General features: G+C 42.9%; 13 protein-coding genes, 4 long non-coding RNA genes and 3 other non-coding genes across 69 annotated transcripts; 12 read left to right on the forward strand and 8 right to left on the reverse strand.

The window, feature by feature from the left end:
• Window positions 1-9,808: 9,808 nt before the first annotated feature.
• On the forward strand, window positions 9,809-111,628 carry CPA6 (carboxypeptidase A6). 2 transcript variants are annotated; one of them, XM_006131487.4, is made up of 11 exons: window positions 10,340-10,589; window positions 57,727-57,802; window positions 66,435-66,559; window positions 70,606-70,720; window positions 74,769-74,870; window positions 75,750-75,854; window positions 88,790-88,900; window positions 89,146-89,236; window positions 99,578-99,780; window positions 107,407-107,491; window positions 109,870-111,628. In XM_006131487.4, the coding sequence occupies exons 1-11, from the start codon at window positions 10,474-10,476 to the stop codon at window positions 110,055-110,057; spliced, it is 1,317 nt and encodes a 438-aa protein (XP_006131549.2). In that variant the 5' UTR covers window positions 10,340-10,473; the 3' UTR covers window positions 110,058-111,628. The 2 variants fall into 2 exon arrangements, with proteins under 2 accessions (XP_075776690.1, XP_006131549.2); XM_075920575.1 differs by lacking the exons at window positions 57,727-57,802; window positions 70,606-70,720 and having other exon boundaries at window positions 9,809-10,589; window positions 66,416-66,559.
• On the reverse strand, window positions 77,465-124,785 carry LOC142827040 (uncharacterized). Its single transcript, XR_012901406.1, has 3 exons — window positions 124,466-124,785; window positions 118,157-118,262; window positions 77,465-79,581 (listed from the first exon to the last, which is right to left on the reverse strand). It is a non-coding gene; the product is annotated as an uncharacterized LOC142827040 (long non-coding RNA).
• Window positions 124,786-151,014: 26,229 nt separating this feature from the next.
• On the forward strand, window positions 151,015-315,112 carry ARFGEF1 (ARF guanine nucleotide exchange factor 1). Of its 2 annotated transcripts, XM_006131486.4 has the most exons (39): window positions 151,015-151,462; window positions 200,980-201,010; window positions 209,643-209,799; window positions 210,747-210,893; window positions 225,339-225,518; window positions 229,489-229,762; window positions 230,323-230,433; window positions 231,102-231,274; window positions 233,113-233,243; window positions 247,822-248,056; window positions 254,737-254,836; window positions 254,993-255,132; window positions 255,251-255,359; window positions 256,482-256,683; window positions 257,971-258,082; window positions 259,264-259,469; window positions 259,556-259,640; window positions 261,095-261,266; window positions 264,447-264,598; window positions 271,502-271,630; window positions 273,190-273,348; window positions 275,146-275,296; window positions 280,411-280,501; window positions 281,772-281,812; window positions 281,905-282,074; window positions 283,104-283,255; window positions 283,429-283,601; window positions 285,147-285,307; window positions 286,019-286,149; window positions 289,519-289,648; window positions 291,981-292,116; window positions 292,203-292,341; window positions 299,736-299,808; window positions 301,622-301,751; window positions 305,256-305,395; window positions 306,096-306,264; window positions 309,952-310,090; window positions 312,659-312,776; window positions 313,700-315,112. In XM_006131486.4, the coding sequence occupies exons 1-39, from the start codon at window positions 151,339-151,341 to the stop codon at window positions 313,868-313,870; spliced, it is 5,544 nt and encodes a 1,847-aa protein (XP_006131548.2). In that variant the 5' UTR covers window positions 151,015-151,338; the 3' UTR covers window positions 313,871-315,112. The 2 variants fall into 2 exon arrangements, with proteins under 2 accessions (XP_006131548.2, XP_075776691.1); XM_075920576.1 differs by lacking the exons at window positions 151,015-151,462; window positions 200,980-201,010; window positions 209,643-209,799; window positions 210,747-210,893; window positions 225,339-225,518 and adding an exon at window positions 225,892-226,049.
• A 1,065-nt stretch (window positions 315,113-316,177) lies between these two features.
• CSPP1 (centrosome and spindle pole associated protein 1) lies at window positions 316,178-490,847 on the reverse strand. Of its 6 annotated transcripts, none has more exons than XM_075920579.1 (30): window positions 490,759-490,847; window positions 487,737-488,007; window positions 479,166-479,277; window positions 469,390-469,486; window positions 455,406-455,506; window positions 449,530-449,610; window positions 447,126-447,227; window positions 439,818-440,263; window positions 429,123-429,214; window positions 420,594-420,687; window positions 418,574-418,631; window positions 410,057-410,223; window positions 401,613-401,731; window positions 398,035-398,113; window positions 397,717-397,834; window positions 396,412-396,559; window positions 392,659-392,811; window positions 387,027-387,139; window positions 383,852-384,001; window positions 381,116-381,268; window positions 371,434-371,538; window positions 367,151-367,217; window positions 363,840-363,960; window positions 361,386-361,531; window positions 359,921-360,061; window positions 346,513-346,538; window positions 343,037-343,100; window positions 333,294-333,403; window positions 332,421-332,562; window positions 316,178-317,080 (listed from the first exon to the last, which is right to left on the reverse strand). In XM_075920579.1, exons 3-30 carry the CDS (start codon window positions 479,265-479,267, stop codon window positions 316,854-316,856), a joined length of 3,522 nt encoding a protein of 1,173 aa, XP_075776694.1. In that variant the 5' UTR covers window positions 479,268-479,277; window positions 487,737-488,007; window positions 490,759-490,847; the 3' UTR covers window positions 316,178-316,853. The 6 variants fall into 6 exon arrangements, with proteins under 6 accessions (XP_075776694.1, XP_075776696.1, XP_075776693.1 ...); XM_075920581.1 differs by having other exon boundaries at window positions 361,386-361,528; window positions 490,759-490,846; XM_075920578.1 differs by lacking the exon at window positions 487,737-488,007 and adding an exon at window positions 454,378-454,401 and having other exon boundaries at window positions 490,759-490,783.
• A 232-nt stretch (window positions 490,848-491,079) lies between these two features.
• On the forward strand, window positions 491,080-516,707 carry COPS5 (COP9 signalosome subunit 5). The gene is made up of 8 exons (XM_006131483.3): window positions 491,080-491,299; window positions 491,601-491,835; window positions 494,523-494,651; window positions 498,726-498,791; window positions 501,309-501,394; window positions 506,595-506,706; window positions 508,519-508,667; window positions 515,640-516,707. The coding sequence occupies exons 1-8, from the start codon at window positions 491,148-491,150 to the stop codon at window positions 515,722-515,724; spliced, it is 1,014 nt and encodes a 337-aa protein (XP_006131545.1). The 5' UTR covers window positions 491,080-491,147; the 3' UTR covers window positions 515,725-516,707.
• Window positions 508,529-584,866, forward strand: PPP1R42 (protein phosphatase 1 regulatory subunit 42). Of its 8 annotated transcripts, XR_003090917.2 has the most exons (10): window positions 529,728-530,348; window positions 532,027-532,242; window positions 535,859-536,025; window positions 539,197-539,335; window positions 546,783-546,899; window positions 557,306-557,423; window positions 560,093-560,224; window positions 565,468-565,636; window positions 583,960-584,061; window positions 584,155-584,866. XR_003090917.2 is itself a non-coding variant. In XM_075920584.1 (9 exons), exons 2-9 carry the CDS (start codon window positions 532,114-532,116, stop codon window positions 584,240-584,242), a joined length of 1,059 nt encoding a protein of 352 aa, XP_075776699.1. In that variant the 5' UTR covers window positions 508,529-508,667; window positions 532,027-532,113; the 3' UTR covers window positions 584,243-584,866. The 8 variants fall into 8 exon arrangements, 6 of the variants coding, with proteins under 6 accessions (XP_075776699.1, XP_025044657.1, XP_025044655.1 ...); XM_075920584.1 differs by lacking the exons at window positions 529,728-530,348; window positions 583,960-584,061 and adding an exon at window positions 508,529-508,667; XM_025188872.2 differs by lacking the exon at window positions 583,960-584,061 and having other exon boundaries at window positions 529,726-530,348; window positions 584,158-584,866.
• LOC142827042 (uncharacterized) lies at window positions 584,730-619,291 on the reverse strand. The gene is made up of 4 exons (XR_012901412.1): window positions 618,616-619,291; window positions 591,033-591,117; window positions 587,777-587,826; window positions 584,730-584,827 (listed from the first exon to the last, which is right to left on the reverse strand). It is a non-coding gene; the product is annotated as an uncharacterized LOC142827042 (long non-coding RNA).
• On the forward strand, window positions 589,483-605,166 carry TCF24 (transcription factor 24). Of its 2 annotated transcripts, XM_006131563.4 has the most exons (3): window positions 589,483-590,888; window positions 595,583-595,989; window positions 603,984-605,166. In XM_006131563.4, exons 2-3 carry the CDS (start codon window positions 595,609-595,611, stop codon window positions 604,095-604,097), a joined length of 495 nt encoding a protein of 164 aa, XP_006131625.2. In that variant the 5' UTR covers window positions 589,483-590,888; window positions 595,583-595,608; the 3' UTR covers window positions 604,098-605,166. The 2 variants fall into 2 exon arrangements, with proteins under 2 accessions (XP_006131625.2, XP_075776701.1); XM_075920586.1 differs by lacking the exon at window positions 589,483-590,888 and having other exon boundaries at window positions 595,516-595,989.
• Window positions 619,292-619,405: 114 nt separating the features above from the next.
• LOC102452332 (uncharacterized) lies at window positions 619,406-631,260 on the forward strand. Of its 9 annotated transcripts, XR_012901411.1 has the most exons (6): window positions 619,507-619,521; window positions 620,495-620,538; window positions 625,002-625,128; window positions 625,663-625,776; window positions 626,872-626,971; window positions 629,676-631,223. It is a non-coding gene; the product is annotated as an uncharacterized LOC102452332 (long non-coding RNA). The 9 variants fall into 9 exon arrangements; XR_003090918.2 differs by lacking the exons at window positions 619,507-619,521; window positions 620,495-620,538 and adding an exon at window positions 619,406-619,424 and having other exon boundaries at window positions 629,676-631,221; XR_001368828.3 differs by lacking the exons at window positions 619,507-619,521; window positions 620,495-620,538 and adding an exon at window positions 619,410-619,428 and having other exon boundaries at window positions 629,676-631,221.
• On the forward strand, window positions 625,496-625,577 carry LOC112547184 (small nucleolar RNA SNORD87). The gene has a single exon (XR_003090933.1). It is a non-coding gene; the product is annotated as a small nucleolar RNA SNORD87 (small nucleolar RNA).
• On the forward strand, window positions 626,710-626,792 carry LOC112547185 (small nucleolar RNA SNORD87). The gene has a single exon (XR_003090934.1). It is a non-coding gene; the product is annotated as a small nucleolar RNA SNORD87 (small nucleolar RNA).
• A 2,400-nt stretch (window positions 631,261-633,660) lies between the features above and the next one.
• On the reverse strand, window positions 633,661-659,678 carry MCMDC2 (minichromosome maintenance domain containing 2). The gene is made up of 16 exons (XM_075920583.1): window positions 659,359-659,678; window positions 655,075-655,136; window positions 649,551-649,744; window positions 649,291-649,421; window positions 649,137-649,196; window positions 648,617-648,812; window positions 646,861-646,983; window positions 646,609-646,716; window positions 645,035-645,163; window positions 642,615-642,852; window positions 639,433-639,638; window positions 638,019-638,185; window positions 637,404-637,580; window positions 635,959-636,101; window positions 635,242-635,351; window positions 633,661-633,827 (listed from the first exon to the last, which is right to left on the reverse strand). The coding sequence occupies exons 3-16, from the start codon at window positions 649,648-649,650 to the stop codon at window positions 633,661-633,663; spliced, it is 2,055 nt and encodes a 684-aa protein (XP_075776698.1). The 5' UTR covers window positions 649,651-649,744; window positions 655,075-655,136; window positions 659,359-659,678.
• Window positions 659,679-664,203: 4,525 nt separating this feature from the next.
• Window positions 664,204-749,924, reverse strand: SGK3 (serum/glucocorticoid regulated kinase family member 3). Of its 21 annotated transcripts, none has more exons than XM_075920590.1 (21): window positions 749,540-749,922; window positions 727,635-727,718; window positions 724,509-724,577; window positions 721,491-721,542; window positions 718,448-718,539; window positions 711,156-711,363; window positions 706,561-706,644; window positions 701,959-702,031; window positions 700,699-700,774; window positions 689,397-689,484; window positions 683,748-683,797; window positions 681,573-681,630; window positions 680,614-680,697; window positions 680,401-680,532; window positions 674,117-674,229; window positions 673,121-673,157; window positions 672,906-672,992; window positions 670,079-670,174; window positions 669,045-669,200; window positions 666,860-666,949; window positions 664,204-664,860 (listed from the first exon to the last, which is right to left on the reverse strand). In XM_075920590.1, the coding sequence occupies exons 6-21, from the start codon at window positions 711,231-711,233 to the stop codon at window positions 664,690-664,692; spliced, it is 1,473 nt and encodes a 490-aa protein (XP_075776705.1). In that variant the 5' UTR covers window positions 711,234-711,363; window positions 718,448-718,539; window positions 721,491-721,542; window positions 724,509-724,577; window positions 727,635-727,718; window positions 749,540-749,922; the 3' UTR covers window positions 664,204-664,689. The 21 variants fall into 21 exon arrangements, with proteins under 21 accessions (XP_075776705.1, XP_075776703.1, XP_075776707.1 ...); XM_075920588.1 differs by having other exon boundaries at window positions 718,438-718,539; XM_075920592.1 differs by lacking the exon at window positions 749,540-749,922 and adding an exon at window positions 749,209-749,353 and having other exon boundaries at window positions 718,438-718,539.
• LOC142827044 (uncharacterized) lies at window positions 690,411-747,443 on the forward strand. 3 transcript variants are annotated; one of them, XR_012901415.1, is made up of 4 exons: window positions 690,411-690,548; window positions 717,818-717,959; window positions 723,216-723,449; window positions 734,415-734,537. It is a non-coding gene; the product is annotated as an uncharacterized LOC142827044 (long non-coding RNA). The 3 variants fall into 3 exon arrangements; XR_012901414.1 differs by lacking the exons at window positions 723,216-723,449; window positions 734,415-734,537 and adding an exon at window positions 747,307-747,443; XR_012901416.1 differs by lacking the exon at window positions 723,216-723,449 and having other exon boundaries at window positions 734,415-734,548.
• Window positions 749,925-783,934: 34,010 nt separating the features above from the next.
• VCPIP1 (valosin containing protein interacting protein 1) lies at window positions 783,935-806,260 on the forward strand. The gene is made up of 3 exons (XM_006131473.4): window positions 783,935-786,793; window positions 793,741-793,827; window positions 800,619-806,260. Exons 1-3 carry the CDS (start codon window positions 784,126-784,128, stop codon window positions 801,491-801,493), a joined length of 3,630 nt encoding a protein of 1,209 aa, XP_006131535.2. The 5' UTR covers window positions 783,935-784,125; the 3' UTR covers window positions 801,494-806,260.
• A 25,374-nt stretch (window positions 806,261-831,634) lies between these two features.
• TRNAY-GUA (transfer RNA tyrosine (anticodon GUA)) lies at window positions 831,635-831,720 on the forward strand. Its single transcript is given in 2 exon segments — window positions 831,635-831,671; window positions 831,685-831,720. It is a non-coding gene; the product is annotated as a tRNA-Tyr (tRNA).
• A 499-nt stretch (window positions 831,721-832,219) lies between these two features.
• MYBL1 (MYB proto-oncogene like 1) lies at window positions 832,220-867,464 on the forward strand. 3 transcript variants are annotated; one of them, XM_006131469.4, is made up of 16 exons: window positions 832,220-832,648; window positions 840,172-840,277; window positions 840,359-840,430; window positions 846,643-846,735; window positions 848,825-849,045; window positions 849,820-850,003; window positions 850,653-850,727; window positions 851,501-851,602; window positions 854,011-854,244; window positions 854,937-855,302; window positions 855,804-855,946; window positions 856,321-856,435; window positions 861,268-861,384; window positions 861,483-861,587; window positions 862,340-862,519; window positions 864,802-867,464. In XM_006131469.4, exons 1-16 carry the CDS (start codon window positions 832,629-832,631, stop codon window positions 864,928-864,930), a joined length of 2,262 nt encoding a protein of 753 aa, XP_006131531.2. In that variant the 5' UTR covers window positions 832,220-832,628; the 3' UTR covers window positions 864,931-867,464. The 3 variants fall into 3 exon arrangements, with proteins under 3 accessions (XP_006131531.2, XP_006131532.2, XP_075776720.1); XM_006131470.4 differs by having other exon boundaries at window positions 851,504-851,602; XM_075920605.1 differs by lacking the exon at window positions 846,643-846,735.
• A 31,244-nt stretch (window positions 867,465-898,708) lies between these two features.
• VXN (vexin) lies at window positions 898,709-918,056 on the reverse strand. The gene is made up of 6 exons (XM_006131468.4): window positions 917,785-918,056; window positions 912,301-912,356; window positions 905,781-905,928; window positions 904,595-904,656; window positions 903,217-903,305; window positions 898,709-901,264 (listed from the first exon to the last, which is right to left on the reverse strand). Exons 1-6 carry the CDS (start codon window positions 917,849-917,851, stop codon window positions 901,078-901,080), a joined length of 609 nt encoding a protein of 202 aa, XP_006131530.2. The 5' UTR covers window positions 917,852-918,056; the 3' UTR covers window positions 898,709-901,077.
• Window positions 918,057-935,831: 17,775 nt separating this feature from the next.
• Window positions 935,832-972,204, reverse strand: ADHFE1 (alcohol dehydrogenase iron containing 1). 3 transcript variants are annotated; one of them, XM_075920606.1, is made up of 14 exons: window positions 971,946-972,204; window positions 970,079-970,116; window positions 967,246-967,289; window positions 967,032-967,085; window positions 962,786-962,940; window positions 962,056-962,252; window positions 959,859-959,936; window positions 955,136-955,241; window positions 952,389-952,541; window positions 949,257-949,355; window positions 947,855-947,933; window positions 947,631-947,727; window positions 943,700-943,857; window positions 935,832-937,403 (listed from the first exon to the last, which is right to left on the reverse strand). In XM_075920606.1, exons 1-14 carry the CDS (start codon window positions 971,999-972,001, stop codon window positions 937,320-937,322), a joined length of 1,398 nt encoding a protein of 465 aa, XP_075776721.1. In that variant the 5' UTR covers window positions 972,002-972,204; the 3' UTR covers window positions 935,832-937,319. The 3 variants fall into 3 exon arrangements, with proteins under 3 accessions (XP_075776721.1, XP_075776722.1, XP_075776723.1); XM_075920607.1 differs by lacking the exon at window positions 967,246-967,289 and having other exon boundaries at window positions 971,946-972,203; XM_075920608.1 differs by lacking the exons at window positions 967,246-967,289; window positions 970,079-970,116 and having other exon boundaries at window positions 971,946-972,203.
• Window positions 972,205-978,263: 6,059 nt separating this feature from the next.
• RRS1 (regulator of ribosome synthesis 1) lies at window positions 978,264-979,626 on the reverse strand. The gene has a single exon (XM_075920609.1). The coding sequence runs from the start codon at window positions 979,534-979,536 to the stop codon at window positions 978,484-978,486; it is 1,053 nt and encodes a 350-aa protein (XP_075776724.1). The 5' UTR covers window positions 979,537-979,626; the 3' UTR covers window positions 978,264-978,483.
• Window positions 979,627-1,107,070: the final 127,444 nt, after the last annotated feature.

A 1,107,070-nucleotide genomic window follows, 5' to 3' on the forward strand; every position in this document is an offset into this window, starting at 1 on the left:
GGCCCAACGCCCTGTGAAGGTAGCCAAAGGAAGGCACCTAGGAGCACTTTAAGACAGTTCTTTCTGGGATACATTCTATTCCTCTAATCAATAGTTCAACTTTTCCAGACTGTAACTGAATTTCAATGAGTCATTTCCTCTCCTCAGACAAGCAGCTTCCATGTCCTTCCTCCTAATTTCCTAGGGCTAGGTCCTTCTTCCTTCCTGATCATCTCCCTGCTGAGCTGTCTGGGTGCCTTTTATGCCCTGCCTAGAGTGTTCTGCAGAAGCAGCTAGGTGGGGTTGTCTGGGCCCAGCGTTGTTCCTTAAACTTACCCCTTTTAGTGATGAATTTATAGTCTCCTTTCACAGCACTATAAAGAGAAAATCATATATAGGTGTGGGGAAGCACGTTACATGCTGAATGTACTTAAAATTATTGTTTACAGTGAGTAGCATGTAGAGATGTCACCCATCATCAATGACCTATTATAGTAGAAACAATACGACAAAAGGGTTTTTGTTTGGTAGCTTTGGTATTTTGTTTCTTATTTTTGCAAATGCTTTTTACCTGCAAAAATAAATGTTAAGTACTGAATAGTTTTCCATTATAAAAAAAGTATCTTATCTTGAAAACCTCCAACATTAATATGTATAGTAATTCCTTCCTTCTTACATATTTTCATAGATTTCTGCTATACTCTCCTACAACTGAGAGTAATAGAAACACAAAGTAAGCAGGAGGACACATTTCAGTTGGCAGCAACCAAACAGACACGGTACATGTGGCACCTGCACCTGCACGTGAAACCTTGAGCTGAAGGGCCTAAGTGCTATCTCAGTTGGAATAACAGAGTTTTGCCTGGTATATTTTTAGTAGTGTTTAGGGTGTATGCATTTATGTGCAAGAGTCAGTTTGTCACCCTGTATAGTCATGCTTGGAAAGGCAATTTGGTGATTGTATAAAATGATATTGTCTTCAGCTATGATTGTGGTTTCACAGGTTCAGCTGAAGCAGTGGGGCTTCTTGTAAGGCAAGCTCCCTTTTAAAATCCATTAACATCTAACTCAGGATGGCCATCTGGGCTTTAAATTCCTCTAAGTTAGACCCCCACCCCCAAAAAAAGAGTCAAAAAGTGTTAGGCCCCCAAGAAACTTAGGTTTTTTGTGCTGACAGGGAAATCCTTCCTCCAGCCTCACCTTCATTCAGATCTGACCTCTGGAGCCTGCTCTACCTTGCTTGCTAGGCCCGTTGGGCTTCTATCCACTCCCAGTCCTTCTTGCCACTAGACCAAGGCTCATTAGTTCCACCAGTAGCTTCCCATGCCTTGCCTTTCTAGACAGCTCTTTGAAGTCTAACATGCTACTCTTTTCTCCCAACAAGGCACTGTTCTGGAGCAGGATGTACCAAGGTGTTGGAGCCTCCAGCAGAGGGCAGCAAACATCTGGTAACTCTCCATCGCAATATGGAATCTGTTTATTTCTATCTTAGCTACTTGTGGAATATTCCCTTCTACAACTGAAACAGTAGCTGTCATATTTCTTCATTCTCTATGCAATTTGTCCTCAGAAAATGAGATCTAGATCTCATTCTAGTATAATCTAGGAGAGGGGTTTTCAAACTCTGGGTCGTGGCATGTAAGGGCAAGCCGCTAGCTGGCTGCGAGACACTTTGTTTACCTGCATCTCTGCACGTTCAGGCAATTGCTGTTCCCGTTGTCCATGAATCATCATTCCTGGCCAATGAGCGCTGTGATCGTCCGTATCTGAAGAGGCGTAAGTAAACAAAGTGTCTTGCAGCCAGTGGCTTGCCCTTAGAAGCCACAACCCAGAGTTTGAAAATCCCTGATATGGACTATACTGCTGTTATCCCATTGAAGTAGCATGAAGTCAATGAGAATACGCATTCGAAGCAGGTGAGCACCAGACAAAAAGGGATTTTCTCTAGGCATGGGGGAGGAAGCATGAGAGGAAGAAAGAGAAACAGAGGATCAAGACAGAATTTGATAACAAAAGTGTGTATGTGTGTGTGTGTGAGAGAGAGAGAGAGAGAGAGAGAAAGGCTTCATCTACACCCACAAAGCTTTTAGCATAGCAGCTGTGTCGACATAGCCATGTTGCTATTAGTTAGGCAGTGCAAAAACTTTCACCCCCAATAGTGGCATTTTGGCATTTGCTTTGTCAGCAGGAGGACAAAGCACTCTTTACACTACTATTTGCCCTGGCAAAGCTTTTTTCAAGGGGGATGGGGGGAGGGTCATGCACTTGTGCACAAAAAAAGTTTTGTTGCTTACCTGTCAGTGTAGACAAAGCCAGCAAAGAACAGTTGTGGAAGAATGAGCAAGAAATGGGAGGGTGAGGTTTTGGGAGGAGAGAAAGGAGAAGTAGATTGAAGACTGAACAGAGGAAAGAAATGCAGGTAAAAGAGAAAAGAGGAGGAAAAGGGAGGACACAAGCCTGCATAGAAGATAGAAGAATAGAAGACTGAAGAAAACGGAGGAGAGCGTAGACATAAAGGGAGAGGAAATAATTGTAAGACTTGCCTGAGCGTTAAGGAGTATATGAAGCCAGTTCTGCTCACAGTACTAGCCACACCAGAGGGGGCAGAAAAGAATCCAGCCACTGGCCTAACTTTCATCCATATTGGACAAAAGAGTTGGCCTACTACAAGGAGTGGGGCAGCAGCCACAGTTCTCTGGATGCACAAAGCCTCATAGAGCTCCCTCCCACTGGGGGCGATGCAACTCCACGCAGCACCCGAAATGAAGCAGTGCTTATAAGATGCAATCCAATCGATATGGATTCACAAGCAGTATTCTATGGAACACTGATTTGCACACCTCCTTTTACCCCCAAAATTCAATAGCTGCATAAACATACATTGCCAGGGTTATTCATACAGGGTTTCTTAACCTATACTGAAGGTCTACTCCAATACCAAGTGTCAGAGGGGTAGCCGTGTTAGTCTAAATCTGCATAAACAATGAGAAGTCCTGTGGCACCTTACAGACTAACAGGTTTATTGGAGCATTAGCTTTTGTGGGCAAAGACCCACTTCATCAGATGCATTTCCACTTCATGCATCTGACAAAGTGGGTCTTTGCCCACGAACGTTTATGATCCAATAAATCTGTTAGTCTATAAGGTGCCACAGGACTTCCAGTACCAAGTCACAGCTGCAAACAGTAGTCTAAAGTATTTTGAATGCATATATGACACTTGAGGAGTTTCAAAAAGATCTTTTATCAAATACAGTAATATTATTTCTTGCACAGGGGCGTTAAGCACTAACGAAAATCAGACTCTGCAGTATTTTGTTTCTCTAAGATGAGCAGCATACAATTTTATATTTGCTGATGCAAATGGATGCAGCATCTAACTGTAAAAGGTGTAAGTGCATTGTTTGTCACTAGATGGCAGGAAATTAAAGTACATTATTTCAAATAAGAGTTGCCTTTATAGTGATCACTTAAACCAGTTCAGTAAACTGGATACAACATTGTAAATTCAGATATAAGGTCAGACTGAAAGATGCAGAAGGGATTTTGGAACAGAATCTACTTTAGCAGATATTTTAGCAATAGTTTTAAAGGTGAGAGAGTGTTTGTCCAAAGGCTACAATCTGCTCTGTAACACCAATGTTATCCCCCAGTAACTGTATTAATTTCACAACAGTTATTCTGAACAGACAAAGGATTTTGACCTTCTGACTTCATATCCCACAAATATTTTTAAAGTATTATTAAAGGCCATATGTATGGGCAGAAGTTAACTTACATGTAAGAAAGATGTTAAACCTCAAGCTTCAGGGTTAAGCTAATATGAGATCAGAATGAGACCTACTACAAGGGGACTGAATATCCCATATCTGCCTACCACAGGGTTTTTCCCCTTCCTACAGAGCACTGATTATTGGCCAATGTCAAATAAAAGATAAAAGGTTAAATGCACCTGCATATGGTCCAAAATGGTAGTTTCTAGGTTTCTAAAACAGACCTTTGACCCCAAAGCATTTACAGTCCAATTCTGAGGGGAGCTAAAAAATTTACAGTTTGGGTATGTCTACACTATGGAGACTATGCCACCATACCTATGCCATCACAGTCCCTCAGTGTAGACACAGCCTATACTAACAGAAGAGTTTTGTCTGTTGGAACAGGAATACCACCTCTCTGAAATAAGTTAGCTTGTCTACATAAGCCCACTTACATCAGCAGAGCGTAGAGATGGCTAGGGGTTATGTTAGAATAGCTAAGGGTGTAGCTTTTTCACACCTGTGACTAACATAGCTATACTGATATAATATTTCAATGTAGACCAGCCCTTAGTTAAGGCAAAGGGGAAACACATCCACTTCCTGCGGTGATAACCATAGAAGGGGGATTCTTCCTAGGGAATCTCTTGAAGAATTCCCTTATGAAGATTTCTCAGCATCATTCCAGTGTGGGTACTGGTAACTGAGCTGCTCACAAACCTAGTAGATCCTTTGGTTTCATAGAAGGCCCTGAACCCCCATCTCAGTGCCCCTCCCATAGCAGGCAGCTACCTCAGCCCTTCAAGCCTATGATGTGAACATTCAACAGGAAACATAACACTGGACAAACTTTAGAAGCAGCCTATTGGTGTGCAGCAGGGCTGACACCCACCATGGGCTCCCATGTAAGGTGCAGGAGGGCCCAGCTCCATGCCCCCAGGAAGGCTCTGATGAGCACTCCACATGGCTCTGAGGACTGGGAGAAGGGAGACATGTTGTGCTCTGGCCCTATTCCTTCTATCTAAGGCCCTGCCATTTCTGGGGGCGTGGAGCAAGGCCCTCCCAGAAATGTGCATGTGGGATAATTTGTACACATTGCAGATTAAGAATACAATTCATTCTAAAGCAGCGGTTCCCAACCGCTGGTCTGCAGATTGGCAGAGGGCCTCAAACACCTGCCTGCTGGGCCACGCCTGCAGCCGCTAAGGAGCCCCGCCTGCTGGGGATCCCCATGCAGCAGCAGGGTGAGTGGCCCCACTCCGCAGCAGCGAGGCGGTGGAGCCAGGGCCACAGTGAGGCAGCTCCTAGTGGGGCAGTCTCACCGTGGATGGGGTTCCAGTTGCTAGCAGGGCAGCTGCAGCGCTTGGAAGCGACCAAGCACTATGTGGAGGCTGCCGCAGCACTCAGAAGGGGCCCGGCTGCCGTGGTGCTCAGTTGTGGCCAAACAACACATGGAGCCCGGCTGCCGTGGTGATTAGTAAGGGATCAGCATGCTGTGGGCTCCAAGCAGCTCTCTTGCTACGCACGGAAGCGCTCTGCGCTCAGCTGGTAGCTGGGAGGCAGCAGCAGGGCTAGGTGAGAGGAGCGGGGCAGGCACAGAGGTGAGGGGAGCGGGGCAGGCACAGAGGGACTCTGTGACATCCAGGAAGGTGAGTGGCACTGGGGGGCTCTGGAGGCGGAGTTAGTAGTGAGGGGGTTAGGGGAGCAGGGCTGGCACTGGGGACAGGGCTAATATTGGGGAATGGAGGCTGGCACAGGGGGACCTGAGGGGTTTGGGTGCAATGGGGCTCTGGAAACAGGAGGCTGACACTGAGGTATTTGGGTCAGTGGGGCTGGCACTAGGGACTCTGAGGGCAAGAGGCTGGCACTGAAGGGGCTGGGTGCAGGGGACTCTCAGGTCAGTGGCTGGGGCAGTAGTGGGGGGGGTAAGGTGCTCTAGGGATTAGGGCTGGCACTGGGTGCTTTGAGGGTTGGGGTTTTTTATACTGCTGACCGGCAGACCCATTCACAAACTTTTGGCAGACTGGTAACATTTTATTTGCATAATTGAATATTCATTTGCATAAGGAATATGCAAATATGCAAACAAAATGTTACCAATCCTCCAAAAGTTTGTGAATGGGTTTGCCGATCCCTGGTATAAAAAAGGTTTGGAACTACTGCTCTATAAGTATCGGAGGGTGTATGGTCTAGTGGTTAAACAACAGAACAATGTCAAGAGAGATGGATTCTATTTTTGTATCTGCCAGATACTTGGTCTAACCTTGGGCAAGTCTGCTGCCTCAGTTTCTCCATCTGTGGAACAGATGCAAAAACATATACTAACTTCACAAAGATGAAAAGGCCTGGTTTCCTAGTGGTTTTAAAGTAATTATGGATCCCAGAAGAAAAGATGCTATTAATTTGCAAGCATTGTTGTTAAATAATAAACACATATGATCTGAGTGGAAAGTGGAAGAAACACTTACACTTCTTTTGATATTTCCAGGCTTGATTTTTTTCCCCCAGTAGGATTAAAAGGTTAGAAAAAAATTTCCTTTCCACTGCGCTGGAAACATTAACACTGCATCTGGAAAATATTGTTAGCATGGACTCTCTGTGAATGATAGCAGATGTCAGGGCCTTGTGGATCTGTTTGCTACTGAAGGAGAATTCTGTGATGCAGAGTTTAGGTAGAATCTTACTACAACTTATTAATTTACATATGTCCTCCCTTTATGGAAAAGAAGTGGTCAAAGTGGCACATGAGCAATACCTTCTTTCCAAACTCTCAGGTGAACACCAGACATATCCAGGCCTCAAGAACTGACCCTAGGCATGCAGAAAGCTGTCACACTTCTCTCACAGAAACAGCATCACTAAAACAAAAATCCACAAAACCACATTCCTGCCAAGACTCAAAACTTGTCTACACACTAATGAAGAGAATTTGTAGGGCTAAAAGTACGTTCACACTGCAAACCCATAGGTTTAACTGCAGCACGTGTAGACATGCCTGAGCAAGCTTCGATCTAAGCTAGTTCAGGTAACTGTTACAATGAAGCTGAGAAGCTCAGGATGCAGCTCCTCAAATATGAACCCAAGGTCTGGGGGGTGGGGAAGGAACAAAGCTAGTCTGAGCAGCTGTGGCTTCACTTCTAGAGATAGTTTTGATCCAGCTAGACAGCAGTGCAGACATATCCTCTGTGTAACAAGGCTCTGCTTGATATCTAAAGACTGGTCCTCCAAAATGTTCTTCAATGAGAATTGTGTCGCTCTGCTCTTCCTGACTGTATTCTCCATTACCTATTTAATCTCTGAACTATTTCTAAAACATCACCTGGGTGTGTAAACTCCATGCACAGTTGTGTAAAAATAAAGGAAACAAATCAAGCAGAGGACATTGGCACTCCAGTGTTCCAAGGACTTTTGTTTGTATAAGGGTCTAAATCAGGGGTGGGAAATCTTTTTGGGTCTGGGGGGCTGCTGATCCATCGAAAAAATCAGTCAGGAGCTGCACACAAGTGAGAAGCAAAGTAGAAGTCCCTGACTGAAAAGGAGGAAGACACTCCCCACATTCCCTTTGCATACCAGAGCCTTGGGGAGGGCCCAAGCTAGTTGATTTTGTGCACTCAAGCCCTGACGGTAGGTGGCTGGGGGGCTGAAGCACCAGCGTGGGCTCCCCAGTGCTAAGCTTTGGGGGGCCAAATTCAAGCAAGTCGGGGGGCTGCATCTGGCCCCTGGGCCTTAGGTTCCCTACTCGTGGTCTAAATGAACTGAATGAATTCTCCCCTGGCGATTAGCTGGGAGGAGGAGAGACTTCTGGAGCAGACTGTATTTACACGAACACACCTAGAAATCAAGCCAATAAAATGGTGCTGCTCAAATGTATAGACTTTGGCTGATGTTGGGTTACAATCCACTTTAGTACTGAATGAAGGGCTAGTGAAATGCAGTTTCAATGTTATTTCATTATTGTATGAAGACTGGGAACAAGGCTGTGCTTAACTTGTCCCAAAGTGAGGGAGTCATCCCCTCAGCTGAAAAGACCTTGCTAAACCAGGGCTCAAATGCCAGAGATGAAAATTATTAACAGACTCGTGTGCAGCGGTCACAGCAGAGAGGCAGGTGACAGCAGATGTGACTGACAGTCTGCTGGCAAACAAGTGGCTGGTAAGGCAGAGAGGTGTGGCCAGCAAGGTGGCTGGTGGAGAAGGTTCAGATCAGTGAGCAGGCAAGCCGTTGTCAGAATGGGCATGGGACAGAAAATTCTGGTCAGCAAGTATACTGCCCAATATATTATGCAAATGAGACAGAAGACAGGTAAGCAAGATGAAAAAAGGGATTTGTTCAAAAAAGCAGCTTCCAGGGTATGTCATAAGGTCATTACAGATTTAGCCCAATCTCCTACACATTCTATAGCTACAATGATAAGTGATGTTGGTAATGATGACCTTGAGGCACTGCAAGATCCTGAAGAACAATTAAATCATGTTCAGTGTGGTTTTACTGTAAAGTATATTTTTAGTGATCTGGGTGTATGCCATTTGCTATCCATAGTGATATGTATACCTAAGTGCTTCAAGAAACCAACCACTCTGCAGTGCAGTACTACTGCTGGATTGGTGAATACCTGTATACTACTTTATACTTAATTCATTTTATTTTATTCTTTAAAAAAATGGTATTCCAGAGGTAAAGTATAACTTTCAGTTAACCTGAATATTCCATTAACTGGGCCCTCTATTCTCCCAACATGCTATATATTGCTGACACTTTGGTAAACTGGTATATTACGTCAACTCTGAGGGGAGGCATAAGGAAGGGAAGGAGATTGTTATGGATAAATTACTTTGTGAAGGAGCTCTGATACTACTTTGTGTAATGTCAAATCAATGAGTGAACACTAGTAAATGCACAAAAGGGAATAATCCTGCATTAGCAGAGAAATGGACAGGGATGACCTAGTAGGTCTTTTTCATCTCTAACTTCTATTGTAGATTAGTGTTGGATTCCAGTGCCACCATGGAAGAAAACAAAGGAAAATGTTAACTTGCCTTTCAATCACTGAGCACAAAGTATGCATAATTTAATACAATTATTTTCAAAAAGTTCCCACTTCCCCAGTGAAGCATCAACAGGGATTGAACAACATTTTTTTCATGCTCAAATCTTGACTGTTTTTATTATTTAGTTTGCTGAGCTCTCAAACCTGTGTTTCAGAAGAACTTTGTGATCTCTTTAATATTTGTAGAGTGACTTGCATAAAGGGACATATATTTCAGAATTAACTTCTTACCTAATATTTTGCAAGGAACCTCTGCGGTTTCTATAATTGAAAAAGATTTGAAGAGAAAATATTGTTTTTTTCATTACTTATATTGTCCATTTGATAGTTCTCTAGTTTCCACTGTCTTCTCTGAATTTCCTGTTTGAGTGGGTCCTTCCCACAAGGGAGATTAAAACAGTTCAAAATATAGGAACTGTAATGATAAAGTTTTGGCAGGGAGACTCAAGGACGACTTTTAAACTATTTTAAAATCCTCTTTTTAAAAAACTGTGGGTGACATTAATTTTACTACTGTAAGTTCTCTTCCAGACCCCAACACCTTTCTAGTCCAAGTCATCTTTATAAATGTATAATTATCCAATGCATCTCTCTGGGCCCTTCACCACCTCTAATCACCTTTCTCCGCCATTGATGCTTTATGGAAGTTTCTCTTTGAACAAACTCCCCATCAGGGAGCACAAACTCCAGTAATGACACTTCCGCTGTGTTAATCGTCTCTCTCGTTTGCAGTCCAAGCATTGCTGGATTGATTTGTGCCAGCACCCTGAGAGTAAGTTGGGGGGGGGGCGAGGCCGCATGGCAGCCAGACAGGCCTACTTCCAACACACGCGGTATTGCTGCCAGCACTGGGTTCGGATGCGTCCCGCAGGAACATATCGCCCCAAATCACTCCTGACTGGGGGGCGGGCGATGTAATTTAGGCTGGTACTTGGACAGCGCAGAGAGTGAATGAACGCGCGGCCGGGCCTTGCCCAGTTGCCCTCCCCAGCAGCTCGCGGTGTTGGCGGGCCGAAATGCCACGTGCTGCGCTCCCCGGGAAAGCGCGCTCCTCCCAGCGACGTGGTGCTCGCCTTTGCCTGAGCAATGCCCTCGGCTGCGCGCCTACCGGAGCTCTCCAAAGCCGGTGCCCAGGGGTTAACCCCGCACGGCCCAGGCCTGCACCGCACGGGCCCTGCCCTGAAACGGGCAGCTCGTGCCAGGGGGACGCTCCTTCCCCGGTACCTGGCGGTGGCGCGGAGAGCCATCGCCGGCCTGATGCCGAGGCGCGCTCCGAATGGAGGCCGCTGAGATTTGGGAGGGTGAGGCAGCCCCTGCACCCCCGCACAGCCCGGGACCCTTCTGATGCAGCTGCTCGCCCCGCGCTCCAGCCTCTTGGCCCCAGCCCCGCAGCCCTCCCCCTGCACCGCTCCCTGCCTCCCCAGCTGTGGCTGCGCATCCCCTCCCCTTGCAGATCAGCGCCCACATTGGGGCTGGGCCCGCGGGCTCACACTGGCGGGCGCCTGCCTGGTGCCCCGCTCCTCTCCCGGCCAACCTCTGCCCGCAACTTTCTTCCCCGCCCGAGCGCCTGGTGCGGAGCAGCGACCCCTCCCCCCGGGGGATCGACGCGGGCCGCTTTGTGCGCAGGGGAGCTGCCAGCCACTTGGCCACGGGGCGCTTGCTGCAGTCGGGCGCTTCGCGGCATCCTCGCACCATGAAACTCCCGGTGACTCCCACGGGCCAGAGAGCGGCTCTTCTGCCGCTGTGTCTGCTCCTCCTCAAGACCGGGCTGCCAGTGCAGAGCTACAGCTACAACAACCGCTACTCCGGGTAAGTCCGCTACTCGCGCCCCTCGTCTGTGCACTTGATGGATAAACTCCGGCCGGGGCTCGTCCTTACTGGTTAGGGTGTTCGGCTCGGACCTCTCTCCCCCTAGCCCGTACTAAGACAAGACCCCTAAAATACTCCGATCACCTTTTTCTTTCTTCCTCTAAGATCGAGCCAGGCTGGTGGTGGGAATCTGGCAGGTTTCCTCGCTGCAGTAATTTTTTGCCTTACACTGGATTTTAACTGCATGACGCCCCTGTTCTCTTTTTGGTAATAGTCCATCTTTTGGAGTGAGTGACTCTGCGTGTGTCACACTAATACTTGCATATGAAAGATGCTACCTCCAAAGCAGTAGCAGTATCAGACTCTGACCAGTCTATTTAGAAACAAGAACTTTACTTTTCCAAGAGGATTTTGAAAAACAAGAACTGGAGGCCACATTTAATTCTGAAGCAATAGTGAAGTTGGTCTTGTGAAAGTTAATGTAAATGTTTTCTGAAACTGAAATGGATAAGAGAAAGCTAAATCATTTTATTGAATGCAAAAAAATCAAATCCAAAATATCAAGAGACTGATTAATTTTGCCATAATAGGTTTTGATGATATTTTTACTCAAAGATTAGATCTTTGCTCATTTAAGGACAATCCTTGTGTTAGAAAAGGAACGGTATGGTCTAAATATAAATGAAAGACTTTGTAATATCATTGAGCCATGGGTGCTTTTACTGTGAATGACTTTTTAGTAAGGACATATACACAGCTAAATAAACTTTTTGAACAGGGTAAAGCTGAATAAGTATTTAACAAATAATGTTAAGAGATATGGTAATTAATTTATAATCAAAGAAATTAGGTAGGATGGTTGCTAAACATTCTTAGGGACCACTGGAAGCAAACATTCCTAGGGACCACTAGAAACAAAATGGTGTATTTTTCACAACTAGTATAAAATTCATTAAAACTGACCTACAAATTCTTTGGTCAGTACAAGTAACCCTGTAAGTAAATTTTATTAAGGCAATCGGACTAGGCATATTAATTCCACTACTGAAAACATAATCACTGACATTTTAAGAGCCAGATCCTTGGCTCCAGGGAATGGATGGCCATGGGAACTGGTAACGTGATATGAAGCCTTTCACCCCTAGGTCACCAGTTGTGACAGAAAGTACTTAATGTGACAGCTGTTTTTCAGTCTTATTCCAATTGCACCTGGGGTACAAGCATCAACATCTCAAAAAACAAGCATTTTTGTTGTCAATATAAGAGAGGAATGGCCAGGAAGACGGAATCCTCTGATGCCAGGATCATACAATAAGCTGCATGGGCATGGGGGTTCCACCCACATGGTGCTCACTGAAGGATTTATGACTCTGTATGGCGGGGGGGGAACCTTTTTTGGGTCGGGGACCACTGACCCAGAGAAAAATCAGCAGGGGGCTGCATACAAGCGAGAACCTTCCCCTCCTCCCCCCACCAAAAAACACCCCTCACTGATGTGGCTCCTGACTGAGGAAGAGAAAGACACTCCTCACACTCCCCTCACATGCTCTATGGCTTCAGCCACAGGTGATGGTTTGTAGGTTATGGCTGTGTTTGTATTTGTTTGAAGTTGCATATGTTATAATATACTAGAAGATTTACCATCATTGCTTGGGTAGTCACTGATTTTTAGAAAAGAAAATGTACGTGCTTTGTCCAAGTCATTGCTCAGGGCTGGGGCTGAGGATGAGGGATTCAGTACGCAGGTTGTTCCAGGGAGAGAGGATTACCCCTGCACTTTTTCTCCACAGCAGCTTGGGGCCAAGTGAGAAGCACCTTTACATGTCTGCTGCAACTCCAGCAGGCACAGCCAGGGCAGGGGTGTTTGTCCCCCAGCATGGTCAGGTCTATGTTTGTCTGCTCCCCTGTGTTCCTCCATCCAGAGTGAGGAACCCAGCAAACTGCACTTTCCCCTCACTCCCTGATGAAGGGGAACAGCCAGCAATGTCCCCAGACAAACTGGGGGGAGCCTCAGCCCCCCCATCCTTCCTGCAAGGCCCCTAGGAGGGTGGGAGGCCCAGGGCTGGAACAATCCCAAAGGAAGGGGGCATGGAACCCCTTTCACCTACCTGGTGAGTCTGTCTCTTTTCTGTATGGTTTTCTGAGAAGCAGTCCCATTTTCCTAGCACAACCAAACCCTTATCTTGCTTTTAAGTTATGATAAGAGGAAGCAGTATACTGAATTTGGTGGTCCTAGCGCTTACAGTTTGGGAGGAGTTCTTGGACAGACAGACAAACTTAAATATATAGTAGATTGAAAATGTCTAGCTGTATTTTCTTTGCGTAAATGAGAGTCTAGTTGAAATTTACTCAGAAAAGAGGAAGTTAAAAGTACTGTGTTTTAGCATATATAACCTGCACTCGTGTATAACCCGCAGTTGTGTATAACCTGCTGTTGTTCTTTGCTGTTTAAAAAAAAGCCAACCTTAGATTACCTGTGGATGTGTATTACCCGCAGATTCTATAGGCTAATTCACGGTAATTGCACATACCAGACTAAACTGCCAGTGTTCTGCATTCCACCCATCTTTTGTTAGGTAGCCATCCTGCTGCTAGCAGGGGGAACGGAGAGTGTAGTGCAGCCTGTGGGTGGGGAGCCTCATTCATGCCCAGGCCTGCGCAGCCGCAGCCAGGCGCAACCCACCCTCCTCTGGGCAGGGGAATGGAGAGCACAGCGCAGGTGCGCTGGAAACTCGTCAGACCCTCCCTACAGCGGAGCGGAGCTGACCAAGTTTTAATGGGGCAGAGCTGCTTATGAGTAAAAATAAACTTGTATACCACAGACATGTATACCCCGTGGAGGGAGCGGGGGCGGGGTTTGTAAAAACACGTATAACCCATGGGTTATATATGCTAATTTACTGTACTTTCAGGTACTACTTGGCTTGGCAAGCCAGTCAATTGATCAGTCACATAATATCAATTGACTGGCTTATTTTTTTAATCAGTCAAATATTGTCAGATATTCCAGAGAACGCCCTGACATAAGCAGTGCTCCTTTCTGAGTGCAGCATGTCACCATTCTTTCATTTTTTAGAACTTCATTTCATTGTGTTTCACATTTTTAGGAGATACAATAATTCAGTAACTTGTGTTTTGCAGTTATGCATAAGTATCTAAGGCTAAGCCTATTGAAGACCACTACATCTTACTGTCATTCAAATAAAGTAGTGTGTTAAACTATTTGACAGTATTTTACGTTACTTGACCAATATATGACTGGTCATTTATCCAGATTGATCATTCCAAAACTAATGGCCAACACTAGGTACAGGACCCTCCCTAAGGAGTTGTAGGCCTGGGACAAATCAGCCTGTGTTTCTAATCTGACAGGGGATGCTCTCTTCAGCTTGGCCTAGACCCTGCCCCCACTCCATCCTTTCCCCCCCCCCAATGCCCCATCCTTCCCCAGGTTCTCCCCACCCCTGCCCTCTGTTGGGATGTTAAAGTTAGATTAATTGGCTATTTGATTAGTCAGTAAGGGCGCCTCCGCCTTTGAAGTGTAGCAACAGCCCTAGGAGAGCTACAGGGAGCACAGTGCCAGTGGAGGACTCAAGCAGTCCCCTGCTGGCTCCATGCTCTCCACGGCGTTTCAAAGTGGCAGCACCGCATAAAGCCCAGGGTCAGCGGGGGAGTCCCCAGCAGGCCCCAGGCTCTCCACGGATAGAGGCAGCAAAGGGGGAAGAGCGATTAGTCAACTAGTGTCGACTGTCCAATAAGCATTTGCTTATTGGATAGTCAACTAGTTCACATCCCTAGTCTTCTGCTTTGCCTCTTCCCACCGCTGCCTGACTTCTTCCTGCCCAGTTCCGCTTCCAGGGAGGAGAATTTGAAAAGAGAGAGAACTCTTTTAAACCAAAAATATAAAATTCATAGACATCAGGTTGCATGAAATTTGCTTATTTCAGATTGGTGTTTTTAATTGTTCCGGATATGAGTAACTTCGTCTTACAGATGAGCAGCAGCTAGCAAGTTGGAACATTCAGTCCAAGATCAATCAGCTTAATGAGTATTACATTTCAGTACCATGCTTTGCACACAACGGTTAAGGGAATTCTCTTTCTTATGGAAGAAGGTATGAGAGGACATCCTGTTGTCAAAGATGATGAGAGAAGTGTATAATTCTCTTTGGGGCATGTTTTTTCCAAATTTTGATTAAGAATAATAAAACAAACCACCTCAAACACAAGGAGTCATTACAGGGGCAGAGGTATATCCCAAATAACTATGTTTGGGTATGTCTACACTACCACCCTAGTTCGAACTAGGGTGGTAATGTAGGCAACCGGAGTTGCAAATGAAGCCCGGGATTTGACTTTCCCGGGCTTCATTTGCATATTGCCGGGTGCCGCCATTTTTAAATGTCCGCTAGTGCGGACTCCATGCCGCATGTAGCCGCGCGGCGCGGATATTTAAAAATGGCGGCGCCCGGCGAGATGCAAATGAAGCCCGGGAAAGTCAAATCCCGGGCTTCATTTGCAACTCTGGTTGCCTACATTATCACCCTAGTTCGAACTAGGGTGGTAGTGTAGACATACCCTTTAACAGCTGTACACAAACATGCAAGCTACTAATATACTATGGCTTTGGCAACTTTTCAATTATAGGACTCCGGGAGCACAACCAGAGGGCTTGCGTGGTATTTGAAGCATCCCCTTCTAGAAATCTGGCCTCAAAACCTACTATTTTCTGAGATCATTCTGGATCGCTGGGATTCACAATAGATCTGGGAGCAGTAGACACACTCTGGCTCCTAGCAACATGACTGATTTTTTATGGCTTATCATCTAGAATCCCCATGCATTGTAAGTTGCCTGACATTCAGTTAATCTTCTTCTGAAGGATGAAAGGTGGAATCAGTACAGCCAAGATTTGAAACTTTTGCCTTTAAGTCTAGGCATTTCAGATTTAATGCTTTATCCACAAATATTTTCTACCTAAAAGAGATATTTGATTAGATCAACCTTTTGAAAATTTGTTAGTGAGCTTTCGCTCCTTTGTACTGTAATTTTATATAACTGTTCAGAATACAATGCAGGTAAGTGGGGGAAGACCAAAAGTTTTATGGTCTTCCACAAAGAGTGGTTCTTTAAGAAGTATACAGTCGGACCCTGCTGATCTTCAAATGTGTCTCATTTATATAAAAAGGAATATTAAAATATAACTTTCTATGTGTGGTACTGAGCACAATATATATTTCTGCAAGAACAAGTATAAGAAACTTTCATGATGAGTTTTAGATACAATTCTAAAAAAGGAGAAACTTTTTGTTTCTTGAGCCCCAGTCCTGCAAGATCTGTGCTTAGTACCAAACCCAGCAGTTTCTGCTCTCCTTTTGTGGAAAACTGTAGCACCAGCCAGGAGGAGTTCATAGAGGGCATGTTGTGGCCTTCCCTAGAACTAGCACCAGTTACAAACAAGCCAGTGCCTTTGCAACCATACCCCAACACACGCACACACAACCCTTGGATTTAGTTCCTAAGTTCCATTTTTCTAAGTTCCATTTTGTCCCACATCTTCAGCACCTGTTGCAAGCCACTAGCAAGGGAATAATTCTGAGCCCTACTGTAATATCAATGAATGTTTATGGAAATGTATGTTAGAAAAAAATAGTGTCCAAGTATTCCCCTGAAAGATATGAATCATTTCCCACGGAAGACGATGGTTGTTACTTGTAACCTGCAAGGGAAGAGGAGAATACAAGGAAGAGCAAATTTCTTTGCGGAAATCAAGGGCTTAGGACAGAGGCTTATGGAGTGAGGAAAAGAAAATTCTATGCTTTATCCATATGTTTATTAGTAAGTAAGTTGGCTACCTGTGGTGAAATAAAATCCTACTGCACAATCAACATGAACCTGAGTTTGCGTGGAATCCTGACAGGCATAAATATGACAATCCCACTGTTGCCATAAGCCAGCCTTTGGCTATGTCGAGACTACAGGCTTCTTTTGGAAGGAGCTTTTCTAGAAGAGATCTTCCGAAAAAACTTCTTCCAAAGGAGCATGTCCACACTGCCAAAGCGCATCGAAAAAGCAATCGGCTTTTTTGAAAGCTAGTATACACACCGTATGGACGCCACCTCGCATTAAAACTGATTACTATGGACGGAGTGGCCACCAGGGCACCTGTGCTTTTTCCTCTTCTTCTTTAAGAACTCCCCATCCGCATATGCCTTTTTCTGAAAGAGCTCTTTTGGAAAAAGGCTTCTTTCTCACAGAAAGAGGAATACTGATACCAGAAAACCCCCTCTGTTCTTTCGAAAGAACACTATTGCAGTGTAGATGTAAGTGAAGTTCAGAAAAACAGCCCTTTCCCCCCAAATAACCTCTGTAGTGTAGACATACTCCCTGTGTGCAGTCCAGAGAAGACCTTACACCCAGAGTACCAAGAGCACCCTTTCTCATTTGAATTTCACCTGGTACAGGACAACCAACTGAGTGGTCCAGTATAGATAAGGCCTTAGAACAGTGTTTCTTAAACTATGTTCCGAGGAACACTGGTGTTCCGTGAACAACTCGCAGGAGTGCCGTGACCTCTTCTTTGTCTTTTTTTGTCATCTGAATTATTTTTTGTTGAAGAAAATTCATAGGTGTTCCGCATAAAAAAATTATGGTTTGGTGTTCCGTTGTCTCAAAAAGTTTAAGAAACACTGCCTTAGAACTACATAGTGCAGGAAGTTGAAGTTTATAAATGATATCATCAATGACATGTACTCTATAAATGCAGCAAATGCAACTGTTAATCAGTTCTTAATATCTGAGAGTTAAAGCTCATCATCAACATTCTGCAGAAGTTGTGCCTTAACGTACTTCCCACCCCCTTTCACACCTTATACAATTTTACATCTATGAATATAAAATCTGTTCTTTTTGTAGTAAAAATTTTAAAAATTAACATGTTTAATTGTATCTGCACAATGACAAGACAAAGGATGAAGGAAGAAATCAACATTGTCACAGTTTGGTGATCTGTCAAAAGGTTTACATAGCACTGGAAGCACACAGTTAGCTTTGATCTAACACTGCATCTTTTTTGCTGCCAGAGAGGAGATAGACAGACATTCCCTGCAGTGTAAGTCATGTGCACCCATGTCACCAGAAACACCCCTGATCATTCTTCTTTTCCCCCCCGCCTTCTTCTCCCAATTAGCCTATAATTTTTCCCTATCAATATTGATTTTCAGTGAATCCTACATCCTTTTTTTTAGGTCAAGAAGCACTGCAGTTGCCACAATGAGTGCTGACACCAGCAGACACGCACATCAGAACCTGTCCTAAAATCCTTGTTTCAGGCAAAACTCAGTGAAGATTTTTCTGGTCTCAGATCTGCAGAAGCAGGCCTGTAATGAACAAAGACAGTTAAGCCTGATCCTGCAATCATCATTCTGGCAGAGTTTTATTGACTTCAGTACTTTTGCCAAAGTAAAGGGCTTCACTGAGAATACCTGAGTGGAAGGGTCTGAGTCTGATCTCACTTTGGTGTTACACTAGTGTAACTCCATTGAAATCAACGGAGTTCCTCCTAGTTTACACTGGTGCAAACGAGAGCAGAAGCAGGGTTTACATACACAGTGTTTGCAAAGGAAGCATCACCAGATGAGACTAATTATTTTGTCTCTCATTCCAAAGATCCCAAAGCACCTGAGGATGTGTGAGCCTTTGGACTGGATATGAAAAGCACCCTCAGATCAGGCAGCAAAGCTCACCAATAGAAGGGGAGATGATATGTTCCATTCATTCTAATGTGTACCTTTTGAGTTTGCCAAACAAAAAGCAAGACAGGCAGCCTTGCTGCATTTTGTTGAACTGAAGTCCAGACTTTGGGCTATCCAACAGCAGCAAAAGTGCCTGAATGGTTGGGATGGGGTATGGCCCAGCTGACATAGTACCAGGCATGGTGGAAACATTCAGTGCTCACTTCTGAAGCGCAAGTAAGGACCATGGCCCACAGCTGAATACATTCCTTTTAGCAGTGTCTTTCCTCAACAGATTGAATGATTTGAGGAACCAGAATCCTCTGCAGGGAGAAATGAGAAATTGACCCCAATAGGACATTTATTTAAATGAAAGTTGTATTGTGAAGTTATTCAACCCTTCTGCATACCTTGGCACAGCATGGCACTTCCCAAGAAGAATAGCACATGTCTTCCAGTATTGTTTTTCTAATGCTTCTCGAACTCTTGAAGGACTAACATCACTTTGAATGGGGGCCTCACAAAAATAGAATAATTTATCACATCAAAATATTTCCTTCTGTGTACTGCATCCTAAAAAAGGCTTTACAAAGTGCAACTATGGAGATAAAAGCTAATACAGGTACACTGTACATATGGTATGTAGTACTTAAAGTTATTCTGCAGCAGAAGCTTTTACAGTCTGCTATACCAAAACTTCAAGAGGTATTACAAACAGCTCACAGCACTTTAATAGTCAGCAGTGGTGCCACGCAAATGACTGAGAAAGAAGAGCCAAATAGGGTGTCTTTGGCTTTGATTTAGAGTTGGAATAGGACACCACTAATGACCACCGTGACCATTGGGTGTTAAATGTCTGAAGAAACAGATAGGTAGCAAAGCACATTTAACATACAAGACAATGCAAAGGTGTTGCATGGTGAGCACGTTGCATGGAGTAGGTTGCGTGCATACTAAAATTGTGTACCAGAGACAGGATTTCAAATGTAAACACTATGCCTACTTTGTTTTTCTTCCCCAATGCAGTAAAGACAAAAAGCTACCTGAAAAATTAACGAACTAACAAAAACTATCCTTGTCCTGCTTGAGTCAATTGAAAAAAAACAAAACAAAAAACCAACACCAGACAAAAAACATTGTGAGCCTAACAACAAGTCCCATTTTTCAAGGATAAATTGTCACATTGTATGTGACAAAGGCAAGCAAGAGTCAGCATTTTTAAAAGGTTCATTCCATTAATTCTAAAATATTTACCAGCTTTCAGATTTATCTAAAAATATTGTCAGATAATTGCTCAATGATCAGTGTCTCTTTTAAAAAAGAGCCAAGAGTTGTATGAATTCGGGGAGGGGGAAAGACCAGCATTACCCACTTTGGCAGAAGAAATCATGGTAAAGATATACTCAGCAATTAGTAGTTTATCCATCCTGTTTGGAAACATGACTTGTTCAGAGACAAAAAACAGCTCAAGCTTTGGAGAAACAAAGAAAGAATTTTTAAAATTCACTGTTGTAAAAAGGACTTTACTGCTTGCAAAGATAGCTAACTAAACGGACAAACTGAAAGAAGGGGGTTTTAAACTTATCAAATTGCAAGTATGGTATTTATCTTTAGACTAGGTGCAGTAAAGTACCAGATGTTACACAAAAAAAGGAATGTAAGAGCAAGACAGGGCCATAATGCCCAAGAGGAACAGTCAAAGGCTTGTTTGTAGTAGTTTTCTTGCTTGTAAAAACAAGAAACTTTGCATTCAATACAATAAACACCATCAGATACATTCAAGACTTGCTGGTCTGTAGCCTGTGGGGTTTTTAGTTCTTTGAAGCTCTCTTTTCTTTATTGCTAATATTGCATAAAGGAAAAAACCCCAGAATGTGTGTGATGGAACCTTTAAAAATTATTGTCAACATTCTTAGCTTGTAATAGTACTAGCTGAGAAAAGTGTGTGGCTCATTGGATGGAGTAGTGGATCGGGAGCTAAGAAAGTGATGTTCTCTTAGGCTGTGTCTACACTGCACCCCTTTTCCGGAAAAGGGATGCAGATTAGACACTTTGGAATAGCAAAATCCGCGGGGGATTTAAATATCTCCCGCGGTATTTGCATTAACATGGCTGCCGCTTTTTTCCGGCTTGGGGATAAGCCGGAGAATAGCGCCAGTCTAGACGTGATTCTCCGGAAAATAAGCCCTTTTCCGGAGGATCTTTTATTCCTACTTTGAAGTTCAGATTAGGCTTCCTATTCCCAACTACCGGTACACCTCGTTCCACGAGGAGTAATGGTAGTTCGGAATAGGAAGCCTAATCTGAACTACCTAGTTCGTGCCGCGTGTAGCCACGGGCATGGAGTCCGAACTAGCGGACATTTAAAAATGGCGGCGCCCGGCAATATGCAAATGAAGCCCGGGAAATTCAAATCCCGGGCTTCATTTGCAACTCCGGTTGCCTACATTAACCACCCTACTTCGAACTAGGGTGGTAGTGTAGACATACCCAAAGTGTACTTTAACATAGAAAGGTGAGAAAGTCACTGTATAAAAAGCTAATGTTATCACCACAGAATTGGGTTGTTTTTATACATAATATAGGTTTCTGACGGGTTATATATCTGAAGTAGCTAGGGGGTATAGTCTGTTTTTTTTCTCAATTTTGAATAAGGGTAATTTTTTCAGGGACATAATAGAGATGCAAGGAGCTAGTTTCTGGACTTCAAAGCAGTTCTGGATGACACAGCCATTAACGGTTTGTATCAATCCTACAAAATGTACACTAGCTTTGTGCATGTTATCTGGGCCTCTATACCTTTATATACTGAAATGATTGCACATGGAAATAAATTAATTGTGTACATGCACTGCAGTGTGTGATGTAGTAATCAATTATGTTTTCATGTGTCTATGTTAACTGAACACTCAGATAAATGCATGGAGTTTATTATTCATTAAATTTTGCTCTAGTACCTAATCAAACAACAAAAATAAACACAGGTGCTGTATGCCTGGTTTTGAGACTGTGTAATGTATTCTACATGCTACTCTTTAGAGTGCGAAGTAGATTACTTTCCATTTTCTCCCAAATATTCATTTTATAGTTTTCTAAATCATATTCCTTTAGCCATGTGGGAGGCAGCTGTCCTCTGATAGGACAAATTCCACAGCAATCTTAAAGTTTAATATTAATATCAGCTTTGAGTAATATAAACTGACTTTGTGTGAAATTTCCTCCCTCTCTTCAGATTTAGACAAGTCAAATATGGCCAAATAAGATTCAACCCAGTTTACCAAAAAAAACTATAAAAACATAAGAACGGCCGTACTGGGTCAGACCAAAGGTCCATCTAGCCCAGTAGCGTGTCTGCCAACAGTGGCCAGCACCAGGTGCCCCGAGAGGGTGGACCGAAGACAATGATCAAGCGATTTGTCTCCTGCCATCCTTCTCCAGCCTCTGACAAACAGAGGCCAGGGACACTATTTCTATTCCCTGGCTAATAGCCTTTATGGACCTAACCTCCATGAAATTATCTAGCTTCTCTTTAAACTCTGTTATAGTCCTAGCCTTCACAGCCTCCTCTGGCAAGGAGTTCCACATGTTGACTACACGCTGTGTGAAGAAGAACTTTCTTTTATTAGTTTTAAACCTGCTACCCATTAACTTCATTTGGTGTCCTGTAGTTCTTCTATTATGGGAACTAAAATAACTTTTCTTTATTTACCCTCTCCACACTACTCATGATTTTATATACCTCTATCATATCCCCCCTCAGTCTCCTCTTTCCTAAACTGAAAAGTCCCAGTCGTTTTAATCTCCCTTCATATGGGACCCGTTCCAAACCCCTAATCATTGTAGTAGCCCTTTTCTGAACCCTTTCCAAGGCCAAAATATCTTTGAGGTGAGAAGACCACATCTTGAATATTGTGTGCAGATGTGGGCATACCATAGTTTTATACAGGGGCAGTAAGATATACTGTCTTATTTTCTATCCCTCTCTTAATAATTCCTAGCATCCTATTTGCCTTTTTGACCGCCGCTGCACACTGTGTGGACGTTTTCAGAGAACTATCCACGATAACTCCAAGGTCTCTTTCCTGATTTGTCGTAGCCAAATTAGCCCCCATCATACTGTATGTATAGTTGGGGTTATTTTTCCCGATGTGCATTACTTTACACTTATCCACATTAAATTTCATTTGCCATTTTGTTGCCCAATTACTCAGTTTGGTGAGATCTTTTTGGAGTCCCTCACAGTCTGCTTATGTCTTGACTATCCTAAACAGTTTGGTATCATCTGCAGATGATACCACCTCACTGCTTACCCCTTTCTCCAGATCATTTATGAATAAGTTGAACAGGATTGGTCCCAGGACTGACCCTTGGGGGACACCACTAGTTACCCCTCTCCATTCTTAAAATGTACCATTTATTCCTACCCTTGGTTTCCTGTCTTTTAACCAGTTCTCAATCCAAGAAAGGATCTTCCCTCTTATCCCATGGCAATGTAATTTACACAAGAGCCTTTGGTGAGGGACCTTGTCAAAGGCTTTCTGAAAATCTAAGTATACTATATCTACTGGATCCCCCTTGTCCGCATGTTTGTTAACCCCTTCAAAGAACTCTAATAGATTAGTAAGACAGCATTTCCCTTTACAGAAACCATGTTGACTTTTGTCCAACAAATTATGCTCTTCTACATGCCTCACAATTTTATTCTTTACTATTGTTTCGACTAATTTGCTCGGTATTGAAGTTAGATTTACCGGTCTGTAATTGCCAGGATCGCCTCTAGAGCCCTTTTTAAATATTGGTGTCATGTTAGCTACCTTCCAGTTATTAGGTACGGAAGCCATTTTAAAGGCTAGGTTACAAACCACAGATAATAGTTCAGCAATTTCCCATTTGAGTTTTTAGAACCCTTGGATGAATGCCATGAACACCAAGCTGAGGATTGAGGCAGGGTAAAATACCAATGCCAAAGGCACAGGTGGAGCTGCAGTTGGAGTTAGGGGTCAGAGCTAGGAGTGATAGTCTGATCAGGAGCAAGGAGGAAGTGCAGGAACTGGAAAGAGGTAAGGATGAGGAGCAAATGGGGAGCTAGGAGTGAGGAGTGAATCAGACGTGAATCAGGAATCAGGAACAGGATTTAATAGGAATTGCGGAAGGCAGGCAAGAGCACGGTCCGATGTGGCAGTAACAGGAAGTTTCCATAGTTATTTGAACTGCCCCAACTCCACCTCCTTCCACCACCAGGTCACTCTGATTTAGTTGGCAAGTGTAAGCAAATCAGCTGCCATATGCTTAAAGTGCTCCAATAGCACATTTTACAGGTTCAAGAATGTGTCCCTGCAGCCCCAGTTCTGTACCTGTAACCTCAGAGCCTTACAATAGCATCATGTCATTTCAGCAAGGAGACTACACAGTCCATCTTTTTTAAAACAAAAAACTATAAATACTTAGAGAAAATATTTTCCCTGCTGTTCGGTAGAAAACCAGACACCTGGCTACCCTGACAGTCCGGTATTTGCACCCTCTGTCCAGTAGAAAAATTCAGAAAATACTGGACATGTGTAATGTCCGGTATTTTCTGAATTTCCGGCTGGGCAGAAGCCTGACGGGGGAGCGACTGGGAGGTGGGCCGCAATTGGCGCTGGGAGCCCTGTGGTCGCGTGCAAAGCCGGGCAGGGCGGGGGCAGTGGCTTCCGGCTCCCCTTCCTCCCAGCCAGCCCCACAGCCCCTGACACCCACCAGCCCCGCTTCCCGGCCGGCCCCACAACCCCCCCACCCCTCCAGCCCTGCTTCCCGCCCCCTTCCTCCCAGCCAGCCCCGCCCCCCTCCTGGCCAGTCCCTCTTCCTCCTCCCCCCCCGCCTACGATCAAGTGTGTCCTGTATTTTGGGGGGGTCTACCTGGTAACCCTATCTGCTGTATCAAGTGTCTTGAACATTACAGTAATTAGTCTGAGATGATTTGGAAACAAGACATGAATATTCTTATGGTTATTACAGAAGGTCCTAGGCATTTACTCTTTACCTGCTACTATGCAAAACATGTTTGCACTACGTTTCATAAAGTTTAACTTCTGCAGAATGGAGGGTTTTCTTTTAAAGAGCACAGCAGGGAATTGTATATAAAATAAATGACTTATCCAGAGCAATCATAAAATCTGATAGGAATTATTTGATATTTCAGTAGCAACTTAAGACTAGATATTTAAAGAAGGTTCCTGCGCTGTGGGGGGATATTCTTTATCAACCATGATTTACATGAAATTTGAATTAAAAAAAAACCCAGTAACCTTGTTAATCCTTTCATTTTGAAACTTCAAAAAGTATGAAATATAAAATATTAAAAATTAAAGATATGGCTCAAAGAATCAGTTAAAGATATTGTAGCAATGCATGCAAGTTAATATCTAGTTGCTATTTGGGATGTTAAAATACATTTATTTTTGTAAACGTGTAACTGCTGAAATTTGCAGTGGTTACACATTAATACATAGGGGGGCAGGCAGGAGCCAGTGCGCGTGGGGAGCAGAGGGAGCAGCACAGGGCTCAGACAGCTCGGCAGAAGCCAATATGCTCAGAGAGCTGGTGTTCATAATCTGAGAATGAATAGGATTCAACAAATCAAGTACAGGGAGCCTGCTATGTTCTTCCATTTCTATGTACTCTTCTCATTCTCTGCTGTATCTGCTGACTGGCTCCAGTAGAACCACCAACCTTTGGACCACTAACATCCATTACTCAATCCTTCTGAGTTCTTAGCCACCCCTTCAACCCTAATCCATACTTTAATTTTCAAAATATAATATTTATTTTCCATCTGGAATTCTAATGGGACTATGTCAAGGGGCAACCTACCTCAGAGGCCCCTGAATCTAACTCCTTTTTTGGAGTGACTTGACCATCCACCAAGACTGTTTACAGGTCCCCTCAATGGCCTAAGTCTATACCTATTACCCCTTACTTAGAGTAGTGCATCCCAGTGGCCTGTCAATACACAAGGCTCTTTGATTCAGGGTAATGTGGCCCAAAGGCTGGAGTTCATACAAAAGTCCCTTCTATTTGGGGTAATACAGCCCAATGGCCTGAGTCCATACACAAGTTTCTTCTATTCAGAGTAATATGGCCCAGTGGCCCGAGTCCATACACAGATCCCTTCTATACAGGGTAATGTGGCATAGAGGCCTAGTCCATATTCTAGTAGGAAAGCTCCCCTATATGGGGTAGATACGGAGAGGGTAGGGAGACCCGGGCCCTCGCAGTCCACTGGGTCCCAGCCCGGGGCCCTGCTGGCATGGTATAATCCACTGCCTGCTCAGCAAGGAATCCTGCTGCAACACAGTGAGAGCCCTGGAAACAATTGACCTCCCTGGGATACTTCCTACCGTTCCTTTACAGATGTTTTCCCCACTGTCTCACTCCAAGGCTGTGGCTCCTCAGGTAGCCTCTCAGCGGCTGCTGGATGGTCTGGCTGCATTTCCACTTTTATCTCCAGAGCTCTGTCTGTGTCTCCTTCCCTTTCAGCAATCAGCCCTGACTGAGTTGCTCCAGAGGCTTTTATAGTCAGTCTCCTGTTGGAGCATGCCCAGCAGGACTGTGGGGGTAGAACCCTCTCACCAGCTGGGCCAAGGCCGCTCCTTCAGCTTCAGTGTGGGGAGCTTCACCACCAGTGAAATCATAATCAGGTTCTACATAGAACACTTCTAAAAGAAAGTCATGAAATATCATATCTGCTTAAACTCCAAGTATTATTCTTGGACACTGCAAGTACTTTGGTCTTCTGAAGTTTTAAAACACAGCAGAATGCTACCAGTCATTGAGATCTGTCTGTGTGTTTGTTTGTTTAGTTTCTTAAAGTGAAAGATTAAGAACATGTATTATTTAACGTGGCCCGTCAATACAGGTGAACTAGGCGATCGCCTAGGGTGCCGAGATAAACAGCCTTTGGAGGTGGGGGCGCCAGTTGCCGGCAGCTCGTCTAGGGCCACTCCTGCCAACACCTATTGTCTATCCTACAGTCTTCAGACCAACAAAACACTGTTGTATACATGGACATTTTTCCTGTGTAAGGCCCATCGAGCTAATCAGTGCAAGTACTTTGCATGTCATGTATCCATTGACATAAATGGGAATTTTCTGTGCAAAACCCCTACAGAGTCAGGGTAAAAGACAACAAAGCTTCTTAAAAATGGATAATAGCTAAAAAAGAGTAAATGGCATATAGAACCTAGTGTTTTATTCCTATCCTCAAAGGTTTTTTAAAAGTTATTTTTGCTTCAGATTTCTAACTTTGCTGGTTATTGACTTATCCTTTGCTTCTTGCTACTTCTGTAAAATACAGAATTATTATTTTTGGTTGGAATGCCTGCTGGACAATCTAGGGGAAATGCAGATATTGATTTGAAAGTCTGAATTATTCAGAGGCACACTGGCTCAGAAAATTTAAGATTTGGTCAGTTGGCCGTAATAATGATTGTTCTTCCTAAAACTATAAAATTCTCCAAAGGGAATGGAATTGGAATGCTTTTTAATTCAGCCTGTGACCATGGCTACTCAACTTCACCTCATAATTGTACAAAAATATAGGTATCATCTAGCCATAGAGGCAAACTTTATTAGACCAAATCTGAAAACTTCATAGATACCATGCTGCAAATTACTCCCCATAAATTAAGGACTATTAGAAATAGATACCAATCCACTGAAGTCCAGCACACCATTTAAAGCACATTTATCAGTTTAACAAAAATAAAGGATTTTTGCAACCTTAAGCATATAGATTAAAAAATTAGATCAGAAATTTTTCGATGAACATGGTAGCACACAGACTATGGCAGGTTGTTAATACCTCAGTGTATTATGTTCCTTTTCCTCCTTAGGTGAAGAATTAAAGCACTCAGAAGCAAAGATTCAGTGTGTGGTAGGAGCGTCTTCCATCCAAGAGACATCTGGTTCCTTGGCAGCCTTCACAGGCTTTTGTCTCCTCGGCTCTAAATTAGTCCTTTGAATCTGCCATGTGCTTTAACTACTGATGGGCCCTCTGGACTGCCATGTGCTCCTGGTTGCCATTGCTTTACACATTTACCTATTACTTTAGCCTTATCCCGAATGAGAGAGGATCTCTGCAAAGGCAGAAAGTCATCGTCATATCCTGTGGCCAGAGCATTTCCTCCTCTGCCCTCCTGTCCCCCCACAAAACAGAATTACCAGGCATGGGCAAGTCAAATGCTAGATTTGCCTTTTATAGATTTCATAGATGAACAAGAGCATTCTAATCAGTCAGTGACTGGATTTAACTTCTCAGTCACATGGCTCCCTTCAGCCAAAATAGTCATCAGTGATCTTTAATTTTACATGCCCATCTTGATTTAGAGGAGCACATAGTCATCTAAAGTCCTTTGAAGGAGAAGCAGTGGTGCAACTCTGAAAATGAACTCTTACGTGTCAAGCTGGGCCACCAAAAACCAGAGACATTTTTGACCCAAAACATCTGCAGATGTTCTTGACTTGTTTTGTTGAGTAGATGGAATCAAGTTGGTGAGTTTAGAGGGATATCTTTTATATCCTATATTACACACAAACAAAAATGTTATCCTGTAGCCGTTTATCTGACTATTTCCAACCATATTACAATACCAAGCCCTTGGAATAAAAATATCCAAATATAGTTATTAACCCATTCACAAGAGCCACTCACATGATATTGTTTTTTGTTGCACTTTGTCTTCACTTGAAGATGAATCTTCAGAATTAAAGTGCATAGGCTGTGGCAAAAATGAGTCTTCAGATTCTACAAAATAATTTAGTGTAATCTAAGTCATTAAGGCAGTGTTCCCCAACCTTTTGGGGCTGCTGGGCACCTGGGGGCGGGGCAGCGCATGCACCGCACACCCAGGAGCGGCACTGCGCATGCGCTGCGCACCTGAGGTGGGGGCCGCGCATGCACCGGGGGCCCGGGGTGCAAGAATGGCTCGGGTCGGCCCTGGTCACTAGGCGGGCGCACATAAATGCCCCAGTGGTCGCAATGGTGCCCACAGGCACCGCGTTGGGGACCACTGATTTAAGGTCAATCACAGCTGCATCCTAATTTTATGGTGAGATTTAAATTGAATTTGTGTGACTCTAACATAACCAACACAAGTACCAACAAGTGAAAAGGGTCATACGAGAAGGGTCAGAATTATATAAAAAAAAATCTTCAGTTTTTAATTGTGACGTACTTAACTAAAAATCTGCAATCCCTAACAATAGGAAATATACTGTTCTCTGAGAGTTCCTTAAAAAGTTATGTTCTGTACTAGTCATCTAATTAAAATATTTTATTGAGAAGTTTAAGATCCATCTGAGTCACTAGCAGTCACTCAGAACTATAACAGTTCGCATATGATTTTAATGTAAAGCTGACAACGCATATTTCACTCATTTGAGTATGTTCAGACTTTCATAGCATTCAGATTTCACCACTGCTAGTCATTAACTCAGTTTTCTCTATGAACAAAACAGCTGCCAATGTCTTTTCAACAAAACAAATTTCTGCAAGGAGCTTTTTAGTTTTCCATCAAGAAAATTAGTTTTCAAAAGATTACAGATATTTAGAACCAACAAAAAGCCATGAAATCAAAACAAATATTGCAATTTTGTCAATTGTCACTTAAAATATATTTCCTGATCAGTTGTTAGACAAACCAGACTAATGATAAGAGGTAAAATTCTGCTTGCCTAAAAACAAGAAGACTGTTTGTAGGCTTTGCTTATCAGGAATCAGTGGAAAAAATTGCTTTTCACAAACAATTCAAAATGGATACAGACTGGCTAACCTGATGAGGTGAGCTTTAAACTAGATCAGGCATGTCCAAAGTCCGGCCCGCGGGCCAATTGCGGCCCGTGTTCCGGTTTAATACGGCCCCACCGGTAATTTGGCGATATCTATCTTTTATGGCCCCCAACGAATCCATATGTATTGAGATGAATACATTGTAAAATCTCAGTTAATGTCAGTTGGTCTAAATCAGTTATAAATATATTTGGACTCAACATGTATACTTGGTGTTATGTTCCTGTTCATATTTTTTTAACTTAAAAGTTGACAGACAACCTTTATTACCAATAATATGTAATGTACTTTACAATGTTCCTGACATATTTCAGCTTCCTGGATTTTTTTTTCATCTGGCCTTCAGATATGAAAGGCAGAGTGATTTAACACCTGTTTAGATTTGTCATCCATGTGACGAAATGAAAAGTATGCCGTTTGCAATAAACTTTGCATAAAATAGTTAATTTGCATTTAATTTTAATGGTTCAAAGAATGTCAGGCAAAATGGTCGGCCCTCACGCATGTTCACTTCATCAAATCTGGCCCTCTTTGAAAAAAGTTTGGACACCCCTGAACTAGATCATATAGGAGCAGAAGACAAAAGCCACATAGATAACTCAAAAACATGGAGACCTTCATGAAGGCTCAGGATCTGGATGTACATGGGTAATCATAGCAGGGACAAATTAGAGATTATAGAGGGGGAAATCAAATCAGTATCTTAGATGACAAATATGGAAGAACTGGTTGAGAATTTGGAAGTGGAAGGCAGGTTGGGTGAAAATCATCATAAAATGGTAGATTATAAGGAATGGTAGGAGGAATGGTAGGGAAAACAACAGAAAAAAAAATGGAGGTCAGACTTCAGCTAACGCAGGGAACTGATAGGTAAGATCTGTGGGGAAGCAAGTCTGAGAGGGAAAACAGTTTGAGAAAGCTGGCAGTTTTTCAGAGAGACATTATTAAGAGCACAAGAACAAATATCTAACTGTGTATGAAAGGTAGGAAGTATGGCAAGAGATATTTATATATTAACTAGGAGATCTTTAAAAACCTGCAACTCAACGAAGTGTCATACAAAAAGTGGAAAGTAGGTAAATGTATGAAGAATGAATAATTAATTTTAAAAATCTATAAACATGAAAGGACAAAATTAGAAAGGCCATGGCACAAAAATGAGATTAAACTAGCCAATGACAAAACGTAACAAAAAAAATTTATAAGTACGTTAGAAGCAAGTGGAAGACGATGGACAGGACAGGCCCATTACCCAGTCAGAGGGGAAAGTCAATACAGGTTGAACCTCTCTAGTCCAGAATCCTTGGGACCCGACCAGTTCTCAACAAGATAATTTTCTGGATCACAAGAGGTCGATATTTTCTAGCAGCATTACCAACACTTCCACTGCCTATTGGACCTTAAGAGGACATTTGGAGTAAATTAGACCTAAATAATAGCACTGAACACTGAATGTTAGAACTGGTGGCTGTAAAAGAACAGTTACTTACTTTGTAACTGTGATTCTTTGAGATGTGTTGCTCATGTCCACTCCAGTTAGGTATGTGCACATAGCGTGCATGCGTCGTCAGAAGTTTTTCCCTCAGCAGTACCTGTAGGTCCAGGGGGGAGCCCCCTAGAGTGGCGCCGGTATATCGCCACATATATACCCCTGCTGGCCCTCTCAGCCACTCAGTTTCTTCTTACCGGAATACTCCAGAGAGAGGGTGACGGGTGGTGATTTGGAATGGACATGAGCAACACATCTCAAAGAATCACAGTTACGAGGTAAGTAACCGTTCTTCTCTGAGTGATTGCTCATGTGCATTCCAATTAGGTGACTCCAAAGCAGAACCTATGGAGGAGGGCCGAATGTTGAAACTACAGAGGAGTGGAGGACCGCCCTGCCCAGGGCAGTGTCTTCCCTGGCTTGATGCATTAGCGTATAGTGATTGGCGAAGGTATGGACAGAGGACCATGTAGTGGCTCTGCAGATGTCCAGGATGGGAACCTGCATTATGAAAGCGGTGGAGACTACCACAGCTCTTGTGGAGTGAGCTCTAAGGGGTAGAGGCGGTACCCCGGCTAGGGCAGAGCACTCCTTGATACAAGTGGTTATCCAGGAGGAGATCTGCTGGGAGGACACGGGTTGACCCCTTGCCCGTTTGGCAATGGCCACAAAGAGTTGCAGTGATTTCCTGAATAGTTTTGTCCTGTCTAAGTAAAAAGCTAATGCCCTGTGCACATCTAAAGTATGTAAAGCCTGTTCTTTCCCAGACGTGTGCGGCTTGGGATAAAAGACCAGCAGGAAAATATCCTGGGAGGTGGAAAGAAGACACCACCTTGGGCAGAACAGCTGGGTGGGGGTGGAGCCTAACCTTGTCTTTGAAAAACACCATGTAGGGGGGATCTGAGGTGAGCGCCTTGAGTTCAGATACCTGCTTGGCAGATGTGAGTGCCACCAGGAGAGACACCTTATACTACAGGTGTAGAAGGGAGCACGTCGCTAAGGGTTTGAACGGGGGTCCCATAAGTTTGGAAAGGACCAGGTTTAGGTCCCACTAGGGGACGGGCTGGCGGATGTGTGGGTAGAGCCTGTCCAACCCTTTCAGAAACCTGTTGTCCATTGGGTTAGCAAACAGGGTTCCCCCCCCTTCCCCCGGGTGCAAGGCCGAAATGAAGTGAACCTTGATGGAGGAGGAAGAGAGGTCCTGGAGCCTGAGGTGTAACAGGTAATCCAGGATCAAGGGGATCGCAGCCCTCCTTGGGTGTACCCCCTTCTAGGCAGCCCAGATACAGAACAGTTTCCACTTAGCCAGGTATGTGTTCCTAATGGAGGGCTTCCTGCTACTCAGCAGGACTTCCTGGACCCGTTCTGAGCACTGAAGTTCCTCGTCCGTTAGCTACGGAGCTTCCACGCTGTCAAATGCAGCGAGTGCAGGTCCGGGTGGCGGAGCCTGCCCAGGTTCTGAATAATCAGGTCTGGGAGCAGCAGGAGGGTCATGGGTCTCTCACACGACAGGTAAAGGAGGGTTGAGAACCAGTGCTGCCTGGGCCAAGCTGGGGCGATTAAAATCAGGGATGCCCTGAACTCCCGCACCCTGAGCAAGACCTTGTGGATTAGCAGGAGTGGTGGGAAGGCATATAGTAGGCCCTGCGGCCAGGGAAGACAGAGAGCATCTCCCAGTGAGCCCTGTCCCTGTCCCATGAGGGAGCAGAATCGGTGGCACTTCGTGTTCTGCCCTGTGGCAAAGTGGTCCAGCTGGGGAGACCCCGACGCACGGAAGATAGATTGGGCTGAATCCCACCTCAGAGATCATTCATGTCCTGCAAAGGACCTGCTCAGTTTGTCCGCCAGGACGTTTTGGGAGCCCGGGAGGTACAAGGCAGTTGGGTGGATATCCGCCCCAATGCAAAGCTCCCACGGGTGAATGCCTCCAAGCACAGGCGAGGGGAACGGGTCCCACCTTGCTTGTTTATGTACGCCACTGCTGTCATATCCGATAGGACGAGGACAGACTTGCCCCTGAGGTGAGGAAGGAAAACTGCACAAGCCAGTCGGACTGCCCGGAGCTCCCTGATGTTGATATGCAGGGAGAGCTCATCTGCAGTCCACATACCTTGTGTGTGAAGGTCTCCCAGGTGGGATCCCCAGCCGGTGTCCGACGCGTCCATGACGTGTCAGGTGGACGGTACCAGCCTGGAAAATGGTACCCCTGTGGAGACCTCTGCCTGGTTGGTCCACCAGTTCAGCACAAGGAGGACGGAAGCGGGGACCGACTCAACTCTGTCACATGAATGGACGACCGGGTTGTGGGCTCACGATAGCCACATCTATAGTGGGTGCATGTGCAGCCTGACGTAAGTGCAGACAGCCATGAGACCCAGGAATCGTATGTAAGTCCGTGCGGTGGTCACCGGAAAGTTCTGGAGCTTCCTGACCTCCGCCTGTATCGCTATAAACCGGGACTTGGGTAGGGAGGCTTTCGCCAATGTAGAGTCCAGAGTGGCTCCCACGAACTCTATTATCGGAGTGGGTGTTAGGTTTAACAAAAGACTTAGATCATCAAAGAATGCGCGCACTATGGTGATGTGTGTTCGCACCTGCGATTCCGAGCTCCTGCTCAGGAGCCAGTCATCTAGATAGGGGAACACCTGGGTACTCCTTTTTCTGAGTGCAGCGGCTACCATCACCATACACTTGGTGAAGACCCAAGGGTCCGTGAAAATACCAAATAGGAGGGCCGTGAATTGGTAATGGTCCAGGCGCACTGTAAATCTGAGGATTTTGCGGTGGTGGGGGGTAATGGAAATGTGAAAGTATGCGTCTTTTAAGTCGAGGGCAGCGTACCAGTCTCCGGGGGCTAGTGAGGGAATTATGGACGCCAATGTTACCATTTTGAACTTTGCTTTGGCAATGAAGGAGTTGAGGACTCTTAGGTCCAGGATAGGACACAGGCCCCCTTTGGCTTTTAGGACCAGAAAGTAGCGGGAATAGAACCTCCTCCCCCGAAACTCGGGGGGAACACGTTGTACCACCCCTCTCGTAAGGAGGTGTTGGACCTCCTCCTGAAGCAGAGGCTCGTGAGATGGGTCCCTGAAAAGGGACGGGGCATGGGGCTGGGAAGGGGGTGGGGAGTGGAAAGGGATTACATAACCCCTTTCCACTATCCCGAGCACCCAGCAAGGTGCATCTTTCCCAAGTACTTCAAACATGAGAAATGAGGGTCACCTCGGGGCATAGGCTTGTGGCACTTTTTGCAGGACTTAAAGCCTTGTGGCCCGGTTATGTCTTGCCGTGGGTGCACGGCGCACCGCGGTGGGGAACAGCAACGAAAACAACAAAGAACAACAAAAGAATCTTTAACTTAACTGCAGGTTCTAAAGCTAACTGAAGAAACAGAAAACAATACTGAAGACAACTATCTCTAAAAGCCCTGAGGGTTGTTCCAACGACCGTCACGGCGGTAAGAAGGAACTGTGTGAGTGAGGAGGCCAGCAGGGGTATATATTGGCCAATATAGCGGCACCACTCCAGGGGGCTTCCCGCTGGTCCCCTGCTGAGGGAAGAACTTCCAACAACGCGTGCACGCTATGCGCGCACACCTAATTTGAATGCACATGAGCAATCACTCGAAGAAGATCAAACTTTATGGGACTACGATAAACTTGGCCACACCCATAAAAGGTCGACTTCTGGCTAACTATAATCATTCCCAACGATGGCTGTTTCTGGACGAGAGAGTTCTGGGTTAGAGAGTTCAACTTGTAGCAGGAAAATGGAAATGGGAGAAGTGTTACATGGCACTTTTTTCCCTTCAGTTTTCACCAAAACGGTTCAGAGAAGGAAAGAGAAATTGTTTTAGGAGCACATAAGATTAGAACTGCAGTGCTGGATCAAATCAGTAACCCAGCTATTCAAGTATCCTATCTCCCACATTAGCCAATACCAACTACTTCAGAGTATGGTTCATGAAAGCCTGCAGTGAGGGAATAACTTGCCCATAGTCCAACAATTACTGGTTGTTTTTTGCCTTGAATCATGAGAGTTTATATACCTGCCAGGCTTCTTTGGAGTGGTGTAAAACTTTTACTATTGTGATAAAATGTTTTTGTTACCGGTATAATTATTAAATCACTCAGGGATGCCTGCTAATATCTTGGCCTACCTGAAGCCAGTCTAACATTTGGAAAGGACCAAGCCAGCCTCTCTGGAAGGTTTGGGTGTGTTAAATGACTACAAAGTCTTACTAAAGCCTTCGAAAGTGGGGGTTAGGTGATGCTTAAACCTTATATTGTTCCTCTGCACATGGATAAGTTTCACCCATCAAGCTCTTACTTATTAAAACATGCAACCATTGAAATTAATGGAGATCTATGTATTTATTCATGCACCTCTGCAGACATACCTATAGTTGGATGTACATTCAGGGCCACATCTTGCAAAGATTTACACAACTGCTTAATTCTGAGTTCTATTAAACTCAGTAGGACTACTCGTGCTTAATTTCAAGCATATATAAATATTTGCATAATCAAGGCTATAATTTGGAAGACTGTGCCAGTAAATTGATTTTAAGTATGCTGATCTCATTATGAATAATACGCAGATTACAATAGTTTCTAATTGAAATATTTTCAGTTTTAGCAAAGCACACATTTTTCATACAGGATTATAGACATGCCATAATTTAGAGCTTAGCAGTGTTCAAGTTATCCACTTGTGGGAGGAAGTGAAGGGGGAGAGACGAGAGAGAGAGAGACTACTTTTTTTTAAGTGAAAAAAAGTATATTTTCTTCAATCTGTATAAAAAGACCTGGACCATTGACAGGAGTCATTAATTCTAAATGTATATTTTAAAGAAAGCTATAGACTAAACCTCAGTCTTGCAAACATTTATGCATCATACTAAGTTTATGCATAAACTCCATAGGATTATTCATGTGAGTAAAGTCATTCATGTGCACAAGTGTTTATTGGATGGGAAACTTAGAATGGAATGACTGTATGAAATAATAATATGGAATCTCAGTTTTGTTTTTTAATGTGTATGTGTGTGAACTTATTGATAGCTATAGAGTGTTGACTATGCTACAGATAAGGAAAGTAATCCCCAGACTGCCAGAGCCATCTGCAACTTAGCTGACTCCTCCCACCAGCCAGGAATGAAGTCTCCCGTGAAACCCATTGCCAAGACTATAATGTAGGATAGGTCCATTAATGGCTATTAGCCAAGATGGGCATTGATGGTATCCCTAGCCTCCGTTTGCCAGAAATTGGGAATGAGCAACAGGGATGGAACACTTGATGATTTCTGTTTCTGTTCGTTCCTTCTGGGGCACCTCACGTTGACCATTGTTGGAAGACAGAATACTGGGGTAGATGAAAGTTTGGTGACTGGTCTTATGTTCTCTTGCCTCATGGGGAGCCAAGCCATTGGGGGACATTTATCTTGCAGCAAAGAGGAACCATCATGCTTCCCCCCTCCATCTCTAAGGACAGCTGATTGGGCTAATGGACTCCAATACTTCACTCACCTCTGCTCTGGTTAAGCAAGGATATAGTTATCACTCTAAGGGTATGTCTACACAGCAACATTATTTCAAAATAACTAGTGTTATTTTGAAATAACTTAGTCCGCATCTACACAGCAGGCAGTTATTTCAAAATAATGTTGAAATACTGTCAAGCTGGAGGATGTCTTACTCCAACTCCTGGTACTTTCATTGTATGAGGAGTAAGGGAAGTCAGAGGAAGAGTGCTCTATTTCAAAGAACTGTGTAGAGACTCCCAATTTTAAAATAAGCTATTTTGAAATAAGCTATGCAATTGACGTTAAGCCCTGCTGTATAGACCCACCCTAAGCGTGGCCCAGTGCCCGAGAGCAAAGGCTCCTGGTATATGTTATTGAGTCTCAGCTACACTGACCAGCTCAGTGTACCCCAATTCACTTTTGTCATAATCTGTCTAAAAGGTGTCATGTAAGGCATCATATGTAAACTGGTAACAGCCTGGCTATTAATATTATAAACTTAAAAAACAACAAATGGTCTGGTAGCACTTTATAGACTAATAAAACATGTATATGGTATCATGAGCTTTCGTGGGCACAACCCATTTCTTCAGATGACCGGAGTTATGAGTTTAGGATGTGCAGACCCAAAATACATAGGGGAGAGGAAGTGGGGAGGGGAGAGGAAAAAGAGAAGGGGACGGGAAACAAGGAGCAGAGGGAATGAAAATATCAAAGGGAAAAACAAGTAGGCAGAGTTGGTGCCTATAAGCACCTGAAGATTGGATACTTAAAAGGAAGCAGATAAGGATCAAAGGGAACTAACACAAGAATCCACACAGACAGCTGTTGACACCTTCATTGAATGTTAGGTTGGTAAAGTCTCAGCCAGCCATTGTCCCGATTGAGGAGATGATGATCAGAGTGAGAATTGAATTTGTGGATGAATTGTAATTCCAATGCCTCCCTGTGTATTTGACTAGTAGAACTGGTTTGTGACATTATTATTGCCAGTAATATGTACAGGGGATATGGGAAAAATTATCAGTGTGCTGGAAATACGTTCTTAACATGTGTTTGGGACAAAGACCTTAAGGCATGCGTCCTAGACCAAAACTTTGGTTCTAGCTGCTGGAATGTGTCTCTAATGTAAACTGAGTGTAGTCCCTTACTAAAGGTGCCTCTGACTTTTTTCTGGGAGTGCTGCAGTCTAGCTCTAGGGACTACAATTACCATAAGCCCTTGAGGAAACCAGGAAGTGAAGTTTTTTTGTCTGAGGCTCTCTATGTGGAGAGAGGGTCTCAGCAGTCTGGGGGCTCTCCATTTTGGAACAAAAGGAGCCAGGCTTCTGTGGAGGAGCCTTATCCAGTCCAGGAGCTGTTATACAGACTGGGACTGAGAGCCTTTGGGACTTGGATCTAGTAGGCTGCTTCTGGGGCAGCTGATTGCCCTAGAGGGGAGAGACTGGCGGTGCCTGTGGCTCAGAAGGACTACACTACAACCAGCACACAGAAGGAAGCTGTAAGTAAATGAGCTTTTTGGGAAAGTACTGCCTGGGACAGACCTCAGAGATATAGACTAACTCTGGGTCCAAAGAGAGGCAGAATGGCCAGCCCGGTGAACCAGAGCTGCTGGCATTTGGTGGAACCTGCTCCAGCGACAGAGGGAGTTTGCAGCTGGCTGCATAGTATAGAGTCTCTCTCTCTCTCACACACACACACACAAAACACCTACAGAGAACCTCTACTACAGCTGCAGATCTTCAAGCGCACTCACACAAGCAAGTGTCTGGGACTCTGAGGCCAGAGGAATGCACATTCTGGGGTGGGATAAATGGTGGCAGTGCAAATGCCAGCTAGATAAGTTCCTATTACTTCTGTGTACTTTGTTAATTGATGTTGTTCACTGTTAATCTGTTAAACCCTATTTCTTTAAGTTGTTAAGTAAAGGTGTGTTCATTATAATGTACCGGTAATCAATTAGATGTATATTATTTATAATTGTTGTCCTAGAGTTAGATCCAGATTATTGCTGGAATAAGTTTATTTCTGGAGGCTCCTAAGGCACACCATTTCTGGAGACTCCTAAGGGCAAGCTAGGTGGAGGCACCACCATTGTATATTCTTTATGAGCAAGGGACTGCAGTAAGGGGGAGGTGGATAGGGTTTCTCCAACTAAACAACATCACCACTGGGGTACTCAGGATCTCCTTTTATGTTAAAACCATCAGGCGCCCTGGCACACCTGTGAGTGTGACCTGCTCCCAAGTAACCCGGGGAGGAAAAAGGGGGTTACGTGAGCAAGGAGAGAAAGAGAAAGAGAAAGTACATTTATAGAAAGAAAAATAAACTAGGGAGAATTTCATACTGAAGGACACAGGAGCCGATTCCGTGGTTGCTTCAGTCTGGAATACCCATAGAAGATTAGTGGGTGCTTTGTACCCACCGGTAGCCAAGCTCCCTTCCCGCTTAGCCAGTGACCCCACCAGTCAACCTCTCCTCCCTCCCAGTGCCTCCTGCCCACCATAATCACTTATTCTGCATCATGAAGGAGGCGCTGAGAGAGGAGGGTGGAGCGCTTCCTTCATGCAGCAGAATAAGTGATTGTGGTTAGGTCAGAATAGGACTACAAGGAGGTGCAGGAGAGGCAAGGAGGGGTGGAACCGGGGAGGGAAGAGGCTAGTCAGGGTTGAGAGCTTTGGGGTAGAAGGCTGAGTGGGGTTGGAGTGTGGGGCTGAGTGGGGATTGAACACCCCTAGGGAAAGTTGGAAGCCAGGGCTTGTGCTCAGCCAAACAAGCAGGTTGGTGCAGTGTACTGTCTCTTTAAAGGAACAACAAACTTGATTCTATCTATGAGTGCAACAGTGGGAGGGGCTGAACACCAGGGGAGATGGTTTGACAAAGACTTGGGTCTGGAAGGGCTGTTAGTGTCAACCTGCAAGGGATTACCAGGCTAATGGAAAACAAGGAGAAGGTATTGTGCTGTGAGCAGGTGGCTGGTGTACTGTACCTGGATTCACATAGTCACTATTACAGTCCCATCTTATTATTTATATTGTAACACCAAGGAGCCCTAGGCTCAGTCCAAGTCTCCACAGTGTGAGGCACTGTACAATCTAGAACTGTCCAGAGGATAGTTTCATTTTATGGCAACTTTTGAGGTTTCAACATTTTGTCTGTGAAAACAGAATTGTGTCCAAAAGTCCATCTTCAGAACAACACTTCAGTTTTTCCATTACCAAAGGCTTTTGCATCCAGAACTTTCTGATCACTTCTGACCAAAAAGAGAGGGATTGGCCTGCAACATGAAAGATCCAGCTTCAAGTTTCTGCTTTGCTTCATTTGTTTTCCTCTCAGATCCCTTCAAGTCAGGCAGAGCAGGGACTTGAACCTGGTCTCTTATATCTCAGATCAGTGGCCTAACCACAAGACGTCAGCCAGACACACACTCTCTCCTGATTCTTCCTCACCATTCCCCCAGAGAGCCTCCCATCCCAAAAAACCTTTGATGAAAACGTTCTTGAAACTGACCCTATGACCACAAAACATATCAGCTCCAATGAAACTTATTTCAACAACATGAAATTTAAGTGAAATTGTTCCAATCTGCACTAACAAATACATCATCAAAGAATGCACGGCTTCTGCCTGAAAGAGTGTTTGAAAACTACAGCTCCATTCCTGGAAGTACCTCCAAACGTATTTAACTTTAGTTAACTAAGCTCAGTTAAATCTGCATGTGTTTTTGCAGGATTGGGCCTAATGTAAGCAAAGGCACAAGTGCAACAAACAAATGGAGGAACACGGGAGAAAAATCCCTATTGGGCACTCACCTTATTATTTTTTGTGAAGGGGAACTGATCTTGTTAAAGGATGGGTGGGTTGTTTATTTTTGATTGAGGAGTAGCTGAGTATTAGCATCGCTAAGGACAGAGACAAGTGAAGAAGTCCTATAGTGCCGAAGGTCAGCACTATTTTCATAATGCTGTTCAGTACATACACCATCATTCCTGTCACCCTCCATTCAGTGAGCCTGTCGTTCACATATGCTGTACTATCACAGTAAGAACCAAGCTTTCAGTCACTTCCTAATCTGATATGTCCAATATTTTCCCCCCAAATTAGGATTTTCAGACAGAAAAAGCCAACAGTTATTCATCATGACTAGAAATGCTATCATTACTGCTGTACTACAGAGAGATTTATTTGCCTGTGGAAGGTTAAGTGTTAAATACATACCAATAATAGACTCCTTGATTGCAGGGCAATATACATTGAGCACTAATGTCTGCAGAGCACAGTTGCCAGCAAACATAAAAACCTAAAAATCAGATTCTCACTTAAAGTAAATAGAAATAACTTTTGTTGATTTGAAGGAAGCATTGGAAATTTTCACCAGCTAAAAATCTAGTTCTAAACTCATGTAGAACATAAAATGTAAAAACAAATAGTGATGTCAATATTGAACCTTTCACTAACATTGGATTATGATTACCAAAGGGTGACACATCCTTATAGTTGTGCTGTTTCTGGACCCTATGTTAATTTATTATCTGGTAAACTTAATCTATCCCTATTTATCATCATTATATATTTTTAAAATACTGTATATACAATATAAAATCTAATGTTGGATAGGAATAAAAACCATTCTCAACTGATTCAGATAAACTTATTAAAATGCATAATGTTAGTGCAAAAATAGTCATAAAATGCCCAACAGCAGCTGGCTTTGGACTCATAAAACAGGAAGTTTGGTTTTCTTAAAGGCAGAAAAAGCCAGAATAAAAATATCCCAGAAGAAAAACTGCCAACAAAAGGGATAATAGTCTATGCACAGTTTGCAATGCAATGGATTTGGCTTCCTGAGAAGAAGCTTACATTGAAACTTCTGTTGAGCTTACTGTGATCACAGTAGCTCAAAATCCAGAGGAGTATTCTTGGGAGGAGATGAAATGCATCATCTCCTCAGTTAAACAAGGACTGCCACCTCACAGAAAGAAAAGGGAGCAATTTTCCCATACGTTCAGCAGGATTTTAGCACAAGCTAGTTATGGCATCCTCTCTCTGCCCCCCAGCGAGGCTGGTCCCTGTGCTGCCATTGCCCCTGGCCCACCCTGGGGGGCTGCCCATTCTAAATCCCTGCTGCAACAATAGTCAGTACTGTGGAGGGGTAGACTTTTACTGCTTCTACTACTGTTAAAGTCCATGGTCATTTGTCAGACTTTTTTGGCTGGCTTTCCAGCAGAGCGGGTTGTGTACCCTGAGCTTCACCCCCTACAACTAGCCAACTTTATACAGTTACAAGCATCTTACACCTGTAAGCCTCCCCCCAGGACGCATTCCTAGAGAAGCTCTGCCAAGGGCCAAGGCAGGCATCAGTTCCAATCACATGTAAGTTCTGCTGCCATTCATGAAGACTGTGCGTCTTTAAGCATTAAAATGTAAAAGGTGGATGCAAAATTAATTTCCAGATTTTCCTGTTTTAAAACACCATCACCCTGAAATGAAGGTAATGTGCATTAGGCCACATCGTTCAGAGACTCATGCATATGGTTAACTTTTACATATGCCACTAGTTCTACTAACTCGTGTGCATAAGGACTTTGGGATGTCAGAACTTATGCCTGCCTCAGCATGAGGAGAATTACACATTGGAGTCATACATCCAATTTTAAAATGATTATAATATTTCTTGCATACAGTGGTTTTTGTCTGTAGATCTCACAGACTTTTCAGAGAGGTCGGTATCATTTTTCCTATTTATAGATAAAGTAACTGAGATACAGACAGGAGAAATGAGTTGCCCATTGAAGTCTCCTGTGTACACTCCAGGTGAGTGCTTCTGAAAGTGAAGTTATGCACATGCTTAAGAATTTGCGTGATGAGGATGCACTTTCATAATGAAAACTTCCGGCATGCAAAATAATACACAGCACGTTCCATTGACAGTTGTTTTCCAGCACACTAAGTCATTCATAAATCCAATATTGAAAAGGAATCAAATATTATTTAAGTGAAAGAAAGTCTGTATAACCAATTACAAATCCACAGAGCATAAAACTAATATCAGAGAGGAATGATGAATTACTTTTACATAGCAAATGAAGTCTCACTTGAGAACTAAGAGGATTCCAACAAATGGAGCACCCAAGCATTCAGAAACAGTGCTCAGGGAAAGGGAGAAGATGCTTGGTGACCAAAAATCTCCAGTGAGATTTATTTTTAATAAAAAGCCTTGTAGAAACAAAATGGTCAAACTAACTGATTCATACACGTCCTGAGAAAGGAGTGTCAAATCTGACAATATATTTTCAAATATGAACATTGTTGAATTGATTCTGCCTAAGATTGTGTAAGGTAAATATTCAGATTTAGGTACATTTGAGATGCATCATAAAACTAAGGTGACCATGCATTTGATCTCTCAGGAATTAAAGGTTTAGTCAAGCAGTTGGTCTGCACATAGATGACTGTATATGAAAGCTGTAGGATTTGGTTATAGTTTAGGCACGCAAGCTATATTTTAGATGTACATAATAAATTTAGAAGAACTGACCAAAAAACCTTTCATCTGGAGGAACTTTTGTTTATAACAAAAACAAATGGCATTTGTTGTCAGGCCATCTGGCAAACCAAGACGCTTATAAGGATCACCACTCATATCACCCAAATTATGGCTTATGCAACAAAAGAGAAAAACTCAAGTCCCATCCTTGCTGAATATATTCCCCATACATACAGCTATTACCAAACATCAGATAATTATTTTTAACAAAACTGTTAGAGGGTCAATAATCTGAAACAGAAAAAATACATTCCAAAAAGCTAATGAAAATGTCAAATGCCATTTCCTGATTATCTGATATAACTAGCTATTAGAAACCATCTTCAGAAAATAAATAGCTTCATTGTCATTGAAATTCTTAAATACTATTTCTTTCCCAGAACTTCAGATGATGTGCCATGTATGTTTGTTCTTCTGGTCTTCTGTAACTGATCTGCAAGCTTTCTTTTTAGCACTGATGTTTCCATTATGCACTTGCAGAGATGAGCCTAAATGACCCAATAGGTCATCTCCATCTCTAAACTGTGCAGTTTCCCCTCTGCTTATGACCTGCTTTCGCCATGATATCTTGATTTCAGATAAACCAATAAGGTTTGGACAATAGTTCAGATTTTCACATACACACACTCTCTTTCTCTCTCTCTGTCTCTGTGGCTATGTCTACACTGCTGGTTTTTTTTTGGAAAAATGTATGTAAATTGCAGACCGTAATTTGCATACCTCTTTTCGATTCTTTTTTCAGAAGAGGCATTTCCGATATTTGGCCCATCTACATGGGGTCATATGTTAAAAAAGTCTCTTTCAGAAAAGCCCTTTTTCCTCATAAATTGAGGAATACAGGACTTTAGGAAAAGCAGACGTGTTCCCTGGAGACAGCGGAGTTTTTCTGGAATACTGGTATCCCGGAAAAACTCCGTAGTGCAGACATAGCTTGTCTCTCTAAATTAATAGAATCTGGATACATGAAGTTATGTTCAGCACTCTTGGGCAACTTCGTGATCTTATTACTGTTGTTGTCTTCTCCCCGCCTCCCTTCCTCATAGTTGTTTTATACACTCACTTATGGCTCTGTTACCTGGGGTTTTTTCAACCCAAATCTCTCGGTAACTTTTACTCTCTGCAAGGTGGTGTCAGGAAATAATTCAGGGGAGACACGGTCGTCCGACCGATAGATGGATGGTACAAATAGGACAACACAAGAGTGCTTTCACTTAAAGCTAAACTTTACTTAGTCTCAAGCACGTACACACGTCTGCAACAGGTTAGTAAAACACCCTCGCCCTCAATAATTACCAAAGTTGAGTGTGGCTCTCGAATGATACCGAGCAGGCTTCCGATGGCCAATCGTTCGTCTGCCGGTGGGGACGAAGATGCGTCCAGATGTGAAAAGTCCTCAAGGAGCCCTCAAGGCGTTCCCCCCAACTCAAACTTCCATTCCCTATTTATCCATTAGTATTACAATAACATGTCACTCAAAAACTTGTTAGGCAAGCACTTTTTAAAGGTTAGACAAGAGGTTTTCTTCTGACCATCATTTTTCATCCTTGCTAAGTAACTTCAGGACAGCAACAGCACAAGTTTATCTTATTGATAAACTAGGCAAATATAACTTAGATAGGGCCACGATAAGGTGGGTGCATAATTGGCTGGATAACCGTAGTCAGAGAGTTGTTGTTAACGGTTCTAAATCCTGCTGGAAAGGGATAGCAAGTGGAGTTCCTCAAGGGTCTGTTTTGGGACCCGTACTGTTCAATATCTTCATCAATGATGTAGATATTGGGATAGAGAGTACGCTTATTAAGTTTGCAGATGATACCAAACTGGGTGGGGTTGCAACTTCTTTGGAGGATAGGGACATAATTCAAAATGACCTTAGAAAGTTAGAGAAATGGTCAGAGGTAAACAGGATGAGGTTTAATAAAGAGAAATGCAAAGTGCTCCACTTAGGAAGGAACAATCAGTTCCATACATACAAGATGGGAAGCGACTGTCTAGGAAGGAGCATGGCGGAAAGGGATCTAGGGGTCATAGTGGACCACAAGTTGAATATGAGTCAACAGTGTGATGCTGTTGCAAAAAAAGCAAATATGATTCTAGGTTGTATCAACAGGTGTGTTGTAAGCAAAACTCGTGAAGTCATTCTGCCACTCTACTCTGCACTAGTTAGGCCTCAGCTGGAGTACTGTGTCCAGTTCTGGGCGCCACATTTCAAGAAAGATGTGGAGAAATTGGAAAGGGTACAGAGAAGAGCGACAAGAATGATTAAAGGTTTAGAGAACATGACCTATGAAGCCAGGCTTCATGAACTGGGCTTGTTTAGTTTGGAAAAAAGAAGATTAAGGGGGGACATGATAGCGGTTTTCAAATATCTAAAAGGGTGTCACAAGGAGGAAGGCGAAAATTTGTTCCTCTTGGTTTCTGAGGACAGGACAAGGAGTAATGGGCTTAAAGTGCAGCAGGGGAGGTTTAGATTGGACATTAGGAAAAAATTCCTAACTGTCAGGGTGGTCAAATATTGGAATAAATTGCCAACGGTGGAATCTGTGGTGGAATCTCCCTCTCTGGAGATATTTAAGAACAGGTTAGATAGACATCTGTCAGGGATGGTGTAGACGGAGCTTGATCCTGCCTTGAGGGCGAGGGGCTGGACTCGACGACCTCTTGAGGTCCCTTCCAGTCCTATTATTCTATGATTCTATGATTCTAAGACCAGAATTTCCTTGGCTCACCTTTTTGTTTAACATGGAACCTCCACTGACAGCACTGGAAGATTTTGAAGTCTTCCTTTTCACTTCCCTGTCCAGCTGTCTAATTCCTTACTTTCAGCACAAAGAGAAATAAAACAAGTGCAGAGCCAGTTGACTGAAGAGCAGATTATGGCCCTAAAACTGCAAAGGACTTAGCCTGCGCAGACTTCCAAAGTCACCAAAATCTTCCAGTCACCAAGATTCTGCAAGAACAGAAGGTTCTACATATGGGGATTCTCTTGCAGGATCAAAACCTAAATCTGCTGCTCTAAATGTACAAGTGCTTGACAAAATGAAGTATCCTGCTGGGACAGACAAGCATAAAAGCTAGTCAGACCCTGTGGGAGCCAACATTAATGAGCTCCATCTGCAGCAAAATAAGCAATGTTTCTTTCACATACCTACTGTTAAATACCCCTGATCTCACACAAGTTCCATCTGGTGTGCAATCCTTAACTTCATGTTTGGACAACACTAAAACGTTTAAAGGAACAGCACATTCAAAACAGAGCACCATCAAATCAAATACCTTGTTGGGGTAACTGTTATACTGACTTTCAGACCTTATTAAAAAGGTAATAATGTATTTAAAGGGGCACAACTTAAAATCACACTTCTCTGTGAATTGTTTTTAAGCCTAATATTATTGCAATTAACATCTAATGTCCAGATCCTTGCAAGCACTTATGCCTAACTTCAATTATATGGATAAAGTTACATGTGTGTTTGTTTACAGCACTGGGACCTAAGCTTGCTTTGTCTGAGAGTTTAAAACATATATTCTGTATTTATTCAGTACTTTGTGCATCTGACAGCACACTGTCCCTACATACAGAATATCCCTGCTATAAGTCCTCCCATTCCCCACTCTTATGTTGAGCAAAAAAAGAACCAGTTTGCGCAAACGTAAGTCAGCTGTGAGGAAAAAAAATTCCCCTCTTTACGTTGTTTCACTATACATTCCAAAACACATGGACGAATCTTGGACGCATAGTGGGGTTGCTCTTTACACAAGTAACTGTGTACATGTGAGCAGTCCCAATTAACTCAAATTACTTACATGCATACATGTCAGTAGGCTCAGATCCTTTGTGAGTAGTCAGTTCCTCTCTTAGGGTATGTCTACACTACAAAGTTAATTCGAACTAACAGACGTTAGTTCGAATTAACTTTGATAGGCGCTACACAGGCAAACCGCTAGTTCGAACTTAATTCGAACTAGCGGAGCGCTTAATTCGAACTAGGTTAACCTCATTCTACGAGGACTAACGCCTAGTTCGAATTAACTAGTTCGAATTAAGGGCTGTGTAGCCACTTAATTCAAACTAATGGGAGGCTAGCCCTCCCCAGCTTTCCCTGGTGGCTATTCTGGGCACCACCAGGGAAACTCGTCTGCCCCCCTCCCGGCCCCAGAGCTCTTAAAGGGGCACGGTCTGGCTACGGTGCCTGTGCCAGGTGCAAACCTGCCAGCACCCAGCCAGCAGACCCTGCACCTGGCACGGCACGAACCAGCCACCCGCTGCCACCCAGCCCTCCGCCTCTTCCCGGGACCAGGCTGGCGGCTCCCGGGAGCCTGCCCAGGTCTGCAAGAGATGGGCGCCCACCAGGTCTAGTGCGGAGATCGTGGACCTCATCCACGACCTCCGCACTAGGCACAGGAAAGTGGCCATTTAGGGCAGGATAGCTGCCAGCCTGGCCACCCAGGAGCAGGTTTGCATGAAAATCAGGGTGGTCCAGTGAGACCCCCGACCCTGAGCCCTGAGCCTAGAATTCAGTGGCTGAATCTGGACGCCAGTTCCGACTTACATACAGATTCAACTTAAGAACAAACCTACAGTCCCTATCTTGTATGTAACCCGGGGACTGCCTGTAAACATTTACTAACTGTAAATTAGTAAAACAGAAACAGAAGGGGACAATTTCAAGTGACTATCCTGTGACTACCCTTCCTGGGAAACATACAGTACTAAATGGTATTGATGGGCTTTAGGAGATGCCATCTCCAATCTCCAATAGACGGTTGGAGATTAGGACTTTTTAATACACTATTGAAGCATGTATTGACTCTAAAAATAGAACCCAACTGGGCGATCCCTGCCAAAGAAGAAGCTGTCTGAGCCTAAATGGGATTTAAAGGGATATAGCCATGCTAAAAATTATATATTGCAGAGGCATGCTGCAGTCCTGCAAAGACTTACCTGTTTAACTGTATTCATGTGAATAGCTCCATTAATTTCCATGGTAGCAAAGTTAAGCACATGCTATTGCAAAAGTGGGCCAAATTAATTTACACTACTTATCACATTAGGTTCTTAAAATAAGTAGAATTTTATGTCAATATTTTTGCACTGTTTATTGTAGCTGGGAGAACAAAATAATTCAATTTTGCAGAAGATTTGGATATTTCAAAGTTTGGTTTCATTCTGATTCAGAACACAACTCCCAATTTGGAAATGTACCTCTAAATGGAATGGGCGCCCATGGTGGGCTGCTCCAGACCCTTCAATGACCGTCAGTCTCCAACTGCTGAGCCCAAGTTCCAGGCTAGCAGGAAATCAGACAGGTTTGTCCTGCAATTTCATCAAAATTGGACAGTCTCCACAATAAACAAATAGATAAAAGAACTGGGAAAGTAGAAAAAAGGTTTCATCTGAATTTTTCCAACACTCTGTGTGTGTGTGTGTGTGTGTGTGTGTGTTTCTCTTTCTCTCAACTTGGAAAATGGAAAAAAAATGAAGGCATTTGCATGCTCTCATTTTCAGAGCTGCAGTTTGGGTAGCAAGCCTTGCTATGCAATACATGTAATTGTTTTCAATGTAATAAAAAAATGAAAAGAAAACAAAAACTCGTAAACGCAGGAGGTAAAATGTACAATTGTTCCTACCTTGTTTTCTGGTTCTGACCCTGACAACCTTCCCCTCCCCCTCTGATAATAGTGATTAAAGTTTACAAAGCCATTCACGGGATTTAGACACCCAATTCATATTCACTTTAATAGCAGGAAAGCATCTAAATCCTTTCAATAGCTTTGAAAACCTCTTCCCATGGGACAGTTTTACAGACCAGTAGTGCAGCTGTAAAAAGCAAAATAGGTTTTAAAAAATCTAGCAGACAAATAATGAGTTAGAGAAGATGGGTATTAGTACAATAATTGTAAGGTGGATAAGAAACTAGCTAAAAGGGACATGGCACAGATTAGATTTTAAAAAAGATGAACTGTTGGCTTGTGGGAGTTTATGATGGAGTTCTTCAAGGATGAGTCTTGAGATAATCTTATTGTATATATTTTAGTGATCTTGACTCAAAAAGTAGGAATGTGCTGTGGCGTAGTGGGGGTGCTGTCTGCTCTGTAACCCAGGGTCCCCCTGCGCAGTGATGTGTAATTCCCACTGACTCACCCAAATGTGTATTAACCCAGACACCTAGGCTCAGCCTGAGGACATAACGGGATTCCCAGGGGGAGAGACAGAGGGAGAGAGGCGGAGACCAACACCAGATTTCGGGGGAAGGGGCAGTTGCTGGCTGCAAAACATGAAGGAAGCAGCCTTAGCTGAGGACTGAGGGTCTAGTGATGACAATGAACCCCTTAGTCCAAGGGGTCTGAGGCTTCCTGGCCCTAACTCCTGAAACGGCATCACGTCTATGCTGTTCTCTATCCTGGAGGCGCAATAGTCTTTTTATACTACTGGTTGGTGGAGTCTCATCTTGCTGCAGACAGGGAGCAGGATTGGGGGGTACCTGACGTGCTGCCACATGTGCTAAGGAAGTTTGCTGGTGATTCAAAGTTGGGAAACTTTGAAAACACAGAGGAGGATCAGAGTATGTTGCTGGAAGATCTGAATGTACTTCAATACTGGAGTTACAGAAATGGAATAAAATTCAATAGTACAAAGTTCTAGTCATGCACTAAGGCAGGGGTTCTCAAACTTTGTGATACCACGATCCCCCTCTAAGTTGCTCGCAACCTCCCTCTAAGTTGCTTGCGATCCCCCGGGGGGTTGGGACCACAGTTTGAGAAACGCGGCACTAAAAGTATGTCTACATTGCATTCCTCTTTCGAGAGAGGAATGCAAATGCAGATGAACAAAATTGCAAATGAAGCGCAGATTTGAATTTCCAGTGCTTCATTTGCATAATCGCGTCCAGATGCTATTTCGAAATACCCTATTTCGAAAAAAGAAACACTGTGTAGACACGGTTATTTCAAAAGAAAACCCTTCTTTCAAAATAACCTTTAAACCTCATTTTATAAGGAGTAAGGGTTATTTCTAGGGAAGCAGCAGTTGGCAGGAACAGAAGCTGAGGGTGACATGGGTATGTTGATTGATCCTAGGATGTCTATGAGCTATTAGTGTGATGCTGCTGAAAAAAATGAAAATGTGAACCTAGGCAGTCAAGACATTTCCAGTAGATATTGAGAAGTATTAATGCCATTGTACAAGGCACCCATTTAATATCTATTTTGGAATACTGTTTACAATTCTAGTCACCCACATTCAAAAAAGATTAATCCAAACTGTATCGGGTACAGAGAAGCACTAGTAGGGTAATCAGGGGAATGGAGGGCCTGCCTTGTAAGAGGAGACTAAAAAAGCTTGGCTCTTTAGCCCAGTAAAAAGAAGGCAGAGAGGGGATATAACTGCTTTCTATAAAAACACCAGGAGATAAAAAACAGGGAATATGAAGAACTATTTAAGCTAAAGGACAGATGATGTCGCAAAAAAATGGGTGTAACTGACCACAACCAAAATCATCAGAGGAGTGAAGTTCTAGACAAGCATCACAATAGGATTGGAGGGGGGGGAGGGGAGGGGAGAGGACACAATTATTTTGAGAGTGAGCTGAACAAATGTACTAATATGATTGTATCATGGGGTTTCTTGTGATGGTAGAAGGCAAGGGCTGGGCAACCATAAGTTCACTTCTGTTTTATATCTTATGTTTCTAAAAGCTCATTCCTAAAGGCTTCAGCCAGCCACATGCAGGGTCCATGAAAGGATTTCTTCTCTCTTTCATGTATCTGGTTTGTGGTTGTGTGTGTTTCTTTCCTCTGAAGTATCAGAGAAAGCCAGGGCTGGAGATGGTACAGTGGATAGGATGAGCCAATACTCTGAGGTGACATCAAGCACACTCTCTGGTGCTTGGCTGGCTCGCATTTGTTCCCATACTGAGGGTCTAACTCGGGTGGGAAATAAAACAGTGGCGGTTCCCCAGGACTAGCCCCTGGTGGGCCGCTGCTATATTTATCTGTGACTCCCAGGGATTATTTCTGATCAACAGACCCCCCTCACCATTAGATTAAGAGATTAGCAATTGCATATTATGTAAGGAATTTTGTTATCTGGCAGAGTAACTCATCAAGGAAAAAGTTCTTTATAGGGAAAATCACGGTAGTGGTTTACTTGGGCTGCTCTATATCACAGACACCAAAGGGGAAGGGAGTTTATTTTTAGGAAAACAACTTTCTGAATGAAAAATAGTCTATCTCAAGGTCCTCCCAACCCCTCCAAAATCTATATTTAGCTCCAAGATCTCTTATGAAGTAAACTATTGCAAGCAAATGAAAGACAATCCCAGATAGTACTAGTTTTGTGGGAGCAGGTGTTGGAAACAGCTGGTATGGAACAAATGATCCATGAAAGGACTCGTCACTCAGGTCTAATTTGGGGCCAATGTTGTGGCTATTGTTGCTAGCCTGACCTTCTATCAGGGACAAGGCAAAGGGATTAGAGGCACTTGGCTCAGCTATAGTTATTGCTAGATCAGATATTTCATTCAGATTTGAAGTCAGTGTAATTTGCTCCACATTTATTAGACATTTAAAATGAGTTCTGGCCGTTTGTTCTAATTTTTTCTCATTTTGCCATGTATTTAAAATTTTATCTTGTCATAATACCATCTTGTAATAAAAATTTTGGCATTACAATGTCCAAAAATTTGACATGTCAATTCTAGGGATCTAAGGGTATGTCTACACTGCAAAGTTAATTCGAAATAACAGCCGTTATTTTGAATTAACTTTAATAGTGTCTATACATGCAAACTGCTATTTCGAAATTAATTCAAAATAGCGGAACACTTAATTCAAATTTGGTAAACCTCATTCTATGAGGGGTAACGCCAAATTCAAAATAGCTATTTCGAAATAAGTGCTGTGTAGACACTTAATTTGAAATAGGGGGCCTCCAGCCCTTCCCAGGGAGCCCTGGTGGCGACTCTGGGCATAACCAGGAAACTTATTCTCCTCTCCCCCAGCCCTGGAGCCATTAAAGGGGTAGACCCTGGTCACAGTGCCAGCTCCAAGCCTGCCAGCCCAGAGCCAGCAGTGTCCACCAGGGCCCCTGACCCAGTGGCCCCAAAACATGAGCCAGCAAGCCACTTGCAGCCAGCCCTCCACCGCTTCCCAGGAGCAGTCTGCTAGCTCCCAGGAGCCTGACAGGGGCTGAAGAAGGTGGGCGCCTTCCTGGTCCAGGGTGGAGATCATGGACCTTATTCAGGGTTGGGAGGGATGCCCCCAATATCCATGATCTCCACACTAAATGGAGGAACGCGGCCATCTATGGCAGGATAGCTGCCAGCCTGGCCACCAAAGGCCACCTGTGAATCCAGGAGCAGGTTTGCATGAAAATCAAGTTGGTCCAACGAGACCCTGATGGGCTACATGTGGCTCTCGGGCCGCAGGTTGCCCACCACTGTTTTAGGTGATCAGTTTGAAACACTGATCCAGCTGAGCCTCATTTTCCCACATACAGTCCTGATATTTGCCATCTTCCTAAAGACATTGTGAAACCTAACTGAGCAATGGCAGGGAATCACCACTGTCCAAGTGCAGTTTTACACAAGTGTAATGTTACGGAAAAATGGACGAAGAGATTACATTATATCCTTTTTTTCTTTTGTTACCAGCAAAAGCAAGTTTACATTTCTGTAATGTTTTACCAACAAGCAGCAGCAAGTCTTGCCTAGTCTTATAATACCACTGTAGACATGACCTAAGTCTTGCCAGAAAGTCTGAAGTCCTTATAGGCTTAAAGTATGATCTGAAGTGCTCCACAGCATCCCAATGTGTGCAGCACCTTAAGGGACACAGCATTGCATGGTTTAGTCAAGAAAATAAACATAAAAATCCAACCTTGCATGCCTTTTAAAATATATATTTATGGTTATCTGGCTGTCCGTGGTATTTATATAGCCCCCATGACATCACCAGAGTTCCTCATAATCTTAGAAGTATTATGCTGACAACACCCCTATGAGGTAGGAAAGTACTGTTGCCTTTTTACAGGTGGCAAGTTAAGTCACAAAGAGACTAAGGATGTGTCTACACTGCACTGTTATTTCGAGATAACTTGCATTTCGGAATAACAATATGAGCATCTACACAGCTATTCTGTTATTTTGAAATAATCAACAGCTTATTTTGAAATCTGTAAACCTCATTCTACGAGGAATAACACCTATTCCAAAATAGCTGTTTCGAAATAAGGCATGTGTAGACACTCCACTACTGCTATTTCGAAATAGCCCCTCACCAGGGTTATTCTAAGTTATTCCTCCCCATGTCTCCTGGGGCTCTAAATCTAGATAGCACGTCTACATTAGGGAAGCCTGCCTCAGACTAATTTTGAGGCTTCCCTGCAGTGTAGACATGTTATTTCGAAATAAGCATGCAGTGTAGACATATACCCTAAGTGATTTGTCCAAGGTCACCAGGTAATTTCCTTCCTTCTCTCCTCTTATCTAAGGCTATGTACTGTGTATGAAGGCAGAGTAGCATCCATTGGGGATTACACAACCCATCACCAAATATAGGTGAGCAGTTCCTTTGAGTAGCTTTACTAGGGCAACCTAATACAGAAGAAGAGAGAGTTTGCCTTCAGGGGACTGCTTGCCACTTTACCTGCAGCAGCAGACACATGTTCAAAGTAGAAGACAGGAAATATCTAGGCCCTGCTGGTTCCTACACACAGTGATCCCCTCCTTTGTCCTGTTTCCAGCTGTACTAAGCTACACACACACACACTACAGTGTGGTCGTATATCCAAACAACAGGCACTCCTCTTGCTGCCTCTGACGCAGAGGCAGCAAGCAAGGGAAAAGGCAGGAGCTAGTGCCCATGGAGAGCCGGCTCCTATGTAGCCACTTGCCCCCTTCCACTCCCTGTACTGCTGCCTCTGTTAGAGAAGAAGCAGCCTGAAAAGTGAGGGGGACAGGCGGGAGCTGGTACATGCAGGAAGCTGGCTTTCAGTGCATACTGGCTCCCACCAAACTGTCCTCCCCCAACTCCCACTGCTGCCTCTGATAGAGAGGGAGCAGTGTGGGATGTGAGGGAGCAGGCGGGAGCCAATATGTGCAGGGAACTAGTTTTTAAGCCAGCTCCCCACGCATGCCAGCTTTCGCAGAGCCACTGCTCTCACCCCTTGCTGCTGCCTCTGAATCAGAGGCTGCAGCTTGTGGGGGGGGCAGGTGGGAGCTGGTACACGCTGCTTTGAAGCCGGCTCTTTGCATATACCAGCTCCCACCAAGACAACTGGCTCCTCCCTCTCCCCCTCCCCCCTGTGTGTAAATGTTTATCTGCTGAAAATTTCTCCAGGAAAGTCAATGATCTGGCTTCTGCTTCTCATCCACCAGCTTCATCTAGTCAGTCCATTTAATATATTGCTGTTTGCTTATGAGGGTGTGCAAATGGCTTCATTTTTGTTTACACCATTTCAATTCAGCCCATTATATCATAGCTTGAAAATTCCACTTGCCAGTTCCCACTGGTAAATGGACAACTTGTTCTGGTAAGTGTGAGGTCCTACGTCATCAATTTCTGCAAAACATAAGTCTTGTTTGTTTATTTTGTTTAAAAAATAAAGGTGTCTCTATCCCTTATGCGTACAGAGATACCCTTGCAATATAAACTGATGGATTGCTAACTTCCTGCATCACCCAACAGTTCTAGCATCTCATTTGTTCATAGACTTTTCAAATATGTAATGAACACCCTGTGACGGGGTGCAGTCACAGAAGACCCATTGGGGGTTCCCTCCCTGGAGGGCCGACAAGGCCACTGACACTCGCCTTCCTGCTCTCTGGGGCTTCTCACAGCTCGGTCCTGCTGGGCCGGCTCTGCTTGTCTCCCCCAGCCAAGGCACCAAGCTAAGCTCAATGTCCCCCTCCCCTCCCAAGCAGTACAGATGCTGAATCTCTTCAGGTACAAGGAAAGTGCAGTTTAGGGCCCAGCTTCCCGGGATACCACTCCCCAAATGGGATCAGAACCCCAAAGGAATTATTTAGGTATGCCCCCTTTAGCAATGAAAGGGGGAATGTACACACTGATTGCCCCTCCCAGGTAACATTATTTGCCCTGGGCTTGATAGAAAATAAAAGTGATTTTATTAAGTACAAGCAGTAGGAGTGAGAACAGGCAGAGCAAAGTAGATTACAAACTCAAAATCATAGAAAACGCTTAGCTAACTTTAACACTGAAACCTCAGTACACAAACTTATTACAAACTCACCCTAAAACTGTTTTTATTGTACAGTTAAGCTTTCCAAACCAGGGATATTCCTCACCCTGGGGTTTTTGGTTCCTTCCCTCAGAAGTCATCTGGCCAGTTGGGGTGGACATGTGACTTCTGCAGACCAACCACTGCTAAGACTTAAGGATAAAAGAGGTTGTTTAACAGTTGGTCATCAAGACATTGAAGGTAACACTCATGCTGGCTTTCATTCACACATCTAAAAACATAAAGCACTCCACATGTCTAATTTCACACACAAGAATGATACATACATGAAAATAAGATAAACAGATCCAGATGACTATGACATGAAGATTGATAGGTTACATGAAGCAATTTGTTCAAAGCACTTCTGAGCTAAATGCATTCATGTCCGTAAGTTCTTTTAAAGCATAGGGGGAGTCTGTCACACACTCTTCTGTCCAGTTTCATTAATCTGAACCTCTCATGCTGCTGTGAAACTGACCAGAGTCATATCAATTGCTGTCTATTGTAGTTTGGGAAATCTAAGGTCAATACAGGAATTATTCATACGGGAGAGCAGTGCTCTGTCCCCAGAAAAAGACAGTAGAGACTGAGAGCCAGGAGGGCAAAGAAGGAAAAAAGCAAATGTCTTTTACTTTGTTTTTATCCCATGGCAGCATTTTTTTTATCCTCTTATTTAAAAAAAAAAAGGGATACCCTTATAATTTGAGCCTGTATTATGGTGTTTTTAAATGGCTTCCATGCAGCTTGCAGGCATTACACCCTTGTGCGTGTTCCTTTTAATTTCCATTTAACTAGCTTCCTCGTTTTTGTTTTGTTCGCCTTTCTGATGTTAAATACTATAGTGATGGACTTCTTTGATATTTCTGCCCCCCTAAGGATTCTTACTGCTATATTCAACCATGCAATTTCTGTCCAGAGAGATTATGTGGTACACTTTGATTGCTTTAAGATTTTTACTTTATTTGACTATATGTTTTCTTTCGCCTATTGTGCCATTCTCCCCAGTGATCTATTCTGCCATTCCTATATACTTTGTACCCTGTTATTACCGTGTCTCACTGATTATCATAATTCCACCAAGTTTCTGTGGTGCCTATTGTATTAATATTCTCATTTAATACTAGGCACTCAGATTCACTCCTCATAGTATATAGACTTCTAGAATTTGTATATAAGCACTTATAGGGTTGCCAGGTATCCGGTATTGACTCAGACAGTCCAGTATTTTCACCTCCTGTCCGGTAAAAAAATTCAGAAAATATTGGACACCTAAAATGTCTGGTATTTTCTTTTTTTTTCCCCTGCCAGGAGGCGAAAATACAGAACATCTGGCAACCCTACAACACACTCAGCAACTAGGCCCAGCCCCCGGACCTCTCGCCAGGTCCCCGGACGCCTCCCCACTCCTCTGTTTACCTGGTTCTGTAGGGGTTTGTCTTGTGGCTGGAACAGAAAAACAAACTGGCCACCGGCAAAAAAGCCTCTTCTTAAAGGGGCCTTGCTGAATTTTTTTTTTTCTTAACTGCTGTCAGGGTCCCCCCTTTTTTTTCTCCTCAACAACTTCTGTCTCTCCCCTTTTTTTTCCTCAACAGAATGTTTTTCCTGGTTTTTTGGGGGGAGGGTGTTCGGTATTTTTGTTTAAACCATCTGGCAATCCTAAGCACTTATAAAATTTGTCATTTTTTAATTGCCTGCCTTCATATGATGCAATCGATTCAGATTCTTTTTCCTTTAACTGTTTCTCTTCAGTTCTCACCTGTATTTTATCGATGTCTATCCTCTCTTCTATACTGAGATATAGATAATCCCATGGGGCATCTCTGTCCAAACCATGTACTCCTCTGGGCCTATCAGCTTTCCCCAAGATATTCATCTACAATCTTTTTAATTTTACGTGCCAGCAATCTGATTTCATTTTAGTTTAAGTGGTGCTGTGCCAGAGATGGAGGGAGTATGTAGGGCAGAGCTTGTGCAAGCAGTGATGCCAGCCTGAGGGAGGGAGCTCTCGTGTGGGCGACTAGGGCCATTGCTGCACGGTGTCCTGTTTTTCCTTTGGTAAGTATGGTCACGCTAAGTACACAGATCCAGACCCAGCCTGGTCTGCAGCAGCCCAGGACTATAAGGAATATCATGGTCTATCCCAGCCCGGAGCATGCTCAGTGCAGGTGGAATCTTCAGAAAATTAAGCTGCTAAAATCTAAGTCTGAACTGAACATGTGTGAACTGCAATTTTTCAGCTGGGTCACATTTGAGTAGATTTTTATGAGGCTGGCATAAGACACATTTCTAACACAAAGGTCAAATGTCAAGTCCCTGCTGCACAGAATGCGGGTTCTAGAGCTCTGCAAAGAAAAGGCTGCCAGAATTTTCTTAACACTGGCAAAATAGTACGTTATTCTCTATCCTTTTTTGCAGGAATGTCTACTATTTTGGCTAGCATTTTCCAGAAAAAAACCAGCCTGAAGCAGACACATGGCATGGGAAATTTCAGACCAAATAGTTTATAGTTGGCAAAGATATAAGCAACTGAAAAAAGGGTCTTGTGATGGGAACAAGATGCTACCATCCCCACCTATAATCAGCTTACTTTTGGGGCATGGGAAGTGCATAGTCATGGGAGGTCAGGTTTGAAAGCGGATTTCAAATTCACCTGTCATTTTAATAGTATTTAGAAAGCCAAAAAAAATGAATATGGACAATGTATGATAGATTTACTTCTGAGATCGGTTGTTGAAAAAAGTCCTTAAAGCTTCAATTCAATGTTCTCTTACCAACAGTGATAAAGTAATACGACTTGTTCCAGAGAGCGAGAGAGAAGCACAAGCATTGAATGCCATATTTCACCAGCTCAAGGTGCGTTGACCCTTTGTCACTTCAATACAAGTACTCTTCTCGAGGGCTGAAATGGGTTAATCCACGTGCCTTTCACCCAGGTGACTATTTCAAGCCCTGGGTTACATTCAACTGAAAATACAAGTGGGGAGAACAAAGGGGGAGCACAAGGATGATTGGAGACCTCAGTTTAAAAGCAATAGAGTTGCAAGAATTCCCACTTCATCCAAGTTCATACTCTTCACAGTGATTAAAAATAAAATATTTCCCCCCCTTCTAAAAAAGAAGAAAATAGAAGCAGGGAGAACAAAGTTTCCACCTGTTTGTCCATATAGCTATTGCCTCAGCTTAGCATAAGAGCACTCTCCAGAATGCAGCCTCTCCAGCAGAGCTTAACAAGGGGCAGCCAGTGAAGGATGAAGGCATGCACAGCACCTTTCTCTAATCCATACTCATAGCCCTCTGTGACACAAGGTAATTTGGGAAGAGGGCCACCACACACATGCACTGAGCTCTGGCACTATGGGTACCTGGAAGAGGATTCTTGTGAATAATCTTGGTCTGTGCCCTGAAAAGCTTACAGTCTGAGTCTGTTTATGTTTCTACAATAGTTACCAGTAGCACAATGGGGCTTTGGTACTAAATAACAATTTTGGGTATTATTGTAATATAGGTTGAACCTTTCAAGTCTGGCACCCATGGGACCTGACCAATGCCTAACCAGAGAATTTGGCGTACCACAGGAGGTCAATATTGTCTAGAAGCATTACTGACACTGACACTGCTTACAAGGTTATAAGACATTTAGTGGTAAATTAGAGTTAAATAACAGCACAGAACACTGAGAACCAGGACTGCTGGCTGTAAGCAAACATTGTAGGGCTGAAGTAAACTTGGCCACTCCAATAATAAGTGGCCATTCAGCTAACTAAAATCATGCTGGACTATGGATGTTGCCAGACCAGAGAGGTTCATCCTGAACAAATAAATGATAAATAAAGCAAATACCAACCTCCACAACTTCTTTGGACTTCTGGGGTTCCTGAATGCATTTTTTTATTCCCTTCTGTGTAAGGGAACAAATGTGTTTTTCTTTCTTCTACTATTGCAGTCCCCAGAAAGCACCTCTCCCAGCTCTCTCTCAGTACACTGCTCCCTTAGACTCTCAGAAAGTGATTCCTTCTCCCATTTCCATCAAAGAGGGATCAATAGAAATTTGAATAACAACATGCTGTAACTCTTAAAACAGGGTAATACAATTCTGGCAAGGTGCACTGGAATCTAACGGGTTAATTAGAAAGTGGTTGATTAGGACAATATAATAAGCTAAAAAGGTTGAAAGGAAGATTCTTTTTAATAAATGGAAATGTACCTGCACATAGTAATATTCACCACAGGGTTCAATCCTGGTCCCTGAACCCAGTTTGAAACAAGCTAAGCTTGGTTGCTTCTGAAGCCTCACAAATGCAGCTCCCTATGCAGCTGCTTCACTTCCCACCTATCTGAGTGGTAAACTGGGGATGTCAGTGAGTTTACATGGTCATGGATATATCCTTGCCACTGATTCAGTTTTGTCTTTTGCCAAACCCCTTTTCACAGTTGAGGGCCAATTTTAATAAATGCTGAGCACTCACAAATCCAGCAAAAGTCAGTGGCAGCTGCAGCTAGTCAGCCCCTCTGAAAATCAGGCCATAGGAATTCTGCAAACCTTCATGGTCTCTGTGTGAATTTATCATTCACATGGACAGAGATAGACAGAGAGGGAAAGCATGCAAGAGAGCATGCACTGTTTCTCAGAGCAGGGACCAATCTTTTCCTAGAAAGAAACAACTTTCATTCTTGAGCCCTGCATCTATCCATGACCATATTGTTAATACACTCAGAAATTAAAAATAGAAACCAATGTATGAGTAAACATTCATGTACAATAAAAGTAAGAACAAGACACAGACATATTTCTGTCTCTACAAATTCATCAACCCAGTGACAGATGCAAATGAAAACCCGTAAGCTAGAGCATTAATGTACAATTACTTTAATTATGTACTCTTTTATATTGGCCTTCAGGGAATCTCGTATTACAACACTTTAGACACAAGAACTCAGAAGTGTATTCAGAAGCATCTACTTTGAATACTTTTTTGGTCTGGATTGTAAATTTATATCACCCTAGCATCATGTTACTTACATCCTCTTTGCCTCAAGGGGAAAAACAAATGAAGTTGGAACCAACGTACAACATAATAAAACTCAGAATAATTTCAAGACTTAACACGCTTGGCAAATCACAATTTCCTCAGATATATTATTTATTTGAGTTTGGCCTGTGGCTTCTTTGCCAGCAGTTCATTGTGAGTATAGGGTTGCCAATCTTCCTGGATTGGCTGAGAGTCTCCCAGAATTGGCCTTGATCTCCCAGAAGCTACTGAAACCAATCAGAGATTTTAATAGGCTGCTACAAGGCTAGTAGTGCTCCCCCTCTACCCTGGCTCTGTCCAGAATATCCCTCTGGCTCCTAGGCACAGGAGCAGCCAGGGCATCTCTTTGTATTATCCCCGTCCCGAGCACAGGTTTGTCAGCTCCCATTGGCTGGGAAACACAACCAATGGGCACTGCAAGGGAGGTTCTTGAAAGTAGGGGCAGCGCACAGAGCCACCTGGCCATCCCTGAGCTCCAGACATGCTGGTCATTTCCAGGAGCCACCTGGGGAAGCACCGCCCAGCAGGAGTCCGCACCCTACATCCCAAACCTCTGCCCCAGCTCTGAGCCTCTCTTGTACCCCAACTTTCTCCCAGAGCCCTCACAGTGCACCCCTTCTTACATCTCAATTCCCTGCCCTAGCACAGAGCCTCCTCCCACATTCCAAACTCCTCGGCCCCACCCCTACACCTCCTCCTGCACCCCAAGCCCCAGCCTGATAAAAGTGGGGGGTGAGGAAGAGTGAGCTACGGAGGGAGAGGGGACTGGACTCAGAGTGAATGGGGGTAAGGGCTTGGAGAAGGGGCAGGGCAAGGGTGTTGGGTTTTATGTGATTATATGAGTATTCAGTATTGAAAACAGAGTTGGATAGCTTTGACTGGACACACAGTGTTGAGGGGATGAGCAGAACTGTTAATCAAGATTCTAGTAAGAATGCTCTTACAATTCAAAATGTGCTCGCTACAGATTCTCTAATACTTGCTTAAAATTCCCTGTTTATGCCAATAATTCCCACTAGTAAACTTATTCAGAAAGTGAGCACAAGGGAGGCCTCAATACACTACCGCTAATTCACCATTACCTCACACCTGCAATAGGATGTAGTTGAAAGTGGTTGCACTGGGGAAGTAACTTCGGCTCCCTGATCCTTGGTCAACCGGCTCCACTAGAGCAGCAGGGGACCCACATTAACTTCTGCCACTGATATAAGTTCCTTGGACCTTATGCCACTGAAGAGATAAGTAGTGTATGTGTGTTGGGGGGGTCTGTTTCGCTATATACCTGTCCTGTGCACACCTGCTGCCTAGATCTGACCTGTTTGTTCCCATCTTCCCTATGCCAGAAGTGCAGAGAGAGGTGGCTAGTGGTGACGAAGTTGCTTGCTTTAGCTTTCCATCCCTGTGTACTTTCCCTATGCCACATGTACTTTCCACTGGATGTTTCCAGCATTTTTAAATCCATTCTAAACTACTAAGGGAGCATCTGCATTGCACCCATAGCTCGAAATAAGCTACGCAATTTGAGCTACGCAAATTGCATAGCTTATTTCAAGTCAATTTTGAAATTGCTTATTTCATAACTTGGCACTGTCTACACAGTGCCAAATTTCAAAATAACCTGCTATTCCAAAACGTCCCTTATTCCTTGTGCAACGAGGTTTACAGGGACATCGGATAGTGAACCCGTTATATTTTGAAATAAGGGGGCGCTGTTAAGACATGGGATAGCTATTTCAGAAAACCTCCAGTATCCCAAAATAGCACCACAGTGTAGACGTAGCCTAAGTGACCTTAGAAGACTAGGGAATCCAGCATGGTGAAAGCAAATTATTTAACAATTCAAATGAAAACTCACAATTTTTGCAGTATATACCTAGCTTACTGGCTACCACTTCTGTCATCCTTCCAGCATTCTTCTGCATTACATATCTCAGTTGTTTGTCCTTTGCCATCTGCTCTCCATTGTTCAGGATAAATTGAGAGTCCTGTTGTTGATGTATAAAATCCTTCATCACTTTAATCCAGTTGACTGATTGGAACAAACGCCACATTCCAAAGTGTTTTCCAGACAATTGAAGTTTACTTTGATTCGCAGAACTATTTTCATCAGCTATTTATCTGCTTTGGGACCCTTTTGGTCAATACCATTCATGAAGAACTACTTCATTTGAAACTTTAAGGCCAACTGCTACTGTCCCCTAAGCCAATGACTGTCTAGCCATTTCTTTATCAGATATTCTGGGTTACATCTGTAAACTAAGTCCTGTAGCTGCTGTTCCATGGTAATTGTGGTATAACAGATGGAGTTGAATCTCCAACAGCTTTTACAAAAATAAACAAAGTGCACACAGATCCTCCCTCGGGTAATGGAAGGGCCCAAAATAACAGACCTAGTGGCCACACCCCCATTCTCTTCTATTTGTCTTGCCTCTACAGCAGCTGCTCACATTGTAATCCCTAAACTGATCCTGGCTCTGCTGTTCAGGGAACTTATGGGAAAAGGATCAGTTGGTACCTTACAGTTCCTAAGGCAAATGCGAAATAACTTTTCAGAGGATAAAAGCCTGCCTGAAAATGCACTCACTAGCAAAGCCCCTCAGCATAAATGCGGCTATGCCTACTTTGCCCAAGGAGAGATTTGCAGAAAAGACATAGCGTGGATCCAGCTCCCTAACAGAGCTTTGTACACATGTAGCTAGATGCTGTAGACATCGAATTTGATTCTGATCTAAATTACACAAGTGTAACTCTGGAATCCACACCATGTTTTGCCTTCTCTTTGCTGTGTCATGGAGCCAAGGGTGGCCCTGTGCCTGCTCTGGCCCCACACGGCCATTTTGGAGTGTGTGCAGCTGCTGCTCCATGCTGCCTCACTACTCCTGCACGAACTCAACACCGAGCTCACTCTGGACTCCCTCTCCCTGGATGTGGTGCTTTGCTGTGGCATCCCTACCCAACCGTGGAGAGGCGATACTGGAGACTCAACACCAGTTCCAACTGGTGGGACCGGCTGGGCTTGACCATGCAGTGGGACGACCGGCAGTGGCTCCAGAACTTCAGTGGAAGCAGATGTTCCTGAACCTGTGTGCCTGCGCTCCTGTTATGCGACACCCAGCTGTGGCCTGCCATCCCTGTGAACAAGAGGGTCGCCATCGCCCTGTGAAAGCCGGCCACCCCGGACAACTACCACTCAGTAGCACACCAGTTTGGGGTGGGCAGGTCCACATTGGGTGCTGTCTTGGTGCAGGTAAGGCCCTTGAGAGGGCTGCACTCCCTGCCCGGGGGAAGGGAAGACTCCAGGCTGGCGGGGGGCAGGGGAAGTGGGGGAAGCCCTGTCACCCAGGGGCTTGTGCGTTCCCTCCCTCACTCAGGCCTGCTGTTGTGGGGAGGAACTCTGGAGTGAGGGCATCACGGGGGGGGGGCAGGCACTCCCCAAGGGCTCATGCACCTGCCCTGCCTCATTCGGTGCATTCCCCTGTGTTTCTGTGAGCCCTTCTGCAAGTTGTCTGCACCATCAATGACATCCTGCTCAAGAGGGTCATCCACCTGCGGACGTGGATGCAACTGTGGCTGGCTTCACTGCCCTAGGGTTCTCCAACTGCGGGGGAGCCATGGATGGGACCCACATCCCCATCCAGGAACCAGAGCATCGAGAGGCCCATTTCATCAATTGGAAGGGGTACTTTTCAATGGTGCTCCAGGCCCTCAAGGACCACAGTGGTTGCTTCACAGACATCTATGTGGGGTGGTCCAGCCGGGCACATGACACCCGCATCATGAGAAACTCCAGCCTGTTCGCAGGATGGAGGTGGGCACTTCCTTTCCTCAGTGGGAATTAGCGGTTGGGAACGTCCGCATGCCACTCTGCATTGTGGGGGACGCAGCCTGGCCCCTCATCCCCTGGCTGATGTGGCCATACACCAGAAGCATGGACCCCAGGCGGGAACGTTTCAACCGCCACCTGAACTGGGCCCACAACCAGGTGGAGTGTGCCTTTGGATAGCTGAAGGCACGATTCTGTTGTCTGCTCACCCAACTTGAAATGGGTGAGCAGAACATCGCTGAGATTGTGGCAGCATGTTGTGTGCTGCACAACATAGTGCAGCGGAAGGGGGAGCCTTCCTCCCAGGGTGGATGGCAGGCAAGGGCCGGGCGTTTGAGCAGCCCCGCGCAGCCGCCCTACGGCAGGCGCACCACGATGGGGTACGCATCCAGGAAGCCATGAAGGAGATGTTCTCCCAGGCCCCACAGTTGGGTCACTTCTGTCTCCCGTCCACATCTTCCTCCCATTCCCAGCCTTCCCACTCTCTCCCCCCCCCCACTTCCCTCACCTCACAATAAACAAAACAGTTTTTTATTTAAACACGAGTAAACTAATTTTATTTACAATAGGGAAGAAGGGTGGGCAGTGGGAGGGGGCTCTGAACTGGGAGGGGGAGCTATTGCTGGGAGGGGTGGCTCCTGCCAGTGCCTCTGTGGGTGCGGAGGCCTCGGCATCCTTCAGGCCGGGTTGGGGCAGGCAGCATGGGGAGGTGGGAAGGATACGGTGCAGCAGGAGGGGGCATGGCAATGGCAGCAGGAGGGGCGGCTGGTGGGGTAGCAGGAATGGTGGCTGAAGGGGGCATGGGCACGGCAGGGAGGCCAGGAGGATGCAGCAAGGCCATGCTGTAGTGTGCTGCATGGCCGATGTGCGATGTGAGGGTGCAGATTGTGTCGTACATCCTGTCACACCTCTGGGAGAACTCCTCCCATTTTTGGTTAAACCATCTGGCAACCCTGTCCAGGGCTCTGTACCCACTCTGCCTCTTCCCCCAAGCATCCTCTCATCCCTCCTCTTCCCTCTTCTTCCCTGAGCTTGAGCACTGCAAATTAGTTATTTGCAGTGCTCCAGAAGCTCTGGGAGGGTGTGGGAAGAGTTGCTGAGTGTAGTTTCCCCCTTTTCCTTGTGAGTGCTCCAGCCCGGGAGCATCCACGTGGATGCCGGACCACAGATGTTGTCAGACTATGGAAGTCCAGACTAGAGAGGTCAAACCTGTACTTGAAATTTCATTTAAGAAATGATGGAATATAAAAATTCTGTCTCGTAATTTTGCCCATTTTCATTTCGTGAACACGTTTTGTTAAAAAATGTCTTAAGGATCTTGCAGTTATTTTGAGCATTTACTTACAAGTCCTTCAATGGAATTCATCACCATAGTGTCTTAAGATGGCTTGTTTTGTTTAGATCCTCATTTGTTAATTATTCTCACCAATGATTTTAACACAGCTCCAGGCACAGGGTTTTTTAAACTTGTGCTCTTTCTACTAGATCTTCAGTAGCTAAGTATAAAATATTTTAGTTTTAAATTGAAGGTGTATGTTTATTATTGTGCTTTGCTGACAGTTGACCATTATACATCAGGTTACAGAACAATTTTAATTATAATCCCTTGTTTTCAAACTTCTATACACTTCTAAAAAGTTTGCAACCTGGGATGAAACTTTCTAAGCATTTTTCAAATTTACCACATTTGCTTGCCAAAAATAGGCTAGCCAAATATATTTAAATTACAAATACTGCATTACGTTCTATTTAGTCATTGGTAGTTCCTGTGTTTAGAAAAAGATTTTTAACTATATCTGCATTACGGTAGCCATCTCATTTTGCTATTTCCTCTAATGTTATTGGATGGGCCTCATCTTGCCTTCAAATATGGGTCAAATTCAGATATTCTGATGCCTCACTATCTCTTTTGATGCAACTTCTGTATCATTTTTGTCCTTGTGTACTTGAAAAAATTCAGATTGATTCTTAACCTTGTATGAAACCCTCCTTTCATCCTAATCTCCACCTTTGCATTTCTGAATCATTTTACTCTGTTTCATACTGTAATCTTTTCAAGTCCTCTCCTCAATCTGATGTTTTATATCTTCCACATGCCCATTTCTTAAACCTTGATTGCATTTTGTAATCCTGGTTAATCTTCATTGGAAAGCATATTGTACCTCAAACACCGTCTTGATGAACACTTTCCATTTCTCCTCAGTTTTCTTTCCTTGTATTACCCCATTGAAAAATAAAAATGAAAATAAAAGTTTCTGTCTATAGGGAAGCTGATACAGAGGGAATGTGAAATATTTAGAGGAATTTTGACAAAAAATTATACAGTGCATAGGAATTATGATACAGAAAAGTGATAGATATTTAAAGCTCTCTTGAATTATGATTGCCAGGTAGTTCAGACCAGCCAAAAAATTGTTAAACTGGTAGTGAAACATTTTTGTATCAAAAATAAAATTTGAGTGATCTATCTACTGAGATTAAGTAGTGTTTGTCCAGAGCACTAAACACTCATGATGCTAATAAACGACCTGCCATATTAGATACATAGAAGATAATTACAACCGTGCTATCTCCTGGATTTCCCCACCTACACTGAATAAATATGAATTACAGGTTGGTTCCTGCACTATAGGTGGATCTGTGGCAGCCCAGCAGCATCTTCCACATCTCAGTGGATACAGTCACAGATGTACATGTTCCAAGGAACAGGTCACAAATCCTGCTATCCTACCTGCAACAAGCAAACATCAAATACAAGTAAGCTTCCATTTCACTTTTTGCGAGTTAACCTGGTGGAATGTGGGATCTGATCTTTAATGAATATTTATGTCTTGTACCATGTTTGTTTCAAAAATACTGTTTCAGTACACCATATTTTCAGTTTGCCTGGCAGGTAGCTAGTCAGTCACAAGACAATCATTTTATGGCATAACAGAGACTCCCACAGGCAAACGGTTTAATTAAATGGCCTCCTTTATAGTGCAGAGTAGTGTATGTGAAATGCATGTAAAATTGCATCTGTTGTGAAAAAAATTTCAGTTACTGCTCCTAATTCTATATTCTGCTTTGCTTGTATTTACAATTAACAGGTGTTGAATTTGCTTATATGTATACAGTAATTCCTCATTTAACACTATAGATGCGTTTCTGAAAATGTTCATGCTAAGCAAAAACGTGCTATGCGGGGTCAATTTTCCCATTAAAAATAATGGAAAAGGTGGGGATTGCGTTTCAGGTGGTGGTGGCGGCAAAGTCAGTTTTTTGTTGGTGCTGGGTTGTCAACGTCAACATCAGATATCTAGCGACACAAGATATCTACCAACACAAGTCGCCACGGTTTGTTAAAACACAAAGATAAACACGTGAGTGAGCAGAGGAGTGCTGTGGCCACATGTCATCCGCTCATACGTATTACCATTGTTTTAACCAACTTATACCACCGCGCAAAGTAGTCTGCCACTTGATTATTTTCGTGTTATTTCGGGGACGGTTGTGTTATTTGAAAAATGTTCCCTAAAAAAAATCGTGCTGTTGCGAAAATGTGTTAAGTGGGCACGTGTTAAACAAGTAATTACTGTACTATAAATGAGAAAGCTTACATACTTCACTAATTATATAAAGGAATACACTGAATTGTCTTATAATTTCTCTGTCCTGCTCACAAACTATAGGTCATGTAGATGAAAGACTGACCTTGTAGTTACAGCCTTGATTCAGCAAGGCGCCTAAATTACATATATATAAATTTAATTGATGCTCATAGACTATTATTCTTAAGCATATGCTTAAGTAATTTGTTAAATCAGGTTCTATATGAGGGTAATTGTACTTATCTCAAATGTGGATAAAATATTATTGTTTATAAAGTGTGGTGAACAGAGCATTTCTTCTTTTGCATTAATCATTGTTGTTTTAAGAATTGAAAAGATTGAACATCACCTTCATTTTATAAAAAATGATGCCTGGGCACATTAGTTGCAATGCTAGAGCAACTCAGTTCAAGAAAGTAGCACCACAGTTCTCAAAGCCTGAATCTGTTCCTAATTTTACACTATTGTAACTCCTCTGAATTCAGTGAAGGTACGCCTGAGTTAACGCAATTGTGTGGTCAGAATCTGGCCATGAGTGTCTACTACCATGTTGGATAGACTTGTTTCCATGAGTTAGTGACCTTTCTCTGCTATTCTTTGATCTGGGCAGAAAAATAGAAAAGCTTTCTTTCTCACACCTTAGTGCTCCAGCATTTCTCTTTCAATATTAGTCTCTTTTTGCTGTCCGTGTCTAAGTGTGTGGCAGTATATTTAGTTTTATTTCACCTTTTTGCTAGACACTTTTAAAATGGCTGACTGCAAAATTAATATTTCATAGATGAACTGTAGCATAACTATACATGATAAACCAAGGAAAAAATGTACACATTCATTTTCCTTTAGATAGAATATTTCCAATGCCCAAGTCTGGTGTTTTTTTTATGTTTTGTATCTGACCCTGTATCTATATATATAGTTTAGGTGTTATGCTTAAAAGAAGCGCATGGGATCTTTTTGCGGGGGATAAGGCAACATGCCGCATTTATTGATAATATAACAAAGTAGCATATGCATTTACACATGCACACACATACAAATCCTGCTGATGGAACAGTTACCAGTCTGTTGCTCAGCCCAACCTATTGGCCAGATAGATCAGGTGCGAGGGAGGGAGCTGGGTTCTTGTCAGTCCGGACTGATGCTCCGCTTGGTCTTAGCAGGACAGAACCTGAAGAACCATACAAGACACCCCATCCTTTATAGGATTTTCTTTCCATGCAAGTCTATGTTGTTTCCTCTATTTCTCTATTTTTATTTTATTTTATTTTATTTTTCATTTGGGAAGCTGGTATAGTGGAATGCTGTTTAAGCCATCTTATATTAATTGCAAAATTCTAGCTCTTTTACTTTTATTTCTATTCTTTTCCAAATCTCCTCTGGATCTCCTTCACACTCAAGAATAGTAGCCCATTCTCTGGAAGTAAGTGCAGCCACTTGCCTAGTAGTGAATTTTTGCCGTAAGTTCATAATAATTGAATCAGAACAGCTATGATCCAGAGGGACTCTACCTTGTTCCGGGGTTAATCTTTTTATCAGACCCTGTAAAACTTGATTCTCTTTTTCTAATTTACCCCTTTTATCAGCCAGTTCTTGTAGGTTTCCATTTAGCTGTTTTAATCTTTGACATTTATTTCTTAAAATTTTTAATTGGCTCTGTGTACCATTGCAAAGTGCCTTCTATTGTCTATTTCCTGGCAAGAAGTTGTATTCTCATCCTTACAGCCTACTAAGCAATAAAAGGTTTCATTAAAAGCCTCCCACAATAACCAAATAGTGGCTGATTCTTTTTTACTGGCTGTAGAAGGTTTATATACCAGGAAATATTTGGCCAATTTATCTTCTAAGTCAGCAAAGGTATGGACATCGGCAAGAGCCTGTCCTGTCCAAGGATTATGTCCAAACTTATGCAGAAGTTGTTTAAAAGGGGTACTTTCTTTTACAAATTCCAAATTTTCCTCTTTTTTTTTTTCTTTGCTTGTGCATTTTTCCTTCTGAGCATCTTTTACTCAATATCCTAGTCTCAATAACCAGTGGTGTGCGAAAAAATCCGATAACCAGAAATTCCTTCCTGCCCCGCCTTGCAGGGGGAATAGAAGATGCTAAGCCTCTACTCCTAAGCCCGGGACTCTACGGCTGGGGGTGTATACACCTTGATTGATCAATGTTTCATATTCAATCTTTAAATTATTTTCTGCCCCGACTTGCAGGGGGAATAGAAGACAGTAAGCTTCTACTCCTAAGCCTGGGACTCTACAGCCGGCGGTGTACATACCTTGATTGATATCAATAAGAAATATTGATATTTCTTAGTTTATACTGCAGGTTTTTTTCCTTTGGATGTTATCCAACAAGTTGGGGGTGATGTCTCCCCTGGCCCACATTCTCCACCAAAATGTTATGCTTAAAAGAAGCGCACGGGATCTTTTTCGGGGGAATAAGGCAGTACGCCACATTTATTGATAATACAGCAAAGTAGCATATGCACACACACATACACATCCTGCTGATGGAATAGTTACCAGTCTGTTGCTCGGCCCAACCTATTGGCCAGATAGGTCGGGTGCGAGGGAGGGAGCTGGGTTCTGTTCTACTAAAACCAAGCGGAGCATCAGTCCGGACTGACAAGAACCCAGCTCCCTCCCTCACACCTGATCTATCTGGCCAATAGGTTGGGCTGAGCAACAGACTGGTAACTGTTCCATCAGCAGGATGTGTATGTGTGTGCATGTGTAAATGCATATGCTACTTTGTTATATTATCAGTAAATGCAGTGTGTTGCCTTATCCCCCTGAAAAAGATCCTGTGTGCTTCTTTTAAGCATAACACATGACTCCTACCCAAAGAGAAAACATGAGCAAGATTTTTTCAAATATAAAAGTAGACAAGCGCTGCCATACAAGCATAGCTTGAATACACGTAAAGTACTGACTTTTCCACATGGGCTTAGTTGTTTACATCATTCTGTATCATTCACTTAAGAACAAGCTGCCTCCATTTTTAAAAGCACTGTTATGTTTCAAAGCAATTGGACTACTTATTTGGCAGTATGCATTGTAATAAGATTGAAAACTTTTATTGTTAAAATAAAAAAGAATAGTATAACATCAGCACAGTTTTATTGTCACTGTATTTCTCTTTATATCTGATATTTATTTTGCACTGCACTGTTTATTACTCATGCATTTAATAATGCTGCTTTCTTGTTTAATCTAGAATCATCATCTCTGATCTACAGAAAGTGGTAGAAAAACAAAGTGGTTTGCGATCATATAGGCATCGTAGATCAGTACCAGGATATAACTATGAAGTATATCACTCACTGGGAGAAGTATGTTGAAAATGAAGATGAAGTCTGTTATTTAAACTCTCATTCAATTCAGTGAGGCTAAAATTTCACCCTATCTATTTAAAAGTGTGTTCTGATTCTGATGAATAGAGAGGCTAGTAAAAGTTTAAATGCATTTTTATTTTCAGCAAGTTTTCTAAATGTTTTATATAAAATAAAAATATTGAACCTTGAAAGTTTGCTTTTTAATCCATTATTATTTGTAATATTTTCTTTCAAGGCTTGGCATCTCAGAAAGATATACTGGATTGGAAAAGGTACAGAGAAAGGGAACAGAAATGAATAGGGACATGGAACAGTTTCCATACAAGAAAAGAGTGAAAAGAATAAGACTGTTGGCCTTAGAAAAGAGACAACTAAAAGGGGATATGATGAAGTCTATAAAATTATGCAAAAACAATGAGGAGTACTGTGGCACCTTGGAGATGAAGGCTACGTCTACACTGTACAGTTATTTCAGAATAGGCTATTCTAGAATATTTATTCTGGAATAGTTTATTTTGAAATAGCACGTCTACACTGTAGGGAAGCCTCACAGTTAGTCCAAAGCAGGCTTCCCTAATGTAGACGGGCTATCTTGATCTAGAGCCCCAGGAGGAATAACTTAGAATGGCTCTGATGAGGGGCTATTTCGAAATAGCAGAAGTGGAGCGTCTACACACATTTTATTTCAAAATAGCTATTTCCAAATAGGCATTATTCTTCGTTGAATGAGGTTTACAGAAGTCGGAATAAGCCGTCCGTTATTTCGAAATTATTTCAAAATAACAGAATTGCTGGGTATACACATGCATTGTTATTTCGGAATAATGGCCATTATTCCAAAATAACTTCGCTGTGTTGACACACCCAAAGGGTACATCTACACCACAGGGCTTAAGTAGAAATAAGCTATGCGAATTGAGCTATGTCAGTTGCTTAGCTGATTTTGAAATAGCTTATTTCGAAATAGGGAGCATCTACACAGCACTTATTTTGAAACAGAGCACTCTTCCTGTGACTTCACTTACTCCTCGTACAATGAGGGTTACAGGAGTCGGAGTAAGAAGTCCTCCAGCTTGACAGTATTTCGACATTATTTTGAAATAATGCTAATTATTTCAAAATAATGTTGCTGTGTAGATATACCCTAAGGCTGCGTCTAGATTGGCATGATTTTCTAGAAATGCTTTTAATGGAAAAGTTTTCCGTTAAAAGCATATTCAGCACAGAGCGTCTAGATTGGCACAGATGCTTTTCCGCAAAAGCACTTTTTGCAGAAAAGCGTCCGTGCCAATCTAGACGCGCTTTTCCGCAAAAAAGCCCCGATCACCATTTTCGCGATCGGGGCTTTTTTGCGGAAAACAAATCTGAGCTGTCTACACTGGCCCTTTTGCGCAAAAGCTTTGCACAAAAGGGACTTTTGCCTGAACGGGAGAAGAATAGTATTTCCGAAAGAAGCGCTGATTTCTTACAGTAGGAAGTCAGTGCTTTTGCGGAAATTCAAGCGGCCATTGTAGACAGCTGGCAAGTTTTTCCGGAAAAGCAGCTGATTTTCCGGAAAAACTGGCCAGCCTAGACACAGCCTAAGAGATTTATTTGGACATAAGCTTTCATGGACAAAAACCAACCATGAAAGCTTATGCTGAAATAAATGTTAGTCTTTAAGGTGCCACAGGACTCTTCGTTGTTTCTGCAGATACAGATTAACATTGCTACCCCTCGGATATAAAATGATGACTGGTGTGGAGAAAATGAACAAGGAAGTGTTATTTACCCCTTCAGAAAACACAAGAGCTGGGATAACCTGATGATATTAATAGGCAGCATGTTTAAAATAAGCAAGAATGAGTATTATTTCACACAGTGCCCACCCAACCTGTAGATCTTGTCGCCAGGGGATGCAGTGAAAGCTAAAAGTATAACTGGGCTCAAAAAAGAATTAGGTAAATTCATGAAGACTAAGTCCATCAGTGGCTGATAGCCAAGATGGTGAGGGATGCAAATCCATGTTCTGGGTATCCCTAAATCTCTGACTGCCAGAAACTGGAACTGGACAACAGTAGATGGACCACTCAATAATTGCCTTGTTCCATTCATTCCCTTTGAAGCATCTGGTGCTGACCACTGTTGGAAGACAGGATACTGAGCTAAATGTACCAGTAGTCTGACCCAGTGTGACAATTTTTTTATGTTCTGATGTTCCTTTTCCTTTCTAAAATATAACTAATGACCTTAGAAATGTGTTTCTTTATAAATCAGGCACTGTTAACATGATTTTTTTTAATTCTTTTGACCTAAGAATCTTGGGTCATGGTTACTTTAGAAGTCTCATTGAAGTGCACATGTCTACTTGTGATTACAATTTGCTCACATACTTAAGTGCCTGTAGGACTGATCCCAAAGAGTTAAAAGTATTCAGATAATGATTCCTCTATAAAGGGTCCAACCCTCAAACTTTCCATATGAAGTATTTCCATGGATTTCAGTGGACCAGCAGAGAAAGAGAAACAGGCACTGTTTGTATTAATTAAGTTATTATTAAGGGTCAAATTCACTTCTCATTCAGGTGAATTATATATTGATATTAGTAAGGTTCGTGACACAATCCCACATGCCATTCTCATAAGCAAACTAGGGAAACGTGATCTAAGTGAAATTAATATAAAGTGGGTGTACAGCTGGCTCAAAGACTGTACTCAAATTAGTTATAATACTGTGATGGCATATCTAATGAGCCCTCCAGTCCTGGATCAGGTACAATCAGTCTTTTTATTAATTACTTCAATAATGGTGTTGAGAGTATTCTTTAAAAAATTGTGGCAGACACCAAGGACTGGGAGGGATAGCAAGCACTTTGGAACACAAGTTTGGAATTCAAATGATTTTGATAAATTAGAAATTTGGCCTGAAATCAACAAGATAAAATTCAGTAAAGATAAGAGGAAAGTGCTTCACTTAGGAAGGAAAAATTAAACTGGAAAATGGATAATAACCGACTAAGCTGTAGTATTGTTGAATGGGCTCTCGGGGTTAAAGTGAACAATAAATTTAATATGAGTCACCATGTGATGCAGTTACTAAAAAAGCTAATGTCATCTTGGAGTGTATTAAGAAATGTTATATGTAAGTCACAGAAAGTAATTGTCTCACTCTCTGGCATTGGCTCAGTCTCAATTTAGAAAAAATATGGACAAACTTGAAAGGGTATAGAGGACAACAAAAATGATGCAAAGTTCAAATATAAGAGGACAGTAATCAATTGTTCTCCACATTCACTGAAGGTAGGAGTTGTAACAGGCTTAATTTGCAGCAAGGGAGATTTAGATTAGATATTAGGAAAAACTTTGTAACTATACATGGCAGTTAAGGTCTGGAATCATTGTCCTAGGGAGATTGTAGAATCTCCATCACTGAAGGTTTTTAAGGACAATTTAGACAAACACCTTTCAGGAATTGTCTAGGTTTACATGGTCCTCCTTCCATGCAGGGGTCTGGACTAGATGACCTCTCTAGGTCCTTTCTAATGCTACTTTTCTAGGATCCTGTGATTCTATGAATCTCTCACTGAAGTCAAAAGGAACGTTCTCTGTCTAGGAGGTTTTGAAATTTCTGCTTTTTTTTTGTGAAATGTGAGGTGTAGGTGGAAGCCAACCACGGGCTAACCCTGTCGCACCACATCTGGCTGGCAGGCCAGTTATTGCCTGCCCCTGGTCTAGAGCATTTATCAGAGAACAGAGATAGTACAAAATGAAAGACCAAATTAAAAACCATACTTGTGGGCTTAGTCATTGTAGTAAAAGTAGTATTAAATAGCACCTAGGAACCCTTTTAAAGGCTCCAGTCCCCACTGTGTTAGGCATTGTACCAACATGGAACAAAACAAAAAAACAGTTCCACATGCTCACAAGCTAAGTGACAGATAGGACACAAGTGGAAAACAACATATTCTTGACAGGTCTCACTATCCTTTCCCTCCCCTCCTTCACTTTAATGACTTTTTCCCAGAAATGTTAATGACTGAGCAGTGATTTCATGCCTGTATTTTCAGATTCAAAGTTGGATGTATCATCTGAACAAAACCCATTCAAATCTTATTCATATGTTCTCTATTGGAAAATCATATGAAGGGAGACCTCTGTTTGTACTAAAGGTAAAGAAAATATAGTTAAAGTTATTATATTTAACACCTGAAACCAAAATCAAACGCTTTATTTCACAGAGCACGTTTATATGAGAGGATCTGAGCACCAGATCCATTACATGAAGTCAGAGGGATTTGTGGGAATTCAGCTCCTCTCTGGATCAGGTCCTTAATGAACAATGTAATACACTTTGAGAAAATAGTTCACTTTTAAGAAAGTGAAAAGTCAAATCCTGCTGGCTTTATATCTGCAGATACTCCCATTGCAATTTACTGCATTATTTGCACGAGGAAAGCAAGCAAGATTGGGCTTTAAGGGAGTTGGAAAATGTTGTGTTTATAGCTGACTTCTAGAGTGATTACACTGAAGGAGAAATGGACCACAAGAAACCCTGGACCTCCTCTGAACATTGTGCCACACATAATTCTTGTTGAGCTATTGATGATGAAATGTAGGGATTCTATGCTCAACATTATCCAAGGCCTATAAAGGAAAAGCCACTGCTTTTAAATATGTTTTCCTTGAATCCTTTCTCATTAATTTCTTAAAACTTTGGTTTCATATCACATGCTGATATCAGGGAAATCTTAAGATTATTCTCCAAATGTAAGTTGCCCTAGCCCTGCTCCAAGTGACATAAAAGGAAATTTTTCCTCAATATAAGGCTTTCCCTGTGACTTTTGCAGTTTGTAATCTTCAAATGATCGGCATGGTTGATACCTAGAATTCCAAAATAATGATCTGTATCTCTTTTGTAACTGTTTACAAGAAAAGTTCAAAATGTCTATTGTATCTCGTGAACTGTGTTCACTTCTGCTATCGTTGCTCAGTTTATGTCAGTAAGCACTAAAACCTGCTGTGATAACAGTGAACATTTACTTTTTTAGTTAGGTAAAAGATCACGGCCTTACAAGAGAGCTGTCTGGATAGACTGTGGCATTCATGCAAGAGAATGGATTGGTCCTGCCTTCTGCCAATGGTTTGTAAAAGAAGTAAGTGTTCAATACCTTACAGTATTTTTTGCGTTAGAGCAGTGCTTCCCAAACTGTGGTTCATGACCCACCAGTACATCATGGGTAGGTTATAGATGGGAGGCAGGCTCATGCAGGAGAAATAGTAAAGAGATTGCACAGTCTGTATTCACCCCATAGCACAAAGCTTGGTCCAGCTCTGCACTCTCGGCATTGCAACCTGGTCATAGCATCATTCTGATTTAATCTTGTCACCATTCTGTCATAATAGAGGGACAGCCGAGCTAAACCTGAGTGGGACTGTGACCCCTGCACTGCTACACTAGACAAAGCTAGGCACTCACAAAACCATGCCCTGCATGTATTGGCAGAGATTTGGAATGGGAGTCTGTTCAGAAAGCCCACACTGTGGAAACTGATATGTTAATAATGGTCCAGATGAGTCCATGCCAAATGCAGCACTTACTTTGGTGGAACAATCTGGCAGTATCCATTTCCTTAAAACCTAGAGAGTGAAGAAGACAAATTCATTCTAATTTGAACTGGAGTGAATGGAATAATTAAACTGTAATTAAACTGGAATGAATGGAATAACACCAGGGATCAATTTGGCCCAAAATGATGAATTCTGAGTCCTCTGAACACTCAATGTCTCATGAATTTTTCTTTGGCCCCACTCCACATGATTTTTTCCCTTAACTCTGATTTATCTGGAGTGTAAACATCACGTACATGCTCACAAATAAACTCCACTTCCCTCTGTCATTCTTCAAACAATAAGGCAAGGAAATGAAACCAGCTAAAATTCAGCATTTCATTTCTGTGCTCCAGTACATCAGTATTTTTTTTCATGAAACTACTTACTTTTATTTTCACTCTGAGCTCAGTTCAGGCATGTGGCAAATTTGTAAGACTTTTATTTAAGGCCTTTATTTAAGGTTTTTCCTGCCAAATGTTCGTCACTTTGAATCAGCACAAGTCAAAAAGAGTCAAATAATGCTCAAAATCCTTCATATACATACATATGGGTGAGGGGAGTGCAAATGTCTTCCTATAGGACTTATTTTCCTCCTTCCTTGAGCCTCTCGAGCCCACACTGTAGCAACACTTTGACTTGCTCTGGAAAGTTGCCACTGGTTTTCTGGCCCATTAGATGGTTGTAACTCCTGATCCTGCAAGAACTAACATGAAGTCAGACCCCCACGCCCACGGATTAGCCGTGGTGACTTTAAGGGTATATTCACTACACTCACTGCCCCTATTTTGTGCAAAATATATGCAAATGAGGCTAAGCGTGGACTATTGCTGCACCTCATTTGCATAATTAATGAGGCTCCAGTTTTGTGCAAAAAGCCCCTCTTGTGCAAGAGCCATTCTTCCGCATTTTTTCAGGAAGAACAGCTCTTGTGCAAGAGGGGGTTTTGCGCAAAAAGGAACCATGTAGACAGCTCCTTTTTGCGCAAAAGCCTCTTGCGCAAAAACGGAGCCTCATTAATTAATATTCCATGCTTCGCCTCATTTGCATATTTTTTGTGCAAAACGGGCAATGTAGACATAGCTACAATATACTCTAAACCACAATATACTTTCAGCCCACATCAGGTAACTCAGTGGGGCTGTAGGCTAAAGCCAGAGAGTCAGGCAGGTAATCTGCCCACTTTGCAGTGAGGAAGCAGGCTAAACCATTCAAATGGTGCTAGTCCTCGAGTGCCTTCCCATAATTCTCCCACATGCCTAGAAGGACAGAAAAGCTCTCCCAAAATTCCCTGGGAAAGAATGATAGAACAACTCTGCTTACTGCTGTGGAAAAAACCACGGGCTATGGCTCAAGAAATTCTAGCAGTGCACAGGAGGGAGCACAGCAACCTGTGCGGACCTGATAACACAGATATAACCTTGTAATGTTGCTGCTTATACCCAGTCACCTGAGCTTACTGTGCAGGGAAGGCATACCTTATTAGAACTCCATGCTGGTATAAGAGTTTGCAAGTGCCGAGCAGCCTGCAGGATTGGGAGCCAAGTCCCAGTCTTGAAATGAGGCAAAGCAGGGTATAGCAAATAAGCAATCTGAGGTACAGTACTCCCACCAGTACCTATCTTTTTTAATCTAGTGCTTTAAATTCATTTTACAGTCAGGAAATTAAAATAAGGTTTCTTTTAAAGTTCACAGCAGGAAGTATACTACTGGCATCACTGTTTCTCTAAATATGTAACATATGATTTCTGTGTTTAATTAAAATGTGTATAGCTCGGAATTTATTTAGAGTAAATTAACGTATGAATGTGACTGTCACTCTCTCATGCATCATATTTGTTCACATACTTCATTTCCTCTATCCCTCTTCTTCAGAGCAATGTATAATACCAATTTTTAGAAAAGCACAAGAGGAAAGGAATCCATTATAATCTTTGTTTCTGGCCAGAATAAACAAAAACAAAAAAAATCAGAACTTTTAAAATATTTGGATTGGGATGTTATTTTCCTCAATAAATAATTAGCCATTTTAACAAGAGCTCCAGAAGCACTGCAAGCTTTAGTAAGCAGAGCTCTGCAAATTTGTGGATATCCGCTTTATACCAGCAAATATTCACATCTGCGGGTGTGGATGCGGATATCCACGGCTCATTTTTGCAGATGTGGATACAAATTTTGTATCTACAACCCTGCAGATTAGCAAACACACATTTTATATCCATGCAGATGCAAATGTTGATAGCAATTTTATATCTTCACAGGGCTCTCTCAGTATGTTTTCAGCTCTTTGCGATTTTTTGTAAGTACCCTTTTTAAGGGTGTATGCAGCCAGCAAGCCATCCCTTCTGAAGTTCAATCTGTTTTTAAGAAAACACAGTCCATTAGGAAGGAAGTTTTATGGACATCTATACGCTCTGGCTCAATACTGATTGCAGGCAGAAAGGGCCAGGAAAGCTCCTCCAACTAATGTAGCATTGGTAGAGCTGTGCCCATATCCACTTAAAGGGCCAAAAACCCTGTAACAATTTGCTTTTCCAAAAACAGAGAAGTTATTCTCTATTCTTGCAAGAGCTGAGAACACTGGAGGCAGCAAGAGCAGGCCATATTAAAGGGAGAGCTTCATAGCAACCCATGTGACCAAACTGAGAAAGACATTAATTGGTGCTGAAGGCATCTCATTCAGGCTCTCTTAGCTATAAAAAGTCAGCTTGTGGAATAGACCATCTCTACTGAGGACCGTTTAAGAATTTGTCTTCACTAGAAAATTACATTGAGCTAGAGCACAACCTTGAGTCCTGTTTACTAATGTGATGCTGCTGTCACAGTATATCGTGATAAGTTGTGTTTTAACATCATGCAGCTGGTTGTGAGTAAATCCCACTGGAACCAAGGTTTACCCACAACCCGTTAGCATAATACCATCTGTGGCTGTCTCGTGTGACAGCAAAGTTGTAGTCAATGTTGTGTTAGTTTAAGGTCATATTCTAGCTCTCTAAATTTTTAGTGAACACAAGCCTTTACTGAAGATTAAAAAAAAGGTGCAAGTCATGAATAAAAGGGTCTAACCAGTGTAGATATACCAGAGTTATAATTTATGTTCCTTTTTCTAAAGCAGAAAAAAAAGCAGAATGTGAGGAAAAGAAGGAGAGGTGTCATGTTCTGATAGCGTGGTGTAACCTGCATTACCAAGTTGCTTGCTATTTCTGTAGATAGCAGAAAGACAGATTCTTGTCATCTGCCATTTTTTGCCTCTTCTCCCCCATTTGATTTTATCTGGAAAGAAAATAAAAATTAAACTTGTATTCATGAAAGATGAAGTATTTACTTCTTAAAATGTATTTTAGTGTTAAAAAACTGTCATAAAACTTTATTGTGGTGTACCCTTTCAGTACATTTCTGATTGTACCCTTAAATTCTGGGTAAAGTGGCTGTCACAGTCAATGCTTACTAGGGCTCATCCCTGTGCTACTTAGGCACCTACTTGCATTGAGCAGATGTTGGAGGAATTCTGCCTAAAGCAGACAGACTTTCTCCTGCAGCCCTACAGGAGACTCTTCAGAGGAACTTCTTCTGCATAGTCCACTCTGCCCGCTTTGCCTCTTCCCCAGCTCTCCCCCTTTGGGGTGTCTTGTGCCCTATAAGAATGGCCATACTGGGTCCATCTAGCCCAGTATCCTGTCTGCCGACAGTGGCCAATACCAGATGTCCCAGAGGGAGGGAACACACAGGTAATCCTCAGGTGATCCTCCCCTGTCACCCATTTCCAGACAAAAGTGGAGCACATAGAGAGAGAGCTTGTGGACTACAATAGAACCTGGCTACATAAGTTGATGGATTTTTGCACCCTTCCTGCCTACCCTGCTTACGCTAGGCAGCCAGACACAATCTGGTTCTCAACAATACTAGAGTCAAAGAATACGGTCCTGTGTATTTAAGATGGTTGTTACCAGATTTGCCCAATACTCTGGGTTATGCTCATTTATTAAGGTTACTCTTATGGGGCGCGGGGGATGTTAACAATTCTATCAGTGTGCTGCTTGTGCTTACTTGTGCTCTCATATGGAGCTGAATTCTCCCTGCTGCCAATTCCCCCTCCCACTGGAGCTCTCCTGCAGGAACTAGGTTCCTCAGGATGGGGTTCTTCCCACCTTAGCAACACTCACAGACACTCACACCCACTAACAGAGCACGCTGAGAGGACTGGGTACTCAGCACTCACAAGCTGACCCCTCATATGTCCCTGGATTCAGCAGGCTGGGTTAACAGCAATGCCACACTGCACCCTCATGAGCCTTTGCGCTCAGTGGTCTGGATTAAACAGCACTTTAAGCTGCCATCCTCATAAGCCCCCAGGTTCAGCACCCCCTATCCTCACTTTCACACCACAATCATTCACTGGTAAACCACACGATGAGCAAACCCCACAGGATTTTGTGCACTTCAGGGATCTTTAGCTTGGGTACAAGAAGCATTGTTACAGAGCGAATGGGGAAGCCAAAACAACACCCCTTGAGGAAGAGTGAGCGAAAGAGAAAGAGAGAGAAAAGCAACCAGCTTAACAACGAAAGTTATTTATTTCTGGGTAGCGATAGGAAGCTAAACACACATAACAGTTACAATATTAAATCTAAATTGAAACTGATTACAAATGTTGGGCTAGCTAACCATATAACAGTTTACATAGGGCAGAGTCAGTAGGCTAGGCTTAGAGAGAGGTAGTGGGGGAGGGAGGAAAAGAGAGAGACCTCACCACTCCGTAGAGCTTGCACTGATTGGGGTTCCTAGATGGTGATGAGAGCTGAGGGTCCAGAGGGCAGGAGACAAGCAGAGCAGAGCCCCCAGCACAATCAGACAGGAGATGAAGAAGTCTCAATGGAACTGATGCAGTTTAAATCCAGGTATCAGAACCATTTTTCTTGCTCAAGCGTAGGAGTTTTTATAGAGATAGGACTATAGTTCAAAGAGAAACAGAGACGAGACAATAGAGACTGATCACACCTGGTTATGGGTGATGTTCCTTAAACGAGATCACAATGCAACTAGGCAGTTTCAGTATTTTGGATGTCAATAGGCTCATTACTAGAATTGGTCTGATAATCACTAATTTGAGCGAGAGCAGGCCTGGGTTCATTAGCATCTGGAGCAGAGATTTCCCATCAGGCAGTGCTTCTCTGCTTTCGGTATCCCATAGTTCACTGCAGTTCCTGCCTTGGAAGAGCTGGTCTCCATTCTGTATGCTAATGAGATGTCCCTCTGTTCTATCTTCAATACAGGTGTGTCTTCTCTGGCCTTTTCATTGCTTTGTCTGATTCTAGCAGAGGCCATGGGGAAGTGGAGGGTTTCAATGAGTGTCACTCCCTGGCTCCCCAAGAGCACAGGGCTGGTAGGTAACATGGTCAATATTCAGATATCCCTCTATATATAAAAAAGTTTTTCCCACCGGCCAACAGAATGGCATCATCGTGCTTTCACACTCTCTGGCAGCAAAAGCCCCACCTCCCAGGAGTCAGCAATTTATGGCTGCTGAGCCAAATACGATTTTTTTGCAGCTCCAGGTCAGCCCCCCCTTACTCTCCTACAGCACGGAGCCTGTGCTGGCACTCCAGCCATCCTCTGCCCCGTGAGGTTGAAGCACCAGCACTGGTTTCCTTTGGGGGAGGGGAGAAAGCCCCAAGACTCCCCACTGGATCTAGCTTGCAGGGAAGAAGCCCAGCTAGAAGCAGCTGTGCGCGCTGCCACTTTCCTTCCCTCTCCCCCAGCTGGGGGAACAGGAGCACAGGCAAAATGCAGGACAATGTAGCACTTTAAAGACTAACAAGATGGTTTATTAGATGATGAGCTTTCGTGGGCCAGACCCACTTCCTCAGATCAAATAGTGGAAGAAAGTAGTCACAACCATATATACCAAAGGATACAATTAAAAAAATGAACAAATATGAAAAGGACAAATCACATTGCAGAACAGAAGGGGGATGCGGTGGGGGGGGGGGAAGGGGGAGGAAGGAAGGTAAGTGTCTGTGAATTGATGATATTAAAGGTAGGGAGAGTGGGATGTTTGTGAGTTAATGGTATTACAGGTGATAATTGGGGAAACTGTCTTGGTAATGGGTGAGATAGTTCAAATTCTTGTTAAGTCCTTGTTGGCAAGTGTCGAATTTTAACATGAATGACAGTTCAGAGGATTCCCTTTCAAGTGCAGATAAAAGCACAGGGACATGCTTCCTGGAGGTTTTTCCCACTGCTCTGGAATCTGGCCGATAGGAGCAGTGGGAGGCAGTGCCTGGGGCAAGGTGTTGGGAGCCGCGCAAAAGCAAATAAGTGGCCACCTCCCCTCATGCCTAGACCCTGCACTCCCAGTACACTCACACTACCCTGCCAAGACCCACACCCCAGCCCACTCATTCACTATGCTGCTGAGAATTCACACCCCAGCCCGCTCACTCACTACACTGCTGAGACCCTGCACTCCCAGCCCGCTCACTCATCCCCCCCAAGCTGAGACACCACGCCTCCTCCCCCATCACGCACCCCCTCCACCGAAACCCTCATTTCCAGCCCACTCCTGCACCGTCTCCCCTGGCCAGATACCTACCCCCATCCCGCTCCTGTACCCTCCCTCCTGGCCAGACACCTTACTCCCAGCCTGCTCCTGCACTCTCCCTCCTGGTTAGACTCTTCACCCTCACCCCTCCTGTACCCCTCCTCCTGCCTAGATCCTGCATCCCCATCCCTATGCCACTCACTGTCAGCCCTGTCCCGCACTCTTAACATGTCATTTTGGCCCCACCCCAGAACCTAAGAGGGCCCACAAAATCTACTAACCCTGGAACCCCAGGAGATGTTAATTGGCCTGAGGCCTTGAAACCCACCCGCCCCCGGCCCTCCGCTCACTATAAGGCTGGAGCACCAGGGGAGTGAGGTGTTTTAGTTGGGGGCCAAATCAGTGAGGGTTGGGGTTTTTTGGATGGTTAGAGGGGGGTTGGCGAGCATAGCAGCCAGAGAGAAGAGGGGGTTGACGACAGTGCTCCCTGTAAGATGGGTGCTTCTGCGGGTGCCCAGGAGAGATTCAAATGCCGCCCATCTGATTAGCGGAGCACCCACAGTGCCCAGAACCAGTAACAAGTGTTTCTACTGGTGGTGCACATCTGCAAATGCTTTGGTTCACATAAAATTTATTCCACACATAGATGGAGACGCTTAGCAGGAACATTGGTTGGTGAGCATAGTGGCCAGAGAGAGTTGGGGGTTGGCAAGAGTTGCGGTCAGACGGAGGTGGGGGGGAGTGGCGAGCATAGCAGCCAGATGGGGGAGATTGGCAAGCATAGTAGCCAGAAGGGGGGTGACAAGCGTAGCAGCAAGGTGGATGCAGAGCATAGTGAGCACCGGGAAAAGCCCTAGTTTATTTATATTAATTTGTGCTCTTGGGGTGTGTCTAGACTACATGGCTCCGTCGATGGAACCATGTAGATGAGGCAGGACAACAAAGGGAAATTAAGCGGCAATCCCCGTCTAGACTGCCGCGCTGTGCCGACAAACAGCTGATCAGCGTAGTGAGGTGGCCATTTTGATTTAAATGAAGCAGCGATTATTTAAATCACTGCTTCATTTCCCTTTGTCATCCTGCCTCATCTACATGGCTCCGTCGACGGAGCCATGTAGTTTAGACATACCCCTAGAGACCACAGGCCGACTGCAGTTTGCTGGCAATCAGAGAATGCCTCTCTTTGTCTGAGTCTGTCTCTTGGGTGTAAAGATTGTCCCACGCCTCACAATTCAGAATACTGTCCTCTAAATTGTGTTCTTTTTTTCCCTTTGGGAAAGGCTCTTCTAAATTGTGTGTGTGTTTGTGTGTGCGCGTGCACATACCCATGTGCACATGTTTGTGGCTTTTGTTATGCCGGGTCAGAGTAGATATAAATGATTTGTCTCTGACCTTGCTCTGAATATTTTTTCTATTTGAAAATGTGTACGTATAACATACCACGTCAGCCAAAAAGCCCCATACTATATATTTCTGCCTGATCTTGCAAACACTTCCTACAGTGCTTACCAGTGCAAGTGGATTTCCATTGAGCTAAGCTCTGTACATGGTAGCATGGATTTGCAGGATCATGCCACATTATGAGTGTAATTTTTAATGGATAAACTCTTAAGCAAATGATAAAAAAAAGTAGAGTCTAGTATCTTCTTGTCACCACAATGAGGCATTTGATGATTAAGGCATTTTTAAATAAAGAGCTATGGAAAACATTACTGTGCTTTTAATGTTTTTTTCTCTTTGGTCCATGGTAAGTCAGTTCTGTTCAACAACAACAAAAAATGTGTAAAGTATTTTTCCTTTAATATGACATTTGTTCTGCAGGAAAAAAAACGGAAGAAAGAAAGAACATTTCTTTCTTAGTGCTAGCTTCTTAGTGTTGGGAGATATGCTGTTTTTGTTGTATGTTTTAAACTTGTCAGCTGCATCTTCCTGACAAGCTGCAATAATCTTCTGAAGGTAAAAATTACTCTAATTCAGATTGCCGCTATTCATTTTTTATCACATGAATACATTTTGATAAAATAAAAGTATCACTGCAGCTGTGTTGTGTCTGTAGGAGGAGTTTTCCAGTGATACTCACTATTGTAGATGTCTGTGTTGTCAATCACGAGGACATTGAAACACCAGTACACTCAGAGACTTTTCAGCTGCTGAGCATGTTTCTCTTCAATACATGTATCAACTTGCATGGAGGGATGGAGTACCACAGATAATAGGAATAAAGAGTTTAGAGCAGGGACTTGGCTGCTGGTCTGTGTCCACATGTCTGGAATAGTAGCTACAGGCACATCATCTCTGCAAATACCTCTCTTAATAAAGAGCTAGGTTAGTTTTAGAAACATAGGAAAACTCCCATTGTTGCTCATAAATGTCTCTTTACTGAGGAAGAATAGACTCTTATATTCCATGGGAATTAAAGTAACCATATGTCCTGTTTTGGCCAGAATGGTCCCTTTTTTAAGTTCTGTCCCAGCTGTCCTGACTTTTTTCTCAGAGGAGGCAATTTTTCCTATTTGCTTTTGCCAACTTGATCAAAGAGCAAATGGGACAAATGTCCACATTTGTCAAAAAAGTGAGTTGTAGCATAAAGGAAAGTGTGTGGGGGTGGGGAGAGAAGCTATGCCAGCACCTTGCAGGGGCAGAAGGCAGGACCTCAGAGAGGCTAGGCAGGGTTCCAGTGATCCCAGCCTCACATCGGGATTACAGGGGCCTTGGACCATCCCCACACAATGTCCCATTTTCCCTTTGGGACATATGAGAGCCCATTTCTTCAACTCTTACACAGAAAAGTATTTTGATAGTAGACCCTTGATTTCATTGGAACTGCTTATGTGAGGCAGTACTGCTTAGCTTCAAAGGGGGTTTCAAAATGAACTTTCAAATGCTGGACAATTTAGACAGTGAGGAAAATGCATACATTATAGGTGACTGTTTATCCCCTTTCCTATTAGCAGCTGACACTGTGTCTCAACAGCAATTTGAACAGACTCTGAAATCAAATTTTGGGGATGAAAGCACATGGGCAAACATTTCCTGGGGTTAACATAGCCAAAAAAATACAATTTAAGTGTCAAATTTTCAAAAGCTAGGCACCCATTCTGCAGAATTTTAGGTATAAATGCTTGAGTAGCCCTTCACGTGGCCACTTGGAGTACTCCTAGTGGTACAGACTAGGGATGTGAAGGAGTAGTCAACTACCTGATAAGCAGGAGCTTATTGAGTAGCAGTATCGACTATTCAATCACTCTGACACACACACTCTCTCTCTCTCTCTCTCTCTCTCTCTCTCTCTCTCTCTCTCTCTTAAAGGGACAGAGAGGAGCCGGTGTTATTTGGCAGCATGAGGGCAGCGTGAGGGCAGTGGTGTGGGGGGCAGCCAGCTGCCACTGCTTTTAAAAATGCAGAGTGGCAGCGTGAGGGTGGTCCTGAGACCCGGTGGGGGACCAGAGAATGCATGTTGGCTCCTCTCTGTCCCTTTAAGAGTGCAGAGTGGCAGCCAGCAGTTGTGCTGAGATGCAGCCTGAGTCGGAATTGAGCGCTTAAAATGCCCTTTCTTAATGACTAGTCGAGTAGTCAATGGAAATTCCATCGACTACTTGACTAGTAAATTAATCAATACTTAACATCCTTAGTACAGACTACTTATTCCTCCCTTCTAAGTGCTTCCGAGGCTTAGCTTGGGACCAACGGACCCTGAATCCATTATGGATCGTCTTGCCTTTCCTCTCAGTAAACATGTTGGCTGTGTCTAGACTGGCAAGTTTTTCTGCAAAATCATCTGCTTTTGCGGAAAAACTTGCTAGCTGTCTACACTGGCCACTTGAATTTCCGCAAAAGCACTGACGATCTCATGTAAGATTGTCAGTGCTTTTGCGGAAATACTGTGCTGCTCCCATTCGGGCAAAAGTCTTTTGCACAAAAGGGCCAGTGTAGACAGCAGAGATTTGTTTTCCGCAAAAAAGCCCCGATTGCGAAAATGGCGATCGGGGCTTTTTTGCGGAAAAGCGCATCTAGATTGGCCATGGACACTTTGCCGCAAAAAGTGCTTTTGCAGAAAAACGTCCTGCCAATCTAGATGCACTTTTCTGAAAATGCTTTTAACGGAAAACTTTTCCGTTAAAAGCATTTCCGGAAAATCATGCCAGTGTACATGTAGCCGTTGTGTATCTTCCAATGCTGCTAGAAGCTGAATTGCTGCAGAGAAATCCTGTCCCCAGGACGCTGTGCTTGCCTGCACTCAGTGGATGGCTGGGCATGCAGGCTTTCTGGATTTCTTGCATATGGTTGTTCTGGCATATCAATCTGGTTGCTGACTCTGCAACCCCTTCTCTTTTCCTCTAACCTAACTTCCATACAATCCACATGTAACTTCCCCTTCTGTTCACCATTCCAGTAAGAAATTGTTCCAAGATAGGGCAAGTCTCTCTTGTGGTTTTTTACACAACTTTGCAGTAACAGACCAGAGGTTCCTCAGTGTGCTGCTATTTTGGATCTAGTGCCTGTAGATGCTTCTAGTACATCCCCAAAATGGCAGGGAAAGTTTGTTTGCAAACATTTTTCAGGCATACTTGAAACTCCAATGCCTATATTTAAGACAGCAATGGTCAACTTAGGCTAATGAGTGGGCGGCATGAGAGGCCCTCGTTCCTCTCAATCAACCACAAGGCTATTGAAACCAAGACAGTCTCCCAAGACAGGGTAGTTTTGCTAACTGCGCTTGTGTACTTAGATTTTGTGGTGTGTGCCGATTGAACCAGAGCAGTGTTTTGATTGGATGCAGAGGGAACACACAGATTTTAAAGTCAGCATTGTGTACAGTCAGCACAGACTTCACTTCACATGCCCTTGCTTTATTTATGTGCGTGACACGTTAGTAATACTGATACCAAAAAAATGAGAGACAGAAACCAGTGGAATCTGGCAGTTCCCTAATACTGTAGCCCTAGCATTTGTGAGCAACAATAATTTAAGCTTTCAGTGCTTTTAAATAAATCCTGCTCCCCCACCACAACTCCTCTGTGGGCCTTGAGGGCCCTCAGTAAAATGGAACTCATGTGGGTACATTGCATAGCATGCCTGGGTGTTACACCATCTTCATTCGAAGTTAGGTGCATGCTTAAGCACTTTGCTGCATTGGGGCCTTAACACTGCAGTTAACACCCTGTGATGGTGGGTAGTTACACAAAGATCATACACTTCTGCATACAATGGAGGAGTCTGGCTGGTGAAATTGCAAATACATGGACCGACCAGAACTTTGTTGAGAGCAGCACATTCATGGGCTAATGAATTCTGAATCTGGCAGAGGAGAAGAATTATTTCCTCCACCTTCAATTACTGGACCAACCTAAGGTACACAGGCTTGGAGCAGGCTACAGGATTCTCCCAACATACGTGGAGTAGTAACATGGGTTGATGATTTTGAATTTGAGAGCTTTGTCTCACCTATAAGGTAACCTTTGTCATTTGCCTTTTGATATCTTTTCAAGTACCATGACAATATTAGGTGCTATCATCAGCTGTTGCAAGTTGACATAGCTCCATCAACTTGGTAGGAGCTAAACTGGTTCATGCCAGCTGAGGATGTGGCCCATTGACTTTTATCTCCTTTGCCCAAGTATCTCACCCATGCTCAGTGCACTTGTCCCTGTTTAGAGCAAATAGCTTCCAGAATTCTCCTGCCTGTCTGAAACTGATAAGATGATCTCCTTTAGAAAGTCTTTTCTGAGTATATTCTTATTACTGTGCTTCTATTTGTTTCATTTTTGGCCTCCATTCAAGCACCTTTGTTGGAATAGCAATAACAGAATAAGGCCTGTTACAGAAGTAAACCATGCAGTACTATTAACTGCCTATGGTCGTGTGATTGGCTGTCAATTACAATTCATTTTCAAACTCTTTTTATTATAGAAACTACTTCTATTTTACTTCCTCCTGTAGGCTCTTCACACATACCAGAGCGATCCCGCCATGAGAAGGATGCTAAATCAGCTGTATTTCTACATCATGCCAGTATTTAACGTGGATGGATATAATTTCAGCTGGACCAATGTAAGTAGTTTGGCCCATGTATCTGAAAACATATTAAGATCAAAAGATGGAGTGACTATATGGGAAATCTCATTTGCATGCTATAAGTTCTGATCCACCACTTTATTTTACAAGACCTCGGGATTTAAATTGACTTGTAACAAAGTGAAAATATTGCACTGAGCATCTTCAGCATTTAAGATTTGCTTTATGTACATAGTTTTATTGAGATATTTAATTATTTTCATTATTTTAAAAATAACTAGGACCGATTTTGGAGAAAAACAAGGTCAAAGAACTCACAGTTTCGTTGCCATGGTGTAGATGCTAATCGGAACTGGAAAGTGAAATGGTGTGGTAAGTCTGGAAATAACCTGAATGTGGATAACGTCATCCTGTGTTTATCCAGCGCACTGAGCAGATTAGAGCATTCTACAGTGGCAGGAGCCTCTCCATGGTTAAGATTGAAGTTAGTGTCCTGTTATATCATCGGTGGCCAAACCACAGTTCACAAGTCACATGCAGCTCTTCAAGTTAAAGTGCACCTCATGGCATGCCTCTCTTCCCTCTTCTCTGTGTACCAGACTGGTGATGAGGGGGAGTTCAAGGCTTCTGCCCGCCAGTGTGATTGTGAAGCTAAGGATGTCTGCTAGAGATAACTGGTGCCTCTTGAGAGGTGGGAGTCACTATTTAAAGGTTTTCTCCTCCCAGCAGCTTGAGTTCTGTCCCTCCTCCCCACCCCCATGCTCTCAGCAGTCTCTTCCTTCAGCTTCTAGGTGTTAACTCCATGTGGAGAAGCAATGGCAAACAACTGAGAGCTGCCAGAAGGGGCCACTGCTTAAGCTTTGCCCAAAAGGCAGCAGTGAAAGCAGCTGCTCCTCAAGTATCTCCCAGCTGTTTGCCATTGCCTCATTCCGCTGCAGCAGCTGTGGTACAGGGAATGGGCCCTGTGGAACCATGTGACTGAGCAGAGCCAGCAAACCCTGGCAAAAATCTTGTGGGGAAGCAAATGACCCCACACATCCCCCTAAGCATTACCTTTGGCTGCTACTGAGCAGAGAGAAGAGTTTTCAAATATGTGTGCCAGGGTTTGAGGCTTCAGGAGGAGTGAGGTTGAAGCCCCAGCAGGTGCCTCTGGACAGGGCTGAAGCCCCAGACCCCAGCAAGTAAGCCCCAGCTCCTGGGTTTCTGAAGATTGTCATATGTGGCTTGGAAGATCAGTATGTTTAGCCACCCATGTATTAATATTGTAGACTTGATTGTGAACGTTCTGCCTAACGTCTCAAAAAATAAACCAACTTTCCTGAAATTTCAGGTCCCATATTTCACCCTAATGTAGCATTATCCCTGGGAAATTTGGCAAAAGCAGAGAAAGTATGTTCTCCTACTTTAAAACTTCTAACTGCTTTGCACTGCTCTAGTGTTACAAAGCAGCTATAAACCCAGTTTAGACAGCCAGTTAAGACAGTTTAACAGCTTGCTTGGTGTTGCTGGAATGAGCTGGTGAATGATAGTGAATGTGGCTCATGACATTTTCTGAACTGCTCTGTTTGTTTGCTTGTTTGGGATTTTTTTTTTAATCCTAACTTTTTTATTTTATGTTTCTAAAATGTTTTGGTTTAGACACGTCAGATGTTTTGCTGGACTTAGTGAGACAAAGTGCCTTTTAGTATTTCAAGGGTCTGTTAGCAGACATTTATAAAATAATTGAATAGCTGCTTCTAATTGTATAGAGATTAAGCTTAAACTTTATTAACCTAAATCTTGCATAAATATAAAGTTCAAAATAATCAGCAGATTATTAGAAATGGCTCCTTTGAACTGGAAATGGCATTTTTATAATCTAGATTGTAGTGTCTTTACTCATGTATCCCCTTGCATAATATAAACAAGTTGCAGTGTTGTACAATAGGATATTGGACTGGGACCTGGAAGACTAAGGTTCTATTCCTGCCTCTAACTCAGATTTACTGCATGTACTTGGACAAGTCTCTTGACTTGTGTTTCCTATCCTACTCTTTGTCCATATTGGCTGTGTCTAGATTGCACCCCTTTTCCATAAAAGGGATGCAAATTAGACACAGCGCAATTGCAAATGAAGCGGGGATTTAAATCTTCCCCGCTTCATTTGCATAAACATGGCTGCCGCTTTTTTCCGGCTCGGGGCTTTGCCGGCAAAAAGCGCCAGTCTAGATGGGGATCTTTCAGAAAATAAAGCCTTTTCCGAAAGATCCCTTATTCCTCTTTAAATCAGGAATAAGGGATCTTTCAGAAAAGGCTTTATTTTCCGAAAGATCCCCATCTAGACTGGCGCTTTTTGCCGGCAAAGCCCCGAGCCGGAAAAAAGCGGCAGCCATGTTTATGCAAATGAAGCGGGGAAGATTTAAATCCCCGCTTCATTTGCAATTGCGCTGTGTCTAATTTGCATCCCTTTTACGGAAACGGGGTGCAATCTAGAAACAGCCCAAGTGTTTTATACAGTGTTTACCACAACAGGGCCATGAGCCAGCTTGGAGCCTCTAGATCAGTGGTCTCCAGCCTTTTTAAGCATGAGATCACATTTGAATTTAAGTGCAATCCAAGATCTAACGCAAATCCAAATACTCTGGCCCCGCCTCCTTTGTCCCCCTTCTCCGAGTCCTTTACCCCTGCTCACTCCATACTCACTCCCTCTGCCACCCTCCCTCACATTCACTAGTCTGAGGCAGAGAGTTGGGGAACAGACTCTGGTCTTGGATTAAGGGATTTGAAGTGTGAGAGGGGCTCTGAGCTGAGCCTGGGGCAGACAGTTGAGGTGTCAAAGGGGGTTCTAGGTGCAGGCTCTGGAAGGCTGTTTGGATCCAGGGGTGCTCAAGGCTAGGGCAGGGTCTTGGGGGTTCTTGACTGGGGTAGGTTTTCAGGATGTGGGCACCAGCTCACTGTTTATCTCAGGTGACTCCTGGATGGTGGTACAGTGGGGCTAAGGCAGGCTCACCCCTGTCCTTGCACCACTCCCAAAAGCAGCCAGCATACTCCATCCCAAGTCCTGTTGTGCCTCCCTCTGCTCTGTGGAGATAGGATACAGGCACCCTGACATCAGCACCCCCACCTCTCCTTTCCCTGCCCTGCACAGAAAGCAGAGGCTCCTGAGGGGACAGCTCCAAGGCAAAGGGCAGGAGATGCGCTGCAGTCTGGGGAGAGGGCAGCTGAAGTGCTGGGCTTGATAACGTCTTAGCCAAACCAGTTAGGATTTCCTGTCAGAGGCTCCAAGATCTACCAGTAGATCCCGATCTCCTGGTTGGTGACCAATGCTCTAGATACTGCTCTAATACAAATAATAAAAATAATCTCATTGCTTTCAGTGAGACTAGTTGCATGAGCAAATACACAGTCACTGCTAGGAGGAAGAGCTCCACTGTCTGCCCTCTAGTGGTTTGTCGTTTTTATCTCTACAGATTTTATGGAGAAAAGTAAATTTAAACAAGCAGCATTAATCATGGTGATGGCAAGTCAGGAAAGACAGAAGAGAAACATTAAAAAAATGAGTAAAATACACTTACAGTTTTTGACACCATCCTTTGCATAATATGAGCACTTAAATCTATCTTTTAAAAATGTATATTGTTGCTTTCATGCCTCTTCTCTTGTTAATTCATCTTTGCCATCTCCCTCCTTTCCTCCCTCCAATCCAATTCCATTCTGTTACTTCCCACTTTCTTTTTTGGTGTTCGAGCCGAAACACGTGGGCCCATGTCCTGAACTGCAATAAAAGGGCACTCAACAATGCTCAGGAGGGACAAGGCAAAGGCCATCTGATTTTGGACAAAACTGTACTATTCCCAGAAGCAATTTAGAGCAATTTTATAGCTACTTTAAGACTTGTTTACGTAAAATTTAATGTGGTTTAATTCTCCTGAATGTCCTTGTACAGACAAGCCTTAAGTGGCTACCTGTGGCTTCGAACAGTTTTTCTGCTATCCTAGAATTATTGAGGGCTTGTCTATACTTTAAATTCTTCACCAGCAGAGTGGTAGTGCCTCAGCTCTGCCATGGTAGCATGTCACTGGAGACACTACTTATGCAGGCAGGAGAGCTCTCCCATTGGTATAGGTAATGCTCCTTCCAAAGAGGCAGTAACTTCGTCAATGAAATAATTCTCCCATCAACCTAGCACTGTCTACATGGAGACTTAGGTCATTTTAACTACATCCAGCATGGGTGTGGATTAATCTAGTGCTGTAGTGTAGATCACTCCTAAGTTAGAACTCTCATTCCACTTGCTGCAGGGAGGGGGTTTGGTATAAGAGTAGCTACAACTGATCAACGCAAGGTAAGAGAATCCCCTATTTAGGGGAGAGAGATTCCTAAAGCTGGCTGCCACCCCCAGATTTAGGGTAACTTTAGAGTGTTAGGTGCAAAGCTGAATAATTATAAAGGTACAGCTCATGCTGTTTAATCATTCTTTGCTTAAATTTATGACCACCAACCTCAAACAATTTGGACAAACAAATGTATGGGCACAAAACTATTGCTTTCACATTGGAGTGAGTAGTTCTCTTGTTGAGTCTTTAGAGGGATATTTTATTGTATCTTATTAGAATACTTGTGATACCCACAAACATTTTTTTCAGTCCCCAACTGATTCATTTCAGTTTGCCTTTACTTCCTTGCCCCTTACCCTAGACTGAAATACAAATATTTGTTCCTTGATTTTGGAAGACATTTCTTTTTTCTGAATGAGCGAGATCTTTCTTTTCAATGCAGAATAGAAGCATTGCCCTATAACAGGGCCACTCAACTTTCGAAGCCCTGGGGGTCACAATGATACTCTCAGCACATGCCAAGGACTGCAACTTAATTGTGGTTACATATACATGCAAATATATGTGCAAATAGCTTCTTTCACACTGACCGGCATGAATACAAAGATTAAGGCAAGACTACACAACACACAGGACCCATTTAAGTCAGTTCAGCTGATATTAATAAAATGTAATATTTACCTGACTTCCAGCCATACAGCAACACTTTTAATGAGCAATGACAGTCCATGAATTTAACTACTACAATGCATATCAACAGAAGACCATTATATTTACTACTTTTTGGTTTGGCTCCCACTCGTGGGCCGTGTGTTGAGCCCTGCAAAACCCAAACTCACTGCAGGCTTCATGTGGCCCACGGGCCATATGATGAATAGCCCTGCCCTATAACAATGATATCTGAATGTCATTGTGTTTTATTACTATTATTTATTGAGTACCTGCAATGTCCTTTGCCCTGTACAAAAAAATCCAACATATTCCTGCCCTAATGGGTTTATAGTTTAAGAAATAGGAATTTATTCCCCATATTGATTCAGTCTTGCTCCTCTCTCTACCAAATAAACAGGCTGCTCCCCAATGAGCCTCCAATCCATACTTAAAGGGACTTTTGTAGAAATATAAACTTACTGATCTTCAAAACATCCCTTTGAAGAAAATATTTTTCAGAAACTGATAGAAGTTCAGTATTTTGCCCAAGGATACACAAATCAGTCACCTATAGAGACAGGTTTAAAACTCCAAAGTTCCTTACTCCAAGTCAGATGCTCAGTTGTTGCAGTACAATGACTGAAGCAGAGGTGAGGAAGGATTATCATGTTTTCATGCTTATGTTGTCCTGATCTGTTTAAAGTTCTGTGCTGTGAAAGTTCTGTGCTGTGAATTCTCCTCTTAATTAAATCAGGTTGTTGTTTTTTTCAGTTTGCAACCAGGGTTTGAAATTCATATGGGTGCCTCTGGGCAGGTACATTGTGAGCAGAAATCCTAATTTTGTGTAGTTCCTGCCTCAGGCTAGGTCTACAATACAGACTTTTTTCAGGAAAAGCTACACAAATTACGCTCCGCAATTTGCGTAGCTTTTTCTGAGTGCTTTTCCGGAAGATGCTTTTCTGCCATTTGGCCCGGTCTAGACAGGACCAAATGGCAGAAAAGCCTCCTCTTTCGGAGGAGCCTTCATTCTTTGTAGACCGGGGTATACAGGGCTCTCTGAAAGAGCACTTTTGCTCTTTTGGTATCCCGGAAAACCCCCGCAGTCTAGACATACCCTCAGTGGGGAACACAAATGGCTGGGTACCAGGAACTTCTTCTTTGAGTTAAGAAAGACTTCTGTGCCACCTTCTTTTCCCTTCTCTTCTAGTGTAGCTTTTGATGCTATATTTTACTCTGTTCCTTTGTATTCTATGAAGGTTGGAAAAGGAAATTCATGCGTGATCTTAGTAAATTTCACTTTGTAGCTCATGGGAAACACAATTATTTGTTTAAAGTATGGAGTGGGCATCTAAAGGTGATACAAAAAGTGCAACAGTTTTAAATTATAGAGTATATAGATGGCAAGCTTTTTAGGACAGGTACTGTCTTATTATGTAATAGTGTCCTGATCCTCATGCAGATCCATTAGGCACTGTTTATTTGTAATATTAATACAATATTAATATTAAAAAACTCAGTATGTTGCCTAAGGATACACAAATCAGTCACCTATAGAGACAGGATTAGAACTCCAAAGTTCCTTACTCCATGTCGGATGCTAAGTTGTCACACTACAATGACTGAAGCAAAAAACAGTAGGCAAGTACTTAGGGACAAATCTTCAGTACATAAACCAAACAATTTAAAGGACTTCACTCACACTTAGCATAGGATACTGGGTGGTAGGGTCAGAATTTCCACCTAAGGTCTGCCATATAGTTGGGTTGTGAAGAAGATTACCTCATAGTGGAAGAAGTAGGAGGAGAAAGGACGTCTGAGGCTTGTGCTGTTCTTTATCTCACCCTCAGTCCTACTTCAGTGCTTCTGTACAAAAATGAACGGTATTGATCTCAACATTTCAGAACTGTGAGAATACAGCATTTCCAGTTTATTTTGGGCTTTGCACATTTTCAGTATGTTCTTCAATGTTTTATTGAGACAGCAAATCTTCCAGGATACAAAAATCTGGCAGATGGTTGACATTTACTGTATTTCTATTTTCTCCTTGTGAGTATAACTTTGACTCTTGACAATAGTTGACAGTTACTGTATTTCTTTTTCCCCCTCATTCTGTCTGTAAGTCAGAAGAACTTTTAATATGGAAATTCTCAATGAGCTCATTGTATTACTCAAAGTCATTCATTCACAGGACAACTTCACTGTAGGAGAGAGTTCAGAAAAATCTATTCTTACCCACAGAAAGAAACCTAGAGCCTGCTCTCCATTCTGTTTTCTGCACCGGTTCTATGAGCGGGAGGAGCTGTTTTTAGGCTGTTCAGTCAGAATGTAGGCATTATTAAAACCAATTTGCAGTATAGATATGGCTTCATCTGGAAGCAGAGGGTAAAACCTAAGATTGTTTGAAATTTTTATTAAAAACAAAAATTACAGTAGTTTCACAAGGTTTATTTTAAAAAAAATCAGACATAGATTTTGTCTAAAACTAACTTGCCAGGGTAGACTATTGAGGATTTTGACTCAACTGGAGTATTGTGTCCAGTTCTGGGCACCACATTTCAGGAAAGATGTGGAGAAATTGGAGAAAAATGATTACAAGTCTAGAAAACATGACCTATGAGGGAAGACTGAAAGAACAGGGTTTGTTTAGTTTGGAAAAGAAAAGTTTGAGAAGGGACATGATAGCTGCTTTCAAGTACCTGAATGTTTTTTTAAAGGAGGAGGGAGAAAAATTATTCTCCTTAACATATGATGATAGGACAAGAAGCAATAGGCTTAAACTACAGCAAGGAAGACTTAGGTAGGACTAGGGATGTTAAATTGTGGATAATCAGCTAATTGAGTAGTCAATTGACTAGTCGGTTAGTCTATAAAGGCAGGGTCTGCAGTTTAAATGTAAAAAGGCAGAGGCACAGTGTGTGACTTGGCGCGAGCCAGGACTCAAGCAGTCCCAGCTCATGCCGGGTCCAGATCTCTGCGGCTCTGCCTTTTAAATGTAGTCAGAGCCACTTGGCTCTTAGTACTTTTAAAAGGTAGTGCCGCTGCACCCCTGCCCCTCACTGAGACAGTGCTGTGGGGAACTGCGCCCCTGCCCCTCCCAGCTCCTGCTTCCCCACCCCTCCCAGCTCCTGCTTCCCCACCCACCCACTTGCTGCCTCTGATAAAGAGGCAGCAGGGAGGGGGGAATGTGAGTAGTTGACTAGACTACCCACTAAGCCTAGGATTATCGAGTAGTTGACTGTTGGACTACTCTTTTACATCCCTAGGTAGGACATTAGAAAAAACTTCCTGTCAGGGTGGATACGCACTAGAATAATTTGTCTAGCAAGGTTGTGGAATCTCCATCATTGGAAATATTTAAAAGCCGATCAGAGGTGATCAGACATCTGTCAGAGGTGATCTAGATGGTAATCTAGTAGTTTCACAAGGTTTATTTTTAAAAAATTCAGACACAGATTTTTGTCTAAAACTAATTTGCCAGGGTAGACTTTTGAGGATTTCCCCCTAACATACTAGAATGGCTGAGGTGGCAATGAGCTGTCAGTGGTACCTTCACCAGTCACCCCAACTAGTTGTAGGGGGACAAGGCTAGGAAAAAAGTGCAATGCCTATGGGTCCCTTATGTTAATGATTCTAAACTTCTGGAACTGCCTCTTGGGATTAAATTGATCAACCGTCAGGCTGCTCTAATTTATGCCAGAGACCAAGACGGCTGCAGGATCAGGAAGTGTGAAAGTCATTTCTGTATCCTCCCTCCTGAGTTGTACTGAGCACTTTTTAGTCTTAGCTCAGGTTCTGGGCTTAGCCTGAGGTAAATGAAATGTGTTTTTACATATAACTACACATTTTAACAGAGAGCTGCAGAGCAATAACACCATGTCTACCATATTTCTTGCTGCTACGAGGCTAATGTCATAAGAAGTGTTTCATACATTTCTTTTGTATGTTAAGTGTCTTTCACTTTAAGTGGAAGGAAACCAGGGCTTTGCAGGAATCCTTGATAATACAAAGAGCTACAGGCAGTCCCCGGGTTACGTACAAGATAGGGACTGTAGGTTTGTTCTTAAGTTGAATTTGTATGTAAGTCGGAACTGGTACATATTGTAGGGGAAACTCTAGCCAAACATTTTTTTTAGTTTTGGATAGCATAGGGAAAGGTTAACTCCCCTCTAATGTTTGTTTTGCTGTCTGTTCCCCTGTTCAGAAGATTTCACATCTATTTCTGTCCCTGTGACAAACTCAGGACTAAAGGAGTAACTCATCAAATACCAAACAGCTCTGCACCATGCTTTGAGCTAATAGCTTTATTTCCACACACCACCCAGGGTTCTAGGAGGAGGGTCCTTTTTTTGCTAACACAATGAGGCCAGCACTTTGTTTGTTTTGGTGGAGTCTTTGTTTGCCCAGGGAGCCCAGCATGTATAGGGGGAGGAGGGGCGGAGAGGCTGCTTTTGTCTGCTGTTCGGCAGCCTGTTGCTCAGGGGAGGGGGCAGCCTGTTGCTGGCAGGGGGGAGGGGGGAAGGCTGCGAGGCCGCGGGGGGGGGGGGGCAGCGGGTGTGGGGGGGCACTTTTCCTCTGCCCGGCAGCTCTGCGGGATCCCTATCCCTGTGGCCAGCTGCTGCAGGCAGAGGCCAGTTGGAGCCGGCCGAAGAGGAGGAGGAGGTGGATTCTAGGACCCAGGTGAGCGAGCCCCCGGGACGCTGCTGCGCTCCGGGAGCCCGGCATGTATAGAGGGGAGGAGGGGCAGAGAGGCTGCTTTTGTCTGCTGTTCGGCAGCCTGTTGCTCAGGGGAGGGGGCAGCCTGTTGCTGGCAGGGGGGGGGGGGCAGCGGGCGTGGGGAGGCACTTTTCCTCTGCCCGGCAGCTCTGCGGGACCCCAGTCGGAGCCGGCCCAAGGAGGAGGAGGATCCTAGGACCCAGGTGAGCGAGCCCCGGGAATGCTGCTGTGCATGTGCGGGAGTTGCCTCACCCCGTTCGTATCTAGGGATCCGACGTAAGTCAGATCCACGTAAGTCGGGGACTGCCTGTACTAAGTTTGATACTTAAAATGTATCAACATTATTACCAAAATGATGAAGAAAACCACCAGCCCCAACTGCATATTCAAAAATAAGGATATAACTCTCAGATCATGAGCATGGATTTGAAAAGCATCTATGCTTAGGCAAATGTGGGTATGCAGTGGTTGTGGTGTTGGCAGATGGTTTGGTCCCTACAGAACAGATGGGCACCACACAAACTAATCTAAGTTTCTAGAGCATCCTGTCTCGCTCCTGTCAAATATTACAGCTACAAGAAATAGCTATTTTCCAGAATCTCAAAGACTTTGCACTTTCTTGATATTTCATCTCCAATTACAGTGTTAAATGAATCATGAAAATAAACATATCTCCTCTAATAAACAGGATAATCCCATAAGATTCTAAATCCTTATTAACCCTATTGTAAACAGTGAATTTCAGTTTGCTGTGAAGAATAAAAGTTCTGAATTGTTCAGTGTATTGCTATGTGCCAGTTACAATTTCAGTTTTGGGGGGAGGCCTGGCTGTGTCATTCTTGTGGCAAGAATATATTCCTTGTGGAAAAAATGTGTTCTGTTCCACTGACTTCTTGATATTTGCTTCCTTCAGTTATTTCCAGGTAGCACGTTCTCTGTGCAGTTCTTTAGGCTTTCTCTAGTTAAATCAGAATTGGACCCTTACATATTGTTTGTGGGCATTCACTGTTGTTTTTCTTTTTTCAATGTGTAGATGAGGGGGCTTCCCTTCACCCATGTGATGACACATACTGTGGTCCTTTTCCTGAGTCCGAGCCTGAAGTAAAGGCTGTAGCTCACTTTCTTCGCAAGCGCCAGAAACAAATAAAGGCCTATCTGTCCTTTCATGCATATGCTCAGATGTTGCTGTACCCATACTCCTACAAGTATGCAACGATTCCAAATTTCAGTTGTGTGGTAAGTTCAATAGTTCTTGGAGATTACACATCATCATGTACTATTTCTGTTATTGTTTTATAGTGAGCAGAAGCAGTTCTCTAATACTTCATATTTAGCAATATTTGTCAGCTCTATTTATAGTTTTATCACTGGTGGTGTAACCTTTATTTTACTAGAATTAATGGTGACTCACTTAGTTTCTTCCATCAATCTATATAAAGTAATTTAAAGGATAATCAGAGGGGGTTTAATAAGTTTTATTATAGTTTATTAAATATTAGGCAAGACATGAGAAGTAATTCTTCTGTTTTACTCCTTGTTGATTAGGCCTAGTCAAGGGACTAGTTGACTGTCCAATAATAGACTAGTAAACTAGTTGTTTGGCTAACTTAGGGATGTAAATGCCTGTCAGGGATGGTCTAGATGTGGCTTGATCCTGCCATGAGTGCACGTGACTGGACTTGATCACCTTTCAAGGTCCCTTCCAGTCCTATGGTTAATGGAAGCTGTTACCTAGCTGAAAGTCTGTCCCTATACTTTTGAAAAAACTGAAGTTATAAATACTTGATTAAAATTTTAAAGTATCAAATCTTTTTTCTAACAAAATGAAAATCTTTCAACTATTACATTTCATCCCAAAATAAAGCTTTTAACCTTGAATATTGCAACTCATTGAGGTAATGCCATTACCTCCCTTTGATCTGAGTAATCAGCAAATTATTAAGGTTTTGTAGCTGTCTCCTTTAAGAAAAAATGATGAAGAAGTTGGGGTGGGGGGTTGATGTAATCCTGCTTATTTACAAAATTTGTATAACTGTCATTTCCCTGAATACATATTCTCTAGGGAACATTTACACAGCGGGGCTAAAGCCAAATTAAGCTATGCAATTTAAGCTACTTCAGTTGTGTAGCTTAAGTCGAAATAACTTATTTCAGCTTTTGGTTCTGTCTACACACCAGGAAGTCTGAGAGAGAGTACTCTTCCTCATACTTCCCTTACTCCTCATAAAATTAGGGTTACAGGAGTTGGAGTAAGAAGTCCTCCAGCTCCCCATTATTTTGACATTGTCAAAATAACTGCTTGTAGTGTAGACATGGGCTATGTTATTTCAGAATAACGCTAGTTATACCGAAATAACGCCGCTGTATAGACATACCCTTAGTTGCATGGATCTAGAGTATGGAATGAGGGTCTTAGTATTTCTTTTGGGGTATTAGGATAATTAAAAGATTATTCCTGACACCATTTCTGTTAAAACTTAATTGCACCAACTCCTAAAAGTTTCCTGTATCTGATGTCATGCAGCCAGGAACTCGTGCTGCAGTTCCAGCCTCAGCCGCACAGCTGCTGGCTGGAGCACTAGCTCCAGTTTCCTGCTGGAAGGAGGAGGGGGTCAGGAGAGGCACATGCATGTCCCAGGGGCTGCCCCTGCCCATCCTGGGGGTGCAGCTCCTAGGAGCTAAGTGATTAACTGTCCCCCTTCCTGGCTACGGGCTTCTTGCTTTGGGAGGGGGCACAGCTGGGTGGCATGAACACATGGGGTGCCAGGCTGCTCCCCGCGGGCTGTGAGAGGGCTCGGGGAGCCCTTTCCTCAGTGCCCCTCTGCACCCCGCCAAGCTGGGGGCAGTGCTGGGAAGCCCCAGGCTCTGCCTGTCCCCAGTTCTGGAGCTGCAGCCTGCTGACAAAGGGCTGGTCCATGCAAGGAAGAGACTCTTCTCCCTTCCCCCCACCTCTCCTCACCCAGCGCTATTGCCCAGCCGGTGAGTGTGGATTGTGGGGGCAAAGGAGGATACTGGGGCAGGATGGGAGGGGGCAGGAGTTTCACTGAGGAGGGATGGAGCAATGCAGGGGATCAGGCTGCAGAGGCAGGATTGGAGAGGGCAGTGGTTGCACTTAGGGGGCATAGGGCAATGTAGGGGATCAGGCTGTGAGGGAGGATCATGGGGCTGAGGCTGGAGCAGAGGGGCGGGAGGGGGAGATACAATTTTACTTTGCCAAAGTTGCACTTTCCTTTATTCATCACTTCTTTCTCCAACTACCTATTTGGCTGCATTCTCACCCTCTCACCTTTATCTGTGTTACTCCCCCAAACTCCCTCTCATACCTCCACCCCACATCCTCTCCTGCTGCTAAACTGCCTTCCAGGTCCTGCCCTCACACTGTCCTGCATCCCTATCACAATTGCTGGCAGCCGTCCCACACATGGAATCCCTCATTTTTGTTCCCACCCCAGAGCCTAAGGGAGGTCACAAAATCCACTAACTCTGGAACCCTAGAAGAGTTAATCTGGCCTATGGGAAGCCCTGAACCCCAGTCCTCCCTGTCCCTTCCCCTTACCCCATGGGGTCTGGAGTGCCAGAGGAGTGAGGTGTCTCAGTTGGGGCCCACATCAGTGAGGGTGGGGGGGCGGTCTGGAGGAGGTTTTTTTGCTTCTCACTTTTGTGGTCCCCAAATGATTTTTCTGTGGATCAGTCAACCCCAACCCAAAAAAGGTTCCCCACCCCTGCCATAAATAAAGAAAACATTGAAACCTTTTGTGTTGGACATAATATTTTCCTTTATTTAAAATGAAGTTGGATAAACTAACACGAGAAAGTTAAAACGTGTAATCTGTTTAATCATTTAAATTAAACTGTTCTCCCCAGCTGCAGCACTAGTAAAATAGCTCCAGTGTAATTATATAATTAACAGTGAGTTTCCATTAGCAACTGGCAATCCGCAGAAAGGTTTGCATTGACCCAGATTGTCCACCAGGCACACAGTGGAGAGAGCCTCTCCCCTCCCTCCCAGGAGAATGGCACAGCCCAGGGCAGGAGTGTTACATCTTGGCACGCCACTTCGGAAAGGTTTCTGACTCCTATTCTAGAGGGAATTCTGCCTAAGTAAAATAGTGATTATTCTTAGATCAAAGAACACAAAACTCTAATATTGCATTCATCTGGAGAACAGAGAAAGCAAACCTACATTCACTGGCGAGACAGTGAAGGAGAAGATATAGCATTAGGAACACTTGGTCTTCCAATTCCAAGAAGAAAATTGCAGAATATCCTCAAGGACACATCTGATATGATGTGAGAATGTATCAAGCAAAGACAGAAACAGTCAGTGTATCAAGATATTAACTCTTGAGAGAGAATCTTAAAGGCTTTCCCACATCAGTAAATCTTTAATGCAACTTGCTCTACTCATCTGGATTCTTCATCTAGTCTATGTTGGGGAATCCTGGTCCACTCTCTACCTTTCCCATCTGTAGCATTTACATTAGAGCAGTGGTCCCCAACACGGTGCCCGCGGGCGCCATGGCGCCCACGGGGCCATTTGTGTGCGCCCACCAAGTGCTCGGGGCTGGCCTGGCTCCGGGCACGTGGCACTATGTATGGTGCAGGAGCCGGCCCGAGCGCATGGCGCACGGTGAGCGCCAGCCCCGGGAACGTCGCAAATTAGCCGCCTGCGCTCTGGGCGTGCGGTGCTTCGGGGAGCGCCGGCCCCAGGCTGTTGGTGAGGGGGGAGCTGACACTGGGCGCGCGGCGCTTGGGGGGGGGTCCGGCCCCAGGCGTGGCGCATGTAGGGGGGGGCTGGCCCCAGGTGCGTGGCGGTTGGGCAGGGGGAGCAGCTCCGGGCGCGCGGCGCTTGGCGGGGGGGGCCGGGCGCGCGGCGCTTGGGCGGCGGGGCGGCTCTGGGTGCGCGGCACTTGGCGGGGGGGGGAAGGGCACGCGGCACTTGGGCGGCGGGGCGGCTCTGGGCGCACAGCGCTTGGCCGGGGGGGGCGCCGGCCCCAGGTGCGCGGCTATGGGGGGAGCCCCACCCCCGGGCGCCCAAGTGTCCCAGCAGGCAAACGGCCATGCCCCCTGGCGCCCAGCAGCCTCAGGTGGTTGGGGACCACTGCATTAGAGGAAGTTGGTTTAACTATTATGGGTCTGTTCATTGGATCAGTGGAAGCCTTTCCATTGACTTCACTGGACCTTGGATCAGGCCCTTTGAGAACCAGTGAGATATTAAGTGGAGCAGATATTTGAAAAGCAACAAAAGGCACCTTTAACAATAATCTCCAGTTAGGAGCCAACATCTCTGGACAATTATGGCTTTTAAATATAAAGCAATCAAAATAGACTGTATTAATGTTCTATTGACATCTTGGCCTTTGCATCTCTTTGTATTTCAATCTCACTAGCTCCTTGAATATTTTTGGGGGCAAGGAGACAAAAAGTACTTTTATATGGCTGAGCTAGTTCAGCACAAGCAGAAAACCTAGAAGAGAAACAAATGTAAGCGTGAAGCAGTTGGTAGATTTACTAAGGTTCCAGTATGCAAACAGAAGTGAACTATTGCAGGAAGCCTGAGGCACCAGTATGCTGTAGTATCACAGAGAAGGGAATTTGTGCAGAATGGATAGTACTCATATGATAATACAACTTGTATTTTTAAAACCATTTTCCAAACCCATCAGCATTTATTCTCCAGGGCATGAGTTTGACTGTCTTAATGTACAGACATCAGTGTGGGCAGCTAAAAAGACTGTTTGTTTACATAATGTGAATGTAGTTTCATATTATTTACCTATAGCTAATGGTTAGTGCCATTTTAGCATCAAGATGTATTAATTTAAAGTATCTACCATAATCAAATATGGTAAAGCTTCAGCTCACTTGAACATTTGTGAAGAGCTGTACTGTGGAGGAAGTGAAGGAAAGCAGAATTATAATGAAACTTCTATCCCATTTCCTTCTCCTGTGGTTGACTGAGAGCGCTTTATTGGTTCAGATGGATTCCATGCACTGTGGTTAGCCAGCAAGTGAAAGCTATTCCAGGGACCACCACGTACAGGTGAGATTAGGAACATTTTAGTGTAAATAGGGTCTTTAAGTATTCCTGAGCAGAAAGAAAAGATGTTTCTGTCCAGTCCACTACATGCTAGGGTGCTGTCAGTCACTGTTTCAGTTAAAGTGGTAAATTATTCAGTGATGCTTTGAAATTGGAGTGCAGTATACTGGTAACAACATGAATAAATATTCTACTCTAACTCCATTATTAAGTTTCAGCTAAAGCCCATTAAGATCTTTAAAGGGAAGCTGTACTTCAGTCATTGTTTGGTATATGTCTGCACCAGTTATTTTAATCTGTAGGATTTCTTTTTTAATTTTAATTTACTACAAGTTGACCTCTCTAGTTTGGCACCTTCAGCACCTGACCAGTGCTGAACCAGAGAATTTGCCGAACTATGGGAGGTCAGTACTGTCTAGCAGCATTACCAACACTTCAAATGTATATCAGAAGAGAAATAAGTCTAAGTAACATCCCCACCCCCTTTCACAGATCTCAAAGAACTACACTGAGTTTCTCTGTATTTTGGGCTAATTGGTAAGGTAGGAGCAGCACTGGGAAATGGCCAGTCTACACAGGATCACTCCTACCTCCAAACCTGTTGAATTTCCCACAGAACCTCATTTTAATATTAATTTAATTTCCTAGCTCCAGGTATTCTTTCCCCCTTGTGGGGTTGGGAGTACGTTTCTTCTATTACAAACCAACAGAAGAAACTATAAGCACAAACCAATAATCTAAGGGATTCTAAATGAGTACAATGGAATTTGTTCTTGGATAAAAATTAGTTTCTGCTCAAGTGAAAGCCACATACAGACTGAGCTCCCTGCCCAGTCCAAAACAAATTTTGTATAACCCTAATTGTTGGACAAATGAAATACCAGAGCCCATATGGGGCATCATTAAACAATTACAACCGATGCTTTGTGGAGAACACATCCTGAAAGGAATCTTCACATCTTCTCAGTCCAGAATCCACAAACTCAAAGTGGTACCAGACTTTGCTAAAATAGACACAAAAACTTGCAGATATCTTCACTGCTGCAACAATCAACACATTTCAAGATTCATGGATCCTACTCATGGCTATTAAAATATGCAGGGACATTACCCCAATAACTACTATGTGGGTGAAATCAGACAATCACTACACACCTAATAAACTCACAAATGATAAAATACAAAACCAACTTATCAGTGGGTGAACATTTTCACAAAACAGTCACTCCATACTGGTCTTTTCTGTCCTCCTCCTCAAAGAAAACCAGCACAACGCCTTCAAAAGATGAGCCTGGAAGCTTCCATTCATAATTTTGTGACATTAAAAATTATATGACTAATAAAGACACTGAATTTATGGTTTATTACAACAATCCATAACCTACTAACCGCACTTTTTTGTCCTATAACTTCAGAGGTGTCACAATGTGTTTTATGTGGCCAGGTAAGACCTTTCAAGTAAACTACTAGCTTTAAACAAATTATCTGTTCCATCTTGTATTTAGCTTGTGAGGTGTAGTACCATTTTGATCTGAAGAGCAGGTCAAAAGCTTGTCTCTTTCACCAACAGAAGTTGGTCTAATAAGGTGAGTGAGATTGGTTTGGGCATGATATTGACAAATCCAAGTAGGCTCTTTCTTATCACCTTATTATCCTGTAGGGCTACAACTACACTGCCATCTCTTGAGCAAGAAAATATGCAAATGAGGCAAAGCGGAGAATATTGCATGGCCATATGAGCTGCCATTTTTGTGCAAAAACCCCCTCTTGCACAAGAGCCATTCTGCTGCTTTTTTTCAGGAAGATCAGCTCTTGCACAAGAGGGGGGTTTTGCGCAAAAGCCTCTTGCACAAAAATGGCACCTCATTAAGTATGCAAATGAGACGCAATGATATTCACCGCTTTGCCTCATTTGTATATTTTCTTGCCCAAGAGAGGAAAGTGTAGATGTAGCCTAGATGTTCATAAATTGATTATTTAACAATTTCTTCAAATATCTTTCCAGGTATCAAAGTTGAGCTGACTGCTCTACAATTACCTGGGGCTTTTGTTCCCCTTTTAAAGATAAGCAAATATAGTACAGTACCTTATCCAGTACTCTTGGACTTCATGAGTCCTCTGTAGGTTCCTGAAGATATTGGTTCCGAGATTGCTTCAGCTAGTTTCTTAAATACCGTAGGATAAATTTTAGCAGGCCCTCCCAACTTGAATATAGTTACCTATCTAAATGTTCATTAACAAGTTATTTCCCTATTCAAACTTGTGTTATTAATATTAATTGTGTTAAGCATCTGTTCACACTAAACTTTTTATAGAAGACTCATGTATTTTGCTTTAACCTTTTGGATGTCATCCCTTATTAGCTATTTTTACCTGAATAGTAGTGAAACTACACTTCCATTCATTTTCCTGTTGATCTTCATATATGTATAGCATCTCTTCTTACTGCCTTTTGTGTCCCTTGCTAGCTGTAACTTATTTGTGCCAAAGCCTTTCTGATTTGTTTGGGTTGAGTGTTGTTTTGACCTCATCCTTAGTAATTTATCTACCTACCCACTTTTTGCAAGGCTCCCTTTTGACTAGTTCCTGATGCAGCCATGTTGACCTCTTATATTTCCTTCACACTAGGATAGCAGGCTGTTGTGTTTAATGCTGTCTCTTTGAAAGACCACAAGTTCTCCTGAAAATATGCTAAGTTAGGGTCCATGGGACCATCAAACCTAGAATTGCATTAGGAGCACGTATTTTGTAGATAAAGTTCCAGCCCCATTACAGACATTAATGTGAAGTCTAATGTATCTATTTTTCCCCCCTATACACAGGAATCTGCAGCTTATAATGCTGTTAATGCTCTTCAGTCCGCTTACGGTATAAGATACAGATATGGCCCAGCTTCTAGCACTTTGTGTAAGTTCCTCTCATAAACTTTGGTCGGTTTGTTACTTTGACCTAGATATGATATAAAGGGTACTATAAAAAAGGAAGCAAATATTGTCTAAAATGAACTTTGATCAGATTGTACTAAGGAAGGAAGGAAGATGGGAGATATAGCTGATTAAATCCACCTGCACTACTGGTGGAGCTAAATTCAACAGTTTCTGGAGAGAAAAGAAGAAAGATACAAGGAATATGTCCAGTGAACTGCAGGAAATTTTAGCAAACATAAAGATCAATACAAAAGTTCACAACAAGATATTTAATAATTAAATCTTGAGAGCAAATTAGTTCACAGGAAAGACATCCATACTCTAGTTCTCTCCCTTTGTAATTGAGAGATTACTGCATATACTGTTCATTCAAAAACTGAGGTGATCTTTTTGAAAGCTGGGTTTAGAATACCCCAGTTTCTCACTAAGAATAAATAAGAGCAAGCATATCTGTATTTAGAAAGTATGTACAAAAATTGAATTCAGATGCTTATACTTTCCCCAACAGCAAAGGTTAGAAAGAGAAAAGTTCAGTAGTTTTCTACTACATTATAAACTTTCTGCTGGGACCCTTTGATTTGTTAACCATTTGAAGACCCTTATATAGATAAAAGGTCAAATTAAAATCAGTTGGACCATGCAAAGTAAGGATCCACATGGTTGGAGACTTTTGCAGAGCTGAGGCCTTTCATTGTAATCTCTTGAGAACAGGGACAGCATCTTCCTTTAAGTTCTGTACAACAGTGAGCAAATGTTCAGCAAATGAAGTAGGAGAAAAGAGAATGTAAAGAAATATTCCTGGTGTGAACATTTTTTAAAGAATAAGACAATTATTAACTTTTCCCAAATTAAATGAAGGCCTAATCATATATGATGCTATGCCCATGAACTTCTGTGAGAGATGAGGATGCTCAGTACCATAGAGGATAAGACACTGAGTTTTAAGTATTTACTAAGGCTATGTCTGCACTAAGAAACTATTTTGCAATTATTAAATTGAACTTAAGAACTCCTGATTTAACAAAATCAATATAACATTTCCACACTATGGGGAATCCTCAAAAATAGTCTGAGGTGGGCTCTGTTAATGTGGATGCACTACCTCGAATTAGAGACCCAGGAAACCCTGGGGAGTTCTAATTACAGGCAGTCTCCGAGTTACGCGGATCCGACTTATGTCGGATCCGCAGTTACGAACGGGGCTTTTCTCTCCCCGGAGGACGGGAGCGGTGGGACGCCCAGATGCGCCGCGGTCCGCCACCCCAGTGCTCTGCGGCTTTGCTCCCCGTCTCCCGACCAGCAGACCAGGGAGATGGGGAGCAAAGCCTCAGAGGACGCCAGCAGTGTGACAGCCGCGGCGCGCCTGGACTGTCCCGCTGCCCGAGTGCTCTGCGACTTTGCTCCATGTGTCCCAGGTCAGCAGACCAGGGAGACGGAGCAAAGCCGTGGAGGACTTGGGTGGTCCCACCACCCCCGTCTCCCTGGTCTGCTGGGGGGTGCAGCTAGTGTCCCCCCCCAGCAGACCAGGCTTTTCTTGCCTACCCCTGGGGTAGAGCAGCTAGGGGCTGCTGGGATGGTCCTGCAGCGCCGCTCCGTCCAACCCGGCAGCACCCCAGCTGCTCTGCCCCAGGTGTCCTGATTCAGCTGCTGCTGGTCAGTTTCAGCAGCGGCTGAATCAGGACGCCTGGGGCAGAGCAGCTGGGGTGCTGCTGGGTTGCTCCAGTAGCGCCGAGGAGCCGCGCTACTGGAGCAACCCAGCAGCACCCCAGCTGCTCTGCCCCAGGCGTCCCCAAGTCAGCCGCTGCTGAAACTGACCAGGCTTCCTGGAATCAGCCGCTGATCAGTTTCAGCAGCAGCTGACTTGGGGACGCCTGGGTTTCTTAAGTTGAATCTGTATGTAAGTCAGAACTGGCGTCCAGATTCAGCCGCGGTTGAAACTGATCAGTTTCAGCGCGGCTGATGCCAGTTCCGACTTACATACAGATTCAACTTAAGAACAAACCTACAGTCCCTATCTTGTACGTAACCCGGGGACTGCCTGTACTCTGGGAAGTAATTATTTGCACCGGAGTGTCCACACTTCCATTATTTCGAAATAACTATTTCAGAATTAGTGTTATTCCGGATGAAAAGTAGGACTACAGATTTTGAATTCCTCAGCCCATTATTTTGAAATAACAGGCTTCGTAATGTGGATGCTCTGCTTATAAATTTGACCTGGGGGATGGGGGAGGTCTTAAATAAAGTCCTAGTGTACTTAAGACTCTTAGCCCTGGTCTACAAAACTCTTGTACTTATTATACCAGTATATTTCTTTCAACGGGACAAACAAATCATGATATTTTTTTCCTTCCCCAGATGTGAGCTCTGGTAGTTCTATGGACTGGGCCTACAAAAATGGCATCCCCTATGCATTTGCATTTGAGCTGCGTGACACCGGCCATTTTGGATTTTTACTTCCTGAGACTCTCATCAAACCCACTTGTACAGAGACCATGTTAGCAGTTAAAAATATAACTATGCATTTGCTAAAGAAGTGTCATTAAGAGTTATATTTAGGATCCAGAACTTAACTAAGGTTTTACTTCAGGTGTTCATTAAATAGACACTGTCAAGTCATTGCAATTCTAAATCTGACATTTTAAAACTGTGGCTCTCAGAAAATGTGGTAATTATTCTACCTTAGAGGGTTGGAAGGTGAAATTCCTTTCAACTTCTACGATCCAGAAGTCCTACTAAGTTAATGTGTCACATCTGTAGTTTGTTCACAGCAAAATACTCTGTCCTTATTAGCAATGTAAGGTTTTGAATCTGAACCACTGAAATAGTGGAATTTTTGCCACTAACTTCAGTTGGAGAAAGATTCTGTCCACAATACAGTTGTGGAGCCAAATTCTGGCAGGTTCCCCACATTGAAGACTGCAAGGTAACCCACACACAGAACTATGGGGCACAATTAGCTACCCTATTCCTTCCATTCTCCCATACATTACAGCATCAGTAGGAACCATGGAGGAACATTCCAGAGTGCTGTCTATGGGTCAATATAGTTCATAAGTTTCTTACATGTATGTCCCTGAGCAAGGCATTGGACTGTCTACATCAGTGTTTCTCAGCCAGTGGTATAAGTCTGGGGGGTACATCAACCCAACTGAAATTTGGAGAAAGCAGAATTTTTGTTTTAAGTTTTACAGTGCTTCATTATTTTTGTACTTTTTACACCCAAACATTTCATCACCTGCTCTGCTACGATTAAGTTATTTAAACAACTTTGTTGCAATGGTAGAAAAAAATGTTGTGTGTCTGAAAACTGTAGGTACTGGGGGTACTTATACTTTTTTTTTTTAAAGGGGGTACTTTATAAAAAAAAATTGAGAAACTCTGGTCTCCATATATCCTTAGTAGGAATTATCCATATGTGGTACATGGTTGTTGCTGGCCAGATTATAGACAGAAAACTGTGTGATTTCTTCACCATATAAGTCTGTACTTTGAAGATCATGTTATGTAGTGCCAGAATTTAACTTCTTGTTTTAAAATAGAGAGCAACATATTACCTTGTATAAATATACATTTTAAAAGTTGTGTGTTCCCTGTAATTAAGAATTATAATTGAACATTAATAGATAACAGACATCCATACAGTGGAATATTATAATGAAATAATTTGCAGTGACTGTGGACTTGAACAAGTTTATCAGCTTTTGTATATGGATATAGCTGTGGGCAATGAAGTTACACCAATTTGCACCATCTGAGGATTTGTCACTTAATAGAAACTACAATTTATAGGCTATAACTTAAGTACTTCCAGAGAGTGACCTGTGGTTACATGGCTACTCAAGGTTGGTTTTTTTAAATGTTTTAAAGGCATGGATAATAGATGTTTAACTGAGTGGGACATAAAATGTGGACGCTTTGAAGCTGACAAGTTTCCATTGAAGAAGCATGATTTTGGAAATAACAATGCTGAAAGCACAGTGTTGTGACTGTGAGATTGGTATTTTCAGAATAGTATTTTTGTTGCTAGATCTTCAAAATTTTAGGTTTCAGTATTTTTGTTTTGAGTTGAATTTTCTGCCATAAAGTTTTAAATAAATCACACTTCTTAATAAAATCTTCAGACGAATTCCTTCCATATTGCTTCCTTGCCCCTCTTTGTAATGTCATCTCTTGATCACAGAAAATATAGTTATTGAAGTCCTTGGATCAGAGAAAGGCACTTATGTGTCTACAGCATCATGAATATCTATGTTATATATAAAAATATCTACAGAACTCAAAGTCAAAAGTACTGGAAGCTGCATTCTGAAACCCTTAATCACATGGAATATAGCCATCTTCAGTGACTAGTTTTATTGTTTTCAGCTGGGCTACTTGTACAGTAAAGATGGCAAAATCTGGTCATGGATAAAATATCATTAATGATTTTTCAGATGTGTAGCTTTGCAAAATATATGTTGTATTGTTTTTATATAGCTTTGGCATGTGTATATATATATAATATAATGCACATACATACACACATACATATACACACACACACACACACAGAGTGGAAAAGCTCTGGCTGTGCTTTCTTGTGGGCCTCACCCTACTAGTAGATAGTATTAGCCTCAGAGGCTTACTGTGTCCCTCCCCACAGCCTCTTTCTCTTTACAAGAGGCAGGGACCCCATCTTACTGAGCCATACTCATCACAGGCTAGTTTATGGTTTCAGGGTGAAAACCTCTCTTTAGTCCAGGTCTCCCTTCTTGGGGCAGTTTCTGTGTTGGTGAGGAGGAGGTTTGGGAGGCTCCTAGGCCCACCTGCCCACTACTCTAGGTTCTAGCCTAGAGACTGTAAGGCAGCAACAACAGACTAGAAGCAAAATAGCTTTTTCCCTGCGTCACTTCCCCAAACAATCCCTCCAAGTACCTTTCCTCTGGTACCTGCTAGCTAGTCCTCAGTGTGTGCAGACACAGCTTGTTCTGTACCACACTTACTCCTTCTGGTCCATGATTCTTTGCCTACCCTTCCCCCCTTTAACTGGAGGGAGCCTTTTAAAGCAGCCCCCCAGGTTTTAATTGGCTGCAGGTGTTGAATTAGTTTGCTCCTACAGGAAGTCATTAATTAGCCTCAGGTGTCCACCTGCCTTCATTTCGTGACAGCAGTGTCTAGGAGCTTGTTTGGGGAAGAGAAAGCAGTTTACCCTGCGTACCTGCCCTCCATTATAGCACAGCTAGGGTTGCCAGATGGTTGAAACAAAAATACCAACCCCCCCCCCCAAAAAAAAAACACCGGGGAAAAAGGGGGGGGGAGACCAAAGTTGTTGAGCAAAAAAAAAAAAACTCCAAGGACTTATTAAGCCAAATTTTTTTTTAAAAAAAACACACCATTAAAACAGCATATCCCCTTTAAGTGCAGGGATAGTAACAGGGGAGTAGTTGAGCACTAAGACCCAGGAGAAAGCATTGCTTCTCCTAGGTCTTTTGTCCAGCAGCCATTTTGTGCCGGCAGCCTTGTGAACCAGGTAAGCATGCGGGTTGGGGGTGTTAGAGGCCAGGTGGGGGGAGATGGTTGGGCATTGAATGTTTGTAGGGTTGCCAGGTGCCTGGCATTTTCCCCTCCTGGTCAGGGAAAAATTCAGAGAATACAGGACATCTCAGGTGTCCGGTATTCTCTGAATTTTTTTACCGGGCAGCAGCCGAAAATACTGGACTGTCCAGGTGAATACCGGACACCTGCCATCCCTAAGCGCAGCAGCCTGCTGGTTTGGATCTGTCACAAAATATATATATTTAAATTGCGTACACAAACACACACACACACACATTGCTATTATGACTGGAAGCTATTTTGCTTGTTGATTTGCAGTTTTGTTTTGTTCTTTCTTTCATGTTTGCATCAAACTGCTTAAGATGCATGATTCTGATTTAGACATTTTAGATTTAGCTTTTTACTATAGTTATAATATGACACAGCAATGCATCTGATGAAGTGGGTCTTTGCCACAAAAGCTTATACCAAAATAAATCTGTTAGGGTATGTCTACACTATCCCCCTAGTTCAAACTAGGGGGGTAATGTAGTCATTCGGAGTTGCAAATGAAGCCCGGGATTTGAATTTCCCGGGCTTCATTTGCATGATGCCAGCCGGCGCCATTTTTAAATACCGGCTAGTTCAGACCCCGTGCTGCAGGGGAATTAGGCTTCCTATTCCAAACTAGCTGTACGCCTCGTGGGTTCCGAACTAGCTGGCATTTAAAAATGGCGCCGGCCGGCATCATGCAAATGAAGCCCGGGAAATTCAAATCCCGGGCTTCATTTGCAACTCCGAATGACTACATTATCCCCCCTAGTTTGAACTAGGGGGGTAGTGTAGACATACCCATAGTCTTTAAGGTGCCACGGGACTCATTGTTTTTCCAAATACAGACTAATATGGCTATCCCTCTGATAGTATGACACAGTCTCTTTGCTTAGTCTTAATTTTGCCTTTTTGTAGTAAATTGGGTTATGTTTGGGTTTTTTCCATTAGAAGAACCATCCCTTTCAAGCTCTTAAATTACATGAAATGCATTTTTTAATATTAAATACACTTTCATTATTATTATTATTAGCAGATGCTTCCTAAAAAGCGGTTACATATCAGACTTTTTTAATTAAATCAGCACAGAAGTGTGATCTCATCAAAGTCCAAAGGACAGAAGCAATAAGGAGCTATCTTTCCATTCATAACCTCACCTCTGACCATCATCATAAACTGTTTTGAAGAATGCATCAAGTTAGTCATAATACTGATTAGCTGTGGAAAGTTACTCAATTCACTATCATTGGTGGAGAGTTATATGGGCCTGTGATGCTTGGGAACCAGGAATATTCCTGGCATGGGCCCTGGCTCCACCAACATCCGAGGCCGTTTATCTTCCCCAGCCCTGCTTCTGCTCTTGCCACTCCCCCTGCACATCTTCCAACCCCACTTGCCACTCCCTGATGATTTAAAATGGCCTGGGAGCCCCTGCCATCAGTAGTGCAACAAGGTTAGTGCAGCTCCCTGCCTGCCTGCTCTGCGCAGTGGCTAGCCTATCCCTTCAGCCCCGGGGGGGAGGGCAGGTATCTCAGTCAGTATTCTCTGTAAGCTATGTCCTTGTGCCACCACTCAGAAGCGATTCAAATGCTGCCCAGCTGATTAGCAGAGTGCCCACAGCTGGGTTCTTTGTTTTTACTGGTGGTACAGATTCACATATGCCTCTGGGCACATAAAAAAATGTATACCACATATTGATGGGAAAAAATTCCCACATGGTTAGATAGCCATCTCGAGCTCCTCCCTCCATGCTTCCTTCCCTGTGCCTTTTCTGAGCTAATTAGCCTTTTGGGCCTTCAGCCCACCCCACTCTATCAGTTAGGCATAGCTTTGACCCTCAGGTTTACTCATGGGAAATTTAAATAGTTGTCAAATGAGCAGAATGCTCTGACACACAATCTCATGGGCTCTGGCAGTCATGGTAGATCACTCAGGGAAGTAAGGGAAGGTCCTTACACCCCCAAATCCCCTACACAGACACAGAGCAGGGTTCACAATTAAGCCCTTAATAAATATTCTTTTTAAGTCGGCATCTAAAAAGCTAATTGGTCAAATGTGGATTTTTAGAGATGTGCATGATTTTCATTAGAGCTTTGTCATGGTGAGCAGATTTCAGATGAAATAATCTTTATAGCAGGGTTAGCTCAGAAAACGTAATAGGTACATAAAATGTCTAAATGAACGATGTGCAATGAAATGATTCTATATGAGTTATGCTATCATGGTTCCCCATGAAACATCTGTCTTAACACTACAGCAGCTGGCCTGAAGAGCAGTGAAAGATTAATTGAATTCTCTCGAAGAAGTATTATTTCTTCTCTAAATAAATTTAACTAAAATTGGAAATCCAGCTGACCTCTTTGGAAAAAAAAATCATTGCAAATAATTTAACATTTGTGCAAGATGCTTTGGCATTTAAAAATATTTGATGTCAAGAACAGTCCATTTTATGCTACTGTGGCTACATCCTGGAAGGTGTATGTGAATGGCCTGAATAGACAGTCAGTCCCTGTGAGTTTTAAGGGTCAAGATGTGGAGTTGTACTTCTGCCCTTTCATGCCTGCATGGATTCAGAAAAACTAAAATGCATATACAGTAAACTTCCGATAATCCAGCACCTTTAGGACCCAGGGGGTGCCAGATTATCAAATATACTGGACTATCGGAAGGGGGGGCTGTGACGGGTCTGGGGTGGCATCCCCCCCCACCCCAGACCCCTCATAGTCCCCCGTTCCGATAGTCTGGTTCTGCCCCAGGAGTCCCCGATTCAGCCGCTGCTGGTCAGTTTCAGCAGTGGCTGAATCGGGGATGCCTGGGACAGAGCAGCTGGGGTGCTGCTGGGTTGGTCCCGCAGCCCCAAGGGGCAGCGCTGTGGGACCAACCTTGCAGCGCGCCAGTTGCTCTGCCCTCGGCTTCCCCAATTCAGCTGCTGGTCAGTTTCAGCAGCAGCTGAATCGGGGAAGCCGGGCGCAGAGCAGCTCCAATTATCCGGCTGCCCGCACTTCTGGGTTCCCAATGGTGCCGGACCATCAGGAGTGCTGGAGCATTGGATGCTGGACCAATGGAGTTTTACTGTAGAATCTTTGAAGAGAGTCACTAGCAAACCACTGAATTACAAATGATATACTTTATGATGAATCATCAAGAGTTTATTATAAATAGAATAATTTACTCTGAAGAATAAATTCAGTTGATACTGAATTTATTCTTTGAGGTAAATTATTCTATTTATTATAATATTTGTTCTTTTTTTTTTTTACTCACAAATGAAAGCTTGCTGAACATTTCGTCTTACCTCAGTAATTACTTACAGCTGTTCCCTTTTTATTTTTTATGGTTACTAGCATTTTATTATGTACAAGATAACTTGACTGATAACCAGCTTTGGAAACATTGATCTTACTTTGCTGTGCATGTTTTGCTGAAAATATTTTATCATCCAAAATAACATCAAATATATTGATGACAGAATTCTGCTGTTATTAATCTTGTAGTTAATAACATCCTAAACGGTGATTATGTGAAATCCTGAAATGACAGTTTTGTTGACTAACAGAATAACTACACTGATTTTGAAACTGAAAATACCGATTAGCCATGATTTTCAGTGGCATTTCTTGCAAAGTCTGCTAAATTATAATTTTTAATAATAATTTTTTAATGTTAAAAGTAATTGATATGTAGGAGACACAAAGCCATCCCTCTCATCAAAAGAACTTGCACCAAATGAGTGCCCGTACCATAACACCAAACTAAGTCAAATGCTAGACTTTAGAGAGTTCAGATAATCTTGTTTTTATTGAGAAATATCCATAACACATATTTGCCTGTAAAACACAGTGGCAATACATTAAATATACTGTATCTATGTAATGTGGAAAATAAAAAGCTTATGAAAAGCACTGCAACTAATACTTCAGATAGAAGGGGAAAGAATTATACAGAAATATATTTCAAAATAAGTTTGAGTTACCAATTTTTGAAATGGAAGCTGATGACCGCCAAATTGAATGTCACATTTATAATTTAAGACACTTTCCTAACTGCTAGAACCAGCAGAATTAATCTGAAGAGTTCAGATTTTGATTTCAGTCTTACCAGAATAAATTTGGAATAAATTCACTGATTTCAAATTTATAACTCTTTTTCATTGTCTTAAGAAGAAACAAACAGCTAGATCAATTCTAAAGTAAATGGGGTTATTCTGGATTTGCATCAGTATAGTTAAGATCAAAATCTGGGTCAGTGGTCTGTAGGCCAACTGATCCTGTGTCAACAATCTTTTTCTTTACTTTTATTTATGCCACTGATTTTTAGTAATTATTTTAGAAATTCCATAGTATTAATGAATAATTAAGGAACAGATTCTGATTTCTCATGTTGACTAGTACTTTATTCAGGTCCCATTTAAATCAATAGCATCAGTTCTGAAGTAAAGTACTACTTATCTTGTGTAGGCTGTAATATTTATGTTCATTCTCCTTGCCTCTTGTATTGCTTTGTCAGAAGACTTTAATTTCCAGTTTTATTTTAATATAACATCAAATTATATTATGAAAAATGTTTGCCAGCCATATGGCTTACTGTTGTTGAGTTTTACAACTGAAAGTTAGATATTACGATGTCCCTTTGATTCGTAGATGACAATAAAGCACCAGATTATACCTGAGTGGCACTATGATTACCTAACTTGTGGAAAATAGGGCAATGCAACAGACAGCCAAAAAATAATATTTATATCTTTGAAAATATTAAATGGACCTCCTATAGCTGAAAATAGGACAAAGGGTCACCTGAGTAACTTAATTAAGACAATGCAAATTAGGTGAACTAACATTTAAAATATGTCTAAAAAAATCCAAACTTTTTATCCCTTCTGCTAAATTAGTATAAATTGCATCTCATCTCTTGATTTAAAAATCTTCAAGTCCTCTGAAAATGTAGATCATTTAAGGTGTTTTTGTGTTTATGTTAAATATATATGTTAATTTCATATAAAAGTATAAGACCCATAGAGACTTAATTGTTTTCTTCAGATCAGTTATACAAGAAGAAATCAGTGTGCATGCAGCCTTACTTCCAGTCCAGTTGATTTTACCTGCAGACTTTCATGCCACACGAGCAGCGCAAGGTTATGAATTCTGCCAGCCTATCCTGGCATGAGGTTAGTCAGCCATGGATTCCTGAGAAGAAAAGATCGACAGAGCTTGTAAATGAGTTCCCTTCCTTCTATGATCAATAGCTGAATGTGTCTATCGCCTTAAGACTGCAGCTGAAATTTGAACATTTGAAATTACATTATAATAGAAATTATATTTCCTTGAGGCTGGAGCTATTGCATATGGCCTCAAAAGGATATGTTCTGGGCCTGGCTTAACTACCAATCTTTTTCTGATAAATTATTTGTTTTATATACAGTACATGCAAATTAGAGACTGTTCCCTAACTCCAGTCACTAAAGGGCAGTGAGAAGACACATTCCTTATTGCTGACAAAAAAGTTCTGAGGATGAGGCACTTCAGCTATGTTTTCTTCAGAGAACAGGTGAATCTTTGACCCCATGGGTCCCTTGCTAATGATGGTTGATGGGCAAGAACTGAGTGGACAGGCAGGAAAATCTAGCTGACTTCGGTTTGCAGTTCATTTCAACTATCCCCTGGGTGAATGGCTGTGTCAGCCACAGAAGAATCTGCCCTTGAATTAAGACATCAGGGAATGCATTCATAATTAAGATATTCAAATGGTAATTGAAAAGATCCTGTCATACTCTCCAGCCATGCAGACAGTGCATTCATTACACATGACAAAGAAAGCCCTCCCTCCCACTGCAACAAAGACAATTAGATGCACAGCACAGCTTATTTGTCATATCCATTCTGTACATATGAGGTTTACAGATACTCTTTTCAGTGCTGAACTTACCCATAACAGTGAGTTATTCTAACCTATTTTAAGGCTGTTAGGAGTATATGCTTTACCTAAGCCAATAGGTAATCTAGTCTGAAAAGATGCTGTTATGGCCCTGTGGGTATGCGTGTGGGTGCCTTTATCCTCGATGCAGATTATGGGCCATTCTTTCTGAAAAGTCATATTCCTCTGTATACAAGTACTTCTCTTAATATAAATCAGATTATTGGTTTATGCTTTTTTAAAACAAAAAAGTAATGAATCAAGCATTTTTATCATTTCTGCATAAACTCAATGGCTGCGTCTAGATTGGCATGATTTTCCAGAAATGCTTTTAACAGAAAATTTTTCCGTTAAAAGCATTTTCGGAACAGAGCGTCTAGATTGGCACTGACGCTTTTCCACAAAAGCACTTTTTGCGGAAAAGCGTCCATGCCAATCTAGACACGCTTTTCCCCAAAAAAGCCCCGATGGCCATTTTCGCGATAGGGGCTTTTTTGCGGAAAATAAATCTGAGCTGTCTACACTGGCCCTTTTGCGCAAAAGCTTTGCGCAAAAGGGACTTTTGCCTGAATGGGAGCAGAACAGTATTTCTGCAAGAAGCACTGATTTCTTACAGTAGGAAGTCAGTGCTTTTGCGGAAATTCAAGCGGCCAGTGTAGACAGCTGGCAAGTTTTTCCTGAAAAGCGGCTGATTTTCCGGAAAAACTGGCCAGTCTAGACACAGCCAATTTGTGTCTGAAGAGGTTATTCAGAGACAGTTTGAGCAGGTATAAATGTTAATCAGAATTTTCCTATGTAATCAAAATACTGTATACCTATAATGTCTACCAAATATAGAGATAGTGTTACTGTCACGTGTGAAAAGTTGTTTCTACATGGCCTCTTTTTTTAAACTTGTCTTAAGTGATTGATTTCATAATTTATTTTTTTCTAGTTTTAAATAATTTGGTTTGACTGCTTTGGAGTTGAAAACGGCTAAAATATAACAAAAGCTGAGTGTAGAATATTTGTCTGTGCTTAACTGACCAAAAATAGTGTTAATACATGCAAGTCGGTATATCTTTAATTTTTATGAAGGATAAGTTACCTAGTTTGAAATAAAGTATTATATTTACAGAGCTAACGTACCGTAAAAAATGACATATTGTTATTCTCCTGGAAGACAGCCTAAGGGTTAATTCACTGAGTTTGATGACATTGTGGTAGGAGAATTAGAATTACATTTGACCTTGTTCCCCAGAAACTGTCAGAAAAGCAGTCTATGTGAATGTATTATGGGGTGAAATTTGCCATATCATGCTGTTTTTCTCCTACATTTCATCCATTTCAAAAAGGAAAAGAATACTGACAGTGGCACCTTAAAGCTATAATGTATACTAGCCCTTGGTAACAAATTTAAATAATGAATTTGTTACAAAAACATGAACTTTCCCACATACCAATGCAGATTCGTTCACACGCAAATGAAATGTCTCTTTGTACAGGCTCGTACGCATGAATTTCTGCAGGGGGTGCTTTTTTTAATAAATGTGGACCACAAGGGTGTGAATGCACCACCCTAGGTCCCCAAGTAACCAGGGAAAATAGCCCCAGCCTTCCCCCAGCTGGTCAGAATATGGTGGAGGGAGGCTCAGGCAGCGCGCTGCTCCTGCCTTCCCCATGCCAGTTGGAGCATGTTTACTTGGGGGACAATGGGAGGGGGTGCTTTTGCACCCTTCACAAACTCATGTGGGCCTGTTGTACTATGTACTGTATAGTGCCTTACATAATGGTGTAACTGCAATACTTGACACATCATACACTTGCTGATAACGGGCAGCAAGTTCTTCAAACTGTACCTAGGAGCCCAACTGCTTAGAGAGATACCTAAAGTTCCCTGATGCTAGAAGAGTGTCTTTTCTTCATACAAAAATAAAAAGCTCTGCTCAGTTTGCTGCAAGATATTCCTACAGGTCATTTTCAAGGCTGAGCTGCTACTGATATTAATGATGTATTCGTATGACCACAGTGCCTAAGAGCCCTAGCCATGGAGCAGGATCTCAGTGTGCGAGGCAGTGTACAAACACACCACTGCTTTCATGATGCCCTTTCAGCTTTGGGTTGTGAGAGGTAGAGTACCTTCAGCTCCCAGTGAAATCAAAGTAATCAGACAGTGCCCGCCTTGACAGGATATATGGCAAGACTGAGCTGTTAAAGGTGCTATACATTAGAACGTCATGAAAAAGCCTATTCAAAACAATGTATAAAACAGGACATAAATAATTTATTGAGTTTGAATGGTTCCTCATAATGTTCATCTGTTTTCTTTTAAAAACTTGGCTGTACTCTAGGCCTGTATTTATGTCTCTTGAAAGTTAGAAAAATTCACACCTTTGAATGCCATAATTAAGCTGACCTAACCACTAGCATAAACATGGCTATATATCACAAGATGCTTTATTTCCGAAATAGCTTGTTGCTCTTGGGAGCCCGGTTTGAAAGTAAACAATATAATCATCATCCTGTTTGGTGAATAGGCTGTTTGGTGAATAGATGGATTCAGTAATACCCTGAATCCACTCCCACAATTGGTACTAATTGGCACCTTGCTGCTTGTCTCAAAAAAGGGGCCAAGGATGAAATGCATCTGAAGAATGAACTACTCTCTCATCCTCAGATTTGTTTCCTTCTAGTCAGTTTTGAAGCACATTAATGGGACAATATAGGCCCATGGTTTACCTTTTTTCAGAAGATAATACTTCAAGTCTCTAGGGCTTGCAGGCCACCACCCTATACAAACACACTTTAATGTAAAAAAATTAAAAAGGAATGAGGAAACACTTTCTTTTGCATATTGCCAGCATGTAGATCTGAGCTGGTGCAAACTGGTGTAAGTCCATTAGCTTCAGTGGAAGTGTATCAGTTTACATCGGCTGAGAAGTTGGCCCAGTCAGTGTTATGTGCCTAAACAGCTGATGAACATAGAAACTCAACACAAATCAGAAGTCATCATAATGTCACTTAAAGTGGTTGAAATCAACCTTTTTTTTCTTTTTACTCTGTGTATGTTTATGTGAAATCCCATATGCTAACTGGTATCAAGGTCTCAATTTACACACGAGAGTCCCTACCCTGCTTAGTTGTCTGTGCAAAGATACACAAAAGCTTGCAATAAGACAGTTTTCAGGGTGTTATCGCTTAATACTTATGGATGTCTGTCTTTGAAAATCTTCTTTGGATGGTGACCCGCTGAGAGCTATTTTAAAAAAGCCGGTAAGTAAAATACTTACATGCATATCCTGATTTTAAAAACTGAAAGAAAGATTACATTGCATAGTGGGGATATGCAGAATGAAAATGTCAACTAATATGTTTGGGGACTGTTCTGTCTTTTCAGTCATTATTAAGAGGATTAAGGGACAAGCACAGAGCAAATTCCTAATTAGTGGTGGTGTAAAAGATCTGGATTAAATATGAGTAATGTGTACTGAATGGAGTGGAATTAATCAGATTCTTTGGACTGTTGGAAAAAAGAACAATTTTATCAGGAGATGAAAAACTAAAAATCCAATGGATACAGGGGAAGGTGAAAGGGAAACAATGATGAGGGGTAATTAGGTGACCAAAGGGTCAGGCTGCCTGCTGCGAGAAAAAACAGGAATTAGTGGTAAAAGAGCCAACTGATGATCAAAAGTAAGAAAACAAACATTAGCAAATAAAGAATAGTAATTTTAGATATAGAAGGATTGCATGAGACTTAGAAAACAACCTCTACCCTAAAGAAGTTAAAGTTAATGGATATTAATGTTGGTAGTTCTAAGTTTTAAAGAAGGAAGACTACAGGAGAAAAAAAAAACCTAGAAAAGAATCTGTTATTTAGTATGATCAAGTTTATCATACCTAAAAATTAACGTGTCTTGGAAAGGCCCCATGTATATGATCTTATTTTGAGGAGTCCTGTGTTATTATTTCTTTTTAATGTACATAATGGGAAGGGGGGCAATGGATGTAGTGTCATGCTATACGACCCAACCTCTCACATGCTGTGTCCCCACTGTATACAAATGTGTACATTTTTGCTTCCTCCTATTTTGAGGCCATGTCCTGAGGCTATACACATGGGCTATGTCAACACTGCCCCCTCTTGCAGAAAAAATATGCAAATGAGGTGAAGCGTGGAATAGTGCCACAGCTCATTTGCATAATTAATGAGGCTCAGTTTTTGTGCAAAAACCCCCTCATGCGGAAGAGCCATTCGTCCTCTTTTTTTCAGGAAGAATGGCTCTTGCGCAAAAGCCTCGTGCAAAAATGGAGCCTAATTAATTATGCAAATGAGGCACAGCGATATTCCATATTTTGCCTCATTTGCATATTTTCCCGCAAGAGGGGTCAGTGTATACATAGCTTTGAAAGGGTAGCTGTTCATGTATAGCTGCTTTATGGAAGAGGGGGAGGGCATAAACAAAGGAGCAAAGTATCCATATATTAGTCTACACTGCCTGAGTAATACAGATGTTTCATCTATAGTAACACTCCACAGCATAATGTTGGAGAGAGTAAAGTAATGTCTTTCTCCTGCAGAAATGTGAGAGGTTTTGGGAGTATATATAATGAAAATGAAAAACAGTGCTATTCTTGTAGGAAATCTTTCTTATCATAAATACTGTTCAAAATAGAGACCTTGTCAAAATAAATCCACATGGGTAAAAACCCACATACAAAGGCAGCAGTGGGATGCATTTCTCCCGATATGCTGCTGGAGATAACTGTGCAATGATTTCTTTCTCCAGCCCCACTGCATTGCGGTGCATTTTTATGCGTACACACTTTTACTTGGCTTTTCTTCACTTTTTCAGGATAGAGTTGATACTCAAGATATATTTATATATTTATTTGCAATGAGGAATCCAATAAATATTAGGCAATGATGTGTAAAATTAACTCCACCCAATAAATTCCAAATAAAATACAGCCCTGGAACCCTCAATATAAGACTTCCATGGGACCACTTCCAAGCTTCAGCTGAAGGTAGGTAGTCTAAGGCATCAGCTGAAGATCAAAAGGTAGAGTGGGTCACAGTGGCTTACTAGATAAGGCACGAGGCTTTGGAGCCTGGAATTCAGGGTTTGGGCACCCACCACTAGCTTCCCTAAGATCAGTTTTTAGGCATGACAACCAGGATCATGCAAGTCCATTTATACTAAATTTACCATTCTACTCTCACATTCACCACAGTGTAAAAGTTACGGCTGAAAAGTTAAAATATGTTAAATGAAATGCAAAACTACTGGCTAGGAATCATCTTACTCACAATTAGGCATGAGAGATATTTTTAACAAGTTAGAAGCCAGACTGTTTCTCCAATCTATGATGCAAATTAGCTTTTTCTATTAAAAAGACACTCAATAAATAATATTCTTTAAACACTCAGAACTCATTGTCATACAAAACTGATATTATTTCATTGATATTTATGTATTTAGACTGATACACCCACCAGTTAAAATTAGTTCCTATGCCTTGGTCTAAGTATTCACTGTTGATTCTTAAATACGCAACCAAAAACTAGACCAATCCCATGACAGGCAACCACCTAGTATTCAGCATAACCATGGCAACCTGCAATAACCCAACAGCAAAGAACATTCTTGAGATCTTTAAAACTGCCTCCCTGAACCTTGCCATTCTGTCCCAGCTGGGAGGAAAAAAACTGACCTTATATCACATCCCGAAGGTCAATTAACTTTGATTATTATGAAGTGTTGGGGATGTTATAGTTACAGGTCTTTCTGATCTCTCTGAATGCACTCCCGCAAGTTTTAGGCCTTTACTTCTCCGATGGTGAAATTTGACAGTTCTCCCAAACCTAAACCAGGATCTGGGCTATAGTACTGTATGTATCAGGTGTTCCTATCCAGCAGGTCCCACTGACCTTAGGTGCCATCATTTTTTCACATCAGCCATCTGTGACCAATGATGTGTATAGTGATGAAATAGCTTTCATAAAACAAAAGCACTGTTTACTCTTGTAGTAGGAAACAAAGCATTAGAGAGAAAAAGGGCTTTAAAGCAGTGCACACTAGGGTTGCCAACTTGTTGTAATCACACAAAACTGAACACCCCTGCCCCCACCCTCTGCCCGGATGACCCATCACTCTCCTGCTTCTTCTCTGAGGCCCTGCCCCTGCTCACTCCATTCTCCCTCCCTCTAACACTCACTCTCCCCACCCTCACTTACTGGTTCATTTTCACTGGGCTGGAGTAGGAGGTTGTGGTGCAGGAGAGGGTGAGGGCTCTGGCTGCGGGCATGAGCTCTGGGATGGCACCAGAAATGGATTCAGGGTGCACGAGGGGCGCTGGGTTGGGAAAGGAACTTGGGGTGCAGGTGTTGACTTACCCTGGTGATGCAGGTTCTGGGGTGGGGCCACGGATGAGTGGTTTGGGATTCTGGAGGGGGCACTAGCCTTAAGAATGGGGGTGAGGGATTCAGGGTGCATGGAAGGGCTTTGGTCTGGGGTAGAGGGTTGGAGTGCAAGAGAGTTGAGGACTCCAACTAGGGGTAAGAGCTCTGATGTGGGGCTGGGAACAAGGGGTTTAGGGTGTGGTGGAGGGTGTGAGCTCTAGGGGATGTTGACCTCTGGCATCTGCCAGGAAATGGTAACCTGTATCTCTGGCTCCAAGGCAGAGGCTTGACCAGGCAGCTCTGTGTGCTGCCCCCACTTGTAGGCACCACTGCCACAGATCCTCTTAACCACAGTTCCCAGCCAATGGGAACTGCAGAGTTGTGGCGTCCCTGGATCAGTTTTCTTCTATAGTTACTTCTTCTTCCCTCCTTCCAGCATATTCTCATTAAAGGCTTGCAAATCTTAAGGTAGCCTGTGAACATCAAAGAAAAACTACCATTTTATAATAAAAAAATCTGAGAACCTCATATGCTTATAAAAGTGTGAAAATTGGAAAATGAAATTAGAAATTAATAAACATAATAATCAGTTTAAGGAGTTGTCACCTTTCTGTGTACTGTTACAGAATCCAGTAGTTCATGGTTTGTGTTAAAGGAAATGATTCTCAGCACTTGAATTAATGAGAAACTGAGGTTCCATTGAAAGTTTTAAAGTGAATTCCATAAGGATTAGACCTTTTCTGATTAATTATATACAGTAGAATTTACCTTTAAAATTAGAAATGTATTCTTGGACATTCTGAATCCAACCTCCCGTGTTTTGTGCATTTGTTTTTTTACATAACAAAATAATAGTTAGACCTCACAAGGGCACAATGGGATTCCATATAATTCTGTTTACCAAATGTAATCAAAGGTGCAAGCCCCTAGCTACATATTTATGCCTGTTCTGGTTGTTTTTTTATACAATGAGTGCCATCAGAGGGCTTTCAGCTATTTTAAGGAACACTATCCAATTCCTTAAAATAGGGAATCATTCCTTAAAATACTTGCAAGCCTTCTCCTCGAACTGTGTTTTATGTTTTAGAAAGCAGACAGAGCAGTCTAATATATAAGAGAAATAACTTTATAACTGTGACTGTATCCTAACATTCTCATAAATTCAAGTGCTGAGTACCATTTCCTCCTTTCAGTGAGAACAGAATTGGATTCTATAGTAGCATATAGAACAAAGCAGAATTTCTTACTCTGAATATTTACTATGTTTACTAATTTTCTAATTCTAGTTTTCTAAGTTGCACATTTTTATAAGCATACGACGTTCTCAGACCTTTTAAAAAAATAAATGGTAGTTTTCCTTTTTTGTTTAAATTCAGAGGCTAAGTTAGACTTAAAAGCCTCTAGAGAGCTTGTGAAATTCAAGAAAGCGCATATCCAGACTTCCTACTTTGAAGCTAGTATTATGATAGACTGGGGTGAACTCCCAAATCCAAATACCTCTAAACTTGAGAAATACAAATCTGGATCCAAACTTTGCAGCTCAGGCCCATCTTTAAAATACTAGTGCAAATGTCCAGCCTATCTTGTGACTTCCTCTGTTAACTAACACTTCTGTAAACTATGAGCTCTGTTGTGAAGGCTGCTACAGGTTACTGAAAGAAGACTGAGGAGCAAACACATTAGTGCTAATGAGCACTCATATGTCCACACTGCTGTGTCAGCCTAGTGACTGGCATCCAGCTATGAGCATGCAAGTTATCCTAGCCCAAGTGTGACTGTACCCACAGCAAAACCCTACCCATGCTATTGTGAATTCAGTTTCTTCACTTGTATAATTTTTTGGGACATATCCCATGGTTCTTTGTGCCCAAAATTTGTTTTTTTCACAGTCAGTTGTCAAATGTGGGAGAAGTTGTTCTTCAGGAAGCAAAGCCTTTTCTCTGCCTGCTGTGGTTACCCCTGTGGACACCTCAGCACTCCTGCCATGGGGCCGGCCCTGCCTCCAAGTAGTCGATGGCTCTTACATCTCACGCTGCACCTCCTGCTGTAGTTACAGCAGGTTGACCTTGTAGCCCTGCAAGAGGAGGACCCCCACCTTATTGCAGGGCACATCCTCACCTCCCTCCAGGTGCAGCTCATGTACCTCGACCCTACCTGCCCTTCCCTCATACAGTGCACCCTGGCTTCTGGCGACTGGACACTTGTTCCAACCAGTGGGACCTGATTGTCATGGAGTGGTGGGACAACCAGCAGCGACTCCAGAATTTCTGCATACAGAAGGATACGTTTCTAGAGCTGTGTGAGTGGCTCACCCCTACCCTCAAGCAATGGAACATCCATCTGAGACCTGCCATCCCCCTCCAGAAGCGGGTCATCATCGCTATCTAGAAGTTTGCCACACCAGACAGCTTCCAGTCTGTGGGGAACCAGTTCGGAGTGGGGAGATCAACCGTAAGGGCCGTGCTCATGCAGGTATGGCGCTCTCGTGCTATTGTCCCAGGAGGGTGTGAACTGCTGGAATGGGGCTCTCTAGGGAAGGGATGGTGGTGGTGGAAGGCCCCTCCCTGGGAGGTTTTTCAGTTCAGCCTTCACAAAGCTGACGAGGGATGGGATAAGTTGGGGTTGCTCCTGGTATGTGTGGGGGAAGGATTGGGCTTGGGGACCTTCTGAGGGTCTTGGCAACCCTGTGATTTTCTATGTCTTCTTCTACATGTGGTGAGAGCTGTCAACACTGTCTTGCTGCGCATAGTCATCAACCTGGGCGATGTGGACTCCATCGTCACCGGCTTTGCCACCATGGGCTTCTCCAACTGTGAGGGGGGCTATTGACAGCACCCACATCCCCATCTGGGCCCAGTCACCAGGCATCCAAATACATCAACCAGAAGGGGTACTTTTCAATGATCCTACAGGCCCTTGTCGACCACCGCAGCCATCTATGGCCATCTATGTCGGGTGATCAGTGAAGACACACAGCACCTGCGTCTTCCACAACTCCAACCTCTTCCAGAAACTGCACACAAGCATTTTTTACGCTGATCACTCCATAAGGGTACATGCCCATGTACATAGTAGGGATGTGGCCTACCCTCTGCTTCCATGGCTGATGAAACCATACACCCAACACCTTGGCATCACTAAGGAACGTTTTAATGCCAGGCTGAGAAGGGCCCATGTGATTGTGGAGAGCACCTTTGGTCATCTGAAGGGGAGGTTCCGTTGCCTCCTCTCCCGGCTGGACCTTGGCAAGCAGAACATCCCCCAAGTGGTGGCTGTATGCTGTGTCCTCCACAACCTTTGTAAACATAAGGGGGAGATGTTCCTGCCTTCCTGGGGGGCAGAGACAGAGCAGATCAGCAGGGCCTTTGAATAGCCACACACGACTGCCATCCGGCAGGCCTATTGGGGCTGTGCGCATCTGGGAGGCCCTGAGAGACTCTCCCCTGGACCTCCCCACAAGGGGCCTCTGCAGTGGCCCATTGTGCCTTTCCTCCCACACGCATCTTCCACCGCTGCCCTCCCTTCCCCCTCTGTTTCCCCCGCTTTCCCTACAGAGACAATAAACTAGACCTTTTGTTTTTGAACAATAAACTGTTTTTTTATTTGGGATAAATGTAACTGGGGAGGGACTGGGGAAAGATCCTGGGAGGAGGGAGAAGAGAGCTGGAAGGGGGAGGAGGCAGGGTCAGGAGAGGCTCCAGGATGGAGCTGGTCCCACCGTCTCTTGCGCAGGGCCCTTAGTAGCCATAGGTGGGCTAGTGAGAGCAGGAGCGGGATCAGGAGCAGAAGCTGTGACAGACCAGGCCGGGTCTGAGCACAGCTGAGGGAGTCTGCTCAGGGCAAATTGCTCAAATTCGGGGCTTCTTACAGTGCCCAGACTGGAGACCTTCCCAAATAGGCCACAAACCAGTCCCACAGAGTGCTTCAGCTACTTGCCTGAAGCCTCACGAGCAAAACCCCTCCCAACACTACAGCAATATCTGTGCCCCAGATGGCCTCGGGCCTCATACACAGGTGAGGGGTTTTAGAGCCCAATTTCACCTTCCCCAAATAAGTTCTGTCCGGTTCCAAGAAACCAGCCACAGATCTCAGGTCAATTTACCCTCTGGACCTTACCCACAAGATCACACTGAGCCAATCCTTTAGGATCTACAATCTAAAGGTTTATTACTACAAGAAAGAAAAGCATGAGAGTAAGGTTGTTAAAGTATCATATATTATATGCATCGAATCTCCCAGTTCTCGATGCATGCTCTAGCAGAGATGTTATAGCTGCTGGCTTAAAAGTCTTTGATGTACACCCTACGTCAGGATGGGTCCACAGTTCTTTCTGGCTCTTCGATCCCTGCACTGCTGCCTCTGGGATGAAGGGCTGAGCTGAGTACCAAGATGGAGTCAGCCACATGGTATATTTATACCTCCTTCCTGGTCTCTTCTTGGCTGCAGCAGGTCACCTGGCCCGCGGCCTATCCCTGTGTCTCCTGCTGGTAGCCCTTAGGTATCAGTCACCATTCTTGAGGTGTGTCCTTGGCCTATGGAAGGCTATTGTTCCATAGAGCTTTGCTCATTAGCAGGTCCATGGGCAAACATTCCTGGCCTATTGCTCTGCCTCAGAGAATCTTTCAGTATCAACACAGAGTACATATTCATATCTTCACACACAGACATTATACAAGTATATGAAGAGCATATACAGAATCAGTAGAAAGTAAGCTTTTGTTTGACACCTCACATGCCCCCCTTTGTACCAACTTTTAGGGCAAACACCCCCCCCCCCATGGGTGCAGCAGTAATATGGCTGCACCCCTCAAAATCCAGTAATGTGACAGAAGCGACAGCAGGAACTGCCACCAGGCAGTTGAGAAAGGTGGTGAAAGCTGCACACATGGTCCGGCCCTGTTGCAGCAGTTCCTTCCAGGTGTTGCAGCACAGCTGCAGGTCCTCTTGCAATCTCCAGTCCTGCAGGTCCAGGGTGTGCTGCAGAGCAGACAATGTGCTCCTGCTGGAGGTCCTCCTGGGCTTTCTGCACCTGTGGGTCATGCAAGATCTGGAGGATGTCATGGGATATTGGGTTCGTGCCCCACTCGCTGCTGGTCCAGCTCTGGAAAACAAAGAGAAATCATCCCTGGAGACGCTGTGCCTGATGCCAGCCCTCCTCTCTGAGCAGAGTCCAAAAGGTCTCGGGTCAGACAAAGGTGATGTGCTTCAAGCAAGGCCATCTGTTGCCTAAACTTGTCCCCCACGTCTCAGGGACAAGTAGGCATGGGAAGGTGCCAACCACCCTGGGAGGGGCGCCACGGGGCAGCTGGGCATCCCTTCTGTGTCATGCACATATGCTGGGCCCAGCAGTAGCAGCATTCCACAGGGAGAGGACTTGTATGTCTGCCTGCTGGAACAGAGGGGGGCAGGGTGTTGGGGGGGTGTTGTGTGAGCAGCAGATGCTCCTCTGCCTCTCTGTACTGTGGATGCTGCCCTGAGAGTGCGGGTATGCCTGTGTGCTGTGTGCGGCACTGGTGGGTGGGTTTGTCTGTCTGCCTGTCTCCATGTCCCCAGCCTCCTTCTAGTGGGGGCTTGTGGTGGGTGGATGTCCTACCCCACTTTTGGGAGTAAAGCAGGCCTCTCCAGACACCCTGTGAGCAAGACCACAAAGATCCTCTGTTGCAGCCTCCTGGGGCTGTGCGCCTTGGCATAGGCCTGCTTGAGCTCCTTTATCTTCATGTGCACCTGCTCCCATCCACAGCCAGATGTGAGACTCAGCCAACAGATAGAACAGAAGGTTTATTAGGTCACAGTGATACTGTGTAGCACAGACCTGTTAGCACAGGAACCAGGAGCAGCCAGTACAATCCATCCTGGAGAGAAGGAACCCTGATCCTGGTCCCCCAATCTGCTCCAAGCCCTCTCCAAAAAAAAACCCCACACCCTCAACAATCGGTCCCAGCCTGCAGACAGCCTCATCTCCCTCTGTCTCACTTCCCAGGGAAAAAGGTATCACCTGGCCACATCCCCTCCCAGACTCCACTTACAGTGACCATTGCCTACATGATGGGCTGCGTAGTCTCTCAGGGTATGTCTACACTACCCCGCTAGTTCGAACTAGGAGGGTAATGTAGGCATACCGCACTTGCAAATGAAGCCCGGGATTTGAATTTCCCGGGCTTCATTTGCATAAGCGGGGGGCCGCCATTTTTAAAACCCCGCTGGTTCGAACCCCGTGCAGCGCGGCTACACGGGGCTCGAACTAGGTAGTTCGGACTAGGGTCCTATTCCGATCTACTGGTACACCTCGTGGAACGAGGCAGATGGCTAATCATTTTTAAATTAGTAAGTCAACTCTTGGTGCTGTGGTGATTGAGGCTTATAAGACAGTGTAATTTACCCTAGGTGTTGAACATTGCTAATGTTCCTAAAATAATAGCTGGCTCGGAAAAAATGGGATTTCCAAACTGTGCTTGGACCATCTGTAACACACACGCCTTCTGGGTGTGGTGTACAATCCCATCTAGTGGCATTGAGACCACTTACGGAGAATAATGAATCTGCTCTACAGCTTTAACCACCAATTAGCTGACTTTTAGCTCAGGCAGTAGAGGCTGATGCACTAAGCTCCAGTGGTGCCAGGTTTGATTCCACTCATAGATGATCAGGGTCTGTCGGTGTGTCCCCCCTTGTAGTGTACTTGAATGTTAGTCAGAAAGGATATTACAGATTGGACTTCCCTGATTCCAGTCCTGAAGGAGGGATTTTAACCAGACCTGAGGAGGTCATTTCTGCCCCTCTCCCACCAGCCCACCAGCCTGGATCTGCTCCTGGCCCGTTGTGGCAGCCCATGGTCCCTCTGCTGGGTGCTCAGCGTCATCGTAGCAAACCACGGCGCCACTGCCAGTGCTCCCAGTCCTACCATCCATGTCATGACAGCACCAGCCTCACCAGCCCACAATCCCGCTTTTGGGACTCCTGCCCCCCACCTCTATGGCAGACTGTTGCTCAGCTGCTGGGATCCCCGACCCAGCCAGCCCTACTGGCCCCCACTGATCCCCGACCCCACTGTTGGGGCTCCTGACTCCATCAGCCCCACAGTCCCCTGCTGGGGCTCCTGGCCACATCGCAGCAGACTGCTGCCCCACCGGAGCCTGCTGGCATTCCAGATGCCCTGCTATGGGCTCAGCCAGACTCCTGTGGCAGGACTCCCAGCCAATGGCCTCCCTGCATCCAGCTTGGCTGGGTTCCATGCCCCCACAGGGCTCCTGCCTTCGGTCCTCCACTGGGTCTTTCTGGTCCAGCAACATCTGCGATCCTACCAGATATACATTAATTCAGTGTGTGTTACACTGGAAGGTGCATCATGCTAGGGGACTTGAGAGATCTGTTATTTATCTAGCTGGACAAGAAAAGACTTTATTCCCTCCCAAAATATTGATATCTAGTAGAGGGTGCCTGTGCCCATTATTATTTTAGGAGACCCATTCTATCCTCTACTACCCTGACTCATTAAGCCGTATTTTGATTTCAGAGTGTCTTAGGGTGTGTCTACACTGCACCATTATTTTGAGATAACTAGCGTTATTTTGAAATAACAATGTGAGCATCTACAAAGCCATTCCGTTATTTCAACATAATTTTGAAATAATGGATGGCTTATTCCGAAATCTGTGAACCTCATTTTACGAGGAATAACGCCTATTCTGAAATAAGGCCTGTGTAGACGCTCCACTGCTGCTATTTTTAAATAGCCCCTCAACAGGCCATTCTAAGTTATTCTTCCTCTGTGCTTCTTGAGGATGTAAATCAAGATAGCACATCTACATTAGGGAAGCCTGCCTTAAACTAATGTTGACACTTCCCTGCAGTGTAGATGTGCTATTTCGGAATAAGCATGCAGTGTAGACATACCCCCAGAGAAGATTTGCTAAAACATTGAAGTTGCAGGATGGTGATAGAATGTGTATTTGACCAACTCAAAGCAAGCTGACACTGTCTATAAAACTATTTGGATGCCAAAGTGCCAGTGCCATTTGTGATAGTAGGATGCATTGTACAATGCATGCAACCAGGACTGAGTTGAAGTCAGTGTTTGTTTACGGGTCCAGTAGAAAATACACTCATAGTAATTGGTGCTAGATCCAAGAAAGCAACAGAAGTAAGGGAAACCTTGTGTGCCCACCTTCTAGCTTTGCATAGGGAAATGTGAAAATTTGTCTGTGGTATATACATATCAATTGTTCAAATCATCAGTTTATATTTCCTATTCCCTCCCCTTTTTTTGTTTTTGCTTCCTATGCATTCACCTTCCAATGGATTGTGCAAACAAATGTTTTATTAAAAACAAACACAGGCAGCACATCTGCTACTAAACAAAGAATGCAAATGTTTATAAAAGTGAAAAGTGCAAACATAATACTATGCTGTCAATGTCACTGCTAATGGAATTGCACATTACCATTGTACTTGTTCATCCCTCATGACTGGTTGTGAATAAGGTAAACAGGGTACATCTGTCCATGCACACTTCAGTTACAGGACTGCATGAGTTGGCAAATTCCTCACTTCATCCCAAACTTGTCCATTGGCTACAAGACATGGTAGCATGGAAGAGAACCTATAGGTTATAGCAGCACCAGAATGGTATGTGTATGGACAGGGCTGGGGGGCAGATAAGGGTACTGGGATCTGCTGCCTGCTTGTCAGCAGCCTAAGCAACTGCTGAAACAGTTGCACCTACTGTGATCAGTCCTGCTCCTTCATCACCCTGCTGTCATGTTCAAACTACACTACTAGCAATCTTCCTTTCATGTCCCTCTCCATCACTTCCTTTCCCTGTTCTTCTCCATTATTTGCCTCTGGAATTCTAACTGCAGGTCTGATGTGCATCCAAAACCTTTCTGCATGTTCGGCAGTGAATCATTCCTAACCCTTTTTCTTTTCTTCTGCTTGTTCAGGGTTCTCTCCCCAAGAAGCACAGGTGAATATTTCAGTCCAGTTGAGACAAAAGGCCTTGCAGAGGCGATGAAAGCATATTATTTCTGCACCAGGGAAAGAAAGAAAATGTCTCCCTTTTTGATGATCTTAGTCACAATAAAGCTACAAGTTGCAATTTTTATCTCTTTAGTATCTATTTCTTCCATCTCTTCACATTTGCCTATTTAGAAGCAGTTGCATCTCAGGCCACTAGACCATCAAGAGAATGGTAAATTATCCATAATTGTATTTGTAAACCCCCATCAAAATGGTCTGCGGGTTCTGGTGGGGCTCACAAACCAAGGACTTTTTTACACTGACTGTATTTCAGGAAGAAGTGGATTGGAAGATCATGTTAATTTGCTGGAGATTCCAGACTGAAAGAGGGAACAACCTTTCAAGGAAAATATCATCTATCCATACCAAAGATATATTTTGTTGTCCAGTGACTGGTCAGCAAGTCAGGAGAGGGCTAATAAACTCAGAGGGTGGCATGAGAAGTTTGCCATGCCCAGGAATCATAAAATCATAGAAGATTAGGGTTGGAAGAGACCTCAAGAGGTCATCTAGTTAAACCCCCTGATCAAAGCAGGACCAACCCTAACTAAATTATTCCAGCCAGAATCTCACTGACTATCTTGAGTTCCTCCAGTAAGAAAAGTTCTCAAGCATACTAAGCCACGAGTGGACAAAAATTCAGGCCAACATATCCAGGATGCTGAAGTCAGACGCAGAAGCTTGCTCAGAACATATCTGCCTTCCAGAAATGGACCAGCAGTACCATGGTCCCAAGTGCCAACAATACCAATACAAGTTTTAAAGAGCTCGACACTTGGTACAGCTAATGGTCATAGGCTACGTCTACACTGGCCCCTTTTCCGAAAGGGGCATGCTAATTTTAAACTTCGTAATAGGGAAATCTGCGGGGGATTTAAATATCCCCCGCGGGATTTAAATAAAGATGTCCGCCGCTTTTTCCGGCTTGTAGAAAAGCCGGAAAAGAGCATCTAGACTGGCCCGATCCTCCGGAATAAAGCCCTATTCTGGAGGATCTCTTATTCCTACTTTGAAGTAGGAATAAGAGATCCTCCAGAATAGGGCTTTATTCCGGAGGATCGGGCCAGTCTAGACACCAGTCTAGACGCTCTTTTCCAGCTTTTCTACAAGCCGGAAAAAAGCGGCGGACATCTTTATTTAAATCCCGCAGCGGATATTTAAATCCCCCGCGGATTTCCCTATCACGAAGTTTAAAATTAGCATGCCCCTTTCGGAAAAGGGGCCAGTGTAGACGTAGCCATAAAGTAAAACTTAAAAGGTAAGCTCTTTCAGCCTATGCTTCAATATTAGCGACAGTAGAAGAAAAAGAAGATTGTAGCATATAAATGAACAAATGAATGCATGCTTGTGTCACATGCATTTTCAGGCATTGCATATCTTGTACTTCCAGCTCGGCACAGAGCAGTGAAATCCAAGCTACAGTAAAATGATAGTAACATTTAATTTTTTCTCCTATGTAGAAACCATTTTGAATCATACATATCTGGGAGGGGAGAGAGAGGAGAAAGAGGGCCAGAGAAATGAAAACAACAGCCACCTCACATAACCTGTAATGTTTTGCATAACAATAACTGTATCAGTTATAAACAGCAAAATCCTCCCACTTTAGCCATAATTTCCCCCTAACAATAACAAAGTTGGCAGCAGCGTTTTACCTAGATATGGCTGTGGTTTAGATAACACTTCATCAGTCCATTCCTCAGCCACTTCCCTAAACAGGTATATAGATTTTTAGTTAAGAATGTCCTCCATTCCCTTTGTCCACATAATCTGACTCAGATCTGCTAGTCCCTTTGTGGTCAAGGTTTTTTCCAGCTACACCAGTCCCACTGAGCCTATTTTAAAAATAATCCCTTTTTTTTTTCAAAATCCTGCCCAGCATGAGACTGGACTCAGTGCTCAGAGTAATGCTAAGCACCCTGTCATACACCTCAGAGAGAGCCAAGTTTTCAGACTTGCTGTTGGCATCTTTTGCCACATGGTATGCAGTCTTCAGATTTTTAATTCTCTGCACTAAATTGCCATCTGCTTAATCCCCTGCTTCCCTTTACCAGATCTGCTCTTAGAAGTGATGATTTTGGGTACATCTCCCCAAACCATGGACCTTACTGACTCTACCCCAGAAGACAGCAGAACCTTAGTACAAGCCCGTGGCCATCTAGCAGCACGCTAGAATAAGGATCTCCCAGATAACAACTCTGTTAGAGTTTTATTCAACAGCTGTGCAGAATTGAAGCAGGCCACATGACATTTGTGCTGTGTTTACATTGGTGCGACCTTGCACAAAAGCGGCCACTTTTGCGCAAAAACTTGCTGCCTGTCTACATTCGACGCGAGTTCTTGCGTAAGTACACTGATGTTCTAATGTCTGAAATCAGTGCTTCTTGCACAGGAACTCTGATGCTCCCACTCAGGAATAAGCCCCTCTTGCACAACGGTTCTTGTGTAAGAGGCCAGTGTAGACAGGCAACATGAATTTCTTGCGCAAGAAAGCCCTATGGTTAAAATGGCCATCAGAGCTTTCTTGCGCAAGAGAGCATCTACACTGGCATGGATGCTCTTGCACAAAAGCACAGCTCTTGCGCAAACACACATGCCAGTGTAGATGCTCTCTTCTAGAAGAGTTTTTGCACAAGAACTCTTCCGCAAAAGAGTTCTTGCACAAGATCATGCCAGTGTAGACGTAGCCTTGGTGTTTAAACACCACCTAGGAATATATAAACTGATACCATATCACAAGTCATCTGTGTAGAAGGGCACAGCTCACAGAAAATTGTGAGAAGGCCCTGTAACCTGAGTTTAAGTCTGAGCCCACACTTCAAACTAGGCAGATCAGAGCCTGTTAAAGTGAAACCTACACTGTAACTATTATCCACATTCAGGTAAACAATCCTAGATTCCTAGCAGATACGTAAACCCTGGAGTGAGAGGGTGTTCATCTCTTACAATCCTAGAGCAGGTTAACAGAGGGTAGAAGGGACCAATTAACATAACATGCTGTACCTGGAGGAGAGCTACAGCTTAATAAGACCTTGTCCCTGACCAACTTGTTTTGTACTAGAACAGGGGTGGGGAACCTTTTTTGAGTCAGGGCCACTGACCAGAAAAATCAGTCAGGGGCTGCACACAAGTGAGAAACAAACAAAAAGTGCCTCACCGGTGTGGGCTCCCCAATGCTGGGGGTGATCCCGGAGTCTTAGAGGCCAGATCCAGGCAAGCCAGGGACGACATCTGTTCCCCAGGCTTAGGTTCCCCACCCCTGCACTAGAGTGTAACTGAAATACCCTTTTCTGCAACCTCCTCGGCTGTGTCTAGACTGGCCAGTTTTTCCAGAAAATCAGCTGCTTTTCCGGAAAAACTTGCCAGCTGTCTACACTGGCTGCTTGAATTTCCGCAAAAGCACTGACTTCCTACTGTAAGAAATCAGTGCTTCTTGCAGAAATACTATTCTGCTCCTGTTCGGGCAAAAGTCCCTTTTGCACAAAATTTTTGCGCAAAAGGGCCAGTGTAGACAGCTGAGATTTGTTTTCCGCAAAAAAGCCCCAATCGCGAAAATGGCAATCGGGGCCTTTTTGCGGAAAAGCGCGTCTAGATTGGCCACGGACGCTTTTCCACAAAAAGTGCTTTTGTGGAAAAGCGTCTGTGCCAATCTAGACGCTCTGTTCTGAAAATGCTTTTAACGGAAAACTTTTCCGTTAAAAGCATTTCTGGAAAATCATGCCAGTCTAGACATAGCCCTCCTGTTTTCACTTTCTGGCTTCATAATCCAAGCTCCCCTCTTCTCTCAGCTGGGCTTCATCAGCAATTAGGCTTTATCAGTCCTTAGCTCTCCTCCAGATGCAATATATAAGTGTAATCCTTCTTTCAGCAGGGTCTTAGTACCTGTATGTTGTGTAAACAGGACAAGACTTCCTCACAGTCTTTAGACAGTTCCAAAGTTTCTGATGCCTAGGCTTATTTCACAGTGCTGCTGATAGGTGCCTGACTCTTCCTTCTCCTGGTGTGCTAAAGAATAAAGTCACTTGACTGTGCCTCTAAGGCAATGGCTAAGAGACTTGAACTTTCAAATAATTCAAAATCACACAAGTAAAGAAGAACAATAACTATAAACTATATGTAAGCATTTGATTAAAGAGAAACATGCAATCAATAAAAAGATTAAAATAATTAGACATTAATAATAAATGTTAATTATTAAAGGCTATGCTGGCAAGCACACTAGGTCACATGACCACAAACGCCACACACACACACACACACACTGATGTTCCTACAAGTGCCCCTTTACTCCTCAATTCGGTCTGTCTCCCACATCTCATGTAGCTTCTTGGTGTATGCAGAGACATGTTGCAAGCTTGTAAAGAGATGCTGTTGATGATCCAAGAAGATGAAAGTCCTTTCACAGATGCAGTATATGAAAATTAAACTCAATCAGGTTCTTCTTCTTGCTCAGCAGTCAGAAGTCTGATCCAGACAAGTAGATTTTCCCTAGGGATCATTTTTGGAATGGCTCAGTACCTGCTGGAACTGCACTGACAGTTTTTAAAACTAGGACCTGCAGGTCAGTTCTCTGGATCCAAAATCCCAGATCCAGTGTGGTTGGCTCTGGCAAGCAGACTGCAGGGAGTGGCAATAGAGATGAGCTGTCTCCTCCTTTGCTGGCCAACTGGTGGCAGAGGGAGCAGATTGTCCCCTTTTGAGGTTTTTCTGCAGGCTGAGGTTACAGACAGGCCAATTGCTGGGCCTGGAAGGGCTGTGCTGGCAGTTTTGAAGACCTTCTTTCCCCTCCATCCCCTGCTGGTCTCTGTCACATGGATGGAAAGGTGTGATATTGCAGCAACCCTCCTGCTTTCCCAGACATCTGGGATTCTATACAGGGGCTGACCTCTAATTGGCTGCTGGGACTAATGCTGTCTCCCCTCTTCTCATTGTTTGGGAGAGAGAAGTTTGCCAAAATAACTGGGCATCTCTCACCCCTTTCCTTCTAACATGGGAGGAAATCAACAGAGCCTTGACCCCACAATGGCCCTGGCAAGGCTGTTCACCACTCTGGAACAACAAATACAGAAGTGGGGGCCCACAAAAGCACCCCAAAACCTGGTCTCTACAGGCTTTGGTACAAAAAACATCCCCCCAAAATCCTAATACTCAGACTTTGGAGAAATCTGCTGCCACCACCCAAATAATTTGCAGGAAAACCAGGGAAGAGATCACCTGGAAAATCTCCTCCGTAAGGTAAAACTCTTCCCCTGCCCCAACCTCCATTTTACTTGGAGCTGGAAAAAAACGGAGGGGATTCACAGACGACAATGGGCTCTGCCCTTGCAGTTAGGCACTGAGTCCGAGGACACACCAATCAACCAATTCCAGTTAATTAAAAAAAGGAACAAACTTTTATTATCAACTTCAGTTGCAAGCATAGTAAAGTGGCTAGATGGAAAGAGCCACTAATTGATAAAGATTCTCAGGGAAACCCCCCCTGGCCTAACTTAGTTACAAAGAGAAAAAAACCAAACACTTTATAAACTCAGATATTATTTCCAGATCCCCAAACCAGGAAAAACAATAAAACCTGACAGACTCTCTAAACTTTGCCCTACTTACACATTATAAGAAGTCTTTTCTTGGAGAGAGACAGGCCTCCCATCTCTCTGTTACTTGAAAGAAACCGCTCTGACTCAGACAAAGGAGGGGAAAGATAAAAATGCCTTATTCCAGTTTGAAATCCCTACCTGCATTGCTATTGGCTGACCAGATACCTGGCTAGGGACAGGAGACATAGTTAACCCCTTAGTCCCCAGGTGCTGATCAGCACTCCTGATTATGACAGGCCCCAAGAAGGTCTCTTTTCTCTTAGGGCATAGCATGGTGCAGAACTGGCAAGAGAGCAAGTGACAATGTCAAAAATTTCTGAGGATGCTCCTGTTACTAAGGGTTGCAGGATCAGGCCTCACAGGATATGTCTACACTGTGGTGGGAGTCCAGGTACACTAATTTAGTTTGAGCTAGCACACTAAAAAAAGCAGAGTAGACTAGGGATGTAAGCGACTAGTCGAGTAGTCGACTACCCAATAAGCCTAGGTGACTATTCGCTCCCCCTCCCCTTGCTGCATCTGTATCAGAGGTAGCAATTGGGGGTAGGAGGGAGAGCAGGAGCCAGTGCTAGGGGAAGCCTGCTCTAAAGTCAGTTCCACCTAGCACAGTCTTCACAGTGTGGGGGAGGGGCAGGGGAGACAGAGCTGCAGTGGTCTGGAGCCAGTGCAAGCCGGGACTGCTCAGTTCCAGCTCATGCTGGCTCCGGGAGCTACCCCACTGCAGCTCTACAGTTTAAATGTAGTAGGAGATGGGCTGCCTGCATGCCTGGCTCCTGCTACATTTACACTGTAGAGGTGCAGCGGGGGTAGCTCCCAGACCCAGCACAAGCCAGGACAGAGCACCTCCCCTTATCGTCTAATCAGATAGTTGATACAAATTGTTTTGACTACACGATTAGCCAGTTACCCGCTTCTCAACATCCCTAGTGTAGAAATTATGGTTCAGGCTACATGCAGCTAGAGCTCTCAAGCTCACCTGATTTCCTGGGGCTGAGCTTGGGTCACGAGCCTGAGCTGCTACTCAAGGTGCAATGTCAACATTGACAATAGTAGTCACAAGAACCCGTGTCTAATGCAGAGATTATCTGAGGGTTTGGGAAAAAAACAAGTATCTTGCAGAGGCTGCAGTTCAGTGTCTCTTGATAGAAGCTAGATAATATCTTGGCCAGTCTACAGCACTTGTTCTCTTTAGCTTTCTTCATTTTATTGGACTATGAATAACAAAGAACTGTGCTCAGTAGCCCCACTAGTAGCTCAGCACTGCTCACTCACAACCCTCATCTCTACCTAAGACTGAGACCTTAAAATTACAGCTTTTATTGAAAGAGAGCAAGAGAATACAAAATTATAGTTATCAAAACTATTACAGGTGTTTCCAAAAACTATTCTAAAAAATATGTTAATTAATATACATTTAGTAAATATTTAACTAGGGTAATAGAATGAATCACTTCAGTTTGTCCTTTAATATCTTTTACTAGGTAATAATAAAAGTGGCTTCCCTGCAACTTTCTTTTCTGTTATTCATATTCAAACCCTTTTATTTCATCCATGAAGTCCACAGTTTATAATGTATATATTGAAATAACAGTTACTGTATTTTTTACAGGAAGAAACCAGCTATGTTTGCTGAAAGAAACAATCAGGAAGATTCAAAGATCACCTCATGGCAGTTAAAAATGGTTGTTACTCCAGTCTCATTGCTTTCCACTTTGATTCACATGACATTTATGACCTCTGTGTCTGAGCCTTTCAACACGGATATTAAAATATCTAGAAAGGAGGAACAACTGAAACCATCCGTGTTATTAATCTGATTTATTATATCTCTAGATTAAAGAGATTTTTTTTCTACATTCCTATTTAGCATTTTCTAGATTTCTATAGTTTGAGCTCTTCTTTTGTTACTTTGAGTTTCTTATAAGTGGCCTGCAAATGCATTGGAAAAATGCATCAGTTTTAGATTGGTGAGCTGGGTTCACCACATGTCAAACAGAAGAGAATAATTCAGGACATAAAAAATAATTTAAAATGTATAGTTTTTTCCCTCACTACCACCTGAAAACATCCAGGCTATTCAGTTCCCAGTCTGTGAGGGTATGTCTACACTACCCCGCTAGTTCGAACTAGCGGGGTAATGTAGGCATACCGCACTTGCAAATGAAGCTCGGGATTTGAATTTCCCGGGCTTCATTTGCATAAGCCAGGCGCCGCCATTTTTAAATCCCGGCTAGTTCGAACCCCGTGCCGCGCGGCTACACGCGGCACGGAGTAGCTAGTTCGGATTAGGCTTCCTAATCCGAACTAGCTGTACTCCTCGTGGAATGCTCCTGGCAGGGTGGGAGGAGACTTTTCAGGGCAGGGCCTCTGTGGGATGGATCAGCTCTCATTGGCCTGGGGTGGAGGGAGTGCATGAAGTTTCCTCTGCCCTGCTCATGCCACAAGCTCCTAGCAGGGTGGGAGGAGACTTCACACGCTCCCCTGCCCCCAGGCTCTGATTGGCCTTGGTGTAGAAGGGGGAATGCACAAACTCTGGGCACTTAGGGGGAACGTTGGGGTGGGGCAAAGACTTCACTCGCTCCCCCACCCCCAGCCAATTATGGTCTGTGGGTGGGGAATCATGGAAGTATCCTGGTCCCACCCCTTCCGCTTGAGGCCCCTGGCAAAAAATTATTGCCCACCTCTGCACGACAGTTACATCTTTCACCTACTAAGACCTACTGTGGCACCAGAACAAAGAGCAGAAGACTTACCATAGCAGCCATGAGCTGGCTGCATTCCTCTCCACACCTGGCCAGCAGAGCCATGTTAGGAGGAATGGAATATGGGGAGGCACAGACAGAGCAGAGCACATGGGGCAGCTGGATTGAGAAGGGTTAGTAGGGTGGGACACACTGGGAAAGGAGCTAAATGGGAGTGGGAGTGCAGGGCCACATGGGAATGAAGTGATTCTGTGGAGGGACAGAAGGGATGTGTCACTAAGTGAAGGTGCAGGGTAAGGGAAGTGGGGGTAAGGGAAGAGGAATGCATGGACACATGAAGATGGGGTGGAGGTGGCTCAATGGGCATGCAGGGACACATGGGGAAAGGGACAGATGTAGCTGACTGAATGGGAGAGACGGGTTGCCAGAGCCTTCTGTAAGGAGCTCCCCAACTCCCTAACAATCCCTCCACCCAAACTGCCCCCTGTTCCATATGTCTCATAGGGTACGTCTACACTACAGCGCTAGTTCGAACTAACTTAGTTCGAATTAGTTAATTCGAACTAAGCTAATTCGAACTAACGCGTCTAGAACTAAAAACTAGTTCGAATTAGCGTTTTGCTAATTCGAACTAGCAAGTCCACATTGAGTGGACTCTGAACAGGGCTTAAGGATGGCCGGAAGCAGTGCCGGCAGGGCATAAGCGGAGGACTTAGAGCATGAAGATGCTGTCTCAGGCTAGCCGAGGGCTGCGCTTAAAGGGTCCCGACCCCCACCCCGGACACACAGTTCTAAGGGATGCCCCGCTTGCAAAGAAGTTCTGGCTTGGAGTGCCCGGAGTGCCCACACTGGGCACATCACACCACTAGGCCATCAGCCCGGCTGCACTTGCCGCAGGCTGCCATCTGGGGAGAGGGGGCAATTGGGGGGCTGCAGGAGAGCTTCCACCCCCAGAAGCCCGCAGAGCCAGCCCAGTCCTCCCCATCGGGGGCTCGTACCCCATTCCTCCCTCACCTCCTTCCACTTACCCTTCCCTAGCCCCCCTTCTTATTGATGTACAAAATAAAGATAACGTTTCTTCCAACATTGACTCTGTCTTTATTGAACAAAACTGGGGGAGACTGGGAAAAGGAGGTGGGAGAGGGGAAGAGAAAGGCTGGGAGAGGGGAGGGCAACTAACATGATCAGGGGTTGGGAACAGGTCCCAGATGAAGAGAGGCTACAGAGACTGGGACTGTTCAGCTTAGAAAAGAGGAGATGGAGCGGGGACAGAATAGAGGTCTCTAAAAGCAGGGGTTGGGTGGAGAGGGTGCATTCAGAAAAGTTCTTCCTGAGTTCCCATAAAGAAGGACTAGAGGACACTAAAGGAAAGGAATGGGTAGCAGGCTTCAAACTAGTAAGAGAAAGTTGTTGTTCACAAAGCAAATAGTTAACCTGCGGAACTCCTTGCTGCAGGAGGCTGTGAAGGCTACAACTAGAACAGAGTTGAAAGGGAAGTGAGATCAAGTCATGGAGGTTGGGTCCATGGAGTAGTCTTAGCCAGGGGGTAGGAGTGGTGTCCCTGCCCAAAGTTTGTGGAAGGCTGGAGAGGGATGGCACGAGACAAATGGCTTGGTCACTGTCTTCGGTCCATCCCCTCCAGGGTCCCTAGGGTTGGCCGCTGTCGGCAGACAGGCTACTGGGCTAGATGGACCTTTGGTCTGACCCAGGACGGCCATTGTAAGCTCAGGGCTCAGGGTCGGGGGTCTCAGTGGACCCCCTTGATTTTCATGCACACCTGCTCCTGGGTGGCCAGGCTGGCAGCTCTCCTGCCCTAGACGGCCACTTTCCTGTGCCTAGTGCGGAGATCGTGGACGAGGTCCACGATGTCCGCACTAGCCCAGGCAGGTGCCTGCCTCTTGTGGTCCAGGGCAAGCTCCCGGGAGCCGCCAGCCTGGTCCCGGGAAGAGGGGGTGGGCTGGGGGACATCGGGTGGGTGGCTCGAGCCGTGCCAGGTGCAGGGTCTGCTGGCTGGGTGCTGGCAGGCTTGCACCTGGCACGGGCACCGTAGCCAGCCCGTGCCCCTTTAAGGGGTCCGGGGCCGGGAAGGGGGCATAGAGTTTCCCTGGTGTTGGCCAGAGTGGCCACCAGGGAAACCTGGGGAGGGCTAGCCTCCCACTAGTTCGAATTAAGGGGCTACACACCCCTTAATTCGAACTAGCTAGTTCGAACTAGGCTTAATCCTCGTAAAATGAGGTTTACCTAGTTCGAACTAAGCGCTCCGCTAGTTCGATTCATATTCGAACTAGCGGAGCGCTAGTGTAGCGCCTATTAAAGTTAGTTCGAACTAACGTCCGTTAGTTCGAACTAACTTTGTAGTGTAGACATACCCATACTGACATGTAACAATCCCCTGGTTCACTCATAGACTTATTACCAGCAATTTCTTCACTCTCCCTCAGCTCCCCCATTACCTCTTACTCCTCCAAGGTTTTGTACTGCTTTTGAGACTCAGGAAAATGTTCCTGTATTACAGCTTAAATTAATTACTGTAAGTTCTGTATTTATAAGCCTCATAAGGAATCTATCTGTCAAAAAAAATTCCAGATTTTTTTGATATTTGTATTTGTACAGACATACTTGCCAACAGGGATTTTGAAATAAATTACCAAAATAAGTGAAACTGGTGTTATTTTGAGAAATAAAATATGCAGAATTTTAAAAAATTGTGTACAAAATTTTAAATTTTTTGGTGCAGAATATCCCTAGGAGTATATTACATGCTCAAACTCTGCATATAAATATAATATAATTACTAATATGAATCCTACTAGCAGGTGGATTCAATTATATCTGATCAGTTAATAGTTCCAATACTAAAGCGTCTGGCTTTTTTTTTTTAGAGGCAACTATGGTTTGAGACAGGGAAAATTGTACAAGTAGCCAAGCTTGTGGAAAAAATTTAGGTTTGGGTTTATATTGAGCTATTATTTGAATTACTAATAAAGCCAAACTCAGGAGAGGGTGTATTCTCTGAGAGTGTGTGTATTCTGTAAACAAAAAAGTGGGAACTTTGCAAACTGACATTTTTGTCTTTCTTCTACTCGCTTTCAAAACACGTTTTATGAAGCAAGAGCCATACTCTCTATGGTTGGCCAGGAAGTAAGCCAAATGGGAGGAAACTTGCCAATAAAAAATTCAGTTGAGGAAGTTAAAAATACTGCATGTTAAAGTCACCACTCTGTGACCTCTGTGACATTTATACCTACTTGACACCTCTTAGATCAATATGTTGAATAAAAGAGAAATAAACTGCAGCTTTATTTCTCCTGTATTATTTCAAGAACTATTAACTGTAATTCATTTAAAAGTAGTAGAAAAGCCCAAAGCCTTTCCAGAATGAGGTCCAGCTTCCAAAGACTTTTAGCAGTGTTTTTATTTTGACTATTATGTTTGTCTAAAGCAGGGATGGGGAATCTTTTTTGGGTTGGGGGTCACTGACCCACAGAAAAATCAATTGTGGGTCACACACAAGTGAGAAGAAACAAAAAAAACACCCTAAAACCTCATTAATGTGTCGTCCCCCCCCACTGAGGAAAAAGACACTCCCCAGATTCCCCTTGCACACCAGAGCCTAGGGTGGCCCAGCCTAGTAGCTTTTGTGTGCTCCAGCCCTGCAGTGGGACAGTGTGGGGGCTGGAGTGCCAGTGCAAGCTCCTCAATGCTGCGGAGGGGGGGGGGGCGGGGATATGAGCCCTGAGGGCCAGATCCTGGCAAGCCGGGGCCCACATCCATCCCCAGGGGTTGAGGTTCCCCACCCCAGTCTAAAACTACAACAGGATGATGCTCTGTAAATCAGTGAATTGAGTGAAGTTGCTCTGACTTGAAGACAGAAACTAGATATTCAAATAATAAACCTAACAAAAAAGTGTATTTTATTTATATTGAAGTTGGAATGAAACACAGCTGGAATACAATGTAAGATTTTTTACTGCTTTCCTCCTCTCCTTCCTCCTGTCTCAGCAACAACTCTAGAGGCCAAATTTTCAAAACTGGCCAATTAAATTACTGTACATCTATAACATTTGTATAGACATCTTTTGTGTATGGAAATACACATTTACACATGCAAAATGGATAACTGATGCACATGTGACAGTTATATACAGTTGCCTTTTTTTCTTCATAGTTTTAATGGCAACCATCTGTCTTGTCTTGTAAGATGGTGATGTAAACATCAAAGCAATTCAGTTACTATGTATCATGCTGCAGCATTGCAAGTGGCTTAAATGTTCAATTCTCAACCCAAAAAAGTCCTTGCAGTGATACTACTGGCATAAGGTATGAAGACCTGAGGATGAAGCCAGTGTACTTACTAGCATGTTAGGTCTGCTTCAATTTTCTCTTCTTTTTTTCTGCTTTCCAGTCTCTCAACCACCTCTCTTTAACTGCATGAGTAGTGCTCAAGTGTAACCTGTTGGTAGTGGCTTCTTCCCAGCGTGCATTGTAAATGTTAAAAGTTTCAAGTCCCTTTTTCAAACAGCTTTGAACCTGAGCCTACGTCGACCCAGTCGCAAGTTCTCTGTACAAGAGAACCTTTGGAATGTGTCCATCATCCATCAGTCACAGATGACCAAATAAATGGAGACATTTATGTTTGAGAATAGTTTGAGAATTCGACTTGGGAATTTTGTTTTCTCAGGCCCTTCGGTTTCAGGAACTTTATTTTCTCACGTGATATTTAGAATACAGGAAAAACAGAACACGTGAAAGGTGTTTAGCTTTTTCTTGTGCCTGCTGTCAGTGGTCCACACCATATAGCAGCATGCTCAAAATTCATGTCTGGTAAATTTAGATGTTTGTGTTCAATGCTAGTTTTCTGTTGTCCCACAGAATTAAGTTTGTCATCTAGAGATAAGTTATCTCATACAGATGATCCCATATGGCAGCGCTTGTGCACAGCGTCTAGCATTATGCTAGATATTAAAACCTAAGTGGAGTCAATACATCTTGTACCATAACAATTAACATCTTTAGACTGATGATTAGTCCACATGCATCACAAGTTAATGCAAAGCCTTGTTGCAAAATTCCTGGAGCTCTTCTTCACTCTGTGCAACACACACTACATCTGTCTGTTCAGATACGTAAGGCCTGCTAAGGCGACCACATAACCTAGTATATCCTGCCAGGGATTGAGTACTCAGCAACTAAACTGGGTGATACCCATTGGAATGAAGCCTCCCTCCACCCCCACAAAGGAATAATTCCATCTGGCACTGCTGTCTTGCTGCTGGTTCTTGGTTGACCAAAGACTAGGGGAGAAAACCCTGAACCAAATCTGTTGTGGAGAAAATGTCAGAATCTCCTATAGCTGTGTTGACTTCCAAATATCTTGATCATCAAGCTTATGGACAGTCAGTACTGTCAAGAGAGGGGCTTTGGTTCAAAGTACGTCTCTGCATCCTTATTTTTTATGCCTATGTATATGCATCAAAGGTTCAGGTACAATGGTCACCCTTTTCACATGTACTGGTATGTGTACTGATATATCAAATGACCTGGAGAAGGTCAGTGATCCTAAGCGGACTGCCATTATTGACAGAGAGCTGGGGAATCATGATATCAGCATAACCACTGTCTCTAAATCAGAGTAGGTGACACAGGCTCTCTATACAAGGTGTATTGCATTGTCTTCTTGCATGGGAAAAAGCAAACAACAATGCCATGTACTGAGGGTGATTTGGGGATTTTAGCACCATTGATTGAATGTCTCATTGGACTATCTGAAATTATTATAGCACTAAGAATATATATCACAGGTGACTGCCAACATCATCAATACACATGACCCAACTCTTTCCCCCAGATCTGAAGAGAAGAATTTGTTCTATCAGCAATTCAACAGCATCATCAGTAAGACGCCACTGGATGAGAAACTCTGTTTACTGGAAGACTTGAAAACAAGAGTCAGATCAGCTCATGAGACATGGCCACTAAGCACTGGTTACAATGGAGTGGGAAAAATGAACAATGGGCAATGGCTACTGGAGCTCTGCATGCATGGAAGACTGTGCATTACCAACATTTACGGTATTTCCAAGGTAGTTGTAACTAGAAGGTCTTGTGGGGACACCCCAGCTCTGGACTCTGGTACCAACTTGATTTAATTGTCACATGTAGAAAACAACAACGGAATATTCTCCATACTCAGTTTTCATAGTGCAGACTGTGACATAGACCATATGCATGTATGCTGCAAAATAAGGCTTTTGTTACAGAAATGTCATTGTACCAAACAAAGTTGTTGCCCACACATTAACATGAACAACACAAAAGGTGTCCCAGAGCATAGTAATTTCAAGAAAATAATAGACTGTTTGTGCCAAATGGACTGCGCTAATCAATAGAAAACTCTCTTTTCTAAATACCACTTTGTCATCCATTTATGGCTTTCTAAGGAGATTTGTGTTGAGGCAATTTTTGAAAAACAAACAGTAAGGCACCTGCAGGATTTCTTAGTTTTGCCAATTGGTCACCACTGTTAGGCTTGAAAAGCCAAAGACACTTTGATATCTACAGTGAATGAACCTGTGACTGGCATATGGAGTATCCATATTGTCTGTGTAAGCAAAAGGCTTTTCAGTGAACACAAAGTCAGAAAAAAGTATAATTAACTAACACCACAAAATACTTTTATAGGGCACTGTGCTGCTATAAGTACATTCTTTTGGATGAGGTGTAAACCCAATCTTAACTGCATGAGATCATTAAAGATCCTACGGTGTTTTTGGTACAGTAAGGGTGTTAGCCATTTTAATTATCTTGCTCACTCTCCAATATATTAAATCACATTCCACTTACCTATATTTCCCTTGTGCCTTCAATTAGATACAATATTTTCATTTGTTTCATGCCCTGTACTGTAATATAATGTTTCTGTAGGCTACTGAAACAGCTGCTATGGTCTATCCCAAATTTAGATACATTTCAGTGGCAGGTGACATAGCTATGATAGTTGTAGATGTGATTTGTGATTGATGTAGCTGTGCCAGCAAAAGCCTCTAGCACAGGCATAGTTATATTAGCAAAGTGTGCTTTTGCCCATATATTTTATTTGTCTGGGGGGAAGGAAGAGGGGTGTACGGGGGGAATTATACCAGCAAAAGTGCACTTTTGCTGCTATAAACTGCATCCATTCTAGAAGTACTTTGCAGGTATTATATGCTGGAATACCTATGCCAGCAAAATTCTCATCTAATGTAGATCTGGCCTTACTTACAAGTTAAATCCTACAATTAGATACCTATGTTCTAATTCTGAGCAAAATTTGAGCTTACTGTTATTTATTGTTACATAGCATTTGTTGAGAACTCAACTTATGCATGATTCTCTACAGAATATGAAGAAAATACCATTCCTAACCTAAGGGAATGAGGTCTATGATAAACATAGACAAAAATTAAAACACAAAAAGTGCCTTTTAATCACAGGAGGTTTTTTTTAGTTTAGGTTTTTTTTTTCGTATCTCACCGTACACTAAAGAGAAAAGAGGCGTTAACATTGATGGCCCTTGCAAAATAACTTTAAGGAGAAAGAGGGTTTCTTTCATGTATTGTTGAGTTAATGCAGTCATGGTGAAGGAAGCTACATTGTGGGGATGTTCATTTTGCTCTAGATGACTAAGGTGTTGGTTTTCTTGGCATCAATAGCAAAGAAAAAACTGTTCAGAAAGACCGTGTAAATGCTCTGAGGTCTTTGGCAAAAAGACACTTTATTTAGAAGCACACAGCAATACTATTTAATAAGAAAACTCCTGGGGGTGCTCCTCAGTCCTCATTAGAATCATGAACAAATTGAGTTAGAAAGTGGAGGGCTGAGAGGCTGGGACAGCATGAATGCAAAAGACTGCACTGTGCCATGAGAGAACACTCAGCAGGGCAAGCAGGTCTGTCCAAAAGAGTTCATCCCCCCAGGCAGTGCGAGACCTGGGCAGGCTCCCTGAGGGAAACTATGGCTGTAGTCGGGGTGAAAGTTTGGGGGGGGGGGGGAAGCAGCTTTGCCAGAGGGAGTCTCTCCCGCAGTGACGGGGGGCGCTGCCTGAGGCAGGCTGGCTGGCTCGGCGCCCGGAGGGGGCAGTGCTGCCGCTCCCTTTGCTGAAGTAGCGCCCAGGTGGCAGCGCCTTGCTCTCCCCAGCCCGTTCCCCTCTCCCCGCACCTGTAGCGCGCAGCGCGCCCAGGAGGCGAGTCCCTGCTGAGCCTCCGTAGCGCCGCGACTCGGCCCGCGCCCTCCCTCCGCCTTTCTGCCGGGCTGGGGCATCGCGCTGCCGCCGCTTCCTCCTCTGCAGCCCTTCGGCCGCGGCCCTGACGTCGTTTCCTTCCAACATGGCGAGCGCAGGTTGCTGTCGCCGCCGCTAATGGAGGCTGGTCCGGGCGGGCGGGTCCGGGGCTGAGAGCGCCGCGGTCCGAGCGACCTGCCGAGCGGGGCTGCAGCGCCCAGGCCGGGCCCGTCGCCGGGGGCCTCGCTCTCGGCGCGGCGACCTGCCCCGCTTTCTCCCCTCCCTGCCCCCAGCGGCCGGGCGGCCGCAGCCCCGGACCTGCAGCCGCCCGAGTGCCCCCGTGGCCCGGTCCCCGCCGCCTCCCCCCGGCGGGAGCGGTCGGTCCCCGCGATCGCGCCCATGTATGAAGGCAAGAAGACGAAGAACATGTTCCTGACCCGGGCCCTGGAGAAGATCCTGGCCGACAAGGAGGTGAAGAAGGCGCATCACTCCCAGCTGCGCAAAGCCTGCGAGGTGGCCCTAGGTGAGAGCCGGGGAGGGAGCGGGGGCTGGGGTAGCAGGTGCGCCCTCCCCCCTCAATTTATTTCTCTACGCCGGGTGAGGGGGGAGACATGGCGGCGGTGGGGCCAGTGCGTTGATCTGGGAAAGCTACGGGGAGTGATCTGGGGGTGCCCAGGAGTGAGGGGCAGAGGAAGGAAGCTGGTGGAGGGATCGGAGGGGCAGGAGAAGGGTTAGCTAGGACTGGTGATTGAACGGCAGCATGATACAGGCCTTTGTGATCAAGCAGAAGCTGTGGCCGTGCTGGTGTTTGTGTAGCGGTGGGTCGGGAAAAGAGACGGGGGGTCCCCAAGCTGCTGATTATCACACTGCGAGCAGGTACGGGTGGGTTTGAATCTCGGAGAGAGAGAGGTTGCGTAGTTGTTCCTTTTTGACAGCGAGCGGAAAGGTGCAGTCGGTTGCTTGGCGGGTTTTCACCGCCCCACACGCCCAGGATGAATAGGCAGAGAAGAAGGTGTGTGTGTGTGTGTGTGTTGAGCTGACCTGGAAGAACAAGGCCGCCGGGGAGGGAGCAGGTGACAAGCAGTGATAAAGGGGGAGGGGACGAGAAAGAAATGGGGGTGATGGAAAACAAGAGACAATGACGCTCAGGCCCCGTCTAAAATTGATGTCTATTCTCAGAATTGGGAAGCTGTTTTGTAGGGAGGAAGAATGAGGACGAGGAGATTGGATCGATAGCTATTTAAAGAGACCCTCAATAGAGCATATGTATGGAGAGGAAAAATAGCTACTAGGAAAAGGGGTTTCTTTCATGTATTGTGAGTTAATGCAGGCACAGTGAAGGGAGATACATTGTGGGTTCATGTTGCTCGAGTCTCAATTAGCAAGGTGTTAGTTTTCTGGCAGTTGAGTGTATAGTGTGGTTGTTTATGTTCATGATGAAAGAAGAGTTAGGTTTGTGACACAGCTGAGTGTATAGAGCTTAGATGAAGTGATATTGAGAAGAAAAGCCAGTTGGGTAGTATGAAAAAATGCATTTTGTTTGAAACATCATGATAGCATAGGGTAGGTCCCAATCTGTGGACTTAGAAATGTCTGCACATTCATAAAGATATTTGTATTATTTATTTGGAAGAAAATCTACCTTTGGTTTGTTTGGATGTAATCATTTTTATCCTTAAATTGGCAATACTGACAGTGTTGTAGACATGGTTTTCATTATTAATTTTTGTTGGTGAGCTGTAATATGTTAAAGTAGATTTATTTAAAGGACATAATTAATCTGAAATGTATTATTAAAATTGAATTACAAATATATTAATGTAATACACCTGCTACTTTTGTGGCTTTAAAATCACATTTTCCCTTTTTTAAATAAAATATGTCTCCTTTGTGATCTATCCTGACCAATAGAGAAAACTCAATGTAGATAAACTAACTATTCACATAGTCCTATCAGACAAAGTAAACAAACTGAATAAAGTATTTAATCTCTAATCTTTCAGCTATAGTTTCTAATTTTTCAGTTTTAAAAAAAAGTGAGTCCGTTTGACTTACAACATAGATTATGCATTTGCCCTCTTAAAAAAAAAAAAAAAAAAAAAAAAGCTCAACTAGATATTAAACATGCTGTTTAAATAACTGACATTATATCTGGACTATTTTATGTGAAATTAATTATACAGTAGGAAAGCTCATGAGATTACACGTTATTTCAGAAATTGAATTATTTATTTGTATCCCTGGAGCATCCAGATGCTACTATCAGGATCTTATTCCCATTGTGTTAGGTGCTATAAAAACATAAACAGTCCTTGTTCTAAAGATCTTGCTGTCTAATGTCCCGATCATGCAGATTGATCTGTGCTGGCAGACCCACACTCTCAATGAGCCCCATGGATTTCTGTGTCTATGTTGAGCTTTGCTGAAACCTTCAACTCTGGCTCTAATTCCAAGACTGGCATCTAAATAAGGACAAGACATGCATGGTCTGAAGATGGTAAAGGACATGAGTGTGAAATAGATAAGGGCAATACAAGATTTATATATTAGCTAATATATAAAACATGAATTCATGGATCTTGTGACTAGGACAATTGAATAAATTAATGCATTATTGTTTTTACTGTAAAAAATGTTTAGACTGGTGCAATAAAAACCTTAATGGGTAATTGTTTGGGGACTCAACATTTGTATGGTCTCATCTGCTATTTATAACACTGATATTTAACTCTTGAGTAGCAGTTCACATCCATAGATATCTAAATGCTTTACAAAGGAAGAGAAATACTGTTTTCCCCATTTCACAGATGGGGAAACCTAGGCATGGAGGTGAGATGTCTCACCCACATTACATCCGTGACAATGTGGTCGATAGAAATGCTCTGACTTCTAATCTATTCCCTTGTTGGTTTATACTGCCTCCATATAGGTTGAACCTCTGTGATCCAGGACTCTCTGGCCTGGCAACATCTGTGGTCTGGAATAGGCATGTAATAGTGTAGTCAATTAACTGATAAGCAAAAGCCTATAGGTTAATGTAGGGGTTCTCAAACTTGTGATATCGCGACCCCCCCCTCAGTTGCTCGTGACCCCCTCTCCATTGCTGCAACCAGCCTTTCAGTTGCTCTTGATCCCCCTCTACGTTGCTCGTGACCCCCCGGGGTCGGGATCCACAGTTTGAGAAATGCTGGGTTAATGGTATATAGACTATACACATTCCTCTCCCCCTTCTGCCCCCCCCAAGTAAATTTTTTAGCAGGCTAGCCAGCAGCCCATCTCAGTCCTGGCTCATATTGGGTGCAGGACCTACTCCTGCTGTGGCTCTGTATTTAAAATGTATTAGTAGCCAGGTGGGCAGGCAGCCCAGCTCAGTTCTGGCTCACACCAGGTCTGAAAGCTCAGCCCCTCCCCTGAACAGGGGCTGCTGCCACCCCACGCTGCTGCCACTTGTTTTTTAAACTGGCTCCTCTTGCAGATCAGCTCCTGCCTGGCACCCCACTTGGCACACATGCTGCTGCCTCTGATACATACTCAGAGGCAGTAGCGTGGAGTGGCAGGGGACTCCTCAGGAGTGGGGCCAGAACACGCTGGCTTATGGCCCCACCCTCAGGAACTATACAATAGTTGAGTAACCGATAAAAATTCATGAGGTTAATCGACTATCCAGTTAACCGATATTTAACATCCCTAGTCTGGAATGACCACAGATGTTGCAGGACTAAAGAGCCTCAGTGGCAGAGGTTGCTGGTGACCTGGACCGGAGCCAGCTGGGGGGCAGCGGAGCCTTCATTTCACCAGAACCCACAGCCAGTGGGGCAGGAAAACTGGAGGGCAGGAAGATCTCGTGGGGCAGCAGAGCCCACAGCCAGCGGGGCCACTGAGCGCTGTGGTGGGGTGGCAGGGCTGTTGGGGGCTGCAGCGGGGCCCACTGGGAGGCTGGGGAGAGGAGCCCAGTGGGGAGGCTAGCACACACCCCTCCCCACCTCTCCCAATTCATCAAATTCCCTTGTCTGGGACCAGTCTGTGGGTGCTGGAACAGGGAGTGCCAATGTGTAGAAGTCTTTTAATTGTAGTTATGTAAATCTCAGTTTTTACTTCTTGCTTATAAAAACAATACCATCTTGAATTTTTGGATGTTGAGTGTAAAAACAATTATTAATGAAACTTTTGTGAGGCCTTGCATAGTGATTTAAATCCCTGCAGGGGATCTGTTGAGGAGTTCATTTTGTTTTTCTTAGTTAAATGAAATTTAGCTGTTACTGAATGTTATTAAAATGTATTGTGTATATTTAAATCAGCTAAAATGTTGTCAGCATGAATAGTTAATCCATGAAGATCTGGTTAAATTATTTAATGCATTTAAAAAAAAACTTTTTTTTTTTACTATTTTGGGATCTTCTCAACCACAGCAGTGTTAGTGATATAATAGGGTATTACCTATTGATAGATTTAAAGAATACAGTAATTAAAATCAGTTGTGACTGAGCCAAACATTAGGTATGTCTGGGTTCTTGTTTTGCTGGATATGTCATAGTTAATGCAAATTTGCATATTAATCAGAAGCAAAAAACATTTTAGCCAAGAGGTTTTAGAATCACCTTTTGCAGAAAGACTTCAATAACAAATACCCATGTGCTATGAAACCAAAGGAGTGTGGGGAGGGAATTATTTTTGGTTTATGAGCTTCTATCTAACTGTTCTCATTGCTGAAGTTCTCTCATGATTAGATGCCTTAGAAATATGTAACACATATGATACTGGTATAATATAAAGGTCCCTAGTTGACTGTTTATATATACTGCTCATTCACAGTGAACAACCCAGATATAAAGAAAGGGGAGGGAGATCCTGAATCTTAACAGTATTATTATAATAGATTCTATCTCTAAAGAGTTTGAAGTGCTCAAAATAGCTGCTGTTTACACTGTTTTTTCATACAGGTACTAGTGACCACTATTAGACAAATATCTTGTTTTTTTTCAATATTTCTTTGTATTATTCAAATTGTCAGGGTTGGGGGGGAGGTCCAATATTTGGTCTACTTAATGTTTCTTATATTAAATCTGTTTGTAAATTTTACTTCTTTGTTTCTAAAAACAATTTTGGTGTGTTCCTTTTGGTCTGCTTTTTTGAACAAATGCGGTCAATGTCAGGAGCCCAGCATATGTAAATAACAAATAAAAACAATTAAAAAAAATCTAGCGTAGTCATGTAATAAGCAAAGAAATTAATAATGAAATATCATTTTAAGATTTCAAGGGTATAATACAAGAGTTTTCTGGGGGCACTGCTCAGTGTCAATTCAGGGTGAATTGCTTAGATACAGGGCTGCTTTAGCTCAAGACTGGGGATCCTTAACTGTAAGGCACACCAAACCATTCACAAAAAGCACTTCTAATCACTAAACCATACAAGAAATTTCCTGAGACACTCCAGTTTTTCTGTGCTACCACCAGAACCACCGCTATACAGATGAGTTTATGAAAACCAATCTTACCAAATCCAAAAAGATTCTTCTGATCCCAAAGGATGAGCCATGTTCCCAGGTCAATTTATAATTTAGAATCTTACCCAAAAAGAATACTGTTAGCAAGTCCTTTAGATTCTAAAATCTAAAGGTTTATTCATAAAAAGAAAGGAAGGAAAGAGAGGATGAGAGTTAAAATTGTTAAAGGAATCATATTACATACACTAGTTGCAAAGTTCTTGGTGGAGGCTTTCAGCAGCGATGAAATAAACTGCTGTCTTAAATCAAGTCTCTGGAATACATCCACTGTTAATGGGTCATCAATCCTTTGTTCAAGTTTCAATATATAGTGAAGATCCTCCAGAGGTGAGAAGCTAGATTGAAGACAAAATAGAGGAGCTCCCAGGACCTTTTTTTATATCCTGGGCCATGTGGAGTGACTCCCCTTGTTCTCACTGTGTAAAAGCATGTCCCAAGATTGAGTTTGTCACATGAGTAAGTTGCCTGTCTATTCATGACTCAGTTCTTTGCAGGAGGACACCATTGCTCTCATGCTGGTCTAAAGGTTCACAGAAAAGCTTGTTAGATGTGGATTGACTCCACACAAAGCCCATTGTCAGTCAAGTACTTCTATTTACTTGACTAGTAGTCCTGTCACAGTAGGCTAGCCAAGCCTACTGTTGATGTCTCCCAGAAGCAAACATTTGAAATACAAGTTCATAGCCAATACTCATAACTTCAAATACAGAAATTATACCTGATTCTTTGATTCAGTTTATACTATTCAAATGCCTCAGCGTTTTATAGATACCTCACTTGGCAGCCTGTACAAGGTTCGGTGCAAGCATATAACACTATGCTCCTTTTACAATCCAATAATGTTACAAAGGGGTTATTGTGACCAACAGAATGTAAATCTTTAAAATAGGAATATTTCACTCTTCCTTTTAATCTCTACATATTGCTTAAATTTTTTATTTACTGTTCCATTTTTCTTAGGATCTGACTTGGTAATATGTTTTGCTTTTTGAGTACTAACTATGATTGAGTCTTCTTTCTTCCAGCCAGGATTAAAGAGAGATTCTTTTAGTGTAAACATCTTCATTTACTAGTTATTAAAATATAAATTGAACCTCTTTCATGCACACACAATTATATGAATTATAACTATTCTTTGCTCAGGTTTTCTAATCCAACAGAATTAAAATAAAAGTCCAGTATTTAAATTCATCTTATTTTATTCACTATAGCATTTTTACCAGGATCTTGGTCTAATAGTCCAAGTTCTGTTTGGTTTCACACAGAATGCATTTATTATTTTTTAAAATTTTTATTTTTTTATATTCTATTGTTTTAATGCTCCCAAGAAGCCTGAACATTCCTTATATCCTTTCACATTCCTTTACTATTTCTCAAGCAACATAAGCAACAAAAGAACTGAACATTGTTTACTTATTTGTGCACCAATATCTTTTCAATGTTAGGAATGCATTAATCTTTTGAATTGTCTGTTAATTTGCAATCTAATGCAGAAAATAGAATTAGACTTCCTGTTATTCTTAGAGGGAAGTAGGCAAGTGGTTGGTACCGTTTTGTAGTTGTAATTTTCAATGCCAGATTATTGCATTGTTAAGGTACATTGACATATGCAATCTATTTAGGTATTTTTAACATCAAATTGAAAAATAATTTAACAGAATTTTAAGTTTTAATTGAAATAAAAATTCTGTATTCAGCATTTTGTGTCAGTGAGTGAGTGTGTGGGCCTGAATGGCTGGAGAGGGAGTTGACAGAAAATAAAATTCCTTTCTGGAATTTTGCAACCACAAGTTGGAATGATCTCTAGCCGTGTTCCCTATAACCATCTTAAATCTGTAAACTCCAGATAAGCAATATATAATTAAACAAAACATGAGTAATGGAACTGTTCACGTGCTTGAAATTGCATGATCTGGTGACACTGAAAACCCTGTCTAGAATTTGAGCCCCAGAAATCCATGCCGTTGCTGAGGGTGGCAAAGCCTCCATTTGTTACCCCGTTGGATGAGGTATGACATGGCTGTGGAACATCTTGCATGGAGGTTTAGTCAGCCGTGTTACATACCTACACTGTATATACATTCAGTATAGCTACCATGTCATGTAATTGTTGCAGTGATAAATATCAGCATAGAATTAAGATTTAAGTATGATTCTCTGAAAATGGTGAAAAGCTAATGTAAACCTGCATCTCACTAGTCTTGACTCACTTTCTACCTTAATCTGTTAAGGTAGAGTTCAGCAGGGTGGGTCTCCTCTGCTCTTTTTCTCCTCTTCACCTGTAGAATGTTTTCACATGCTCATCTTCTGGAGTGGGAGGGATAATTTGGATAGATGTGTAGTCATACATATAATGGTCAATACCAAAACCAAAAGGATGTGTCATGAATATGCAGAGCATTTAATAAATACCCTTAAAAACTAGTGCAGTTAAATTAAATCTTTAAATTTATGTGTGTCTTTTTGGAATTATTTGTCTTACAAAGTTATTTTATGAGCTGCAGTTTTTAGTTATTTTTCCGGTATACATTGGCAGGCTTCTTATCTTAAATGACACCTTGTTGTTAAACTTTGTGGTTAATTTTTAGATATTCAGGCCAGGTTTTTGGAGTGATGATATGCTTGGTCAGAAAGATAGTAGTTCTTCTAAATATTGTATCTTTTCTCTTCTCTTTTTGCACTTTTGTGTTGCTATGAAAAGAATAATAAACTTTGCAGTTACCTTGTTTCCATAGCGTCTTCTGATTCAGAGTTTCTTTTTAATATCTCTTAATATTAGTTTATTAAAAGGGTTAGAGACCTCTAGTTTTTATATTGCTTGTGTCATGGATAGCTTGAAGCAACGGAAAATCTCATTGATTAATATTGTCACTGTGTTCCTCCTCAACACTTATTGTTGTAATATTCTTCCAGTTGGGATGTCAAATAGGGATGTAAAATCCCTTTTAACTGATTAAACACAGCACTGGGACAGACCCCCTCTCCCCCTTCCCCCGCTTGCTGTGGATGAAAGATGCTCTGGCCGGGCTGGAGTGCCCCCTGCCCATGGTGAGCCCTGCAAGGTTGGAGCAACCCCCAGATACTGGTTAGCCATAACTGGTAAGCCTCAACCTTAGGTGAAGCTAAATGGTTAACGATTAATATGCCTAATGTCAAATAAGGAGCGTGCAATATTTACAGGCAGTCCCCGGGTTATGTACAAGATAGGGACTGTAGGTTTGTTCTTAAGTTGAATCTGTATGTAAGTCGGAACTGGCATCCAGATTTGCTGCTGCTGAAACTGACCAGCGGCTGACTACAGGAAGCCTGAGGCAGAGTTGCTCTGCCCCGGGCTTCCTGGAATCAGCCGCTGATCAGTTTCAACAGGCTGAATCTGGACGCCAGTTCTTACATACAGATTCAACTTAAGAACCCCAGGCGTCCCCAAGTCAGCTGCTGCTGAAACTGATCAGCGGCTGATTCCAGGAAGCCCGGGGCAGAGCAACTCTGCCTCGAGCTTCCTGTAGTCAGCGCTGGTCAGTTTCAGCAGCGGCTGACTTGGGGACGCCTGGGGCAGAGCACCCAAGCTGCTCTGTCCCAGGCGTCCTGATTCAGCCGCTGCTGAAACTGACCAGCAGTGGCTGAATCAGGACGCCTGGGGCAGAGCAGCTGGGGTGCTACCAGGTTGGTCCCGTAGCTCCCAGAGCGGCGCTACGGGACCAACTGGCAGCGCCCCAGCTGCTGTACCACAGGCGTCTGGAGCAAAGCCGCGGAACACGTGGGCAGCGGACAGCCCAGACGCGCCTCGGCTGTCCTGCTGCCCGCGTGCTCCACGGCTTTGCTCCCCGTCTCCCTGGTCTGCTGGTCTTCAGCAGACCAGGGAGACGGGGAGCAAAGCGGAGCAAAGCCGCGGAGCACGCCGGCAGCGGGACAGCCGCGGCACGTCTGGGCTGTCCGCTGCCCGCGTGCTCTGCGGCTTTGCTCTGCTTTGCTCCCCGTCTCCCTGGTCGGTTGGTCTCCAGCAGACCAGGGAGACGGGGAGCAAAGCCGCTGAGGACCCTGGCAGTGGGACAGCTGCGGCGCGTCTGGGCTTTCCGCTGCCTGCGTGCTCCCCGGCTTTGCTCCCCGTCTCCCTGGTCTGTTGGTCTCCAGCCAACCAGGGAGACGGGGAGCAAAGCTGTGGAGCACGCAGGCAGCAGACAGCCCAGACGCGCCGCGGATGTCCCGCTGCCGGCGTCCTCGGAGGCTTTGCTTCCCGTCTCCCCGGTCTGCTTGTCTTCAGCAGACCAGGGAGATGGGCAGCAAACCCCGTTCGTAACTCGGGGACTTCCTGTATACTGTTACATCGGCACTGTGTAATTAAGACCTTTTGCTAAGACTAAAGACTATCTTATCAGTAACACTGAGATTTCACTGGCTCAGTAAAGTATCTACAAGCTTTGCTATCACATCTGAAACTTGATGTAGTATTACCAGTTGGCCAGATTTACAGGATTGAGTAGAACAAATGTGGTTGACAACAAGGCTCCATAATCTTGAACAGATACTCAGTAATTTTTTGACTGTGGAGAATGATAAAACTGACCAATGCTAGTCCTTGGAAGGGAAAAAGGAATATTAATTCCTTTTCCTCTGTAGTTACTTAACAAGGGCCGTGAATTCATCAGCCAGTGTCTTCTATTAGGTTGATTTTTTTTATAAGTATGGATCACATGTGGATAGGGAAAAATTTAACAGATAGGACATGTCCAGTCTTTTGCTTCCTGGTGAAATAAAAAGCCAGATGAAAATTTCACTCTATATGTTTTTCAACTGGCACCCTACCTATATACCTGAGAGAATTTGTACTTTGTGTGTCCTTTTATCCATTTGTTCAAGAATTCCTCCTACACGGTAAAAGCTAGGACAGCCAAATTTGGTATGCAGCTTCCTGTTTTCATAACTTAAAATAAGGTCAGGGTCTGGTTGTGGCAGGACAATGGGATGTGCGTGGAATGTGATTGTTTCTCATCAAATGGAAAAGGAGACATGTGATGGTAGGGACAGTTATACTCCCAGATGACCACAAGTGGCAGCAAGCACGAGGGATAGTTATGCCCCAGAATGACTACAGGACTGCAGCATACACCCGAACCCCAGGGAGAAGCCGCCTCATGCTTTCCCTGAGTTCCCCTCTCACTTCCCAGTCCCCCCCACCCTAACTGCCCCCACTTCCTGCACTAACTTCTACACTCCCCACCCCCTGCCGTAAGTCACTCTTCACCTCCCAGCCCTGAGTCCTGCATCCCCCCACACATCACCAGCCTCCTACCCTGAGCCCCCCCACATCTCCAAGCCCAACCCTGACTCTTGCTTCACCCCCCCCCCCCACCTTTTGTCCTGGAGGACCTGAGCAATACCAGATAAGTTTTCTAGTTTACATTGTATTTACTGTCTAACACCAATAGGGATGTTAGATATTGGATATTTGAATAGTTGTGTAACGGCATAAAATCTCATCGGTTACATGACTATTCTGTAGTCCCTGGGGCGGGGCCAGCAGCTAATGTGCTCCTGGCCCCACTCCTGGGGAGTCCCCTCCCAACCCATATTACTGCCTTTGTATCTGTATCAGAGGCAAGGGGAGACAGTTTAAAAACTAGCTTTCCTTGCGGACTGGCTGCCTGCTGCCCTGTGCTGCTATCTCTGATATAGAGGCAGCAGCGTGCAGTGGCAGCTGCCCCTGTCTGCTGTGGGTCAGAGCTCCCTATGGACAGAGGCTGCTCCGTGGGATGCAGAGCAGCCTCTATCTGCAGGGAGCTTGAACCCCAACATGGACAGGGTCTGCTGCTGTGAAGCAGCCTCCCCTCCTCTCTCCCTGCTGCCGCCTAGGCTTATCAGTTAATTGTCTAGTCCAGTGTTTCCCAATTTTATTTGGCCGAGGAACCCTTTTCAGCTTTTCAGAATTTCAAGGAACCCCTAGGTTTGTCAAGCAAAAAACAAAAGGGGGGAGGGGGAGAGGGAACGGGAGGAGAGAAGGACCCACCAATTCATGAAAATCACATTCCTTCCCCGAGACCACCCCCCCTTCCGTGAGGCCTCATCCGCTCTGTTCCCCTCCTCTCCATCACTTGCTATCCCCAGCCCTTATACCTGTCTCAACCTAGTGAGAGTGGAGTGTCGGGTGGGAATGAGGGATTTGGGTGTGGGAAGGGGGAGAAGTACAAGATCTGGGAGGAAATTTGGATGCAGGAGAAGGGGCTGTTGGCTTTGGGAGGGGGCTCCAGGCTGGGGAGTATTGGGCTCAGATGGAAGGTTGGGGTGCTGAGCAAGCCATGGGCTTGTGGATGTGAGGGTGCAGGAGTTTGGGCTGGATATGTGAGGGACTCAGGGCAAGAAGGTTGTGAGTATGATGGGCTCAGGACACAGATTTGTGATGTGTGGATGGTGGAGGAACGTTGTGGCAGAAGACTGAGGATGTGGGGATGCAGGAGTGTGGGGATGTAAGAGGCTCAGGACGGGGGTTCCAGTGTATGATAGGCTCAGATTTGGGGTCAGGTGGTGCAGGAGTGTTATGATGCTGCAGTGAAATGGGGGTTTGGTCCCAACTGGGGGCTTGTTGGCCTGGCTTCATTTTTAAATAAAATATTATGTCAAACTCAAAAGGTTTTAGCATTGTCTTTATATATGAGAGGGGTGAGGAACCTGTTTTGAGTCAAAGGTCACTGATCCACAGAAAAGTCAGTTGGGACCACACAAGTGAGATGCAAAAAACAAACAAACAAAACCCTCCAAAACCCCCCAAGCCTCACTAATGTGGTCCCAAATGTGCTGGTGGGGGTAGGGGACAGAGTGCTAGTGGGTGCTGGGGCTGGGGAGAGGGTGCTGCTGGGTGGAAGGATGCTGGCTCAGGTGGCGGGGTGCTGGGGCAAGGTGCTGGGGCAGGCAGGTGGCTGGGTGCTGGGGTAAGGAACATGGTCCTGCTGGGCACTAGGGTAACTGGCAGGGTGCTGGGACAAGGAACAGGGTGCTGCTGGGTGCTAGCGTGGATGGCAGGATGCTGGGGCCAGGGTGGTGCTGAGTCCTGGGGTGTGAGGCAAGGTGCTGGGGCCAGGGCCAAGGTGGTGCTGAGTCCTGGGGTGAGGCAAGGTGCCGGGGCCAGGGCGGTGCTAGGGTGGATGGCAAGGCTGCCAAGGAGCAGGATAGGTATAGGATGCAGGATCTGGGAAGGAGGTGGGGGGGCGGAAGGGGGCAAGGTCTGGGTGGTAGGTAGGGTGCAGAAGCAAGCTGGATGTAGGGTGTCTGGCCAGGAGGAGGAAGCAGGAGCAGATTGGGGGTAGGGTGTCTGGCTACGAGGGAGGGTGCAAGGAAGGGACTTGGGTAGGAGTTGGACCTCCCTGATCTGGCACCCTCTGGACCTGACTGGTCCCAGATGAGGAATTTTTGGACCAGGGGAGGTCATTTCAGGGCTCCTGGTTCCCCCCTCCCCACTAGGCTTCTTTGCACCTCTATCCCCTGCAACCCAACTGAGCTGCCCACCCCTGCTGGTTCCCTGCACTTCCCCCAAAACCATTCTCCACAATCCAAGGGAGTGCAGCACCAGTTCCCTGCAGCTCCTCACAGCCCAGCTGAGCTGCCCGTCTGTTCTGTATGCCCTCCCCCATCCACCTCCGCCCAGCTGAGCCCTGTACTGGTTCCTTGCATGCCTCCCCCACAGCACAGCTGATCCCCGTTTCCCTGCACCTCTCCCAACCCCCACAAAACTGCTGAGCCAAGCGCCGACTCCCTGTCCCTCCCTCCCCTTGAGTCTAGCCCCAGTTCCGGCATCTCCCTCCTCCTGCAGCCAAACTAAGCTCTGAGCTCCACACACACACCCCACCCCGGACCTCCCCACTCTGCAACCCAGCTGAGCTCAATTTCCCTGCACCTTCTCCCAAACCATGCAGACATGCTGAGCCAGTGCTGATTCCCTGCCCCTGCCTTCCTCCCTCCCCTTGGCTGTGTCTACACTGGCACGATCTTGTGCCAAAGCGGCTGCTCTTGCACAAAAATTTGCTGCCTGTCTACACTGGCCGTGTGTTCTTGCGCAAGTACACTAACGTTCTCATGTATGAAATCAGGGCTTCTTGCGCAAGAACTACGATGCTCCCGCTTAGGAATAAGCCCTCTTGCACAACTGTTCTTGCACAAGAGGCCAGTGTAGACAGGCAACATGAATTTCTTGTGCAAGAAAGCCCAATGGCTGAAATGGCCATCGGCACTTTCTTGGGCAAGAGAGCATCCACCCTGCCATAGATGCTCTTGTGCAAAAGCACAGCTCGCACATGGCAGTGTGGATGTGTTCTTTCACAAGAAGCAACCAGTGTAGACATAGCCTAAGAGTTTCCTCACATGAACAAAATGAATTTTGTGTTGTGCACCAGTACTGAGTTCATGTGGCTTGTTTGGATGTGCCACCCAAGTTATCAATAAATATTTTTAAACCTCTACCTTTTCCCTCTGCTGCCATGTCTCCTCCCCTTGCTCCATCAGCTCCCCCGGTGCCTGCTGCCCCCCCACTCCTCACCCTTCTCTGCTGTCCTGATTCCTGCTCTTCTCACTGTCCTCAGCTCTCCTGCAACCTGCCCCCTTCTACCAGCTCTTCTCTCTCCCCCCGTGCCCACTCCTCCAGTAGCCCCACTCTGATCATGTGAGCTACTTCTCCTCATCCCCTCTTCTAACACCTCCCTCTACAAACCTGCCCCTCCTCTCTCCTCTGGTGGTGGTCCCTCCCCTGCAGGTGTCTGCCTTTCTGCTTCACCCCCAGAATCCCTTGGCACCTGCATCTTCCCTTATCTCTGCACCCTCCTGGTACCTCCCCCTTCCCTCACTTCCCCTGCCCCCTTTGCCCCCTTTTTCCCTGATGCCCACCCCTCACCACCCTCTTCCCCCATTCCCCTCATGCCTCTGTGCCCTCACACATGACTTGCTCCATCCCGGCCTTCCTCATGCCCACCCCTTCTTTCAAGCCTTCTCCCAGCACCTCCCCCTCCCCCCTCCAGCTCCCAATGCCCTTACCCTCTCACCTCCCAGCATCACCCTGTCCCGCTCCCACTGACACCTCCCCTCCTGCCTTTTTCCTAATTGTCTGTACTTGGCTCCCTGCCATTTGTCTCTCCTCCACCCCTGTTCCTTTGGTGCCTTCCCCTCCCCCTCTGCACAAGCACCTTCCTCTCCCAGCCCTTCCCCTTCTGCACAAGCCCCTCCTCTCCCTCTCCCTCTCCCTCTCCCATACCTTCTGCCTTCCACTTTGCGGGGCCGGAGTCTGTGCTCTGTCCCCAGACTCCAAACCCGCAACTCAGCCATACAGCACAACACAGTGCCCAGCAGGTTTAAAATCCCGGGCCGTGACGTTATGTCACGTTTGGGCATCTCCCCACCCACTGGTTTGAGCACGCTGCTCAGGGCAGCAGCAGCCAGCAAGGGGGAGCTCAGAGAAGGTTGCGCACGGCAGGGACGGGACCGGGACATGGGAGAGATGCTCTGGGGCCGGGGTGGGAGGACGTGCGGGGTCGGGGGGTCGGGACCCACTCCAGCTCGAAATATTGCTGGAGCATGGGCACCACGAGCCCACACAACTCGCTGCCCATGCCTCTGCTGGCAAGCCGGCTCTCTCTCTCTTTTTCAGAGGGGGCGGGGGAGTGCCGGCTCCTCATGGAACCCCTAGTTTTGCTTCGCTGAACCCCAGGGTTACGCGGAGCACCAATTGGGAAACACTGGTCTAGTCGGCTACTCGTTGACATCCCTAGTCACCAATAAAAGTTGGTACAATAAAAGGTACCTTACTCACCTTTCCAATATTCTGTGATTGATGTGACTACAACTCTTCATATAATAAAATATATTCTCAATTTGAGATTTAAAAAAAAAACCTCTAAGCCTTATATTAAGTTTCGATATATTCTGAATCTAATTTTAAATTTCTTTGACTTAAATATCTTTATAACACAGAAAGCTGAACGTTTGAAGCTAGTGCTGTGTAATAAACTGCAGTAGGCTAATTGGAATGTTTAAACTGAAATGATAAAGTTGTCTTTTGACCACACTGCATCTGTTTCTTACAATAAATCATCTTTATCTAAGAAAAAGGAAATGTGAAATAATAATCTTCTTTTCTATGTCTCTACCAGCACATTTTCCCCTCTTCATACTCTTCTCTTCTTTGTTCCCCTTTTCGCTCTTATTTTTCCTCTTTTAGTCTTCAGTCTCACTATCTGCTTCTACCGCCTCTGCTTTTTTTCATTTTTTAGAATTATAGTGGCACTGATTGTGGCTATGTTGATAGTGTGTTGGGATATTTTAAATTGGAATATTTTAAAAACTTTGCTCTCTCTCTTAGTAACTGCTGAAATCAGATGTATGATGAGTCAGGTTTTCCTGGAGTTCTTTATTGGAGATAAAGCTTTGTAATAGCTTTGATTTCAAAGTGACTGGATTATTGCCTAGTGTCCAATGAAGACTGACAAACAGGAATGGTAAATTGCAGTTTCAGGTAATATAGCTGTAGCCTTTGTGTTTGGAGATATAGGGTCTTGTTGTTTGATCTGTTGTGTTTTTTGTGTGTGTGTGTGTGTGTGTGTGTGTGTGTGTGTGTGTGTGTGTGGTTTATGAGAGTTATCTAGGTGAGCTGTAGGACCTTGAATAGGTCAGAGAGTCTGATCTGTTTGTTTGGGCTGTGTGGTTGGGACCATTTGTTTCTTTGATCAGTTCCAGTGTTTGAAGTTTTTGAGTAGTTAATTCCTCCTTGTTAGTGAGGGTGTGGAGGTGAGCAACAACGAACAATGTTCTGTATATACCAATTGCCAGGAGAAATTGTGACACAGCAAATGGGGAAAAGCGACAAGGAGTCCTGTGGCACCTTATAGACTAACTGAAGTGTAGGAGCATAAGCTTTCGTGGGCAAAGACCCACTTCGTCAATTTTTGCCCACGAAAGCTTATGCTCCTACACTTCAGTTAGTCTATAAGGTGCCACAGGACTCCTCGTCGCTTTTGCAGATTCAGACTAACACGGCTACCCCTCTGATACTTAGCAAATGGGGAGTTTCAGAAGGTATTTACAAGAGGGCACGTGAGTGGCTTTTTCTCAAGGTGCTGTTCTGTATTTGAAACCATAGTGGTTTAGCTGTGGATTGATATCTGAAACCTGTAGTGGATGTTCCATTATTACTTTCCTTTCTGAAGCTAGAATGGACTTGGAGTTTATGAAGTAAAAATTGGTGACTGTCTTGTTTGTACTTTTCCCCTTACAATCCACTATGGAATTTCAGGGAGACTGAGTAGTTCTTTGAGAGCCACGTTGAGGAAACATCATTATCCTAGATTAAAGGACAAAAGGAAATGGTTATCCAGAAACCAGAAAAGAGGTATTTGGAGAGGAAGCTTGGCAGTTTGTAACCACCAGAGGCAAGAGGTTGAGATGGCATCTTCACAGCTGCAGGCAGATGACAGTTGACAGTCTCTGAATGCCTGAGAAAAGAGGACCAGGAAGAATTTGACATGGCTAGAATTTACAATTTGTTACCAGCATGCAAACTTGCAGAATATACCTTAGAATATGTAACTGCTTGAATGGAACAGAAAGGTATATGGGACACACCTGAGGTTGCTCAAATCAAACAATAAGAAAATCAAGCATGCCTTCCAAGTAAGACACATTATTCTTGTTGGGAAATTTTATATTAAAAATTGAAATAACATTCTGCAAAGGCCAGGTGGACAACAGAATGCTGTGCTTTCTTTCTGTGGCCAAGCCATAAGACTCGACATTCCACGACTGGATGGTTTCTTAAATTGATGGGCAAAGATCCACTGGAGATGATGCATGTCAGCTCTAATAATGCTGCTTCACATTGTCTCACCTATTATAGATAGGTTGTGGAGTCTCCAGTGATGGAGATTAGAGGCAGGTTAAATAAACAGCTGTCAGGGATGTTCTAGCTCAGGGGTTGGCAATAATTTTTGATGGGGGGGGGCACTCCAAGATTTTGGAAAGTGGTTGAGGGCCACACTCTTCCATGGTATTAATGGAGGAGGTGCAAGGTCTGGGATGGAAGTTGGGTGCTTTAGTTTGTCTTCTAGATGCTTAGATTTGATCCCTTTCCACAAGTTGGTTTATTAACCAATGTTGCTTCCTGTCCCATTTGTGACTTTTTGAGCATTAGTAAGGTGTTCTTAAGGAATTATTCCCTGTTATCCACATTTTCTCTCACAACTGAACTTGGCTCATAATTGTTTTTAGCGTTGTGAAACTATCCTTTTTCAAAGGTCATCAAACTATCCTTTTTCAAAGGTCATCAAGTCCAGCCCTCTGCTCTAGGCAGGACCAATTCCAACTAAATCAACCCAGCCAGGGCTTTGTCAAACCCACCCCCGGTGCACTCCTGCATGCTCCCTCCTAGACACCACACCCCCAACCCCAATAACAGTTTAAATTCAGTGCATTAAAGATTTATTTTTTGACACGTTGTACATGTACAGTATTCTCTAATGGTTTGTACATACAAAAACTTTAGTAATAAACTTAGTTTACTCTTCATTATGGCGATCACCCATCGCCCCGATAATTCCATAATCTGGGATAGCCTGTTTCCCAGTGTTGCTGGATTAAAGAAGTACAAGTGTAATAAAATTGGTGCCAGTCAGCATGGATTATATTTTATCAAACTAGATATCTCTCTTTTGAGATTATAAATTTTGTTGCTATAAATTACTGATGATGTTAAAGACTTCAACAATATATTTGACTCAGTAACACGTGATGTTTTGATAAAAAAATTAGATATGGCTGAAAAACTGTCTATAAGTGATGCATCACAAAATTTAGTTTTTAATGGGGAATCATCAAGCGGTATATTTCTAGTGAGGCTCTTCATGCATCCGTACTTGACCCTGCACTATTTAGTGTTTATGTAAATGATCTGAAAGATTACTGATAAATTTATCAGAGGCCATGCAGACAGAGCTGACCTTAGATGTTTTGATGACCACGACAGAAAATATTTTTGGCATTCTATATGCTACTGAGCATGAAACAACAACCAAAAGCTAAGCATAGTGGCCTGGGGGCAAAGCTGAAGAAGAGGAAGAGCATCTATTTACTCTCTCCTCCCAGATGTTGATGACAAGGGCAGCTCTCCCCTCACTCATTTTCCAAAAAGTGGTTAAGCGCCTGTCCATTCCTTCCCCTGGAAGTTGACACCAAAGATGGCTGGTCCTACAAAGATTTTTTTTTTTGGGGGGGTGGTGAAAGAGGGAAATAATGAAGAGGATGGTCATTGATACATTGTGATCACTTGGTAATTTGGGCACATATAATCAGTGTTTGTTTTAATTTGGCTTTATGTAAAGTTATGCATTTAGAACAAAGAACATCAGCTATATATGGAAGACTATTCTGGGAAGCCATAACTCTGAAAAGGAGTTGGTGATCATAACATATATAATTACCTGGACATGTGCCTCCAGTGTGATTCTAGCCAAAGGGGCTGAGACAATTCTTGGGTGCATAACTAGGATAATATTAAATAGGAAGAGAAATTTTATATGACATGTATTTGGTATTGTAGTGACAAACTGGGATTCTATGTCCACAATTGAAGAAGGATATTGATTAATTGGAAGGGATTCAGAGAAGAGCCATGTTAATAAGGAAAGGATTGGACAACGTACCCTATAGTGAATGACCCAATGTGCTCAATCTGTTCAGATTATCAAAGAAGTTAAGGGTTGATTTGATTACAGTGACTAAGTACAGTACTCTACGGCTGTGTCTACACTGGCATGAATTTCCGGAAATGCTTAAAACGGAATACTATTCGGTTTTCAGTTTTTCCGGAAAAGGAGCGTCTACATTGGCAGGCTGCTTTTCCGGAAAAGCCCTTTTTCCGGAAAAGCGTCTGTGGCCAATGTAGACGCGCTTTTCCGGAAAAGAGCTCCGATTGCCATTTTCGCGATCGGGGCTTTTTTCCGGAAAAGACTACTGGGCTGTCTACACTGGCCCTTTTCCGGAACAGTGTTCCGGAATAAGGACTTATGCCCGAGTGGGAGCAGAATAGTTTTTCCGGAATAGCGGCTGATTTTGTACAGTAGAGCGTCGTTGCTTTTCCGGAAATTCAAGGGTCAGTGTAGACAGCTCACAGCTTATTCCGGAAAAGCGGCTGATTTTCCAGAATAAGTGGCCCAGTGTAGACACAGCCTACATGAAGAACAAAAATTTGATAATAGAGAACTCTTCACTCTAGCAGAAAAAGGGAAATATCTAAAGGCTACAAGTTGAAGCTAAACAAATTCAAACTAGTATTAAGTGAGGATAATTAGCCATTGAAACCATTTAGTGGGAGCCATGGTGGACTTTCTATCACTGTCCCCTTTTAAATCAAGTTTGTATGTTGTGTGGCTTCATAGAATTTTATTTTAAGTGAAATGAAGAAATTGTCAGAAGTAACTGTTGGTTTTTTTAAAAAACACATTCTAGTTAGTTCTGCTTTCTTCTTGTATGTCACTCAGGTGTCTCTCCTCCAATCAATCCCTTTAAAAAAATGAGGATTAAAAAAAAAAGACGATTAAAAATTATAATTTGTATAGAATTATGAATTTGAACCAAACCATTATTTATCAGATATTGAGAGGGAGGGGATTACAGCATGTAGGCATAGAAAGAATGCAGCAGTAGCGCTGCTCAGACTTCCAAAACGCTCTTCTTAACTCCCATTTCTTCCCATTCTTTTTTCCCTCTGTTCACTTAGTTCCTCCATATATTTTTACTTCACTTAGAACAATACACACAGTTTTGCAATATCATCTCTTGTGTGGATAAGCAGTACAGTTGTAAAATTATGGGTCATGCTCTACTCATAGCAAATTTCATACATCTAGCATTGACATTGTTTGACCCAGTGCAACAGCACATGGCCCTGGCTCTTATTATTTATTATTTATTTTTGCTGTTAGATAGGTATAATTGTTCTATCAGTATTAACTACAATATCAATTCTACTTGTTGTAATATTTGTAACTTTTTTTTTATACCAAAAAAGTCTTCTATTCCTGTTTTTTAATTTGAGGGACTTGCATTCTTGCAGGTTTGCATCAAATGTATTTTTACTAAATACACTTCCAAAACGTAACCAATATTGTATTAAAGTATACACTTCTAAAATTTTATTACTGTTTGCAAATGTCAGATCTCTCCCCTCCACTGCTCTTATCAGTGTGTCCACACTATCATGACAAAAGGTTTCCCACGAGTGCTGGCATTCATGTATTTATTATTTCAGTTGAAAAAGCTTAAGTCACTGGTTTAGATAACTGGTTTTCATTTTGTGGTTTCCTTAAACTTCTGTGATCTTGCATTTTTCCTATGTCATCTATTGGCTTGGTTATAGAAAATGATATCAAGACAACATGACAGTGAGAGAATGAAAATGATCTTACATTACTGAGATGAGTATAGCTGCTTGGTCACATCCACCATCTTTTTATCTGTGTTTATTTCCTCTTGGTATAGAAACCTTCCATTTTTTATTGATGCTAAAAAAAATCCCATAATTGTTTTCAGTTTTCAATGTTCTGATCTCTTTGCATTTTGTTTCTTTAAAATTTGCTACTCCTCCATATTTGGTTCATGTTCAGTGTTTATCTAGATATAGAAGAAGCATCTTCATGAACTAGCAATGCAAGATTCAAAAAAGATTTTGCTGGGGGGGGGAGGGACGTGTGTGTGTGTGTGTGTGTGTGGCTTTTTGTTTTTTATTTGATCTAAACAGCCTCTGGGAACCATGATTGTTCGAAGACTGACAGATGCTTCATTGCTATGACAGAAGCAACTTGCATTGTGTTTGAGAATAATTGATGTAAATAATTATATACACTTTCCAAGAAAAAATAATTAAGTATTATTAAAATTGTGGTCTTTGTTACTAGAGCTATTTAATATGACCATCCAACATTTTGACAGATTAAAAAAAAATTACGAAGTCAATTATTCAGTGATGCTTGACAGTAATGTGGGAGAAGAGCCCAATGTATGAATGGCAGACCTTTCCACACTGGCTATAGCATTGGCTACAGGTCTATTCATCAGATGGCAGTCTGGAACACACTGCTTCCTGGTTTGCCTGGGAGCTTCACCTTAGGTTCCCCGGTAGTTCTCCTGATGACTGCATCAGCCTGAACCCAGCTTCTGTAAACTGAGTGGCTGTGGGCAGGCTCTTCCAGTGTCAGTGAGAGTGCTGAATTTCTTGAGACTTTGTTTGACCTTGTTGCTGTATTAAAGTTTTGACAGTTCCTCTGTGTCTTGAGCAGTTCTTGAGTTTTCCATAGAGCAGGGGTGAGCACTAATTTTTGATGGGGGGTGGAGGATGGCACTCCAAGATTTTGGAAAGTGGTCGAGGGCTGCATTCTTCCATGATATTAATGGAGGAGATGCAGGGTCTGGGATGGAAGTTGTGTGCAGAAGGGAGCTTGGGGTAAGGGATTGGGATGCAGGAGGGAGAATGGACTCTAAGAGGGAGTTTGGGTGAAGAAGGCGGTTATGACCTAGGGCAGGGGACTGGAGTGCAGGGGTTTGGGATATGACCTAGGTAGGAGGGGATTGTGATATGGGGCAGGAGATTGGGGTGCCAGGTTTGGGAGAGGGTATGTGTGTAAGAGTGGGGCAGAAGGTTTGGGTATGTTGATTGAGTGGGCAGAAAGTTGGAGAAGAGGAGCTGGGGTGCCAGAGGCAGGCCCTGCCAGAAGACTGACTAGCCTGCCTGCAGAGCTAAAGACTTGCAGAGCTTAAAATGTTTTCCAGCCAGTCAGCCTGCTTGCCTGGACATGTGCTTTAGCAAATAACTGAGCCGAGGAAAGGGGACGTGGTTCTTCTTGGCTGCCAGAAATTGGCCAATGGGATTATGTGGAGGGAGGAGAAGAGCTCCTGAAGCTTTCCCCTTCCCCTCCAGTTTTAAAACAAATGGGGCCGGGCAGCTGTGTTTGAGCGGTGTGTTTGAGCAGATGATTGTGACACACATGCTCCATCTGCCTGAGCTAACAAAGCCTGCAAGCATGTAGCACAGGGGTGGGCAATAATTTTTGAAGGGGGCCCACTTCACAAATTTCGAAAGAGGTCATGGGCTGACGGCAGAAGGGGCAGGGTTGGGAGCTACCCTACTAGGAGCTTTGCTTGACCCCTGACTTCTGGCCAGAGGGGAGGGTGCTGGGAGCTAGTCTCCTCCCAGAGTTGTCGGGGTGAAGGCTTAGAATTCACATAACATGGCTGGCAGCTCCTGGCCCTGCTGCTAACCTGTTACCTGGGAGCCACCCAGTAGTTTGAATAGAAGCAGTTGAAAGGGCTCGCACCATCCGGATGCTTCCCAGGCAATGGATTAGCATGGGGCTGGGAGCCCTTTCATTTTGTTCTATTTAAAGGGCTCGCGCCTGCTGGGTGGCTGTCAGGCAACACAGCTACCAAGCAGGTATGAGCCCTTTAAATAGAAGCAGTTGAAAGGTCTTGTGGGTCCCAGCTCACAGGCAGCATGCTAACAGTGGGGCTGGGACTTGGGAGCCCTTATAAGTGCTTTTATTTAAAGGGCACATGCGAGCCCATTAAATAGAAGCAGTTAAAAGCGCTTTCAGCTCCCAGCACTGCTCGTGCATTGCCAGGGAGCCGAGATGTGTGAGCCCTTTCAACCGCTTCTATTTAAAAGGGCTCATACCTTCCCTGGAGATCCCAGGCAATGCATTGCCTGACAGGCACGGGGAAGGTGCACGCTCTTTAAATAGAAGCAGTTGAAAGGGTTCGCACATCTCTGGCCCTCAGGCAACGCACTAGCGGGTGGGACTGGGAACTGCCACATGGCTGGATCAAAGAACTGGGCAGGCCAGATCTAGCACGTTGAGAGGCTTTTGCTTACCCCAATCTAGTAGAGCTGCATAGACTGCAGCTCAGTTTTCTCAAGGATCTCATTATTAGTGATCTGTTGATCCCAAGTGACTCCAAGGATTTTTTCCCAGCAGGATGCAGAGAAATAAGTGGATGTCACTTGCAAGCTTTCTCCCCCAGCTTTTAGAAGGTCAAGAGGCATCTTATTGCATGCTGCTGTCCCAAGTGCAGTATCTTTGATATCTTTCGCTGCATCTTTAGGAGGTGGTATTCGGCCCAGCTCCTGCATCATTGGAAGTTAGGGGATGACAGCCAAGGTGGTATGAAAGATAGTAACATCCTCTGAGTGAATTCTTTTATAATGCTCAGTCTATTGTTCAAGTTGTTCTTGCGTTCAGGTTTTCTTTCTTTTTACAAATTGGACCAAGTGACTTTTTTATGATATCACAGGTACCATGAAGGTCCCCATTTTCAAAGCAGGTCTGGATTTCAGATCTTGTCAACATAGTGTGAACATTCCAACAAGCAAGGAAAGAAGAAGATGGAAGGGAGATTTTTTTTAAACTCATTTTTTCTAAGATCTTTGCTGAGTTAGGGTATGCAGGACACCCCTAAATAGGGCTGCGTGGCCATTGAGCTACTGCTGAATGCCCAAGTCTTTTTTCACCAAGATGAGCAGCCATAGAACAAAGACATTCGACTGGTGTGCCTTGGCAAAACAAAGAAAGGAGGGGGTGTCCGTAGGCCCTCCACCTTCTCTTTCAGCAAGGGCTATAGAACTCCAATGGCAAGATGAAGTTCAAAATAATGATTATAGGTACGCTGCAGTTTCTGTCCAGAACTCCATTCTGAGTTGAAGGAAATGCTCATCTTATTGCGTCCATAGTTGCGCCTTTTCTAAATCGTGAAAAGTCTCAGGGGGTAGCCATATTAGTCTGTAGCTGCAAAAACACAGGAATCCTGTGGCTCCTTAGAGACTAACAGATGAATTATGGCAGAAGCTTTCGTTGGCATTCATCTGATGAAGTGGGTTTTATTCGCAAAAGTTTATGCTCCGATAAAACTGTTAGGCTTTACGGTGCCACAGGAGTTCTCATTTTAATGGTTTTATGTCTCAATGAGAATGCACCTTTGGAAAGGTCGATTAAAATAAATAACTGAAATTGAAGATTTCTACTTAGTGATTTAATTCAGAGTTTGCACTATGGCAGGCAGCCCAGCTCAGTTCCTGCTTGCACCGGGTCCAGAAGCTCAGACACCCCCCCCCCCACCGCTAGACAGGGGCTGCTGCCACCCCACGCTGCTGCCCCTTTATCAGAGACAGCAACGTGGAGTGGCAGGGAGCTAGTCCGTGAGGAAAGGTGGTTTTGAAACTGGAGTGCACTGGTTGCCAGCCCCACCCCTGGGGACTATAGAATAGTCAGCTAACCAATAAGAATTCATGAGGTTAATCAACTATTCAATTAACCAATATTTAACATCCTTAGTATAGGATAAGATTGAAGTATGAGCAGCATTTCATGCTGGGGCAAAGAGGATTTATCAGACTTCAGAAGCAGGTGTCTTACTATATCTTCTTAGTATGCAGCAGAAGCTAAAATTTAGTAGTGTTGGAGGAGAGATTCTCCAAAGAGTTGTCAGCATTTTATAAAAAATTCTGAGTGAGGAGTACTTATTCAGATAGCTTTCACTCTCTCTCTCTCTCTCTCTCTCTCTCTCTTTTTTTTAAATCCCTTTCATGTATACAATTTAAAGGAATAAAGATAGTTGGACACACGAGTTTTTCTGCCAATTCCATATGAGTGTTTGGGACATGGTCTCATTACCATCACAAAAATGCTATATAATCCTGCTAATTCAGGTTTATTCCCTAAATTTTCTTTTCTCCCATTGTTTCATTTAATTTTAACTTTCCAAGTGACAGGAGAACTTTCACATTCTTTGGGAAGCTATTTCATAGCCTAGTGAATATCACTTCTCAGATTTTTCTAAGGACTAGGCTACACTGCAAAGTTGGATCAATGCAAGTCAGTTTACATCAGTCTAGTTTTGCATATGTCTACAATTAAGTTTGCCTCCTAAGGATGCAAGCACTCCATTATCCTGATAAAGAAACATCACCTCTGCCAGTGGATAGAGCCATGGTCAATACACTTCAGGGAGAAAGCTGAATTAGCTTCTTTTACTGCCACATTGCTTTACAAATTCAAATCTAACTTGCCCATTGTCGCTCCTATTATTTTTTGTATCTGGCATGACTGTGTTCCAGAATTGAATATCAGCTATTTTGGATTATCTCTCCCACATATATATTCACTTGCTTTCATTTTTCCCAGGTTGAATTTCATATTGTGTTGTACCTTTGTTTCCAGTCTAAGACTTTTTCATGGTTTTTCTTTGCCCTACTTAGTGTTCAGTTCCTTCAGTATCATATGTGAGTTTTTCATTTTCTGTTTATTCCTTTTAATAAAATATTTAATAAGAGTGGGAGCAACTCAAAACACTAATATATGACATTATAAATTATCTCCTCACCTCAAATTCAGAACTTCCCCATCTATTCTTATTGCAGACAGGCCCACTCACTGGGGAAGCAAAGGAAGCAATTGCCCCAGGGTCTGGCAATTCAAAGGGGCCCCAAGCTCTGGCAGGCATTGCCATTTCTGCAGATGAGCACCGTAACAAAGTGACTGTCTTTTATCTGTTGATTGGAAGTTGTTCAGCAGCTACTTTTTCTATTCCTCGTTGGCTAATTATGTAATGGTCATAGATTAATTATACTGATTTTTTTGGAAGCAATTATCATCATTCCCACATGAATGTTCTGCCTCTCACATTTCAAAGTCTAAGATTGAGAGTTATTATTGACCCCATGGAGTGGACGAAAGCTTACCAGTGTGCCACAGTTTGCCGTGCTGATAAAATAATTTAATAGTACATTTTAAAAAAAAATCTATCTATAGGTTGCTCTTGACTGGATGTCAATATTCAAACATTTTTGCCTATTTTTTTTCTCCCAAACCAAAAAAAGTGTGATGGAAAACATTTTTCCCCCTATTCTCAGTGATGCCAAGTGACAGTGGTCTTGTTGTTCACCAAATATTTATTTCTTTTTACCTACAAGTGTTATCAGAAAGGTGGTGATAAAGAGTCAGGCTGGTTTGACATGTTGATGGACGTTTGTATAATCCTTGCATAGCATGTACAAATCATTATGGGTATTGTGGTTAAAGAAGTATAATAGCTAGAAATTAGATTTAGCAAATATGTTACTGTGATTTCACATGTCTCAAGAACCTTTAAAGACATGCTTTAAAGCTTGAGTATATTCAGCAAATGAAAAGTGACAAAACAAAAGATTCAGTAATTATTTTAAAAATATACTTTTTAAGAAGGGCATTCTGTCCAATGACAATCTTCATAGTGACTTTTCTAACCAGTGTCATTGATTCATTTGCCTTAAGTAGATTCATTTAAACGTAACTATATCATCCTAAGTGTAATTTCTTTGCTTTCGTATGACTGGAATTACTCAGTTGGAAAAAAAACCACATTTGCCAATAAACATATTTGTATTTGTAACTCAGTTATGATTAGACATGCATGTGTGGATTATGGTTTGATAGCTAGAGGTTTTATTAAAAGTTCAAGATATAAGAATATCCTTATTTTTGCTTTTTGCATACTTGGATCAAATGTAGGTTGCATACCTCACGTTTTACACTAATCTTTAACGTTTTTTATAGATTTATTTATATTTTTATGAAACAGTTTTCATCTATTGCACGGGTATGCCACTACTGGAGAAGCAAGTTTTTTTAAAATTTTTATTGTCCTCTTTAACATTAGGGATATAAGCGACTAATCAACTATCCAATAAGCTTTTGCTAGTCGACTAGTTGCTTCCCTCCCTTGCTGCCTCTATCAGAAGGAGGAAGGGGGGAGGAGAGGAGAGAGTATGGAGGGAGCTGGCTTAAAAGCCGGTTTCCCCCCGCTGCAGCTCTGTGGGAGGAGACAGTGGTGCAGCGACAGTGTTGCAACTTTGAAATGTACAAGAATCATGAACACTCTGTAACAGACCTGAAAGTTGCCATACTTGATCAAAAAAAAGTCAAAAAAGACTGTAGTGTGAAAATGCTGAGTTGAATTCATATGTAAACTTGACACTATCTGACTGGGTCTGAACAGTGACTGGCATGGCTAGCTCACTACAAAAAGTATTTTTGATATTCTCACCTTTTTATTCAGTATTGGGAGTGAGCCACATCCACCCTGACTGAATTGGTCTCCTTAGCACTTGTCCTCCACATAGTAATGTGACACTCCCATCTTTGAATGTGTATATATATCCCTGCCAAACTGAAGTTTCCCCTTCATGCATCTGATGAAGTGGGCTCTAGCCCACAAAAGCTTATGCCCAAATAAATTTGTTGGTCTTTTAAGGTGCTACAGGATTCCTTGTTGTTTTTACAACCTAAATGGAACATTTGTTAGGTGCATAACTTGTTGGAGAACTATTCTCAGAGAGTAGTTATCAGTCATTCACAGACTAACACGGCTACATTTCTATTATTAAGCTGGAAAGGCATTATTGAGTGGAGTCCTGCAGGAATCAATCATGGACAGTGTTCCCTCTAATCCAGTGGTTCTCAACTCGTTTCAGTCCACGGACCACCAGGCCAATCAAAAAATTTTCATGGACCACCTCCTTTTTGAAACATGATACAAAAGAGCAGACAATGACCATTTTGGTTTGAAATTTATTTCTTACTAACAGATCTTTGGTGCCTGCCTACACCGTGTGATTTTGGACAATGTTCCTGTGGACCACTGAAAAACTCACCATGGACCACCAGTTGAGAACTACAGCTCTAATATGGTGGCAGCACAGCTTCACAGGTGATTCATCAGTCCTGTCCAGTCAGAAGGTGACTGACTTGGCGGGGGGGTCTGATGAATCTAGTGTGAAACTGTGCCAATGCGTGGGTTAGAGGGAACACTGGTCATGGTTCCAATTCTGTTCAATATCTTCATCAATCATAGAATCATAGCATACTTGGACTGGAAGGGACCTCGAGAGGTCATTGAGTCCAGTCCTCTGCCCTCGTGGTAGGACCAAATACTGTCTAGACCATCCCTGATAGACATTTATCTAACCTATTCTTAAATATCTCCAGAGATGGGGATTTCACAACCTCCCTGGGCACTTTATTCCTGCGTTTGACAACCCTGACAGGAACTTTTTCGTAATGTCCAACCTAAACCTCCCTTGCCGCAGTTTAAGCCCATTGCTTCTCGTTCTATCCTCAGAGGCCAAGACGAACAAGTTTTCTCCCTCCTCCTTATGACGCCCTTTTAGATACCTGAAAACGGCTATCATGTCCCCCCTCAATCTTCTGTTTTCTAAACTAAACAAATCCCATTCTTTCAGCCTCCCTTCATAGGTCATGTTCTCTAGACCTTTAATAATTCTTGTTGCTCTTCTCTGGACCCTCTCCAATTTCTCCACATCTTTCTTGAAATGCGGTGCTCAGAACTAGACACAATACTCCAGCTGAGGCCTAACCAGCGCAGAGTAGAGCAGAAGGATGACTTCTCGTGTCTTGCTCACAAAACAGCTGCTAATGCATTCCAGAATCATGTTTGCTTTTTTTGCAACAGCATCACACTGCTGACTCTCATTCAGCTAGTGGTCCACTATAACCCCTAGATCCCTTTCTGCCATACTCCTTCCTACACAGTCACTTCCCATTCTGTATGTGTGAAACTGATTGATTGTTTCTTCGTAAGTGGAGCACTTTGCATTTGTCTTTATTAAATTTCATCCTGTTTACTTCAGACCATTTCTCCAATTTGTCCAGATCCCTCCAATTTGATCCAATTTGACCTCTCCCAGCTTGGTAGCATCTGCAAACTTAATAACCGTACTTTCTATGCCAATATCAATAGTTAATGGAGATATTGAAGAGAGCCGGTCCCAGAACAGACCCCTGCGGAACCCCACTAGTTATACCTTTCCAGCAGGATTGTGAACCATTAATAGCTACTCTCTGAGCATGGTTATCCAGCCAGTTATGCACCCACCTTATAGTAGCCCCATCTAAGTTGTATTTGCCTAGTTTATTGATAAGACTATCATGCAAGATCGTATCAAACGCCTTACTAAAGTCTAGGTATACCACATCCACCACTTCTCCCTTATCCACAAGACTCGTTATCCTATCAAAGAAAGCTATCAGATTGGTTTGACATGATTTATTCTTTATAAATCCATGCTGGCTGTTCCCTATCACCGTGCCACCTTCCAAATGTTTTCAGATGATTTCCTTAATTACTTACTCCATTATCATCCCTGGCACAGATGTTAAACTAACTGGTCCGTAGTTTCCTGGGTTGTTCTTATTTCCCTTTTTATAAATGGGCACTATATTTGCCCTTTTCCAGTCTTCTGGAATCTCTCCTGTCTCCCATGATTTTCCAAAGATGATAGCTAGAGGCTCAGATACCTCCTCTATCAGCTCCTTGAGGATTCTAGGATGCATTTCATTAGGCCCTGGTGACTTGGAGGCATCTAACGTTTCTAGGTGATTTTTAACTTGTTCTTTTTTTTATTTTATCTTCTAAACCTACCCCCTTCCCACTAGCATTCACTATGTTAGGCATTCCTTCAGACTTCTCGGTGAAGATCGAAACAAAGAAGGAAATGGCAGATATGCTTAATGATAAGTTTCCTGTTACTGTTTCTCTCTCCTCACTGACCAGTGGGCCTACCCTGTCCTTGGTCTTCCTCTTGCTTCTAATGTATTTATAAAAAGTCGTCTTGTTTCCCTTTATTCCCGTAGCTAGTTTGAGCTCATTTTGTGCCTTTGCCTTTCTAATCTTGCCCCTGCATTCCTGTGTTGTTTGCCTATATTCATCCTTTGTAATTTGTCCTACTTTTCATTTTTTATATGATTCCTTTTTTATTTTTAGATCATGCAAGATCTCGTGGTTAAGCTAAGGCAGTCTTTTGCCATATTTTTCTATCTTTCCGACGTAGCGGAATAGCTTGCTTCTAGGCCCTTAATAATGTCCCTTTGAAAAACTGCCAACTCTCCTCAGTTGTTTTTCCCCTCAGTCTTGATTCTCATGGGACCTTACCTATCAGCTCTCTGAGCTTACCAAAATCAGCCTTCTTGAAATCCATTGTCTCTGTTTTGCTGTTCTCCCTTCTGCCCTTCCTTAGAATTGTGAACTCTATGATTTCATGATCACATTCACCCAAGCAGCCTTCCAGTTTCAAATTCTCAACCAGTTCCTCCCTATTTGTTAGGATCAAATCTAGAACAGCTTTCCTCCGGTAGCTTTTTGAACCTTCTGAAATAAAAAGTTGTCTCCAATGCAGTCCAAGAACTTACTGGATAGTCTATGTTATTTTCCCAACAGATATCTGGACAGTACCTACAGGCTGTGTCTACACTGGCCCCTACTCCGTAATAGGGATGCTAATGTAGCACTTGGGAATAGGCAAATCTGCGGGGGGTTTAAATATCCCCCGCGGCATTTGCATTTTCATGGCTGCCGCTTTTTTCCGGCTTGTAGATAAGCCGGAGAAAAGCGCCAGTCTGGATGCGATCCTCCAGACAATAAGCTCTTTTCTGGAGGATCTCTTATTCCTACTTGAAAGTAGGAATAAGAGATCCTCCGGAAAAGAGCTTATTTTCCGGAGGATCACGTCCAGACTGGCGCTTTTCTCCGGCTTATCTACAAGCCGGAAAAAAGCGGCAGCCATGAAAATGCAAATGCCGCGGGGGATATTTAAACCCCCCGCAGATTTGCCTATTCCCAAGTGCTACATTAGCATCCCTATTACGGAATAGGGGCCAGTGTAGACGTAGCCACAGTGTCTTATTTTTTAAATTAATCTCTGAAGTGATAAGAGCAGGTATATTCAGTAAGTTGGCCACTGTGACTACCAAATGTTTTGCAATAGCTCACATGGCATCAAACCATGAAAAGCTTACAGTCCACATATAAAATATACTGTACTTTTGTATTTATTCAAGTTAACTTTTATCTGTCACCATGCTTTCCAGCCTCATAAAAACATTCTGTATCTTTATCCAAAATTCTTCCTTTTAGTTTGTGACGGGGTGCGGTCACAGATGACCCCTTGGGGGTGCCTTCCGGGGTGCTGACATGGCCACTGCCACTCACCTTCCTGCTCTCTGGGGCTCCTCGCTGCCCGGTCTTGCTGGGCCAGCTCTGCTGGTCTCCCTCAGCCAAGGCCCTGAGCTGAGGTCCCTGCCCCCACCAAGAAGCAGTACAGATACTGAACCACTTCAGGTCCAAGGGCAGTGCAGTTTAGGGCCCAGCCTCCTGAGAGAGCACTTCCCAGATGAGACCAAACCCCAAAGAATTAGATAAGCCCCCTTTAGCAATGAAAGGGGGAATGTGCACAGTGGTTGCCCCCCTCCCCCTACACTGGGTTTGATAGAAAATAAAAAAATAAAAATGGTTTTATTAAGTTGAAGCAGTAGGATTTAAGTAGTAAGAAGTGAAAGTAGGCAGAGCAAAGTAGGTTACAAATCAAAAGAAACAAAACCGCTTGACCAATTCTGCATTGAAACCTCAGTGCAAACTTAATCAAACTCACCCTAAAACCTCTTTTCCAGCTGCCACTCTAAACCAAGCCTCTCTACCTCCACTCTGGGATCTCAGGCTCCTTCCTTCAGGTCCAGCCCATTGAAAAGACCTAAGCCTCTGCTTTCCCATTCCTCTTGTTAAGGAGTTGAGGCCACTCCCTACCAACCACTGCTCAGACTTAAGGACAAAAGATTGTTTTAGCAGTGGATCATCTAGAAGTTGCAGATAACACCCTCCATGTCTCCCATTCACACATTTGAAACTCTCAAAGTATTCTCCACTCCATGTGCCTAATTTTACACACACAAATGATGCATACAACAGAGTAAGATAAACAGAATCAGCAGATCATGACATGAAGATTGATGGCTTACATGAAATAATTTGCTCAAACCACCTTTGAGTTATGTATATTCATGTCCATAAGTTCATTTCATAAAGCGTGGTGGTGGTGGGGGGGGAGTGCTTCGTCACATAGTTCATCTAAACAGTTTTATTTTTGGCTTATTTCTTGACACTTCAAATGTCTGCTTTCTAAATAACATTAAAAATATAACTAATACTAGTCCTAGCCATTAAGGTTGCTATAGCTGAAATAATGGGTGAGGCAAAAAAATCTTTGTTTCGTCCATTTTACAGTTTTCACCATGTAGTAATTTAATTTTGTGTGTTTCTTTTGGTCTTTCATAGGGTGACTTGGGAGCGAGAAACACCTTTGAAAAAAGAAAACTTTTATTTTAAGGCCACCAAAATTAACATGGAACTTGGGCAGAAGTTGAACCTGACATATTTTAAAATTGTCACATCAGGGAATAGACAATATAATACAAACTGCTGCCTGAAGACCTAATGAGTATATGATTATGTTAACTGTGGAGAACGGTGAAATAGCTGTATCTGTTAAACTGAGGGGCATGCGATATTTATTATCTGTATGGTATTAATGAAGGATGTAAAATCCTGTTTAATTGGTTAAACCTACTGGCTAACCAATTAAAGGGGAGAGTAGGTGGGGGGGGGGTAGCTTTAGTTTCCCCACCCCCTTTCTTGGGTGCAGGCAGGGACTGCACAAGCCTGGCTGGAGAAGCCCCTTTCCAAAGTGGGCTCTCTCACAAGTTTGGAGTAGCCTCACCAATTAACAGGTTGACAAACTGGAAACATCGATAGGTACAACACATACAATCAATGGACCGCTGGGGCTCCACATAAATTTTTACGCATGTAAAGGGCTCCGGAGCCCAAAAAGTTTGACAACCACTATGTTAAAGAAACAGTTGTCAAAATTCATTAAAATAAATAGTAATAGAGATGTAGCCGTGTTAGTCTGGTCTTGCTGAAACAAAAGGCTGCGTGGTCCTGTCTTTTTTGTTTCATTAAAATAAATATTTGCCTTTCTAACTTAAAACGAAGATTATATGTTTGTATTATTGTATAGAATTTGGGGACGTGTTATTGTTTTGAGAAACACATTTTTTTTGTGGTGTCCCCAACGTTTATTACTAAAACAAAATAAGTATTCCCTTTAGTTGAAAGAACAGTGTATCCCAAACAAGTGTTAGGCTCCTGTGCATAATTGTGAAAATTGTTATTTCTTTGGATTTTAATTGGGGTTACACAAGTAATGAAACAGAATAGATTTGAGAAAAATCATCAGATGAGTATCTTCTTTTTTACATTTTCTTTTTTTGCAGGCATTAGGATCCTTTGTCCAGTTTAAAAACAAGGGCATAATGTGCTTCATCATTATCCTCATTCTTTACTTATGTTGCCATCCTCAAAGGATCTTTGTTGCTTTCTTTAGCCAACAAATGCTGTATACAACTCTCCTGCATCCTGTCAGTGCCACTTCTATGGACTTGAATAAGTAATTTGAAATAGTTGTAAGAAGCTGGATTTATGTTAGATTACAATTTTGCATCATTTGTTTTTTGTTCAAAGATATATTTCTGTTCTCCAATTGCCTTTTTTATTTTTTGTAAATATCAAGCCATCATGTAGAAATTAAATTGATTAGTATTTTAAAGGAAAAAGACCTATAGCGACTTGCAATGCTCATTGGGTGGAATCAGGCCATGAAATATAATTAGTGTTTGTGCTGAATGCTTATCATTAAGGATTTCAGGTTTTGACATTTAATTGAAGAACAAATCTGGGCACCTATCTTGGTATGGTGTTCTCAATCTGTGTTCCCTTGGCATTTAGTCCTGTAATGCCTCCAAGCATGAAATTGACAGGGAGCAGCATATATCTATTGCTTCAGATTTGAAAACTAAAAGGAGCATGCAATAAATTTTTAAAAAATTCTTTGACTGTATGTTCTTTTTTGGACACCTTATATATATTAGAATGTGTTGGGCTGTTTGTGTGTCTGTCTCAGAGTCTGTTTGTTCAAGAACTCCTCCTAAACGGTGAGAGCTAGGGCCACCAAATTTGGCATGCAGCTTCCTCTTCTCTTAACTTAAAGCAAGATAAAGGTGTTGTCGTGCCAGAACAACAGGAAGTTCTGGGCAAAGGACTGTTTTCCATAACATGCAAATGGAGGAGCTGCTATTCAGAGGACCATGATATGAGGGTGGCCACTGGGGGCAAAGAGCCTACAGGGGAGAGCTATCTTGCATTGTCTACTAGGGGCAGTTGTACCACCCAGAGAGTGTCCAGCATGACCACTCTCTGGGTGGTACGGGTGGTACAACTCTGCCATATTGTCTGCCACAAGAAAAGGTAAGTGGAGCAGAGCCCAGGAAAAAGGGAGAGAGCCTCCCCTGCCCTGGAAGGGGTCCTGGAGAGGAGGGAGAGAGAGACCCCCCCCCCCAATCCAGGAGGAGCCCAAGAGAGTAAGAGCTCCCGCCCAGGCTGGGTTTTTTTCTGAACCTTTTCCAATGCCAATATTTTTTTTTTCAGATGAGACCACGTCTGAATACAGTATTCAAGATGTGGGTGTATCATGGTTTTATATAGAGGCAATAAGATATTCTCTGTCTTATTCTCTGTTCTTTCTTAAATTGTTCCTAACATTCTGTTTGCTTTTTTGACTGCCGCTGCACACTGAATGGATGTTTTCAGAGAGCTATCCACAATGGTGAAGATCTCTCTCTTAAGTAGTTATAGCTAAATTAGTCCCTGTCATACCAAAATTATACAATGCATACAAAATTATACATTGCTTATATTAGTATTTCTTAAACTTGTTTGGTTCTTTGAATGTGTGTAGTGGTCATAATCATTGACATCTTTACTGCATCGGACTTCACTTTGCCAGGTGCCATCCAACCAATATGCACACTAGGGATGTAAAGGGTTAACTAGTTAACCAGTTTCCTGGTAAGTACCCTTACTGGTATGATTACTATGGTAACTGGTTAGTTGGCAGGGAGCTGCTCTGATAGCACAGGCGGGGATCTGCTCCAGCTTTGCTCAGAGGGTGCTCTATTCTGGCTGCGTTAACTGTGACTGAGGCCTGCTTCAGTCCAGTCATGCTGGAGTAGCCCTCTGCTGCAGGATTGTTACCGTTAATCAGTTAAACATTCTGTTTAACTGGGTAACTTTTTAGCTGGGATTTTACATCCCTAATGCACACACTTCAGCCATCCTAACTTCCTGTCTTTCCTTTCTGTGGTACTGAAGGGCTTCAGTGCTTGTGAGGCACAGCAGAATGAGTTCTCTGTTCCACACCTTGAGTATGTGAATGCTGAGAGAGTAAAATGAGCCCATGTCCAATTAGTGTGGCCTACTGCAGACTTGGGAAATGAAAACACATGAGTTGGGGACTGTTTCACCAAAGCCTGAAATAGGTTACAGGCTGTCAGAAGGTATTTTAAGAAGGGTATATCAGTCCATGTATTATGGCATTATACACCACAGAGATGAAAGGAACTAGAAAGTAAAAGGTAGCGAGAAAATTGTGGAAAGAAAATGATAGGTGGGGAATGTAGACCAGAGAGCAGATTGAGCATGTTTAGAATCTTCTGTTTCAATTTGAATAGAAAGTTTTTTTACATGTGTGTGAATCATCTGTGAAAGTGTTGACAGAAAGTGGGTGGCTGTTTAAGGAGAATTAAAGAGATGATGGCTGAGTGGCTCACAAAAAGTGAAAGGTTGTTTCCAAGGCTAACAGTTGGCATGGAAGAAGGCACAATGAGGACCTAGCACAGGAAGCCAGCAAACAGGAGAACTAGAGCAGTATGGAGGCTTTGGCAAAGGTAGGAGATTTTGCAAAAGATTACTGCTGATGATCCCTTACGGAGGAGAGAGAGAGAGGGTGGATAAGGCTAAAGTCAGTGTAGCTAATTCACTTGTGCATTTGCTGTCATATCTGCCTGCCTCTGTGGTTGGATCTGTTGTTACTATGTCAGCCCTCCTTGTCAGCAGGTTTAACTAACATTGCCAGTAACTACTGTCTGGGCTTCCGCCAATATAATTTATTTTTGTAATATTTCCTTATGTAGATACGGCTTTACTATGTTTAGGGAGGGTTAAAAAGGAATGAATCAGAGTTTCTGTGGATCTTGCAAGGTGAGAAGTTAATTGGGGAAGGATGCTTTTAAGCTTTTTTGCAGGAGGAGACCTTGCCCAATTGTCTTGGAACCCTGAGCATGTTGTGAAAACTCACCAGCCAGCCCCGAGACAATTTTCTGTAGTGATCTGGTTACTGCTCGTTTAGGACCCAATCTCTGGCCATTAGGAATTTTTGCCACTAGCAGTTGTAGATCAGCCACATGCCATTCCAGGCAGTCTCATTATTCCATCCCATCAGTCTTGAAGCCAGTTAGGTATTTTGCTCTCACAGCTTCCCTTGCAAGCCTGTTCCAGAACGTCACTCCTCTGATGATTAGAAAATGTTATCTAATTTCAAACCCACCCTGGTGCTCTGGAGGCTGGGGAGGCTAGAGCCTTGTGGCCTTCTCCTTCCCTGGTGCTCCAGAGGCCAGGGTGGCTGAAGCCACGTGGCCTCCTCCCTCCCCAGTCTGGGAGCTGGAGAGGCTGGGGCGTGTGCACATACCCTCCCATCTCTCCCCCTCCTCATGGTGGGAGCAAGCACACTGCCCCACTTCCTCCCCTCCCTGTGGTGGGGTGGGGCTATAGGTGGGGCTAGGGGCCTGCCTCCCTCAGCTGCACTGACTGCCCATGCCAAATTGGTTGACAGCCAATTTGCATCTCTTTGCTCTTTTTCATGAGTGTATCCTGTTGGTGGCTCATAATAGATCTGAGATCAATCAATGAATCTAGGTCTTTCCTCCTCCTCCTCTGCTTTTAACTGATACATCGCCAGTTTATAGCAAAAATTCTTGTTAGTCCCTCAGTGTTACCTTTCACTTTGCTCTATTTAAATTTAATCTCATTTCTATTACTCTAGTTTTCAGGTTTGTCCAGATATTTGTGTGTTATTTTGGTCTTCTTCCATGTTTGCAATATCTCCCAACTTTGCATTATCTGCAGATTTTTATTAGCATGCTACTATTTTTGTCCCGCGGTCATGAATAAAAATGTTAATCATTTTTGTGTCCCATATCTGCATCTTTTTCATTCTTAATATATCTCTTTTGAGATGGAATGACCAAAACTGTATGTAGTGTAAGTGTGGATGTACCATGGATTTATATAGTGGCATTATGATATTACTGATCTTATTGTGTCTCCCCCTAACATTTTATTAATTTTTCAACTGCTGCTTTCACATTGAATGGATGTTTTCAGAGAACTATCCACAGACTCCAAAATCTTTTGCTTGAGTGGTAACAGGTAAGTTAGACCTCATAATTTTGTATGTATACTTGGGATTACATTTTCCAATATGCATTACTTTGCATTTCTCTATTTTTGTGAATGACTAGTCTACTGTTCAATAAGCAAATGCTTATCGGTTAGTTGACGTGCTAGTCGACTAGTTGCTTTCCCCCCCCTTGCTGCCTCTATCAGAAAGAGACAGTGCGGGGGAGGGGAGTGAAGAGAGGCTTCTTCAGAGTGGCAGTGCAGTATGGAGCCTGGAGCCAGACCCTAGGCTCCATGTAGTGCTGCTGCTTTGAAACGCCATGTGCAGCCCAGGGCCAGCTGGGGACTCCCAGGCTGCACGTGGCATTTCAAAGCGGCAGCGCTGCATGGAGCCTGGAGTCTGCCACTTTGAAACACTGGAGTCAGCTGGGGACTCCCCCACTGAGCTTGGGCTCCTGTGGCACTGCTGCTTTGAAATGCCGTGGTCCTCAGCTGACCCAGATTCCATGCGGCACTGCCACTTTGAAATGCCATGGGGAGCACAGGGCCAGTGGGGGACTTCTCGAGTCCCCCGCTGCCCCATGCTCCCTGCAGCACTTTCGCCTTTGAAGTGTAGCAACAGCCGAGGCACCCTTATCAACTAATTGAAATTTTACATCCCTACGTTTATCAGCATTGAATTTCATCTTGTTTTGTTGCCCAGTATTGTAAGATCCCTTTGCAAATATTCACAGTCTCCTTTGGATTTACCTCAAATAATTTTGTATCATCTGCAAACTTTGCCACTCATTGCTTATACCTTTTTCCAGATAATTTATGAGTATTTTGAAGAATAGTCATCCTGGTAAATACCCCAGGGGCCACCACAATTTACTTCTCTCCATTCTGAAAACTGACTATTCCTACCATGTGTTGTCTGTCTTTTGATCAGTTACTTATCCATGAGAGCACCTTCCTTTCTTGTGCCATGACTGCTTGCTTTAAGAGTGTTTGGTGAGGAACCTTGTCAGAAGCTTTCAGAAAGCACAAGCATAAGACGTAGAGAGTTTTTACCAAGAGTGGGTTGATGGTTATGTTGGTTTATAGGCTCAGTACAAACAGGAAGTGCACCTCTCATAGCTGGATCCAGAATAGTTTGGGAAATAACTGATGTCATGTGTGTCTACATCCTTTCAGGGAGACTTACCAAAATGGCTGTGTGAGCGCAGCATTACTGAGCTATATTGATGTAGCTGTATGATGAAACTGGTTTAACAATTTTATGATCACTTACGTGGTGTTAATATGAGACTTTATGAAAAGCTTTGCTTTGAAATTCCTATCTTTGTTGTTTAATCCCTTAGTGTGAGTGTATATTAAACAGCAGAAATACTATGTTGCTAATGCTCTTCCAGCTGTCACTCTTTCTATCTTGTGTCATGGTCATGGACATTGTAGCCCCCTGCCGTTTTGTCCTCCATTTCCAGCTTCCTTCCAGCTGCAGCCTGGTTTCTCTTGTCCTGTTCAAGGAGCAGTCTGACTTATTGGAAAAGTTTTTATGCATCTCCTGTAGAAGCTTATCTCTGGCCTCTTCTTTTCAATCAGCAGTTCTTATTGCTTTCATTGACAGTCAATGGCATCATAGGGGAACACCTTATTGGAGTAGAATAGATAACTCTGAAAAGCGGTGAAGCTCTATATTATTTTTCTGTCCACTGACAAGAAAATATGGCCCAGGAAGAATTGTGTGAAGGGATTGGAGGGCTCTTGGCACCTAGGCTTGATTAACCTGTGCTCTTACTGTGAAGTAGTTAGGTTGCCAGGCTGGGCAGAGTAGAAGCTTGGGCTCAAGCCTATTCCCTCAGCCATATATATACTAACCTAGTCTTAGAGAGCACTCCACTCTTGGATAAGAAGTTTTTCTGTGAAGAGGATGTAGAGGATGGAGCAACACCCAGATTAGAGTGGGGGCTATCTCTGCAGTGATATGTATGTCATCTGAAGCAGTGGACTGTGCCCATGAAAGATCATGCTTCCATCTACATGTTTTGTTATCTATAAAGTGCTACCGGACTATTTGTTGTGTTTTTTAGTTTATCCTGTACAGACTAACTCAGCTACCCCCTGAAACCTCTGTACCTTGGTTATCCTAAGGAACTGTACAATGGGAATAGTGACTCTTTGGATTACCACGCTTGCAGTTTATATGCAGGTGCTGCTTTCAGCTCAGATTTCCTTTGCTAGTTCTCTTTTGTTTGGACTACTTAAATAAGATTATTTTCGTTCTTCCTGGAAGTCTCTGAGTTGCCTTTCAAGCATTAACATGACTGTTTTGTCCGGAGGAGAAAAGTTTTTAATATTGGTCTTCTTCTCTGCTAATGCTAAGCATTAGTACTCGCAAAGAGCAATGAGTTCAAATGAGTTTTGGTATCTGTTTAGCTACCTTTGCACTTCCATTCTAAAGAAAATAAAAATGTATTTAGCATAACCTGTTTTCATTATTAGTTGTGAGGGTTGGAGACTCTAACATTTTTTACAATGACTAGCATAAAGGACTTAATCAGGTTGGGCCCCATTAGAAACTACCACAGTAAATTTAAATACATAATGAAAATTGCAAGGTTTTTTTCTTTGCTTAATGCTGATGACTTATGTAAATTTCAAATTTCTTAAGTGCAGTACTAGCTGTAGTACAGTGCTTAGCACCTAGTATTGAGAGCTTTGAAATCAGAGGAATTTGCAAACTGCTAGGTCAGGGCTCAAGTATAGGTAACAATGAAAAGAACTGCCTCCTACCCACTGTGGTGACATTTGAAAGCTTTCTCCTTGTTCCATAAATGCTGCATGCCAACTTGAGCAATATTGCCATTGTCAAATATTGGAAACACTAACCAGAAAAAATATAGAGGAGCCAGCTAAATCCAGCAAATGCTTTAAAATACACACTTCACAATGTACACTTGTCATGATCATAAGAGATGACCAGCAGCCTGGAGACTAAGGGGTTAACTGTACCTAACTCAGGTAGAGTTGGTCAGTGGGGATGTAGGTAGGAATTTCGAACAGGGACAAAGGAATGTTTGTTTTTTCCGTCCTTTGTCTCTGGGGAGTTTTTTTCTCCAGCTATTGAAGGGGGCAGGATGTCTCCCTCTAAGTAAATACTCTTCAGTCTGTAAGTGGGATAAAATTTAGATAAATCCGTTTTATTGTTTTATAGTTTGGAAAATGGGATCTAGTGTCTGTGCATTTAAAAATGGGTTTTGCTCTCCTTTTATAACTAAGTTTCTGGCCCATGGTAAATTTCTCCTCCATGAGTATATTATTTTGCTACTGTTCTATCATTATGCTTGCAACAGGAATATTGTGGTGATAATAAAAGTTCTTTCTCATTTTTCTTTTTATTAACCTGGTATTGGTTAAATTTTGTGTCCTAGTTTGTACTTTAGGGTTGAGATTTCCTAAGTAGTCTCTCCCTGGTTGCTTTATTAATATTTGGGTCGACTTATAGTGGCGACTTATTCCCAAAATCTAGGTTAAGATTTTGGGGGGAAGTTTTATACCAAAGACTGGTAGATAAGGTTTTGGGGTACTTTTGCTGGCCCCCACATCTGCATTTATCGTGCCAGAGTGGGGAAGGAGCCATGACAACACTATTTCAGTATAAATATTGTATTAAATGCTTCTTCATTGCACGTTGCCTGGAAACCACTTGCTGTAACTCAAGAGGACTGACTCAGAATTGCTCTGTCCTTTCAAACGCTCATCTCTTATCTTGGTTTTGGATCACTTGTTTGCATATTATATTCTCTAGGTTCCTTGTCCAGCCCCCCCTTCTGTACATTTAGAAACAGTTTTTAAAAAACAACTTATCTCACTTTCACACCTTCCTTGCTTAGAAATTGAGTTCTCTGGGTAACATTAGGCAGCAACCTTGCGCCTATGTGCAACTCCTTGCTGAATCAAGAACTCAGTTCACACTTTCCTTTTAAACAAGAAGGAATGCCATGTGCTACAATACCATGGTTACAGTTAGACAAGCACATCTATAAACTGCTGAACTATAATGGGGAAGAAATGAAGCATGTATCTTTTTGGAAGGAAGTGTCATAAATGAAATGTTTGATAACATTATCATTTTTCCAGTATCATAATCTGATATGATAAATGTACCCACTATTTTCCATGTTATAGTATAAAATATTTTATACTATATGGCTCCGTCTAGACTGGCATGATTTCCTGCAAATGCTTTTAACAGAAAAGTTTTTCCGTTAAAAGCATTTGCAGAAAAGAGCATCTAGATTGGCACGGACTTTTTGCGGAAAAGCGTCCGTGCCAATCTAGACGCGGTTTTGCGCAAGAAAGCCCCAATCGCCATTTTCGCCATTGGGGCTTTTTTGCGCAAAACAGTTTTTAGCTGTTTACACTGGCCCTCTTGCACAAAAACATTTCCGGAAAAGGGCTTTTGCCCGAATGGGAACGTCAAAGCATTTTCTCAAGAAGCACTGATTTCAGACAGTAGAACGTCAGTGCTTTTGGGCAAAATCAAGCGGCCAGTGTAGACAGCTGGCAAGTTTTTGCACAAAAGCAGCTGCTTTTGTGGAAAAACTTGCCAGTTTAGACACAGCCTACCAGTAAAAATATAGTTTCATACTGACTTGTTCAATTATTAAAATATATATAGTGTATAATATGTATATCCATTTTTGTTCTGTTTAATGTATCTGACTTTTCTTGTGATATTAACTATAGTATTAGATATATATTGTTTTAATGAAGACAGGTAATCTTCTACACAAATCAGTTCAACTATAAAAATAAGTTACTCTTGCCTTCCACTGAATCTTATTAAAATGTGGGTACTGTGCTCAGTACTGTAAAATTAAAAATAAAGGCATGGCATAGCTCTCTGTATAAATCAAAATATTTTCTTGAATTGGGTACAAATGTTTGCAAACCAAAATCGTAGACACCTTTTCAAATACTAGAGTTTGTATCCACAGGGCTCAAAGTCCTGCAAACACAGGTGAAGGAGAATTGACACTATCTTGTATTACTCGATTTACAAGCTTTTTAAAATGGTTCATGAATTGGTTTTGCAAATCTTACAGTTCAGTTAGCCTTTCTGTTGAGCTATATCACCCCTCCCATGCATGTAAAAGGAGCCTGTCAGATGATTCTATTATACCATAGCGGCTGTAGGAACTGGTGTAGAGCTGCTTGAGCTAGGACACTAAAAATAACAAGGTAGAATGGGCAGTAGACTATGGAGAAGATCGATGCCATGGTGGTTGATCTTCTGGCATTCAATTTTGCTGGTTTATTAAAGACCTGCTAAATCCAACACTGAGGGCTCTCCCATCGATGCTGGAACTCGTACTCCTCATGAGGAGTAAGGGAAGTCAGTGTAGGTGTTTCTTCCATTGACCTCACAATGTGAAAACAGCACTGAAGCTTGGCTGATGGTACATCATCTCCAGCGACATAATTTATTTATTTAAAAATATTTTTACACCACCTTGCATACCTTTAGCCAACCTTCTGCTGTAGTGCTAACCTGGCCTGAGTGTGATATCCGCAGCTCCAATTGTTGACTTGGCCTTAGGCCAGGTTTACACTACAGCAGAAGGTTGGCCTATGGTATACAATTCCAGCTACATAAAACATAGGTAGAGTTGACCTATCTCAAGCCAAGCTTTGGTGTTATCCTCAGAGTGGGAGGTTGACAGGAAAAATGCTTCCATTGACTTCCCTTACTTCTCGCAAGGAGTAGGAGTAACGATGTCGATGAGAATGCCTTCAGCGTTCTGTTTAGTGGGTCTTTACTGGACCTGCTAAATCAAATGCCAGAACATTGACTACCACAGCATCGATCTTCTCCAAAGTCTATACGTGGCCTTACAGCTGTTTGTGTGAGGGTCATGGGAAGTGGGATGTATATTTCTACCTCTCTGCCATCCTCACCATCCCATCAAAGTCTGTAGCTCAGTTATCCTCAGGTGATATATTGGACTTTTTTGGGAGCCCCTCTGTGAAGTATAACACCCTGAGGGGTTTTTCCAAAGTAATTCAGTAGCTTCACTTATACAGTGCTAGCAGGGAGTCCTAGGCTTTGTCTACACAACACAGCTCTGAATAACATGGCTGTGTTGCTAAAAGGCAGCATAGACATTTTTTGTTTACGCTTTTGCGGACAAAAAACTCTTAATACCCCACGAGTGGCATTTTTTGTGTTAGCAGGAGAGTACTTGCTGGGGCAAAGGTTTTGTCATGAGGTGGGCGGGTTAAGCACATGTGAATTAAGAAAGCTTTGTTGCTCCATCTCCAGTGTAGACAATGTCCAACAGTTGATGGCCTCCAGAACATCAGTGACTTCTGGAAACTGAATACCTGCCACTTACGTCACATTTTTTTCTGTCCTCCTTCCAACTCTAATTATGTCCACTCCCAATCTGTAATTATGTTGGAGGTAAGTTAGCAGAATTTTCCGATCCCTGTGTGTGTGTGTGTGTGTGTGTGTGTGTGTGTGTGTGTGTGTGTGTGTGTGTGTTGTCCATTATGGAGCGTGATGGGGAATTTGGCCCTTCATGATTATTAGCCTGTGTCTTCCCATACTGTGGAAATCTCACTCAGATTCATGGGGAAAGCTTTATTTCATTAGCTTCTTCCTTACCATGTCTGTCCTATATTTCTTGAAGCAAAATGCAGGACAATGTAGCACTTTAAAGACTAACAAGATGGTTTATTAGATGATGAGCTTTCGTGGGCCAGACCCACTTCCTCAGATCAAATAGTGAAGAAAATTGTCACAACCATATATACCAAAGGATACAATTTAAAAAAAAAAAATGAACACATATGAAAAGGAAAAATCAAATTTCAGAACAGAATTGGGATGGGGGGGGTAAATGTCTGTGAGTTAATGACATTAGAGGTGATAATTGGGGAAGCCATCTTTGTAATGGGTAAGATAATTAGAGTCTTTATTCAAACTTAAGTGTAAAGTGTCGAATCTAAGCATGAATGACAGTTCAGAGGATTCTCTTTCAAGTGTAGTCTTAAAAGGCCTTGGTAATCAAGTCGTTGAGACAATGTCTTTTCTGGTTGAAATGGCAAGAAACTGTTTTTTCTTTGTGATCCTGTCTAATATCTGTTTTGTGGGCATTGATCCTTTGGCGAAGTGTCTGAGACGTTTGTCCAACGTACATAGCAGATGGACACTTTCGGCACATGATAGCATAAATTATATTTCTGGATGCTCAGGAATATGTGTTCTTGATGTTATAACTCACTTGGTTAGGTCCAATAATGGTATCAGCAGAGCGAATATGTGGACAAAGCTGGCAACGGGGTTTGTTGCAAGGGAAGGTACCAGGGTTGGTATTAGTGTGGTATGTCCTGTGGTTGCTGGTAAGAATCATCTTGACGTTAGGTGGTTGTCTATAGGAGACTATGGGTCTGTCTCCCAGAGCCTCTTGGAGTATAGTATCCTGTTCCAGAATAGGCTGTAGTTTATTGATAATGTGTTGGACAGGTTTAAGTTGGGGGCTGTAGGTGATGACAAGTGGTGTATTGTTGGTTTTCTTGGGTCTGTCTTGAGGTAGATGGTTTCTAGGTATTCGTCTGGCTCTTTCAATTTGCTTTTTTATTTCTCCAGGTGGGTAGTTGAGGTTTATAAATGCTTGATAGAGATCCTGAAGTTTCTGGTCTCTGTCAGTGGGATTAGAGCAGATGCGGTTGTATTGAAGGGCTTGGCTATAGATGATGGATCGTATGGTGTGTTCTGGATGGGAGCTGGAGGCATGTAGGTAACTGTATGAGTCAGTGGGTTTTCTGTTGAGAGTGGTGTCTAATTTTCCATTGCTGATTTGTACTGTGGTGTCCAGGAAATGGATCTCTCATGTAGAATGGTCCAGGCAACTTGCGCTACATCGATGACATCTTTATGATCTGGATGTATGGCCAAGAAACACTGGAGACATTCCACAGAGATTTTTAACAACCTACCCCCCACCATCAATCTCAGCCTGGACCTTTCTACACGAGAGATCCATTTCCTGGACACCACAGTTTCTTGCCATTTCAACCAGCAAGGACATTGTCTCAACGACTTGATTACCTGCATCCTGCTTCAAAGGCCTTTTAAGACTGAAATTAAGACTTTTAAGACTAAAAATGAAATTAATGGGGAGCAGGTTTAAAACTAATAAGCGAAAGTTCTTCTTCACACAGCGTGTAGTCAACCTGTGGAACTCCTTGCCAGAGGAGGCTGTGAAGGCTAGGACTATAATAGAGTTTAAAGAGAAGCTAGATAATTTCATGGAGGTTAGGTCCATAAAAGGTGTGACGGGGCAGGCGCCTTGCCCGCACTCCCCCGCACTAGACCGGGCACTGGGGTGGAGAGCGGACCCCTGGGAAGGTGGGCGGACGGGGGAGGTCCGGCCGCAGGGAACCCGGAAGCCGGAGTAAGAGCAGGGACAGCCAGCAGCCGGGAGGACGGGTCGGCGCGGCCGAGTGACGTCACAGAAAGCGCCGAGCCAGACGCACAGAAGGGCGGGGCCCCGAACGCCGGGAGGAGGCCCGCCCAGGAGGTGGTAGGGCGGGATATTCAAAAGGGCGAGAGCCCAGGCCAAGGGGGAAGCTCCACGAGGTGGAAGGCGGCCAGACCCCTGCCAGAAGAGCGAAGCGCGAGACGCCCCCTGGACATGGACCCCCGCCAGAGGAAGGGACTCAGGGTGAGTCTATCCCCCAGCTGGGGAATCCACGGGGATTGAGTCGGGAAGAAGTGACCCAGGGCGGGGCTGCGGACCCCGCGAGTGGAGGGTTTGGGGAACCTGACCCCCTCCACTGTCAAGGGACAGTCGTCCCTGTCTTAGGGCCCTGGGTCGGGGCTCGGAGTGTGGGAGGGCCCGAGCCCCCTTCCCGACCCCCTCAGGCCCGCTCGAGCCCAGAGTGTGCCAGAGTTATAAGCCTCGGACCGCGGACAGGCGGTCGGTCGTAAGACGAATACGTCCCTAGTGGGACGTGGACTCACCCGAACTCGGGGTGATCCCAGGGGACGCCGTAACAAAAGGCTATTAGCCAGGGGATAAAATGGTGTCCTTGGCCTCTGTCTGTCAGAGGCTGGAGAGGGATGGCAGGAGACAAATCGCTTGATCGTTGTCTTCGGTCTACCCTCTCTGGGGCACCTGGTGCTGGCCGCTGTCGGTAGACAGGATACTGGGCTAGAAGGATCTTTGGTCTGACCCAGTATGGCCATTATGTTCTTATGTTCTTATGACTACACTTGAAAGAGAATCCTCTGAACTGTCATTCATGCTTAAATTCGACACTTTACACTTAAGTTTGAATAAAGACTCTAATTATCTTACCCATTACAAAGATAGCTTCCCCAATTTTCACCTCTAATATCATTAGCTCACAGACATTTACCTCCCCCCCATCTCCCTTCTGTTCTGAAATTTGATTTGTCCTTTTCATATGTGTTCATTTTTTTAATTGTATCCTTTGGTATATATGGTTGTGACAATTTTCTTCCACTATTTGATCTGAGGAAGTGGGTCTGGCCCATGAAAGCTCATTACCTAATAAACCATCTTGTTAGTCCTGTTTTTTGTTACTTTTTCTTCTAATTTTTTCAGGATATTGTGGCACAAGAAGTTAGTAGGCCCCAGTTTTAATGAGAGGGGCCTAGCAGCAAAGTGTATTCAGCGATAAATTCTTTAGATTTTTTTTTTTACACAATCCATCTATCACCCACCAATCCTTGTAGTCTGTTGGTTTGGGTCCCTTCACTTTGGAGGACTTTTTGGTTCCTTTGTTTGGATATTAGTTGAAGACGCTGACTTCTTTGTTCCATATCAGGAAGGGAAGAGAGATGACAACTTGTTGAGAGAGATCACTGCTCGTTCAGTTTTTTTTTAATTATTATTATTATTATTATTCCCTACAGTACAGTGTTGTTTTTTTTTCTCGTTGGATGTGTGTTCCTATGTGGACATGAACATATTTTAATGAAAATATCAGAGACGTTATTGGTGTTAGATATCACTGGTTATTCATTGGAGTTGATATGTTGTTGTTTTGCTTTACAATATGCTTGTTAACGTTCTGAAATGAGCTGGTGGATATATAAAGCATTACAGTTAATTGCTAGTAGATTTTTTTAAATTCAAAGTTGTAAAACTGCACAAATCATATAGCTTGTCTTCTGTGTAAACCAGATTTTTGTAGAGCTGGTCTAGGTTTGTTTTTAAGCCATTTTGCCCAAAACTGAATTGTCTTCTGCTTGCTCTTGAAATGTAACTTATAAAATGGTTTTACAAATTCTGTATTATAGTTCTGAAATCAATAACATGACAGTGTGGTTAATTTGCATAACTTTACAGGTCAGAACTTCTTTTCATAACGTAGACATAATTATAAAAACTAATATAGAATTAGAAACTGAACATATTCGTTGTGAAGCGAGAGAACGCTTTTCATAGGCCTTTATAAATGATTTAATCTTGTTTTTGACTGCCAAGTTGACAGGATGTCACCATTCCTTATTCTGTCATTTCACTGCACAGGATAATCACATACTTCTTCCCTAGTGTTGCTCAGATGCACACCTAGACAAAGTGGCTTGGCTTTTTTTTTAATTCCCTTGTCACAGTAGGTTAGTTTCACTTTGTATTAAACATTAGGATATTTTAGAAATTAAAAACAAACAAACGAGAAGTACCATTTCTACATACTCAAAACTGTTCAGCTATAAAGACAGGAACTTCAGTTTGTTGTATTTTGGGAGGTTTCAGTGAGTTAGATTTTGTTTGTAAAAAGCTATAATTTAAAGTTTTGCTTTGAACAATATATATAAAATATTTAGTGTGTGCACTATTGAGGAATTCAACTTGAGAATGAATTTAATTTCATTTCTGGAGAAAGTGGGCAGCTGTTCAATTCAAATGATTCAGTGCATGTAAGGCTAAATTAGTCCATTTCTTGGTTAATGATCTTGTTCAAAGGTGAATTATGATTGTAATGTAATGTTTCTATCATTTCTAATTGAAGAAAAATATCATTACTGAATGAAGGTGGGGTTTGGTTTAGTTTTTTTACGCAAATATATGTATGTTGGATACAATTAGAACAGGAAATTTTGCTCTGATAGCTCAGTATTGTTTTCTGTGATGAATATTAGTAAGATTTTATGTACCTATCCTATACATATTTGACTGTAAGTATCTTTCTCTACTATAATCAGAGCAAATTCTGTGGAAATCAGTTTCCTTAATGCTGTAACACCAGGTGTTTCCAAAAAAAGGTGTTATAGTTTACTCACAATTCACAACAAAGTAATGGTATCTGAAGATATATATATTTCTTAAAACTAGCTACAAGCTATACCATTGTTTAATGTTTTGTCACCACGTCTAGCATCTAGACATTTAAACTTGGGCAAAATTAAGCATTGTTTAATATATCTGTGACCTGATTATATAAAGGATGGGGAAAGAATTAAAGTCTCATAAAATTGATTTTTCTGAGTTGCAATAATGAAAAAAAAATCTTTTAATATCATGTCTGAAGTGAAAATGCTACAGGAATACATTTTTTTTGCTTTTGGTCAGTGCTTCAATATGAACAGTTGTTTGCAGCCAATTGTATATTTGGAAGGGAAAAATTGCCTGTGTAACATCCAGGCATATGGCAGGTTTCTTAAGACAACAAGTGAAAGAGTTTTTATAGGTAAAACTGATGGACATTATGAATGTAGTTTTTCTCTTCATTCATAAAACAGACTTGCAAAGTTTGGATCTTGAAGACAGGATATAATGACACTTCAGTGATAGTTATAATTAGATATATTGAAGACAGGATTGATAAACAGTTTAATGTTAGAGTTGTATGTTTTCAAAGGATAAAAAACATTTTATGTATGCTTGTTTTGGTTGCAGTCTACTCCCCCACCCTTTTATATCTTTTGGTAAGCTGTTTGGGACAAAGGCTAATGAAAGGCTATGTGTATTGAAAGTGCTTAACACATAGTGGCCCTTATTTTGTTTAGTAAAACTTGGCACTACTCTTAAATATTAAATAATTTGGAAAATAGAGGTCTAGCTCATCTTGGTTTTGAAACTGAATTAATAATTATATTAGTTGCAAATCACATAAAGTTCTAGAAACGTTTAAATTGCTCATTATGGTGCTTGTTGTTTTAAACTGTCATTAGGTTAAAAAACTTGGTAATAGTTCAAATAGAAGTGTGACTTTCCACCTGTTAACATATGCACAAAGTCACTTCTAATTTTATACTTTAATATTTCCATAACTATGATTTTATTATAAGAATTCTAACTTGCTGTTTCCTTTTACAGAGGAAATAAAAGCTGAAACAGAAAAACAAAGGTATGTAATAGTTCTCTTCTCTTACTGAGCAAAAATAACTTGGCTTGGCTGTGAAAATAGGAGTAGTATTCATATAGACACTTGTGCAGTATTTATTATACATTTATCCATATGGTGACTCATCTTGATAGGAGCTGAACATCTCTTGTGAGATACATAATGCTCAGGACAGCGCCTGCATCTGCTGCTCCTGTCTGTTGTAGTTGTTGTTTCACTTAGTCGGAGCAGAAAGATTTGGAGGGTTGTGGGAACATGTAGACTTGGACTGGGTATGGTGGGCATGGGAGCCTGGGGTCAAATTGTGAGATTAGATGAGACTGGAACTTACCAGGGATGTAAAAATTAGTTTTAAAATGTAACCTAAATATCCTAGCGGTTACACATGCTGCAGGCTCTGCTGTATAAAGCTTTATATATAAGCTTTGTACTGCAGCGCCTGCAGCGAAGCTTCCCCAGGCTGCTGGCCCTGCTCCCAGAAAGCCAACGTGTAACTGGAATGGAAACAGATAAGCTGAGGCTTTTCAGGGCTAACCATTTAAACAACTACACTTTTACATCCCTAGAATTGGCTGGGTGAGCAGCTCAAAGGAGATGACTTATGGGCTTGAATAGGAGACAGAGGTGGAGATTAGTACTAGCTGTGAAAGGAGACTAGGATGTAGAAATTGGGTAAGCTAAAGGAAGAAACTGGCAATGCATTGAGGGGTTAGGAAGGAGTAGGGAGATAGCAGTAGGACTGGTGGAGTGCGACACATACAGAATAAGTAGAGGCAGAAGGATCTCTGACCATTAGACAGCCCTCCAGAAGTTGGAACAGAATCCAAGCTTCTAGAGCCTGTGTTCCTCTGCTGTTAGGAAATCTGCAAATCTCTGGTAAATTGGGCATTTGCTTTGATAGTCTTTTTAATTACATGATACTTAGAACTCCTGCCTCATTCAGTGCATAGCATGAGCTGTGCCCTAGGTATAAATCAGAGCAGTGTAGTAAAAGAAGCCATTGTCTGTATGACTCCTGCAGAAATTGGATGGTATTTTGTGACTGAGGCAGGGAAAGAGAGGTAATGCTATCACGATTAAAGCAGTTGAATGCTACTCAGGGGATTTGGATCCTATCCCAGCCTCTGCTATAGAGTTCCTCTTGTCAAGTGACTTGAACCAAACTTTTCATAAGCCAGTAATTGTGCATTCCTGATTTCTGGATGTCCATCTTGAGACCCAAGGGTCTGATTTTCAGCAATGTTGAACACTCAGAACTGCAACTGAAAGCAAGGGGGGAGAACTGTGCTTTGGAAGATACGATGTATTGTATATTGATTAGTACTCTGAAAAATTAGATCCTAGGCTCCTGAAATTGGGCATCTTAAAATGTGTAGACTTCTTGCCTTAGTCTCTCTCTCTGAGTTCCCTTGCTCACCTCATAGAAATGTTGTGAAAATAAATTAGTGTTTTTGAAGTACTCAGATGAACATTATAGAAAAGTCCATGAGGAAATAATAATTCTGTTCTTATAGCATATTTGAATAGTGTGTGATAAATAAGATATGGCATTCAAAAATGAGGATAGAATAAAATATTGAGTAGCTTTTTATGCAGTGAGCATTATCCATTTTGTGCACTGAATGAGGTAGGAATCCTGGGGAAAAATAGTATATGATCATGTAATTAGAGACTATATCACAATACTGTACTTATGCACATTGGGGCCTCATTCATGTTACATGTACAACCTCAGTTCTGAAATTTTATAGCTTTTGAGCCTTCTGCTTTGCAGCTTTAATGTTTTTAACACAGTGTTTTGTGTGTAGTGGACATATAATCAATATCTATGATGAAATATTCTGAACATAGATTTTTATGTTGTTATATTTTCAGGCATATTTAATTATTCTAACAGTGGGTCTTCAGTTTCCTTTATTGCATTGGAGGCACATACACTGGTTAGCTATGGATGCAGGATGTACCATTCTGACTAGGGAGCTATCAGTTGATTTTAGGAGCAGAGGAAGTAGAAGGCTTTTTTCTGCAGAGTATTAGGACTGAAGAACATTTTATTTTTCTGCAAATTAATTTTGAAATCCTTAACTAACACTGGATATCTAGGTAGTTAGTAATTAACTCCACATTGTGATGAACCTTTTGAAAAATTGTGAGATAATGATTGGTTCTGATCTGCTTTTGTGGCAGATTGGACTGTAAAATCCATTCAAGGAATCAGGCAAGAAATGTCTGTAGTGTTCCTTATTTAAGATTGCTACTAGTCAGGGTGGATTGATTTAAGGACACAGTGTAAACTCTGAATTAAATCACCAAATGTGTAGCCTGAGAAGGAGATTTAGTAAATTTGGATGGGTTAGGCTCGCCTATTTCACCAGAAAGTCTAGGTTCGTCGTCTATCCCAGGCTACAGTTCAGTGGAACCATAATATTCCCCCTCTTGAGAGCTGTCAGGTGACCGACAGCAACCACACTTTAACTCAGGAAATGAAATAGAAAACAATTTTTTTGCCAAAGGGATGATTATGACATTTTTATTGCTAAAGGGACCATCACCGCAAAAAACAGTAGCAAGAACACAAATCACTTGAATTCCTTCCCAAGATGTCATTTACACAATCAAATTAAAACTTGTCTAAGCATACAAAGAGTAATAATAATACAACAATATTTCCTACACACAAGGACCTGAAGGTTGGATGGAGAAAGGTGGCTTCCCTTTCCCTGGGAGCAAGTGGTAGTGAGATTCCTAAAAGCAAACTTAAGCAAACTTAAGCAAAATTAAGGAAGCAAGAAAGCAGTATAGAAATAAGATAGATCTAAGTATTTAGTTTCTGATCTGAAAGAATAAAACACTCCGGAGTAGACTGTGTTAGCAACAGCTAGGACAGCAGCCCCGATCTCCCAAATCCCTAGGCCTAAATACCCCTTTTGGTGCCAAAATGTTCTGGATGTTCAACTCCTTGTCCATAGTTGGGCCTAGCACCCTAAGATTTCTGAGGGTACCATCTCTGATTGGACAAAATATTCGGGGACCTTATGAATATTTATTAGGAATGACCTCCCAAAACCACTTGGAAAAGGCATGAGAATGCGGTTTTAGAACTTAACATCTGGACCGATTGTGCAGGAGATTTGAGATGGCAGTTATCACCACATTAGATTTTTCTTTGCAAATTCTAGGCAGAATGCAAAAAATAGATTCTTGCGCCAATCACAAACTCTTGCTTCATCCCTTTTATGGAAAATTATAAAGAAAACAAGTATTAACTAACCCCCTACTGCTATAAGCCACCTCACAGAAACTTAATTCTGCAGGCACCTTGCTTTACCTGCCTATTCAAGTCTAAAGGAAAAACAAAATGAAATAAAAACAGTTATCACTTAACTAAAATAAAGCAAATATCATTTTAGTAGGCCGAAATAAAGCAGATATCATTTAGTAGGCTACAAGTAGAAATCCTCAATTTATTTATTTTAATCAAGCTTTCCAAAGGCACATTCTTACTGAGTGATATAACCATTAAAACAATGCTGATTTACAGTTAAATACAAACTTTATGCAAGTTTTGGTATATCTTTTTGCTATATAGGAGGGTATACATTTGTTTATACCTATATATTTATTTAATCAATTTGATTAATATATTCATATTCCTAATTATACATCTTTAGTATATTAAAAATGGTGAATAGCTTATTTACTAGATAATTAACTTTTTGCTTATGATTTCTGTAAAGTCGCATTAGTATGGTAACTGAAGTTTAATTAACTCATGAAAGTGCACATTTATTTTCATTAAGCAAAACCTTTAATGTTTTGGATATATGGACTTCTCTTATCAAAACATATTTCACTTTCAAATGTTTTACTAATAGCACAGAAGGATTAATTGTAATCAATGAATTAAATTTACTATTTTATGTCAACCTGGGAAAAATTTTAAATATGCTTCTGTGAAAGTGACAGGAACAAGTTCCTATTCATCAAACTCTCTTGAAAATGAGATAACAGCCTTCTAAGTTACTTTGGATGTCCTTCAAACTTTTAAAACTAGTAGATATCCTCTTCCTTCTTGATTTATTGATAGACTGGGAGAGAGAGAGATACTTTCGTAATTTTTCACTCCCAATCAGTTTCTCAGCTTTGAATATATCAGTCCAAATGATCTTGTTTCTGTGCCTACAGAAGAAGGTACTGCTGTCAAAAGCTGGATTAATACTTTAGCACCTGGAACCAGAGTTTGCTAAGCTAGAGACTTCTACTAATTCAGTGATGAGACGTTCTTTAAAACATCAGCAAATGTACTGCTTGAATGGTTCGCCTTCAGCCCTGAAAATTGATTAAGGATGGCATGTCTGATGGTTGATTATTAGATGCCCATATCATAGCAGCAGCATCTTCATCCATTAAGCATCTACACTAGCACTTTGGGTTGAGAATATTGACAAGTAAATAGATAGAATAAGCACTCAATCCATCCATTTCTTTACTGCCTGCAATTTAACTTTGTTGTTGGATATTTCTTTCTTCAGTGTCTCCGGAAGTTCTTTTCGAATTTCAGCAGCATGAGCGATATTGCAACAGTCTCTCTATAGTTTGTTCAAGGCTATGGAAATTGGTTTCTATATAGTAAGCATATTTTCTGTATTTCTCTGTAGTCCGATGTTGACTAATTATATAATTTGCCAGCATAGTAAGACATGGTAGACAGCCCATACATTATTTTTGCACCACTGTTTACTAACCAGTTGATGCAGATTGTTCAGATATGTCCACATCATCATCTTAAGTCTTTGCTTTTTAAGGAGCATTTTTCATAACTATTTAATTATACCAGGCTTTGTGTCTTTGTTTTACTGTTTACATATGGCATAAGTTGCTTTTTTTTTTTTTTTTTTTTAAAGCCAGAGATACAGGAATTTCTTGAAATATTCCCAATAGGGTCTTTATTATGACCTGAAGCTGTGGCATTTTTCTCCAATTCTCATTTTTCTCCACTAGAGGCTGCACTCTAAAGAATGTTGCTCCTTCTTCCCATAGCATCCTGCTTTGGCATCAGTGTTGCTCCTTTTCTGGTTGCACATTCTGCTCTTTCTCCCTTGTTACATAATTCTCCCATAAAACCCCTACCACAGAAAAATAAAATGAAATAAAACCCAACATTTCTGCTTGTGTAAGCCATATTAGACTGCTGTGCAATATTTTATTTGTTTAGAGATTTCCCTGCTGGACAAGGGTGTGTGTGCTAACACCCTATAGCAGGTAGGGTTGCCAGGTGTCCGGTTTTAAACTGAACAATTCAGTATTTGAGTTTTCTGTTCAGGAAACAAATTGAGAAAATATAAATGAGAAAATATAACTGTCTGGTATTTTCTAAATAAGATGTAATGTAGATTATGATGTAATGTCAAGCGTGTCCGGTATATTTGTTGAAACCCTCTGGCAACCCTAATAGCAGGAATAGTGTGTACCTTCTTCAGAGGTGGACAAAGGAGAGCTGACATCTTCCTCTTAAGAGGAAACATCCTGCATGGGAATTTCAAATGAATTCAGAATGTGGAGGGATTTCTTAGGAAGTAGCCTCTAAGAAAACAGTAACAGGGAAAACTGCATCTCTTGCAGATTTTATAAAAATCCAAACACTGCATTTTCCTTTTGGTTCTGAAAAATGGCACAGAGAAAAAAATGAAGTCTCACACAAAAGAGCAATCCACCCTAGATGTGCTTTTGCTTTACTCTTATAATTAATCCAAGTGGGGCAGAGAGAACAATATTTCTAGAGCACCAAACTGACCAGAAAGGTTATGGTCTCAGGCCTGCTGAATGTTTTAACTCCTCTAATCCTATTTCCACACAATCAAGGCCTCTTATCTAACACTAATACTTCATCAAGGTTGAAACAGATTGAATTTTGTTCCAACTCCACCCCTTTTCTTTCAAATGAAGGAGATGAACACCTTAACTTGAAGTCATGTCAATCATGCTTTGTTCAAGAAAGATATCCAGTAACCCACTTCACTTTTTAAATTGGTGAAGATTCAAATATTGATATGTGGACTTCAGAAGTAACCTCTATAACTGGAGCCCCTGCTGGGATTTAAAAGAAGATATCAAAGAATTGGCAACTTTGTTCTCTATCCTGGAAATATAAAGTAAAAACAATGTATTAAACCTGAATATTAATTAATTCCTTAAAGCAGCTGTTTAAATAACTTCTCAACAAATGTATAATGTCCTATTCTGATACTTTAATTTAGCTTTAGAAGCACTTCCTAAATATTAATTTGAACTACTTCAAGAAATATCCGTTTCCTTCTAGTTCTGCACTTTTCCCCAGGCTAAGGTAGTTCTGAGGACAAATTCAGCTTTCATCCATAAAAATGAATAGTCTTTCACAGATCTTGGGAACTTGTGTTAACTTCTATTTTTGCCACTCAGTGAGGCCTGGTCTACATTAAAAGGAAAAGTTGACTTAAGATATGCAAATCCATCTATGTTAATTACATAGCTGAAGTTGAAGTATCTTAAATGGCTTTTTGGCATTGTCCACAAAGCAGGAGATTAATGGGAGCACATGCTCCCGTCCACTTGCCTTACTCCTTAGGAGGAACAGGACTACCGGTGCCGACGGGAGCACCCTCTTCACTAGACCTGCTAATTCAAACCCCGGAAGATCAACTGAGGCAATGTTGATCTTCTCCATAGCGTAGACAAGCCCCAGGTCACCTTAAGGAAAAGATGGAGCCCAGATTGTCAGAGAGACATGCACACACCAAAATGTTTAGAAAATCCTGCTTACTTCTTATGTCCCATCCAGCAGTCGGAGACAACAATACTTCTAAGTCTTCTAGAAGTTTAAAGTGAAAACACCTCCATCAAAGCCCAAAATTGGTAAAAACATTTTATATTCTGTATTGAAGACAGATTGGCTGGTCTTATGTGACTTGGATCCCATGGGAGCCATTTGAGATCCCTCAATTAGGGCGATCTACAAAGAATAGTAGAGCAGCCAATCCCCAAAACTCAGGGATATTCTGGTACATAGAGTTACCAAGCCAGCACAAAATAGCCTCTGTGATACCTTACTGGTTACCCAGAAGCAAACAACAGAGTTCCTTTAAAGCAGCCCAGCTGTAGGCCTCTACTCAGGCACCCAAGTCAAATGTGGTGAAAATCACTGAAAATCTTATTCGTCATATAAAAAAGTTCTACCAGTCCCAAAGGATCAGACACAGTAACTCCAAGGGCAGAGAGTATTTCAGCTCTTATCCAAATAAACACACTCAGCCAGTTCTTATTACCTAAACTAAAAATTATTAAAAAAAAAAAAGAGAGTATTGGTTAAAAGCTCATATACAGACAGACATGAATATACTTCTGAGGTCAGGTTCATATCAGAGATGCTGAGCTTTGTTGTTGCAAAGAGTTCTTTCAGAATTATTCCATAGTATAACCTATGGACTAGTGTCCAGTGACCATATTCAGGGTGTATCCAGGTTAGGACTTGCAACCCAAACTTCCCCATATGAAACAATATACAATCCTGGAGACTTCCAAATAGACTATTTCCCAGGCATCACTGGTAATTAGCTAAATGGATTAACATAAGACAACTGCCCATTTTCAATCATTCGTGGATGATTTGCTATATACTATAAAGAAATATGAATATTTGATTACATAGTTAACGTCTAACAATATATATGTAAAAACACAAACATTATTTATCAGTATGTCCCTAAAGGTTGAATTTGAGTAATTTATCCTGCAGGATGCTTAAAGCTTTTCTAGCCATTTACTAAATAGTAAATATTAAATTTGTATTTAATACATATTAAATACAAATATTAGTGGATATTTCCTTCAAAAGAAGGTGTTGCATGAAGTAATTTAAAAAATTACAATTTATATAAGAAATTGGATATAATTATTGTTATCAGTTTCATGCCCTTTAAGTGGATACTGCGGTGAAAATCTCACTCTTAGAATCTGTGGACCTGCCTGAGGAAGAGAATAGAACAATTTTTGTTCTCATCTACATATTTTGTTAGATCAGGGAAGTCCACAGATTTGGCTCACATTTTAAATGCTTACATTGCCAAAAGGATATGAGAGATGATAGCATGATGTTCTAGTCATTTAATCTCTATGCTTTGCAATAAGCAATGTGTCTGAGTTATGATTTACTCTAATAGTAGCAAAGTTGTGATGTAGATAATTCTGAGGAGTATTTCCCAGATCTGAGATTTCTACTGTGCAGACTCTTTTCAGTGTGCTGCATTCAGAGCAAACAAGTTTATATGCCTCCAAATCAGCAAGAGCAACTGAAGATCCACTGTTGGAATCACTGGGATCTGTCTGATATAAGAAAAGGACTCTTTCACGTAGAACCAAAGTTTTATATTCTTTCTGAGAATATTTATTGGGTTATAACATGTATCTTTAGTTATTACAAGTTACTGTTCTCTTGCATTTTTTTCTAGAAGTTCAAGTAAATAAAAATTAGTTTTAATATATCATTTCCCTTCGTGAGCTTAAGAACAAGTGGAGAAAACTGAGAGAAATGTGTTGTAATAGAAGGATTTCTTAAGTGTCTATACTTGTAACATTATAATGATCGGACTATTCTGTTCAGTCCCCCTCATGGAGAAGCAAAGCCTGGTTCAAGCACGCTTCCACCAGTGAAATCAAAGACAAGCTTTATTGAAGCTGACAAGTACTTCTTACCATTCGAATTGGCATGCCAGTCTAAGTGCCCCAGGATTGTTAGTACATCTCTAGATTGTTTACAGGTCTGTATGTTACTGAGATTTATTAACTGTCTGAAGGAAAATCTTATTTGGTTTGGAGGGAAGGGGATGGGTAAATGCAACTAGGAAAGAATGTCTTTTTTTGCTACTGTATGGGACAAAATAACCAAAATATATATGATTTTTTCAGACAAGAGTAGACTAATTTTGAAAAACAAAGGAAGAATATCTATCTACCTATCATATTAAATACAACAAGTTAATTGTGCACACATTTTATACATATATATTATAATTTGTGATAAACTTCAGTCTTTTGTAATAATGTGCATGTATAGAAAAAATTTTGAAATACTAAACAAACTACCTAAACAACAATATTATTGTGTAAATTATATTATTAATAATTGCAGTAAAATAGTCAAAGTTTGAGGTTCACAAATAATCTTGTTTGAGCCGATGACATGTGTGTTTCTCTTGTAAGGTAGATTACTCTCTCCATTTTGGTCCTGTAATATTGTTCTGGGGATGGAACCCCTAAAGATGACTACCAGAATTTCTGCCTTTCTTCCCCTAGGTGGCCTGAGAACAATGAACAAGTGCATATATTTGTATTCATAGGCACAAGCATATTTGCCATACAGTCTCACTATGCTGCATGTCTTCTCTCTATTTGTGAGGAGGGAAATTATTGAGATTTATAAATATTCTCATTCCTGGAATTCTCAGAGAACATGAGTAAATGTTTACAGACTGTAAATTGTAATATTTTAGCTAAGCTAAACTGATTGATGTTGCAGTTGTTGGATAAGAACATGAATGCTCTTGAAGGATTTTCTACAAATGCTTGAAATTTACTGTGATTTGAGGTACATTACTGTTAATTATCCGGACTTCATTTGTCGTAAGTTTGAATCTACATATTCAATTGCAAGGTTTGTTTTAAAATTCCTTTATTTACCGTTTCCCTTTCTTTTTTTCCTCTCCAGAAACTTATAGCCTATGGGCACTTGACTGGCAATGCTCCAGATAGTACAGCTCCAGGCAAAAAATTAATCGATAGAATTATTGAGACAATATGTGGCTGTTTTCAAGGTCCTCAAACAGACGAAGGGGTTCAGCTACAAATAATAAAGGTAATTGCTATCCAAATGCAGTTTCAAATGATTATAGTAATGAAAGCAAGGAAGTATACCTATTCTTGAGGATTCAAAACATGGTATTTCTTTGGAAACACAATTTCAGTTTTTATTTTAAGTGCTTTTTCATCTCCCATGCAGCTCTGTTTCATAAGGTATTCCTTTCTATTCTTAGCATACTCATAGTACATGTCTGTTACTCTTTTTCCTCTTTCACTGCATATGAAGTCATGACATGAAACCTTGTCTACAGAGGACTGGATGGAATTTAATTCACAGCCCACGAAAAAAGCTGTGGTTGAATGAGAGAATTGCTGTAGGTAGGGAACATAAAATAGCTAATGAGGTTGGTGGAGGGTGGGGTGTCACGTGGTGCCCTTGGGAGCAATGGGCTTAAACTGCAGCAAGGGAGGTTTAGGTTGGACATTAGGAAAAAGTTCCTAACTGTCAGGGTGATCAAACACTGGAATAAATTGCCCAGGGAGGTTGTGGAATCCCCATCTGTGGAGATATTTAAGAGTAGGTTAGATAAATGTCTATCAGAGATGGTCTAGTCAGTATTTGGTCCTGCCATGAGGGCAGGGGACTGGACTCGATGACCTCTCAAGGTCCCTTCCAATCCTAGTATTCTGTGATTCTATGGTAAAGGAGGCATCAACTTTCTGAAAGGAGGACTTTTCACTAGCCATTTTATAGAAAGATGGAGAAGAGACTAGAAGCCAAAAAGGAGGTTATGCAGGAGCGGAAGATGGGAGGGGTCCTGGACATCACAGAGAACTCTTAACTGCTCCAGAAGGCTGAGGAAACTGAGACAGAGAAGGCCATGTTGATGTTGCATTGTTTTTTCTGGATCTGCATTTTTTATGTATTGTCAGAAGCAGCGGTTCCCAAACTTTGGGGTGTGTTCTCAACAAGGATATCAGTGGGCCAGAGATTCCAAAGAGTGCCACAGTGAAAGGGCAGGATCAGAAGTTAGGATCTGTGTGAGCAGTCTGTCACTGGGAGCAGATTCCCTGCCTGCCTTGCTTGCCCACAGTCCACATCTGCAAAAGCTACCAATTGGAAATTACTTTCCTCTAAGAGGAGGCTGGCAGGAACTCTGTGAGCAGGGAGTGCAAGGCTCTTCCTCAGAATACTCACCCTCCTGCTGGAAAGAGCTCCCTCCTCATCTTGGTCCTTCACTGCAGTTTTGGGACTTATAGCTCTGTCTGCTTCCCCTACTGAACAGAGCCTGGACAGTGGAAGCAGATGGGATTTTGTTGAAAGGATATGGTTAGGAGGGGGACTCTGTTCGGAAGAGATGCTAGTACTCAACAGGTGCATCTTTTTGCTTCCCCATTAACTCTCTGGCCCTTCAGCCTGGCCCGGTTTGCTTCTCCTGTGCAGGAGAAGAGTGAGATGTGCAGGAACTGGGTCCTGGCAGCCACAGCTGTCCAGCTACTAACGGTAGTAGAAGGCTTCCTGAACTGCCATTTTGGTGAGTACACAATCCCTGTGGATACAGAGCACCTCTTCCTGTTGTGCGCTGTAGATACAAGGAGCCCCACCCTTTGCCCCCCTTAAAAAGAAGGGGCACTCATAAGACATGAATCTCCAAAGAGAAAAGTGTGGGAATCTTTGGGCTTCAAGGAAGGAGTAATTTTATAATTACAACATCTCTGTGTTTATATGCTTTCAACTACCACATGCTCCTGGAAAGATAAACTATAAATCAGTGTTTCTCAACCCCCCCCTTTTTTTTTATATAAAGTAACCTCTTTTCAAAAAAATAATTTAGAAGTACCCCCCAGTACCTACAGTTTTTAGACACGCAATTTTTTTCCTCTATCATTGCAACACATTTGTTTAAACAACTTAATCATAGTCGGGTGGACGATGAAATTTTTGGATGTAAAAAGTACAAAAATAATGAAGCATTGTAAAAAATTAATACAAAAATTCAGTTTTCTCCAAATTTCAGTTGTGTTGAAGTACCCCCCCCCCAGACTTCTCTTGAGTACCCCTAAGAGTACTCGTATCACTGGTTGAGAAACACTGCTATAAATACACAAGGTTGTAGCTTTGGGAAAGGCTGTGTTAACAACTGGTGTGTTGTGCAGGAGCCTGCACTGAATCTGCAGGCCAAAGGCAGTGGGACTGCAAGGTCCCACTTCCATGAAGGTGTTGCGGAGTTTGTGCCTACGAACTGCACAAGAGAGGCCAAAGAAAAAACAGTACTGAAGTTTTCCCAGATTAAAGAAAGTTTAAAAGTATAGGGATCCATCATGTGAGAGCCAAACAAAGCAATGTGGTTATTTTCCCCTCAGGGAGAGATCAAATAGAGTATTACAGTTAGTGATGTGTTTCAGTGTGCCAGCTTTGTGATTGTGTGTTCAGGAAATCCATTGTTTTCTTCTCAATACTGCTGTAAACTGCACATGTATTTTGTATTAAAGGGGTTGCCAAACAGCTTTTCTCATAATTTCAGTAGTCATCTAAGGAGTGCCATTAACAGTGGTGCTGGAGAAGAGCATCTCTGCTCCCATGACAATAATCTCCCATGCTGATGAAGCAAAATAGTTAAGGGGACACACTAAAGAATAAAGAATGGATTACATGTGAGCTATCTAATAGATATTTAATAGACATTTCTCAGGCATAGGCTTCCACTGGTGAAGACTCTACTTTCAATGTTAGACCTGTTCATTTGTTGTAAAGGTTACTTGCTTTCCCATTCACTCTCTGTATCTCCCAACTTCCTTTGAGTTCAAACTTCTCTGTTAAACTGTTGCAGCACTGCTGTCGGACTTGTTTGCTCTGCTATTATCTAGAGATGAGTTTTCAGTTCACCACCCTCTGTGACAGTGTGTTCATTTCCTATCCATGCAAGTAATTAATTTTTTCAGTAATTGGAACCTGTTGACCTTCCTTTTATGGTAGTATAAAGGTACTCTGTTCTGAATCTGTTTTTCTTCTGGATCTCTTGGTATGTATGTCAGTTGCCTTGTCTTCAGCCCTACTCTACTTGGGCTAAGGTAGCATTTGTGGTTTGCCTCTGAAATGTTTTCATCTTTGAAATCTGAAATTCTATTCATACTGTGCTGGGTGCCTTTGGCTCTTTCATAGCCACAATTTCCCACAGCTTCATCTGTTAGTGCATGGCTAGAAGAATTTCCTTTGACTTTTCAAGAGACCTTTTCTGTTATTAGTGATAAGCTGAATGATTAAAATGAAACCACTACCTAGTTTGAGATATAAAAGCAGTTAATGATCTATTGGGTGATAAGATTGCTGCAAAGGAATTGTGCTACATATTCAATGACCTCTGTGGATTCCTGTTGGCTTCATGGTTAGTACCTGTAGGAGGAAGAAGGCCGAAATAAATATTTACTATCAATGTATGTTACATTTTGAGACGGTTCATAGTAATATATTCTTCATGTTTCATTCCTAATAGAGTGAAAATAAATCAGAGCAGTTCATAATTGTTTTCAATAGAAGAATAATTTTGAGAGCTAGAAAAAAGATAGAATGACTGGTAGGGATGTCAGTGTGTAGACAACTACATGATTAACCAATAAGATCGGGATTATCGGTTAATCCTGTCGACTACACGCATTTCTCGCGCCCCTAACCCCTTTCCCATTGCCTCTGTTTTAGAGGCAGCAAAGGGTGTAGAGGCAGGAGTAGGTGCCTGTGGGGAGCACTGGATCCACCTGCCTTCCCCCCACTCCTGTGCCGCTACCTCTGAAAGAGGCAGCAGTGCAGAGGGTGAGGGGGCCAGACAGGAGCCAGTACATGAGGGGAGCTGGCCTAACCCGCTTTCTCCTACAGAGGTAGCAGGGTGGAGGTTTGTATAGACAAGCAGTTGGTGACCTGATCTTCAAAAGTATTGAGCACCCAGCAGGTCTCCTTCACTTAAAAAAGAAACTGCTGGGTGGTCAGTAGACATTAGATTGACTCAGGAACTTAGCTTTGGATACTTTTTTTTTTTAAACCTTAAGTATACCAATCTTTGCAGGATTTCTCTTCAAGTTAGTGTTTTCTGTTTTCTGTTTGCCTTTCTGTTGCAGAAAATACCCCAGACAGTTAAACTATGGTAACATAACACTTCTCCTAGACTAAAAGATCTTTTCTGCTGGTCAAATGAAGACACTACTTAGCTTGTCATATCTGATATCACAGTTTATGGGGAGATACTTTTCATAGTGAGTGTTGTTTTGAGAGTTGGGGATGTGGAATGCTACCAGTTAAAACTAAGTAAATGCATTTTATGTATGTTACATTGCGAGAGTTTAACACAATACATATAGTTTAATTTCACAGCTGAGAATTGAATATCAAAATCAAACTAGGATTTTATACAGTTAAAACCATTTTGTAAGAGGAGCTGATACATATCGAGAGGCATTATGGCTAGTTATTTGAAAAGAATACTCCCTCACATTAGGGATGTTAGCGTATAGTCGAGTAAACAATTAACTGATAATTCTGGGCTTATTCTGATAAAAAGGCAGCAGCACAGAGGGCAAAGGGGCAGGCTGGAGCTGATACTCACAGGGAGCAAGTTTTCAAAGCAGCCCCCCATGTGTATGGGCTTCCGCAGACCCAAATGTCCCTCCCTTGCTGCCTCGTACAGAGGTAGTGAGGGAGGGCAGGCAGAAGATGGTGCTAGGGGGAGTTGGCTCAAAAGCTGGTTCTCCCTTCTCTCCCTCAGCACCAGCTCTGTGGTGCTGCCTGCCTCCACACTGCTGCATCTATTAGAGGCAGCAGCATGGGGGTGTAGGGCAGGGAAGCTTCCTCGAGCAGCCTTGGTCTGTGAGAGGCGATCCAAGCTCCCCGTGGACTGAGGCTGCTCTGCATACCATGGTCTGTGAGGGGAGCCAGTTTTAAACTGGCTCCTCTCGCGGACCAGCTCCCGCCTGCCAACCTGTGCTGCTGCCTCTAATAGAGAGGCAGCAGTGCGCGGTGGCAGAGAGCTCCCCGGCAGTGGGGCTGGAGCACACTGGCTGCCTGCTCTACCCCTGGGGACAATCAAATGGCTGTGTTACTTCGAAAGTTTCATGTGGTTACATGACTATTCAGTTACACAATATCTTAACATCCTTACTTACATCTAACAGAGGAGACAGAGGCTAGGAAACCTGATGAACTGATTAGGGTCACTTGTGAAGATGATAGGACAACTTGCTGATTATTGAAAAGTTACTCAAATGAGAGAAAAAATCATTCAGAATTGAATCAAGAAAGAGGTCTGCTCTGTCGATGAATAATTGTGTCATCCTGAATTCTGGTAATAGGACCCAGGATATGATGTCCATGATTCAATATTTTTTTTTCCTGAATAACAAGAACAATTAGGATACATGTTTTTTGTTTCATTATTTGTTTGCTTCTACATTTGAATAATAGAATACTAGGACTGGAAGAGACCTCTAGAGGTCAAGTCTAGTCCCCTGCCCTCATGGCAGGACCAAATACTGTCTAGACCATCTCTGATAGACATTTATCTAACCTACTCTTAAATATCTACACAGATGGGGATTCCACAACCTCCCTGGGCAATTTATTCTAGTGTTTGACTACCCTGACAGTTAGGAACTTTTTCCTAATGTCCAACCTAAACCTCCCTTGCTGTAGTTTAAGGCCATTGCTTTTTGTTCTATCCTCAGAGGCCACGATGAACATATTTTCTCCCTCCTCCTTATGACACCCTTTTAGATACCTGAAAACAGCTATCATGTCCCCCCTTAGTCTTCTCTTTTCTAAACTAAACAAACCCAATTCTTTCAGCCTTCCTTCATAGTTCATGTTCTCTAGACCTTTAATCATTCTTGTTGCTCTTCTCTGGACCCTCTCTAATTTCACCACATCTTTCTTGAAATGCGGTGCCGAGAACTGGACACAATACTCCTTTGCGCTGGTTAGGCCTCAGTTGTAGAGCGGAAGAATGACTTCTCGTGTCTTGCTCACAACACACCTGTTAATGCATTCCAGAATCATGTTTGGTTTTTTGCAACAGCATCACACTGCTGACTCATATTCACCTTGTGATCCACTATAACCCCTAGATCCGTTTCTGCCGTACTCCTTCCTACACAGTCGCTTCCCATTCTGTATGTGTGAAACTGATTGTTCCTTCGTAAGTGGAGAACTTTTGCATTTGTCTTTATGAAACTTCATCCTGTTTACCTCAGAGTTCATTTTGAATTCTGTCCCCTATCCTCCAAAGCAGTCGCAACCCTTCCCAGCTTGGTATCATCTGCAAACTTAATAAGTGTACTTTCTATGCCAATATCTAAATAGTTGATGGAGATATTGAAGAGAGCCGGTCCCAAAATAGACCCCTGCGGAACCCCACTAGTTATACCTTTCCAGCAGGATTGTGAACCATTAATAACAACTCTCTGAGTACGGTTATCCAGCCAGTTATGCACCTACCTTATAGTAGCCCCATCTACGTTGTATTTGCCTAGTTTATTGATAAGAATATTATGCGAGACCTTATCAAACGCCTTACTAAAGTCTAGGTATACCACATCCACCACTTGTCCCTTATCCACAAGACTTGTTATCCTATCAAAGAAAGCTATCCGATTGCTTTGACATGATTTATTCTTTTCAAATCCATGCTGGCTGTTCCCGATCACCTTGCCACTTTTCATGTGTTTACAGATGATTTCCTTAATTACTTGCTCCATTATCTTCCCTGGCACAGAAGTTAAACTAACTGGTCTGTAGTTTCCTGGGTGGTTCTTATTTCCCTTTTTATATATTTGCCCTTTTCCAGTCTTCTGGAATCTCTCCTGTCTCTCATGATTTTTCCAAAGATGATAGCTAGAGGCTCAGATACCTCCTCTATCAGCTCCTTGAGTATTCTAGGATTACATTTCATCTAACTTTTCTAAGTGATTTTTAACTTGTTCTTTTTTTATTTTATCTTCTAAACCTACCCCCTTCCCACTTGTATTCTTGAAGAAATGGTGCTCTTTAAAAATTGAGTATCTAGCTTCAATTTCACAAATCTGGAAATGGTCAAACGGAGACTGTTTTCCCATTTGTCCTTCCAATGATAATGTAGTTTGGAACACAAGCATTAAATGCAATAATAAAGAAAATATGCCATCAGCCTGTAACAAAATATCAGTATATTTATTTTTGTATAGGTTAAATTTTTGTTGTTGTGACGCTACATTTCTTTCTGAAGTTGGTCCGCAAATAGCTAATTATTGTCTTCTGTAAAGATAAATGTGCCAATTAACTAACTAAATCTCGAATAAAGATTTTCTGTGCTTTCTGCATTGTGTATAAACAAATAACCTCTTAGTTGTTCTCGCAGAAAATCAAATTGTGGGACAGGATGCCAGAAGTACTGGGTAGGACTACTTGTGTTCTATGTTTTGCATTTCTGTTGCAGAAAATACCCCTTTAAGGAATAACACTTCTAGACTAAAACAATTTTTCTGTAAGTCAAATTAAGATGACAAAATCTGTCACCAACACACCAATAATGTTTGGTGAGATTTCACTGAGAAGAAACTATGATTTCTCTGTAAAGGTTCATTCCAAGATTTTGAACCACTCTCAACTTCTGTGTGTGGGGTTGTTTTTGTAAGAGTATTAAGCCAAATCAATTAAGCACAAACATCTTTTTATGGTTTCAAGCTAAAGATTAGAGATTGCCCTTTAAAAACAGTACAGGATTAACCTCTCTTACCTGGGACTCTCTAGTCCTGTAACATCCCCGGTCTGGATGGACCACAGATGTCCCAGGACCAGAGAGTCCTGATAGAGCCCTGATCTTGGGGAAAATAAAGCCTTTTCTGAAAGATCCCTTATTCCTTATTTCATAGAGGGATAAAGGATCTTTCAGAAAAGGCTTTATTTTCCGCAAGATCAGCGTCTAGACTGGCGCTTTTTTCCAGCAAAGCTCCGTGCCAGAAAAAAGCGGAAGCCATTTTTATGCTAATGAAGCGGGGGAGATTTAAATCCCCACTTCATTAGCAATTGCGATACGTCTAATTTACATCCCTTTTACGAAAACGGGATGTAGTCTAGACGTAGCCCTCTTGTATATTTTTGTAACTTGTTTCTCCTGTCCCTGGTTATATTTCATTCTAACATAAGCATTAGGTACTTTTTGTGGATTATTAGTATATACATAGAATGGAAGTTGTACAAATCTATAACCAAATATTTAGTTACAGAAAGTTAATTTTTCATGTGGATTACAACTAGTTCAGCAGTAAACATCTAGTTTATTTACTAGATTTAAAATTGCTGCATCTCATTTGGTACTAAGAAATTGATTAAATGAGGATTAGTTAGAGGTAACAAATGTAAAAACATAGAAATGTCTAAAGGTAAAGGAAAATTATTTGGAATTCATAATAGAATATGAGAATCTGAAATGTAAGAATGATATCTGAATATTCCTACACCTGTCTCCAACATATCCCAGAAAATCTGAAGAAGTCTCTCACTAAGAGATGCTCTTTTGCTGATCCCAGCAGAGTTGAGTGTAACAGTTGCTGTCGATTAACCAGAGTGTTTTACTGCCTTTCCCCTGGTCTGCTACTCTGGTGATTTTTTTTCACATCTGAAGCTAATAATGGTTTGAAGCAAGGCAAATAAGCTTTGCATATCCTGAAGCAAGGAGCCTAGTCAAGAAAGTTTTGAGAATCCAGGCTTATTTCTGGTTAAAACCTACATAGCTCACCTGGAGCTGTTTGATAATCTCTCTCTGACTGAGGAGTTGTGTTCTGTCTGAAACCAGAAGATTATAAAGAAACATTGCTGTTTAGAGTTCTAAGGAAAAAAATCAGATTTAAATAAGTACTTCAATAGTTCACTTATCTGGATCTGACCTGAGACTATAAATGGAAATTGACACCCATCGGACTAGTTGTATGACCAGTGTAATAAAGAAAAGATCAAGTCTGAACTCCAGTGCCCAAATATGAAGGAGTACAGGATAGAATTCTCATTTGATCAAGAATTGTGCAAGACCTTTTCATCAAAAAGTAATGATGAAAATGGCACCTTGCTCAATAGAAATCTTCCAGAAAGACAAAATTAACACCAAATACATTGTGAAAACTTATTTTGGACAGATTGTACCTCTGTTTAACAGATGTCTGAGGAGCTTTTTTTATACTTTGGCAACACTTCCATAGCTTTTCAGTCAAGAAGTTTTATTGAATTTTGATTTTTTGAACCATTCATCTTAGTCTAAGTTGTTGGTCTTTAATAACTGAGTTCATAAACTGCTTCTCAGTCAGCTTTTAAATACTAGATAAATACCTGGTTTCAGGGAGAGGACTGAAATTACCTTCAAACATCTCTTTGATCTCTGAGCGGGGGGGGGGGGGGGGGGGGAGAGAATCCTTCCTTAGCTAGCTATTTGGGCAGATCAGGTGCCCTTTTTCCAAGTTTTGTTTGTAGATGATTACTTGAAGTGGACCTCCCTCTAGTGTCAGGTTCTATAGGAAAGGAGGGAGAGTCAGGAATTCAACTGTTTATTTCTTCAGATGTAAAAACAAACAGCAAATATAATCCAGTCAAAGCTCTGATTTCCTCGATATTTAAAAGCACCTTTAAAAAAATTCTTAACTGTGTGTGTGCATCACATGTACTACACAGCATCCAAAAGTGTCTGTACTACATTGAAAGCTTTTACACTTAATGTATTTTATTTTAAGTTAATGTTTCCTTTGTTATTGTGCATTAATAAATTCTCTTTGATATCATACACCTCTTGTTGGTCACAGTATATTTGGCAAAAACATATTTTTGCTTTAAATGTTTTTAAGATTATCTGGAGTAAAATAATCCTGATAGCATAAGTAATTGGCTATTATAGTTTAATGTTCATTGTTATATCTAGAAAACTGTCTCTTTAAAATCTTGGGTTTTTTTCTTTGTTTATGGGACTTTCTTTTTATGAAGTTTTATATAAGAACGTAAGAATGGCCATCTATCTAGCACAGAATCTTGTCTTCTGACAGTGGCCAATGCCAGGTGCCCAGGAGGAAATGAATAGAATATATAATCATCAAGTGATCAATCATCGCTTGTCCATTCTCAGTTTCTGACAAACAGAGGCTAGAAACATCATCCCTGCCCATCCTGTCTAATAGCCACTGGTGGATATATCTTCCATGAATTTTATCTAGTACTTTTCTGAACCCTTTTATAATCTTGGCCTTCACCAGGATGGATTTGATTTAAATCATGGTTTAAATCACTAGTCAGGAAGACTCGATTTATTTGTTATTTTATACATAAAAGTGTATTCTTGTTGGTTGTTATAATCTTAATACATATTCTTCACAACTCAGGAATAGATGTAGGTTCCATTTTTAGAAGGCATACACTATACATTTTTAAACTGTGATTATTCTGAAAAATATTCAGATTAGATTTACAGCTATATCAGCAAATGAATGATTGTTTGGTTATTAGATTTACTGAAGGTAATTGAAGCAGATATTTATGAGGTTTTTGGGAGGTGAACTCTCTCTAGTTCAGCAGGTTAATCATTAATATTTGGAGAATTTTCTTTCCATGCTGTACTAGGAGGAGGACATCATGAGACATTTAAATTGTATTGTTTAACTAAAACAACAACATTATATATTCTGGATTTTTTTTCTTCAACAGAAAACATATATTAACAAAACAAGCATTTGAGATTTTTTTTTTGTTAAATCAGATTTGTTTTTGTTAAAACTGTTTAACTAAAATAGTTAAATATATTTTTTCTAAAAAATAAAAATTAAATCGACTGTCAGCCAGGTCAACACGAGAAATGCAGAATATTGGCTACTGCTGCTAACTCAGTCGTCCTCACCTTCATATTCCTGTTTGTTCATAATATGGAAAAAAAAAAAAAAAAGCTTTCCTGCTTTCTCAGATTGCAAATGATTTCTCAATTTGGAATGAATTAGTCCAAAGGAAGAAAATATTCTTTCTATGCTGGCAGAAGAAGCTATTAGTATTTAAAAGTGAGACTATCACTTCAACAGTCTTTGAATCCAAGTGTTTAAGTAACTTCCAGGTCACTGGTGTGACCTTTCTTTAAAACATTATCAGCAAACATATATTTCTTGAATGGTTCACCCTTAGCTTTGAAGTTTATTATTTTGGCATTATGGCTTATTGAGAATATTTGCAAGAAAATGAGCTGGAGATAGTGCTTATACCATTTGTTTTTTAATGCTTGTTATTTAACTCTGCATATTTCTCTTTTTAAGATCTCATTTCCTTCCAAATTTCAACAGAATCAGCAATAAAACAGCTGCATTTTGTTCAAGGCTTCAGAAATAAGCTTTAGCATGTGTGCAACATTTCTCTTAAGCACAACGTTGAGAACTTTGGCTGGCACAGTGCTATCTATTTTTTCCACAATTTTGTTCACAAACTTATCAGATTAGGTCAGTTCTTGGATAGTGCTTAAGAGTCCACTACTGAGTTCCAATGTACACCTTGTGAGAAAATTAGCTTTGTTTCTTTCACTTTTTTCAGAGCAGTGGCTGTAGCGTGGTTGTTACAGTAGTATTTTGCAGTTTCAACAACGTTCGCCTTTATTTCTGAAACCTGGAACTCTGTTGAGGAGGTGCATCAAATGAGCATTGTAACCGTATGTTATTAGCTTGGGACTCCCTTCTCAATTTCTTCTCATTGTGGAAACATTTGCACCATTGTCAGTGACCAAGCTGAGTATGAGGCATTTGAATTTTTTTCAGTTGTAGCTTTTACTACTACTACTTGTAATCAGTGCTTTTTTTTATAATGGTACTACCCGGTACGCAGTACAGGCATCTACAGTCAGAGCTCAACATCTTTTCTCCTGGAGTACTGGCACCTTTTTTTTAAAAAAAAAAACAACAACAAAAAAAGCACTGCTTGTAACTAGTGTGCTGCGTGAACATTTCCTGATGTATCAGTTGTTTCTGTAAGGAAGACATTCCCTTCTTCTTTTGTCACACAAGCACATACGATAGGATCATTGTGGATGGACATTGCTCCACCCATTAAGACTCAGGTTAACAATTATACCCTCGAGACTTTTTGCACACTGCTCAATTTCTCTTTCATATACTTTATCCAGCAGCCTGCAACCTCTGCTCTGTTGGGTGGACTGTATCCTGGTCTTAATGACTGAACCGTGTTAATGAAATGTGGGTTCTCAATCATATGGAAAGGCAAGTTTATTGCATAAACAAACCAGGCAATTTTTTCATCAATTACCTCTTTCTAATCTGCTGATTTTTATCACTGACTTAACTATGGTTGATTCTGGATGATGGAGATATTTTTCTTTTTTGCGACAAGTGATATACTGTGGCTGTGTGACATACATGATGTGACTAAAACACTATCTTTGGCAGATAACTCTGAAACTGTAGAAAATGATGGTGATCTTGAAGGTCGATAGTCTTCAGAATCCTGTATCTTGAAGATGGACCCCCCCCCAACAAAATAAATCAATACAGTTATTTAATTATTATTACCAGAGTGCTCATTTAATATTACTCTTTGCATTCACTGATAGTACAACTTTAAAGGTGAAATTATAAAAGGAAGATTGACCTATTTCAGTTATTAATTTTTTATCATAATTGCATCATAAATGATAGTACCATAGAGAATGAGAATTCAAGAGTAGTCTAGAAGGAAGACAGGCAGTCCTTAGAAATAAGTATGAAATAAAGCTTACCAACCTGAAGATCCTGAATGTTCAAACATGTTCCTTCCATCATCTTCAATGCAGCTTCTTCCTGAAAAAGGAATACTTATCATAATGTTGTTTCATATGGGCAACCAGGCTTTGCATTTCTTAGTCGTATTGTTTACATTTTGCACGCTTGCCTCTCTTACCCATAGGAAGAGGAACTTCATTAAAATATTCCCAAACTGAGTCTATTTTACAGACTGTTGCCATTATACATTTTTCCTTCTGGTGAGAGAATCGTATGGTAGTTCTCAAATCAGTGAAGGCTACACTGAGAGAATCCTCAAGACCTCTGGAATATGCTGTTCAAACAATTTCACTTTTGTTTCTACTGCCTCTCCTTTCCTCCCTCATATTTATCTCCAGACTGCTTCTCCTTGTCCCAATCTGTTCTGCCCCCAACAATCATTTGTTCATTGAACTTTTTGAAACATTGCACTTTTAGAAAGAGGTAAGGGATTGACTTTTTCATATAAATTTGCAGAGGGACAATGGGGTTGAGGTCTGTTAGTTCTCACCACTCTATATTTGTTTGTTTATTTAAAACATTTTTGCTGTTAACAAGCATGTTATCTCTGGAGACACAAATCCAGGCCTATATCATATCCTTCCCCTCTTAGTCATTTCTCTTCTAGACCGAATAGCCTTGATATTTTTAGTATCTCCTCATATGGAAGGCATTTCATACTCTTCTTCATCTTTGTTATATTTCTTTGAACCTTTTCTGGTTCCATTGTATACTTTTTTGAGCTGGGTTGACCAAAACTGAATACAGTATTCAAGGTGTGGACGCATCATGGTTTTACATTAGTGACATTCTTTTTTCTGCAATTCTCCTGATGGTCTATAGTGCATGGTAGCCTTGTTGATTGCTGTTACACACTGAGTAGAAAGTTTCAGGGAACTGTTCTTCCAAGATCTCATCCTTGGGTGATGACGACAAATTTCAAAGTGATCATAATATATGTCTAGTTGAGATTATTTTTTCCAAAATGTATTACCGTGTTTGTACTTTGGCGCTACTCTACATTTGTTGCCCAGTCACTGAGTTTTATGGGTGTAATTTCACACAATTTATTTTGGTCTTAACTATTTAGAAGAATTTTGTATTGTCGGCAAATTTTCCTGCTTCATTTTTCACCCCCTTTGTAGTTCATTAATAAATATGTTGAACATTACAGGATGTAGAACAGATCCCTGGGGACCCCTGTTGCTCACTTTCTTCCACTATGAAAACTGATCCTTTTTTTTCCCCCCCTATTTTCCAACCAGTTACTAGTCCACAAGAGGACCTTCCCTCTTATCCATTGTTACTTAGTTTCTTCAAGAGCCTTAATCTTGTTGAGTAAATGTTGCATATGTTCTGCAAAGTCATAAGGTGGATGTGGAGTGGAATGATAGTTGTAGTTTGGTGCAGTGGGCTTGGACTCAAAACTAGGGCTTTTATTCCTAGTACCGCCACAAACTTAGAGCAAATCTGTGGCTCAGTTTTTCATTTGTAGAATGGTTACAAGAATACTTCCTTATGTCACAGTGGGTGTTTAGATAATTGGATTGAGTATGGTGTACTTAGCTATGACTTGATAAGTACCATAGAAAACGTATCACTAAACAAGAAGCGTAAATACATCTGTGTACCTGTTTGTATATAAAAATGTGCATCAAAAATATTTTAACTAGTTTAGTGCTTCAAAAGAAAGTTCTAACTTAATATGTTGTTTTTTTAGGCTTTACTCACAGCAGTAACATCTCAACACATAGAAATTCATGAAGGAACTGTGTTACAGGCTGTAAGAACATGTTACAATATCTATCTCGCAAGCAAAAATCTCATAAATCAGACCACAGCCAAGGCCACTCTCACACAAATGCTGAATGTTATATTTGCACGTATGGAAAATCAAGCAGTGAGTATCCTAATATTCCATATGTAGAAAATAGTTCTTAAAAGATCATTTTAATTATAGACTTTGAGTTGTCCATACTATAAGTTTGCATGGCATTTGTAATTTAATCCTCACCTTTTCATTCAATAAATACCTACTTAAAATTGTTATGATATTTGATCATTCAGATTGTTCTTTGATATTTTGGTATGTAAACTAGCTGATTAATTAAAAAAATTAAAGCAGAAATGTTACTCATCTATTTGGAAAACTGGAAATGGATTTTGGGCTTTGTATCGTAGTGAAGTGCAGGTCATGAAGTACAAACTACAACACATTGTCTTCCAGAATTTGAAGTAGAATGAATGACTCCTGAATCTCAACATTCCTCTGGTCTGAGCAAATAGCTGTGAAACCCACTGGTGTGTCACATCCTCCTCTAGCTGTCAGTTTACGCAGAGGATGACAACTTTCTACGGCTATCAGTTACTCCATTAGCTCAAGTGTCAGAGGTCTTAAGGATCTAAAAATTCAGTCCTGCTTCTGAACCATGTGGGTATCAATGTGATTCTACATTATAGCATTTAGTTTTTTCAGTTTGTTTCTTTAAAAGCCTAGGTAATTACACACAAAAAACACGGTACAAAAAGAATGTTACGGTTGAAAAGTCAAACTTTCAGAGATTAAGAAATGGCAATTTCACCCTGCCTTGCCTTGGGCACATGCTCTGTGACGGTCCTTAATAACATGGTCACATAGCATTTTTTTCTACAGAAAACCTCCTCCATTTGGTGTACAAAGTATAAGATGCTCTGGCTGAATCAATTACGATTATGTAGTGAAAGAGACTATTGTAGGAACCCTATTGTAAAATTTTGAGGATGTGTAGTGAATCAAACAGACCTTGTAGAAAGAACATATGGTGCCCTGGTTAAGACAGTTGAATGCCACCCGGAGGAATTGGACTCTGTCCTAGTTCTGCCACAGAATTCCTGTGATATTAGGCAAATAATTGTTCATAGTTTTCACTAGCAGTGACCTTTTGAGTATCTAACCTGAGACCCTGAACATTCATTAAGGAGAAAACAAAATAATTGAATAGCTGCTCTTTAACTGAGCACCATCCATACTGTGCAATGACTAGGCAGGGATTCTGTGGGGGTCGGGACTATGTGATCGCTTATTTAATGACTGTATCATAATGCATAAATGTAAGGGGGCCAAATTAAGAGTGCATAAGCAATCTTAATTCTGCCATTTTCTAGCTTATGAATGCTTGACTTTGCAAACTTGATGATCTTGTAATGTGCATAATAGTCACCTATAGAGTACTGCCATTGTTTGTTGGGAAAGTGAGAAGCTGAATTTGCTGCTTCTTGTGCCTCATTCTCTGTGCTACTGATAGAAAAGGGATTAATAAAACAAAGAAATGTTTGCTTAATTGCCTCAGGAAGCAGAAGGAAGATCAGACCCTAGAAATGCTCATTGATCTTTTCTGAAGGGACTGGTATTTTTTCTTTTAGTTTGTAGCCAGAAGTTTCCTTTCAGGTGTGTTGGTCATCCAATGATGGAAATTCATTAGTTTGCTTATTAGTGTTTGAAAAGAAACTGCTTATCAATACATAGTATGTCTGCAGTCAAATACTATTGTTACTTCAAGAAATAACTGAGCCATTGAGCACTTATATGAACTGGCTTTTAGGTGTCAGTTACATAATTATAGGTAGGGAATGACATTTTAGACACATGCTACCATAAGATAAAACTAAACACCGATGCTGCCTTACTGAGGTTCAGAGGAAGCACCACTCCTGGATTTAGAATCAGGTTGGGAGAAATAGGTCCTTACTTCTTGCATCAACGTTGGCCAGTTAAATGAGCTTTGTTCCCTTTCTTTCCCTTGCTGGGAAAAAGGACATCATTCCTTACTCCTTTTTCAGGTTGACCATAGGAAGGAACACTTCCTAGTCTCATCTTTCTTTTTTGCTATTGATATTGTTTCACTCCTCAATCCCATTTCAGGGAATGGATGACCAGTGCTCAGAGGCAGGCCTCTACTTCCTTGTTTGTTGAATTCACTCACCAGTGCTAATCAGGAAAGAGCAGTGTTGTGTTCTCACTATGGCTGTCATTAATATGTATGCTCTCTCATGCATATTAAGTTGCTTAAAAGAAGACTTCATATGCCAGGGAAGGTCTACATTAACATTCCATAAATGAGGGGTTTCTCTACATTCTCCATACTCTTTGTACTCTCCATTTGAATTAAACTGATCTTCTACTTCAGATCTTGACTCTTGACACAGAGCTCAACCTGTTTTTTTTAAAGTGATTACAAACAGGCAATTATTAAATCAGTAAAAAGGGGACATAATTACTTAAAACATGCATTGTGCCATAAAGAAATTCTAGGAACTGAAGATTTTGCTTATAACCAAAGAGTCTGGGATAGAGACCATTTGCTGCAAAATATAGGTTATGTTCTGTTTGTAAATAATTGTAATATTTTAAAAATCTTGGTTAATGGTTATAACATTTAGACTCAGAGGGCAGTACTAGTTCTGGACTTCCCATGGTGATTCTATCCCCCAAAAAGCAATACAGGCAGTCCCTGGGTTACGTACAAGATAGGGACTGTAGGTTTGTTCTTAAGTTGAATCTGTATGTAAGTCGGAACTGGCGTCCAGATTCAGCCGCTGCTGAAACTGATCAGTTTCAACAGCGGCTGAATCTGGACGCCAGTTCTGACTTACATACAGATTCAACTTAAGAACCCCAGGCATCCCCAAGTCAGCTGCTGCTGATACTAATCAGCGGCTGATTCCAGGAAGCCCGGGGCAGGGGCTTCCTGTAGTCAGCCACTGGTCAGTTTCAGCAGCGGCTGACTTGGGGACACCTGGGGCAGAGCAGCTGGGATGCTGCTGGGTTGGTCCAGTAGCGCCGCTGCTCCTCGGCGCTACTGGACCAACCCAGCAGCACCCCATCTGCTCTGCCCCAGGCGTCCTGATTCAGCCGCTGCTGAAACTGACCAGCAGTGGCTGAATCAGGACGCCTGGGGCAGAGCAGCTGGGGTGCTGCCGGGTTGGTCCAGTAGCGCCCAGAGCGGCGCTACGGGACCAACCGGCAGTGCCCCAGCTGCTGTACCACAGGCATCCGGAGCAAAGCCGCGGAGCACGGGGGCAGCGGAACAGCTCAGACGCGTCTGGGCTGTCCGCTGCCCGCGTGCTCCGCGGCTTTGCTCTGCTTTGCTCCCCGTCCCCCTGGTCTGCAGACCAGGGGGACGGGGAGCAAAGCGGCGGAACACGCGGGCAGCGGACAGCCCAGACGTGTCTGGGCTGTCCGCTGCCCGCGTGTTCCGCCGCTTTGCTTCCTCTCCCTGGTCTGCTGGAGACCAGGGAGAGGGCCCCGTTCGTAACTGCGGATCCGACATAAGTCGGATCCGCGTAACTCGGGGACTGCCTGTACTGCTATTAAAACACATTTTTAGCACTATACCTCTTTCTGTATTTTCAGTCCTTCTGCTCTCTTGTAGAGTACTGACTGACATGGCTGTTCTCCTTGGAAGTCCGTCTTTGTTCAGTCCCACCCCCAGAGTTCTGCTCCAAGACTTCCCACAACCTGTTCTTATCCCTCCTGCAGGTGTGGTTTAGTCACCTGATCTACCTGTCAGCACTCATCTCCACCACCTGGAGAGGCAAGCTCAGTGTGGCACAGGTAGTGTAGTTTAGCCCTAATCCTTTTAAAGGGCAAGCTCATCCTGTCACAGCAGGTATACAAATACAACATAAAAGTTGATTCACAATGTAGCGTGATAGGATGTAAATAGATACAATAAGATAATATTTGAACATTAACTGTTTACTAAAGATACGATTTTATTATCCAGTACAAATTAAAGTATACTACTCATATTAAAGTGTTTTTTTCAGTTTATAATCAGCATTTTGTTTTTAATTAAATGCGTACTAATGAATACCTAATCTGTTTCTAGCTGCAGGAAGCCAAACAGATGGAAAAGGAACGACACCGACAACAGCACCATCTACAGCAGTCACCCGTAAGCCATCATGAATCCGAATCGCCTCAGCTGAGACATCTTCCAGCACAGACAGTCGATCAGCTACCCCAAGAAAATGAAGAACTTGATCACAGCACAAATGATGTGGACAAGAGCCTTCAAGAAGACACTGAAGCAGAAAATGGATCGGATATTTCTAGTGCAGAAAATGAACAGACAGAAGCTGACCAAGCTGCAGCAGCAGAAAGTAATCATTATGTGATTCAGTCTTAGTGAGGAGGAAGAGGTTGTGGAGTTTTGTGGTACTTGAGGGCTGAGCAACTTCATGGAAGATTGTTCTATTTCCAGTTAGTAAAAGATAGTTAAGAGTAGTGTGCAAATAGCAGTTGCTCTTGCTATCACTCAACATTTTATCTTTATAACATATTTTAGTCACAAATGAATTACATCTGTTACAGTCATCACAATCTAGATGCATGCTTGCATCCAGGCAGTCAGTAATGTGGAGCCACATATTGCAAAATTGGAACATGTCAGCCTTGTTTTTTACTGTAAGCCCATTGAAATATTAACATATATTCTTTAAGTATTTTTCACAGTTAGCACTTTAATTTTCTCTCAGTGTGATTAATGTACTCCTCTCTCCTTCGCTTACCTAACCATATTTGGGTCTTCTTACCTGTAATAAGAAAAGTATATCTGACCATTCAATACTGCTCTCTTGTTCTCAGTTTTTCAATATACAAAATTGTATTTAAAACTTTATTGATTTTGACTTGTTAATATGTTTCCTGCTTTTTTTTAAAGCTCTATCTAAAAATGATGTGGGAATATATGGAGAAAATAATGAATGTGAAGAAAAGGCACAAGATATTGTACAGAGTATTGTGCAGGAAATGGTGAACATAATAGTTGGAGGTATCCTACTTTTTAAAATTTACATACTGCCAGCTTAATTGTGCAATCACTTTTGCCTAAGCAGTCATTAAGGATTCCTTTCACGTTTCTTTATGTTTAAAATAAAATACAATTCTAAACCACTTTTATTCTGTCATGTTTATTCTGAGGTAGTCTTTCAGCTGGTCCAGTTTAAACTGCACCATTTAACAATAAAATGAACTAAAGTGAGGCTTATTGCTATTTACCTTGACCAAAGGAGATTTTGTTAGGTGTGATAATTTGATTTAATTTACAGCGATAATCAGTTTTTCAGCTATCTGGCTGCATTTATATCTCCACTTCCATTTTGTTTCTACACTTCTGAGATCTTTTCAGCAGGTTTCTTCTTAAGACCATTAATGAAATCTAAACATTCAATTTTTTTGTTTTTTGTCTGAAATTGTATTAAATTCTATTCAAATTCATTGAATAGTTTTGGTATCCTGTAAAATGCAGTTTTTGGTGAATTAGTGAATTTACTATTTACTGAAAAAGGGCACTCAACTTTTTACAGCAGTTACTGTCTGATTGGGCCCTACGCTGCTTTTTAAATGAGCGCACTGAACTTCTAGTTGACGTAGTGTAAAAAAAAAAACCTTTCAAATTTTAAATATAAATATTTTACTTTGTATCCTTTCTCCCCTTAGATGTAGAAGGGATTGCTGAAAGTGGAAGTGCTGATGGCACAATTGGAACTTTAGAAGACGGCAGTGACAGTGAAAATATTCAGGCAAATGGAATTCCAGGGACTCCAATCTCTGTTGCATATACACCATCTTTACCTGATGACCGGTTATCTGTCTCTTCCAATGACACTCAGGTAATAAAGGAAATACAAGTTGAAGCATGTAAAGAAAATAATAATCTTGGGTTTTTTTAAGAGAGCTTGCTTACTTTTGTGCAGACAATGTGTCTGTATATGTATATTTTAGATTGCGTATGTGTGTATCTTTCCGCATGTCCATTGTTCAGGTAAGAGTGAGAGCTATGAAATTTGGCGTGCAGCTTTCTCTTCTCCTAACTTAAAGCAAGGTCAGGGTGCCAGGACAACTGGAAGTCCCGGGAAAAGGATAGTTTTCCATAACATACAAAGGGAGGGGCTGCTGTTCAGAGGGACATGATATCAGAGTGTCCACTGGGGCAGTGAGCCTGCAAAGGAGAGCTATCCTGCAGAGTGTCCACTGAGGGCAGCCATACCTCCAATGCAGTGGCCAGCAGAACTGAGGCTGTGCCATCTTGCCTGCCAGAATATTGCTAAGTAGCTCCCTCTTTCCAAATCCTTTCCCTCCCGCACACCCCTTAGCTGCAGCACTGGAGCGGGGAGAAAAAAAGACCATTGGCAGCTGGGGAGGGTCTAGATGGGGATAGAACAAGCCCCTGGCAGGGTGGGAGGACATAGGAAGGAGAGAATAGACTGATAGTGGCCTGAGTGGAGAGGGCTTTTGGGGGAAGAGAACAGGCCCCTGCCCTGAGACTCTCCATTTACTATATTCTTCCTTGACTACTATTTAAGACTGTTACAAGTAAGTTATATGCAAGACAACTAACGTTTTCACTACAGATGCTCAAATTATAACACAGAATTTAACTTTCTTTGGCTTTATATAAATATGCCATAAAGGACACACATCTGTTCTAGGTGCTGCTTCTGTAACATAAAAATACCTTCAGAAATGTTGGAGAGTTATCAGTACCAATGTATACAATCCATTACTACCTCTGCTTGTACTATTCTCTCTTGTTTTCAAATGTTCATTTAAAAGCAAAACAAAACAACCACCGCACCCAACAGTATGCCCAAATGGTGGTAATTTGATATATGTTATACATTAAATCTATGATTTGGAGGATTTGATTTCGAATTTTCATTGGATAGGATTATTTTCATGCTCTACTCATTTTCTACAAAAGCTTAAAATGAATAGCAAAAAATAAAAGAACTCTCCCTATCTTGCATTGGATTAAAAAAATGCTATATGGGCACAGAGGTATTGGCAGTTTACTATGTGTACTAGTTTAAAATATATTCTTTCCAACCCTAATTATGTTTTAATATTTAAAAGATGCTGTTCTCTTTTAGTTGCACAGCATTTCTCTGATAAAACTTACTGTCCTGTACAGAAAGCAAAATGGCATTCATAGCCTCACCAGGAGTTGGTAAATAGAAAAAAGCGAATATTTTACTTTAAAAGTTCTTACCGTCCACTATATATAAAGACTATAAAAATACATTATAAATTATGCCAAAGGCATTGTTTTTGTGTAAATACTCTCATGTAACCCACTAGTACAGTTATAGTTGATGTCATTTCTTTTCTTTCTAAAAGTTATTCTCTTGAAGCCCTGAATGAGGGCAATAGGGTCTCAGTTGTCATCTACAAATTTGACCTTCCACCCTTTATTTATTAGCTCTGACTTAACACCTTCGAGGATGACACTTTAACTTTACTGAGTTGGCAATTTGTTTAATGTTTTGTTCAGGTCCATTTTAACTAAATTCCCAAACTATGTTTTTAAAACTTAGTCTGGAGACCATAAAGTATATTTAAAAAGTGTTTATCTTTTCATACTATCTTAACTTCTTGTTGCTAGGAGGTAAGAATTTCTCTCCATGCTGCTAAAGCAAAATAAAATTCTGAAATATGTCACCTTCTTTAGGAATCTGGAAATTCAGGGCCTACGCCTGGTGCTAAGTTTTCCCACATTTTACAAAAGGATGCCTTCCTAGTATTCAGGTCACTGTGTAAACTCTCTATGAAGCCACTGTCAGATGGACCACCAGATCCAAAGTAAGTCAACAAGATTTCCTTTTATGAAATAGATGCTAAAAAATGAAAATGATCACAAATGATAAGGGTCTTCAGCTGTTGAGAAACAAGTAGTTAACAATTTTGACAGAAAAGCCTCATCTTCTGTAAGTTTCCATGGAGGTGTACTATATTTTTAATATATCTTTTGTATGTTAAATGGCAGTATCTTTCTTTCTGCTCTATTTGTTGGTAAGTTTTAACCACTTTACATGGCTTTTAAGCCTATGCTTTTCTATCTAGTCATATTATATTGGCAGATTAACTCATTACCTTTTAATTACAAAGCACATCAAAACTATAGTGTCTAATGTTTGATTAAAGGGTTTTTAATGAATGAAAGACACATTTTATTTGTAAGTTTCTGTTACTCCTTCTAGATTGTTGCAACTTGTGAATAATATTATTTCCCTAGACAGTAGAAAGAAAAATAAACTAATCAAAATTCAGATTGTTGTCTGGGAATTAGGGCATATGATTCTCTAAGGAATACTTCGCCAAGTAGTGTCCTTTTATGCGCACACATATGTACTCTACACTGGAGATTTTCATCAGTAATGTCTGTAGGGTTACACCTGTGCCCTAGATATTCTCCTGATGTGATATAAAGGTATGTAGGTAGGGGATGAATTCATTGTCATTCCAGTTCCACATCTTGAGATAGTGTGTCATGTTGGTCTTTAGCTACCAAAGCAGATTTCTACCTGTCTTGAAAAATGACGTGATCCAGTTCTAAGGTGCCTATACATGGTTCCTCATCTTTCAATCTCCCTTCCTTGAAGTACACTCAGAGTACACCCAGCAATGCCCCACCATAGTCAGCTTATTGGAACATGTGGGTCCCTTATGTTAACGAGTACTATAGGGCCCTATGTCATAAGCAGGGACATCAGGAGTAACAGCCCACTGTCCTTTGGTCCTGCTCCACAGCAAGATCTTACACATGAGCGAGAGCCAGTGGAGGAATAAGGAACACCACTTTCCCATAAATCCTTCTCCTGACTAGATGAGATGATCCTGCCACCCCATCATCTTATAGATCCCAGTTCTTATATGCTGAATCTGTACAGTGATATAAATTGTACATATCACACTGCATGCAGATCTTTGCAGCAGACTATCTACCAGAACTGCAGAATACAGTGTCAGACTTTCTCAGCAGGCACATCTGCATTGATCACAAGTGGGAGCTGAAAAAGATACTCAGACAGCTATATCTTATTGTCCACTACATCCAATGTAATATTCTACCTGAGGGGAGGCACAATTGCAACTTTAGAGAGAATGCCTTAGGCATTCCTTGGCCTTGTGTATGGCTGAACTCTTATCCCCAATGCCATTACTGTTTAAAGTGTTAAACAAAATGAAACAGGAAAATTTATTAGTTGCTATGCTAGCTAAACAGGTCAAGGCTCTGTTAGGCCTTGTTCTTTATTGCAAAATAAATTAAATGACAGCCAGTGTCATCTAAACCCACTGTCCAAATATCTTAACCTGTTCTTAAGACTCTGGGTGTGCTTCTCCCCCTTACCCCTGAGTATAACTGCTTATACCATCAGGAGTCAATCTGCCTAGTTTTTCCTACTTAAAAACATGCTTCTCAGACTCTCTGCAAGGCATCACATGAAGAAGGAGGTTGCTTTGTACAGTAACTGGAGTTCTTCCAGTAACTGGAGTGTGTGTTCCTATGGATGCTCCACTGCCTGCTCTCCTTCCCCTCTGCCTTGGAGTCTTTTGCTGGACTTCCCTGTCTTAAAAGGAACCAGAGTTGTGGTGGGTCTGCCTTCTCCCTATGTATCCTTGTAGTGGAGCATGAGGATGTCGAGGTCACAAGCATGGGTCCATGGGCATGCTGACAAAAAAACTCCCAAATATGCCTGGCTGTGCACCACATCCTGACATGAAACACCCACAGGGACATGCATCTCCAAGATCTCCAGCGACTGTACAAGGTAACTTTTCCCCCTAGTAATTGAGAACAAATTTCTAACAAGCAGAAAAAGAGATGATTAAATTCAGTCTTGTTCCGTACAAAGAATAATCTTCTCCCCTTTTTTATTTTTGTCTAGGGCAGGATAACTAATAAAATTTAAGCTGCACATATATTAGTGAGGAAATTTCCTTTCTTTCTATTTCTGCTAGATTGTCATGTTACTTTGAGGATGGCACGGGAAGGAATTAAAAGAAAACCAGCTGCTAAAGGCTACTTCAGACAAAACTAACCAATCCACATGTTAATGTCTGGAGCATATACACAAAGATATCCGAGTTAAAGCCTATCAAGTTTCTACAGGTCTCGTAGAGTGAACCTTCAATTTCAGAGTACATAGTTTTGTTAGACTCTAACTACGTTGGGAGAGTAGAGCCTTAAACTATAGGAAAATGTAAAAAATGAGAGGAAAAATATATTAAATAATCTGGACCACCCAGTGTCTTTTATCTTTCATGTTTTCGAAAACCTGGAATACCTACCTGTTGGCCAAGTATTCATTAATATTCTCCTGGTTCTCATTTCTCCCCACATCATGAGTTGTCCTAATCCCATTTCAATTTATTTTTCAAATAGCCATACAAGTTGTAGAGAGCACCACTCTGAGCAGCAGAGGGTATAGAATTGGAAGGGAGTGGACAGTGCATTCCAAATTCTAGGGCTCTCTTGTGCATCTAGGCCTTGCTTTTTCACAGATCTAACTATAATGATCAACCCATAAATCTTTGGAAATGGGATACTATATTGAGTGCTTAGAAAAATGTGGTACTACTGCACCGTGTGTGCATGCAATATTCTTTGAAAATAATATCCTTTCTAATATATTCAGAAATAGGATTATGAAGCTTTGAATAAAGAGTAACTATTAACTCTTTTAAATGTCTCTTTATATGTGAGTAAGTAATGACCATGCAGTTCAATTTAAAGGAAAGGTGTGCCAAAGAAATGGACGGTCCTTGATGATGAATTTTAAATGAAGCTCTTTGGGGAGAAACAGTGTCAGCAAAAGTGGCTACCATAGTAGATGGTAAACAATACCGTCTACTATAGTAGATGGTAAATGATACCATACCGTATTCTTGGTGCCCTGCTGTTCAGTTAGGACACTTTGACCACTATACTTCAGTTGACAAGGGAAGACATTACTTGTAGTCCGTCTTGAAAACTTGAAAACTTTGAATCAATGATAAACACAAGTGATTGAAAAGACCACATTTTCAAATTGGTTCAGGGAGCCAGTTGTTGTAGAGAAATGCTTTCTTTAATCTTAGAGGAAGTCCACATGTTGATATTTGAGTTCATCATACCTGTGTATGTACCGAACTTTGGTTTTGTAACCTTGGATATAAAATTTGTATATTCTGAGCATTGAGTGTCCCCTAGAAAATTATGTGCTTTTCTTAGAAGGAGCATGTTGGTGCTTTTCTTCTTTTATAGCACAGAAAAAACAGATAGAATCATAGAATCCTAGGGCTAGAAGAGACCTCAGGAGGCCATCGAGTCCAGCCCCCTGCCCAAAGCAGGAGCAATCCCAACTAAACCATCCCAGCCAGGGCTTTGTCAAGCCAAGATTTAAAAACCTCTCAGGATGGACATTCCACCACCTTCCTAGGTAATCCATTCCCGTACTTCACCACCCTCCTAGTGAAATAATTTTTCCTAATATCCAACCTAGACCTCCCCCACTGTAACTTGAGCCTATTGCTCCTTTTTCTGCCATCCCTCACTACTGAGAAAAACCTCTCTCCATCCTCTTTGGAACCTCCCTTCAGTAAGTTGAAGGCTGTTATCAAATGCCCCCCCTCACTCTTTTATTCTGCAGACTAAATAATCCTAAATCCCTCAGTCTCTCCTCGTAGGTCCATGTGCTCCAACCCCTTAATTGTTTTGGTTGCCCTCCGCTGGACCCTCTCCAATGCGTCCACATCCTTTCTTATAGTGGGGGGCCCAGAACTGAACACAATACTCCATATGTGGCCTCATCAATGCCGAATAAAGGGGAATAATAACTTCTCTAGATCTGCTGGAAATGCTCCTCCTAATGCACCCCAATATGTCGTTGGCCTTCTTGGCTACATGAGTACACTGTTGACTCATATCCAGCTTCTCATCCACTGTAATCCCTAGGTCCTTTTCTGCTGAACTGCTATTTAGCCAGTCAGTCCCCAGCCTGTAACAGTGCTTGGGATTCTTCTGCCCGAAGTGCAGGTCTCTGCACTTGTCCTTGTTGAACCTCATCGGATTTCTTTTGGCCCAATCCTCCAATTTATCTAGGTCGCTCTGGACCGTATACCTGTCCTCCATCATATCTACCTCTCCCCCAGCTTAGTGTCCTCTGCAAACTTGCTGAGGGTGCAATCCATCCCCTCATCCAGGTCATTAATAAAGATGTTAAGCAAAACCAGTCCTAGAACCGATCTGTGGGGCATGCCACTTGAAAATGACCGCCAACCAGATGCCTAACTGTTGATCATTACCCGTTGGGCCTGACAATCTAGCCAGCTTTCTTTCTACCTTACAGTCCATTTATCGAATCCATACTTCCTTAACTAGCTGGCAGGAATATTGTGGGAGACTATCAAGAGCTTTGCGAAAGTCGAGATATATCACATCCACTGACTTTCTCATGTTGACAGAGCCAGTTTACCTTACCATAGAAGCTAATCAGATTGGTCAGACATGATTTGCCCTTGGTGAATCCATGTTGACCATTCCTGATCACTTTCCCCTCTTCTAAGTGCTTCAAAATGGATTGCTTGAGGATCCCCTCCATGATTTTTCCAGGGATGAAGGTAAGGCTGACTGGTCTGTAGTTCCCTCGATTGTCGTCCTTCCCTTTTTTAAAGATAGGCACTACATTTGCCTTTTTCTAGTCATCTGTGACTTCTCCTGATCTCCACGAGTTTTCAAAGATAATGGCCAAAGGCTCTGAAATGACATTTTTCCAACTCCCTCAGTACCCTCGGATGCATTAATTCCTGACCCATGGATTTGTGTATGAGTAGCTTTTCTAAATAGTTCTTAATCTGTTCTTTCTCCACTGAGGGCTGCCTACCTCTTTCCCATACTTAGTTGCCTTGTGCAGTACTCTGGGAGCTGACCTTGTCTGTGAAGACAGAGGAAAAGAAAGCATTGAATACTTCAGCTTTTCCCACATCATCTGCCACTAGGGGCACGCTTAGACAACACGCTTCTTTTGAAAGAAGCTTTTTTGAAAGAATCTTTCGAAAAAGCGTCTTTCAAAAGAGTTCGTCTAGACAGCCACAACTTTTTAGAAAAAGCAGTCCGCTTTTTCAAAAGAGAGCACCCAGGCAGTCTGGATGCTTTCTTTCGAAAAAGCCCTGTTTGCAGTCAGGAACACCTTTTTTCGAAAGAGCTCTTTCGAAAAAAGTCATTCTTCCTAGTAAAATCAGGTTTACCGCTGTTGAAAAAACCCGCCGCATTCTTTCGATTTAATTTTGAAAGAACGCGGTGGCAGTCTAGATGCAGGTGACTTTTTTTTTTTTTTTTTAAAAAAGGTCTTTTTTTTTTTTTTTTTTTCGAAAAAACCCTGCATTCTAGACATAGCCTAGGTTACCTCCCTCCTCCAGTAAGGGCCTTATGCCCTCTCAGATTACCCTTTTATTGTTAACGTGCCTGTAGAAACCTTTCTTGTTACCCTTCACATCCCTTGCTAGCTGCAATTCCAGTTGTGCTTTTGCCTTCCTGATCGCTCTCCTGCATTCTCGAGCAATATATTTATACTCCTCCCTAGTCATGTGTCCAAGTTTCCACTTCTTATAAGCTTCCTTTTTGTGTTTAAGCTTACCAAGGATTTCCCTGATAGACCAATCTGGTGGTCTTCCATATTTGCTTTTCTAATTGCGCATTGTGATGGTTTCTTCTTGTGCCTTCAATAAGGCTTCTTTAAAATACTGCCAGCTCTCCTGGACTCCTTTCCCTTTCATGTTAGCATCCCAGGGGATCCTGCCCATCAGTTCTCTGAGGGAGTCAAAGTCTGCTTTTCTGAAATGCAGGGTGTGTATTTTGCTGTGCTCCTTTCTTCCTTTTGTCATGATCCTGAAATTGACCATCTCATGATCACTGCTTCCCAGGTTGCCACTGTCAGCCGACGGTCAGGGCAGTGAGTCCCGTATGACCGGCTGAAGTTCTTTTAAATTGTGCTTGGTTCTGTTACAGCAACTGAAGGAGTCAGGTTAAAGCTTAAACAGTTATTATTTTATTGTTACAGGGTAAACTTAGCTGTTAAATGCTACTACTGTGTTACAGATAACACAGCCACTACAAAGAACAGGACAGAAATTACACTAATAAGTCACTTACAGGTACCATGAAACTCTTTTGGTTCTCTGAGCTCTTATTAAATGCATGCAAAATAGACACCTAGCAGGTATAATTCTCACCCCTGCGTTCCAGACTTGGCGTGGCCAGCGTCTTTCTCTCAATCCCTCGGGAAGAAGTAGGGCGAGGTTGGGTGTCCCACAGACCTCGGGAGACAATCAATACCTGCCAGCAGGTATAGATGATTGGAGCTCAAATGGGGTGGGCTACTAAACCCCTCTTTATACCCCTTGGGTCACGTAGGCTTCTTCCTGGTCTCAAGTGGCCAATTAGGAAAAATGGCTTTGAATGCCAAGTTTCCCACAAAGGGTGCAAAGCATAATTCACACCTGGGAAAATGCAGACAATGGGCACCTCTGGTATGTGATGGGCGAAGATTCCTCTCCTGGAACAGTGCAGGCGTGTCAATTACTGGTACTAGCCATCAGGACGGCAGGAGGCCCCGGGTCGTCAGCTAGCCCATTTACTGTCTGGTTTCTGTTTATGGTAGAGTCAGGGACAGGCAGCACACCTGTGTTCCCAGGGCATCAAAGGCTGACTGACTTTCTCTTGCTCTCTGGGGAGGGGGGCTGAAACCAAGATGGGGTTCGTGTCTGGCTACAGCCATCTACTTCCCCTACTAATTCTTCCCTGTTTCTGAGCAGCAGGTCAAGCTGCGCATGGGCCCTGGTTGGTTCCTTCAGCACTTGTACCAAGAAATTATCCCCAACATTCTCCAAAAACTTCCTGGATTGTCTGTGTCCTGCCGTATTGGTCTCCCAACAGATGTCAGGGTGATTAAAGTCCCCCATGAGAACCAGGGCCTGTGATCTGGAAGCTTCTCTTTGTAGTCTGAAGAAAGCCTTGCCTACCTCATTCACCTGATCTGAGGTTTATAGCAGACACCTGTTGCTTCCGCCTTTCAACTGAACCCAGAGACCCTCAACAGTCTTTTCTCCCTCTGTACACTGGAGCTCTGAGCAATCATACTGCTCTCTTACATAGAGTGCAATTCCTCCTCTTTTTCTCCCCTGCCTGTTCTTCATGAACAGTTTATACTCTTCCATGACAGTGCTCCAGTCACGTGAGTGATCCCACCAAGTCTCCGTTATTCCAATCAAATCATAGTTCTTTGACTTAGCCAGGGCTTCTAATTCTTGTTTGTTTCCCAGGCTTCTTGCATTTGTGTACAAACACCTTAGGTAATTAGTTGATTGCCCTACCTTCTCCATTCAAATCAGGGGTCCTCCTTTGTTACTTGTTCCTCCTTGTGTTTCTTCACGGTATCCTACTTTCCTCAGGTCTTAGGTCACCATCTTAAGATAAATTGAAGTATTTTGAATATTTCTTAACCCCATAATATTAGTTGAAGTGTATATGTGACTGAAAAACTTTGATACCTATTGGAAATACTCATTAAACAAGAAAAAAATGTGTATATGTGTCTATAGGTGTGCAGAAAACAAATACTCAGTTCGTAGACTTTTTACTAGTCTTTATTCAGAACTTCACGGATATATAGCTTCCCTTTTTGGGATCTAAAACTTAGGAACGTATTTTAGTTTCACATGTTCAGAAGATCTTACACTATTAGCTGAATGTTTACTTTTGGATATGTTCCTGAAAGCTGAAGAATACTCAAAAGCTTGTAAAGTGGAAAGTAAATTTCCTGTTGCTCTCAGACATAAAATTGTATGGGCCTGAATTGAAGAATGCTTGCAAAGTCTTCCTCTCTATCCAGAATGAGCCTTTATATGTTCATGCCACAGGAGGTTTGAAGATCTTGACAGAACCTTGAAGGTACATGTTTTCATTAAAATAAAGTAGTCTGTTTTCTAAAAACAAAACAACCGTGTCACTTACAGGTGCTCAAATGATTTCTTTCAAACTGTCAGAGCAATAGATTGGAGTACTGTAGTAAAAGAGCAATTCCCAATTTCATTTTAAAACCACTTGCTTTATTAGTAACTGACCAGAAGAAGCTCTTCATGTGCTCTAATCTGTAGGTGAAGACTCTCTACCAGAAGCATTCAAAAGAATTAAATAATCCATTATTTTTTACCAGATGTAAAGGAATAAATAGTATCAGCTGAGAATAGTGTTTAGGTTTTGGTCTCCTAGGGTGTGTCTAGACTACATGCCTCCGTCGACGGAGGCATGTAGATTAGCCAGATCGGCAGAGGGAAATGAAGCCGCGATTAAAATAATCGCGGCTTCATTTAAATTTAAATGGCTGCCCCGCTCTGCCGATCAGCTGTTTGTCGGCAGTTCGGGGCAGTCTGGACGCGCCGCGCCGACAAAGAAGCCTTTCTTGATCGGCACAGGTATGCCTCGTGAAACCAGCTTTACCTGTGCCGATCAAGAAAGGCTTCTTTGTCGGCGTGGCGCGTCCAGACTGCCCCGATCTGCCGACAAACAGCTGATCGGCAGAGCAGGGCAGCCATTTAAATTTAAATGAAGCCGCGATTATTTTAATCGCGGCTTCATTTCCCTCTGCCGATCTGGCTAATCTACATGCCTCCGTCGACGGAGGCATGTAGTCTAGACACACCCCTAGAGAATTGGTCTGTATAGATGCCAGAACAAAAACTTAAATTCTGACATATGGTTTTTAAACTGTCTGAGATTGAGAAAGGAGGGTATCACTTTACCAAAGGCAGTAACGGGCTAACCTACTCCTGGAGGGCAGCAGTAGTTGCTGCAGTACTTGGAATCCATCCTTTGAATCCATAGAGTCCTTGACATGCAAATTAGGCCAATTATGCTCTCTGCATAGGGTAAATTGAAGGAAATGACATTTGGGACAAAAAGAAAAACCTGCCAAGGCATGCAGAGATGTCCAACATTTGGAATAATGCCTGGAATTGATCTCTGATTGTAAAGTGTTGAAGTCTTGTCAGACTTTTCAACATGTTTTTAATGTGGGGAGTAGTGGATAAGATAATTGTAACATTTTAAAAATAAATGCTTTGCGGTGTATCTAAAATCACTTACGAGAATTCCAAAGTGAAAATAAATTGGAAAATCGGGTACCTGTAGTGAAAAAGCAAGACTGAGAACACACATGCAAATATCTCAGAAAATTCCAGTAATGTTTAAAACAAAGAAAAACAACATAGGAAAAATAACTAAAATAAACTGAAAACATGTTTGCTGAAAAATGAGACTTCATGTAAATCATCATAGTTGTTGCAGAAGAAGCCTTGTTAAACATACACACAACTGGAAGTCAAGATCTGGATTCTATTCCTGTCTCTTCACAGATTTCCTGCTTGACCTTAGGCAAGTCATTTGAAACTTCTAACTCATATTAGAATGAAATGAAGAATACTTCCCTGTGATAAAAGGAAGTTCTAAAGTTTAATTGATTTGGCCTTGATCCTTAAGCTTGCTGTACACAGGCAGGTTGTTACTTCCTTTGGAGTCCCACTGAGATTGACAAGTTGTAGGATTGCAGTTGTAGTTGTAAAGTGATTTGATATCTTTTGATAGAAGTTAATATAAAAATCAGACATGTTGCAACAAATTGCCATTTACATGTAGGCCTGCAGTAAGTGAAAATGAGCAGGAAACTCCTCGGTTTCCAGAAAAAGAGACTGAATTTTTAATCATGAGCTCTGTAGCCCAAATTTATGTTGAAAATCCCAGAATTACTGTGAGGCAATATTTGTCTTCTGTGAATCCTCTGTAAAATCTACTAGATGCCCTATAGGAGAGTTGCACTTTTCTGAAATGGTAGTATTGTAAGATGATGAAATAGGAATTTGTGGTTATTCCTTTACATTGAACCAAGAGTGAACAGAAATTCAGAGAAAATCCCTGAAACAGTCTGCAGAAATTACGTAAAAATATCAAATCTGTTAGTTCTTGGTAGCCAGGGAGATTGTTCTGGTACTTCAATGTTTCTAGAAAGGCAGAATACTTCTTACAAAGTATTTAAAAATTTGCTAACTAAACTCAAGTGGCTTAGTTGAAATTTGGTATTTAAATTATATACTTTCCAATCATATTAATGATGTATTGAACATATTAGATTCATCAGACTATTCTGAAATTAGTTTGTTTCCATAAAGACATTTTGATTCTTTCTCTGCTTTGTCAAACAAAATACATCGTTGCACTTGGTCACATGTACAAATTTAAAATAACTGCACGATTACAAAAATGAATGTTGGAAAGAAAAAAGTTAGGTGAACACTATTGTGTATTTTCACAGTAACTTTAAAGAGCAGGCAAAGGATCTTTTTTTTTAGCTTCTCAATTTTAATAAAAAAAAATAGTTCATGAAGACTTGTTCAAAATATTTGTGTATTTCAATGTGCATGTGACATCAGGCACAGAATGTCTGTGTTTTCATGATGATAACTGAGGTGAGATTATTTTTAATTTAGCAAAGGGTGATATGTAAATTCATATCTACCAAAAATGTGGTGATCCAAAGTGGTTTTGAAGTTATCCTAACTTGTTTTTATAACCCTTCTAGCGGGGCAAATATGACACAGTGAAGAGGCTAGAGCAGTGTTTCTCAATGTGATCCATGGGCCTACTCTGAGAGAGTTGCTACTGGGCTGCTCCAGTTTCTTTGTTTACTGATTCAGTAGCCACAGAGCCTTGCAGCTCCCATTGACTGTGGTTTGTTGTTTGCAGCCAACAGGAGATATGGGAAGCAGTGGCCCAGGTAGCAGCTTTCTCAGAGGGGGTCCGCAGACCACTTTGAGAAACACTGGGCTAGAGCTTTTGAGGCATGGAAATAGACTGACTCTGATGAGGGAGCTGCTCTGTGTAGGGGGGTTTCCTGCCACATTTCCCCCAACGGGGTTGAACTAGAAGCCTATAGTGTTTACAGCCATGTGGAGTTGGGGAGGAGCATGTGTAAGCAATTAGAAGTTTGAGAAGTCTCAAACTGATTTTTGGGGGACAGCAGTACTCTGAATCTCAAGAAAAAGATGTCAGGCAAGCTTTCAGAGGCTGGGAGTGTGCCTTTGGGTACTAGAAAGAGTGACGAGACTTTTCTCAGTTCCAGTTGGCCTGCAAGCAGATGGGAACCCATGATTGGGTCCATTTGCAACAGACTGATGACCATAGAGTGGTCCTGGGCCAGGTTTTAACACCAGTCTCTCTGTGAGCTCTTTGCAGAATACAACAAAATTAGAGGTATTGTGAATCTTGTATGTTTGACTGATAGACCCCTGTACCATATCTTGTTACCTCCCAGATCAGTACTATCTGGTTTTCTCTTTCTAGCATTATTCATATCTGACAAATGGCAGCTAACAACAAATGTTTCTTCAATATAAGCCATACTTTCACTTTGTCTATGTTCTTGCTTTCCATAAAAGCCACCTGCTCATTCTTTCTTGAAGACATCCAAAAATAAGGAGAAACCAGATAAACCTAAAGAGGCATGCTACAATACACGACACTTAACTGATTGAGTCCATCAAATATTCTTAGTTGATTCCCTCTCCCCCCAACAAACACAATCAACATTGTTAATCAAACTTTTCTGACATTTATCCTAAGTTACCTCAAGTTTCAAGATAGCATGTTTCTCTTAAGTATAGTATTAGTTCCCAAGGCAGTTACCAGAATGTTAATTACCACATCAGTCAGTTGCATGTTTAAAAGTCTTGGGGGTAGCCATGTTAGTCTGTAACTAGTCTCTGCTCATCAGAGGAAGTGGGTTTTCCCCATGAAAGTTCATGGTTTGGCCCACAAAAGTTCATGATAATTAATATGCGCGCACATGTGCGCATGCGCAAACACATACTAATTTTGTTAGTCTCTGAGGCTATGTCTAAACTGCTTTCTTCTCTCGAAAGAAGATATGCAAATTCAGAGCTAATTTGCATATCTTCTGATCATGTTTTCGGAAGAGGTTTTGTTGAAAAAAAAAAAAGGCAGTTTAGATGCAGTTCTTTTGGGGAAAAAAAACCCTTTTTCGAAAGAATCCTGAACACCTCAATCTTTTAGGAAGAAGGGTTCTTTCGAAAAAGGGTTTTTTTCCCCCAAAAACTGCGTTTAACTGCTTTCTTTTTCAACAAAACCTCTTCCGATAATGCGATTGAAGATATGCAAATTAGCTCCAAATTTGCTTATCTTCTTTTGGCAGAAGAAAGCAGTCTAGAAGTAACCTAAGGTGCTACAGGAGGAGGAAGTTGGTTTTATTTGGCAGTAGTCAAGTCTAAACCTGAAATAGGAGAGGTTTTGACTTTTTCTACACTCATTGCAGTTTATCCCTTAACTCTGTAAATTGCAGGTGTATCTCCCTTATTATATATTTTTGGTCAGCGTCCATATTTCATCTTTATAGTAGTCAAATGTGATTTACCTGAGAAGTGAGAATAAGTTGTTCTTTACTCCTAAAAAAATACTACTTAAATGTGATTGTGTGTACTGGTTTTAGATGCTTCCCTGCAGTGAATTTTGCTAATGTTGAGAAGTTTAAACTAATGGCCAATCCTTTGATCATGGTACAGTTTTCTCTTAGGTTATTATGGCAATAAACAAAGGTTATTTTCAGGGCTTGACAAATGGCGGCGAAACCTACTTGCCAGCCCCGCACTGCGCATGCGCAAGACCTGCATTGTGCATGCGCGTGCCACCAGTGAACGGGGCGATCAGCTGAAATCTACTCGCCATGGGCAAGTAGATTCAGTGATTTGTTGAGCCCTGGTTATTTTGTTAGTCCTAGCTGAGAGTATCATTCTTAACTTGACTTTCCTGTGATTGTATGTATCAGTGGTCTATGGTGGACCTCATTACTTTTCATGCTCTGAGAGTCTGTTTTATGCACATGACATAAATGGTCCTAAGAAGCTATGCCACTTAATGCACACAGTATTTCAACAACTACGTTTGTTTTTTTTCTTATGCCTTTCATCTCTACTTTCCAGAGGATTGTATAGAATAGCCTAGTCAAATTGTTTTGAAAAAGTGAGGATCTCGTGGTTATCTTGGCATTGGAAAAAGTTCAGAAAAGGGCAACAACAATTATTAGGGGTATGGAATGGCTGCTATATGAGAGGATTAATAAGATTGGGACTTTTCAGCTTAAAAAAGAGGAGACTAACAGGAGGTGGAGAAAGTAAATAAGGAAAAGTTATTTATTTGTTCCCATAACACAAGAACCAGGGGTCACCAAATGAAACTAATAGGTAGCAGATATAAAACAAACAAAAGGAAGTATTTCTTCATAAAACACAGTCATACAACACAAAGTCAACTTGTGGAACTCCATGCCAGACAATGTTTGAAGACAGGACTTTAACAAGGTTCCAAAAAGAACTAGATAAATTCATGGACAATAGGTCCATCATTGGCTATTAGCTGGGAATGAGGGACAGGAGATGGATAACTTGATGATTACCTGTTCTCTTCATTCCTGCTGGGGCATCAGGCATTGGCCACTGTTAGAAGACAGAATACTGTGCTAGATGGACCTTTGGTCTGACCCAGTATGGCCGTTCTTATAGTTGCTGCTTTGACTTTATATTTATTTGTTAGTTTTGGAGTTTTTATTGGAGGTGGGTGGGCAGTGTTATAGTTGGTCTGTAGAATTGTTCTTCAGTTTTAGTATCTAATGCAAGCATGCTGTTCAGCACTTCTGATTAATGTGTCATTTAGTTTAACTGCTCTTAATAGAGCAAGTGATGCACTGGTGACAGGATCTCTAACTCTACATATATCAAGAAAAGTGAGACGTCAATGCTAAATGGTGAGAAAAAAGCCTAAATAGATCAGGCAGTGTTGTAGCTGGCCAGGGTCCATTTTTCAGTTTAACATGCTGGAGGAGCATATGGAGAAAAGAATTTGCAGAATTCTGTAACAGTTGCATTTCTCCTGTGTTCCCATTTCTGGGAGTAAAAGCCCATCTTCCCAAGACAGAAGAGGCAAATTCTTTCTTTTCCCCTCATGATCAGAGAGTGGTGAGAACCATTCCATGTCCAGCCTCATTCAGCTATTCAGGAGTGGGAGGGATTGTGTGAGTGCATGAAAGTGGCAGAGGAGGGTCAGGACTACAAAAGGCTGCTGTGGGCTTTGCCTGACTGAAATGTGCCGCACTGTTGTTTGTATCAAAGACCACCTTTTTTGTTACTTTCTTTAACAAAAGTATTTTTAAACAATAGCATGTTATTTCAAGTACTTGAAATGAAAAATAATTGTGTGGCCCACAACAATTTTCCAAAGCATGTATCACACTTCTGACTACAAACTTTTTCATATCTGGTATATATTATTTCATTCTAGGTCACATGAACTGCGATCAAAAATTCTTTCATTGCAGTTGCTTCTGTCCATTCTGCAGAATGCAGGACCTGTCTTCAGGACAAATGAGATGTTTATAAATGCTATTAAGCAGTATCTTTGTGTAGCACTGTCCAAGAATGGAGTTTCATCTGTTCCTGAAGTTTTTGAACTTTCACTTTCCATATTCCTTACACTTCTCTCAAACTTCAAGACACACCTAAAGATGCAGATTGAGGTAAGTTATACAATTTTCAGTGACTTAGAAGACTTTTCTTTTTAATTGTACCAGTGTCTATAATCAAGTAGCTCTATGTTTGTTTTACTTGTGGAAACACTAAATTTTTCTAAAGATACAGCTCACCAAGTTTCTCTCTACTGAGTCTCAGCTCTCTAACATCAAAGTATCTGAATTTTTCTACCCCTACAATCCGTGCCACCCTCCAAAAGGCATTTTCCCCCATGGATAATAGAAGCTGTCACTGATATTATCTTAGCTGTTACTGATAATGCCCTTGAAATATCATTCACACAGAGCAGGCAAGCCAACATTCTGTATGGAAAGTATTCTGGAATATTTGCAGAAAATAGACTGAATTTGCAGTTCTAATGTATGTGTTTTAGATAGTTAGTATCAAAGTAACAAATCTCAGTATTTTGACTAGTTGACTTACCAAATAGAAATTATTAGGAAATCCTTTTGGTAGTGACATGATTAATTTGGAGTGACAAATGCATTTATTATTAATAAAAGATTTGTTATTTGGTGGCACTTGAGTTCATTAAGTTGATTGGTGAATTGCTCGTAGGAATTATGAGTATTACTTATCTCACGGTTACATCTCACAAAGTGGTTATGGCCCATGAAAGCTTATGCCCAAATAAATCTGTTGGTCTTCAAGGTACCTTGTTGTTTTTACGGATACAGTCTAACATTGCTACTACTGTGAGATTAATATCACGATCAAGATAAGCAGAATCTCACATCTAAAAACCAAAATAATAAAATCAGAATTCATATAATATAATCTCAAGAATCCATGAGGCTGCTGGATCCTCTTAGTTAAATTAAGTGTAGTTTGTCACCACCTTGCTCTCTGGAGGTCCTTCTCTCAAGTTTGATTCCCGTTTTATGAACCTATTCCTTACGCCCACCTGTCTTTCAAAACCATATATGATTAAATCTTGGACTCTTGTTCATATTTGTCATACCTGCTACTTGTTTTTGGGATTCTGACAATTGACACACAGACGATTTGTGCACACAGAAGATTTTTGATTCAGTGTGGCTAAGGATGTCTGGCTAAATAAAACCTTTTCACTCTAGACAGTTTCTCACAAGACATATATTGATAATCTTCTGACTCCAGGCTGCTTAGTATTGCTATCTCTTATTAGGCCTAAAAGATACCAATGATAATTTACCTGATCACTTGAGCTCGTGTTATTGGTCAAATATCAAATTTGCTTTTACAAAAAAGCCTTCCTCGTACCATGTATGTGTGTTGATTCTCTGTAAGTCATACTTTCACTTTTTTTACATGTCAAAAGGATTTAATAAACGATAGGAATCCATCAACACACAGCATAGTATAAATGATATTTTTATGATCAAAGTGGAAATTTACAGTATTGTAAATCTTAGCTTTCAAGGGGAAGAAAGCTGTTTATAATCTTGTATTTATGCATTTATTATAAGGTAAATAATGAGTATATCTAATTTATTAAATGTATTTTGTATATATTTTTTATAATTTGGGAATAATCTCTAAATTGGAATTAAATAATCTTCTAATTAGTTGTTTCCAACATGGACGGAAGAGGAGAAGGATGGTGAGATTCAGAAGTGGCAAAATCGGCAAATTCTGCTGTCAAATAAGTTCAGTGATGTAAACGGAAGTTTTACTTCTACAGTATCTGGCCAAAAACAAAAATATAATATAATTTAAAAATTGTGTTCAATATAGCATAATTGTATTTTATGCAAAGAATTTTAGAATGAAATATGTGGCTTTAGATCAGGGCTATTCAACTTTGGAAGCCCTGGGGGCCAAAATGATACAGCACATGCCAAGGGCCACAACTGAAGTGTGGATGCTTATACATGCAAATATATATGCAAATAGCTTCTTTCACACTGATGGGCATGAATACAAGGCACTTCCCTCAGTGCCCCGGTGTTCCTGGCACTTCCTTTCTGGGGGCTAGAAACTCCAACACGCTGTACCCATCTGTTTCAGCCAGCCCATCCGCTTGCGTCTTTCAATGCCCACCCCGCCTGGGAGATACCTCGTCGTTGTAGAGAATGTTCCCAGTGGAGGCCATGTTCAAAGGATCCCACTCCTGGGCCACATATTGAGCCCTGAATAAACCCAAACTGCACCACGGCCCACAGACAAACAGGCTGCGGGCTGAATGTTGAGTAGCCCTGCTTTAGATGGTACTTAGGTTTGAATCTGACAAAACATTAAACTGATGTAGCTACTCTCCTCAAGCATAAAGACACAAATCAGTTAAATTTTGGTGATTGAATAAGATCCCATTTCAACCATGTCTTCAGTTCTCAGCAAGAGTAGACATATTGTTTCACTCCCTGGGGCACAGATACAGAAATCCATCTTCATCTCAGCAGCAAGGGTAGAATTTTTCAAAGTCAATACAGGTACATTTTTCAAAGTCAATACAGCTATTACAATTTTCTTACAAAAGAGCAGATTCTAAGACAAATAGGAAGCAGTCATCTCTATAAGGCCTTAGACTCAGTGAAAGTATATAGTGATTTTGGTGACTTTTAGGCTTTCTGGCATTGGGCCCCTAATCTGTGTCATTCATAATACTGTCTGAATACCCTTCAGTGCTAATTATGAAAGCGCTCTGTCCATTTAAATGTCATGAATATGCTGTTGTTTGTCTTGAATATCTTGAAGAACAAAAGAGAAACATCCCCCTACCTATCTCCTTTACCGTCTTTATTGATAATCAGATCCCTCATGAGTGAGTTTATATGCTGAATCTTTCATGGCTATCTCTCAGGATTGATGTGAATATTAGCAACAATAATGGGGACCTCGTAAGTATATAATATAGATAAGAGTTCTTCCCTGTAATCAAATCTAAAACGGCTCAGTTCTGAGGGACAATGCTGTGATGATATACCATAGCAGTTGTGAGGGAAGAGGCCAGTTTTAACAGTTCCATTTTAGAAAGCTGTCATACTTTTGAGAGTGGTTAATCTATCATTAAATCACTTTAATAGCTTTGTATTTACCTGAAAAAGACATCATTTTAGAAAGCTCCTCAAGCAAGTATAACCATGTATGTTATCTCAAGGAATCAAGTCCGTATTCTCTTTTCCACAAATAGGACATATCCCTGTATTCTTTTGCCAGCAGGAAAAAATAAAGGTGTTTCTGGTTCTGTTTCAAGGAAGCTTGGGAGCCAGCATTTTTGACAGATGTATTCTTTCCTGGACTTCAGCTAGAAGTTTCTTTGTGTTCTCTCTATACCGTTGATCCTACAGGTTGTCCATAAGGCAATGGACAGATTGTAATTGCTAGCCCTATATTGGGCTTGGGAGTTGTGGTTTTATGAGCTCCTGAACCTAAGAAGACTCATAAGCTATGCTTTTTATTACATTAAAACTCTTGTCTCAGGATTGGGGCAAGATTCTCCTCTTACTTATGAAATTTCTCAGACTGGTAACTTTATTTTGAGATTGAACACAATGTTCTGTTGGAAGGCTTGGAAACCTGCCTGATTAAAAGGAAGATACTCTCTGCTTGGACTATCTAGACAAAAGATCATATATTATTATCCATCCTTTTTTCATTTTGAACTATTTTATTACACTTAAACATTCAGAATGGCCTCTAGGCTTGATCAGAATTGGGATATCATCACATCTTTTTCCTACCCATGGGAGTTCTCTCTGGCTTCACTCATCTTACTGTAATAATCTTTCTAAAAGGGTCCGTATATTTCATATGTTTTCACTAATGAATGAATCTTCATCGAAGTGATAATTTGATTGTACTAAAAAGAGCCATTGGGAGTGGGAGAAAAGCACTTGAGTCTTTGTCAGCCTGTTCAAATAGCACGTCCATAATATCTTTGAGACTTAATGGGGTTTAGGCCCTGATGATTTATTACCTGTCTCTCCCCACCTATGAATAGCCATCAGGCTTTCCCTGTGATGAACAAAGATGAACTACTACACTTTCCTATCATTACATCTTCTCAGATGGTGGTTTAAAAACTCCCACAACCCTTTCAGCTGACGGTTTTTAGAAAAATAATTTCTCCCCAGACATACTTGTCCAAAGACAATCCAAAAAGCCAGAAATCTGTTCTGTTCATAGATGCACAAAGATCAGGGCATTATAGGTTTATTTCTTAATGACTGAATTCAGTGTGTCTCTTCTTCTGAGAGTTCTCTGGAGAATGGAAAAAGACAAAGTTCATTTTATCCTTGTAGCTTAGGCCTGGGTCTTGTAATTCTCATACTTAGGACTCTTACATTTAATACTGAACTCTCTGAGTTTCTCAGAGAGGGTTATTTACTTGTTCCCAGAATATCTAGTACATTCTCAAACTGCAGGTTTCAACCCCCTTTTCTTGGGATCACCAGGGCTGTCTTAGACTTCTTGGAACCTGGGGCCGAAGCCAGAAGCCCCACCTTCCAGGTTAGAGCTGAAGCCTGAGCCCCATCTCCTGGAGACAAAGCTGAAGCCCCAGGGCTTCCTCCCTGAATGATAAAGCTCGTGGTACAGGCCACCTGCCTGGGACTGAAGCCTTTTGCCTGGGGGCTCTGGTGGGCTCAGGCTTTGGTCTCCCCCACCCCCTTCCAGGGGTTATGTTGTAATTTTTGTTGTCAGAAGGGAGTTGCAGTGGAATGAAGTTTGAGAACCCTTTTTCCAGCATGGATCTATGCTAATACAGAACACAAGGATGCAGTTTGAGAAAATTTTAATCTTGTATGTTCTGCTCTGTTTAGATTCTGCAAAATATGGAACCACTGTGGGTATTGCATTTGAAAGTGTCTGTAAATATTAAAGCAAGCTGTCTCAGTAGGAAGGGATATATGTTCAGTGCAGTAGTGATTTCATTGATTGATTTAAAATCCTTCCAATTGGGCCCTAGTTAATGCTTTTATTGGATAAAATCAACTTCATAAAGCATGTAGTTCTTGGTCTGGTTCTTAATGTTTGTTTGATCTCTCCATATTTCCCAGTAACCTTTCCTTAGTGGGAGTAATAACTAAAGAGTTCTATTGATCTGGGTTTATATACATATACAGTAAAACCTGTGTTATCCGGCACGCACGGCGATTTGGTCGTGCTGGTTTTCTGAAAATTCTGGATATCTGAAGAGGGAGGAGGGAGAGCAGCGGTGTGGAGGCCGGGATGTGGCCTGCTGAGGCGGGGTGGTAGCCAGGAGGGGGGGAGGGAGCCGCCAGGGTGCTGACCTGCGGGAGAAGGCCAGAAGGGGCAGGGCAAGGACGGGGAGCTGCGGGGATGCCAGTTGCTAGCAACCACAGGGGGCTGACCTGCTTGGGGGCGGGGGGCCAAGGGCAAGCAGCCACTCCCTTTCGAGCCACCTGTCCCTCCACCACGGCTATCCGATAACGGGTTGTCGTTCGCGCCCGCTTTGGGCGTCCCTTTTCCCGTTGTTCACCAGAGTTCAGTGGTAAGAAAAAAAAAAAAAAAACCCTCGCAATGTTCCGTCTTCCCAGTTTTACTGGCAGTCAGTTTAGGTTGTGTAGGAGGACTTGGGCCCTTCCCCCGCTCCCAAGGTCTAGCCCCAGGACCCTAAGGTAAGGCCACACAGACCTTACCCAAATGATGAGCCACACGTCGGTCACTCATCCCTCCTCTCGGGGATGTTGCCGTCCTTCTTGACACCCTGTCCTGGATCCGCTTCCTACGGGTTTAGACGCTCTTCCATCGGATGTTTCCTCCAGATGTGGGAGGATGCCGCTCCGGCATCTGCAGTGGCTATCCCTGTTTTGGTGCCTGGGTTCCGCTCTCGACCACCAGGGCTTCTTGCGACCTGCCTCTGGGGCCCTCCGCCTTCCCAGCTGCTTCCTTCCTGACCCCAGCGTGTCCGGCAGCTTCTGTGTCCCTGGCGGCTCCCGTGCTCTGGCCGGCCCCGGCGTGTCCGGTGGCTTCTGCCTCCCTGCCAGCCCCGGCAGCTCTCACACTCCGGCTGGCTCTGGTGTCCCCGGTGTCTTTCCCCTCAATCAGCTGATCTGGCACCACTTTTGAACGCGGCGCGCGGCTCAGGGCACATGCGCAACAGCACCGGGAGGGGGGAAGGCGGGCTGGTCTGTTCCCGGGCCAGGAGTCTCCGGCGCGTCCTGTCCCATGAGGAGGGACGGGCCCAGCCCGTCACAAGCCCCACTTCCACTCAAGACTAAGCAGATCTGTTACAGAAAATAGATTTTTAAAAAATGTTAAGTTGTTGTGCTGTACAAGAGTATTTTCTCTTGGATTAATTTGTCCCACTGTACAGCCAGTATCTGGCCTTCTGGGATTTGATAGATGTTTTTAAAGTTATTATCTAGGAATTATTTTGGATAAGTTCTACGGCCTGTGCTGTATAGGAAATCAGAGTAGAGGATCTGAGTCATCCCTTCTGGTATTAGACTTGATGAATTTATAACTTCTTCTGGAAAGAGCTATACATTTATATGTGTAGTGACTTTTTAAGGTTGTGCAGACTGTAAAACCTATTAATCATGAATAAAAACATTTTCCCTCCCAAGAGACTCTCATATATTATCTGTAGGTATTCGGTATTGCATAATCAGATTGTTAGCGTTCAGTGCCAAAGGTGTAATTGAAAAAATGTGTTTATAAGAACTACATATGGTTGAAATTTAATAGATGGCTTTTTTCCTCTTTCTGCAATATTTGCTAGGTTTTCTTCAAAGAAATTTTTCTATATATCTTGGAAACATCTACTAGCTCATTTGATCATAAATGGATGGTTATACAAACATTGACGAGGATATGTGCAGGTACTAACAGCCTCTTCGTTCTGATTTTTTCAAATTAATTAATTATTAGTTTTGTGCTAGACAGGTTGCAGGTGCAAATGTCTTTTTAATTTTGGAATTTTTATTCCTATTTCTATTGCTACCTGAGTTTACTAACATTTCACTTCATTATTACAGATGCCCAGAGCGTAGTGGATATTTATGTAAATTATGACTGTGACTTAAATGCAGCAAACATATTTGAAAGACTGGTTAATGACTTGTCAAAAATTGCTCAAGGAAGGGGCAGCCAAGAACTTGGAATGACTAATATTCAGGTAGGTATTGGGACAAGCTTTATAAAGTTACATGTTTGTAGAAATGATGCATCTTAAAATATTTAAATTCTTTTTTCATTACATTAAAATTTTCTTTAACTTTTGAAATCTCTTGCAGGAGTTAAGTTTAAGAAAGAAAGGATTGGAATGTTTAGTATCAATCTTGAAGTGCATGGTGGAATGGAGTAAGGATCAATATGTTAATCCCAATTCTCAGACAACACTTGGTAAGATGTTTTGTAATATTTATACTTTAGCACTTATTAAGTGGAGTTGTGCTGCTCAGGAGCATCACTGATTTCAGTGGTGTTCTTCAGGTGTTTGGCAGTCACACCTAAATCACAAAAATGCACAGGCTCTTGAGTTTCTAATACTGACTTTCTGAAAAAGTTTCCAGTTGTATAAGCACTTAAGAAAGCCAAATGTATCCTGTTCTGTTTAGCCACAAAGGTCAAGTAAGCTTCGTCACTTAAACACTATTTGTTGTATCAATACCAGAAGCTGCACAAACAAGTGTACAACATGTCCCATTTGCTAAATTCCTTATGAAACATTCAGTGGAAAAATTTGTTTTAAATCTCACTGATTTTGAGTTTTTCAATTCCTGGATTAGTAAAACATTCGAAGCTACTTCATTCTATTATTACACATTTTGATTAGAAAACCCATTGTGAATGGCTGTTTTATAGAGTGCTAACTCTGAGCAGAGGCTTTCAGTCTCCCCTATTTTTAAATATTGAACTTGATGTTATTTTGATTAACTCTAAATTAGGACACAGACTGCTTTTTATGTTTGTTTTTATGGAAAGCCCAGTAGTAACTGACAGAGTCATAGATGATGAAGTAAAAATAGTCACAAACAATGTTGTATTATTATCCATGACTCCCATTGACATCAGTGGGGAATACCAGCTGCTTAGCACCTCTCAAAACCAGGAAATCTAAACACAAAATTTTGAAAATTGTACAGGCCAAAAAGGTTAAACAGATCTGCAAATTAAGGGGAAATATCTGCGATTAGAGTTCAGGAATTCTAGCACAAAGACTACTATCCCAATCCATGTCCCTGCTTTTGTCAAGAAAACTGCCATCAATATTATATTGAGAAACAATATTTTTTAATGTAAAGCTTCGTTTTAAATACATTTTATACTGTGAAAAAGTCTGTTGATCTATCCTATGCACGGGTGTCTATTAAATAATAGTAAAGGGACCATTAAGGTTTACAAAGTTACTAGATAGATGTTTCCTTGATTTATTTTTCAGAATTTTTTTTAACTAGTTTTTTGTAGTTTTTACAGTTTAACTTTTTGAAAATAAGATGTGGTTTCCTTTTTTGCTTTTTATAGGTCAAGAAAAACCCACAGAGCAAGACAGCAATGAAACCAAACATCCAGAGACTATTAACAGATATGGAAGCTTAAATTCCCTAGACTCAACAGCCTCATCAGGAATTGGCAGTTACAGCACACAGATGTCTGGCACTGACAACCCAGAGCAGTTTGAGGTCCTAAAGCAGCAAAAAGAAATAATAGAACAAGGAATCGATTTGTAAGTATATTTTGTCATCCATGGAATGGTAGATTCTCAGGCTGCTTTTGAGCTCTGAGGACTTCCCTGGTTTCCCCTCCCCCTCCCCCCGTTTCCTCAGTTACTCTCTTTCATGATCCAAAAATCTCTGGATGTAGCAGATGTTCCTCTGATGGTACAGTGATAGATTTTGCTCCACTTGGAGGCTGCCAACAATGGTTTGTGTCTTACCCTGTTTCCTAACAGTGAGATGATGAGCATTCTGCCTCTGCCACACGCCTGGCATAAAAGCAGGGGATCCAGACTTGGATAAAAAAGTATATTAGATTTGTACAACAAATAGACCAGTCAAAACAATTAACTTACTTTTTTAGTGCTTTATTTGAGAAAAGTCTACATATTAGTTCCTTTAAAGAAAATTCTCTGTCTTATATTTCCTAAGCCTGTTGTAATGTGAACTGCCAGATAGTTAAGACATTCACTAGAGAAGGTTTGGAATTTTATGGTAGAATGATTTTCTGACAGAAAAATGACTTTCTATAAAATTAATTTTTTCCACAGAAAAATTTCATTATTCACCAGAAAATTGTTGCTATTTCTGCTGAGGCTCTACCGCTCCCATGACAGCCTGCTTAGTAGACTCTTTGGCTTCCAAGCAACTCCAGGAGCTTCAAGCATTTAGAAAAATATCAAAATGAGGGGTTTTTACATGTTTTAACTAATTTTTTAAATTTCCATTTGGTGGGAAATTTCATTGTTCCATTTCAGAATTTTTTTTATTCTGGAATTTATGCAGAACACACATTCCAGTTCCAGCCAGTTCAACTCTCCAGCAGCCTGGACTTGTATGGACAATATTGCCCCACTTTAATGTTCAATTGGTTAGAGAGGAGGAAGAATAATTATATTGCCCAATGATTTGAGGACTTAAGTATATTGAAACAATCTGTAGAGAGAGCTGCTCATTTCAATACCTCAATACTGGCAATTATTAGCAAGAGAAAGTGGTTGCAGAAGACTAGAAGGCATCCCATGATGTATGGTTGAGGGTAGGTTTTAAATCCTTCCTGAAGCCTAACCTCTTCAGTCTTTGCAGAAAAGGCAAAGGAGTGGCCTTTCCCTACATTGTGTATATTTTGGCCAGTTTAGCAGAGGAAGAAAACTGAATTAACTTTCACTAGCAAATAAAAAAAAAGTATTTTCATGTTACCTATGATAGCAGTAAGTTGACTATCTCATTTATGAGTGTGTGTGTGAGAGAGAGAGAAGTTTATTACAGTTAATTCCATATTGACATTGCTTATGCAGATTTAATAAGAAACCAAAGAGAGGAATACAGTACCTGCAAGAGCAAGGAATGCTTGGCACTACTCCTGAAGATATTGCTCAGTTCTTGCATCAAGAGGAAAGATTAGACTCGGTAAGAAAACTGCTCTGGTAATTTTAGCTTATTTGATATTTGTGCTTATTTTGCTACTTGCTCACACTAATTATAAATTGCATAGGACTAGAATGCTCTAGAGCATGGATTCCCAAACTGGGGGGCATGTGAAGAAATTCCGGGGGGGGGGGGGGGCGCGAGGTGACCCAGTCCCCCCCCCCCCCCCCATCAAGTTTTTCTGCCCTGTTCAGTTCCTTTTTTGGGGGGAGGCGTGAGGGTTTTTCAAAAGGGGGGCATGATGCCAAAAAGTTTGGGAACCACTACTGTAGAGTGTACTATGCCTATACAAAGGAGTAAGAAGAAGAGGAATTCTCACTTTGGATCTTGTGTTGCCTATTGGAATTTGAATCCAAGAATGTAGGGGTAAAAGAGAACTGCATGCCCACCTACTACACCCTTCCCTAAAGAGATTGGAGGTTGGAAATGTGCAGCTGACTTGTCACAAGGGGGCTTTTGATAATATGGGGCTTTTGCCTTTTGCATGCATGCATGTATCACATAAATGAACAGAATGGACAAGATTAAAAAACGTAGACAGAATAGTGCACGTCAGGAAGCACTGTTCTGATGTGTGTGCCTAAAATAAACATTTGCTATTTAGAGACCAGTGGAGAAACATTTAAAATATTTTTAAAGAACTGTTTTTGTTTGCATATGAACAGAATATTTACTGTGAACAAACGTAGTGTCAGTATGTCTCTCTTTCTAGTTCTCATCTGCTGCTAGCCCACTTTTCCTTCCCTGCCTTCAGAAGCTCTGCAGCAATAAATATGGAGAACTTAGGGTTTGAAGTAGGAATAAGATCCTCTGGAAAAGGGCTTTTTTTCCGGAGGATCGGGGCTAGTGTAGACGCTCTTTTCCGGCTTTTCTAAAAGCCGGAAAAAAGCGGCGAACATTTTTATTTAAATGCCGCGGGGGATATTTAAATCCCCCACGCATTTCCCTATTGCGATTTCAAAAATTACCATGCCCCTTCCGGAAAAGGGGCCAATGTAGACGTAGCCTAGAAGTATTTTAAACATAGACATTACATGCTAGGTGCAGCAAAAGATTCCTAATGCTATAAATTGGAGATTTTAAATACGCTGTGGCAAAGTTTGCTTACTGTACATAAAAGCAGCATGTTGTTTTGGTATTCTTTCTCCTCTTTCTTATTTTAGACTCAGGTTGGAGAGTTCCTAGGAGACAATGATAAATTTAACAAAGAAGTCATGTATGCATATGTGGACCAACATGACTTTTCAGGAAAGGATTTTGTCTCCGCTCTACGCATGTTTTTAGAGGGATTCCGTCTTCCAGGAGAGGCTCAGAAAATTGATAGGCTAATGGAGAAATTTGCTGCTAGATATTTGGAATGCAATCAAGGGTAAGTAGCACTTTTATTTTTAATGCTTTTGTAAAACCGAGTAATGAGTAAGAATTAGTAATATGTGGCTTTGTTGTTTTTTTCAGGCAAACCCTTTTTGCTAGTGCAGACACAGCATATGTCTTAGCTTACTCAATTATCATGTTAACAACAGATCTTCACAGCCCACAGGTATGTTGCTACAAAGAACTTTTTCATATGATAAGTTTCTTGTAGATAACATTTCTACTTTAAATGACTAAGTGCATGTCACAGAATTTCTAACATTAAATTCAATTTTTGTGGCAATATATTTGTAATAATTTTGAGCTCCACACAAATGTACTGATTGAAGACTAATATTTTGTCTGTTTCTTCTAAATAATACCAAAAAAGTGTTACTTTTGCTTCTGAAATGTTCAGTGTAAGTCATTTAGGCCATTCTGCCACTGAGATCTCACTTTATTTACTTTAATTGAATTGAGTTATATGGCCACTGGTTTTTATATTATGCTACTTTTCTCGGTAACTGTTTTTACAATCAAAGCCAAAATTTTTGCAGCTACTAGTTAGTGTTTCATCATGATTCTGTCCTGGTTCTATCCGGTTTGAAGACTGAAAAAGATTTGCATAGCTTTACCATTTGGGAAAATTATGCTTAAAAAACACAGTCAGCGCAGCTTATTTATAAATGCAGAACTCTCATCACATTTGAAATTATTAAAGTATTTAGTTTCACCTTTGGTTGAGCTTTGGAAGAGCAATAAACTCTTATCTAAAATAGTTTAGTCTGTGTGCCAAAATAATTTTGTTTTTATGCTTATTGACAGATTTGGATCTTGGCTTATGCCCTATCTTTTGCTGATCAGTATCACATAATGCCCCATAATTTTCATCATTAGGTATACAGGCAGTCCCCGACTTACGCGGATCCGACTTATGTCGGATCCGCACTTACGAGCGGGGCTTTCTCGCCCCGGAGCTCACAGGCAGCGGTCAGCCACCTTGAACTCCGGGGCGAGAAAAGCTGCTCCCGGTGCCCGTGGTCTGCTGGGGACCGTCTCCCCAGGGGCATCGGGAGCAAAACCGCAGCCCCGGCGGGTTTGCTCGCGGTGCCCCTGGTCTGCTGGAGACGGTCCCCAGCAGGCCAGGGGCACCGCGAGCAAAGCCGCAGCAGCGGCGGGTTCCCCCGCTTCTGAGGCAAAGCCGTGGCGGGGTCCCACGCTTCTGAGGCTTTGCTCTGGCAAAGCCTCAAGCGGGGGAACCCGCCGCTGCTGCGGCCTTGCTCACGGTGTCCTTGGTCTGCTGGAGACGGTCCCCAGCAGACCAGGGGCACCGGGAGCAGCTTTTCTCGCCCCGGAGTTCGAGGTGGCTGACCGCTGCCTGTGAGCTCCGGGGCGAGAAAGCCCCGTTCGTTTGTCAGAGACTGTAAATGGGTGATAGGGGAGGGATCGCTTGATGATTTACCTGTTCTGTTCATTCCCTCTGTGGCATCTGGCATTAGCCACTGTTAGAAGACAGGATACTGGACTAGATGGACCTTTGGTCTGACCCAGTATGGCTGTTCTCATGTTAAGCCTAGCGTGATTTTCATGAACTTTGGGCCAAATTTTTAAACAGATTATTTACTTCTTTTGGGTTTCTAGGTGAAGAATAAAATGACCAAGGAGCAGTATATTAAGATGAATAGAGGTATCAATGACAGCAAGGACCTTCCTGAGGAGTATCTGTCCGCTATCTATAATGAAATTGCAGGGAAGAAGATATCTATGAAAGAAACAAAAGAATTGGCAATACCCACAAAATCCAGTAAACAAAGTAAGTGCCAGCAGTGTGTCAGTTGCCATAGAATAAATGTTGGCTCTTTTCTTTCATAATACAGTCTTCTGGTGTTAGTGTAGTACACCACATTCCTAACAACCTCTTGTTTAATGTTGCAGTAATAATTATTTGTTTAGCGCCAATAGTAATCTTATATGCCATGCTATACACAAGTTCCTGCACTAAAGAACATGAATATTAAGAGAAACACAGGAAAGATGCCATAGGAAATCTCAAATGGAGTTAATGTCTTCCTCTTTTCTTCTTCTTCTTGTTCTTCTTTTGTATTTAAAAAGTGAACCTATAATGATTAATTGTATAGGTTATTACATATTGTACTAAATTGTTCTTTTTGCGAACTTAGTATTTGAGAACTAGAGAACCTCTATGTCCAAAAATTCCTGCCCCCTCAACATTTAATCTTATTCTTACTTTCTGCTTACTCCTCGGTTCCTTTCTTTTTTTCTGAGACGAAGTGGGTGAGGTAATATCTTTTATTGGACCAACTTCTGTTCGGGACAGACACAAGATTTTGAGCTACAGTGATCTCGTCTTCATGTCATCTTCTTTTTGGCTTCAGTTATGTCACCTTTTCCAGTAATTGAGTGACTATATTTATTACCTTTTATCAGTTCCTTTAATTTTGAAAGTCTGTTATCCTCCCTTAAAGTCTTATCTATTAAACTAAAATGGGTTTAGCTTGTCTTGCCCCAGAATTGATATTGTTTAGTCCAGGTATTATCTTTGTTGCTCTATGCAGCACCTTCTAGGCAACATAGCTTTCGCTTTTGTACAGTGATGAATATTGTATACAATATTCCTCATGAGATCTTTATAATAAAGTAACAATCACTTTTTGTTTTGTATCCTATCCATCACCTATAGCAATATCTTTTATTTTAATGTAGTAGTGGTATTTTCCCCACAATAATTCTTCAAACTCTTGTTTTCATTATGATTTATGATTATCACAAGTTCTCTAGATTTGTTAAAAAAATAAGAATAGCCATATTGGGTCAGACAAAGGGTCCATGTAGCCCAGTATCCTGTCTTCCGACAGTGGCCAATGCCAGGTGCCCTAGAAGGATTGAACAGAACAAGTAATCATCCCAGCTTCTGACAGAGAGGCTAGGAACACCATTCCTGCCCATCCTGGCTGATAGCCACTGATGGATCTATCCTCCATGAATTTATCTAGTTCTTTTTTGAACCCTGTTAAAGTTCTCTGGCAAGGCGTTCCACAGGTTGACTCTGTTGTTTGATGAGATACTTTTGTTGGTTTTAAAGCTGCTACATATTAATTTCATTTAGCGACTTCTAGTTCTTGTGTTATGGGAACAGGTAAACAGCTTTTCCTTATTCACTTTCTCCACACCAGTCATGATTTTATAGACCTCTATTATATTCCCCCTTAGTCGTCTCTTTTCCACGCTGAAATGTCCCAGTCTTATTTTTGTTGCCTTTTCTGAACTTATTCTGGTGTCAAGATATCTTTTTTGAGATGATGCAACCATATCTGCATGTAGTATTCAAGATGTGGACATACTATGGATTTATATAGAGGCAATAAGATATTCACTATGTTATTCTCTAGCCCTTTTTTGATTATTCCTAATGTCTGTTTGCTTTTTGGACTGCTGCTGCTCATTGAGTGGATGTTTTCAGAGAACTATACAAAATGACTCCAGGAGCTCTTCACACCAGGTTCCCTCCACCATCTGAGCCCCAGCCCCTCATTGTTTCCATTGGGACTCCGCACCCCCAGTCCTCTTCTGCCCCCTCCACCTCTTGCCCCCTTCCCCCTTGGCCAGACACTCTGTAGCCAAAAACTCTACCCCCCCCCCCCACTCCAGTCCTCTCCTGCCCCCTTTGCTCCCCCCTGGCCATACACCTACCCCCAGAGAACAGCGGTGGCAAATGTAGAAACCAGGGAGCTTAGCCCCCTGTAACTTTTTAACTGTTTGTTTTCTGGACTGTTATTTTAATGATCCAGATATTCTTGAAATTTATGGTTCCTCATTGTGTGTGCACTTAGTTTTCATATATTTTACAAATATGAAGATTTGTTTTTGTTGTTCTAAAGCTACCCAACTTTTTTGTCATTATATAGTTAATGAAAAGTTCTAAAACTAGCCCCCAAAGGCATTCTGCTCAACTTCCCAACTTCAAATGCCTCCATCTGCAGCTTTTTTTCCTTCTCTTCAGCTTGTTTCTGTCTAGTTCCTTATTTTACCTTTTATAAAGCCATTAAACTCTGATAAATTAAATGTTCTCTGGAAATGTAAGTGGTTGTTTCTTTTTATTATATTTTCTCTGAGTTGTCCCTTACTTCAAGATACAACAGTGTTTCTCAAGCTGGGATCTGGTACTCTAGGATGTCTGCCAGCCTCACTGATCAACTTTTCCTTCCCCTCCTCTCCCAGTGCCTCCTGAACATCAGGGAACAGCTGTTCAGTGGCATGTAGGAAATACTGGGAGAGAGAGGAGGAGGGACAGATGCACTGTGGTGAGGGAACGGAAAGAAGGTATAGGGATGGAACTGGGGATGGGAAGAGGTGGCATGGGATGGGACCTTAAGAGAAAGAGTTGGAGTGAAGCATGGTCTGCTGTCCACAAACATTTTAAACCAAAATGCGCATGGATGGATTGCTCAAGTTGGAAAACCACTGAGATAGAGGTTTCATTACTAGCATGGAAAGTGGTAAGGCACTTCTTCATGTACATTTGAGAGAGGGATAAATAGTGATCTCTCCACATTTAATTCTTTCTTGCTGTGATGGTAGTTTAATATAAAATCTCTGTCTACTTTGTGAAAATATTCCAGCCCATCTACCTTGCTTGGTATTTCTTCTTAAGTAAGATTGCTTTAACTAAGTCACATGCTTTCTTTATTTATAAAATAGATTACCTTAATTTTAGTCTATATGGAAATAATCTGTCATTTAAAAAAGTAAATGTTCCAATACTTGCATACTTTTGATATTAGCATATTGATACAATTTAATTTTATACTACAGTGCAAAGAGGCAAGATAAATTTGCATTAACTTTTAGATGTTGTTAGTTTCCAAATGTATCAGAATATAGCATGTAGAAGATTGAGACAAAATTACTATTTTACTTTTTGTGAGAGGGCCTTGACTGAAACAAAAACGTAATAGGAAAAACGTATTTACAGATGTTGCTAGTGAAAAGCAGAGAAGACTTTTATATAACTTGGAAATGGAACAGATGGCTAAAACAGCAAAGGCCCTCATGGAAGCAGTGAGCCATGTTCAGGCACCATTTACTAGTGCAACCCATTTGGAGCATGTGAGACCCATGTTCAAGGTAAGATTCTCATATTTGGTATTGAAATTTTAGATGGGTGTATAATGTTAGGCTGGAACACTGTGATTACAAGGCATTGTTCGAAATATTGTTTGATTATGTATTATTTCAGTGATAATGATCGGTTTTTTAAAACTTCCAGAAAAGTAATCTAAATTGATTTGACTTAAATTCTTTTACAACATGAAAAGAAAACCTCAGTATTGTTAAGTTTTTTTTCACATCACATCTGCTCTTGCAGGATAGATTAAATATTTACATAACTTGAGCGGGGTGCTAGCTGCATGAATTTATAACCTCTTTTTGGGCTAAATACCACAGTTTTAGAACTAGGGCCCAGGCTGATAGTGCCAAATCAATAAGAAGCACCATTTAGGTGTTATTTTTCCTTGAAAGATGTTCTTGCTTATTTTTCATTTGCATGAGTAACTTTTTAATACAAATTGCACCTTTATAAATTGGGACACTCTGGTCCAGCATCATCCATGGTCCAACAGGACCACAGATATTCTAGGATCAGTGTGACCCAGTGCGCTGTGGGCAGAGAGGGGCTGAGGAGCTTGGCGTGATGCGAGGTGGGAGCGGGAGCTTGGCATGCAGTGCAGCTAGGCTGGGGTGGTTCGAGGTAGGGATGTTAAATTTCGTTTAATCAGCTTCTCAAGTAATTGATGCAGTTTCCATCAATTACGTGACTAGCTGATAAGGGGGAAACCACAGAACCACAGCAGGGTTAGCTCCCCAGAAGCTAACCCTACTGTGGTTCTGTCTTTTAAATGTAGTAACAGCTGCCTGGCTCTTACTCCATTTAAGAGGCAGAGGTGCAGTGGGGGACTGGGCGTGAGCTGGGAATCAGCTGTCCCAGTTCGCACCTGGTCCCAGACGTTGTGCCTCACTTTAAAAGCATTTAATAGTTGGAGGTGGTGCAGGGAACCAGAGTGCTTGACCAGGGAGGTTCAGCCTGTATCTATTTTAAAAGCTTCTTCCCTTCCCCTCTTTATCTCTGCCTCCCCACATTATCCATTCTTGTATGTTCTGTTAGTTTTGATGGTATAAATGGTCCCAGAGAGTCAAAGGTGTAAACTCGATTCTGTCACTGTAGTTTAAGCATAGTTCAGGGTTTCAAATATAGAGCCATTGGCCTGCTTAATACCATGGCATACGTCATTAAAAATCTTTTTCACCTTTTAGTAAAGACACAAAAACAAAAGGAAAGGCGGTTAAAGGATTAGAACTATGAAGTATTGAGTAAAGCTTTCATTTTAGTAATATTCGTTGTCTCCTTTCATTTTTGCTGGATAAAGATTTCAGAGGTGAGGGGAAAACAATCCACTTTGACAGTTTCTTAGATGGCTTTAAATATGGTAATAATTGTCCTTTCTGGGCAAAAGAGAAGTTAGTTGAGATGGGCCAGAGCTGTTTGTTGCTGCTATTTAATGTGTGATCCCGTTTACTTACAGGCAAATCAAGACCAATACAATTAGGGAGAGAAAAGAATAGCAAAAGATGCAGTTTCTGTCTTTGATGCTAATTTTTAATTGCAGCCACACCCTAAAAAACACAGGCATGGCACAGTCTTAGTAGCAACATAGCAAACATGTACTAGCATTGGACTGTTTTGGGTTTTGCTTTTAGCTGCCTCTTTGGTCTTATAGGAGTATTGCAAAATGTATAGTAATGTCTGGCTAAGTCAGACACAGAGGAGTGGTATAGGAAAGAGAAGAAAAAGGATACATGTGGGGGTTGACGGGTGAGAGCAGGAGCCAAAATCTCACATCCGGGGTGGTGTTCAGGATTAGCCAAAGCCAGTGGAGTTGGCAGTGTTGACTGGTCTTTAGCCTGTTTAGTCCGAACATCTTTCAGGATCAGGACAATGAAAGCCCTGTGGTCTTCCATTGAATCATGTGGGCCCAGGACACTCGGGGGGTGGCAGCTATGACAGTGAAGTGTAGTTTTTCCAGTCCATCTGTCTTCCAGCCAGTAGATCATAAAGAGCCTGTGCAGTTTCCCCCTGAACATTTCTTTTCTTTTAATGGCACCCAAAAGGGAGTGGTGGATTAAATAGTTCATCCTCTCATTATTTTGCCTACCAGTAAGGTCTAATTTCACATGAGGAGCTGAAGCCCTTTGCTACAGCTAAGCTGAGGAATTGAGGAGAGTGCAGGATAAAGCATGAGGAATGGTTGAGAAACCGTAAGTATTTAAGAAAATAGAGATGGCAATAAAGTGCGAGGGTTTGCATAGGAAGAAGATGACAGTGTAATAGTTGATAACTGAGGTTACTACGGTAACTATTACATGATCTAGCTCTCTGGTTAAGAATTCCTCTTCATTCTGAGGGAGATTTAATTTGTTGTATTTTGTGTGTTCCTTTACCAGTTGACCAAAGGACATTTTTTTTTTTACAAAATAGTCTGTTGCTCTTAGTGGAATTGTGAACTTGTGAGCATTTGGCTATAATGAAGGGGTGTGTCATAACTTAAAATATTCCCTTGCTTTTTAGAGTTTGCAATGGGGGGAGTATTCTGGTGGTTAAAATGCATCTTTGCTAATGTATGGGTTTGAATTGTCCTTACCTTGGTGTGGATCTGAGTAGTCTTTTCACTCCCTCATTTAAAAACTGATCTTCAGATTAACAGCTCCCAAATGAAGAATGTATATTCAACTATGTCTTTGTCTATCATGATAGCACTGTCAAATGCAGAGCAGAGCACCAGATGTCTTTGGTAACTGAGAAGAAGAGTCCCCGAGAAGGTGGCGTAGGCTTTGTCTACACTTAAAAGGTTAAACGCAGCTGTGGCAGTGTTTTAAATTGAAAGTGTGGCCACGCATTCTGCTGGCATCAAGTTAACATTAAAATGGATATACGAACCCACTGTGTCACCAGCCGCATATTTGGCTTTTTGTATGTGGAGATGGGTTCAAATGTCAGGCTCAGTCATGCCAACGAAAGAAAGATTGATGTGTTCATCCCAGGCTTCAATAAGCTGCTGTCCACATCACTCATAAACTGATGCTGTAATAGGTAACATTGAGCAGTCAAACCTGGGAAAGGAGAAAATGGTATGGAGCCAGCAGTGCTGTCACATGAGTCAGGATGGAGACAGTGAGACTTCAGAATGGCCAGTGAGTTGCATGCACTGGCTATGTGAACACTGCACCCGCTGGTGACAGTGTGTAATGTATGTTTAGCACACTGTGTCCACATTAGGGTGTGTGGGTCTTATCAGTGAAAGACTCCAGCAAGGAGGCTGTGGGGAAACGGGTCAGCAGCTCCCTACTGCTGGAATCCTTTTTTATAGTGAGGAAGGTTTCCAGTAGTGGGTAGCTGGCAGAGCCTTTCCCTCCTGCTAGACAGTTTCCCTGTGGTGGGAGAAGGGCACCAGCAGTGGAGAGCTTGATAGGGAAAGGTGCTTTCATGACTTTTCAGGAATGAAGAGCAGTTGGCATGATTAAGTAAATTTACTCAGTTTTTAATACATCCAGAGAATTACCATCCTCTGGACAGGCTTGCATAAACTGGTTCAAACTAGATTCTTCAAAGACAACAAAGAAAACTTTTTGATAAATACCCTGAGTTTAAACTGACTTGAGGCCTTTCTTTTTGTTCCCATAATGGACAGACCCTTTTATCCAGGTTGTGGTGGGCAATCTTTAGTCCTATGAAATTGAGAACAATGAGTAGTCCTGTGGCATCTTAGAGACTAATATCATGAGCGTTCATGGGCAAAACCCACTTCAGATGAGCTGGAAGCTGGAGTGGAAATAACAGGAACCCAGAATTTATAACAAAAAGAAGGGAAGGAAAAATAAAGAGGTACCTGTCAATTGTAGTAGTGGTGCTAATGAGGCTAAATTATTGGGCTGGAAATGTCCCATACTTAGCTTTTGATGTAAATGAGGTGTTAAATGCAGGTTTTGATCTCTGGTAAACTTTTCATGATGCATACAGGTTCCTTTGTTCTTTTTATTAGGTTGTCTCTGTAATGCTTTTACTTTATGTATAAATAGATTTGCTTAGAAAGATCTGTGAAGTAACTTATAATTGTGAGCAGTTATGCTGTTCATATCCTCTGAATCAAAAGGGAAGTATAGACACTGGTCTATCTGGGGCAGTGTTTCCCAACCTATAGGTCAGACCCAAATATGGGTCTCCATTACATTTCAAAAGGGTCGCCAGGTATCTCCCCAGGTGATTCTTAAGAAGTCATTCACACATGTTTTGAATTGCCTTGGGTCACCAAGTCTTCCTGAATTGTCAAAATGGGTCCCCATCTGTAAAAGGTTGGGAACCACTGAACTAGGGAGTCTGGCTTACTGGGAATAACACAGTGGAGGCAGGGAACAGTGCAGCTGGAGACAAGGGTTTCCACCAAAGAGAGCTGGTGGCTGAGGAGCCAGGAACCTTGAGTTGGTGCCAATACAGATGCAGTTGCCTTGAACTGTAGCAGCCTTTATTTATGCATATGCGAGTGGTGGTATAAGGATTTTTTTTAACTGAAATTGATCCATTTAAATTAAGCAATGTGAAGTCAGTCATGTAGCAAATGTAAAATAGTGAACTTCCTATTTTTATCTATTCAGTTACTTCAGTTACGATACTAACCCCTTTTATTATGAAGTTACCACCCTTTACTTTGCAGTGAATATCAGAACATCCCCAAAGCTGCAGTGTGAACTTCCAGTAGATACGTGTCATCCATTTTGAGTTTCTAATTACTTAAACTCAGTTCCAAGACATTCATCATTTTATCATTCCACGTCATTAACTAATAATAAGAACCAATAATACACTTTGTATTTAGAACCAGAGATCAGTCATAATTATCCTCTTAAGGTGGTGATTACAATGTAGTAAAGAATAAATATTTGCTCACTCCAGCCTTGCTTTTGTCATATCCACGCTCTGGGAACCTTTTCAAATTTGTATACCTATCTTTTCCTGTTAATGAAGTAGTGAAACCCTTGTGATGGTATTTATTGGGATAAAAGTACAGGTGAAATTCACCAACAAGCCTGTGCACCGATTACATCCTCAAAATAGAGTTTGTGCTTCTTAGGAGATGACTTTTACCCAAAATAAGCAAGCGGGTATTTATAAATAAATACATTCTACAAATGTATCATAGTAAGAATCCAACTGTATGTATAACACACCAAAGAGCAAAATTGTAATATGCAAACAGTGCCCCACTAGAAACACTCTTATCAACTTATAGTACTGCTGTTCATATAAACGTTATGGAAAATCCCAGTGTGTTTGGGGTGGGGTATGTGTGCCACTGTAATAGAAATTGAATCTGTCCTTCTTTGTCCATTCAAAATACAAACTGAAGTATTGCAAGTGACCAATATCACTGAAGGAATTTTGTGATCCCCTTCTCTGGGGAGTAGAAAAATTCTTTTCTATCTCTACCACTTGCGCGTTGGTAGGGATGATTGTTGTACAGTAAGGTTATTCATTCTTTAAAAAAGACAAATGAGTTAATCAGTCATGCGATGTAACTAATATTAAATCTTCAGTTATATAATAATAAATACTAAAAATAGCTGAGTGGAGCAGCCTATCTTGCGTTCCCTAACAAGTAAAATACATACCATGCTAAATATTTTCATGAGTAGCTTTTCAAGAACTCAACAGTTAGATTTTTGTAAATGGGACTCTCTATGGGAACAATTCTCTGAAGTTCTATATGTAAGAATGGTGCCTTTCAGCAAATTTGAATTGCACTTTCATTGTGCGGTTAAGTTTTGAGACTTGTCAGAACTGATGTCTGTATATATTAGTCCTGGGGAATTCTGCAATTGGTACATTTTAGAGCCATAGTAAAATTGGAGAATTTCCCCAGGATTGATATATAAAATTTGTTTCTGATCATGCAAAGAATTATGTATGCATATGGTATGGAGTACTGTTATCTAAATACAAAAACAAGTTCTTCTAGATATAATTTATACACAGCTTCTCCTTTTTAGAACCCATGGAACTGCCTACAATAAACTTTTGCAATGGAAAAAAAATGCTTTGGAGAAAACTGTATTGTCACTAGAAAGTGTGTGTCAGTATTATAAAATAGTTAGTGACTACCTAGGAAGGAGCACTTCAGAAAGGTATCTAGGGATCATGGTGGACCCTGCCCCAGCCCCCAGAGCAGCGGACCGGCAAGCTGTGGCCGTTGGGAACCGCTGTGTTAACAAAAGTGTTGTAAGCAAGAAACAAGAAGTAACTCTTCTGCTGTACTCTGTGCTGATTGGGCTTCTGCTGAAGTGTTGTGTCCAATTCTAGATGGCACATTTCAGGAAAAATGTGGAGAAATTGGAGAAGGTCCAGAGAAGAGCAACAAAAATTATGAAAGGTCTAGAAAAACATGAACTGTGAGGGGAAGATTGAAACAATTTAGTTTATTTAGTCTGGAAAAGAGAAGATTGAGAAGGGACACGACAACGATTTTCAAGTACATAAAAGGTTGTTACAAGGAAGAGGGAGAAAAATTATTCTCCTCAACTCCTGTTGATAGCACAAGAAGCAATGGGCTTAAACTGCAGTATGGGAGTTTTGTGGTGCTGCCCTGAGTCCAGGGCACCTGATTTAGTAATCTTGAGATTCCTTCCAGTGCTGTTGTTTGATTCTATGATTATTATCTTGAAGTTGGTCCAAAATTATCTTGTCCTTGTCTTATAACTGTACTATTATTCCTTTCCCTATTTCCACCTCCCATTTCTTTTTATTGAAAGTGCTCTCTAAAGTTGTTGTGGATTAAGCATTTTTGTGTTTTATTGTTTTTCAGCAACGTAGAGTGATGATTATTTCTGCTTTCTTGTTGAAATAAAGTATTCTCTTATTGAGATTAACATTTATCAGGTTTGATTAACAATTAATGAAAAGTGGGTGGATTTGTGTTCCAGTTGGCATGGACACCATTCCTAGCTGCATTCAGTGTGGGACTACAAGACTGTGATGATACAGAAGTTGCTTCTCTTTGCTTGGAAGGCATCCGATGTGCAATCAGGATTGCATGCATTTTCAGCATTCAGGTAATGTTACATACTAAGATTATATGAGAATATTTTGTTTCAGGTGCTGTTAATGGAATGATAGTACGTTCACTATGTTCTTTACATCGTTATCTGAATATGTAAGTGCTGCAGTACCCAGTGGCTGCCTTGTTCTGAAATTATTTCTGTACCTGATTTTAACTGAGTGCATTGAGTTTATATGAAATTCTAAATTGTTTCATCTGATTGTGAAACTGTTCATGTTGCCATATATAGGATTCCAAAGAAGAGTTTCCAAATAAACTTTTTATTAAAGTTGTTATTAACAAAATCAATCTTTCTTGACTTTGCAGGGATGGAATTTTGCAGGCTAGGTCCATGTTGTGTATATAAAAGGAAAATATATGTCCTTGGATATTACACAGATCAGACTTTCCTGGAGCTATAACCACAAATTAATTGTGAAATCAATTTTAATCTCTTCATGATTACTTCCTGCAATAGATTCACATAAGAAATGGAGTTACAATGAGCTTCTTTTTTCCAAAATATTAGTTTCTGGCCTTTGGCCTTTATATGGATAACATTCACACAAATCAGTTATACACGTGTGGAATCCTCTTCTCTTGTACTTTGTGTCTCTACTCTGTTCACATGGAAGAGAGAGGTCGGTCACGTGCCTACTCATAAAGAGTTATTCCTACGCGCAAATACTCTAAAGTTCAGGAATTGGGTTATATCATGTTCCTTTTCATAGTAGTTCTTTCTGAACACAGAGATATAGACTGTATGTGTCTGCCTTCATCTGAAGACTTGTTCTAGTAAAAGTCTGTCAGCAGATCTTGGCAAGGCAGCACTTGGGCAATACTACCACGTGCCTAGGAAGAGGTTGCTGGGGATTTGCATCTTTTTTCTCTACAGTTTTTCACAAAGAGTGTATATCTCATTGGGTGGGATTTCTGGAGTATATGTGTATCTTAACTTGAAATACAAAGAATAGTAGCTGGTATCAAAAGAAATGACTGAACATTACAAGTTATAGACTGCCACTTGTGACACTTTCCCTTTCTATACTTATTGGACATTGCTTTAAATTATTACAATGCTTTTGAAATTCAACTGTATGAAACCTACCTTATTTCCTTCAGTAACATATGAGTCCTCATTGAAAACACCACTGTCTTTAAGTTTCAGTATTGCTTAGCTAAGAAGTTGTGTAGATGAATTTAGCAGCAAATAGTATTTAATTTCAGGACTGTAATGTTTCCCTACTTTTAAATGTAGTTGGCATTGCAACCAACTATTTGAGGCTAAAATCTGTGCCAATCAGAAAAAGTTAGGAATATGGACCATATAAACAAAATAGCTCCTATTACTGCATAGATAGAAGAGTGGGCATATAGAACCGACATTTTTATACTGTATTCCTGATAAGTTTTGAATTGTAGTAGTTTATTCATGTGTGGATATAATAATACAATTCCAAAATAAAAAATAATGTCCAAATACCTCCATAATATATAAAGAAATCAAAAGCTATTTAGACATTGAGAAGCTATGGAAACTAACAGTAACAACTCATTTTTGTCTCCGTCTAGCTTGAAAGAGATGCTTATGTCCAAGCACTAGCAAGATTTACCTTGCTTACAGTGAGTTCGGGTATAACTGAAATGAAACAGAAAAACATTGACACAATAAAAACACTCATCACAGTGGCTCATACAGATGGAAACTATTTAGGAAATTCCTGGCACGAGGTACAATAGTATTTCATTCGTATGAATGTATGTACATGAAAATAGGTTGATTTTTGTATACAATGTTATTCCTGGGGGAATTTTGTGCTTCTCTGTATATGCAGAATTCACTTCTGCCACAGATTTATTTGCTTTCCTGAAGAAAAATGACTTTCTGTGGGGAAGCAAAGGGAAACTGCAAGAGCAGCTATGCTCTCCTCCTGAGCAGCACAGGTGCATTGCTTCAGTCATCCAAATCAGTGAGCAGAGAGGTAAATTACTGCAGTGGGGTGAAGGTGGGAGGAGGCTGGGAATGTTCTAACAGGTCATACTCATCTCCAACACTCATGTATCCAAACCCTACTCCCCACTCAGGTCATATCCACCTCCAGAAACCTCCCTGGCTCTGCACCTGCCCCACCACTCCTTAGCCATGATGAGAGGTGTCATTGTATGGGAAGCTGCGCCCTCATCCACGCCATGTATCTGGATGTCCCCACGCTCAGGCATACCCTGCCCATCATCTTGGATTCAGTACCCCCCCTTCAGCTCCTGACAGCTGAACACCCATCCCCCAATCTCCTCTGATCCTCACCTCTCCTGCCTCTAGACTCCAGCTGAGCTTCACAAGCTGGCATCTGTACCTACTCCCCTGCACCCAGACCATCCCAGCCTAGCTCCACCAACCCACACACCTGGACCCCTTCCATCTCCAAACCTCCCCCTTCATCTGTAACCCTCACCCTTGCATTCATACCATCGCCTTGTGAGCACCTTTCCCCATACTTCAACTCCACCTTTTATGCACTGGGACCAGCCCTAGAAGCATACCTGGACCTGTCACTGAACCTCCAAAACCCAGATACTCTCATAGCTGAGCTCCAACTGCCTTCACTTGGGCCCTCCCTGCAAAGTGCCATTACCCTTGCACCCACAGGCCCTTTTTGCAGTCATTCATATCATCCCTGTAACTGTACCCCTCACAGAGCCACCTGTACCCAGACTATCCTGCATAGAACCCTCTAACCCCCCCCCCCCCCCCCCCCACACACACACAGACACACACTTTCATACTTTGATCCTATCAGGCTGAGCCTTCCAGCACACACCTGGTCTGCCTGGAGAGTAGCCTGCAGGGCTCCTGGTTGCTTCTGGGGCAGGTTTAGCCCTTGCACTGTGTAAGGGTTAGATGTAGCTTCTCTATTGAGTCTGTCCCCCGGGGTGGGAGGACTGTGGGGTGATCTTCCACCTCCATGCAGACAGTGGCTGTGCTCCCCATTGCAATGCTGAAGCCTCCATATTTATTTATTAACATATACAATTTAAATAATTTTGTAAAATTTTTAAATATTGGGAGCAGAATTTTTATTTTTTGATAGAGAATTCCTTCAGGGGTACGGTGTGTTTGAGTGAATATGTGCTATGCATAATTTTGTATAGCGTGTATGTTTATATGTAGGCATTTATATTATGTCTATAATGTTATTTTGAATATGCACAAATTTGAATATTTTGTACCCAGTTCTTCAGCTTTACATGAATAAAATTACAGTATTGGGTCCAAGCTAGATGTTTTTCATACAATCAACTAATAGTTACTGTATTTTTAAAAAGATTACTGTTTACTTTTACCATATTCCGTGTATCCATATAGTCTGGGTGTGCAGTTTGTATGTATGTAAATGAGAATTTTATTTTTGAAAACACTGAGATCTGCCCTTTTATAAAGAGTTTTATGAAAGTTAACTGAGAGTTTAAATATTTTTTTAAAACCTACTTCTTACAGTTAAGTGGTTTCTGTGTTTTGTATTAACATAGATTCTGAAATGTATTAGTCAACTTGAGCTGGCACAATTAATAGGAACTGGGGTAAAGCCACGTTACATCTCTGGGACAGTGCGAGGCAGGGAAGGTTCTTTTACTGGAACAAAGGATCAGGCACCTGATGAATTTGTGGGCCTGGGATTAGGTGAGTAATGTGAATGCTCTACGTATTTTAGTGATCCTGCTTCGTATAGATGTAGTATATTTAAATAAAGTTTGTTTTCAGCTTTCCATTGTCAGTGACTTTTTTAAATTAAAGTGAGGCATAATTATGAAAAAGGTCATTTTAATGCTTAGTGTTAAAATGTTTTAAATACGTTAAGTTCATACAAATGCAGAACTGTGCTTGAGATCCTTACTCCTAAATTAAATATTTTAAAGTACTTTTTATTGATTTAATATCATCTTCTGGAGGATATAGGGTGAGAAATGCCATGAAATGTCTTCAGTGCAATATCTGTTAATACTGTTCATTAGCTCAAAGACATTTACCCCCCCCCCTTCCGTTCTGAAATTTGATTTGTCCTTTTCATGTGTGTTCATTTTTTTAAATTGTATCCTTTGGTATATATGGTTGTGATAATTTTCTTCCACTATTTGATCTGAGGAAGTGGGTCTGGCCCACGAAAGCTCATCACATAATAAACCATCTTGCTACATAGTCCTGGTTTTTGTTTCAGCTACACCAGACTTACATGGCTACATTTCTATCACTATGTTAATACTATAGTAATTTCTAAAAGGAAATTAAAATGCAGCTGATTATAAAAGCACTTCGTGCTAAAGGTATTGTGTTGCTAGATTGAACAATATTACTAATTCACTGTACCAGATATATATGTGTTTGCCAAATTTGGGGTATAGATATGTGAATGTAGATTGATTGGTACCTGTGTGGTCTTTTTGTGAGCAATATGCAGGGTGGATTGGCTTAAATTTCAGTGACTTAAATTTTAGTTTAAATATTATTGACATTATTTAATATTATTGACATTATTTAGCTTAATCTATCACCCCCTTAACTGGTTATTTTGGTATAGAAAAGGGAAAGGTTTGAGACAAATTTGATTCCAGCAGTGAAATTCTTTATATTATGATTAAAGTGAATGTTTATATTTCTGATGAATGAGACAGAAACTTGTATTTCTTTGAAAGATGTGCCATCTTCAATGTTAGAATTAAATAAAACAGTTAAAATCAACATTTTGGAACATTTTCATATATTTGAAAATAAAACTTTTGAATTCACATACATTTCATAGCAGAAAAAAAGCCAAGCAAATGTAATAAAATATTTGGCTTTGTGACCTGCCTCCATCCACTCTCTCCACATGGTAAGGGTTTTGCTATTGTTGAGAGAGAGAGTGTTTTAGTCCCTGTAAAAAAAGACTTACATCTTCACTGCCCAGGATATTCCTCTCTTGAAGCATGCAACCCCATATCAATTTACCTTCATTGTGGTTTTATTCTCTTACATTGCAGACTTGCATTTTAATTTGCTTCCCACCATCACTCAAGGTCTCTTCTGGTATAATAGCTTTCCTTCAGTTTTTCTCCTGTTAAATATGTGTGCGTTATAATAAAAATGTTTTGCTAGTATGTATGCAAATTTAAACAGGCATAGTTTTCTTTTAAGGATAAAATATTCATGTCTAAGGCTATGATTTAATCACGAGTATTTTTAGTACAAATCAGGTAGAGTCACAGGCAAGAAACAAAAAATCACAGCCTGAACCTGTCCATGACTTAAAGTATAAATAGCCTCGGTTGAAGCTCCAGATGCAGGAGGGAGTATCATGGGACCTGCAGCAGCTCCTGCTGCCCCCAGGACCGTTGCTCAAGTGGTCCCCAGGGCCAGCCCCACCAGCTACTGCAGGTTGTCTCTTGAGATCAGCTTCTGCAGGTGGTCCTTGAGGACAGCTGCTGGGGGCCACCAGAGCAGCACACAATGCAGCTGACCCTAGGGCTATGGCTACTCCAGCAGCAACTGATGCAGCTGGCTGCAGAGCCACTCCAGCAGACACCAATGTTGCTGTCCCTAGGGCCGCCCGAGCAGCACTGGGGTCAACCACGTTGACCACTGCAGAAGCAGAGTAGAAGGATTTGCAGCCCAGTGAAATCAGCAACACACAGTGACCAAAACAGATTGCCTAACATTTGGCATTTACATGCAGTATTTTGATTTGAGATGCTGAGTACCAACAGTTTCCACTGAAATTAGTGGGACATAGAGTTGTTCATTGTCTCTGCAAATCAGACAGCTGCCTAAAATATAGTTTTCAAACTTTAGACACCAACATTCAAAAGTTTTGGCCACTTAGGGTATGTCTACACTACCACCCTAGTTCGATCTAGGGTGGTAATGTAGGCAACCGGAGTTGCAAATGAAGCCCGGGATTTGAATTTCCCGGGCTTCATTTGCATAAAGCCTGGTGCCGCCATTTTTAAATGTCCGCTAGTGTAGCCACGCGGAGTTCGAACTAGGTTGGTAGTGTAGACATACCATCATTCTCTGACATTGTCTGCCTCTATTTTTCACTGTTGGTCTTCCTGTCTATGCATAGAAATAAAAAACAAGTCAAGCACTTAAGCTGTGAATCCCAGGTTTAAGTCTTATTCCTTGGGTCCCCACAAAAGTATTCTGCTATGCTCAGCAGAACCAGGTTCAGCAAATAAAGCTTTCCTACAGTGTGTTTTTATTCTTTGTTTTCAGTTATTTACTGTCTAAAATGATGTAATGGTGATCAGGTTGTTCCTATGAAAAAAACAAATTAAATGTATTTTCCCTCAAGAGCCACTTTGATGGTACTTTGGAAGGAGAACTCCCCACTTGTCTGCAACATTGCAAAATAGTGTAAAAAGCATGATTTCATATCCAAAAAGTACTCAGTTTGTGAAGTAACTTTCACTAGTCTCCAAAGAGAATTATGCCATTTCTTCATAGAGCCCATAGATCCTTATTTTGCCAGAAATTGGAACTTAAAGCCAAACTAGGACAGAGTTCAGAAGTCACCATTAGTGAAACTGACTTTTCATTGATAATCAGAGTCCCTCAGAGCTCAACTCTTCTCTGTAGTGCATCAGCATTAAACCAGTGGAATAAGTGATAAAACATTTAGCTTTAGGAAAAGACATTTAAAAGTAAACACAAGCAGAAAATATTCTGCCATGACCTTGGAGATGCACTGGGAGTTCTGAGTCCTCTTAATACCATGCAAGAGAACTCAGAAGATACTATAGAAACTCTCCATCTTCCTTATCTGTGGATGAGTGGTGACTGAATTCCCAAGTTGGAATAATGTGTTTCTCTTCTAAGAGGAGTTTTTCCTTCTAAGTGAAAACGTGGTAATTTACTAAAAAATTCTTAGCTAAATATTGCATCGCAGTATCCATTTATATGCATGCGTTGTTTTAAGAAATCCTAGAAATTTAAACTTTTTTTTTCCAGCATTTCTTTTATGAATGGAGACTATTCCGCAGTCAGGTGGTTTTGATGATAATCAGAAGAATGTTTGCCTCTTCCCTCAATCCTAACACATTTTGAGTTGAACCTCGTTCTTGTAAATATCAGAGGTGAACGTCAGATGCAAATACCCCTCTTGCTCCTGTGCCACAATCTCTGCATCTTGCTGTGCAACAAGTGTGGCAGTTAAGTGCTCTTTCCCTTTCCATTAGTGTCCTGATTTGTAATGCTCATTTTTTGGGGCAACAATAAGCAAAACTTGCTTCTTTCTATTTCTCCTTCTCTCTTTTGGAGAAGAGGCTTTCTTGTGCTTTGTTTGCCAAGTGGGACCATCCACTGAGCTTTTTCTTCATGTTCCTGTTCTCGTATCATGGCAGTCCAGGTCTAATGGAGTAAACAAACCACCTTCTGTGTTTTCTGTCTGTGAAAAGGCTTCTTTAGTAAAGAGAGTTCTGCTTGGACTAAATTTTCTTTTTGCATGGGCTGTTCAGCTTCTTGAGGTCCAAAACAGTCCAGGATCTTCCTGATAATTTTTTTACTGTGAAGAATATACAGTAAAGCTATAATCGCGTTTTCTTCCGAGGGGCAGGTTTTCACTGCCTCAGTTCTGCAGGAATATAGAGAGAGTCATTATAAGTCATAGTTTTTTCCCACAGAAGATGAGTTCAAAAGCTAAAGTTTTATATTTGATTTAAAGAACAAACTCATCAATTTTCTTCTTTCTGCAGTTGTATTGGGATTGCACTCTGATCAAAGTGGCACATGCAGTGTTTCCACAATCTATATGATCATCTTTCCATTAGGGCAATCAAAAGAGTTAAGCTATAATGCCCAAATTACCTCTCTTTTCTTGGCTTAGAGGGGAGTCCCTCCCCCAGGATAAATATTTAGGAGACTTTAGAAATTTTATATATATATGGGGTAAATAATTTTCTTTTGCCATATTCTAAAACTGGAAAAATGTGGCTTTTCTTGAATGCTCTACTGGAGGAATTGATACATTTCATTCCCTCCTTTCTCCACATAGAGCCCATAATGGTTTAGTCTGCTGTGGTGTAATGTTTTGCCTGGCTTTAGCTGGTGCTCTTGGTGTGTGGGATGCAATATACAGAAGATCAGAGTACACAGTCTGGTGGATTCCTTCTGGCCTTGGAACTCTGACTCTATCCACTTGTTTTTCTAATGGAGTATTTTAGAGGAGTTAAACACACAAATTTTGTTAGAACCTAAGAGTAGTGTCTTGGCCATGGTTTCTAGTCCTTTATCAAGAGAAGTGAAAACATGTATTTTCATTTATTTGTAGTTATTTATGTCTGTATATTTGTATAGTAGATACGGTGTACAGGGACATTGCATTCAGGGTTTAGCTTTTCATCATTCATGTGGATCCTTCACCAGTCCTGACAGTTCTTCTTCACTTGCTCCTGGTAGAATATGCAAATGTTCTCTCTAGGCACCCTATGCTAATTATGAGATTAAATACCAAAACTTCCAGAGAGTACTTCCAAAGATGCAAAAATCAGAAAGCTAACTTCAAAATCTCATTGTTTGCTGCTTTGGCAGTGTTTTCTGTGAGTTTTGGCTCCAACAGAGGTGGTATCTGGAGAGAGAATTTCCTTGAAGCAAGCTGGGGGAGTAACTCAACAAAGGATTACTTAATGGAATGACTGTTTTAACAGGTGAAGAAAAAATGGTCAACTTGCTCTTATCATAAATGCAAAGCCGTTCTTCTCTTGATAATGACGTAAATACTCTGTCCTCTCCCATTCCTGATTTTATTTGTTTGTTTCCCGTAGTTGGAGGAAATGTAGACTGGAAGCAGATAGCAAGTATTCAGGAATCCATTGGAGAAACTAGTTCCCAAAGTGTTGTTGTTGCTGTAGACAGGTACAGTATTTAATTCCTTTCCAGTTGGTTACCTCACAGACTTTTCACAATATGTGAACACCGTACATTCAGTTAGCAACAGGAAAAATAAGTAAGTTTATTTGGTTTCAATTGTTAATGACAAAAATACAGTCTCTCTCACCATATTGCTGTGCCACAAGATCCTGGTTTTTATTTGATTTTATTGTGTTACTGGACAACAGGAGCAGAATAGCAGAATGTAGAAGGAAGATAAGGAAAAGAGAAGCAGAAACTGTTACAAAATATTTAGTAACAACTGCAGAGGGAGTATTGAGGAGTTTTAAAAAGCTGCTGTTCCATCATGAAGTGTGGCTCCTCTTGATTCTCTACATAAATTTAAGATTAAACACCTTAGTTAAAATGTATAGATTTTTTTTTATGAAGAGATGGAACTACTGGCACTAAACATGTTTGCCTCTCTACCCTGTTAGTGCAGCCTTCCATTTCCCCCAAACTAGTGCTCATTGATAAGAATGCTGTCTTTGATATTTCTAGTGCTCTAGTTTTTCCCCTAAACCACATTCTTTGTAAGTCCGCGTTTTTCAAACTGTGAGTCCCAACCCCCCCGGGGGGTCACGAGCAACTTAGAGGCTGGTCGTGGTATGACAAAGTTTGAGAAACCCTGTTGTAAGTAGAAGTGATCATGCATTATGAATATTATGGGCATGTGATGATTTTTATTTTCAAAACTGGATCAGATAGGATTCTTTCATAAATCTGGCTGTTTTCGCATACATAGAGAGGTCTGAGGCCCCCCAATGTAAATGGTTGTTAGAATTGACAGCTGTATTTCAAAGTGGTTTTCCTTGACAGGAAAGCACCAGTCCCTAGACATAATACACAAGGCTGATGTGTGACCAGATACTTTTGTCAGTCAACATTATATCTTACTATGTCTTTTGTAACTATTGAAAATTGACTAAAACCTTTCTGGCATAATGGAAAGTATTTTGATTAATATATTTAAAATGCTATTTTGCTTGGTATACTCTACTTTCTTATGAAGCTCTCAAAGGGACAGCAATTCTAAACTCTTATTAAATACAATAAATCATGATTCACTTTTTGGTAATACTCAAGATTTTGAGAATTTAGCTATCAAGTCTGAAATGCTGTATTAGACAGTTAGATTTAGTCATAGCCAGAAATCTGTTTTGAACAATAATACATTAGTGAAATAGTTGTAGTGTATGGGGGGGGGGCAATAGAAGCCACTTAAAAAAAATCTTATAAATTGTGCATTTTGCAGAATATTTACAGGATCTACAAGGTTGGATGGAAATGCTATTGGTAAGTTTTACTGCTTTTTATCTTAATCTACAAAGTAGCTTTCTGATAAAGCTTGGAAAAAATACTAACTTTATTCTGTGATTGTTTAACAGTGGATTTTGTCCGTTGGCTTTGTGCTGTATCTATGGATGAATTGCTGTCTGCTACCCATCCTCGAATGTTTAGTCTGCAAAAGATAGTAGAGATTTCTTACTACAACATGGGTCGGATAAGACTGCAGTGGTCTAGAATCTGGGAAGTTATTGGAGATCATTTCAATAAGGTATATTTTCTAATCATTACACTATTTGAATTGCTTATATTCTCAAAATGATTATTCTTATCTATTTAAAACCTTTCCAAAATGAAATTTGAAACATTTTGCACCTAAATTCAGTTCTGACTATCCTTTTATATAGATAGAAATAGAGCACTAAAGAAGAAAGGGAAAAAGCATAGAAGATTTACTACAGAATGGTTACAGCCAGATCTATATGGCTCGGTTGGACTCCTATTTGAACTGGCTGGTTTATTCTCTGTTCACAAGGCTGATATATTCTATCCTAAATACAAAGGCAGTAATATAAATTGGCGAACTTGTTAATCATGGTTAGGGCCTACCAAATTCATGGCCATTAACAACAAGTCATGGACCTTGAAATCTGGCATCCCCCTCTCCCTCTACTGAAATCTGGTCTTTTGCATGCTTTTTACCCTCAACTATACAGATTTCACAGCAGAGACCAGTGTTTCTCAAATTAAGAGACCTGACCCAGTTGACCCCCCCCCCCTCCCCTCAGCAGACCAGGGAGACGCGGAGCAAAGCCGTGGAGGACCCGGGCGAGGGACCACCCAGACGCGCCACGGTCCCCCCGCCCGGGTCCTCTGCGGCTTTGCTTCATGTCTCCCTGGTCTGCTGGGGGAGGTCCCCGGGGGGCCCCCCCCCAGCAGATCAGGGAGACGCGGAGCAGCTTTTCTCGCCCCGGAGGACGCGGGCGGCGGGACCACGGCCTGTCTGGGCAGTCCTGCCGCCCGCATCCTCCAGGGCGAGAAAAGCCCCATTCGTAAGTGCGGATCCGATGTAAGTCGGATCCGCGTAACCCGGGGACTGCCTGTACTGAGTCATGTTGCTGATAGGAATTGATTTAATTAATACTGTATTTTTAATATTGTATCTTAAGTTTCACTTTTAAATTTGTGATTTCTGTTCTCCTGTTTTCATCTTCAAATGTAAAGACAATTCAGACTCATTTCTTAAATGTTGATTTAATGCCAGCATGGATATCCTGTGTTTCTACTTCCACACAACTAGGTTGGCTGCAATCTGAATGAAGATGTAGCTATTTTTGCAGTAGATTCCTTAAGGCAATTATCAATGAAGTTCTTAGAAAAAGGAGAACTTGCTAATTTCCGATTCCAGAAGGATTTCTTAAGGCCATTTGAACACATAATGAAGAGAAACAGGTAAATACCACGCAATTAACTGAATTTCTTGGGAACATAAGCACCTGCTTTTGGAATTAATTATTTTGGTTGACTTGCTTCTGTAAAATGAAATTGGTCCTTAGAAAAGACCCATGTTTTAATCAGTACTATAGCTTCAATTATTATTTATTAATGTTTTGTTTATAATTTAGGTCTCCTACCATTCGTGACATGGTTGTACGGTGCATAGCACAGATGGTAAATTCTCAAGCTGCCAACATTCGGTCAGGTTGGAAGAATATATTTTCAGTGTTTCATTTGGCTGCATCAGATCAGGATGAAAGTATAGTTGAACTTGCATTTCAAACTACAGGGCACATTGTCAGTAAGTACTGATACATAATTTACAGATATCACTATGGGGTTTGTGGAGGCAGTTCGCTCTAATTTTATTATTTTCATATCAGAACTTGCCTATTAAAATACTGTTTCTTTGCTTTTACTGCTTTTTTAAAAATGTGTAATTCATTGTGAATTTATACTTCACAAAATACAGATTGAACCTCTTTAGTCTGACAATTTCAAGACCTGACCACAGAATTTGCTGAATTATGGAAGGTCAATATTGTAGTGAGGGGTTCTCTTCATTTTTATTTCACCAAGGCAAATAAATAGAACAGCGCTTGCAGTGCTGCTTAATGTGTGATGCTACTAATATACCCTGTGTAAGCCTGCACCTGGGCAAGTTGGTCAGCTCTCTTCATAACACAGTGTTAGTGTTGTCACACATTTTTACCGTATTGGCACAAGGAAATAAGTAAATAAAGCATAAAAAAAAATCTTACGCTTAGGAGAATTATCAACACTTTCACTGCTTGCTGGTCTCTTGGAAGACATTTAGGGGTAAATTAGAGCTACATTACAGAACGCTGAGAACCAGGACTGGTGGCTGTAAACAAACTTTCCAGGACCGTGGGAAACTTGGCTACACCTGTGATATGCGACATCCAGCTAACATAAATCATGCCGGATCACGGGTGTTACCGGACCAGAGTATGCCAGACTAGAGAGGTTCAACCTGTACTCTTTGTAATCTAAAACATAAGTTTTATATTAGATCTGTAACCATTTATTCTAGATTGAAGTCAACTACTGAGAGTGAATTTTTTAAACAAGTTGTACTTTTTCATTTTTGATTGTGAATTTATACTTCCCAGATGTGTTTCTTCAACTATGTTGACTAATAACATTACAGGCACACGTTGCCCTTTTTCTCTGAGTTCTTGTCTAGAGCTCTCTTTTTAAAAGAAGGAATTGAGGCAGTTGGGTCTGTATGAACAAGCTTTTATTCAACGTTTAATGCCAAAAGGGCTCACTTATGCAGCCGCAACATTCAATGCTTTCAAAAAGGTTCTCAAAGCTTTGTGATTGACAACTCAAGTATGAATATGTAAAGGCAATATTATTGAAACAAAAACATCGGGGGAGGAGAAGATCTTTTTACAGTTGGTTCGTGATACTGTGCCAGTCCTGGGGGATGTTGTCCTGCTCTTAGTAAAAATGTGCTTAAATGTAGATAATGTTGAATATCAAGCCTCGTGCCCCATTTTTAATTCTTAACGTATTTAATTGTGGGCTTTCATTGTTATGGAAGGCTACATGAGGAAATGAGTGTCAAATCAAAATATATTATAAATGTACAATGCCCTCAGCATGGGTTCTTGTTAACAGAATAGTTTTATTTTTTAAATAGTTATACATTTAACAGAATCAAGCAGTGACACATCCAGTCAGCTGTTGCGCTCACTTTTGTCTTTTTTCCTATGATGGATTCGCATCTTGGCCTTGACAAAATTTTTTTTTGGGAACAATTAACATTGAAATTGTTTGAAGGACCCATGTGTTAATTTTATATACGTATTTTTTCCAGCAATTGTATTTGAAAAACACTTCCCAGCCACCATAGATTCTTTCCAGGATGCAGTAAAATGTTTGTCTGAATTTGCATGCAATGCAGCTTTTCCAGACACAAGCATGGAAGCAATCCGCCTCATTCGCCATTGTGCAAAATATGTGTCAGACAGACCTCAGGTACAAATCATATCTGTTAAATCAGAAGTGTTTAATATTGTAATAACATAAAAATGTGCAGTTGTACCAGCCTTAAAAGTTTGTTGCTTTAAATTCTATGAGGGAGACTAAAGTTCAGGAAAGGACTTAGGCTGCAGAAGTGATTATAAACATCTTGATCTAGGCTTTGAACACGTTCAACTTTGGTTAGTTTTCTTGGCACCTTCAATGAGAGCTTTTGGATCATGGAACTTTTCCATATCAATTCCTATCCAGGGTGTGCTCTTGGCTAACATACCTATAGTGACAATAGGTTTAGGTGGGAGTTGAAAAAAAAATAATTATGGTATAGATTTTTATCCTCAAAGATTTGAGAGGTTAAATTAAAAGTTAAATATGAGCAGATCATCCAATTGTGTCTTACAAAATCAGTTTTTCATGCCTTCAATATGGATAATTTAAAAAATTTTCATTTACCGTGACCATATTATAGCTGCTAAATTAAATTAGTTTACCATATTTTTGTGGTATTATTTCTAAACCTTAATACCAGATAATGAAATATTGAATATAATTTTTTAGTATAATATCTATAATGATACTTAAATTGTTCTTTATTAAATAGATATACTCTAATATTATCTTAGTACTTATAAACTTGCTATTTTGGTGGTAGAACTTGTAAATGCTACTTATGCTTCTGCTAGTTTAATCCTGTTTTTGCTTCTCAAGACTTTCAAGGAATACACAAGTGATGATATGAATGTAGCCCCTGAAGACAGGGTGTGGGTGAGAGGATGGTTCCCAATTCTCTTTGAGTTATCCTGTATCATCAATAGATGCAAATTAGATGTAAGAACCAGGTAACAATCAGTATTTGCAATTTAAATTTTCAAGTGATTTTTCTTGTTTATGAGCCTTTAAAATTTAAAAGACAAGTGGAATTAATTTTCTGTTGGCAAACATAACTGATCTGATTAAAATCAGTAACTCACATATTTGACATAATTGCTGTTACTTTGGAATTTTAAACAGGTGCTGAAACAAGTAAAAAACCTCCTTTTGGTTTTCTCTGAAGAAATTTTTTACTTAAGTTAACTTTGTTACATACAGGCCTGTGGATGAGGGTGGGAGGAGGCGGTGCAAACAGGGCAATTTTCCCAAGGCCCAGCGATTCAAAAGGGTGTGGCGCTACCACAGGAGCAGTGGTGTCCAGAGCCTGGGGCCCTTTAAATCACTGCCAGACTGTTGCACAGCATCCTCTGAGTGGCTCTGAGGGCTCACTGCCTCCAGCCCTACCCTTTCTGGGATCACGCAGCCACCCTTCCCCGCCCTCCACCATGCCTAGGTGCCCAGTGAGTCTGTCAGCACCTCTGGTTACTTACATTGATGAAGATCCATTGAATATTGATTCATTCTTTTAGAATTATTATACAATTGTTGAAATACCTGGCATGATATGGGGTTCTGGTGTATGGTTATTTCTCTCAGTCTGTGATAATCAATTTCAGTGTTTTTTCCAGTGTCTGTTCAGTAAAAGTAAAACAATAACTTTCCCTCCATGTGTTAGATATTGTAAATTAATCAATTGATCCATTTTAATTTTGACATATTATGGGGGAAGTGGATAGGGGTTGCTGCCGTGGAGCAGCTTCTATCCTCAACAAGCCCAGGCTCACCGCGGACAGAGGCTGCTCCATGGACTGCTGGCATAGCCTCTGTCCATGGGGAGCTTGGACCCCCTGTGAACAGGGGCTGCTGCTGTGGAGCAGCCTTTGTCTGTGGCAAGCCCAGGGCTGCTGCAGACAGAGGCGGCTTTGCAGTATCCATTCCTGCCACGCCCCACCCCCCATTCGTGGGGGGCAGGCGGCACTGCAATGCTGGTTGCTGGGGGGAGCTGACTTCAAGCTATAGGAGGCAGTGGGGGGGAGGGTAGGCTGGTCCACAGAGCTGGCTACCCTCACGAGGAGCCTGCCTCTCCACATGTATCGGCTCCCTATCAGAGGCAGCAGCATGGGGAAAGGGAGGGGAGCAGATGGATCTGGTGCTCCCCATGGGTAGTGGCTCCTGCGGATACAGAGGCAGCAAAGGGACGGGCAGTGCATCTAATTGACAGGATTAACCAGTAAGCCCAGGCTCGTTGGTTTATTATGTAGTTGGCTATGCATTGATATCCCTATCAAAAGCTAAGTATGGGGCATTTCTAGTCCACTCAGTTAACCTCATTAGCACCAGCATTACAATTGACAGGTACTTTTTTCCTCTTCTCTCCCTTCTTTTTCTGTTATAAATTCTGAACGTCCCCCTTTTTGTCTCTACACGGGCTCATCGGAGGAAGTGAGTTTTTCCCACGAAAGCTCATAATGCTATGTACATTTTTGTTAGTCTCTAAGGGTATGGCTACACTACAGCTTTATTTCAAAATAGTTATAGCTTATTTCGAAATAACGCACCTACACACACAATGCATTTCTAAATAGCGTGTCTACACTGAGTGGATGCTGAATTACATTTAAGGCCAGCCAGAACCAGGTCCGGCAGGGCTTCAGGTCAGGAGTAACTTTGTGTGGCTGCTGCCTGAGGCTATCTGAGGCCTGTGCTTAAAGGGACCACCCCCCACTCCACCGGACAGCCGGTTCTCTGGTTTCCCTGCTTACTTGCCTACCTCGATGAGGGACAGCAAAGCATTTTTGTCTCTGCATGCTCTGCTTGCCCTCACTCGGGACACCACAGCACTGCAACATGGAGCTGGTGCTGCCCCTGGGCACTCTGGTGCTTCTCTTGGACGCATTGCTGCGAGCCTGGCTGCACTTTCTGCAGGCTGCCGTCCGGGAGGTCCATTGGGGGACTGTCAGTATCCAGGATGCCCTGCGGGAGAGCTTCCACCCTGAGGAGCACTAACAGTCTCCCTAGTCTGCCCCACTGGGGGCTTGTGCCTCATTCCTCCCTCACGTCTTTCCACTCTACCCCCCAACAGCCTCCCTTCCTGATGTCAAATAAAATACATGTTTTTCATAAACACAAACTGTCTTTATTTAACAAAACTGGGGGGAGGGAAGGAATGAAACTCTGGTGAGACTGGGGAAAGGAGGTGGGAGAGGGGAGAAGAGAGGGTTGGAGAGGAGAGGGGGAAACCTGGGAGGAGGGAGCTGGAAGAGGGAAGCAAGGGGAAGAAGGGGGAGGGGAAGCTCAGGGTAGGAGGGTCTCACCAGACCAACTTTATTTTCATGAGAACCTGCTTCTGGGTTCTCATGTGGCCATTGGTGGCCAGGCTGGTAGCTATCCTGTTATAGACGGACGCATTACTCTGTCTAGTACAGAGATCATGGATGTTGGGGACTTCCCTCCCAAACCTGAATAAGGTCCATGATCTCCACCCTGGACCAGGAAGGAGCCCGCCTTCTCCGGGCCCTGGCAGGCTCCTGGGAGCTGGCAGACTGCTCCTGGGGGAGCGGAGGAGGTCTGGCTATTTATTTCAAAATAGCGGTTTGGCTGTGTAGACGCTAGGAAAGTTATTTCGAAATAAGGGCTGTTATTTTGAAATAACTTTGCTGTGTAGACATACCCTAAGGTACCACAGGACTACTTGTTTTTAAAGTTACAGACTAACATGGCGGCCTCCTGAGATTGGGGGAAAAAAAAGATGAGGCCTGAATTTCTCAATTTAAAAAATAAGTAGAATTTTTTTTAAAACTCTGAGCTGTGCCTGTTCTTCACAGGGAATCAAAAAAATCACAACTCCATTTTCCCCCTTCCCACTTTTCCAAGTCACCTTGAATACTTCCTAGCTTCAGGTAACATTTGGAAAAGCTTACTTTTTAAAACATATGTGGGTATCCCCATTCATAATATTTTGCCGTAAATTCTGACAAGTTACAGAAAATTAGAAAAAGTTTATTCAGGTGAAATTTGTGCCCTCAGTTTTCTATACCTTGAAATTTAACAAATTAAAAAAACTATTTAGTTTGAGGTGCCTGTGAGTCCCAAGTGCCTGCTTTGTTTTCCAGGTGATACCTCAGTTTCTAAAACTATATTTTTAAACCAATTGACTTTACCACTCTTTCTTAATATATTGTATGAGAACCATGCAACTATAGATTGTTTTAAAGTACTGCATGGAACACATTATATACATTTTATTTGAATATTATTATTATTGTATTAGTGTGACATTTTTGGTGTATTGTGTTTCTTTTTATGGTTCCTCATATTTGTGGGTTTTTTTATTACAGGGGCTTAACAGTAATGTTTGAAATAATGAAAACATATGGCCATACTTATGAAAAACACTGGTGGCAGGATTTGTTTAGGATTGTCTTCAGGATATTTGACAACATGAAATTGCCAGAACAGCAGACAGAGGTAAAAAAAAAAAAAAAAAAAAAAAGGCAGGGGAGGGGATTAGGAAGAGGAGAGCAGAGTCTGATGGAGAGAGATTTTCATAAGATTCCCAGCTAGGACAAAAATGTCTGAGTAGGGAAAGAAATGGTCCTCACATGTAAAGCCACACCCACGTTTCTTGTGAATGAGAGTGCTTCACGATGAGACCTATCGTAATCAGTTGTATTACTGTTTTCTTGAATATCCTCAGCATCTCTTTTCTTCTTTGTATTTTAAACTCCATTGGTATAGTGAGGCATAATAATTCCATGTACTAGATTATCATGGGGAAATGATTTAGGAATTGATTATTGCTTGAAGAAAGATAAAATAAAAGGAATGTGTTTGAACTATGTCACGAGTTTATTAATATAAGTAATCTGGGTAGTATCTGCAACAATTCATTCAATGCAAGCCATCCTTCTGTTCGTAAACTGCTTACCAGGTGGAGGGCACCTGTCACATGTAGGGATGTGAACAAGTAGTTGACTATCCAATAAGCAGATGCTTATCGGATAGTCAACAATTAGTCAACTAGTCGTTCCCCTTCTTTGCTGTCTATCAGAAAGAGGCAGCAAGGAAGGGAGGGAAAAGGGGGGTGCTTCAGAGCGGTAGTGCGGCGTGGAGCCTGGGGCCAGACCCCGGGCTCCACATGGCACTACCACTTTGAAACACTGCGTGCAGCCTGGGGCCAGCTGGGAAGTCTCCAGGCTGCATCTGACGTTTCAAAGTGACAGTGCTGCGCAGAGGCCTGACTCTGGGCTCCCCATGGTGTTTCAAAGTGGGGGAGTCCCCAGCTGACCCCAGGCTTCATACAGCGCTGCCGCTTTGAAAAGCTGTGGGGAGCATGGGGCTGGTGGGGGACTGCCCCAGTGGCCCTGTGCTCCCTGCAGCACTTTTGCCTTTGAAGCGTAGCAACAGGGTGTTGCTACACTTCAAAGGTGGGAGGCGCCCTTATCAACAAATTCAACAGTAGATGCAAATTGCATCCATTATTTTATTAGTCAGTTAAATTTTGATTAACATCTCTAGTCACATGATTCCAGCCCATTTTTGGAATCTTGCTGCACTGTATGCATATGAAGGTTATAAGGAGAAAGGATTTGTCACCTCTCTGTACCAGACTTCAGGAACTTCTGACCCATTCCCCAGTTTCATTAGGGGAAATTTTCCTCCATCTTCCAGTTCCTGTTATTAAGGAACCAGCCTCTGTATTGAATGAGTATCTGCACTGGACACCTGCCAAGTTGCAACAACTTGAACATCTAACCTACCCAGTGGGTCCCTGAGTTGCTGTAGGGAAGACAAAAACCTTTTCCTATAATGACCACTTTGGTAGAGAGAGTAAAATTCCTTCTTGGGCTTAAAAAGGCAACTAGTGCAACATCCACAGTAGTTTTAAAGCAAACAAAAACATGTCCTCTTCAAACCCCAGGTTTGGGAGCTGTTGTCCTGGACATCATAATGGTGCACTGGTTGGAGAGAAGAATTTCTTTTCTCTTCCCTTTGGGAGGGAATGCTGTGACCCTCAACGCAGCCTGTAAGCTAAGTGCTGCTTCCAGCAGTAGTAATATCTCCCAAATCCTTGAGGAAGATGAGTTCCCAGGAGCAGGATAAGATGGGAGGACTTTAAAGAAGCCACAGAGCCTTCTCCCTGAAGGACAGGACAACAACTCCCACACACCTCTGAGGTTGTGGGGAGTGCTACTTGCTTTTAAAAGCACTAGAGCAAGCTTATGTAGGTTTTGATAATTTAATAATTATTTACTTTATACTTTTTAGCTGTGCTATATACTTTTTACTCTAAGGTGGTAGATACAATAAGTTTATATGATCAAGTTAGCTTCTGCTTTTGGAATTTTCTTACCATTGATTTGTGAAAGACCAGATTTTCTTTTTCTTTTTACTGTTTGCTATATGCTTCTTATATCAAGTACTCATCACATTTACATTACTTAATTTCTCCTTGGATTTACATGCTTTCTTTCTTTATGCTTTTTAATGTTGTCAGTGGGTTAGTGAAGCTGATGCTCTCATAACCTCATACTAAGTAAGTAATACTGAAAAGTCTGAGTTTAAACCACCCTCCCAAATCCACTTGTAATTGTGATAGAAGTTGCAATTTAATTTAGGGATAGCAGTGGGGATTAAAAATAGAGGTTAGAGGTGCAGATGGAAGAAGTATCTAATAGTACTCCACCCCCCAGATTAACAGGAATTGCCTACAAGCTGAAATAAGACTTTCACACACTCTTAATAAGATACATTAGAAGCTTTATAGTAGTACACACCTCGCTATTGTTTTTTCTCCTAGAAAGCTGAATGGATGACAACTACTTGCAATCATGCACTTTATGCAATATGTGATGTATTCACCCAATATTTAGAAGTACTTAGTGATGTCCTTTTGGATGACATATTTGCACAGCTGTACTGGTGTGTGCAGCAAGGTAAGATTGTACCCAATTGTATTAGACAGTGCTAACATTTTATTATGTTGGACACAAACAAACAAATGCACTGTTTTCTATTCTAGACAATGAACAGCTAGCACGATCTGGTACCAACTGTTTGGAGAATGTTGTCATTCTAAACGGTGAAAAATTTACCCTAGAAATCTGGGATAAAACCTGCAACTGCATGCTGGATATCTTCAAAACTACAATCCCCCATGCGTAAGAAAACTCTTCTTTTTATTGTTAAATTTGTACTATCCTTTTTGGATAACAGCTCTATGGGTTCAAATTAATTTCATCTTACATGGGTTAACAAAAAGTTGATTTAAATATGTTTTTTTCATGTTATTTTTGTTTGTCATCACAAGACTAAAAGTAAATGATATTTTAGAACAGAAAATTCAGAATAAGGGTATTCAGTATACTTTTCTATATATTGTAAATGTTCATCAGTTATGGGTATTTAAAAAGAATTGAAATATTATATGAAGTTTTTTAATGGCAGTTATTGAGATCTGATCAAATTTTTAAAATTGCAGCTTCACTGAAGAAGAACCATGTCTCCTGGTTTTACACGGTCCTTCTCTTAGGCTTATTTATTGGACATTAGACCTTTCAATTTTTTAAATATGCATGAAATAGCGTAACAGGAATTTTGCCATAAAATATAAGTAAAGTGGGCTAGAGTAAGCTGCTTAATTTGCCAAGGAAGCCATATATGATTCATCATCTTCACGCTTGCCCAACTTTAATCTTTTTAATTAAAAAGCAAAAAATTAGCAAGATGTTCTTAGTGTCTTGTGAGCCTTCACTTTTGTGGCCTTTAACCTTTTGCAACCCTCATCCATTTAATTGTCTTTCCTTGTTTTGATACATAATAACTCTGCTTGTAAGCACCTTGGGGAAGGATCTTGCCACTTTGACAGCAGTATGCTTTGCATGCTTTTATTGGTGTGTAAAAAATGGAAAGTCACTGTTATCTGAGACTAAAATGCTCTAACACTCCTCCTGCCGACTTCCTCCCAGAAGGTGTGCCCTTACTGTTGGCTTTTTTCAGCAGTGTGTAGTGTCCATATCTATGTAGCTCCTCACCAGTGGTATAAAGAACAAGCCAGGCCTCCCCTCTACACTGCTATTTTTGTAGGTTAGTGTCCCACTGCTGGCGCCTTCCCTGCCTCACTGAAAGATGCCACCAGTGGGGAAAGCTCCTCAGCTCAGCTCCTCGTTGCTGGAAAGCTTCTTCCCTACAACAAAAGGTTCCAGCAGAGAGGAGCTGCTGAACCCTTCCCTGACAGCCTGCTTGCTGCTGGAGCCTTTCACTGATGCTTGTAGCCGCACACCTCTATGTGGACGTGGTGTGCTTTTTACTGCAGCACACAGCTAAACATACATTACACACTGCCACCAGGGGGTGCAGGGTCCATAGGCAGCCCATCCTTGCCCATTCTGAAGCCTCATTGTCTCCATCCTGACTCATCTGACAGCACTGCTAGCTCCATACCATTTTCTCCTTTCCCAGGTTTGACTGCTTGATGTTACCTGTCCCAATGGAGGGATCAGGAATTAACAGTTGGGAACTGGAATGCATAGAGTTCAGGCTGATATGCAGTGAAAGGGGGCTCTCCTTAGAAATATCTCACTCCACCCTTCTTTTAGTGGCTAGAAAACTCTTCAACACACCACCCAATAGCATTACGTGGCCCACAGAAATGTAGCCTGTTTCCAATTTTAATTTAATACAGCTCTTTGGGCTAAACCAATAATAATTTTCATACCCTATCATATTTGCTTATGCGTGATGAAGTGATGCGGACAGCTACTTACTGAAAACTGAACGAAACCACCACCTTTCTTTTGTTAGCATGACTGCGAGTGACATTTTAACCCCTGTCTCCGAATGTGAAAAGCCAAATATATTAACCCACTGTGACACCTACTGCGTGTGGTTTTAATATGAACTTATATTAGCAGAATATCTGCATTTTCACCAAAGTATCAAGCTCCTTGACACTTCTGTGCATTCATACAATCAGACATAGGCTGTTCTATAACAATTTCTGTTGTGGACTTCTTATGCTGATTCATTTGTACTGTCTACTAAGCATCTGTCTCTAACGTATGCATAATGCTTCACAGTTTTCCTTGATCTGACATTTATGGGATTTTATTTTGCAGGCTGGACACACTTTCCACGAATGCTGTGATGTTCCATCATATCATGCATATTTTTCCACTCTTTTTTTTCCCTGTCTTGTCTGTTGTCACGGCTGCTTCAGGTGTATAGTTCATGTTTATTTTAGAGCTTTGGAGGTTGAAATTTTTGCTTTATCAAAAGCATCCCCATGTTTCTGTTTATACAATCCGTTTTCCCAGTGAAATATCATTGTTTCATCCATATTTTTACACACACTTTTCTGATCAGTATGTCATCTGCCCCATCTTCCATGGCATATGAGGATGTTTACTTGGTACTCATCATTGTTACTGACAATCCTGAGCAACATGAAACTGCTCAAAATGTCCAGTTCATTTTAGCCAGGTCTTCTCAGCAACATTAACACTTTCTAGCCAGGTTAGTGGAAATACTGACTCCATTTCCCTCATAAAATGAACTTTTATTTGCAGACTCCTTGTTTTAATCCTGCTTTTTCTGCTGTTTCTGTGCCCCTAAGGTAGCTTATTTTTCTTCCCCCATTCTTGTGGCTTTCTTCCTTTTCCAATGGGAGCTGGGCCTTTTTGCTGTAGCTCTCTTGTTTTTGCCCTGCGGTGCAGCTTGTCTGTAGAGTCTCCTCTTCATGAAGATCATATTTCTCATTCTTGTCTTTTTGTCCATCTCATCCTTGGATTGGGGTTTTCCTGCCCTCACAGATCTTCAAAGAGCCTCAGCTCTCTCCTCTTTCTATTCTACCATGCAGCCCTGACAACCCAGCTTGTTCTGGATGCTGCGCCAGTGCCTGGGTATGAGAAACAACCCCTCCTTGCTCTGCATAACTTCTTTCTTCCTTTCTCCTTGTTCTGACACTGTGTTGTGCTGAAGTGCAGGCACAAGCAAAGTGCTCAGAGGTGTATGTGGTTCTGTTTATTACTAATAGCCTTGAAGTGATTGAATAATTAACATTTACTCCAGATGTAATGACTTTAGTATTAACTCTCGGTGTTTTCCAGCATAAGAACTGGCTGCATTTGACCCAATGACTTAAAAATGAGTGTGCGACTAAAATGCAAGGGAAGGTATGACTGAGGCTCAGATAGATATCTTTAATTTAGATAGCTCAGCTAAAAATAGCAGTGAAGATGAGCCAACATGGGCTTCAGTGCAGGCTATAGATGCCTTCCCAGGCCTCTGGGCATGTACTCGCTAACCTGTGCTGAAGATATGCTGCTGTGATTTCACTACTAGTTTTAGCTGTGTATGTTGGATTGCAGTGGTCTCCGACCTTTTTAAGCACAAGATCACTTTTTGAATTGAAGAGCAATCTAAGATCTACATCAAATATAAATACCCTTGCCCCACCTCCTTCCTGCCCCTTGTCAGAGGCCCCGCCCCTGCTCACTCCATCCTCCTTCTCTTGCCCGTCCTCACTCACTTTCACCAGGCAGGGGCAGAGGTTTGGGGCTCAGGCTCTGGTCTTGGATTAAGGGATCTGGAGTGTGAGAGGGGCTCTGAGCTGAGCTTGGGGCAGGCAGTTGGGGTGCCAGAGGTGCAAGCTCTGGGACGGCATTTGGATGCAGAGGTGCTTGGACTGAGGCAGAGGCTTGGGGTGCAGAAAGGGGTTCATTACTGGGGTTGGAGTTCAGGATGTGGGCTCCAGCTCGGCACTGCTTACTTCAGGTGGCTCCTGAGTGGTGGTGCAGTGGAGCTAAGGCAGGCTCACCGCTTCCCTGGACCACTCCCTAATGTATCCAGCAAATTCCATCCCAAGTCCTGTTGTGCTCCCCGCCCTGCTTTGTGGCAATAAGATACAGAGTTGGAGGGGGCACCTTAACATCAGCCCCCTGCCTCTCTCTGCCCTGCCCTGCACAAAAAATGCAGGGGGAGAGGCAGCTCCAAAGCAAAGGGCAGGAGATGAGCAGCAGTGGGAGGATGGGCAACTGAAGTGCTGGTACTTGATAGCCTCTTGGCTGAACCCATTAGGATCACACGTCAGAAGCTCCAAGATCTTCTGGTAGATCCCAATCTACTGGTTGGTGGCCACTGGATTAGAGTTAGTGAAGGTATACCTACCGCTTGGATTCAGTGTAGATCAGCGATGGCAACATAAGCTAGTAAGTGAGCAGCATAAGTGGCCCTCCATCTCAGTGGAATGCAAGATTGTCGTAACCAAGATGGTCTTCCAGGATAGGGTAGTTTGGCTAACTGCTTGTGTACCTAGGATTTGCAGGGTGTGCCGATTCAACCGGAGCAGCATTTTGGATGCAGAAAGAGCATATGGCTCTCTGTCAATGTTGTGAGCAGTCAGCAGGAACTGTGTTCTGTTACTCCAGTAAAACGCCAATTGTCCGGCATCCAGTGGTCTGGCACTCCCGATAGTCCAGCACCAATTGGAACCCGGAAGTGCTCTGGCCAGCCGGACAATTGGAGCTGCTGTGAGCCCCATGGGCACTCGCGGCTGGGAAAGGGAAGGGGAGAAGAGGGGAAGGGGATTATACCCCTGTGACGGGTCTGCCGGGACCCACGCTGCAACCAGCCGTGGGGTGAGAGGTGGGCGGGGAACGGCACGGCGAGGGGCGAAACCTCTGCCATTTTGCAGGAAGTCGGGGGAAGCCCCGTGCTGCCGCCAAGAGTTTCCAGGAGGGGAGCGGGCTCCCCACCCACCAGACTGCAGTAGTTATCACCGAGCAGGGGGGTGAGGGGCGGGGCGGCGCTGTGGGACCAACCCGGCAGCACCCCAGCTGCTCTGTTCCGCGCCACTTCCCCAAGTCCGCCGCTGCTGAAACTGGCGAGCTGGCGGACTTGGGGAAGCTGCAGAGCAGCTGGGGTGCTGCTGGGTTAGTCCTGCAGCACCGCCCTTCACCCCTCTGCTCGGTGATAACTACTGCAGTCTGGGGGGTAGGGAGCCCGCTCCCCTGCTGGAAACGCGTGGCAGCGGCACGGGGCTTCCCCTGCCTTCCTGCAAAATGGCGGCGGGTTCGCCCCTCGCTGCGCTGTTCCCTGCCCACCACCCGGACGCAGTGCAGGTCCTGGAAGACCTGTCACAGCCCCCCACCGGATTACCTCCCGATACTCTGGCATATACGATAATCCGGCACCACCTGGGTCCCAAAGGTGCCAGATTATAAGACGTCTACTGTATCTTTAAACCAGTCTGCACATTATCTCAGATGGCTTTTAATGTTGGCAAGTAGATGTTGCAAAACCTGTTTTTATGTATTGTGTTTTACATCCTTCTAAGTGTGAGGAGCATAGTGATTGCCTCACAAGTTATCTAATAGCTGAGTCTTCAAACATGGTCCTGGAATATGCCAGAGCTTGATAGTTGTCTTTGGCTACTCCTGTATTTGTAGCTGGATGTGTAAGTCCCAGCTTGGCTAGAAATACTTTTGCTAGCTGTCATTTAGCTAGTATATTAAAAATAGTAGTGTAGCTACTGTAGCATAGGCAGTTGCAAGCAGTGGCCTCTATGAGAGGCAGCAACGGGGGGAGCAGGAGTTGGTTCTGGGGGATCCGGCTTAAAAGCTGGATTCCCCCAGCACTGGCTCCACAGTGCTGGGGGTATAGGGAAGGCTGCTGTGAAGCAGGCTAAGACTTGCCGTGGGCAGAGACTGCTCTGGCAGCAGCCCCTGTCTGTCAGGGTCCCAATGGGAAGTGGGTCCTACCTCAGACAAGCACTGCTGCCACCAACCATCCCAGTTTTGCAGTATCAGCTCCTGGAGGTAGCCACGCTGCAGCTCTGTAGAGTGGTCCTTATTAACTAATCGATTAGCCAGATAACCGCAATTTCACATTCCTAGCTTCCACCAGCTGATGCCCCACGTGACTCTGACTACATTACTCTTTCTAGAATGCTAGCTCAATGAGAGCTGGCAAGAGACTGTTTACTCAAGCTGGGAATGCCATGCTTATCTCCAAATGTGGATGTAGTCATGGTTTTCAAAAGTGATTGCACAGTCCTGAAATAATGCTCCATGCCTTTCTTTAAGAAACTTTTGCTGCGATAATTAAGTGTTACTTACACTTTTGTGAAGAATCATGTAGGTAGTCAGGTGAGAGAGGTGTCCTCACATGCTTGCAATGTCACTGGGGCAGTATCTCAATTGCTTCTGCAGAAACCATTGCTCTGCCTTTGCTCCTAGAATTATGCAAAATGCTGACAGTAGAAGAATCCTGCAATGAGCCCAGAAGTAATTGATCTGGAGCATGTGCGACGCTTCCAGGCAAGGACCGAGCGTTGGGCAGTCAGGCGAAACGCCCCGCGTATGTCAGGGTACTGACTTGGGAACTGTTATGACGCCAATACAGCCTACTGACCCGACCCCGACCTTTCCTCAAATCGCGCTCCGAGAGCATGTTTACACATCTTAGCCAAAAGGCCGAGAAGCGATCTACAATCTGTACAGTTTATAAAGTTTTAGTTGAAGTCATGCGGTCGGGTGTTCCAGAGCCGAGTTTAGCATAGCTGAGATTGAGACAGGCAAAATTGACCCTCCTCTTATTCTGGAATTGACTGGTGCTGGAAACTAGCTCCTAGCAAAAATGAGAACAGCCTAACTTCTGCAAGCATTTAATGAGCATTGCGCCAGTGAGAATGGTGAGAATTCAGCATGAAAGGAACACTCTTTTTTCATAGCTACTTTTACAGATGGTAGGGAATGGGTAACATAAAACAACTATACTAACATAAAACAGCTACTCCTTTTATGACAACTTTCTGCCTGCTTTGTGTTGCCTGAAGACTTTTGTGACTGGGACTTTTGACATCTGCATTCTGTTACAAGCTCTTCGATAGATTTTCTTTGTCTGTTCTTGTCTTCTCAAGTCATTTAATTTCTCTAGTCTTCACCAATTCTGTTAAATAGGAAATGCTTCTCCCACTTTCATCTGTCTTGTCTGTTTAGCTAGTAATGGTCTCCAAAGACCTTATGATACACATAGACAGCACCTGGCACAATGGGGCTCTGATCTCACTTATGAAAACCAGGCACTTACTGAAATGCAAATAACTTCCTAAGATGTTCAGGCTTTTTGTTAGTGTTTGCCAAGTGATTTGATATCTTAAGGTGGAAGTTAAGGAAGTATAAAGTAATACATAGCAGAAGTGATAGTAATAGTATCAGTTAGAACAGAGAACACCAGAGATTTGTTTTAAAATCTAAAAAATATACTAATTATCATTAGAAAATTGTGTATCATTAGAAAAAGTTTAAGCATTTTTACTTTTATTTCTTGCTTATAACTGAAACAAACTATAGTTAAAAAACAATATTTAAATTATAGCTTTCTGGAAGTATCTATTAACAGTATATTTTGTCTCCATTTTTATGCCTTTTATCAATTCCATTTATAATATGTTAGACATGGGTCAACCATTGCATACGAATATGTATTTTATATGTGTCTAAATGTGTAACTTGTGTTTCATATCAGCTGAGTGTGTGCTTTTTCTGTTTTCAAGGCTGTTGACTTGGCGACCGACAGGTGGAGAGAGTAGCCCTGTATCTCCATCTTCTGTGAGAGAGAAACAGCTGGTATGTTTTGCAAACTGTGTTTAAAAAACGTGCTTATGGCTTTCTTGAAGTATAAATTGTATAGACTGAGATTTTGATGTGGTTTGATTGGAAATGCTTTTTTAGGTAATGTACTTAATAAAAAAATCAGTTGCCAAGAAATTGAAGATCCACTATCTATTTATGTGGGACTCATAGATTGTGTTGTGCAGAAGTAGGTAGCTATGTTCTAGTACATATGCACATTTCTGATAAACCCCCATATATAGTGGAGATAAGGCCCCTTGAACAATAGTGTTGAGTTGATTTGATTTAGATCATATTTATCTTTCTAGCCAAGATGGCATAATAAAATCCATTGTATTTAAATCACATAAAATCCTTGCTCTTCATGATTTTTGGGGGTTCTCACAGATCGTATTTCATAATATAAACTTTCATTTAAAAATAAAATTTGTAGTCCATCTAATCTCAGAGCCTTGATGGTATAAATTGACATGCTCTTTCTTTGGAGTTGCATATATATGTGACTAAGGGCCTGAATCCCTTGGCCAGCTTCCCAGCAGGAACTTCAGACAAGCTCCCTGCATGCGCCCCCACGCTCTACTCAATGTGGCCGGCAGCGGGGGTCATATGTGTGTCTGTGCACCATGTGCTCCTGGAGGGCTCTCCACTTGCTGCCTTTGCCACAGGCACAGCCCCAGCAGCTCCCAATGGCTGCACATAGTCCCCATAACCAGTTGCTTTGAGCTCCTTGCCGTGGGCGCGACCATCAAGGAGCCTGACTAAGGCTCCTGCTGGGCCATGGGATGGATGGTGGCTGGCTGGATCTGGCCCAAGGTCATATTTTGCCCTCCCTTGTATTAAAATAACACCAAGTTTCAGAATTATATCATAATTAAAATATTGTATTTAATCCATTGAAGTTTGTATTATTAAGCTTTTACTTAACATGCTGGTACGTGGTCCACTGAAGTATTTGAAAATGGAAAAAAAGAATGTTAGTGGAAAGTATTTCCTTGATTTCAGTATGTAATTAATTTTAGTTATTTGATTGTATTACTTGCTTTACATATACATATTTGAGAAGTTGTCAATCCTTGTCTTGGTGAACCTTATTACTTGAATTGATCTTCTCCAATTCTCCCAATATCAAAAAGGCTATACAGGCAGTCCCCGAGTTCCGCGGGTGGCGGGACCACTCTGCGGCTTTGCTCGGGGTGTCCCTGGTCTGCTGGGGACCCTTCCCAGCAGACCAGGGACACCCCGAGCAGACCAGGGACACCCGGAGAAAAGCTTTGGAGGCGGTGGGGTCCCGCGCCTCTGCGGCTTTGCTCCGGGTCTCCCTGGTCTGCTGGGGGGGGAGGGGGGGGCGCACTAGCTGCGCCCGCCTCCCCAGCAGACCAGGCTTTTGTTGTGGACGCCTTGGGTAGAGCAGCTGGGGTGCTGCCGGGTTGGTCTTGGGGGGACCTACCCAGCAGCGCCCCAGCTGTTCTGTCCCAGGCTCCAGATTCAGCCGCTGTTGAAACTGATCAGTGGCTGATTCCAGGAAGCTGGGGGCAGAGCAACTCTGCCTCGGGCTTCCTGTAGTCAGCCCCTGGTCAGTTTCAGCAGCAGCGGCTGAATCTGGAGCCAGTTCCGAGTTAATTACAAATTCAACTTAAGAACAAACCTATAGTCCCTATCTTGTACGTAACCCGGGGACTGCCTGTAGTGCAAATAATCACAGTAATAAAATAGAAAATTCCTCCCAAAACTGTTGTAAATAAATTAGTTACATTTTTATTGAAATTGACTACTTGGTAAGCGTCAGTTGTGTTTATTTTATTTTCAGGATACAGTATCACAGAAGTCTGTAGATATCCACGATGCTGTCCAGCCAAGATCTTCCGATAGACACCAGATACAGCCCATTGTGGGGTCCACAGCAAGTGAAGAGATCAGCAAAATCAGACCTACAGCAAGTAAGCTTTTCTTTAAATAAAAAGAGCAGTGCTTGATAAGAGGATTTTATATCTGATTAAACAATGTTTCTCAGTGTGAGGGTGAGGGAGGTTTAGGTGGGTCACAAGTCAAGGTACAAAACAAATTGTGTGCCAGATCAAAGTATATTTTGACACAGAAACAAAATGTAAGTTCAATTTTTACAAATAAAGAGTCTTACGAAGTCCTTCAGTGAGACCTTGTGCTTGTTTCGTAAATTACTAATTTTTGTATGTTCTGTTTAATTGAAGAAAGAGCAGCAGGTTATTCTCCATAGATAATTTTATTTCATTGTTTTTGTTGTAACATTTTATGAGAATCCCATTGCACATAAGCATGTTGTTGCAAACAGGATTAAAACTTTCAATTAATGCTTTATTACAAGTTCGGAAGCTTATGCTTCTACACCATTCAAAACATGCAGCATCTTCTGAAAGAAATGAACCATCAAGCTTTTTTGTTAGTTGAAAACGTCATCAGTTTATCTTGCAAGCTTCCTGTAAATTTGGCAGACTCAACTACTCTTTGAACAGATTAGTTATCTCCTGCTTGCCAAGTTCTTAGTCATCAGGTGGGAAGTAGTTCTGGAACTGCTTTTTAAGTTCAAGTATATGTTCAATCATAATGTTTTTTAATTGTTTCATGTCCTCAACTCTGGTCTTCAGCAATTGAGTTAATGAATTCCCAACTCAGAGGAGATGACTCAGAGTTTCCACACTTAAGCCAGCTGACCAGGATCGAGGCTTTTTTCCAAAGATCCTCACATTGTCTCCCAACACAATAATGTGTTTGTGCTGTCCTTGAAAACACCTATTCAACTCATTCATGACTGAAGATGTCTGAGTAAGGCAGCTGAATAAGCCATGAAGGATGCCTGAACAATTTAGCAAAAGGAGGCCCTTGATCCTGTGAGATCATAAGTACTTGAGCTCGCAATTCAGATAGTCTGCTTAACACTTTTCCTCATGAGAGCCACCTCAGTTCAGTAGCAGAAAACTTTATCAAGTGTGCCCATTTCATTACACAATGCTGTAAACTGACGAGCTGATAGAAACCAGCTTTTTATGAAATTCTCAACTTTTACAGACTCAAACAGTGAACACAACTCAGAAGACATTTATTTTGCTGCAGTGCCTGCCGATGTAAGAAGTGATGGTTCCAAGTTGCATGTGGAATAATTGTTCTTAATCTTGCAATAATCCTGCTGTTCTTGCTAGTCATTGCTTTGGCACCATCACTGCACACAGCAATACATTTTTTCCAAAGATTTATAAATACAGTAAAACTCCAATTGTCCGGCATCAAGTGGTCCGGCACCAACTGGAATCCGGAAGTGCTCCAGCCAGCCGGACAATTGGAGCTCCTGTGAGCTCCACGCATGCTCACGGGCCTGGAAAGGGAAGGGGAGGAGAGGAGAAGGGGTTATACCCCTCTGACGGGTCTGACGGGACCCGCACTGCAGTCGGCCGGGGGGTGGGGACGGCGGAGAACAGTGCGGTGAGGGGCAGAACCCTCCACCGTTTTGCAGGGAGGCAGGGGAAGTCCCACGCAGCCGCCTGCTACAGGCCAGCTAGGGCTGCAAGCGGTTGCGGAGGAGAGGGGGCGAGGTGAGTGGCGGCGCTGCGGGACCAACCTGGCAAGCACCTCAGCTGCTCTGCCCCGCCACTTCCCTAAGTCCGCTGCTGCCGCTTGCAGCCCCAGCTGGCCTGTCGCCAGCAGCTGCCTGGGACTTCCCCCTCCTCTCTGCAAAACGGTGGAGGGTTCACCCCTCGCCGTGCTGTTCCCCGCCGACACCCCCCACCCCCAGCAGACCTGTCACAGCACCCTCCCTCCCCCCCCCACTGGACTACCTCCTGATATTCCCGCATATCTGATAATCTGACACCCCCTGGGTCCCAAAGGTGCCGGATTATCGGATGTCTACTGTAATTGGGTAGCTTCAATAAGCATGTTTTCTCTCTAGAGAACTCAGGAGGCTTGTTCTTTAACTGTAGATGTTTACTGTCCAAATGCCAGTTTAATTTCAGAGGTTTCATACTTTCAGCACTTAGCACTTTACCACACACAGCACAATGAAGTTTATTATTGATTGCTATAAAATTGTACATTAAATAGCTGCAGTCATTTTTTCTGCACTTTGCCTTCTTTACTCTTTCATTCTGTGAAGTACTTGCTTGAGCTCTTTTAAACATGTATTCATTGCACAAAAAGAACTCCCTGGTGAAGGCAAGAATTAATCCTTTTTTCAAGGAGATAAAATTTTGATCTCACAGAATTCAGTGGCAAAAGTACCATTGGTTTCCATGGAGCCAGGATTGCACCCTGTATTTAAAAAACTTGTGCTTTAGGTTGCTAGTAAACTTTTAACTTAAGGCAAGATTTTTTTAAACAGTATTTTGACTCCTTACAAAATGAATATAAATTAATAACTTAAATCTTTCCTTCCTTGAATTAATTTTTTGTAGGGCTGTAACATTATAACTTCAAATTAGCTAAGAACAATTTTTTCATTGAAGAGCTAACAAACTGCAAAGCATGCCTCTGGAACCTTTCTTGCAAATCTCTGTGTAGATCAGCTATGAGCAACATAGGTCAGTGAGTGGGCTTAATGAGTGGTCCACAAGATTGTCATAACCAAGACAGTCTTCTGGGATAGGGTAATTTTGCTAACTGGAATTGCTCATCTGGAATTTGCTGGGTGTACTGGCTGAACCATAGCAGTACTTTGATTAGATGCAGAGGGCTCTTATAGTCAACATTGTGCGCAATCAACATGCACTTCACTTCATGTGCCCTTTGCTTTAAGTGTGTGTCACTTTAGTAATACTGATAGGAAAAAAAAACATTGGATGGAAACCAGTGGAATCTGGCAACCCTATGCATGGGCACCAGTAAACAGAATGTGTCATGGGCCACACATAGAACCTTAATGGGCTGCATGTGGTTCTTGGGCCGCAGGTTGCGCACCATTGGTATAGATGCTTGAAGTACTTTTGGTTAATAACCCTGTTTGACTTGCAAGCCTTCTTCAGTATAGAAAAGACAAATGTATCTTAACATTAGACTGTAAGGTTCCTTCTTTATAAGTGAGGGTCACTTTGCCTGTTGAGTTCTTGATGTTTTGCCAGTACTGTCAAGAAGAGTCCCAACATATTTGGTAGTTTTGTACTGATGGACATCTGGCTTCTGCAAAATGAACTAAAACCTGGAAGTTTGAAAATATTTTTTTAAAGCCTTCCGCATTATAAAATACATAGACGACCTTTTTTGGGGGTGGGTGGGTGACAGTTCACTGGATGGATTTTTTACATTTCAGGCTTGGTTTCTAAATATCCACACAATTACCTTCTTTTAAGTGTAGGTCTGTCTTGAAAATCTTCACTAAAATAACTTATGTACAGATTTAAATTGTATTTTATTCTTTTTCCTTGAGTAACTTTTCAGATTCCTAGAATAAGAAATGTTGTTGTTGTTTTTTTTTAAAGAATTTCCGGAACAGAAGTTGTTTGCTGCTCTGTTAATCAAATGTGTTGTACAACTGGAGCTTATTCAGACTATCGACAACATTGTGTTCTTCCCAGCAACCAGCAAAAAAGAAGATGCAGAGAATCTAGCAGCAGCACAAGTAAGTTTTCATGGCTGCTGTTAGCCTTTTGGGAAGATTTTCACGGGAAACTTAAGATTATAAACTCTTGTAACTTTGTTTAGCTAATAATTTCTTAGAACAATTACATCATTTCCATTAAAGCAGACAGTGTGTCTGGTAAAACTTTCATTAGCTCCCCACACATAGGTCTGGGAAGGACCCACTAAATCAAATGCTGAAAATGCACCGGTTGACACTGGCAGCCATTGATTCGCAAGGAGTAAATAAGGGAAGTCGAAGGGAGTGTTTGCTCCTGTCAGCCTCCTGCTGTGGAGACGATGCCAAACTCGGCTTCAGGTACATCAACTCCAGCTACATTATTCATGTTGCTGGAGTTGCATACCTTAAGCTGACCTTCCGGGTGTAGTATAGACTGGCTACAGGCAGACCACTTTGTGGAGTCTTAAACTTACTGGTGTGTTGCTGGAATTTCCTTACCTACTTTGTGTTGTGGTTGGTTTGATCGTTCTATCCAGATGTAAGGTAAAGGGCATAATTCATAGTGCCTACATAACATCTCTGAAAGAGAAATTTATAGAATAATAAAATTTCAACAGCTTTTCACCCTGGAGTTGGCATAATGGGTTGCTAATGACTGATATTGCAAAGCTTGACTGCCATGACCAACAATCAGTAGTCACTACAGTTCTGAATCTGACTCTAAGTCTGTTTTTTAAAGAGAGATGCAGTAGACTTCGATGTTCATGTGGACACACAAGATCAAGGAATGTATCGTTTTCTAACATCACAACAGCTTTTCAAACTGCTCGACTGTTTGCTGGAATCTCATAGATTTGCAAAAGCTTTTAATTCAAACAATGAACAAAGAACTGCTCTCTGGAAAGCAGGTGGGTTACTGCCATTTAGAAAAATATTTGAGAAAACACAAAATTACTGTGTTTGAGCCTTAATATATCACCTTAGGGAGCATCAGCATTGCATTAGTCTTAGCTATCGGTATATTAGTCATAGAGCTCAATGGAGCTTGTTTTCTGGTTGAATAAAGGTAGAGGTTGAACCTCTCTAGTCTGGTACTTTTTGGTCTGGCAACATCCGTGGTCTGGCATGATTTTAGTTAGCCAGATGTCCACTTCTCATGGGTGTGCCCAAGTTTGCTATACTCCCATAAAGTTTGTTTACAGCCACCAGTCCTGGCTCTCAGTGTTCTGTACTGTTATTTAGCTTTAATTTACCCCTACATGTTTTCTAGGAGCCCGGTAAGCAGTGGGAGTGTTGGTCATGCTGCTACACAATATTGACCTCCCATGGTTCAGAAGTTCTCTGGTTCAGCACTGGTCAGGTCCCAAGGGTGCCATACTGGCGAGGTTCAACCTGTATTTATTTGCAGCTCTGTATTTTCCACAAAACATTGTTCCTCATTCCATATTATTCAGTACTTTTTTAATTTATAAAAATGGATTCACCCATTAAAAAAATTCAGCCTTTTGTCATTTTTGTTCCCAGCTTGTAATATTTCTCTTCATTGCCTGATAGACTTCATTATTAATTATTATTATTATTATTTGTATTGTATCTCCTAGCAGCCTCCATCATAGACCAAGATCCCATTGTGCTAGACTCTATTCAGACACTGAACAAATGGATAAACCCTTTTTTTCAGAGTTTACAATCTGTGTATAAGGCAAGAGATAATATATGTATATATGCCCCGTCACTCTTGCTGTACATGTAAAAATTGAGACAATACCAGTCAGCAGGATACACTCTGGTTTTGGTGCACCAGCAGCCAAGTTGTTTTTTTTTTTCATAGAAGTCATATTAAAGGAGAGTTTGAAGGACGAACAATGAGTTACTGTTACAGAGTTTCTGGGGAGCTGTTCCCAAATCATCATGGGCAAAAGCATGAAGGGGCATGTTTGAAAATGTAACAAATATGTGAGTGAAACTGGCATCATGGGCTGATCAGAGAAGGATGATGGCCTTTCAGTTCTGAATAGCGCATGATAGGTTGGGGGGAATGGGCCTTTATGGACCCTGAAGGTGGTGATAAGTAGTTGATTGCATATGAGGAGGAGCCGCCATGGGAGGGATGCACATTGAGGAGTCACATGGCTGAGGCTATTGGGTGAGAAAGGTAGGTACTTGTATCCAGCACACTAGGGTTTATTAATTTGGACCAAAAGCATCCCTTGCTATTACAATTACTGTTAAAGTGAGAAACCACAGACTTATAGAAAAGGACAATGGCAAGTTATCTTGTCCCAGGACATATCCAGTTGTTCATGGCTTTCTCCTACAATCACCTTCACATATTTATACATCTATGATGGCCAGTCCCACAATGTGTCTCTCTCTAGTTGGTTCCTGAAATTACTCTGTAAGAAGGTGGCCACCTTTAAATCCACTAGTGAGTGCCAAGGGAAGCTAAAATATTTCCCAACAAGTTTGTATGTTACCATTTCAGATATCTGATTTGTGTCCATTAATCCTTTGTCGTAGAGACTGTCCACTTTGGCCAATATACATGGCAGAGAGGCATTGCTGCCTTATCACATTAGTGGATGTACAGTTGTATGAGCCTTTGATGTGGTGGTGGCTTATGTGATTAAGTCCTGTGATGATGTCGCTTGTATAGATGTGTGTACAGAGTTTATTGCAGACGTAGGTTCCTGGGTGAGTATGTTTGAGGTGTGATGTGAGGTTACTGGAAAGAATTAGTTTCAGGGGGATTCTCTGTCAGTGAGGATTGACCTGTCTCCCAACGCCGGTGAGAGTGATGGATCGTTTTCCAGGATAGGTTGTAGATTGTTAATGATACACTGGAGGGGTTTACGTTGGGGGCTGTAGGTGATGACTGTGGTGCTCTGTTATTGTGTTTGTTGGGGCTATCTTGAAGAAGCTGATGCCTGGGTACTTGTCTGGCTCTGTCAATCTGTTTTTTCACTTCCCCGGTAGGTATTTAAATTTTAAGAATGCCCGATAGTGACCCCGTAGATGGTTATCTCTGTCTGTGGGATTGGAGCAACTCTGGTTGAAACTTAGGGCCTGGCTTTAAACAGTAGGTCGTGTGATGTGTCCTGGATGGAAGCTAAAGGCATGTAGGGTAAGCATAACAGTCGGTAGGTTTCTGGTATAAGGTGGTGGAAATGAAGCCATCATTTAATTGTAGTATCAAGGAAGTAAGTGGATCTCTTGTGTAGATTGGTCCAGGCTAAGATTGATGGTGGGTGGAAGTTGTGTATATTCTTTTGTTAGTCTCTAAGGTGCTACAGGACTACTCCTTATTTAAGTTTTTCTTAAGCTACAGACTAACACAGCTGCCTCTCTGAGACTGGATAGGAAAGGCCGTGTCTTAGAGATGTTATGTAGACAAAGTTGGCAAGATATAGACAGAGCCAGGATGTGTGAGGACTTGGAGAGTCCAACATCATGCTAAAGTTACACACCTGACTGATTGGCAGATTGGTGCGTTGTCCCCAGTGATCAAGAAAGGAAGTAGCAGGAATGAGTTGGATTAGAGGGGAAGAGGAGACAGGCTCTATTTCAGCCATGTGGAACTTGAGTTGATTAGGGATGTAAGCAATTAGTCAAGTAGTAAGCTTATCAGGTAATAGTCATTATTCAACTACTCCCTCCCTCCCTCCCCCACCTCCGCTGCCTCTATATCAGAGGCAGCAATGCCAGGGAGTAGGAGTCGGTGCTGGGGGGAGATAGCTTAAATGCTGGTTCACCATGGCGGAGGGGGGTGAGGGCAGGAGAGGTAGAAGCACAACCTGACAGTCCTGGCTTGTGCTGGGTCCGAGACTGCTGCTGCTCTGCCTTTTAAATTCAGTAAGAGCTGTCTGGCTCTTACTACATTTAAAAGGCAGAGTCATAGCGGGGATAGGTCCAGGACTGAGCAGTCCCAGGCCAGGTCCCAGACCTACCTCTGCTGCGGCTCTGCAGTTTAAATGTGGTAGGAGCGTACCCAGCTCCTACTATATTTAAACTGCAGAGCTGCAACAGGGGTAGATCCTGTACCCCACCTTCCCTTATTGACTAATCATGTAGTCGATACAGACTGTATCAACTACTTGATTAGTCCGTTGCCCGCTTCTTAACATTCTTAGTGTTGATGGTTAGATAGTCTCAGTGTCAGAGAGGCTGAGATTTTTAGCTTGGACAGGAGACACGTTTGGAGTGGAGAGGTAGTAGCAACCTCCCTGTAAAGTGTGTGTTGTTGTTTTTCCCATTTTGCAGATGGGAAACTGATGCATAGAGATTGGATCTGTCAAGGACCAATGAGTCAGTGTGGATGCGAGGACTTTGGAGTTTGTGTTCAGACTTTCAGGCCTTACCTTTTTATTATAGTTACAGACTTCCAACACATTCAGGGTCATGCAGAAAAATGCCAGTCAAATGATTGCAGTAGTTCACAGAAACCCCAAACAATAGCACTACTACTTATTGCAAGATGCAAATAAATGGGTAATTAGTAGTGGCCATTTACTGGCAAAAAAATCATTTAAATAAAGTATAAAGGGAGTTTCAAGATGAAAGTAATAAACTTAGATGGATTCCTTAAATTTCTCCAGGTTTTAAAGGCAAATCCAAGCCCAATCTTTTGAAACAGGAGACTAGTAGCCTTGCCTGTGGATTGCGCATTCTTTTCCGCATGTATATGGATGAAAGCCGCACTGGTGCATGGGATGAAGTCCAGCAAAGACTACTGAAGTAAGATTAAGAGTTGTAACATGAAAATATATAAACACTAAACACATTAATTTGCTCTCCCTGACTGTCTACATGTACATTTGCTAATGTTTATGTAGTGTTTTAAAAGGAAAAAAATACAATGAAAGTTACAGCTGAAATACCCGATGTGTTGTTGAAGAGTACAGTTCTTCTGATCTTCTCCCTCTTCTGTCTCTCCCTACCTCAGCCAGCATGGATTTGTAAAGAACAAATCATGTCAAACCAATCCGATAGCTTTCTTTGATAGGATAACGAGTCTTGTGGATAAGGGAGAAGCGGTGGACGTGGTATACCTAGACTTTAGTAAGGCATTTGATACAGTCTTGCATGACCTTGTTATCGATAGACTAGGGAAATAAAACCTAGATGGGGCTCTTATAAGGTGGGTGCATAACTGGCTGGACAGCCATTCTCAGAGTAGTTATTAACAGTTCACAATCCTGCTGGAAGGGCATAACAAGTGGGGTTCCGCAGGAGTCAGTTTTGAAACTGGTTCTGTTAAGTATCTTCCTCAAAGATTTAGATTATAGCATAAAGAATACTCTTATTAAGTTTGCAGGTGATACCAAGCTGGGAGGGGTTGCAAGTGCTTTGGAGGATAGGGTCAAAATTCAAAATGATCTGGACAAACTAGAGAAATAGTTTGAGGTAAATAGGATGAAGTTTAATAAGGACAAATGCAAAGTACTCCACTTAGGAAAGAACAATCTGTTTCACAAGTACAGAATGGTAAGTGACTGTCTAAGAAGGAGTACTGCAGAAAGGGATCTAGGGATCATAGTGGAGCACAAGTTAAATATGAGTCAACAGTGTGACACTGCAAAAAAGCAAACATGAATCTGGGATGCATTAACAGGAGTGTTGTGAGCAAGACACAACAAGTCATTCTTCTGCTCTAGTGTGCACTGATTAGACCTCAATAGGAGTATTGTGTCCAGTTCCGAGCACCACATTTCAAGAAAGCTGTGGTGAAATGGGAAAAGGTCCAGAGAAGAGAAACAAAAATTACTAAAGGTCTAGAAAACATGAGCTATAAGGCAAGGCTGAAGGAACTGGGTGTCTTTAGTTTGGAAAGGAGAAGACTGAGGCTATGTCTAGACTACACTGATGTATCGGAAAAAGGTACGCAAATTTTGCTCTGCAATTTGCACACCTTTTTCTGATAGTTTTTTTCGGAAGAGACTTTTCCGAAATTTGTCCCGTCTACTCTGGGCCAAATTTTGGAAAAGTCTCCTCTTTTGGAAGAGCCTTTCCTCCTCGTGAGAGGAGGAAGACCGGGTTTCCAAAGGAGTGCATCTGCTGTTCTGGGGGGGGAGGGGGGGGAAGGCAGAAGAGCAGACACAATCCCTGGATGCGGCGGAGTTTTTCTGGGATACCTCCGGCATCCCAGAAAAAAACCATAGTGTTAGACATAGCCTGAGAGGGGACATATAGCATATCAAGTATCTAAAAAGGACGAGGGAGAAAAATTATTGTTCTTGGCCTCTAATGATAGGACAAGAAGCAATGGGCTTAAATTGCAGCAAGGGGGTGGGGTTAGGTTGGACATTAGGGGAAAACTTCCTAACTGTCAGGGTGGTTAAACACTGGAATAAATTGCATAGGGAGGTTTTGGAATCTCTATCACTAGAGATATTTAAGAGCGGGTTAAATAGATACCTATCAGAGATAGTAGATGGTGCTTAGTCCTGCCATGAGGGTAGGGAACTGGATTTGATGACCTCTGGAGGTCCTTTCCAGTTCTAGTGTTCTCTGAGTCTTAGATAATATAAGAATTCAGAATAATTAATAAGCAACTACCACAAGAGGCTCTGTGTGTCAGTAGGTCCTGAAGTTCAGTGGCACCTGAGCCATTTCTTACAAGTGAAAGTATATAGTGAATTCTCAAAGAAAAATGGTGGTGTGCCTCAGATTTATGGGAAAAGTTGAGCTTCTGTCCCCTTTAACAAACCACAACACAAACTTTAGGTGCAATGGAAATCCTTATCTCCTCCCCCACATGAAAAACAAACCAGAGTTAAGGCTGACACCATCCTATGTTCTGCCATTTTTGCAAAGATTTTCAAACAGAAAATGTTTAGTCTACAAAACCCTAGCAAGTACCTCTCTGAACAATACAGGATTTGAATATTGTGGTGATGATAGGCAGATTTATAGACTACGTGGGTGACTCTGAAAGACACAGAAATCTGTGGGAGGTCCGTTTTCACACCTGGAAATCCTATGAAATCTAGATGTACTTTATCTTTCTATCATTTTCTGGCACCTCTGAGAGTGAGCCTGCTACTGCCATTCTGTGTAATTTGCCTGAAGAAGTCCAGCTCTGTCCTGATCATCAGCCTCCCTGATGTTAAGTCCTAGGACTCTGTTAAAAGTACAATAGTATTGGGGTTTGAGATTCTCTCCCCCTTCCCTTCTCATTTATTTTGGCTGGGGATGCTTTCCCAAAATGGTGCTTTGCTGTTCAAAGACTCATCCAGTATTTATTATGGTCACAATTGCATTTGCAAACACCTTGCATCTTATGTAATTTTATGTTCTTTGTAGTGTCTGCAGTGAAGCTCTAAGTTACTTCCTTACTCTTACATCAGAAAGTCATCGGGAAGCCTGGACTAATCTACTGCTCCTATTCTTGACTAAGGTCCTCAAAATTAGTGATGAAAGGGTAAGTATTTGCATAAAAGATATTATAAAATAAACAGTATTGCTAATTAAGAAGTGGTTCAAAATGTTATCTGAACACTGATAGGTTTAAAAAACTATGAAAATATGAAGCCGACAAAGTACTGAGATATTGTATTAATTTTGTAGTATTAGATCTTTATATGTTCATGCTGCTTTATGGACAATTGAGAAGTCCTGCGCTAAGGTGCTTGCCCTCTAATTTGAGATGGTGCACATGAGGTTTGATGACAGACAGGGAGGGAGAGGAGGAGGAAAACGGGGGGAGGGCAGGGTAGACAAGCATACTGATATAAAACATGAAGACATGATATGTCTGTGTCTCTTTAAAAGTTGCCTCCCACACACAGATACCAGGAGGGAAGCACCAATAGTTAATATATTCTTTTCTTCATTCTTCCCATAACACCTAATTCCTTTATATCCTGTGCTATGTGTAATAACAAATTCCAGAATGAGTTGTTGGACAAATTAGAATATTTCAGCAATTGTACAGCAAGTAATTGTTGTATTTTCATCCAAGACCACCTCTATAGCTCCCACATTGCACTAAGCTTTCTTGGGCTTAGTAAAATTTGATGGTATGCTGCAAATGTAAGCTGACATGGTGCACAAATCTTAAGCAAAAAAGGAAAAACTCCTTCTCAGAATGAGAAATAGTTTAAAACAAATGTAGATACATAGCCATTGCAGAATGCTTCAAAATACTTCACATACAATGAGCCTTCATTTAGCAGCCCAATTATAAAATTGTTTATACTTTAACCCCATTAACTTTTGTCAGAATTTTGTATCTCTCACCTTGATGCATAATTTTCTAAATCCTTCCCTCTAAAGAGCAGACTTGTGGAAGTGTTGCAAGAGGTTTCTGTTTAATAGAATAACATTATCTTTTCCCCCCCTCAGTTCAAAGCCCATGCCTCATTCTACTACCCTCTCTTGTGTGAAATTATGCAGTTTGACCTAATTCCTGAACTTCGAGCTGTTCTGCGAAGGTTTTTCCTGCGGATTGGTGTAGTTTTTCAGATATCCCAACCACCAGAGCAGGAGCTGGGAACAAGCAGGAGCAAGCACTGACTGAATATTACTTTGTTACGAAACCACATCCCTCAGCTATATAAAAGGACAAGGTAGTGGAGGATTTCTGTCTGGATATCCATAAAAACGGTTTTTTTGGTATGGCAATGTGTATCTAAGGGTTAATGGTACAGATGCTTACAACTGTAATTCTGGCTTGCAAAACTCCAGTTCCTTTCGGTTTTTTGATGGATTATTGCTGTTGGTTCTCCTTCCTGGCTCATGTTGAGCATAGAGCCAGTTTTTAGCACAGTCCTGTTGTCACCATGGGCTACAATATCCTTTACTGTTCTAGATAGCAGTATAGCAACAGATGCTTATGGCAGGTGTGAAACTAAAGCCTACCCAAAGAACTATATATGTAAAGGTTTGAACTTCTGCAAGAAGTACCACTCAGGAGAGCTGTGTTTTGAAGGATAAAATGTTTATAGTGGAAAAAAGAATGGAAATTATTGTTCATGGTAAAAGGTATTTAGCAACTGTCTGATATTCTTATTCTGAAAATTTTTTGCACACTCAGGCTACCTGAGATATTTGGTAATCATCTTTCTGTGAAAAATGTACAGAGATGCAGGTCTGTAATATAAACTATTAAACACTATACAGTTCTTCCTGCATTGTTTTGTTTCTGTATTTTATTGATTTGCTAAAAACCCATAACATTTTATGGTTTACCAAATGCACTAGAAGTTTGGATTTATTTTTTGTCATGATTTTTGTTTTGTTGTAGTCCAAAAGTTAGTGTTGCTGAATTTTTGTCAAGAACAGATGTAGAAAATATCACGACTGACATAACTACCTGTAATATACTTGTTTTAGGGTTTTAAATATAAAGAGCCATTGAACTCTGATGATCCTTCAAGGACTGGAAACTTGAATCACCACAAACAGTCTAGATTGTGTCTGCTGTCACTTTTTTTTTGTTTGATGTAGATTTTTCTTGTGTACAGAATTTAATGTTGAATATATAAAAGTAACAAATCTTGGCATGGTTTGGGGATGGTTAAATTGATTGGAAATGTATTCATACTGTGAATTGTGCCCTGATGGTTAAAGACAAGGTTGTCAAGCATTCTATATTACAGTGGATGTAGAAAATTTTTTCTGATGGACAAAATGTATATGGTACAGCTATGTAAAGTTTTCTATGTAAAAATTCTGTACAACTTTCTGTACAATATTGGTTCTCATCTGGCATATTCTAATCAGGTTATAGGTCAATAAAGTTTTTGAATTCTTTCATCTGTGCAATCAAAACCAGTGTAACCTGCAGCTACTTGTTTCCTTGACCAGTGTGACCTGTCAGCTATTCCCCTCTGCCTACATAAGTTTCACTGTCAATTCTACCCTGCTCCGAGGCACCATTGTGTCTGATCCAGGATCAGCTGGGGAGGGTACTGTGGCACCAGCAGGATCACAGTGCCATCCATCCTGGACCTGTTTGTTGTGGACAGGGTCTTTACTGGTGCTCTGTGCCACCATTGCCTGCAGAAAAGAGGCAGCACCAATGGTGAAGATAAGCAGAGGCAGCATGTTGCCACAAGTTCCTATTCAGTAGTGGGTCCTTTGGTGCCACCCACAGAGAAACTGATGATGCTGTCAGCCAAGACTTCCCCGCTCCAGCACTAGCCCCAGAGTCCCAGCCCAAGACAGTGGAATTGATGGGTACTGCTCCTCCATGATCCCTGTAGGTTGACTCCTCATAATCTGAGGTAGAGCCAGGCAGCCCAGCTGGTGGCTCCTGGTGCTCAAAGATAGGATCCAATAAACAAATGAGTCTATCTCCATTTTGTTTTCAGCCCAGTGTGAGCCCTCATTACTGTGGAGGGAGAAAGGCAGCATTGCAGAGTTTATTTCCATCACTCCCCTATTCCCATCCCTCTGCAAGGACCCTTTTCACAAGCAACTTAGCCCAGGAGGGAGTATAAACTCGCCTCTCCTTGGATCACTTCCTACATTAGCATGTGCTCTGCCTGAGCTCTTAACAAGAGCTCAAACTTCCTCAGAAGCGCTTCTGCCCCAGGATGTTGCATAGCAGCAGCCTGGTTGCCAGTAAATACATTTTCTATCTCTCACCATCATCACTCAGCAGGCTAAAGATAATATGGGGTTTAGTAGAACAATTGCAATCCACATGTCTTAGCTTTCTGTAGGTGTACAAACTTCTGCCTATGGGCTTTTGAGTTAAGCCTTTAACACTTCTCACTCACATTTCCACAAAATGGGACTAAAGCTTTACCTTTGGGTAATAAAATAATTTATTTTCATCAATTGTTTGAAATCATAACCATAAATTAAAAATATTAACAATATTCACTCATAACAATATCTACATTATCAACACAAACAGGAAGAAGTAGAAAGGTATAATTAGTGTTTTAGCACACAACTGATTGATTGGGAAAAGAAAGCAAACTGTTAGTACTGGAACAGGAATGATCAATTGTTTACACAAATCTTTTGTCCATGTAGATGCACAACAGTGATTCAGTAACTCTTGAATATTGAACATATACAGGCTACTATAACCCTCTCTTATCACTGTTTTTAGATAGCTACCTGCTGCTTTGAGGTAAAAATCACTTCAAGTACCAAGAGTAAAATGAATTCAGCTTTGTTGTTCATTCTAGTATGTTAGCAGAATCATTCTGTTTTGATATGAAAAGTTCTCTTAGCTAATGCTATACTCTCACAAGCTTCAAATCTAAGTCTTGAAATATCTGTAACATACTGACCAGTTTAACTTATAGAAAAGAGTGCAAAAAACCTCCACTTCCCTACTTTGGTTTAATAAAACATCCTATGCAGTCTACAGCTTCTGCTCCTTTAACATTTTAATTAAAAACCACCTATACATATAGCTTACAGTATTTACATATAAGACTAGTCTTACAAGAAAATAAACTGAACATTTTAAAAGTGCAGTAGTGATTTACATTCTTTCTTATGATTAAAGGCACAGCTTGTTTCAATATAGATTTATTCAACCATGTGCAGTTGACAGTCCCTGCCAATTAAAAGGTAAAGTGTTTTCAGAAGACAGTTTAGCCTGATTTGACTGTCCAGACATAAATCTTTTCAGGGTCTCTGATGTTCCAGGTCGCAGCCAGGGGTCTGTTGCTACTGTGTCAACAGAAGTAGGCCTTCTGCCACTTTTAGATGGAAACTGCTTCAAAATGTCATCAGCATCTCCCAGGGAAATATCGTCACCTACAGAGGAGGAAGAGCAATAGATATATCATTTCCCTTTAACATAATCCCATCACCACCATTCCACTTTCAAGTTACATTTAATATTTGTTCTTTCTATATATTTAATGATATAAAGCATGAGACAAATGTCACCACCCAAACACTTACCAATGATATGTCTCAAATGAAACAAGTCTGTATAGGAAAATGCCATATCTGTATTAAATTAACAGTTCAATGGCTATGAAGATACTGGAAGTCTTATTTGGGGGTGAGGGTCATGATGCTATCCAATGTTCCGTAGATTTTTTGAGAAGCTGCTGCCTGATAAAATGCTCATTCTCACTAGACAGAACTGGGATTGCAAATACACTCCCTCCATACCTGCCGGTTCACCTTAAGGACTGCTTTTGCGGACTGGGGACAAACCACTGAAAAGTCAATGAGTCTGATACAAACAAAAAAAAAGGAGCATTCCAATGCAAAAACAACTCTGTTGTCAAACACCATCTTTTGCCTATATTCACATACTTCTTTTCAGCTTGAGGGTGACTAAAATACCTCAGACCAGATGCAGAGTGGGTGCAAATTTCCTACATGCAAAAGGTACACATATATCATCTCCATAACTCGTTACCACAATGTTTTATATATTTTAAACTAATCTCGCAATATTTTATTAATTTAAGTCACCACGTTCCCCTCTTCCACAGAGATTTGCTCTTTCAAGCTGGTACATTGCTATCGGTACATGAAAAAAAGCATACTCCATTTAAGTATAAGGATTTCTACCAAATGGTGTTAATGTAAAAAAAAGCTTTAAAATAAAGTGTGCCTACATGAATATATCCTTCAACTAAAAATTTAGAATATTCTAAAACAAACTACAGAGATGTTTTCTATATGGCTAGTCTTAACTAAGGATGTTAAAATGTGTATAATGGAGTAATGGTGCCAACGCTGAAAAAATTCAACACAGGGCTGCAGTCTCCTTGTGTACCAGCTCCTGTCTGTTGCTCCATACTGCTGCTTCTGTATCACTTGCACCTTCATGTGTTCAGCTATAGTGATAGTTTAGGGGACTTCCTGAAGAGTTTTGTCCACTGCAGGTAGAAGGCTGGGGCCCTGCAGATGTCAAGGGAGCAAAGGTGACTTTCCTCCACCGAGCTGAGGCGCTTTGGAAATAAAGAAGGCAAGTGTATAAGTTGGGTGAGAGGAAAATTAGAGTTAACTTTGGGTACAAGTATAGGGAAACTTACAAAATGTAGTAAATGGGCATCTGCTATCATGGCCCCCAGTTTGCTAAAATATCATGCAAAAGGTAACCACCAGCAGTATGGCAACCTTCACGGAGAGCGGAGAGAGACAGCACACAAGGCTAGAGGTTCAAAGAATGACTATCAGTGTTGTGAGGACAAGGCTAAGGTCCCACTGGGACCAATGGACTTATCAGGAGGGAAGGTTTGAGGGGGAGCCTACTAAAATGTAGAAGTAAATGAGTGAGTAAAGAGAGAATGCCCCTGCAGCAGAGGGTGCAAGGTAGTGAAAGCAGCCATGTGAAATTTGATGGCGAGCGAGGCCAGAGTTCTTTAGGAAGAGGGTTTGTCTAGAAGAATTTCCACATAGAAGTTGAGGCTCACACTTCCTTTCAATAGGGCCACCAGCAGTCAATCATCAAGATCAGGGAATATAAGGACACCTTGATGTCAGAGGTGGGCCACCACTACTGAGACAACTGTGATGATGATTCATTGAGCAGTGGTGAGTCCGAATGGAAGAATCGGACTCACAGGAAGTCATGAAGTCACAGGAAGAATCGGAATGTGCAGGAAGTCATGACCTGCCATGAAGCTCAGGAAGTGTCTGGGGGAAGGATGGATAGCCACATGCAAGTTAGCATCTTACATATCGAGAGCTGTAAACTCCATGCGGCTGCCTAAGGAGTCCTGGCTACCTAGGAGACCATACCATTCAAAAACTGGCTTTCATATAAAGCAGCTGATGCAAAAAAACACTTCTCAAAGAACAACAGTTACAAAAGGTTAGTGACCATTTTTGCTTCTTTGAATGCTTGTTCACGTATTTCCAATGAAGGTGACTGCTAAGCTGAACCCAAGGAGCTTGGGTTGGAGTCAGTTATCCACTGAATGTAGGACTACCCTGCCTACTGGAGCAGCATCTCGCCAAAGGCATAAAGGACCATGAACGTGTGAATGGAAAACCAGGTAGCTGCTCTGCAAATGTCCTGGATCAGAACTTGGACTAAGAAGGCCTTTGTCCTCAAGGAGTGTGCAGTAATAGTGGAGATAGGGACACCCACTAACTCATAGCACCTAGAGATACAGTCCATGATCCATAAAGAGATGTACTGAAAGGAAACTGGAAGCCCCCTTATATGCTCCATAACAGCAACAAAAAGTTGTGATGACTTCCTAAAGGGTTTTATGCGCTGTATATAAAAGGCAAGTGCTCTACAGACATCCAGCAAATGCAACGGTACATGGCTTAGGTTACCTTCCTCCTTGTATTTTACCCTAAGTGAAATATGAGACCACCTGGGGAAGGAAAACAGGGTGAGGTCCGAGCTGGACCTTGTCGTTGTGGAAGACTATACAGGGTGGCTCTGACATGAGTGCCCTCAGCTCTGAGACCCTTCTGGCAGTTAGCCTTTCTGTTGGCAATTATATCTTACACGAGAGGCAGAGAACATAAGAATGGTCATACTGGGTCAGACCAAAGGTCCATCCAGCCCAGTGGCCAATGCCAGGTGTCCCAGAGGGAGTGAACCGAACAGGTAATGATCAAGCGATCTCTCTCCTGCCATCCATCTCCACCCTCTGACAAACAGAGGCTAGGGACACCATTCCTTACCCATACTGGCTAATAGCCATTTATGGACTTACATTCATGGAGGTTATCTAGTTCTCTTTTAAACCCTGTTATAGTCCTAGCCTTCACAACCTCCTCAGGCAAGGAGTTCCACAGATTGACTATGCGCTGTGTGAAGAACTTCCTTTTATTTGTTTTAAACCTGCTGCCCAATAGTTTCATTTGGTGGCCCCCTAGTTCTTATATTATGGGAACAAGTAAATAACTTTTCCTTATTCACTTTCTCCACACCACTCATGATTTTATAGACCTCTATCATCAGGGCTCGACAAATCATGGCGAAATCCACTCATCAGCCCCGCATTGCGCACACTCACATCACCAGTGAACAGGGCAACCAGCTGAAATCTACTCGCCACGGGTGAGTAGATAAACGGATTTGTTGAGCCCTGTATATCGTATCCCCCCTTAGTCTCCTCTTTTCCAGGAGTGAGCAAGAAGCTAGTGGTTCAAAAGATGGGAACATTAACTTGGAGAGGACCAGGATAAGGTCTCACAAGGGGAGTGGTTCTCTCACCTGAGGGAGGGATCTATCCAATCCTTTGAGGAAGCACCCTACCAGGGGCTTTACAAAAACAGAGCAGGTGGTAAAGTGATAGGGAATAGCCAGCATGGGTTTGTGAAGAACAAGTCATGCCAAACTAATCTGATAGCTTTCTTTGATAGGTTAACGAGCCTTGTGGATAAGGGAAAAGCAGTGGATGTCAAATACCTAGACTTTAGTAAGGTATTTGATATGGTCTTGCATGATATTCTTATTGATAAACTAGGCAAATATAACTTAGATAGGGCCATGATAAGGTGGGTGCATAATTGGCTGGATAACCGTAGTCAGAGAGTTGTTGTTAACGGTGCTAAATCCTGCTGGAAAGGGATAACAAGTGGAGTTCCGCAAGGGTCTGTTTTGGGACCCGTACTGTTCAATATCTTCATCAATGATGTAGATATTGGGATAAAGAGTACGCTTATCAAGTTTGCAGATGATACCAAACTGGGTGGGGTTGCAACTTCTTTGGAGGATAGGGACATAATTCAAAATGACCTTAGCAAGTTAGAGAAATGGTCAGAGGTAAACAGGATGAGGTTTAATAAAGAGAAATGCAAAGTGCTCCACTTAGGAAGGAACAATCAGTTCCATACATACAAGATGGGAAGCGACTGTCTAGGAAGGAGCATGGCGGAAAGGGATCTAGGGGTCATAGTGGAGCACAAGCTGAATATGAGTCAACAGTGTGATGCTGTTGCAAAAAAAGCAAATATGATTCTAGGTTGTATCAACAGGTGTGTTGTAAGCAAAACTCGTGAAGTCATTCTGCCGCTCTACTCTGCACTAGGTAGGCCTCAGCTGGAGTACTGTGTCCAGTTCTGGGTGCCACATTTCAAGAAAGATGTGGAGAAATTGGAAAGGGTACAGAGAAGAGCGACAAGAATGATTAAAGGTCTAGAGAACATGACCTATGAAGCCAGGCTTCATGAACTGGGCTTGTTTAGTTTGGAAAAAAGAAGATTAAGGGGGGACATGATAGCGGTTTTCAAATATCTAAAAGGGTGTCACAAGGAGGAAGGAGAAAATGTGTTCCTCTTGGTTTCTGAGGACAGGACAAGGAGTAATGGGCTTAAAGGTGCAGCAAGGGAGGTTTAGATTGGACATTAGGAAATAATTCCTGTCAGGGTGGTCAAATATTGGAATAAATTGCCAAGGGAGGTGGTGGAATCTCCCTCTCTGGAGATATTTAAGAACAGGTTAGATAGACATCTGTCAGGGATGGTGTAGACGGAGCTTGGTCCTGCCTTGAGGGCGGGGGGCTGGACTCGATGACCTCTCGAGGTCCCTTCCAGTCCTATGATTCTTCTCCTGGATGGAAAGATGAGATTGCGACTTCCCCTTGAATGGTTCCTTTGAAATATGTACTAATTTACCCGTGCCTATCTCTTTCATCTTCTATTTAGCTTATATTTCACTTTGACACTCTGTATAAAAGTTTCCTTGATCTGAAAAAAAAATCTCTGAAACTCAAAAGCTTCTCACCAGCAGAAGGAGGAACAATAAAAGATATTACCACACCCAACCCCGTCTCTCTAATATCCTGGGGCCAACATGGCTACAATAACACTGCATAAACAAAAGTGGAAGCAGGAAAGACACATCATGGAATCTAATATTTATAGAGCATTAGGGTTCATTTCTCATTAAGGTATCCAGGGCAAAATAGATTCTAAACCTAAGATTCTGTCCAATTCTTGTCAGGTTTAACAAGAATCTATTAAGTCACTCATCTTTAAGGCCCTGTCCTTGCTCCAGGTTCATTTGGCATGAATAGGAAATAGGACCAGCATAAACAAGGGACAGCTCCAAAGAACCATGTAGAGAAAAACACATCCCGCAAATGACGTGAACAGTGCTGGGGTTTCCCTGAGATCTTTTCCACTTGATTTCCCAAGAACTCATTTCAACTCTAGTCTGATCACTCAGGTTCCTTTATTCGGCATACCGCAAAGCTATAGTGGAGTTGATCAGACTTCAATGTATGAGGTGGGTAGAGAGCATGACACACGATAAAGTGACACATATGGATGTTAAATTTAGATTAATTAACTAATCAAATAGTCAATGGAATTTCCATTGACTATTTGATTAGTCTATCAGGGCTCTTGCTACAGTTCAAAAGCAGAAGCCCCACTGGGAATGCGAGACCAGTGGGAGATTGGCCCAGTGCTCCTCGGGGCACCTGAACCTTTGAAACATATAAGAGGCCCAGTGGGTTCCCACTCCCTGCAGCACCTCAGCCTTTGACTCCCCCGCTGGGCTCTTGCACATTTCAAAAGCAATAGCAGCAGAAGCAGCGCGAGTGGAGACTGCTTCAGTCCCTGCTTGTGCCGTTTACCCCTCCACTGTCCCCTGCGGAGACGGTGCTGGGGGGGAACCGGCTTTTAAGCCAGCTCCCCCCAGCACTGGCTCCTGCTTAGCCCCCTCCTTGCTGCCTCTCTCTGACAGAGGCAACAACGAGGGGAGGAGGGAGAAGCAACTAGTCACATCACTAGTCGACTATCCGATAAGCTTCTGCTTCTTGGATAGTCGACTAGTCGCTTATATCCCTAGTTACACAGAAGCACTTTTCCCTATACATTTTGACCAAGACTAACAACATATGCATCTTTAACTATAAATTGCATCACATGGTTCTGGATCTGGCTTGGTTACTTTGCAGGAACTAATCCCTGTACTAGGGAATATAAAATCCCCATTAATCAGTTAAATGTTATGTTGAACCGGTTAATTGATTAAATGGGGCAGGCAGGTTGGAGTGCCTTCCCCGCTGAAGGTGGGGGATGTTCCAGCCAGGATAGAGTCCCCCTGCCCACAATGATGCTCACATCCCCACCCTGTATAGTGTACTCTAGTCACACATTGTGCAGGCACATGTATTATTTACTTCATCTTGCATTTCAGGTGTATCCTGTGCAGTCTAAATGGTACCAAACTGCTCCCCACTTATCTTATCCAGTCAAGACAACATGGCTCTAGCCTACTGATCCAGTTATCTTTTCAGTCAGACCCACTATGGAATGAGGCAAATTACTTATGTCAAATTACTTAATATCCAAGCCTACGAAGAGAGGAGTTGTGTGCTGGAAGTCACCACAGTAATCAGGCTACAATTAAGCCTCTCACCTTTGAGCTCAAAACTCTCTCCTCCACCTGAAAGGAGAGGAGAGCACAGACCTCTGACTCTCCAGGCCTAGATTTCTCCTTAATTTGATGAAAGCACTTGTCAGAAGGGATCCTGTTGGTGCATCACACAGGCTCCATCCCCTCCAAAGCCAGAGGGAGTGGTGATGGCATGTAGTGGGAGAGGCAGCATAGGCCTTACTTCTCTTTTTCACACTGTCCATCTTGTACAGATGATCTAACAAAATCTCAGCAGGGGAAACTAAGAAAATCCAGGCCCCCTGGAAGCTCCAAAGATACCAGTTTCTAAAGATAAATACATTTTGAAAAAAAGACCAAGTCTGGTCACTTACTCACCCTGACCATCACTTTATAAAAAGCGAGTCAAAATAATTGAGTCCAGAAACTGGTGATGAAAAAACTAACCTATTAAAAAAAATACAGAAGTTTGTGAAAAGGACTTAGGTATCTGATTACTCTATATTAAATTCCCACGGAAAATACTCCACCAGAAAAACTACAGAGTTACTCATTTTTGTTAATTAACAATAAACGATAGCCCTTCTTTAGTTAATTTTCTTGTTCTATTATTTCTAATCATAGGTTTTACTTGGAAGAAGACAATGTTACTACCCACTATAGACTTAGCTGCATCTCCAGGGAAAAGAAGTGATCTTTCTAACAAGTGAAGAATGGAGGTGCTAACAGCAAAAACTTACCTTACCGTAACTGTGGTTATCTGTTTGCATAGAAGTGGGAAGTAGGAGTCCTACTTAAACAATGACTGCAGGACATCTCTACCAAAGGGGGCATCCAAGCTGGAAGCCTCTACCAAAGAGTAGCATCTTGAAAAGGTGTGGACCAAGCTCCACGTAGCTGCCCTACAGATTTCAGAAATAGAGACATTCTTCAAAACAGGTGTCCAAAGCTGTTTTAGCTCTAGTGGCATGAGCTCTAAAGTGAGCAGGTAGGTTCTAACATAAATAACTCAGAACATGCTCTGAAAACCCATTTTCATAATCTCTCTGAAGAAAATGCCTTACCCTTAATCCTTTCAGCAAAGACAACAGTTTAGGTATGTTCCTTAGCAAATGTATCCTGTTAAAGTAATATGACAATGCCCTTATTACCTCAACTGTATGAAGTTTTCCTTCACCCAGCTAAGACTTGAGGGGGAAAAAAAACAAGAAAAGAATAAATTGGTTCATTTGGAACTCAAACTCCTCCATGCAGGAATCTAGGATGGGATGTGAGAGTAATCCAATCCTTACGAGACACTGTATAAGGTGTACCTACCATGAATGTCAGAATATCCTCTACCCTCAGAGAGGATGCAGTCTCTACTAAAACAACAGTTAGAAAGGTGGTTCAGGGATAAAGGTGTTGTTTTGGTTCAAAATAGGGAAAGAGGCCAATCAACACTGTTAATAATATAATTAGGTCTCAAGAGTAAAGAGGTTCCTCAATGTGGAGGGGAACATAGCTGATATCCTATGAAAGAAAGCTAACGAGTCTCGTGGATAAGGGAGAAGCGGTGGATGTGGTATACCTAGACTTTAGTAAGGCATTTGATACTGTCTCGCATGATATTCTTATCAATAAACTAGGCAAATACAACTTAGATGGGGCTACTATAAGGTGGGTGCATAACTGGCTGGATAACTGTACTCAGAGAGGAGTTATTAACGGTTCACAATCCTGCTGGAAACGTATAACAAGTGGGGTTCCGCAGGGGTCTGTTTTGGGACCGGCTCTGTTCACTATCTTCATCGCCTATTTAGATATTAGCATAGAAAGTACGCTTATTAAGTATGAAGATGCTACCAAGCTGGGAGGGGTTGCGACTGCTTTGGAGGATAAGGTCATAATTTAAAATGATCTGGACAAATTGGAGAAATGGTCTGAGGTAAACAGGATGAAGTTTAATAAAGACAAATGCAAAGTGCTCCACTTACGAAGGAACAATCAGTTTCACACATACAGAATGGGAAGCGCCTGTCTAGGAATGAGTACAGCAGAAAGGGATCTAATGGTTATAGTGGATCACAAGCTAAATATGAGCAAACAGTGTGATGCCGTTGGAAAAAAAAGCAAACATGATTCTGGGATACATTAACAGGTGTGTTGTGAGGCTTCAGGAACTGGGCTTGTTTAGTTTGGAAAAAAGAAGATTAAGGGGGGACATGATAGCGGTTTTCAAATATCTAAAAGGGTGTCACAAGGAGGAAGGAGAAAATGTGTTCCTCTTGGTTTCTGAGGACAGGACAAGGAGTAATGGGCTTAAAGTGCAGCAAGGGAGGTTTAGATTGGACATTAGGAAAAAATTCCTGTCAGGGTGGTCAAATATTGGAATAAATTGCCAAGGGAGGTGGTGGAATCTCCCTCTCTGGAGAACAGGTTAGACAGACATCTGTCAGGGATGGTGTAGACAGAGCTTGGTCCTGCCTTGAGGGCAGGGGGCTGGACTCAATGACCTCTCAAGGTCCCTTCCAGTCCTATGATTCTATGATTCTAAGACACGAGAAGTCATTCTTCCGCTCTACTCTGCACTGGTTAGGCCTCAGTTTGAGTACTGTGTCCAGTTCTGGGCATGGCATTTCAAGAAAGATGTGGAGAAATTGAAGAGGGTCCAGAGAAGAGCAACTAGAATGATTAAAGGTCTAGAGAACATGACCTATGAAGGAAGGCTGAAAGAATTGGGTTTGTTTACTTTAGAAAATAGAAGACTGAAGGGGGACATGATAGCTGTTTTCAGGTATCTAAAAGGGTGTCCTGAGGAGGAGGGAGAAAAATTGTTCATCTTGGCCTCTGAGGATAGAACAAGAAGCAATGGGCTTAAACTGCAGCAAGGGAGGTTTAGGTTGGACATTAGGAAAAAGTTCCTAACTGTCAGGGTGATCAAACACTGGAATAAATTGCCCAGGGAGGTTGTGGAATCCCCATCTCTGAAGATATTTAAGAGTAGGTTAGACAAATGTCTATCAGGGATGGTCTAGACAGTATTTGGTCCTGCCATGAGGTCAGGGGACTGGACTGGATGACCTCTCGAGATCCCTTCTAGTCCTAGTATTCTATGATTCTATAGTATGAACCCTAGAGAACCTTGCCACTGTAGGATTGGAAAATACGGTATGACCCTGTTTAGGAGGGAAAACGGCTTATATTGCTGCTAGATGTACCCTTTTAACACTGAAAGAAATCCCAGATGGCTTAAAGGCTAGTAGATAAGGAAATGAGTGATGTCAAGGGAGAGAGCTAGTGTGATGGACTGGGCCAGGTCTGGGCACAGCTGAGGGCATCCGCTCAGGGCAAATTGCTCAAATTCGGGACTCCTTACTGCCCCAGACTGGAGATCTTCCCAAACAGGCCACACACCAGTCCCACAGAGCACTTCAGCTGCCTGCTTGAAGACTCGTGGCTAAACCCCTCCAAAACCCCAGCAATATCTATGCCCCAGATGGCCCCGGACCTCATATACAGGTGAGGGGTCTAGTACCCAATCTGACCTTTCCTGAACAAGTTCTGTCCAGTTCCAAGAAACCAGCCACAGATCCCTGGTCAATTTACCCTCTGGACCTTACCCACAAATCACGCTGAGCCAATCCTTTAGAATCGACCATCTAAAGGTTTATTACCACAAGAAAGAAAAGCATGAGAGTGAGGTTGCTAAAGTATCATACGTTACATGCATCGAATCTCCCAGTTCTCGATGCAGGCTTGCAGCAAAGATGTTATAACTGCTGGCTTAAAAGTCCTTGTTGCACATCCTAGGTCAGGATGGGTCCACAGTTTTTTCCGGCTCTTCGATCCCTGCACTGTTGCCTCTGGGATGAAGTGCTGAGCTGAGTACAAGATGGAGATGGCCACATGGCAAATTTATACCTCCTTCCTGGTTTCTTCCAGGCTGGCTAGAGTCACATGGCCAGTAGCCAGGTGTGTCTTTGGCCTTCAGAGGCCCATTGTTCCCTGGAGCTTCGCTCATTAGCATGTCCACAGGCAAATCATATGCAAACACTTGGAAGGTAATAAAGTGATAGGGAATAGCCAGCATGGGTTTGTGAAGAACAAGTCATGCCAAACTAATCTGATAGCTTTCTTTGATAAGATAACGAGCCTTGTGGATAAGGGAGAAGCGGTGGATGTCATATACCTAGACTTTAGTAAGGCATTTGATACGGTCTCGCATGATATTCTTATTGATAAACTAGGCAAATATAACTTAGATAGGGCCACGATAAGGTGGGTGCATAATTGGCTGGATAACCATAGTCAGAGAGTTGTTGTTAACGGTTCTAAATCCTGCTGGAAAGGGATAACAAGTGGAGTTCCACAAGGGTCTGTTTTGGGACCCGTACTGTTCAATATCTTCATCAATGATGTAGATATTGGGATAGAGAGTACGCTTATTAAGTTTGCAGATGATACCAAACTGGGTGGGGTTGCAACTTCTTTGGAGGATAGGGACATAATTCAAAATGACCTTAGCAAGCTAGAGAAATGGTCAGAGGTAAACAGGATGAGGTTTAATAAAGAGAAATGCAAAGTGCTCCACTTAGGAAGGAACAATCAGTTCCATACATACAAGATGGGAAGCGACTGTCTAGGAAGGAGCATGGCGGAAAGGGATCTAGGGGTCATAGTGGACCACAAGTTGAATATGAGTCAACAGTGTGATGCTGTTGCAAAAAAAGCAAATATGATTCTAGGTTGTATCAACAGGTGTGTTGTAAGCAAAACTCGTGAAGTCATTCTGCCGCTCTACTCTGCACTAGTTAGGCCTCAGCTGGAGTACTGTGTCCAGTTCTGGGCGCCACATTTCAAGAAAGATGTGGAAAAATTGGAAAGGGTACAGAGAAGAGCGACAAGAATGATTAAAGGTTTAGAGAACATGACCTATGAAGCCAGGCTTCATGAACTGGGCTTGTTTAGTTTGGAAAAAACTTTGGTGTCATCTGGATAGATATGCTGATTTCAACTATCCTGGAATGGAGTGTATGTGAAGTATGGCAAAACACAGTATGTTGGTCCAGGAAGCCATTTGTCCCAGAAGTCTAAGGAATGCTCTTAGAGATATCTATGGCTGAACTTGAAGTAGACCGATACCACTCTGGGTATCCCAGATGCTCGCAGTCGGGACTATATTCTCATCACCATAAATGTGGCCACAGTGTGTGACACTGTACTAGATGCATCTAGAGGTTCTTGGAGGGAAATGCAGCCACCAGATGCCTTTTTTCATTAAAAATCCAACTTTTCCTCATATTCCATAGGAAACTTGTCTGTTAATTGAGATAGCTTCTCTCAGTGGAAATAATGAAGTGCTTCTCACAAAGTACAGTTATCTACTTTCATTTGGAGGGTGGATGAAAAGTAGGCTTTGCATCCAAATAAGACCAACTCTTCAGCATCCTTCTCATTAGTTGTTGGCTTGAAAGGCCCTTGCTGTTTGGACATCTCCTAAGCAGAAGATATAACCAGAGATCCTGGCATTGGGTGACAGCAGAAATACTCAAATCCCTTGGAAGGGACTTGGTACCCTCTGCCTGCTTACTTGGATGAGGATGCTAATATCTGTCACAGATCCTTTGCAGGTTGTAACAGTAACTGACTGACATTTATAGACACAATGAGCCTAGGAGGAAAGACAGGGTATAGAACAGGGGTGGGCAATCATTTTTAAAAGGAGGCCACTTCATAAATTTCTGAAGTAGCCCTGGGCAGAAGGAGCAGGGCCAGGCGTCATGTTCCCCTGTCCATAGATCCCGATTGACCTCGGGGTGGGGGAGCATGTAAAGTCTTGTCCCTCGTCCCCAGCACCTAGAGACAATTGCCAGTTGTTTGACTGAGCTCAGCCGATCAGGGCCTGGAGGCAGGAGAATGCATGAAGTCTCTCGCGCTCTGCCCTGCCAGGTGTGCACAGTGGCTAAAGAGAACCACTAGCTGTTTTAAAACTTGAGATGGTTCCCTCTGGTGCCGCATGCCCCTGGCAGGGGAGGAGACTTTTCACACTCCCCCATCCCCAGGTCTCAATTGGATTGGGGGTGGGAAAATGGCAGGGTGGACATCAGCCACATCCGGCAGCCTGGATCCAGCCCGCGGACGCTGCCTTGCCCACTCCTGCTATAGAACGTCCAGGAGTTTGTGATTTTTCTTGAACCATTTTTTCCCCACAGTACGTAGATAGCCTCAGCCATACATTTAATGAGGTCTTCAAATGCCTTAAAACTTAAACTGGACCAGGCATCAAACAGTTCACTGCTTAACTGAGAAAAGATGAGGAAACTACAGCCAGGATAAGATTTCTCTCCCTCAGCTGCTTGATCTGGGTCACTTTCCATTCCTACCCCATATATTCGAGATTGCAATACTTAGCTTGCCTAGCAAAGTCTATATTGGCTCTTGGGTGAAGGAGATCTAGCCCTAGAAGCGGGAGAAGGAGCAGTAGCCGCAGGCTTGTGCAAATGAAGTTGCACCCCAGGGTTCCCAATAAGCCCATGATGATAGATATATAGGTAATGGACTGCTGGACAAAGAGGAAGATTCCAGGAGGCCCATCTTTTATAAGATCCATGTCTTTTCCTACTGACACAGCAGTCCCAAGAATCCCTCCCAGATTCCCATTGTGATCCCAATGGAGGGGAAAGAGGGAGTGTGTGAGAAAAAGCTTCTATTATGCACCAACAGGGAGCATTAGAAGTGAGATCATCCCTTTAGGCATAAGAGGCTGCAAAAATACCTGAGTAGTGGATGGCACTGGTAAGGTATCTTAGCATATTAACTGATTAAAAGACTTAGTTTTATTTTGCCTATTTAGCATTAAAAGAATCTACACTAGAGGTTCCCAAACTTCTCTTACTCCCAGATCTACCAGCTGCCCACATATCCCCCTTTCTTGCCACTGATACTCTGTATATTTGTCTTAACACCACCTGTCATTCGCTATCTATCCATATTTCATTGTTATGTACAGATATAGTTATAGTGCGGCATCTACAACAAACCCGACCCCCTCCAATTCTGAGTTCAGTTAAACTCGACAACAGAACTCAGGCTGTATAATGGTTGGAGGTGAGGGTTTAGTATGTCAATCTCTGGGTATCTGTGTTTCCACTGGTACTCCTTGAAGTAATTAACTACTTTGTTTTAATATAACTAATTCGTACAGAGTTTTAAAGCTTCATCTGAGTAGCTTATTCAGTAACAGGACAGTGTTTATTGTTAGGAAAGCAAATGGACTCTGCAAGGTTTCTATCTTGCTTTCATAGTGGGAAAGAAGGGACCATGGGACAACTGGACTTTCTCCATCCTTTATGCCAGCGGTTGCCAAAGTGGAACACAAAATGGTCTCACTAGTGGTCTGCAGCCATCCTGTAGGTGGGCCATGGCCTCGACAGGCGCCCTCCCCACAGCAGGGAGCCCATGCTAGCACTCAACTCCCTCAGTCCCCTTGCAAGGTTGGAGTGCCAGTGCTGGCTTCCTGCTGCAGGGTGGGGAGGGGGAGTAGCCCCAAGCCTCTCAAGTCAGATCCAGCTCTATGTATTGCTGCTACCCCTTCTCTGGCTCCCATTGGGCAGAATCCTGGCTCGCCCTCCCATACCCATTCCTCCTCTGCACCCTCTAATCAAGATCCCCCATCCCTAGTCTGCTCCTGCACCCATTTTGGCTTCATGGGTGGTCCTCAGAAAGGTTTGCACGAGTGGGGACAGCTGTGGGCCAAAAAGTTTGAGAACAACTGCTTTATGCCCTGGCATGGGAAGGGGGTCACAAGGACAATGCTAGCCAAAAGAATCTGATCTTGTATGCATAAGTGTCATGGGCACCAAGAATGGAATCCACATGAAAAATCACCAACAGACAAACAGGCTTTGCTTAGATTACACTAAATGCCATTGTAAAATGCAGCTTTTTAATCCAGTAAAATACTAATAGTTAACATACATGGATAGTAAGAAGGAAGACCTCCATTCAAAGACAAGGAAGTCAAAGTAGCAGAGGAAAAAAAGGTGGAGATTGCATTTAATAAAAGGAAGACCAACCAAGCTATAGATCAATAATAGCAACTTTGTTAACATGATACTAAATGAAACTATAAGGGATGTGTCTGAGCCAGGGCAGAAAAGAAGTTGGCTAGACAGACAGAAGAGGGCTGAATATGGTGAAGATGTATTTGAACTGTATGAAGTAATGAGGGTTTGAAAAAAGAGTGTACTGTGTCCCAACATTCAGACTGGGGGACAAATCAATACATGTAATTAAAGCCACACATTCTCAGCACAAAAAGAAAATGCTTCCCCATACAGTCAGTTTGTGAATTTATTTGTGATAGCAGTTCTGAGTTCAGTACTGCAATTTGAGAATTTTAATCACCAACATCATTTGTAGGTAAATGTGCCAAGACTGGAGTAATGAAACATTATGCTTCATGGCATGTATTGATCTCTATAGAAGGTAATAAAGAATATAGCTTCCATAGCCATGGCTCAATTGGCCAGCTTCATTGTAAGTTTTCTTGGAGGGTTTACTTCTTTCCAAAGCTGCCACAGATATTAGGTTGGATACCACTATACTAGTCACAAGACAAGTCTTGAGTTGATATCCTTTCATTTGCCTCACCTCTCAAAACTTGCAACAAACTTCAATTCAAACTTTTTAACAACTAATTTTCCAGCAAAACAGTGATATATAGAGTATTACATTATGTCAAAATAATCCAAATGTCTCGGCCAATTTCTTCTTATTGTTAATATTAGTTTGATTCTTAATATTGGTTTCTTTAACATCCCAAAAAAAAAAGCATACCTAAGTTAACAGATTTCTTCTGCAATTCATTCAGTCTTCTTAATCGTTCTTCATTCCTGGCTTTCAGTTGGTCAACTCTGAGACTGGAGCTTGAGTGCAAAGAGAAGGTGTCAGGCTGTGACTTGCTAAAAGGAACATCATCCTGCAGATTTAGAAAATATGGGAAGATGTCAGTAAATAAGACAAGCCTGCAGAAGGGCCATTAGGGATATAACCCATTTATACTGTGTGAACATATCATCTATAGCCATGTAATACAACTCCTATTGAAATAAAAAACACAGTAATTGTCATGTAGGTATAAAGTATTCTCTCTGGCTGTGGCCAATACCAAAATACTCCAGAGGAAAATTTAAGCCATTACAAAATAGGCAAATCTCCCTCCAATTCCTAATAGTTATAAACTAATTTGCCCTGAAAAATTAGGTTTAATATCTCTTCCAAAATGAGCACTAGCCACGGTGATTATAAATGTCTAATCCCTTTTTGCATCTTGCTAAGTTTTTGTTCTCAATAACATCCTATGGTAACGAGTCCCACAGTTTAGCTACATATCACATACAAAAATTCTTTATTCAGATTGCTACCTTTTGATTTCATTGATTGTTCCTTTGTTCTTGTGTTATGAAAAGGGAGAACAGAAGCTACCCATTTACCGTCTCTAGACTAATCATTATTTTATATACTTTTATCATGTCCCCTCTTATTAGTCTCCTTTGTAAGATAAACAATCCCAGTTTTCCCAGTCTCTAGATACAAAAGTTTTTTCATACTATTATTTGTGTTAGTCTCTCTTTGCAGAAACCCCTGAGGTTTCTCTTTTAAATGGAAGAGAGAGATATAGCAGTGGAAGGAGAAGCACTTCATACATACAGTAAATTCCATTGCTTTCTTTTTTATTCGTCGCCTCTCCCTTGCAGATTGTGATGGCTGTGAAGATAAATTAACTTCCTCTAAAGCTGGAAAGGTCTCCCCATTAGTGCCTAGAAATGGGAAAGTGAACAAATCTCTTAAGAAAATCAAATCACCACAGCAGTAAGTCTGATTACAGTTTAGTTATTAAACAAGCAATACTAATAGTGAACAATCAACTTGACACAAATAAACTAGAGAAATAATTTTTACCAGAACATCCTATGGCGAACCACTAAGTTTAGTGATATCGCGTAACAATGATTAATATCTAATGGATATTTCTAATGTTTCTTGGATACTCAGTGAGGCTCCTCGCTACCAACTATCCTTAGCATGAGGAAGCCTTGCTATACCTGTCAAAGGTCAGCTTCCCAACACTACTGGCCACTGACAACATAAGCACTGCCCTACAAACTTAACTAGGTCCCTCGCCTCTCTCTCTCTTTCTCTCCCCCCTTCTCTCTATTCCCCCCTCCTCTCCCTCTCTCTGCAACAGGCACATTCCAAGTCTCAAAGTAGGGATCTAAAATCCCTTTTAAACCGATTAAATGTTAGCAGCCCTTGCCAGCTAACTGTAACCCATAAGCATCACTGAATGAAGGTGATGCTTACTGGTTAACTAGTTAATCATTCACATCTCTAGCCTCAAACTCTCCAAATACCCTCCTGGATCAATTAGCTGCTTCCAAAGCAACAATACACACCAGCTTCCCTTCAAAATAGGGCTCTGATAACCCCTACCACTCAGATAAATTTACCTTGCAAACAAGCAAAAGTTTATTTAACAAAGACTAGACATTAAAATAATCACAAGTAGAAATACTGGGAATAAAATGGTTACATGTAAAATAAAATCGTAACATGCCTTCTAGTACTCATAAGTTATACCACAAATATCCATTGTCTTTAATAAAAAAGGATGCCCCCAGCTGTGTTTATTTTTTCCTGCAGATCTTCTCTTATGACAATGCATAATCTGCTCATTAGCAACAGGCTCAGTAATGCAAAAAGTATTAAACTATAAGCCACAAAATACATATTGATTGCCAGAGAGATAAGCATCTACTATCACCTATATAAGCAGAATGAGTTTAAATCACCTTCTAATGACCTGTCTTCACTCTCAACCCTTAAGAACATAGTTTTCAATATACCGGTAGATAACTTAAATATCATTCATACATGTATCTTGCAATGATTAGGATGACCAGTGTTTTACTGGCTGTTGATATAGACTTTACATGACATCCTCTAGCTCTGTGTTATGCAGACATGAGACCCAGGGGATCCCCATAAACAACATTACACCTCTCGTATGCCCTCTGCCAGCTGGCACTTTTGGTATTTCTGTTTATAAGGGAGATGTATTGGTGATTTTGTTCCTTAACAACATTATGCAATCAGGCTAAACTCTTGGTCACATCTCAGTTATTAGTCTGATTATATAATAATATGTTAGATCCCATTTACATTAAAACACCCCCTAGAACTATTACAAGGACACAAATGGGTGTTTATGCCCTTTGCGTGTCTCTCATGCTGATCCGGTCTTCCTTTAACAACAGTTTTCAATCCTCCTTTGCTGTGATACATGCAAAGGGTATGAAATTTGTCTCTACTGTCTGTTTCAGGCTCCTGGTTTATTCCTTCCATGCCCAAAAACTAAGTTTGGTGTCTGGTGTAGGCCATGCTAGAGCGCCAACAGTATGAACTAAAGGCAGTGAACCAAATATGCCTTATCAGAGTTGTAACATCTGGGTATCACCTAAACAATAAAGCACAATCTTGATCCGAAAGAGTGGTATTAGAACACTCAGACCCTCATAAAGATAAGGATGGGATGACAGGATAATGGATGAGGATGCTTTGTTCAAATTATAGGGCACAAGGTGGTAACAACATCTGAAGTGTCATATGTGATGGGTTTGTAACAATGTACAAAAAGAGAAGTCAAAGGAGGGGAATTTTTGTCCTGGCATAGGGGGATGACACCAAGTCAAGGGAGCAACTACTTTGTTGCAGACATGTGTTAGTGTAACGGTAACCATTAAGCCAGGGCACTAGGACTGAGCCTTCTCCACAATAAACCTGGCTGAATGGCTTTGCCACCAAACCAAGCCTGTAGTCTTTTTTTGGGGGGGGAGCAACTACTTTGTTGCAGACATGTGTTAGTGTAACGGTAACCATTAAGCCAGGGCACTAGGACTGAGCCTTCTCCACAATAAACCTGGCTGAATGGCTTTGCCACCAAACCAAGCCTGTAGTCTTTTTTTGGGGGGGGAGGGGGGAACATTAAGGTCTGCTCTATCAGCAAGCTGTCCTCTCTGCTAGTGCAGAGCTCCAGAAGCATCATATCACCAATTCACAGACAAAAATCAGCAACACTAAAAAGATCTTGTAGAAGCTCATAATACCAGCTTTGGGCAGACTGCAGGCTCAGTCTCTATTATATTGCAGTTAGTATCTCGAACACGCTGAGTATCTCCAGTAACACAAAAGATCTCTGCAGCTCCCCAAAAAGCTGCTTTACTATTAAAATGGTAGGATCCATTAATTGTGAATTATTCTTCGCAAAAATGATTTTGACTGAAAGGATTCTACAGTAGCACGATTTTAAAAAATTAACTACAATCATGATTAATTCCATGTTTCTCTCTCTTGCATGAGTTCATATGGTTTTTCTGCCTTTCTTGGTGACATACTAAGATTTTTTAAATGCCAAAGATGTTTTTGGGATCTTTTTTCCATTTTGTAGCATTCTTTAAAACAACATGGAAAGAATTGGAACACCTGAGCTGTCAACATTTTGAATTACTTTTTGATTCCATAATACTTAGCCAGCTAACTTCAGTCTTAAATAAAATCCACAAGAGCTTTGTATAACCTTGATATTTCTCTCTTTCACCAACAAAAGTTAGTCCAATAGAAGATATTACCTCATTATCCTTGTCTATCTAAAAACATGTCATTTACAAAGTCAACCTTCAAAATACCAGTATTCAAAATACCAGTAATCGCCGCTTCATTTAAATTTACATGGTTGCCACGCTGAGCCGATCAGCTGTTTGTTGGCTCAGCGCGGTAGTCTGTACGCGTGGGTGTCGACATCAAAGGCATTTGTCGACCACCTAGGTATGCCTCTTGGAATGAGGTTTACCTGGGTGGTCGACAAATGCCTTTGATGTCGACACCCGCGCGTCCAGATTACCGCGCTGAGCGGCCCCCATGTCCCCAGAGGCATGTAGTCTAGACGTAGCCTAAGAGAACAAGATTCAGTTACCACTGGGGTGGGTGCTTCTGAGTAGGAAGGAAAGTCTTTATTAAGCCTTTCCAGAATCCAGTTTCATCGGTACATGAAAATTGAGTAACTCTGAGCAGGTGAATAGTATGCACTAATCACTGCTAAGTGACTTGTAGGAAACTGACGAATACACCTGATGTCTTTGAAGACAGGATACAGTCTACAGTGAGAAGAATACCTACAATCCCTGCCTCTTTGTTGTGTCCAAGATGAGAAGCATTTCCACTTAAGTGGGTAATGTTTTCTAGTGGAGTCTTTTCGACTATTGGAGGGATGTCTCATGCAGATGGGGAGCATGAATGTTCTAAGGATCATGTCCCTGGAGCAGTCGTGGATTGGGGTGTTTTATCTTGCCACTGCATTGAGTCAGGAACCTAGGGAATATTGGGAAGGTAACACTTGGGTGAAATGATACATGCAGGAGGCTGGAGAACCACTACTGCCTGGGCCAAAAGAGGGCAATCAAGTAAAAATTTAGTGTATTGTTCTTGTTAAAAGTAATCCCTGCTCTTAGCTGCATTTTCAGATTGATTGCATGTTCCTCTTGAGAACATACTTTGTTTTTTTATCTCTAGATGGAGTATCTTCATACCAGCATTATCTAATGCAGGCCCGTATGCAGGCGGGGTGCAAAGGGTGCAACTGCAACCCCTTAGTCCCCCAAGTCAGTGAGGGGGCTCTATGGCCTCCTTGTAGGTGGTCCACTGCTGGAGCTCAGCCCCCCCTCTTTTCTCCCACAGTAGGGGAGCCTGTGGTGGTGCTACAGTTTTGCCCTGCCTCATGAGGGTGGAGCACCAGCAGGGGCTTCCTCCGAACCTCGCTGTGCAATCAGGCTCACAGGGAAAGAAGCGTTTCCACTCCACCTCCCTTTCCCCTTCCTCCTCCTTGCATGGAGCTGTTGCTGCTGCTTCTCTTGCCATCATAGCTGACCTGTGGGGCGTGTGCCTGAGTGGCAGCTAGTGCACTGTGCTCTGCAGGAGCATCTCTCTTTCTTCTCCCTCCATATACATTGGACAGAAAACCCAGACTGACCACACATAGCAGGGCCACAGGCTGAGCCCACCTCCCTTCCAGCAGGAGATGGAGAACAGGCTGTCCAAGAAGGCAGCAGCAGCAGGTGCTCTGAACCAGGGGGCAGCATAGAACCCAGCAGCAGACCCAGGGGAGCCCCCACCCCCACCCCCGCCCCCGCTCTGGCTGAGGGGCAGAAGGCAGCATCCCTCTCCAGGGCCAAGGAAATGCTGACACCATAACTGCTGGAGGCAGGTGAAGTGCTCATCCCTTCTATCTCCCCAGCCAAGCAGAGCTCTAGAACAGGGCACCAAAGCCTGGGAAGAGATATTCCTGGCAAGGGCACACCCTAGGGCTTAGGGCATCTTCTCCCAGAAGCACCAGGCCAAGGCTGGCTGAGTTCCTGGCAACAGGGTGGATGCCCAGCGTGGTCCTGAAGCAGATGACGGCATGTGTCAGCCAGGCACTAGCAGGACTTCACCCACAGCCCTTGTTTTGCTTTTAACCTCCAGCTCCTTTTTAAAAGCAGTTCCAGACTTCACATGCAGTCTTGGCCCTTCCCCAGATATGCAGGGCCCAGGCTCAGATCTGCGTGGTGTCCTGACCCCTCAGGGCTGACCACAGCCACTCCAGCTATCAAATATCTGGGAGACATGGGGGCCACTCATAACGGTTCACCACCACCTTAGAGGAGAGCAGGTGCTCCAGGGCAGCTGAATACCAGCATCTCTGTTTACATGCTGCTTTAAAGAGTGACAGCCTGAACCACATGCCCAGTGATGCTGCCTATGCTTTGCCTGGATGTGCTGCCCGGACGCTTTCCCTGCTGCTCCCATTGGCCAGAATCCAGCCAATGGGAGCAGTGGGAGGCAGTACCTGGGACCAGTACGCCCCCTCATGCCCAGACCCCTGCACACCAGCTCCCTCACACACACACACCTCATCGAGACCCTGCACCCCCACTGCTCCTGCACCCTTCCCCCTGGCCAGACACCCTACCCCCCGCCTGCTCCTGCAACCTCAGAGTAGGAATGTTCAATATTGGTTAACTGAATAGTCAATTAACCTCTTGAATTCTTATCGGTTACTTGACTATTCTATAGTCCCTGGGGGTGAAGCCGGCAGCTAGTGCACTCTGGCCCCACTCCCGAGAAGCCCCTTGCCACTCTACACTGCTGCCTAAGTATCAGAGGCAGCAGCACGGGGTGCCAGGCAGGAACTGATCCGTAAGGTGAGCCAGTTTAAAAACCAGGCCTGTTGCCCCACACTGCTGCCTCTGATACAGAAGTAGCAGCACAAGGTGGCAGCAACCCTTGTCCAGGGTGGGTTGTGAGCTCAAGACCTGGCGCGAGTTGGAATTAAGCTGGGCTGCCTGCCCACCTGGTTCCTAATACATTTTAAATGCAGAGCTGCCCGCAAGGATAGGTCCTGAACCTGGCACAATCCGGGACTGAGATGGGCTGCTGGCCAGCCTTCTAAAAACGTACTGGCAAGGGGAAAGAGGGAAATGCGTGTAGTCTATAACATTAACCTATAAGCTTTTGTTTATTGGTTAATCGACTACACTATTACATCCCTAACTCAGAGCTCTCCCCCTCCAGTGTCCCAACACCAGCCATTGGAGATATCTGTTGCTAGCATTTGCAGATTGCCTACACTATGTAACCTGTCTCATCGTACCATCCCCTCCATAAACTTACCCTCCTCACTGCTAACCTTGGACAGCTGTTCCAGAGTTTTCTGAGTTCTCTGTTTTTCTATGTCTGTCTTCTATAAAAGTACTCTCAACATTTGCATTTGGTACAGAACTGAGCATATTTTTAATCACTTAAATAGTAAACAATAAACAACATGAAGGGAGACTGGGTACAGACTACTCATAAAATCAAAGAGATGGAAAAGAATAATAAGATCTTGTCCATTCCCTTGCTCATGTCAGATTGTACCATGGTCTCCAATATTTATATACAACAACACAGTGAGTTTGAATGTATTTTCTAATATGAAATCCAGATCTGACAAAAAACTTGACCCTTCTTTCTCCTTACATGGAGACAAAGACAGTGATACCAGGGGGAGAGGACAACATGACACACACACACAAAAAGTAGCCATCCTGCAACAAAAAAACCTTCAAAAACAGACTCCAAAGAGAAACTGCAGAGCTACAATTCAAATTTGACACTATCAATTCAGGATTGAACAAAGACTGAATGGCTAGCCAACTAACAAAAGCAGTTTCTCCTCTCTTGGTGTTCACACTTCCCCATCAGCTGCTAGAAATGGGTCACATCCTCCCTGACTAAATTGACCTCGTTATCTCTGGCCTTCCTCTTGATTGGTATTCCCTTCTTTTCATGTGCCTGTATATTTATACCTGCCTCTGGAATTTCCACTACATGCATCTGACGAAGTGGGTCTTTGGCCACGAAAGCTTATGCTCCAATAAATGTGTTAGTTGATAAGGTGCCACAGGACTTCTTGTTGTTTATACAAAAATAGGGTTTCTTAGCTTCATAAAACAATCCACAGGCATAAAACTTCTGTATTTTCTCTTTGTTACAAAAAATAAATGTTGCAAGCTTTTTGATTTCTTGGAGATAGGAAAGGGGAATCTGTGGCACCCTTATGCCCAAATAACTGAAAATTATTCCTGCTGACATTTATATTGCCTAGCAACTGAAGACCCAAACAGATCACAGACTCAGTTACACTGGGTTTTGTGCATATATTGCAAAATGAGGCATTTACAAGCTAATTTCAAACAAGATGTGATAAATGAACATGACAGAGGAAAAATATAATTTCACTTTTACACATAGATATCACAAGTTTTTAAAAAGCACATATTATACTTGTAACCCTGACGTGCCTCACAAATATTCCTCTATGTAGCATCCTCCAAGATACCAATTGGAGGCATGCCATTTTAAAGAACAATGCATAAAGAGTACAAAAAGCTTGTATCTATATCTAAGCAGCTTAAAACTGCGATTGCATCCCCGTTGTTATTTAACCCTTTTGATCCAGAAATCAGGAATCCCCAAGTTTCACATTCATGCAAAATACATTAACGCTGATGGAAGATCTTGACCTTTTCAAGACTATGACTTATTTAGTACTACAACAGTTCAGAATGGATGACCTGTAGTTCGAAATTGCAGCTGCTGAATGAATTGTTCTGTTTCTAGCAAAATAGTAGGATACCTCTATGTATCTGTGATTATAAAGCATTTGCTGAAGAACTGTCATCTTGCCCTCCCCCTTAGTCAAAGAACAGTGCTATAGAAACTAAGCTCATTTACATTATACACATAGACAAACATATATATCTATACCCATTTAATCATCCTAGTTTTGCAGTCCAATTTTCCAAATACAGTAATTCCTCATTTAACACGGTAGATATGTTTCAGAAAATGATTGTGCTAAGTGAAAACGTGTTATGCGGGGTCAATTTTCCCATTGAAAATAATGGAAAAGGTAGGGGTTGCATTTCAAGCGCACGTGTGCTTGCAGCTCCAGCCTGCATTTGTTAGCAGCTGGGACCGGGACATAAGGTTGGGGGAGAAAGGGGACTGGGTTCTAGCAGGGAGGGGAGGTGTTTGGCTCTGGGGAAGGGAACGGAAGGGAGGGGAAGGACAGGGAAGGGGACTTGCTGCCAACAGCTGGGTTTCCCCAGCTGGCCGGTCACTGGCAGCTGCGCGGGGCTTACCCTGCCTCCGGAGGTTCACTGCTCTGTGCGCCATTCCTCGGCGACCCCTCTGGCCGGACGCCTCGCTCCCTCTCCTCTGCCCCCCGCTTGCAGTGGGTGGCTGGGTTTCCCCAGCTTGCCGGTTACTGGCAGCTGCACGGGGCTTCGTCTGCCTCCTTACAAAGTGGCGGAGGTTCTCCGCTCGCCGCACAGTTACCCGGTGACCCGCTCTGGCTGGATGCCTTGGGGGTTAGGCCCTAGAGGAAATCGTGTTATTGCTGGGGCGGGTCGTGTTGTTCGAAAAATGTTCCCCAAAAAAATCATGCTATCATGAAAACGTGTTAAGCGGGCACGAGCTAAGCGAGGAATTACGGTATAAACCAAGAGCAATGGAGCTTCATGAAACAATAGTTCAGAATTGCCTTATTCAGCTCAAGAGGTTACTTTGGTCTGTTACACATAAAAAATAGATCAGTATAACTACATGGTTCAGGAGTATGAAAAACCCACCCCACTGAGTGATGCAGTTAAGCCAGCCTAATCCCTGGTAGATAGAGCTATCTTGACAAGGAAGAAGATGATCTTTGAGAGCACCTAACATCAGCACAGGTAGGTGGTTCTTCACTCAAGCACTACAGTGGTGCACAACTGCAATGCCTGATTTTTTTCTGAGAAGACAAGGCCTATGAAATCTAACAAAGGAAGTCTAACAATATCTATCAACATTATGTATTTCACTGCTGATCATTTTAGCAGAAGCACCCAGATAATGTGCTTATCCCACAATTTCAAATTGCCTTCCATAGATTTTCGAAGTCCTCATTGTGCATTACCAACTTGCAAAATATCCAGGTTCACTAAATTAATACAAACACCTGAAGTAATGAAAGTTTAACATGGGGAAAGTATAAAATAAATGGAATTTTATAACAAAATAAGCTGTAATATTTAACTCATTTTAAAACTTTGATTCTTAATGCAAATTAAACTTATGGAGAATTCTCATTCAGTGACATCACAATGCTGCAGAATCTGGGGACAAGTAATGAAAGTTTAACATGGGGAAAGTATCAAATAAATGGAATTTTATAACAAAATAAGCTGTAATATTTAACTCATTTTAAAACTTTGATTCTTAATGCAAATTAAACTTATGGAGAATTCTCATTCAGTGACATCTCAATGCTGCAGAATTTGGGACAATCTAATGGAATTTCAGTGGCTACAGATGTGGTTCATGTAAAAGATAATGCTAACATCCAGTCAGGGGAATCAATTTAGACTGACTGCCTTAATAGTACATGTAACAGAGAATGGACTGCCAAAGTCACATTTGATTTAAGGCCAAGCAAGAATTCTTACAGTTTAATTTTAGAGATATTGTAACCTATATAATGGCACATTAAGGTCTGACAATAGATACTGTAACAACAGAGCTAAGTAGTATAGCATTGATGAAAAAGCAAAACAGGAGGACAAAAAGGAGTAGGCGATTAACACCCATTTTTAAGTTAAAGGACCTACCTAGCACATATCATTAGAACTGACAATACCAACCCCACTGGAAAAGTCTACTGGTTTAAGCCTTTTAAAAAAAGTAGTATAAGTCACTTTTCTTTGAGAACATCACCACCATATCAAATGTAATTTTGCACATAAACATAAATACTGCTAAATACAGAGGCATAAACTCACCAATGAAAGCACTGTCAGATTCCAATTGTGAATTTTTCAAGAATTCATTGGATTCATTTCTGAACTACAAAAGTAAAACAGAAGACACTCAGTTCAGCTGTACTAGTGTCTGAGTGATTATTTTTTTCTGGGATTTTTGCTTGCTGGTTTGTTTATAAGTATTCAAGTGGTTGTGAAAAGTGCCAGATTGACAAAGCTGAAAATTAGAGAAACAAGGTGGGTGAGGTAATGTATTTTATTGGACCAGCTTTTGTTGGTAGGAGGGACAAGCTTTTGAGCTACACAGAGCTCTTCTTTAGGTCTGGGAAAGGTACTAAGAGTGTCACAGCTAAATACGAGGTTGAACAAACAGCTTGGTTCTCAAACTTTTGTATTCGTGACCCCTTTCACACAGCAAGCCTTTGAGTATGACCTCCCCTTATAAATTAAAAACTCAATTTTTATATTAAACACTCCTATAAATGCTGGAGGCAAAGAAGGACTTGAGGGTGGCGGCAGCTTACAGCTCATGTCCCCCATGTAACTTTGAGATCCCCCCCAAAGGGTCCCAACTTAAAAACTCTTAAGTAGTTAGCCCATATACAAAGGGGCCATTAATGGTGAAGTGGCCCATGAAGGTCCCTGTGGTCAGAGTGATGCATTGGGGCCACGAGGGATTGCAAGCCCTCCAAACACCATAGGTGGGAGGGGCCAGCCAACAGCCAGCAGGAGGGTTAGTGTGGGGGGAGAAGGGGCTGGTACCTGTTGCAAAGGTCCGGCTTCCCTGCTCTCACCGGCAGCGGCAGAAGGAGAGCAAGGCAGCCCCAGCTTGCTCTTCTCTCCCCACCACCCCTGCACTCTCCAGCAGGAAACAGAACAATGCAGCAAGGGAATAAAAGAGGCTGGAGCTATGTTGCTTCACTTCCCCTGTTGCTGCCAGTGGGGGAAACTGGACCCCTGCTGCTGGGGGAAAAGACAGGGTGGGGGCAGAGAAAGGGCTGGGAGATGTGGAGCCTGGGGCAGAGTGGGGCTGTCCTGGCCTTTCTCCAGGCTGGGGGAGTCATGGGGCTAGTGGCCACTCTGAGTCCCCACTTATAAGACACCTCCACATGTAGTTACATGACAAAAACAGGGATTCATGGGTTACAGGCTTTTGTAGTAAGCAATAAATCCAGTGTCTTTATTAAGGGCAGATCTTCACATAAAATACGGCATTGTTGCAGCTGCACCAATGCAGCTGTACCTTTACAGCACTTAAATGAAGACATACCTACACTCATTGAAGAACTTCTCCTGTTGTCATACTTAATGCACCTCCCTGCGTTTATAGCAGGAGCTCTGTCTATGGCAGATTCAGGGCTACATAACTATGTCACTCGGAATGTGATAAATCCACAATCCTGAGTGAGATCATTATACTGAGATAAGCCCAAAACAATTTGTAGCATCTAGCAAATTTAAGCTCTCAAGCGCATCTTTTGAATGTTGTCTAGGTTCTTTTGAGGATGGAGTCAAAGTCATCTATGAAATGATTGCTTTGTTAAAAGTGTTCTCCTACAGATGATATTTTTTTTTTTGTCATTTTCTGTGTAAGTTCATTCAAGAGTGTAGTGATTTTCTGGTTTCACCCTCATAGTTATTGCACTAGAAACCCGCACAACCCTTTTTAAAGATAAGCCTGGGAGCTTAAATTCTTAACTTTGTTAGACACTAAAAATCATGATCTTAATAAAGACATGGATTTATGTCTTATTACAATAATTTGTACCCCACTAGCCTCCCTTTTTGTCCTGTGAATACAGGATTAAAAGTCCACTTCACCTTGAATGGTTCCTTAAAATATATGCTAACTACTTACGCTAAACTATTTGTTTGATCTTCTATTCAGCTCTGACACTCTCAGGATCTTTCCCAGATGTGAAAAGCTCTGTGTACTCAAAAGCATGTCTCTCTCTTCAGCAAAAGTTGGTCCAATAAAAGATATTACCTCATTCTCCTTGTCCCTCCAATATCCTGGGACTGACACAGCTAGAACAACACTGCACAACACTGACAATTTACAGTGTTCATAATACAGTGCAATGCTCTGCAATATGCAAGATAGCAATATGCTTTCCCTAACAATTCAAACTTTGGCCATTTTCCACAACAATCCTTGCTACTAAAACTGTCTACATGGGTGTCAGTTGTGACTATGCTTTGTGTAACATGGACCCATGTCCATTAGAAACTAAACCCAGACTAGCAATTTACTTCAAATAAGATACTGGATAACCTTGTCACTTTTGGACTGTATTCAAAATAGCAATCTAAACAGGAAAGATTCAAAAACCTTTATTAATCCCATGACTTCAAGTCCTTCATATTACACAGTTCTAAAATTGTACTCCTATGCAACTGAAACATAGCTTACTATTTGTTATCATACTTTACTACATAATTTAAAGTCTCCGAGGGTTAGCAGTGTTAGTCTGTAACTTTAAAAACAAATCAACAAGTAGCCCTGTGACACCTCAGAGAGAGAGAGTATCCTGAGCTTTTTGGGGGAAAACCCACTTTTCAGACGGTATACTTGTTGGTCTCTGAGGTGCCACAGGACTGCTTGTTGATTTGTTTTTAAACAGACTTTAAAAGGTTGAACTTATAATCAACAATATGGTTGCAACAATTTATTACAGAATTGATTTTGTAAAGGGATTTCTCTGTGTTGAAATTCACTATAATTTCTACCAATTTTGAGTTCAAAGAGGAAAGAGATGATGGGAACCTAATAATTTACTACAAATCAACATTCCAAATGAGAATTTCAGGTATCTTTTTATAACCAAAGTTTACTAACATTATGCTGAAGGTACAACCACCCTGTTATCTATGTATCACAAGGCAGTACAACAATCTGAGTACTGTAATCATTTAAGTGAAATCCTACACACCTGATTCCTCACTCTACTTGTTGTGGCCAGTGTGAATTAGTGGAGAATTTTAATTTGCTAGCACTTGATTCATTTCTTTTCACTGAGCTGGGGAATAAGCTTTATAGCTTCTGTATATCTTATTGGAAAATGGTGCCTGATTTTTTACTGCCTTGTACCTTGTTTAGTAATATATATCAGTGTAAAGTACTTCCGAATTAGCATTCTCTAACTCACACCGGGTACATCATTCTACTCCTAACTTTTCATAGTTGTATGAGACTATACAGGGTGCAAGGCACTGAAGAATCCAGCCAAATGTATTAATCAAGATTGACAGCAATGGAACTTATTTCTTGCCTCAGCAAAGAGACCTGAATAAAGTATTGTATCTGATGAACCTCTAGCTTACCAGTCAAACGATGGCAAACTTAGTTAAATGTAGGGGGTTTTTATTTTACCGGTACTCTAATATACATTCAGTCCAAAATTAACATCTTTACAAGCCACCATACTCTGCACACATGAACAAATGAAAACAGCATACTGGCGAGAAGAGGGAAGGGGAGCTCAGTTTCTTCTTACCAGTCCCATGTTTGATGGATTAAAGTCTGGAACAGAATCATCATGGTATATAGTAGCCATCCCAGCCCAAAGAGGGGAAAAAAGTAATGAACATAAATACTGGTTATAAAAGAACATATAAAACATTTTAGCAGAATATTGTTACATAAATATAGATAGCACAATGAATCACTCCTTATTAAAATATTCTCTTTAAAGTCATATTCACTATATTAATATATAAACTGGGACTATTTTGATGCAAACTTTATTAAAGCTGTCTTACTATTATTTTAAGTGTAACTAGTTGCATCTAAAATTCAAACTGTTATTGAAATCAGGTAGTGTTGCAAATACTCAGTATTCCCCCACTTACATATTCATAAGTCTCACCCAATGAAGAATAAAATGTAATATATTTGCTTATCAGAACTACATTTCTAAGTGGCAAAAATAACTAATACCAACTAGATTATTCCTTAGCTTTGTGCAAGACATCTGTTGAATTTAAATACGCTACATGGGTTATTATAGGAAGATCTAGATTATCCAGTTTTTGTACTTACTAACAAAACCTTTAAGCATATTCAAGGTTAATCTGATAATATTGGTATTAAAAGTATCAATTTCTGAAAGCACACATCCTTTCTGCCACAGAACTCTTTGTTTGGTAACCAAAGAGCAGATTTACACTGGGTTCCTCAGAGCACATTCTGACAACCCTGGCAGTAAAAATGTGACCTTCCTATTACAGAGCATCAAAATGGACAATATGAAAAGTAACTAACATTTGGGGAGGCAGCTTAGCGTAGAAAATAAGGCAACTGAACCAGGATCAAGAAATGTGCTCTCTGACCCAAGGCTAGTCCCTCCACCTCTCTACAGGTCTGTAATCTCTCCCATCCTTTTGCCTGGCTGCTGTATTTAAAGTAGGGATGTGAACAGGTAACTGGATTACCTGGTAAGCATCACTCTAACTGGGTGATACTTGCCAAGTACCAGTTAACTGATATCTGGGAGCAGCTCCCCACTTGCAGCTCACTAAAGGGCTGCTTCAGTCCCACAGGGGGGCCAGAAGCAGGAGATGGATCCCCACCCTGCAATGGGCTGCTAGCTCTTGCTGCCAGCCACCCCATGCATGGCAGGCCAGGAGCAGAAGCCATTCCCTGCTTTACTCTACACTGATTAGGCCTCAGTTGGAGTACTGTATCCAGTTCTGGGCACCACATTTCAAAAAAGATGTGGAGAAACTGGAGAAGGTCCAGAGAAGAGCAATAAAAATTATTAAAGATCTACAAAACATGACCTATGAGGGAAGACTGAAAGACTGCAGCGCCTGACCCCAGTACATCACCTGACTGGAAGTCAGGAGGTGTGGCCAGAACTATATAAGGCCAGCCTAAAAGGCCAGTCAGGCTCTAGCTGCCAGAGGACCCAGAAGCCCCCCTCTGCGCTCTCAAGCTGTGAGTTGGACTTTAAGGAAACGGAGGACTGGCCTGGATTACAGGGCCCACAGTTGGACTATGGCCTAGAGGGACTGTTCACCTTGCCAGAGGTTCTAGCACTGCCCAGACCAGAGGGCTTGCACTGGAGTAAGGTACATGTTGAGGGGGAGAAGGAAGGAGCCCAGGGACAGTAAACAGTAGTGTCCGCTGCAGTCTGTAGTGCAGCTTTTGTCACTAGCCTCCCCTTACGTAAGAGACCCTGTTCCCCATGGAAAATTGGCTCTGTCCTCCGTGGGAAGCTTATATCTGAAGTCCACAAGCCTGGAATAGTTATTTAAGTTGTATTTCATTAACAAAGCTTAATAGTTACACAAAACTGCAGGCCACAGGTGGTCTATTTCTTAGAGCCTTTATCTGTATTAATGACCCTTTCATAATACAACCAAGCTTTTTCTGTGCCCACCTGTACCACCAGTGAGTTGGAGGCAAGATGTGAAAATTAAAAATTCAGCTTGTTTGGCAAAAACAAAATACTGCTTCTCAGTTCTTTTTGGTGTCAGAGAACAGGATGCTAGAATGTGCCATACCACTCTGGGTACTTCTTGTATGGCCTTATTTATAAGAAGGGCTACTTAATTTGGCTTGTGTGGTTGCAAGATGTCAGGAGCCAGTGCTGATGGTTCCGATCACAACTAATGGGATCTGTAGGCCACTGGCAACTCTAACAGTTTCTGGTGCTGCTGGTGCTCATCTGGCAAAGAAAGCCAAGAAGAAATTACCTCATCATTTGAGGATGAGGAAAAGGCAACCATCAGAAACATGAGTGAGTGGTTCTGGCTCCTGCTCCTTGTAAACTGATGAAACTCTTTGACAACAGGAAGAGGAGTGGTATAACTCCTGAAAAGGGCTGAAACACATACTATAAGCATCCCATAGTTCCCAATAAGCCCAGAAAGAAAGCTTGATTGGTTGTGGAGGACCCCAAGGGAACCAGCTAGGAAACTGAGGGGATCATACCTGGAGAAATGGCAAGTGTAACCCCTCAGCTGTCTGTTGGGAGATACTGGTGCAGCTATCTTCTCTGACTCATCTGAGTCAGAGAACTGTTTCATTGGTAGCAGCAGTGCTCCATTGGTACCAGGGCACTCCTGCAAGATGGCTGGAGATGGAATTGCTACTTGGACACTGATACAGATTTCTGCTCTGGAACAAGGTAATTCCTCAGCAGGGCAAGATTGGAAAAAAGTGGAGACTGTGGATAAAGGTGTTCTGAACATGTCTGTATATGCTGGTTTCTGAGGGGTTCCAGCAGTCAAATCTGAAGGATCTAGTGCATCTGCAGTAGCTAGTTTTTAGACAAATGAGGTGATACTGATGAAGAGTCTAGAGCAGCACTCATAGAACAGTTACTGTCTCTCTTTACATTTGAGTACCAAAATGACTAACGGAACCAGTGGATTTTTTTTGTATGTTGCTCTCCAATTTGGGGATCTTTGGTGAAGCCAGTTCCTTAGGTTCCATTTGCAATCTCTCATCCAATTTGGACAGATTTGGGGAGGAAATACATTTTCATGGGCAGTTTCCTTGTGCCAGTGAGAAGGCCCTCTATTCCCATGGAGAGCCCTAAAAGAAGAATCATTGGGCTTAAATGTTTAAGGCACCACACACCAATGCTCATATCTGGAGGGACACGGCTGATCATTTGACGCCAATGATGGGGTGTCTCCCAGGCCCAGATCAGAGAGGGGCTTCATAGCCTTCTCCTCATTATAGACAAAGCTCCCAGGTGTCCGAGTTCTGAGTGAGAAGGAGCAACACATACTGCACTCTACAGAGATGTTCACTTCACCCAGACCCGTACAGGCACTGATGATGTTCATCACCGATGGGAAAAAGCAAAAACAGGAGACACAATTCTGGAATTCTAGACATAGTTCGGGCACTGAGGATAGCGTCACTAACCAGAGGAAAAGAAATACTCTGCCAAATATAAACTTTAGCTACTAATGACTAAGCTAAAAATATAGTACAATTTATAAATATATTCTTTCCTTGCATACAGAGGTGAGAGTTGGTCGGTGAGGGCCAGTGCAGCACACCTGTAAGAACTGGTCACTGGTGTTGATCTACACACAGCTAACTTTTTAGTCCCCCTGCCAGTGGCCCTGCTGTGGCAATGATTCATTGCCCCCTTTGAGCAAAAGGCGCATCAATATTAAAGCCAAACCCTACTGGCAGGGCTGCCAACAGAGGGAAGCAAAAGGGGTAGCTTCCCACAGGTCCAGCAATTTCAAAGGGCCTGGGGCTCCCAGCAGCAACCAGGAGCAGGGGTCTTTCAAATCTCTGCCAGAGCACTGGGGACCCTGGCTTCTACCACTGCAGCCCTAGGGCTTCCAACTGCCAGCCATGAAGGACTGGTTGGTGTGGGAGTCTACCTTGAAGCCTGTGCCCTTCCACCTGAGGCCTCACCCCTTCCAGAGCCCAGAGCCACCACCCTCCCACTCAGAACGCCAGGCCCAGTACAGAGCAGCACCCTGGTAAATCCCGACATGTGCTTTCACCCCTGCTTGCAAGTTATACAACAGCATGAACAAAGACACAATTCCAACCAAAACCATGTGGCGAAGAGACCACACTTACACTCTCGCTTGGCATTGACCACACTGCCTCTTACACTCTCACTTGGGAACACAAAGAGAGCAGCAGCACGTGTCAACCACAGACATTGCTTTGAATAATTTTCAGATTCATGTGCACCATACATATAGGAAATGGCCACTCAAGGAAAATCAATATGTTTAGTTATACAAAAATTGTAAATACTTAGTATTCTTCCTCTATCCTGTTATTGTTTAAATTGTCACAGACAGACAAGTTCCTGAGACAGGAATCCGGTCTATCTATGAATCTGTACACCACCTAGCACAACAAGGCTCTGATCTTGATCCATTCTCCTCTGGGCACTAACATAATATACATAATAAGGATTATGTTTACAGCCTTAAACCTACCTCTTACACCAATCTTTTCATTAAAATCAGTGCCTACAGTTTCCATTAACAAGTGCAAATAAAATATAAACATTAAATTAAAATATGCTAATCATATAGCTCAAACAAAAAAGTCCATGTCCAAGTTAATTCAGAACCTTGAATTAGCATTCATATGGAAAGTTAACCTGCCAAGACGTGGCAGAGGACTCGGATTAATATATGTATTGTAATGAAGATGACTTCCACTTCTATAATATTACAATTTTTGTTTTCCTTTCCCTCTCTTCATGAATTAAATAAATGTGTTTTACTTACCTTAAATTAATTGGTGAATTAAAAAAAAAGATGTGAGCTAGCCACTCTCAATATTTTATTAATCATTAGGATTAAACAAGCTTCAAGGCTTTAAAATCTATCTATCTAAAGTGAACAGTGTCTATATAAAAGAACCAAATGGAACATGCAAGTAATTGGGCAACTTGGAATTAATGTTCATAAAGCCTGGTTAAGTGAATGAAAGAAACATAAAATATATGTTGTACTATCAACTTCTCAAATATCAGAAAGCCAGAAAACAGTAATTTAATGTTAAATTTAAAAAAGAATGAAACTTGTCCATCACTTCCATATCTCCCCCACAGGAGCATCTTCTAATAAAATGTATTTACTATATCACATCTGGTTCATTATTTATAAAAGCAAGTACTTTGGAGGTCCAACCATATATGGGAAATTTGAAACAGGCCACAAAAATCAAATTAAAGCCATGAGAATCCTTGTATAAACCTATCCGTTAATTAAGACAAGACAGTTTATCTGGAGAAATGGTCTGAGGTAAATTGGATGAAATTCAATGAGGACAAATGTCAACGACTCCACTTAGGAAGAAACGAACAGTTTCACACATACAAAATGGGAAATTACTTTCTAGGAAGAAGCATGGCAGAAAGGGATCTAGGGGTAAAAATGGACCACAAGCTAAATATGAGTCACAGTGTGACACTGCAGCAAAAAAAGCAAACATCATTCTGGGATGTAATAACAGGAGTCTTGTAAGCAAGACATAATAGGTAGTTCTTCCGTTCTACTAATTACGTGTCCATTGGAGTACTGTGCCCAATTCTGGGTGCCACAAAACAAGTGGAGAAATTGGAGAAGGTTCAGAGAAGAGCAATAAAAATTATTAAAGGTCTAGAAAACATGACCTATGAAATAAGATTGAAAGTATTGGGTTTGTTTTGTACTGAAAAGAGAAGAGAGAGAGGGGCACAACAGCAGCCTTCAGGTACTTAAAAGGGTATCACAAGGAGGAGGGAGAAAAATTATTCTCCTTAATCTCTGGTAAAACATGAAGCAATGGGCTTAAATTGCAGCAAGGGAGGTTTAGGTAGGACATTAAAAAAACTTCCTAACTGTCAAGGTGGATAAACACTGGAATAAATTGCCTAGGGAGGTTATGGAATCTCCAACATAGGAAATATGTAAGAGCAGGTTAGACAAACATCTGTCAAGGACGATCTATATCAGGGTTACTCAACATGAAGCATGCGGCCCGTCAGTGTGGAAGAAGCTATTTGCATATATTTGCATGTATATGCAATCACACTTAAGTTGCAACCCTCAGCATGTGCTGTGACTATCATTGTGGCCCCTGGGTCTTCCAAAGTTGAGTAGCCCTGATCTAGATGGTGCTTGGTCCTGCCATGAGTGCAAGCAACTGGGTGTGATGACCTTTAGAGGTCCCTTCCAGTTCTACTATTCTATGATTCTATGATAAAAGACATAGTTTTATGTATTTTTATCAAATGAATAATACCCTTGAAAGGAACAAGATTGACAGCACTGAAAGGTAAAGTCCTCTATGCAGTCACATAACAAAATAATACATCATGTGACAATACTAACTTTCCCATACTACATTCCTAATGTTTCAACCTGGACTTCCACTGAATATGATGCCTAATCCTAATTTTGATTTAGAGACATGGCCATTTTAAACTGGATGAAGACCACCAACTCATTTCACACAAGCCAGTGAATAACACTACTAAGCTAGTCCAGTATGGTGTGACATGAAAAGTTCTGTACAGGCAGTCCCCAGGTTACGTCAGTCCAACTTAAGTCAGACCCCTAGTTATGAACTGGGGAGGGAGGCCCGCTAGTTTGGGGTGCCTCCCCCACTATCACCACCTCCAGCGGCGCGGGGGGCGCTTCCCCCCAGCAGACCAGGGAGACACGGAGCTAGCGCCCCACCCCAGCAGACCAGGGAGACGCGGAGCGGCTTTTCTCACCGCAGAGGATGCGGGCGGTGGGACCGCCGAGACGCACTGCGATCCCACCGCCCGCGTCCTCCACGGCGAGAAAAGCCGCTCCGCGTTTCCCTGGTCTGCTGGGGGGGGAGGGCGCAGCTAGTGTGTCCCCCCCCCCCCCCCCAGCAGACCAGGCTTTTCTCACTGACGCCTGGGGTAGAGCAGCTGGGGGGCTGCTGGGTTGGTCCCACAGCTCCGAGGTGCGGCGCTACTGGACCAACGCAGCAGCACCCCAGCTGCTGTGTCCCAGGCGTCCAGATTCAGCCGCTGTTGAAACTTGATCAGCAGCTGCTTCCAGGAAGCCCGGGCAGAGCAGCTCTGCCTCGGGCTTCCTGTAGTCAGCCGCTGGTCAGTTTCAGCAGCGGCTGACTTGGGAACACCTGGGGCAGAGCAGCTGGGGTGCTGCCAGGTTGGTCCAGTAGCGCCGAGGAGCGGCGCTGCGGGACCAACCCAGCAGCACCCCAGCTACTCTGCCCCAGGCGTGTCCGATTCAGCCGCTGCTGGTCAGTTTCAACAGCGGCTGAATCTGGATGCCAGTTCCGACTTACATACAAATTCAACTTAATAACAAACCTACGGTCCCTATCTTGTATGTAACGCGGGGACTGCCTGTATTCTGTTATTCAAATCCCAAGACTTAGTCCCCATATACTTTTCTTTAAGAAATTTTGTCTTTTTGCACAGTTTGTGCTTTTGAAAACTATATAACAGAGCCTTCTCCTCCCAGTAAGCCACTTTGCTTCCTTAAATACACACTTGTAAAATGCTCTACATCTGACAGAGCTGGAAGAAGTCTCAGTCCCATGTTCTAATCATTAGACAATACTGCCTTCCTTCTGTATGTATCAACAGAAGAGGGAAAATGTCTCTTTATGGACACATACTTTGACATCCTTTTTTAAAAAATCTTCTCTCTGAATACATTCTTCCCATGGTTAAATTATTGTACAGACAAAGCCTATAACTGCAAAAGCTTAGAGAAAATATTTCTCTATTTTTCAACATATTTAATTCTTACTTCCAAACACCATGGGACTACTCAGTTTCACTGTTGTTCTGGAGAGTCTCTCTCTCCCCCTAGAGCGATCCAAAATTTTTCAACAAATTGTTTTCCTAAAAAAATGCACTTTTTAGGGCCCAAAACTGTTAGCCAATTCAGGCTAAATTTGACAATTTAGTTTCAAGTTAAAAAACACTCAAAAAAGAATGGAAACATTGTGTGGATTGGGCTTCCCAAATTTGAAAGCAAAACATTGTTTCTGATCAATCTGAGCATCCAGAAAAGCACAACTGAATCTGAAACAACTTTTTTTTCAAATTCACCAAAATGCTTACTGTTATTTTTTTCAGTTTTGGTTCAAATCAAAGGGGGTGGGGAATGGTTAGGTGGGGAGAGAGGTTAATTTGGGTATGGGTGATTCTTCAGTTTGTGCCATGAATTGAAAATCCATTATTAACTCAGCTCTATTGTTTGTATGACCACTTTCACACAGCAACAAGAGAAAGGAAAACAATTAAAAACAGGGAAAAGATTGCATCAGTTATGGGCAAATAGTATTTGAAACTATTTTTGTCTTGTTAGTTTCTAAATTTAGGATGCCACTAACATTTAAAATGTTTCTCTCGCATAAAAAAACTAGGAAACTACAGTAATAAATGTATATGTTAAGAAGAGTTGCATCATAGTCCACATAATATTTTTTATCTGTTGTTCCTACAGTAACATTAGTAGAATGTCTAGCATTAAAGTAAAAATAGGCTGGTCTTTGCCTGTAGAGCCAATAGCAGTATAATTTTCATACTATTAAAAAAAAAAGTCATTGTTTTTCTTGTGAATGAGACAATAAGAAAAGTGTCTGCTCCATTTTCACTAGAGAAAAAGAAATTAAATTAAATTCCAAGGAAGGTTAATTGGAAAAATAAAAAAGAAAAGGTAAAGAACACATTTCCCTTGCCCAATACTAGAGTATGAAGTGACATAAAAGACTATAAGTAAGTGTAAAATAAAAGCTGGAAAATGAAAGTCACAAGACAAAGGAGGGTAACGAATTGATGGGCTGGAGAAGTGACCTTACAAGGACTATGACACAGTTTAACAATGAAGAGATTTCACAATCTAAACTGACTTGGAAATGGAAACATCTGGCTTTGTTTAGATTAATGTTAATTTTTCATTCAGAATTGACAAGAGATGAAATCGGCAATCTGTACTGAGATTAATGGAATGAGTCAAAATGGTCTTTCATACCTGGCAAAGCACACTCCTCTAAATAAATCAAAGCCTTCTCAAAGGCAATGTGGCCGGTCAATCAGAAACAATCTGATTGGGAAAACTTTACAGTTTAGAAGGTTCCTGCCCCCAATTCAAGGTAGTAAGTTTTATGTGCATTTTATATATTATATATAAACGTTATCGTATACATAAATACCAGAAAAGCCTGTGACACAAACAAAAAACCCAAGAAATATTTATCGTTTTCCTCATTTGATGAGATTGGTTTTCATTAGGGATGTCAACATGTAGTCATGTATCAGAGGCAGTGCGAGAGGGGAAGGCAGGAGGTTTTAAGCCAGCTCCCCATGTGCTCCAGATCCCGTGGAACCATCTGCCCTTCCTCCATGCTGCAGCCTCTGATAAAGAGACAGCAGCATGGAAGGTGAGGGGGGCAGGTGGGAGTTGGCACATGTGGGAAGCCGGCTTTCCACGCATGCCGGGTCCACTGAGCCGCCTGCCTCCTCCCCCGCCGCTGCCTCTACACAGAGGAAACAGCACTAGGGGAGGGCAGGGAAGGCCACTCTGTGGGATGCCGGCACAGACTCTGTCCACAAGGAGCTTGCCCCCCCCCCCCCACAGATAGGGGCTGCTGCCACCCTGTGCTGCAGAACCAGGTACAGAGCCCTATACCCCAGAGGATCTGCAGGGTCTCTGACCTGCCCATGACCGCAGAGAACCCCAAGCACCTCTGGGCCATCCTCTGACCCAGAGTGCCCAAGATTTAGTCGGGGATATATAGTACAAGTCATGGACAGGTCATAGGTCATGATTTTTTGTTTAATGCCCATGACTAATCCAGGACTTTTACTAAAAATACCCTTGACTAAAATTGTGGCTATACGGAGAGAAATGAATTTAAATAATATTAACCAATTAAAATATACAACAAAGAGAAACAACATTTAGCTGTCAAAGAATTTGACAGTGATTATATTAGGATGACCTCCATCTAATCTACTGTAAGCAGCATCCATTTTGGCATTTCAAGTGAATGCAGATTTGGTATAGATGCGGAATTTGAGAGAATACAACTTGCTTTCCAGGTAAGGTTGTCTTTACCATTTCACAAAGGCTATAGCTGCAAAACTACCACCATGCAGGAAATAAAGCCTATACTAAATCAATCTTTCCAGCTTTATGTATCTATCTATCTTAGGGCATTCTATAGTGCCCACTAGTGTAGTATTTAGGTTCTTCCCAAGTCTATTCAATCTGTATATTGAAGCTTCTCATGGACTTAAGTCTTTTGCTCTTCTCCTTTCCCTGTTAGAAGAAGGTCTGATCAGGATCTATTTTGTTTTTGTCTAGATCTCATTCTTTCTTCTTCCCAATTAACCAAGTTTGAGACAGCTTTTCCAGCAGAAGGAGGAGGATTTTGCAACACTGCCTGAAAGTGGCCAGACCCTGAATTCCATAGCTAAAATCTCTCACAGTACATTCTGACTTCAGTTCTCATGTGCTTTGTCAATTGCACTGTTGCAAAAAAGATGAGATGAGCAGTTTTAGAGCATTATGGAATGCAGAAGTGAACATTATGAAACTGCATCCTAACCCACTGATGGCTTTGAACGCAAGAACCAAGATATTGAAATAATAGAGGGCTGGTTCAAAGATGTTTTGTATGTTTGCACTTAGAAAATGAAGGTTGAAAGGTTTATTTACCAAACAAGAAACAGACAAATCCTCCATTGATTTTCAATAGGGTTATGACAATTTACACCAGCTGAGGGTCTGCCCCACAGTTTTCAGCACTCCAAAAGGGGACCTGCAGTGTAAAGCTATATCAATTGCTAATTCTGACACAGGGCTTCTATGGCAATGGCTAGTTTTGAGATTGAAAATAACAGAACTTTCTCAGCATACTTATCAGCAGGGCTCAACAAATACACTTGCCTGCTCGCCTATGGCGAGTAGATTTTGCCAGACGGCGAATGCAGGGGCAGACTGGCCCGGTGGGCCGTTGTAACAGGATGATTGAAGCCTGATGACTACGGGCGGCGCGGCCCCATCCGATCCGCTGGCCAGCGGAGGAGCAGAGCCTTGTCAGGGAGGGGGAACTGAGGCGGTTCTCAGTGCCAGGCTGCCACGTATAGCTGTGGCGCAAGGAGGCGGGATGCCGGCAGGCGATTTTAAAGGGCTGCGGCAGCTCAGCTCTGGCTGCATGTCCCCAGCAGCTGGCTGCGGCGCAGCCAGGCCCCACCCCGCCGGCTCCAGTCCTGCCATGGCCCCAGCCCCCTCGCCGGCGAGAGACCACTCCTGGCCGACCGCCCGGCTCGATGCGCCCGCCCCATGCCCCATCTGGCTCCCGCCGCCCATTCCCCACGCCGCCCCTCCACCCTGTATCCCCTGCTCTCCCTCTGGCTCTGTGCCGCCCTTGCACCCCGAACCCTGCTCCCCCCAGCTCTGTGCTGCCCGCTCCCTGCAGTGCCCCAGACCCCGATCCCTCTGCCCCTCCCGTTCCCCGAGTCCCATTCCCCGTGCCTCCACCGCACCCCGCACACTGCTCCCCCCCACCCCGATCCCTGCGTCCCTCTGGCCTGTGCCTCCCATTCCCCATGCCATCTCTGACCCCTCTCTCCCCCCACTGTTCCCTGCACCCCTCTGGCTCTGTGCTGTCCCTGCACCCTGTTTCCCCTGTGGGTCAGGAGTGAGGGGTGCTTGTCCATTAGGTGGGGCTGGACAGGCCAGGGAAAAGGCTGCTGTGACCCAGCAGCGAGTGAAAGTGGGAGTTCACTTGAAGCGCCTTTGCCTTTATGGAAAAAAATGAATGAAAATGCTATTTGCTATTTATAGGGATAAAATGCTGGGACAAAAATGAACACAAACAAAAAAAAAACATTGCAAAATGCAAACGTGTAAAAGAAAACAAAAGGAGGGGGGAAATGTTTTACTTGGGGCAGCAAAAAACCTAGAGCTGTCTCTGGGGGAGGGGAAGGGGCTGGGCTGGGCTGGGCTGTGGGGAGAAGAGGGGAGGGGAAAAATATGGGGAAGGGTCTTGTGCTGAGGGGAGGAGGTCAGGAGAAGAAGAAGAAGAAAGGGGAAAGCACCAAGGGACAGGGGTGCAGGAGAGACAAATACCAGCGGGCCAAGTGGAGACAATGAGGAAAAGGGCAGGAGGGGAGGTGTCAGTGGGAGGGGAGAACAGGGTGATGCTGGGAGAGGAGAGGACAAGGGCACTGGTGCTAGAGGGGGGAGGAGAAGGTGCTGGGAGAAGGCTTGAAAGAAGGGGTGGGCATGAGGAAGGTGGAGATGGAGCAATGCATGTGTGAGGGCACAGGGTCATGAGGGGAATGGGGGCAGAGGGTGCTGAGGGGGTGGGTATCAGGGAAAAAGAGGGCAAATGGAGCAGGGGCAATGAGGGAAGGGGGAGGCATCAGGAGGATACAGGTGCCAGGAGATTCTGGGGGTGAAGCAGAAGGGCAGGCACCTGCAGGAGATGAACCAGCACCAGAGGAGAAAGGCAGAGCAGGTGTAGAGGGAGGTGTTAGGAGAGGGGATGAAGAGGGGTAGCTCACATGATCAGAGTGGGGCTACTGGAGGAGTGGGCACAGGGAGGAGAGAAGGGCTGACTGAGGGGGGCAGGTCTCAGGAGGGCTGAGGGCAGTGAGAAGGGCAGGAGTCAGGACAGCAGAGGAGAGTGAGGGCTTGGGGGGCAGCAGGCACCAGGGGAGCTGATGGAGCAATGGGAGGAAACATGGCAACAGAGGGAAAAGGTAGACATTTATAAGATATTTATTAATAACTTGGGTGATAGTAATTACTGTTCTTATTCTTATTAGGAATTTATGCCATTAAAAAAACGCTTTTGGGGGGGGGGGAGGGAGAGTGGCAAGTCCCTTTTTTGTCTGGCAAGTAGCGTTTTCTATAATTTGTCGAGCCCTGCTTATCAGCATACTTTTTCAAAAATAGGGGACTTGTTAGTAGCTAGACTAACTTCAGTGTAAATAATTCTTGGTTTCCAAACTACCTGTGATGGGTGTGGAAGTACAGTTGTCTTGCAGAACTGCTCTGCTAATGATTGAAAGCGGTTTTTAATCGCTTCCATCAAGCTCCTCTTCCACAATGGGAAATTATTTATGATTCCTTAGATTTTCTTTAAGAAACAGAAACTGACATAAACTTCTCCCATATTACTCCCAAAGAACCAAGATGAAGCATCCATTTAAGAATGAAAGTGCTGAAAGATACGTTGGCTTTTTCTTTATTATGTAGTACTAAAACATATAGAACTTCGACAGTAGCTTCGTCTTTCTGTTTTCCAAAAATCTACTATGAGCTTGCATACATTTTTTCAGAGGAAGCCAATAAGTTAAAGGAAATTTTAAATTATAACTGAGGATTATTACAGTTATAGCAAAAACAAAGATAATAAAAACACATCACATTCTCGAGTCACTTTTTTCTTACCTTCTGCAGCTCTCCTCATTTTCATTCTGTTAAGTTGCTTCTGCTGCTCTCTTAGCAATGCCTGCTGTTGAATATCTAAGGTTTGGTCATCTTTTGGAGGGTCAGGATACATATATTTCACATCTGTTCGTGTTTCTGAATCTGTTGCACAAATTGTGAATTTTAAATTTCATTGCATAATACTAGTTCAGAAACATTTACTTTAAAAATATGATCTACATGGATTTAAAAGCATGTAGGACTATCAAAATAATAATAATAATGGCAAACAGTAGATACAGTAAAACTACAATAGTCCGGCACTCCTGATAGTCCGGCATCAAAATGGCAAGAGCCTAGTGAGTGAGCTTCAGCAAAAAATGAGTCACAAGGTAACAGCGGCAGCAGCTGAACTGAGCAAAAAGGGTAAAAAAGGCTTAAAAAAACTAAAATATTATAGTATGCCGTATACAGTATGTACAATAAAAAGGGTTAAGAACACTTTATATACAGTATATAATGTATACAGTATATATATATATATATAACCATTTTATAGTACCTCCTGATAGTCCGGCATATCTGATAATCCGGCACTACCTAGGTCCCATAGGTTCCGGATTATCAGAAGTCTACTGTAGCTTGTAATAATGTATGTTAAAATACCACTTCACAAGGGAAGTAAAGTATCAAATGAAGAAAGTAATTATAAGCAATTTCAATTTGCCAGAAAACAAGTCACCTCAAAGATAGTGGCAATGTATATATAAATGCCTGGGATTGTTAGAAGTGGTTGGATTAGGAGTTTTGACTAATCTATTGTAATGATGACAACTAAATTAAAGGTTGACACAGTGAATGTTGATTATGGTTAATAAGAAAGCACAGATAGGTCAAGTCTAAACTGCTCTTACAAACTCAGGGATTTTAAAAATGCCTAAATTGTTTTAGAGCACAAATCCTGTAAACTTTCACTGGGACTTTTGCTCCAATGCCATTTAGGTGTTTTTGAAAATGCCCCTCAGCACCTTTATGTGAATGGATCTTTGCATGCACAAGTGCATTAAAATGCTGCTGAAACATTCTTATATTTTCTTATTTAATGGAAGTATATCATCGTTTGGGGAACCAAAATATTCCGCACTGCAAATTGATACACATGTACCACAAAAAACAACACAGAATGTGTTGCACAATGCCATTAAAAAAATCCAAGAGGTTGTTTTAGCAATTAGCAACCAGATGCATATAAGGGCTGCTCCCTGGCCTTAATCCCTATGCCAAAGTGTAGGAAGCAAGGGAATCCTCAGTTCGCTAGGTAAATCAGAATGCCAGTAAAAAAGAATATATAGCAAGAACCAGTCCTTGTCCTTACTGTTTGTGTTAAGAGCAACTGTGAAAAGATTATTGAATTTTCTTTTAAATGCTGAGAAATGATTTGGAAATGAAAAGAAACACTCAATTAGCAAGGAGAAAATCCACTTGCCTCTATATTTAAGTTCATTGAAGTCCCAGATATTCTGAACATTGACAGGGTCAGCTGTACCCTTTGATGAAGGTCGCCTGACTGGAGCTTGCATCCGAAGCCTGGCCATCTCAAATACATCCATTACATTTTTTTCTCTTTTCCTGCTTGAAAAGTTTGTAAATCAAACATTCAATATGACTAACAGTTCCTCAATCGTAACTTTTTTTAACATGTCACTTGGTATTACTCTAGGTGAAGACTATTGCTTGTATATTGTATCCTGCCACTCAAAGAATAAAACTACCACAGTTTTGAAAATAATTATATTTCTCTGTGTGTTACAAATGGAGGCAATGTGGTATGTAAATCCGGTTAAGTTCATAATAATAACATGGAGATGAGCTGGATATTTCTATGACTGCTAAGTGATGACAGCTGCAAATAAAACAATTTAAAGGAGGAAAATGCAAAATTCATTTACTTAACCAGTGCAGTTCAAATCATTTTTTTGTAAAGATATATAGTACACTGGTAACTGTTCTTGGTATATTTTTGCAAAAGTAATGAAGTATTTTTGGCATGATACCTCTCTACAGCATTAGGCTATTATTGTGCAATTTGAAATGGTAAGATTCTAATGTATGCTTGAAGAAATGCAAGCACACAATAAACCAGAAAATAGCAGCTATTTGTTAGGTCATCTATTTCTTATATTTATGACATACAAAAGGAGAACTCTATTAGTTCAATTTAAATTTAGATAAAATGATAACTAGCATCAGCAATGTACTCAATAGGAGATATAAGAAGGATGTATTTTCTGGGTGCAAATACATACTTTACTGCAATCAATGCAAATGGGAGACCTGCTGGCACCAGAGATTTATATTTTTCTCTTAAAATATTAGGTTAAGAAAGCAATGGATATAGATAATAACCAATCAGATAATTTCTTTGAACAAAAATATATTAATATAATTTATAGATTACAAGGCCAAAAGGAACCACCGATCATCTACTCTGATCTCCTGAATAACAGAGATCACGAGAAGATTTACGTTGCATTGCTCAGGTCCTTGCATATAGCAAATTACTCTCTTTCTGTTTTATGAGAAACAGTTGCATTCCAGGCACATCCCATTGTCCTGGCACAACTAAACTGTGCCCTGCTTTAAGTTATGATAAGAGGAAGCTGCATACCAAATTTAGTGATCCTAAATCTTACCATTTAGGAGGAGTTCTTGAATAAACCAACAGAAAGACAAATTCTCTCAAATATATAGTAGAAGAATGGCCTTCCCTGAATTAATCCATGTTTATAATAGAGCATTTATCTTTTAGAAAATATGTAAGATTTGAACATTTCCAGTGATGAAGAATCTACAACAACCTTAGGTGAACTGTTCCAATGGCTAATTACCTAACTGTTAAAAATTTGCTCCTTTTTCTAATCTGAATTTGTGTTGCTTCACCTTCCAGACGTGAGATCTTGTTATACCTTTGCTTGTTAGACTTAAAAGCCCTATATTATCAAGTTTCTTTTTCCACATATCATATTGCTCTTAACCTTCTGTTTGACAAGCTCAACTGATTAAGCTCTTTGAATCTTTCCCTATAGCACATTCTCCAACCCTATTCTCTTTCCCTATAGCACTTCTCTGAACCTTCTGAAATTTACAACATTTTTCTTCAATTTTGGACATCAGAACTACACACTGTACTCCACCTGTGGTCACACCAGTGCTAAATACAGGGGTAAGAGAACCTCCATTATCCTACCAGATATTGCCATTTATACATCCAACAATTGCATGAAGCTGGTGGTGGGTGTCCTGCAGGCATATGTGTGGCCTGTGAGACATTTTGTTTACCATGCCCCATACACAGGGTTGCCACTTTCTGGTGGTTTCCATTCACCTAGGTTTTTTTCCCCCTTCCAGTATGGCTGAAGTGAGAACACATGAAGCAAGGGCACATAAAGTGAAGTGCATGCTGAATGCACACAAACTGACTAGGAGAGTGATGCCTCTACATCTAATCAATTCTAGGCACACAAGCACAGTTAGCAAAACTACTATACCCTAGCATGCCATCCTTGTTACAACAATCTTGCAGCACAGTAAAATGAAGGAGGGCCACTAATGCGGCCCATTCACTAGCGATTAGTGCATTAATCCCTTTTGGCCACACCACCACACTGGGAGCTTTTTAAATAGTGTTCCCCATCTTGTAAGCATGGCTACAGAACTGCCTAAATTATTCATTTTGCAGCATGCCATGCTCATCTATGGTGCTAAATAACTAACAACATATTACTGTACTATGAAACAGCTGGAACATTTTGTATGTAATCCTAATCCCATAAGTGTTTGCATATTTTTTCTTTTGTTCAAGTATATTCTGGCAGGCTAATACAGCTTTAGGCATAGTGTGAGAACTGGCTTTAGAAGTATACATTTAAAAAACTCTCACCTAGTAGTGGCTATGTCATCATCACTGGCAACATTGAGCAATTGTTCCTGAAGTCGTCGCTCTTCACTTCGGAGCTGTTTCCTCATCTCTGACAACTCATTTATCACATTCTTTCTTTCCTCTGGAATTTAACATCAATAATTTTTAAAAAACAAACATGTTAAAGGAACACTTTGGTTTGGCCACTTCAGAAATATCAAGTGCAAAAAATATAATGGTTGCTGCTACAACTAAGGTAATACACATGACAAAAATGCAGGAATGTCACTTTGTGTCTCACTATGAAGATTAAAATGTCTGTAGAATCGGTGCAAAGCTATGGAAATAGCTAAAAGCATAATCAAGAGCCATTCTTATTCAGAATACTGCCAGATTCAATCATTACTGGGTTCTGAAGTCTGTTATTGTCCAATTTTTAAGTAACCTGTCATTCTGACTCTACAAATTACACACATGACACAGCAAGGCATGAATCTGTGCTATGCCAGGAGTCCTAGACATCATGACACTGAAGTAATCCAACCAAACGCTCGTGCTCTACAGCTGATTTGCATGCAACAATTTGATTGGTTTTATGATGGTATGGTGGATTGCCTGGTCCAATTACCACAGTTCTTCAAACCGCTGACACGGCACCACAACCAACACACTCAATAAGAGCACCAAATATCAAAATAAAGCACTATTCTGACAAATCCCCTAACCCTCATAGAATTAGGGTTACAGGGATGCCAGAATAGTGTGCCCATTATTTCAAAATATATTTGAATCAGATATCCCGAAATAGCCCTGCTGTCTAGACGTAGCCCTGGTGTTCCTCTATGCTGGACACAGTCAAACCCCTGTTACTACAGTTAGCTACTAAAAGTTGCAGACCAGTACTTAAACCCTTCCTCTCTATGTTATGTCTTATGTGCCTACCAGATCTGACCTGATTAAAATAAGTTTCAGCAGAAAGTAAAAGACTATTGACCAGATTTTTAAAGGCATTCAGGCACCTAGAGATAGAGACACATCTCATCTCCATACAGCATGTGTTTGAAAATCACACTAAGCACCTACCTGCATCTCTAGGCACCTATGTATCTAGATAAAATGGGGCCCTGTGCTCTTAATATAAAAGTTAAAAAAAGTGTGCTTGTAATGAGTAACTTACAGTGAAATGTGTATACATAATATGAGTGAAGCCAAGTAATTGTAATGGGAGAGAGAACAGAGAGCTAGCTCTCAAATGAGGCTTAGTTTACACCAAAACCTAGCTGTATCTTTCAAGGCTATGAAAAATTTTGTGCTCTATGTGATATAGTTAAGTTATGCTAACCCAACCCCTATTGCAGATGCACCAAGATCAACAGAATAATTCTTCTATCGACTTAGCCACTCTCTCTCTCTCTCTCTAGGGGATAGATTTACTACAGCAATGTCTTTTGTCACTGTATTATGTCTCTGCACTATAATAATGTAGCTACAGATGTGCTACTGTAGCACCAGTAGTGTAGACACTTCCCTATACATATGTAAGTAATTTACACCAATGCAAATTAGTAGTAAAATGGTATCAAATGAAACAGTATCAAGTCACACCCACTTTGTGTTGGTATAAATTACTGCAAAGATGCAGCGCAAAAAATCTGTCCCTCTGCCACCAGAGCAGTAAGCACCAACATTGCAATGCTTGGTGCAGAGTCAGACAACTGCTCCAATTCTGGAGTGTTGACTCCATCAAGAGCACTTTAAAGCAGTTGCCATGCTCCTTTTTAGTTCTGGTTTGAAAGTTTTTCAATTGCAACACTTGTCACTTATACACCTTTTGCCCAAGCACCTAAAACAGATACTATGGGGATCGCTGATGGGCTCAGGCTGTTTGCAACTATTACAGGACTTGATTATAGAATGACTATGAGCCACCATTGTGACATGGCCGTGAAAAAGTCTAATACGATCTTGGGATGTATTAGGCGAGGTATTTCCAGTAGGGATAAGGAGGTGTTAGTGCCATTATACAAGGCATTGGTGAGACCCCATTTGGAACACTGTGTGCAGTTCTGGTCTCCCATGTATAAGAAGGATGACTTCAAACTGGAACAGGTACAAAGAAGGGCCACTAGGATGATCCGAGGAATGGAAAACCTGTCTTATGAAAGGAGACTCAAGGAGCTTGGCTTGTTTACTTTAACCAAAAGAAGGCTGAGGGGTGACATGATTGCACTTTTTAAATATATTAGAGGGATAAATACCAGGGAGGGAGAGGAATTATTTAAGTTTAATACCAATGTGGACACAAGAACAAATGGATATAAGCTGGCTAGTAGGAAGTTTAGACTTGAGATTAGACGAAGGTTTCTAACCATTAGAGGAGTGAGGTTCTGGAACAGCCTTCCAAGTGAAGTAGTGGGGGCAAAAGATCTATCTGGTTTCAAGATTAAACTAGATGGGTTTATGAAGGGGATGGTTTGATGAGATAACATGATCTTGGTAGCTAATTGACCATTCATTATCAGTGGGAAATAGGTCAATGGAGGGATGATAGGAGTTACTATAGAGAACTTTCTGGGTGTCTGGCTGATGAGTCTTCCCCACATGCTCAGGGTTTAGCTGATCGCCATATTTGGGGTCGGGAAGGAATTTTCCTCCAGGGTAGATTGGCAGAGGCCCTGGAGGTTTTTCGCCTTCCTCTGTAGCATGGGGTACAGATCACAGCTGGAGGATTCTCTGCATCTTTGGGTCTTCAAAGTATTTGAAGGCTTCAATATCTGAGATATAGGTGGGAGGATTATTCTAGGAGGGGTGGGTGAGATTTTGTGGCCTGCACTGTGCAGGGGGTCAGACTAGATGATCATAATGGTCCCTTCTGACCTTAAAGTCTATGAGGACTTAAAACCTGGAGATCAGTGGTGCCCAACCTGCAAGTCACATGCAGCTCACTGGGGCTCCACTTGCGGCCCACAGACACCCTCCTCGCCCTCCGCCATGTGTCTCCCACACTTGCCTCTCGCACACGGGAGCCCTACACTTCCCTCCCCCCAAACACTTTCAAAGTACCACAAATCTGCTGATACACATGCCATCCCTGCTCCTCCCCCTCTCTTCCAGATCTGGAATGCCACAAATCAAAAGATCAGTAATTTTTCCACTAGGCTAAAATATTGGTTAGAAAAAAAATCAAATAAAAATATTTGTGAATATTTTTAGCATCTAAAAGCATCTGTTTTTTTTTCCTCCACAAGATAATTAGTCAATATTAGAAAAGAAAACAAGAAAGAGGAGATTAACATATAGTTATACTATCATGGAATAAAGAGAATACCAACCATATGCACGCAACTGGTTTCTTCTAGCAGGGACTGGAGGAGACAGAACCCTAGATTGTGGAATATCCTAGCAAACATAACAAATACGTCATTTTTATACTTGACAGTAAGCAAGCACTTCAGACAGAAGAGAAATTAAAATGTACTGAACTTAAAAACTATCTGGTGAAGCTACTGGCAGGATGGGGGAGAAAGAATAAGAATCTGACAGTCTCTGGTCATCTCTATTTCTTAAAAAACTTGCTGTTTAAATAAACTGATTATATTAAAAATATTAAATATATTGATGATACTAAAATCATCATCATCATTTATTTGCACTATGGTAAAATCTATAAGTCCCTATCAAGGATCAGGGCTTAACTGTGCTATGTTACACAAACCTATAAGCAAAAGTTTGTTTCATTCTGGTTGGGAAGGGGAAGAGGGAGAAGTATCATACAATGTATCAACAACACTTTCAGACATTTAAAGCCTCGTCTGGTACTCTTTCAAAAAGTGTCTTTCAGTATGCTTTCTGAAAGAGTAATGAAAACTGATTTGTCTTGTCCACATTAACATATATACAATTTTCACTTCCAATTTGGAGAGACATATTGCTAAAATCCATTTTCAGCAATGACTCGTTAGTGTAGACTGTTTTTTAAGGTGGGCCGAGGATTAGTTTGTCTATTGCTTCATGGGAGTGGGGGGAGGTGAAATGGCAGCTATGAAACAAAAGGTTAGATTAGATGGAAAATTTGAGACTCTTCAGGGCCTATTATCTTATATATAAAGAACTTGTGGATATTGTCATGGAGTGCAAATTATTTATCGTATTTTGGATGAATGTCTGTGCTGCAGTTTCCCCTATGTGTAACATGATTAACTAGGTGGTGAAGGGGGGAGTTATTTACTTTTTGTTGAGACCCAGAGATGACTGATGCCTACCTGCCTGGGCCACCTTGCCCATGGAAATTCCCAGAGGACAACGACCACTGCAACAGCCAGAACATTTAGCACCTAGCAGTGAACAAGCATGGATGCCTCACCCAGGAAACCAGCTGGGTGTGACCATTTGAAGAACAAAGGACTATGGGAGGGGCCAGGTGAGGCTGTTAAGTGTGGGCTGCTGGAGGCAGGGGAGAAGCTGCTGAACTGGGATTCGAGAGGCAATGAGGGCTCTGGGACTGATTCAGATGAACTATGCTGTAATTTTCTGTTCATTGTGTTAACTAAGCATTTTCTACGCTGTATTCCTGACATCTCTGCATTTACTGAGTCATTTTGGAGTAAGTAAGTTGGGAGTGCATTGCTCCCTTTGGGTGTGTAAATTTCCCTCAAGTATCCATCACCATCCATGAACCATCACCTCCATAATGGGAAGTGATTATTCCCTTTTAGTCAGCATTGGTGAGGCTACATCTGGACTATTGCATGCAATTCTGGGGGCCCCATTACAGAAAGGATGTGGACGCATTGGAGAAAGTTCAGCAGAGGGCAACAAAAATTATTAGGGGCCGGAGCACATGACTTAACGAGGAGTGGCTGAGGGATTTGGGTTTATTTAATCTTCAGAAGAGAAGAACAAGGGGGGGGGGGGGGGGGAGGATCTGATAGCAGCCTTCAACTTCCTGAAAGGAGGTTCCAAAGAGGATAGAAAGAGGCTGTTTTCAGTAGTGAGGGATGGCAGAACAAGGAGCAATGGTCTTAAGTTACAGTGGGGAAGGTCTAGATTGGATATTAGGAAAAACTATTTCACTAGGAGGGTGGTGAAGTACTAGAATTGATTACCTAGGAAGGTGGTGGAATCTCCATCCCTAGAGGTTTTGAAGTCCAGACTTGACAAAGCCCTGGCTGGGATGATTTAGTTGGGTTGGTCCTCCTTTGGGCCGGGGGCTGGGCTCGATGACCTCCTGAGGTCTCTTACAGCCCTAGGATTCTATGATTCTATGATAACCTTGGACCCATTATCTTCGAGGACTCATGAAGGATGGACAAGTTCCCCAAAGACTGGAGAAGGACAAACATAGAAGGGAAGGTTACTCAACTTGTGCAGTAACTGGAGTTCTTCAAGATGGTTGTCCCCATGGGTGCTCCACCTTTGGTGCGCCAGTGCCCCTGTGCCCATGGTCGGCAGATTCTTAGTAGCAGTGCCCCTCTAAGTTGGCTGTGCACATGGAATGCTGGCATGTGACAGTTGGAACTATCACCCCATGTGCACAGCCAACTGCCTCCTCAGTTCCTTCTCTGACCCAAATGTAAATGGATCTGAAGCCGAGGGGAGAGGGATGGGTAGTGGAGCACCCACGGGGACAACCATCTCGAAGAACTCCAGCTACTGCACAAGGTAAGTAACCTTCCCTTCATCAAGGAGTGTCCCCATGGGTGCTCCACCTTAGGTGACTACAAAGCAGCGTCCGTGCTTGGTGGTGGGTTCTTCGGTGTGAAAGCTCAGTAGCTGCAAGAAAAGTTTGCCCAAAGCACGCGTCTGTATCGGCAAATGCCTGAATTGCTACCCTCTTAAAAGGTCCTGGAAGGATTTTAAAATCATGTATGAAAGCTAAAAGGTATGAGGGGAAAGGGAACAACTGCTCTATGTGACTGAAGCCGGCAGCGGTCAGAGAAGAACTGAGGAGGCAGTTGGCTATGCACATGGGGTGACAATTCCAACTGTCATGTGCCAGCATTCCGTGTACACAGCCAACTGGAGAGGCACTGCTATTAAGAATCTGCCAAACATGGGCGCAGCAGCGCTGGCACACCTAAGGTGGAGCACCCACAGAGACACTCCTTGAAGAAGAACTTATATTTAAAAAGGGGGAAACAAAGAAGACCCAGGAGATTATGCTCCAGTTACCAGGAAAGACACTGAAACAAATTACCAAATAATCAATTTGTAAGCACCTGGCCTAGAAGATAGTGGAATGACAAAAAATACTTAACATGGGTTTGTCAGAAAGAAAGCATGCCATGCCAACTTACATTTCATTCTTTAACAAGATTATTGGTTTTGGATAGGGGACAAGGAAGTTGCAGGTGTGATATATTTTGAGTCAGACTTTCTATACAGTTCCATAAGACAGTCTCATAAGCATAGTAGAGAAATATGGTCTCATTGTAATTAATATAAGATGGTTGCAGTACTGATAGAAGAGGAGTTATCAGTGGCTTGCTGTAAAACTGGGGAAGACATATCTTGTGGGGTTTTGCTAGGGATCTGTCCTAGGTCCAATACTATTTAATATATTCATTAATAACTTTAATAATGGAATGGTGAATATGTTTTTAAAAATCTTCAGAGGCCACCAAGCTAGAAACAACTGCCAGAACATTGGAGGACAGGATTAGAATTAAAAAGGACTACAACAAATTAGAGGACTGGTCTAAATTCAGCAAGATTAAACTCAATAAATAGAAGTGCAAAGTACTGCACTTAGGAAAAAAATCAAATGCACAACTAGAAAAGGGGGAATAACTGGCTAGGCAGTACTACTGCTGAAAAATATCAAGGGGTTAAAAGTGGATAAATTGATGCAGTTGCAGACTACTCATTCTGGGGTACATCGAAAGTAATTCATAGGTAAGACACCAGAGGTAACTGTCTTGTCCTACTCAACACTGGTGATGCTGCAGCTGGAGCACTGAATGAAGTTCTAAGTACAGGCTTTCAGAAAGATGTGGACAAATTAGAGAGGGTCTAGAAAGGAGCAACAAAAATGGTAAATGGTTAAAAAAACCTCACCTATGATAAAAGGTTAAAAAAAAAAACCTGAGCACACGTTTAGTCTTGAGAAAAGAAGATTGAGGCCTAGAATTGTGAAATCCTCATCAGAGGAGGTTTTTAAGAACAGGTTAGACCTGTCAGTGATGACCTAAGATTATTTTGTCCTGACTCAATGCAGGGAGACTAGCTCTCCCAGAGTTCTTTCCAGCCCTATATTTCTAAAATTCTATCATGCAAGGGAGAACTCGAGAACTTACAATTATCAGTTCAGACATAGGCTGAACTATCTTAGCAATAAAGCCATTTCATCATCTCAGTTACTGCCTGTATATATTTTATATACAATAGAAAAGTGATTATTGACCCCTTCAGAAAGAACATATCCAGAATACATATAAGAATTTAGACAGAGTAGATGATTTTTAAAAAATACTTTAGAATTCAAAAGTATGGCTATGGCAAGATCATCACCAATTATTTGACTGTTATGTCAAAACTATAAGTAACTGATTACTGATAAATTAATAAACTACCATTTGTACACTAATTATTACATTTGAAATATAAATAATCGTACTTCTGTGTAATAAGATATATGGCTTTCAACAGTAGGAGGCCTCTCTTCTTTCTGCAAAAGCTTGTTCCGAAGAGCAGGAATGACAGGAGAAGTTTGCCTTGAAAACTGGAAAAAAAAAAATCAAGAAAATGTACAAGATTGTAACAAGTTTCCTATTAATTCTTAGTACTTCATTTTAAAAGAAGGACCTGGTTAAAATAAATACTTATTCTAATTCTACATAAAATGTTTTAATACATTCATCAGCTGTATTTTAATATCCTTTCATTAGTTTGGACTGTACTTTTTTATTTTTAGCATTTATATATTTTGCTTTCAACATTTAACCGTTTGCTTTAACACAACTATTGTATACATAGCTACACTATTTAATTTACATGATAAAGTTTTCAGCCTTTGTAATTAGTTGTTAGATGTATTTTATACTCTACTTATAGTTACTTTTTATAAAATGTATGTAAGTTCTAATTATTTAGTCAGCTAACTAAAAGGTTTAAAAATAAATCAGATATCCTTTTTTCCCTCTAGTCAAATTACCACATTTTTGTACAATATTAATTTATGACAAATTGAGACACTGTCTATATAATCTATGATTTCTGTGTGAGCTCATGAACTCTATGTATCTATCAGGATGCAAACTCAATTTTGAATGTGCAGGCATTTGCCTCCTGTTTGCCTCCACGTTGAGATGAAATTCCAAAGGCTGGTGGCAAACAAAGAACAAAAGAGGATCGATCACTTACTTAAAATGTTGACCCACTGAAACGTAATTGCTTTAGACCAGTGATACTCAGTCCACGGCTCGTAAGCCCCATGTGACTCTTTTGAGGTATAACCTGCAGCTCTTTAAGGCTTACTCCCAGAATGCTGTGAAAGTTCATGCATAGCATTCCTGGAAAGAACCCTCCCTCTTTTTTCCCCCACCTTCTGTAACTGCTAAAACTAGTATTCCAGTTAAAAAACAATTAAAATTCTTTGGACAATCATCCACATTCTTCTTGTAGACATTAATACTGCCTGCTGTGTGCATGAAATTACACATGGCAAAAAACAGTGAAAAAATGCAAGTAGAATGATAAGTGCAGACCCTTTAAAGAGGAGTGGGAACATGAGTATTTCTTTGTGGCTAGTACTGGAGCGAAATATATCTGCTTAATATGCAGCAGTTCCATTGCCCAATTCAAACAATCTCATTTTAATTAGACATTACACTACTACTTATCCGAACATCAGCATTGATTTTCCACTGGGAAGTGAACTCAGAAAAGAGAAACAGGGCATACAGTAGTCATGTGGCTCTTAATTACTGGTAGTTGCAAATGAGTATCACTGCTTTACACAATAAGATAGCCCCTACCCAGGAGATGCTGTTTGTCACAGGAGAGGATGCCTTATAGTAATCCAGGGAAGTTGACAAGACTGGAAGCTTTTAAAAAGTGATAAGCTAATTTACTGAGAGTCTTTTCTCATTTTTTCCAGATAAAGATAAGGAAGAAGCAGTACACAGGGTTTCCTGAGACCCTTCTGAATACAGATAGCTAGAAGGGATATTGGGTTTAGGATGCTTGTTGTATTACATATTATCTGCAATCTCTTGTTCTTTATCTGTTAATTAAAAGAGAAATAATGTGTTAAATGTGGGGCAAAGCATCAGTTTTGATGCAGATCCCACACAATCACATGCTTTCAGAGAGAACTAAACTATGAACCAGAATGCTTACACGTTGGGGAGGGATTCTGGGATGGAGTAGAGTCAAGGAAATCTGAAAGGTCAGTACACTACACACAAAGGGGGCTAGGCAACTACACAGAGCATGTTCTATCTCTCATGAGACAGTGCTGAGAGCATGGCAGTGACTGGATTTCCATTTAAATTCCAGAAGGTTTAAAACACCTGGGGATTCAGAGGCTTAAATTGTTATCACAGGAGTATACTGGGAGGACAGCAGGAGGCACTCACTCATAAGGCAACTCTCTTTCAATTTAGTTAATGTCCACTACTATTAAATGTGGAGGTTTTCTTACATTACTCATAGAAGAGGAAAGGAACTGACTAAGATTTTTAGACCCTAACCAATCAAATTTCAAATGTAAAAGGATAATAAGCTATTATGCCCATAATTTATCCTACTGTATTTTCACTTGCATCCGTATGTCACCGAAGTATAGACTAAGTACACTATGAAAGACTTAGTTCAACCAGGCAGCTAAGCATACAGAGTATAATGGAGACATGAAAAATCTAATCTACAACTCCCATGAGGCACCACAGATACACTTCTATTTTGGTTTTTAATATTTTTGCTAAAAAACCAAAATTGTCCATGAGGGGAAAATTTTCCAACAAGCTACACTATGTGTATACTAGTCCTTAACCATGATGGCAATACGATCAAGGCTAACTTACACTACTCTGACTCAATCCTTACATAATGAGCTCAAAGAACCCACACCACAATTCATCCAGAAATTTTAGAATAGCATCAAATCATTCCCCAAAAAACTCTAGGAGAAATTCTATTTCATCCCCCACAAATCCACCTGAGCATCCTTCTAAATGCTTCCCAAGATATACAAACAAGAGAACCCAGGCAGATCCATCATATTTGGCCATGGCTCTCTAAGGGTATGTCTACACTACAGCGTTATTTTGAAATATCTTATTCAAAATAGTTATTTCGAAATAACGCGTCTACACACAAAATGCATTTTGAAATAGCTTTTTGCTATTTCAAAATAGCACGTCCACACTGAGTGGATGCTGAATTGGATTTAAGGCCGGCCGGAACTAGGCCCGGAACAACATCAGGTCAGGAGTTAGCTTCAGGCAGCAGCCACAAAAAGTATCTGAGGCCTGTACTTAAAGGGATCCCCCCTGGACAGCCAGTTCTCAGGTTTCCCTGCTTGCTTGCCTACCTCACTGGGGGACAGCAAAGCATTTTGTCTCTGCCCTCACTCGGGACACCACAGCACTCTGCAACATGGAGCCAGAGCTGCCTCTGGGCACTCTGATGCTTCTCTTGGACGCGCTGCTGCGAGCCTGGCTGCACTTTCTGCAGGCTGCCATCCGGGAGGTCCATCGGGGAGCTGTCAGTATCCAGGAGGCCCTGCGGGAGAGCTTCCACCCTAAGGAGCACTAAGAGCATCCCTGGTCTGCCCCACTGGGGGCTTGTGCCTCATTCCTCCCTCACGTCCTTCCACTTACCCCTCCCTAACTCCCCTTCCTGATGTCAAATAAAATACATGTATTTTCATGAACACAAACTGTCCTTATTTAACAAAATGGGGGGGAGGGAGAAACTCTGGTGAGACTGGGGAAAGGAGGCGGGAGTGGGGAGAAAAGAGGGTGGGAGAGGGGAGGGGGAAACCTGGGAGGAGGAAGCTGGGAGGGGGAATCAAGGGGAAGAAGAGGGAGGGGAAGCTCAGGGCTCAGGGTTGGGGGTCTCACCAGACCAACTTGATTTTCATGCAGACCTGCTCCTGGGTTTGCATGTGGCCTTTGATGGCCAGACTGGCAGCTATCCTGCCATAGACGGCCACGTTCCTCCATCTAGTTCGGAGATCATGAACATTGGGGGCATCCCCCCCAAACCTGAATAAGGTCCATGATCTCCACCCTGGACCAGGAAGGCACTCACCTTCTCTGGGCCCTGGCAGGATCCTGGGAGCTGGCAGTCTGCTCCTGGGGAGCAGTGGAGGGCTCGCTGCCAGTGGCTTGCTGGCTCATGTTTTGGGGAGGGCACTGGGTCAGGGGCAGTGACTGCTGGCTCTGGGCTGGCAGGCTTGGAGCTGGCACAGGCACTATGGCCAGAGTCAACCCCTTTAAGGGCTCCGGGGAGGGGGAGGGAGAGGAGTGTTCTTGGTTGAGGCTGGAGTGGCCACCAGGCCCTCTATTTCGATAGAAGTGTCTACACAGCACTTATTTCGAAATACAGGCAGTCCCCGGGTTACGTACAAGATAGGGACTGTAGGTTTGTTCTTAAGTTGAATCTGTATGTAAGTCGGAACTGGCATCCAGATTCAGCCGCTGCTGAAACTGACCACCAGTTCTGACTTACATACAGATTCAACTTAAGAACCCCAAGTCAGCTGCTGCTGAAACTGATCAGCAGCTGATTCCAGGAAGCCCGGGGCAGAGCAACTGTGCCTCGGGCTTCCTGTAGTCAGCGCTGGTCAGTTTCAGCAACGGCTGACTTGGGGACGTCTGGGGCAGAGCAGCTGGGGTGCTGCTGGGTTGCTCCAGTAGCACCGCTCCTCGGCGCTACTGGACCAACCCAGCAGCACCCCAGCTGCTCTGCCACAGGAGTCCTGATTCAGCCACTGCTGAAACTGACCAGCAGCGGCTGAATCAGGTCGCCTGGGGCAGAGCAGTTGGGGTGCTGCTGGGTTGGTTCAGTAGTGCCCAGAGCGGCGCTGCGGGACCAACCGGCAGCGCCCCAGCTGCTCTGCCCCAGGGTCCACAACAAAAGCCTGGTCTGCTGTGGGGGGGCACACTAGCTGCGCCCCCCCCCCCAGCAGACCAGGGACACAGGGAGCAAAGCAGCAGCGGGGGGTGCCTCGCCTCTGAGGCTTTGCTCTGGCCGGACCGCTTTGCTCCCGGTGCCCCTGGTTTGCTGGAGACGGTCCCCAGAAAAGGCAACCTAAACTTGCTCACAGATTTCCACTACTTTAACAACCATCTTTGACCCATCAATGTTTTCTAGTACATTTCCACACTAGCATCAACTTCCTGGAAACTATGATCAGCTTCAACAATGAAACTCTACAGATAATCATATAAAAGAAACCCACAGATCACACCTACCTTCACAGATCCAGTAACCATCCTAAGTATAGCAACAAATCTTATCTCCAGCCGCAGAATATGTTCTGAGGAGAAAGTCTGGGATATATACCTCAATATACTTAAAATCACCTTCACTGAGGATACTCCACCAGAGATTTAGATTATAGAATGGGACTCCCAAATTACCCAAAAGAACCTCCTTCAATTAAAAAAAATTGCTCCAGTTTCTTGTTACCTTATTTTTACTAAAGACCAACCGAGGTCTTTACACTTATATTGTTTTTATTAAATGCCGCTCTTGAATTAAATGGAAAAGGGATTGAACCTGATCACACACATACATCTACACCCGTGGTCCCCAACACGGGCATTTCAATGCGCCCGCCAGGTGCTCGGGGCTGGCCTGGCCCCAGGCACACGGTGCACGGGCGCTTGCGGGGGGAGCGTGCTTGGCGGGGGGAGCGCCGGGCGCATGGCACTTGGCGGGGGCGGGCGCCAGCCCCGGGCACTCGGCAGGGGGAGCGCCGGCCCCGGGCGCGCGGCATTCGGCGGGAGGGAGGGAGCGCCGGGCGCGCAGCACTCGGCGGGAGGGGGGCAGTGCCGGCCCCGGGCGCGCGGCACTCGGCGGGGGGAGCGCCGGCCCCGGGCGCGCGGCACTCGACGGGGGGAGCGCCGGCCCCGGGCGCGCGGCACTCGACGGGGGGAGCGCCGGCCCCGGGTGCGCGGCACTCGGCGGGGGGAGCACCGGCCCCGGGCGCGCGGCCCTTGGAGGGGCCCCCGCCCCCGGGCGTGCGGCTATGGGGGGGCCCCGCCCCCAGGCGCGCGGCAGGGGGGGCCCGCACCCGGGCGCGCTAGTGTCCCCGCCCCCTGGCGCCCGGCGGGCAAACGGCCACGCCCCCTGGCGCCCGGCAACCTCAAAAGGTTGGGGACCACTGATCTACACACTCATATACAAACAAACAACCCCCATCTTGCTTTTGCTTAAAGTTACCAATCTGTTGCTCCCATCAACTCACTGGCCCGACTGGGGAGGAGCGGAGGCGTCTCTCCATCTGGACCAACGCTCCGATCTTGACAAAACGAGACCCGGAGATTCATGAAAGATGTCCTATCTTTTATAGGATTTTTCTCCCATTCAAGTCTATACATTTTGCTGCATCAGTTCTTAATCAATCACCATTTTAACATCTGTTTATCTGGAAGTCATTCTTCTTTGCCAACTCACATCACTATGTTGATGCCTCCTTCCCAGTGGTATTTCAAGGCTGTCTTTTTATAAAAGGGTGCTTGCTCTTGACACTCCAAGGCCATCCATAATATCCTTCATCAGTCTTGTATTGGGCCTCAATTTATGGCACCTTGATGCCTCTTCTCCAAACACCCACATTCCAAACTCATTCACTTCCCCTCCCCAGAAACTACACAATCATTTCCACACATGGCAAAAGGGATACAACTGTCCATAGAAAAGGTATTAATTGATTTTAATATAAAGAGAATAATAAAATATTCATCATATTTTCTTTATAGCACAATCTATATTCTAATTACTTCTAAGAGCAACAGTGTGATCATGCTGAATCACAAGAATCCTTCTGATCACACTCACACTCACACAATGGAATATTACAGAGCTTAAAAGGTTACAAAACCTACATTCACATTATACTGAAACTTGCATTGGGTGGAGGCTTTACACAACATTTCTGATTTCACATCATTAGGTGTCACCTACCATCCCACATTGGAACCTATACATAGTATCATTAAACAATTACAACCCATAATCAATGCGGACCACATCTGGAAAGAAATCTTCTTCAAACGCCCTTTTTCTGGTCTTTAAATAATTCCCTTATCTCCAAACTCATCCTCAGAAGCAAGGCCCCCACAGACCAACACAAAGCTTCAGCAGAGCCTGCCAGAACAACAGATAAAAAGCCTACAGATATATTTCCACTACTACGAAAATCAACAACCCCCACAATACAGCTTTCAATATCAATGGGTTCTATATGTGCCTATCCCAACATGTAGTATACCTCTCCAGTGCACCAAATGCCATATGGGTCAAATGAGCCAATCGCTGCGCTCTCAAATTAACTTATCAAGAAAAATGACAAATCACCAAAATACCTGTACCTCAGAACGTCAAATTCTAAAGCCCATAGAATCATAGAATCATAGGACTGGAAGGGACCTCGAGAGGTCATCGAGTCCAGCCGCCCCGCCCTCAAGGCAGGACCAAGCTCCGTCTACACCATTCCTGACAGATGTCTATCTAACCTGTTCTTAAATATCACCAAAGAGAGAGATTCCACCACCTCCCTTGGCAATTTATTCCAATATTTGACCACCCTGACAGTTAGGAATTTTTTCCTAATGTCCAATCTAAACCTCTCCTGCTGCACTTTAAGCCCATTACTCCTTGTCCTGTCCTCAGAAACCAAGAGGAACAAATTTTCTCCTTCCTCCTTGTGACACCCTTTTAGATATTTGAAAACCGCTATCATGATTCATATTCATCATTTATATAGGTAGCTGTAATATTTCATACAAAGCATGCCATGTAAGGTATAATACAGAAGATCACAATCTGCTGAAACCCACAGTTCTGTCAAAATGTGTGTATCATTTGTGAGTATAAAGTTATGACATTGTGCTGTTTCGTTGTTATTGAAATATGCTGTAAATCTGTTAACAGGATGAAAACCATCCCTGTCCACTTTGGTGTTTCCCACCCATTAATCAACTTTGTGCCTCTATTATGCAAGCCCCACACAATGGGAATGGCTTAGTCACTGTGACTTGAGCACTGGTTGAGCACTGTGACTCAGAAAAGGCCACCAGAACATGCCTGGGCTAGTTTCTGCTAGGAATGTTAAAATGTGTTTATTTATGTAACTGTGTAACTGCTGAAACGTTCAGTTATTACACATTTACACACAGTGCAGGGGGAGGTGGCTCCTGCAGAGCCACTACCTCTTCCCCACCGCTGCTACCTCTCTATCAGAGGCAGCAGCACAGTGGGGTAGGTGACTCCGCAGAGCCAGGACGCATGGGGAGCTGGCTTGAAAGTCAGCTCTCTGCATACACAGGCTTATGCCTCCCCCTACACTGCTGCCTCTGATACAGAGGCTACAGTGTGGCAGAGGAGATGGGGAAGGGACTGTGTATAACTGTGCATGTTAACCGATGAGGCGAGTTAACTGTGTGCACAGGTACATGCTTTTATTCCTAGTGTCAGCTGGGTACATGGGACAAAAGTCTAAAATAAGGAACAGGTGCAGGATGAGGGAGCCTTTCTTTCTCCTACCCACCTATGCTGGAAACAACCAGGATTCTGAGAATATGAAGATCAGAGGAAACTACTCCAAGCTTCAGGAGGGAAGTCTGGGTATTAAGAATTTTAGTATCTAGTGGGGGTGAGAACATTCCTTGAGCTAAATATTATCTAGTGTGATACAGTTTAAGATTTAGATTGTGCACTTAAATTTACTTTCTTTGCTATAATCTCTTTCCTTTTAGGCTTACCTCTTACAATCACTCAAAATCTATCATTCTGTAATAATAAATCTGTTTTATATTTTATAAAAAACAATGTATTTTGCTTTAAGTGCTTGGGAAACCTCTGCTTATTGTTCAAAAGCTGGTACATTTCCTCTCCACATTAAGGGAGGAACAGACTAGGTAATAAATTTATACTGATCAGGCTTCTGATCAGGGCAAGATATTATAGCTCTGGGGCCTAGGGCGGGGGGAAGCGGTATAGAGGAGGAGATTTGGCTGGTGCCTTTTTTGTGTAATTCATAAGAGGCTTTGCGTACCTTGATACAATTTAGCTGGGTGTGGAGCACCACCTACTGTTGTGATGAGTGGTAACAGCTTCCAGAGGAGTTTGCTGTTTATCACCACGGGTATGTCTATACTACAGAGAAGATTGAAGCTGCTGCCGTCAATCTTCCAGGGTTTGAATTAGTGGGTCTAACGAAGATATGCTAATTCGAACTCAGAGGGGCACTCCAGTCAATGCTGGTAGTCCTGCTTACACAAGGAGTAAGGGAAGTCAAAGGGACAGTGTAGACGGTGTCAAAAGTCGAGTTAAGGTACTTCTACTAAAGATATGCAACTTCAGCTACGTTAATTGTGTAGCTGAAGTTGCATATCTTATCCCATAGCATAGACATACCCTAACTTAACGTAGTTGGAGACAGCCCAGGCTGGAGAGTGTAGTCGTCACAGATAGTACTCCAGTTCTAGGTTGTACCCCAGGTATCCTGTCACAGTGGGATACCTCATTCAATGCACTACCCTGTCAGCTCTAAAACACAAAGGAAACCTGCACAATTCTTTCAAAAGATGAGCCTAAGAGTTTCAATTCATAACTTTGCTAGACACTAAAAAATCGTGGAGTCAAGAACAACACTGTATTTATGGATATTTACAATATCAGTAACCCACCCTTTGTCCTATGACTCAGAGGGGTTACGTCCCACTTCACTTTGAATGGTCTCTTGCAACAGGTGTTAATTCCTTATATTAAGTAATCTGTTCTGTCTTGTATTTAGCTGTGACACTCTAAGCAACATTCCCAGATGTGAAGATCTTTGTATAAGCATGAAAATAAGTCTCTCACCAACAGAAGCAGTTCCAATGAAAGACATTACCTCACTCAACCTGTCTCTGTGCATATAATAGGTTTTCCTGTCAAAACTTGCCATCATTGCTAGTATTGGTAGATAAAAAGGGAGCACTATTGAAGACAGTTCCTTCAGCAGCTGCTAGAAAACAGTTGTAGTTTCTTGCCATGATTCAACTTTTCTATCAATTGTCTTCCTAAATATAAGTTAGAAAATTATATTTAGATCTTAGAAAATCCTTAAAGAGTACCACCTTTTTTTCCTCTTCCATCTTAGCTGTTTTTTCTTGCTCATAATATTGCCTAAGTTGTTCATTCTGTTTTTCTTCCTCTTCTTTCTTCTTTTTTTCAGCCTCTTTTCGCCTTTCTTCAGTTAATCGAATTAGCTCTTCATTTTTTAATCTTTGCTGTAAAGGGAAAATTGTAGGTGAATAAAAACAAAAATTATTTTAAAGTCTTTATATTTTACTTGAGAAATTAAAATGATATCCGAGCAGCAAATATCAAAAGAAAAACAACATGGTCAAATTAACAAAGTTTTCAGTTTAGAACTTTAAGGCGTGGCTAATCAACTTGGGAAGCCTTGGGGGCCACAATGACACTCTCAGCTCATGCCGAGGGCTGCTATTTAAGTGTAGTTGCATATACATGAAAATATATGCAAATAGCTTCTTTCACACTGAAGGGCATGAATACAAAGATTAAGGCAAAACTACACAACACACAGGCTCCATTTAAGTCAGTTCTGCTACTGCTAATAAAATGCAATATTTACCCGATTTCCACCCATATGACAGCACTTTTAGGGTGCATCTACACTGCAGGGCTTAACTCTAAATAAGCTACATAAATTGAGCTACATCAATTGCATATCTTATTTTGAAATACGAAGCATCTACACAACACTTATTTCAAAATAGAGCACTCTTCCTCTGACTGCCCTTATTCCTCGTACAATGAGGGCTACAGGAGTCAGAGTGAGAAATCCTTCAGCTTGACAGTATTTGGACACTATTTCAAAATAACTGCCCAGACGGTCTGGGTGCTCTCTTTTGAAAAAGTGGCTCGCTTTTTCGAAAGAGGCTTTTTCGAAAGATTCTTTCGAAAAAGCCTCTTTCAAAAGAGGCTTGTAGTCTAGAGATGTACCCTGACAGTCCAGGAATTTAACTACTAAAATGCATATCAACAGAAGACCATTATATTGACTCACCATTGTAGAGCGTGTTCCCAGTGGAGGCCAAGCTCAAAGGATCCCACCCAGGGGCTGCATATTGAGACCTGTGTAAACCCAAACCGCACCACGGGCCACAGGGCGTAAGTGGCCCACGGTTTGTGTGTTGAGTAGCCCTGATCTAAGGTCAAATCCTGGCTCCAATGAAGTTAATGGCAGAACAGCTCTCCCCCTCATTTCAGAAAGATCAGAATTTCACTTCTTCTGCATTGGTCTCATTTAGAGCTCGATGGAGGCTCAAATAATTACCACTTTGTTCAAAAATAAGTATTTCAGGCTTGTCCAAAAAGAACAGACAACTTAAAAAAAAAAAAAAAAAAAAAAAAAAAAAAAAAAAAAACTTCTGCAATAATCCCCCCACTACATTTACAAGTATTTCTAAAGTCTTGTGCAACTAAAAGACCAGAGGGAAAAAAATCTGTCCATATTTTTCAGTTTATTTACTTGGTCAATTTGCCAGTACAGGCAGTCCCCGACTTACGCGGATCCGACTTACGTCAGATCCGCACTTACGAACAGGGCTTTCTCGCCCCGGAGCTCGCAGGCAGCGGTCCTGCCACCTCGACCTCCGGGGCGAGAAAAGCTGCTCCCGGTGCCCCATGTCTGCTGGGGACTGTCTCCAGCAGACCAGGGACACCGAGAGCCAAGCCCCGCAGCCGCGGCAGGTTCCCACGCTTCTGAGGCTTTGCCAGAGCAAAGCCTCAGAGGCGCGGCACCCCGCTGCCGCTGCGGCTTTGCTCCCCGTGTCCCTGGTCTGCTGGGGGGGGCGGGCACAGCTAGTGTGCCCTCCCCCAGCAGACCAGGCTTTCGTTGTGGACCCTGAGGCAGAGCAGCTGGGGCGCTGCCGGTCGGTCCCGCAGCGCCGCTCTGGGCACTACTGGACCAACCCGGCAGCACCCCAGCTGCTCTGCCCCAGGCGTCCTGATTCAGCCGCTGCTGGTCAGTTTCAGCAGCGGCTGAATCAGGATGCCAGGGGCAGAGCAGCTGGGGTGCTGCTGGGTTGGTCCAGTAGTGCCCAGGAGCGGTGCTACTGGAGCAACCCAGCAGCACCCCAGCTGCTCTGCCCCAGGCGTCCTGATTCAGCCGCTGCTGAAACTGACCAGCACTGACTACAGGAAGCCCGAGGCAGAGTTGCTCTGCCCCGGGCTTCCTGGAATCAGCCGCTGATCAGTTTCAGCAGCAGCTGACTTGGGGACGCTTGGGGTTCTTAAGTTGAATCTGTATGTAAGTCAGAACTGGCGGTCAGTTTCAGCAGCGGCTGAATCTGGATGCCAGTTCCGACTTACATACAGATTCAACTTAAGAACAAACCTACAGTCCCTATCTTGTACGTATCCCAGGGACTGCCTGTACTCTGCATTCTTCTTATATGATCAATTTCTTCTGTGTTAATACAGCAACAGGTGAAGAAAAAAATCTTTTCTTAAAATAAGACCACAAAAACTGACATTAGGCTCAGAGACAGGTTTAGTACTTGATAATACTAAAAAAATCTTTTTTTAAATAATCTGACTAGATTTCAAATTGATGCTGTTCTTTTAAGATTAAAGGAAATGGAAGGATTTTGCTCACTACTAGTGGACCCCATCTACTTTCTAGTTTTCCAGTAGGTTCTACAAGCCATCTGACAGTATTTTATGAGCTTTCTTAAGAGTTTGCAAAATGATCTCTTCCTTCATAAACTGGAAAAATTTGAATGCTTCAGTGTGATAGTTAGGGGTAATGAAAGAAATCAAATAATTAAAATTGGATAGCTCACCTCCTCCTCTTTCCTTTTTTTCTTTTCCTGTTCTTCTTCATATTCTTTTTGAATTTTGAGTCTCTGTTCAACTAGTCGCTTTTCTTCTTTTTCTTCTTCTATTCTAATTTTCTCACGCTCTGCCTCTTCCCGGAGTCTCTTTTCCTCAATCTAGAAAGCAAAGCTAACATTAATCTGTGGATACCTTCTTAGTGATCCAATGAAGAATATTTACATGTGTGGCACTCTTGATGTTCAATCCTGTATTTGTAGCATTAAGGAGCATACAAGGCAACTGCAAAGGAATTCCAAAACCTTCCTGCACTATAGCTCATTTTATGTGTTGATTTGTTTAGATCAGCTGTTTGAATTTCCTTAACCTTTGTTGATGTATATAAAAACCTGAAAGCTTCGAAATAGCGCCATAATGCAAATATGCAAATGAAGCACGGGATATTTAAAACCCGGCTTCATTTGCAATTTCGAATGTCTGCATTTGCATCCCTCTCTCGAAAGAGGGTGCAAGTGTAGACATACCCCTCATTTATCCAACAGAAAGCCATGCCAAATTGTGATACAATTTTAAAATTGTTCAAACATTAATATCATACACAATAATAAACAACATACAGTAAAACTCCATTAGTCCGGCATCCAATGCTCCGGGACTCTTGATGGTCTGGCACCATCAGGAACCCAGAAGTGCTGGGGCAGCCGGACAGGATTCCCCCATTCAGCTGCTGCTGAAACTGACCAGCAGCTGAATCGGGGAAGCCGGGAGCAGAGCAGCTGGAGTGCTGCCGGGTTGGTCTCCTAGCACTGCCCCTCGGGGCTGCGTGACCAACCCGGCAGCACTCCAGCTGCTCTGCCCCAGGCGTCCCCAAGAGCAGCTGGGGTGCTGCCGGGTTGGTCCCGTAGTCCCAAGGGGCAGTGCTATGGGACCAACCGGGCAGTACCCCAGCTGCTCTGTCCCAGGCATCCCCAAGAGCAGCTGGAGTGCTGCTGGGTTGGTGCCATAGCACCGCCCCTAGGCACTGTGGGACCAACCCGGCAGCACCCCAGCTGCTCTATTGCAGGCATCCCCGATTCAGCTGCTGCTGAAACTGACTAGCAGTGGCTGAATCAGGGACGCCTGGGGCAGAGCCGGACTATCTAAGGGGGGGGCTATGAGGGTTCTGGGGTGGCATCCCCTCCCACCCCACTCCAGACCCCTCATAGCCCCCCCTTCCGATAGTCCGGCATATCTGATAATCCGGCACCCCCTGGGTCCTAAAGGTGCCGGATTATCGGAAGTTTACTGTACTTTTTTTCTCCATTTTCCCCCTTCTATTCTTTTTAACTATTGCGGCTCTAGTTCATTACACTAAAAACACATTACAGAGAAAAAAATTAGCAGGTGTATTATATACATGCTTTACTAAAAATAACTAGGTTCTTATAGTTATTTTTTCCCTTCCTCTTTGTCTACTTATAATCCTTTGTATCACACTGAATTTAGACAGTTAATTATTAAGGACAAGGTCTGTGCTTTCATGTTTTTATAAGGCTCCTAACAGAGTATAGGAACTCAAAAAATGTTTAAAAACACAACAGAAAATAGGCCAATCATTAATGGAATCAATTTCTGATTCCAGATGGTTTATTGGACACGATCCTACAAACCCTTATGCACGTGAGTACTCCCATGCAATTCAATGGGACTACTCATCTGCAGTAAGTCACTCAGGGTATGTCTACACTACTAAGTTAGAATTAACTTTCATAGCATCGAACTTAAATCGAACTAGTGGAGCGCTTAATTCGAACTATATAAACCTCATTCTACGAGGACTAACGCCTAGTTCAAATTAAGTAGTTCGAATTAAGGGGTGTGTAGCCACTTAATTCAAACTAGTTGGAGACTAGCCCTTCCCAGGTTGCCCTGGTGGCCACTCTGGGCCAAACCAGGGAAACTTTTCTGCCCCCCTCCCAGCCCTCGAGCCCTTAAAGGGGCATGGCCTGGCTACAGTGCTCGTGCCAGTTGCAAGCCTGCCAGCACCTAGTCAGCAGACCCTGCACCTGGCACAGCATGAGCCAGCCACCTGCTGCCACCCAGCACTCCATCTCTTCCCAGGACCAGGCTGGCGGCTCCCAGGAGCCTGCCCGGGGCCACAAGAGGCAGGCGCCCGTCTGGTCTAGTGCAGAGAGCGTGGACCTCATCGAGGTTTGGGGGGAGGCCTCCAACGTCCACGACCTCCGCACTAGGCACAGGAAAGTGGCCGTGTAGGGCAGGATAGCTGCCAACCTGGCCACCAAAGGCCACATGCAAACCAAGGAGCAGGTCTGCATGAAAATCAAGTTGGTCCAGTGAGACCCCCGACCCTGAGCTTAGAACATAAGAACATCAGAATGGCCGTACTGTGTCAGACCAAAGGTCCATCTAGCCCAGTAGCCTGTCTGCCGACAGCAGCCAATACCAGGTACCCCGGAGGGGGTATTTTGTTAAATAAAGAGAGTTTCTATTTTTGAACACGTGTCCTTTATTTTTTTAACATCAGGAAGGGGGGCTAGGGAAGGGTAAGTGGAAGGAGATGAGGGAGGAATGGGGCACGAGCCCCCGATGGGGAGGACTGGTGTGGCTCTGCGGGCTCCTTGGGGTGGAAGCTCTCCTGCAGGGCCTCCTGGATCCTGACAGCCCCCCAAATGACGCCCCCCCCGGATGGCAGCCTGCGGCAAGTGCAGCTGGGCTGATGGTCGAGTGCTGTGATGTGCCAAGTGAGGGCACTCCAAGTCAGGACTGCTTTGCTGTCCCTCATCTAGTTAGACAAGAAAGTGGGGAACCCTGTGAACTGTCTGTCCCAAGGCAGCAGCTCCACACTCCAAGTCCTAACCTGATGCCCTGCCGGCACTGGTTCTGGCCAGCCTTAACTTCGGTTCAAGGTCCACTCAATGTGAACATGCTATTTCGAATTAGCAAAACACTAATTCGAATTAGTTTTAGGTCTAAATGCACTAACTCGAATTAGCTTAGTTTGAATTAACTAATTAGAATTCAGTTAGTTCGAATTAGTGCTGTAGTGTAGACATACCCTCATATACATAAGCCTGTACAAGACTAGGGCCTTCGACAGTATGTACTAGATAAAATCCTTGAAAAGTTGTATTTTAGCAGCTGAGCATTTTTACTTAACAGGGTGATAATGAAACATGCATTCACCTGCAAACGGAGAAAATTCTTGTATGCTTCTTGCCGCATAATCTGTTGTTCAGATGGTGGCTCGACAAATATGTTCCCTCGAGCATAGGGAGAGGTTTGTGTAAATGTGTAACCTAGAGATGACAGTTTTGCAAATGTAACCAAAATTAGTTTTGAGGCAGAAAAGTAGACCAAAGAAACAGGAACACAAACATATCGCTGCCATGATACCGATTATCTAAAGATATTACAGAAAAAGTTTTCAAAAATAATGTTTACATTTTATGTGCAGAATTTAGCAAAGGTTTGCACTGTTCAATTAATATGAGTTAGTTATTTAAGCTTGGACAAAGATATTCAAATAACAAAAGGATTTTAGGATATCAAGCAACAAATAAATGACTACATAGTCACGTTAGTATTCTGATGTTTATGATGAAAAATAGTCTGCCACGACCAAATCTACATAGCTACTTTCATACATGTACCAAGGTTTATAGTTCTATATGTTTTAAATGGACAAAATATTTCTAAATTCAACATTTCATTGTTTATGATCATCATTCAAATCTAATTCAATTTTTCAAAGAACACACATACCATAAAACACATCTCCATTTTACTAATGTTCACGTAATAGGATGATGTGCAATACAAAAAATGCACAGATTAAAAATTAAGTGAGGTCAAATTCCTCTACTCTAAGGAGCATACCATACTATGAATTTTAAATGTAACACCATTTTCAGCACAGCCGCTCTGTTGTTAGTCTGTTGAAAATAGTACCATTAAGGGTTAGATTGGCAGTTTACTCTCAGCCCCAAATAATGCGAGGATAAGGAAAGCCAATAAAGAATTTGAAGAATAGCTAGCCAAAGACTCAAAGGCTACGTCTACACTGGCATGATTTTCCAAAAATGCTTTTAACGGAGAAGTTTTCCGTTAAAAGCATTTTCGGAAAAGCACGTCTAGATTGGCAGGATGCTTTTCCGCAAAAGCACTTTTTGCGGAAAAGCGTCCGTGGCCAATCTAGATGTGGTTTTCCACAAAAAAGCCCCGATCGCCATTTTCGCGATCATGGCTTTTTTGCGGAAAACAGTACTGTGCTGTTTACACTGGCCCTCTTGCGCAAATGATTTGCGCAAGAGGGCTTTTGCTCGAACAGGAGCAGCACAGTATTTCCGCAAGAACACTGATGATCTTACATGAGATCGTCAGTGTTCTTGCGGAAATTCAAACGACCAGTGTAGACAGCTGGCAAGTTTTTCCGCAAAAATCACATTATGCGGCATAAAAAGGTCCCAGAGGTGACCCTGACAAATTACAAACTAGTAAACCTAACTTCAGTAACAAGCAAACCAACTGGAACTATACAACAGAACAAAATTACTAGACACATAGACAAACATGATTTGTTGGGGAGGAGTCAACATGTTCTTTTGTAAAGGGAAATCATGCCTCCCCAACTTACTAGAATTCTCTGAGGGGGTCAACACGAATGTGGGCAAAGGTGATCCAGTAGATATAGCTTAATTAGATTTTCAGAAAGCATTTGAGAAGGTCCCTCACCAGAACCTCTGAAAAAAATTAAGATGCTATGGAATAAGAAAGTTCTCTCAGGAGATTAGTAGCTAGTTAAAAGATAGGAAACAAAGAGTGTGAAAAAATGGTCCGTTTTCAGAATGGAGAGAGGTAACAAGTGGTGTCCCCCAGGGTGTCTATATTTAGACCAGTACTGTTCTACATAATTGTAAATGATCTGGAAAAGGGAGTAAACTATGTGGTGGCAAAATTTGTAAGTGACACAAAATTACTCAAGATAATTAAATCCAAAGCAAACTGCAAAGAGTTACAAAGAGATCTCAAAACTGAATGACTTAAATGGCAAATGAAATTGAATGTTAATAAATGCAAAGAAATGCACACTAAAAACATAATCCTGTCATTACATATAAAATGTGGTGGTCTAAATTAGCTGTTACCACTCAAGAATGAGATCTTGGAGTTTACGTGGCTAGTTGTCTGAAAACATCAATTCAATGTGCAACAGTGGCCAAAAAAAACTAACACAATGTTGTGAAACTTTAGGAAAGGGATAGCTAGTAAAGACAGAAAATGCATGCAGATCTGATCACCCCAATTCAAAAAAGATACATTAGAATTGGAAAAGGTATAGAGAAGGCAACAGAAATGATCAGAGGGTGGAATACCCTACATATGAGGAGAGATTAATAAAGCTGAAACTTTTCAGCTTGGAAAAAGATATAACTAAGTTGGAGTTGGGCAAACCTGCATTGGTAAACCATGATCCATGGTGACAGGATCTAAAGTGAGACTGGGAGTTAGACTGGGATTTGTGATGGGAGAATCGATGTGCCATGAGGATCCTGCACAAGGGAGATTGTTGCCAGTTACCTGGTAACTGGCAATTCCATTCAAGCAAATGTTCATGTGAGCAGCGCTGAGACATCGGAGACATACAGGAACAGTCTCAATGCTCCTGCTGAAGAATGTGTGCGCCTTAACAGGACTGCGCTGGGTTCCCACTGGGCTGCACTCAGAGCCTCAGTGCCAGTTTCCAGGGACCAACTAAGTATTTGCAGAACCTGACACCCAATGTCCAAAGCATGGTGGCTTCATGCTTGGAGCACTGATGAGAATGCCCCTTAAAGGGGATGTGAAGTTGTGGGGCAGGGATGCTCAAAAGGACACCAAAGCAGGCTCACACACCTGGACTGCGACTCCACTTGAGCTGAGCTGAGGTAGGCAGCACTGGCAAAGTCAGAATTTCCTGCACTGCCTACAGGGCCTCAGAAGTCAACGACATCTCTGTGCTGAAGGCCTTCTTTGCTGCCTGGGGTGGCAAACATGTGGTGGGACAGATCAGACCACTCAGCCTGAGCTGTGGCCTGAAACCTAGATGGAGGTGGTAAGTTACCTGTCACAGGCATTGGCTCTCCTCCAGCCCGCTCCTTTACTTTATGGGAAGTAGGAGATCATCTCCACCCAGACCCCAACAGCTTTCTGGTGGGAGCCAGAATCAGTGCTGGCTCATACACAGTTCTGGCACGTGGCTTTGCACTGATCCTGCGGTGCTTGGGGACCAGTCTGACCTCTGCTTGTGTGTGAGGGTTAGTGCCAACTCCATTAGAAACACCCTGAGGTGAATGTGTCTGTACTTTTTTTGTCCAAGGCTTAAAAGACTTGCAAACACAGCATGTGTGACTAATGTGCCCTTTACCCAGACACCTCAGGCAACTACTATGAGGGTCACTGATGGGCATAGGATGTTTGCACAAATCATAAGGGTTGAAGTTGGGAGATCAGAGCATACCCCATCCTTTGGCTGAGTTCCATATGGGACAACTACTAAGTAACACTAAATCAACTATGAAAAACTATTTACACTAGAAAAAAAAAACAAGTTCACATAGAACACCAGATAAAAGCTGGTCAAAGCCACAGAAGTATCAGCACTATCACTGGAAGCAAGAATGAACAGAGAGTAAGTGGAGCCATAGGCGCCTCTTATATCATGCCATGCACTTATCACTCCAGAGGGTGGCAGAGGGATATGGCTGAGAGAAAAACATCCCACAATGGTGCATGTGGCATGCAGACACACTTAACCTGAAATGGACATCAGCTAACACTCGAAGAATAAAACTTGTTTGACAAGTCAAACTTTATATAAACATTTCTTCTTCATCTATTCAGTTTACAAAGTAGTATCTTCTTGTTAAGGAACCAAATATCACAAAAGCATAAGAGCATTTTCTCAAGAATTTGCATAACAATACATTTTTTTTAAACAAAATATCAAAAAAAATTCTCTCTCAAATACCCTGTTTTTAAAAATTAACGTGATAATGATTTAACTGAAATAAACAGTGAAATTACTGGTCTATAACTTTTTGTTTTCATTGGTGCCCTTCCCCCATTCTACGAAATAATTCCTTAAATCAAAATAGATATGATTTAATGTAACAGAAAGTGGAAAGCAAAAAACTGGAAATCATCCCCATTACAGAAGACACTACTTCCTAGCTTTTGTAGGGGTCTAGTGATTTCCCAAACAACTCTCAAAGAAACCATACAAATATTAATAAGAGAGAGCAGCAGATGGTGGGGTGGGGTGTAAGGATGGGACATGAACAACTAGTCGAGTAGTCGACTATCCGATAAGCAAATGCTTATCGGATAGTCAACACAGTAGTTGACTAGTCTCCCCACCTCTTGCTGTCTGTATCAGAAAGAGACAGCAAGGAAGATGGGGAGAAGGGGATGCTGCAAGGCAGCAGTGCTGCATGGAGCTGCCGCTTTGAAACACTGCTTGCAGCCCGGGGCCAGCTGGAGACCCCCCAGGTGATCCCGGGCTCCAAGGGCACTGCTACTTTGAAATGCTGCAAGGAGCCTGATGCTGTGCTACCCGCAGTGTTTCAAAGCAGCAGTGCCGCATGGAGTATGAGGGGAAATCCCTTGGGGCTGTTGCTACACTTCAAAGGCAGAGGTGCCCTTATCAATTAATCGATAGTCAATTAATCAAAATTTAATATCCCAAGTGGGGTGGGGTAAAACAAACTTACTTTTAAATAATTTCCCTTTGTCACAATGCCTCTCTTTATTATCCCGTAACCTATAAAAAAGGCTTCTGTTTTGGCTTGAACATCAAAATTTCAACTCCCATCCCAGAGAAATCCCACCTAGCAAGAAGCAAATGAATACAAAGAGCCAAAACCGTGGTCTCTAACATCTAATCAGCTCATTGTCTTTAACAATATGACTACACAGCAACTAGATACCCGCAGCTGGTCCAAGCCAACCTAACTCAGGTTCATGGTATTTGGGCTGCCTGGCTTTTTCATTTCTGGGTAGAATTCCAGTCTCGGCTGGTGCTAGAGCTCTTGTACCCCAAACTAAGAGTCTTGGGGCATAAGAGACAGGTTCTGTTACCTGTAACTTATTTAAATTGATGAGACTCAAGGTGATGTGTCCCTTTAAATGTGTGCAACTTAATGTAAGTAAAATATCAAATTGATATTTGTTTTTTAATTCCAAAAATCACCTCTGTATACAATTTCTCATAACGCTTACAGACTTAAATTATATTTATTTTCACTACTGGCTATAATTCGGTAGATCCCAATTACGGATTACTACTGTAATCACAATCTTCAATGGGGATCATATAATTACATATGATCACAATACATAAAACATCGAGAGTATAATATAGGTTGCATGTTCAGCTGTAAATTTTACATTTCCTAACATCTTACATCACTGTACCATTTAAAAACAAAAGGAGTATAGAATGCCCTTTAGGGCAGGCATCATCTCTGATTATTTTGTATACAGTAATCTAGAGCACAATGGGGCCCTGAAGCTGGCTGGGGCTTTTTAATATTACCACAATATTATTAATAAAAAATAAGCATAATTACTAGTGAAAAAATACAGAGGAGTAAACTAATGTTCTGTGCTTCAACAATAATAAGGCAAGAGGACCACTAGGAAAGAGATGAGACTGCCTCACACAGTAGAAAGTATTGACAGTTTTACAAGATGACAGAAAAGGATAGATGTACAAGAATTTGAGAATTTTAGCCATTAAAACCTAATAATGTTTATAACTGATAACATTCTTAAAAACCTGCTATTTTATTTGTAGATGCTCCTGTATTCCCAGGTCTTGGGGAGGCAAAACTTTGGTCAACCGATACAAGACCCCTTTTATCTTGATAGTGTCTTGACTCTGGATTATGATACGCATCTTCATTTTGCTTGTGCATCATATTCAAGTCAGCTAAAGGAGAGGGGAAACGGCTATTTATAATATTTTATTCCCACAAGAGGCATGTACACTATATATTCCCAAAAACAAAAAATAATTCACCAGGTCTACTTTCAGGACATACCTACTAAAGGAATAAAGATAAAATTATTGAGCTACAAATGAGAAAAGTGGTAATCTGGAACTCAATGAAAAAGGAAATTAAATTACCAACAACTTTTACTCAGAAAGCTTTTGTCAGCAATGACCCTTCACACAATAAAGCAGAAAACACCACAAAAAGGAAAGGTAAAAAGCTTGAAGCATGACACAATGTTTTGTGACTCTGCTTCCAAAGTCGTCCTCTGTTAAAAAAGTTGTAAAATATTTTATTACTGAGTATCTATACTGTTTATTTCCTAAGAATGTTGAATGGTGTACATCATTACCTGTAAATTAGTTCTTCTCACCTTCATTAATCCTGCTATTTTTATGTATGCAAACAAACATTCACAATATACAGTATGCTCAAAGTTTTATACCAGGACTGAAACTTATCTTCTAATTATTATTTTATAAAAAATTGTCAAACAGAATTTCCACACACTACATTAAATTACTACAAAGACACTTGATAATTTTTTCATGTGTGATGATTATGGGGCACCCAACAGAACACATTTTAAAGAATCTTGATTTTCAGGAAGTCCTATTCTCCTACCCTCTGAAACACTGGTCCCTCAACAGTCCCACAAAAACTGAGGCATCCTAAATCATTATTTATTTTTACAAATCTTGACTACTGTTAATATTTTTGGCTCAAATCTTGCCAATGCAAAGAATTACTACCAATATGCTTGAAGTTTTACAATTATTGTCCTTTGGTTTTTCCTAGGTTGATGGGACACTCAGATAACCGGAATTTTTACCAGAACACTTTAATCTGCGAGCGTGCCAGATAACACAGGTTTTACTGTATATGACTTTTTTTATACGACAATTTAACAAGGCTGTCATAGTGAGCCAACTCAAATATACCCCACTTCCTTTACTGGACTCTTTCGGATTTGCTGTTAGGCTATTTGTCCCAAGTAGAGGGTTCATGATTAAAAGAGATATTGTTGAAATAGTCTGCTCCTGTGGAAACATTTAAAATGAAAGTCCATCACACCAAACACACAGACATAGATATTGCAGGGCCTAATATATTAGAAACCTTTTCAACTTGCAATCCATTCCACTTTGCTTTCTGTTTTTTCTTGCCCTGTAACCTATAGCTATCGGTTTTTGCTGGATAAGTCATGCGTTCAAATTAAGACAGTAATTTAATGAACTTAAAAGGCCTGTAAAACAATAGTTTAGTGAAATAAGCATAAGCCTCAGCATAAGCAGCTTACAAGGACTCGTCTAGATCAGCGTTTCCCAAACTGTGATCCGCGGCCCAGTACTGGTCCGTGGAAAAAAAATACCGGGCCTCAGAAAAATTTTTGCAAGAGAGTCTGCCTTGCTACCCTCAACCCCCAAGGTGGCATCAGGGGGCAATTCTGCAGCTGCGCGCCAGGTCCCGGAAGTGCGCAGGCTGCTCTCCTCCTTGCCCCAACAGCAGGCGCGGTACCTAAAATGCCGATCCGTTGCACGCTGGGGACTTTGTTCCCTTGCTGCCTTCCTACGCACGGGGGAGCGGGTGGGGATCCGGGACTGCGCTGGCTCTGGCTGCTTGGGCATGCTGCCGTGGGGAGCAGAGGAGCAAGATGCGCGCTGCCCAGGCGGTTGAGGCTGGCATGGTCCAGGACTCCCCCTCCTCCCTGCGCAGGAAGGCATCAGACGTGCAACAGACCAGTGTGTCAGGTACCACATAGCCCATGCGCTTCCTGGGCCTTGGCAGCTACAGGATCTCCAGGTATCGGTCCCTGTTGCCTTCCCCTCCCCCCAGCACCCACAAGCACCCTGTCCCCTGCCCCAGCACTCATTGGCACCCTTCCCCAGAACTCTGTCCCAGCACACACAAGCACTGTTGGGGCCACATGAGTGAAGTTTGAGGAGTTTGGAGGGGTTTTGTTTTTTATCTCATTTGTGTGGCCGCGACTGACTTTTCTATGGGCTAACGTTGGCACTGGGGGCTTTGGGAGGACCAGAAAATGTATTTGCATATTCATCATTTGCTTAATGAATATGCAAATAAATGTTACCAGTCCTCAAAAACCTCGTGAATGGATTTACTGGTCCCCGGTGTCAAAAAGTTTGGGAACCCCTGATCTGGTTCATAAAGTATCACAAGAAATAACGCTGTAATGACTAAACTGCAGACAGATGATCACAAGATGCTAGCTTATACCATTCCCAACCATAACTCCTGCATTCCCACATACCAACCTCCTGCTCTCAGCCCCTTCTCACCCCCACCCGACTCCTGCACCCTCACACCTCCTGCCCTGAGTTCCTCCTCATCTTCACACTGACTTCTGCACCCCCCACCTCCAGCCCCCTGTCCTGAGTTCCCCACATCCCCCAAGCCCAGCCCCCTCCCCTGAGCCCCTTCTCCTCAACCTTAATTTCTGCATACACCCCCCACACTCCCGGCCACTGGCACATCGCCAAGTCTCTGCCCTGACTTCTGCGCCCTGCCTCCCACATCCCTACTCCCTGCCCTGAGTCACTCCACACCCCCAAACACTCACTCCCCAACCCTCTGCTTTGACTCCCCTCACTGCACTCCACCCCATACCATACTTACATTTCTTACAGGTACTGTTCTATCACAACCCCCCCAACCTTCTTCCCTGAAGGCCCTTCCCAGGGGAAGGGGAACAGTTTGCAATACAATAGTATCTGTAAGAAATTTAAATTACTTTCACCCCTGAACTAAACCAAGATGAGCCAGAAAAACAGGATAAACCTGGAACAGGATTGCTTCTCTGACTTACAAAAAAGATAAAATGGAAAGTCTAGAGTAATGGTCTATTTTAGCACAGCTAAATCAATGCTTAACATTTTCTTATAGTTTTCAAACCTTATTTCAAACCACACTGACTATTGCCCTTTTTTGTTAAAACATAGCAAACAACAAGCATTTATTGGGATGAAGAAAAACAATACACTCAATGAAATTCCCATTTTAAACATTTACTAAAAAAATTGAAAACATTTTAACAATTCTTTTTTTTTTTTAAGAAATCCAAAATAAAATTTAACTTCATAAAAATAACACTGTATTTTTGAAAAATACAATCAGTTAAATAAAGCATGTATATTTTCCTGTTATTTAAAAAAAAAACTCCCACCTTAACTGAGTTAAGGACCCAAGCAATGCCAGGTAAATCTCCAAGTAATTAATACACAAGCAATACATCAAGCAATGTTCCTGTTATGTGTTATTTATTTTTAAATTATCCACCAGGTTTGGATTAAGTCCTGTAGTTTTTACTCAAAGCAAGTAGTTCCATGAAGCCAATTAAGCCATTCCCTTAAGTAACGCAAACAGGATTTGATCACTAAGATTGCACACTTCTAAGGGTGCTGGCCAAGTGTTCTTAGTTGCCTGTAAAGTAATGATGCAATATAAAGAACAACACTGTCAGAATAAATCTAAAAACATAGATGTCTTAACGAGAAGACCCACATTTTCAAACATACTTATCAGATTTCCTTTTGCATCTGTGAGAGGAGCACCACCGCCACCTTTTCCCCAAGGATTGTAATTTCTCATTTCAGCTTCTAATTTGGCTTCGTAACGTTCTTTTTCCTCTCTCTCTCGTCTGCGTCGTTCTTCTCTTTCTCTTATCTAAAGAAAGGAAAACAGTTACACAAACTTCTAATAAAAATAAATATATTTGGAAGTAAAGAACTGATAAAGCAAGCTGAGTGCTATTGTTTTCCATTGTGTTGCTAGATATCCACACCAAATTAGTCACAAAAATTTCATAGTGGATTTCTCCAGACCACATACTATAAATAGCTTCAATGAACACCTCTGCCATAAAGTATACTTACAGATACATGAGACCCTCATAATTCGCTGAATTGCTTTTTGCAATTTCTCATATTCACAGGTCTCTCCCGTCCCCCACCATTGCACCCCAGACTGGAACACGACCCTGGGTTAGAGAGACCTGTTGCCAGATGACAGTGATGGTCAGGGCCTGTCCCCTCACCCCGCCCAGCACGCCCCACAGCATAGCACAGACATGGGAGATATATTTGCTGATGCCTCACTTCTATAACACCTTCTCTTCAGTTTTCTTCCCCTCCACAGACAGTAAGATAAAACTTATTCCACTAACCTCCACAATGTTTGTGTAACAGATTTTTGAAAGATCAAAAAGACATCAATTTTAAAGCCACGCTTGCAGCCAAATGTTTTTTAGCCTATAATGTTTACACATTTTCAACTACAGTAGAACTAGAAACAGATTCAAGAAAAAATATTCTGTTTTCCAGTATGTTCATTCTGTGCATTTGACAGTATCTGTCTCACTGTTTCTCCTTTAGGCAGATAACAGGGTCAGTTTAATCTTTCCATATGGGTCTTTCATACAGCAATGAGACAGCAAACATTTTTGAAGAATATGATCATGTGACTGTGAAACCACAGATATTGCCAAAGAAATGGCAATAGCTGCCTGTTGCAGTTGTATTCAAAGTCATATCTGTTCGATTTTATTAGCAAAGTCTTACCAAGAACCACAGAACTTACATAGTTAAGGGAGAGTGGGCTTAATTCTATTCCACAAAACACATTAACAACTGAATTGTAAACTAAGCCCCAACAATTATGATCAATGACAGCGGGAACAAGAACAAACATAGTTTTACCTTCAGATCTCAATTTGCACAGCTTTTACTTTTTAAGAAACTTTTTACTTGTAAACTGAGTAAATCCATTTTGGAAATCTTTACACACATACACAATTTAAAAGGAACAGTTTCAGAACTTAATACCTGCTGTTGCAATTCTTGTTGGTAAGATAAAGATGACTCTTTAGAGGGCTTTGGTTTTTCTTCAGGAAATATTCCTAGTCCTTTTGGTCTATCACTTGTGTTTCTCTGTCCAATGTTCCTGAGTTAAAAAAAATATAAAAAGAAAAATACAGTTTAATGAAAAAAGTAATTCTACTTTAAATACAATCATGAAACATGAGAATTTTTTTCCTTTCGGTTTAGACAATTTATTTTAATACCCCTCCTTCAAAGATACATTCCTGTTAGAAAATCCACCAGAAGTTAGAACAATATTCAATGAACATAGCTAATACTTACGCAGCCTGATCTGCTGGTATTTTCCCTGGAAGATCTTCAATATTAGGTGCAGGCTGTATTCCCATCATTCCTGTGCCATCTAAATAGTAAAATACAGTCATTTCAATCTATCAGAGACACAGACGCATATTTCCATTACCTAAATGAAAACATAATTCACTACCCAAAAACTAAATGCACAGTTAAGGTTGAGCGTTCTTTCTAGAAGTCAAATGAGTCTAATATATAAACCCCTGAAAACCACAAAATCCAGATTTACCACCTGTCCTCAGGGTAATCTAGAGGAATCTATAGAGAATCCAATGACCAAAGACAAATTGTATCCCAGCCCATATGGAGGCATATCAGTTTTCAAGACCATCTCCCTATAGATTTTAAAGCAGTATTAAAATCAGTTATTTAATGAGTGGGAGTCTGTATTTGAAGAATCCCCTGACCAAATGACTCCAACTTGCATCTTCATTCTACCCCAGCCCTAATGAGGCTCAGCAATATGACAGTATGACAGTGGGGACAGTAGCAGCATGATTTCCATTTTGATAAGAATGAAAAGGGCATACATAAATTCTGCCTTTTGGGATAGTGGTCATTTTTAAATGGCCATTGATGCACTGCTTGATTTTTATGGCAATTGGTTAAATGCTATTTTGCCCCATATTTTACATGACTAAAGTTTATGTGACTAAAGTTTTCCAGTGTCTGATATTGCTTCTGAACTCCAATTTCACAGGAACTTGAGTGAAATTGACAATTATTAAAAAATGCTGTAAATAGATTGGATTAATGATTGTAGAAATGTGTTTTTCTTTTTTAATTATATATCATAAAGTTACTGTTTTGATTTTCAAAACTATCCAGATGCCATATTGGTCAATGATGACCTTATAACAGTTCTTAGAATAGACCAGTGGTCTCCAATCTTTTTGACCACAACATCACTTTTTCAATTTAAATGCAATGTAAGATCTACCTCAAACCTAAATACTTTTGCCCTGCTTCCTTCCCACTCCTTCTTTGAGGCTCTGCCCCTCCTCCACCCCTTCTCTGAGGCCTCACCCTGTTCACTCCATCCTCCTTCCTTCCCCCATCCTCACTCACTTTCACCAGGCTGAAGTAGAGGGTTAGGGTGCAGGATCTGGTAGGTCTTGGGCCAAGGGGTTTGGCATGTGAAAGGGGCTCTGGGCTTAGACCAGAGTGAGGAACTGGGGTCCAGGAGGGGTTTCAGGGTGCAAACTCTGGGAAGGAGTTTGGGTGCAGAGGGACTCACATCTGGGATAGGAGGTTGGGTGTAGGAAGTGGTTCAGGGCTGGGACTAGGGTTCAGGATGCAGGATCTGTCTGGGCACCATTTAACTGAGACTGCTTCTGGGTCGTGGAGCAGTGAAGTTAAGGTAGGCTTACTCCTGTCCTGGCCCTACACCCTTCCTGAAAACAGCTGGCATGTGGAGATGCCCTGCTCTGCCTTTCTCAGAAGCTGCAGGGGACTTGCCAGCCACTACCAGGAGCAGCAATTACCATAGAGATAATTACTCCAGCCATTACAGGTTAGGCATTTAGAAGTCACTACTGAAAGAATTAAATTTAAGTCTAAGAAAGAAATGAAAATTATGAAATGCACAGACTAGTCGAAAACTAAAAATAACCCACTTTGCAAGCAGTAACAGTAGTAACAACAACCCTACCACATGTGTGTTGAGTCAAGAGATGAGAGTGAAGGACAGTGTGTTTGTGAGAATGACAGAGACACACACACACACACACAGTGTTTGAGAGTGACAAAGATTTGCTCCCTCCATCCCCTTCTCTCTGTGTAGAGATAGGATACAGAAGTGCAGGGAGAGGGACACCCTGACATCACCACCACCTCCCCTCATCTCCCTCCTACACCCTGAACAGCAAGCAGGAGGCTCCCAGGGGGGCAGCTCCAAGGCAGAGGGTAGGAGTAGCATGACAGTGGATGGAGAGGCAACTGAAGTACCAATGCTTGATAGCTACCCGGCCAAATCAGTCAAGATCACCTGTCAGAGGCTCCAAGATCTACCGGTAGATCCCTATCTATTGGCTGGTGACCTCTGGAATAGACCCGCTATTATGGGTACATTTCCTGATGCTTAGAAACCCCTTATCAGCTGATAATTATAAGAATCCTGGCCATTTGCTTTTCTTTGTTCACACCCGACCCATTGTTCAAAACATGGGTTAGGAAGCATGCAGAATGATTATATCACTATAGTGCTGCTGCTTACTAGATTATTCCATCTTCCCTCTACATAGCCTGTTTACACCAGAGACATTACAGTGGCACAGCTGAACCAATGCAGCTGTACTGCTGTGAGGTCTCCCATGTAACCACCCTACTTCAAAAGGAACAAGTCTTCAATGTGCAGTGATAGGTATGTTAGTGAGAGATGCTCTCCCACCAACATAACATTATCTGCGCCAATACTTCTGTTGGTGTAACTTACATCAGTCAGGGGGGTGTTTTACCTACAAAAGTGCAAGAGTAGACAAACTAAATTAAAGTGATTATTCTTGAGAACACAGCTAAAATAAAATCTGAGTTTTCAGACTTTGAAATAATGGCTCTTAAACAAGAAGCTTTGCTCCCAGGAACATCTTCCAGAAGGAGTCCTTGCAGAATGTAGTCAGAGAGCAATTAATGTGCACAACACACATTTTCAGAAAGCTGCCAAGTGCAGAACTTTTACTCGTGGTACATGCGTGCTGCTGAGGGAATCACCCATTTACTCTGACCTCCAAACCCTCTGGTATACATCAAACCCCATCCCGCACAAATGACTTCCTCTGATTCAGCAATTTCACTCAAATTTCCTCAAAGGGATAAAGGGTTCTGTACAATAGTTAAAATCAATCCCAAGCAGGTGATAGGAGATTGAGAAGAATAAGAGCCAGAGTTTGAGTCCCATATGTGTAAGAGTTATAAGACCTATAACATTTTGATTTTTTTAGGGATGCTGTATACTGGGAATCCGTTGCTCTCTCAATCTTGACCACTAACCCAATATCCCAATGATGCACAGCTGTTTTCAAGCTAATCCAAATGTGTGTGAATTTTAGAGCACTTAGATAAAATGACTGTCAAACAGTAATCTTGTCTCAAACTTAATTATAGCATGCTATCAGTCCACAATGTAATGAAAAAGTGCTTCCAATTTTTTTAAAAAATCTGATCTCAAACACAAATGGATTTCTTGTGGAATAGTCTTCATAAATAAAATTCTACCATAAAGAAATGGCCCTATATTTATCAATATCTTAAAATATTCCAAAACCATGCACAGTCAGACTTCACAGTGAGAAGAGATTTACAGTAAAGGCAATGGAGTTGTTCTCCTAAATCCCTCCCGCACTTTTGAAAGTCATCTACCTCTGACTGATACAAATTGATTTTTAAATCCACTAGTAAATACATGCGTTATAGGACATTTTCCTTCCTACCAGGACAATTTTTCCTACTCCAAGCTATTATTTTTCCTTTTATTTCTTCTTCCATCCAGAAAATAGTTTTTGCTTGTATTTTGGTTCATCAGTTAGATGTTTGTCAAGCAGTGAACTTACAGTATGCAAGACTAGGATCTAAAGGATTTCTAGCTCCATAAAAATAGTATGCATCATCATAAGGAGTTCTGTAGTTGTCCGTCAAAGTTGGGGGTTGAGGTAGAGGCAGTGGTGCAATCCTGTATCAAAAGAAAGGGACAACGCCTTTTTTTTATTTTAAGTAACTTACTGATGAAGCAGAACAAAAACAAAATCAGCGTATGGGAGAATTCTAAAATTAGATTAGTTAAAGCTTCTGAAGGATGACTTGATTGTGCCTTATAGGCACAACCCTGAATAGTCCTAATCAAGGAGTCCTTGCATAAACATACATCCCCATGCACAAGGGCTGCAATGTTCCCTGTAAGCTGAGCATTTGCATGGCCACCCAGGAAAGAGTCAAAGGCTGCCCAACTGATTAGCAGAGCAAGTGTTTCTACTGGTGGTGCACATCCTCATATGCTTTGGTGCACATATAATTTATTCTACTCCTGGATGGAAAAAATTAGAGGGAACATTGGCTGCAACCCTATTTAGCCTTTACAAAGTCCAGGTATGAGTAATGGGAAGGCTCCCGGTACCTTCTCCATATTGCTTACCCATTTAAGAGCCAGGCACTACCTGGTCTTCAGTTAGGACTGTTTATTCCACAATCTCCAAATGAAACAGAAAACACTGAGTCTACATTTCTTAAATTTGAGATTTATATTCTTTTTATCTAGTGCAGCGGTTCCTAACCTTTTACAGATGGGGATCTATTTGACAATTCAGGAAGACTTGGTGACCCAAAGCAATTCAAAAATGGGGGGGGAAGGGGAGCCACCTAGGGAGACACTTGGAAACCCTTTTGAAATGTAATGATGACCCATATTTGGGTCCCGACCCATAGGTTGGGAAACCCTGATCTAGTGTTTCAACAGGAAAGCAGCAATACATACTTTTCACATTTAAAAAATGGGGCTCTATCACACTGATTCATTTCACTTAAATGCCCCCACAGTATGAAAATGCCTATATAGACATAATAAATCTACAGATCATGACTAAATAACTCAGCAAAAACATTCACTAAAGAAAAGTTATGAAATTCACTAAAATAGCCTCCCAAAATTTTTCAAATCAGTAAGCATGTCTAAAAGAAAACAAAGACATACACCTAAAAAGATTAAGGCCGTGTCTATACTACAAAATTACATCAGCCTACCTTATGTCAATTTACAACCACCACATTTATTAAATCGCTTGTGCACGTGCGCACTTGGCTCATTGCCCTTGTTGGAGGAGCATGTCCTTACAAGGAGCGTTTGAACTGCTTGTACTAAAAGGGAAGGGCACTGTGGGACAGCTCCTGAAGGCCAATAACAATCTACATAAGCAATGTAGTGTCTACACTGACACAGCACTGACCTAATTACATCCAGTGTCACACTAAACTGCTCAGGGAGAGGCACTTAAGTTGTCAGGAGCCAAATTTAAGTGAAGACACTTTTATAGCTAAGCTGATGCAAGGCAGCTTACAACAACCTAACTGTGTAAATGTAGATCAGCTCTAAGTCAGACAGAAGAGAGAAAGAATGCATACAGTATGACTGTTTGTATATATGTAAATAAAATGAGCTCTAGAGACATAAGCACATTCATCATAAGCCTAATTGTTTTGATAACTAACAAATAAAAATTTTAAAATATTTGCTTTCACTCTTAAAAGACAGTTATCTGTTCGGTAACTGGTGTTCTTCAAGATGTGTTGCTTATGTCCATTCTGCATTAGAAATGTGTATATTCACCACATGCACCAGTTTCAGAAGTTTTTCCCTCAGCAGTATTCATAATGAAACAGCTCTGGCAACCCCTGCAGTGACACTCTCATGGGGCCATTTACAGGGTGCCACATTTTCTCCCAACCACAGTTCCTTCTTGCCGGAAACTCCAACATTGGGAAAGGAAGGCAGGTCATGGAATGAACAGGAGCAACACATCTTGAAGAACACCAGTTACAGAACAGGTAGCTGTCCTTTCTTCTTCGAGTGCTTGCCTGCATCCATTCCACATTAGGTGACTCCAGAAAATACCATGGAGATTCACAGACACATTGACTGTAACACAAGTCTTCCAAACCCAGTGTCAACTCTGGAGTAATAGTGTAGTGAGATGTGAATGGGTAGGACTGAGGACTACATGGCGGTTCTACAGATGTCTTGAATTAGTATGTGCACCAAGGCAACCACAGACGATGCCTGCACTGTGATCGAATGGGCCCAGACAATTGATGGCAGCAAGAATTTTGCCAGCTCATAGCAAGTCCATATGCAAGGAGTGATCCAGTTGGAAATCCTCTCCAACAAGACCAGAATACTCTTTTTCCTATCAGCTGTAGCAACAAATAGGTGAGTCTACTTGCAGAAGGGCTTGGCATGTTCCAGATAAAAGGCCAAAGGCTTCTGGACATGCAGGGTGTGTACATATCTCTCATCTGCTGTCTTAAGAGGCTTGGCGCAGAACACAGGCAGGAATATGTCCTAGTTCATGTGGAACAAAGAAACCACTTTTGGCAGGAAGGTCAGGTGGGGCCACAGCTGGACCTTGTCTTTGTGGAAGATCATGTAAGGCAGTTTTGAAGTCAAAGTTCTGATCTCAGAAACTTGCCTCGCCAAGGTCTCAGCCACCAGGAATGCAACCTTCTGAGACAAGTGGGAAAGGGAACAGGAAACCAGTGGCTTCAAGAGTGGGCTGGTAAGCCTGGAGAGGACCAGGTTGAGGTCCCACCACGGGGCACATTCTCAAATCTGTGGGTAAAGCCACTCAAGAGCTCCCAGGAATATGATCATTGAGTCGTAAGAGAATACCATCTGCAACTTAATTGGCTGATGGAATGTGGAGATGGGTACAAGGTGCACTCTGATGAAAGAATTCACCAGAACCTGGTTCCTGCAACGCAGCCAGTAGTCTAAGACAGGCTGCACCAGACAGCATGAGCTGAAGATACTGCATTCCGATACCCAGTGGAAGTAAGGCCAGGTAAGTCAGTCTCACAGATAGCTTCGTGCTTCCCAGAAAGACCTGATGGATCTCCTCTGAGCAGGTATACTCCTCCAGGCTCCTCAATGGAGCATATACTTTAAGAGGTGCAGAAACTCAAGGTTAGGGTGTAGGAGCCAACCATGGTACTGACAGCAGGCCCAGACAGTAGGGAAGAGGCAAGGGAGAGCCCAATAACATGTGCTTGAGTGTTCCATACCAATGCTGGTGAGGCCATACGGCGGCAATCACAATAATCTATGCCTTGTCTCTTGATCCTTACCAGGACCTGGCTGAGGATAGGGAATGGCAGGAATGCACACAGCAGATCTTTGGCCCACAAAGGAGGAAGGCATCAGAGAGGGAGCCTCTACCCAGTCCCTACCAAGAGCAAAAATGATGGCACTTTCTACTTTGCCTGGTGGAAAACAAGTCCACTAAGGGAGAACCCCAGCTCTGGCAAATTGTTCAGGCCACCTTTGGGTGAAGCAACAACTCATGAGAGAAGTTCGTGCTGATATAATCCAGTAGAGCATTCCTGACCCCAGTAGATGACCAGCTTCAAGATGGATGTCATGGCCGATGCAGAAGTCCCAGAGGCCATATTGTCCATGGAGACTCACACCACTTTGTCTGATACGTGCAGCAGAAAGACCTCACAGGCTAGCTGACCTGCTCTCAGCCCCCTGATGTTTGTATATAACACCACTTTCAGGATGCACGGTACCTGGGTACAGAGATCTCCAAGATGCACGCTCCAGCCAAACTCTGAGGCATCCAACACCAGCTCAAAGGAGGAAGTGGGATTGTCAAAAGAACTCCATCTCCGGTGTTCAATGGATCGATGCACCACTGGAGAGAAGTAAGAACCATGGGAGGAATACAGGTGATCCCTGGACTAGGAATATGCCAATGTCAGCCATTGCTGGAGAGGTCAAATACAGAGTCTAGTATGCTGGACTGCATATGTGCCTGCGCTTGCTCAGGTATGTGGTGATATGAACACCCTGGTCGTAGTCAGAGGAAACTTGAACATGACCTGGAACCTGTCTAATGACAGGAACACTTTTTCACAGGTAAAACTGAGCACCACTCCAATGAATTCTATTTTTTGAAGTGGTGCTAATGTGGACTTTTTGTCAATGACCATTAGCCCCAGGGAGGAGCACATGGCTTGCAAGATCCTTGCCACTGCCTTGGACCTGTGCTTTGGAGCTGCCTTTGACTAGCCAGTTGTCGAGGTATGGGTAATGTACCTGAGCTAAGCTGCAACTACCTCCAGGCAATTGGTAAACAATGCTGCAGCCAGGCCAAATGGGAAGCCCGCAGAGTGGTAGTGGGCCAAATGCACTGTAAAAATAAAGAAAGCGTCTGTGCCCTGAGAAGATTGCCATGTGGAGGTATTTATCTTTCAGGTCAATGGTGGCATTCCCGTCTTCCGGATCCAGAGAGGGAATAATGGAGGCCAGGAGACTATGTGAAACTTTAGTTTCTGTAGGTACTTGTTGAGGTCTCACTGGTCTAAGATAAGATGTAGACCTTGGTCTTTGGTATTAAAAAAAAAATACTGGGAATATAAACCTTTGTTCTGGAATGGAGTCACGACTTCCACTGTCCCCAGATGCAGGATTCCCTGAACCTCCTGTATGAGGAGACTTTTGTGAGAGGAGCCCCTGAAGAAAGACAGGGAGCAGTAGTGGACAATAAATAAACTGAAGGGTGTAGCTATGCACTACTGTACTGAAGACCCAGTGGTTCAAAGTTATCACAGAACACACAGAGGAAATGGAAAATGTGATTGCCAAAAACTGGGTCCAGGAAAAGAGCCAATATGTCATCCTCAAGCATACTCTCAAAATGACTTTTTAGCCCCTTGCTTGGGACAGGCTGAGCCAGAGTTAAGGGAGCGGGCAGGTGGTTTGAGCACCACCTGTAGCTCTTGGGCTTCTTGTGCAGTGGATCCTACCAAGACCAACTCATTTGTCCCTGAGCTGGTTGCAGTTTAAACCACTTACTCTATGGTATATAAAGGCCCGAGTTTTTAAAAGTGATACAGGCAGTCCCCGGGTTACGTACAAGATCGGGACTGTAGGTTTGTTCTTAAGTTGAATCTGTATGTAAGTCGGAACTGGCGTCCAGATTCAGCCGCTGCTGAAACTGACCACCAGTTCTGACTTACATACAGATTCAACTTAAGAACCCCAAGCTCCCCAAGTCAGCTGCTGCTGAAACTGATCAGCGGCTGATTCCAGGAAGCCTGGGGCAGAGCAACTCTGCCTCGGGCTTCCTGTAGTCAGCGCTGGTCAGTTTCAGCAGCGGCTGACTTGGGGACGCCTGGGGCAGAGCAGCTGGGGTGCTGCTGGGTTGCTCCAGTAGCACCGCTCCTCGCTCCTTGGCGCTACTGGACCAACCCAGCAGCACCCCAGCTGCTCTGCCCCAGGCGTCCTGATTCAGCCACTGCTGAAACTGACCAGCAGCGGCTGAATCAGGACCTGGGGCAGAGCAGCTGGGGTGCTGCCGGGTTGGACCAGTAGTGCCCAGAGCAGCGCTGCAGGACCAATCGGCAGCGCCCCAGCTGCTCTGCCCCAGGGTCCACAACAAAAGCCTGGTCTGCTGGGGAGGGGGGGCACACTAGCTACGCCCTCCCCCAGCAGACCAGGGACACGGGGAGCAGAGCCGCAGCGGCAGCGGGGTGCCGCGCCTCTGAGGCTTTGCTCTGGCAAAGTCTCAGAGGCGAGGGACCCCGCCGCGGCTGCGGCTTCAGTCCCGGTACCTGTGGTCTGCTGGGGACCGTCCCCGGCAGACCACAGGCACCGGGAGCGAAGCTGCAGTCGCAGCGGGTTCCCGCGCTTCTGAGGCTTTGCCAGAGCAAAGCCTCAGAAGCGCGGGAACCCGCCGCGGCTGCGGCTTCAGTCCCGGTGCCCCATGTCTGCTGGAGATGGTCTCCAGCAGACCAGGGGCACCGGGAGCAGCTTACGAACGGGGCTCTCTCGCCCCGGAGCTCGCAGGCAGCAATCCGCCACCTCGACCTCCGGGGCGAGAAAGCCCCGTTCGTAAGTGCGGATCCGACATAAGTCGGATCCGCGTAAGTCGGGGACTGCCTGTACAGGCATCTTTCACCCATGTAATTTGGTATCCATCTGCTCCACAAACAGAACCTAGCTATCAAAGGGAAAATCCTGAATCAACTGCTAATCCTCGATGGACAACCCAGAGAGGAGCAGCCACAATGCTTGCCACATGGCGGATGCCATGGTATGAGCAGCAGAATCCACATAATCAAATGCTGGAGAGCCACTCTTCTGGTGGCGATGCCCTCGTCTGGGACCACCCAGAACTGCTTATGAGAGTCAAGGAGGGCACTCTCAAATTTGGCAGCAGTCTGTCACATCCCCAGGAAAGCCTAGTGATTATAACCCTCAGTTGCAGGCTAGATGAAAAATAATCTTATTATGTCCAGGTAAGTCCAGCCTCTTGGCATCTTTATTTTTGACACCCATTTAGCAAGGGAAAGGGTGATCCTAGTAAGAGCTGGGGAGGAGAGAACATCAAACAAGGAGTCTGTCGGCTCCTCCAATTCCTTCATCTGAAGACCGAGGTTGACAGTAACCCTCTTCAATCATTCCTGGTGTGCTTTAGCATTATCCTGAGGAACAGGGTGAGGTGTACACATGATAGTCTCATCCAGTGACGACGAACAGAAGGCCAGTATTGCAGGGTCCATGGTGCCCACTGGCGGTACAGTAGTTTGAGCTCCTTCATCCACATGGACTTAAGAGGAAGTCTTACCTAAGTCTTCAAGCACTGCAGAGGGATCGGTCATTGAGGGCACTGGCCTATCCAAAACTCCTGACACTGAGCATGTAAGTTTGGAGGGCTGAGTGAATCCCCATAAGGTACCAAGGTATATCAAAATTGGATACTGGAAATATTTTGGTATCAACGTCAGAGTCAGCACCTAAAGTCTGGGAGGCTGTTCCACCGAGATTGAGTCCTGCTGTGTACCAGAATGGTTGGTACTCAGCAACCAGGATCTACTGGAATGACAACTATGCATGAAGTGGTGCCCTTGGTCATGTCTAGAAGAGGAGCAGTCGAATGGGCCAAGTACTGCCTTGTGGATCTCAGTGACTAACAGTGCTCAGCAGATCTATGGGTGGGAATCCAGCGAACCATACCTTGCATTTTGAAACCAGTACCAGAAGGAGAATAGAGGCCAAGAGATATCATAGGCCGGTTGCTGGGGGACCTCCTGGTATGTGGTGACATCCGACTTTGGAACGGACAGCAGGTGGTTTCTATGGTTTCTGTGCTCTGAACATTCCCAGGGACTATAACATCAGCCGGGCTACAACGTATGACGGTCCCAACACTCATGCCAGGGGCTACATGCCTCCAAGGTACTGTACCAGGTAACTGGCTAAATCCATCACAGCTCCTTCTTCCAGTGCCCAGAGTTCGGAGAGCAGAGAGGGCTCTGCTGCAACTGCCTGCCCTCGTCCAAGGTGTACTGGTTTCTAGCAAGGGACAAGTACTGCACCACTCAGCAAGAGCTGAGCCCAACTTCCCAAATGGGGAGGTGAGCTGCCTACCACAGGTCTCAGCTCACTCCATCCCTGTCTTTTCACTTACATGGAGTAAGAGATCAACTCTATTGGCCTTACTAACTTTCCTGGACAGAACCACAAATGGAGATTGGTGCTGGCGAGGTGCTGCGCACCAATGCCACAGTGAGGGGAGCTAAGTCAGACCACTGTTCCAGTGCCAAAGTGAACACCGATTTCAACAAGAGTGCTCTAGGTCTAATTTCATGCTCCTTTTTAGTCTTTGTTTTGAATATACAGTGCAACCCATATCACTTAAGTGCCCTTCATCCAGACTCCTAAGACAGCAACTGTGCAGGTCACTAACGGATATAGGACATTTACAGTGACTGCAGGGTATAAATCCAGAGGACCAGGCCACGCCCCATCCCCTAGTCAAGTTCCAGGTGGGACCAACACATTCTAACTACTGCTAAGGTACAAACACAAACTATTTACAACAACTTTACAAAGTTTCTCTGAACAAAGCCTACGCAACAATAGAGAAGCAAACATTCTGTGCACCATCACTGGTGGCAAAAAGGAAATAAGAGTGGAGGGAACGCCCGGTACCCCTCATATCGCCCCATGGGGGCACAATTCCAGGGGTCACCAGAACTGCTCCCCTATGGATATTGCTGAGGAGAAAATGTCTGGCACTGGTGCATGCAGCAAGCACGCACACCTGCTGTGGAATAGACATGAGCAAGCACTCAAAGAACTAGTTATTAGGAGGGAAAGGAAAAGCACCCAATGGTCTGCTTTGCAGATGTTCTGAAAGGTAATAATTTGTGTAACCACAAAATTCCTATTTAACTAACTTATCAAATATGCAGTCACAAAATAAACATTATATACAAGCACCTGGGAGCCACTATTTCACCAAGGGTGTTGGATAATCCTCTATGGAAGTCTTCATTCACTGGTGAAATAGTAGGTACAGGAGTTTGGAAGGCTACTCTGGGCCTTTCAGGTGGTACCTTCTCTTCAGAAGCTCTTGCTGTCAAACCAAATTGCTTCAGTCTGTTAGGCTAAAGAGAAAAAAATGTGTTTGATTTATTATGTCCATAGGTATTTTAAACATCAGTGGTGTATAGTGCTAAATAGGGATGTTAGATATTGTTTAACTGACTAGTGTAAGCACATGAAATTTTAGCGGTTACACAATTATTTGACAGTTTCTGGGGGTGAAGCTGGCAACCACTGCAGCCCAGTCCCACTGTCAGGGAGCCCCCTGCCAGCCTGTGCTGCTGCCTCTCTATCAGAGGTAGCAGCGCGGAGTGGCAGGCAAGACCTTGTCCGTGATGAGAGCCAGTTTAAAAACCATCTCCCCTAGCAGACCAGCTGCTCATGGCCCTGCGCTGTGATTTCCAATACAGAGGCAGCAGCGTGGAGTGGCAACAGCCCCTGTCTGTGGAGAGGTCTGAGCTCTCCACAGACAGCGGCTGCTCCACAAGATGTGGAGCAGTCTCTGTCCACAGGGAGCTGGACCCCCCATGGACAGGGGCTGCTGCCATGAAGCGGCATTTGTCTGCAGGAAGCTCGTACCCCCCGTGGACAGTGGTTGCTTCATAGCAGCCTCCCCGCCTTCCTTTCCCCTTCCCCACACACTGCTGCCTCAGAGAGGCAGTAGCAGTGGGGAAGAAGCTGGGGTGCAGGCAGCACCGCAGAACTGGGAGGCTTTTAAGCCAGCTTCCTCCAAGCACCGGTTCCTGCCTATCCCCACTCGCTGCCTCTGTAGGGGGGACAGGAGGATCTGTGGGAGTCAATACATACAGGGAGGGGGCTGGCTTGAAAGCCAGCTCCCTTTGTGTATCGGCTACAGCCTGCCCTCCTCACCCTCCATGTTTCTGCCTCTCTATCACAGGCAGCTGTGTGGGAGGTGAGGGAACAGACTGATCCGACGTGGGAAGCCTGCTTAAAGCGAGCTCCTCACGGGCAATGGCTCCTGCTTCCCCTGCCTGTGATAGAGGGGGTGGGGGGTGCATGTAGTCAGTAGGATTAACTGATAAGCCTGGGCTTATCGGCTAATCATTTACGTAACTATATGCTAACATTCCTAGTGCTAAACTCTCCTGTACTCTCCAGCTGTTACATTTCTAGTAGTTACCAGCAACGGTACACTTCTCTTTCAATTACTTGTAAGTAAAGGAGTACAATTTATCTTTTCACAGGATGGTTAAAATAGCTAACTCTACATTTACACACATTTTCACAGAATCTCAAGCATCAAACTTTTGTGGATTTTCTAGGAAACAAATTATTGTAATGTCCAGAATACAAATATTTTCAGTCACCTATATTAGTATATAAAACTGCTAGATTTCTATTTTGACTGCATTTTTATTCCTGTTATGTTTCAGTAAATTCTTGAAAAAGAGCTTCAAAGAAAAATACCAGCTCTGTAACCGTTCAATTTCCTTAAATAAATAAGTAAAAAAATAAAATAAAATAAATTAAAATAAAATATTGAGACTTTTAACAATAAACATTTCAGCACACTAGCATTTAAAGAGAAAGGAATATCACACATTCTTTCTTTGTTATATTTGCAATAGATTTTTAAAACAAAAGTTACAGCAATTTTTTAAAAATATATCAAAAACATTTTTAAATGTTTATTGATAATTGATAGCCTCAGAGAAAAAAATGAGGGAAACATGCAAATACAAAAAGCATGCAAGCTAGTTTCAAAACTATCCTAATACACCCAGAAAACATTTTCCTACCAGCTGCTATGCACTTTAGAAATATTTGATTTTGTTGGTCCTTAGCACCAAGCTACTTCATTACACATGCATTTATGGACCAAGCAGTGCCAGCAACTATTGAATACTATATGCCCCAAGGGATACAACCAACTTGGTATAAAAATATTTGAAATAGCAGCAATATATTAAATGTTTACCTCCTCATCACTTAGCTGCAAGACAGTATTACAATGACATTAGTACTCTCATCTACATATGAATAGAACTGGAAATTCAGGTGTAAATAAATATGTTAAATTCTTAAAACCTATTAGAATTTAACTTTTAAGCTTACCATATTTAACTTTAAAATTACAAGATATTGTTATCATACAGAAGATATCATTTATACATATTTTAGTTTTAAATTAATTGTAAAGCATTCCATACTCTTCAACACTTTTTTTCCCCCTTTTAGCATCTTGATAAGTGGTACATATAAACAGACTTTCACATGAATAGGTTCGTTGAGAATTGTTCCTTATGTTCCTAGAACCCCATACCAAACTTATCAGATCCACATTTTAACCAACCAGCAGCTTTTATTTTACTCAAGACATGACTAAGACATAATATATCTGTTGGCCATTCTATATCTAGAGACAATCTAAATTTTAATAGTAGACCAGGGCTCAGGATCTGCTATTGTAGGCATATTAAACTCACACTACTTAACCTCCAAACATTGAACCTCTCTCTGAGAGCTGATCTAGTAATATTTAATGGCATAGGCAATCCTTAATAAAGATAGTAATTCTATTTTATCAGGTTGCCTTCAGCTGAATTAACAGTGCTAGGGTCATCTTGTGTGTCTCAGACTCATGCTAGCTGAGGGATAGCTCAGTGGTTTGAGCATTGGCCTGCTAAACCCTGAATTGTGAATTCAATCCTTGAGGGGGCCATCTGGGGCAAATCTGTCAGGGATGATACTTGGTCCTGCTGTGAAGGCAGGGGACTGGACTCAATGACCTCTCAAGATCCCTTCCAGTTCTATAAAATAGTATATCTCTCTATATTATTATATTAGCTGTCTGCGTCAGTTTGCTCTCACAATAATTATTATTCAGTCCCTCTAACAGAGGGTATACGGTGCTTCACTACTGCTGTACTCCCACTGCTATTTTCCTGTTTCCATACCAACTATATTTAAAGTAAAAAAACCTACATTAGCACAGAGTTAAGGTTGCTTGGTGGTATGTTGTCCCCTTGCAGAACACTTGTTGAGAAAAACTCAAATTTTTGAAAACCTAGAAATGCAGAGTTGGGGTTGTACACGTGACCTTAATTTCGCCCTCTTTCAGCAGTGTCCAGTATGCCCTATTAAAACAAATTCAATTACTCTGCAATCTTACAGTTGCTGAAATATTCCAGTTCTTTACCTCCTTTTACAATCCATTCACTCTCAGCCGCATGATTCCATCAAACGCTGTTAAAGGACAAATAGGAAAAGAAAAAAAGAATTGCTCAAGCCACCATGCCTTTGGTGCCCTGGAGCTGGCAGTAGCAAATAGTCATTATTTGCATCTAGTTGCGGTTAGTAGTAAACGTAAAAGAATTTGTAAAAGGCTATTAAGAATTAAGGCCTTGTCTATAGAAATTCTGGAGGTCAATCTTCTGGGGTTTGACTTAGCAGATCTAGTAAGGACCCACTAAATCAAACGCTGAGGGCACTCCCGTCGAGCCTAGTACTCCCTGGAGTCATGAAGAGTAAGGAAAGTTGATGTGATAGTTTCTCCCATCAACCTCCCATAGTGGGGCATCCCCAGAAACTCAGTTTAAGGTATGTTGACTCCAGCTACGCAATAATCATAGCTGGAATTGCATATCTTAAATTGAATTTTTGGCGTAGTGTAGACTTGGACTAAGTCTCTCACATGGTATTCTTTCTGGGGAGTTGTTTAAGTGTGTGAATGTATGTCCGGATATGCTGAAAAAGGGCAACGTTAAAGGTTGCATTTCCTGGTTTTCAGAAGTTTGAGTTTTGCTCAACAAGCGTTCTGCAAGATGACAACATACAACCAAGCACCCTTAACTCTGCACTAATGTAGCTTTTTGCCATTGATTCTTAAAAGACAGGTTTGTTGGTGAGAGTTAGTAATCATTTAGGCAGCTGTATGAATGAAATCCTGCAATTTGCATACGAACCCAAAGCAGCCTGTGCTGAGCAGCCCTTGCATCATGCTGTACTCCTTGCTCTCCTACACACTTCATCAACTTCATATGTTTCTTTTACTTCAGTGGTGACTGTGCCTTCGCTGTTAGATCCTAAGCTCCTCAATGTGTCTTTGGAAAATGCCTCGCTAATCTGCCCCAAGATCAGGAAGTTGCGACTTACTTCTTCTCCCACCCTCCAAAATCTAATTACTTACCTTATAACTAGAGGTTCTTTGAGATGTATGATCTCTATCTGTATTCCATTGTGGGTATACATGTTCTCCATATGCCCCGAGCCACAGAATTTTGAAAGCCATGTCCAGTGGACCACACATGTGCTACACCTGTGCCTCCAACTGAGAAGATAAAGGACAGGGCCAACCAACCATCTCCCCAGTTCCTTCTGTAACATGAATCAGAGAAGATCCAAAATGGAAGGAAAAACTGGTGAGTAATGGAATGCAGACATCTCAAAGAACCTCCAGTTACTATAAAATAGATAACTTTCACTATTTCTTTCAGTGCTGGTCCCTATGTGTATTTCACAGTGGATGACTGACAAGCAATACTCAAGTAGGAGAAAGATGTGAGATAGGAAAGCCAAACGAAGGAGTACCATTCCAAAAGATTCTTCAGCAGAATAGTCTCTACCAAAGCAGTGTCTCAAAAACATGGATGGAAACTTCACATTGATGCCTTGAAATTATCAAGTAGAGTAACCTCTTGAAGCAATGCCACAGATGCTGCTTGTACTTTTGTAAAATAAGCTCTGATCCCAAATGGAGGGGGAAGATTAGACAACTGATTGCAGAGCAAAATACTGTCAGAAATGCATTTTGAGATTCTTTGAGAGGAATCTCAACTCATTCCGTTATGGTGACAAAACCAGTCTAAGAGACTTCCTCGTAGGTTTTATTCTCTGCAGGTAGAAGGTTTAGGCTAATGTGAAATTTTGAGACTACTTTTGGGAGGAATTTAGGGTGTAAACATAATAAAACTTGTCCTGATGAAATATGGTATAAGCAGGAACCACTATAAGTGCCCCAAGCTCAGCAATACTCCTGGCTCAGATGATGGCTACCAGGAATGTGACCTTCGTAGATAAGAGAGGCAGGAAGCTAATGTTTCAAAAGAAAGACTTAGTGAGTACTGAAAGAACTGGGTCCCATTGATAATTAAGCTTATTTATAGGTAAAAAGGCTCTTAATAAGCAACTCAATGGGTGCGCAAAGATCAAGTAGCCCTGTGACAGTGAATGGTATACACTGATTGCTTACCAGTTGATCCATAAGAAGATGATGAACAAACCTGCTCTTTTTAAGGAAAGACTATAGTCCAGAATGAGAGGAATATCTGCAGCTTCTGGGATTATATATCTTTAATGCTCACAAACAAAAAACTGCTTACACTTGGCTAGGTAATATTTTCTAGTGGAATTCTTCCTACTGTTAGAAAAGGATATTCTATACAGCTTCAGAACATGATCTCTCTAAAGAATATGTTCATGAATAGAGCCCTGGTGAATACAAAATTGGTATCTGCATCCTCATCTGCAAAAGTGATCTGCAGATATCTGAATCCACATACAGTAAAACTCCAATTGTCCGGCATCCAGTGGTCCGGCACTCCCGATAGTCCGGCACCAACTGGAACCCGGAAGTGCTCCAGCCAGCTGGAAAATTGGAGCTGCTCTGCACCACTTCCCCAAGTCTGCTGCTGCCACTGCTGAAGCTGACCAGTGGCAGACTTGGGGAAGAGGCGCACAGCAGCTGGGGTGCTGCCCAATTGGTCCCGCAGCACCACCTCTCTACCCCCTGCTTGGTGCCAGGCAGCACCCCAGGAGCTCTGCTCGGTGCTGCTACCACTGCTGAAACTGACAAGCGGCGGACTTGGGGAAGCTGCGGAGCAGAGCAGCTGGAGTGCTGCCGGGCGCCAAGCAGGGGGGTGAGGAGCAGCACTGCGGGACTAACCTGGCAGCACCCCAGCTGCTCTGCCCCATGGCTTCCCCAAGTCCGCCTCTGCTGAAACTGATGAGCGGCAGGCTTCGGAAAGCCAGGAGCAGAGCAGCTGGGGCGCTCTGCCCCACGGCTTCCCCAAGTCTGCCACTGCTGAAACTGACTAGGGGAGCTTCCCCAAGTCATTGCTGCCGCTTGCAGCCCCAGCTGGCCTGTCGCCAGCAGCTGCGCGGGGCTTCCCCCGCCACCTCCACCCCCCGACCCTTCATAGCCCCCCTTCCGGAGTACCTCCTGATACTCCGGTATATCCAATAATCCGGCACCCCCTGGATCCCAAAGGTGCCGGATGATCGGAAGTTTACTGTATGTAGATACCTGCAGATATAAAGCAGATACCCAAAAATTTGCAGGGTTATAGATATAAAATTTGTATCCAAATTCGTATCTGCAAAAATGAGCAGTGGATATCAGCAGCCACATCCAGGGATGTGACTGTCCATGCATATAAAGTGGATATCCTTGGATTTTCAAGTCCTTACTCATAAAAAACACAGGCTCTGATATAAAGCAAACATTGATTAGGATGATTGATTTAGCCATTCCCTTGATCATGAGATTGAGAAATGGAGAATAATGATTGGTACCCAAGATGACATAGGTAAGAATTTTAGGAACCCAAACTGTCTAGGCCAATTTGGGACAATGAGAATGACTTATATTCTGAGCTGCAGAATCAGGCACAAAATTTCAGGCATGAATGGAGTGGAGGGAAGGCATATTTCAGATGGTCTGACCATGGAAGGAGCAGAGTATCATGTTTTGAGTGGCAATCTGGGTCTGCTCTGGAAGAGTATGGGTTGCATTTCCTGTTTGTTCAGGAGGCAAACTGGTCCCTGGAGAGGGCTCCCAATCTAGTACAAATATTTAGAAGCTTCAGGGGGTAGCCAAGTTAGTCTGTTACAGGGAAAAAAACCAACAAGTGGTCTGATAGCACTTTATAGACTAACAAAACATGTAGATGGTATCATGAGCTTTCTGGGCACAGCCCACTTCTTCAGATTACCGGAGTTATGAGTTTGGGATGTGTACACCCGAAATAAATAGGAGAAGAGGAGGAGGGAGGGAAGAAAAAGGAAGGAGGGTGAAAGACAGAGCATCAGTAAGTATCTGAAGATTAGATAGTTAAACCGAAGCAGATAAAAATTGAAGTCAATAGACAGACACCCATGTCAGGAAGGATACAACACAGAGAACTGTTTGCACCTTCAATGGTTGTTAAATTGGTAGTGTCCCAACCAACTTTCATCAAGATTTAGTCCATTAGCACGTGACTATCCGCAAATTCAATTCACCAAGCAAGGCACCTGGGACTTCAGGTTATGTCCCTAAGGGCTATTTACACCCCTACATTAAATATGTCTCCTCCATGATATACACTGCATGTTATTCCATGTATTTCCACTTTCATCCAAATGTCTTAAAATTCCAATTCCAACTTTTTCCTTTAAGCTTTGACAATTCTCGTATATACCTTAGACTTAGGTTTATTTTTGTTGTCATTAATGCCCAATTAGAAAAGAGAGATTTTTCTTATCATAGGTTTACAGACTAAGGCCACTAGATCATCATCTAGTCCAGGGTTGGGTAATCTCAGGTCTGCCTGGATCCGGGCACCAAGGTTCAGGGATTCCCCCATACTGGGGAGTCAGCACTGGCACTCCAGTCCCCTTGCTACTCCCCCTACACTGGGCTGGAACATACAAAATCTAATAGCCTGGGCCCCCCTCACCTCTGGTGTATGATGGGAATGTGAAGAGAGTCTGTTTCCTTCTCAGTCAGGGACTTCTCATTTTGTTTCTCACTTGTGTGCGGCTCCCAACTGATTTTTCTATGGGTCAATGGCCCCCCAACCTAAAAAAGGTTCCCCACGCTTGATCTAGTCTGACATAGTGTATATATCAGGCCAACATCACTACCCTAGCGCCGACACAGTAACACCCTCAACCAAACTGAAACCAAAGTATTACAACCCACAGGGGATTATATGCTACAGACAGAGATCAGGCAGGACCAAGTTACACTACTGCACAAGGACACACAATGGCAGAGAAATGATTAAGTGAGATATACCCAAATAATTCTGGCAAGTGACACTCACCCATACAATACAGAGAAAGGTGAAAAAACTCCCCAAAGTTACTGCCAATCAGAAGCAGAGGAAAATTCCTTTTCTGACTCTACAAATGACTATCAGACTCTGAGCATTTGAGCAAGAACCAGCCAGAAAATGTCTCATCTCCAGCTGTGGCTGTTGTTGATGCTTCAGAAGGAGTTTGGGGGGGTTGGGGGGGGAGAGAAACCTTCCACAATACACTGGGGAAGGAGATGGGGAAAAAAAGTAGCCTTCTGATCCTTCTTTTGCACACAATAAAATCCTGCTTTCAGTATAATGGTTCACTGATGATACACATTATTTAATAAAAGGTCTGTTTGAATAAAAAGTGGATACTAGAATTTCTTACCTCCTTTTCTGGGTCCAGAGCTCCAGAAGCAGCAACTGAGAGTTCAAGCTCCTTTTCACTATTAAAAAAATTAACAAGATGAAGTCAGAAAATGAGCTGTTGAACGACTCACTAAACTTACTCTTAAAAAAGAGGCCTAATGCACCTTCCTTAGCTATATAACTGGAGTTTCTTATTGTAGAAAAGTTAACATCAGATAACACCTCATCTGATTCAAAAACAAAATCACATTTATATCCAATGGAATGCAGATGTAGCAGAATATACTGGTGTTTTATTATTTTTAGACAATATCACAATCATAACAATATCACAATTGTTCATGTTATATGAACAATTAAATGCTTTTTGTTGAATTGTTTTTTCATTATAATCTTTCCCAATTTTTCTTGAGAGCAAACTTTTTTTCAGAATTTTGATATGAAAGACTATTAAAACATATTCAAATCCAAACTGGCACACTCAAAGGAATGTCAAGCAATTGATTATAGATTTGGATCCCAGGCTTGGTGTGCCTCTACAATTTTCAATCTGACAATGAATGTCCTCAGCTCCGATAACAGCAACTTTTTTCCCTACCCTTTCACCAAGACTTGTGCTTTCTTTGCTGACAGTCTAGATATGTGAAAAGGAAACAAAAGGAAGCAAGAAAGTCTTATGTTTAATTATGCTACATATGCCAAAAATTCTCAAACTTTTTAAAGACAAAGACTTCTTTTCCAATTTGGAAGACAGGGACAAGTATCACACATTCCTTATCAAATGTGAGGCGGGGAAAAAAAAAGGTTTTTGTGGACCTGCCACTCAACTACTACCCATTTACTTGGACTTCTGTCAGAGAACCTGACCTATAAAACAAAGGAAAAACAAGTGGCAGTGAAGTTAACAGAGAAACAAATGTTCTCATTAAGTCTCTAAAAAGAGATACTATAGATTGAACCTTTCTGGTCCAGCACCCTCAGAATCTGACTAGTCCCAGAGGGGGGATTTTGCCCCCTCCCCCTCTGCCACCAGGCACCCCAGACATAGCCTGGCTGCTAGCCTCCCAGTTGGCTCCCCCTCTGTCGCTGGGACCTCTGTGCCCAGGGATCCCAGCCCCACCATGGCACCCCTGCTATCAGAAAGCCCTGCTGTTGGGGTCCAGCTGCACCAGTAGGCAGTGTCACCACCGGGTGGCAGCTCTATTGCCTGGCTCCCAGTTTCACTGCTACAGGGTAGCCCCTCCTTTTGGGCTCCAGCCCCACTGCAGGGCTCCCAGCCATCAACCCTCCATTGGGACTCTCTGGTACTGGAACATCTGTGGCTCTGCTGGACCAGAGAGTCCTGGTTTAGAGTGATTCAAACTGTATAAAGTAGAGGGAATCAAAACTATAAAGGGTATTTAAAGTGGTCCCTAAAGGGGTTTATAAGGTATATACAGACAGTCCCCGGGTTACATGGATCCGACTTACATCGAATCCCTACTTACAAACGGGGTGAGGCAACCCCGCACTAGCTGCTTTCCCCCAGCAGACCAGGGAGACGTGGAGCGGCTTTTCTCAGCAGACACCTCAGCTTGAGAATAAAGGACTGAGGGAAGTGAGGTGTGGGAGAATAAAACTGAGCTCTGGAGAAATGTTTGGCTAGAGTTTCCCCTACAATATGTACCAGTTCCGACTTACATACAAATTCAACTTAAGAACAAACCTACAGTCCCTATCTTGTATGTAACCCGGGGACTGCCTGTACTTGTATGAAAAAATGACAGTGAGAGAAGTCTAGATCAGTATAAACAACCACAAAGGGCAAAATGGGGAAAAGAGAACATTTCCAAACAGCAAAGGAACTTAAAATATAAATTTCTGAAGGGTAAAGAAGCTTCCAAGTAAGTTTAATTTTAATGAAAATTTTTCACATTATAAATAAGCTAATTAATTTTACTTTTTTTTTTAGAAAAAAATGTTGTATATATTTCACAATCATCAACTCCACTTTAATTTTCATTTAAGTATTTGTCCAAATTACAATGACTTTCCATTACCGTTTCTTATTTTTCTGTTGCTCAGCAATCTGCTCCATTAGCTCTTGTCTGTATTTCTCTTTTTTCCTCTGAATTATTTCTCGATCTTGACTGCCTAATTGGAAGGAAAGGTAGCATAAATATTCCATGAAACAAATACACATCTATATCTTCCAACATCTTCAAATTTCAGGTGAATAAAAAAAAAGTAGAGACAAAAACACTTCCATGAAAGTCACAGGATGACACTGACCATTTAAAAGAAAGCAGGACCAGAGCACCTGTGACTCCTCAGCCACCTCCTAACAGAGTTTAAGAGAAGACACCTGGAGCATATAAATGGAACAGCTGACTTAGGGTCCAGTCAGAAAGACAGACAACATGGGTGAGGTAATATCTTTTACTGGACCACCTTCTGTTGGTGAAAGAGACAAGCTTTCAAGATACACAGAGATCTTCTTCAGGTCTGAGACTATACCACCTCTGCAAAACAAAAAGTCAAGGAGTCATATAAAGGAGGTTTCTGGTGAAAGCTGCAGCGTTCTCCCCAAGCCCTCCCTGGAAAGAGGGAGAAATTGTCAAGAACCCAGTTGAGGGGCTTCTGACTAGGGTTGCCAGATGGTTGAAACAAAAATACCAAACACCCCCCCCCCCCCCAAAAAAAACGGGAAAAAATTCTGTTGGCGGGGGGGGGGGGGGCAGAAAGGGACTCCAAGGACTTATTAAGCCAAAAAAATTAAAATAAAACAGCACTGAGTGTTTGTAGGGTTCCCAGGTGCCCAGCATTTTCACCTCTTGGCCGGGGGAAAATTCATCTCAGGTGTCCAGTATTCTCTGAATTTTTTTTTTTTTTTTTTAAACCAGACAGGAGGTGAAAATACCCGTCTGTCCAGGTGAATACCAGACACCTGGCAACCCTACTTCTGACCTTCCTGAGCCAGAGAATGCTGAAAGCAGCAGAGAAAGAAGCCTGCTAACCCTTTAAGCCAGAAAGCTGAAGTAAGAGGCCTGAAGGCTGGGAGTGAGGCATGGTGAGAGGTGCCACAGATTTACTAGAGAGCCTGAGTGTGGTGAGAGACGCCAGGGCTATACTTCGTGTCTTGCATGTACTGTTTGTGCAGTGCTGGAAATTAAGAACTAGAGTCATGATTTATGCACACAGAACATTTGTTGAAAACTAATCCACATGATATACTTAGAAAGCCTTTAAAAGCTATTTCTGGGGGACTCTAAAAAAGGAACTTGAGACAGACTTCAACATCAAGCCATTGTGTGCGCTACAGGATGGCACTGCAGACAGGTCTACCTTATGACAAACTTCATACAAAAACTGATAAAAATCTGGTTATTATAGAATCATAGAATCATAGAATAATAGGACTGGAAGGGACCTCAAGAGGTCATCGAGTCCAGCCCCCCGCCCTCAAGGCAGGACCAAGCTCCACCTACACCATCCCTGACAGATGTCTATCTAACCTGTTCTTAAATATCTCCAGAGAGGGAGATTCCACCACCTCCCTTGGCAATTTATTCCAATATTTGACCACCCTGACAGTTAGGAATTTTTTCCTAATGTCCAATCTAAACCTCCCTTGCTGCACTTTAAGCCCATTACTCCTTGTCCTGTCCTCAGAAACCAAGAGGAACAAATTTTCGCCTTCCTCCTTGTGACACCCTTTTAGATATTTGAAAACCGCTATCATGTCCCCCCTTAATCTTCTTTTTTCCAAACTAAACAAGCCCAGTTCATGAAGCCTGGCTTCATAGGTCATGTTCTCTAAACCTTTAATCATTCTTGTCGCTCTTCTCTGTACCCTTTCCAATTTCTCCACATCTTTCTTGAAATATGGCGCCCAGAACTGGACACAGTACTCCAGCTGAGGCCTAACTAGTGCAGAGTAGAGCGGCAGAATGACTTCACGAGTTTTGCTTACAAGACACCTGTTGATACAACCTAGAATCATATTTGCTTTTTTGGCAACAGCATCACACTGTTGACTCATATTCAACTTGTGGTCCACTATGACCCCTAGATCCCTTTCTGCCATGCTCCTTCCTAGACAGTCGCTTCCCATCTTGTATGTATGGAACTGATTGTTCCTTCCTAAGTGGAGCACTTTGCATTTCTCTTTATTAAACCTCATCCTGTTTACCTCTGACCATTTCTCTAACTTGCTAAGGTCATTTTGAATTATGTCCCTATCCTCCAAAGAAGTCGCAACCCCACCCAGTTTGGTATCATCCGCAAACTTAATAAGCGTACTCTCTATCCCAATATCTACATCATTGATGAAGATATTGAACAGTACGGGTCCCAAAACAGATCCTTGAGGAACTCCACTTGTTATCCCTTTCCAGCAGGATTTAGAACCGTTAACAACAACTCTCTGACTACGGTTATCCAGCCAATTATGCACCCACCTTATCGTGGCCCTATCTAAGTTATATTTGCCTAGTTTATCAATAAGAATATCATGCGAGACCGTATCAAATGCCTTACTAAAGTCTAAGTATATGACATCCACCGCTTCTCCCTTATCCACAAGGCTCGTTATCTTATCAAAGAATTTTATGCTTAATATTGTTTGAGATATGATCTTCTGACCGAACATAATTGGTCACTATTATCTTGTCTGTTTTTAAATAGTCACTGAGTGGACTATTCATTTAAACTGAACATGAATGCAAGAGTAAAAAATGTAAGAACAACAAGCAGTTTTCCCATTGGCTGTGTCCAGACTCAGGGTTTTTTTCGGGAAAAGTAGCCTTTTTCCGAAAAAACTTCACCTGCGTCTAGACTGCAGCCGCGTTCTTTCGAAATTAAATCGAAAGAACGCGGCTTTTCTTTCGACGGCGGTAAACCTCATTTCACGAGGAAGAACGCCTTCTTTCGAAAGTGCTTCTTTCGAAAGAAGGCGTTCTTGAATGTAAATAGGGCTTCTTCGAAAGAGAGCATCCAGACTCACTGGGTGCTTTCTTTCGAAAAAGCGGCTTGCTCTTTCGAAAGTTCCGCGTGCAGTCTAGACGCTCTCTTTCGAAAGAGGCTCTTTCGAAAGTATCTTTCGAAAGAGGCTCTTTCGAAAGAGGCTTGCAGTCTAGACATAGCCATTAAGAGTTAGTTATAGTGAAAACTAAGGATTAAAGATGTACTAGCAGATAACACATGCACACAGGAAGCACTTTCAAGGTTTTAAAAAAAAAAATCACTTAAAAACTTTGGCAGTTCCCACTCAACCTTATGCTGGAAGTTAATTCCCAGAAATGAGAATTAAGTTCACAGGGTATTTTTAAAAAGTGGAGTTTCTAAGTGAAAGTTCCTGTACACTACAATTATCAGACATATTGCCCATAAACACACTTCCCATGCCTTCCATAAGTCAACATGGTTCTCTGAGGAAGCAAAATCAATTGAAAGGGGAGGACGCTGGAGCATCAGAGAACCATGCAGCAAACCACTGCATTAAAAAAGAAAAAAAAAAAAAAAACACCAACAACATACAATTTTATGTTACAGCCACAAAATATACAACCACAAGAAAGATGGTCTTATGATTAAAGCACTGGACCAGAGCTCTGGTGACCTAGATTAAACTTGCAACTCCAACAAAGACTTTCTATGTGATCTTGGCCAATTTACTTAATTTCTCTGTGCCTCAGTTTCCCACCTGCAAAGTGAATCTACTAAAGTTCCCTTATGTCAAAGGCATGTTATGAAGACAAGTTAATTGCTATTCATGAGGCACTCCAATGGGTCACAAACAGATGAGTAAGTCTGTCTAAAGAGATAGCAGCTGCAGAACAATTACATTAGCATCGTTGACCAGGAAATGTAGTCAAATGACAGCCACAAGGATCAAATTAAGCAGCAGGCTGCAATTTTAATTTAACACTAAGAGGGAGTTCTACCAACCTACGCCCTGCTGTCGAGCATTAGGTATTTAACTATGTCCAGTTACAGAGTAGACTCCTCTTTATCCTATCACTAGAACTCCCACATCAGTGTGGGGAAGTAGAGGTAACCAAGGAGGAACCTCAGTCAGTTAACACTTCAGGTCCCCCATTCTCCAGTACATTCCTGATCCACCAGTGAATTCTAAGGCAGGCCTGGACAAAATACAAGCCCATGGGCCAGATCACCAGATCCAGCCTGTGGACGCAACAGGGAACCCTAAGCAGTCTCCCCCTGCTTGCACCGTAGCTCCACACACTGCTCACAAAAGTGGCTGGGGGTCCATTTCTCTTTCAAAACTGTTCCTGGAGGGGAGGGGGAAAGGCTGCCCATGGGAGCTATCTGTTTGAATAATAGGCAGCACACAAAGCACCAGACCCTGCCCTCTGGCTCAGTTATTTACACAAGCACATAGCCCTGCAGCCTGTGCAGGTGCAGGGCAGGCAAGCAGGCTGGCTGGCTGAGAAACATGTTAAGCTCTGTAAGCATTTCGTTCTGCAGGCAGGCAAGCTGGTTGGACTGCTGGCTGGTAAGTCTCCTGGCCGGTAAGTCTCCTGGCCAGAGCCTGCCTCTGGCACCCAAGCCCCTCCCTTTCCCAACCCTCAACCCCCCCCCCCCACTCAACATACCCCAAATCTCTGCCCCCCTCCTGTCCCCATGTCCTCTCCCAGATTTGGCACCCCAATCCCCTGTCCCAGATCACAATCCCCTCCTACCCTAGGGCACATTCAAAATCCCTGCTCATCAGTCCCCTGCTATAGGTCACAACTCCCTCCTGCCCTACGTCACATTCCAAAACCCTGTACCTCAGTCCCCTGCCCTAGGTCACAACTGCCTCCTTCACCCAAATTCCCTCCCAGACCCCAGTCTCCCTCCTGCACCCCAATCCCTTACCCCAAGCTTCATCCCAGACCCCGCACCTCCTCCATTAATATAATGGAAGATTAAGGTCCTCAACCACTTTCCAAAATCTTGGGAGTGCCCCCCATCAAAAATTATTTTCCACCCCTATTCTAGGGTCTCATTTACCTCGTGGAGTTGGACCTTTTTAACTTTATCTGCATTAGACACCAGCTGGAAGCTGCAACAAGCTAAAGAGTCATACCCTTATTGGTACTGAATTTTCAAGTACTATTGCTAAAAACCAAGTGTGTCTACATAACATTGCAGGGAAAGTGGGGGGTCAGGAGTGGAGGGGAAAAACTGGATCTCTGCCAATTTGTCCCAGTGGGGAAAACTCATTCCTGATCTGATCCCCAAACAGGTCTGTCACAGCAATCTGAAAAACATAGCGCCTATGCTACACCTGGGGGTAGAGAGGGCAAAGAGCAGCTAACATTAAAAAAAAAGGGGGGGGGGAGAATGCTCAAGAATCAATCATTCCAGTTCTCCCAACCACAGCTGAGGAAGAGGACTTGAAGAAGGGTTTGGGCCAGCTGCCATCTCGCCAAGCATGTGTTCTCACATTACCCTTCCCCTTTTTCCAGATATGGTGGCATCATTTTCTTGCCTCCCCTTCCTCACACATATACCACACAAGAAACATAAAAACACTGTGCATAAGCATTTCACCCAAGTGTGTGCCTGTAAAATTAAATGGAGTAAGAAAATACAATTTCTTAACAGTTTCACTCTAATCTGTGCTAAAAAAATACCTTTTTATGTGTTAGCGCAAAAGGGTAACAACTCCTATCTCCAACATTAGCATAGGCACAGGACTTACATATCAAGTCCCAAAAGAAGTTATATTCTTTCTAGGTCCTCATCTAACTTTAGGGACCATCATCTCAAGTACTACTACAGCTAGACATCATTGCTTTAATATCTTTTAATGTAGATGGGATTTTATTTTTCAGAGTGTAAATTCAAATATTTAACTTGAGGTTTCTGCAATATTACTTATTAAATATTGTGGATATATTTAAGAAGGGAGGGAAAACATGGCAATCAAAATTACCCAATTTTAAAGCATTGATGTCAATTTATTAAACACGTTCCAATATTTTTTAGATTTAACTTTTTAACTCTGTAAAATTTCTAACAGATTTTTAATGCTTAGAAGTAAACATATCTCCACTGATTCACAGACCCTTAGAAATCTGAAGATACATTTGAGCCCCATTCTCCTACATGCATCACAAGCAGTTACTGTTTATATGTTCAAGAGGAGGCAAAGGTCCAGTGAAGTTAAGTTTTATTTTTTCTATTTAACTAGATGCTTATTTATCAATATCAGGGGTATATTTAAAGAATAAAATTAAAAAATTAAAGAAGAAAAGCATTAATATACTGAATGTTCATATATAAATAGGGCTCTACCAAATTCACAGCCATTCAAAAATGCATCCTCCGGCGAAATCTGGCCTTTTGTGTGCTTTTACCTTATACTACATAGATTTCACGGGGGAGATCAGCATTTCACAAATTGGGCATTCTGACCCAAAAGGGAGTAGCAGGGGAATCACAAAGTTATTGTAGGGAGGTCACAGTATTGCCGCTCTTATTTCTGTGCTGTCTTCAGAGCTGGGCAACTGGAGAGTTATGGCTGTGTGACGGGGCACCAAGGCCCCGCACTGAGACCCCAGGAGTATGCGCCCTGGCTGTAGAGCCGCGGAGCCAGTACAGGCCGTGCGCTGGCTGCTCCCAGGCAGCAGCTCAGCTGGGGAGCGCGGCGGCTCAGCTGGGAGCCGCCGCGATTCACCAGGGGAAAAGCCCCACCGGACGCAGGAGGGCGGGGGGATCCCAGGTGCCGGACAAGAGACGCAGGAGGCGGGACGCACGGCAGCGTCCCGACGCCGCGGGGGTAATAAAACACTCCCATCGGCAGAGATGGAGGGAAGGCAATGGGAGAGGGACGGACCCGCCAAGATGGGGGTGACCGCCCAGGACGGCCTTCCATGAGGGAGTAGAGACGAGGAGCAGAGGTGAACAGAAAGGGGAGGAAGGAAGCAGCCCAGGGCAGGGCGGTGAATTAGCCCGTGGGCTGACGAGTTTAGGGTCGCAACCCCGTCAGCTGGACTGAGACTGCAAGATAGTCTAAGTCCTTAGGGCCCTGGGCTGGGGCCCGTGAGTGAGGGCGGGCCCAGACCCCCATTCCTCCCATGTCCCCCGAGACCCCGGATTAGGGGACCGTGAGGGGGCATTATACGCCATTAACAGGGCAGGAGTTCCTAACTGAAGGAACTACAGTGACCGTGAACAGAAGTGACGGATAGGACGGCCTAGGAGGGTCAGCCCAATGCCCCCTTGCCAAGGGGACGAGACCCGAGCCCGTCACAGGCTGTAATGTTGCCCAGATGCCCCACCCTGAAGGCAGCACCCCACCAGAAGCAATGCAAAAGTAAGGGTTTTACTACCACTCTCATGCTGCCCTTACTTTTATGCTGCTATTTTCAGAGCTGAGTGGCCCGAGAGTGGCGGGTGCTAATTAAGAGACTAGATCTGCAGACAGCAGTGTAGAAGTAAGGGTGGCAACACTGTACCATGCAATCCTTACTTCTGTGCTACTGCTAGCAGTTGTTCCGCCTTTTGAGCTGGATTCCTGACCAGCACAGCCACTGCTTTCTAATGTCCAGCTCTGAAGGCAATGCTGCTGCCAGCAGCTGCACAAAAGTAGGGGTAGTAATACCCTACAATTACAACACCATGACATTTCAGATCTGAATATCCGAAAGCATTAAATTTACCATTTTAAAAATCCTATGACTGTGAAATTTATCCAAACAGACTGTGAATTAGGGAGGGCCCTTTCAAGGCAGTTCCCCACTCTGGCACAACGAATGCAGAAGTTGGGGGCCTGCAAGAGCACTCCAAAACCTTGCCTCTACAGGTTCTGGTATAAAAACTTCCTCCCCAAAATCCTAATACCCAGATTCTGGGGAATCCTCTGCCACTTCCAAGTAATTCCCAGGAAACCAGGGAAGAGATCACTTGGGAAATCTCTTCCCTAAGGTAAAACTCTCTCCCTGCCCTAACCTCCATTTTGCTCAGAGTTGGGAAAAACAGAGGGGATTCACGGACAACGGACTCTGCCCTTGTAACTAGGTACTGAGTCCTAAGGACACAACAATCAATCAATCCCAGTTAATTGGAAAAGAAAACAAGCCTTTATTATCAAAACAAAACTACAGTTGCAAGCATAGTAAAGAGGCTAGATGGAAAGAGCCACCAATTGAGAAAGATACTCAGGGAAACCCCCTGGGCTAAAACTTAGTTACAAAGAAAAAAAACTCTTAAGTTCAGACTTTATTTCCAAATCCCTATACAAGGAAAACAACAAATCCTGATGGACTATCTAAACTTTTCCCTACTACACATTTTAAGAAGTCCATTCTTGGAGACAGAAGTGTCTCCCATCTTCCTCAGTCTTGTAAAAAACTGCTCTGCCTCTCAAACACAGAAGACAGAGAGGAAAAAACCCTCTCTTCCAGTTTGAAATTCCTACCTACATTGTTATTGGCAGGTAACCCGATACCAGGGTAGGTACAGGAAGCATTAGTTAACCTTTTAGTCACCAGGTGCTGGTCAGCACTCCTGATTATGACAGGCCCAAATGTAAAATATCATAATATAGCCATCATTAGCTGAGCTTCTATACATACCAAGAATGAGCCCTGTTGCATATGGAACATCATCTTTACCAGTGGCAGACTTTGCCTGTTCATTTGTTGGAGAATTACTTTGTGCTGTATTTCTGTAAAAAACAAATGTTCAAAACTTAAAATATTGCAGTGTCAAGCATAAAACATACACTTAAATTACTATATGAACTATTTATGAGAAGAAGCTCTTATGATGTTGCACATTACATCACAGGTCATAGCTACTACAATAAGGAAGGGACAATTATCAAAAGTGGGTTTCTATTCTTCTGTGCTTTAAACATCTGTAGCTACCACAGGCACTAATTCAAAGCACATAGACAATCCCACTGAAGTTGTACTATTCACATACTTAAAGTTATGCATGGGCTTAAATCTTTTGCTGGATCAGGACTATAGCTGTATCCCACTTGCATCTAGTCTGAATGCCAACTAGAGCTCAGAAAAAAAAGTGGGAAGAAAATAATCTTTCTAAAATAAACTCTCATCAAAAAGGATTTGTTTTCCATCCCATCACAAAATTAACCCTCAACCCAAGATGAGCAACAACTTATCTCTTTCTACCAAAAAGAAAAATAAAGCTTCTGCAACCACTTCAAAATAATGACTTTTTTTTCTTGTTTTACCAACTTCTAGCAAGAGGACAGAATATCACAATTCTGAGATAATATATTAGGGATGTACAAACAGGTTTTTTAAATCATTCATTCATTTTCAGTTCTGTGATTTCTGTGGTCTAGTTATTTGGAATCACATGTATAGAGTAATACACATAACATAATATTTCCTATAGCTGTTGAAATCTGTAGTATGTTGGAACTTCCGTGTATTTCATCTGTGTAAAAGATGTGTCTCTTACTCTATTTTGGCAAGTCCTTAAAGAAATAGAAAAAAAAATGTATCCACGTACCCTAACAATATCTTATTCCAGCCAAAAGATCCACAAATCCCATTCAGTAATTTTTTAGCCTGTATGTAGCTCAGAAGACAGAACCAGATCTGTCAGTTACATGCAAATAGGGAGCGGCCAACTCACTGAAGCAAAGTTGTTTAAATCCCTCTGAACACTTGTCATGTAGTTTCTCGAAGAGGTTCCCTCTCCAGCATTGTCAAGCTGATTTTCCACATGGGATTTGGGAGTGAAATCACAGATGTTATGTCTGCCATATAGTCTGCACCTGGTTTTGCTAGTTGAGCAGAGCTTAGCCACCCAGAAAGCGAAGTTACTCACCTTCGGTGCAGTAACTGTCATTCTTCGAGGTGGTGTCCCCTCCAGTAAGGGTGCTGGGCTTGCACAGAAGCTTGTGATGAGCAGTGTTCGGCCGGACTGCGCATGTACCACGGGCTCGCAGCTTTTGCGCTCTTTTCTGTCTCGCGCGGGCCGGCCCCCCGCCAGTTCCTTGAGACCACCCAGGAGTCTGTAAGGGTATGTCTACACTACCACCCCAGTTCGAACTAGGGTGGTAATGTAGGCAACCGGAGTTGCAAATGAAGCCCGGGATTTGAATTTCCCGGGCTTCATTTGCATAAAGCCGGGCGCCGCCATTTTTAAATGTCCGCTAGTGCGGACTCCGTGCCGCACGGCTACACGCGGCACGGACTAGATAGTTAGGACTAGGAACAAGGAGTAATGGTTCCTAGGACTAGGAAGCCTAGTCCGAACTACCTAGTCCGACGGAGTCCGCACTAGTGGACATTTAAAAATGGCGGCACCCGGCTTCATGCAAATGAAGCCCGGGAAATTCAAATCCCAGGCTTCTTTTGCAACTCCTGTTGCCTACATTACCACCCTAGTTCGAACTAGGGTGGTAGTGTAGACATACCCTCAGAGACAAGAGCAGAGAGAGAGAGGACTCTGAAGCGGGGAGGAGGGCGGGTAGTGGAGCACCCGCGGGGACACCACCTCGAAGAACAAGTTACTGCACCGAAGGTGAGTAACTTCGCTTTCTTCTTCGGGGATGTCCCTGCAGGTGCTCCACTATGGGTGACTGCGTAGCAGTAGTCATCAGAACGGAAGGAGGGCAAGGAGTCCCTATTTATCCACTGTGGAGAGCACGGCAGTCGCCACTGCCCCATATGAACGAGTGCCTAGAGAAATAGAATAGTGTTTGGTGAAGGTCTCATGTGAGGACCAGGTCGCCATCCCGCAAATGTCCTTCAGGGCTACCCCTCTATGGAACACATAGATGTGGCCATGGCTCTAGTGGAGTGGGCACGTGGTTGGGATGGGAGAAGTAAGTTTTTCGCTGCGTAAGATTGCATTGAGGTTATGAGATTGGAAATCCTTTGGGAAGATAGGTGTTGACCCTTCCACCTCTGTGCCAAGGAGACGAATAAGTGGTCTGTACTCCTGAAAGGTTTAGTGCGATCTATGTAGAATGCTAAGGCCCACCGGGTGTCCAAGGAGTGTAGGGCCACTTCTCGTGGTGAGGCATAGGGCTTCAGGAAAAAGGTTGGCAGGATCACTGGTTCGTTGACATGGAAATGGGAGACGATTTTGGGTATGAATCTTGGGTGTAGTCTCAAGACTACTCCATCCTTACGGAAAATTGTATATGGTGGCATGGCCATCATGACAGAAAGCTCGCTCACTCTGCGTGCTGATGTTATGACAAGCAGGAAAACGGTTTTCAAAGTGAGGAAATGCAAGGATACAGTCGCCAGAGGCTCGAACGGCGGCCTCAATAGGGGATCGAGGACTACATCCAGGCTCCACACTGGTGGGATTGGGTCATGCGGTGGGCCCATGTTGGTATGGCCTGTGAGAAATCTCTTAGTAGTAGGATGGGCGAAGACAGAAACACCATCTATCGGTGATGTGAATGCTGATATTGCTGCGAGATGCACCCTAATGGAGGCTAATGAGAGGCCTTAGGTGCAACGAGTAGTCCAGTACGGAGGGGATTGACGGACAGGTCAGATCATGGTGGTTCAAGGTACACCACGAGGAGAATCTGCGCCACTTGTGAAGGTAAGTTTCTCTCATGGTTTGTCGTCTACTCTATACTAGGACATGTTGGACTGGAATGGAGCAGAGGGATTCAAATGGAGTCAGCCAGTTAGGAACCATGCTGTTAGGTTCAGGGTTTGTATCTGGGGGTGTTTCAGGCATCCTCGGTCTTTTGTGAGGAGATTGTGGAGAGGCGGAAGGCGGATCGGTGTCCGTGCAGAGAGACGGTGGAGGAAGGGAAACCAGTGCTGGCGAGGCCAGTCCGCGGCTATGAGGATTAACGTTTCCCTGTCTGCCTTCAGCTTCTGGAGGACTTTGGGGATCAGAGGTATGGGGGGGAATGCATAGAGGGAGGGTCCGCACCAAGTCATAAGGAAGGCGTCCCCCAGGGATGCACGGCCTAGGCCTGCCCTGGTGCAGTACTTGCGGTATTTTGTATTGGCGGCAGTTGAAAAGAGGTCCACTCGAGGAGTACCCCAACGTTGGAAGATCTTGCATAGGACGCCATCGTGCATTTCCCATTCGTGTTTCACATGGAAGTGTCTGCTCAGGAAATCTGCCATCACGTTTGTGGTGCCAGGTAAGTAGGATGCCGAAGGTGTTATTCAGTGGCGAATGCACCACTTCCAAAAGTGGATGGCTTCTGTGCATAGGGAACGGGAGCGAGCACCATCCTGGCAATTCACGTAATGCATGGCTGTGATGCTGTCCGTGAGTATCCTCACCGTGGTATTTCGAATGTAGATGAGGAAGGATTTGCATGTGTTGAAAATGGTGCGTAGCTCTAGAAGATTTATGTGTAGGCGTGTGTCTTGTGGGGACCATTGGCCCTGGACTGAGAGGGAGCCCATGTGAGCCCCCCAGCCTAGTAGGGAGGCATCCATTGTGATTTGGTGGAGTGGCTCCTGCTGATGGAAAGGTATACCTGACAGCAGGTTTCTGTGGCTGGTCCACCATAGGAGTGATTGGAGAACGCCAGGTGGCGGCGTTACCGGCCTGTGGAGATCGTATCTGGTGTGGTCGTATACGAAAGTCAGCCAGTACTGAAGGGCGCGCAGATGTAATCTGGCGTATTTCACCATGTATGTTGTAGCGGCCATATGGCCCATCAGTCTGAGGCATGTGATGAGTGGAACGGTAGGGCTGACGGTGATGGTGTGAATGAGGTCTTGGTTGGCTCGAAACCTCTGTAAGGGTAGGAACGCTCTGCCGACAAGTGAGTCCAGGCGGGCCCCAATGAACTCAATGTTCTGAGTGGGGTGCAAAACGGACGTTTGCTCATTGAGGAGGAGTCCAAGCGATTGGAAGACTTGCCTCGTGAGGTGAACTATCTGGGAGACCTCGTGTGCAGAAGGGCCCTTGAATAGGCAATCATCCAGGTAAGAGAAGATGAATACCCCTTGGTGCCGGAGGAAGGCCGTGACCACGGATAGAACCTTTGAAAACACCCTGGGGGGCTGATGATAGCCCGAAGGGGAGGACCTTGTATTGGAAGTGGTCCTTTGCCAAAACGAAGCGTAAGAACCGCCTGTAAACTGGATGGATAGGGACGTGGAAAAAGGCATCCTGGAGGTCGAGGGCGGCAAACCAGTCCTGTGGAACTAATGCAGGGATTATGGCAGCTAAAGTCATCATTTTGAATCATTGTTTCTTGAGATATTTGTTCAAACGGCGGAGATCTAGGATGGGGTGCCAACCTCCAGACCTCTTCTGGGTGAGGAAATAATGTGAGTAAAAGCCCCTGTTCCTGAAATCCTTTGGAACTGGCTATGGCACCCAGAAAGTAAAGACGGTCGACTTCTAGTTGGAGGAGGGTCTTGTGAGAGGGGTCCTCGTGAGTTGGAGGGATGGTTGGTGGGATGGCTATGAAAAGTATAGAGTAGCCAGATTGAACAATCTCAGAGGACCAATCTGTCTGTAGTGATTTTTGCCCATTGATGTAGAAAGGGCCTCAACCGGTGGTGAAAGAGCTGGGTCGTATGATTCGTGGTGCTGCCTGTGACTGTCTGCTCGCCCCCGACCAACGAATCAAACCTGTTGCTTGTTGTTGGGAGGCATGTTCGTCCTGCCATTTGGGTTTCGGCGTCCCTGAGGCCTCTGGCGAGAGCGTTGATTGTCTAAGGGCCTCTGTTGCTGGTGCCACTGATGTCTGATGTAGGAGTAGTCATATATGCGCTGGTATAGTGAGTACCAGCATCTCTTAAAGGGGAGACTGTACATCCCCAGAGTTCACAAGGTTGTTCGGGATTCTTTAGAGGAGTGTAAGATTGAGTCCGTGGTCTCTGCAAAGAGCTTACCCTTGTTGAAGTGTAAGTCCTCGACTTTGACCTGTAGTTCCTTCGGAACTCCCACCGCTTGAAGGAAAGAAGCTCTGCGCATAACGGTGGCAGTAGCAGTAGAGCGAGCAGCGGTGTCAGCGACGTCCATAGCTATTTGGAGGGACATTCTCGCTGATGTGTAGCCCTCTTGGATTGCTGACCTCAGGTTCGATTTCTTAGAATCAGGGAGATTATCCATGAGGGGGGTGAGGCATGAAAAGGTGTCAAAGCTGGTTGGAGAGATGCACCAAGTAATTGGTGATTCTGAGGAGTAGCGTTGCTGAAGTGTAGACCTTCCTGCCCAAGAGTTCAAGTCTCTTTACATCCTTATCGAAGCCTTGTTGTTTGAGGTGTGGAGCTCTAGCCCTCTGTTGAGCTGCGTCAACTACTAGGGAGTTAGGTTGTGGCTGGGCAAAGAGGAATTGCATGCCCTTCGGTGGTACGAAATATTTCCTGTCGGCCCGTTTGTTGGTCGGAAGAGCCGACGCTGGAGCATGCCACACTTCATCAGCCAGTTCCAGGATGCCTTCGTCAAGAGGAATGGCCAGGCGTGACCTATGCTGCGGTTGGAGATTCCTGAAAAGCTTGTGTTGCTTGTCCTTGAGTTCCTGCAGCGGGATCTCGTGTGATAGCTACTCGCTTAAACAACTCTTGGAACTGACGGAGGTCATCTGGTGGAGAGCTGTCGCCCGGTGTGAATGCCTCATCTGGCGGGGACAAGTCTGGGATGGAAGTCCCTGGTAGGTGGTCCCCGAAGGCGGTGTGATCCGTCTCTGATGGAGGATGAGGTGGTGATGCTGAATGGAGCGGAGGGGTAAGGAGAGCCAGAGTTAGAGAGCATCTGTGTGATACATAATTGTAGGCAGAATGTGATCGATAAGAGTAGCCGCTGTGGGAGTCTCAAGAGTGGCGATCGCCATGATGATATTTGTCATGTCGCAGTGAGCGGTTGTCGTGATAGTTGGAATGGGCGTAATATCGATAATGGTACAGAAAGCAGGGCGAACAGGAGCGGATGTCTGATGCCCTGGAAGAAGCAGGAGACATAGAGAGCTGCCTGTAGCGGTGTCTGCGGTGGGAAGGTGCAGCAGACAGGAATGGTGAAGGCATCCTGGAAGAGGCATGGGGAGACCCATGCCAATGGGTATAGTGGCGTGGAGAACGAGGCACTGGGAGAGGCGAGGATGGTGCCGGTGAGAGAAGGTGGGAGCGAGAGCAACTCCGGCGCGGCGAGATCAAAGGAGCAGGACTCAGAGCTTCTGATCTGCCGGTGTGTGCTGAAGAGACAGCCAGAGCGGTGTTCATTGGCGCCGGGGGCTCAGAGGCAGCAGGAGCAGCTGGCGCCGTGCCGGCAGGGAGGCGGATCGGCGCCGCATAGTCCAGCACCACGCGGAGGCTTAGGAGCGATGCGGGTGCCGTGATGATTGGCTCCGGGTCCGATCTTGGAGCCGGCTCAGCGCTGGGCAAGGGAAGCAGAGGCGGCAGCTGAGGCAATGCTGCCTGGGGAGCCTGCATATGTGAAGGCTCCTGCGGTCGCTTCGGCTTTGGAGCTGCTGAGACAGGGCGACCTGGCTTAGCTGCGCCAGAAGTCCCCAGTCTTTCAGGCTGGCTTTCCCTAGTGTTCAGGGTAGCTGGTAGGGATCTCATGGGAGAGATCCTGGGCTTTTTCTGAAGCCCCATAGTCAGGGAGGAAGCCCGGCACTTGTGGGGCTGTTGGTCCGCATCTGTTTGCTGGGGCTGCAGGGCTCTGTCAAAGAGAAGCATCTGAAGACGCCTCTCTCTGTCCTTCCTGGCCCTGGAGGTAAGTCTGGTGCAGTGGATACATTTCTGGGGGACATGTGATTCCCCCAGACACCGGATACATTCAGAATGGCCGTTAGAGGCTGGCATTGCCTCCCGGCAAGAGCCACATTTTTTGAAGCCAGCAGCTGACTCTTTGCCAGGTTCCCTGAAGTCGTCATCGTTGTCTGTAGTTGTGTGACAGCATGGCAAGACAGGGGCTCATGCAGTGACCACATTTTGGGCAACCCCCCCCCCATGTGCTGGGAGAGAGCAGCTTTCCCTTCCCACAGAAACATGCGGGTAGAGGTGGGGAGAAGGTGGTCCAAGCATGGCAGAAGTGCAAAGGCTCAAGCCTGATTCACTGGGGATGAGCAAACAGAGGTTTGCTGCAGAGGCATCCATTAATAGCCTCTCCTGCTTCATCCAAGTTGCCATGAGTGATATCAGTCTTCTCCAAATCACACAGTTATAAGGAGTTGATACTGAATGAACGTGGCCAGAAACCTGGACTTTATGGCACGATGCTTTGTGCTACAATAATGTCAGTTTAATGGCTTGGAGTGGAAAGGTGTACTACTGTGGAGGATGAAATAAGGCAGGTCTCCCCAGAAACCTTGTGAGAAGGATTTAAAGGTTCCTCTATAAAAGCTTTATGGAGATGTATAGGCAGGATTCCCGCTCTGTTTTCAGACACATTTACAAGCTGTTCCAGGGAGTCCCCGCTACGTAGGCACAATGGCTGCTACAGATCACACTCAATTGCCTTACCCCACTTGTAGCATGAAAAAAATGCAAACACACCAGAAGTGCACACAGGAAATGAATTTCAAATTTTCCCAGAGCTTTTCCAGTTCACCCAGAGAGCAGTAGAGTTGAAAGTCCTGGCCAGAGCAGTCATCACAGAGCACTTTGGAACACCTTCCAAAGGCTAAGAACTTTGACTTTTACAGCGCTGCATCTTCACTGCCATAGTCGACAATGCAAGGTTAAATTTAACGTTACTCCTTGTGAAAAGCAGGAATACGGAAATCAACTTTAATAGCCCTTAAAGTCAATGGAATGAGGTTGGTCATGTGGACTCTGTCTGGAAAATTGACCTAATGTGGTTAAGTTTGACCTAAACTCCCCATGTAGACCAGGCCTACATTTCTACCCACTGAAGAACCTGTCTTCCAGTCTGTTGATTCTTGCGCAAGAAGAAACCTTCTGCAGTATTGGTGGTGGTCTTAGTTAGCAACAAGGCTCCAAGCAGCACATAAAATGTTTTTGGAATCCTTTCCTGGTGATTAGTTCTGTCTAGGTTTTCATAGGCTGCTCCAATGACATCCTTGTCAACTCACAGAGCCAGGGTCTAACAGGGTTGTAGATTTGCTTCAACACAGAGCCAATTAGGGATAATGTACTTTATTAAGCTTACTACTCCACTGCTATTACACTTCACAGGGTACACTCTAGCAAGCAAAATCACTACAGGGCAATGCTTAAAGGAGTAAAAAGGCTCTTTGAAATGCTTACATCCCTTCAGGTCATACTCTTGAAAAAAATAGTTTATAATGATAATGCTAAGAGAAAATTGTCTTTACTTATATAGCTACTCCTAACAACATTCCAGTGTTCTAATTTAAAGCACACTAAATTAATCCGTGGTATAACTTTCTTGACATCAAAAATTAATCTAGCCCACTGACTAGGCCTATGAGCATAACAGCACCACACTATCCTGCCAGATTACCAATCAAGCTTGATCAAGAGAATCACAAATCCAAATGCAAATCCACATGCAAAACATCTGTGCAGAAGACAAAGCTTTTTTGGAGACTGGTCCAAGATGACAGAAAACATTCTCATAGGAACTAAGGCTGAAACTGTACCACTTTACACTCCAAGTGCAACTCTTCAGCTTTGCTTTTTCTAACACACACATAGAAGTGCATATATTAAAAAATACCAAAAAACCAAACACTACACTGCACACAATTTCCTCCAGGGTAGAGGATGAGAGGCAGAATGTATCACATTTGACAATTGCTAATCATGTTACTTCATGGGCTATGGAAGGTGCTCAAATACTATTATGATGTCAGTATAAAAACCTATATAGAATAAAACAAAAAGAAATGTAAGAACAAAGCACAGCTAACTGAGCTAAGTGAATATTATTCATGAAGAAATTCATTTAGAACTTGTGGTTTCAATTAAAAACCTTAACTAATATGCATAAATTGCCTAAATTAGTTATCTGACTAACTTAAGATTTAATTTAAATGCCATCTTATTTATTGGAGTATTTAAGTTCCTCATTAATTCTGAGAGTTGAATATGAAGAACTTTCATATCTGTTTCTCACTGAACAGTACATAATTTTAATTATTCAAATTAAGAAGAGTTTATAAAATATTTCCTTTTGACCCCAAAAGTGACATGCAATTATTACCTCATTAGATGTTAAGTTCATGCATTCTGTGTACCAACTATTAATGATGGTATTTTATACCTGTAAAGCACTTTTTATGCGGAAAGATTTCAAAACGACTTATAAACCACATACACACAGCTTGAGTGAAATGCTTACTCCTGGGATAGATCCTCAGCTGATGTAAACTGTCAGAGATACATTCTGACCCAGAACAATTTACATCAGCTAAGGATCTGTCCCCTAGCACAGAAACAAGAGTCGGGCAAAGAGTCACAGGACACACAGTACAACAGCAGGGAAAAGGAAATTTTTGGTCAAGTTTGCTTTCATTTTAGGGTAAAAGCCACAGGATCTAACATCCACCAGGGATGCTCATTTTTTCCAAGTCTTATTTAAAAGATACAATCATTCAACTTATCAGCCTCAAAAGGATCCACAACAGAACCAACTGTTCTAGAGTTTGAACCTGATTCAAGGAAGTCTAAAGTATACGTTGCACCTCCCAAATCCAGGATTCTCTGCTCCAGCAACATCCGTGGAAGAGAGACCCAGAGCATGAGGGCCAGCAGCTGGGAGCCCAATACAACCCTGCAAATCTGCTAGCAGCAGAGGCCACAGCAGCCTGGGCAGAGTGTAATCAGGACAGCAGCCCAAGAGGGGAAGCCTGGCCAGGCCGCATCAGCCTGGGTGGCGGCGTCAGTGGTAGCAGTATGATTGGGGCTGCCTGCCGCCCAGTACAATTTATGAGGCCAGGGCTATGGCTGCAGCAGCACGGGAGGGGAAGCCAGCTGCAGCACCCAGCAGAATCAGCGCAGCCAGGTCCACATGCTGCCCAGGAGGGGTGTTGGGACTGCAGCTGGCCAATTGAGCAGTGTGCCATTTGGCAATGGAGCTGGACCTGGAGCCTCGTGCTGCCCGCCTGGCAGCAGAGCCGGGGTTGGGGCTAGCCTGCAGACAATCTAGCAGGGAGCCGGCATCTGGGAGGGACAGCAAGCTCAGGAGCTGGTGTCAGGGGACCTCTCATTGTCCAGCAAATTCCCTCATCTGGGACCGGTCAGATCCTGAGGGTTCTGGACAAAAGAGGTCCAACCTGTATTTCAAATCTCATGTTCAATGCCATTAAAGCATAATCTCCTATGTTTGAAAAACTCATCATTTTTAGTGCTATAACCCTATAAGAAATAGATTAAGGAAATAAAGAAATGAAGTGGAAAATGACCTTAAAATACCTTTCAGCATGGAACACTCTCAGAGGTTTTTTGTCATAGTCACTTTCATATCTAAATCTAGGGTCCATTTCCTCATTTATTTCAGGATCATAGTCTAATTTGTAGTATCTTCTATCAAAATCATGATCCTCATCAAATCTGTGATGTCTTCTAGGAGAAATATCACGTTTGCTATCAAATCTGCGATGCTTTCTATTGGAAATGTCCAGTTCTTCATCAAGTCTTTTGGGCAACAGTCTCTCTCTCAGTTCAGCTTCATCATCTAGTTTGCGATACCGGTCCTCCTCCAGTCGTCTCTGATTTAGTAGCTCTTCATAAGCTTCTGTGGAAGTAAAAGCATCTTTCTTGGGAGGTTCTAAATCTGTACAAGAGGGTTGTATTTGTGAACGTAGTTCTGGTTGAACTCTAGAAATACCAGTAGTTTTCTTACTTCTTTCTGTCTCATGCTGTTTAATAGAGACAAAAAACAAAATTTAAAAAGATACAAATACAAATAAAATAATTAACCTTCATTCATTCATCTCAGCATAATTCACATTTTCCATCAGTGCTCTAGCAATAAGTTTGATTCTATATTTACAATAATCTCCTAATCTTAACTCTCCCCAGATGAGGACTTCAAAATATTCTCTTAAACAGGGACTTAACTGTTGGTTGAAATTTTCCTGAAAAAACAATACTCTTCATCTTACCTGATCATTTATTTTCACTGACAATGGGATGGCCAGCGGTCCTTGGTGACAGGCCTCACACAAACTCAGTTTAGAGAAGGAAATGACTTTTAGATTTGAAGGAGGAAGGACTCAGCAGTACTTGTATATAGCTCATTTTATCTGATCACATGCACAGATATCCTGATTGCAGCGATTTAGGCATTTTGTGACACTCCTATATTTGACCAGACCAGAGTTTTTGGGTTCAAACCATTTTTCCCTGCATAAAATAGTGACTATGTGGAAAGATAAAATAAATGGTTAGAGAACTACAGCTTACACCTCCCTTAACTGGGACTCTCATCTGGCAAAATCTGTGGTCCGGCATCACCACAGATATTCCGGGGTTCTCTCATCTAGGAGCAGGAGGGCTAGCAGCTGTGAGCCCCGTGTGTCTGGTGGTGGTAGGGCAGCGGCAGTGCCAGGGCAGCCCAGGCAGTGGTGGAGCGCTATCTGGGCTGCCTGCTGCAAGACCATGGCTGCCCAGGAGGGAAAGCCTCGCTGGGGCTACGTCAGCACAGGCAATGGCAGGGCTGTAATATCCTGAGTTGGTCCACTGGTCCACTCCCCCAGGAGGGGGGAGCTGGGACGGGCTGCGACAGCCCAACAGAAGCAACACGGCTGGGGCTGCGGACACCGCAGCCCGGGAGGGGAAGTCTAGCTGTGGCAGCCTGGCAGAAGCAGTGTAGCTGGGTCACGTGCCACATAGCAGGTAGCAGAGCTGGGGCTGGCCAGCAGGCAGCCTGGACAGACTGGAGGAACCAGCAGCAGGCTGAAGAGCTGGTATCAGGGTACCTCCCATTGTCTAGCAAATTCCCTTATCCAGGACCAGTCAGATCCCAAGGGTGCCAGACCAAGGAGGTCCAACCGGTAGTCTGTAGCTGATTAGCTCAATTCCTTGCTCCACTGCTGACTTCCTTTATGACTTTGGTCAAGTCACTAAGGCTGTATTTATGCAACAAATTACAGGCTGAACCTTTCTCGTCCAGCATCATCCGTGGTCCAACAAGACCACATATGTTGCTAGACCAGAGTGGCCGCAGAGGTTTAGAGCAGCCGAGAGTGGAGCCAATCTGGTGAGCGGCTGCTGCCCCACACGGACCAAGGAGCCCCAGGAACGGCTGCCACCCCACACAGGGCAAGGAGCCCCAGGAGCGGCTGCTGCCCTGCATGGGGCCAAGAGCAGAACCCTGCGAGCAGACTGGGGGCAGCAGAACTTGGCAGGTGGGTTGGAGGAGGTCAGGCCTGCAGGCTCTCCTGGGGCAGCAGCCAGGAGGGGAGCCCCAGGAGAGCCCAGACATCTGACCAACTCTGGTGCAGCAAACTCGCTTGTTCAGGACCACTCAGGTCCAAGAGTGCCGGATCAGGGAGGTTCAAACTGTATTTCTGTATAACTTAAGTCATTCAGGCACGTGAGGGGTTCAGTTGCATTGCTGTAAATGATGTAGTATTTACATATTCTTAGTTTTTCCGTACCTCAACCCCCCATCCATGAAATGCAGATAACAGTACTTCTGTACCTCACAGGAGTATTGTGGAGATAAACACATTAAAAACTGTGAGCCACTATGGGATCCATATAAATACAACAGATAGACAGGAATAAATACATCTCTGCAAGTTTCAGTCACTCTGAGAAAAAGGGGCTAACCTGATCTCCAAGGTCAGCTGTGGAGCATAAAGGATTTTCTTATCAGAAGCAAACAAAATAGCGGACAAACTTCAAAAGTAAATGCAAGACTGCTTGCAGTCAATTAAAGGTCCTAACCTGCATGAGACATCATTGAGGACACAGTGAGCAAGGACTGAAGCAGCAACGCTCAAGAATCAGATCTAGAATCCCTGGTTAGTTGTTTCTGACTAATTCCTTGTGCCAGCTACAGAAGATTTATAATTCCAAGTGGAAACAAAGTGAGTGGCGTTTCCAAGACCAAGGAAATTATGCATAAAAAAAAAAAAACACTCAGATCTCCCTCAATAGAGTCAATTGAAAATATCAGCCTGAAAAGATGGGAAATCTTTAACAGATTATCCACAAGGTTCTAGAGCAGCCCAAAAGACATAATGCATAATTTCAAGATACCCAAATTAGACAACAAATCAGTATAATCACTGAATGAAAGTCCTGTTGATTTTGTTGCAGGGTCTTTCAAAGGCACCAGGAAACAGGGAGATAGAGAACCACAGATTGGAATTCTGAAGCCTCAGCAGCATCAATGCCAAGTTTCAGTTCTGTCAACTATCCTACAGCATAAATAATTCTCAGAATCCAGTAAGGACTAATAGATAATGAATTCCAACATAAAAAAGATGTTGGATTGCTGCCTTTATGGCCATATCGCTTTAGACAAAGTAATATTCTCAACTAAACTCTGACCCTAGAATCTCATTCAATAAATTAGCAGATAAGAACTTATAAATATGGCCATGGTTACAAGATATCCACAAAGAGACCCCCCTCCCATAAAGCTCTCAGGAGGATAACTGTTTTGAAGAGAAAATCTTTCTTCCAGAATCCCTATATACATGGGAATTTCAATATCAAACAAGTGTTTTTCAACTAGTGGACCACAAGTTGAATATGAGTCAACAGTGTGATGCTGTTGCAAAAAAAGCAAATATGATTCTAGGTTGTATCAACAGGTGTGTTGTAAGCAAAACTCGTGAAGTCATTCTGCTGCTCTACTCTGCACTAGTTAGGCCTCAGCTGGAGTACTGTGTCCAGTTCTTGGCGCCACATTTCAAGAAAGATGTGGAGAAATTGGAAAGGGTACAGAGAAGAGCGACAAGAATGATTAAAGGTTTAGAGAACATGACCTATGAAGCCAGGCTTCATGAACTGGGCTTGTTTAGTTTGGAAAAAAGAAGATTAAGGGGGGACATGATAGCGGTTTTCAAATATCTAAAAGGGTGTCACAAGGAGGAAGGCGAAAATTTGTTCCTCTTGGTTTCTGAGGACAGGACAAGGAGTAATGGGCTTAAAGTGCAGCAAGGGAGGTTTAGATTGGACATTAGGAAAAAATTCCTAACTGTCAGGGTGGTCAAATATTGGAACAAATTGCCAAGGGAGGTGGTGGAATCTCCCTCTCTGGAGATATTTAAGAACAGGTTAGATAGACATCTGTCAGGGATGGTGTAGACGGAGCTTGGTCCTACCTTGAGGGCGGGGGGCTGGACTCGATGACCTCTTGAGGTCCCTTCCAGTCCTATTATTCTATGATTCTATGAACTGTTCTGAAAAGACAGTCCACAAAAACACCACACTATAGTTATCATGGCACAAAACACAACACTTAAGTTGTAAAGGAAAGGATAGACCTAGCACCAGCAGCACTATCCAAAACAGAACTGCAAATAGCAGCCAAAAACAAGTATTTCTCACACCAAACATAAGATACAGATAACCTGCCAATTTGTTCTTAATGGCAACAGATGGATATAGAACGTGTTCTCCCAGAGTTATCCATTGATGTGACTCACACTGACCTTCATCCCCTTACTAAAGCAAGACTTTAAAAGGAGACATCATTCCCAAGCTATTCACTTGATAATTAAAGGTCCCATACTGCTCATTTCAGATTATCACCTTTTTCCAGTCTATTAGAAAAAGCTATCACACGTGACTAATGCCTAGAGGATAAATCAGACTTTTACTCTCAAATTGACAACTATCAGAAAAAGGCATTGTATTGTCAGTCACAAAGTGTGTTTGTGTGAAAGGGTGTGCAATATTTGTACTAACTTGCAAAGAAAAAGGAAAGGAAGGGGAGCCTGCTCAGCAAAGAAATCTTACAGGCTGCCTGTTCCTTTGGAAGGAATCTGTGACCTTGAAGTTTTTAAGCAGAAGCCTATAGAAGCAAGGTATTTTTAAAGTCTCTTATGGGCCCCCACCTTCTGCACTTGAAGTGCCAGAGTGGGAAACAGCCTTGATAGCTACAGGGAGAGTTTTGGATCTGACATCAGAAACCTTACAGTGACACAGTTATACAGATGTAGATTCCCTGCTTTAAATCTGTATAGCTGCTTCTTGCTGAAAGGACAGATTTCTTCCACTGAGATACCGAAACCACCCACAATGAGTGGCAATAGCTACTTCAGCCAAAGAGTATCTCCTGCTATCATAGAACTGGAAAGAACCTTGAGAGATCAAGTCCATCTCAGTCCAGTCCCTTTTGTTCATGGCAGTACCAAGCCCATCTAGACCATCCTCGACAGATGTTTGTCTAACCTGCCCTTAAAAATCTCCAATTATGGAGATTCCACACCTCCCAAGGCAATTTATTCCAGTGCTTAACTACCCTGACAAAGTTCTTCCTAATGTCCGACCTAAACTTTCCATGCTGTAATTTAAGCCCATTGTTTCTAGTCCAAGTTAAGAAGAATACTTTCTCTCACTCCTCCTTGTAATAGCCATTTAGGTACTTGAACCTTATGTCCCTTCTCAGTCTTCTTTTTTTAAACAAACCCAATTTTTCAACTTGCCCCTCACAGGTCATGTTTTCTAGACCTTTAATTATTTTTGTTGCTCTTCTCTGGACCTTCTCTAATTTGTCTCCGTTTTTCCTGAAATATGGCACTCATAACTGGACACAAGGCTCCAGCTGTGGTTTAATCAGCACAGAGTAGAACGGAAAAATTGCTTCTCATGTCCTGCTTACAACACTTCTGCTAATACATCCCACAATGATGTTTGCTTTTTTTAGAAAGTGACATACTGTTGACTCATATTTAGCTTGTGGTCCACTATGACCCCAGATCTCTTTCTGCATTGCTCCTCCTTAGGTAGTCATTTCCCATTTTGTACATGTACAAATTGATTGTACCTTCGTAAGTGGAGTACAGTAAAACTCCAGTGGCCCGGCATCCAATGGTCCGGCACTCCAGATGGTCCAGCACCATCTGGAACCCGGAAGTGCTCCGGGCAGCCGGACAATTGGAGCTGCTCTGCCCCAGGCGTCCCCAAGTCAGCCGCTACTGAAACTGACCAGCAGCTGACTCCGGGAAGCCCGGGGCAGAGCAGCTGGGGTGCTTTGCCCCAGGCTTCCCAGAGTCAGACGATGTTCAGTTTCAGCAGCGGCTGACTTGGGGAAGTCTGGGGCAGAGCAGCTGTGGTGATGCCGGGTTGGTCCCACAGCGCTGAGGGGAGAATCCCTCCCACCCACTCCTCCCCAGACTCTTCATAGCCCCCCCTTCCAATGGTCCAGCATATTTGATAATCCAGCACCTCCTGGGTCCTAAAGGTGCCAGATTATCAGAAGTTTACTGTACTTTGCATTTGTCCTTATTGAATTTCCACACTTGTGCTTCTGTCAGCGTAATCTATATCGCTCAGGGGGTGTTTTTTCACATCTCTGAGCAACATCTGTAATACCAACAAAAATGCTAGTAGGGACGAACATAGTCTTAAGCCAGGTCTACACTACACAAGAAATTCAATTTAAGATACGCAACTCCAGCTACAGTAATTGCATACCTGGAATCAACATACCTTAAATTGAATTTTTCTAGCATCCCACTGTGGGAGGTCTTACTTTTCATGACCCCATGGAGTACTGGGTTGACTGGGATACCATCAGCGTTCAATTTAGCGGGTCCTAACTAAACCCACTTAATTGAACCCCCAGAAGAGCAATCTCTGGAGCATCAATAGCCACATAAATACAGACAAAGCCTTACTGTCCTGACTCAGGTTTAAAAACAATTTTACAGGCTGTTTCACAGGGGAAGCACCCAGATTATCTATGACCACAAACTTCACTTGAAGGGATAAGTGTGTAGATAGATCTTTTAAAAACCATATAGCTTTATATTTATTTTTACATTAATTTAACTAGTTAATTTGACTACACAAATACTTAACTGTGTCCTTAACATTGGAAGCTTACTAGTTAAGATGTCAATCTTTATGCCACATTTTCCATTTCCACCAGAAATAATACAAACTTGACAAAAAAAAAATACAATTGGGGTCAATCTACCCAAAGTGGCTATAATATTAAAATCAATAAATGGTTTAAACTTGTTTAAAATATGTTTTTATCGTGCTGTGTTAGAGTAGACAATATGTACGGATATAAAAAAAGTGCCTAAAAATGTTCAGAAATACTCTCCATTATTGTTTTAGGACAGATCTTATAAAAAAAAAAAAAAAAAAAAAACCTGAAAGATATATTCCTGAGATTACAATCTAAGCAAGGGATCTCACATACATTAAGAAAGGGAAGGAAGAGAAATGACTTAATATAAACATGCCTTGAAGCAGTTTGTTTTAAATAAAGTTCCCCACTTTTCCCAATTAAAAAACAAAATTAAACTATGAGCAAGAATAATAGGTGGGACGGAGACCAATCTGAGACGTAAAAATGGATACTGAATAGTAAGCATTGCTAAAATTATCTTCCTATGGGAGGAAAAAAAAAAAAAGAGACAGTGCTGAGAAAGAATATTTACTGAAAATGTATATTCTTCACCACTCTTCTTAAGAGTTTATCACACAAAAATCCTACAGAACAATTAGACAAATGAACTGGAAAAAAATTCTTAATCTCATTTAATTTCTCTCAGAGTAAACTGACTTCAGTAAAATGTATATTACCTCTGCGTTTTTCTTTCCTATTTTCCTTAATCTTTCATTCCACTCTTCCTTGTCCCTGAGATACTGATTGTACTCCCTGTTTCTTTCAAGCCGTAGTTTCTCCTGAAACAGACATTGAAAAGTCTTCATAACTTTGCGTTTTAGGGAGAGGACTTTTAACTTTTCAGGAGATATTAGAAGAACAATGTATGACTTTTTTCTTTCTTTTTGATGTACAAACAAGGCATGAATGCATTGTTTGCCAGTGGGTCAGAGTTATACCTAAACTATGCCACAGAAGAGATATAATATTTGTATACAGACAGATTCTCGTTCAGTTATAACCTAGGACATAACTCAACATGCTAAATTTGAATTAAACACATTAAAATGGATATACTTTAGAGTCAAGTGGAAATTTCAATGGAGTTAACCCAACTCAGTTTTGCTAACTTGATTAAAAAGAGTCTCAATAGTCACAGGACTATTGAAACTATCCTGGTAATAGTACTGTACGCATCCAATAGCTCTAAATTCCTAGAATAAACATCAAATTTCAAGGAGAACAATGTTATACATCACATTAATAGTTTGCTAAAAACTTATGTATCAGGCAATTTATTATTTACTCTTTAAAAGTTACCAAAATGTTTAAAATAAAGCAATAATAAATAAGATATTCTGGTTAAATATGAATAGTTAACTGCAACAGAAAAAACATGGACTTAACTCATACCCTTGTTTGGGATGTTTATAGGAGCCTTGGAGAGATGTCCTTTTCACACTCAAAGAACAGGGCAGTTTGTTTTTTACTTTTAAAAATTAGATGTTGTCTAACCTGAAAAACTGTAGTGACTACAGAACATCACAAGAGTCAAGAGACCGAAAGCAGAGCAACTGAACGAGAAAGGTTTTTACTTAGATCACCTAAAACTATTTATCGTAACATGTATTAAATGACTATATCTAGTAAACATTTTGGAGTAAAATGCCTAGCGAGTTAAAAGGTGAGAGCTTATACTACATGTGTGCTGAGACAACATGAGCTACTCCAGCAAACCAGGGAAAAGTAAAACTGGCATTCTTGATACTTCTTAAGGTAAAAAAGGTAGGGCAAAGAAACTTTGTTTATAAAAATACTCCAAGCCTTTTTTGTACAAAATAAACAAACACAAAAATTGTACAAACCAATATTTTATGTAATCCTATACAAAATCCTTGAACATCCTTTTAAGCTCCACTGGAGACCCAAGATTAGTTAAATGCTAACTGGCAGCTAATCATGAGCCCTATTAGTGCATGTACCCAGATAATTACTTTTTAAATATATCTGTACTCAATTCCCATAGGCACGAATTTAATAACTGTTTAAGAAATACATTTTATATATTACATATTACAGAGACACACAAAAACTAAGTTAAAAGGATAAGATTGCAAAGTCATGCATTCAGAATTTAGGAAATGTCAAAATTAAGGTTGTGTCTATTTAGATTCTTTGATGCTAGCTGTGTCCACTGAGGCCACTCCTACACCAACGTACCCTTGTGTGTCCCCATGCAAACGGATAAAGGGCAAAGTAGGTACAACTTATTAGAATACAATGTAAGTAGGTGCAGGGAAACAGAGTGTATAATAAAAACCACTGAGTAAATATAAATACCCAGCAGGTTTCACACATGAGAAAGGGTACGGAAATTCAAGGGTTGATATAACATTGACAACTATCGTATCTGTATAATACTTCAGTTCTATTATACAAAGCTTACCATATTTTAGCAATTTTTGGATTCTACATCATCAAAAAAAGGATATACAATGTGCTAATATACAAACCCTTAAGTATTATGTCCTTATTTACAGTAATTGAACCACTACACCTGTAAGTCTTGCTCTACATACAAAACTATGTATGTGGAAAAGCAGGCATCTGGTAGAGTACATGAAAACTGAATAAACTATAAGATCTTTAGAGCAGGGGCTATCTTTTTTTAATCTGTGTTTTTACAGTGCCTAGCACAATGGGATCTGGACCTTTATTAGGGCTTTTAGGTCCTATGATAATACAAATAATAAATAATACCACACAAACATGCTGGCATAATCCAGAATTATATATTTTACAAGTAAAATTTGGCTATTTCATTACCTACAAATCAATACACCAGATTACCCAGGGAAAGAGAATCTAGATAACTAAATCAACCACAAATATTTATTATAGAATTAGAAAGCTTCACCTCATTTAAAACTGACCTAATGATAAAGAAATTTGTTCATATATGAAATGGCTAAAAGATTTGACAGGATTTTCATTGTCAAGCGGAGAGTCTGTTTTTCCCCCACAACACTGAAAACTTCAGTGATTTTTTTTAAATTTTCTAGTTATATACTATATTTACTGAATTAATATTTGCATACCTACCTTGGCTGACTTCCTCTCACCGATAGGAAGAGAGAGCCCCAATGTATATGGATCTATTTCATTAGTTGTCAGATAATTTTTCTGTATATAAACAAACTGAATAATTAGTTTTGATCTAATTTTACTTGCTAAATATAATCACAGACTCTAGTAATTACACCTTCCAGAATATGACAGAGCAATTTGCTCCACTTTATTAAAAGAGAAGCGAAAGGCAAGCGAAAGGCAATTTCCACTGTTTAGAAATAGAGGGTATTTTTGGAATGTAAACAAACAAAAGCGAACAAAACTGCAGGTAAAAGGTTTTACTATCTCTATATTATGTATTAATGATGGTCTGTTGGTTTGAATTTCAATTATTCCAATCTGACAGTTTGACATAGATTTTATGTATTCTGTATTATTTCGATTTATAGCTATTCAAGGTTGCTACATGAATTACTGCCTCTCATTTAAAAATATATTAAATATATTTAAATACATGAGGATGAAAGAATTCTCCAAGAAGTTAAAACTGTCTTTTTGTAAAGACAGTGAAAAGATTGAAGGAATTTCATCATCAACAATTAAAGAAAACACGCCTATGTTTCCTACTTCAGCAATGGGAATCTGTGTTGTTGTTATCTCTCTACCATTACTAATACCTACAGCAAGGAGGCAGATTACAGCCCCCAGGCCACATCCAGCCCACTGGACCCTTTTGCCAGTCTCCTAAGCTCCTGTCCAAGGAGACTATCCCTTTTCCCTCTAGCCCCTTTCCCTCCTCTTCTATTCTGCTTCCCTGCAGCCTCAGCTCTCCACGCTGCCAGCACCGATGCTCTGGGTGGCATGGCTACAACTCAGGCCAGGCAGTATTGCTGTAGCACTGCAAGTCAAGTGCTCTTGGTGATGCAGTCAGAGGACAGGGACCCCAGGCATTTGGATGGGGGTGAAGGGTATACGAGCAGGAGGATGGGTAGGGAAGGTCAAAGGATGGGGAGTTGGAGGTTCCAGGGGGGCAGATAAGGATCAGGAGTCAAGCTATACCTGGCTGTTTGTGGAGACAGCATCCCCTACCTAGCTCTCCATATAATTTCAGAACCCCAATATGTCCCTCAGGCAAAAAAAAGGTTTGCTCACGCCTGGTCTAGAACACACCAAAATGTCAATGGTAGCCATTGACAACTCTATAGCAAACTAACAGCTCCAAAAACAAATGGCCTCCTTAAACTGCATGCAGAGTAGTCTTGGCCACATCAGTCATAGGGTACTGGAGAGACAAGGCAGAGGAGGTAATATCTATTACTGGACCAACTTCTGCTGATGAGAAAGACAAACTTTTGAGCAACATAGAGCTCTTCTAAGGAGTTGGTCCAATAAAACTTATTATCTCACCCACTTTATCTGGCCTCGTGTAGCATATCTACAGATTGCTCTAAAATCATCTTCAGTGTCTCCTCAGTTACCTCATAAAATACATTTTTAATAAAATATTGTCTATGTTTCCATGTCTGCTATCTTACTTCACTAGAATCATTTTCTTCTCTTTTCCCTGTTATAATGTAAATATATTTTGTGCAATCCTAGAGTAGTGGTTCTCAAAGTGTGGTTCACAGATGGTCCACACCCATCTCACAGGTGGGCTGCAGAGTTTGGGGCTCAGCCCTCACTTGCAACACGGAGCCAGCGCTAACACTTCAGCCCTGTGTCCCCTCCCCGCTGCAAGGCTGGAAGTGCCAGAGCCAGCTTCCCATAGCAGGAGGGAGATGAGTCTCGTGGGGCAGATCTAATTTGTAGTGGACGGAAGTGGCTCCACAGACTGTTGCTCTCCCTCCCACGGCTAGAGGAATGGTAGTGCAGGATACTGCTCACCAGGAGGCTTTTCCCACTGTTCCCATTGGCTGGAATTCTGGCCAATGGGAGCGGGGCGGGAGGGTGAGTGCAGTGCCTGGCAGTGGGGAGAGGCATGGAGCTAGGTAAGCACTCCCCATCCCTCTCATGCCCAGACCCTACACCCTTATTCTCCTCATACATCCTGCACCTCCAGCCCACTCCTGCATCCTCCTTCCCAGTGCCCCCACTCCCACCCTGCACACAACCTCCCACCCATAGCTCCCACCCTCAGCCTGCTTCTGACACCCTCCTTCCTTCCTAGAACCCCTCCCCACTGCCTCTTGCCTCCATTTTGTCACGATGGGTAATTGGCTTGTGATCCACAGAAAGGTCTGCATTGAGCAGGGTGGGCCACGGGCCAAAAAGTTTGAGAACAGCTGCCCTAGAGGCAAAAACACAAGACTATTTCCATCTGTTCTAGTCTAAATCTAGATCAATGGTTCTCAAACATTTTGGTCCGTGGATCACCTGGCTGAATACAAACATTTCGGCAGACCACCAGTTGCTAATGGAAACTCACCATGAATTACTTAATTATGACCGAGCTGTTTTTCTAGTGCTGCAGCTAGGGATGATGATTTAATTTAGATTATTAAATAGATTAAGCATTTTAACTTTCTCATGTTAGTTTATCCAACTTCATTTTAATTAAAGTAAAATATTAATTTATGTCCAACACAAAAGATTTCAATGTGGGCTGTGCCCGCAAAAGCTCATAACAACATCTACATGTTTTGTTACTCTTAAAGTGCTATCAGACTATTCGTTGTTTTTTAAACTCGGCTACCCCTCTGAAGCTTCTTTATTTATGGCAGGAGTGGGGAACCTTTTTTGGGTCGGAGGCCACTGACCTCCAGAAAAATCAGTTGGGGACCACACAAGTGAGAAGGAAAAAAACTCCTCCAAAAAAACCCCAACCCTCACTGATGAGGCTCCCAATTGAGACACCTCACTCCTCTGGCACTCCACAAGGCAAGGGAAAGGGACAGAGAGGACTAAGGTTCAGGGTTTCCCATAGGCCAGATTTATTTTTCTGGGGTGCCGGAGTAAGTGGATTTTGTGGACCCCCTTAGGCTCCTGGCAATTACAAGCAAATCAATTTATGGGATTAACAACTACAGAATAACCTCAAAGTTACAAATGCCTCAAAAAATTGAGGTTGCTCATGACTCTGGACTGTTCTTTTGAAAATTTGCAGCTAAGCACTGAATTAATACAGCTTTGAAACTTTACTATGTAGAAGTAAAATACTGCATTTAATTATCTTAAACATAAGCAGAGAAGCAGTTTCCTTATCTTGTCAATTTATTTTAAAACTTTTCCCTTTATTTTTTAGTAGTTGACATTTAATACTGTACTGAACTATATTTGTGGGCTTTTCAGGTTTTTTGTTTCTGCTGCTGCCTGACTTCACACTTTCAGTTCCAAATGAGGTATGCTGTTGATTCCTCAATTCGTAACTGGTGTTTGTAAACCTCAAGTTGTACTGTAAGCAATTACAAAGATGCTTAGATTGTGCTAATTTAATAGAAAGAATAATACATGATTATCTTGTCTGGAAAATATTAATGAACTCATTGTAATCCTTTCCAATGTTTAATTACTACCAAATTTTAAACTGCTCTCACGATAAACTTCCCATTTTTAAAAGATGTTTATAGAAAGTCAGAATTGATATGGAAATTTTGTTTTCTAGATAAGCATGTAGTTTGGACGTTACCAAGTAAAATACTCCAAGAGCTGCTCAGAATCAAAGTATCACCTTAACTGGAGACTGAAATCAGTTATCAAGGTCTATTCTCCTCCCCAAACTTAGAAAAATTTAATATGGCTAACTTATGTATGAAACAAAGGAAATATTAATATCTAATTGAACCGCAATTAGAAATGAAGTTAACAAGCAGTAATTCTTGCAATGAAAATATTAAATACAAAAGTAAAATAAAATTTGTTATTCTATGGACATACAGAAAATAATAAAGCAATTAATTATACAACAAGATTTGCATTATTAGAATGTTAAATTAAAATTGTATATTACAAATTAAAAGAAAAAGCAGTAATTGTTGTACAAAGGGTCACTTACAGATTAAAAGCCAATCATTACAGTTGCTATTGCCATGATAATTCTATTGCATTCCAGTGCAATTATTAACACTGAACATATTCAACATTAAGAGTTAGAATTTCACATAAAAATATTCTGTAATTTGAAACCCTACATAGAAAATATATTGCATTTAGTCTCTTAATGCTTAGTTTCTATCATGCTAACCATTATTCGTTTCTTTAAGAAGCTTTAATTTAAAATTACTTCAAAGGGACCCCACTAAAATTGAAAAAAAAAATCACTATTCTGTCCACACCTATTTAAATTATAAATAATGCTTAAAATTGAAAACAAATCCCAATTTGTTTACTTTGTGCACTTGGCACCAAAGTTTAATGCATAGACAGTTCCACAGTTCCCCTATGCAGTCTGACAGTTTCACCTCACTGAAGAGCCACTTAGTGGAACAAAGGAGCAGGAAGCTCCCGATTAAAATGAAATTATTTTTCTTGACACATTGTACTGATTTGGTACTCTTTCAAAAACTTTCCTAATTTCAGAAAGTCCCATTAAAAATTCTTTATGTACAGTGCTTGTCTAATGTAACTGATGAAGACTGAGGGGGTATGTTTTATAGCAAGTCATCTATCTTTAGAAACAAATTATTGAATAGTCAGCATGATCTAGCAATGATAGCAAATACAAAGAAGAAATCAATCAATGTTGTACAATATTATTAATGAGAAATAATAAGCATAGTGTATCATTTTACACTAAGCAAGCATACAAATACTATTAATCACAACAGCAACACACACACACAACACAAACACTACATGATTTTTTAATGTTTCATTTGTACAAATCTGATTGTAACAAAGCAAAAAGCTAATTTGGTGGGGAAAGACACACTGCTGGCACCCTACCTTTCTTTTTGCTTGTGAAATACCCTGGAAGTCAGGGAAAACAGACTATTCATAAAGTGTCCCCCATTAAAACCATTTGATTATAACCAATTAAAAAAAAAACACTTTTTAAAAAAACTCTGTATCCATCTATTTTAAACAAGCTGACAGGCAATAACCCCAGACATACACAGCTGCAAATTACATTAAACTAAATTTCTCATTTAACTTTGAAAAATCTGATTAAAACTATATTTAGAATAGTCAAAAAAGATGAAAATGATGCCATGATTCTTCCATACAAGTTTAAGTTTTAAATCATCACAGTAGCATCTCATTCAGTGTACTAAGCAGAACAGCAACAGCCTTCTTTATAATCAAACATGCAGAATTGTGAAGTCTCCAAATAAGAACTGAAGCACCATATTGGTTATATGAACAGTCTTACCTAAGGTATTACATCATAACATGGGTAATCACTTGTTAAGCAAATACATGTTTGGAATATTAAATACCCAAGAAGAATAAAAAATGATAGAGAAAATTTTAAATTACTTTAATCAAGTTGTACTACTGTAATTTGAAATTTGAAGGCAGCAGAAACTCTGGGGTCAGGTCTACACTAGACCCGGCAGGTCAGCTTAAGGTACGCAACTCCAGCTACTCAAAATGTATAGTTGGAGTTGGCTTTCCTTAAGCTGAGCCTTGGTGGTGTCCACACAGAAGGAGGCCAATGGGAGTAAACTCTTTTACTCCTCCCAGAAAGAGGAATGCTGGGAGTGCCCTCGGTGTGCAGTTTAGCAGATATAAATAGACCAGTATAGACCAGCTAAATTGAAGGGTAGAAGATTGACCTCCTGTCAATCTTCTCCTAAGGGTAAACATGCCCAGGAAGACTACAGCATATTACTCCTCATGGTGTTGGCATTGGAAACCATCTTTATACTGGAACCAGGTATTTGAAACTGAAACAGCTCAGAATAAAGTAAGTCTTGTCCTGGTGGTTTTATTTTTTGTTAAAATCAGAGACTAATTTCAAGAGGTTTTACCTGAGAAAGATATCGTCTATAATCTTGTCGAAGTTCCTCTTTTAGCTTATATTTCTTTCTTTCATATTCGTCTCCAAGAGGCAAACTCAAGCCATGCTCATCTGTAAAGTTTAATACAATTCTTATTCACCTTCTATTAAAACAAAACAGTATAAATGAGAGTTGTATTGCTTGCTGGAAAAGATATATTTGGCTTTTTATCAGAAGTAACACAAAGGAAAAAACTGAATTATTCAGACAATAATCATGAAAATTATGTTATGAAAGTTCAACTTAAAATAATCCTTTCATGTTTTAAAACAATCATGCAGAAAGCAGTATTTAAATACAGTTCCTGGTTTTTTTCCTAATTATAAAAAGTTTTCTCCCTTTAGTCCTCATATTTCATTGTCTTAGAAGCAAATTTACCACAATCTGAATATAATCATTGTTTTGAAAACGTTTCTGTACAGCAATATTTTAGATTAAATATAAATTATAAATATTCTATGGAATAATCTTGAAGTAAATAATTTCTCTTTAGAAACAACTTTTAAAAACAAGTAGTCCTTGTCCTGTGGCACCTTAGAATTAACAAATTATATATATATATACACACATACATACACACACACACACACACACACACGTCCGTCCTCGGCCCACATTTACGAAGGCGCATGGCTCCTATTGTAAATGCGGGTTCGAGTTACGATGACCCCGACTTGCGACATTTCCCCCGGAACCTCATTTTTTGAGGAGTACAGGATCTTTAAAAAAGGGTTTTATTTTCAAAAGATCCCCATCTAAACAGCGGTTTTTCTATCGAAAAGCCCCGTGTCGAAAAAACCGCAGCTGCCATTATGCAATGAAGCGTGGGAAATTTAAATCCTGGCTTCATGTGCCATTTCGAAGTGTCTAATTTACATCCCTTTTTCAAGAAAAAGATGTTGTCTAGACACAGACAAAGGTACTGGGGCAGGAGGGTATCTAAAGTTTCATTGTTCAATGTCATTGAGTAAGACAGTGAAGATGATAATCACAACTGGATAGAGACCTAGGAGTTACTGGCACATTTACTACTGTTATTAAAAGCTGAGGTAGGGGCCTATGCAGGGAGAGGGTAGACAGATAACACTGAAAAGAATGATTTTAGATAGATTTGGAATGCTTTCTTTTTATAGAAGCTTTTGAGAGGGACTAGGGAAGCAAAAATACTAAAACTAAATTTCTGCTAATTTTGTGGACAGTTCTACTTTGAGTGATAGGTTTGTTCTTTCACTTTTGCTGGTTTTATGCATCGTTTTATGCAAGTTTTTAAAGTGCTTGTACACAAATGCTAGAAGTCTAAAGAATAAGATATGTGAACTAGAGTGCCTTGTGTTAAAGGAGAAGATTGACATAATAGGCATCACAGAAACCTAGTGGAGTGAGGAAAATCAATGGAACACAATCATTCCGGGGTACAAAATATATCGGAAGGACAGAACTGGTCATGTGGGTGGGGGAATGGCACTATATGTGAAAGAAAATTTAGAATCAAATGAAGTAAAAATCTTAAATGAATCAACATGTTCCATAGAATCGCTATAGATAGTAATTCCCTGCTCTAATAACGATATAACAGTAGGGAATCTATTATCTACCACCTGACCAGGACAGTAATAGTAACTATGAAATGGTAAGAGAAATTAAATAGGTTATCAAAATAAAGAACTCAATAATAGTGGGGGATTTCAACTATCCCCATATTGACTGGGTACATGTCACCTCAGGACGAGATACAGAGACAAAATTTCTTGATACCTTAAATGACTGCTTCTTGGAGTAGCTGGTACAGGAACCCACAAAGGGAGAGGTAATTCTCGATTTAGTCCTGAATGGCACGCAGGATCTGGTCCAAGAGGTAACTATAACAGGACCGCTTGGAAATAGTGACCATAATATAATAACATTTAACATTCCTGTGGTGGGAAGAACACCTCAGCAGCCCAACACTCTGGCATTTAATTTCAGAAAGGGGAACTATGCAAAAATGAGGAAGTTAGTTAAACAGAAATTAAAAGGTACAGTGACTAAAGTAAAATCCCTGCAAGCTACGAGGACACTTTTCAAAGACACCATACTAGAAGCCCAACTTAAATGTATACCCCAAATTAAAAAACTTAGTGGAAGAACTAAAAAAGAGCCACCATGGCTTAACAAGCATGTAAAAGAAGCAGTCAGAGATAAAAAGACAACTTTTAAAAAGTGGAAGTCAAATCCTAGTGAGGTAAATAGAAAGGAGCATAAACACTGCCAAATTAAGTGTAAAAATGTAATAAGAAAAGCCAAAAAGGAGTTTGAAGAACAGCTAGCCAAAAACTCAAAAGGTAATAATAAAATGTTTTTTAAGAACATCAGAAGCAGGAAGCCTGCTGAAAAACCCGTGGGGCTCCTGGATGATCAAGATAAAAAAGGAGCACTTAAAGATGATAAAAAGTCATTGACGAGCAACTAAATGAATTCTTTGCTTCAGTGTTTACGGCTGAGGATGTTAGGGAGATTCCCAAACCTGACCAGTCCTTTGTAGGTGATAAATCTAAGGACTTGTCACAGATTGAAGTGTCATTTAGAGGAAGTTTTGGAATTAAGTTTATCAATTAACAGTAACGAGTCACCGGGACCAAATGGCATTCACACAAGAGTTCTGAAAGAACTCAAATGTGAAACTGTGGAACTATTAACTATGGTTTGTAACCTCTCCTTTAAATCAGCTTCTGTACCCAATGACTGGAAGATAGCTAATATAACGTCAATATTTAAAAGAGGCTCTAGAGGCGATCCCAGCAATTACAGACTGGTAAGTCTAACGTCAGTACCGGGCAAATTAGTTGAAACAATAGTAAACAATAGAATTGTCAGACACATAGAAGGACATAAATTGTTGGGCAAAAGTCAACATGGTTTCTGCAAAGGGAAATCATGTCTTACTAGTCTATTAGAGTTCTTTGAAGGAGTCAACAAACATGTGGACAAGGGGGATCCAGTAGATATAGTGTACTTGGATTTGCAGAAAGCCTTTGACAAGGTCCCTCACCAAAGGCTCTTATGTAAATTAAGATGCCATGGGATAAAAGAGAAGATCCTTTCATGGACTGAGAACTGGTTTAAAGACAGGAAACAAAGGGTAGGAATAAATTGTAAATGTTCAGAATGGAGAGGGGTAACTAGTGTTGTTCCCCAAGGGTCAGTCCTAGGACCAATCCTATTCAACTTATTCATAAATGATCTGGAGAAAAGAGTAAACTGTGAGGTGGCAAAGTTTGCAGACGATACTAAACTGCTCAAGGTAGTTAAGACCAAAGCAGACTGTGAAGAACTTCAAAAAGATCTCACAAAACTAGGTGACAACAAAATGGCAAATGAAATTTAATGTGGATAAATGTAAAGTCATGCACATTGGAAAAAATAACTCCAACTATACGTATAATATGATGGGAGCTCATTTAGCTACAACAAATCAGGAAAGAGATCTTGGAGTTATCGTGGATAGTTCTCTGAAGACAACCATGCAGTGTGCAGCAGCAGTCAAAAAAGCAAACAGGATGTTAGGAATCATTAAAAAAGGGATAGAGAATAAGACAGAGAATATCTTATTGCCCTTATATAAATCCATGGTACGCCCACATCTGGAATATAGCATACAGATGTGGTCTCATCTCAAAAAAGATATACTGGCATTAGAAAAGGTTCAGAGAAGGGCAACTAAAATGATTAGAGGTTTGTGTGACTGGGGATCCAACCCCCGCACTGACAGCGGCCCAGAGCCAGCGGGCCGTGGCATGGGTGGAGCAGCCAGCACGGGGCGAGAGAACGCACCCGGGGACACCGTACATGCACACCCTCCCCCAGGGTCAAGCCGGCGGGCGTTAGGACTCGGGGACGCGGGGCCGAGCCGGGGGGGGAGGCAAGCCGGGAGGAGCAGATAAGGGAGGAGGAAAAAGCGGGGGAGAGAGAACAGGGTCTGGTGTCGCTCTCAACCCCCGTTCCAGCCCTCAGACTGAGGAAGTGGCGACCACACCAGGGACGTGGAGCCAGGGGACCCAAGCACTGGGAGCCGCCAGGATTGACGGGGCAGCGGACCATGGAGGCTGGGGTGGATGGCGGCCGGAGGAGGAGGACAAACGGACGGACGCCGGGCCTCCAAAGAGACTCCCCAGGAACACGGACGCAAGCCACCAGAAGGATTGAGGGCCCATGCTGCAGGAGCAGACGAAAGGTGGACCGAGGGGGAGGGCGCATGGGGAAAAAGGGGCTGCAAGCCCGCAGAGCCCCCACCCCAGGGTGGGGGGGGAACACTCCCGGTCCCCAGGACTCAGCTACAGTTTGGAACGGGTCCCATATGAGGAAAGTTTAAAGAGATTAGCACTTTTCAGCATGGAAAAGAAGAGACTAAGGGGGGATATGATAGAGGTATATAAAATCATGAGTGGTGTGAAGAAAGTGAATAAGGAAAAGTTATTTACTTGTTCCCATAATATAAGAACTAGGAGCCACCAAATTAAACTAATGGGCAGCAGGTTTAAAGAAAAAAAAAAAAAAAGGTAATTCTTCACACAACACATAGTCAATCTGTGGAACTAACAGGGTTTAAAAAAGAACTACATAAATTCATGGAAGTTAAGTCCATTAATGGCTATTAGCCAGTATAGGTAAGGAATGGTGTCCCTAGACTCTGTTTGTCAGAGGGTGGAGATGGATGGCAGGAGAGAGATTGCTTGATCAGTACCTGTTTATTCACTCCTTCTGGGACATCTGGCATTGGCCACTGTCGGCAGACAGGGTACTGAGCTGGATGGACCTTTGGTCTGACCCAGTATGGCCATTCTTACATTGTTTACTCAATACATTTTTGAACATAATGGACAAACTTTGAACTAATAAAGAAATTAATTATAAAAAATTAGTACACTGTTACGTCTTTAAGTGTATTTAAACAAACTTTTACAAATATAGTGTATTACTTTACATGTAATTTTTGAAGTTATTAAAGTGTGATTGTACTGACTAGTGACTAACACACTGCTAAATGCTCAAAAGAGCAGAGAAGGAAAGAAACCTCCCCCCCCCCCCAACCTCTAGTGCAATTTAAAGCAACCTCTGGGCTGTTCTAGATGACATCAATTTTATCATGGTTCCACAGGCCATAAATACATTCTCAGAAGACACAGAGGCATGACATAGAGCTGATTATGTCAGCTGTTGCAAGGTTTTGTTTCTCATTTAAGACAGCTTTCAGGACACTAATGTACATTGGTACAAAATATATTCACTTTATTTCATTTTTTTAAACAATCTGAGGGACTGTTATAGTAATAAGGCACTTCAGGTCATATGGTATATAGATCTCACTACTTCTGTGCCTCTAATCTGCATGAAGCATGACAAAAGCAATGACATGCACTATGTCATAACTTATTCCTTTATGACATGCAAGGTGGCCGATTCCACTATGGTCTGACATTATTTCACTTTCCTTTTCTGGACTAGAAGCATTTCTGGTATCTTATGAAGACTCCACACTTCCTTTTTAGAGTCTCCTTGCTTTTTTACCACCCCTGGAATAACCACTTCCACAGATAGCACTCTCATGCTAGATCTTCCCTCTGTGGTTCCATCAGAGACCACATTCAGGGAGCCCAGTACCCCTGTCATGGCAGAGAAGATTTCTACTGAAGGACAGATTTTGCTTCAGCCCTTAATCAGGAAGCTGAGTTCCTTATGAATTGAATGAATGTATATAAACATCAAATTTGATGACCCAGTTCAGTATCTGGAACATGAATAATTTGATCTTGCTAGTTCAATTATTTTAAATATTTTATTAAATATAGCTGATTTTTAATGATCTATTGGGAGGAAAATTAGGAGGGAGGTAAACATCAAGCAAGACACAAAAATGAGATCCTAAAATCAGTGTATTGCCCAGCTGTTGAACAGAAAAGAGTAGATTCTGAGCTACACAAGTACAGATCAACGTCATTGTTCTCCATAAAACCAGAAGTAACCTGCATGATCTTCAGTGGAATTATTCCAAATTTACGTAGGTATGAGAGATCAGAATATAGCCCAAATGATCTGTTATGCCACATACAGCGAAAACAATAATACTGTAAGCAGAACTTTTATTGCACTGTCTTTGGGGCCATTTTTTTCAAACGTATCATACATAACAATTAAAGGTTTAGAAAATGTGACCTGTTGGAGAAGACTGAAAGAACTGGGTTTGTTTACTCTGGAAAAGAGATGAATGAGAGGGAACGTACAGTTTTCAAGTATTTAAAAGGTTGTTACAAGGAGGAGGGAGAAAAATTATTTTTCTTAACTTCTGATGATAGGACAAGAAGAAATGGGCTTAAATTGCAGGTAGGGTGGTTTAGGTTGGACATTAGGGGAAAAAATCCTAACTGCCAGGGTAGTTAACCACTAGAATAAACTGCCAAGGGAGACTGTGGAATCATTGGAGATTTTAAAGAACAGGTTAGACAAACACCTGCAGGGATAGTCTTAATGGTGCTTGGTACTGCTGTAAGAGGAGGAAACTGGGTATGACAACCTCTCACAGTCCCTTCCAGTATTATGATACTATAAATATAACTTCTGATCATGCTGAAACATGAAATTATTAAACTGAGTTGTACCTTTTCACCCCACTACTTGGGTTGCATTCCTTTTCTGACAAAAAAAACAACAGCTATTGTGTCACTACTTACTAGAACATTAAAATAATGCCAATATATGGTCATTTAGGAATTTCACTAGTTATCACTATACTGTACAGTGTGGGCATGAAAATAGACTTCAAATCCCCCTGGATTAAAACACTCAAAGCCCTAGATACTTAAAACATAAAATCTTTACTAGCTCTTATTAGTAGTGTCCTCTGACAGATGAGCAGTTCTTAATCTATTCAATGACACATGTATTAGTCACTTCATCATAGCACATTAACAGCTCATATTACTAATACATTTAATGAAACTGAAAGGGGCTTGTCGTAGGCATAGGGATGAAGAGAAAATCCTTAGTCCACCAGTACTATTTTCCTTTAGGTTTCTACTGATAAATCCATAAGACATTAATGATTATAGTAAACTACCTTATTGAACAACAACAAAAGTGGCAAAAAATCTGAGGCACGTACTTATTCATGTGATGTCTTCCACCCAAGTTTATCCTGGATGACTTCTAGTGGCAATCAGCTCTTAATTGTCTTTTTAGGTCATTTCTAGTGATGTCATTTCACGTAAAGTAACATTAATGACAATACTACATAGCCCTCTGTTTTAAAATGTAGGCAAGATGTTTTATTTTTCTTTTTAACCTCTCTTAATACTATGAATAATATAAAGTCAACACACGATTAAACAGACCATATTTTTATATACAAGCCTTCCTACTCCTACATAAATTCAGGCCCTATTTAAATCAATGGAATTTTTAGCATTAACTTCAATAGGGCCAGGAATTCACTTAAAAAAATCAATTCAATCAATCACATTTCTGGAGTCATCACAATTTTTTGATGGTTATTTTTTTCCCTGCTGAAATGGTAACAGTACCTATAGAAAATTAAATATAAAATAATTTATTCACTAGTTAATGTAATATGAAGCTGAGGAGAGGCATAGAAGATAGTCATTCCTCAGCTCTACTTTTTCTGTATGCATTGTAACTCACTTGTCTGCCATCAGTGTTCCCTTTAAGATGCCACAGGTGTTTAATCAGCCCTGGCCAGTCAGAGGCACAGGGCTCTGTGAATGAGCTGACCAATCTGATGGGGCTGATTAATCACCTGTGAAGCTGTGCTGCCTTGCAACTTAGAAAAAATACTCACTGTCATGTCTATTATGTATCATATATATTCTCAGAGCAAGGACCTGTCTTAAGTGTTTCTGTGAAGCCTCTAGTAGAGTCATGTCAAACACGCAGCCCAATCAGATTTTTTTGCAGCCCACGACTACATCTTTATAAATTTTCTAAGTGCGGCCCGCCCGGATACACTGTTTACAGGGGTGGCCAACCCACAGTTCTCGAGCTGCATGCGGCTCTTTAATTAAAGAAATGCAGCTCCTGCTGGTTCTGAGCCACATGTCCAGACTGCTCATGGCCGGCTGCTCTGCGCACAGGTCCCAGCACCTGTTCACGGCCAGCCTTTCTGTGCACACGTCCCAGCACCTGGAGGGAGAAGCACATGGTGGCGGTGGCAGCGGCTCTAGGACCCAGGCACTAGGTTAGAGTGGGGGGGGGGGGAAGGGATGGGCTGGGAGTGCCTGGCTCTGGGGGAGGGGTGAGGCATTGGGTTAGAGCAGGGAGGCTGGGGGTGCCTGACTCTGCAGGAGGGTGAGGGCATTGGGTTAGAGCAGGGGGGGCTGAAGCACCTTAAACTCAAAGTCTTCATGGATGCAAATAACAATTTTACACATAAAATGATTGTAATATATTCAAACAAGACATGAAAAAATATTATGAAATATACCTAAAACATAATCTATAATAATAAATAATTATGACTTTCCAATAGAAGTACATTTTCTCTGGTGGCCCTGAAAGCTATCAGTTTTCGTTTGTGAGGCCCTCAATAGGCTTCGAGTTTGACATGCCTGCTCTAGTACATTTAAGGCTGCTACAAAATACTTAGCACTTATCTTCTGAACATGTGAGTGAAATGAAAGCAATTGTGTTACATCTACAAAACACTTTAAAAACATCAATCCTCACAACATTTCTGAGATGGAGGTATCACCAGCCTTATTTTATGGATTAGAAAACTGAGGGAAGAGGGGTTAAGTGATTTCCAAAGCCACAAAAAACAGTTTGTGCTACAGCCAGGATTAGAAATCCCACTTATTATATGAGTTAGTATTTGAAATATACTGCATATTTTTCAATCTTACTATATATTTTAAACGTGTGTCTGTCTGTATGTCCATCTGTGAATCCATTTGTTCAAGAACTCTTCCTAAACGGTAAGAGCTAGAACCACATTTGGTTTGCATCTTATCTGAACTTAAAGTAAGGTCAGGGTTTGGTTCTGCCAGGGTAATGGGATGTGTGTGAAATGTGACTGTTTAGTATCAAACAGAAAGGGAGGAGTGGGAGAGTAGGGACAATTAAACTCACACATGACCACAAAAGGCAGCAAACTGGGGGGCAGCAAACTGGGGGGCCAGGAATGACCACGGGGGGGCTGCTTTTGGCCAGTAGCACCCACCACCCCAAGCTGTCCCTAGGGCAAAGCCAGGGGCACACGTGTCACCGCATTCCCCATCCCGGGGGAGAAGTTAGTGGCCTGGGGTGCAGAGCACCCCCCCATTTTGTTCTGGCCCTGGGAGAAGCCGGAGAGTAGGGTCTGCAGCCCCTGCCGCCCCAGGGAGAAGCTGGTGTCCACCCCTACCCTCTGTCCTGAGCCCTCCACCCCATCCCCTCAATCCCCCTTCCTCCCAACCCCCTGCCCTGAACCCCTCCTAATCCCCCAACCCTGACTCTCACCCCCCATTCACCCACAGCCTTCTCCTGCCCTAAGCTCCTCATATCCACATGCCCCGGCTCTGACTCCTGTACCTCTCTGCACCCCCATCGCCAACCCCCTGCCCTGAAAGACCTGAGCAATGCCAAGTAAGTCTTCTAGTACTAAATATAGGTGCCATTTAGGAAGCTTAACTTGCCTTTAGAAACCAACAAACCCAATTATATGACTACATCTTGAACCACTTCCTTTAGCATTATCTTGACAGATACTTATTCCATGAAGCCACCACTGCCTATTAGACAGTGATGCACTTTAGAAATATCATTTTTTTCATTTTGAAACTAAAAATATCCTTGCAGTTTTTTGGAGTTATCAACTGCACACATTTTTTAAGAAGCCACACACACTAGAAATTAACACTGATAGCAGTGCCATCTGCTGGTTCAGCTGACATTAACATGCATCACTAAATAAACTTTGCAGTTTACATTCTATATTTCAAAGAAGCAATTTCACATGATTTTACTAAGACACACACACACACAAAAAACAGAAAATGATAATAGCAGCATTGTTTCCCTGAAAGGAGCTGGAGAAAGGACATCTACACATTTTTTTACCAAGGCTTCAGGATCTCCTCCAATTTTCCATGCTCATTCAGTCTTAATCTCTCAGCACATTTGTTGTCATATTTACAGAAAAGATGTTAAATTGCGGTTAATTGACTAGTCGAGTAGTCGATGGAATTTCCATCGACTAGTCGATAGGCACTTCCACATTCCTCCTTTGAAATGTAGAAGAGCCCCTGCTGGAACTCTGCTACATTTCAAAGGAGGAATGCAGAACTCCATGTGCAGCCTAGGGCCAGCGGGAAGTCCCCCTGACACCGGGCTGCATGCGGGTGTGCTTACTTTGAAATGTACAAGAGTCCCTGGGGGGCTCTTGTGCATTTCAAAGCCATGGAGCCCGTGGTCAGCAGGGGACTCTCCAGCTAATCCTGGGCTCCATGGCACTGCCCCTTTGAAATGCCAACCCAGCACCTAAACAAGGGATAGACTGTTTAAAAAAACCCACAAAGAGCAATACCAGCAGCTGATGGGACAATGCACTTTGAAATGTCTTACCACAGGCAAAGTTAGGGGGCCCATACACAATGCAAAATGAATATGTTCTAAACCAGTTTAAAAAACACAGTCACATGCAAATGAAGGCCTCTAGCAAGGGTGAAATTGTTAGCTTTGCAATGCTTAACTCACATTTGGCAACATAAGTATTGCTGATCTTCAAAAAAAGCACCAAAAAGCACCAAATTATGTTTATGCTGACACCCTCTGTTGACATAACATAGCCACATCATTAGCTCCCCCATTGACAGAAAGAGCAAAGGTGGGCATGCATCCATTAGTGCCTGGTGTCACCTTCAGTCGCTAGACACTGTGGGAATGCACAACGTAGCACTAGGCATTTTAGGAACATGAAAAAGGTCCCATCAGCTACCTCTTTGCTTCCCAATCCTACTAGAGCTTCCATATTATTTTCATTTCAGGTTACTTGCCATTTTAAACAATGGCAGTCCTTACTGCACACTCCAGAATCTGCTGTGAGAAATCATGGATCCCAAACTTCTCTCCCATGTATTCTTCAATGTACTTAGGACATCATGCATTGTGGCAGGGCTACTTATGCACTCAATAGCAGAGGGAGAAGACTTCAATGTGGGAAAGAGATGCATTTCTGTTTACATTGCTGCAGAGTAGCAGAGTTCAAACCGCTGGCCAGCGTGGTTCATCAGGCATTGTGGGAAATATTCTGAAGTTCAAAAAAATGTTAAAAAAAAAAAATCACACTACATCGGTGGTCATCAACAGGTCGATCGCGATCGACTGGTCGATCACAAGGCCTCGACCAGTCGATCGCGAGAAGTCCTGTCCGCCCCGCCCCATTTCCCTCCCACCCCCCAGCACTACCTACCTCAAGTGAAAATGGAGGTAGTGTCGGCTTCCCGGGGATGGACAGAAGTCCCGCAGCTTAGCGCTAATTCCGGCGAATCCGGAAGTGCGCTACCTGCTCTGCCGGGTGTACTGTGGAAGGGAGCATCGGCTCCCTGCACTGCACAGGAGGGGTGAGTCAGCCCCGGGGGAGACGCGCACGGGGTTTCCCAGCGCGCGCGGGGGGGGTCGGCCCTGGGGTAGGCATGCGAGGGACTTCCCTGCGCCGCGGGGGAGGGGGGTTCGGCCCTGGGGCAGGCACGTGCTGGTTTCCCTCGGGGGGGGGGGAGGGAGGAGAGATCCTGGGAGGAAGCAGATGCAGGGGACTCTCTGCCTCCACTGGCTCGCCAGCCCCCACTCCCCTGTCCCCAGCTACAGAACGCTATCCCCACTCTCCTCCCCACTCCCCGAACGCTGTCCCCACTCCCGTCCCCAGCCACAGAATTATGTCCCCACGCTCCTGTCCCCAACTACAGAATTCTGTCTCCACTCCTCTGTTCCCAGCTACAGAACTCTATCCCTATTTCTGTCCCCACTCCCTAAACTCTGTCCCCACTGGCACCCTGTCCCCTACTGCAAACCTATCCCCACTGGCACTCTGTCCCCTGCTGCAGAACCCTGTCCTCTGCCCTCTCAGCACCCTGTTCCCTCTCTCCTGCTCCCAGCCACAGAACTCTGTCCCCATAAAATATGTAATTATAAATGCTTCATTTTAGATTTAAATAGCATGAATAAAAAACAGACCATTTATTTCATAACTATAAATACGGGATTTTAATTTTATATATCGCATAATTTAAAAATAAACTGTTTATCAGAGTGTGTAAGTAAGGGTTGGGGATAGCAAGTGATAGACAGAAGGAGAATAGAGAGGGTGGGGCTTCAAGGAAGGGGCAGGGCTTCAAGGAAGGGGCGGGGTAGTAGATCTTCGCCTATTCTGAGATTTAAAAAGTGATCTTGGGTGTAAAAAGGATGGAGACCACTGCACTACATGATTGTTGATAGTAAAGGAAAGGGGAGAGTCAAAAAACCCTCAAGAGGTAGAAGTTTGTCACAAAAACTGGTTGTTTGTCACGACTTCTGTCACATGCAATGTGCACACACTCTGGGTTTTGTCACCAAAAATGTTTTTTTAGCAACAAAACTTGCCAGTGTAGACAAGCACTTAGTATTAAACAGATGATATACACTAGGGGTGCAGAACCTCACACCTGGGGGCCAGATGCAGCCTCCAGCTTACCTGGATTCAGCCCCTAAGGCTCAGAGTCGTCCCCCCCTCCCAGCATTGGGGAGCCCATGCTGGCACTCCAGCCCCCTGCCACGGGCTGGAGCACTCAAAATCTACTAGCCTGTGCCCTCCTAAGCTGTGGTATGCAAGGGGAATGTGGGAAGTGTCTTTCTCCTGCCCAGTCAGGGGCCATGTCAGTAAGCGTTTGTTTGGGGGTTTTTTTTTGGGGGGGGGGCTTGCTTCTCACTTGTTGCATGCAGCCCTCGACTGATTTTTCTGTGGGTCAGCACACACACAAACTATAACCAAGATTTTCACACTTTAAGTACCAAAATGTAGGCTCTCAAACAAATATACTAATTTTCAAAATAATGAGCACCCTCCACTGTCAACATCTTAAATGGAAGTTGTAAGTGCCTTACACCTTTGAAAATCAAGTCATTTATTTAAGAGTCTACATGTTGACTTAAGAACAGTTATGCCCCCAAATTTTAAAGTCTTGGCCCATGTTTGAAGTCAACCATGTTACAAAGTTAGCTAAAACTGTAATATGGAAAGGGAATAATTGATCATGTTAGGCTGGGAAGATATTATTTAAATAACATGAGATACTGCTTGTTCACAGAGATTAAGTGTTTCCTTTGTTAGCTGCTCTTGCCATCCCAAAGAGTGAGATATTGCAGTTCCAAGTCTGACAGCCATCAAGATGGCCTTTGTCTTTTTTTAGGCTTCTCAAGAAATGTAGTCTATTTGTTTTGAGTTCCTATTAGCCATGCCATGGAGGCTGACAGAAAAAGCCTTCTCACCTTTCTGACTCCAAGCACAAATGCAGAACTTCTTGCAGGAAGCTGAAGAGAAAATGCACCTGAAATACTACCCCAACATACAATTTTGTTCCAACAATCATGCACAAAATGAAGACAGACACAAATCCTCTATCAAAGATTGACAAATTTACATTAGCACAAGACACAAAAAAAACCTCTGTGTAAGCTTGAAAGTTTGTCTCTTTCACAAAAACAGAAGTTGGCCCAATAGAAGATATTACCTCAACCACCTTGTTTCTAGAAAAAAAAAAAAGTAAAGTTAAACTTAAAGGACAAATGCAACATCAAAAAACTCAAGCCGTTTAAAATGTTATAAAAGCTAAATACCTGAATTACAGTGGTGCTCCTATAATTCATCTTTTTTCCTAAACTACACAAATATCTCTAAGAGAGTTAAGATGCTATCAAGGCCTAAAAACATAATCTGTATATTAACGACATATCGTACCTAGAAGATAGGTCTGTTGACTGTTAGGTGGTATATTTTCTTTAGCCATGGATATTAACACTTTGCTGGTCTCAGAAAGCTTCTCTGCACCTTTGCTCTGAAAAGAAAAAAAAGCGTGTGTTTTGCAAGAATAGACAAGAAAATAGCCATAAGATATTGAACCATTTAGCTTTTGAATGGAAAACAGAGGTTTGGGGGTTTTTTTTAATACATGATGTATTTCACTGATTTTAAAAATTACTGTACTACATTTGATCTCCAACAGAAGTTTAAATTAGTTGTGTGCTCACAGGGTTTTCATAGCTTACCCATGTTAAGCATGTCTCCCAAAAGATCTGATCCACTTAACTTGGTACCAAGGTAAGCCAGCTACTAAATCAGTGGTTTTCAACCATTTTTCTTTTGCAGAGCCCTAAAAAAATTTGAATGGTGTTGTGGACCCCTTTGGAAATTGTAAAACATAGTCTGTGAACCCCCAAGACAACAGACTGAAAACCAGGTTGCTAAATTATTCTTTGGGCATGGTGGGTCACAGTTAGAGCATTGTCTTTGTATGCCCACACCCACCTGAACAGTTCAACAGAGATGACTCATTCATCTCACCTCACTCCGTGTAACTGCTCTGAACTAGGGATGTTAAATATCAGTTAAATGAATAGTCAATTAACCTCATGAATTCTTATCAGTTACTCAACTATTCTATAGTCCCAGGGGTGAGGCTGGCACCCAGTGCACTGCAGCTCCACTCTCGAGGAGCCCCCTTTCACTCCACATTGCTGCCTCCCTAACAGAAGTAGCAGTATGGGGTGCCAGGTGGGAGCTGGTCTACAAGGGGAGCCAGTTTAAAAACCGGCTCCCCTCATGGACCAACTGTCTGTCCAGAGGCAGGGCTGAGCTCCCAGACCCAGCACATGCTGGAACTGAGCTGGGTTGCCTGCCTACACTTTAAATGCAGAGCTACAGTGGGGGTAGCTCCCAGACCTGGTGTGAGCCAGGACTGACCCGGGCTGCTGGCCAGCCTGATAAAAAATTTACTGTTGGTGGAGGAGGGAAAATGAGTGTAGCTTTTGCTTATCGGTTAATCAACATACTATTACATCTCTACTCTGAACCAGTATCACTAACTCCAAGTATTCAAAAATCTGGAGTAAAGGCCCCGAAAACCATCAGATTAACGGGGGGAAATAACCATTTGTGATTCTTTTTATTTGCTGTCTGTTTACTAAAATTGCTATAATATATAAACATCAACAGTTATTACATAGTCCTATAGCTCTGCAGGGAACTAGATGGCCTTTCAAGGTTTCTTCCAATCCTCAAATTCTATACAGCTTTAGGCTTCATTGGAATTGTGTTTTCAGGTTCTTCTCCCCCATCCTTGATAGCTAGAAATGTTGTGGGGGTTTTTAAATGAAATCTGAGATTCTCCTGTAAACTCAGGATTCAAGGAGCTGACAGTCCAAGGAAAACACTAAATACTGTGAGGTATTCATAATGAATAGCCTTGGAAGCATCTTAGAGGCTAACAAAAAATATAGATGGTATAATGATACCATCATGAAAGCTCATGATACCATCTACATTTTTGTTAGTCTCTAAGGGTATGTCTACACTTGCACCCTCTTTCGAGAGAGGGGTGCAAACGAAAACATTTGAAATTGCAAATGAAGCCAGGATTTAAATATCCTGCACATCATTTGCATATTTGCGTTATGGCACTATTTCAAAATAGTGCTATTTCAAAATAACAGACGCTGTTAAGACACGGTTATTTCTAGAGAAAACCCCTCTCTCGAAATAACTGATAAACCTCATTGTATGAAGAATAAGGGTTATTTCAAGAGAAGGGTTTTCTCTCAAAATAACCGCGTCTTAACAGCGACTGTTATTTCAAAATAGCGCCATAACGCGAATATGCAAATGAAGCAAGGGATATTTAAATCCCAGCTTCATTTGCAATTTTACATATCTTCATTTGCATCTCTCTCTCGAAAGAGGGTGCAAGTGTAGACATACTCTAAGGCAGGGGTAGGCAATAATTTTTGAAGGGGGGGCCACTTCACAAATTTCGGAAGTGGCCACAGGCCAGCCCAGAAGGGGTGGGACCTCCAGCAGAGTTGAGAGCTACCCTACCAGGAGCTTTGCTTGGCCTGGGGTCCCTGTCCCCTGACCTCTAGCCAATGGAAGGGAGCTGGAGCAGAGGGGAGGGTACCAGGTGCTAGCTTTCTCCCAGAGTTGTCTGGGATGGAGGCTTAGATTTCATATAACAGAACACAGCTTCTGGCCTCACTGCTAATCTGTTGTCCGGCAGCTGCACAAGCCCTTTGAATAGAAGCAGCTGAAAGGGCTCGTGCCTCCAAGCAGCTCCCAGGCAACAGGCCAGAGAGGCAGAGCTGTGAGCTCTATTCAATTGCTTCTGTTTAAAGGGATTGTGCCTCCCAGATGGTTGCCAGGCAATGCAGCCACTCAGCAGGTGAGCCCTTTCAAGAGACAGTTGAAAGGGCTCCCATCTCTGGCTCCCTCATAACACTCTGGTGCCGTGAGCTGTGAGCCTTTTTAAGTGCTTCTATTTAAGGGGCTAGCGCCTTCTCTGTGCCTGTCAGGCAACGTGTTGCCTAGCAGCCATGGGGAACACGAGCGCCCTTTAAATAGAAACAGCTGAAAGGGCAGGCAGCTCCCCACACCTCTAGCACGTTGCCTGAGATGTGTGATTCCTTTCAGCTATTTATATTTAAAGGGCTCTCGTGTTCCCCGCAGCTGCTAGGCAATGCTGCCTGATGGGCGCAGGGAAGGCATAAGAGCCCTTTAAATTGAAGCACTTAAAAGGGCTAAGGGCGGGGCCTGGAACTGCTTCGTTGGCCAGATAAAAGCCTTAGTGGGCCAGATCCGGCCCACTGAGAGGTTTGTGCCCACCCCTGCTCCAACGTGCTGCAAGATTATTCATTATTTTGTAAGTCTTTTTGGCAACAACATTAGGGAGACAGATGAATGCCTGCCTTCTTCTCTCAGCAACCTGAAAATAAAGCTACTATATAGAATCAATAGGTGACTGGGCAAAAAAAAAACATCAAATGAATTTTAATGTTAATTAATGCAAAGTAATATGCACATTGGAAAAAATAATCCCAACTAAGGATGTAAAAGACTAGTCCCCAGCTGACCCTGGGTTCCACGGGACTCTTGTGCATTTCAAAGCAGGCATCCGCGTGCAGCCAGGAGTCAACGGGACTGCCTGCTGGCCCTGGGCTGTATGCTGATTTCCACATTCCTCCTCTGAAATTGACAAGAGCCCCTAGTAGGGGGGTGGTGAAACACTGGAATTTCACTAAGAGGGTGGTGAAGCACTGTAATGGGTTACCTAGGGAGGTGGTGGAATCTCCCTCCCTAGAAGTTTTTAAGTCCTGGCTGGGATTGGTCCTGCAGGGGGTTGGTGCACATAACAAAATTGTTTCTGCACGTGGATAATCTGTGGCAGGCATAGGACCAAGGGGTTCAGAGTGTGGGAGGGGGCTCAGGGATAGGGAGGATGAGTTGAGGCTGGAGAGGAGGTATTTGGAGTAGAGGAGGGGCCTCCAGGCTGGGACCAAGTGGTTTGTAGTGAGGAAGCAGGCTCAGTGAGGAAGCAGGCAACTGGTGTGAGGGTGTGGGCTCTGGGAGAAGTTAGAGTGCAGAAGGAGGCTCTAGGTTGGGATGGGGGTGTCCAAGAGGGAGCTAAGGTGGTGGAACTGGCTCAGGACTAGGGCTGTGGGTTGGGGTGCGGAGTTTTGGAGCGAATTAGGGGCCTGCAGGAGGGGGCTCAGACCTGGGGTGCACGATCTGGGAGAGGGGTCAAAGGCTGGACTGTGGAGCTCTTACTAGGGATGTTAAATTGCATTTAATCAACTAATCAACTTGTCGATTAGTCGATCAATGGGGTTAGCTCCTGGCCCTAAGAGCTAACCACACTGTGGCTCTGCCTTTTAAATGTATTAAGAGCTGGCAGGCTCTTAATACATTTAAAAGACTGAAGTACAGCGGGAGGGACCAGGCGTGAGCCAGGACAGCTGATTTCCGGGTCATGCCTGGTTCTTCTCACTGCACTTCAGCCTTTTGAATGCATTAAGAGCCTAATGGCTCTTAATACATTTAAAAAGCAGAGGTGCAGCATCTGGGACTGGGTGCGAGCAGGGAATCAGCTCTGATTGAGGCAGCAAGGGGAGGGAAGCAACTAGTTGAGTCACTACTCGACTATCAGATAAGCTTATGCTTATCAGATAGTCCACTTGTCGCTTACATCCCTAGCTCTTACTTGGGCAGCTCCTCTTTGTTGGGAGGAGGGAATATGTGGCTCCATGTGGCCCAAGAAGCTCCCAGTGGCCAGGATTCCCAGCAAACAGAAGCTGGGGGCAGGAGGGCAGAGCCTCCAGACAAGAGCAGTGCAAGGACAGAGATTCCCAGGGCTCAGGGCAATGCAGCTTCAGTCAGGGATGGGGCGGGGAGGAAAAGGAATGGCAGAGTGCAGCACCACCTGACATCCTCCCCACCAGGAAGCACTGGCCCAGAACACAGGGATTTTACACGCTGCAGCCTTAGCTTAGGGCCTTAGGTTGCAGCCTTTTCTTAATGTGGCCATGCTGCTGCAGTCAAAGTGCACCTTTCCCTCTAGCCATGGCAGCTCCATGAGCAGCAGCCCTGAGCTACGCAGCCACACAGTCAGAGGGAATCCTGGTATCAACCTTATTAAGAATTTCTCTGATTAGCAACTCCTCTTCTTACATTCCAAAGGAGATAGGCAAGTCCCATAGCCAGCTAGGGCTTTGTAAGACAGAATTCAAAAATGCACATACACACACAAAATGCTGACTAACCAAACTCTTCTCTTTGTGAAGGACACGATTCAGGATAGCTAGAATATAGGAATGCATAAAACTCTCTCTATGTAAGTACTTCCATTACTAAGCAAATTAAAGGTAATCTACAAAATTATAAATGTTTATAGTTTGAGTATTATATACTTAATTCTAAAACAGATTAAGGGATATGCCAGCCCAAGTTTTTTAAGAGAACATTCTCCTACATATAGCTTCAGTATCAAATCACATTATATGCACCAATGAACAATGATGAAGGTAGCAAGGCTGTCAACAAGGTAAGAAAAATAATTTCTTTTCCAACCCTTTTCAAAATAATGTATATGGAAACTTTTGAACAATATTAATGGGAAAACATTTACTGGACCTTCTCCCACAGATAGGTGCATGTTCCAGCTCATTGTTTCTCAACCTTTTCTTATAAAGTACCCCTTTTTACAAAAAAGTATAAGTACCACAATTTTCAGACACCAATTTTTTTTCTACCATTACAACACATTTATTTAAACAACTTAATAGTAGCCAGGCGGGCGATGAAATTTTTGGCTTTAAAAAATACAAAAATAATCAAACACAGTAAAACTTAAAACAAAAATTCAGTTTTCTCCAAATTTCAGTTGTGTTGACGTACCCCCCAGACTTCTCTCGAGTATCCCTAAGGGTACTCGTACCACTTACTGAGTAACACTGTTCCAGCTCATATCATCAGACGGACGCATTTCTAAGAACCAGTTCAGTCCTACTCTTGAAAACACAAGCATGTGCATAACTTTATTCATTGACTTCAGTGGGCCGTCTCACATGAGACTACTCATGTGAGTAAAATTACACATATACTTATGTAAGCAGGGGCTGAACCACTGCTTGTTATCAGTCAGCTAACAGGAGGGAGCTGCTCTGGGGGTGGGTGTGCTCACTCCAATTGTTTAGCTCTGCAAAATAATTAACTGTTAACTGTTGATATGTAAAGACAGCTCATGCCCGGAGGGGGAAGGAATCTGAGGTGTGGTTATGTAAATCCAACTCAGTCAGGGCTGATGGAGGATCAGTGTTGGAATGGAATGTGGTGTATTGTAAATAATTTGGGGCTGTTGTGGAGGTCACAAATCATGCTACCCCTAGATGTGGGAATCGTAAAACATGACATCAGTGCTTGCAGGAGAGACACCATCACTGTAAAAGGTCTCCGAGGAACAAACCTCCCCCCTTCCAGAGTTGAGTGAACAGAGTTGGTGGGGGAAGGGCTAAAGGGCTTGGGTCAGCCTGCTTCATGCCTGCCAGAGGTGAGCTGAAGACTGGTCCAACCTGCCTCTTTCCCCCTTTTGTTTTAAGGACAGACTTGAAGTAGACTCCATGAGGAGTCTTTTTGCCAGTCCGGTGGAAGCTGGAATCTTTTGCCAGTCTAGGTGATGGCTAAAGAGCTGAAATCACTGGTTTGGCCAGGAGCCAGACCTATTGCAGCCAGTGGAGTGGCTGGTGGGAATGATCGGCGGATGGGAATGATCGGCGGGTGGCCAGCAGGAGCGGCAGCAGGCGACCAGTGGAGCAGCCGGTGGGAACGGCCAGCGGACAGCCAGCGAAGCAACCAGTGGAGTAGAACAAGACAGCTGTTGGAGCATGGTGGAGTGACTTGTGGTAAAGGCTGCAGCAGGATCATACGGAGAGGTGGCGCCGTCAGCCTCGGACCACCTAAGGTGCCCCTATCAACTCCCCTGCCCCCCTTTCCACCCAGGTTGGGAGGTAGAACACTGCAGGTGAACTTTTAAACTCTGACCAGGGACAGAGACTTTTGGGGTGTCGGACGCTGGGAGATTTTGGGCTGCTGGACTCCAAAGACTCTTGGGGTGTTGGACTTTGCTCATGGTTTGGGCTATGAACTCTGTGGAATTTTCCCAAGTTAATGCCATATGACTTCTCTCTCTATTTCATTAAATATTTCTTTTCTACACTCAGAATCTGCGTTCGGGAGTGGGGAAACACTGCCTCTCAGAGGCGCCCATGGGTGTGTGAATTTCCCAGGCTACTGGGTGGGGGCTCGAGCTGGTTCTATGTGAGATGGACCCCTAGATATTGAACCCGGCCCTGGTTGCTGCCAGGCCTACCCGGCAGAAGGTTACACTTAAGTATTTGCAAGACTGGGATCTTTATGTAAGATCTTGTAAGAACAAGAAATGAATACAGGCAGTCCCCGGGTTACGTCAGTCCGAATGAAGTCGGACCCCTAGTTACGACCGGAGGGGGGCGCTTCCCTCCGGCGGCGCGGGGGGCGCTTCCCCCCAGCAGACCAGGGAGACGCGGAGCGGCTTTTCTCGCCGCGGAGGACGCAGGCAGCGGGACCACCGAGACGTGCCGCGGTCCCGCCGCCCGCGTCCTCCACAGCGAGAAAAGCCGTTCCGCGTCTCCCTGGTCTGCTGGGGGAGGGGCGCAGCTATTGTGCCCTCCCCCCCCTACAGACCAGGCTTTTCTCACCGACGCCTGGGGTAAAGCAGCCGGGGGGCTGCCGGGTTGGTCCCACAGCGCCGAGGTGCGGCGCTACTGGACCAACCCAGCAGCACCCCAGCTGCTCTGCCCCAGGCATCCCCAAGTCAGCCACTGCTGAAACTGACCAGCGGCTGACTACAGGAAGCCCGAGGCAGAGCTGCTCTGCCCCGGGCTTCCTGGAATCAGCCACTGATCAGTTTCAGCAGCGGCTGACTTGGGGATGCCTGGGGTAGAGCAGCTGGGGTGCTGCTGGGTTGGTCCAGTAGCGCCGAGGAGTGGCACTGCGGGACCAACCCAGCAGCACCCCAGCTTCTCTGCCCCAGGCATCCCCAAGAGCAGCTGGGGGGCTGCCGGGTTGGTCCCGCCGCGCCAAGGGTCGGCGCTACCAGACCAATCCAGCAGCACCCCAGCTGCTCTGCCCCAGGCATGTCCGATTCAGCTGCTGCTGGTCAGTTTCAACAGCGGCTGAATCTGGATGCCAGTTCCGACTTACATACAAATTCAACTTAAGAACAAACCCTATCTTGTACGTAACCCGGGGACTGCCTGTATTTGATACCTCAGAGTCTCAATGCTGCAATGCTAAATACAAATTGACAAAGGGTGGTTTCTCTATTTTGAAATAATTCTGAAGTATTGTTTAAATGAAAAAGTTATTGAATAAATAGTGACAATCCCTTATTGCTATCATGTGAATAAAAATACAGCAAATAAATTTCACATGGCAAAAACATTAACAAAGTTTACCTATGACCATAGTTTTAAATAAAACCAAAAAATTGACATTGTTTTATGTCTTATTTATTTAGGAGCACACTATATACTCAAATAATCCTGGTAATAATGAACAAACCATCAGGTTAAAAAGCCTAATGGTTTAGTGTTCTTATCTGTAGTACGAATGGGACCCAATCAAATTCACAGCCATAAACAATGCATCACAAACTGTGAAATCTGTTGCATGCTTTAACTTTTGCATGCCTTAACCCTATACTATACATAAATCATAGAATACTAGGACTGGAAGGGACCTTGAGAGGTCATCGAGTCCAATCCCCAGCCCTCCTTTATCTAACCTGCTCTTAAATATCTCCAGAAATGGAGATTCCACAACCTCCCTAGGCAATTTATTCCAGTGTTTAACCACCCTGACAGTTAGGAACTTTTTCCTAATGGCAAACCTAAAATAAAGCCCTACATAATCATGTAGATATCCCCTTTTTATCTGTGGATAACTGCGTCCATGTAGATGTGGATATCAGTGGCTCATTTTAGCAGATACTGACATGGATACACATTTTGTATCTAAAACCGTGCAGATCTGCGGGTATCCACACCTGTGGACGTAGATCCTGTTAGCCACAGCTCATTTTTGCAGATATGGATATGGATACAAATTTTGTATCCACGAAGAGCTCTAACTATATAGATTTCATGGGAGAGATCAGCGTTTCTCAAATTGGGGGGTCCTAACCGAAAAGGCAGTTTCAGGAGAGTCACCCGTTACTTTGGGGGGGGCCACAGTATTGCCACCCTTACTTCTGGGCTGTCATTTGAGCTGGGTGACTGGAGAGTGATGGCTACTGGCCGGGCACCCAGCTCTGAAGGCCACACCCACACAATCAACAGCAGAAGCAAGGGTGAAAATACCATACCACAGTTACTTCTGCACAGCTGCTAGCAGCAACTCAGTCTTCAGAGCTAGCTTTGGCTTTTGGCCAAAAGCCACTGCTCTCTGGCTGTCCAGCCATGAAGGCAACATTACCACCTGCAGTAGTGCCAAAGTGACAAGTAGCAGTACCAGTTGCAACCTTTTCCCCACAATTCCTTTTATGATCAGGTGCCCCACCATTAAGATACCATGACATTTCAGATTTAAATAGCTGAAGTCACAACATTTACAATTTTTAAAATTCTATGACCATGACATTGACCAAAATGGACCTCGAATTTGGAAGGGCCCTAGATATGAATAGTACCTTCTGAATTGAGCATACAAAAAAATTGTGCTTATTTGTTTATCCTACATCTAGTGTTTATTTTTTGCATTGCCCAAGCTTGGATAATGAAAACAGACTAATTTATTTCCAGGCAATTTCTCTTTAAGTATTGCTCTCCTGCATGAGAACTTCAATGTTTACCATGTTTGTGTTAACAGAAATAACTGCTCCCATTTGAATTTAGAAATGCCATGAAAATTTATTTTGGTCTTCACATTTGTGAATGTCTATTTAAAATTAAATGGGTAGGAAAGGGCAAGTTTGATCTGACAAAAATCACTATAAGAACAGATGCAGAAAGAAATTAGAAATTGTTTTACAACAGGTAACTCAGTCATAAAATACCCTTATAAAAAAGAAACTCTTACGTGCAAACTAGCAGGAGACAAGCCAAGATTTCAACAATAAAACTGTTTGAATTAGATAAATAATGTAGTAATCTTACCCTTATCTCCATGTAGGGAGGATCATTTTCAAGTTCTGCTTTGTCTTGTGCCAGTTTGGTCTTTTGATCTTCAATAAACTGGTCTAAATCATTTGTCATCATTTCTTTAATTCTAGGAAAGATACATATAATTCAACAAATATGGTTCCTATTCAGTATCAGTTTAAGTGATGATAAATTTCTGCTATCAATAGCCTTAATTAAAGTTTGACACAGTAATTCACTGACTAATCTGCCTAAGAGGTGCAAACTTTTTAATAGATTATTAAATTAAAATACACCCTTATCCTTAGCGATATCTGACCTAAACTTTTGCAACCTTTATATTTCTCTTTAGAGAGAAATTAAAAGATTCCAAAAGACAAACACAATAATTTTCCAAATACAAATTATTTTATTCTCTTAATATTTTTAACAAAATAATTCAGTCCAGTAAGAGAATACAGAGCAGCTCCTAAATATGAGATTTTCAACTGCTCGAATCTCTGAAAAGATTAGTTAGCACCAGTTAAATTAGCAATTTAAATTGGGAATGAGATCAGAGGAATGCTATGTCCTCCAACATTTTCCATCTATAGACAGAGGAGAGAAAAATAGCAACAGGATTACTAGTCAATATGATACAAAAGGGCAGGGAATGAGGCCCATTATAGAGCTTATAGTTGATCTGATGTGTTGTAATTGTATTGTGTTCCGATAATTGATTATTTTATGAGTAATGAAATTCCAGTTCACTACTGCTGCTTTAAATCTCAATCCTGCAAACACTTACAAACACTATTAACTTCAAGTGCATGCATAAATGTTTGCAGGTTTGGGACCTTAATACATTCAATAAGCGAAGTGTTAATTTTTTAAAAGATTGTTACTAGTTTCACAAAAGTAGCTATATAACTTAGTACCCTTTGAACCCTTAGTCCCAAGAAAGTCAGTTGAACAACTTGAATGAGTGTTTGTGGGATTTGATCTCAAGTGAGGCCTATTAATTCCCTTTTTTCATACTTTGCTTTTATTTAGATATCATAAAATAAGTTTTGTAGATCAAGACACAGCTGCCAATTACATCTCCTCCTCTCCCCCCTCACCAGTGTCTGTCTTGTCTGGTTAGTTATAAGCTCTTCAGAGAAGGGACCTTCTCTTACTTCATGCTGGTACAATGTCTAATACATGGCAGCCCTGATCTCAGGTGGATCTTCTACGCAGGGATGCTGGAACATTTATTAAAGTGGTAGTGCACACAGATGTTGAACCAGGCAGTAAAATATAATGGAAACCACTTCAAGCCAGGGGGTGCACAAGCACCTCCACACACTAATTCCAGCACCTATGCCTTTAGCTCGGGGTGGGTAAACTACAGCCCGCAGGCTGCTCCATACTGTTGGACATTTTAATATGGGCCTTGAGCTCCCTCTAGGGAGCAGAGTTGGGAGCTTGCCTTGCTCTGCTCTGCACATGCAGCAGCTCCACACAGCTCCCAGAAGCGGGAGCAGCCAGGAGGCTCTGCATCCTACCCCTGCCCCAGTTGGTGGCTCCACAGCTCCCACTGGTGGGGAACCACAGCTAATGGGAGTTGCAGGAGCAGTGGCTGCAGATGGGCTAGTGTGCAGAGCTGTGTGGCCCCACCTCACCTTGGAAGCCGGAGAGGGGATGGGGCTGCTGCTTCCAGGAGCCACTGCAGGTAAGCACTGCCCAGATTCTGCACTCAAGGCCCCCCTCTGCACCTAATTCACATTCCAGCCCTTATCCCACTCCCACCCTCCAAACCCCTCTATCCCAGTTCAGCACACCCTCCTGTACCCCAAATTCCTCATCCCAACTCCCCCAGAGTCTGCATCCCCAGCCAGAGACCTCCCCATGTGCCCCAATCCCCTAGCCTAGCCGAGAGCCCCCTCCCACCCTCCAAAACCCTCAGTCCCAGCTTGGAGAACCCTCCTGCGCCCTGAACTCCTCATTTCTGGCCCCACCTCAGAGCCTGCACACCTAGTTGGAGCTCCCACGCCCCTCCTGCACTCCAACCCCCAATTTTGTGAGCATTCATAGCCCTCTATACAGTTTCCATCATGAGATGTGGCCCTCAGATCAAAAAGTTCGCCCATCTTTCATCTAGGTACTATTATATACTAGGGATGTGATCGACTAGTCAACTATCCAATAAACAAACGCTTATCGGATAGTTGACACTAGTTGACTAGTTGCTTCCACCCCCCTTGCTGCCTCTATCAGAAAGAGGCAGCAAGAGGGTGGAAGGGGGCGGAGTGCTTCAAAGTGGCAGCGCCGCATGGAGCCCAGGACCAGCTGGGGACTCCTCCACTGACCCTGGGCTCCATGCAGTGCTGCCACTTTGAAATGCTGCGGGGAGCACGGGGCCACATGCCCCGTGCTCCCCGCAGGACTTTCGCTTTTGAAGTGTAGCAACAGTTCTGGAGCTGTTGCAACACTTCAAAGGTGGAGGCGCCCTTATCAGCTAATCAAATAGTTGATGCAAAGTGCATCAACTATTCATTTAGATGATTAATCTAAATTTAACATCCCTATTATATACAAGTTCAAATAGGTCACATTCATGACAATGAAGTTACAGGTGAGATGCATTTGGCCCAATGGTTAGAGGTTAGTAAATTCTTCAATATGATATTAAATGATATAAACTAAACATTTGATATCTAAATAAAAGGAAAATATGAAAAGCCAATAATCAGACCACACAAAGGCAAAATCCTGCTAATATTTACCCATGCAAGTAGCTGCAATGACTTTGTTGGGAATAAGAGTTGATAAGGTTAAGTCTAGAGAGAGAACAACATAAATGATACTTCACACCGAGGTGATAATTACAGCTCCAAATCCTTCAAACATTATTCTTTAATTGTAATTACTTTAGTAGCCACTGAAATCAAAGAAGCCACTTGAGTCAGTAAAATTAACCACATGGGTAAGTGCTTGAAATGTCTGGGCCTAAATATAAATTGCACAGAATTCACTTGGTAAGCTTGTTGATTATACTATACTTAGGGGAGAGAGAGAAAATGAATATACACCCTCTCCCACAGTCAACAGGGGGACGTAACACAGTAATCTGAAGGAAGGATTGGGGATGCAAGAGCACATGCTTCAAGAAAGAGATTGCCCCCCGACATCCACCATCTTCCCACTAGCAGAGACAAGAGACCAGGTTAGCTGCGTGGCTCTCTCACCCTGTCCATCCTTAGATAAAAAAAGTGAGCTGAATTCTATGGGTGGGCCTAAACAGGTCCACCCCAAAGCACTGGTGACAAAGTGGGAGCCCTTTAACCCTGCAGTGCACCCAATTAAATGCCTGGTATGTCAGAATTGGTAAAGGAGATATAGTACCCCTTCCCTGTGTTAAATAAATCAAGCTGTGACTTGCCACTTACATCCATTCCACATTCGGAACCTACAAATCAGTGGATATCCTACTTTATATCTGCGGATGCAGATATTCACAAACAATGTATCAGATGCAGATACAAGACTCTACCCATGTGTCCATCATTTTATGTGTCTGCACATCCAGACCAAAGGGCTAAGAGACTTTAAAAAAGAGCAAAGCTTAATAGGATAAGATGCAATATGGATATACAAAAACATGTTTGGAGAGAAAAATATGAAATGAGAAAGCCTCCTGCATAACAAAATCGCCATAGATATAAAATGAAGAGAATGTGCAGTGTAATATAATAGCAAATAAAGACTTAAAATTAAAGCATACTGATGCCTGATTTACAGAAAAGCCTTAGCATAAGGCAACAGCATTAAATGTATAATATTATTCTTTAATTAACATTGTAAATTATGAAATTCATAAATGAAGCAATCTTGGAAAAACCAGTTATCTTACTAGTGATATAGGACAACCAATTCCAAAAATAAAATTCCTCACCTGATTGTCCTAAATCCCTAAATCTTATTAGCTTTGCATACTGATAAAGTCAAGGGATAAAAGTAACCTACAAAGAACAACAAGGAGGAGCCCTGTGGCACCTAAAAGACTAAAATATTCATTAGGGTATAAGCTTTTGTGGGTAAAATCCACTTCAAAAAGGTGCCAAAGGACTCCTCGTTGTTTTTGCAGGTACAGTCTAACATGGCTACCCCTCTGAGACTAAAGAGAACACATATTCCTAGTCACATACATACATTCACCCTTGCGATGCTAGAGAAGGATCACTGAATCGCAAAGTTTATTTTAAATGGAAAAAGTTACTTTTTGTAGTAAATTCCCTATCATTCCACATCTGCCCATACCAACTATCTATTGTAGCATATTCACCTGCAAGAATACCAGTGCAGCACTATTCATGCACCAAAACAAGTCTCATTGGACTGTGACAATTGAATTTCTTATCTTCACTTAGACTAGCATATATAAACACAGAGACTGTTTCCAAAGAGTTTGGTTTCAAGTAACCATACCAGTAACAGTAAGATGCCAAACCTGGTTCAAAAGATTTTAAAAACTGGTAAATGGTATTTGTCAGTTCTGTAATGTTCTAATGTATGTATGAGCACACTGGGTTTTTTAAAACTTTTTAGAACAGACTAGCTGGAGTTACACGGTGTTGCTTGGGACAGCTGATATAACTGAGGTGAGGAGCCTGAGGGGAGGGAGGGGGAAGGGAGCCACATACCTGCTGCAGGCACCCTAGCCTGCCCTCTGCTTCCTTGTCTCTCCGCCGGCTTTAGTGAGTGACTGTCCCCACCACTTCCCCTGGGAAGCTGCTTCTCCCCGCACTGCCAAGTTCCTCTCATCTCTTCCCTCCCACAGTCCCTTAAAACCTTCTCCTGGATGACAGGTTATCCCTCCACCGGTCTTAGTGAGCGACTGTCCCCACCGCTTCCTCTGGAAAGCTGCTTGTCCCTGTACTGCCAAGCTCCATGCAGCCCTGGGGAGAGGCATCCGTCTCTCATCTCTTCCCTCCCACAGTACCTTAAAACCTTCTCCTGGATAAAAGGTTATCCCATGCAAAGTTTGGTTGCGGTAGCTCTTACAGCGTGCAAGTTATTAGCACACAAACATTCTCCTTTATATATTAGTATTAGATTTCTGAAAAGCATCATGAATAAATACAAAACAAAGGTAAGATATCTATTCAGATAAATTTTAACTGCACAAGTAGTCAATATGAGGAAAGCCCAAAACACCTCTTATTAAAAAATATTAATCAGATATATTAATACTGTTGACTGAGGATATCATCTTTCACATGCCAAAAGGCAAGAACAGCTAACAGAACTCAGCTGGGGAAAATATCTAGATATTCTACAGCTCACCTTTTCCCTTAACAGAGCTTTTTAAAAGTGTGTATGAATTCATAAACCCCCTGTGAACGAGTATGAGGACCAACTGCCAAATAAGTTACTGGAAAGATTTGTTATACTGGAGGAGAAAACGTGTGGAAGGAGAGGGAGAAAAGAGGGGATAATAGGAGGAAATACGGAGTTCACTTGAAATCAAATTTTTAACATTTTGAAGGCTGTTGTATATTTTGATTCAAAAATATCTGAGCTTAATAAAAATGTGAATAATTTCTTGCTATTCAATTTTGTGAGCAGCAATTGAAGAAGTCCTCTCATTTTTAATAGTTTAAAACCATACTTAGCTCCATTAACTTCAGTGGGACTCCATGTATTTTCAGAGTTCTCAAATAGAGCTTAATCTAATTACTGTAATCCACATACACTAGAGAAAAACATCTTTTCTTTGTATAATTTATGCATTTGACATTACTTTATCACCATTGTCACTGTTTTGTTGATGACACACACACATTTTTCTATATGTTTTAGGAAAGCTATTACTAGTATGAGCAGCAGCCAGAGCTAAAAATTAAGCAGGAGCAATCAGCAGGCAGATGTGCTCAGAGAGAAAAGAGGAGAGGGGAGATTGGGAGCTGAGCATATTTCATGGGGTTGTTCTCAGATCCAACCAAAATCCCCTCTAAACATATAATAAGGAAGGAGAAAAACCTGCAACAATGTTTAAAGGATTTTTTCAATATATTTCAGATTGTATTTAAAGGATACACTTATTAAAATATCATTATTTCTTTGAAGTGCCACCCAAAGGGCACAGGACCCCTCCGCCCCCGGGCTTCCCACCCTAGGACACAGGTCTCTGGCATGCTTGCTTCTCCTGTCCAGGAGCAGCTCACAGAAACAGGGCCGCAGCCCCCGATTCTCCATGACTCAGACACAGGCAGACTCCTTGCAGACCAGACCACTCGCCCCCGGGGGCAGGTGATGGGGTAGAACTTCACAGTAGTAATGCACTATGCAAGTATTATATTAATTGCTGCTATTTTCAGTTATTTGACTAAAAACCTAACTCAATATAGTTTTATTTTGCTGAAGAGCGAAACATGTTAACATCTAAAAAGAAATTTGCATAAGTGTGATACCTAATGATAATTAAGGAGACAACTAGTGGAGTGCAATTTAAAGATATATAAAGCATGAGATGCAGCAGAGAATGAGAAAATGATCAAGAAGAGAAACACTCCAGCTGATTTTTCCTGTTAACAGCTAAGGCCCCAAATCTGAGTATGACTTTATTCCCTTGAGTAATCCCACTAATTTCTATAGGACTACACATTAAAAATTAAGTATATGAACACATCTATGCAGGACTGGTGCCTAAACAAGATCCCCTGTATTAAGATGTTGAGAAGGCACCTACATACACACTGTTTATTTTATTATGTAAATGAGAGTCTCTCCAACTAAGGATGTTAAAATGTGGTTACTTTCCTAATCAAGTAGTCGATAGATTTTTTTATTAATTACTCAATAAGGGTAGGCAGTTACAGCCCTTAGTCTGGCTCACACCAAGCCCCAGCATAACCTCCCCTACTGCCGCTCTGCATTGTAAGGGACAGGAGAGCCGGCGCACAAAGACACTGGCTCAGTCCCTGATCCCGTGGGTCTCTCGTCACTCAGCATAAATCCCCAGCCGCTCTGAATTGTAAGGGACAGGAGAGCCACAGGGGAGCTGGGCCAGGGACTGAGCCAGCGTTCTCGAGCACCAGCTCCCCTGCCCCTTACAATACAGAACAGCAGTGGGGGAGGTTATGCTAACTGATGAGAGACCCATGGGACCAAGGATTGAGCCAGAATCTTTGCATGCCAGCTGCCCAGTCCCTTAATATTGCAGAGCCACGAGGGGGGGGGGGGGAGAATGCAACTAGTCAACAGTGCTAACCGATAAGCATCCCTTTCTCTCCCTCTTCCAATTCTGGGTCACAGATTTATAAAGAAGAAAACTGAACAGCAAAATCCAAGCTGATGTGTATTTTTATTTATGTATACTATACTACCATTAGTACTGCAGAAAGAGTGTTAATACACCAAGAGAACACACAGAACCACAATTCCCATCAATTCTACGTAATATCCCCAGGAGGATGAGTTAGGGAAAAAACAGATGCATTAAAAGAAAACATGTTTATCAGTTTGATGCCACCTTTTGTCATTGCATTTACAAATTATACAGCCACAAGGCTGTTATATTAAAAAGTTATTTTAAATGTTTCAGCAACGTATTCTGGATTTTTCCAAACTGCTAGCATTTGCTTCCCTTCTATCCCTTTGAACAATCATAAGAATAGCCTTTCTTGTTGTAGCTCTTCTCATCAGTAACATGCTTCCTGGATCTTTTCCCTCCAGTTCGCCACTTCTTTTCACATCTTATCTGAAAAACATGCTTTCCTCTTTTGCTTATATTCCTCTTAATTTCCCTCTCCCCCTCCGGTACAATAAAGCTCTGTAAAGCAGTTCAGTACAGCTTATATGAAAGACGCTACGAAAATAAATATGCATTACACAGATGCATGACAGTGTCTTATGAGAGGAAAGAAAAATAAAAATGCCTGGTTATTAAGACAAGCCAATGAGATACAAACTGCGAAAAACCGATAGCGCATTAGAGCGACCAGGGACACGCCGCCGCCGGGCACCGGGGGGCAGCAGCAACAGCAGCGCGGGGGGGGGGTAGGGTTACAAGGCGCTGCCCCGCGCAGAGAGAGGGGGAAAGAGACACCAGAGCGGGCCCGAGTCAGGCCACGTTCCTCGCACACAGCGCGGCGGCCTCGGGCTCTGCCTCTTTAAGACGCTACTCAGCGTTGTTAGGCAACCAGGCTACAACAAAAACTGCTGCGGCTCCAGCCTGGGCCTAGCGCGCCCCCCTCCTCGGCCTCCTCCCTGCCTCGCGAGGCCTTTCGTTCCCCGGAGGGGCGCAGACACCCCCGCGCTTTCCCCCGGCCGCCACCGGAGGGGCACAGGTCCCCCCGCCCCGCAGCGAGGCCCTGGGGTGCTCGCTTCTCCCATCCCGGGGCGGCTCACAGCGAGGGGGCCGCAGCCCCCGACTCCCCGTCCGCGCCTCAGACACAGGCAGGAGACCAGAGCGGCCGCCCCAGGGGGCAGGTGACGGGGCAGAATTGCGTCCCGCGCTCCCGGGAGGGGGGCTCCCTGCGCCCCACCCCTTAGCCTCAGCAGCCGCCGTTGAGTTCCCCGGTCCCGTTGTCACGGCTGCAGCCAGCCCGCGGCGTCACTCACCGGTTCACCGTCGGGTTTGCAGGCGGCAGCTTCAGCTCCAGCTCCCGCCCTCGTCCTCTCACTTTACCGCCTCCCCCGGAGACTTGCCGCCAGACCTCCGCGGCTGCAAACAGCGCCCCCTGCTGCGCGGGAGCCGGGACCGGACTCCCGGTGTGGATGTGCGGGGATGTCTCTCGTTTCGTACCCGATGCCTGCCAGGGAGCCACTCCCGGCACGCGAGATCCTCATGCACAATTCTCCTCCCACCCGGTACACAGGTGACCATCTGGACCTAAACAAATACCACACAGAGGACATACCGTAGAACCAGACAAGGATACTGCACGGTCACGAATACCTCCATGTAGTGGACCCCATTCTCTCCCTCCCAAAAGTGACACTGTACCCAACCATCACATACAGAGGGCCATCTTCCTCCTACCCCTCTCCCACACACAAATCCTAGGACGTGGAGGGCTGTGTTTGCAGTTTGATTTTTTTTAAAGCAGGAGTGTAAACCAAGAATGAGAACTTTGCCACTATTTTATTGTCAATTGGCCTCTCTGCTTCTACTCTTCTTGCTAAGTATCAGAGGGTTATATATGGTTGTGACTACTTTCTTCCACTATTTGATCTGAGGAAGTGGGTCTGGCCCATGAAAGCTCATCATCTAATAAACCATCTTGTTAGTCTTTAAAGTGCTACATTGTCCTGCATTTTGCTTCAACTACCCAAGACTAACACAGCTACATTTCTATCAGTAGGGTTAGCTGTGTTAGTCTGAATCTGCAAGAGTCCTGTGGGACCTTATAGAATAACAGATTTATTGGAGCATAAGCTTTTGTGGGCAAAGACCTACTTCGTCAGATGCATTGTAAGGGACAGGGGAGCAGGACCAGGGACTGAGCCAGCATCTTTGCGCACCAGCTCCCCTGTCCCTTACAATACAGAGCAGTAGTCGGGGAAGTGGGTCTTTGCCCACAAAAGTTTATGCTCCAATAAATCTGTCAGTCTATAAGGTGCCAAAGGACTTCTCATCACTTTTACTCTTTATGCTGAATCTACTTCCCCTGCAAATAGTGTTTCCATATGACATCAAGAATGGAGACCTTCCCAGCTCTCTCATTTCTTCCCTTCTTATAGCCCATTACAAGGGCCCAAAAATTCATTAAATGTGAGACAAAGGAATAAGTGTAATATGAAGCATAACTTTAAATTTGTTAATATAAACATTCCATATATATATATAATGACCCTGTAGCAATCAGTAGAGCTCTGCAGGGGCACAGACCTCTCACACTGATGCAGAATCAATAATAGGGCCTTGTGTAGGGCCAGACATTTGCATTTTCATCATGTCCCATTTTCCTAACTTGGGTTTTCCATGAGCAGAACCATGTGCAGGGATTCCACTACATGATTAAGATCTAGCTGTGCATGACACTTTACAGTACGGGTGGGCAACAGTTTTTTTGCCAGGGGTCGCCTGGCCCTGGGCCGCTCCGGAAGGGGCGGGGCCAGGATGGTTTCCAGGCTTCCCCACCCATACTCCATGATTAATCTAGGGGTGGAGGAGCCCCTTTGTTCCTCCTTCCCACTAAGCACCCATGCCCAATGGTAGATGGAGACTTCCCATGTCCCCCACCCTCAGGCCAATCAGGGTCTGGGAGCCAGGGCCACAGTATGACTTTTGTGGGCCCTAGGCACTTTTGCCTTCATGGGCCCCTTCCTCCATAAAAAAAAAAAAATATTAAAAAGTATTTTGATATAACTTTAAATACTTAAACATTTTTTTTCTGTTTTAGGCAAAATGTAATAGATTTTCGTGGGCCCTAAAAGTTTCATTTTTTTCTGATGTGAGAAAAATATTAAAACATTTTCTTTGACCCTAAAAGTTCATTTTTGTCTTCTGATTTTAAAAGAAATTAAAACATTTTCATGGGCCCCTAAAAGTATCATGGGCCCTAGGCACTGTGCCTAATGGATAAACACTTATAAGTGCTGCGTGCTTTTTGCAGGGCAGGGATAAGGCAGAGGAAACTTTGCGGGTTCCTCCTGCTGCCAGGCCAATCAGGCGGTGGGGGTGGGGGTGGAGGTGGGGGAGCATGCAAATTCTCCTCCCGTCGGTGGTGACTTTGTGTGCTTCCCCCCACACACAGAAGCTCTCTTGCCCACCCTTGCTTTACAGACATAGTCATTACCAGGGTTTGCTGAACAGCGGTGAGCCCTGCTCGCCAGCTGCGTTGTCCCCCCAAACCCGCAGATCACCCAAACCCAATTCTTCCGGGTTACAATCTACTCACCCATGTCGAGTAGATTGTATTATTTGTCAAGCCCTGATCATTACTAGGCATATTAAAATGCATTTATTTTTGTAAACGTGTGGCAGCTGGTGCTTTTAAGCCAGCTCCCCACACATGCTGGCTTCTGTCTCCTTCTTCCTTCCCCCTTTCCCCTCCCCCCCCTCCACTGCTGCCTCTGTATTAGCGAGGAGGGAAAGGTGGCTCCTTGGGAACTGGCATGCCTGGAGAGTAAGCTTAAAAACCAGCTCCCCACTGCACACCAGCTCCCAACTCCCAGTCTCCAGTTCCATCCTACATTTTGAACCCCTCATTTCTGCCCCTCCCCAGAACCCACACCCCCAGTCCAAAATCTGTGCCACATCCTACACCCCAGCCCACTGCTTCAGCCCAGAACTCCCTTCCATATGCCTAATCCCTTGGCTCCACCCCACACACTAGAGTTCCCTCTTGCACCCCAAACACTTCATCCCTGGTCCCACCCTAGAGCCCACATCCCCTCCTACACTTCAATCACTGGGCCAGCCTTGTGAAAAAGAGTGAATGAGGGTGAAGAAAGCAAGCAACAGAGAAAGGAGGGATGCAGAGAGCAAGGGCAGGGCCTTGGAAAAGGAGTAGGGGGTAGAGTAAGGCTATTCCGTTTTGCAGAAAATCAGCAATCCTAACCAAGATGGCTAGGACAGACTTTTTAAAAATGAAGTTGAGCTTCTCGTGTCCTCCCATTTCAGGAGCTGAAGATTTACCTAAGAAACCAAACATCAGGAGACCCAGGATTACATTGTGAGAACTAGCAACGCTTGACCATCTGTTCATTTCCACACTGCGACATCCCTAAGTTGTTGCGTGCGCAACTACTGAGATCACCTGCACAGCTAGCTGAGCGTGGTCTGTGTTACGCATGTGCGTTGCTTATCCATGGCCCCGCTGTCAGCCGGGCATGGTTCTGAGTAGGGCGGTACTTCTAAGACTGGCCTCTAGGGGGCGCGCTGCCCAGGAGGTTTCAGGCTTTGCGGACTGTACCATTCCCAACCCTCCCCCAGTTTCTATCGGGACATTCCAAGCCTTGGCTCCCCCCTTCTCGCGCCCGACACTTGGTTTGCGCGGCGGCCGGGTCGGGCCGGGCGGCTGGGGGATGGCGGCGGCCGGCACCTCCGGGAGCGGGATGGCGCAGAAGAGCTGGGAACTGGCCAACAACATGCAGGAGGCGCAAAGCATCGACGAGATTTACAAGTACGACCGCAAGCAGCAGCAGGAGATCCTGGCGGCCAAGCCCTGGACCAAGGAGTGAGAGCCGGGCGCGGGGGAGCGTTCCGGGCTATGGGGGCGGGGAGGCGGCGGGGCCCATGGAGCCCGGGGAGGCAGCGGGGCCACCCGTGTGGTTTAGGTCCTGAAGTCAGCAGCATTTCCGGCGGGTGGCGGTTAAGAGGGGCCCTGGGTAGGTGTTGATAAACGCCACCCAGCTACTTCTCCCTTCTTTCCCTCCCCCCCCCCCCCTTGCTGTACTGTGCACGTTTCCTCTGTGTGTGTTTGCCTGCCTGGTCATGTACCTGTCCTCTCATTAATATCTCTCCGCTCTTTTCTGTAGCAACCACTACTTCAGATACTGCAAGATTTCGGCTCTGGCCCTGCTGAAGATGGTCATGCACGCCCGGTCTGGAGGCAATCTGGAAGTAATGGGGCTGATGCTTGGGAAAGTGGATGGGGAAACTATGATTATCATGGACAGCTTCGCTTTACCTGTAGAAGGCACTGAAACCCGAGTCAATGCTCAGGCTGCTGCATATGAATATATGGCTGCATATATTGAAAATGCAAAACAGGTAAATAAAGAGATCCGTTGTGCCAGAAGATAGGCTATTGGTGCTGTAATAACAACTCAGTGTCAAGCATGAAATCTTTGTATTTCACAGCTATAGCAGTTATACATAATATGTATAGTTGGCTTCATTTACACACACATTCACTCTCTCTTCTTCCCCCCCCCCTTATTTTCCATCAAAAGAAACCCTAAATCTCCTTTGAGAAGAAAAAATATAAATCACGGAGTATATAGACAGCATTGGCAACTACCAGTAATTGTACTTTAGAAGATATGAACATTATACAGAATGTTTGCATGAAACATAACTGAAATAGTTCTTTCCTCTACCCCCTGCCTTTCCATATAGACTTCCATTCACATGTAGGCCCTAATCCTCCAATGGGTTTAGTGCAGACAGAATTGGTGCTTTAATCTCTGATGAAACTTGCGAACATGTAGTAGGTAAATATAATAAAAAGTTCCAAGCTGGAACTTTCTATTATATTTACCTACTACATCATATACTTATTTTATATTAACCTCACACTGCAATCTTGATAGTGATGTAGTGCAGAATGAGCAGTACATCCCATACATGTTTCCAGGTTCAAATAGTTCCTCTATCTATAGTTGAATTTTTGTATTTCATTAACTATATCTAATACAATTAGAGACACTTGTTTCATTTGTGCAAAGTTCTCCTAAATTTAATGGTGAAACTCAGGTTGCAGGGTTAGGGAATAAGAATTGCTGCTGTATTTACAGCTGGATTACTTATAGATTTCAATATAAATTATGAGTTGGAATAGATTATAATGTACAGTAACTCCTCACTTAATATTTTTCAGGAATATAACTCTACGTTAAGCAAAGCTAATTTTCCCATAAGAATTAATGAAAATGCAGGTTAGGTTCCAGGATATGTTTTTCCAGCAGGCAAAAGGCAATGTGTGTCTCTAATATACACAGTATGAGTTTTAATAAATTTAATACTGTACACAGTAGAGATGTTAAATTTCAATTAATCAACTAATCAAGTAGCCGAAGTGGGTCTTTGTCCACGAACGCTTATGCTCCTACACTTCAGTTAGTCTATAAGGTGCCACAGGAGTCCTCGTTGTTTCTGTAGGGTTAATAAGACCACAAATATTATTCTTTGTTGAAATAATTTAATGATGTATAGTGATCTGTTCTAGCTGTACCTATTAAGCATTTAAACTGTAAAGCAAGTACAGTAGACTTCCAATAATCCAGCACCTTTGAGACCTAGGTGGTGCCAGATTATTGGATATGCGGGAGTATCGGGAGGTACTCCGGCGGGGGGCTGTGACGGGTCTGCCAGGACCCGCACTGTGTCTGGGGGGTGGGCAGGGAATAGCACGGCGAGGGGCGAGCCCTCTGCCATTTTGCAGGAAGGTGGGGGAAGCCCCACACCGCTGCCGAGAGTTTCTGGGAGGGGAGCGGGCTCCCCACCCTCCAGACTGCAGTAGTTATCGCTGAGCAGAGGGGTGAGGGTCGGTGCTGCGGGACCAACCCACAGCACCCCTGCTGCTCTGCTCTGCCGCTTGTCCACCGCTCATCAGTTTCAGCAGCGGCAGTGGCGGACTTGAGAAAGCGGCGAAATAGAGCAGCTGGGGTGCTGCTGGGTTGGTCCCACAGTACCGCCCCTTACCCCCTGCACAGTGCCTGGCAGCACCCCAGCTGCTCTGCTCCGCCCCGCCGCTTCCCCAAGTCCGCCACTGCTCCTTATGAAATTAATGAGCAGCAGACAAGTGGCAGAGCAGAGCAGCTGGAGTGCTGCCGAGCAGCGAAGTGAGGGGCGGCGCTGTGGGACCAACCTGGCAGCACCCCAGCTGCTTTGCTCTGCCACTCGTCAGTTTCAGCAGCAGCAGACTTGGGGAAGCGGCTGAAACTGGCAAGCAGTGGAGCAGAGCATCTGGGGTGCTGCTAGGTTGGTCCCGCAGCGCCGCCCCTCGCTCCCCTGCTCGGCGATAACTACTGCAGTCTGGGGGGTGGGGAGCCCATTCCCCTCCCAGAAACTCTCGGCGGTGGTGTGGGGCTTCCCCCTCCTTCCTGCAAAATGGTGGAGGGTTGGCCCCTCGCCGCCCCATTCCATGCCAGTAGCTTCAATTGTCCGGCTGGCCGGAGCACTTGCACTTCCAGGTTCCAGTTGGTGCCGGACCACTGAATGCCGGACAATTGGAGTTTTACTGTAAAAAGATTCTTTGGTTTTAAGCCTGATTCTGTTTGTTTAAAATTGGTGCCTAAACATCCATAGGTGCACATCAGACACTTTGGGTATTCTGACTTGTATTATTGTTTTTCAGTATTTTGAGTTTATTGTTACAAGATCTAAATTTGGCAAAACTGGTTGGATTCTATAAATCCAAAAACATGCACCACTGATATTGCATGTTGAAAAAACTAATTGTTGCCTGCAATAAACTTAGTTGTTAGTTTTAGTGAGGTTATAACTTTGTGCCATATGACTTCTAAACACATTTTAACTAGAGAAAGCTTAGGTTATTTAATAGATGTATGGGTTTGAATCCAGGCAAAGTAGTGCATGTAGATACTTGCATTTTTTGTTCCTCATATTGTATCTGCAGTATATTAAAAGCCAAAAGAGGGTAACTCGCACTTTCATCTTATCCAGAGACAAGAGACTTTTAACAATATGTATTTTTCTCCCCTTAACTTCAATAGGTTGGTCGTCTAGAAAATGCAATTGGTTGGTACCACAGCCACCCTGGCTACGGCTGCTGGCTTTCAGGAATTGATGTTAGTACTCAGATGCTTAATCAGCAATTTCAGGAACCGTTTGTTGCGGTGGTCGTAAGTATTAAAAGTTTGTTAGTTAAGCACTCCGCAGAATGAGAAAATCTATCTATGTATTTTAGAAATGCGCGTCTGTCTGTTCAAGAATTCCTCCCAAACAATTAGAGGTAGGACCATCAAATATGGTATGCGGCTTACTCTTCTCCTAACTTAAAGCAAGGTCAGGGTTTGGTTGTTTGAGGATAATGGGATGTGCTGGGAATGGGACAGTTTTCCAGAATATAGAAAGGAAGCAGGCAGAAAGAAGAGAGGGGTGTGATACTCAGTGACACTGGAGGCAGTGAGTACAGGAGAGAACTACACTGTAAAGTGATCACTGTGAGCACCCTTACCACCAAAAGAGTGTCCATCAGGACTGGGGCTCGTCATCTTGCCTGCCACCAGATGGATTATGCAGGGTTCCCCTGCCTCAGGAGGCGGGAAAGGAGAAAGCTCCTGCTGGCCTGCCCCGGGAAGGGGAGGGGGGGAGGAGAGAAAGTCCAAGTAAATATTTCACCTCCACACATGAAGTTAAGTTACTGCATAACTAGAAGACTTATCTGGCGAAGGGGGCAAAAGGAGCTATATATATTATATAGTTAATGTGGGGGTAAAAACTAGATTTCAGATCGGTATCTCTTCCTTGCCAAGCTTTCTGGGTTATAGAGAAGATGAAGAAAATGATATACAAACAAATTTGTTCTCTGGAGCTGGAGAGCTTTCATTCACTGCTTCATTCCAGGTCAAATACTCTGTTTAAAATCCTTGCTCTAGTCTTAAATTCACAAACTATGCTTATTACTTCATCATACACTTTAATAGCTCATACTGAGCCTTCTGCCTCAGACCCACAAATTCTAGTTCTGTGATATTTCAGAATATTGTGTGAGGGTGAAATTGCCCACAAAACTGATATTCCTCATATAACATGCATTATCAATGAAGTCGCTGACATGGCATCAGAGTTGTGAAAAACTATCTTATGTTAATATATATATTCTCAATTAATTTACTGGGCCCTCTAGGCAATTAACCAATAAGTGTAAGTTTATAGGATAATGGTATAGCCTACACGCGTTTCTTCCCCCCCCCCCCCCCCCACCTTGCCAGCAGATGTTTTAGCACCGCGGTCACCAACCAGTAGATCGTGAGCTACCGGTAGATCTCAGGGGCTCTAAGAGCAGCTCTTGAGCCCTCTCTGCACTGCGCACCTGCGCAGTACATTTATATTAGATTTCCTCATTTGAGGAGCAGCTACTCACTGAGCAACAACACAGGTGAGTAGCTGCGAGGAATGGTGGGAGCTGGGAGGTCGGGAGGGCTGAAACACCCCAGCCAGCTGACTGAGCGCAGGGCAGCCAGGCTGGAGGGAAGAGAAGCAGCTGCCCGGCCAGCTGGCCATGGTGCTCAGCCAGGGTGCACCACACTCCACGTGGGCTAGCGCAGAGAAGCTATCTGGCCTGCTGGCTGTGGCGTTCAGCCCAGAGGAGGCTGAACCGCGCTCCAGCTGATTGGGCGGCTTCCCCTCTGCGCCTGCCCCCGTGGAGCTTGGTGGCACCCTGGCTGAGCACCATGGCCAGCTGGCCGGTCAGCTGCTTTTCTTCGCTCCAGCCCGGCTGCCCTGCAGTCAGTCCGGAGGGAGCACGGGTCAGAGGCTTCCCTCTGTGGCTGGTGTAGGGAACTTCCTGCCCCCAACCTTGTTCCCTCTCCTCTGCCCCAAACTTGTCCCCCGCCCTCCTGGCCCCCTGTTCCCTCTCCCTTGCCCCCCCGACCCCACTGCAGAAACCTGTCTCCCCCCCCCCCGCAGAAACTTGTCCCCCAGCACCCTGCCCCCCCTGCAGAAACCAGTTCCTTCTGGCATCCTGTCTCCTACTACAGAAACCTGTCCCCCTGCTCCCCTCTGCAGAAACCTGTCCCCTGCTGCAGAAACCTGTCCTGGCACCCTGCCCCTTCTCCCCTGCCCTCACTGGTACCCTGTTCCCTGCCCCAGAACCCACTAGCACTCCTCCCCTGTACTGTGTCCCCTGCTCCCAAATGACTTTTCTATGGGTCAGTGACCCCTGACTCAAGGCAGGTTCCCTGCCATTCTCATAAATAAAGACAATGCAGAAACTTTTTGTGTTTAACATAGTATTCTATTTAAAAATGAAGCCTGGCCAACAAGCCCCCATCTGGCCACAACCACTCCTGCACTCCCCCTTCCCCAGGCCCTAGATCTGAGCCTATCAAACACTGGAACCTCATGCCTTCAGCCCCTCACATACCCCAACCCAAATTCCTGCACCTTCACATCCACAAGCCTGTGGCTTGCTTAGTATCCCAACACTGCCCAGCCTGGAGCCCCCTCCCCGAGCCAGTGTCCCCTTCTCCACCTCCTCCTGCATCCAGATTTCCTCTCAGAGCTTGCACCTCTCACCCCTTCCCACACCCAAATCCCTCATTCCCACCCCAGAGCCTACACATCCTGTCTCAACACAGCAAGGGTCCAGCTAGACTGCAGGAGTTTTTCTTCTGCATCCAGGATTGCGTTTGTTCTTCCGCTTTTTTAGTGGACAAGCAAACAGGCTCTTTTGGTCACCCCTATATTCCTCTTTCCACAAGGAATAAGGTGGCTTCTAAAAGAAGGGGTTTTTTTTTCTGACATTTGGTCCAGTGTAGACAGGCCAAATGTTGGAAAAACCTCTTCCTACAGAAGAATAAAAAAAAAATCAGCAGTATAAGGATTGGGGATAGCAAGTGATGGAGAGGAGGAGAATAGAGAGGGCGGGGCTTCAAGGAAGGGGCGGCGGTAGATCTTGGCTTGGTCTGTCATTTAAAAAGTGATCTTGGGTGTAAAAAGATTGGAGACCACTGTTTTAGCAGGATGGCCAGAGGCTCGGCTCAGTTCTGGCTTGCATCCGGTCCAGGACCAACCCCCACTACAGCTCTGCATTTAATGTGTATTAGGAGCCAGGCAGGCAGGCAGCCTGGCTCAGTTCTGGCTAGCGCCAGGTCTGGGAGCTCTACTCTGCACTGCTGCCTCTGTATCAGAAGTAACAGCATGGGGCAACAAGCAGCTGGTCCATATGGGGAGCTGTTTTTTAAACTGGCTCCCCTAGCAGACAAGCCGTCCCCAGCATCGCGCACTACTGTCTCTGATACAGAGGTAGCAGCACGGAGTGAAGAAGGCTCTTCAGGAGTGAGACTGGAGCACAATGGCTGCCCCCCACAGACTATAGAACAGTCAAGTAACCAATAAGAATTCATGAGGTTAATTGACTATTCAATTTACCAATATTTAACATCCCTAATGCTAGGATTTATTATGTTGTACGTAGTCTCCTAAGGAAATGTTGGAGGCCTCTTCTGTTTTACTTTTACAGTGAAACAGGACAATGCACTAGTACATGTATTATAGAGAATAATCCTGCATTGTCCTCCTTCCTATACCCAAAATAGATTGGATGGTCTAATAGGTCTTTTCCATCCCTAATTTCTGGAGGATTAAAATTAAAAACAGTATCACTGATTGTCAAACTTGTACTGCACTTTTTATAGTACAGGGTTTCCCAAGACTGATACTAACCATTGTGTTAACCTAGGACACATCTACACAGCAGGGCTAAAATCGAATTAAGCTACACAACTTCAGCTATGTCAATTGCGTAGCTTAAATCGAAATAGCTTAATTCATCTTTTGGCATTGTCTACACAGCAGGAAGTTGAAGGAAGAATACTCTTCGTTCGACTTCCCTTACTCGTGAAATGAGGGTCACCATGAGTCAGAGTAAGAAATCCTCCAGCTCAACATTATTTTGAAATAAAGGCTTGTAGCATAGACACGCACTATGTTATTTCGGTTGTCAGTTATTTTGAAATAACACTGCTGTGTAGACATGCCCCTAGAGAAGTGGGATTAATAGCCAGCTGTTACTCTTCTACTTTCTTTTCATGAGTGCTCCATATAAACTTATTAATTACAAAAGTATTATTCCTTATTACAGAACATAATGCAACTTTTCATGTTAGTGATTCAGTATAATAACTATAAAATTAAAATAGATCAATAAGAATGTCACGTACCTATATCAAAAATCATCTATATTTTTACAGATTGATCCAACAAGAACAATATCTGCAGGAAAAGTAAATCTTGGAGCTTTTAGAACATATCCCAAGGTAAAAGTTAAGATTAATACAGTTAAATGGTTATTATCAAGATTATTAAACTATTTATAACTAAATGTATGGATCTCATTCTTAAGAATCACTGGTAAGCACCAAAAGCATATAATTTGACCTGGTTTTCCTTTTTTATATTATTTGGTTTTTTTCAGAAAAGATGTAATTTTTTTCTAAACTAAGAAGTACTACAATTATTCGCTCCTCTTAGAAGAAAAATAACATTGGTAAATAATCTGATATACATTTCAGGATTCCATTCAATTACTAGCAGATGTAAATAATAAACCTGGGCTATTATAATGCTTAAATGGTTGTCTTTGTGATAGTTCTGTTTAGAAAAGTTGAATTAATTTTTCCTTCCACAGTTTTATTCCCTGTTGTGCTAAATGTATTTTTATGTATTGGACTTGCAACATAATTGCAGCAGTTAAATATAGTTGTTCTGCTTCTAAAATTTCTTGGCATAGGTCTATAAGACTTTGTATTGCTATGGGGCAGAGGGAAAAGGAGAAATAGTGAATTTTAGTTGAGAAATCAGCTTTTGGCTGCACATTTTTGTAAACCTGTTAATCTGTGTTGCAATTGCTTTCAGAGGCGAGTCAAAAATCTCATACTTAGATTTTTGACAGCCTTTCAAAGAAATGTTATCAGATTCATGGGATAAAACAGAAAAACTCCCACATATTGAAATTGTAAGCTGAAAATGATAATATAGCAATCTTAAGACATTTATTTTAACTTGCCATTATTTAAAGCTGAAATCTAAATCTTCCAAGTCTAGTTTTATTTTTACATTGAGAGAGAAATAAAATAATTATTTAGTTGGTATGTATTCAAGTATAATTTCACTTTATTGAATTTTAGGAAAGGCCCTTGTCCTGCAAAGACTTACACACATTCTTAACTTTATGCTCTGTGAGTAGTTCTGTTGGCTTCAGTAGGATCACTCATAGTGTATGAATTGAAGCATGTCTTTTCTGAATTGGGGCCTACTTTTGCAATGTGATTTCTTTGAATGGACCTTTTACACTCATGCAGTGTATATCTGAAGTTAAAAGGAATCTGGATGTGAGAGGCTGGGCTACTGGATCCTATTGCAAAAAAAATAAGTATTATTTTTTTATGGAAGACTCCAATCTGGCATAACACTGTAATTGTAAAAATGTGTGAAATTCCTCGCTACATTTATGCAATACTGAACAATCAATCTACAGTAAACTTCCGATAATCCGGCATCTTTAGGACCCAGGGGGTGCCGGTTTATCAGATATGCCAGACTATCGGAGGAGGGGGCTTTGAGGGGACTGGAGTGGGGGGAGAGGAATGCCATCCCAGACCCCTCATAGCCCCCTCCCCCCTCCGATTGTCCGGCTCTACCCCTGGCATCCCCGATTAAGCCACTGCTGGTCAATTTCAGCAGCAGCTGAATCGGGGACGCCTGGGGCAGAGCAGTTGGGATGCTGCCGGTTTGGTCCCACAGCCCCGAGGGGCAGCGCTACGGGTCCAACCCAGCAGCACCCCAGCTGATCTGCCCCCGGCGTCCCCGATTCAGCTGCTGGTCAGCTGCAGCTGAGTCGGGGAAGCTTGGCACAGAGCAGCTCCAATTGTCCGGCTGCCCGGAGCACTTCTGGGTTCCCAATGGTGCCGGACCATCAGGAGTACCGGAGTATTGGATGCCGGACCAATGGAGTTTTACTGTATATAGACTCTTGTTTTTAAATAAAGGGAAATCAGTTTGACAACAAAAATGCATGTATGAACAAAAAAATCCTCATATAAGTACTATGAGGGCATTAAACAAGAAGAATAAATATAACCTGAACTTAAAAATCAAATCACAGTTAAACATTCATTTTAGAATAATGTAGGAATAATGGAAGTGATTCAGATGGGTAGCTTTTACCAGTTAAGTGGTTATGAAAGGTGCTATCTTGACTAGGGATGTAACCAGTTAACTGGGGGAGCAACCCTGCCCATGGGATCCCAGTTAAGCAGTTACATAACATATAACGATTAACTGGTTAGACAGAATTTTACATCCCTAATCTTGAGAGAACTGGAGATTGAAGATCTGGGAAAGGTACAAGGTTAGCAATAGTGCATGGTTGATCTTGCTACTATGCTAGTATTTGTCAATCTCGTTCTTGCGGAATCACTTCTAGGGGTGAAGAGCGTAGTCTGGTCTGCATGCTGCTTTCATCCTTGCCCTAAGAGAAGATATGACTATTTATGATGTGGCTGTCCACTCAGAACTGGTCAGAGAGAACGAACTTATTTCTGCATAGCCATCAAATAGTAATGACTTTTAACCCAGACCAGATGAGCCAGTGATTGAGAAGATTCTAAAATCCATAATAGTCTGCTGAGTCATCCATTTTCCCTATTGAAGTTGTTGTCTTGATTGGGAACTCAGAGCATTTGCAGCAGCCTTAAAATGATTTATTTCTTCTGCATGAAGAAATGTATATTACTTTTTTTACTTACTGTGATGGTTGCTGTTTAACTTTTTAGGGCTTTAAGCCTCCAGATGAAGGTCCTTCAGAATACCAGACTATTCCACTTAATAAAATAGAAGACTTTGGTGTGCACTGTAAACAGTAAGTAACTCATGAATTATTATTATTATATGACTGGTGTTATGGCGCTATTTCAAAATAACAGACACTGTTAAAACGCGGTTATTTTGAGAGAGAACCCTTCTCTCAAAATAACTGGTAAATCTCATTGTATGAGGAATAAGGGTTATTTCGAGAGAAGGGTTTTCTCTCAAAATAACCACGTTTTAACAGTGTCTGTTATTTCGAAATAGCGCCATGACACCTCTTTGCAAATGAAGCGTGGGATATTTAAATTCCGGCTTCATTTGCAATTTCGAATGTCTTCATTTGCATCCCTCTTGCAAAAGAGGATGCAGGTGTAGACCTACCGTTTCAGAACTGAGTTGTATGGTAAGTGATTCATATGTTGATAAAGGTCTGGATTTCAAAGGGATGGATAGTTAAGACTCTGGAGAGTTGTGGGGAATTACATTGACAGTCTGTGTAATCTTTCCAGGCATTCCTGTCATATTAAGAAGCTAACAATTTGATTGCCATGCACTTAAAGACAAAGCTCTCTCAAAATCTCAGATGAAACTATTATTTGTATTATTATACCAAGGAGCAAAGTGGAAATCCCCGACAAACACTAATCATTCTATTTGTTATAAAAAGAACATTCTAAATTAAGTGTGGTTGTTTATGCTTTTCTATAGCATTAATTTTTTTAAATTTACCCATTACTTTTTTAATCTGTTCTGAGATTACACTTTTCATAAAATTGAAAAATTCTATTAATAATTGCCAAAGTATTCTTTTGCTGAGATAACTAGTTAGCATGTGTCTAAACTATTGTCTTTCCTGAAGCTACATGAAAACAATTTATGGAAGAGAACTTCCAATCTTCCCCAGTTGAGAATAGCCACGAAGAAAAAAGAGAGGGGTTGAAATTACAGACAATAATTATGCTTTAGTCCAGTGTTTTTTAAGACCGAGGAACATCAAACAATTTTTATTTATGAGGAACACCAAAGATTTTGTTGTTGTTGTTGTTGTTGTTGAGCCAAAAAAACCAAAAGTCGCCTGCCCCTTAAAGGGTGGCCATTTTTAATTCTGTTCTTCTCCGTGGCACATTTTAAGAAACACTGCTTTAGTCTGTTGGGTGAGCAGAGTTGCTAACATGTTCGTTCTCTTGCATTGTGAATAAATTTTATCATGGAAGATTAAAATAGTTGGTTTCACCCCCTAATATGTGTACCAGCACTAGCAATTCTGGTTTTTGTGATTGTATCTCTAAGTTTTTCTGTCCTATCTTAATGATGAGCCTCTGGCTACGTCTAGACTGGCATGATTTTCCGCAAATGTTTTTAACGGAAAAGTTTTTCCGTTAAAAGCATTTGCGGAAAAGAGTGTCTAGATGGGCACAGACGCTTTTGCGCAAAAGCACTTTTTGCGGAAAAGCATCCGTGCCAATCTAGATGCTCTTTTCTGCAAGAAAGCCCCAATCGTCATTTTTGCCATCGAGGCTTTTTTGCGCAAAACAGTTTTTAGCTGTCTACACTGGCCCTCTTGCACAAAAGCATTTGCGCAAGAGGGCTTTTTCCCAAGCGGGAGCAGCATAGTATTTGCGCAAGAACACTGACGCTCTTACATTAGATCGTCAGTGTTCTTGCGCAAATTCAAGCGGCCAGTGTAGACAGCTGGCAAGTTTTTCCGCAAAAGCAACTTGCCAGTCTAGATGCAGCTCATATGTTTGGGTTCTGGTGTTCTGGCAATGCCTGTGGGCACTGGGTAGAAAAGCAGAGTTACTGCTTTAAAAACATATATACATGTCCAATACTACTCCCTCTCCCCCCAAAAAACCCCACCCCACTTGGCAGTGACTGCCTTCCAACTCCTCAGCCTTGAATCTGTACTTCAGTCCTCGTGGTGTACTTCTGCCTTATATTTGCTGTTCTATAACAATACTTAGTTGAGAGGTTGTCTTTGAGGAAGAGCATGGTAAATAGGATTTGTGCGTTATACCAAAAACCATTTCCCTTAATTGACCTGTCAATTCCTTATTATAAGCACCTCAGTTAATGCTGAAAAAGCATTTAGTTTATAATTTGACAAATGTATTCATTTATTTTTTTGTGAATATCCATGCTTTGCCATTTAATTTTAAAAGGAATTAGATTTGGCATGTTATTTCAAATTTTAAAATTTTCTTCAAATGTGTATATATAGTATGCACATCTTTGATATTTTAAATTGGGCATCATTTTATTTTATTTTCTACTAGCTTATTCACCAAGGGTATGTCTACACTACAAAGTTATTTGGAACTAACAGACGTTAGTTCGAATTAACTTTGATAGGTGCTACACTAGCAAACCACTAGTTCGAACTTAATTCGAACTAGCGGAGCGCTTAATTCGAACTAGGTAAACCTCATTCCACGAGTACTAACGCCTAGTTCGAATTAAGTAGTTCGAATTAAGGGCTGTGGAGCCACTTAATTCGAACTAGTGGGAGGCTAGCCCTCCCCAGCTTTCCCTGGTGGCCACTCTGGGCACCACCAGGGAAACTCTTCTGCCCCCCTCCCGGCCCTGGAGCCCTTAAAGGGGCACAGTCTGGCTACGGTGCCCGTGCCAGGTGCAAGCCTGCCAGCACCCAGCCAGCAGACCCTGCACCTGGCACGGCTCGAGCCGGCCACCCGCTGCCACCCAGCCCTCCGCCTCTTCCCGGGACCAGGCTGGCGGCTCCCAGGAGCCTGCCCAGGTCCGCAAGAGGCGGGCGCCCGCCTGGTCTAGTGCAGACATCGTGGACCTCATCCACAACCTCCACACTAGACACAGGAAAGTGGCCATCTAGGGCAGGATAGCTGCCAGCCTGGCCACTCAGGAGCAGGTGTGCATGAAAATCAAGGTGGTCCAGTGAGACCCCCGACCCTGAGCCCTGAGCTTAGAATGGCCGTACTGGGTCAGAACAAAGGTCCATCTAGCCCAGTAGCCTGTCTGCCGACAGCGGCCAACACTAGGTGCCCTGGAGGGGATTGACCGAAGACAATGACCAAGTCATTTGTCTCGTGCCATCCAACTCCAGCCTTCCACAAACAGAGGCCAGGGACACCATTTCTACCCCCTGGCTAATAGCACTCCATGGACCCAACCTCTATGAGCTGATAGAGGAGGTATCTGAGCCTTTAGCTATGATCTTTGAAAAATCATGGCAGACAGGGGAGATTCCAGAAGACTGGAAAAGGGCAAATATTGTACCCATCTATAAAAAGGGGAATAAGAACAACCCAGGAAACTACAGACCGGTCAGTTTAACGTCTGTCCCAGGGAAGATAATGGAGCAGGTAATTAAGGAAATCATATGCAAACACTTGGAAGGTAATAAAGTGATAGGGAATAGCCAGCATGGGTTTATGAAGAACAAGTCATGCCAAACTAATCTGATAGCTTTCTTTGATAAGATAACGAGCCTTGTGGATAAGGGAGAAGCGGTGGATGTCATATACCTAGACTTTAGTAAGGCATTTGATACGGTCTCGCATGATATTCTTATTGATAAACTAGGCAAATATAACTTAGATAGGGCCACGATAAGGTGGGTGCATAATTGGCTGGATAACCGTAGTCAGAGAGTTGTTGTTAACGGTTCTAAATCCTGCTGGAAAGGGATAGCAAGTGGAGTTCCTCAAGGGTCTGTTTTGGGACCCGTACTGTTCAATATCTTCATCAATGATGTAGATATTGGGATAGAGAGTACGCTTATTAAGTTTGCAGATGATACCAAACTGGGTGGGGTTGCGACTTCTTTGGAGGATAGGGACATAATTCAAAATGACCTTAGCAAGTTAGAGAAATGGTCGGAGGTAAACAGGATGAGGTTTAATAAAGAGAAATGCAAAGTGCTCCACTTAGGAAGGAACAATCAGTTCCATACATACAAGATGGGAAGCAACTGTCTAGGAAGGAGCATGGCGGAAAGGGATCTAGGGGTCATAGTGGACCACAAGTTGAATATGAGTCAACAGTGTGATGCTGTTGCAAAAAAAGCAAATATGATTTTAGGTTGTATCAATAGGTGTGTTGTAAGCAAAACTCGTGAAGTCATTCTGCCGCTCTACTCTACACTAGTTAGGCCTCAGCTGGAGTACTGTGTCCAGTTCTGGGCGCCACATTTCAAGAAAGATGTGGAGAAATTGGAAAGGGTACAGAGAAGAGCGACAAGAATGATTAAAGGTCTAGAGAACATGACCTATGAAGCCAGGCTTCATGAACTGGGCTTGTTTAGTTTGGAAAAAAGAAGATTAAGGGGGGACATGATAGCGGTTTTCAAATATCTAAAAGGGTGTCACAAGGAGGAAGGAGAAAATTTGTTCCTCTTGGTTTCTGAGGACAGGACAAGGAGTAATGGGCTTAAAGTGCAGCAGGGGAGGTTTAGATTGGACATTAGGAAAAAATTCCTAACTGTCAGGGTGGTCAAATATTGGAATAAATTGCCAAGGGAGGTGGTGGAATCTCCCTCTCTGGAGATATTTAAGAACAGGTTAGATAGACATCTGTCAGGGATGGTGTAGACGGAGCTTGGTCCTGCCTTGAGGGCGGGGGGCTGGACTCGATGACCTCTCGAGGTCCCTTCCAGTCCTATGATTCTATGATTCTATGACTTTATCTCACTTCTCTTTAAACTCTTATAGTTCTAGCCTTCACAGCCTCCAGCAAGGAGTTCCACAGGCTGACTATTTGCTTTGTGAAGAAGAACTTTCTTTTATTAGTTTGAAGCCTGCTATCCATTCATTTCATTTGGTATCCTCTAGTCCTTCTATTATGGGAAGTAATGAAGAACTTTTCTTTATGCACCCTCTCCACACCACTCATGCTTTTATAGACCTCTATCATATCCCCCCTCAGTCTCCTCTTTTCTAAGCTGAGAAGTCCCAGTCTCTTTAGCCTCTCTTCATATGGGACCTGTTCCAAACCCCTGATCATTTTAGTTGAAACTGCATGCATCAAACACGAGGGAAATTCCTCTTCAGAGAAACATGGTTGGAAGATTATATAAATCTTAATTTGTTTTACAGTTGGACCCTAAAATGTCATATGATTAGTTACCTTAGTACTTTGTCTTTGCATTTTTGAGAAATACCTTTACTTTCCATTTATTCCTTTTACAGATGCTTATGAATGTGAGTATTTGATTGTAAAATGCCCTACATTTTTGACTGAGAGCTAACTTTTAAACATTTCCTTTTTTTTTCAAATAGGTATTATGCTTTAGAAGTCTCCTACTTCAAATCCTCTTTGGATCGTAAATTGCTTGAACTATTGTGGAACAAATATTGGGTGAACACACTCAGTTCTTCTAGTTTGCTTACTGTAAGTAGAATAGCATACCCTTTGAGAGTGCAGGTACCTCTGACACGTTGGTACTAGAGATAGGGATCTGTTATGCAAATTGTTTAATGTGACACTGCTGAGAGAATTGACTCCCGATTTAGAATGTTTGTCAAATTTACAAATCAAATAATAGAGAAGTTTTATTTATGTTCTTGGAATCCTTTCTGTAAACATTTTTTCTGTTTTTATTATTTGACATAGTAAAAAGGTGAAGTTGAAATGAAGCTGACTAGTTTGTTCCCATTGTTTAAGCTGAGTTTGTTAAACTTTTTAGTATCCCCTTACTGCACAATAATAATGAGTATCCATGAAGAGTTGCCAGGGAGCATCACAATATTTCACAGAGCTGCTCTGCAGAGTAAAAACATTAAAAATATGTGCATTATATCCATGTGACTGACATAATCACTGCATGTTAGATTTTATTGAAGAAATAAAACAAATATGAGATTTTAATCCAAAGTAAAAAAAAAAGTAGGTTTTTAACAGAAATATAGTGAATGAAATGGATGGTAGCTATCTAGCGGACAAGTAAAAATTTATACTTGAAGTACATGATTGTAACAAAAACCAGTCCCTTATTTTTTAAAAGATACTAAGTATAACTTAAAAGCTGTTATAATAAAATTAGTAATACCACCTCTGGAGTAATCGATGAAATAATTTTACATCCCTAATTGATTGTAAATTCAGTTGTGCATCTTACTGTGAATTCCAAGACACTCCATATCCCACAATCTTGTGCTCCAAGATTTAAAACCGTGCATAATCTGACATCCAGGAGGTGGAAGAACAAGCACTAACATCAGTTACTAGGGGAACGAAGGTTCTGAGCCAAGCTATCTGTTCATCATAGGGAGAGCTGAGTCTGACAGTGATGAGCCAGGCTTTGAGAGCATAACACAAAATCAATAACAAAAACCTTGTAAAATAACTGTCAAATCATAATGTTCTAACTTAGTATTTTCAACTGAGTTATGGGGGGCATAAGAAGGGGAAACGGGAATGAGGAATTATTCATGATGATAAATAATATTGACACAGTTTTTCAAATCTAGTAATGTTGGCTCTTCAGAACATTTTTCCTTCGTCAATGTCAATTTTTAATTGCACTTTGTCCAGAGGATGGTTTATTCTGATTTTTTTCAGTTTTACACAGTGCAGAATTCCACCCTGGAATGTTTGGGGGGGGTTAAAATAATTTTTTTAAATTTTTTGTTGTGTGGTGTATCACTCTGTGAGTAATTTTTTTTATGGCCAGTTAATGAAACTATTTAAATGAGCTCATAATAGAAATACTGATTGATCCTTCCCTGCTACCATGTCTCTGAAATGAAACAAAAGTTCTTAGTATTATCTGTCAGTTTGCAGGTCTTTTTTTTCTAAGATTCCTCCAAACCCCAAAGATTTCCCTCTGCAAAGTTCAACTACTATGCTGACTGTCCAGGTCTAGGATGGCTGGATGACACACATTCTGGCTCTGCTATTCCTGCAGCACTCAGAGATGGCTGCAATGCAGCAAACACTCTAAAGACCTAAATAATCTGGGTACTTCATGACCTCAACTCTTGCTAGCATGCGGTCAAAGACTGAATTGGCCTTAAATACACATCATTTGTATATTCAAGCTGTTGAGCTCCTGCTGGTCTGCTAAGCTAAGGCCCAGCATTGTTTAGACTTAAAGATATTTTGTCAGGTTGCTTACTTGTTTGTAGATTTTGTGCATAAATACCAACATGATGTACAGTTTGTTCTATCTATAGTACAATTAATGGCATTTTGTTCCAACAGAATGCTGACTACACAACTGGCCAAGTCTTTGATTTGTCTGAAAAGTTAGAGCAATCAGAAGCCCAGCTAGGCCGAGGGAGTTTTATGTTGGGTTTAGAGACACATGACAGAAAATCAGAAGACAAACTTGCTAAAGCAACAAGGGACAGGTGAGATAATACATGTCTGAATTCTCTTTCTTTGGAAATGCTATTCTGTTTTAAACCCTAAGTTTTCATACCTTGAACAATGATCTGTAGAGAATTATTTTCCAGTTCCTAAGTATTGTGAAGGAGTCAAAGTAAAAAAAATATATATATAGCTGTATTTGACGAAATATAGAAATAGCTTTTTTAAATCACAAGGCAATGTTGATTTTTTGGTATTAGTGAATAAACTGTTTATTAACTGGAGCCATGAAGAAATCCCTTTCAGTTTATTGTGCATAGTAAGGATTTTACATCTTCCTGTAAGGCATCCAGACAAGATGCTAGGGATCTCTGACAAATTTCAGCACAGTTGTTGGGGTTTTTTTTTTATGCGCCTTAAAAAAATGACATTTCAAATTACAGCGTTGGCTCCACTAAAGGTATTAACCATATTCTGTATTCCATGGTAAAGTCCACTCAAAATATAGGAAATTTGTCAAATGCAAAAGGCTAGTATATGTTGAAAATTGCTTTTCTTTTTCTTGCAAGTGGGTTCCAACAACAACAAAGAGGAGAAAAATGCACATATAATCAATATATACATTAAGAACTTTTGTCATCTCTCAATAGCATTTTATAGTTCTGTCTAAACCACCAATAGGCAAATACCAGCCTGCGGGCTGGATCTGGTTTGCCAGGGTTAGCCCCTGATGGGCCACCACCGCTACATTTACCTGCATCTCCGCAGGTACAAGTGATTGCAGCTCCCATTGGTTGCGGATTGCCATTCCTGACCAGTGGGAGCTGCGGGAAGTGGAGACAATTGCAGTGTCACAGTCTGTAACTCTGCTTCCTGCAGCTCCCATTGGCCAGGAACAACGATCCATGACCAACAAGTTGCAAACAGCTGTACCTGCAGAGGTGCAGATAAATATAGTAGCAGCAGCCTGCCAGGGGCTAACTCGTGTGTGAATAAAACAATGGTGGTTCACCAATGTGTACACACATACCCTGGTCTAAATCATGTGTTTTAGGTTTGTAGAAAACTGAGTGCTTGTCTTTTTGTATCTTTTGCATAAAACATTTCCTTCCACAAATGACTGGACTGCACTGCACCTGAAGTGTGGGAGATGTTGTCATGGCTTGCCAGAGAAGGGGGCGGAGGGGGAGCAATTCTTTACAGATATGGGGAGGAAGGAGATCAGCAGTTGCAACAAAAAGTGTGGATGGGTGGGGAGGTCATTGTGGGTGACATGAACTCATCCTCTGGGACTGTAAGTGCAGAAGTGGGGGAAAGCTGAGGAGTGTGGAGGAGCACATGGATTAGACAAAGACCTCTCTTGGGGCAGGTCTATTCACAGAGATTGTCTGTGTTCTAGTAAAAAGGAGAGGATGGAAGATGATAAACTATGGGAAAGATCAGATAAGAAACCATCAAATGGAAAAAAGTCTAACGTCAGGAAATGATAGATAGTGACAAATTTTTAAAGTGTTTATACACAAATGCTAGAAGTTTATATAAAGTGCCTTATGTTAAAGGAGGATATTGATATAATAGGCATCACAGAAATTTGGTGGAAAAAGGACAATCAATGGGACAGTCATACCAGGGTACAAAATAGATTGGAAGGACAGAACAGGTCATGGTAGTAGGGGAGTGGCACTATATGTGAAAGAAAATGTAGAATCAAATGAAGTAAAAATCTTAAGTGAACCAAAATGTACCATAGAATCTCTGTGGGTAGTAATTCCATGCGCTAATAATATATCCTAAGGGAGATTAGGGAGGCTATCAAAATAAAAAACTCAGTAATAGTGGGGGATTTCAACGATCCCAATTTTGACTAAGAACATGTCACCTCAAGACAGGATGCAGAGGTAAAAAATTTTTGATACCTTAAATGACTGCTCCTTGGAGCAGCTGATTCTGGAACCCATAAGGCAGCGTTTCCCAACCTATGGGTCGGGACCCAAATATGGGTCGCCATTACATTTCAAAAGGGTCGCCAGGTGTCTCCCCAGGTGGCTCTTAAGGAGCTATTCACACATTTTTTTAATTATCCTGGGTCACCATGTTTTCCTGAATTGTCAAAATGGGTCCCCATCTGGAAAAGGTTGGAAACTGCTGCCATAAGGGGAGAGGTAATTTTTGATTTAGTCCTAAGTGGAGCACAAGATCTGGTCCCAAGGGGTAAATATAACTGGACTGCTTGGAAATAGTGACCATAATGTAATAAAATTTAACATCCCTGTGGCGGGAAAAACACTTTAGCAGCCCAACAGTGAGGCATTTAATTTCAGAAAGGGGAACTACACAAAAATGAGGAGATAAGTTAAACAGAAATTAAAAGGTACAGTGACAAAAGTAAAATCTCCGCAAGCTGCATGGAAAATTTTCAGACACACCATAATAGAAGCCCAACTTCAATGTATACCCCTAATTAAACACAGTAAGAGAACCAAAAAAGTGCCACCATGGTTTAACAAGCAAGTAAAAAGTGGTGAGAGATTAAAAAGGCATAGTTTAAAAAGTGGAAGTTAAATCCTAGCGAGGATAATGGAAAGGAACATAAACTCTGTCAAATTAAGTGTAAAAATATAAGAAAAGCCAAAAAGAAGTTGTAAGAATAGCTAGCTAAAAAAATCAAAAAGTAATAGCAAAATTATTTTAAGTACATCAGGAGCAGGAAACCTGCTGTACAACCAGTGGGGCCTCTGGACAATTGAGAAGCCAAAGGAGCACTCAAAGATGATAGTCATTGCAGAAAAACTAAATGAATTCTTTGCTTTGGTCTTCATGGCTGAGGATGTTAAGGAGATCTCCAAACCTGAGCCATTCTCTTTAGGTGACAAATCTGAGAAATTGTCCCAGATTGGGGTGTCATTAGAGGAGGTTTTGGAACAAATTGATAAACTTAACAGTAACAAGTCACCGAGCCCAGATGGCATTCACCCAAGAGTTCTGAAAGAACTCAAATGTAAAATTGCAAAACTATTAACTGTGGTTTGTAACCTATTCTTCAAGTCAGCTTCTGTACCTAATGACTGGAAAATAGCAAATGTGATACCAATATTTAAAAAGGGCTCTAGAGGTGATACTGTCAATTAGAGACCAGTAAATCTAACATCAGTCCTGGGCAAATTAGTTGAAACTATAACGAAGAATAAAATTGTCAGACACCTAAAGGAATATAATATATTGGAGAAAAATCAACATGGTTTCTGTAAAGGGAAATCATGCCTTACTAATCTATTAAAGTTCTTTAAGGGAGTCGAAAAACGTGGATACGGGGATTCAGTATTTATAGTATACTTAGATTTCCAGAAAGTCTTTGACAAGGTCCCTCACAAAAGGCTCTTAAGTAAAGTAAGTTGTTATGGGATAAGAGGAAAGGTCCTCTCATGAACTGATAACTAGTTAAGACAGGAAACAAAGGGAATGAATGCTGTTTTCAGAATAGAGCAACGTAACTAGTGGTGTCCCCCAACGGTCCGTACTGGGACGAATCCTATTCAACATATTTATAAATGATCTGGAGAAAAGGGTAAACAGTGAGGTGGCAAAATTTGCAGATGATACCAAACTGCTCAAGATACTTAAGACCAAAGCAGACTGTGAAGAGCTTCAAAAAGATCTTACTAAACTAAGTGATTGGGCAACAAAATGGCAAATTAATGTTGATAAATGTAAAGTAATGCACACTGGAAAAAATAATCCCAACTATACATACAATATGATGGGGACTAATTTAGATATAACTACTCGAGAGAGATCTTGGAGTCATTGTAGATAGTTCTCTGAAAACATTCCCTCAGTGTGCAGCAGCAGTCAAAAAAGCAAACAATGTTAGGAATCATTTAAAAAGGGATAGTGAATAAGACAGAGACCCTCTTATTGCCTCTATATAAAACCATTGTACACCCACATCTTGAATACAGTGTACAGATGTGATCGCCTCATCTCGAAAAAGATATATTGGCATTGGAAAAGGTTCAGAAAAGGGCAACACAAATGATTAAGGGTTTGGAATAGATCCCATATGAAGAGAGATTAAAAAGAATGGGACTTTTTCAGCTTAGAAAAGAGGAGACTGAGGGGGGATATGATAGAAGTCTATAAAATCATGACTGATGTGGAAAAAGTGAATAAGGAAAATTTATTTACTTGTTCCCGTGATATAAGAACTAAGGGTCACCAAATGAAATTAATAGGCAGCAGGTTTAAAACAAAAGAAAGTTTTTCTTCACACAGCACATGGTCAACCTATGGAACGCCTTGCCAGAGGAAGTTGTGAAGAAAGAGGACTTTAACAGGGTTCAAAAAAAAGCTAGGTAAAATAATGGAGATTAGGTCCATCAATGGCTGTTAGCTAGGATGGGTAGGAATGGTGTCCCTAGCCTCTGTCAGATGCTGGGAATGGATGATGGGAGTGGGATTGCTTGACAATTCCCTGTTCTGTTCATAGAATCATAGAACTGGAAGAGACCTCAGGAGGTCATTAAGTCCAGCCCCCTGCCAAAGGCAGGACCAATCCCAATTAAATCAACCCAGCCAGGGCTTTGTCAAGCTGAGACTTAAACTACTCTAGGGATGGAGACTCCACTACTTCCCTAAGTAACCCATTCCAGTGCTTCTGGAACCACCCTCCTAGTGAAATAGTTTTTCCTAATATCCAACCTGGACCTCTCCACTGCAACTTGAGACCCTTGTTCTGCCACCCATCACTACTGTGAACAGCTTTTCTCCAGCCTGTTTGGAACCTCCCTTAAGGAAGTTGAAGGCTGCTATCAAATACCCCCTCACTCTTCTCTTCTGCAGACTAAATAGACCGAACTCCCTCAGCCTCTCCTCATAGGTCATATGTTCCAGCCCCGTTCACTCCCTCTGGGGCATCTGGCATTCGCCACTGTCGGTAGACAGGATACTCAGCTAGATGGACCTTTGGTATGACCCAGTATGGCTGTTATGTTCTAAAAGAGGCAGGTATTAGAAGACCTTCCTCCATGCAACAAGCAGGGCAACATTCATCCTCCTTCCCCTCAAGGTGGTGAATATTACATTAGTTAGGACCTGCTGTGGCCATTATGCTAGTCACCCCTTTATAAGGGGTAGGATTACCAGGTGGCGACCAGCCATCGGGAAGCAGGGCTGGCCAGGAAGGGGTCGGGGGGAGTGGGGCTGGCCGGGGGGGAAGTGTAGGGGGAGAGAATCGGCTGACAGAGAGCGGGACTGACCCGGGCGCGCACAGATCCCGGGTCACTGCCCGTCCCATGCACGGTCCCAGCAAAGCACTAGCGAGTCTGGCTCCGGGGATTCCATCGCACCCTGGTTACGCTCCCCACCCTCGCCCTCTCTCCTCACATGGTTGCGTACAACCTGGCTGATAGACACACTCACACAGAGTGAGCCTGTCTGCCAGACAGGCAGTACGCACTTACATACTGATACTCCTAATAATAATAAAACTTACCTAATTAGAAAATACTGGACATTTTATGTCTGGTATTTTCTCAATTTGTTTCCCAAACAGAACCCTCAAATACCGGACTGTCTGGTTCAAAATTGGACACCTTGCAACCCTAATAGGGGGATAGGAAAGAATTTTTCCTTCGCCATCATATTGTAAGTGTGGTGTGGCTGTCCAATCATGGGTGATGTGGGAGTTCTTGCAAGTCCTCATGCACCCTTTCAGGTGCACCTGCCCCTCCCCCCCAAAAGCAGTAGAGACTGGCCAGCAGCTAGCAGCAGGGCTAGTTACCAGAGGGCCAGCACTGACAGCAGAGTCTGTACCACATCTCCCCTTCCCCTTTCCCCCACTCACTAGTGGTGGGAAAAGCATAAGCCAAGCGGCACCAGCCCATTCAGCACCACTCCTCAGCCATGCTGCTCTGGGGGAGGGGCAGAAATACCCAGCATTCCCCAGAAGCAGCTTGAACTGCTCAGCCTGCACCCTTCAAGCTGCGTCCAGCAAGTGTGGGAGGATAAGGGAGGAGCACAGACTCGCAGGGGGAGCAATGGGGCCACACCAGCAGCAGGAGGCCATGTCACAACCCCATCCTTGCACCTTCCAGCAGTGGCAATAGGAAAGGCCTAGGCCAGGCAGCTCCAGCTCGCATGTTGCCGCTTTGCAGTCCTGCCTCTCCCCCAAAGCAGCGCAGCTGAAGCTGACCAACCCATGCCCTCCCCACCACTGCCAGGGATGGGAGGGGGGGGGCTGTGGCTAGTGCCTCCCCTCCTTCCCTAGTTGCCACTGTGTCCATTGCAGGTACTCCAAAGGGAAAGTCTTTAGTAGCCAGATAAATGGCCTGATAAAGGACTTAAAAATGAGGTGCAGGCTAAAGGAACAATATGAGGAGAGGTGCTAGATGCCTATGATTGTTACAGCTATTAGAATATTGAGTGAATAATTTCTTGTGGGTTACAAAAAAGAACACTTTTTCAATTAATTGTTCCATCTCAGTGGTAGGTTCTGTTTGAAGCACTGTGATTTCTTTCTTTTCTAATGTCAGAGATTTGAATTGATCGAATCTTTTAGAGGTGAATGAGTATGGTGTTCTTTTGTTAATCTAAGATCATTAGCAGAACATACTTAATTTCACAATACACTTGCTAATAAAAAAAGCAAAGTTTTGGAACTAAGTTTCTAAGACACGAGCTCAGGGTTTTATATTTCCTTTACAATAGTTAATTAAAATCTAAAACAATGGGTGGAATTGGGTTTCCGGTATTTTAAGTTAATGTTCTAACCTGTTAGACTAAAAGTGTATAATCTGAAATTGGTTCTTGATGTGTAAAGAGCTTGTTAGTTCACTTTTTAGATAACAAATAGCTTCTGGCAGCAATAACTAAATTGCTATGTGACTTTTCATATCTGGACAGTTGTGAAGATTCATGGGGTTATGGGCACCCCGAACTCCTAAGACAGTTGAATAACTTACAATACAATGACAGTTGGGTTTTTAGCCAGTTTTGAATTTATGCTTGTTTTTCAGTTGCAAGACCACCATAGAAGCTATACATGGATTGATGTCTCAGGTTATTAAGGATAAACTGTTTAATCAGATTAATATTGCTTGAAGTCCATCGCCAGCTGATATACATCTACAAGACAGAAAAAGTCATGGTTATTTTTTTTGGATATGTTCAGTTTTGGTTTTAAAGTAAGAATGGGAAATGATTCAGTTTAATTTGTAGTACATTAAATCATTTTTCCCACCTTTTTGCCCAGTTTTGAAGAACAGAATGTTTTGAAATCTATTGAAAATTTTGTTCTCTATGGTAAAACACAATCCTTTTGGATATTTGTATCAAAAGAAAAGTAAATGTGACGATGCTGCTCTTTTAGTATTCGTTTATCAGTCTGCAATAAAAAAATTTTAAATGAGCAAGTTATTTTTTGTAAACACTTACCTCTATCATTTCATTATTTTGTGCTGTTTTACCAGAACAATTGTGCTAAATCATCTATCTTACAAAGACAATAAAGCTAATTTGAGGAATTCCATTTTTATTTAGAACATACTTTCCAACTCTTCAATTTTAAAAACATGAATCCTTCTAGATTATTTTTAAGCAGAATTCTATTTGAAACATTAATAACTTATTTTTGCAGATTGATCCAGTGGGGTCTATTGTCATTCATGTATTGTAAAAATATCTTGCAACCACACAGTGAAATTTATTTGCTTATACACTACTGTGTTTCATAGAATAGAGTGAAAGAAAGTGAAGGGAGCGATAGAATTATTAATACAATATACCTTAATGTCATCCAGATAGGACTAGAGTTTAGAAATTAAAATGAATTTATTCTTTACATACAGTTTCAACAGTTATGAAAGAACAATAATTCAGTGTTTGGAAGTCCTGATGTAACTCTGTGTGTCTAATAAAATATCATTGACCTCCTTATGAATAAGACAATTATGACAAAATGTATGTGCTAAAATCAAAATAAACATCCAGAAAAAGATGTGCAGTTGAAATATTAGGCTTCTGTGAACTTTTTCTTTTTGTATTAAAAAGTTTAAAGTCTTAATAAATTATCATGCTTGAGAGGATTTCCCTGTATGTATTTAATGCACTGTATATCAAAGCATTTGACTAAAAATAAGCTGATTTGATTTAAAAAAAAAAAAAGGAAAAGCAGTGTCTTCTTGCAAATGCACAAACCTCCATTTTTTTTTTGCCGAGCGCATAATTTGCATTTAAAATGCTGGAGCACCACTAGCAAACGGTTTTTGAAAAAGGGTTGAATATGTGTACCCCTTTAATTTTAATGTGTTGCTTTTTGGGATTTTTTTTATACTTGTTAAGAATTCCAAACAGTAATTGAAAATGTAAAACATAGCTGAGTAATAACTAATTTGCTGTTAAGCCATCTCGTTGTACATAGATTTGTGTAACCACAGGATGATATTAGCATTATCCTTTTCACACTCTCCCTCTCTTCCTTGTCACATGTACTTGTTGCATGAGGTGGAAGAAGATGAAATAAATTTAAACTCTAAAATACATTAATCTTAATTGTATGCTTAAACTATGGTGCTGCTGCAGGGCTGATTTAAGCTTGTTTGAGTGCCTTTATGCTGCATTTTTATCATAGAATCATAGAACTGGAAGAGACCTCAGAAGGTCATCAAGTCCAGCCCCCTGCTCTAGGCAGGACCAATCCCAACTAAATCAACCCAGCCAGGGCTTTGTCAAGCTGAGACTTAAACACCTATAGGGATGGAGACTCCACTACTTCCCTAGGTAACCCATTCCAGTGCTTCACTACCCTCCTAGTGAAATAGTTTTTCCTAATATCCAACCTGGACCTCTCCCACCACAACTTGAGACAATTGCTCCTTGTTCTGCCATCTGTCACTACTGAGAACAGTCTCTCTCCATCCTCTTTGGAACCTCCCTTCAGGAAGTTGAAGGCTGCTATCAAATCCCCCCTCACTCTTCGTTTCTGCAGACTAAACCGACCCAACTCCCTCAGCCTCTCATATGCTCCAGCCCCCTAATCATTTTGGTTGCCCTCCGCTGGACCCTCTCCAATGCATCCACATCCTTTTTGTAGTGGGGGGGCCCAGAACTGGACACAATATTCCAGATGTGGCCTCACCAGAGCCGAATAAAGGGGAATAATGACATCTCTGGATCTGCTGGCAGTGCCCTCTTAATGCAACCTAATATGCCATTAGCCTTCTTGGCTACAAGGACACACTGTTGACTCATATCCAGCTTCTCATCCACTGTAACCTCCAGGTCCTTTTCTGCAGAACTACTACTTAACTGGTTGGTCCCCAGCTTGTAACTATACTTGGGATTCTTCCGTTCCAAGTGCAGGGCTCTACACTTGTCCTTGTTGAACCTCATCAGATTTCTTGTGGCCCAATCCTCCAAATTGTCTAAGTCACTCTGGACCCTATCTCTGCCCTTAAGCGTATCTACCTCTCCCCCTAGCTTAGTGTCATCCGCAAACTTGCTGAGGGTGCAATCCATCCCCTCATCCAGGTCATTAATAAAGATATTGAACAAACTTTCAAGATGTTTATACTTTCAGGATGTTTACTTTTTTTTAATTTACCTTAATCCTGAATTCTTTGTTTACAGTTTTTGTTTTTGGGACAATTTACAATATGCTCATATGTTGTAAAGCTTTATGCTTTGCATAATTACGTACTCTTAACCTTAACTATACCCTTATGTCAGTCTTTTGTCTGGGAATTTTTATTAGCTATAATTTGTATAATACTTTTCATCCAAATGGATTCCTGTGTACTTTAAGCAGATGTGCTAGTTATACAATGGAATTACATCACTCATGAGGAAAATACAGGCATTTGTACAGTTATAATGCAGCAAATACTGTAAAGCAATAGTAGGCAACATTTTCAGAGAGGAAAATTAATTAGAATTGCAGGGGTAACTTAGGTAGAATGTAATTGCCTGACTTAAATTTGGTCATAGTACAGGTGTAAATTCTTCTCCTTAGGAAAAAGTGCCATGGGATCTTAAGTGATTAGATGGTCAGTCATCAGTGTCATCATGGCCTTATCCTGTGGCCTAACACTCGCAACTGGTTATGCAGGAGGAGATGCAGTGCTCAGGGCTACACTGTATAATCCCTTTTAAACAACTTAAAACATACAGCAACTGTAATGGGATACCTGGGAAACTACTTTTTTTCCTCATAGTTTCCCATAGGAGAGCTCATTCTAGCATTCAACCCTTTATTGCATAGAATAAATACAAATATATGACAAAAAGCAATACCAAGCACATAACATTTAAAAATGGGTTTTTCTTTAGGTGTATCCTAAATATCTCTTTAGAAACAATTCATGCCATCAGTGAGAATTTACTTTGTAAATCCTGATTCCAAGTTGTGATACAACATAAATATCTATATAAAATGCTAGCATAATATAGCCTTTTCAGAAATCCTTTGTATTTTAGCATGTGTACATGATATAATACTTGAGCTAACAAAGTTTTATGCTTATTTTTTAAAACTTTGATTTTAGGAATTTAAACTCTACCTGTTTAAAATGACAGCAGCCTCTGTCCATGGGGAGTTTGGACCCTCCACGGACAGGGACTGCTGCCATCCCTGTATCAGGGAGAGGCAGCAGTGCAGGGTGGCAGGCAGCTGGTCTGTGCAGGGAGCTGGTTTTAAACTACCGGTAGCTCCCCTGGTGAACTGGCTCCTTCCTGCCATCCTGGGCTGCTGCCTGTGTATCAGGAGTGGGGCTGGGAGTGCACTGGCTGCTGGCCCCACCCCTGGGAGCTATGTAATAGTCATATAACTAAGTTTTTATGCAGTTACACAACTATTCAATTACACGATAACTAACATCCTTAATTAGAACATCTCAGGAACAGAGGTTTGTAATTGAAATGTTTCTAACATCTTGTAGGTTCTTTCAAAATGTACAACCTAATATTGACTTAGTACAGCTTTAATTTCCCTTTATTTTTAATATCTTATAGCACTGTACTGTATCTGCTTTTTTTTTCTGTTGCTGCCTCATTGCATATTTCTGGTTGCAAATGAGGTGTACTTGACCACTCAATTTGTAACTCTGGTGTTTGTAACTCTGGAGTCTGTTGTATCATCCCTTCTATGTGAAATTCACTTAGATTTTTTTCCAGAACAAAAACATACAGTAAGTTTTAACTGCTCACTAACTTTTGTGAAGTTTTATGCTTGAAGTACTAATTTTCAAGACTACTTTTTATCCAACTATCTTGACTATATTTTATAATATATTGTGACCTGTTTGGTCAATATGCTATAATACAGGGGTCCCCAATGCGGTGCCCAGGCGCTCCATTGTGCCTGCCGGGGCATTTATGTGTACCCGCCGAGTGACCAGGGCTGGCCCAAGCCATTCTTGCACCCTGGGCCCCAGGCGCCCGGCACAGGCGCGGCCCCACTCCCGGGCGCCTGGCAGTCCCAAAAGGTTGGGGACCACTGCAGAATACAATTCAAGCTAAGGGACTGTTGATTTATAAAACAGTGCCTAGGCAGAGTTTCATATTTTGAACAGTCACAGCATTGCACAATAGGATAATAAACTCAAGTGCAGTACAGCCTCTTGCAGATAAACACAGCAAAGCATGACCACAGAACTAGCAATGATTCTCCAGAAAAATGTAGTTTTTTAAGTCTGCAGATATTTTCAGAAACTGGTATGTGAATTATGAGGTACAGAAGTAGGAATCCCGCCTACGTAGGAATAAATTCCTGTTGCTGGTGTCTGCAATATATCTAAATATAGACATTGAGTTGAAAATGGACTGTTCATCTTTCAAATTTTCTTGGATTTTTTTAGAATTAAACTGCCAAGGCAACATTTGTGAAAAATATATTTCTGGTATCTGAGGCTGTTACATAAAGCAGCACTAACACTATTCTCAAATTTCATACACATCAAATATTTAAGATTATAAAGTTTCCCTCTGAAGTTCCACAAATAATGGTTTTATCAACTATTCAGTATATTTATCCTCCCTAGCTTTTGATGTGATTTTGGCTGGTAACGCTTTGTCAGTCAATGATTGCTAGCAGCATTTAGCAAAACTGAAAACATGCATGCTTACGTATTCAGGATACAAAGGCCAGATTTTCAAACGGACTCTTATCTAGCATCTTCCACTTAAGCAACTAATTAAAATAGCCAGATTTGCAAAGTCTACAGCTCTCTTTGACAACAAAGAAAGTTGTTGAGTTCTGAGCATTTATTAAAATCCTGATCACTTAATTTAAGTGTGTTGGGAGCTGAGCTCTTCTGAAAATCTAGCCCCAATTGGATGTACTGAGCATTCTAGAAAATTGATCCTTGTAATTTTCGCATTGCAAAAATATAAGAAATGTCCACAAAACTACCAATTTATGATCTGATCGGTTTATTATGTTTGCCTAAGGGTATGTCTACGCTTGCACCCTCTTTCGAGAGAGGGATGCAAATGAAGACATTTGAAATTGCAAATGAATCCGGGATTTAAATAACTTGTGCTTCATTTGCATAATCGCGTTATGGCGCTATTTCTAAATAACAGACGCTGTTAAGACACGGTTATTTCGAGAGAAGTGTTTTCTCTCAAAATAACCGCATCTTAACAGCGTCTGTTATTTCGAAATAGTGCTATTTTGAAATAGCGCCATAACAGGATTATGCAAATGAAGCATGGGGTATTTAAATCCCGGGTTCATTTGCAATTTCGAATGTCTTCATTTGCATCCCTGTCTCGAAAGAGGGTGCAAGTGTAGACATACCCTAAGTTAAATCCTAACCCTACAACACTTGATGATGCAAGTAATCTTTATTAATGCAAGCAGTTTCTTTGAACTTTGATGTCAGTGTGGGTATTTTTGATGAGTAAGTAGTCCAGAATAAGGAGCAAAGGGAAAATCTCTTTAAAAGTTTTATCTCCATTTTTCATTTTATTTATTATTACAATTACAAAGCCTCTTTTTGTTATCCAAGGTTACAAAAGAGACTTCCATATTAAGAATGAATTTCTGTGAAGAATGAATAAATTAATTATTAGTTAACATGTCAATCGGTTTTTTTTATCTACTCAGTTCAGAAAACTCTTGCGAACATAAACTATTAACAATGGTTAATATTTGTTCCTCTTCTTCTTTGGCAAAGCTCATGTGACTTGATTGCCCTGTTACTTGCAATCAGGGTACATCTCTTAATATTATTTATTTGTAGGACAATAGCACACAAGCCCTAGCCAGAAATGGGGTCATCTTGTGTTTAAGATATATAAAAACTCAACATTTGATTTATTCTGTCAAAAATATAAATATACCACAAAACAACTTGAGACTCTATTTTGAGGTCACAAGTGCTTAAAAGAAGGAAATGGCTAAAATATGATTGATAAATAGTGATTGATTTGCACATAGGATTTTTTATGCCAAGACTTAGGGACAAAACTGACATCAGGGCATTTCCAGTTAATTAGGCAATATGCATATTTATTTTGGAGTTAATAGCAATTACACTAAATTTTTTAATGTCTTAACAAAATATTGTTCCTTAAGGCCACATTTTGTAATAACTGCAGTTGTGCTTTTTGCAGCCTAGGAGTTGAGGGAAATAAACTCCAGGGCTGTGTCCAGACTCAAGGTTTTTTTTTGAAAAAATAGCCTTTTTTCGAAAAAACTTCACCTGCGTCTGGACTACAGCCGCGTTCTTTCGAAATTAAATTGAAAGAACGCGGCTTTTCTTTCGAAGGCGGAAAACCTCATTTCACGAGGAAGAATGCCTTTTTTCGAAAGTGCTCTTTCGAAAAAAGGCGTTCTTGAATACAAACAGGGCTTTTTCGAAAGAGAACATCCAGACTGCCTGGGTGCTTTCTTTCAAAAAAGCGGCTTGCTTTTTCGAAAGTACTGCTTGCAGTCTAGACGCTCTTTTTCGAAAGAGGCTTTTTCTAAAGTATCTTTCGAAAAAGCCTCCTTCGAAAGAGGCTTTCAGTCTAGACGTAGCCCAGGAGAGTTAAGTTTTGACTCTCATGAAATTTAAAGGATATGAAATATTTGCTGTGACATTTGGTTTATTTTCTTGATACAGACTTTTGGGACACTCTATGATCCAATGGCTAGGTCATAGGACTAGGACTCAAGAGACCTAGGTTCTATTCCAGATTTGTCCCATAAACCAATTGGGTGGCTTTGTCAAAGATGTTTTTGTGCTTGTTTTCTTGCCTGTAAAGTAGAGGTAAAGAGCATTTGCTCCCATCAAATGCTGCTGTACTATCCAACAAGTATTAACAAAAAATGTTTACTCTGTTTTGCCTCTATTTGTCTGTTTAGGTCATCATGGATAGGAAATGCCTAAGCCCTTTGAGAGGATTATATATATTGTTTTAGGAACTTTAATTTTTTTACTAAAACTTGCATTCAATTCCTATGTAATTCATCTATCATTTCCTCTCTGACTTTCTCTGTTTATTTTAGACACAGTTACCTTAGGGCTTTTGTATAACTGCAAAAGTATAACTTTATGAAAAAGGAAATTAATTTATGTGCCTGCTTCTGAGGACATACAATCTGTACTAATTAGAACCATCTGAATTTTCTTCCCTCTGTTGAAGGCAACTTGCCTTCATTTTGAGATATCATTTATATCTGGAATTAAGCATATATTGTTTTCTAAAGGACACAGATTGTTGTATGGTAGATGCCTGAAACTAGTGAGAAAGCTGGGAGTATTAAAATGGCAGATATGTTTCAAAAGTGAAATGTGTGCATTAATTGTATTTGTATCTTGGATCTAATAATGCAGGTTACAAATTAGCACTTCATTATACCACACTATTATGGGACATTTTAATTTTCAACTTTTAGGGTATGTCTACACTAGGAAATCATTTTGAGATAAATTATCTCGAAATAACTCCTGAAATAACTTTCAAAATAAGTGTTATTCCTCATGGAAACCAGGAGTTATTTCAAAATAACCATCCCCTTCTTTCAAAATAATGGGCATGGTAGCATGGATGCTCCAGTTGTTGTTTCAAAATAAGTAGTTATTTTGAAATAACTCTCTAGTGTAGAACTTGGCTGAAAAATATTATTACAGCCAGCTAAAACTGCACAATTCCAGGACTTAAAGGACTAGAATTAGCTATGTAAAATATCAGTTAGCCTTAACTGAGAAATATATTTTAAAAGGTCTGATGTACATTTATAGAAACATCTATTTTAAAAATTCACTATTCATGTACTTGTGTTGGCAAAATAATCTTGCAACACCAGTGCATATTATACACAAATGTCATTCAGCAACTATTATAATAATTTTTACATTTTTCTTCTGTTATACATCTGTCAAGTTGTTAAAATGTCTTAGTGGAAAATAAGGAAGGATCAGAAAAGTTAGAAATACCTGCATTGTTTCTTTCAAATTGTATATTTCTAGTCATAACACTGATTGAAATTTAATTTAATTTCATGATAAAGAAATCGTTAAGCTCTTGTTTTGCCCAGTTTTAATTGGAGCTAGGTTGTTATAGCAACTTCTGATCATGCTCACTATCGCTTGCATTCTAATAGTCTGATTTCTTTTGCTTGCAAGTTTCTAAAATATCTTGTGAGGTAAAATTTTCCAAGATTGATCTGTTCTTGGAGGTAATTTTTTTCACAGCGCAGATAGCTGTTCTTTTTCTCCCCCTTCCCTCTCTTGCTCACACATACAATGGAGACTCACTGAATTTGCATCCCCACAAACCAGAGAGGACAGTTCTGGCCCTTAGAGACCCATCCTGCAATTGTTAAGGTGTGGGTGGACTGCTGCTCCCATCAAAGAGGTGCTATGTGAAAGTAGTCTACTAGTAGGCAGTTGACTGCAGGACTAGAGGCAGCTGGTAAAAATGCATTGAAATATATGTACTTAGACTTGAAAGTACAGATCAGGATGAGTGAAAAATGTGAAATACTTGCATGATAGCTTAGGGCTGTCCATAAAGAATAGCTATTCTGTTTTAAATTCATACCCTGACTCAATCCAGAATAAATGTAATGTGTAGACAAGCTCTTAGAGAAGATCTGTCCAATAAAAAGTGCCATATTTGACTAACTTTAGTTCTGTTTTTCAAATATACAAGTACAGTAAAATGTCTGAGATCTATCTACAAAGGTTCAGTGAATATGGTCTGTCATCTGATCTGGCACATATTGTTTTGGGAACATTCTACGCCCTCCCTCCCCCAAATCTATACTTTAAATCTATAATTTTCAGTGATAAACATTAAATTGATTTGTCATGTTTGGTTTTAAACAAGATTAAATGAAGTAATGCTGGTCCTATCTTACATAGATTTCTCACTTTCCACAAGAAATAGGAGAGAACATGTATTACTTAATGATCATGAAAGATTTTAAATGTTGCAGAATTAAAGGTTTGAAGACTGGTCTTTAAAAAGTTTAACCACATTTTCCTACTAGCTTTTTTAAAACCACATTTTCCTTCTAGCTTTTTTTTTAATATATAAGCTTCACTTCATAACTTCCCTGTCTCTGGGAAGTGTTTTAACAGTTTTCTCAGAACATATCCAGATTCTTATTTGTTATATACCATTTATAGCTGGGGGGGTTTAAATACATCAGTTCAGAAATGAAATCATGCAAAATGTATCGTCATTGTTATAAAAGAGAGATTTTTCAAAGTGTTTAATGTACTTAGAAAATGAATTTCAGTTAAAAGATACAGGCTAGAACTGTAAGAAATCCAGCTCTTGATGTTTTTAAACTATATTTCCAAATGCTTTCTTGAAGACAAGGGCTTCTTGTACTTTGCCAAATTTCTGCTACTCTGGAGAGTACACAGATGACTGTTTAATACTATGTGCCACTAGACAAGAATCTTATTTCAAATTGTAATGAACAAATATTTTCTCTTAAACTGGTCCATGTTTATAAACCAAATTAGACAGCTTTAGACACCTACAAAACATGTAGCTATGAAGAAGCAAGCTAACTACAAATTTTTTTTTTTTTTTTTAAGAAACGTTTTCCCAGAACAGGCACCTCCAGGGTACACTCAGTTTGGATTCCATACTAATTTGTAGGAATAAGGTCATCATGTATTATAGTCTTTGGTTATTTGCAAGGCAGATACAGGAAATTCCAAGTTTGAAGGATGGGAAGGTTTTAGACTTTGCTCCTGCTTCTAACAAATATTACAGGGCAAGGCCTACACATTCAATAAATATAAGTGCAGTTAGACACTTAAAAGAAAAGCTAGTTCTTAATCCTGCTTGCATTGAAAATAACTTTTGCCATTAATTTCAATGGGAAAAAGATTGGGCCCCTATGGTGGGGAAGAGGGAATCATAGAACCGTAGAGCTGGAAAAGACCTCAGGTCATCAAGTCCAGCCCCTTGCCCTAGGCAGGACCGATCCCAACTAAATCAACCCAGCCAGAGCTTTGTCATGCCGAGACTTAAAAATCTCTAGGGATAGAGACTCCACTACTTCCCTAGGTAACCCATTCCAGTGCTTCACCACTCTCCTAGTGAAATAGTTTTTCCTAATATCCAACGTCAACCTCTCTCACCTAAAAGAAGAGAAACTTTTCTATTAAAATCTTTTAGGATACTGAAAAAAGTTACAATGAAGATAATTCCTATGAATTTGAGGAAATCTTTCTCCTAAAAAAGGTAAGTTCTTTAAGTGGCTATGTCTTGACTGATGTGCTTTAAGGCCCCAATTTAGCAAACAGATAAGCATCTACATACCCTTGATAAAAAGTCTTTAAAGATCCACAGGTCCTACACATGCCTCTCACAACATGCAGTGTACTTCATCCAGTCCACTGCATGTCCTGGTAACAACTAACTGGGGGGGGCAAAGAGGTGAGGACAATCACTATGTTCTCAAATAATACTCACTCAAATAAATGATACAAGGCAAAAATACCATATCAACTGTGGGTGAACACTTTTTTCACAAAGTTATCACTCTGGCTGATGTATCGGTACTCATCCTCACAGAAAACCTGCACAACACTTTCAAAAGACATGCCTGGGAGCTTAAATTCATAATTTTGCTAGACACTAATAATCATGGACTGAATTGAGACATTGGATTTGTGGCTTATTGCAGCAATCTATAACCTGCTAACAACCTCCCAAGCTGCCTTCCGCACCTTTCCCTCCCCTCTTTTGACTGGAAGGTTAACAGCCCACTTCACCATGAATGGTCCTTGAAATGTGTTAGCCATAACAAAAATGAAAAAACATGTTCCACATAGGCGTCTGGTAGTCTAGGCTAGGGAATACATTGCCTTCCCAAACTGCCAGGCACAGCCCCACCTACACTCTGCCCTCAGAACACCTGCTGCAGGCATTCTGGGGGTGGAGTGTTTATGCCCCCAGCACCCACTCTCCCCATGCTCCAGGCCAGGGAGACTGGAGTCACGCAGCCTTCTCCCTCCCTGGTGCTCTAGGGACCAGGGAGACGAGCCTAGATCCGTGCAACCTCCTCCCTCCCCAGTACTCCAGAGACTGGGGCACACGGATGCACTGCCTCCTCCCCACCCCATGGGGAGGTCTTCAGCGAGCGGGGAGGTTGCAGGTGGGGTTGCCTCTGCCTCAGCCGCACCAGCTGCCCAAGCTGTTCCACCTCATATTTAGCATATAGTTGAAACTATAGTAAAGAATAAAATTTTCAGAAACATGGATGAATATAATTCGTTGGGGGGAAAGTCAACATAGTTTCTGTAAAGGGAAATCATGCCTTACTAATCTGCTAGAGTTCTTTGAGGGGGGTCAACAAACAAGTGGACAAGGGGGATCTAGTGGGATATAGTATGCTTAGATTTCCAGAAAGCCTTTGACAAGGTCCCTCACCAAAGGCTCTTAAGTAAAGTAAGTTGTCATGGAATAAGAGGGAAGGTCCTTTCATGGATTGATAACTGGTTAAAAGACAGGAAAAAAAGGGTAGAAATAAATGGTAAGTTTTCCAAGTGGAGAGAGGTAACTAACAGGGTCCCCTAAGGGTCAGTCCTGAGACCCATCTGATTCAACTTATTTATAAATGATCTAGAGAAAGAGGTAAACAGTGAGGCAGCAAACTTTGCAGATGATACCAAACTGCTCAAGATAGTTAAGACCAAAGCAGTCTGTGAAGATCTTCAAAAAGATCTCACCAAACTATGTCTACACTGCCGGGTTATTTTGTAGAAGAGGAAATACAAACCGTGCTTACATTTGCATATGTTCTTCCAATTCTTTTTGCAAAAGAGGTTTTTCCAATAAAAAGTTCCATGTAGACGGGGCAATTTGTTGGAAAAAACTCCTCTTTCACAAGATCCTGTAAACCTTGATTTTTGAGGAATAAGGGATCTTGCAAAAGAGGGTATTTTTTTTCCGAAAAATGGCCCCGTCTACCTGGGACTTTTTATCAGCAAAACGTCTTCCGGAAAAAAATTAGAAGAAGATGTGCAAATGTGAGTGCGATTTGCATATCCTCTTCTACAAAAAAAGGCAGTGTAGCCATAGCCTGAATGATTGGGCAACAAAATGGCAAATGAAATTTAATGTTGATAAATGTAAAGTAATGCACACTGGAAAAAATAATCCCAACAATACATACAATATGATGGGGACTAATTTAGATATAACTACTCAAGAGAGATCTTGGAGTCATTGTGGATAGTTTTCTGAAAGCATCCACTCGTGCAGTGGCAGTCAGAAAAGCAAACAATGTAAGAAGTAATTTAAAAAGGGATAGAGAATAAGACAGAGAACATCTTATTGCCTCTATATAAAACCATTGTACACCTACATCTTGAATACTGCATACAGATGTGATCGCCTCGTCTCAAAAAAGATATATCGGCATTGGAAAAGGTTCAGAAAAGGGCAACAAAAATTATTAGGGGTTTGGAACAGGTCCCATATGGAGAGAGATTAAAAAGAATGGGACTTTTTCAGTTTACAAAAGAGGAAACTGAGGGGGGAGGGTATGATAGAGGTCTATAAAATCATGACTGATGTCGAAAAAGTGAATAAGGAAAAGTTATTTCCTTATTCCCAGAATATAAGAACTAGCGGTCACCAAATGAAATTAATAGGCAGCTATAATTCTAGGCTTCTGCGTAGTCCTAGTCACTTAGGGCATACTCACACTACAAATCTAGGTCTAATTTATTTAGCATTCAAATTTACAAAGTCGAAGGTGCATGTCCTCACTGGCCACATGAAGTCAACACAGTGCAACCCCAAGTACTGTTGATTGTAACAAGTATCAGAGGGGTAGCCGTGTTAGTCTGAATCTGCAAAAGCGGCGAAGAGTCCTGTGGCACCTTATAGACTAACTGAAGTGTTGGAGCATAAGCTTTTGTGGGCAAAGACCCACTTCGTCAGATGCATGTAGTGGAAATTTCCAGAGGCAGGTATAAATATGCAGGCCAGAATCAGGCTGGAGATGACGAGGTGGATCCAATCAGGGAGGATGAGGCCCACTTCTAGTAGCTGATCTGGAGGTGTGAATTCCAAGAGAGGAGAAGCTGCTTTTGTAGTTAGCAAGCCATTCACAGGCTTTGTTTAATCCAGAGTTGATTGTGTCAAACTTGAAGATGAACTGTAGCTCAGCAGTTTCTCTTTGAAGTCTGGTCCTGAAGTTTTTTTGCTGCAGGATGGTTACCTTTAGATCTGCAATTGTGTGTCCAGGGAGATTGAAGTGTTTTTGTATGTTGTGATTCCTAATATCTGATTTGTGTCCATTAATTCTTTTACGTAGGGACTGTCCAGTTTGGCCGATGTATATAGCAGTGGGGCATTGTTGGCACATGATGGCATGTATTACATTAGTAGATGTGCAGGAGAATGAACCAGCGACAGTATGGCTGATCTGGTTAGGTCCTGTGATGGCGTTGTTATAATTTTTGTACTTTTTATACCCAAAAATTTCATTGCCTGCCTGGCTATCATTAAGTTGTTTAAACAAATGTGTTGCAATGGTAGAAAAAAAATTGTCTGAAAACTATAGGTACTGGGGGTACTTATATTTTTTAAAGGGGTACTTTATAAAAAAAATGGTGGAGAAACACTGATCCAGAGGAATCCCTGATTCTCAGGAACTATGATTTTGCTTCTTTCTACCTTGCTTCTCTTCCTTTCATAAATGTAGTGTACCACTTCAATAATAATCTATGGAGGAGCAACTGGAAAGCCACAGGCTGAAGGTGGTTGTTGAATATGTGTTGGCTGTGTAACAGCAGGAGCTATGCTTCTAGTGTGTTATGCATGTTTTTGAGAAATCAGCGATGTCTGTAATGTCCCCGTGGTTAAGTACACAGTGCTCATGTTTCTGTATCAGGAGACTATGCGCGTGTATAAGGTTCCATTCCGGGAGCGTACAGTTGGCGTTTGAACGCTACAGTGGATGCCTAACTGCTGCTGGTAGCGCGCAGCCAGGTTTGCTGACAGAGGAAATAGCGGTTGGGACCCTGGGCTTCCACGTTATGGAAATGCCATTGGCTAGCGCACAGTAGCTGAGGTTCGGCTCCTTTTCCTGTCAGGGACTGAGCGCCAGCGGGGACATGGCAGCGGCCACAACCAGCAGAAGCCCTGCGAGACCGGGAGATGGGGCTAGTGGCCTGAGGAGAGTTTCTAGGGTCGCGCGGATCCCCTGAAAATCTCAGACGGAGGACCAGCCTCTCAACTTCAGTGCGCATGCGCGGGCCGTGAGTGCTCTTCCTCTCCCCCTCCCTTCTGCCTCCTTGCCCCTCGGGGACGGTTGAGCCAGCTGGAGGCTCGAGGCAGGGTTGTAGCTTCTTCCATTCCAGTGGGCGGAGGAACTGTCTACCCGGCAGCCTCTGCGGCTGGCTTTCGGTTACCCTAGCAACCGGCCCTGAACTAGACGGCTTGGGGAGCCGCGCGTGGTTCCGTCACATCGCTCACTAAGGCTGGTGCTGGTCCGCTGGCGGGGGCGAGGCGCGTGGTACGCGAGGGCGCCCGGTCATGCAGCTCAAGGGGGCGGAGGGGTGTCTCGGGAGAAGGGTTGGCTCTGGAGAGGAGCGGGGAGGGGATCGGGAGGAGGGACAAGCCACTGCCGTCGGGTGACGGGGATGGGGAGGATGGCAGGGGAGATGCTGCAGCCGATGGGGCAAATGCGGGATGATCAGGGAGATGCGGCGCTGCCCACATTGGGTTAGCCGGGCTGGGAGGAAGTAGGGAAGTGATGGGTGGAATGAGGATGGCAGAAGGGACTCAGTGATTAGGTGGGTCAGGCAGCTGGGGGACAGCTACATGTGGCTCCATAGTATGTAAGGCCTGACAGCCTTGGTGTATGGTCTGAAGTCTATGTCCTTGCATTTCAGCTTCTGCCTTTGCATTTCAGCTGCTGCTTAGTTTCTTATACTTAATTTCTTTTTGTATTGCTGACTTGAGCCGATCATGCTCTTGGCTTAAAAATAAGATTCTTAAAGCAATACATGTGGGGTTGGTTGATACTATGTGTCTTTGGGGTTGGCACAAAAAAATGTCAAGCTTTGGTCCACAACCATTAAAGCTCGAACTGGTTTTTTTGTTTTGGGTTTCATTTGTTTGTTTTTTAGTTTATAAAAAAAGCTTAGATTCTCATGTAGTCTCACAAATCCAGGAGCTAAGGATTTAAGAGAAAACACAACTATCAGGGGAGCTGGTAACAAGATGCTCTCCATGGTTTGTCTCAAGACCAGGCCACTGGTAAAATTGTAGGGGAAAGCTTAAGGAGAATCTGCTCAGCTCTTTTTGAATTGAGTGAGCAGGAAAAAGTATATTTTCCCTGTTGTAGAAAACAACTTTATTTAATTTTATTTATGTTCAGCTGGACCTGGTGAACTTTAGACTTTGCATGTGGTCGGTCCTGCCTAAGACTATTCTATGGGGCAGTAGAAACAATTCCTGGCCACTTTTACATAAATAAATAATTCCTGAGAGTTCCTAACCCTAATTTCAAAAGCACTTTTATCAGCAGTTGATCAATTTAGACCAAATCTAGGAAGCTTGAATTACATCTAATATCCTAAAAGTAGGGATGTAAATACACATTAAAACAGTTAACTGATTAAACAATTAAAATTATATAATTTAACCGGTTAACTGTTGGAGGGGTGGTGAAGAGCAGCAGGGACTGCGTTCCCACCAGAGCTGCAGTACTGCCCTACAATAAATTCCAGAAACAGGAGTTGAAAATAAGGAGGCCACAATAGTTTATAAAAGTGGAGGCTTCTGTTTATAAATATCTTGCAGTAAATGTAAAAGGAATTGCATAGGAAAAATTACATTAAACTTTAATGAGATTTTAGTAAAAAAAATGTTTGACTTTTCCAGATTTTCTGTAGACAGACACTAATCTTGTTTGTTCCTTTTGTTTTTAAGGAACTTTTGAAAAGCCATTTGCAAGACTATATGGAATGCTAGTGATATCGAAACAGTTTCGGCAAACATTTGGCTAACTGCAGAATTATGGTTCGACTAACCTTGGATCTAGTTGTTAAAACTGTCAGTCACAAAAACTACAAAGAAGAGTCCCTGGCACAGTACCTGAGAAAGATAACTCACCTGAACTTATCAGATAAAAATATTGATACAATTGTAAGAGCTTTTTCATAAATCATGAAAATACTACTTTTAATTTTTATCTCAGTTTTATAGTGGGGGGTTTAGGATGTTTTAGTGCTGTTTTTTGATGACTTGTTAATTGTTGGGAGTAGGGATGTTAGCATATAGTTGTGTAAATGATTAACCAATAAGGTTGGGCTTATCAGTTCATCCAAATGATTACACACACTCTCCCCGCCTTGCTGCCTCTGTATCAGAAGCTGGTGCCTCTGGAGAGCTAGCTGTTAAGTTGGCTTCTTCCTGAGCACCAGATCCCACAGAGCTGCCTGCCACCCTTATCCCCACGCTACTGCCTCTGATAGGTGGTAGTTGGTACACTGGGGTGGGCAATAATTTTAGATGGGGGGCCACATCACTAATTTTTGAAGTGGCCCAGAGCCACCCTGGAAAGGGTGGGGCCTTGGGTGGAAGCAGCAGGGCCAGGACACTTCTGTGCTCCCCTGCCCACAGACGCTGATTGGCCTAGGGGGTGGGGGAGCACACAAACTCTTTGCCCCTGCTCTCCCCCTGCCTAGAGAGAACTGCTAGCTGTTCAGAATAGCTGGCAGTTCCCTCTAGGTACCTGCACCCCTGGAGGTGGGAAGAGACTTCATGTGCTCCCTCCATCCCTGAGTCAATCAGGTCCTGGGGGTAGGGGGAGCTTTCTCGCTCCCTGCCCCCCACCTTGCAAGGGGTGCACAGCGCTTAGAGTGGACTGGTTGGGGAGCAGGGGAGCAGTCTGGAGTCCTCAGGCTGGTGAGAACTTGGGCACGGTGGGGAGAGCCAGGTTTAAAGCCGGCTCTTCACGAGCACTAGTTTTGCAGAGCTACCTCTCCCCCGCCCACATATCATGCTGTTGTCTCTGTATTAGAGGCAGCAGTGAGCGGGTAGGGGAGAGGAGAGGGGTAGGTGTGGTGCCAATGCAGCCTCTGTCTGCTGGGAGCTTGGGCCCCCCGTGGACAGTAGCTGCTGCCGTTCCACACTGCTGCCTCTGCAGCAGCATGGGGTGGCAGGCGGGAGTCGGTCTTCACAGGGAGCTCTGATACACAGGCAGTAACATGGGGTGGCAGAGGGCTCGGGGCCAGGAGTGCTGCCAGCCCCTCCCCTGTAGATCATCGAATAATTGTGTAACTACTACGATTTTGTGCAGTTACACGATTATTAATTTAAACAATATTTAACACCCCCTGTTAGGAAGACAATGCTGATCCCTATATTTTATTTTAAAAGATTTTAATTGCCCAGATTTTTTAAAAGATGCTGTTTAGAAACATTTGATCCTGCATTGGTGAATTTTTAAAAATGTATACTCAGAGAGCCTGCATGTACTTGGCAGCACATAAGATTAATCTGGAATGTACAGATATTTGGAATATATACAGTTATAACTGTGATAGTATCTGTAGTATTTTCATATACTCACACACTTCAGTGTTTTGTAATTTCCACTGATCAAAAAAATTATTCTTCACTATTGACCTTAGGCTGTTTTCCTAAGGTAGGCATAACTCTCATTGAAGTCAGCTGGGATTTTTACCTTCATGAAATTGGGGAGTATAACCTATGTATTCCTCAGACAGGAAGGACGTATTGGGCACATCAGCTGTGTTACATAATATTTTTATTAAAAGAAAGTATATAAAAGCAATTAGCCTTTGAAGAAGACAGATGCACTGAGTCAATGACTTTCTGCCTTTCAAATGTTAAACAGTATTTTGTAGTTAAAAGGTTAAAGTAAAATCCTTCGTAACATTCCAAAGAATGGAAAAATATATAGTTATAGATTTAAAAATGAAATTAGTTTGCTATATTTTAACTACTTTTGAGATATTTGTCACCTTATTAAATTCATGAAAAATTTGAGCTGTAAAATATATACAGTGGATTGATTCTGATTAGGGGCCTTTGGGCATCGCTGCAATGCAAATAATACCCAGTAAAAATTATTAATTAATGACTAATGGGGAGAGGAACAGAAACTCGGCAGCTCATATTTTTTATTATTTTAAAGAAGTAATAGCCTCAAATGCTGCTAAAATACATAACTACTTTTAAATGAGCCATTTTAAAATACATCATTACTTTTAAATGAGCCATTTTTCATCTCTTGGGAATCTTAAGGAAAAATTGTTCACTTGTAGCAAATTCTTTGCATTTGCCCATGATTTAGTCCCTGTATTTTTGGAGAAAGATTGGGAACAGGAAGGAGAGAAACAGAATGGACTCTGGCAATTTCGAACCAGTATAATGCCTCTCCAAAATTGTACATTTAGATCTTTCATTACTGAATTAATTTGCTCTCTTTGGCCTAAGCATTTAAAATAATGGTACTTAATTTTAAAAGAGTAAATCTGCAAACTGTGAGCTCGATCCTGCCCCCTTTCAACTTAATTTCAGTAGGGCCTGGATTAATTCTGATTCCCTCAAGATATTGCATGTATTTTGATGTTGTTTGACCCTGAGTAGCTAAACTGAAATCAGGCTATGTCTAGACTGCCGCTTTTGGGCAGAAAAACGTACGCAAATTGCACTCCACAATTAGCGTACCTTTTTCCGGTTGTTTTGTTGTAAGAGGCTTTTCCAAAATTTGGCCCGTCTACACTAGGCCAAATTTCGGAAAAACCTCCTCTTTTGGAAGAGACCTTCTTCCTCATGGCATGAGAAAGATAGGGCTTCCAAAAGAGCACATCTGCTCTTCCACAAAAAATGTCAGAAGAGCAGACATGTTCCCTTGACACGGCAGAGATTTTCTGGGATACCTCTGGTATCCTGGAAAATCTCCATAGTCTAGACATATCCTCAGCAGGAGCGGCCCAAGGCCGGCTGCAGCAGCTGGCACCCCCGGCGGAATGCGCGATCGGTGCCCCTGCCTGATGTCATCGGTGGGTGCCCTGGGCGCTCCCATGACGTCATCATCAGGCACCCTCGGTGGCGGCGCCCTAGGCAGCGGCCGAGTCCGCCTATAGCCACGGGCTGCCCCGATCATCAGTGATGGATTTCTTAAACAAACACCAAACCCTGTTTTCAATAGTGAAGATATTAGGCCCCAATTGTATAACTGGATCTATGCAGGCAAATCCCTGCAGTCTAAAGGAGCACCATTGACATTAAAAGAGCTAAATACAGGTGCAGGGGACTGCCCATGAAGATCCAGTTGCAGGACCACATCTTTAGCTATCAGTGTGACGGATGCCTTAGGAATACTTTGATATAAAAATGCTAGCAGAATGTTATATATATTTTTCAGGTTATTTTTAATAATGTCTTTCAAGGAATCATCATATTCTGGTGAAATCTTAAAAGATGAAGTATAGTAAAATGCATTCAACAATTGTATATTTTCTTCACCAAGAAACTTTTCACAGGCTGGTGTGAGTCATAATTCTCAGTTTCAATACAGCAAATAATTAAAGAGAAAAACCAGTCTTTAGTTTAAGGAGTTTAATTATGTTTACTACAGATGTTGAATTAATCTTAGGTTAAAGTGTTTGCCGGTGGTGCAAATCTACAGATAGATCATATCACAGAAGTGAAGCTAAGGCAAAAAATAACAAGCTTCAAATGCTGATTATAAGAGAGCTATATATAATCATTTTATTCTTTTTTCCAGGATGACCTCTCTTTGTGCAGAAATCTTAATGTCCTGTATCTGTATGATAACCAAATTAGACAAATCCATAACTTGGGCTTTGCTTCAAATCTAACACATCTCTACCTGCAAAACAATTGCATTTCATGTATAGAGAACCTCACATCACTGAAAAAACTTGAGAAACTGTAAGTGAAAATCGTTTATTATTTTGCAAAAGTAAAAAATTCTTTATACTATGTATTAATAAGACATTTAAGAAAAAAATTAAGCATTGAAGTCCTTTCGCTATAAGTAAGATAATATTGTGTCTCATCTGTGTCAAAGTCAGATCTGACAGTTAAAAGACAATAGTGGAAGACAGGTATATCAATCCTAAAATGGTGAAGGCTCAGGTTCTTTAGAGGGACTTGAGTCCAGTTAAGACCTTAAAAAACTGCTCTTCTGGGGAGAGAGAGAAGGATGCCAAACAAGCTGCAGCAGGTTTAGGGGTATTAGCAAGAAAAGGTTTCTTCTAGGTAGAAGGCTGCTCTTGTCCCTGTAGGGCAGTGGTAGTCATTTTTTGTTGCTGTCAAAGTCCAAATTTGTTGGTCAAGATATAGTTGAGATCCATACTCCTACAAAAATAATAGTGATAATAAATAAATTTTGGGGTAGTATGTAGTGGTCCAGATTTCACCCAAGGTCTGCCTATTGATTTCCCCAAGTAATGTGGGGAATAACCAAGTTTACTTCAGTTTGGGGAAGGGCTGGCAGCCAGTTGCCAACATAAGTCAATACCTTGAGAAGGACAAAGAAATGTATTTCTTTTGTGTTGTGTGTTTGTTTTTTATGCTGAAGAGAACTACTTGGGCCTACCTTGAGGCTCACCTTGTAAGTATTGGGGGGAAATGTCCAGATCATTCAAAACCTCCAGCATAGAACTGATTTACTTGAATTACTGCTGCCAAAGGCAGAAACTCTAGCTGATAAGGCAAAGGAGGAGCCTTGCCAAAAATCATAAGTACCCTTCATTGTCTATATAATATTTTCTTTCAAGTGTTTTGTGACCACATACTTTATATAGTGATGGATATTATTTGAAATTTAACATTAGACTTATACTGTCTATACAGAAGATCTAATAATGGTATTATCTGCAGAGTAATAGAATCAATATATTGGCATCTATTAATCTATAAATAGTACAGCCAGATACAAATCTATTTACATAGGAGTTCCTCAATTGAAATTCCTCATGATATTAATTCAGGGATAGGCAAGAGAGCCTCCGCAGCCTGGATACAGCCCGCCAAGCCGATTAATCTGGCCCACGGACACCCTGCTGCTCCCCCGCCTTCAGGCCAATCGAGACTTGGGTACAGGGCAGTGTGCAAAGTTACCTCCCCCCACCAGGGGTTCAGGACACCAGAGGGAACCGCCAGGTCACCCCTCACTCTAGGGCCACATGTCCCTTGCAGGTGGATGACGGGGTGAGAGACTTCGTATGCTCCCATGCCCCCAGGCCAATCACCCCCAGGGCACCTAGAGGGAACTGCAGCTATTCAAAACTGCCAGTGGTTCTCTCTAGGGGTATGTCTAGACTGCATCCCTCTGTCGGCAGAGGGATGCAGATTAGGCAGGTCGACATTGCAAATGAGGCAGGGATTTAAATATCCCATGCCTAATTTGCATAAAAATGGCCACCACGTTTTGCTGGCTCAGCACTTTGTCGGCAAAAAACGGCAGTTTAGAGGGGGATCTGTCTAGAAAGAATGCCTTTTTCGACAGATCCCTTATGCCTCCTGGCTGGTGTCCTGATGGGTATCTGCTCCAGAGGCTGAGAGTGGGACATGCCACATAGTGGGGGAGAAATGGGGGTTTCTGCTCTGGAGGTTGGGAATGTGTATGTGTGTTTGTTAATAAACTGGGTGCCATGGTGGCACACATCCAAACCAGTGCACATGACCTCAATATTTGTGCACAAGCCAAAACTCACTCCTTCACAGTTGGAAAATCTTAGAGGGAGTACTAGCGTAGGGCCACTTGAGAAATTTGTGAAGTGGCTCGCCTTCAAAAATGATTGTCTACCCCTGCATTAATTGCTATATTTAAATAATACCCAGGAGGGATTAATTTCTATTTGAGATGTGAGTGTGAATCTGCTCTTTTATTTTTCTTTTATCCTCTGTCACGTCCCAAGTGTGCCTTGTCCTGAGGCAGTGTGGCCCAATGGCTACCATATATAACACAGTCCTGGGGTATAGGGCAGCACATCCTAATGGCTAAAATCAATAGGAATAGCCCTTGGTTCAGGGCCACACAGCCTAATGGTGAGTTTGGAGCAATAGCCCCAGTAGGGCTCCCCCCCGCCCCCGAGTCCACCCTACTCCATCAGGCTCCAACCCAGGGCCCTGTAAGTGGCGGAGTGCTCCACCACTCACTCAGCAGGGAATCCAACTGGAACCATCAAGATCACTTGGGTGGGAGATACCACTTCCCCACCTGGGTCACTTCCTACCAAAGTTGGCATGGGGATGCTCCACATGTTTTCTGGGTCCTCAAGTTCCACAGCAACAGCCTCCCTCTGGGGCTCCTCCAGAGCTGGCAGCTCAAGGCAGTCTCCCAGGTCTGTGGCTGGAGTGTCTCTGGGGCTCCCAAAAAAGAGCCTTTTCCTTCAGAGTCCTGCTCAGACTGAACTAAGCTGCTCCCTTTTATACTGCTCCAGCCCTTCAAGCATGCCCAGTGAGAACATAAGAACGGCCATACTGGGTCAGAGGTCCATCTAATCTAGTATCCTGTCTGCCGACAGTGGCCAATACCAGATACCTCAAAGGGAGGGATCACAACAGGTAATCCTCATGTGATCTCTCCACTGTCACCCCCCTCCAAAGAAACAGAGGCTAGGGATACCATTTCTAACCATCCTGGCTAATAGCCATTGATGGACCTAACTTCCATGAATCTATCTTGCTCTTTTTTGAACCCTGTTCTAGCCTTCACCGCATCCTCTGGCAAGAAGGTCCACAGGCTAACTGTGCGCTGAGTGAAGAAAAACTTCCTTTTGTTTTTTTTAAACCTGCTGCCTATTAATTTCATTTGGTGACCCCTTGTTCTTTTATTGCAGGAATAAGTAAATAACATTTCCTTATTCACTTTTTCCATACCAGTCATGATTTTATAGATCTCTATCATATCCCCCCTTAGTCTCCTCTTTTCTAAGCTGAAAAATCCAAGTCTTTTTAATCTCTCTTCATAAGGCTGGGAGTTGGGACCTCTTCTGCCCATAGAGTATTAATCCTTCCTGGACCAGTGTGGGGTATATATACCCTGTCACACCCTCCAGCTATGTTAAGTCTCATTTATATTGTTTTCTGCAGGTATCTGGGAGGCAATTACATCACTGTAATTGAAGGCTTGGAAACATTAGAAGAACTGAGAGAGCTGCATGTCGAAAGCCAACGGCTTCCTCTTGGAGAAAAGCTCTTGTTTGATCCAAGAACTCTTCATTCTCTGGCAGTAAGTAGTATCTGTAAAGAGTTAATTTTTTTCTCTCTCCATGTAACTTAGAAAAAAGCTCAGTAAAAGCTGAACTGTTGCATTCTCACAAAGTCTAGCAACCTGGCTGTTTGTTTATTTATGGCATATATTTATTTATTAGCCTGAAGCTTATGTTTACACTTCCTGTATACAGAAGAAAGAAACAATATGTTGAAAAAATGTGAAAGAAGGTTTATCACAGAGAAGTCAGTTATTCAGTTCTTGGGTACAGAGCTTACAAAACTTTTTCAGAAGTGGCATGTAAAGTTAATAACCCATCAGCCAATGAATTTGACAGCATAAGGAAAATCCTTATGAAAGGTTTTTTTCAGTCTATGAAATATCATCAGTTTTTTCTTCAACCATCTTCAAAGTGATATCTTTTGTCCTTTTTCTACAAAGTTAATCACAGTATCTATTTTTGCTCTTCACTTTAGTTTCTCATCCCATCTGTTTTTGGTTGTCATGTATGGAAACAATGAAAGGGACAGAAATATGAGACCAGTCATCTCTCTGTTGATTATCAGCTATTGTTTTGCTGACCTGCAGTGATCCACGGACCACTGTTTGGGAAATATGGAGTTATTAATTGTGTGCACAGGAAGGATGGTAGAGCTAAAATTGCTCCCCTTTTCTGGAATGTAGAGCTCACTCTTCCAATCAAATTCTGGGAGGGATTTAGGTTTTGAAATTTGCATTGCTGAAAAACCAGTCAGTGATCATTCAATAATTAGCCCCTTTTTTAGACTAGATTTAAATATGTTAGTTAGTTGAAGATACCTTTTTTCCAGTTCCCAAATGCATAAGTGCTTTTTTTCTTTGACATAAAAGTATATAATAATTTTCTAATTGGGATAAATGTTATCTGGGATAGAACAGCGGGATCACCATAGGTGCTCCAAAACAGTGTTCCATGATGGATTGCCTCATACTGGTCTCCAAAAAGTTGTACTTTACAAAAAAGCCCAGGTCATGATAATTCATTGTTGGACCCATCAAGTGGATAGGTTTCAAAAGAAAGGTTAAGGCAAGAGGACTGTACATATGAAAAGGAGTATACATATGAACAAGGTTTGTGAGGGTCTGATGAAATACACCCTAGAATACTCAAGGAGCTGATAGAGGAAATATCTGAGCCTTTCGCTATCATCTTTGAAAAATCATGAAAGTCGGGAGATTCCAGAAGACTGGGAAAGGGCAAATATGGTGCCATCTATAAAAAGGGAAATAAGAACAACCCAGGAAACTAAGACCAGTCAGTTTAACTTCTGTGCCAGGGAAGATAGTGGAGCAAGTAATTAAGGAATTCATCTGCAAACATCTGGAAGATAATAAGGTGATAGGTATCAGAGGGGTAGCCATGTTAGTCTGAATCTGCAAAAGCGACGAGAAGTCCTGTGGCACCTTATAGCCTAACAGATTTATTGGAGCATAAGCTTTTGTGGGCAAAGATCCACTTCGTCAGAATCATGTAGTGGAAATTCCAGAGGCAGGTATAAATATACAGGCATAAGAAAAGAGTACCAATCAAAAGTAAGGCTAGAGATAACGAGGTCAATTCACGCAGGTTATTTCGAAATAAACTATTTCAAAAGAGTTAATTCGAAGTAGCTTATTTCAAAATAACGCATCTACATACAAAATGTATTTCGAAATAGCATTTTTCTATTTTGAAATAGCATGTCCACACTGAGTGAATGTTGAATCGCATTTAAGGCTGGTTGGAACTAGTTCTGTCTGGGCATCAGGTCAGAAGTTGCCTTGTAGCCGGGACGGCCAGCAGGGCACTCTGGGAAGGGCAGGAGGCCCCCTATTTCGAAATAAATGTCTACACAGCGCTTATTTTGAAATAGCAATTTCAAAATAGGCACTATTCCTTGTGGAATGAGGTTTACCAATTTCGAAATAAGCCCTCTGCTATTTCAAATTAATTTCGAAATAATGGAATGGCTGTGTAGACACTAGGAAAGTTATATTGAAATAACTGCTGTTATTTCAAAATAACTTTGCTGTGTAGACATACCCTCAGGGAGGATGAGGCCCACTTCTATCAGCTGATGTGGAAGCCAGCATGGATTTGTAAAGAACAAATCATGTCAAACCAATCTAATAGCTTTCTTTGATAGGACATCAAGCCCTGTGGGTAAGGGAAAAGTGGTGGATGTGGTATACCTAGACTTTAGTAAGGCTTTTGACATGGTCTTGCATGACCTTCTTATCAGTAGACTAGGAAAATACAAACAGATGGGGCTACTATGAGGTGGGTACATAACTGGCTGGATACCCGTTCTCAAAGAGTGGTTATTAACAGTTCACAATCATGCTGGAAGAACAGTTCACAAGCATTCTGGTGGGATCCTTCAGGGGTCTGTTTTGGGACCGGTTATGTTCAATATTTTCATCAATGATTTAGATCAGTATTTCTTAAACTGTGTGCCATGGCAAACCAGTGTATCACGAGACAGAGGTGTACCACAGCCTCTTTTAACTTTTTAACACGCGGCAAAGGAGCCACGACTGCTTTTTTTGTTTGTTTGTTTGTTTGTTTGTTTTGTTTGTTTTTTGTTGCTTAAGAATTTTCCCCAGTGTTCCACATAAAAAAATGATTGTTTGGTGTTCTGTGGTCTTGAAGTTTAAGAAACATGATTTAGATGATGGCATAGAGAGTACGATTATTAAGTTTGCAGATGATACCAAGCTGGGAGGGGTTACAAGTACTTTGGAGTATAGGGTCAACATTCAAAATGATCTGGACAAGCTAGAGAAATGGTCTGAACTAAATAGGATGACATTTAATAAGGACAAATGAAAAGTACTCCACTTAGGAAGGAATAATCAGTTTCACACATACAGAATGGGAAGTGATTGTCTAGGAAGGAGTACCTCTGAAAGGGATCTATGGGTCGTAGTGGGCCACAAGTTGAACATGAGTCAATAGTGTGACACTGTTGCAAAAAAAAAGCAAACATGATTCTGGAATGCATTAACAGGAGAGTTGTGAGCAAGACACGAGTAGTCATTCTTCCGTTCTACTCTGTGCTAATTAGGCCTCAACTGGAGTATTGTGTCCAGTTCTGGGCACCAAATTTCAAGAAAAAATGTGGAGTACAGGCAGTTCCCGGGTTACGTACAAGATAGGGACTGTAGGTTTGTTCTTAAGTTGAATTTGTATGTAAGTCGGAACTGGTACATATTGTAGGGGAAACTCTAGCCAAACATTTTTTTTAGTTTTGGATAGCATAGAGAAAGGTTAACTCCCCTCTAATGTTTGTTTTGCTGTCTGTTCCCCTGTTCAGAAGATTTCACATCTATTTCTGTCCCTGTGACAAACTCAGGACTAAAGGAGTAACTCATCAAATACCAAACAGCTCTGCACCATGCTTTGAGCTAATAGCTTTATTTCCACACACCACCCAGGGTTCTAGGAGGAGGGTCCTTTTTTTGCTAACACAATGAGGCCAGCACTTTGTTTGTTTTGGTGGAGTCTTTGTTTGCCCATGGAGCCCAGCATGTATAGGGGGAGGAGGGGCGGAGAGGCTGCTTTTGTCTGCTGTTCGGCAGCCTGTTGCTCAGGGGAGGGGGCAGCCTGTTGCTGGCAGGGGGGGAGGGGGGAGGCGTGCAGGATGCGAGGCCGCCGGGGGGGGGGGGGGGGGGGGGCACTTTTCCTCTGCCCGGCAGCTCTGCGGGATCCCTGTCCCTGTGGCCAGCTGCTGCAGGCAGAGGCCAGTTGGAGCCGGCCGAAGAGAAGGAGGAGGTGGATTCTAGGACCCAGGTGAGCGAGCCCCGGGGACGCTGCTGCGCTCCCGGAGCCCAGCATGTATAGAGGGGAGGAGGGGCAGAGAGGCTGCTTTTGTCTGCTGTTCGGCAGCCTGTTGCTCAGGGGAGGGGGCAGCCTGTTGCTGGCAGGGGGGTGGGGAGGGCAGCGGGCGTGGGGAGGCACTTTTCCTCTGCCCGGCAGCTCTGCGGGACCCCAGTCGGAGCCGGCCCGAGGAGCAGGAGGATCCTAGGACCCAGGTGAGCGAGCCCCGGGAATGCTGCTGCGCATGTGCGGGAGTTGCCTCACCCCGTTCGTATCTAGGGATCCGACGTAAGTCGGGGACTACCTGTAATTGGAGAAGGTCCAGAGAAGAGCAAAAGAAATTATTAAAGTCTAGAAAACATGACCTATAAGGGAAGACTGAGAGAACTGAGCTTGTTTACTTTAGAAGAGAAGACTGAAAGGGGACATGATAGCAGTTTTCAAGTATCTAAAAGGGTGTTACAAGGAAGAGGGAGGAAAAAGTGTTCTCCTTGGCCTCTGATGATAGGACAAGAAGCGATGGGCTTAAATTGCAGCAAGGAAGGTTTAGGTTGGACATTAGGAAAAACTTCCCAACTGTCAGGGTGGTTAAACACTGGAATAAATTGGACATTATGGAATCTCCATCACTACAGATATTTAAGAGCAGGTTAGATGAACATCTATCAGCGATGATCTAGACAGTGCTTGTTCCTGCTTTGAGGGCAGGGGACTGGACTCGATGACCTCTCGAGGTCCCTTCCAGTTCTAGTATTCTATGATTCTGTGATTCTATGATAGAACTGAAAGGAAGGCTGCATAATCTAGTGGTTAGAGCAAGGAATGTGGCTGTCAGGAGATATGAATTTTAATGCCAGCTCTGCTGGAAACTTGGTGTGTGACCATAGGCAAGTCACTTAACTTCTCTGTTTTAGCTCTTCATCGGGAAATTAGGGTTATTGTGATGTTTTCATGATCCTCTGGCTTATGAGGCACCTCTCAGCTGCCTGTACCTTAGTACAAGGGAACCCCACGTGCAACACAAGCATTCTTCTCCAGCCCTTGCAAGCACCACTGTCACTCAGGTACAAATTGAGAGATTACAAAACCTACAAGAGAGGAAAGCAAAGGAAGAAACAAACAGCAGGGTTCCCTATTTATGAAGAACTGTTCTGGTATATCTTGGAGTTCTAAGACACATGGAATCCTTCACCTAGGAGGCAAATGGACAGCTTGCAAGTGTAATGAAAAAAGAGTCTCAGCTTGCTTAGCTGTAAAGCATTGCAAGAATTTGGGATGAGCAATACTTTATTAAACATGAGTATCTTGTTAATTAAGTTTAGGCTCTAGAATGGGTTATGATTTTATCTTACTAGCGGGCTGTGCCCCATGGTTGCTATGTTCTCCAGTCCCCCCTCTGTGGCGGTTTTTGCGTCCAGAGACCATGATGGCATCATTTTGTTGCCCAGAAGGAAAAACTTTTTTATATAAAAAAATATGTAACCATTTGTTTCCATTGCTTCTACTTGAATCTTCATTTTTTATTAAATGTATCTTGATTTCACTATAAATAAATTGAAATGCTTTTAATTAAGCTCAGTGGTGATCTAAAGTGAAACTGGTAAACTGGGATGTATGTTTCTTTGGTGAGTACTGTGAGTGTCCAGGCACCTAGGGGTTGGACACTCTAGTACAGAGGTGGGCAAAAGGGCCTCCGCGGGCCGGATCCAGCTCGCCAAGCAGGTTGATCCGGTCCACGGAGGCCCTGCCGCTCCCCCTATCCCCAGGCCAATTAGGGCCTCGGGGCAGGGGAGCGCACACAAAGCTTCCTCCCGCCCTGTGAGCAGCACGCAGCGGTTTGAAGTGCTGTGCGCTGCTCATAAGGCAGGAGGAGACTTCATGTGCTCCTCCGCCCCCAAGCCTTGATTGGCTCGGGGGCAGAAGGAGTGTGCAAACTTTCCCCTGCCTTCCCCACCCTTCCCTGTGAGGAGCATACGGCACTTTAAAGTGCCGTATGCTCACACAAGGTGGGAACAGGGTTAGGGAAGCTTCGCACAGCTCCCCCACTCCCCAGCCAATCAGGACTTGGGGGCAGGGGAGTGCATGACGTCTCTTCCCGCCCTGCAAGCAGCATGTGGCACTTTGAAGTGCCGCATGCTCCTTGCAGGGCGGAAGTAGGGTGGGAGGAGACTTTGTGTGCTCCCCCGTCCCCAGGCCAATCAGGGCCTGGGGGTGGGGGAGTGTGTGAAGCCTCTTCCCTCCCTGCCAGGGCTTAGTGGGAAGGGGGGGCAAACGGGTTCCCCCACCCCCAGACCAATTATGATCTGGGGGTGGGGAAGCCCAGAAGCATTCTAGCCCCACCCTTCCGTATTAGGCATCACCCCTTCTGGATTAGGACCCGCCCCTTCCAGGGCAGCCCTGGTCCACTTCAAAAAAATTTTAAGTGGCCCCCGGCCAAAAATTAATACCTACCCCTGCTCTAGCAAGATGCTTGGTAGGCTTTAGGATTAGAGTGTCCCTATCACTAATCTGCCATGTAACAATAGCAGCACCTCAAGGCCTGGAGTGGAGTGCTGGTGTTGCACATGCCTTGTGGAGTTGGAGAACTGACCCCCATTAGGCACAGACAAGGGTTCCTCATGCTAATGACAGGTGGCAGCAAGTTGTTTTACAACCTGGTTAACCCCAGGAAACATGAAGAGATAGAAATAAGTGTCTGTTTCCTTGGAGATAGTCCTTTTGGGCAGAAAGTATGTCACGCCCTGGTGGCCTGTCTTAATTGTATGACCTCAGAAACATGATTTTCAGCATAAATACTGTGGAGGAGTTTGCACGGCCTCTCTGGATTGACAGGAGTTCAGCTAACAAGCAAGGCCCTATTAAGTCTGGTGCTAGCAAGCACACAGGCATAATGTTTTTTCACAGATCTGAGCAAGAATGTCATTTTGGGAGAGCAGGTGGGGCAGCAGCCATGCATACCAGGGTGTGGCTTGCTTTTCTTCCCATTTTCCTGACTGTCAGGGAGAGAGTGGAAAGTACTTGAATTCCATGAATTACTCTTATGCTCCCTCCCTTCACCAGCCAGGAGCGAGAGGCATGCTTTCTTATATCAAATAGGTGGCTACAAGGGGTCAGTGGGACTACTTGATGAATAAGGCAGGCAGGTTTTGATTGCAAGTGTGTACTTTCTTATGCCCAGATAAATGTATATGTCCTGCATAAATATATGCTGTCCTTTTAAACCCCTGCAACATCAGTACCACATCTTAATTTGAGTGTCAAACATTCTTACTGCCAACCATAACAATAATTGATTATCTCTTTCCCATGTATTTGAGAACTGCCATGTTGCACATGCAACTCATTTCTTTATGAATAATTTTCAAAATATAATCTGTCGTTTGATCTCTTTTCTGTCTAAAATGTAAGCATTTTTGGCAAAAGCAAATATATTAGTGTACATAAATGATTTAACCTTTTAGTTGACTAACTTTGGTATAAAAAGATGTGTATTCCTGTTTCCTCATCTTAAATACACATTTCAGCCAAACATTACAAAATTCACAATGTGGTTAATTTTCTCAAAGGAATTATTATTACATTTTTGCAATGTGAGAAAATAATTATATTTTTTCTTTTTTCTTCCAGAAATCTTTGTCAGTGTTGAATATCAGCAATAATAATATAGATGAACTAGAAGAATTAGGACTTCTGGAAAATATTTCCCATCTCATAGCAGTTGACAACCAGCTTCACCATGTGAAGGTATTAAAAAAAATGTTTTTATATTTTGTGGAAATGAAATCAAAATAATCAGACTGGTTGTTGTTGTTATTAAGGTATTTTAATAGACAATTCAACATTTGTTTCATTCTAATAATTTATTATATACCCAGTTGCGGTGCCTGGCCAAATCAGATTGAAGTAAATGTGAATGTTTCCACAGACCTCAGTGGACTGTGAAACAGGCCCACAATGCAAAGGTTACATAGCATCAGAGTGTTGGATTTGGCTTGTTTTAATTAACTTGCAATTACATTTTACCACAATTACATTTTTTGTTCGCTGTTTTCGGGTAAATGCCATAAATCTCCACGCTTTAGTCAGCATTTTTAGTTTTCTTCTAATCTTCAGATTACACCAGAGTTATATCTAGACTGCCCCCTCTTGTGCAAGAAAATATGCAAATGAGGCAAAGCAGTGAATATTGTCGCACCTCATTTGCATACTTAATGAGCCATCATTTTTGCGCATGGGGCTTTTGTGCAAAAAGGAGCCATTTACACACAAGAGCTGTTCTTCCTGAAAAAAAGCAGCAGAACGGCTCTTGCGCAAGAGGGGATTTTTGTGCAAAAGGTGCTGTGTAAACAGCATCTTTTTGTGCAAAAGCCCCTTGTGCAAAATGGTGGCTCATTAAGTATGCAAATGAAGCACGGCAATATTCATTGCTTCACCTCATTTGCATATTTTCTTGTGCTAAAGGGGGCAGTCTAGATGTAGCCCCCAGGTTTTATTTCTGCCAGAATATCACAAGAAGCAGTGGTTGTGAAAGTGCCTTCTGAATTTCTCTCGTTTGGGAGAAATGAAATCTTTAGGACAAGGGTGGGTTACCTTTTTTGGGTTGGTGGCCACTGACCCACAGAAAAATCAGTTGTGGGCTGCACAAAAGTGAGAAGCAAAAAAACCCCCAAACCAAAATACACTTTACTTATGTGGCCCCCAACTGAGAAGGACAAAGACACGCCCCACATTCCCCTCACACACCAGAGGCTATGGGGGGGCCTGGACTAGTAAATTTTGTGAGCCCCCCCTTAGAATCTGGGGTGGGGCCAAAAATGAGGGGTTCATTGTGTGTGTGTGTGTGTGTGTGTGGCTGCCGAGCATTAATTGGGCTTGGAAAGTGGAGTCTGGGCGGGAGGGAGGGTGCAGAAATGGGTTGGGGGTTGGAGGGTCTGAGAGGATAGGAGGGTGTAGGAGCGGGCTGGGGAGACAGGGTCTGGGTTAGGGATGTTAAATTTAGTTTAATCAACTAATTGACTAGTCGATGGATTTTCCACCGATTAGTTGATAAGTGGGGGAGCTATAGCTTTAAAGCCAGCTCTCCCCAGCGCTGGCTCCTACTCCCACTCTCGCCACACTGCTTCTGATAGAAACAGCAAGGGATGGGGGGGAAGCGACTAGTTGAGGGCCTTGTCCACTATCCAATAAGTTTTTGCTTATCAGATAGTTGACTAGTCACTTACATCCCTAGTCTGAGTGATGAGGGGTGTTTACCTGGCATTGCTTCCTGGGGATGCACTTGGCTCCATGTCCCCTGCCACTCCCAAGCACCACCCCAGCTGGGGAAAAGCCTCCAGGCAGTCCACAGAACTGCTTCCTCCCCCACAAGTTAGAGCCTATGGGTTGGATCCAGCCCTGGCATGCCTGACTCTGGTCTGCGAGGCTTGGGGCTTCCCCTCTACGGTAAGGAGCTAGTGCTGGTGCTCCAGCCCCATGGGGGGTGCACACCTCTTATATGGGGGACAGGGGAGCCATGAGTCTCGGGGGATTGGATTTGGTCCCAGGGCCTTTGGTTCCTCACCCTGCTTTAGAACCCATACACTCTTTGGAGAAGTGTCTTAATGTCTTCTCTGCCCTTATCTCAGTTATAAAGAAGCCTACATAGTGAGACAGCAATTAAGCTCTTGTGTGTGTTTACAGTCTATTTTTACAGCAGTGAATGTGATTTAAATGAAATGCATTAAATGCATTTTTGGATCTATATTTTCAGTAGTAAAGTTTATCTTCTCAGAAGGGATTTGCTTTTCAGCTATCAGATTTGCAACAGATTAGATTCCATAGATTTTCTGCTTATAAAATCTTCAAGGAACTCACCAGTTATACAGAACTGCTCCATTCCTGGTCAGCATCAAAATGAAAATTCTTCCAAATACACTTGTAAGAAGTCTACTGAATAATTGGACACCAGTAGCTATTTTAAGTTCAAATCATTGATGGTTTATGTTTTTTTTAAACATACTACTATTATTACAGACAAATTACTTCTAAATGGCTACAATTTAATATATATATAGATGTCAAACTTGTCAGTTTTTTCTTTACTGTAACAGGAAATGGCTTCTTAGCCAGATCAGAGCCTTTATATGCGAAGACATACAGTTTGGGATGGTTCTTTACATTTGTGTTTTACCCAAATTTTTCCTTCTATGACTTCATGGGAAAAGATTTTTGTGTAGCCTGTCTGGTTGGGTTAAATTAGTTAGGGCGATATAGACATTGAGGCCATGACTCTCTAGGTTAGAAAATTGAAGATAGGAAACAGTAGTGATACCTTGTTAGTGATCCAGAATTGAAGTGAAAATTAACTGATAAGTTCCAATACTGTCTTTGAAATGAACCTCTATGCCTCAGTTACCACTGCAGAATGAAGTTAATAATAATTACTGCATATTAGCAGTATTCTTGATAAATTAGCATGTCATTATTTAGCTTTTGTTATGAAAAGGCTCAGCAGTGACTCTTTTCTTTTCACTGGTGTATTTTCACTGTTTCTTCAACATAAAAAAATTAAAAGTAAAGCAGATCTCAAGTCTTTACTGTATATTTATAATTTAAATCAAATAACAACAAAGTGCAAAAGTTTGGGTGGTAAATTAAAATTGTAGCCTCCCCCTATGCAGCAGAGGAAAGCAGCAAGAAGAACAGATAAGAACATCAGTTATTGTTAGATGTTTTGGGCAAAAATTGGAAACAATTTGTGTGGGCAAAGGAGAATGGGCAGATGGTGAAAAAGTCTGCGCAGTGGAGAGAAATGACAGAGAAGAGGATCAGTAGCTAGAAGGCCATCAAGGATTGTGCAAAGTTTAATAGCAACAGTGAGAACATGTAGTTGTCTCTGCAGGAGAGGGAAATGGCAGTGGGAATGGAATAGTGGTCTGTGTAGGAGAAAAAAAGTTGTAAAAGGCATAGCAAAACTAGGGAACATGTACCACCTCATGTACATCCTTCACACTGAAGCAAAATGCAGGACAATGTAGCACTTTAAAGACTAACAAGATGGTTTATTAGATGATGAGCTTTCGTGGGCCAGACCCACTTCCTCAGATCAAAAGGATCATATCTGAGGTAGTGGGTCTGGCCCACGAAAGCTCATCATCTAATAAACCATCTTGTTAGTCTTTAAAGTGCTACATTGTCCTGCATTTTGCTTCAGCTACCCCAGTCTAACACGGCTACATTTCTATCATCCTTCACACTGTTTATGAGGTTTGTCCAGTATAACTATATCAATTATCTTTTTCTTTGAACATAAAATTTTATTTCAGTTTTGTTATGGCAGCATAATAAATCCAACCCTGCACCTTTGCTGAGTGTGATCTTAAAGAATTGAGTATTAACACTAATAAATTCACATACTTGAGGTTTGGGACAATTACGAAATATTTCAGCTTCATTAATAGACAAAACAAAGAACATGACCCTGCTTCTGCTAAAAGAGGTTTGAATAATCAAGTGTAGTCTGTATTACACTGAAGGAAATTTAATAGAAAAACTTTAGATACAGTAATTGTATTTAATTCTTGCCAACCAACTATTGTTTTAAGAGCATACTATATTCTGATTCCAGGAAGCTGAAAATAAAAACAACACACAAGCTAAAACCTAAGGACAACTTTGATTTAAAATTCACATTTCCATCTGAACATTTTCTACATGGAGTTATAAAAGTAATACCTAATATTCAAATAACTGAGGTTAAAGAAAACTATATTCTCTATATTTATTTGGATTATTTGACAGGCTTTCTCTTTCTTAAGTGTAGTTAGCTAATTAGTCAGCTTCATATTTTTTGTGAGTGTTCTGACACAGCAACAGAGAAAAGAAAATCATTTTTAAGAATAAGAAAATGTTATAAAACCATCCAAACTAGCAGGAGGGAGCCAGCTTTGTATACAGTGCATGAAACTATGTGTAGCTGTTTTTTTTTTTAAATTGGCTAAATTATAAGTTGTGTGCTTAACATGCCTTTTACTAACAGCAGCCGCACTGTTGAGATATAACCACATGTTTTAAAAGCTCTTTTTATCTAAATTTTCAGTTACACCTGGGATTCTTCCAAATGAAATATTTTTTAAAAATCTAATTTACTTTTCCTGTGTCTGCTTGTTTGCTTTTTTCATTTCTCCGTGTCTGAACAAGAAAAATAGACAAGCCAATTTCACTTTTGTTTCTAGTTGGATTCTCACACACCACCAGGATGCTGTTTGGTTATGTTTGAGTGCAAATACTGAAAGGAATGTTTGTGTGTTTAAGAAAAAACTGCTTCAGTTAGAACTTTACAAAGTGCTAGAAATATTCTGATAGTTTTATAAAAACTTAAATCTAGAAACATTTATTTTGAGAAAAATATGACCTAATGTCTATGTAAATGTTATATTTGATACAGAAAATACAGCTGAAAAAACCTGTATTAAACCATCAGTATGTTCAGAATCTTTAATTTATTCAACCTCTGGCCAGTATTGATTATGACAAGAAGATATCAAAAAAGATTAATTCATTCACTTCACAATTCAGTCAGGAACAAGAGAAAATTATAGATTTTTTCTCAAATAGATTATGACAGGTAGTCAGAATGGTGACAAATTGCTGTCTGTAGATGTAGTTAGGGCAGCTGAGCTAGACATTTCCAATAAAATTGGAGCACACTGGTCAAATTCTAGTTTTTAAATGGCCATCATTAATTGTGAAGAAGGTTATTGCCAGTATTACAGCAGCCTAGTAAGGCACTCACACCTCCCATATATAGAATATAATTTGCTCTTCAATATTTTGTAGCAGACCTCAAAGTGATAGCATGACATGATCATTTATCAAATAGAGACTGCCCAGAAAAGTGTCTGGTCCCCTTAGTACAGTTTATTGAAAGCTGGAAAGTGAAAGCTCTTTATTAGAGACAGGAAGGCAATGAACAACTAGAGCATATCGAAAGGCTAATCATATTTCAGCACAGGATTAGTATGTTCTTAGATAAACATACACTAGAGTGAGTTTGTTCTGGGTCATTTATCAAGTGAGTAACTGCTCAAGAAAATCTACAGGATTCTTTGTGTACATTCATCAAAGTTTAGCTGTATACATGTTATAGTTTTAAGCAATATGCAGTTTTGTATTCTAAAAACCTATATTAACTGAATTAATTATTTAAAGTGAAATCTAATCATCTTGTTAAATATTTTCTTCAGGACTATGGCTGATTGCCCAGATAAGAACAAAATCATAAATTATGCCGGCTAAATACTTTCTCTAAAAAAAAAAATAGGCAAAAATGTTTTTCCTAAAATTAGTTAGCACTCTTTCAGAGAGGGAAAAGACAGCGGGGTTTACCCTGACGGTACTAATGTATGTTTTCACAGAATTATGCACACAGATACTGGTAGAGTCTTCCTTTGTAATTACTGTTTTGGAGCTAACAACATTTCTGTAGGTGGACAGTTCCCATGTGGGAAGTTCTATTTAAAAAAAAAAGGTTCTGCGTCTTCACATTGTAACTGTTTCCTCTCAGGCTTCAGCACTCGCTCTGTTAGCATGGATTTTCCAAGAACTGTTCTTCCATGGGCTTCCCACAGGCTGCTATTCCAGATCTGCCCTTAAGAGTTCCAAACCATGGAGGGCAGAAGTGGATTTAAGCATTAACTTACCTGTAAAAGTCCTATTGGTTTTCGTTGGGAAGGAGGAGGTTCATGCTGCCTTTTTCTATGTCCCCTTGTTCTTTCCCAATGGATCCTAAACCACCTGGTACAGTAGTAGAGAGGCTTTCACCAGATTGGGAGAAAAATGGAATGATGCAGTAGAGTATCATCTTCTGCACTCTCCATGCTAGATTTAAGTCCCTTGTACTCTCAGGCTAAGTCTACACTACAGGGTTTTTGCGCAAAAACAGTGGTTGTTGCCCCAAAACCCACAGAGCGGACACACCTCAAGCATGTTTTTGCGCAAGAAAATTTACAGTGGAATTGCAAAATGGAGGGCTTTTTACGGTATAGGTATTCCTTTTTCTACGAGGAATAACTCCTTTTTGCTCAAGAGTTCTTGCGCAAAAAGATGTGTGGATGCTCAATAGGAGTTCTTGCGCAAAAAGAGCCTATTAGAAAAAGCACAAGTGCTCTGATGGCCATTCTGTTAATGGTAATCAGAGCTTTCTTGCGCAAGAGCATCCATGCAGTGTGGATGCTCTTGCGCAAAAGGGCATCACTATTGCGATGCATTTTTGTAGTGTGGACGTGCTTTTGTGCAAGACGTTTTTGTGGAATATCTCTTCCGCAAAAAGCTTCTTGCGCAAAAGACTGCATTGTAGACATAGCCTCAGAGAGAGTAGATGGTAAGGGCACATTGTAATTAACTTTGAAGTCTGAATTTGAAGGAGGAACTGTGAACTTGGATCAACAGATATTTGATTTTTGCTATCAAAACTTGGAAACTTTCTAAACTTTCTAGTTTATGAAATGCTGATCTCATTCAGAAGATATATAACTATGGTACAACAGGTCTCTCTTCTCTCTCTCTCTCTGTCACACACACTCACTCACTCAGGGTATGTCTACACTACAGAGTTAGTTCGAACTAACGGAGGTTAGTTCGAACTAACTTTGATAGGCGCTACACTAGCGCTCCGCTACTTCGAACTTAATTCGAACTAGCGGAGCGCTTAGTTTGAACTAGGAAACCTCATTTTACGAGGATTAAGCCTAGTTCGAACTAGCTAGTTCGAATTAAGGGCTGTGTAGACCCTTAATTCGAACTAGTGGGAGGCTAGCCCTCCCCAGGTTTCCCTGGTGGCCACTCTGGCCAACACCAGGGAAACTCTATGCCCCCCTCCCGGCCCCGGACCCCTTAAAGGGGCACGGGCTGGCTACGGTGCCCGTGCCAGGTGCAAGCCTGCCAGCACCCAGCCAGCAGACCCTGCACCTGGCACGGATCGAGCCAGCCACCCGATGCCCCCCAGCCCTCCCCCTCTTCCCAGGACCAGGCTGGCGGCTCCCGGGAGCTTGCCCGGGACCACAAGAGGCGGGCACCCGCCTGGGCTAGTGAGGACATCGTGGACCTTGTCCACGATCTCCGCACTAGGCACAGGAAAGTGGCCGGCTTGGGCAGGAGAGCTGCCAGCCTGGCCACCCAGGAGCAGGTGTGCATGAAAATCAAGGGGGTCCAGTGAGACCCCCGACCCTGAGCCCTGAGCTTACAATGGCCGTCCTGTGTCAGACCAAAGGTCCATCTAGCCCAGTAGCCTGTCTGCCGACAGCGGCCAACCCTAGGGCCCCTGGAGGGGATGGACCGAAGACAGTGACCTAGCCATTTGACTCGTGCCATCCCACTCCAGCCTTCCACAAACCTTGGGCAGGGACACCACTCCTACCCCCTGGCTAATAGCACTCCATAGACCCAACCTCCATGACTTTATCTCACTTCCCTTTAAACTCTGTTCTAGTTGTAGCCTTCACAGCCTCCTGCAGCAAGGAGTTCCACAGGTTGACTCTTTGCTTTGTGAAGAACAACTTTCTGTTATTAGTTTGAAGCCTGCTACCCATTCCTTTCCTTTGGTGTCCTCTAGTCCTTCTTTATGGGAACTAATGAAGAACTTTTCTGTATGTACCCTCTCCACCCAACTCCTGCTTTTAGAAACCTCTATCCTGTCCCCCCTCCGTCTCTTTTCTAAGCTGAGAAGTCCCAGTCTCTTTAGCCTCTCTTCATATGGGACCTGTTCCCAACCCCTGATCATTGTAGTTGCCCTCCCCTCTCGCAGCCTCTCTCTTCCCCTCTCCCACCTCCTTTTCCCAGTCTCCCCCAGTTTTGTTCAATAAAGACAGATTCCATTTTTGAACACAATTGTCCTTTATTTTGTACATCAAGAAAAGGGGCTAGGGAAGGGTAAGTGGAAGGAGGTGAGGGAGAAATGGGGTACGAGCCCCCAATGGGGAGGACTGGGCTGACTCTGCGGGCTTCTGGGGGTGGAAGCTCTCCTGCAGCCCCCCAATTGCCCCCTCTCCCCAGATGGCAGCCTGCGGCAAGTGCAGCCGGGCTGATGGCCGAGTGCTGTGATGTGCCCAGTGTGGGCACTCCGGGCACTCCAAGCCAGGACTGGTTTTCAAGCAGGGCACCCCTGAGAACTGTCTGTCCGGGGTGGGGTTCGGGTCCCTTTAAGCGCAGCCCTCGGCTAGCCTGAGACAGCATCTCCACACTCTTAAGTCCTCCTCTGATGCTCTGCTGGCACTGATTCCGGCCATCCTTAACCCCGGTTCAGGGTCCACTTAATGTGGACATGCTAGTTCGAATTAGCAAAACGCTAATTCGAACTAGTTTTTAGTTCTATACGCGTTAGTTCGAATTAGCTTAGTTCGAATTAACTAATTCGAACTAAGTTAGTTCGAACTAACTCTGTAGTGTAGACATACCCTCTCTTACTTTAGGATCCCCTCTTAAATGCTGTATATAGTCTCATACTATATGGATCCATGTTCAGAGTAACATTGAAAGGAAATTCAGAAGGTAGGCTCTCTAAATAGAATAGAGCAAATTACTAAGCACTTACAAATAGCCTTCAAATCTTGTTAACTGTAATATATTGAAGTTAAAAGACAGAAGAAGTTTGATCTAGGTCGTATTGCCCTTATTTACTAGACAGAAACCCAGACGGCAGAAAGGTACATTTTAAAAGTTGGGCCAAAAATGTAACTGGCCACACACAGATATGTTGGGGAGTTACTGTATCTTGTCTAAATTATATTTTTCCAGCATGGTTTGCCAGATTTTAATTTTATTTTTAATCAATTTTTTCATGAAATTTCCACTGTCGTAGGAATTTCTGAAACTTGGACAGGTGGAATTATATTTTTCAATGACCCTTTATGATGCAAAAGACTATATATATTCTCCTTTTATGTGTGATCGAAAAACATATGTAAAGTTACTCACGTTACTGTCTTCTTAACTGGCTTTTCTTCAGTGTATGGCATTTAAAAGTTTAATGGCAAAGGCAGTTGTCTGCAAGTGGCATTATTATGTCCTAAAAACAGAAGATCTTGTGTTCATCTAACAAGTACTAACATTTGTGTTGCTTGGCATCAGAACCTTATTTTGTTGTCTTCCCAGTTAACCCAGTAGCAAGATCCATGTTCTCCTTCAAGAGAAGCATGATGAAGATAGACCAAATTTTATGCAAGTGCATCAAATACTGGTTTTCAGGCTTGAATTCTCAGCTACCAACATTGTCCTTAGCTTTCCTGTCATTACTGAAAATTGGTGTTCTGAGTTAGAAAATCTTAACTCCTCCACAAAATGCTTCTTCAGCAATCAGTTTTTCCTACATGAAAATAAAGTGAAGATGAAGTTTCTGCTCTGTTTGACTTTCCAAAGACACTGCAAAATCAACCAAATGAAACATCTGCCACCAGCCAGAACATTTGCAAAAATAGGTTCAGAGTGGAACCTGATTATGGAAATCTGATTAAGCAACATCAGCAGAGCCTGGACTGAGCATTTACCATTTTAAACATCTTACCGTTCTAGGATAATGAATTTGTTATTAGCACCACATATAGTACAAACAAAGTAAAACCATGAGACTGGTAATCCAATACCTTTACAGAAAGATTTGACCTATGGCTTGTTGCATTTCCCACTCTCTTCTTAACCCTGGTCCCCTTCTGTTACAGTACATGTGAACCTGTCCTATTTAGTATTGCTTCCTGACTTCTTTCCATAACAACATTCCTCTCATTTGGAAGTGACCCAGCTAGTTGAGGATTTTTATCATAGGAGCTAGTGCTAGACAATTGTCTTCGGATGTGAAATCCTGACTCTAGAGGGGAGTGTCAGAAATAAAGAATCAAAGCCAACAGATGATTGACATGCCAGCTTGCCATCACTCACTTTGTATTTGATTGTAAATGCTTCTGTCACTGTCTTCCTATTTCTAATATGTAAAACACTGTTCTGCATTCAAAAAGTATCATACAAAGTCCCAGTCCTACAAACACACACCAGCTTAAGTTTACACTCCTAAGTCCAAAAGAAGACTGTTTTCAGTGAACAACCAGTATTATTACTGAACTCTGCCATGTACAATCTAGAGATAAAGCAATGGTCTTTTTTTTCACTTCTGTTAATTGCAGGATTTGGAGTTTGTTTTGAACAAATGGACCAAGCTGTGCAGTATGGATCTTAAAGGGAATCCTGTTTGCCGTAAACCAAAATACAGGGACAGGCTGATTCTACAGTCAAAAACTCTAGGTAAAAAATATGATTAGAACACTTTCCACTTGAAAAGAATAGTTGGCACATTAGCTATCTTTGAATTACAGTGAAACTCCTATGAAACCAGGTAGTGGCCTCCACAATTAATCCCAGACGATTTATATAATTTTTAAAGCTGTTGTACAAGTTATATTATTTAAATTGATTAATAAGCTAAAAATCCTTGTCACTTATTATAGCTCAACTTATTTATTACCAAAATTACCGCTTACTATATAGGATTTATACCATAGTATACTCATACAATTGTGAATAAGGCTTTTCTGTGTTTGTGATCCCAAATTAAGTGATACTAATTTTTAAAGATTTCTTTCATTTTTCCCCATTGTAGCATTACTGCAGGGTAGAATTAAGGTAGTTTGGACATCTTAAATAAGCATTTTATATTCATGCTTCTTACATTGATGGAAGAGGTTTTTCTGTCAGTACAGTTAATTCACCTTCCAAGAATGGTAAGTCAGTGGAGAATTTTTCTATTGACCTAGCCATTTCTACATCAGAAGTTAGAGGTTGTCCTAACTGTGGCACTTGGTGCATAATGTTTTTTCACAGATCTGAACAAGAGTGTCATTTTGGGAGAGCAGGTGGGGCAGCAGCTATGCGTACCAGGCTTGCTTTTCTTCCCATTTCCCTGACTGTCAGGGAGAGAGTAGAAAGTACATGAATTACTCCTGTGCCCCTCTTTTCACCAGCCAGGAGTAAGAGGCATGCTTTCTAATATCAAATAGGTGGCTACAAGGGGTCAGTGGGACTACTTGATGAATAAGGCAGGCAGGTTTTGATTGCAAGTGTGTACTTTCTTATGCCCATATAAATGTATATGTCCTGCATAAATATATGCTGTCCTTTTAAACCCCTGAAACATCAGTATCACATCTTAATTTGGGTGTCGAACATCCTTAGTGCCAACCATAACAATAAGGGTATGTCTACACTACAGCGCTAATTCGAACTAACTTAGTTTGAAATAGTTAATTCGAACTAAGCTAATTCGAACTAACGCGTCTAGAACTAAATACTAGTTCGAATTAGCGTTTTGCTAATTCGAACTAGCATGTCCACATTAAGTGGACCCTGAACCGGGCTTAAGGATGGCCGGAAGCAGTGCCGGCAGGGCATCAGAGGAGGACTTAGAGCGTGGAGATGCTGTCTCAGGCTAGCCAAGGGCTGTGCTTAAAGGGTCCCGACCCCCACCCCCACCCCGGACAGACATTTCTCAGGGGTGCCCCGCTTGCAAAGCAGTCCTGGCTTGGATTGCCCGGACTACCCACACTGGGCACATCACACCACTCGGCCATCAGCCCGGCTGCACTTGCCGCAGGCTGCCATCTGGGGAGAGGGGGCAATTGGGGGGCTGCAGGAGAGCTTCCACCCCCAGAAGCCCGCAGAGTCAGCCCAGTCCTCCCCATTGGGGGCTCGTACCCCATTTCTCCCTCACCTCCTTCCACTTACCCTTCCCTAGCCCCTTTTCTTGATGTACAAAATAAAGGACAATTGTGTTCAAAAATGGAATCTGTCTTTATTGAACAAAACTGGGGGAGACTGGGAAAAGGAGGTGGGAGAGGGGAAGAGAGAGGCTGCGAGAGGGGAGGGCAACTACAATGATCAGGGGTTGGGAACAGGTCCCATATGAAGAGAGGCTAAAGAGACTGGGACTTCTCAGCTTAGAAAAGAGACGGAGGGGGGACAGGATAGAGGTCTCTAAAAGCAGGAGTGGGGTGGAGAGGGTGCATACAGAAAAGTTCTTCATTAGTTCCCATAAAGAAGGACTAGAGGACACCAAAGGAAAGGAATGGGTAGCAGGCTTCTAACTAATAACAGAAAGTTGTTCTTCACAAAGCAAAGAGTCAACCTGTGGAACTCCTTGCTGCAGGAGGCTGTGAAGGCTAGAACTAGAACAGAGTTTAAAGGGAAGTCATGGAGGTTGGGTCCATGGAGTGGTATTAGCCAGGGGGTAGGAGTGGTGTCCCTGCCCAAGGTTTGTGGAAGGCTGGAGATGGATGGCACGAGACAAATGGCTTGGTCACTGTCTTCGAGCCGTGCCAGGTGCAGGGTCTGCTAGCTGGGTGCTGGCAGACTTGCACCTGGCACGGGCATCGTAGCCAGCCCGTGCCCCTTTAAGGGGTCCGGGGCCGGGAGGGGGGCAATAGAGTTTCCCTGGTGTTGGCCAGAGTGGCCACCAGGGAAACCTGGGGAGGGCTAGCCTCCCACTAGTTCGAATTAAGGGGCTACACACCCCTTAATTCGAACTAGCTAGTTCGAACTAGGCTTAATCCTCATAAAATGAGGATTACCTAGTTCGAACTAAGCGCTCCGCTAGTTCGAATTAAGTTCGAACTAGTGGAGCGCTAGTGTAGCGCCTATGAAAGTTAGTTCGAACTAACGTCTGTTAGTTCGAACTAACTCTGTAGTGTAGACATACCCTAATTGATTATCTCTTTCCCATGCATTTGAAAACTGCCATGTTGCACATGCAACTCATTTCTTTATGAATAATTTTCAAAATATAATCTATCGTTTGATCTCTTTTCTGACTAAAATGTAAGCATTTTTGGCAAAAGCAAACATATTAGCGAACATAAATGGTTTAAGCTTTTAGCTGACTAACTTTGTTACAAAAAGTATGTTTTTTCCTTTTTCCTCAGAATCCCTTGATGGGAAAGAAATAAAAGAAATGGAAAGACAATTCCTAATGAATTGGAAAGCATCCAAAGCCTCAAGGAAAAAAAGCAAGGAAGAAAGCATGACAAATGAACATGCAACTTATCCACATTTCTGTAAGCAAACTAATCAATTACTCCATTTACGGCATGCTCATTTACAACATTGTAATAGCCCTGAAATCTTATCTTACAGCAAAAGTGTTGTTAACAAACTTCAGGTAGGAGATTGGACCAAGATGGAAGGTTTAAATTTGATTAATAGATTCATAGATTTCAAGACGAGAGGGGACCTTTTTAATCCTCCAGTATGATCTTCTGTATAATGCAAGCCACTGAACTTCTCCAAAATAATTAATAAAGCATATTTTTCTTTAAAAAAATCCCACCATGATTTAAACAGTATCAGTGATGCAGAATCATCTGTGATCCTAGATAAGTTTTTCTAATAGTTAATTATTCTCACTCTTTAAAATCTATGCCTTATTTCCACTCTGAGTTTGTCTAACTTCAGCATTCAGCCATTGGACTGTGTTATGAGCTAGATTGAAGAGCCTACTATTAAATATTTGTTCCCCCCTCTAAGAATGTATAGACTGCAGCCAAGCCACTTCTTAACATTCTCTATGTAAAGGAAATAGATTGAACTCCTTGCATCTATCTGTTGCTGTGAGGCATGTTTTCTATTTCTTTAATAATTTTTGTAGCTTTTCTCTGAATCCCCTCCAATTTATCAACTTCCTTTAGAACTGTGGACACCAGAACTGGACACAATATTGCAACAGCAGTCACATCAGTGCCAAGTATAAATGTCAAATTTTGTCTCTGCTCCTACTTGAAATACCCATTTATGCATCCTAGGATTGCATTAGACCTTTTTGCCACAGCATCATACCGAAAGCTCATATTCAGCTGATTGTCTACCATGACCCCAGAATCTTTGGTCACTGCTTCCCAGGATAAAGCCCCTCATTGTGTGAGTATGACCTACATTTTTTGTTTCTAGATATAGGTATGTATATTTAGCCATATTAAAACACATTGCTTGGGAAGATTTTGCCAAGCAGTCCAGATGGCTCTGTATCAGTGACTGGTCCTCTTCATTATTACTGCTTCCCCAATTTTTGTGTCATCTTCAAACTTAAACTTAAATAGTGATTATTTTTTGTTTTCTTCCAGATCATTAATAAAATTAAATAGCATAGGGCAACCTATCCGTGTGAGACCGCACTAGAAACATATCCATTTATAGGTGATTCCCTGCTTATAGTTACATTTTTAACTCATCACCTTTTAATCTATTTAATAAGTACCATGTTAATTTTGTATCCTAATTTTTAAATAAATAGGTCATGCCACATCAAGTCAATTACCTTACAGAATTCTTAAGTTTATTACATCAACACTATTTCCTTTATCAACCAAACATACAATCGCTCATCACAAAAAGATATCCATTTAATTTGACAGGAACTTTTTTCCATATATTGATGTTGATAGTTATTAATTATATTATCCTCCTTTAATTCTCTGTTAATCAAGTCTGGAATCAGCTGCTCCATTATCTTGTTAAAATCAATATCAGACTGACAAGCCTGTAGTTCCTTGTGGCATTTCATTTACGTCTTTTAAATAGTGACACAGCATTAGCTTTCTTCTGGTACTTCCCTGTTAGTTTTAAGTCTTATTGAGAATCACCATTAATGGTCCAGTTAGTCCCTCAGTCAGCTCTTTTAAAACTCTTGGATGCAAATTATGCTGACTTTAAAATGCTTAGATTTTGTTGCTCCTCTTCAACGTCCCCTTGATATATTAGTGGAATGGAAAGTGTGTTATCATATGATTGCATCATCTGTTCCCCCCCAAGTACAAAATAGATAAATTTACTGAATGCTTCTGCCTTTTCTGTATTATATCCATACCATTTCCATCTAGTAATAGATCAAAATCATTGTCACAATTGATTTTTTTTGTTACTAATGCACTTAAACTCTTTCTTTTAGTCCTCAACTCTCCTGGCCATAGATTTCTTCTTATGTCCCTTTTCTTCCTTATCTATTTTCTACAATTCATAGCTTCTGATACATATTCCTTACTGTCAACTTCTGCTTTCTCCTGCTTTCTATAATATTTTTATAGCTGGCTTTATTCCCCTCCTAAACCAGATTGGTATTTTCAACTAATATGGGCTTCTTCTCCAACTGTGAGATTGTGGCTTTGAAGACATCTAGTAAAATGTTCTCAAGGCAATTAAAAAATATCATTCACATTTTTCTGATAAAATTCTTCCTCCCAGTTGATTTGTTTCCTAATTGTTTTTAGTTTTGTGAAATTGGCCCTTTTAAAGCACCAATGATGTATCACTGATCTGGACTTAATTCTGTTTTCACATTGTAGTCATTAATTTTTAGTTCTGTGACCAGTTTTTTCTTTATCTGTCAAGATGAGGTCTAAACTAAAGTTCCTCAGTGCTGGCTGCAACACTTTTTGAGTTAGGAAACTGTCATCTGTAATATTTTAGACATTCCAAGGGTGTTTTAGTATTGGCAGATACTAGGAGTATTGGTCAACAAATACTCCATCTTTTGCTTTATCTATGACGACACTGGTCTATTAGCTTTTAAGATCATTTTCTTCTGTGGTATCAGTGATGTGGAAATGGATAAAGCCATTTTTGACATAGAGTGTAATTCCATCTCCCTTATTGTCCACTCAGTTCTTCCTAAATAGGTTATGACCGTTAATTTTAACATTCCAGTCATAGGAAATATCCTACCCGGTTTCTGTAAGACAACTAGATCAAATTTGTGCTTATAAATGAAGATTGCACTTCCAGTTTTTGTTACCCAGTTTCCTAGCATTGGTGTATGAGCAATCAAATAATTTCTTCTCTTCGTGTCCTTTGGTTTCTTGATTTAATTTTATTCACATCTCGGTTTTGTGCAGAGTGCTCATATCCTCCCTCTTTCTTACTCTCCCTTTTTTAAAAAATTCATGTAATGCCCTCTTGGCAACTCTAACAAACCTGTCCTTGAGAAGACTGGACCTGCTTCTACTGTGGTGGAAGCCATCCAAATAATATAGCTTGCTATCCCTATAGAAGGTAGATCAATGTTTCACAAAGCCGAAACCTCCACCTCCACCACTTTCCTTGCCAGTGTTTCACTTTCAGAATCTTCTGTCTCATGCCTTCCTTTAGTCGTGGGACAGGAATGATCTTAGAGAAGATCACTTGGACATTGTTCATCAAAGGGATGTAAGTGACTAGCTGACTCTCTGGAGCGACACTTCAAAGGGGCTTTACAACGCGGAGCCGGGAATCAGCTGGGCACTCCAGCTGATCCTCAGTTCTGCTTGCGCTGCCCCTTTGAAGTGCCCCTTTGATGCTTTAAAGGAGCAGCGGATTAGGAGCCGGGGATCAGCTGGAGTCCCCAGCTGATCCCAGGCTCCTAATGCGCTGCCCGTTAGAAACGCCACCATTTCAAAGGGGAGACGTATGCGATTTATTGCATGATTAATTGCGATTAAATTTGTTAATAGTTTGACAGCCCTGGTCTATTCTATACTAACTCCACTCTCCCTGTCGATCTACTGTACGCAACTTCAGCTGTGCGAATAATGAGTAATTACATTCTGCCTACCTTCATTCTCGCTGCATTCTGAATTGGATACTGTTACTCAGTGTCATGTCATGTCCTAAACTGTTGGGCAAAGTTGCACTATGCTCTTAAGTAGATGCTATTTTTCATGCTAGTGGTGGCTACATTTCCGTGGAGGGCAAAGTAACAGTTCTGTTAGGCAAGCAAAAATGTTGTTACAGTAAACTTCCGATAATCCGGCACCTTTAGGACCCAGGGGGTGCCGGATTATCAGATATGCCGGACAATCAGAAGGGGAGGCTATGAGGGGTCTGGCGTGGGTTGGGAGGGGATGCCACCCCAGACCCCTCATAGCCTCCCCTTACGATAGTCCGGCTCTGCCCAGGCGTCCCTGATTCAGCCGCTGCTGGTCAGTTTCAGCAGCAGCTGAATCGGGGATGCCTGCAATAGAGCAGCTGGGGTGCTGCCGGGTTGGTCCCGCAGTGCCGAGGGGCGGCGCTACGGCACCAACCCAGCAGCACTCCAGCTGCTCTTGGGGACGCCTGGGACAGAGCAGCTGGGATACTGCCCGGTTGGTCCCGTAGTGCTGCCCCTCGGGGCTGCGGGACCAACCTGGCAGCACCCCAGCTGCTCTTGGGGACACCTGGGGCAGAGCAGCTGGAGTGCTGCCGGGTTGGTCCCGCAGCGCCCGGCAGGACCCCAGCTGCTCTGCCCCAGGCATCCGGATTCAGCCTGCTGGTGAAACTGACGCTGCTGGTCAGTTTCAGCAGCAGCTGAATCCCAACACCTGGGGCAAAGCAGCTGGGGTGCTGCCAGGTTGGTCCCCTAGCGCCGCCCCTCGGCGCTGTGGGACCAATCCGGCAGCACCCCAGCTGCTCTGCCCCAGAGGTCCCCAAGTCAGCCGCTGCTGAAACAGAGCAGCGGCTGATTCCAGGAAGCCCCGGGCAGAGCTGCTCTGCCCCGGGCTTCCTGGAATCAGCCGCTGATCTGTTTCAGCAGCGGCTGAATCGGGGACCCCTGGGGCAGAGCAGCTGGGGTCTTGCCGGTTTGGTCCCGCAGCGCCGTCCTTTGGCGCTGCGGGACCAACCCGGCAGCACTCCAGCTGCTCTGCCCCAGGCATCCCCAAGAGCAGCTGGGGTGCTGCCGGGTTGGTCCCGCAGCCCCGAGGGGCAGCACTACGAGACCAACCCAGCAGCACCCCAGCTGCTCTGCTCCCGGCTTCCCCGATTCAGCTGCTGGTCAGTTTCAGCAGCAGCTGAATGGGGGAAGCCTGTCCGGCTGCCCCAGCGCTTCCGGGTTCCTGATGGTGCCGTACCATCAGGAGTCCCAGAGCATTGGATGCCGGACTAATGGAGTTTTACTGTAGTTCCTTTGATTGTTATTAATTCTAAAATATAGAAGATTAGATTTTGTGCTTGCACTAACAATTTTGCAACCTTTAGTATATACAATACTAATAAATATTGTTATTAGCAAAAGAGGTAAGTTTCCTGCGTTTTCCAAAAATATTGCGCTAATAGTCCTGTTAATTATTTTATCACATAACATGCATGTGTTTGTGGTATTTTTCATAGACAATGCTATCCATATGCTGTTTTCCATTTTCAGTTGTTATCAAGTTTGTCATAACTTTAAAGCTTGAGTTTATTATTTGTACATCACAAAAATATTAAAATTTGCAAGCCATATTATAACTAGCATAATGTAGGCATACTTCGACTTGAAATATTAAATTACTACTTAATTTTTTGTATCCTGCAGATGACTTTGGAACAGGCCATCCAATTGTTCCTGTTTATTGCAATCCTTCTGGAAAAGGAAAACCAAAATTTCTTATTTTATCTGATGTACAGAGGTCTCCACATAACAGAGGAAAATTTCTGCAAAGACCCCAGGAAGGAAGTAACATTAATGTTAGCAAAAAAATCAGGTAGGTTCCCTAAAGATCCTGGTTCTCACTGAAGTAGCTGGAACTAAGGGTATGTCTACATAGCAGGGCTGAAGTCGAATTAAGCTATATCAAATGCATAGCTAAGTCGAAATAGCTTAACTCTTCTTTTGGTGCTGTCTACACTTCAGGAAGTCAAAGGAAGACTTCCCTTCCTTTGACTTCCCTTACTGCTCATAAAATGAGGGTTACCAGAAGTTGTAGTAAGAAGTCCTCCAGCTCTCCATTATTTTGAAATAATGGTTTGCAGCGTAGACAAACTCTACGTCAGTTATTCTGAAATAACACTACTGTGTAGACATAGCCTAAGTGTGTCTGAGGGAAAAATTTAGCCTTACTCAGTTTGAATTATGTTATATTTGGTCACATGCTCTCTCTCTCTCTCTCTCCCCCCCCCCCCCCTTTTTGGAAAGATATGATAGATTTTAACTATTGGCGGTAAACCCCAGTAAAAGTTCAAAGCAGAAATGAGTAATGGTGAGTGAAATGTCAGACATATTTTATTTGTAGGATGCTGTCTCTGCAAAAGTATCACAATATAGAGTTTAACTCTTTGAAACATATGTACTACTAACTATACCGCTAAATATGGATACGGTGCTATATAATTACATGGAGAGGTAGAAATAATAATTTTTAGTTCATCATTGTAGGTTACTCCTCGTAAACAGGTTTCATGATGTTATGCTACCATATATGTTGATGCTGCAAAAAAAATTTAAATAGTAAAATAAATTTGACTTTATCTCATAAGACCCAGTCTTATCATCTTTACTCACACATCCATTCCTTATTCATGTGAGCAGTCCTGCTGATTTCAGTGGAATTGTATAGAGGAATAATGCTTGCTCACACAAAAAAGCTTTTTCAGTTGGGGGTTAGAGTTTGTATTTCAGTACTGATATATTTTGTATCCAATATCATGATGTCTAGGCACTCTAAAGATTTTAAAACAAAAGTGTAAATATTCAATCGACAATAATGACTTAAATAAGCCATTTTACCAGTAGTCACCCCCATCTGCCAAAAACAGTTCCCTATTTATGCCGTATTATAGTTGACTATTACAAGCAACAAAGGTAGTATTTGGTAACATGTTCACTAAATATAGTGCTTCAATTCCAGATTTAAAACCAATGTAGATTTAACTAATACCACTTAAGAAATTGTATTTAGCAACATTTAATATTGTCCCATTCATTATCAACTACAATTTCCCATTCCATGAATAATTTTTCTATTGATTGGCTATTCCCACTAAAATTAGGTTTTCATATTTAAATGTGGTGAGGATCATTAGTGATTAAAGGGATATTACACGTCGTATAGTTTTAATTTTTGTCCTTTATAGGACAATAGGTATGTTCTAGTTTGACAGGAAAATTAAATTGCCACAAAATTGTTAAATAAGTAAAAACACTTAGCAGTGCAGTTTAAAAACAAGAAACCCATGAACAATTTACTTACAGTCTCACGCACAACAAAATCTATATAAAGATTATTCTCTAGTAGGTAGCTTTGAGTTGCCAAAGATCAGATTGTGGGGTTATATGAGTTTTGTGGAGCCATAGAATTATAGAATTCTGAAACACTGAAACACTTTGGATTCAAACTTTTTCTCTTGAGCTATGTTTAACTCACCCAGGCCCCAAATTTGCTGAAAAATTAATTCACAAGAACCTCTGCTACTATCACAGCATTTTGTTTTTGTATTGGGTAAACTTCAGGTCATTTTGTGTACATAGTTATAAGCAAATATTGATTGCCAGACTATTTCAGGCAGTGAGCCAAGAACATTGAGAGCAGTAGTGCCCCCACAAGATTCTGCTGAGAAGAGGCTCTCCCTGTTGTAGGGGGACTCTTCTGTGCAACACAAAGATCAAATTTCTTGTGTCAGTTGTCTACATTCTGTATTTCATCCAACAGAAAATTTCTCTTAGCTTGACTGTGGTTTTTGCAACCTCAAAATGTCCAACAATTTTAAAATTATGACATTTCAGAACCTTCTTTTTCAATGTATCTATCACGACCAGTTAATTCCTGTAACCATTACCTATTGTTTTTTCCCCATTTCCTATACAATATTCTATCTTCAAACTCAAAGCTTTCCTGCTGTGACCAGAAAACTTTTACTGTGGTCTGTGGAAATATTACTTGCCAGGGTTGTAAAATCCTGTGTAATTGATTAACTGGTTAAATGTGAAGATGCTTGAGCGGCATATGCCCATAGGCGTGCACACGGGGTGTGCCGGGTGTGCCCAGGCATACCCTAATGTCTGGGGCCAGCCAGCAGCTGCTGGAGGAAGAGGGGGATTTGTGATGGAGCACCACAGCCCCTCACTTTAAATTCCCCACAGCCATCTACTGGACACTGTGGGGCAGAGAGAGTGCATGTGGGGCGTCCTCAAACGCTGCGCAACAGGTGAGAGGGGAAACGCCGGGAACTTTAAAACCCAGCGGCCCAGCTCCAAAAGCAGCTGGGGCCCGACTACAGACGGTGGCCGGAGCCATTTTTGCAGCCCGGGCCCCACCCTACAGTACCGCGCAGTGCCCTGGGGGCGCCCCTGCCTGGACCTGCATCACCATGCAGCGCCCCGGGGGTGCCCCTCCCCGGTCCTGCAGCTTGGGCTGGATCTGACTCCAGTCCTGCAAGCTGTAAGGCAGAAGCTGAAGGTAAGGAAGGGGTGGGAGAGGAAGGGGCTTTTGCGGTGCGGGAGGGTGGAGGAGGAAGAAAGGGGAAGGGGTGGAAGGGGCTTGTATGGAGGGGGAGGGAAGAGGGGGAAGAAGGGGGACGGCACCAAAGGGACAGGGTAGAGGAGACACAAATGCTAGGGGGGAAGTGGAGACAATGAGGAAAAGGGCAGGAGGAGAGGTGTCAATGGGAAGGGGGACAGGGTGATGCTGGAAGAGGAGAGGGTAAGGGCATTGGGGATTGGAGGGGGAGGTGCTGGAAGAAGGCTTGACAGAAGGGGTAGGCATGATGAAGGTGGGGTTGGAGCAAGTCGTGTGATGGCACTGGGGCATGAGGGGAATGAGGGCAGAGGGTGGTGAGGAGATGGGCATCAGGGAAAAAAGGACAAAGGGGGCAGGGGCAGTGAGGGAAGGGGGAGGTACCAGGAGGGTGCAGGGGTAAGGGAAGGTGTAGGTGCCAGCGGATTCTGGGGGTGAAGCAGAAGGGCAGACACCTGCAGGGGAGTCCCAGCACCAGAGGAGAGAGGCGAGAGAGGTGTTAGACGAGGGGATGAGGAGGGGTAGCTCACATGATCAGAGTGGGGCTACTGGAAGAGTGGGCACAGGGGGGAGAGAAGGGCTGGTGGAGGGGGGGCAGGTCTCAGAAAGGCTGAGGACAGTGAGAAGGGCAGGAGTCAGGACAGCAGAGGAGGGTGAGGAGTTGGGGGGCAGCAGGCACCAGGGGAGTTGATGGAGCAAGGGGAGAAGACATGACAGCGGAGGGGAAAGGTAGATATTTATTAATAACTTGGGTGCCACAATGGCACATCCAAACAAGCCACATGAATTCAGTACTGGTGCACAACACAAAATTCATTCTGCTTATGGGAGGAAACTCTTAGAGGGAACACTCCCCCCCCAGCCTCTCCACCCCTGCATTAATGTCACACACATTGGATTAATGCAATTGCAGGATAGTTGCATGGGGGGTTGGTGGGGGCCAAACTAATCGTTATTGGTAAGTGGATGGTGGGAAAAGTCCTTGGGGGGGGGGTCAGAGGTCACATAACACTTTTTACTTTTGGTCATGTGCCCATCTTGCCCGGAGAGGGTTACCTCAAGGGGCATGGCTAATGGGGGCCAGGGGCATGGTTAACAGGAGTCAGGGGTGTGTCTAATGGGGGGGGGTCAAAGTACATTTAAAAAAAATTATTTGGGTGCACATCCTAATTAAATGTGCTGCGCACGCCTATGCTTGTGCCTGAGATGCGCTAATCCCACCATGGATAGGGGCTGCTCTGAATGCCCAGTGCAGCCCCTGCCTGCAGTGGGCTTCACAGGGCTGGAGCAACACCCTACCTATTATAGGTGGGGAGCTGCTGCAGCCCCCACCAGTTAATTGGAGCCAGTAAGCATCACATGTTAAGGGTGATGCTTACTGGTTAACCGGTTAACCTTTCACATCCCTATTCCAGGATAGCTAACTTTGCCACCATCCTGGTGTCAGTATCCTCTCTTTGGCAATGATTTAATTGCTCAGAAGTCCATTCTTGCAATTCAGCATCCACTGTTTCAGTGGATGAACCAGGAACATTGGTACTTCTTCAAATTATAAGTAAAGAGAAGACATCCATCTCTTCCTGAGTACGCTTGCTCCCTTGAGCAACAAATTCCTTCCTCTCTTGCTTCGAGCACGTTTTGCAGTTACTTTCTCAATAAGGCAAGGACAAGGGTGAGTATCACCATGATTTTCCCAGGCTCATGTGTAATTCTGAAATTCTGAAATCACTAGCCAATTAGCCCATCATAAGACGGGATTTTCAGGTCTCTCCTCCAGGTTGGTCTTCTCTTCTGAGCCTCAGGTCTCTCTCTCTCTCTCTCTCTCTCTCTTTCTCTCTCTCTCCTTCTCCTCCTCCTCCTATTGCCTCCCCCTCTCTCTTTCAGCTTTCCTCTGCCTCCTGCCTCTCTCTCCATCTCTTTCTTTCTCTTCTCCCCTTCCTGCCTTTCACTCTCCCTTTCTCTTCTTATCCGTCTCCTGCCTCTCTCTCGCCTCTGTCTCTCCCCGCCCCCCTTGCCCTCCCACCGTGGCGCTCGGCTGAGTGCTGCCTGCTCAGCCGGGCCGCCACAAGGGAGAGGGGCGGGGCGGTGACATACATGGACAGGGGACGGGGCCATGTACGTCACCGCCCCTCCCGTCGTGGCGCACAGCTGAGTGCGCCATGGGAAGCGCAGACCCCAAATGGCAGCTTGCCGCCGCTTGCTTCCCCACCGCCAGCCAGCTTAGCAGCGCAGCTCTCAGCCGAGTGCCATGGCAGGAGGCAAGAGCGCCACCCAGAGGCGAGTCTGTAATGCTACAGCAGCATTACAGACTCTCAGACATTGGGCTACTATATATATGATAACTGACATTTTTCCAACTATGTGGCAAGTTATCCCTTAGGGCTCCTGAATCTAAAGTGTAATTACAGGGATACATAGTCTTTCTTGAACACAGATTTTTCTTCTATACAAATAGTGGTGAAAATGTACTTTAGATTTAAACACAGTTAGTAGTTCCTTTTGGATGATGCCATATAAGCAAATGAAGCATAGGAAAAAGATGGAGGGGGAAAGGGAGAGATATTGTATTACCTTAGAAATCTGCCTATGAACAAAAAATATTTTTGAACAAATGTATGGACCTTCAAACACAGAGCAAATATTCAGACAGCAGTGATAAAAACTTCTATGTGGAATTGGACAACACCCTTCACGTTTTGCATCACAGGAAGAGCCCTCCACTCCAAGTTCTTTCAATCATTCATGATACAAAGTTGAAGGACACTTTTCCTTAAGTGTGGATAACTTTGAGGATTCTGCTCAGGCTTCTGGTCACAGTGACGTGGTGAATGTAGCTTTTCAAAGCTCAGGTTCATTAAAACATATCTTTGATCAATGATGGCTGACAAGGGACTGATATTGCTTGCTATTTTATTGTTTGAAAGTTGCATTGGACAGTCTTTGGATCTCTCTGACACTGTGAGGATAAAGGTGAGAAAAGAGACCTTTTGAACTAAAAGGCTCTGGTTAACATTCTTAGGCTGTTACCTACTATAACACTATTTAATCTTGGTCCATCCAGTGTTCATGCATAGTTCAGTTTCTTGATGCTAATGCATTTAATTTATTATTAAAATGAAAAGTTTCTATAAACTTAGAGGAAACAATTTTTTAATTTGCTTATATATGGCATGAATAAATATGAATTTGAAGATTCTAATGTGCAAATTGATTATCTTATATGACAGGGATAAATTATGCATACGTAATCACTGACTTTGAGCCAAATCCTAATAATTTTACTTATATCCCTGGAAGTCAGTGAATCATGTGAATAAGATGAGGATTTGTCCACATTTTAAAATAGTATTTAATAAAAAAAATATAAACAGGAAAAGATAAACCAAAAGAATGTATCTTCTTAGAGCTATGATGAGGTATGACATAATCATAAACCCATGTATTCCCTTGTTAGACCCATAGCTTGGGTTACAGGCTAGTCATCCCCATCCAGAAAGTGAGCGTACTGAACAACCATTATTTAACTGAAATTCATTATCAGATCAAACTAAATCAGTGAACATTAATTCAACTTTATGTGTTTGACAGATGTTTCTTTTTCATACATACTAGGTGATTTTGACCTTTGATATCTTAAAAATAAACAATAAACATATATATTTTAATACTACATCTAAGATCCACTGAGGATTGTGTATAGCTTGAATAGTGAAAAAGCAAATTATTGCTTGCCTACTTACATTTGTGTCTGAAAGAACAAGGAATATAAAATGAATAATCTGTTTTGTTATGTAAAAATAATGTCAATTCTGTATAGGCTAAAATGTTAGTTTTAAATATGCATAAATAAATATGAGTATTGGGGGAGTAATTCAGAAAATAAATCATTTAAGTATTTTAAAGATACCTAATACCTCCCAAGGGGATACAGCACTATTAATTTTCCCTCTGTAGAGATGTTGTTGAAATTCTGATGTTGTAAATTTAAACTCTTTCTGCCCACATTTTCTTACTAATAGAATCAATAGTTTGTTATTCAGAAGGAGTTGAGAATTTCATATTTTGCCTACTTAATATGTATTTATATAACTAGGAATAATGGCAATATATTTAAATGATGTAACTGTCAGTAAATGAATGGTGAAAACACGAGTGGCTGGCCTTGCAGCTGTGCAAAATTAGTCCTCCTAGCAGCCAGTCATTTCCTGTGTGCCTAGTTAAAGACTTGGAAGTATCTTGGCTGAGCAGTTTTATTTTCACAGCTATTAGTCACATACTCCTTGACAAGCTCAATTGCGTACTTGCCAGTGTCTTTGAATTGTATTGTCTGTTCTATGTATTGCGGTTATTGCAGTATATAATCCCCATTATGAAATAAACTAAATATTTTTATCACCCCCTAGACCTGGAGGAAACCAGCATCACTGCCAAGCAACCTTAACTCTTCATTAACTAAGGGTTGGGGGGTTTTGTCTGCGTGTCCTAAGGGTTTCGGGTTTGTCTGTTTTGTTTGTTTGTTTATTGTATGTTTATTTTAACAGAATGAGAAACATTTTTGGTAAAAGTAGAATTCATTTAAGCAGTTGCACTTATCATTTAGGTTTGCATTTGAGATGCTACTATGGCTAGCTAAAGATAAAGGATGTTATGTGATTTCTAAGTGGTCTTTTCCTCTTTTGCATACTTTGTTAGATTTGAATAGTCGTGATAGTGGTCATGCTTTGAAATTTTAGGCAGGGGGAGTTGCTGACAGGGTAGGTCTGTGGCCCAAAATCTTGACAATTTTCATACCATGGAATCAAGGTCTTACACATGCATTTCCTCAAATTCGTTTTATATCCTGAGTCAGACAGGATGCAGCTATATTGATCCTGAGAGCTCCTTATGGCTGAAGCAGTTCTGGCTAATGGATTTCCTCTAAATGTCAACACAGTGTTCAATTGCATTTCAAGACTCTCCAGACATAATATCACTGAACAAAGATCAAATTCCTCACTCAGACCCGAAATTATAGCACCTGACAGTCTGGATGTTGGCTGGTTAAATGCCACTGATGTAGACTGTTCATTACAGAGGACAGAAATCTTATTGCAAAGCAGGAAGGCCTCCGCAAGAGAAACTTATTCAAAGTGGGAAAGATTTTCAGTATGTTGGGGCAAAATTAGAAAGGCAAAATAACAAAACATGGTAAATCTAGCTAGACATATAAAGGGTAACCAGAAAATATTCTACAAATATATTAGAAGCAAGAGGAAGACCAAGGACAGGGTAGGCCCATTGCTCAATGAAGAGGGAAAAACAATAACAGAAAATGTGCAAATGCCATAGGTGCTTAACAACATCTTTGTTTAGGTTTTCACTAAGAAGGTTGGTGGTGATTGGATGACTACAATAGTGAATATTGGAGAAAAGGAGGTAGGTTTAAATGTTAAAATGGGGGGGGGGAAACAAGTTAAAAATTACTTAGAAAAGTTAGACATCTTCATGTCATCAGGACCTGATGAAATACATCCTAGAACAGTAGTTTTCAAACTATGGGTTGTGACCCAGCACTGGGTGGCACAATGTCAGGCACTGGGTCACCTTGGTGGAGGGTGACCCAATGAGTAGTGAGGGTACTAAGGCAGGCTTCTTGCCTGTCCTGACACTGCGGACCATGCTGCATCCCAGAAGCAGCCAGTAGCAGGTCTGGTTCCTACACGGGCAGATCATAGGGCTCAGTGCACTGACCTCATCCTGAGTACTGTCTCCACACTCCCATTGGCCATTTACCAGACAATGGGAGCTGGGGGAAGGTCTGTGCCTGTGGGAGAGAGCAACATGCAAAGCTTCTTGTGTACCTCTGCCTAGGAGCCAGACCTGCTGCTAGCCACTTCCAGGGCATAGCATGGTCCACGTTGCCAGGAAAGGCAGGAAGCCTGCCTTAGCATCCCCACTGTTCCACTGCCCCGGAGTTGCTGGAGGTAAGTCCATGCCCAAACATGAGCACAAATACCATCGCCCATCACACTATTCCATTTCCTCCTGCTATTCAAGGCATTGCTCACCTTGCTGTCACTGATCGGATCCCAGACGGAGCTGGATCAATTCTCCTACTCCAGTCGGCACACAACCTCCCTCTCCCCCACAAAGCACTCCTGAACCACCTCAACTTTCTGAACCTGAAGAAGGTCAGCTCTCTGACCACAAGCAACTGCAAAAACTTTCTCCAACGGATTCATCTTTCTCTTCTCCCAACAAGGCAGTAATCTTGGGGGAATCATCACCAACCAATGATCTCCAACAATTTCAAGACCTTTTTAAAAGACTGGTGGACAGTCAAGAGGTCCAACTCAAGTAGCTACAACAAAAACAGCATCATCTCTTAAAAAATCTATAGCCCTCTCAAAAGTCCAAAATTGCCTTGCCCATTGACGAGGCTCTCCTACAAGTGGCGGATGACATATGGAAGACTCCGGCCTCACTCCCTGCGACCATCAAGAAGGCTGATAAGAAATATTTCGTGCCTTCCAAGGGAATGGATTTCTTCTTCACACATCCTCAACCTAACTCTCTTGTGGTTGAAGCAAGCCACAATATAGGACCAACATGGCAACAAACACAGTAAAAAATTAGATCTTTTCGGTAGGAAAGTATACCCATTGGCAACCTTAACACTGAGGATGGCTAACTATGTGGCCCTCCTTGCAACCCATAATTTTGATAATTATACGAAACTGACCACACTAATAGAACACCTTCTGGATAATAAACATCAAATCCTAAAATCTGTAGTGCAGGAAGGGTACACTGCTTCTTCCCCAGCCCTTCAAATTGCACTTGATATCGCAGATACAGCTGCACGATCAACAGCAACATCAATGGTGATGCGCAGAGCTTCTTGGCTTCAATCTGCAGGAGTACCTAACGAACTGCAATCGAAGGTGCAGGATTTCCCCTTTGATAGGCAGAAGCTATTTGCGGAGAAAACTGACGAGGTGCTCCATACCAGTAAGGACTCGAGAACTACTTTAAGAACACTGAGCATGTACATGCCTCCATACAGATATAAGCGATACACTCCATATCAGAGGTGTAGGACCTTTCCTTACTCAGCACCTCAACATAGGGCAACCAACCAGCACCGTCCCAGACAGCGCCCACAAAAATGACATCCCCAGGACACCCAACCAGCAGAATAATCAGTAGCAAGTTTGACACGTTAGGGGTCTGCAAGCCGTTCCACTGTTAGGTCATTAAGGGGAAGAGGCCCGGTTATTCCATCACCGCTAAGACCATTCCAAAGACAGGGCCACCATCACCACTGATTGATGGGTTCTCGAGCTAGTAATATCCAGATACTCAATTCCCTTCACTTCTCTCCAGCCTCCCTCCCCACACTCCCCTGTTCCTCTTTAGGGACCCCTCTCATGAGACTCTTCTAAAACAGAAGGTCCTGTGCCTCTTTACCATTGGAGTGGTAGAGAGAGTGCCCAAAGAGTTCGAGGGCAGAGGCTTTTATTCCCATTATTTCCTTACCCAGAAAAAGTCAGGTGGATGGAGGCCCATCTTAGACCTCCGTTGACTCAACCGACACCTTCACAAACAGATTCAAAATTGTGACCTTAGCTTCTGATATCCCAGTTCTCGATAGTGGAGATTGGTTTGTGTCCCTTGACCTGCAGGACACCTACTTTCATGTCACAATTCATCCTGCGCACAGGCGCTTCCTGAGATTCATAGTTGGAACCGAACACTTTCAATACTGAGTTTTGCCCTTCGGCTTGTCTTCAGCACCCAGAGTGTTTTCAAAGACACTTGCGGTTGTCGCGGCCCAGCTCCATCGAAGTGGGATTATTATCTTCCTCGACGATCAACGCCCATCTTTCGAGGACACTCTCCAATCCACCATCACAATGAGGGTAGTCTTCAAGGCTCAGGCCAAAAATCTTCAATATCACCTCAGCAATCCCTGGAGTTCATAGGCACATGTCTAGACTCAACTACTGCCTGAGCGTACCTACAGTTGCACAGATTTCAGGCCATTCAGAACCTTGTACAGATCCTTTCCACAAGCCCTACTGTTCCCATACTTATCTGTCTCCAACTCATCGGACACATGGCAGCTAGCATGTATGTCATAGCCCACGCACAACTTCATCTCTGATGTCTCCAGCACTGGGTAACTACAGTTTACATTCTGGGCAAACATGATGTCCACAGACGCGTTACCATGCCACTGAGAGTTGTAACATCCTTGGTTTGGTGGATCGTTCCCACCAACATGTTAGCTAGTGTTCCCTTCCACAAGCTTCAACCTACGATGCAAATCATGACTGATGCATCTTTGATAGGTTGGGGGCACACCTCGATGACTATTATGTTCAGGACTGCTGGTCCATAGATGAAACCTCCCATCATATCAACCTCCTGGAGCTGAGAGCGGTTTTCAACGCATGCAAACACTTTCTTGCTCTGATCCAGGGTTGCACCATCAGAGTACTGACCAACAACATGACTACCGTTTTCTACATAAACCGTCAGGGAGGGGCTCAATCGCATTCCCTCTGTGCAGAGGCAATACACTTATGGAATTGGTTTATACAGCATGATATAACGATCTTGGCATCCTACTTACCGGGCAGAGACAACATAGCTGCTGATGCACTCAGAACATATTTTGTCAAGGACTACGAGTGGGAACTAGATTATCGAATACTACAGGATATTTTTCATCTCTGGGGCTTCCCGACCATAGGCTTGTTCACCACACATTGAAACGCGTAGTACCAATACTACTGCTCCCGAGCAGGGACCGGACGGGGATCCCTAGGAGATGCCTTTCTTATCCGCTGAACCGAGCAATTACTGTACGCCTTCCCTCCGACTCCCCTGATACTGAGAATCTTAGAAAAGATTATGAAGGACAATGCAACAGTGATCCTCCTAGCTCCATTTTGGCCTCATCAGACATGGCTTCCATATCTGTTTCGCATGTCTCCTCACCCACATAATCCCCTACCCAAACGCCACAATCTGCTTACCCAGGACCCTGCTACTCTAGTGCACCCTCAACTCAACCATCTCTGCCTCACAGCATGGTTCCTAACTGGTTCAATAACTCAGAGATGAAGTGTTCTCAAATGGTCCTGCTACAAAGCAGAAGACCTACCACCTGAACCACTTACCTACATAAGCGGCTTAGGTTTTGTTCCTGGTGCACAACCAATGGTCTACACTCAACCTCTGCTCCAATTCACCGCATTCCCGATTATATTCTGCATCTGAAGCATGCCAGTCTAGCTCTATCATCTTTCAAGGTTCACCTTGCTGCAATCACCGCCTTTCGACACTTGGTTGATGGCTATTCAGTATTTGCTCACCCGATCACAAGAAGATTCTTAAAATTGTTGGCAAACCTCTACCCACCACTCAGACCACCACCCCAACCATGGAACTTAGAGTTGGTCCTAGATGCCCTAACACAACCACCCTTCAAATCCCTGGCGACCTGTACACTCTCTTTCCTAACTATTAAGGTTGCCTTCCTACTAGCAATAACATCGGCACAGAGAGTGGGAGAGCTTGCCGCTCTCTCAGCTATACCTTATACCCTTATACGGTGTTTACAAGTCAGAGAGTCATATTCTGCTCCCAACCAACCTTCCTACCAAAAATAAACTCCGATTTCCACATCAACTAACCTATCATCCTCCCAGCCTTTTATCCCAAGCCACATTCCTTCCTGTGGGACATTAGCCTCCACACACTAGATGTATGCATGGCGTTGGCCTTCTACATTGATCGGACAAAGGACTTCCAAAAGACTCAGCAGTTCTTGATTTCCATGGCCAATACATCCATGAGTGACACCCCCCCCCCCCCCCCCCCCCCCGCTGAGCAACATATTTCAAAACTCATTGTCTCATGTGTAGTTCGCTGCTACTCATTACAGGATAAACCTCTGCCAGAAATGCCAATAGCCCATTTTACCAGGGCAGTAGCAGCCTCTACAGCCTTCCTCAAGGGATTGGCCCTTCATGACATTTGTCAAGCGGCCACATGGTTCTTTAACTGCACCTTTGCAAAGCATTATGCTATCCCCAACATCCTCATGAGGGACTCAGCATTTGCCTCCGCAGTGTTATGCACAGTGGCGAACCTCTGACTCAGAATCCCGCTTTCCTTATTTCAAGGCACTGCTACTAAGTCACCTACAGTGGAGCACCCACAGGGACATCACGTGAAGAAGAGGAAGTTACTCACCTTGATGCAATAACGACGATTCTTTGAGATGTGTGTCCCCGTGGGTGCTCCACTATCCACCCTCCTCCCTGCTTCGGAGTTTCTCCTTTATATCTTTCAGATACTCAGCATTTCAGAGGAACTGGTGGGAGCCAGACCGCGTGCCTCAAGAAACCACGTGAACAGCATGAGGTGCCTAATGCACATGTGCAGTCCAGCAGACCACTGCTGGCAAATCTCTGATCTGCGGTGCCAGGACAAGCCTGACACCTACAGTGGAGCACCCCCGGGGACACACATCTCGAAGAATTGTCATTACTGCACCAAAGTGAGTAATTTCCTCTTCTGGGATGTATTAACATGAGTGTTGTGAGCAAAACACGAGAAGTTATTTTTCCGCTCTACTCTGCACTGACTAGGCTTCAACTTGTGTATTATAACCACATTTCAGGTAATATGTGGAGAAATTGAAGAAGGTCCAAAGAAGAGCAACAAAGTTATTCAAGGTCTAGAAAACATGACCTATAAGGGAAGGCTGAAAGAATTGGGTTTTTGTAGTTGGGAAAAAAGAAGACTGAGAAGGGGACATGATAACAGCTTTCTACTACCTAAAAGAAGGAGGGAGAAAAAAATATTCTCTTTAAACTCTGATGATAGGACAAGAAGCAATGGTCTTAAATTGCCGCATGGGAGGCTTAGGTTAGACAGTAGGAAAAACTCCCTGTCAGGGTGTTTAAGCACTGGAATAAACTGCCAAGATACCTTGTGAAAACTGCATCTTTGGAGATATTTCTGAGAGCAGGTTAAACAGACATCCTTCAGGGATCATCTAGATAGTACGAGTGCCTGGTCCAGCTGTGAGTGCAGGGCACTGGATTTGATGAATTCTCATGGTCCCTTCCAGTTCTAATATTCTATGATTCCACGAATACGGGCAGCCGAATACATCTATTGGAGGATCTTATTCCCATGATCCTTGATTACATCCTGCACTTAAAGTTCTCTGGGTTCTGAGTGTATCTTCCATCCCTGATTTTTTTCTGAGTTTTCCTTATACTGAGATTCTGAATTAGTGAGGGAACTGTGCTATTGTGGGTGCTCTGCCTTTATGCCATTGGTTGGGAAGAAGTAAAGTTGTTCAAGATGCAGACATGTCCTAAAAGACACTGCTATTCAGAGATTCTGATTTTGTTCATGGATATCTAAAGTATGATCGACATGCACAAAACATCTTAAAGAACCATAGTTACTGTATGACAGTGGTCACCAACCAGTAGCTCAGGACCTACTGGTAGACCTTGAAGCCTCTGACAGGTGATCCTGACTGGTTTGGCCAGGAGGCTATCAAGTGCCAGCACTTCAACTGCCCCTCTCCCCACTGCTGTACATCTCCTGCCCTGTGTCTTAGATCCATGGTCACCGTCAATTGCACCCTGGAGGCTCAACCAGTCGATCGCAAGGCTTTAGGGGGACCCCCTCACAGCCCCCCCACCCCCAAGATGAACACCGTGCTCGTGCTACTTCCAGGGACAACGGAGGTAGTGTGGGCTTCCTGCGGGGTGGGGGGAGTTCTGCAGCTGTGCACCAGGTCCCGGAAGTGCATTGGCTGCTCTTCCCCCCCTCCCCCCAAACAGCCAGGGCGGTACCTAAAAAGTTGGTCTGTTGTGCGCTGGGGACTTTGTTCCCCTGCTGCCTTCCTGTGCACGGAGGAAGGAGTGGGGGAGGGAGTGGGAGTCCGGGACTGTGCCAGCTCCAACTTCTCAGGCAGCGTGCACTTCTGTGGGGAGTGGAGGAGCAATGCGCGCGCTGCCCGAGCAGTTGGAGCTGGCGCGGTCCAGGATTCCTCCTCCCCCCACTCCTCCTTTTCCTTGTGCAGAAAGACAGCAGGCACGTGTCGGACCAGCTTTTCAGGTACCGCACCACTGTTTGAAGGGCGGGGGAGCAGCCCGTGCACTTCCTGGGCCTTAGCGTGCAGCTGCAGGATCCCCAGGTACCGGTCCCTGTCCCCTTCCCCCCACCCAGAACCCCACAAGTACCCTGTCCCTTTCCCCAGCACCCACCAACACCCATTGGCACCCTGCCCCCGCACCCACCAGCACCTGTCCACTGCCCCGGCACCCAGTCCCCTTCCCCAGCACCCTATCCCGTCCCAGCATTCTGTCCCCTGCCAGAGTACCCTGTCCTCTGCCCCTACTAGCACAGTTGGGGCCACATTAGTGAGGCTTGAGTGGTTTGGAGGGGTTGTGTTTTTGTATCTCAATTGTGTGGCCCAGACTGACTTTTCTGTGGGTCAGTGACCCATGACTCAAAACTGGTTCCCCACCTCTCTCATAAATAAAGGCACTGCTGAAACCTTTTGGGTTTGACATAATATTTTATTTAGAAATTAAGCCTGGCCAACAAGCCCCCAATTGGGGTCAAGCCCTCATCTGGCCACAGCATCATAACACTCCTGTACCCCCAACTCCGACCCCAAATCTGAGCCTATCATACACTGGAACCCCCTGTCCTGAGCCTCTCTCATCCCCAAATTCCTGCACCCCCACATCCTCAGTCTTCTGCCACAACACGCTTGCACCATTCACACACTGCAAATCGGTCCTGAGCCCATCATACTCCCAACCTCCTTGCCCGGAGCCCCTCACACATCCCAACCCAAACTCTGCACCCTCACAAGCCTGTGGCTTGCTCAGCACCCTGGCCCTCCACCTGAGCCCAACACTCCCCGGCCTGGAGCCCCCGCCCTGAGCCAGCATCTCCTTCTCCACATCCTCCTGCATCCAAATTCCCTCCCAGAGTTCGCACCTCTCATCCTTTCCCACACCCAGATCCCTCATTCTCACCCCAGAGCACACACCTCGTCTCAACCAAATGAGGGTACGACTAGACTGGAGTTTTTCTGGCAAACACTCTCTTTTGGCGGCCCCTGTATTCCTCGTTCCACAAGGAATAAGGGGGCTTCCAAAAGAAGGATTTTTTCCAACATTTGGCCCAGTCTAGACAGGCCAAATGTCAGAAAAATCTCTTCCAACAGAAGGATTAAAAAAAAGTGGCAGGTTAGCCTTACCCTGAGAGTGTATAAGGGCTGGGGATAGCAAGTGATGGAGAGAAGGGGAACAGAGAGGATGGGGCCTCAAGGAAGGGGTGGGGTCTTGGGGAGGGACATTTAAAAAGTGATCTTGGGTGTAAAAAGGTTGGAGACCACTGTCTTAGAGCTTCCACCCCTCCCCACCCAAGCCTTCCACTTGCTATGCAGAACAGGGAAGGAAGAGGAGGGACACTGATGTCAGGGTGTCTCCTTTCCCATCCTGTATTCTGTCTCCACGGAATGGAGGGGGTCACAACATGGCTTGGGATGGAGGGAGGTTTGTTGGCTGCTTTTGAGAGTGCTGCAGGGCCAGAAGAGGGGTGAGTCTGCCTTAGCTCCACTGCACCCCCACCCAGGAGCCACCTGAGGTAAGCAGTGCCCAGCTGGAGCCAGCTCTGAACCTCTGCCCCAGTCTTGAACCCCCTCCTGCACTCCAAGTGCCTGCCCTAGCCATGAGCCCCCTGGACCTAAACTCCCTTAGGGTATGTCTACACTTGCACCCTACTTCAAACTAGGGATGCAAATATAGGCATTTGAAATAGTCAATGAAGCGGGGATTTAAATATCTCGTGCTTCATTAGCATGATCTCGCCAGCGCGTTACTCCGATCAACAGCTGTTTCGAAAGTAAAAGTGTGCGCCGGGACGCGTTAGTTCAAACCAAACCCCTTGGTTCGAACTAACGCGTCATTGACTATTACGAATGCCTACATTTGCATCTCTAGTTCGAACTAGGATGCAAGTGTAGACATATCCTTACAGAGCTTGTACTCTGAACCTCCTCCTGTACCTCAACCCCCTGCTCCAGGCTCAGCTCAGAGACCCTCTCACACTCCAAATCCCTTATCCCAAGACCAGAGCCTGTGACCCAACCCTCTGCCCCTGCCTGGTGAAAGGAAGGGAAGATGGGGGAAGGAGGGAGGACAGAGAGAGCAGGGGCGGGGCCTCAGAGAAGAGGTACAAAAGAGGTGGGGTAAGGGTATTTGGGTTGAGATAGAACCTGCATTGAATTTACATTCAAAAAGTGATCTTGTGCTTAAAAAGTTTGGAGACCACTGGTGTATGGTATGTAACTAATTGCTTTTTTCTAAAGTGTTTCCAGTGAATGTAATTGGACATGTCCATTACCAAATATTTTGGAAGTAAATGCATGATGTATATAAGGTGGAATTTGGTCCAGCTGAATGCATATTTCAGTTAATTCCATGGCTTTTTTTCTAGAATGTAATATACATTTATTTTAACAATGAGTAAGAATTATATACCTGGAAAGTGCTCTGAGTTCATATGCATTATAAATCCCTTTTTATAACATTAATTTAAAATACCACCTTAGCTTCTGAGCACTCTGTGTTGTTCTTCAAGCTCTGATCTTTGGTTACAGTGCTGCTTCAACTTTCTGATGTAGCAGGGGAGCTAATGTCCGTGCTGAGACAGCATTTCAGTGCTGGTGCCCTGGTTCACCCAGGAGTTGAGGTACCAGTGCCATAGGTAGTTTAAGGGCTCTGCGCAAAGGCATTGGTTCTTGAAGGGCCACCAGGCAGCAGCACCAGGCAAGTTACCTGTCTGCACAGACCATTGTCACTGCTTAGACCAGTACTCCCCAACCTTTTGGGACTGCCAGGCACCCGGGGGTGGGGCCGCCTATCCACCGCGCACCCGGGGCCAGTGCCACGTATGTGCTGCGCGCCCGGGGTAGGGGCCACCCATGCACCATGCGACCAGGGTCGGCACTGTGCATGTGCCACGTGCCGGGGGCGGGGCTGGCCCAGATCATGCGGCAGGCGCACATAAATGCCTCAGGGGGCGCCATGGCGCCTGCGGGCACCGCATTAGGGACCACTGGCTTAGACCATCTATACAACATACCAGCATGTACGTGTATGTACAAAATTCAGTTCTCTAATCTCTTCATAAAAAATCAACGCAAAATTTAAATCACTCACTAACAAAATTCATCTATATGAGTTTTCTTAAACATTTCTGAAAACACATCTTGCTGCTATTTTTAATCAGATACCATATCTCACTTACATACATGGATATAAAGCTATGCACAAAACTTACACTAATCCTGTAACACATGATAAAGTAACTAATAAATGTGGTCAAAATTCATGAGTGCTTATTGGTTTTTCAGGATGATGGTGCATATGTGTGAGCTGTCAGTATTACAAAGGAAGTAGTCTGTGTTTCAAAAAGGGAACTGTGAATTGCAGAATAGGTTTTGAACGATGTAACTATTTATTTCCTTCCTTTCTAAGATCTTCAGTCTAGCAAGCTTAACTCAGAGTTAGAGAACATTTTTCTGCAGGATTGATACATAAGAGAGAAAAAGAGTATGAGAGATTCAGAGACAATGAATGGTAATTGTCAAAGCATTATAATTGTGACCAATACAACTGACTTTATGAGAAAAAAGTGTGATTTTGTTTAACAGTATGTTTTTATTTTGGTAGCAGTCACCTGACCTTGAAAGATGCTCAAAGTTCACAACCAAAAAACGATCTATTGGAACCTCATCTCCTCAGTCAGATACCACTGTAACCAGAGACTGAAAAGACAACTGCATCTTTCTGTTCACTTAATTCCCAGCAGAATTATTGCTACACTATAATTGGGGTATATCAGAACCTGGTATGAAATGATACAAGTAAGAGCCCAATGCTTTATTCAAAAAGAACATTTTTACAAGATTTTCCTTTTATGCTCACAAAAGAAATTGTGACATCAGTCACCACTATTTTGCATAATACATGTGTATGCATTAATTTATATCTATTTTATGGTAACATTTTCTGAAATAAAAGGCTTTCAGTTGGGTAATACAGTTTCATTTATATGAAAGAAATGCTAGGACTACCAATTATACAATTTTTCTCACATTAAAATCTAAATATTATTAATGGGTATTTGAATACAAATGTACAGTATAATTTAGAAATAAATTGACTCATCTTACAGAAAAACAGGGTATGTGGATGATACAAAAAAATACAGAGGGGTCTCTGCCACTCTTCAGATCTTTCAAGAAACCTTAATATTCTGCTTCTGCAACACAGACAACAAAAACAGCTTTTGATGCAATGCCTTCCTCATACACATTTTAGATACTTTTTGAAATGTGATATTCTGTAAAAATAAATAAACAAAATGTTAAGTTTTGGGTTTTGCTTGTTTTTTTGGCTGTTATTTCACAGATGTGATAAAGTGGGAAAAATTAATATTGAATTTGCCAACCTATTTGTGAATCATCTTCTAATAACTAAACTGTTGTGTGGTTTTCTAAAGTTAATTTATTTAATACTTTTATTTCAGGATGACTGCATGTATGTCCTCATATTTGAGGGTAGAAAAATCCAGATTGCTGATAAAACTCCCTTCAATTAAGATGAGGTTGGAAAATAGAAAATGTGAATCTTACCTTTTTAAGAGAGAGAGGTGGTTATGGTGTTTAAAAAAAATGTTTAGCTTCACTACTGCTGGTCAGAAAACAATCATAACTGTTTTCTGCTGGAAAAGCCGGTTTACAGACTAATGTTTTTGCAAAATCATATTGAATTAGCAGAAAGCTTCCATTAAAATATTACATTTAAAACATTAATTTAGAAAAATCTGAAAAAATATATTTAATTTCAATGCAAATTTTTAATCTATAAATATATTTTTCACACATCTGTATTTTTCATTATATAATGACACAGCAATCATCTACTAATTAGAGGACCAGATGTTTTCACTATCCTTGTGTTAGACTGGTGTAATTTTTCTAGGATATTGAAAACAGATGCTTTGCCAAGTAGTACACTGAGTGCCTACCTTGTTTTCTTTTTGGAAGTGTCAGTGTCAAACTATTTCATTACAAACCAAACAGAATATTGAACAAAATCTAAAAGATAAAATGTTTTAATCTGGAATAAGTAGAAATCCCCCTGAATGATTTTTGTAATAAAAATGCAATACAACATTTTCAACTATTTATATTATGACATGACTTGATATGAGATACCATCTTCTGTACCAGTACATCATGAACTAAAGTAAAAAAAATCATATAAAGACTGTTTTGAAACAAAATATATGGAAATTCCAGATTTTGACCTGCTCTGATTTTCACATTACTGAACTTACCTGATCCCTGTAGGCCCTGTTCTGAGTTGGATTTGCTATGGAACTTTAGTTACTATGAGTAGGATATTTGTGCATGGATCAAAGTCAGTATATGATTTTAAGTCCCCTTTGAGACATATCTGCTTATTTTAATAAAATAGCTTTTGCTGTAGTCAGCAGAGTGGAAGTGGTATTGCTACTGTATTACCTCATCAATGGACAAATTTACTAGCTAAATCCTATTCCCATAATTGGCTGTTAGGGACCACAAACAAAGCAGAAAGAATGCTGCTTGTATTTCAGAAACATCATGCTACTTGCAAAACCAGAAGACTATTCTTTACATTGAGCAGATATATTTTAGGGTGGCTGCCATTGCTAGAAACACTATTTCTGTTAGTCCTTTTCTTACCAAAACCACAGTGTAATTGAGGCTCCAGATTAAACATAGCATTTTCTCATTTAAATGAAACCCTGGAAAGTTGTAGAGAGGCATGATTTACCTGCCCTTCAAAAGGAAGGCTGAAATTGCCTTAAATCTAATCCCTGAGCTGACCAGAGGTATGCATTGAGCCAGGTCTGCCATTACAAATTAAGAGTTCTCATGCCTGAAGAAAGCCTAAGCAGGACAAAGCCGCTGTATTCACCTGCTCCAGAACCAGGCCCGCGCTGCTTTCCAGAGAAACTCCTGCAAAGGCCGGGGTGTGCTACTGCTTTCCAGCCAGGGACTGATGCGCCCCCTACTGGCATGTCGGTGCGGCAATGAACAGTGACTGACACGTTTCCCCAGCAGCAGTGGCAGGTTTCCTTCCCAGCACCTGATTGGAAGGTGGCAAGGGACACCAAGGTAGTAGATTTTAAAACCTGCACCCAGCCGCCTCGGGCTGCCGTGACAGTGGCCCCGGGAGGCTAGAGTGTCTTTAGCTGGCATCGCGTCGGGCTGGTTCCATTGGAGCCAGCTCTGGGGACTCCTGTAAACACTTCTAGGTGATCCGCCTGTTTGACCCATTGCGCGGGCAAAGCGCCTCCTCCCTGCTAGGGCTGGAAGCCTCTTTCGGTGTTAGGGAGGCTTGTCCTTCTGCAGATCCCTTTCGGGCTGGTGGCCTCGCTTGTTCCTCCCCTGGCTGATTCCCTCCAACCCCGGAGTCAGTCCAGCTGCAGGTAGAGTGGCCACGAATCCAGGCAAAATTTGCAACATTTTATCCAAATCAAACATCGGTGAATAACGTTTTTCTCCACCATCTCAGTTCACAAGGGAGCAGGCACGGAGTCCCCTTTCCAGGGCCCGGGAACCCAGCAAGCGGGGTGCTTCGCTGGATGCTGCTTGGCTTGGCAGCAGGCTGAGGGTTGGGATGACCGCGGGCTACAGTCTCTCATGGAAGGGATGAGGGATTTTTAAGGGCAGGGGAGGGGTTTTAAAAGCCATTTTAGGGATGTGTTGGTCAAGTGTGAAGACTAACTTTCAGTAATGGTACTGCGGACGGCTACGAGACAATTTTCGACAAATGTAAACTCCCTCTACAAAAACTAAAACGCCAACATAGAGATTCACTGACCTACACAATAATAAATACAGGCTCTGTACTATACTGAGTGGTTAAACTCAACCCAGGCTTGTTTTCCTTGCAACAGCCTAGAAAAGGTTACTATTTAATATTTCAGATTTGCTCTAAGAGGGACTAGCGGTGATCACTGACTAGCCAGGAGAAGGTGCAGAGAATTATGCTATTTACCCGTGGTTGAACAGACTATATACAATCTAAGGCTAGCTAGTATAAATCGCAACAGCTCTGAAGTAAATGGCGTTATTGACTATTAACAGCAGCTGAGACTGTAGTCCAGCATACACAAAAATATCACAAATGCTGGAAAGAGAGGTGCCCTCATCTCTCTTCCTAGTGAACCACTTCAAATATATAGATTGTATTTGCTTAATTTAAATAGAATCATAATGAAGTAATGACTACTAACCACTCAATATTAGGCGTTTCCTTCACAAAGTATGGCTCAACCTGGAGCATCTAGGGCAAAAAAGAATGTAAATAATTATCTTTTAGCGTCATATATATTTATAGTACATTGTTAGGACTATTTTTGGACCATTCTTTCTTTAATAACTTGATTAAAATGGACTACGTCAGCAATAACATTAAAATAGACTAGCCATTTTAACTAATGGACATTGATGAAAGGGAAAAATAACAATTAACGGTATTATGAAACAGATCTAAACACCAGACTTGTTCTGTGCTATTGTACAGAAGATTTTTTTTAATCAGTTTTCTCTTCATCACTTAGATCAGTGAATACTACTAGTAATGAATTTGCTGGTTCAAATTATATTTTGTAGCACATACAGAACGTCATATGTTTTATTATTTTTATATAATAGCAATATAAACCAATATAAACAGGTTAAACAGGTCTGTTTTAAACTTCTTGAAATAATCTCTTTGGATAATCAGTAAAAAGAATATTTTAAATAATTGGTCAATGACTCTAGTGAGAGTCTGATGGAAGTAAAATCTTAATACCTGAGTGCTAAGTACTTTAACTATTTTCAGATCAATGTAAAACAATCAAGTTGCAGAATGGTGGCAGGAGCATTTGCTAACCGACAGCTGCCATCCTATATCTCGCCTTTGTTCTTGAAAAGCAGATCTGGAATACGGATTGATAGATTTTCTGCATCCTGCAGGTCTCCGTCTCTCAGCCGGTTAATGTAACGTCTAGCTCATTCTGAAGGAGTTCTATTACGGTATCTTTTCCTTTCTCTTTAAAGAGCACCATCTACATTTAATCTGTTGTTACAAACGGTTATCTCCACCTGCTTTTGTGGGTTAGGAATTTGGGTTCTCATAAATACTGCAGGAGCAAATACTGGAACTTTTAAGTTAGACATTTTCCCAATACATCCTGTGCACCGAGTCCTCTAAATCGTCCTTCTCTCTCCACTCCCTTCCAAATATTTCAAATTATAGCCAAAGATTAAGGTCCTAATTTTTTTTGGCTTCTAAAGCGGTAACAAATCGGTCAGACTATTTTTCTAATGGGTCTAAGATTTGATTTATTGTGTCTATGTTATCACACAATCAAACTTCATTCAAAATGTTGTTCTGGGATAATACTATACCCTGCATATTTATTTTGAATGTCGCTTCTCATTAAGGTTACTAACATTTTAATTACTAGCTATTAATGTTTCAAATCAAATATTCTGTTCCACTCTCAAGGCAAACTTCTTTCTTTCTTTCTTTCTTTCTTTCTTTCTTTCTTTCTTTCTTTCTTTCTTTCGCAATTTTAATTCTACGATTTTTTTCTTCGTATACTGAGTATTCTGAAGAGTCATGGCCCTGTTTCCTTTGGGTTTATAATATTAATATGAAAGGGGAAAGAAAGCTTATTAAGAAAGATAGAGAGCTATGACTTTTCCTCTCCTTGGAAATGCAAGGGTCACATCGACCAAATTATAAAAAGAAACAGCGAGGGAGTGAAAAAAAAAGAAAGAACTTATTAAAAGATTGTTTAACCTCCAAGCCCAACGTTTAAATTACTCCCCTCCAGCAAAACTGTTACTTTACCCTAACAAAAACAATATTTATAAAGAACAATTTCAGCAGTTGCACCTAGAGACTATAGTCATTCCTTTCATTCGCACAGAGACTCTCAGGGCCAGACTTTCAATAGAAAGATGATTAATTCATTGGTCTCTAAACTATTTCCTTTTCCTTGCATGAGATTAAATTTTTGTTACGGTTTTGTTGAGAGCATCCATTCGCGCTGTGCTTCATGTCTCCTGCTCAGATTTAGCCATCCGTAGTTTTTAACTGGGGGTGCCAACTCTACATTCATGCTGGAAAGCTCATGACAAACTTTTCGTTCAAATACAATCTTGCAGAGGCATCATGTTCTCAGCCCTGGTTAATAACTGCCAGGTTTAGAGAAAGGCGCAATAACGACAATAGAAACTAAATCTGCACAGGAAATGATCGGTCAGGGTGCTCTAATGACAAGATGTGAACTCACACAGCTAACCCCGAAATCACCCAGTGCTGTTAGTAGGATGTAGCGGTGCTAAAACCCGGACAAATCGCAGTTCCAAGAACAAGGGAGTCGGTTTCCCTCTCCCCCTCCCCCCGTTCCAAGCAGAATTTCATTAAGATGGATTTCAAAATTTGGACTGAAGCCCCTCAAGCGCCCTGCTTTGCAATAATATTTCCTCTTGGTTTCGTTCCTTTCAAGCTGCGTTTTGATGGCTAGGCTCCCCGAGACACGCCCCTGCCTAACGGGCTTAAACTGCGCTCTGCACCTCGGCCGCGCGATGGCCTGCAACAGAGGAGACCAGGCTAGTTCATTATTTGGCTTGTTTTATATTAGCCTGGCTAGGAGGGGCTGGGAGCCATGATCCCGTTATGCCCGGGCCCATTCTGCTTAGTGCCAGGCTGGTTCCATTTGCACGCTGTGCCGGTGCCCGGCGGGGCAGGCTCCCAGTGGGGCAACGCTGGAGACTCTGCCCAGCCAGCGGGCTGCTCTGAGCCGCGCCCTCCACGGAGTCAGGGATCCGAAGGACCCGTTTGCTCGCAGTAGCCCGGGATGGCACCCCGGCCCCTCCCCCCTCGCCATTGCAGCTCCCGCCCCCATTGAAGCACAGCAGCGCCGCACTCCCTTGGCCCAGCGGCCCAGGCTAGGAGCCCCTTTCTGTTCACTGACCTGAGGGGAGGAGGGGAACTGTCCCCTGCCCTCTCTGCCCCCGGGCGGGTGTCCCCGGGAGAAGGGTGTGGCCCCACCCCCACTCCCTTGCCGCGGGACAGCAGCTTGACTGATGGCCCTCAGGTCCCGCGGGCGGCCGCTGTGTGGCGCCCAGGTGAACCCCACACGGACCGCCCCGCGCCTTATAAAAGGCTCTGCCGGCAGCTGCTAGCCGGAGTCTGCGGGGCCATGTGGCTAGAGGCGCTGGAAGGCTGCACGCTCCGCGCAGACTAGACACAGCTTCGTTCCCACACTCCGGATCGGATCGGATCGGATCGGATCTGCGCCGCCAGCCCTCGCTCCCTGCTCCGGCCCGGCAGCGCCTACTGGAAAAGTAAGTCACCTTCAGCGGCGCGCTGCGAGCTCCCTGCCCTGGAGAGCGGCTTGGCTTTGCGAGGTTTCTTCCACTCGTTCTATTTCGTGCAACACAGAACATGCCGTTTCAATTAATAGCACAGAAGAGTTAGACCTAATTTACCAATAAATCGCGTTCACACTAACTCCGTCAGACATCCAGGGCTTCCATCCTCGGGATTGCGTCGACGCTTCTGTTTCTGGAGAGCCTGGAATAAAGAGAGAGGAAAATATTTTGTTAAAAGTTTCAGTACTGAGAATGCTGTACATACAGTAAGAACCAGTGAAAATTGGAAAAACTAGCACAATCGCTAGCAACCCCTTTCTGCGTAGTGTAAGGATGAGAGAAATGATCCCGTAGGTCCAACAGACAGAAAGGAAGTTTATGAAGGTTTTTTTCTCTCTCTTATTTGGACACACTGAAAATAAAAGCCAAGTCTTTCAAAAGAGAAAATGGCATTAAGGAAGCTTATTTATTGAGACGAATGCAATCAGTCCCATAAAAATAGCACTCACAATTTTGTTTTTAATAGAATACTTTACATTCAATTGAATAGACTTTACTGCAGAGCTTTTCAGTTGCTGGGTTCACAATGTAAAACCAAAGTATCCATATAGTAAAACTCTTCCTAATTCATACACTGCACTGATGTATAATCAATGGAAGTTTAAAGTATTTATTAGAATGGATTAAAATTATAATAAATAGGAAAATCGCACAATTTTTAGTCAAATATATCCAGTTAGCATATATTTGATCCTTTGGTGACTAACATACACTCTCTAGAAGAGGTAAGACTGTTGGACAGATGTTTGGAGCAGGTAGGAAATGCAGAGAAAGATCTCAAGTATTTAACATTGAATACAATCCCTCCTCATTCCTTTACAATTTTCCAATTTTAAAAATCCCCTAAAGGTTCAAATCAAAATCCAAAGGTAGAACAAAATTACCACAGTAGTCCAGCCAAGAATATTTGTATGTAATTTTGTTTGATGAACCAGAAATAAAGGAAATAATTAGCATTTGAAACTTTAAAAGCCCACAGGAAAGGAGTTGTCAAAAGTAACCTTGTCTGAGATGTTGATTTAAACAGAAAATAAATGCAAGTATGAGGAATTGGGATACGTCAGTTTGCAAAGAGACAGATTTTGAAAGGAAAGAGTTGAGGTATAACGATAGATAATACATTAGCCACAATTTGTACTTTTAAAAGATTTATGATAAAGAAGATATTTTAAAAGTAACTAATCGTTAACTTTTTTCTGCATATGCTATATTTATATTGTCTTAAAATTTTTGTAAGATGCTTTGAATATTTTAAATAGGGTAAAATATTTTAAATAAATAATAAAGGTAATTGTACCTGATACACAGATTTATATATCGTATCTTATTCACACATACTAGTACTTAATGTTTCATTGTGTAGGATCAAAATATTTCCATTTAAATGACCACAGAGAGGTCAAAGGGACACTATAAATTTTAAAAAATCATGGTTTTGAAATTTTTTTAAACTATTATTGTTGCAAATAACATATGAAAATTGCTATCTATTATCAAAATGTTCTCTCCATATTTTTCTAATTTGTTTACTTTACATGCTCATTTTCATTGTTTTTCTTGTACAGTTAACCAGAAATTCAGATTCCCTTGCTATCTGAATGTTTCACTCATGCAGGAATAATGGGGAGAAAAATATTTTACAAATAAGAAAATGTGATTGTAAAACCACAGAAAATGGGCAGGCAGACTTAAGGATGGTGAAGTACCTGAAAGTACTTTTAACAGTTTTTTGTTTTTGTAAATTGACTATATTTCAAATTGATGTCCCATGTAACATCATATATATAAAACATATACAAATAAAAAGATTTTTCTCTGATTACTTTCACTATTGAAGTCAATGGGATGTCTGCCATTGATGCCTATAGAGTCTGAATTTCATCCAGTGTACTTTGTGGTACTTCTAAAACAATACAGATTGTTCGCCATCTGAGAGAGAGAGAGGGAGGGAGAGAGAGAGAGATGGTGAAACTAGGTTTTTGGATATAAGCGATCGGTATAAAATATCTGGGTATAAGCTCCATTATACTAGTGTAACTCTATCTATGCTAGTGCGTTGTACTGATCATTCTGTTTCTAAAACGATACAATTAAAGCAACATAAGTGTGTAGATCAGCCTTTATTCATGTGACTCATCCTCCTCAGGTTAAAGAGACTATTCGCATGCCTGGGTAATATTTATGTGATTAGGATCTTCCAGTTATTTGGCCCTAAATAAGCTAGTCAATACCCACTGAACTAAACTGAAAGACTCCTATTGTTTGAAAAGGGATAGGGACTGGAACCTAAATTAGGAATTCTGCTGATTATGTATGAACCTGAAAAAATGTATCTGTCTCCATCCTCAGAGTTGAATGACTCTGCAGTGCCACCAGAGATAAAAATAGTATAAAATGATTTTTATAATTAATGTCAGATGTTCTGATCTGAACACACAAGACAGATTTTTTTTTAAATGTCAGAAAAGTGACAGATACAAATTACACAATTACTGGTACTCAATTTTAAGTTAAAAGAAAACAGAGTTAAGTTAGGCATCAATTCTTCTGTCTTTACTTATGAAAAGTTCACAGGAACTACAATCAGAATTAATGACTTACCTAATTAATATTTTATTAATTTTCACAATGAAAGATGAACACCAACAGGGAGATTTTCCCCTGGATTACAAGCAGTTACAACACAAAGACAATTTTGTTTAGCATGTGATATTCTTTACAGAATATTTTTAAGTGAACAAGTATATTCAAACATTATTTGATATATTTTTCTGAACCCACACGCATCATCATCAAATTAGAGGACACTGTTAAAAAAGCTGAACCATAAACCTCATTCTTTCCTTTCTACTTCTTTTTTTTCTTTTCTGCCTTTTCCTCGCTCTCTATTCCCCTCTCCAGCCCTTTTTTATTTTGTTCACTATTTTCATCTCCACCATAGAATATGATGACTGCAATGGGACTTCAGCATATGCTTAAATGATTTTCAGAATCAGAACCTAAATAATATTCCTTATCATATATATCTATTAGAAACCACCATTCATCTTGTACATTATATTTATTTTTTCCCCAGAACCTGATTACACGATCTTTGAATTTAATAGGTTTATTAACTTTATTTGCTTTTGTTTACTCAGGAGAGCACTAATGACAGGAGATCTCCAACTTAGGAGAACCATCCCTTGACACACATGAAATATCTGGCATACATTCAGTAGTATTGAATGAGCAAAGGCCACAGGAACAAGTCCTTCAGGAGGTATTATTTCACAGAGTGTGTGAGAACTGGTGAAAAGGACTGTAACTGAGATAATGGAGTCAAGTATAGTAGTAATGTAATTTAGCAAAACTTGGGTTACTATATTTATATTTAAAGAGATTGTACTCGATTTTGTGAATGGGATTATTTGACAGTCCTTTCTGAAAATTAGGAAGGAATTTTTCACTATTCTGTGCTTCTCTTCAAATGTTTTTTGTTGTTGTTTCCAAGGGAAGGTTTTATATCTTCCTCTGGCACAAAGACAAAAATACAAACTGCAATAAAGTTTCCATTTTTTAAAATGTAGGACAGAGCTCTGATGATTAAGGCTCCTTAAATAATTTGAGACATGAAAGGATTCATGGCCTGCATCTGGTTTTATACAATAATGAGTTAAATTCTGCCCTGAGTTGAATCCCTTGCTCTCTGTTGGCTCTCCACCACCACATTGAAGATAGTGTGTGGCCCATTAAGATTAGAAAATGGATTTGAAATGGGGTCTTTCATGAGACATATTTTTAAAGTATGAAATCAGAAATTATAAACAAAAAGTGGTATGTAGTGTTCTCATAGCCATGTCAGTACGAGGATATTAAGGAGACAAGGTAGATGAGGTAATATCTTTTATGGGATCAACTTGTCTCTCACCAACAGAATGTGGTCCAATAACATTTAATGCTCACCCTCCTTGTCTCTCTAATGTCTTGGGACCAACGCAGCTATAACAACACTGCATATTAGACTAGTGATCCACAGTTCTGTAGGTAGGAAACCTGCTGTTTGCTCTAGCTGACATCTTTTAGGATTTCTATTCTATTCTATTCCTTACACAGCAACCAACTGAATATCTTCCAATAGTACAAGTGCCATTACTGGCAAGAGTCAAATGTGGTCTTTCCTCATTTCCATCTTCCCTTCCTCAGAATGAAAATTGTGCAAGAATGTAATCTAATGTGTTTTATATTAGAAAAGACAAGATTGAAGGAATAAACCTTCGAGTTGAATGGAAAGTGCCGAGGTTTTTGGTAGTTCTTAGATCCTGTGGAAGTCATTTCCACAGTCTTGAACTGGTTCCTAAGAAATCTCTCGTCTAAAGGAAGAGTAAGGTTTGTACAGTTCCACTGTGCCAGAGGAAGGAAGTTGTCATCCACAGTTCTCGTCCTGCCATTTTAGATAGCTGATATTACATTTGAGTACATGCATATGGGGCTGGGACTGTTAGGTTTTCTACCTCAAGTGAAGAAGGTCCTTGTCTTGCTGAGGTTTTTGAGTTTCGCCATGGGTTTGCAGCACTGCTGCAGGTACAGGGGGTGGATGGTTTCAGAGTTGCTCTTGTTGATTGCAGGTCTCAGTCCACCGGGAAAGTCACCAATGGACTGTAGAAATGTATCTGAGAACAGCAAGGAGATCTCCAGCTCTTATTTGGAGCCTGACTCACTGCTGCCCCCAGCAGCCAGCAGTGATTCTTGCTCCTCTTCAGCTGGACAACGAGCTGGGGCAACGGCTGGGAGACCAGCAGCTGCAAATGCTGCCCGAGAGCGCAGCCGGGTGCAGACCCTGCGCCATGCCTTCCTGGAGCTTCAAAGGACCCTGCCCTCTGTGCCACCTGACACCAAGCTCTCCAAGTTGGATGTGCTGCTCCTTGCCACCACCTATATTGCACACCTCACCCGTAGCCTGCAGGATGAAGAAGAGTTGCCTGGGGAGGGCTTGGGCACTCTGAGAGGGGATGGCTACTTGCACCCCGTCAAGGTAAGGCAGCTGAGGGGCAGCCAGCATCTTCATATTTACCTTGAAAAACCAAAAATAGCATCTGGTTCAGAGGTTCCGTATCAGTCTTTAGACACCAACGCCCATATCCTCCAAGGTATTTAGGTGCTAAACTCCCATTGATTTTAATGGGCCTGATCCAAAACACACTGGAGTTAATGAGTCTTTCCACTGACTTCAATGGGATTGGATGAGGGTTTAGATTAAGTTTGAACTCTTTAGCATGGTTAGCGAACAGAACAGGTAACCATCAAGTGATCCCTCTGCTGTCACCCATTTCCAGCCTTTGACACACAGAGGCTAATGACACCAGTCCTACCCGTCTTGGCTAATAGCCAGAGTTGGCACAGCTGAATGAAATGAGCAGCAGTAGAACAGTGGGGCCTAGCACATAGGCTCACTATTAAGGAAGTTATGGAAGCCTAGAGTTTGGCTCACAAAATCCTTTTGTACGAATTCTACTGACTATACCTGGAGATGAGAAGATCCACCCACCATTCTACAAGGATTCCAAACAGAACAGTTCTTGGAGCTGTAAGTAGGGTTGTTCCTTTTCTCTCATTGTTTCAGTTGCACCTTTGTGTCAAGATATTAGATGGGGCACTGCTTGTCGGCTGTATATGCATTTGTTATATAAGGGCACTTTAAGATGTCTTTGTTAAGCGTTCACTTTAATTCATAACCATAGCATTAGCTCTCCTTCAGAAAAGCTAGTGAGATACGGAAGGAAGAAAAGCACTACCCGGAAGGCACAGTTTGGGATTAAAAATGTTATCAAGTGCATTGGACAGATTAATTTGTTACGTTTCTTCAGATATTTTCCTTCAACTATAATTTCATGCCTTTTGGTTTTTTAAAAAAAATACGTTGGTTTTGTTTTACATGTGGATTCTGGTGAATTCAGGATAATTCAATTAGAACTAATCTTGAAATGTTCTCTGATTTCCAATGAGTTGCTTGAATATTTATTCCCAAAACAATCTAGAAGAGTTCATTATTCAAGTACTGAAATTGTAATCATTCTTACTTTAAAAGTAAGCATACACTTTGAGGCTAGATCTAGACTGCAGTCTTCTTGAGCAAATAGCATTTTTTTGGAAGAGATCTTCTGAAAAAACTTCTTGCACAAGAGAGCATCCACACTGCAAAAGCTCATCGAAAAAGCGATGCGCTTTTGCAAAAGAGAGCGTCCAGACTGACTGAATGCTATCTTGCAAGCAAGAAGTGATTGCTACAGACAGAATGGCCACCAGGGCAGCTGTGCTTTTTCCTCTTCCCTCTTCTTGTGCAAAAAAACTCTCTTCCCCATCCACACAACAATTCTTGCCAAAAAGGCATTCTTCCTCATAGAAAGAGGAATACCAATTGCGCAAAACCTCTTCTGTTCTTTCGATTCTCTTGCGCAAAAATGCACTTGAGGTGTGGATATTCTGCGAGTTTTTGTGGAAAAACAGCTGTTTTTCCGCAAAAACTCTGTAGTGTAGACATCACCTCAGAGATATAGGTTACTTGGTCCCATGGAATTATAAGCACAAGGGAGTCACTTAAATCAGTTAGAAAAATTAGAGACTTCTTAATGAATTTGATATTTTGTTTTCTTAAATCGAGGTTTAGTTTGAAGTTGGATATATCACATGGAACAGTAGTCAATATTTTGTATGTATTTGAGGACAAATTCTGCACCCTACTTATATGATTCACTCCACTGCTTTCAATGGGACTGACTGAGTGCAGTGAGCCGAACTGGCTGGTCCTCTTAATATTTGAAAAGCATTAAGAAAAGACAGAAGCCAGGGAAATATTTAACTAGTTTATATGGGCAGTCAAACTATGGAGATGCACAGTTCTTTGGCTACTTTATAATAAACTGGATAATTTAAACATTTTGCAATTATTTCTTTCTAATCTTAATCATATGTCATTACTTGTTTTGAGATTTGATACTACCCATCAAGTTAATGTTTATAATACTGTGAATGACAATTTTGTTTTAAGTGGTATTAGTAATATAAAAAAGTAAGTTGTGGTCAAATCAAAGTATTCACATTAAGTAAAGTTCTAGATGAGACTATCAGAGATTATGAAATGTTCAGTATCAATACAGAAGCATAATAAATATTTACCATACACAAATGTTATAATAAAAATGTAAATACAATTTATATATACTGAATAAGAAACATGATTACAAAGATACAAATATACGTAATTTTCATACACTTATTATATAGCGATCCATTTGATAGCTTGTATCAGATTTATTTTACAAAATGTTGGGACAGATATTTCACTGCCTTTCAAAGTGAGTCAAATATTTTGTTTTTAATTGTATAAAATTTTATATGTAAAATTTAGACAATTGTAGGTCTGTCTTAATATAAGTAATTACAGACAAGAAAATCCTCATTTCTTAGAAGACAAGATTAGGCAGGGAAATAAATCAGCAGGCTGAAAGCTGACTAAAATGGGTAAGCTAAAAACAAAATACTTGAACTAACTACAAGAAAGAGAATTCCCGAGAAATTTACAATAAACCAGGAGTGGGGAACCTCAGGCCCGAGGGCTACATGTGGCCCCCAGCTTGCCTGGATCTGGCCCCCAAGACTCATGGCTCCCCCCCACAGCATTGGGGAGCCTCTGCCTATTGCAGGACTGGATAAAGTCTATTAGTCTGTGCCTCACTAGGTTCTGGTGTGCAAGGGGAAGTGGGGCGTGTCCTCCTTCTTAGGGGCCACATCAGTGAGAGTTTGTCTTTGGTGGGAGGGAAGGGGGGAGACTTGTGTGCAGCCCCTGACTGATTTTTCTGTGATTTTTCTTTTTTCTTGACCCAAAAAAGGTTCTGAACACCTGCAATAAACAAAATGAGCCTAACACATAAAATATGCTTCAGAGGGGTAGCCAAGTTAGTCTGTAACTGGAAAAAAATAAAAAACAATGAACAGTCTAGCAGCACCTTAAAGACTAACAAAACATATAGACAGTATCATGAGCATTCGTGGGTACAACCCACTCTTAAGGTAAAAAATAAGTTATACATGAATATGTGTGAAGAAAGCCAGCTTCATAAAAATTCGTTCCTATGGAATAACTAAACCAAAACAATGTTGTGTGTATGTGCGTGTTTGTGGTAAACCATAATGAATTTAGCATGGTTTTGCTGTATGCCAACTAAAAAAATACGTAAGTAACAAAATCTAAAGTCAAACTATATTCTTAACAAGTCAAGTAAAAAATAGCTTTAAAAATCCTAACCTAGTGGTACCAGGAATAACATTCCAAATTTAATTAATCTGGAGCAGGTAACTTACAGTGTATTATATGTAGAGCTTTTCTGTCAAGGATCAACACCCAGCAGTTTAGCAATGTCACTGAAGGGATTTCAATTTGAGGAAATTTCCAGGCACTGGAGGAGTGGGCTACATTTAAAGGAGGTAGGTATGGACTTCAGAGGAAAGTGATAGGGGGAGACTGGAACTGGGTGGAAAATAAACTCCAGCAAACAGTATTAGACAAGAAATGCAAGAAAAAATGCATGCTATTAAAATACAGTATAAAATTCTGTCCTAAAAAAATTAGTAACAAAAATATACTTATTTAGAATACCTTTATAAAAGAATTCTTGGTAGTGCACAGCAAAGGTCTCTATAGCCCTGCAAATCTGCAGATATCCTCTTAATACCTGCAGATATCCACATCTGCAGGTATGGGTGCAGATATCTGTGGCTCATTTTTGAGGATATGGATGCAGACACAAATTTTGTATCTATACTCTGCAAAATTGCAGATATCTGCTTTATATCCACAGGAATCCATATTCCGCAGATTTCAATGTGAATATCCACGGCTCATTTTTGAAGATACAGATGCGGATGTGGATACAAATTTTGTATCTGCACAGCAGGAGCGGCCCTACATGAGCTGCTGGCAACTGCGCGAAACGCGCGATCGGCGCCCCTGCCTCCAAAGCCCTCAACGGCCATTTATCTTGGCGCCCTAAGTGACCGCCTTGTTCGCCTATATTGATGGGCCACCACTGTGTACAGGGCTCTACAAATGCCTATTAAATGTCACTAAAATTTAAAAAATAAAACCCATGGGCAATCACAAAAGTAACTGCAATGAAAAATATGTGCAAAAAATAAAAAAAATTGCAAAGCCATAAAAAAAGTCAATTTAAAATTTTTGTTTAGTAAAAAGTTTTAAAAGTATTTGTAAAGTTTTTAACTTTTGCATAGAGTGCTAAAAAATTAAGCAGGCTAGAAGAATAAAAATATTACACATAATAATAAACTTTAAAATTTGATTAATTTAATAATAAAACATTGTTACCACAGTAAAACTCAGTGCAAGTTAAACCTTTCTAGTCAAACAAAGTATTCAAGGAAAATTCACTGTTTTTTTCTCCATAAATCTATACAGCCATTCTAAAAATAAAGTGTCACTTCCTCCACTTCCAATGGTCTGTAAATAATCAATTATAAATAACTGCTGCAGGCAAATAAAAACTCCTCTAATTTAAATGATTTAATTATAAACAATTTAATAAAAATCATTAAGAAAAAAGGGGGACATTACATTTTTTACTCATACATTGGAGGCTGTTTATTTTAAATAATTAGAGCAATATGAGAGGTATTAAGCAAAATATTTAAAATAAATATAAAAAACAGTTTGTAATTATGAGGTTTAAAAAACCCAAACACTCCTAGATTACAAAACACCATCTGATATGTTTAAAATTAGCTTTAAATTCCACTAAGAGTCCATTTCAATTAGAGGTGTTAGATATAGTTTAATTTTATAGAGGTGTAATTGCACAAAATCATAGCAGATACACAATTATTTGATGGGTCCCAGGGTGCCTACGGAGCCCCCTGCCACTGCATGCTGCTGCCTGTGAATCAGAGCTCCCTGCACAGACTGACTCCCACCTGCCGCCCTGCACTGCTGACCGATGTAGACGCAGCAGTGCGGGGCAGGAGTAGCCACTGTCCACAGGGGGCGCAAGCTCCCAGCGGACAGAGACTGTACCAGCATCTCACCTGATACAGAGACAGCAATGTGGGGTGAGGGGGTGAGATGGCTCTGCAAAGCCGGTGCTCGTAGCTGGCTTCTCACCTGACCACCATCTCTTGCCTGCCCTCTCCCCTGCTGCCTCTGTTGGAGGCAGCAGCATGGGGGTGGAGAGAGGCAGGTCCACAAAGCCAGCTTAAATGGTGGCTCCCTGAGTGTATCAGCTCCCATCTGCCCCCCTCACCCTCCAAGCCACTGCCACTCTATTGGAAGCAATAGTGCAGGGGTAGGTGCGGCAAGGGGCTCTCAGAGATCCAGTGCTCAGGGGGAAGCCAATTTAAAAGCTGGCTCCACACAGGCACCAGCTCCCGCCTGGCATCCCCCCATCCCCACTGCCTCTGATGCAAAGTCAGCAAAGGGGAGAGGGCATGTAATCATTTGGATTAACCAATAAGGCCAGCCTTATCGGTTAATTGTTTACACAACTATACACTAACATCTTTTATTCAAGGTGGTAAAAAACACCTTTTTTAAGCAGCTGCCAAGGTTGCCTGGCAAGGTTTACTGATTTTTTTTTTCTTTTTTGTTTGTCACTTTCAAGCCAAACATGAATAGCTGGTGTTATCTGGCTTTGTTACATCAATGGTTTTATAAAATTCAACATCTTTTTACATAAAACTAAAAACTGTAACAGCCAAAACCAACATAATAAAAAACCCCACCTCTAAATTATCTTGAACTAATAAAACAGCAAGTAAAAGCTGCCGAAAAATAAATATACACCTTTATAATAACAGTGGGGAGTGTGGGTGAGGACCCACCACTAACGTAGCAATGTTAAAGTGGCTATAAATAAATAACGAGCCATAAAGGGGTTATAAATAAATATTCCAACAACATGTATCTAAATCTCTTGAACTGCTCTGAAATATCAACTGCTAACTTTTATAATAAAATAGAAATATAAGAACTGTATAACTGACAGTGGTAACTCAGCTTTGAAGATGAAAATACAGACTAATTTTAAAATTGAAAGATTAATGGTCAAATGTCCACCATTGCTTTGAAATCTCAATTTGTATGTCTGATATTACAAAAACAGAACATACTGGTAGTGGTACCATACACGCAACAATTGATGTTCAGTGTTGTGATTAAGATATGAGAGTGCTACTCTTACAGTATGATCCCACACTACAACTTCTCATTGAAACTATGCCTATATATAGCCATGCTTATTTTTCACTCTTAATATAGTAATATTATGGAAGCACTGGTAAGCACTCCATAGTTAAACCTGAGTTCTCTTGTTGGGTTGTGGTACCATTATAAACTGTTGGTAAAATCCATGCCTGAGTGAAGTCAACCTCATGAGAATGACACTGAAGGTATAGGTCTACTCTGAAAGCTTTAATTGTACAAACAACATTGTGGGATACCATATATACAGTGTCTTATCTCTTTCTATATCAAATGTACAGAAAAGGTGGATTGTTGTTTAATTCCCAGCCCTATAGAGTCAACCTAGAAGCCATAAGTCAAGCTGAGTTCTTCTTATGCATCTCAAATACTGCTCTCATTTGCATCTACGTAATGTCAATTGTTGAGCCACAGTGCCATCAGTGGATTTGTATAGTGTAAATTATCTTGTAATTAGAAATAAATAAACTCTTCTGATAATGTACAAGAAGGAATATATTCCAGCTTCCTCTTATAGAACTGCTGGATCTGCAAGAGGAATAAAAAATCATGAGATATGATTTTGGTACGGAGCAGGCAGATATAGTGAGTTAAGTGACATTGCAAGGTCGTCTATTTTCAGGCCCTCGTCCAGCAATTGATAGCATGTAGGAAAACTGAAGTAATTTTGGTTCTGCATAGATTGTAGCAATCTGCCCAAGCACTAGGATGACCATGTAAGTGATCTGTCACTACAAGTTCAAAATGAAATTCTCTTTGCCGTACACAGCAATTTTCTGTTTTTACCTTATATTTAGCTACAATATTTGTTTACATTCTGCACATGAATACAATTTACCATGGATTTTTTCCCCCATTGCTCATGGGACTGCTAATAGCTCTATATCAGGGGTGAGGAACCATTTTTGGGTTGAGGGCTGCTGACCCACAGAAAAATCAGTCAGGGGCCGCACACAAGTGAGAAGAAACCAACCAACCAAGAGAATCTCTCTCACTGATGCAGCCCCAAATGGAAGCAAGACACTCTCCACATTGCCCTTGCACACCAGAGCCTAGCAGATTTTGTCTGCTTCCAGACAAAACAGGGGAGCTAGTGTGCCAGTGCAGGCTCCCCAATCAGAGGGGGAGGGGGAACCCTGAGCCTTGGGGGCTGCATCCAGCCCCTGGGCCTGAGGCTTCCCACTGCACTCTATATTATAATATAGTAAGATTTCATTATACAGTTTTCAATAATTTGGTTAATTATTAAGCACTTATAAGAAAACCAAACATGTTTGGAGATAACCATAGTCCAGGGGTGGGGAATCTCAGGCCTTGGGGACTGGATGTGGCTCTCTGCTTCTCTGGATTTGGCCCCCAATGCCCATCTACTGTCTCCCGCCCTCCCCCCCAGAATTGGGGAGCCTGTACCTACTGCGGGACTGGCCCACACAAACTCCCCTAGCCTGGGCCCCTGTAGGCTCTGGTGTGCAAGGGGAATGTGGAGTGTCTTTCTCTTCCTCAATCAGAGGCCATGTCAATGAGGCATTATCTGTTTTGGGGGTGAAGCTTCTCACTTGTGTGCAGCCCCCTGGCTGATTTTTTTCTGTGGTCAGGAGCCCTTGACCCAACAAAGGTTCCCCACCTCTGCCAGAGACTTTTGCATCATTTATTGTGACTTCACTACTATTTAAAGTTTTGTATTAATTTATATTTCCTAAATCATATCACATATTTTAGAGAGACTTGCTTTTTGGACACCTTGTTTGTATCCTATCTTTCAGAAATGGCCAATGCGATCCAGGTTGTATATTGGAGCTACAGGACAGTTTTTGAATCACTCGGTGCAAACAGAAAATGCAAACCAAGGAGAAACATCAACAAATTCACAAAGCTAATTTACTATGTCCTTTTTAAAAATTATTATATTTATTACACCAGATGTATTTAAATTAAAACACATGATCAGACTATAATGTCTCAAACTATAATGTCTGAGAGATTGTTAATGAATGAGGGAATTGATCCTTAAATGTATGTAAAACCAGATCAAGTAAATGTGAAATTTAATCTGTCTCTAACAGTGGTGGAGATTGGTGATGTCTGAAATGGGTGGGCAAAGCTGACATCGATAATTGCACTCAGAGCTAATTTAAAGCAGCAGGCAATGCAAATGACACTCTTTCTGAATCAATCCAGAGTAGGTTCCCTACCCTGTTGAGAACAAAGGACTCACTGAATGTTATATAAGAACAAATGCAATATAAACTATATACAGTGTAATGCAAGTCTCAGCTAAAAAGAAAACACAAACCTGTCTAAAGTCCCAAGATATATACACGTTCTACACAGTGAATGAAATTCTGGCTCCACTGAAGTAAACAGCAGAACTCCCATTGACTTCCATAGAGTCAGGATTTCATTCTAATAATCTCAGATTATCTTAAATGTCTGAATCTTCTCTTTGAAAATGTGAATGTATGTTCATTGTCAAGTGAAAGGTGTCCTGTAATCCACCCCCAACATAAAACAAATGTTACATTTTAACAAATATAAACTGCTTTGTAGATTAAATGTAGCAGTAATATATGTTTACAATCTAAATTAAATATTGCTTGTACTGATGTATATTATGGTGTCACACATTGCATGGGTTGAAATGTACAAAACTTGTTTGAGGATTAATTCAAAATTATATCTTTGCTTAAATAGCAGGAATTATTTACTGTGTCTTTAAGTAATGTGACATATTCAAGAACACTGAGCCTTTGTTATGCTGATTCACCACATTCTGTTCAGTGTTAAAACATTTGCTGTAATTAGCAACACTATCTGAAGTTAAATGCATAGTGAGATGGCATCCAATAGTTTCCGTGATGTAAAATTTTGTACATGGTTAACACAGTTTACTGTTGATGCTAAAACTAACATTTTATTAAATACTGTTCATTAGAAACTTCTACATAAATTCAGCTGGGCTGTAAATTCATTTTTAAAAATCTGCATCAGCTTAATTTCTGATTGCATGAGAAATAAAAAAAGTTTATTATAATCATACTTTTCACCTCTATAGTAACTTCCATCTGAGGCTGTCTTAATGGTTTAGGCTTCAACTCCATTTCACAGATTAATAAAATTAAGCACAGAGGACTTATCCATACTATGGAGAAGATTGTTGCTGCTGTTGCTGTCGGTGTTCTGGGGATCAAATTAACAGCTCTAGTGAAGACCCACTAATTCAAATTGACAGGGCACTCCCATTGATCTATTGATGCCAGTAGTCCTGCTCCCCATGAGTAGTAAGGGAAGTTGCCGGGAGCATGTGAACGATGCCAAAATGCAATTTAAGATGGTTTGAATCCAGCTATGTAATTAACATGGCTGGAGTTATGTATCTTAAGTCAACTCTACCCTTTAGTGTAGACCAGGCCTGAAGGATAAAGTTTTGTAAAAGTGTCCACTAATTTTGGTGCTTCAATTTTGGAATATCCCACTTAGGACACCTAGAATATATAAACATGGGGAAATTAGAAGATGGACAATTCAAAACTGACAAAAGGAAATATTTTTCTCACAGAATGCTCAATTAACCAGAACAGAACACTGCCAGTGTACTGGACAGAATTAAACATTTGGGGAGATGTTGCCTCTTTATTTTATCTCTGCCAAAAGATTATTTTTACCCTTCTTAGGAGAATGTATCACAATAAGCAGAAAGTAAGGCAGGACCAATAGCTCTGAATGGACAGATAACCTTGAGACAGAAAGCTGTTGTGGAAAACCTCTATCATAAGTTTCACCAGAGCTTAGCAGAATTTTAAAAAGGATTGGATATTTTTATGGATAATAAGACTATCCGGCATATAACAATAATTATTAAAAAAATAAAAGGATTCAGGGGTTAAGTCCACTTCTGTGGCAGGTTATTCCATGACTATTTATTGCAGCATTTTAAGCACCTTCTGATGAAGCAACTGGAGCTGGCCATTACCAGCAACAAGATACTGGACTAGGGGGACCTTGGGCCTGACCCAGTAGGGCAGTGGTCTCCAACCTTTTAAAGTATGAGATCCCTTTTTGAATGTAAGTGCAATCCAGGATCTACCTCAAACCCAAATACCTTTTCCCCACATCCTTTGTGCCCTTCTCCAAGGCCCTGCCCCTGCTCACTCCATCCTTCCTCCCTCCCGCATATTTCCTCCCTTTCATCAGACAGGGACAGAGGATTGGGTGCAGGCTTTGGTTTTGGGCTAAGGGATTTGGAGTTTGAGAGGGGTTCTGAGCCTAGGTCAGGAGTTGGGGTGCAGTAGGTGGTTCAGGGTAAGGCTCTGTAAGGGATTCTGGGTTTTGCGGGGCTCAGGGCTAGGGCAGGAGCTTGGAGTACAGGAGGGGGTTCATGACTGGGGCAGGGATTCAGGATGCAGGCTCCAGCTGGACACAGCTTACCATAGGTGACTCCTGTGGGATGGTGCAGTCAGGCTAAGGCAGGATCACCTCTGCTCTGGCCCTACATCACTCTCAAAAGCAGCCAGCAAACTGCCTCCCTCCCAAACCCTGTTGTGCCCCCCACCCCTTCTGTAGAGATAGAATACAGGGTGGGCGAGGGGAACAGCTCCAAGGCAAAGGGCAGAAGCAGGGAAGTGCCAGCTCTTGACAGCTTCTTGGCCAAGCCAGTCAAGATCACCTGTCAGAGGCTCCAAGATCTACCAGTAGATCCTGATCTACTGGTTGGTGACCACTGCAGTAGGGTAATTCCTAGGTTCCAGTTTTGCTAAATGAAAGGACGTTTGGATCAGAACAGTTTTGGCAAATATTCAAATTTAAAGTTAAAATTAAAAGATTATTTGGTGATTAAAATACACACAATTTAATACATGCCATTTTACAAAATGGTTTTACAGTTAACTAGCTTTTTTGTTTGCCTTGAATCTTACAGAAACCTCAAAAGATTTGATTGTGAATTAACTCTGTAAGTTTGGAGTAATTAACAGATTTTTAAAACCCTTAACTGTCATCACCACAGTTTCTCATTCAATACAATTCTTACACACACAAACTACATATTCAAATCATACTACATAAAGAATAGTGATAGAGATGTAGCCGTGTTAGTCTGGGGTAGCTGAAGCAAAATGCAGGCCAATGTAGCACTTTAAAGACTAACAAGATGGTTTATTAGATGATGAGCTTTCGTGGGCCAGACCCACTTCCTCAGATCAAATAGTGGAAGAAAGTAGTCACAACCATATATACCAAAGGATACAATTAAAAAAAATGAATATGAAAAGGACAAATCACATTGCAGAACAGGAGGGGATGCGGGGGGGGGGGGGGGAGGAAGGAAGGTAAGTGTCTGTGAATTGATGATATTAGAGGTAGGGAGAGTGGGATGTTTGTGAGTTAATGGTATTAGAGGTGATAATTGGGGAAACTATCTTGGTAATGGGTGAGATAGTTCAAATGTTTGTTGAGTCCTTTTTGGAAAGTGTCGAATTTTAACATAAATGACAGTTCAGAGGATTCCCTTTCAAGTGCAGATGTAAAAGGTCTTTGTAGCAGAATGCAGGTGGTTAAGTCATTGAGAGAGTGTCCTTTCTGGTTAAAATGGCAAGAAACTGTTTTCTCTTTGTGAACTTGTCTGATATCTGTTTTGTGGGCATTAATCCTTTGGCGAAGTGTCTGAGATGTTTGTCCAATGTACATAGCAGACGGACACTTTCGGCACATGATAGCATAGATTATATTTCTGGATGCGCAGGAATATGTGTTCTTGATCTTATAACTCACTTGGTTAGGTCCAATAATGGTATCAGCAGAATGAATATGTGGACAAAGCTGGCAACGGGGTTTGTTGCAAGGGAAGGTACCAGAAGCTGCATCCCCTCCTGTTCTGCAATGTGATTTGTCCTTTTCATATTTGTTCATTTTTTTTAATTGTATCCTTTGGTATATATGGTTGTGACTACTTTCTTCCACTATTTGATCTGAGGAAGTGGGTCTGGCCCACGAAAGCTCATCATCTAATAAACCATCTTGTTAGTCTTTAAAGTGCTACATTGTCCTGCATTTTGCTTCATACTACATACAGTCTTTCAGCCCACACATATAGCTGTAATTTCATCATGTTCTCCAATAGCTCTCCCTGTTAATATACAGGCAGTCCCCGGGTTACATGGATCCGACTTACATCGGATCCCTACTTACAAACGGGGTGAGGCAACCCCGCACTAGCTGCTTTCCCCCAGCAGACCAGGGAGACGCGGAGCGGCTTTTCTCAGCAGACACCTCAGCTTGAGAATAAAGGACTAAGGGAAGTGAGGTGTCGGAGAATAAAACTGAGCTCTGGAGAAATGTTTGGCTAGAGTTTCCCCTACAGTATGTACCAGTTCCGACTTACATACAAATTCAACTTAAGAACAAACCTACAGTCCCTATCTTGTACGTAACCCGGGGACTGACTGTATGTCCTGCCAATCACCATTTCTTCCCTTAGAAATCACAAACAGAAACAAAACATTCATTGTATTTGTGAAAATTGAAGAACGTCAAAATTAAAACAAGAAGATTAATTTCCTATGATGTTTACCTATGTAAGATAAGAATTATGACTCACTGAAATTGGTCAGTGTTATTAATTTGATATAAAAACAGTCTGGGCTTGGATATTACACAGAGTAAACAGAGCAATGTCATAGCTATTCCTCTTACACCTACATGCCCAGATATCCTTTAATTATTTAGAGGTGAGCAAATAGATTTTTTTAAGTTTGGGGGCCAAACTGAAAAATAAACAAATATATTTTAAAATTGGCTTAGTTTGAACTGAAACTGATTTTTTTCTTGCAAAAAAGTACAAATCATTTGGGTTGAATGAAATGTTTTGTTCAACCCCTAAATAATGTTTAGTTTTTTTCATTTAGTTTTGAGTTGTTTCAGATTTTTCCACCTTTTTGCTTGTTTGTTTTTAAACATTAGCTATATATGTACTTTAAATGCTGTTTTGAAACAAAAAATTGAAACAATCTTTTGAAATGGTCAAAAACAAAACATTTCAAAATGAAACATGAAAATATTTCTATGTAAATGTTCGAAATGAACTATTTAGAATGTTGTTTAAATAAAACCCTTTTTGGGGCTGAAACTGTTTGCCAAATTCAACCCAAATTCACAAGTAGTGCCCTGAAGAATGCACTTTTCAGAGAGTTCTTTGTTTGTCAAAAATGTCACCCAATAAACCCTGGGCTGTGGTTCAGGAAAGAGAAAAACTGCAGTCACCTGTTGAATTTCAGTGCAAGCTGATTTACCTGGGGACTCCCCACAGTTGTAAGATGCTGTTCATGATGCCTGGACAAATGGACCATCATTGATACTGTGGTAGTGTGGTGAAAGGATCTGCTGATATGGTCCACCAGCTTGTTCTGGGATCCCAGAAGGTAAGATGCTTCTAGCGTAGGGATGTTAAGTACCAGTTAATTGGCTAATCAAATAGTCGATGGAATTTCCATCAACTACTTGATTAGTCAATAAGGAAGGGTAGTTTTGGCACTCACTCCTGGCTTGCATTGGATTTCACCACAAACCCCCCATTTCCCCCCCCCGCCACTCTGCATTATTAAAGGATCAGGGAAGCCAGCATGAGAGGACACTGGCTGACTCTCGGGGTGGGGGGGACTGGGGCTGCTTGAGCTGACACTTCCCTCGACCAGCACTAGGCATATGCAGCATGGAGCACTACATAATTTGGGTCACAGTGGTGCAGCTGTGTGTTTTGCATACACCCAAGAATGCCCCTAGACAGAGCAGCTTCAAGTAAGTCCAAGCCATCATGGTGAAGAATTATCTGAAGGCCTCTATGATGGAGCAAATGGCTTGGAAGAAAGATTCTGGTAGCAATTCCTAGGCTTCAGGGGAGTCTAGAACTGCTCCTGTAATCTCTATCTTCTAGGTATAGAGGCTAGGACTGACTTCAGCATGTTTAGCAACAGGCCAAGTTTGTCAAAGGTCAACTGTATCAGGTTCACATGAACCTCCACCTGCACCGTGGAGTGATATTTAATAAGCCAGTCATCAAGATACGGGAACGGCATTTGGTAAATGGCAAGGGGCCACTGAAAGGCCAAAGAAGAAGACTCTAAATGGATAGGATGTGTGGTTCACCACAAAATGTGGAGCCTTCTGTGAGACGGGACTATTGATATGTAAAAGTAAGTGTACTTCAGGTTGAAGGCAACATACCAGTCCCCCAGATCCAGGGAGGGAATGATAGCTGTCAGACACCAGGCAAAACTTTAGCTTTTTCATGAATCTGTTGAGATTTTGCAGATTGAGAATAGGTCTGGGATTTCCTTTGGTTTATGGGATTAGAAAACATTGGGAGTAGAATGCATTTCCCCTTAGCTCAGTGGTCCCCAACGTTTTGGGGCTACCGGGCACCTGGGGGCGGGGCCGCTCACGGGCCATGTGCTTGGTGGCAGGGCCAAGCATGCGCCGCACGCCTGGGGCCGGCATCGGCATGTGCCACGACCCCGGGCAGGGGCCGCCCAGGTGTCACGCGCCTGGGGCCGGCACCGGCATGCGCAGCGACCCCAGGCAGGGGCTGCCCAGGTGCTGTGCGCCCTGGGGCCGGCACCGGCATGTGCCGTGCACCCAGAGCCAGGGCCGGCACCAGCATGTGCTGCGACCCCGGGCAGGGGTCGCCCAGGCGCCGCATGTACGGGGCCGGCACCGGCATGCGCCGCGACCCTGGGGTAGGAGCCGCCCATGTACCCGGGGCTGGCACCTGCTGCACGCCCAGGGGCGGGGCCAGCCCAGATTGCTCCATGGGCGCATATAAATGGCCCAGCGGGCGCCATGGCGCCCACGGGCACCACGTTGGGGACCACTGCCTTAGTTCATCATTCCCATTGATAGTCTTCATACTCATCATGGTGCATCATCCCCATTGATAGTCCCATATAAAGGAAGGTTAGCCTTGACTAGATGGGGGTGGGGGTAGTACCTGCATTCTGTTCAGATTCTGTAGGCTTAAAACACCTAAGTGTTCAGTGGCTGGATCCCCTTGTAGTAAGATGAGGGCTTGAAACAAAAGCCCATGTAGCACAGGCCTGGTTTGAGGCCTGAGGTCTAGCTAACACTGGTCAACACTTGGCTAATTTAAAGCAAAGCTAAAATGTGAGCAAAAGGCCCTGCTCACAGAACTTGGCACAAACAGGATTGAGAGTATAAAACGCTAATTGGTAATAGACCAAGGTGTAGAACAGTAATTTGTGCTAGGTACTGACTGTAAAACAGTAATTGTTACTGGCCATAAATTGAATGCACATTCCAAAATGATGTTAACACCCACTCATTAAAAAAGACCTTGATACTTACACTCCCCACAGATATCAACCCAGGTTCAGGAAATGATCTAAAATGACAGCATGATGGACAGAAATGATATAATTAAATCACAAGGTACAGGGTGATATCTAAGTAACATCAGAGGGTGGCAACCTGACACATCAGGTGTGACATGTAACCTGTTTGTACCTGTATATAAAGTGGTGTCTTGGGGAGATAGTCTTTGTCCAGCCGAGGGGCAGCAGGTCTCCCATAGATTGAGCTGAGTCTATTGTTACAGAGAACATATGCTTCTTCATCAAGTAGTGTCCCCGAGGGTGCTCCACTCGAGGTGCTGGGCTCATCCCGGCGCCGCAGACCAGAGGAATTTTCTGTAGCAGTAACCCCCCTACCAGACCGCGCATGCGCGACTGCCTCTTCGCGCCTCTCAGCTGAGTGCGGTCTGGTCCTGTCAGTTTCTCTCCAACCGTCCGCAGCCGCAGACGGAGTTACATTAGGTTCCCTTTGCCTCTCTAAGGGGAAAGGGAGATCTCTTAGTTAGACTTTGTTTCTTGTTATTTGTAGATTAGTTGTAGTCCCGTTTTCTTTAAAAACAAAACAAAACAAAAACAACTTGTTTTTCTCTTCTGATGGTCAGTCCCTGCCTAACCGGCATTGACCTGACTGAAATTGACTAAAAAAAATAAAAATAAAAAAATAAAAGAAGTAGAAAGGGGGAAAGCAGAACGACAGGATGCCAGGATCATCTGGATTCAAAAAGTGTATTCAGTGCCTGGAGGCCATGCTGGTCTCCGATGGGCATTCCTGCTGTGTGAAGTGCTTCGGGGACTCTCATGTCCCGGCAAAGTGCAGCCATTGTGCAAATCTGACAGCTCGCGCTAGAAGGGATCGCGAGCTGAGGGAGAGAGTCCTTTTATTCAACAAGGCTCTCCAGCCTCCACAAATCTCCGAGCTGCGCTCTGCAGACGAACATCACACTGCACAAGAGATCCCCCATGGGATCCAGAAGACACCTGGCGGCAGAGCAGAGAAGCCGGGGACCTCTGGCTCTTCGCCGAGGTTCCCTGCAAACAAGTCGGGCAAGGGTCGCAGCTCCTCGGCCCCTTCTGTAGCCCGCCATAAGGACTCTGCTCCGGCACCCAAAAAGGGCTTGCGAGTGAAGTCGGTACCGGCAACGGCTCCAACGGCCGCTGTGGAGCCAACAGGGGAAGCCTCAGCACCGAGATGTTCTGCGCATGCACAAGCACAGCCAGCTGTTCCGGCACCCGCAGGGCTTTCCCTCGGTGCTGTTCTATGCTCCCCGGTGCCAGAGGCACCGGCACCAAATACAGCACCGCAGCAGGAGACTCTGCCGGTGCAGCCTGAGGCTGTGACGTCATCACCTGATCCAGCAGCACCGAGCCTGAGCTCTGCAGAGGATCAATTTACAGAACCTCCCTTGCTGCCACAAGCGGCTCCCCAGCCTTCCTTCATTTCATTAGTGCCATCTAAAAGGCAGCACAGTTCTGCACGGGTCCGGACACCATCGCTGACACCGGACCGTATGACCTTCTCACTTGGACCTGACTCACCTGCCTCTTTCCGTGCTGATACCTATTGTCATCGTCATCATTATGCATCTCCCAGAAAGCACTACTATAGGTCACCTCGTCGCTCACCACCATGTCGATACTACTGGGACCACTGTTCAAGGTCTCCTCGTTACTCCAGCAGATCCTTATCGCCACGGTCTCCAAGATGTACAGCACATTCTTGTCGCTATGACATGCTCAGAAGACACAGCCGGTCTCCGTGCTATGACAGGCGGTACAACCAATGTTACCACGAGTGCTCTTCCTTTTCGTCTCATCGCAGAAGGCATTTGCGGTCATGTTCACTGTAATTGTCTCAGACGAGTCTGCACGTTATGTCACTCCACCGTCCTCTGCTGGAGATGTGGATTCAAGCTATCAGGAAGACAAACAGGACCACACTCCTCAGCAGAAGCAGCAGTGCCATGATTCTACAGCACACCACTCCTCTTCGTCGCCTGATGATGCAGTGGTCCCTAGTGACTTGTCTCCTACGGAGGACCACAAACAATTCCAGGAGCTCTTCAAAAGGGTTGCTCAATCCCAGGACATCCAAACCATGGATGTGCAGCAGAAACAGCATCGGTTGTTGAAGAATTTACAACCCTCCCAAAAGTCGAAGCTCGCCTTTCCCTTTGATGATGCTATCTTAGAGGTTGCCAGTGACATCTGGCAGACTCCAGCTACATCCCTACCAACTAATAAGAGGTCGGACAAGAAATACTTCATAAGCCAGAAGAGTATGGAGTTTTTGTTTACACATCCTCAGCCCAACTCCCTTGTGGTGGACGCTGCACAACAAAGAGTAAAAATGTCCAAGGCCAAGAATGCTTCTTATAACAAGAAGGCTAAATGCCTTGATGTCTTGGGCAGGAAAATATATTCCTCTGCTACATCAGCTCTGAGGATGTGTAACTTTGCATCGCAACTGGCAAATCATGATTTTGACAACTATTCAAAGCTGGTCCCTCTATTTGAACACTTGCCTGATTCCAAGCGCCAGATTCTTAAGGCGGTAATCCAGGAGGGCTATACAATCGCCTGAACAGCCTTGCAGATTGCGCTTGACACAGCTGATGCAGCCGCTAGATCCACAGCTTTGGCCATAGTCATGCGTCGAGAGTCTTGGCTGCACCAGGCCGCTGTTCCGAAGGAGTTGCAGGCCAAGGTGGAAGATTTGCCTTTTGATCGCCAGTCACTCTTTGCCCAATCAATCAATCAATCAGGTCTTCCACTCGGATAGGGATACACGTACAACTTTAAAAACACTTGGAATGTACACGCCTCCCTACAAGCGTAGAAGATATATGTTCCCTACATTAGGCAAAGACCTTTCTCTTATGTGACACCTCGAAACAAGCCATATGAACAACAGAAGTCGAGACAGTGCCCCCAAAAGCGTCGTCAATAGCCTAACAAAGCGTCCTCCCAGCAGCAGGGCCGGCAGCAGGTTTGATATGTTGATCGAGGGACTGTGGACCACCCCTTTGACAGAGACTCCAAACGTCATACAAGGAGGGTTCCATCATCGTCTCAGACCCTATCAACATTGCTGGGCTCTCATATCCACCGAACGGTGGGTTCACGACGTAATCACCTCAGGATATGCCATTCTCTTCACTTCTCTTCCCCCGTCCTCCCCCCCTTCCCTGTCCCTTTTCAGGGACCCCTCTCACGAGACTCTTCTTCACCAGGAAATCTCTCGCTTGCTCACGTTAGGAGCGGTGGAAAGGGTACCAACTCGCTTTGTGGGAAGAATATTCTATTCTCGTTACTTCCTCACCCAGAAGAAGTCAGGGGGTTGGAGGCCTATCCTGGACTTACGTCGACTCAACCATCATCTCAGACGACAAAAATTCAAGATGGTCACGTTATCTTTGATCATTTCTGCTCTTGACAAAGGGAATTGGTTCATGTCCCTCGATCTTCAGGACGCTTACTTTCACATAACAATACATCCTGCTCACAGAAGATTCCTTCGTTTCGTGGTGGGGTCCGACCACTATCAGTGCCGTGTACTACCCTTCGGTCTCTTGGTGGCCCCACGGGTTTTCTCCAAAGCCCTGGCTTCCACTGTCAACGAGGCCACGAGGGGGGTGTCCACCACTACCACTCTGTTTGCAGCCCTTGGACTCATAATCAATCTAGAGAAGTCCTTCCTGACGCCAACTCATGACCTGGAGTTTATTGGATCAAGACTCGACTCCCTGACCGTGAGGGCATACTTGCCTCTAAAGAGGTTTCATCTCATACAGGACTTGGTGCAGTCAGTATCAATTTCTCCCAAGTCCTGAATACTCACCTGTTTACAGTTGTTGGGGCATATGGCAGCCACCACGTATGTGGTTCTGCATGCCAGGCTTCATCTTCGCAGTCTTCAACATTGGTTGTACACCGTGTACACGCCTCGGATGCACAGTACAAAGAGGGTGGTTTCGGTGCCAATGCAGGTCCGGACTTCCTTGGCATGGTGGGACAGCCCCAACAATATACTGGTAGGGGTCCCCTTTCATGCCCACTAGCCAGCACTACAGATCACGACAGATGCCTCCCTGCTCAGTTGGGGTGCTCACCTTCAGGAGCACCGGGCACAGGGTCTCTGGATGCCCCAGGAAACACTACAACATATAAACTTTCTCGAACTAAGGGCAGTCTTCAATGCTTGCAAGCATTTCCTCCACATCATTCAAGGTTGCTCAATACAGATTCTCACCGACAACATATGCATGGTGTATTACATCAACAGGCAAGGAGGGGCACGCTCTCGCTTTCTTTGTGCAGAGGCGGTATGCCTGTGGAATTGGGCGATTCGGTAGGGTATCACCATAACAGCAGCATACCGTCCCGGAAAGGACAACGTGATCGCCGATACTCTTGAGCAGGCATTTCCTCTCACAACACGAGTGGGAGTTACACAACATTTTCCAACTCTGGGGCTTCCCCAATGTAGTCTTGTTCACCACCCAACACAACAGAAAATGTTATCAGTATTGCTCACGAGCGGACATCTGCAAAGGCTCTTTGGGGGATGCCTTCCTGCTGGACTGGAGTCGTCATCAATTGCTGTACTCCTTTCCTCCTCTTCCACTCATCCCGAGAGTTCTGGAGAAAATAGCAGCAGACAGCGCAACAGTAATTCTGATAGCGCCTTTCTGGCCCTGGCATATCTGGCTAACACAGCTGTCGAGAATGTCGGTTGCCGAACCACGACGGCTACTGAGTCTGTTCAACTTATTGTCTCAGCAGCACGGCACAATGCTCCACCCAGCCGTCGACGGCATGCACCTGACAGCTTGGAACCTAGCTGGCTCCAAGCATCCAAGCTCTCCTGCTCTCAGGACGTGAGGCATGTGTTGATTAACAGTAGGCGGCATATGACACGTAAATCCTACCTCCATAAGTGGCATCGTTTTCAGTCATGGTGCTTGGCGAAGGATCTTGACCCTCTGTTGCTGCCTATACAACAGATCCTTGACTATGTGATGCATCTAAAGGCAACGGGAATGGCGATTTCTTCCCTAAGAGTGCATCTAGCGGCAATTTTGGCCTTCCGTCTTCCGGTGGATGGTCATTCGGTGTTCGCTCATCCTATCACCAAAAGATTTTTGAAAGGACTTGGCAATTTATATCCGGCCCATAGGACCCCGCCAGACCCTTGGGACTTGCCGTTAATATTGGACACTCTGACTCATCCGCCCTTTGAGCCGCTGGCAACATGTGATCTACAAATGCTCATGATGAAGACGGTGTTACTCCTTGCCATTACGTCAGCTCGTCGAGTGAGCGAATTGGCGGCTCTTTCGGCTGATCCACCGTACATGCAATTCTTCAACCATGCAGCAGTACCGCGTATCCAACCAGCGTTTTTGCCAAAGATCAACTCGGCTTTACATATAAATGAGCCCATAACCCTTCTGACTTTCTACCCAAAGCCTCACTCCTCATCGGAGGACACACGCCTGCACACTCTGGATGTCAGGCGAGCACTGGCCTTTTACCGTGACAGAACTCGGATCTTTAGGAAGTCTCAACGGCTTTTCCTTTCTACAGCCGAACGTTCCAAGGGCAAGCAACTCTCTGCTCAGCCTATTTCCCGCCTGGTCGTCACTTGCATCACACGATGTTATGCCTTGCATAACATATCTCTTCCAAGTGAACTTCATGCTCATTCCACCCGGGGCATAGCAACATCTATTGCCTATCTTCGCGGAGTACCATTGCAGGACATATGCCATGCGGCAAACTGGTCGTCTACCCTCACATTCACTAGACACTATGCCCTCGTGAACGTACTTACCTCTGATTCAAGGGTGGCCCAGGCTGTCTTGTCTACAGCACGGGACCTATAGGTCCGAAGCACTCATAGGACAATTGACCACTGCTGTGTACTCACCTTGAGTGGAGCACCCTCGGGGACACTACTCAATGAAGAAAAGAGAGTTACTCACCCTGTGCAGTAACATCTGTTCTTCGAGATGTGTGTCCCTGTGGGTGCTCCACGTCCCACCCTCCTCCCTGCTTCAGAGCTCCTATTTATATCTTTCAGATGCTTTCGGTTGGGAGGAAACTGACGGGACCGGACCGCACTCAGCTGAGAGGCATGAAGAGGCATTCGCGCATGCGCGGTCCGGTAGGGGGCTACTGCTACAGAAAATTCCTCTGGTTTGTGGCGCCGAGACGAGCCCAGCATCTTGAGTGGAGCACCCACAGGGACACACATCTTGAAGAACAGATGTTACTGCACAGGGTGAGTAACTCTCTTATAGTGGTTGAATAAGAGCCTACCGACAGCAACTACTGTACGTGGCTTAACAATAAACCTGGCTGGGTGCCTTCGATCCTTATCTGATTTGTGGTCTTTGGGGGCTCTTTCAGAGTTTGCTGGGTTGACTAATTGCACAAATCAACATGGCACGCATCAGTGAGTACACATACATGCAGCCTTTTGGTTATCATCATCCATGGAGCAGGAGGTCTGTCAGGATACCACACCCGTAAATCCTGACTTACTCCATCAGTGACACTACTACACTCCTCATAGTAGTCTGGTGAAAGGCCAAGAGCTGGTCCTCAACTGGAGTGGAGACCATATAAAATAGGAAGAATTTTAAAATATCAGGTTTATCTATTTGAGTCCTTGCTGGTTGAATTATTTTGTGAGTAGTTCTTCTAAAGACTGGTGATTGTAATTCAATTTCTAACATCAGCTGGCTTCATCAAAAGATCATCTTGTGACTAGCATATTTGTTGGCAGCCTGACCAAGAGAGGTCAAGGATTGAAATAGCATAGACTGAAACTACTCTAATATTCTAGATGAGACTTTTCCAGTTTGGGTTTAAGGTGCAATTTGGGAGAAGCATGCAATGCCAAACAATTCTACCTAATTAGTGGATAAATATAGGGCATTATTTTCCAGGGTGATCCCACCCCTCTAATATCTGACCCCACCCCTCTAATATTTACTACTTCACTGTAACTTTTAAAATGTAAAGGAAGGCTTACTAGTGAAGTTGGTTTGGATCTGGGACATACTGCTGCAGAGGCACCATGGTCAGCAACACAGCAAATAGCTGAACAAGCATTTGCACTCCAGGCCTTAAAGAGATACAGCTTACTCCTAGAATACTGAAGCTCTGGGATGAATAAGCAAGAAAATGGGGTCTGGAGAGTCTTAAAAAAGTTAGGAAATGCAAAAGTTAAGTCCGATCTTAATATTGCATTAGTACAGTTTCTAATGTTACCGAGTGGGAAGAGGAAAATAACCAAAGGGGAGCGGCGGGGAAATGTTAAGAACGGTGTAATTCCATTTTGCACAACTCCACACGCTGCACCACCATTTTAGGTTCATTAAAACTCATCTTCGGAATCAGGAAGTCGAAAGGGTTTTCCTCAGTTCTGCACAGATCAGTTTTCAATCAGTGAAAGCAGCCGGAAGTGGGAGACCTTCCTTTCCCCCCACCAAAGGGAGGGGGAACATAAAGTCCGGAGCGTGCTCCTGTGGCTCATTGGGAGACGGCACGAGGGAAACAGCAGAGATAGCCGAACACGTGCCTCCGCGACCGCAGCTCGGACACTGGGCTGGCTGCGCATGCGCAGAGCCGGCAGACGGGGAGGGGGGGGGGAGAACAAAGCGAGGCACTGCGCAGGCGCGTCTGAGACAGTCAAGTCCCTGCTGATTAATGGGGCCAACCCAGCCAGGCGCTCCGGCAATACTTCCGGTCACGCGGCAGGAACAGGAGCGGCGTTTGTCACGTGGGCGCGGCAACGTTTTAAATGGGAGAGCGGAGGCAGTTTCTCCTTCCGTTTCCCTTGTGGGTGAGCGCGCGCCGGAGCTGCACGAGGCGCGGCTCTGGTGGGAACGGGGCCGTTGGGCGGGGATAGCGCGGCGGGCTGGGCTGAGGAGTTCCTGTGAGTGTGGGGGGAGAGCGCTGTGCTGATGGGGGGGGGGGGGGCTGTGGTGGGCTGGATGGGTGTGCGTGGGAGACGCCGGGAGAGGAGAGAGCAGCAGTGCGGGAGAGGGGGTGCTGCATGTAACCATTGGCACATTCACATCCCTAGCTGATACTCGGGATGTCAACAATAGCTGCAACTATACTGTATATTTCTGTCACTACAGGTAATATTCAGGCAGGTAGTGCTCTCGTAGCAACAGAAAACACTTTGTGCATGTGGACAAATTTCTAGTCTCGACTAAGCAAGCCCAACTTGGATGGGATAGAAGATTAGTCAGCGAACAAGTCTCGGTGTAGCTGTTCAATATCTTTTGTCCGTGTAGGCTGCATCTATGCTTTGGGGCTATGCTGGCATCATCTTAGACCAGTGTTTCTTAAACTGTTGCATGGCACACCAGTGTGCTATGAGGCAGTCAGGTGTGCCGTGGAGAAAACAAAAAATTCTCTTCCCCCGTCCCCCTGCAGAATCTGTAGACAGCTCCCATTGTGGCTGTACTCCCTCTCCCCCAGCCCGCAGGACGGTCTCACGTGGCCTCTGCTGCTGCGCAGCTTTCTCCATGTGTACGGGTGGCAGTTTTTTACAACGGCTGCTGCTGAGAGAGGAAGGAGTGGCCAGACCTGAGAAGCTGCTCCCAGACCTTGGTGTTTTAAAACTGCTACCTGTGGGGAACCCGGCTCAGGCTCTCCTGCTCTCCCCCACTTGGGCTCTTCTGCCCTCCCCCCCATGTGCTGCTGCTCTCTCTCCCCTGTGCCCCTCCCCAGCCTTCTGGGGGAAGTGGCAGAGTTTAATCTGGCAGGGATGGTTGGAGTTTCTCCTCCCCTCTCCGCTCCTGCCCCAGCCAGAAGCCTGGCGTGGTGCTGCAGCTGTGCTGGGTTCCCCGCTGCAGGGGAGGGGGACTGAGCTTTCTCTTATCCCCTTTCCCTCCCAGGAACAAGAGCATGTTCCCTGGAGGCTTGCAGGATGCCAAGCCAGGTAAACATCCCCCCTCATGCCCAGACCCTGCATCCAAATCCTCCCTCACTCTCTTCCCCCTGCCAAGACCCTGCATTCCCAGCTTGCTTTGACACCCTGCCCCAAGTCCCCTTCTACACTCTCCCTGCCCCAGATCCCCCCCACACTCCCTCCTGGCCAGACACCCTGCCCAGGGACTCTCTACCCTACCTCCTGGTTCGATGTGGGTTTTTTTGTTCCACACCCCCCAAAAAAAATCCTTGGTGTTCCCCATTTAAAAAAAAATTTTTTGGTGTTCCTCAGTCTTAAAATGTTTAAGAAACATTGTCTTAGACGTACACTGGAAAAAAAAAGGGGGGGGGGGAACAAAGGTAGGAGAGGTGTACATTTCTCTCCTGTTTTACCGCAATGGCCTTTTAACTTTGTTCACAAGTGATAATATACAACTATTCAGAGCTCTTTATACCAGCAATATCTAGTCAGTGCTTGTCTAGTGTCATTGCAGCTTTGCATACTTTACTGATCTAACTGAATGTGTTGTTTAACACCTTCGGATCTGATAAACTACAAAATTAGGTTGGCTTAACTGCATTGCTCAGGAGACTGAAATATTTCACATCCTATGTGATGTAATTAAGCTGACCAGTTGCACACAGCAAGTTGCTAGATGAATTCTTCCATTGAGCTAGCTAATGCCCCTTAAGAGAGCACACATGAAAAAAGCGTACTGCCACCCCCTGATTGCAGCTGGGTGCTGTAGGCAGGGGCTGCTTCGGATGCTTAGAGTAGCCTCTTGAGAGTAATGCTTACCAGTTAACCTTTTGTATCCCTAGTATCGCTAAAGCAAGTCCAACTCAGATGGGATAGAATATTGATTAGCAAACAAGTCTCTGTAGCTGTGCAATATTTTTCAATGAATCACCCACATTTTTGTAATGCTACCACTTTGTGATATTTAAAATATGAATACGGGCAAATAGAATTAGAAACAAAAAAATTTTAATGGTTGCAAATATCTGTTATCTGAGATTGGGCGTACCAACCAATTAGAATAAATATTTCAAAAGCAATTCTTTTTTATGACTTCCAATTAGAAATCTGATTTGGGCAAAAAAATCAAAACCTACTTGTTAAATCCCTGACCACAAAGGAGAGTAAATATTGTACTGTTGCATTAAGGATAAATTGTATAGCAAAAATATCTACAGGTTATGAAGAAAATGAATTAATCCCAACTTGATTTATTGGAAATTGGTTTTGAAACTAACCAGGAAACGACCTTCAGTTTTCCACCTAAGTGTCCAGTGTACTTTCAGTTAACGATAGATCTCTGGGACCTTGTGTGATGTCTGACAGAGAAACCAGAAAGTATAGTTTCAACTAGTACTTAAATTCTAATTAGGGTTTTCAGTTAATCATAGCTATCTCATCATTAACTCAAAGTGGTGATTAAAATCACGATTAATCGCAGTTTTAATAACACTGTTAAACAATAAGATGACAATTGAAATTTAATTGTTTTTCTGTTTTCAAATGTATTTTTTTCAATTACAGCACTGAATACAAAGCATGCAGTGCTCATTTTATATTAGTTACAAGTGTATTGTAAAAATGATAAAATAGTACTTTTCAATTCATCTCATACAAGTACTGTAGTGCAAGCTCTATATTGTGAAAGTGCAGTTTACAAACAAATTTTTGTTTTTGTTATATAACTGCATTTCAAAACAATATAAAATTTTGGAGCCTACAAGTCCATAAATTGATCATTGTTCAGCCAGTTTCTGTGACAGACAAGTTTATTTATGGGTGATAATGCTCCCTGCTTCTTTTCATTTTCAGGTTACTTTGTAAACAAGCATTTATATGGCACTTTTTTTGTAGCAGGCATTGCAAGGTACTTATGTGCCAGATATGCTAAATGTTCACATGCCTCTTCATGCTTTGGCCACCTTTCCAGAAAACATGCTCACATGGTGATGACACTTGTTTAAAAAAAATAATGCATTCATTAAATTTTTGACTGACCTTGAGGGAGCAGGAATTGTAGGTCTCCTGCTCTGTTTTATCTTCATTATGCCATATATTTCGTATTATAGCAGTCTGGGATGATGACCCAGCACAGGATGTTTGTTTTAACACCAACACAGATCTGACAAAATGCAAACGCAGATCTGACAAAATGCAAAGATATGGTACCCATGTGAGATTTCTAAAGAATTTCAGAAATTGACCCAGGGCTTAAACTGCAGTGCTTTTCAAAATCAGAGGGATGGAGTGTGGAGCATGCTTTCAGAAGCCTTAGAAGGGTATCACTCCAATGTTGAAATTACAGAATTTGAACCACCAAAAAAGAAAATCCGCCTTCTGCTGGTGGCATCCGACTCAGATGATGCATTGTCGACTGACATGTTCATTTCTTTTGATCGTTATCAAGCAGAACCCATCAGTATGGATGTATGTCCTCTGGAATGGTGGTTTAAGTGTGAAGTGACATGTATCTTTAGCACATCTGGCGCACATACCTCTTGTGATGCCAAGTATAGTAGTGCAACGTGAACATGTGTTTTCACTTTCAGGTGAAATTGTAAACAATCAGCAAGTATTATATCCTGTAAACGTCTGAGTGATTGGCTGAACAAGAAGTAGGGCTGAGTAGATTCATAGGCTGTCTACATTGGCACGATCTTGTCAGTAATGACAGGAGTTAGTTCTTGTGTGCTCTACTTTCAATAAGAGTGTCTAAATGTTGAGGCTGTGGAGGAATTAGGATGAGAGGAGTGTCGTCTTCCTTTTCCCTGTCGGAATGGAAAAACTGAGGGTATATTTACACTACAAGCTGTGTCTACATTGGTGTGATCTTGTGCAAAAGCGGCTGCTTTTGAGCCAAAACCTGCTGCTTGTCTACACTAGCCGCAAGTTCTTGCGCAAGAACACTGATGTTCTAATGTATGAGATCAGTTCTTGTGCAAGAACTATGATGCTCCCACTCAGTAAGAAGCCCTCTTGCGCAAGAGAGCGTCTACACTGGCAAGGATGCTCTTGCGCAAAAGCACATGCCAGTGTAGACGCTCTCTTCTGGAAGAGTTTTTGCACAAGAACTCTTCCGCAAAAGAGTTCTTGTGCAAGATCATGCCAATGTAGACGTAGTTCAAGGGTTTACATTTTTCCATTGTTTTATTTTTGAATGCCGTTTTTAACTAACATTGTAGAAAAACATCCATAATATTTAAATAAATGGCATAAAATACCATTTAACAGTACAATTAATCACAATTTTAAAAATTGCTTAAGTCCTGATTCTAATAAAAATTTTAATCTTAAGACAGTTTTTAAAATGGAGTGAATGTAATTTGCATGTTAAAAACAAAAAAATGGGCACTACCTGCTAATGTGTTATGTACACTAATTTGAAAGGATAGAGTTTCTTGTGGAAATGAACAGAGATCATTTCCTGTTATGTCCTCAGCACAACTACTATCATTTCTGAGACGAATCCACTTAATTAATTATATTTGTAGTAACACATTATTTCGAGCAAACTTACTTGATTGTAAATCACAAAATTCTTATCTAAGGCTTGCTTTAAGACACCTAAACTATTATACTGCAGTTTACATGTGTTTCGTGAAATTGAGCTGGATTTTGTTAGGCAATATAAGATATTTACTATTGGCAAATTGTCTTTATTGATTATTTTGAGTTATTTTCAGTCTTTCATGTGTTCCAAATAATGATAAATTGGACAGATAAAGAACCTTACTGCAGCTGATATGTCTTCATAAATCATTTTTCTTCAGCAGCTTGGTGTCCTAATTCTTATGATAAATTGCCACTTTGTCACTGGGGAGTTTGGTTAGAGAGATGTTCAGTGCTCCTGATCATGCCCTTTCCATAGTATAGTGACATACTTAAAAGCAGCAGTTATCTTGGGACTCCATTGTAGAGGGTATTGGTTTGGTAGTCTGAGGCAGCATAATCTTGGTAGGAGTTCTGGCCTTAAATTGAACCTTCAGGGCCTATGCCATTGTGCTTACATGGAGATGTGTGCTCCCAAAGTGAGGTACATATAACCTTTAACCTTAGTTCATCTTTTATACTTGTCAAACCCAACTGGACAAAAAAATGCAATGACTACTCATTAGGAACATCATGCCCTTGTAAAATCAATAATTCTGCATAGAGGAACATGGTTAAAAATGTAGACTTAACCACAAATTATTTTAATGGGCAAAATAGTAAATCCTTCTGTTTAGCCTCTTATCACTTAAAAATTACTAAACTTAAGCTATTTTCATTAAGAGTTCTGGGATAATATTGAGTTATCACTGGGATAAGTGTTGCATTGCTGATAATCTTCTGGGCCCATTTTCCAAGTGAGTGGTGAGAATTTCTGCAACTGAAATTGCATTAGAACTCTGAATAAGCCAAATAATTTGACTTCCTGTCAACTGTTCAAAATATCTTGAACTTTTTTCTTTAAGGTAATGAGGACCAAATTAGCTATTGGTATTTATTTCTGATGGTATTGCAAGTTTCGTCTCTGGACTCGACCATGCTATTCCGTCGTAACCAGCAAGGTGTTACGTGAACTGTTAAAGAAATAAGACTGTGAGTACATTGTTGGGTTTTGTGTCTCCACCTCCGTTGTAAATACACAGTGCTTGGAGAGCTTCTGCAAGCTTGCAACTAGGAAACTTGTTTTCTGTTAAATACAGACCCAGCTCACTGTTTAGAGCATTTTGATTTTGAGCAGAGAAAAGAAGCAAGGTAGTGGTGAGGAAAACCCTTGCTTGTCAGGTCATTTTTTCCATGTGACTGTATGTTCTGTATTAGCATATGTAAATTATTTTAAAATATGCACCTGGATGTTGACAGACTTTCCCAAGTGGCTGAAATGCTGGGAAAAGTGCCTTGGTATGTGTGTTTTCATAAAGTTATGGCAGTAATAGCTGTATCGTAGATGGGAAGTTGTTTTGCTGGCATAATGATGATTTTTTTTTGCCGTTTACCCAACTGAATGTTTCATTGATGTATATTTCTGAATCTGAGATGCCAGTACATCTGTTAAATAAACCAAATAACAAGAAATTTCTATAATTCAGTGATCCACATGAATTTCTATTTTTTTCCCCACTCAAACAGCACACATGAGCATTCATCTCATTTTCCTGCTCTGCCCAGAACTACCTATATTGCAAGATGGCGTTTCAAATGCTGCTTATGTGAAATATACCAGCTTTAACCTGAACTGCTGAGGTAATTTAAATGCTTGTTTTGTATCTCCAGTATTTCAGCTGTAGGATATATGAAGATTTGCTGAAGTTTATTGCATAGACAAGTTATCAATTAATTAGTAGAGTTAACTCTGGTTCTCTTTAGAAACCAGAGAGCAAATATAGCCATGCTTCACCTTGCCATTCATCCCCATCCTACAGTGATGGAAACTGCATTGTACAGTGATGAGTAATTAGGCTAGTGAGTGGGCTGCAAGAGGGGGGGGAGGTGTGCTCTGGCCCAGTTGGGCTGCAATGACAGTGGCTGGGAAGCCCATCGTGTGCAGCAGGACAGTGGGTGGGTGCCTGGTGTGTGGCCCAGCGGGGCTACCAGGGGAGCTAGAAAGCCTTGGGCAGCAGGGCAGGGTTGGTGCTGGCAGTAAGGGGGGGGGCCACAAATGACCACCTCTGGTCTAGTAAAAGCCCTCATCCAAGACCACTCCGGTCTTGAGGGTGCTGGACCCTGGAGGTCCAACCTGTACCAGAAATCAGAATTCAGTAAGTCAAATCTTCATCTGGTAAAAATCTGTACAGAATAGGTTTATGATGCTTTCCCATAATGTTCCTGTAACTATAGATGACTTATACCAGCTGAGGATATGGCTTGGTGCTCAAAGGCTTTATTAGGCCAGGAGTTAGAGAGCTGTTCCTATTTTTATCCAGCCCCTGTCTTGTAGTGATCCTTTATTTCTGTACAGCAATCTAAAAATAAGTTGGAGAATGAAAGGGGGCGGGGCGGCGCAAGAATTGCATTTGTGCTGTTTTGTATTGCAGAAAATGATTGAAATTCAAGTTTTAAAAATGTTTTCTCCAGAGGCAAGTGATACAGTTTTGTCCAGATTATCATGCTGGACATACTGCATGAAGAAAAGTTCTCATTTTGAAATTAATTTCTTAGCATCTTGAACAACATGTTACTGGCATAATGATGATTTCCTTTCGCCGTTTACCCATCTGAATATATATATTGATGTAAATGTTGAAGTCTGAGATGCCAGTAAAGATTTGGATAAGCTCAGTAGCTTAGCTTGTCATTTTGTTCCTTTTTATACACTTTTATTTCTGCCATTTTTTTCAGTGGGAAATATCTTTGATTTGCTGAGTTCAGTACATTCAGAAATGCCACTGCCTGACTTTGTCCTACTCTTTGCAACCAGCAAGATGTTTGAATTCTCAAGGTAATTTGTAGGTGGTAATTTTTTGTGGTGTCTTTGTATAAATCTTTGCCCTGAAAGGAATGAAACCTAGCACAGCTAACGGGAGCAGAAGTCTAGGTTAAAATACACGAACCTGCACCACAAACGAGTCCGGGAGATCAATCCTTTTTAAAAAGTTGTGAGAATGGTCCTTTGGCCATTCTGGGAGAGGACTCAACATTTTGAAAAGCCTATCTTTCAGATGAGTTGGCCCACCTCAAAATTAATGTAATGGGCTGCTGCTTAATCATGATTAACTCAAAATAATTAATCAATTATTTTAATCACCATTAATTGAAGTTTTAATCACACGGTTAAACAGTAAAATATTAATGGAAATTGTTTACACTTCTGGATGTCTTTCTACACTTTCAAATTTGTTTGTTACAACACAATACAAAGTAGACAGTGTATGCTTTATTTTTATTACAAATATTTGCACTGTAAAAAATGATAAAAGAAATAGTATCTTTCAATTCACCTAATATAAGTACAGGTTAAACCTCTAAAATCCGGGACGCTCTGGTCTGGCAACATCTATTGTTCGACAGAACCACGGGAATTGCTGAACCAGAGTCCTGGCTGGGCTGGTGCCAGGGAGCGCACTGTCCTAGCAGCAGCGGGGCTGGTGGCAACAGGGTGCACTGCCCCTGGTCTGGCAAACTCCATGGTTCGGGACCACTCAGGTGCTGAGGATGCAGGACCAGGGAGGTCCCACCTGTACCAGTCTCTTTAATGTGAATGTTCAACTACAATCGTGTGTGTGTATGTGTGTGGGGGGAAGGTTGTTACATAGCTGTATTCAAAACCAAAATTGTATAGTCTTCTCAGTCCTACTTATTTAGCCAGTTACTAAGACAAACATGTTTGTTTACATTTATGGGGAGATATTATAAAAGAAGGCATTTGAGAACAGGCACTTTGCATAGCAGTTTTGTAGCTGGTATTGCCAGGCTTTATGCCAGATATGCTAAACATTCCTATGCTCCTTCATGTTTTGGCCAGCCTTCCACAGGACGTACTTCTATGCTGATGCTTGGTAAAAATCATGCATTAATTATATTTTACTGAACCCTTTGGGGAGGAACTGTATGTCTCTTGTTCTATCATCTTTCTGCCATAGATTTATATTGTAGCAGTCTTGGATAATGACTCAAGCACATGTTGTTCGTTCTTTAAGATTTAAGAATGCAAAGAAGGTACCAATGTGAGTTCTAAAGAGCTATAGTGCACTATCTAAGGATTGAGAATCTGAGGTGCCTTCCAAAATCGGAGAGGAACAAGGTGTGGCGCATGCTTTCTGAAGTCTTAAGAGAGCAACAATCTGATGCATAAACTACAAAACTCAAACCACTTAAAAAAAAAACCAACCTTCTGATAGTGGTATGTGGGTCAATCTGGACCACTGTGGATCATTATTGAGCAGAACCAGTCATTGGCATAGATGCATGCCTGTTGAAATGGTGGTTGAAGTATGAAGGGGCATGAATGCTTAGCACATCTGACATGCAAATAGCAGTGTTGGCTACAACATGTCATGTGAATGCTTGTCCTCACTTTCAGATTACAGGGTAAACAAGAAGCAGGCAGCATTAGCTCCTGCAAATATAAAAATGTAACAACTTTATCTGAGTGACTAGCTGCACAAGATGTGGGGCTGAGTGGACTTTTATAGGATCTAAAATTTTCCATTGTTTTGTTTTTAATGGAGCTATTTTTTTGTACATAATACTACAATTGGGTTGTGTCTACGGAAGCTCATGATACTATCTACATGTTTTGTTAGTCTTTAAGGTGCTGCTAGACCAGTGGTCTCTAACCTTTTTACACCCAAGATCACTTTTTAAATGACAGACCAAGCCAAGATCTACCGCCCCGCCCTTTCCTTGAAGCCCCACCCTCTCTATTCTCCCCTTTTCCATCACTTGCTATCCCCAATCCTTATACTGCTACTTTAAAAAAAAATTCCCACCATTTCTCGCAGCTACTCACCTGTGCTGTTGCTTGGTGAGTAGCTGCTCCTCAAATGAGGAAATCTAATGTAAATGTACTGCGCAGGGTGCAGTTCAGAGAGGGCTCGAGCTACTCTTAGAGCCTCCGAGATCTACCGGTAGATCACGATCTACTGGTTGGTGACCACGGTGCTAGACTATTTGTTGTTTAAGATTTTCATGATAGAGATTGTATTTCAGTACTTGTCTGAGGACTTGAAATACTATTTTTTACAGTACTAATATTTGTAATCCAACATAGTGAGCTCTGTCTGTTCTCTGTAACTAAAATTGATATATTTGAAAACTGTACAAAATATCAAATATTTTAAATGTTCTTTTTAACGTCTCAATTTTTAATTACTTAGCAGCCCTACTAATTTCCCATGAAAGCTATGAATAGAAGAGGAAAAAATGTTTGAGTTACATGTGATCATGTTAATTTTTTGAGAAGAGGGGATCTAACTTTTTGGACCTGAACCTCTTAAATTGTATTGATAGCTTCTTCCCCACATGCTTAATTGCCTGTGAGATTAACAAGCTTAGTTTTAGTCTTGGATGACAGGCTGTTGCTTTGATGGCCTAATGATTTTTTTGCCATTTACCCAGCTGATTTGTTTTTATGCCGTCTTAATTTTGAATTAGCGAGGTTACATAAAGTGTGAATTCAGTGTATTTTTATGCCTGTGTTTCAGAACAAGAGTTTCTGGTATCAACTGGTGCTAATTGCACACTAGACAACACTTGCAGCTGCCAGAAGTCACGGTTTTCAAGATATTTTGAATGTTTCAGAAGCTAATTTTCATCATGTCTGATAGTTTAATATTTTGACTATATTCTAAAGTTATCCATCTGTATTGATACAATGAAAATTGATCAGAACCTTTTTAAGTCAGATTCTCCATTGTATTTAAACATTGCCAAATACTTTTTTTGAGAGAATTATCAGCCTTCATCTTAACTCTAAAATAACATGGTAACACTGATTTTATTTCAGTTAACTTTTAATCTGCTGTTTCAAGAATGTTAAATATGTTAAAAGTAAATGGTTTTGCTTATGAAGATGGTAGAGTGACAGCTCTGATGCTTGAAGTATTTTATCCAGAGGCCAGACATTTATGTGAAGAACACAATATAAGCTTTTCTAATCCCAGTCTGAGTTGACAGGACCCCCCCACTAGGGGTGAAGAGGGTACTTGTGTTCATGCCTACTCAAATCTTGTCCCCTGCTTTGCCCGACATCAAGTATGTAGGATGTGATGGTGGTTTTGTAATGCAGAACTGCATCTGCAAGAAATGATCCTGGCACTACCCAGTTGTATGATGCTAGGGAAAATTCAAAAGCAAATTCAAGGTACTGCCACATTGGACCTCCCTGGTCTGGCACCCTTAGCTGTCCCAGGGGAGGTCAGTGCTCCCCTGCTGATTGCCTTGCTCCTGGGCTTCTTTCCTGAAGGCTCTTGGCCCTGCTGCCCCAGAGTGCTCCTTGGGGTTCTTGGCTGGGGCTGTCCATCTGCTGCCAACCCCCCTGCTGCTCAGGCCCACCTCAGCAAGCCTTGCTTCAGCTGGGATTGTTGGCGGGGACTGACTAGCTGCCAACAGCTCCACTGCATCCAGAGGTTCCTTGGCTGGGCCTCCCTCGTCACCTGGCCCTGCTAATCCCAGGTGTTCCCTGGCTGGTTCTGCAGCTTCCTGGCCCTGCTGATGCTGGGGGTTCCCTGGCCAGGCAGGTCTCCTCAGATTCTGCCTGGCCCAGTCAGGCTTCCCTAGTCCCCATTTCTCCCACCTTTGGGGTTGTTTGGTCTAGCAAAGTCCGTGGCCCTGATTTGGGAGGTGCAACCTGTATTTATCTGTTTTGCCAAGAAAATCTTCCAATCACCGGGTGTAAATTCCAACTTTTTTTTTCAATAGAATACTAGAACTGGAAGGAACCCTGAGAGGTCCCCTACCCTCATGGGAGGACCAAACACCTTCTAGACCAGTGGTCTCCAACCTTTTTACCCCCAAGATCACTTTTTAAATCTCAGAACAGGTGAAGATCTACCACCCCACCCCTTCCTTGAAGCCCTGCCCTCTGTTCTCCTCCTGTCCATCACTTGCTATCCCCAGCCCTTACTTACATACTCTGATAAACAGTTTATTTTTAAATTATGCGATATAAAACATTAAAATCACGTGTTATGAAATAAATGGTCTGTTTTTTATTCATGCTATTTAAACTAAAATGAAGCATTTATAATTATACATTTTGTGGGGACAGAGTTCTGCGGCTGGGGGCAGTGGAGAGGGAACAGGGTGCTGGGAGGGCAGAGAACAGGGTTCTGCAGCTGGGGGCAGGGTGCCAGTGGGGACAGCGTTCTGTGGCTGGGGATGGGAGTGTGGGCAGTGTTCTGGGGATGGGAGTGGGGACAGCATTCGGGGAGTGGGGACAGTTCTGTGGCTAGGGAGTTGAGTCTGGGGAGTGGGGTGCCACTGGAGGCAGAGAGTCCCCTGAATCTGCCTCCTCCCTGGATCTCCACCCCCCTTCCTGCCCCTCCCAGGGAAACCAATGTGCACCTGCCCAGGGAGCCGAGCTAACCCCCCCCCCCCCCCCCCCCCCGGAGGCAGGGAAGCCCCGTGTGTGCCTCCCCTGGGGCTGACTCACCCCTCCTGTGTAGTGCAGGGAGCCGATGCTCCCTCCTGCAGTACACCCGGCAGAGCAGCTAGCGCACTTCTGGAATTGCTGGAAGTAGCACTAAGCTACGGGACTTCTGTCCATCCCTGGGAAGCTGACACTAACTCCATTTTCACTTGAGGTAGGTAGTGGGGCTTCTCGGGGGTTGGAGGGAAATGGGGGCGGGATGGACAGGATGCCTCGCGATCGACCAGTCGATTGCTATTGACCTGTTGGTGACCACGGTTCTAGATCATTCCTGACAGATACCTGTCTAACTTGCTCTTGAATATCTCCAGTGATAATGATTCCACAACCTCCCTTGGCAATTTATTCCAGTGTCCCTTGCATAAGTCTCCCTTCCATTTATATTAACATACTGGCTAACAACTCCACACTTCTATATGAGTACTGGTAACCTTTTTAAATATAAAATCAAAAACTCACTAGTCTGAGTTTACCTGCAACATTACAGGTTTCCCTAATATCACTGTCCATCTTTGCATCTTATTTCCTTCACTCTTGCAATGATTCCAGCTGTAACTATTTCTGCAAAAAATCTATTTCTCACAACGTTCTGATACCTATATTTTTTCCTTCTGTCTTATGTTTTTCCTGCTCAGCCTATACTAGGGATGTAAAAGAGTAGTCCGCTATCTGATAAGCCTAGGCTTATTAGGTAGCTGAGTGAACCACTTGCATTTTGCTTCCCACCCCATCCTTGTTGCCTCTATATCAGAGGCAGCAAGGGTGGGGGAGCAAGAGCCAGTTCTAGGGGGAGCTAGCTTAAAAGCTGGTTTCCCCCCAGCACTGTCTCTGCAGCTTGAATTACATTTAAAAGGCAGAGCTGCAGCAGTCCAGCAACAGGGCGAGCTGGGACTGCTTCAGTCCTAGCTCGTGCCAGGTCCTGGACCCTCCCCTGCTGCAGCTCTGCAACTTAAATGTGGTAGGGACCAGGCTGCCTGTATTCCCAGCTCCTACTACATTTAAACTGCAGAGCCACAGTGTCCCCTTATCGACTAATCATGTACTCCATACCAATTGTATTGAGTACAGGATTAGTCATTTACTCACTACTTAACATCCTTAGCCCATGCTTGTGTGCTGTACATGCATATGCTGCAGATATTTTGGTACAGAAATTTAATTATTTTCTTGTGGTCAAATGTCAAAATGAGTCATCAATAGGTCAATTTGTTCTAATCGGAGGCAGTGCTATTTAGTGACTGAAGTCACTGGACAAAGTCAGGAGGCTTGGGTTCTATTCCTGACCTGGGTGATGGTAGGCAAGTTACTTTACACTTCTGTTTCCCCAACTATCCTTTGTATCCTCTCTTTAGAGTATGAGGCTTTCAGTGTTGGGCTGTCCAATACTAGATACCATATAAAGAATGGGTCCCTAATTTTACTTTAAGGTCTCTAGTGCTACTGGAATACGAAGACAGTTTACGCAGGTGTATGTGCATACTAAATGTTCAGTTTTTTTATGAAGTACTCTTGACATTGTCATTGAAAACTAGCAGCAAAAACCCACACAATGCAGATGAAGTTGGTAAAATGTAATTCCTAGAATGAATAAATTGTTCTACAAATTACCTTTTTCATGTAATCCATTTGGCAGCAGTGCCTAATTTTAAACTTTTTATTTAAACATTTGTTTTCGTCTTATTCCCATAATACGTTTCTCACTGATTCACTGTATTTTAATATTTGTAGGGGCATGAGCATTCTCATCTGCTTGCTATTTCCAGCAGCAGGCATCATTAGTATAGTACTTTGCATTTCTTCTCTGGGTCATCTTATCTTTAGAGGCCGCAGCTTGGAGAAGCCACTAATCTAGTAGTATGCTTAGTCTGAGAAACTTAATATGCAATATTATTTAATTTTATCTGTAGGAGTAGCAAGTCCATAAAAATCAACTTGTATATACATTTTGCAGTAGCATCACTCTAAAACTTTAAATAGTGTGTACATTAAAAAATGAAATATTTGCTATAGAAACAAGCTCTGCTTTCAGAATGGGTTCTTTATTCTTCGCTGTTGGTAACGTGTGTTCCAGGGCCATATGTGGCAATAAACTGTAACAGCTGCTGATGGCACTGCATCAGATAACCATCTCTTCGCTGCAGTGAGTTTTCATCACTCAGGTCATATGGAAACACTGCATTAGGAGCTACACAAAATACAGAAGCACCTACACAAAGAAGAATTGAATTGAAAATATTAATAGATTCCATATACACTCCTGGAAAATCTTGACCAATGCTTCTGCTTCATCTTAGTAATATTTGAAAGGATGACTTCTAAAAAGAACACTAACCACATGTTATAAAAAGTCTATCTTGTTCTCAAATTAAAGAATGCTTCTGGGGATTTGGTATCAGATAGGAGCTTTACAGTGCTATTGAGAGAACCAGATTCAAACCGGAAATCTGAAATTCCAAGAGGCAGGTAAAACATCCCATTAGGCTGCTGCATATGTAGGTTCTGACACTCAGATCCTTTAAGAAGCTCTACCATCAGAGGGATTCACATAGAGCTGGTTGCGTGATCAGGACCCATGACAGGAAATTGCCAGGTGAAAGAATTTTTCCTAACCTTACAATGTATCATTTTGTTTATAAATGAAACCTTGAGATTCTCACACTCTTATAACCTGAAAAACGTATTGGCTACGTCTACACTGGCATGATTTTCTGGAAATGCTTTTAATGGAAAAGTTTTTCGTTAAAAGCATTTTCAGAAAAGCGCGTTTAGATTGGCAGGACGCTTTTCCGCCAAAGCACTTTTTGGGGAAAAGCGTCCGTGGCCAATTTAGATGTGCTTTTCCGCAAAAAAGCCCCGATCGCCATTTTTGCGATCGTGGCTTTTTTGCGCAAAACAAATCTCTGCTATCTATACTGGCCCTTTTGCACAAACGTTTTTCGGGAAAAGACTTTTGCCCCAACGGGAGCAGCATTGTATTTCCGCAAAAGCATTGACAATCTTACATGAGATCATCAGTGCTTTTGTGGAAATTCAAGCGGCCAGTGTAAACAGCTGGCAAGTTTTTCCGCAAAAGAAGATGATTTTGCGGAAAAACTTGCCAGTCTAGACACAGCCCTTGATATAAAGAAGAAATATTGATTTAAGTCTAAAATGGCTGGTGCTTATTGCTGTTGAGATACAATGGTATGACACAAATTTGATATCAATATTAAGCTCCTGGTGCCTCTCATTAATGGTATCTAGAGTGCCTTTAGTAGATGCATTGTCTTTTAATAGGGAACAAATAGGAGGAAATCTGTACTGTAAAATGTTCAGACAGGTTCAGCCTAAATAATTCTTGCCTCTCAGAATGATGTTTTTCTCGTTAGCAGTCTGCCTTGTCAAGTTGACTTTGCTGATTTACTGTTAGTTAAAACGCTGTTTCCATGCTAAAAAACCCCACAGGTATTTATATCCACATTTGAGATGCCTTAATGTAAAATTCTTTTAAATCTCTGATCTAGTTTAACTGTTTTAAATTTAATGTTTAAAATGACCAATATAAAGAATCTGTACATATTTAGACCTAAAACTGTACTCAATTAATAAATATCTTGTAGGTTAAAACTTAATTATTCTACCATGTTTTAAAGTGAGAGATGATTCAAACAACAAGATTGCAATCAACGCATCTTCCTCAAGTACCTTCCTCCTTAAACTCAGCTTAGCATGTGCTTCAGCCAGTGAAACCCTGGGAGGAAAAAAAGCCAGCATTTCAGAAAAGTAATACAGTATTATACAAAACAGATTGGTATATACTGCAATGACTAACCAGAAAAATGAGCTGTAGTGGTAATCAATATCACCACAGTAGTTTATTTTCCATACCAAAAGAAATACTGTTGGGGTATTCAAATGATTTCAAGTGGGCAAAATTACATACTGCTTATTCCATCATAGCTGAATATCTACACTCTTATTTTGTGCATCACTTTGTTCCACAATACTTTGAGAATGCATATTGTGTAACTCATGGGCTGTATCTAGACTGGCCAGTTTTTCCAAAAAATCAGCTGCTTTTCTGGAAAAACTTGCCAGCTGTCTACACTAGCTGCTTGAATTTCCGCAAAAGCACTGACATCCTACTGTAAGAAATCAGTGCTTTTTGCGGAAATACTATGCTGCTCCCATTTGGGCAAAAGTCCCTTTTGCGCAAAGCTTTTGTGCACAAGGGCCAGTGTAGACAGCTGTGATTTGTTTTGTGCAAAAAAGCCCCGATCGCACTATTACCATTTAAACAGAGAGAGAATTTGAGACATGAAGAATTTAAGCATTTAATTAGAAAAATTAAAACATACAGGATTTTCAGTGCAGATGTTGATAGTTTTGATCCATGTATAGAATCAGTTCTGACTCTGCGACTTGCTAGGTAGTAGCCATGAACGAGTCTTTCTGCTTCTGAACTGAGTTCTACTTGCAAATTCTTAGCAAATACAATAAACTAAAAAAAGCATACATTTTAAATTATTTAAGGAATAGTATTGAAATCTTACACCCAGAGCTCATTCTGCTATGTATAACATCTGCATAGTATTAAATCTAGACCATATTTTCCTTTTCACAATTTTTAGAAAGAATGACCATTTACACAGCAATATGATCACTGTCTCGGGCACTAAAACAAGTAATTTGTTCACTACTCTATTAAATTTAAACACATGCGGGAAGCACCCTCAGTCCTTTTTCATTACATTATATAATATTTATTTAAAAATAATTTAAAAAATCTTGCACAATACTGAGAGAGGTGTTCCAGTCTTGTCCATACTGCATACTGGAGTTTTAATTTTTTTTTTAAATTACATTTATCAATATTATTTCAAAAAAAAAGATAAATGATGTTTAACTGTTTAGCTCTTTATAAGGAGAGTATATAAATGACTTTGACTTTTAGTATGAAAAGGGTTTAGGACACTGAACATAAGTTTTGTTACTGTCAATGCTCAGACTTGCATACTATCCTTATTTTTAATCTATGTGCAATTTAGGACATTGCAGTTGTGTATGATTTCTTTATTAGCCTATAATTATGGAACTCTGGGCCAAATTCATATGTAGTAGCAGAAGGTAAAAGAACATGCTTGCACTAGATCTAAATTTGGCTGTTCAGAGTTAAACACTTAAAACCCAGTTTCTGTTCCCGGGAATGCAAATAACTGTTTGTTTACAAATAGTTCCCTATATTGTTGGTTGCTGTCTTGTGATAACTGCTGCTGATTTCATTGCACCAGTCAAATTAACATCAGTTATTCCGAAATAACTCTGCTGTGTAAATGTGCCATAAGTGTCCAATTAATAAGTTACATTTTTGTTAAATGGAAGATATAGAAGAAAAGCTATTAAATGGGCATTGCTGTTTTGTTTATAGTCTGGTAATATATATCTACATTCTTCCTGGCAGTGGTTCTCTCCTCCCTTCTCCCCCAGAAAGCAATTCTTTTGGAAATAACATGATTAAGTCTGTTGTTTAGTATTAAATTCTGAGGTGGTGCTTGGAACAGACACAAAGAGAGTACTACTCCCACTAGAAATGTTCAGGAAACACCCACTAATTCATATTTTATCAAGGAAAATATGGCAAAATTTATATTGGCATCAGTGAGAACAGAATGGGGCATGGAATATTAAGTGAATATCTGCATGGCCAGAAATACACAAGTTTTCATCTCAGGAAAACCACATCATGCCAAAGAATAGTGCTGAATTATCAAATAAACTTTTCTTCTGAACTACAGTTCGTTACCTCTTCATAATCTTGGGTTCTGAATTGCTGGGAGATGGTATAAAGTACTTGTTCTGGATCAATGGCTTTTTTCATGATATGCTCCAAAAGAGGAAGAGCTAGTTGGCAAGATAATTCATTGCAGTGTACCAAAAGCCCAAAGGCATCTATAAGATTAGCTGATATGGATCTCAAGTCCTAAACAGAAGTAAAACCCAAAGCAATATGACTGAAAAGCTCAACTGCTTATTTTTCAATCAATATAAAACATCAATTTACTTCTGAGTGTACTGTAAGGTAGAAGGCAGGTGCTTGCTCTCTTTAATAGGTGTGCAAGTGCAAAATATTTTGAGTGACATTACTGTTGTGGAGGGGAAATAGTGTAGTCCAATATCACACATGCACACATTCTATGATGTTGCTCCTACAGCCTCAGTAAAAGCAGAATAAAATTCTTGAATAAAAAAGTTTCATGTTTAGAAAAGCTGCCCTATTTTAGAGTCTATGAAGTCACATTGGTGGCTTGTGGAGATATCGACTATTTGTTTTGTCTCTATTGTTTTACATGTAGAATAATCTACATCCCCAGACTCTTGTTACAGTGCAGTTATTGCCGCCATAAAGTATATGTCTTACCAGTTTGCCAAGTGGAACATTATCCTTCTGTACATATTTTTTGGAAGAAGAATCCTCATCTACAAAAGACCAGAAACTGGTCTGTATTGGAAGAATAACTTGCTGATCAACATCTTCTCCATACTTCTTTCCAGGAATGAATACTGTGGTAGTTCTGCTCTCCAGCACTATCGGATCAACCAATATATGTTACATCAGAGTAGTTAGATTTAAGTAAGTAACATTAAATCTCTAATCCCAGTTACAGGATCTGAGGATAATTCCAATTACATATTATATTTACTCTTTATGAGAAAGTCAGGTTCTCTTTGAAGTAACTGATACAAAAATGTAGAAGAAATCATAATGCATTTAGTGCAGGGACATGGAGAAAATGTACATGTATATAGATTTTTTACATCCCTGTGGAAAGAACATGCCAAAGCAGGAGCTATTCAAAAAGAAGATTCAGAATAGCATGCAAATAAGTATGCTACCGGTATAATTTAAATAATTTACATCTGTGTTTTTAACAAAAGCAGTACTACCAACAGCTAATTTTAAGACATACCTAATCCACTTTACAAAAACTTTCATTTACATAAAATCAGTTCATTTAATGAAGTGTTTATAAGATAGTGTAATCCTTGCAGTCTGTTGGTAAACAAAATAGCTCTAAAGTGTTATCCTTGGTCTGTATGTAAATTAAACAAAACACAGAGTGGGTTTTGTGGTTCAGGTTTGTTCAAACTGCTGTAATACAAACGGTGTGCTCCATTTTCAAGACCAGGCTCTCTCGAACAGATTTATCAGCCAATGTTAAAATGTGCTTAGTTTGCATCAACTCCTAAACATAATATAAGGGCTCTCCATTGCCAGGACTTATATCTTGTATAAGCTAGCTTTCTATAATTTAAATAGTTATTGTAGTAAGTAGCTCCTCTGCCTTAGTAAGACTGTGATCCTATCATGCCTTGCATGAGTCAATCTTAAAGCAAAAATCTTATTAACTCTCCCCCTACCCCAGTACTGTTAATAGCCACTCACTCTTCTCCTTTCTATGACATGTATATGAGGTTTTCTGCTGATAGAGGTGATTTTTCTCAGCAGTTAGGGAGAAATTTTAACATCCCTGTCAACAGTGCACAAGAGTAGAGCTGCAGTTAGGATTTAAAGGGCCCTGATGAACTGCAAAAACTAGCTTCCTCAAGGCCTGGTAGTCTCACCTATCCTAGGGTACGGCTACACTGTGGGCTAAAGTTGAGTTAAGATAAGCAACTTCAGCTATGTTAATTGCAACTGCTTTTGCGCAAAATCTTGCCAGTCTAGACGCACCCCTAGTGTCTTGTCCTGGCTCTACTTGTGTCTCCTCTGGCACTGATTTCTCCCCTCTTCTGGTTGCTCAGCATATGCAAAATGGCTTTATACTGATTACCTGACTGCAGAAGTTCAAGTTTATCCTTTTTATGTGACAACAAGTCTCCTATGAAGCAGATGCCACCTTTGGCTAGTACAGCACTGGAAGCCTGAATGCTAGCAGTTCCAGTTCCATGTTTATCTTTGGACACAATAGGAAAAATGTCACTAGATCTTGGGTGCTGTATTCCACGGGCTACAAGACAAACACTGTAATTCAGAAGCCTAGGGAAAGAACAATTGTCAACAATTTGCAACATGTACAAATGTACTTAAATGATTTGCACACTTAGAAAAAAATTAAAATCAAATAATTTTATCCATGTGTAAAATATTTCAAACAGTTCCCCTTTTGGTGTTGTGTGTAAGAAACCAAAGGGACACTATTTGAAATAGTTGATCCCACTTATATTTAATAATTTCCTTCTAATAGATCTACTAATTACATGAAGAAGCATACATTTCCACCTATATTCTCATTTAATATTCTTAAATTGGTCTAGCAAAGTTGGGCCAGAGGAAGGAAGGAATTATCTTCCTCCGTTGCTAATGCCTGATTCTGCCCCACTGAAGGCAATGGCAGTTTTACCGTTGACTTTAAAAAGTGCAGGATCAAGCCTCTACTACAGTAGTCCTGACCATTTTGCCTTCTTTATGGTGTTTGAGGAAAGGCTTGTGGATTCAAAGACTCTAGTCTAGAGGCATAAGTGCAGGGCCCTTCCCTGTGTTCTAAGGCATTCAGAATGGACAGCCCAAATGTTGCTTCTCACCTGCAGTGATACCACATTGTACCAATTCTGAGGTGCCTTCATGCTTACAAAAGATAGAAGTGGACTTTATCCTTGTATTGATAAATGGCGTGGCATGATAAAATAAATGTGATGAAGGATGCCACCATCTTGGCAGGATGGATAAAAATTGATTATTTAAAAAAAATGGATTTTTAATTTAAGATTTTTTTTATTTTTAAAAATCATCAATAAAATACTAAATTTATCATTTAAAAATAATGTAGAGTTAAATCTTATAATAAACATGCTACACCTACACTTACAGTCTCATAAAAATGAGTGAATGGCTCTAGTCTGTTCAGCTACTAACTCTTCCTTCTTGTAAGTTCTGAGGTTTCAATTTCTTTTTCTCAGTAGACTAAAAAGTAAAATGTGCAAAGAGAGGCATAAACTGGATAGGGCTGTTTTTGTTTTATGCTTATGTGGTAGTGGACCTGGGCCTAGCTTGGCAGAGGAGTTAAGACATTGTTTTAAAGACAGATGATATAAAGGAAAGAAGGAAGAGCAGTATAGAAAGGAACAGTGCAGTGGACTGGAAAGAAAAAGAGAAGACATTATGCAGTATATAGACATCTTCCTATATTCCCCCACACTTTGCCACAGGAAAACTGTCATGGCTTTTAGACGCTGTGCTGTTCTGAGATGTAAATTACCATGTTTTGGTGATCAGATTTGCACCATTAAGAAATACGTATAGAAGTATCAGTGGGAAACTTGATTTAAATCAATCCACCCTGCCAGTCTAATCCTAGCATCCATGTCAGGCAAATCTCAGCATGAAAGACAGGAGAGTTTGTGAAGACACATAGTGCAGCAGTTAAGATATTAGTTGGGAGGTCCAGGCTCACATTCTTGTTCTGTCAAAAATGTCCAGTGTGATTTTGGACAAGTCATTTAACACCCTGATTTATAAAGGTATTTAGGCACCTAAAAACTTTTAGTGATCTAGATCTTAGGGTGTGTGCCTCAATTCTCCAACTGCAAAATAGAATAATAGCACTTCCCTACCTCATAGGGGTGTTGTGATGGTATTACATTTAAAAGGCATTAATGTAATGGATAATTAATGTGATGGATAATATTTAAAAGGCATTTAAATATTGGAAGATACTTAAATATTACAGTAACAGGAGGTATATAAGTACTCGAGATGAGATTTGTAAAGTGCTTTGTTGTCCTATATATATTGTTTTAAGTAAGTTACTATAAATAGGCAAGGCCTCAGGGGAGATTGTGTAAGTATGAGACCCTATAAATAACAATAATTAAGCATTCACAGGGTGTACCATATTGTTTTGTTAAGCAGGTGTTTCCATTTTCTCACCTCTTTTTAGTTGCTCATAACTTTTGAAAAAAATCTTGCTTTAGTCCTTCCATGGTTGTCTTCAACCCAAGGTAATTTTTAAAACAAAATAGAATTAAACATGCCCAGTTAATCATTGGTGAAAGGGTGAGACAATGAGGAAAGAAGTTCTCACATTGTCTGATTACTTTTTAATCTTTGTTGTGGCCAGAAAACTAAAATGGCCGAAAACAAAGTTCACAGCTGTCATGTTGTAGTAGGCCTTTTTGAGGAAGTATAATGAAGTCCTGCTGGGGGCGTGGGTCAGAGATTTAAAACTGTCAAGCATGCACAGTAGAAAAATTGTATTCATAGTATGAATGGTTACTAAGGTAATTTGAATCCAGTAGTGGCTGTATGAGAGGATGACTTAGACATTTTTTAATCAAACATTTCCCATAATTGCTACCATCATTTCAGTTCCACCATCAGTAAGAAGAGTAGATGCACAGCCATCAGTTTTTTCACCACCATTAATGGTATCTGCTCAGGTCAAAATGACACTGTGATAAAAATACCAGCACCCATTTGGACTTTCTTAATCACTGATGGAGCTGAGCTAGAGGTCACAACAGTGTGATATTTTTGACAAAATAGCTTAGTTTTAGAAAAGACTGAAGTGCTATGTCAGAATGACTTAAAGCTTGAGAGGGGCAAATCTTTGCTTTTGTAGCCAGACTGTAATCCTTTCAACAGCAACTTTTGAAGGACTATAGTTAGGCCTCTGCTAAGCAGCACTGGAGTTAGAAACTCAGCAAGTTAATTAAAAGATTAAAAGCTTTACTTGTTAAAAGCAAAACCTTAAATTTCACCATCACAATGTTTGCTCCCCTCTCAGCTGTATAATAATGAAGACCTGGCACAGTGATGACAAAGGAAAGGAGGGTTCAGAAATTTAAAAAAATGCATCCTTTATAAGTTATTTTGCTGAGTAAAATTTAGGATGTACTTTGAAGTGTGGACTCTGTTTTCCTTTTGAGAAAATATTAAGCCTCCCGATATAAAAACTTGGAAAATCTTTTATTTAAATGTAGAAGTACTTGTACAAATTTCTAGGTGTCAGTTTACCTATCTGCTATTAGAGTGTCACTGGTCACAATCAAAAGATCCAGGTAATTTGCTGCCTCATTGTCTCTGTCACATGTCTGGACAAGACTCAACAGTATGGAGAGTTTTAGAGTATTGTAAGTGCCTGGTGGGACAACTTGACAAGCAAAGATGTTGGCAAGTATGGCTGTAAACCTCCAATACGAACTTGAAGTCAAGGACAGCAGATACTTAAAACCATCACTGATACAAGAAGTACCTAGTATAAACAAAGGATATCTTAATCAGCACTTTTTAACAGAGCTATTCATAAAACAAATCAGCATTAGGTAACACTATTATCATAAAAATTAATTAAAAACTAGGTATGTTTGGGTAACAAATTCAGACTTTGAACAGCTTAAAATGTTAGTTTTACTATTATTAAACAAGTAAAGGACACTAATATATACTGGCTACGTCTAGACTGGCATGATTTTCCGCAAATGCTTTTAACGGAAAAGTTCTTCCATTAAAAGCATTTGCGGAAAAGAGCGTCTAGATTGGCACGGACGCTTTTCCGCAAAAAGTGCTTTTGCGGAAAAGCGTCCATGCCAATCTAGACGCGGTTTTGCGCAAGAAAACCCCAATCGCCATTTTCGCAATCGGGGCTTTTTTGTACAAAACTACCGCGTTGTCTACACTGGCCCCCTTGCGCAAAAGCATTTGCACAAGAGGGCTTTTGCCCGAACGGGAGCAGCATAGTATTTCTGCAAGATCACTGACAATCTTACATGAGATCATCAGTGTTCTTGTGAAAATTCAAGCGGCCAGTGTAGACAGCTGGCAAGTTTTTCCACAAAAGCAGCTGCTTTTGCGGAAAAACTTGCCAGTCTAGGCGCATCCACTGAGTAAGAGCAAGTACATGAATTGAAATTGTACATGAATTGAAATTGTATGCCCCATCTAAGATACAATGTAAATATACTTCTGATAGACTGATAATATCTGCATCATAAAGGCCAAACCTTATGAAATTTAGGTACATTTTATTGAATTAAGTTAAATCTTACTGAGTTAGGATTGATACCTTTGGGGTCTGTTGTATTAAAAATGCAATTCTGTATGTATGTTTGTGGAGCTGTATGTAACTCCTCTAGGAGGAGGGATACGGTAATGTAATTCTTTCAGTTAGCAGCTCCTGTGAAGCTACCCTCTGGTAAATTCCTTACATAGTACAGGCTGAACCTCTCTAGTCCAGCACCCTTGGAACCTGACCAGTGCCAAATTAGAGAATTTGCTGGACCATGGGAAGTCAGTATTGTCTAACAGCATTACTGACACTTTCACTGCTTACTGGGTTCTTAGAATACATTTAGGGGTAAATTAAAACTAAATAACAGCACAGAACACTGACTGGTGGCTGCAAACAAACTTTATGGGACTGCAGCAAACTTGGCCACATCTATGATAAGTGGGCACCTGTCTAACTAAAATCTTACCAGACCATGGATGCTGGAGGACCAGAGAGTGCCGGACTAAAGAGGTTCAACCTGTAATTCAAACTGGATTCTCCAGGGACCAACAGAAAAATAAAAGATTTTTTGGTTAAACAGACTGGTTTTAAATAGGCTCAGTGTCTTCTTCCAGCTCCAGCAAACAGACAGGCTCCAATCCTTAGGGGAGGATTGTAAAAATGTGGCCTACTGAGGCCCCATGAGACTGAGTGCTTGTTCTGAGCTAATGCTGTGATGAACTGAAACAACATAGTGGGGTACTGAAGGATTGCTTCTGCCCAAGAACATGCTAATGATGGCGAGATCTCTAGTAAACATATTAGCATGCATATTGGTTCTTTTATTATTTTAATATGTTTTCTCTGTATTGCTTTTTATCTTAACAATAAAAAAGACTTAGGGAAATAACTGTGTGGTAACTTACGACTGTGGGCAGTCACACTGTTACCCATCTCTGAATAGGAAACAATCAAATGAGTTTGGGCAGCATGTCTCTGCTGGGAATAACACAGTGAAGACATGGAACTGTGCGGCCTGGAAATACCCATCAGAAGGGAGTGAGACAAAGGTTTCCAACCAAGAAAAGCTACAGCTGAGGAGCTGGAGGTGTGAGGCAAAATCCAGTTTTAATTGCCTGGCCTGAGACACTTCCCTCTAATGAAAAGCAGAGCTTACAAGATGATATTGGAAAGCACATCAATAGATGTCCTGTAGTTTCCTAAACAGAGAAGTGGACAATCGTATTGTATGTATTTCTTATGTGACAGTACTGTCAGGCAAAAGAAGAATTGGGACAAGTCCATACTCAGGATTATCTGAGGGAAGGTACCAAAGTGGTTTCCAAACCTGGATCTCCATGTATTAGCAAACTGCACTGACTGTCAAGCCTTTGGTCTAACAAAAACATTGTCTATTTTTAGTCATTTTAATTTACAGCTTTCTTACCTTCTGGACTACAGAGTTGTAAACTGTTGACTTCTATACAGACTGTAACTTGTGAACAGTTTTGTATGCAGGTCGGAATGCCTATAAACCTATACCTGTTTCCTATTTTCATTTTGTTTGACAATTCATCTAGAAATAATAAATATACACAGAAATATAAAGATGTATTTAAAAAATGAAAACTTTGTAAGGCATTTTTATATTAAACCAGTGCTTCAGATTAGAAAATATAACTGAGTGGAAGCAACATGCAACAATTTTATTTCAATGCAGCTTTAAAGAATGGGAATAGAACTTTGCATTCAGACAATTGCTAACTTAGAGCACCAGGTGAAGGAAGTGTGTGAGATGAGCCACTATGATTTTCTATTGAGAAAATGGATAGTGCAGTTAATTTTGAATTTAAACACAAATGAGAATGCTTGTATTCTCAGATCTCTGCACTGAGATTTGCAGTGTTCTCATGCTCACTTATTGTCATTTAAATGTCATGGCAAAATGCCTGAACAAAGGAAGATTAGAAAGAGAAAGTTGTTGAGGTAATATATCTTTTATTGGACCAATTTTCGTTGGTGAGAGAGACACGCTTTCAAGCTAACACAGAGAGCTCTTCTTCAGAAGCAAGGACCTAGAATGAACAGACTAAAAGGAGATGCAAAAATCGATTTGGAAATCTTCAAATCTCTGTGTATGTCATTCAAGACCTGTACTGCCTTTGGAAAAGTCTATAATGTAAAGAGCTGAGTCTGTGCTATACTATATCCTGTCAATGCCCATTTTAGCCAATGCAAATTGGGGGCACTCATTACCTTCAAGGATTCAGCCCAAAGGCTTTACTTTGTAATAATACAAATACAATGTCCCTATTTAGTTGTTTTGCTTGTTATTTTGAAGTAAGTGGATTAATAACACAATTTTCAGTAACTATAAAGAAATATATGAATTTTATAGGCATAAATAGAAAGCACCAAAGCACAACTAATCATTTTTTTTGAAAAATGGAAAAGGGTTGCATTACTGCAAAATATTTTGTCATAAAAATAGATTAGTTTTTGGTGCTGATTGTTCAGTTTAACATGAGGAATACTATATTGTCTGCAATGGATGTTAGAAATTCAGAAGCTAGAGATCAAAGGAAAATCAAGAAAATGGATAGATTGAAGAAGATATTACAAAAAACGTTAAACAAATGCAAAGCAATATGAAAAGAGGAAGGTGGAAGAATTTTACACAGACAGTGAGATAATGCTGAACTTGCCAAGATGTTTTAATTAAATAACACATCAAAATAAATATGAATTAACCAATATTTTATATGTATTGTCTTTAACTGCCTGGCTTACAACATGGGCGTTCTTTTCAAATAAAAATGACATCAACTAAATATAAACTTTCAGTATTTTCAACATTTTGTCCAGAGAAATGAATATATAAGGAAACAGTAATAATTTGTTCCAATTAAAAAGCTGTTTTTACAAAAATACCATTCAATTCTAAAACATTTCTGTTTAAAAAAAAAGAGCGCATTAAGTTTTATCATTATATAAGAATAGATGAATAAACAGCCTACTCACCTCTTAGGAAAACTGTAAAAGACTGAATCCTGAAATGTGGTTTATTGTTGGAATATCCTTGGAAAGCACTAAGAGCTTTTGCATCTATCATTTCAACTAGCTGTTTATCTTACAAAATAAACAAGTGTAGCATGTTACATTTCTTAAAAGTAGTACTTAACTCTCTAAAGAATAAGTTAAGTAAATAAAAATGTCACAAAAAATAGAAAGATAATCTAGATAGAACTATAAATAAAACTACACAATTCTTACCACCGAGTACTCTAAATTTCATATCTTCTCGCAGGGGTGAAGCACATAAACAGCATACAAAATCATTCCTCACTGTTGCAGACTCTGTAGCTCCAGGTATATGCACTCTTATATACTTAAACCCTAATAGAAAGCATTATATAGACTATATAACCAAATATTTATTCACATTGCCATAATAATTTGTAATGGACTTTAAGGGTGCATCTACACAGCGGGGCTTAACTTGAAATAAGCTATGCAAATTGAGCTACATCAATTGCGTAGCTTATTTCGAAATAGCTTATTCTGAATTTTAGTGCTGTCTACACAACACTTATTTCAAAATAGAGCACTCTTCCTCCGACTTCCCTTACTCCTCATACAACGAGGTTTACAGAAGTTGGAGTAAGAAGTCCTCCAGCTTGACAGTATTTCAACATGTCGAAATAACTGCAGGCTGTGTAGATGTGGACTATGTTATTTTGAAATAACACTGCTGTGTAGACATAGCCTAAGTGATGTAAAATATATAATTGGGTTTGAAAGCAGTTATTCCAGTTGACTATGTACAAGTATAAGCTCTGAAAACTTCCTGGCTGATTAAAAACAGTACATAGCCATCATTTTTAATCCCTACCCAGAGTGTTAGAATAAAGCATTCAACTGAATCAGGAGTTCTCAAGTGTCCTATTTTTCCGTTCTTAAGATGAACAGCTTTATTGCATGTTCTGTATTTCTCTTGAGAGTTGGGAGAATTTCTCCTGCTGCCACCAAATAAAAACCAACAATTGTGGTATACTAAATGTATTAGGTTATGGTTTTACCACTGGATGGCAGAATTGCTTATTCCAGATTCTTAACCTCATCATGTTAGTCAGGTTTTGTGAGAATCAGACAAGTGATATATGTCTATGTGCTCCATTCAAAATGGCATGAAGTCACTGTATTTATTATTATAAATATATATCTTTTTTATTAAAAATGTAATTAAAATATATTCTGCAAACAATACTGGTCCCCAGTGTACATCTCCCCCTTACATGTCATTTCACATATCAGTCACTCATCAATAGGAGAACATGTTTCAATTCACATTGGTCCCAAACTGCATATCTGTCATTTGCAACTTACTTGCTTTACCTTTTGTGTTGATTTTCGGTGGGTGCTTAGCACCCACCAGCAGCCAGAGCCGTCTCCTCACACTCCCTAGCACCTCCTGCTTGCTGTACCACACCTATTCAGTGGCATGCAGGAGGTGCTGGGAGAGAGAGGGAGTGGAGGGCGCACTCTGAGGAAGAGGTGGAAGTGGGTGGGAATAGGTAGAGAAGTGGAGAGGGCAAGAAGAGGCAGGCCGGGCCATTATTTCTTATGGGGAAAAATTCACCATATCCATAAAAAGCCCTGGGGTAAATGCAGTTTACTGGGAAAATAAGTCCTTTTATCAGTATAGCTTATTTTGTTTAGAGAATTATTATAAACTATACAGGCAAAATAATTTGTTTGCCTCCCTGCTGGGGGAGAGAAGTTTGTTGGTATACAGGCAAACCCACAATAGTTTAAATCTAGCCAATGACCAAAATAAATCATATAGTTGTGAAGCATCAAAATGTGGCATGGGTGTGCAGTTCCTTTGTGTAAATTACATAAAAAGTATATAGGAAAATATTAAATTAGTCTTACATTTTTAATGTATATAATGAGCTAGAGTTAATGGGCTAATCAATCAGAAAACCTTTTGAGTCTAGAACTTTTCTCGTTTTACATTTTTTCCTACCTTCAGAAAATGGACACGTTTCCTCAGAACAAAGGAATCTTGCTCCTTGCGTGTATTTTGTTACAGTACCCATTGCAATCACAATTCCCTCTGACATGTAAAATCTTTGAGACATGTAGTCAAGTGGAAACTCACAAAGACTGAGAATGTAACTTGGCAGAGGAGGCAAGTGTGTTGGTTTCAACACTATATTAATCTCATGAGAGAAAAAGAATTGCATTAAAACAAAAATATTTTTTATTTAAAATGTTTAGTATAAATGACAAATACTCATGTACAAAACTCAATGCAGTGTACAGTTACAAAAACATTACAGGGACATGCCAAATAAGGTAAAATTAGCTTGTAGTCACATGCAGAGAATGTGAAGGTAAGAAGTTTCAACTATTTTTGTTTAGATTGATAGGTCTATAGAATGAAAATTAAAACTTAAAATTTAACACCATAAAGATATCTAAATACAACTTAATATTGCTTGAAAATTATTTTTCTTTAAACTGGAAAACAAGTATAAACTTACTTGGGCCTCTGTCTGTAATTGTTCAATTAATGATAGTGTTTTAATAGCTATGAAGCAGACCTGTAATTCAATAAATAAAATGATTTTTCAAAGAAAAAATTAGTTTAAAATGTTGAGTACATTTCTGTCTCTGTAAACATACAAATTCACTTACTGACTGAAAAATCTGTGCAGCTTTCATGGGTTTATGCAGAATGTGGTTTCCAAGAGTTGCATCCAATTCAGTAATATCACAAGGATTTACCGAAATAATGAATCGATAGACAGCATAACTTTGCTTTGAGTCTGTAAGAACAGAGAGCCAGCCAATGAGCAAATGTCTCATAGCACACACATTAGAAATAAGGTATATTATTGTTTAAACCAACTTTGTTTGGTCTGTCAATATTAATAGGTTTGCCAAACGAACAGTACCATTATATAGTTTGCAATCATCCACAAATTTCTGAAGGCCGCCACTTCTGTCAAGGTAAATAAGGGCAACCTCTTTCATTTTCAGAAGATCTGGTCTCATCTTCCAGTGAAGCTTTATTCTCTCTTTTATCAAAATATTAGAATAAATTACTATAAATCATAGGTGGTAGAATTAGGGTCAGAGCTCAGGAATGCTGTAATAATAAAACACATAAAAGACGTAAGTCCTATAAAAATGAAATCAGGAACCAACAAATTAAACAAAGATAAATATTGCCTTCTATAACATCACAAGCAATGTAATTCTTTTAGGAATATTTTTGTTTGAATTCTCCTTTAAATGAAAAATCCCTTGCTAAAAAAGAAATACAACATTATGTTCAGAACATAAGAATGGCCATATGGGGGTCAGACCAAAGGTCCATCCAACCCTGTTTGCCGACAGTGGTCAATGCCAGGTGCCCCAGAGGGAGTGAATCGAACAGGTAATGATCAAGCAATCTCTCTCTGCTATCCATCTCCACCCTCTGACAAACAGAGGCTGGGGACACCACACCATTCCTTACTCATACTGGCTAATAACCATTTATGGACTTAACCTCCATGAATTTACCTAGTTCTCTCTTAAACCCTGTTATAGTCCTAGCCTTCACAGCCTCCTCAGGCAAGATCCACAGATTGACTATACGCTGTATGAAGAAGAACTTCCTTTTATTTGTTTTAAACCTGCTGCCCATTAATTTCATTTGTTGGCTCCTAGTTCTTATATTATGGGAGTAAGTAAATAACTTTTCCTTATTCACTTTCTCCACACCGCTCATGATTTTATATACCTCTATCATACCCCCACTCTTAGTCTCCTCTTTTCCAAGCTGAAAAGTCCCAGTCTCTTTAATCTCTCCTCATATGGGACCCGTTCCAAACCCCTAATCATTTTAGTTGCCCTTCTCTGAACCTTTTCTAATGCCAGTATATCTTTTTGAGATGTGGAGACCACATCTGTACGCAGTATTCCAGATGTGGGCATACCATGGATTTATATAAGGGCAGTAAGATATTCTGCATCTTATTTTCTATCCCTTTTTTAATTATTCCTAACATCCTGTTTGCTTTTTTGATTGCCGCTGACACAGTGTGGACATATTCAGAGAACTATCCATGATGACTCCAAGATCTCTTTCCTGATTAGTTGTAGCTAAATTAGCCCCCATCATATTATATGTATAGTTGGGTTTATTTTTCCCAATGTGCATTACTTTACATTTATCCACATTAAATTTCATTTGCCATTTTGTTGCCCAGTCACTTAGTTTGGTGAGATCGTTTTGAAGTTCTTCACAGTCTGTTTTGGCCTTAACTACCTTGACCAGTTTAGTATCGTCTGCAAACTTTGCCACCTCACTGATTACCCCTTTCTCCAGATCATTTATGAATATGTTGAATAGAATTGGTCCTGAGACTGACCCTTGGGGAACACCACTAGTTACCCTTCTCCATTCTGAAAATTTACCATTTATTCCTACCCTTTGTTTCATGTCTTTTAACCAGTTCTCAGTCCATGAAAGGATCTTCCCTCTTATCCCATGACAACTTAATTGACGTAAGAGCCTTTGGTGAGGGACCTTGTCAAAGGCTTTCTGGAAATCTAAGTACAGGCAGTCCCCGAGTTACGCGGATCCGACTTACGTCGGATCCGCAGTTACGAACGGGGCACTTCCTCTCCCTGGTCTCGAGCAGACCAGGGAGAGGAAGCAAAGCGGCGGCGGAACGCGCGGCCAGCTGACAGCCCAGACGCGTCTGGGCTGTCAGCTGGCCGCGCACTCCGCTCTACTCCCCCCCCCCTGCAGACCAGGGGGAGGGGGAGGGGGAGCAGAGCGGAGCAGAGCAGAGCGGCTGAACGCGCAGCCAGCTGACAGCCCAGAAGCTTCTGGGCTGTCAGCTGGCCGCGCGTTCTGCCGCTCTGCTCTGCTCTGCTCCCCCTCCCCCTGGTCTGCAGACCAGGGGGAGGGGGAGCAGAGCGGAGCACGCGGCCAGCTGACAGCCCAGACGCGTCTGGGCTGTCAGCTGGCCGCGCGTTCCGCCGCTCTGCTGTGCTCCGCTCTGCTCCCCCTCCCCCTGATCTGCAGGGTGGGGGGGGAGCAGAGCGGAGCACGCGACCAGCTGACAGCCCAGACGCGTCTGGGCTGTCAGCTGGCCGCGGGTTCCGCCGCTCTGCTCTACTCTGCTCCCCCTCCCCCTGGTCTGCAGACCTGGGGGACGGGGAGCAGAGCAGAGCAAAGCCGCGGAGCCCGAGGGCAGCAGGATAGCCACGGCGCGTCTGGGCTGTCCCGCTGCCCGCGTGTTCCGCCGCTTTGCTCCCCGTCCCCCTGGTCTGCAGACCAGGGGTATGGGGAGCAAAGCAGAGCAAAGCCACGGAGCCCGAGGGCAGCAGGATAGCCACGGCGCGTCTGGGCTGTCCCGCTGCCCCCGTGCTCCGCGGCTTTGCTCCGGATGCCTGTGGTACAGCAGCTGGGGCGCTGCTGGTTGGTCCCGTAGCGCCGCTCTGGGTGCCACTGGACCAACCCAGCAGCACCCCAGCTGCTCTGCCCCAGGTGTCCCCTAGTCAGCAGCTGCTGAAAATGACCAGTGGCTGACTACAGGAAGCCCCTGCCCCGGGCTTCCTGGAATCAGCCGCTGATCAGTTTCAGCAGCAGCTGACTTGGGGATGCCTGGGGTTCTTAAGTTGAATCTGTATGTAAGTCAGAACTGGCGTCCAGATTCAGCCACTGTTGAAACTGATCAGTTTCAGCAGCGGCTGAATCTGGACGCCAGTTCCGACTTACATACAGATTCAACTTAAGAACAAACCTACAGTCCCTATCTTGTACGTAACCCGGGGACTGCCTGTACACTATATCTACTGGATCCCCCTTGTCCACATGTTTGTTGACCCCTTCAAAGAACTCTAATAGATTGAGACATGATTTCCCTTTACAGAAACCATGTTGACTTTTGCCCAACAAATTATGTTCTTCTATGTGTCTGACAATTTTATTCTTTACTATTGTTTCAACTAATTTGCCCGATACTGATGTTAGACTTACCGGTCTGTAATTGCCAGGATCGCCTCTAGAGCCCTTTTTAAATATTGGCATTACATTAACTCTCTTCCAGTCATTGGGTACAGAAGCTGATTTAAATGATAGATTACAAACAGGGCCAGATTAAGACCTTTAGAGGCCCTAAGCACTGATTATGGTGCCCCCCCATATGCAATTCAAAATAAAAACAATACTATATCATACAATCTCCTTTTTTTTTGGTGCCCCTGCTTTGCTGGTGCCCTGAGCACATGCTTAGTCTGCCTATTGGGTAATCCAGCCCTGGTTACAAACCATAGTTAATAGTTCCACAATTTCACGTTTGAGTTCTTTCAGAACTCTTGGGTGAATGCCATCCGGTCCCGGTGACTTGTTACTGTTAAGTTTATCAATTAATTCCAAAACCTCCTCTAATGACACTTCAATGTGAGACCAGTCCTCAGGTTTGTCACCTACAAAGGACGGGTCAGGTTTGAGAATTTCCCTAACATCCTCAGCCATGAAGATTGAAGCAAACAATTCATTTAGTTGCTCTGCAATGATTTTATTGTCTTTAAGTGCTCCTTTTGTATCTCGATCGTCCAGGGGCCCCACTGGTTGCTTAGCAGGCTTCCTGCTTCTGATGTACTTAAAAAACATTTTGTTATTACCTTTAGAGTTTTGGGCTAGCTGTTCTTCAAACTCCTTTTTAGCTTTTCTTATTACATTTTTACACTTAATTTGGCAGTGTTTATGCTCCTTACTATTTACCTCATTAGGATTTGACTTCCACTTTTTAAAAGATGGCTTTTTATCTCTGACTGTTTCTTTTACATGGTGGTTAAGCCACGGTGGCTCTTTTCTAGTTCTTCTATGTTTTTTAATTTGGGGTATACATTTAAGTTGGGCCTCTATTATGGTGTCTTTGAAAAGTGTCCATGCAGCTTTCAGGGATTTTACTTTAGTCACTGTACCTTTTAATTTCTGTTTAACTAACCTCATTTTTGCATAGTTCCCCTTTTTGAAATTAAATGCCACAGTGTTGGGCTGCTGAGGTGTTCTTCCCACCACAGGAATGTTAAATATTATTATATTATGGTCACTATTTCCAAGCGGTCCTGTTATAGTTACCTCTTGGACCAGATCCTGTGTGCAGGACTAAATCGAGAATTGCCTCTCCCCTTTTGGGTTCCTGTACCAGCTGCTCCAAGAAGCAGTCATTTAAGGTATCAAGAAATTTTGTCTCTGCATCTTGTCCTGAGGGGATGTGTACCCAGTCAATATGGGGATAGTTGAAATCCCCCACTATTATTGAGTTCTTTATTTTGATAGCCTCTCTAATCTCCCTTGGCATTTCATAGTCACTATTACTGTCCCGGTCAGGTGGTCGATAATAGATCCCGACTGTTATATTCTTATTAGAGCAGGGAATTACTATCTATAGCGATTCTATGGAACATGTTGATTCATTTAAGATTTTTACTTCATTTGATTCTAAATTTTCTTTCACATATTGTGCCATTCCCCCACCCACACGACCAGTTCTGTCCTTCCGATATATTTTGTACCCCGGAATGATTGTGTTCCATTGATTGTCCTCACTCCACTAGGTTTCTATGATGCCTATTATGTCAATCTCCTCCTTTAACATGAGGCAGTCTAGTTCACCCATCTTATTTTTTAGACTTCTAGCATTTGTATACAAGCATTTTAAAAACTTGACACTGTTTAGTTGTATGCCCTTTTCTGCTGTGTCAGATTCTTTTTTATGTGAATGGTTTCCATCTGATCTGGCCCATACTTTATCCTCTTCCATCCTCTCCTCCTGACTAAAACCTAGAGAATCTCTATCAATAGATTCTCCTCTAAAAGAGTCTCTGTCCGATCCACGTGCTCCTCCGCACCAATCGGTTTCCCCCCATCTCTTGTTAATGTAAGTTTTCTAATAATAATGTTTCAGTATTTGGAGACAATTAATGTTTAGAACTTGGAGAACCCAGAAAGGTATGCCATTCTTTAAAACAAATTTTAAAGTTTTTGGGTAATATAGTTATTTAGGGGAAAAAAATCTCACAGTATTTCTGTGCATTAAATAGACAATGCATTATGAGGAAAGGCAGTACAACCAGTCAGCCACAAGTGTTTACTCAGAGTGAAATTTTGTTATCTAGATTAACATTGAGATTAATGACATCATTTCCTTTATGTAGCCTAATTTAGGCACTGATCTATGCACATGCTTATGCTAATTCTCTCATATGCATAAAGTTAAATATATACATGTGTTTTTCAGAACTAGGATCTTAATTTGTAAGCCTGCAGCATAACCAAGGCTGGTGAGAGCCAGAGTGTGAGTGGCAGGGGTAGTGTGCTTGCACTTTTATTTGGTCTATATATTGTACATTACATACATCAAAGTTTATTATACAAATACATTAATACAAATAATATATATTATTTATTACATTAAATTCGCCTTTCTCCAAGTACCCAGGTCCACAAATTCTTCACTGGATCTTCATGTCCCCTGTAAAACGGGGAGGTGGAGTCAGGTTGGTCAGTCATTATGGGCCTGGAATTAAACTCTGCACCAGATGTGTCTATTTCTTATGCTCTTCTGCATCCACAGATCCCACAGTGTGGTTTTCACAGGATACAGAACAGTCAAGAAAAGCAACTTAGTCTAAACCCTCCTAAATAGTTACTATGTTTTTAATTTAATTAATTTAGTCCAGTTTGTATGGCTAGTTTGCTTCCTTACAGATCTCATCTCCATAGAAATTCATTGTGATGGAATACACTCCTGTGTTCACACTATTGTAATAATATTTGTACAATGCCTCATGAGGTATCATTTAAAAAGTTGTAATTTGATAAATAGTGATATGATAAAAGTGTGTATCAGCTTTATGCATTATTATACATTTCCTAAGTTATCAAACATAACTGTTTTGAACAAAGGAATGTATGCCTATCTTAATTTGCATTTACACACTAAATATAGTCATTGAGCAGAAAAGGGGAAAGGAGAAAACAGACTTCACTCAGGTGAAAAAGCCCAGCAGGGAACATCCTTCCTCCAAAAGACTGCCTGTCTTTGGTTCTCAGCTGGAAATGCTTAGCAAAGAGGGACTGAAACATTATAAAAAGACAGGGAAACACCCCAAAACATCCCTTTTCTCCTACCGCATTCTCTGCAACTTAAAAGGCAAAAGCAACAACAGTTCTTGGACTTCAGGGTAGGTGCCCTTACCTGAACAGTTTGGTCAGTAATGCTGCTGGAAGTATACACTGAAAAACGATAATTGAATCTAATATAATTTGTTAAATTGACACTTTCTAGTGCCTTTATCTTTATTTTTCTTGTAATTGTTTCTGACTTCAATGCCTCATTACTTGTACTCTCTTAAAATCTCTATTTGTTGTTAATAAACCTGATTAATCTAATCCAGTTAATTTATATGAAAATGTCTGAATAACTCTATTTAAGATAATAAACTGTTGTACTTTTAAAGGAATACAACGGACTTATATATTTGGACTATCCCAGGAGAAAGCAGTGCAGTACAACATGTACATTCTGGGGGAAAATCTGCAAGTGGAGTTTGTTGGGCTTATCCTGCAGCATAACCAAGGCAGGTGAGAGCCAAGGTGACCAGCAGGCTGCAATTATATATAAACATCTGGGAATGACCTTTATGCTGTTGGCTTTTTCTGGAAAAGGCATTGGAAGGTGTCCCAGGTAACAGACAGGGATGACAAAGTCCCTTCCAGGTCTGAATAGCACTCTGATTTATCACATTCACCTTGTGCAGATGACCAACAAATTGCACTACTTAACTTAAGAATCTCATGCATTGTTACAGTTGGGACCAAATGGATAAGCAACAGTTCTGCAGAAAAGGACTTGGGGATTTCAGTAGGCAAGAAGATGGATGAGTCAACAGTGCACCCTTGTTGCCAAGGCTAATGGCATATATGGGCTGCATTAATAGGAGCATTTCCCTAGATCTGCTGGCAGTGATTATTTCCTTCTATTCTAGGGATGGGCAATAATTTTTTACCGGGGGCCACTTTGAAAATTTTTGAAGTAGCCCCAGCCCGCACAGGAAGGGGCGGGGCGGGGCGGGGCGGGGCGGGGCGGGGCATTGAGCAAAAGGGACTGGGTCAAAATATTTCTGGGTTCCCCAATGATTGGTCTGGGGGTGAGGGAGTACCGTTGCCCCCACCCCAAGTTCCTCCAAGGTACCCATGCTCCTGGCATGGGAGGAGACTTCCCTCGCTCCACTGCCCCTAGGCCAATTAGGACCTGGGGAGTGCGCAAAGCCTTCTCTGCTCTCCCTCTCTCCTGCCAGCAGCTCGCAGCGCTTTAAAGTGCCATGTGCCCGTGGCAGGGTGGGAGGAGGCTTCGCACACTCTCCCGCCCCCAGGCCAATTAGGACCTGGGGAGCATGCAAAGCCTTCTCTGCTCTCCACTCCTCCCCCACAAGCAGCATGCAGCGCTTCAAAGAACCATGTGCTTCTCACAGGGCGGGAGGAAGCTTTGCGCTCAGGTTCTCCGCAGGCTGGATCCACCCACTTGGCGGGCTGGATCCAGTCTGCAGAGACCCTTTTGCCCACCCCTGCTCTATTCAGTACTGGTGAAGCCACATCTGGAATATTGCTTCCACTCCCCTCTCCCACCTACAGGATGTGGATAAATTGGAGAGAATCCAGCATAGGGCAACAAAAATTATTAGGGGGTAGGGTTGCCAGGTGTCCGGTATTCACCCGGACAGTCTGGTATTTGTGGGCTTCGCCTGGTAAAAAAAACAGGAAATACCGGACGTGTGAAATGTCTGGTATTTCCTGTTTCCCTCGGATGGAAGCCCAGTGGGGACAATTTCCCTCTGCAGCATTTGGCGGGGGAGTGAAGAGCGCAGCAGAGTCATAGTGAAGGGGATCTAAGAGGGGGCACTTGCCAAGTGCCACGCTAGGGGAGCGCCGGGCTGGGGTGGGAGTGTAGTGCACTCTGCTCTGGCCCATGTGACCAGCAGAGACCTGGGAGTGGGTCACGTGATGCCTCCCTCAACACCAGCCGTGGCCAACCCGTGGCTCTTGCCCCCCAAACGTGCAGCTTGCGAAGCAACTCCTGCGGCCCCTCAACTGGCCTCTGCCTGTGCTTACTGGGTGGAGCTGGTGGATGGGGTTTTAAAACCTGCATGGGGTTTTTAAATGGCACCCAAGATGGTAACCATCTTAAAGGGGCAGCCTCCTTTAAAAAAAAATTGTTTTAAACTTTTGCTCCACAATTCTGTTCTGGCGGGCTTTTTTTCCCCCTACAGAATTTTTTCCTGGGTTTTTTTGGGTGTCTATGTGCGGTATTTTTTGTTTAACCATCTGGAAACCCTATTAGGGGGCTGAGGCTTATGACTTGTGAGGATAGGCTGAGGGAACTGGGCTTATTTAGTCTCGAGAAGAGAAGTTTCTTTTCCCACCCCACCCCTGGCACTATACTGCTGCAGAAAGAAGAAAATATGAGACTGCTGAAGTTTAAAATAGTGCAGCGGGGTAGCCCAGTTAGTCTGCAACAGGAAAAACTTTTAAAAATAAGAAATTGACTAGTAGCACCTTAAACACTAACAAAACATGTACACTCCGGTCATCTGAAGAAGTGGGCTGTGCCCACGAAAGCTCATGTTACCATCTACATGTTTTGTTAGTCTTTAAGGTGCGACTAGTCTATTTGTTGTTTTTTAAGGTTTTTTTTTAAATACTAGTGATGCTAGATAAATGGTTTGAACACTAGCAGGATGCCCAGGCATGCTGATCTCCCTAGCCAGACAGACCCTCCAATTATCCTCCCTGCTGGCACCACTATACCCCCCCCCCCCGCACTGACATATTAACCCCCTTCCCCTCATCACTACCTGCCCATCTCTGCTGGCACCACCACACACACACACCCGCACTGATGGAAAGTTCCGCGCTAGCGGGTGGGGCGGGGAAGAGGGCGGTGAGTGCAGGGATTCCGCCCTGTCTCCCCTCTTTTCTGCCCCCCCCATATAATTTTCTGCCCAGTTTTAGGTGACATCTCAAAAAGTAGACAGGGGGAACACTCAGAAGGGCAGGAGGTTGGGGAGGGGGGCGAGTTGCGTCAAGTGTGGGGTGGGGTGAAGTTTGGGATGCCCTGACCTGTGTACTCAACAGGCCCTCTCTTCCCTCCCTTACCCACTGGCACTGCGACCCCCTCACCACTGAACTCCCCCTTACCTCTGGTTCCACCAGTAGCCTCCCCAGGAATTGAAATTGGGGGAGTGTTCGAATTTACAAGGGGGGGGGGGTGTTAGGGCCGATGAGGGGTGACACGGTGAAGGTGAAGGTGAGCTGTATGGCACCATAGTTCACACACCTAGAGTGTGTTGGGAAAAACTCAGGGGGGGCATGCACCCCCCATGGGGAGGTAGGGAAATTCCTGGGCACCACTACCCCTCCATACCATAGCACCATTGGCATCACTAAGCCTGCTCCCGTTGCCTGCTGGCAGGCACCACCGCCCCCAGTGACTCGCCCCCGTACCCGCTGGCACCGCCACACACCGGGCCAGGCAGATACAAGCAGTCACTGTGTAGTCACCGCCCCGCCACTACCCCCGCCCGCCCCGCCCCGCCCCGCCATGGCGCTGGCTCACGACGCAGGTGAGGGAGGAGCGAGAGCTGCCCGGGCCAGGCAAGGGGCGGAGAGCGGAGCCCTGGCCCCCGGCCTCTCACCCACAAGCCGGCGGGGCCTTGAGGCGCCTTCCCGCGCTGAGCTGGACTCCGTGGGCGGGAGGGGCAGGCGCGGTCCGGGGGCCACAGCGGCGCCGAGCGGCCGAGGCTGCTGTTGCGCGGGGAAAGTTCCGCGCTAGCGGGTGGGGCGGGGAAGAGGGCGGTGAGCGCAGGGATCCCGCCCTGTCTCCCCTCTTTTCTGCCCCCCCCCATATAATTTTCTGCCCAGTTTTAGGTGACATCTCAAAAAGTAGACGGGGGAACACTCAGAAGGGCAGGAGGTTGGGGGGGGGGAGGGAGTTGCGTCAAGTGTGGGGTGGGGTGAAGTTAGGGATGCCCTGACCTGTGTATTCAACAGGCCCTCTCTTCCCTCCTTGTCCCCCAGTCCTCTGTGGGTGGCAGCAACGTGTCCCTCCCTGCCTGCACAGTGTAAAAAGGCAGCTAACATCTCCAAGCTACCGCATGTTCCCCGGCTAAAGTGCAGGCAAGGAAGGGTTAAGCTCTAAAATAATCATCTTTCCAGGGACTTCAGCTAACCTGGCCAGAGAGGTAGCTCAATAGGGGAGATGCACAGGGGACAGAGCCAGGGCCTGCCTGAGCCATTTTGGCGCCCCTGGGGCGCACGTGCTGCCCAGCTCAGACCGCGCTGCTGTTGCGCAGCCTGGGGCAGGCTGCACCTGGCCCTGCAAGGCCCCCCCAGCTGTGGGGGAAGGACACTGCTGGACAGCACCATGGGGATGGGGGCGGAGGGCGCTGCGGGAGCTGGGTGCGCTGCGCCTAATGGCAGCTATAAGAGACACGACACACCCCTTACAGCTGCCATCAGGCACCCCCCATCAGTTGGCACCCCTTAGTCTGGCCCTAGCCAGAGCAGCCCCACAATCAGGACCTAAGGTGGGGGCACTGTGTGAAAAGGGTGTTATGCCTTTGCGTGGGGGGTGCAGGGGAGAAGGGGTTGCTGTGGAGCCTCACCGCATGGTTTTTAAAGGGGCCACACTGTTTTGCTGTTCTATTTTTTTGCTTAACTCCCAGGACCTTCTTTTTGGGGGGGGGGGGGGGGAAGAGGCTATTTTTTTTTAAACCATCTGGCAACCCTAGTTCTAGCTTGCACCATGGCTAGGAGCTCAGATCCCCCCTAAACAGGGGCTGCTGCCACTCTGCACTGCTGCCTCTGTATCAGAGGCAGGAACAGAGCAACAGACAGCCAGACCATGAGTTTTTAACCAACTCCTGCCTGGCACCCACACTGCTGCCTTGGATACAGTGAGACTAGAGTGCAATAGCTACAGTACCTCCTGGGGACTATAGAATAGTCCACTAAGCGATAGGAATTCATGAGGTTAATCAACTATTCAATTAACCAATATTTAACATCCCTACCCCCACAGAAATTCCTGTGTAGGGGCTTGCCAACCACCAGCTTTGCACCCTATCAGCAGCCACTGGACACCTTTCCCCCAAATCCCCTCATCACTTACCACTGATGATCAGCCAGCCAGCAGCAGGACCCATGAGTACTGATAGGAAGGGAAAGGCAGAAAATATGGGACAACTGACCCTTTTTAAAAAAAAAACAGGGACACCAGCAGGAGGGCTTTATTATGGGACTGTTCCTTTAAAAACAGGATATATGGGCACCTTGTTTATCTAGGATATTGAACAGCAAGCTACAACAACCAAGTGGACCCTTCTTCCTCCTGCCCCCCGCGCCCCATGTTTAGTCTTATAAAACTATCAACCAAACCAACCAACACAGCAACAAAACACCCCCAAAACCCATACACTAAGATGCAATTGGCCCTAGAAAAGAGTGTCCACGTTCTGTCGTCAGGTATGTTTGAAATTCAGCTTGTTAATCAATGAAAACTTCTTGCAAGTTAGGAAGGCAGCATTCAAGCTACAATAAGGAATGCATGATGATTTGTATGTTTTGCTAAAGCTTATTTCATAGGACTTTGTACTTTATTTGGGGTATTATACTGAGTAAAAGTGTATGTTAGTTTTAAAAGCTATGAAGACATCTTAGCATGGGGGGGCGGGGAAGAGAGGGAGAGTAGCTTTTGTCTTATTGTGTAAGAAAGAGGTGCAAAAACAAGAAAGATTTACCACTGGGTTCAGCTATACATGATGGATATTACAGACTCCCGTTCTACAACTACAAATTTTCCTTTTAAGGCTGAAGTGAAGGGCTATATAATTTTTGACATTTCACTTTTCTTTAAAGTCCTTAAACTGACACGTCCTCTTAATAAAGCAGTGATATCACAATCCATTTAACATGAGAAGGTTTGATAAAAATAGACAATGAGAGACTCTTTAAAGCTAACACCTCCCGGAAAACATTTTATTGAAAAGAGGACAGCGGAGGCTACAATCAGAAGAATGGCTCGTCAGTTCTCTCTCCTTTGATTACTACATTAATTCCTCATTTAACACTATAGATGTGTTTCAGAAAATGATCATTTTAAGTGAAAACTTGTTATGCAGGGCCAATTTTCCCATTGAAAATAATGGAAAAGGTGGGGGTTGCGTTTCTAGTGGTGGTGGCTGTTGGGGGAGAAAGGGGACTGAGTTACAGCAGGGATGGGAGGTGTTTGGCTCTGGAGAAGTGAAGGGGAGGGGGATTGGGTTGGGAGTATGCCCCTGTGACAGGTCTGCTGGGACCCACACTGCAGCTGGCGGGGTCGCTGGGGAATGGCACAGTGAGCAGCGAACCCACTGCCGCTTTGCAGGGAGGCGGGGGAAGCCCCGCGCAGCCACTGGTGATGGGCCCTGGGGAAACCCAGCCCCCGGCCTGCAAGCGGGAGTGGAGGAGGGGGGCAAGGCATCCAGTGAGGGGGAGTCAGGGGGAACAGCGTGGCGAGCAGCAAACCCGCCTCCGCTTTGCAGGAAGGCAGGGTAAGCCCTGTGCAGCCACTGGAAATGGGCTGGCTGGGGAAATCGTGTTATTCCGGGGAAGGTTGTCAGGGGTAGCCCGTGAGCCTAGGCGAACTAGGCAGTTGCCTAGAGCACCCCTGCCCGGGGCGCCCGATAATGACGTCACAGCCATTGATGGCTGAGCAGTCGGGGGCAGTGATTACGCCACCCGCCTGGGGCGCCAGTTGCCACAGCCAGCCTTGGGCCGCTCCTGATGGTCATGTAATTCAAAAAATGTTCCCTCCCCAAAAATCGTGCTATCATGAAAATGTGTTAAGCAGGCACGTGTTAAATAAGGAATTACTGTACTTTAGCTAACAGAACACATGAGCAAACAACTTGACACCGATGCAGTGCTGAAGAATTGACAAATCACTGCACAGGGGACATACAGAGGATTATTGCTTAAAGTGAGAAATTCACTTTGCTCTGACTTGAAAATCTTCAATTGATGCATCATTTTAGCTATATTATTTTTATTTACAGGTATCCTATTAGGAATGCTACTTACAGTAGAATAGAATCCATTGTGAAGATCAGGGTAACAAGATGAGTCTATAGATGAATGTTTGTCTTGCTTAGGTTTTAGTTTTGTTAGCTATGACACAAGTTGCATTGTCGTCAGAGAAACGTCAATACTTTAAGTCAGGGCTACTCAACTTTGGAAGCCCTGGGGGCCACAATGATGCCAGCATGTACTGACGGCCGCAACTTAAATGTGGTTGCATATACATGCAAATATAGATGCAAATAGCTTCTTTCACACAGACGGGCAAGAATACAAAAATTAAGGCAAGACTACACAACATGCAGTCCCCATTTAAGTCAGTTCTGCTGATATTAATAAAATGCAATATTTACCCGATTTCCACCTATATGACAGCACTTTTAATGAGCAACGACAGTCCAGGAATTTAACTACTAAAACACACATCAACAGAAGACCATCACACGTTGACTACTTTGTTGCTTTGGCTTCACAACAGTCCAGAAATTTAACTACTAAAACACGTATCAATCCAAACTGCACTGTGGGCCACAAACAAACAGTGTTGAGTATCCCTGCTTTAAGCAGTTGCTAGTGGTTGGTTTTTTATTTTTTAATTTCCTTCAAGGAGTTAAGTTTTCATGGCGATCTAGTTAAAGTATTGTAAAAAGCATGCATGCGCCAATGCACCCACTCTCATGAAGTGGCAGACAAACCTATTATTTACAAGCAAAATGAATCACAGGTATAATACTGCTATAAGTGGCATTAAAACTGCAGCCAACTTTTAGGATGTATGGTATTTAAAAGAACCTAAACAAGTTGATCAATGTTATTAGCATTTTGGTTATGTGTGTATGTCACAAGAGTTACACACTATGTACAATCTCTTCACATTCTTAAAAGTAAAAAAAGGTAGTTATTTTCCTTTCTAGTGAAGATTCAAGAGCTGATACATTAGAATATAGAAAGACAAGAAACTATGAATGTTGATATTTTAAATGAATTGTATTAGATACACACAAGAAATCAGATTAAATAACCCTTGCTTTTGGGGCCCTTTCTTTATAGGGCCCCAGCAAGACAGCCTTTAAAAGTAGAAATGATTATTGCTCTCTAATTCTTTGGAAAAATACAATTTTAATGCAAAAAAATTTAGTGCAGTTGAGAGGAAGAAATATCTACTGAAGTTTCTCAATCAGAAAAGCTATAGACAATGCAATTTTAGTGTTACCAAATATTTTGGGCTGGTTTGTGCTACTTTTACTCACTTTTAGTACTTTATTTCTCAAATAATCCAGTGGAAATTGAGAGTACTTCAGAAATAAGGTATCATGAAGCTGAGTCGGGATGGGAATCTGGTCCTAAATGAGCAACTTTTCAGTTTTCAGATCCTTCGAGTATCTCTACTTATTCTTAAATGAGAAATTAAATTTGAAAGTAAGTGCTGTAAAGTAATGGACTTGTATTTCAAAAGGTGATATAACAGGGAATCATTTATCTATTTTAAACAATGATATACAAAAGACAATTGCATAGTTACAACTCAAGCACAAAGTCACTGTAAATAGTTACAAAGGCATTTATAAATGTGCTAAGTTTGCTGTTGCTGAAAAATCCTGGATAGGTATTAATGTAAACCCGGAGAAAAAACAGTCTGTGTTTGTTTAAAAACAGATTAATGGAAAGGAACAGCTTTTAAGGATCTTCATTTTAAAAATACTGTTATGCAGCAGGAACAGCTTACATTTCAAAGAATGCCATCTGAAATGCCCAATTTCCTCATATACAGCAGAAAAGGTTTGTTGATCGGTTTCAACTTTACATATAAAATGAGGCACTAGTTACACATAGTCTGGACTATGTTCACACTCATGTTTCAGTTCATCTTCCCACTTGTACTTGTGTAGCATACGTTGGCTCACAACTTCCTAGGAAAACAAGTCTTCAGAAGGTGGTGCATAAGAAAAGCCAACAAATGCATCATCTGCTTCAAGCACGCTGGCATTTACAATGTTATAATCAGAGGAAATGCAAACTGAATAAGGAACCATTTCTTCTGTAAAAGCGGCATCAAAATTCCTTATATCATCAGGGCCAGCCTAGGAATGAGACACACAAACCATCATTAGTTATATTCATATGGCATTTGTATTTTTAAATGCTTTTCTCTATTAAATATTTTTTCTTTTACTCAAATTCAAAGTTATCTAACATTATGAAATTCTCCCTTTCATAAGGACAACCGTGAAGTAAATCCCATTATTCTGCCCCAGAAAACAGGTACTGAAGACAAAACAGCTTTATAAAGAGAGGATGGAAAGAGATTAAAAAAAAAAAAAAATCAAGACTCAGAGGGGTATTCATGTTAGTCTGTATGTGCAAAAACAATGAGTTGTCCCATGGCACCTCGAAGACTAAGGGATTTATTTGGACATAAGCTTTTTCATCAGGCACGCACACACAAAGAGCTCAAGCATAGGACCTGTGTTAATGAGGCCAATTCAGTCAGGGTGGATGTGACTTCTTCCCCACAGCTGATGGGGAAGTGTGAATATCAAATACTGGTGAAATTGTCTTTGTAGTGAGAACCATTCTAAATCCTTAAATTCTTATTTGGTCCTAATTTGATCATGTTAGCCAAACTGCACAGTCTCTGTGCTAAAGAATAAATAGACACAAAATCAGACATCAAGAAAGGTAACATACAAAAAACAGTAGGAAAACACTTGACCCTTCCTGGACACTCAGTAAAGGGTTTAAATGTAGCCATCTTTTTTTGGGGGGGGGCGGGGGGGGGGGAGGAGGCAGAAGAGAAGACACAAACCTTCAAAACCAGACTACAAAAGAGAAACAGCAGGGCTGCAACTCATATGCAAATTTAACACCATCAAATTAGGACTGAATAAGGAGTTGTAATGAGAGAACCATTCTAAAGATACTTTACCTCTTAGTATTTACACCTCCCCATCAGCTACTGGTAGTAAGTCACATCAACCCTGACTGAACTGGCCTCAAACTCTGGTCCTATACAAGTACAGACAAGTAACCCCTCCTTTTGATATACTAGTACATCTATCTCTCTAAATCCATGTATCCATACACACACGCCTCTGAAATTTCCACTCCAATGCATCTGATGAAGTGGTTTTTACCCATGAAAGCTTATGCCCAAATAAATCTGTAGTCTTTAAATCTTCTCTACTGCTTCCTTCCCATGCATGCATTCTCCTTTAAAAAAAAAAAAAAAAAAAAAAAAAAAAAAAAAACACCGCTCCCCATCCTCCACTCATTTTCCTGGTTTTCTCCCCATTCTCTATTCCTGCACCCACTTCCCTTTAGAAACCTGTGTAATGTACTAGGGTTGTGGAGTGTGGTTTTTTTAATTTTTTTTTTATTAAACACTGAATTTGTGCTCACCTAACTATGTGTCAAATGGCAGCTGTCCTGGAATCAGCTTAGTAATGGAGAAACACGGATTCCACTAGTGGCAATTCTGCCAGTAGACTGCTACCTTACTACAATAAAGCAGCAACTGCAATATGACAATAATTAGACAAAACAGTACCTTTTGCACCTATTATTGAGGCCTCAAATTTAAAGAATGCAACACAGAGCAATGCTACCCTCACGGCCCAAGTACAAACAATTCATGAAGCCTACTGGGCAGAAGCCAAACAGTTGGAAATATACGGTAAAAGAAAGATCTCCCTTTCCCAGTAGCCAAGAGTGGAGAGTGGAAGATCAGCAAGGAGGAGGGTCTTAAATAGATATGTAAAGCAAGGAACAGGGTCAGAATACTGCACTGTGACATGACATGAAAGTCATGAAAGAACAACTTTATCATATTCTGAGGCAACACTAACACAAGCATAATGCAATGTCAGGATGGCATACTGTGGACTCATTCAATGACTTTCTAGCTCATCTAATTTCAATCCCACTGCTCTATGCAGTTCAGAAATGGTGACCAACACTGTCTGACAGATGTTGGTGTTGCCATTCTCTGCAACATTTAGATAAATATTCTCACCCCATAGTTTCTGCCCCAAGACATGAAGAGATTTGGGAGATTAATATAACTGGACTTATTGCACCTACCACATTAGGATTAAATGGTGGTGGAATCTTCTTTTGGAGAAGATCAGTCCAGTTGAGAGATTCAAAGAAAGGATGCCTCTGAATTTCAAGCTATAACAGAGCACAGATAAATGTTATTTCCATGATATACCTACAGCATTAGAATACAATGTTTCAGAGATCCTTCCAGCATGCTAAAGTGAAAGTGTTTCTTGGTTCTCCTCCCCCATACATTACCAAAAGAATGTGGACAAATTGGAGAGTAGAGGGCAATGAAAGAAGAGTGTGGGGGGGGGGGGGGGAGCGAGGGATTTGATAGCAGTTTTCAGCTACTTGAATGGGATTTCCAAAGAGGACGGAGGTAGGCTATTAGTGGTAGCAGGTGACAACGAGAAGCAATGGCCTCATGTTGCAGTGTGAGAGGTCTAGGTTGAATATTAGGAAAACCATACTTCAACTAGTGAAACACTGGAATAGGTTGTCTAGGGAGGAGACGGAAATCCATCCTTAGAGGTTTTTAAGGCCACGTTTGACAAAGCCCTGGCTGGAATGATTTAGTTGAGATTTGTCCTACTTTGAGCAGGGGGTTCATGACCTCCTGAGATCTCTTCCAACCCTAATCTTCTATGATTTGGTGAAGTAGAAAGGCAGAAATAAAAAAGGTCAGGCCCATTATTTGATTAGTTTTGTAATTTGTAGAAGGAGGTGTGTGACTAAAATTGGCTGGCCAATACATTTTATTTTCTGCTTAAATCAATGGCTAAGGAAAACCTGGTTTCCAGAAGGGTTTTCAAGTTGTATTTATGTTCATGTTCCTGCTCCTAGCTAACATAAATTGATAATATGAACACTATTTCAGATTAAACGCCTCCAGAAATTTCACAGTAGGTTTTCTGTTTATGTCTGTAGTAGAACAGTTATGTTCTTACAAGCATGAACTGCCTTTCATTAACTGCAACAAAAAAAAAAATCTAACTGTACTGGAACAATCAAAGGGTACGTCTAGACTACAGGCTTTTGTCAACAGAAGCTTTGTCGACAGATACTGTTGACAAAGCTGCCGAGTTCTGTCGATGTCCACAGAACTCGGTGGTAGTGTACACGCAGGTATAGTTGTGTCAACAAAAGTCCTTTTGTCGACAAAACCCTGTAGTCTAGACACACCCTAACACAGTGGTCCCCAACGCAGTGCCCGCGGGCGCCATGGTGCCCGCTGGGCCATATCTGTGTGCCTGCTGACTGATCAGGGCCGGCCCCACCCCCGGGTGTTAGCCCCGGGCGTGCAGCACATGGGCAGCCCTGCCCCTCGGTGCGCGGTGCATGGGCTGTGCCGGCCCTGGGAGACCAGCGTATGGGATTCCCCACCCCTGGGCACACGGCACAGGAGCAGCGCCGGCCCCGGGCATGCAGCGCATGGGCTGTTCCGGCCCTGGGCATGCGGCGTGTGGGCGACCCTGCCCCTGGACACACAGCACAGGAGCGGTGTCAGCCCCAGGCGCATGGTGTACTGGTGGCTCTGCCCTTGGGCATGAGGCACAGGAGTGGCGCTGGCCCCGGGAGTGCGTGGCGCCAGCACCGGGCATGTGGTGCATGTGCAGTCCCGCCCCTGGGTGCCTGGGGCGTGAAAGGCCCCGCCCCCGGGCGCCCAGCAGCCCCAAAAGGTTGCTTTTTGTTGTGCATAGTAAGACTATGCCTATAGACATCAATAGGGGGTAAAGCTGCAAGATCATTTGCTATCCCGCCTGCACAATTATATGACAACTTCTCTATGCATCTTTACGCAAGGGAACAGTATCAAATATTTTGACAGAAGTTTGCTAAATCATAACCATGATTTGTAAAGCCATTCTAAAAGCATGAAAAAAAAATAATTGTTTGTGCCTTTTTCCTCTGTTGAAGCTGAATTTTCCAGAATTTAGTTATTTTTGTGCTAACTTCCCTGTACAAGTACTAGCATCATCAATTATATGACCACAGCCCAGGAAGTATGTTAGGAAATAGATTTCCTTTGCTGGCAGGTACTGCAGCAGTGAACCTCAAATCATTGTAAGACAATCAAGATATTTTGTTTTAAAGTTGATATTTAGCATTCAAAGGACTTTCTGTACCCATTTCTTACAAATAATTTTGTCAAACTGAATTGTGGGCTTAAATGTTCCTTTAATAAGTTAGTTCCTGATTTAGTTACTGACAGGAAATTACATACAAAGTCTTCTCTTGCTCCAAGTCTGTTTTGCCTGTCTTTCTCCAAGAGTTCTTCCAGAATAGACCAGGCTGTAAGACTGACTCCTGGGCGCACATAAAGAGGTTTGTGAAGAATATTTTCATACATCTCAGCAACATCACGGCAGTAAAATGGAGGCTGAACAAAAATAAAATGTGGCTTTGAAACAGTACTGTTCAATAAAAATATTGAGATGCAAGAGCAAACTGTGCCAACAGAAATGCCAATGACCAATACTGAAAACTGATCTGATAGAAAAGATAGACATTTAATTGTTTAACTGGAATTTCCACTCCAAACATACTTCTTCATGAATGAATCAACTTGTTTACTCTTGCACAATGCAGGCAAGAACACGAGGACTGCATTCCTCTTTTAGCTCTTTCCTGCATCTCCTGTTTTCTGCCCACATGCTCTCACATTCACTAGTAGCTGAAGAAGCTAGACATATTTAAAAATCCTATTGAATGTGAGCAAAAGAGCATGAGTGGGTGAACAATGTTCTTCATGTCTTCTCAGGTGAAAGTAAGGAAACTTGTGGGCATGCAAGGAAGGAATGTAGAGTTTGTAAAACACAATGCTTCTGCTTTTAGCAAGTTACAAAAAAAATAAACCCTAGCTGAAGTGTGGAAAGATTTGGTTTTTTTACTGCTGTATTAAGTAGTAATCTGGGGGAGATTGGAAACGTTAGGGTTAAAATGCTTTGTGAAAGTCTATAGTACAACTTTTGTCTGGTAGTACATTACTTTTATTGGGCAGCACCATGCTGATTCAATAGACTGCTGCATTTTTTCCTGTATACAGTCTTCTTGTCTCCACTGGTTAAGAGTTATTCATGTCTCAGAAGTTTAGACATCAAAAAGAAAAACAAACTTCAGGAGACAAACCCAAATGGTAAGTTCAAAAGTTACTTAAGTTATTCAACCGTTTAAAGTGTGCTTTAACTGTTTTGAAAAGTTACATATTATTAACTACTTGAACACTATGAAGCGTTTTAAAGGAAAAAGAATGCTTACCAAACCATAAAGCATTTCATACAGAACCGCACCAAGGCACCACCAGTCTACTGTGTTGTCATAAGGCTGTTTTCTGATCACTTCTGGGGCAAGGTACTAAAGAAAAAAATACATTAGGCTGCTTATATTAAAATCAAGCCTTTATTCAAGCAAGTATTTTATAATACATCTTTAGGAAAGTTACTATATAAATGACAAGAGAAATCTTTAGTCCGTTAAACTCAGGGAATCTCTCCAATATCCAGCTGATTATTTAAATGGATGGCTGTTTTCCAGCTCAAGTTATCCTTTATACCCACTGACAATTTGCCAAATTACTCTGACATCTCTAAGTGACAATACTTTCAAGTTTCAAGGAAAGATCACTGCACAGTAGCTTCAAAGACAACTAACCAGCAGCTCTGATCTGCAAAGCAGCAGCTTCCCATTGCCAATGGCATTTCTCTCTCTCTCGCTCAAAGAGAAATTGTTCACTAACCAATCCTGTTGCCCCCTTAGGCTTGACTAGTGAATGAGGAATTTAAAAAGAGAGAAGTAAGTGGAAGCAGCTCATTCTGCTTCAAACCAAAAAAAATGTCTCTTACTCTTCCATACTGTAACTGCATAATCACATGATTTATATTTTAAGCTTCAATGTGGCTTTAGACAAATCAGTTGTACAATTATTCCGATTTTTTGGTCACAAATTATTCGGGGACACAGATCTGAAGAACCCATCCCATACCACGGCTTATGCCATTCTTTTATATCAGTTAATGGATGCCAACATGACACCAATAGGTTTCTAGGTGCCTCTCAAAAAAGTTTATTCAGAATGTAGGCACTTATGGTTCATAGCACCATAATTTGAAGAGATACATTTGGTACACTGTTATGGCTGGATCATTATTGTTGTGACAGTCAGAACCTACAATGATTTAGTTCCTTCAGTCCTTGTCTCTCCTCCATCTTCAGCAGAGATCACCGACTCCTTTAAAGTCAGTCAGGTTGTTGTGATGTGGACAAATATAGGGACCAGAGAGAGATCATATGGATGCAGGTACCATTGTAATGAAGGAAGTTTAAATATTAAGCTAAATAATTAAATTTTTCAGGGGTGACAAGGGGCCACATGCCCCCCAAATGCCGTGAGTGGAAGGGGCTGGCCAGCAGCCAATGGGGGAACTTGTGGGGGAGCTGGTGCCTGCAGCAGGAGTCCGGCCCCCCCACACTCACCAGCAGCGGGGACGGAGGGAGGAGGAGAAGTAGAGCAAGTTGAGCCTCCTAATTTGCTCTCCCGGCCATCCTGCTCTGGGAGATATGATGGGATCGCCCTGCACACTCTAGTGAGAAGCAGAGCAACGCAACAGTCGGGGAAACAAAACAGGGGCATCTTGCTCTGCTTTCCCCCCCGAACACTCAAACTTAGTAAAAGGTTTTATGATGTGTTAAAAAATTTGTTCTTAGCACAAGATGAAGTTTTTTCTTTGTAATTCAGGTATCACATTGCCACAGAAATTCCCTATATTTTGGTATAAAATTTTCGAACAAAGTCCTGCAGACACACAATTTCCCTTCAGGTTTGTTTACTATATGAGTTTATGGAATCCTAGATTAACTCACATAAAATTGCAGCCACAAGTATTTGAACTGAGGCACTTCACCAATTCTACAATCCTTGTCAACTACAAAAAGTAACCTAATTGGTGCAAGATTCTCTCTCTAAACAACAACTTCAAAAACTCGCAATACAGGCAGTCCCCGGGTTACGTACAAGATAGGGACTGTAGGTTTGTTCTTAAGTTGAATTTGTATGTAAGTCGGAACTGGCTTCCAGATTCAGCCGCTGCTGAAACTGACCAGCGGCTGACTACAGGAAGCCCGAGGCAGAGTTGCTCTGCCCATGGCTGCCTGGAATCAGCTGCTGATCAGTTTCAACAGCAGCTGAATCTGGACGCCTAGGACAGAGCAGCTGGGGCGCTGCCGGGTAGGTCCCCGCAGGGGTGGCGCTGCGGGGACCAACTGGGCAGCACCCCAGCTGCTCTGCCCCAGGTGTCCCCAAGTCAGCCGCTGCTGAAACTGATCAGCGGCTGATTCCAGGAAGCCTGGGGCAGAGCAACTCTGCCTCGGGCTTCCTTTAGTCAGCTGCTGATCAGTTTAAGCAGCAGCTGACTTGGGGACACCTGGGGAAGAGCAGCTGGGGTGTTGCGGGGTTGGTCCAGTAGCGCCGAGGAGCGGCGCTGCAGGACCAACCCAGCAGCCCCAGCTGCTCTACTCCAGGTGAGAAAAGCCTGGTCTGCTGGGGGGCGCACTAGCTGCGCCCCCCAGCAGACCAAGGAAACCTGGACGGCAGGACCACGGAGATGCGCCGCGGTCCCGCCCGCATCCTCCCCAGCTTTGCTCCATGTCTCCCTGGTCTGCTGGGGGGTCTTCAGGAAGACGAGGAGCAAAGCTGCGGAGGGGCTCGGGCAGCGGGGCAGCCCAGGCACTTCTGGGCTGTCCTGCTGCTGGCTTCCGCCGAGGCTCTGCAAAGCCGCGGAGGGGCTCGGGCAGCCGGGCAGCCCAGGCGCGCCTGGGCTGCCCCGCTGCCCGAGCCCCTCAGACCAGGAAGACGCGGAGCAGCTTTTCTCACCCCGGAGTACACGGGCGGCGGGACCGCGAGGTCCCGCAGTCCGTGTCCTCCAGGGCAAGAAAAGCCCCGTTTGTAACTGCGGATCCGACATAAGTCGGATCCGCGTAAGTTGGGGACTGCCTGTACTTCCTCCTCCCCCAAATAAATGAAACCTTCTCTCCCAGTTTGTGGTAGCAATTTGCTTGTGCTGACTAAAATTCAAGAAAGTTAACTTACTTCTGGTGTCCCACAAAAGGTTGCAGTGGTGTCTGAGGTAGCAATCCCTTCTTTACAGAGTCCAAAATCTGTTAAGACAACATGTCCCTGGAGGCAGAAAAAACAAATCTTACTGAAAATGAAATAAATTTAAGATTGATTATAATATTTTGAATTTACACAAAGATAAGTGCTCATGTAAACAAAGTTCTGGATATTAGATAGGATATGCTTACCAGTGAGTCTAAGAGAATGTTTTCTGGTTTCAAATCCCTATTAAAAACAATTTTTTATATTAATCCTCCCATAAATGTAATGAAAATGAAGACTTACAGTTTTATAGTACAGGTTGGACCTCCTGGTCCAGCACCCTCGGGACCTAGAGTGTCCCGAACCAGGGAGTTTGCCGAAGCAGGGGAGGTAAATGCTCTCCTGCTGGATGACCCACACCCTGGGGCTCCCACCTTGCAGCCGCCAGAGTTCCCCTGACAGGCTGCTCGGCCACTGTCAGCCCCACTGCCACTGGAGGTTCCCTGGGGCTCTCTGGCCAACACTCCCCTGCCATTGCCTGGCCATCCTTTCAACGGGGATTCCCCAGCCCCACCTGGCCCTGCTGATGCGTGATTGGGGGATGGGGTTTCCCATGCCAGGGTGCCCGGCCATCGCTGCCCACTGCCACCAAGTGTTTCCTGAGGTTTCCTGACTGGGGCCATCAGCCCCCATGCTGGGGCCAGTCCTGCTCCTGCTGGTGGTTCCCTGACCCAAGGCTCTGCAGCTGCCACCAGGCCTGGCTAATACCAGGGATTCCCTGGCCAGGAGTCTCCATTGTCTGCCTGGCCCCACTGATGCCAGGTTCCTCAGCTGGGACCAGGACTTCCTAGCCACTGCCTGGCTCAGAAGCTGCTGACCCAGCCAGCGCCCCCCAGCCCTACGTTCTCCTGGCTGGCTCCAGCTCCTGGCCTCTGGGGCTCTTCATTCCAGCAACATCTGTGGCCCTACTGGGCCATGGATGTTACTGGACCAGAGTCCTGGATTTGGGGGATTCAACCTGTAATAAATAAATAGTCACTTATTTTTACTCAAACTTTAAAAAAAAATGTGTCTATTAAAAAAAGAGCAGGCTTAAAATCTACATGTGTAAATAGGCTGAATAAAAACCATGAATGCAGTTTTTCTAGATTTGCTACATTTATCTTTATGCAGAATAAAAGTAAGTTTTAGGGAACAGTTACCTGTACACAATATTTATGGAGTGCAAGTAGCCCAATGCACTGGCTATTTCAGCAGCATAAAATCTGGCTCTGTGTTCTGGAAAGGAGCGTTCTCTTTGTAAGTGAAAGAACAGCTGCAAATATACAAGAGATGGAAATAAGACAAACTGGCATAAAGTATCAAAGTTACAAGGCTTCATTCTTTACAGGAACATGCAAGTCATTTTCAGTTAGCTATCAAAATTGTTAAACAATTATTTTCCTTTTACAGAACCATTTATGCCCTCCCATCCTGTTCTCACTTGTGTTATACCAGTAGCACTTGGTATACAAAGAGTTAATATATATGAGTACAGGATATTTTCCAGAAAGTCAAGTCCAGCTAATATAAATGATTATACTGATGACAAAGGCTGGCTGGGAAGTATCCTGTAGGCTGATCTCTAGCCTCTTATTTTGGAAGATAATAGCATTATACTAAATTGACAATTTGAGCACGCTTCAGTACAAGTAACTGAAATACTCTCAATGGTCAAATTAGTATTTATTGCGTATTATTATTTTATTACAAGTACTTGCATAACAGTGATATGATATTACATTACACTCTATTCAGGGACGAGTTGTATATTATGAGGCTATATTTGTCAATGCTATAAGTTACTTGGTACAGGTGGATATCCTGGATGCACAAGCTTCTATTAATGTCTGCACAAGTGCAGGAGTCTATCACATATTGTAGGGATGGAGACTACATTGCCATGCACAAACTAAAAATGTTTAGAAAGAAAATATTTCTGTAGTCAAATACTGTACTCTGTTTGAAATGAATAAGCAGTAAGCAAAATTCTAAGCATTCCAACTTCATTGCAAGGAAAAAAGTTTTGTATTTTATTTATTTCTATTAGTTTTGGTGGCAGATTTGCATACGTCTTATTGAAATTAAGTTGCCGAACAGAGTTCAGAATACAGCACTGTGGTAGGTTAAGGTGGGGGAACAGGAGACCACGGAGGCCACAACTTTATTTAAAATATCTGGGAGCACCCAGCAACAAGTTGTATAGTGCAGGCTGTCTTCCTTTCTCTTGACCATTTCCAAATAATCCTCACCCACATGCAGCTGGGACGCTGCCATACTCCCCTTGCATAAGAACAAAGGGGGCTATAGAAGGAGAGAGGGGTCAACTCACTTCTGTAGAAGACATGGGAGTCCCAAGGTCCTTTTATTCAGCTCCATTAAGGGAGGATTTCCTTTAAATCCTCTTCCAAACCATTTTATCTGAAAATTACATCCCTTCCACACTGAGTAGCTGCACAGGGCAGACACCTGCCACAAGTTTTACATATTAAGTTATGACATTATCACCTAACTCCCCAACTCATCACACCTGGTCCTAAGACTGGGGAGAAATGTGAAAAAATGCATCCTACCTTGGTTACTCTGGTGTAGAGGGAAAAACTCCCCCAAAATAAAGGGAGTCATTTCCATTGCAAGCCAAAGAGGAACCCAGTTCTTTTGCCAAGTTCATGAGTGGTGGGTGCTACCAGCCCAGTCCTGGTTAAAAATGGCCTCTCAGAGGATGCATAGGGTATAAATCCATCCCCTGCTGTTCCAGTCATGCAGGAAGCGCAGTGCAGTGACCTTCTCCTGATCTGGGCCCAACTGCTTCCTGCCCTTCTTGTCAGCTTTTGCCCTTCAAAATGTCACAATACTGACTTGGAATCCTGCCACAAGTCCAACGATAGCACGAACGATAGAGCTCGTTACCAGGACTGCTCGGTCTAGGGAATGCCTGCTAGGAATGTGAACCCAGCCAACCACATTTGCAGAGGCCTCAGATGAAATTGGGCATGTCTGAGCATGTACATGCCCACAGCCATGCGACCCTACAGTCATAAATACATGTTGGCCAAAGTGACCAGGTGGGTTTTATGTGGGAAATTAAGTCTGCCATGGCCTGAAAATGTGCTTCAGGAATGAAAGCCCTGGCCTGTGACATGGGCTGAGCTGGGTGCCGAGAGCATATTAAAGAATGTATCTGTTGGCGTCTCCATCACCTCTGCTTTGAAGCCCAAGTTCAAATCCACCCTACAGAGCAGCTCCCAATACTCCTTGAAATCGTTCAGTGGGCTAGCTCTGGAGAGACCCATCGCCACTTCACCTGGAGAAGGAGAAGAAGGATGATTGCCCCACTGAAAGAGGGGCAGCCTTGGGGTGGGTACTGGTCCTCACCCACAACTGGCACTAAAACATCAAGTATTAAAATATCCTGCACTAAACCTGGTGCTGCAGGTGCGGACTTCCTCCAGCCCTTGGTTGCCAAATTGGACAGGGTGGAGTGGGACAACAATGTAACAGGAACCCCCCAGTCATTCCAGTAAGGCCATAGGGCTGGCCACTGGATCTACTGCAGGCTGGCACTGATGCTGTAGATTTGCCTGAGGAGCCCAGTCCCACTACTGTCTGGGAGAGGGGCTGAATGGTCCTCTGATCTAGAGAAGTCATTGTCCTCTGGTGACCAAAACAGGGCCCTTGAGGCTTGGGTCTGGCAGCTGTCACCACCAGTGACTGGTGTCAGGAGTGTTCTGACTGATGCCAGAAGTAGGGAGAGCAGTGCTGTGTTGGGGAGTGGCTTTGAGGTCTCCGTGCTGGCAATCGATAATGTGACAAGGACTGGTGCTGGGGAGATAGCTCATCCAGGTGTAGACTTTGGCATGGAAACATGGATAGGGAGTGCAGTACTGATGACTGGTAACAGCAGGCCAGAGACCTTGCCCAGCATGGAGACCAAGAATATGACAACCTAGGGCTCGGTCCTGGATCCACAGACTTGTGGTGCTCGCTCATTTTGTGAGAGGCCTTGCTGGCAGGCTTGCTCTCATGGGGAGCCTTAGCCAGTTTCATTGCCAAATGTGGCATCGGCCTTGGCAAGAACTCTCCTAGTTCTGCATGCACCAAAAGCTGAGCAGGTGTTAACTGCCCTGCTGACTTGGACCTCGTCCTGCTCTTCAGAGTCAGTAGCAGATCTTTTCTGGGGAAGGAATTCCCCTGAGCAGAGCCCCTGTGCAGATCCAAAGTAGGCGTAATGCCTGAAAAGGATTCTTTGACCAGAGAGGCCAGGCTTGCTTGGTGTAGTCTTCTTTGGCACCAGTGATGGGATCAGTGCCAGAAGGAACTCAGTGCTGGGGGTGCACTATGCACTGAAGCTGAAATGCTGGGTGCTGTTTCTGGCCATGCTGGCTCCAAAGCTAGGTGCAGGGCAGCCTGTATCGGGAGGGCCCTGTGGCATGTGTCGCATTTTCTATGGGTCTGCAAACTAAAGTTCTTACAGATGTGACAACACTCCTTCAAGCAGGATTCCCCAAGGCACTACAGACAACTACTGTGTGAGTCATTAACATTCAAAGACCTCTTACATGTGGAGCAAGGCTTAAAACTGGGAAAGGGGAGCACTCCCTGCCTGGACCAAAAAGTCTTCACTGGGACCTTGACTGAACACTTAAATAGAACTATTTACAACTAGAAACACAAAGCTGGAGACAAGAAAAGGAACCGATGGCCACTTGTGAATCCAGAGACAGAGGCATTCTGATTGAGCACCCTGGGTGCTAAGAAGGAACTCAAGATGGCGTAGGGCTGGTGGCACCTGATATACTGGAGCATGAACACAGTGCTCCAGAGGGCACCACAGCCAGCTCTAAACATACAGCTAGGGCAAAAATCTCCAGTGATGGTGCTTGTGGGCGAGTTCACACCTACAATGGAATCAACATGAGCAAGCACTGGAAAAAGATTTGACAAGGTCAGGAAACTATTTCGTTTTGCTTTGTTTAAATTAAGATGGCCCAAAGCCCCCCAGAATTGTCAAGCAAAAAACCCCCAAAAAAACCAAACACACAACCTTAGGCTTTTTGGCCATATCTGGCTCCCGTCAACAGCCACCATCTTGGGCGCCATTTTGAATCACTGCCTTGAGCGACTTCGCAAGCCGCACTTTTGGGGGAGAAGAACTGCATGTTACTTACGAGCCACGGGTTGGCCACCCCGGTCTATACTGTAAGATGCATGAGTAGCTTATTTTTTTCCCCCCTGTCAAATGTACATTAGTTTGCCTCTGTCAACATGAAATTCAATTTGCCATTGTACTTGCTCATTCACTGAGCTTCTCTGGGTGTGTCTGATCATGATTATAATAATGATCAGGATCATAAATAATCATCTAATCAGCAAGTTTTTCAACCTCACTTCCCACCACCCTCCAAATTATTATGTTGATCTATTCAGATCTAGAACAGAAACTTAGAGACACTCCACTACAAACGTTCTGACACAATACGAATGGTTGATTTTCACATGACTGCTCCTAATCCTCTGGACAGATGCTATGCCATTATCATTTTTCCAGGTGTTTTGTAATTTCATTTGTAAATAGTAATTTCAACCAATTTCAAGGTAAAGACTTAAAGCTTACTGGTCCATATTTCCCCATATTAATTTAGAGCCTTTTAAAAATAGAATACTTGCTACCCTGCAATCCATTGGAGCAGTGGTAGTTAAGGAGATTGTGTATTTTAATTAGCAGCTCAACCTGTTCTTACTTGAGCTTCTCCAGAACGCTTGGATGTGTGTTAACTGGGCCTAGTGACTTACTGTTTGTTTGTTAAATCAATTTACTCCAGCATCTCTTATTACAAATAAGAGAACATCCATCTCTTTTCTAAGTTCTTCCTCAACTTACTTGCAGTCTCATCAGCTTCAATACTGGTACTCAGATAAAAAGGCTATTTTAGCAAGAAGTAACTATGGCATTTTAGGCTATGGTGTACAACCAGAAGCACAGTGATAGAAATGTAGCCGTGTTAGTCCTGTTTTTTTGTTTCAGCTACACCAGACTATGTAGTCTTTAAAGTGCTAACAAGATGGTTTATTAGGTGATGAGCTTTCGTGGGCCAGAGCCACTTCCTCAGATCAAATAGTGGAAGAAAATTGTCACAACCATATATACCAAAGGATACAATTTAAAAAAATGAACACATATGAAAAGGACAAATCAAATTTCAGAACATAAGGGCTATGGGGGGGGGGGGGGGGAGGAAGGTAAATGTCTGCGAGCTAATGATATTAGAGGTGATAATTGGGGAAGCTATCTTTGTAATGGATAAGAATTAATGTCTTTGTTTAAACTTAGGTGTAAAGTGTCGAATTTTAAGCATGAATGACAGTTCAGAGGATTCTCTTTCAAGCGTGGTCTGAAAGGTCTTTGAAGCAGGATGCAGGTAATCAAGTTGTTGAGACAATGTCCTTTCTCGTTGAAATGGCAAGAAACTGTTTTTTCTTTGTGATCCTGTAGTTTCTTGCCATTTCAATGAGAAAGGACATTGTCTCAACGACTTGATTACTTGCATCCTGCTTCAAAGACCTTTTCAGACCATACTTGAAAGAGAATCCTCTGAACTGTCAATCATGCTTAAATTCGACACTTAACGCCTAAGTTTAAACAAAGACATTAATTATCTTACCCAAAGATAGCTTCCCCAATTATCACCTCTAATATCATTAGCTCACAGACATTTACGCCCCCCCTCCCCAATCCGCCTTCTGTTCTGAAATTTGATTTGTCCTTTTCATGTGTGTTTGTATCCTTTGGTATATATGGTTGTGACAATTTTCTTCCACTATTGATCTGAGGAAGTGGGCCACGGCCATGAAAGCTCATCACCTAATAAACCATCTTGTTAGTCTTTAAAGTGCTACATAGTCCTGTTTTTTTGTTTCAGCCAGAAGCACAGTAATCGTAAAGAAAGAAATTAAATTATCTAAGTCTGATCCTCCTCTTACACCCCTACCACCCTCCCAAAAAAAAACCCAGACACCCTCTTTCTCCTGTTTGTAGATCCTGGCATCTAGGCTCTTGTTTTTGTCACAGAAAAGGAAGAAATACCTTTAAGTGCTGAAGGAAACATCAGTATTCAGTGAATTCATATTGGAGGTATATTTTATTTACAGCCATGTCCAATACAATGGGTATATAAGGCCAGTGAAATATGTGCATTAAAATGGTGTATTCAGGTTTATATTGAGTTTAATAAAAATCAGTTTGATAAGAAAGAAACTCTACACTTGCGGCAAAGAAGTTTTTGAATGCAAGTCTACACAAATTCTTAAACTGTAATTAGTAGGTAAAGTCAACAGAATTTTAAATTACTTACAGAAATATTAAAATGAGCACATTTCACAGTGGATTTTTTTTCCTGTAAAATTAGCCGAAGAGGAGACAAAAACCTCAATTATGAAAACTACTTACCTCCCCTCCATTAACAAAATCCAGAACAAAGTAAAGCTTTTCTGTTGTTTGGAATGAGTAATGTAATCCAACCAAAAATGGATGTTTCACATTTTTCAACAGTACATTACGTTCAGCCATAATATGTTTTTGCTGCAAGGAAGTGAAAGGTCAATAAGTAAATAGGAACAATTTTGTAATTGAAGAGGAAAAGAAAAATGTATTTCCTCTCACCTCCTTCCTGTTGAGAACAACTTTTTTCTGCAGTACTTTGACAGCATAAAATTTCCCATCCAGTTTTCGTTTTGCAAGAACCACCTGTGAAATTTAAGAGGAGAGGAGATATGGTTAGCATACATTCTCATTCTGAAATTTCAGAGTAATTGAATAATACTGGAGAAACATGGTTAAAAAGATCAATACAGTTACTTCGCTGTACAATTTCTTGGCCACTGAAGCAGTCATAATTATTACTAGTGTAATCAGTAACAGGAGACTGTTACTAGAATTTGGAGTATAAGATCTTTCACAGTTTCTGCTGAACTGTAATGTCACTATGGAGAACTCACGCAAAGCCAAGGTATGGCATAGGCACTACAGGTCCATGACTAGGGCCCCAGCTCCTGGAGTCACATGATGAGTGTTGAATCTTGGCTCTTTTTAAAATATACATATATTTTATGGTCTTGTGGAGAAGAGTTTGGAAATATAAGTGAAGAATTTCAAACACTAGTGCCAAAATGGGTGAACTGCTCCATCTATCCATTTGTTTTGCCACAAAGATCAACTGCTCTGGGGAGCCCAGCCAAACACCACCCTAAGAGAGCTGGGTGTGTAGCAAGAAGAGTTGAGTAAGCCCAGTGTACCCGCCCAGCAGATAACACAGCAGCAGGCGGTGCCTCCCTGCTGCTACCCTTTCCCCTTCCCTTGTGGGGAAGAGGAGACTCCCCCTACTGCTCCAATGATAAGAATCTTATTGCTGCTCTGGGCCATGAGTTGAGGGGTTCTCATGCCACAACTACTTCAGGTGGAAAGGACAGTGACTTGGCATGGAAGTGGGGCTGTAAGGTTGGAGCCACAGAGGGCCCCAGGTTGCCTCAATCCAGACCCGAATTTGTACTATTTCCCCATATTCACCAAATCTAGTGCCACTGTGAAATTAAATAAGGATGAAAAACGGTAAGAAAGCTGACCTTGCCAAAGCTGCCTTTTCCAATAACTTTCAGGAAGTCGAAGTCCGTTGGCTTAGCGCTGAAAGTGATTCAGAAATGAAGAAGGTTACTTGGAGAAGAAAATATCTTTACAATTTTACATAGTCCTCCGCAGTATATTTAAACAAGTGCTTGCACTGCAAGTGAAAAGTGCTGATTTGAGCCACTATTTCCCTGCATACCATGGCCTACTAAGGGCTGCTAGTAGCTTGAAGGCTCTCTGTTTCCATCTCCTCTTTTAGGGCCCACAATCAAACCCTTCCCTATTTTCACTTCCTATTTTCTGCCAGAGAAATATGATGCAAGCGTCTGTTAGAATTTAAACAAAACAAAACTGACAAAACAGACTCAGCTTGAAGATTATTTCCCACACTTCTCTGCTCTTTGTTCTTTTCTCCTTCTTTCCCCATCTTTCAAGTTCATTCTAGTAGACTTTTTTGTGTAAAAAAAAAAAAAAAAAAGTCTAAATCTCCCCCATCTCCCCCTCTTGGGCACAATCTGCTTGAAAAAGGATGTTTGACTCTTAAGGAAGTACATTCCTTGTTCTGCCTCCATTCTCAAATCTCAGTTCTCCCTTCCCCCCCATCCTTCCCCATTCTGTTCTTTGCATCCAATTTTTTGGCATTTCTTCTTCCTTTGTCTCATTCTATACTTTGCCTCACCACTGGTCTTCTATCTTTCCTAGCTGAGTTTTTGATATCACAGTTTTTTCGTCCTATTCTTTGACCTCTCCACCTCTTTCCCTCATTGCCCATCCTACTTTTTTTTCCCCCTTAGAACTCCCTCTCTCCCCCTTCCTTCTTTCTGGGAGGCACATGTATTCAGAGGCACTGGCATTCAGATGCTGCTCCATCTCTTGGCCTTCCAACCTTTCTTTTTCACATGGCTCCTGCCCTTCAATTCCACAATAAACTTACAGGGACTACCATCCGCTCTCTTTTTGTTTCCCTTTTATCAACTGCACTACCAAAAAGTATTTGGGGCACAGTATATAAACCTCACTCTGAGTGGCATAGTACAAGCAAGAAGGAGACAGACCAACACAGGGAGAAAAGGCAAAAAGGATGAGGGAGGTGGGAGATGAATCAGCAGTGGGAATGGAAGCCGCATAGAATATGTCTGAAGGAGAGGACAGAAGTATTGACTGCATGAACCAGTTTGTCACTTCAATGCTGTAATTATAGTTTAGAAGTTTGACATTAACGCAAGTTCACACCAACAGAAAATAGGCTTATTTGGTTGACTAGTTTTCATCTTCATAGAATCTGTTTTTCTTGAGTAATGAAACAGTCCTTTTGCTCTCTAGACTAAGAGAGGCTGGAAACAATGCTTAGTGTTTTTCCCCTCTGAGAAGTCAAGGCTCCAAACCAAATTCTTCTAGTGAAGGAAGAATGGAAAAACAACAATTGCAAATGAGGACCTCACAAATGGAAAGACAGGGAGACAATTTGGCTCTTCAGGGCTGTGTGAATGTTATGGACAAATTCTGTCCCCTCAACTCTTCCCTCAGTTATATAATAAGGGGATGGAACAAACTGCAGTTCTGGACAAGCTCTGGGATTTGATGACTTCAAGAACTTTCTTCATTGGGATATATTTTAAAACTGTTGCATGGAATTCCAAGGAACAACAGTCAACTTGCCTGCATATCATTTGTGCCACCCCTGTTTGAAACTTAGTTGGTTAAAAAAAATCCATTAGATAAGATAATGGCATGGAAGGGGAGACTAGAAAGGAAAAAAAAAATCCGTAAAGGAGTCTCTCTCTTCTGGATCTCAGCAACCCTGCTAGTAGCTCTGAGGTGAAAAGAGGGAGGCACTTCATTGCACATTTTAAAAATAAACCTTAGAACAGTCATATATTCCTTCAATTTTGTATATGGAAGTTATTTATATAGACATTAGTACACATCTCACATTTGTTTGGAGTACATTGCTGGTAAAGAATCTGCTGACCATACTTAAAAAAAAAAAAAAAAAAAAAAAAATCACACTGCATGCAACTAATTTGCATGATGGTATTTACTTAATTCTAAGTTAGAACCTTTGCTTCATCTCAAGTTGCACAAAGTAGCAAACAAAGGCACGTATCTGGAGATCATTTCATATACTTAACAATTAAAGTCTAACTTTTAGTTTATATTTAACTAAAACCTACTGAGGATTTCCAGATGGTCCCAGGTTGATATTTTGTGAGGTAGAGTTTAGCTGTAGGGGGAGAAAAAAAAAGTAAGCCTCAGATGGGTAAATACATTCAAACCAATTAAAAAGGAAATCCTCACCTCATTTCCTTCAGCTAATACTCATTTAAAATATTCAATTAGCTCAAACCATTTCTACATTTATATGTTATTATGTAGTATATTAAAACATTTATAAAGCACTCAATCTAGGTGCTAAGTTAAAGTATCAAAATACTATTTTTACTAGGAAGGGTTATACAGTTTCAAAGCATAACAGTAATACAATGTTATGTTAAATACTGATGGCAAGGTTATGAACTCAATTTTAAGCCTCAGCCTTTTTAACAAGTAATTTAATGTTCAAAAATTCAACCCATTTTCAAATGGTTACACTTCAGGAATAATCTCTGAATATTTATTTAATTTTTTAAATCCACTGCATGCTTGCCAATAATATTAGCAAAACAAACATTGTTTATGCCAGCCCCAATAAAGACATTGTGTTAACCTGTTGACAACCTTTGATAATCTGACACCAAGTTAGTTATTCCAATTCCAGTAACTGCAAGGATGTTGCCAATGCCAGTATACACCCACAGCATATAAATTAGAGGGAGAGGAAGATGCTCTTCTCATTTCAAATCAGTTTCCCCAAAATTTGTTTCCTTGACTGACCCAAGGAAAAACCTACTTAGTTTGCAACAAGTTTTGGGGACAGGGGAAAAGACGAAGTTAATAGGAGAGTCACAAAAATCGAAGGTACTGTAGGAATGTAGAAATACAGAAGAGGACTCTGGAAATAATTACAATTCAGCACTGAATTATAAAAAAAAAAAAAAGTTAATTATGCATTGTATTTACATTTTTATGAAAACTAAATTTGCCATTTTTATGAGTTACCTGTAATTTTCAAAAGAGTTGCTACATATTTTGTGTGTTCTACCTTTTTCTTAATTTATTGGTTAGGTTCATCTAGTAAGCAGACTAGTTACTGGTTGAGTTTTAATTTCTACCAGAAGTGTGGCCCAAACTGATCTAAACTAAGCACCTTGAACATTTATTGACTAGTCATGCTTACAACAAAAAAACAAACAGAGCCAGACAACCATTTCAGAGCTTTCAACAACAAGCTCTCAACTAAATTATGATGTTTGAAACTTGCTTCAAGCAGCAAAAGGGAAAATGCTACACTAAATTATGGTACATGATTAAGAAAACGTTTCTGAAATACATTAGAAGCAAAAGGAAGACCAAGGATAGAGTAGGCCCATTACTCAATGAAGAGGAAAAAAACAAACAGAAAGTGTGGAAATGCCAGAAGTGCTAAATGAGTTTCAGTTTTCGCCAAAAAGTTTAGTGGCAATTGGATATCTAACAACGAAAGCCAATGAAAATGAGAATCCCTGCGCAAATACTAATGTCTACCCAATGATGAAGATATCTGCTGATCTGTACGGCTCTATTCCTAAGAGACCCTCAGCCAACAGAGAGGAATGTGGTCCTACTGCTGCCAGGATCCACAGCCCCATGTTGGCAGTCCCTCTTCACCATGAGGCGGTACTGCCTCTAACCTCATCGCCAACAGGGTGGTAAGACCCCAGACAGAAGTTGCCGTGGTTGGTGGCAACATAGCCACACAGCTGGCAGGAGCTGCCAGTGCGGGGCACTGGCTCCCAGCAGTAATGGGAATCACATTCCTCCTAGAGGAGAGCCCTACAGATCAGTAGATACCAACGTGGGTACCCTAATGGAGCAAATAATGATGAAATCAACTTTCAAATACCTAGAAGCTAAGGTGATAAGAATCAGCACTGATTTGTCTAGAACAAATCATGTCAAAACAACCTGATAGCATTCTTTGACAGGGTAACAAGCCCAGAGTATGGGGAGAAGCAGTAGATGTGGTATATCTTCTTTTAGAAAGGCTTTTGATACTGTGACATGACTTTTTCAGAAAAAAAATTAGGGAAATATGACCTAGATTGAGCTACTCTATGGTGGGTGCATAACTGGTTGGAAAACTGTTCCTAGAGTTCAGTCAAGCTGAAAGGGTATAACAGGCGGGATCCCATAAAGATCAGTTCTGGGTTCAGTTCTGGCAATATCTTTAGTCAACGATTTAGATCAGGGCTACTCAAATTTGGAAGCCCCGGGGGCCACAATGATACTCACAGCACATGCTGAGGGCTGCAACTTAAGTGTTGTTGCATATACATGCAAATATATATGCAAATAGCTTCTGTCACACTGATGGGCATAAATACAAAGATTAAAGCATCACAATACACAGTCCCCATTTAAGTCAGTTCTGCTGATATTAATAAAATGCAATATTTACCCGATTTCCACCCATATGACATCACTTTTAATGAGCAATGAGAGTCCATGAATGTAACTACTAAAACATATAATCAACAGAAGACCATTCTATTGACTACTTTTTTTGTTTTGGCTCCCACCTACAGGCCACAAACAAATGAGCCGAGGGCCGTACGTGGCCCATCAGATGCGTGTTGAGTAGCCCCGATTTAGATACTGGCATGGAGAGTACACTAAAAGTTTGTAGTTGATACAAAGCTCGGAGGGATTGCAAATGCTTTGGAAGATAGGATTAAAATTCAAACAGGAAAATGGTCTGAAGTAAAGAGGATGAAATTCAATAAGGACAAGTGTGATGTACACCACTTAAGAAGGAACAATCATGCATGTATATAAAATGGGAAATGACTACCTAGGAATGAGTACCGTGGAAAGTGATCTCAGGGTCATAGTAACCACAAGCTAAAATATGAGTTAGTGTAATACTGCTCAAAAAAGCAAAATAAAAACACAAAACATCTTTCTGGGATGTATTAATGGGAGTGTTGCAACACAATAAGTAATTCTTCTACTCTACATTGATTAAGCCTCAACTAGGGATGTTAATTATCACATATCTGGGTATTTAGCTGCCATACCTTTACACACAGGGGGTCAGGCAGCTCCCCATGAGCACTGACTCCTGCCTCAGAGGCAGTAGTGGGGGGTGAGGAGGCTGTGCAGGAGCTGGTACATGCACGGAGGCAGCTTGAAAGCTGGCCTCCAATGTGTATTGGCTTCCACCTTCCCCCCGACTCCCTGCATTGCTGCCTCTCTATCAGAGGCAGGCAGGCTCTGTAGGAGCCTGCATGCACGAGGAGCTGGCTTAAAAGCTGGCTGCCCATGGGCACCAACTCCCACCATGCCCCCCCCTCTTGCTGCCACTGATACCGAGGCAGCAAAGAGCGGGATGTGTGTAACCGTTAGAATTAACCAATAAGCCTGGTTCATTTAATCTTTAGGGAAGTGTCCTGCAGCACATACTCAACATATGCCTGTATTTAATTTAAGGACTGGAAGAAAGCTCAAGAGGTCTTCTAGTCTAGTCCCCTGCACTTGAATCAGGGCTAGGTACTCTAGACCACCCAAACAGGTGTTTGTCTAACTTGCTCTGAAAAATCTCTAATGATGGAGATTCCAACACCTCCCTAGGCAATTTATCCCTAACATCCTGAGCCTCAACTGATGTACCATGTTCATTTCTGGCTGCCACATTTCAGAAATCATATGGACAAATAGGACAAAGTCTAGAGAAGAGCAGCAAAAATAATTCAAGGTCTAGAAAACAACCCAGGAAGGAAGACTGAAAGAAACTGTTTGTTTTGTCTGGAGAAGAGAAGACACAGGGAACATAACTGCTTTCAAGCACATAAAAGATGGTTAACAAGGAGGAGAGAGAAAAATTTATCCTGTCCTTGGAAGCCAAGGAGAACAAGCAGTAATAGGCTTAATTTACAACAAGGGCAGCATAGGTAGGGCATTAGGAAAAACTTACTGTCCGGGTAATTAATCAGTGGAATAAATGAATATTGCAAGAAGTAGTCACATTTTCACTACAGATATGATCTGATCAGTTTTCCCTCTTTTTAAAAAATGTATAGGATATTTGTGCCATGATAGAACAGAAGACTGGAGAAAATAATAAAATATTCCACTTATGATTAGTGCCCATTAATTTTTCATTCATCATAAAATAAAGTAAGCAGAAAACATACATCCATTATTGAGATTGTTAGCATTTATCACCACAACTGTAATAGAAATCTTAAGATAAATAAAAATCCAAGAAATTAAAAAAAATGAAGCCCTCATTTCTATTGAGAATGCACCAAAGTACCCCTCTGATACAAAGTACTATTGTAAATTTGATTAATTCTTCTGCCTACTAAGTGAAAAGTAGGGGGTTTATGCAAGGAACAGTGTAGAAAGAAAATATACATTTATTTGTAGATTTAGAAGATTCCAAAACTTTGTGCATCACTGAAAACTACATCAGGAAACTGATCTTATCAGTTAGGGCCCAGGAAAATTCATTAATGTACAATTGTAGATTCCATGCCCAGTGAAATATATTGGAAAAAACTGACTCTGTGGATGCTGAATCCAGCCATAAGACTTTGGCGTGCAAACAATTCTTTGCTATTAGGACATGACACACAGAAAGGATGAAAATAATTTAATTATTCTACCCAGCAAGAGAATTTTTCCTACCAATTCTTAAAGCAGTACATTGTAACTAGAAGTTCTTAAGATAGCAACTCCTAAATGGACTTTGAGAGACTAGAACAATTCTAAAACTAATATAGTGACTTTAAGAAAAGACTGAGGTTTGAAACCTCACAGTATTAAAGGTGAACTGTGAACCAAATTAATTTTTTTGCACTATCATAATACAGGCAGTCCCCGGGTTACGTACAAGATAGGGACTGTAGGTTTGTTCTTAAGTTGAATCTGTATGTAAGTCGGAACTGGCGTCAGCCGCTGCTGAAACTGATCAGTTTCAACCGCGGCTGAATCTGGACGCCAGTTCTGACTTACATACAGATTCAACTTAAGAAACCCAGGCGTCCCCAAGTCAGCTGCTGCTGAAACTGATCAGCGGCTGATTCCAGGAAGCCTGGGGCAGAGCAACTCTGCCTCGGGCTTCCTGTAGTCAGCCGCTGGTCAGTTTCAGCAGCAGCTGACTTGGGGACGCCTGGGGCAGAGCAGCTGGGGTGCTGCTGGGTTGCTCCAGTAGCGCGGCTCCTCGGCACTACTGGAGCAACCCAGCAGCACCCCAGCTGCTCTGCCCCAGGCGTCCTGATTCAGCCGACGTAAGTCGGATCCTCGTAAGTTGGGGACTGCCTGTATATTAAAATGACTTCAAACTTTAAATTAGAGTCTCCTTTTTTAGTAATTAAATGTTTAACTATTTGACCCTTCAATTCTTCTCTTAGCTGATATCTCTGGCAAGGTCTTTGGAAGACCTAACCAGTGATGTTACATGGACTGTAACCTGAGCTGCAGCTCTTGCAGCCCCAACAAATGAGAGAGATGGAGACTGTTAACACTTGTTGGATCTAACAATCATGTCCACTCCTGTCAGTGGTATCTGTCTTTGTTGTTCATATTTTAGGGGACAACTGAGAACCTCATTGGAAAGGTACAGGAGAAAGTGCATTTTGTTGAAAGTTACAATACATATGAAACTTCTCTTAGACAGCTACAGTTTGTCTAAAAGTGCATGATTACGGTTCTTCTACTCAATTCTAAAAGACTTTTGTTACCTTCTGATTGCTCCTTTCGTCTTCATCTTCAGATGGATCTGAATGATGCTTTGGATTGTCCATCTGAAGAAATGCTCTGACATCTGGGCTAGAAATACAATTAAAACTATTAGGAAACAAGTAATCTAAATGAATTTGCTACACATTGCTACAGAATGAGAATTTCTTGCATAATAATACAAACTTACAGAGAATATGAATCTGATAATTAACAAAAACCCTACCAGCAAATTGGTTTTATGGGGAATTATAATGCAGGATGTTCACTCTGCCCACATCACAAGATACAGGTATAATACCCAGCTCATATAGACATATAGTTATGCTAACTCCCACCTGTGCCGACACACGAAAAACAGCATAGCTTGTTAGGATTGAAAGTTTATCCTTTTTATATTTGTATTTTTAGGTTTAATAATGTAGTAATGTAAGGTAACATATTATTACATTTAAATTAGTAAGATTTTTTTTTTATAGATAGATAAAAGTTTAGTAAGTAAAGAGATAGGATCTTATATTGTGTCTATGTCACTGAGATTAGAGGAGTGTTGAAGGCCCGAGCCTTCAGTGTGAATTGTTTTAATTACAAAATTTAGTAAGGCAATTTACGATGCTGTTTGCTTTTGTTTAATATAAAATTTTGCTGTTTGTAACTCTGTGAATGACTGTTTGTATGAATGAGATATGGTGTGAAGGTCATCGTTAGAGCCAGATGGTCAAGAGAGAAGGGGGAGAATGCGGGGTGAAGACAAACCGTAAAAGACAGACTGCGAAGAGACATATCGGTATCAGAAGAACCATCAGTGCGTACCCACGGTCAAGAATTGATCAGATTGGGAGACTGACATCTCTAAAGGTGAAGGCATCCCTACAAACAACTGATGAACAATCCAGGACAGGATGAGCCTCTTGGAGACGTTTTGGGAATGATTAACATCACCAAGACAACAGTAACTGGTCACAGACTGACACAGCAAAATCCAGAGACTTCAACAGAGAAAAGGATTGTAAAAGCAGGGTGCCTTGCTATGGAACTTTGGGTTCATCTTGCCACCAACTCTAGAGGAGCATCAGATCGATTGACAGACAAAGGCCCTGTTCCCCTCTGTGTTCAATCTAGCTGGCCACGAGATTGATACAGACTCTGGACTGGTAACTATGAAATCGTCTGGCAGGACTGTGTATGCATGGTGTTTGTGTGTGTGAGTGATTGAAAAGCATATGCAACTGTTGTATTCTCAATAAATGCGGCGTACTGCCTCTTCCCCTATAAAAGATCTTATGTGCTTAGTTTAAGCATAACAAGCTGAGGGTAGCTTGGGCAGTGGCAGTACAGGTTACAGGAGCTGAATATATATCCATAGGATTCAGGTGGGCTTGTACTCTGTACAGGTAGCTACACATGCTGTTGCAGTGATGTTATTTAGTGCATTAACCCAGATGAGAGAGAGCACAGGTATGTCTATGAACATAGGAACAGCCATAGTGGGTCAGATCAATTGTCCATGTAGCTTGAGTTTCCTCTCTGACAGTGATCAATGCCACATGCCCCACAGGGAATGAACTGAAGAGAAAAACATCAAGTGATCTAACCCATGTCACTATGCCCAGCTTCTGGCAAACAGAAGCTATGGACTCTTCAGAGCATGGTTTTGCATCCCTGCTAATCTTGGCTAGTGGTCATTGATGGGCCTATACTCTATGAACTTAACTAGTTCTTTTTTTAACTCTGTTATAGGCTTCGGCCTTCACAACATCCTCTGGCAAAGAGTTCCACAGGATGACTCTGTGTTGTGTGAAGAAAATACTTTTGCTTGAAACATGCTGCCTATCAATTTCATTGGGTGGCCCCCTAGTTCTTGTGGTATGACTAAGCACTTCCTTACGTTCTTTCTCCATGCAAACAGAAAAACACTTAGCTCAGTGTAGACATAGCTTCTTTTTAGCTGAGCATGTACACCAACACATGCAGTACATTATTCAAATACTCGTTATCTAACATCCCTAGTTGTGTAACCACATGAAAACTTAGCAGTTATACAACTATTTGATAGTCCCTGAAGGCGGGGCTGGCAGCCAATGCGCTCCCAGCCCCACTCCTGGGGAGCCCCCTGCTACCCCACGCTGCTGCCTTTGCTACAGCGGCGGCAGCAGCACAGGGTGGCAGCAGCCCCTGTCCATGGGGGATTCAAGTTCCCTATGGACAGAGGCTGCTCTGCAGAATGCGGAGCAGTCTCTGTCCATAGGGAGCTTGGACCCCCTGCAGATAGATGCTGCCTTGCAGCATCCTCCCCTGCCGCCTCTGATGGGGGCAGCAGCGTGTGTGTAAGGCATCACTAATTTCTGCACCTGCTCCCAAACAGAAAGCTCACATACTGGACTGTTCAGTTCAAAACCAGACACCTGGCAACCCTAGGTTTATTGGTTAAGAGTCTAGTCAACTACTTTTTGACATCCCTACAGTACATATAATTTTTTCATTTGCAATGACTTGCCATATTAAAATATAAATGAATGTGAAAAGACTGCAGGTGGTGTTCAGTGAAGACACTTAACTACATGAATGGAAACTAAGCTTTACACCTCCTCCACCAGCAGTAATTGTAATTGGTTGTTATCTTGTGCAATACTGCGGAAAACCAATTTCCTTTCTAACACCTTCAGTATAATGTGTCATGTTCAGTTATGTAAAATTAATGGGAATTTGTACCTTACAAATAATGTCAGTTTATTCTATATAACCTAAAACAGTGGTTCTCAACCAGGGTTTAGGGCTCCCTGGGAGCGCCACCAAGTAGGACTAGCATTAGCTTTCTGTCCTGGGCTACAGGAAGTCTAAAACAGTGTTCCCTAAACTGTGTTCCCAACACACTGGTGTGCCATGGAGAACAGAATTCAAAATGGCCACCCTTAAAGAGACAGGCAAACTCCCCCCTCCCCCCAGTAACTTTCCCCCTGACCCTTTGTCCCCCTGACCCTTTTTTTGGTGTTCCTCGGTCTTAAAAAGTTTAAGAAACAGTGGTCTAAAACCTCCTGCTTAGGGCTGAGTCCCAGTTCCCTGTCATTTGAGGCTGTAGCTTAGGGCTGAGTCCCAGTTCCCTGTCATTTGAGGCTGTAGCTTAGGGCTGAGTCCCAGTTCCCTGTCATTTGAGGCTGTAGCAGAAGCCTGAGAAACGTAGCTTCATGGTTCTCTCAATGGTGTGAAGCCCCAGACAACTGCCCTGCTTGCTACCTTCTAAGCTAGCCTTGGCTTTTATATGTGGAAAATCATTTGCTATGGCACAGGTGGACTGCTGTGTTTTTTATAGCATGTTGGGTGGGGAGTCAGAAAGAATAAAGTTAAGAACCCCTGTTCTAAAGCACATCCTGGATAAGTGGTATTATATACTTTATCCCCCCCTCCCCCGCCATGCATATGGGTAAAATCCTGTATTTTAACTGCATTTTTGGTGCTGGCAAATCTCTATGTAAAGAAATCCCTGCATTCAGTAGCAGACAAGGATTTCTGTCTTCTGAGACTGTCAAGTTAGATCCTATGCTCCTCTCAACATTCTGTACTTAACAGAGAGAGTCACATGTACATAGTGTTTAGTACATAGCGTTGAATACATGACATCTGCAGCAAGATCCCATCAGCACTTCCATTTAGTTCCCTCAGCCCTCTTAAATTTTACACCATTTTATACCACCCAGAAGTGTCATTGGCATTTCATACCAGACATGGAATGACAAAGTCCCCATTTGAAAGAATTTATCTTAATATGTCAATACCCCAATTACCTTTATTCTTTAAAACAACAACTGAAAGCCTGCTAAAAGGCATTGTAAGTTATTGATATTAACATTACCTAACCTATGTACCAATGCATAGCACACAACACATTCTTTTATGTCACAGTGAATCTATATTGTGCACTCATGAAATAACATGGAAGTTCAAAATTGCACCAAACTACTAGTTTGTGTTGATGACCAGAGGCTTAAGTTGACCCATGTTACAGTCACAAGACATTGTAACAATTCCAGAATTGTTACTGCATGTTATATATTAGTTGTGTCACAGTACCACCTTCAGCCCTTAAGCAAGACTGGAGCCCATTTATCTAGCTACTGTAAGTTTTACTGTATATTTGTACAATATATGAATTTGTAGACTTATGTTACAAAACAACTATACAAACTGCTCCTGTAGGCTCAAATAACTAAATTAACCAAAAGAATTAAATACTCAATTTAAAAAAGGAGGCACTAAATAAATTTAACATAATACACTAGCAGAATATCCCTCTGGATTTTAAAACAGGGTTAAGGTAACAATAACTGCAGAACCACTAGCATCAGAGAGTCATCTTTAGATGGAGAAGTCCCATGCATTATCTTCTGTGCTTGTTTTGCACCAAGCCTCCACCTAAATACCTTACATTAGCCACTGCCTTCTGTTAACTATTTGCCAAGTCCAACGCTTATAAAAAATGTTATGCAGAAAAAAAGATGTCTTTTATTGTCAGTGATGAGCTCCCACAGCTCAAAATAAATCCTTCTTGAATATGATGAACAGTGAAAAAGCAGGTAAGCTGACCTGTGGTATTTTAGAAAACATGAGCCTGAAGCAGTACGATTTAGCAGTGTAGGAGATGGACAGATCACAGCTATGTGAAAGCAGTAAAAACCCAAAGACTGGGATTCTATGATGTAGTGGTGTTAAATGTTTCTCACTTGATGCTGGAACCATGAGGCCCCAATGATTCAATTTCTTTTCTAGAATGCCTATTGTTCATGTCTCTCACTGCAGAAATTGGCAGTTTAATTCACACACAGAACACTGCCATCATGAAGTAACCTAGAGGTGGTATGCTGTGTTCTAGTTTTCCTTAAGGAGCTATTAGAATTATTTTTAAACTATGCTAAGCCTTTAATGCATTCTATTTTATGCACTTGGTTTTAAGCTGCTTCTTAAAAGAATGTTCAGATAGACAATTGCACGTATTATCTTTTCAGTAAAGGCCTACAGCTGAGGGGGAGGACAGCCCAATTTAAAGAGCTGCTCAATGGATTAGGGCTCCACTGTATGAACAGAAGAATTCCTTGCTTCCTATTCTAGATTAAGAATCAAGGCAGAAATATTAGTTCACATTCTCCATATTTTCTGAACCTTTATGGGGGGGGGGGGGGGGGGAAGACCACCTGTAGTCTGTGGGGGAGAGAAAATTCTCTCTAAAAGCTGAACAGTACAAATTGGGAGTCTGAAGATAATCCCCAAAGGAACTACATATTAGCTCAAACCAACAGTCCATATAGCTTTGTGTCCCATCTTTGGCAATGGTGCTAGTAATCAATACTGCAGAGAAAGATCCACAATTGATCACTATGAAATTTCTTGTAAGTATCTTTCTAACTCACTTTACATTAATTGGATGGCTAATATGCGGAAACAAGGAGGTTTGCTTCTGGTACAAGAGTCAAAGAACAAAATAACAGACCCAAAATAAGGACCTGCTGGAACAGGGAAAAAGTTCTCCATATTCCCCATACTACTGGTGTTGCTGGGTTTGCCAAAGCACTATTTGTTTTTTGGGAGAGGTAGGTGAGTGCAAGCCCACCCACTTCTAAAAGTTTCTCCCCCAGGCTTGTGGGAGGGACCACTGGACCTAGGACTCAACAGATTACAGGGAACAAATGATGAAAAACAGGGCCAGGGGTGCAGGTTATAGGTTTAAAACAAGGGAACTGGATGGGGACACCGAGCAGAGAACTTCAGGCAGCACCCACTACTCCTTGAAGCTGTCCAGGGAGCCAGTGAACACTGCCCAGAGGAATGCTGCCTGGATATGTGATGCTAGGGAAGAGAAGAAACAGGCCCCACAGTCGCAGAGCATCCCCTCATCCAGCATCCTCCTCCCGGTATTATAGATAGAAGCTTTTTCTAGGGCCAGGAGGAGATTGGTCCTTGTCTTAATGCATCATGTGGCATACAGATTAGAGCTGCAAAGTTTATTGGAGTTCACACAGCATCAGGGACCTCCCACAAGGGGTATGTGGTCTAGGCAGGGCTGGCCCGAGCCATTTTGGCGTGCGGCACTGCCCCCGGGGCACATGGCGCATGTGCTCCCCGGCCTGGCCCGGCCACCACTGCTGGTGCACAGCCCCCGCGGCTATGGGGGGAAGGGTGCTGCTGGCCAGCGCCACGGGGACGGGCCGGCGCTGCAGGAGCCGGGCGTGCTGACATCAGGCACCCCCCATCGGTTGGCGCCCTGTGCAGGTGCCCAGCTTGCCCACCCCTTAGTCCGGCCCTGGGCCTAGGACAAATCAGGCTTCCCGCTAGGCTCCTCACTATCTGCCCAGTGCACCCACCCAGTGACTGTTCGCCTCATCTTCCTCCCTGTTGTCTCAACAGTTGTTCTCCTCCATGCGGTCTGCCCACCTTATTTCCTCCCACCTGCTCACCCATCACCTCCTCACCTGAACAGCGAGACAAATGGCTTCCCAATTGTACTTTGGTTGGGATGACAAAGGGCTAAATATCAGGACAGTCACAATTTAATCAAAGTGCGGGGCTCTCCAAAGCCAGGAGCGGTCATCCAAATTCGCTATACCAAGACTATGTAACACAATACTTAACATTTTTCTATATTCCCCCACATACTAGCTCATTTCATGTTACTAATCTACCTCATTGAGAGTACACTTCACAGATTAAGAAAAAAGTGTCTAACAGGCCATTTATCAGGACACATTAGCCACATTTTCCCCCTAGGGTAATAGTTTGTTTCCAATGGGAATACAGGCAGTCCCTGGGTTACGTACAAGATAGGGACTGTAGGTTTGTTCTTAAGTTGAATCTGTATGTAAGTCGGAACTGGCGTCCAGATTCAGCCGCTGCTGAAACTGACCACCAGTTCTGACTTACATACAGAATCAACTTAAGAACCCCAAGCGTCCCCAAGTCAGCTGCTGCTGAAACTGATCAGCCGCTGATTCCAGGAAGCCTGGGGCAGAGCAACTCTGCCTCGGGCTTCCTGTAGTCAGCGCTGGTCAATTTCAGCAGCGGCTAAATCAGGACGCCTGGGGCAGAGCAGCTGGGGTGCTGCTGGGTTGCTCCAGTAGCGCCGCTCCTCGGCACTACTGGACCAACCCAGCAGCACCCCATCTGCTCTGTCCCAGGCGTCCTGATTCAGCCGCTGCTGAAACTGACCAGCAGCGGCTGAATCAGGACCAGAGCAGCTGGGGTGCTGCTGGGTTGGACCAGTAGCGCCCAGAGTGGCGCTGCGGGACCAACCGGCAGCACCCCAGCTGCTCTGCCACAGGCGTCCGGAGAAACCCTAGTCTGCTGGGGGAGGGGGCGTACTAGCTGCGCCCCCCCCACCCCAGCAGACCAGGAAGACACGGGCGGCGGACCGACACGCACCGCGGTCCCGCCGCCTGGGTCCTCCGCGGCTTTGCTCCCCATCTCCCTGGTCTGCTGGAGACCAGCAGACCAGGGAGACAGGGAGCAAAGCCTCTGAGGACGCCGGCAGCGGGACAGCCGCGAGGCATCTGGGCTGTCCCGCTGCCGGCTTCCCCCACGGCTTTGCAAAGCCGCGGGGGGACTCGGGCAGCGAGGCAGCCCAGGCGTGCCTGGGCTGCTCCTCTGCCAGCTTCCCTGCGGCTTTGCAAAGCCGCGGGGCGGAGGCCGGTGGGGGGGGGGGGGGGCTCGGGCAGCCCAGGCGCCCCTGGGCTGCCCGAGCCCCTCCGCGGCTTTGCTCTGCGTCTTCCTGGTCTGCAGACCAGGGAGATGCAGAGAAAGCCCCAGAGTACACAGGCGGCAGGACCGCGAGGTCCTGCAGTCCGTGTACTCTGGGGCAGCCCCGGTCGTAACTGCGGATCCGACATAAGTCTGTATATTTTACGAGAACTTCACTAAAGGCTTGATTTTTGTTTAATATTAACTGGTAGACAAAACTAAGGCTGTGGACTTCTTATGTTAATCAGTAGGTGAATGATCACAAGGAATCAAATAAAGTGGCTGTTGATTTAAAATCATTAAAAAAATCACAGCAAAGAGAGAGACAGTGAAATATTTTACATCTAATATTTGAATCAAAGCATTACAAGAACACCACATGAACAAATCCATTTCAATCACATTCTATCTACAGTACAATGTCAATGGCTTGATCTTTCTCCCAAAGAAGTAGCTGTTTACTTTAATGAGTACAGGACTAAGCTTTTATTCTTTGTTTGTTCATTAAATACATTTAGTAGACAACTAGCTATTGGTGGAGTAGAGGAATGGCAAATCTTAAAATCTTCAGTTTCTAATAGTGGCTTATGCTCATCTTCACTTGACTACAATAGTTCATACTAGATTAAAGTATTTAAAATTGATTACAATGCAATATATGTCCTGTTAAACCTTCATGAGCTTTTTACATCACTTTCAAGTCAAAAAGTTTGTTCCAACACTCAAAGAAAAGTTTATGATCCTCACCAGTGTTTGGCTTTGGAAAAAGATACATATAAAAAGCTATTAACTGAAATGTTTTACAACTAAATGTTTCAGTAACCATTGGAAAAACGTTTGAACTATTAAATAGGAAAACTTTAAATAATTTTAAACACATTGACAAGACAGATTATGTTCCAGCGATTCATTATTTGAGAACTGCTCTTTCACTGTTTTGCAGCTGAGAACAGTGATACAATCCATTATGAGCCAACACTTTTTCCTTTACTGGAAATGTGTGTCAAAGATTTTCTGTTAAGTATAAAAGCTTTTTCCACTTGTCACTAGGAAGAGTATACAGAAAGCTCTTCATAAATGGACGTGCATGTTTTAGGATTATGAAACCTCATAATGCAGTTCACGAAGCAGAAAGAGTACCTGATACATACTGCAAATTGTGGTATGTTCCCTGTTTAAGAATGTTTGTTTTCTGACTAAAAGCAGAACAATTCCATGGGCATTGCAGACCAGCGTAAGTGAATGAAAGCAGCAATTTAAATGTACTCAACAATGAGGGTTTGGTTGCATTCAGATCTGCATCATTTTAACTAGTGGATGATTGTATACATAGTTACCGTAACTTAGCAAATATAACACCCACGTGTTATATTCGTTTTTACAAACCCCGCACCGTACCCCTCCCCCCTCAGCGGGCTATAGTCGTGAGTGGGTTATATAGGGTAGTTGTGGTTTGTTTGTTTGTTTTTTTTAAAAACAGAAATGGCAGCGGATCCCCTCCCTCTCCCCCTCCCCCTCCTTTCACTACCTTTGCCGGGCTGGGTACCGAACAATGAGGGGAAACTTACAGGGGGCGCAGCAGCCGGGAACTCTCCAGAGCGGGGGCAGAGGCATCCCCAGCAGAGGCGCAAGGTAGGAGGCTCTCAGCCCGGGCTGACAAAGGGAAGGAGCCCGGAGCAAGTTGCGGGCACGGGGCAACACATTTAAAAACATTACTTTATTGTGCAACTAGTAAAAAAAGAAAAAAAAGGCTTCGCATTCTCATTCACTATGATCTAAAAGCTTTAAAAGTTTGAAAAGCTTAAAAAGGGTAAAGATTTAAAGTTTTTAAAAATTTAAAATGCTACAAGTTAAAATCAGTTACTGAATAAGTGGTGTTGTTCAAAGGGGTTATATATCCCTTAGGGTATGTCTACACTGCCACCCTAGTTTGAAATAGGGTGGCTAATCTAGTCATTCGAACTTGCAAATGAAGCCCGGGATTTAAATATCCTGGGCTTTATTTTCATGTTCCCGGGCGCCGCCATTTTAAAATGCCCCGTAGTTCAAACTACCTGCCCTCAGCGACAAGCTAGGTAGTTCGAATTAAAGCTCCTAATTCGAACTGCCGTTACTCCTCCTGCATTACGGGGCATTTTAAAATGGCGGCGCCCAGGAACATGAAAATAAAGCCTGGGATATTTAAATCCCAGGCTTCATTTGCAAGTTCGAATGACTACATTAGCCACCCTAGTTCGAACTAAGGTGGCAGTGTAGACATACACTTACTGCTCCCCGTTATCAGCTGTGGCTCATTAACAGCTTATTACAGGAACTTTGCATTACCATCATCAGCTGCTGCTCATTGACAGGTGATTAAAGGGGCTTTGTAGTACCATTATTCACTGAGGGTGTGTCTAGACTACATGCCTCCTTCGACGGAGGCATGTAGATTAGCCAGATCGGAAGAGGGAAATGAAGCCGCGATTAAAATAATCGCGGCTTCATTTAAATTTAAATGGCTGCCCCGATCTGCCGATCAGCTGTTTGTCGGCAGATCGGGGCAGTCTGGACGCGATGCGCCGACAAAGAAGCCTTTCTTCATCGACACAGGTAAGCCTCGTGAAACCAGGTTTACCTGTGTCGATGAAGAAAGGCTTCTTTGTCAGCGCATCGCGTCCAGACTGCCCCGATCTGCCGACAAACAGCTGATCGGCAGATCGGGGCAGCCATTTAAATTTAAATGAAGCCGCGATTATTTTAATCGCGGCTTCATTTCCCTCTTCCGATCTGGCTAATCTACATGCCTCCGTCGAAGGAGGCATGTAGTCTAGACACACCCTGAGTCTCTCCTGCGGGCTATAGTCATGTGCTGTGCGGGGTATACAGGGATTCCTAAACTCAAAAGGGAAAAACCATGGGGTATACTCGGGTTCGGGGTTTATTCGCTAAATTACACTAATTGAAGCAATGTTGAAGATTGAGGTCACATTTATTTTGGTTTAACTTAAATTGATTAGGACCAGATTTAAACTAACTTTGGTTTAAGAATAGCATCTCAGGTAAGTGTTCTCATGGGATTTGTACTGCTTTAGCTAAATTGGTGTTTAATTAAAAAGGTGTCAATTCTGTACATAGAAAAGACCTATGAAAGCAAGCCAAGTGTTTACATTACAATTGCATCATTCTGAATTTTTTTTTTAAAGAAAGAATTGTCATCTTGCACAATTTATTATTATAGTATTTGCTTGCCGTGTTGCTGTAGTTGTGTTGGTCCCAGGAAATGAGAAAGAAGGTGGGTGAAGGGATAGCTTTTCTGTTGGGGGAACAGAGAACTTTTGAGCAACACAGAGATCATGAAGAAAAGCTCCAAGCATCTCGAAAGCTTGTATCTTCCCACCAACACAAAGTGGTCCATCCAGAAGGTGATTTACTACAGTTATTACCCCACCCACTTTGTCTCTATTATAACATTTTACATTTATTATGGATAACACATTTTGTATCCAACTATTGAGTACTTATAATGTCAATCATACATATTTGGAATGAATTTGGTGTCATTTACATAGCCATTACAAAAGCAGAAGCGAAACTACTTACTGGTTGCATAGCTCTGGCTGTCTAACTAAACTTTGAATGAATTCATTCAGTCCTGCTCTTCTCTGTTTAATGAAATCTGAGAAGGAGGGGAAAGTAGTTAGAAATAATAATTCAAAGAATTGATACAAAATAAGTTTTTAATTTTTACATCACTAACTTCCATTAAAGTAAACTGGAAAGTGTCTGACTAATTGGGATTGCACATGATATTGTATGGAAAAATACATGAACTGGGAAAGAACAGAAGCTCTAGTCTCTATGTAACTTTTTCAGTATTTTGTGTATTTTAAAAAGCAAAAATGTACTCAGCCCAACACATGCACATGCCTCAAGAATTCAAAGTTTGTAGTCACAATGGCTTAGATGTGTGCCCTCCAACTGAGTTCCCTTTAAGCTGTGCAACTGTTTATTTAGCCTCGCACAGGCGATGCAGTAGGCCACGCCTTTCAACTGGATATAGCTATGTCCGCCCAGCCCCATCATCCCCATTCCCCACCCTGCTATGGCTGGAGTGACCAGGTCCCTGACCTCCCCAGTTTCCCCTACACACACCTGCACCCCAATCTCTGCTCCAGCACCACATGAGCGCCCACACCCCCTGCCAGAGCCCTTGCACCCCAACCCTCTGTCCCAGCTAGTGCTGCCAACTCTCCCAGACCACATACCATTTGTAACAATAGCATATGGTCTGACCAAGTTGGCAACCTTAGTCCCAGTCCTGAGCCCCTCATCCCTGGCCTTATCCCAGAGCCCACACCCCCACCCAAACCCAAACCCCTTCTACTTTAAACCTCTGTCCCAGCCGTGAGCCCCACAACTCCAGTCCCACCTCAGAGCCTGCTCCCTCAGCTACAGCCCTCACCACTCCTGCATCCCAATTATCTGCCCCAGGCCTGAGCCCCCTCCCATACCCAGAACCCTTTGGCTCCAGCCCACCACATGAATTGTTATGTGCACCAATGTGGAGGACATGTGTTGCAAATCACCTCCATATTGGTGAACAACAAAATTCATTCCCCTCAGGGTGGGAAAAAGAGGGAACTTGAAAATTTTTATTTCTTGTTCCACTTTTGATGTAGTTTGTCTTGCACAAAATAGCTAGCCTAATCTGAAAATAAAACAAAAAGTTAACTTTGGTTCAGTAGCAAGGAAAGGCCCTACTATGGCACTGCAGTCCTTGTTGGATAGATTTAAATTTAATTCCATATAAGACAGACAGATTTAAACCTAAATAAAGAGCAATATAACGTCGTAGTTTACCTGGATCAAAATTGTCTCCAAATATTCTTTTAGCTGGAATCTTCAGGTTCATAGTAGGAAATTGTTTCTTCAGCTAAAAAACAACCACCATATGGGTACTTAGATATTTGGACTCCAAGAGGAAAAAACCTTATAAATAATTGCTTGATGTAGGCCTATTTTACTCTCAGTTTAAGGAGATTAAGTATTGGGAAACTGACTACAGGCACTCCCCAAGTTACGCGGATCCGACCGCAGTTACGAACGGGGCTTTTCTCGCCCCGGAGGACGGGAGCGGCGGGACATCCAGATGCGCCGCAGTCCCACTGCCCGCGTCCTCCGGGGCGAGAAAAGCTGCTCCGCGTCTCCCTGGTCTGCTGGGGGGGGGGGGGGGGGGGAAGCCCGCTGTCCCGCTGCCGGCGTCCTCCGAGGCTTTGCTCCCCGTCTCCCTGGTCTGCTGGGGGGAGCCCCCCCCAGCAGACCAGGGAGACGGGGAGCAAAGCCGCGGAGGATGCGGGCAGGACCATGGCACGTCTTGGCGGTCCCGCCACCCACGTCTCCCTGGTCTGCTGTGGGGGGTGGGGGGTGCGCAGCTAGTGCATCCCCCTCCTCCCCAGCAGACCAGGCTTTTCTCGCCGACGACGCCTGGGGTAGAGCAGCTGGGGCGCTGCCGGGTTGGTTCCGCAGCGCCGCTCCTTGGCGCTACTGGACCAACCCGGCAGCACCCCAGCTGCTCTGCCCCAGGCGTCCAAATTCAGCCACTGTTGAAACTGATCAGCAGCTGACTACAGGAAGCACGAGGCAGAGTTGCTCTGCCCCGGGCTTCCTGGAATCAGCCGCTGATCAGTTTCAGCAGCGGCTGATTTGGGGACACCTGGGGTAGAGCAGCTGGGGTGCTGCCGGGTTGGTCCCCGCAGCGCTGAGGTGCAGTGCTGCAGGACCTACCCGGCAGCGCCCCAGCTGCTCTGTCCCAGGCATCCAAATTCAGCTGCTGTTGAAACTGATCAGCAGCTGATTCCTGGAAGCCCAGGGCAGAGCAACTCTGCCTCGGGCTTTCTGTAGTCAGCCGCTGGTCAGTTTCAGCAGCGGCTGAATCTGGACGCCAGTTCCGACTTACATACAAATTCAACTTAAGAACAAACCTACAGTCCCTATCTTGTACATAACCCGGGGACTGCCTGTAATTAAAGAGTCCAAGCTTTTTGCATTGACTATTCAATTAGTCAAGTGCTGCATAGAGCCTAGGGTCAGCTGGAGATTCCCCCACTGACCCCAGGCTCTGTGTGGCGCTGCCAGCTAATCCTGGGTTCCATGTGGCACTGCCACCTTGAAACGCCATGTGCAGCCTGGGGACACTCCAGCTGGCGCCAGGCTGCATGCATCTGTTCAAAACAGCAGCGCCGCATGGAGCACGGGGTGTCAAATGGCGCTGCCACTTTGAAGCATCCCCGCTTCTTCCCCCCTCCCTTGCTGCCTCTATCCGATAGAGGCAGTAAGGGGGGGAGGAGCAGCTAGTTGACTAGCCTGTTGACTATCCGATAAGCAAATGCTTATCGGATAGTCAACTAGTTCTTCACATCCCTAGCTCAGTTTGCAGAAAATTTGGACTCCAGACTACCAGCACCACTTTTTCTGCCCTGAGTCTTGCCTTTGTTGGGATTAGTACAAAGGGGAGTGTGGAAACAAAGCTGATCTGCATATAAAAATGTCCAGGCTCAATTTACCAGTGTTATAATTTGTAACCTGGGTAGGAGACAAGTTCAACTGGAGGGCTCATTATACCGCCTCTCCTTGCCCAGTAGTGATAGAAATGTAGCCGTGTTAGTCTGGTGTAGCTGAAACAAAAAACAGGACTATGTAGTACTTTAAAGACTAACAAGATGGTTTATTAGGTGATGAGCTTTCGTGGGCCAGACCCACTTCCTCAGATCAAATAGTGGAAGAAAATTGTCACAACCATATATACCAAAGGATAGAATTTAAAAAAGTGAACACACGTCCTTTTCATAGGTGTTCACTTTTTTTTTTAAATTGTATCCTTTGGTATATTTGGTTGTGTGATGGTGCGTTGGGTGTCCCCCGTCTCCTGCACCCCGAAATGGCACAAACAGACTGCACCAGCCGGTGGAATAGAGGAAGTTTATTGCCTCTCCAGGATACAGCACAGATGTAATCTGGTCACAGAGCTGGGGCTAGGATGCCTCAGGCCCCCTTGAGTTGGGGGGAGACTGGGCCCCTAAACTCCAGCCCCTCTCCCTAGGCTGTCTCCTCCATGCTCCCAGACAGCAACTAAACTCACTCTCCTCCAGCCCTGCCCCCCAGCCAGGGCAGCATTCCACCTTCCTTTGTTCCTCTCCATGGGGGGTGTCTGGCCGTACTGGTTTACATAGTGACTCATCCTGTTTTGCTGGGTCCTGGTACCCACGGCAGCCAGTGGGGGTTAGTTACCCCAGAGCCAGCAGCATAGAAACCAGCCAGGTACCCCCACTACGTCACAGGTTGTGACAATTTTCTTCCACTATTTGATCTGAGGAAGTGGGTCTGGCCCACGAAAGCTCATCACCTAATAAACCATCTTGTTAGTCTTTAAAGTACTACATAGTCCTGTTTTTCTTCTCCTTGCCCAGTGTGCTTTTATCTGTCCTTCCACTCCCATTCCTCCAAACAAAATAGCTGTCTTCTGGCTAAGAAAACTGGTATTGACAAACTCTGTAGATAAGTCTATGACGAGAGAAGTCCTTGGGGTCCAATGCATTTCCAAACACCTTCAAACTATCCAGGGCTTGGATGCTGTCATGGCTTATGAAAAGAACAAACTGGCTTATGAGAGTGAATCCTTGCCCAAATCGAAATTCAACCACAGTGACCTAAAAACAAACAAAAAAAATCTACCCACTCATCACTGTTACAGAATAACCTGGTAGAACGTTCACTCCAGGTTCACACTCAGACTTTTTAGTCACTCCTTGTATATGTATAGCCTGAAAGTCAGGATACGGGTTTACACCACAGCAAAGCAACCTCCACAACGTCTGCTAAACTTTACAGCAAGGAGTCTCTAGGGTGATGGCTGCAATTGAGACACTTTGCTCTAGCTAATGAAGAGCAAACTAACCTACCAATAAAGGACACATAATGGTAACATGCCTTTGAGAGGCACTGAGTAAACTTAATTTGAAAAAAGGACTTCCAGTGAGGTCTGTAGATACAGAATTTATTACTATTATGCAGGAAGCCCAAAAAAAGGGGGGGGGGAAAATTGAGGGAGCAGGAAAATACAGTGGTTTAAACAGAAAGAGTGTCTCCTGGAAAACTAAGGCGTTTATAATAATATTGTTAAAAAAAAAAACCTTATCAAAGATACATTCCCATTTGTTCTTCTTGTTCTCCACAAAGTCCAGGTGTTTTTAGACGGTGGAAACAGCAGTAAATACATCTATATCTGTTTTGGATACCATTTCTTCTCTTCTTCTAAGTTAAGAGTAGATGGCCCCTTTCTCCAGTTACCTCACAGGCAAGTTTCACTATCAACTCCATTTGGCATTGCAAGTTCCTCTCTGACATGCTATGCAGAGTCCTTTGGAATGTCTCACGTCCTCTATTCTTTTCAGGAGCAAGGAAGAGAAATAGAGGCAGATGTCCCTTTTCACCTTTGCTAAGGTCTCTAAGAACCCACACTTGCATTATACAGTTCTCATGGGGTTCTCATGATAGCAGTTACATTATCTGAAAATCCAGGCAGGAGAACTACATGATGCCTAATGAACATTTTTCAGCCACAGAAGGGGTGATACTTTACACTCCTCTTACACTACCCATAGGATCCAGGGAGAGAAAATATGACAGATGGGATCCCAGGCAGACTTCAGTCACCTAGCCTAGATAAAACAAGATGTATGCACAGAACAGAGTGCTGTTACCTTGGGTGCCAAAGACGGTGGTTTCAGAAGCTGAAATGGGATTTAGCTCAAAACACATATATCTGAAGGCCCATGGGAGGTCAGTGTCTCTTGTAAGATTAGGAGGCAGTGAGTTTAGGTGTGTATACCCTAGGAAGGAGTGCAGACAGTAGGGTCCCAAGAAGCACAGAGCCTTGGAAGACAATAAAATTGGCACTGTCCTAGGACTGACCCTTCTTGCTCTCCTTTAAGTGTGCATGGCAGCAGACTCTATGACACAAACCCAAGAAGTCTACTCAACTTCCACAAGTCTGCAGCTACAAATAATTATTTTATGTGGAACAAGTCTTCCCCTGCAGGAAATCATGGCAACTCCTAACTGACTTGGAGGTCAGATAAAGTTTTTCAAGGAAGTACAGGAACCTATATACTAGTTTCCTTTTAGAATTTACTTCCTTGCAAAATAAAGTGATTAAAGAAAAAAGTAAACAAAGACATATCAAAAATACTCACCATGCACTTACTTATCCAAACATCTCAAAATAAATAAATAAAAAAAAATCACATACCTCAAACTATTCAACTTGCAATTAGTGAAAAACGGTCAGACAGTTTAATGTTGAACAGCTATACAGCATGAAAGAATGAATTCAAACCACAACATAGCAAACAATCATTCCTTTGTGTGATTTTAGTGCAACTCTTTAGAATGCATCTTACTCACTGTGTTGTACAGTTTATCAAACTCAGCATATCGCCTGAAGACAAACCACTCATTTCTACCAACAGAAACCAACACTTTGTAAACCTGTAGGAACACAAAAGGCAGAGTAAATGCAAAAACAAAACAGAAAAGGGAGGGGGGAGGAACATTTGAATACAGATTTCTCACTAAGCTACATGTCTTACTACAACTTCATGAAAGCATCAACCCAAGATTAACAAATCCTGCTTTGTTAGTTCCACCATGCTCATTTTTTTTAAAGTGGTGCGTTAAACATCAGTAAAACTACTAAAACTCCATAAGATTAATTCACATTCAGTAAAAAGCATCTTGCTACTAGATACTGAAACACTGATACAGGTCCACTTTGTGTGGGGAGGGCGGGAAATCAGGAAAGCCTCAAGTCCAGCGCAATGGTACAAAAATTAAAGTGGCCTCCTTTTACAGAAATATGGTCAGGAAGCAAACCTTCATATTACTGTTAGCCCAAAAAAATCCCACCCAAACCCACGTGGTTATCACTGAACACCATCTTGACCCAGGTTTTGTTGAGTAGCACATCTTCAAGAAAATAGGCAAGCGGGAAAAAGCTGTACATTCAGCATGTAAGCAATCGCTTATCTGTAAAAGCAATCACTTATCTGTAAAAGCAACTCCTCTGCAGGTAACATCTATTGCAGGGGGACATCTCAGGCCTGGGGGATGGATGCAGCCCCAGGGCTCCCCCCTCAGCATTGGGGAGCCCATGCTAGTGTTCCAGCCTCCTCTACCCGCAGGGCCCGAGCAAACAAAAGCTACTAGCTCGAGCCCCCCCGGGCTCCAGTGAGCGAGGGGAATATGGGAAGTGTCTTTCTTCTTCTCGGTCAAAGGCCACGTCTGTGAGTGTTCCCGTCCTTTTTGCTTCTCACTTGTGTATGACCCCCAACTCTAAAAAGGCTTCCCACTACTGATCTACGGAGGTAGGCTGCCTAAAAGTGTTTTTGGTGTGCATCGTTATTGGACAAGGTTGATAATCAAGTCTAGCAAAGAATTAGTTTGCCATATGTGCTTCCAGAAAGGAATAAACTCTAAGCTTGTTTACATAAACATCCATTCTGCTTCAGCCATGCTCAAACTAGGGATGTTAAAATGCATGTAAGTAAGTAACTGAGTAGCCGCTGAAAATTTCAACGCTTACATGGTTACTTGTGGGATGGCAGTTTGCTCCCTGGGAGCCAGCATGTAACTGAATTTTAACCGATAAGTCCAGGCTTATCAGTTAACCATTTTCATGGTTAAACTTACCCATCCCCATCTCCAACCAAAAGAGCAGAATTAGACATGAGAGATGATGCACCCACAATTACTATTTACAGTTAAGTGATTATTCTTCTCAAGTATTATCTTTGGCTTTACTCTTACACTGCCATGACTAATGAAAGCATATGAGCTAGTGTCATGGGCTATAAACACTCCCCTGGAAGTCAGGCAGGGAGGAGTTACTTTCCAAGGGAGCCAGGCAAAGAACCTTCTACAGACTAAAGAAACTAGCTGGCCTGCCAGCTGGAAAAGGGAGGATCCCCAGTTAGGCTCACCATGGCACAGAAAAACAGCAAGACAATTCTGAGAGGGAAAGAGGGAGCAGCCAGCATCACTCCTCCCAGATGTAGTGCTGCTCACGTAGCCTGAAAATTCTAGAAAGTAGCTACTGAACTCACAATCAGGACTGCTCTTTGTTCCTGCCAACCCCAGGAAGGTAATTAAGTCAGGAAACACTCAGACCAAGATGTAACCTGGGGATCCAGTTGGGATTGGCCTGCGTTGGGCAGCACTTGATGACCTCCTGTGGTCTCTTCCAGCTCTATGATTCTATGATCCAATGAAGCCTGCATGAAGGGTTATTCCTTCCTTCCCCAGATTAGGGATAGAGAGAAGAGCCAGCAACTTCCGCATTAAGTTAGGGTGGTGGAATGAACCTGGGAAACAGACTGATTTAACCATGTCAGCTAGAACCACTCTTTTCCTTTGATTACCTGCAGATGAAGTGAGTCTGATCCGGCTCAGCCACAGGCATTACCTGGGGAACCAGCTGAGACAAGCCTTAATTTACACATGTAGAAATGGGCCAAAACAGGGAGGCTGAGGTTTTCAATGGACAGTATTGTTTTTCCTTTGTTTACTGGTATCTGCTACTATAGATGGGACAGCCCTCATGGCTAAGCACAAAAATAATGGCTAGGCAAATGTATTCCCACAAATTCTAATTTTTTAAGTGGAGCACATGCAGATCTCTATTCCCACTGGGATGGGGTCAGAAGCTGACTTGAACATGAGTTTTAAAAGGAAAAGTCAAACCTCTTTGCAAGAATTATTAATCATGGTAGAAGAAACAGGGACCCTTACTTATAAAGGATCCTGATTTAGAATTCTTCACCATGCAGCTCCCTGACATTAGATCTGCAGTGGAGGCCTCCAACAGTCACAAAATCAGCCAGCCAATCAAGTGTGGGCAGTTTCTTTTTCTTCTAAAGACACATCTGCCTTCATTACTAAGGAAGCAACTCCTGTATTTAACTACAAAGGTCAAAACACTCAAACTACAACTATGCAGTAGTTTAGCCTAGTGTTCAGCACAACCAATTGGCTCAATCTTTTTACTTGAAAGGACACCCCACCATTTTCTGTGGACATCCTTTTTTGTCCACATTAGTGGCAACTACAGTGTTCAATTCTTGTGAGGTGGTGGATGGGAATACCAGGGAGGTGACATCCTTCAAGGTTAGAGCTGAGACACATTGTCTTCATCTGTTGGGTATTCAAGCCATTCAAGAAAAGAGGTACCTCTAAGTGCCAGGATCCTTTACGTTTTCCCTATGCATTTTTACAATGATTGCCCCGTGTGTCTGTCTCTTCTTTTAGTAATCCCCTCTTGCAGTCTCAAGGAGTAACGACCATAGGCTCCACAGAGTCATTCCAATATAGGTTTGCAAGAAGAAACTAAACACAATATAATAGCCATAAAAATACTCTGGAGGATGTAGGTCTATTATTGAAATTATTGCACCTATCACTTCTTGGCTGATAGTGTTATTAAATCCTAAAATATACTTGACAAGCCTACAAGCTTTTCTGTGAAAAAGTTTAATTCATCAGGATGCTAATTATTCCTTGATATAAAGCAGAAAAAGCCAAAACTTAGCAATATGTTTCTATAGGGAATATTCACCTGGTTAGACAGTGCCTACTGTGTCTCTTCTCCCTAAAATTTCCCCAATGTTGCTAATACTGGAGCAGCTCCACAGGCAGGAATGCCAGGGAGACAGACAGACTCTGGGCTACAGCTGGGTTTCTGCCTAAGGATTTATGTGACCTGGTGCTTAAGAGTCTGGGGACTGTCACTGCCTTGCATGCTCCAGTGCTCTCTCCATTACTGTCACTGATGAACATACCACAGCATGAAATTTCAAACAAACATCTAACCGTTGACAAGGCTGTAAAGAATTAACATTTAGGCAGTACATTGTCCTAGTTTTGTTGCAGGAAGATCAGAGACTTCTGAATGAGCTACTTCTTTCAAACTCATGAAATAAACTTCAAATGCACACCACCCCCATGCATTCTCAAACTTTAACTTCCAGCTTTAGAGCTTTTCTTTTGCACCTTTTCTTTTCCATTTTCCCTCTCCCCAAAAAATAGTTACATCATGATACACTTGAATACTTGCATTGACTACATCAGATAGCATTCTTTCCCTTCTGAAGATAAAGAGAATAACTCCACTAGTCTGAAAACAGACATAGCCTTGCACTTTCATCGATAGCATATTAACAACCTGGAGAAAATAAAAGAGAATTTTTCTAATTCTCTAGATAAACTAGAAAAAGCTAGCCAACATCTCAGTTTCAGGAAGAAACTGCACAAGAGAGTAATGAATCAGATCACATTTTTGAAAGAAATCATAAAGATGCAGTCTTTATTCTACATCAGACATAGAAGACAAAAAACAACCCAAACCACTTTAAGTAAGATTCTTTCTACCATTAACCAAAACAAATAGATATTGCCTGCTGCCAGATTTTTAAAGGCCTCTATGATGTACAAAATGTGTCAATCAGGACACTGCTGAGAACATAATTGTCAGAGAAAATGGTGGGCAAACAGGTAGCGATGAGTTCTCTTTAAAAACATAAAGCCAACTGTAAAGATATAGAAGTAATGTGGACTATCTGTATTCAGGAACTCAACTTTTTCTTAGGACATCGTACTGTTTCTTAGGAAAAAAAGTCCCCCCACAATTATATCCTAGATGCCAAATATGAAAAAAATGCTCCAAATCCGTTTAAAGAAATAGCAAGAATTTATAAAACAGAACTATATAAAAAGAGACACTCTAGAATACAAGTCCTATCAGTACACAGTGACTATTGTGTGTGAAGGTTAATTTTGTAAAGAATTTTGTTTTCTGTGTCCAGTACATATCATTTGCAAGTGAGCAAACACAAATTTCTATCAATCTTGGAGAGCACAAGAATATTAAAATATTTAAGATGTATGCTTTGTATACATTAGCACACAAGTAACTTAAGTAGCCTGTTGAGAAATGCTTACATACTTACAGTAAACCTCTTTTTCTTCTCTCTATGTTCATCAGAGCTTGGAATGCTAACACTTGGGCAGCTTTCTTTCAGATCCATTTTGTGTCCTCTTTGGGCAAGCTTTTGTCAAGAGTCTCACACAGTGTCCAACAAAGCAGAAGAATATTTCAATGATACTGATCCAAAATGTGCAGCTTTACTTGGGAAAATTTAAATTCCATCATGCAACCTTAAATGTAATTAAAAGATAATATTAATAAAAAATATTGTTCATTTGCATGGTTAGAACTAGGTTGCGAGCTCCTTCTCTGAGCAGGTATCATAGCTTTCTATGCATGTATATAGTACACAGTGCAAAACTGGTGTCTGAGCCTGACTGGGGCCTTTGGACAGGGAGGCTAACAGACATCACTCAGGTCTGCAACATACATACATTCAGGCCCAGACTACACAAGCTATTCCATGCTGGTGGGCTTTTACAGAGCCTTATTGACTTCAGAGGGCAAAAGAGGGCTCTGCATTAGTTTAAGACCCCTCTTTAAAAACTAGCTTGCAGAATCAGGGCCATGGGATGCAATACAAAATTAGGGACAACAAGGTTACAGGAAGATATTTATCAGAGTCAAGTCAGCTGTAAGAGTTGCATTTAGGTAGAAATAATTTATTCAAGATTTCTAAATATTTTCATGCATGCATCTGACGAAGTGGGTCTTTGCCCACGAAAGCTTATGCTCCAACACTTCAGTTAGTCTATAAGGTACCACAGGACTCCTCGCTGCTTTTGCAGATTCAGACTACCCCTCTGAAATATTTTCAGATGTACAAGAATGCACCTCAGGATACTGCATACTTGCCAGAACACACAGAGTATATTTAACTTTCACATGGCAGGAAGAAAAGGAAAGATATGAGGAAAAATCTTTCAAGTTTAAAGGAACATAGTTAATTTTTAAAGAGAGTCACTTACATCTGAACATTCACTTGCAGTTACAAATCAAGCAGAAACTCAGATTAGGGAGAGATTTTCCCCAGCTTTGCTTACTTTGTGCTTTTGACAGCACATGGTCTAGAGAGTTTCATCATTTCCCCTGTACAGACAGTTAGTCAACCTCACCTCTCTTCATGTAGGTCTGTCACACAGTAATAGGGAACAGGGACATTTCAAAAGACAAGAAAATGAAAAACCGATACCCACAAAAAATAGGAAGGGGACACGTTAGTATTTAACTAGTTTTCTGAAGTCTAGATTTCAAGTTGATTTCACTGACTTTTGCTGGGTCAGGGAAAGATATTTTGTTGTGTTTCTAGCACAAAAGAGCCTAAAACCCAACTGGGCCAGCTAAAAGTTGCCACAGTACAATTTTGAAATAGCACACAAGAGAACCATCAATAGATGCTCAAGTTTAACAAAATTCCTGTTCAGGAACACATTGATATTTGAGTTTTTAGTTTGTTTCATTTTGAAACCAAATTCAGTTCAACCCTAAGGCACAAACAGAAAAGTAGGTAATAGTAAAATATTCGAAAACTAGCTTGTTTCATATCCAATTCTACAGGAAGAAAACTTTGGAGAGTGCAAAACTCAATGTTTAACTGCCACTTTCTCAAAAGAGAGAAGTTGAAATGCATATTCAAGGGCAAGACCTTAAAACAAAACACAAAAAAACAAAAAACAAAAAACCCAACAAATTTGATACAATTTTGCTGTAAGAGACACATCTATATTTGTGTCTCAGTATATTTGAATATATTTGGACTAAAAGCCCCAGGAATCCAACTGAGGAGATTTTTTAATATCTAACTAATAAATAAATCTTAGAAGGTTCTGGTTTACTACTTCTAATCAAAATCTAATCAGCTTCCACTCTACCAATTCTTCTCTAGTTTCTCCTTAGATTTTGAGGAACGTGGCCATTAACTATAATTTACAGTTAAAAGAATGGTAACAAATATGGTGAAAATATTAAAAGTGCAGGAACAATTGTACTTGCAATGAAAAAGAAGGTCATTCACTGAATAGCTATACAGAGCAGTCAACATTTGTTTTAAAAAAATTGACTCATTTGCCTTAATGTTTGACTGTTCCATACTTACTGCTTACTAACAGAGTATGTTTCCAAGTTTAACTCAGATATATTAATAGGTTGCATAACAGAATTAGATTATCTTACGCATATCAAATCAGCTAGAAATTTGTGTCTCTGATGAGCTACTAATAAAAAGAGTGGTATTATACAGTTAACCATAATTACTACAGATTGAACCTCTCTTGTCCAGCACCCTGGGATCTGACTGGTGACAAACCAGAGAATTTGCCAAACCACGTGAAGTCAATATTGTCTAGCATCATTACCAACACTCCCACTGCTTACAGGGCTCTTAGGGTACAACTATACTGCAGTTTTTTCAAAATAAGCTATTCTGGAATAGTTATTCCAAAATAGCTTATTTCAAGCTACACTGCAGGGAAGCCTCAAAATTAGTCGAAGGCAGGCTTCCTACAGGTAAATACAAGGTAAATTTACTCATTTTGATCGGGTGGAAGAGAATGAACAGCTGAAGATGACTTCAGAAAAGTCAGTGAACAAAAATATTTATACTGCAAGTTTCTTGGAGTTTTGCATGATGCAGTTTGCACTGCACAGGTTTCCCTGAGGAGACTACATTTACAATACCATATTTGCACCAGATGACTAAAAATAGGTGATAAATTTGTAAAAAGAGCAATTATTGCTTGCTTGTGGAACTCCAGAAGAAACATCATGCCGTTTCTATTCAATGGCAATATTCAACTATCATGGTAACTCAACTGTAACAGAAAACTTCATTTCAAATTTTTTTTTCTTGATTCCTCCATCGCTGTAATACTGAAGATTATCAGGTTTATTTATTAATGTTAATAGTGCCTCGCAGTATGGTGGCTAAGTGATTCAATAAGGAACACAAGTTCGATGTATCAACCATTAAAACAAGACAGACATTAGCATACAAGTTGAAGCAAGCACTGCAGTATGCCTCAGATGGCCAGGCTCAGGCATACGGAAAGGGGTGAATTCTATATAGGAGCAGTCAGCTGGGAAAGCTCTACCAATTCTTAGAGTGCTCCCCTATAAGAAACAAGTGCCTTCCTGATAGTCTCAACACCGAGGACAAATAAAAGGAAAGATGAAAGTCTCAAACAACTAGACCACGCATCTTGAATTGCACTCAAGTATACACAGGAATCCACTGCAGAGACTTAAAGATATGTCTCCACACCTGACAACCCACAGCAGTCGGGAGACATTCAGTATCAAGTGGAGCTCCCAAACACTGAAGAGGGAAAAAAGGTGCAGATGACTGTTGTATGGAAAAATTTTGTCTAACTCTGTACAAAGAACATTTTTCCACTGGAAAAAAAAAAATACATTTTTGAGTTGACTGGATGTTTTATGAACTAGGGCTGATTTCAGTAAATTGTTTCTATTTAAATGTAAAAAAAGAGCAAAAGTTTAGAGGAGGTGGCCATTCCCCCTTATAAACATTCACGTAGTGATCCACCTGGCATATGAGAGACTCAGTGTAAATCCCTTCTGGAAGAGGGCGCTGAATCCAGGTTCTCCCATCCTAGTGAGAGAAATATCTCATTTGCACCTGTTGAAGCTGTTCCACTTTGTATAAAATGACTGAAAAAGTCACTGGACCAGAGAGCAAATATGACTGTTGCCCTCTGCTTAGGACTCCCTAGTGGGAGTAGGAACTCCTGGATCCTAGATCCTACTCCAGGTGACAATTTACACAAAGAGTAACAGCTTAATCAGGAGAAGAGAACAATCCTGACTGAATACCCTATAACCTGATGGTTAGGGCACTCATCTGGGAAGGTAGAGGCCTGTGTTCAAAGTCCCAGTAAGGATTCAAATTTGGGTCTCAAATATCTCAGGTGAGTGCTCTCTAACCAAGAGGTGGTGACACCACCACCAGTTTTGTACATCAAGACCTTCATTTTCTTTGCTAAACTACAACAAGGCAAAATGACCAAAGCTGAAACAAAGTAGAGTTTGACCGGAAACAAAAGTTAACCCATTTTTCTCTGCTGAAGATCCCCCAAAAGACTGAATATGGTACAATCTGATTTTTTTGTAAGAGATTTTTAGGAACTGCCAGTGAAATGAAAGTAGCTATTTGCATAGCTCTCTGTTTTGAGGTTTGCATTAGAGAAGAATGGGGCAAAGTCTTCTTGGAAGTTTCAGATGAAAAATCATCAAAAGCAAATGCCTGTATGGATCCATTGCTGCTCTTGTGACAGAGACCAGAGACCATGAATCATTTTGACAAAGTTAAAGAATACATCCTTGTTAGATAGTAGTAGTGGACAACAGGTGTCTCACTGTCTTATACCAAAAAGCATGTCTTTTGTTTTCTTCTGGGTTGAACTATATGATCATTTCCATTTTATCCACATCTTCCCTCCCACACAGGAACTGTGAATGGAAGGATAACAGAATGTGGAGGTTACAAATAACAGACACACAACAGTCCAGTACAGACACATCTGACAATCTCCTCAAATGACCTATTATAAAAACTGAGCAAGGTGGATCAATATATACATACAATGGGAATTCCATATTCGGATTGGATTCCTGACTGACAGGAATCCAAGAAGTTTTTTCAATCCACCCTCTGAAGTTGACTCATCTCTACCTTCAAAATAAACTTCCAAATCTTCTGGTTTTAAGGAAGAGAATAGTAGCCAGTGAAGTTTCAGCACTCAAAATATGGTTCCATAAGCAAGCTCCTAAACATTTTTTAACCCTGGTTAGCTGCTTGTACTTTTGGAAAAAGGTATTAAATAACTTAATCAATACCCCCTTCCCAATGACTCCTGCTGCTGACTTTAATCCTTCACCATGGAGAAGCTCTTGCTGAAGAGAAACAGAAATATTTCAAGCACCCCCAGAATGCCCTGTAAATTAGTGAAAGTCAGCCCCTTCCTATTCCAATACTTTTCCATGGGGATTAGAAACTTGGCCCAAACTGTATTATGAAAGGCTTCTCAAATTTTGTATCTAATAAAAAAAGAAACACTTTAGTCTATTGGTAACTATTTTAAACTAGTTATGACAGCACTCAAGGGACCCAATCAGGGTCACAGTCCCATTGTGTAGAATGCTGTGCAGACATACCGCAAGGAAACAAAACTCCTAGTCCTTCAAAAGCTAAAACTAGATTAGCCATCTGATGCATAATTCTCATGTTGGCTATACAGCTGTAATTAATAACCAAACAGCGTACTCAAAGTCCCACTGACAATGCTGTTGTTATTGTTCCCACACAGCAAAGGAAGAGTACTTTCTTTTTCCTCAGCACTTTGAGCAATAAGCAGCAGACAGGGAAAGGGAGGGCAGTTGAAAATAAGATGACTTTTCCATACACTTTTTTGGAAAAAAGAGTCCACAGGAAAAGAATCTGGCATGTACCTTTCAAGACAGGAATATAAACAGGTGACCACACATTTGGTGGCTCCACTAACCTTTCACCTCTGGAAAGCTAGATCTAAATCCAGGGCTGGGTCATAAGTGAACTCAAGATCTGGAAAGCTCCAGCTGAGACTGATCCTGGTGCTGGAGGGACTTGCAAGAAATAACACTGGCTAAATAGAAGATTTCATGTTGTGGGTAAGAGTTAAGAATAGGCTTCACGTTCTCTTTAAATTTGGCCAGAGTATCCATTTCAGTGCATCAGGATAGGATAAGCACAGGAAGAAGAGAGCCAGGGATTCTCAGGGATCATGAGGTTACAAAGTATTCAATTTGTCATCGCTAACTTAAATTCTGACAAAGCTACTAAAATTTCAAGAGGGACCCAAATCCACTTGGATCTGTTGACTGACCCACGAAAACTCATGACACCATTTACATGTTTTGTTAATCTCTAAGGTGCTGCAAGACTATTCATTGTTTAAGTTTTTCCCAGTTACAGACTAATTCGGCTACCCCTCTGTAACTTCAAAATAATTCAAGTTTCAAATAAATCACCCTTAAATAGCACGTACAAAAAGGTCTATACAAAAAAAAAAAAACCTTTCATTTTCATTATAAGTTTATCCCTGATGATGTTTACAAAAATCTTTCCAGCAAAGGAGATTGCAAAGCACTTCCCTACATGCCTGGGCCCACTCCTCCTCCACACATTCCCGCTGGTCACCATTTCAGCTCTGCTGCCATTAGTGGTAAATACCCTAGGACAGCTTGCACTTGGATCTCCTTCAGATAAGAGATGATGAAAGCAATGCTAGTTCATAAGATAGGGAGAGCAACATCGGCCTTCTACAAAAAGTGATAAAAGCAACTAAACGAAGACTAAGTGCTGTCAAACCGGAAAAAAAATTTGTGTATTGCACCTCCCCCAGCACCACACTCACTCCTACCTTAACAGTAAGAGTGCTGTTGTAAAAACAAAACAGTCTCTAACCCCATGGGGGCGAGGAGAGGGGGAACCATCATTCTGTAATAGTCTGGTGCAATTTAACACTCTGGTCATCTGAAGAAGTGGGCTGTGCCCACGAAAGCTCATGATACCATCTATATGTTTTGTTAGTCTTTAAAGTGCTACCAAACTATTTGTTGTTTAAGTTTTTCGCATTACAGACTAACTCGGCTACCCCTCTGAAACTAACTCTTTTGTTATTAACACTTCAGGAAAGAAAGGTTAGAGGTGAGTGAGAAAGATTAAAGAAGAATGAAGAGGAACAGGAAAAAGGGGATAATCAACCTAGTCTACATCCACTACTTCCCTCGCTGAAGAAAGAGGAAGGGGAATATTCACTATTTATACTCTCAGGTACGATTACAGGTCCAGTAGGACAGAAACACTTTATCTGGTCTGGAACAACCACTAACTGTTGCATGTGAAATTTCAATATTTCTATCGGAAGTCTTTACTGAAAGAGACTGCTGAGAACTGCAGGCTTCGCCCCATAGTATGGATCATTATTAAACAGCCGAGCATGCAGTCAGCAAGCTCCTAGCCTTGCCTTAAGAGCAGCCCTCTAAAATTGTTAGTGAACTTATTTAGCCACATCTATTCCTTAATGATTAGTCTAGAGAATCTGGATAAAGGGATACAATTGAAAATGTATAAAGTGATTAATCTGAGTGATGAGCTATGCACAGTAAAATCAGTTAGTGCTGGTCATATGCCAACCACCTAGGTTTTCTGCATTGTTTTGCTGTGCCAAATTAATTTAGGCCAAAGTTTTCAAATTTTGATTGCCTAAGGACAAGCTCATAAATATGGATTAAAAGTTTTGGTTTAGCACCTTGAGATACCTCTGACAAAGTTTATAATAAAGCCTATCCCACTTCCTTTGCTCCAACCACTTGCAGTGTGTCAAAGTCTGCTTCAGCAGGCAGCCAGGCTTCTGTAAACAAAAAGAGGAGAACAATCCATCTAATTTATGACATATATTCTGTCATATCATTTAAAGAGGCAAGATAGTGTAGTACCATGGTCAACAACCAGTAGCTTTATCTTGGAATCTACAGCTAAATCTTAGAGCCTCTGACAGGTGATCCTGACTGGTTTGGCAAGGGGGCTATCAAGTGCTGGCACTGCAACTGCCCCTCCCCACACTGTGGCACATCTCCTGCCCTTTGCCTTAGAGCTTGCCCCCCCCATCCAGAGCCTCCCACTTGCCATGCAGAAGAGGGAAGGGAAAGGAGGTGGCACTGATGTCAGTGTGTCCCCCTCCCACCTTGTATTCTGTCTCCACAGAACAGAGGGTGGGGGAACAACAGGGCTTGGGATGGAGGGAGTTTGTTGGCTGCTTTTGAGAGTGGTGCATGGTCAGGACAGCAGTGAGCCTGCTTTTAGCCCCACTGTACCACCACCCTGCAGGCACCTGAGGTAAACAGCACCTAGCTGGCACCAGCTCCAGACCCCTGCCCTATTCATAAGCCCCCTCCTGCACTCCAAGCCCCTGCCCTAGCTCTGAGGCCCCTAGACCCAAACTCCCTAACAGAGCCTGAACCCCCTCTTATACCTCTATCCCCTGCTCCAGGCTCAGCTCAGAGCCCCTCTCACACTCCAAATTCCTTAGCCCAAGACCAGAGCCTTTGCCCCAACCCTGTGCCCCTGCCTGGTGAAAGGGAAGGAGGATTGGGGGGGGGGGGGGAGAAAAGAAATGAGCAAGGGCGGGGCCTCAGAGAAGGGGCACAAGGGAGGCGGGGCAAGGGCATTTGGGTTGAGGTAGATCCTGGATTGCACTTATATTCAAAAAGTGATCTTGTGCTTAAGAAGGACAGAGACCACTAGTATGGTACAACAAATATGGGATTATGGGTCACAACTGCGAACTCCAATTCTGACTGTACTACTGGTTTATTTTTTGGAAGGGGGGGCGCGCTTTGGAAAAGCTAACTTAACTTTGTCTCCATTTGTAAAATTATAAACATTTAGTGCTGGGAGAGACATCAGGTCATCTAATCCAGCCCCTGCACTGAGGCAGGATCAAGTATATCTTGTACACCATTGAGAATACTAACCTATTGGGGGGGGAGGGGAAGCGAGGCAGATGCTACAATATTTGCAAAGTTCGGAATAAAAGTTGCAAAATGTAATAATCAATAAGGTAATAGGTCTGGAAAATGGAATGTCTCCAGAACAAAGATAATGGGACAGAAAGCATCAACTCCAAGCATAGTCTTCAAATTTAGGTATCCTAATTCTGCAGAAGTCAATGCTGTCAAATTCCAACAATGACAACCGGTGAAGTAATAATTTTGAGAAAACCATCTTGCTTTCCAAGAGAAGCTGGGCCAGGATATTAGTTGCAAGGTGCTGGACTGACACAGCAACAAGAGCATTAAAAGAATATAACAGATAAGTAGAACAGAGTCCAAAGAAACCAAAAAGAAAAAAGCAACAGTAGTATTGTGGGCTCAATTCCCCCCCATACCTCACACTTTGTGTAATCACACCAGTTCAAACTCAGAATGGTAGCATTTTTACATCTATTGGCACTGATCCAAACATCTACATCACTGTGTGTTTTGGACGATGTCCAACATCACAGAATACTGATTTGATTGTGGCCTCTAGGTACCACTGCTATATTAACGATGTATAAGCCGGTTAGCTCATTTTTTGAATTTTCACATTTGACTTCAGTAGATTCATGTTGTTATTATTGTAAACGTGACAGCTATTGATCAGTACTGCAAACCAATGCTTACTGGCTACCTGATATCAGTGTATGAATGTATCTGACTCAACATGTATAATATTGAAGGGATTGGAATGAAATGAGTAAATGGACTGAAATAATGGAAAAACAACAAATAGTCTGGTAGCACTTTAAAGTCTAACAAAACATGTAGATGGTATCATGAGATTTTGTGGGCACAGCCCACTTCTTCAGATGACCAGAGTGTTGGATGTCCAGAACTAAAATAAATAGGGGAGAACGGAGGGGGTGAGGGGGAAAAGGAGAGAATGAGGAAAAAAATGGGAGGGGGGAAAACAAGAAGTGGCAGTGGGTATAAAAATATCAAGGGGAAGCCGAGCTGGAATGTAACTTTTTTTTTTTTTTTTTTAAATACCCACAGCGTCTTGTTTCCCCCCCCCTCCCATTTTTTCCCCCTTCTCTCTTCCCCCCGTATTTATTTTCGCTCTGGACATCAACACTCTAGTCATCTGGAGAAGTGGGCTGTGCCCATGAAAGCTAATGATACCATCTATGGCTACATCTACACTAGCATGATCTTGTGCAAAAACTCTTCCAGAAGAGAGTGTCTACACTGGCATGTGCGTTTGCGCAAGAGATGTGCTTTTGCACAAGAGCATCCATGCCAGTATAGACACACTCTTGCGCAAGAAAGCTCTGATGGCCATTTTAACCATAGGGCTTTCTTGCGCAAGAAATTCATGTTGCCTGTCTACATTGGCCTCTTATGCAAGAAGAGTTGCACAAGTGGGCTTATTCCTGAGCGGGAGCATCAGAGTTCTTGCGCAAGAAGCACTGATTTCATACCTTAGATTGTCAGTGTACTTGCGCAAGAACTCGCAGCCAGTGTAGACAGGCAGCAAGTTTTTGCGTCAAAGTGGCCGCTTTTGCACAAGATCGCACCAATTTAGACACAGCCTACATGTTTTGTTAGTCTTTAAAGTGTTACCAGACTATTTGTTGTTTAAGTTTATCCTGTACTGACAGACTTGGCTACCCCTTGAAGCTTTTGAAATTATGAAAATTTTCAGATATAATGTGAAGAATTGCACAGCTAGAGAGAATTCCTGCTTATCTCAAAGTGCAGAAAATCAGTTGCTCTGCATTTAGGTTGAGAATTCATCCAGTTGTATATTTTAAGTGCTTACTTCAGGAAAGGATCTGAAAGTTGAGGGCTCTCTAAGATTTGATGGCTGGAATCTGAAACCAGACAAATTCAGATTAGAAATGTTACACATTCTTTACAGAAAAGGTGATTAGTTATTGGACATTTTACACAGGTATGCAGTTTTTTTCCCCTAAAATGTATGTTTTCTGCTAGACAACATGGCTGCATCTAGACTGGCATGATTTTGCGGAAATACTTTTAACGGAAAAACTTTTCCGTTAACAGTATTTCCGCAACAGAGCGTCTATATTGGCAAGTGCCTTTACGCAAAAGATTTGTTTTTGCGCAAAAGCATCTGTGTCCAGTATAGACGCGGTTTTGCGCAAGAAAGCTCCAGCAGCCATTTTTGCCATCGGGGCTTTCTTACACAAAAAATTCCTGTCCCTGTCTACACTGGCCCTCTTGCGCAAAAACACTTGCGCAAGAGGGCTTTTTCCTGAGTGGGAGCGTCAAGAGCTCTTCCGCAAGAACACTGACAATCTTACATTAGATTGTCAGTGTTCTTGTGCAAATTCTCGTGGCCAGTTTAGACAGCTGGCAAGATTTTGTGCAAAAGCAAATGCTTTTGTGCAAAAGCAAATGCTTTTGCACAAAATCTTGCCAGTCTAGATGCACCCTAAGAGAATGGTGCAGGAACTATTTGGTGAAATTTTATTATATGTATGATGTAATAGGTCAGACTAGATCACTGTAATGGACCCTTATGGTTTATGAAATTTGAACTTTTAAAGTACAAAGACAGAACTTAGAGTTCGACCATAAAAATATGGCCCTTTTTACCAGTGTTTTTACTGGTGTTTAGGGGTATGTGTGTGTCCCCTTCCACTTGAGGTGTTTTAGCAGGTTTTATATTCCCCTCACTTTGGGGTCTTGTATTTTACTTTATACACACACACACACACACACACACTTATCGCGTTGAAAATTTTTTTGTAAGCTGCCTCCAATATTTTAACAAGAGGTGGGGTAAAGATATTTTCAATACACACATACATGACAATTGTGAACAACAGAATAAGATCACAATAAACAGGTTTTTTTAAAGCTAAGGATATAGAAACATTATTATGCCTACAATGTGAGTTGGTATCACAATTTCTAATGTGGCAAGGTTGTGATTTATAGTGAAAGGTGCTTATGAAAGCCAGGCAACAGTCAGACCCCATGTATTAAGACTACCATCAAGCAGAATATAGCTGAGTTAAATTTACACAGCTTTAAAAGAGTATCATAGTAGTAAAAATAGCCATTCTTTCCTGCTACATACAAATTAAACTTGGAAAAATGGCTCTACCACAAATCTTACATACTGCATTCTTTAAAAAGAATACAAATGGCAACTGTGAAAAGCACTATAAACTCAGCAGTTTCAAAAAGTTAATATAAAAATATTGAGTTTGTAGGAGGCCTATATGAAAAGTTGGAGTTAAAAAGTTAATGGCATTCTTTCTTTAGTTTCAGAAGGATCTTCAAGAAAATAGCTATAATGAATTATGCAGTCTCCTCTAATTTTGAATTTTCCTGTTTTATTAATTCCTGTTACAAGCTTTTAAGATGTATTATTAAATTTTGTCATTTAGAGAAGTAAACAGCAGTTGCCTGAAACATCCAATTAGTGTTCTGATGAGCACAACTTAAAAACTAACCCCCTATGTTTAGGTACTCATAAGACAAGAACAATTTCAAAGTATTTTTATTTTACCAGGTAAAGGGCATTTTCAGTTTAAACAACTGAAATGTATCAAGTCAGCATAACACAAGAGTTTCTCCAGACTCACACTTGGGTGCCCCTGTGTATAATCATATTATGTATATCTTCACTGAAAGCTACGAAGCACCTGATGGCATGAAAAATGAAGATGGTGATTTATCTGTGAAATTCCTAGGAATGTGGTCATTGTTGGGAGAAGCACAAAGGTCTTGAAACTGCAGACAGGAGGTAAATATTGTGTTGTAATAAATTTAGCAAGTGATAACACAAACCTCAAAAATAGAGAAGTGAGTGACAAACCACATTCCATGTTGAGGAGTTATGGCATGTTTAGAAGTAGATACTAGAAGGGTATCTTTTGGAAGTGTAGGAAGAGAATTTACCAACCTTCCCCTGACATTTGTATGAAAATAAATTAGAAAGCTCTAGCATTCACAGACACAAGTCTTCAAATATTAATGGACGTTAATTACATTCTCCCAGGAGATCCAAATTTATATTATGCAGTAAAGGGATGGGGGTGCAAAGTATCACTTTTTATTTTAGAAGGAGCAGTCTCAGTGGAGTTCAGACACATCAACTCCTGTACAACTATTGGCTTTTCCCCCTCTATACGTGTTTTCCCACATATTTACACAATTTTGAACAACACAAAGTAATCTGCCAAAGACAGAGTTTTATATCATTACACAGGATGTGGCTTCACTTCATCATCCCAGGGACTGACAGAACAGAAGGGTACTTACTGAACAGTAGATCCCATTCCCTCCCTCAAGTCCTTGCAGCAGGGGCTCAAATTCATTGCAACTTGTTACAAGGTGAAGAAATGACACGATGTGCTTATCTTAATAGGAAAAGTCTAGATAAATTGACTAGTATCTCCTTCACTTTAGGACTCCTCTTCCACCTCCATCCCCCTGAGCCCTTGAAGCTCCAAAGCTCCTAGAGTACATGGCTTGAAACCTCTCCTCTCTTGCACTCTGTACCCAAAGCTGTATCAAAGAGACAGACACCTGACTACTTGCAAGACAAAGTGTTCGGTTTCCTCTCTCTAGGTATGCCCACGAGAGACCTCTGTACACATACTTGATCTCTTCCAACAAGGATTAGAGGGCAATAGGAACGGTCCTCTTTCTGATCATCACATAGAACACAGTACTCAGCTGTTAGTGCTCTCAGCCAGAGCAGCTCATACTCTGTATCACAAGTCACTAAGGACTAAAGGAGAACCAATGAAAAGCACCACCCACTCCTACTACATTCAGCCCAGGCCTCAACAATACTAACCTTAAGGTGCAAATCTCCTTATTCAGAAGCAGGATGTTAGCTTTGGGCCAAGGAACGAGACACCAGTCACTGCGGGGGAACAGCAGATCAGAAGCCACCCTTACTAGAGCTCCTCGGCAGCAGATCCGTGAGCGGGCAAAGCAGGCAGCAGACTGGCTCTGGACTCGCACCACTGCACCCCACACTAAAGCGGGAGGAGCTCCCCAGGCGCTGCGGCTGGGTCAGGCGCATCTTCTGCGCTGGAGCCCAACACACCCGCCAGACACACGGACTCTGAGGATGAGCTACGCATCGCCCCAGCCCGCCCGCAGGAACGCGCTCCCCGGATGGGGAAAGGGGGAGGGGGCATTAAAATATCCTTAAAGGAGAGGAGAAAAACTAGGCACAACACCTACCCCTCCCCGCGAGCATCAACCCCCTTCTGGAGGGGGCCAGTGAGGCCCCCCAGCGCTGCCCCTCATCCCGTACCGCGCATCCTGGCACTGGGCAGGCAGCTGCCCCGCCCCAGGGCGTCGGGCCAACGCAACGCCCGGCGGAGACGGAGTTAACCCCCGGGGCGGCCGGGCGGAGCCCCAGCCCGCCTCCCCCCCCAGCCTAACCGGGCGCAGCAGCCCCGACGCCAGGCTAGCGCTTCCCCACGCACCTGGCTCCCTCGGGGAGGCAGCGAGGCCCGCAGCTCCCCCGGCCCACACGCAGCGGCCCCGCCAATCAGGGCCCGCGGCTCCAGGTGGCCCCGCCAGGTGGAGGGCGGGCCGGGCGCCGGCAGAGCGGGTGGGGCGGAGGCGCCCAGCCGCGCCCTGCACGGTACAGCCCGCTGGTGCCCAGAGCAGGGCGGCTCCGGGGCCCCGATCCTTCCCCCTCCGCCAGCCTGGAGAGCAGCACATTCCTCTCCCTCCCGCATACACTTCGGGCGGGCATGGACCCCGGGCCTACTCCATCCCCGGGCTCCTTTCCCTTAGTGCCAGCTATAGGGGACGGGCCTCTCTGCACGTGTCGCCCGGTTCTTGCCCTGCTGCTCCCTGCTTGTGCCAGCCCCGCCAGGTTAGCGCAGCTGCGTCTCTGGACGCCATGCTGCAAACTGTCCTAGCTTCAGACGGCGCAGGTGGATTAAGAGCAACAGGGGCAGGGCGCTCCTACAGCTTTGCGGAGCAAGGGGAGAAGAGCTCTGCTAGGAAAGCGTACTCATTAGGAGAACCTGGTCTGTATAGAAAGGCTGCGTGTAGGCCACTGCTGCCTTCAAACATAAAAGCAGGAAAGGTAGGTCCTGTAGCTCGAGAGAAATAAGTGGGGAAAAGCCGAATAAACTGATAATCCTCAACATGAGGATGTTAGGCAAAAAGTTAAACGATTTAGAGTGCAAGACAACTCGATTAAAATAGGGATGAAAAACTACTTTAATTTTTCAGGTTTACCCCTTGACAACTTTTATACACACCCCCTCTCCCCCCCCCCCCAATTTAGCAACACAAGTTATATGATTTACCGACTAGGATAGTAGGCAAGATAATCACCCAAACTATCAATTACTTTAACATGAAAATCTTCTGTAAGGCTAAGTCTACACTGCAGTCTTCTTGCACAAGAACTGTTTTGCGCAAGAGTTCTTGCGCAAACATTCTTGCGCAAGAGCCTGTCCACACTGCCATGTGCTTTTGTGCAAGAGCGTCCATGGCAGCGTGGATGCTCTCTTGCACAAGAAAGCACTGATGGCTATTTTAGCCATAGGGGTTTTCTTGCATAAGAAACTGCTGTTGCCCTATTCCTCGTGGGGAGAGGAATAACTCTTGCACAAGAAGCCCTCTCTTCTGATGCTTTACTGTAAATTGACTTGCACAAGAACACGTATAGGCAGCATCTAGACTGGCATGATTTTGCGGAAATACTTTTAATGGAAAAGTTTTTCCATTAAAAGTATTTCTGCAAAAGCGCATCTAGATTGGCACGGATGCTTTTGCGCAAAAAGTGCTTTTGTGCAAAAGCACCCGTGGCCAGTCTAGACGCGATTTTGTGGAAGAAAGCCCCAATCGCCATTTTAGCCATCGGGGCTTTTTTGCGCAAAACAGTTCTTCCCTGTCTACACTGGCCCTCTTGCGCAAGTATACTTGCACAAGAGGACTTTTTCCCGAGCAGGAGCATGAAAGTATTTGCGCAAGAAGCACTGGTTTTGTACATTAAAGTCAGTGCTCTTGTGCAAATTTAAGCGGCCAGTGTAGACAGCTGGCAAGTTTTTGCGCAAAATCTTGCCAGTCTAGATGCACCCATACGGTGTAGACATAGCCTAATAGTAGAAAGCTCAGAGCGTTTTGTGTAAATTTGGCACCAGTTTGGGCAGGAACCATTGCCGGTCTGGTTCTTTACATCTGCTTTATTAAAGCAGTGTGGCTGTAGACAAGTGTGCTTAAACACTATTTATACCTCCCAAACTTAAGTGATAAATTTCAACATCCGAATGGAAAGGAGTTACACTTTAATTTATAAACAATCCCACTGAATGCCAGGTGCAACTCATAAGGATATCAGAACTGGGGCTAAAAGGTAGGTCTGCTTTCAAATTGTTTTAGCAATGCCATTGTTCTTGTTTATTCTGTTTGCTAGCTCTAGACATGCAGGTGAACATGAAATTAGACAGCAGGCTAAAACCAGAAAAAAAACCTAGTTTCTATAAATGGGAATAAATTAGAACGTGTCAGCCATACAGGTAGCCAACAATCAACATAATTGTATGAGGGCTTACATGAAACAGTTGTAGGGAAAGTGTTAATTCAACTACATTGATTAGTGACTTAAACCACAAACTGAAATGAGTATCTACATGTGTCTACATTTTCTTAAGTTAGAAATTATATTCAATTAAATAGGTACAGTTGTATTGTTAATTTGTTAAAGCTTAAGAGGCAAAAGTCTCTTTCAACAGTAACTATTAACATGAATGATTGAAGGGACACCAGGAACCCAGACCTAAATCATCTCTGTGGTGCTCTAATTTGTGTGTGTCTCTGACACACCCAAAAGCTGGTTGGTTCAATAAAATAATGTTCACCCACTTGTCCCTCACCAGTGTAAATACCTGTTCTTAATTATAATTTAACAAAGATCACAATGTATAATGTACTCTTTACATTATACCTGGATTGGATGTAAAATTTCCCTAGTCCATTTCACTTTGTTTGGAGGAAGATATGTAGAAAGATGCATTGGGTTCCAGAAACACTGTAGGGAAATATTAAAGTGCCAGTCAAACAAAAACAAACAAAACTGTTTCCATCAGAACTTAAAAGTCTCAGAAATGTTTCTATTAACCCTAGTTCAGATTTATTTTTTCCACCCCGTGTTTTTAACCAGCCTAGATTTAACCCAACTAGATATGATGTTTAACATAGTCTTATCGTGGATTACACAGCAAATACGTCAATTTGAGATAGCCTGTTTTTGAATCTGCCCGCTGAAAATATTTCACCAAGCTGTCACTCATCAACAGTCATCCAAAACACAGAGAGTCTGGCACTGAAATACAACATGTTAATCAAAACATTGACGTTAATACATGCACACAACAGCTACAAATCAACTCACTCAATCCCAGTTTCTCTGCTTTTTCTGTGCTTGTTAAAAATGGCAAAGTAAACAGTTATGGAACAATTGCTTTTTTCCTCTTGGTGTTTATTTTAAAGTGGATATTACGGTGTCTCCTGACTATCTACCCTTTAGCAACAGTTTGCTTTTTATTTATTCTGAACTGTGAAGATTTTATTCCATGTCACTAGTTCCTAAATAATACCTAAAGAAACTCTGCCACTATTCTAATTCTGAAGTCCCTTTGCAAGAAAGGACTTCTGAATTTGTCAGTTAAAATAACTTGTTACACCCTTGAGATTGTCAAGTAATTCAGTTGTGTTACACACATAAAATAGTTTATTGTACTGCTTTTTTAGCTAGCCAGTAGTTTGAGTTAATTATTTACTCATTAGCAAAAAACACAGTCATGAGACTGACCTCCAGAACAGAGGTGTCAGCTCAGGGAAGGTTAGTACTACAACATAACTGGAGTTGGAAGGGGCAGAAGAGAAGACCCTGGACAGGACTGGAAACTACTTGCTCCAGCAACTGCAGGGATGGAGAAAAATGCTCTAACATCTCTTCCAAGATATACAATAAAAAAAAATGCAGTCTACAGAAGACTGTCCATGGTTGATGGCACCACACTTGGTATTGAGTAGTGAAGTTCTCACAGCTACAAATCTGCAGGGCAGTTCCATAGGGTGTGCCACATTGTGCTCTGATCCATGCACCCTTTACACAACAGTGGAGAATATGAGAATCATGTGCTGGGGTGTTTGTCTCATTCAGGCTATGGATGTAAGTGAGTAGTGGACTACTTCACTACCCAATAAGCCAACGCTTATCAGGTAGACAAGTTGACTACTCGCATTCCATCCCACTCTGAGGCAGCAAAGGGAAGCAGGGGGGCGGGGGAGGGGTGGAGAAGGGAGCCAGTGCTGGGGAGAGCCAGCTTAAAAGTCCATTCCCCACAGCATCATCTCTACAGTGCCACCTGCACACACCCCTCGCTGCTTCCTTTATCAGAGGCAGCAGCGTAGGGGAAGGGTGACCAGGGGCTGCTACCATGAAACAGCCCCTGTCCATGGAGGGTCCCCAATTCCCTGCTGGGATCCCCACAGACAGGAGCTGTTGCCAGCTGGGCATGCAGACTGTCTCAGTCCAGGCTTGCGCCATGTCTGGACCAAACCCCGCTGCAGCTCTGCAGTTTTAAAATGCCCTCTCTCCTCCTTCCCCCCCCCCACCCCACCCCACCCCTACTGCATTTTCAATTGCAGAGCCACAGCAGGGTTTGGTCCTGGACTCACCGCAAGCCAGGCTGCCTTCCCCTATGGACTAATCAATTTGTTGATAAATATTCTATCAACTACTTGATTAGTAAATTAACATCAATGTAACATTCCTAATTCAGACAACATGGCTGAAGAGAATGCAGTGCCACTTTTGAAAGTATATCAAAGTTGGCCAACCTGTCAGTATCAGGGTTAATCACTGGAATGGCAGTAGGTTATTCCTTCTATGGTATTGGTAACTTGATTGCTTAGTGGCAGATAGGCCTGTTGACACCGGTGATTATGATCTTGTATGAGTTCTTTAACAAAAGCTATCATGTACCACATGTCATTCAGTGATAACACATCCCATGTGATATTGAATGCACCTCTAAGGTCGGTTTTGGACTTACAGAAAGTTGGGATCATCAAGGCTACAACTACTCTGCCTCATGGGGATTATTTTTGGGAGACACCTCTTCCCAGGAGCACTTCTGCCAGATGATGTTGGTTTCTGAAAGCATGGGTAACAATTATAAAGATCTAATCGTTCGACCCTACACATTCCATGTGTACACAGTTGTGGCCCGTCCACCTTCACTACTGTTGGAGAACTTGGCCCTGATCCATTGACTCTGTTGTCGGTCTCTCGTTACTCTAAGTGGGGGTCCTTTTGGGCCAAACGTTTACATAGGTATGGAGAACCACACTCTGAATTAGAGCAACTTACACCAAAACCACTCACATAGTTTTTGCATAATGAGAGGATTGACCCAGCCCTATGCCATGTGCTATTTAGCTTAGCACAGGGAAAGGGGGGGGGGGGCAATAATTTTTTATGTGAGGGGCACTCCAAGAATTTGGAAAATGGACAAGGGCTGAACTCTTCCATTAAATTAATGGAGAAGATACGGGGTCTGGGATGGAGGTTAGGTGCAGAAAGGAGCTTGGGGTAAGGGATTGGGGTGCAGGGGTTTGGGTTGTGACCTGGGGCAGGGGATTGGGGTGAAACATCTGGGAAGAAAGAGGATTGGGGTGAGGGAGGAGTTAGGGAGCCAGAGGCAGGCTCTGGCCAAGAGACTTACCAGGGCTACTCTTAGCCATCAGCCCAGCAGGTTTCTCAGGCAGGCTACAGGGGCCATGTGTATCTGTAAATAGATGCAAGCCTGAGGGGGGGGGGGGAGGAAGAAGGGGACATTGTGTGTGCTGCCTGTTCTTCATGGCCAATAGGACTGTGCTAGGGGCGGGGGCAGCAATCAAAGTTTATCCTCCTCTTGACCCGGTCTCAACTGTTCAAAGACTAAACAGGGCCCTGCAGCTGCTTTTCTGAACTATGTGCGAGGCTTTGAGGCGCCATGCTGACCGGATCCAGCACAGGTTGGAGCTGGTTCACGGGCTGTATTTTGCCCAGCCCTGGCTTAGAGGCACTTCTCATGTCTTTAGATTTAGCTATTCATTTTGAACAAATTTAAATATTCTGAACAATATAATAGGAAATACATTTGGGAATTTTAAGTTTAAAAAAAGCCTTATGGATGTTCAGACGAGTACTATGATTTTAGTCTATTCAGGAGACTTTATTGAAGATTGTTTAACAAATCAAGACCTATACAAAACTGAACTTGCCCTTTGAACTGGATTACACATTTCAACATTCACATTAATCTTTTGTCCACAGTAAATCCCCTCAAGTCAGTGTGTTCCTTATTTATGCTCCCATGCTATGCACTCAGTTATTCTAGAATATACACCAGTAACTGTTGATGTGTATATCAGAGTGCACTGCAGCCATGAACCTTCTACTTATATTTATTTTTACACACACACACACACACACACACACACACACACACCCCTCCCCCAATGATCACGGGATACCTCTCAATTTTCAGGTTCTTGCCTTATTTTACACATTGCCAGTACATAAAAAAGAAAATATTTCCAGAATATTTCTCCAACCCCAGCAGAGTGAGAAGCAATAGTTAAAAAATAAATGTGAAGGAGAAACAATATGTATTGACAATATGCGCTTAAAATTACTCCCTGCTGCTGCTGCTACTGACTGAGCTAAAAATCAAAATGAACAGCAGCAAGGAACTAAAATGCAGCATTTTTAAGTGTATCCTAGAAGCAGAAATTAGGGATACAGAGGATTTAGGACATAATCAACCCCCTTCTCAATTAAGAATTATTCCCGACATGTTCTCTAATATTTTGTAGTATGGTATTGACTTGCCCCTCTGTGTAAGAAATTCAGCAGTTAAACTTTTACAAAAATAAATGTTTGCTAACATCCCAACTAATTACCTGGACATTTAGGAACAAGTGGGGAATCCAACAATCCCCAAATTTGAAACAGGAACAATAAATCTCATAAAGCAATGATGGAAATAGGTTGCTAGCATTTCTTCTGGATGCCTCCTGTAGATTCCCATAATCTTGTCTGGGTTGGACTTGGTTTCACCTGGCTAGTCCAAATCTATGCCTAGTAACTGTGTAAGCCACTCTTAATACTCGTAGGATTAGAAATGATGGAAAAACAAAAGCGGTGTTCCACACATATGCTAATACGTATTCCAAGCTGTGTTCACAGTGAAGCAGTCAGAACTCTGCTTGAGAGGAATCTCAAAGTAGATCATCAATTTCCCAATATTACCCGCTTTGATTCCCCCCAAAACCAACAGATCAGGGCACTTAGAACAACAAGAGACAAGCAAAGACAGGTTACCATAGAGGCCAGAGTCAGGCAGCAGGAATAGGTAGTACAGAGGGGGGGAAAGCCCATATAACCCTTAGCAGGGGAAAACCCAGTTACAGGAATTACCTTCCTTTTCCTCTACTTTGTTTAAATAGAAGGGAATCAATCAGGATTCCCATAGTTTTGACAATCTGATCCCAAGACTGGAGTCCTATGCCAGAGTTGTACTTCTAGTTCTGACAACTATTAACAGGTCACTTCTTGGTGGATCAGAACGGCAGCCCTGACATAGGGTCTACAAGTACAGCAAATAGTATCTTACAGTAGCATGTCAAAAACAGGTGATAGGTATAAAATAATCAACATGAACACATGTTCTCCATCCATTTTCCATAGGACACAAACCACCAACATCACTGCAGTTTCTGTACCAGACAGATCTATGCTTAAATTCACTGAGATGAAAGAGCCTTAAAGACTTTGTTTGGAAACAGCCTTCTCAATAGGCTTCACCAAAAGAAGTAGCTTCAAGCTAGTTGGAGAGATTGTGTCACTTAAAGTTGTGGCAATGGCAGGGATGGGCAAGGCAATAAGTGGCTCATGGACTGGACATGGATCACCAGGGTTAGCCCCTGGAAGGCTGCCAAAAGCTTTATTTACCTAAGTGTCTGCAGGTATGGCTGCTCACAGCTCCCATTGGCCATGGCTCGCTATTCCCAGGAGCTGCAGGGAGCATTGGGACAGCTAGAGAGCTGGGTGTGCTGCCTCTGCCCCAAGCACCAGTGGCTGCAGGGGTGATGGCTGCAAAGCGGGTGGAGGGGGAGGAGCACACAGAAGATGGCCAGAAGGGAGACATGCTGCTGCTGCTGCCAGGAGCTGCTTGAGGTGGAAAGCACAGCCCAGAGCCTGCACTCTTGAGCACCCCTGCTGCAACCCTCTGCCCCAGCCCTGATCCCCTTGTCACAATAAAAAACTTTCAATCCCAGCCCAGAGCCTCCTCCTGCACTCTAAGTCCCCTATCCCCAGCACTACTCCAGAGTCCACACCATCAACTAGGGCACCATTCTCTGGATAGTGCTAAGGGCTGCCTAGCCCTAGCACTGACCCTTCTGCGTGAGGCTCTGCCCCTTCCAGGATTGTGATCAGCCCCTCTGCCTTGCCTAGGGGCCCTGTGCAGCTGTTGGCCTCACTGTCTGGCTACTAGGATCTTAATGTGGTAGCAGTAGCATGCCTAGCTTCTGGAGAGAAGAAATTGTTTTGCAGTGGCCAGCTAAAACATAGCTCTACCAAAGAAAGGAATTATGGAATCCCAAATTTATCAATGATCTTCATATCAAATTTGCTCCACTACAAAATCTTCCCACTCCCACACTATCACATCTGCAAATTTAGCCTGGTATCTGAGATGGTCACACTTGTTCTGGCATCAGCAAACGTGTGTAATTGCAACACCATTGGCAGTTCAGTTGAACTCTCCAAGCCAGAAGACAAACCAGCTCATTCTAACGTAAGTCTACAGAGTGTATACAATAATGGGAGGAAACAGTAATGATTAAAAAAAAAATCCATCACAAAAGCAAGCAGCTATATCTCTGATGATGTAGGGTGACAAAGGAGCTGATCTTTTGATTAAGAAAGTACCATTTTTAGATTTTATACTATAGGCACTTTTCCAACCATAATTATATAATCTAATGGGCAGTGCATTATACCATAAATTATATAATCTGTGTCCAGTCCATGCATGAAGTGTCCTACCTCTCAACTTCAGAACTTCCCCAGTGTATTGAGAGCATCTACTAAGATTAAAATACAGCCTTATCAAAAGTCCTTGTGATCATAAGAAAATTGAGATGGATTTTAACATAAAAGAAAAATAGTGATATGTAGCTGTATTTTTATTTCTTTATATAAAAAGTAAGAATGTTTCCATTTACATTAATTATTGCTCAAAGTGATAACTCAATAGTTAAACATCACAATTTCAATTGTTAACATTTTGTTGTCCCATATTTTATTATGGATTATTCAACAATGGGACACAAAGAAACAATATGCATAGATGTGTGTTAGTGGATCTTATTTTGACACACGTTTGTGTTTCATATTTTACATGGAATTTCAGGAAGCAAAGTAGTGCTAATATACGTTGTTTTGAGGGATAGGAATATACTGTAGGTTGCTCCAGTCAACACTACTTGTCTCGTTTCAAAACACTGCATCACAAAACTTCTAATCTATTTTTAGTTTTGATGTGAGTGCATACAAATAGTTTTAAAAGGACTTAAGATGAATGGATTTTTTTTAGCAAAATTGTTTAATGTTATTAATCCTTCCTACAGCCAGTATTTGAGTCAAATCCTTGCTTCTCTCTCACAGGATCCTGAGATGAACCTAGTCAATTCTCCTTCAAATAGTAAGAACAAGAATTTTTCTATATTCCAGCCAGAGTTTTCTTCAACAAGCAGATGAAGATTAAAAGCAATTTGTGTGATAGAGCAATTGTTTTTTTGGCTTACATATAAATTTTCAGTCTTCGTAACTTCAAAACAATTTTTAGTCAGTGTCAAAATTGATCATTTTCCAAAATGTACAAATCTAAACTCAGCATTTTATGAAAATATTTAAACATTTTTGCTCAAAAAGTTCATCTGATTTTCATTAATTGTTCATATTGTAATTTAGATTGTAATTGAAAAATGAATTTAGACACTATTTCAAGTCTCAGAGGGGTAACCATGTTAAGTCTGTATCTGCAGAAACAATGAGGTATTCTGTGGAACCTTACAGGCTAACAGATTTATTTGGGCATAAGCTTTTGTGGGTAAAAACCACTTTGTCAGATGCATTTGTATTTTATCAATATATCCTTATTAGGTTAATTGGACAACATGGGAGCTCTCTAGTGGCCTGTAGAATGTCCAGAGACATACAAGTTATTAACCAATGACAATGTAAGCTATTCAAAAGTATATCTGCTTTAAAATGTTCAGGGTTCAAATCCTATTAAAGTGTCTATTTTCCCCTCCAGCAATGGGATTAATTGCCATTAGATTTCTAAAGCAACTAACCAAACATCAAAGACATTTCTCATTAAATTATATAACTAAAACCACACACACACACACACACACACACCCTCTTTGAAATAGCCCTGTCACTCTCTCACACACACACACACACACACACACACCCCCTCTTTGAAATAGCCCTGTCAGAACAAAATTTGTAATTTCAGTGGTGAAATTAAACAAGACAGAGAAGGTTCTCTTTGGCCTACATTAGACTACTTTTTCTTAAAATTCCCAAATTATTGCATGTTTACACAAATAGTGATTAAAATGTGGGGTGTGTATGTATTTGCACTAATGTTTCCACCTTTGCTAGCTCCCATAGGAAACTTAGGGTGGGTGTCAGGTTGGACGCAGCCTCTTGCTGGCAAGAGAAGGGTGTGAGAATAAAGGAAAATTGCTAAGGGAACAAAAGAAGCAGATGACCAGAGTCCCAGCAAAAACCTACAAACGGACCCTGAGGGGGAAACTTGGGGAGAGTCATCTTGTACCTGATTAAGATGAGGCAGGTTGCTGAAGGAACAGAGGATCCTGCTTGCTAGAACACAAGTAGTCCCCTTAAGATCTCCCATGGGAAGGATGAGTGAGCGAAGGATGTGGCGTTTAGCATATTTTATTGTTTTGTATGATCTGTACAGTATTGTTTATGCTCTTACCTTTAATCGTGAAGATATTAGTATACATACACTTTGTATAGTCTGACTGATTCACAACAGCTGTATGCCCCTGAAAGTGTTAAACTGTAAGCCAGAAAACAATGAGTAGTCTTGTAGCACCTTAAGGACTAAAAATATATATATATATTTAAAGTATCATGAACTTTGATGGGCTAAACCCACTTCCTCTGCTCATCTGAGGAAGTGGGTTTTGCCCAGGAGAGCTCATGATTACATACACACGCATTGGACCTCCCTGGTCTGGGACCCTGGGGACTTAAGTAGTCCCCAACCAAGGAGTTTGCCAGACCAGGGGACAATGCTTCACTGCTGGCTGTCCTGCTGCCTGCTCCTCTCCCTGGGGCTCTCAAGGCTAGGGTTCTCCACCCAGCCGCTGCCCTGCTAATGCTGGCTCGGCTGAGGTTCCCCGCCCACTGCTGCCAGGTTCCCCAGCCAGGGCTGCCAGCCCTGTTCAGCCACTAGTGGGCCCAGTACCTCCAGGGGTTCCTAGGGTTTCCCGGTTCTGAGGCCACCCAGCCGCTGCCTGCCCCATTGCTGTGGCCCGGCTCCACTGCCCTTGTGAGGGTTCCCAGCCAGGGTTGCCCAGCCGCTGCCAACCCCACTACTAACTGGGAGGGTTTCCTGGCCAGGGCCATCAGGCCATCCCTGCTGCCACTAGGGACTTCTCTGCTGGGGCCAGGACTCTCAGCTGCCACCTGACCCCATTGCCAGGGTTCCCTGCCTGGGGCTCCTGGGTCGCTGCATGGCCCCGCTGGGGAGGTCTCAAGGTTCTCCGGCTGGGACGCCTGACCCCACTAATGATGAGAATTCCCTGGGAGCATACGCCCAAGGCAGATGAACTCTTCTGGGGTTCTTTGGTGCAGCAATATCTGTGGTCTTACTAGACCACAGATGTTGCCAGAACAGAGAGTCCTCCATTTGGGAGGTTCAACGTGTATGTATGTATATACTATAGACACACACACAGACTGAGCATCTCTTATCCAGTACCCTTGGGACTGGACTTGTCCCGAACCACGGATTTTAAACATACTAGAGAAGATTCGCTGCTACAACCCCAGCTGCTGGCTTTGCCAACTATGAGGGGGCGGAGGGGAGAGGAGCTACCTCCAGCTCCTATTGGGCTGCCTCCTGAGTTGCTGTCCCTGCTGCTCCTGCCCCGGCCAGACTGCCTGCTGAGCTCCAGCAGCCCATGCTGCCACGGATGCTGGAGGTTGGCTCTGGCCCTGGTCAGTCTGCCAGGTGCTCTGGTCCCAGCCTAGCGGTAATCTGCGGGCTCTAGCCCTGCTTCCGTGGGCTGTTCGGGCCTCTGGACCTATGCTGCCATGTGTTGCTGGGGGGTTGCTGCCAGTCCCAGCCCTGCTGCCACAGGCTGCTGAGAGCACAGGCTCTGGCCCCACTTCCACAGGCTGTTGGGGGCTGCTGCGGGCTACCACCAATTACAGCCCCAGACCCATCCACTGCTTCATCCCAGCCCCTCCTGGGTTGCCCTCCTGCACTAGGCTACGGGGGGAAGGGGGTTCTCTGATCCTGGAACATCCGTGGTCCTATTGGACCATGAATTTTGCCGGATCAGAGAATTCTGGGTTTTGGGACGTGCAACCTGTATATATTTTTGTTAGTCTCTAAAGTGCTACAGGACTAGTTGTTTTTAAAGTTACAGGTTAACATGGCTACTCCTCTGAAACCTGTAAGCCAGATGCCAGGGATGACTGGTGAGGAGGGATCACAGGGGGAAGGCACCAGCCATGTTACTGGTCCCCAGGCCTCCACCCCAAGCCCAGCCTCCTCCCATCTCTGCTCCAACCCTCTCCCCCTGAACAATGCAGCCTGGGGGACTGGCAGGGCTGCAGGGCGGAGGAGGGAGCCAGCAGCAGGGATTCAGCCCTCCTGCACTCATCAGCAAAGCACAGGAAGCAGAGCAACATGGCTCCAGCTCACACTGCTCCTCCCACCATGTTGCTTTGCTTCCTGCTGGTGATGGGGGGCTGCCTCACCACTCCCCTGAGTGACAGCTGGGAAATCAGAGTGTGCTGGGACTGCATTCCTCCGCTTCTCCCACCCCGATAGTCCCCTGGGCTGCCGAGAAGTTTAGGCCCTGTCAGCTATTGACCAGCCCCTTGCTCCTCCCACCCATGGTGTTTGAAGGGGCATGTGCCCCCTCATGACTTCCTGCATGTCGCCCCTGCCAGCAGCTTTACATCTTTGGGGTGGAGTTCTGGGAAAGAGGTGGGTTGAAGTACTGGGGAGTCTGGAGGGTGAATGCTGCACCCAGAGGAGCTAGATAGCTGGGCAGTGTGTTCCAACAATCAGGACACCTATCTGGGACTGTTCTCAGAGTCCTGAGTGTGCGTCTAGGGAACTTGAGATTGGGGAAGAGGTTGGACTCCGTTCCAAAGTTTAAACTCACTCCTTAGGATTCAGAGCACAGCAGCTTGGATTCCCTTCACAGAAGTCCTAGTGGGTAGCCCAGGAAGGGAACTATGACAGACAGTCCTTTTACTTAGGGTCTTACCAAATTCATGGTCATGAAAAACACTTAATGAACTATGAAATCTGGTCTTGTGTGCATTACACTATACTGCAGCAGTTTGCACAAGGGAGACCAGCGTTTCTCAAATTGGGGGTCCTGACCCAAAAGGGAACTGCAGGGAAGTCAGTTATTTATGAGGGTTTTGGTATTACAACCATTTTTCCTGTGCTGACGTTAGAGCTGGGCAGCCAGAGAGCAGAAGCTGTTAGCCTGGCACCCAGCTCTAAAGGAGGAGGGGGGGGGAGTAAGGGAGGGCAGCCCATAACCTGAAATATTCTTCTGGTTGATAGTAGGGATGTGAAGGACTAATTGATTATCCAATAAGCAAATGCTTATCGGATAGTCGACAAGCTTATCAACTAGTCACTCCCGCCCCCCCCACCCCTTTGCTGCCTTTATCAGAAAAATAGAGGGCTGCTACTACACTTCAAAGGTGGAGACACCCTATTGACTAGTCAATGCAAAATGCATCGACTATTTGATTAGTCGCAATTTAACATCCCTAGTTTATAGGAAAATCAGGATCCTGTACAGAACAAAATGAGGTCCTTTCTAAAAAAAATTACATATTATTATGCAAAGAGGGTATGACAGTAATGTGTAATTGAGAGAAATAACGAAGTCTTGTAGCATCTAGAAAAGAGGTCAAACAACCAATTAGTGGAATCTTAATCTGTACAGACTTAAATTTGAGAAGTCAGTCATTTATTGAAGAGAACACAGAAACAGCAATCCTATATCCTGCCAAACTTGTGATGTTCAACAACAAATCTTTCTGGATGCATCAGTGTCACCTGCTTCACATTTAGTAAGAGTCCTGATGAAGAACACAGCTATAGAACCAGTCCAATTTCAGAAGGAGAACAAGCTATTATATATCGGGGGGAATTATGGCTAGTGGGGGGGACGGACCCCAAGGTCTAATCTCTGTTAGAGAACTAAGAGTAATTGGTGTGACAGGAAAAAAAAAGAATACTCTGAAAGTTTAATTCGTAATTTCTCATGCTTGAGCTGTAAAATACTGTGTTTTTAAAAATTAAAGATGTAATAGTATAGTCGATTAACCGATAAGCAAAAGCTTATCGGTTAATGCTATAGACTACATGCATTCCCCTCCATCTTACCTTGCCAGTACATTTTTTAACAGGCTGGTCAGCAGCCCAGCTCAGTCCCAGCTTGCATTGGGTCCTGGACCTACCCTCAGTGTGGCTCTGAATTTAAAGTGTATTAGGAGCCTGGCGGGAAGCAGCCCAGTTCAGTTCCAGCTCGTGCCAGGTCCAGGAGCTCAGACTGTCTCCCCTCAGACAGGGGCTGCCCAGGGACTACAGAATAATTGACTAACCAATAAGAATTCATGAAGTTCATTAACTATTCAATTAACTAATATTTGACATCCCTATTTGAAATTCAGAACAGAAGTTATTTATTACTTTGTATTATAGCAGCTCCTGGAGACTCCAATTATATCCAAGCCCTCCCATTAGGCATTGTAGAGAAACATAGCAAGAAAATCCCTGCCCCAAAGAGGATTTTATTTAGACAAATCATACAAAGGAAGTGATACCCTCCTTTTTAACCGATTAGGGAGGCAGGCAGGCAGAGTCTTGATCAGAGAGGTCATTGCCATCTCTGATGATGAACAACCTGCAACCTTAAAACATTTTCTTGCCACACATTCGTACTCTCTTCCTGAACAATAAGATCAAATAAAAGTATACACAGTAGGAAGTGAAGAGATATGGAATTTTCATATACTTATTGTTACCTCATCCTCTCAACTGAACTGCAGTTTGTTTTGTCCATGTGCTTCATTCTGCCTTTCAATGAAATTAAAAGCTCCATGGGATAGAAAAGTTTAGTTACTTTTGTGTAATGTACCTAGCACAATAAGGCCCTGATTCTTGACTGGGTTCCTAGATTCTACCCCACAAGTATAACATGGACGTTATGATACTATATCAGTATTTTTGGTCATTTCTTTTGAATGGGGGAATTAACTTAAAACATCTAGAAAGATCATCATTATGGAATTTTTTGATCGAAGAAATTTTGGAAGTTTACCATTTCGTCATGAATTCCTCCCCCCCCCCCAATTCCAGTTTACTGTATTCCACTCAAGATAACTGGCCTCCTTTTAGGAAAGTGGCATTTGTAACTGTTTCAATTCAAAGGGGAAGTTTGGCAAGTACTGACTTCCTAATCAGAGAATTAAAAAGAAATCCTCACGTTGTTTGCTTGACTTATTCTGCATTCAAACAACAGGTGCAGTGTCATCACCTTCCTTCAGGTTGCACTTACAAGAGATTAGTTTAATTCTGGTATTGGAATGCAGCACAACATTCTCTTTTGAACAGGAGCAATGTGAAATAAGTCAAATGTTCAGGTCATCCAAAACAGAATAGTTTATTCTAATAAGGTGCTTTTGTAAATCTTTTGCCTTTTTATAGTCACAAGTATTGGAAATTGGGTTTGGGCTCAGAACTCGGTACACCTTAGCTTTGGAAAAACCTGGGGGCTGCATCCAAACTTTGTAACTCATGATTCTTAGAAATTACATCAGCATGTGGTAAGACGTGGCACAATTGCTCCTGAAGAGATGCCTACATTAATAAGTAGATGCTTAAACTTTTTTTTTTTGTGTTAAATCTCCTACCAGGGCAGATCCACTAGTACAGTACCAGCAACAAGTGAGAAAGCAAGTGCTGACAGGCTGCCAAAGTTGGCATATCAAGCCTAGCACAGCATTTTGAGGAATGTTGTATTATTTGTCTAGTGCCAAGAAATATACTCACTGCCTCAAAGACGTGGGCTCTGCTGTAAAGTGTTTATGATACTTCTAATTAGTTTACACAAAAGGCTGCCATTACTTAAGTGTATTAGATAATGAAAAAGTTTTTAAAAGACATTCGCTAAAATATTATGGAAAGAAACATGTACGCTGACACACAAGCAGTGTTTCTCCCCATAACACTGGAGCGGATTTGGCCTGCTCTAGGTTCTTCCTCCCATCCCACATGGATCTTGCTACTATGCCCAGTACTCATCTGAGGATCAGTCCTTATATGCTTCCACAACGAATCATCAAATAGCTACACTGGTTTTAAATAAAGCTGTTTTAAAACACTGTTGCACATTTTGTTTTTAATCTGGAACTTTAAAAAGTCAGAAAGTGCTGCATACATAGCTGTGTTAGACCAAGGGGGGGGGGGGGGGGGAAGACTCCTTGCCCTATAAACCTTGTCCCTATTTTATACATACCAAAAATCCAAATAAGATCGTTCCTAACTTCAGCTCCATTTATGTAATGTCGCTCATGAGGTCTTATGTCTTGAAGCATCAGACTATATTACACAATAGGAACTAAATGGCTGTAGCTAAAAACAAAAAGTCTGCTTGAATTTAAAGATAGCAATTCTTCTGCTTTTTATAGTTTATATGAAGCTTCTAGTTTATATTCAACCAGTAACCTAGACTTCAAATAGTGGTCGCAAAGAGACTGAATTTTTAGGTGGTTTAGGGGATCTCAAGTTCACTCCTTTTAATCTAGCCTCAGATTTTAGTCAAAAAAGTTATTGTGTAGCTTTTAAATTATCACAGATGTAAAACAGATAGTGTGAGAATATTGGAAATATAAGTTTCAGAAACACATCTAAGATACTGCTCATAGCTTCCATACAGCACCTTAAACACCCTAAAAAGCACTACTGAATATAAGCTCATACTCTGAATATTTGTACTATTGTTCTAGTTTTAGCTGAGAAATGTGTTTAGTTTGCTTCTGTGCTGAAGTTACATGTCTTTAATAGTTTGACAATTTCTAGAATAGATTAGTAGAAGTTATATCATCTGTCAGGCTTGATTTTCATTTCATTACCTACCTATTGTAAGAAGAGTAGACTTGGAAACTTTTGCAAGTGAATTTAGAAAAACTCTCTCACCAGAGTTTGAATCTCTGGTGAGCAGTTCTTTGCAGCACTAGACGCAAGTACAAGAACATCACTGTTCTCTCATTTAAATGTAGAATAATTCTAGGATTCATGGCAATGCCAGCCTAAACTTTGCTCTAAAGAACTCTTTGTTTTCAAATAAATCAATGCCTGGCTTTAGATAATTCTATAAAGAATCCTATTCATCCAGCACACAGCATACCAGTTAACATGAGAACAAACCCCACCCCTACTAATGTCTCTAAAAATTTTAATCTACCTTCATTGTGCTTCAATATATCAGATAAACACTTGTAAAATGTGGGATACCATTATAGCTAAAATACAGTTTTCTTTTTTCCCCCCACATAAAGCAATGTTCTCCACGCAAGTCTATATAAGTCACCATTTTCTTCATTGCTATTGCAAGTATTACCAAAACAATACATACCTTAAAGTAGGGGTGGGCAAACTATGATCTATGGGCCACATCTAGCCAAGAGATGTGAATGGTTAACTGGTAAGCCTTATCCTTAATGGGTGAGACTTACCCAGTTCTGATTAACTGGTGGGGGCTGGAGCAGCAAATCCTCACCATAAACAGAGCACTCTGGGGCCCACCCCCCTTGAATCGATTAACTAGTTAAACAATATGTTTAACTGGTGAACCAATTAAATGGGATTTTACATCCCTAATCTGACTTAACAGACCCCTTTTATCTGGGTCCTCAAGCTTCTGCCAGCAGGGCTCCTAAGAGTCCCTGGTACTGCCCTGTCCACTCTACCCCATCTTGATGGCATTGCTTATGGAGTCTTCCTCCCTTGCCCCCACGCCATGAGTCCTCCCACCCCACCATACAATTTCCTACCTGCCTTCAGGACAAAAAGTTTGTCCACCCCGCTTTAAAAGGCCACTATTACAGTCTGATTCGACAGTGCCTCGTGCACAATCAGTGGGAATTCTGAGGCTATGTCTAGACTACAGGGTTTTTTTTTTTTTAAGTGGCCTTTTTTCGAAAAAACTTCACCTGCATCTAGACTGCCACTATAGCGGTTTTTCTGACAGCAGTAAACCTCATTTTACGAGGAAGAACACCTTTTTTTGAAAGAGCTCTTTCAAAAAAAAGAAGTGTTCTTGACTGCAAATAGGGCTTTTTCGAAAGAGAGCATCCAGATTGCCTGAGTGCTCTCTTTTTGAAAGAGAGAATCGCTTTTTCGAAAAAAGTTGTGGCTTTCTAGACAATCTTTCGAAAGAAGCTTTTTCGAAAGATTCTTTTGAAAAAGCTTCTTTCGAAAGAAGCATGTAGTCTAGATGTACCCTGAGAGAAGAGCTGCAAGAGGAAGTCATGTATGACAAAGTCTAGGTTCTGTAAAACCCAGTATGTTGGGAATTGTTTTTCTACATTAAGTGTAAATATTTAAATGTTCAAACATTTCCCTAGTGTCCTGAGAACCTAAGTCACATGGTAGTTTTAAATTAGTCTGATCAGTTTCACTTTGTAATTCTAACTTAATTGCTCACGTGGGAGTAAAATGCAAAAGCCAAGCCTGCCATTTGATCCACGTGGATAGATTCATGCACCCAAAACCACATGCATTTCTAAAGGAGCAGGTAGAGTGCAGCAAGCTGAATCATAGAATCATAGAATAATAGGACTGGAAGGGACCTCGAGAGGTCATCGAGTCCAGCCCCCCGCCCTCAAGGCAGGATCAAGCTCCGTCTACACCATCCCTGACAGATGTCTATCTAACCTGTTCTTAAATATCTCCAGAGAGGGAGATTCCACCACCTCCCTTGGCAATTTATTCCAATATTTGACCACCCTGACAGTTAGGAATTTTTTCCTAATGTCCAATCTAAACCTCCCCTGCTGCACTTTAAGCCCATTACTCCTTGTCCTGTCCTCAGAAACCAAGAGGAACAAATTTTCGCCTTCCTCCTTGTGACACCCTTTTAGATATTTGAAAACCGCTATCATGTCCCCCCTTAATCTTCTTTTTTCCAAACTAAACAAGCCCAGTTCATGAAGCCTGGCTTCATAGGTCATGTTCTCTAAACCTTTAATCATTCTTGTCGCTCTTCTCTGTACCCTTTCCAATTTCTCCACATCTTTCTTGAAATGTGGCGCCCAGAACTGGACACAGTACTCCAGCTGAGGCCTAACTAGTGCAGAATAGAGCGGCAGAATGACTTCACGAGTTTTGCTTACAACACACCTGTTGATACAACCTAGAATCATATTTGCTTTTTTTGCAACAGCATCACACTGTTGACTCATATTCAACTTGTGGTCCACTATGACCCCTAGATCCCTTTCCGCCATGCTCCTTCCTGAGGCACAAGTCTACAGAACTCCAGCATGCCACACACTAATTGGACCTTCCTACCATGTACTAGAAGTTCTCAATTGTGCATTGACATATTGCAGTTAGTAGGGCAGTGTGCACTAGGAAACTTTTAGTGTGTGATAGAGTAGCCAGTGTCACATGGACAAGACATGCACAGGATGCTAGAGCACTCTAGCTTTACACTATAGTTTGACATACAGTAACAGCTCGTTTGGACAATCACATACTGTAGATAACCCTTTTTAGTGCAAATCTGAAGCATCATAGCCTATATTAAAAACCAGTATAAACAGATAATAAGGCTTGAGGTTTTCCCGTATAAAGCAATACGGGACATAATCCTGCAATTAGTCTGCTTTGGCATTATAAAATTGGAGATAACGTTATTTGTGTAATAAATCCTAAATCCTGGATCCTAAGGGAGACAAGTCACCATGCACCTATTTTTCCAATGCTTTATATTTTCAGCCATATATACTTTACTTCCTTGTGGTAATCCTCTGCTATTAAAAAAAGCCTTTTTGCCAGGTCAGACCAACTATGGAGGCTAGCATTGTTAGTTAAACTAGCTACCTATAATGTGGCAGAAATCTGCCTATTAAAAGCCAGGACATGCTGACTCTAATTTCAACTGTTATTTTAAACACACACCACCACTCAAATTGTTTACCCACTTGTGGTTTGACTTTAAACAAGTTGAAAATGAACAGATTCAGTAATTTTAAAGTACACACATCTTAAAACTTTAAATAAACTAGCTCCTTAAAATATGGATGACTAGTGAATACCTTGCAGCAGATTTTGCCAGTGGACTGTCACATTGATTTAGGAAGTGAGAGCATTACTACAGTATTAAGGTAATATTAGTTTCTACCTTTAATTGCTGTACATTAATTACATACCACAATGACAGGTGCCTTAGGGAAAATCTAAGGTATGGAATAAGACTTCTTTTGACTGCTGATGGGATTCTAATATTTTGGGGGAGGGGGAAATCAGTCCTCAGATTTAGCCAGTATACGCTGGTGCAGCTTACCAGCACGTGTTTCATGCTGCCTCTTATTCTTCAGAATCTAAGCTTTCAGTTTTAACAGCTAGAGATTTACCTTTTAGTCACTGAGACAGCTTCAAAGACGTGAACTAAGTGTAACAGATATAGTGATGTTTGTCTTTGTTTGCCCAGTTTTAAATGGGTGAACAGTCCCATTCATCTCATGTTGGGATTGGTGCTGCTTTGGACTCGATGACCTTCTGAGCTCTCTTCCAGCACTATGGTTCTATGATCTCAGTGGGGACTAACTCAATAAATGTTAACATTTAAAGGACTAATTATTCCACATCTCAACAAGAGGTATAAGAAATGAGAATGAGGATTTTACTACAATGAGCTGTGCAGTCCATCAAGCAACAGGTCATTTTAGATCCACAAGTGAATGGACTGGGGGGAGCACCTCAGCTTTTCCTCCAACTAACGAGTCAAACCCAAGGCCCATAAAAGGGAAACTAAGCATGAGATGCTCAGAAGGACCCATTTGTGTTTTTGGATCCTACCGAGGGGGAGCTGAGCCATAGGACCCCAGAATGTGCATGATCACATATAGCAACTGTTTTATCTGCTATCAGCCGGGAGTGAGGCTTGTTTTGTGGGTGGAGTTTGGAGAGTACCACCACTTTCCCCATCTGACTGCTAAACAATATTAATCTCAGAGGTTTAGAGTGTTGCCCACCACATCTGCACAGAATCCCTGCATGCAAATCCTCCCTTGTGTGGAAGATAGGCTTAGCCACGCCTATATTGTCTGCACTCTTCCCCAAGTTGATACAGTACAGGCTTCTGAGGAAGAGAGATTCAGGACAGGTCTACATTACAGGCCGGATCAACAGGGCAATAATCGATTCAACAGGGGTCGATTTAGCATAGATGCAATAAATCAACGACCAATCGCTGTCCCACTGACTCTAATAATCGACCTCAACGAAAAGCACAAGGGGAGTTGACAGGAGAACATCTTCCATCGACACACTATTGCAAAGATACCACCATAAATAGACCCCGAGTACATTTAACTTCAGCTTGGCTATTCACATTGCTGAAGTTGCATAACTTAAATGATTTATACCTGAAGTGTACACAAGCCCTTAGTGTCTTTCAGAAGGAAGGCTAGGAAAGCAATACAGGGGCCACTATTTTCTTAAAGCTTTGTAGAAGGCCTACTCAGCCACTTTCAATTGCCCTGCATTTAGTCATTCCATACCTCTTAAATGTCTGTTGCTGTCACTTGGCACCAATATTTATTCAGGTTCTTGTAGTGGTATCATAACATTGGGGTTGTCTACAGTTTCAATTCACACCCCCAAAAGCCTCCCAACCAGACAAACTAAACACTGGACATACAGGACCAAGATCTAGTGGCTTACATAAACAGTAGGTCAAGAAACTAAAAAGGGAGTGAGAGACACTGTCAGTTTGGTGGGGGGGGGGAGGGGGGAAGGCGGGGGGAAGAGGGAGAGAAGAATGTGAGAGGAAAGCTAACTCTTACTGAGATATACCTACTATTATTAGCCTAAAATTACATTAACTGCAAGAAGTTAAATGAACAGAAAAATTCTCCATTTTTCTGCTTGTTTACTTTGTACATTCGACAGCATTTGGGCCTGAATTGTGTAACTGGACCCTTTTATAAATATATTTTTCCATTTCTCCCTCGTTACCAGACTACACAGATGGAAGAGGAACTGAAACTTTCATACTGAATCCATGTGAGTGCAAGATTGCCTAGATGGATCTGATTCCAAGACTGGGGCCAAAATGCTGTCAAATACAGAGTACACAAGCTGAAAAACGGAGAAATTTTCTGCTCATTAACTTTCTTCAGTTAAATGTAATAGCAGGTACAATTTCAGAGAGATTAGGCTCCTTCTGCCCCTGATCCAAGCTGACAGTGTCTCTTGTTTCCATTAAGTTTCTTGTCCTACGATTTAGAGATTGTTAAATCCTAAACTGTTTAAAATAAGAGGTTTTTTTGTTTTATTAAAGTTGACCATCTCCTTTTAAAATGAGCCTCTTTTTAAAGCACACTACATGAACCATTCTAGCTTGCAATTCAATTCACTTTTCTGAGACACTGTGGCTTGCTCAAACAGCCTGATTTTTTAAAAAAAGAGAAAGATTTTGTTCCAATCTATTATAGCATGGGTTCCCAAACTGGGGGGCGTGAAGAAATTCCAGGGGGGGCACGAGGTGACCCAGGTTCCTCCCCCAAATTTTGCTGCTATTTTTGTTGTTTTTTGGACCCAGTTAGTTCCTTTTTATTTTTTTGCTCAACAAGTTTTGCTGCTTTTTGGGGGGGGGGGGGGGGAAGGGTGGAGTGAGGGTTTCTCAAAAAAAAATCGAAAAGGGGGCATGATGCCAAAAAGTTTGGGAACCACTGTATTACAGGAAAGTTCAACAAATCCCCTATCACAGACTCATCTAGTAAGTCAGTGGCAGAATATGCACAGGCTAGAAGAACAGTTTCAGGCCCTGAAGAGGCTGTTACAGTGGTGTAGTCAGAGGTAAGCCTGAGTGGGCCTTGGCTTACCCCCTTACCATCCAGGCCCACCCCCAGCCCAGCTCATCTCCTGTCCCATTGCTTACTCAACTCCTCCCACCTGACTCTCTTGCCAAGGAGTGAGATTAGGGAATGGGGGCTTGCAAGCCCCTGACTCCCACTTTCCAGCTGGAATGCTGGAGTGGGGCAAGCCACCATGGCCCAAACCCTGCTGGAGTTGGGGAAGCCCCACTTCTCTGACCCCACTCCCCAGAATGAGTACCACATGGATTGGTGCAAGCCCCTGAGCCCACTTCCCAGCTGGAGCACGGGTGGTAAAGCAGTGCAGGTTGGGGGGGGGGGTGTATTTTTCTTCACACCTCATTTTTCCAGAGCCCCTGGCCAGCACGTCAGTTGCCCCCCCATGGGACCAGAGAGGGAGGGAGTTGGCCCTGATGGCTCCTGCTCCACCTTCCGGTCATTGCCTGTCCACCCTAAACGGGAGCATACACAAGTGTCTCAGTCTGCCGCTGCTTTGTCAAATTGCCAAAAAAAAGTATTAAGCCAAAAATGTTGTTGCCTCAATAAAACCGAAAGAGTTTTAGAAGCCCTTTTACTTTTCACCCTATAGTTGGCTGTTTGCATTCTTCTTTCACTTTTAATCAGTTTTCTCGCATTCAACGTGCTGCAGCCTTTTCACTACACACCCTGCAAGATAATTTTACAAAATGCACGCGCGGACCGCAAGAGAATTTTAACAGAAGTGCAAGTAACAAAACCCACCTTTCCTAAAGCGGTGCCACAAACAGAAGACCTGTTCCAAAGATCCATGAGGACATGGAAGAGGAAGGATCTGCAGCCTTAAGGTTATGGAGGAAAGTTATCTTGCCCTGCGATTTTTTCCCTCGTTATTGCCTCCTATCCCCCATCAAGTTAATAATCAGCATGGGCAGACGCGCGAGGTAACTGCAGACAAGCCGATCTGACCTGTCACTACAACGCCTCGAAATAACCCCGAAGCCAGAAACGTGAAGCGGAGCACACGGTACCACGCTTTCTAACGCCGGGGAGAGAGCAGGATACGTACCACGCGTTTGCACAGGGCGTTTCTGCCGGGCAACTTCCTCGCACTATCCCTTTCGAGGATTAAACCGAGGCACCTCTCTCGCCTCCCAGAGCTCCAGGCCCCTCCCCACGCGGGGGCTTTTGTGCACCCGAGCCGCGCGGGCGCCCTGCGGCAGACGGAGGCAGGATTTTTCAAACGCGGCTTATTTCTAAGTATCGCAACAGCCACGCGAAAACCGAGCAGGGTGCAAGGCCCGCGCCCTCCCCGGAGCGGAGCAGCTCCCGTTCCGCGGCCACACGCAACTGGATCACAACTTCGAGCCCCCCCCCGGCTGCGCCGCGGCCGCACCTACCCCAGAGCGCCGGGCTGAGCGAGCCTCCGCCACTTTGCACTTTCTCTTCCTTTTTCCTGCAGCCGGGCGAAGGCTTTCCCCTGACGTGTCAGCGGAGCTCCTCCCGGGCCGCCGCCGGCCAGGCTGCCCCGCCCGGGGCTCGTGCCGCGCAGCGCTTACATGCCCCGGGGAGCGCTCGCAGGCCGCCCACGCATCCGGTCCCGCCTGCGGGATCCCACCGGTCTCCACCCAGTCGCCGGGAGCCGCGGCCAGGTGCGGCAGAGCCACCACCGAGCCCTGCCCAGCGCCCTCCGCTACGCCCGGCTCTGCAAGCCGCTTGGCCCACAGGCCACGCGCCGGGGAGCCCGCTCACCCCGCCGGGAGGGTCATTTGAGGACTAGCTGAAATGTGAGTTTCATGTGACAGGGGCGCGGGCAGGATAGCGGGGCGCCGCGGCCTCTAGCGGGCCCGGGGGGCAACTGCAGGTTGCTCCGCTGCGCCTCCTACCGAGAGCGGGGAGAGCCAATGAGCGCTGTCCGCAGAGCATGCCTCTCCCACGGAGCCCAGCCTCTCGGAAAGGCGCTTGAGGTGGGTCCTGCTGGAGCCTTCTTACAGCGTGCGAGGCCTTATTGAAACTCGGAAGGCGAGATGGGCGAGGTAATGGCATTTATTGGACCAGCTTCTGATGGTAAAAAGAGACAAGTTTCCCAACAACAGAAGCTGGTCCAGTCTCTGGACGTTACCTTACTCACCCTGTATCCCTATAACCTGGGATCAACACTGCTCCAAGAACACTGCAAACCATCACTGGAAAATGAAAAGTAAGACTTTCGTCTTAAAACAGAATATGCTAGAATCATAGAACCAACCATAGAGCTGGAAGAGACCTCAGATGGTCATCAAGTCCAGCTCCCTGCCTTAGGCAGGACTAGGGAGAGCTAAAACCCACAGTACCGTGTTAAACATGAACCAGCAGACACAAGAGGATTACATTGACATCCCATCTCTACATAAATTTCTTCAGGTATGGGGGGGGGGTTAAAAATACTAACAGCAAAATCAAGTCATTAAAATACAAAGAGAATTCACCTGAAAACTTTGTAACTTTGTACAACAAGTTTGAGCGTGGGAAATAATCCAGCAAAAGATGAGACACATCTGTTAAACAAAAGAGGGAGAGCCACTTGTTTTGTGCCAGTTTTAAGCTTAGTAAAATTCGTGTAGTTTTATGTCTTGTTTTACTCCCATGTTTAAGGTTTTTATCCTCTGAAAGCTGCAGCCACTTTATACTACATTTGTGTTTCTTCCTAAGTTTTAGAACTGCTGTCCTTTAAGGGGAAAGAAAAATAAGGCTATCTGAAGTGTACTGGATAAACTAGTGTCCATACAGCTTCTGTGTAAGTACTAGTGTAGTAGCCAGTCCAAAAAGCATGAATAAGAAGTTTCTATTGAGAAATTATCTGTAAACTAATACAACTCTGACAACCCTTTAGATTCTAGAAGTATATATTGGCTGTATGGAATGATCACACCTCAAAGACATAGGTACAATCTGAGACCCAATTGCAATTTAGAAGGTACGGAGTACCATGCATCTTCAACTCCTGATTGCCTGGGAGGAGTTTGGGTCTGTCTTTTCAATATATTTAAAAATAAGTAAAATTTAACAGAATCTGACCAGAAGCTGTGTACTTACCAGCATATGCACAGCATAAGCTGTGTACTTTCAGCATAAGCACATCAGTATCACTTTTTTCTTCCTTCTTCCTATTGTTTATTAAATCCATTTGTTTAAAATTCAGCTTGAAGACAGAATTAAACTCCAGGACAGGAATTCTTCTGTAGGTTTGTACTCTACCTAGTACTGGGCTTGCTGGACAGTAGCACAATGGAAATAAATCAGAATGCTCATATTGTTTCACCTGTGCCTGCAGACTGCAGCAGGCATTTGGATGCCTTAGCCCCAGTGTGATGCATGAACCAGGGAAAGATAATTGTTTCTGTTCCTTAACTTTCACGTTAGATTCATTAAGCCTGAGTTAGGCACCTTTTACAACAAATGGGAAGAGAGAGGCAGCTCAGAATGGGATTTTCCAAAGTCAGAATGCCTTAACTAGCCAATGGAAGATACCAACACAAGAGTGTGTGCTAGGTCCCACCTTCTCAGGGAGTTTGACACCTGGCTGCTGAGAGGTGCCTTCCCCCTGCTGGGGGGGGGGGAGAATCTCAGCTTCAAACCTCTGGGGTTAGGCACTATGTATTTTTTAAAGGAGCAGGTCTTCCCTCATAACTTGTGGCCTTGTGGTTAGGGTATTCATGTGGCTATGAACCAGGGCTGTCCCCTCTTCTGCCCAGAGAAGAGAAGGGATTTGAATAGAAATGTGCTACCTCTCAGGTGAGTGCTCTAGAGTCATTGGGATATGGGGTAGTTTGATGTGGAGAATTCCTCCACCTCTCGTGCTGGAGCTTCCTTCCCTCTTCTCCTTCCAGGCTATTTTATGTAAGCTTGCCTATAGTTGGCTGATCTGGTGGGTGGATTCTGGGCATGCTTGCCAGAATCGGCACCACAGATCAATGTTTACAGGCTTAAGTTTCTATGTGAATCTAGTCCTCAGTGACCTTTCTCCCCAGCCTCTCACTGGGTACTTGCTCCTACTGACTTATCACTGGGAGTGATAAATATTTAGCATCTTTGGGGAAAAAACAACCAACCTCCCTTCCCCACACAGGCCTCTTATTACTTAGATGTCTAACTTGAAGCTCCGACATTTGCAAAAAAATTGGCTTGCAAGTAGGTTTCAGTGGGGAGTTATGAAAGATTACGCTTTCCAGGCATTGCTTTACCTTGTGTTCTTTGATAGCCATTTTCTGTGAGGTGATTTTGGGGGTGAAGTGGCAGAATGATAAATTTGTCTCCAAGTAATGGTGTTGTTTTCTATCGATCATTTTGTATTACATCATGCTCCACAATTTCCCTTTCTCTTTTGTTATCTCAGCATGCAGTGACACACACACACACACACTCTCTCTCTCTCTCTCTCTCTCTCTCTTTCTCTTTCCCCCGCCCCAGTCCTACCTCGAGGACTATGCAATCTAATTCAGAACCATAGTGAAAACAACAGATGGATACAAGCTGAAAAAACACATTGAAATTATACAACTTTTTAGAACATCACAAAATAATTGACTTTAAAGGAGGTAGGTGAGGGAACTTGGCACAGAAGATGTAGGAAGTTGCTCAGAGCAGAGGGCAAACACAAGAGAAGACACACAAATGTTTTAAAAAAAATGAAGGGAACAGTTAGAAATGAGTGAGGCCGGGTCTACACTTGAAAATTAGATTTACTGAGCTACATTGTTCAGAGCTGAAGAAATTTTGTGCCCTGAGTATGAAGTTAGTCAACCTAACCTCCCATGCAGAGTCAGCTAAACTGATGGAAGAATTATTTTGTTTGCCTAGCTACCATCTTTCTATGCATGGATTAACTACTTGATCATCTATGGAGAAAAATAACCTTTCATTGAGGCAAGAAGCATCTACACTATGACATTAGTTGATGCTGTACTATGTTCTATAAACCAGGGATAGGGAATCTATGGCTTGTGGCTTGCTTTGACCTGACTCTCAAAGGTCAGGGCTCCCTCATCCCAGCAGCACGAGCCAATGCTGGTGCTCCAGGCATGGGGAAAGAGGAGATGCTGTGGCTGGAGTGTGCCAGCCAGCTTATGCCACTGCAGGTGAACCCCAAGCCTCAGGTGATCAATAAAGGCAAGCTATGGGCAGAATTGGGGCTGCGAGCTCTGCCTGGCAGAGGGGAGGAAGCGGCTTTGCATGGCTCTGTATGCTACAGGGAATGCTTCCCTGCAGCACACCATGTAGGTGTACCCATCTCCTGTACCCTCCTGCCCAGACCCCCACCCTGCTCCTATATCCCTTTCTGCCCAGACCCTGCACTCCCACGCCACTCCTGCAGCTTCCCTCCCAGACCCCCCAGCCTGCTCCAGCACCCTCCTTCTTACCCAGACTCCACATTCCTAGCCTGCTCTTGCATTCTACCTCCCTTCCAGACTCCATGCCTCCCAACCCATTCCTGCATCCCTCTCACAGCTCTCTTGCACTCTCCCTCCCACTCAGATCCAGCTTCCTCACTCCTGACAGCTCCCTCCCGCACACTGAGCCCCTCATTTTAGACCCACCCCAGAGCCTCAAGGGACCACAAAAGTCTACTAGCCCTGCACCCCCAGAAGTGTTAATCCAGCTGTGGAGGTAAGCCTTGGGCCTTGGTGCCTTGCCCTCCTTCCTCCCACCGTGGGTCTAGAGCTTGTATATGGTTCTTGACTGATTTTTGTGTGGATCAGTGGCCCCTGACCCAAAAATGGTTTCCGGCCCCTTTAAACTGTGCTAAATTTGTGCTATGGCTGAATCCCAGCCTGTCCAGTCGCAGTAGTTGGTAGACCTGACACCTCCGCACCTGCTGCAACAGCTACAAATACAAAAAAATTGCTGGAGCCCTAGGACCTCTTTCATTACACTTTAAGCACTGCCTGTAAACTTTCTTTTCACTCCCATCTGGATATAAGAATTTTTTAACAAGTTTCTTGCAAGAGTGTCATGTCTTCCTTTTGTATTGTGTCGCCACTATTCCCAAAGACTGACGTGTACTTGCAGTTAATTTTGGTCTCATCTTTCCTTATCGAATGTACTGCTAATTTCTGTAATTTTCATCTTGAGCTTACTCAAAGTATAGTTCTTTCCAGTCTGGGCTATGGCACATCACTGGACATGTCTACACTGGGGAGTTATTTAGAAATAAGTCCCCTTATTTTGAAATAAAAAGGCGAGTATCCACACTACCAAGCCTTGTCATTTCGAAACAATAACTCCTGTTTGTGAAGAAGAAGAATCTTATTTTGAAATAATTATTTTGGGAGTTATTCATAGTTCCAGTTTAATTTGTCAGCACTCTATTTCTTACATTTAGAAAGTACAAAGGATAGAGCTAGCAAACTGTCAACTGAGTGGGGGAGCCTGTAAAGAGTTGTCTGAGAGGGGTAGTCATGTTAGTCTGTAACTTTAAAAACAAGTAGTCCTATGGCACCTTAGACGCTAAGGCTACGTCTACGCTGCAGGCTTCTTGCGCGAGAACGGCTGTTCTTGTGCAAAAACTTGCAGAGCGTCTACACTGCATGCACGTTCTTGCACAAATAAATTTACAGTTAAGCATCGGAACAGAGGGCTTCTTGTGCAAGAGCTCTGATGCTCTGTACGAGGAAGAAGCCTTGTGCAAGCGTTCTTGTGCAAGAGGGCAGTGTGGACAGGCAGCAGGAAGTATATGAGCAAGAACTGGCCTCCCAAAAAAAAACACAGGTGGCCGCTTGGACACTGCGTACCCGCAGAGGTCACCCGTCCATATAGGCGAACTAGGCGGTCGCCTAGGGTGCCAAGTTAAATAGGGTGCCAAATGGTGGTGCAATATCATTGAGGGGTTTGGAGGTGGGGGCGCCGATTGCATGGTTCGCCTAGGGTGCTAGTTGCTGGCATCTAGTCTAAGGCCGCCCCTGCGTACCCGCACTCACAGCTCGCTACTTCCTGCTTGCTGGACCCTCCTGCCCCCCGCCTTAAAGGCCTAGGCACCCTGCAGACACCACGTGACAGCAGCAGCATAGCTGGCAGCTCTCCACTACATGACTCTGCCTGCTGCACCCAGGAGCCCCAGATGTCTGCTCTAGAGCCACCCCATGATCCTGCACCTCACGGACCGGGGACATCCGGCCTGGACCCTTGAACCGGTCCAGGCCAAGGTCGAGGAGCTGTGCCTGGGCTATGTCAGGGCCACTGGGGGGGGGGGGTAGGAGCCGACACCTGCCCCTACTACAAGTGCCTGCATGCCATCCTGGGCAAGACGGCAGTCCAAGGGCCCTCGTTGGCGGTTGACACTGGACTGTGCACCCCGGTGGTCAAGCCGCCTGACCTGGAAGAAGAGGGCAACCTGATCACTGCACCAGCACCATCACCCTCCACCTGGAGCCAGTGCCCAGCAGCCAGGATGTCTCCCTGGCCTCGTCTGAGGACGCTGACGGATCCTCTGGTGAGTGTTGCGGTTCTCACTCGCAAGGGCGGGAGAGCTGGATGCCCAGAGAAGGGGGGAGGAGCGTCACTCAGGCAGTTTGATCTGCACGCTATGCAGCAGTACGCAGCATGTGTAACCTCGTGCAGCCTGACTGTGTGGCACATGGATGCAGTAGACAGCTCCAGGGCACGCTGGGGACCCTGCTGCTCACACACGTACTGCCTGGGGGGAGAAGGGGGGATGGCGGCTGAAAGCACCCAAGCCCCAAGGGCACAGGCCACACCCCACACATCCCGAAGGGTGCTGCACACAGACAGCACGCAGCCATGCCTGCCCATGTGACACAGCAGCTGCTTCTGGGAAAAGTGCAGTGAGCCACCCGATGACTGCAGCCCCCACGGAGACCCCAGGCTGCTCCTGACCCTTCTGCTGCCCCCGCGGGAATCTCCCCACTGTGGCCACACACTTCCCTAGGCTACTTGTCTGAGGGCTGAGGGAGGGGAAGCAGGAAAGCGGGCAGCCTGGGCCTGTGGCCCACTGAGTCTTGCTGCAGCAACGGTACACTCCCAGTAGCCCTGGCTCCATCTCCCAGGAAATCAATGACATTGGTCCAAGAACCCAGACCTCATCTGCCACACTTGCTCCCATGCAATGTGGATGTGTACTCAAAACATGATTACAGCATCAATGGTGTGTGCTCACAGACGTCTACAAGAGTAGAAGCCATGTGCTCTACTGTGGGAAGGGAGTGTGCACAGTGCTAGACAGACGGACACAGCATGCCAAGTGGCTACGATACAGACAAGGGGTCTTCATTCACAGTGATGTCTCCCAAGGGTTACAATCCATGGAGGATCACTTCGCTCCCAGGATTTTGAGCTAGTCCTTTAAGTGAACACACACACAGGGCACCGACTGGGCCCAAGCCACAGTTGTGTGGTATCACGTGAGGCTCAGGGAGGAGGGCATGGGGCTTAGGGAAGCTGTGGGCAGGGCTGACTGATCACTTCGCTGTTTTCTGTGTTCTCTGCAGCAGGACCACCCAGGAGTGAGGGACCCTCCAGCCCTGCAGCGGTGGCACTGACTACCCAGGCAGTCTGCACAAAGCTGTGGGCTGACCAGGAGTGGCGGCAGCAGGCATGGGGCCAGTTCCTGCACCACTGCAATCGCATGCGCGACAGCCTCACTGTGCTGACCTTGCACATTGGCCATGCTGTGCACTAAGAAATGGCTTTGCCCCACCCTGTTGCCCTCCCTGCCGTAGCCATGGTGCCTCCTGTCGCCCTTCCTGCTGCCCCTCCTTCTGCATCCATGTCCCCTCCTGCTGCACCCCATCCTGCCCATCTTCCCGTGCTGCCTGCCCCAACCAGGGCTGAAGGGCACCGAGGCCTCCGCATCCACAGATACACTGTGAGGAGCTGCCCCTCCCAGCAATAACTTCCCCTCCCAGTTCAGAGTCCCCTCCCACTGCCCACTCTTCGTCCCTATGTAAATAATAAAGTTTCTGGTTTGTTAACTAAAAACAGTTGTGTTTATTGAGAGGAGAGGGAAGGGGGGAGGGAAAGGTTGGGGATGGGAGGGAGATGTGGATGCCAGACAGAAGTGACCCTAGTGTGGGGCCTGGGAGAACATCTCCCTGAGGGCCTCTTGGATGCGCAGCCCATCGTGGTGAGTCTGCTGGATGGTGGCTGTGCAGGGCTGCTCCAACGCCCAGTCCTCGCCTGCCATCCACCCCAGGAGGAAGGCCTCCCCCTTGTGCTCCACTATGTTGTGCAGCACACAACATGCTGCAACAACCTCCATGATGTTCTGCTCGCCCATGTTGAGACGGGTGAGCAGACAACAGAATCGCGCCTTCAGCCGTCCAAAGGTGCACTCCACCTGGTTGCGGGTCTGGTGCAGGTGCTGGTTGAATGTTTCCCGCCTGGGGTCTATGCGTCTGGTGTACGGCCGCATCCCCCACGATGCACAATGGCATGTGGATGTCCCCAACCATCAATTCCCGCTGGGGGAAGAAAGTGCCTGCTGTGTTTCACAGGCTGGAGTTTCAGAGGATGCGGGCGTCATGTGCCCTGCCTGACCACTCCACATATATGCCGTGAAGTGGCCTCGGTGGTCCTAGAGGGCTTGGAGCACCATCAAGAGGTACCCCTTCCGATTTATGAAGTGGGCTGCTCAGTGGGGTACCCACCCCAAACTGGTGTGCCACCGAGCTGCAGCTGGGTGTCATGTCTGAGAAGCATGGGGCGAGCCAGCCACACACCTACAGCAATGTCTGCTTCCACATCCTGAAGTTCTGGAGCCACTGCTGGTCATCCTCTTGCTCCACGACCAGCCTATCCCACCAGTCAGAACTGGTGTCAAGTCTCCAAGAATGCCTCTCCACAGTGGGGTAGGGATGCCACACTGAAGCCACAACATCCGGGAAGAGGGAGTCAAGATTGGCGTTGAGCTCGTGCAGGAGTAGCGAGGCAGCGTAGAGCAGCAGCTGCACACACTCCAAAATGGCCGTGTGGGGCCAGAGCAGGCACAGGGCCATCCCTGGCTCTATGGCACAGCAAGGAGAAGTGACAAGTCCCCAAAGACACTAGGGCACAAACTGTGGTGTCAAAAAGAGGCTCAGGGTAACCACAATAGGCACTGCTGCAACTTTCTGTCCCAACCAGAGGTCCCTAAGCACACAGCAGCAGAGAAACGGCTGTGCAAGGAGAACCCTTTAAGCACGTGTCTCAGCCGGGTTCCAGCCCCAGCCCCCAGAAGGTCCTGGTGCCCTTTTGCCCTGTCTGAAGTGGTTCCAGGGGGGAGGTCTTTGCACAAGAGCATCCCGCCAGTGTGGACACTCTCTTGCGCAAAAGCACTTCGCTTTTGCAATGCGCTTTGAGCAGTGTGGACACGCTCTTGTGCAAGAACATTTGCGCAAGAACTCTTGTGCAAAACAGTTCTTGCACAAGAAGCCTGCAGTGTAGACGTAGCCTAACTGTGAGTGCACGCGCACACACATACACGCTGTGACTTTTGTGCCCAGAGAACGTGAGAGCTCCGCTTGCCAACCCCCCTCTCTCTGGGGGTAGATGTCTGGCCAGGAGGAAGGGGACAGGAGCAGGCTGAGGGCAGGTGTCTGGCCAGGGGGGAGAAGACAAGAGCAGGGGAGGGGACAGGAGCAGGATGTGGGGGGTGGTGCAGGAGTGGGCTAGGGGCATGGAGTCTTGGTGGAAGGGGTGTGTGAGGAGGCTAGGAGTGCGGGGTCTCAGCAGAGTGCTGGCTGAGGGTGTGGGGCCTCAATGAAGGTTGTGTGTGAGGGGGCTGGAGGATGCAGGGTCTTGGCAGGACAGTGAGTGGGTGGGATGGGGTCTCAGCAGGGTGGTGAGTGAGGGGGCTGACAGTGCAGAGTTTTGGTGCAGGGGATGTGTGAGGGGGCTAGGGATGCAGGGTCTTGGCAGGGTGGTGAAGGGGCTGGAGGTGCGGGGTTTCAGCTTGGGGGGGCATGAGTGCGGGGCTGGGGGTGCAGGGTCTTGGGAGAAGGTGTGTGAGAGGAGGCTGAGGGTGCAGGGTCTCGGCAGGGTGGTGAGTCTCCAGCCTTGTCCCCGGCCCTTGCAAGGCTGAAGCACCAGCACTAGCTTCTTGTGGTGGGGGAAGAGGGGGGGACAGAAAGCCCTGAGGCTCTCCACATGCTGCCACTTCCCTTTCCCCTCCTCTGGCTGGGGGAACAGCAGTGCAGGGACGCACGTCAAGAGGCTTTTCCCACTGCTTGGCAGGGCAGTGAGTGAGGAGGATGGGAGGTGGGGTCTTGGTTTGGGAGGGGGTGGCGAGGCTGGAGCACTAGTGCAGACACCCTGCTGTGGGGACAGTGGGGGGCTGAGCTGGAGCTGGTGAGTGAGGGGACTGGGTGGAGGGGCAGGAGTGAGGAAGCCGCTAGCAGGGCAAGTGGGTCTCCTTGCGCTTCGGCTTCGCCTGTGAGGAAGTTGGGCAGCACACAAAGAGCTGCTACCCCACATCCAGGGCTCTTCCACACTGTGCCCACTGACAGTGCAGGTGGGCTTTCCCCTGCCCTCTGCAGCTCTCCAAGCTCCCTCAGCTCCACCAGCAGTGGAGCACCATGCACTCCAGTCAGCACTCACTGTAACAGGCCGTCCCGAACTGAGCCAGGGGCCTGCCTCACCACCGCCTCCTCTCCCAGCGTCGCAGTCTCACTGGGGGGAATCTCTCTCTCGCACACCTTTCCCCCCAGCCTGTTGACATTGACATGATGATGTCATTTTGCCGTCCTGCAAGAATTTTTTTAAATATATATATATGGGATTATAGATATAGTGTAAAGAATTGTGTTATTGCTAGAACTTTCCTCCTTCCCCCTTCAAAGACACATATAGGCAGAAGGAGTAAGGGCAAAGGAGTAATAAGACAGAATGAGGAAATAAGAGGATGCCAACAAACCAACCTGTTAAACTTCTTTTATCCATTTGTCAATATGTTACTAAGACCTTCCTCATGAAACATTAAATCACCGTTCCCATATCAGGCTTAATGTGAAATAAATGCAGACCATTTGAAGGAGACAGTATTCCTTCTCCCAATCCATAGTTTGGCCTAGAATGCCCCTCCCTCAGCCATGGATCCAGCCTGAGGCTAGAGTAACAGCCACAGCAGCCCTGCACTTCTTCTGCAGAGTGTTGGGGCCACTAGGTTCATGTTTGTTCCCAGTTGCAACCTTCTGCACCAGCCTATTTATACTTTTATAGAGACCTCTGTATAGCTACTCTGACCATAGTTCTCCTGTGCAACCCCAATACATGTCTTAAATAATACGGAGAACCTCAGCTACCTCTTTACAGTATGAGGGATTTTCACTCCATGTAAATGCCATTTTATTAATAGCTAGTGTTCAGAAAGCATGTACAAAGAACAGTTTTTCTTTTTAAAGCTAAAGTTACATTGTGAGGGGCACAAATACACACACAATTTCTAGATTTGCCTCATTTATAATAAACTCTATGGCTACATCTAGACTGGCATGATTTTCTGCAAATGTTTTTAACGGAAAAGTTTTCTGTTAAAAGCATTTGTGGAAAAGAGCGTCTAGATTGGCACAGACGCTTTTCCGCAAAAGCACCATTTTTGCAATCGGGGCTTTTTTGCGGAAAACAAATCTCAGCTGTCTACACTGGCCCTTTTGCGCGAACAGGAGCAGCATAGTATTTTTGCAAAAAGCACTGATTTCTTACAGCAGGAAGTCAGTGCTTTTGCGGAAATTCAAGCGGCCAGTGTAGATAGCTGGCAAGTTTTTCGGGAAAAGCGGCTGATTTTCCGGAAAAACTGACCAGTCTAGACACAGCCTATAGCTTTGAGTTCTACCAGTAATGGTTTTTATAATCTTGAGGCTGAACAAACTTAAAGCAAATAAAACTGCCTGGTCTATTCAGTCTTCTGTTTGCTTTCTTTTTTAACATACATCCTTGATACTTGCAGGTATGTTTCATTTTTGTTATTTAAATATACATACATCTATGCCTATCCACTTCGCATGTACCTGTCAACAATGTGATAGCATAGACAGGCATGTCAAACAGTCTCTTGAGAGGTCCAAGTTCCATTATTAATTATGGTCTGAAAGGATGGGCAGAAACCTAGGACAACTTGCTCTCAAATCACTGCCAAGCTCCCACTAATGTCAGTGGACAGGTTGCACAAAGATGGAGTGGAAGGATAAAGTCTCCATGTAGTAACTAAGCTTTTAGTTATTTACTCTTTCTGCCCTATCTTTCTCTTCTCCCCTTTTCTCTGTCTTCCTTTTGCATCTCTCCAATGTCTTTCCTTTAGCAGCGCCTTCTCTGAAGTAATTCCTTTCACCTGCTTGAAAGCTTCACCCTCTTCCTATGCAATTAGATTAATAGAAATAAAATAGTCTGGGAGCTAACATTTATGGGAGGAATTTTTGATGGCACAAAGGGTAGTTAAGTGCCCAGTTCCTATCTGTATCCTTGAAAGCTCCTCGGCTACGTCTACACTGGCCCCTTTTCCGGAAGGGGCATGTAAATTTCACTAGTCGTCGTAGGGAAATCCGTGGGGGATTTAAATATCCCCCGCGGCATTTAAATAAAAATGTCCGCCGCTTTTTTCCGGCTTTTAAAAAAGCCGGAAAAGAGCGTCTAGACTGGCCCCGATCCTCCGGAAAAGGGCACTTTTTCCGGAGGATCGGGGCCAGTCTAGACGCTCTTTTCCGGCTTTTTTAAAAGCCGGAAAAAAGCGGCGGACATTTTTATTTAAATGCCGCGGGGGATATTTAAATCCCCCGCGGATTTCCCTACGACGACTAGTGAAATTTACATGCCCCTTCCGGAAAAGGGGCCAGTGTAGACGTAGCCCATCTGTTGTGTTTTCGCTAGACTTTACCTGAACAACTCAATGAAATTAAGGAATAGGGGGAATTCACACATTTCTCAGAATCTGAAACAGTGTCTGCGTGCATGCTCAGGAAAACACCAAGTAAGTTACACTCCCTGTGACTTTCATTTACAAAAAGAGACCTAACCTAGAGTAGATAATACAGAATGTGAATATGACATACAGGCCTGAAATATATGAAACAGGCAGAGCTGGACCAGGTATCAAACAACATAGTTACACTAAGAAAAAAATGGGTTTGAGACTTTGAGCATCTCTGTTGCTACTAAATTACAGTCTATAGCAACCATATAATGAAGCAGTTAGTTCAGTGGCTAGTCACCTCAGGTAAAATAACCCTGTATATGTTTAAACCTAATGGTTCAAAAGACTAATGGATAGGATATGTGCACATTAGGCCTTCTGGTACCCATCTATTGTACACCCCCAACTACTGTGATATTCAATGTCTGCTGAAGAAGAGCTATATGTAAGCACAAAATCTTGTCTCTCTCACCAATAGAAGTTAATCTAATAAAAGACTGTTATCTCACTCACCGTGTCTCACTGCTGTCAGTTAGGCATTAAAAATCCTCCTCTGTCTTCATTTAGCTTACTTGCTTCACTGTTGTTAGCCAATGTGGCCTAAGATGATGGCTTCTCTGTCACACCAGCTGTGGTTGCAAAACTGCCTATCTATGTGTGGCAGGATTTTAACTGGGGATTGATGAGTCTCCTGTAACAGGGCTATAAAACTATTGACTTGACAACCTTTTCCTGTCTCCAAACTGTAGGGTTTAAACCCATTTTCTAAAGGAGTTCAGATTTTGTGAAGTAGGGAACCTTCCCCTTGCATTTGGATTTATATTCTGTATTAGAAGTAGGCCAAAGCTACACTGATATGATGGGGTACTCTTTATGTAGTGTATATATACTTTTTTTCATCCCCACCCAAACACCTCTGTATGCTCATTGCTCTTTTCACATTCTCATGTAGAAGTTAATATTTATGTCATTATTGTTCAAATTTAAAATCAAGAATAACAGAGGGGTTCAAAGTCAGGCAACCCGGCCCAAACTTTTAACTTCTTCCTTGTTGGGTGCTCTAGAGGTTTCATGAAGTCCCATTACAAGCCCGTTCCATATTTACATTTAAAAACAAAACAGATTTTCCATTCAGATTATACCTGTATTCAGGGCTGACTATCCACTGTAAGATATTATTAAATAAGAATGCTTGTGGAGTATGATACCATCTGACTCCCAGTTAACTGAATCTAAATAAAATAATGAAAAACTACATCTTTAATGTCTGTGGAAAGATTGTTGCATTGTTTAAACCATATACCTTTAAAATGTTAAATAATTTCTTAAACATCCAAGTAAGGTTCAAAGCTAGTTTCCTGCTTAAAAGATTTATAGGGGGTACTGTGACAGGTGTTACTATTTCTGTTGGTAGAATTGTGGCCATAGCTTTTCTACAACCTAATTAGAAGACCCAAAATTATAAGAAAGGGAGAGTATTAAGGACTTACTGGAAGCTTACTGTGGACTGTATAAAGTCAAGAGAATTATCTGACCTGCCACGGAGTATAATTTTTAAGGACCTAGTAAATTAGAGAGCCTAAATGAACGACAAATTCCTTCTTTGTTTCCCAGAATATCTATACGAAAGGAGTAAGACCAGATACTACAGGCAAGGAAAAGCTAAATTTACCTGGAATAATGGTGGAAATCTCAGAGTGCTCAGGAGTTGAATTAGTTAATCAGGAGTCCAGAATGAGAGACTATTTTCACAAGGTAGTACCTTTCATCTAGTTCCACAGGGGTTTTTTCCTCCTATGATTTTCAGTGCAGCTATTTGGGGGTGAGGGGAAGGCAAGGACTCAGCTATTAAGAAGCAGCAAGGATGAGATACTAGTTTTCCCTTCAGTAAGGTTTTTATATAATAAAACCACAAATGCTGCCATTCGTTCGAATGAATCTCCAGAAGGAGGTTCTATTGTAAGAAGTAGAACTCAGGCCCTCTAAAAGGAGATTAGAAGGCAAGAAAGGAAACTCAGATTTTGAGCAGGTAGGAGCTCAGGGCTATGGTACTGGGAACTGAATCTTGGTAAGGTTTCTACCCATAAAGTCTAGGAAAGGGGGTGCTGCTGCAAAAGCCCATGTTTTGTTATGCAAAGGCAGTTGGAACTGGTTATTGAATAAAGTCTGTTTCCAGCATCATGGGCCCTGAATAATTCCTGAACACTACATGCTCCCAGGAGTAAATTGAAATTAAAGAATAACTGGAATGGAGCCTCTAAAAGCTCCCTCAGAGCAGAAACTCTCTAGAAATGTGGGATTCAGATGTAAGAGATTTAGTCAGTGCTTCATTTTGTGGCTGCTAGCATGGTGCCAGTGGAAAGGCAGACATTTATAAGGTAGCCTTTCTGATAAACCTGATGTGTTTGACAGTTTTCAGTTAATTGAGGTAGAGGAGGCCAATATGAAACAATTGTGTTACAAAAAATTGAGAAGTGCTGCACTCCAGTTACAAATGAAACCTATGAATGATGTTTTTACCTAAAAGACAGTGAAACTATTGAAGAGCTTGTGATTGAGCTAACTCTATGAAGCTAATCTTGCAAATTAGAAGGCTGAGTCCCTATCAAGGTATGTCTAAACAGCATTTTTAAGTGATCAAAGCAAGCAGCCCAGCTCAAGTCAATAGACTTAGGATAGTGGAGCTCATGCTCAAGTTCTAAAACCCCCCCACTGTTTAGACAATACTTTGAAGTTGTGGTTTGAACTCTGAACCTCACCCCTTCTTTAAACTACCTCTGGATTTGAGATTCTAACTTCCGGCACATTCATTTCTTTCACAATCACTGACATATCTCCCCTCTCTTTTCCTCTTCAATTGGCTATAGTGGAAGAGCCAGCCTGAAACTTGCCTTGATTTGGTCAATAATGGGTGAGGAAGAGGGACTGAAATTTCTAGGAAGCCAGCTTACTTCTTTATTTTCAAAAGTACCACTGTGTTTCATTAGCAATAAACAATGCTGCAGGCAGGCAGAGGAGTATAAAAGAGATCTTTATTCAACATCTGTAGAGGTGATTGTTTCTTCAAAGAAGCCTGGCCACCAGTTTGCATTCCATCCTGCGCTCCCAGGTTCTTTCTGAAACCAGAGCCTCTTTGTTACTGATCAGCAGTGCACCACACAGTCTTCCACAAGGTTGGAAGTTGTGAAGAACATTTAATTATAGTGTAGCCCTGATTATCTGAAAATCATGAGAGACACTGAATAAGTTTGGATAATCAAGGGAATTTTCACTGTACGGCAATAAATAGATGTTGAGAGACATGATCTTTTTTGGATAAGAATAGTCATTCAAGGTTGCAAGTATAATCAAATTCTCTTATAATTTAGTATATATGTAGCTAAGTTAACACATACTCATTCAAAACTTTAGATAGCTGGCTGATAGCTATTGGTACATGAAAATAAGGAGAAAGCCATTGTCTATATGAATAATACTAAATATTTTTTAGTTTCCTTATAGTGTGCATGGAACTCACAGATCAAACAAATACTGAGGCGAGTCCTGCCCCAAAGAAAATATAAATTAAAACTTGCCATAGCACAACAAGGGAGCAGGGCCAGCCTTAGGCCAATTTGTCCGATTCCCCCGAATTGGGCCCCTGCACCCTGAACCCAGAAGTGTGCCGGGTGTGCTGCGGGAGGGGGTGTCAGCCCTGGAGGAGGAGCGCAGCGGCTGCCTGTGCCACAGGAGGTGTGATTTGAGCACAGGGTTTCCCTGTGCTGCAGGAAGGGGGGGAGGGTGTTAGCTACCTCTGGGGATAGCTAGGGGATTTTTTGTGTGCTCCCTTTTTTTTTCTCAACCAAAGTTGCTGGAATTGGGCACCGCACTTCCTAAAGCTGGCCCTGCCAGGGAGGGGCCTAAACAGTCAAGAGAGAAGTGAAGAAAGGCAATAGTGAGATACGGGGTCATGCTTCCTTGTTTCGCTATCTGTCCACCCTTTCATTTGTCATACACAGAATGTCAGAAGTAAAATTTAAGGAGGACATTGAATGTAATGAAGGGGATGGCATTCCAAGTGTAAGGGAAGCATGGCAGAAGATACACAACACATTTCTCAAATGAAGTCACTAGGGGCTTTTCATGAAGCCATGACAGCCTCCTGGACAGGGATAGAGGAGGGAGCAAAGCACTGACCCTTATATTTCCCTTCCTGGTACTCTTGGATGTGTTGTCCTGAACTCTCTCTGGAGACAGCTGGGGTACAAGCAAGAGCAAGGTGACTCACTTTGTGTAGGAAGAGAGATAGTGGGGCTCAGGCTTCAGCTCTGGGGTGACTGTGCACCCATTCCAGCCCTGTTCATGTGGTTTCAGCGAGCCCTCACTTCTGACTCCAGCCATGTGGTCCAACCCTTGGTTCTGGCCACACAGCCACGGGGTTCTCCACCAATCCCCGCTGCCTTCCCCAGATCTGCGTATTTATTTATTTTCCCTAAAGTTAATTAAGTATTTTAGGGAAAAAAGCATCAATGTGGTCATCAGCAAAAGATGGTAGCCACACTCTGAGACCAAAACATTGTTATGAGAACCACTTCACTAGCGGGGAGGGCATTTTGTTGTTCCTGTAGACTGAGTGCATTGCAGAAGGGCATCAGAGGTGAAAGTAAAATCAATATCTTCCCAGTATGGTGGAGCACACCAGCTAAGGGGGAGAGAACCATGTGATCTCATCACATGACTATTCACATGATCCACCCTGCCCCCTGGGGTCTTCATGCCCTTCCCCTATCCTTCTTATCCCACATTACCTGGGGGATAGGTGGAGGGGGGGCAGTGGAGAGGGAACTGGGAGCAGTACACCAGCCAGAGAAGTTGCCTATGTTCTACTTCTTTCCCTACACGCTGCTGTCCCTCCCGGAGAGGAATGGGGCAGAACCCCTACACCTTACCCTTCCACAGAGATCTTTCTCCTCTAGCTCTGTACAGCAGCAGCACTGCTGGGGGACAATGGCTAGAGTTGCCAGATGGTTTCAACAAAAATACCGGACACACTTGACATTACATCACAATCTACATTGCATCTTATTTAGAAAATACCGGACATTTATATTTCTCATTTATATTTTCTCAATTTGTTTCCCGAACAGAAAACTCAAATACTGCACTGGTCCGGTTCAAAACCGGACACCTGGCAACCCTAACAGTAGCTCTTCTCCTTTCCCCCTTGTGAGGAGCAGCAGCGTGTGGGCAAAGCAGCACAATGTCAGCAACTCCTCCGGCTTCTGTAACACTCCCAGCTTCACCCCAAGCTTCTGAAAGGCAGCTCCATGGAGAGAGAGAGTAACAGTTGTCTTTTGGACATGCTGTGCTGGCTATAAACAGCTTAACTGTATAGCATACCAAACCTTGCTGGCCACTTTCTTACCATTATGGCATACTGCACTGGACTGGCATACTTTCACCTCTGGAGGCATGGATAAGTAGGGTGGCCATATTTCCTTATGCTGAATATGGGAGACCTGGTAAAATTTCTCATATTCTAGTCAGTTCAATGGCAATCAATCAGAACTATGCAGTACAATGTTTAAATTAACATCAAGCTAACTGAGCCCCTGTTAAAAAGAAAGACTGGGCAGTTGGATTCTTTTTATTTGCCTTCCTATCTTTAAGGCTTTATAGTTCACAGTGGGAGGAGTGACACATACACACCTAAGCTCCCATTCAGGGACGGCCCGTCCATATAGGTTGCCTAGGGCACCAAGTTAAATGGGGCGCCAAATGGTGGCACAATATCATGAGGGGTTTGGAGGTGGGGGCACCGATTGCATGGTTTGCCTAGGGCGCCAGTGCTGGCAGCTAGTCTAGGGCCGCCCCTGCTCCCATTCATACATGAGGAGAGGTGACACACACAAACTTCCACACACCTCTGTAGGCAAATACAACTTATATGGGGCTACTGTAATGTGGGTACATAACTGGCTGGATAACCATTCTCAGAGTAGTTATTAATGGTTCACAATCCTGCTGGAAGGGCATAACAAGTGAGGTTCCACAGGGGGTCTGTTTTGGGACCAGTTCGGTTCAATATCTTGATCAACGATTTAGATATTGGCATAGAGAGCGTGCTTATTAAGTTTGCAGATGATACGAAGCTGGGAGGGGTTGCAACTGCTTTGGAGGGTAGGGTCATCATTCAAAATGATCTGGAGAAATGGTCTGAGGTAAATAGGATGAAGTTCAATAAGGACAAATGCAAAGTACTCCACTTAGGAAGGAACAATCAGTCTCACATATACAGAATGAGAAGCGACCGTCTAGGAAGGAGTACTGCAGAGAGGGATCTAGGGGTGGACCACAAGCTAAATATGAGTCAATAGTGTGACGCTGTTGCAAAAAAACAGTAAACACGATTCTGGGAAGCATTAACAGGAGTGTTGTGAGCAAGACATGAGAAGTCATTCTTCCACTCTACTCTGCACTGATTGGCCTCAATTGGAGTATTGTGTCCAGTTCTGGGCACCACATTTCAAGAAAGAAGTGGAGAAATTAGAGAAGGTCCAGAGAAGAGCAACAAGAATGATTAAATATCTAGAGAACATGACCTATGAAGGAAGACTGAAAAAGCTGGGCTTGTTTCGTTTGGAAAGGAGAAGACTGAGAGGGGACATGATAGGGTTTTCAGGTATCTAAAAGGGTGTCACAAGGAGAAGGGAGAAAAATTATTCTCCTTGGCCTCTGAGGATAGGACAAGAAGCAATGGACATAAACTGCAGCAAGGAAGGTTTAGGTTGGACATTAGGAAAAACTTCATGTGTGTCAGGGTGGTCAAACAGTGGAATAACTTGCCTAGGGAGGTTGAGGAATCTCCATCTCTGGAGATATTTAAGAGCTGGTTGGATAGACATCTATCAGGGATGGTACTGGGTCCTGCCATGAGGGAAGGGGACTGGACTCGATGACCTCTCGAGGTCCCTTCCAGTTCTAGTATTCTATGATTCTATGATTCTTTCACATGGGGAAAAGAAGGCTGACCAACTGACTCAACCCTCCCAGCCCCCCAGTGATGAGTCCCAGGAGACTAGGGGGGTTATGGTGGCTACAGCAGGGTCACCCCCCCCCCAGACTCACCGGTGGTGGCAGGGGGAAATGGAGCAACATGTCTCTGCTCCCCAGCTGCCAGATACATTACTCCACTTCTTGCTGGTGAGTGCAGGGGCAGTCCCACTGCTTCCCTGAGTGACACGCCAGGAGCAGGGGAGTGGAGCCACATTGCACCGCTTGCCCCCACTGCTGCTGTTGAGTGCGGAGTGGCTTGACCCCTGCTGTGGTCACGAGCACCCCCCTAGTAGTTCCTCACACTGCCCAGAGGCTCTGGTTCCTGGCCCCACCTGCCTGCAGCTCTTGAGGGGTACATGGCCCCCTCAAATCTCCTCACGTGTCACCAGTGTTGCTAGGGGTATCAACATTTTAAACTCTACTGAATGATGGACAGGGCTGAGACGGGCTTGTTGTTATGCTGGAAGGTATTAATGGCTGCCATCCACAATTCTTTGCTCTGTAGACCAATGGTGTCCAACCAGTTCTGAAGCAGTAACCGCTATAGAACTCCACTGATTACAGTGACTACTGCTAAAGCGAACTAGCCACACTCAACTGGCCAAATAGCCACATGTGGCTAGTGACACCACAGCTTATATTTTATTATTTATTTAAAATATTTTTTACCCTACCTCTCTATTTGAAATATTCAAGGAGGCTTACAAAATTTTGTAAAACACAATACAAATATATATATACATTTAAAATACAATTTTATAGACTATTACAAAGGTGGCTGAAGCTGGTAGCACTGCCAATCAGATGCCAGGGCTCCATATTCTCCCCTTTTTCCTCTTTAATTTTTTTCTTATTTTCACTATAATCAGTGGAGTTCTACCCATTGTTGCCTTGAATATTACCTGAAAATGTTTAATTAATTCAAAACAGAGGCTGCTCCTGCACCAGCCCCTGACCATGGCCGGCCCTGGCCACCGCGAACAGAGGCTACACCGGCACCAGCCCGTTGGCGATGGACAGGGCTGTCTGCTACGAACAGGGGCTGCTGGATTCAGCACGAGCAAGGATCAAGCAGTCCTGGCTTGCACTAATTGTTGTGCCTCTGCATTTTAAATATAGTAAAAGCTGAGTGGCTCTTACTATATTTAAAATGCTGAGCTGCAGCATGGGTGGCTCCTGAGCTGGCATGAGCCAGGACTGCTCAGTCCCGTCTTAAGTCGGCTCCTGGAGCTATCCCCACTGAGGCTCTGCAGAGCAGCGCTTATTGACTAATCTGAAAACATCACATAATCATATAGTCCAGTGTTTCTCAATCAGTGGTACGAGTATTCTTAGGGGTACTCGAGAGAAGTCTGGGGGGGGGGTACATCAACACATCTGAAATTTGGAGAAAACTGAATTTTTGTTTTAAGTTTTGCAGAACTTTATTTTTTTGTACTTTCTACACCCAAAAATTTCATTGCCTGCCTAGCTATAATTAAGTTGTTTAAACAAATGTGTTGCAATGCTAGAAAAAAAAAATGTGTGTCTGAAAACTGTAAGTACTGGGGGTACTTATAATTTTTTTAAGGGCACTTTATAAAAAAAGGTTGAGAAACACTGGTATAGTCGTTACAAATCGTATCAACTATATGATTAGCCAGATAATCACATTTTAACATCCTTAGTTGGAATAGGTAGATTATTCCCAACAGAACTGAACTTGATTTTTCAAAGAGTATCAAGGGACCAAACTTTAGTACAGGGTTTGAAAACCTAAGCCAGAGGCTTTGACCAACCAACAGTACGCCAATATAAATGACTGGAGGGAACATTAGTGGTGGTTTGTGGAAACAGCTTCAGAGCTGTGAATGTTTTCCATAGTTTTCCCAAGAAGCAGCAATGGTTCCAAGCACATAAACTCTATTTCTTTCTCTGGTTACACTATTGGATTTGCTCTTATACAAATTTGTCATTAATCAGACACATTTGTTGTGACATACATTAGGAAGTCTGGATCAAGGTTGTTACCAGAGTTTGAAATCAGCAAGACTTAATTGGCTGGGTTCTGCTGACACCTAGTGCCAGGGCTAAAGTCTAGAAAAATGACACAAAATACAATTTTGCCATTGTAATATCTTATGTCCCAAATGATTCTTCGTGCAGTCCTTTGGAGTTAAATTAGTCATCATTACTCCTCTTAAAGAGTTATATTCTATCCATAATTTTAAGGAATTAAAAGAAATAAAGGTCAAAAACTGATGGCTCCTGCTATTCTTTCATTAGTAAATTACTGCAGCATAAGAGTTCATTTTACAGGAGAAAAACAACACAATAAATGAAATTAATTTTATGGCTAGAAATAATCTATGAAAAACGAATGTTGGAAAACCTTTGCCTTTTTACACAGAGAAAAGAGAAAACATGATCTAAGTTCAAGGAGATAGGAGCCCTTGAGTAGTAATCTTGGCTGTTATTCTTTGTCTGATCTTGGAAAAAAGTCACTTAACTTTTCTGCCTTGGTTTCCCCATTTCTTAACAAGAGATAAGATGCCTAATTTCCTCATGGGGTGCTGTGATATTTATTAAAAAAAACTTTGAATGATGCAAAGCCAAGTATTATGAATTAAGTATTAAGTATTAACTAGGGGGCTGAGCCCCCTGCTCGCTATGCTCATCAAGTCCCCTCTCTCTGGGGGTAGGCAGTCCTGGCTTTCCCCCCCGGATGCCCGAGAGGCCCAGGGCCATGCCAGTGCTGGTCTCTTGGCGCCCCCAGCTGCCGGGGAGGGCCAGGGTCATGCAAGTGCTTGTCTCTCGGCCCTCCCTCCAGCCACCAGGGAGGGCTGGCTCTCCCTGGAGCACTGGGGAGAGTGGATGCAGGGAGGAAGCCGCGCAGAGGGGCAGCAGAATGAAAAGTTTTCCTACGGAGCAGAGTGATGTGATGATGTCATTCTGTTATCCCACAGGAAATGTTTTATATATATATATATATATATATATATATAGAGAGAGAGAGAGAGAGAGAGAGAGAGAGAGAGAGATTATTTAAAAACACTAGTATTAGTAAACTTAAAAAACAACAAATGGTCTGGTAGCACTTTATAGACTAAAAAACATGTAGATGGTATCATGAGCTTTTGTGGGCACAGCCCACTTCTTCAGATGACCGTCAACTATTGGAGACCGGCAACTATTGGAGAGGGAGAATTTGCGTAAAATAGATGGATTAACACTGCACCTTTTAAGGAAAGTGCTAGGTGATCTTTACTTAATACTAATTCAGTGGCCCATAGTTGCATTAATACAAAGTTATAGCTGCCTGCTGATGTCTTGTGTCCTTCTAGAATGTTGAATTCAACTACAGCTAAATCCAAGATAACCAGGAAATTAGGAATTAAGGTATGTCACCCCTGCAATGTACCATAATAATATGCTTACTATTCATTATAATAAGGGCTGTGAAAGTAGAAAGAATTATATTGTAAGAAAAAGATGAATTATACTGTAATAATTGAATAAGTTGAAGGAACACTGTTTGTCTCTGAACAGGAAAGAGGAAAGTATGTTAATGTTGTTTGTAGGTATTCAGATCAGAGTGCTAGCCAGGTGGGCCTGGGATAAAAGGAAAAGGAACATTAGGGCTGTATCTTGAAAGTAGGAATAAGAGATCCTCCGGAAAAGGCTTTATTTTCCGGAGAATCACGTCTAGACTGGCGCTTTTCTCCGGCTTATCTCCAAGCCGGAAAAAAGCGGCAGCCATGTTAATGCAAATGCCGCAGGGGATATTTAAATCCCCCGCGGATTTGCCTATTCCAAAGTGCTACATTAGCATCCCTTTTCCGGAAGGGAGGCCAGTGGAGACACAGCCTAGGTGTTAGGCAGAAAACAATTGTGATAACCAGGGAGATATGGACAGGAGATTGCTGTGTGCTTGATGTGGAAATGAAGATACTTGACTAGCCTCATACTAATCATGTGAAGTTTTGGCTCTCTTTTAATCTTGTTAACTTGGCTTTCTTTTGACTGTATAAATCAAGGAGTTTGAACCTTGTATGGTACTCACATTTTCTGGGTGCATTTGCAGAGCGGCTTTGCTAATAAACAGAGCAGTCTGACAAATCTGTGAGTCCTGTCTGACTTTGAAAGGGCCCAAACCAAATCCTATCAAAGTTAATGGCAGTCTTTCCTAAAACCTTACACAACTAAATTAACATTTGGAAGTTAATGGCATTACTGTATTGAGGGCACAATATACATGAGTGCTCTGAAGAATATTTGGAAATTGCTGAAAACAAGTACTTCTCAGGAGCTTGATTACAACTAAAGAAAGGGGAATTTTTTTCTTTTTGTTCCATTGGGCTGACTTTTTTAAACTTCTTGTGAACTCCTTAGTGCTGAAGGTTGATATAAGATCTGAATATTTACTAGTAATTACTGCTAGCATCTTTGATTTAGGAAGTTAATAAAAGAGCCCAAATAAGCTTTACAAATTAGTTTTTTAATGACAGGATAAGAATGCATAGTTAGTTCAGAATGAGCTAAAATTACAAGGGAGCTATATAAGAACACTTTTTTGAGACTACTGACAAGAGATTTAAAAATTCAAAGGTAATCATCTAGGTTCAGTACAGAACCGGGAATGCAATCTAAAAGGTATGTAAATATGATTCCAGAGTACTTCATGGTGTTATCTCAGGAAATTAAATCATTGAAGATTACGATCTTGAATATCTGCAATAAAGAATTTATCAATCTACCGTATATACTCGATTATAAGCCGAGTTTTTCAGCACAGTTTTTGTGCTGAATAATGCCCCCCTCGGCTTATACTCGAGTCAGCGTCTCGAGAACAGCGTCTCGGGCGAGCTCAGTGCATCTCTGCCGCTGGCCGGGTCTAGCCGGGTCTAGCCCCGGAAGTCGGGGCGAGAAAGCCCCGTTAGTAAGCTGCTCCGGTGCCCCTGGTCTGCTGGAGACCGTCTCCAGCAGACCAGGGGCACCGGGCGGGTTCCCGCGCTTCTGAGGCTTTGCCAGAGCAAAGCCTCAGAGGCGCGGGACCCCCCCGCAGCTGCGGCTTCAGTCTGGGAGCCTGTGGTCTGCTGGGGACGGTCCCCAGCAGACCACAGGCACCCGGATTGAAGCCGCAGCAGCGGCGGTTCCCCGCGCCTCTGAGGCTTTGCTCTGGCAAAGCCTCAGAGGCGAGGGACCCCCCCCCGCGGCTGCGGCTTCAGTCCGGGAGCCTGTGGTCTGCTGGGGACCGTCCCCAGCAGACCACAGGCTCCCGGACTGAAGCCGCAGCCACGGCGGGGTCCCTCCCTCTGAGGCTTTGCCAGAGCAAAGCCTCAGAGGCTCTGCTCCCCGTGTCCCTGGTCTGCTGGGGAGGGGGGGGGGCGCAGCTAGTGTGCTCCCCCCCCCCCCAGCAGACCAGGCTTTTGTTTTGGACTCTGGGGCAGAGCAGCTGGGGCGCTGCCGATTGGTCCTGCAGCGCCCGCTCTGGGCACTACTGGACCAACCCGGCAGCACCCCAGCTGCTCTGCCCCAGGTCCTGATTCAGCCGCTACTGGTCAGTTTCAGCAGCGGCTGAATCAGGACGCCTGGGGCAGAGCAGATGGGGTGCTGCTAGGTTGGTCCAGTAGCACCCAGGAGCGGCGCTACTGGAGCAACCCAGCAGCACCCCAGCTGCTCTGCCCCAGGCGTCCCCAAGTCAGCTTCTGCTGAAACTGACCAGCGCTGACTACAGGAAGCCCCAGGCAGAGTTGCTCTGCCCCGGGCTTCCTGGAATCAGCTGCTGATCAGTTTCAGCAGCAGCTGACTTGGGGACGCCTGGGGTTCTTAAGTTGATTCTGTATGTAAGTCAGAACTGGCGGTCAGTTTCAGCAGCGGCTGAATCTGGACGCCAGTTCCGACTTACATACAGATTCAACTTAAGAACAAACCTACAGTCCCTATCTTGTACGTAACCCGGGGACTGCCTGTACTGTTTTATTAAAAATATTTAATCTGTCAAACTGCTGAATAGTTTCATATTAGTACAGTAACTTACGCCAGATTGTTAGTGCACTAAACACAAGAAAGACTGAATACTAGGACAATTGTCTGAAGAAATGTATTTAATACAACTGAATATTGGAAGGTACGTAGGAACAATTAAAGGGTTCTACTTTAAAAGAAATTACTGCCCTTCCCTGGTGGATTTGACTAAATGTAGATAGAAATTCATTATACTCTTGGGTCTCGTTTATATACCAGTTGAATGACAATTGGTTTTGCCAGTATTTCACAATAAACTTTTAAAGAGAATTTATAATCCAGAGCATATTAAAAGTGCTCAGTTCAGTTCCTAAAACTTGTGAAAAGAAATGAAATGCCACATGTAGCTTTATAGGAACTTTTTAAAAAATGATATATTAAAAGGGTATAAAACATTTCTAAGATTAAGTTGGAAGTATTTTACTTAAACTTTCATGTACTTGAATAGCTGCTGTAGATTGGCAATGATGCTACATTAGGTGCTATTTTTACTTGTTGTGGAAGAGGGCAGATTTACTATATTTTTCTTTCAACTTTTTCTACATACTGCATTTTGATGTTCGTAGAGCTGGGACTGCTTCTAAGTGAGTTAAATACATTCCAATATGCTTTCTTAAAAAACTACTCCATAATAGTTTGTCAGTGATGATGACAATGTCTATGCTGATAACCTCACACCAGCTGAAGCTCTGTTTGGACATACAGATGATGAGGAGGAGAACTCCAGTTTTGAAGGATTTTTGCTCTTGTGTGTTAGCTTGGTTGCTGATTGAGCTAAGGTTGTTGTACTTTTAAAGTTACGGTATTTTTGATACCATATTGTTTTTGTTGACCCCCTTTTCCACTTACAGAGCTAGGTTATTGTTTTTCTTTGAAATAAATATTCATGTAATTTTATTGGTATCTATCTTCATTTTTTACATTTACCAGTAGCTGCCTCATTTCCTACCCTAGGCTTATACTCGAGTCAATACTTTTTCCCAGTTTTTTGTGGTAAAATTAGGTGCCTCGGCTTATATTCGGGTCGACTTATACTCGAGTATATACGGTATTTAAACATAAGAAGAGCAAAGAAACTGGAATTCACCAGCCCCAAATGCTTGGGTTATCTTGTTTACTGTTATGTCTAGACTCCCTACCTTTGCATAATTTGTTGATAGCAATATAGATACCTTGTCAGAGGCTATTTGAGTTTTGTGGAAATAATAGACTTTTTCTTGCAAAAAATAATATTGCTGCTGAACTGTGCTCCTCAAATACTGAAATCTCAGGCTACAAAATCTACACTGGGAAGGTTTGGTGACAAAAGTGCTATCGACATGCAAAAGTCACCAAAAGTGAAAACTAGTTAAGCCAGTTTTTCTATCTCCCATTGTCCACATTTCATGGCCACATTGCTAGCCCCTGTCGACAGATAGAGCAAAGCAATGTGGGTAAGCATCCCCCATAGTGCAGTGTTGTGGGAAGGCAGACCTGATCCCTGTACTTCTTGGGATTCCCTTAGCACTCTGAGTTCTCCTTGCTAAGGAATGTCAAAACAGCACAACAGTCTCTCCAGCCTTCCTGAAACAGCAGTCTGCCTGCTACTGTGTTGTTAGTGCAAGGCAGAATAGAAGAATTCCAATTATTTGCTCTTTGTTCGTGAAATAGAGCAGCTCACTTAACTGTCAGATATTTCCTGGGGCTTTGAAAGGGGATGGGTGCATGCCTGCAGGGCAGCAGAAATCACAAAACACTGAGCACAACCATCAGGGCTCAGTGATGGGATACTGGCAGAAGCCAGTTCTCTTGACAAAACAAACAGCAGAGTCCAAGCTGGCTCGACAATAAAGGGAGGGGAAAAGATACAAGTGTCTTGCAGGAGTGAGTTATTTGTCACCAAAACTGGGTGTTTTCCTGACAAAAAAGTTGCATTACAGTGTAAATGCTCTCATTGTTTTGTTACCAAAAGGCAGTTTTGGGCAACAAAACATGCCAGTATAGGTAGACAAGGCCGTACTCACAAGTGGAAAATGTATTGCAACAAACATTCAGTCTGACTCACTGATTATCATTTTCCATGTGCATACCCTTTCATCCACAGCTCTCAATCAAGTACGTCTACAAATGCCTTAGTTTGTCCACCTGTAAAATGGACATATTAGTAGATTAACACTATAGGATCCATTTACTTAGCATAGTATTCTTAGAGAATGAGATATAGGACATGTTGGCCATGCAGTTCCCTCTAAGCCATGTGGCTGTGTAGCTTCCCATTAAGCCCTTCACAATGGCTATTAAGACCTGCTCAGGGACTCAGAGCTGCATCAGGGAGAGAGGCCTTTCCAGAAGTTCTGAAGCGGCTGTGGCCAGGTGTGAGGTGCCCCTTCCCATCAACACCAGCACAGAACTACTGCAGCTGGGGAAGAGGCTGCTGCAGCCATGGAAAAGCAGGCAGCAGCAGGTCCAGCTCCTAGTGTTATGTTTATAAGAAGCACACGGGATCTTTCAGGGGAAAAGGCAATACGCTGTGTTTATTGAGAATACAGTAGAGAAGCAGTAGGCATATGCTTAATAAAGACAAACCTACATACATACATACACACACAGGTCCTGCAGATGGTGCATAGTTACTAGTCTCTGGTGGCTGAAGTCAGTCTTACTGGCCAGGCAAGGCTGACTGAGTGAGGAGTCAGGGTTCCTCTGAAACTCCTCTGAGGCTTGGCTTGTAGGACTGAACCCAGAGTCCCATGGCAAGAGCTTCCTTTCTTATACATATAAGTTCCCATTTGGGTCTATGGATATTGCAGTGTCATGCTACAATCATCCACCCTTAAGAGGTGTTAATCTGTGCTCTCCGGAGTTATCCTTTGATGGTGATTGTCAGGCTTTCTATCATTGTCTCTCACTCTTGGTGGGGTCTCTGCCTATCTCCAAGGTTGTCAATGCTGCCAATTTAATTCAGCCTCAAGACACAATGCATGTTTCCTTGTTATATTCAAAGTTTCCACTTCTTCTTGATCACCTAGGCATCTATGATGATCGCCATTTTAGCCATCGGGGCTTTTTTGCACAAAACAGTTCTTTCCTGTCTACACTGGTCTTCTTGAGCAAGTATTCTTGCACAAGAGGGCTTTTTCCTGAGCGGGAGCGTGAAAGTATTTGCGCAAGAAGCACTGATTTTGTACATTACAAAGTCAGTGCTCTTGCACAAATTCAAGCGGCCAGTGTAAAAATCTTGCCAGTCTAGACGCACCCCATATGTATAGCCTTATAACCAATACTAAGATATACATTTTTGCTACACTAGGTGGGGAGAGGGTCACAGAACTCTGCACAATTTGCCCATCCTCAGTAGGGATGTGAACAACTAGTCAACTAATTGACTATCTGATAAACAAGTGCTTATCGGATAGTCGACATGCTAGTCATAAGAACATAAGAATGGCCATACTGGATCAGACGAAAGGTCCACCTAGCCTAGTATCCTGTTTTTCAACAGTGGCCACTACCAGAGGTCCCAGTGAGGGGGAGCACATCAGGTAAAGAGGCAGCAAGGGAAGGGAGGGGGAGGGGTAGAAGGAGGTGCTTCAAAGTGGCAGCTGCACGTGGCATTTCAAAGTGCCAGCACTGCATGGAGCCCGGGGTCTGCCGCTTTGCAACATCACATGCAGCCCCGGGTCAGTTGGGGACTAGAGTCCCAGCTGGACCCAGGCTGAACAAGGCATTTCAAAGTGGCAGAGCTGCATGGAGCCTGGGGTCAGCTTGGAACTCCCCTACTGACTCTGGGCTCCGTGAGGTGCTGCTGCTTTGAAATGCTGCTTGGAGCCTGACACCAGGCTTCCTGTGGCATTTCAAAATGGCAGTGCTGCATGGAGCCCAGAGTCAGCTGGGCATTCTGAGTCCCCAGTTTATCCTGGGCTCCATGTGGCACTGCTGCTTTGAATTGCCACGTTGAGCACAGGGCTAGCAGGGGACTGCTTGAGTTCCCCACTGGCCCTGTGCTCCCTGAAGCGCTTTCCCTTTGAAGTGTAGCAACAGCCCTGAATTTGCATCGACTGTTCAATTAGCCAGTTAATCTAAATTTAGCATCTCTAGTCCTGAGCATCAATTCCTGTTGGTTGGTTCCTGGCAAATGGGAACTGGGGGTGGAGGTGCTTGCATGTGAAAACAATGTGTGCAGCATGCCACAAAGCCTCATGCCCACCCCTTAGGATCTGGACGTACTGGCTGCTTCCAGGGTGCAGCATGGTGCCTCAGGTCAGGCAGATACCAGGCAGTTTACCTTAGCATTGCTGACAAGGAGTCGTCCACATAATCTTGAGTCCCAACTAGTGATGTGAATGGGTAATCAATCATCATCTCACCTTTCACAGGGCATCAAAGACTGACCTTGGATTAGATTTATATCAGTAGCAAGGTGCATAGGGTTTTGCCATTCACCTAAGCCATTGTAATGTGTTTTTATTTTCAGTTAATGTGCAGCAATGAACATTATGGCCCCAATTTGGCAGTAAGACACAAGCAGACCTTTGGCCCACACGAAACTCCAGGGTACCATGTGGGTTCATTTTGTTGCAGGATTAAGGCCGAGGGGCCTCATAAAACAACCAGTGAAGTCAAATGGGAGCCCTTTAATTTAATTTTAATGGGTACTGTATCAGGTCACTGCAGCATACTAACTGAAAAGAACATAGAAGGGAGGATTGAATTAATTAAACCACGAATTCTCAACCTGGGCATCAGAACCATCCTCCTATTCATGGCTATGTGGAGGGGGATGCTGGTATTTTTTTCTGTTACAACATGAGATTATGGAAATGAAAAGTTAAGAATAACTGGCTTAGACCATTGGTAAAGGGCTATACAACTTTTGAGTCATGGATTCAGATCCAGTTCATTATGCCGTATGAAAAATGAATGATTTTTTCAGTCCAGTTCCTAGTAAATAGATGTCCATATGAATCAGGGCTGCAGAATGAGGCCCATTAACATAGGGCTACAGAATTGGGCCCCAATGATACAGGAAGACCTGTTCTGCTTTTCTGGAATTGATTTAGTTCTTGGTGGAACTGTGATAACCTTCCTCCATGGAGTAGGACACCATGATACAGAAAACATTCATAAGTTGATTACAGTGATCCCAAAGGAACTGCACGGGGTTACAATATATGTCATAATTCCAAACTGGGTGAGTTAGAAGGAAATAAATTAAGTGGAACAGGGAGGGACTGACACCAGCTACTTCTACAGAGGAGTCTGGGAAGAGGGATAATAGTGGTCAGGTGCAAGGGAGCAGCAGCCATGCGCTGTGGGTCCTGGCTTGCTTTTGATCCTGTTCCCTGGATGCTAATGGAGAGAGGGGAAAGTGCTTACATCCAAAGCATGCCTCTCACACATCAGCCAGGTGTGGGAAGCATGCCTGTCATGCAAGCACTTTCCTCATGCTTTCTTAGCTTCTGGAGAACAGGATCAAAAGGAAGCCGCTTCCCAAAAGCTGCTGCCCCCTCTCCTGTGCTTCGCAATGGGCCTGATCTTTACTTTTAAAAACTTTCCATGGACCCCCTGCTAGGCCCTCACAGCCCACAGGTTGGAAACCATTGCATCACATCAAAGCTCCTTCCTGCTACCGATTGCTGCATTGCCAAATGGACCTGGAACAGTAGTCTGAAATTCTGCATGCTTTTGATTGATTAATGCTTGAAGCCTACAATGCTGCATTAGTGTCATTTTAATATATAAACAGAAGTGAAAACATTTAATAATGAAAACTGAAATATGAGTCCTAACCTATATAACTTCCTTGAGAAAATACCCAACTAAAACATATAGGCATTCCAATGTTCAGTATTAAAATTATATATATGTGTATTACACCCAATGCAGTTTTATTTGTATAAGGCTAAATTAATCTTTGAATGTATTGCCTTATGTATCCATAATTTGACTATGTAATTAAAACTAAGTATAATGTGGTATGTGAAATGAAATTTTTAAAATAGAAAAAGACCTAAATTAGAACTAACTAGTTTTCCCCCAGGGCAGTAAATGTTACCTCTGGTTAAATAACAGTTAGCAGTGCCATGTACTAGCACCTCACTGGAACTGTCATCTTGTTCACCAAAATCTCAGCTTTCAAATTTTGAAAAAAATAGTTATTTAACTGTTTGTGAAGAAAACTTAAAAATGTGAAACAATTGTAACTCTAGAACAGTGCTCACCAACCAGGAAGTCAGAATCTAGTGGTAGATCCTGGAGCCTCTGACAAGTGATTTTGACTGATATAAAGAGCCATGCTGCTCCTGCTCTCTGTCTTTGAATTGCCCCCAGTGCCTCCTGCTTGTTGTGCAGTGTGGGGGAGGCACTGATGTCAGGGTGTCCCCTTGCTCCTGCTCCCACCCACCATCTCCAGAGTGAGCAGGGTGGGGCTTTAGAAAAAGGGCAAGGCAGGGCTAGAGTATTTCGGCTTGAGATAAATTCTAGATTGACTTACATTCAAGAAGAGATCTTGTGCTTAAAAAGGTTGGAGATCCCTGCTCTAGAGATATCCCCATGAATCTGCAGAGCCAGTACAATAGCTCAGAGAGGTGTGAACTGTCTCTTTTATCTAAGCCATGTTATTTCAGGTGTATAGTGATGTTAATTTTTAAATGTGAACCCTCTTTAACTATTTCACTTCTTAGAAAACAGGGATGCAGTCACAGACATGCACAGCTTACTGGGGTATCCTATTTTGGTGTCACAAATAAGTGGCAAATGGAGATACCATCTTTTATTTGTTCATCTCCCATAATCCAATCAAGAAGGAGCCAAGCTCAAGGGCTACGTCTACACTGGCATGATTTTCCGGAAATGCTTTTAACGGAAAAGTTTTCCCTTAAAAGCATTTTCGGAAAAGCGCGTCTAGATTGGCAGGATGCTTTTCCGCAAAAGCACTTTTTCCGGAAAAGCGTCCGTGGCCAATCTAGATGCGCTTTTCCGCAAAAAAGCCCCGATCATTTTCGCGATCAGGGCTTTTTTTTGAGGAAAACACTACTGTGCTGTCTACACTGGCCCTTTTCCAGAACAGTTTTCCGGAAAAAGACTTTTGTCCGAACGGGAGCAGCATAGTTTTTTCCGGAAAAGCACTGATGATTTTACATTAGATCATCAGTGCTTTTCCGGAAATTCAAGCGGCCAGTGTAGACAGCTGGCAAGTTTTTCCGGAAAAGCGGTTGATTTTCCGGAATAACTTGCCAGTGTAGACACAGCCATGGAGTCTACCATGACACTGAGTTGGGTCTGAATATGCCTAAACAAAGCATGCATGATTGTATTTTTACTATCAGCAAAATCTACTGTGAGTAGTGTCTCATTTTGGTGGCAGAACTACTCTTGGTGGGGCAAAAGGCAGAATTTGGAAGAGTACAGTCACCTCCCCACACTCTAAATCCCACCTGTTAAACTGCATTTAGCCTTTTAAAATATTGATTGTAGCTTTTCCTAGCACCCAGAAAACTCTACCCTAGGTCTAAGCTGCAGTGATTCTCATCTCCTGCTAAACCAGTTCAGCTGCCATCTGCCTCACCATACCTAGATTGTGAGATGCTGTATACCATGGGTTCCCAAACTGGGGGGCATGAAGAAATTTCAGTGACTCAGACCACTCCCTTAACCCCCCCTAAGTTTTGCTGCTATTTTTGTTTTTCAGCCCCAGTCAGTTCCTTTTTTTTTTTGTTTTGTTTTGCTCAACAAGTTTTGCTGCTATGGGGTGGGGGCAACGAGGAATTCTCAAAAATCAAAAAGGAGGCATGATGCTGAAGAGTTTGGGAACCAATGCCCTATACAAATTTTGAGACACAGGCACATTCTTGTCCATTTCTGTCTAGCGCCTTGTCCTTCTAGCCTAGTGTTTCTCAACTTTTTTTTTAAATAAAGAACCCCCCTTTTCAAAAAATAAGTAAATTATAAGTACTCCCAGTACCTACAGTTTTCATACACACCATTTCCCTCCCCCCCCCCCCCATTACAACACATTTGTTTAAACAACTTAATTGTAGCTCGGCAGACAATGGCATTTTTTGGGTGTAAAAAGTACAAAAATAATAAAACTCTGTAAAACTTAAAAACAAAAATCCAGTTTTATCTAAATGTGTTGTGTTGATATAACCAGTGGTCTGAGTACCCTCAAGGTACTCGAGAGAAGTCCGGGGGGTGAGAAGCACTGCTGTAGCCACCCTGTTTCCCGCCTTGCCTTGTCCCTCACCACGTCTCCAGGATGCCTAGTGGCGTATGGGGGGGGGGGGGGACACGCAGAAGGACGAGAACTGGGGAGTCAGACCAGTTTCTTCCAAGTGTCAGCTCCCGTTTAGCGTCGTCTCCCCTGTTGCACATCTACAGACTATTGCACCAGGCTTTAGAACAGCAGCCCTCGCTTCTTCCCGTGGCCCAGCTGGCTGGGGGCACAGTCAGAGCCGCCAGGCGTTCCTGGCTGTCGGCGATAAGGAGCTGCTCACTGGAGGACCATCCCCCGCCCTGGCTGGAAACCAGGCTCTGAGTCATACTGGGCGTGCGCCACCTTAAATGCAGCAGCTGCCCTTCCCCCACCCAAGAGAAAACAGGAAGCAAACAGGTGGCCGCAAAGCATTCTAGGAATTGCGTCTTCTTCCGCTTGCTTCCTCCCTAGCCGGCCCTGTGACCAATACAAAAAACTGCATCTCCCAGAAATCATTGGGGGCTAATCTCCCCTACCTCCTTTCTCTCTCGTCCCTTTCGCAATGCATGGCACGATGGTACTTGTAGTTCCGGAACAACGCAATCTCTAATTCCCACCAGGCAGGCTCGGCGCCTTGAGAAGACTACAATTCCCGGCTGGCTGAGCAGCGTCGCGCCTGCGCCGTCCCTGTGGAAGGCCGTTGCATTGCGGGCAACGGCCGGGGCAGAGAAGAAGCAGTAAGCGGTGGTGCCGGTCGCTTCCGCGTTCCGCGGGGGGTTCGTGCGCCGCGGTTGGGAACAAGGGTGGAATCCGTCGGGCTCCGGCCGTTACCCGGGGCGAGGGGATGAGCCTGTGAGGGGGGCGAAGCTAGCGGGGAGACTGGCCACTGCGGAGAGATGTCCCAACCGCCGCCTCCGCAGCAGCAGCAGCAGCAGCAGCCTGTCGCCAAGAAGCGGGACCGGCGCATCTTCTCGGGAACCTGCCCGGACCCCAGCTGCCAGGCGCGCCTCTTCTTCCCCGCCCATGGGCCGCTGAGCAGCGGCAGCATCGAGTGCACGGACTGCGGGCAGCGCCACGAGCAGCGGCAGCTGCTGGGCGTGGAGGAGGTGACGGACCCGGACCTGGTGCTGCACAACCTGCTGCGGAACGCGCTGCTGGGGGTGAGCGGCGGGGCCCCCCCTAGGAAGAACACGGAGCTGGTCAAAGTTATGGGCCTGTCCAATTATCACTGCAAGCTGCTCTCCCCCATCCTGGCCCGTTATGGCATGGACAAGCAAACGGGCAAGGCCAAGCTTCTCTCCGAGATGAACCAGGGGGATGTCTTTGACTGTGCTCTCCTGGGCGACCGTGCCTTCCTCATCGAGCCTGAGCATGTCGACACAATGGGATATGGCAAGGACCGTTCTGGCAGCCTCCTCTACTTGCATGACACCCTGGAGGATATCAAGAAAGCCAATAACAGCCAGGAGTGCCTGATCCCTGTTCATGTGGATGGTGATGGTCACTGCCTGGTCCATGCTGTCTCCCGGGCACTGGTGGGCAGGGAGCTGTTCTGGCACGCGCTCCGGGAGAACCTGAAGAAACACTTCAAGGAGAACCTGAGCCGCTACAAGGCTCTCTTCCACGATTTCATTGATGCGGTAGAATGGGAGGACATAATCAATGAATGTGACCCTTTGTTTATACCTCCGGAAGGCGTGCCATTGGGTCTGCGAAACATTCACATCTTTGGCTTGGCCAATGTGCTTCATCGGCCCATCATCCTGCTGGATTCCTTGAGTGGAATGCGTAGCTCAGGAGATTACTCAGCTACCTTCCTCCCTGGGCTTATACCTGTAGAGAAATGTATGGGAAAAGATGGCATGTTGAATAAACCTATTTGTATTGCATGGAGTAGCTCTGGACGTAACCATTATATTCCTCTGGTTGGAATAAAAGGTGCTGCTTTACCTAAACTGCCTTTGAAATTGCTTCCTAAAGCTTGGGGAGTTCCTCAGGATCTCATCAGAAAGTATATCAAACTGGAGGAGGATGGTTGTGTGATTGGAGGAGATAGAAGTTTGCAAGATAAATACTTACTGAGACTGGTTGCTGCAATGGAGGAAGTGTTCATGAATAAGCATGGTATTCATCCTAGTTTAGTTGCTGATGTACATCAGTATTTCTACAGAAGAACTGGTGTAATAGGAGTTCAACCTGAAGATGTTACTGCAGCTGCCAAAAAAGCAGTGATAGACAACCGCCTTCACAAGTGTCTAATCTGTGGTGCCCTTTCAGAGCTTCATGTTCCTCTGGAATGGCTGGCTCCAGGAGGGAAACTGTATAACCTGGCCAAAAGTACTCATGGCCAGCTGAGGCCTGACAAAAATTACAGCTTCCCTCTCAATAGTTTGGTGTGCTCTTACAATTCTGTGAAGGATGTCCTGGTGCCTGACTACAATCTGAGTAGCTTGACTGCTTGTAACTGGTGTCATGGTACTTTGGTTCGTCGTGTCAGAGGAGATGGGTCTGTTGTGTATCTGGATGGGGACAGAACTAATACTAGATCCACGGGTGGTAAATGTGGCTGTGGATTCAAGCACTATTGGGATGGTAAAGAATATGACAATCTCCCTGAAGCCTTTCCTATTACTTTAGAATGGGGTGGAAGAGTGGTGAGAGAGACTGTATATTGGTTCCAGTATGAAAGTGATACTACTCTTAACAGTAATGTGTATGATGTTGCAATGAAACTTGTTACCAAACATTTTCCTGGTGAATTTGGTAGTGAGATTCTTGTTCAAAAAGTTGTCAATACAATATTACATCAAACTGCCAAAAAGAACCCTGATGATTATACCCCTGTAAATATTGATGGTGCTCATGTACAGAGAGCTGATGATGTACAGCAAGGACAAGATGTGGAGTCACAACTTCCAACCAAAATTATTCTTACTGGACAGAAAATGAAAACGTTGCACAAGGAAGAGTTGAATATGAGTAAAACTGAAAGAACTATTCAACAGAATATTGCGGACCAGGCTTCTGTAATGCAGAAACGGAAAACTGAGAAATTAAAACAAGAACAAAAAGGGCAACCTAGGACTACTTCCCCTGGTGCTATTCGTGACGGACCGTCATCTGCTCCTGCTACGCCTACAAAGACCCCGTATTCTCCAACTTCTACAAAAGAAAAGAAGATCCGAATAACAACAAATGATGGGCGACAGTCTATGCTTACATTGAAGTCCACAACAACATTTGTGGAGTTGCAGGAAAGTATAGCCAGGGAATTTAATATTCCTCCATACTTGCAATGTATTCGCTATGGCTTTCCTCCCAAAGAGCTTCTGCCACCCAAGGAAGGCCTGGAAAATGAGCCAGTTCCCTTGCAGCATGGTGATAAAATAACTATAGAGATCTTCAAAGGTAAGGTTGAAGGCGGCAGTCAGCCTGCTTCAGCACCCTCAACCCATGCTGTGAAACATGAAGATGCTGCAGTAACCAGTAAAATAGCTTCCAAGGAATTGCAAGAGCAGGTTGATAAAGAAATGTACTCTTTGTGTCTTCTTGCAACACTAATGGGTAAGACAAAATTTAATTTGTACTTAATTTGTGTTGTGTGGTATCTATAGCTCATACATTTTTTTTAACACAATACAGAAAATACCTTATACTCTGTGTCTTTGTGGAGCTCTCTGAGCTTATTTTGGTTTTCTTTCCCCAATGCCTTAGATTAGTCTACCTATGTATAAAAACATCTTCCACCCAGACCTCAAACCATGCAGAGATGGATGCAGGCAAAGGGGACAAGAAGAAATTACATAGACTGCTGGGCTATGTCTACACTGGCATGATTTTCCAGAAATGCTTAAAACGGAACAGTTTTCCGTTATAAGTATTTCCGGAAAAAGAGCATCTACATTGGCAGGATGCTTTTCCGGAAAAGCCCTTTTTCTGGAAAAGTGTCCGTGGCCAATGTAGACGTGCTTTTTTGCGGAAAAGACTACTGTGCTGTCTACACTGGCCCTTTTCCGGAACAGTTTTCCGGAAAAAGGACTTTTGCCCGAGCGGGAGCAGCATAGTTTTTCCAGAAAAGCAGCTGATTTCTTACAGTAGATTGTCAGTGCTCTTCTGGAAATTCAAGGGGCCAGTGTAGACAGCTCGCAGCTTATTCCGGAAAAGCGGCTGATTTTCCGGAATAAGTGGCCCAGTGTAGACACAGCCCCTTTTGTTTAATTGGAAGTTTGGATGCAACCAACTCTTAATTTTGTACAGAGATAAAGCCTTACAGTTTGCCCCTCATAAGGTTTCACTGGTCATTTAAGTCAATGCAATATTGCATCTTTGTCTGAGTTGGTGCAACTTTATATGTAGACTGACAGCGAGGAACAGTAATTGGGTGTTGTAATTTGCTTAAAGTATACAGTGCATCAGTAGTTACCAAAGGAAGAAACTGAATATATTTGAGTTCCAGCTCAATCAGTAAGTTGGAGAAGTTTCCCTTGAAAACAGTTTAAAAATGTGAAATTAAGGTCATCATAATACCAGAAGAAGTGACACTTTTTAGCTTCCTTTCTCTTGTCATTTTCTTTTAATTTTTCCTACTTTGGCTCAGATGACTCAGGCCTTTTTTCAGTGCTTCTTTCACTTCCTGATGTCTAGCCTTACTCTTCTGATGGTTGAAAAGAAACTTTTTCTAGCACTGTTGTCTTTTATTTTTCCTCTATCCTATTTATTTTTGTTTTTCTCTTGTGTTCGGTCTCCTCTTTCTCATTGTTTCTGCTCTGTTTCTGTTTCACTAATGTACCAGCGTGCTAAGCTGAAATGGCTTTACAGGGCTCAGTGCAACAATTCCTGACTCATTTATTGCAGGAAGTACATTCGTCGGAGAAGCACACAGAATAATAGTGTGTTTTGTAGGAATGGGCATTCTCCTTTTCTTGAGGGAAGTAGTTTAGCCAAAACAAAGTAAAACGTGGTATTTTAAAAACAAAACAATTTCATAGTGGGTGGTGACACAGGCTCACACTTTATTTTGATTTCTTAGGAGATCTGGTTGTAGACAGACTCATATCTGATAGCATTTTGAGCTACCAGCCAACATGTTAGCTGGATTTGTGTGCTACAGCCTCAAGGGACCATTTTGGAATAGTCTAGTTTAAAAGTTCTTTCCTTTAAAATGGAGCCTTAAAATACACACTCAGAATGTATAATAGAAAATACTCTTGAAAATGCAGTGGTAACACACTAAAAACCACTCTGATTATATGTTTGTTCTAATGACTTCTGTATCAAACTTGCTTTGTTTACATGTGAATACAGTTAAATTATGAACACTGCAGATCAACCTGGTATTTGAGACTCAAGTTAATCTATGACTCTCACATCAATAAGTGTCAAGATTTTGCATTTGGAGCTTGATTTAACAATTTTATTGATGCAGAAGCTAGAAAATCTAACTCACTTACAGCTGTAGTTGCTTTTCTAGGTTAATAGAACAAATGATATTGCACACTTTTTTCTGTAAGAAAACAGCTATGACAGATTACACAGAACAGAGCCATTGAGTAAAATGCTATTTTTACAGTCATTCTTCTGATCAAAACCATACCTCATTCTAATGACTTCTGGAGAGAATTTGTGCTGGCAACTGGCTGCTTGCAACTGTATTACAGCTAGATAGTTCCATTCATTAATTGATCAGGAAGCTAAGACTTCAAACAATTGTATGAAAACAAATAATTTCTCACAGTAAAAGGAGGTAATATTCTTGTGATGCAGGGAATTATGAACTTTTCAGATGCAATGCTTTCAGCTATCATGCTATCTAAATGATAGTTTCTCAGTTGCCACCTAGCTACAAAGTCTGAAGACTCTGTGCCTCTTAATACAGAGGTTAGTGTAGTATTTGTTTTTACCAATAAAATCCTATAGACATAGGGGTGTAAGCAAGTAGTCGACTACCTGATAAGTCTAGGCTTATTGGGTAGTCGAGTCAACTATTTGACTACTCTTTACCCCTCTCTTCCCCCTCCCCCCCACCTCTGTATAAAAGGCAGCAAGGTGGGGGAAGCAGGATCTGGTACTGGGGGGAGCTGGCTTAAAAACTGGTTTTCCCCCTCCCCCCAGTACTGTCTCTGCCATGTTGCCTTCTCCTCTCCCCCACACTGCTGCCTCTGTCAGAGAAGCAGTCCCTGCCTGCGGTGGGCCCAGGCTTGTTGTTAGCAGAGGCTGCTGCCATGAAGTAGTCCTTGTTTGCGGTGGTCTGGGCTGGTCACAGGTAGAGACTGCTCTGGCAGTAGTCTCTGTTTGTGGCCCGTCCCAGAACCGCCACTGACAATCCTGGCTCAGTCCTGGCTTGTGCCGGGTCCAGGAGCTATCTCCGCTGTGGCTCTGTGCGCCTGGCTCTTGCTACATTTAAACTGCTGAGCCACTGTGTTCTGGACCCAGCACAAACCAGTATTGAGGAAGCTTTCCTTTACTGACTCATTGTTTAGTTGATAAAATTTTTATTGACTACACGATTAATGGATTACCCACCTCTTAACATCTTTAATATACTTGTATTAGAAGATGTAGAGAAAGGACATGCCTGAAAATGTTTTACATTTTCATGCTTACAAGGAAAATCTGTTTTTAAAAATCTGTTACTGGTCATTCTGGGTGCTAGAAAACTTTTCTTTGACACTGGGGAAAACCTTGTCTAGGCTTTTTAACAGAAGAAGCACCAGTTCAGCAGACTTGAGTGACTTTAAGTTGTCTTTCTGGTGCAACTATTTCTGTATCAATAGTTTAATTAAAAACCTTGATAAACTCTCTAGAACATGTATGCTGTGTTCATCTAACTTCTAAAGTGTGATTTTTATTTAACTTTGCATTAAACTGGACATTTTATATTTAGTTTTTGGACTTCTGCTTTACACTTTATATCTGATCTTAAAAAAACTTTGTCTTTCTCCCTTGTTTTTGCCTTGCTCAAAATTTAGAAGCTCCTTCCCCCCACAGCAACTATTTTCTGTTCGTGAAGACCTATTCTAAACACAGTTGCACCAGCTATAGATGTCTTAAATCAGCTTAGGTAAACCACTGCAAAAACCTTTGTGGACTCTTACAAGCTAGTCTTAAACCTGTTTTGATCAGTAAGGCTTGTGCTGGTAAGTTAGTATTGGATAAGCTGATACAATCAGGTTTAAATTGCTAAGTGTGTCAAGAAAGGGGATTGCACCAGTTGAACTAAACTGATTTTAAAGTTGATTTTAGTTAAAACAGGGTAACTTCTTTTTGAAGACTGGCCTAAACTGAAAGCTCAGGTAGCAGATTCTGTGTTGTGTCCTCTCCTCCCAGTGCTTGAACTGACCATGCTGTTGTTATATAATTAAAATATATATTAAATAAATATAGATTACACTGTCTCATTCCTATTATTGGAAGAAAGCAGGTGTTTATGCTTCTTGTAAATACCACATTGGCATTCTTGCAGCCATATCTGAAGTTAAAGTACTGAAGTCTACTCTTAAGGAATCTATGAAGCACTCTGTAATCATCATACTCCCAGTGTAATCATCATACTCCCAGTGTATTAATAAGAGTATCATCTCTGGTTTGTGGAGTCCTGAGGGAGTTTCTAAATCCTATTGCATGAATTGCCAGATTAATAGGTTGTTTTATTAAATACATTGAAAAGAATCTGGACCAGCAACATAAGATAAATTTGTAGACACCCAAAGGTAACTTACTAATCTGTACTTGAATTTCAAAGAGCATTACACTATTGCTGAAGTAAGTTTATGTCCAGATGTGATTGTATTTTCTTCCTCTTCTGTTCTCTAATCTGATATCTCTTAATTTAAACATCACAATCCTTTCATAGTTTTCTTCCAAGAGCTGACACTACTATGGTGTATACACTCTTCATCTTTGTTAGTTTATATGCTGTTTTATGTAACATTAAGAGGCTCCTCTGCTGCAGTGCTTCAAAAATCCACTTGCTTAGGGCAAACAGGATTTTTTCCTGGTTGAATGCCATTTAATTCTGTAATATAAAAGCTTTAGTTTTAAAAAGTTTCTAGTTCTTAAGACACAGTGGAAAGAAGAGAACTTTCCATATATGAACAGAGTGTAAAATGATGCAGTTTTGTCTGATACCTTACATAGCTGCAGTGCCTACATTGCTGTTGCTCATAGCATCCCAAAGGTGCAATAGTCAAAATTATATTTAATTAGTTATTAGTATCTTAGTTACTCAGAAACTTGGGGGCAACAATGGAACTTCAGCTTGCTGCTTCTTGGGAAAGCTCTGAGCAGCAGAGTAGTGTTCCAGATCTATAAAAGATGTCTACGCTGCAGTTGAACATTTGCGGTTGGCCTGTATAGGATGACGTGGCTGGCTAGGACTAAGGAGCTCTCTAATTGTAGTGTGGATGTTTGGACTCAGCGTCCCACCTCTTCACCGGATCCTAGAGCCTGGGCTTCATTCTGAGCCTGTATGTCTACACCACAATAAACAGCCTTTTAACTGGACACCTGCAAGCCCAACTCAACTGTAATATAAGAGATACAGATGTTTGTCAAAATTATTTAAAGAAAAATTAAATTCTGCCAAACCTAAATACAATACATGATGAGCAGTGCACAGATATTCCTGCAGCACCTTAGAAAGTACCAGAATATGTGGATGGTATCATGAGCTTTTGGGCACAGTCCACTTCTTCAGATGAATGGAGTTTAAGGGGTCCAGGTTCCAGATAAATAGCAGACTCCTCGATCCCCTTGCTTTCTCTGCTGTTTATTTGGAACCTGGACCCTTTGAACTCCGTTCATCTGAAGCAGTGAATTGTGCTCATGAAAGTTCATGATATCATCTACATTTTTGTTATTCTCTAAGGTGCTGCAGGCCTATTTGTTGTTGTTTTTAAAGTTTTTTTTTTCTATTACAGACTAACATGGCTACCCTTCTGAAACTAGTGCACAAATTAGTCATTTTAAATTGCAGGAGGTCTGGTAACAAAAGTGTAAAATTCACTAAATGTGCTATGATTCAGAGAAATTCATACTTATTGCAATCAATCTAAATCTTTAAAAAAAGAAATAAAAATGTTAAATTTAACATGAACAGAATTGTTAGGAACACATCTTAATTAAACGGAAACAGAAGTTTTGTTTCCTGGCAGTGTTGTGAACTCAGGAAGAATGCTATAAAATGTAATATCCAGGAAGCAAAACTAATGAGAAACAAAAGTGAAACTGTTTTACTCACCAAGATAATTAATATGTAGAAAGTAAATGCAGCATGTCACCAGCATGAACAGTAAATTAAAAATGTTTCTCTTTTAATAATGTTAGTGTTAGTAACGTCATTAAGGGAACATTTAAATGTTGTTTAAATTTTTATAAAATGAAGAGCATCTATTTGAATTGAATTTTGCTTTTCTTCATTGTGGTGCATTAAATAAAACATTAGTCTGTAACTTCATGCTTAGAGATTTTCAAAGGCATCTCTGGGAAACACATTTAAATCCTTTCAGTAGGATTTGGGTTCCTAACTCCCTTATTTTCCTTTAAAAACCCCAGCCTAAATGAAGGAAGAATATTTCCTGTATTTTTAAAATTTGTCCAAGGTTTGGCATGCACTTAATGAGGTGAGCAACCATCTATAAGATGGGTCCATGTCTTTAAAACTGTTAAACCAGCCACAGACTTTGGGCCCATTGACAGTCTCCATCAGTTCTTGAATTATTGAATTTTGGAAGACTAGATTGGCTTCCCCTGCTTATTGGCTCCAGCCTGCCCCCTATACCTTGCGCATTTCTGCCTCTCTATCAGAGGCAGCAGTGTGGGAATGGCAGGGGCAGGTGTATCTGGTGCTCATTGGGAGCAAAGGGGGGGAAATGTGTGTAACCTAGGCTTATCGGTTAATCATATAGTCAACATCCTTAGTATGTAAGTGGTTGACATTTTCATTATTTTGAAGATGGGGAAACATGCAGAAATATTAACTGACTTGTGGGGTCCCCTTGATAAATCATTGGCACGGCTGGTACCAGAAGCCAGGGTGTCTGGGATTCCAGACACTTGCATGGTCCGTGCTAGACAGTACAGTGTTCTACAGTAAAAAGAGTTTAAGGGTGGAATCCTTTGAATGACACACAGTCGTACCATCTGAATAAGAGATGCCTGGGACACGTGGCTCAAGGTTTCCTTTCTGCTTGTGTTCTTAACTGTGAAGAGTACTTGTGTCTGGAGGGACTGTCCTGTAAACTTCAATAAGTCTTATGTTCCTGAATCACTTAGTCTTTCTGGCATTGTTTAATTTATAATGAAAGAGGTGCTGAGATTAAGCAATTTTTTTATATTCATAACTGATGCAGTAAGTGTAGAGGTGCTGGGGCTATGAACTGCTAAACCTAGAGGTGCTGGGACTCAGCCCTCAAAAGCCATGGCAAAAATTAGCACTGACTCTTGACAATTTTACCCTGTATCATTAAATATGACTATTTGTTTTTAGCATTAACCTTGTTTTTGTCTTACAGGCGAAGATGTTTGGTCATATGCTAAGGCACTTCCTCACTTGTTTCAGCAGGGTGGGGTGTTCTACAGCATAATGAAGAAAACTACAGGTACAATTTGTTTCTAAGTTTGAAGTTGAATGTTTTGAAATCTTGGAGCGTATTTTTTTTTTCAAATTTTTAAGATTGAGAAAGTTGATATTGGGATGCTTGCACTTAAAAACAAAACAAAAAATAGAGATGAGTTTTTAAGGTATAGCCAAGATCTTAGGTTGTACTGCCATAACACATTTTTTCAGTTTAATAATGCCATACCAACTTCTAATGCTCCCTCATTTCTTAAATGGAAAAAATAAGTAAAGAACCAAAATGGGGGAAAATGAAGTAAAACATGATATTTGAGAAAACATATTAAGGTTAAAATTATTAAAATGTTGTAGGACTTCACACATCAAAAATTTACAGCTTTGACTGCTGAACCATGGAAATCCAGTAGGCTTGGAACTCATGTAGTTTGATGCTGATTGTATCCCAAAACCCATGGGTTAGCAAGTGTCTCTTCACTTGCTCTATTTTTAAACACTTTTAAAATGTACCAGGTATGTATTTAGTTTCTTTCACTTACTTCAGTGTGAACTCCAGTCATACAGGTGGAACCTCCCTGGTCTGGCACCCTCAGAACCTGACTGGTCCTGAATCAGGGGAAGTCAATCCACCAGGGACTACCCTTTTCCTCCTTGGCTGCCCTGCTGCCACTCGGGGCTCTGCTCTCCTCATGGGGAGGTGGGAACTCCGCTTTTCCCCCATGGCTCTGCTGTCACCCAGGGGCCTGCTTTAGCTCCATGGCTTTTGTACCATTGGGGGGGGGCTCTGCATTCCCCCAGTGGTTTCTGCTGTTGCCTGAGGCTCCCCGCTGCCCCCCAGGGACTCTTCCTGGTGGTCCAGCTGCTGCCTGGAGCTCCACACTCTTGCTGGGTGGCTCCGTTGCCAGACAGGACTCTGTTCTCTTGACTCCCTAGGCTGGCAATGCTCCTGGACCCATGGGATCATCCCAATGATGACAGACCAGATTGCTGGACTAGGGAAATCCGGATTAGAGTTTCAATTTGTATTAATTGGCTTGTTTTCATGTTAGCTTGTATTCTATTTCTTGAAATACTATTTTGTCCCTTTATAGAGTAGGGGTTCTCAACATGCAGGTTGTGATTCACACAGGGCTTACCAACAGTTACTTGTGGGATTACGAGCTGGCTCCTGTTCTTTTTAGTCCTGTGAAGCAGATTTTCTTAGCCAATCTTTCTTGGTCATGGAAAGGACCCTTCTGAATTTCTGAAAGAAACTTTCTCTTTAAAAATGGCATGGCACTTGGCATGATTCTGAAATTCTTACAGGGGGGAAACAGTTGTAAGTGATAAGAATAAGAAAATCCTATTGAATGAGATTTCTTAGATTACAGGGGGGAAAAACATTGGATCTCTGCACATCTGAGATACAGGAATTAGAATTTGTGTAGTGGAAGAACACTGCCTCCTCATGCCGTTTTGCTGAATTGGGTCATTAGCCCTTTCTATATAGACTATCAGAATTGTTGCTGACTACATCATTGCTTCCTCAGTTTCATAGAATCTGGGGTTTTATGTGAGGCCCATAAGACATTTTATTTACTATTGTCCTATGTGCAAGGTTGCCATATTCTGCTGTTTTCCATCTGTGTAGTTTTTTCCTACTGGTATTGTTAAAGTGACACAAATAGGGCACGTGAAGTCCAGGGCATGCTGATTACACGCAACATTGATTGTAAAAGCCATGTACTCCCTCTGCATCCAGTCAAAGCACTGCTGCAGTTCATTCAGCACACCCCACAAATTCTACATATGCAAGTGCAGTTACAACAGTTTTGCTATCCTGGGAGACCATCTTGGTTAGTACAACTTTGCAGCCCACTGAGATGGAGAGCCCATTCACTAGCCTGAGTTGCCCATTGCTGATCTGGAGCAAAATACACCTGCATTCTTCCCCCTCAAAGTACTAAGTCACTGGAATGTCAACAATTCATAGTCTGCCTTTGCATTTTATACTACTGCTTAGGTTGCAGAAGAAACCAGCAGTGAAGAGGCAAACCCCCCACATTGATGGCCAAAAGAAACCTCAAGAGTTTTTGGTCTTTTGTATATGTACTGTGCTCAAATGCCATCGTGATGGGCACAATGTAGGAACTTAAAAATAGTTTACATGACTTACTTTTTATACCCAGATTAAATTTTAAAAGAATTAACTTTTTAATAGCAGTAAACCTGGCGGTTCTGAGGCCATGAATGTTGGCAGCTGTTTCCAGGCAAAGTCATGAAGGAAAGTTACCCTGAATTAAATTTTCATTCTAAAATTGTCTCTCTTATAGCTATACATTTCCAGTTAAGCTTTCTGAGCCATATGAATATGGAACATAGTTTTTGTATATTAGCTACTATTTTTGCTGAATACAAGAGAATTGGGTTTAAGTGCCATAGTTTTCATAGCTTTGCATTGCATGAGGCTACAGACAGAGGAAAATATGAAAAAAAATCACTTATAGAGACTTCAAAAATTCTGTTCTTCGTGCTCTGAAATGCATAGGTTCTACTGTTAATTCATTTTCATATACAAAGTGGATGTTCTTGCATAGTTGGAAAATGCCAGTAATTTGACATGTGCAAAAGACCCAAGGAAGCAGATGGATCTGTCTTAGGGTACGTCTAGACTACATGCTTCTGTCGCCAGAGGCATGTAGATTAGGCTACCCGACACAGTAAAATGAAGCGGCGATTTAAATAATCGCCGCTTCATTTAAATTTACATGGCTGCCACGCTGAGCCGACAAACAGCTGATCAGCTGTTTGTCGGCTCAGCGTGGCAGCCATGTAAATTTAAATGAAGCGGCGATTATTTAAATCGCCGCTTCATTTTACTGTGTTGGGTAGCCTAATCTACATGCCTCTGGCGACAGAAGCATGTAGTCTAGACGTACCCTTAGATATACTGTACTAAAACTAACTTTAGATTCTGAGAAAACAGTTGTCTACATGTGAAATAATGTTTTCTTATGAGAAGTTTTGTTGTTGTTAATATCTGATTCTCTTTAAGTTCCCTCTCTGAAATATTAGGCTTTTCTTACCCAAGTCTTTGCACTACAGTTCAACTTAGTTCTTGTGGCATCATCTAGTCAGGCAGATGTTCTACTGCTTTCTCACCATTTGATTTATTTATAGTTTCTTTTTTACCGATCTCAAACTCTTGATTCTGGCTTGCAATAGCTTTCTCACATCAATCCTCTTTTCATTGTATGTTAAATACTATGATAAAAATGTATTAGAGAATTAAGTTCTCTAGTGGAGTGTAGATATTGTTAATTTCTTAGATTGTGCCCAGGGCCTTTCAAACTGCAGAACCACCTATTCAGAGGAAATAGGCTGTTATGGAAACACTCTTAAAACTAGCTGAATGTTGCAGAACCAGTGATAATAGAGCTCCAGCATATAAGCAGTTGTTTGTATTGCACAGCTCCAGATTTCATCAGGTTTACCTATGGAAAAATCCTGTTATCGAGAAATGAGAAGTAATGTCTCTGGGTCCATTTCAGATGAATGATCTTCAGTGTGTTGGGGGGTGAGTGGGATTCATATGGAGAGATTTGAGAAACATCCTGAGCATGTTCGTTCGAGGCCTCTTATTTTAATCTGAAGTAGTTGATGCTATTGGTAGGAGGTGTGCATGTATACCTCCAGATGTGATAAATCTGACTGCGCTGTAGGAAAGACAGAGAGGTTTAATTCTTGAAGCACTTAAAGGCCACTAAGGTGGGTAGCAATTTGAGGCCAAATTCTGCTTTAGGATGAAGGTGTGCATGTCCCATTGGCATCATGGGACCTATGTGCATGTAACTCTTCTGACGACCAAATTTGGTCTGCCATCTCTTTGCAGCTCTCTGTAGAGCAGTAGCCATGGAGGCTATTGCCAGCCAAATAGTCCCTTATATTGACTAACTTGATCTGTAGCAATTGATCAACTTTTTATACTTGTCATTGTCCTTTCAGTGCTCAATGTTAAATAATGAATTTAATAGATTTCAAATGATTTAATTACCTTTTTTCTTGAGTCCCAAAATAGTTGCTTCGCTTCATTCAAGTTTACACAAAGAAACTATAGTTTTCTGTATTTTTCTACACTTGAATAATTTCTGCTTTTTTTTTTCATTGAAGAATTGCAGGAATATAAAGATTAAGGATGTTAAGTAATGGTTAATTGACTAGTCGAGTAGCTAACTCCGGGCTCTGCTGCGTTGCCGCTTCGAAATGCCACATGGAGCTGTGGTCAGCTGGGGACTCCCCAGCTGACCATAGGTTCCATGCGGCATTTCCTCAGAACCTGGGGGCTGCTGGAGCCCGGGATCAGCTGGGGAGTCCCCAGCTGACCCTGGGCTCTGCACAGCTGATCCTGGGATCAGCTGTGCGGTACCCCCGTTTTTCCCCCCCTTTGCTGCCTCTATCTGATAGAGGCAGCAAGGGGGGGAATCGATTAGTCAACTGACTAGCCGATAAGCATTTGCTTATCGGATAGTTGACTAGTCCTTAACATCCCTAATAAAGATATCACAAATGTTCCCATTCTTGCTATTTTTCTGATATTGAAAAGTTTATAGGTCTATTACAAGAATTGAACAATTGAACTGGCTCAGACAATTCTACAAAGTCTTCATTGGCAGATGGTCTCTAGGCCCCATCAGCACTAAAATACTGTCTTACATGCCATGCTGGAGTACGAGCAATAACACATATGGCTCATGCTAATCTGTTCAGTGATGACAACTGAAACCCTCTGAGATATCAGGATGTATCCTTTTCTTCCACACACTAACTTGGGAGCGCAGTCAAAATGACTGCATCGCATTCCAACCTTGCTTGAACCAGCCCTGCAGAATCAGATGGGCAGCAGAGTGGTAGATCACCAAACATAGTTTTCTTAATAAAAAATCATGTTTTTTATAAACAAGCAAAAATAACCCCCACAGTTTTGTAGGCTCAGTGCATGTAGTGGACTGAGACATCATTCTGTGTCTCAGTGACATTTCTCTTTCTGAAAAGAAGATAAAAAGTATTAAAATACACATTTAGTCCTCAAAAATGTGGATCTGACAGCAGCTTTCTAAAATCCTTCCACAATCTCAGTAATATAGAAGCCTTTCTACTAGCAGGCACTCTTTGATGTAGTGAGTGAGGGTATGTCTGCAGTGCATTTAAAAATCTGCAGCTAGTCTCTGCCAGCCAGTTAGAGTTAAGGGGATGTTTCATTGCAGTGTAGATGCTGTGGCTCAGGCTGGAGCATGAGCTTTAGGACCCTGCAAGGTCCTCTCGGTCCCAAAGCTCAGGACAAACTGGAATGTCTACACTATAATTAAACAGCTCATTAGCCCAAGCTCCACCAACTTGAATCAGCCGGCACATGCCAGTTTCAGGTGTCAAACTGAAGTGTAGATGTACAAAAATCTAAAAACTGAGAGTATCTACTGCTGGTCTACATGACTGGAAATATTTGACTAACATTTTTGACATCTTACCTCTGTCTGGCCTTAGTTTATAGTTAAATTGAAATAACAAATGTGTTGCCTTCTTGTAGTACTTATTTGGAAAATGTGGCATGTTCTTGTGGGCTTTTGCCATTCAATACTGAACACTTGTATGTTTTAATCCAGAGGTTCTCAACCTTTTTTGGACCAGGATCCATTTTGTAAATGTTGATGGCAAATGCTGATCCAGTCACTAGCTTAAGTTGAACATGCAAGTATTTTGGCCTCAAAATACTTATTACTCATTACCTGTAAATAACAATAATTAATAACAAGTCAAAATCACTGCCACTAGCAGTGCAGAAGCAAAGATGGCAATACTTTACTATGCCATTTGCCAGCAGCTGCTGTTTTCCATCTGCCCAGCTCTGAATGCAGCAAGTTTGTGACTCTTTCATGCATTCTTGCAACCCACTTTTTGGGTTACAACACATGGGATGAAAAACACTTTTTTAGGCTATCCCGAACACAACCCTGTCTTATTAGTTATTTATGCCCTAATACATTTGTTAGTCTTTAAAGTGCCACTGGACTCCTTGTTATAATTATTTAATGTTAACATATAAACAAGAGCAGTATTAGAATCCTGTAGATGCTTTTATGAAACTGTCTGCTTCAATCTCAGCTGTGCTGCTTCTACTAGAACAGTTTAAGGTAAATTGGATCTCTTCAAAATTGCTAGAATGTCAGAAAATGATTGTATGTTGTGATCTAGTATAATTCCCTTCCTTGCCCTTTGAAGATGGCCTTCTGATACTTGATGTTGTGATAACTGTTTGTTTAGTGCTGACAGTATGATCAGTGCTGTCTCATGTATGAAGAACAGAAAAATCCATGCTCCAAAAGTTTACAGTCTGGGAGTGAGAGGACCAAGAAACACCACATCAAATTTCTAAAAACATCTAAGTCCCATTTTCAAAAGTGATTAGGCATGTAGAAATCTGCCATATTGACTTTAATCAAAATTCAAGATCCCTAATCACTTAAGTGCTTAGAAAACTTATACGTACACCTTTGAAGTAAGCAAACAACGTATTACAGGTGTATATCTTGCCGTGTAAACTTTGTTCAAATCTGTAATGGTGCATCTTTGTGTGTTTGCCGTAGACCAGTACTGAATAATTACTTGTAATACGGTGGTCATGGCCTGAAAAGTCTTCTAGTATTACTTGAATATGTCTACTGTAATCACTTTACCACTTTCTGATATAACAACTAATATTTTGAATTTGACTACATATTACAAGTATGTTTTTAGAAAAAATGGTCTTAACACTATTGATTTCCCCCATCTTTTCCATAGGTCTGGCTGATGGCAAGCACTGTACTTTTCCATACCTGCCTGGTAAAAACTTTGTGTACAATGCAGCGGAAGATAGATTAGAACTGTGTGTGGATGCTGCTGGGCACTTCCCTATTGGTCCTGATGTTGAAGACTTGGTTAAAGAGGCATTAACTCAAGTACGAGCAGAGGCTACTTCAAGAAGCAGGGAAGCAAGCCCTTCACATGGACTTCTGAAATTAGGTAGCGGTGGTGTAGTAAAAAAGAAGTCTGAGCAACTGCATAATGTAACTGCATTTCAAGGAAAGGGCCATTCACTAGGAACTGCATCTAGTAGCCAACAACTTGATCAAAAAGCCAGAGAAACAATGCTTTTAAGAAAGCATAGCACAGAAACAGACTTCAGTCCCAATCCTGCTAAAATAGAGCCATCTATAATCACATCTGCTCCTGGTAACAGTGAGCTTATCCGCATAGCTCCTGGAGTAGTGACAATGAGAGACAGCAGGCAGCTTGACCCTACTTTGGTTGAGGCACAGCGAAAAAAATTACAGGAAATGGTTTCTTCTATTCAGGCATCAATGGACAGACACCTGCGGGATCAGAATGCAGAACAATCAGCATCAATTGATCTGTCGCAAAGGAAAATAGAAGCAGTAAGTTCATCACCTAAAACTGGGAGCATTCAGGCTAATTTGCCTGAATCTTTTTCTGTAATAGGTGGTACTGAACTTTCAAATACAGAAACAACTGCTGGCAATGTGGTAAATTCAATGGGAGCAACATTCCACACAAGACCTAAAGCACAAAAAGGAAATTCTGTTGAGGAAGCTGAGGAGATGGATAGTCAAGATGCAGAGATTTCTAATACAACCGAGCCAATGGATCACTCTTGATTGGTTAAAAGCTGATAAATATAGAGATTACTGTTCAAATGTAATGTTTGTTGGCTGGGCCACATAAAATGATTAGTCATTAAATCTTGTATGTTTCAAAGATTATATCGTCTTATCCAGTGCATGATAGCAAGTGTGTGGTTGGCAATAGCTTTTAATATTCCATGCTGCTGCCCAGGCTGGCTCTCAGTTAGGTGTAAATTAGCTATTAGAAAAAACACTGAGATGAATATCTGCTGTAGATGTGGGTTATTGAAAGTTTTTTGTAATTTTAATTCCATGAAAGTCTTAAAATTTAAACCCATGTGAGATTCTTTGTGCTAGTTTAAGATTACCAAAAAGGCTAGAACAGAGTAAAAATACAAAATTGACGAAGATAATGTTACCCCAGAAGTCTTGTGTCCAATCAAATTTATAGCATAAACAGACATTTACATTAATTTCAGAAAAGCAACTGAAATTTAAATTGTATGTTTACTTCATAAAACTATATATACAACACTTTAATTACAAGACACTGACATTCCCTTAGATTTAAACACTTTCATCCATATGCCTGTATGTGCTTGTCAGAAACTTGGAATATAAGTAATTATAAGTAAGCTCTCTTGAACTTCTGCATATTGTCAATTTGAGCAAGATTAGGAAAAAAGGTTATTTAGCGTAAAACAAAGACAAAGCGAATGTGGTGCAGTTATGCATGGCTGTCTGAGCCAACAGTCATTCTACTGCTCTGTGATAGCATGCACTTTTTTGCCATGCAATGTTTTTGATAGTGGGATGGAGGAAAGACAGGTTGGAAAATGTTGTAAGAAGTTACAACAGATTAATAGCAAATTAGTAAAGATTTTGATTATTAGCACTGGTAAATGGTGGCTATAGTTAAGTAATGGCTAATTTTCAGAGCATGAGGAATTAACAGAATTTACTAGAAAAATAGCTCTTGAATGAGTTGCATTGTTCTAAAAAAAAATTTCAGTGATAGTTGAGCTTCTCAAAGCTCATTTTTTAAATTACATGGAAACAGGAGAAATATACTGTTATAAAGGCTACTGTTTCTATTGGCTTCACTTGTTTGTGATGCAAATTTCCCTGCGTCAGTTCTTGATAAAGCTGGTATCTGCCTAAGAACCTTATTCATCAGTTCTACAGTGATAGTTCTTAAGAAGCAGCCGCTGTGCGTGCTCCATTAAGATGGAATGTTTATCTATATTGATATTTCACTTTGCCTTGTATATTCATATTTTAAGTGCATTATTGCTGCTTCCTCTGATTTAAGCAAAAATGGATTAGGCAAAAGATGTTAATACAGCCTCAAAGGAATTTAAAACATTTAGATCTTGAAGTCAGTGTTTGTGTACACATGGGATTTTACTAGTTCCACAGATATTAAGTTTTTATTATAAGCAAGTTTGTATTCAGAAAAATATTTCCTCACTTTTTACATTTATAGTCACATCACCAGAAACAAATTCTAAGCACTGTTATGATAAAATGCCCTAATTAAGGGAGAACATATTTTTTATATGGAAAAGTACCTGAAGCAAGTCACTTAAAATATCCAAATTTACTTAAATTACTAGTAATTAAAACATCATATATTGGCTTTGTCTTTTCATACAGGGAATAAATATTTCATAAGGTAGTGCACTACTAACATGTAAAACATACAAATCATCTTTTCATGAATGAATGCTAATTTAAAAGATACCCGTTGCTAATTTAATCATTTGGTTGAGAATTGCAATCCATGAAGTAAACTTAGTACCAAAATTGATCTCTCTGGTGCATTGATTAACTGACATTGCTTATTCAGTGAGAAATAGGATGCACACACAGCAGCTGGAAGTTTGCTATAACCTCAGACTTTGCATTAGTGTCCAGTGCTGCAGCCTCGTTGTTGGAGGCTAGAGATAGAAATAGAATGTGGAGACAGAAAGCACAAGCCTCTACATGGTGACAGATGTTAGAAAAAGGGACTCGCAATAGTATAGCGTTTCCAGAAATCACTATAAATGAGCAGGGATTGAGAGAGGAGGTACCTGGGTGGTTCTGAATTTTAGTGAGTCTAGCTGATATAGGAATTTCTTAAACACACACACACTAAAATCTCTTCAGTGAAAAGGAGAGAGAAACCTTCCCCATAAGTATGTATAGGGTGTTGGGAGAGTCTGAAGTATTTCCATGCATTTTTAAATTTATTACACCTCCCCTTCTTCCTTGGTTCTGCTTAGAGGTATGGTGTGTATCTGTCAGCTACATGTTGCGTTTTCAGGGGGACTGCATAGATATGTATGTGTGCACATTTTATTGCTTGAAGAGGAAGATTCAGAGCAGTTTTAACTTGTATTTTTTTTTTGGTTTATTCTGTTAAATCTTTCCACACACCTTTCCTTTATGAACAGAATTTAAAAAGATGCAGCTATTCATTCTTTGTATTTTGGCCCACAATTAGTGTCATATGCCTGGGACCTATCACAAATCATGTCTCTCAGAACCTTTTACTTTGTGAAATAAAAAAAATAGGAAGGAGGTATAGTTAAATGTTCATAACGACAGGATGCATGAGAACTGGAATTGAAGCTTGTTTTTTTAATTTCATGTGAGCACTCCTATTTTCATGGAAACTTGCAATTAATGTGTGTATTTCTTTGCAGTTTTCCTTGAGTTAACTTTCTGATGCACGTAAACATCAGTGTTTTAGTGAGATGACCCTACAACATAACCAAAGTGAAGTCAGATTTCATTTGCACCTGAGGGAGGTGTATAGCTGTATGAAAGAAATTCAAGGGTACTTTTAAGTTTGGGCAAATGTTGCATTTGAACTCTAGTGGACATATCAGAAGCAAATATAGTATACTTGTCTTTCTACCACTTGTGTGCTTGGCATATTTCCCAAAAGAGGGTCAGGAAAAAGGTGTGTGTGGGGGGGAGAGAGGGATATGTTGGTGGGAGGAGAGCTTTAGTAAAGTAATAAGTGGTTAATAAAACTGTGTGAGCAGGTTTATCTAAAAAAGTGCAAAGATTAGTCAGTATAGTTTATCATCAGGCCTACTAATACTTGCTACAGAGTCACCAGTTTGAAATTCAGTAGTAGTTCCCACTGTTTGGGGCAGCTGTACCAGTTTCTAACCCTGCCAACATTTGCTTGGTGTGCCCGACAAACGAGACTAAGTTTTGGAGTTTTTCAAGCTCCATTGCAGGTTAGTGCATGTGATTTGGACAAATCAAGTAGCTACTGTCGGTATGCCAGAGCCCAACACAAAGACTTGCTAACATAGGGATTGGAATCCAGACTATTGGGCAAATGCGTTTGAATCAATATCAGTGGATACTGGATACCACTGGAGTACAGCATGTAGTTAGCTTTCCAGCCAAATTACAGATTTTAACAGTATTGTTATGAAGGTTGGTGATAAATAAGTACTCACTAATGTTTTATATTTCTCTGGGAATTAATATTTGAATTTCATTGTGTGAGTGAAGTAGAGGTTGACGTTCCTTTCTTAAAATGCTGCATCAATTACTATAATATTCTTTGGGACAGCTTCTCTTTTGCAATCACAAAGACACTCATTTATACAGTTGAATTTTTTTTGAGCTTTTCAAGTTTAAATAGTATCTATTAACAAATGTAAAACATAGCAGCAGAGCTTAAAAGGTTCTGATACTATTTGAAATTAAAGGCAGTCCTTTATTTTACATACCTATTGTGTGGTTTAATACTGATGTGGAAGTTGTTTTAAAACCACAGATCAAGCATGTGAACATAAAATAGCTCTATGTAAGGACAATATGGCTGTGTTAATGTCTTAACAAGGTTTCTGTAGCCTCCAAGAGAATACTCCGGCAAACTTCACAGAAGTACACTGGCTCAGAGCTATGTGCTAACTCCACACAAAGGGCACATTTTTAAAACCAAAGTGTTTAATTTAAAACCTTCAAAATATATTTTAAAAAAGGGTGAGGGCAAATATACTACCCCCACTGACTAATTCTGCCTTTTCTCTGGAACACACTGAAATGCTGGATATTACAGTTCAGAATTTGATATTTAGAAGTGAGAGTTTCAGCACTATGCTCTAACAGATTTGAACAAAAGTGAATGATTGAGGAAAATGCCATTGATATTTGTACAGTTGTTTGACCTTGACCATTTAAAAAAAAAATTATGGAGTCTACATACGTTTGTAGTACAATATTAATATGAAGTCAAGCCTGCATTAGAACACCAATAGTGATTTGTTTAATGTTGTTTTGCTTGTGAATATCAGTTATTGAGTATTTTCAATTTTAAGATGTTGCATAAAATCTGTAGAATGCAGAATTCCCTCTGAGCCCTTATGCCTGTGGTAGAGCAATAAAAGATTGAAACATGATTGGTATTTTCAGATTTATTTTATTTTTAATGAGGATTATTGCCAAGAAACAAGAGTGCACTATTTGGAGGTAATGCTATTTAAAATATGTATAAATAAGCATTAATAGTGTATATATTTAGAAAACAAATCTTTTTAAACAGTAAGTGCTTTACATGTTGACTTTAAAAATAAATTAGCGTAAAACATTGTAACATCTTCACAGCTATGGCTGTTATCCAGAACATTTTGGTTTGTTTTATTTGTGATTCCTGTACTAATTACATTTGGTTTTTATCTGTAATGTAACAATAGTGTATTATAACAGTATATAGTGTACTATACTACACTTCACTGTACAGTATTTGGAATTTTCTTTGATTGCTATAATTAAAACTATAAGTTAAAATGTCGTCTGCTACTTTTTAAAGTACAACTTTTTGCCAAGCCTTTCACACCTCAGATTTTGTTACTTTTTAAAAAATTAAAATTGCCTTAAAAAAAAAAAAAGTTGGGGGAGGGACTCGATGCCATTAACTAATGGACACTTAAATCAGGGCTACTCAACTTTGGAAGCCCCGGGGGCCACCATGATACTCACATCACATGCCACAACTTAAGCGCGGTTGCATATATATGCAAATAGCTTCTTTCACATTGATGGGCATGAATAGAAAGCACTTCCCACAATGCCCCAGTGCTCCTGGCACCCCCTCCCTGTACTGGTCTGTTCCAGCCAGCCCATCTGCATGTGTCTTTCAATGCTCACCCCACCTGGGAGACACCTTGCCATAGTGGAGCATGATCCCAGTGAAGGCCATGTTTAAAGGACCCCACCTACAGGCCATGTGCTGAGCCCTGCAAAAACACAAACTGCACCGCGGGCTGCAAACATACAGGCCACGTGTTAGTAGCCCTGATTTAAATCACATGCTACTTGCACCCAGTAGTAGTTATACATAAAGGGAAATAAACTTCTCTTGTTGTCCTGTATTAGTTTTAGTGACACTTCTGATTTAAGGAAATGTTTCTCTTTAGAGTGAAAGTGGGACTTTTCAACCTCTTACTTGTTTTGAATACTTGAGTAACTATTTAACACAGCTACATTTATGAAGCTATCAAAGGCTCTTTAAAGATAGAATTTAATGTGCACTAAAACTGAACTCTGAAGAATTAATTATTTGAACATTAGAAGATGTCACTTGGAGAGGAAAGTAATGAAATAAACACAAGACCAAGATAGATATTCAAAGTAAACATGCAACCTGGGATATGAAGTGTAGTGAACTTAAAATTTAAAACAAAATTTACAAAGACTGTGTTTCTATAGGTAAATATTAAATAATAGCAATGGATTATTCTAGGTCCCTCCCAACCTTTAGAAATCCTACCAATACTTGAATAATACTGTTACATCTCTAATGCTTAAAATAACTCTCCTAGTTCTACTTGCTGTAAGTCAAATTTTCCTCTGAAGACTGTTGGCAAAAATGGCATTATAAGGTTCCATTTGTGTCTGAATTGGAGCTGGTGCACATATCTGAGGTTTTTTATGTTGAGTAAAACATTTTGATTGACCAACATTTTTAATGCTTTTTAATGCAAAAGGAAAGGAAGGGCTATATTTACAAAACTGTCAGAGGAGGTATTTATGCTGGTGACAAAATAGTTACAGAGCTAATGATTCAGGGGTTTCACAAGTTTTCATCATCTTGGGCAAACTCAAGAGGTTGAAACTTCCCATTCTTGGTCTCTGGCCGAAGATGTATTATTTTGGAAACGGAAAAATCTCTTCAGTCATTTTCAAATTTTACGAGAGTGGAAAAAACAGCCATACAGTTAGCTCAAAGAACTCTGAAGAATGGCATGTAAAGTCCTTTCTGAGTAGGTTCAGAATCAAATTTGAAGGGAAATTAATTGCATTTTAAAACTACAAACAACTAAAAACTGTCCTTTTATAGAGTTGTATTTCACAAGTGTGAACAAACTACAGACTTAATGTATGTTAGTGGTTTAAGCAGCTAAGGCTAAGTTGATAATACTTTTGAGTTGGTATCAGACCCGAGGTTGTGTGTGTCTGCAAACTGCCTGTCTGTTCTGGAAAGGGAGGGACGGCACTATCCCCTATAAATAAGCCTGTAACATCAAGTATGATTCTTTTCAGGAAAATAAAACATTTTTCTGTTTGATGGAATAGTAACTAGCAAACACCTTGTTTTAAGAAAAAGTTTCTGTGGAAGTAAATCATTTGAAGCTTCACACATTAAGCCTGATCTGTAGTTCAAGAGGGAAACTAAGGCATGCCACCTTTAACTTAATAATTGAACAATGAAGTAATTCACTTAAACCCTCTGAAGCTGGTGTGCAGAATGAAAGCATATCATTGGGTAACATTAGGCTGATCAAAATTAGCAAGAACATCTGCAAAGGAAAAGTATTCTAAGATATAATGTGTCACCCCCCCAGGGTAGAAATGTTTTTTTTGTCTTTCAGATCAGAAAGTGCTGGTACCAGCTGAAGAACAGTTGAACAACTAAAGAAAAAAACATGGTTCTGTGTCATGACATAATAAGTTTGTGTTCTGTCTTCTGTCCAAGTTTGTCTTGTGTGTCTTAATTGTAATATGTATTGCAATTGTAATTGTGTGTAGGATATTAGTGTTTTTATGAAAGGATATTTTAAATAAAGCAGAAGCATGAATTTAAACAAAAACAAAATTAATAATTGGGCCCAATCAATCAATTGACAATCAATTAGTAACTATAAAGTTTAGTGAAAAGATAATAGTGTAGTAATTGTTAAGCTAGGAGAATGTTAACAATGTCTTCACAGGTGAACAAAAAGAAACTGAAAAGAAGCAAGAAGTGTGCCATGTGAACAGAAAAACTAGGAGTGGGGTACCAACCCCTTCCCACCGGATTGGCTTTGTTTTAACAGCCACACTAAATTCCTTTTTATTAACGTCACCTAACAACAATAGTATGGAATCTAACCAGTATTTTGTATTATGATAAGTATCAAGAAACTAATCCACAGGTTACCTCTACCCCTATTCCCTATCCCTTTTTGTTTGCAAACAGGAATTGTATGTGTCAGACGGAAAGTAATCGCCACGATGATGGTGGTCTGCGCATTACTCCATTTTATTCATTGCCTGGTGCTTATATAACCATCGTAGATGTAAACGATGAACTAGCTCCCTGGTGCAGTAGCCATCCTCGCCTCCAATCGTTGTACCCGGGACACTTCTGGCTTTGTGGAAATCAAGCCCATTCTCGGTTGCCTATTAATGCAAGAGGACGCTGCACTTTTGGCCATGTAGCCGTTCAAGGAGGAGGCATTTATGTATAGGACTCCTCATTGCCTCGTTTTGTGGGGCGGGAAAACCCGTGATTTGTCCTCACTCTGGCAGTCGGTAGGCACCTGGTTTGGAAAAGCAGCTATAGCAATATCCACCTGGAATCCTGTTGGAAATCTGATAATGCGAGAACAACTTGAATTGAATGCCCTGGCTATTGAACGCCTCGGCAACCAAACAAGCAAGGGACTAAAACTATCATCAGATAAAATTGGAGAAATACATGTGTATGTTATACAAAATAGATTAGCTCTTGATTACTTGTTAGCAAAAGAAAATGGTTTTTGTAGTTGGTTAGATGAGTCACAATATGGTTCTATGTTTAAAGATAAATGTTGTATGGAAATTAAGTCAATTGAACAAAATGTAAGTGATGTAATTGAGAATATTGAGCAAATTGTAACAGATGTCAGGAATTGTGCACCTTTTTTAGACTGGAATGGCTAGCCTCATGGTTTGGTTTAGGATGTTACAAAGAACTTTTTGTTTCTATTTTCATCACATTCATAACATGTATTGTTTGTCTTGTTCTAGGATGCGCTGTTTTAAAAGCCTGTACAAAACGCATTGTTGTGCAAGTGCTTCTCGTTGAAAGAAAATCTTTACTTGGCGCCGATAAAGGCGTTGAGGACAAGGAGGAGGTATAATCAGTGGCGTTTGGGCCGCTTGGCCATGGCCACGGGGGCATGTTGTAAAGCAGGCTTTTTCTGTCCACGGCCTTCGCGTATAGCCCATCCTGCCACACAAGGCCCCTCACACAAAACCCAGATACTCAGAGGAGCATGGGCAGCACAATGCAGTTTTGTGAATGGAATTTGATCTTATAGGCATTCTGGGACTCTCAGGCGCCAAAAAAATAGGGAGGTGAGCATGACTAGATAGTGCTTACAGATAAGCCTCATTTGACCGTAGCTTGACCAGTCTTAGGGGCAAGGGAAAAAAGTAAACATAGGGTAATAAAACATAATTGTCTAACACTAACTATGCCCCATCTGGTCCTGTCCACGAGGGGATCACGCATACATCACAAAAATTTCTATAGGGCAGTATTGTCATACTACCTCATCACTAGCCTATCAGGCCCTGCCAAATGCAGACCCTAGCATGGTACAGACACCGAAGTTTTGTATAAAAGACCCTCAATCCCTTTGTTGGACGGAGGTTCTGTGTATTGAGGGCACGTGTCTTTTTTTTGCCCGGCTAAAGGATTGATCACCCTGAGGCTGCCTCCCCACCCTTCGAATCAAACATAGGGGTGCACGAGTCCTGAGTATGCTCCGAGTTCTAGTGTGTCTTTATGTTGTTATCGTTTCTGGATTTGTAAGTATTGCTTAAATTTATTAATTGGTGGTTTAGTTAATAGTTAAGTTGTATTAATTATATCCTATAATCCTGTGAAGTATAAGTAAGTCATATTAATTGTATTGTATAGATAGTGTGATTTTGTGCTATGTGAAAGGGTTAAGCTTTAGCCCAGGTATTAGTGTTAGAAGAAAAACCTTTGAGTTGTCAACTTGTAACAGTAAAAAATCAATGACTAACTCCACCAGCTGTCCTAAAGTGACATTGGAGGGATTGGCTGTGGGTGGTTCTTTTATTATCATTATTTTGGCTTTGTTTTTTGTATTTTCCATTTGTATGAAATTAGGGATAGTGATTTGATATAAGTGAATTGTAATCAAAGAATTGTAATCAGTTGGGTATAATTGTGCCCAAGCTTTTCTACGCAGTAAAAGTACTAAGCAATTGCTAGTTTAAACACCTACTTGTTAATTGCTGGTTTTGACCACTTAATAAAAATCATTTGTTTCACCATCAACTAGTAGTTTTCACTGGATAGTTGGCTTTAACCCTTGAGGCTCACATCACATCACCAAACCAAGGTGTAACAGTAACCTGTTTAATTTTGTTCCAGCACTGAAACTTACTTCCCTGTGGTCCTCACTCCAAAGAGCCAATAAGTCCGTTTTACTTAAAAAATCAGTGTTAAATCAGTTTGAGGGTCAAATCTGAATACTATCTGATTCAACAAAAGTCAGCTGCCCTAGGTCAGAAGCTTTTATTTAACAAAACAAATCGATTAAAAATTAACTTTTTTGGTAGCATTACCTTTGTCAATAATGACGGGAGTTAGTTCTTGTGTGCTCTACTATCAATAAGAGTGTCTAAATGTTGAGCTCTTGTTGAGGCTGTGGAGGAATTAGGATGATAGAAGTGTCCTCTTCCTTTTCCCTGTTGGAATGGAAAAACTGGGGGTGTATTTACACTACAGGCTGTGTCTATATTGGCGCGATCTTGCACAAAAGCAGCCGCTTTTGTGCAAAAACTTGCTTCCTGTCTACACTGGCCACGAATACTTGCGCAAGAACACTGATGTTCTAATGTATGAAATCAGTGCTCCTTGCACAAGAACTATGATGTTCCCGCTCAGCAATAAGCCCTCTTGCGCAACTGTTCTGGCGCAAGAGGCCAGTGTAGACAGGCAACATGAATTTCTTGCACAAGAAAGCCCTATGGTTAAAATGGCCATCAGAGATTTCTTGCGCAAGAGAGCATCTACACTGGCAAGGATGCTCTTGCACAAAAGCACATATCTTGCGCAAAGGAACATGCCACTGTAGATGCTCTCTTCTGGAAGAGTTTTTGCACAAGAACTCTTCCACAAAAGAGTTCTTGAGCAAAATCATACCAGTGTAGATGTAGCCACAGAGTTTTGTGCAAAAACGGCCGTTTTTCTGACAAAATTTGAGTAATGTCCACACTGTAATCGCTTTCTTCTGAAAGTAAATCAAAAGAACAGAGGGGTTTTTCCAGCTTTAGTAATTCTCTTTCTACAAGGAAGAAACCCGTTTACGAAAGAGCTCTTTTGGAAAAAGGCATGTATGGATGGGGAAGAGGGAGTTCTTTCACAAGAAGAGGAAAGAGGAAAAAGCACAGGTGCCCTGGTGGCCATTCCGCCCATAGTAATCACAGTTTACATGCGAGATAGTGTCCGTTCAATGTGGACGCTATCTGTTGAAAAAGCAGATGGCTTTTTCAATGAGCTTTCACATTATGGACATTCTCTTTCAGAAGAAGTTTTTTTTCAGAAGATCTCTTCCAGAAAAGCTTCTTCCGAAAGAAGCCTGCAGTCTAGATGTAACCTGGGACTGTCCAGCAAAGGAAAGGGTGGCAGAAAAGTAGTATTTGTTCTGCTGTATGTGAGACTGCTTTCTGCTAGTCTCACTCTCTTTCCCATCTAGCAGTTATGCTACCATCAAACTCATCCCATTAACTGTCTGTCTGTCTCCCCTGGCTGAACACTGCCAACCCAGCCCATTGCCTTTTTAGCTCAGAATCTTCCCAACCTTCTCGGCTCTCTTCAGTCCACACTCATCAGCTCAGAAACAGCCCGTGATGGGGGGAGGGAAGAAGAGGGGGAGTGTCCTTCCCACATTTGCTCTGAAAGAGTTAGAGCAGGCTAGAAGGGCCAGTTAGTCTATTAGCCTGCAAGCTGGGGGAATTAAGACAGTGACAGAAGCTTTAATTAGAAGTTCACTTGTGCAGAAAAAGGTGGGGCCAATATTTACCAGGAAGTGAACAAACAAAGGGGCTGCTGGAAAAGGCTGCAGATACTGTGGGTGTGAAGTGATTGGAGGCAGGAGATGCTCAGTGGAAGTGGTGAAACAGGCGGATCCAGAGAAGGGAGAGAAAGTCAAAAGATTAGGAAAGCGATCAGGGAAATGCAGCAAGATACGGACAGGAAAGACTTTCACCGTTAACTAGCCTAGAGGGTCCCTGAGCTGGAATCCAGAATAGAGTGAGCCTGGGAAGTAGTACTGGTTGGGCAGTATGCAGGATGACTGCCTAAGCCTGTTTTTGGAGAAAAGACCCCCTCCTCAATGGAAAACCACTGTATTGACCTAATTGGAGGGCTAAATCATGAAGAGGCTTCAGTAGCTCCTGCAGTGAGAGAACATGCAAAGAGAGGCAGAGGGGTGGCTTGCAACTTCAGGGAGAGGTGTTGATCTGGTGAGCTATTTTTTAGGAGGGCCAGAAGGAGGTGCCATACCTGTGGTGAGGCAAGCATTCTGTTACATAGCTGTATGCTCTAGTCAGAGCCCCTTTCTCATCAGCTTAGAACATAGGTGTGAAATGGCTTGCCTAGATCTGGCCACTGAGGCTCAGGGGCCCCCACGACATCGGAGTCCTGCACTGGTGCTTTAGCCCCACCCAGCCCATGGGACTGGAGCACCAGTCCTGGCTCCCTGATTCTCACTTTCAGGCAGTCCCTGATTGATGTTTCTATGGACTGGTGGTCCCCGACCCAAAAAAAGTTCCCCACCTCGGCTTAGAATTACGCCCTTCACTCTGAACTATTTTCTGCTTGATGTTTTAGACTCAACTCCCCTACATGCTGCACATCTTTTCTCCTGGCTCAGAAAACCCAGGCTGAAAAACTTTTCTTCTGCCAGTTAGACATCCACCGCAATCAGGATCTAAAACCCTATTCCACCCATCAGCTCTACATGCATCTATTGCCACGTCTGTAAATACAGTAGTAGAGGCAAGCAGCAAATGTGCAAGCAGCTCAATGCTCTGCTGACAGGCAGCCTGGGACTAAATATGCCCTCTGCTGCTAGGTGGACGCACAGTTCAGGCAGCCCAGGGTGGTTTGGTATATGGTTGATTTATGTAATGTGCTGGAAAGGGAATGTAAAGCTCATCATTCTAATGCCCTTAACCCATCTTTCTAACAGGGTGCATGGATTTGGTAAAAGTTTCATCTTTTTTAAACATTTTTTTCTATTTTCTGGTATCCATTTTGACTCTCATATGCTATCAGCAAAGGTGGGGAGCAGGGCTGTGAGGGATGTGATCTGGCTTCCACCCTCAGTGGAAGCACACTAACTTTCCATGCTTGAAATAATAATTGAATTGGGCATAACAGAAATTCTTCGCATTCTTATATTAATAACAAGGTGGGTGAATCATAGGCCTGTAGGGGATGTCTACACTGTACATTTATTTCAAAATAAGCTATTCCAGAATAGTTATTCCAAAATAGCTTATTTTGAAATGTGTACACTGCAGGAAGCCTCAAAATTAGTCCGATGCAGACTCCCTAATATAGATGTTGTAGAAGCTATTTTATGTTTAGCTAGAAGCCATCTTGTATATCAGAAACCATTTCAGCTTTTCTCTCAAGCATGTAGACCAGAGTGAACTTTCTGCCACCCCGTGAGAAGAGGCCTACAGGATGGGCTATTGGTATGTGTTAATTGGGCTGGTTGGGAAAGGAGATGTACTCCTTCGTTCCTGTCCGCCATCTTGTTGATAAAGCTTTGTTTTTCCAAATTTAATTGAGGATTTCTGTAATTGGATGCCCTGACGTCAGACTGTTTGGCTAAGGGTATAAAGATACTAGGATTGATTGTATTAGCAGCTGTACTGGGTCCGACTTTGCTGGGACCACGTTTGGCTCACTTTGCTTTACTGATCAATAAAGCAATCAGTTGTTAGCCGCCTAAACAGAGAGGAGCGTGTTTTTGCTTCGACAATGTGCTGTCTTGATTTAGAGCCCTAGAAGGCACTGGGGAGGAATAACTTAGAATGGCCCTGGTGAGGGGCTATTTCAAAATAGCAGCAGTGAAGCGTTTATACACACCTTATTTCAAAATAGCTATTTTGGAATAGGTGTTATTCCTCGTAGAATGATGTTTACAGATTTCAGAATAAGGTGTATATTATTTTGAAATAACGGAATGGCTGTGTAGACGCTTGCATTGTGATTTCGAAATAACGCTAGTTATCCTCGAAATAGTGCAGTGTAGACACACCCTAAGAGAGGTTGAGAGGTCATGTAGTTCAGTCCCCTGCACTCATGGCAGGACTAAATCTTATCAGACTGTTAGGAAGATATTGCTAGCTTTACTCTACCTCAGGCTGGTGTTGACCATCTGTCTGCTCGTTTCCCCATGATAAAATTTGGTGGGTTCAATCCAGTTTCTGTTCAAATGCTATCCACAGCTGGAACAAACTGCTTACTTGCAGTCTCAGCAAAAGAAACCAGGCACTGAATGGGAATGGGGACTGAACTGACTTCATATCCCAATCCAATTGATCCCTCCAGGATGGGGTTGAAGCATATTCCCAATTCAGTATGGGAAAATGTGCACTGATAGTGTCTAGGCTGTACATCAAACAGCCCCTTCCTTCACCAGAGCTGTCAATTTGGTAGCTTTCACAACATGGTACACACTTTCATTTTTTAAAACATTTGTCAGTTCCTGCTGACAAATAATAATAAACCAGTAAAACCACTCCTCCCATGGGTGGGTATAGCCAGTGTAAATAAAATGACATTTTATAAAGGAAAAGCCTGCTGTGTTTTCTCTTGTGAATTACTAACTTAATCTCAATTTCATTCCTGCACTGATGTGGGCTTTCAGAAACAGGGACTGATTGTCTCCTAGGTGAGGTATTCTCATTGGTGAACCATTTCTGGTAGTTCAACTAAAAGAAATTATTTACCACTTGCACCTTTAGTGAGGCCAATGATTGTGCATTGCATCCCAAAGTCTAACATCTTAGGATCCTTATCTTTAAGAGTGCCTTTTGGGATCTTCAGTGTTTTTCATACTATAGAAATTATTTAGGACTCTGGTTTTCAGTGGGCACAGAAGAGCTTGAAAGCCTTTTGGGAGGGCACTTTTTTTCTCTTTACTTGGAAATTGCAGGAAGTGTAGCCAGTGACTGCTATACTCCTTTGGCCAGTTCCAAAATCCCTTCATGAATTCGGAAACTGATCCTGGAAAGCACTGCTGTACTGAAATGTCAGGAAGCCAGAGATTTTTCTTGTCTGTATGTGGTCTCAATGTTCAGGGGCACTGCAATTTGAGAAAGGAGGTCCTGGAAGTCTTCAAAACATGGCTATTGGTTAATTACAATTAACTCACATGATTAACTAAAAAAAATCACAAGTAATTACAGTTTTTTATCATGCTGCTAAGCAAAATATAATACATTTATTAAATATTTTGATGTTTTCCACATTTTCAATTACAACCCAGAATATGAAGTGAAGAGTGCTGACTTTATATTTTTATCTACTATATATTTTAGAGAGTTTGTCTGGCTGTTCAAGAAATCCTCCTAAATGGTAAGAGCTAGGACTACCAAATTCCGGATACAGTTTCCTCTTATCATAACTTAAAGCAAAGTAAGGTTTTGGTTATGCCAGGAAAATGGGATGTCCCTGGAATGGGATTGCTTCTCACAAAACTATATAGAAAAGAGATAGAATCACCCTGTGTCCAAGATTTCCCCAGCCCTGAACCTCCCACACCCCAGGTGTACTTTAAGCAGTCTGAGGGGGACAAACCTTCCCTCCTCCCCTGATTCATTCAGGAACATTGTTGGTTGTTCCCCTTTGGCAGGGAGCAAGGGGAAAATGCTGTTTGCTGCATTCCTCAGTCTAGACCTGCCCCAGCCGGGGGACATGCAACTCTCCCCCAGCTGTGCCCGCTGGAGCTACAGTGGCTATGGAAAGGAGCTTCTCACCCGACCCAAAGCTGCTGCTGGGGTAGCCTTCTCTCCCCAGGGTATCCTGTATACTGAATGCCTCATTCCTAGCCACAGCCCAGAGCAATGATTTAAATGAAGAAAAACAAAAATTGAGTTGAGAACTTGAGCAGCTCTGGGTAAATCTTCTATTTACAAATATTTGACCTCTGAAAATGATAAACAAAAGAAGCAGTGTTTTTCAATTTACTCATACAAGTACTGTAGTACTATCTCTGAAAGTGTAACTTACAAATATAGATTGTTACATAACTCCACTCAAAAACAAAACAATATCAAACTTTGGCACTTACAAGGCCTCTCAGTCCTACTTTTTATTCAGCCAATCACTAAGGGCACATCTACACTGTGGAGCTATTTCAGGATACTGGAAGTATCCAGAAATAGCTATTCTGTGTCTATTAAAGCAGCCCGTTATTTCAAAATAGATTTTGAAATAACGGGCGGCTTATTCAGATGTCCCGGTAACCCTTGTGGGTTAAGGGACATTTTGGAATAGTAAGTTATTTTGAAATTTGGCACTGTGTAGACAAGCCAAATTATGAAATAAGCTATTTTGAAATACACTTGAAATAAGCTATATAATTTGCATTAGCAACATTTGCAAATTGTGTAGAGCAAATTTTGTAGCTTATTTCGAGCTAAGGGTGCTGTGAAAATGCACCCTAAGAAAAACAAGTTTGTTTACATTTGCAGGTTATAATACTGCCTGCCTCTTGTTTGCAATATCACTTGAAAGTGAGAACAGGTATTCCATGGCATTTTTATAGCAGGCATTGCAAGCTATTTACCTGCTCATATGCCCTTTGTGCTTTAGCCACCATCCCAGAGGACATACTTCCAAGCTGATGATGCTCATTTAAATAATAACATGTTAATTAAATTTGTGACTCAATTATTTGGGGGAAGATTAATTGTATGTCTCTTGCTCTGTGTTTTACCTGAATTCTGTCATATATTTCTTGTTAGAGCAGTCTCCGATGATGACCCAGCTTTTTAAGAACACTTTCACTGCAGATTTGACAAAACACAAAGAAGGTAGCAATGTGAGATTTCTAAAGATAGCTATAGCCCTTGACCCAAGGTTTAAGAGTCTGAAGTGCCTTTCAGAATCTGAGGGGAAAAGTGTGGAGCATGCTTTCAGAAGTTTTAAAAGAGCAACACTTTGATGCAGAAACTACAGAATCTGAGCCACCAAAAAAGAAAATCAAACTTCTGCTGATAGCATCTGACTCAGATGATGAAAATTAACATACGTTGATCTGCACTGCTTTGGATTGTTATTGTGCAGAACCAGTTAGCAGCTTGGATGCATATCGTCTGGTATGGTGGTTGAAATGTGAAGGGAATCTTTAGCGTATCTGGCACAAATATTCTGAGATGCTGGCTATAACAATGCTATGCAGACACTTGTTTTCACTTTCAGGTGACATTGTAAACAAGAAGCAGCCAGTATTATTTCCTGCAAATGTAAACAAACTTGTTTGTTGGATTAGACAGGAGGTAGGACTGAGTGGATTTGTGGGCTCTAAAGTTTTACATTGTTTTATTTTTGAATGCTGTTAATTTTTTGACATAATTCTACATTTGTAAATTCAACTTTTATGATAGAGAGATTATACTACAATACTTGTAATGAGGGAACTGAAAAATACTATTTCCTTTGCGTGTTACAGTACAATTATTAAAAACAAGGAGTCTGGTAGCAATGTAAAGACTAACAGATTTTTGTGCAAAGACCCACTTTGTTAGATTCTTCCCCAGATATAAAGCATCTGATGAAGTGAGTCTTTGCCCACGAAAGCTTATGCCCAAATAAATCTGTTAGTCTTTAAGGTGACACAGAACTTCTTGTTGTTTTTGCAGAGACAGACTAACACAGTTCCACCTCTGATACTTATCACAATAAATACAAAGTGAGATCTGTATACTTCATATTCTGTGGAGATAAAAATATTTGAAAAAGTAGAAAGCACTCAAAATATTTAAATAAATGCTATTCTGTTATAGCTTAACAGCATGATTAATCACAGGATTAATAATAATTAATTTTTAAATGCTTTGACAGCCCTACTTCAAAGTCATTGGCTGCTAGTGTGGGACTGGTGCCACTGCCTTGTCCAACACAGGATTTTTCTGGGTGAAGATGGGGGTTTGTTGTGTTCCCCCTGGGGGTTGTTGCTGATCCTGTGGGCCTATTTCTGGTTCTAGTGAGAATGGCTTAGGGAATGATGCTGTCAAGGAGAGAGCGCTCTTTCTCCTCTGTAGACTCATAAGAGGGTGTCTTTTTCTGTGAAAAAAAACCAAAACAACAACAACAGAACAATTTCAGCTTTACTGCTCCACCACAGCTTTACCAATGGACTTTCAGCACAGCTGCTGAGAATTTAGATTCTTATTTGAAACTGTAGAGGGCATTGCAAGCTAAGATATCCCATTTCTTTTGGTACAATACTGATAGAAATGTAGCCGTGTTAGTCTAGTGTAGCTGAAACAAAAAACAGGACTAACAAGATGGTTTATTAGGTGATGAGATTTCGTGGGCCAGACCCACTTCCTCAGATCAAATAGTGGAAGAAAATTGTCACAGCCATATATACCAAAGGATAAATTTTTATAATGGAGAGGGGTAACTAGAGGTGTTCCCCAAGGGTCAGTCCTGGGACCAATCCTGTTCAACTTATTCATAAATGATCTGGAGAAAGCAGTGAGGTAGTAAAGTTTGCGGATGATACTAAACTGTTTAAGATAGTCAAGATAGAAGCAGACTGTGAAGAACTTCAGAAAGGTCTCACCAAACTGAGTGATTGGGCAACAAAATGGCAAATGAAATTTAATGTAGATAAGTATAAAGTAATGCACGTTGGAAAAAATAATCCCAGCTATACGTACAGTATGATGGGGGCTAATTTGGCTATGACAAATCAGGAAAGAGATCTTGGAGTTATCGTGGATGGTTCTCTGAAAACTTCCACGCAGTGTGCAGCAGCGGTCAAAAAGGCAAATGGGATGTTAGGAATTATTAAGAAAGAGATAGAAAATAAGACACAGAATATCTTACTGTGCCTGTATAAAACTATGGTATGCTACATCTTGAATACTATGTACAGATGTGGTCTCCTCACTTCAGAAAATATATTTTGGTCTTAGAAAGGGTTCAAAAAAGGACAACTAAAATGATTAGGGGTTTGGAATGGGTCCCATATGAAGAGAGGTTAAAGCGACTGGGACTTTTCAGTTTAGAAAAGAGGATACTGAGGGGGGATATGATAGAGATATGTAAAATCATGAGTGGTGTGGAGAGGGTGAATAAGGAAAAGTAATTTATTAGTTCCCATAATAGAACTAGAGAACACCAAATGAAGTTAATGGGTAGCAGGTTTAAAACTAATAAAAGAAAGTTCTTCTTCACACAGTGCAGTCAGCCTGTGGAACTCCTTACCAGAGGAGGCTGTGAAGGCTAGGGCTATAACAGAGTTTAAAGAGAAGCTAGATAATTTCATGGAGGTTAGGTCCATAAAAGGCTATTAGCCAGGGGATAGAAATGGTGTCCCTGGCCTCTGTTTGTCAGAGGCTGGAGAAGGATGGCAGGAGACAAATTGCTTGATCATTGCCTTTGGTCCACCCCCTCTGGGGCACCTGGTGCTGGCCACTGTCGGCAGACAGGCTACTGGGCTAGATAGACCTTTGGTCTGACCCAGTACGGCCGTTCTTCTGTTCTTATGTTAATACAGGCAGTCCACGGGTTACGTACAAGATAGGGACTGTAGGTTTGTTCTTAAGTTGAATTTGTATGTAAGTCGGAACTGGTACATATTGTAGGGGAAACTCTAGTCAAACATTTCTCCAGAGCTCAGTTTTATTCTTCCACACCTCACTTCCCTCAGACCTTTATTCTCAAGATGAGGTGTCTGCTGAGAAAAGCCGCTCTGCGTCTCCCTGGTCTGCTGGGGGAGGGGGCGCTAGCTTTGCGTCTCCTTGGTCTGCTGGGGGGAAGCATCTAGTGCGGGGTTGTCTCACCTCGTTTGTAAGTAGGGATCTGATGTAAGTCGGATCCATGTAACCCGGGGACTGCCTGTATTAACGTTTGTTTCCCAACACTTATGTTTAAATATATAATCTTAATATTGCATTGATGAAATTTTATGAATTCATTATAGCTTTTCACTGTTAAGGTGAGGTTACATAAACTGTAATTCATGCTGCAGAAACTAACTCCTTTCTATTTTATTGTCCTGCAGCCAATAGATTTTCTAGGGTCCTTCAAGTTTTTTTCACCTGTACTGTGTTCTAGATTTGTTGTAAAGCAGGTTGAGAGGAAATATGTTAGAATATCACACACAGCATGATCACCTCTAATCAATAAATATTATCTTGTGTACACCAATAACCATGCAAAGTATTGTACACTATAATACAAATTGTTGTTTGTGTATGAAAGTGTGTTGCAAATAAAACTTGGGGGAGGTGCTATTAAAATAATCTGTCTTCTAGAATTTTCAAGTTGTCTTTTATTTGAAACATAAAAGCTCTGGAGATGGGTATAAGGGAAACTACCAAAGCCAGGGACTAGCTGTTCTGTTATCAGAACATCAGTCCTAGTGAAGTGATGCCTTCTCTGTTTCCAGGTCCCTTTTGTGCAGCCTGCGGAGCTGGCCCTTCAGACCATATGATCCATTTACTTTTTGCAGACTTTGGCTGGCACTCACCAGTGCAAAGTGCTAGTTTTTGCACCTAGCAATGTCTGGCTGCTGGCGTGGTTCCTAATGTGCCTGGCTGACTGAGTGGGTTGCAGTGGCCACCTCAGTGGCAGAGGATGGACCAGCCCCAATGCACTGATCCTACATTCCCTAATAGATACACCCAAACCCACACTAACCTGCAGGGAGGGACAGGCCTCCACAGCTAACTAGCCTAGCAGCTGCTGTGTTCCACATGACGGGAGGGGCTGTGGCTGAGTGTGTCTATACAGCAATTAAAGCTAGATGCCCCCTATCTGCTCACTTTGGCTCGCTGTGGGGCTGTTTGGGCTAGCAGAATCCCAGGTTGTGAACCATCCCCATGGGGGAGGGACTCAGAGATGCCAAATGGCTGCACAGTAATGTTACAAACCCTGTCCACTGAGCCAGATGAGCAGAGTGTTTAATTGCAGTTTAGACAGAGATGTCAGAGGGCTGAAGTGGAGGCTCCTTTGTAGGGACTACTGGGGAAGGGAGTGCAAATTTGGAATATCTCCACCTGACCCCTCCTCTCCAAGCTGCTGCCAGCTGCTTGTACAGAGCAGGGCGCCTAGATGGGGCAGCAGGTAGGAAGAATAAGAGGGTGGTTGGGGCTTGGGAGGGGCCTAGGCTTGTGGGCTCTAGGGTGGAGCCATTAATGAGTGGTTCTAGATGTCGGAGGAGGCTCTGGACTGGGCACAGGGTTGGGGGCCAAAGAAGAATAGGAGGAGGGGGAGGGCTCCCGCTGGGGGGGGGGGGAAGGCAGGCTCTGGAGCGGGGCTTGGGATGAGGGATTTGGGGTAAGGGAAGGGGCTTTAGGATGGGGCTAAAGAAGTATAGGGGGGGGGGTCAGGGCTCAGGCAGAGCATTGGAATGTGGGGTTTGGGCTCTGGGAGGGAATTTGGGTGTGGGATGGAGTTTGAGGTGCAGGCTACAGGCAGCTCTGACTGGTGTGGTTCCTGGGGGCTCTTGGGAGGCACTGACATCAAGCAGCCACTTAAATAGCAACCATACCAATCCTTCCCTGGTATTTCCCAGAGATGCAGGAAGCTGGGTGAGGCTGCAGCGTCCCAGATTAAGGATGTTAACTAGTGATTAATGTACTAGTCCAGTAGTTGATGGAATTTCCATCAACTACTCAACTAGCTGATAAGCACTTCCACGTTCTGCCTTTCAGGGGGCTCGTGTGCATTTCAAAGTTGGAACTCAGTGTGGAGCCCAGGGCCAGGGGGAAGTCTCACTGACTCCGGGCTCCATGCAGGTGCTTCTGCTTTGAAATGCACAAGAGCCCTTGCTGGGGACTCTTGTACATTTCAAAGCTGGCACGCTACACGGAGCCTGGGGTCTATCCAGCATTTAAAAACGGCAGTGTGGTGCTGAGTCCGTGGTCATCTGGGGAATCCCAAGCTGATCCCGGGCTCCAAGCTGCTTTGAAATGCTGCACAGAAGCCAGGATCAGCTGGGGAGTCCCCAGCTCCCCAGCTGATCCTGGGCTCCACCCAGCATTTCAAAGCAGCAGCGTGCACGGAGCCCGGAGCCCGGGGTCAGCTGAGGACTCTCCAGCTGGCCCTGGGCTCTGTGCAGTGCTGCTGCTTTTAAGTTCCCCCTTCCTTGCCACCTTTAACTGATACAGGCAGCAAAGGGTGAAAGGGGAAAGCGACCAGTCGACTATCCTATCGACTCTCCAATAAGCATTTGCTTATCAGATAGTTAACTAATCCTTTACTTCCCTATCCAAGATTCCTGTAGATCCCTGGCCAATGGGAGGGTAGAGTCAGCTCTTAGGGCGGCACTTGCAGGTGGGGGTAGGACATGGTGCACCCTTGGTTAGCCCTCTGCCTAAGAGCTGGATGCTCTACTTCTTCCCAGGAGCCAGGCAGAGATGGGCAGGGAGCCTGCCTTATTCCCATTGCCCTCTCACTCAGCCCAGTCCCAGCCTAATGCGGCCAATTGGATTTTAGCTGTCGGATCAGCTGTGCTGACCTACACTGCCAGGGTCACTTTTTGTCCAGATTGAGAGACATGCATTATTTTCACAAGCATACATTGATACCGTCCTCTTCCTTATCCTTTGTGCCTTGTGGGACTTGGGTGTCTTATTTCTGTTCAGCCCAGCCCAGCCCTCCAAATGCATATTGCTATGACTGGGATGTGATCTTTTATACCTTAAATTTATGTGTATTTTGCCATTGATAGGAGTAGGCTCTGATTCAGGGTGCCTGCTACACAGAGTAGTTCTGGTGATGTACTGCCAATAGGACTAGTCACAGTATGAGGCACTTTGCTTGGAAGAAATGTTTGCCGTTAAATTCCCTGTCCAATAGAGCTAACAATCCATCTTTATCTGTATTGTATTGTAAAGCACCATGGTATTAGACAGTTATAAATTATGTATACACATAACTTACCTAATTACTATATAGATACATCTCATAATAATGTCTCTCTTCAAAATGTTAACAATATGTGGTGTCACAGATTATGAAGTATAGGAGCTAAATAAATGGGTTGTTCAACCCTTAAATAGCAGAAATAAAGCATTTTATTGATCACAAAGAAATCAAAGGCCCCAGTCCTAGGGTCTCCAGGTGTCTGATTTTTGACCAGAAAGTCAGGTTAAAAATGGCACCTGACAGTGTCCAATCAGAAATACTAACTGGACACCCCAAATCCAGTTTCTGTTGGCAGAAGTTGGTGTGATGCATGGGGGGAGAGGGAAGGTATGCAGGTATAAGTACCTCTCTAGTCTGGCCTGCCAGGTAAGGAGATGGGCTCTGTCCTCCCACTGCTGCCACCTCCCATGGGAAGGCTCTTTCTCAGAGGCAGCAGCTGCGCCACCACTGACTGGGCTCTCATGCCAACCCAGAACAGTGCAGCCAGTGGGAAAAATAGGTGATCTCATCCCTTCCCCTGCCTACACAGGCTCAGTTACTGGGGGCAGAGGCTGAGTGAGTCAGAAACATGCCTGGAAGTGGAAGGAGCAAGGGGTGTGGCCAAGGGGCTCAGAGTGTGGGAACGGGCTCCAGGCTGAGGAAAAGGGTTGAGGTATGGGAGGGGTATGGGCTCTGATTTAGGATGTGGACTCTGGGGAGGGTCCAGAAATGAGGGGTTCAGAGTGTGGGAGGGGGCTCCAGGCTGGGGCTGAGGAGTGCAGAGTGTGAGAGGGATTCCAATCTAGGGCAAGGAGGAGCTTCAGGAAGTAGCTCTGGATGGAGCTTTTGGGAAATGGCTGGAATGTCCCTCCATCTCCTAGGCTGAGGAGTGGCAGGGTGGCTCTGGGAGCTGTCCCCTGTCTTCACATATTACTCCCACAGCTCTCATTGGTCACAATTCCCAGCCCATGGAAGCTGCAGAGTCAACACTCAGGATAGGGACAGCGTGCAGAGTCCCTATGGCCAGCTCTATGCTTAGGAGCTGGAGGGACTTTCTAGCAACTTCCTGGTAGCTGCACGGAGCTGGGTAGGGAGCCTACCAACTCCACACCAACTAAACTTTTAATGTCCTAGGCCTTGTATACACCAAGAGATAAGGTCAAATTTATTAAGGTCAATTTTTTAGCACCAGATTTTGTAAAGTCGAAGGTGCATATCTTTGCGGTGTGCAAGAATTTAATGTAGTTAGAATGAACATGTCCCCAATAGTGTGGCTACTGTTGACTTTGAAATCGATGCACTATGGGTAGCTATCTCACAGTTCCTATGCACCTTTGCATTCTGGGTTATGCTTCCAGTGTAAGCTGGGACCAAGACTGTGCAGTGGGTGGTGCTCGGTACATGTTGTCAGCGCCCCATCATGCACTTGCCTCCTCCCTTCCCCACTCCCTGATTGAAAGCAACAGTAAACAGTCTTTTCATGCCCTTTTCCCTGGTTATCTGCATAGAGCCATAGCAGGGTAAGAATGGAACATAAGAACTGCCATACGGGGTCAGACCAAAGATCCATCTAGCCTAGTGCCCTGCCTGCTGACAGTGGCCAATACCAGATGCCCTAGAGGGAGTGAACACAACAGGTAATCATCTCGTAATCCCTCTCCTGACATCCATTTCCAGACAAATAGAGGCTAGGGACACCATTCCTACCCATCCTGGCCAATAGCCGGGGCTTGACAAATCGCTGTTTCTACTTTCCCGTGACGAGTAGATTTCAGCCAGTTGCTCCATTCGTCCCATTCACCAGCGCTGCACGCATGCACAGTTCCGGTCTGGCGCAGGCGTGGTGCGGGGCTGGCGAGTAGATCTTGCCACGGTTTGTTGAGCCCTGCCAATAGCCATTATGGATGTAACCGCCATGAATCTATCTAGTTCTTTTTTGAACTCTGTTAAAGTCCTAGTCTTCACAATATCCTCTGGCAAGGAGTTCCATAGGTTGACTTTGCACTGAGTGAAGAAAAACTTCCTTTTGTTTGTTTTAAACCTGCTACCTATTAATTTCAGTTGGTGACCCCTATTGGGGAACCCATCACAGATCCCACTGAGCAGGAAAGCATTATGGCAGTCATATTAACCATAGTGAGCTTTATGCTGGAGTATATCCAGATTGTATCCAGGGCCTTTTGGAAAGAGGAAGAACCCTGGGAGCCTATGAACATACTCTTGCAAAACACTTGAGGTGAGCAACTGGCAAATGCCACCAGGATTCAATCCTCTGGACACAGTGTAATGCTTGTTCTGGTACCATAAGACAAGCACAGATTGGTTAGACCATGCAGTGATGCAGCTATGGGAAGATCAGCAGTAGCTACAAAACTTTTGCATGCATAAATCGACTTTCATGCAAGTTGGCAAATTGCTCCCCCCGCCCTTGAAGTGCAAGAATACCAGAATGAGACCCACTCCAAGAGAGGAGAAGTGAGTGGTAATTGCCCTGTGGAAGCTTGCAGTGCTTGATAGCTATTGGTTAGTTGGGAATCAATTTGGAGTGTGGAAATTCATAGTGGCGGCTATTGTGATCCTAATAAGGAAACAGAGTGGACACAGTGGAGGGCTTTGCCACACTGCGGTTCCCTAATTGCGGTGGGGCAATAGACGGAATGCACATTCCTATCTTCGCACCTGACCACATTGCCAAAGACGATATAAACTGCAAGGAGTACTTCTCAGTAGTGCTGCAGGTGCTAGTGGATCACAAGGGTTGTTTCACCGACATCAACGTGGGATGGTCAAGAAAGGTGCATTACACATACATCTTGGGAACTCCAGTCTCTTCAGAAAGCTGCAAGCTTGAAATTTTCTTTCCATACAAAAAAATTACCATTGGAAGTGTTGAAATGCCAATAGTGATCCTTGGTGACCCAGCCTATCCCTTGTGCCCGTGGCTCATGAAACCATATATGGGCCATCTGGACCACAGTAAGGAGCAGTTCAGCTACAGTCTGAGCAAGTGCAGGATTGTGGTAGGATGTGCTTTTGGGTGTTTAAAGGGAAGGTTCCACAGTGTATTGACTAGGTTAGACCTCAGTGAACACAACATTCCCATTGTTGTGGCAGTCTTCTGTGTGCTCTATAATATCTGTGAGAGTAAGGGGGAATGTTATATGGCAGGGTGGGGGATTGAGGCACAGTGATTATGAGCAGGCAGACACCAGGGCAATACAGAGAGCATAGCAAGGGGCACTGCAAATCAGAGAGGCTTTGAAATACAGTTTTGAGAGTCATGTATGTTGCTCTTAACAACGTTCTCCTGCATTAAGTGTGCTTGCCTGTAAACTACGCCCCCTTCAGCACAAGCAATAAAGAGACTGTTGTTCAGAACTCATTTAGGGAACACAGAAGGGACAGAAAAGGAGTTTATGGCAGGACCGGTGTGTTTGTGTGTGTGTGTGTGTGTGTGTGTGTGTGTGTGTGTGTGTGTGTGTGTGATCACAATTGTGAGAAGGACAGGTTTTGTTTTGGGATGTATTCCTGAGGGTTGAATATGAAGCTGCCCTTCACTTCCCTACCCTCCCACGTTGTAGAGCCCCTCAGAGAGGATGCTATGGAACTCAGTGAGGAGGGAATGTGGTTTAACAAGGGCTGGAGGGGTGCCCATGCATGCAGCTGTCCTGGAAAGTTGCCATGTGGTTCATCACATCTGTCATGGTCTTCAAGACTCTGTCCTAGTTTTTCACTTCTAGCTCCCTGTATGCTCTCCTGTCACCCTTCTCCGCTTTCATCTCCAGCAGCAGCATATTCCTCCACTCAATTAAGTGCTCCCTGTCCACATTGGCAGATTACATTTCCTCCTTGAACATGTCATTCCTAGTCTATTTTTTCCTGCACATTTTTGCCAGCCAGCTAGCTGGTGGAGTCAGGGGAGTGTGTAGCATGCTTACTGCTGTTTCCACTGTAACAAAAAGTGAAGGGCTGGGTGTAGGGTGTCCAGCCAAGGGGGAAGGTGCAAGAGCAGAGGGTGTCTGGCCAAAAGGGGAGGATGCAGGAGTGGGCTGGGGATGTGACATCTTGGTGGAGGTGTGTGAGAGGGGGTGGGAGTGCAGGGTCTGGCCATGAGGGAAAAGCGGAGGCACTTACTTGCTTTCATGTCCCATGTCTGTCCCAGGCACAGTGTCTCAGGCATGGCCTTTCGCTGCTCCCACTGGCTGGATTCCGGACAATGGGAGTAGTGGGGAAAGCATCAAGGCAGCGTGTCTGTGAATTGCTGTTCTCAGGTGGGGGAGGGGGAACAGCAGCACACAGAGCTGCTTCTGGCACCGCTTCTTCCCTGTGAGGTGGACCCTTCCTTCTGAGTGGTTTGGGGCTTTCTTCCTCCCTCTCTGGCAGGAAGCCAGCGCGGGCTCCCTGCTGTGGGGAAAGAGAGGGAGGGAGGAAGGAGGGGCTGAGCTTGAGATGCAGATCACCTGCAAGGTGGCCACGGACCACTAGTGGTCAGTGGGCCACAGTTAGAACCACGGTTCTACAGGATAAAGTGTTTAGAGACATCATCATCTAAAATATTTGTAAAATCCTTATCTATGTGATAGAAGTGAATCTGTTTATTAAGTGAAACAATCTTTAGAATTTGATCCTTTATATACTTTCTACTACAGTAGAACCTCATAGTTATGAACACCAGAGTTACAAACTGACCAGCCAACACACACCTAATTTAGAACTGGAAGTAAACAATCAGGCAGCAGCATGGACAAAAAATAAACAAAGCAAATATAGTACACTAAACCACTCTGGTCATCTGAAGAAGTGGGCTGAGCTCACGAAAACTCATGATACCATCTACATGTTTTGTTAGTCTATAAAGTGCTAAAAAAACCTATTTGTTGTTTTTTAAGTTTATCCTGTACAGACTAACTTGGCTACCTCTCTGAAGCTTTTAAATATTTCAGAGTTACTAACACCTCACAAATGGAGATTGTTCGTAACTCTGAGATTTTACTGTACTTTCACTTTTCTCAGTGTAGACAATAATGATAAATTAGGGTGTGTCTAGACTACAGAGTTTTGTCGACAAAAGTGGACTTTTGTCGACAAAACTATACCTGCGTCTACACTACTGCTGAGTTCTGTCGACATAACGTCGACAGAACTCAGCAGTTTTGTCGACACTGGTAAACCTCATTTTATGAGGCATAACACCTTCTGTCGACAGAGTTCTGTTGACAGAAGGTGTTATTGCATGTAGGGTTGTGTCTAGACTACAGGGTTTTGTCGACAAAGCAGCTTGCTTTGTCGACAGAACTGAATGTGTCTAGACGCTCTTTGTCGACAGAAGTTTTGTCCACAGATACTGTCGACAAAACTTCTGTCGACAAAACCCTGTAGTCTAGACATACCCTCTGGTTTGTTTTTAATGTCTAGTCATTTCCTCTTCAGGTTTTTATAGACTACTAGCTTTTTACCCGGCATTGTTCAGGTACTTCAGGGCAGGGTGCTGGAGGTGTGTGGGTGGTGTAGGAGTCAGGACTGGGGGTGAGGAGTGGCTCAGGGCAGGGAATGGGGAGTGCAGGAGTCAGGACAAGGGATTGGGAGGTGTGTGTGTGGGGGGGGGAGAGGTTCAGGGCAAGGAGCGATGGGGTCAGGACAGAAAAGTGGCAGATACAGGAGTCAAGGCAGGGGTTTTAGGAGGTATTGGGGGCGCAGGGCATGGTGTGGGGATGTAGGAGTCAGGGCAGGGGATTGGAAGGTATGGGGGTTGAAAGCTGAGGGTGGAGGGTGCAGGAGTCAGGGCAGGGAGTGGGTGACTCAGGGTAGTGGATACCGGCAGTCAGTGGCTGCTCCCTGGGGCTGGTCTGGAGTGGCAAAGACCATGCTGGCACTGGCCTGTAGTGGTGAGAGTTGCACTGGCTGGCTGATGGCTGCTCCCTGGGGCCAGCCCAAGGCTGCTGTGCTGCTCTGCTGGCATCTGCTCCCCAGGACTGGGGCACTTTTTGCTCCCTGTGGTCATTGTGACGTATAACTGACCCTGTTATCAGAGCCCTCTCTTTCCATTTGATGAGAAACAATCGGATTCCAGGCACTTCCCATTATTCCTAGCATAACCAAACACTGACCTTTCTTTAAATTAGAATAAGAGAAGGTTGCATATCAAATTTGGTAGTCCTAGCTTTTACCGTTCAGGAGGAGTTCTTGAACAAACATGAATGCATGGACAGGCACTCCCACACAAGCTCTCTTAAATATATAGTAGATTTTGCTTAGGTTGTAAGGGGGGAGGAAATGTGGTAGAAAAGTTGCTTATTTTTAGACTAGGTTGAACACCTATTATTGGTGTTTGATTTGAATAAAAGGCAAAAGATAATATCAGTTTGACTTTCATAATTAACCTCCCTTCCCCAAAACAAAAAACCTTATAATTGAGGAAGCTTATCTTCCTCTTTTCCTTACTCCTAATCATTTTTCTGGGGAGTAAGGGAGAAAGTTATTCCTTAGGCTTGTCTATACTCACTGTGCTGCAATTGCATCTGTGCTGCTGTAGTGGTTAGTGAAGCTATCTACACTGATAACAGAGCATTGCCCCTTGTTGTAGGTACTCTAATTCCCAAAGAGCCATGTTAATGGGAGAAGCCCTCCCATAAACTATTTTTGCCTATAGCAGGGGCCAAGTTAGTACTAATGTGTCACTCATCTAGGTGGGCATAGTTATACCAATATACATTTGTGATGTAGACCAAGTCTCAGATTATACATCATATCAGACTGTATTGTAATGTTAGGCAAATACTAAGGGGCAGTGCCCCCTGCTTGCTATGCTTGCCAACTCCCCTCTCTGAGGGTTGGCAGCTCTAGCTTTCCCCCACCCCTGGCTGCCATGGGGCTGGGCCAGGCCTAAGCTGCACCTAGCCTGGCTTTCTCCCTTCGGCCACAGGGAACCCGGATCAGGCTGAGGCTGCAACTGGTCTGAGTCTCTTCCTCTGGCTGTCGGGGGGCTGGGCTGAGGCTGGCCCAGTTCTCTCACTCCAGCCGCCCGAGGGTTAGGCCGGGCCAAGGCTGGCCTGGCTCTCTCTCTCTGGCTGCCACTGGCAGTGGTTGGCGTGGCTTTCTCCCTCCAGTTGCTGAGGGACTGGGCTAGGTTGAGGCCATAGCTGGCTAACTGGCATCCTCCCGTGAGGGGAGAGGGCATGTGGCTCCCAGTCCCATCCCACCAGGGGGGAAAGATACACAGGTGGCAGCTCTGGGTCTCCACGGTGACAGGGGAAGTCCACGTGGCTCTGGCCCCCTCCTGCTACAAGGGGGAAGGCTGCTTCGCTTTCCCCCCACGAGGGGGGAAGGCTGTGTGGCTCTGGCTCCAGTCCCCTGTGTGAGGGGGAAAGGCCACATGTGCCCAGGGCTCTTCCCCCTGGCCACAGAACACTAGGGAGATAAAGGGAAAGAGGAAGGAAAGGGCTGCAGGATGCAGAGTGACATGATGACATGACTCTGTCATCCCTCAGGAAAATCTTTTTTATAGAGAGATACATGGGAGGAAGGCAAATACTTGTTTTTATAGAAATTTTTTTTTTTTAAGTCTGCCTAGGACTGTATTGCATTAATAGTGAACATTTGGCCTCTCCAAAGCTCCATTTCTCTCTCCATTTGTTTTGGTACAAAAGCTGCTCTCACTATATTTTTTGCTATTCCATACTGACAGCTCTTTAATTACAAATTAAGTCAAAGTACATTGGATGAGTCATGAAAAGGAGACTATGTAGAAAGGAAACAAGAACATCCAGGAAGTCCCTTCGATAGCTCAGCTGGTAGAGCGGAGGACTGTAGAGGAGCTGCGGGAATCCTTAGGTCGCTGGTTCGATTCCGGCTCGAAGGAGACATGATTTTGTAATTATACTCTATGCCGAATGTGAGAAATCTCTGTATCGGTAACATTTGCACTAGGCGAGATGTGTTTCCCTCCCCCTGCAGACTGTGGGCTGTTCGCCTGCATTTTGTCCTTAGTCAGTAATAGGTGAGTCCGGATTCCAAGTGATCTGCTCACTCAGGACGCCTCGCACAGGCACATTGAAGGGGGAGAATAAGGCCTTGGGCTGGGAAGCAAGAGCGGCAGCAGCACGTAGCAGAGCCCGTGGGGCTTCTTACAAGCTGCCACTGTTGAACACCGTCAGGCTTGGCGGGAAGAAAAACTCGCTCTCCCAGGATGCAGCGCGCTATGTCCTGCCCCCTTCATCCCTACTGCTCCGGGTCCGCCCCCGTCTGGCTCTATGCCCCGCCCCCTTCATCCCTACTGGTCGCACCCTTTCTCCCTCTGGCGCGGTGCCCCGCCTCGATCGCGTGCGGCTGCCTCAGCCAATGGGGTTGCAGTCCGCGTGCGCAGATTCAAACGGTGGCTCTGGAAGGAGGCTGGGCGCGAGATTCGGCGGCACGGACAAAACCTGTGACGGCAGCGCAGCGGCAGAGGAGGCCGGGCCAACGGGGGACGCAGCTGGGAACAGGGGCCTCGGAACTGGGCAAGAAGCGTCCGCAGCCCCCGATCCTGTCTCCGCAGCCGGGCCGGGCCATGATCTGTGTGCGGGGCGCCGGGCCAGGCCGGGGCTAAGTGAGGTGGACGCGCTGGAGTGTCCGGGAGCGGTAGAGGCAGCCGCCCCCTTTTCTGCTGTGTGACGGGGCGGGCCCCACGGCCGCCACAGACTCCCCGGGGCAGTGTGAGGAGCCCGGGCAGGGAGCCGCGCAGCGCCGTCCCCAGTCCGTCTCCGCCTCCTTCTATGCTGCGCCTCGAGGATGGCGAAGAGACCGCGCAGGTGAGTAACGCCCCCGGCCGGCCGGCCCGCCTGTCCTGGCTCGGGTATCTCCGCGCCTTCGTCCCGGATCCCTGCTCCGATCGCAGCGCTGTTCCCTTCGCCTGCAGGGTCTCTGTCCCCTTTCCCTCTTTGGGACCCTCCCCCGGCTTCGCTCTCAGCTGTGCTACACCCCCACATCCCGCTTCGTCTTTCTCTCCACGCCAGAGGCTCAGGCTCTCCTCCTGTCCGGCCGCCCTTCCTCGTGCTCCACTGTCATTGTCCAGTCCCTCCCCAACGCTGCATGCCCAGAGCTAGATCCCGGCCCCATCATCCCCCCTAAGTCCTGTCACCCACCTGTCGCAACACCGGTGTTCCCCGACTTCTCCATCTTCCCTGTGTGTTGCATCTCACCGGAGTTGCTGCACCCATGTCTTTTCCATGTCGCTCCGTACTACAGACATAAGAGTAACCTCGTCTTCTCTTTCCCCTGGGCTACTAGTTTCTTCCTACACAGTAGTTCTTGCCAGTTTTCCCTTTCTTCTAACTTTCTGGTCCTTTACCTCTCTGACCAACCACGTGGTTTTAATACTTTGACTTCACTAATTCTTATTTTTTTAAAGACTGTGTTTTTAGTCCTGGTACATCCATTGATGGGGGGGGGGGGGGGAAGGTATATGTGATTCTTTCCTGTAGCTGGGAAATCTGTGAGTGAAAGTGCTTATTCAGCTGCAAACATTGAGCTGTTGCAGATTTATCTTCTATTTTGCAGGAGCTTGTGTGTCTCATTTATACTAAAAATCTGGATTTTTAGGAAACTACACTTAGTAATTTAGTTACTACTGTCTTCTGTCTTTCTAGTTGTGGATTTTTGTAGAAAGGGGTTTATGAGATTGATAAAGGAAGAGCAGGGTAAATGGTCAATATTAGTTATGAAAGCTATTAGGTTTTGACCATCTCTATTATTTGGAGACTGCTGTGTATGCATATTGTTCATGGGAGTGAAGAAATTGTAGTTTTGTGGTTGGTACATCAGAATTTCTTCTGTATTTTTCTTCCAGAGGAGATCAGGTTTATTACAAATATACTATAAATTCATAGTTCTTGTGGGAAAACCACAGGAAGGAAAGTAATATGTTTTCCTTGTAATTGTTCAGTTGTTTCAAGGGGAACAAGAAAATCTCATTTGGAGAACTGGGTTTTGCCCAAGAAAGCTCACAATTATATATGTATGTAAATAGGGATGTGAATGACTAGTCTATTATCCGATAAGCAAAAGCTTATTGGATAGTTGATACACTAGTCCAGTGTTTCTCAACTAGAGGTATGAGTACCCTTAGGGGTACTTGAGACAAGTTTGGGGAGTATGTCAACACAACTGAAATTTGGAGAAAACTGAATTTTTGTTTTAAGTTTTACAGCACTTTATTATTTTTGTGCTTTTTACAGCCAAAAATTTCATCGCCTGCCCGGCTACAACTAAGCTGTTTAAACAAATGTGTCGCAATGGGGAAAAAAATGTGTAAGTCTGAAAACTATAGGTATTGGGGATACTTATAATTATTTTTTTTAAAGATACTTAAAAAAAAAAAAAAGGTTGAGAAACACTGGACTAGTTGACTGGTCACTTCCCCTCCCTTGCTGCCTCTCAGAAAGAGGCAGTGTGGGGGAGGAGTACTTCGAAGTGGCAGTGCCGTTAAAACGCCGCATGCTGCTGGGGAGTCCCCTGCTGGCCCGGCTGCATACAGTGTTTCAAGGTAGCAGCACTGCATGGAGCCTGGGGTCTGCCGCTTTGAAATACCATGTACAGCTTGAGTTCCCACCTGGTCCTGCTCTGCATACAGCGTTTAAGAGCAGCAGTGCTGCATGGACCCTGGGGACAGCTGGACACTCTGAGTCCCCAGCTGACCCCGGCCTCCATGTGATGCTGCCACTTTGAAATGCTGCAGGTGGCCTGAGGCCAGCAGGGGACTGCTTTAGTCCCCTGTGCTCCTTGCAGCTCTTTCGCCTTTGAAGTGTAGCCCTGGGCCAATTAATCTAAATTTAACATTTCTAGTGTGTAACAAAAGTTAACAAATATGTGTGTGTATAATGTGTGTGTGTGTGTGTGTGTATTTATTTTATTTATGTATTGTATATGTTTGTTAGGCCTGTGGCACCTTAGTGACTACTCGTTGTTTGGAAACTAGAGAGGATCAGCTACCTTAATGTAGGTAACATGAGACATTCCAGCTACATATTGCACCCAGAATGCCATCTGGAGCATCTCTCTTTAACCAATACAAGTTGGTCCATTAAAAGTTATGACCTCATATTACCTTGTCTTTCTGGAGTCAGGAGCTAAGGAAGACTTACTAGTCTTTCTGGAAGTGCCAATATTGCTGTCAATGAATATTGAGCTGTGAAGAATTCACATTTCTTGCTAGATTATTAAAATAGGTGTGCATAGACGATGAGCTCATTTGGTACATTCTGGTTACAGCAGAACAAAAAGAAAGTGTTGGTATATACAGGCAGTCCCTGGGTTACGTACAAGATAGGGACTATAGGTTTGTTCTTAAGTTGAATTTGTATGTAAGTAGGAACTGGCTCCAGATTCAGCTGCTGTCACTAAAACTGACCAGGGGCTGACTACAGGAAGCAGGAGGCAGAGTTGCTCTGCCCCCAGCTTCCTGGAATCAGCCTGATCAGTTTCAACAGCTGCTGAATCTGGAGCCTGGGACAGAACAGCAGGGGCGCTGCCCGGTAGGTTCCCACAGGACCAACCCGGCAGCACCCCAGCTGCCCTACCTGAGGCGTCCTGCAACAAAAGCCTGGTCTGCTGGGGGGGGGGGGGGGGCGGCGCACTAGCTGTGCCCCCTCCCCCCCAGCAGACCAGGGAGACCCGAGCAAAGCCGCACAGGCGGAGGGACCCCGCTGCCCGTGCGGCTTTGCTCCTGTCTCCCTGGTCTGCTTGGGGGGGTCCAGCAAAGCCGCTGGACCTCCCCCCCCCTCAGCAGACCAGAGACACCCAAGCAAAGCTGTCGCCTGGGCGGCTTTGCTCGTTTGCCCTGGAGCAAAGCCGCCCACGCAGCGGGACCCCCGCCGCCTGCCCGGCTTTGCTCCTGTCCCCCTGGTCTGCTGGGGGGGTCCAGCGGCTGCTGAAACTGACCAGGGCTATAGGTGGAGCTGGGGACGCGTCTGGGCTGTGCAGACCAGGGGGACGGGGAGCAAAGCAGAGCAAAGCGGCGGGACACGCGGACAGCCCAGACGCAACTGGGCTGTCCGCTGCCCACGTGCTCCGCCGCTTTGCTTCGTCTCCCTGGTCTGCTGGAGACCAGGGAGAGGGCCCCGTTCGTAACTGCGGATCCGACGTATCCGCGTAACTCGGGGACTGCCTGTACTCTCTTCTGTCTCTGAAATGTAAACACTAGATCTTAAGGGGTTTTGGGCTTTGTAGAATGCATTTATCTTTCTGTAGAACTTTCAAGTGAAGAGTTCTTAACTGTCACTGTAGGTAGGGCTGTGTGTTTTATGCACTTCTGTGAAATCCACTGCTGGCTATGATATTGTGCTCCATTTCCACAATCTCGATATTAATTGAAAAAAAATCCTCTTAGCACATGGGAACTACCCTATTTATCTCAGTGATGTTAATTCTGAATTTCAATTATGACAGTTCAGATGTAAGGATTGTGTATTATTTCAGTGCTAGCTGTTTTAATAGAAACACCCAACTAATGTAGTTGTATAATTCCACTCTCCATCACATCTGGTGCCAGCTGTGCCCTAACCACTTGCCAAAACATCCAGCTTATACTCTTAGAAACTTCTCTCTCATGTGACTTTTGTGTTTCTTAAAAACAAAAAGACATCTGCCTTTTGAGGTCTGTTAAGAATGTAGGGTAGTGTAAAATATACCACGTTTTTCAAATAACAACTGATTATATTCATTTTCATATTTCATTTAGGAAAACATATTTTAAAAAATACTAGCATTTCCCATCCCATTGTGACAGTAGATGTACATGTGGCCTCCTCCCTCCCCGCTGTTCCTGGAGGCAGGGAGGCTTGGGCCGCGTGGCCACTTCCTTACCCACTGCTCCGGGGCCACGGAGGATTGAGCCACGTGTCCTCTTCCCTCCCCGCTGCTCCTGGTGGGGAGGGGTTGAGGCCGTGCATCCTCTTCCCTCCCCACTGATCTGGGGATTCTGGGGTGCGCGCTCTCCCCCTCCCCACCAGGGAGGTGTACAGCTCCTCCTCCTCCCCTCCCCGTGGTGGGGGCAGGGCTATAGGTGGAGCTGGGGGCCTGCCTTTCCCTAGAAACTTCTCAAATGTTCTCTGTGACCGACAGTGTGATGGACGTCCCTCCTTTTGTAATAGTATACATCAATGTTTCTCAACCAGTTGAGAAACACTGGTGTATACTATACTAAATCTGGGGGTATGTCAACACAACTGAAATTTGGAGAAAACTGAATTTTTGTTTTAAGTTTTACAGTGCATTATTAGTTTTGTACTTTTTACACCCCAAAATTTCATCACCCGCCTGGCTATGATTAAGTTGTTTAAACAAATGTGTTGCAGTGGTAGGGGAAAAAAATTGTGTGTCTGAAAACTGTAGGTACTGGGGGTACTTATAATTTTTTTTAAAAGGGGTACTTTATAAAAAAAGGTTGAGAAACACTGGTGTAGATGTCAAAATCACTAGACTAGATTGCCACAGCAACCAGAAACTATGGTGTTGTATAGTTTTTGTCAGGCTTTCCACAATGTACTGATCCAATCTGCAGGTGGTCTTAGCACAAAGCTTTCTGTTCTTTCAAGTCAGAATAATACTTTAAGGGGTTAATATTAAAGGCTAATATGTCCTGTTCATTGTAAACCATTTCACTAGTGAGATGTTTGATAACTTATCAATATTTTAAAAATTAATGTTCGTAAAATAATCATTCAAATGTGTAAGGCATTTAAAGGATGCATTTTTTATGTTGAAAATGAGAGAAAGTTAGATTCACTGTACTGTAACATAATTGGGAGAAATACATACTGTTTTATTATTGTCTGTTACATCTGAATCAGGTAATGAATTGGCCCTTTTTGATAGTCTGCTCTTTGTAATAGCTTCAGAGTCCTTTTTCCAGTTGTTAACTTAATTTTGGTCCACTATACAGTGCTTAAATCCCAGAGCTCAAGTTGATGTAGTATAACCACATCGAGACAACTGAGTTGTAAATTTAAGTGTATTTTGTGGCTTGCTTGAGGTGAAAAAGGGAAGTATAATATCAACATGTGATTGCTCAGCCTGTGTGTGAAGAGGTGGAGTATATGTAGGGGTTGTGATGTGGGCAGGAAGAAAAGAGAAATTAAGACTTGTGGTACAGCTTTCAAAAGCACTTAAGTGTCTTAGGAGCCTAAATACCATTGCAAATGAATATGCTTAAGTTGAAAGTCAATGGGACTTACAACTTTCAACAGAACGTATCCCAAACATTTTTTTCTTCACTTCGGGTACAACTTTCCGAATGACCGAAGTGAATTAGGTTTCAAATTCCCATTGACTTTGAATATATGTACTTTTTTGTGTATTTGACTTTTTTGGGACTTAAAATGCAAAACTTTCAAAAGTGTCTATCTTTTTATATACTGAATATTTCTTATTATAATAGAATTGAAAAACAAATAAGGAACGTCATTATCATTTTACAGTGATGACTGTACTGAGTATAATGTACTTTCATAAGTAGTGGAAAGGAATTTCTGTAGATCATTAAGCATGAACATTTGTAATTAAAAAATCAAGGTATGTAGTGACAAATTAAAAGGGGAAAATAATGCTGCCGTAAAAGAGCAGGGGAAAGAATGAGTTTAACCATTACACACTTGGCTACGTCTACACTGGCGCGTTCTCACACAAAAACTCTTTTGCGGAAGAGTTCTTCTGCAAAAACTCTTCCAGAAGAGAGCATCTACACTGGCATGTACTTTTGCGCAAGAGCATCCATGCCAGAGTAGACGCTCTCTTTCGCAAGAAAGCTCTGATGGCCATTTTAACCATAGGGCTTTCTTGTGCAAGAAATTCATGTTGCCTGTCTACACTGGCCTTTTCTGGAAGAGCTCTTGCGCAAGAGGGCTTATTCCTAAGCAGGAGCGTCAGAGTTCACGTGCAAGAAGCCCTGATTTTATACATTAGTGTGTCAGTTTACTTGAGCAAGAACACATGGCCAGTGTAGACAGGCAGCAAGTTTTTGTGCAAGAGTGGCCATTTTTGCGCGAGATCGCACCAGTGTAGACACAGCCACTTTTGTGTGCTCCTATGTGTAACTGAGCTTGTTTGCAAAGTTAAGGTTGTGAAGTATTATGCAACTTCTCCAGTAGATCGAGCATACTGGAGGCACCTGTTTCTGCCATTCCTGTCCTCTGATTATCAGGTAAGGAGCTCAGCATTGTAGTTTCAGTTCTGTCTGCTTGCTCAACTATATTCTGTTCATCTGAAATCCTAATTTGTCTTTAGTTCTCGTGCCTTTATTTTTGAAAGGAACCCCTACTCAGGGCCTCAATTTGACTTCTCAAGATTCAAGATTCCATCGTTTTTTCTTTTACTTGACATTTTCCCTTCCTTCAGTTTGTCCCTATATAAGGGTGTATATTATATTTTTTTTTCTGCCTCCTGCTTTTAGATGGTGAATTATTCCTCTCTAGCCCTTCCATTCTAATACGCACAGTAAGAAGATTCAGGCCTTGTTGTGAGCTCTGATACACTACTTGTAGCAATCATTTTATCTAGGTTCTGATAGTGACATTGTATAGCAGAATCTATTTTTGAGGGTCTGGTTTTAGTGTGCACAAAAGGATTTAAAAAAAATTGAATCTAGAACACATTTCTTCCACTAACATCCTTAAATTAAACAAAACTTGGGACCTGCCTTAACTGATAGTGTGACTGTCAGATACTCTGTTAATTCCCAAGTGTATTGAAAATGCATTCTCTTTAATTGGTGTTTTAGCCTTGGACTTGCACTTATGTATATCAAAGTACATGTCATGATCAGTGTACCCTCTAAACAGCGCGGAAGCTCAGCTTCACAGGTGATTAATCAGCCCCACCAAGTCATTGAGCTCTGTGCACAGAGAGAGCCCTGAGCCTCTAACTGAGTGGAGCTGATTAATCACCCATGGAGCTGATTAATCACCCATGAAGCTGTGCTGCTGTGCAGATTAAAAAGAACACTGGTCATGGTATGTGCGTGTGAATTAGAAAAATTGAAACATGATATTAATCTATAAGCTTTGTAAAATTGACTATGTTCCATGTGGGGTTTATTACTTACTTTTGAGGCATAGGATGTGAGTCATTTCTGGAGGACGAGTACTATATTTAATAAAGCAATCGTCTGATGTTATGTTCCTACAAATTTTATACTTCATTATAGGTTTCTTCCAGAGATGCATTGGACGCAGAGTTTACAACCAAAATCCTCTCTGGTTTCTTGAACTAATGGTGATGATCAGTATTAATTCAAAATGTATTTCTGCTTTGTTTAAATTATTCTGTTTGTACACTGCAGTGAGGAAGAAGATGATGACCTTCAATATGCAGATCATGATTATGAAGTACCACAGCAAAAAGGGTTGAAGAAGATATGTAACAGAGTAAAATGGACACGTGATGAGGTAACACTTGTCTCGGTTAGCTTTACTTTTTTTGATCATATCAAAATGCTATATTTCTCAACTGATATTATGTCTTTACAGGATGACAAGCTAAAGAGGCTGGTAGAACAAAATGGTACAGATGATTGGACTTTCATTGCTAGTCATCTACAAGTAAGTGTGAAGTATAACTTTAATTAAAAAGTGTCTATCATGATGATATCTATGTCTAACTTGCAGATGACTCGCTATAAAGCAGTTTATATGGGGAGACATACATGATTGCTATGTTTGATTATTCTGTGGTAACGCATAGCTTGGGCTGGGCCTCAAGGCTAATTGAATAAGACCAAGGATTTGACTTCCTATACATTTCAGGAGTGAAGCCAGCAGCTTGTGAAGCACCAATGTCCTATGTTCATGTCTACCATTATATCTGAAGTGGGTTGCTGCATTTTGAATCGTTTGCTATCTTCATGTAAGATTACAGTCAAGTCAGTGCTGTAGATTGAAGTAATTTAACCAAGAGGTGATAAAAGTGCAGATCAAGCAAACTTCTCCCTTCTTTCCTTTCGCATTTGAAAGGTTAGTTTTTTGGCCAAATGAGGATTTCTTATCACTGTGGCAATCTGTGTCTGGGAGCAATGTGGAGATTAGCATGAATTTAGGGCTTTGTACCAATTTGGCAATCTGTGGCCTTGCTCCTTCAGTTGATGAGATTAGAATAATGTCCAATTTCTGACTTACCCCTGCCCTTCCTACTAACCCCCACTTCTTTTGTGAAGCTGAGTGTAACTTACTAGCTTTATCTATCTTAGGATCTGTTCCATGCATTGGGATATAGTGGTGGGCTGCATTAACAGAGAATAACTGCCACATGCATACTGATGGCACCAAAGTCTATGCTGTCCTATTTTTCCCAAGTTTCCTCATGAAAAAGAGAGGGGGAGGGAGAGTTTTGATTCTTACGGGCTGTGTTGTGATGGGTCTGCTTGAGGTAGAGCTGGTGTTCATCTTGGTATTGGGATCTGTGTGGTCATCAAATGATTAAAGAATGAGTACTTTGTGAATTTCTTCTCTATGATATTGCATGTTAAAAGCACCACATGGACACTGGTGTCAAGTGACAGATGTATACAATACCATAAGCTTAGGGTAAATCTACACTGCAGCTAGAAATAAGCCTCCCAATCCAGGTAGACAGACTTGCATTACAGGGCATGAGCCAACGCATTAAAATTGCCGTGTTGATATTGTGGTTCAAACTGGCATTCAGGCTGTGAAACCCACTTGACTCTCTAGGCTTTGGATTCAGAACTGCAACAGTCACATGACTATCTTTAACATGCTAACCTGAGGCCCACTAATGTGAGTCTATAAGGCTGGAAGGCTTGCTCTCAGTTGCAGTATAGACATATCCTTTGGCACTTGTTTCCTGCCCAAGGATAGAAAGGTTGTCCTCCAGTGCCGGAAGGGTTGAATTTGTGAGGTACTTTTCAGTAATCTGATTGTGGTGGGTCAAGGATGATGATTACGATGCTGTTGGAATTCGGGTGCCATTCTCAGTGTCTTCATCAAGAAAATGAGGGATTGGAATATATTCAATAAGAGGAAAGGTTATTGGTGCCAAGAGCAGATTTCAAGGTTGACCAATCCTTGGCCTTCTAAAGTGAATATAATAGTTAAACCTTTTGAAAACACTGATGTTTTTAGTTATATTGCTAATGGGAGAGTGGCACTGTATGTGAAAGAAAGCATAGCATCAAATGAAGTAAAAATCTTAAATGAACCAAACTGTACAATAAAATATAGATAGTAATTTCATGCTTGAATAATACGAGTATAGTGGTAGAGATATATTACTGACCAGGATGGTGTTAGTGACTTTGACATGCTCAAGGACATTAGAGAGGCTATTCAAAATCTCAGTTCTGTTCAAAAGCCATTTTAAATATCCCCATATTGACTGCTATATCTTGTCCCAGGATGGGATGCAGAGAGAATGTTTTTTGATGCCTTACATGTCTGCTTTTTGGAGCAGCTAATCCTGGAACTCATAAGAGAAGAAGCAGTTCTTGATTTTGATCTTTGTGGAGTACAAGCTCTTGTCCAAGAGGTGAATACAGTGGAACTGCTTGGTAATAGTGACCATAACATAATAAAATTTAATATGGAGGACAGAAGGGGGTGGAGAAAAAAACAAAGCAGCTCAACATAGTAACATTTAATTTCAAAAAGGGGAATTATACAAAAATTAGGAAGCTAGAGAAACACATTCAAAAGTATGGTTGCAAAAGTGAAATGCCTGCAAGATGTATGGAAACTTTTTAAAGACACCATAACAGAAGCTCAATTTAGCCCAAAATAAAAAACATAGTAAAAAGATAAAGTGCTACTGTGGCTAAAACCAAGTATAAGAAGCAGTTAGAAGTGAAAAGGCATCTTTAAAAGGTAGAAGTGTAAAATTATAATGGGGAAGGACAAAAAAAGCATTTGAAGAACAACTACACAAACATTCAAAGTAACAGCAAAAATTAAGTAAATCAAAAGCAGGAAACCTATTAAACAACCGGTGGGGCTATTGGATGATCAAGATGCTAAAGGAGCATTAAAAAAGATAAGATAATTGTGGAGAAACTACATGAATTCTTTGACAGGTTTTGGAAGGATAGCTGTGTTAGTTTGTATCTGCAAAAACGAGGAGTCCTGTGTACCTTAAAGACTGACAGTTTTATTTGGGTATAAGATTTTGTGGGCAAAGATGCATTGCATTTGACAAAGTGGGCCTTTGCCCATGAAAGCTTATGCCCAAATAAATGTCAGTCTTTAAGATGCCACATGACTCCTCATGAATTCTTATAATCAGTCATTACCACTGATGATGTGAGGGAGATTCCTTAAAGTAGGCCATGGGCCAGCTTTGGGAACGCTGCTAGTGGGCCTGCACGGCGTTTTTTACTAAAAACATAGCCATGGAGACTTGTGGCTCCCATTGGCTCCGATTCACTCTTCCCAGACAAAGGGAGCTGTGGGAAGTGGCGTGGCTTGGGCCACCACTCACTGTGGCTCCTATTGGGTGGAATCGGCAAACTGGAGTCAATGGGAGGGGTGAGGCTCCATGGCTATGGACCCTTTAAGTAAACAAAGTGACATGGGCCTGCTAGTGGCTTTCCCAAAACAGGCCCATGGCCCTCTTTGAGAAACACTGCCCTAGTTTCAGGCTTTCTTTCTCTAGATCATAACGGTTGGCTCACAGCCTCAATCTTTGGAATGTATACTTCCACATAATGTAGCTGTGTTACCCAGCACTAGGAAATTCCTCATATTTGTCTCAGAAAGCTGACATTGTCAGTATATGATACTCCCCTTTAACCTGATGCTGCGACCAGATGGGCTCTGGGCCCCAGTTGGGGGCATGTTGGCCAGGCTTCATTTTTAAATAAAGTAAAATATTATGTCCAACACAAAATGTTTCAATATTTTATTTATGGCAGGGTGGGGAACTTTTTTGGGTCAGGGGCCACTGACCCACAGAAAAATCAGTTGGGGGCCACAAAAGTGAGAAGCAAAAAACCCCCCAACCCTTACTGATGTGACTCCCTATTGAAACACTTCACTCCCCTGGTGCTCCAGCTCCATAGTTGGGGGAAGGGCAGGGAGGGCTGAGGTTCAAGGCCTCAGGCCAGATTTACTCTTTTGGGGTTCCAGGGTTTGTGGATTTTGTGGGCCCCCCCACTAGGCTTTGCATTGGGGCCAAAAATGAGTGTGTGGGACAAGGATGCCAGTGAATGGGAGAGGGGCAGGAGGTAGGAGTATAGGAGGGGGGTGAGGGTGCAAGGTCTGGGCAGGGGGCAGGAGCAGGCTGGGGTCTGGCTGTCTGGTCAGGGAGCGGGGGAAGGGATTGGCCCAGGGGCTGGGGACAAATGGGATTTTGGGCAGGAGGCAAGGGGTGTCTGGCCAGGGGGCAAGGAGTGTCTGGCTGGGGCCAAGGAGCAGAGGGGGATTTTAGCCAGGAGACTGGGGGGGATTTTGGACAGGGAGCAGGCTGACAGGTCAGGGAGCAGGGGGGGATTTTGGTCGGGGGACTGGGAACAGGCTGTCTGGCCGGGTGGGGTTAGTGAGAGTAGGTGTCTGGGCATGGGAAGGGGGGGGCACTTGTTTTCATGCTGTGTGGCAAGCACCATGTAACATGCCTCCTACTGTTCCCGTTCCCTGGCAGGAAGCCTCTGGGAAGGGTTGGCAGTGGAGGCTGCAGTAAGTGTGTCCTGAGGGAACAAATGAGCAGTACACAAGGTGCCATCTTTGGTTCCTGGTTTCCCACACGCTGGAGGAAAGGAAAATACTGTCGTGCCCAGTCATTTTTAGCTCTGCTTTGTTCCCCACATGCCGGATCTGGCAGGGAACCTCGGGATTTTCTTCTCACTGCTGGCGTTCCACTGTTGTGGAGGCCGTAAGGCTGTAGTGCCAGCGCTGGCTCCCTGCTGCAGGGAAGCATGGGGCTGTTGAGTTAGGGCTCCATAAGAGCCATATCTGACTCCCTAGAGCAGTGTTTCCCAATTTTATTTGGCCACAAAACGCTTTTAAACTCAAAAGAATTTCACGGAACCCCTAATAAACAGTCTTATTTATGGAGCTGAAAAAGTAGACCACAAATAAGTAAGGATAGTAATAAACAAATGCTAAACAAGGTCATGAGATCAACATTTAGTTTAATTGCACATATTTAAAAACAAAAATCACATTTATTGTGTTCAAAAAATAAAGCTAAAAAACTAATATGCATTATATTGGCAGTTTTCAATGCAAACAGTGATTTTTTTCTTAAGGATGTTAAAATGCCATTAATTGACTAGTCAATAGGTACTTCTGCATTCCTCCTTTGAAATGTACAAGAGCTCCTCCTGGGGCTCTTGTACATTTCAAAGGAGGAATGCAGAACTCCGCATACAGCCTGGGCCAGGGGGAAGTCCTGTTGACTCGGGGCTGCATGTGGTATGCCTACTTTGAAATGCACAAGAGTCCCCAGTGGGAGCTGTTGTGCATTTCAAAGCCAGGAACTCAGGTCCCCTGCTGACCCTAGGCTCCATGCTATGCTGCATGCCACTAGGAGCCTGGGGTCAGCTGGGGAGTCCCCAGCTCACCCCAGGCTCCACTTCCTCTTCAAAACGCGCAGAGGCGGCATTGCAAAGGAGCAGTGGAGCTTGGGATCAGCTGAGGACTCCCCTGCTGATCCCGGGCTCCACACGGTAATTTTCTCACGGAACCCTTATTTTCACTTCACAGAACCCCAGGATTCCGCGGAAGACCATTTGGGAAACACTGCCCTAGAGAGCCATATTTGGCTTGCAAGCTATAGGTTGCCAACACTTGTTCTAGACTCTGAGTCCACCTTCAGATGGTCCTGTTTGTCACTCACCTGAGTGGAATACATGTTTGCATCCACATGAAGAAAAAGTTCTTCAAAATACGGGTGCAGATGTGTATTCTATGGCCCACCCTTGATCTCTTCAGATATTCTTTCTTGTGCAAAGGAACTGAGGATGGATGAGGGCAGTGTTGCCTTTATTAGGGATGTTAAAAAGCATTTATTTTTGTAAACACATTTACATGCAGTGGTCAGATGGGAGCCAGCTTTTAAACCGGCCACCTGCGAGCACCAGCTCCTATCTTCTGTTCCCTTGCCATACTCGCATGCTGCTGCCTCTGTATTAGAGTATGCAGTGTTGGGGGTGAAGGAGGAGGCTCCATGGGAGCGGAAATGTGTGGGGCGTACTGGCTCCTGCCTGCCCCCACACACTGCTGCCTCTGATAGAAGCAGCAGTGTGGTGGGGAAGGGCAGTTGGCTCAGTGTACCGGGGAGCCAGCTTGAAATCCGGCATCCCCTGTGTTCCAGCTCCTACCTCCCCATGGTGCTGCCTCTGAAACATCAGCAGTGTGTGTGTTTAAAAGTGAGATAACCGTGTACACGGGTACACGTTCACATCCCTAGCCTTTATATGATCTCTAGTGGGCCCACAAGCACATAAAGTGAGCGTGTGCTACCTTAAAAGGTGCTACTGTGGTTAAAAAAAGTCTTTAGATTTTTGTGTGTAAGTTAGCAGTGTACTGCACTGGAGTGCATATTTGCATCTACATCTCAAAGAACAAGTACAAAATGGGTAAGTCTCTTTTTCTTAATGAAAATAACTATTACAGAGGTTAGAAAGGTCAGTGATTAAATCTTTTCTACTCTGGAACAATTTTGTTTAGTTCTAATTACCTATAGTTTGTTGTTTAGTTTTACATTTGGTATCAGTCAAAAATACTGCACTCTGCAAGGAAAATGGTCTGGAAAACTATCTAATAAAGATAATCTTTAGCAAAATCATTTTTAAAAACTGTTTCAGAATCGTTCGGATTTTCAGTGCCAGCATCGCTGGCAGAAGGTTCTGAACCCAGAATTGATTAAAGGTCCCTGGACTAAAGAAGAGGATCAGAGGGTATGGAACCTATTTCACATTGTATTTGTTTATTTTTTAACTGCAGCAAAAATACATCAAAGCTTCTTTCTGTGTTACCTCTTCCCCAGTCCTACCATCAAGGTTTTGGCATTTCAGCTCCCACATAACACACACAAGCTAGTTCAGTGTGTTATGCTGGATATGTGCTGCTGCCCTGGATGACATAAAATGTCAGACCTGCTCAAGTTTTTATCATTTCTGTTTGCTAGTTGAACAGTTTCTCTAAATCTCCGGGTAAAGGAGAACTTTGTTTTTGGAACTAACATTCATAGGCCATAATCTGACCTGGTTGATACCTTGTACTCCCTCAGATCACCAGACTGAACAGGTGACCTACCATAATGAGGGAAAATGGATTTGTATTAGTCCTCTACACATTGACATCCCTACACTATTAATTGATAAGCCTGGGGTTATCGGTTAATCCTTTTGACTACATGTACTCTTCCCTCCCTCCCCCCTGCACTGTATCAGAGGCAGCAAGTGGGGGGAGGCAGAGGCCCGTGCCTGTGAGGAGCCAGCTTTTAATCCAGTTCCCCACAAGCACTGGATTCTGTGGAGTCCTCTCTCCCCTTTTCCCCCCTCCTCCACCCCACGGTGCTGCCTCTCTATCAGGATCACCAGTGTGGGAGTGGGCAGGAGGGAGCCAATACGCACGGGGAACTGGCTATGAAGTTGGCTGTCGACGCATGCCGTCTCCGTGGAGCTGCCTCCCGGCCACAATGCCAGTGCACCTTCTGTCTGCAGAGAGCTCAGAGGGCTCCCTCAGACTGCTGCCACCACCTCTCGGACTGGCTCCCCTCACAGAAGCATCAGTGTGGGATAGGGGGGGCTCCTTGGGAGTATCGAATACCCATGTAACCATTAAAATTTGATGAGGTTACACAACTATTCAGTTACATGCTATCTAACATCGCTAGTTTGTATTCTTTTGTGAAAGAGGCTTATAAGGCTTTAAAAAAAAATCAAAACCCTCTTCTTTTTCCATCTGTTAAATATAATATTATATCACATCTTCTCTATTTTCTGTGAAAACAGAACTGGAAAACTAAGAGGATTCACGTAACAGATACTAAACAAATGAAACATGAGTGAGAGTGGAAACTGGTTTTATGCAGACTGTTTAAAAAGGGGAAAAGACACCCTCCTTTTAAACAGTTGGAATAGAAAATCATTCTATACCTGCTTTACTTGCCTAATATCTCATGATGATGATCTCAGTTCTTCGGTTACATTTAGCCCTCTAGGAAAAACAGACAAGATATTTCATTACGTATGTTTAGAACAAGCAGTGCCTGTGCACAGTCTTCTTCACAAGAAATAAAGAACCATAGAATTGGAGGAATGCTCGAGAGGTCATCTAGTCTGGTCCCTTGCACTCAAGGTAGAACTAAGTATTGTAGACCTTTCCTGACATGTATTTGTCTAACCTGCTCTTAAAAATCTGTGTTGGAAATTCCACAACCCCATTAGGCAATTTATTTCAGTGCTTAGCTACCCTGACAGGAAGTTTTTCCTAACATCCAACCAAAACCGTCTTTTGAGCCAGTTGCTTCTTATCCTATCCATGGACATTAATTAGAACAGTTTACCTCCCTCCTCCATATAACAAGCTTTTAAATACTTGAAAACTGTTATGTCCCCTTTGAGGTGTTTTCTTCAGACTAAACAATCCAAGTTTCTCAATCTTCTCTCAAGGTCCTGTTTTCTAGACCTTTTAATCATTTTATCAAGTAATTTAAGTATTTCTGTGTGTGAGTTGGCAGTTGATACTGAAATCTAACTTGGTTAGCATATACTTTTCTACAGCTAGTATTTCTTTGACAACATAGTCTTTTTAACTTTAGGAGCAGAATTTTATACATAATTCTGTAACCTGGACTCCTTTCAATGACTATCAGGGATCGTCTATCCACACATTCTCTAATCCTTAATTTTTAATATATATGTTTTATTATTCATCTCTTTTCCAATGTTAATTTCACAAGTGCTCTGTTTGAAAAAATTGGATTTGAAATCCTATTATACTAAATGGTCTACCATTGCTACTGTTTGATTTTTGTTCCAGGTTATTGAATTAGTTCAGAAGTATGGTCCAAAACGTTGGTCTCTAATTGCAAAACACTTAAAAGGGAGAATAGGCAAGCAGTGCAGAGAGAGATGGCATAATCACCTCAATCCTGAGGTAAAGAAATCTTCATGGACAGAAGAAGAAGACAGAATAATCTATGAAGCTCACAAACGTTTGGGAAACCGATGGGCTGAAATTGCAAAACTTCTTCCTGGAAGGTGCTTTTCAAATTTTTTTTTTTTTTTAACTAAGCATAAATTCCAGTCATTACATGGATTTTGGAAAGACCTTGTAACTTTGTAAAGATTATCTAAATGTAAACAAAAAAAATTCACATAAATTCATTGTCTCCCTATGGATTTTTCGGTATTTGCCAAAATTTAAGTTTACCTAACCCTCCTCCCCAAACAAATAAAATAAACCAGTCACCCTAAAAACCAAGCTTATGTCTTCTAGTTAAAGATAACTCTCATCTTTAAACCATGTTTTTCTCTCTGTTGGCAGATCCACAAAAACGTAATCAGCTGGAGTAATATGAGCTTCCTCCATATATATTGTTCAAATAACAACACTGTTAACCATTACTAATACAATACCATACCCATCTCATCCTGAATTTTTTCCCCATCTCTTGTTAAGGAATACTGCAAGGCAAAATGTAGGAGATTTTAGATCTAAAAAATGGCTAAAGTTCTGCAGGAGTTAAATTGTGGGTGTGTTTTTCTTACAGTTTTATATTTGATAAATAAGAGATGAAAACAGTATGGTCCTATAACATATTCAGCTGTTGAGGTTGTCCAAACAAGAAAAAAGATATTCATCACAAGTTAGGGAAGTGGTGAAATGTATGTGGTAAATGAAGAAAATTGTTGGTGTTATTTATAAATGTTTGCAATGTGGTGATTTTGTAAAATGGTGTAATTTACATTATTAAAAATGGCTCTTGAAATACAGAAACCAAGTTATCTTCCTACAATATTATTTTATTTTAGGACAGACAATTCAATAAAAAATCATTGGAATTCCACTATGCGAAGAAAAGTGGAACAAGAAGGATACTTACAAGATGGAATCAAGACTGAACAGCCTAGTTCATCAAAACTTCAGCACAAACCTTGTGCTACTGTAGACCATTTACAAACCCAGAATCAGTTTTACATACCTGTTCAGGCACAAGTAAGTTTTTTAAATGTACATGCCAAAATTTATTCATTGCAGTATATATTTCTTCTTTACTGTGGGCATATTATAAAATAGAAGTTAGCCTCTGAAGAGGCCACCTGTCAACTTAATTTTGACGTAAATTATATTTGTTAAAGGAAATCGTAAAAACCTAATATCAATAGAACTGTTTCCTTGATTTGTTTTAAATTCATTGTGGCAGTTGTTTTCCAACTAAAATTTCCCTGCAGAGTTCCCCACTCAAACCCTGCAAATCCTAAAAATTTGAAAGTGCAATTAATTGACTTTCATTTTTGTTTTCACACTGAGTGAACTGCAAAGTAGAGAAGCAGATTGTTTTAAATTATATCAAGTTTTAGTAACATAGGTACATAATTTTTTTTAAAACTGAATGTTACTTTAAAATGTGCCCTCAGTGCAAAGTTTAGTCTTTTGCTTATGATAAAATCATGTTATATAATTATAATTTGTTTTTTCTAGTTTCAAAAATATCAAGTTGGAAAATAGACATTCATCCATAAAATTAAAGATGATTTAATTTGTCAGTTTTCAGCCATTTAGTAGTTTGATTTGAAAATGTTTGGCTCCCAATCAGTCTCTAAAGTTTTTTATAATGTGCAAATACGATATTTTGAATTTTTAGATTCCAGGTTACCAGTATGTGACATCAGAAGGTGGTTGTATAGAACATGTTCCAATTTCTTCTAACTTTATTCAGGTAATTTTCATTGGCAATTGTAGATGAAATAAGGTTAGCTTATTATGGTTCATTTCTTAGCCTTAAAACACAAGGATTCTGATTATAGGTGTTGGGTGTGGGATCATATACTGCTGTGCCCCCTCTTCTCCCTCCTGGATTTCTGCTTGGCCTATGAAGGGGTATACAAAAGGGGCTCTGTTCTTCTGATGGCCTGTCCTCTGATAGACAGACAGTAGTGCATGGTGGCAGGGGGCTTCCCACTCTTGGGACCTGTCGAATAGTAGTGTAACCGATAATATTTTATGCAGTTATGTGACTATTCAGTTACATAATATCTAAACATGAGTTTCAAACTAGGGATGTATGTGGATTTATTCTGAATATTGTTAACCAAGCATGTGCTTAAAATGCCGGTGGTCATCTGGAGTAGGCTTTATTTAAATGTTCTCCTGGGTACTTCCACTAGAGAGAGAATTGGGAAATTTTTGTTATAAAAGCTTAGTATAGCATGCTGAATGTTCACAAATAGTACTAAAACTTATTAGAGAACTAGCATGACTTCTGCATGCATAGATTGAAAATCAGACAGATCTCCTGTGTAAGCTGGGCATTGAAATCCTACCAAAATCATGTAACTGACAGCCTTATTCTAAAATGGTTGTCAAGCATGGCTTGGTAGCTTACATAATTCCTCTCCTAGCATGTGCAAGATGTAAGAAAGTAAAAAGAAGTGTTACATTTATTGCATTCTATTAACTGCTTTTATCCTGTTTTCTAAATACCCTTTTCAGCAGCCGTTTGATGATGATCCCGATAAAGAGAAGAAAATAAAGGAACTTGAGTTGCTTCTTATGTCAGCTGAGAATGAAATCAGAAGAAAGCGAGTATCGTCTGTAAGAACTGTACATTTATATAAAAAGTTCTTTTTGCTTTTGCGTTAAGATCAGTCAGCCGTTCATTAATGGATGCTAGTATTTCTATAATAGCACTGTTATCTTTAATATGCTTTTCCAAAACTGATCAAATTTGGTCAACTTGAGGGAATGTGCATTTGGGTTTTTTTCTTATATAGTATTTTTATCTGGAGGTAAATACTATGGTATAGTCAAGAGCTTTTTTTCATAATGTAGATCAAGCTCTTAAAATGGTAACTTTACACTCAGCTCTAATTTGAGATCTACTCCAGCAACTTCTAATTTTTGGAGTAATTGTGTAACTTTCAAAGGGGTAACCATATGAAGAAGGACTGCAAGATTTTGTTACCTTAAAAACAGATACTTAAAGTCAGATACAGTTGACTTAAAAAATACTTATTTTCTTAGGTAAACCATTTAGTTGATCAACATAGATGATGAAAAAAGCCCATATTTTAATATATTTCATTTTCTACCATCAACTCACAGAAAAGATAGCAAAAGAGACCTATGGCTAGGGCCTTACTAATTTCAGGGTCTATTTTGGTCAATGTTGTGGTCCTAAGATTTTAAACATTGTAAGTTTCATGGTTTCAGATAGTGAAATCTGAAATGTCAGTGTTGTAACTGTTGGGATTGTGCTGCTGCCAGCAGTACTGCAAAAGTTAAGACTAGCATGGTATGGTACTGCCATCCTTCTGCCCTGCTGCCTTCAGAGCTGGGCCCTAGATAGCAGCTGCCACTTTCTAGCTGTCCAGCTCTGAAAGCAGCAATGCAGACATCAAGATGGAATAGTATGGTATTGCCACCCTTAAATCTATGCTGCTGGTGGCAGGATATACTGCCTTTGGGATCTACATGCCCAGCCAGGAGCCACTATTCTCTGGCCACCCAGTGCTGAAGGCAGTGTAGACGTAAGGGTGGCAATGCTGTCACCCTCCCTACAATAACCTTGCAACCCCCGTCTCCTAGGGTGTGTCTAGACTACATGCCTCCTTCGACGGAGGCATGTAGATTAGCCAGATCGGAAGAGGGAAATGAAGCCGCGATTAAAATAATCGCGGCTTCATTTAAATTTAAATGGCTGCCCCGATCTGCCGATCAGCTGTTTGTCGGCAGATCGGGGGAGTCTGGACGCGATGCCCCGACAAAGAAGCCTTTCTTCATCGACACAGGTAAACCTGGTTTCACGAGGCTTACCTGTGTCGATGAAGAAAGGCTTCTTTGTCGGGGCATCGCGTCCAGACTCCCCCGATCTGCCGACAAACAGCTGATCGGCAGATCGGGACAGCCATTTAAATTTAAATGAAGCCGCGATTATTTTAATCGCGGCTTCATTTCCCTCTTCCGATCTGGCTAATCTACATGCCTCCGTCGAAGGAGGCATGTAGTCTAGACACACCCCTACTCAGTGCCTTTTTTTGGCTCAAGACTCCCAGTTTGAGAAATGCTGGTTTTCCCTGAGCAACCTGTATAGTATAGGGTCAAAATACACAAGACTAGATTTCATGTGAGAGATCAGATTTCATGGTCCATGACACATTTTTCATGATTGTGAATTTGGCAGGGCCCTATTAATGGTTCTGTGGAACACAACTGTCTTCTGCAGTTCCCACGATGGTGTTCATAAGGGGACATTTATTTTAAAAGATTACTTTCTTCTGCCATGCAAACTTGAATGATCTGTAAAGGCGAAGTGAATAGTGAAGCAGAACAATTTGCAGATGAGAAAGTTAGTCAGAACCAGTGAAGACAGAGAGTAACTTCAGGAAAGACTGAAACAAGCTACATGAGTAGGCAACATAATTACATATGAAATTCAGTGTAAAAAGATGCCAAGTAATGCACATTGAAGGGGAAAAGAGAAAAAAATATATATGGAGATATACTTCTCTCAGAGAGAGTGGGAAGGGACCTTTCAAGGTCATTGAGTCCATCCAGTCCCCTGCCTTCACAGCAGGTCCAAATACCATCCCTAAATGGCCCCCTCAAGGATTGAGCTCCCAACACTGCATTTAGCAGGCCAGTGCTCAAACCACTGAGCTATCCCTTCCCTCTTTGAGTAAGGTTAAGGATAAAGAAGATAACAAAATAAATTTAAGAGAAGGGCAATGTTGAATGTGTGTCCTGTAAACTTAAGTGAAATAAACATGTAATTGAATTACTTCACAAGTTAACTTTTGGTGGAGAAAGGTGGGGAGATTATTGAGCTGAATAAAACTGTTATAGAGTACATCCACTGGAGAATGGCAAACATTATTTCTGAAAAAAATATTACTATGCAATGTGTCCGTAATAATGTTTATGTAACTTGTACTAAATAATGTTTCTGACTAATTTTCAATTTCTAAATTGAATAAAACAACACATTTCTATTATACTACTAGCAAGCTGGAAGTTTCTCTAGCTGGTCTGGAAGCTTCATCATGGAAGATAGCATGTCTAATACTCTAAATAGTCTTGGGGAGCAAACAAGTGAGTTTTACAGTATGGATGAGACCCAGGGTGCATCTGCCCAGCAGAATTCACCTACCAAGTATCTGGCTGTGGAGGCGAATGCAGTGTTGTCATCTCTACAGACCATTCCAGAATTTGCAGAGACACTAGAGCTTATTGAATCTGTAAGTTTGGAAGTGTGATGTTCTCTAGATTTCAATAAAAAGTAATCCATTTACTTGAAAAATGTTCATATTTGCCAGCCAGCTTGAAATTACCTATCTGGCACCGCGTGAAGTATAATTTCACTCTGTTGATTGTTTTTTGTTTTGTTTTGTTTTGTTTTGTTTTGTTTTGTTGGAAGTCATGAGAGAATTGTACTGAAAACAAAGTATATACAATTGTCTGGTTGTGTAAGAGAAGTAGGTGAAATATTTAATCCAGAGTGAAATGCCTTAGTTAAAAGCTTGATTTTAGCTGAGTTAAATTGACATTTTTATGCCAGAAATTGAGGTAGCTGGTTGTCCGAGCCGAACAACCAATCTTAAATGCATCAAGTTACTACTGTTTAGACTGTAAATGTATGCTTAAATCAGATTGTGTGATTGAGTGGGTAACACTCAATATTATTTTAATAGTGTTTAAAAGATTAGTATTAATACTATTTAACTTCTCTGGATGCTTTCAGTGAATTATAACTAGTTTCTAAAGTTCATATGTAGATGCAATATACGAAGAGTAACTGTTGCTGACATGAAATATTCCAAACAGGAACTTTGCAATCCACAGCTTCAATTTGGAACATTTCAGATATGCAAAAATTAAGATAAAACGCAAGTACATCCATGCCTGAGTGTCTTGTATCCTTATATTGTAGGATCCAGTAGCATGGAGTGATGTCACCAGCTTTGACCTTTCTGAGGCTGCTAATTCCCCTGTCAAAACTGCTCCAGTAACATTAATGAGGATTCAACATAATGAAGGGGCAATGGAGTGCCAGTTTAATGTTAGTGTTGTTCTTGATAGCAAAAAAAATAATTGTAGCAGTGGAGAAGAAGCAATTCTTTCAACATCCCCTTCCATAGCTAAGTTCAGCACCCCACCTGCTATCCTAAGGAAGAAAAAAAGATTGCGAGTTGGACAGTCACCAGTCAATGAGCTGAATGATGGGTCATATAATGATGCTGTCAGTGTTTCACTGAAACAAACACCAGTGAAAACACTACCCTTTTCTCCATCACAGGTATGAATTTCCTAATACTGCTAGACAGCTGGTAGTGCAATGAACTGACACAAATTGCAGGATTCTTGAATAGTACGTGGTAACTTTAATTTAAATGTATTAAGCAACTGGTTAGAAAACATGTTAAAGGATTGGCTGAATCAAAGGGTGAGCTTTAATACAAAAGAAATGGGTTATCAGACTTGCTTTCTGGGATTGACTTCCGCTGCAGTTTTACATTTGGTCAGAACTTTTCTTCCTGCACATACTGGAGGTGGTTCAGATTTGACTGTGTAGCTGCAAGGCCTTGCCACATCCCTTTTATTTTTTTTAAAGAAAATTCAAATTCAGGTTTCACTAGTAAATTCAGCTCATATTGTGGGGCTAGAGGTGTATACATTTTAAACAAGTTAGTAGAGATTTTTGGTGCAAATCATGTGGGATAGTAGTGGGGATGTTTTTTATTATTCAACATAATGTGAGAGTTCATGTTCTGTAAGTTGACTTAATTTTTTCTTTTAGTTTTTCAACACATGCTCTGGAAATGAACAATTTAACCTTGAAAACCCTGCATTTACATCAACTCCAATCTGTGGGCAAAAAGTCCTTATTACAACTCCTCTCCACAAGGAAATGACACCAAAAGACCAAAAGGAAAATGCGGGGTAGGATGACACTAAAGATTTGATGTTAAAATAAGAGAGAATCTGAGACTATGCAAAGTCAAATCTGTATATGTGACTATTAATCTTTTTAAATGAAGTCTAAATATTGGCATGCAAATATAAATCAGCCTTAATATTTTTCCCAAGAAATTACTTTGTTTAATTTTAGTTTTCCCTTAATCTTTTTAATATTGAAAAAAATGAAAATTAGTCCAGATATACTTGGGACATATGCCTAGTGACTTATTACTTCATGTATGTGTGTCTATGTTCCCTATTGTATAAAGCAGTAAACAGAAAAGCTAATTTTTCTTGAATTTGTCATATAACTTTAATTCTATCAGGAATCATGAACTTTTTCTCTGCTTGGATAGTTTTAGAACTCCAACAATTAGAAGATCTTTACTGGGTACCACACCAAGGACTCCAACTCCTTTTAAGAATGCTCTAGCTGCTCAGGAGAAAAAATATGGCCCTCTCAAAATTGTGGTATGTGAACTCTTTGCCTGTTCATTAATGTTTCTCTTATTTAAGACTGATTGATTCCCTTCATCATACAAAATACTGAGTTATAAAGTGAGCCTTAATGTGAACATTTTAAAAAACAGCTAAATTATTAGTGCTGTTGGAAGGTGCTGTACTTTCCAATGCTGGAAGATTAGTCTTCCATTTATCTAGAGCTTCAGAGAGGTAGCCAAATTAGTCTGAAGCAGGAAAAACTTCAAAATCAACAAATAGTCTAGTATAAGGATGTAAAAGACTAGTTGACTATCCGATAAGCATTTGCTTATTGGATAGTATTTTGACTAGTCAATATCCCCTCCGCTCCACCCCCTTTGCCGCCTCTATAAGATAGAGGTGGCAAGGGGGGGAGGGGTACTTCAAAGTAGCTGCATCGCACAGCGGCACTGCCACTTTGAAACCCCCAGGCGGCTTTTCAAAGGGGCAGCTGTGGAGCCCAGGATCAGCTGGGGACTCCTCAGCTGATCCGGGGTTCCGGGGAAATGCTGCGTGGAGCCCGGGATCAGCTGGGCAGTCCCAACTGACCCCAACCTCTGTCCGGCATTTTCTCAGAACCTGGGATCAGCTGGGGCCACTGACCCTGGGCTCCATGGTTTTGAAGTGCACAAGAGCCCCCACTGGGGACTCTTGTGCATTTCAAAGCAGGCACTCATATGCATCCCAGAGTCAGCAGGAGTTTCCACTGGCCCTGGGCTGTATGCTGAGTTCTACATTCCTCCTTTGAAATGTACAAGAGCCCCTGATGGGCTCTTGTACATTTCAAAGGAGGAATGCGGAAGTGCCTATCGACTAGTTGATGGAAATTCCGTCGACTAGTCAATTAACCGCATTTTAACATCCTTAGTCTAATAGCACCTTAAAGACTAACAAAACATGTAGATGGTATCATGAGCTTTTGTGGGCACAGCCCACTTCTTCAGATGTCCGGAGTGTTGAAAGTCCAGGACAGTTACAGCCTGGGGCAGCAACAGCACAAGCTTCCCATTTATGCCCCACCAATGTGCTCCAATCATTTTTTGAAGGGACCATCTCTAGGGGGAAAAGATTCAGGCCCCATGCTCATTCTGCTGATATCCTCTAGGAACTTGTCTACACTACCACTTAAGTTTCATATATAACTTACATTGCTCAGGTGGGTGAAAAACTCATCCCCCTGAGTGATATAGACTACATTGACGTAAGTTGCTCTGCAGCCTAGTAATGAAGAGCAGTTCTAAGAATACCAATAAGGCTTAGTCGGTTCGCATGCATATAGTTTGGTTTATGCATGTTAATGCCATGATGCAAAAATCTTAATACTTTATTTGTTTTTATTTTGGAATCAAACCATGTTTTTCAAGCCAGAGGGTCTGAGCATGTTGTGCTTCTTCAGTTAGATAATAGATAATGCAGATAAGTGTGTGCCTGTCTCTTTTTGACACTTAAAAACCAAGATCAGCCCTGGTGTAAACTGGTGCAATTTCTAGTCAGCCATCTCACATGAGTGAATTTAGTTCTTATGCTTCCCGGAGTTAGCCACTGGTCAGTTTCAGCAGCGGCTGACTTGGGGAAGTCTGGAGCAGAGCAGCTGGGGTGCTGCCGGGTTGGTCCCGCAGCGCTGAGGGGCGCATCCCCCCCTCCCCCACTCCACCCCAGACCCTTCATAGCCCCCCCTTCCTATAGTCCGGCATATTTGATTATCTGGCACCCCTTGGGTCCTAAAGGTACCGGATTATCGGAAGTTTACTGTAGTACATTCTTAAAATAAAATCTGGAATATTCTAGAGAAAAGGGAGCTTTCATGAAACCTCATATAAAACGACAGTGTGTTTTCTTTGATTCTTCTGACTTTTTATGGGTAGCTTCTTTTTGCCATTATAACCATAAAATAGCTTTACGCCTATGCATTTTCAAATAGAGTGCTCATATTAGCTGTACTTCTTCATGCTGAATTACTTGACGCACAGGAATTGAAGCCAATGGATTTACAGTGTTTGGGTGTTTCTTTGTTTCCACAAACATTAAAGGCACCTCACATTCAGCTAAGGGAATTGAGACCACCTTTGCTTACACTTCACTCTGGATTCTAACTTCTGCTTATCACCCAGCAAATAATAACTTGACACTCCTGCTTTTACCACTACTATCTTGGCTTTTAAAAACAAAATTTTGGACTTAGTGGAAACCCACCCCCTACCTGGTACATAAAGGGATGATCTGTATGTGAAATTATATACAGTATTTGTATATAGTACTCATCTGAAGTGGGTTTCCCCCAAAAAACTCATGATCCTATATATTTTTGTTAGTCTCTAAGGCTATGTCTAGACTGCAAGCCTCTTTCGAAAGAGCCTCTTTCGAAAGAGAGCGTCTAGACTGCACGCGGAATTTCGAAAAAGCAAGCCGCTTTTTCGAAAGAAAGCACCCAGTGAGTCTGGATGCTCTCTTTCTAAAAAGCCTGTTTGCTTTCAAGAACGCCTTCTTTCGAAAGAGCACTTTCGAAAGAAGGAGTTCTTCCTCGTGGAATTAGGTTTACCACCGTCGAAAGAAAAGCCGCATTCTTTCGATTTAATTTCGAAAGAACGCGGCTGCAGTCTAGACGCAGGTGAAGTTTTTTCGAAAAAAGGCTACTTTTTTCGAAAAAACCCCTGAGTCTGGACACAGCCTAAAGTGCCACAGGACTGCTGCTTGTTCTTGTAGTATTTTATGGTTATTAGTTTCTTAAGCAAAGATCTATTATTATTGTCAATACAAATTTCTCCCCAAAAAGGATCACATTTTTGTAATACAGGCAGTCCCCGGGTTACGTACAAGATAGGGACTGTAGGTTTGTTCTTAAGTTGAATCTGTATGTAAGTCGGAACTGGCGTCCAGATTCAGCTGCTGCTGAAACTGACCGCCAGTTCTGACTTACATACAGATTCAACTTAAGAACCCCAAGCTTCCCCAAGTCATCTGCTGCTGAAACTGATGAGCGCTGATTCCAGGAAACCTGGGGCAGAGCAACTCTGCCTCGGGCTTCCTGTAGTCAGCGCTGGTCAATTTCAGCAGCGGCTGACTTGGGGACGCCTGGGGCAGAGCAGCTGGGGTGCTGCTGGGTTGCTCCAGTAGCACCGCTCCTCACGCTACTGGACCAACCCAGCAGCACCCCAGCTGCTCTGCCCCAGGCGTCCTGATTCAGCCACTGCTGAAACTGACCAGCAGCGGCTGAATCAGGACCTGGGGCAGAGCAGCTGGGGTGCTGCCGGGTTGGTCCAGTAGTGCCCAGAGCGGGTGCTGCAGGACCAATCGGCAGCGCCCCAGCTGCTCTGCTCCAGGGTCCAAAACAAAAGCCTGGTCTGCTGGGGGGGGGGGCACACTATCCGCGCCCCCCCCCCAAGCAGACCAGGGACACGGGGAGCAGAGCAGCAGCGGCAGCGGGGTGCCGCGCCTCTGAGGCTTTGCTCTGGCAAAGTCTCAGAGGCGCGGGACCCCTTCCCCCCCCCCCCCCGCGGCTGCGGCTTCAGTCCCGGTGCCTGTGGTCTGCTGGGGACCGTCCCCAGCAGACCACAGGCACCGGGACTCAAGCGGCAGCAGCGAGCGGGTTCCCGCGCTTCTGAGTCCCGGTACATGCTCTGGCAAAGCCTCAGAAGCGCGGGAACCCGCCCGGTGCCCCTGGTCTGCTGGAGACGGTCTCCAGCAGACCAGGGGCACCGGAACAGCTTACGAACGGGGCTTTCTCGCCCCGCAGCTCGCAGGTAGCAATCCGCTACCTCGACCTCCGGGGCGAGAAAGCCCCGTTCGTAAATGCGGATCCGACGTAAGTCGGATCCGCGTAAGTCGGGGACTGCCTGTACATAAACCATAGTGCCATTTACAGGGGATGAAACATCCCCATTGTGTGTATAGTCTGAATTTGCAAGTATAAAATAAAATTGGACATTCTAATCCAATAATGTATATGTTCAGTTTGAAATGTCCCCTGCAAAAATAGTATAGGTTTGGACCTTCCTGGTCTGGCACCCTTGGGACCTGACCAGTCCCGGATTAGGGATTTTGCTGGACCAGAGGAGGTCATTTCTGGTCCCCCTGACACCAGCCCCCTACCAGCCCTGGCCTGATTGCTGGCCTCCTGGTCCCCTTCCCGCTCTCACTAGCCCTCACTACCTTGTCAGATCCTGCTGCAGCACCTGGCAGCCCTGCCACGTCCGCACACCGGGCTCCTGCTCCACACTGTGCAGTTCCACTACCACATGTGGCGCTCCCACTGCCCTGCTGGGATTCCTTGCTGCAGTATGGCAGTTTCCCACTTGCCAGTCTACAGGGCTCCCATGTGCTAGCTCTCCATTGGGACTTTCTGGTCCTGGAATATTCATGGTCCTGCCAGACCACGGATGTTGCTGGACAAGAAAATCCCAGTTAAAAGAGTTTCAACCTATACAATGGCTTGTTCTACTACGATGTGATTCTTCTCAGGGAAAATTAATTATTCTTAGTTCTGTTGGCTAATAAATACAAACTGGTATGTAGTTTATATAAAAACTTTCCTTGTTTAAGATTAAAAATGTTTATATGCTTGATGGGGAAACAAGCTGGCTAAAAATAACTTGGAATAATATAGCATTGTTAAAATCTGTGCAGCCTTGAAATGCTGAACTGTAGTTATCAAATTAAGTAATTTTTATTCCTTGATTTGTTGATGTATTTTACTGACACTTTTTATCTCCTATGGAAGAGATTATACCTCCTTGCGGTAGTAAACAAAATGGATGTAAAATGTGGTGAAAGCCAGCAACTCATACATTTTCTGTGCCTTTCCCTCCACCTCCGATTTAAATCAGTCACAGCCACTTGCCTTCTTGGAGGAAGATATTAGAGAGGTTTTAAAAGAGGAGACTGGAACAGACATATTCCTTAAGGAGGAAGATGACTCTGTTTATAAAAGCTGCAAGCAAGAGGTGATGGTGCAGTATATTGCCATTTTTTGCTACCACTATTGTAATAAAACAACTCTTAAATTGTAGTAATTATTTTCTTTGTAAAATGTTGATCACAGCACACTTCTGCTAAGAAAGTCAGAAAGTCATTGGTATTGGATTCTTGGGAAAAAGAAGAACTTGGCGCCCAGCTCTTCAATGAAGATAATGTTTTGGATGTACAGGTTGGTACACTAGTAAATAATGGCGCTGGGAGAAATTTTGATGAAAAATTTAACAAATATTTCTCCATTTCTAAAAAAAAAAAAAAATCAGCTTTAATTAATAGTCACCCTAGGTCTAACTATTGACAAGTAAGAGTAAACTTCATGCAATTAAAAAAAAAAAGTTGTCTCCAGTTTCTTCTTGGGGAATGCTCCATGCAGTAGTATGTGGGAGTGTGTTTTGGGAATGTCTGGATTGTATTGCAAGTGTGGATCTTTTGTTTGTTGGACCACTGAGTTCTTGGATGGCAGTGGACAGGGGAAATCTTGCCTGTTTAGTCAATTTTAAGGACGGATGGTGATGAGTAGACCTGTTCCATCCTTGGGAAGAAGGCCACTGGCTGTAGTATGGTGGTTATAGGATGGGAAACTTTTGAAATAAAGGGGGAAAAGGGAGAATTCCAAGGGTATGTCTACACTGCCACCCTAGTTTGAACTCGGGTGGCTAATGTAGGCATTCGAACTTGCAAATGAAGCCTGGGATTTGCATGTTCCCGGGCGGGCGCCATTTTTAAATTCCCATAGTTCGAACTACCTGCCCGCAGCTACATGCGGCACGGACTAGGTAGTTCGAATTAAAGCTCCTAATTCGAACTACCGTTAAACCTCTTTTTTTCCCTTTTTTGTTTTTTTTGGAAGTAATAGTTAAAGGTTATTTTACTAAATACTAACTTTTTATTCCTCTTCCCCATTTCTTGTCTTTTTGCCATTAGTCAGAAAATATCTATACTACATCTTTACTAATGATACCGTTATTGGAAATACATGACAACAGATGTAACCTGACATTGGAGAAACAGGCTATGACTTCAACAAGCAAAACAAATGCAGTAATTAAAAAGAAACAGAATTCTTGCACTTCAAAAAATGTCAAAACAGAAAAGTCTCTTCAGGTCTGGATTCAAGATACCTTTTTGTTAATTTCATTACCAATGTCAACTGTTAAATGGTCTCTAGTCCTTTTTTTTTTTTTTTTAAAGTTTGTACCTCAGTCTTTTGGTAGCTGATATTTTTGCCATCATTATTATTTGGGTCAGTATTTCCATGATTCCTGTCTTTTGAGCTTGTAATTCAGCCATAGAAACTTACTTTGTCTGAACTGGACAATTTTTAAGTAAACTCTTTTTATTTGGATTACAGGTAGTCCCCGAGTTACGCGGATCCGACTTATGTCGGATCCGCAGTTACGAACGGGGATTTTCTTGCCCCGGAGGACTCGAGTTGCTCCCCGTCTCCCTGGTCTGCTGAGACGGGGAGCAAAGCGGCGGAGGACCTGGGGCCGGACCCGCGGCCTCTTCCAGATCAGCTGATCTGGAAGCGGCCGCGGGTCCGGTCCTGGGTCCTGCGCCGCTTTCCTCAGCGTCTCCCTGGTCTGCAGACCAGGGAGACGCTGAGCAAAGCGGCGCAGGACCCGGGCCGGACCGCGGCGCTGATCTGGAAGCTAGTGCCCCCCCCAGCAGACCAGGGAGATGTGGAGCAAAGCCCGGGGCCTGTGGTAGATCAGGTGGGGCGCTGCTGGTTGGTCCCGCAGCACCGCTCCTTGGCGCTACTGGACCAACCCGGCAGCACCCCAGCTGCTCAGCCCCAGGAGTCCTGATTCAGCCGCTGCTGATCAGTTTCAGCAGTGGCTGAATCAGGACACCTGGGGCAGAGCAGCTGGGGTGCTGCTGGGTTGGTCCAGTAGCGCCGAGGAGCGGCCGCGCTACTGGACCAACCCAGCAGCACCCGAGCTGCTCTACCCCAGGTGTCCCCAAGTTAGCCGCTGCTGAAACTGACTAGCGGCTGACTACAGGAAGCCCGAGGCAGAGTTGCTCTGCCCCAGGCTTCCTGGAATCAGCTGCTGATCAGTTTCAGCAGCAGCTGACTTGGGGATGCCTGGGGTTCTTAATTGAATCTGTATGTAAGTCAGAACTGGTGTCCAGATTCAGCGGCTGAATCTGGATGCCAGTTCTGACTTACATACAGATTCAACTTAAGAACAAACCTACAGTCCCTATCTTGTACGTAACCCGGGGACTGCCTGTCCTTACATTCTGAAATTAGACGTATCAGTTTTATTTTAGGATTGAAACACTTGGTAATGTTAAATGGCTAACATTTATCAGAAAAGTGGTTCTGTGTAATCACAAATTTCCTTTGGGACAGATTCTGGTTTGTGGTTACATGGCAGTAGATTTCTCACAGCTCCTTATGCTAGCTCTTTAAAAGACTACTACAAATCCGGCCTGAGGCAGAGACATTCTACACATTTGCTTCCCATGCTTGAATGTCAGTCCACAGGATTTCTGCAGAGTTGGGGAGGGCCATATCCACTACCATCTTCCACTCATCCCACAATGTCTAATTCTCCCCTCTTTCACAGCTGGCAAACATTGCTGTGTTTAAAAAAAAAAAAAAAAAAGTACCTTGCATCCTTTCAAGACACCATGCCCCTCCCAGTTGTCAAAGCTTCCCCCTGAACGGCAGTTACTGGGCATTGTTAATACTGCATTTGCTGCCTTTTGAAACTTCACCAGAGTAAAATAAATGGGAAAACATTCTAAAAGATGGGTTTTACTCGATTGGCTATTGCAACATCAATTACAATGCATATTTCAATTTAAGAAAGCCTCTCTTGATACTTCACTTCTGTTGCCTTAGAGCTTTCAGCATGGCACATAGGGACTGCTAGTGGCCTGAAAAAATCAGTAAACTTTCACGCAATTTATGTAATGGGTATTGCAGAATACATGAACTCTAACAATAAAATGTGGTATTACAGGTTGGACTTTCCTGGTCCAGCACCGTTGGGACCTGACTGGTCCCAAACAAGAGAATTTGCTGGACCAGGGGAGGTGTCCTCTGCCACCTGTCCTGAGCCAGCTAGGCTGTTAGTTGTGCTGTTACTGCCCCTAGCCCTAACCATGTTGCTGGCCCTCCTGTCATTAGGCTCCCGGGCTCTATGATCTAGGAGCATCTGTAGTCCAGCAGGACCACAGATGTTGCTGGACCGGAGTGTGTCAGTTTTCAGAGGTGCAACCTGTACTTGAATTTTTATGATTAATAAACTGTTGTGAAATTTAGTGTGGATAGCATTTAAAAGAGAATCTGAATTGGGATTGTATTTAAATTCTGAAGTATTCCAAATACAACTATTTAAAATGTATAATTTTCTTTTAACTTTTTTTTAATATAGTCAAATTGTGAATGGGAAGCAGTTGTTTATGGAAAAACAGAAGATCAGCTTATCATGACTGAACAAGCAAGAAGATATCTGAGCACATATACAGCTTCTGGCAGCACTTCAAGGGCTCTAATTCTGTGAGGATTGCTGCAACTTATAAAACCATACCTTCCCCTTACAATTAACACTAAACTGAAGGAGATTTCAGTTAAATATATGTGAATGAAGTCTTTGGTTTTTGAGACATCCTTGTAAAGGAAAACTTGTCTCTTTAATTGGCAAAAGGCTGACATATCATGCTTTTCCTTTGGAAGTAAAGGATAGCACAAACAATCCTGAAAGTAACTTTTTTCAACATTAAAAAAAAAAAATCTAAAGCAAGGTGTAAATAGTATTTGAGTAAATGTCAGTGTACACTTTTTTTACCCCAATTTTTCACATTTTTCTTCATGACATACGTTGCTACTCTCCAGTTAATACATTTTTTAATGTAGGATAGGTTTACAGGTACTTCTGATTTCTGAATAAGCAACATACATAGCTGTATGAAAATGCTTTTGCTTAAGTGCTCAGTTGCTTATGTAGCATTTTTTTTCTACATATAAAGAAACACGATGGAAAGGAGTCTAAAGGAAGGATAGAAAGTTGCACTACTAGTTTTTGGTATGCTGCAAAAACAATAAAATTAACTACAGTGTTAAATATATTTATTTGAGAATGGTACTAGAAATATGATAGTAGGCAAATGGGATGAATTAAGTTTTTCATTAGTGTAAAACATCAGTATTCATAAATCTCAGAAACTGAGACAATTGTTGAATGTATTGTACAGTATGTAGGAACAGGGAAACTTTTGTAAATTGGAAGGGATTCTGTCTTTATAATTTATTTTCATTTTAAAGCTTAAATGTAGATATTTATGTGTACATAGGTTGTCTAGAAGCCAATGTTGTTTCCTGTTATAACAGCTAAAATGGTAAAGGACAAGTTTTAACCTTGAAGTATTGAATAGCTGCATCATTACAGTCTGTGAAGCATATAAATCTATACTGTATGTTACATCTACCTAAGGATTGCACTATATACCCTTCAAATCATGTTGGTCGGCAAAGTAGTTTATAAACTATTCCTTTATAATAATATTACAGGTATTCCGATAACATGTTTTTAATTAATTATATGTATGAGAGCAAGCTGGAGGTCCTGTATGTGACCCTATTCATGAATTAAAAATGAATGAATTTTATTACATGTTTAAAAAAACTTGGCACCTTTGTTTTTAAAAACAGTCTTATCTGCACTTAGAAGTTTGACCATTGTATATTTACATACTAAATATTAGAAGAGGGAAGAGAACATTTTTATTTATGAAAATATTTGTCCTTATTTAAACCTTTACAGGTTACAACAGTTGCTTCAGTTGCCTATTTTAGGTATTTGCACTTACTTTGTCTCTTTTGAAGGAATGTTTTGGTTTGCTTTTGTTGTAGAGATTTTTATGTAGTTAATTTCTTGCAGATTATATAATTGTGTGCTATCAACAATACTGACAAGTAAATAGAATTGTACACTGTAGTTTTAGCTATTTATAATTCAGACACTCTTCCTCTCCACTCCCGGGTGTGCTGCTATTGATAATAGCAGAATCGGCTTGCTGCTATGAGAGATGGAAAGAGCGGGCATCATATGCACTGTATGTAAAATTTCCCAAAAAAAAATGATGGCAGGTTCTCCAGTTATCTTAATGAGATCAACCATTACTATGCCGGATATAGCAAAATTTATGCCACAGAATTTATACCACGTAATACCAAGATCTTCAGAAAATGGTTTGTTATTTAATTTGAACACTTGGTATATGGTATGTTGAAAAGCAATATGTGGTTATTTAAAATACTTTTTAAAACAGCTCATGGGTTCCAGTATTTTTAAAGAACTGTTTAAATATTGAATGTTTTTAAGCCTACTATAGAATCTAGGCATTTAAAAGTTACATCCATTTTAAATCAGATTAAAAGTAAGAGAAATGCTTATAGAAAAGAGATCTAAAAATCCAAGATGTGCGAGGATTATTCCTCATTCGTGTCAAATGGGAGGAGCCGATTAGAACCCCTTGGCATGGTGGTTTTGGTGTGTTCATTGCTAGCAGTAGATTTCACAAGGAGAATCCAATTTGTGGCACAAAATGAATGAAAGTGATTAAGTTGCATAATATGTAGAGAGATTCTTGTAATTCTTTCATGCCAGGAACTGGATTTTTCCCCCCCTGGATTTTTTTTAGAAGAAATGGTTGCACCAAAGACACCAGTACCAAGGTTAAACTTAGTTATGATAAGTAGTATTTATTTGAATTGGTATTGGTTGAATCATCTAGTTAACTGCTTCTTTATTGCTTTAGCAAGAAGGTTTTAATCTTTTTTATCATCTTTTGAATGTTGTGTGCATTTGCATTTCTTTCAGTTTATAAGTAGACTATACATGCAGCAGCCAAACATGCATGAAAACTGACTACATATATAATTCATTTTGTTTTAAGGTTTTGATAAAATGTACAACAAATGCCTTGATGAAGTTGTTTTTTTGTTGTACAATGAACTTTGTTTCATGTAAGAAAATCTTGCATATAATGCAGACCCATATTAACAGCAGAAATAAAGCATCTATGTACAAGGTTACTGGAAAGGCTCTTGTTTCTTATGAGAAATAAGACTAGTTTGGTTTGTTTATTGTAAATGTTCTAGTTACATATTTTGAGAGAGTCTGAATGGAAAGCTGCAATAATTCCATAGCTGTCGATATGGAGAAGGGAAAACGTCTATGGGAATTATTATTTTGGTAAAGTGATTGTCAAGCAGAGGCTGTAGTGTGACTTCCATAGCTTAATTTTTCAGCTTACCTTTTAATATTCAGAAGAAAACTATTTTTGTTTTCCATTTCCCACTTCTGTTTATTACAGAGATTGTCACATTGGATCACAGAATGCATCACTACTTATTATTCGCTAAACGACTTACCTTTTCCAATTCCAATCTGGGCACACTCCACAAGAGCAGTTGCCACGTCTATCGCTTACCTGAGAAGAATTCCACTGCATGACATATGTTCAGTGGCCATGTGGTCTTAAGAAAACACTTTTGCAAAACATTATGCACTTGCTTCAGGACCCCTCCAGCATACTAAACTAGCAAAAGCTGTATTATAAACAGCATACTTACCTGATCCGAAATCCCTACCTCCATAAGAAAATATTGCTTTGAAGTCACCTAATGTAGAGCACTCCCAGAGATGCTGCTCGAAGAAGAAAAGGAGGTTACTCACCTTCCTGTAAATGATGTTCTTCGAGATGAGTATGCCTGAGGGTGTTCCACTACCCTCCCTTCCTCCCCTCTACTTTGGAATGCCCTTATGATAACATCTATAACACATTGTTTGCCGGGTTCCAGATGGAGAAGGAACTGAAGGGGGGGGGCGTACATGCGCGATGGCTCCGGGGAAGGCTCGTGTGCACTGCGCATGCGCGGCCCCCAATGCACTGCTAAGAAAAATCTGTTGAGAAGCAGTGGGATGCTCAACATCTTATGTGGAGCACCCCCAGGGATGCTTATCTCGAACATCAGTTACAGGAAGGTGAGTAACCTCCTTTTTCTTGCTTTTTGCTAAGAAGTAGTTCATTCCCATCTACCTTTACTCACCCTCCCTTTCCTGGAGAAGGCCGCTCTATTTGAGGGCTATACAGGCTACTTGTAGTCCCCTTAGTGTAAGTGAAATTGCTGCTGCATTTGTGACTATAACTTTTACCCAGATTTGCCACCTCTTGGACCATGGATTCAGTCTTACCTGTTATGTTTGATAGTTTTCAAAACTGTTCCATGAAGGGTGTTCAGGAAAAACAACCCTCAGTAAATACAGAAGATTACATTAAGTCAAAATCGCATTACCTGTTTGAGTAATTGAGAACTTGGAAGAAAATGATCATCTGGGCCATCCCTAAGTGGGGAGTGAGGCCTGGGGTTACTCCTTCCTGCCATAATTGTGGGGAAAACCCTCTGTCACAGGCCCCGCACCACCTCTTCCTGCCCTTGCTAATCAATATGGGCTTAAGAAAAATAGATCACTCAAACTAAACTGATCTCTTTGAGATTTAAAGTTTGATTAATAAAGATAATATTCATATAATGCATTATAGGGCATTTGGTGCCACATGACATTTTGATTAGATACAAAATTAACAGCAATCATTAAATGGATTGAGAGATGGCTAACTCATAGATCTCAAAATGTAATTGTAAATGGGGAATCCTCGTTGACCAGATGTGTGTTTATGGGGGATCTCCAAAGAAATGCATTCTTGAGACTAGACTGTTTAATATTTATGAATAGCCTGGAAGAAAACACAATTATTACTAATTAAATTTGCAGGTGACACAAAAAGTGAGGAAATAAATAATGAAGAGGATATATCACTGATGCAAAGCGATCTGGAACACTTTAAGTTGGGCACAAGCAAACAATATGCATTTTAATTGAGCTAAATACAAATTTATATATTCACAAAGAGTGTATACCATATTTACATGATGGGGTCTCTGTTGTGAGAAGTAGTAATTCTGAAAAAGACCTATGGGTTGGGGTGGATAATCAGCTTATATGAACTTGAAGTGCAATTCTGTAGCCATGATAGCTAAATGCAATCCTTGGATCCGTAAACAAAAGACTCTTGACTAAGTTGTTTTACCTCTGTATATGACACTGATGCGACCATTGCTGGAATACTGTGTTCAGGTTTACTCTCTACAATTCAAGAAAGATGTTGATAAATTGGAGAGGGTTCAAAGAAGAAAGACTAAAGGATCAAAAAATGTGCCTCCTAGCAATAGACACAAAAAGCTCAATGTGTATGTAGCATAACAAAGAGCAAAGGTTGATGTGATTACAGGCTATCAGTACCTACGTGGGCAGCAAATATTTAGTAATGGATTCTTCTTCAGGTGATGTCCCCGTGGGTGCTCCACGTATGGTGACGGGCATCCCTAGAGCTGCAGATCGGAACTTTTTCTAAGTAGTTGCTAGTCGGGCTGCACATGCGCAGCAGGTGTCTTGTGCTGCCGGCAGTGTGACAGTTGATTGCGGCCCAACCTCCTCCCCTCTGTTCCTCTTCAACTGCCCGTGGTAACAGGCGGACTTGTAACCTCTCTTGCCTCAGGTGTTGTTTCTTCACACTTAATTGCCTTCCCTTATGGGCTATTGCCCTTAATTGATCAATCAACTTCAAAGTAGCAGGGTGCCTAAAGAGTTACAGACGAAAGTAGAAGATCTCCCTTTCAATAAATAAAAACTTTTCACCATGAACATAGATGAGATCCTGCATAGCAGCAAGGACACTCACACTACACTTCACACCCTTGGCATGTACACACTACCATATCGGAGAAAGAGATACACTCCTTATAGCAGAAATAGGGACAACTATTACAGCCTCATGATGGGCCCACCATATACTATATTCACAAAAGACAAAGTTACACTAAGACTGCACCCATCGTTCGTGCCTAAGATTAGCTCCTCTTTCCATATTAACGAGCGCTAATGGAGGGCCTGCACTATACAGTGCTTAGTAAGGACAAAGTGACTTTGAGGCTGCACCCGATGCTCCTCCTTCGGCATAAGCTTCCACATCACTGAACCCATTATCTTGCCTACATTCTTCGCAAGACCTCATGCTTCATCCAGAGAGGCAAAGCTGCATTCATTGGATGTACTTTGGCTTTTTACAGTGACAGAACTCGGAGTTTTCTCAAGACTCCATGACTCTTTGCTGCTACGACTGGCCTTTCAAAGGGCAACCCTTTGTTGACTCAACGAATTTCAAAATTGGTAGCGACTTGCATTCTCCAAGACCATTTGGAGTTTACAGTTAACCACTCTGGTAAACTGCTGCCAACTCTACCAAGAGCCCATTCTACCCGGGCTATGTCAGCATCCACGGCATTCTTAAAAAATGTGCCTCTACGAGACATTTACTGAGAAGCAACGTGGTCCTCTAACCACGCATTCTCTAAACATTATGCAATAATTCTCCAGTTGGCAAACGATACAGCGGTGGGTACAGCAGTTCTGTCCGCAGACAATAAGCAGTAACTCTGAGTCCCACCAACCGCATGGGACACTGCTTGGTAGTCACCATACGTGGAGCACCCCTAGGGACATCACCTGAAGAAGAAAGGGAGTTACTCACCTTGGGTATGTCTACACTATAGCGTTATTTTGAAATATCTTATTTCAAAATAGTTAATTTGAAATAAGTTATTTAGAAATAACACGTCTACACATAAAATGCATTTCAAAATAGCTTTTTGCTATTTCGAAATACCACGTGCACACTGAGTGGACACTGATTTAAGGTCGGCCGGAACCAGGTCAGGGTTAGGGCATCAGGTAAGGAGTGTCTTTGTGTGGCGGTTGCCTGAGGGTATCTGAGGCCTGTGCTTAAAGGGACACCCTCCCCCCTTGCCCCCGGACAGCCAGTTCTCAGGTGTCCCTGCTTGCTTGCCTGCCTCGGTGTGGGACAGCAAAACCTTTGTGTCTTGGAGTGCCCCGGTTGCCCTCATTTGGGACACCATAGGACTCTGCAGCATGGAGCCAGAGCTGCCCCTGGGCACTCTGGTGCTTCTCGTGGACGCGTTGCTTTCGGCCTGGCTGCACTTGCTGCAGGCTGCCATCTGGGAGGTCCATCGGGGGGCTGTCAGTATCCAGGAGGCCCTGTGAAAGTGCGTCCACCCTGAAGAGCACTCACAGCCTCCCTGGTCTGCCCACTGGGGGCTTGTGCCTCATTCCTCCCTCATGTCCTTCCACATACCCCTCCTTAGCCCCCTTTCCTAATGTCAAATAAAATACACGTATTTTCAAAAATATCAATTCTCTTTATTTAACAAAACTGGTGGAGGGGAATGAAACTATGGGGAGACCGGGGAAAGGAGGTGGGAGACGGGAGGAGAAAGGGTGGGAGAGGGGAGGGGGAAACTGGAAGGAGGGAGCTGGAAGAGGGAAGTAAGGGGAAGAAGGGGGAGGGGTAGCTCAGGGGGTAGAGGTTTTGCCGGGCCAACTGTCTCCCCGCACGGCGGGTGTGGGGGGCTCAGCGTCCCCGAGGGGATGGGGAGGAGGGTATGGAGGTTGAGGTGGGGGTGTGTGGAGATTGAGGAGGGAGAGACAGGAGCGGGAGAAGGAGTGGGAGGAGCAGCGGGAGCTGAGGAGGCAGCAGGTGCTGGAGTGGCATGAGGCAGCACGCTCTGCACCAGCGTCTGCAGGGCTCGCAGGGCCCCCAGGTGTTGGTCTCGGTACCCTTGCAGTGTTGCAGTGGACCTACTGAGCCCTCGGGTGCAGGAGGATGTCCCGGGCAGGGTGGTGCGCCCTGCACACGCAGTTGGTGCAGCTGTGGAGAAAGAAGAGAAGTCGTCAGTTCTTCCTGGGGACACAGTGGGTGAATCCCAGCCCCCCCTCTGCGAGGTGAGGATGACCGTGCCCTGCACCGTCAGAGCGCTGTGCTGGCACAGAGACCATGGTTGGAATGTCCGGCTATCCCCGGGAGTGGGAGCTGCCCCGAGACCGCACCCATGCCACTGTGCTGTGTATAGTGCGGCCAAGGTGGGGGGGAGATGTCCCCTGCCTCTGTGTAGAGGGGACTTGTGAAGGGAGGGCGTCCTGCTGTGTCCCACCCTGGGTCAGGAGCATGTCCAGTCTCTTCGCACATGTGTGTGGCTATCAGGCCACGGCCCCTGTGTGGCATGCAGCTGAAGCCACCTGCCCAGGGGTGGCATGGTATGTACTCCCACGTGCACAGGTTGCTGCGTGATCCATGGTAAACAACGCCCATGTGCGTGGTCCCTGGTCTCCCTTCCCACCCCCCTGGGAAGGGGACAATGCTGGCACTTGCATGGTGTGGCCTCCCCGGACGACCCTGGTGACTCCCTGCTGGGATAGCTCGGGGGTCTGGCCAGCGTGGCACCCTCCATGGCACCCTCCATGGTGGCTCCTCCGCGCCCTGGTCATGGCCCTCAGCTCCCAGATCGCTGCCCCCTGGGCTGGCATGGGCCATCCCGCCCCCCAGGATGTGGTCCAGGGCCTCGAAATAGGGGCAGGTGTGTGCCCCTGTTGGGGAGCTGCCCCGTGTGGCCCTGGAATATCCCTGCCTCTATTCTTTAATTTTCTTGAGCTCCTGTTCTTGGGTGTGCATGTGGCCTTTAGTGGCCATGATGGCAGCTATGTGGCTGTAGATGGCCGCGTTCCTCCATCTAGTGCAGAGATCATGGATGGTGGAGGCCTCCCCCCAAACCTCAATGAGGTCCATGATCTCCACACTAGTCCAGGATGGTGCCTGCCTTCTCCGGCCCCTGGCTGGCTCTTGGGAGCTGGGGGACTGGGCTGTGGAGGGCTGGCTGGATCTGGCTGCCCAGCTCATCTTGGGGCCACTGTGTTAGGGTCAGTGATTGCTGGCTGTGCGCTTGCAAGCCTGTAGTTGGCACATGCAGTGTGGCCGGAGTCTACCCCTTTAAGGGCTCCAGGGCTGGGGGAGAGGAGAGGAGTTTTCCTGGTTTGGCCCAGAGTGGCCACCAGGCCTCCCTGGGAAGGGCTGGAGGCCCCCTATTTCGAAATAAGCGTCTACACAGTACTTATTTTGAACTAGCTATTTTGAATTTAGCGTTATTCCTCGTAGAATGAGATTTAATGAATTTGAATTAAGTGCCCCGCTATTTCGATTTTATTTCGAAATAGCAGTTTGCCTGTATAGACGCTATTAAAGTTAATTTGAAATAACGGCTGTTATTTCAAATTAAATTTGATGTGTAGACATACTCTTTGTGCAGTAACATCTGTTCTTCGAGGTGTATGTCCCAGTGGGTGCTCTACAACCCTCCCTTCCTCCCCGCTACTCGGACTGTCTGCTCTGCGGTAGACGAGGAGCTGAGGGGAGAGGATCAGGTCGTGCTCAACTGTCAAACTGCCGGCAGCACGAGACACCTGCCACGCATACGTGGCCTGACTAGCAACTGCTTAGAAAAAGCTCCAATCTGTGGCGCCGGGGATGCCCGTCACCATACGTGGAGCACCCACGGGGACATACACCTCGAAGAACAGACGTTACTGCACAAGGTAAGTAACTTCCTTTTCAGTCTAGCAGAGAAAGAAGGGATAATACAATTTCAAATGGGAAATAGGGTGTAGATTTTCAACAGTGAATAATTAATCATTGGAACAATTTATTGAGGGTTGTGGTGGATTCTCTATCAAGGACAATTTTCAAATCAAGACACTAAGGATTGCATCAGGGACTGCTAGAGCTGAAAGTCTGAGGTTTTTATGCAGTTTGGGTTAAAGAATCTGACTGTGCAGCTGGGACTGTAACAGATTTATCCTCTGTGGATCAGGCATATAGGTGAACGAGTAAACATGATGGTGCTCTCCTCAATTCTAGGATGAAATTTGAATCCGAGTCTAGAGAGGGAAAGGACCTACTTGAAGCCATCTTCCTGCCAGTATAGACTTGTTTCTTAGGGCTTGTGCACACTGCAAGTTTTGTCACCAAAAACACCTTTTTGGCAAAAAACCCCAAACAAACCCTGGAGAGTGTTCACCTTGCAACATGACAAAAGTTGTGAAAAGTGCCCAGTTTCAGTGACAAAATACTTCCACCCAAACCAGGGACTTTTGTCTCTCTCTTTCCCTTTACTGTTGATAGTCATGCAGTAGCCTTTTTTTTGAGTTTATTGAACTTCAGAATGTTTCCCATAATGCCCAATTAGTCACTCTGGCCAGCGCTTTGAACTCTGCCGCTCTGCAGCCATGTAAACAGAAATGCACCTCTCCGCATTACAAACCCCAGGTCTTTAAAGTCCATTTCCTGCTGTTTGGCTCAGCACCTAAACATAATGCTCCTCTTGGCATCTCAGGGAAACAGGGATGGCTATTGCTCAAGACACTCTCCTGCTTGGAGCACCCCAGAGATTTTGTATCTTATCAGTGTGTGGGGTGAAGAATTGATGCAATTGCAACTGTGAGTGACCCATAGGAACTGGGACATGTACGGTCACATTTCTTGAGCCCTTTGTGTGAGGGGGTATGATTGAGACACCCTGCAGTGCCGAGCCAAAATAAAGGAACTCTGGCAGGCATGCCAGAAGGCAAAGGAGGCAAACAGCCGGTCTGATGCTGCACTCAAGACATGCCGGTTTTATAAAGAACTGGATGCAATCCTGGGTGGGGACATATCTGCAGGCAAGGACCCTGTGGATACTTCCAAAGGCAGAGAATCAGCAGAAACAGGACTTAACCTGGAGGCACCATGGGATGCATACCCATCTTGCTTTGTTCTTTTTGTCAATGGGGGAGCTAATACAGTGGTCATGATATGTCGACAGAGGGTGGTGGTGTAAACATGATTTGGTGACTTTCATTTTGCCTACTTTTGAATATGGACAGTACTTTTGTCTCCAAAACTTTCCTGGGTAGATATAGCCCTAGAGTATATTTTTCTAGTCATTTGTATCAACAAGTTTTAAATGTCTCAAGACTAGTGTCTGGCCTACAGTGGGGATTTGCTCTGATTTCAGCCAGTAGCAGCCAATTGCCAGTGGAAATGCATTGATGCAATTGCAAATGTAGATAGACAAGGTGGACCATAACTCTCGCTCTTAAGCAGGGGTAAGATGTAGCGATGCAAGTCATAGTGCTTATATTAGTTTGACATTCATATCTGCACTTGAAAGGGAATCCTCTGAACTGGCATTCATGCTAAAATTTGACACTCTCCGCAGGGGACTTAACAAAGACTCCAGCTATCTTACCCATTACAAAGATAGCTTCCCCAATTATCACCTCTAATACTATTAACTCACAGACATCTACCCTTTCCCACCTCTAATATCATTAACTCACTGGCATTCACCTTCCTTCCCCCCCCTCCCCCCTGCATCCCCCTTCTGTTCTGAAATGTGATTTGTCCTTTTCATATGTGTTCATTTTTTTTAATTGTATCCTTTGGTATATATGGCTGTGACTATTTTCTTCCACTATTTGATCTGAGGAAGTGGGTCTGGCCCACGAAAGCTCATCATCTAATAAACCATCTTGTTAGTCTTTAAAGTGCTACATAGTCTTACACAAGGAAAAGTGAGAGAATTATTTCTCCACCAGTTGTGCCAACATATCGCACCTTCTTGAAGACGCGGTGCATCGGAATATGTAGTAACCAGTCTTTCTCCCTCTGTTTGGCTGGAATCTTGCCTTGCCATTGTATGAGGGTAGGAAGGAATAATTCTCCCTCTCATGAATGCATCTGTACAGGACAGGGTAAGATTTAGCTTTTTGTACATATTTGCATGTCCTGTATAAAATAAAAAACTATTAATGTTTCCTCCCACTACACCAGTGGTCCCCAACGTTTTGGGGCTGCCGGGCGCCTGGGGGCGGGGCCGCTCACGCGCTGCACGTATGGGGGTGGGGCTGCTCACAGGCCACGTGACTGGGGGCGGGGCCAAGCATGCGCCGCACGCCCAAGGTCGGCACCGGCATGTGCCGCGATCCTGGGCAGGGGCTGCCCAGGTTCCGCGCGGTGCCCCCGGGGCCGGGGCTGGGGCTGGGGCTGGTGCGGCGCCCTCGGGGGCGGGGCCAGGGCCGGCCATGCGCCCGGGGCTGGCACCTGCCGCATGCCCGGGGGCAGGCCAGTCCAGATTGCTCCGCGGGCGCATGTAAAGGGCCCGGCGGGCGCCATGGCGCCCGCGGGCACCGAGTTGGGGACCACGGCACTACACTTTTTACTTCCCATTAAGCATTGCTTTTATTGTAGGCTAAAAAGAGTTGCTGTTGCCTGCAGCTAGTATAGAGGGCACATCCCCAACAATAATAATGTAGCTGCAAACATGCTTCTGCCTACTCCCTGCTACGTTCCCTATACTGCATTTATTTCACCAGCTGCCTTTGTAATCCCAGACTTTGTTCAAGTTTATTTTAAAAGCCTTTTCTAGACTATCTATCAGATGTTTGGCCTGCTGTGTATGGTAGCCACATGGCCTCTAATTGCAGAGGTATGGATTTGTTGAAGCCTACAGCTTGCAGGAGCAACATGGAAACTGTCTGGGTCTTTAGAGTTAATAGCCTGGGGTTATGAAGTGTCCTCTGTTTCCAATCTGGGAGAAAGAATAGTTCTGTCATTAGGCATTGTATTGGGAATAAGATATGGGTTCTACTAATTGCTCTGCCACATACCTCCTGTTAGATCTTGAACAAATCACTGAATCTTTCTGTCTCTTAATTTCCCTTTGATAAGTGGGAGATAGTTACTTACATACATCACAGGGGACTTTTGAGTCTTTGTTAATTTGTGTAAGGTGCTAAAGGCCTGGTCTACTCTACAGAAATAGTGTTGACCTAACACTGTACATGTCCACACTAAAATGTATCTCTCACCAGTGAACTTGCCTACTATGCTAGCTTACTATCTCCACCTCCAGGAGATGTGAAGCACGTAAGTCAATGTACTTAGGTTGATGCAGTGTCAGTGTAGAAGCTATATTGCTACATCGACTGTTACTATCTTTCAGAAACCATCCCACAATGCCTCACGTGGACAGTTGAATTGGTGTAAACTCTCCTGGTAAGGATGTGTACTGACTGTACAAGGAGAATAATGTGGATGTGTAAACCCGACTCAGCTACTGTATGTCAGCATAATTTAGGCCAACCTAATTTTGAAGTGTAGGCTTGTCAGTGGCTTAGTGTCCTATCCTATTGATCAAAGCCAGTGTATTGTGATATTTAATATTGAAGATTACCAAATTCTGTAATTATAGGTACTAGTAAAAGCTTGTTATGGGAAGAGAGCACTGCGTACTGGATTGGTGCAAGAATTTAAGCTAATTTGGTCAAAATTTTATAGGTGATCTAGAAATTTGACATCACTTACTTTATGTCTATTTAGTTGATGATGCTCAGCACATTACAGGATTAAACCCTCAATCTATGTTTAACTGTAAAGTGCTTAAGATACTTTTGTAGTTTGAGCTATCAATTATTATACTTCTATTAACTCCTGGTATTTGTTTTTCATTAAAGTTACTATTGAACTAACAGGGGAACAGCTGAGATTTGATCTCATGAATTGGTGGAGTTTGAGTGTTCTGGTGTGTAGATATACACCCTCTCTCTCTCTTACACTTCACATAGGGATTAACGTTCCTCCTGTGGTCTGTGGGCTGATCAATTTTGCAGGAGGTGATTTTTCCAAAACATACTCTTCCTTGAAAAGAGGTCAGAGTTCTGCTGTCTGCTTCTCTGAGCATTGCAAACATTTGTCTGCAGCAATATGTCACTGAGCTCATCAGAGCGAGTTTATATTTTCAGTTGAGTGCATGTGGTGATTCCATGCAATAGTATAACATATGGAAGCATGCAGATGTGTTTCAGTTTGCAGCATATAGCGAATATCTGAGGCACATTAGGCAGAAGCGTGTCCATGGGGCCAGAATAGCCTTATAAATCAGTTGACTGCAATTTACAAATGAATGAAAAGTTCTCTGTAGCCATAAGGAAATGAGCAGATTAACAGTGTCTGGAGAGCCTGCTTCACCAGAAGTGGGCCAGTTTGTGAGTCGTCCTGCTCTGGCGAATGGCCAGGCTTTGTGTACTCCAGACACCAGATGGGAAGCAATTATGGATGTGACAAGCAGGTCATCTGGCAGACACGCTGTGAACCTGCTGCTGCTGTTGCATAATTTTTGGCGGGAAGAAGAAAACTTTCCTTTAAAAAAAACGTCTTGCTAGGTAATGGATTCTTCACAGAAGCCTCTTATTTACTGTGTCTGTAATCCCTTCCTTTTGTTTGGAGTTTGCTTCCTAGCACTGTCTCTAGCTCTGGCTTTTGCTTTACAAAGGAGCGGGCATTTTTACTGGGTCTGCAGTAAAAGCAGGTTAGACTGATTTCTGTTTGAACCCATGCCGTTTGCAAACATTGGTCTACACGGGTTAGCATTTGGCACAAGCAATGCAAATTGGCCCCTCAAGAGACCAGAGTTTCTTTTTAGGCTCCTGCACTAACTTGGCAAACCTATATTGATTGCCAGTCCTTTCAACAGCAGTCCTGCAGCGAAAGGAAACTCCTGTCCGGATCTCTCCCTCCAAGGGGCGGGGGCGGGGGGAGAGATTCAGCACCTATGCAGATCTCCCCATCTGATAGCAGGATGAGATGAAGGAAACTCAGTGTAAGTCTAGATCCCCCCTTTTGGGGACATATTAAATCTGTGTACAGTTGTTCTTTAGTTGTAATCATTGGCCTATACAAGAGGAGCTATGTCACATGGGACAAGTTAGCTTGGCTGACTCTAGCTGAGTTCAGCAGTAATGAGTGGCAGGTATCATAGGCTGGGTTTGGTGATGCCTCCCCAAACAGCCACATGTGGACCTGCCTATGCTTCACCTCCAGACCTTCTCCCTGCTAATCACAACTCCATTCTCCATGGAGGGGGTGGCCCTGGTTCAAGCCATGCTGCCTGCTCTCCTGGTGCTCCTGGGCTGGGGAAGCTAGTGCCATGCTGCCCCCACCACCACCGTGCTCCGGGAATGGGGCCACACCATCCACTTGCCTGTCATGTCAGGGCTAGGAAGGCTGTTGGTGTGCTGCCTGTCTCTCTGGCGCTTGGGCTGAGGGGAGGCTGCAACTATGTCGCTCATTCTCCCAGTGGTCCAAGGGGCTAGCCAGGAACAGGTACTGGAGGCTATGATGGGGTGGGAGCTCTGGATTCCAGCGGAGGGTGGTGATGGAAGGGGCATAGCCTCAGGAAGAAGGGGCAGGGCTGGAGGCTAACTTCCCCCAGCTGGCTGTTCACAGGCTACCCATGTCAACAAAAGGGTCTTTTCAGGCTACCCATGTCAATCCTCCAGTGAATACAGGTTACTAATTGCGTTACATAAAATGTATTACATGTTCTTTTGCTTTCTTCTCTATGGCTGTGTCCAGACTCAGGGGTTTTTTCGGAAAAAGTAGCCTTTTTACGAAAAAACTTCACCTGCGTCTAGACTGCAGCCGCGTTCTTTCGAAATTAAATCGAAAGAACTCGGCTTTTCTTTCGACGGCGGTAAACCTCATTTCACGAGGAAGAACGCCTTCTTTCGAAAGTGCTCTTTCGAAAGAAGGCGTTCTTGAATGTAAATAGGGCTTCTTTGAAAGAGAGCATCCAGACTCGCTGGGTGCTTTCTTTCAAAAAAGCGGCTTGCTTTTTCGAAAGTTCCGCGTGCAGTCTAGACGCTGTCTTTCGACAGAGGCTTGCAGTCTAGACATAGCCTATGGGTTTGTCTACACAGCAAAGAAAAACCCATGGTTGGCCCATGCCAGACGATTCAGTTTCTTTAGGGCTCAGGTTCAGTTGTGCAAGATCAAGCAGGGCCTCTATAGACATCTGTCAGGGGTGATCTAGAAACTGCTTGGTCCTGCCGTGCGGGCAGGGGACAGGACTTGATGACCTCTCCAGGTCCCTTCCAGTGCTAGTGTTCTATGATTCTATAAAGCCAGGTACCTGTCAATAGACGGGGCTGCTGGGAAAGGCTGCAGGCGGGCAGATTGTAGTTGCCAAGTGGGAAGCAAGAGGAGGGTTTTGGAGCGGGTGCAGCCAGAGGGGAACATGGCATTGTAGGGAGCAGTTCAGGAAAGGAGCAGTGAGGGCTGAGAGATGGAAGCCTAGAGCAGCTGAGTTGGGGGTGCTGGGGCTGGAATCCAGAATAGTGGCTGGGCCCCACCATTTGCTGAGAGAGTGACACCATGGAGGCAGTGAATGGGAAGACTGCCTGGGACTGCTAGGTAGAAGGGACTTTGCTACCCTGAAAAGGGTGAATGCAGAGTGACCCAGCCAGAAAGGCTGAGTCACAGAGGACACTGTGATTCCTGGGCCTCCAATCTGTGCTTGATGTCTACACAACAGTGAGATAGCCCCGCTGCTTGAGCCCCTTGAGCCTTAGTTGCTGTGTGAACATACCCATCAGACCTGAGAAAAAGGGAAACTAACTTGTGTTGCATGAGGTTACACGTTCAAGGCTATACCTCAAATTTGCAAAGTCCTCAGGGAGCACACACAATCTTTCTGCATGTCCAGAGAGAAGGCAGCTCCTTGCATCGAAGGCTTTTGGTATCTAAGAGGATTTTTACTGTTGCGTCACCCCCACCATGAGGGGAATGGCACAAATAGTCATAGGTTACCCGGACTTAATTTCCCTATCCCCTGCCTTCATTAATGACTCATTAGTGTATGTTGATAGAACGGCCTAAAGGCTTTGCAATTTGATTCTCCTGAGGTGAGGGCTCATGGTGTTCATATATCACAGTTATAGAGAATGGTATATAGTAAATGTCTAGGTAGCTGCAAAGTTTGAATTCAGATCTGTTCAGGAGAGTTCAGATCAAGAGCGTCAGCTCAGCTCATTGCAGAAACTGTGCCCAATGCCAGATCTGAACTTTTCCAAAGTTCACAGGCTGGGGTAAGGCTTGGATATGTGATTTCCTTTGTCGTCTTCTTAGTGTGCATAATAGGCTGTGTTTTAACAGATGCACTGTACACTTGGCTCAACTGGGGAAGAGCTAGAGCAGATGTCTGGGGTTTTTGTGTGGAAATATTTAATAAATGGACTGGAAGTTGTCACATTGCATTAGCTACTATGGTTTAGTTCCTTATTGTGAACACCACAAGTCCTTATCTAAACCTCAGCCACACAAGACATCCTCTCTTCTGTGCTGAGTCTCCACAGAATACAAATAAGGTTGGGTCAGGTATTGAGCTGCCTGAGCAATTTGATGGCTGCAAGGCTGTTGAACAGTAGACCTTAAAACAAATGACCTGAGACCATCTCAAAAGGAACGCACCTTTATTCCACGGAATCAAATTGAATTCTGGGTGGTTTGCCAGACTTGTTGCTCTCCAGTGACTGTCTCACTGGAAGGTTATCATCTCCCTTCCATCTCCCTCTGCCCTGCCATTCGCAATGTGAGGTGAAAGCTGCATTTTGGTTCGTTTGTTCTGAAAAAACAGCATTTTCTTTCTCAGTGTAAAAGTTTTGTGGGGGGAGCTGAGGCCTGGGCATTTATTGGTTCCAGAAATGCTGCCATAGAGATTAAGTGGCATTTCCACTGATGGCTGGAGTGGGGCTTTCTGACTGACTTCACCCAGGCTGCCTGTGAGGCTTGCCAAGTAGTCCTGGTGATATCTGAGTGAACCTAACATGCAATTATCCCTGCAGCTCTCTGATCTCTGCCACCTCCCACAAGGGCCAGAGGAGCTACATATCAGGTTATTTGTTCGTCTATAGATGACTTCAAGATACAAATCTTGAATTATTTCCAGAATTGCTTTAGAACTGTCCCAGCAAAGAGCTTTCGAAAGCACCAGTCACAGGTACAACTCTCTTCACCACCCTTGATGCTATCCTTGATTTTGGATTCTCCTTCAGTGTAATTCTGCTGCACTTTTTCCCATCTCTGTGTTAGGGATGTAAAATCCCATGTAATTAGTTAACTGGTTAAACATTAAGTTTAACCGGTTAACTGATTAAATGGGGATGGGCGGGGAAGAGGGCTGCTTTCCGCCCTGTGGGGTCCACTGGCTACCAGCTCCCCTGAGGTCAGAAATGGCAATCCTATGGGGCTGCTGCTGTGGGGCTGAAGCAGCCACTGCCTGCAGGGGGCCGCTCCCCGGGTATCAGTTAACCGTTACCTGGTAAGCATCACCAATTCAGGGTGATGCTTACCGGGTAACAGGTTAACCAGTTACCAGTTAACATCCCTACTCTGTATGGGTATGTCTACACTACAGCGTTAATTTGAGTTAACTTAATTTGAAATAGTTAATTTGAATTAAGCTAATTCGAAATAACGCATCTATACACAAAAACTATTTCGAAATAGTGTTTTGCTCTTTTGAAATAGTGCATCCTCACTGAGTGGACCCTGAACCGAAGTTAAGGCTGGCCGGAACCAGTGCCGGCAGAGCATCTGGTTAGGACTTAGTGTGTGGGGCTGCTGCCTGAGGCTAACTGAGCTCTGTTCTTGAAGGGACCCTACCCCCAGCCCGGACAGACAGTTCCCCGCTTGCTTGTCTACCTCGATGAGGGACAACAAAGCAGTCCTGTCTTGGAGTGCCCTTAGTGCCCGCACTCGGGACACCACAGCACTTGGCCACATGGAGCCAGAGCTGCCCCTGGGCACGCTGGTACGTATCGTGGGGTCATTGCCATTAGCCCAGCTTCACTTGCTGCAGGCTGCCGTCCGGGGGGTCCATCGGGGGGGCTGTCAGTATCCAGGAGGCTCTGTGGGAGAGTGTCCACCCCTCTGAGCCCTCAGAACCACCCCGGTCCTCCCCACTGGGGGCTTGTGCCCCATTCATCCCTCACGTCCTTCCATTTACTCCTCCCTAGACCCCCTTCCTGATGTCAAATAAAAGACACATTTTTTTCATAAACATGAACTGTCTTTATTTAACAAAACTGGAGAGGGGGAATGAAACTCTGGGGAGACTGGGGAAAGGAGGCGGGAGACGGGAGGAGAGAGGGTGGAAGAGGGGAGGAGGAAACCTGGGAGCTGGAAGGGGGAAGCAAGGGGAAGAAGAGGGAGGGGAAACTCAGGGCCCAGGGTTCGGGGGGTCTTGCTGGATCAACTTGATTTTCATGCAAACCTGTTCCTGGATTTGCATGTGGCCTTTGGTGGCCAGGCTGGCAGCTATCCTGCCATGGAGGGCCACGTTCCTCCATCTAGTGCAGAGATCATGGACGTTGGGGGCATCACCCCCAAACCTGAATAAGGTCCATGATCTCCACCCTGGACCAGGAAGGTGCCCGCCTTCTCTGGCCCCTGTCAGGTTCCTGGGAGCTAGCAGACTGCTCCTGGGGAATGGTGGAGGGCTGGCTGCCAGTGGCTTGCTGGCTCATGTTTTGGGGCCACTGGGCCAGGGGTGCCGGTGGCCACTGCTGGCTCTGGGCTGGCAGGCTTGGAGCTGGCACAGGCACCGTGGCCAGGGTCTACCTCTTTAATGGCTCTGGGGTTGGGAGAGAGGAGAGTAAGTTTTCCTGGTTGTGCCCAGAGTGGCCACCAGGGCACCCTGGGAAGGGCTGGAGGCTCCCTATTTTGAATTAAGTGTCTACACAGCACTTAATTCGAAATAGCTATTTCGCATTTGGCGTTACCCCTTGTAGAATGAGGTTTACCAAATTTGAATTAAGTGCTCCGCTATTTCGAATTAAATGAGAAATAGCGGTTTGCATGTATAGACGCTATTAAAGTTAATTCGAAATAACGGCTGTTATTTCAAATTAACTTTGTAGTGTAGACATACCCTATCTGTGTCTGTATCTTAGGCTGCCTTAGCAACTTACTCATGACATCCTCTCTTCTCGTAGTTCTACAATCTACTTCCACGATAAAGATTTCACTACAGTACTTGTGTGAATTGAATTGAAAAATAATTTCTTTTGTCATTTTTAGTGAAAATATTTGTAATAAAATAACAAAGTGAGCAGTGTGCACTTTGCATTCTCTATTGTAATTGTAATCAATGTATTTGAAAATGTAGAAAAGCATCCAAAATATTAAATACATTTCAATTGGTATTTTGACTGTGCAATTGGTCACGCTTAAATTTTTTAAAAATGGTCAATTTTCTGAGTTAATTGTGTGAGTTAACTGTGCTTAGTAGCTGACAGCCCTAATAATTTCTAAAATGTTCAAGGGAAGCCCATCAAGCAAATTTCCTTTTTTAGAGTCTGGTATCTGTATCAATTGTGCTCTGTTCAGTAAAATTGCCTACAGGCAGATTTTCCCAGATAAATGAGTTTGCTTATGGGCAGATTGGATGCTAATGAAGGCTTTGATGTCATGTCTGTGTTTTCTGATCATAAGTAAAAGTGAATATAACAAAATCAATTTTATTTTTGCAATTTTATTGTCAAGCATGTTGGTGGTAGATTGATCATAGGCTCAGTCCAAGGCCTGACTTTCACAGAAGGGAAAACTGGGAGCCCCACAGCCTTTCACAGAGGGAAAAACAAGGACAACTTTCTCTGCTTAGTATTTCATAATGTTTTCATATTTGTTTGAAGCCCAGAAAGGGGGGATGTTAGGATCAATGCACAGTTTCATAAAATATGGGCAGTAGCCATGACACTTTGTCACTTACTGCGTCCTGCACTTAAATGTCTAAAACTTCTGTCCGTTTGCAGAAATGGCAGCGATTTTTTCTTGTCATTGCTGCAGCCCGAAACAGACTGTTGCACATCCTGCGCTCTTTCCAGGATACTTTATTTTGTATTGTGTGCCTTAATCTAAGATTCAAGCCAATCATCCTGAACATGTATGAATTGCCCTTGCTCTGGGGAATTGTCACAACATATTAAAGTACCACCTGCTGGAGTTTCCTTTCCATCCATGAGGCTCCAGGGAATGTTCTCTAATTGCTGTCACCATGGCTGTTCAATGGTCTATAGATTTTTAAATTCAGAAGGGGCCATTATGATAATCTAATCTGACCCGTCCTCCTGGATAGCAAAGGCCACCCAATAATTTCTGCCACCTCACCTATCATTTCTGAGAGTTACAGCATATCTTTCAGAAACACATCCAATATTCAACTTTAAAAAGCTGATTAGAGGATTAGTGAGCGGGGATTATTTATTATGGATCAAGTAGTGGGAGAGTGATAGAGGTAGCTCTGTTGAAGCTGTGTCACAAAATCCAGGCTCCACCAAAAGTACTTGAATATTGCTTCAAAATTTGCCAGCAGCTAAGTACTTAACAGTATTGGCATGAACACTGTTAATGTTAGGACTCAGATTCCTCCCTTCCTGTGTTTTGAATGAGAGCAGTTCAGACCTGCATCTCTGCTTGCATGGGAGATCTGGAGGGCCCCTGACTTTCGCTGGTGGAATCTGGCTGGCTTATTGTTTCTATTTTCAGGCTCAATACCAGGGAGCTCACTATCTGGTCACATTTGGAAGATTCTTCACACACCTAAGGGCTAGAAACTTCATGTTTTTGTTTAAAAATTATTTTTTAACTTGTGCATACGAGAGGATTCACCAGAAAGCTGCTAGTGTATCTTTCACTTTGTATCCGCTCAGTCAGATCCTAGGATTTTATTTTCCACTGCTCTTTATTAATGTTTTTAAAGAGTTAGGTACAGTAAAACTCCAATTGTCTGGCATCCAGTGGTCTGGCACCAAATGGAACCTGGAAGTGCTCTAGCCAGCCAGACAATTGGAGCTGTTGTGAGCCCCACGCGTGCTTATGGGTCAGGAAAGGGAAGGAGAGGAGAGGGGAAGGGGATTATACCCCTGTGGCGAGTCTGCTGGACTGTACTGAGTCTGGCCGGGGGGAGGGGTGGGCGGGGAATGGTGTGGCGAGGGGTGAACCCTCCACCGTTTTGCAGGCCAGCTGGGGTTGCAAGTGGCAGCGGTGACTTGCGGAAGCGGCAGGGCAGAGAAGCTGGGGTGCTGCTGGGTTAGTCCTGCAGTGCCGCCCCTCACCTGAGTGGCGCTGCGGGACCAACCTGGCAGCACCCCAGCTGCTCTGCTCAGCTGCTTCCCCAAGTCCGCCACTGCTGCTTGCAGCCCTAGCTGGTCTGTCGCCGGTGGCTGTGCGGGGCTTCCCCCGCCTCCCTGCAAAATGGTGGAGGGTTTGCCCCTCGTCACGCCATTCCCCGCCAACCCCCCGCCGGTTGCAGTGCAGGTCGCGGCAGACCCGTCACAGCCCCCCTGCCGGAGTACCTCCTGATACTCCGGCATTTCCGATAATCCGGCACCCCCTAGGTCCCAAAGGTGCCAGATTATTGGAAGTCTACTGTACTATGAAAGGATCATACTGAAATTCCAAGTTTACTAGAATCCAAAGCAAGTTTACTAGAATCCAAAGCGCTTTGCTCAGATTATGGAGAAAGTTACAGGATTTCAAACAGTAAAATAGTTTTGCATCATTCCACTGTTAGGCAGATGAATTAGCTGTTCATGCGAAGTGACATCTGTGAGAAGTTATTTGTTTGAGATATGCACTCTTTTTTGCAGGCCTCAGACAGCTTTCCAGATTAACAAACTACAAGTTTACACAAAATACAGAACTATGTAGCACTTTAAAGACTAACAAGATGGTTTATTAGATGATGAGCTTTCGTGGGCCAGACCCACTTCCTCAGATCAAATAATGGAAGAAAATAGTCACAACCATATATACCAAAGGATACAATTTAAAAAAAATGAACACACATGAAAAGGACAAATCAAATTACAGAACAGAAGGGGAATGTGGGGGGGGGGGGGGGGAAGGAAGGTGAATGCCAGTGAGTTAATGATATTAGAGGTGGCATTCACTGGCATTCACCTTCCTCCCCCCCCCACATTCCCCTTCTGTTCTGTAATGTGATTTGTCCTTTTCATGTGTGTTCATTTTTTTTAAATTGTATCCTTTGGTATATATGGTTGTGACTATTTTCTTCCATTATTTGATCTGAGGAAGTGGGTCTGGCCCACGAAAGCTCGTCATCTAATAAACCATCTTGTTAGTCTTTAAAGTGCTACATAGTCCTGTATTTTGTTTCAGCTACACCAGACTAACACGGCTACATCTCTATCACTATTCTACAAGTTTACAGGGATCCCTTCTACTAGTAAAATGCAGCCACCTCTGGAGTGCAACATGACAGCCAGCCAACATAATAGTACCAGCAACGTTAGACCTCATGATTAAGTAGCTGAATGTGAGCATACTGTGTATAGCTAAGAACATAAGGATGTAATTACCCAAGTTGGAATTTTGCCTGAGGTGATTACCCCTCTTCTTGCAAACAACCTCATGGGATCTTTAATAACCAGTTTAGTTTTGTCTCTCACCTGGTGGCAGTATAGTGCCCCCAGTGCTGGGGCACTGGTTCCTCTGTGAATCAGAGGGCCAGACACAAACACACTTTTAAGAAGCATGGCAATAGGTATTTGGAAAGTGTAAATATTCAATACTCTTTCAGCAATGTTTCTAACACCTTTCAGAGGTTTTGGATCAGAATTGTTCATTCCTTAGAAAAATACCAGTGAAGTTGCAAAAGAATGAGAAGCCTGCAGGCTCATGAGCATTGCTCAGAGCAGCTATGTTAGTGTTGCTAAGACGCACAGGAGTTAGAAAAGTGGTTTCGTTTCTAATGGAAGTGGACATTGGCATTGCACATCAAGGCAACGATGGGTGAAACAATCAGCTACAGTTAAGTATTTTTAACTCTCATATTTCTGAGGTAAAGTTAAGTGGGGCTAGAGACGAAGCTATGATATAACACACACAGCTGCTGTGGCTGATATGCAAATTGCATTAGAAACTTCTGTGTGTTTGCACAGGCATGTGCGCACTGCATATTTTGCTGCCTCCTATTAAGAGGAAATACCACTTCTTATTGAAGTTCTTAATGTTATCACCCCTCCCCCATAGTTATTCTATTAATTGGACCTTGCTCCTGTGCTGGAGATGAACGTAGATGATGGGACATCTAGGTGCTTTTAGAAAAAGAGCATCATGCATGCCAACCAACCAACCAACCAACCAGGTTAGCGGCTTGTGCTTCTCATTGGCTAAGAGGACTAACGTGTAAACCAAAGAGTTGTTGGGAGTGATATGCCAGGCAGGTTTTGCTGGTTTGCTATGCATATGCAGCACATGGTGCACATCTCCTCTGGGGACAGTAGATGAGTTTCTCCTCTTTCTTTTGGTTTCAAAAACGTCAGAAAAGGACATGTCATTTACCTGAGGTACGGTACACTTGCTTCACTGGTGGGATTACCAGCTTTGTGACCAGGCGATGCAATTTGGAGGCCCTCATTTTTAAACAGTTGTCAAAAAGAGACAGTTTTCCATGCCACAGAGTCTTGCAGAGGTGGTGGCTGTCTCAAGCCATCACAGCAGTGGACTGCGTGAATCCCCATCTTCTGTTAGAGCTGTCCACGCAGCAGCTGAGGGGGAAGATTGTACACCATGTATGGACCTGTACTGTGTTTGACTTTTACATAAGAAAAGGGATAACCCAAAATGCCCTCTTTAAAGGTGAATCTCCCGTTCAACATAAGAAGCCAATCTGTAGTGGGAGGTGTGAAGTATTCTTTCCACCACCAGACTCAAATTTTCCAATATTACCTTACATAAGGCATTTCACATTATGTATATTCCAGTAATGTCAGATTCATATTTATAAAGGGCATTCCACATGCTCTATGATTCTATGATTGATCATTTTCCATGCCCCATGTACTCTGTAGAGGCAGAAATACTTGCTCAATGTTATTAATGCTCAGGAAGCAAGCACTACAGGTGTTATTCCAGGTGACAAGCAAACATTGCCTGGCCAAAAGGAAATCATGTCAAAATGGTCCTTCAAAGCTTCCTTAATTTGACTAGCCACCCTCAGTTTCTCTCCAGGGGTACGTCTAAACTACATGGCTCCACCGATGGAGCCATGTAGATTTGTTTGTTCGGCAAAGGGAAGTGAAGCTGCGATTTAAAGCTGATCAGTGCGTGAAAAATATTCCAATGGTCATTGCAGTGGAAGTTTTCCCAGGAGTAGAGCATGAGGTAGATCAGCTGGCTGCTGATTTTGAGCAGCCAAATGCCAGGGCTACTAGGGTGTGTCTAAACTACATGGCTCCATCGATGGAGCCATGTAGATTAGGCTGATCGGCAAAGGGAAATGAAGCCACGATTTAAATAATCGCGGCTTCATTTAAATTTAAATGGCTGCTGCGCTGAGCCGACAAACAGCTGATTAGCTGTTTGTCGGCTCAGCGCGCTAGTCTGGACACTCCCCTGACGACATGAAAGCCCTTTATCGATCTCCCCAGTAAACCTCATCCTACGAGGCAAATGGGGAGGTTGATAAAGGGCTTTCAGGTCGGCGCAGGAGAGTCCAGACTAATGCACTGAGCCGACAAACAGCTGATCAGCTGTTTGTCGGCTCAGCGCGGCAGCCATTTAAATTTAAATGAAGCCGCAATTATTTAAATCGTGGCTTCATTTCCCTTTGCCGATCAGCCTAATCTACATGGCTCCATCGATGGAGCCATGTAGTTTAGACACACCCTAGTAGCCCTGGCATTTGGCTGCTCAAAATCAGCAGCCAACTGATCTACCTCATGCTCTACTCCTGGGAAAACTTCCACTGCAATGACCGTTGGAATATTTTTTTTTCTCATTGATGTGTAACCTGCCGAAAGGCACCTCCAGTGACTTTTTAATCAGACTAAAGTGTAGTCAATGGTCATTCAACAGCTTCTAAGCTAGGGGTGGGCAAAAGGGCCTCTGTGGGCCAGATCTGGCCCACCAAATGAGTTGATCCAGCCCGCGGAGGCCCTGCCGCGCCCCCGCCCCCAAGCCTCGGGGGCACGGGAGTGTGCGAAACTTCCTCCCACCGTGCGAGGAGCACGCTGCACTTCAAAGTGCTACGTGTTCCTTGCAGGGCAGAAGGAGATATCATGCGCTCCCAAGCCCTGATTGGCCTGGGGGCAGGAGGGGCATGCAAAGTTTCCTCCACCCTTCCCCCTCCCCTCCTGCAAGGAGCAGATGACACTTCAAAGTGCCGTATGCTCGCACAGGGTGGGGGCAGGGCGAAGGAAGTTTTGCACAGCTCCACTGCCCTCACCCTGGGAGGAGTGTGTAGCACTTTGAAGTGCCACGTTCCTCTTGCAGGGCAGGGGTAGGGCGGGAAGAGGCTTTGGGCACTCCTCCCACCCATGGGCCAATCAGAGCCTGGGGGCGGGGGAGCTGCACAAAACTCTCTTCTCCCTGCTCCAGCCCTGCAAGGAGCGCACGGCACATCAAAGTGCCATGTGCTCCTCGCAGGGCAGGAGGAGGCTTGAATGCTCCCCTGCCCCCAGGCCCTGATTAGCCTGGGGATAGGAGGAGCACCCCAAGCCTCCTCGTGCCCTAACCCCGCCCTGCGGGGAGCATGCAGCAGTGTGCGGCATGGGTGTCTAGTGGGAAGGGAGGGGCAAAGGGGCTCTCCCACTCCCAGACCAATCATGGTCTGTGGGTGGGGTAGCCCAGAAGCATACAGTCCCCACCCCTTCCGGTTTAGGCCCCGCCTCTTCGGGGCAGCCCAGGGCCACTTCAGAACTTTCTGAAGTTGGCCAAAAATTATTGCCTACCTCTGTGCTAAGCCCTGTTGTTGAAGCTGGGTGGCCTGCCAGCGGCCGCCACTCTCTAGTTGCGCAAATGGGAAAACAATGCTGCCATCAATAATGGCACAGAAAGAAGGGTGGCAATAGGAGACCTTCTGCGCTGCTGCTAGTGGCAGTCTGACTTGAACACTTGGCATCCACACTCGCTTGCTGCCCGCTTAAATGTTAGAGCAGTGGTCCCCAACCTTTTTCACCAAAAGATCACTTTTTCAATTTAAGTGCAATGTAAGATCTATCTCAAACCCAGATACCTTTGCCCCACTTCTTCCTGCCCGTTCTTTGAGGCCCCACCCCTGCTCCATGCTTTCTCGGAGGCCTCACCCTGCTCGCTCCATCCTCTTTCCTCCCCCATCCTCACTCACTTTCGCCAGGCTGGGGTAGGGGGTTGGGGTGCATGCTCTGGTCTTGGGCCAAGGAGTTTGGAGTATGGGAGGGGCTCAGGGCTTAGCTCAGAGTGAGAGATTGGGGTCCAGGAGGAGTTTCACGGTGCAAGCTCTGGGAAGGAGTTTGGGCACAGGGGGACTCACATCTGGGGAAGGAGGTTGGGTGCAAGAGGAGGTTCAGGGCTGGGACGGGTTCAGAATGGAGGTTCTGTCTGGGCACCGTTTAACTGAGATGCCTTCTGGATGGTGGAGCAGTGAGGGTAAGGCAGGTTTACTCCTCTCCTGGCCCAGCACCACTCCTGAAAGCAGCTGGCACATACAGCAATGGCTCTATGGTGCCATATGCTGCATCTACAGGCTCTGAACCCATAGCTTCTACTGGCCACGGCTCCCTGTTATAGATCAATGGGAGCTGAGGAGTGCTGTCTGCAGGCAAAGAGGACATGTGGAGACCCCCTGCTCTGCCTTTCTCAGGTCCTGTAGGGGAATGCTAGCCACTTCCAGGAGCAGCAATTACCATGGAGAGAATTACTCCAGCCACGACAGGTTAGGCATTTAGAACTCACTACTCAAAGAATTACATTTAAGCATACGAGAGAAATGAAAATGATGAAATGCACAGACCTGTCAAAAACCAAAACTAACCCACTTTGCAAGCAGTAAAAGAAGTAACAACAAGTCCTCCATGTGTGTCCTGGGTCGGGAGATGAGCGTGAAGGACAGGGTGTGTTTGTGAGAATGACACAGCGTGTGAGAGTGACAGAGATTTGCATTGCTAAGCTCCCGCCATTCCCTTCTCTCTAGGATAGGGTACAGAAGTGGGGGAGGAGGGACACCCTGACATCAGCACCCCCTCTTCTCCCTCCCACACTCTGCACAGCAAGCAGGAGACTCTCAGGGGGGCAGCTCCAAGGCAGAGGCTAGGAGCAGCAGGACAGTGGGTGCAGGGGCAACTGAAGTGCCAGTGCTTGATAGCTTCCTGGCCAAACCAGTCAGGATCAGCTGTCAGAGGCTCCAAGATCAACAAAGTAGGTCCCGATCTACTGGTTGGTGACCACTGTGTTGGAGCCACCACTGTGTTAGAGCATAGAAGGAAAGGTGACAATACCATAAAATGCTACTCTTCCTTCTGTGCTGCTGGTGGTGGTTGGGTTGCCATCTAGACTGGGCACCAGATCAATTGCCACCACTTTCTGCCCCCGACCCCCAGAAGGCAATGCCACTGGCACACAAGTAAGGGAGGCAATACCGTACCATGCCACCCTTCCTTCTCTGCCTCTGCTGGTGATGGTGGTACCTTTCTACCAGAAAGGTAGAGCCACTGCAATGGCATAGAAAGAAGAATTCAGTCAATAAAACTCAGTGATACCCTTCCTTTTGTGCTGTTGCTGGCACTGCCTTCTAAGGTCGGAATCCACAGTGTAGAAGGAACGGAGGCAATCCCATGTCATTCCAACCTTCCTTCTGTGCTGCATTGTACAATATCAATGTGTCTATTTTCACCTTCCAGGCACTGGTCTTGTGTTCCTTTTTCTGCGATATTAAATAGCCCTTTAATACCTGAGATTTTCTCTCTAGGAAGGCACTTAGGCTATGTCTACACCTTCAGTATCCCGGAAAAGCTATGCTGTGTCCAAGGAACGCATCTGCTTTTCTGAAAAAAAAAAATTGGGATTTTTTTTTTAAAAGCGGATGCATTCTTTCGCCATCCTTGCACCCCTCGTTGTATGAGGAAAAAGAGATGTGCCAAAAGAGGAGGTTTTTAAAAATTTGACACTGTGTAGACATTCCACATTTTGGAAAAGCCTCCTCCAAAAGAAAAGCAGAAAAATATACCCAAATTACGATTTGTAATTTGCATATCTTTTTCCAACTTTTCTTTGTAGTGTAGACACAGCCTTTGACACGTCAATGCAGTCACCTCTCAGCCTTATTCTGCAGAAGTTAAAGAGATTGGGCTCCTTTCAACAGATCACAAGAAGGCATTTTTCTTCAGTCCTCAAAACATTGGGCTCTTTTCTGCCCCATATCCAATTTTTCAACGGCTTTTTAAAATGTGGCCTGTAAAACAGACTGCAGTACCCAGTCTCATTCTCACTGTTTCTGTGTCATCTTCCTGCCCAACTCACTCTGCTCATATGTCTGATGGTGGTTTTATCCGTATTCACCACAGCATCGCCCTGGTAACTCCTGTTGAGTGGCTTGCCCAGCATGACCACTAAATCCTTCTCAGAGTCACTGCTTGCCTGGGTACAGTTCCCCATTCCAGGGGTGTGTCACAGATGCTTTGGGGCTAGGATAGGACTTTGCATTTAGTTATGTGAAACCCTGTTTTGTTTACATGGGTCCTGCTTACCAAGGGATCCAGATCACTCTATATCACTGTCCTGGCCTCAGCCTTATTTACCACTCAGCTAGTATTTTGTCACCCACATGTTACCAGAAGTGATTTAATATTTTCTTCCAGTTCATTGTTAACAATTATTTAAACAGTTAGTTCTTGATAGCCCTGTTAGACCTCTAGTACCAAGCACCTGCCCTTGCAATCTTTTCCAATTCCACTGTCTGCTTTTTGAGATGTCACCCAAAACTGGACAGAGTATTCTGGATGCAAGTGTTACATGGATTTATATAGTGCACAATGGGATTTTGTCTTATTTTCTAGCCCTTGCCGAATAATTCCTAACATACCAATAGCCTTTGTGATTGTTGCTGCACAAGTAGAAGATGTTTTCATAGAATTACCCATGGTGACCCCAAGATTTCTTTCTGGCATGGTATCAGTTAATTTAGAATCCATCATTGTGTATGCATAGTTGGGATTATCTTTTCCAATGAGCATTACTTTGCACTTCTCAATGTTGAATTTCATCTGCCATTTTGTTGCCCAGCCACCCAGGTTTGACAGATCCCTTTGTAGCTCTTCTCAGTCTGCTTTGGACTTAACATTCTTAAGTATTTCTGCATCATCTGTAAACGGTGCCACTTCCCTGTTCACCTCTTTTTCTAGATTATTAGTGAATATATTGAAGAGTGCAAGTCCCAGCACCAGACCTGTCTCATCCAGGGGATGGGGAGGCTGCTCCAGGCCCTGTGCTGCTGCAGCCATACTCTGGAGTGAACTGTGATACAAATTGGGAGGTCCAGTGACCCTGCATGCCCTATGTTGCCTTGAGAAGATAAGGCATCAGGTACCAGGTGAGGCAGGTCCTTCCTGGGGGCCCAGCCAGTCATGGAAGGTGGAGAGCACTGGGCAGTGATATGAGAGATGTAGAGAGTGTGTGTGTCAACTTTCCCCATACAAACTTTAAAGACAAGAAGGTAAATGAAAAGACTTCATCTACGCAGTATTTCTTTTTAACAGGGGTTCAGTTAACTTAATGTTAAGGTGAACATTTATACAGCATAGTTCTGATTGATTGCTGTTGAGTTCACTAGAATATGAATAATTTTACCAGGTGTCCCATATTCAAAATGGGGAAATATGATCACCCTATACTTTGGAAGAAATCAAAGAGGCAGGTGCCCTTGGGGTGAGGCATGAGTGTTTGACACACTGAGGTGATGAGTTCAGCTTGGGCTTTATCTCTGTGCGCACACACGCCCACACACACACACACACACACACACACACACACATTGCCAGAATATGTTGGCTTTAAGAAAAGGTATTGTTAGGGGGAGGGGAAGACACTTAGGAATCCATTGTTCAAATGGCTCAACATCTGAATCCGTAACCAAACCCCCCAACTGCATGAGGCACTTAAAATTTCAAGGCACTGTGACTGACATTACAGGTTTTAGAGCACAGAGTCACACTTTAAACAGGAAAGCTGATGGTCCCCTTAATTATAGCTGAGGTGACACCCTGCTACATAATAACTTACCGATCAAATAAAAACTCACCAAAATTAGTCCTAACTTGCCAAGCTTGACTAGACTGTGTTCACTGAATGTTTAGTGACTCTTGTTACTAGGACAACTGGTTTGACAATGATATCACTGGTTCCGGAGGGCCACCTTGCTTTTACTGGCATGGTATGACAACAGGAAACATCTCGAAGGGCTGTGTTTGTGAAATGTCAACTCTCTGCTTAGTTACTCTCAACTAAGGAAGTGAAATTTTCTTTGAGGTTCATTTCATTTAAAAAGTGCACACTTTGTTATATGGGCTGGGCTATTTGTGCACTTGCTATTGTCTTGGACACTTCTTTTCTATTACACAGCACATGCACAACCCAAGAAAGAGAGGCCTCAGGCCTAGGTGGCCCTTTGCCATTTCAGTGATACAAAATGTGATGAGGCAGCAGAAAAATGCAAGTCTGAAATAAAGTGAGGAACCAAGTAGTTTGGCAGAGCTTGCAGATGAATGTACAAATGTGGTTCAAGAACACTCAGTCTCCAACTCAAACTGTGGCATTCAGGCCTCATGATCTCCACTGAGTTCAATGGGCTACAAATCAAGTCTGAGCCTACCAACAAAGGTACTAACCATGATGTTGCCTTTTGTGATGAAGACAACCTGCCTGCCTCCTTGGAATGCATAAGAACTAGTCAACTGCTTTTACATGGGCTGCCATGGTAGTGTATGGTGCCAAATTGTTCTGTTCCATCCTAAACTAAAGCCCCAGTACTGCAGTCAAAGCCATTAGCATAGGACCCCCTCTCCATGTGAGCTCCATGCTGGTGGATCTGACTGCAGGATTGGGGTCACAGAAAGTTTTGTGGTTCAGCACAGCTCATTATGCTTCGCTATGGTTAAGGCACAGAACCAGGAGTTTTTTATACTCTGTCACAGTCTTTGTGGAACACTGGGAAATCTTTGCCTTGATTTTTCCTCATCTAGTGCATGGAAAGGCTGATACTTTCTCACAAGGCAATTATGAGGCTAGATTAATTCATGTTTGTAAAGCACTTATCATCCTTTACTTAGGGATCCCTAAGAATAAAGAATTATTTATTACTAAAACATCAAAGTCCATTGATCAGGCACACATGGGCTACACCATCAAATCCAGCGTCTTCTCTAGAATGGAAGGAAAAGTTTGGGTCCTTTGCTGTTAGCTGCTGATGTATCGAAAGCATCACCAGAATTGCCTGTACTTTCCATGAAAGGCATCTAATTTTTTTAAATAATCAAGACTCACATGTTGCCATCTGCTACCTATTTGTTTTATTTTGTATGAAGAAGCCATACTTAATTTTAATCAATAAAATAGACACTTGTTAAAATACAAAAAAAAAAAAAATCACAGTACAGTTTGGAGTACAAACAAAATAATTTACATTGTAATTCCCCCACTGTCATCCGGTTAAAAGAGACCATAAATACAACACATTTCAAGATATAGTCGTTCTTAGGTAGAACATGTCATCTGTTCTTCTTGGTCTCACCTCTTTTCCCATACTGCTTAAAGCTATTATTAACAGAATCAATGCTAAAAAATAGATATTTTAATAGACACATTTTTATTCTTTGAAGTGGTGGCTAACTTAATGGAGCCATTTGAATCAGGTTACCAGATATTCAAGCATCACAAGTAAGCATTAGACCTCTCTTTTTCCCCATGGCCTGTTAGTCTCTTCTTTCCAAGGAGGTGGATTTTTGTTGTTATGTTATGTTGTTGTAACTGTTGCCACAGAGGATTTTTGACGTTAGGTGGGTAATATGCTCCAGGAGTATTACAGTGTGCTGTACTCAGAGGGTGTGTCTACACAGCAATGTTATTTTGGAATAATGGCCGTTATTCCAAAATAACTATGCGAGCGTCTACACAGCAAGTCTGTTATTTCAAAATCATTTTGCAATAACAGATAGCTTATTTCGACTTCTGTAAACTTCATTCTACAAAGAATAATGCCTATTCCGAAATAGCTATTTCGAAATAAGACATGTGTAGATGCTCCACTTCTGCTGTTTTGAAATAGCCTCTCACCAGGGCCATTTAAGTTATTCCGCCTGGGGCTCTAAATCGAGATAGCACGTCTACAGACTCAGACTAATTTAGTGGCTTCCCTGCAGCATAGACATGCTCTTTTGAAATAAGCTATTTTGTTGTTACTATTCCGGAATACCTAATTTGAAATAATTGTGCAGTGTAGACATAGCCACATTGTGCCAGCTGGGTGCTTTACAAAGGGGATGTGCCTTTGTAGAACAAAGCTTGTTTTCATACAAATCTCCTTGAGCCTAAATGCTAAAGGCATCCCCTGCTGTATTAAATATATGGAGGAGAAACTGCACTTAGCTTTCATGAACTATTGGCAATAGTTCTGCTCCTCTACAGCCATGGCCCCTGATATCAGGCCCTCATTGCTCTAAGCATAGGCATGATGGGTATGGCACAGAGGCTAGGGCCACTGCTACAGTTCTCTAGCTAGGGTGCTCCTCTCTGGTTTACAGAGCTTCTGCAGCACAAAATGCTACAGAAATTGCTCAGCAGCAATGTTCAGCCATAGCCCTCAGCTCTGGAGACAGCTCCCTTCATTCAGCATCAGATGTCCCCTCCCATTGCATGGACTGGCAACCTACCCTTTTAATACCTCGTTCCTATTTCAGCAGAGCCTGGGCCTTCTTAAGCAGGGCTCCAGGCTCTCTTCACATCTTACTTGAAGCATACAGAGAAATCTGCTTCTTTCCCACGTGGAGATCCACTCTTTTGCACTGAGCCCATGTGTGGATGCTGGCCCAGAGAGCATTTTGCCTTCGTGAAGAAAGGCAAAGCAAAGAAACACAGGAAAGATAATGACCTACTAGGCTGAATTGTTTCTAAACAACGATTTTCAAAGTTTTCCAGAGCAATTCAGTACCTCTTTCTAAAATATGTAGCTGTGGAATATGTAGCTGTAGTTGTGAAGGCCAAGTGCATTGGCTAACAGAGGTACATTATAAAGATCCAGTTTCCCCTTCTTGTTGCTAAAAGACTACTTGTTGATATAGGCCACTGGAGAGGGCTTTGTCAAACTGCGGAAATGGCAACACCTTGGTAGAGAGTTTTTAACAAGCAATTTCAAGCTGCTTCATGTCACTCACACAATTTTGTTAAAGACAATAGATTGGCTGGATTTGACTAGTTTGCTGATGGCTTGGTAAGCTTGACCTGTATATCGCTACCGTCTAGGTGGGATGGTGTTAAACAGTAGTTAAAATATTTGAAAAAGAATGGAGAGCTCTGACCACATTAGAGGCTACGTCTACGCTGGCATGATTTTCCGGAAATGCTTTTAACGGAAATGTTTTCCGTTAAAAGCATTTTTGGAAAAGCGCGTCTAGATTGGCAGGATGATTTTCTGCAAAAGCACTTTTTGCGGAAAAGCGTCCGTGGCCAATCTAGACGCGCTTTTCCGCAAAAAAAGCCCCGATCGCCATTTTTGCGATTGGGGCTTTTTTGCAGAAAACAGTACTGTGCTGTATACACTGGCCCTCTTGCACAAATGATTTGCGCAAGAGGGCTTTTGCCCGAACGGGAGCAGCACAGTATATCCGCAAGAACACTGATGATCTTACATGAGATCGTCAGTGTTCTTGCGGAAATTCAAGCGGCCAGTGTAGACAGCTGGCAAGTTTTTCCACAAAAGCAGATGATTTTGCGCAAAAACTTGCCATTCTAGACACAGCCTAGCTGAAAAGGGATGGGATGGGGAAGAGATGCTAGCTCAAGGCAGAGAAGGAGAGTTGCCCAGTTTTCTGCACCTTCTTGCATTGGCTCCTGGCTGGAGGAATCATTCAAGGATTTAAAAAACAGAGGACATTTTCCTCTATTAGCAGTAGTCTGATCACATATTGCTGGCACTGGACATCATCCGCTGATAGCTTTCTTGCACTTTCTAATTCTCTTTGCAACTCTAGGCAGCCTCTAGCTTGCCTCCCAAGAGGTGCTCCTAGAAATGTTCTTTGAAGGGTAGGGGGATGAAACCATTATCCTTTTATTTAAATGTAAGTTTTAAAGCTTTGAGATTTAGGTGCAAAAACTCATCTGTATAGGTGTTAATTTATGTTCACCGGCAGGGGCATATCAGACAAATTCATGTTAGAGTTCTGCACTGGGCCAAATTTAAATCCCTTCTTTCTGGCAGACGAAGAACCTGATCCTGCAATAACCAACAGGAATATTTCTATTGTGAGTAAGGGCTGCAAGTTTGGCCCCAAACTTTGTCATTTTATTCTATTTTTTGCATGTTTCTGGAAGAGAGACAAGGAAACAAAGGCAGTAGCTCCTGAACGGCAAGAAATGTGTAGTCAGCAGTTTTTTCTCCCTTGAGCAATTGCATTAAAGTCATTGGCTATAATAATGTTTCTCAACGAGGCTCTGTCTACACTGCAGTGTTATTTTGGGATACCAGAGGTATCCCAAAATAGCTATTCTGCATCTTTTGAGCACACCTGTTATTTTGAAGTATAATGAGTTCGCTAGTCCAACATCCCTGTAAACCTCATTCCACAAGGAGTAAGGGACGTTCGGAATAGCGATTTATTTTGAAATAAGTTCTGTGTAGACAGCGCCAAATTTTGAAATAAGCTATTTCAAAATAGCATTGAAATATGCTATGCAATTTACGTAGCTCCAATTGCATAGCTTATTTCAAGCTATGGGTGCAGTGTAGATGCACCCTGACAGTCCATGGCCCAGTGCTGGTCCCTTGACACAGTTTAGGAAGGCAGCAAGATGATTTCTGGTATAAAAATGGTTGAGAATCACTGGCTTATAAGATCGGGCCTCTTGAGGGCAAACCTACTTTACTGAATAGTCCAGTTGTACAATCTGCACATCCTTTGCCTCCTAGCCTCTCATGCACATGGTGAAATTTTCTGTCCCACAAAGTTACATATTACATGTATACTAGTTATAGCTAGCACTTGAACAGGCTTTACAGAACAAAATGTCCCTTGAGTGTCTGCACTCATGGGTAATATAGTTTGAGCTAGACATTAAATGTTAATAGACTGATCATGTGTCCAGGGTTAGAGTTTTATTAAATATGCATCTGGAAGTTACTCATGCTCAGATTCTCACAGGTGTTTGTGGGGGCCTAACTTCCATTGAAATCCAGGGGAGTTAAGTATATAAATAACCTCAGTTCTGTCTCACCCATTCATTTAAAATTCCTCCCTTTCTTTAGTCATGTCTAATAAACATCAATACTGAATAAATATACAATGGTGCATAGCTATCAGCAAAGTGTATCTGATTTAAGGTTTGGTTTTCAACTCTTGTACCTCAGAAATAATGACATTGGGATGGGCATGAATTACAGACTAATTCATTGGTAGCAGTGGTACAAAATGAACAGCAGGGTTGAATGGCACATAGTAGTTGATATGAAGTCTCATAGGAATATACAAAGCTAATTGTAGGCTTTTGTCTTTATGACTCCACGTTAATTAGGACAGAACAAGTATAATGGTGAATGAGTCAACAGTAGTTTTAGCATTAGCAAATCAGGTGGAATATATTACAACTGTACTGGTACCAGAAATATTCCAATAAAATATGGCTATTGAATTAGCTCACAGTCTCCTTTTTCCGTATTATCTTTCCATCTTCCAAGGTTCAGCAAATTCCATGAATAGCACAAGTAATGTCTTCAGATTTTCATCAACAGAGTTGCAACCATCCCCAGGGAAATCCTAAAGCATCCTTCCCTTGCTAAAGGAATATTCGTCCTGCAAAAGCAAAGCTGAGGCTTGTCAGTCGGCCTCAAAGGCACTGTTTGTTGCCCCCAGATATTCTGATTTCTTCTTGTGCTTCATCCACATTTTCCTTAGGATGCCAGGAGTTCCACACAAGCTGTTGCCCGTCAAAAGTAAAGAGGCATCTGCTTCTGAAGCAAGGGATAAGTCATGTCCAGTGTTCTTCCTCGAGTGCCTTCTGTAGCTAGAGAACAAAGCAGGACACACTAAAAGTTTCTCTTATGGCTCTTTGCCAGGTTCATTCACATCTTCAGTGGGTAACTAAACAAGCTGAAATAACCTTGGGTTAGCAGAAGGAAGAGAGCTGCTCACACTGGGGTGTAACTGAATTTGTTATAAGTAAATCCCTTATCCAGCCGCCCTTTCTTTCATCCCTCTTCCCAGTGTTGACCTTCGTACCAAGTGAATAAAGTACCGGTTAAATGTGAATGCCATTAACAATAGTGAAACGAACACTGCAAAAGCTAAGCTGTGCTTTGTGCAAATCTAAGATCTTTCCTCTTTGACCGTGTTGTCATATGTAAAGGTTTGAGTCCACAAAACCCTCTACTCAGTCCCAATGGGCTACTAGACTGAGCCTTTAGACTCAGCATGCGATTGGTCTGCCCCACAATTCCTTGTCTGCTCCCCTCTTACTCCAGGAGAAGTAACGACAACTCTGGAAAAGGTACAGAGTATTTCCTCTTTATGCCTGGCTTTCTGTTCAAATTGGCAAAAAGAGAGATTCTCCCCATTCCTTTCTCTGCCCTCTCCTCCCTTGTTTATTTGCCAGATGGGAATATCCAGAGAGCATCACTTCCTTGGTTTTTTATTCATTAGAGAGTTGGGGTTGCAGGGTCACACCTTATATTAGGGCCCAATTTTGAAAATGCTGATGTCGGTTTAGAGTTTGCTATTCCCCATTAAAGCCAATGGGATTATGGGTATGCCTACACTAGAGCTGGAGGTGTAATTTCACTCTCAAGGAGACATGCACACACTAGCTCTGTGCAAACTAGCAAGCTAAAATTAAACAGTAGTCATAGCAGTGTGAGTGGTGGGAAGGGCTAATCACAGTGAGCAATATCCTGACCAAGACCCTATGTATGTGCTTAAGAAGCTCGCCACGTCCACAGTTTATGCCACTCTGGCTTCATATTCTGTTTTTGGTTTACTAGCTTGAACAGAGCTAGTACAGGTATGTCTATTCCAGCTGGAATTCACACCTCTAGCTGCAGTGCAGACAGCCCCGAGGTCTTGTGGTAGGCACTAGGTCTAGTAGTGTTTGTGACACCCCTAGATTGTAATTGTAAGATCTCTGCAGCAGCAGGGACTGTAGGACTGATCCTTTGCTGATGTATACTGGGGTCACTGCATCTATTTCAGTGGAGCTACTACAGAGACGCAGGCCTCAGGTTTTTAATCTGAGTGTAAAGTGAAATGTACACCTATGACATGTCTAAATAACAATGATAATAAATATGGGCTAGTTGTACTGCTCCCAAAGAGCAATGTATTCATCTTTGGTGTAACTCAATTGACAAATGAATTTATGTGAGGAGTCCAATTGGCCCACAGGAGCAATTTTCTATTTAATAAAATTATTGGTTTAGAAGATATAAGGAAATTGCACCTTCTAGTGCCTAAGTGCTTGGGCTAACTTCTGCATATTACTTCAGGGGGTCTGAAGGGTGTGATCAAAAGCAGAACTTTGCCCAATGTATCTCCAATGTGGCTATTCCTTTTCCTTTCTACAGGAAAGCTTGGCTTGAATAAATTGGACTCATGATGACATGCTAGTTAGATGTTTATAAATAATTACTCAGACATCATTCATTTTTTTCTAATTAAGGAAGAGCAGTTAAGTTGGCAAATGTCTAACATTTTAAATAGTCTTAATCTAGAATCTAGATGAATAGTGTATAATCAATAACATCATACTTCAGACAAATATTCTGGAATTTAATTACTCATCTTCTATAGATCATTGAGGTTTATTACTCCATTCATGAGTAATCTGCTACTGACTTTTCGTATGTGTGTATATCAATTGATGACCTACATCCTGGGCCTTCTGCTACTTTGCCTTTCAGACAGAGCCTTGAAGCACCAGGCACAACAGTACTGGGGTGGTGGATGTACAGAAAGGGGACTTACTCTTCTGCAAAAGCACTGTCTGGTGTAGCTGGTTCTGAAGCTGCAGCCTGTTTCACTGTGATATGTCTGACTGGAGATGCTGAAAGTTTCTGGGGAAGAAAAAGATGATTAAGAAACTTTTACACATCTCTCTAATGAATGGGACCTGCATGTTACTTGGGGACTTAAGGTGAGAGGTTATAAAAAATACCATAAATTGCTGAAAAGGAGAGCAAATCATGGGTCTGATTGCTAAACCCTTAACCACAAAATAATCTTTACTGATGTGAAGTCACATCCATGGAGGTGCTCTTGTGAGCAAGGATTATGGTACTCATGTGAACAAGAATGGGAGGTGTGTGAGACAGATGCCTAAAAACCCTTCAGGTTTCATTACTTTTTGGTAAATCATGTCTTCCGTGTTGAGGGGCAACTACTCACCTGCTGTTAGTAGGTGCAACTCCATATTGGGCCCTGACTGTGCCTGTTAAGTGGGGATAATGATCCTGGTCTCCTTTGTCAAGCACCTGGAGACCTACTGATGAAAAGTGCTAGATAAGAGTGAGATATTATTACTACTGCTATGTCAGGCTACAACTAGAATGGCTAGTTTTACTGAGGGGGTTGGGACTTACTTCACTGTAGTCTCTTTTACTTAGTGATTTCACTTTTATGGAACCAATTCGTAAGTATCACATAGGGTTAAATTTAGAAGAACATCCTTGTGTTTTCAAGGGTTGTTCCAAGAGGCAATCATTAAAAATGTCAGAAATTGCTTTTGCAAATCTAGTTTTGACCTGCTTAAATGCAGTAAGTGAAACAATTTTTGTATTGGGTAAAGGCATAAATAACACTTCTCTATTTACTTTTTCCACACCATTCATGATTTTATAGACCTCTACCATATTTCTTTTTAGTGATTTCTTTTCTAAAATTAACAGTTTTTATTGTTTTTAGTGTCTCTTCATATGGAAGCTGTTCCATATCCTTGATCCTCTTTGTTTCTCTTCTCTGAACCTTTTCCAGTCCTACTACATCGTTTTTGAGAAAGGGTGACCAGAATTGGAAATATATGAAACTATGGTATGCCCACACTCTGAACATAGAGCAATGATCATATTTTCTGTCTTATTTTTTATTTCTTTCCTAATAGCTTCTAACATACTCTTAGCCTTTTTGACTGCTGCCGTGCTTTGAGTGGAAGTTTTTCAGAGAGCTAGCCGTGACGATTCCAAGATCTCTTTCTCTGATTGTAACAAGCATTAAAAAAAACCCATTATATGTATACCTGGGATTATTTCTTCCAATGGGTATTAGTTTGCACTTTCAACACTGAATTTCATCTACTAGTTTAAAGCACCTCACATAAAGGTAGCTGATCTTACTGAATTTTACTTACAGAAGATTTTCCATCCAACTGGTTATCACGGGATTTTGATGATTCTTGTTCAGAAATTCCCACTGCAATGCATAATTAAGATGCAATTATTGGTAATTATCGTTACCCTGGACTATATATTATTAAAAGACTATGTGGAAAGAGGCTATAAGTAGACTTATATAGTCATATTAGATTTGACTATGACCAATTGCAAAGATCTATATCACAAAAGACCTGACCACCTTTTGTTATGTAGGAATGAGAGAGCTTGGAATTGCTAAAGGAGACTTGTAAGTCAACCCCGTAACTTTAGCTATCAACAATGGGTCCAGCTGTCGGGTCTTACCCCACACTTCATTGTGCATGGCCTTGTGTGGGGGCAAAAAAGGAAGCTGCAAAGAACATTTCCCCCTACCTCCCTTAATTCAGCCATTTCCATACTTATGAGAGCTTCACTTTGCTGCCTCAATAATGTTCTTTTAACATAGGGTTTTTGTGTGTGTGTGTGTGTGTGTGTGTGTGTGTGTGTGTGTGTGTGTGTGTGTGTTATCCTAATTTTATAAAAAGCAAATAGAAACAATGAGATTCAAGTACATGGCATCACATTGACACCCACGTAGTCATTGGATCTCCATTTGAGCTATGGAGTAACCAATTAGAAGTAGACGATTGTCATCCTGTGTGGACCAGGTCAAGAGAGGTATAAGACACTTTGCTCAAGTGCAGATATATTATTTTGGGGGCAGAATTCCCACAGGAGTCATTTCAGCAGCAATTTTCCAAAGCAATTTGGCCTGAGGCAGATATTCAGGATATAAAATTTCAGACCAAATAGTCTGTCAGAATTTATAAGCAACAGACGACAGGGTTTTATAGGGCACAGTGAAAGGCAACTTCATGATAACAGGCACCACTACCAGGGCTGGCCAGAATATATCTTAAACTTTTGGAACAGAAGAGTATGAGTTTGGAAAAAAAAAGTGTTATGTGATATTAGCCCAGTCTCTTACTGACAAATGCTTTGCAACCTCATGATCATCATCATATTCACCGCACTGCATTTTTATGCGGACAGTTTTTGAGATACGTACCAAAGTATCCATTTTAATGAAAACTTCATGAAACTAGAAGGCTGCATTATCAAACAATGATCTAAGCAATTAGCAGAGATAACGGAGTAAGGAAGTCATAGATGAGAACTTACTGTGCTTGGTAGGACAGAATCCTTCCTGTTCATTCTGCAAATGACCAAAGTTCCACACTGCATCTTTGTACTGGACTTGGGTGAAATCCTGTGAGCTTGGAAGCAAGTCCTCTGCCCTGTAAGGCTGATAATCAGACACTGCTACCACCTGCAGGAAAGAGACAAAACTGTCCAATTATAAAAACCTTCATTGGAGCTATGTAAGAATGTAAGGCAGTGATCTCCAGCCTTTTAATATGTGAGATCATTTTTGAATTTAAGTGCAATCCAATATCTACCTCAAACCCAAATACCCTGGCTCCTCCTCCTTTGTGCCCGCTCTCTGAGGCTCCGCCCCTGCTCATTCCATCCTCCCACTCTCCCTTTCACCAGGCTGGGGCAGAGGGTTGGGGTGCAGGCAGTTGAGGTGTCGGGGGGGGGGGGTTCTAGGTGCAGGCTCTGGGAGGGCACTTGGATGCATGGTTCTCCATGGTTCTCCGGGTAAAGATGGGGGGTTCATGACTGAGGTAGGGTTTGGGGACGTGGGCTCCAGCTGGGCACTGTTTACCTCAGGTGGCTCCCGGGTAGGGGTGCAGTGGGGCTAAGGCAGCTCATCCCTACTCTGGCCCTGCACCACTCCCAAAAGCATCCAGCAAGCTTCCTCCATCCCAAGCCCTGTTGTGTCCCCTCTCTGCTCTGTGGAGACAGGATACAAAGTGGGAGGGGGCAACTTGACATCAGTGCCCTTCCTCTCCCCCCCCCTCCCCTGCCCAGCAAGCAGGAGGCTCCTGTGGGGACAGCTCCATGGCAAAGGGCAGAGTTGCGCAGCAGTGGGAGAAGGGTAACTGAAGTGCCCACACATGATAGTAGCCTCTTGGCCAAACCTGTCAGCATCTCCTGTCAGAGGCTCCAAGATCTACCAGTAGATCCCAGTCTACTGGTGGGTGACCACTGATGTAAGGCATTCAAGTAATTATACTGGAACCACTGTCATTGGCTCTGTAGCATTTAATCTTTCAATTTGTATCCCCATAAATGAAGGAATATTTTGATTTTGAGGTGTGAACAAGAGGAGTGATAAACATGTTGAATAATGACCTGCATTCTCTCTGCTTTCATAACCCTGCACTCTCCTGGACCACAGACACATTATCCATTGCCTCACTGGCCCCTGCACTTTTGCTTTTCTCTGGGGTGGCGGTACTGCCTATACGAGACAGAACAGTAGCACGAGGAGAGACTTTCTCTTGCTTAGCCCTGCTTTCCTCTCTTGGAAGATCAGGAGAGAATTCAAGAAGAAAGGCAACAGCGGGCAAAGATGAGGAATGGGGCGGGTTTAAATTTGTTTAGATTATTTCCTGGATCATCCTCCCTGCCACATTCAGGGCTTCATGTTTCAGTAGCAGTGCTGGTGCTCAGGGCTTCAACGTGCAGGACACTCCAGTATTCAGGGCTTCAATCCCACAGGGGTGCTTGGACTTCATCCCCTTGAGGCAAGCTGGAGACTGGGGTTCCAGGGCTCTCCCATGGGGCCCCATAGAGCCCTGAAACTGGTTCTCAGACTTAGCTTCCCCCAGGCATTTGAAGATATTTACTAGCACTTTTCTGCACAGTTCCAGCTGTATTAACCCCCCCATTCCAAGGACGACAGTAGCTGTTAGCCTCTAGCTGCTGCTCAAGCAGTCTCTACTGGCTCTCATCTAGCTGTGGCTGCACTATTTCAGAATCGCCTAGTCCCTCTGTAGTGGCTACTTGCACTCTGCAAACTCCCAAATGCGGGGTCCACGTTTTAAGCAGACTCTGATTGGTTTAAGCAGACATTATTCACACTCTCAAGGATCTGCATCAGCTATGACTAAATGTGCATGCAACCCAACTGGTTACAAAACCCTGGAGGGTTTGGAACCTGGTTATTGGAGGGCCCATCACACATTGCCACAATTTGGTCAGGAGGCACACTCAGAGACTGCACCACTATCAATTGGATGAGGCTGCTGCTAGCTTGGCATTCTCCATACAGACCCTCAAGTATGGATTTTGCTTTCCTCTGTGCTCTTCCAGAGGCCAGACGTGTTAATTTTATGACATGCAAGTGGGTAGTTGCATCTGCCCACATCCTCCCTGACTCAAGGAGAGTGCTGACTTGGCCCAGTGGTACACCCATGTCTTGTAAATTTCAGGTGTCAGTGTGTGCATGGGTGCATGGTTTGTTGTCAGTTCTATGCTCAATGCAGGGTTAATTTATTTAGCCATGTTACCTATGTTTTTAAAGATTTCTAGTTACTTATATTAGGTACAAAAGGTTCTTCAAGCATGAAGAACCATTGCAATAAATTATGACATTTCTGTCACGGTGCTAGCTCAACTGTCACAGCACAATCCCGACTGAACATCTCACATAGACCTACATTTATTTGCTACAGCTAATTAATAACAGCAGACTTCCAGTGTTCCTTATCCCTAATGCAGCGATTCTCAAACTGTGGGGTGGGACCCCAAAATTGGTTGTGACTGTATTTTAATAGGGTTGCCGGGATTGGTGTTAGATTTACTGGGGCCCAGCTGAAGCCTGAGCCACACTGTCTGGGGCTAAAGTCAAAGCCCAAGGGCTTCAGCCCTGAGTGGTGGGGCTCAGGTTAAAGGCCCCCCCATCCAAAGCTCTTTGGCTTTGACCCCCATTGTCCACAATGGTGGCGGGGCTTGGGTGGGCTCAGGCTTCTGTCTGCACTCCTGGGGTCATGTAGTAATTTTTCTTGTCAGAAGAGGGTCGCGGTGCAGTGAGTTTGAGAACTGCTACCCTAATGCGTGACTTCATCATGATAGGGACTACCCAACATGTTACTGTAATAAGTCAAGACATATGTAGGTCAGAAAACCAAACCTGCCGCAGGCAGCCCACATAGAGCTAAACAAGATTTGACACTTCTTTAGGTCATCAGAAACAAGTAGGGTAAATCACATGGATTATCTTGTAGTCACTTTTCTTTTCTAAATGTAACAGCAAAGCTAAATCCATGTGAGTTTTGCAGTTATTCAGGTGAACTGCCAATTATTGGCAGTCACCCACATAATCAGGCTGCTTTCTAAATGTTTGATTACTGTTTTTACTGTGCTTTACCGGGTTATCCTGTTCCCATGCTGTTGGATCCTCATTCAGAGGCCAATTTCTAGTAACTTTTGTTACTAAGTTCAACCACTGATTTTAAAAGCAGCAAGGCCTTACACAGTGGTGCTGTCTCATAGCCCTAGTGTTAAAATTAGCTTGAAATGAGGATGAAAAAGTGGGCAAGCTAGGGTTCAGGAGTGTTGCACAATGATGTATGGGCTATAGCACAACATACAAAAATGCTCTTGAAACTAATAAACCATTCCCATTCCAAAGAGTCAAGCAATCAAAGAAAGAATGAAGCAATTAAATGCATGACTTTGATTGTGATTTTGTGGCTTATCCTCTAAAGCGGGGGTTCTCAAACTTTGTAATACCACGAGCCCCATCTAAGTTGTTCATGACCCCCCAGGGGTTCGGGACCCACAGTATGAGAAACATGGCTCTAAAGAATCACACAGCTAATGGAAAAATGCCATATTTTATGAGCTACATTCTTATCACTGGGCAGGTTGATCTAATTTTAGCAGTGTAAGTGCTAGAATGTACAGCAATATTGGCTATGTAATCAAATGTCAGTTTCAATTAAGACTATTTTTATATAATTCCAGTCAACATTTTGGGGCACAAGAAGAGAGAATGGGAGAAAGAGATGAAGGGGAGGAGCTATCATGAAAATGAGCTTATTGAGGGACCATCTGAATGTTTAAATCGTGCACCTTTTAAAAAGTTTCCTTGATTACCCTCGTGGCAATGGAAAGGGTTAATTTTAAAACGACTGAGGTAACCTCACAAGGCCAGTCACATGAATGTATAAATCACTTAATACTGCACTGGCATGCTCAAGTGCTGCTGCTACGAAGGAACCTGGCAGGTTTCCAGGTTGTTTGCTATTTTTGCTCTTGTCTGGGATTAACGTTGTGCATCCACTGTGGTTACCAGGGTGGAAGACCTCATGCCATTCTTGACAGAACTGCATTGCTAACAGCAGGCAAATGTGCAAATGAAAAAAATATAACCTCTCATTTTCTTTGTAGAAGAAAAAATTGACCATTACAATATCCATAAAGGCTTGTCTTTTCCAGCATGTGCAATGCTATTGGATGATTACACATTAGCTGCAGTCAGCTGAAACATGGACATCAACATCTAAGGTTTGTGTGGTTATTTTTGAAAGGCCAATTGATTTCCTTATTTGCATTGCACACATGATCCTTTTGCCATGATGCTCCGATTGTAAACATGGGATCATCAGCACTGACAAAAGAGGACAATCAAGGATATTATTCATCTAGGAGTAGAGGGGAAACCCCCACAAAAGAAACTATAAACGTATTCAAAGTTTCTTTAAATAAGTGACAAAGATAGGCACACACACCACAAATTAAAGGTTGCAGAAGTCACTGCCAAATAGTAGCAATAACTGTATATTGAGATTTTAATGATCACACTACAGAATAAAAATAGCAGAACAGGATTATGACTAGAGCTGTTTTCTGTCAGAAAATGCTGATTTGGTGAAAACAAAACGTTAGGCAGGAGCGTATTGATTTTGTCAAAAATTTTAACCGATTACCTAAACATTTTATTTCGAGAAGGTTTAAACTGATTTGGATGTATATTATTTCGACTTTAGCTTTCAACTTTTATCGATCATATATTAGAGAGAAAAAGTCTCAGAGGGGTAGAGCTGTGTTAATCTGTAACTTTAAACACAATGACCAGCCCCGTGACACCTTAAAGGCTAACAAATATATACGATCATGAGCTTTTGTGGATAAAACACACTTCATCAGATGTGTTTTCAGAAAACCGTGCAGAAAAAAGGCAGAATCATCAGGCAGGCTGGCTGGCAGGTGTCCCCCCCATCTTGGACTGTCCCAGCCTCAAGACTCCCACCCCACAACCACACTTTAGGGAGGGGGGGGCTGAAGCACCCCTCCCCCATTTGTATGGGGACATTGCTGGCTATTCCCCTTTGTCAGGGAGTGAGGGTTAACTGCACAGTTTGCTGTTTTCCTCATTCTGTCTTGGGAGCACAGGGGGCAGACCAACCTGGACCTGCCCCAGCTGGCATACATGCACCTCTCCCTGGCTGTGCCCACTCAAGCTGCAGTGACCATGGAGAGGTGCTTCTCATCTGGCCCCAAGTTGCTGCAGTGAGAGAGAGCTGGGGTTATCCTCTCTTCCCCGGGCAGCTTGCATATTGAACCTCTTATCCTCAGCCCCACAGCAGAGCAATGATTTAAATGAAGAAAATAAAAAATTACTTGAGTTAAGGACCCGAACAATGCAGTAATCTAATACAATAATCTAGTATTGTATATTAGTCAACACAATGATATCCCAATGAAATGAAGAAATCCAAATGAAGTTTGTCACAATATTTTCTTTTCTGAAAATTTTTGAGATTTCAACTTTTTTGTCCGGATTCAGGACAAACCCACATTTTGAAATCTCAGCATTTCCCATGGAGTAGAAATTACATTTTTGGCCATCTTAAATTATTATTTAAGATTGTAGGAGATGCATCTTTGAGAATGTTTTTACTCATTTAAACACCTTGAATGTAGAATTTCTGGGGTACAGATACATAAGTAGACACAATCACTACCATGGAGAACTTACAGGTTAAGTAAGAGAAAGCTGCAACAAATGAGCAAAATAAACAGTGGGAGGGAATGGATCATAAGGGCAAGATCATGCAGCTGCACAAGCTGGTGAGGGTTTTTCACAATCACTGATTAAGCTTCTGAAAAGTTAAAAAGTTTACTAACTAACTGCTTGGATGCCTTTGGGTTCACGTGTTAGCTCTCCTTCACACCCACACAAGGGAGTCAAAAGGCATTAGAATCACTGAGAGCTTGCGTGTGTGTGTGTTTGGTAAGGGGAGGAGGTCAGCTGTTGTTAGACAGTTACTGTCTTTTGCAGCTGCAGGAGAAGGTGGTAGTCAGGACTGTGGGAGTGGTGCAGCCTTGGCTCCACCACTGTGCACAAGCCAGTGCTCACAGTGCAAAGCCAATGGTCCAGAACTGGCACAGAGGGGAAAGCAAGCTGTGCTAGCAAAAAGGGCTGGCACAGATTAACTCTCAGAGCCTCAGACTGGTTCCTGAGGTGAACTATCCCCCCAAGCTCCTTCAGACTATGTTTTTCTGACAGGATATTGTCATTTGTTTTGTTAGAATGTTTTAAACTATTTTTGAATAGTTTTGCTTGACATACACTCTCCTCCCCCCAGAAATCTTTTTGAGGAATTCAAGACATTTTTTTCTAAATATGTGCAATTTTCCAGACATTTTCTAAAAGCTTTTTCCAGCTCCAGACACCATTTCAGTTCTGTGCTCCCGAGACCCCAGCTCGTTGCTTTCTCAGCTATGAGATTTTCAAGGATAAGTTCAGCCAACTCGAATACAAAAAAATGGATGTTGTTCTTACTCTCTTGGATAGCATGTTTTGTGTGCTTTTGGCTTTTCTTCTCGCTGGACTGCACGCTGCAAAGAGAATGAAAGAAACCCAGTCAGAATGTAATAGTGGCAGACATCTGAGATGACAGCGTTAGACATGAATTTGTTAATTAGAAATAGAAACTGGCAAATCTCAGGTTGGAGTAATTTGTTGTGAGATCATCACAAATGCAAGCAAAATTTGTTTAAAATGTCGTTACCAGCTCTGATTCTGTGTCTTCACTCGGCCGACTAGCGTGTGCAGTGCTGGGACATGTTTCTTGTTCCATTGAAGGAACCATAGAGCAGTGGTCCCCAACCTTTTGTGGCTGCCGGGCGTCCGGGGGCGGGGCCGCTTACGCCCCAGGCATCCGGGAGCGCGGCTGCTCACGCACCGGGCGTCCAGGGGTGGGGCCACTCATGCGCCGGGCACCCAGGTCAGGAGCCGCTAACGTGCCCTGCGCCCGGGGCTGGCACCGCACATGCACCACATGCCCGGGGCCGGGGGCGGGGGCAGCCCAGATGTTTCGGCGGGCGCACGTAAATGCCCCAGCATGGCGTCCACGGGCACTGCGTTGGGGACCACTGCCATAGAGTATCAAGCATAGTTGGCAACACTGGAATTTCTAGCTCTTGTAAATCAGGGAAGAAGATGGAAAAAATGTGGCCACGATGCCCCCTAAAGACTTGAAAACTAGAAAATAAATAAATAGAACCCAACTGTGGCATTAGTAATAGCTCATGTAACTATTTTTTAGCCAATGTCATGATTTTTTAAATTGTGGTTTCTTTACCCACCTGACACTCAGCCTAAACTAAAGGCTAAACATTTAGGTGAACTATGCTCTTGAAAATAATTTGTGCACATTCCTTTTATTACCGAAACTTAGGACACAGATGCAAAGTCTCTACAGTAGTAAATGGAGCTTCTCCAAATGAAGCTGATTATTGTAGAGGAGAAAATAGGGACTCTTTTGGCTCTCAAAGTCTACAATGTCTTTACTTCCATCAAATGCTATCGATAGGAGGATCTTCAATTCAAGTGACCTCTGCACAAAAAGACACACAAGCTCAGGCTTCTAATTGGTGAATAAAAACAAGAAGGGATATTGTCTGGAAAACCACCTCCCTCAGATTTTAGCACAATGGTATAGCAGCCATATTGTGAAGTAAGAACATAAGAATGGCTATACTGGGTCGGACCAACGGTCCATCTAGCCCGGTATCCCGTCTTCTGACAGTGGCCAATACCAGATGCCCCAGAGGGAGGGAACACAACAAGTAATCTTCACATGATCCCTCTCCTATCACCCATTTCCAGACAGAGGCTAGAGACACCATTCTTATCCATCCTGGCTCATAGCCATTGAGGGACCTAGCCTCCATGAATCTAGCTAGCTCTTTTTTGAACCCTGTTAAAGTCTTAGCCTTCACCACATCCTTTGGCAAGGAGTTCCAGAGGCTGACAGTGCACTGAGTGAAGAAAAACTTCCTTTTGTTTGTTTTAAACCTGCTGCCTATTAATGAGAAGTCCTCATTAATTAGAGCTGTATGAAAAGTTCTTTTGAACTCTCACCTGGTCCTTTACCCACCTAACACTCAGCCTAAACTAAAGGCATGTTTGGAGAGGGCTTAGGCCCAGTCTCAAGTAAACATGGGCCAGTTTATAGTTTTATATGGAGTTGAGAGGTAGATTTGATCTGGGGACTTCAGATCCAGGTAATTTAGCTATGCTGATGGAACATATTTGTGAAACACCATATCTCAGAAATCAGAATGACACGCTGTTATCCCCATATTCATCATTCGTATACAGCTGTAATATTTTGTACAAAGCATGCCATGTAAGGTATCATATGAAAACTCATGATCTGCTGACCCTTATTGTTCTGTCTAAATATGTGCATCATTAGGGTATATAACGTTATGAGATTGTGCCAGGTACATGGGCCAAGGATATAAAACAAAAAACAACAGCACCATGTATTGGCCTTTCTCCTCCACTTACACTGGATACAAGCAGGACATTTCAAAGACAAAGATCATCTGAGAAGACTTGTCCAGGCTTCAGGGAGAAGTTTGTGCATTAAGGACTGTAACATTCAGTGGGGGAGGAGGGAATGTGAGAACATTGCTTGAGCTAAATGCTGTCTAATATAATAAGATTTAGATTGTACATTTATTTTAATTTTCTTTGATAACCATCTCTTTCCTCCTGTGCTTATCACTTCAAATGTGTCTTTCCATAGTTAATGAATATGTTTTATATTTGACCTAAAACAATGTATTTTGCTTGAATTGCTTGGGAATTCTCAGCTCAGTTACAAAAGCTTGTGTGTGTCCTCTCTATATTGAGGAAAGGGCAGATTGGGTTATAAATGTACATTGGTCAGCGTGTGACCCAGAGAGGATAGTGTAGCTCAGGTATGCTGTAGTTTGAGGAGGTTTTGGGATCCAGGGTTCCTGTTCAGGCTTAAACTTGGGTCAAAATCAAATGATGTCTGCAGTTTTGGATGGTTTTCATAGCAGTGCATCTACTAGGCAGTGGAAGGCTGTGCCAATCCAAACAGCCCTTCGTGGCTCCGCCCACACTCTGTCCAGAGGCCCCCTCTTTCCCTACTGGGAAGGGAAGCCTGCTGGAGCTGGAGCTATAGCTAGGGCTGGCCTGGGAGTTGGAGTAACTGGGGCTGCCCAGTGCTGGGGGAGGGAGCTGTTGTACTGGGGTCGCGCTGCCCAGCCCTTCAGGATCTGTGTGCCGTCCATCCACCCAGTACTCTGGTGGGCCACATGCCACCTGGTTCTCTGGATCTGGGAACCATACATTGCTTGGGCTGTGCACAGCCCACCCACTCTGTGTTCTGGGGTTAAGGGGCTGGCAGCTGCAGAGAGGAACCTCTGGGTTGGGGGAGGAAGAGGAGTAGAAGGGGGCAGGGACTTAGATGGAAAAGATGGGCTTGGCCAGGGGCTAGCCTCCCTGAGTTAGTGGTTCACCCACTGCCCATGATGGCTTTGTTGAGAAAGGAAATATAACTCTTAATCTCCAGAAACAAAAAACTGGTCTAGAGACTAACAAAACATGTAGATGGTCTCATGAGCTTTCGTGGGCACAGCCCACTTCTTCAGATGACCAGAGTTTTGAGTTAGGATGTACAGACCCAAAGCTTCTTAATCTCCAGTTGAGTGTTGCTTTGAGTTCTTGGGCTCATTGAAATGCATGGGTTACCAACACAAATTAATGCTTGTAAGGTGCTTTGAAGATGGGCTAACTAAGGTATTATAATTTGACTAATGAAACACTTAATACTAAAATTTTTGACTCCTCTACGCTACTTTGCAGTGTTGTTAACATTGGACACTCATCTCCCATTAATAATCCTTTGCTTTTAAACAGAGGTTTTCATCCAATCATCTGAAAGGGCTTTGCAGAGATGAATGTTTCTGGCCATGCAAAGTTTACAGAGAGGGAAACTGAAGCAGAGTGAAGTTATGATCAGGGCTTTCAAACTTGAGTGTCTAACGTTGGGCATTTAGACCCATATTTAGCCATTTAAATAAATGGCCTAATTTTAGAGTTACTGAGCACCTGCAGCTGCCACAGAAAATCAGGCCACTAGTTAGATGTCTTAATATGGATTTAGGTGTCTAACTTTAGCAACCCAGGTTCACAAATTTTGTCCTGTATTTTGTGCCCAGGGTTGTACAGCAAGACAGTAGCAGAGGCAGGAATGAACAGGTCCAGATTCCTCTGACTTGCAGGTCCATTCTGTAACCTCTAGACAACTCTGCCTCACTATAACACATGGTGCTTGCTCACTACACTGTATCACCAGGTAAGAACTAGTGTCAGGTATGTCTAAAATGTGACACGGTGCTCAGTTGCTGGAGTTCCACAGGCATGGAAGGTGGGTGCGGTGTCACTATCAATTAAAATAATTCATATGCCATAAAATGGTTTTACCACGTTCATGAAGTGGGAAGGAATCCACAAGCAACATGGAAACTTTTCACCTCATGAGGTTTGTATTTGCAAACAGTGCAAAGGGGGGACAATTAATCAGAATGAAGGGGTTTTTCCCTAAATTGTATAAATAAGCTATGACTCATTTTCAAAGCTGGCATCCACCTAGATGTGACCAATTAAATGAAGAAACAACCCTCCCCAAACAAGCCTAGATTTCACTGTGTAAGTGATGACTAAATTCACTGATGCCTTACAAACAAAACATGTAATTAAAGATGGGGGCAGAAAAGTTTAATTGACAGAAAAATGACATGTGTCTGTCAGGGCAGTTAACCTATTTAATATCTTCCTGGACAGTGCATGGCAGTGTCAAGTGTCCATATTTTTCCTAATTTGAGAAAATACTTTGTTACTTTAATTATGCTGCTGATGTCCAACTACTACATGGTGAATGAGTAACAAACATATCTAATCACAATAACCTTGCACGTTTTCAGCTTGTTTGTGAACCACTGGCCAAATCGCTGCATGTGTTCAAGTCACTGTAGGCAGCAATCAGCTAACAGGAGCTGAGGAAAGGAATTGCATGAAAGGGAAGTCACAGCACTGGCAAACCGACAGCTACTTGAAAAACCACTGAAGTATTGAGTGAATCATGGAGCTAGACATTAGTGACCCACTTGTACAGGAATACAATGACAGCAGTGAAAACAGCGCAGAGAACATTGTGAACATTTTTGTGCCTGATGGGGGGATATAAATTCTAGCAGAAAGACACTTCTGTAAGTTGCCTGCTAGAAGGATGTTTATGTGAATGATCCACATAATTTAAGAGAGGGAAACAATAACAATGCTGTCCACATCAGTGCTCCTATTCTTGGCCTGAAAATAAGCAGCTGAGTGCCCACGGTTACAGCTTGCAAGTGCAGATTCGATCTGTCCCCCACAAATAGCTTTTCATGCTTTTACCTGGCTTCTTTTGTATAAGCAGTTATTGAGTTTATACTATGTCATTCAATCAAATGCACACTGCGTTCTACCTGATATTTATTCTTCAAATCATCAGATGTAATTCATGTTAATACACTTTCATTTCTAGGAGATGGTTTGGGAGATGCTCCCTTTATTGATTCAGCAGACACTTATTCAATGTATAGCCTGTTCCAGTGAGTGAATAACTCTTCAAGAAATGACATTGTAATTTTCTGTGTCATAAATCAGCTGTGCGGTTGTGAGCTATGCCTTATTGATCACCTCAGTGATTCATATTATAAACAAAATCACATGGAATCAAGAACATTCACCTCACATTTTTCTCCTATGCAAATATTTCATATCTCTGCCTTGTTCAGGCATCTGCATGCATTAGCATCAGAGCAAATAGAGAACACAGAAGTATGAGTACAATACAGTAGAACAAAGAGATGAGTTTATCACTTGAAGCGATTTCTTTGCTGGTCAAACATTCTGTATAAAAGACAACACTGTCTGTTACTCTGCTTAACATGTACTCACATTTGGATGAAATCACGGTGGTGAAAACTTGTAAATTTTCATCGCTGCAGCTGTAAATCTGGTGCATTTTTCCCTTCTCTCTTCTGGCTGCCTATCGGCTTCATGCAACTGCTCTGAACTTCTGGTAAATAGGTTTCACTAATCCAGTCTGGCTCTGTGATCATTGTCCAGGTCTACAAAAGGCAGACTGATGCTGTGATCTCATCTCATTCCATATTCTTAATTGCAACATTTTCTACTACCATCTGTCTTTCTATGAATTCTATTCATGCTAAGATTTAATTTAGCTGTTACCTACGCCTTTGCTACATGAGTAGCATTTTGTTTTATGTGTCCTTCTTATAGCTTGCAATAACCTCAGGAATAAAAGTGGCTAGTAATAATGGAAGCAGACTGGGTCTGTTTTGTACAGCTGGTGAATTTGATATCTGCTTTTTGCAAAGCTACTGCTAGGCAGTCTTTTATGATTTTGATTAGATTCAATATACATTCTTTGATATTTTTATAAATAAATGTCTCTCCATATAATGGGAATCCAGTAGTTGACACACATACTAAGAAAAGTTTATTGCACTTCAAAGAATCTATAATTGTGTATATACAGACAATAGGGCCTAGATTCTTGATATCTTGATCAAAATTTTCAAACATAGGGTGCCAAAAGTTGGGACTCTCAATCCATATTTAGGCTCCTTAATAAATGGCTAATTTCCAAAGTTGCGCATGCATTTAAAAGTGGAAGACGTTTTTGGCTCTTCAATGGCTCTGAAAAAAAAAGTAGGTGTCTAAGTACAGATTTAGATACCTATATTTGAAATTTTGGCCCTACATACGACAAGCGATGGGTGTTGCCTTACAGCTGCTAGAGCACTCACATAATTAGTGTAATAGTTATCCCTAATTACTATGCTACTACTCTATCAGCCCGGTGGGAGGCACATTTGCTACCAGCATACACGTGTAATTGACACAGAAGTTAAGCTAGCCTGCTGCCAGAATTGTTAACATCCATTATTGCAAGCAAAGCTCTTCGTAAGTTTGAAAGCTTCTCTCTCTCTCACAACAGAATTGGGCCAATAAAAGATGTTAGCTCACCCACCTTGTCCAACATCCATTACTGACATTAGCTAGGGATAAAAGATGCTGTCCCTGTCATTTTAATACAATCTTTTTTCTTTTAAATCAGTATTTGACAAATTATAATCCTGGACCAAGAGCCATTTCATCTTTAGAGGTTTCACTGTTTCATAACAGGATGAAGAACAAGCTGGCATCACTTGTTACCTTCCAGGGTAGTTTCCTGCTGTTTCTGGGAAGCAAATCTATTAGGCGATCCATTGTTACTGAAAAGACTGGAGTATTTAAAATGATCAGTGGGATAGCAATATAATCAACCAAAAGTTCAATTAGTTTTTTATTTATTGCGCCACATGTGTTGCTTGCATGACTGATGTCATTAACATCAGGCTTGGCTGGCGTGTTCATCTGTTTCTGCCTGACTCTCTCAGAACAGGAACACACTTAACAGATGGGGAATTTCATGGCCACAAATGGAATTGTTTATCTTTCTATTGTTCATGTGTCAAGCAATCAAACCAAATCCATTACCCACCAATACAAAGATCAGCCCACCATCCATTCAGCCACAGGGGAGGTTATGCAGTGGGGATTTAAAGCTTTTAAAAAGGATAGAAAAATAATCAAGCCCAACACTGACGTGTAGACAAAAACTGAAAGCTAGAACAAATTTAGCCTTTTTTTTTTAACCTGCAGATTTTAGGAGGCCTAGTACAGGAGAGGCTTCCAGATTGTAGCCATTAAATGTTTTTGTAATTTGGAATTATACTTGAGATCTAGTTTTTGGATTTGATTGTTTTTAAAATCACAGCTATTCTTTGGCTTTGGGTGTATTTTAAAATAAAACAAATGATTGGCATGAATCTATTTTCCACAGGGCTTAGGTGCGGAAACAAAATGTCAAATTTAAGCACAAAAAGCTTGTTGCTGCTTATGAGTTGGCACCTGTCTGGGTCTTGAACAGGCAGCCTGTCCTATAAGACACTGCACACAATGGATAACAGTTACTCAGGTACAAAAAACTAGCACAAGGTCTATGCACCACCTAAGATCACACAATTGGAGGTTAAGTGAGCCTTAACAAGTGCACAAGCTTTGTGCTGGAGCTCATAGGGACTGATTTCACCCAGGTTCAGAAAATGAGACTGCTGCTGCTTTATCCTCCACTCCCATAAAAAGATGGCCAAGCATTAGGTACAAGGTCTTAATGTGGCCTCCAGATCTGAGGAATGGTAGTCAGAGTTTATGGCTTCTACCCCTAAGTCTTACTGATCTTGGGCAACTCACCTCTCTGTGCCTCAGATTTTCTAGCTGTAATGGTGGTAGGATACTATCTACACAAGGTTATTGTAAAGCTTGACTGACGTCTGTCAGCAGCTTTGAGATCCTTAAATGAAAACAGTCACAGTAAATTAAATGCTAGGAAAAAATTGCCCATACTTACTATTTGAACATTAGAAGTCTGTTAGTAGAACAGTGTCATAGGACACTGTATGACTCCCCATAAGAATAGGTCATTCAGGATAGGGATATAAGTGAGTAGTCGACAAGCCTAGGCTTGTCAGGTAGTTGAGTTGCCTACTCATATTCCTCCCCCCTTGCTGCTTCTGTGTCAGAGGCAGCAAGGGAGGGTTGGAGCAGGAGCTGGTGTTGGGGGGAGCTGACTTAATAGCCAGTTCCCCCAGCACCAGCTTTGCTGTGCTGCCTCCTCTGTGTCGAACTGGAGGGGAGGGAAGGGGGAAGAGGGCAGGGGAAGCTGCCTCAAAGCAGCTCCTGTTCATGGCAGCCCCTGTCCATGGGGGGGTCCCAGCTCCCTGCTCACACAGGGTCTGGGAGCTTCCTCTGCTTCAGCTCTGCATTTTAAATGTAGTAGGAGCTGGACTGCCTGAGCACCTGGCTCTTACTACATTTAAACTGCAGAGCCACGGCAGGGGTAGCTTGAGGACCTGGCACAAGCTGGGATTGAGCACCTTCTCTTATCGACTAATTGTGTGGTCAATAAGCCAGTTACCCACATCTTCACATCCTTTATTCAGGATGGTTTTTAGGACCAAATGAAGAATACTGACTGATCTCAAAATGCTACAGTAGAAGGTTCCCTTCCTTTGGGAACCAGCCACAAGGAACTTGGGAAGGATGAGTGTGTAAGTAGGATTAAAAAAAACCCCAGCCCAACCCAGGGTGGATAAGCTCTATAGGTCAGGGCTCATGTTTTTGTTGTGTGTGTGTAGGGTTCCTAACTAGAACTACTCAGTGCATAGAGGTGCACTCAGCTTCCCCATACCCGGGGGCTGATCCCCCTGATGATCCACCACCAACTTAACCAAACCTGGGTTCCAGACTTTGGGCAGCTTCCACAGGGTCCCACTGAGGTTCTGGGGTCCTCCCGGTCCCACTGGCTTTGCCGTTGCCTGCCAGCCTCATAGGCTCCTCGGGTTCCTATCGCCTGCTGGACATGCCCCCATGGGCTCTGCTTCCTGCCAGTCCTGGGGTATAGGCCACCAGCCCTGTAGGCTCCATTGGCACCTGGGGTTCCTGCCGTTGGGCCAGGGTGCTGCTCCTGACATCAGCCCGAGGCTTAGCACTTGCTCCCAGCTGTGGCTCCAGCTTGGGGGCAGCGAGTGGCTAGTGTTGCCAACTCTCCCAGACCATATGGACTGAATGCCATTGCTGCAAATGCGTCTGGGTGGTCCAGTGTGGGAGAATTGGCATCCATCAGCAGGATGGTGTAAGTGAGAAGGCATAACTCAGCACCATCACCTGCAAAATTGTTGCCAGCAGTGCCACTGCCTTGATGTGCCTATAAAACACACACAGTATAATAAAGTATTAAGTTCCTGATTCTTCTAGATTTATACCAAATATGTTTTCCTTACTCTGTATGTAGCTCCCTTGAACTCTCAGGCTTTCTGTAAACATTGGGTAGAAATCTCACAAGAATTAATTGATCAGAACCAAAAACAGGCCTTTCTGAGTTCTAGATTTATCCTGGAACCCATTTTATAGGGACAAGCTCTGATGCAGGGATATGAATCTGTATCTCCCAAATTCAGAAGTCTAGAAATAAGGTTCTGTTTTTTGCCCATTGCTAATTGTGCTGCAGGCCAATCAGATGCCAAATCATGCCAAGGTCCCCTTGTCTCAATTGAACGCTGACAAATACATAGCTGGAATCAGTCTGGCTCACCTTTGTGTTAATATTGTCAAAACAGGTATTGGCATGAAAAGAGTGTTTGAAGTTTGGACTTAAGTGCATGCTTCTGTGCTGCTGCCTTTGTTAACCTCGCTTATGACATTTGTATCCCATCTTACAATGGAATATTTGACCATTTCTATTGTGCACCTTTTCAGATTGTAAATCACCAGACAGGAGATGGACATTAGTGAGTGTGAAAGGTTGATCTTCAACAGAAAGTGTTACACCAGTCCCAAAAGGAAAGGCTTGTCTGTATCAGACTGACTATTGTGAGATCGTGCATTTGGACTTCCTCTATGCATCATTAATAAGAAGACAAAAGACTTTTTGTTGTTCTTCTTTCTGCCCATGAAGATGAGTCATGGAGATGGATTCCTCCCATCACCTGAGTTTGTTGCTCAGAGCACATCACAAGAGGGGGATAAAAATCCAGAACAAAAGAAACTTGGTATCTCTATGCTACTTGGCATTGAGGGAACAAAGCTTTCTGGGCATGAGCAAGAGATCCCCAGATGCTCAGCCTGGAGTAGCCCTATAGGACATAAAGGGCTTGCTGCTTTCGTTACCATTTGAAACTTAAGTTTGTATCTCATTTGTGTGTGTGTGTGTGTATATGTTTAACCTTGTAAATAACTCATTTCCTTTTCCTAGTAAATAAATCTTTATATATTTTAGCATAGGGTTGGCTACAAATGTTGTCTTTGGTGTGAGATTTAAAGAGCAATTGCCCTGGGATAAATGACCAGTACTTAGAGATTGGGAATAACTTGAATTATGCTGTGTTTCCTGATGTAAGGACCATATGCCACAAAGGTAAGCTCGCTTGGAAAGTGAGATACATTGGAGTACCCAAAGGCAATGAATATGACTCCATGTGAAAGCTGTACTTGAGGGCTGTGTCTACACTGGCATGAATTTCCGGAACTGTTTAAAACGGAATTCTATTCCGTTTTCAGTTTTTCCGGAAAAGGAGCATCTACATTGGCAGGCTGCTTTTCCGGAAAATCCCTTTTTCCGGAAAAGCGTCTGTGGCCAATGTAGACGCGCTTTTCCGGAAAAGAGCCCCGATCGCCATTTTCGTGATTGGGGCTTTTTTTCGGAAAAGACTACTGGGCTGTCTACACTGGCCCTTTTCCGGAACAGTGTTCTAGAATAAGGACTTATGCCCGAGCGGGAGCAGAATAGTTTTTCCGGAATAGCGGCTGATTTTGTACAGTAGAGCGTCGTTGCTTTTCCGGAAATTCAAGGGCCAGTGTAGACAGCTCGCAGCTTATTCCGGAAAAGCGGCTGATTTTCTGGAATAATTGGCCCAGTGTAGACACAGCCGAGGAGTTTACACTTGATAATGAGTTGGTGAAATCTAAGTCTAGACTGCAAACTCAATTCAGGATTTGTGCTCTGCTTCCTAGCAGTCTGCCCCAAGATTGGTACTGACACTCTTGAGTCTGTGTTATAGGCAGTATCACACTAGCTATATTATTAACCTAATAACTTAATTGTGGATGGTTCTGCTGCCACCAGCAGGGGACCCAAGGAAATGAACTATTGGCTTATAACATATCTTCCATGACTGAAGACTCAAAGTTCAATCTGGAGCCCAGTGGGCAGGGTTTAAGTGTTGATAATTGTGATGGCCTATCCATTCTACAATGTCAAGAGAGAGCCATTGTGACACTGGATGGTGGCACACGCATTATCATGCAGTTTGATTAGCAGATGTGTTGGTGGTGGGGGCAATGAGGGAAGCCATGGGGCTCTCAAACCTCTTTAGATCAGACAGCAGGGGTGGACTGGCCTGCCGGGCTACCGGGAATTTCCCGGTGGGCCATCATGTCCGCGCACCATTGGCCCTCACTGCAAGCGGCTCTGCGTCTGCGCTGTATGCGTCACGCAGAGCCCGACCCGCCACCTGTGCCACATGTCGGACATGACGCAGGGCTTGAGGAGCACGTAGGGGTGACGTCATGGGGAGGGCCATTCTCAACCCATTTCCCGGGCCTATTTTGATTGCCAGTACGCTCCTGTCAGACAGTCTCAGAGTTCTTTGGACCACAGCCTTGCACACAGACTAAGGGTGGACAAAGCGCTTTACATTGGGTGGGGGAGGATCTAAATATGCATAAAACTCAGCTGCAAGGATGATTTTGATTTTTTACAAAATGCAGATTTATATTCCTCCTGAATAGTTTGCCTCTCCTCCCACTCTGGTTTCTGGCACCTTTCAGGCAGTGGGGCTTAGACTGTATGAAAGGCACTGAGTAGCTTCATGGCCAGTGTGTCTTACCAATCCTTTGTCAATAGGGCATAGTTTACAAATAAACCGAGGGTTTTACCCTCACTCCCTTGCAAGCTCATCCAGGCCCCTAAAACTCAAGGGAGGTTCTTTGAGTGGGTAATGATGATTCTGCAGGTCAAATTAAGCTCTGTATACCTGAGCAATCTCATTGTCTTACAGTTCTACTCTCTGTGACACCAAGGCTGCTCCATTGTCTTCAGTGGCTGTTCACAGGGGTAATTGATTTGACCTTAGCAAACCATTCCGTTGGAGATGAACAAGCAGGGACAGAACCCAGCTCACGCTCTCTTGGCTGTGTTGACACTGCAAGGGTGACCATTACTGAAAAGCATGACAAATGTCTTTTTCTTGTTTGTTTGGCTGTGGAAGTGAGTTGTTATCAGGCTGAACACACACCACTGCAGATCTGGTGAGTAAGATGGCATAATTTTTACTGTTATTTTTCAGAATAGGGACACATTTTAAGATCCCCAATTCCACCTCTCTCAAAGGGGGCATGTTAGTATTATTGATCATCTTTACACTTTCTGGCTGTGTCTACACTGGGCCACTTATTCCAGAAAATCAGCCACTTTTCCGGAATAAGCTATGAGCTGTCTACACTGGCCCTTGAATTTCCGGAAAAGCAACGACGCTCTACTGTACAAAATCAGCCGCTATTCCGGAAAAGCTACGCTGCTCCCGTTCAGGCATAAGTCCTTATTCCGGAACACTGTTCCGGAAAAGGGCCAGTGTAGACAGCCCAGTAGTCTTTTCCGGAAAAAAGCCCCGATCGCGAAAATGACGATTGGGGCTCTTTTCCGGAAAAGCGCGACTACATTGGCCACAGATGCTTTTCCAGAAAAAGGGCTTTTCCGGAAAAGCATCCTGCCAATGTAGATGCTCTTTTTCCGGAAATACTTATAACGGAAAACTGTTCTGTTTTAAGCATTTCCGGAAATTCATGCCAGTGTAGATGTAGCCTCTGTGTCTAAGGACCAAACAGATAGAGTAGCAGACTCTCCATGCCAGAAAGCGCCCACAATCTAAGTTGGTAAGACAGACCCAAGGAGGGGGGAATGGATTTAAGCAGACTGAATGATGTGATGGCAATACATGTTATGTGAATTCCATGATTACTGTCTCTTTTCTGGGAGGAAGGGAAGGTGGAGAGGATCAGCTAAAGAGAAAGAAAAATAAAGGGAGAGATGTGATTGGAGTGAGGGGAGGAAGCTGATGGGGACAGGGACAAGAGAAGGGTGAGAGGGGCAGGTGAAGAGACTGAGGGTATGTCTACACTGTGCAGCTTTTTGTGACAAGTTTGTGTCGACACAATCCCATTGTTAAAAGTCAGTGGGTGTGAATGCTGTTTGTTGGCACTTTTGCAGACCAAATACTTCCACCCCAAAAGGGGGGTTTGATTTGTCAGCAGCAGAGTGCTCCTGTGACAAAGCAGCATTCACAATTTCACTTGCCTCCGTAAAACTTTGTTGTTCATGGGTTTTTTTTGCAGCACCCACGAACAACAAAAGTTGTGTCGATCAACTGCAAGTGTAGACATAGCCTGACGGGATGGGGGTTGGAGTGAAGAACCAATCTGCACAGGGCAGTCAGAACTAGAAACCTCTAGCATCACAGAAACTCTCAAAATTGTCCCATTATTACACTCGGAACCCACACAGAGCAGCAAGGGGACTTCTCTGTGGAATTGGAGGGAAACTTGTCCTGTTGAATGGGTTGGTGTTAATGATGTAGAAGGGAATCAACTTCCAAAAAATATATATATTTTTAATTTCACTATTTAAAAAAAATGAAATCTGTTAGTAAATCAAAGATACAGAAACATAAAAATGGCCATACTAGGTCCTTCTAGCCCAGTATTCTGCCTTCTGACTGTGACCAATGCCAGGTGTCTCAGATGGAATGAACAGAACAGGTAATCATCAAGTGATTCATCCCGTCACCCATTCCCAGCTTCTGGCAAACAGAACCTAGGGACACCATCAAAATTTTTCTGGCCTTATTTATACTGGCTTCACAACACATGCTAGTAGCTCTCTAGCAAACTCAACACCCAATCCTTCTCTCATTAAAGTCTATAGCAAATATCTCTTTGGCTTTGGGGTGAGTGTGTGCAAGGCTGGGCTCAGGGTTTCCCTGGCTTGTATAGAAAGGAACTGTTACTTTCTCAAGTCTATAACCTTACTGTTCCCATTAGCTCAGATACTCTGTTGCATAACAGGTAAATCTAATCCCCACTGAGCCACCTGAGCCTATTTCTTACTGTTAACTTGGCAGTATGATAAGGATAAACTACAAGTATTTTTGGAATGGGATTTTGAACTCAAATGTATTTGCAATTAATCACTTAAAAATAAACTGGGACAAAACTATATATATGCCCTTTGCACAGAATCTCTGAAACGTGCCTCTGTAGGCTAAAATACAATGTTAGCACTGGGCATTTTGCTGGAAAAGAATAGATAAGAGTCATCTAGTGTCCACCGACATGTGGACAAACAGCAACAAGAAGAAAAATTGTAACAAGAGCTTGAAGCAATAATAATAACACATATGGTTGTGGAAAATGAAGCTAACCAATACTACTTACTAATGAATCAGTGGCTAGTCTGGCAGTCTGCTTCTGTCTCTAAATAAATGATCATACTAAAAAATTAACATGTGGTAAAACAGTCTTCTCTTGTTTCTACAGTGGCCTACAAAAAAGTCTTTCATGATCATAGTAAAAATTCCCAACTTAAAGATTTGTGAGTATAGGAAAGGTTATAAGGTGAATATTTAAATTTGCACTGAGCTGAAACTTGGTGTTATGGGTCTTTCCCCAAATGTGAGTAAGAAAGTTAATGAGAAATTTAAAAACCATTCTGAACTTCCTAGTCTGCAACAAGAAGCTGGGCAGGATAGAGCAGAAATGCTAACATTTTAAAGGAAAATACAATTAAAAATACAAACAAAATCCCAACCAAAGCCTCAGGGCATTATACACAATAGTTAAATGAAGATACTGCAGGGTTCTAGAGAAAAGCCTCTAGTTGGGTCATCTGAGAAAGGAAGAAGTATAATTAGGTAATCAATGTGTTTACAGATTATAGTTCCATATGACTGTGCGTTGTAAGAAGCACTATGTAGTTGCAAGTTCAGATTCCTAATAAACCATCCCAGCAATGCCCACATCAAGTTTCAAGTTAGTTTTAACAAAGCTAGGATCCCAAAACCACATAACTTTGGGAGCAGAAATCCAAGGAGTTTTACATAGACCTTGCAGGGTCAACGGCCTGCACTGGTAACTGACTAAAGGCATATATAAAAAAAATCAGCAAAAACTTTGCTATATTCAAATAATGCTGTACAGGTACTAGCTGTTCATTAAAATGCTGTTGGAAAACAAACTCTGATTATATCTTTTGAACTTGTTTCGTGATTTTTAAAGCAGCTTGATTGATATTGAGTCAGTGATTTCTTTTGCCCTAGTCAGCAGGAAATTGGGATCATTTGAGCACCTACTGGAAACTCTTTTGTACTATTCTACTTAAAGGTTAAATGACATTGAGTATTAGCTCATACCGTGGATGATGCCATTTTTAAAAACACCCCACAGCTGGAAAATGTGGTTCCTGCAACTGTGCAGTTGAAGCTATTTGGCATGACTATGCATTGGCCCCATACTACCCTGCTGTAAAACGTACTGCTTTGATACCTATTGCTCTCCCAGGGCACGTCTACACTAGGAAATTATTTCAAAATAACTTATTTCAAAATAATAATTCCTGAAATAACTGTTTCAAAATAGCATGTCCACTCTATAGGGAAGCCTTGAAATTAGTCTGAGGCGGGCTTCTTGTGTGGATGTGCTACCTCGACTTAGAGCCCCAGGAAGCACTGGGGAGTAATTACTTTGAATGACTGTGGGGTGTAGTTATTTTGAAATAGCAGCAGTGGAGCATCCACACTACCGCTTTTTTGAAATAACTATTTCAAAATAAGCGTTATTCCTCATGGAAAGCAGGAGATATTATTTCAAAATAACTAGCCCCTTATTATGAAATAACGGGCTTGGTAATCTGGACGCTTCGCTTGTTACTTCGAAATAACTCCCTAGTGTAGACCAGGGCCCATGGACAAACCCCAAAGATGACGTCACGTGGCATGAAACTGCTACAGCTTTGAACTTACTGCCTGTGCTGCCTTTCCCTTAGGCTATGTCTAGACTGCAGGCTTCTTTCGAAAGGGGCTCTTTCGAAAGCATCTTTCGAAAGGGGCTCTTTCGAAAGCATCTTTCGAAAGAGCCTCTTTCGAAAGATCGCGTCTAGACTGCAGGCGGATCTTTCGAAAGAGAAATCCGCTTTTTCGAAAGAGAGCACCCAGCGAGTCTGGATGCTCTCTTTCGAAGACGGCCTCTTTACATTGAAGAACGCCTTCTTTCGAAAGAGGAACTTTCGAAAGAAGGCGTTCTTCCTCGTGAAATGAGGTTTACCGCCATCGAAAGAAAAGCCGCGTTCTTTCGAAATAATTTCGAAAGAACGCGGCTTGAGTCTGGACGCAGGGGAAGTTTTTTCGGGAAAAGGCTACTTTTCCCGAAAAAACCCGAGTCTGGACACGGCCTTAGAGTGCAAGATTCCTGAGCCATGTGCTGGGAGATGGGCACACGGCCATCAGGATGAGCAGATACGTTGGGAGTACTGAGGCCATTCCCATGGCTCATGGGTCTCTCTTCCATCCAGCTGTCCAGTTTCCTACAGGGGAGAATGGCTTGGAAGGGAGCTCAGTTTCACCACCTTGTGGCCCAACCTGCTCTCTTCCCTTCAGCCCATATGCTATGATGCAGCACAGTTCACGAGAGGCGTGTTGCATACAGGAAGGGGTCTCATTGGATCACACAAGGCCATATTTCTTTAAATGTGTCCACATGTGGCTGCCGCTTTGCTGCCCTGCACAGGTGCAAATAAGGGAACAGATGCACATTTTAGCACAGAATAAATAAAAAACTAACTACAGAAAATAAACAGCAGGATGCCACTTCCTGCCGCTTGGCTGCCTGCAACTAGCCTATCACCTTATTTGTGCCCATGCCACACATGTTCTCCTGTAGCAGCTGCATGCCCTCTGCGCAATGACATGTAGGGTCAAGAACGATGTCTGTCTAGGACTTCAAAGCATGTCCCCCCTTTTTGTTTATATTCCACTGTTAAAATGAGACACACTAAAAACAGGGATGTGAAAAATACCATTGAGAATGTCACTGTTGGCATCAGCACTTACACATCAAATAACAGGCACATTAGAAAATACCTACTATGGAGAGATTCATTAATCCTACTAAAGGGTTTCCTACTAAGGCTACTATTCCATCATTAACTCACCTCATGATATCTGGATAGTGCAGCACAGAGGGCATGAGAAGAGCACCCAATGTTATCTAACCCCCGCAATACCTAGGCACAATTGGCTGAATTTAAGACAGATTGGTAGAGAATTTCCTTGTTTTTGAAACAGTATATTCTTGTGGTAGTGTTTGCGTAGTTTGTATATAAATGCCATACATCATACCACCATCAACTTGGGAGGAATTCCTACTGACATTACTAAAACTATGCTGTTCTGAAAAGACTGAGATTTCTTCACTCATTCAATCCTTAGCGCCTCTGCTGAAACTGCCAGTGAAGGTGTTGAAGCTCTGACTACTTCAAGTATGTGACTTGTTTCTAGGAATCTGATTAAAGCTAATCTCCTCCAACGAAGATTTATTAATGCTGCCAATACGTACCAAAGAGGATTTTCAAGATCATAAACTGGATGTGAGTTAGTCCCTTTCAAATCTCCCAGTCCCCAAGATTTTTGATTTACAAAGAGCTGATGTTCCCTATTTGGATATCCAGGGTGGTAAAAGAACAAAATATAAATTTCTCTGTTTACCCACAGAACAAACACAGATTTGTACTTATGCTTTAATCACACTATAAAAGGACCTGATGATTTAATTTTGTTGGACTAAAGACACACAGAGAGTCAAATATGTTAATGAGATGCTGTCACTGTCCTATACCAAATAGTGACAAACAAGGTTTGGTATAGAGAAACATCAGTTTGCATAATACCATGGCAAACACATTAGGAAATCCATGTCAAAGGTTAGAAATGTATTGATTGAAACATACAAAAGGAGAGGAATCAAAATGAAGCAAAGAGCATTGAAGCTGAAATTGAGTGATTATGCAAAATAATCAATCAATTCCTAACAAAGTCCCTTTCTGGAGATGGTGAATATTTGTTATATTCTCTTATTCAGTCAAACAGGCCTTGGTAAGGAAAAGAGGCTTAGTTCTATTGTTCAGTTCTGAGTCAGGAAAGACACTAATTTCCCTGACTGGAACAAATTGATAAACTAAACAGTAATAAGTCACCAGGAGCAGATGGCATTCACCAAAGAGTTCTGAAGGAACTCAGATGTGAAATTGCAGAACTACTAAGTGTGGTATGTAAACTATTATTTAAATCAGTGTCTGTATCAGATGATTGTAGGATAGCTAATGTGATGCCAATTTTTAAAAAAGGCTCAAAAGACAATCCTGGCTATTACAAGCTGGTAAGCCTAACTTCAGTACTGGGCAAACAGATTGAAATCATACCCCAACAATCCACTAGAATTCTTTGGGGGCATCAATAAGTATATGGACAATGCGGATTTAGCAGATATAATGTATTTAGCCAGGGGTAAAGTTAGTGGGGAATGGAGAAGAGCACACAAGGGAGGAAAACAGGATGCCTTATGTATGAGGCTGGGGTTCTTGCTGGTGCAGTGGGGATGTCCAAGCATCCCTACTGGAGTACCAAGGTCTGGTGTCATAATAACAATCCTTGCAGTGATGGTAAAAAAGTTTTTGTTATGGTCCTTCCCAAAGTCTCTTCATCAGGGTCCCCAGAAAAGACTGAAATATCTGAGCCCCCTCTCAGATTTCCATAAAAAAGGTGATTTTTCCTCAAAAAGTTTTGAACAATATTTTTTATTTGCTTTATTAGTCTGAAAATGGTTCCATTTAGACTTTGAAATTAACACTGCATTGAAATGAATGGGATTATGAAAGGCTGATTCTTAGCTTTTTTATTGTAATTTAGCAGTAAAAAGTTTTCTACCAGTTTGTATTGGGATGGCAGCTTCATTACAACAGGATTCTTTTGAATGGAAGCTTAGAATTTACAGACTACAGAAAATTGTCAAGAAATGTTGCACTATTCAGTTCTCACCCCCTTCTGGGGGTACCAGTAGTCCTCAGTCTCACCCCGTCACCATGGCCAACTGCAGCCCCGAAGTCCAGGCCTCTTGCCTCAGGAGCAAGATGCAGTTAGCATAAGCTGTGCTTTGTGGTGGCTAGGTGCGGAAGAAAGGTGGGACCCAGACATGTCCACTACTCCGGGTCCCAACCCAGGGACCCTCAGGTGGCAGCCTTGTCTTGCCTTCCTTCTCTCCCTTCTTGGCCCATGTGTGAAGGTCAATAGTCTGGGATGGAGCCTCTCTACAGCTCCCCTGAAACTGCCCAGCACTGCTTTCTCCAGGTGCTTCTACTCCCTTCCTGGCCAGCACAAGAGTGAGCTCCTCTCAGCCCTGCAGTCTTTTATAGGACCCAGCCTGGCTATGATAAGAGTGTTCTCTGCTCTGTTTGGCTAGAGTTGCGCAAGCCTCCTCTTGCTTGTCTGTAACCTCTCCCTGCTGGAGTGGGCTATAGCACCACTACATCCTGTCCCTCTCCTCCACACAGTACAGTGAGGACTCGGGGTTTTATTGCTCTTTGCAGGAGATAAGAGGGTGGTGATGTCATACACGAGTGCTGGAGCACCAAGGTAACACACAGATTTAGTTGGGGAAATGTCTACTTAGCCTTGGTATATGTCTTTTAATTAACAGCTCTCCTTCCTGTTTTTCAGACCACGGAATGTGGAAATATTGCTGACTCATCACCTGACCAGACACTCACAGCTCTTGCAGTCCTCATTAATGTAAATACATTGTAATGATTAAGACAGGTCTACACTACTGCATAAGTTGATAGAACTTATGTCACTCAGGGGTGTAAAAAATCCTCCCAGACCCAAAGCGACCCAAGTTTTGCACTGTCCACACTGGCCCTATGTCGCATAGCTTATTCTGTGCTAAGTATTTTAAAATAAATAAAATAAATAAAGTAAAAAGTATTTTTCAATCTACTTTTGTCTCCTTTGCTGCTCTGGGTATTGGATGTGTTTTTAAAATAAAGATCTTCAACGTACCCTGTGACTGAAATGTAAACTATCCATGAGAAAGCCCTTGAATTCATATAAACATCCATCAAGCTCTACTAAAAAATATGCAGGTTTTGTAACCATTTATAATAAGCTTTATGCTCAACATATTCAGAATCCATGCGTACTGAGATTTGCTAGTGTTCAGACAGAGACAATACAGTAGACAGGATGCTCTTTATTTCTGGAAATTGGACATTCTTTTCAATTATCCACAATGCAATGGTGTGTCAACATACTGTCAGCTCATGGAACAAGCATCTAATAAGGAATAATCATACTGCCCAGTGAAGCTAAGGAAAGCTTATTTACTCTGTATAGTTTGGATTCACAGTTGCATTTCAAGATTCAAGTTAACATGACAGTTAAAGCACAGTTCTGAAACATTTTCACAAGCTTATATTTATAAGAAATATATCATTACTTATTTGTAATTGCAACAGCTCCCAAAAGGACCATTCAAACTCAGGAAGATACATTATGGAAGGCTTCAGTATTTGAGGCATTAACATCTGTATAAATCATATGAAGAACAAGTGGCTCAGATTTTCTACATGTGCCCAATCAATAAGTGAGTGTTCATGAGTTGTAACCACACATGCACAAGTTCCATATTCATGAATGCAAACTAGACCTACGTAGAGGTGTGCACACTTTAGAAAATGTGGACCTTCAGGTACAGAACAGTGTATTTTGTTAAATTAAAAACCATAATTCAAGGACAGATTAAAAACGGCCAATAAACTATACTCATTCCCTGGATCCCATTCTGGATTTTAACACCACTAGCACTGCCAAACAGTTACTATTTCTCTTGATTCTTCTCTCACAGTTTTCAGTTTGGCTAATAATTAACAGTAGAAGAATGATTGTATGGATAATTTGTAAGACTAGGTGCCAGGAGACTTGGGTTCCAGTCCTGACTCTGTCACAAGCTTCCTGTGTGACTGTAGACAATCACTTAATAGTGCTGTTCCTCAGTCTCCTCATCTATAGAGGCAATGATATTAGCCTCTCACACAGTATGTTGTGAAGTGTAATTCATGAATGTTAGTAAATTACTTTGAATTCTTTCCATGCAAGGGGTTAAATGTAAAGTACTATTCGTAGTGAAGGCTGTCGACTAACCTGCATACCAATATAAATGGTAAATAAGAACCATGCTGGGGTGAAATAGCCATCATCCTTCTTATTTATCAAAACACTCAGGAGCAATGCCATACTTAAGACACTCATCACTACTCAACTGGAAGAAACTACATCTCCCCTCCCCCAATCCCAAAATGTCTAGCTAGAAGGTAGATTCCCACAAAAATTGTCTTCTCAATGCACTGCACCCTTGTTATTGCACAAGGATGAAACTTCACTGGGGGTATGTCTACACTACCCTCCTAGTTCGAACTAGGAGGGTAATGTATGCATACCGCACTTGCTAATGAAGCCCGGGATTTGAATTTCCCGGGCTTCATTAGCATAAGCGGGGAGCCGCCATTTTTAAATCCCCGCTGCTTCGAACCCCGTGTAGCGCGGCTACACGGGGCTCGAACTAGGTAGTTCGGACTAGGGTGCCTATTCCGAACTACCGGTACTCCTCGTTTCACGAGGAGTAACGGTAGTTCGGAATAGGCACCCTAGTCCGAACTACCTAGTTCGAGCCCCGTGTAGCCGCGCTACACGGGGTTCGAAGCAGCGGGGATTTAAAAATGGCGGCTCCCCGCTTATGCTAATGAAGCCCGGGAAATTCAAATCCCGGGCTTCATTAGCAAGTGCGGTATGCATACATTACCCCGCTAGTTCGAACTAGCGGGGTAGTGTAGACATACCCTGAGAGAGGGAGGGCAGAAGCTATATATGAAAGATGCAACAAAAAGGTTAAGGGCTGAGTTAGTCTTTGTTGAGATAACTTAGTGTAATGTAAAAAATAAAATCCACACATTGTGAAACTAGCTTTCACAACTGAGGCTCTTGTTGGCATTTTCACTAGAATGAACAAGGAGGTAATGGATATGGAATGACAGGGAAAATGAATTAGCATCTCAAAACAGGCAGACGGATATTGACAGAGTTGTCTGCATAACCACTGCCCATGCTGTTCCCATTCATTGGATAAACTTCAATCTCCATCGTTATCCATCCAGCCTTTTGCTCTAAAGGGACCTAAAACCACCATAGCCAATATACTTTTATGATAAGGTCTTATGTGGCTCATAGGCACCCCTCTTATTGAGTCAAGATTAATAGTCATAGATGTGCAAGATATCATTCCTCTACTCAGGCATATCTATGCTAGGAAACTATTTAAAAATAACTAAATTTGACAACTTCCGATTTTACAAAATTGAAATAGCATGTTTCACTATGGGGAAGCCTCAAAATTGGTCCAAGACAGGCTCCGTTAATGAGGATGTGGTATCTCGACTTCGAGCCCCAGGAAGCACTGGGGAGTAATTAGTTCAAATTATTCTGAGGAGTAGTTATTCTGAAATAGCAGCACCAGAGTGTTCATACTAATGCTATTTCGAAATAACTATTTTAAAATTAGCGTGATTCCCTGGGAAAAGCAGGCGTACAGATTTTGAGCTAAGTGGCCTGTTATTTCAAAATAATGGGCTTGGTGGTAGTGTGGACTCTCCGCTTATAAATTTGACTTAAAGGGGGATTATTTTGAAATAAAGCCCTAGTGTAGACCAGGGCCTTCAGTGGAAGAGTTGCATATGGGTTGATTGCAGAACAGAATCAAAATTAGGCAAAGCGTAAAGGTAACTGGATAAAGGAACTAGTATATTAGGCTTTTCCTACACTGAGCTGGTTCTGTGGTAGCTGCTCTAAATTGGTGCCTGAACAGAATTTAAAAACCTCATCAGAATTTGTTTTTAAGTTAGTACAATAAGAGCATTGTGTATACTGCCACTGATGTACTCTGATGTCAATGAAATCTATGCCTAATAGAAATACTTTTCAATTTAAAAAATCCTTGTTTTCTCTTCTGTTGCGTGATAGACATATGCCAACTTCCAGAATTTGCTGCAGAAAACTGTGAATATGATATGACATTAAAGCCTTGTCTAGTACAGAGAAAACATCTGACACTGGTTGATATATTTTCCTTAAGAAATTTTTTGGAACTGACCTTTTCTGGAAAACTTTCTGTGAAATTTATCGACATTATCAACATTTTATATTTTGCATGAAATACTTCCTGCAACATTGTAATTGCTATTTTAATAAGCATAGTCATAAAATTATTAATATTTTTTCTTTTACAGAAAGTCCATTTTTCAATAAGAAAATAAGGTTTTCAATAAATACAAATTTGGTAAAAAACTTGGTAAAATATTGATTAAATAGCAATGCTAAAAGTTAGAGTATTTGTGATAACCTGTACATGGGTTCATTTAAAATTTCACAAAACAGAAATAACTTTAAAAATGTCTTCAAAATAATTTCCCCGTTTTCCAATATTCACTGTGTGAGGCGGCAAATGTTATGCTGTCATAGGCAGCAAAACTCATTACCCCAATGGTGCTCACAAGATGGTGAAAAATCCAGGAAAGTTTTAAAAGGTTTTAATACTTACATTTGAATTTTATCCCCCATCTGCTAGTTCACTTTTTCAGTTGATTGGTTACCAGCTAGCTGCCCTGTTGGAACAAGTGAACTTATTCCCAGGCATAACTTCCAACTAAAAAGACAAAAATGCCTGGCAAGCCACTTTAAAAAGAAATTAAATGAGACAAAACGTTTGTGAAGCCCTTTCCAGGCTTGTTAAAAAGCTATATATTTTTTACCCATGATATTTACCATCTTTACATGATGCCCCAAATTAAATGAGAAGGTAGAAAAATCATAAGGTAAACCTTCTGAATTAAGCAGGTTCAAATTTTCTGTTTGAGAATATTACTTGAGGAAGAGTGGCCTGTTTATCCTAAACAGTTCATAGATTTGGGGTTTTTTTTAGACAAAACATAGTCATAGAAAATTAAAATATAAGATTTATCCCATGAACTTGTACAAAAAATTTCCATGACAAATTATCTCCATTTTTGTCCATCTCTCAAGCAAGGAAAAGTCCCCTTCAAAGTTTAAGATATGAGCCAACAAACTTTATATGAGTGCAAGTTGAACCTTGTTGGTCCAGCACCCTGGGATTTGCTGGACCAATGAAGGCTCAGCAACCGCCTGGCTCCGCAGCTGAGGCTGGAGCTGCACAGCCAGGTCTGAGTAGAGGGCCAGGGACAGAGTTTCCTGGCTGCCGCTGAGGCTGGAACTTCACGGCTGCTGCTGAAGCCAGAACTCCCCGCTGTGCTGCCCGTTCCTCAGGCCCCCACCCCATTGGGTTGCCAATGTCCCCTAACACACTCTTGCCCCACCACCAGACCTCCCTTTTCCTGGGCTCTGTGGTCCAGGAATATCCGTGGTCCATGTCAGACCACGGATGTTGCTGGACCAGAGGGTCCCGGTTAAGGGAGATACAACCTGTAGTCCCTTTGATTATGCAATCAGCCCCTAAATCACAAAACAGTGAGTCAAAGTGTGAAACTGTACCTGAATTACCTGACCTTTAGACAGTAGATAGTAAAACACAAGCATAAGGTTCAAGTTCCTTCATTATCTGAACTTGTTTAGACTATGTCTGTGGGAAATTACCTCAATATTAGTTTTTATTATTAAAGAACACACAAAATGTTTAAACTAATAAAGTTTCATGGATGCTTCAAACAGGGCAGATAGCTCTTCTTCAGTCTGGGGACGAGGTGATAGTTTAGTCACTCTTTCCTGAAAGATTAAAGTAAAATTAGATTACATAAAAGCTTTTTGCCAAATAGTGTTAAATATACAGTATAGAATGTCACACATTACTCAGCACTACTGACTGAAATCCATTCTATAGACTACACAAGATTTTGCAAACTAATAAAGCAAGTGTTCAATAGAAGAAACAAGGCTAATTCATCATCAACTGTACGGTAATCAGTTATTTTAACAAGTGTATTTTAGTTTACATTATTTATAAACACACATACCCACACCATCAAGGTTGCGAAGTCAAATACTCAAAAGTTAGGAAATGAAAAAATAAAGTTGCCTTTATAACCTTCTTCCACATATGACTGATAGATCACAAGGCCAGAGGAGACCATTGTGATCATCTTGTCTGACCACCTGTATAACACAGGCGAGAGAACTTCCCACTAAGAATTCTTTTTGAACTAGAACATATATTTAAAACAAATCCAATCTTGATTTAAAACTTGCCAGATCTATCAGAAACCTTGGCAATTGTTCCAATCGTTAACTACTGTTAAAAACGTATTCCTGGCTCTCAGTGTTCTGTGATGTTATTTAGCTCTAATTTACTCCTAAATGTCCCATAAGGGTACATCTACACTGCAACACTATTTAAAAATAACTAGCGCTATTCCGAAATAACTTAGTACACGTCTATACAGCAGGCAGTTATTTTGAAATAGTGTCAAAATTCTGTCAAGCTGGAGGACTTCTTACTCCAACTCCTGTGACCCTCATTGTAGGAGGAGTAAGGGAAGTTGGAGGAAGAGTGCTCTATTTTGAAATAAGTGCTGTGTAGATTCTCCCTATTTTGAAATAAGCTATGCAAATGATGTAACTCAATTTGCGTAGCTTTTTTTTAGTTAAGCCCTGCAATGTAGATGCACCCTATGAGACCAGTAAGCAATGGAAGTGTTGGTAATGCTGCTAGACAATACTGACCTCCCAGGATTTAGCAAATTCTCTGGTTTAGCACTGGTCAGGTCCCAACGGTGCTGGACTAGAGAGTTTGAACCTGTACCTGTCAATGAAGGCCCCCTGCCTGCCAGATTTTAAGCCTCTGTTCCAAAGCACAAAGGAATGAGAGCTTTCCAGAGAAAAGGTTGCCAGAATTTACTCGGACAAAGCCAAGATATTTTTCCATTGCTTTGTTCTTGGAAATGACTGGACTATTTTAGGTAACATTTTCCAAAACCATTTGTCTAAAGCAGACACCCAGCAAGAAAAAAATAAACTCAAAAGTTAGCAAAAATTATAAGTAGAACTGTGCATTCGGTGGCAAATCAAAAAAACTTTAAAAAAAACCCTAAAAAAATGCTGCAGGGCAACAGAGTTTTATTTGTGTTGTTTGTTTTGTTTTTTAAAATAAAATTTGAGTAAAATTTGAAATACACAGCTGTTTGAAATCAAAATGCTTCATTTAAAAAATGCTGAAACAAAACATTTCAATTTTTTGAGTTTTTTGATCAAAACAATTTGTCATATTTGACATGAATTTGTAATATATTTCAATCAACTCAAATCTATATTTTTTTCAGTGAGAAAGAGTTCCATCTGGAAAATTTTGCCCAGCATTATTATAAGGACTTGAGAGCATGGCTTCACAATGGGAAGTGCTGGAAACCCCTAATAATAGGCAGGGCTACCAAGTGCACATATATACTTAAGTATATTTAGTATTCTGTGCAATAGAGCACTACTTTGTTAAGTCCTATAATACAGGACCTCATTAGAGCAACCCGCTGTTAAACACTTGCTGGAAAGGGGGTATGAAATTGCTGGCTATGTGTGGAATTTTTAGAGAATCAGACAGGTTTTACTGTAACATTTATAAATATTGACAGCAACATTTTCACACTTGGATGTTTGAAGATCAGCTCCTAAATAAAAATGATCTATTTTTAACGTGGTTGAATACTTGGCCTCTCCGCAACTTCAGAGGGGCTACGTCTAGACTGCCATTTTTTTTTTTGGAAAAAAGTACGCAAATTGCACTCCACAATTTGTGTACCTTTTTCTGATTGTTTTTTTTTGGAAGAGGCTTTTCCAAAATTTGGCTCATCTACACTGGGCTAAATTTTGGATAAATCTCCTCTTTTGGAAGAGCCCTTATTCCTCATAAAATGAGGAATACAGGGATTCCAAAAGAGTGTGTCTGCTCTTCCATAAAAAATGTTGGAAGAGCAGACACGTTCCCTGGACGTGGCGGAGCTTTTCCGGGATACTGGAGATATCCCGGAAAACTCCGTAGTCTAGACATAGCTTGGAACTTTTAATTTTTTTTAAAGTAGGCTGTCAAATGCAGATTTAGGAGCTTAATTTTAAGCACCCACCTTTGAAAATGTTAGCTTCAATCCACAACGTGGGTCAAAGTCTATGAGCTACTGAATGCCTCCCAAGCTCTCATTGAAATCAATGGAAGTGGAAGCTGGTTAACTCTTAGCAAATTAGATTATCAAAAAACAACCTTTAATTTAAATATCCCCAACAGGTCTGGCAGGGCCAAACAGTGAAGTTGTTTAATGAACTAGCTTTTTACCTGTGGGGAATTATGTTCATGTCCACAAATCAGATTACAAAATGGATGTTCAGGAAGAATGTTTTGATCTACATGAGGATTCAGCAGAGCATTAAGAATATACTTAAATCCTGCTGACAAATTAAACTTAAACACATGGTTTGTGCTTTGCTGATCTGAGCCCTAAACCCTATAATTTGTCTCAAAAGTTGCTAGACTAAGTGAAATTATTAGATTGTTAACGTGGGAGTTGTGCATTATTGGAACAGCGGTGTTGCAAAAGATAACTCCACTTTAGTTTTTGTTGTTGTTATTTATAGCAGGTTATGACTAGTATTTCTACTCTCCCATATTCAACAGCTTCATGAGATTTATTCCCAGATTGTGCAGAATTAAGAATAGCTACACTATAGAGAAATAGCTAACAAGACTTACATCATATTACAAAAAGGTTTCATGTACTTAGGACAAAAACGCAGGTTGTACCTAGGCTTAATACTATTTTAACACTAAAAATTTTTTTAGCTATTTAAGGTGCTCAATGGTGTCCAAATTTCCTGCCAGTCAGTGGAGTGCACAGATGGGCTAGGAACAACCTGTTTAAGGATGATGGGAAACATGACAACTGCAAAGGTCCACAATGTTTTCAAGGGCTCTGGATGGAATATAATGAATAGAAAAACTTACTATACCTTTGAACATGTGCAGGTTGCTTTGCCTTAACATAGGCTTGGTGATATTGCCAGTAAAGGGGAGTGAAACCATGTCAACCATGTCTCAGACACTCTGAGCTGGTAAATTCTGGTGCCAAAGCTAGTCATCTATACTCCTTGTGCTCATCAGTAGAGCCCTGCAAATCCGCAGATATGTGCTTTATGTATGTGGGTATCTGCATCCATGGATGTAGATGAAGATATCTGCGACTCATTTTTGAGGATACTGATGCAGATGCAGATGCAAATTTTGTATCTAGAACTCTGAAAATTTGCAGATATCTGCTTTATATCCACAGGTATTTATATCTGCGGATGTGCATATCTGCAGCTTATTTTTGTGGATACAAATGTGAATGAGGACACCAAATTTTGTATTGACGCAGGGCACTGCTCATCAGTGGTTGGAGTCAAATTATGGATGCCTCTTACATGTTTACATGGAGGTCAAGTGGGGTTAGGGTATAGATCTTCTATGACTTCTACTTCCCAATCCACCCTTTCCCACCCCCAAACCAGAACACCTATACAGGACCAGCAGTTATCTGACTCATGGAACATAAACTTCTTCTCCAGATTTCCTTGCTGAATTGCAAGCAGGATCATTTTCAAAAGACTTATTAAAAATGCATTATTTCAAGTGTAAATATGTGCCAAGGTTTCAACCCTCCAAACCAGCTCACTAAAATCTGTCCATCACTTTATTTCCTTGCGGCATGTGTTCTATGTTTGTTTATTTGTGGTCTCAATCTGCACCAAGGTATTTTGCGATGATTAATAGGTGATGATAGCGTTTCAAAAACTACTCATGAGAGTACTGCATGGAAAAAAAATATCAACGAGTTATTGTTTGGCAACTTACACATTGGGCAGGCAGCAGCAAATGAGTTCTGACATTATACTTTATATACTCAAATAGAGTTTGAAAACTCATTACCTCGCATCATTAGACATGCAATCAGTAATTACTGATGCAGTAAAAAGACAGTAAATTAAGAAGAGCTTCTGAATTAATAATCAGTTACAGATGAGAAAAACCCTAAGCCAAGGTTAACTTAAGTAAAGCAGCAACAACAAAAATAACTCCTTGGGAGGTTGTGTTTCCAATTATATGTAAAATGTAATATTTTGAAGGACTAACACATTTATCAACACAAACTGTCAAAATGTCCTGTCACATAAATTGGGTAGGGCATCAGATGAGGAGCAAGAGATCTCAGTCTTATTTCACTTCTGCAATGGACCAGTGACACACCTTAAAAAGTCACTTCCCCCTCCTGTAAAAGGAGGAGAATTATTTTTTTGGTAATATATTTTGAAGTTTATAAATGTTGTGATAAGAAAGTGAAACAGTTTAATTTATTTCAGCATGATAAACTTTCATAGTATTTTCTCACTTACATCGGAATTAATTATTTTTCCTCTAATTTCATTTGATTTTACTTGAAATGTTGTTTGTGAGTATAAAAATGTCAAGGATATTACAAGTATACATTTTTTCATTCCAGGATGACATCAGTTCAAATTCAATGGAAGGCAGTGGAACAAAGCCATCTAAAATAGTACTGAAAGTCCTTGGTAGGGAAAATATAATGCAAAGCAAGTTTGATCATTCATAGCAGTCTTAATGAAAGCATTAGACATACCTTACCTTCCTGTATAATTTAGTAAAGCTAGAAGAAAGAAAGGGAACATTTTCCACAAAACATTCTGCAAAAACATGTCCCTTTTCCTCTCAAAATCTCTCAGAAATGTATTAATTGGAATATTTGACCAACTACAGTAAACTTCCGATAATCCGGCACCTTTAGGACCCAGGGGGTGCCGGATTATCAGATATGCCGGACTATCAGAAGCGGGGGCTATGAGGGGTCTGGAGTGGGGTGGGAGGGGATGCCACCCCAGACCCTTCATAGCCCCCCCCTTACGATAGTCAGGCTCTGCCCCAGGAGTCCCTGATTCAGCCGCTGCTGGTCAGTTTCAGCAGCAGCTGAATCGGGGATGCCTGCAATAGAGCAGCTGGGGTGCTGCCGGGTTGGTCCCGCAGCGCGAGGGGCGGCGCTACGGCACCAACCCAGCAGCACTCCAGCTGCTCTTGGGGACCCCTGGGGCAGAGCAGCTGGGGTGCTGCCAGGTTGGTCCAACAGCACCGAGGGGAAGCGCTACGGGACCAACGCGGCAGCACCCCAGCTGCTCTGCCCCAGGCATCCGGATTCAGCCTGCTGGTGAAACTGACCCTGCTGGTCAGTTTCAGCAGCGGCTGAATCCCAACGCCTGGGGCAAAGCAGCTGGGGTGCTGCCGGGTTGGTCCCTAGCGCTTCCCCTCGGTGCTGTTGGACCAACCCGGCAGCACCCCAGCTGCTCTGCCCCAGGGGTCCCCAAGTCAGCCGCTGCTGACACAGATCAGCAGCTGATTCCAGGAAGCCCGGGGCAGAGCTGCTCTGCCCCGGGCTTCCTGGAATCAGCCGCTGATCTGTTTCAGCAGCGGCTGAATCGGGGACCCCTGGGGCAGAGCAGCTGGGGTCCTGCCGGGTTGGTCCCGCATCGCCGTCCTTTGGCGCTGCGGGACCAACCCGGCAGCACTCCAGCTGCTCTGCCCTAGGCGTCCCCAAGAGCAGCTGGGGTGCTGCTGGGTTGGTCCCGCAGCCCCGAGGAGCAGCGCTACGAGACCAACCCGGCAGCACCCCAGCTGCTCTGCTCCCGACTTCCCCAATTCAGCTGCTGGTCAGTTTCAGCAGCAGCTGAATGGGGGAAGCCTGTCCGGCTGCCCCAGCGCTTCCGGGTTCCTGATGGTATCGGACCATCAGGAGTCCTGGAGGATTGGATGCCGGACTAATGGAGTTTTACTGTATAACAATTAGCCTATTCTTTTGAAGATGAATGAATGATAGATGGAGACCAAATGACACATACACTTTCTGTATTTCTCTGCAAGGAAATACTTGAACTGTACTAGAGCCATGATTTAAAACTGCTAAATGGAACACTTTTTTAAAAGAAAATATTTTTAAAGTTTGCTTTTTAAGAAAAACTGCCTTTGCTTTCTGTCTTACCTGAGGAAGAGTGCCTTTGACTAAGGCAGGAATATCTGCTTTAGAATAACCAATTGCAGCTAAGCCATCATCAACATTCAGATCAAATAAGAATTTCCGGAGCGTGTCTGCCAAAATAAGCCCAGCATCTTTGATTCTAGCAGTGCAGATGTCAGCTCCTAAAGTAAGACAAAGTCTTGACTGTAGGGTGAAGAGAGAGGAGGAAGCCATTCTGGATTTAATTTAATCATAATATCAGCTGCAAATATAGCTTCACATAAAAGCCTACTTGCTACAGGCAACCCCAAATAAAAAAGGGGAATCTCTGTCTTCATTTTGCAGTTAGATTAATTAGCAGTGATGGAATAAAACAAAACCAGGAGAGGAAAATGCACTGCTGCTAGGAAAAACTAACTGCTATGCCAAATCAACTTCCTTTCTCACTGTGCTACCCTGGAAAAGCATTTTTCAGTCAGACTAATTGCTGGAAGCAGCAGTGGAAAGGAAGTTAGAGCAGGCCAATGTCAGTGGATAGCCATAATATTCATTCTTAGCAATAGTGCCATACACTCAGTTTTCAAAGCCTTGAGTTTGCTGACATCTAGAGGACATGCAAACAAGTGACTAATGATTTGCTTTGCCTTCTTAATTTTATGATGAAAACTCAATCAGAGGTCAAGAAGCAAAATGCAGGACAATGTAGCACTTTAAAGACTAACAAGATGGTTTATTAGATGATGAGCTTTCGTGGGCCAGACCCACTTCCTCAGATCAAATAGTGGAAGAAAGTAGTCACAACCATATATACCAAAGGATACAATTAAAAAAATGAACAAATATGAAAAGGACAAATCACATTGCAGAACAGGAGGGGGATGCGGGGGGGGGGGGGGGGGAGGAAGGAAGGTAAGTGTCTGTGAATTGATGATATTAGAGGTAGGGAGAGTGGGATGTTTGTGAGTTAATGGTATTAGAGGTGATAATTGGGGAAACTGTCTTGGTAATGGGTGAGATAGTTCAAATGTTTGTTAAGTCCTTGTTGGCAAGTGTGAAGAGGTCAAGAGTGTGTGTGGGAGGGGGAGGGGGAAGAGGGAGCTCTATGGGTGTTTGGATAATACATTGGTTAGTATCATATAATAATCCAGATTAGAATAATTAAATAGATTAGACAGAAGAGAAGGAATGCTAGTCCTAGAAACAGCTATGAAAAGGAGGTAAGACAGTCAATATTGAGGGAAAAAGCGACAGGTGTTTCTTATAAAAAGATTACTCTCTCTCTCTCTCCAGAGGACAGGTGGTGGTGGTGGGGAGGGTATAGATTCATTAGCAATTGAAAAGATGTACATGCATAACGGTAAAAAAAAACACCCCAAGTTTTATTTTTAACCAATTGGGCCAAGTTTATTCCTAATATAAATCCAATGAAGTCAATGAAGTCATGCCATCACTGAACTTCTCTCATGCAGTTTACTGAAAAAATGAGTAAATGTGTAACACAACTACAACAAAATGCACTTTGGTTCTCTAACAACACAGTGTAACAGTTAAAACAGTTTGAAGTTCATGCAGGGACAACAAACTCCTGTCAGGGGGCTTCGGTGTTTGGATCGTAAAGTAACAAGATGGCTGTGGCTATAATGGATTAAGTGACAAAATATGATGGAAACCTATCTGTAGGGTGACCAGATGTCCTGATTTTAAAGGGACAGTCCCGTATTTAAGCCTACCTGCACGTGTCCCAACTTTCTTTAACATGGGCAATGTGCCTTATATTTTCTGTCTCTTCCCATCAGTACTGGCAGGTCCCCTTCTAGTGCTGGCTGTATCCCTGCTTGCCAGCTGCCCGCCACCAGTAATGAGTGGGACAATAGGGATGGGTGTGCAAGACTGGTGACGAAGTGAAGATGCAGCACAAGGAGCTGGCCGCTCCCTTGCTGGTCCATCAGCGCAGCCCCTACTGCATGCCAGTACTCAGCCAGCAGGGCCTGTTCCTGTTCCATTTCTGGCCACCACTGGCTGCCTGTTGTGAGCTGTGGTGGTTGAGCAGGTGCCAGGTGGCAGCCAGGTACGCATCATCTCTGCACCCACCCATCAGCCCTTCACATGTTTCCCCTCACTGCCCTCTCCCCTCATATACCTCGTTGCAGGGCATGTCCTACTCCCAATGCTGTACAGAGACCCAGCCACTGCTGGGAGCATTCAGTTCACCAACAGCCTGGCCGGCAGGCTCCTTCTTTTCCCATTGCCTCTGGCTGGGCCAGCACTCCTGGACAGCCTAAGACCATCTAGGCTGGAGGAGCCAAGCCCTGCATGTGCCAAAGCCGCATACAGCAGTGAAAGCCTCTCTGCCCCTCAGCTAAGCTCTGGAGTGGTGAGGGGAAAGCACCTTCCAGCCTCTTCAAGCCCCAATCCTGCAGGTTCCACAGCAGCCCTCTGGCAGGGGCTTGGGCAGCCTCTTCATCTGCCTGCCCCATGGATCTTGCCCCCAGGGAGTGAGGGCTGCTCTGTCCTTTAGGCACCCTCTGCTACTGAGCCACTTCTTTGGCTGGGTTCACTGATGCCCCTGCAGACAGATTCTCTGAGCCCAGTGCACAATGCATCCATAGGGCTTAACCCCTTCCTGCCCATGTGGTAATCAGTGGATAGGAGGCAGCTGGATTATATCAATGGTCAGCAGCATCCTGGCGGTGTTAGCAGCCTTTGAACACTTTGTGGGCAGGAAAGGACAGGCTGCTTCCAGTCACATGAGGAGAGTGGGGGGAAGAAGAGACGAGTTCTGCAAGGACATGAGTCAAAACATCCCTTGCTCCTGGGGCCCTCCCCGGATGCTGGAAGCAGCTCCTGTCCCTTCCCCCCCACATAGTGCCAAAAGGCTGCTGCTGGCTGCCCCTTCTGGTGTGAATCCTGGCAGAAAGCTGGGGTAAGGTCATGTGTCCCCACAGATTCCCTTGGGAAGATGTGGCACCAAGTATCAGGAGATGTGGCTCCATCCTGGGGTCCCAGCCAGGCATGAAGGGAGGAGAGCGCTGGTAATGGAGGCTTGGGTCGATTGGGCCCTCTCCCTTGTGTGAGAGAGGTGTATGGGAGTGTGCCTGTGTGTCACTTCTCTGTGTTTGTGGGGGGGGGGGGGGGAGGGAAAAGGAGTGTGTGTCACCCCTCCCTGCGAGAACTCCAAAGCCTTAAAGATAAGAAGGGAAATAAAAAGAAGTTGACTATGTAGCATCTCTTTTCAACAGGGGCTCAGTCAACCTTTGTATTGCATAGTTCTGATTGCTTGCTGCTGAACCTGCTTGAATACGAGTATCAGCTGTCCTGTATTCAGCACAGGGAAATATGGGCCCCCTATATATGAGTTGTTTTCAATCTGAGAATTTTCCTAGTTAGAAAGAAGATTTCTAGCATCAGCTCCTCTGCTGTCATGTGCTATATTACCCGTGAACCCTGCCTGCGAGTCAGCATAACCCAACTGCCGGATGATCACCTCAGAGCAAAGAGGAAACCTGTGGGAGTGCAGAGCTAGAACAGGCTCTCTCTTACATGACCTCACCTTCCAGCGTAAGAAGGGTGCCCAGAAGAAGGGGGAGCATAGCTGACATGTCCCTATGCTGCACCACTTCCTCTCTACAGTTTTGTCCTCTTGGGGGGTAAGTTACAGCAGTTTAAAAGGACAGAGGATGAAGTTTAAAGGGTCCTTTAACTTCTGCCTAGAAACCCCTGGATGCAGCACTGAGGGAAGTAGCAAAGGTGAGCTTTAGGCAGTCTTTACACAGACCACCTCCCACCCTTGTGCTGTGTATGGCTCAGCCAGACTCCAGGATGTAGCCCTAAATTTTAGACTCTGGGCTATCACAATCCTCCTTTTTATCCAGTATATGCAGAGATTGTTTTCCCTGTGGAAAACAATTTTGAAAGGTCATTTGTACCGCTAGGTTTTATGAAGAGAGATTCTTACCTAGTATCTCTGCAGCCTCCAAGTGCCGTTCAGGGCACATCTCTGCTGTGAAGGTAAATACTGCTGGGGAGGTGAGCACCACAGAAAGACCATGTGGCTGGAGAAAAAAAAACACAGCGCACAGTAACTGGCTTCTCACTGCTGCTACACGTTTGTTAGGCTAATGTAAGTGAAGTACAAGTGCTGGGAATAACTGAAGGAAAACAAAAGGAATCAGCTCTTACCACCAGAGGATGATCGACATTATAGTCCTTTGCTTTGTAACTCTTCACCAAGCCAGAAATAGGGTAAGACATTCCATGGCTGGGGGAGAAAGAAAGTGGTCAGGGAACTAGCCTGGGACTTGGGAGACCTGAGTTTAATTCCTTGCTTTGCGACACTTCCTGTGTGACCTTGGCCAAGTCCCTGAGGGACAGATTTTTAAATATATTTAGGAGCCTCCTGACTAAAGCCAATGGGATTTAGGAATCAACAACTTCAAAATCTGGCCCTTAATTGCTCTGTGCCTCAAGTCCTTATCTATAAACAGGAGAGCACATCATTTTTCTGTCTCACACAGGCACTGTAAGGATAAACGCAGTAAGAGATTGGGAGGTGCTTGGAGACTTGGATGATAGGGTCAGCTCAAAGTACTGTAAGCAGACTTTCTTCACCTCACCGTGGGAAAAACTTAAAAAACAACAAATGGTCCTACAGCACCTTAGAGACTTACAAAAAATGTAGATGGTATCATGAGCACTTCTTCAGATGAATGGAGCAAGGGGTCCAGAGGTACAAATAGTTTCTCACCATGCTTAAAGGACATAAGGGAAAATTTTGGAAGTTTATTACAAGGGGGAATTTACTTGATTGAATCAAAGGAGTGCAGAGAGGAGTTCTGCATAGATGAGTATTATATAAGTTGCAATAATTTTTTGTGGAATTTTGGGGATAGGCCTCAATTCAGCACATGAAGCCCATACATAACTATTGAACATGGGAGTAGTGCCATTGATTTCAATGGGAACATTCATATTATGGAACTATTATGGAGCTCATTTGGATAGGCATTACTTTAAGCTCTTTATTTATATTTACAGAAACATTCATTAGAGCTCATTTTAGCTTTCAAAATAATTAACTCAGTAATGAACTTACTGCATATGGTCTTGATTCAGGAATGGCAGAAGATTTTTCCTCTGTGCATGTTCACTAGCTTCTTATTGCAGGGGTGTTATTGGTATTTATTGTGGAGCTGCCCAATTGAGGGAGTTACAAGTTTTATTTATTTTTAGAACTGTGAATGCTGACATATAATTTTTTAAAAAGACAAACCTTATGTAGCCTGTATCTCCTAGCATAGTAAGATAGGTCAAATTTTGGTCTTCCTGTTTTATAAGACCAGACTCTATAATCTTTATGAACAGAAAGAAGTACTTGACTCAGCAAACAATCCTATCAACTTCAGTAGAATTATCTGAGGTGTAAGGAACTATTTCAGATGAAGAAGGGTACGACAATCTGTCCCAAAGCATTTTATCATGTCCCTAGCTCAGGGATTACTAGTCTGAAAGATTCGTTGGCAATTTGAAACAAATACGAAAGAAACAGGGTTTAGAAACTGGCTGACACATGTTCTCTACTCACCAAAGATGAACACCTGCGTTTCCAAAGCCAATACCAGCAAATGCACTTGCTAGGTGCATGTTAGCCCTTGCTTCATGATCATCAGGCATTCTGACAGCTCTGTGTACAAACACTGAACATTAACAAATCCACACTGCACTGACACACTCAGGAGAAAGGGAAAATGCTCATTTGGGGATAAGTGAGACAATCAGAACTAAAAAAAAAATGTCAACAAAGCTGGACAGAGGATCAGATAGAAAGATAATCAAAGAAAAAGTCTGTTTACACTAAACTGCATCAGTAAAGGCAAAACTCACACTTCTCTGTACAGCAGGTGTATACATGGGATACAATCCTCCATGACTGGTGTGACGATCAGGGTCCAGACCCACCAAGGGGAGACCAGGGACCAAACTCCCCAAAATAAGCAGTTCTTACTATGCTAGAAAAGTGTATCTAGTAAATCTTTTTCTGAAATATGGTGATACACTAGTGATTAACATCATTGTGAAATGTGTGTATTCACACGGTGAGGAATTATGGATACTATTGATATTATGCTTTGAAGTCTGTGACCAAAGAAACGGAGAACAAGTTATCTTGCAGCTAGGAGTGAAGGCAGGTATCTACGTGTCTCCAGTGTAAATTTAGCTGTAGGGAATCAAAACAATGGAAGCCCCATTGACACATAAATGAGCAGGGGGATGGGAAATCAAGAGGAAGGGGAGAACAGCAGGCGGTCGTCCTGATGGGGGGACAAAACAATGCATTCTGAGTAATGTAAGAGGGACAGAGACATTTAAATTGTCCATCACGTAGGGAACAGCATTCAGATTCTGTGAAGGTTGGGGACCACTACTCTGCAGGGCTGGGGCTGCTGGCAAATTTATATAAGTAAAAAAACTGCTTAGACAAAGGCTGTAACATGCTGAGATTGTTTCAGTCACTGGAAAGTGTATTTAATGTTGGTTTTATTTGTAACCTTTCCTATCTCTTTTCATTCTTACTTGTAATTACTGAAACCTATATACTTTGTTAATGCATATAGCTTTGCTTTTATCACAAAACTGTCTCTGCACTGTGAGTTAAACTGAAATGTGGGTCTTCAGCTAAGCCACCAGCTTGGTGCGCACCTCTGTCTCTTAGGGGGCAGTGAACTTGATCACGTCTGTGAGGGTCCAGTGAGAAGAACTGAGAGCACGGCAGGGGAGAGAGACTGTTTAGTGGAGACTTGAGACTGGAAGGGCTGTTAGTGTCACCCAGCATCAAGTAAACAAGGTTAGTGGAAGCCAGGGTGAGGCCATTATGCTGGAAGGAGGCTGCTGGTATCAGAACTCTGAGCACACAGCACAGCAACACTCAGGGTTGTAGGGAAGGTGGTTACACAAGTTCTTAGTGGTTTGAATGATCCCCAAAGCATCATAATCTTTATTATAGTTCATAAAGGGGAATTACAGCCACTGTCCTATGGGTGGTTGGTGAAGGTAGGGTTAGGGGAAGCAAGTGCTGGACCCCGATGCCAGTCTTGCCCCTTCTGCCCAGGCTCCCCCACCTCTGAACCATGGGGAAGTGGGGTGGCACCAGCCTCCCTGGTCCTGGAGCATGGAGAAGATGGGTAGCATGTGACCCAAGGCCCCCTCCCCTAGAGCACGGGGTGCTCAGAGGCAACAATGCTCCTCCCTCAGTAGTTCTACAGTAGGCATTCTGGGGGCAGAGTATGGGTGGGGCCAGGCTGGTGGTTTGGGAAGTCAATGCCTTCACCTGCCAATTATACCCGTTGTCCCTGCACTGTCCCTTCCCTTCCCCCATGCAGGGGGGTTCCTGTCTACTAGCTCAAGTGCTGATCACAGGCCTTCCTCAACTCTTTCCTACAAAGCTTCAGAGGGTAGCAGAGTTACTTTGTTACAGAAAAAGCAGCAAGCAAATGGTCTGGTAGCACTTTATAGACTAACAAAACATGTAGACGGTATCATGAGCTTTCATGGGCACAGCCCACTTCTTCAGATGACCGGCCTGTGCCCATGAAAGCTCATGATACCATCTACCTGTTTTGTTAGTCTATAACGTGCTACAGATCATTTGCTTGCTGTTTTCTTCCCTCCAAAGCATCTGATCTGGTGCAAGCACAGAGCCTGCCTTCAGAGGTCTTAACCACTCCCCCTCTGCCCAGCCAGTCTGCTTCAGGAGTTTGATGATACAGAGACTCTGTCATGGGCAAATTCTATCCTAAAGGAATAATAAATAGGATGTCAGGATGTGTGGGTGCTATAAAGCCTTTTAGGTAGAAAAGTCTGTAGATTGTAAAACAGAACAGCTGAAATTTACTCACAGGCTAGACCTTCATCTCACACTGATGTCAACAAAAGACTCTCCAGTTAGGCTGTATCCTAAATGAGCTACTTTTAAACATACATATATTTTAACCCCTCACAGGTGAATAGGGACACCTACTTGACGTATTTACATAGTATTTTGCATAGATGCCCATTCACTATATTGAAAGCCATCTAGACAGATGATAGCAGTACTTATGTGTCATCTTACAATTTGTTCTTCTTATGGTGGTTATGAAGTATTAAGAGGTACATTTTCAAAGCATTTCTCTCTGATGTAGGTGTGTGACTCTCATGATTATGCATTGGGAAATGCTCAACTAAACCCTCATGCACTGTTTTCAGAAGTGACCTCCTGAAGACCAACTTTGCTAAACCCAACCTCATTCTGATTTTATTTGATGGTTTCTGCCTTGCTAAGGATAAAGCCAGGGTCTAAGATAGAAAATGGTGTCCTAATAAGGTGAGGAGTCACCTCACCTCAGGATATGTTTACACCGCAAAAACCTTTGGTCTGCTATGACGGCTTAATTGGATTCATGGGTTTGGACTTCAAGGCTGTTGCATTGCTATGTAGACGTCCAGACATGGACTGCAATCTGAGCTGTGGCACCTAGAGGGTCCTAGAGCCTGGGTGTGTCCACGTAGCAGTGAAACAGTCCTGCCCTGTGAGATCCTGAGCCAGCTGACACAGACCAGCCCTGGGTTTTAATGTGCCATGTAGACAGATCCTCAGAGTCTTGCACCAGCATTCTTCCTGACAGGTGTTCAGAATCAAACTTATCATCGACATGAGAAGTTACTAGATGTACATTACCTTTTCAAATACTTGGCCACAATGCGCAGTGCGTGGACAGCCCAGACATCACTGATGGGGTTGCTGCCTTGGTAAGCAGGTCGATTGACTGGATTTGAAGGGCAGGGACTGCGCATCTTGTAAGGAAGGGCTGTGTATGCTTCTAGTGCATGGCTAAAAGGAAGAAATACTTAATTTAAAAGTTCAATTTTTCTCCTCCATGCAGTCTGTCCTGCAGGGGATTTGGCATTCTACAAGCTCTGTATCCCTGAACAACATTAAAATTCCCTTCCTATAGGACAGGAAGGATTTAAAGATTCCAGGACCATAAATATGATAATCTACCTTCTCTTAAAGGTTTTAACCTTAAAAGAAATGGGAGTACATTATTCAAGAATACTGGATGGAACTGTCTGTGCTCAAAAGGCTCTTATAAGAACATACTGAGTCAGACCAAAGATCCAGAGAAGCCCAGTACCCTGTCTGCCGACAGTGGCCAATGCCAGGTGTCCCAGAGGGAGTGAACTGAACAGGTAATGATCAAGCGATCTCTCTCCTGCCATCCATCTCCACCCTCTGACAAACAGATGCTAGGGACACCTTTTCCAGACAAACAGAGGTTAGGGACACCATTCCTTACCTATACTGGCTAATAGCCACTAATGGACTTAACCTCCATGAATTTATCTAGTTCTCTTTTAAACCATGTTATAGTCCTAGTCTTCACAACTTCTTCAGGCAAAGAGTTCCACAGGCCGACTATGAGCTGTGTGAAGAAGAACTTCCTTTTATTTGTTTTAAACCTGCTGCCCATTAATTTCATTTGGTGGCCCCTAGTTCTTATATTATGGGAATAAAGTAAATAACTTTTCCTTATTCACGTTCTCCACACCACTCGTGATTTTATATATCTCTATCATATTATGTATGACTAGTTATGGTAGACATGAAACATTAGCATTATTTACATTTTAACTAATAGATAAACATAGCCAAACATTTTAGAGTTTAAAAATAAATAACTAAACTCCATAAAAATGCTGCACTTTCCCAGACACTGAAGTCAGCTAAAAGTTTGAGAAATACAACTATAATTTTCAATACATTTGTCATCCTATTTTAACAGCTGCAATTTCCTTGCTGTATCAATAAGCAGCCATATAAGTGAATCTAATCTTCTGCATATTTTATGCAGTTAAAATCCTTAATCTATGATTATTCCAATGTATCCTTCAAAACTTTGAAGGGCTTTTGTATTAAGTGATGTACTAAAAGCACTGGTTTGGAGCAACCATAATTCAAATGCAAACTGGTCCAGTCTTGCATGCTGAGGGGGATTAAGACCTTGTCTGTAGCAGCCACTATCTCTCAGACTTCTAGAGAGAGCTTTGTCAATGACTTCAGTCTTGACCTCTAAATCCCTGCTATTGTAGTCTCTGCTCATGAGAGGCAGGTGACTGTCAGATAGCGTAAATTCTGTGGTAGGTTTTGTGATGGGGTGCGGTCACAGATGACCCCTCGAGGGAGCCTCCTGGGGTGCTGACACGGCCACTGCCACTCGCCTTCCTACTCTCTGGGGCTCCTCACCACCCGGTCCTGCTGGGCCAGCTCTGCTGGTCTCCCCCAGCCAAGGCCCCGAGCTGAGGTTCCTGCCCCCACCGAGAAGCAGTACAGACACTGAACCACTTCAGGTCCAAGGACAGTGCAGTTTAGGGCCTAGCCTCCTGAGAGAGCACTTCCCAGATGGGATCAAACCCCAAAGAATTAGGCAAGCCCCCTTTTGCAATGAAAGGGGGAATGTGCACGCTAGTTGCCCTCGCAGGTAACAATCGCTTACACTGGGTTTGATAGAAAATAAAAATGGTTTTATTAAGTTGAAGCAGTAGGATTTAAGTAGTAATAAGAGAAAGTAGGCAGAACAAAGTAGGTTACAAATAATCAAAAGAAACAAAACTGCTTGGCTAATTCTCCACTGAAACCTCAGTACAAACTTAAACTCACCCTAAAACCTCTTTTCCAGCTACCACTCTACACCAGGGCTGTCTTCCCCACCCTGGGGTCTCAGGCTCCTTCCTTCAGGTACAGCCTAGCAAAAAGACCAAGGCCTCTCCTCTCCTATCCCGTTTGTTAAGGAGTTGAAGCCCCTCCATACCAACCACTGCTCAGACTTAAGGACAAAAGATTGTTTTAGCAGTGGCTCATCTAGAAGTTGCAGGTAACACCCTTCATGTCTCCCATTCACACACTGGAAACTCACAAAGTGTTCCCCATTCCATGTGTCTAATTTTCCACATGCAAATGACACATACAACAGAGCAAGATAAACAGAACCAGCAGATCATGACATGAAGATCGATGGGTTACATGAAATATTTTGCTCAAACCACCTTTGAGTTATGCGTATTCATGTCCATGAGTCTATTTCCAAAAGCATGGGGGGGGGGGGGGTAGTCCATCACAGGTTTGCTATGAGTTGTCTATGTTCTAGCAAAACATTTAAACCTTCAAAGCTGATCTCAAAAGAACGGACTCTTCTGATAGATGGTATTTTGGCCCATGCATCTAATGTACATTTATTCTTAAACAACTGAATGAGGCACTTTGATTTGTTTCAAAAGTTTAGACGGACTGAGAGGATTGGTGTATTGAAGAAACAGAAAAGTGGGACACGTTAGGGAAAATGGTGTTTTTCTCCCTCTAACAGTATTTGTTTTGCTAAATTAAAATGATCTCCACCCCAAATCCAGCAGCCCACATAGATTACTTACCAAAGCACATCAAAGCCACTGTTGGCCACTACTCGCTCTGGCATATGGAGCGTATGCAAAGGATCAATCATACCCAAAAGGGGCTTAATGGCTCTAGAAGCAATGCCTAAAACAGGTGAAATATAAAAGTGTGTTAATAAAAAGGATTGTTGGCAATGAACAACACAGTCTTACTCCTCAAATTGTAAAAGAAAAGTTCATGAGGTAAGGTTGAATTTAATACGGTCGATTTCTGGGCACCTGATTGTGCAAAGTTGAAGGTGCACGTCCTCACTGAGGAAAAAAACTGAATATAGTACAAAGTAGCACATCTCCAATAGGGACCCTACTGTCGAATCATAAAGTGATGCATTGTGGGTAGCTTTGCATTCTGGGCTATGAATCTGGTGCCTGCTGGGACCAAAACTCTGCCAGCGGGTGATTATGGGCTCATGTCATCAGCATCCCATAGCACACTTGTCTAGTCCTTCCCCCTGCATGAGATCAATGGGAAGCAATGTGCTTGTGCCTTTTTGTGCCTTGGTTTCCCTTGCATACCTCATAGCAGTGCAGGCGTGGATCCTGATTTGCAGCAAGCCATACTGATGCTGATGTGTGGTGTGTTGCGCCTAATAACACACTACTACAAGAGCACACGCATGTCACTCCACCAGGAAGAGGAGGATGAAGAATTTCAGGTTGGCATGGATACGCTGCTCATGCAAGCCCTGATGCTGATGCAAATGGAGCCACCAGTCAATCCTGAGGACACAATGGTATGCTGGTTCTAGCGCCGTGAGACAAGCACAGACTGGTGGGACCGCATTGTGATGCAGAAATGGGACAATCAGCAGTGGCTGCAAAACTTCTGAATGCGTAAGGCCACTTTCATGGAACTTTGTAAATGGCTTTCCCCTATCCTGGGGTGCCAAAATACCCAAATGAGACCTGCTCTGACCATGAAGAAGTGCATGGCAATAGCCCTCTGGAAGCTTGCAATGCAAGACAGCTACCGTTCAGTAGGGAATCAGTTTGGAGTGGGGAAATCTACAATGGGGGCTGTTGTTATACAACTAACCAAGGCAATCAATACCAATCTGCTATAGAGGGTTGTGGCTCTGGGAAATGTGGATACCATAGTGAATGGCTTTGCCACGATGTGGGTTCCCTAACTGTGGTGGAGCAACAGATGGAACCCACATCCATTTTGGCCTACAACCACCTTGCCATGGAGTACATAAACTGCAAGGGGTACTTCCCTATGGTGCTGCAGGAACAGGTGGATCACAAGGGACGTTTCACTGACATCAGCGTGGGATAGTCGGGAAAGATGCATACTACGTGCAACTTTAGGAACTCTATAGTCTCTTCAAAAAGATGCAGAGTGAAACTTTTTTCCCGGACAGAAAAATCAGAATCAGAGATGTGGAAATGTCTATTATGATCTTTGGTGACCCAGTCTACCCCTTGCTCCCGTGGCTCATGAAGCTATACATAGGCAGCCTGGACCCCAACAAGGAGGAATTCAACTACAGGCTGAGCAAGTGCAGAATGGTGGTTGAACGTGCTTTTGGATGTTTAAAGGGCAGGTTTAAGAGTCTCCTGACTCAGTTGGACTTCACCAGGAAGGAAGAAATGGAAACCCCAAAGTGGGAAGGGGGGCTCAGAAATGTGCATAGGACCCCCTTTTACCTCAACAGTCCTGGAGGGTAAGGCTGCCCTTGAGTCCCCTTCCTTCGTGTTCTTAAGCCCTGGTGGACTTTGGTGACCATGGGAGTAGAAGCAATGGGGTTGAGAGAGAAGGGACTGGTGTTGTCATCGGGGTGAATAGGATTCTAGGAGGAGTCCCTCTCCAGACATGCAGCCAGGCACTCCATCACAGCTGTCAGGGAGGCAAAGAGGGTCTCCTGCTGCCTCACTTGCTGCTCCCTGGCAGCTCTCTTCTCCTGGAGTTTAGCGATCCAGTCCTGCCGCTCTGCCTGTATGCAAGTGGGGCGTGAGGACAGGATAGAGTGCAGGGAACTCAAACTAAAAATAACCAGGAGAGAATCTTGATGGTTATGGCGGATATGATGACCCACATGTTGGCCTTCCAGGAGCACCACATGCACAGGCACCTTCCCCAGCCCTTGAGGACATCAAGTTCAATAGCCTCCTCTTCCAGAGGCCCTAGGATGTGGGGGTGAGGGACGGAAGTCAAGGGCAGTCTCACACTCAACTCCCAGGGATGCGCTCTGAAGGAGCTGACCTTCTCACACCTGTTATCACCTCCTCCCCCCTCTGACGCTCCCACCATGAACTCCTCTTCCGTCCCTGATGTGTTCTTGAAAGAAAAACACATGAATTCTGAACAGTCTTTTTATTGCTTGTATTGAAGGAGGAGGGGGATTATAGCATTTACAGGCAAGCACACTTAATGTAGGGGCACCTTGTTAAGAGCTATACCAGATGCCCCAGACGGAAGGAACATAAGAGGTAATCATCATGTGATCCCTTTCCTGTCATCCATTTCCAGACAAACAGAGGCTAGGGACACCATTCCTACTCATCGTGCCTAATAGCCATTGATGGACCTAACCTCCATTAATCTATCTAGCTCTTTTTTGAGCCCTGTTAAAGTCCTAGTCTTCACAACATCTTCTGGCAAGGAGTTTCATGGGTTGACTGTGCATGGAGTGAAGAAAAAACTTCCTTTTGTTTGTTTTAAACCTGCTACCTATTAATTTCATTTGGTGACCCCTAGTTCTTATATTGTGGGAATACGTAACCATCCCATATTTATGTCCATGAACAGCCTTTCTGATCCAGTTTAAGTACTCCTTGGCAATACGGTTGGGGACCAAGATAAGGATATGCCTTCTGTCCATCACCCCACTACAGTTAGGGAACTCCATTACAGCAAAGCAGAAAATTATCTATTGCCTTGGCTACTTTGATCACAACAGCCCCTGGTGATGATTTCCCCACTCTAAATTGATTCTGAACTGACTGACAGCTGTCTGGTGTTGCAAGCTTCCACAGGGCTATTGCCACTTGCTTCTGCACTGTCAGAGTGGGTCTCATTCTGGTATTCCTGCACATCCGGGTGGGATAAAGCAATTGGCAAATTTCCATGAAAGTGGCCTTGCGCATGATAAAGTTTTGCAGTCACTGCTGATCGTCCCATAGCTGCATCACTATGTGTCCCACCAGTCTGTGCTTGTCTCACGGCACCAGAACCAGTGTGCCATTGTCAAGAGGATTGAATACCAGTGGTATTTGCTAGTTGCTCACAGAAGAGTATCTTCAAGTGCTTCACAGAAGAGTATGTTCATGGCCTCCTGAGATTCTTCCTTCTTCCAGTGGATATGCTTTGGATATACTCCAGCACAAGGCACACTGGGATTAATATGACTGCCAGAATATTTTGCTGCTGAACGGGTTCCATGATAGATTCTATGCTTACCCTGCTATGGCGTTTGCATGGATAACCAGGGGGAAAATGGTGTGAAAAGACTGTTTGCTGTTGATTGCAAGTAGGAGGGAAGGGGGAGGGAGGGGGAGATGAGTGCTGATGATATGTACCCAGAACCATCTGCTGCAGTTTTGGTCTCAGCATGCACTGGGGTATAAACTAGAATGCAAATGGATGGCAGGAATGGTAGGATAGCTATCCACAGTGCATTGCTCTCAAAGTTGACGATAGCCACACTACTGGGAATACCCTACTTTGAACTACATTGAATCCTTTCACACAGTGGGGACATGCACCTTCAAATTTACAAAATTGGGTGCTAAGAAATCCACCTTATTCAACCGTATCTTGTAGTGTAGATAAGATCAGTTTCCCATTAAGCTTTCAACTAATATTCTGTTACACTATGTGTGCATTCTTTCATTAATATACTATAACATTTCATTCAAGAGAAAAAGCATTAATCTGCTGAGATTTGTCTGCAGTTATTGAATATCATTCACAACTGCGGTGGGTTCCCACACCACGCTGTGGTGAAGGCTCAGCACTGGTGATCTGGGATACACCAAGCAGAGGTGTTTGATCTCTACCTGCCTCGGACCATCACATTGTCATCGTCCCTGAAACACTCCGTTGTGGTGAAGGCCCAACGAGAATCATATCAGAACTGCGAGGGATCACTTGCGGTGCCTCCCTAAGGGCTAACCTGAGCCCAAAGGTAGAAGGTCGCAAGCAGCAATACTACCACTGATGACACAGAGACTTTTGTAACGTATAAATACCTTACCTGTATTGGGGATCTTTCTGTCTGTCTTCTCTTCTGTTTTGGGGTGGGGGTTGGATTTGTTGGTTATTGTTTTTGTTCCTGTTCATGCACTTGTCAATTTAAATTCTTACAATATATTAGTGAACTTTAATCTGGACTCCAAGCGTGGTTTTTTTGGGGAGAAATCACCGATGATCAGATACGGTGTCAGGGGCCTTCCTTCTGGTAACCAGAGCATTTAACATCATCAATCAGATCCCTTATCCTAAATTCTAAATTAATTCAAAAGATTATGCTTGTTACTGAGACTCTGGGGTAACAACCATGTGTGCATTCCATCATTAATGTACTGTAAAATTTCATTCAAGAGAAAATGCATTAATCTGCTGAGATTTGTCTGCAGTTATTGAATACATTGATGTGTCACAACTGAAATTACACAAGGTATTTATCTTATGGCAGAGGAAAATAATGAAAGTTTGGCAAAAAATCTAGTTAAGTACCAGACAAAATTAACGTCTTACCAGTTTTTACTTTTAGTTTTTTGTAGTCAAAAATGGCAATGCCAGTGGTTTCACTTCCTGTACCAGCTGTTGTGGGAACTTAAAAAGAAAAATGGACAATTACTATAATGCAACAATAAATGTTATACACCTGCCACCAGACTTCCTGGAGTTGGACTCTGTGCAGTCACACTCTTGGGATATGCTGGCAGTGCAGCTAGGAGCCCTAACAGCATATCGCAGGAGTAGTGACAATGTTCTATAATGAGTAGCACAGCATTCTTTTATCAATTTTAGAAGTGTTTTTTCTAGCATAAGCACAGTGCAGGATTATTATATATTTGTATTGTGATAGCACCCAAAAGCCATAAAAAGTATTGTGGTCCCCTATACCTATGTGTTGTACAAAGGCATAGCAAGTCAAGGGATGCTACAAACCATTTAAATAAAGCATTAACATCTACTGCTGCACATCCAACCTTAAAATAGGCTGCATTCATCACCAGTGGAAGCAAATGCACATTTTGTTAATAAAATACTTGGAAGCTGGAATAATGATGATTTGGGCTTAATCCGCCTCCATCAGGGATCAATTGTACATGGTTTTACTAATGTGAAAGAAAGGGAGGACTGTTTTAAATGGAAGATAATAAAGGTTGTATAAACAAAGACATGTGTCAATTACTAAGAACTGATTCAAAGCCCATCAAAATCAAGGAGAGCTTTCCCATCACTTCAGTGGGCTTTGGCTCAAGCTCTAAATATGGATATAATAGATAATTAACTGTTAGATAAATATTCCACAAATTATCATATTGGGACTAAGAGGGGGTAGATCAGTGATGATGCTGATATATGCTATCCTTAAAACACACAAGTGAGTGATTAAACAAAACAAAAAAAGGAAAGAAAACACTGTCCAACTACATAAGCAGTAAAACATATTCCATATAATATAAGGTTTTATATAATGCAGGGTTTTTCAAACTCTGGGTCAGGAACTTGTAAGGGCAAGCTGCTAGCTGGCCGTGAGATGCTTTGTTTACCTGTACCTCCAAAGGTACAGGTGATCACAGCTCCTGTTGGCCACAGATTACCATTCCCGCACCCAACAGGAACTGCGACAAAAATGAGTAAAGGTTTAGAAAACATGACCTATAAGGAAAAATTGAAAGAACTGGGTTTGTTTACTCTGGAAAAGGAAAGACTGAGAGGGGACATGATATCAGTTTTCAAGTACCTAAAAGGGGGTTATAAGGAAGGAAGGAAAAAATTGTTCTCCTTGGCCTCTGATGATAGAACAAGAAGCAATGGGCTTGAATTGCAGCAACAAAGGTTTAGGTTGGATATTAGGAAAAACTTCCTAACTGTCTGGGTAGTTAAACACTGGAATAAATTGCTTTGGAGATTGTGGAATCTTCATCATTAAAGATATTCAAAAGCAGATTAGACAAACATTTATGAGGGATGATTTAGAGGGTGCTTGGTCCTGTCATGAGGGCAGGGGACTGTACTTGATGATCTCTGGAGGGCCCTATGATTCCATGATCCTCTGACTCGCAAACAGAAGTAAAATAACTAACTCAAAGAAAAGAAGCTGGTGATGAATAACAAGATCTTGAATTCAACTGGAGTGGAAGCAAGCCTAAGTGGAGGGTTAGATGACCAAAGATACATTTATTTTGATTGGGAGACCTTAGGGTATGTCTACACTACCCCCCTAGTTCGAACTAGGGGGGTAATGTATGCATACCGAACTTGCTAATGAAGCCCGGAATTTGAATTTCCCAGGCTTCATTAGCATAAAGCCGGCTCCGCCATTTTTAAAAGCCGGCTTGTTCGAACCCCGTGCCGCGCGGCTACACGCGGCACGGGCTAGATAGTTCGAACTATGTAGCCATTCCGATCTATCTGTACACCTCGTTCCACGAGGCGTACAGATAGTTCGGAATAACTACATAGTCCGAACTATCTAGCCCGTGCCGCGTGTAGCCGCGCGGCACGGGGTTTGAACAAGCCAGCTTTTAAAAATGGCGGAGCCGGCTTTATGCTAATGAAGCCCGGGAAATTCAAATCCCGGGCTTCATTAGCAAGTTCGGTATGCATACATTACCCCCCTAGTTCGAACTAGGGGGGTAGTGTAGACATACCCCCACACAGAGCCTTGAAAGAAGAAAAAACGAAAACAAAAAAACCCACCACACTTCTGCTTGTTTACCTGCAATGAGTGGCTTGAGAGGCATAGTAACAGACTTTCCTTTTCCAATGGGAGCATTGACGTAATCTAAAAAATCTGACTCAGGACTGGATGCATATAGGTTGGCAGCTTTACAAGTGTCTATTACAGAACCACCTCCCACAGCGACGTATGCATCAAAATCCCCCTTTTTAGCAAATGTGATGGCATCCATGAAACTGAGAAGGAAGAGAAGATTTTGTCATAAACAATGCAATTTGCAAACTTAACTATTAAAATCAAGGTACATGTCACTTACACAGAGGCATTACCAGTGCATCTACAGAGGGAGAAAAATCCCCAAAAACAAAACAACCCCCTCCCCCCCAAAAAAACAAACCAAACAAAAACCAACCCACTTAAAAACAAAAGAACCACACAAAACAAACCCTACAGCAGTGAGTCTAAGAGCCTGAGGTGAACTGACTCAATTCATGCTTGGGAGCTAAAAACAGCAATGTAGATGTTTTAGGTTCAGGGTAGAATCTGGACTCTGAGATGTTGGGCTCCACTTTACTATTTATACTGCTACTTTTAGCCCTGCAGCACGAGCCCTATGTACTTGCATTAGGTGATCTAGGCTCTAAGACTCAGCTCTGCTGGTCTCTTTTTCCAGGACTGATGTACCAATGACACTACAGTGGTGGGAATAAGAGTCTAAATAGATACTTTGAGAATATGTGTGTTCAGAAGTATATAAAAGAAACAGTACCTCTGATCTGTTGGCTCCACCCGGACATCATTATACATCTGAAAAGTTATACCATTTTTTGTCAAGGAATTTAATACTGCTTTTACTGGAGGAAGCTGGCAGAGGTTCTTATCTGTCATCATGCAAACTTTTCTAGCACCCAGATTCTGCAGATCCTACAATAATCAATTAAAAACAAAGTCTGAAATCTTAAACTACATTAAATTCCAATCCAATTAAACTGAATTATTTGATACTAAATACTAAAATTTGCAATAAAGTCTTTAATCATAAACGTATATAATATCAACACAGTAAAATGAAATTATCACCCACGCATACACAGCTATAGACAAAGGTGTAGTTTAAAACATAACTCAAACACTTAGGCTACGTCTACACTGGCAGCTTCTTGTGCAAGAACAGCTGTTCTTGCGCAAAAACTTGCCGAGTGTCTACACTGCATGTGCATTCTTGTGCAAGTAAATTTACAGTACAGTGTCGGAAAACAGGGCTTCTTCCGGAAGAGTTATTCCTCTCCCCACGAGGAATAAGCCCTCTTGTGCAAGAGCTCTTGCGTAAGAGGGCAGTGTAGACAGGCAGCATGAATTTCTTGCTAAAGAAACCCCTATGGCTAAAATGGCCATCGGAGTTTTCTTGCACAAGACAGCATCAACACAGTCATGGATGCTCTTGCGCAAAAGCACATCTCTTGCCAATGTAGATGCGCTCTTGTGGAAGACTGTTTGCACAAGAACTCTTCCGCAAAACAGTTCTTGCGCAAGAAGCTGCCAGTATAGACGTAGCCTTAGAGTGAAGGACACATGCAAGATACTGGAAATACACCTGCAGCTGTCCCATGGGTAGCAAGCAAGCCAAAGCCACACAGGAGTAGTCAATTGTATTTTACAATTATATTTATTTACACAGTCCAGTAGATATAAGAGGGCAACACCAGAGAACTGAGCTAGCCTCGATTTCCAAAAATTGACTTGAACCAGAGGGGTTTTCAAACTCAATTTACCTTAGGGTCAGTGCCAGTTCTCAAACCCTCCTAGCGGGCCAGCAGACACCACTCTCTGGCAGGATTCAGGGAAGGTGGAGGGTAGCTGTGTGTTCCCACCCACCTGCGCATCTCCCGACCTCTCCTGCTGCACCGTGCACTCCTCCCATCCATGCATCCCCTGTCCCACCTGCTGCCTGTGGGTGATTTAAAACACATTGTAGGTCCCCGCTGCCACCACCAGCAGTGCAGCAGGGCCACAGTGGCTTCCTGCTGCTAGCTCTATGCTGCTGCTGACATGTCCTTGTGATCAGTGAGAGGTGTGTGCAAAGCTGTCCCATCCACAGTTGTAAGCTGTGAAACTATTAACTCATTTTGTGAAACTGACTAGTTATCAGTGATGCTAACTCTCCTGATTTGATCATAAGCTGAGAATTGGGGCCTTTTTTTATTATGCCAGATCTGGGAACTTCACTACCTGATGCTTCAACCACCGCAGTTAACAGTGATAGCTCTGATTTCTTATATTATGCTTTCTTGGTTCATGGTATTAGAAGAGAATCCCAGCCCTTTTTTTTTTTTTTTTTTTTTTTTTTAAAGGAAGACTTTAGGTCTCAGGCTTTCTGGAGAAAAGCTAGAAAACATGTCTCATGTCCAGCTAAAGACTTCAAACACCAGAAGCCAAATAAAAAGATCCCCAAATGAATTGTTATCTGTGATTTCAAGAAGCCATTCTCTTTTTGGGGACAACATACACTCATTTACACTAGAGTAAAATGGTTGTAAAATACCATCAAATCAGAATGTGTTCAGCGGGCTCACCCTGAGCAGGAACTCCACACACTATAGGGCAAGTGTGGGCAATAATTTTTGATTGGGGGCCACTCCCAAGATTTTGGAAAATGGTCTAGGGCTGCTTTCTTCCATGGTATTAATGGAGGAGGTGCGGGATCTGGGATGGAGGTTGGGTGCAGAAGGGAGCTTGGGGGAAAGGATTGGCATGCAGGAGGGAGAATGGAGTCTGGGAGGGAGTTTAAGCAAAGAAGCTGGTTGTGACCTAGGGCAGGGAACTGGAGTGCAGGGTTTTGGGATGTGACCTAGGGCAGGAGGGGATTGCGATCTGGGGCAGGAGATTGCGGTGCCAGATCTGGGAGGAGTATGTGTGCATGTGGAGTAGAAGGGCAGAAGTGTGGAGCAGAGAGTTGGGGAAGCGAGGGGCTGATGTGCCAAAGGCAGGTTCTCGCCAGGAGACTTACCAGCCTGCCTGCCTGCTAGCAGAGCTAAAGACTTGCAGAGCTTAAAATGTTTCTGCCTGTTCGGCCATGTGCTTGAGTGAGTGAACAGGAGGGTTGAGCTCTGTGGCTGCCTGTTATTCAAACAGACAGCTCCCATTGGCCAGTGTCTGTCCAGAAACTGGACAATGGGATTGTGCTGGGGGTGGGAGTGGCATCTGAAAATTTCCCCCTCCCCTCTGGACTCAAAGAGAAAGCTCCCCACAGTCGCGTATCTGAGTGGCGTGTGGGGCAAGCAGGGGAGCCTGTCTGGGGCTCTCCACTGCCTCCACAGGCTGGATCCAGTGGCTTGGCAGGCCAGATTAGGCCCTCCAGCTGTATTTTGCCCAGGCCTGCAATAGGAGGTATACACACTTAATGCACCATGTTTAGGATGGTCTCCTGGTCTTTCCCTTTAGGTTCCATTATTGCATGGGTACTGAAATAACTGTACAGGTTGAACCTCTCTAGGGCTCTTACTACAATTAAAAGGCAGAGGTGCAGTGGGGAACCTGGGGTTAACAGGGACTCAAGCAGTCCCCACACAAACCAGTTTCGACTGCTGCACCTCAAGGCAGAGGCACAGCGGGGAAAATGGCGCAAGCAGGGACTGTTTGAGTCCCTACTCACCCTGGGTTCTCTGCTGTGCCTTTGCCTTTTAAACATAGTAAGAGCCCCGTGGGCAGCTCTTACTACATTTAAAAGGCAGAGGAGCAGCAGTAAGGACTCGGCACAAGTGGGGACTGTTTCAGTCCCTGCTTGCATGTTTCCCCCGCTGCACCTCTGCCTCCCCGGCTCCCCCAAGGAGACGGTGCTGGGGGGAACTAGCTTTTAAGTCGGCTCCCCCCAGCACTGGGCTCCTGCTTCCCCCCCCCTTGCTGCCTCTGACACTAGACTTATTGGGTAGTTGACTAGTCGCTTATATCCCTACTACTTACTGGCCTCTTAGAAGACATTTGGGGTAAATTAGAGCTAAATAACAGCACAGAAGACTGAGAGCCAGGACTGGTGACTGTAAAAAAACTTTATGGGACTGTGTGAAACTTGGTCACACCCATGATAAGTGGGCATCTGACTAACTAAAATGATGCCGGACCACAGATGTTGCTGCACCAGAGAGTATAACACTAGAGAGGTTCACTCTGTATATTCAAATAGCTTCATTAATATCTAATTGTAGAACTGTATGTGCTATATTTTTATACCAAAAATGTATATTTCTGTATGTCTGAAAAGCTCAGAAATATTTTTAAATCTCCTACTTATTGTTTTTAAAAGGTTTCTTACATTTCCCTTGTAGGCTGAAGACTGAGAATTTTCAGCACCAAAAAGTTTTTCCTTTTTAATCATTAAGAGCAGGGGTGGGGAACCATTTATGGGTTGGGGGCCGCTGACCCACATTACAATCAGCCAGGGGCTGCACGCAAGGGAGAAGTAAAAACAAAACAAAACAAAACCAAAAACCCCTCACTGACGTAGCCCTCACTTGAGAGGGAGAAAGACACTCCTCATTTTTTCCTCCCACACCATAGCCTATGGGGCCCAGTCTAGTAGATATTTCTGTGGGGCAGTTGGAGGGTGGCTGGTATACCAGCGTGGACTCCTCAATGTGGGTGAGAGGAGGCCTTGAGCCTTGGGGGCTGGATCCAGGGGCTGCATCCAGCCCTCAGGCCTGAGGTTCCCCACCCCTGATTAAGAACAACAGAGCATATGGGTTTAAAATGAAAGTTTCAATACTATTATCTTGGCACTACTGCAAGACAAATAATAATTTATGACATCATCACACGTGAGCTTACTACTACATATTTGTATATGTGCAACTCATATTATAACTGTCTCACAAAAATATATTTAGCCTTAAATCTTTTAAACGTGATGTATAATGCAAACATGCCTATAATAACCTAAAATCAATGTCACTTGATGGTAAATATCATTTTTTTGGAAAGTAACATTTCATAGGTGAAAGATGTATCAGATAAAAGCTTACCATGCCTACTTCATTAGTAACTCCTTCTCCGTATCTAATATTTGACACAGCCATCTACAAATAAAATTAAATAATAGTTGTGTTAGAAAAATAACTACATGAAGCTCAATCCAATTGCCTCAACTGTGAATGTACCTTTTAAATAATTGAAGTATCTTTTTCAACATACTAAATCTTCTCTCTGAACAGAAATATACTTATTTATTACATCTACCTCAAAAGCATAGTCTGTTCTCTTCAAAGCAGCATGTTCAGGAGCTGGAATGGAAGTAAAATATATACTTATCAGGAACTTTGAAATGTAAAACAAATCTTTATTACAACTTTCAACAATTTCAGCTTAGCAATTCACTGGCTTTAATATGTGATTTTTTTTAAAATGTGTTTACATTTGGTTCCTTGTTTGACATTTAGATCCATTTTTAGTTGGGATTTGCTTCCTTTGAGTCTGGTTTTGCATCGTTTACTCATGCTGAACACTGGATCAGACCACTATTGATCCTGCACACCAATCCATATAAATAGTCCCAATGATGCACTCCTTTAAATTATGAACTGTGCTAGTTTGATATATGTTGTGACAATTGAATGAGAGTGGAATTTTAAACAAAGAGTTATTTTTTTTGCTCTGAATAAGCTCTGAATAAGCTACCAGCAATTTTGCATGCATTTATAGCTAAAATATTTGCTCAGAGTTGGAGTTGGTGGAGGAGGGAGAAAAATGTTTCTCCTTTGCCTCTGATGATAGGACAAGAAGCAATGGGCTAAAATTGCAGCAAGAGAGGTTTAGGTTGGACATTCGGAAAAACTTCCTAACTGTCAATGTGGTTAAACACTGGAATAAATTGCCTAGAGAGGTTGTGGAATCTCCATCATTGGAGATATTTAAGAGCAAGTTAGATAGGCATCTGTTAGGGATGAGCTAGACAGTGCTTGGTCCTGCCATGAGGGCAAAGGACTAGACTTAATGATCTCTCGAGGTCCCTTCCAGTTCTAGTATTCTGTAATTCGATGTATTCAATGATTATGAAAGGACATTTCATATAAAAAAAATGTTGGAAGCAGATCACATTTACTACTTATACATAGGACCCTACCAGTGTAACCGCTAAGCTGCACAGCAGCACAGGTGATTTAATCAGCCCTGTCCAGTCAGAGGCTCACCTGTGAAGCTGTGCTGCTGTGCAATGACCCTACCAAAGTCATTGTCAATTCTGGTCAACTTCTCAGTCATAGGATTTGAAATATCATAAATGTAATGATTTCAGCTATTTAAATCTGAAATTTCTCGGTGCCATAGTTGTAAGGATCCTGATTCAGGAGGTTGTGGTACTACTACCCTTACTTTTATGTTGCTGCTGGTGGCAGCACTGGCTTCAGAGCTGGAGAGCCATGGCTGTTGGTGGGGATCCCAGCTCTGAAAGCAGAGCTGCTGCCTGCAGAGCTATGCCCTCAGTCAGCAGCCACCACTCTGTGGCTGCTCAGCTCTGTAGGCAGCAACACAGAGTGAGGGTGGCATGGTATGGTATTGCCATTTTAACTTCTGCACTGCTGCTGGCAAGGTTCCGCATTCACTACTGGGGACCCAACCAACAACTGCTGCTCTCCATATGCTCAGCTCTGAAGGCAGCGAAAAGTAAGAGTGGCAATAGCGCAACATTCCTAATGTAACCTTGCCACCCTCTGGAGCTCCCTTTTGGGTGAGGACCCCTAATTTGAGAAGCACTGGTCTCCAATGTTCCTTTTAATTTCTTCCATCCATTTACAGAATAAATTTTTATATGCACCGAGTCAAAAATAAAACCTAGCTGTGGGCCCTTTGCTAATCAGCTGGGCGGCATCTGACTCTCTCCTGGGCGGCCACATATGCACCCAGCTTACAGAAAATACTGCTGGTCTTCCCTGTGAAATCTGTGCAGTAAAAATAAAAGCACGCAAAAGGCCAGATTTCAGAACAGATTTCATGGCCTGTGACATATGTTTCATGGCAGTGAATGTGGTAGGGCCCTACTTATACAATATATATGTTTCACTTTTAATTGTACCTGTAATAATAATAGTTATGATGCTCTTTTATACATGATTGGGGGGAAAATGTCCAATATTGTATTAAAATTAGGGCTGTCAATCACACAATGCATGTGAGTAGTACAAAACAAATTAAGTAGATTAAAGAGTCTTGATTAATTGCAGCTTCCATTTCATTGTTAAACAATAATATAATACCAATTTAAATTTATTATAAATATTTGAAAATGTAGAAATATATCCAACATATATTGATTTCAATTACACAAAATACAAGTATTTTTCAATTCACTTAATAGATATCCACTCAGTCCTATTTCTTGTTCAGCCAGTTACTAAGACAAGACAAATTTGTTTACATTTACAGGAGATAATGCTGCCCACTTCTTATTTACACTGGCACTAGAGTGAAAACAAGTATTATTGTAGGCAATGTTACAAAGTATTTAAATCCCAGACACACTAAATAGTCATGTTTCTACTTACAGGCTCTGAAATTTTATACTAATTTGTTTTTGATAAAAGTTATGTTAAACAAAAATTCTATATTTGTAAATTGCACTTTCACACTAAAGAGAGTGCACTACCGTACTTGTATAAGATGAATTGAAAAATACTATTTATTTTGTTTATCTTTTTTTACTGTGCAAATATTTGTAATAAAAATAGTATAACATGAGAATTATAGTGTTCTGTGTTCTAACTGAAATCAATATATTTGAAAAATGTAGAAAAAACTCAAAATATTTGTAATAAATTTAAATTGGTATTTATTATTAACAGTGAGATTAACTGCAACTATTTTTTAATCTCATAATTAATTGCTATGTTAAAAAAATGTTTTATAGCCCTAATTAATTTATAGTCCTTCTCTTTGGCATAACATTCTTTTTAAGTATACTATATTTATTATCATTTTACTTTTCCTTTGTTGTATGTTTTATTGAAAGCGAATTTGTGTTTGAAAATGTTAAAATGCAGAATCATTTGGGAAACACACACATTAAAAATAATCGTACCTTGAGAGTAAGTGTGGGAATGAGCTGGACACAGGCATCTAATTAAATGAGAAAAGAAATGTTTGTTTAAAAACAAAACAGGAAAGCAAAGAGTTTAACAAGTCTACATGTAAGAGCCACTGTCATGTTTTATAAGACAAGTCAATTTGTGGAACTCCTTGCTAGAGGATGTGGTGAAGGCTAGGACTTTAACAGGGTTCAAAAAAGAGCTAGATAGATTAATGGAGGTTAGGTCCATCAATGGCTATTAGCCAGGATGGGTAGGAATGGTGTCCCTAGCCTGTTTCTCCAGAGGTGGGTGACAGAGGAGGGATCACGTGAGGATTACCTGTTGTGTCCCCTCCCTCTGGGGCATCTGATATTGGCCACTGTTGGAAATCAGGATACTGGGCTGGATGGACCACTGGTCTGACTGTGGCTGTTCTTATGTTATTAAGTAAATAATCTTGTTACCATATCTTACAAGATTTGTCACATATAGTTCCACATAGGTAATACCACTCATTATTGAAATGCTGAATTGTCAGGCTCCAATTCAGGTGGTGATTTTTATGCAGAAACCTGGGAAATATATGGGTTCAGCTATCACTTAGGGCTTGTCTGCACTATTTAGTGGATCTATGCTGCACCAATCGATCCACCGACAGTCGATTTATCACATCAGTAGTGCTCTCCCATCAACTCCAGTAGCCAAAGTCGATGGGAGAGCAGCCCTCTCTGACCTTACTGCAGTAAATAAGCTGAAGTTGTGTAAATCAAATCAACTGGGAAGAGGGGGAAAAGGAGAGTGTAGATTAGGCCTTACTATTTCAGCTGCTACTATATTTAAAAAAAGAAAAAAATGCACAGAATGTCCAATATTGTGTTCCTTGCCCTTCTCCAGATCAAATTCATGGTATTAAGAAAAACCCATTCAATAGCGCACAGAGGTTGTGTATTTAATCTGTACAGAAAAGGCTTGCTATTTGCCAGGATGGGCAGAGATGGCATTCTGTTTTGCCAGAAGCTGGGAATGGGTGACAGGGGATAGATCACTAGATTACCTGTTCAGTTAATTCTCTCTGAGGCATTGGCCACTGTCAGAAAATACGATACAGGGATAGATGGGCCTTCAGTCTGACCCAGTACGGCCATTCTTATGTACTTTGGCCCACATCCACACTGATTTGACAGACTACTGAGAGGTAGTCAAAACGGACAGACGCATGATTCGATCAAGTAGATCTGGCTGTTTTGAGACAGCTTTTTCTTCAGATGATTGTGTATTAGTAGTTCATAACCACGAAAGCCTTCATCTGACCCAAAAAAAAGCTACATTTTACTATTTGGACTGTCACTGCAGTGCCCAGGCGAATGTCAGCAGCAAGGCTTGCACACAAGGGTTTGAGGTAGCTGTGAGATATGATGCAGATTTGAATTAAACAGAAAAACGAGTTCCCCCCATCAGCGTACCCTGACACAATATGAACAAAGACTTTCTCCCTTCCACTGCAGCGCGTGTGGAAGCAGCGCCCTTCACGGCAATACATGGCATGAGGAAAGGCAGCCGCGGTGCTGGTTATTTCCCAGGGCAGGGCAGAGAAGGCAGCCATGGTTTGCGTGTTGCTAGTCAGGGGTAGAATTGATCCTGTGCATTCACTTGGCCCCCAGAAGACACACGACACCAAAGGCACAAGCTCCTCAGAGGCAAAGTCCTGCCTCTGCGCAGCCTGTCGAGCTATGGAATCGGCGGTAGGAGCAACGTCCTCGGGCTCTTACGAGGCTCCCAAAGCTGACTGGTCCGCCACCCCCGCCCCGCCATGTCCTCGGCAGGCCCAGGGAACCGGACGCCGACGCTAGGAGCTGGTGCCCAGGGGCAAACACTCACGCTGTGCGTTGCAGCTGGCTCAGCAAGTGAACGATTCTCTCCCGTCCTCCGGCCATCGCGGCGGCTGCGGGGGGGAGCCAATGGCAAGGCAGCGGGGCCTACTGGGATAGCGAGCCGCAGCAGCTCAGCTGCACTGAGGGAGCGAGGGGGGCGGACGGGACTGCAACTTGTTTTGCTAAACTCTCTCCCCTCCCCAGCCGCCACATGCCAAAGCCTGCTGCAGGGCCACAGCTCCCTGCGCGGCCGCACGCCGGGGCTAGCTAGATCGCTTTGAACGCCCCCTGCATTCGGCTGCTCGGTCCGTTTTACCTCGGGGGAGAGTCTGTCCCACGTATGTGTGTACACGAGGATTTTCATCCTTTTTTCATTGCGGACCCCTAAACAAATTTTAAGTGCAGACCCCTTTGGAAATCTTAGCCTGCAGTCCCCTAGATCACAGCTTGAAACAAACAGCAGCAGCAGGTCTGGTAGCACTTTCTAGACTAACAAAACCATAAAGTGCTACCAGACCATTTGTTGTTTTGTTGTGTAACAGGCTAACTTGGCTACCCCCTGAAGCTTGAAAAACATTTGTGTTGAACTACTGGGTCAGTTCTCAAACTTTTTGGGCTCTGAAGCCCTTTACATGCGTAAAAATGAATGCAGCACCCCAGTGGTCCACTGATCGTATGTGTTATACCTATCGATGTTTCCAGTTTGTCAACCCCCTGGAGGGATCCGTGGAGCAGTTTGAGAAACACTGTACTGGGTCATTCACCTCTAGCCGAATAGGGCACTTATGTAATTTAAACAAGTTTATAGCGTTATAGGCCTGGCCCTAAGTCACTTTTAGTGGTGGATAGATGCTTAAGTTTTGTTTCAGTGTATCAATATAGCAGGGGTCCTGAAGCTACCAAAATGTATTAAGCAATTTAGACAACTCCTAGCTGAGAAATCATCCCCCAGCCAGAACAATAGTTATTCTTGCACACCCTGCCTCACTTATTCATTTCATAGTGTAGCAAGCATCTCCTCATGTTATTTTCCCCCTCTAATACCTTGCTTAGAATTTGCCTATACAAAAGCAATTACCGAAAATGGGCCTCCATCCCGCAGAACCTGAAGCGCCTCATTATTCTACCTGCATTAGTTCTATTGACTTTGATTTAACAAATACGTATGCATATGCAGGCTTGAGGCCTTGAACTGCTTGCGGCAGAAAGCATTTTTTAAAAAAATACCTAAGTATCTCTTCCTTTCATATGAGATTAGAGTAAAAACGTAAAGCCAACATAAACGATAAATAGCAATCTCCCAGCTCAGGAGACTAACTTGAACATGAAAAGCTTCAGAGGGGTAGCCAAGTTAGTCTGTAACAAGAAAAACTTAAACAAATAGTCTAGTAGAACCTTAAAGACTAACAAAACATGTAGACAGTATCATGAGCTTTTGTGGGCAAAACCCACTTCTTCAGATGATGGGAGTATAAGAAATCCAGATCCAAGAATAAATAAGGGAATGAGGGGTGGAGAAGAAGAAAGAGAGGCAGTGAGTAGATAGTTCAAATAGTTACAAGAGGCTTTTAAGAACCATTAGCACCTCCATTGGTTGGTTGGTTAAGTCATTAAAAGACTGAAGATAGCATGCTATATCCTGATTCAGATCATTTGCATAAGAATTAAACTTGTGAATGAAGTTAAGTTCCAATCCTGTGTATTTGGCTTGTGGAATTGGTTTGAAATAAAGTGGCTGACTTGGAGATCCATTAATAAGTGTCCTGGAAGATTAAAATGTTCTCCAACAGGTTTTCGTGTATTGCCTTTTTGGATATCTGATTTGTGTCCATTAATTCTTTTCTCTAGAGATTATCCAGTTTAGCCAATATAAATTGCAGTGGGGCATTGCTGGCATAGATCACGCTAGTGGGTGTGCAGTTAAATAAGCCTTTGATTTGGTAGCTGATGTCACTGGGGAGGTGCTAATGGTTCTTAATAGCCTTTTGTAACTATTTACCCATGAAAGCTCATACCACCATCTACATGTTTTGTTAGTCTTTAAGGTGCTACTAGACTACGTGTTTTTGAACAAATGTTCAAAAACATTTACTTAGTTCAAAATGTGGACTAGTAATTTTTAAAACCATGGCTAGTATTTCAATGGTGGCATGGTGAGAGGGCAAATGGAGATGTTACATTAGACCTGATTATGGTTTGGATATCCCCTCCATTTCCTTCGTATGGTATCCCAAAATGCATGGATGCATTGTTGGTTACAGAAATCTAACTTTAAAAAAACAACAACAACACACCTGTCAGTTAAAAACTGATACTGGAAAAGAAAGCCAGCATGTGAAATCATGGAGGTGTACTTTTTATAATACTATTTGCTTAAAAAAATGCCTCCATTTTAACATCCAAATCTCACAATTAATTGGTAATGACCTGAAAATAAGGCAGGTCTTTTAATTATGCATATTAAGGCTTTCAGTGAAAAAAGTCTACCCTAAGAAAAAAACCAGGGGTACATCTACACAGCAATATTATTACGTTCAATTTGTGTAGTTTATTTCGAGTTAAGTCCTGCTGTGCAGATGCACCCCAAGAGACCTTAATACTTCTCCCATTTATTTTTGAAATCTTCAATCATTTAAACACTCCAATTTTCACAAGTAGCAGCAGCACTGAAAAGTCTCACTTCCTGTCTTTTCATTGTAAAGCCTCTCAGTCATATCATGAACATTTAAGTTCTATAATGCCAGTGATTTATGGCTATACCATCCCTCCAAAAATCTTAAGACTGTCAAAAGGAAGATCTGTTGCATTCTGGCTGTTGTAGAATTCTGGTAACATAACCTGTCAAATTCAAAATTAAAGCAGTGGATCTCAACTTTTCCAGACTATGGTACTCTTTACAGCACTCTGCTTTGTCTTGTGTACCCCCAAGTTTCACCTCTTAAAAAAAAAAAACTTGCTTATGAAATCAGACATAAATAAGACAGAACAGAAATAACCAAAATCAACTTAATTTTCTTTTGCAGTAAACACCATCCAAACCCAATTTTTACTGGCTTGTTTTTAATGTTTCTTGCTTTAAAAAAAGTTTGAAAGAATTCTAAATAGTAATTAAAGATGAGCATGTGAAGCATTCACATCTGTCAAAATTGTATTAGCCTCATCCACAAAGTAGAGGGTTTGAGAAAGTTTTTTTTATCCCTTTTACTTAAACATTGTTGACGTGGCAGTGTGAAGATTTATCTGTTTCTTTGCACGACTGAAAAAAATTGCTAACTTTCTCAGTTTTATCTTGTAATTATAAAATAAAGCAAACGGAATATAAATATTGTACTTACATTTCAGTATGTAGTATATAGAGCAGTATGAGCAAATCATTGTATGAAATTTTAATTTGCACTGATACACTACTGCTTTTTATGTAACCATTAAAGTAGGCCAGTGGTGGTCAACCTGCAAACCATGACTAATGGGAGCTGTGGGCACCAGTATCTGCAGATGCAAGGTAAGCAACCTGTCTGGCAGCCCACCATTGGCTTACGCTAGTGAACTCCATGGTCCACAAGTTGCCCACTACTGAACTAGGCAAATATCTACATGAGTTGATATACCTCTTGGAAGACCTCTACATATACCCCGGTTGTGAACCATCAGACTAGAGGTTAAACCTGGGTTTACAATAGTTGTCCCTTTTACATGCCTGCAAGTGCTGACTTACCTGTTGTTTGGCCAATGGCATAGCTTCAATTATTATGCCCAAAGGATCTCTACATTAGGTGGCAAATTGAAAAGTAGTGATATCCTTAGTTCCAGCCACTTGACACCAGAATGATAGTATTTACAGTAAAACTGCTGAGAATGTAAACCCTTCCAGTAGGTGGTTTCATTTGATTTTTCAATTGAAGAACAAATTAATAAAAAAAACAAGTAGCTTGCCCTGTGGAAACAAGGACATTGTGGGAACTAAAGTTCCTATTACCTCATTTAAACCTTAAAACGTATCACTTAATTCCTGCATCTCCCCAAACATAAAAAAGTTCCCTACAAGTAGGTGAACCTGTTAATAAGGCCACAGCTTTGTTTTCAGTCAGTAACAAAACAGGGTTGCAGAGCACAAATAGGTTTCAGAGAAGTGTTTGTTAGACTGTTTCAGCAAAAGTGAGTCCAGTGGCACCTTAAAGACTAATTTATTAGGACATTAGCTTTCATGAGATACAACTCAGTTCCTCAGATGCTTGAAGTTAAAGGCAGGGACACGTGTATTCAGGAAGGTTAAAGTGCTCCCACACTGGTTTTTGTGTTACCATTGTTGATGTCTGATTTGTGTCCATTTATTCTTTAGTGTAGATAAGAGTCCTGTTTGTCCAATGTACATGGCAGAGGGGCATTGCAGGCAGATGACAGCATATATCACATTAGTAAACGTACAGGTTAACAAGCCTTTGATAGTATGACTAATAAGGCTAGGTCCTGTGATGGTGCAGATGAGTGGACAGAGTTAGCAATGGGGTTTGTTGCAGGGATTGGTTCCTGGGTTACTTTCTGTTGCGGGGGAGGGGGGGGGGAAGTTGGTGGTATTTGTTTCAGGTTGGGGGCTATCTGCAAGCAAGGACGGGCCTGCATCCTAAGGTCTGTGAAAGCAAGAGATTATCATCTAGGATAGACTGTAGTACATCCTTGATGTATAGAACAAGTTTTAGCTGGGAGCTGTAGGTAATGGTTAGTACTAACAGAAAACACTGGTCTAAAGATAACTTTCAAAAGGAAAAGAGTGGGCTTGTTAATTTTTTATCTTTATGATAAAGGAGACAAGAAGAGATGTCTGCAACCTCATGCCAAATATGGTTCTTTTGTCATTGCCAAAATATACCCAACTTTTTAAATTAAAATGAAAAATTCAAAATTTTAAAAACACATTACTCATGTAGCTTGAATGCACGCATGAACCTGAATTTGACCAGTTATGATGTAAATGCCAAAGAAATGTGCGAAAAGATCAACGGAAGTCCCATTAAATGAAGTCTGTGATTATTGTGTTTCATGCATTCTATTATTAATCATGTCAATCATCAATAGGGATATTAAATTTAGATTAACTGATTGAATAGTCAATGGAAATCCCATCCACTAGTTGATTCATCTATAAGGGTGCCTGCCTCCACCTTTGAACTGTAGCAAGAGTTCCGTAGGGGGCTTCCTTTTGAAAGGGGCCCACAGGGGGCTTCCTTTTGAAATGTACCAGTGGGGCTCTTGTACACATTTCAAAAGGAAGCTCCCAGCAGAGCGTGGAACCACCAGGGGACCCTACTGGCCCTGCACTCCCTGCTTCACTTCAGACTTTGAAATGTACAAGAGCCCTGCCAGAGCCCTTGTATACCCCCTGCAGTTCCTGAGCCTTTGAAATGTACAAGAGCTCCATCACGGCTCTTGTACATTTCAAGAGTAGAATCACAGCAGAAACAGGGGGAGCAGAAACTTGCTTCAGTGCCTGCTCGTGCCATTTCCCACTGTGCCTCTACCGCTCCTAGCCCCTGCGTAGATGGTGCTGTGGGGAACTGTTTAAATGGCTACATTATTACATCCCTAGGTCCCAAGAGCCTGAATCTATCACCTGCATCTACTGGTGGAATTCAAAGACTAACAGTAACAAGAGTCAAGACAAGGTTGAAAGGAAAGTATCTGTAGTTATTGTTTGGTAAAAAGCTACAGTATTTAACAACGGCTAGTGAACTTTCAGGATAAAGAACTACTTTTGTTGAGAGTCACCCTTTCAACTGATAAAGGTGTTAAATGTCACAACTATCCAGGAGCTTCTACAGCCTTTCCATAGAAACCAGATGTTTCTGCTGTTTCTAAAGAAGTTACAACAGTAGAAACACTGTACACATTAAGTTAAGGAGTGCTAGAGAATGTTCTACAGAGTTAAGCTTTTTTTGGCAGATCACCTTTTAAATATGGTCCATCTTTCTCTAGAAAGTGAGAACTCTACAGCTAGGTGAAGATGTGTAATTTCTACATAATCCAAATCAAAGAAAGGGAAACACTGCCTTCTAGTCAAGGAGTGTTACCTATTTTGAGTACAGGTATTATTTTAGTTACATCATATCTCTTCTTATCCAAGTCAAGGGTTTGCTTCCACTCCCTCTATCTGGAATTCCACTTCCCAAATTCTCTCTGGCTAGGCTGGATGGTGGTTTATTCTCTGAGCCCAATCCTTAGGGGCCACAACAGGTAGCTCAATGGTTGGAGGTCATTAGGGACTATATCCCAGTCCCACCTCTCCCTCATGCCTTTGATGCACAATCCTGGTCACTGAGGAGCAAACAGCTACACAAAGACACATTTTATTGATAAATAATGGACGGGAAAGGCTACCCCAAGCCTGGCGCATCCCTAACCCACCACAGGTCTCCGGTCCTTAGCAGCTAGTTTGCGCTGCAGCTCAGTGTCCCGCCAGCTCACCAGGGAGCTCCCGCATAGCTGTGTCCCCCACAGGCTGAGGCAGCACCCAGGAGCCTCCGAGGTCAGTCTCCAGGTGCCATAGGGACTCAGTTCCTCTTTCTCCCTGCCGGGCGCTGCTGCTGCTGCCGTCGGGGCCCGGCTTTCCTGCCCTTGCCCGCCGGCCCCTTGCCGCCTCCCGGGCGCTGCCGGCCCCGCTTGCCCCGCTGCCCGCGCTTCTTGCCCCTGTTCGCCGCCGCCGCCGCGGCGTCCTCCTCGCGCAGCTGCTTGTTGACGGCGCGGGTCAGGTCGAGCGGCGCCTTCTTGCTGCCCAGGCCCCGCAGCAGCTCCAGCTGCCGGCTCCTCTCGGCCGCCAGGTCGCCAAGCAGCGGCTCGAAGTGCCGCTTCTTGCCGCCCCGGGCTGGGGGCGCGGCGGGCTCCTTGGGGAGCCGGGGCTGGAAGCGGCCTAGGGAGGCGGTGGAGACGCGGGCCACCTGCGCGGCGCGGCCCAGCTCGTCGCGGCTTTGGTGGCCGGTGGGGTGGAGGCCGCGGCCGGGCAGGGCGCCCCGGGCGATGTTGCGGAGGCGGTTGAGCTCGTTGCGCGCCACCCGCTCGCGCTTGTCGCGGAGCCGCTTGGCGAACTGGTCCTCGTTGGGGTCGCCGCCGGCAGGCACCTCGATGAGCCAGTCCCGAGCGGGGTCCCCGCCGGCCCGCCCGTAGCCCCAGCGCCGCCGCCACTGCTTGGCCGCCTCGTCCCACACCAGCGACGTGCGCTTCCGCCGCCGGATGCCCTTCAGCCGGGCGAACTGCTCCCAGCGGGTGGGCGGCCGCGGCCGCGGCACGGGCTTCTCCCGGGGCAGGCGGTAGGAGGGCTCGGGCAGCTGCGCCACCAGCGGCCCCGTCGCCCCCTCGGCGCGCTCGGCCGGCAGCGCCCACAGCTGGGCCACCAGCAGCTGCGTGTTGCCCCGGGCCAGCGCGCGCAGGCGGCTCTCGCGCTGGGCGCCCGGCAGCGACGGCGGCGGGTTCCGGTCCAGCGCCAGCAGGTTCCCCAGGTCGAACTCGGGTTCCAGCTCCTTCTCCACCGCCACGCTGCGCTGCTGCGGCGACGCCGCCTCGCCCTGCCCCGCGCGAGCAAGCAGCTCCTCCACGCGCAGCGCCGCCATGGCCGCGAGACACCCGGCCAACCACCTGCCCACGTGCGGCCGACTACGCCCGGTAGAACGAAAGGTTAAAGGTTTAGGTTCCGGCTGGCGTGGGCGTGCTGGATGCGCGTATGGACCAATGGGCTCGCCTATAACCCCCCCCCCCATTCTGCCCGGAACAACAACTCCCAGAACGCATCGGCTCCTGATATGCCTAACACCATGGGTCTCTATGCTGCACTGCCTCCTGGGAGTTGTAGTCCTCTACGGATGGTCATTCTGGCCAATATAGTGCATTGCGCGTTCAGTACGCCTTCCCAATATAGACGCGTGGTTGGAGTTGTAGTCCCCCAGCCGCAGTCTGGGAAGCTGGTAGAGCTTTGAATGCTGGGTCCTGAAGTCTCCCTTGGTCATACTGGCTCCTGTTAGAATCGTAGAACACTAAAACTGGAAGGGACCTCTGGAGGTCATCGAGTCCAGTCCTCTGCCATTATGGCAGGACCAAGCACTGTTGGGTGAATGGGAGACCATACCCAACGCCTCCTTTGTTGTGGCCGTGCTGCCTTTGGAAAATTGACCAAACGCTTATGGAATGATCATGGTGTGACACTTCACATGAAGGTAACAGTTTATCAGGCAGTTGTCCTGACTATCCTGCTATATGGTTCGGAGTCATGGACCATATGTTGCCGTCATGTACTGACACTCAATCAGTTATATATGTGCTGCCTCAGGAAGGTTGTCCATGTGAATCAGTTGGACAAAAGTTCTAACATGGAGGTCCTGAAGCTGTGTAGTGTCATGGGCTTGGAACCAATGCTTATGAACAGTTTTGCTGGACTGATCATGTTATAAAGATGGATGATACCTACAGCCAGCTTGTTCATTGAAAGAGGTCTATTGCTCATCAGTGTAAGCATTATAAAGATATCTTAAAGGCCACCGTGAAGTCATGTAGCATATCTCCCGGTGATCTGGAAATCATAGCTCAGGGCTATGATTGTTCTAGTGGCAAACTATCATACAGGCTGTCAAATGCGTCACAAGTCAATGTATTCAGACATTACAAGAAAAGCATAGGATCCGAAAAGAGCATACAACACCCAGGGTATGTCTACACTATCCCGCTAGTTCGAACTAGCGGGGTAATGTAGGCATACCGCACTTGCTAATGAAGCCCGGGATTTGAATTTTCCGGGCTTCATTAGCATAAGCGGGGAGCCGCCATTTTTAAATCCCAGCTGCTTCGAACCCCGTTTCACGAGGAGTAACGGTAGTTCGGAATAGGCACCCTAGTCCGAACTACCTAGTTCGAGCCCCGTGTAGCCGCGCTACACGGGGTTCGAAGCAGCGGGGATTTAAAAATGGCGGCTCCCCGCTTATGCTAATGAAGCCCGGGAAATTCAAATCCCGGGCTTCATTAGCAAGTGCGGTATGCCTACATTACCCTCCTAGTTCGAACTAGGAGGGTAGTGTAGACATTCCCCCACAGAGGCTGGATTTTTATGTGACATCTGTAATTGGATTTGCCGATCGAGGATAGGCTTAGTCACTCACCAATGGTGTCATAGAAGATGAGATCCATCAATTGATGACTCAGCCCATACATACATACAGACATGTGGCTGCTAAGAGTGCTCAGAAACATAGAGCGAGCAGGGTGGCTGTAGACTGCCTGAAAGGGCTGCTTGGAAATTTAATTTTGAAGGCAAGGGGATTGGGACCTAGAGCCCCCCATTCTACCTTGGTCTGCTCCGGACAATACTCACATGGCATGGGTATGCTTTTATAGTAGCAAGTATGCCTGCCTCATGCTTTTCTCAGGACTATCCCTGTTCTGCTAGCTGACCTGGAATCACAGACACATCCCCCGTTTCCATTCGGCCTCTCTAAAAGGATTTGTCAAGCCATCTCTCCCTAAAGAGGCAGTCTTCTCTTACTTAATTGTTAACACATGTTAATTCCATGTATCACAGCAAAAACATTATGGCTACGTCTACATTGGCCCCTTCTCCGGAAGAGGCATGTTAATTTCCAACTTCAGAATAGGGAAATCCGCGGGGGATTTAAATATCCCCCGCGGGATTTAAATAAACATGGCCGCCGCTTTTTTTCCGGCTTGGGGAAAAGCCGGAAAAAAGCGTCTAGACTGGCGCGATCCTCCGGAATAAAGCCCTTTTCCGGAGGATCTCTTATTCCTACTTTGAAGTAGGACTTTGAAGTAGGAATAAGAGATCCTCCGGAAAAGGGCTTTATTCCGGAGGATCGTGCCAGTCTAGACGCTTTTTTCCGGCTTTTCCCCAAGCCGGAAAAAAAGCGGCGGCCATGTTTATTTAAATCCCGCGGGGGATATTTAAATCCCCCGCGGATTTCCCTATTCTGAAGTTGGAAATTAACATGCCTCTTCCGGAGAAGGGGCCAATGTAGACGTAGCCTGTCTGTATATCCAAGCTGGTGGACTCATATTTATTTAGGGACAGCTTCTTCTGAGTTACACATTTCCATTTCATTTAAAGGAACTTGCAATTGTGTAACTAAGAGCAGACAATGGACTTAAAGTCTATGGGAGGATCCACAATGAGGACTAAGGGGGGAGGGAAGGCACATGTAAAATAAATCAGGGTGTATATAGAAACTACATACACACAAAGAATCATGCACACACTCTTCTTTTTGTAGATTACAGTAAACTCATCTGCTCATATTAAAAATAAATCACTTTCCCAAATCATTTAAAACACTAAACTAGCATGTAGTTGTTCAGACTCGTGACAGGTAATTCAGATTTGTTTCTATTGTCTTGTCCACCTTTCTGTCTTGTTGCATGAGTGGAGGACAAGGAAAGTGCCTACATGCTAGTGAAGAAGAGCGTTTTTATCCTGACATGAGAAAACACAGAAGAATAGAAGATAAGCAATGCCAGTTATTAGAGGCATGGTGTAATTGCGATGGAGTTTTCTTTCTTTTTAAATGAACCTGTGTCTCACACCTAACAAACATGAGTAAGGCAATGGTTTAATCACTACGGTCATGGCAATCACAGATTCTGTGACTTCAGCTGTCAGGAGCTAAGCTGGGGCTAGATGCAGGACTGCTCTGAAACTGGGGCTGGGAATCAGGACCCTGCAGCCCTGGCCTGTGGCTTGTGGCAGGGGCTACAGCTGGGCCTTTGTATCCCTGCCCCGCGGTGGGAGCTGTGTGCCTCCACCCCTCTAGCTGAAGCAGGGGCTCAGTGGAGGCTGCAGCTAGGGCCACACACCCCTATTCTGGCTTGAGGGAGCTGCACCCCACTCCCTGCTTCTTCCTCCAGCAGCCGCAGCTGGGGGCATGCACGCCTGTCCTGTGGCCAGCTCCAGAGCTCCTGTCAGTCTCCCTCCTCCATTCCATGGAACTCCTTTCCCCCCCTCTACCTAGCCCTGCCTCCTGGTTATTTTTAATAAAGTCAGTGTCACAGGCTCCATGATTTTTTGTGTAATGCCTGTGGCCCGTCTATGACTTTAACTAAAAATAACAATGAAAACCTTAGCCTTGAGTATGATAACTGCTGACATACATATCAACACCTCTCCAAAGTTTTTCTTAGTTACCACAGGAGGGCACTATCTTGCCTATTACATTTTGTTCACTTCCCTAGACAATTGATATTTTCAACAATAATTACAGATTCAAGTGACTTTAAAGATGTTCCCATCTTTTTGAAGTCTTGTGAGCACTATTTCCGAAATATGGGAAATACTGACAGCTGCACACTGCATATGAAAGTTCCAGTGTCATGTTTTAATTTAATCTGTTTCACACTGTGAAATACTAAACACTAGAGCAGATTCTGTGGCAAACTTTGTTTTGTGCTGTTCCAATGACACACAGCTGTTATAAACCTGACCTAACAGAGTATATGGGTGCTTTGTATTGCTGGAACAGCATAAAGCACCAAAAGCATGTCTGAGTTTATCCTGCTTTTGAAATGGTAGCAAGAATCAGCTTGAAAAAAAATTAAAATGAAATCCTGAAGTCAAAAACTCTAGTTTTGGCAATTCCTATTTAAAATTTGATTCCAACATTCCTATCTACTCTGAATAATACCAGTGAAGTCAATAGGCTTGCTTATCCACTGTATTAGTCCAGTTTTACACTGGTGTAATTGCATTGTATTGCGGGACCAACAAGGCCATTGTTGGGGCCTTCCTAGGTCTCATGCACCTCTGAGCAACTTGGGATTGTTGGCAGCATAATTTATGCCGGCACACAGCTTGAAGGTGCAAAGGTGAGCTTTGTACCCTTTTTTTCATCTTCCCTCTGGTTTGTACTTTGTCCCTTTGACAGAGCCTAAGAACTGGTTTAGTTTGTAAGTCTCTGAATACATGATTACACAGTAACCATCATAACCACTTGTGATAACTTGTAGGAACTTTAACAAGGCCTCTGCCTATTTAAAAAGAAATTACATCTCCAGCAAATTACATGAAACTTTGAAGTTGTGCCACAAATAGATCTAAAAGTGTAACAATCTTTTCTGGAAATAATACATGCCATGGCTTGGTAATAATACAAGTTTTTACAATGATCTAAATATGTATTTACACAAAGGCTCTGAAAAAGCTGTTTGACTTTTTTAGATAATCAACATTGTTAAAGTCTCTAGGTCAATGGAGTCAAATTTCATACCCTATATACATTTTAATATGATGATTCCTTAGTGTAATGCACATACCTGCTCCCTTTGTGCAGGCTATATGTCAGTTTAATTTACTGACATACTTTTAATGCTGCAAGCACTGAAGAGCCTGTGTAATGTAACTGAAGTGCAAGCTGTATTCTACTCTGCCACAAGTATCATCAACTGAATTGCTAGCTGTTAAGTTTGTGACTACAGAATCTTTATTGGGTTTGATAGTGATGATGCAGAAAAGAAAAAAAGTTTGATTTTGTGATAGCAGGATGTGAATGCAATCATGGCTGTTGGAAAGTTGTTTGACTGATTTGTAAACCAAACCAAATTGGAGAGAGGAAGTCATTGATAATGGCCTGAGAAAATATGAAATAATGAGATGTAATTTTTAGAGATGGTCATTTTTTAACCACAATGACATTTACATTTTCAAGTTATAACATAACCCCCCCCCCACACACATAATTCCTCTTAAAGTGTATAGGAACCCATCCATATCAAAGGGAAAAAATCTGGCTGCTTATAAAAGAGGGACAGATAATCTTGTGATTAAAGGATGGAAATGGTAGCTAAGAGATGTGAATTCCAATCTCACTTAGACCCAGATTTCATCTGGGAACTATCCAGGCTTCTTGGGCAAGTTATTTAGGTGCACATTTTCAGAAGTGCCTACTATTTTTAGATGTCTTGCTTTTTGGGAGCCCAGCTTTAGAAACCTAGGTGTAATATCCAGAGGTGCCAAGCATCCATATCTCCTAATGAGTGCAACTGGATTTGTACATATACTCAGCACGTATGAAATGTGGCCTCAGTATCTCAAGTTGGGCATCCCAAATGGGAGACCCTCAAAAGTAATGGACACTTAAAAATTTTGGCCTGGACCTTTCACTGCTTGAGTTTCTGCATCTATACCACATGGATAATAATTGTTATTTCACAGAGTATTGTGGGGCTTACTTTGTTACAGCTGGCTAGGTGGTCTGGGATTTAGAGGCTATGGTGATTCTGTATTTATACATTTTTACTCACTCATTACCATGATATATATCTGGGCACCTGTCCAAAACCCTAAGATAAACATACAACATTAGACAGATGACATAGATGGAAAGTACTATAGCTATGAAAAGTATAATCATATTTTTAAACATACTTTGTTATAGTGATGTATTGTATCTAGTTTCCTAGTCACTGAGGCTGGAATTTTCAAGAGGCCTAATGGGATTAGGCATCAAATTCTCCTTGAAAGTAATATGGAGTTGGGAATCGGACTCCTTTAGGTTCTTTTGAATATCCCTGCCTGATTTCACATATCAAGTCTAATTTTTAGATTTGGGCACTGAGTGCATTTGGCAAATAGGCATCTAAATTAGATTGAGAATCTAGATGTTGAAATGAAAATGCACTAGCAAAATTGACCACTTTGCTTAGTAAGTTTGAAAAGTTTGGTCCACTGTCCAATGCCCTCAGTGTGGAGGATGCTCAGCACCTTGTAGGAAGAATTCAGCGGTGAACTGAACTGATCTCCAGGTGAACCACAACAGCTAGGTTGTAGCCTGGGGTTAATCTAGGGAGCAAAGTGCTCCAGTCACAGGTAACAGATTCTTTACCTTTCTAGCTATGTAGGATATTTATTGTGAGCCTGGTGAAAACACACGTAGAGACATGACGTTTTTATTTAATACTTAGATAAAAGAAATTGTAGAAAAGCAAGATTCATACAAGAACATGTACATATTATAAAGCACCAGCTAGCTCCCAGCATTTCACTGGGCATACTTATAGCTTAGGCTGGCACAAGATAAAGCAAGCAATGTCCCAATGTTGACATACTTACAAATTGAAGGAAGCCACTGGAGATGAAGATGAAACAAAGTAAGTGGAGAGTTCATTATAGGAAGAAGTGACGGTCCTGCCTTCTTATCACCCAGTGGTGTGCCACTGGTATATGCTAGGCATGGATGGCATGCTCCAGTTCCAGCTGTGCCTGTGGAATGATACCATCCAGCCCCCAAGCAAAATGGCAAAGTGAAAGATCATGCCGCATAGGATACACCACTTTACAACAAATGCATGCCTGACTAAAAACACAGTGGCTTGTCACTCTTATCGCTGCAGTGTGCCAACTGGGGGTCTTAACAATCTTTTGTACACCTTTTTCCATTCCTCCCACATGGTATCCCGGGGTTGTATCGGATAAGTCTCAGTCCCTCTTTATATTTATAAGTTTGGGAAACTTAGGCTTCCTGTTGTCCATATGTACTATTCCAGTTGTCTATAATTCTTTTCCAACTGTTAATCCAATCACTGGCCTTAGTCCCTTTCCCAGTAATTTCAATATGTCAACATGGTTAGCTCTTATTGCAAAAAGCCCCTAAAATGTTATAATCGGTTTATGGTTTACCTATTTATCACAAGGTGCATTGCTAAATTATCACAGGTTACATATTACTAACTTCTAAGCCTCACTTTAAGCCCTTAACATTTAATTCTTAGGACTGATACCTGAGCCTATTTTTAATACGCATATGCTGGTTCTTCTACTTGATGTTACAGATTAAATCATTTCCATAATTATTACCCAAACTATAGACCCTCCAACATCTGGTAAAGGGTCGATGGTCAAGAAGCGATAAGATGATAAGATGTCCCATATTTTAAAATGTTTTTTTTTTCTCATATTTTAAAATGTTTATCCTCAAAGAGGAAGAGAAGAAACTTAATCTTAAATTTATTAAGACGTAACTTAATCTTAAATTTATTTCCTTCTGTTGGATTGTGTTACAATTTGAAAGTTGCTATACAATAGGAATTTTTTTGGTATAAATCATAATATTCGTGTTCATTCCCTCTCCCCCCTCCGGTGACACTGCACTAACTTAGATTTACTTTTCAAACTATCTTTGTCAGTTACCTCTGGATGGCAGTAGATATAGTTACAAGAGAATTCAATCAATTCTGAAGCTTGCTGTGGGAATAGTAACAAAGTATTTTTGTCAGGAAAGCTCAGTTTACTACTAATTTTGTAAAACAGCAGAAAGGGGCTCCTTAAAATACTTACACTCTCTCCAAATCATTCTTCTTTATTGATTTATGATTTTAATTCAACATTGCTTGAAGTAAAATTTTACGTTTAAGGATTCTTTTATATGACAGACTGAAATGATTTGCTCTTCTGGATCTAGATTAAGTGCTGAAGTCTGTGGGCCAAATTCTGTCCTGCATAGCAAAAATATCTTAATTTACTACACTATGCAGCTCCTAACACCAAGGGCCAGTAGGTACTATTACAAGCCAAATAAATAATAATAGTGATTTTGGCTTGAGATAATACCTTTTTTGTTCACCATAACCTCTAAGTACAAATACATTGACAGACCAAAAAAAAAAAAGTGGGCTATGCGAACTGGGATGATGATTTTGCCTGAGAAAGGACTGTAGGACTAAGTCCTAAATCAGGACAAACAAGGAAATACATTTGGTGCCAATTTTTGCCATGATTTATACCCTCTGCTGTCTCCTTAATTAATGGAGTTGCAGAGGGTATGAGTCCTCAATAGCTCTCTTTCTCTCTATATATAAAAATAGTTTTTCCTGCGGCGCGACAGAATGACATCATCAGGCTCCCTGGCCATGAAAGTGAAAGCGGCCAGAGAGAGTGGGGTTTTTGTAGCTAGAGAATGGCGGGGGGGGGGGGGGGCAGATTTGGCGAGTGTAGAGAACAGGGACCTTCTGCGGTTGGGGGGAAGGGGGGTTGGAAAGCTTAGTGAGCAGGGGGCAGCTCCCTAATGGTCTATAAAAAATGAGGATAACAATATTTCCCTAATTCCCATGAAGTATTTTGAGGATAAATTCATTAAAAAATTGTAAAGCATTTTGCAATCCACTGATGAAAAAAGCTCTCTCTCAGCTAGGTTGTTATTATTATTTTGTATTTAAACTATCCCTGCAAACAGAATTATTAAATACACTTTCAAGACAGTGTGATCAGTGGAAGGAAATATATGCCCAAGTCCTGCTCACAAATAGCAAAATGTTCCTATGTGTGAGTGTACCTCCCACACGCGACTTTGATAATGCACCCTGTAGGTGTCCATGTAAACATAATAAGTGCTATGTTATCAATGTGACGTTTCAGCTACATCAGTTATAGTCACATCAAGGATATCGCTAACTGTTTTCAGTTGACAATTATCAATGAAAGGAAAAACCCACTTGCTTTAAACCTTTTTGCGTACAGTATTGCAGTATTTTGTGTGTCTAATCCAAGTTATTAGGCAGAAGACAAGCAGGGTTCCCATTCACACACAACTACAAGTGACTCATGTAAAATGAGAGTCATTTACAAACAGTTGTAGGCTCCTGTGCCAAGTACATTTGTTATTCTCCACATTAGCAGAAGAAGAGCTTGTGTTCACATAAGTTATTCAGTTTTAAACTGTACAGCCATCTAACTGCAGTCAGTCTGGCAGGGAGCTCTCCTGATCACCATTCAGTGCTCTTCAGTCCTGTTTAAAGGAGACTCTCTGATCTCAACAACTAGCCCTCCCATTCTGCCATTACAGCATCAGCTATTCTACACAGTGATACTTATTCCAGGTTCCTTCCTCTGTAACATGCTTTTGCTTCTTGCATTGTTCTCATGTACTGCTCCATTCGGAGTATGCTGGCAGTACAGGAAAATGGACTAACACCTCAATCTTTGTAGTGCTCTACATGTATGCTTCAGAAATTGGGCTCTAGCTATTTCACTCAGTTACTTGCTCATTCAGTCCAGAGCAGGAAGTGCAAGCACTGAGTAGTAGTAAAAGGAGCAATACAAGTATGGGATGGTGGGAGACAGAACGTAGAGTACTTAGACCCCCACAATATGGGTATAAACAGCAAGTAGATGGCAAGATACAGCTTAGGAGAGTAAGATCCTCCTGAAGTCCATGAGTATGTGTCCAAATATTTACTCAAGTCCCACCTCCCTGTCTACATGACTACTTTTAGCAGTGTAGTGTCTCATTCTCCCTTGCTGGGGCCGCCTTCTGCCTTAGGTCAGGAGAATTCACCTGAATGGCAAGGTGGTCAGTTTTGCTTAGTAGCTGCTGACTCACAGGATATAGTTACAATGACTCCACTCTTCTCAGACAGGAGATGGTTCCTCCCCTCCCCCGAGCCGTCACCTCTTAAATCAGAAAGAAACCTATTTTTTTCAATTTCCATCTGAGCCCACAGGGCAAGGTTGGTGAGATGCCATAGGCTCTCCTAGCAGAAACACCTCACTAACATCCAGCTGCATATTTGTGTCTTAAATACAATCAACTCCATTAGCAAGGTGCGATGAAGCCATAATGCCCCTTTGCTATCTCCACCACCACCTTAAAGTCACCTGATTGTCAATTTTGCCTCTGCCCTCTACCAGACTTTGAATCTCTAATCCATCCCCATTGGGCAAAGCACTTCCGTGTGTGCTTAATGCTAAACACGTATTTAACTTCTATGCTGAAGCCATGCCTGTGAACTCACACAGCTAGGCTATGTCTAAATCTCCCACTCCTACCTCCAGAACATTTGAAAAATCTGCCTTTTTCTCTCCATTCATGCAGCTAAAATTCTCTTCCAGGGCTTTATCATCTCCTCCTAACCGCTACAACCTTTTTGCTGGCCTTCCCAACAGCCGCCTTGTCTGCATCAGGTCCATTCAAAATACTGCTTCTAATATACTCTTCTTAGCCCATCATTGTGATCTTGTTACTCCTGACTGCCTTTTAATCCATTCTTCCCTGCATTCACTTCAAGTTTCATGTCCTCACATATAAGCCCCTTCACAATTCAGCCCTCCCTACTTATCCACTCCCATATCTTACGTTCCTCCATCCTATGTTCCCCAATGAGCACTGGGCTGTGAATGTCATTTAATTATCTCAATAGGGCAGGGAACCTGGATCCTACTGTCATCTCTTGCATTGACTTCCTGGGAAAACTTGGGCAAGTTGGTTAGTCTCTGCATGCATTGGTTTAATAGCTTTAATTCAGATACATACTGCACAGAAGCTTAATGAACTTAATAGAATCATAGGGCTGGAAGAGACCTCAGGAGGTCATTGAGTCCAGCCCCCTGCCCAAAGCAGGACCAATCCCTTATTCATGTTTGTAGAGCACTGCAAGATTCTTGGTTAAAAGGCAGTACAGGCATAAAAATGTCACTACTAAATGCCCTGTGTGGGCTGGTTCCCCTTTCCCCCAGGTCTTTGTGCAGAAGAGCAGGCCAGAATGGGTTGCCTATCATACAGGGCTTTCTCTGATGAAAAGAGGCCTCCTTTTAATATGGCCATGCTGGCCTTTCTCTTTCTCTTCTCCCCTCACGCTTTCTTCCTGTGCTGCTTTTCTACTTGTAACCCTTCTGCCAGGTATCAGCCAGGGCCAGGATCAATATCTAGGGGTTCGTCTTCATCCATACAACACAGAACTAGCTCGAACCCCCACCCAGTAACCTGGGAACACACCCTGGGCACTTGTGAGAGGCAATGTTTCCCCACTCGCAAGCACAGAGTCTGAGTGTAGAAAAGAAACTTTCAATGAAAGAGGGAGAGAAGTAACATGGCATTAACTTGGGAAAACACCACAGAGTTCATAACCAAACCACGAGTAAACATCCCCACTCAAGTAAGTCGGGCAATGTCCTTTGCCTCTCAGACTTACAATTCCTGTCCCACTCACATGCCCAATTCTTTTCTGCATCCCATTCATAGTTGGTGTCCTTGGTCAGGGCAGACCAGAGTTCAGTGGTGACCTTCAGCGCTCACTTCCCATCCTTAGAGAGGGCAGGGTGGAGTAGGAGGCATCTACTCTGCTGGTCACTTGCCATCCACCTGCTCGCTGCTCTCTTGCACCACTTTGCTGGCCGCCTGCTGGCCACTACCACCAGCTGGCCACTCGCTCCTGCGCCAGCTGATTTCCTCTCAGCCGCTCCCTTGGGAGCGGATTCCCTTCTAACAATCTCGGCCTTGGGATGGATTTGGCTCTAGGCCAAACCTAGTGATTTCAGCTCTCTGTGATTTTAGCTTCTCAGTGATATCAGCTCTTGGCCCACAGCACAGGCCAGCCAGAATATTCCAGCATCCACTGGAATAACATTTTAAAATAATAAAGAGACTTCTTATGGAGTCTGTTTTAGTTCTATCATTAGATTGGGCAGGGACAGGGGAGAGAGAAACAAGTTGAACCAGTCTTACAGCTCATGCCTGGAGGGCATGTAGCCTACTGGTTCAGAGCTCTGACCTTCCCCCCAATTGACTTCAGAGTCTGGAAGAGAAGCCTTGTTCATCCGAGATTCTTTACAATGATAGCGTCTCTCCTGCATGCATTGGTGGCCATATTTTATAATTCCTGCATTTAGGGTTAACATGGTTAGTGACCCCATAACAGCCAAATTGGTTACAATAGGCTAAATTTCCTTCTAACAATCCAATATCTATTAGCCTAAGCAACTAAGTGAACTGTATTTACATAACCACACTCAGGATTTCTTTTCCATTCTAGTGTGAACTGTATTTACATAACAGTGGAATACCTTGCAGGGCGAAGATTCTGAGGGAGCATAACCACACCCAAGATTCCTTTCCCATTCCAGCTGGCTACAATGGAAGCATTGATTCAGACCCTGATTACATACTAGTGCAATTAATGGGTTAATAATCTCCTTAGCTACCCCCAGTCTAGCCACTTCTTCCCTCAGCCAGACCTTCTCTGGGGAACTAAATGGATTTACAGTGACCAGAGTGATGGTTCGGAGGCTGGCTCTCAGCATGCTGCCTCAGATGCAATCAGGTTAGATGAGAGGGTCACAAACAAGGTACAAAGCCCTGGCTGTACACATGGGCTATGTCTACACTTGCAGCTTCTTGTGCGAGTAATATGCAAATGAGGCTAAGCATGGAATATCGCTGAGCCTCATTTGCATGCCTAATGAGGTACCATTTTTTTCCAGAAGAGGCTCTTGCGCAAGAAGGAGCATCTACACTGCCGCTTCTTGTGCAAGAAAAACCCTCTTATGCAATGCCATTCTTCCTGAAAAGTAATAGGTGTAATGGCATTGCGCAAGAAGGAGCAGTGTAGATGCTCCTTCTTGCGCAAGAGCCTCTTCTGAAAAAAATGGTATGCAAATGAGGCTCGGCAATATTCCACGCTTAGCCTCATTTGCATATTACTCGCACAAGAAGCCGCGAGTGTAGACATAGCCATGGTGTGGCTAGAGCTATAGATTGGAAAGCAGTTATTTTTACTTACCTGGTAAGCTCTTGCTTTTCTGAATTTCTCATGCTACTATCCATGACACCAGAAACGTGTCCAGGCATAGAGAGTATAGGAAAGGAGAAGAGAAGCCAAATGGAAAAGTACTTTATAAAAGAGTTGAAAAGCATCAGTAGGGGAGGAGGAGGAGAACAGCATCTCTGAAAAATGAATGGTTTGAGTGATTGCAGCATTTCCTTCATTCCAATTTACTCAAGCTGTGCAAAACAGCCCTAACTAGAGAACATTCTCATTACATTTTCGCTGATTAGTGCAGGAAAAAAAAATTGTAGTTTGGTATCAGAGCAGTTGTGGATATTCAAAATCTTGGGATGTAGTTTTATTCACATCACAGGTTATGATAAGAACATTACCTGCTACTCACCTAGTCTTCTAAATTAAACCTCTAAATTCAAGCAATTGAGTAAAGAGAAAAAAAGAAATGGGTACTATCAATCTCTTATTTGCTAAAAACGTTAGTTTCTGATTGGAAATTTACAGATCCATGTTTGTAATCTTAATGGATTCAACAGCAGGCTTCAGTGCCACATAAGAAAGAACTGTTGTATATGTACATGGCTAGACACAGGGAAATTTGTATTTGCGCTACAGACTTAATCACTGTACTTTGAATTTCTTTGAAAACAATTTATTGTATTGTTTTTATACATCATTCACATTTGATTTTCACCTATGTTAAACAGCACTTCAGATTCTACTTTTTTAAAGAAACATGTCTGAAAGAATGTGCTTTCCTATTGAAGCCCACACTGAGCAAGATACTTATGCATGTGCTTAACGTTAAGCATGTGAATAGTCCCTTTGATTTCAAAGAGTTTTCTTACATGTTTCAAATTAAGCTCATGCTTAAGTACCTTCGTGAATCAAAGCCTTAATCCAGGGGTGGGCAATAATTTTCGAATTTTGAAAGTGTTTGTGGGCCACCTGGAAAGGGTAGGGCCTCGGGATGCTGTTCTAAGAAGGACTGCTAAGCAGGGATGGCATTCACCTTTCAAGGAAGGGAAAGGCCATATTTGGATGGAGACTGGCTAACCAAGTGAGGAGGGCTTTAAACTAGGTTCGATGGGGGCAGGTGATCAAAACTCACAGGTAAGTGAAAAACAGGGAGACCTGGGAGATGAGTCGGAAATGGGAGGGAGCATGGGCTATAAGAGTAGAGATAAAGGAGGAACAAGGCAGAACTGGGAGGCAAAATCAAATCAGTATCTTAGATACCTGTATATAAATGCAAGAAGTATGGGTAATAAGCAGGAAGAACTTGAAGTGCTAATAAATTAACACAGTTATGACATAGTTGGTATCGCAGAGACCTTGTTGGATAAAACACATGATTGGAATATTGGTGTAGAAGGGTACAGCTTACTCAGGAAGGATAAGTGGGGGGAAAAAAGAGGAGGTGTCACTTTATATATTAAAAATGTATACACTTGGACTGAGGTGAAGATGGACATAGGCGACAGACTTGTTGAGAGTCTCTGGGTTAGGTTAAAACGGGTAAAAAACAAGGGTGATGTCATGCTAGGATTCTACTACAGACCATCTACCCAGGCAGAAGAAATGGACGAGGCTTTTTTTAAACAACTCGCAAAATCATCCAAAGCACAGAATTTTGTGGTGATGGGGGACTTCAGCTATCCAGACATATGTTGGGAAACTAACACAGCAGGGCACAGATTATCCAATAAGTTCTTGAAATGCATTGGAGACAATTTTTTATTTCAGAAGGTTGAGAAAGCTACTAGGGGGGAAGGTGTTCTATATTTGATTTTAAAAAATTGGGAGGAACTGGTTGAAAATTTGAAAGTGGAAGGCAACTTGGGTGAAAGTGATCATGAATTCTTAGAGTTCGTGATTCTAAGGAAGGATAGAAGGGAGAACAGCAAAATAGAGACTATGGATTTCAGGAAGACAGATTTTAATAAACTAAGGGTATGTCTACACTTGCACCCTAGTTCAAACTAGGGATGCAAATGTAGGTGACCGAAATTGCTAATGAAGCGGGGATTTAAATATCCCGTGCTTCATTAGCATAATCTCACCCACATGCTATTCTGATCGCCAGCTGATTCGAACCAGGAAGTGCGCTCCGGGCCGCGTTCGTTCGAATCAAACCCCTTGGTTCGAACTAATGTAACTCCTCAAAAAATGACAAAAAATTAGGAGTAACGTTTTATACCAAAGCCTGGAAAGATAAGGTTTTGGGGTACTTTAGCGGGCCCCCACTCCTGTATTTATCGTGCCAGAGTGGGGAAGAAGCCTTGACAGAGGAGGTAAATGGAGATCAGGGTGGGGAAGACAAACTGATTGGAGGAGCCAGAAGAAGGTGGTGGGACTGGAAATGTCTGGATAAGGAGATTGGATTTGGGAGGTGGATGTCTGGAGAGGTCAGACTGGATTTGCTGAGCAAGAAGATTGGGATGAGAAGTGGAGAAGTGAAGACTGGAACTGGCTGAGTGAGGAGAATGGCAAAAAGATGAGAAGGGAGAGCAGAGAAAAGACAGAACTGGGAGAGAGGCAAATTGGAGAGAAAGGGGCACAACTGAGAGGTAGAAGGGCAGAAGAGTCTCTGCCCACTAGATCACAATCTCCTGCAGAGACTAGAATAGACTCAAGAAGTCATTTAATGTCTATGAATTCATTGGCACAGTGGTAGAATTCAAGCCCAGCTCTTCTTAACAAGCAACATGTAAACAATACACATGTTCATTTGTTTAAATTAATATACTTTATTATTTTTGTAGTTTCCAATCATCAACTTTCTATTACTTTGTTTGTAAGGACAATGACTTTACTGATAATACCTGCTTGACACTAGAGAATTCTGGTGTTTGCAAATCCATTCAAGCCCTCAAGTGCTTTTGAAACACATTAGGGCTGATTCTGATATCACTTAATTCAATTGATGTAGATGGCACTGTCCCAAAGGTGTCTGCAGAATCTGCAACATCCTTTTGAAGAACTCCAAGCTTTTGATATATGTGTAATATTTTTAATTCCTCTTTTACTGCTCACCTGCACAGTTGTTAGCTGTCAGTCTGCTCTTGATGGTTCATGTACTTGTCCACATTCTGCCATTTACTTCTTGTTCTTGCCCCTAATTCTTGTCCTGATTTCAGAGTTCATTATGTTATTAATGTCAGCCCTTCCTCCAAGTCCCAGTAACCATATTCCACATCTCATGGCAATGCTGTGGAAAATACAACATGCCAGAAATAGTCTGTAATCTTCAGGAATGTACAGTGCAAACACTTTCATATTATTTTGAGAAGGCCAAATGCCCTCCTTATGACCACTGTGGTAGGTCCAGTATTTCTATAGTGCAGAAGTGGGGAATTTAAGGCCTGATATGGCCCACAGCTTTCCTGGATCTGACCCCTGAGACTTGGGGCTCCCCCCTCAGCATTGGGGAGCCTGAGCTTATGTGCTCCAGCCCCCCATCTCTCCTTCCCTCCCTCTGGTGAGCCAGAACACACAAAATCTTCTAGGCTGGCCTCCTAGGCTCTGGTGTGCAAAGGGAATGTGGGAAGTGTCTTTCTCCTTCTCAGTTGGGGGTTATTCAGTGAGGGGGTTTTTTTTTGTTGTTTTTTTTTTGTTTCTCATTTATGTGTGGCCCCTGAGTGATTTTTCAGTGGGTCAACGGCCCCTAATCCAAAAAATGTTCCCCACCTCACTGTAGTGTTTGTATTGTACTCTTATTTGAGCCCTGTTAGAACTCTCATGCCCCTTAGGTACTACGGGTCCCCGGGTTATATACAAGATAGGGACTGTAGGTTTGTTCTTAAGTTGAATCTGTATGTAAGTCGGAACTTGCGTCAGCCGCTGCTGAAACTGATCAGTTTCAACTGCGGCTGAATCTGGATGCCAGTTCTGACTTACATACAGATTCAACTTAAGAAACCCAGGCGTCCCCAAGTCAGCTGCTGCTGAAATTGATCAGCGGCTGATTCCAGGAAGCCTGGGGCAGAGCAACTCTGCCTCAGACTTCCTGTAGTCAGCCGCTGGTCAGTTTCAGCAGCGGCTGACTTGGGGACGCCTGGGGCAGAGCAGCTGGGGTGCTGCTGGGTTGCTCCAGTAGCGCGGCTCCTCGGCGCTACTGGAGCAACCCAGCAGCACCCCAGCTGCTCTGCCCCAGGCGTCCTGATTCAGCCGCTGCTGAAACTGACCAGCAGCGGCTGAATCAGGACGCCTGGGGCAGAGCAGCTGGGGTGCTGCCGGGTTGGTCCGGAGCGGCGCTGCGGGACCAACCCGGCAGCCCCCAGCTGCTCTACCCCAGGGGTAGGCAAGAAAAGCCTGGTCTGCTGGAGGGGGGGCACTAGCTGCACCCCCCCCCCAGCAAACCAGGGAGATGGGGGTGGCTGGACCGCCCAAGTCCTCCACGGCTTTGCTCCGTCTCCCTGGTCTGCTGACCTGGGAGATGCGGAGCAAAGCCTCAGAGCACGCGGGCAGCGGGACAGTCCAGGCGCGCCGCGGCTGTCCCACTGCTGGCGTGCTCCGAGGCTTTGCTCCCCGTCTCCCTGCAGACCAGGGAGACGGGGAGCAGCTTTTTTCGTCCCGGAGGACAGGAGCGGCGGACCACGGTGCATCTGCGCGTCCCGCCGCTCCCGTCCTCTGGGGCGAGAAAAGCCCTGTTCGTAACTGCGGATCCGACATAAGTCGGATCCGCGTAACTCGGGGACTGCCTGTATTTACTTTATCTGCCTCTTTGCCTGATAGTCTCTGACGTGTTCTCTCACATCGATGTTCTCCTACATGTTTGGGGTTCTTTTACAATCAATTTGGAATGAGATCTCTTTACAAGACATATGAGGAAAACACCCAGTGCCTGGCTGGTGTTTTAGGGCGCGTGTCTACACTGTAGCATTTCCAGAAAAAAGGCCAGTTTTCCAGAAAAACAATACTTGTATCCACACTGTTATTAAGTTATTTCGACAGAAAGTCGAAAGAACAGAGGGGTTTTTCCAATGGTGGTAAACCTCTCTCTATGAGGAAGAAGCCTTTTTCCGAAAAAGCTTTTTCAGAAAAAGACATGTGTGGATGCAGAAGAGGGAGTTCTTTCAAAAGAAGAGGCCTCTAAGAAATAACACAGGTGCCCTGGTGGCCACTCCACCAGACAAATTACAACCTAAATGCGAGATAGAGTCCAATCAATGTGGACGCTATCTTTCGAAAAAGCACATCGCTTTTTCGTTGCACTTTTGCTGTGTGGACACTCTCTTTCGAAAGAAGCTTTTCCAGAAGATCTCTTCCCGAAAAGTTCCTTCCGAAAGAAGCTTGCCATCTAGATGTAGCTTAAGTGGCTTAACTTCCACCCTGACGTAGTAGGGCCTTTGTGACTATTGGTCAAGAGCAACTTGTGGAGAGGGCCCTTCAGTGCTTTTGAAAACACTAGTCCTACCATCTTGGGGTATGTCTACACAGCAAAGTTGTTTCAAAATAACAGCCCTTATTTTGAAATAATTTTCCTAGCATCTACATAGCCAAACCGCTATTTTGAAATAAATTCGAAGTAGCGGAGTGCTTATTTTGAATTTGGTAAACCTCATTCTACGAGGAATAACGAGCAAAATTCAAAATAGCTATTTCAAAATAAGTGCTGTGTAGACACTTATTTCAAAATAGGGGGCCTCCAGCCTTTCCAGGGAGCCCTGGTGGCCACTCCAGCCTCAGCCAAGAATACTTCACTCCCCTCCTCTCCCCTCCCCGCCACAGAGCCCTTAAAGGGGTAGAATCTGGCCACATTGCCTGTACCATCTCCAAGCCTGCCAGCCTGCCAGCCCAGAGCCAGCAGTCACTGCCCTGACCCAGTGGCCCCAAAACATGAGCCATCAAGCCACTGGCAGCCAGCCCTCCACCGCTCCCCTTATTCAGGTTTGTGGGGGATGCTCCCAACGAACATGATCTCCACACTAGATGGAGTAACGTGGCCATCTATGGCAGGATAGCTGCCAGCCTGGCCACCAAAGGCCACATGTGAACCCAGGAGCAGGTTCACATGAAAATCAAGTTGATCCGGCAAGACCCTCACCCCTGAGCTTCCCCTCCTCCTTCTTCCCCTTGCTTCCCCCTTCCAGCTCCCTCTTCCCCCTCCCACCCTCTGTTCTCCCCTCTCCCGCCTCCTTTCCCCAGTCTCACCAGAGTTTCATTCCCTCCCCCCCAGTTTTGTTAAATAAAGAGAGTTTGTGTTTATGAAAGTACGTGTATTTTATTTGACATCAGGAAGGGGGGTTAGGGAGGGGTAAGTGGAAGGACGTGAGGGAGGAATGAGGCACAAGTTCCCAGTGGGACAGACCAGGGAGGTTCTTAGTGCTCCTCAGAGTGGAAGCTCTCCCACAGGGTTTCCTGGATACTGACAGCCCCCTGATGGACCTCCTGGATGGCAGCCTGCAGAAAGTGCAGCCAGGCTCTCAGCAGCGTGTCCATGAGAAGCACCAGAGAGTCCAGGGGCAGCTCTGGCTCCATGTTGTAGAGTGCTGTGGTGTCCTGAGTGAGGGCAACCAGAGCATACAGAGACAAAATGCTTTGCTGTCCCTCATCAAGGTAGACAAGCAAGCAGGGAAACCTGAGAACTGGCTGTCCGGGTGGAGGGGGGTCCCTTTAAGCACAGACCTCAGGCAGCAGCCCCACACAGTAAGTCCTGACCTGGTGCCCTGCTGGAACTGGTTCCAGCTGGCCTTAAATGCGATTCGTAGTCCATTAAGTATGGAAGCGCTATTTCGAAATAGCAAAACACTATTTCAAAATGCATTTTGTGTATAGACATGTTATTTCGAAATAAGCTATTTCGAAATAACACTGTAGTGTAGACATACCCTTGGAGTGATCAGCACTCAGAAACAACCCAGGGGACTTAAGCAGCACCATCTGCTAGTTCTGAGAATTTCCTGAATGTCCAAGCATGATGCTCCCCTCCTGGAACATGCACCAGGCCACAGGCACTAGAAATGCAGAGGCTTTGGAATTCTTGGCTTTGATGTTATAGGAACTCTCAAGATGAGTGGAGATTTTTAGTAGTCAAGGCACTCACAGGAACATGGTTAGTGTTAGGGTGTGTCTAGACTACAGGGTTTTGTCGACAAAAGTGGACAAAACTAAACCTGCGTCTACAATAACATCGACAGAACTCATAACGTCGACAGAACTCAGCAGTTTTATCGACGCTGGTAAACCTCATTTTACGAGGCATAACGCTTTTTGTCGACAGAGTTCTGTCGACAGAAGGTGTTATTGCATCTAGGGTTGTGTCTAGACTACAGGGTTTTGTCGACAAAGCAGCTTGCTTTGTCGACAGAACTGAATGTAGTCTAGACGCTCTTTGTCAACAGAAGCTTTGTCGACAGTATCTGTCGACAAAACTTCTGTCGACAAAAGCCTGTAGTCTAGACGTACCCTCAGTATATGTTTAAACTGCTAAGTATTACATTGTATTGATGGAGGCGTCTTTGAGCATACACATTACATTCTGAAAAATGAATCTGAATTATCTTTGTTAAAATAATATTTCATTAATGTGAAAAAAGATTAAAGGTCAGCTGTCAAATGTAGCTGTTAGAAAAAAAATCTCTTATGGTTTTGTGAAACCTTTTAAACTCATGACACTTTTGATGAACAGAGAAAATGTGATTGATGAATCATTAGGAGCATTATTCCTGATAATGAAAGCCAGGCATTTTACTGGGAGCCTTTTGAGTTTTTCTTACTCATGAATTTGATGCGCTTTTGTTAACCTGTAACATCATTGTTGATAGCTTGCTAATGTGAGGATACTTCATCCTGCATTCGTATTTTAGAATACTTAAAGTCCTATATTGGGAAATGCTTATTTAATAAAATAATTTATACACTATTGAGATTCAAGATCATTCTTTAATACAGTTGGAAAGCCTGCTCTTGTTCTATTCAATGATAATTAGGATAAGTATAATTAGTTGCAAAATATCCTGCTATGCATGAATGTGGAACTATCTGGGCTTGATTCTCTTGTCACACCAGTTTTACCTCAGTGTAATTCTACTCATTTCAGTGGCATTATTTCTGATTTACACTGGTATGAGAAGAGAATGAAATCAATCTATGCTCAGATCCAGGGGATGAAAACACATTTCACTGTTAATTCTCATTTAGACAAATAGCATTTACAACTCACTGGCACTATAAGTTACATTCATGTTCACTTTAAAATGTAGTGGAAGTGTAAAGTGGTCTTTTTAAAAATGAGAATGAGGGATCTTTAGCTTTGAACTGTCCCTGTGTTTTTTCAACTGGTGTTTAGGGCATGATTCTAATCCCACTTAGACTAATGTAAATAAGGAATAAATCCACTGAACTCACAATAAAATCACGTGAGTTGGAAATATAGACAATTGCCAGCAGCTTGTTACCTTTTCTTTATAATTTCTTAAACCTAAAATAATTTTTTTATAAGCATGATGGAATAGTCACTGTCTGGGATTCAAAGTTCAAAGAGCACAGTAGTTCAGATTTTTGGAAGAACAGAATGTGGTATACTTAGTAAAACAGCTGTCAATGTGTGAAAATTGAGAAACTCCTCCTCCTCCGCTTGGTTTAGCTTACCAGTTGTCCGATACTTTTATGCAGACAGATAACAGAAATGTGGAATCATAAAAATGTAGGGCTATAAATAACCTTGAAAAATCAAGTCTAACCCCCTACATAGAGGTAGGATCGTATATCCTAGGCCATCTCTGACAGGTGTTTGTCCAACCTATTCTTAAAAACCTTCAGTGATGGGGATTTCACATTCTCCCTTGGAAGCCTATTCCAGAGCTTTATTACCCTGATCATTAGAAAATGTTTCCTAACATCCAGGCCTATTGACTGCGGGAGTGGGGGGAAGGGGGGGGGGGGTAGAAAAAGAAGGTGCAAAGGGGGCAAATGCCCTGGGACCTTGTAGCCAGACAGGAATCCCCTTGTAACATCCATTTTTGCTTGCCTGGAGCATACAGGGCACACAGAGCAGAAGGCCCAGGCTGTGTGACCGTGAATGGCTATAAACAGAGATATGCCAATTGCTGACCAAGAGGCTGCCAAGGAGTGCCCTTGACTTAACCCATATTGATACGAACACACATCCATCCGCGGGGGGAGGAATCTCTCGCCCAGTAAAAAAAATGTCTAGTGCTCACAATTTAGTTATCTCTCTTGCAAGTGTAAATTAACTTGAAACTTGCTTGTAAGAACTGGCGCCACAAAACGGACCAGTAGAATTCGGCATCTTAGATAAGAAAGAGAATACGGGCCCCCAGGGGTATAAAGATAGGTCCAGCAGCGCATTCTCTTTGAGTGTCAATCTACCATCTATCTGCTGGTCGGGTTAGGTGTTTGATCTCCCGAGGTTCCAAGGGGACGCCCACCTCGTATTCGTCTTTCCTAGGAATTGAGAGACCGGCCCTGGCCTGACACGCTGGAGTCGAGAGGCACAGAAAGGGGTAAAAATTGTACCTGGATGTGGTCCTTTGTTTAAGTATATATATACATAGACTTAGAGCTCTTTAAAGATTAAGCTGTCACTTGGTACCATTATTTCTATTTTCTATCTTTATTTTCTTTGTAACCATTTTTAAAATCTGTATTTGTTAGCATTTAAGAAATAGAGCAATAGCCATTGTAACATATGCTTTTATAAGTCTTTTAATAAACCTGTAACTGTTTAAGCTTTAACCTGACTCCTTCAGTTGCTGTAACAGAACCAAGCACAATTTAAAAGAACTTCAGCCGGTCATAAAAAGGACAGACATAAGGAGAGCTTGGGCGTTTGGATCTGTGTCACTCCCAGGTGACAAGATCCGTTGGGGCACCTTTCCAGCCTTTCCCAGGCTGCCCGCTGCGAAGGAACCCCTGTGTTCTAGCAGTTAAAATCTAAGGTGTAATAAGCTCTTTCTATATAACGGGGCGTCTGTTGGCCTGCTGGCCACCCTCTGCGACGGGACCCCGGTCCTAGCAGTAAAGACACGGACGTTAAACCTTTTCTCGGAAGCATACACACACACACTGCCCTGACCGTCGGCTGACAGACCTGGAGATTCAAAGGTCCCAGAACTCCTGGCCACCACCAACCTACTGTGGTAACAGTGGGAGCTAGAGCTCTGGGCCCTTTTGAATTTCCACTAAAATGCCACTCTGTGCAGGTGCGAGGGCTGGGGAGGGGGCGCAATGCAGTCTGGATGATGCTAAAGGCTGACTGACCTCAGCCCCACCCCTCTCACCTGAAGCCTCTCCCCTCCTGGGGGAGAGAAGCCAGTGCTCCCCTCCTTGCCCTGCAGCCCATGGTGGCTATCAGCCCCACTACAAATATCTAAACTAAATCTCCTTTGCTGCAGATTAAATCCATTATTTCTTGTTCTACTCTCAGTGGACATGGAGAACAATTGATCACCGTCCCTTTATAACAGCCTAACATATTTGAAGACTTATCAGGTCTCCCATTGGTCTTCTTTTCTCAAGACTAAACATACACAGTTTTAAAAAATCTTCTCTTAAATCAGGTTTTCTAAACCTTTTATTATTTTGTTGCTCTCCTTTGTACTTTCTCCATTTTGTCTATATCGTTCCTAAAATGTGGTGTCCAGAATTGGACAAACTGTTCCAGTTGAGTCCTCACCAGTGTTGACTACAGTAGGATAACTATATCCTATGTCTTAACATACAACTCTCCTGTTCATACCCCTAGAAAAATGTTAGTCTTTTTTGCAACTGCATCTGACTTCTATTCAGTATTTGATTTTCTATATATCCCCAGGTCCTTTTCAGCAGTAATGGTGCTTAGCTAGTTATTTCCCATTTTATAGGTATGTATTTCTTTGTTCCTCTCTAAATGAAGTACTTTGCAAGTGTGTTTCCTGAAATTCATTTTGTGAAATTCAGATTGATTCATCAAGATCATTTTGAACCTCCAGCATGCTTGCAAGCCTCCCACCTTGATGGCATCTGCAAATTTTATAAGTATACTCTCCATTTTATTATCCAATATTGACTAGTACTGTTCCCAGTGTGATCCACTAGATACAACCTTTCAATTTCATAGTGAACCATTGATGACTATTCTTAAAGTGAGATCTTTCAACCATCTGTGTACCCATGTTATAGTAACTTAATCTAGATTACATTTTCCTGTTGCACCTGGGACTGTGTCAAAAGTCTTACTAAGATCAAGATATATGACATCTACTGCTTCTCCCCACCAATAATCTTATCAAGGAAAGATATTAGGTTGATTTGGCAAGATTTGTTCTTGACAACTTCATGCTGGTTATTCCTTATCACCCAACTAGATCCATGCAAATAGATTTTTAAATTATTTGGTTTGTGTGTTTCCAGGTATTAAAGTTAAGTTGACTAGTCTATAGTTTCCTGGGTCTTCTTAGTACTGATCTTTAAAAAGAGGAACAAAGTTTACTTTTCTCTAGTCCTCTGAGAAAATCTCAGGCTATGTCTAGACTGCAGGTTTCTTTTGGAAGAACCTTTATTCGGATGAGATCTTTCGGAAAAACTTCTTCCGAAAGAGAGCGTCAACACACAAAAGCGCATTGAAAAAAGCAATCTGCTTTTTTGAAAGATAGCGTCCGTTCAGTGTGGACGCTATCTCGCTTTTAAGATGTGATTACTATGGACGGAGTGGGCACTAGGGCACCTGTGCTTTTTCCTCTTCTTTTGAAAGAACTCCCGCTTCCCCGTCCACACATGCCTTTTTCCGAAAGAGCTCACAGAAAGAGGATTATCAATGCCGGAAAACCTCCTCTGTTCTTTCGACTTACTTTCAGAAGAACACGATAGCAGTGTGGACGTAACTCAGGTTTTGTCAGAAAAATGGCTGTTTTTCTGACAAAACTCTGTAGTATAGACATACCCACAGAGAAAAATCATGAATGGTTCTGAGAGTGCTTCTGCTAGAGCCTTAAGGTACCCTAGGATAGATTTCACCAGACCCTGGTGACTTGAATACAGGTAACTTACCTAAATATTCTTTAATCTCTTCTTCCCATATTTTGGCTATCTTTCCTTCCCCTTTGATATTAGTTGTGTTGAATATCTGATCACTATTAATCTTTTGACGGAAGACTGAAGCAAAATAAGCATTAAACACCTCGGTCTTCTTGGTGTCATCTGTTAATTACTCTCCTTCCCCTCTAAGTAGACAATCTACATTTTCTTTTATCTTTCTCTTGCTTTTAATGTGCTTGATAAAACCTTTTTATTTTCCTTCTTAGACATAACTCATGTTGTGCCTTAGCCTTTCTGATTTTTTCTTCCTACATACTTATGCTATTTCCTTGTACTTCTTATTAGGAGTCAGTCCATGTTTCCACCATTTGTGATTCTTTTTTGATTTTCAGGTTACTGAAGATCTCCTGATTGAGCCATATTGGCTTCTTACTATTCTTCTTTTCTTTCCTTCATATCAGGAGAATTTGTAGTTATGCCTTTTAATGGAGTAGGGCTGTCAATAGTTTACCAGCCTTCTCTGACTCACCACTCCCCTACTGCTACCTACTGCTCTGGCACCTTACCTATTCTCACACCCACCTGCAGCTTGTCCTATGCTGTGCTCCTCTGCCTCTTATAGCCCGCAATCTCAACTGGGACATCAAGATTTGACTGCCATATGAAGGGTGAGTCTACACTTAAAATGCTATAGCAGGGTTCTCCTGTATGCCATGTAGGTAATTCACTTTTGTGAGAGGCAGTAATTAGGGCAAGGGGGACTTAGGTCAGTTTCACTACCCAGCTCAGGGGAGTGGATTTTTCATACCCCTTGACTGATGAAGTTAAATCAAACTCATTTTCTAGTGTAGACCACATCTAAGTACATCTGCATCTGTTCCAAGATTTTTCCCACCTAATTTTTTTTTCCAGCAAGGTAGCCCAATTGCATTTTTTTCATCAAGAACCCAAAAGAATAAATAATATAAAGCTATTATTTTGGAAATTCTGACATTAAAGATAAAAAGTCTGATGCTGCAAAACTTTACTCATGCGGTTAATCCTATTGCTCAAAAATACATGGTCAGAATCCCAGTGGGTGTAAACTGGCATAACTCCATTGGTGCTACTTCAGTTTACATCTTCTGAGGCTCTAGGCCATAAACCTCATAGTATGAATGGGACTGCTCATGTGCGTAAAACCTTGTAAGAATTAGGTCCTCTGTAGCCATCCTATAACTTTTTCAAATAACTTTTTTCAGATCCTGTGAAAAGTAGTTTATACTGTGCTGAAAAAGGTTATAACAACACTTACTTTTCAACAAGTGTTAATTAGCATATTATTTGGTTCTTCATTTTTCAAGTCTCATTAAATAATCTATGCTGCTAGTAGTTATACAAGTGTTGTGCTAATGCTATCAGAGAAAAATTATGTTAAGAAACTAAGAGCTGCATAGTGTAGTTAGTAAGGGTATGTCTACACTACAAAGTTAGTTCGAACTAACGGACGTTAGTTCGAACTAACTTTAATAGGTGCTACACTAGCGCTCCGCTAGTTCGAATTTGAATCGAACTAGGGGAGCGCTTAGTTCGAACTAGGTAAACCTCATTTTACGAGGACTAACGCCTAGTTCGAACTAGCTAGTTCGAACTAAGGGCTGTGTAGCCCTTTAGTTCGAACTAGTGGGAGGCTAGCCCTTCCCAGGTTCCCCCTGGTGGCCTCTCTGGGCACAACCAGGAAAACTCTTCTCCTCTCCCCCAGCCCCGGGCCCTTAAAGGGGTAGACTCTGGCCAGACGGCACTTGAGACAGCCAGCCCTGCCAGGAGTCTCTGCCCCGAACCAGTGGCCCCACCATGAGCCAGGCAGCCAGTGGGAGTGACATGTCCCCTGCCCAGTCCCCCAGCACCCAGGGGCCAGCCAGGGGCCGTAGACGGCGCGCGGCCTCCTGGACTAGTGCGGAGGTCATGGACCTCATTGAGGTTTGGGGGCAGGCCCCCAACGTCCATGATCTCCGCACTAGAAGAATGAGGTAAGTCAACCAATGGCTACTAGTCAAGATGATCAGAGATGCTCCAAGAGTCTCTAACCCTCAGCCTGTTAACAGCTGGGAGTGAACAGCAAGGGGGTGGATCACTCAATAATTGCTGTTCTGTACATTCTCTCTAAAGCACATGGTACTAACCATTGTCCAAAGACAGGATACTGCACTAGATGGGCCACTGTTTTGACCTAGAATGGACATTCTTATGTTCTTTAATTTCAATTCATGGGTTAAAACAAGTAGTAGCTGAGATTTGCTAGAACTTATCTGTTGTTTGAAATTATTTTTTGAATAATTCTTGCTCTGAAGCTTGTTTGTGAAAAATGTGTTGTATTTCATATTTAAAATTAATCTGGTCTGATTGGGTCACATGATATTTTTGTTTGATAAGAGGAGAAAAATTACTAATAGCATATGCCTTTGTAACCCAGGCCTGTTTGGTGTATTACTCTGTTCCTTTTAGTGTCAGATAGAGATCGATGAGCCCATGACAGCCTTGACTAAGAGGCGGATATCTTATATCTCATACAGTAGAAGTTCATGCATTAAGGTCCTGAGTTTGATACTAGTTGCCACAGACTGGGGTCTGTCAGCATCAGAGCCATCCTTACCCAAACGCACAATATGCAGCTGTGTAGGGCAGCTGAGAATGTGGGGGCCTCATTGGGTCTTAATGTCCACCGACCTGTCTCTTCCTATCCCTGTTCTTTGGCTCTGCTTCCTCCAGAGAGGATCTAGTTAACTTAAAAGTGAACTAGGGGCTGCGCCCCTTGCTCGCTATGCTTGCCAATCCCTCATCTGTCTGCTGCAGCTGGATCGTGACCTCCCCTCATGCCTGTGCCGTAGCAGGAGGGGGGCTGCCACCAGCTCTTCCTGCAGCCTGGTGTGGGTGCATTTGCCAACCCCAAGTATATACTGTCACTTTCTGAATTTGCTGTGTTAGTCGACAGGATGTTAGTTTAAAATTGGTTTTAAAACTATTTCATGAGGGTGTAGCCCAAGGTCCAGTGTGCCTCAACAGTAGCCCTGGGAGCTATAAGTTGTAGACTACAAACTGCGGCATGTTGAGAGAACTTCCTGCAAGGATGTGCCTTCTGCCCCCAGCAGGGTCTGAGCAGGGACTGAACTAGAAGCAGCAGGCAGGCTGTATGCAGAGCGGAGGGGCTGCTGAACTGTGATCTGGTTCTATGTTTTTTTAATGAAGAAAGCCTGTTCCTGGTGGTTTGTCTGAGTGGGTCTGGTCTGAGGTGCACACACATAATACACAACACAGAGCACTCCAAGGAGCCTCAGGCCTAGCCTCCCACAGTTGTGTAAGAAGTCACAAGGCTTCCCCTATACTGAATAACCTCACACTGGGCTAGTGAACAGGACGGGTTACAAGTGTATTGCTGAAGATTTAAAATAACATCTCTAAATATCATCATTTCCCCCAGCTGTCATTGGTATGGGGCACCAGTTTAATACAGTAGTATTGTGTGGGCTTCATAAATCCTAAGGATGACCCTGGTCAGCATTAGAGCTACCCAGCAACCTGGTCAGGTTTCACCCCCACTGGAGACTGCATTTCAGAGGTGGGTGATGCCGTCTTAATAGCTCAATTCACATTTAGAAACATCAGCTGTTGCTCCAAATTTAGGTGAAGAACTGTAACTTGCCTTTGCTGAATTAAGAGCCAGTCTAAGCACACTAAAGTCCACGGAAAGTCTTAAAAACTTCAATGTGCTTGAAAGCACGCTCTCAGGTAGGTGCATTCTTGAAAGGGACATTCAGTGTATGTCAGCAGTACAGCTAGGGTGCGTCACCCTTTTCACGAAAAAAGCTACGCAATTTGCATAGTGCCAATTTTCAAAATAAGGCGCTGTTCCAAAATGTCCCTTATTCCTTGTGCACTGAGGTTTACAGGGATGTCGGAATAGCAAGCCCGTTATATTTTGATATAATGGGCTTGTTCTTAAGACGCAGAATAGCTATTTCGGGATACCAGATGTATCCCGAAATAGCTCTGCAGAGTAGACTTAGCTGTAGGTACCTATAAGTGGCCCCTGCCTTCTAACTTGGGTTTGTGGGGCTCAGGGAAAGCTATATGGATCTTTTTATCTCACAGGGTCCTAGGCTCCCAGTTCTAGCCCAAGCCAAAACATCAACGTCACCATGAAAACTCTCAGCCTGAGCCCTGTGAGCATGAGACAGCTAGTAAGGGTGTCTAACTGCAGTATAGACTTATTTACTGTGCTCTGCTGTGGTTGTCAGGCAGGTCAATAGAGTCTTGCTGCTGCAGCTTGGGAAACATTGCAATGTAAACTGTATAGTCTGGACCACTGGCATAATGGTGGAGCTAGTCTGTTACATTAAAAGTACTAGTCTGTTAAATTAGCAGCAGTGAATGGCATAGAGAATGGGGATAAAGGTAAAGACGTTTTACTGTATTGTATTCTCCTGTTTTTCTGTGCAGGTCATTTTCTCAGGTATCCTAATGTTAGCTGTAGCTTGCAACATGGTTTAGCATGAAAGGCGATAGTGATATACAGATATAAGTTATTACTATTAAATAGCAAATAGCGTATAACAGTGTATCTATCATAATGTATATTTACATTATTTAAAAGAAAACATACAACTTTTTTTTAAACAAGCCAAAGTGAATATATCTTGGGAACTAGTTTTAGCCAAAAAAAATTAAAATCTTAATTTGACAAGAAGTTGGATGCTCAGGGACTGTGACTTACAGGAAAAAAAATGAATACAGGAGGAATCTCGAAAGGTAGGCACAGTATTATTAAAAAAAAAAAAAAAGCAAGCAACCCATACCCATACAGCAAGTTAACTACCAGATGCATTTGAAGTCTGCTTGGTGATCATGTCCATAGTGTGGCCTAGATTGCAAAATCTTCTTGTCCAGCTACAATTGTTTCTGAAATGTATTCACACTGTCATATTCCTGGTTTGTTGTTTTCATTATTCCTGACAGAAAGTTTGGAGAGAGCAGCAGAAGAGAGAGGGGACAGTGTAGTAATTTGACAGTCCTAATTATGAATATTTAAGAGCTATTTAAATATGCTCTCTTTTATCACCTAATTTCCTATCAATGACAGCACTTGTCTCATTTTTCAAATCAAAGCTTCCTCAAGCAAAATGCTTAGAGATTAAATAGCTTGTGCATTCTGTTAATCAGAGAGGGTGGGAAAAGATCCATCAAGAATTTCAAATAGTTGAAAGTGCTCAGTTCATGCAATGTCTACGCCTCCCATGTTTCACATATGAAGCTATTTGCTTCCTATGAGTGCTATTTTTAATTTTAATAAAAAATGGTTTCAGACTTGCCTTTCTTCAACTTGCAGGACTTCTGTGGGCCTTTCCACCTCCCCAAGAGCTCCGTGCTGCCTGCCAGCGGGGGTGGAGGACAAGAGAAGCCTCTTTCTCAGAGCTAGAAGTTTGTCCTCTGGCCCCACCCCAAGGCAGCCTGCCTGCCCAATTCCTCATCCCTGGCAAGTAGTAAGTAAGGAGTAGTAAACAATGTGCTAATTTAGTAGTGGCTCTCATGGAGAAGGTTTGTTTTGTTTTGTTTTTTTGCTGCGGCCCCCATTTCAATAATAGTGAAGAGCACGGGTTTATAGTATGAGTGTTGCTGAATTTTATGCTTAATGCCATTTCTGGCCTATATTACACAGGGTCCTAAAATGGGCTTAAATGAATGCTACCCAAAGCAGTTATGGTGCATTCATGTTGTGAATAGCAGCACCCACTTTCTCAGGCTACATCTAGACTGCAGGCTTCTTGTGCAGGAAGCTTTCTGCGGAAGAGATCTTCTGCAAAAACTTCTTGCGCAAGAGCGCGTCCATACTGCAAAAGCGCATCCAGACTGCATGGATGCTCTCTTGCAAGAAACCTCTGATTGCCATTAACAGAATGGCCATCAGGGCCCCCGTGCTTCTTTTGATAGGTTGTTTTTGCACAAAGCCCCCGTTTCCTGTCCACGCACACCTTTTTGCGCAAGAGCTCTTAGTCCTCGTAGAAAGAGGAATAACTATTGTGCAAAAACACCTCTCTTCTTCTGATTTACTGTAAATGTACTTGTGCAAAAATACGCTTGCAGTATGGACACTGCGCGTTTTTGCGCAAAAACTCTGCAGTCTAGACATAGCCTCAGAGAGCCCTCTCCCTCTCCAGTAGTAATGTTAACAATAGGCAGGAACAGAAGTGCATGATTGCCAGTGCTGGAAAGGAGGTGATGTGCCTAAATGTGTATATCATGCTCAGTGACTGCCAGCCCTTCTCTAGTAATGGCCCTCCAGCATGCCTCTCATGGACAGCTGCAGAGAACAGCTCAAAAGTTTAGAAGGGAGCCGTATCTCCAGTCAGTGCTCCCTCTTGTTATTTTGACATCAGGGACCGATGCTACATCACCAACATAAAGGAAGTATTACATGACACTGGAATGGCTCAAAATTTCAAGCCACATCCTCTCTCATGGGATTTTCTAGTGTTACCAGAGGAGACTGGACAGCCTGCAGGCTTCAGTGGGTCTCAAAGCTTAAAAACAAGGATTACAGTGAGGGGAGCCAGTTTTCAGCAACTTTGAGAAAGAAGTATCGCCTATCCACACTCCGCTGAATCGAGAGTGGAGATATTTACTGAAGGATGTGTCTTTTTTCTTGCTATAGGAGCAGAGAGGAAACTGGAGCACAGGATGAGGAAGGAGCTAATGTATTGGACTGGAGAAAGGAATTCATCTGTGAAGAAAGGATTTGGGAGTGAGGGATTGGGAAGGAATTTTTGGAGAAAAAGGAAAATAGTTACATCAGGATGGACTGGGAGGGCCCAAAGATAATAGAAGAAAAGGAAACATGGGAAAAAGGAATAATGGATGAGGGGAGGAGAGGGACAAGGGAAAAAGACATGAATTGTGAGGGGATGATATTTAAAAAGAGAAGGGGGAGATTTGTCAGCTGGCAAGCTAATGGAAGAGTCCTATAGAGTGAAATCCTTGCCTTGTTAACTTCAATATGGCTAAGATTTCAGTCACAGAATTTTATAGGGATCCAACCAATAGGATGCTTAGATTTAGTAGGTTTCTTTAGAAATTATTTGAAAATCTCATAGCCCTGATCTACACAAGGGAGTTATTTCAAAATAACCCTCTTATTTGGAAATAATAAGTGGAGTGTCCACACTACCACACTCATTATTTCAAAATAACAGGCTGGTTATTTCAAAATTTGTACTCCTGCTTTCATCGAGGAATAACGCTTATTTCAAAATATTTATTTCAAAATAGCGTGAATGTGGACACTCTGCTGCTGCTATTTTGAAATAATTACTCCCCAGAGTAATTAGAAATCATTACTCCCCAGTGCTTCCTAGCACATCCACAGTAATGGCGCCTACCTCATACTAATTTTGAGCCTCCCCCATAGGGGGGGAAACTCCATTTCAATTTTGTTATTTTGGGAGTTATTTAAAATTTAGTTATTTTGAAATCATTTCCTAGTATAGACATGCCCATAGAGTCAGATTGCCAGCAGTTAGATTTGGGCCACATGATTGAAAAGAACACAATATTCTTTCTGTGGGTTTTTTAAAACTTCCAATAGAATTCTATAACTAGGATATAATTTTCTATGCCACATGAAAAAAGTGACCTTGCTCAAGTGCAATCTAAAAATTTAGAAATTAGCTATTTAAGAAAACATCTTTCCAACCACTGAAATATCTTCAGAGCCATGCATACTATATATAAAATAATACTATCTACACAATCATTGAATCATAGAATCATAGAATACTAGGACTAGAAGGGACCTCGAGAGGTCATCGAGTCCAGTCCTCTACCCTCATGGCAGGACCAAATACTGTCTAGACCATCCCTGAAAGACATTTATCTAACCTACTCTTAAATATCTCCAGAGATGGGGATTCCACATCCTCCCTGGGCAATTTATTCCAGTGTTTAACTACCCTGACAGTTAGGAGCTTTTTCCTAATGTCCAACCTAAACTTCCCTTGCTGCAGTTTAAGCCTATTGCTTCTTGTTCTATCCTCAGAGGCCAAGATGAACAAGTTTTCTCCCTCCTCCTTATGACACCCTTTTAGATACCTGAAAACAGCTATCATGTCCCCCCCTCAATCTTCTCTTTTCTAAACTAAACAAACCCAATTCTTTCAGCCTTCCTTCATAGGTCATGTTCTCTAGATCTTTAATCATTCTTGTTGCTCTTCTCTAGACCCCCTCCAATTTCTCCACATCTTTCTTGAAATGTGATGCCCAGAACTGGACACAATACTCCAACCAGCGCAGAGTAGACTTCTCGTGTCTTGCTCACAACACACCTGTTAATGCATCCCAGAATCATGTTTGCTTTTTTTGCAACAGCATCACACTGCTGACTCATATTCAGCTTGTGGTCCACTATAACCCCTAGATCCCTTTCTGCCGTACTCCTTCCTAGACAGTCGCTTCGCATTCTGTATGTGTGAAACTGATTGTGCCTTCCTAAGTGGAGCACTTTACGTTTGTCTTTATTAAACTTCATCCTGTTTATCTCAGACCATTTCTCCAATTTGTCCAGATCATTTTGAATTATGACCCTATCCCCCAGATTAGTCGCAACCCCTCCCAGCTTGGTATCATCTGCAAACTTAATAACCGTACTTTCTATGCCAATATCTAAATCGTTGATGAAGATATTGAACAGAGCCGGTCCCAAAACAGACCCCTGCGGAACCCCACTTGTTATATCTTTCCAGCAGGATTGTGAACCATTAAGAACTACTCTCTGAGTACAGTTATCCAGCCAGTTATGTACCCACCTTATAGTAGCCCCATCTAAGTTTTATTTGCCTCGTTTATTGATAAGAATATCATGCGAGACCATATCAAATGCCTTACTAAAATCTAGGTATACCACATCCACCACTTCTCCCTTATCCACGAGACTCGTTATCCTATCAAAGAAAGCTATCAATTGGTTTGACATGATTTATTCTTCACAAATCCATGCTGGCTATTCCCTATCACCTTGCCACCTTTCAAGTGTTAACAGATGATTTCCTTAATTACTTGCTCCATTATCTTCCCTGATACAGAAGTTAAACTAACTGGTCTGTAGTTTCCTGGGTTGTTCTTATTTCCCTTTTTATAAATGGGCACTATATTTGCCCTTTTCCAGTCTTCTGGAATCTCTCCTGTCTCCCATGATTTTACACAATCCTATACAACACAGTCCTACAGCATACTCTCTTCCCATATACAGTTCCAAATCTTCACACAAGTTTTGGTCTTAATTCTGTGCTCATCAAAATCAGTGGCAAACTCGCATTGACATTAATAGTACAGGATTAGGGTTGTAAGCCATAAATCCAGTAACTCAAAAAAAATTAACCTTAATGCTGATGTAATTTTCTTCTATGAATTTGCAGTCTGATTCTCGTCTACACTAAGGTCCTTTCATATAGTTGTGGGGTGTATTTTAAGTCTCTTAAACAGTGAGAGAATGAGAGAGGAGCCTTTTTGATTAGAAAAGAGTTACCCTACCATTAATATGCACTCACTGTTTGATGTTAGCAGCAACCAATCCTCTTGTTTCTGAAATATCTTCAGTCTGTCATTCTTATAGTTTATGCCACTTCTCAGGCATTCTCTATAAACTCTTCCTATAATATAGGAACTTTTGTTTCCTGTTGAAAACACTTTTTATTTCCTCTTCTGTCTTATCTGTACTTTAAAACAAACATTTCTCAAAGTCAAATGTAATGAGCTCTGCAAGTACTTCAAAGTCAGAATTAAGAAATTGGCTTAATTGGTGGATGTGATTGAGTAATAACATGGGTGGAGGCGCGAGAACATGCAGGTTTATATTACAGTGCTAGGGACCTGTTATTTTCTAAGAAATCTTTCACCTTCCCTTGGCATAAAAAGCCTGTTGATGTATATTACTAAAAACATTGGACGAAGTGTTCAAATTGAGGTTCCTAAAGTTAAAAGCCTATATCTATGTTTAGGCAGCTAGGCTGAAGTGACGTGCTGAGTACCAGTGAAGTTAGTGGGAGGGGAGCTGCATGCACTCATCATCTCGGGAAATCAGGGTGCCTATATGTAAGCACCTAAGTGTGGATATAACTATTCAACTTTGACAGTTTGGACCTTTATTGTCATTAAAATATTAGCCTGTGTCTGGTATTAAGACTGCAGCTTCACGGATCTAAAGTTGGAAGAGTTATAATCTGGCCATTTATTAGCTCACAAAGTCAAGAAAAGGCAAGACCGCACAATTTCTAAATTGAGTTACTTTTAACTGCTTCTAACTGTTAAATCACTGCATGGGCTTTCCTGAAAATTCATTTTTTACCCTTTGCTCACCCATGTTGAGTTTGGTGCAATATGCTGAGAAGTAAATCACTTTGCGTATGAAAAAATAAATTAAAATCTCAGCACAGCATTAGCTATTAAAATTGCAACTGACAGTTCAATAATTATATTCTGTAGGACTGTCAGTACCCCATCCCCAATTACATTAAAGCAAAGCTATAGTTTTAAATTCCACGGGAATTTTCCATAAGCAAAGAGACTAGCTGTCTCAAAGGGAAGATGGAAGAACAACTTGTCTGTCAAAACAACTCAGTTCTGGATGTTGTTTGGGGAAAGATGAGGCTTTGGAGTAGAAACAAGGGTCAAGCCCAACACTAAGGAAAGGCGTCAGTCCTAACTTTACTAAATTAATTTTAGTTTGAAATAGAGACTCAGCACATTTGACTGTTAAGTAGACAACTATGAGTCTGATTACATTTTTCAATCAAAATTGTTACCTTTTTTTAATTGAAATGATTATCACCCAAAGCATATTAACTGTGCTGTTAGATCAGTGTAAATGAGCTCACCAAATCATGTCCTTTATACAAAAGGTTAAAATGGGTCAAAAATAAATTGAGTCAGTGACCTTTTCCAGTATTTTCTCCCCAGGCATATCATAATGTGATGTGCTCCTAAGCAATGTGTTTTCTCTTTACAATGGTTCTATGTACTGTCATGATTCGCAGCTTTGTCAGAACACTAATTAATTTGGCTGAGCACTGCTAATCACTACTCATGAGAGCATGGAAGCACTTAAGGTGCAGTGGTGAAACAGAACCATATTTCAAGTGTCACAAAGCAGCCACCGCTTCACCACACCAACTGAATGAAATCAAGTCATGCCAAGAGATTGCATAAAATTAATCACCTTTACAGCCTCCTGGGCCTGAAGCCTGGCTGGGTATGGATCAGAAGGTAGGGAGACACATTTCATTACCTTTTTTATGAAGTGACATGTAAAAAGGGTAATAAGTTACACAGTTATTTATTTTTATTAACTGGAATTCAGGTCTCGTTAGCTATAAGAACAGGGACTGCTTGCACCTGTAATGATGGCTTGATTTCTTTTACATTCAGGCTACGTCTAGACTACAGCGCTTTTCTGGGATACCAGAGGTATCCCGGAAAAACAATGCCACGACCAAGGAGCATGTCCACTTTTTCAGAAAATTTTTTCAAAAAGCAGATGTGCTCTTTTGCCATCCCCGTAAACCTCGTTTTATGAGGAAGAAGGAATGTATTGAAAGAGGATTTTTTTCTGAAATTTGGCACCATGTAGATGCGCCAAATTTTGGAAAAGCTTATTTCAACAGTAAAGCGGAAAAAATACGCAAACTGCGTTTCTTTTTCTGATTTATCTTTGCAGTGTATACCTAGCCTTAGATTCTTTTGTGCTGCTCTATCAAACTTTACATTAGTGACCCTTTCTTCTGCTCTGGTAACATAAATGAGAAGCAGGGTGTACATTTAAGATTAAAACTTCAGAAGTTATAGCTGTAAAGAAAAGACCCTGATTCTCAGCTGCTTTACACCTTGAGTGGATATTTATCTCTGTGCAAAGCAAGAGGAGCAAGAGGAGCAAGCTGTGTTGAGAGACAGACCTGTAGTGTCAGAGCCAGACACACACAGCCCAAGGAGAGCAGACCCTCTGGTGAGCAGCAGACCTGCAATGACCAGAGCCAAAGGGGTCAGAGAAGCAACACAAGGAGCTGGAGGCTGGCAAAGCAGCACAGTCTGTAGCTGGGTGTGGTGAGCAGCTGGGACCAGCAAAGTGGGGGAGGGGGAGGCTCTAGGCAGGGAGACACCACCAGCCAAGAGGCCCTGCAGGCCAGATTTGGAGAGGGATTGTAACTCCAACTGGGAGAGGGATCCTGCCACCTAGAGCCTGAAGTCCTGTGGTCAGAGCAAGTGTGTCCAACCTGCAGCCCCCCCTGCAACACAGCCAGGGCCTGAGAAAGAGCCCTGGGACCTATGAGGAACAGACTGTGAAGTGTCCTTACACTCTGCAAACTGCTGTTTGTGATGTCCCCGTGCTACAGAGCAGGGCTGTGTGTTCTCATTTAACCTTTCTTGTTTTTTCCTTATTCTTTTCTTTTTAATCAGTTACTGTTTAATACATTGTATTTTCTTTGAACTGTATGTAATGATCAGTGGGTCAAGAAAGCATCCAGTGTGAAGAGAGCATCCCGGAGTGGGGACACCCTAACCCCTGCCCCAAGTGACTACAAGGTCGGGGATTAAGCACCAGATAACCTGGGCCCAGCCTTGTTGGGATTTCGAGGACTCTGCTAATCAGGAGAGTGGAAGGGGATCCCTCAGGATCAGGGAGGCTTTGGGTAAAAGAAGTGGGAACGGGGACTCAGATCCTTTCGCTGGTCCATTTCACCGGGGTAGTATAGAAGCCAGGAAAGTTCCTCACAATAGCGGGACCATTCCCCTGCTTACACAAACATCACGATCCTTCTGCATCTAATGATGCTTCAAAATTCACTCTAAAATGCACCCACACCAAATTTGAATTCATTAAAATTTAGGGGTTTTTTTCCAATTGGGAAAATTTGGTCCTGGGAATTTAAAATTATTTTAGAGCCATTTTATTCTTACCTAGGGAAGCCTCTATGACTACAGTACAATACAATAGGTGTGTAAAACAATGTATGGCATCTGAATTATGTTTTATGGAGACAGATGTGCTCTTGTTTTTGGATGCAAAAATACTGTCAAAGCTCAATTTATTTTAAAACCTCCTGCAGACCCTTTAGTTTGCATATGATGCTTTGCTACATCATTAGTGATTTTTTGCAACAATTACTTGTCTGAAGATGCTCTTAAAATAACTGAATGGAATGTTGTCTCTTATCTATAGCAATTCAATCACTGCAGCAGGAAAGGCTTAAAAGGGTCAACAAAGGTGATGGATGAATTTTAATATCTAACTTGTTAGTACTCTGTAAGACTATTACAGACCTCTCTGAAAAGGTCATCTCATGCTTAGTTTTTGTAATGGATTTATATTATGGCTAAGAAGACTAGACTAGAGTGAGAAGTTTACCTAGTCATTCATCAGAAGCAATTTGTGTGCCTCTTCATATAATTCCTTCCTCTTTATGGGTAGAATAGCACCTTCTCTGCCAAAAATACAGTTTCTACAAGTCATTAAAACATTTTGTCTACCCCCAGGAGTGAGAAGAAACCACTGGGGAATTTTGGATTTAAACCATTAAATACAACTATTAATTGAAATAACTAGGGCATGTGAAAATACTCAAACTAGTATACAAACCTTACATAAAATTTCACATTTTACATTTTAAAGTTTCCATCTTGATGAGTTTTAAAGTATTTTTTTCTGTCAGTGTGTAGACATTATGGGTACGTCTAGACTACAGGCTTCTGTCGACAGAAGTTTTGTCGACAGATACTGTCGACAAAACTTCTGTCGACAAAGAGCGTCTAGACTACATTGAGTTCTGTCGACAAAGCAAGCTGCTTTGTCGACATGGTAGTGTAGACGCAAAGGACAGTTTACATGCAATAACACTTTCTGTCGACAGAGTTTCTGTCGACAGAAGGCATTATGCCTCGTAAAATGAGGTATACCAGCGTCGACAAAACTGCTGAGTTATGTCGACGTTATGTCGACAGAACTCAGCGGTAGTGTGGACGCAGGTATAGTTTTGTCGACAAAAGTCCACTTTTGTCGACAAAACCCTGTAGTCTAGACACACCCTATGTTGTCTGACCTATAAACCAGTTCCAAAATAGGAATTTGTACTCCTGTTTTCATTGGGTAATAACGCTTATTTAAAAATATTTATTTCAAAATAGTGTGAATGTGGACACCCCGCTGCTGCTATTTTGAAATAACTACTCCCCAGAGTAATTAGAAATAATTACTCATCAGTGCTTCCTGGGGCTCTAAGTTGAGGTAGCACATCCACAGTAATGGTGCCTACCTCGTACTAATTTTGAGCATCCTCCATACTGGGGACATTCCATTTCGATTTTGTTATTTTGGGAGTTATTATTTCAATATTTAGTTATTTTGAAATAATTTCCTAGTGTAGACATGCCCATAGAGTCAGATTGCCAGTAGCTAGATTTGGGCCACATGATTTAAAAGAACACAATATTCTTTCTGTGGGTTTTTTAGAACTTCCAATAGAATTCTATAACTAGGATATAATTTTCTATTCCACATGAGAAAAGTGACCTTGCTCAAGTGCAATCTAAAAATTTAGAAATTGGCTATTTAAGAAAACATCATCCAAACCGCCAAAATATCTTCAGAGTCATGCATACTATCTACACAGTCCCAGTCCTGCAGCATACTCTCTTTCCATATACAATTCCAAAGCTTCACACAAGTTTTGGTCTTGAGTCTGTGCTCATCGAAATAGTTATTGAAATAGCTAGGGCATGTGAAAATACTCAAAAATAGTATGCAAACCTTACATAAAATTTCAAAATGTATATTTTAAAGTTTCCATCTTGATGAGCTTTAAAGTATTTTTTCTGTCAGTGTGTAGCCAGTTTCAAAATACCGTATTTTCCAGGGTATAAGGCGACTGGGCGTATAAGACGACCCCCTAATTTTCCAGTTAAAACATAGGTTTTGGCCTATACTCGCCGTATAAGACTACCCCCCCTTCTGAGGCAATACCATTTAATAACACCAGCCCGCTGGATGTGCCCTAATACAGTACTGTAGCTTCGGCTACGTACAGAACGTCCCTGTGCTGATACTGTATGTACCGCGCTGAGCCAATCCCGGCAAGCAGTGTATTCTATTAATGCATACAAAGCCTGCTCGAATTGGCAAAGGTTGTAATAGCCCGCCTCTCTGACTCAGCCAATCCGAGCAGGCTTTGTATGCATTAATAGATGACACCACTTGCCGTGATTGGCTCAGCGCGGTACATACAGTATCAGCACAGGGACGTTCTGTATGTAGCCGAAGCTACAGTATGTTTATACCCGGCGTATAAGACGACCCCCGATTTTTGGGGGATTTTTTTAGTATAAAAAGTCGTCTTATATGCCGGAAAATACGGTAGGAAGGTTATTCTAATTGCCGGTTTATAAGAACATGTATCTGTTTTTACATTCTCAGAAGAGAAAGTGGAGATGATGAAATACATGATGTCTAAAAGTTTTACTTTGCTGATGAACAAATTCTTGAGTGACTGGCTTTGTTAGGGTAGGATTTTTCCCATTAGTTATTATATAGGGTTTTATATTGAATTTTCTGTAATCTGATGACATAGGGCCAGACTTTAAAAGGTGTTTAGGCAGTTCTAGCTCCTACTCTATGGGCATATCTCCACAGCAGCGTTATTTCAGAATAACAAAGCGAGTGTCTACATAGCAAGTGCGTTATTTCAAAATAATATAGAAATAATGGGCTTCTTATTCTGACTTGTGTAACCCTCATTTTACGAGGAATAACACCTATTTCAAAATAGTTAATTGAAATAGGGCGTATGTAGGCAGCGCAGCGGGAGTTATTTCGAAAAAAAGTGGCCTCCAGAGCTTCCCAGAAGTGCCCTGCTGGCCACTCTGTTCACACTCATCAGAACTCTGTAGTTCCCCTTTACTTGCAGCCTTTAAAACTGCAGCCACAGGGGAAAAGGCTTGTTGCACACGTCAGGCCCTGCTATTCCTGTGCCACACTGCAGCACCCTGCTCCGCCCTACCTCCACTATGGCAGACGCAGCACACAATCTGAGGCCTCCACGGCTGCCAGCTCAGCTGCAGCCAGCTCTCAAGCCCCTTCACAGGGCCGAAAGAGGAGGGCACCTTTGTGGACTGATGTGGAGATCCTGGATCTCATTGAGATCTGGGGGGAGCAGTTCAACGTCCTGATGTGTCAGACAGCAAATCACAGGGTTGCCGGGGCCCTCGAGGTCTCCAAGCCCAACCACAGACACATCAGGACCAATCCCATACTTCCCCATCCCACAGCAGAGCTTTGTCAAGGGGGGACTGAAAACCCTTCCAGGGAGGGAGCCTCCACCCTTCCCTCCCCCTTCCCTAGGGGCCCTCATGGTGCCCAGGCTCCAGCAATATTTAGAGCTGGGGGCCCTGCTCCACCAATATTTGGAGCTGGGTCTCTCCCCCGGCTCTGAATATTGTTCCTTCTCCTCCCTCCGGCACCAGAGCATCCCCCGAGGAGAAGAGGAATTGTAACGGGGCACCCGCAGCCCCTATTGCAGCAGGCTGGCCCCGCCCCCGTGCCCTTGCAGCGCATACGCACACAGACCGCCAGACAGGGGTGACGGAATTCAGAGGCCTCGCCCCTGGGTGGACACTGCAGCGAGCGGGAGCGGCGGGCCAGCCCCACCCCGCCCCCACACCTTTGCGGTGCATGCTCACGCCACGTGCCGGGTATTTTAAATGCCAGCGGCGTGGCAGACAAGGGGGAGGGAGTCCACCGAGGTCTGAGCCCGTGAGGTGAGCTCAGCTCAGGGAAGCGCCCACTCCTCCTGCAGCAGCCGGAACCCGGCAGGCAACCCCGTGGGGCGGACGCTCAGATTTTGCAGCCCCAGAAGAAACAGGCAACGGACGCCAGAGTGGCCTATACCCCCGTTATGGACAGAGGGGCGGCAGGGCCTGATCGCAGACTCCAGCCCCACTTCCCTGCAAACTGGAAGGCAGAAGGTAGGGGAGGGAGAAAAATAGGGGGAAGGAGTGGGAGAGGAAGGGGCTTGTGCTGAGGGGAGGGGGACAGGTCAGGAGATGAAAGAGGAAGGCACCAAGGAACAGGGTGCAGGAGAGACAAATGCCAGGGGGCCAAGTGGAGGCAGTAAGGAAAAGGGCAGGAGGGGATGTGTCAGTGGGAGGGGGGACAGGGTGAGATTGGGAGAGGAGAGGGTAAGGGCATTGGGAACTAGAGGGGGGAGGGGAAGGTGCTGGGAGAAGGTTTGAGCATGAGGAAGAAGGGGTGGGCATGAGGAAGGCGGGGATGGAGCAAGTCATATGTGAGGGCACAGGAGCATAAGCGGAATGGGGGCAGAGGGTAGGCATCAGGGAAAAAGAGGACAAAGGGGGCGGGGGCAGGGGCAGTGAGGGAAGGGGGAGGCACCAGGAGGGTGCAGGTGCCAGGGGATTCTGGGGGTGAAGCAGAAGGGCAGACACCTGCAGGGGAGGGACCAGCACCAGAGGAAAGAGGCAGGTCAGGTGTGTAGAGGGAGGTGTTAGGAGAGGGGATGAGGAGGGGTAGCTCACATGATCAGAGTGGGGCTACTGGAGGAGTGGGCACAGGGCGGAGAGAAGGGCTGATGGACGGGGTCAGGTCTCAGGAGGGCTGAGGGCAGTGAGAAGGGCAGGAGTCAGGACAGCAGAGGTGGGTGAGGGGTGGGGGGGGGGCACCAGGGGAGCTGATGGAACAAGGGGAGGAGACATGGTAGCAGAGAGAAAAGGTAAAGGGTTAAAAATATTTATTAATAACTTGAGTGCCACAGTGGCACATCCAAACAAGCCACATGAACTCAGTACTGGTGCACAACAAACACAAAATTCATTCTGCTCGTGGGAGGAAACTCTTATGCTATGTCTACACTGGCAGCTTCTTGTGCAAGGGTTCTTGTGCTGTGCTTCTTGTGCGAGCTGTGCTTTTGCACAAGAGCATCCATGGCAGAGTGGATGCTCTCTTGCCCAAGAAAGCTCCGATGGCCATTTTTGCCATAGGGGTTTCTTGCGCAAGAAATCCCTTCCTAGCATCCACACTACCCTCTTGTGCAAGAGAGCTTACACCTGTTAGAAAAGAGCATAGCTCTTGCGCAAGACGCCCTCTCTTACCACGCCGTACTGTAAATTTTCTTGCGCAATAGCAGGCGGGCAGTGTGGATGCTCTGTGGGTTCTTGCACAAGAACGGCTGTACTTGCACAAGAAGCTGCGAGTGTAGACATAGCCTTAGAGGGAACACTTCCCCCAGCTCTCTGCCCCCGAGTTAATGTCACACACACTGGGTTAATGCAATTGCAGGATAGCTGCATGCGGGGGGGGTTTGGTGGGGGCCAAACTAATCCCTGTTGGTAGGAGGATGGTGGGAAAAGCCCTTCGAGAGGGGTGACATGACACCTTTTACTTCTGGTCATGTGTCCATCTTGCCCCGAGCATGTTACCTCCATAGGCGTGGCTAATGTGCTCGGGGCCGTGGCTAATGGGCTCAGAGTGGTGTGACTAATGGGGGCCAGGGGGCGTGGCTAATGGGGCACCACCAAAAATTATACTAACCTGCCGCCCATGCCTAGGGAACCCTATTCCAGCAATTTACCACCCTCCCGGGACAATAGCACTAGAGCACCATACCTGCACGAGCATGGCCCTCATGGTTGATCTCCCCATGCCGAACAGGTTCCTAACAGAGCGGTAGCTATCTGGTGTGGCGAGCTTCCAGATAGTGATGGTGACCCATTTCTGGAGGGGGATGGTGGATCGCATGTGAGTGTCCTATTGCCTGAGGGCAGGGGCGAGCTGCTCTCAGAGCTCCAGGAAGGTACCCTTCTGCATGCAGAAATTCTGGAGCCATTACTAGTCATCCCACAGCTCCATGACGATACAGTCCCATCAGTCGGAACTTTGCAGGGGAATAATGGTAGTTCGAATTAGGAGCTTTAATTTGAACTACCTAGTCCATGCTGCGGGTAGCCACGGGCAGGTAGTTCAAACTATGGGAATTTAAAAATGGTGCCTGCCCGGGAACATGCAAATGAAGCCCGGGATATTTAAATCCCAGGCTTCATTTGCAAGTTCAAATGCCTATACTAGCCACCTTAGTTCGAACTAGGGTGGCAGTGTAGATATACCCTAACAGATTTTGAAGGCAAGTGTAGATAATTACTGCAACTATAGGGTAGCTTCCTCTTTCACACAGGCAGCTTTACATACCAGTTTACTCTGATATTGAACTAACAGATTAAGGGTGAAATATGAAGAAAGTAGGTGAATTTTTAAAAGTTTGATATTTTGTTTTCCTGGGGTTTGTGGGGGAGGGGGAGCAGGGTGGGAAGGCTGCTGAAAAAGAAAAGGCAGCCTTATGGTTCTTTTTATTGGGCCAGAGTGTCCTTCATATTTATGGCTTCCACACAAGTCCACCAGCACAGGGACCCCACAAAAAACAGCTTCAAAAGTGTTATGGAGTTCTTTATACGTTCACAGCAGACACTCAGAGAAATGAGATAACTCTCTCACTGGAAGTTTGCCTCATACCATTGTACTTCCTTAGAGTTCAGGATGAAAACACACAAGAACAAAAAAAAAAAAAAAAAAAAAAAGAAGAAGAAGAAGAATAGAGAGAAATAAGAAAACAGACTGTTTCCGAAGGCAATGAGGCACAATGCACCCACCTTATCTTTAGTTGGCTGATTGCAGAGCCCCTAGTCTGCATGAAGGACCAGGAAACCCATCTCTCCATCCCTAAAGAGACAGCCTGCAATTCCAACACATTCCTCAAAATGCCACTTACCTAGATATATCTGATATAACTATTTCCTCCACCTCCCTCCCCCAAGGTTTGCAAAATACTTTGAGACCTGCAAAGGAAAGACAGGATAGGTACAATGTCTTAATATCAGTCTCTGCTCAGCTCAAGAAATGCTAGTAAATATTAGAGGCACAGGTGATGTTGCCACAGTATGATTCTGTTCATCATTACTTTTTTACAGTTATTTTCTGTTTGGTAGTTTAGATTAAAAAAGAATCTTAACACTTACTCAAGCACGCAGCAGACATTGCTAATCATTGCTGAGTTCTCTATAACTAGTTTGTTATACCTGTCTGCTGTTATCTAGCTTGAAATCAATAGTTCTCATATATATATATATATATATATATATATATATATATATATATATATATATATATATATATATATATATATATATATATATAAAGCAGGAGGAACCAGATCTAGCTCAATAAACAGAGATCTACCTCTCATACACTTCAGATTTAATTACTTTTGTCTAGAGTGGGTAGATTTGCAGGTATATTATTACTTATGGGTCAGAGCTCCAAGTTTAACTTTCTCAGCCATCTTCTCTTAGCATTTCTACTTTCAGCTATTCTTGTGCACTGAAAACAGGAATTTTCTAGCTGTGTCACAATCTCTCAACGTGAACTGACAGTTCCAATGATGCATTGTCCCACTCCTCTTCTTGATTCCTTCTCCCAGTCTTGACTCTGTGCCACTCCCTAACACCTGAAATAACCTGACTGTTCTATAAAACAATTTTACTTCTGAATCCTCACAACAATTCAGTGAATTCCCACTCCGGTGTTTAACTATTAAAAATGATTGTAACAAGTGATGCAGATATACATAGTTATGAATGTTTAGGGACAAGTTAACAGAATTTTTGAGGAAGAAGGGATCTTGTGCAAAAGGGGGTCTTTGTGCAAAAAGGCCCTGTCTAAACAGCGCTTTTTTGCGCAAAAACCTCTTCTGCAAAAAGGATCGGAAGAGAATATGCAAATGAGAATGCAAGATATGCAAATGAGCGCTCCGTTTGCATTTCCTCTTTCGGTAATAGTTTGTAGACTAAGGGTACGTCTAGACTACAGGGTTTTGTCGACAGAAGTTTTGTCGACAGATACTGTCGACAAAGCTTCTGTCGACAAAGAGCGTCTACACTACATTCAGTTCTGTCGACAAAGCAAGCTGCTTTGTCGACATGGCACTGTAGGCGCAAGGACAGTTTACATGCAATAACACCTTCTGTTGACAGAACTCTGTCGACAGAAGGTGTTATGCCTCATAAAATGAGGTTTACCAGCGTCGACAAAACTGCTGAGTTCTGTCAACGTTATGTCGACAGAACTCAGCAGTAGTGTAGATGCAGGTATAGTTTTGTCGACAAAAGTCCACTTTTGTCGACAAAACTCTGTAGTCTAGACACACCCTTAAGTGAAAGAACCAAGAGGGAGCTAAGAGTGGAGTAAATGCATGGCCATGCCCTGCCACAAGAGGGCTTGTTCAGGGATGTCACTCTGCTGCCCTGTATATGCAGATACAACTCAGGGAGCTGGCTACCAGTATGCACATGCTTCAGACATTAACCTGCCTCATTGCTCCTTAATTGCAGTATCTTCACAATCTCTCAAATTAGCCACAAAATGAGCCTTATTCTGATATCACCCGTGTAAAGTGGTAACTCCTAAAGTCAATGAGCCAGATTATTGGCAGGTGTGAATCAGCCTAATTCCACTTCAGTTGAGAAATAGATTTACACCAGTTGAGAATCTGTTTGTAATAGAAATAGAACCCACACTGGTTTAGAGTGGGCTGAGTCATATCCACTGAAGCAAACACAGTTATATATAGTAGCCCATGGTATGTCTACACTGCCACCCTAGTTTGAACTAGGGTGGCTAATATAGGCATTCGAACTTGCAAATGAAGCCTGAGATTTAAATATCCTGGGCTTCATTTGCATTTTCCCGGGTACTGCCATTTTTAAATGCCCCGCAGTTCGAACTACCTGCAAGGAGGTTTAACGGTAGTTAGAATTAGGAGCTTTAATTCGAACTACCTAGTCCGTGCCGCGTGTAGCCACGGGCAGGCAGTTCGAACTATGGAGCAATTAAAAATGGCGGCGCCCGGGAAAATGCAAATGAAGCCCAGGATATTTAAATCTCGGGCTTCATTTGCAAGTTCAAATGCCTACATTAGCCACCCTAGTTCGAACTAAGGTGGCAGTGTAGACATACCCTGTAACGGTGAAATGCGGCGCTGTTGCCTGAGTCATGTCCTTCTCCTCCCACTGTGGTGCTTGGCTGACTTCTGCGCCACTTAAAGGGAGAGGCAGGAGGGGAAGGAGAAGAGAAAAAGAGAGACAGAGAGAGAGACAGGAGGCAGAGGAGAGCTGAGAGAGAGAGGTGGGGAGGCAGCAGGAGGAGTAGAGAGAGACAGAGAGAGAGACACTCGGAGTGAGAGACCGGAGGCTCAGGAGAGAAGACATACATGGAGGAGAGACCTGAAAATCCCATCTTATGATGGGCTAATTGGCTAGTAGATCTATATCGAACTGTATGCTAGCAAAAGATTTGATAACAAATCTGTTTTATTTACTTATCAGAGAGAGCTCCATAGGTGTGGATAGCTTTTATAGTTATAAGAGAATGTCTCTAACCCAAGGATCTGACCATCTATATATGATTAATACAATGAATAAAGACAGCATCCAAGTGGGATGGAAAGGTGTTAATGGGATGACAATAAAAGGAGTAAGAGTCAAATGTATTTATTTTTTAGGTTTCATATGCTGGACATTTGGTATAATTTGAATTACTATCTAACACTAGCTTCTCAGAATTTTTCACTTTTATAGTCCAGCCTGACCATAGGTTGGCATGGAAGTGGTAAGAACCTGAGTGGAGGTGTGTGGCAGAGTAGTAGCCAAAATAAGTTAGTTTTGAGTAGGGATATGTTGGAGGAGAGTGAGGTCACGAGGCACATTTGAGGAGAGAGGCAATTCATTATTTTTTGTCTTATCATAGCACCTATGAACCCCACTCTTGCACCAGGGCCCTGCTGTGTTAGGTGCCTTACAAACACTGAACAAAAGACATCCCCTGCCCCCGCAAGCTTATATTCGGAAGGTCTACATACACTGGAGCTGGGAGATGTAATTTCCAGCGTGAGTAGACATAACAGGGGCTAGCTCTGATTCAGCTAGTGTGCTAGAAATAGAAGTGTGGCCATGGCAGCAGAAGCAGTGGGAGGGGTTTAACCACCAGAGAACTATGTCTTTGAGGGAATTTACTGGTGGCTGCTGGCCCATTCCACCACTCATGCTGCTGTGGCTACGGGTCTATTTTTAGCATGTCAGCATATGTATGTCTACTCAAGCTGGAATTTATACCTCCAGCTTCAGTGTAGACGTCCCACTAATAGGCAAAAACATAATGTGAAAGAGGGATCATAGAGTGGAAGGAAGATGATGAGTGGTAATAGCAAAACAAAAGGAGATTGTGTGTGCATGGCTGGGAAAAAGCCATGTGGGGGAGGGGATGGAGATAAAGGCAAGAACAGACTTGGGAATAGATTTAAACAAGGGATTTGACTGAGTAACTAAGTCACTTAATTATGCTGAAGTCAATGCTGGCATGCTGGGTGCATGTCTACTTATGCCAGGGGTGGTTGTGGTTGTGGTTCCCCAGGGTTAGCCCTTGGCAGACCACCTGTGCATCTGCAGATATAGCCACTTGTAACTCCTGTTGGCTGCAGATTGGCATTTCCTGCCAATGGGAGCTGCAGGAAGTGGCATCGGCCAGGTCGCCGCTTCCCGTGGCTCCCATTGGCCAGGAACAGTGATCCGCAGCTAACAGGACCTGCAAGCAGCTGTCCCTGCAGATGTGCAGGTAAATAAAGAGCCTCTGACCTGCCAGGGCTAACCTTGTCAAAATGCATCTGGTCTACAAGCTGCTTATTGCCTACCCCGACCCTATACTCAAATGTCTACCTAGCTTCAACAGCTTGCCACGTTTCAAGCATTTTAGAAGCATACAACTACAAGGCAAATGGTGAATCTCTCCTGGCCTGCCCTTCTAGCCGCAGTGAGCTAAAATGAGAATTAGAGAGCAGAGGGAGCATGCAGAGAAGTACTGAATTGGCCTTCACATGGAGAGGAAATATGGAATCATTGAAGTCACGCTGATAATATTTGTCCCCCTGGTCATGTTGAGTCCTTGATCTAAAAATAGAAATTCCATTAATTTAATTAATACGCAGCTTATGTTTAATACAATCAAATAAAAGTATAAGCCTCGAACATGGACTATTGAAATAATGTTAATTCATAAGACTCCAGGTAGTCTCCCTGTGGCGGGTATTATTTCATACTGTCACTCATTAGTAACTTTTTCCTGTCACTTCTGATGTGACTAATTTATAGAAGCGTGTAGCCATTGCTTTTCCCCTGCTCGTTAACAAACTTATTATACATCAGTGCATAAGGCAAGACAGGATAGTCTCAAGCCTGAAGCTAGAAGTGATTTCTGATTCATTGAGGTTGAATCCTGCCCATGTTTTTCACGTAGCATTTTGATGAGTCTTGCTAGGTTGATGGGTGTGGCTACACCAGGTAGTAGATTTTAATGTGCATGTTTAGAGCTATATTTTTAAACAAAATATTTCAAAATCAGTTCTCCCTTCACATGGTGCCATCTGATTTGGGTCTATTGAAGCAATTACAGATTTACACCTGGTGTGGAGGTGACTGTCCATGTTACATGTGTCACTATTTATATTATAAGCACCCAAAATAGCACAAGTGATGTTCTACTGGGTTCTAAGGTTATCACTGCTTTTAAAGTGCAAACATATCGGTAAATTTAGTGCACAGATGCATGTTGCTACTAATTTGGGACCTCAGGCAGTATGTTTAAAACTTTGGGATGAAATTCTGGCTCCATTCAAGAGAATGGCAAAGCTCTTGTTGGTTTCATCCCTGTTTGCTTGTGTCTTCCCTCCACATGCTGGTTATTTGTCTCCACCCTGTCCTGTGCTCCTCATCCCAGTTCCAGCCTCCTTGGCCAGAATCTCACTCTCTAGCTCTCAGTGCCACTCCTCTACCCTCCATTTTTCACAGTCTACTCCTTACTTTCCCTTAATCTAGATCTTATCCCCTCTGCATTTTTTTTCAGTCAGGCTAATTCCTTCTCCTCCCCTACCTAGGCACCAGCAGAGGCAACACTGAGAACACAGGAGAGAATCTCATAGCTCTCAGTTCCTATGTCTGGTGCTCTAGTAGTTTCTGGCAGCTGACGGCAGCCTTTTCAAGGAGAGTCCTATTCAACTGTGCTGTCTGGGCTGGAGCATGCTTTAGAGACTTTATCTGTTAAATGCTCACAAATATCTGAGCATGTGCAAAGAGAGATTGAACGTTCAAATTTGGTCACATCTTTTTCATGGGAACAGCAAAAAGACATCCCTGACACAAGCTTGCCCACTCTACCACCAAATGTAAAATCTTTGCTCAAAAGCTTAGTGACACTCAGTGAAAAGGACACAACTCAGTGAAAAGGGTGAAACAATTAATTTTCCTTAATCTCATTCTCAGAAACAGCCAAACCTTTCTATCTGAAACATTTCAAACAATTCATCTTGAGACGGACACTCAGCATGGAATAGTTCGACTGAAATGGTTAAAGTTTGGCAAAGTTATATTTTAGTGAAAATAGTCTTAAATGGGAAATCCTGGGAAACTTCACTGTAGCTGGCACGACTAGCTGTGCTAGTCGTGCCAGGGAATTGTGGAACAGGGCTGAAATTCATGGCGAGAGCCCAACTCTAAAATAAGCACACTGAAATATATTGTAACAAGACAATGAAAAATTACTAAGTAGGCACCCCAGAACATATTTTAAAAGGAATTTCAGTGCAATCTCTAAGTCTTTGGGTGCAGTTTTACTTGATCAAGTTGAAACTTGCAGAATTTATCTACTTTTGAAGATGGATTTTTTTTCCTGATTCACAGTCAGAGGTGAAAATTGTACATAAAAATAGTGCACACAGTTTTTGTAGGTCAGTCTGGAAGATTGTCCTCCTGAGGCAGAACAACAACAAGAAGAAGCAGCCGAATCAAAATACTTCTCTGCTCACTAAGTCCTTCTTCCACTCAGTAGTTAGGGGAAAAGCCAAGACAGGGAGTATTTCAAATATTTGTATATGTTTTTCCTGAATTCTGACTGAAGAGACTCAATGAAATAATTAAATACCAAAAATAATGAAAAATGATGATTGCTGGAAGAAACGATTGAAATAAACTACATTAATACATTTCAGTTAGGACTAAAGAAATCCCCAAGGTCACCTGAAGTTCTAGGCTGCTTGTATGAATTACAGAGATATGCATGTGTAGTGGACCATCTGCATGTGTCAGCAAGGTTATTGGGCCCACTTGCTTTGTCAGCTGGGAACTGAGTAAATGCCACCACCTAGCAACAGACAACTCTCTCCCCCCATTTCCTTCCCTTCTCCCCAGTAGTGGAATTAGCATGGCACACAGCAAGAAAAGCTCCCACACTGAAACTCACGAGCTCATGCATGAAACGAAATGAGATGCAGATTGTCTGTCACCTGTGTATCTGTAGAGATGACACATTTGAGGAAACTGCTCCTTTTTAAAAGAAGGTATCGCAAGAGCTATGAATTATTTATCAGTTCAGTTAATCAGCATGGACCAAGGATGGTGAAGGCTGTACAATAATTACTTATTGATTTGCCTTTTCTCCCTCAAATAGCTTCACTGTTTTGGTGCAGGAGGGCAAAAAACGTAATGGGGTCCCGTTGCCTTTCAGTTTTGGTTACAGCGGAGCGGGCATTACTGATAATCAGGCTTCAGCTTTGGACATGTGCAAATATTGGTGCTGGCACTACAGATGGAAAGACTTTATTTGGTATTGCACAGAGGCTGTAACCCTGTTATTTTCTACAGGCGTTGTAGGTGACAATCATTAGCTCCTCCTCTACTTTTGGCATGTCAGTGTCTCTGGGGACTATTTATGATGCTCACTTGTGTTTTGTACTTGCTATTAAGTCATATTCAAAATGCCCCCAAACTTTTAAACGATGGCAGCATAATTGTCCTTCATATTAATAATAATAAAAACTCACCCAGCTGCAACATGTGACAACCTGTCCTGCCACTTGCAAGGAAGATGACACAGTTAATGGCTGATTTATAGATTGTTTAAAAAGCTACATAATTGCTGCAAATGTCCAGAGTCATATAATCATAAATTGCCAATTAATTTGAAAATAAATATCAGGTGTTTATTATGATTTGGACCAATGGCTGTGTCATGATCAGTTTCCTGGAAGTAAATAGGAGACAGCTTGAGGGGGATTTGCACTACCGGGTTGTGATTATTTAGATGTCCAGTTTCCAAACAAAATGAAGTTTTAAGCACTGGAAAAATTAGCAGCCAGCAAGCTTCTTGCATTAGCATCCTAATTTTAAGATTTTGAGAGAATTTTCAATTTGATCACACACTAAACAATTATCTATTTCAAACAGATCAGAAACTTTAATACCATTATTAGGAAAAAAGTCCTTCAACTGCTGGAGATGCTTAAACAAATTGTACTGCTCTTCAGACCCTCACAGGGTTAAATATGACTGTTACTGTCAAACACCAAGTTTGAATACAACATATATCCTGTCGTTAGTCATTATAGGCTCTGGTCAGGAAAATGTCAGGCCAACACAAGATGACAGATTTCCACGCACATAAGGATATGTACACACTTCCATCACTGGACTCGCTTGAGGCAGACAAAAGCTAATATGACAAGCACTGACATTTAAACTTTGAATTGACATTACAGATTTTTAAACAGAGGAGCAAATGTTTTCTCTAGCTGGTGACTACCACATACTCTACTATATATCCTCAGGTTATTAAAACTCCTAGCTTCACTATAATAGGCAGCGACGGACCATTTGCTTCCTTGTTTCCTTCAGACAAGTGATCTGATCAGATTCAGCCCCATGCCACTTGCTTTACACTGGTACAGCTCCAGTGGTTTAATTTGTGTTATTCCTTTTACTTATTCTGGTGTAATTAGAAATCACTCTGTGGAAAACAGATATAAAAGCACTGTAAATGATAGGAGAACCAGAGCCCTAGATTGTGCGCGCACACACACACACACACACACACACACACACACACACACACACACACACACACACACACACACAAAACTCTCGCTTGTGAAGAAACCTGGAGCTCCTGCTAATATTACTCCCACTACCCTATCTCTGTTGAAGACTCTGGCACGGGGCAGAGTCATAACTTTGCCAGGGAAAGGGCTCACACTGGCCCAGGAGAGCGTGAAACCGCCTTTGTATACCATCAACTGGGATGAGTGGAGGTCTGGCATAGCCAAGGATGTGGCCGATGCATTTAGCCTGACATTGGGTTGGAATATTCAGCTAGTCATTACTAGAAAATTCATAAGCATAAATTCAGGCAGCTTCATAGTTATATATTCATAGTCATGTATTTTTGGCAGAGCTGTAGTGCTGGCTGTGATTAAGGTTGCATGACATTTCCCACTATAAGACTGTTTTCAGTTGCTTATAACTTTGCTAGTCTTTTACCATTTGGGATGAAATTTGCCATGCTGGGAGAAGACAGACTGGATAAGAAGTCAAGGAGCATGGTGACTCATCGGGCAAAGAATCTAGAAAAGAAACCTTTGGAGGAGATAGGACTAGAAGTGGCAGGGGAAGACAGACAGAGGAGAATGAGGGTAGAGAGAAGAGGGACTGGCTAGCAAACAAGTATCTGTGCTCTGTCAAAGGGTCTCATACCGCTCTACAGCTGATCCACATAGACACTAACAACCTACTACATCATTAGCTCAAATGGTAGAGTCCTGTTCTGCCTGGATCTATAGATTGCTACCTTGCTGGCAGTCCCTGTAGAAGTCAATATGATAACACATGACAGAATTTTCTGGTTGCATTAAAAAAAACCCTAGGAAATTACACAAAAAATATTAGAAGAGAAATGCCAGAACTAAGTTTGCCTTTGTTCTGTCCCACTCCCATACATTTGTATTTATAATACAATCTTTAATTACCTGATAACATCCATGATTTGCAAGAATAAAGTTGTTAGCATAGCTTTTTGTATGTATAAACTTTTTCTCTTCCTTTCAAATAAAATAGGAATCAGAATTGAGGAACTGGAACACTATGCCAGAGAAGGTCAGAAGTAGACAAATCAAGGGTTATTAATAGCCAGTAATGTGATAATCATTTAGCTCAGTCAGTGTGTCTCTTAAATATTTTCTAGCACTTCATTTGGGATGCATCTTCAGGAAGTAATTGTCAGCAGTGAATTAGGGACAGTTGCTGACAGTTAAGGGTACTTACGTTTAAGTGTTATTTTGAAAATATTTTTGGTTAAGTGCTAACACTCATTTTGAAGTGTCATTTAACAGCTATGATGGTATTTCATGCAGGAGGTGATCCTATAGAAGCAAAGGTGCTACTCCTTCAGCATGACACATTCTTTTTATGCAGTGGAATGGGAACTGTGCTAAGGGTTCTTTGTCAGTACCCTGGGTGGCATGAGTCATAAAATAATGTGTTGTTCCCCTGGGTGGTATTCCCAGCAGAATTGTAAATTTAATTATTGCCGACACCCAGAAAAGTCATCACCAGACCAATGTTAAACAACAATAAAAACAATCCCTAAATAAACATATATTACAGAATGACTAATTACAACATAATGCAGTTATGTGATGATCCATGGACTAGCATAAGAAGGGATTCCTATACAAAAGATGAGGTGTCTTGAATGGTTCTTTGGATTCTGTCTTGCCAAGGTGTGGAGCATCAGTCTGGACTGACAGAATCTGGTTCCTCCCTTGCCCTGAGCCCAGCTGACCACTAGGCTGATGGGAGCAACAGACTGGTAACTATAACAACATTGGCAGAACTGGTGTGCGTGTGTGCGAATGCATATGCTTTTTACTTTGTATTCTGAAGAAACATGGCATATTGCCTTTTCCCTTAAAAAGACCTCATCTACCTCTTATAAGCATTAAGGATGTTGAAACAGTTATTCGTTTAACCTTGTTAACTCTAGGTTCACTGGTTGGCCCACTACCGGGCCCTTCCACGGCTGCGGGGTCCCACTTCCTGTTCCACCCTGGCTGTGGGATCCCACCACCAGTCCTGCTGGCCTGTCCATGGCTGGAGCTGTTCCAGCCCAGTGCGACTGGCTGCTGTCAGAGGTCACTGGCAGGGACCTATTAACCACTTAACTTGTTAGCTGGCAGGATCATAGATATTGCTGGATTAGAGAGCCCTGGCTGGCCAGGTTCAGGGGCTGGGCTGACAGTGGGGAACACAGCCCTAGTGGCATCAGCTGGCGTGGTGGAGAGCAGAGCCCCTGGCTAGGGCTGGTGGCAGCCCCAGGTCTGCAGGCAGCGGGACCAACACCCTGGAGTGCAACCTTGGCCAGGGCCAGCATAGCGCAACAAGGAGCACAGCTCCGTCTGGACCAGAGGCAGCAGGCCCTGGCATCCCCAGTGCAGCAGAGAGCACAGCCCTGTCCCCAGATGGGAGGGTAGCCCTGGCAGGGCTGAGGGCAGTGGGACTGGCTGGGGATCAGAGCCTATAGCCAGGAGGGGAGGCTTGACCTCCCCTGGTCTGGAAAACTCCATGGTCCAGGACTGCTCAGATCCCAAGGGTGCTGGACCAAGGAGATCCAACCTGTACTAGTGCCCCCTGCACACTTAGTTGCTTAATGGTAACATCCCTAATAAGCATAACACTCACCGGTATGTGTATTCATCATATCAAACTAATACTACATTTCACTCTGTGAAGAAAGACACTCTTTAGCAGAACTAACTCTGTTGTTAGATTCCTGTAATCTATCCTGGGCCCTGCCTAGCTATCTGGGTGCTTCTGTGGCTCTCACCACCAGAGTGGCTAAATACTCTGCATACAGTACATTATGAACACAGCTAAAGGACCCACCATAGAATGCAGATGAGAAAAGTATGTTCCTCTAGTAAGTTAGGGCTTGAGCCTGCTCCAGCGAAGTCATAATTTGAGTGTGGACAGGACTGTCTTCAGAGCACTTAGTATTTGTGTATTGCTCCAAGGAGAGTCAGATTTTACCTGGAGTATTAGTAGGGGATACAAGTGTGTGAGGGGCACTTTACTCACCACTAAGATGGCACCTCCTCCTCCCCATTCCAGGGATTAGCTTCTCAAGGTCAAAATCCCTTCCCACAATTGCACACCCTCTCTTCATCCTTCTTTTGTTCCCCCACACTCTTCAGGAGCTGCTGCTACATCTCTGTGACTCAGCCTTTCAGCCAGGTCACTAGCCATGTTTTTGCCTTCCAGGGTATCAAAATCTTCCTTTAGTAATCCCAGTTTGTCTCCCATTCACTTCCTCAGTGAAACTTCTTCTTCACTAGCTGGCTGGCGAACCAAGTCCCACTTTGGAATCCAGGTTAGGTAACCCCCTGAAATGGAGCATCCACAGAGACACTCCTTGAAGAAGGAGTTACTCACTTTGTGCAGTAACTGGATTTCTTTATGATGTGTCCCCCTACAGGTGCCCTGTCCGCCCTTCTTCCCCCTGCACTGGAGTTTCCTCTGTGGGACTTTGAGGCACGGAAGGAGCTGAGGGTATTTCACTTATGCAGCTTATATATCCTCAGTATGGTGCACAAGGATGCACCATGTAGAGCATGCGTGTGGGCTGCACGATCACTGCTACCAAAAATTTCTGATCGAAAGCACTGGGGCATGCACAGCTAAAGTGGAAATCTGATAGGAACACATATCTCAAAGAAATCCAGTTACTGCAGGAGAGAAATATCTTATTATGGTGCATATGCTGTAAAATTTCTTGCAGATAGAAAAAGGAGTCCTTGAATGAGGACACTCTCAAAATAGAAGTGTTTACCAGTGTTCAAAATGTCTTCTAACTTTATGGCATTTTTTGTAGTAAACAATAGAAAACAGGAGAGAAATTAAATTCAGGTATTAAACTGCCTTAATTGAGATCTACTGCACATAATCTATGTCTAGCGCAGGGATTTGAAAAGGGCCATTGATGCTCAACTAGAGTCATGTGCTTAGCTCTCTTCAGCCCCTTAGAAACCATGGTCTAGTAGCTGAATAAAGTATATTTTCAAAAATTATTAAGGATTTTAATTGGTAACATTTCTGGGGGTCCATGGCTCTGACAATCTTAACATGAATTATTATCATATATATAGTAGCCCAGTGTCTGTGAATCTGTAACGCCGAAATGCTGGCTGTTCCCTCTGGGCGGCGCTGTTGCCTGAAATGCTGGCTGTTCCCTCTGGGCGGCGCTGTTGCCTGAAATGCTGGCTGTTCCCTCTGGGCGGCCTGTGTTGCATGGGGAGTGTGGGGCCCAAACGGCCGCTTCCTCCCCTGTGGCAGCCTGGCTGAGTGGCGCAGAAGTCAGCCGAGTGCCACAGCGGGAAGGGAAGGGGGGCGGGGCGGTGATGTGCGGCATGACCACGGCTCCAGGCCCTGCCCTCCTTTACCTCCCGCCATGGCGCTCGGCTGACTTCTGTGCCACTCAGCCAGGCTGCCACGTGGGAGCAAGTGGCGCAAGCAACCGTTTGGGCTCCACGCTCCCCGTGCAGCACAGGGAGCACAGAGCCCAAAAGGCCATTTGGGCTCCGCGGTCCCCCGACTGAGAGGCAGGAGGGAGAGGAGAAGAGAAAGAGAGAGACAGAGAGAGAGGCAGGAGGCACAGGAGAGCTGAGAGAGAGAGAGAGAGAGGGGAAGGCAGTAGGAGGAGGAGGAGAGAGAGAGAGAGACCGGAGGCTCAGGAGAGAAGACTGACATGGAGGAGAGACCTGAAAATCCTGTCTTATGATGGGATAATTGGCTAGTTATATATAACAAACAAACACAAGTCTAGTCCTTATTCTTGTAGAGATTGAGCAATTGGTGGTACCTAAACTCTGGATAGAATTGTCAATGCAAAAGAATGTTTCCATCAAACCAATTGTGAGATCCACCAACCTCTCCCTTCATGTGAGTGAGTGAGTGAGAGAGAGAGAGAGAGAGAGAGAGAGAGACTGAACCTTCAAAGGGTCATAGAGCATGACCCAAAATTCATTGAAGTCAATGAGAATCTTTCAATTGATTCAATGGGCTTTGGATCAGGCCCTATGATGAGGGCTAAAGTTCAATCTTTTCACATGCTCTAGTACCTAGAAATAGTCTGGGCAATATTTTCAGGCATTTTATGCTATGAACTTTATATATATGGTACATCAGAGGAAATGTGAAGTTTATTGAAGCCAGTGGTTTTATTTCCTCTTTTGTTAAACCTGTTTCCCACCAGTATAAGGAAATCAGTGGTGTTACCCAGGTATAACATTTGTGTAACAGAATTAAGAATCAGGCCCACTGAGGGCACATCTACTCTGCCTGGCAAAAGTTGAATTTAAGATACACAACTTCAGCTATGTCAATTGCGTAGCTGAAGTCGAAATAGCTTAATTCGGCTTTTGGTGCTGTCTACGTAGCAGGAAAATGAAGGAAGAGCACTCTTCCTTCAACTTCCCTTACGCCTCATGAAATGAGGGTTACAGAAGTCAGAGTAAGAAGTCCTCCAGCTCGCCATTATTTCAAAATAATGCTGCTGTGTAAACGTACCCTGACTGATTTATGCTGGTTTAGCTGAGAGCACATTATGGTTTGCTCTCTACTGACACAGATAACTTCCTTTGTCTTTATTTCATACATCACTTTGCATTCAGACATTCATCAGCATAAACCCCAGAGCATAATTTTGCATGAATCCCTGGTCATTTTTATAGCTTAAATGCACACACATGTCATGATACAATTTTACATAGGGTGTGTCTAGACTAAACCTTTCTGCCAACAGAGAGATGTAGATTAGGCACATTGAAATTGCTAATGAAGCAGGGATTTAAATATCCTGCACTTCATTAGCATTAATATTGGCCGCTGCTTTTTTTCAAAACAGAGTTTTTTCGAAACCCCCCCGGCAGTCTAGACGCGGATCTGTCGAGAATAAACCCTTTTTCAACAGATCCTGTAAACCTCATTTTTTGAGGAATACAGAATCTGTCAAAAAAGGGATTATTTTCAACAGATCCATGTCTAGACTTGTTTTTTCCGAAAAAACTCCCTTTTGAAAAAAAGGGGTAGCTATGTTTTTGCTAATGACGTGCGGGATATTTTAATCCCTGCTTCATTAGCAATTTTGATGTGCTTGATTTGCATCCTTCCATCGACAGAGGGATGTAGTCTAGATGTAGCCCCAGGAACTAGCTTTAAAAACATCGACACTAGTATAATTTTGATAACAAAAATATTCCTGTATTGAAGGACCCAAATCCTTTGTTTTGCTTACACATCACTGTTCAATATTTTTGTTATTTCTCTTGAGGGTTACCTCTGTTCTGTGCTATATTCCAGTCTAAGCTATATTCAGGAGCTCTAGAACAGACACAAATCTTACGTAAGTCAACTTAATTCACTTACTTACGACTACAACATTATCAATATTTATCATGTCTATTGCAATAACATCCAACGGGTGCTTGATTCTTTCCAGTCTACAAAAAACAAAAGATGGGGGGAAACGATATATTAGGTAAGTGATTGAGGTGACTATTGGCACATATTTTAGTTTAACATGGCTTTGTTGTTGTTTTTAAGCTAAACACATCAATTTCCTCTTGCTATGTTCTCTCTCTACCATTCAACCTCCTTGTCTTTTTCCCACAGTGATCCCCTAATACCTCTCCTTCCCAACATTCATTCCCTTGCCTCCATACATATGAGCAGCTTGCTCACCAGATAAGATGATGAGTTAGGCTGATTCTTGTAGGTGTCATTGAATTAGTAACTTTGCAGTAACATTTCACAGAACATGTGGAGACGGTTGTGAGAGAAGAAGGCAAACTGGATGTTGAGATTGCTATTATTGATGGAGTGGTGAGTTCAGGGACATGATAGGAGACCAGGGCAACTAAATAGGTCAAAGTACAGTTATGTGGGGACTTAAATATAAGCTCAAGAAGCTAGAACTTAATGTGATGGAGGAGAGCCAGTGGAGAGAGGGGCACATGATAAGAATAGCAGGCAAGAAATATGCAGTGTTTTTGTTGCTCTCTTGGTCCCAGGATATGAGATGCAGAAGGTGAGCGAGGTAATATCTTTTACATATGAGATGGACAAGCTTTTGAGCTACTCAGACCTGCATTTGTATTATAATTTTCAAACAGGCTTATAACATTTACAATCCCAATGCCGGCTTTCTTTTGCAGAATCTTATTTGGTACTACTTGCTTATATAAACTGGAAAAAAAACTTGTTTGGGTAGTTTAATCCCCAAATTAAGATATTTTTTTTAAGTGTGCATATGCTATTCAGCATGAGTAAAGAATTAAGGATCATCCTGTCAGTGAGGTAAAGACCTCTTCTGTGTCCTGTCTCATTCCAGACATACTTGGAAAGAGTGTACACAGAGTCCTTCCTTAGTCATTACAAACCTGCACATTGACTGAAGAAGGGTACAAATGACTTTAGTATGTACCAAAATTATTTATACAGTCCTCTTTCCATCAGAATGTTAGGAGATGATTATTAAAATATGGCTACTGGGTAATTAGTGTGCATGCCTGAAGTGTGACCGTTAAAATGGATCCATAAAAATATCCAAATAACTTGTAAGCATTGTGCAACAGGGCACTAAGGCCTGGTCTATACTGGACCAGGAAGGTAAGCTTAAATTATGCAACTCCCGTTATGCAAAATGCGTAGCTGGAGTTGGCTTACCTTAAGCCAAGCCTTGGTGTTGTCCACACAGCGGGAGGTTGGCGGAAGCAAACGTTCCTGTTGGCTTTCCTTATTCCTTGTTAAAGGAGGAATACTGGACGCCGGGGGGGCTGCCCTCGGCATTCAATTTACGTGTCTATACTTATATAGATATATTAATCAACGCTAGGAGATGGCCCTCTGGAGCATTGATCTTGCTGTAAATATAGACATGCCCTAAGTAAGGCATGTACTCAGCAGGGTGGATTTCCGCAGGGGTGGTTGGCTTGAGTATAGGGTACTCAATAGAATTATTCCAAATTTCTGCTGCTAAAAAGAGAGCGGTATCTGGTCTTTGAAACCAGCGTAATATTGGATTGTGACAATGGACTCAGGGCAATGCTGGTTTTTATAGTTGAAAACTATATTAGGTCCTTGCACAAAACAAAAATACTTAGAAAGGGTGATATGACAAGTTTTCACACCTGCTAAACAGATAGATGAGAAACAACCATCAGGTCATTGGATCCATTAAAGCTAAAGGCCACTGGTTTGATTTTTGTTTAGTAACAAATGCTTTCTCATCCAAAAACACTTATTACAAAAGTCAACCAGTGCCTTACAGGGATAGATATAGTACATCATCTTGAAAAAGGTCAGAATATGCAACACTTCCCTTTCTTAGAATAAACCTAGAGAAGCAATGAAGATTTTATCGTGGATGTTGTTGTTAAGATTTCTTACACAAAGTTAACCCTAAATTTTGTGAAAAGCTATTTTAAAATGACAAATGTACCTTTATTTCTTTCAGTTAAACCATATTTCTCTCGAGTGCAGCGAGATCTATGAATCTGTTTTATTAGACAAGGGCAGTACATTGATAACCTATATATACCAATCTTAAATAGAGAAAGAGTTAAATTATTTGTCCCCAATACATTGATTGGGAGGCCAATTGGATATTTGATTCAGATGGAATCATAAATACTGAAAGTTAAATTTATGTTACTCTGTGTTTGATTTATTTATAAGGATTTTTTTTCCATTTGTTTCTGAATCTGTAAATATTTATTGCAATGCATGAACTATTTAATACTTGATGGCTTTAATGGTTTATTCAGTTTTTTAAAAAAAATTATATCTCCAGTACTGTCTTTTAAGAGCATTAAAATTAGGGGGCAAATCAAAGGGGTCTTGAAGTAGCTAAAGGGAAAAGCTGTCCATGGTCTGTGATGTACAGATGCCCTGTACATGGAAATGGTATCCACCAATTTAAAAAAGATCTATTATATCAAATTTCATTTGGTATTCTATAAAGAGAGTTTCTCATGAACAGATTAGATAATTTGATATGTGATAGGTGAGAATGACCAATGTACACTGTGACAGGTTGTAGTGTCCTATAATATCCTGAAGAAATACAATGGAATTAAAACAAGATTTATTGAGAAATTAAACCTTACTGAATTAGGGATAACACCTTTGAGGGCCCGTTGTATTAAAATGCATTGCATGTGTGTTATGATGGTATTGTATGCAACTTCTCTAGTACAGAGGTGGGGTGATAATATATCTTTATCAGCCCTCTGCTGTCTGATGGGGAAATAGGCATAAATTGGTTCAAATGACATTCTCTAGACACAGACAAAGAAAAATGTTTAGATTTATACAAAAGTTGGGGGTTTAACCTGCCTCTCAGTGCTTTCTTCCTGATCCAGCAAGCAGAGAAGACCCCTGGTCCATGGAGTGCCCTCATCCTTTGGGGGAGATTGGAAATAGATGGCCTAATGAGGCCTCATAAGACTGTGTATTTGTTCTGAGCTGAAGCACTGATGAACTTGCAACCACAAGGACACCCCTAGGGTGAGATAGAAGGGATAAAAGACAGCACTTGCCAGAGCTCTTGAGATGGGCTGATCTCTGTTGAGCTTATTAATATGTGTGTAGGTTCTTTTATTGTTTTTAATATGTTCTCTCTGAATACTTTTTACCCAAAGAATACAGTAGGCTGGCTTAGAAAGAGCTGTGAGGTATCTTGCACCTGTCATAATTACAGTTATTTGTTTCTTCTGAAGAGAAAGAAAGCAGGTGTTCCAGCAACCTGTGTATGTCAGGAATGATGCAGTAAAGGCAGGCAACTGTGCAGCCTGGAAATGCTCTAGCTGGAAAGGAGCAAGACGTCTGTCAATTCACCACCCAAGAGAAACAACAGTTGTAGTGATGGAAGCCTGGGAGTGGATGCCCTCCTCTTAAAAAAGATACCTTAGCATTGGAAACGGTTCAGAGAAGGGCAACAAAAATGAGTAGAGGTAAGGAATGGCTGCCATATGAGCAGAGATTAAAAAGTCTTGGATTTTTCAGGTTGGGGGATATGATAGAGGTCTATAAATCATTACTGGTATGGAGAAAGTGAATAAGGAAAAATTATTTACTCCTTCCCATAACACAAAAACTAGGGGTCACCAAATGAAATGAATAGGTAGCAGGTTTAAAAGGAACAAAAGGAAGTATTTCTTCACATAATACACAGTCAACCTGTGGAACTCCTTGCCAGAGGATATTGTGAAGGGCAAGACTATAACAGGGTTCAAAATAGAGCTAGATAAATTCATGAAGGCTAGGTTCATCCATTAGCTAGGATAGACAGGGATGGCATCTCTATCCTCTTTTGGTCAGAAGCTGGGAATGAGTGACAGGAGATAGATCACTTGATGATTATCTGTTATGTTCATTCCCTCTGGGGCACCCAGTGTTGGCCACTGTTGCAATACAGAATACTGGGCTAGACGGACCTTTGGTCTGACCCAGTATGGCTCTTCTTATGCCTTTGCTGGACCGTTGAGGGGAGATATTAGTGCACTTGCTCTAACTGTGACAAACACTTCTGTTACATATGCAGAATATTCAACACCTGGATCCAGACTGAAAAAAAAATCAGAAGTAGGGGAGTCCCCCTGCTTGCATTGACTTGTACAGCCAAAACAGGCAGTAATCCCATCAGCTCTCATGGAGCTGGTAACTGAAAGTTCTGTTTCAAAATGGAGGATAACTCTGAGGAAGACCCTCGGGGCCCAATTCAGCACAACCCTGCCCCTTGTGTTCTCATTCATACTGACTCAAAGTTGATGTAAAATGGTGCCACATCAAAATGATAGGGCACATGTCTCAGCGGATGTGATTCAGCATAGCTCTGCTGAACTGGGTCTCTGCATAGGCACAGCAGTCTTGCCACACAGCACAAGAGGCAGAGCCAGGGATAAAGATGGTGAACTGTTCCACTTTGTGAGTTTGCTTAGAGAACACAGTTTTATTCTACAGCCAATTTGCTTCAGACAACATACAACATTTCTTGCAAAGCAGATGAGGGATAAAAAATACCCACCCAAGAGTTGTAGCTACTGTGACCTAACCTATGGTGTAGACAGCACTAGGTCGACAGAAGAATTCTTCTGTTGACTTACTACTACCTCCCAGAAAGGTGGATTGACTACAGTCATGGGAGAGCCCCTCCTGTCACAACAGTGAATGGCAATACTGATTAGTGCTACAGCAGCTGTGCAGTGTTTTAAGTGTAGACATGCCCTAAGTAATTGTTAACTTGTTCTTTCTCTATTTCAGCCTCAGATCTTACTTCATTTACACTGATGTTCACAATGATCGTCATCTGCTCACTGTTAACCTTTTTGTTGAAAACTGAAACAAACTGGTATTTATCACTTTGTTCACTGCTGGGTTTTCCTTCTTGTTGAGTAATGAGCCTACTTTATCCTCGTTCTTTCTCTTGCTTCTAATGTATTTGTAAAACATTTTTCCTGTTCTCCTTTATGTCCCTAGTTAGTTTAATCTCATTTTGCACCTTAGCTTTTCTAATTTCATCCTTACATGTTTGTCAGACTATGAAGGATTAAATACAACCACAAAGTTGCTCATGTGCATGTGTGTTTTTTTCACCAAATTTTAAGTGTCAGCCAAATTGAATCTAGTTCACTTTGTTAGAGTCAGCAGTGGCTCACTTCCTCTTGGTTATTCCATTCTTATTTTTCTGACTAAATTACATGCTCAGAATTAAAAAAAACCCTGAAGATTATATCAAAGCTCCTTTTAAAGCAATTATTCTGGGAGCTATGATGAACTTTGTTAAGGGTTCATCTGCATTATAAAGTTTTTTTGCTTTAACTACACCAGCCTAATTAAAGAAAACAAAACAAAACAAAACAAAACAAAAAACTAACAGAAAATCCAATTCCCACCCCAAAAAAGAACCAAACTAAAAAAAACCTAAACCGGGAGCGAGGGGAAAGTTATACAGATGTAGCTTATTCTAGTTTGAGAATCAAAGTAACCTGTAGTAGGACAAGGCACCTTTATAGTGCTAGGACTGTGTCTGCAGTAGAGAAGTTTGCCAGTATATCTATGTTGGTAAACCCATCCACCTTCCCACCCCAACACTGGAAAAACTTAAGTGTACAGATGCCCTAACAAACTAGTGACTTGTCAATGGCCGATTGCAGGCTAATACAGGCCATCACTCTGGGGGACTAGTCAATAGAAGTGGCTTGAAGGTCAGTATCTGAGCGACTGTATATAAAGTATGTTAAAACAAAATCCGCCATGGGCGTAAATTCCTGTAGTGCCATTGAAATCAATAGAGCTATGCTGATTTATCTGAGGGTCTGTGTCACTGACTATAGCAAGCTTCTTTTGTTTGCCACATGGATAGATAATTACAACTGAATGCTGTGGGTCCCACTCTGCACTGCCATGCTTCACACACAGGCGTTTACACCTCTGCAGCAGAGACCATCTGTACCTGGTGATTATGAGGCCTGGGGGTATAAGTAAGGACAGAGCGAGGGCAATGGCTTCAGCACACGTTACTGAGTATGCTCAGTCCATATGAGCATACTCAGGCCAAACCATGAAGTTAAATGGGGGAGGGGAGAGAACATGACTCCACATCTCATCCGCATCCCCATACACACACACACAGCCATTGTGCACGTTGTCATTGTGCAAAGTGAGATGCAACAGCGGCTTACATCTACTTTGCAATCAGCTTGTACAAATGCCAACTGAAGTTTTCACAGTAATCAGAGTGAGTTAGGCACCTCACTCCCACTTAACTTCAGTGAAAGTTGGGCACCTAACTCCCTTGGGGCCATTTGGCAATCTTAGGCATAAGTGCTACACAAGGTGCAAGGCAGCGTAGAACCAGGCCCTTAACTGGCTAATAACGGCAGTAGCTGCTTAAGTTACTTCATGCGAATAAGTACTTCAATATATTTCCATTTTGACAAAGAATCGACTGCCAGCTCGACATCCATCCTCCTCCTGAGCCAGCTCCGTGAACTGAGATCCTTTCATCATGGATGACTGTAATTACTCAATGGAGTGATGTGAATGTCTGTCACATTTATACTTAGAAACAGTGGAGGTTGGTGACATCTGAAAATGATGAGGCAAGCCTGATGTGCACCCCCACTTAAGGCTGCATTTCCTCACTCTCAATGGCTGGTACAACAGCCCGTCAAAACTGTGAAGCCTTTGCACACCATAGCGAGGTGAAGTCTTAGGCTAGTTTCTGTCTTGAGGACATGGTATTTGTAGTAAGTACCTACCTGAAAGATTAGACAGTGATAGCTATACAAGCCTGTTTCACGTGAGTCAAATGTAGCTGCTGCCTCTTTAGGCTTTGGCACTTTTAAGTCAAAGTTATTAAAAATAAATCAGTCATTGGTGAAACTTTCATGACCGTGGCTATTCATTGGCCTTGGGTATGCTTGTTAATGATCATTATTAAACATTCAAATGGTGCGTTAGAGACAAAGATACACCCAAGACTGAGGAGATTGCAGTCTAAGAGCTGGCCTGGCACTGAGGAACACAGCCCAAAAAAGTGGGGAGTGAATAGCTGTGTGGCTGCAGGAACCAAGTAGGAGGAACCAATCTTTGGCCTGGTCTACTCTGAAAAGTTTTATCAGCCTAGTTACATCAGTCAGACGTAGCTATACCAACCTACCCCCCTAGTGTAATGCAGCCATGTCAATGGGAATGGGCTTCCAAAGTCATCACTAGCATTGTTCAGGTTTTCTACATAGACAAAAAAACTGTTTCTGGTGGTGTAGGTTACATCAACACTTTAAGGGTGTGCTGTCATAGTCTCCATACTGCAGAGATGCCCCGTGATCTCCTCCACGCTGGTGGAACACCACTATCTGGAGCATTGGGAGAGGTGTGGAGGAGACAAGGCAATAGTCACTCCTGTCTCAAAGGCAGAGGAAAAAGAGAAGACACTTAGTAATGGCTGCTGTCCTCCTCCATGTGGCTACATATAGCAGGTGCCATTTTACACCTCTGTATAGAAGTGTACTCTGGTGTCATGGGGTGTACCATGCCCTTGTTGCCACCTATCAGAAGCCTACAGCCTTTGAGCACCCTACACTGATAAGATAATTTACTGCAGGGGGAAAGCAATTAGTTCAAACCTCCAGCAATTGCCTAGACAGTTTTCCCATGATCAGTTGTGGGCAGAACCTGCAGGAACTGGTCCTCTAGCATCTTAAGGGCTACAAGCAGGTGGAGGCCAATCAGGGCCAAGCAGACAAGTTAAAAAGAGCTGGTTTGCTTTTATTAGGGACCTGCTCTGGGTGAAGTCAGGTCAAGCAAAGAAGGCTGTCCCTACTTTAACGAAGTAACTGGGTCTAGCCAGGGTCTAAGCCTGACAACATTGGCCTTGAATCTACATAAAGGTGTAGCATTTACGTTATGGGGTCACAGGATAGGCACATCCTATCCCTTCAGGTGTGGGTACCCACGGGTGTTGATGCTGCCTGGTCAGCTGTCGGATCATCAGCAACCTCTATCAGTCTGTACCTCAGTTCAGGGCAGCACAGCTTAATGGCAAGAGTGAATAGGGGTAGCCTGCAGTTCAGGGTAGCACAGCCTAATGGCCAGAGGGGTAATCCTCAGTTCAGGACAGCCCTACCTAATGGCCAGAGCCAATAGTTTGGGGCAACAACCCTATTCCACTGGGTCCTGACCGAGGGCCCTGTGAGTGGCAGAGATCTCCACTACTCGCTCAGCAGGGAATCCAGCTGTAACACGCCGAGCTCAGTCAGGCGGGAGATACCACTCCCGCATCCTCCCTCGGTCACTTCCTACCACAGTTGGTGTGGGGACACTCCACATGGTCTCCAAGTCCTCTGGTTCATCAGCAACAGCCTCTCCCTGGGGCTTCTCTGGCGCTGGCAGCTCAGGGTGGTCTCCCAAGAATCTAGATCCCATCGTCCGGGTCTCTGACTGCGGTATCTCTGGAGGTCCTGCAGGAGGTCTTTCTACTCCGGTATCCAGCCCAGACTAGGCTGAGCTGCTCCCTTTTATACTGCTCCAGCATTTGGAGCATGCTCAGGTTGGGTGAAGAAGCAGCACTTCCTCTGCCCACAGGGTTTTAACCCTTCCTGTCTCAGTGTGGGGTAGGCACCCTCCCTCCCCCCCCGTCAAACACCCTCCCGCTTAAGAGGGATCCCAGCTGGTGTTCTCTCTGTCTCCTCTTCACCCAGCCTAGAAAAGAAATCCGTGTTGGCTTGGGCCTTGCCTGGCCAATGAAACAGACAGAAATCGTAGGGTTGTAGGGAGAGATACCACCGCATGACTCTGGGGTTGGTCTCTTTTATATTATTGAGCCACCGGAAGGGTGCATGGTCTGTCACCAGCTTAAAGTTCATTCCTAGCAGGTAATAACACAAGGCATCAATAGTCCATTTTACTGCTAATGCCTTTTTATCAATTGTGGAATACTTTGTTTTCCTAGGGAACAGCTTCCAGATTAATAAGGGTATGTCTACACTTGCACCCTAGTTTGAACTAGGAATGCAGATGTAGGCATTCGAAATAGTCAATGAAGCGGGAATTTAAATATCCCGCGCTTCATTAGCATGACCTCGCCGGCACATTACTCCGATCAACAGCTGTTTCGAAAGTGAAAATGGTTCGAACTAACGTTATTCCTCAAAAAATGAGGAGTAACGTTAGTTCAAAAAATGAGGAGTAATGTTAGTTCAAAACAAGGGGTTTGGTTCGAACTAAAGTGTCCTGGCACACACTTTCACTTCCGAAACAGCTGTTGATCGGAGTAACGCGCCGGCGAGATCATGCTAACGAAGCACGGGATATTTAAATCCCCACTTCATTGGCTATTTCGAATGCCTACATCTGCATCCCTAGTTTGAACTAGGGTGCAAGTGTAGACATACCCTAATGAAACTGGGTGTTCTTCCCCATCCATTTCTTGGGATAGAACTGCCCCAAGCCATCAGTTTGGAGTATGAACTCCTTTGAAAAATCAGGGTGTCCCAGGACTGGTTCTTGTGCTAACGAGTCTCTTTCGGTTCTGAAAGGCCCTCTCACATTGATCTGTACATTTCACCTGATGCGGTTGGGAGTTCTTTGTTAAATCTGTAAGCGGAGCTACAATTGTCGCAAAATCCAGGATGAATCATCTGTAATAGCCAGCCAGACCCAAAAACTGGTATACCTGTCTTTTTGTTCTTGGTGTTGATGTCTCTATTAAAGCTTGTACTTTGGCAATCATTGGCTGTAACTTCCGGCCTCCCACCAAGTATCCGAGATAAGTTACCTCTTCCTTTCTAAAATAGCACTTTGCAGGGTAATAGTAGTAACACCCAGTCTCTTGGTTCAAAGCGACAGATGCAAGTTCCCTGATTGTTTTGCTTTTCTAGTGCTTGTTGAACTTGTGTTAGGTTCTCCCATGCAAAGGCGCTTAATGTCTGAAGTCACTCTCGGAGATGTAACTCATATTGGGTGGTTCTTTGCACCCAAATCTCCTGAGTCGCTCAATCTTCCCTTAGCAGTCAAGTATACTTCAAGGTTGTCTCCCATAGAGGCGCTCAAAAGGAGAAAACCCTGTTGGGGCTTGGGGGACTTCCCTTATAGCTAAGAGAAGAGCCGGTAAGAGCACATCTCAGTGCTGTGGGTTGTCTTCTACGAATTTACGTAGCATTGATTTAAGGGTGCTATTAATTTGTTCTATGAGTCCGGATGAGACACTGATGTCTGGAGGGTTCAAATGTGCCTGAGCCGACACAGCTCCGCGATTAGTTTGGATGAGATGTTGGTACCCTGATCCATCAAGATTTCCTTGGGTATTCCTGATTTTCCTTGGGCATCCACTCCTTTGCTCCTGTAGGGAGCACCCGTACAAACTGCTCCAGGGCCACTATCTCCACAACCTGGGGTCTGGTTAAGCCCTCTGGGTTCAACCACGTCCAGCAGTGGTCTCTAATTCTTTGGGCGACAGCCTATGGGCCATGCCCCAGCAGGATACCCTTCTTTGCGTAGCCTCTGCCGGTATGTCTCTGGGCTGATACCAGTACTGTCTAATATGTCTGCCTTCACTCGTGGGTACTGCAGCACATCTCGAATGCTCAGATTGTGGTGTGCTGTCTGTGCTGGTGCTGTTAGGTAAGGGGCCAATATGGTAGCCCAATGTTTCTGGGGCCAGTGAGTGGCCACAGCGACCTATTCAAAGGTAACTAAAAATGCCTCTGGGTCATCCTCTGGACCCATCTTTGTCAGCTGAATGGGCAGTCTTAGTCTGGTGTCTTCTGCAGATGGTGTTGGCATGTTAGATGCTGTATCAGCTGCATCTTCTGCTATTGGTGTTGGGTAGCTCGTTGCTGATGGTTTTCCACCATCCATTGTAGAAACTTCTCCATGTCTGTCTTCTCCCCTGATTACAGGGACAAAAGGGGCTCCCCTGTCCCAGTCTCTCTGCCTTGACTTCTAAGCAGGTCCTGGATGTTTCCCACTTTCTCTACCACATGTCACAACATAGGCACACCCTGTCCCTTGCGGTGCAGGTATCCAGGGGCTTGGATGCTGCCTGGTTGGCTGCTGGATCATCAGAAACCTCTCTCAGTCTGTACTGACAGCCCTTACTTCAGGGCAGTATAGCCTAAGGGCTAAAGTCAATAGCAAAAGGAGTCAATGGTAACAGCCCTCCATTCTGGGCAACACAGCCTAATGGCTAGAGTCTATAAGGTTAGGCCTTGGTTCAGGGCACCACAGCCTAATGGCCAGAGTCAATAGATTGGGGCAATAGCCTGAGAAGGGGACCCAGACCCACCGTACTCCACTGGGCCCTGACTCGAGGCCCTGTAAGTGGCAGAGTGCTCCACCCCTTGCTCAGTGAGGAACCCAGTCGCAACATGCCGAGCTCACTCGGGTGGGAGATACCGCCCTCCTTGGGACGCTTTCTACCACAGTTGGTATGGGAATACTCCATGTGGTCTCTTGGTCCTCCAGTTCCCCAGCTTTAACACCTACATGTCTATTTCTGACTTCATCATTAATTTGCTTTCTGCTAACTCTGAAAGAGGTGTGCATATAGAGCTGACTTCACTGGAAAGTGAGGCCACTGAAGGAGGTGACTATTGCAGAACAAGAACATGAGGTGGGGTGTGTTGCTAGAAGGGATGAACTGCTGCATACCATGCCTTGACATGGCAAGGGACTCTGGTGATGAGTGCACAGGATAACATTGGATTTATGATTTGGCCCCCCTAAGGAAACAAATAAAGGAAGCCGGCTGTTGAAATATAACAGCAGGCCAATGGTGGATGCTGGAGTTAGCATGCATCTGGTTAATTCCAAGATATTCATTTATAATTTTTTAAACACACTCTTATTTATTTGCTTTGTTAAGAATTCTTTGAGGAGGGGACTAGGAATTTTAAAAGGATAGTTTTCAGTGTATATCTGATGCTCTATAAGAGGCAGGCCTGACATTATTTGGCTTTGCTCTTTGGGCCTGTAAGATATCACCTGTCATGATATTCATCCATCTCATCTATCCCTCTTGGTTCTTATATGCTGTCCATGAAGACTTTACTTTAATATTTTCACAGCTAAGACACATAAGAGCAGATTTTTCACTCATTTACATTAGTGGAGTTACTCTGGATTTACCCCAAAGTCTGTGTCATAAATGAAAGGAATCTGATCCATCAATTTTTGGAAGTGTTTTCAAAACTTACCAATGGACTAAAAAATAGCAGATAGCTTCTTTCTTACAGCCAGAAACATTCTCTATCAGCATGCTGCTTTAGTCTACTTTGAGTTGATGGATGGTAGCTTAATAATGCTGATCGATTACCTCATCAGTGTCATCCTTTGGAAGAATGTGCTTTAGTTAATGACACATGTTGACTAATAGATTCTTGTTTAAATGTCAAGAGGCCAGAATAAGATGCTCCAATAAGTACTTACATTTATACCGTTGGGAAGATCACATCTAGAGATGCTTCATAAATAAAGGATTTTTATAACATAATTATAACTCTTCTACCTGCCACAGCAAGCCAAATTCTGCCCTCAGTTACACTAGTGTAAATATGGGAGTTACTTAATTTGTTTCCAAAATTTGGCTCAGTATCTCCGGTAATAATCAGATGTAAGCCCTGAACGTCTATATTAATTTTAATTTCCTTTTTATAATGATGGAGGCTGTGCATATGCTCTGCAGCCCTGTAACCAGAAGTACCGAAGGCAGGTTCTCCTTAGTAGTGATCCCTTTTTAGCTGTATCAGAGAACTTTTGATTGAATTTTCTCTTTTTCAATGTCATTTATTTCCGAACAACCCAAACTTACTTTCCTTCATTAGATTACATTCCGCTTATTGGACATCTTGATAACATCCCTGTACCTTTGCTGCTGGACGGATAGAAGATACAATTCTGTTAATTTTTCCTCCAAGCATACAAAGCTGAATGAACTTCTAAAATGTTATTATATTCAAATTAATAAATCCAGTGGGCCATATTCACTATCAAATTTCCAAACATAACTTCTACTTGATTTTTCAATTACCCTTCAAAGAAATGCTTGGGTGATAACAGCAAACTATTATTCTTAGAAGCCATCTGAGATACAGTAGGTCAATCTATAGAGAATGAATAGAAATATATTTCTACTAGTGCTCTCTCTTCTGGAGTGGTACATTTTTATGTCAAGGTTTGGCTTACAATATTCATTTTAATGTAAGTAGGCGTTTGAACGGGGGCGTATTTTGGTATATAAAGTTGTATAATTAGACAATAGAAGTTATTTTTGTATATTGGACTTAAATCAAAATGTTCAGGATTCCCACAGTGTGGTATGCTAAGTTTTTATAGCATATGTAAAAATTGACTTCTATTGTTGGACAGATTTATTACACTCTTTGGCAGATAATTGTTCCTGCTGTGTTTCTTGCTATCAATTTTGCGGAGCTGACATGATCAGCACTGCAGACTGACACTGAAATGCTCATGTTCAAATGGATGAGTGTATTAAAAAGCAGCAGCACATTTGCAGGCTAAATCTGTGTCATTTTCATAGTGGGTTGATTAGGTGTGCCTAAGTAAATGAGCTTTTGCTTATGCCTCAGCATGGGTGTTTTGATGTGAGGTAAAGTAGATAAAACCTGCCTTACTTTCAGAGCAGCCTGTCCGTAGGCAGTAACTATGCTAGGCAAACACTCATAGTGCATTGGTCTATGGAGAGCTGCCATTTGTTGGGTGCAAAGGCATATTTAAATCTGACAGAGGCCTGCTGTGGATTTTAAGATCGTTCAAATAACAGTTAAGCATAAGTAGAAATGTGTGTGTGTAAGAAATTAGAGTAATTGTGTTTGTGAGAACCAGAAAAGATAAAGTAACTAGGATTTTGGAAAGCCCAGTTTGAACTTAACATGTACTGAGGGGCAGAGAGTCAATATGGAAATGACAGGCTAATATGAACATATAAGATAATAAAAAGTTGTAAATAAGTGTGTGTAACAAAGGGAGGTTGGAGGTGTGTGGTCCAGTGCTGGGCCTGATTGTCAAGAGATCATCTTGATGATGTTCCCAGTCGTGAGTAACAGATAACTATTGTTAAGGCAAAGCACTCAGCAAAGCGCTCAGCAATAGGCCCATCTGCCGAGTAAGTGAAACTCAGTCCAACACTGCTAGTGTGCAGTTCATTCTCACATGACTGTTGGCAACTGCCCATGGCACAGGCTGCCCTACGACAGGACTTTTACATTCAGCAGTTAGAAACGAGGGGCTGAGTGTGCTGACCCACAAGGCTAACAATTTATCATAGCTGTACAGAGATAAATGTGAGCGAGATGAAGTCTCTGTAACTGCAGTGCAAGCTTTATAGGCTGCAGAGCTAGCAGGGAAGGGGTGTGGTCAGCAGTTTGAGTCATTCCTGACAGAGAGAGCTTTCGCAAATTTATCATTGTCTACACTTGACCAAGGAACAAGTGTTCCAGAGAGACTGGTTTGCAAGACGAATGTTCCATCCTTCCTGAATTTACTTAAAATGAGGGCTCGAGAGACTCATACTGCATGTCATACTATACTAGTAAAGCCTTAGAATTTTTCAGCAGAAAGAATCCTTCCTTGGAGGTAGAGTAAGGATATTTTCTAATGATAGTGTGAATTTTTCTTCCCAATAGGTCATGCTTTTTTTTACCACCACCCAGCCACTATCCAGATACAGAGATCTCACCTGTCCCTTGCCCACCCCCACCCATTAATCTCTGTACAGTTGTGATAAGCCATTTTCTTATCCCATGTCCGATACATGTCTGAATTATTCACCCTATGAGTACCCAGAAGGAGGGCAAAATATACAGCACCCAATGTTGAATTTAGTACCTATGTTCCACACCTACCTTCCTGAACGTATATGCTATGGGAGTGCAAAGCCTCCTTGCCTCTTGTCTGCACTGAAAAATGTTGGTGCTTTAACTGTTCTGGGTATAGCTTATTCTGGTTCAGCAAAGCAAAATTAGCTAAAAGTGTATGAACATTAGAGCTTTTATCAGCATAACTGTCAAAATCTTCCTGATTGATATAACTATGTTGCAACAATTTAGGTGCATTTCAATGCTGAGTAACCCAATGTAGGGTCATCCACACCTAGAATTTTATTGGATTGGCTTCCGTGGAGTAATAGGTTGAATTTAGGAGATCCTTTCTCTTTTAGTGGGCCTCGTGGTTCCCCCAATCCCTTCTCCCTTGGAGGCACCTGAAGCTTGTGGGTCGTGGGTTACTGCTCCATGGCTGGCCTCTATGTTGTGAAGAAGGACCAGCAGTCCTTCAAACGGAGCCTGCAAAACACCTCCTTCCTTTCCAGCAGTCAGCCAGATTGAGCCACTGGACCACTCCCTCTTATACTGGTGTTGCACCTCAAGCAGTCCCAGTGGGAAAATATGGGCATGGTGTCCTCAGCCCTCAGTGAGACATTAATCCATATGGTCCCACTGTGAAACATGCACTCCCTGTCACACAGCTCTAAGGAATTTAAAGGTGCACTGTACAGGACACTGAATGATGAATTACATGGCTATCAATGCCACAATTTTCTGACTCAATTCTGAGATCATTATTCCTGGGAAAAAACAAAGTTGAGAAAAAGAAATCAAGCCTGTTAATTGATATGATTTTGAAATTTTACCAGGTATTTTCAGGAAGAAAAAAAACAGAGCAGATTAGGGTCAGCACAAAATTATTTCCATTATAATTTTCATCATACCTTGGCTGTAGAGACAGAGACATGTAGACATCTCCTCAATTCATTTTATATATAGTTTGTTTATTTTACCTTCAATCTTACCAAGACAATAACATTTATTGAAAATGAGCTCTCTTAGCAAAAACAAATGCAACTTGAAAAGGTACATTCTGCCAGAACATATCCATTAATTTAAGTCCCGAAGAGACAGCATTATATTATTACAAATATTCAGGAAGACTGAATGAAAAGGAAAAACTAGGAAGAGTAGTTGGCCTTTTGGAGCAGTAATTTTTTCACATTCCCAGACTGAAACCCACATTCCTTTAATCATAAGTTTTCTGAGACATCTTCTTAAATTTCCTGGCTAATACATCATAGTGTGAGTCATGGAACTAAGTTGTGTAGGTCACATCAGGCTGTTTTGTATAAGACTACATGACGTCATTAATGCAGCCCAATGCGATGTGCCACAGCATGTCGGATGTTGCATATGAGCTATGACAGAATGCTTCTCAGATTGGCTTAAAATGTAAGGTACAACAAAGTGTAAGGGAGTGAGAAGTCGTGATCTTACTGCTACATATACCACCATCACTATTTTTTCACTTATATCATCTTTCATCATGGAGGATATCATCAAGGTGTGCTACATATAAATACTCACCATCCGCTAAAGTAACTTCCCACCTTGTGCTAGTGCAGAAAGATGAGAGATGGCAGTTATAATGAATAACCCCTTCACCTCAACTGCTCCAGAGCCCCATTCACTTCCATCCCCCTTCTTCCATAACCCCTACACTCCCCTCCTGCGTCCATAACCCCTGTACTGTGCTCCCTGCACTTCTCACCCTCCATCCTCCACTCCTATTTCCTTCCCCTGTTCTGTGCCCCTTAACCCTGCTTCTCCATCCTGTGTCCCTCAGCTCTGTAGCTCTTTCCTGTGCCCCATCCTGCACTCCTCACCCCTGATCCCTCATCTTGTCCTCGAGGCGGTGGGGGAAGGGACACATTCAGGGAGGAGCAGTATCTCTGCATCACTGCTTGCTTCCCCCACCTCATGTTCTTCCGGAGGGAGAAATCTGTGTCCTTCCTTCCCACATTGCCTCTGTGAGTTTGCATTAGGAAAAGCATAGATAATAAGACAAGAAATATCATAATGCCACTATATCAACCCCTGGTATGTCCATACCTTGAGAACTGCACATATTTCTGGTTGCTCCATCCCTAAAGAGATTAGACCTCTATAGGCTGGACATCTGTCATCCATCAACATCTGTCATCCGGCATTGCTATGGGTGCTCCTGGGCCCCGCACTCAGCACCTCCTATCCCATCCTCCCAGAGCATCGCATATTGCTCATTTGCAGTGCTCAAGCTCAGGGAGAGAAGGGGAGCAATGCTTGGGCGAAGAGGCAGGGAGTGCATCCCCATGGCTGGTGGTGAGGGCCAGGAGCACAGCCCAGTGGTCACAGGGCTCAGTGCAGTAGTGTTGCACTCCTGGCCCCAAGCTGTGGGACTCTGCAGGCATCCTGCCTCTTCCCATAAGCACCCCCTAGCAATGTTCTCTCTAACCTTTTCCACTCGTGAAGATTTTTTTCCATCCATGTGCAGAATATGTTTTTATGTGCAGCGCAGCATATGCAGATGTGCACCATCAGTAGAAACAAAACCTAGCTGTGGGAGCTCTGCTAATCAGCTGGATGGCATTTAATCTCTCCTGAGTGGCCACACAAGAGCACAGCTTACAGGGAACACTGCCTCCCAGTCTCTGGGTCAATGCCGGCTCCTCTGCTGCTGCTGGTGCGGAGCCCCTCAGCTGGTGGCCACAGAGGGGCCAGCATTGACCTCCCCTGGTTCGGCAAATTCCCTGGTTCGGGACTACTCAGGTCTTGAAGGTGCTGGACCAGGGAGGTACAACCTGCATTAGAATTGGAGAAGGGCAACATAAATGATTAGAGGCATTGAACTCCTTCCATATGAAAAGAGATTAAAAAGACAGCTAAGGGGGCTATGTAGAGGTTTATAAAGTCATGGATGAAGACTAGTTATGGAGAAAGTGAATAGAAAAGTATTATTTTCCTCTTCACATAACATAACAGCTAGAGATAATCCAATGAAATTAATAGCAGCAGATTTTAAAAAGAAACAAGGTGATATTTCATCACAATGCATGGGCAACCCAGGAAACTTATTGCCATAGGATGTTATGGGGGGTTCAAATAATGTATGAAGGCATTCAGAGAACAATTAGATAAATCAGAGAGAATAGTGGCTATTAGCCAAGCTGGTCAGGGATACAGCCCCAAGCTTTGGGTGTCCCTATACCTTCTACTGCCAGAAGTTGGACCTGGACAACAAGAGATGTATCACTCCAAATTTCCCTGTTCTGCTCATGCCTGGAAAGCACCAGGCACTGGCCACTATCAGAGACAGGATACTAGGCTAGGTGGGTAACTGGACTGACTCAGCATGGCCATTTTTTATGTTCTTATGTCTCATTGTTTTTCATAGCACATTGATTTTTCAATTTCCAAATTTTATGTGGGATTTCTTTAACTGACTATTTCCCCTGGGTAATTTTCAAAAATTAAGTCATTCTGTTTAAAAAAAATCAACAAACACAAAACCAACTCTGAGCCTGAATTTACCAATGAAAATGGGAGTATATTTATAAGAATTTTTTTTTCTTCCAAAAAGGCCATTCTTCAACAACAATTAACTTCAGTTAACAAATGTCAACCAGCTGAATTCAGAAATGATGAGAAAAGTTGCCTTTTAGTTGTCCCCAGGTCTACCTAGCCAGGGTCACTGCACTACAACAGTTTAGTTAGTCTGCATATGATAATTAACATTTGGCCTCAGTTTCTCCTCTAATTTAGAGCCAGGCTACATTGGTGTAATGCTGGTGACTTTAAATACAGTCACTTCTTATTTAAACTACTGTAAATGAAAGGAGAATCATGTTCCTTGTCCACAACACTGTATGTGAACTGATTTATTTACATCAAAACACTTCACTCAGGATTTCCAAATATTCATTAACATAAAACTATTTAGCTGTAGTTGATGTCAAGTGAAGTGCTTAATAATCTTGTTTACACTATACATAAAACTTGTTGAGAAAGCTCAGATTAAAGAGATTGTCTCAGAGTTCAATGCAAAAATTAGTAACAGAGAGAAACATCTTTTGCGCAATTAATTGTCCTTTGATATTGAAAGTCTTCATTGTTCTACAGAGTGCCAGGTTTTTAAGCCAGACAAAAATACCTTTGATTTCTTTGTATGAAAAAAATCTTTAATTTCCTGACTCTTCTGGGAGAACAAGTGTAGTTAACTAGGACTGATTGCTCTGATAGTGCAGTCATTGGACTTTGTTCTAAGGAACCCTGAAGACATTGTTTCTTCTCTTCCTGAGCTGACATCAAACATCACTCGTTAGTAGCTGTGTCAATATTTGTAACTACAGAAGCTGAAGCGTTTAGAAGAAATAGTTCTTCAAAGTGTCATTTTGCTCCCTGTCCTCAGTAGGGTTAGCCTCCTGGTTAGTACTTCTGCATGGGCATTCTCAGGGCTTGTTATGCACAAAAGTTGAACTGCTTTAACTGTACTGGTTATATATAAGGTGGCTAAAGTGTTATAACCCACCCCCCATACACAATACTGGTATGACTGCACCCACATAAAGGGATTGTACTGCTATAACTCTGTCCATTACAAAAAATAGTTACATGGCTATAAATTCTGACTATAGACAGACCTAAGGTGCGAATCCTGATCTTTCTTCAAGAGCCATGAAGTGCCCTGCCTGCAGTGTACGTTTCAATGAATGGGAAAGGCAGGGGAAGCCTGTCTCTGTGTAACCTTGTGCAGTGGAATTTGGGGGACAGGGCAGAGGTAGGCTATGGGAGAAGCAGGAGTGTGGGTCTGATGTAGAGCCACTGGCCATTGTCACCTGGAAAATAGAGGCACAGCAGAAGCCCTAAGAGAGAAAGAATTCCTTTCCCCTCAGCCCTGTGGAATCTCTATCCAATTGGCAAGTCCAGCCAATTGGCTCTGGTGGCAGAAGGTGGCTCCCTAAGAACACTGAAAGACAAACAGGAAAAATATTTGTTGAAGAATGTCAGTTGGTAAGGAGAACATCTTGAATACCGTTTCATTGAAGGGAGTCTGCATTCTCTATTACTGAAACCATAATACAAAGGCAGTTTATTCTTTGTTCCCCAATGGAAAATGTTTATTGATTTCTTGAGTGGGTCACAGCAGATTATGTAGCGCTGGGAAGAAGGATCAAGGAATTTGAAGTGCAAATGGTGTTCTTGCCCATGTTTCCGGTTGAAGGAAAAGGTCCGGGTAGCGATTGTCGAATTGAGGAAGTAAATGCGTGGTTGCGCAAGTGGTGTTGGAGAGAGAGCTTTGGTTTCTTCAACCATGGGACTCTGTTCCAGGCACAAGAATTGTTAGAAAGAGATGGGACTCACCTAACAAGGGGTATGTCTACACTACCACCTTAGTTTGAACGAGGGTGGTTAATGTAGGCAACCGGAGTTGCAAATGAAGCCCGGGATTTGAATTTCCTGGGCTTCATTTGCATATTGCCGGGCGCCGCCATTTTTAAATGTCCGCTAGTTCGGACTCCGTGCCCGCGGCTACACATTGCACGAACTAGGTAGTTTGGATTAGGCTTCCTATTCCAAACTACCGTTACTCCTCGTTGGGGGAGGGAGGCCTCCAACGTCCACAATCTCCGCACTAGGCACAGGAAAGTGGCCATCTAGGGCAGGATAGCTGCCAGCCTGGCCACCAAAGGCCACATGCGAACCCAGGAGCAGGTTTGCATGAAAATCAAGTTGGTCCAGGGAGACCCCCAACCCTGAGCCCTGAGCTTAGAACATAAGAACGTAAGGCCGTACTGGGTCAGACCAAAGGTCCATCTAGCCCAGTAGCCTGTCTGCCGACAGCAGCCAACACCAGCTACCCGGGAGGGGATTGACCGAAGACAATGACCAAGCCATTTGTCTCATGCCATCCATCTCCAGCCTTCCACAAACAGAGGCCAGGGACACCACTCCTACCCCCTGCCTAATATCACTCCATGGACCCAACCTCCATGACTTTATCTAACTTCTCTTTAAACTCTGTTATAGTTCTAGCCTTCACAGCCTCATGTGGCAAGGAGTTCCACAGGTTGACTATTTGCTTTGTGAAGAAGAACTTTCTTTTATTAGTTTGAAGCCTGCTACCCATTCATTTCATTTGGTGTCCTCTAGTCCTTATATTATGGGAACTAATGAAGAACTTTTCTTTATGAACCCTCTCCACACCACTCAGGATTTTATAGACCTCTATCATATCCCCCCTTAGTCTCCTCTTTTCTAAGCTGAAAAGTCCCAGTCTCTTTAGCCTCTCTTCATATGGGACCTGTTCCAAACCCCTAATCATTTTAGTTGCCCTTTTCTGGATCCTTTCAAAGTCCAAAACATCTTTTTTGAGGTGAAGAGACCACGTCTGTACACTGTACTGAAGATATGGCGTATCATAGTTTTATACTTCCTCTCCTCCTTCTTCCCCTGGCTTCCCCCTTCCAGCTCCCTCCTCCCAGGTTTCCCCCTCCCCTCTCCCAGCCTCTCTCTTCCTCTCTCCCACCTCCTTTTCCCAGTCTCCCCAGAGGTTAATCCCACCCCCCAGTTTTGTTAAATAAAGAGAGTTTCTATTTTTGAACACACGTGTCCTTTATTTTTTACATCAGGAAGGGGGGCTAGGGAGGGGTAAATGGAAAGGGGCACAAGCCCCCGATGGGGAGGACTGGGGTGGCTCTGCGGGCTCCTCAGGGTGGAGGCTCTCCTGCAAGGCCTCCTGGATCCTGACAGCGCCCCAATTGACCCCCCCGGATGGCAGCCTGCGGCAAGTGCAGCCGGGCTGATGGCTGAGTGCTGTGATGTGCCGAGTGTGGGCACTCGGCACTCCAAGACAGGACTGCTTTGCTGTCCCTCATCGAGGTAGACAAGCAAGCGGGGAACCCTGAGAACTGTCTGTCCGGGGTGGGAGTCGGGACCCTTTAAGCACAGTCCTCGGCTAGCCTGAGGCAGCAGCCTTAACTTCGGTTCAGGGTCCACTCAATGTGGACATGCCAGTTCTAATTAGCAAAACGCTAATTCGAATTAGTTTTTAGGTCTAGATGCACTAGTTCGAATTAGCTTAGTTCGAATTAGCTGTAGTGTAGACATACCCTGAGTTATTGTTTCAGGCCCTCTGCAAACTCAGAAAGATATCTCTGCATCAGATACACTCACTTAATCTTTTTTTGAGATTGCCTTCACCAGAAACATAGGATTGGATTTTTAGCTGATGTAAATTGGTGTGAGCACTATTGAAAAAAATATGTCAACGTGAAATCAGAGTCTGGAGCATAATTTTATGGCAAAATTCTGTGGCTATCAGATAGCTGAATATAGGGTTCCTCTGTATATATGTAGGCTTAACTGAATTTCATTATATTAATTATACTGACATGTTCAAATGCCAAAGCTGTGACTTTGAGCAATGCCAGGAATCAAACCAGGGGTGTCCAGAGCTAAGTACACGAGAGTCTACAGTTTGGACTAAACAAATAAGCACTCTGAGAACTGAAACAGATCAATATTCTTTGTGAATCAGACACTGAAGGGTATCTATAACTTACACTGTGTAGTCGGTTACACTGGAAAACAGAAAAAAAGTTTGAGGAAAATAGAAAGGAACATAAACCCTAGCAAGTGAAGTGTAAAAATAAAATTAGGAAGGCCAGAAAAGAAATTGAAGAACAGCTAGTCAAAGACTCAAAGTAATAGCAATTTTTTTAAAGAACTTTAGATGCAGAAAGCCTGCTAAACAACCAGTGGGGCTGATCAAGATGCTAAAGGAGCACTCAACAGGTATAAGGCCATTGCGGAGGAAACAAAATGAATTCTTTGCATCATTCTTTATGGCTGAAGAGATGAAGGAGATTCCTCTGTCTGAGCTGTTCTTTGTAGATGACAAATATGAGGAACGGTCCCAGATTGAGGTGTCATTGGAACAAATTGATATATTAATTAGTAATAATCACCAGCACCAGATGGTAGTCACCCAAGAGTTCTGATGTGAAATTGCAGAACTATTAACTGTGATATGCAACCTAACATTAAAATCAGTTTCTGTACCAGTTTCTGCCAATTAAAAAAAAAGTCTCTAGAGAGACGATCCTAGAAATTACAGGCCAGTAAACCTAATTTCAGTACCAAGAACATTGCTTGTAACTATAGCAAAAAACACACATAACAGAAACGTAGATGAACACAGTGAGTTGAGGATGAGTCAACCTGACTTTTGTAAAGGGAAAGCATGTCTCACCAATCTATTAGAATTCTTAGAATGTGTCAACAGCATGTGGACAAGGATTATCAGTCAATATAGTGTCCCTGGACTTTCAGAAAGCCTTTGATAAAATCCCTCGCCAAAGTCTCTTAAGCAAAATAAGCTGGGACAAGAGGGAAAGTATTCTCATATTAGCATTGTTACAGGCTGGGGACCAACCAGCTAAGTAGTAGTTCTGTGGAAAAGAACCTGGGGGTTACAGTGGATGAGAAGCTGGATATGAGTCAACAGTGTGCCCTTGTAGCCAAGAAGACTAATGGCATATTAGGTTGCATTAAGAGGAGCACTGCCAGCACATCCAGAGATGTCATTATTCCCCTTTATTCAGCTCTAGTGAGGTCACATCTGGAGTATTGTGTCCAGTTCTGAACCCCTCCACTACAAAAAGGATGTGGATGCATTGGAGAGGGTCCAGTGGAGGGCAACCAAAATGATTAGGGAGCTGGAGCATATGGAGCATGAAAGTTAAAGATCTGAGAGCTGATGACTGAGAGGTGCCGGTCTTTAATGACAGATTAGGCATAGACAGATTAGGCATAGAACAGGACCAGGGTTCCCTGTAAGATGAGTGTAGAGTTGGCAGCATGTGTTTCTACTGGTGGTGCATGTCCATACATGCCTTGGTGCACATAAAATTTATTCTGCCCATGGATGGAAAATAACTAGAGGGAATACTGGCTAGGACCAGTGCTGGTATAGAACCAAGGGACCCTCCAATGCCTTGATGTGCCCATACCCAATCCCTGAAGAAGGCTGAGAGTGAGGACTGGTCTTCTGACCTTTCTGCTGTTTGATCTGACTGACTTGGTTGTGCACTAAGCAACAGCTTAGATCATACACAGCATGTCAATTTAAAACTTAGGAATACAGAGAGCAGGAAGGGAGTTGAAATGTTAGGCTCAGCACTAAGGCAGCTGGGCACCCCCAGGGTTCAGAAAATGCAGCAAAGCCACCTACTCTCATCTGCAGGGAGAAGACTCCATTCCTATGCTAGAAACAAGCCCTGGATGGCAGGTTTGCAGAAATTTTGGTGGTGCCCAGAACACCCAGAGCCTGCTCTCCTCTCCCATTCAAATTCCTTCCTCTCCACCTGCCTAAGGTTCTAGGAGGGAATTTAGGTGAGGGGAAAGAAAGCGGGCTCTGGAAAGGAGTTTGGGTGGTGGGTGCAGGCTCTTGACTGAGGTAGAAGTTTGGGGTGCAGGAGAGGGTGAAGGCTCTAGAAGAGAGTGAGTTTAGCAAGGGGTGCAGGAGTTTTGGGACAGAAGTGAGGGTTGGAGAGAGGGCGTAGACTCAAGGAGGGAACGTGGTTTGTGATGGGGTGAGGGGGCAGGTGTTAAGGTGCTGCATGTACCTGGGGCACCCCTCTCTTGCAGCAGCTCCTGGGAAGGATGGTGGTCTCCATACGCTGCTTTCCAGGAGAAACCCAACTCCAAACTTTGCTGGAGCAGGGCCCCCAGACCAGAAGTATTCCTGGTGCCTATGGCGGATGGTGGGAAATAATTAACCTCAATATGTAAATTCGGCCATGAAGCAGTGAGTTCGCCATCTCTTCTATGGGCTTTAAACTGAGAGCTGCTTCTTGTGCAACCAATCCAGCCACTGCTGTTTGCTTTTAAAAATATATAGTGCCACCAAACCTGGAATCATGGAAAGAAACAAACAAATAGAAACTCCTTACTCATTCAATGTGTGCACCAACTTACTTCCATAACAACTAAAACTGTGGTTGAGTTCTTTCCCTGAACCTATTTATAAACAGAAGAAAATAGAAGCAATCTTCTTAAACGATTCATATTGCATCTTGTTCAGCCATATAAAATTCTAAATGTAGCTTGCCCCTCTCCACCCAAAGTCACAAAACATTCTTATTAGAGATACTTTCTTTTGCTTCCCACTTTTGGGAAGGAAAATAATTATTCTGAGTTTAGATGAAAAATTAATGCATAGTAAATTAGCAATTCACTCTATTATCCACTCCAGCGGGTGTCCTATTAACAAGGGCAGTCTGTGGTCCCTAGATTACATGGCCAATCAAACTGTTATTTTTTTTTAAATGTCATGAATTAAGCAAGTATTAATGAGCTAAATGCTACATGTTGGACTTGATACATTTATATTTGCACAAATGATTTAGCTCTATCCCACACTCACCTCCATTTATTTTCTGAAATAGGGGTAATTTATGTTTATATTAAATCTATTCCATGTGTTTATAGAGGGCCCCATCCCGCAAATTTGATGAGGGCAAAACTTCCATCTGTCTGTCAGAGCTGTGTCTAGAAGGCCTTTGCACACTACAGACCAGAAGAAGGTACTCAGAAGTTACCTCAATGATCCCCATACAGAGAGGGGGAGGCTCTTCCTTCTACAGAGCCTGTTCTGGGAATTTAACCAGTATAGTCTCTTTACCAAAGAGGTATGTGGGTAGGTATGCTAGAGGGGAGAGTCACCCGCCAGGGCAGATTGAGTAAGGCCCCAAATGCCTGAATCAAGTCTCACAACCATTTCCCTTTCTCACAACCCAGGTTTTATTAAGCGGACAAGGCTCAAAGTAATACAAATGCTTAGCACCAGTGACTTTCCTGCTGTCTGCAAGTTGAAAGTTGGGAGGACACATTTATCCCCGTTTCCCATAATTAGCCCTTCCTAGCTACCATAGCAACTTCCTGCCAAGTCCTTTGACCTTGGGTCTCTTGTCTGCTGCTCCTTTCTAAAAGGCCTTACATTTGGCTTCTTGTAGGTCATATCATTGTCATTAGTTATTTACCCTGTGACTTTGGGCCATTCAAGCCTGTAGTCAAAGTCTGCAACAAGTGACCTGGGATGTGTGCCTGCATCCAAGTCTTTGTTATAAGATGGTGAATTGATATAATTAAATATACAGGGCTAGAGTCTGTACATGGTGCAGGAAAGCATAGGAGATATGCCGGGCATGGAAGAAAGCATGGATGGAGCAGGCTGTCTCTAATGATCTCTGCTGGGATAACAACCCTGAGAAGATAACTAGAACCTAGAAGAACTTAGAGCAGCTCTGAGAGTGCTCTAAATTATGCCACAGATCACACTGGCTCCCAGCAGCTACAGAAAGAGGAAAAGTGGCAGTAAGTCATGTGGAACAGAGTGTCTGGAGCATACAAGTATCTTTCTTAGGCAGGTCGAGGGCCAATGAGCTTCCATGGAAATTACATCAACGGTCAGCTGCACTGATTAGTCGAGTTGCTATATTTTTGAAAATTAAAAGTATTAGATGGCTGAGATATAAGTATATTTATACTACATAACATCATGAAGACATACAATACACCTACTCAGAGAATTAGATGAGTCACTCAAAAATTCAGTACTTCAATACATTATTTTTAAATACAAAATCTGAATTACTACTGCATTTGAGTATTGAAAAGTTATGAACAAGCATATGATTTCTTTCATCCCCCTGTGACAAAAACATGAATTAGTAGGAGGAAAATGAAAGCCAACAAACTGGTTTAATGAAAACATACAGCTTCAGGCGCGATTATCAGAAAAGAGGCTGTAAAAATGGTATCACCGTACCCATTTAGACCTACTTTCTGGCCATAGTTCTGGTCAATATAGTTACACTGGCATACAAGGATGTAACTTTCATAGAGTTTTAGAGTAGGAAGAGACCATTATATCATTTAGGGTACGTCTACACTACAGCGCTAATTCGAACTAACTTAGTTCGAATTAGTTAATTCAAACTAAGCTAATTTGAACTAACGCGTCTAGAACTAAAAACTAGTTCGAATTAGCGTTTTGCTAATTCGAACTAGCAAGTCCACATTGAGTGGACCCTGAACAGGGCTTAAGGATGGCCGGAAGCAGTGCCGGCAGGGCATCAGAGGAGGACATAGAGCGTGGAGCGTGGGCTGCGCTTAAAGGGTCCCAACCCCCACCCCGGACAGACAGTTCTCAGGGGTGCCCCGCTTGCAAAGCAGTCCTGGCTTGGATTGCCCGGACTACCCACACTGGGCACATCACACCACTCGGCCATCAGCCCGGCTGCACTTGCCGCAGGCTGTCATCTGGGGAGAGGGGGCAATTGGGGAGCTGCAGGAGAGCTTCCACCCCCAGAAGCCTGCAGAGCCAGCCCAGTCCTGCCCATCGGGGGCTCGTACCCCATTCCTCCCTCACCTCCTTCCACTTACCCGTCCCTAGCCCCCCTTCTTATTGATGTACAAAATAAAGATAACGTTTCTTCCAACATTGACTCTGTCTTTATTGAACAAAACTGGGGGAGACTGGGAAAAGGAGGTGGGAGAGGGGAAGAGAAAGGCTGGGAGAGGGGAGGGCAACTAACATGATCAGGGGTTGGGAACAGGTCCCAGATGAAGAGAGGCTACAGAGACTGGGACTGTTCAGCTTAGAAAAGAGGAGATGGAGCGGGGACAGGATAGAGGTCTCTAAAAGCAGGGGTTGGTTGGAGAGGGTGCACACAGAAAAGTTCTTCCTGAGTTCCCATAAAGAAGGACTAGAGGACACCAAAGGAAAGGAATGGGTAGCAGGCTTCAAACTAGTAAGAGAAAGTTGTTCTTCTTGACAAAGCAAATAGTTAACCTGTGGAACTCCTTGTTGCAGGAGGCTGTGAAGGCTACAACTAGAACAGAGTTGAAAGGGAAGTGAGATCAAGTCATGGAGGTTGGGTCCATGGAGTGGTATTAGCCAGGGGGTAGGAGTGGTGTCCCTGCCCAAAGTTTGTGGAAGGCTGGAGAGGGACGGCACGAGACAAATGGCTTGGTCACTGTCTTCGGTCCATCCCCTCCAGGGTCCCTAGGGTTGGCCGCTGTCGGCAGACAGGCTACTGGGCTAGATGGACCTTTGGTCTGACCCAGGACGGCCATTGTAAGCTCAGGGCTCAGGGTCGGGGGTCTCAGTGGACCCCCTTGATTTTCATGCACACCTGCTCCTGGGTGGCCAGGCTGGCAGCTCTCCTGCCCTAGCCGGCCACTTTCCTGTGCCTAGTGCGGAGATCGTGGACGAGGTCCACTATGTCCGCACTAGCCCAGGAAGGTGCCCGCCTCTTGCGGTCCAGGGCAAGCTCCCGGGAGCCGCCAGCCTGGTCCCGGGAAGAGAGGGTGGGCTGGGGGACATCGGGTGGGTGGCTCTGTGCCGTGCCAGGTGCAGGGTCTGCTGGCTGGGTGCTGGCAGGATTGCACCTGGCACGGGCACCGTAGCCAGCCCGTGCCCCTTTAAGGGGTCCGGGGCCGGGAGGAGGGCATAGAGTTTCCCTGGTGTTGGCCAGAGTGGCCACCAGGGAAACCTGGGGAGGGCTAGCCTCCCACTAGTTCGAATTAAGGGGCTACACACCCCTTAATTCGAACTAGTAAGTTCGAACTAGGCTTAATCCTAGTAAAATGAGGTTTTCCTAGTTCGAACTAAGCGCTCTGCTAGTTCGATTCAAATTCGAACTAGTGGAGCGCTAGTGTAGCGGCTATGAATGTTAGTTTGAACTAACGTCCGTTAGTTCGAACTAACATTGTAGAGTGGACATACCCTTAGTCTCAATTCCTTACATCTCAGGCCATTCAGTTTTACCCATTTATCTCTGTATTGAGCCCAATAACTTGTGCTTAGCTAAAGCACATCATCCAGTCTTGAGTCACATATTTCAAGAGAAAATTCATCACTTCCCTTGGCAGTTCGTTTTAATGGTTAATCATTTGCACTGTTAATAAATATGAAAGAAAAGTTTTGGTTTTGTTGTGCCTTTCTACACTACATTGAAAAGTCCAACAGATGAGAGGATTAGATATCCTCTGTGTATTCAGTCAAAGTCTCTTGATTTACTAATTAAAATGATCACTATATCTGCTGGGAATTCCCTCGCTGTGAGACTCCTCAGCTATTCCATTAAGGCAACTTTACAGCTCCTTTGTCCAGTCAGAACACAGAGAAGAGATTGTATTGCTGGCCAGAATTTGACGCTAATTCCTTAGCTGGTATTTCTCCTGCAATGAGGTTTACCAGCTAATTCGAATTAGGGGCTTTAAATCAGACTCCCGTTTCACTGCCGTGTGTAGACGCAGGCAATTACTCCAGGCTAGTGAATCTCTAAAATGGCGACCAGCCGGGAACATGCAAATCAAGCACGGGATATTTAAATCCCGGGCTTGATATGCAACTTCGGTATGCTTCATTTGCCTCCCTACTTCGAAGTAGGGGGCAAGTGTAGACATACCCTAAGAGGCTGTCTTACTTTTGCCCATTAAGTTTGGGCTGTCCCTAGATGTTATGAGATGCCATAAATATGAAAATGAAATGATTTTTAAAAAATGTTTGACCCTTAATAACTGCACATTAGGAAAAAGATTGCCTATTGCCACTTACCATGTTGCAAGAAAGTTATGAGAAATGTAGGGCTATTATTTCAATTTTAACTCTCCTGATATACAGATAAAAACCAGAAATAATGCAGTGGTGAATCAGACCTTTATTGTTCAGGCCAAATTCTGCTATCAGACCCCATGTAAGTCTGAGAAAATGTTGACTTCAAAATTATTTATCCAGATTTGTGCTAGTGTCAATGAGAACAGGATTAGGCCACTGAACTGGCAAAAGAGGCATAGACTTCCTGAAGGGTGCTTAATCTCAGGCTCCACCACTGCCACACCGCCCCTTTCCCAAAACCTTGCCCCACTGTGATGGGTTGGATCTCAGAAAGCCCCTTGGGGCTGTCCCCTGGCGTACTGACTATGCCACCAATGCCCCCTTCCTGCCCTCTGGGGCTCCCCACCATTCTGTCCTGCTGGGCCAGAAGCTCTGGTCTCCCCCAGCCAATACACAGAGTTGGGATTACTGCCCCCAGCAAAGCAACACAAATGCTTAACCAGCTTAGCTCCAGGAGGACTCAGCTATAAGGCTATTGACAGCCACTCAGGAACCCAAAAGGGACCAAAATAAATCTGCTTTACCCCGAGTAAAAGTTTTACACAAAAAAAGCTAATAAAGATGTCCACTTCCTTTATCAATGAACTGGAAATACATGCAGTGATTGCTCTGCCAAGTTAAAGATTATTTACACTGGGCTTAATAAACAAAAGCATTTATTAAGTATAAAAAGATGTAATAAACACTTTTGTTTATTAAGACAAAAGACTAATTGTTTTCCATTCCTTAAATAGACTTTTCCCCACAGTGGGAACTCTTTGTTCTGTCTCCACCACCCCATGGAAGAGTTCCAGAGTCAAGATGGACTCCAGTATCAGGTGGAATGGGCTATGTCTAGACTACGGAGTTTTATTGGAAAAAGGTACTCAAATTGCCCGTCTACACTGGGCCAAATTTCACCAAGGAAAAATATAACCATTTTACAAGAAAAATATAACCATTCATCGGTCGTTGGTTAGAGTACTGAGCCATTAAGTATCATTAATGGCCCTCATTCGCACATTTAGAATTAGAAACAGATTCACCCTTTATATATCTAACTTCACATACAAGAAAGATAAATGCACAAAAATAGGATATACAGATTCAGCAGACTGTAATTTTAAAAAGGATGTATTACATGACCTGGTTTGCATAAAGCATTGTGTTATGCATATTCATAAACCAATTTTGATAAAGTATGGTGGAGTTCTGATTCCCACCCTTCCCCAACCCATTCCACCCCTCCCCTCCTCACTCCTTTCCATCCCTCCCCTGCCTTTTCTTGTCCCAATCTCCCTATCCCCCAGAGTGCCTCCAGCACACCCCTGAACAGTTGATCTTGGTGGGCAGCTGGTCCTGGGAGGGAAGGGGAGGAGCTGATCAGCAGGGCTGCAGTAGTTGCTGAACACCCATTTTTTCCCCTGTGGTTGCTCCAGCCCTGGAGCACCCACAGGGTCAGTGAAATATAACTCTCTCTTACTGCTAGAGTCAAAGATTCCAAGTCCCCTTTCTGATGCTCTAATAGTGTAAAGAAGCCTTAAAGTGAGAGTCATTTACATTACATTGGCTTACTTTGGAACCTACTTTCAGGTACCTTTACACTGCCCGAGTAGCATGAAGAGGCTGTAGGGTAAATGAGAACTGAGGTCTAAAGAGTGGGTCCTCAATCTAGCATTTAAATCAGTATGTCATATTGTTATACTCAAAGTCTACACTGGGAGGTTAGTTCGAACTTAACTGCATTAGGTCAAATTTCTAAACAATGAGTCCATACCACCAAGCCCGTTCTGTCAACTTTAAAAGCTGTTCAAGTCAATTTCTGTACTCCTGAGGAGTAATGGTAAATTTGACCTTGCATGGTTGACTTTACGATAGTGTGGATGCTGCACTGTGAAAATCAACTTTCTTGATCTCTGGGAGGTGTCCCACAGTGCCCCACTGTGACTGCTCTGGCCAGGGCTTTCAACTCTACTGTTCTCCAGGTATGCAGGAAAAGCCCTGGGAAAATTTGAATTTCTTTTTCTGTGTGGCCAGCGTGGCAAGAAGGCCTCAAAACAGGCAGCACACCTCAGCAGCACACCTGACCAAATGAGCACCAGCATGGAGCATACAGTAGATCCTGGACCTCATTCTGTGTGGGGACTGGAATCTGTTCTTGAACAACTACGAACCAGCAAAAGAAATGCAGATATCTATGCCAAGATCACAAAGAGCACAGAGGAGTAAGGATACACCAGGGACACCCAGCAATGAAAATAAAGGATCTAGGACAGTCTTACCAGAAGACAAAGGAGGCAAACGGATGGTCTGAATCATTGCCGCAAACATGCCACTTCTGTGAGCAACTGCATGGGATCCTGAGGTAGGGAGGAACACGACCAACTTCCCTAGCCAGTCCGTGGATTCCTCTTGAGACACTCCTCTAGCAGCCTCATGGAGGACAGTGTAGATGAAGACGAGCAGGAGGAGAATGGTTAGCAGGTGAGTGGGGTAACCACCTCACTGACAGCCAGGACCATTTTATAACTTTGGGGAACAATCCCTTCCTCTCAGGACATCTTGCAGCCGGGCACTGATGTTGGGGAGGGCACTTCTGGTGAATTCACATTTTTTGTCATGCTACAAGTGGCTTAAAGCAATTGAGTGTGACTATAGAGGGTCCACAGGAGGCTGACTCTCTCGATTGCCCTGTTAAAGGGCAATTGCAATGTCACAGTCTATAGACAAGCAGTTTATAAGGCCCAGCCTTGGATCAGGGTGGGGTGGAAAGACAAAAATTTACCGGGGTGATTTGATAACAATTTAAGGCTCTGGCCACCCCCAGCATGAAACTGGTGGAAAGCTGACAAACGCAGGTGTTTTGCTTCCCTCCCCCAGGCACACCCACTCCACTGCATCCCAGCCCAGGGCCCTGGCAGTGGCAGTGTGGCAGCATCAGCACAGATCCAGACTGCAACACGCCGACCAGATCTGTGGGTCAGTGGGGATCTAAGCTGCAACATGCTGCCCACCCGACCTCCATCTCATCAGTCACCCCGGGGTCGGCTGTCCCTGGACCACTTCTCAGTTCCCCCTGGGGGTGTACCTGGCTCGGGTGCTTCTCTTCGGGGTCAGCTGGGGATGGAGGTGCTGGCAGTGTGTCCATCAGTTCCAGTTCCGGTTCAGGCAGGGTCTCGGCAGGGGTCTTGGAGGCCTCGGCAGGTCTTCAAGCCATGGGGGCGGTCTGGGCCAGTTGTCGGGGGTGGCAGGGGCCCTCTTGGCCCATCCTGGTCCTCCTGTTGGGCGCAGGATAGCTGGACCCTTCGCTGTGGGAGCTGGGGCCGAGCGTTTGGCCTGTTCGGCTGCTGGGCTCCAACTGGGCACTGAGCTCTTATACCTTGGGTCAGAGGGTGGCCGTGTTGCTGACCTAGACTCCTGACAGTGACCTATGGTGGCCACTGTGCCTATACAGTGAGGGCTCCCCAGAACAGTTTGTTAACCTGTCTAGAGATGGAGTGGGAATCCTCCCAGCTCATCTCCATGAAGCTCTCACAGAAGAACTCTTTAATCCTTCTCACAAGGTGTCTGGGGAGGCCTGCTTGATTCTGTCCTTCACAATAAGACACCTTTCCATGCCAAGCCAGCAGTAAGTGGTCTGGCATCATTGCAGCACAAAACGTTGCAGCATAAGGTCCAGGTTTCCGGCCACATTCAGTCAGCATCTGCTCCTTATAACTCTGATTCAGAGAAGACCGATATCTTACATGGCAACCTGGATGAAGCAAGGGAAGGTATTAGCTGATGCCTCTGCAGTAAATCTCCATGTGCTCATTTGCAATGAAACATGGCTTGAGCCCTTTCCATGCCACCATGCCCAGACCCTTTCCCCCCTCCCATGAGAAGGGAAAGTGGTACTTGCCCTGCAAATGGGGGAAGGGCCAAACACATGGTGACCCTGTGAGCCTCTGCCCTGCTGCCATTCCTGTACTTCTTCCCCTCTCCCACCTGCATGCTCCTGTGAGAAGGGAAGATTGCACTCTTCTGGCAAATGGGGTTGCTGAACACATGGTCACTGAATGAGCCTCTGCCTTCCCCTACAGGCTTCTGCTCCCTGCAGGTCCTTACCAAGCCTGCCACAAAACAGAGTCCAGCTACTCCCCTAAGATCTCTGTGGTGTATCTGATGCTTTTAAGCATCCACTATGCAGAACTATAGCCTTGTACGTAACACACCCCTCTTGCCTTTAGACAGACCTTCCTTTTATGCTCAGAGATTAGGTTTTACACTCAACAATTTATCTCCTGTAAAGTCTGCCCTTCACTTTTCATCATAGCAGGTGCAGTAGCAAACATGCTGCACTCTCTCCTGGCTCTGCTAGCTATCTGGCTAGCACAAATCTGCAGGCAAAAACATGCTAGGGACGACAAGTTCAAGGAGCAAATACACCCACCCACTTGGATAGGGAGTAATGAAGTGAGTGGAGAAATATGCTGCTGTGGGAATGTGAGGACAGAAGAGCATGCAGGAAAATTGAAGTGAAGAATTGGGAGACAGTCTTGAGGGTCATGGCAGATGTGATGATCTGCCCGGCAGTCTTCCAGGACAGACACATGCACCCGTACCTTCTCCAGCCCTTGTGGATCCACATTTCAATCTCACCAGGTTCCATAGCCTCCTCTCCCAGGGGCTTGTGACGGACCGAGCCATCTCTGGGCACAGCTGAGGGCATCCGCTCAGGGCGAATTGCTCAACTTCGGGGCTCCTTACAGTCCCCAGACTGGTGACCTCTCCAAACCAGCCACAAACCAGTCCCACAGAGTGCTCCAGCAGCCTGCCTGAAGCCTCCCGAGCAAAACCCCTCCGACACCCCAGCAATATCCGTGCCTCAGATGGCCCCGGGCCTCATACACAGGTGGGGGGTCCTAGCACCCAATCCCACCTACCCCAAACAAGTTCTGTCCAGTTCCAAGAAACCAGCCACAGATCCCTGGTCAATTTACCCTTTGGACCTTACCCATAAATCACGCTGGGCCAATCCTTTAGCATCTAACAACTAAAGGTTTATTATCACAAGAAAGAAAAGCCTGAGAGTAAGGTTGCTAAAGAATCATAAATTACATGCATCGAAACAACCAGTCTTCGATGCAGGCTCTAGCAGAGATGTTACAGCTGCTGGTTTAAAAGTCCTTATTGCACATCCTAGCATCAGGATGGGTTCACAGGTCTTCCGAGCTCTTCGATCCCTGCAATGCTGCCTCTGGGATGAAGTGCTGAGCTGAGAACAAAATGGCATCGACCACATGGCCTCTTTATCTCTCCTTCCTGGCCTCTTCTGGTATGCAGCAGGTCACCTGGTCCTCAGCCTCTCTCTGCTGGCCGCTTTTAGGTGTCTGCCCTCATGCTTTAGGTGTGTCCTTGGCCCATTGAGTGCCATTGTCCCACAGGGCCTCGCTTCGCAGCGGGCAGCCTTGGGGAAAGACTGAAAGGTGCCCCAGTGGATTTTGCCACCTGGGTGTGACACAAATCCAAACGCCCAAGCTCTTCCTATATCTGTCCCTAATGACCGGCTTAAGTTCTTTTAAATTGTGCTTGGTTCTGTTACAGCAACTGAAGGAGTCAGGTTAAAGCTTAAACAGTTACTATTTTATTGTTACAGGGTAAACTTAGTTGTTAAATGCTACTGCTGTATTACAGATAACACAGCCACTACAAAGGACAGGACAGAAATTACACTAATAAGTCACTTACAGGTACCATGAAACCCTTTTGGTTCTCTGAGCTCTTATTAAATGCATGCAAAATAGACACCTAGCAGGTATAATTCTCACCCCTGCGTTCCAGACTTGGCGTGCCCAGCGTCTTTCTCTCAATCCCTCGGGAAGAAGTAGGGCAAGGTTGGGTGTCCCACAGACCTCGGGAGACAATCAATACCTGCCAGCAGGTATAGATGATTGGAGCTCAAATGGGGTGGGCTGCTGAACCTCTTTTATACCCCTTGGGTCATGTAGGCTTCTTCCTGGTCTCAAGTGGCCAATTAGGAAAAATGGCTTTGAACACCAAGTTTCCCATGAAGGGTGCAAAGCATAATTTACACCTGGGAAAATGCAGACAATGGGCACCTCTGGTATGTGATGGGCGAAGATTCCTCTCCTGGGACAGTGCAGGCATGTCAATTACTGGTACTAGCCATCAGGGCTACGGGAGGCCCTGGGTCATCAGCTAGCCCATTTACTGTCTGGTTTCTGTTTATGGTAGAGTCAGGGACAGGCAGCACACCTGCGTTCCCAGGGCATCAAAGGCTGACTGCCTTTCTCTTGCTCTCTGGGGGGGGGGGGAGAAACAAGATGGGGTTCGTGTAAAACAAAATGGGGTTTGTGTCTGGCTACAATCACCTACTTCACTTTGGAACACCATAGCTAAATAATAAATGTCTCTGTGGAGCATGTACCTGTCTTGGCCTGACGTAGCAAAAAGAAAAAAAAGACAAATCCAACTCAGAGTACATTGTAATGTAAGGACACAAATGAGCTCATGTGTTCTAAGGATCCAACAGGTTAGTATCCCCTTGGGGCAGTAAACATCAATCACTGGTATAGTGTGTTCTCTCACACTGGACTCAGGAAGAAACTTGGCAGCCATAGAAATCAGCACCTTAAGGCCACAACTCAATTACATTTCTTCTACCTGCTGATTTACATTTAGTCAGCTAGGAAAGAACAAGATTGGTTAAGGTACCAGGAAACTTTCTGATCCCAATTTTTCAAAGCAAGAGACAAATGAGGAAAGTCTAATTAGACAACCCATAACTTTTGGAAAGGAACAATTCTCCAGGATCAAAGGTAGTGTTGGTGACTACAGACTTCCTTGAGTCAAAAGGTCTTATATTCCCCATTCATTCAAGGCCTAGAAATGTGTGAAAAGGTCTTTGAAACAGATGTATAGTAATTTGCTGCAATCTATGGGTATATTTACACTACAGAGTTTTGTTGGAAAAGTGGCTATTTTTCTGACAAAACCTGAGTTACATCCACGCTACAATCGTTTTCTTCCAAAAGTAAATCAAAAGAACAAAGGGGTTTTTCTGATGTTGGTAATTCTCATTCTACGAGGAAGAAGCTTTTTTACGAAAGAGCTCTTTCGGAAAAAGGCGTGTTGGACGGGGAAGAGGGAGTTCTTTCGAAAGAAGAGGAAAGAGGAAAAAGCACAGGTGTCTTGGTGGCTTCTCCATCCATAATAATCACAGCTGAAATGCAAGATAGCGTCCATTCAGTATGGATGCTATCTTTCAAAAAAGATCTTCTGAAAAAAGATTCTTCTGAAAGAAGCCTGCAGTCTAGACATAGCCTATGGGCAATCTGCAGTATGCCTGCAAGAACAGAATAGGTCATGCTGGTAGGGGAGCAGCAGTGTATGTGAAAGAAGGTGTAGCATTAAATAAAGTAAAACTCTTTAATAAACTGTATCATGGAATCACTATGGATAATAATTCCATGCTCTAAGAATATAGCAGTAGAGATATATTACCGACCACCTGATCAGGGATAGTGACTGAAATGCTCAGGGAGTTTCAAGATACTATAAGGGTGAGGGGTATGACAGAGGTTTATGAAATTATGATTAGTGTGAAGAAAGTAAATAAGGATGTTTTATTTACTCCTTGTAACACAAGAACTAGAGGCCTTCACATAGAATTAATAGGCAAAAGGTTTAACACAAACAAAAGTAAGTATTTCTTCACACAACACTTTGGCTATGTCTACACTGCAGAGTTTTTGTGCAAAAACAGCTGTTTTTGCACAAAAACTCATGGCATATCCACATTACAAGCGTGTTTTTGCACAAGAAAAAGTACAGTAGATCATCAGAAGACAGGGCTTCTTGCGCAAGAGTTAGTCCTCTTTCTACAAGGAATAAGCCCTTTTGCCCAAGAGCTCTTTCTCAAAAAGACGCGTGTTGACGGGGAACAGGGGTTTCTCATGCAAGAAACCCCTATCGGAAAAAGCACAGGTGCTCTGTTGGCCATTGGCCACTGTCAGATACTGGGCTAGATGAACCTGTGGTTGGATCCTGCGTGGCTGTTCTTATGCTCTTATACAACTAAAAGGGTTGGGGAATTGTAATATTTGCTTATAGAAATCACTGGGGTTTATTGAGATGCTGCAAGTAACAATTCCAAGTCCACAGGCAGGACTTAACTCCCTCTCCCACCCACACCTGCCCCTATCACAGTGGTTCTCAAAGTGGGGTCCTCAGAACACTAATGGTCCATGGGTGCCTTACAGGTGGCCTGTGACTTGAGCTCAACCCCTCTTTCCTCCCCTTGCAGCAGGGAGCCTGCGCTGGGGCTCCAGCCTTGCATCCCCCACATGGTTGAAGTGCCTGAACTGGCTTCCTGCTGCGGGTGGAGGGGGTGGGAGGAGGGAGGAGGAAGAGAGAAAGCCCTGAGCCTCACTGTGTGATACAGCTCATGGGAGGAAGTGGCTCCTCGCTCTGCTGTTCCCCTTTCCCATCTGGGGGAACAGCAGTGCATGGACATGCTGCTCCCAGTGGGTGGATTCCAGCAGAAGGCCATGTTACACGGTGTCTGGGAGTGGCAGGGGACACAAAGGCAGATAAGTGCCCCCCTTCCCTTCATGCTCAGACCCTGCACTCCACTTCCCTCACCCCCCCCCCCCACCGAGACCTCATACCCCCAGCCTGCTCTTGCATTCTCATCCTAGTCAGACACCCTACCACCAGCACCCTCCTGCACCCTACCCCTGGCCAGCCACCTAACCCCAACCTTGCTCCTGACCCTCCCTCCTGTCCAGACACCCTCCTCCCAGCCTGCTCCTGCACTCTATCTCCCACCCCAAGCTTGCACGTCACCCCTTCCTGTACCCCACTTCTGTCCAGATCCTGCACCCTCATACCACTCACCAGCAGCCCTGTCTCAGACAGTGAACCTCTCGTTTTGGCCCCACCCCAGAGCCTGGGGGGTCTTGAATCCTGGAACCCTAGAAGAGATAATCAGGCCTATGGGAAGCCCTGAACCTCAGTCCTCCCTGTCCCCCCATGGGGCTGGAGTGCCAGGGGAGTGAGGTGTTTTAGTCGGAGGCCACATGAATGATGATAGTGAGGGCTGGGGGTTTTTGGAGGGTTTTTTAAAATTTGCTTCTCACTTGTGTGGGGTTTTTTTATTTGCTTCTAACTTGACTGATTTTTCTGTTGATCTGTGGCACCTGACTCAAAAAAGGTTCCTCACCCCTACCATAAACAAAAACAATGTTGAAACCTTTGGTTTTAGACATAAATTAGTATTTTACTTTATTTAAAATGAAGTTTGGTAAACTGACACTAGAAAGTTAAAGCGCTTAGTTTGTTTAATAATTTTAATTAATATTTGCTTTCTTACTGGTTAAATTAAACATTTCTTTCTAGCTGCAGCACTAGCAAAATGGCTCAGGTATAATTATATAATTAATGGCGAGTTTCCATTGGCAACTGGTGGTCTGCAGAAAGGTTTGCATTGAGCCAGGTGGACCATAGACGAAAAAGTTTGAGAACTACTGCCCTATCAGATACAACTTATCATACTGAATTACAGTGTAATTAAGGGATAGCACCATTTATTGCTGGAGGTGATGTCTGCAACAGACTGACAATATCTTGTAATATCCTGAATGAACTTTATTGAATTAAGTTACACCGTATTGAATTAGGGCTAATACTTTCAGAATACTTTATATTAGAAATGCAAATATTTACTTACTGTTGTGAGTTTACATGGAATTTCTTTAGTAGGAAAACAAGATTAATGCAATCTCTAGGCATTCAAAAGTCTTTTTGGAGCAATTCATGTGAAGTAGATTTCCTAAGAAAGTGAGGGGAATGTAAATTCTCTCTTGTCACTTACACCTACTATTTCTATGGAGTTACTCCTGATTTACACCAATTGAAAGAAGAGCAGAGTCTGGCCCTATGAGGTCAGGAGGTCTAAGCCTTCTTCAGAAAAGATATATATGTACACAGTACTGTGCTCTTCCAGCATTGATTATTATAACAATACATGCATGAACAGGAAAGCATTATGCATGTGCATTTCCCAGTGGCTAGTTTAAGGACTAAAGGGAGATTTTACATTAGCATTCCTTAAAGAACTGATTGAGATTCTAAAAACAGATTGGAAACTTAATAGTAAGAAATGCACAGCTTGAAAGTCTTTACTTTTTGGCATGAAAGCGTGGACCAGATTGACACAATCTGTGACGTAGTTTTTAATGAAGTATTTGTAATGAGACATTTAAAGCCGCTCGAGAGGCCTTTCTATCCCTTTGGGAAAAGAACCCAGGGAGCACATATTTGAAATTCATTCAACAGTGAATACATAAACTGATCTTGACGTGAATTTAGAGTAGGATTCAATTGTGAGGAGGTTCTTTGAGAAGCAGATGCTTTTAACAAAAAATAAATGAACTAAAATAGTTGTAAGAACTCTTGGGGAAATGAACAAGAGGAGTGATGGCGTTGTTTGCTTTCTGAACAGCATGTTAAACCTTTTCAACTGGAAAACTTGATACCTGAAATTTACCCTTAAAGTTTTGTTCTGATTCTGGGGTTGAGCCCCAGGAACTCCTGAGCTGTTACTGATTCAAATCTTTGTCTTGCTCAAGTTGACTTTTTAAAAATCCCTATTTTAGACAAGACACATTGTAATTAACCCTACTTGTTTTGTCTAAAAACATTGTAGCTGGTCACGGACATTATTAGGACAATATTAGGCTCTCCAGTAGGTTAACAGGTTTTAAAACTACAATTTACTTTGGCCACAGTAGGATTTTCACATATGTTGAATACACACTTTTCTCCAGAATGGAAACAAGGCCTATACGTAGACTTGGAGGAAGGACGCAGATCGGCATTCACATTGTACTCTCTGACAGTTCCTGGCCAACCCAGGGAAACTAATGATCAACCAGTGGACCAAATTTAGTGATGAATTCTGGCCATGTGATACCTGACTCATATTGTGCATATGCTAAGAAAATGTGGACTTGAGAAAGTCACTTCTCTTCTATAGCTCTGTTTTCCAATCTATAAAATAAATGTGCTTGTCTACCTCACAGAGATTTTATGAATCAATCAGCTAGTTAATCAGTTTGTGTAGTACTCTGAAAGTATTATCTCTCAATTATAACATAAGGGCTGGGTCTACACTGCAATGATAAGTTGGAAAAAGAAACGCAATTTGCAGTACGCAATTTGCATATCTTTTTCTGCTTTACTGTCGAAATAGGCTTTTCCAAAATTTGATGCGTCTACACGGCGCCAAATTTCAGATAAAAGTGCTCTTTCAACACATCCCTTCCTCCTCGTAAAACAAAGTTTACAGGGATGGTGAAAGAGAGTGTCTGATTTTTCAAAAAAATTTCCAAAAAAGTGGACGTGTTCCTTGGACGCAGCATTGCTTTTCCGGGATACCTCCAGTATCCTGGAAAAGCACTGCAGTCTACACGTAGCCAAGATAATAAAGTTACAATTTAGATGTAATTATTTCTCTTAAGTACATACTAAGGGCTCATTTCTGATCTGATTTACACCAAAGATACGTCTGATCTACAGTGGCACAGCTGTTGCTGCTCTAATGTCATCAGCCAAAGGGTTTTTTCCCCATCAGTGTAGAATGCAGTTAATCCATGTCTCTAAGAAGCAGTAGTTACGTCAATGGAAGAGTTCTCCCAGCAACCTAGCCAGAGTGACACTGGGGGTAAGTCAGTCTAACTATGGAACTCAGGGTGCAAAGTTTTTCATAGTGTTGATGAGGCTTCAGTAATTAAAGAGTAACTCTACTGTTGTCAGTGGAGTTACATTGGTGTAACTGAGGGCAGACCAACGCCTAAAAAGATCAAGTCTTTAAAGTGCATGAATAGTCTGAGAACTGACTGGTATAAAAGGTACCATTTTGCTCAACATGTGAATTACACAAGGGAAATCCTGGTCCTTGGGTCAATTTTTTCATTGAAGCTATATGGGTGTCAGTCAGGGAAGACTCTGAACCCCAGCCTCTAAGATTAGAATTGGGATCTCTGAGCCAGATTGTCAGGCTGTGTTCTTTGCACCAGGACATTCCACTGATTTTGATGGAGCTATATTGATTTACATCGGCTCATGCTTTTTAGTGTAATAAAGCCAAGTGTTCGCATGAATTTGCTAACAAATCAAGGTAATTGGGTTCTTTAGTCAGGAAGGAGATGACAGCTTTTACTGTACTTCAAATCAGTCCCAATTACTGTAAATACAATCATGTTGAAAACGTTAATTAGAAGAATCTGAACCATTAGAGATGTAGAGTCCCCAGTGAATGATTAAATACATGCCAAAAAAAAAAAAAAGAAGGCTGATTAGAAGCATTCTCTGGTGATATCCATCTGTGAGCTCCAAGAGACACCAAACAAATATGGTACAAGGAAAGAAGAGATCAGATGCAGAAGGACTGACATAGGGCCACATTTACATCCTCCCTATATACAGGCCTGTGGGATACACTGGGATGGAGAATAAGTGCACCCTACAGAAGGACTTGGTAGTGGCTAAATCACCTCTACAAATCCAGGAACTAAAAGATCACTTCTGGCTCCCTGTCATGGGGTAGAACTCACCACTGTGGCACCTCCTGCTGGTAGCTCCAGGGAATTAGTTCTGTCATCAACAGGGTGCCTCCTTCAAGTTAGTGTTTCCCCTGGCCATGCTCCACGCTTGTGCACCGGACCAGCGTTACTTCCAGACCACGGCATCCTCTTTGGGATGCTGCCCTCTGGCAGTGCCCACTATAGTAGTCTCTTGCTCCTCTTTCAAGGATTTATCAGCAGTCTTCAGTTTTCTTTGCCACTCTATGGCCAACCATGGCCTCAAAGCCTAGCCCGCTACAGTCTGTACAGGCCACTATACTTAGTGGTAAGGTGAAGTGTAAGAGAGAAGAGGGGGACCCAGGCCCATTCACTATACTGGGTCCTAGCCTAGGGGCTCTCTGGCTTCTCCAGGAACTAGCCCTGCACCCTCACTGGTCAGGACCCAACTGCCCATGGGTGGCAGGTATCATAGGCAGGGGAGGCATTGCCTTCCCAAACTGCCTCACCTGGCCCCAACCATGCTCCACCAGAGTCCGCCAGACCTACTCCCTCAGCCTACTATTGTGATGCCAGAGGCTGGGGCAGGAAGATGGGGGCTGCAACCACTCTGGCCATCCAGCGCTGGCACTGGTGTCTCGGCTGCAACAAGGTCTTTGCTGGTCAGGGGTGCAGGCGGTAGGGCCCCAGCCCTGTGCCATGCCTGCTGGCCAGCTCTCCAGACTTTCAGACCTGGGGCAGGCTGCAGCCTCTCTGGAGCTCTTGGGTTGGGGCAGGCTATGGCCTTGTAATCCGCTGGCTCTCTTGGGCTCTGGGACTCGTTGCAGCCACACCTTCCACCGGCTCTCTGGGGCTGAGAAACGCTACCGTGGGGCATGGAGGGAGCACTCACACTGGAGTTAGGGGTCACCCACCACCTATGCAACTACCTCTCTGCTGGGCAGCTTCTTATATGCATGGCTGCCCCAGTAAGTTAGATTTGGATAGGCTATTTAAAAGCCTGTCTCTGATTAGTCAGGGTTTTATGCATTCTATTTCCAGCCTGCTTTCACCCCTTCCCCGTCAGCGTGGGGTAGACACCCTACCACTCCCTCTCGGGTGGCCTTGGGCTATAATAGACTAAACTGTACGGTCCTGTTTGTAAGTGTTAGTCCAAAACACTCCACAATATTTCATCATGACAAACTTTTATAGGTTGCCCTAGCCTGGGTCTGGAACAATCCCTAAATGGCTACAGACGAGGAATTGTCTATCTGAACACTGTGGCAAGCCTGGCAGTAAATTTACCCCACACTAGCATGTCAGGCACTCAGTATCCTTAGGAATGTTGCTTCCATGCACTAAAAGTTCCCTAGTGCACTTTAGTCTAGCCCCAATTTTTGAAGCACACTAGGGGCATGTCTACACAGCAGTGTTATTTCAGAATAACCAATGTTATTTCAAAATAACAGAGTGCATATACACAGAAAGCCATTGTTTTGAAATAATGGTGAGCTGGAGGACTTCTTACTCCGACTTCTGTAACCTTCATTTCACAAGGAGTAAGGGAAGTTGCAGGAAGAGTGTTCTTTCTTCGACTTCCTGCTGTGTAGACAGCGCTGAAAGCTGAGTTAAGCTATTTTGACTTCAGCTATGTAGTCGACATCGCTGAAATTGCATGGCTTAATTCAGCTTTTGTCCTGTTGTGTAGACGTGCCTTGGGGAACTTTTAATGGGCTGCAGCAAAGTCAACCCACATATGTAGGGCACAGCAGGCTCAGGTGGGGGAGGTTTACAGCAAAGCTTGCTATGAACTAAGTGTTCATTTGGACAAGCCCCATTTCCTCAGTTTCTACAAAGGCAAAGTTTCATTGGTGCCAATAATATTTCACCCTAATAAGCTAAACACTGGGCAAGGTTGTTGCCATTTGGTCCAGCAATAGAGCAGATTTAGAAGTTAGCCCCAGGTCACTGAAATACAAGATTTCAGGGGGAACACTTACTTGTAGGTGTGTGGTTTGATTTTTTTCTTGTGTGTTTTGTGGCAGAGGGATGAGCCTTAAAGGATCAAAAGACTCTGTTGCAAGACAGCTCTTCTGTGCTGAGGTGAAATGTGTTGGTGGCTTCATTTCAGTCTTTGCTGGAGATGAACTGTGCTAAAGAATCTGTTATAAAACTCCCCTGTGTACTGCCAGATGAACAAATGCCAGTGAAATGTGGCAAGGCACCTCCTCTGTCTCTTCACTCACACTTTGCACTTTCCCCTTTGGTGGTGGTGGGGTAAATCAGCCCTAATTTGGGGAGTTTTCTCTTCCTCCCTCCCTGTATTCTCTGATCAGCATTTTCAAGGAGTGCTCCTCCAGCAAAGGAAGAGAAACAAATTGACAAACACAGTGCACAGGGGGATACCCTGCCCTGCTCCCTTGCCGCAGGGGTGTTGTCCTGCTATTGGCCCCAGAGTGTCAGCGCTTCACCTAAGCAGGCACTTGGCTTTGACTGCTTCTCACTGCCGGGAGGAGAGCTACCTGTCTCCCTGCAGCAGCTTGTATCACCTCTTCCTCACCTACCACAGGTGAGGCTTTTCAAGACCTCAGACAACCCATAATGGGACTCTCAAGTGTCCTTAACTAACCTGAGGTGACCCCTCTCAGCTTATAGAAAAAAGGACCTTTATCATTCTAGAGCTAATGCACCTGCCCACCTCCTAGACTTCCACAGGGCCACCCTCTTGCAGCTGTCCAGCCTGACTATAGCACACTACAGATAAAAGCATGACACAATACAACATATTTCGTAGTTTAAACACAGTGGTGCCCTAGCATTCTGTCTGCTTCCTGAAACAAAACCTGCTATGGTATATGGGAAAGTAAAACCAGGCTCACTCCTCAGCTGCTCATGAAAATTTCATTTGGAGTGCACTATCACCTGATTGTTCAAGAGCTCTCAAGACAATTCCCTGACCATTAATCATGATGTTAGGCCCTATTAGCTTGCTCAGGGTCCTTGAGTAGAAATCCTTAGAAGACTGTTTTTGTAGAATAAATAAAACTTGTGATGGAGACTTCACACATGAAAGTGATCTTTCCTTCCAAGCTCCTCTTTGAAACCATCGGCTGATAGCTGGTACTGGTAACTAGTCACCTAGGGTGCGTCTAGACTGGCAAGATTTTGCGCAAAAGCAGCTGCTTTTGCACAAAAACTTGCCAGCTGTCTACACTGGCTGCTTGAATTTGCGCAAGAGCACTGACGTTCTAACTTAAGAATTTAGTGCTTCTTGCGCAAATGCTTTGACGCTCCTGCTCAGGGATAAGCCCTCTTGCGCAAGAATACTTGCGCAAGAGGGCCAATGTAAACAGGCACCTTAATTTTTTGAGAAAGAAAGCCCGACGGCTAAAATGGCCATCGGAGCTTTCTTGCGCAAAAGCGCATCTATACTGGGCACGGATGGTTTTGCGCAAAAGCACTTTTTTCCGCAAAAACATCCGTGCCAATCTAGACGCTCTTTTGTGGAAATACTTTTAACGGAAAAACTTTTCCGTTAAAAGTATTTCCGCAAAATCATGCCAGTCTAGACGCAGCCCTAAATTTGTCAGCTAATGGTTGTTCATTTTCCGCTGCAAGTGTAATGTGCGATCTCTTCCCAATTTGCTCTGGACAAATCCATGTCACAAAGCTACTCCCAAAGCTTGCCTTGTTTGCTCTCAGCAGAGAAATAGCTTCCCTGTTCATGGTAGTTTGAGTTCCCTTAGTTCCAGTTCCTGTGGAAGGGTGTCTTCTGGGTGGCAGTTAGAGGAATGGAATCAGCTCTAAGAAGCTAAATTACCCATTTCCATTGGCCTCTGCAGGAACCAGGCTAAGGCAGGAGCAGATTATCATATTAGCTTCTTGTGACAATATCCCTGCTATTGTTTCCCTGTAGTGTTATTTCCACCTTCTTTCCAAAGCCAAGCAGAAACAAGGAATAAGCAAAGCAATTCCTTTACTTCTATTCTGGCCTACAGTTAACTAGTATCCAACATCTAGTACATTTAGAAATGTAGCTGGCATAGCAGCTAATAAAAATAGTTCTTTAGCCAAAAGTCTGCTAGCGATGGAGGTCTGGTTCTAAGCATGATATGATTCAGGCATTTTTTGGAGTGTATTGCTCTAATGTTCAATTTAGGAACAATGAAGGAAGATTAATTCATGAATATTTGTGCTTTATAGCTGTTTTGATTATACATTTGGGAGAAGCAAGTGGTTCTGCCTCCAGCTAGGGTATACATTGTTTCAAGGATGCCAGAAGGCCTTAGCAAGAAGACTATGTTACTGCTGTTATAAAACATTTGACTTTTCAGAACACAACAAAGCTTACACTCTTCCTTACAACATGTGGATTAGGTAAAATAGCCACATTATTTTGTTAAAAGACAGAAAGAAGCATCCCAATCTATAATATTTAAAAAACAGTCCTTTTGTAGTTAGCACTGGGAGCTGATTTACTGCACTATAACTTGCCAGTGTAGAGGTGGCCTTAGAATGATTCAGGTCAAAAATATCACGCACAGTCAGCCTGTCCAAGGGCAGAGTTTCAGGAAGGCAGGGAAGGCAGCAGCCATGCGCACCAGGATGTGGATTGCTTTTCTTCCCGTTCCCCTTACTATCAGGGAGCGAGGATAAAGTATTTGCATTCCGTGAATTACTCCTCTGCCCCCTCCCTTCACCAGCCAGGAGTGAGAGGCATGCATGGAATTGAAGTATTTTTCCCTCACTCCCTGAAGGTATGTCTACACTACCCTCCTAGTTCGAACTAGGAGGGTAATGTAGGCATACCGCACTTGCAAATGAAGCCCGGGATTTGAATTTCCCGGGCTTCATTTGCATAAGCGGGGCTCCGCCATTTTTAAATCCCCGCTAGTTCGAACCCTGTGCCGCGCGGCTACACGGGGCACGAACTAGGTAGTTCGAACTAGGCTTCCTAGTTCGAACTACCGTTACTCCTCATTCCACGAGGAGTAACGGTAGTTCGAACTAGGAAGCCTAGTTCGAACTACCTAGTTTGTGCAGCGTGTAGCCGCGCGGCACAGGGTTCGAACTAGCGGGGATTTAAAAATGGCGGAGCCCCGCTTATGCAAATGAAGCCCGGGAAATTCAAATCCCGGGCTTCATTTGCAAGTGCGGTATGCCTACATTACCCCGCTAGTTCGAACTAGCGGGGTAGTGTAGACATACCCTGATAGTCTGGGGAATGGGATGAAAAGCAAGCCATATCCTGGTGTGCATGGCTGCTGCCTACCCTGCTGCCCCAAAACTCCACCTTTCAGGCTGTCACTATCCATGAAGAGGGCAGAGTTTCCTTAGCAAGAGTTATTTCAAAGGTTTTTTTTTTTAACTCTGTCACATTTAAAACTAACACTGCAAGTATTTGAACTTGAAGTCTAAGATTGATGGGATGGCTTTGACTGGCCTTATGCCATTGTCGTTGTTGGGATTAACTAAGCAGGAAGTCACTTTCTACAGAGGCTGAGAGAATTAAGTCTTTTCCATTTAGGCAAAGCTGGATTCTTCCCTCCCTCCTCCCGAAAAAGCCAACAACAGTAATAGAGACACTTTTCTAGAAGAACTAGGTTCCCAATAAATCCTACAACTTGCCTTTCACTCTAAGTCCAATTTTCTCATCATCTTACACAGTACAGGTGAGGATCTTGTTACCAGATTTGCCCATTGCTTTTGGGGATGCACATTTCTCAGGTCTCTAGAGGGAGGGGTTGATAATTCTATCAATGTGCTGCTTCTGTTACTTGTGTTACTTGCTGTCTCCCTGCAGCAGCTTTTATTGCCTCTCCCTCACCCACCATAGGTGAGGCTTTTCAAGGCCTCAGACAACCCATAATGGGACTCAAGTGTCCTTAACTGACCTGAGGTAACCCCTCTCAGCTTATAGGAAAAAGGACCTTTATCATTCTAGAGCTAATGCACCTGCCCACTTCTAGAATTCAACAGGGCCACTTTGCTCTTCTGCCAATTCCCTTCCAATGGAGCTCTTATGCAGGATCTAGGTTCCCCAGGGGTGGGTCTTCCCATCCTAGAATCAGATAAATACACACTCTCACACCCACGAGAGCATGCGCGAGATGACCACAGTTAATCAGCACTCACAAGCTGCCCCCTTAAATGTCCCTGGACTTAGCAGGCAGGGTTGCACAGCAATGCCAAGCTGTGACCTTCATGTACCTTTGGACTCAGTGGGCTGAGGTAAAGAGCACTTTAAGATGTCTTTCTCATATGCCCCCAGGTTCAGCATCTCCCTATTCCTACTTTTACGCCATAACCGTTTTGCTAATAACCCATGAAATGAGCACACTCCATGGGATTTTGGGGCAATACAGGGATCTTTAACTTAGGTACACGAAGCATTGTTTCAGAAAGACTGGGAAAGTCAAAACAACAAGTGGGGTGGGGGAGAGAAAGGGAGGAAAAGAGAGAAAAGCAACCAGCTTACCAATGAAAATTATTTATTTCTAGTTAGTAACCATACTAGGGGAGCCAAACAAACAAAACAGTTAAAATATTAAATCTAACTTAAATCGCATTACAAACATCAGGGCTAGCAAACCACAACTGATCACATAAGGCAGGCTCAGAAGGCTAGACCTAGGGGAGCAGGGGACACAGAGAGATCTCACCACTCAGTGAAGCTTGAATAGATTGGGCTTCCCAGATGATGTTGGTAGCTGGGGGAAGACAGGCAGAGCAGAGCCCAGATCAGTGTGGAGAAGATGAAGTCCCAATGGAACTGATGCAGAATTTAGATCCAGGCATCAGAACACTTTATCTGAGCATGGGTAGGGGTTTTTGTAGGGAAACATCAACAGTTCCATAAGGAACACTGATTTGTTTATGGGTAATCGGATGTTGTTCTGCTCTGTTAGGCTAGAGAATAGTAACTGGCTATGGGTGATGGTCCTTCAAGGGAACTCATAATGCAATTAGGCAGTTTCAGTATTTTGGATACCAACAGAGGATTTATTACTAAAACTGGTTGATAATTACTGGTCTGGATGTGTGCAGGCCTGGGTGTACCCCAGTTCCCCAAGAACACAGAGCTGGTAGATAACTAGGGGTAAAAGTAGCTTAAATTTCTTACAGGTACTGTCCTATCACAATCTTGCGGGGGCTTAGGGGAATTTGTGAAACAACAGTATCTGTAAGAAATTTAAGTGTGGGTGGAGTACAGGGGGCTCAGGGCAGAGGGTTGGGGTTGTGGGAGGCACAGGAGTTGAGACAGGTAGCTGGGCATATGGGGGTGCAGAGGTCAGGGTTGCAGTGTATGAGGGGGTCAGGGCAAGTGGGCTGTGAGGAGGGGCTCAGGGCAGAGGGCAGTGAGTGTGTTGGGGGTGAGAGCAGAGGAGATATGGGAGGTGCAGGATTCAGGGCAGGATGCTGGGTCTGTGTAGGAGTGAGAGCAGGGGAGCAAAGGTGCCATTTTGGAGGTGGGGCTGCAGCTGCTGACTGCCCAGGGGAAGAACAGAGGAGGAACACAGCAGGTTGGGCAATTTCCCCTTGCTCCCTAGTCAGAGGAAGCAGGAAAAGCAACAGGGGCCTAATATGTGCGGCTGCAGTCCCTTCCCCCTTCCATTCCTCTGAAATGATGGCAGGGGGGAGGCTCAGGACTGGGGCAGTCCTGGAGAGGGAAACATGCAAACCCTCAGCCAGCCCCTATGACCTGTGTGGCTTCTGCTGCTTAGCACAACAGCCTATTGGAAGCGGGGAGCTGGGCTGGGAACTCCCTGCCCCATCCCACTGCAGCCTTGGCTGGACGGCTTCTTGATGGAGCACTGCACTGGGGTGCACTGGCTTACTTTCTCCTCTGTAGGCAACAGTCTTCATTGGAAAGGATATGCACAGGCAGAGCCCAGCTGCCTCTTTTATCCTTGCTGTGGCATGGTTCCAGAGAGTTTTGGGAGAAGTGGCCCTTTACTATGTCTCTTACTGCTGCATCTCATGAAGGATAACCCAATGCAGTTGTGGACTGGAATCTTCATGTAGTCACTCATGAAAGCATACGATTTGTTTTCCATGAAAGCATGTGCTAGTAGAGCCTCTTGCTCAAGTGTTAACACATTAAACACAAATCTGAGAACTCATCTGAACCAAGTATGAGGGGATACTCACTGACAGTTGGGGTTTCTGCACAGTGGTGTTAGGTCATTTGCTAACAGTTTTTAGATCTTTGGTTGGAAAGTACCACTGAAGCAGCAGCTACTCTTATAGGGTATGTCTACACTAGCCCCCTAATTGGAATGAGGTGTAACAGTTAATTCGAACTAAGGACTTAGTTCGAATTACCATTTCACTGCTGCGTGTAGCCACGGGCAGTTACTTCGGACTAGTGGAATTTAAAAATGGCGACCAGATGGGAACATGCAAAGAAAGCCCGGGCTATTTAAATCCCGGGCTTCATTTGCAACTTCGAATGCCTACATTAGCCTCCCTAGTTCGAACTAGAGGGGCTAGTGTAGACATACCCATAGGTAGTAATTGAAGCATCTAGTCAGCATAGAAGCCACAACGAAGAAAAATCAAGTGTAGGTGTAGTTTAATGTACTCAGAGAAAGAGCCCAGCACTTTAGATGATGGCATCCCAGTTTGTGCTTTGAGACTCTAAGAGGCATTATCTCTTTAAGGGTGTATAAAATCTGTACCAGTTGTCTTACTAAATTCCTGCTGAGTGACAGCGTCTAGATCAGGCATGTCCAAAGTCCGGCCCGCGGGCCAATTGCGGCCCGTGTTCCGGTTTAATATGGCCCCCCAGGTAATTTGGCAATATCTATCTTTTATGGCCCCCAACGAATCCATATGTATTGAGATGAATACATTGTAAAATCTCAGTTAATGTCAGTTGGTCTAAATCAGTTATAAATATATTTGGACACAACATGTATACTTGGTGTTATGTTCCTGTTCATATTTTTTGAACTTAAAAGTTGACAGACAACCTTTATTACCAATAATATGTAATGTACTTTACAATGTTCCTGACATATATTTCAGCTTCCTGGATTTTTTTTTTCATCTGGCCTTCAGATATGAAAGGCAGAGTGATTTAACACCTGTTTAGATTTGTCATCCATGTGACGAAATGAAAAGTATGCCGTTTGCAATAAACTTTGCATAAAATAGTTAATTTGCATTTAATTGTAATGGTTCAAAGAATGTCAGGCAAAATGGTCGGCCCTCACGCATGTTCACTTCATCAAATCTGGCCCTCTTTGAAAAAAGTTTGGACACCCCTGGTCTAGATGCTACCAAAAATGGCATTAGTGGTACCTCACCAAATAGATTCCACCCTCTAAGGGACTTAGGTATTTAGAAAACAAGTGTTATGTTCACAGCAGGCGCACAGAGAAGTTAGAGAGAAAAAAACCCTAGATACTCTTGCTGGAAGGTTGCTGGGTAACAACAATTTTCCTAAAATTCAGAACAATAGTTCACAGTATCAAAAACAGAGAAAAACAGGTTGCTCCCTAAAGCAGGGAGATACAATTCACCCACCTTGGTTTAAGCTAGCTCTTTTCAGACTGACCCACCCTGCTAGCAGGACCAAGAAACTAATGCTTCCACTCTTAAAGTGATAGATTTCAGTTCCAACAATCCCTCAATATACCACAGCAGAAAAAACACAGGGATCCATAAAGTCTAGGGAGAGATAGGTATCAAAGAATGAGATCCATACAAGCCAGCATCCTAGACAAGGAGCTGCCTAAGATAGCAGATGGGACATGCAAGCAAGGAGAATGTGTCCTAAAGCCCCATCCCTCTTAGCAGGGCCAGAGTAAGACATGCTGAGGTCCTAAGCTATATCATGTTTAAGAGGCCCCTTAGCATTACCAAAAATGTGTATTATTCTAACAGGAAGGACAATGAAAACAGAAATAATGAAGTTTTACATTTGCATATATACCAGTTTGTAGGTGAATATGTAACTAAAAACTAGTATTTTTTTGTAGATAGAGGCCCCTCATAATCTGAGGCCCCAAACTATAGCTTACTTAGCTTGTGCACAAAGCTGGACCTGCATCTTAGGGAGTTCAGCAACTAAATCCAGGCTGAAGGGAGGCACCTATTTCTGCTTGTGATCAAAAGCTTGGAGTCAGGCAGCTTAGGCTCCTGAGTTGTTCATTTGGAGAATGAGGCACCAGCCTCATTCCACACAAAACTGCTACATATTCTGATGTAAGGCACCCTTAGCTTCTCCTGTCACTTTGGATAAATGTGTAAAGCGTCACTGGACCAGAGAGAAAGTGATTCCCTAGTGTGGTGATTAGGACACTGTGGGTCTAGTCCTATCATTCCAATGACTAATTTTGTAAACAGTGAAGCAGATGCTCCTGCTGCAGCTTCACCTCAGAAAATCCAACAGCCCAGTGGTTTAAAGCACTCGCTCCTGAGAGGGGGAAGACCTTCTGTTTAAATCCTTTTCTTACACTCTGGCTGTGGAAAGATGAATTGAACTTATCTCAGAAGGGTAGCCGTGTTAGTCTGCAACTTTAAAAATGAGTAGCCCTGTGACATCTACACTGCAGTGAAAGGTCGAAGCTGCCGCTGTCAATCTTCCAGGGTTTGAATTCGTGGTTGAGTTAAGTAATAGAGATGTAGCCGTGTTAGTCTGATAAGACAGCTAATTCAAAGTGAGAGGGGCACTTCTGTTGATGCCAGTAACCTGCTTTCACAAGGAGTAAGGGAAGTTGAAGGGAGAGTGTTCTCTCTTCACCTTCCTGTAGTGTAGACAGTGCCAAAATCGGAGTTAAGCTATTTTTTGAGAGGAAGTGCATGCCTGCCCCACAACTGCATCTCATAGCTCCTTGGCTGCTCTTCACACATACATGCCAGACTAAGCCAATAAGCATTACAGATGTTGGTTTGCCAGATGCTGTTAACTTCTTGGCCTGGTACTTTACATGTGATTGAATTTAGCTTTCACTTGAGTACAAGCTAGGAAACCCCTGCTGAACAGCAGCTGATCCCATGGTGTAACAATAGTCAGTCTTATGATCTTGCAGTGGGTTAGCCTAGATCACCCTGCAGTGCCTTGTAACTCTATTATTCTCTTCCTAATTCAGCCACATTCCTCCTCCCTGGTAATCAGACCAGTGTTTATTAAGTCCTTTGTGCCTTTGAAGGTACTTATTTAATGGAACATATGCTCCCAGTCAGACAATTTGGATGTCAGAAGCCCCTAAAATGTTGGGCTGTTCAGAGCCTGCTTCTTAGATTAGGGCCAGGCCAAGTTCCGTTAGCAGAGTTAAGTACAAGAACTCAGACTAGGACTAGGACAAGCCTTTGCACCCCATTTAAAGATAGAATACAATTTCACCTCTTCTTTCCCAAAGAGCCATGATACAGAAAAGAATGGCTAGGACAAGGCTGTCCCTACCAATGGGCAAAGCACGCAGACACACAGGACACCATGAAATGTGGGACACCAAATTGCCCCAAATTCTGTGGTGCTCTAGGCAGCTGCATGCTGCTTATGGGGCAGCTCTGGCACCAGCTCTGGTGGCCAGCCCCATCCTCCTGTCAGCCCCCTTGCGGGATGGGTCATCCCTGGAGAGGAGGGCTGCGGGACTTTAGACATTCCCCTGCTCTGCCCCTGTCTTGCCCCCAATCCACCTCTTTCCCCAGTGACGTGGCCTGGTGGACTGAGGAGAGGGGCTGGCACTGGCAGCAGTGGTCAGCCCCGACTCCCCCCGCCCAAAAGCAGCAGCAGCAAGCAGAGAAACCCTGCACAGCCCACATCACCCCCCCCCCCCCCAGCTCCCAGCCATGTCAGTCCACTTTCCGCTGCTGTGAGTGTGGGAGGAAGTTCTAATCTTTTCCCCAAAGACCCCTGCCTGGCTCCTGGCCCCATGGCCCTGAGCTCAGCCCCCAGTCCCTTCCATGGAGGAGGGCACCAACATTTCTAGGGAGCAGGATGTGCTCAATGAATAAACCCCAGGAACAAGAACAAACTCATCTTCTCTCTATAATGGGAGAGATCTTACTAGTTGCAAACACAAGAGCATTTCTCACTCAATACTTTCATGTAGGTTTTCTCTGAAGACAAGTTTCCAGGTTCATTATAAGCACTTTCATCCATGGTCCAAGACTTGCCAGGCAGATTTCCTGAAGACAGAGACTTTTGGAAGGATTGTATGAACTACCTTGCTGAGCCAATAGGTTTTAAAATTTGCCCTGACCACATGACACTTTGAGAAATCCACTAAGGAGGAATAAACTCAGAAAATCTAGTTGCTAAGTCCAAGGATTACTGCCGCTTGTAGTACATACTTTAAAGCTGGCAGCTCTAAAATCTAACCTTTACCTAAAATGCAGGGTTGTTTTTTTTTTCAGACAGGCCTATGTTAAAAAAACAAACCAAACAAACCAACCAAAACCAGCAACAAGCAACTCTTTGCTAACAAGAGCTGCAAAGTCTTAAAAGGATGCTGCCAACCTTTAGTAAGCCCAGAAAAGCACTTGCCTTAAAGAAACACCATCAGCTCAAATAGGAATTAACATTAGTATTGTCTAAGATGGAAATCAATGATACTTTCAACATTCTTTTTGAAAGGGAAAAAAAACCGTGGCCACTTTCTCAGCTTCCAACCCACCCATCTCAGGACAAAGGCCTGATTCTGGAAGGTGCTGAGCACATCCAATCGGGAACTGAGCAGTCACAGCTCTCAGTGACGGGAGCTGAAAAAGTTCAGCACTTTCTGAGATGTACCCGTCACCTCACATGCCCAATCCAAAGCTCCACCATATCTCAGGAAAGCCCTCACCAAAAGAAGGAAGGCTGATTCAGATACCTCAATGTACAGGACACCTCTGTGCTCTTCACATTAAACCAGGGGTCCTGGCCAAGTTCTGGCTCCATTGGCATCTCAATCCCCTAACCATTTCAGTTGGATACAGAATTCATTTTCATTTCCCTGTCTAGACTTACACCCATTGTAGAGGGTTTGATGCTGGGTCAGGTAGGACATGCTGCCTCTCTTTGACCATGATGGAAACAGGATAGCACCTTTCTGGGAATAGTCCACACCGTTCTGGGGATGCTCAGTTATTTGCAGGATTGGATCCTTCTGCATCTGCTGTGTGGGTACAGAAGTGAGTAAATTTCATGGATGGGTAAAGTTAACCTTCTAGGTCCCTTCTGTACCTCAAAGATATAATTGATTAATATTTGCAAAACAATCTGAGGTCCTCAGATGGACAGTTACTATATTCAAACTTTTCTGAAAGAGATCTTTTGGAAAAAGGCGTGTGTGGACGGGGAAGAGGGTGTTCTTTCAAAAGAAGAGAAAGAGGAAAAAGCATAGATGCCCTGGTGGCCACTCCGTCCAGAGTAATCCCAGCTTAAATGTGAGATAGCATCCATTCAGTGTGGCCACTATCTTTCAAAAAAGCAGATTGCTTTTTCGATGCACTTTGGCAGTGTGGACGCTGTCTTTCAGAAGAAGTTTTTTTGAAAGATCTCTTTTGGAAAACCTCCTTCCAAAAGGAACCTGCAGTCTAGGCGTAGCCTCTGTCTAACAGCATCATGTGATTACCTTTGCCCTAATGTTATAATTAAACTGTTTGAGGCATTAGGGAAAATTAGGAAAGCTATTATACTCATTAAACACAAGCGTGCTCAACTTTCTAGATTTTCTAATAATGTGAAGGTTTTAATCCACAGCAGAAATATTGTATGTGTGTGTGTGTGGGGGGCGCGATTGGACCAGAAAAAAAGTTTGCAAGGACATTAGGTCTGCTGAAAATAGCAGAGGAGAAGCCAGATGGGCTCAATGACTGTCATTCCTGATACAAGAGTTAGGATATGCCAGGGACAAGAACTGTCATGTGAAACTGTGTTAACATCAGAGAACAATCACTGTAGTGGTGAATACACTTAGTCACTTTCTGTTTAATACTAGCAAAATGAATGACAAAATACTATTTTCTAATATGTTACTTAGTGCAGCCCTTCCCATACCCCATTGTTTTGCCACTGACTTCAAGACTGGGCCCACAAATTATTTGTTATTGAGTTTTAAATACTTTGACAGCAGCACTATATTGATGTATCAAGTAAAGGTTGGACCTCCCTGGTCCGGCACCCTTGGGACCTCATCGGTCCCGAAGGAGAGAGTTTGCCAGTCCAAGGGAGGTAGGCCTCTCTGCTGACAGACTTGGGGCTCTCTCAGGATCTGTCAGTAAATTGCCAGGCTCTCGTTTCCCTGGGTCACCTGGCTCCCAGCTCCTTGGCCAGCCCTGGGCTTTGAGAAGTTTGTGTGTGTGTTAAATAATGGACAATGATAATTTCTTTCTATTTATCTGCTGCTCTTTTGGTTTTCTATATTGTAATATGTCTCTGGTATGCTTTCATTAATTGTTTCCATATTATAAGCTACTCCAATATTTCAGATGTCAAAAGTTCTTGTTAAAAAAATCCCACAAAATCCCTTAAAATAGGATCTTCAAATTGTGCTAGCTTTGTTTTCTTTTCATAAAAAATCAATGTTTCAAAATAAACCTATTGACTTTTACATGGGCAATTGGCTTAAGTAGGTGTCTGATGATCCTCTACAGTAGAAACAATAAAGCAGTTACCGGTTACCTTCCTGCTCCTCAGTTTATATATGTATTCTTATTCTTGTGTTTGTACTGCAATAGCATGTAGTAGCTCCAGTCATGACCTGGGACTCCATTGTACAAACAAGGAACAAAAAAGACAGTCTGCTCCCTAAAGAAATTACAGTCTGAAGCATGAGTGGGAGCATCTTAAAGATCATCTTTTTCCAGAAATGTCTTGTTCATGGTCCTTTGAAATTAGTCTCCTGAAACTCCACTTTCAGCAACATGCACCTGTTGCTGAGTGCATGCTATTCTGAGCACAGAGAGTCTTTGATCCTCCTATTTTTTAATAAGAAAAGAAATAGTGCATCAGAGAGGTTTGGTCCTTTCAGTAAGCAGGCACCTGAAAGTATAATTGCTTGGCATTAGTCATAAGTTAAGTGGAACAGAGGAGATGCTATATAGAGTTCATTGCTTAGCCATTCCAAAAAGATAGCGTGTTCATATTTCCTCCTATATATGACCATTTCAAAGAAATGAGATGACAGTTACAATATTGCCACCCCCAAATGTTCAGAAATCAAGATTCAGCCCCTCCCCTCATAATCATGAGATAACTTAGAAATCCAAAGATTTTAAAAAGTTGATAAATTTGGGATTTTTTTATTTGCCCATTTGAGGGTGCACTCTTATTATGTTTTCAATCTTTTTGTTACAATCATGGAGGCTAGAAAGTGATCAGGTTTTGTAAATGAAAGCTGAGATTCCCACATAATTACAAGACTGCAGGACCTGGAGCTTTAACGAAAACAACACATTTCCCGAGGTTTGCAATAAAAATCACAATAATTAGCAGTGTGCTAACCTATATTCACTTCTTTACTTCCCAGGCCATGCCTAGACTGCAGGCTTCTTTTGGAAAAAGGTTTTCCAGATGAGATCTTCTGAAAAAACTTCTTCTGAAAGAGAGCGTCCACACTGCCAAAGTGCATCGAAAAACCGATCTGCTTTTTCGAAAGATAGTGCCCACACTGAATGGACGCTATCTTTCATTTAAACTGTGATTACTATGGGCGGCCTGACCACCAGCGCACCTGTGCCTTTTCCTCTTTCCTCTTCTTCCAAAAGAACTCCCTCTTCCTCATCCACACATGCCTTTTTTTTGAAAGAGCTCTTTCAGAAAAAGGCTTCTTTTTCATAGAAAAAGGATTACCAATGCTGGAAAAACCCCTCTGTTCTTTCAATTTTCTTTCAGAGGAACATGATTGCAGTGTGGACATAAATGAAGTTTTTTCGGAAAAACAGCCATTTTTCTGAAAAACTCTGGAGTGTAGACATACCCCCAGCCGTTCTACCTTTTCCTGTGTGCACTCCATTGCACATGTCTATCACATATTACACCCCAGCGTGAAATCTTGACCCCACCAAAGTCCATAGGAGTTTTGCTGTTAATTTTCAATATAGCCAGAATTTCATCCCATATGTATTTACAAGGCTGTGGATGTGTCTGGGTAAATGTCATATTGTTTCCAGAATCTTTTTCCATCTTCTGCTACACTGGGGCTATGTCAGAGTTTGGAACCCTTCAAATTCCCGTCTGAAATTTCCTTACCTGCCAATTCTGAGCTGTTGTAATTTTTCTTTCAATGCATCTTTAGCATATGCTAAGCACTCAAGAGGTATTTTAGTAGGTGAGAAAACACAGCTCAAGCAACTTATTCAGAATGAGTTTGCTTGGCTTCTAGAAAACATGAGGTCACCATGACCATGCTCAGAAGCTTATCATTAGTGTTAGCAAAGTTACTCCCATACAGGAATATCATCTCAATTGCATAGTCAATCCCACATTTGTAATATGACAACCTGTCTTAAAAGTAAATATAATACATGACCCTTTTACTACTAACTAAGAGAGCACTGTCATATGCTTGGTTCTGAATACATATGCAAAAAACTATAGTACCTGCCCCAGGCCAGAAAAGGAGCTAATAGAGCAAATTATTTTCCGGAAATTAGGTAGGCAAGGATACATAAGTATCAGGGAGGTAGCCGTGTTAGTCTGAATCTGCAAAAGCGACGAGGAGTGTGGTACCTTATAGACTAAGGGTATGTCTACACTACAGCGCTAATTCGAACTAAGCTAATTCGAACTAACGGATCCAGACTAAAAAACTAGTTCGAATTAGCGTTTTGCTAATTCGAACTAGCATGTCCACATTAAGTGGACCCTGAACCGGGGTTAAGGATGGCCGGAAGCAGTGCCGGCAGGGCATCAGAGGAGGACTTAGAGCGTGGAGATGCTGTCTCAGGCTAGCCGAGGGCTGTGCTTAAAGGGTCCCGACCCCCACCCCAGACAGACAGTTCTCAGGGGTTCCCCGCTTGCAAAGCAGTCCTGGCTTGGCGTGTCCTAAGTGCCTGGGCACATCACAGCACTCGGCCATCAGACCGGCTGCACTTGCCGCAGGCTGCCATCTGGGGAGAGGGGGCAATTGGGGGGCTGCAGGAGAGCTTCCACCCCCAGAAGCCCGCAGAGCCAGCCCAGTCCTCCCCATTGGGGGCTCGTACCCCATTCCTCCCTCACCTCCTTCCACTTACCCTTCCCTAGCCCCCATTCCTGATGTACAAAATAAAGAAAACGTGTGGTCAAAAATAGAATCTCTCTTTATTGAACAAAACTCGGGGAGACTGGGAAAAGGAGGTGGGAGAGGGGAAGAGAGAGGGTGGGAGAGGGGAGGGCAACTAAAATGATCAGAGGTTTGGAAGAGGTCCCATATGAAGAGAGGCTAAAGAGACTGGGACTTTTCAGTTTAGAAAAGAGGAGACTGAGGGGGGGATAGGATAGAGGTCTATAAAAGCATGAGTGGGGTGGAGAGGGTGCATCAAGAAAAGTTCTTCATTAGTTCCCATAAAGAAGGACTAGAGGACACCAAAGGAAAGGAATGGGTAGCAGGCTTCAAACTAGTAACAGAAAGTTGTTCTTCACAATGCAAAGAGTCAACCTGTGGAACTCCTTGCTGCAGGAGGCTGTGAAGGCTAGAACGAGAACAGAGTTTAAAGAGAAGTGAGATAAAGTGATGGAGGTTGGGTCCTTGGAGTGGTATTAGCCAGGGGGTAGGAGTGGTGTCCCTGCCCAAAGTTTGTGGAAGGCTGGAGAGGGATGGCATGAGACAAATGGCTTGGTCACTGTCTTCGGTCCATCCCCTCCAGGGTCCCTAGGGTTGGCTGCTGTCAGCAGACAGGCTACTGGGCTAGATGGACCTTTGTTCTGACCCAAGATGGCCATTGTAAGCTCAGGGCTCAGGGTCGGGGGTGTCAGTGGACCACCTTGATTTTCATGCACACCTGTTCCTGGGTGGCCAGGCTGGCAGCTCTCCTGCCCTAGACGGCCACTTTCCTGTGCCTAGTGCGGATGTCGTGGACAAGGTCCACGATGTCCGCACTAGCCCAGGTGGGTGCCCGCCTCTTGTGGTCCCAGGCAAGCTCCCAGGAGCCGCCAGCCTGGTCCCGGGAAGAGGGGGAGGGCTGGGGGGCATCGGGTGGGTGGCTCGAGCCGTGCCAGGTGCAGGGTCTGCTGGCTGGGTGCTGGCAGGCTTGCACCTGGCACAGGCATCGTAGCCAGCCCGTGCCCCTTTAAACGGTCCGGGGCCGGGAGGGGGGCAGAAGAGTTTCCCTGGTGGTGCCCAGAGTGGCCACCAGGGAAAGCTGGGGAGGGCTAGCCTCCCACTAGTTCGAATTAAGAGGCTACACGCCCCTTAATTCGAACTAGTAAGTTCGAACTAGGCTTAGTCCTCGTAGAATGAGGTTTACCTAGTTCGAACTAAGCGCTCCGCTAGTTCGAATTAAGTTCGAACTAGCGGAGCGCTAGTGTAGCGCCTATCAAAGTTAATTCGAACTAACGTCTGTTAGTTCGAATTAACTTTGTAGTGTAGACATACCGTAACAGATTTATTGGAGCATAATGCATCTGACAAAGTGGGTCTTTGCCCATGAAAGCTTATGCTCCAATAAATCTGTTAGTCTATAAAGTGCCACAGGACTCCAAGGATATATAAGTTATGGGTCTCCAAATCTATTTTAGGACCTACAACTAATTAATTACTAAAAGAACATGGGCCAAATTCTGCCCCATTTCAATTGGAGGTCACAGAAGTATCTGGTGGCACAAACCAGCCCAATGTCCCTTAAGAGATGACCATTTTTCATCCAGATGTTTTAACAGGATAGAAAACATACCTTTTCTCTGTGGTTTTATAATGTTCACTTATTTATCTTGCTTTCCCAGGAACAATTATACAGAACATCATTAGCATGATTTGTTTTTGCAATGTGGGAACTCTATTATGTCTACACTATGGCTACGTCTAGACTGGCCACAAATTCCGGAAAAGGGATGCAAATCAGGTAAGTCAGCATAGGGAAATCCGCGGTGCATTTAAATATCCCCCGCGGATTTAAATAAACGTGTCCGCCGCTTTTTTTCCGGCTTGGGGAAAAGCTGGAAAAAAAGCTTCTAGACTGGCGCGATCCTCCGGAATAAAGCCCTTTTCCGGAGGATCTCTTATTCCTACTTTCATTTTCCCTTGAAAGTAGGAATAAGAGATCCTCCGGAAAAGGGCTTTATTCTGGAGGATCGCGCCAGTCTAGACGCTTTTTTCCCGGCTTTTCTCCAAGCCGGAAAAAAAGCTGCGGACACGTTTATTTAAATCCGCGGGGGATATTTAAATGTCCCGCGGATTTCCCTATGCTGACTTACCTGATTTGCATCCCCTTTCCGGAATTTGTGGCCAGTCTAGACGTAGCCTACAAGTTTTTGAGGCAGGGAGTATGCCAACGATCGACTCATTAGCAAGAGTTGTGATGTCATTAGCATATTTTTTGCCGATGCTTTTTGTGCAAGGGCTTTTTGTGCAAAAAGAAGCAGTGTAGTTGCTTCCGTTTTGCACAAAAAACCCCAAGATCCTTCGGGAGAGGCATAAGGAGCTTGCACAAAAGGGTTTTTTTGGGCAAAATGGATGTGGCTACACTGCTTCTTTTTGCGCAAAACCCCTTGCGCAAAAAACATCGGCAGAAAATATACTAATGACAATGCGACTCATGTTAATGAGTCCATCATTAGCATACTCTCTGCCACAAACTTGTAGCGTAGAGTTAAGCCTGGGTTTTTCTCTTACTCATCCCTCCCCAGCCACAGTGGTGTAGGTGGGTGGGACTTTTAGGGTACCCTTTCCTCCATGTGTTAGAAATTTAAGATTTTGATAGGCTTGGGAGGAGAACATTTCAGTTTTTCATCTAGCTCTTCATTTCTGGCCCAGAGTTCCCCATATTATTCCACCTGCCCTCCCGCTTAATGGATGCACATGCTCAAAAATATTTAAAAAAAAATACTGCTCCCACTTGTTACACCTGATGCCTTTTAATGTTAAAACATTGATCCAAGATCAATGTCTAGCACAGAGGTGGGGAAACCTTTTTTGGGTCAGGGGCTGCTGACCCACAGAAAAATCAGTCGGACACCACACACAACAAAACAAAAAAAACAACAACCAAAAAAACTCCACCCTCACTGATGTGGCCCCTGACTGAGAAGGAGAAAGACACTCCCCACATTGCCTTTGCACACCAGAGCCTGGGGGGGGCTCCGCCTAATACATCTAGTGTGCTCAAACCCCACAATGGGGCAGTGGAATGTCTGGAGCACCAGCGCAGGGTCCCCAGTGCTGGGGAGAGCCTTGAGCCTTGGGGGCCAGATCCAGGCAAGCTGAGGGCCGTATCTGGCCCCCAGGCCTGAGGTTCCCCACCCATGGTCTATCAGGTACTCAAAGCACTGTAAAGGGCACCTCCTTTCTCACCCTGAGCTTAAGAACATAATGGCTGATGTTCAGGCCTTGACAGGAAAAAAATGAGAGGATGAACTCAGTTACATGGGTGTACACTGGAATGCTAGGAATTTCAGAGGTGTTGTTCCAGATTTACCTCAGTGTAACTGAAATTAGAATTTGGTACTTAGTCTTTATTCTGGGATCTATGGGAGTGCTGCCCAACAAAAGTCTGATGGATTGGCCCCTGAGGCAGCAAACATGCAGAGAGATTTGCTTTATTATTGTAAAATAACTGCAGACACAAAAGCAAACCCAGAATACAAATGACTGTAACACGTTCACAGGACACTTACTTGATGGATACTTTTGCTATTATCAATAACTGTAAAATGATTAGTTCCTGCAGAATTATCTGTCACCTCACAAATGTACCCTCAACATTTTCCCCATCCATCATCTGAGAGCAAGAATAGCAAACAAAATGCCTTCTGAGGTAAATATAAAGGTCAGCTGCTGCCTCTCTAGTTAGGAGCTGTCAAGAGGGTTAAGACATATCCTTTTCCAAAGCTCAGAGACTCAGGCTATGTCTAGACTACGGAGTTTTTCCGGGATACAGAAGGTATCGTGTCCAGGGAATGCGTCTGCTCTTCTGACATTTTTTACAGAAGAGCAGGTGCGCTCTTTCAGAAACCCCGTCTTCCTCATTTTATGAGGAAAAAGGGGTCTTCGAAAGAGGAGGTTTTTCCAAAATTTGGCCCAGTGTAGGTGGGCCAAATTTCAGAAAAGCCTCTTCCAAAAAAACAATTGGAAAAAGGTGGCAGTCTAGATGTAGCCTCAGTCTTTTCCCCCACCAAATTCTACATCCTCCTTTTGGCAGTCAGAATTAGGTGGGCACTGAGAGGCCCGTGCAGTCTTTCCTTCTAGCAAGGAAACAAGACATATAATTCTCATGAACACTAAAAGGAATTGCATATAGAAAGAGTAACCCTTCTGTCCCAGTGGCTCTGTGCACAGGGCATACTAGACATTATGGGCTTGATTCAGCAGTTCCTGAATGAGGTTATCTGGCCAGACTAGATGATTTTAATGGTCCCTTCTGGCCTTCAAGTCTATGTACTGCAGCAAGGGTTTATCCTACCCAGCAATTACTTCAGCTGTCATGGGATCAAGTGGGCTTTGGGTCTGATTTTCAGTGGGGGCTCCACCAGACTTCTGTGGGCAAATTATAAAACCATCAAAACAAATGTCATTCAGTGAGGAAGGGCCATCTTTTGGTCAAGACACTGGACATAGGCTCAGGCAATGTGAATTCTACTCCTGGGTCTGATACAGACCATGTGATCTTGGATAAAACAATTAATGCCTCAGTTTTCCGTTGAAAAAAATGGGGATCATAGTTCTTTACCTGGCAGAGATATTGTGAGGGTATGCTGAAACAAAATGCAGGACTATGTAGCACTTTAAAGACTAACAAGATGGTTTATTAGATGATGAGCTTTGGTGGGCCAGACCCACTTCCTCAGATCAAATAGTGGAAGAAAATAGTCACAACCATATATACCAAAGGATACAATTAAAAAAATGAACAAATATGAAAAGGACAAATCAAATTTCAGAACAGAAAGGGGATGCGGGGGGGGGGGGGAGAAGGTAAATGGTGAGCTAATGGTATTAGAGGTGATAATTAGGGAGGCTATCTTTGTAATGGGTAAGATAGCTAGAGTCTTTGTTGAGACCCCCGCATAGAGTGTCGAATTTTAGCATGAATGACAGTTCAGAGGATTCCCTTTCAAGTGCAGATTGGTATGTTATTTAAATATATAAGGGTATGTTATTTAAAACAGAAAAGAAGCTCAATACTTTCCCAAAGGAAATGATCTTAAATTGGCTTTAAAATGAATGAGAATTGGACAAAAAGGGGAGTGCTACCAAACCCCTAGCTCTCAGATGAAAAGCCCTTGAGCTGAATCCTGAGGTCCTGACTCAGGCTATGTCTAGACTGCAGACTTCTTTCAGAAGAACCTTTTTTTGGAAGAGATCTTCAGAAAAAACTTCTTCCGAGAGAGAGCATCCACACACAAAAGCGCATTGAAAAAGCAATCTGCGTCCACACTGAATGGATGCTATCTCGCGTTTAAGCTGTGATTACTATGGATGTAGTGACCACCAGGGCACCTGTGCTTTCTCGTCTTACCTCTTTTTTCAAAAGAACTCCCTCTTCCCCGTCCACACACGCCTTTTTGCAAAAGAGCTCTTTCAGAAAAAGGCTTCTTCCTTGTAGAAAGAGGATTACCAATGCCAGCAAACCCCTCTGTTCTTTTGATGTACTTTCGGAAGTATGTGATTGCAGTAAGACTGTAACTCAGGTTTTGTCGGAAAATGGCCGTTTTTCCGACAAAACTCTGTAGAGTAGATATACCCTCTGTCTTTATCTTGACAGTATCTTTTAAATAAAATATTAGCTTGGAAAGCTCCTCCCCATAAGCTAAAATGTGAAGATTGGACAGATGTGGTTTTCAGGTATCTAAAAGAGTGTCTCAAGGAGAAGAGAGAAAAATTGTTTTCCTTGGCCTCTGCGGATAGGACAAGAAGCAATGGGCTTAAACTGCAGCAAGGGAGGTTTAGGCTGGACTTAGGAAAAACTTCCTAATTGTCAGGGTGGTTAAACACTGGAATAAGTTGCTTAGGGAGGCTGTGGAATCTCCATCTCTGGAGATATTTAAGAGCAGCTTGGCTAGACATCTATCAGGGATGGTCTAGACAGTACTGGGACCTTCTATGGAGGCAGGGAACTGGACTCGATGACCTCTTGAGGTCTCTTCCAGTTCTAGTGTTCTATGATTCTATGTCCTCCCTGCTCCTTTAAAATGACTTATTACCCTCACTGCATAATACAATATTTTGCATTTTAGGGTGCGTCTACACTGCACCATTATTTCGAGATAACTAGCATTATTTCAAAATAACAATGCAAGCGTCTACACATCCATTCCGTTATTTTGAAATGAATTCAAAATAATGGACGGCTTATTCCAAAATCTGTAAACCTCATTCTATGAGGAATAATGCCTATTCCAATACTCCACTACTGCTATTTTGAAATAGCCCCTCACCAGAGCCATCCTAAATTATTCCTTATCAGTACCTCCTGAGGCTCTAAATCGAGATAGCACGTCTACATTAGGGAAGCCTGCCTTGGACTAATTTTGGGGCTTCTTAGACGTGATATTTTGAATAAGCTATTTCAGAATATCTATTCTATTATAGCCATGCAGTGTAGATGTACCCTTAGTCTTTTTTCCTAATTTGCTTTGAAAGTCACTATATTTTAGATTTGTAAGCATTAATTTCAATAGTGGATAAAAAAGAACATGAGAAAATTTAGCTTGCTCCTACATCATTATATATCAATTCATGCAGCCACAATAAAACGTGGAGAGATATGCAGCACTCACCTACAAGTAATATGTCTTCTTATTGGATATGATGCTTTAGAATTGCCTCCTTGTCACTCACCTGTGTTTTGCTGCATGTTAGAGATTTGCCTGTATGGACTTAGGGTGACAATGGAATATAAAATTCATGCTCATGTGCCATAGTAATATAAAATGTCATGGAGAAGTTTGTTATGAATAATGGTATCTGAAAACCAGCTTTACAGCTAAATTCTGCTCCTAGATTTGTAATGATAAGGAATGTACAGGCAGTCCCCGGGTTACGTACAAGATAGGGACTGTAGGTTTGTTCTTAAGTTGAATCTGTATGTAAGTCGGAACTGGCGTCAGCCGCTGCTGAAACTGATCAGTTTCAACTGCGGCTGAATCTGGATGCCAGTTCTGACTTACATACAGATTCAACTTAAGAAACCCAGGCATCCCCAAGTCAGCTGCTGCTGAAACTGATCAGCGGCTGATTCCAGGAAGCCTGGGGCAGAGCAACTCTGCCTCAGGCTTCCTGTAGTCAGCTGCTGGTCAGTTTCAGCAGCGGCTGACTTGGGGACGCTTGGGGCAGAGCAGCTGGGGTGCTGCTGGGTTGCTCCAGTAGCGCGGCTCCTCGGCGCTACTGGAGCAACCCAGCAGCACCCCAGCTGCTCTGCCCCAGGCGTCCTGATTCAGCCGCTGCTGAAACTGACCAGCAGCGGCTGAATCAGGATGCCTGGGGCAGAGCAGCTGGGGTGCTGCCGGGTTGGTCCAGAGCGGCGCTGCGGGACCAACCCGGCAGCCCCCAACTGCTCTACCCCAGGGGTAGGCAAGAAAAGCCTGGTCTGCTGGGGGGGGGCACTAGCGGCATCCACCCCCCAGCAGACCAGGGGGACAGGAGCAAAGCCTTGGAGCACGCCCGCAGCGGGACAGCCCAAGCGCGCCTGGGCTGTCCCGCTGCGGGCGTGCTCCAAGGCTTTGCTCCTGTCCCCCTGGTCTGCTGGGGGGGTCCAGCAAAGCCGCTGGACCCCCCCAGCAGACCAGGGACACCAGAGCAAAGCCGCCGCCTGGGCGGCTTTGCTCGTTTGCCCGGGCGGCAGCTTTGCTCGGGTGTCCCTGGTCTGCTGGGGGGGTCCAGTGGCTTTGCTGGACCCCCCCAGCAGACCAGGGGGACAGGAGCAAAGCCGCCCAGGCGGCGGGAGTCCCGCTGCCTGGGCGGCTTTGCTCCGGGGCAAACGAGCAAAGCCGCCCAGGCAGCGGGACTCCCGCCGCCTGGGCGGCTTTGCTCTGGTGTCCCTGGTCTGCTGGGGGGGGGGTCCAGTGGCTTTGCTGGACCCCCCCAGTAGACCAGGGAGACTGGGAGAAGCTTTTCTCGTCCCGGAGGACACGGGCGGCGACCCGCCGCCCGTGAGCTCCGGGGTGAGAAAAGCCCCATTCGTAAGTGTGGATCCGAGTCGGATCCGCGTAAGTCGGGGACTGCCTGTATTCATTTTTGTAGTAAATTAAACAGTTGAAACAATTGAAAGTCAGATCAGCCTTCTAGCATATGTTCAGATTGACTTAAATTCTACCATTGTGGGGTCAGATCCATCATTACTATGACACTACTAACTTCAGTAGTTACACTACATTTAAATGTGTTCCATGTATTTTCAGATCCATGTTTTTTAGACCATTTCACTGTGTCTGTGCTTATTGAAACTACCCAAAAGTGGACTAGATAACGTATTAGGTCTTTTCTGTTTGTAGATTTTTTTAATAATTCAGAACTCTGAAAATGGCATGTCTGACCCCAGAATGGGCAGAATTAGTAAAATGCTACAGCTTCTCATATGCTAACTATAGAGGGAAATGGAAACTCATGAATGTGATGTACCTGATATTTGCCTTGCTCCTATATTTGAACAGTCCAAATAGTATCCAGGAGGTTTCATGGACTAATCTTTTTAAGAATTAACTGTGGAGATCCATATATTTCACCCACGAACTAATTAATCTCCTGATAAAGCTATTTGTACTAAGGAAGCCAATTGTGTATTTGAAGGACTGAAGAAAGTGGTTTATTATCTATCTTAGGTACTTTTATGATCTCCATCATGGTAGAATCTTCACAAACTTTCATTTATTTAAACATTTGCAAGACCTAAAATACATAATTAAAGAGCCATCTCAGAGAGAAATATGGGTTAAATTTAC

Source organism: Pelodiscus sinensis, chromosome 2 (assembly GCF_049634645.1).
Source record: "Pelodiscus sinensis isolate JC-2024 chromosome 2, ASM4963464v1, whole genome shotgun sequence".
Taxonomy (NCBI): Eukaryota; Metazoa; Chordata; order Testudines; family Trionychidae; genus Pelodiscus; species Pelodiscus sinensis.

Bases quoted from the DNA above. Each gene is read 5' to 3' on its own strand.
- PPP1R42 (XM_075920584.1), top strand. From the start codon at position 532,114: ATGGTTCGACTAACCTTGGATCTAGTTGTTAAAACTGTCAGTCACAAA. The intron at 532,243-535,858 runs GTAAGAGCTTTT...TCTTTTTTCCAG, and splicing joins ATAAAAATATTGATACAATT to GATGACCTCTCTTTGTGCAG. The intron at 557,424-560,092 runs GTAAAAAATATG...CTTTTTCCTCAG, and splicing joins TCTACAGTCAAAAACTCTAG to AATCCCTTGATGGGAAAGAA.
- COPS5 (XM_006131483.3), top strand. From the start codon at position 491,148: ATGGCGGCGGCCGGCACCTCCGGGAGCGGGATGGCGCAGAAGAGCTGG. The intron at 501,395-506,594 runs GTAAGTAACTCA...TTTTTCAAATAG, and splicing joins TTTGGTGTGCACTGTAAACA to GTATTATGCTTTAGAAGTCT. The intron at 506,707-508,518 runs GTAAGTAGAATA...TTGTTCCAACAG, and splicing joins GTTCTTCTAGTTTGCTTACT to AATGCTGACTACACAACTGG.
- CSPP1 (XM_075920578.1), bottom strand. From the start codon at position 479,267: ATGATGACAAATGATTTAGACCAGTTTATTGAAGATCAAAAGACCAAA. The intron at 455,507-469,389 runs GTACGATATGTC...TAAACTTTACAG, and splicing joins TCAACAGACCTATCTTCTAG to ATGAGCATGGCTTGAGTTTG. The intron at 363,961-367,150 runs GTTGGTATTCTC...GTTAAATTCCAG, and splicing joins AAACCAGTTGCGTGCATATG to AGGAAAGAAAGAATGTGATA.
- SGK3 (XM_075920589.1), bottom strand. From the start codon at position 711,233: ATGGATCTGAAAGAAAGCTGCCCAAGTGTTAGCATTCCAAGCTCTGAT. The intron at 669,201-670,078 runs GTAAGCATTCTT...ATTTTTGTTCAG, and splicing joins ATGAAATGCTTTATGGTTTG to CCTCCATTTTACTGCCGTGA. The intron at 666,950-669,044 runs GTATGTAATTTC...GCTCTGTTATAG, and splicing joins TTGGAGCAAGAGAAGACTTT to CTTGAAATTCAGAGGCATCC.
- ADHFE1 (XM_075920606.1), bottom strand. From the start codon at position 972,001: ATGGCCGGAGGACGGGAGAGAATCGTTCACTTGCTGAGCCAGCTGCAA. The intron at 962,941-967,031 runs GTAAGCTTTTAT...TGATTATTGTAG, and splicing joins TTACTAATGAAGTAGGCATG to GATCTGCAGAATCTGGGTGC. The intron at 952,542-955,135 runs GTAAGTAATCTA...TCTTCCTTTTAG, and splicing joins AGTGGCTTTGATGTGCTTTG to CCATGCACTAGAAGCATACA.
- VXN (XM_006131468.4), bottom strand. From the start codon at position 917,851: ATGCACCAGATTTACAGCTGCAGCGATGAAAATTTACAAGTTTTCACC. The intron at 912,357-917,784 runs GTGAGTACATGT...TTCTCTTTGCAG, and splicing joins CACCGTGATTTCATCCAAAT to CGTGCAGTCCAGCGAGAAGA. The intron at 905,929-912,300 runs GTAAGAACAACA...TCTTTCCTGCAG, and splicing joins AAAACATGCTATCCAAGAGA to GTGGTAGCAGTGTCTGATTA.
- ARFGEF1 (XM_006131486.4), top strand. From the start codon at position 151,339: ATGTATGAAGGCAAGAAGACGAAGAACATGTTCCTGACCCGGGCCCTG. The intron at 275,297-280,410 runs GTGAGTAATGTG...TGTTTCCCGTAG, and splicing joins ATTTGTGGGCCTGGGATTAG to TTGGAGGAAATGTAGACTGG. The intron at 306,265-309,951 runs GTGGGTTACTGC...AAATTTCTCCAG, and splicing joins AACTGCTCTCTGGAAAGCAG to GTTTTAAAGGCAAATCCAAG.
- CPA6 (XM_075920575.1), top strand. From the start codon at position 10,125: ATGCAGCTGCTCGCCCCGCGCTCCAGCCTCTTGGCCCCAGCCCCGCAG. The intron at 74,871-75,749 runs GTAAAGAAAATA...TTACTTTTTTAG, and splicing joins GACCTCTGTTTGTACTAAAG to TTAGGTAAAAGATCACGGCC. The intron at 75,855-88,789 runs GTAAGTGTTCAA...TTCCTCCTGTAG, and splicing joins GCCAATGGTTTGTAAAAGAA to GCTCTTCACACATACCAGAG.
- RRS1 (XM_075920609.1), bottom strand. From the start codon at position 979,536: ATGGCGGCGCTGCGCGTGGAGGAGCTGCTTGCTCGCGCGGGGCAGGGC.
- TCF24 (XM_075920586.1), top strand. From the start codon at position 595,516: ATGGGTTTGCAGCACTGCTGCAGGTACAGGGGGTGGATGGTTTCAGAG. The intron at 595,990-603,983 runs GTAAGGCAGCTG...CCTATCTTTCAG, and splicing joins GCTACTTGCACCCCGTCAAG to AAATGGCCAATGCGATCCAG.
- MCMDC2 (XM_075920583.1), bottom strand. From the start codon at position 649,650: ATGAGACCAGATCTTCTGAAAATGAAAGAGGTTGCCCTTATTTACCTT. The intron at 649,197-649,290 runs GTAAGTGAATTT...ATTGAATTACAG, and splicing joins CTGCACAGATTTTTCAGTCA to GTCTGCTTCATAGCTATTAA. The intron at 637,581-638,018 runs GTAAGACATATA...ACTTCTGTTTAG, and splicing joins ATGTTCCACTTGGCAAACTG to GACTTGAGATCCATATCAGC.
- MYBL1 (XM_006131469.4), top strand. From the start codon at position 832,629: ATGGCGAAGAGACCGCGCAG. The intron at 861,385-861,482 runs GTGATGGTGCAG...TGTTGATCACAG, and splicing joins ATAAAAGCTGCAAGCAAGAG to CACACTTCTGCTAAGAAAGT. The intron at 861,588-862,339 runs GTTGGTACACTA...TTTTGCCATTAG, and splicing joins ATAATGTTTTGGATGTACAG to TCAGAAAATATCTATACTAC.
- VCPIP1 (XM_006131473.4), top strand. From the start codon at position 784,126: ATGTCCCAACCGCCGCCTCCGCAGCAGCAGCAGCAGCAGCAGCCTGTC. The intron at 786,794-793,740 runs GTAAGACAAAAT...TTTGTCTTACAG, and splicing joins TCTTCTTGCAACACTAATGG to GCGAAGATGTTTGGTCATAT. The intron at 793,828-800,618 runs GTACAATTTGTT...TCTTTTCCATAG, and splicing joins CATAATGAAGAAAACTACAG to GTCTGGCTGATGGCAAGCAC.